The 897,185-nt window shown below is 42.5% G+C and overlaps 14 protein-coding genes, 2 long non-coding RNA genes and 1 pseudogene across 64 annotated transcripts; 12 read left to right on the top strand and 5 right to left on the bottom strand.

Annotated features, from left to right (window-relative positions):
• The first annotated feature begins 30,820 nt into the window (after positions 1–30,820).
• Positions 30,821–311,692, top strand: RGS6 (regulator of G protein signaling 6). Of its 11 annotated transcripts, XM_068684074.1 has the most exons (22): positions 30,821–30,958; positions 35,712–35,809; positions 36,793–36,994; positions 41,810–41,973; positions 46,842–47,044; positions 59,181–59,285; positions 203,822–203,921; positions 233,667–233,717; positions 235,119–235,225; positions 237,282–237,333; positions 239,934–239,998; positions 242,953–243,029; positions 245,962–246,043; positions 246,580–246,654; positions 247,829–247,927; positions 249,730–249,791; positions 253,575–253,685; positions 256,960–257,085; positions 264,227–264,413; positions 277,979–278,068; positions 286,107–286,160; positions 299,135–311,692. In XM_068684074.1, the coding sequence occupies exons 4-22, from the start codon at positions 41,886–41,888 to the stop codon at positions 299,183–299,185; spliced, it is 1,785 nt and encodes a 594-aa protein (XP_068540175.1). In that variant the 5' UTR covers positions 30,821–30,958; positions 35,712–35,809; positions 36,793–36,994; positions 41,810–41,885; the 3' UTR covers positions 299,186–311,692. The 11 variants fall into 11 exon arrangements, with proteins under 11 accessions (XP_068540175.1, XP_068540177.1, XP_068540173.1 ...); XM_068684076.1 differs by lacking the exon at positions 286,107–286,160; XM_068684072.1 differs by lacking the exon at positions 299,135–311,692 and having other exon boundaries at positions 286,107–295,312.
• A 22,517-nt stretch (positions 311,693–334,209) lies between these two features.
• Positions 334,210–517,456, bottom strand: DPF3 (double PHD fingers 3). 12 transcript variants are annotated; one of them, XM_068684067.1, is made up of 17 exons: positions 516,677–517,456; positions 514,798–514,893; positions 503,087–503,155; positions 498,920–499,091; positions 498,002–498,134; positions 428,688–428,848; positions 423,421–423,528; positions 399,636–399,763; positions 395,263–395,358; positions 394,167–394,205; positions 390,449–390,527; positions 390,092–390,133; positions 379,037–379,174; positions 367,527–367,655; positions 340,065–340,177; positions 338,575–338,656; positions 334,210–337,530 (listed from the first exon to the last, which is right to left on the bottom strand). In XM_068684067.1, exons 6-17 carry the CDS (start codon positions 428,710–428,712, stop codon positions 337,460–337,462), a joined length of 1,050 nt encoding a protein of 349 aa, XP_068540168.1. In that variant the 5' UTR covers positions 428,713–428,848; positions 498,002–498,134; positions 498,920–499,091; positions 503,087–503,155; positions 514,798–514,893; positions 516,677–517,456; the 3' UTR covers positions 334,210–337,459. The 12 variants fall into 12 exon arrangements, 11 of the variants coding, with proteins under 11 accessions (XP_068540168.1, XP_068540169.1, XP_068540166.1 ...); XM_068684068.1 differs by lacking the exon at positions 498,920–499,091; XR_011097101.1 differs by lacking the exons at positions 498,002–498,134; positions 498,920–499,091; positions 503,087–503,155; positions 514,798–514,893; positions 516,677–517,456 and adding an exon at positions 496,649–496,781 and having other exon boundaries at positions 334,210–334,923; positions 334,978–337,530.
• On the top strand, positions 448,718–464,967 carry LOC137857491 (uncharacterized). Of its 2 annotated transcripts, XR_011097100.1 has the most exons (3): positions 448,718–451,495; positions 458,860–462,237; positions 463,698–464,967. It is a non-coding gene; the product is annotated as an uncharacterized lncRNA (long non-coding RNA). The 2 variants fall into 2 exon arrangements; XR_011097099.1 differs by having other exon boundaries at positions 458,860–464,967.
• Positions 517,457–517,673: 217 nt separating the features above from the next.
• On the top strand, positions 517,674–529,956 carry DCAF4 (DDB1 and CUL4 associated factor 4). Of its 2 annotated transcripts, none has more exons than XM_068684057.1 (13): positions 517,674–517,992; positions 519,457–519,554; positions 520,801–520,958; positions 522,457–522,539; positions 523,153–523,255; positions 524,232–524,375; positions 525,025–525,074; positions 526,195–526,274; positions 527,596–527,691; positions 527,803–527,900; positions 528,000–528,176; positions 528,415–528,529; positions 529,474–529,956. In XM_068684057.1, exons 1-13 carry the CDS (start codon positions 517,889–517,891, stop codon positions 529,665–529,667), a joined length of 1,500 nt encoding a protein of 499 aa, XP_068540158.1. In that variant the 5' UTR covers positions 517,674–517,888; the 3' UTR covers positions 529,668–529,956. The 2 variants fall into 2 exon arrangements, with proteins under 2 accessions (XP_068540158.1, XP_068540159.1); XM_068684058.1 differs by having other exon boundaries at positions 529,385–529,523.
• Positions 529,957–537,212: 7,256 nt separating this feature from the next.
• On the bottom strand, positions 537,213–559,847 carry ZFYVE1 (zinc finger FYVE-type containing 1). Of its 2 annotated transcripts, none has more exons than XM_068684056.1 (12): positions 559,718–559,847; positions 558,308–559,164; positions 548,435–548,939; positions 546,325–546,539; positions 544,100–544,206; positions 543,031–543,139; positions 542,366–542,463; positions 542,132–542,249; positions 541,606–541,776; positions 540,618–540,798; positions 539,998–540,111; positions 537,213–538,918 (listed from the first exon to the last, which is right to left on the bottom strand). In XM_068684056.1, the coding sequence occupies exons 2-12, from the start codon at positions 558,803–558,805 to the stop codon at positions 538,686–538,688; spliced, it is 2,349 nt and encodes a 782-aa protein (XP_068540157.1). In that variant the 5' UTR covers positions 558,806–559,164; positions 559,718–559,847; the 3' UTR covers positions 537,213–538,685. The 2 variants fall into 2 exon arrangements, with proteins under 2 accessions (XP_068540157.1, XP_068540156.1); XM_068684055.1 differs by lacking the exon at positions 559,718–559,847 and adding an exon at positions 559,449–559,711.
• Positions 559,848–563,372: 3,525 nt separating this feature from the next.
• Positions 563,373–596,506, top strand: RBM25 (RNA binding motif protein 25). 4 transcript variants are annotated; one of them, XM_068684048.1, is made up of 20 exons: positions 563,373–563,569; positions 564,239–564,346; positions 570,493–570,613; positions 573,411–573,460; positions 574,497–574,667; positions 575,754–575,811; positions 576,781–576,941; positions 580,072–580,254; positions 582,429–582,482; positions 582,742–582,825; positions 586,400–586,686; positions 587,584–587,788; positions 588,100–588,189; positions 589,401–589,474; positions 590,148–590,298; positions 590,668–590,992; positions 591,707–591,981; positions 592,432–592,530; positions 593,724–593,771; positions 594,955–596,506. In XM_068684048.1, exons 3-20 carry the CDS (start codon positions 570,508–570,510, stop codon positions 595,045–595,047), a joined length of 2,514 nt encoding a protein of 837 aa, XP_068540149.1. In that variant the 5' UTR covers positions 563,373–563,569; positions 564,239–564,346; positions 570,493–570,507; the 3' UTR covers positions 595,048–596,506. The 4 variants fall into 4 exon arrangements, with proteins under 4 accessions (XP_068540149.1, XP_068540147.1, XP_068540148.1 ...); XM_068684046.1 differs by having other exon boundaries at positions 564,239–564,350; XM_068684047.1 differs by lacking the exon at positions 564,239–564,346.
• Positions 596,507–599,187: 2,681 nt separating this feature from the next.
• On the top strand, positions 599,188–622,607 carry PSEN1 (presenilin 1). Of its 4 annotated transcripts, none has more exons than XM_068684050.1 (11): positions 599,188–599,339; positions 601,715–601,858; positions 606,545–606,798; positions 607,866–608,007; positions 609,611–609,678; positions 611,467–611,687; positions 613,892–613,990; positions 615,187–615,273; positions 616,137–616,304; positions 618,059–618,177; positions 618,501–622,607. In XM_068684050.1, exons 2-11 carry the CDS (start codon positions 601,775–601,777, stop codon positions 618,654–618,656), a joined length of 1,398 nt encoding a protein of 465 aa, XP_068540151.1. In that variant the 5' UTR covers positions 599,188–599,339; positions 601,715–601,774; the 3' UTR covers positions 618,657–622,607. The 4 variants fall into 4 exon arrangements, with proteins under 4 accessions (XP_068540151.1, XP_068540155.1, XP_068540153.1 ...); XM_068684054.1 differs by lacking the exon at positions 599,188–599,339 and adding an exon at positions 603,646–603,684; XM_068684052.1 differs by lacking the exon at positions 599,188–599,339 and adding an exon at positions 603,560–603,684 and having other exon boundaries at positions 601,719–601,858.
• An 8,557-nt stretch (positions 622,608–631,164) lies between these two features.
• LOC137857486 (uncharacterized) lies at positions 631,165–651,073 on the bottom strand. The gene is made up of 3 exons (XR_011097098.1): positions 650,766–651,073; positions 649,699–649,789; positions 631,165–631,670 (listed from the first exon to the last, which is right to left on the bottom strand). It is a non-coding gene; the product is annotated as an uncharacterized lncRNA (long non-coding RNA).
• Positions 642,304–692,634, top strand: PAPLN (papilin, proteoglycan like sulfated glycoprotein). 7 transcript variants are annotated; one of them, XM_068684034.1, is made up of 29 exons: positions 642,304–642,802; positions 653,802–653,860; positions 664,567–664,682; positions 666,051–666,111; positions 666,405–666,507; positions 667,375–667,505; positions 667,841–667,964; positions 668,733–668,813; positions 669,454–669,626; positions 670,237–670,360; positions 671,451–671,577; positions 672,296–672,361; positions 674,303–674,510; positions 676,378–676,554; positions 677,866–678,022; positions 678,649–678,735; positions 679,274–679,556; positions 679,688–679,805; positions 680,505–680,634; positions 681,839–682,484; positions 683,231–683,368; positions 684,251–684,375; positions 685,303–685,441; positions 686,863–687,000; positions 687,648–687,775; positions 687,927–688,035; positions 689,368–689,543; positions 689,937–690,140; positions 691,876–692,634. In XM_068684034.1, exons 2-28 carry the CDS (start codon positions 653,804–653,806, stop codon positions 690,107–690,109), a joined length of 4,095 nt encoding a protein of 1,364 aa, XP_068540135.1. In that variant the 5' UTR covers positions 642,304–642,802; positions 653,802–653,803; the 3' UTR covers positions 690,110–690,140; positions 691,876–692,634. The 7 variants fall into 7 exon arrangements, with proteins under 7 accessions (XP_068540135.1, XP_068540138.1, XP_068540134.1 ...); XM_068684035.1 differs by lacking the exon at positions 642,304–642,802 and adding an exon at positions 643,435–643,713; XM_068684037.1 differs by lacking the exon at positions 653,802–653,860.
• A 1,362-nt stretch (positions 692,635–693,996) lies between these two features.
• On the bottom strand, positions 693,997–736,162 carry NUMB (NUMB endocytic adaptor protein). 7 transcript variants are annotated; one of them, XM_068684039.1, is made up of 11 exons: positions 736,144–736,162; positions 729,392–729,535; positions 717,455–717,529; positions 712,138–712,215; positions 706,537–706,611; positions 704,513–704,653; positions 702,927–703,128; positions 700,732–701,031; positions 698,727–698,876; positions 697,734–697,877; positions 693,997–695,959 (listed from the first exon to the last, which is right to left on the bottom strand). In XM_068684039.1, exons 2-11 carry the CDS (start codon positions 729,515–729,517, stop codon positions 695,241–695,243), a joined length of 2,010 nt encoding a protein of 669 aa, XP_068540140.1. In that variant the 5' UTR covers positions 729,518–729,535; positions 736,144–736,162; the 3' UTR covers positions 693,997–695,240. The 7 variants fall into 7 exon arrangements, with proteins under 7 accessions (XP_068540140.1, XP_068540139.1, XP_068540141.1 ...); XM_068684038.1 differs by lacking the exon at positions 736,144–736,162 and adding an exon at positions 731,960–731,978; XM_068684040.1 differs by lacking the exon at positions 736,144–736,162 and adding an exon at positions 731,960–731,978 and having other exon boundaries at positions 712,138–712,170.
• A 59,800-nt stretch (positions 736,163–795,962) lies between these two features.
• RIOX1 (ribosomal oxygenase 1) lies at positions 795,963–797,822 on the top strand. The gene has a single exon (XM_068684029.1). The coding sequence runs from the start codon at positions 795,994–795,996 to the stop codon at positions 797,776–797,778; it is 1,785 nt and encodes a 594-aa protein (XP_068540130.1). The 5' UTR covers positions 795,963–795,993; the 3' UTR covers positions 797,779–797,822.
• A 4,041-nt stretch (positions 797,823–801,863) lies between these two features.
• LOC137857590 (acyl-coenzyme A thioesterase 6 pseudogene) lies at positions 801,864–802,798 on the top strand (annotated as a pseudogene).
• A 1,835-nt stretch (positions 802,799–804,633) lies between these two features.
• LOC137857589 (acyl-coenzyme A thioesterase 6-like) lies at positions 804,634–807,179 on the top strand. Its single transcript, XM_068684275.1, has 3 exons — positions 804,634–804,769; positions 805,259–805,461; positions 805,892–807,179. The coding sequence occupies exons 1-3, from the start codon at positions 804,634–804,636 to the stop codon at positions 806,543–806,545; spliced, it is 993 nt and encodes a 330-aa protein (XP_068540376.1). The 3' UTR covers positions 806,546–807,179.
• Positions 807,180–810,112: 2,933 nt separating this feature from the next.
• Positions 810,113–815,179, top strand: LOC137857480 (acyl-coenzyme A thioesterase 1-like). The gene is made up of 3 exons (XM_068684021.1): positions 810,113–810,798; positions 812,531–812,733; positions 814,019–815,179. Exons 1-3 carry the CDS (start codon positions 810,222–810,224, stop codon positions 814,622–814,624), a joined length of 1,386 nt encoding a protein of 461 aa, XP_068540122.1. The 5' UTR covers positions 810,113–810,221; the 3' UTR covers positions 814,625–815,179.
• Positions 815,180–815,326: 147 nt separating this feature from the next.
• Positions 815,327–822,093, top strand: LOC137857481 (acyl-coenzyme A amino acid N-acyltransferase 2-like). The gene is made up of 3 exons (XM_068684023.1): positions 815,327–816,283; positions 818,664–818,866; positions 819,521–822,093. Exons 1-3 carry the CDS (start codon positions 815,740–815,742, stop codon positions 820,094–820,096), a joined length of 1,323 nt encoding a protein of 440 aa, XP_068540124.1. The 5' UTR covers positions 815,327–815,739; the 3' UTR covers positions 820,097–822,093.
• Positions 822,094–822,558: 465 nt separating this feature from the next.
• DNAL1 (dynein axonemal light chain 1) lies at positions 822,559–838,424 on the top strand. Of its 5 annotated transcripts, none has more exons than XM_068684027.1 (8): positions 822,559–822,639; positions 824,765–824,803; positions 828,128–828,237; positions 829,302–829,357; positions 832,094–832,149; positions 833,143–833,269; positions 833,665–833,811; positions 835,265–838,424. In XM_068684027.1, exons 1-8 carry the CDS (start codon positions 822,559–822,561, stop codon positions 835,312–835,314), a joined length of 666 nt encoding a protein of 221 aa, XP_068540128.1. In that variant the 3' UTR covers positions 835,315–838,424. The 5 variants fall into 5 exon arrangements, with proteins under 5 accessions (XP_068540128.1, XP_068540127.1, XP_068540126.1 ...); XM_068684026.1 differs by having other exon boundaries at positions 822,559–822,759; positions 833,719–833,811; XM_068684025.1 differs by having other exon boundaries at positions 822,559–822,759; positions 833,668–833,811.
• Positions 838,425–840,981: 2,557 nt separating this feature from the next.
• MIDEAS (mitotic deacetylase associated SANT domain protein) lies at positions 840,982–893,643 on the bottom strand. 3 transcript variants are annotated; one of them, XM_068684018.1, is made up of 13 exons: positions 893,248–893,643; positions 864,987–866,676; positions 859,887–860,207; positions 857,983–858,328; positions 857,454–857,520; positions 853,688–853,830; positions 852,697–852,800; positions 851,312–851,387; positions 850,040–850,128; positions 848,723–848,872; positions 848,350–848,517; positions 847,861–848,060; positions 840,982–846,439 (listed from the first exon to the last, which is right to left on the bottom strand). In XM_068684018.1, the coding sequence occupies exons 2-13, from the start codon at positions 866,439–866,441 to the stop codon at positions 846,220–846,222; spliced, it is 3,339 nt and encodes a 1,112-aa protein (XP_068540119.1). In that variant the 5' UTR covers positions 866,442–866,676; positions 893,248–893,643; the 3' UTR covers positions 840,982–846,219. The 3 variants fall into 3 exon arrangements, with proteins under 3 accessions (XP_068540119.1, XP_068540120.1, XP_068540121.1); XM_068684019.1 differs by lacking the exon at positions 893,248–893,643 and adding an exon at positions 892,621–893,136; XM_068684020.1 differs by lacking the exon at positions 893,248–893,643 and adding an exon at positions 879,409–879,594.
• Between the last annotated feature and the right edge of the window lie 3,542 nt (positions 893,644–897,185).

Raw genomic sequence — 897,185 nt, 5'->3', positions numbered from 1 at the left:
CCTGACCAAGAGAGCTGAGAAGCAGCAAGAGCAAATACAAGGGTCTGACCGAAAAACGGGTTGAGCCTTGGAAAGAAAACCAAGGTACCGCCTTACCGTGTGTAATTGGATGCTGGTAATCGGGCTGAAGCAGAAAGTTTCCTGCAGGTCAAGGAGCTGCCCTGCCCACAACCGTAATTAATTCACGCTGGAGGTTCCCACGCTTCCCTGTGCATGCCGGTAGCTCGGCCCAGGCATGGGCAAGATGTGGCTTGCAGGCAGTGTCCCTGCAGCTGGGGGAGCTGCTGCCTGGCTGGGGCTGGCTTCACCTCACCCCTGCAGGATGGACAAGGCTGTGGGCAACAGGTCGGGGGGCGAGGGGCTGCAGGAGGGTGAGCTGAGGGGAGCAGGAGGAGATGGGGCTGGGAGGAAGGAGGCAGGGGAGCCCTGGGCTTGGGGGAGATGCGCCGTGGGGATGAGGTGCTGCACATCCAGGTTTCACTCCTCTGCTAGTGCGGTTGCTGTAGTGCAGCCTGGTGTTGCTGCAGAGCGCTGTGAGATGTCCCAGGCCTGATGAATAGGTATTGTGAGAAAGCCTTTCTTCCCCCAACCTTTCCCTTTGTGGGAAAGGGCCCAGCAAACATTCCCCATGAACCAGGCACAATGTGGGGTTGGTTTGTCTGTTTTACAAAAACCTTTACGTAATCCTTGTCTCATCTCCTGGTGCCTTCTTTTCGGGTAGGTGGTTAACCAACCCTCCTGGCAGTGCTGTGCTGTCTCCTAGCAGACGCCCAGTGCAGCGTCAGCCCTGCGTGCGAGCAGCTCGCTTTGCTGCAAGGCAGCAGAGGCCGGGGCGGGTGCTGCTTGCCAGCTCCTGGGGCATCCAAAATTGGATTCCATGGGGGAGAGACAACGCTGTCCCTCTGCTGCCTCCTTTAAAGCAGTGGTTGCTAATGGGCAGGAGCAAGATGATGAGGCTTGTGAAGGTCCCGTTGCCTCTCAGTTGTGAGGAGATCCTTGCTGTGCTGTTTGAATGGTGAAGCTGGAGGGGAAAAGAGGTAGAAATAGAAATATTTGCTTCAGAGCTCTGCAAAAGCCCGGATGGAGCCCCTGACGCTGCTTCGTGCTGGGCCTGTGGGAGGGATGCGCAGCTGCCGGGCAGAAGATGCTCTCGGCAGCCGAAGGAGCCCCAGCAGCTTCTGGCACACAGAGAAGTCAGAGACCGAAACTGGTGTGTGGTGAAGGATCAGGACTGGATGCTGTTTCCTAACGCATGCTGTGACAGCAGCAAGTGTCACCAGCTACTGAATAAAACCAGGTTTCACGTCGGAGGGGTAGGAAACCAGGGACTTGTCCTGCTGCTACTCTGAACTTCTCGCCAGCTCTTCCTCTTGCTTCCTCCCACCTGCTCCCGTGCTTCTCCAGCTGAGGTCATTTGTTCTGCTGCTGCTCTCCTGGCAGCAGCACCAGCTGTGCTCGATGTGCTGCACTGTGCACGGGGCCTTGATGGCTCACCTGGTTTTGCGAAAGCCCTGCTCAGAGTGGTGTCCTCGTCCCAGGGCTCTGCCCTGCCAACACTGCGACAAGCACAGCAGCTGTGACAGTCTGGGGACATCTCAGTGCCTTGTTTCCTCCCTGACCCATTGCACTGGATCAGAACGGTGGGATAACAGAAACAACCAGATGTGTATTTATAACATTCTTTGCAGCTCCTTTTTTTAAGGGTATGTTTTTTTTTCAAGCTTGAGTCCTTTTGGGGGACTACAGAGACGTGGAAAAAGATTGAGCAACGCGTGCACATGTTTGGTGTTTTTCTGGATTATATCAGTTGGTCTAATGTCCATTTGATGTCGCCTTTTAAATGATCTTCCTCCTGGGACAAAAGACGTTTTGCTGTTCACTCGGCTACCTTGGGCTGGATGAAAACATCTGCCATTGATCTGTCGTGGGTGAGAAGGAGAAAGGTGAAGCCAAGTGACAGACACACACCAGAGGGATAACACCTCACCGCTTTGGTTGGCAGCAGCCTCTGAGGGTTAACCCCAGGTGCACCCAACCTCCAGGGGCTGGGGGAGGCTGCTGCTCCTTTCGGGGCCGTGCCGAGCTCCTGCCCTTCAGAGGGGCATGAGCTTGAGGCCAGGTTTCACAGAGGCTGATGGAGCCCAGATGGGATTTCCAGAAGTGCCTGAGCAGGTGCCACGGTCACAGCACACTGGGGAATGGCTGCAAGTAGCATGAGTGAGCTGTGTGCTCCTTCGGATCCCTTGCCGAGGCCGCGCTTGGAAAAGGCTGCCTGACCTGCATCTGGCGGGGGTTTGCCGAGCTGAACCAGGATGGGTGGGCCATAGGAAGCTTCCTGAAGCAGCTGGATGCTGTCGGACGCACAGAAAGCCATTACAGAAGGGGTTTGCTCTGCCGTGCACGTAGGCTTTTTGGATGTTTGGCTGAAGGAAGACGTATCGATTCGCAGCCCTTCCCAGAGCACTGAAGCATGAGGGTTTGCAACTAAACACGACCCTTTATATTGTAATTACAGTGTATTTTCTTAATCAGAGGACACATTAATTACTGAACCACGGATTGCTGTATGTATTTTAACAAGCCATTTCTAATGTTCACATTCTTCTGTCAGAAAATGATGGATGATGCATTCATGTTTTTTTTTTTAATTGGACCAATTTACATTCCTGATGTCAGTTTGCATGGAAAGTGAAACTTACTACAACAAAAGAGCAAATTCTAAAATTTTCAGTTAAAAAGACTAACATTTAGTAACATATAATAGAACACCAAAAAAAAAAAAATCTTAGAACTTACTTTCTGTTGAAACTAAAAGGTTTTACTTTTGGTTGGTTAATTGACATGACTGATCCAGGTCCCCCTGTCCCATAACTTATGGACTGCTAAATATTTTATTTTAACCTAGACTAGAAGAAGAGAGGGGAAGAGCCTTCCCTTTTCAGGTTCCCATTGGTCTCAGCTTTGAATGGAGCTGATAACTGCATTACACTTTTTTACTACAATTGGAAAATCAAAACGAAGGGGCTGCTGTCAAGGTCCCTCCTGCCCAAGTATGTCTGCACAGCCCAACCTCAGCGTGTCGGCTCTCACCACGTAACTGCTGCTGTGTTTTCACGAGGTCTCAGCCTTGTACACAGGACATGAACAAAAATCATTCCTACAATGAGTACTTACAAATGAAGGCATTCACAATTAGCAGCAACTTTTGAAGATGTCTTAACCCAAGTGCTGTCTGCTTTCTAAGTTCTCTGTGGTCTTGGTGTGATAATACCTATCAGAAGCTACCTCACAGGCAAATTGTGAGATGTACTACAATGCATTAATTGTTTATACAAAAGATTGGTAATCTAACTGTTCAGTACTTGTCATGTTACACATCTCTTAAATCTTGCTAGCATGTTTGCATTTACTTGCTATGGAAAAATGCATTAATGCGTAAGCCATTTGTTTGCAAAATTTTGGGTAATGATGTAGCACCACAGAACCAGGCTGATTATGAAATTAAAAAAAAAGTAAAAACTCTGAAAATGTAGGGATACGGAATGATACGTTTCTGGGCTGTGCTGATGGCAGCTGAAAGTTTCTTCTGCCGCCCTTTCTGTGCTGTAAACTAGTTTTGTTGGCTTAATTTCTGAGACCAGATATATTAATAAATTACTTCTTATGCAACTGAAATGTTTTTGTTATTTTCACCTGGGCAAGAATAAATGTCAATAGTCAATAAAATAATACTTCATTTGACACAGGGCAAGTATTATACTTGATCTGAAGCAAAGTTCCTTACCTGGGGCCCACGCTAGCTCAGTGGATTGGTAGGATCGGGTTAGGGGCCTCCTGATCAGAGGGGTCATGTTCCCATGTAATTGCCTGCAGTGTATCTTCCTCCACAAACTTGTTTTGTCTCTCTGAGAACCCATGTAAACTTCCTGCTTCTGTCCAAAGGAGACTCTGTACCTAACCCTCTGTTAGTTTCTTGTTTTGTTTTCAATTTCCACCCACCAGTTCCACCTGACTCTCCGCAGTTTAATCACTCCCTATTTAATGTCTCCAATCCATTCATGTTTTAAAAAGCCTTTTAATTGCATCATCCTTCAGTTGTCTCTTTTCTAGTCTGTCTGGCCCTAGTCTTACTCCTCCTGTGGACGCACTTTCAGATCTTTCCTGTTGCTCCTCTCTGAGCCCTTTACGTTCTGCTAAGTCCTTTTGCAGATGGCAGGACCAGAAGTGCCCACAATTTGGGATGCAGGTGCATGTTACCTTGACACTCTCCATTCTGTTCTTTGTCCCTTCCAAAGCATTCCTGACATTTCATTTTCTGCTACTGAGCATAAACTAAGCTGACCTTATTCCCAAGAGTCAGCTCAAGAGCCCATCGTGATGTAACGAGGTCAGCTCTGCTTTTCCCGCATCCATTAGTTTGAATTTCCAGGTTGCAGGTTTTCTACCATTTTCTCACCTTGTCACTCAGCAGCACACAGCTGTTCTGCAACTCTTCACAGACAGCCCTTGTGTTTTTACTCAGCATATCCTCGTGCTACCAGGAAGTTTGTCGCTTTTGGTACCCATTCATTTTCCAGGTAATTTATCAAGTCCCCAGAGCATCACAGCCTCCAACACTTAACCTTCTGACACTGCCATAACTCCCTCCACTGTGAAAGCTTGCTGCTTGTTTCCACCTTTCATTTCCTATCCTTTAATCATTCATCCACTCCTTATCACATGAGAGCTTACATTCCTACAGGACCTTTGAGGAAGAAGCTTGCTTCAAGGCCCTTCAGTAGGATAAGTGGATACTTCTAGGCACTGAGTCTTTCTTGTCCACATACCTGATGGCTGCTTCGAAGATCTCTGAGTTTCCAGCTAGAACACAATGTGGGAAGTGGAAAAGGAGCATGCAGGAAAAGGTGTCGGTATTATCTTCCCTCTACCAGACAGCCTGGTGGGTATGGAGTTCTTCCCAGATACTGAAAGACTCTGCTTCATTGCCTTCTTTGTCTAAGGGGATTTGACATTTTGTCTCCCAGGAAAGCCTGCTAACTATTAAATTAGTAGCTTGACCTGTGCTTTCTCCTAGCTTTTCCTGTTAATCTCTTTCATTTAGTTTAAAATGTGCATTGACTCAGGAATGGGAATTTCTAGCCTAGTGACTGCCATTGGGGTTCATTTTATCCATTCCCGTTTCAGTCACTGTTCGGTTCCTCCACTTTGGTTCCTGCAGCCCAGAGCCCCTTTGACGATGGGGGCCCTGCGTGCCACATGGCTAGCAGGGAAGTTGGGAGGAGAGAGCCAGAAAAGGGGAGGATTACCAAATCCTGCACTGCACTAGGAGGAGAAATCAGCAAACCCCATAAAGATAAACAGGATGGGAAGAAGGCAGGTGTGGGGCACACACAGCTGGCATGGGGGGACAACCAGCAGTTGTTGCTGGATGCTGCAGTGTGCTGGGAGCCCTCTGTTAACAATAGCACAGAATTCACCTTGCTGATGGGGCAAAAGGGGTGTAACTGAAACCAGGCAGGTGTCAGAAGATTGTAATGACACCAAATGAAAGTTGATCAGGAAGGAAATACTTTCCTGCTGGGCTTGCAGTAACAGTGTACAGCTGGAGAGCAAAGGCTCTTGCTGTAACCCAGAGACGATGCCCTGGGCCCCAGAGCTGCCAGGCAGCAGCAGTTTTCCTACAAGCCCTGGGATTTTCATGTGAGCAGGAGTGTGGTGGGGCAGCACCTCTGCCCGTGCTTGCCCTTCAGTGCTCTTGTCCTTAGAACCTCTCAGATGGGAAATTAATCACAGATCAGTCCTTAGGTAAAAACAAAGCACTTGCACACATCCTAGAGAGGCTAATCCTGCTGTGTTCCCCAAGGGTGAGCTGGGCCTAATAAGATCTTTCCAGCATCTGATGTCTGCGTTAAAGCCAGAAATCCTTAGCAGGGTATTAGCTGACACAGTGATGCTCTAATGTACTTTGTAATTCACTTTTTATTCATGAGACCCGACAGCTATTTCCAAAATGTGCTTCAGGACTGCCTGGTCTCCTTGGAGAGGTTTCTTCTTGCTGTGTCAGGTACTTTAGTATTGAGAGACAATGATAAAATGTTTGTGCACGGCAACCTTCCTCTGTGTTTTCAAGAAGACAGAAGGAGCAGTAAGCTATTGCCAAGACAGAGCCAGGAGCTTGGCTTCAGGAGTCTTTCACTCCCTTCGGCCTCAGACAGTAATTTGGTCCTAATCACATCTCCTGTCAGTGCTGCGATGTCTTCAGATATACTCAAAGCTCTTGGAAATTGCCTGGTCCAAGTAGCTTTGGAAGAAGCCTCAAGGCTTCTTTTGCTGAACTCTTTAATCGCTGCACTGACCACACGGCCGGCTGCGGGGAGGACCTTGGGACGGCTGGGAGCTGCTCAGATGGGGTGGCAGCCCCACGATGCAGAGGCCTTCCAGCCGCAGGGAGGGTTTCCGATCCATGTTGGCTGACAGAAAGATTCGTGCTGAATTCAGGATGTGCCGACTCACGTTGGATAGGGTTTTGGCAGCTTGCAGGGCTGTCAGATTGCGATGCTTTGTGCCTTCGGTGGCAGATAGGAGCTGGGAGAGGAGGCGCCGAGCAGCCTGCCAGGCAGCCGGGCTGCAGCGTGGTGCAGGAGGAGCAGGCACGGCACTTGGTGGAGGGGGAGGCGGGTGGGAGCCATAAAAATACCAACCAGCACATTTTTCTGCCTTGGGAACAGGAAAAGTGGAACACCAGAGAAAGCCCTGACCTTTGCCCTGCAGATTTTGCTTATCTAGGGTTTAGGAGGTGCTGTTAGAAATATCGGCTTTTCCGCAAGTGCTTGTCCTGGGTTGGAGAGGTGGCAGCAGGCACTCCTGACTGAAGATGTTTAGATTTAGAGCTTAATGATATGGTTTAGTGGAGGACTTGTTAGTGTTAGGTCAGAGGTTGGACTAGATGATCTTGGAGGTCCCTTCCAACCTAGATTTTTTTATTTTTATTTTTATTTTTATTTTTTTTTCCCCCCATGATTCTGTGATTAGCACACAGGGTGCCATGTGCTCTCTGTTCCTGTGGCAGCTCGGTTAGGGCTTCTTATAGCCCAAATCCACCAGACCACAAGAAAACACTTCAGGTTTCCCAATGAGTCTCTTATTTAATTCCCACTGTTTGACCAAAACTTATCTACTGTGTCTCACAGGTGTTGTTTTTAGGTGGGAGTGCTGCTCTAAAACAGGCTGCTTCCAGTTGTAAACCCCAAAATATGGCATAAAGTAGAGCCGCAGGTCTCCCTGCTCTGCTCGCAAGCTCGCTCAGGGTGGCTGCACCACAAGGCAGGTGTCGCGCAGCCCCAAGTCCTACAGCCAACACCTCACATGTCGGTCCCACCCCGGCTCTCCTCAACCTGCATAGGAAACACGCTAGAATTTGTGAAATGCCAGAAAACACGTAGTAATGTACCTGCACGCAGCTCTTCCCAGGCAGGACAGCCGGCAGGAGAGGCCGGGGCCGTGGTGTGAGGGGAGCCGGGGGCTGAGGAGAATCGCGCTGCTCCAGCGGCGGGCTCGCGGCTCCCTCTGGCGGTGCTTGCCACGAGGCCGGGCGCGCTGGGGGTGTTTATCGCGACACCCCCAGGGTCTGTCGTCTCCTGTCGCTGCCTCCAGGCGACAGGACCGTTCCCCGTGCCCTCTGCTCGCGTTGCTCCCCTCTCGGCCCCCTTGGAGTCTGGAGGTGGGGGCTTTCTGCCCAGCAGCGTCGACATTTTGAGGGGGAAAACGGTGCCACCCCGTGTCACTTCGCTGCCTCAGGCTGAGGAGAGCGGGCGCAGGGGCTGTGCTTTCCCCGTACAGCATTTGGAGATATACTTAACAAAAATAGTGATAGAGGAGCTGTGCTCTCTGCTGGTGACAGGTGTGAGGCAGGAGCTGTGCTGCTGCCAGCCCTGTGGCAAGAGAAGGGCGGCCCTGGGCTGTGGGGCCATGCTGAAGTTCCTGAGGTAAATTTCTCCCTGAGTGCTATCTGCTGCGGAAAAGATCCCATGGGCCACAAGTACAGCCTTTAATCTATACATCCATATATGCCAGGCGTAAAAGTTGCAATTTGTTGCCTTGAGAAATTGGGGTTGATTTCTCCTGTTTGGAAACTCTGTGTCTGAGGGGTAACTAACTGGGTGTTTCACAGGTAGTGAATGCTAATTAGTGTTACAGAGTTGTAATGGTAAATAAGAAAGCTTGCTGGTAGTTTGGCAGAAGTTTTCTACTACAAGAAATATATAATGCTCTTATTTATTGCATGATTTCCTTATACTCCTCTTGCTTCACACCTCCCAGACACAGGCTGGCACTGAAAAGAAGTGCACGTCATGGTTTTTGTACAAAAACTAGCCTTTTCTCAAGGATGCTCCTTTAACTTTGTATAAGTGGCAGCTCTGCTCATTCCCTCTGTTTCTCCTCCTACCTTTTTATGGTTGTGAAATGTTTTAGATGTGCAGTGTGGTTGTCATAGGCCGTTTTCCTCCTGCTGTGCTGCATCAAGGCTGTAGACAGCAAAGCTTCTTCTCAGCAGGTGGAATCAGCTGTCGAGTGATAAGAAATGTGCGGTTCCTGCTTGTTACATCCACCATCGTGGGCTAATGGATGTGGTTCCTAATCTTAAAGCAGCAGCTGATGCAGAACATACCCTGACTGTGCCCTGTGGTTTCTCGGGATGGACTTCTCAGTCATGCAGCATAAAATGGCAGGGGGGTCAGTTTAACCTATAAGAATTGTCTGTAAAATTGCTGCTGTCGGTGTTCATCAGGTAAAAGAAATGGGCTTACTGGTTTTTGACACTTTCAGTAAAGATATGCAAGCATTAAAACAGCACTGGGGTGCTCCTGAAGTGAAACGTGTTGTCTGCACATGAATAGCCGTAAGCTTGGTTTGCTCATGGGGCTTATAAAATAAAGCTCTTGCCAAGTTAGGAGGCTCTTTCCTAGGGTCAGAAAACATGCTTACATTTCAATATGCTTTTTAAAATCTCCCTTTGGTTTGTCCCTTTGTGGCCAGGAATCCAGTTCTACCACTAATCAGTGGCCAGTCTGTTATCTGAGGTGACCTGCTCCCAAAGTAGTGCTGTGCTCACAGGGCCAGCCTTTCAGCATCTCCCTTATCCTCTGGCCTTGTCTCTCCGTTGAGTTACTGTCCTGCCCCTGAGGGATGGGGCTGTCATATCAGAGCTGAAATTAGTGAGGCTGACCTGGCCAGCCTGCCCAAGTGGGGCAGCAGAGCCCAAGCCTCACCTCACCTCACCTGCTGCAGAGCCATTTATGCCACCTGCTACAGGAGCCTGCCCAGCTGTGGCCATTTCTGGCTGTGTGTGAGGGAAGGGCTAGGGCATGGGTCTGAGCAGTTTATCCTGGCCCCATCTATAGTGTATTGTAGTTATGGAGTACTGTAGTAAGGAGTGTTTTATCGGCAGCCAGGCTTCCTGGGACAGCCTCCATCGTTCCCTTGCAGGCTCCCCTCTAGGGGCTGTTGTCCTTCCAGGGTCACCCTGGGGACCTGGTGTTCCTTGGCTGGCCAGGGCAGAGTCTGTGCAACTGGCCAGCTTTTGGAGGCAGGCCCAAAGCCACAAACCAGCGTCCTCCTGTGGTGTGACAAGCAACAAGCTGCACTGCATACAGCTCTGCTGCGGGCTTCAGACCTGGTTTCCCAGCTGCATCACGCAGTCAGAGCAGCTGGAAGGTGAGATGTGATGGGATGTGAGCTTCCTCTGAGGAGAAGGGGTGTTCATCCCTCTCTCAAACTCTTCCAAGTTGGGTTTTCTATGCTTTTCGGCTGAGGATGCTCTGTTGTGTCTGCTGCTCATCCCCACTGGGTGGAGCACCTCTCTGCTCATTGCTCAGAGAGCAGCGGCAGGGACGGGGCAAGGAGACATTGAACAAGTTGCTGCTCAGGCTGGCTGGTGACAGAGATGGATTTTGCAAGAAAAAAAGGGCAAGCAAATGTCTCTGTATAAAAGCAAGGTGGGAAACACAGACTCTGCAAACAGCTGGGAGCAAAATCGCCCCTTCAGGGCCCCAGACACCCTTAGGCTCTGTCTCTGAAGTCAGTCAAGCAAACACCGCCCTCCAAGTGTCCCTAAATGTTAATTTTGTACACCCCAGGACAGCAGTCACTCCCTGTACTGCAGCAGCAAAGCAGAGATCAGTCAGAGAGGGCTCCATGGCTGTCAAAAGAGGTAGTCGAGATAGTTTAATCCAAATGACTTCCAGTAAAATACAGCTATTAAGGTGAATATATATTTTTTAACTACTTTGATTTTTAGTAACAAATTAAAAAGAATAAGTAAACAAAGAAAACAACAGCATTTTGACAGGAAACACCTGAATCTAGGTGTTTTGCTTCATTTACTTGCTTGACAACCCTGTTTTCTGCACTTCTTCTTCCTTTTAGGCACAGGAATGCAGGGATTTATTTGAAATATAGGCTACCTAAGATAAATCAGCTAGAATGTGTTGTTTCACCTTTGTTATGGCTGCTGCAAAAGAATTCAAAACTTATTTCTTCTTCAGAGGGGATGCAGCTCAGAGGCAGGCTTGCTTTCAGGACAGCGGACATCTCCCATGCAGAGAGTAAGCAGAACGCTTTCACGTGACATTGAATGATCTTCTGACAGTTAGGAAGCGAATTTTTATTGTTGCAGAATGCCCGTGTATCAACACCTTCCTTCATCGCTTGTTCAAGAGATTTGGCTTCTCACTGAGTCCTCCTTGAAATGCCTTGTGCAGGCGAGGGAGGACAGCTTGTTAAAATCCTTTTGCTGTTGAATTTCTTTCAGTGGCTCCTTCCCTGAAGAGCTTCTAATGAGACTGACCTTTATTAGCTAATTAGGCTCATTGAAATGGCGCAATCACATTTAGTGTTTTATTTTTTTTTTTCCTTTGTGTAGTATTCCAGATTCATTCCTTGTCATTAGGCGGGTCAGGATGGGATTTGTGGCTGTGTGTGGAGGTCAGCAGGTCAGAGCCCGTCCCACCTCCCTGCTCAGCTGCTGAGACTGGCAGGGCAGCAGGGCCACATGCTGCCAGGTTGGGACCACACCGTGATGGTACTGACTTAATTCCCTGTTTAAAACTCTGTTTAACTTAAGGACATTGCAATCATCTCGCCTTGCATACTTGGCTGTGTTAACTTTTTTCTGCATGAGAAGGACAACTTATAACAACCAACTTTAATAGGAAAGTTTTCCAATAAAGCAAAACCATTAAAAAAAGGAAATTACAATAATGTAAGAAAAACTTAGTAAATTACTTGTACGTAATAGTAAGTGCCTCTGCTGTAACACACACATTAAGTGAATCTTAAGGGAATTGATGGAATTCTCCAAGGTCCCAGATTTTCTTTGCAAAAGCAAACTGTTTCATTAGCATTTTATACGTGTAGGATTTTCAGACTGCCTCAATCTCTGCTGATTATCTTGTGTGCTGCGGGCTAGACGTGGCATCACTTCATCAGCCTGCCTTCCCCTGTGCTGATCTTGAACCGAAGGGCTGCCAGCATCCCCTCCGAAGAGCGGTGCCAGTTTGCAGCTCGTCCATTCTGCCCACACACGGTTCCTGAAGCTCTTCCTGACTCTCTCCAGCTCAGGGGCTTTGGTGTGTCAATGGCAAACCTGGCGTACAGCATTTGTCCACTGACAGTAAGTCAGATTTTTATTTACACACATTACCAGAGGAATGCATAAACGTAGCCCCCAATCTGCTTTTTTGAGGACGTTTGCATGGTTAATATCCTCCCCCTGCCCGCTGTTTCTGCTCCTCACCTCCGGAGTGGTGCGGGCAGTGGGATAAGGATAGGATGGCTGAGCCTCACTGCCCTCAGTGACAGAGGAGCGAGCAGGTGGCAGAAACACCAGGGCATTGTGGTGAGGTGACTGAAGGCATGGCAGAGTTACAGTGACCTCGGCAGCGTGCAGTTATTGTAACAAAGCTGCTAGAAAGTTTCTGTTAGATTTCTCTATTAGACTGATTGCTGTGATTTCCCGGGGCACAGAAGCCCTTATGGAAGCCTTCCCAGTAATTTCCTTGCAGCTCTACGTTTTAGAAAGGCAACAAAGGCTTTGTGTTCAAGGAGAGGGCTGAAAGTGTCACAAGGCTGACAATAAATGCAGACCTATTTGTGACAAGATCCAGCAACTGTAGAAACCACACAGACTTCCAAAAATGTCTTGGCAGGGTTCTGTCCCCTGAGATGGAGAAAAGAACCACAGCACTTGCCAGAGCCCATGGCTCAGGCAGGCTCCTGGCAGGGCTGAGCTGTGGTGAGCAGCTTCGGAGCTTTTTTCTTGCTGCAGGGAACTGTTCCACCTTTGTGTGTCCCCCCCAGGAAAGGGCAGGGCTGGATTTAGGCACAGGCACTGTAACCTGGTGAGCACCTCCCCACACTGGGAGTGAGATTGGCTCCAAATTTAAACCGACTCAGAGATATGCATGTGTTACCTACCGGCCTTCTTTGTACTTAGCAGAAAAGGGGCAGACAACCTCTTTTTAATGGGTGATCTGAAAGATTTTTCCTGTATGGCCACGTGAGTTGATGGAAAGTGTGCTTGGTAAGAATGTAGGGACAACAAAATAGACTGTCTGCTAGAATTTATGCTCTATGCTTGTTACAATTCAAATTGACCGCAGTGTAAAAGAAGTCATTGCCCTAGGAGTAAATTAGGGCTAAATTGAATCTTTTTACTTCACGGGCACAGCCTGTGGGCACTGAGCTCACCTGAATGGTGTTGGCACTGCTGATTTACTACATGTAAGCTAGGTTGTCCACGGTGCCTTCCCATCAACTTTGTTGCTTCAGAGAAGCTCCCTGCAGGAACAGAAGGATGATCTCCTATGAACCTGTGCTATCGGTGAGTGTTTCTCCTGAATGGAAAATTCTCTGTGCGGGTCCTCTGTGATCCATTCCCACATTATTGCTAAATATTGCCTGATAGGAGGAGGTGGGGAATCAGGTTAAGGGACGCTTGTGAGAATTGACATCACTTCTGTTGGGATTTGTGTTGTCACTGCAGTAACTCCCACTTGAATGTATGTGCAGATCACAGTAGATTTAGGAGGTGATAGCCTTTATTCTTGCTCCCTTCCTCGTTGCTCCCTCACAAAGTCTGTTAGCACCGAGCCCCAGAATAGCTGTAAGTGTCGGCTGCATGGAGTCAGCAGAGCTTGTGCTGCTCCTTGTAGACAGAGCAAGACGTGTGTGTGGTGCCATCTGAGCACGGACCCCAGGACACAATGCAAACTGAGCTCTGCAGGGATCGTAAACTTCACCCTAGGGTTCCTCTTTCCAATCTTTCTCTTTTATTCTACTCTGCTTTGTATAATTATTCCTTTGCTTTTTGCTCTGCTTTATTTTGAATGAGTGATACTGATATTGCTGTGATCCTAAGTATCCTTAGGCTTTGGTCTTCAGTTGGTACTTGAGCTCAGTACACTTGCTGACTTTTAATTTTATAATCTTTCTGGATCTGTTTTTTAAACTGTATTCCAAGGGTGTTTGTTTAGGTGGTGGTGGAGGGAACAGTATCACAGATCCTACATCAAACAATCGTGCATCAGTTTTTGCCCCCCAGCATTGATAAATCTACAGAAAGCCCCAGGAATTTGTTCTGAGGAGTTGTTTGCAGCCGTTTCCAAGATAGGTGGTGGGCTTGATCTCCCTGAGTTTTTCTGAAGCATTTGAAGTATTGGCTACTTTGAGGTCAAACTATATATCAGCCACTCAATTCTTCAGTAAAGTGTTGAAAGACTACTTCAGCAATCTGAGGTAAAATACAGACTTTGGAAATTGCTAATAAAACACGTGACAAAAAAAAAATTTACATGCCACTGGCTTTGTTACTGCAGTAATCATGTTGGTTTTCTGTGTGAGGAGGTCGGGGCTCTCCTGGGGCTCAAGATCTAACTCTTGAATTTTGGTTTCATCTAAGGGAAAACCCCCAAATTCTCCATCCCGAAATGCCATCAGGTGCTTAGTTTCCAAAGTGTGATGTTGTTTAATCAGGGGGATTAGGTATTTGCTACCTGCCTGCTGTGATTCTTCTGGCCCTGTCCCTTGGATTGGCTGGTGCTTAGCGCTGCCTCGGGTCCTCGCCACGGGGCCACCACTTCGATCCAGGTCCTCAGGGAGTGATGCTGGCCCCAGGTGCTGGGAGGGTCTGAGGGAAGGAGAAGAGGGCACTGCCCCATTCTGAATGCTCCTTGCCTGTCTCTGTGGCTGTTGACTGGTGAGAAGGGGACAGACCCTCGTGACTGAAATCTGGCCCTAAAAACAGAGGGAATTTGATGTGCCAGTGGTGGCAGTGCAGCTGGAAGATGGACAGCACCCTAGGGACAGGCTGTCTCCTGCCAGAGAGTCTGTCTCCTGCCAGACATATAAAGGGGCATTAAAATCCATCCTCTATCCCATTTGCCACCACCAGCTGGAATGCAGAAATGGAACTGAAGAAAAGGCTGTGAATCAATTTAATTAGGTTACTAATGCTTAATAAAAGAGCAGTGCAGAACAAATGATCTCTAGGTCACTGCTGAGGAGAGCTCACAGGTGTTTCCCATAGGGGAAAAGCATGGCTGGAGCTTTTATCCCACCACACGCTGCTTAACCCTGTAGTCCAGGGAGAGTTTGTCTTCTCCCAGCAAGGTGGGAGCAAACCCTGCCCCTTCCCAGTGCTGGCGGTAGCAGTGGCAGGTCTGGAACACCAGGAGCAGGTTCAGCAGGAGGTCTGAGGACTGCCAATGTTGGGGGCCTACTCTGAGGCCCATCTCAGCAGAGGACCCCACCACCACCTGCTGCCCCAGTACCTCTTCCTTTTCATCTGGTGCCCAGGGCAGTCTGCCTGTTGACAGGGGGTTCCCTGCTAATTCTTCTTGTGTCACCTCCCTCTGTGACAGTGGCTTCTTATTCTGTAGCTAACTTACTTCAGAACAGACCCCAGCAGCTTCATCTCTCTGGCCAGCACTGCCTTCAGCTGTAAGGAGCTCTGTGCTTGCCAATGTGTCAAAGACTTACCTTGTGTTGAGTAATTAGCAATCACTTTCCAGTAAACAGTTTCCAGTTGCACTCTGCATGGACAGACAAGGCTGCCAACGTCTGCACTGCACTATGCTGTTGATTTGTTGCGATGTCCAGCTTTCTAGGACAGGCCTCACTTGCTTTAATTGAATTATGTGGAGAAAGAAGTTTGCACTGAAGAAAAAGGCAATTTCAGCCTATAGATTTCAGCAACAAATTACAAGGAATACCTGCATGACCATGGATAATGCTGAAATTTATAGATGCTGACATTGCCTCCTATTTCTGGTGAGTATACTCGGAGTTTTCATTTTCTGTGTTTTGGATTTGTTTTAAACCTATCTGCTTCTTCAGCAGCTGACAAGTGCTGGTCTGCCTGCTGTGCTGTTGCCTGCCAGTAGCCATCCATTGCTCCTACAGACAGGTTATAAACTGAGACACCCAGGTTCTTCTGCCAGTGAAAATCTGCTCCCTGAGGTCTGCTGATTTGTGTGGCATGATCTGTAGCAGCAGATTCCCCGTTAAGTGACTGCCACTTGACTTTTTCTTCAATTGCAGCTCCCTTCAGGCAGGTCAGGCCCAGCCTGCCATGAGCTTCCAATAGAGAAGGGCCGTGTGGTTTAACCTGGGAGTTGCACAAGAAGAATTGCTTCTTTTAAAACTATAATCAAAAGTAAACAACAGTCTTACAGTAAACCTCCAGCAGCATGGGGCACTGCGTCAGTCTCAGTAAGAAATTGAAGTAAATGTTAATTCCTACAATGATTACTCCTTGGTCACAGCAATCTCTCACAAGTTCTGTCTTTTACATGCTTCAGAGCCTGCATTTTCTCTTTTCTATAGCAAATGTCACAGGTTTTCCTAGCCATTGTGAGAACATGTCAGCTGTTATATCTTTTATTGTCACTCACAGAAGACTCAATCTGAAGGAAAACACTTTTCCCAGGGTACAAGGAAGACTTCTGCTGCCATTGGCCACTGACCCCTGTCATGCAACACACTCCTGAGTGCTCACAGTGCTGGATTTAAAAACTTGAAGTAAGCATCTCTCTTGGGAGCATATTACTAAACATCTCATACAGGTTGGGAAGATTCTCCTACATCTTTCATTCTTGGCACTTGCATCTGGACCATTGCTGTATCATACCACCAAAATCTTTTTTTCTTCAATACTTTCTCTTTCTACAATCCTTGTTCTTCTTCCCTCCCTCAGAGAAAATACCCCAATGTGTATACGTTCCTTGGGAGCCTTGTCAACAGTTTCTGCCTTTTCCACCTCTGTACACTGAGACCTAATTTCTTCTCCTGCAGTAGCAGTTTATTTACTGACTATAGTGCAAATTCTACAAGTAACCACATTGCTTGTAAAGCACCAACCCCAAGGCAAGGAAATGAGAAATAGCTAAGAAGAAACTGTTAAAACAAAATAATGTAACACCCACCAGTTTTTCTTCTCTGCACCAGTAGTGGTAACAGATCTCACCTGCCTTGGTTTTGTAAGACGACCCTTGCACAGTGCTGTGGGAGCCTGTGGCATCCTAGAGCATTTTAAGTACATAAGAACTTGGATACAAATGTTGAGAAATATATCGAATATAGTTGAACTTTTATGGGCAGGAATTTGTATTACATAACCTACCTGGATCCCTTCCATCTGTATTTTCTATGAATTTACAAGCCTCTAAAAAGTTTAATGGTTTTCTTTAATGGAAAGTTCCAGAAAGCAAGTTTGCAGGTAGACTTTCTGATACATTTGCCTCTGTGCTATCAGTTCAGTGAAGGAGAAAACTAAAAACAGAGATCTGAACCCTCGAAAGGAGGCTGTGAGTTTCTTAGTGACCTGGTCCATGTCTGAGATCAAAGCTCATTGTGTTGGAGGGCCTGAGCAGGCAATCTGAAGAAGGGCAGTTAATGGCTTACCACTTGAAAATGACTTGAGTGCCAGTTAGAATGAACCATCAAGCTAATGGGAGTCTCACAAATAAGAATGATGGGAGAAAAAACACACACCTGTCTTTGTCTTTTACCTGCTTTGTTGGAATATCCATGTCACTTCTCTATCTACAACAACATCTGAAGAGAACATTGTGAGAAATGCTGACTCCAGAGATTGCTTTGTGCGCATGTGGTAAATGATGTAAATAATCATTGTCGTTAACTGAAACTATTTGCATAGATAAAAAATTACTTAAAATGATTGTAAGAGTGATACTGCTTCTTGTTCTGCTCTGGTCTTCCTTCTTACTCCTCTGACTCACCTAGTCCTTGGCAGTCTCTGTGCTGCCAACAGCCACTGTGTTGTTTTCTGATGCTACCAGTGACTGCACAATTTAACGCAGTAGTGCAGTGAAGGAGAAAAAAGCCAAGACCCCCTGTAGACTCCCATCACGAGTAATTCCCTTCCCTCCTGTTGTTCTCACCTTCAGAATCTGCGTGGGCGCCCGATGTCGTGACTACCATGGTCATCAATTTTGTGTGTCAGGGCACACAATGTTTGTGGTGTTTTTTTGTTTGATGAGTGGCCATTTACATGATCAGTCACCGTTTAATTAAAGCTCTTTAGTTCTTCCCTATCCTGTCTGCATGTATCTATGGTGTTAGCTTACATAGAAATAATGCACTGGAGATACGTGGATTAATGCTGAACTGAGTGAGAGAAAGTAACTTGAATATTCGGCATTATTCTGTATCTTAAATCCTAGGTGAAAGGAAGCTGAAATTCTGAAGGATGCTTTCCTGCCATTGTAACAACAACCCTCTGAAGGCCTTTCTTGAGACAGAAAATGATGATTCTTTCTAGGACCAAAACTACTAGAGTTTCTTGTGGTGCAAAGTCTGCTGAGACAGATAAACAGTGCTGAAGAAGCAGAGTAAGTCCCACCCATTTTAGTTTTTCTCTTTAGATAATTCTCTGAAGGGAGAGACATCAGTTTTCAAATCCAACTTACTCCCTTTTCTTTTACTGTGTATGCGTACACGCGCATAAACGTCTGTGTGTCTGTCTCTGTATACATACATATCTGTATACACATTTGTATGTGTATCTTCTTCTTCAAGGGCTATTGTCAAGGGGAGTAGCAAAAGTTTCCCACTGTTTCAGCTGGAACTTCCCAGAGTCTTGGTTGTGCTTGTTACTTGTGTTGTTGAAGAGCCACAGGCTCCACTGGCTATAAACTGTTTATATAACAGTGATTTGAGCAGAGGTTAAAAAAAGTAATAAAAAAATCCTAGTTTTCACCAATCAAGATTAATGTGCTCTGGTAAAATGATGTGGCAAGCTGGAACACTAAAGAACACAAAAGAACACTAAATTCACCAATGAATATTTAAAAGTGAATGCTGAAATATATGTTATTTTTCTCAGAAGAAAAACAAATCTATGCAGCAAGTGATAGAAGAGGGGAAAAGGAAGGAGGAGGGGGAAAGCATGCATTTTTTATTCTGTATAGCCTGGGACCTTCTAAAGAAGGACAGTATTTTCTATTGTGATTGTCAGACACTGGCAGATAATGACCTCAATACTTTAATTGTGCAGAAAGTCCCTTCTATTATTTAGTTCTTGGGTTGTGTAGGGATTTTTTGCCTTTGTTTAATGCCCAGAGAGAAATGCCAGACTCTGAGTGATAGGTTACCACGATCCTCTGCCGTGCCCAGCTTTGAGGAGAAGCAGCTTTGTCCTACAAGCCACCAGCTTCCATTGGTGCCTGTGCTGTAGAGCTGTGCAGCCTCTCACTTTGCCGGTGTCCTTTGCACAACTTGTGGGCATTTTCTGCCCACGGACAAACCTAAACCTGTCCTTGGGATGAAATTCAGAGTTACAACAGATTATATATTGTGTGAGTTCTGCATAAGTTCTAAAAATAGTTAACAAGGAGCTGTAATAAAAGTAAAGGTTATGTTATATAGAAATTACAGCTGAAAGAAATGTGAGCTGCCAGAGGCAGGAGAATCTTTTCTCAAATGAAACATAAATACAGCCTTTTCCAAAAAGAGTTTTTGAGAACTTCTGATTAACTTGTTGTGGCTGGAGTAGACCTCAGCACTTTCTACTCAAAGAGCTGGAACATACCCAAGGATGCCATGCAGCTTTCCTCTCCAAACTGGGGAGAAGCTCTGTACAGCTCCTCCATGGATGGAGGACCAGGGTCTGCCTTCTGGGAGTGCAGAGAGAAAGGTGCACTACATGAAAACACATGCTGTGAGCAGAATGGCTGACACTTACTTGGTTTTAACTTCACTTTGAGTATTGGAGGCAACTCACTCTACACCCAAGTGTTTTTGCTGTACTGGAAAACTTTATTTTTTTTCCCACAACTGAAAATATAATTCAATGATGCCTGTGTACAGCTCTGCATGTACAGAAACACAAATTGACATGTTTTAAAGTATGGGTGACCTGTGTGCTGAACTGTAAAAACACTCATTTTTAACAGTTACCTGCATCCTGACTTTTCATCCAGCTCTCAGGCATAGTTGGGTTTCTGCCTCTCTGAACAGCTCCAGAGGTGTTGTTTGCTCTTCTTTTTTTTGGCAAAGGAATCATTGCTTTCTGCAAACATAACTCCTTAACCCTGAATTTTCTTCTTTTCTCACTTCTCAGAGTTATATTCATGTTTGACTTACTTTGGTAGTATGGTGGGTTGGATATAATCCTATACAACTTACAGATTTTCTTCTTCAAGTATGTTTTCTTCAAAGTTAAATTGTAGGTTTTAAAGTCCTTGATTCTGTAGGACTAAGAATAGAAGTTTTATACTACTGGAATGGAAACGATACACAGTTTTTCCCTGAGACTTGGCACTAGCATCTAGTTTCTGAAGACATCAAGATGCTGGAGTTCAATTTTGTAGCAGGGTAGGTGTCTTAAAAGACGTTTTGAAGAAACCTTGAAAAATATCAGTCAAAATGTACGTTATTGGAACAAAGCTGGTGAATGCTGTGCACTGCACTCTGTGCAAAGGTTTCATCAAGACTTGCCCAGAGTAATCTATGCAACACGATGGCTTTGCCACATCTTTACAGAATACCTTTCCAGACTTTGTAATGATGAGACCCCTGCACCATGTTAACCATCATCTAAATAAAAGGAAATGATCAGGGAACATTTTGTAATATATTATCAATATCAAATCAATGGAATTCAGGTATCTTCCTGCAAGTGTTCAGATTATAAATTTGTTTGCCAAATAGCATTATCTAATTCCACAATTACAACTGTAGGGATGTATTTTAGGTATGTGCAGAACAGATTTTGTATTTTCCTGTCTTGGCCAAAGGTGTTTAAATTAATGACGCAGATAAATCAACCTATGGCTGTCCTGGCTTTTTGGAATAAATAGAAGGAAAAAAGTGTCAGGAGCATGTTTTATACACTAGCATGCTCTTTTGCTTTAAATACACAGCACTAAAAGGTTTGCTGCTTATAAACATGTGTTTTTTCATACTTAACCTGTGTGTGCCAAGTGGCACTTTGATCTTTTTTGTTCTTGGGTTGGTGTCACTCACTTGACCTCCATATGCAAATGCCTTGAACCTTCTTTGTCATGTAATCTGTTTATTTACATAAACCCATGGAAAACAAGTTTTAATCACATACCTACTCAGAATTTTCCACTCAACTGAGGATGGAGGTCATGTTATGCACTTGTTTTTAATTCTATTTGCAAAGACAAATGTCAGCATAATGTGAAAAATGATTGAGAATCAGATAGTAAAACCTTCTTGCACTAAACAGCTTCTGTCAAGTCATTTTATTAGCCTGTCTCCTGTACACAACACAACACACCACACAGCTGAAGTGTGTGATCTGCTTACTACCCTGAGGACTGATGCAATTGCCCCCACATGCTTTTAGCTCCACAGATCAATCATCCCTCACCATTAGTACTGCACCTGGTAAGACCTAGCTATACTTTGTGGCAGACATGCCGTTTTTGCTACAAGGTCGTTGCTTCTTCAAGAAGCTCTCCAAAAACACATCTCCCTGTTGCCAGCAAACAGCTAACTTTTATTGTGTGGGCACAGAAGGTTGAAACCTGTCCAGGAACTTCTATTCTGGGTTATCAATATTGCATGAAATTAAACTCCTAAAAATTTGTTGGTTCATTTATAATTTTAAATAAAACCTTCTGTTGACAGTTGCTTTGTCATTTCAGGAGTGCAGGGTCTACATTTTTTGTTCCCAAGTGCTGTAACACAGCCCTCTCTCAATGCAATTTTTATGTCATCTGGAAATAACATTTATTTGATGATTTGTTATGAATCTTTAAATCTGACTGTATTTGATGAAGGCAAATGAGCGGATAACTGTGCCAAATTTCTATTATTTGCTATATTCTGAATTATTAATTATAAAATCATAGGTAAGAGGAGAGTGAGCTTGAGCAACACGGGGTGCATCTGGAGACCTCTGAGGCTACTGCTGGGATCAAGGAATTAAAACTGGCATGGCGTCAAAGAAGATGGAAACACCTGCAGGCCTTCAGAAAGGAAAAAGAAGTGGGAGGTAAGTGACTTTTTTTTCTGAAACACTGCAGATGTGCCAAGTGTTTGGAGACAGACCAGTGACTGATAGCAAAACTGGCAAACTGCATTTGGTAGAGAGTGCTCTGAGCCAGCGAAGCTCCAGGAAGACACCTGAGCACCGCAGGTAGCCAGAGGGCTGCCTTGTGCTGTGTGAATGGCAGCTGCCATTCTAGCTGTGAACCACCTGGGTGTTAGATGTCTGAACTTTTTGGCTAAAACCTCTGAGAGACCTGAGCTAGAACCATGACTCCTGGGAAAGCGAGAGTGGTCCAGCAGCAAAGTAAGTAAATATGACACTTCTCCACAAATACAGAGTAAAGCAGGTTTCCCTTCATAAGCCTGCACCAGTCACACATGCAAACCATCTCCAGCACTTCATCGTGCTGCACAGTGTCCATGGGGAGCAATTCTGGTTTGCCTCACATGTTTAGTTCAACTTAAGTAACTTACTGAATGAGGGGAAGGCCTTCCCTGGAGAGATGGCCAGGGCACTGTATTGTTTCAAATAAGGTGTTGCTGAGCTCATTGCAGGATGTGACCAGTGTTCTAGGACATATTGGTAGGTGAGGAGGAGCTTTTCCCTGCACTTCATTTTCCCTTTCACACAGCAGCCCAGGACTGCCAGTGCAGATGCAAGCTGTGAGTTATTCCACCTTGACATCAGAAGTTCCCGGTGTGTGCCTCTATTCCACAGGCAACCCTAGGGAAGAAACCAGGTAATTTGATTGAGGCTCTTAGTGAATATACAGGCAGGAGATGAACCTCTTCCTGTGGCTCTCTGGCTGTCATTCAATGGGATCTCCTGCAGGGGCTGACAGTCTAATAGTAGCCCTTCATCAGAAGGGAGTGGTGGAGAGAGCCCTGCTTGCAGGGGGAGAGTTGTGAATAATTACCAGAGTACGTTTGGTGACAACATGGTAGCCTCGCTACATCTGGTGCCATCTTATCCAGTCTGTCTTCTTGTAGCTGCCAGTGGTATTTCTTCAGCTTGGTTTCAAGTGAGTACACTGCATAATGTGACTGAGATGGTGCAATTACACCCGTTACTGATGCATATGCACAATTAAATCCAGAGGGCTAATTTGCTGCTTTGCAAGCTTTTTGGCATCTGAGTGGGAAAAAATAAGATTCTCAAGCAAAACTCACTCGCAAAGTAGAGACTAAGTCATGCAGGGAACTTAATTTTCGTGTTTCTGTGCTGAGTTCTTAGGTGCCCTGCTGCCCAGTGAAATGAGCAGCCCGGCTAAGTGGAGGTCTAGGTGCCTAGCAAGAGCTACAAAAGCTGCCGTGCAGTCAGACTCTCTGAGATGGTTAGCAGCAAATGCTGGGAGAGGAGCAGGATGTGTTTGAATGATGGGGCACCTCCTGTCATTCAAGCTGCTCATCCAAGGCCTTGGTTACCTGGCTTGTCCCACTTGTATCCACAGTATTCACCTGGTCCGTGTAACCCTCCTGTGAGATTTACGTGAAGTGATTTAACTGCCAGCATATCCACGAGTGAAAGAAACACACCACAACCATCTCTTCTGAAATACTTTCCCCATCTTTATCCCCAGTCTTCTTTATTAAAGCAATGACAGTTTATTGCTGCCCCACCATCCTCTGCCTGCAGGTATGGTCTGTGCTAGCTCTCCATTGTAGGAATCCCTACAGGATCCTAGTTAGCAGATACAGCTGCTGGAAGAGGAATGCCTTATCTGTGAATCCCTGGAGGACTGAAATATTGAGATATTCAGTGTTGTCAGGGCTTGAGTATATTTGGGCAGGCCTAGAGGCAGAAACAGGCAACCAGAGAATTTTACTGATGGGATCTTAGATGTCATGGGAATTTAGCCAGCTCCAAAATTAGGCAACAGCTGAAAAAGGGGCTCTGAGGATTTGCATTTTGAATGAAGTAAAAATCTCTCTGTAGATTTAGCCTGTATAACTATGCAGGAAGGGAGGCAACGGGGAGACAGCATTATATGATATTAATTATCTGAGTAAAGTGAGGCCTAAAATTCCCCACAGTGCTCGTCTTCTGTCTGTCAAAGTTCATGCTCAACAGAGGAAGATGGTTTAGTTTAGAAATGCATGTGACAATGGCCTCAAAGATGTACTGTGGGTAGCATTCCTCCCCCAGACCTCAGAGAACTGACTGAAGGAAATGAATGGGACTTTCCATCATGACCTTCTATGACTCCTTGTCCGGATACAAGCAAGGCAAGTGCTACACGTCGTTGAAGTACATAAATCTGCTGCAAATTGATTCCATTTCAGAGAAACTTAGTTGTTTTCCTCTGTTACAGTCTCCTTCAATGCAATTGTGTTATTGAACTGGGAGCATTTCTGGCACCAAATGACTTTAAGGGCTAATAGAAATATGAGTAAAAAAATCTGGATTTCTGCGGATGATGACTGTGGAATACAGTACTATACTGGGAGCACAGGGTGGGAGGAACAGCAAGCGATAGCCTTTGAAGAATGGTTAAAGGAAATCACTTCTGTGCAAGACTCATTTTTATGATACATTTGGAGGACCCCCGGTTTGCTAAGGTGCAGCTGCTGTGACCTTTGAGCATCTCCCCTTCATGCTGTGTCTCTTCCCTTCCCCATCAATATATTGCCCTGGACGAATGCCCAACTTGGCCTTCAGCTAAGACCAGTCTTTGAGTCCTCTGGCTGCTTGTTGCCCAGCTGGGCTGTTTCACACACCGGATTTCTGGAGAGGTGCTGCTTCTGGTCATGGTCTGAACTTGGGTAGACCTGTGCGGTGTCAAGAGTTGGACTTGATGATCCTTAAGGGTCCCTTCCAACTCAGGATATTCTATGATTCTATGATTCTGTTAATCCATTCCCACCTAGGTGCTAATGTTGGGCCCTCCTGTTTTTAGGTTCCTACCTTCACGTTTTAAAATAAATTTTTTCTCCTGCACTTTTCCCAGCAGGGATAAGGATGCCAGCAAGGTTGGAAACTGAGCCAGCAGGTTTCACTACCCACACTGACAGCGGTGCCGTAATTGGCTGATACTAACGGGGCCCTGCAACCCTCTGTTATACAAATGCACAGTTTGCCTTTTAGGCCTTGAAGGTGAGCTCTCTGTGAGTGAGGATTTTCACCTCATCACTATTATGTCATCGTTATATGTCACCATGCATATTTGTATTAAGACTGCAGTTGTTCCTTGACCTTTTTGTTTATAGTTGGGAAGCATCAGGGGTCACTGTGGTTGTTCCTTAATGTTGTGCTGCTGAGTTGGCCAAGCAGAGAGGCTCTTCCAACTTGGAGAGTAGGAACTCTAGGACAATGACCCTCTGGCATGCTGCTAGTAGTGATCTGCATTTGAAAAATATTTTTTTCTAAAGGAATACACATAATTCTCATAACAACCTTTTGATTCTGATGTTCATGCTCATCTAAAACGTTGTTAGTGAAGCACAAAGAGCTTAGTTCATGTATACAAGATTAGGCTGGTGCTGAAAGGCCAGCAGAGGTGATGCTCTGTGCTGTGCTCCCTTGCTATTGAAGACCAAAAGAGGGACTCCTAATTATCAGAAATGAGAAGTAATGGCTGAGTGTTATCTGAGCCAGTGGAAGCAACGTAAAAAACAACGTAAAAAACAACATAGATCTCTTCCCAACAGATTTTGATTTTAAGCTCATCTGGAAGAATTCTGGAGTTTAATGTTTTTCCACAGAGTAAGACAAAACTAATGCCTAGAAGCAACAAATAATCAAAGCCAAACTTCTGGGGCTTACTTTCCTAGGTAAAAAGAATTATTGTATCCTTCCACCTACGTCAATGAATAGTTGGAAGCATTTTTATTATTATTATTATTATTATTTTTGCTAAAACAATGTTATTACTGTGCATATCCCAGAAATTTAATTAAAAAACCTTAAACATAATGGAACTTGGAAAATACTGTGCTGTCCACTTGGCTTCAGCAGGTACAGTATCTGCTTTAATTAATAATGATGCATCTCTGCAAGTCAAGAATAAAAACACAATCCCCACTATCAACCCTTACATTAAATTTTCAAACCATCCATTCAATATTAACTAAATATAGCTACAGTAAAATAAAGAAGAAACATTGTTTGTTTATGCTCCCTCAGCCATGCAGGACATTATTTTGTGTTTTACTTCAAAGATTTCCTTTCAGATTCACCTGGTTTGAAAGGCAGAGTTTGTCCTGAATATGCATGTCAGCAGAGAAAGTGACTGTATTTTATCAAATTCAGCTGCACTTTTCCTGCTGAAGCATGTTCAAAAGCCAACAGATCTATTTTTGTGATTCATTGCAGTCCATTCTACTGCTGTTCAGTTGAAGGAAGCTATTTTTGTAATTATTCAGAAGCAAATTTATCAATTTAGTTAGTAGTGAAGAAGTTCCAGACATCTCTGTGATGAACGTTGATAAATGGATCCAGAAGAAAATTGTTCCTCTATAAAAGGGAATGAGCTGGCATGGGAAAGACTTGCACAAAACTCTGAAGAAGCATCACAAAAAAAGAAAATCTGTGCTATGAAGCAAGAGAAAGACAAAGACTTTATTTTGCGTATATTGAGGCTTTTGCGTGTAAGTTGTTTTTTTTTTTTTTAATCAACATATCATATTTTTTATGAGAGAAGTCTTGAAATAAACCTGATCTCAAAACATTAGTCAGATCTTTGTAGCCACCTCAGAAAAAAAAAATCAGGCGAAGACTGAAAGATGTCTGAAAATATCCCTTCTGGCTACTTGCAGGAGATTAAACTTTATTTTTCTAAAACCTAGGAAATTTCTCTCATCAAATTTGACTGTGGTGACCATTAGAGGAAAACCCAGACAGCAACCTCATGCATGGTCTGCAACTCTATCTGCCTTGCGGGCTGAGCACCAGTGTTCCCCTTCCAGAAAGGAGGACACCAGCAAACCCTAAATTGGTTCTCAAGCCCAAGGGCATGCAACTACTTGTCAGTGTATTTAGCATAGAAGAAGTCTTCTTCCTTGGACTGTTAAAGATCTGGAGAATAGGGGGGAAATATGTGGAAGGGTTCACTTATTCCTGTGGGTGACCTTGTGGCAAAGGAGATGATGGTGACAAACTGCCCTTTCTGACTGCTCCAGCCAATGCAATCAGTAAGTCTAAAATCTCTAGCCTTTTAACCTGATCTAACAGAGCTGTTTTTATAACCTTCATTTTAAAGAAAACTCCTAAGTTGTTAGAGGAGAGGGAAGGTAGCTCAGGAGGGTTCAATGATGTGATCTACTATGCTCCAGGTGTCCCAGTGATGGAGGATGGCTGAGCACTCCTGACCCCACTCCTCCCACAGGCTGGAGCCCTGCCAGCGTGTCTGTGGGCAGGGGACCACAGCAAGGGACATGGCTCTGAGGATGGTGACAACTGGGCCCTGCTGGGGCGGTGGCCTTGCCCTGGGATGGGACGGGTCAGGGTGCAGAGGTGCGGCTGCAGCCTGGGGCACGCTCGCAGCACTGGATGGCAGTGTTACACAAGTTCAACCAGGTCTTCTTCCTTGCAGGTTTGAGAATGAAGACAAAACGTGTCAGGCCTGCGACTGGAGATATGTATTTGTCAGAGGGGGCATCCGTAAGTACTATTGTGACATATTCTTTGCTCTTCTGAACCGATCCCCTTCATTTCCTTCTCTCTCTCTCTTTTTTTTTTCTTCTTTTTTTTTTTTTTTTTCCTCCGGCTACTTTCCCATGCCTTCTTTCCTCCCAGCTCTTTTCCTCAGAGTGTTTCCCATGCCTCTTCTGAGCTGACTGGGCACTGGAAAGGTCGCAGAACTAATCAGCAAGCTTTGCAACTTGAAAAGCAATATATAAAAACACAGCAACCATAAACCCAGCAAAAACAATCTCTCCTCTTGCTTCCAACTCTTTAGCTTTAGGCAGAATGGACCAGGAGGAGGAGAGTGCATTGGCACCAGCCTGATGTATGTGCATTCAACAACAAGACTGCCAGGACCAAATATACTGCAGGGAAAATATGGAATTTGTACAACTGACAGTTTACTCCTGTTAGGGAGTTTGCCTGTCACTGGTAATGGCACAAAGCAGTGATTCCAGGGTTGCTGCTAAGCCGGAGCAGTGTGTGTGTGCAATACCAGTACAAATCTGTGTGATTGCTCTGTCACTCCGGAGATGTGTATCCTTGGCAGGGAGCTATGAAGTCAGTATAAGTAGCTTTCTATGCACCATTGTGGCTTTGTTCCACCTGCCTGGATCCTGAGCTGGGATTTTTCTCCTGCTTTTCATCTCATTTCTCTTTGTAATACCAGGGTCACACTTTAATACAGCAAATATAATTATAGTGCAGCTACGCAGTGTGACTCCGTTTCATGATACCTGTAATTACCATTTGTTCGTGTAGCTAGCAGGTTAGTTAATTCAGTGAACAAATTACTCATTATCAGTCTACTTTCTGAATTAGTATCTCACATTCTAATTGCAATGGTACTTTTTGCACGTATATCCAGGGGCTTACTGTGTGACAGCCATTTGCATTATGATTTTATTTGCATTATGAGCTTATGATTGAGTTCCGCCTGTGTACAAACATATGGCATTTATTTGCATGGCAGTAGTATGGCAGGTTAATTCAAAAAGTTAAACCAATACCCACATTAGTAACGTACACCTATCATTCCTGTGGGAAATCCCTGCCCTGCTGAAACATGCCTGTACTCCAAGGAGTTCGTTCTGGGGCTGGCTCTTGTTTTCACTAGCCTCCCTGTTCTGTGCGCCTGGGCTATAGAGGTGATGCAGTTGCTTGCATTACAGGTGATTGGCAAGGCTTGCAAACCATAGCAAAGCCTTGGGATTGGGAAAAAAGTCACAAAGGGCAAAGCTATTCTCCTTTCCACCTCTTCCCAGAGGTGGGAAGCCATGGGTATTCTTCTGCTGGACTCAGAAGGGCTTGGCTACTACTCAGGGATTATGGCCTCACATTCCCAATGCTGACATTAGTTTGATTTATTTTTTTGTTTGTTTTAAATTTAAAAAATAAAAAAAAAAGCACATTAGTAGTTTACAAGACTCACACTTCAAAGGGTTCTCAGGCTGATGTCCTGCAGCCATTTGATATTAGAAGGTGGCAGGAGGCAGCTCCCTGCTTCCTTCCTTCCCCTTCTCTCCTGCCTTTGTTCTTTATCCCCAGATAAAGTTGCCATCAGGAAGCAGCAGCAGCAGCTCGGCCAGTGCTGGAGGTCTGCTCTACGTAGCTGAAGCGCTTCCTCAGCCAGCCTGGAGCTGCTGCTGCATGGCCAGGCCAACAAGTCTCTTCCTCTGCACTTTTCATCTGCTTGATTACCTTCTCCCATGCAAGGACCTCCTTCCAAGGCCTGTGCACCTTGTTCTTTCCTTCCTTTGCTATTCCTTCTTCCCTACCCTCCTCTCACTCTTGCTCCCTGCCACCCTCCCGAGCTTGATGTCAAATCCAGTGCAGCAGGAGGGGTTGGCAGTGTACAGTTCCCACAGAGCTGGAAGAAGTCGTTTTGCCTCAGACCTCTCCGTTCCTTCTCCCTCAAAATAAAAATGTTTCATTGATTTTCAGGGAAAGAAAAACAAACCAAAATAAAAACAGAGAAAGAAGTATCAAAGCCAAGCAGAAAGCAACAGCAAGACAATGAAAGTCCTTTCCAGCTTGTATGCTTATTGTTCCCTGTACTCTCCCTTGTCTCCCTGTTTTTGTTCTTTCAAGCCTTTCCTCTCACTTTATTTTTCTGCTTCCCAGTCTCCCCTTCATCTGTCTATGCTCTCTTTGTAACCTAGTGTTTTTCCCCTGGGGAATTGCCTCTGCACATTAGAGGAAATTGTCACTTGGTTAATATTTTTTGTGGGTCTGTGACTGCAGGATTTTCAGAGGATCTTGGAGTAAACAGGCACTCACAACTCTTTAAATAGCACTGGGAACTCAGCCCCTACATCTCCTGGGATTCCAAGACTATGTCTGAAACTGAGGGCTGCAGGTGCTGTGACAGGACTGGGGAAACACAAACCTCTTCAGCTTCTTGTGCCAGAGGCCTGGGCTCTAGCCTGGCCTTTTTGTGTGGCGAGGACAGATCGCGTGGTGTGTGGGGAAGAGGAAGGGGCACTAGCAGGAGAGGTGCCCTAGGCAGTTATTAAACCGTCTTTGTACGTGTACAACAATTAAGATAATTATATCTCTTTGAGTAAGAGGCCGTTTGTGTGCTTCTGCTGTTTATATGTATCTAGAAGGAAATTGCAGGCAAGTGCCTGCCAAGTATATCCCTAGAAATATTTTTGAAACTGTCATCCACAGGCATTGAATACCAGAGGCTGTTTAATCTCTCGCCCACTCTCTTTCTCTTTCCAAGCCCCCACTTCCCACTCTCTGGCCTGGTTTTTGTAGGGAAAGGAGTTCAGCTTTTTATTGCAGTGTAAAGAATTAGACAGTTGTGTTTGAGAACACACAGGACTCCAGAGGCGTAACTGCTGGGTTGCCCTCACTTGTTGATAAAGCAGCACCAGTTTGATGCAGAGGGTGGGGACCAGTGCAGTGCTCAGATGCAGGGACACCCTTGGGGACACTCCCAGTCCCTAGGGAAGGTGCCTGGTCTGTCTGCTGCCCTCAGCTGGCAGCACCTGAAGCTGGGCCCCCACAGGCCCTGCCACCCTCTCTCCTGCCATATGTGTGCCGTGAGCCGTGGGATGCAGAGGGGGCTATAAAGAGCCCTGCAAAGCCTCTGGGTGCTCAGTGATGGAAAGCTTCTCCTCCCTGCAGAGACAGTAACGGTGGGGCAGGAATGAGGGAACCTTCCCCTCATCTCCTTCTGCTCACAGGGCTGAGAGGTGAAGACAAACAGCTTGGGTGCAAGGGACTGGAATATTGCAGAGGGGAAAAATCTGCTACCACAGAAATGGGACATGGCATCTCTGGGGTATGCTGCTCTTGAAACATCACATATCACTTCTATAGTGGCCTTTTAAAAGTGGCCCCTTGCAGTCCTGGGTATTCTGGTCCTGTTTTGTCCCATCACTAGTGTAGCTGATTTTTTGATCTCCTGTACTGTGAGGCAGATGGATTTTTGGAATGGATGTGCTTCGTCTATAGGCATCTTCTTTCTTCATGATTTGCGTTCAAGTGGCTGTTATGAGTGACCTGTGAAAATGAAATGCAGAAGGAAACCTGCAGAGAAATGTGTAATGAAACTGAGTCAGGTTCATGGCACAAACTTACCTAAAAATCTGTTGAAACTCTCCAAACTAATCCCTGTACATCCATGTCTTGCAGTGTGTGGAGGGACCTCTGTTCATTGTTACCAAGAATAGAAGACTCGAAATCATCCAGAACTCCTTATGGTTCACCACAGTCAAAACAACCGGAAACAGCAGTGCTGAACTGTCAACATATACTGTGGGAAAAAGCAAAGAAGACACCTTGGTAAGCAATCAAGACCCTTTTCAACAAGCACTGAACAGTCATATGTACCTCTAAAACAAAACTTATGTAATATTACTTATATTTGAAGTTAATCAGAACATGAAATGTGATCCCAAACTAGAATCAGACATAGATCAACTCATTGCAAATCTAGTATATGGAAACAGTGGATCTGGCCTGTAATGATACTACCATCATGTCACCAGGAAATCTTAACAGGGAAGCAGATATTAGCAGAGACAGAACGTTTTCTAACAACTTTCTAATTTCAGTTAAAAAAATAAAAAATAAAAAGCTCCAGGGCCGCTTTTCTCTGCACATTTCCATCATTCAGGACTGACAGTCCAGGATTTAGTGATTTTTTTCCTAGACGTTTTCTGTGATCCATTGCTTGAATTGTCGCTATTAATAGCTGGTATTCCTGGAGATAACAGGAGCCCCATACATGGAGCCAGCACTTTAGGCCATCTATAAAGTCTGAAGTGTGCAGTTAAAAGCACAATCCATCTGCTCCTTGGAGTCACAGGGATCTTCCATGGAATAAAGTGAATGTATCAAGTCAGACTAAGTGGGGTGAAAAGTACTGAAAAAAAGAGTGACTCAGTCATCTCTTCTTTGAATACTTCAGCAAAGAATTGGATCGTTTCTTATTCTGCCTGAATTAATGTGTCCGTTTTTATTGTTTTTATAAAATAACAATTGACCTATTGGCAACTTTAGAGTTTCTAGGTGAATCTAACACCTGCAGATCTTGGGTTCATAATTGGTTACAATGCACAGAGGCAAAAAAGTCAAGTTAATAGTCTTCCAGAGGAATTGACTAATGTTTATATATCCACTTACGAGAGCAAATTAATTACATTCTGAAGGACTTCAGCTATTAAAACCATTTTAGGAGAAAATACAGGACTTTCTTCCTTACCTTCCCACACATATGGGGTGGGTCCCTCATATTCCAATTTCTGTTTTCTTTTCATGATATATCTGGCCTGGTGCCGACCTGTCCACCTGAGGACACGTGCTCTGTTTAAAAGAGAGGTTAAGCTAGCATTTGTGTTTCACTCAGATCTTTCCAGAGCTTTTTCCTGGAAGCGTGAGCTGAGGCTTCGCTGCCACAGCCCTGACCACAAGTGACAGCCAAGGGCAAAGATGCTTCCTTGGAGCACAGATTTTTATGTCTTTGGACAAATCGAAATTAGTAGCTACCAACCGTAACAATTGTCTGCACTTGAATTCCTTGACAGCTGAGCGAAAAATCAAACAAACTGATCCCCGAGTCCCTCCTCTGATGCATTTGTATTGAGTAAATTAAAAAGCTGCGGTTATTTCCTGTTGGATTCAATGAGCCTTGTATTTGGGCAGGGTGATGCAATCAGGACTGTCAGCAGCTCTTGCCTCCTCGCCCAGCTGTCACACACTCCTACAGCCGAGTGCCACTGTGGCCTCTCAGCTGATGCCCTCCCTCTTCAGGCTGTGAGGCTGATTTCTGGTGGGGGTGAAGCCATAGCCATTTCTCATTGTTAGTTTACTACGACAACATAATGTTGATGTGTCTCCTTTAGCAAGAAAAAAAACAAAAAAAACAAAAAAAAAAAACGCTTTTACTTCCTTTCAGCTCCAAGTTTTGCAAAGTGTCAAAGCAGTACTGAGTACAGAGCAACAACAAGATGGGTGGCAGATGCCTAGCCTTTCTGATGGGTGGGAGCAAGATGAGGCAGCTTTTGCAAGCTCCTGTAAGAAACCTGAATGTTGGGAAAGGATTGTGCTGATTTTTGTCCTACTGCTTTCTCTGGAGCTCTCTTTTACAATATGTTGTCATAGGATGAGTAGAACAACACCTTTGTTTTCCAGTGGTTTAGCTCCTCTGGTGGAATGACAAGCAAGATGCTCACAGGTTTAACTCATTATAAAATCTAATAGAGTTTATGTTTATTTAATCTACAAATAAATCCAAAGGAAAGATAACTCAGCCTGTCCCTGTAAGTAATAAGCGTGTTAGAAAATGGATCATTATTTCTGATAGCTTTATATTTACCCTTTTTGGCAGGGGGATTGGGAGGACCTTGAGAGAAAAGGAGGGATGGATTTTTTTTCTGCTCAGCCACTGAAGTATTGCAGAAATATTCCTGTTCATTACGGAAGCAAAATGCGGAAAGTTCTTTTAAAAAATTATTTACCCATAAGTCTATCACAGCGTGGTATGCTAAGGCTTCATCCTACAACACGCTTCTGTGATGTTACAAACTGGAATGCTTACATAATCATACCAAGGATAGAAGACTTCTTTCCTGTTGTGATACAAAGCAAGAAATTAGTCTCAGGAATAGTTAATTTTAGCTTTTCTATTAGTGGTTTCATTCCCCTACCCCCAAAACAGCTAATGGAGTGACCACCAGTGATTAAGAGAAAATCTCCCCCTTTACATGAGAAGATCCTGCTCTAGCAGGGGGATTGGACTAGATGGTCTAGATGATCTTTCAAGGTCCCTTCCAATCCCTAACATCCCGTGGTTATGTGACCCACGCTCTGCTTTGCAGTACTTGGGCTACACAGATTTGGTTTCTGTAGTGGGCGTAAGCTCATTAACACCAGCCACAAACACGCACGTTGCTTTTTTGGTGGTTGTTGATGTTCCCCATTAGGCCAGGAAATGTGTGGGATTTTTCAGTCTCTGCAAGGTAAGTGCTGTTTTGGACAGTGTCCCAGGGCTGTGGCATCACTGGGGGAGCTGCAGCACAGCGAGGTGGTGATGTGGCACTACCATTCCTAGTTCTGAAGTCCCCTTTTTCCTGTGCCCCCATATTAGCTGGTCCCAGGCTCCCCCATACCTGGCAGGGAAAACTCCTGATGGGGCTAAGAAGACAGGAGCTAGGAACCAGAGAGAAAAGTCATATTCTGGAAGAATTTTGGAATAGGAATAGCAGAAAATATACAGCCACTGCTCCTGGGAGATCAAATACAGCTGCCGCCAGAAACAGACGTCATCTTCCAGGATACAGCCTTCAGTTCCAGCTGCCCCTCAGAAAGAATCCATGCAAACAGAGAACAAATAGGCCTTGAAACAGGTTATACCGTGCTGTGGAGAATGACAAAATTTCTGTATCGGAACAGATGGAAAAGGTGAAGCCTGCATATTGGACTGAGAAGACAAGTTACAGGGTATATGGCTTACACAATGCTGAGTAATAAAGAGAAAGTATTTTTGGGTCCTGTGCAAGCTTTCCATGTAGCATGGAAGTACTGGAAGAAAATGGAGGAAAATGAATTTAACAAAAATAAAAATTGATATTTGTATCCTAAGCTATGGAAATTCTTGTCATGAGATGTTCTTCAGGAGGTTTGTGGCATTGATTCAAGACCAAACCCATTTTTTTTCCTTAAGGTAGTTAAATGACTGCATGACCACAAACAGTGCTGTGACAAGAGGGTTGTATTAGGACTTCCACCTCCTTGAAAGTCTTTGAAAGTGGCATTAAACAGCTTGGTAGGTGATATGGCTGCTGAAGGATATTTCCTTCTCCTGTTATCCTCATATTGCCAAGAATTTGGCATGCTGGAGGTCCTGATTCTGTCCTAGCTGTGACAACACAGGAGGTTTGGGGTATTTTAAATTATTAATTTCTTGCTTTAGAGTGTGCCTCAGTGAGCCGCTCCATCCAGACAGAGAAAGGAGAGGAAGATCGACGCAGTGGATGCTGCTCGTGGTTGTACTCCCCTTTACAAAGATGCTAAGCTTGCAGGTTTCCAGGAGAGGATCTTCATCTACAGCATTTTATCACCTTGAGGTGTTCCACCAGAGCCCAAGGCCCATACAGCATTCAAAAGCAGCACATCTCAGCAGAGAATTCTTTTTTAAGAAATTGGTAAGAGAAGCTACATCCTGGCTGTGCAGGTCCCTGCCTGGTTCCTATTTGGATGAGAAGCATCTTTGAGTTGAAAAAAAATGGAGGTACCCAAAGTCCACGTTTGTATCCTAGAGAATTTCAGGTACCTTTACTGTGTTGTGCTGTGATTCAGAAAGAGCATTCCTGCATCATGGGGGAGCTGCTCTCCATCCCCCTCTGGTTTTAGCAATGGATAAGTACACATTTTAGGTATATGGAAGGGGAGAAGATGAGAAAAGGATTATATGAGGATTTTGCTACTCCTTTTTTTCTGTGCTTATTACTGGAAAGTAGTCTTTGGGATTTTCTTTGGCTGAACTCCCTTATAACCCTCATTTGTAACAATGTCATCTCAAATTACAATCCAGATATTTTTCTGTCAAAAGCAAGGGGAGAGGAAGGGTTGGTAGTAAGAGATGATATATTGACTTGCTTATACCCTAAAAAAGGGTAGACTGTGAGGGTTTAGTTTATATTCTGGGAAGACAAGAGTTTTAGATTTATCTGTGTGTATTCTGGAAATGCCCATGCTGGGTCTTCTCCCTGTGTGTAGCTATGCAGTCAGACCACCAAAGACTTCAGGGACTGTTACCAAATTTGTCCAAATTGCAGGTAAGGCTCAGTGCATCATCTTCACTGCTTGGGGCAGACCAGGTCACTGTGCCAGGTATGCAGGACTTGTGTTCCTGTGAGAGAGAGAGAGCATGTCTCAGGACGCAGCCTGCTCAGTGATGTGGAGCAAGAACTGTTCATCTTTTGAGCAGATTGCTGTCGTACCAGTCCCTAGCCCTGGTCAGTCTATTTCTGATAATGTAAATGCTTAACGAGAGCTTCTCACCCTCTATTTCTCTCTCCCTTATGCATGTTAGTGGCATTTGATGTTCACTGAGTCCAGTGGAAATGATAGCAGTGATGGGAAGAGGAATAACAAGGATTGTTGTGTCCAGCTGAACATCGCAGACAAATGGTAGGGATTTGGTGGGGGGGAATACTACTTCTGTATTTATGAACTGTTTTCACATATTCTGTATTTATGAGCTGTAGCTCCTACAAGAACCATGTATTTTGAATTAAGAATACCGATTCTGTAGAGCTAGACCCAAATCTGTGTTTCACAACACTATCGTAACTTCTGGACAGTAGAGAAATTGACAATGCCAAAGTGTCTGGTGCCAGGCTCGAGACACATGCTGTTCTCTTGCTCCAGCGCTAGCAGAGTTAGCAGTAAACATGATGCCAGTCTTCCCATTACTTTTTTTTCCAGAGAAATGAACAATTCCACGTTGATACTATGAAAGAAATGACTTAGCGAATGTATGTCACAGACATGGGAAGCATGAGAATATGAGAACTGATTGAAAAAATGGGTACTGCTTATAGACAGAAAACAACACAAGTTCAGGGATCCCCTTTTGTTTTAACTTTTCCATGTTCATTGTGGCCTGTAATGCACAAAAGTGAAGGGCTGGGCCAGGCCACTCTCCTGTGGTCTGCCCGAAGTCCTGACATGCTGGGTAGGCAAAGAGAAACAGGAGGCTATGCTTTTATACGGGTACCAAGGGGCAGAGCTGTCCCATGGTGGTGGGGAGCAGTGGAGAGGGGACACACGGACAGAGTAACATCTGAGGAAAAACAGACGTTATCATTCTGGTAGAGAGTAAATGAGTGAATGCTGCCCTGGAGACTTGAGTTTCAACTAGGAAAATTAATCAAGCACAGTACAGAACTACCTGTTTTTCAAAAATAGAAGGTAGGAAAAAAATATTGCAAATGGCATTGCATTTGCTTCCCAAAGAAAAGGAGAATGAGGAATCAGAATCCTGCTGGAACACAGCATTAGTCGTGGCCTTTAATTTCCTGAGACTGTTAATTGCAGCAAACAGCAGCCTCCATGCAATGTTCCAGGCCTGTGAAAGCACAGGTTTAAGCAAGGAAATATGTTTCTTACAGTGGAGATGTTGCAATTTTCTTCTAAATAATGAAGTTGGACAAAAAACAAGGAGCTGATAGGCAACATATGTATATTCTCTGAATCTGCAGTACCCGCTCAAATTTAAGGCAGAAGCACTGAAAGAAGAACATTGTGAAGAGACTGAGTAAAACCTGCAATGTGCTGGGGACTTTTTACAAAAGGACAATATTTACATGCACGGTAAGGACCAGATGGCACAACACTTCTGAAAAGATTTTGCTCTCCATTCTTTTTTGCTGGCTCTGGGTATTTTTCAGCAGCTGCTGTGGAAGTGTTCTCTGTGTAAATAAAGTTGTGGCATTGACAACGGGCAGTTTAAGACCGCAGGACATTCCCATGGCCTCTGCAGCTCTAAATGGTATTTTTTCCCTGAGAACCTTAATCTGCCTAAGACCAAAATGCTTACAAGTGTGGAGATGCATCTAGCTGCTATATGAAAAACAGATAATTTCCAGCTATTTGAAACCCCATGCAAAGGCAGTCTGTTCAACTTTTGCCAAAATTTTCTTCTTACACTAAAACTTGAATACCTGTATATGGAACTTGAGTAGCACACAGTTGCTTATCCAGCCTTGTAGCCCTGTACTGGGAAAAAATGCTGGGACAGCTTTAACACAATCAGGGGAAAATGAGGATTGTATCTTGACCATGATAGGGTGTCCTAAGGCAGCAAACGAAGAGGACAGGAAGATAAAATTGGGTCTTTTATTGGTGTTACATCTGTTTTCATCTTTCATTTTGTCTTTGATTTTATCAGTTTCCTTTTCAGGATTTTTCTTGGCAGTCTAGCTTTTGTGGCCAGCAATGCAGTGTACAGGCACTGAAATTGTGGATGTGCAGGGTCAGTCATAGAGAAAAATTGCTTGATAATACTGCTGGATTAAGCCTGCTGTCCCTGCAGCTGAAGTTGTGTGTAAAAAGTATCTTTGAAGAAGGTCCTATTTTCTCCTGGAATAGTAGTTTGCGTTGTTGTGTATGAAAACTGTTATGCATTGAGCCACTGGTCTCAGGATCTCATTTTAATGGTGACAGCAAAGCTGGGTCCCTTGGGTTTTCTGAGACCTCATACATGACGTGTAAGGCTGTTGCAATATTAGGTTATTTTTGCATTTTTCTTTCGCATTTGCCTTTGTCATTTTTGCAACATTCCTTTAAAAATGTGTAACAGGATAGGTCATTAATTGTGAAAAAGAAGCATTAAGCCCCAAGAATTAAATGTGCTGTGGTCCAGCCTGGTCTTTTTCTCTTAGTTCCTCCTCAGGTTTAGGAAACAACCCCGAAGGCTAATGGTTTGTGCAGAAACAAATCCCTGCTGACTGAAGTCTCTTAGCTGAGCCTCTTCTCCCCAGCATCCACCCTTTAGCAGCTGGTCTGAGCTGGTTGTCCCAGCCCTCCCCAAGAGGAGGAAGAGAAGATGTCATCTCCAGAGAGCAATACATTCCACCATCAAATCTGTATCTAAAATAGGTGAATTAATGACATCACAGTGGCTACAAAGGAAGTCTGGGATGTTGTTTTAGGGGAGGACCTAACCACTTGGCAGTCAGAGTTTATAAGGTGAAATGGCCACGTAGTGTAGGAGAGCATTCCTGCTACTTGCTCAGCGTACCATCCCCATCAGACAAAGCTGTCCTTCAAGGAGAACAAGCAGAGTATTTTTAGCTTTGTTGGGAATTAATTTCTGATAATCTAAATTACTGTGAAATTGACTGAAAGATTAACATACAAACTGGTGTAGCAAAGACTGAACGAGTGCAGCTGCTTTTAAAAAGATGACTCTTAGGGAAGAGCTAAGGCTGGGTTTTGTCATCAAGTGCAGGATTAAAAGCTGTAGGTTAAAAACAAAAACTGCTTTAAATAATTGAAAACAGACTTCTAGAAACATGTGGGCAGGGGCTTATGTATGGAGGCTAGAAGGTAGGAAGGAGATAAATATGCAGAGAGCAGGCAGAGGTAACGCATTGCATTGCTTCTAAAATGAGCTAAAATCAAGTAGCCTTTGAAACATGCAGTCTCGCCCCCCTCTTCTAGCTGCAGAGTAGTCTTCATTTGTTGGCTTTGTTTTCCATCAGACCTGCCAAACCGTCCTCTTTTGTGGCCCCATGGCCACTAGATCCAGTTGATGGACATGTGGGGAGTGTGTGTCCAGGACCCGAGTGAGGAGAGAGCATTTTGGTAGCAGGTACCTGTTAGATCAGTTGGATCCTGACATGGTGCTTCAGCCCCAGAGGACTGGTGGGCTGGGCTGGTTGTCCTGGAGGCCACGTCCGTGGGGACTGCAGCAGGTGAACATGCAGCTCCTTGCAGATGTGGACACAGATGGTAACAGTTTCATCTTCGTTGAGAGCTTTCAGAGCTGTGAAGCAAAACAAAAGTATGAAATCTAATAATGAACAGAAATGTGGCTGTCATTTCAAGGTGACTTTTGAGTTCTCATCTAGGCTAGCTCTCCAAAGTTAGTTGCTCTGAAATACATTTAAAGCTACTCAGTTTGGAAAGTCCACGTATCAGACAGGCAGAAGCAAGAAAGACTTAGTGCATTAGAAAGGAAAAGACACCATAATTACTTCTGTTTTTTCCTGATTATTTGAACAAGTGAGTAGTTGAGCATCTCAGAAAGAGAAAATTTCCTTTGTGTTCTGAAAGGACGAGGAGGACCACCTGATTATAGCAGATCAAAAAGAGCTCTGTTTTTGTAGCATGTGTGGGTAGATTATAGCTCACAGCCACATGAGCTGATCTGTGGGCCTTTTCTAAATATGTTCTAACTGTCATGGAGGGTACTGTTCCTTTGCACAATATGGGGTTCAGAGGAAGAAAATACTCCAGCATAAGTTCTCTAAGCCACCGCAAAAGTAAAAATTTTACTCAGACTGAGGTGGTCCTATGGGGTGTTGAGGACTTTCTTAGTGTTTCAATATTTATGCTTTCCTCTGTGTTATTGCCATTAGCTGCTGAGCAAAAATCTGAGAAGCCTTTTAAGAAGGAAGGAAAAAGTAAGACAGGCAGTATCTTAAGAGTGGCTACCTCTTGGGAATGCTAATAAAAGTGCACCTCAAGACATTTCCCACAATTAAATATTTCAATGAAATATAGAATTTGCATCGCTGCTGCTCAGTCTCTTTTGAAGTCTGAGTCCCATCAATATTTTAGTAAAAGAATTTCCTGGCAAATGACAACAAGAAAACAGAAAGAAAGAGTTTTAAACAACTAGCTTGCAGAAGCTAGTTAACTTATAAATGCCCATACCAAAATCCATTAACAGACCTTACTCAAACAGATATTTCATTGTCAAAATGTAAGGATGAGTTGCATAAGTTCCACAGAGGATTGCTCTAGGTCTGGCAGTATTCATTAAATTCATTAATGAGCTGGATGATGACACACAGAGAATTGTTATTAAATTTGCAGATAATTTCAAGCAGCAAGAGACTGCAAGTATGTTAGAAGCCAGGATCAAAATTCAGTGATCATGATAAATTGCAGATATGATCTGGAAAATGTGGGAAGCATTCAATATAGGAAGAGCTACCTTTAGACAGTAATGAGGAGCTACAGAAATGCAGGACAGCAAAGAACCATCTTCAAAGCGATCCTGTGGTTAAAGATTTAGCAGGCATTGTAGACCACAAATAGAACAGGAGTCAATAATGCTGGGCTAGTGCAAAAGAAAGGAACACCATCCTGCGCTGCCTGTGCAAGTGCAAATTCCACAGGATGGACCAAGTGTCCACAGGATGGACTAATCAGGATTGGGTGGCATGAAAAAAACATAGACTGTAAGGAAAAAGAACCAATGCTGTCTAGCCTGATGCTGAAAAATGGACAAAAGTCTTAAAAAAAAAAAAAAAAAAAGTGACAGTTTGTTCCAAAGAGAACAGGGATAATCTGTCTATATCCATGATGAAGGACAAGAAATAATGGGTTCCAATTTTAACAACAGAGATTCATCTTCAATATCAGGATGAACGCAGATAGCATTTCCCTAAACACAAGAATAAGTTTCCTGGAGTGTCTTTGGTATCTCTGGCACTGAATGCCTTCAAGGACGTGTCAGTAGTAACTTAGGCACTGCTGATCCTACCTTAGGCAGTGGGACAGGCTGAGGGATTTTCAGTCCCCTTCTGTGCTACAATTTGATAAGAAGCAGAAAGAAAGAAAGAAAGAAAAACAAAAAACAACCCACTGAGTAATTTACATGTTTAGTTAAAATTAACTATACTAATCTGAATATGCATCACTGCAGTCAGCTTCTGGGGAATTTAGCCTTCAGTTGCTAAGAATGTAAGCAAGAGCAAGTTGAAAATTTCAGAATTTGTAACTTGTCAAAATTTGAGCAGATTTTCACAGAACGACACATCCTTGTCACCCAGGCCCATCTCCTTGATACATTTTTAATGGTAGCCTCAAAACATGGGAATATTCAGTTACAAGAATATATTTAACATGGGAAAAAGTCTTTTTTTTTTTTTTTCCCTTCCCCTCCAGATCTCGCTGGAGGGAGTTAAACAATTTTTGCTGAAACTTTAAAAAAAGAAAAGATGAAAAATTAGAAGCCAGCTTTGTGTTGATCCATAAAATGAAACATTTCAGCCAAGAGGCCATAGTTTGATAAAAGTATCAACAATCTGAACACAGGGTGCAGTACATCAAAAGAAAACAGACCTTCAACTAATGGTGGAACTTTAACCATGCCCACTGTAGTTATTCACCTGCAAGTGAGGGCTTACTGTTTCATCAGTGTTTATAATGCCCTTTGAGATCCTGATAATGAAGTGTATTTAAAGATTTGTGGTGTTGATAACAGTGATGCAGATTTGAAGCAGTTTCTTGGATGAGAGAAAAAAATGAAACCCATGTTTTTGTAAAACTGGTCTTATATATTATTTATTGAGCTTTCCACAAGTATGTTATTCTCATGTTCTTGTTTAACAGAGCAGAGGAGTTTGGAATGTTTCTAATTTAAATGGGCTCTATCGGTCTCTATTACCATAGGTTAGCAGGCTTATCGAATTAAGGAGTGTGTCATCAAGAGTTTCTGGTGAAGCTCTTCTGGCTGCAGAGGTGGAAGATGAGACCTGAGCCCAGGATCCATCTCATTTTTCACACCACTGAGATTTGTACAACTGCTCGAGACATCTGGATGCCTGGCTTTGTAGGTAAGAGGGATTTGCAAAGCTAAAGGTAACTTCAGCCATATCTTCTCCCATGTGTGGTACTTTCTCAGCAATAATTGAAAAATCATCTATTAATATTCACTTGAGCTTGAAAGTGATTTTTAGGTACTATTCTGATTCAAATTGTAGAAATCTTTGCTCAGACTTCACTGCTGTTAACAGAAAAACAAGTAAACAGAAACAAAGTAAGTAAATAAATATACACCAAAAGCAATGTCAAGTGTTAAACTCCACTGCCCAAACCAAAAAATTCACTGTGGTGTTCAGCTACATAAATTAGCCAAAGGGGGAGAAATGGCACCATAAGGTTTAGATAAACCATCAACAGCCTGTAAAGTTTTTATAACTATTATAGGTTAGATTTTTTTGTATAGAAATACTTGCGTGTACACAAGGTGAACATGTATAGATAGATACAGACATACAAGGACATGCATTTTGATGCTGGAGCTGTGTTAGTGGGTACTATAAATCATCCAAGCACAGAAAAGAAATATGTTTTATGGTGGTGTTTGCAATTTCTTCCATATGTTAAATGCTTTTCAAAAGCAGGAGATTATATTGTTTCTGCTGTGACAAATGTACAGTTTAATAAGATGCAGATAAACAGTGATGAGAGGGCTATAGCATACAAACAGCATGATCAGGGCTATGGAAGGCACATACTGCATCTTGCTAGTTTCAAGGTTTTTATAAACACATTTCATGCCTTCCTCCACACTTCAGGCTCCTCATTCCCACTGCACACCAGCTCCCATCACAGCTTATGTAATTAATCATGATAAAACCTATTTCAAACAGAAAAAGTCCACAGGAATCTTCTGCAGTGTTGCAGAAGAAAATAGCCAAGGATTTTGTAATCTACTCAAGGCGAGTATTCCTTATGCACCTTTTCCAGTCCAGTAGGAACAGACTGACTGGATAGAGCCTGAATTCAATGCGAATTCACCCATTCCTGCCATTTAGCGCAGAGAGCTTTCATAATACTTTGACATTGAATGTGGCAAAAGTGGAGAATCTACCTGGTCCTGGAAAACCTGGCAAGTTCTGATGAGATTGATGGCAAGATCCTGACTAAAGGACAGAAAAGAAGAAACACTGATAGCCATCAAGGAACTGATCTCCTGGTGATTAGAAAGAAGTGGCGGAGAGATTTTAGCAGAGTCCTTGCTGTTAAAGATAGAAAAAACAAAAATCCACTCTAAAGACATGCTGTTAGCACAGGAAAGCAGGAGACTGCTGATCTCACTTGGCTAGTGCTCTGATTTGTTCAGATGCGCGATCTTCAAGACAGGAGAGAAAAGGACACCTCTGTTATGCTTGAGCAAGGACTAGAGTGTTCAGGAAATGGTATCGTTTCCCTTCTGATTAGCTGCATTGCTCTTGGTCCTATTTGGGATTCCAGTCCCCAAACTGTTCCCAGACAGTATGAGACAAAGCTTCTTACACAAAATTCTGTTTAAAACATCCAGCAAATAAGGTCTTCTAAACTGTCCCTGGTGTATTTGCAAAGAATGCAGATTTCTTTTCCACAGTATTTTTTTATTGATAAAAATGAACAGAGGATCCATTACTAATGGCGTTCTGGTATTTTAAACTTTATACAAAGAATTTCTTCTCAGTATTTTTGGTTTGGTGATTTCTCCAGGCTGAAGGGACAAGTTCTCCCATGCCTGAAATTCACCACTGGTCGTTTTTTCTTTTTTTCCATTTATTTGTTTTTCCTAATGATGAGAGGTCAATGAGAAGTTTGTCAAAGATCACCCAAAATTTCAGTTGCGAAGACAGCTGCAATCCTGTTGCATAAAGACAGAAATTCAGTGGAGCTCAACAAGGGTGGTGCATGCTGGCCCTGCGGAGCTCTGGATGTTTCCTATTATGTCAGTTTTGTTCTTATAGCTCTCACAATCCTTGTAGATATAGAGGTATACATTTGGCTCATTCTGTTTAACTCGTGGCTCAGAAACTGTCAGTACATGCTACCTGCCTTCTTCAGCCTGACAAGTTCAATTTCTGCAAAATATGTTAACGTGGATCAAAGCAAACCTCTTGTGGGCAGAGATCCCTGTGGGAGAGTTCTCCTTGGAGAGAAAGCTTCTGCACTCGTAAAAGTCTGGCAGATGGGGCAGCATCTCCTAACTGGCTTTCCCTCTAGGGAAGGGTATGTACAGGAAGGACTCGGTGGAGCAAGGCCCAAGTATTTGACTGTCTGCTGATAAAAGTTCCCAAGAGTCCTTCTGATGGAGGTGAAAGGAAGAGCCAGCTTTCTGCAGACCTCAGTTGGTTTGGGGTGGAATGGCTGAAATCAACCATTTTTCCAACTGCTGCCTTTTTCTGCTGAATCCGTACAGAACTTAGTGCACAGAGTAGAGCATTAGAAGTTTTTGAAGTCTTGCTCTATAAAGACGAGCTAAGAACTGCAGAGGAGTACCATGAAACTGTAGCTGAGAATACCTACTGGAAGTAATGCAAAGCAAAAGAAGAGTGAACATCACTTGGTCTGCAGCTTACTGGTTACAACGACAAGATGCAGAGTGGTTTTCTCCTTCTGGAACTCCACAGAGGGGAAGTAAGGTGGGCAAAATTAACAGTACCCCATAACTTGCTCCTACTGAATGCTAGGATGAATCTGTTCTGCTTGTAAACCTTCAAACTTGCTAGTCAATCTAGCCACCAATTTGAAAAAGTTAATTGAAAGTTTACAAAACAAAGGATTCTTCTGTAAAAAGCCGAGGAAATCAAGACTGCTGCTACGGTCTGATACCTGAAACTGTACCATGAAATAAGCAAAGGGCTTTGAACTGACGCTTTAAAAAAAAATCTACAGTATGTAACATAAAAGATATGCTAAAACCTCCTTAAAGCTACAAAGAAATTATGCTATAGCGGTTCTAAGAAACAAAATAGGAGAGAAGAAGAATTAATGCATGAGCTAAGGTCTTATTTAGTTTGCTGTAGGAATGTCTGTAAAACCTATTGCTCTGTTGTTCTAATGATGTAGGCTAAGACACAGGAGATAAGAAAAGCCAAGGCACTGAAAGCTGTTGCAAAACTAGGTCACTGTTAAATTAAACATTTTATGAAAAATAGAACCTACCTGGAGCAACTCTGAAAACCTCTTTGCCTTTTTCATGCACTCGGCTACAGAGGGGCACTTACACCACCTCACTGCGTCCATGGGGAACAGCCCCAGCTTAGACAAGTCTCGGCACCGACACCTGAGGCAGCAGCTCCATTTTTTCTTGTAATTAATGTTGAATATTTTTGAAGGAAGTGCCACAGGGTAATGTGTAGTTATTGGATCAACAGCCCTGTGAAGGGAAAGCACTGACCCAGCCTCAGAGCACCGCAGGCACGACAGCGAGCAGGACAGCTGGCACCGGTCTTTTAAGCACCAGTGGGTATTGCCCTGGTGTCACAGCCACTGCACACAGTGCTGGAAACTTGCACCTTCCGAAGCTGGGGTAAAATGACCCCTTTACTGCAATCTGGATGAAAAATCTTCAGGAGAGCATGAACAGGTGCATGGGAACTTTTCTACTGCTGCAGTCATCAGCAGAAGATGGATAACTGTATAAAAGGGTATGGACTTCTTTTTTTTTTTCTTCAGAATTTCTCACTTGAATAATTGCAACTGTTCCAGATACCATTGCCAGAGAGTCAGTGTGCAAGGCACGCCGCAGCCACAACATCCTGGGACATCCCTGCTTTTGGTGCCAACCAGCAGGCCCATCGCATATAAGCCTGGTTTTGATAACATCCAACTGAAGTAACTCCTCAGGATCTTAGGAAAGGGGAGAAACATGGACACTAGGCAGGGGCTTTTAAGACAGGGTAGAGATGTTGGTAAGTGCTCTGGGTAGAGATGCTTCCCAGCATCTGTCCGTGGGCTTCTCACAGACATTGGGGTCTTTTCAGGGTGAGTTATTTCTGCAGGAAAAGGATAGGAATAAAAATCTTATCCTATCTGCTGGAGAAGCTGGTGGAGCACATCCCTAAGAAGCGTGCAAGCTACTTTGCACAGCTAATTAATGTCTGGAAACTCATTCTAGCCAACAGCAAAGGCTTTTGCCCATGTGACGGATCTGCTTATAAGAGCTGTGCATCTCTGAGTGATTTTGTTGAAGGCGTTGTGACTGATAAGGGTTTGGTGGTGCAGTAATAAACACAGAAAGAAGTAAGAGCGCGGGACAGGCAGAACGCAGGCTCACACTCTGCACGGCCGCTGAAAACAGCAGGAGAACAAAAATCAGTGAAAAGGAAGAGGGAGGCGAGGCTCGCAACCCGGAGCGAAGACCTCGCTGAAGGCAGGGACCGAGCAGGAGGCAGGGACTGAATCTCACCGCGGGTTTGGGCACCTGCAGGCGGCCCGAGGGCGCCGAGTTCCTCGGGGAGGGTCCGGAGCCCCTCGGCCGCCCCCAGGTACCGGGAGCGGCTGCGGGGGGGGCACCGGCACCGGGGCTGGGGCCGGGTCCGCCCCCGTCCCGCCCCGCCGGGCTCGGGCTGCCGGCGGGAGGCGCGGTGCGGCCGCTGCCTGCCTCCTGCCTCTCCTCCTCCTCCTCCTCCTCCTCGCCGCGGCCTGAGGGGCGCTGAGCAGAGCGGCGAGGCGAGGTGGGAGAGCCCCGCGGGTGCCTCGGTTGCCAGGGTAATGGGGGCGGCCGCGGGCAGGGGGCGGGCGGGTCCCCTCTGCCCCCCGGGGGGCTCGGGCGCTGCTCGCGGGGCCCTCTGCGGGCTGGGGCCCCGCTGGGATAAAGGGGGGGAGCCCCGGTAGGGCCGGGGAAGGGGCCGGTGCCCCGCGGGGGGAACTTGGAAGCGCGACGCTCGGCGGTGACGGCTCCCTCCCCCGGCAGGCAGAGCCCGGAGCCCCCCGCACCCGGAGCGTCTCCGCGGGCATTCACCGGGCACAGGACCGGCGGCGAGCCGCGAGTGTTTCTCCAAGGGAAACGCGGATTTTCCTCCAGATCACGGCACCTGCACCGACACAAGCGGCGCCCGACGGACCCCGCTGCTCGCCCCCGCTGGACACAGCCCTCGCCGGGGCCAGGACGGCCTGGTAAGTCACTGCGAGGGGCTGCCACCGTCCTGCCCCCGTGACACTGAAGGGTTACGGTGGCTCTCGGCTGGTTTCTGTTTTGGGAAGTGCCACCGCGTAGGGATGGGAGAGGAGGAAAAATCCGCCTTCGGTAAACGACACCACGCTGCCAAAACTCACCTTCGCGCTGGCATCCCGCCCCGTGCATCGGTGGCTCCCCACCCCGGGGAACGCCGCGCTCGGGCTGTGTTTGTGCGCTTCTGTGGGAAGTGCTGGGAGAGCTGCGAGTGTGAAAAGCGCCTGGTGAAGGCACGGTGTTATTTGTAGTTGCTCGCTGAAGAAATAGCAGAAGAGGTTAACTGTAGTTCAGAGCTTTGGGGATGGAAGGCGTTTGATACCATCTTAAATGATCTCCGAGGTTGATTTGGTTTTACATAGATGCAGAAGGCTGTGCATATTTTCCTTCATCTATTTCTTTCTTTCTTTCCTTTTTTTTTCTTTTTTTTTTTTTTCTTTGAATGCCAGGTTTGTCCTAGTCTTGCAGCTCAGAAGAGCTAGCAATTGTTTGCTGTGGAGTTATGATTCATAACGCTTCCTCGCCAGCTGATTGTGAACGCTTCCACTATACTGCCTTGTAAATCTGCTTAAAGGAGAGGTCAGATGTTGAATTGTAGTTGTGGACTTGGAGGCATGGGGTTATAAGCACAGAATAATAGTACTTACTGCTTGAATGTGTATGTGAGATGCTGAAGAAACTGTTTAGACCCGGCCAATACCGTCATTATTTTTAGATGCGCTGTTCTTTTTTCTAGCAACACGACTAATAAAGCAGTCAGGCAAGCATTCCAATTTCCTTCCTAACTGGCTACAACTGTGGTGAACTTTTTAAATAGCGCTTTTTTTTTTTCCTCTTAAAGTGTAGTGGTAATCAGAAATAGTTACTTGCTACACGTCACGCTGAGGTTTATAAGCAATAGATGTTTAAAGGTTGCTGTTCAACCTAGCTGATGAAGTTTTCTAGTTTCCCTTTACTACCTGGCCCAATATGAAGCTGTGTGTAGTCACTGTTGATGCTGCCTGCCTTCGTTTCTCTCCAAAGCTTCCTGTGATGCAGGTAGTGCAGACATCTGTTTTAACCAAAATGACACCAGAGGGTAAGAGGAAAAAGCATGTCTTCTCTAAGCAGTGATTACCTCCTAACCCCTGATGAGGTGCTCCAGTGCCTGGCACGTAACTGGTGGAGGCCACAGGTATGCTGCAGGTGAGCAGAGCCCTGTTCATTCCTGAGAGTAACTCTGCCTTAATGCTCATGGGAGGAGAGCTGAGCACAGGGGCTGGAAATGCTGGGATCTGTCACTGTCCCCTCGAGCAGCCAAGGAGGGGAGAGAAGGAGAGGGCAGCACTGTCCCAGCAGACTGCAGCAAACTAGCAGATGGCGGGGGAAGAAAAGAAGCTGCTGTATGTAGAATAGCAGGAGGGCAAAATAGCTGCAGTGTGTCGTCTTAATGCTGTGTGTTAGTCTGTGGAGAAACTTCTGAATGTGCCGTGGCTTGTGCTTCCTGATGGAATACAAGGGTGTTGCTGGGTGATTATTTTTTTGTCCTCTTTCATACTGTGAGCCTCCAGCTTTTCAAGAATGAAGGGATAGCTAACCCAGAGGCTCTGGCTTGAAGTACCTTTGATTTCTAAATCCAACCACGCAGCTGTAAAGCAGCAGCAGGAGGGTGAGCACTTCTGTCCTTCTGAACAGCTAGTGCGTTCTGTGTGCTGGGTGCCTGGCACTTAAGAAGCATTTCTGCAAACACATCTAGGCTCTGTAGAGGGCAGATTGTATGAGCAAACAGGTCCACGGCACTGAGCAGCTCCAGAATGTTTCAGAGGACAAGTATTCCATCTAGTTTTCAGAGCTGACGTGCCCCTGGTTCCTCGTGGGACTTTTCTCAGCTTGTTCACGATCGCATTAGTGTAAGAATTCATACTATGTTATTACAATTACAAAGAAAACTCAGGTGCAATAGGATTATGATGTTGGTAATTTGGGGAAGCGTTTCTTTGTGTCAGTCTTTGAACTGCTGCCACCAACGTGGCATGAAACAGTGCTCCGCCATCTAAAGTATCAAATGAGATGTAAGCTGGGCATCAGGGCCTTGTGTTACTTCTGAAGATGTAGTAGTACTTTGAGCTCTGAACACTTGCTGCTGTCTGCATGTTAGAGAAAAGCTGACCAGAGGAAGAGCTGTGCTGGCCAAGCACGTTTCAGAAGCACTTAGGTGCCCCTTGGTGATGATGGACACCTTCAGTGGCTTGCAGAAGCGTCTGGACAAGTCAGTCGCTTGGTTCCTGTTCAGTTACACACCTGATTCCTCAGGCTAGAAAATTCCCTCCTTGCATCTTTGAGCACTGACACGTAGTTGAACATCTTTCTTCATATTCTGAACTGAATTGCTAAGCTCCTACACCTCTAAAAACTTTTTTTCTGCAAATTTCTGCCTTTACTCAATCTCTTAACTTCCTGTGTAGTGACCCTTTGTAATGTCAGAACACTGCTCGAGTTGTGCCCTTGAAGTGGTGTTTTATAGGAGTTTTGATGTGGCTAGAAGGCACGCAGTCTGAAGTAATTTGAAAAAATTGGCATATCTTTATACACTTGAAAAGATAAAAATAGATATATTATGGAGGCTAATGGGGATGGATTACCCTTATCCTTTAATGATAGAGTGACTTTTAAAGTTTTTTTTTTTTTTTTTTTTTAAGGATGCTGTTAATATTAGTGAATCTGCAATGTTTTCTTAGTCCATATACATTTTACCATGAAAAGACTTTTGCATAATTTTACTTACTGTTTTTAGCTGGAGTGATAGCATAGTGTGGTGGCTGGGGAATGAACTGATTTCTGCTGTTGTGCTTTATGAAGAGAGGAGCAAGAAAGAGGAGCTAATTTGTATTTTCCTCAGTGGTTGTCAAGCTCTAGAAAGATTGTAGAGTCAAGAGAGACTGCTGCTACCCACTTGTGTCACATCACATCTTTTGCTGTTTTTTTTTTTTTGTTTTTTAACTTCCCTGTAGATGATGGCAAAGATTGTGGAGGGAGACGTAGATTAAAATTTCAGCAAGCAATAGAGTTCTGGCATTTTGGTGTCCCAGGAGCTCTGCATTGTCATGCTGGAAGCAGCTCTCTGTTCCTTGACCCAGGAGCAGCAGAAGGTGGCACAGGTACTGCACCCAGCCTGCCTGGAGGTGGTGGGGGCCATGAAGTAGCTTGGCAGTGAAGAGGAATTAGTGCATTTTTTAAAATTTTATTTTATTTTTGCCAGGAATCTTCAATTCAGGAGAGTCACAAATGTCATCCCGGGGAAGAGGAATGCTATGTCATCTTTTTCACTGTACTTATAGAACCTGGCAGCAGTGGTGAAAGATTCACAGGGTAGTTAAAAGCTCCTCGGATTGATTAATACAGACCTACTGTGCTATGGGGATGTGTGCGCTGAGCAAATGAAAACTAATGGCTTGAAAGCCAGGGTTTATATGTTCAATTTATTGCTCTGTCATCCGTTATGTGAATATGGGGAAGTCACTTAATTTCATTGTGATTTAGTTTACCATTTTGTAAATGAAAATAATATTTGCCTCTGTCACAGATGTGCAACTAGTTCTAGCTCATGCCTTCACTAGTGAAACTGCAGTCTGGCATGGATACTTATTAGGTCAATTAAAGGAGCTGCTGTCATATGAGCATTATGGTGTAACAGCAGTGTAGCAAAGCATAGCAGCATTCATAATGCACGTGGCATATATGGCTATTTGCAGTAGTTGAGTGAGGGCATTGTGGAGTTCAGGATAAAGGAAACACTGCAGGGGGATTTTTGGACTATGCTGTACTGTGTGGGTGCATGAACTCGAGCTAGCTAAGTCAGGAGTGCCTCAGATGCTTTTTACATTGTAATTACTGAAATGATTTGGACTTCATTTGCATCTGTAAAGGCTATACGTTGCTGAGATAAACAGCTGGGCAGTGAAATCATAGTATATTGCATAATGTCCTTGAAGTACATGGAATGCAACCAGGGCTGTTGCATGGTGCCACATCTTCAAAAGCACCTGTGCCTTTGGGTAGCAAATTTCCCATTTAATTTTATGCAGGGCACTTGCAATTTTCCATCCTCTTGAGAATGAACATCCAGCAAGAACTCTCAGCACTTTGGGATGTTTTAAATGAGATTGCACAGTCACCGATCAATGCAGGAGTGAATTGGTTGTTATATCAACTTGCATTAGACTACTTGAAGAGAGTTTTATTTTACCAAACTCCATTTGGCACAGGGAGCTTATGTGGAGTGATTCTGAAGTGGGAATCTAACAGGTACTGGGGTATTTATTTTCTTATTTTAATATTTTGATTTTCTTGTCAGCCCATATTTGAGCATCCATTAGCTTGTACTTCTTCTCATTTAGTTTTTCTTTTTAATCAATTTTATTTAGCTCTTTTCAACTTACTGGATATAGTGGAAACTAGAAAATGCAGTCTGTCCCCCAGAAGTAGTTTACTGAGTTTGCAACTAATTTTTTCTATGGGGCATGAGATACAAGGCGCTTCAAGAGACAGTTTGTTTGATGGATGAACTTCGTGGACAGGATGCTCTTAGCACACCTTGACTGATCCAAAGAAGATGTTTTTTAAAAAAGGGATTTATATGGGAAGAGGGATTAGAAGTCTACCCTCAAGCATTATATTATCAGTGTAGTCAGTCATCTCGTTTTCCACAGTGAATGATTTTGGCCAAAAAGCTGGCATTGTTGCAAAACAACAAAATACAGCTTCAGCTCTTTCCTTTGCAGCTGCTCCTTGCAGGCTGATAGCACTGTATAAATACTGCAGTTGCTTGGGATCACCAATTCAGATGAAGATCAAAGTTGGGCTATGCTTCTCTTTGCATTTCTAAACTCGCATACTGCTGACGCTTATTTCAGTTGAATATTCAGCATATATTTGCTGTTACATTCTCTGCGACTATCCTTGGTAACAGCATGTTGGCTCAGAGCTTTTCCAAGAGCCCTTGTGCTCACAGCCGTATTTTTTATTATTATTATTATTATTGGAAGGTGGAATGATGATAGGTGGGCACTCCATTTTGTTCTGAATTCTTTGGAAGGAGGATGGGTGTATTGGAGCCAATTTCTTCCTTGGTATAGCATCATTCTGGTCCATTAAATCAAAAATAAATTTGGTACATGAGTGCCAGTTTTAACAATTGATTTCATAAAGGGAGATGTCTGCCTTGTTAACAAGCGATTCCTGTGTCAATATTCACCACCACCCATTCATCCTCATTGCACCTTTTCAGTTGTCTTGCTCTTCTTGTTTATCCCTCTGTCAAATAAAAGAAAGCTCTGAAAGTAGGAAACATCTTCCTTTTAAGTCAGCAACACTTCTAGCACATCTTGGGTGGACAGACCAGAAAACAGGTAGTGTTTGTTTCTCTCTCTCTTTTTTTTTTTTTTTTTTTTAATGGATTCATCAGGGAATTTGGGCCCTAGTCAGTGTCAGATGCTGAGCAAGTTCCTTTGTCTTGGCTTCTGCCCCTGGGTTTACTGGCTGTAATATCCAGTTCTAGACAATGTTTTTCATTTTTTCTAATATCTACAAATACCTGCAGGTATAGAAATATGTAGACAGAGTATCCAAATGGGGCACGGCTGCCTGGGGAAAAGTGAGGAAAGTAATCACCTCCTGCTGTCTGTCAAGAAGCTGTGTGATCTTCTGACAGGTAACTGAGACAGGCCACCTGTGGCTAACGTGGCACCTTGAGCGTGTAGTCATTTTATTAAAGGGCATACATAACCGGGAAAAGCAAGTGAGTGGTGACAAGTATGTAGAGAAAACAGCTGCTCGCATTAAATTATGCAGTGGGCTGAGTTTAAAAAGGTAGCCTGTCTATATGCAGGAAGCCAAGTGGCTTGGATCGCCTCATGTCTGAAGGCTAGCTCTGCCCAAATGAGATGGATGGCTGTGCCCGCAGTACGTGTCCTTGGCTCAGGAGCCTCTTCTGGCCACCAGATGGTATCTCCTCTGTGTCTTGAAGATATAATGGTGGGGGTTTTGGGCTTTTGTTGTTTTTACAATGAATGTTTTAAAAAATGTGAGATTGTTTTGCAGCCCACAGGGATAAGGTTATGCATCACAGGACAGGATGTGGTGTGGGGGTCTCTGAAGTTGCACAATTTCTTGGGAAACTGGTGGAGGAATGAGTAAGAAGTTGAGAGCCTAACCTCGCGTAGGATCGCCCCTACTGACTGTTGTGTGCAAGCAGTGACCTGTGTTCCCAGAGTGATGCCAGCACGAGTACTGGTTTGGAGCTCTCCAGAAGGGAGCTTGGGAGCAAGCTAGCAGCCAAGCAGTGCAAGTGGTCAGGAGCACAGAGCTTGCTCCCTGCCCTGGTGCTGTATGGAGATGTAGGTATCCCCACAGGATGTTTTAAGGCATGTTTTTCACTGGAAGCAGACATGCTGGTGTGTGCGTGTGTCAGCTGTGAGCTGGTACAGAGGGCAGAGGAATGGGGTCCTTGGGAACCTACAAAATTTCCCTGTATAAATAAAATTGCTTTCTCATAAACAAAGAGGAAGTTGTTTGGTCAAAAAGTAATAATATTGAACTTTAAGTGAGGTTGCTGGAAGTGTTTATACTTTGTTACTTAAAAACAGCAACAGAGTGAATAATGTTGATAGTACTGCAGAGCTCAGCACTTGTGGGGAGGGGCAGAAAGTCTGGGGATGATCTTCCACTGGGAAAGTATTTTCAGAGAATTTACTTGAGTTACAGTTTGGTTTCCAAAGCAGTCATTGGAAGGACTTTTATGTGCTTTGGGAACTGGACTTCACTGACCAGAGGCAGACCCCCTTGGCTGCTCCTCCACTCAGGGAGCAGCGCTGTGGTACCTGGAGTGGCACCAGACCCTTTACTCTGCTGACTGTGGGGTCGCTCCCTATGCAGGGATCCCCAGTCCCCCTTTCACTAGCACATAGCTCCTCTGTGTTGTCCTCTGGTATGCACGACTTGTTGCATCCCTACTTTAATGAGGTAACAGTTATCCAGGAGAAGAAAGGGAACCTACAGGTTTCCTTCTTCCCATTGCAATGATAGAGAGACTTTCGTAATGGATGGGAAATACCAACTTGATCTTAATGGGCACTAATTGAATGCAGGTTAACTGGTTATTTTTCCCTGTCTCTTCACTGCTGTCACTTTAATAACAAGATCTATTTGATCTGAATATTGAATCAAACCAGGCAGGGATTTTTCCTACTGGGTTCAGCAGGTGTGTGGCTATATGATTCCTCAGGCACTTGAAAAGCCATGTAGTCTAGATGTGTCCAGTAGCTCGAATGAAATTAGCAGGATATTAATGACGGGAAATCAATTTTTATTCTACGGTGGTGTGCTAAAGCTTCAAATCTCTTATGATTTGATGTTAGTAATACAAGTCAATGATAAGCTACTCTTGAAATACATTAATTAACTAGCACAAAGGTCATTTCCACTTACTGTTACCCCAAATTGCATATCAGCTGAGCAGTGCTGATAGATATTTACATAGGGATTCATGTACCAGATTCTGTTTTCTAGGATTAAATTTGTGCAGATTACTCAAGCAAACCATCTCATTTTATCTCAGATGTGCAAGAAATGTTTGCAACTGCCAATTTTGCCTATTAAGTTGACAAATTATTTATTAAATGAGGATCAAAGTCTAAATATGATCCTGTATAGGTTTGTTAAACCCAGGTGATATTTTCAAGAAATAGTTTGCCTTGCAGAATTTCTTCTAACTTGGCATTTCTTCTCTTTCTGTCTCCATTATCTATAAAACCCAGAGTCAATAAGGACTCATAGATGGGGTAATTTCTGTGAAGCAGATGGGTTTTTGTGCCTATAAGAGTTTTCTTGCAGCAGTCATTTGCAGTAGTCAAGGTATTTTAGAGCATGAATGGAAAGCTGTTAATTTATTGCTTAGTTTTTATCACCGAATTTACATATATGCTGAGATAACATACTGATGGTATTTCTGCCTGAAAATGTAGAGGTTGTTGACTTTGAAATTTTGTTATTAAACTCCTGTATCAGAAATTGTAAAGAAAACCAAAAGGTTTTCTTGCTTTTCAGAGCAATATTTTATTGGTTATTCTAGTTTAAATGAGTTCACTGATTCCTTTGTGATATATAGGAGCTATTCTCTTTGCAGCCTCTGGCTTTGGGGGGAGTTTGAGGAGCCTGATCAGATAAGAGGGAGATAAAGCTCACCACAGTTCAGTACGTTTTGTCTGTGGCTGCTTATCTAGTCCAGCATGATTATGTTTCTCCAGAAAAAGAAGAGCTATTATAAAGAATAAAATAATAAGAAAATTTGAAAGAAAAAAAAAAAACAAAAAAACAGAGCCAAATGCATCCTTTCCTTTTAGCATCTGTGTCTTGATATTTTTTCTGGAGGTTTTAGTTTAAGGCTTCGTAGGCTATCTTACCCACAAACAAAAAGTTACAGACTACTGGTTTGCTCCTTGTGTGTGTTCGAGTCAGAGAACATTTAGCACAAATGGTTTTCAAGTGTTATTACTTGCTGATGTGGAGTCTAGATTACTGCAAGGATGGTTACTGTCAGAAAAGTAGCCATGGGATAATAGCATCTTTTTAACCTTCAGGGACAGTTTTATTTATTTACTTATTTATTTTGAAAACACACATATGGATTTTGGTTGCTGGTGTGTGGATGTGTGCTGGTATGCGTTAGCCATTGGTAAACGGCCTGTAGGAGTGAGATGCTGACAGTGTTCTGAGGTAACAATTGGTGAGGATCTGTTCTGGAGACTGCATGTGTACTTTTAATTTTTTTTAAAACATAAATTAAATGTCAGTTTTCACCTTTCTCTGCCCTGCATAACAGAAACAGCCATAGAAGAAGGAGTTGGATTCTCTTCTGGTCAGTGCACCACAAACATTTACTTAGAAAGGCTCAGAGGGCAGAGGCTTTTTTTTTTTTTTTAAAAAAAAAAAAAAAAAAAAAAAAATGTTTCTGCTTGATTCTTGAGTACAGAAGGCTGGCATGGAGGAAAAATGCTGTTTTAAAAAAAAAAGTCAGTAGGATCTCTTGAAAAATTAGTGATGTGATTCTTTCCTGCTGGGGTAAGGGTTTTTTTGTTGTTGTGGTTTTTGTTTTTTAATATAATGTTTTTGAGTGGTAGCACTTATCAGTGCAGCTTTTTTGCAGTGCAGCAGGCCAAATAACGTTTTAAAATTCTGCCTGGGAGGAAGAGGGAAATTCCTGCTCTCACTGGGATCGTCATTACGACCCAGTGAATGTTTTGTTCTTCTTGGCTTCTTGAGCTCACAGGGATTCCTGAGTGGACTGTCTAGAGCTTTGCAAGACTTGATGTTGTTTGGATTATGGACATGTGTCCTCTTGGGGTATAATGAAACCACTGACAGGCTGCTCAGAGGCCACCGGTGGCTTGAGATGTTCCCGGCAGAGCCATCACCTGTGTTGGCTGGATATGGACAGGCAACCTCGAGGTGAATAGCTCAAAGCTATAAAGAATGACCAGTTCCCATGGTCGTTCTGTCTTTAGCTCTGCTCTTTTAAATTGTATAGATGGGGATGTGAAAACATATAGACAGGCAAAATAAACAGTCCAACTACCAAAGCAGCACAATGACTGCCAGGTTTAATTTCTGCCAAGGCTTTGCTTCTTTCCTGTTGTTGCCTCTCCAGTACTTGGTGTAATCAATTAACATCTACTCTTTATTGATGCTGGCCGCCAAATACATAACTGTTTTCTGCTGCCACTTGAGTACTCTGTATTTGAATATCAGGCTTTTTTTTTTTTTCTCGTTGCAGAAAAGCCAGGGAAAACAACTGTTTGAAGAACACACTCACTGCAATCAGTAAAAGTTGAAAATGGTTGCAAATAATATCCAGATTTGTCATTTGATTATGTGGCAGTGTAGTTTGCCAACACAGGGAGAGCTATTAAATATGGACTTCATGGTCCAGCTGCTCCTCTCCCCCCCTTAATTACCATCAATAGTATCTATTGGGCCTCTATAGCTTATATACAAATAAGGTTGGAGTTCTAAAAAAATCTAGAGTTCTTAGCTTACAGTGATTTTCATAGTAAGGTAGTAATCATAAAGGAATGTGCATAACTAAATGTTCTTCTGATTTGTTTGGATTATTCCTTAAAATTGAGAAATAAAAATTAGTGTTTTCCTGCATGCAAAGCTTACACGAAGTCCACCTATCTATATTTTTGTGCACAGTGAGTTGAGATCAGCAATAATGCCATACTTGCTACTAAAATAAGTGTGACAACCGAGGAAGGACACCCTGTCATTTTTCAGATGCATTCACACAATTTATGTTTGGGCTATAGGAAACTGAATTAACCATCATTTTATAAAGATATATAAATAAAATTATTTAAGACATGTTGGTAGTAAGAGGGGAAGATGCCAATTGTCTTGAAGGAAATTATTAACACTGTGAACCAAAATGAAAAGTATGAGTTTACCTTAAAATGCATCTCTACCCCTCCTGTTGCTTGTCTTGTTACACCAGAGTAGCTGAGAAGCTTCAAGATGCACCGTGGTGGGAAATCCTGAAGTGTCAGAAAAGATCAAGTGAGCTAGCAGTAGAACAACACCACAATTTGTAAACGAGAATGTTCAAAGTGAATAATGCAACAAGTGCACACAGCTAAATAATGCTGCAGAGGGCTCTTTGACTAGAAATTGGAAATTTCTTGTTTAAAGGGCACCGCTCCATTAAAAGTTAATTCCAGTTGTTTTCTTTTAAAATATGGATGATCTCAGATGTAATGTGAGGGGTAAACATGGTCTTTCCATAATGCAGGTGAAGCTGAAGCTTGGGTGACCTGATGAATGCTCTCAGCTCTGCCTTGGCTTGTCATTGCCTTCAGGAAGTTACAGAAAATCTCTACCTCATTAAACTGACTGCGGGTACAGAGCCTAATTGTTTAGCGCCTTCAAATCAAGACTGAGAAAGGCTGTGAAAATGCACATCAGTGTAAATTATCCCAAGTGCTGTAATTTAAAATGTTTTACCCTTCACCGTTTGTGCTATTTGATTTTTTTTGTATCTAATCATTATGCTTAAAGAATGTATTCCATTTCCTTTTTCGCTCATGACCTGGGACAACAGGGCAATGTCTGGGCTTCTAGCAAAAAACAGAATGGCAGTAGAGTATAATTTAGAAGAACTTTAATAGGAGTTAAAGTTAATTGTTAAAATTAACATCCTTTAAATTTAAAATAGTGTCTAAACTGGTCTGAACATCTGTTATATGTGTGTATTATATGCTGAGGCATTTTGTCGCCTTTGGAAATGTGAGAAGTCTCTTCTCCCTATAAATGAGGGAGGTGGCTTGATGGTGATTTTGTTTTTTAAGCAAGGAGTCTGTAGGTCAAGTATCCATGTATATATTTCAAGCATATTTCGACATTTCTGTCTCAAATTTTAATAAAATATTGGTACTTCCAATGTTAAAGCACCTCTGCTCATGGAACAGCTGTGGAGCTGGTGTCTACAAGCGGTGGTGTTACCCCCTTAGGCCGGTGAGGGCTGTGACATGACTCCATCTCGTCTCCTTGCCTCCTCTAACATGCAACTTGTCAAATGTGCTGGTGGGAGAAAGTTTTAAAATGTAGCATTAGATGTAGGATGTAAAGCATCATCCCTGCACTGCGACCATATGATTTTTTTAAAACAAATATCTTTGGCTGGAGCCTGGCATGACCTGGAGGAGATAAGACAGCGCTTTCCGTGTGCTTTTAGAGGACAGTTGAGCCTGGTGGTTGGCCTGGAGCTTGCTGGCTGTGTGATGAGGAGAAGGGAGCAAAGCTGCTTGCTCTGCACTCGTCCTGGAGAGCAGAGGGCTGAGGGATGGTGCTGCCACTGCCTCACCAACCTCCCTCTGTGGGCTTTCTGCTTGGCCCTTGAGGCTGTGGCTTGTCCTCGCGTTTTAGTGGGGTGTCACTGCAGCTGAAGTCCAGAGTGTGGTTCCCCCATATTGTCCTTGTTCCTTCGTTGCGTGTCCTTCACGTGCTCCCTGCAGCCTGGGGTGGCTCTGACTTCTGTTCTTGTCCCCACAGCCCCAGCAACGAGAAGCAAACATGGCCCAAGCACCTGCTGACCCTGGCAGCGCGGAAGCTGCGGACCCTGAGGAGAGCTCCCCAAACATGATCGTCTACAGAAAGGTAAGGAGCGGGAGCTGCTTACAGGAGCCTGCTCCTCGCTGGCTGTTGGCTCGTGAAAGGATCCTTGTCCCTTCTGAAGACAAAGCTATATTGCCATCTGCTTGGATCCATATCTGAAATATTTTCAGTTAAGTAGGTGTTTTGAACTATAGCATTTGAGAGCTCGGAAGTATTCCATTCAGTGGAAGCATTTATGCTTATTAGTATAAACTGGTTGATTAAAGACTTATAATGATGTAACGTGAAAACCATAACTTCTTGTGAAGGGCTGTGATGCAACATTATTAAGTATTGTTCAAGTTTACTGAATGTAGCTAAAATAATTGTACATGCTTCTAAGCTTTATCACACTAAGCCTAGAGCAGCTGGCGTGTAACAACCTTCTCATATGTTTTTTCTATTTTTCAAATTGCACTTGTTGTTACATAATTTACAGTTTGATTCTTCGCAGGTAGATGTTATTACTTCCTGTTGCATTGCTTAAATTTAAGAGAAGCCTTTCAAGTGCTAGTGAAATATGTATTAGGCAAAGGTAAAATAACAGCAGTGCACAATGTCAGAAACCATTTTTTTCCACAATGATAAAGTGTCTTATTCTGAAGCACTCCAGAGGTGGTATTAAAGCTGAAGGAGAACAATCTATTTGCTAAGACAGTATTTTACTCTGGGGTAGGTTAATATATTATCTATGAAATTGGGTCTCTGTAATTTAATGAAAGCATGTAAATATTCTTTTTTATTCAGTCTGCAGGATGTTTCTTATGTAGCACGTGGAAGTGCTGGATAGTTCCGACAAAAGTAAAATCTCTTGTGTGGCTCAAATAAGCTACTATTCTGTTAACTTGGGAGCTACAATGCCAGCTCAAATCAAGTATCCATATGTAGTACAATCCTGGGTTAATATATATATAATAATTTTTTTAATCATTTCTACACCTTAGCAAACAGCTACAGATAACTAAAATGTGCTGGGTATGCATCATACTGTTTTTTGCTTGCGTGACTGCAATCTTGATGACTTTCATATGCTGAGAAAATAATTTAGGTTTCATACAAGAGCGTGAGTTGTTTAAAGTGTTACTTTTTGATAACCATGATTTTGGTTTAGTAGCTGCATATTTGGTTTGGAATCTGGAATTGTTAACATGGGAAAATTTTCTGGGTAATGTGTAGGCTTGTTTGTTTTGAATGTGTTATGAACACACTTCGGCTGCTAGTTTGGAAGTAGCAGTAGCTGGTTAGTCAGATTGTCTTTCTAGAACCTGTTCGCTGAGAGGTCCTACAGCAGCAGATGGAAGCAGATCTGGGACATGAAAGGAGTTTCTGGTTGCATGGTCTAGAATTAGGGCACTGAATTTCTTCTGCAGAGAACTCATTTACCGATGTTTGGAAACATTACTTATTTTGTTTGACTGTGTCTCAGTTTCTGTTCATCTCATGGCATTTCTATTTAAGGATTTCTCCATTTCTTTGCCTGTTACTGTTTGACTATTGTCACTATAGAATAAGGCTTGCGAATTTGGTGTCACAAAAGGGGAGTGCACTTATGCCATTTGATTCCTCTCTCCATACCGGTGTTCCCTAGATGTCAGTATTATCGGCCCTTTGTAACACAGTCATCTGTCAAAATATGTGGTTAGCTTTTACGATGGCATGCCCCATGCACTGTTTAATAATATGGAATTCTGTATTTTGAACAAATGGACATCTGTCAGTTTTTTGTGTGTGTTGAGGGTTTTCTTTTTTTGTTTGTTTTTCTTTCATGAGTAAGGTTAATATAAACTGTTTTTTGAAAAAACGTTTATTTCTATTGGTGATTAACTTTCTGAACCTAATTTACTATTGGATATTAGTTATATATTATGCATCAATTATATGTCCCTTAGTGTTGAGAAACCATATGCAAAATCTGAGAGAAGACTTCATTCTTTTGATTATCTCTACTCTCTCCAAATGAATGTTTAGCTCTGCATCTCTAATTTCTTTTCAAATGGCTTGATTACTACTAATGAATGAGAAAAAACACTGCACTGGACTCCCGGAAATACACAACACAATCTGCCCACATACCATACAATTTAGAGTTGGTATCAGTTGGGTCATACAAAAAAGAAAAAAAGTTTTGGTTCTCATGGTAACAATCCTAAGATGTCAGCTCTTAGTGTCAGCTGTTCTGTTGTTTGCCATAGCTGTCATGCCCCTAGAGGTAGGGTTTGTTTTTTTTGGAGGGGTGTAAGGTGGAGGATGGTGATGGGGGAAGCCCTACATGTACAGCCTCAAATTGTTCATGCTTTCTTTACTGAGGCTCACTGAAGTCTCTTTGAAGCTCAAAAGTCATGAGGGTGATTGTGGTAGCCTGCCTTTCTTTACAGTTACTGGCAAGAGATGTGTGCATTTGAATAACAAGTCAGACCTTAGATGATGGTGAGTGCCCCTTTGGAGCAACCTCTGTCTGTTTTGTTTATGGAAAATAGCCTAGAACCGTCTGTTCTCTTTACTTAGGTACGTAAAGCTAAGTGGAATGAATTTTGGCCATGCAGAACAAAATAAACTAATTTATTTTGACTCCAATTAGTTTGTGATATTCTCTATGGACTCCTGCAAGCAAACTGACTCTTAACTGCTTTGATTGTTACAGCAGATGGTCTCAATGAGACATGTCTTATTTTCTTCTACCTTCAGGGTTAACCTTTTGGGGGCTGATATTTATCAAATTTTGAGGCATGTTATTTTTGAATGCAAAGTGTTCCGTGTTGCCCTGCTGTTCTGGAAGACATCTGTGTGTGAATTAGTAGTGCAGGTGCACTCATTAGTGTGAGTGGTGGTGGGAGTGTGATTTACCTCACCCTACACTTGTTAAGTTGAATTGTACCCTAAACTACGTGAGATGTACTGACTAGGTCCCTACTGATTTTACTGGATGATCTGACATCCAGCTTCCAGGTGATTATGTTATGCGGTAGACATCTATAATTAGGTAAGCTGCGTTCTGCTCCTAGGATTTGGGCTGCCTTGCATCTCCCTGTGTGTCTCAGTACTTGGTCCCCAGCTCCAAGCTGGTTATAGGGCTGTGGGTAGCATTGCCACAGGGGCTCTGCTGTCGTTTGTCTTTGTGCGGCATATCGATACGCAAGGGAAAATGTCAGGGTGCCCCCAACATTGCATTGCAGTGTAAGTACTGCTCTCTGTGTAAAAAGTCAGAGATGTGTTTTCTTTGGTCTGTCCACATCTGGAGAAGATGCTGATGTGTTTTGGATTACTACTGGAGGAGTGGTACACAATACCTGAAAAGACTTTGAAATGCACTAACCTCCTCTTCATGCGAGCAGATCTCCCTGCACAAGGGCTTTGCAGGTGTGAGCAACATCCCAGTCTTCACTGCAGTCTGTGAGCATTGTGTGGGTGCCACAGCACGGAAGAAAAACATGCTGTGGAAAGCCAGTGAGAGGAGAAAAACACACTCCAAGCAAACGGTAACAGAAAATACCAACTCATTGTAAGCGCCTGTCACTATGCTTTGAAATTGAGCCACCCTTGATTGCTTTTCTGGCTTCCAGGCCCTGTTCACTCTGTCCCAGGGGCCCTTTGGCTTATTATTCCAATAATTCTGGGACTGAAAGTTCACCTTCTCCAGCCTCTAACAAAAAATGAACTGCTCATGGACACCTTCTGGCACTACTAGACAGCTCATTACCAAAACAGTTTGGCAAATCAAATCTCCTTAGAGAAAAGACTGGAAAAATTGTCATGTTGTTGAAAGAAAAAAAAAAAAAAAGGCAAAATACTTTGGGCTTGGCTGAATAGGATCTCAAAATACCAATAAGGAAGATTTGTTTAGGTATACCTGGGGACTATAACAAGAAGGATGAAAACACAGATGAAACAGGTAAGAGTTCATAAACTTCACTGTTGGAGATCTTTAGAGCTATTCTGAGCTCGCATGCTCTGAGGGATGTCAGAGGGTGTTGTCAAAGAAATGACCTGGGTTATGCAATGGTACGTTTCCATCTCTGCAGTTAAACTTTGCTGGACACATCTGCTATTTCAGTCAGCAGTTAGTGAGTTAACTCTGAGTTTCATGGTTACTCATCGTAAATCTTTTAAACAAGCAGGAAAATCTAATTTCCAAAGGCAATTACTGTTCTAAGTAAATATAATACAAACTTGCAGCTGCCACAAGATGCTTTCAGAAAATCTGAGTTGTTTTTTTTTTTTACCTTCAGTATTTGGCTGCATTATTTTCTTCTTAAACTCTCATGTAAGATCTGATTTATAATCATCTTAAGAAGAAGCAATCTTATGTTAGCAGCTTTTTTCCAGGCAGCTCCCAATGTTCCAGTCAAGGCAGATACCTGGAGAGTTGCTGTGAGAATGGGCCCAAGGTGGTGGTGGTGGGGGAAGGAAGAGCAGACGCTTGTGAAGGCAGAGTAGAAGAAATGTATAGACCACAAAGCAGAAAGATGGCAGAAAGGGGCTTTTGTTAAGATTAGCTTTTCCCATTAAAAACTATTATGCAGGTATTTGGACCTGATCAAAAAACAAGAGTGCTATTTGTTTGCTCTTAATTTGTGCTCAATAGCACAAACATTGATCTTAGTAGATCAATGTCCAAACAAGCAAAAGCGCACAAAACCGTAAGGGGATAGTCCAAGGTATGACTATGTGGCAAAGAAAGGAAAAGCTGCTGTGTGTGTAAATGAAATGATATCTATGCATGAAACTTTTATGTGTTATTAAATGAAAGCAGTCTGCAGCTTTTTGAGGTTTCCTGAGTCTTTCAAGGTTTGTTGGTGTTCTACTGAGAGGCAGCAGCTCATCTCTCTTGCACCTTGAAGTGCCACTGGATTCATTATTTGTAAGGATTTCTGTTTTTTTCAGAGCAAAACGTCTGTGCTGTTTACATTAGATATTGGAAAAACAACCCCTCACCTAAGAAATAGCTGAAAATATAAATGCCTTTTTAGGCATTTAAACTGCTGGATACTTTTGGCATTTTTTTAAATTCGTCCCTTGAGTTACATTTTCAAGATTTTTCTGAGTAGAGGCTTTGGGCCTGATTTTTGTACATGAAATCTGAGATTTGGACATAACTGCTTCTGCTTTGCAACTGGTTTTAAAACTTAAAAATCAGGATAAAATGCATGAGTTGATACCACTGCAGACTTATATGCTTCAAGTTTTTCCGAAGGATTTGCCTATGCAGATGGTAGACATTAGTTTAAGACATTTTAAGCAATTTTGCACTTGACATTTCCAAATTTCTACCCTTTTTCCACACTAAAAGCAATAACCCAGGATTAGATTAGGATTGAATTTGAGAGTATTTGTTGGTACTTCAGGAGTAGAAACACATCTTTTTTTATAAGTAACCCCCAAACCAGATTTGTTAATGTTGGAAAGTAAATTTAACCCCGGCCTTGTTAGCAAGATTAATTAATATGTGAGTTATGTGTCAGGGCAGCTTTACCTCTGCACTTCTGTATTGCACACAGAAAAGCAGGTTGCTGTCAACTTTTGTGTGCAGCCAAGGCACAAGAGTATTTGCAAGTATGAATTAACTATTACTTAAAAAGCTTGCTAATTTTTTTTAACAAAGTGATTTGTCATGTCAGTAGCTTCCGCTGCGTGGGGTGGTGCTAAGAGGAATTGCAGCAGTGGTGTCAAGTTCAGCCCTACAGAGACAGAGAAGCTGTGCCATGGGAGACAAAGAGCAGGGATGGCTGGGTCCAGTTAGGAGCAGTGGAAAAGAGAAGCCCAAGTACGCTGGTAAGTCATAGGAGAAGCATAGTCTGGTGCGTTGTGGTGATGGAGAAAACAAATAAAAGCTCAGTGTGTGTTGGAGAAGTGTATCCAGGGGTGTCAATAGCATTACACAAAGAGCCAACGATGGAGCCTCATCTAGGTCATGGTGTAGTCTTCTCTTGTCATCTCCTGCCTTAAGAGATCATGACCTGATTATACAGGATGGACTAGAAATGAGCAGCGTAGTTAGCTGAGCAAAGAAAGGCAGGAGACGTAATTACTCTGCAAGACTACTCTTAATTCCTAATTCTAAGAAAAGCGGAGCTCTGCAGCAGCCACTGCACGGAGTGCAACGAGGCTAACAGTTTTTAGGATGGATGTCAGTATGTTTTTGAATAGTACCATGTGATGTGGTTCCTCGCAAAAGTGGAGAACATAGTGAGCCAAGAAGTTGTTCTAGCCTTACATATGTACCTTCCTCAGTTTACCTTGGATGGGGGCTGGGATACCTGCAAACATGTTTTATTCATGCAACAGCAAGCAGTTTGCACATGTGATGTGCAGGTGCCACTGAACAGCACTAATGCCGCTGACCTTGGCTGTGGATGTTTGGGGAACCTTGGGGTGTGGCTGGGGACTGTGGGCCTGATTGCTGGTTAGACATGTATGAATGATCAGTTCTCTAAGGCATTAGTGTAAAAACATGAGAAATCAGTGCTCAGAGGACTTTAGAAGCAGATTTGCATCATTGTCTACACACAAATGAAACTGCCACGTAAGTGGCAGAAGTGGTTTGTTTTGTTTTGTTTGTTTGTTTGTTTTTTTCAGGTGGAGGCAATCCACCTACAGGGAGGGCTTGTGGGCACTTCGTAGTTTGTTGTTTCTGTCCATTTCTTTGTTTTGTTTTGAGGAAACAGCTGAGCCTTAGCTAAGGTTGAAGATCCAACTGAGTAGGTGGTGTGCAAAGTTAAAAATAAGGAAATGCATGTAATGTGGTAGGTAGACCCTCTAACTATTGGCTTTTTTCTCTTTTTATCTACACCCACATCCAGATGCACATACTTTTATGCTGTTGAGGTAATGAGGATAAACAACCTTTATATTTTTCCTGGCTATAATGGTTAGCATTATATAAAATATGTAAGTTACAAATGTCTCCATTCAAATTATTCTGCTTGCACAGAATAATTCCTCACATTTTTGCCCACATGGATCTGTCTGTCTGTTCTTGGAAAAGGTGGCCTTAGCTGTAGTGTATTGTGTCTGTAGTTAGGGATTTTGCTGATAATCCTGTAGCCTTTTCAATTTTTCTGTAGTTTTCTCCATATTCAGAGTAAGTTGTTGGATTTAAATTTGTTTATTTAGTTTTCTTTCCTCTCTGCCTCATCTTTTCTTTGTTCCTCTCTGTAACTGAAACAAACTGTCTCTTGCACCCATCAGAGTCTAATTACCGTGATCTATTACTTTAGCTGTTCTCAGAGGCAGAAAAAAGACGTGCCAGGACCAAAAGCTATGACAACTTCAGAGTGTATTTTTAGCAAAGCAACCAGTGCAATTTTAGAACATAGATAAAAAGGGAAGGTTCAGCTAGAGGGTAAGATTATCCTGTTCTAGCTGTAGTGTCTATTTGGTGGCTCGCATTTTTGGGAAAAAAAAAAAAGTTCCCTTCTGCCTCCCCCGAGAATCTTTCCCATGTTGTTGTCAGCATTTTAAGTTATGGTTTTGGAGTATTTTCATTATGTTTGATTTACTTTTGTATGTTGTTTTGGGCAAGATGCTCAGTAGAAGTGTTTTCTTTCTGCCCAGAGCTTTATTTAGTCATGGGATTGTTTCGTTTCACAACAAAAACTTAGAGAAAATAGTGCTGGAGAAACTGCACAGGTTGACAGTCAGTGTAAAAGTTCTTTTCTGGGGGTTTCTGTTGCAAAATAGATCATAGCAATGGAAATGGGTCTGCGGTTCAGTAGACTATCATCTTTCTTGTGACCAGGACTCAAACTGGGTGGCTCCTAAGTCAAAGAAAAACAAAATCTGAAATCTCCGTGTAAATTCAGTGTATTGGAGCTGTGTACTTGCACGTTCATAACCAATTCAGCCAGCCTTCCTTTCCAGTTCCAGGTTGTTATGTCAAGCACTATCTTAAAGTACACTGTGTGTACGTGGCGGGGCTGCGTGCCGTGTAGGGGAAAGCTGTTCACATTTTCACTGTGCTGGAAGCAAACTTGGGTTAGCCCAAGGCGAGGGTGACAGCGGTGCTAATGAAATGCTACAGCATGAACTCACTAGATCATGATAGTTGTAGCTATGCCAGGGGGCAAACATATATTCCTTGTTGTTCTCCCAGTCTTTTAGTCCCCATTATTCTTCTCTGCCCTCAGTTTTTCTTTGTTTCTCTATTTAATTGTGTCATTCCAAGCCCTTACTTCTTCCTTGTTGTTCTCATCAGGGAAAAACTGCTCAGTTCACGCAGTTCAAATCAAATCAGGACTGAAGTGGTTTATGTGTTTATTAGAGACATAATACACTAGCAATCAGTGAATTATATAAGGAGGATCAATATTCAGCATTACAGTGGATAAAATACAATACAGGACACCTACACAATGCTGATACTTAACTGAGGCTTCCCCAACGCCTGTCTGTAATTCCCCCCCCAAACAGTGCTTGCACACAAAGCTACTTGTCCCCAGTCATCCCAAGTGTGTGGGTAAGGGACACCCTGTCCCCATGGGGCACAGCCCTGGCCCTGGGTCACCCCCCACATCCCCAGGGTCCCTGTGCTGTTCCCAGCCCCACACGATGGGGGAGCCCCCTTCCTGTGGCAGGGTGCTCGGAAGCGGGGGTCCTGGTGTTCCACCCTGAGGGCTCTGCACACTGTAAAATGCAGTCAACTCAGTCGTTGCCATCTACTGTGTTGTCTGGGGGGGGGGGGGGGGGGGGGGGGAAGAAGTGAAATAATAATCAAGAAGCAACGATATTACCAGTTTTAGGGCACATGCCAAGGAGGGAAAAAATAGATTTACAGCAGGAGGCTTCCCCAGCTGATTGTAAAATCTGGTATACATGCCTGTGTGTGTCTGTAGATGTGAGAGTGTGTGTATGTGTATATATATCTCGGTGGTCCATGGCTTGATATCTACCTGGCGACCAAATAGTAAGGCTTAAAAGAACTGAGGAAATCCTTCTACTTCCTTTTGCTTCTGCCTCTAGCTCGAGTCAGCCTGGCTTTGATGATAAATTCATGAGAACTGTAATGGGGAAAAAAATGCAGCCCATCTTTCTACACCTATCGAATTGCATGGCTGCTTTCTACTTACTACGTTAACATATATCTATATATATATTTGTTGTCCCCTAAGAAACCTTCATAATCACTGGGTTTTACTGTTGCTGACTCTCGTGGTTCTGCCTCTGAGACTCGCAATGCTTGGCGCTTCACCAAGTACTAAGATGAAAATAAAGCATGAGTAGTTTTGGTTATTACAGTTTTGAAGGAATAAATGTTCCCCCAGAGCTCTGGAAACTGGAAGGCACTTCACATTAAAACAAAGCAGGATCCTTTTTAAGTACTCTTTGGCTGTTTGTTCTTTTGTTGCTCTGAATAGCTTGAATTGCCAGCTCTTACCTCTATTAATCATGTCTTTGCTCACTGAGGTAAGAAATCTTTAGAAGAACTGGTTATGGTGACCCACCTGACTTCTTTCAAATTCAGTGATAGAACACGGTGGAAGTCAGTCTTCTTCCATCTCCCGTATCTGCTCTGTGTATGTCGCAGCAGATCGGAACTGTAGGTCCGCAGGAGGTGCAGTTAAAAATTTAAAATTTTGCCATTAGTAGTAGTAAATATGGTCTTGTTTTTTTCTTTTTCTTTTTCTTTTTTTTTTCTTTTTTTTTTTTTTTAGACAATACGCAAACACTGTCTTTTCATGTTAGGTTCTCGTTGCTGCAGGAACAAGGCCATTCTTTTGTACGAGGGGGGAAATGATACTAGACTCTTCTCCGTGAGAAATGCTGCACTTTCTATTGCATTAATGTCAAGATCTACTGATGTTTCTGCTGGCCATGAGTTAATCTGCTCAGAACAGGTGTCAGTGCGATGTTTCAATGTCTCTGGAAGCCAGAAGAAGAAAAATTGCATGACCCACTATACCAGCATACTTACGGAAGGAGTAGGGACTGTAGGTAGTGTTTTATATCTCATGTCCTGATTAATAAAATATCACTTCAGAGGATTACAAACTTCTTTCATAAGGCTCTGAGCTAAAGTTTGAGTGGGAAGATTCATTTCAATAAATAGAATTACATGTGCAGGACCATGAAAGTATGCAAATGAAGTTCCATTTAAAAACTCATGTTTTCCATCCGAAGACATTTTGAAGCACTCTTTTCATGAGAAGCTGTCATACCATGTTCCAGGGGAAGCAATTACTTTTATTCTTCTGTTTCTTTATCGTTGTTGTCATATATCTCATTTTTTTCTTCTTTCCTTTTCTTTCCCTTCCCAAAGTTAAATGATCTGAAGGAAATTGACCAGTTAACCAGATGCTGAAATGCAGGGGTCTACTTAACAGAGGTTTACTCATTCTTGAGTGCAATGGATATTTTAACTCAAAGCCTTAGACATTTCTGAGGGAGGTGGAACCCATTCTGGTTTTCTATGACATTAAAAGAGCTCGTTAATGGTACCTCATAAGGACGTGCTTGGATTCTGTATTTTGGGCCATAATTAGGTGTCTCTAAAGGTAAAGTGATGCATGTTTGTGGCATACACGAGAAGAAATGACAAAGCATTATATAATCTTTTCAAATGCCTTAACTGAGAGTAGAATGAATGGAAAAGGTAGGAAGAAGTATCTAGTCAAGGAACACATTAATTATTTAAATCTGTTTCCTGGTTGGTGTTGACTTACTTTCTCTCTCAATTTGGTCATAGCTACATTTTTGTAAAAATGTGCTTCTGTGAGATTGAAGTTAAATAGAAATGGTTCTGCAGTTATGTTTTTAAAGTCTAGATAGAAATGGTTCTGTTTACCAGCATCTTCAAGTGTCTAGTGCTGCAGGGGTAACTTTTATTCTTCTCTACCAGTTATTTTCAGTTATGTTTTTCCCCTTTTGATGAAAATAGGTTAGGTTTTTATAGCACATTAAGAATTTTCATCCTTGACTCCTACCATTTCACAAGTTTTTCCCTCATCTCTCTCATTCATTGTGGGTTTGAGCAAGGAAACCTGGAACTGGAAAACTCTGGAGCACAATTCTCCTCTGCTTGTTGACATGACCATAACGGCGGGAGATGTTCTAGCAGTGTTCCAGACAAAGAGAATATTTCATTCACTGGTGCTGTAATTAGATGCCTTTCCCCATCAGTAAATCCACACAATTTTGTTAAACACGGGCTTGTAACTATGTACAAATTAGCTCATTCAATAACTTGCACAAAATGTCACATAAACCTTGGCAGCAGTGGCTTCTTGTCACTCGCGCTGCTCCCCGCTGGGCTCTTAATGGTAAAATTAACTGAAGCTCTGTTAATTATATTTTTTCCATGCATGGAAAAACAGAACTACAGCAATGGTACTACTGTTATCTGTTTGTACACTGAATGCAGTTCAACCATTGGGTTGTAACTGGAAAGTTATCTGTACAAAAACAACGGCTAAAACCACATTTTTAATGTGTGTGTGTGTGTATATATAGATATATATATAAATATATATAACTGTTCTATATATATAAAATGTGGTTATATATATACATATATATATATATACATATATATATATATGTACATACATATATTTGTAATGTGAAAGCATCTGTTCATTGTAAACACGGAGCCTGAATGGCTTTCCCTCGGTCCCAATACCAGGAAAGGTGACCTATTTCAGTAGTGATTTCTCTGAAAGCATTTTTGACTGGAAAGCACTTGAAACAAGTGAAGCTATAACAAGTTTTACTTCCTGAATGCAAGAAAGAAACCTCTAGTTTATTTTTCAACAATAAAAATGGTGTTTATGTTGTTGATCCAGTCCTTAGAATCACCAGTTCTCTCCTCCTCCCACTAGAGAGATGTTTGAGAGTTTCAGGGCATGTAGGGGAGACCTTGACCCAAGCTTGCACAAAATTATGAGAGCTTGAAAGTTTTGTTGTAGTGGCCTCTGTTAAACTGTTCATTGTGAGCGTATGCCTCTGACATTCAGGGCTATTTGCAGGAAAAAAAGAGGATTGAGAGAATGCACCAAAAGTAGGCAGAAAGACTGTTGCAGACAGCCGGTAAGTGAACTGGAAGGGCAATGTGTTTTGGAGAGAGTTTAAACTCAAGAAGATTGCTTTAAGAAAATGGCATTTGCTGACCTAGAATTGTAAGGGAGATTTAGAAGTGCTTGAAGCAATTCTTCAGTAGTCTTAAAAGTATCTGACTCCACTTACAGGCTGCACGCAAGCTCTAATTGTAGCCTGTTGTCCACATCGTTCTTAATTGCATAACCTTGATTTATTTGAGAAACATTTAGCCCCAGAATGGGGCATTGAGTCACCTCCTAGATGCATGCACACTGCAGTTATGTGCTCCTAATCCATTTGGCAGTGTCTTGATAAATTCCTGCCCCCCCCCCCCCCCCCGGTGTTTCTTTTGATGGTCTTACCGTTCTTCTGGTGTAACTGGTTGAAGTTGGTGGACATGAACTGAAGGCTTTGTGCCCTTTAGGCCCCAATGGTCTCAATGGCACTGAGATGAGCTACCAGGCAGAGCAAGAGAAACAACGGGGAGATGTGGCCGTATGCTGGAACGTACAGCTTGTGGTTGGGGACTGCTTTACTTCACTGCTTTTGATGCATTTGGTTACAGTACTGAGGAAAAAGACTCAATGACCATGGCAACCTTTTAAATATGTCAAGCTGCAGAGAGGTCCCCAGAGACTTTCAAGGACAAGCAGCTGAGATGCTTCTTTCTCAGTGAATTATGAAAACATACAGGAATGGATAAACTGACTCTGTTATTTCAATTAGTTGCTCCCTAGTGTCTGACTTTTTTTTTTCCTGGTCTTTTGCTTATTATAGCAGCTGACCACCTTTCTGTGTGGCAGCTGTGATACTCCAAGAGTATTTTGGACAGGAGAAGTGAAATTCTTTGACTGGGAACCTGGCTAATAGGGGAAGAGATTGTAAGAAGACATGAGGTTGCTTTAGCTTCTAGGCTTGCATCTCACACCCAGACTTGTCCAAAGCGTAAGGAAATGATGACAGTTTGTCACCTGCTTGTGGGTCTGTTGGAAATTATTTCATGATGGTTATGTTTGTAGTAGGCACAAACTGCTGGCAAAGCCATGACCCCGGTCAACAGTGTCAGGCTGTTGCAGAGAACTTCTCTGGAAAACCAAAATGAAACAAAAATAACAAAAATAACAACAACAACAAAAAAAAAACACTGATAAAAGTTTAAATTTAATTTTTGTTGTTGTTGTTGTTGTTTTTTTTTCTAACTGGTTCTAGCAGTAAAGTGTTCTGTGGTTTCATTTCGGTACTTTCTTTTCTGATGTAATTTTGAAAAAAATAGAGCTGAGGTGTTGCAGTAGTGTGATTTGAGATGTCCAGAAAATAGCAGTTGGCCTGTCTTGGCTCTGATGGCTGTGGGTATGATATCCACAGGACCTGTCAGTCTTATCCTGTGGGAATGACCAGTTTAGAATGGATGTGAACACAGAGCTACCCCCGGCTCATCTATTACCACCCCAGAAGCCAGGATTTGTTCTGAAGGAGCTCTTCACAAATCCATTCCCTTTGGTGCTCAGCAATTTGGATAAAAACCACACTCAGGTCTTGAATTATCATCCAATTCTATTGCAGCAAAATTTGAGAAAAGCTCTTGGAAAGGTCAAAACTCAGCCCTAGATTGAGACTGGAGCGTGCTTGTGAGGTGCAGAAGGTTGTCTGTGTTGTTTCCATGAATGAAGCCAGAGCTTCACTAAGTACTGGCTGCTTCTAATGCCAAAACAAAATAAATAGACAGAAAAAAACACCCCAAGCCTAACCATGGGATCAGAAGGGACATTCCCAGCACAGGCTTGTAGGCAAGCATGTCGTATTGTTGAAAGGAAGGGCATTTGCCCTAGCTCTGAAATGAAGACCATCAACAAACATTTTAGTCCCATGATTGAGGTTTACTGATCAATCTTTACCTCCTTCTGATATCTTCAGGCCATTCAAATCACCCCTAGTTTCATTCACTGTTCAGGCAAAACAGTTTAAAAAATGAAAATGATTTTTTATGTAAAGTCACTGTGGTGTTACAGAGGTCTGGATGGCATTGTGATATCCCCAGGCTGCCTAAGGATCAGGTCTGAATCATCTTTCATGAATAATGTCTTCAAAATGTATTTGCAACTGGTTGATTATTTGATTAATTGGGACAGAGCCATCTCCCTGGACAGCGCACTGAGTACGGTTTTCAAGGATTTGGCCATCACAGAGCTGAAGTGGGCTAAACAAAATGAAGCTGCTGGTGGGCATGGTAACAAATGACTCATTAAGGGGATTGGTGATTGCAGGAAAAGAACTTCACTGCCCACAGCAAACAGCTGGCAACTGCTGAGAGCAGCGAGGTGACAGTGGCTGCTTCTACCCAGAGCACTGAAAGTTTCATCTGTTCTGTCTTTGGTAACCCAGTGACCTTAGAATCCATACATACTAAGACTTTTTTTTTCACCTTCAAACATCTTCTGAGCCTTCATTACTAATGCTGGAATCGGATCCAAGAAATGTCTTTACCTCCATGGAGTGCTCAGTGTACAAAACTTGACGTACTGCTGACAGAAGTGTTTACCAAATGGAAATCTGTATTATCGTCCTGGGTTCATGAGGATGAGACCTTTGAAAGAAACATCTTAAATATTTAATAAGAGTTGTTGTTCATTGTTAGTTTAGTAAGTTTGCAAACAGCTGAACAAATAGCTGAATCATTATCAAATGACTCTATAATTCACAGAGGGACTAAATGCTGAGAGGTACATTTGTTTGGGATTATTAGGATGAGAATTTATTATATAAAGAAACTTTTTATGAAGTCTTATGTTCCAGCTATCAGTAAGGAATTTTACGGAGTTCCTGGTAGCGTTTTTATCAAATCTGGAGATGGAGACCTAGAATAGTTCAGGTACTGGAATGCACCCACCCTTCACAATGCCTTGATTTAAATTATTTCACTACCTCACTGAGGACAGGTATTTGAGCCCAAACCTGTGACACTTCAGGTGCACGTTATCTCAGCTGGACTCCTGGCCTTTGTTGGCTCTTCCTCCTACCAGTCTTGACGTTTTATTTAGGAAAATTTTCCAGAAACGTCACAGATTCCTTCCTCTGTGCCTTCCAGCCTGAAAATGGAAATGTGCAGCAAACCATTTAGGTGCATGTCTGAAGCCACTCTCCAGATCTTGGCAGGTGCTGAAGGTCAGCTAATCAGGCAGCTAATCAAGGCTACCACTAATTGTTCACGCAGGATGGCAGAGAAGAGCTTGAAGCAGGGCAAGTGGTCCCACCTGTTGGAAGACCAATATATTGAGGAGAGATGAGTTAAAACAGCACATGAAGAGCCTCTGGCAGAACTGGTGCTCAGGGTGGAGTGGCAGAGGAGTGCTCTTCAACATCACATCTTGTGTTGGATCTGCCTCACCGTAACTTTTAAGATAATGCTCCCTATAAAATTGTACGTTCCTCTGTGGCATGGGTAATGCTTTTGTGCGCTGTCTCGCCTGCCCCTGAATGATGGAAGCATTTTTGCACTGAAGCAGGTAAAGCTCTCAGGATCTTCTCCCCTCCTCTTGTCCTAATTGCATACAGAGTCCTCTTTATCTCTTAGGTTCATACAGGGGAAAAAAAAAATTCTACATAGTTCCGTAATGGAAACGTAGCTGCCATCTATTGCTATGGAAATCAGGTTAAGTAAAAGCAGTGGCTCTTGGCCTGTTTTATTTCGGCAGGTTCCGTATTTGTGATTCTTCATTCTTGCTATTATTTTGGGTCAGAGCTTGGGTAGCCAGGCAGTGGGTATGAAATTCAAAATTTATTTTTTACACATTGTTGAAATAAAAGCTTCTCCTTGCTGAAAAATTAATTACTGAGTGTTCCAGCACCTTATAAGATATTTATATGTTCTCCTGAGTCCTGTCTCTTCCTGTTTCAAAGTGCTGTCTTGAGAGCAGTTCAGGCGAGAGAACTGCTCAGCTGCACTTCGTAGTCTTCCTCTCTGCCAAGGAGTCTCAAGATAGCACTCGAAAACAAAGAGACATACTCCAGGGAAAGTATGAATATTAGATCGCTCTGGTTTAATCACTTGGGATCCAGTGACCTCAATTTGCGCATCTTACGTTTTGGAGGTGGTGACGGTGCTGAGGCTGCTCAAAGTGTGTCTCAGAGTTGTTACATGTCAGGTGCTTGAAGGCATCTTAAAGGAAATCTCAAATGGTTACTGCTCCTCTGTTGCTCTGCAAGGTGTGCCCTCTGTATAAAGAATTTGATGACACAATCGGTTGTCTCTTATTTCATTGGCATTTTGTATTGTTCCCGTTTGTATTCTCAATAGGGGTTCAGAGTAGTTGGCCTTGCTGTCCCTATTGGAGTGGCAGCAGAGAACGGGTGTAGTTCTGGTGCCTCCATAGAGCTGCTGGGCTGAATTGTGTTCCTAAATTGTTTTTCAGTATTTGTGTGTTTGTAACCCAGATGTTAGCAGTGGCTGCCTTGTGCTCGTCACTCAACTTTTTGTTGTTGAGCAGCTCTGAGTCAGATACCTTAGTGCCTCGTCTGACTGAAAGAGAAGCTGTCATGAGTTTCCAGCATCTGAACATTGGGTGATATAATTATTTTTCTTCTTTGAAAGGCCAGTGCAGACTTCAACAGGAGCAGAGAAAAAAAGGGTGTTTACATCCTAGTGGAAATGTTTGTCAGATTGCAGGTAGTGAGCTCTGTGCAGCAGGATGGACAGAAGAAAGGCAACAAATCTACAGGCAGTGGTGCTGGTAGTTATGGGATGATATACAAAATACAGCTGTTGGAAGCGGTGTATGTGCAGCGATAAAATGAAACCTCCCATGAAATACCTCATCATGATAATCTGTGAAAACGTGAGAATTATATCTTGTTCCATGGAGGAGCAAGGAGACAGAATAATGGCACAGGTTAATACGTCCCTTGGCCAATTTTAAATATGAGGACAATGCTGCAGGTCATCCTTCTTCATTTATTATTGCTGGCTGGGCTGGCAGTGCGAGGTAAGACAGCTGCTATGTGGTAGTAACTGAGCGCATGAGAACAGCACCATCCCTTCCTGTGCATCCTGGTGCTCTGAAGCCCCATGAAATAGCAGTGCCCTTTGCAAATCAGCACAAAGGCACTGGGGAAAGGGAAGTGGTTGCAGGTGGGCAAGATGCAGCTTGTCAGATGACTCCTATGCTGGCAAAAACAAGTACTCTCTTAGGGCAGGCAGCTGAAGGAAGCCTGTTTGTGCTCGAGCATCACAGCTGACACCTTATGTGAGAGTGGAGGGGAAACTGAGGCTGGAGTCCTGTCCTGCTCTGAGGTAGTGCAGGGAATGTCACATTAGGACGTGCACATCTTGTCTCTGCCTCCTGCAACTCACCTGTATGAGTTGGACTATAAGAATGGCTATGGGAGGATCCAGGAGGCTGCTGATACCTTTGAGATGTACAGGGTGAACTGTTCTGCTGCCTTCCGTATTGTCTGTGCTTTCCAGCCTTGTAGGTCACACCAATGTCTTTTGTCCATCACCGGGCTTTGTCTCTGTGTCTTTATTTGTGGTTTTGGATTGATGGTTTGTGCAAAAGCAGCGCATTTGGGTGCCTTGTCCTTGCTGATTGCACTAGCTACTTTGACATCAAACTTGCAATAGAAAGCTACAGAGAACATGAAGTGTTTGGTGTGCAGCTTAGTCTTAGTTTTCTCTACTTTTTTTTTTTTTCTTTCATTTTAATGACTTTTGGGGAGTGCTGAACTAATTAAAGTGGCCAGTAGCTTTCAGTATGTAGTTTAGTCTCAGACAAAATTAATATCTTGCCTTAGCCTAGTATAATTCTGGAGGAAAGTAATTTAGTGGTAATAATGTTAAAAAATCAAAGCTAAATTTGCTGAATTGGATGTGCCTCAGTAGAATGGGGCTTCTTTCTAACTAATGGATTCAAATTAAAATGAAATAAATACCCATAATGTTTCCAGAGATTTTACTATACATAATTTCACAGACTACTGAAATGCAGCCACTCTTAGTTGAATAAGTATAAAGTTCAAAGCTGAAAGCTGCTTAATAACAATGAGAGAGCTGAAAAAGTGAAGTGTATATGAAGGGGATAGAGAAAGACTTGGCTGGACCAAAATGTAATATCTCAAGCAGGAATTTGGTCCAGGTGTTGGGACCGATACCTTTACAGTCATTAACAAAAAGCAAGTATTCAGGGGGTGAGAGTGTTCAGGATCTTAAATTCTGGAAGTTGCCTGAATGCAGTACTGAGCAAGGCATTTGATCTTGCCCGGCGTATTACCACCACAGCTCCTGAAGGACACCACATCTACTTTTAGTTCTTCCAGCCGCCAATTAGGGTTTTACTTGCAGAAATGCAAATTTGGATTTTGCTGTCCTTAAGATTCCTAATGGCTTAATCCAAAACCAATTAAGGCCCTTGCCTTCAGTAAGCTTTTGATCAGGACTTGTGCTAATACAAATGAAAAGGCTTGCTGGATTTTGCCCTAAATAATTTTATTGTGACTGAAGAAAAGTGTGTGTATGTGTATTTGTATTTTGGTGTTCACTTAGCTATGTTTATCCTCGAGTGTCAGCTGCAATTTAAGAGGTTCATGGAAGTGCAAATCCTAAGGTCCATTTGTTCTGAGAAGAGAGCTCAGGTTTGCTAGAAACCAGAGAGTTGTTGTGTGGTTGTAAAGTTAGGGCAGTGTGGCTGTGAAATGTGGTGTCTGTCACCACTTTGGGAGGTAGCGAGGAGTGGAGAGCTTGTTTGGCGGAGAGCTTCAAGTCCAGGTAGTGCAGTCTGCTAAGGTGATGAGGGACCTAGAGCATCCTGCTCGTGAAGGCAGGCTGAGGGAGCTGTGCTGGTACAGCCTGGCAAAGAGGAGGCTAAGGGGAATCCAACAGCAGCGTACAGAGGACAGGAGAGCAATGGCAAAGCTGATGGAGCTGAGTGCTTCTTGGTAACACCAGATGATAAAATGAATGACTCTGGCCCTGAATTGTAGCTTGGGAAGTTCAGGGTTAGATGCTAGGAGGAGAAATTTTTTTCTGAGGGTAGTGCAGCACTGACCGTGGTACCTGGAGGGGCTGTACCTGCTATCCATGCAGTGTTCCTGCCCATGGCAGCCTCTTCTCATAGGGGTTGTGGCTGAAACGCTCTCCCCATGCTCCCACAGCCAACACATCTCTGGTTTACTCAATGTGCTTCTGAAAATGGGCAAGAGGGTGTGAAAATAAAGGCTGCTGTGTCCTCTAAATGTATCTTAAATTGCCTTTTGCATATCCTGCCTGAGCTTGTGGGAAGGGACTAACAGCTGCTAGTCTCATTCAAGGGCATTGTTCTAATTGGGATTACACAATAATATTATTTTTTGTTTGATTATTGAATCCTTCTGGATGTGTCCAGCAGTAGTATAAATTCTCTACATGCTTTTGCAGCAGAAAACCAGGCCAGATTTTCTTTAGTTGTTTCAGCCTTAAATCCTCCACGCATTATTTCTGAGCAGTAGTGTGCTAGGAAAGTAAGTAGGAAGGGGAAATTCGAGAAGAGTAACCAGGGGACTGTTAGATATGGGCAGTACAGAAAATGTCCTCTGTTAGTGAAGGGCACATACATATACACAATATTCATATTCGTGCATGTGCAACATGCATGTAGGTGCATATATATCCACAGGTATGTCTTTGCACAGATCAAGTATATAAATGTGTGTAGGGTTTAAGGTATCTGAAAAGAGAGGGAGAAGCATCCTGTGATGGAGACAGAGGAGTGCAATTCCACAGAGCTGGCTTCTATTTCTGTCTTTCTTCAATTCAGTTGACTTCAGCCTGCTTTAGTCCGTTCGATGAAAAATGTCAAAGCACTGCTTTTCCTGTATCATTCCCTTCCTCTATCAGTGGCTCTTTCTTGCTGGTACAGTTTGCCAGAAAACAACTCATGTTTTGTTTTTTAGAAGGCTTTGACATTTCTTTCTGTTCTGATGCCAAGTAAAACCAAGACACTATAAAAATAGCAAAAATGAGATGATGCACCTCTAGAGTTGCTATCCGGGAAATAAAGTAGTCATCATGTTGCATGAAAGCTTTAAAGTACCTAAGTAGTGTAATGTTATAATTAGGCTAATAATAAAATTCTTGCAAGTTTTGGAGCACCAGGGAAGTTTGTAGGAGAGTGTCCCATCCCGGCTCAAGCTTGCACAAAGCCCCTGGGCAATATTTCCCCTGCCCTGCAGGCCGGCACCTGGGGGAGCAGTAAGCAGTCCCCAAGGAACTTTGTCCCTCGTTGTGCTGTAATCACCAGTATAAATCTGCATTAATAACCTGAGAGTGTCCATCACCCTATTTGGATATTCCTGTATCTGGGCAGTCTAGCCCTTAACCTATTGATTTGCTCTGTCATTAGTGGATCCAGTCAGCTCCTGCTATGCATACCTCATGTTTCCTCCTTCTACGGCTTCTCAGCTATGGCCACTTCCCTTCATTCCCCTCCCTTTGATATTTTTTTTGCCCTAGTTTAGGTTAAAAGCCTTAACTACTGAAGCATTTAGAAAACAAAACCAAGAAAACCAGCTCTGCAGAAGTCTGTTAGCATTGCTACAGCCCTTCTAGCAATCTCTGCATGTATTCTCTGCGCTACCCAGCACTTAGCCTAATGGCCCAGGACTTGAGCTCAGTCCTGGTTCAAATTGGGCAGAGAAGGAGCACCATCCTAAGGGAAGAAGCTTAAAATGTTTTAGTTGCAGCTGTCTTGTAAAATCACAGCAGCGTTTCCATCCTTACGGGTGTCAATGATTTGGATTTCTTGAGATGCATGTATAGGTTATCACACAAATATGATTTTAAAAGCAAAACAAAGTGTTCTTTTATTCTTTTAGAACTAGATATCACATGAAAGAGTAACTGAGATCCAGATTAGGAAAAAAAGTTTATTTTCTGCTATCCAAACTTAAAAAAAAAAAAAAATAGATGACTTGCCAGTCTGTCTAGTATTTAGCAGAGACAGGAATCTGGATAATTAAGTGACTTTGTAGTTTGAGTAACTAAGGTTTGTGGAACTGTGCTTTAAAGGCAGTGGAGCAAATGGTTACAGCTTACCGGGATTAATTGACTGTATTTCTCAAGCAGCCTTCTGGCTTGCAGAGCTGACCTCTCCCAGCTATCCCCTCTTTATCGTACTCTCTAGAGCTTAGTGGCAGTAGGTGTGATTACTCCGCCAGGTCTTAAATGTTTTCAACTGCTGAGTTTTTGGTCTTCAGTGGCAGATATTCCTAAGTGAGCACTCGTGCTCTAGAAGAAATGTTTCTCCTACAGTTCACGCTGGGCCTGAAACATCCTGAGGTACTTAAACAGGAGGAGTAGGAGGTGATGCTAAGTTCCAACAGCCTCTATTTTATTTTTTTTTTCTTAACCTTCCCTCCCCCCAAAGTATTGAAGTATTTGTTGAAGTTTCTACTATGGCAGTGTTTGTCTCCTGGGCAAACTTCTGCAAACTCTCCTGTTGTTGAGGTTCCTTCCACATTTACATGTTGCTTACAATGGGTTAGATGGATTAACATCTCCATTTCCTTCCAGTCCATCGCTCTCCCCACAAGTGCCAGTGATACCAATTCTGATGGTAGGTATGGCATTTATGAATGTCTCTGATTTGCAGGATGGCAACCCCCCCCAAATCAGGCTATTCAGATTATCACGTGCCTGCTGAATGTCCAGGTTCAAAGCAATTATATGGAGGTTGAAGGCTGTATACGTAGATGCATTGAACCACTTATTTTTCACAGTGTATTGGGTTGTTTCTGTCCAGATTAGCTGTCTTCATTCCTGCTCCATTTGAGTGAGAAAGAAACAGTGTCAAATAACTAAATCAGACAAGGAAAAAAAGCTGATGAAATGCTATTTTCAGGCTTGTAGGGTGGTGTTTGTAAGTCTGTAGGAGCTGAAGCAATTTGAAAGATAAGATCTTCATTTTTCTGATTTGGAAGACTCATGGCTGGTGTGTTTCCGGAGTACTGAGCTGATATGTAAGTAGCTAAACTGCCCCCCACAAATGTTTTAGCCAATAAATGAAACAACATTAGCCTTACTTTGGTATGGACCTGTGAGTCAGAGAGCTAGAGCACTTTCCTGTGTTTTAGTAATTAATCTTAAAAGGAACCGTTTCCATTATCAAGAAGATAACTATTTCATTTTAATGTTTATGGAATTGCATCAAGAAATCACCGGAGAACAGAAAATGGAAGGACTTTTTAAAAGGCATTGATAGATGCTTTTTCAAACTTTAACACAGTTTACTAAAGACTTCTGCTTCATAGTCCACATTTACATAGATTTGATCACTGTTTTTGAAATAAGATGTTTTTCTTCTATTGTCCTAGTTTATCTGAAATCATATTCCAGAATATCTATAGGAGATTTATTAATTAACTGATACCTTAAAGAAAAAACCTGCATGAAGTATATATTTATTTTTATGTGCCTCAATCTAATGAGTCTGAGCTTAACCTCAAGAGAACCAGTGCAGACAAGCTACCTTCCCAGCAATAGTTTCTCTCTCATCTTGTTTTAGTTCTCTTTAGAGGTGATCTTGACATCTGAACTGCAGTGCTTACCCTAAACACTTCGGGTAGCAACTCAAACCAGTGGTAGAGTGAAAGAGATGTTCTGAAAGCTTTGTCCTGTGGCCAGAACTTTAAAACACCACTCTGAAAATCCAGGCCCCTAAGTTTTCACTTAGTTATCCTCTATGTATTCTAAAGATTTGATGCCTCAGAGCCCTCAGTTTGTTTAGAAAGGGAACTCTTCAGGGTCCTTTTTGGAAATCAGAGCTCTTGAAGTCCTAAACACTTAGAGCTCCTTAGTCTTCAAAAAAATGCTTTCAAAGTAGCAAATTCAAATAAAAACAGCATTTGTAACCATGTAGTTGGTGTGTCACATAAATAAAATGTGCTGGATAAATCGGTGCACTACCATGCCAAGTAGCTACAGTGCTAGCGAGAGGCTGTTGTCAGCTGTTTGGACTGTAGAGTTCAAAATGTCAATGCACCGCTGCTGAATAGTGCAGGGGAAAGCATTTATTTAGTGTCCCAGTCTGAAAGTGTGCTTTGGAGACAAATGTCAAGACGCAAGATCAGGTGGTGAGTACCATAAGATTTGGCTAAGATGCTCAACATCGATGATATTTTACAATTCTATTGATTGTTTGGATTGCTTCTTCCAAAGATCAGCAGCATTTTGTACGGGTTCTTGCTGAGCAAGCAGATTCAGTTGCAGATATACTTTTTGTCCCTTTAGTTCACCCCTTTGCTTTTGTTACAAATTCTTTGGCCTTATCTCCTGTGGGAATTCAGCAAAGAAGAACTGCATAAGGACCTCAGACCCACTAATCAGGGAAAGCAAAGATTTGCAATTTTTGAAGTCTTTAAAAAATATGAGGAAAGGAGGATTCATTTTTCTCATGTTCTCTGAAGTTATACTCCCAACCTGGTCTTTCACAATGAGGAAAAATGGCAGATCTTATTTTCAAAATGAGACCTCTTTTCAGAGAGATTTCTGCCTTTTTTTTTTTTTTTTTTGGTTATTCTTCTCTCAGGATTTTGAGGTTGGAGATGGCAAAGCATAGAGGACTTCATAATTAAAAAAAAAACAAAAAACAACAACCCAACAACTACAGTCCATGTTGATCTGTCCTGTTTAATCTTATTACGTGGCAGTAACTTGGGAGGAACAAGTCATAATGTCAAAAATCCATTCCTACAGAAATGTGTTATACCAGTGGTAAAAATGTCAGGTTTCTTATAACAACAGGTCTGTAAACTTCTGATTGTGAAGCTGCTGCTGATAATCCTTCCTGAATTGAGAAACCTCTGTTCAAATCCAGTCCGTCACCTTTGGAAACAGTGCCTCAAAGTAGTTGGCGCTGTGCTGGATGTGCCACGAACTTTAAAAAAATAAAATAGCCCTTTTCTACTGTCTGAACTAAAGAACAAAGTCTTACACAGCACTTTAAGGGAAAGAACAGAGATTGTGTAAAATGGGTCAGAGACGTATTTAATTGTAAAGGTCTTGGTTGGAGAAGGAGAGAGAATAAAATTTTCCGTAACGGCGATCAGGTAACCCTGAAGTGTAGTGGTTATGAAATAATTACACCCCAGAGGGATTAGAGGCGTCTGCCATTGCCTGCTGCCTTGTAAGGCCTTGGGGATGTGATTAACTTATGATAATTAAAGCTCTTATAGTGGAAATACAGCGTGAAAATAGAGAGTCTGAAGAAGTTTCAATGTTGTGGCTCGGAACAACGTCTAATGCTCCTGTTAACCTGTGCTACTTGCTCGTTTGTAAACACCCTCTTTCTTTATAGGTGTTTCCGTAGTGTTTGGCCTGTGGCAAGTGGCACCAGAAATGAACATTTCCTGGGACTCAAAGTACTTTTTTCAGTGCCTCGGGTTGCATTAGCATAGTGCTGCTGCTTGAGTGATCAAATTTGCAAGTACCCTTGATAAGGAATCTGCTTGCTGGTTTGAACAGCATAGAGCGGGAATCACACTCATGTTTCTCAGGACAGTAAAGCTGTGCAAAGCAATTGTATGGATTAGAAAAGCCAAATTTGGGATGGGCCCAACTTTTGCAAAGCTGAGCTGGAGGTAAATCAGAAACATCCCCGATCTCAGTGAGTTTGGTGTGTGGTATTATGGCAAGTGGAGGTCTGTCGCTGCCCATGTGTAGTCCTATAGGATGCTTTGTAGCCCACCGCCTTCACCAGAAATGGTCCCTCGGTTTCTTCTCAACTCTGAGAAAGCAATTCAGAAGAAAATCTTTTCATTCTGCACAATATTAAGACTGGTAAAATTAGGGGACCTTGTTTTCACGTAGCAAAGATACTAAGAAATCTGTCTTGAGAACTGAAAAATGCAGGAAATATTTCCTGATTATGCGCAGCCCGGATATCATGTTCCCTTTCTATAGTTTCACATAATCTGCTTGCAAATTGTATAACCCGATCTTAAACAAAAAAGTTATTCTGACACTCCTGTTCCATGCTGAAAAGGGCAGCCATTTGAAAATCAGTTTTCTGAACTATTTTAGTGGGTAGGTGAGTTCTTAGACTCTTCTGAACTTCTTTCTGCTTCATACAAAGCATAGGCATGGAATATTAAATACTGAACTACAGTGATGTCAAAGTAGAAATTTTCCATACCTGAGACTCTATGAGACTCTATTTTTGTCTATTATTGTCAATTGCATTGCACCAAAGAACCAAAGCTCAACATTCAGCATGCCAAGCGTGGTGTTCACTGGCAGTGGCTTTATCGTGCTGTCATTACGATCTGGAGGGGCATCTCATTTATTTTACAGATAGAAAAGTGATGCATTTCAGATTGTTTTGGTGAAAGAAATGTCCAACTGATGTGCTTTTATTTCAGCAGCTGTGTATTGGTGGTTTTGTGATTTATTTATTTTTTTTTTTGGTGTGTTCTAGCCACAAGGATCTTGTTTGTACTATTATTGGTAATGGCATATTTGCTGGAAGCACGTGATTTTCAGGAGGACAGGTAAGGACAGGTTGCTCCTGGGAAGGGTGTGAGTGGACTGGATGCAGAAATTCGACGTTTTGCACCAGGGCAGCAGTTGGTCAGGCTCTTTGGCCCCATGTTAGGCACTGGGCTTTGCCTGCCACCTGCCAGCCAGACCTTGTAGGTGATTTATTTGGGGACTGACATCTGTTGTGAAGCTGCCATCTCTTCAGAAGTAACTGATGATTTTCTTGCAGCACTGAAGTTGCACTGCCACTGTTTGTTGACCTCTACGTAACCTCAGGAGGCTGGGGTAGTCACGCTTAGTAAATCGAAAGATTTACTTATTATTTATGCTTCAGATGTAGGCTAATTGCCCCATGAAATCTGTGTAAGCAAGATTCAGGGTTAGATGCTTTTGTCTTCTGCAAAGTTAATGCTATTTATTTTTGTCTTGTCTTTGATCTAATTAAGTGCTCTAACATATTCCTATCCACAAGTATGACCAGAATGATGCATGTATCATTGAAGCACAGTATGCTTCCATGCTAATTTGTCTTTATTGACCACTGTATGGGATAGGGGTAGTTCCTTGACAAGATATGTCTATCCTTCACTTGCAATCCTGATGGCAATCCTCTCCTTCTGCACAGTGCAAGGAATGATGGTACATTAAAGGTGTGCAGGAGGTTGCCCCTCTTACACAGATTTGTACGAAGTCTTAAAGGAGTTGGACTTACCAGGTTAGTATTTCAGCTTTTTTAGTGGGCTCATTTAGAACCACAGAGCTTTCCTACGTTATTGATAGCATAATTCAGAGGTACTGTATATTGCTTTGTAATTCCTTATAGTCACCTTGTGAATGATGTACTGTTGCCCCTGGTTAGTATTGGAGATCTGCTGAAGTAGCTATGATACACTTTTACTCCCCTAATTCAAAAGGGATGTAAATATTGTTCCTATTTTGTTCCCTCTTCCTTACAGTGGAGACCAGTAAAATACCTGAAATATTGTAGTATCTGTGGAGTGCTATGTTTGTACCACGTTATATGTCTGCTTGCTCTGGTACGCTGTGTGTCTGCTATTGGATGCCAGTGCCTTGGGCTCCTCTACCGAGGGAGGTTCATGCCCACTGGTGTCTGGGATAGTGGACCTTTTACGAGTCAAACCCTCATCAAATATTGTGCCTCTGTTTGGCTGCTGAGGAGGACAGTTTGGTGTTTGAAGGCATTTCTTCTTTTTCTTTGCTCTTCTTAATAGTTTTTTATATAATTTATTCTTGTTGAGCAGAGTTGAAGCCTTTTTTTTTTTTTCCATTTTTTTTTGTCCCATTTCTTGGATGAGACTGAGGTCAAGAAACACTTGTTTTCAGACCTGTCCACAAAAAATGTGAAATGTTTTTGGGAGGGAATGGGTTAGTGAAGTGCTCTGTTTATAGAAATCATACTCTTCAAATGTTGTTAATGAAATTGTTGATGTTAGCTTGGTGCTCAAATACTTCTATGAATCCTAATTTGCCACTGAGTGCAGTTCCTTAAACCCGGGGAACTTTATTTAAAAGAAAAATTTAGCAACTACAAATTGAACCACCTTTGGGCCTTTCAGTCCAACTCCTTCTTTGTTCTCCTTAGCTCTGACACTATGGTTAATTGACTCTGGATAAAGAACACATCGACTTCAAGGCAGCCAGTAATGCGTTGCCTGCCTGAAAGCTCCCCTTACCAGTTCTTTGCACGATGCTTTCAGTGATTCCAGGTATTTTGAACAGTAGAAAATCCTTGTAGCTTAAAGGCTTGGAGTAAAAAATGTTTGCCATCCAGGCAAATTAATATTAATGTGTTTTTCCTCTGTCGAGACACCTGAAATTGGCCAACCATCCCACGAAGGCTGGAGAATTGGCAATTACATTTCTCATAGAGAAGAGGTTTGGGAATTTGTTTCCTTTCACACCAGTTCTCCAGAAAATTCAGTTTTAATGTGTCAAGATCTCTCTCTTTAGCAACGCCAGAATCGTTCATTTGAAATTTTACCAGTTGGTAGTTTTATGTTTTTGTCAGGCTTAATAGTTACATGTTTTTTAAACTGCAGTGACAACCAGTGCTATTGTTGGTACAACAGAAAGGCAGAACTAAATAAAGATAAATTTATATCTTAAAGTAGTATTCAGAAATGAAAACTTGTGAACTATCATGTATTTTTATTTAGCAATGGATCTATGCTGAAAGGTTAGGATTACCTGCATCTGAAATGCAGTGGTTGGCTCCTTTCTGGCTGCAACCTGTGCTTTCTGTTATGCATCAATCAGGAGCTAGGAGCAGCAGCGCTCTGGTGGAGCAGATGGGGAAATTCTGTTAAGGACACAGTGGAAATCTGTAATTAAATGAGTATCAAAATGGTTAGTCAGGGCAAACCCACCTGTACTACTAAGTGCAAAACTCTATACCGTGTTCTTTGCATACTTTTGTTTTGTGTTCAGCTGCAATCTTACGGTGTTGACAATTTGTCTGCCGCAAAGGAAAGCTGGATTTCTCTGCTGGATGCTCAGGGGCGCTGTTTCTTCTTGCTTGAGGAGTACATCTAAGAGCCAGTTGGTCTGTGAGGATGTCTGGGTGCAAGTATACATGCTGTATGTTCACCAAAGCAGCAGTGAAGTGCTGGAAACCTGTAAATTCTCTGTAGGTGTCAGTGCTTTGTCAGGATGGATTGCATCATTCATAGTTATCGCACTTTGGCTTGGGATTGTTCCTATGTGTGACACCGCTACGGTGTTTCAAGTGTGGGTTGAGTTTTCCAGGTCACCTTGGGAATGCAGAAAAAAATGTTTTAAAAATTTTCTATTTTATGTACAACTCATCTTGTTACAAAACCAGGAGGCAGGTCACTGTTAGTGGGCAATGCTGAACTTATGCCCTTGTCCCTTCCAGCCATATTAAAAATAAAACAATAGAAATAAAAAGGAAAACGGTGAAAGTGATCTTCATTCAACCCATGATACAGCTACATGGAAGTGCCCTCTGAAAATGCCAGTCTCGAGGGCTGAGATTTCATCACAGTGTCAACACAAAGTTTAAGTTCCATCTGTTGCCATCTCTCTGCAAGCTAGGATGCAAGTTCAAGAGTTGTGTTTTGGTGGAGTGTTTCCCTCAGTGCTCAGAAAATTCCCCACCGAGATGAGTGTATTTATGGTGTTATGTAAGAGAGAATAAAAGCAACGGTGAGTGGTTTCTGGTGAAGATCTGAAAGGCTGATGTGGTTTAGACCTATCCATATTGATAGAAGAATTGAAAAGACAGGCTACAGTAAGACTGAGCTTTGGCAATTTGCCTGCTTATCATATATTGTGCCTGAGTAGAGAAAACAGCTTGCACATACCACAAATGGCTGAAAACAATGCATGTGAGCATTTTGCCATGTTCACAGTGTCTAATTTAATTTTGGAGTTCCAGACTTTAGATAAAATCTTCTTGTTTTTTTTTTTTTTCTTTTGCTTGCATTCTAACTGGAATGCTCTTGCACTGATAACAATGCATTACACCAACCTTCAAAATATCTATGCGTTTATTTTGCCCTTATCATAACATGTTAGGAGCACTCCTGTTTTAGTAAGGATGCAATAATCCTAGATTTTAAGGTGAGGCATCTCTATGCTTCTCTGTGTTTAACATGGCCTAATAGTCACTCTTGGTGATGAAATGCTGTTCTTTCAGGTGGAACAAAGTGTCTGTGGCACTGCAGGACCTGCTAACCCACACCTAATTTCTCTTCTCTCTGCTCTGTCTGTTTCTAGCAGTGGTGAACTTCTGTAGGGACTGATCAGCTTCTCCTTAGTGTCCTTTAAAATCCTTTTGAGTTGACTGCTCATCACCAGGAGAGCTGAGTCAGAAAGCTGCAGCAGGGCGTGCTTGTGTGCTGGAAGTGGCCTCGCTGTGATGAGCTGGAATCCTTTGGGCCTCTTACTGTGGTTAGGGTTTGGTGAGAAGGACTTGCAGAAGAGATATGGATACAAGTGGATGCACTGACAGATGAAACTGACACCGCCCCAAACTTACAAAAATCCATTTTTCATATTTTTGATGTTTTGCGCTGTAAGGCAATGCAGAGAAAAGACATGGGCTTGTCAGGGCTTTCTCATTTTGAAGGGCTCTTTACAAGAAACAGATCTGTTGGAAAAACAAAACAAAACACAAGGCATTAGCCAAAATGCTTCAGTTTTCCATTTATTTTCCTCCTTATTTGTGTTCACCTCTTTTCCAGAAGTTGTGATGTGCCTTGTTTCTGCAGACATCTTTTATGAGCTGATGCACTTAAGTGCTCGTCTGTATAGGGAAAGAATGAGCCTGTTGTACAAAGGCACTTTACTCTTCACTTACTGTTATCCTTTAATCCGATCTCTTCAGGTTGGTTTGGTTTACTGATGGCTCTGGAGAAAGGGATAAAGAAGACTGATGGCAGTAGTCCTTAATATGCACGGGCATGGTTGTTGGAAATGGGTGCTGGAAGGAGAGTTGGCAGGCTTAAATGTTTGGCATGCCTGGCTCTGCTGCTGACCGGCTGAGACATCTTCAGGAAGTGATTTCACCTGTTCCCTTTCTGTCTCCCTAACCCACAGACTAAGTGGAAAATGCAGGGAGGTGTTCACTGTTGAGAACTGTTTTTATGTATTATTCATCTTACCATTTGCTCTTTCCCTGAGTCGCCACAACGTTCGTCACTGTGAGAGCCAGGTCCTTAAAAGGGAACACTCAGGCATGCTGCGGTGTGAATAGAAATAAGGGTGAGCAGTGACTTATCAGTACTTTCCAGAGCTGACCTATTGAATTCAGATACGGATCTGAACACACAAAAAAGACGAAGCAAGTGTAGAAGTGGATTTATATTGCAAGGAACGTAGTCATGTTCTTAGGCAACAATATGAACCTGCATTTTGACAGCACAGATACCTCTACCCAGATAAAAACAGAATTTGCTGGCATTTAATAATGCATTCAGAAGTGTGCTGTACTCTGAATAAATGGCACTCCTTATTTGTTGGGCTGCAGCAGTTAGCACCACTACATCTCGCAGTGTGGCACCTCTCTAAAGGCAGCGTGCAGCGCTGGCCGGGCTCGGCCGGTGTTTGTGTGCTGCCCTTTCCAAGGGCAAGGACTGCTGGGCAGAAAACGCTGCTGCCTGAAGCTCTCTATTTGCTAGCAAGGGATCAGTGAGCGGCTCTCGGCAGTAACCTGTTCGTTGGTGTGAAGGTGCTGTGCCACGTGGGCTCGCTGCGGGCAGGTGGCAGCCGGTGTGCCCCGCTGTGAGGGGCTGCCGCGGCCCCGTGGCATCGCTTCCAGCCTGCGGTGAGTCCCAGATGTAGCCCAGCTGTAATTGCAGTGATTTTCCATGTGCGTAGCTGTGGTTGTTGCTTTATTTGAACGTAAGTGCCAGCAACCTACATGGTTTGGATGTTCGGAAGAAGAAAGCTGGTTGTGCAGGGGAAATGAGCATGTCCCAGCTCCATGTTTGTGCTGAGTGCCTAAAACATGGCTCTAGAGGAGCAGAGTGTGGTGCACCTGTGCTGCAGCATGGAGGGAGTCCATGCAAGCATCTCATTTTGCTGATAGTTTGATTTTCAGAGTTTAAATAATATTTATTAAAAAGTTACCCTAAATGGTCACATGTGTTTCATTACCATAACCTCTACTCTAGCTCTCGTGCAGTGTTTTATATTTTTGTTTTAATTCTTAATCGAGCCCCCACAGTGACCAGGGTTTGGGAAATGCAGCTCTCATTATGGAGTTAACGAAGTCTGGCCAAGGATGCTCCAAGCTCTGGGATCGCGTTGTTGTCTGCTGGGCGGATGTGTTCTGGTGTGACAACTTTACCTTAAATCACAGAAAATAACAGTGCAGGGCTGGGAAGTCCTCAGACCTTGCTGAAGAGCTTCATGTTAATAAACCCAGTGCTTCTGGGAATCTGCTGCTTGTCAGCCCTATCTTCCCGATTTTTAAAGCAGCATTCGGGCTTAAAAAGGGGGAGGGGGGCTCCCCAAAGGCATATGTTTGAGAGATAAAAGATACGAAAGAGACTTGAGGAGTTCCTATGGCTTGTGAAATCCATCTCATTTTTCCAGAGGGCTTGTAAAATAAAATTGTAGATGCTTCCTCTCTTCGTGCAATTTAATGTGATGAGTAAGAAGGGTGGAAAAAGAGGATGTCTTTATCTAGAGCTGCTTGGCTTTTCTGCTGGTAGGTGGCAAAAGGGACACAGGCAGACTCACTGAAAAAAAGGGTAGATTTAGATGGGTGTTAGGAGGAAATTCTTTACTCAGAGGGTGCTGAGGCACTGGCACAGGGTGTCCAGAGGAGCTGTGGGTGCCCCATCCCTGGAGGCGTTCAAGGCCAGGCTGGATGGGGCTTTGGGCAGCCTGGTCTGGTGGGAGGTGTCCTGCCCATGGCAGGGGGTTGGAACTGGGGCATCTTTAAGGTCCCTTCCAGCCCAAACCATTTGATGATGATGATTCTTTCTTGCTTTATGCACCTGTTTTGCTTTCAACATAGTGTGATCCCCTCCCCCCCGCCGTTATCAGATTGTAGTGCCATATCATTACCATTTCTTGCTTTCCATCAACCCATAGAAGCCTTTATTTTCTGCTTCAGTTACATTTTGTCTGGGAGAGGAAAACAGTCCAGAAATCATTTTAGTGTCTTGTGCAGAGAACCACGCATTCACAGACATGATTGTTTCGGCTTTAGTATAAATGTGGTGCTACAGTTCCCCCCCATGTCACACTGATGTATTTGTGGGGAGCAATAAGCGGGTTTGGGCTTCCTGCTGAAAGCAGCACGGTTGGTGCTGAAATAGGAGATGATACAATTTGGGCCTGAGGAGATGGGCCTTGTCTTTGTGCTCTGTTTTTAAGTAAAAGCTGGTGGGGTTGAGTTTTGTTATTGTATGAAGGTTGTTTTCCCCTCCTTCCCCTTCCATGAGCAGCAGCTGTTGAAACTTTGGATGTTAAAACAGTCCTGATGGGGCTGGAAGACGTTGACAGGGCTTGGACGTCTTGGCCAGAGGAATGAGATAAATGGCAAATTACACTTCAGAAATAAAAATACCTAGCAGAAAGGCATCCTCTGCCATCCTGGGCATGATGAAGGTGTATCAAAATGTTTTTTCAATAATTGTGTATTGGAGACAAACTGCTGCTGATGGAGGATGCCGTGAAGCAGGTTAGACTATGGGCTCTGAGGGCTTTTATTCCCCCATGAAAACCAGTTCTAAGGTACGGGGCCTTACTGCTTCCATGCAAGTGAAAAATATCACTGTGGACATGTTGCACGCTCTCCTTGGTACTTCAAAAGCATCAGAACACTCTTTAAGCACTTTATGAGAAGTATGGGAGTAGATAATCCTGTTTCATAGGAAATCTCTTCTCAACCCTGACGTCAGTGTGTAGCAGAAACCCTTCAGAGGTTTTTGATCTCTCAGGGAGCGATGAAATTCCCACCTCGGTTCTTATGATACCCGTGTGAGTGTGGGAGACGGTGGGCCAGAGCCTTACAGGCTTCCAGTTACGTGCCTGTGCATTAGGCTGTGAGAGCCTGTTTTAATCTTTCCTGCAGGAGCTCTTGCATTTGGTATACATAATTAAACAGTCCTTAAGCAAGAGAAAGGCTTAGGCACTGGTGTGTGAGCAGGTTAACCCTTGGCAAGTTGTGCTGTCCTGCTTTTAGAAAGCTGACTGCAGCAGTTATTCCTCTAGCAGCCTCGCAAAACTGATGGGTAAATTAGTGTTTTGCTTCATCTTTCAGATAGCCATTTAATTTCGTGTCCCTGTTGATGGAGAAGCTGTGTGACACCGCAGGCTGATGCTCCGATGTTCTGCTGTTCGTGCTTGCTGTGTTATAACAGGAATGTGAGACCCACTGCCGTAAGGTTTGTGAACTGCTGACCAGGCAGTTAATTTGGTGCCAGACTACACAGGGAGATGTTGCACTACACGAACAGCACTAATATGGCTTATGAATTGAGAGGTAACGCTGTTTAAAGGTGTCTGCCGAAACAGAAGGGAATGAAGATGTTGAAGGCAATGTCTGTCTGACTGACGGCTTGGACAGCAGCTGCAGGGACTGCTGTCACCTCTGGCAAAGGAGAGGAGTAGCCTTGTAAGCTGGAGACTGCCCTCGGTTGTAGCTTAGTTATAGAGGAAAAAGGAGCATGTGCAAGCACTTCAGAAACTATTTAGATTATTTGAAAGCTTTCCATTAAGGCTGCAGCTATTATTTAATAGAATAATAAATCTCAGAGTGAATAAATGGTACGTTTCAGGTTTTCTTTATTTTATTTAGATTCCTAAATCACCTTGTTTTCATCTGAGGGATCAACAGCAATGGTCTTTGAGCTCCGTGGGCTGGATTCAGACACGTAAGGAGAGGCTGTGGTTTTTGTTGTCCTCTGTATGACCTCTTTGCTTACATCAGGAATGAATTTGGCCTTCTGCCTCTCTTCCCATTGCAGCCTGCACTTCTGTTGTGTCCTATCAATGAGTAATTACAGCTAGAGCTCTGCTCTATTGATTTTAAACCCTTCATGAAAGAAGCTTCTTGAAAAGGTTTGATGCGGGTTCACTTAAGAGCCTTTTTTGTTGTTGTTGTTTTCATTTGGTTTTAGCCTGCTGTCACTGGGCCAGAGGGTACGTGCTGCTCACCCACAGCCAAATCCCCCCTGAGATAGGACTGGGAGCAGGGGTATCAGAGCTTCCTTAAACCCAGAGAAGGCAAATGCTGAGCAGGGGCTAGAAAGGCCCTGATACTTCTCTGTTTTGCATGTGCTGGCTCAGTTGTGGTCTCCAGGTGTGTGTGGCTGCTGTCATACTGCCTTGGGTGGCCTTCTGGAAGTAGACCAGGTTCTTCAGGGGAAAAATAGATGTAGCCACATAGCGTTTAGAGGCAGGAATGGCTGTGCAACCTCTGTGGTTGCAAAAGTTGGATGTCCACTGCGACTCCAGGAGCTCAGGGCTACGTGTGTGTTGCTGCTTCTCGGACTCATTGCACTGTAACTTGATTCAGAGCTCCGTCAGTGAGAGGACATTTCCCCACCTTCACTTGCCCCTTGTTCCTGCACCTGGGGACCAGCAGGCAGGTTGCTCTCACTGACCCACAACTTTCTGTGCGAGCGTCTTTTGTCAAACAATGCCAACCTAAAAGCACTCAGTTCTCCTATATACATCCTGAAACTTCATTATTCATTTTGGGAAACTGAGGCATGTGTAATTCTATGTAAGCTGTGAAATAGGCAGGAAAAAATCCCTCCCTCAGTTGTCTGAGGGCCTTTGACATTTAGCCTGAATCCATGGGTAGACCCTATCAGTCTCTTCATTTGAGCTATCCTACATGCAGGAAACAATTATGAAGGAGTTCCTATCAACTAACAGTTTGTAGTGGAGTATTTGCCCAAGACTGAACCTCTATAACTACATTTAAACTAATTTGAAATGTAGGCGCTAAATAATAGCTATTGCATAATGACTGTGTGGTTTCGATTTAACCGTGGAGTAGAAGAGATGTGTGGTAAGTGTGGGCTAATAAATGGCAAGTGTTTATTCTTCTCTGCAGTGTTTGCTGAGCGTGACACGGGTTGGCTCTGTTTCTGTAGTCTGAATTTTCTCACTTTCCTAAAGGTACTTTTTCCATCTGTCCTGACGTGGATTAAAATATCCACTTACCAGAAACGCTCTCATTAACTATACGGTTTTACAGTGATTTGGGGTGTTCGAAGTAAGTATTGATTTCTAAGAACATGGATCCTAATAATAATTCTATATAACTGATGTTTAATTTTTCATATATAGAAGGCTATACTTAGAGTTTGTAATGGCTGTGTCTGCTACTGTCCTGAAGGACAATTTCATAAAGGCTTTAATGTGCTGTCAATTCTTTGTGCTAAAGATAGCATGGATAGGAGGAAATTTTGAGGAAGAAATGATTTTTATTGTTTTTTACACTTTTTATTGTTGTTTAAACTAATAATGTTTGACTTTAAAAATAGATATAGTGACAATGAGTTGATATTTTTGAATGAAGCTTTGCTGCTAATTGTTTAGTCAGTGTTTGGGAGCTGTCATCCACTGCCATCATTAGCAGTAAATCGGGATGTTGAAGGGGGGCTGTCAGTAACTTAGTTCAGGAGGTAGCAGAAGTAATTTCCTTCCCAGCAAAAAAATAAAACATAATGAAATGCAGTTTCAGGCTCATATTTAAATGCTACTTTTGCTGTGGCCTTCAAAAGTAGAGATGTAAGTTAGAAGAAAAAGTTCAAGTGAAAAATATTTAACTTCACTAATCTGTTTTTTTCTGATGTTTGTATTTCTTTTAGCAGGATATAGAGTAATCTACTTCTGAAAACACAGTAGGTTAAAATCAATTTATTCTGCAAGATGTTTTGCTAGGATATACAGGTTCTGTGATAATTTATAGCAAGAAAAAAAGTAACATTCTATCCAATGCCTTCCTTTTTGGGGAGCTATGAGGCTTGTATGACTATATGAAATTTGGAGTTGTAAGCAGTATAAGCTATTCCTTTTTTAAATTCCAAAGTGGGAAATCTGACTTGGTGATGACTTATGACTTTTCATTCCTTATGCTGCAGCAAAGTGTTTGAGGCCAGATCCTTTGGTGCTTTGAGTAGGCAGAGCAGTTCCAGAACTGATCATCTGTTGCACTGAGGTGGTCTTAGATCACTTGGATTAGATTCCATCCGTTGGTTCATGGTATGACAGAGATGAGCAGGCATTTCTCCTAAGAGAAGAAGGAAGAGACGGTAGACTGGTAATATAATTTCTGTGGAACATGTAGTGGGTTGAACCCTCCCACCTTTACTTCCTGTGAAGTTAAGGCGCTAGTATTTTACAGAAGACGCACCCGCTGGATTTTTGGAAGATGCACAGTCCTTACTTTGGAGTATCACCTGGCTTTAGATTCTCTTTCTGTTTCAAAAGCCTCCCTTTGTGTTTTTCAGAAGTCTTACAAAATTAGACCATTCCGGATTAGTCTGAGTTCAGGGAATTAGCCACATGAAGGGAAACTGTGCAACAGGTTTGTCTGATGGTCCGAGGCAAAACTTCCAAGATTTGTGCTGCTCAGTCTTGTGTTTATATTACACTTTAAACTTTTCCAATTCATTTCAAATTACTCTAAGCAACAAGGCTCGGCACTACTGTTCTAGCAGGCTGCTGCACCATCTGAAATAATAGTGTTAGCAAACATTTCAACTTGCACAGCTTTCTTCTGGCTCATCTTAACTTCAGCACACGGTTTCTTTCTCTTTATTGATAAGCTTCTAACAGACTTGTAACTTCCATTCTGGAAATAAATGAGTTGCAGTTCTTGCCTTGCATGGAAGCACACTGCTGTTACAAGAAGCTCTAGAGCAAGGACAAGGAACCTCTGACAGAAACCTGTCTGGCCTTTGGCCACCCGTGGTTACAACCTGACTGTGCCCAGCCAAGGGGCTGGAAAGTCCCACTGGGGCTTTGGGAAGGCCATGCCTCACCTAGGAGCACCAAGGTTCCCCAGGAAATTCAGAGATGAGGAATGCTGTGGTGACATTTGCATGTCCTCAGGCCTTGGGCATGCATTTTCTGACTTGAGGGAGAGCATTTAAATTTCAGCTCTGCTGTGGATTGGCGGCATTACTGTATTATTGACTTGTGATGAATACACTTAGGAATGGAAGCTAGATGAAAGGAAAAAACAAAGTAATTTTGACATCGCTTATGAAGCTTATTTACAAGATTCACGTTCTCCATCCTCTTTCTGCCAATGATATTAGTGTTGATGAATTCCTATTTAGAGAAACACAGATCTTATTCTATCAAGGGGTAAATATGCAGCGTGATACACAGGGATTAACTGCGCAAGTCATTATCTTTGACATGCTATCTTTAGTGCTGCTAGTCCTTCTCTGCAAAGGATCTTTTCTATATTTAAATAATTACTGTTGAAGAAAAATTAGGTGATTACCATGACCTCACGTGTCTTTTAGCCATTTTTGGCGAAACCAGAATAGACCTGGTTGTATGACAGAGGTGTTTGTTACTTTCTGTAACGTATTGTGCATTTGTGAAATGTCTGCTGTGATGGTATTAGTTCATCTCATCTCTCTGGAGTGGTGACAAAGCTAATAAAAGACTGAATCAGGTAATGACTTTTATATAGCAAACATTTGCTGCTAGGCAGCCCACTGACAAAATGATATGGTCTTTCAAAGCCTTTTTGTACATGTAAAACCTTCAGCATTTAACTGACTTATACAAAACTGAATCATTCCAAGAAGTTTTCCCCCATACAACCACATTTTGTTTCCAGGAGGTAATTACACCCTTGGAGAGCAAGCTGACTCGTAAGAGCTTTGTGCTGCAGAAAATCCTGGAGGTAGGATTACCTGTCTAATGATGATAGCTACTCTCCTTAATGAGCTTCTTATTGCCAGTGTTCGTGTGTCTTTGGTAACTTGTATTTGTAGCCTTCCTTGAATCCAATGATGCTCTGGAGGGGACTTGCTAACAAGAAGCTATTCAGTTCTGCCATCAAAACGACAGAAAGACTAGGGTGAATTTCCTCGTCTCAATGGAGTTCAGCTTTGCTGACTAAAGTTAAATCACCCTGCAAGGGATGAATCATCAGTGGCTCACAAAAATAATTTCTCCAGAGAAAAATGTTTGGCCTCTGAAATAGACCAAGTTGCAGCAGGATTTCCCCAAGGGAAGACTCTCCTTCCCAAACACAGTGTCTTCATCTCCCCCTCCCTTCCAATTATTGATGCTTCGACACTCTTTTAAATTTGCCAGTGTATCTAACAAGTTTCAGAGCTAAAATGTTCCTAGTAAAATGTCAAAAAATTGAAAATATTCTTCATCACTGTCACTGGTTGTTAGCATCTAGCCTGCTTAAGCAGGGAAGTAAGTAAGTGGGTTTCCTGAGCTTTGACTTCTGTTTTCTGCAAGCACTGCCTTGTTTTCTTAAATGTCTTAAAAACTTCCACGATATGTGACCCCTGTATTTGGTATATTTTTCCTTTCAAAATTGAATAGCTTTCAGCGACACTCCGCGGCATTCAGCCCTTCTGATTCCTTAGAAGCTAGTGTGCTATGATACAAAAGCAGCATACGTGCTTGACCTAATGTAGTTTCACCTCTTTTAAAGGTTTATGAAGTGTAATGCTCCTTATTGTCAAGGTGTTTGGATTTCTCTATGTGAAATTTCACTTTATGGCTACTTGTAAATGGCACGCTGGGATGAAACTGTGAGAAAAGGAAGGGTGTATGTGAGGCAGATGAAAGACGGTGATATACTCAAGGATGCTCAGGGAATCATTTTTATCCTGCAATTTAACTTCAGAAGCCTGTGACTTCCAGTCCTACGCTAAAAAAAATTGGATTTCCTGAATTAAATTTGCAAAGATGTTATTGTTGTCAGCAACAGCGGCTCCTGGCTCTGTGCCTAGCTATGCTTCTGCTCAGGAATAAGATGTTAGGCTGCTGAGACAGTGTTTGGATCCCTCTTTGAGGTAGATCATGGTACAACTGCATTACAGTTTGGGAGCCCCTACAGCTATCCTACACCTGTCACGTCTTTTGCATTTGATCAAAGAGAGAAGGGAAAAATAGAGAATGTGTTTGTCCCTGACACTCACTAAATATACCTGTCTGGAGAAAAAGTTTTCCAACTGCATTTTTTTCTCTTTAATTTCAATATTTTTCTATTTCAATGGGAGTTACCGAGTATCCTTCTGGCATGATGCTAGTGATGGTGGTAGCACAAATGCACCCAACTCTGAAGCCTTGCTGTGGATTTCTGTTGAAGTTTGCTTTCTTCATTGAAAGCATCTATATTTCCTGTTAGCAGAATGCTTCTTGAGGAGGAGGTAGAAAATGTACTGATTTGATAGCTTGAATTCACCAGAAACTGAAATTTGCATTGTACTGAAAAGTGCAGTGTTTCTTTTTTCATTCACATCTGTAAAGCTGAAATGTTCAGTTCTTTTTAAAATGTGAGAGCTCCGTGTTTTATTCATCCTGTTATGTTTGTGTCCTAACAGAAGCCTATTTTGACTGTCACATCATGAAATGACATAATAATTGCATGTGTCACAAGAAAGGTGCCAGTGGTAATGAAACCAGCTGTTTGACTGTCAATATATTTAGTTTTGTGATATCGTTTCACGCTTGATTTGGATATTATGTCATTAAATATTTGCTGAAATGCATGTGGATTCATTACATTTGCATCTCATCCTGTTTTCACTCTCAAAGGGTAGTGCCACCGCTTGGAGACTTGTGGCTGGGTGGGATGTACACAGGCGTACATCCCACAGGGATGTACACAGGGATGTACTCTGGCTATCGGACACTGCCACAGGTTCAGGCCTTTCACTGTGCTGGGGCCTGCTGTTGCTTAGGTCTGTGAGGTAGGAAGCTGCTTAACAGACCTGCAGGCTCTGGGGAGGTTTTACCTTTATGGCCCGTGTGGGAGTGGGAAGTGGAGCGTAGCACCAGAGCCGCATTTCTCCTGGAAATGCTCTCGGGGTCCTGAGCTCCCTGCAGCCGCAGGGACTGAAACATTTACTGCACTCCCTGGGGAAGTCCTTTTTGGAAACGAGGATACTTCCACTGTGTACTACGTTACTGGTCTCATGATCTGGCGCTAGTAAGATGATGCAGGTTTTAAGTAGCCATTAATTTTATTTTTTTTTTTTATATAATCATTGGAAATGCATGGCCCTCTCTGTGTCGTAGCTGGGGCTTCTCAGTGAGCAGGGAACGTGCCTTCGCTGTCAGAGTCAGCGGGACCTTGTGAGAAATGGTGGGGACCAACGCTTGGACTCCTGTTTGCACAGGGCTGCCGAGTCAAGAAGCCAGTTCAGTGGGATCTGAACCCTTGGCACTGTCACGCAGTAGAAGCCAGAGAAGTCACTGCTGCTTAGTCTGTAATTTTTACGCCAGCATTCGAAGACATGATAGCACCAATTCCTAATACATATTGTGAGTGGTAGCACAGTTCATCACAGATGGAAACAAACTCATTTCATGTTCAGTAGACTATGAAATGAGTCACAGCTGTTCTCTCACTGTCACACGGTGACAAACGGCCTTCATTACACAGCCTCTGAGGTGCGGCCCTTCAGCCCGTTGGCTCGCCTGCTCCGTGCCCGGCTCTCAGCAGCTCCCTGCGAGCCGCAGCCAGTGGGTCAGCTCCTGAAGAGCAGATCAGTGTGGCTCATTAGTTGGGGGGCTTGGGCAAAAGGCCAAGGGGGTTTTGTTTATAAAGCTGTAATTGGAATGTTTTTCTGGACAGAAACTTGTCTGTAACAGTACGTCTGTAAGGTACAAATTCTCTCAAGTGATCTTTGTTAATGATAACATCGACTTTTGTAGGGACTCGCAACCAAGTGTCATCCCAGTGCTAGCTGGGAAGTTACAGCTCCTGGATCAGCTGTATCCCACAGCTTGCATTTATCTGGCTTCAAGATACCTGAAGGGCCACTCTCCACTTTTGCTGTGTGACTGTCCCTGCCTTCACTAGGTGTGGTAGTCCACAGTTTTGTTTTTTACCTGTGGCAGCTCAGATGTGGGTAGAGACCCTTCCCAGTGTTGCTGCTGGCTTGGCTAACTCTTGCACATCACCTGTGAAGATCCTCGTTTCAACTGGAAACTGCTTCTCCTTTTGGGGTTTATTAAGCTGCTTACTAATAAGTAGCAGGAGTGATTTCGCTCCATTACTCAGCAGTCCCAGCTCCCCTGGGCCTGAGCAAACAAGCAGAGCCATCAGGATGGAATCCATTATATCGAGCTTGTTTGAACAGCGTCCAGTGCGCAGGCACCGACTGTGAAGAGCAGTGACACTTCACCAGAAATACTTATGGTCTCTCTTTTCTTTAATTTCTTCTTCCTTTAGCTCAAGTAGTCATCTAGTCCTGTTTGTCTTTTAATGAGATCAGTTTTTGTTCCCTATTGGAAGGTTAAAAATAACCACGGTGAAATAATGTTCTGATTGCGGCACCTGGTGCTACTTGTTTAGTGGTCTTGGATGCAGAAGAATGACAAGAAATGCCTGATTTTATACACCTACCTTGCTAATGAAGCTTTATTGTCCAAGCCATTTTGTTTGACATGGGAAAAAAAAAAAAGCAGGATCCAAGCCATCCTGTGTTGTCAGATCAACTCTATGATGGGGAGTTCATCTTGTGTCTCAGAACTGTGCTCTGAGTTCACAAATCTTTTTTTCTCTTAGTTGTTCCTTATGCTTCTGGGGTGAAAAAAGCTGAAGAATGTGCACAATCTGCAATATGCCTTGGAGCACTCAGTCTTCGAGAATACTAAAGCAAAGTGTGAAGGTGTGAGCTTCCCCACTAGTGGTACAGACTTTGTAGTGTGCTGCAATGGTGCTGAACATATTTCCAAGGTATTGAGGAGTGTGGAAATCCTGCCAGCACCACCACTGGGTGGTATTTTTTTTGTTTCTCTCTCGTGCTTTCTGTCTCTCTCTCCCATTGTTGCCAAGCCCAGGCTCCCCTCCTGGTTTGTGGGGAGCTGTGCAGAAGGCACACGGCAGAAGCTGGGATTCAGGTGACAGCTGGGGCTGCAGGGTGAGCTGAGACTGCTGGAGGAGGCAGGAGCCCCAAGGATGCCCCCCTGCCCCTTTCTTGCTCAAGTGGGCGAAGAGAAGGAAGTCCTTATCTGAGCTGCTTAAAATCAGAGAAGTATGAGAATATAAGGGCTCCTTACTCTGGTCCCTGCTTTTGCATCTCGTATAATTCCTTTCATGAAGCAATCAATCTCAAGTTTAAGCCTGTGTAAAAAACCTTGTCACATTTCCAGGCTAAGCTTCTTAATGGGCAAGTTTACAGCCATGTACTCTGCTGCTGTCATTGTCCTTAGAATTACTCATGCTTCTTCCCTCCCCAGTGTAACCACTGCTGGAAGAGCTATCCTAGCTTTTCTTGGCTTTCAGTCTGCAGGACTAAGCAAGTCAAGCTTGTAATCTCTAGGAAAAAATGTGCTCTTCACTTTTCTGGTTATCCTCAAATCCCTTCTTTGCACATTTTCCTGTCTCAATATGCCATTTGTGAACATAAGTGACCTGATTAAAAACATTTCACATGGGACCTCACTGAAGCCTTGTATGATAACATCTCCTCAGTGTACCAGAAGATCGCGTCAGGTTGGCTGGATTCTCTGTTACTGCTTGGACTGAAGATGCAGAAATGACTCCTCAGCCTTCAAAACTGGAGTTATGGCATTGCCTATTAAATCCTCTGCCCCCTAAATGCAGAAGACCAGTGTCTGATTGGTTAGAGGTCATCTTTATGATCAGCTTGTTGCCTAGTTGTTTCTTATGGTTTTTTTTTGTTTGTTTGTTTGTTTTTAGGGGTGTTGTTCTTAACAGATGTCTCAACAACTGTCAGACAAATGTTGGCATTATTAAATGCACAGAGCTCTGAAGTACGCAGTCTAAGTCACTCTGAGGTAATGAAACCTCTGATCAAGAATGTATACGTGTATTAGATGCTGAGAGCTACTATTTATAACTTTATGCAGTTGCCTCCGGGTAGCTTTAAGAAGGTCGCTTATCTCAGCAAACAAGAGGATGCATAATTCTATGAAGTTTTTCACTATTTTCATGTGTACACTTTTATGTCTGTCTTCATTTTCTTTATGCACTATCACCCCTAATAATAGCATAAGATCATTAACAAAAGCACTTCATAAAAGAAATATAGAGGGATTAATAAGTAATGGCATACTCGGAATCCAAAGTGAGCAAAGATTAAGCACTTGCATTTCTGTATCTTTAACCCAAGCAATTACAGGGAGAAGATACTGTGTTGGTTAAGCTTGGAGAGATCCAGAGCTGCCCCTATATCAAACATATATAATAGATCATTTATTTATTTTTTAAAAAGCCTGTTATCCAACTGGCAGATGAATACTGCTAGTTTGCCAGTTGTTGGTGTTTTATACTTCTAACACTTTACTGCTCCCTAACAAAAGGAGCTGGGAGAAGGCAGAAAATGCACAGCCTATTTCACTGAATACTTCTTTGGGTCATGCTGGTGCCTTTGAAGACGTGTGGTGACGTGCTTTGGATTTCTCTGTCATCCTTTTCTTAAGACTACACTCCACAAAATGAGATTCATGTTCTTATGACATTGTCATCTTGTTTAATTATAGGATAGTGTTCGCAGTGGAGGAGTTGGTGAGGCAGTGAATGGTGTTTGCAGGTGATTAAACAGTACAGTGAAGCTGAGACACTCGATGATTACAAAATCTGTTGGTTGTGATTGTATTCCAGTCAGATAATATTGAGAAGGGCAAGAAAAAAACTATTTCCTTCTCTTTCAAGTGCTTGTGCTGCTATTTCTCTCCATTTGTCTCAGGTATCACTATAAGGACAGGTGGGTTTATTAATCAAATACACATTTAAAAGTACAAAAGCTTTCTTATGGGATGAATCTTTTAAGATTCAGTCCTTGTCTGAATGCAAAACTGTTTCTTCTTGTGCTTAGCATTAATTCATTGTAAGATACGATACTTAACATTGCATTTGTGGTTTTACTAGGAAAATGCTGAACTCCCTGGCCTTCAAATTTCTGCAGTGCTTTATACACAGTTCCATACTTGCTGCACTAAAATCTGGAATGCTTATCAAAGATAGCTGGCAAGATGGAGCAGATGTGTGATATTATTTCAGATGGCACATGACTGTATGGATAGGTAGAGTAAAAGAGTAAAAAGGGGAAAGTTATTAGTGGCACACAGCTGATAACGGGCTTAGCAGAGTAGCCTTGTTACTCCTGTAACAATTCTTATTACTTTAACATCTTTTTCACTTGTAGAAATGGCTTAAAGACATGATACCTTCTGTTTTTACAACTGAAGCTGCATTTCAACTGACTTAAGCAAATGTGACCTCTTTTTGGTGATGCCAATCCCTTTCTGCCATCCAGTCATGTACATCGATATTTATTATCCTTCTTGTTTGGTAGGTGAAGCAGGCATCCAGTAGCTGTTGCAAACACTAGCGACAGTTTGGAGGGGAGCTGGAACAGAGGTGAGAAGTTCTCACTCTCCAGAGCTGTACCTATTTGAGAATTCAGTCCTGCAACCTCCACTTTTTGTGGGGAGGAGTAAGAAACTTGTAATTCCCTATTTAGATGGACAACAGTTTTGTTTCAACTCAGCTAGTGTTTCATTACATTTGAGCCTCTTTTTGCTCTGGCTGCTGGAAAAATAAGCAAACAAACAAAACCACAAAATACTGTTATTTTCCTGTGCGGTTTCTAACTTCAAGCCTTCTGGTACTTCGATTTGGGGAACTGAGGAAGGTTTCTGTTGTAACCAACCTCTGCCTTCCAGAGTATCTGATGGAGCTTGTCTCACGTGATTGCACAATGCTCCAGTACAAATAGATAGGAGGATGGCCACCTGTTGTTAAGGATAATCTACAATCATTTTGCATCTATTGCAGGTTATTTTTCATTTTGAACATCCTTGGAACTCTTTCATCTTGTATTGACTGTGTACAGACAGCTTCTAATAGCTGGATGCGATTACAGGCATGATTCATGAACACCAGTGGAGAGCGTCCTTAATACTTTGTTTGCTGAAGTGAGACAGAAAAAGTCAGAATTGCACAGTGACAGTGTCTGCCTAACCCAGTTCTTTTTGTCACCCCAGTAGTGATGACAGAGAACATTAAAGCGATCATTATTGTGGAGATTATTTTTAACAGGGACGGTGGTGCCAATAGCAGGATGGGTCTTTAATCTTCAGGCATTGCTCTGCTTTGAGCTCCTCAAGTACTGCGGAAAGCTCTGCTGTCAGGATGCATTCTTCGATCATAACTGCAGAAATCCGTCATGAAGTAAGGAGCATTAAGGGATAGAACTGGTCACTACTGGGATCCAGTTTACCGAAGATGCATGGAAACAGATTAATCTCATTGTTAAAGTATGCTGACAGCATCCATAAAATTAATTAGCAGTCAAAATGTGTTTATGTTCTCTTCCCATCCCAAAAGGGAAAAAAAGGGGGAAAAATGGGCTGAGGTGGTGGTGTTTGTTTTGCTTTTCTTTCATTTTTAGTGGCCATCCAGATTCCAAATGTTTAGTTTCCTCTGTTGGGAATTTGCACTCCCAGCTTTCATTCATTCCATTTCCCATGTGCTTCATTCTCCCTCCTAGACCTTTTGTCAGATTTTCAGCACTTTCACAAACTGATGCCTACTGGGGGGCCCTGATGAGCTTTTAGTTGAATTTAGTTTACAACTCTTTTGGCTCTTTCTTGGGCATTGTGCAACTGTTCAGAAGCTGGTGGCTTTCTTTGAAAGATGTTGGTTGCTGCTTCTTTGTGCTGAGGTATAGCGCCGGGTAGGAAACATTTGGTTGGTTGCAGAGGCTTTCCTTTCCCTTCCGGCATTTATACCTCTCACAGTCCCCACGCACTTCATGGAGTTTTTTAGCTGCTAATTGTTTTTGTCTTTTTATGTGATTTACTGCAATGATAATCTACTAGGCCTTCTAAAAAGCTTTTGCCCAATTTTATTTCCTTAAAGTAAGAATTTATCATCTGTTTCTAAGCCACTAGCTTGGTTAGAATTGTGTAATACTGTATTGAGACATAAACAAATAATCAGTAGTGTAGAGCTGCCTGGAAAGTGAGATGATACCTTCCTGTGGAGGAGAGAATATACCCATACCTTCTGCCTAACCCAGGTGGAGACTGACCGCCTCTATTGCATTTAAGATTATTCCTGAAAATACAGCCGTGATACATGAAATGCGTAAAGTAGCATACTGAAATTGTACATCCTGCAATGGATTAAGTCCTTTATTTCTGAATATTGGAAAGCTAAGCAGTGAAGTTCTCAAAAGACCAAATTGTGTTGAGCAGAGGATAATTTTTCCCTGAGATTTTCTGTTTTTACCACCTACTATCATTTTAAATACAATGGCAATCAAAGTTATTTACTGACTTCTCCCAAATTTGGCCACATTATGGTAATTTTGGTTAAAAAAATAAAAATAATAATTGCATACACTTTAAGACTGGAAAGGGCTGTCAGGTCAGCTGGTTTGACCTCCTGTGTATGACAGGCAAGTGTGTTTTACAAAATTGCTTTCTTACTGTAATCACTACATCAGGACACTAAATCATTCCATCCTCAGGAGATTAAACACAGGAAGAGTACAAGGAGAAGTTACACTGCGTAGAGCTTGTTAATAAATGAGCCTCTTCAAATAGTGTTTTGGAAGATAACATTTCTCAGGTAATCATTTCTTCCCACCTGTTAATTAGCCTATTTATGAAATCTTGAAAGGGTTTTATTAAGACAGTTAAAATTGTCACTGTGAATTTATCATCTTCAAGTTGTGCATAAAGTCCTTCTGTAGAACAAGAGCAAAGCCACCCTGAAGACATTTTTTGGAGGAGCTCTAGCACACCGATGCCTCTGTGGATTGATATAATCAGAGCAGTCTCAGCTGCTCCTCCTGATTGCCACAGAAATGTCTACAAATGCAATGACTGCCAGATCTACAGCGCCTCCCACCATCGGCTGGATCTTCGAGGGAAGACAGTTGGGTACAAGTTTTAAGCCTGGAAAGGTGCAGGCTTATCTGAGACCAGTGCAGCGCTGCCTATGCATCAGAAAGCAGTGGCACCTCCTGCACTAGCAGTGCCGAGCAGATGTAATGCTTATGGAGCAGTTGCCCTTAATCACTTCCACACAGGAAAAATAACCCCTGATAACGTTGTGAGCATAGGTAAGCCTTGAGTCAGTCTGGACTTGCAAAACCAAGCATATCAGTGTGTAAAATATGGGGAAGATTATATATATAATGCTTGTAGGGTTTCTTAAAATGTTAAGGTGTGCCTTTGTGGACATACTTCTAAACCACACAAGACTTTTGTGTCTTTAGGGGATTCGTGTTTGTCCTCTCTATCACTTTCTAAAACTCCGTAAGAGACATTGCTCTACGTTTTTAGGTGCTTCAAAGCTTTAAAAATATGGCCTGTCAAGGCTGAGTCTCTAGGAAGTCAATGTTATTAGCACAGAAGGATGGGTAGATAGAAACATCCAGTCGTTGTTACACTGCAGCGGTGGATCACGGGATCTGCTACGTGGACTCCTGGAGGGCTCTGCCTGCATGTCTGTCTGTACGAACACCTTTTCCCAACTGCGCCAGAAAATGAACTTCAGGCAGGAAATCATCTGCTGTGGAACGACACTTCTGCTTGGGAACATTTCATTTTTTAGTTGAAAATTCATTTCCTTCCACTGTGGGCATGAACTAACTATTATGGGAAGGTAATGAGCTCCCAGCAGCTGCCGCGGCTGTCATGCGGCGGTGAATATCAGGCTTGGGCGAGCTGTTCGTGTGTGTCTATTCATCTTGATCACATCAGTCCGCGAGCTCTGGTACCAATGTTTCCATCATTTCCTGGATTCTCTGTGCTGTGTTTTACTGAGACCTTATGCAGAGATGCCTTGCTTTTGGGGGTTGAGTTGTTGTTCTTACCTTTTTAAAAAAGTGTTGTGAAGTCCTTTTATTTTATCTACTTAGGGTTTTCTAAATCTGCAGAGTTTCTTTCTTGGTTTTAGGTGGATTTGATGGCATGAGCTCTACTGTGTGGTCTCTATCATCAGCTTTTTTTTGGGGAGTACTTTTCTAGCCTTTTTTGCTTGTTCCCAGTTGCAGAAATGTTCTTGTCTGGTACCAGGTGGTTTTATTCTGCCACTATAATCGATGCTTGGATTCTTCTGGTGCCTTTTTTTTTTTCTGCTCTACACAGTGTGATGTTTGAAGCTGTGGAACAGTTTGTAGGGCTATACAAATGTTGCAGTCACATACTGTGCTTTTCTGAGTTGTCAAAGCTGAAAGCAGTGTACGTGTTTGTTCAAAGGCCACAAGGTAGAGGTGTAGGGGAAAGCACAATATTCTGTAGTAAGAGTTTTGGTAGGAAAGCAAGATTGGGATAAAGAGAAGCCCAATATCTCCCTCTCATGTATTCAAATCACATCATGCATGTATTTTCTCAAGGATGTGTAAGTACAAGATGAGTAATGTATTGCTAAGCATAAAAAAAGGCACAAATATTTTTATTTGTTTTTGGGAAGAGAAACACTTTGGCTACACAAAATTTACATCAACTGTCATTGAGTTAACTGCAGCTGAGCACCAAAACAAGAATTGCCTGCAAGGGTGCTGTGGTTTGTGGTTTTGGGCACAAACCTTTTCATTTCTCCATCTTATCATGTTTGTAGTTTTTAATCATATAACACCTAGATCTTGATTTTGAGTTCTGAATTCTGCCCTTCTGTGGGAAGTTCACATTGGAGAAGATGTGAGCAGTTCTACCTCAAAGCTCTGTCCAAGCCAGGATTCAGCTGTGGGAGGCAAAAAGCTCAGGTGGGCACAGGAGGGAGTACTAAACCAGGCTTCCAAGGAGGCTTTCATCTCCAGACTCACAGGCAGAATCCTTAGGATGCAATCTGCAAGCTTCTCATGGATCAAATTCTGCAGGGTTCATTTAGCTCTCTATTTGTGATTCCTCTGTAGGAACAAGGTATATAAATGAGATACAATACTTCTTTTTTTTTTCCTTTAGTTTTTCTGTTTGGCCTAAATCAGTATAACTGCTTGCCACATCTAATTCTTTAGTGTTGGTTTAGCCTATGGAAACTTTTTTTTTTTTTTACCTCTTTATTAATTGACGTTGGTGTGGTGCTCCTCATATGCAGTGCTTGACTTGGTCTGATGGAATACTCAGCCAAAAGAAACAGCATGCCTGCAGTTAGTTAAAATAGTATTATTTATTTAAAATAATACGTCAGGTATGCAATGTTGTCCATAGCGTGGCTATATGTAGAGTCCCCACCCCCTGTCCGCTAGCAGCATAATTAGGGAATCCCTTTAAAACTTTTCCCTTCCCTTTCTCCTACAGGCTATGTCACTGCCCAACTGCAGCAGCAAGCTTAAAACAAACAAACAATGTTTATAACCTCTTCATAAAAATAAATTAGTCTGGACTAAAAAAGGATTTTTTTTTCTGGCAGTGACAAATGCACATGGATGGTGATGCACAACCAGTCCTTGTCTTGAAACTTTGGCAGTAGGCAGGTATGATCTTGGTCTGATAAATCATTAATAAATTTGCTTTTCCAAAACCAAACTATCTGTAGCAGAAGCTCACTTGAAGGCTTCAACGTATCTGTTACTATCACCCACAACTCTTCATATCTATCCCTGGCTCCAGCTTTTTTCTGTTGCCTGATCAAATAGTATTAAAGAGTTGTCTTCATCTGCTTTGCTATCTCAGTTTGCACTTCGTGTCATGTTGAGTATACTTTGCATTTGAATAAAGGAAAAACTTGTGATACATGTATTGGATATAAGTTACTCAGATTTTAGGTTTCATTGTGAGACTCAGAGCAGACCAAATTCTGATACAGACTACAGAAGGAGATAAATCTGTTCAGATTACAATAGGAAGTTTCAAAATAGCGTTCCCAGGAGAAGTCACTGAGTGTTATTTCCAGAAATTGCAGAGAAACTAGATGACCTTTCAGTTTATTTATCTAAATCCCTGCAGTTCCTGTTTCAAGCCAGATACAACAGTAATAAATATTGATCAGTGAAAATTATTCTATGCTTTCAGGTTTATTTATTTTTTAAATTAAAGATTAAATCTGTGCACTCCAGCCAGGCTTTTCACTCTTGTTATGCAGTGTTTTGCTTTTCTGCAGGGTCTGCTTCTGGAAAGAATTCCCCAGATGTTACAGTTCTGGTATTCCTGCTCTGCTCTGGTGTGACTGCAGAACTGCACTCTTTTTCCTTTGGGTATGCTACAGCCCAAACATGACAGTATTTGCGAATAGATAAACATGGGAAGAAAAAAAAAAAAATGTTGCAGAACAAAAGGCTATAGATAATTTATAAAGAACATGTTTGTTCAGTGTTTTTACTGATGACCTGGGTACAAAATGCTTGTGTTTGCTTGTGGTGGAATGTTAAGGGTTATAATCAGTATGAGAGGACTGATGGAAGCTCTGGAAAGAACAGGGTAAGCCTGAGGATTAGAAGGGGAAAAGAGAGGAAGAAAAAAAAAAAAAAGGTGGACTGACTAGTCCAAGGTTCAATCTTCTGCATTTTGAATCAAAGGCATGATTTTTTTCCTTCATCTGTTGTAAGTGCATCTTTTGAAAAGGATCAGAGTACATTAGTCATAAAAGAAGCTATAAATGACCAATGTAACATAATAAAATGGATGAGAACAGGATCATACGATGTTCTCATTAAGGACTGAGAATATAAGAAAAGATTGTTGTCCCTAAATGTAGTTTGCTGTCAAGGCCTTATCTTTAATGCTTCAGATATTCTTGCTTATCCTGTTCAAGAAATGTACACTGAAGGAGGAAGCAATGCAGGAGAGGGCTTGCAGCAAGTGCAGACATCACAGAACTGGAAAGCCTGTGTGACAAGTCACACACTGGTAAACACACGGAGAAAAACTTCTTTGGGAGTAAGTACGGCTTTCTGGAAATAGATGGCTATAAGAAAATTTGGACTGGACGTTTGAAGAGGCTTCCACAAAGTGAGGTCTTCAAGAACTTTCTGGTAGGAGGAACATACAATTTGTATCTTCCCATACAAAAGGTAGTCTGCAGTCATACAAGGTTGAGCGTGTAGAATCTAGAGGTCCCTAAAAATACGTTACAGTTGTTGGGCAATCTCTGTGTTTGGTTGAGAACCTGTGTTTAGTTTTTAGTCAGACGGTTATGTGCTGGAAAAAATGTGAAACTCATTTTACATTCAGTTAATCACAGCCTCTCCATTTGCCACTTTTCCAACAGCAATTTGTAGTTTGCCAGATTGACATCCTTCAATAAAAAAAATGGAAGTAACATAATACCTGCCATGCTTCAGTGAGAAGGGAGTGAGGGAAAACTAGAGGAAGAGGTCCATGGGTATAAAGCTACAACTTCTGGCCTGAGTGCTTATAATACAGTATTTTTGCACCAGAACTAGAGGGACAGATCAGCTGCAGCTGAATTTATGAATACTTGAGCAAAATGGGGTAAATTGGCCGCGAAGGCTTTTGTCAGACATTTAGTGTTATTAGGGGAACAAGCAGTCTTAACTTGGGCAATCCTGCAGAACTCACAATCAGTAATTAAACTGCGTTTAACAGTAGATAAGGAAAATTTTTTTTGCTGTCAGGCTTAGAGCTAATTGTGCCAGTGAGCATTGAACTGTGTTCTCATCTCTCTGCTACATACGTAAATATGGAGAAATGGAGCAGCCCTGTAGTGAGTCATTAAAAGGAAAATACCGAACTTCTGAATACTGATTTCCAGGGTGATCTTGGTTTTAATTTAAAATTTTGGTTGTCTTAGGAAGCCAAATATAAATTGCTGGTTCTCCCTCTCCAGTGTTCTGGCTTTGTGTGCAATGATCCTATTTCATTGTAGTCAGAGAATGTTTTACATTACTTCTGACACACACACTTGTAACTCAAGATTGAGGTCCAGACTGAAATATCTTCTTGGGAATGGAACGGAGACAAACCTGTGACCTTCTGTGAAACCATTGTGGACAGGAGGGATGCCTGTTCCAATGTGTTCTCTCCACGTGGGTTACTTTTAGGTGTTGTGGGGCAGCCTGCCCAATATGGTTTATTTTCTCATGCTTTTACCCAGCAGGGTGCTTAGCAAGTCTATGACTCTTCAGATTCATTTTCTGTGTAAATGCTGTACAGCTCTGCATCTGCTTTCCTTTATTATGTGAAGCTGTATTTCGTGTTTGAATGACATCTCTAATTAGACACATCCTCAGGTTTTATTAAAAAGCATGAATAAGCTAGACTAAGAAATTTGGCCCTGTTGTTCATGAACGTATTTCAGGATCTGGAGATATATTCATGATTATGCTTTTACCTTTAATTTTGTAGTTGTTTAATTATTTCATGTTGGTTTGCCCTCTGATTCTCTGTCAGTTTGGTGATAGTATTGATTTAGTGTAATCAAATAACTTATTTTCTCCTGTAGCCCTTTGTTAAACAAATACTTTAATTTATCTGTTCTCACTCTGTGTTAAATTTCAGTCTTGCCTGACAGCATTCCCACCACAGTAATCTGTTTTCTCTGTGTAGACCTATTCTGAATACATGCAGGATTTATTGTGCCATCACGCCGTATGTGGTTAGAACGCTGTGTGCTGCCATTTGTCAGTTTAATCCATACGGTTTGCATTCATACTGTCCTCTTGTGATAACTCATATACATTTTCCAGTTGATTCAGAGCATTAAAGACGCCTTTCTAATTGTCATTCTTATTTTATTTTTTTTTGGCTTATGGACTTTTTAAAAAATAGCTGAAGTCTTAGGAATCTCTGAAAGCTCTTCTACTGTCTGTAACCAAATGGTAGGCAGTGCTGGGGAGCCCTCCTGCAAGCTGTATGTCAGCATCTGTTTTGGCTCTCAGTTTTAAGATGGCAACAAGGCAGGCTGCCTGCATGCAGCACTGACTGTCTCTTTATGTGGTGGTACAGCAAGGGAAATGCCGAGCCAAAAATCACAGCCATCTTCACAGGGACTTCTTTTCTGGCCAAATTGTTCTGGTGGAGTGTTGTCTGCTGTTGGTATATGTTGTGAACTTGGGCAACATGAAACACTTTAAAGTTTTCTTTCTTTTTGTTGTTTTTGTTGGCTTATTTTTTTAAGTAATCATCTCTTTCAAAAGCACTTTAGTGGTTAGGTCATCCTGCCTTAAATGCCAAAAAAGTAGAAAAATAAAAACATTGTTAAAAATAGCCGGGACTTACAGAGACTGTATTCCTTGAGCATCCTCAAAAGCAAAAACAGCCAATGGAGGAAAGATGAAGGAATCCTCATCATGTCAGTGGAGAAGGTCTAAAGTCCATGCTCTGACTACACATGAAATATGCAGTGTTTCATTTTTGCCTACTTACTTAGTGCTTACCATAATGGCAAACCATTATCACAACATGGGGCTCTTCAGACATCAGTTGAGCATAAGTTAGGATAGGAACAAGCTTGCTCACTGACCTGACAAAAAAATGGGGCTTGGGGCAGACTCAGCATCTTCCACATAGGGCAGGCTCAGAAGGGCAAGCTGCATTCATAGAGCAGTCCTATGGAAGTTCTGTCCTTGCTTAATTCCAATAAGCCCTATTGTTGGGTTTTCTTTTTAAGTAAAATAAAACCAAAACTCTAATTATTCTCCACCCCCAAAGAAACCAATCAAGAGCAAAGCAGTGGTTTGGGATGGTTTCTTTTTTTTTTTTTTTTTTTTTCTAATTAGGAACATCCATAGGTTTTTCCACCACGTTTCAATTTCTAGTACACTGAAATTAATCCCATGGAGCAGGAAGAATATCTGAACCATGAAGGGTAATGGTATTTCCTCACTGTAGAGAGAGAAAATTATTTTGTTCACTTTCTAAGGAGACTTTCCTACAGTGGCTCAAATGTACTTTATGCAAGAAACCACAATACTTGTCCTTCATGGGTGAGAAATCCTATGCTTCCTGGGATTACTGCCTTTCTCTAATCCAGTTTGTTATCAGCTATTGTGGGAGGAAAAGAGCAGCAGGGGTTTTTGTTTTTTTTTGCAGCTGGAGAGATGCCAGTCTTTAAAGGAATCTTTCAGGGAAACTGGAACACAGCAATTACGGTAACGATCCACTCCTGGTTTGGCGATGGACAGGAGCCCTTGCAATCTGCTGCAAAGAACAGATGTTTCCCATGACCCGTTAATTAAGCCTGCACCAACATCATTAATGGCCCTATTTGTGTAGGATAAAGTATCTGCTCATGTGTGTGAGCATATTTCCTTTTGGATCAGAAGAAATTCTTTACCTCTGCAGCAACTGGTTTTCTTGCAGAAATGCTGGTGTTGATGGCTGGTGTTGATTTAACTTGGTAGGTGCAGATGTCGGCTGGGTATGTGCATGTCGTAGGGATGCTCACCCCTGAAGAGATGTCAGGAGCTCTCTGAGCCCACTCACCAGCAATTCACATTGCTGCTTGCTGGCAGAACAGAAGGGTCCACCAATCTAAATGCAGCTGTAGGGACTTGAAGCCCTGTCAGAGTAGCAAGTGAAGATAAAATGTGTTTTCTGAAATACAGGGCTTCAGGTGGTGGTATTTCTTTGCACGTGCTGCCTCCTTTTACTGTTTGGGTTTCAGAGGTGGACTCCCAGAGCAAGGAGCTGGTGTAGGTGCTGCAAGCCCTGTGCTGCAGCATGCTGACCCTTCTCCCATGGACAGATCGGATGGCTGGTGGCAGCCTGCTCAGCTCTGCTTGGATTTAGCAGCAAGCCCTTACCCTGAGGTACGTGTGCAAGGGGCTGAGGGGCTTCTTTGAACCCTTGTGAGAGAGGGGCAGTGCGTTTGAGATGGACGTAGAGTCCTTAAGGTAATGACTGCTGCTCGTAGAGGAGCTAGCAGGAGAGCTGACTCTCATAACATGCAGAATTTAAAAATAAATAAATAATAAAATAATAAATGTCAGAGTATCCTAGTTGGCACCCAAAGTGAATGAGTCACTCCTAATACTACTAAAAAGCTAATTCTGCCCTGACTTCAAAGAAAAACATCAAAGGAGGTTTTGCTGCTTATCCAGGTGCTAAAGAAAGAGCTTCTCCACGCTGCTGGTACTCTGGCTGCGAGTACGGAGGAGTGTCAGGCTTGCTCACTGCTGTTACCGAAATTGTTACGCTCTGAGCTTACTGCATGTGGTGCTGACACAAGCAAGGGAACCACACCAGCAGTTTGACAACCACTCTGATTTTTATGGGATATAAACCACAGAGGAGAGATGGGATAAGACAGCAGAAAATTAGGATGTGTCCCCTGGTTTTCCTAAAGAGCGAAGATGATGTTCTTTATGGGATCTGTTCCATAACTTGCTATTATCGTATGTTTCTCATCTACACCCCAAAAGCCCCACAGCCTTCTGCATCACTCGGACTTGGTGTGCTGTCTTGGTTGCACACAGTGGTGCTGAGTACAGAGGCAGCCTCCTTTCCACAGCTTCTGTGTGGCTGTGTGTGGTCCTCAGCACAGGTGAGGCTTTTGATTCACTTTCAAAAGGAGTATTAATTAAAGACATAAAGCCTAGTGGGAAGTGGCGTTTGGAAGACTCTTCCAAACTCTTCATTGATTTCTTAGAGAGCAATAAATAATTTTCTATGGAAGAGAAATGTAGTAGTGCTTATCTTGTGGACTTCATAAAAGCATTGGAAATGGAGATGTAAGAGAGAAGATGAAGATTAGTGTGAGAATTAGAAGGTAGATAAGAAATGGATCCCAGAAAGGATAATATTAGACTGTTTTGAAAGGAAGTGCTTGCTGGGCAGAAGATTACGAACAAAACTAATCAAGAACCAGTTCAGAGAGCAAACGTGGTTAATGTTTTCCCTCAGCCTCTGAACAAAACCAAAGAATGTGTTTAATGAAGGCTGAATTAGTAATGACAGTATGGTAATTTCATTTTAAACTTTATGCTAAATAAACCTTTTAGACAGGCTTGCGGAGTTTGCTGAGAGGTAATTTTCGAATGTCCCTGGTCAAACAGGAAAAAAAAAAAGACAAAAAGATAAGTAGAAGACAGCAGAAGCTTTCTGGTTTCAGTTAGGGCTCTACTCTAAAGTTGGAGCTAGGAATGTGTGTAAGAGATTTACTGGATGAGATGTAAATTACATGAATATAGGAAAAGTCTTTTTTACATCAGTGTCCTAACAGAAGTGATGAATTATATTAAATAGTGAATAGTCAGTAAACCTAAGAAGAAATGAGAAGAATGAAATTTCTTCTGTAACTTACAAACACTCTGATTAGAACTGTTGGAATAAAACATTTTACTTTTGTTGCTGTGCCCTTTCAGATGCATTTTCAAGATTTTATTTCATGGGTTTTCTTCCTCTTTTTCTGACTTGTGTGTTCTTGAGAACTTGTGAGTAAATTTAACACTGTTGGACCAAGAGTTTTTCATTATGGCCTGGTATAGGTAGGCTCTCCACTACCACAATCTCTCCTTCCATCCTTTAGCTTTTCTCCTTGCTGAACTGTAACATAAGCTATCGTTTTAGTCTGCTTCAGAGATGACTCGTAGTGCCAAATTGATTTTCTCACCTTAGTGATGTGTAGACTGAGCTCACAACAGTTATTCATGTTTTATTTCAGTTGTGACCTATGGCTGAATTTCAATCTGATCCATGTGGTGAATTGCAGCAGTCCTCTCTGCTTTCCCTTTTCTCCAGCCATCTCTATTCCAAGTCCTCCATCCGGTTTCAGCTTTTTGCAAGGTTTATTGTGTGCTTTATGTTAGTAATAACACAGATGTAAAGTATGTTCACAGGACAAGGGAATAAAAAGTAAACGTCATGGCAGACAAAAGCATTTCCAACCAGTGATTTAAATCAAGGATGGATAAATATATGTAAAATATAAATAAAATTAAAGCTGCCTTCATCCCTTGAAGATAACATAAGATGCTGCAAGGGGTTAGATATTGGATATGCAGCTGGAGAAACCTGAGTTCTTAGTACTATAGATAATACCTTTGGAAAATTTGTTTCTGCCCTCTACTTCAGCTTGTTCATCTTCAGATTAAGGGATAGCGTTTCTCAAATACCTGCTGAAGCTTAACAGTTTTTTGCAGAATATTTGAAGAAGTCCAACTAAAGGCGTTCTGAAACCTTCCACATTCATTGTCACCATTCACTGTTGTGAAGTGAGCTTCTACTGCTCTAAATTGGGGTCATGGGAAGAAAGATTGCCTATTAATAGCAGGGAAAATAAAGCATGCCTGTACGAAGGGATTTATGGATACATATCATTAATGGGTTCTGAATAACTTCAGGGAAAGGAAGAGTAGAGCACCCAGTCTCACCATTCCACTGCTTCTCACTGATCCCTGCCTGTATCTGTGCACAGTGTTTTCTATGTTTAAGCATAATTCATGGCTTTCTGGAGCTTGCTGGAGTCAGCAAGCTTTCAAAGTGCTGATACTTTTTTTCTGGAATTTGTCATATTTCAAAGTATGATATTTGTTAATAATTGAACTGGGCTAAAATTTGGAGGAAAACAAACAGGAAAAAGAACCACAAAACACCCCAAATGCCCCAAAATAATATTTTATCTGTCTACACACATGCACACACATGCATAGGGGAAGGAGGATGAGCCCACGGATTAAATGGAAATAAAAGCAGAGCTGGTGGAGAAAGCAGCAAATAAAATGGTGGAGTGTCCTAGAGATGCAGAGCCTGAGCTGCTGCAATGCAAGAAGGCCTTGGTGTCTTGCACGCTGCTTGTGCCCACCCCCAGCCTGGATTATTTTGTAAGTCTCTCAAGTGGAACTGCTTAACTCAGTTCAGTTGCCCGAGGCAGAGTCTTCCTGCATCTAGAATATTGTCTCTGCTGGGAGTTAATTATATGGACTGAATAATTAATGTTCACTCTTGGTAAATCAAATAAAATAAAGCAGATTTCTGTCTCTGATACAATTTATATAGCAGAAAAATATTTTTCATGCACAAACAGAAAGGTTAGTACAGCAAAAGAATTGGAATATTATGATGTTTATAATCATAAAATGTTTTTTTGTTCTTTTTTTTTTTTTTTTTTAAATCCAGGGCCATCTTAACTTTGTTCTCACCCCAGTAATTGGTTATGGGCCATATTACTGTAGGATAGAATTAAATTAAGTACATACGATGATGTTTACAATCACAAATGGGTTTTCATACATACAAGCTACTAATGAAACTACTGAGCGTAAGAAGGCAGAAAGAAATTCTTTCTTCTCTCATGTACTTTTTTTTTTTTTTTTTTTTTTTCTAAATCTGGCATCTCAGTGATACCCAATTTGGTGTTGGGCAAGATCATTACACAGAGATTAGGCATCTTGTGTGTGCTTCTGCTGTTTCATGTCACCTAATGTTAAGAAATGCAGCCAAGATCAATGTCTATTGAAAAATAATCCTGGAGATTATATTTTCTCTTGAGATGCCTTGCTAGAGGAATGCTAATGACAGTGAAATGCGTAACAGCTCTTACTGTGCATTTCCCCCCTATATTTTAGCTATATATTGGATGTGACAGTTTACGAGAAAAAAATAAAAAAAAATGTGCTCAGCCATTTTACAACCTTAAAAGTGATGTTGTTGTAAAATGTGTTTATGAATAGTTCTTTAGAGGTAGTTAATATTTTATGGTTTACAAATATTTCTCCCCAATACCTAGGCATTTTCCAGTGTTGTGTGTGTTTGTTTTTTTTTCTGTCTATTTCAAAAGTAGCCTTTACTTTACAACAGTTTTTACTTCCAAATTCTGTTCTCTAGGAATTCTCTGATGACTTCCTAATCTGCTTCACTACGTTCCTCATGCTTTTAGATGTTTATATTGACTCGTGCATCTCTGCATTTCAGCCTCGATGCACAAGGTGCTTAGCACATGCCTAGCCTAGCCGGAGCAGCTCGTGTTCCTAAAGGGGAGCATCCCACGGGTGCTTGGCTCCACCTGCGGTCAGGGCACGAGCTGTGGGGTCTCCATAAGCACAGTGAGCAAAACAACACAGTCCACTCTTTTAATGTATATTGCCATAAATGCCTTTTGTAATCTTTTTTTTTTTTTTTGTCTATAGAAACAATACTGTAATGTTTCTAAGCCAGATGATTCCTTCTTGGAGGGCTTTTTGCAGAAGGTTGTGCTGGACAGATAAGAGAAACGATGGAGCTTGCTGGTAGCTGGTTGTGCATAGTCTGCAATCTCTGTAGGATGTTTTAAATAGGAAGCCTATGTCACCATTACAAGAGTGCCGTAAGTGTTAAAGAGGAGACAGATGTAATGTCTATAATCTCAAAGGAATATTTTGTCCCACCACTCTAATCTTCCTAGTCCTTGTTTCCTTCCCTGCATCGCCCCCAAACCGACTGAACAAGCAGGAGCACACCAAGTGTCACGCTGGGTTTCTGTTGCACCAGTGTGAACACCAAGTCACAGTGGAGAAAGGGAGAGAGGAGGTTCCCCCTCTCAGGCATTTGTGCATTGGAGAGGGTTGTCCTGAATGGGATCAAGTGCTGGGAATTCCCAGAGCGGGGCTGTGGTGTGGCTGTGCCTGGTACAGTGAACGACTGGTGGGACACATCCTGGGCCTTGCAGAAGTAGTCGTGCAGTTGATGTTAGGGTAATGCACGAGTCTTTCTGGATTAATTATGCCCTTCTGCGATCTGACACTAAATTGCACGTTAGTTTTTTTTGTATTTGATTTTTTAAGTATGGGTTTGCAGTGAATAATGTTTAGTATCTATTCTGGTAACTGTATTCTTGTATATCCTGCCTCAAGGGGGTGGTGGAAAAGTGCAGTGCTGTTATAAATGGAAATATTTCAGTAATTAAAATTAAGCAGTACTATTTTCACGTGTTTCAGGTGTATGGATATATGCAGGTAGTTTAGATCAAACACTTCATCTCCAGCTTTAGAAAGATGTGGCTAGGAACCCTGAGGTGGCTTGTTCTCGACCCAAGTAGAACATGCCTGGGTTTGATGGGTGTAACCACGACACAGCAATCCATTACAGCCATGCAAATCCAAGCGTGTAATGAATTTGTTTTGTTTTCTCTTCTTGTCTGTCATGGGGCTGTGGTTGGGGGTGGGTTGCATTCCCCTCAGCTGCAGTAGGCATCACTCTCTGGAGTACATTACATTACCTTTATCCATAGCTGATACAGGATTTAGCTGTAGATACACTCAAAAACTGATCCATTTGAGGTACTTGATATGAACGACATTATGTTTCATGGATACTTCATAGCTCGTCCCAGGGCAGTACTTTCAGAAGGGCATTGTGTCAGTGGTAGGACAGCTGGAGTGAAACACTCTGCAGTAGATGAGTCTAACATCTATTGGCATTTGCAGGTGGTTATTTTCAATGGGAGAAGGTAGGGAAATTGTGCCTGCCCAGTGGGTTTTCATACCACACATTGTGTAAGGAAATGCTGTAACGTTTGTCTTCAATCCAGTGTCAGCTGCACAGTTTTCATTGTGTGATCTGGGCTCTTTAATCCTGGTAGTTGAAAGTTTTCACTCCCTCACTTCTTTCTTCCACCTAGCAATGTTATAGTAACATTATGTTTAGTGAAAGCTCAGTAAATGTTCAGACACAATTATAACTGACACCAATTCAGTTGTGTTATTTGGGGTCGAACGAGAGCATTCTTTAACTGTAATATCTCTTAGTGTTACTATGTCTTAATACTCCCACTCTGTTCTATGTATAGGTCCTGTATTAAACCAAAAAGCTCATGTGCTGTTCTCTTGTTTGAGGGTTTTACTCTAGGTGTTTTGTGAGCTGTGCTACCTCTTAGTTGTCCTGATTCAGAAAATGTTTTCTAAGAAAATCTTTTTGTTCTTGTGTTTTATATTTTTATTTTATTTTTTAATTATTGTAAGGAACATTTTCTATGGATCCTGATCTCATTTCATTTCCATCCTACTCAGACAAAACAAGGTTAACAACAAATTGGTTGAGACTGGGAGGACGCTTTGGCCAAGTATCACGGTGTGCTAGCCCTGGCTTGAAAAAGTTGCTGAAATGGTTTTGCAGTGTCTGTTTCCCAAGGGGTGTTGTGTGTGTGTCTGACTTCATCTCTTGCACCAGATGGTGTAGCTGTGACTTCAGACCCGTGTCACAGAGGTGACAGCTTCTGCGTGACCACGCTGCTTGTGTGAGCTCAGAAGGACAAGCAGGAGCTGGGACGCTGCAGCCTCTCTGTCAGGGGCAGCATCCATGGGTGCGCAGGGTTTCTGTGCCAGAAATCCCTTCCCAATTCACCTTGACAGTCTGTCTGCTCCTGCTTCTTTCCCCCTGCGAGTTTTTCACTCATTGAAGGGAGTAGAGAAGTTATGCTGAAATTACTAAGCTATAGGATGAAGTGAGTAGCAGCACGTAGTTATGTGGATGTGGTGCTGGTTCTTTCACCTTCATAATGAGCTTAATGGTTTCACAGCACTCAGCACTCAGAAGGATTCAAGAGGATATTGTGTATCTACATAAGATCAGGCAGTAGATGTTTCTGGAGGTGGGACTGCCAGAACAGCTGAGCAGAATATGAGGTCTTAAACAGCAGTTGACCTGCTGACCTGTAGATCATCTGTGTCTCTGTATCATCGTAGTACTGCGGTACGGTAACACTGATTGCAATGTCTGTGCTTTAAAAAGTGGAGGAATTTGACACTTGATTTGATACCCACACTGGTTTCAAGGGCAGCTGCTAAATACAAGGAAATATGCTGAAGGAAATTCCTCCCTGTTTTCATAAAACTATCAAGTTCGTAATTAATATCCAGGATCTTAAAGATATTAAAAAAATATATTAAAAAAATCAGTGTTTCTTTTTTGTTGAACTCCATTGCATTCTGTTACTTGGCAGCGTGAGTGTGCTGACCTTGCTCAGCTTCTCCAAGCATGTTCAGATCTGCTACAGGTAGGCTCCGGTTCAGTGTCCTGCCTGTGGCTCAGGTTTCTCTTGAGAGGTAGTCACGGTGTACGGTGTTGCTGCCACTGGGATTTCTCTGGGGGAGTTATTTTTGTGGATTTTAAACTTGCCTGTTCTAGTTTTGTGTGGAGAAGTTGAATGCCATCTTGCCACCCTCTATTTTGCTGATGAATTCTCAGAGCAATTTGTACCTACTGAGAAATCCACGCATTGTGCTATGGCACAGGAGATGGCTGTCCCACTGTACAGACAGGGACATATAAAGTAAGGTCAATGTCTACTCTGGATTCCTATTTTGTATATACTTATTCTGTGATGCTGACTGTACAGTAAGAAAGCACATCTCAGAACTTACTCATATAAGCAAATAAAAACATTCAAGTTTCTGTAACAGAATCTCCCTGTGTTTTGCAATACCAGAGCAGACGAGGACATATGCCATGGTGTTCACGTATTTGCTGCTTTGCTGGCAGCCCAGGAGGCGACACAGCATACATACCTGAGTGATGGTGCTGGCAGCATCCTCTGTCCCATGGAGTCCTTTCCCTACGGCTGCATGCTGAGCTCTTGAATAAGACCCCTGTGGGTACAAGTTCAAGTTTCATCAACTTAGGAGTTGATTTATTTAAATGGAGTCCACTTCAGAAGCAGATAGTAGTCATGTTCATACAAATATTCCAACTATTTTAACCTCTCTAATTTATTTGCCTGAATGATTTCCTCCGGCAATGAATTCCCGTGGTTACCTGTCTGCTCTCCTAACAAGTACTGCGTTCTTACCTGCTATCAAAGTTGCTGCCTTTCAGCTTTGTTAGTGCCCACATTTCAGGATTCTCTGTAGAGCTGGTGTTTGATTTACCACTTCATGAGAAATATTCTTGCCTAAGGAAAGAGTCTGGAGTTTGGCAGCAAGAGAGTGGGTGAGTGAGTATAATGTCTGCACAACCACACAAAGCTGTCACTCAGGCTCCTGCTACTCTGTGCAGGAGACAGAATATTTCCTAATGAATTAAATCCCCTGAATCAGGTCACAACAAGCAAATTATATACATTTGACCTGGTCATAAAATGATTCAGGCAACTGGGGAATGGTTGGTTATCTGGAGAGCCGCTCACTGGAAGTGGTACATCCACAAGAAGTACATCCACAATTGCACATCCTGTAGCTGAGATACCATGTGATTATCTATTCCTGGGGAAAGGCTGAGGGCAAACAGCTTTAATATAACTTTAACACACCATACAGCATGCAGCAGGAAAGGTTCATGCCCTAAACAAGCTGTTCTGCGGCATAGCAGCTCATCTGACTTGTCGGATTTCCCTAATGTACAAATAAATGCTCTATTAGGAAGGAACCCAGACATGCAAGGGTATTCATTTCATCATACTTTAATCATCTACATAGCAGGTATATGAATATTTGCAGTTTTATTTAATTGTTACATTGTGTTCATCTTTCATTCCTGTGCAGTCAATGGGGAGAAATGGGCAGTTTTGAGGTGCTCTGCCCAACCCCAGTTTGCTCCCTGCTGGAGGGCAGATGAGCAGCTGAGGTGTGAGCCTCTGTCCTTGCTGGTGGGAACGGCCACCTCACAGCAATGCCTGCCAGTTCGAGAGGGATGCTTTAGGGGTACAAAACATCTAAAGGTGTTCGGAGGATTAGGGCACTAGTAGTGATCCTCACATGGACTGGTGGCCTCCTGCTCATGCACCCTCCTTTCCTCCCTCTCTACTCCCCTCCCAAGTGACCATATTGTGTTGAATTACTTATTTTTGGAGGTGGAGGATACATCTAGGGAAAACCGAAGTAGTGGAGATTAAAATAGAGGGTCCTTTGCTGTGTACAGGTGATGCAGCCCCAAGATGTTCTCTTACATTCAGCAGTGCCTTTGTTCATTTTTTGCTCTCTGACTAAATATGAACAATCATCTTGTTCCTTCTTGCTGCACTGCTGTTTCATCAGAGACTCAAATGGGATCGTCTCCCCTATCTTTGATTTATATTAATTTTTATTTATATTCATCTTTGATCTCCCTCCACACAAATGCATGTGTGTGTGCTCATGCACGCTCGCAGTGTAGTGGTGCCTGACCATCTGCTTTGAATTACTGGAAAGGAAATTGTATGTAAAGGCCATCCAGGGACTATTAAGGAGAGAGGCAGAGGGAAAGAGCACTCTCTAATCAGCAGTTCATTAAATAGCAACAACTTGTGGCAGAATTGTGCTTAGGAGACTGCTGAGCACTTACGTATACTTAATGGTTTAAATTGAGAATCTGAAAACTTATTAGGGTCTTGGATAACTGCTTCTGAAAGGCAAGGTGAAAAATAAAAACAACAAAAAAAGCAACCACCTTTGGCAACACTCAGAAGGTAACAGGTAGCAAACAGTGGTGAAGCTGTGTGAGGAAGAAACAGAAGTATTGAGAAAATTGTTTAAATTTGACAAGGTGCAAAAACAACACGGCAGAAAGCAAACAAAAGATGGTCCTGACACTGTCTGTCTGTGGATGGATGGATTTTTGTGTTTGTGGAGTAAACCTCTTTGGAGAGTCACAAAGGTGCTGGGGGATTTATGGGTCAGGGAACGCATTAGGAGTCTATAAAATAAAAATAATCATAGGTAATAAACCGGCTTTCCTGAAAGTCACTCTAGCCGAAGATGCAAAGTCAGCTGTAGTTTCAAAAAATCAACTGACTTTGTTGAGGATGTGATATTTGCTGTGGATTTGGGGAAGAGGAGAAAGATAAGAGTACTGTAAAAATACTGCTTTCAAGCTTAGAGGGGAAAAGTAGGTCAGGAGATTTTCATACTTCCTTTACTTTTACCCTAAAGAGGTTAATTGTATTTCAGATCTAGCAATGCATACAGACCTGTGATCTACAGAATATTTTATGTAGGACATTGTAGCACTTGTACGATCATCATTTAATCTCAGTCGTTGTGGTCAGAGACATGCACGTACGAGATGAACGCCGCATCATGATGTCAGCAGCAATGGTGTATTAACAGCCGTGTTACGGACCTCCGCTTTGCAGATTCTCTCTCAATACCAGAAGGTCTGAAAGGTTAAACGAAACAGACAAGGAATAGCGTGCCCCAAATTGTCTTAAACAGAAATTCTGAAAATGGGATTTAAGTAAAAGATTTTTTTTTCCCACTACCTGAAATATAAACAAGATGGAACTTGGGGGAGGCAATCCTGACTCTAGCTACTCCCTCATGTTTTATGATCTTGGCTATAAAGATTGTATTTCATGAAAGCTGAGACCAGCATTTCAAATGTAAATGCCTAAAATCAGGCCACTGAAAGAACAGCCTGACTTTCTTCAAGGTACTGGTTGGAGGCTTGCTACTTCTGTTGGCTTTGAACTGTTGAGAAGTAGGGGCCACTCGTTGTGCCCAGAAAATGAGATGGTTGCAAAGGTTTCCAGAAATGGGTTTCATTATAGGAGTCTACTACAGAGCTAAAGAGTCTGAAAAAGGGAGGGCATTTGATGCCCTCTCTGGGTGTTGGTTGGTTACTTTGCCTCCCATTGCCTCTTCTTACCCAGCTGAGGTGTAACACTGCACTGGCTGGCATGAGGTCAAACAATTTCTTGTGTGTGTTTTGTGGTTTTTTTTTTTAAGGTAGGTTTGTGGATACAGTGCCCTGATCTGTTAGCAGAAGCAGTATCAGCTAAGTAATTTAGAGGAGAAGCAACATCTGGTTTTTGGTACTGTCTGTCCAGAAGGTCACTCCAAAGCTCAATACTAACACCACAGTGGAAGGATTTCTGGACATCTGTCAGGTGCTGTGCATAGACCAGGTGAAGCAGGAGGTAGAGACTGTTCAGGAAAGGGCAGAAAGGGTTTGTGGGAAAACCAGGCTTGGCTTCCATCCCTCTTCTTAAAATTCTTGTGTTTTGTCTCATGTTTGAGAAGTCCAAAGCCACTTTTCAAACGCTCTTGAAATATTCAGGGACTGGGAACCTTTGTTCCTCTGTGACAGCGCTGCTCTGGCTGCCTGGTTTGAGGAGCAAGGTGGGAACATTGCTGGATATCTTCCAGCCACCATTTCATAAGCAGGACCTGCTGTTCTTGCAGTTCCATGGTGGACAGATGCAAAAGCAACCTTGCAGTAACACCAGCCTGGTCCTGTGGTTGCCTGTGGAATAAGGTAAGCAAATTCAGTCTGACTGGTGGGCGCTTCAGCCAACGGAGTGAGGGCTCACGCCTTGCTGCATAACATCCTACTTCTTGACACTGCCTGTTCCATGTAAAAGAACAGAGGCTGGCCAAAGCACCTCTTCCTCCCCAGAGAAGAGAATGCATTTTTTATTTCTCAAATGAGCTGAAGCAGCATCACTTTTCCCTGGAAAAATCTCCATATTGAGCAGTGGTGGGAGCTACTGAGCACCACGCCGGCCATCTCTCTGGCAGGGAAGTGGTTTCAGCACAAACACCAAAATCAAACCAGCTGAGGTGAAAATAGAGTGCCCTGATGATTTAACTTGCTTTTGCTTTGACAGTGGTGAACAACACAGGTTATGCAGTAAGCCATAGAGTGTAGTGTTTTCTGACAAAAATAATAAACAGAGGTGCCTGTCATCTGCTGTAGGAAACATTGCCGGTTAAATGGTCATCATAAAATGTCGGAGTTATTGATCTTTCCTGTCTGCCCTGGAGGTTCAAGGAGACATGTAACTTCAGTGCACGTAGTCATGTTTTCTTTAGTGGTTTTTCCTTCTTTTTTCTCTTAAGTCACAAAATTTCAGATAGGAGTTAACTGGCTGGTGCTGGATCCTTGGCAGAAGAGAGGAGAAGGCTCCTGCGAGCCCAGCAGTCCCTCCTTGTGTGAGGAGAGGCGAAAGAGTTTCACTGTCTAGCAGGTGGCTATAATTTTGGAAATAGCTTCTTCATAAATTTTCTTCCCCTGGGTTTTTGTCTGACATGCTAATTAAGCTCACTGGGGGAGCGTGTGGCTTGGATTCCTCGCTTGGTCTCAGGCTCCTGCAAACATGCAACAAATGTAGATGTATTTATGCAATTGTGGCGAGGGGAAAGGCGTCCAAATACTTGACCTGTGAAAGTGCTGAAGCGTTTAATCTGAGAGGAGGAAAACAGCGACATGCTGTTCCTGAGGCGCTGCGGGCAGGGCAGGGGTGCTAATGAATTGGAAGAGGAAGACTTGATGCCCCGCAAGCGAGTGGCAAGCATGCGAAAAACAGATTGTGTGAGTAATTACTTTTGCATACCTTCCTGGCCATTATCAGCAGGGCAGGATTTCTGATGAAAAAAACTTAATTAAAAAGTTTAATTTTTTTTTCTCTTAAGAAAACTGTGTGCAGGGGCTCGTTGGCAGGTGGAATTTAGGACACTGATTAATTGCTTTCAAGTGATCAGCTGTGTGAATCCTGCTAAGAAGAGCAAAACAAAAAAAGTCAGAGCTGGTGACCTACTGGGCTAGAGGTCCAAAAGCTCGTGCGCTGTTTCTGAAGTAAGCCATTTCTGACTGCTTCTCCCTTGTTGCTGTTGCAGGTGGGTACCTGCTGCAAGGAGGGACAGAGGGGGCTCTGGCACACCACAGCTGCACCAGTTTCATAATCTTACGTCTCCTGACGTTCCCTGGTCTGGACTGGAGCTGTGGGAATGCATCCCTCGTGCTGGTTTCAACCTGTCTCCATACCCTTAGGAGCCTTCCCCAGTCCTGCCCCCGTTGAGGTGCTGTGCAGATGCCGAGCTGTCTTTCTTCTGCACTAATGTGTGAGCTGGGTTCGTGGCTGAGCGTGGCAGGGGGCCTTGGGGCCGGAGCCAGGGGCAGGGAGCCAGCCTGCGGGAGGTGCAGCCAACTGGCTGTGCCTTGTGTCAGATGCATGGGATGTGACAGATCTCCAAACGCCAGGCAGAGATCCCCACTTGGAGATCTTGCTGCATAACAGAGGCTTTGAGAGACTGTGGGACACTGATTGCAGTCGTTTTCATGTCTGTATTAATTCTGTTGTAGTAATTAAGACAATTAATACAATACAGTGAGGCAGGACGCTGTACATCGCATGTGCTGTGGCTGCATGGTAGCATCCAGTCTTGAGAATTACGTTTTTTAGTTCCTTCCAGGGTTACATGTTTGGTTTGTTTAAAACTCTCTGGCATAATTCACTCCTCTTATGGGTTAAAAAACATGATGTTATAGCACAGTTGGTCTAGTGCAACTTTTTAAATGTTTTTTTCCCCTAGCACGGACAGAAGCCGAGAACTGAAACTTGTGCAATTGTTTACAGCTGCTCTGTTCCATCCACTCTATTTCTTGAAGGCATCTGAAGCAAAGCACAGTTGTCACTGACCTCAAAGCAAGAAACACAAACATTTGGCAGACTTCACACAAAGGAAGTAGCACCTCTGGTCCCCTATGACACTGGTCTCTCACGTTGCCTTTCAGCTTGCCTAACTGGAAGACAGAAGCCCCATGGAGGGGAGGGAATGTGAGTTGGCTCCAACTCCTGCTGCTGGTTTTCCCTCCCCAGCTCTGCTTCTTCATCTCTCATCTCTTCATGCCCAACTACTGACTGGCAGCCCCGTCCCTTGCACCCAGCCCTGTCCCTGCCACCTCTTCCATGCCAGAAGCAGAGCAGATGCCTCCTCTGTTGTACCTCTGAAGGAAGACCCCACCCTATGCTATCCTTTCTCCCAGAGCTGCATTTCTAGAGTTTGCCACCTCCCACTATTTGCTTAATGCTTGATGATTTGCTAATTTATGCTGCAGATTTACGATCAATCGCTGTTACTCCAGAGCGAGGGATGCTTGGCCACAGTCCCACTTTCCTGAGTCTTTCTAAGCAAGCTCTCTGCTGACTGAGAGCAAAAACAGGGCAGCGTGGCCCTGCAGCCAACACCCCCTACGCTCCAATGGCAAGTCAGGGGCTGGTCACTGGCTGGATTAAGCTGTCATGGATTAGCCTAGCTCATGCCAACAGTGGGCAATACCCAGGAGCACATGTTCCTTGTGGTGCCAGAAGGGCAGGGTTCAGAAGATGTGTCTGGGATGGACAGGGAGAAGATGTGGAATTAAGGTGGAGGAGTGCAGTAGTTGGCATTTCTGCCTTGTGAATAGAGAAACATCGCGATGTGAGTGCTTTGCATGAATGCTGTGTGCTGCTGTCCTGCACGCTGGACACTTATGGTCATTTCAGACATCTTGCAGGTCCCCAGCTTCCCAATGAGAACAGGACATGTTACACGATGAATATCACGAAGCAGCAGAAAGGATCACAGGCTGCCTGTCCTGTAACTCATTTCAGCAATGCTTGAAAGCATTAGTAATGCAGCAGAGGTAAAGAATTATAGAAAGACAAGCTTTCTTCTGCTGCTAAACTGAGAAATTCATTATGATAAGGCCAAGAGTATTGTTCCTCAGGCAAGAGTCTCTCTGCTTCCCAGTAGAGAGATTAGAGCTGGATTTTTATTTTTATTTTTTTTTCCAAATCCTGTGCATGGCTTCTCTGCAGTTTTGTTTTGAAATGAATGTGATTTCAGGATATTAATTTTTTCCTCTTCTTCTACTCTGGGAAAGCCTTGCTAAATGAGAGATGTTGTTTAGCACATCACTGTCCTTTACCTTCCTTTGCAGTTTGTGTCTGTGTTTTTCCAAGGCATCCTTCTCCCTGCCTTTGTGACTTGTCCTTTGCCTTCAAGTCATTGTGCTTTCCTTCTTCTGCAGTTACACATAAAGAGTAATAGCGCTCAGGACCCAGTGTGTTTGTAAGGTGAATGCTGTTGCTTTCATATCCTGTCTCCCATCCTCTCACTTGCATTGCTCTAGTAAAATATTGCTTTGTTTGGAAAAAGTTGATAGCATTGGGAAAGGATATAGTCCATGGTATTCCAAATATTAGAATTATAGTCCTTTTCACTCTTGGCAGTATATGGAAAAGTTAAGAGAATTGCTGTAATAAGGACTAGTTTAAGATCTTAGTATTAAAGTGAGTGAGGTGAGCAGCAATGCTGGGTCAAAATGTATCCACCCAGTATGCATCCTCACCATATTCCTACCTCTCTACCTAAGTTCCCCTCATCAACCTACAGAATACCAAGACTTCAGCTCTTACACTGGATGAGCATTATTGTTGGTTAGGAGAACATTGCTTCCCTCGTTCTGTTCTTAATGATTTACAGAGAGTGTGCAGTATTCTCAAAGCTAAAACTCCTGTGTTTTTAATATATTTAACCTCCTGCAAATAACTTTAAGAGTCTAGCTTATTGTAGGTGAACTCTAGATCTGGCAACACACATGAAAGCTCAGAAAGGCCTTTTTTTGTGGTGAAAGCGTATTTAAATGAACTCCTCCTTCTGTCCTTCTCCATCCCTTTCCCTTCCATGCTCCTTCTCCTCATGATCTGCTTGTTTAGGGCAAGCCTGAGGAGAGAATAATGATTCCCAGTGCTTCGAGGGCTTGATCTGAAATTCTAGCTGCATAGATGCTTGTGTTAATAAAAGCAGCTAGGTTTAAATTCTCTGCAGGATGTCGGATGAAAAGCACATTTCAGTCACGATTAAGGATGCAGTTACATACAGAATAAGTGCACTTTGCCCCCAGATACACGGGGAACAAAACGACAAATTGGCAAATCTCATTGCAGCTTAAGTGGGTTTAGGGAAACAGCACTAAAATAGTAAATCTGGTACCTTCTGGATTATTTTTTTTTCTTTTGGATAAATTGGCTGAGTTCCTAGCTGCGTTTTGCTCAGTAATTCAAGGTATAGGATTATCATAAAAAGCTTGACCGAGTTGCTGTTATCCACAGGTACTGGCTAGCAAGGTGGTCCTGAAGACGTAAACACAAAGTTTCCTGTCTAAGACTTGCCTATGATGAAGACAGGTTTGGGGAAATAGATGCCATTGATGAACTCATGCCTGTCAGCACTTTCTGGTGGCCTCCAGAAGACATCTAGGCCACCTTCCTGCTCAAATCAAGACTAACTTCATAGCTAGATCAGACGTGTCGGGCAAGACTGAAGAAACACCGACATGTAAACATGTAACAGACTGGGCAACGCTAATACGCTAGCTGTTTGTGTTGTTGTCAGATTACTAAAACCCTGTTTTCTGGTGCTTATAATTTTTATTTCACTTCAGCTATTTAGGCTGAAGTTTTCCAGGCTGACTGTGGGTCTGAACGGACAGCTGATTTCTCAAGCCCAATTAAAGAATATTTTCTCTCCCCCATGTAAATACTTTCATGACAAAAGTATTTTCAATATTTTCTTTAGGAACTCTAGCAGTCCTATGCTTTGGGGCAAGAAAATGACTTTTAGCTAAGGTTTTGGTCTTTATATCTCTGTCATCTAGGTAGAAATCCATACAGCATTACGCTATAAATTCAATGAATTCCCTAACTAAGGTTTCATAAGACTGAGCATCCCTGTCCCTACGTCTGCAGCCCTGGGCTCCTGTGCTGAGCCTAGCTCTAAAACCAGCGCTGGGGATGGTCTGCTTTGTTCCTAAGCCCCCTGGGATGCCAGGAGGCATCTAGGAAGAGTTTGCCCAACCTGGCTGCAGGCACCACAAGGTTTCAGATGGAATTGGCTATTGATTTTATGCCACATGATGGAATCTTTGGGCTTTTTTAAAAATTGCTGTATTAAAAGACCACAGAGCTTCCCAGATTGTTTTGTAGGTAATAAGATAGCCTTAACAGTATTCTTTGGAGCTACAAAGGCCAGTCAGTGCTCACAAGATTATGGAATGCCAGAATGAAGGGTGTCTCTATGACCTTGCTTCTCCCCCCAATGTTTCTGATTTGTGATACTGTCTCTGTAACTCAATGATTGCAGTATGAATTTTCCACAGTACTTCAGTCTCATGTCTCCAGGCTGGACTACTCATGCAATCAAACTGGGGCTGTGTAAGGAGTCTGTTGCATCTTCTTTGTTTGCTTCAGCAGCTGAGAAGTGCAGAGAGTGAAGCAGGTGACTGTGGGAAGAAATGGTACAGTGAAAGCAGGTGAGAGCTGCCCCAGGGAACTGCTTTCTGTTCCTCTGTTTCTGCCTGTTGCATCGTTTTCCTGAAGTTACTCAAACCAAACTCCTCACTAGGCAGCCATTAGGAGATCCTTCCTTACTGGATGAGACTTGGATACGAATTTGCTGAGAGTTAAGTACTGCAACCTCAAGTCACAGAGAAACCAGAGAGAAGATCATGTCATACGCTTCTCAGCTGGGGTTCCTGAAATTCACTGGGTATCTTTTTGATGTTGCTCTCCCAAATATCAATTGCAAGTATGTATAACATGGACGATAGTGCAAAAACTAATTAATATTTGTAAAGTAATAGGGTTCAGTGGTGGTGGTAAAACAGTAAGGGTCAGCAGGAAATCAGTCCTTCAGGGTGATGAGCAGAACTGGAGTAGTGTGCAGTGAGCAAGACCTGCGGCTAAATGGGGAAGTACAATGGGAAAGCAGTTGTACTTAATAGATGTCTAGTAGCTGCAGAAACTAGAGTTGCTATGCACTCACTGAGGGAAAGATTCTGAAAAAAAAATATATATAAACATATGAACATTTAGATTTTGTATTCCAAAGTATGCTTTGTAGCTGTATTAAAGCTGCTGAAGCAACTGTAATTCTGAGATGTCTTTAAAGCTTTAAAATGCATGCTATAAATTTGTGTGACCTTATAATATAGGGTTCTTCTAACAATGTTTCCACATATAATATATATCTGTGAGCTTTATAAAATAATGCTAATAAATTCTGCCCACTAGCTGTCTTCTACCCATCCTAGCTTTTTTTTTTTTCAGTATATAGACAGATTTTAGTGTTGATGGGTTTAGGTGTTTGTTTTTTCCCACATGTATGCCTTGCACCTTTTGAGACATTTACAGCGGTGCAGATGAAATACATCATGTAAGTAAAATGTTCCTACATCACAGAACAGTTCTTTATACCACTGATCTGCCTTGTGCAGATGTAAATGACTGCAGTAGAGACAAGGCCACAGGGAATCAAGCTCCGCACTTTAGCACAAAACATGTAATTCTGCTGAAAATGATTTACAGGCCAACTTAGTTTATGCTTCCTCTGCCATAGGAAATAAATAGCAGTGTTCTGGATGCTCCGTCAAATGTTGTTGGAGGTTTGTGAAATATCGGGTGCGCTGTTGCAGGAGACAGGTTCTGATTTTTATTTTGGAATAGTCAGCAAACCGGCCTCCTTCACAGATTCATTTCACTGCCTGTCTATACTTTTTATTTAAATGCTTTTTTTAGAAACTTCTTGTTATCTGGAGAGAGAGAAGCAGCTCTTGTTGCGTGTTGTGCATCATCATCTGCTGCTTAGAAAAGGAGACAGGCTTGAGCAGCACTGTCTGCCTGCCTTGGCTTCTGTGAGTACATCACTGCTTCTGCTTCCCGTTTGGAAAGTAGGAATTATACTTCCGATCTCACCCTGTTTTAAAAAGGCTTTGTTTACATAAAGGTTAGTGATGAAAAGCAGTTCCTACTCTTAATCACTGCCAGTTCCTTGACTGTATTAGACTGGCAGCTTGATGAAAAATCTACAGGCCTAGAAGAAGCATAAAAAGTACAAATCAATTAAAACAGAGTATAAAATTAAAGGGGCCGATCAGACTCCTTATTTTCTTGTTTAGTCTTTGTAGATAGGTTAGGAGCTTTGGCATCAAGGCCTAGATGTCTTGTGGGTCCAGCTCCTTGTGTTCTCTGGACTCTTGTACTGCTTGCTCTTAGGAGCATGCTAGTTGCTAGCATGTTTCCTTCACAAGAAGTTCAACAAGAAGTTCACAAGAAGAAGTTCACCCATGCACTTCTAGTTGCTGGCTTCTCTTCTCACACATGCAGAATGTAGCGCAAATATGAAATAAAGATGCAAAATGGAGCATAAAACCCAATGTATAATGACTGTAATGGTTATAGATTGCCTCCTGGTAAACTGCATTTGAATCTGACACAGAAAACTTCACTGATTCTCAGCAACTCTTCAGGTGAATGGAGCACAGCCTTTGGGTCCAGGTACAACAAGTAGTGATGTAATGACAGGGAAACTTTGGGAAGTTTCTGCAGAAGAGAAAAGCACACTCTTAGTGTAAAATTAGGGCAGATCTATTGACTTGATTAGACCCATGGCTGAAAAATCTGTCAGAGGACATCAACACAGATCTGTATCTTAAAGCATAATTAAAAAATGAAAGAGTATTAATTGCAAATGTGCCACTTGCAGTGTAAGAGCTCTTTTTTCATATAAGCATGGCTCACTGTGTGAACATGGGACTGAGCTGTCTGGTTGGCTGCTTGTGTAGCAGAGGTGAAAAATGGGAATCTCTGGTGTGTCCTTTTGGTGCCTCACCCCGAGGATCGCTGCATCGTAGTGAGGTGGGCAGGATGTCTGCTGGCTGCAGCAGCAGCCCCGACACCAAGCAAGCTTGCTGAGATCTGGCTGTGCATTGTGCAGTCGGGTTCCTGTCTGCCTCGTTTACTTGCTCTTGTAAGAGCGTTTCTGCAACTTGAGCTCTGAAGTTGCATCTGTACAAAGCGTGCTTGCTGGCAAGTGAATGCCAGCAAAAGGAGTTGCTGTTGGCTCTGAGTAAACGTTAGCAAGCAATGCTTGCTTGCTTCTTGTTGTTTGCTTTTTTTGGGTCTGTTCCACAGAATTCACCCAGGTCCCTTGCACAACTGAACTGTAGTTACAGCAGAGCAGAGCAATGGATGGAAAATAACATCACTTATTCACTGTCAGGAAAATGTCTTTTCGCTGAGGCTTTGAGTTGCCAAACCCACTTCTCCTGCTGAGAGCATGGCTGGGCTGTGATTGACTGGGTGCTCTGGGAAGACAAAAATGATCAACAGCAAATGAACATTGATCTGAAATTCAACTCCTGATCTCGTTCATTCTTGGATCAGAAATGTTCTCCTGATGGCTAACAGTGCTGGTTACAACAGACAAAGGTCAGTGAACAGCAGAAGGAGGTGTTTGGCAGAATTGCAGGTTCTTACATTGTAAGCTTTCTGGATCCAAACCTCTACTGCTCCGTTACCTGATTAGACTTAGGATAGTTAAAATACTGCAAGCCCTTCAAGAATTTTATTTCAAGGTGATCTAATTGACAATTCTCCTCAGACCAGAGGATGAGAAATATTTGGTAGTGGTGTGTGTTTTTGTTAGTTTGTTTTTAAATTCTCTACTGCTGTGGCTGTCTAACAGTGCCCATCAAGTACCACGATATTTGCTCTATGCTGAAATTTTCCAGCTTCTCCTGTATAATTACAGGAAGAAAGAATAGCTTATAGATGTTTGAGTGCAATCAAGTATACAAAGACAAGTGTCCAGAAGGCCGAAAGGATGGGCACTGTGGTATCTGATCAGTTTTTGGCTGTTGGAGAGAGATCTCCATTATTTTACCCCCACTGTTATAAATTACTGTATCGAGCTACAACTCCCTGGTAGGTCTGGGGGCCAGATGGAGCTATGATTCTAGTCGGAAACCTGCTTCTGTTCCTGACGGCTGTGCTGGGGTGCTTGTTTATGCAGGCTGGCAGTGAGGACAGGGTGACACACACTGGTGTGCCCCATAGCAGTGTTTTGGGGGGAGAAGGTGCTTTGGAGGAGAGGCGGTGACAGGGGCTGCGGGAGGCTGGGAGCCTGGGAAGCCCGGCATGCTTGGACATCCCTGTTTGGCACAGCTCTTCCAAAGTGTCTGCTGGCATAGCTTCCACAACAGAAATGAAGGAACTGCCTCCTGTGAAATGCTGAGTTTTTGTCTGCTCTCCAGGGGGTCCCTGCATTAGATCCAGCACTTAATCTTCACATGCCATTGCCACTAGAGTTTCTCCATGCATATCTCTACAGGGGCTCCAGGTTTCAAAAAGTATTGCTCATGGAAGAGGGTTTCTGTAGATGTGCTGTGTGATCCACCCTGTTAGCTCAGCCAGCTGCTTTTGAAACCTCCTGAAACTTGATCATATTTATTTTACAGTAATACAAGATGCTTTAATTACTGAGACAGAAAGTTCACTGGTCAGGAAATGCAGTCAATTTTCATTGCATCTCTATTACAAACCTGGCAATTTTTAAAAAGCTTACTGCCTCCCCTCTTCCAAATGCATGAGGTCTCATTATATTTTAAATACCTTTTGTGGGACGTGACTCAGAAGAGCATGAACAGCACTGTGCCACCGTGCAGTTTTTGTTCCAGCTTCATCTAAGTCGATTTCATTTGGCATGATTTCTTCAATTTTGTTTTCAAAGTTTGATGAGCATCTAGCTAGCCATCCCAGTACATCATGTTAAAACTTTGACCTAGATATAAAATAAAATATACTTGTCTGATCAACTATATTCAAATAAATCAAGATGAGCAATGCAGGAATCTGCTGTGAAGCTCGTTTAGTGTGATGCATGCCACTTTCCAGATGTTCCTCTTCTAATAATCGTTTTAATTCTTTGCCGATTACCACTAAGAAAAGAATTCATTAGAACTGAAGAGAAAGAAGGAAAAAAGGACAAAGGTAATAAAAGATGCTGAAACTAATAAGACTTGCTGCTAATGGCAGATTAAGGCATTTTCGTAAACTGCCTGGCTGTGCTCTAATTCTCAGACTGCAGAACAGAAAGAGACATGCTAGCAAAGGTGCCCTATGGAAATAAAAGGGTCTAGCAGGATGAAGGAGGTAGGGTGTCTGTGATCATTCCTTCCCTGTGCTGTCTGCTTTTTCACTTAGGGGTAGAGTAGGAGATAACCTGCCTCCAGCGCACACACCAGCTTTCTCAGATGCATTAGTCATGTTCCAGCGCCTGGTCTTGCAAGCATAATGCCTCCAATTATGTCTGTAGTTGCTTGCCTTCTTCGTTCCTAGCGTGCATCACTGGAGACTGCTTCTCAGACGGGGTTGCCACACAGCCCTTGGTTTCTCCCAGACCTGGTCTGTTTTTCAGCTCTCCAAGTTCTACCCTGATGGGTCTTTCCTAGCAGCAGCCTGGCTTGATTTTCTGGAACTGCCCCAAAAACTGCTGCAGAGAAGGTCGAGGAGGGGATGGGTTTTGCTGGCCGCGTGGACCGGCTGGAGGAGGCCAGGGATGGAGAGAGCTCAGAGGGGACTGGAGGCAGGGGAGTGTCTGGATTAGGAAAAATTTAGGATTAAAAGGCTTGAAGGGGTGTAGGGGTGCTGGGTGGAGAAGCCTAGGTTCACCCAGGGGAACCAGCAGGGCAGGGTGTGTATTTTGGGTGCCAAGGAGGTGCGGTGGTGGAGGCTTTGGGTAAGGAATTTACTGCGTAGCAAGTGGGCACTGCTGGGGGGTGCTGTCCTGGGGCAAGGTGAGCAGGTAGCTTCCTGCTGTTAACTAGTACATGACCAAAAGCAAGTAAAACAGTAAGTCATACAGAAAATTAATAAAGAAGTTTCCCGTCTCTTATTCATTGTGGTTGTTTAGGGAATTCAGCACAGCTTCTAAATAAACAAATCTTTCTTGGGATTTGTTTTAAAGGCCATAAAGATTGGAAAGCTCTAACTCTGCTTTGGAAATGGGTAATGAGTCTTCTTTTTGTGTTTCAGAATGAAATGTATTTCATTTTACAGCACTAGTAAGATGCTTCTTGTTTCTGAACAAAAAGGCAGGTTGTGTGTTGCGATGACGAACCAACCAGGATGCTAACTGTGGGGCCTTTTTCTCTTCCTGGTTAAATGGAAGAGTTGGAGAATGATGGCAGGCATGCTGGAGGCTCCAGCAATGGCTTAACATCTCGCCATTGCTTAGGAAATTATTCATGCTTGAATGTGAAGATGGATGGAGCTTGTTAACTCATCGCAGGTCTTGTTTTGGTGGTCTGTTCTCTTAGATGATTATATTGGCAGCTGAGCCGTTCTCATTCCAGTTCTGTGTATTGATGTTGTTCTGCCGTACAGTTTATTTCTGTCAGTATTTCAGATAACCTTGACATAATCCAGCAATTCTGTATGTCAGGCAGCGTCAATGTGAATCTCCCTAGAAGGGCATAACCTGTTACAGATTGGGGGAAAATGACAAACCAAAATAATTTTTGCCCCCTAAAATACAAACCAAACCTTTGGGGGTTTCATTTGGGAAGTATTCACTAACCTTTCTTGAATATTTGCTCAGAAAGTATTTTCCCAAGAAAATAAGATGATTTCTTGCACAACTGGATCCATCCTTCAGCACGGAAATAAGGATGAAATACGTACCGAGCAGTTCATTCATAGTTTAAGTGGTCATGTTACCAAAAATCTTAAGAAAGTAATAGAGAAAAAAAATTCAGCCTTCCAAAGCTGGAGATTTTCAGGTGAGATTCTGTGTGGTGCCTCTGTGTAATCCTTATTTTGCACATTGATTTTATTCTTTATCTTTAGAATGTGTTGATACTAAATGACGTATCCCACATTTGTTTTCTTTGCTGGCTGATGAGACCCTACACAGACATTCATATAAATCTTGCAAGGAAGAATATAAATGAAAAAAAAGTCACCTTCCTCATAATGCTGTTATTGTGACTTGATCATTTACAGCTTGTACATAAATTCAGAAGAAAGGTGTGGAAGATTTATACGTTCCATGGATTTCATGGAGGTTAATTGCTTTCCTTCTTCAAGGGGTTCTTACCATGCAGAAATGGAGCAGTCCCTCTGAATAGCTAAATCTTTTAGTCTAGCCTAAACACCAGCAGAATGCACAATGTTTTGGATAAAGAAAAATAGTGTGAGCTTGAACTCTTTGCGAGCTGCAGTCAGGCTCGCTCGGAGTAGGTTGCTAACATTATTGATCCACTGATACAGAGATAAATTAGGCTCTGTGCTCCTGCTGCCGGCATGGGCAGTGAGGACGCTGCCTCCAAGGGGTTTAGCGAGCCCAAAGTCACGCTCCCTGCGAGATGATGGAAGATGTTTGCTTTGTGCAGTTTTCAAGCTCAAATAATTGGGTTTAAAAAATGGGCTGTTAACATTTTCTGCTCCAGCTGGCACATGTCACAGGCCATGGAGCTGCATGTAGTGGAACCAAGTAGAGGGTTTGGGGTGTTATTACAGAATGGGGATTGAGGCAGGAGTAGCTCAGCAGCCCCCTTCTCTGCTTCCATACACTCCTGCAAGGCCAACCACAGCGTCCCCTTTCTGGCTTTGGAGATGGGACAAGATGTTCTTAAGTACTCACAGTCACTAATTTGAAAACTACTGGTTTTTAAAAAATACAGGTTTTTGGGTTGTTTTTTTTTTTTGTTTGTTTGTTTGTTTTTTAATTGCCATTAGAAAAACATTTTTGTACTTTGAAGCCAAATGAAATTCCATTATTAAATGCATTTGACTGCAGACCCCAGTTTCTGCGAGGCATCATTTCCTTCAGCTGGCTGCAGGACTGGCTGCTCGATTCTAAACATTATGGCTGCTTTTTGTGCAAGAACTTCTAGCAAAAAAAAAAAAAAAAAAAAAAAAGACCTTTCTTTAAAAGCTGGGAGCCATCTTCCCACCCTTTCCCCTCCCTGCCATGCTGTGGATATCATTAAAAAGTTGGAAAAAACACAGTGGAGCGTTTTTTTCTTTATGTACTTGCATGGATTTTTGATTAGCCATCAGCATGGTGTCTTCTGCAGTTCCGGTCATTTTCTGTTTGCCAATTTATTTTGTTTGAGCTCTAAATGCAAAAGGACCCTTGGTCAGGGGAGCGCTTCTGCTCGCGTGGACTGAACTCCGCGAGCTGCCCACCCTGCGGGCGGCGGGAGGCAGAACTGTGTGAGTTGCATTGCGCGAGGGAGGTATTTTTAAGCCTGTTGAACCGATGTGAGCCATATTGAGTGCCTTAATGGAGTCAGGCTGCCAGTTGCTGACAGTGTTTTCAGCAACCTGCCATCTCGCTCAGCCAGAATCATTTAAAATTGACATGGTGCTGAAAATGAGGAGGCTAAGGAGTCTGGATCTGCTGACATAGCCATATGTGGGCAAATCTTAAATACAGCAGGACAATCTTGCTTGGAAGTTGGGTACATCTGTGCTGTGTGTCTGGTGCGTTATGGGAGGGGACATTTGCTGCACTGGGTCACTACTTTGTAAGAGGCAGCAGAACAACCATCAAGTCTTTTCTAAGCTGTTAAGAAGTGCATAAGCTACCCTCTGCTGGCTGGGATGTACCAAATTGCTTCTCTCCAGTGATTATTGAATTTCTGGTTTCATTTTGCTAGGAAGAAGCTTTGGGGGCTAGAGAATCAGTGTTCTGCTCCTGATGATCCCATAAAGTCACCAGCTAAAAAAATATCCAACCTGGAATAGATACGAGGTCATGCACACTTTTGCCAAGCATGTGCGACTGTGAACTTCTTATCCTGTCTTGTGCACTCTTTATTCAAGGCTTGCTTATTTTATAACCCTCTGAATTTTTGCCTGAATACTGGCTTCTAATCTTTATGATGTTCTTATTCCAAAAAATGTGTCCAGTAGGCTCTCAATATTTCAGTAGGTCTGAAATAGGGCAGAAATGCTTCTGTGGACGTTCGACAGAAAATCACAAATGTTGGAGTTTTTCTTCAAGAAATATTTCCAAGGGAAGCCTGGAGACTTGAGTGACTGATATGCCTTTGCTCATCAGCAAGGGTTCCTAGAAAGGGCAATTCAGAGAAGGACTAACTTGTGTTCTGAACTTCCCCTTGGAGCAACCTTCCTCTGTTGACAAGAGGGGAAGCTGGCAGATTGACCGAAGTCATTGTGAATGCATCCCTCTGAGTCCTGAACATGAGAAATAGCACCGATGTCCCTTCGGTGTGACAGCAAGGAAGCTCATTTCAGTTTCTTGGCCATGTTTCATTTGTTATAGCATCATCATTGACTCATCTCTTGTTTTAGTCGATTGAATGAACTTCCTTTCCAGAACAGCACTGAATCACGTAACCAGAAAGCACAGAAAGAGTTCTGGGGTCTAAGAGAAGATGTATGTGACTCCCCCCTCTCCTGCGCTGTCGGATGAGGGTAAGGAAAAGAGTCCTTTAATCCTTCTCATTGCTTTTGGGGTCAGCCTCAGCTCTCTGAGGTTGAAATTAGAGGATCAGGTGTACACACATGTGGTTGCACTAAGCAAAGTGTAAGCTGTCTGCCCCTGTTCTAGTGCCTGCCTGCTTCTGAGTGGATTTCCTTATCCTCAGTAATGGATTTGAGTTATTTTCCAGTGGAGGACCCATGTAACTGAGCTGCATCCCAGAGGTCCTTCCTTGTTTCATGCTATTCACCTTGGTGCTTGTCTGCTGTCCCGTGTGAGGAGGTGGGAGACAACAAATACTTTAAAATCCCAGAGCGATATAAATGCTAGGTAGTTATTTATTTATTATTGCTCACATTCTCAAGCAGCCCATGCTGGGAGGTATAAACTTGCCTGGCTTCCCTTTCCTCCTCTCTCCTGATAGCCACAGCCCTTGGACATGTCACCAAGTGACAAAATCAGCTTCTGGCCATGTTTAGACAGCTCTCATCAGAAACGTCTGCATGCAGGAGGTGGGAGCCAAGATTGCTGAGGGCTGCTGAGCCCGTATTTTGCTCTTACAGACAGTCCTGTCCTAGGGCCCTTTGGTTAGCTGGGAAGGTGGCAGCCCAGCAGTGTGAAGGGGGTTTGCTTCCAGCCATTGATGAAAAGGCTCTTTGGAAACTTCCCTGCTAATTGGCAGAGCTTGCCTTTGAATTCACTGTCGAGCTTTCCTCTTGACCTTTGGTCAGGTCCTGTCCATTTTCCTTTAGTTTTAGTTAGCTTGTTGCTGTCTTGTATTTATTTCTGTGATGCTTTTAGAAAGAGCAGTGTTCTTTCCCATTGGATTTTTCAATAGGCTGAACCAGCCAACTTCTTTGGTCTGTTTTCCTCAGCACGGACTTTCTGTTCTTCCCTACGCCTTTTCTCCACTGTGTATTCACTGATCCTGGATGTACCAGGATGACCAGAACTGAACTGAGCACAGTGCTGCAGATGTGCTATTGCTGGGCACGCGGATTGTGCTGTTTGAATTCACAACAAGGGAGTTACAAGGAGCTGTGGCTGTAGCAGACCCCATGTGTTAGGTGACCCTGCTATTTATTTTATATTTGTTTGTATATCCCATGGCTGCAGAGCAGTGCTTTACCACCCCATGTAACGCGCTGTTCCTGCAGGTCTGCCTGCACTGCTACTGCCCGCAGCTGTCCCTGCCTTCAGGTTTTCAAGGTTTGTGCAGCACAAAAAGGATGCTCCGTGCTCTTTGAAACAACACATGCCACAGCCTGCTGTGACTTCCGACACATTTCAATAATTAAAAATCATTTTATAGTGATGTTTCTGTCATGTCACAGCTTGCTGGTATCTCTTTCAAGCAAATGAGACTGAAAGGGAAAATGAGGCATTATAAACAGTTTATTTGGTGGTTTATAGGAAGGAGATTTATTTTTGCGTTCTTGGCTAAGCAGTTTCCCAGCCTGGTATTTTTAAGGAAGTATTGTAGCAAACAGCAGAATCTCCTGCCTGAAAAATAAAGCTGAGGTCTTTGATACCAGCTGTTGTTAACAAAGCATCACAAATAAGGATGTTTTAAATCTACAGGTGGGCCTGACTTCAGTTTCAGATTGCTTTTCTAAAATCTTCTGGCACTTTAAATGAGCTAGGGTGTTCTCCAAACCTAATGCGAAGCTGCTGTGTAACAGTACTCCATGTAGCTTCACGCTGCAAGTAATTTATTCTCCTTGAGAGGTGATGTGGTGCCTCCACAGCCCTCTCCTTTCTCAGGTATGCCCTGGTGTAATGCCTTTAGATCATTTGAGATTGCAGAAGGAAACTCATCTAGATGTACAAAACACGGTTTTCGTTCTCGGGGGATTTCTGGCAATTTCATGCCAGCACTGTACAGCACTCTGTGCAGTACAGTGACTTTTTTGCTTACTGGACTCTGCAGGTCTGATGCTGGGCTTACTGAGCATTACAGCAACAGGCAGTTCTTGTAGCATCAGTCCAGACAGTGCCAGACATGGGGCGGCACTCAAATGAATACAAACTTGAATTGTTTCTTTGATCTCCCCAGACTTCCCCACAGGCGGTTGCAGGGTTTTATTTTTCAAGGTCATCAAACGTTGGGCATCAAGAACATGTTGCTTTTTTCTCTTTCTTTTTGTGCTGGTGGTTGGCTGACTAGAAAATACACTAGTCAATAAGATGATGGAAAAAAAAAAAATCCCTTGTTTAGATCAGAATGTCTTTGGGCATAAGGAAAAATAATTGAGGGCAAACTGCATCTTCTGCATATAAAAATGGACAATAGCAACCCAACTACTGGGGTCTTAATAACTGCTGAAATGAACTGTGATTTCTGGGAATCATGAAGGAAATGCCCCTTTAGCTTTAAAGCTTAGGTGGCCCTATGAGAATAAACATGTTTGGCAATACAGTCCAATTATTTTACTTGTTTTTACAGCCCTACAGCCTCAGCTGAATTTTACCCCTGAAAGAACAGCATGAAATCCAAGGTATTCACGTATTCCCAAACGTTGCTGTGAGATAACTCTTATTCCCAGTTGTTGTCAGTTTTAGTGAAATAGCCTTTTCATTCAACTCAGCCAACAGCCTTTAAGGCAAATGTGAGACTTGAGCTGCTTTATTTTTATAAAAAGCACAGGGACTGTGTCTCAGTGCTAGTTTGAAAGAAGATAGAGTAGTTATGTTAAACCAGAAGGTGATGATGCTGCTGAAGTCCCTCTCACTCAAGGGAAATGTTGTTTCCCAATCTAACCCCTGGGAGAGCTAACCCAGAGGTCTTCCAGAGAGAATGCATCAATAATTGTAAAGTGCTTTGTGATTCCTGGAGGAAGGACGCGTTAAAATTCATGTATTATTATGAGCAGCATTTATTTATGTGCTTTGAAGCAATCATTTGTCAGGATAAGGTTGCTGCAGGGCTGAGTTCACTGCTGTGCTCAGAGTCATGAAGGGTCTGGGCATTGTCGTGCTGTGCCGAGCCCAAGTGCTTGGGACACTGCTGCCCAACTCGGCTGCATCGCCAAGTGTTCTGTCACTAGTGAACCTGCCAAGGACATGCTGGTGCAGTGGAAGTGCTCTGCAGGAGGTCTCTTATGTCCTACTGTTATGTGGCTGATGAAATAGTTCCTCCTCGCTTTGTACAGAGATACCTGGAAATAACAAGGCTTAAAAATAGATATTTATGTCTCTCTTCAGTAGGAGAGTATGCAAAATTTAAATTTTGCTCTGATAGGAGAGGATACAAAATTTAAATCCAGAGCTCCCAGTGATTTCTGGAAATGCAGTATTATTTCCCAAGAAATTCTTGTCTCCTTCCCTTCATACAGTTTTCCAAAATCAGATGTAGAGCCTCTGTCATGAAGCATCTCTTACTGCATTATAGATGGAAGTAAAACACCTGACAGGAGACTTAGATGAAGGAAGAATGACTTAAAATGTTTTCTTTGGCTGAAATAATGATGATGATGATGGTAATAATAAGTGCTGTCCTCAGATGTGTTCCTAACAGGTATTTTTGGTGAAGTTATTGAAATAACCTTTTGTGCAGCACATGGACAAAAACCAAGCATAAGCTGCGTTCATCTGTCTTTGGGAGGATCCATAAGCAATAATACTAGAAAGCCTAGGCAAAGTATATTAAAACACACATTTTAAAGTAATTCTCAAGTCACCAAAGAACATCTTTTCCTTCTAAGGGCATATAACTGGCAAATTTCATCTGTCTTTAATCAAATTCAAGATGATTTCTTCTTTGTTTTTAGTACAAGAGCCTTTTGCGAATGTCAGGAATTGGGAGTGAGGGAGGAATCCCTTTCCTCTCTTCTTCTCTTCAACAGCAGAAATCATGTTTTCTGGCTGCAGGAGTTTTCTCTCAGTGCATCCTGAACAGCTTTTTGGCAGCCAAGAATAGCCAATCAGCCATCTTTTGTAATACATTGTCTCTTTATTTGCATTCAGCCAGTCTGCAGTTTGCTGCCGTGAGTGCAGCAAATTCTTGTGATGTTAATTCATTTCTCTTGTTCTGTGCAGTTCTAGTGACATGAATTCATTCCTTTGCCCGCTTCACTTCTAATTATGGACTGCTTCTTCCTATGCAGAGATGGAGGTTGAAGAGCTGGGATTTTCTTCCTTGTGAAGAACAGCTGTGCAGTGGGTCAGGAGAGTACTTGCAAGTAAGGGAAAGTCAGGAATACATTTCTGCATCTCAGCTAGTGGCAACATTTTATCTCTAAAAAGCAATGTAAAAGTTACTTTCTTTGCCAGAGGGGGAAAAGGACATGGAGAATCAGTTTTTCAGACTAATTGCAAAAAGCATACACAAACATACCAAACATGCAGAAACAACCCCCAGATCCTTATGGGTGCATATCATCTAGTGATGTCAAAGAAATTTAGAATCAAGGTAAAATGTGTGTAATTCTGTTTGCGCAGTCCATTGGTGCTCTCCTAAGTTAAGTCTCATGCCTTTAGCAGGAAAGAAACTTGGGGTTTGTCACCTTTATTTTCCTACTGTTCCTGTGCTTGAGACTGGAGGTAATCATATTCTGCCAAATGGCTCATACATTCTGTGATTTACAGAGAAAAGATAAAAACTAAAGTAGAAAACACATCTTTTAATGAGGTTTCTCAGCCTTTGTTGCGATTAACTGATAGGGAAATGAAATTATTATCTTAACTTCATCAAATGACTGTAGCTTTTAAAAGTGCAGAAGATAAAAACAAGTTCAGCCTGCCCAGAAGAACCCGTGCAAAGGTTCCTGCAGTCTTTCTCAACCACATCTCAGCCAGAGCCCCCACATGTGTATGAGGAGCTCTCCCTTGAGAAGCTCACCAAGTGAGGCAAGCCAGGATGGAGCAGCTCTACACAGAAAGTTTGACTGCTGCCTGCTGTGCACCCCAGCACTTGGGGCAGGAGCTGGTAGGATCTCTTTTCTCTAATTACAGTTAGTTTTTGTCCTACTGAAGCTACGCAGTGTGGTGACTCACACAGGGGCAATGATTTAAAGTCATACCCCAGATGAAAGCCTCTGAGGAACAATGATGTATGATAAAAGTGTTTTCTCTGGGAGCTGACAGTGGGGTTTAGTACCCTTTACTTTTCCATCACTTGCTTAAAGCTGCTGTAGTTTTTCTTTGACAACTGGTTATACCTGTATCAAATGCATTTCATGGCTCTCAGCTCCTAACTCATCAGGGTAGTTGAGACTCTTTGAAATTAATTCTTCAGCCTATGACTCCAAGTAAAAACCTTTGACCTGATGTACTCAGACTTGACCACTTGAGAATTTTGACTGCAGATCCTCTTCTGCATCTTTTGTTGCCTTGCTAAGGTTATGCTGTTATCTGTTTAACACTCAGTGCTAACACTATGTTCTGAATTATTATAATGCCATGCTACAGAGTGATGCTAAAAAGCGAGGGCTGTTCAGTTAAAATGCTGATAGCACATTAAGTCTTGAAAGAGAGAGCTAGTAATGCACAAAGTGTTGAAATATATGTACATTACTGTCTATTTTTTGGTTCTTAAATATGAGAGTAATGCCAGGCTGTATATCAGCAGCAGTTATCAGCTGTCATCATTTGTTTGACAAATTCCTAATTGCTCTATTTCAAGCAAATGTTTTCAGAGTAGATGACACAAATAACTGACTTTTGCTGTTTATTTGGAGGCTGTTTGTTTCATCACAAGTAATTCCAAACACAGGCAATACTGGCCAGTTAAGACAGTAAGACAGCTGTATTTTGTGTAAAAGCTTTCATGCAGGCTGTATCCCCAGATGCCTCGTGGTTTTGTCATATGGTCTGTTTAAAAAAAATAAAAAAGTGAGCCCAATCTGAAAGAGCTGGGTTTTGCTTTGTGTACCTGTAATGTTGAAGAGGGAGGCATTGGTTCATGGCAGCAGTTAGGAATTTGGGTATGATGGATGACAAACCAGACCTAGGTGCAGTGTTAGGTCATAAAGAAGGAAATTCACTTTCTAGCAAGTGGAGACAAGATATCTGGAAGCCTATCTAAAAGCAAGTGATTTGCTGAAACATATGTAGAAGACGGTTCCAGATGGCAGGATTTACAAATAGAAAGGCTACTTTGTTTAACAGCAACAAGATTAATTGAACGGGCTACCAAGAAGCAAATGTTAAATCAAAATGGAGAGCACAGAGAGACCGGAGGCGCCAAATGCACAAATTGCCATGAGCTACAGCTTGAAATCAGTGCGTGACTCGTCAGTTAGAGAACTGCGTGACGTGGTTGTGCTTCTGCACAAAAGGAGGCTGAAAGCCGTGTCTATTTATGCATGCAGGGAACTGAAGTCTGAAAGGGGAATAGTAATAGGGAGAGGAGAAGAAGGTTGTGTTAAAGGTGAATGCTAAGACCTGAGGAGGTGCTGATGCATGTAGAGTTGCAAGCGTGAAAGAGGAGAAAATGGTAGCCTTTTGTGTCATGGGGACCTTTGGGAATTGTATCATTTAGCATCTGTAGGTCTCTCTAAAAATGTTCATGTAAGAGCCAAGGCAATGGCAGTTGTGCTCGACTAGGTCAGGGGAATGAAGGTGAGTGAATCCCTCCTCCTGTGCCTACACACACACGAAGCAGAAGCACAGAATTACATTAGGTATGAGAAAGGGTTAAACATTTGAAATGGAAAGTTCTTATGTTAATGCCATCCAATATGAAATGCGCAGATGAAAATGTTGTGCTATGACAATATTTGCACTACCCTTGAAGTTTCCTTCTGTGCATTTATTTTGCTGTCTGTATCTATCTGATTTGCTTTTGCTCTGAAAAATGGCTCATCTCGCGTGTCTGAACTGGGTGTTCATGTCTAGCTTAGATCCAAATGTTAAGTCAAAACCGTGTACTTTCTTGTAAATTTGGCTTATTAGTGGACCAGCAATTTGGCCTGTAACTGTCAGCACAGGTCTATAAATTACCATTACAGTAATAACAGGAATAATTGCAGGCAGTAAGGCTGGTAATAAACTACCTTTATATGTTACTCAGTAACAGCAGTGTTCTATCGCTCATTTATTGAGGAAAAAAAGACTAAGTAAGTTTCATGCCAAAGGCACAATATGCAATTCACCATTGATATGCAAGTAATATGTCAATTTATAGGGTTGGAGAGGACATGAGTAATCTAACAAAAGAGGAAAACAATTAAAAACAAACCCAGAGTGTAACAGTGGCCTTTGCAAGGATGCAGAGAGCATGCTCCTTTCTTCCTCAGCCTCAGTCTGCTTAGTTGTGAGCTCAGTGTTTCACCTCTTTGCCTTTGCAAAGTGTGTAATGATTTCTAAAAGATGCAACAAAGAAGACTAAAAGCTCAGGGAGTTTGTAGACATGGCAGCAATTTTCACTATAGGTGCTGTGAAGAATCCTGATGGATTTTAACACTCTTGCCCTCCCAGGAACGCTCCTCACATTACAGAATAATGGCTGGCAAGAGCTGATTATAAGCTAATATAAAGGGATTTTACATGTGCTTTTCTGATACGTGGAACAAAAAAGCCTATAATATTCATGTGTTTTGCCAAAACATGGCCATGTTTATAAAGAAAATGTTTTAAGTTGTTACCAAGTTAATGGCCTGTCTACAGAAACAGAGTTTGGAAAGGCGTTGTTTGTGGCCAGGCCCTGCATCTCTCTGAAAGTGTAGGCTTTGTTATGGGTTTGCTGAATGCGTAACTGCAGTGTCAATAGCGAGAACCCAGATAATGAATTAACGAATGCATTTTATGAAAGAAATTATTAATGAAATGTTTCTCCGTGCTTTTTGTGTGTGTACAACTGTGCAGTGAGGAATCCATTCTTGCTTTCCCAGCCCCTTCTTCAGCTGATAATGCAGCAACTGCCTGGTACCACTTGTGTAGAGAGCAACTCCCACACCAAATTTATGCCTTTCTCTCATGGAAAAGCCTTGGGTTATCCACTCCACATCCTGCCTAAGCCATCAGTGCTGTAGATGACCACACATGCTCTCTGTAGGGAATAAAAAGTTGCTGGCTTGACCCAGGGCTTTGTCTTCAATAAATTCCCCAGTATCTATGATACAAGTGCTTACAGACAGACCACTATAGGGACTTCTTCATTTTCCTTTGTCTTTCCATTGAAACAATTGCTTTCTCCTAACTATATCTAGAAAGAGAGGCCACAAATGATAGACGCCATTTTGGACACATTTTGCTCCTGAACAAGTATGTGCAGGAAGACCAGAAAGCTGATTAACTAATCCCCTGTGTCTTGTGGTTGAGTGATAGCAATGCGTAGCATGGAAAAATTATTTCATCAGACCATGATTGGTGCCAGTCTGATGTTTGAGGGGATGTGTTTGTGCTTACAGTCGATGAAGATAATTTTCACTTTGGAAAAGGGGCTCTTTGAACTGTTGGGTCTTTTGAATGTAGATACGCTCGATGATGTGCCCCAGCTTAACTCCAAATAGGTTTTAGATGTGTTTCTGTGAAATTACATTAAAACAACAATATTGGGTAAAATCACTCTGGCTTACAAGTAGGGTAACTTCTGCATAAACTGCAGAGTGTGCACTGGGCAACTGTGACTAATCAAGTATTTGGGGTAAGGTTTTCTTCTATGAGATGTCTGGAAAGGGGAACAGGACAGGAATTTTAAGCCCACCATTGTGGAAATGACAGAATTTGTTGTCCTGAATACAAATGTTCAGCTGTCTAGTAGCTCTGTTGCTGATGCTTTCACTCCTCTTGGCACAGGGCCTGTGCTCCAGTATTCCCTGTCTATATGTACAGTCTAGGGGACGAGAGGCTGGAGAGCAGCCCCGCCAAAAGGGATTTTTGGTGTTTCTGGTCAATGGCAAGTTGAGTATGGGTCACCAGTGTGCCCTGGCAGCCAAAAGGGCCAACTGTACCCTGGGGGTGCATCAAGCATGGCATGGCTAGCTGGTCGAGGGAAGGGCCTGTCCCTCTCTGCTCTGCGCTGGCGCGGCCTCACCTCAAGCACTGTGTGCAATTTCAGGCAACACAGTATAAAGAGGACTAAACTGTTAGCATCCAAAGGAGGGCTATCAAGATGGTAAAGGGTCTATAGGGCAAGATGTATGAGGAACAGCTGAAGTCACTTGGTGTATTCAGCCTAGAGAAGAAAAGGCCGAGGGGAGGCCTCTTAGCGGCCTGCAGCTCCCTCACGAGGGGAGCGGAGGGGCAGGAGCTGAGCTCTGCTTTCTGGGGACAGCAACAGGACCCGAGGGGACGGCATGGAGCTGGGACAGAGGAGGGTCAGGCTGGGGGTTAGGGAAAGGGTCTGCACCCAGAGGGTGGTCGGGCACTGGGACAGCTCCCCAGGGCAGTGAGCCAGCCAGCATTCAAGAAGCATTGGGACAATGCTCTCAGATAACATGGGCTGATTTTTGTGTGGTCTTGTGTGGAAATAGGAGTTGGACTTGATCCTTGTGGGTCCATTCCAGCTGAGGATATTCTCTGTTTCTATGATTTGGTGGAGAAAAAAAAAAAAAAGAAAAGCAGCAAAGAACTACTGTCATTATAACATGGTAACTTAAAACTACTGTAGGGAGGTAAGTGTGCGTTGAGTGACTGAACGTATAGCTGTTCCTGATCCAAGAGGTTCCTGTCTCTTTCCTTCCAGAAAGAAGTGGGATTTCACAGCCAGCACTGGCCCACACTTCACTGGGAAAAGCTTAGGTCCAATTCCATGTTAACTGACTCTTTCCTGCCTGGCTCCGCCAGTTTTCACTACTGTTTTTGCAAAGTCCTAAGTAAAATTCAGCCTTTGAGATGCTGAACAACTTTGTTTCGCTTTAGCTTGAGCTAAAAATGGGGAAGTGTTCTAAGATGACCTACTTCAGGCTGGAGAGCAGGTCTATTTCAGCCATGCGTTCGTCAGCAGAGTTTGACCTCATTTTAACCTGGCAGAGCTGCTTAATAGTGAAACTACACCGTGGAGAGCAGCTAACTGGTAAATAAATGAAGAGAAACCCAGCTATCATGAAACAAATCTACGCAAATGCTTTCTGATGCAAGTTTCATACAGGAAATGGCATTTCTCAAAGTTTTGCCAAAAGCATTTTCCTCATGAGGACAGTCAGGCAGCGAACAGGTTGCCCGGAGAGGTTGTGCCTTGTCCTGGGAGATTTGCAAGGCCCCGTGGGACAAAGCTCCAAGGAACCTGGTTTGACCTTGCAGCTGAGCCTGGCTTGAGCAGAAGGTCATACTGGAGACTTCCCAAGATCCCTTCCAACCTGAATTTTTCTGTAATCCTATGAAATTCTCTGAAGTCAATCATGAAGAATCATAAGAATGGCTGTTTAGAAAGCCATGCATGTGCTTAATGTTCATGAACAGCAAAACTTCTCAGTGACGTAATGACTTTCAAATCCTTTGATTTCATTTCTAATTCTCTCAAATCTTCTCCAATTGTATTGACAGCAGTTCTCTTTTCATCACCCCAGTTTATTGCTCTTAGACATGACACAATACTCCACATAGAAGAGCTGAGGGCTACTTTTTAACACTGGAAATAGTTTAGAAATTCAGAATTTCTCTGGTTTGTACTCATCAGTTTGCAGGACATGCTGATTTGGTCTGTGGTGATTTCCAAAAGTCAGGCAAGGGAAGCTGCCGTGAAATGCATTTTAATAGTGGTTGGAGTTAATCCTTTAGTGAGGATTTTCAGGAAAGCATTTGGAGTTGGAGGTGTGTTGCTGACTTCTGTGTTTAAAGCAGAAAAAAGGGAAAAACCATGTGTGTGTCACCTACAAAGTCCACTTATGAAGCAGCCAGTTGGACCAGATTTTAGAGCTAATGGTCCCTACTACTAGGAAGATTTTCTGAACTGTTTGAATTCTTTCCTTTCTTCAATTCTATTTATATTTTCAAATCAGCGTTTATGAACCATTTACCTTCATCCTAAGAGAATGGTCTGTTATGTGACCCTTGTTTTTGGGGATGCGTTAGGTCAAACTTTCCTTGTTAATTTTTAATCCGTCCTTGCCAGTTGATCCTTCTTGTGCCTTTACATCATTTTTGTTCTTCCAGAATTATCTCAAAATCACTCCAAAGCTGAAAGCTCATACACAGTGCAGCCACCCTTAATATAAGCAAGTGATAAAACTGAGCAAGGCAGCTTAGAAATCCACAAAATATACAGGTTGTTGGCAAAAGAAACAGGCTGACACATTTCTTTACGCAAAATCAAAGTTGCATGGTGTTTTACAGAAAACTTGTATAGGAGCATAAAATGCCTGTTTTGTATTTGTTGCACCTGATAAAATTAGTGAGATGATCATAATAGAAGTGGTACATGATTATGTGCTTTTTGCATTAGCAATTTTGTTCAGGAGCAAACTGGCCTTTAAAAAAGCTATTAGTAAACCAAAATGTCCTTTCAGAGATAAAATAAGAGCCACTATGGCTTAATTTTGAGATACCAGCAAGAGTTCACTGCAAGTTTGCTAACAGTTCATATCGTAGTGAAGGGACACAGAGAGATAATTTTCCATAACATAGATCTCGAAACAAGGCTGATGTTGCATACTGTGTTCTGCAGATGCCATTAGATGCTTTGCTTGAATAAGATGTTTGTGAAATCATTGCTGTCTGTTCTGGCCTGAGATGGAAATCAAACCTTACCACTGTCTGTAATGTTTCACAAAGTGTTTATCCTCTCTCTTATACGTAGACCAGCACAGTTTTCTGTTGCATCATCGTAATCCTTTGGGAGCTGTGTGAGCCCTTACGGGGCTTTCACTTCATACACATCTCATGTAAGTGTGTATCAGCAAAACATGTTTCAGAAAGTGTGCTGACAAGTCACCATCTGAGAAGCAGACAGTCCTGGGATAGTTTCACATCCTGCTCAGGAGCTCTTACTTAAGTTTCATCTTTTACTAGTTTAAGGCGTAAGGCATGACATAAACAAAACAGCATAAGCAATTGGAGAAACCCACTTGTCTGTCAACATAATGGGATGGTAAACATCCAGAGACCTTTCTGTCATAAAATATTTTGAAACAATACTCCAGCCTATGTCAGATCAAAGCATTTGTGTTTGTCTGTATTTGTATATATATAATATACATATACATGTATATGAATACACATACAAATGCATACATATTTGGATGTGTTTATATGTTCATTTGGAGACCCATAAAGTAAGAATTATTTGAGCATATAGCAGACAGAGAGGAAGTTTACACCTCCAGTTATAAAATTTTTAATAATAATCTCAGTGGCGGTTGTTCCATGCCAAGTAGAAGCAATCTGCCCACACAGAAAAAGGGCTGGTTTTCCTTGCCTAGAGTAGGCTCTTAACCAAACACACAGTGAAACTTCCACCCGGTTTGCTTTGAGCTGCTTTGGAGTGGAACCACTTTTTGGGGAGCTTAGCTTTTTTTTTCCAAAGAATCGGGTGGCAATCACAGTCAGAAAACGTTAATGAGTGAGAAAAGTGCTGGTGTGCCCCAGTGTATGATTGCTAGGTGCCTTGCCTTGGGATCGGAGCTGTGTTTGGGCTCTGATGATGATGATGGCTGCTGACAATTCTGCTGCATGGGGTGTGTTTGCACCAGGGAGTTGGAGACACCTTTGCCCCCCTTTCCTTCCCATCAGACATAGCACCAGCAGGTAGTTGTGGAGATGTTAAACAGAGAGCACTGCTCATTGTCAGGGAGCCCATGCAGCAGTGTGGTTGGAGTGGGAAGGATGAATTCAGTGGCTGTAGTTGTTGGAAAACAGGCTTTGTTATTTCCCTTACAAAAGTCTACTAGCTGTTATGATAGAACGCAATTTTCATTTGCATGTCCATTTGAGTATAAAATGAGTCATGTATTTGTTTGGAGAAAAAAAAAAAAAGCAATATTGTGTAATGCAGAGCTAAAATTAGATATGTTGACAGTGCACTGAAACATGCAAAATATTTTGCTTAAATTCAGCCCACAAAATACTACATTAATAGTGGTAGACTAAAACCCATTAAAGCAAATAAATTCAGACGTAGTACTACGTACTAGTTGTTACATTAGATCCTTTATGGGAATTGTGTGCCTGCTTTTTATTTTCTCATTTATTTGATGCACTGTTCTGTAAACCAAGGATTCAGCTAGTTTGTCACCTCTAACAAAGATGTCCTGAGCACAACTGTGAGATCTCTGCTAACTACCAGAAGTCCCCAAAGGGCATCTCACTTTTCTGCATGAGATCAGCCTGGTATTTTTTCAACCTGCTTTTCTGCCTTTCTTAAGCTTGTTGGGCAGTTGCTTGAGTGTTCTCCGCTTTTTTTATTTTCTGCACCCATAAAACAACAGTGCCTGCACACAAGGAGGACCAGATCTAGCAAACTTTGGTGCCTCCAAGTGTCAGTCTGTCTGTCAGCACAGGGGAAAGCAGACAGTCAACTGGATATTGCTTTCTGCAGCACCCTAGGGTGCTCTGGTGGACTAGATGCCACAGGTCCAACCCATGCTTATTTTATGGCAAGTTCTTGAAGGAAGAAAAGAGGCAGTCCTGAAAGCACGGGGGAGCAGAGATGATGATAGTAGTTTCCTTTTGTTGAGGACTTCAGCAGTATCGTCACTTCAGAAAGGCACATGTAGAAAGGCTTCAAAACAACTTATTAAGAATGAATGATTTGTACTTTTCTGGCATCTTTAACCTTTAGTGACGTTCATTTTATTGTTGTTCACCCATTTAGCCCCAAAGTGTTTTGGAGGTGTTGGCAAATATTTATTGTCCACATTTTTGTAGATGGGACTCGGACTGAGTTGGGTTTGTTCATTTGGTTTTATGCCCTACAGGAGCAGGTGCCAAGAGAGCTTATGCAAGTTCTGGCCTTGGAGACTTCCAAAGCTGATCTACCTTTGATGTTGGCCCTGCTCTGATGGCAGATTTGGACCAGATGTCTTCCACGGCTGTTCCCCAACATGAATTACTCTGGGCTCTTGTGTAAAAACAAGATCTCTTGGAGCTTGTTTAAGCATGCAGCAACCAGGGCAGCTGTCTACAGCCTCGATTTGGGGGGGTTCAGTGTCCCAGTAGGCCAAAATAAGTCTTATGGTGGTCATTGAGTGTGCAGAGGTGGGAAGGGAGGAGCTCAGGGACAGCCATCACCAGGACCTTCTGTGAACTACATTGGCACCTCTTCTGTTTGCCCTGCCTACAACACGAATTGTCAGTTTTCTTTGCAATGTTTCTTGTACTTCAGGGACAAATCCAGCATCAATCTTGCAGTAACTGTTGCTACAATTTCATCTCAGGTCACTGTCACAATCCATTCGTTCCTAAAGACAACACCTCACAAACAAGTGTATCTCCTCAGGTAAATTTACATGCTTCTGTTTTCTGAGAAATTCCTGCTCTTAAGTGCACAAGAAAACTGCTGGGGCTCGTTCCTTACAGAACAGTTACGATCTTATGGACTTACATTAAACCAGTGAATACCTTTAGTTAACTTTAAACAATGAAATCTTAATATTCTGAAGTAATAACCGAAATAAGTAGACGTAGTGCATAATAAAAACTCTTTGAAATATGAATTGTTTGTTCAAATGTGTTTCCAGTTTTGATGTACAAAACTAAGCTAAGAGCATGGGACTTTGCAAGCTGCTGTCTCAGAATAAATAAATGTCTTGCAACAAAATGAAGAATTTCATCTGTAGGAGGGGGGAAAAAAGGGGTCCATGCTACTTGCAATGCAAAATGAATGTGCAGTTCATTAATACAAGATCAATTTATTAAATCTAGAGCAGACTGCAATGTTTGGTCCATGTTATAATATTACAGTTAGAATAGGGGGATTTATTTATTTATTTATTTCATCTTTGGCTTTCAGATACCTTTTCATTCTGAACTCAAAATCTTGCATGTTTACCCCATGGAAAATATAATAATAAAAACAGAACCAAATATACCTCTTTCCAGTATTTAAAGGGGACCTTTAAATGGGGAGAGATTCTATCAGGGAGTGGAGTGATAGGACAAGAGGAAAAGGCTTTAAACTGAAAGAGACAAAATGAACCAAAAATTCATCATTTTTCTTCTTTGAAAGTGCTCGGATAGCTCAGTGAAATGTAGGTGTACAGTATCAGAATGCAGGTGAGAACAATGAGGAGTAATATTAGCTTTGAAAGGAGAAGAGGTTTGGGTGCAGATTCTGTTTTCTCTGAACCAACACATGCTAGCTGAGGGTGTGCTCAGATAAGCAGTTCCATTTTGCAAACACATTTCTGAAATGAGGGATCTGTGCCCTTTGGATTGACACACATGTGACGCATGTGGAGAAGTTGGTCCAGTGCATCTCAAGCAACTTTGTCAAAGCTATGTTTAGATGCTGGTACGAAAAAAGTAGTTCTAGTAAGTGAGTATTGATTGTAAAGTCTGGTGTTCAAAGGGGTTCAGAAATAAAGGAAGCCAGCTTTCAAGAAGAACTGATTGTGGCACATACTGCTGATGTCTGTAGTAGCTGCACATATCTAACACCTTTGACAGTTAGGCAACGTCCCTGGTTTAGAATGAAATTTAGGAGCCTAAACTTTGACATCATTGTTTTACAAATCAAGTAACCTGTCCTTGTGAAAGAAAATTTATCTGAGTGATTTAAAATTAACTCCTTTTGAAGGAATAGAACTTTCTGAAAATTAAATAAAATTTGAAGCACCTGAGAGCTGCTGAAAGAAATATAAGAAATACAAGAATATGCAAGGTACTGATAAAAAATTGATGCTTTAAGTTGCAGTCTAGAAAAATCATGGTTCCGTTGGGTACTTTGGATGTTTAAGTCATTAACATTCAGTCTTAGGCTTATCTTGTAAACTTAACTTTGGCTCCTACATAGTTCCCAGCTCGTGATAATAACCTATTACATAAAGTTTGGAGCCTACAGTCCTGTGATTTTTGAGTCTGTGATCTATTAAGCAAGCATAACTGTAATTGCTATATTAACAAAGATGGTTGTATTTAAGTATTTATTTTGAAAAGTGTGTATTTGGGAGAGGAATACTTGCTGAAGCAATGTTGTGGGAGGATGAAACTACAAAGAAACCAGAGCAGCAACTGAAGACGGCTGTTTTTGTTTTGCTCTTTTATTTTGTAACCTTGCTCTGCAAACTCCTGATATCCTGTTTTGCAGAGCTTGGCAGAGGGAATAAGGCTGCTGTCAGAAAGTGTTATGTGAAGCTGCCAAGCAGGCAGAGCAATCCCTGCTTCCTGTAATCGCTGCCTGCAGACAGCTACCACGGCTGGTCCCTGCCTGGGTAATGTGTCCTGCTGCATGGAGAGCCTCCTGGTGCTGCTGCTGGTTGTTTGGATCACTCACTCGTCAGGGACAAGCTCATGACTACAAGGTGGTCTTGGGAAGTTAGGACTAGTTTTGGCAGATAACACTAGGCTGTTGTTTTTTTCACCTTCCACCTTTAGAACAGGGGAGGAAAAAAGTTTGCTTGTATGGTCTCTGACATTACAAGTTTCTATTACTGGAATACTTTTTTATTGATTTATTTATTTTCCCAAGACACTGGCTTTCAAATACCTTCTGTTGAACACAGAATCTAATTTTACTCTTGTACAGGTTTATATAATTCCTGTGTCAGTGATGAGACGGAGCTGTTAAGACTGATAATGAGGTGAATACCATGTGAGAAGTAGGAAAACATCACCTTACTATGTAGGGAAAAAGGAAGAGAGGTAGCAGGTATTTGTTATTTGGGTTGAGTAACTGTAATGTAAAATATTCTCGGTTATCAACATTCTTGTAATATGTGGTTAGATTTTGCTGTAGTGTTTGAAGTTATGATCACTTATTAAAGAGGATTAATAAGAAATAATTGCAAGAGACAAAACCCACAGAACCTTTTTGATGGTAACTGTGTAATGATGCTAAGTTTGTCACTCCCTCTGCGCCTTTCCCTCCCTGTGGCACTAATGGGGCTTCCCAACTCTTGCACCTGCTCAGCTGTATTTTCCAGGCACACAAACTTGGTATTTTGTAGACTCCTGCCAGTCTGCTTAACTGGGTTGAAATTGGCCAATTTATTGGAGGCCTGGAAGACAGACACAGATACATGGACTGCATTTCCACATGAGCTTTGCTTCCTCAGGAAAAATTAAGTCTGAAAATTACTCTTTCCAGGAACAACGCAGATTATGTACCTCCACTGCAATGTTAATGCATTTGATAAGATATGAAAACAGCTGATGTCCTGTTCTGACTTGCTAGAAGCACAGCCAGTGCAGGGATATCCTTCTGGAATGGGGACATCCTAACAGTGTCAGGAAATGAAACAAATGACATGAGAACAAAGCTTAGCGTTGGGGAAAAAAGCAACAAACTTGGACTTCGATATGAAGTCTGAGAAGCCTAATGGGCAAATAAATTCTCTGTTCTGTTGATACCACCACGATACCACCAGAGTGGTTCCAGCTTTCTCCAAGCTGCGTGTCCTTTGTCACTTGAGTGTGACCACTTCAAGGGGTGGCAGAGGAGGTCTGAGTGTGCCTGGAGCACTCCATATTTGAGCACCATACGGAGACCGGCAGTCAGAGTACCAAACATGGAGATAGATTCAGAAATGTATCACTGTTCTTGAACTTTGAAGTGCTCCTAAAAATAACTTCTATCCACAAGAAAAAGTCTGATGTCTTGCATCTGGCACTTGCAACCTCGCCCTTTTTGGGACATGGGCTAGCAGCCGAAACTGGATGCCTGGCACTCAGTGGGAGCTTCTCCCAGACATGCAGGTAGTAAATAGATGGATTTATTTTTATTTATTTATTTACCTAGAAGCTTCTTATCTTTCAATTTTATACATATACATAGTCACTTCTGTTTTTAAAAGTTGTCAGCAAGGCTTGACAGCATTTTACTGTAGAAGAGAAAGTGCATCATTAACATCAGGAAGCCTCATGGCATGATGCAAGGCAGGATATCAGTAGACATAGTCTTGTGCTGCGTGATCACACCCCAAGACTGAAATCAAACTCAATTACTTACAGTCATATCCATGCTGATATAACTGTAAAGATGGCTGAGGGTGCCAGTTCATTTCATGGGAGGTGCTGAACGGGCAGGGCTCACTTTTCAGGGGGCACATTGCCGCACGTTTCCATCATATGTGGGTACCGTGTACACGTGTGTGTGCACCCTTGAGGATCCAATTGGTATGTAAGAAGTAATGCCCTCTCCATCTCTCTAGAGGGTGGGCCTCTAAACCATTTCCGTAATAGCATTTTAACAATCCATTAAGAGCCTCCAATCTCTTTAGCAATGAAATCCATCACTTGCTCAGCATGTGTCCTTTAACGCAGCAGTCTTACTTAAAATCGCTACTTATCCAATTATTATTTTTTTTTCACTTGGTTTACAGCCAGTGTCAAAAAGTATAATGTCCACTTGCCAAATAAATAGAAAAATCCATCTGCCATGGTTTCCATTTGCCAAGTGTAGGGTATTATCATCCCATTTGAGCTTTTTATTTTCCTGGTAATAGCAATGTTTCAGTTTGCACTCAGGTATAAATACAGATGTAAATTCCTGCGTTTGCCAGTGTTACTCAGTGAATTCTGTAGTAGTGTCAGTGTTTATTCAGCCTAGCCAGCTACCTGGCAGTTAGCAAGCAGCAAACCTTTTCCTCTTAATGGTACCAACAGTTGTTGGAAGAGCTGAGCACCCCTTTTTCCAGCAATCACGTGGCCACGTTCTGACACATATCTGATGCTCACTAAGCTAAGCCATAACAGCGAGACTTCTCTGATGTTTATCCATGCACTAGGTTTTGATTCTGAGATGGAAATAAAGAGGGAGGTGGTGCATTTTCCCATTGCTTTGAGGATTTTTTCTCCTGCATGAAGGGGGGAAGAGTGAGTCCCCTTCCAGAGATGTGAGGTAGGAGATGAGCCAATGTTACTGAGCCATCCACGCATGTAGCTGTCGTTTTACAAGCATCTGGGGAGAAAGCATGGCTCAGATTAAGGTTCTGTTCATAACAGGTAAATCCCATGCTTATTATGATGTGTAAACAGAGTATCAGATAAATGACAAGGGCTAGGACTTGGGACATAGGACTTAGTAAGATCATGGATCCCTTCGGACTTCATTAAGTACTCAGCTGTTAAATCAGTTACATTTCCCTGCATCTCTTTGTCATGTTCTAGTGCTGAAATACTGGTGAGATGTTGTCATCCAGTGGTGTAGTCCCCCACCATTGCTCTTACTGGGTGAGAGTTTGTGTCTCTTTCTCCCTGTCCCTTTTACATGTAATGGACAGGGCTGCCAGGAAAGCCCTCACAGCAAAGCCTGGAGTTATTCCTTGCAGCCTTCCATCATTTGTTCACTGCTGTCCCCCATCCCAGCTATACACCTTACCTTTGCCTCAGGGAAATGTTGTGGCAGCTTTTTCCTTCTAGCCTCTTTCAGAGAAACCCCATTTATCTCAGGTGGTTGCTTACTAGCAGGGGCTGCCAGGACAAACTGGCAATTTTAAGTACTGCAGGAGAGCAGTCAAGAAAACAAGGTTGTGTGTATGAATTTGTTAAACAGAAGATCCAAACATTTGGCTTGGAATGCATTTTAACTGAAAGCCAGTGCAATTCAGTATTAACTTCAAGGAAAGCCCAGAGGGGCAAGCCCTAAATTATGACAGTTCTCAATCTGAGAAGTAAGGTAGGTCCAGTAGCCTGCATGTTCTCCTTAATCAGCATCTTGCATAAGTTCCTTTAGATCTGTCCCTTCCAAATGTTGAATTAAACATTAAAAAATGACATAGCGTGATTTATCTTCTTTCTCAATATTTTCTTACTGGGTATGCCTATCCATAAGATAGTGTTTTTTATCTATCAGGTTCTTGCATTCAGACAGAAATCTGGAAGTGAAACTGAGATGCTCTTATATATATATATATATTTATAACACTTGTGGTTTTGCCAGTAATAAAATTAATTCCATAGTATTTTGTGCCTCTTTACAAAAGATGTAGTTCTCAGATTTTCAGCCATTGGCCACCACCACTGCTTGTATACAGGTCTGGAGGCTCTCACTTATTTCAGATACTATGTGTTTCTTCACATCTCTAAAATGAAGGTAGAGAGAGCTTATTCTGTGCTTCTGCAAAATGCTAAGTGTTATGGGACTGTGAGTTCAGGGTTTGGAAGCAGGCTACTCACTTGCCCCAGTTGCAGATGATCAGTGCTGTGTGCTATAAGCCAATATCTGAACCTTCGGGTTTCCTCGGGGTGATAAAACTATAAACAGTGTCACCAAAGTAATAGCTACTGCCTGAGGAAATACAGTGGGAGAGAAAGGAAGGAGTTCAAAGAATCATTCAACATCTGTTCTGGGTGGCAGTCCTTAAAGCTTTTGCTTTATATATTGTGAAGCCGTTCCCTGACTGAGTGTGCAGATACCTTATCTGTGTAGAAATACGAGGTGTTCAGCGAAACATGGGGCAACTCAGGCCATGGAAATGGGGGTGGGAGCAGGGAGCTGCTTATGATGGCACATACTCCTTTTTCTAACTGAAAGGGAATTAGAGATTCCAGTGCTTCACTGTTCATTGCTACTTTCTGCCAGCAGTGTCCATTTATCTGTGTATGCTGAGCTCTCTCTCATTCTCTCTTTGAAGTTATATTGCTTTTGTTCTCACATTCTCTGTTTGGCTAGAATAAAAACTGCTCGGCAGTACTTCAGACCATTCTAGGTCTTTCCCAGATCACTTCTGTGGTGATAGGTTGATGTGAAAAGAAAGCCTGGTCTGCCTTGGGAACATTTATTAATGCATGCCGTAAGCCACTCTAATCAGACATGCTATGATTTATTTTTTTTTTACCAGACATAGTGCTGCAGGACATGAAGAGAAAAGCAAGGCTTTGCTCTACAGTCACGCAATGGCTCTGAATCCCAGAAATTAAAAATGAGAAAAATCCACTAATCCAGCTCGCCAAGTCCCCTCCAGCCTGTATGTTTTGTTGCACGTGGTCTTTTTCCCTTGTGTTTTCTGTAGTCTCATCCTAAATGCGTCACGTGGTGGGCTTCTGCTCTTTCTCTTGGGAGGCTGGGGCAGAGTTCCTGGGTCTTGCCACTCAAGCATTTTCTCTGGTGCCTTTTGCAGACCGTACAGCATCTCCCCAGCTGGCATGCTCCTGCTCTGAAGCACTGCCTGCTCGTTTCAACCCATAATGGCATTACTTGCTGGTCAACCCACAGATAGGACTCCCCTGTTTAAAATGCAGTAGCAGGGAATGAGCTCACGATATGGGTGTTACACAGTCTGTGCGCTTTGTTAAAGGTGGACTTCCAGTGCCACCTTGTTCGTTGCCTGGTACAATTACTATTCTGTCGCACTTGTCATCGTCACTCAAAATGATCAGAATTACACCTTTACTCTTTCTGTGCATAAAGAAGAGGGGCTTTTGGAGGAACCCTGCCAAAGTATCTGTAGCGATAATTGATGCGTGTGTTTTGCAGGCAGTCTCTAAAGCCAGATATTGAATTATCTCGTGATGTCAAATGAGTGGAGACTGAGGGAGTACGTTTTCCTTCTCTTTTTGTATTCCTCTAATCTTTTGTGGAATGAAGTACCACCGAATTTCAGACCAACTGTGTTTTCTTCTTTTGAGCTTTTGATGCAAGAGAAGTGCTTTGTAATGATAAGGCAGAGTTATTTTTTTATATATATTTTTTTCCCATATATTTTTTTTTCTTTATATATTTTTCTGGGAGTAGGAAAAAAAAAAGGAAAATCAGAATGGTGTCATCTGCTTGAAATTTGGATGTGTGTGTACCGCTGAGGAGAGCAGGACTGGACTAGGAACCTGTTGTACTACTCACAGGACAGACACAGAACAAAAGACAGTCCTTGACCAAGCAGCAATGCTTGGCTGTTGATGCTGTTCTCCACATCAGTTGCTGCAGAAACATCTCCCTGCTTAGGACTGCTGGTTATGGTTTCACCGCTTCCATTCCCTTCCTTTTCCTGGAACTGAGCAACCTGAGGAAAGGCCACCAAGACGTACTCAAATCAGATCAACAGATTTTGGCAGACGTTTGTCTAAATTGTTCTTTACAACCTCCAGACCATGTCATCCAAACATTCAGTGCTGTTGTTGCCACTCTTACTCTCCTTTCCATGAGCTAGTTGGTTTTCTGTATGCTAACGGTTTGTGAATAATGCTAAATGGTGCTCATAAGCAGTATACTAGGGACGTAAGAGATGTCTGTGTTTATTACCTCGTTTTGTCAGAAGATTATTAGGTAAATCACACTCCCCTAATGCACTACTTTAGTTGAATGAAATGAGCTATAAAACAAAGAAACAAAGAGTCCTTTTATGCAGAGGCCAGAAAGGCAAAAACAAGGTGTCCTCGCAGAAGTTGTGGCTGTGAGCTATAATTTTACAAATTGCATAGCTCTGTGCAAGTCAGCCTTAAAATACAAGAGTATTTGATCAGAAATATGCTACTTTATTCTCAGACCCATGGAGAGCTAGGAGTTTTGTAACCTACATTTTTGTGTTTTGATTTCTGCATCAGTAAAGTGCTCTGGGAGCAGGAAGTGCTGCTGTGTTGCTAATACTACTTAAAGCAGGCAATTCACTGTACCTGAAAATACACTGCAAAGCAGAATAGCTTGTGCAACTTTGCCTACTTGTCGCGGAGATTCAGACCCTCCATGATAATGAGGAAAGCCTGTGGTGCGCAGGAAGCGAGAAGCTGGTGATCAATTAGTTAGTCAGGGATTTCCTCCTCTGTGTTGCTAATTACAGGACATGTCGGTCAGCCGGCGTTAAACAAATGCCTCCTACTGAAAGAAATCATCTTTAGCATGCGGGCATAAATAATCCACAGGGCACACAGCCCTGTGATTTATCTTGGTCCAAGTGCTCCCAGCACCAGAGGTCAACGTTTAGTGATATCCATTCTCACACTTCGGGTGTACTACATGCTCTGAGGACTAAACTTACCTTTTCTATATCAATTGCAGGAATGCAAATACTTTTTTGATTCTCTCTCCTGGCTCTCAGAATTGTCATTGAGATGAAAATTCAGCATGAGTGTCTGTTACTTTAATTTGCTGGACAAACTCTTGTCATCGGGGGGCTATAGGAGAGTCCTGCTCAGAACAGCTGACATCCTGATTTGGTCTGTTGACCCCAAATAAATTTGTCACAGGATTTAGTTTCATTGCACTTTTTCCTTCAAGAGTGTAGGATGCAGTTCCCAAGTCTAGCACACAGTCTTGTGGATTTAAATGGCCTGGAAAGGTGAATGTCCTTTCACCCGTGTGCTGCTAGCAGCTCAGGAAGGGGAAGAGGAAGCTTCCTTGATCCCCCACCCCCTGCTGCCAGCACCAGTGACACTTGGCAGAGCAGAGATTTCTCAGAGGACAACAGGAAGGACAAGCAGAAGGATGCTCAGGCCGTGCAAGACTTTGGTCAAGATGAACTCTATACATCCCATTTCAAAACCACCAATGAAACAGGTACCATGGAATCCTCCTGCGCCACTCTGTGCAAATGAAGCTAATAAAATGTTGTGTCTAATTAACATTAATCTGAGCATGGACAGTACGTTGTCCAGTAGAGCACATTCCTTAGGTTAGCCAAACAACATATGGCCACATGTGACCTCCCACCTCCTCCTCTCTTCCCTGTCAAAAGATGTCACCCTGAGAAAACTTGCCATCATGACTTGTAATCTTTAATCTGAACTCTTTAATCAATTTTATGGTCTCTGAGAACAGCCTCTCTGCTGTAAAGACTTTTCTTCTTGAGGTGGAGAGTTACATTTTTGTTCTGTGTAAATGCAGCTTCCCCTGTGTGGCAGGTCTTGTAGATTAAGAAACCTTTCCAGAAAGTCAAAACAACAACGCAGATCGGACTTCTATGCCCTGCGGTCACTGTAAGGGCTGATGGAGTTACCAGCTAGGCTTACCTGTGAGTACCCTAAGGAGAGCACTGAAGGCAGTGTCTCCATGTATGTCCAGCAGCATAACGCAGTGCCAGATGCAGTCATACCTTATCTTATCAAGAGAAGTAACAAGTGCTTGCTTATTTATAAGAAGAATCCAGAGGAAAATCAATCTGTTTACAATGTGTGCTGCGATTTGGTTGCAGTCAATAACTGTGTTTGTTTAACTCCGACATACGGCTCTGGATAAGGCTGATTGTCTCATTAAGGGAAATGAGTCAGGGAGAATATTTATAATCACTTGCTATTGATTTAAGCGGTGTCACTGTGAGAGGGGTAGCTGGTAGTGGTGAAATGAAAGGGCTTGTGAAGATTAAAGCACTTTGGAGATGCAGGGAATAAACAATGGAAACGCAGAGTTTACAGCTGCAGGGCTGTATTCACAGTAATTTTTACTCTTACCTGTGAGATGGATTCCCTTGGTGAGCCTGGGTCAACCACTCATCTCTTCTGTGCCCCACCTTGATAGTAAAAGGCAGGTGCTACCTAGGTGGTATTTCTCCTTAAGATGACTAGTAAGTTTGGTGTAAAACATCTCTAAGTTAGAGAAAATAAGTTTTCATAACACTTTCCAGGCTTTTTCCCCATCTCCTTCAAATGGAGGTTGTTCAAAATGGTGACAATAGTGGCCATCTCTACGACTATTCAGATTCCATGGCACTTCGGTGTTGCGGGAAAGGGTAAATAACAAAAGACAGAGCAGGTAAAGGATTTCTAGGAGAAACAAACCTTTCTGTTTCCAGCATAAAACCATTATCATTCTGATAAGCTAGGAAAGGTTGTTCCAAATGACTGTGCTGATAGCAGAACATGAGCAGGACTGCCAATTTTAGAAAAAAAATCTACATCTTGTCTTTTTTTTTTTTTTTTTTTCCCCATTTGGTTAGATTTTCCATCTCTATCTTATTTGGAAAGCTGTAGAACTCAGTGTAGTAATATGGAGGTTTTGCTGATTTCTGACTAGGAACAGGCAGCAAAGGGAACGTGGTAGTTTCAACCACTTTTGGTTGTACTGTAGTCAGGATTTGTGTTAATTACAGTATTTCTTTTTGATGAATTTAAGCAGGAACTTAAGTAGAAAACACCAATATCTGTAAATTTACAGTCCTTCTTCCTCTTTAGAAAGGAATGCATATTCTGAATCATACGTGTACAGTGCCGAAGTCCTGCTGTTCCTTGCAAACCAATTCCATCTCGCTTCAGTGTTGGTTTTAACCGAGACAGCAGTCTGTGTATAAAGCCACTGTGGCCTTCCTCACCCAGAGGACAATGCATATTCTGTTACATTGAGCGGGAATACAGGACTTGCTTTTTGAAGAACCTGGCCTGAACCACACCCGGCAGCTCCACCCTGCAAAAGGATCGAAGAGCTGTCTCCCTGTGAAGGCTACAGCTGGAAGCTGTGCATTCAGTGGGGAGGAGAGGCCGGGCTGGCTGCTTACAGCAGTAGCATCCAAAGACTTTCCTGGCCTCTTCACACACCAGCAGCAGTCAGGGAACGGAGGAACCCCACTGTGGCGGTTTCGCCTTCTGCCTCAGCTCCTTTGTTTCAGGCTTAATGAAACATTTTAGATAAGTCAGTAACAAACGAAGAAACAAATACCAACATGAGGCTTACAGACACACAAATCAGATTGCGTGTAACCCTGACCGCAGGGAAACAATAATTAAAGCCTGCTGTCAGTAAGAGTGGCTTGGTTGCAGGAGACTGCAAGAAATTACAGGCTGGAGAACTGCTCTGAGTGGAGGGCTATGTTCTGAGGGTTTTTCTCCTCTCTTCTCATGCTGCAGGAGGAGAACTAAGGAAAGGTCCATCAGTGAGGGCAGTCTGACACCCAGCAGCGCTCAGACTCCCATGTTGATGCCTGCCTGTGTGGGGACAGTAAGGCAGAGCCTGTGAAGGAGAGGTGGACCTAGCAGCTGTCTGGGTTGCTCTTCAGGTGCTGGAGACCACCACGGGATCAGCTTTGTGTGGGGCATCTCCAGCCAGGGAGGGGCAGGAGAGGATGAGGCCAGCCCTGCTGCCTTGGGCTGCAGAAGCTGCTAGCCTTAGCATTGCGTTCCCTCTGTGGAGATGGAAGCTGAGGGGGAAAATTGCTTTAATTGCAGCTTTTTGCACAAATATGATTTGTCTAATAACTCTGTATGTTGTCTATAACAAGCAAATCTTTTTCTCTTCACCGTTAGCTAAATATAAACCTCCATTCCTTTAAACAAAATTCGGGCCTGTGTAAGACTAATGCAACAATTTGTGTAATAATGAGTTTATTTAAATTCCTCCTATGCATTATAAAGTTGCTGCTTTATCTTCATGCTGTAGTTTAGGTTTTATATTTTCATATATCAAGCAAGAAACTGAATGGGAGAAAAAAAGATCTTACAACTTATTATCTGTAAAATGTTTTGGAGGGCAGATGCTTTCTGAAAGCCACATTTAAAGAATAATATTTAAAATAATACAGTCTTGTTAAACTTGTATTTTATGGGTCAACTTAGAAAAATCTCATGTGAATTGCTATGCATATATAATGACTGATTTTAGAGACACAGAAAAGCAGAAGTCCTAGCTAAGGAATATGAATAGAAGCAAACTCTCTTGTGCCTCACATTTTGACAGTCTACGTGAGTAACACGGGTTTTTGGTCCCCTTGCCTCTAGTTATCTTCCAGGCAACGCTCTGAGCTTTCAGTTGAGATCATAACTGCAACTAAGAAATCATCTTTAGAGACTAATATAGTGGTGTGTAAGCTGAATTATTGCTATAAATAATAGCCGATGGTTATGGAAAGTAAATTCTGCTGAGCTTGTCCTGTGATTTAGGTTCGTGTCCACAGGTAGTTTGTAACATAAAGTTCCCTTTCCTCTAGAGTCTTCCAAACCCAAGGCTGCACCTTCCCACTGCAAACGCGTAATGCAGGAGAACCAGAACAGGTCAGTCAGTCACTTGCTGGGCATTCCCTTTTACATTTTTATAATTGTGTATTTTCCCCTAGTTTTGCAAGGGAAATGGATATTGTGAGATTTTTTTTCTTTTTTTAAAAAAGCTCTGGAAACTATTGGCACATGGCTATTGGCCAGAAGGTTTGCTTTTTGCTGGAAAAATGTTAAAGCAACTACTGCGTTAGGACTGTGTGGTCAGTGTTGACAGGGTTTCAAGGTGATGTGGGAGTTTCTGTTGCTTTTTCCAGTGGCTGCACTGGAAGAGGGGGATACAGCTGGGGCACAGCCCTGTGCTGGAGGAAGCTGGGGCGGTGGTGATTTTTGAAAAATACCATTCAGATGTCCTTGTGTTGTGTATCAAACCGTAACACTCCCCCATATTACAGGGATACCCAGCCTGCTCACGGGAACAAAGGGGAAGGCTTGGTGAGTGCAGCAAATTCTTACAGCATGAAATATTTGCCAAACTTGGTTTAGTTTAAAAATAAGATCAGTAAGAGGGGACGTGAAGAAAACATACAGTGTTAACTGCAGAAAGGTGTCATTCCTGTTGTCTAAAATGCTCCCTTTATAATAAATTGTGGTGTAAAATCGACTGGGTTGAATCGCCTGAGAGCACTCGCTGAGTGTGGGCGCTTTGGAGCTGGGTCTGACTGCGACTTTTTGTGGTGTCTGGCCTCAGTCTGGGAAATGAGATGATCCAAGTTACTGCCAGCCGGCTCCTGCTACTCTGGAGACATCACTCACTTTGTAAGCAGAGGTTCTTTGTATTTCTCTACCCCGTGCCAAAGGTGGAGGTATTTTTAAACAACCCATCCCATACCGCAGGCAGATATCTGGTGACCTCTTCTTGCTCTGGGATTTGGAGTGTGTGTGAAGTATTTGAGTGCCAGCAGTCACTGCAGTTTGTTCACTTCATACGAATATCCTTGAGATCCTGCCCATCAAATTTTCCTGAGGAGGACCAGTGCTGGCTACAAGCCCGGGAGAAGGAGTCACGCTCTTGAACAATTTTACCTGGGTAAGTCAGCCTGCCTACGGTTACTGCAGGGACCGAAGGATGAGAAGCTCTTACACCTTGAAGATGGGCTGTCAACCACTTTCTTGTATCTGTCCATCAATCTGTGTGTGGCAGCACTGCCAAGATCAGTGCCCATATATAACTTTAAACAGAGTGTAGGAAGAGCAGAAGCTTCTGTATTTTCCAGATATGTCATTATTTTGACATGCTAAAGAGTAGTCGGGCCTGATGATGGCAAGAAGTGAGCAGCTGTGATTATTTCTTAGAGGCATGAACATGAGTGCTGTCTCCTTACAGACATGTGACAAGGAGGAGGATCAGCAGAGCAGGCAGCAGCTGAAGTTGGCAGGACTTTTTAACCCAAACTCCCTTTCTCAGTCTCTGTGCCACCAGCTGGAGGCTCTGCTGGAGGGCACTCAAGCCAGCCGTTCACAAATGCCTCAGGTGCTGGAGTTGTCCAAATGTGTGAGCCACATCTGATCACCAGCAATGGCTGGTAGTGCTGGTAGAGCAGGAAAATGAAGGTGGCAGTGCCAGCCTCAAAACCTTGGTGTCCAATCCTCCTGCAACCACTGCAACAGCAGTTGCAAGTGCCTGACTCACAGCTCTGGCCCCATTTCTGTCTGTCCAAGCAACAGAAATCCCCCAGCAGCATGGGAGGAAGCACATTACTTGAAAGTATTTCTTCTGCCTTCCCATAAGAGATTGCCACAGTAAAAGTAACAGGCCTGAACCCCACAGTGACCAGCCTGCGTTCAGCTCCTTGATATTCCCATGCATTTTTCTGAGGAGTAACAAAGCATTTCAAAACACTAGCCATGGTCCCTTATTCCTTTTCTTCTTTCTCAGAAGAACCTTCTAAAATACAGAATACAACAACTGTGAGGGGAGGCTGCCAAAAAGACAGCCCCTATAGGGGGTGGTGACATTTGGGGGTGCTGGGCAGGGGGTGCTGTGGCTGCTCAGTGCTCTGACCATCAGAGCTCCCACAACGCGTCTGAACAGCTCTCAGCATTTCAGCCTGTGCACACAGACAAGTTTTTATCAATATTTTTTTTTATCTCCATGCATATACATGCAAATAAATTCTAAGTGCCAGGCAAGGAGAAATAGCTGTGGTGCCTGGTTGGTCATTTACAGCGTTATAGGGCTGAATGAGCCTCGAATGTATGCACCATTTCCTCACTTGGAGTGCGTCAGGAGGGTGGTTCAGCTAAATCACGTTGCTTGAAAGCGGGTTTATTCAGCATGAAACAGATTTCCTGCTTACTGAAGGGAGGTAAATTCATTGGTGTTGCCTTTCTCACTGCTTCTAGAAATACAGGCAGAATCCAGGTCCTGAGGTGTGGAGTTTGATGTGTTGAGTCCTAGTTTGTGCTTATGTAGGGAAGCTGAGCAACAGCTGGGTAGAGTGCATGAATTAAGATGCTTGAACTGAAATCTGAAAGCTACTGGTGTTTTTATCAGGGGCCTGTGGCTTGCAGGGCTGTGTCATGACAACTGCTTGTCATCTAGTTCCCAGCTGTGGGTGCCAGGGCCTTTTCAGCTCAGACCTTCAACACCCAAAGTGGTCATCTGTAGAGTGATCATCTTGAAAACTACCTGTGCTTGTCTTGTTTTGCATCAGATTCACAAAGCATCAATGTGGTCAGCTGATGGCACTGGGAAAAGATTGACATGACCAAGCCCATGGCAAACTGTTGCATTCAGATGTGGAATTTCTTGAATCCCAAGATTCAAAGACAATGCAGATGGAAGCAGTCAGGGGAACACAGAGCAAAGCTGGGGAGGGAGCTGGGGAAAGTTTGCATGGATCTGGTAAAGGCAAACCTGCTGGGGCTGGTGGGATTCTGCTAACAGGACCAGAAATCTGTCCTCTGACTAATTTCATCTTATATCTGGGAAACATTAATAAATGGCTGGGAACAATATTTCATTATTTCTATTTATGTTAGTTAATTTTTTCATTATTTTTTTAATTTAAATGGCTTCACACAATTTTTTGTGTTTTTTGAGGCAAACTGACTTGCTTATTTTGAAGCAGTTTACATTATGTTCATGTTTACACTATGTTTAAACAGCAGTATTTCTTCTGTGTTATACATGCTTAGATATGCTTCAGTCATTCCTGTTTTGAGATTTCTTTGCCCCTTCAGGATTTTGCCTCCAGTACCTGAATGCCCCACAGTCACATTACGAGAGGAACGGAGATCTCACAGCTCACTTCTCCCTTTGAGGATTTGTTTTCAGCCAGGCCAGCAGTGTGTGCTTCCACCAAGCATGCGGAAATGTTGTGATGTGTCAGAAGGTGTCATATTTTAGCAGCTGAGAGTGTTTAAGAAATTAAAGTGTTGTGAGGTCAGTTATTCTTCAGTTGGATACCCAATCTTTATATCAACACATCAGAATTTACTTTTTCTAATACAGGGAGTGTAAATTTGTCAAATCCTTGTTCAGTGTTCATAGCAGCTCACTCAGCTCTGTCTAACAGGTTAGCATGGGTGTTAGATGTTTTTTGCAATGTGTCTGTCCCTGGAGCAACCAGGAACACTGTAAGTAAGGCACCAAATCCCCAGAAATGGAAGCCCCCAAAACCCTTTTACGTGAGTTTGCTTCGTCCAGACATATGGACATGGCCTCTGTTCTGTATCAAGAAAGTAAATAGCTGTGTGTTAGTCAAGAACTGGTGTCACGATGATTTAGTGTATCCCAGGAAAATAAACTCAGAAGTGGCCCATTTCTGCAGTGCTGCAGAGCAGGTTTGTTGCTGTGCACCTCCCTGCCTGTGTGCTCGGTAGCTGGAAGGCACATCTCAGGTGACTGATTTAAAGAAACAAACAAATCCATAAATAATTCAAAATGTTTTTAATTTATAGAATTAAGTAAATTTTAATTCCATAATTACCAGCTTCCTTTTACTTAAGCAGTCTAGGATTCACAAAATAGAAGACCAGAAGGTATGCGTGACAGAGGAACCTGAGTTCAAGCCCCTGCCTCTGGAGACAAAACCAGCCAGTGCAACCTGCTGCCGAGCCTTTTAACAGCACACAAATCCCCCTCTGCAGGATCCCTCCAGAAATCTGGTAACAAACCTCATCGTCCTAGGCTCTTCCTGGGCAGACAGGCTGTGGAGTCTCCATCCTTGGAGGTATTCAGAAGCCACCTGGACATGGCCCTGCTTGAGCAGGAGGCTGTGCCAGGCAGGCTCTAGAGCTCCCTGCCCACCTCAGCCACTCGGTGACTCTGTGGCTTGTACCTACCGACCCAATCCGAACTAATCTCTGCCTCTTTCTGCTGTGATGCCCGTTGAGGCCCAGGCAGGCTGGTGGAGGCAGTGAAGAAGGGAGGTGGAGGGACAAGACTTCCACCTAGCCCAAATGCCATCTGACGTCCCCAAGTGCACTGCGGTGCCGCAGTGGGCTCGGGGCTACCAGTGCTGCAGGCAGCCCCACAAAACATGCAAGCCATAGAGCATGGCATTGTGCTGTTTTCAAGCCTAATTTATGCAAAGAAAGAAAGAAAGCAAAAGGCATCAGCAGTTTTCTGCTGTGGTAAGCGCTATGTAAAATCAAGCTGCAGCACAAGACGTTGTGCTGGGTTCCTAGCCCTTTAGTACAGAGACGTGTTGCTCCCAGAGTATGGCGAGTTACCTGGGAGCAGTAATATCATCAAACGGACTCAAAGAAAAGCAGATTTAATCTAGCAGTGGTTGCTATCCTTGAAGGCAAAGCTAAGGTCCGTGTTACAAAAGGGCAATCTAAACCAGCCAAAGGAAGTTCTCAGTAGCATCGGCAGTTGCTCTCGCCCTGCTGCTGCAGTGGCTGAGCTGGCTGGGGGCTGCTCACTCCATTTTCTGCTCCGGGGCCGCTTTCTTCTCCTCACTTCTCTCTGGGTAAATGTCTTCTCCCTACCTTTATCAAAGGCAGAGAGCCTTTCCTCACTGTCCCGTGTGCAATTTCTTCTGTGTTAGTTTTCTGAACCTTTTAAATTACATAAATGCAGTTTTAGTAGCACTAATTTCTACCATGTTACTCTCTGCTCTTGCAGTTCCTGTTGCATGTCATTCAGGATAAGTTTGGCTGGGGAGGTTACGGTATCCTCCAGATTACTGCTGTCCTTCCTGTACTTCTGTGAAGTATTTTCTGTATCTAAGTCATCCCAGCACCTAATCAGCCTTTAATTTTCTTTCAGCTCCTTAAAGTAACCACAGAAAAGAATAGTAATAGGTGGCTTTCTTGGTATTTATGTGTGTTGCAAAAAATATGCCTTCCTTACCATCCCTCTTACTGTTTTTCTGTTATTGCAGAGATCGGTATAATCCCATGTTAACCCAGCTGTCCTGTGTTACCTAGATAGCTCTGCCCGCACCTCTACCAGGAGTGAGGAACTTTTCCTCCCAGTTGATCTTTGGTGCAAAAGCAGATACCTACTCTACTGAATCATGCGTTCTTAAGGTTGTGAAACATAAAATGCATTTACATCTTCATAGGTGAGGTCTTCAGTAAGCATTTAAAAAGACCTCTCCTCCCTCCTTCTGCCATGGATTTAGAAGTTGAACTAATCTCAGCATCATCAAAGCTGCCTGGGCAGCCAGCTCCAGGTGGCCTAGCTTGGGCAGTGGGGTGGTCCCAGGTGACCTCCAGAGGTTTGTCCAACCTCACCCAATCTGGTGACCCTGCAGAAAGGCTCCTTTGGGATCAACTGGCTTTTAGAGTAACTCTTACTAGAAGAGGATGTGCAGTGGTAGGGAGTGCTTTGGCTACTTGCATATGCAAGTGACACTTCAGTCAATTAAAATGACACTTTTTTCATTGCTGTTAATTGAATTTATAGCGTAATCGCTATAACTGCATAAAGCAGATGTTGTTTTTATTATTAATTATGTTGATAAAAACTTCAGTTGGTAACAATTGCCACTGAGAATTTGTAGGTTTAAGCATCAGTAGAAGCAAGAAATGTTTACGCCAATTATTTTACTACCAGTTCAGAGATTTTAATGCCTGGATGGTGGTTTGAGAGTTAGCTATTTCCCTCAGTTTATGACTCTGGTTTACATAGTAATTTTCATAACTCGAGGAACATAATCTTGCCAATCACCTCAAAGTGAATCTGTATTTACGTCCACTTGCAATGTATTTAGCTATAAAAAATTAAAATGTTTTAGGCAAATGCTTTAAGATAGAATAATAGCAACACCTTTGTGTCCTGCCCTCCTTGCAAAATATTCTGTAAGGAGTGGCACGCCTTCATCCTTACAAACTGCATATATATCCCTTTGAGGGGGGAGGTGTGCGTATGTATATATGCTTGCTTATCACCTGCACTGAGCTGGGAGGTAAATGATAAATTCTGGGGGATTTCTTTTGAGTACAACCAATTCCTTTACATCCCTTTGTTGTCCCCTCACAATTTAGCACAGCTCCAAAGAGAGAACACTTGAAAGAGAGCTTCATTTTCCTCTCTTTCTCTGACACAACAGTCATACAACTAGCAATATTACATACATGTATAAACATAGTAGTGGACTGAATTTACATTTTTTTCTCTTAGCAGCTGGTTTTGGAGACTGGTTACCAGCATAACTGATGAACTGGTAAATCTGGTGCACTTACGTGGTAGTTATTATTTATCTTACGTATCGAGTGCCAATGATAACCAGTGGTTCAGCATCCTTTTAAAGTCAAAATATATTTTTTTGAGAGCAATACAACTCTTGTAAAACATTTTTACAACTAGAAAACAGATTGTACCCTTTTTATGACACACCTACCAACTTCCACGCTGCAGTTCTAACAAGGCAATTGTCCCAAAAAGGCCCTTTGGTGGGATCTGGCCTGGCTTTAACTTGGCAGCTTGCTGCTTCAGGACACCCTTTGGCTAGATAAATCTCATCTTTGTGAGCGTGAGCTCCTCCAGTGCTTAACTAGTGACTGGCCAGACCATTATATTGGTCATAAAGACCTGAGTCCAAAAATACCAAAGTAGTACAGGTTATTAAAATAGCAATTCTCACCTTGTCGTGGAAAGATAATTACATTTTTAAATGTCACAATGTCAGGTGGAAAGTACACAGTAAATCCAAGTATGTTCTCCTTGTGGGGAAGATAAGTATTTGGTAAGATGCTATACGGTGATTAATATGGATGGGGGATTTAGTTCCTAGTTTAAATTAGAAACAAATTAGTAATGAAGCAGTATGTGCTTCCTTATACCACCAATAAATTGTAAAACCGTGAGCACAAAGGACTAGGAGTAAGAAATTACTGGGATTGTTGCTTTTAAAAGCTGAGTCACCTTTTGTTGCAGAGCAATTGGGTTAAATGTAACCTGCCTTCTTCCAGTTAGGGAAAAACAAAGCATTGTTAATTAGGATTTTGAATTTTAAGGAGTGAAAACAGTAAGCATCTTCTGATAATGTAATAATTCTGTCGCACCTTTCCATATTGCATTTTAGGTAGAGGCGGCTGAGTGCCCAGCTTAGAAGTATATCTATATTCATGGTTCTCAGTTGGCTGCTTATAGATGCTATCTCTAGGAAGGCTGATGGAAAGCAACTGCTCAGGTGAAATCAATGAGGCTGTTCTGACTGTGCATGTGGCTGAGAGGGTATTTATTTGCCTCTGCTGCTGCTTCTCCTCTTTTTTTTTAAGATGCTCTGTGAACTTATTGCTTTGAGCTGCTTTTCCTGGGACCTGAGCAGTCTGGACAAATATGCAGGTGAGATATGAGGACAGTCTTCTCATTTCAGTAAGCAATGTTCAAGCTCTCAGTTTTTTAATTGCAGTTAATATTTTCATGCTGTAGCTGATAAAACCTATGAAGAGTTTTAGCAAACAGAACAGATGTTTGCACAAAGACTGCCTAAAGTGAGAATGTGAGAAAGGACTGGAAATGTTCCTTTTAGTTTAGGTTGAATTTAATATTCAAGAAAGTCATCTTCTCTCTGAAAAGCTCTTGACTTGCCAGGAAATATATTTGCAAGGCAGCGAAACAGAATCCATTTCACTCAGTAATGTGTAAGTGGTACTATTGCACGTATGTACGGTATTATATGAAGTGTAAAACAACTGTCTTATAAAAAACTTTTTTCATACATTAGTATTATGGAAAGAGGTATGTCAGATGTGACAAAGTGGAGGACAAACTATGGAGAGGAGATGAAAGGAAAAGAAAAAAGGCTGTAGGATCAAGTTAGTGTGACTGTCTAATAATTCAGGTAGTTGCACAGCTGTCAGTGGCTGAAATCATATGCTTTTAAGAGTAGGGCCAAACTTTCCTTAGCCAGAAAGCCAGCTGTTAGAAATGGGAATTTTCAGAAGTATCCACTGAACATCTGCTGGAGTTTTTGCCTCCCAAACCCAGGAGGGATGGTGGCAGTCAAGTATCACTGGCTACATCAATAGAGCTGAACTTTTGTGACAGTAAAACAGTTTGAATTCTTCTGTGTATGAATATCATTACTGATTTCAGCAGTCCTGAGTTAAAACCAGTTGTTATACAAATGAATCTTGGTTCCTCCAAGCCCTTGATTTTTGCGGACAGCCTGGATTAGAACATCTCCTTGCAGCTTTATTTATAACAAAGTACACGAGAGATAATTGAAATGCCTGACAAGCAAGAGAATGGGGGACATACCTCACAGCTAAGGCTCATTATAAGTGACAGTGCCTCTCATTTTGGATCTCAATTAAATACAGGCCATATAAATCTGCTTCTATCCAGCTATTACAGTATCCCATTATAAATCACAGAAGCGCGGACCTGCTTTTGCATTTGTCAGATATGCTTCCAAATTAAGGCAGAACTGATTTTTTTTTTTTTTCCTCTGCAAACCTATATTAATGCTTGACATAATAAAATATGGTCTCGTGTCTAAAAATAAGAGAGGATTGTCCTTTCCCCATGTAAACATCAATAGAATGAGCTTTCCATTTTCTGGTTCCCAGCCCCTTACGTTCATCTTTCGTTGCTGGGCAAATTATGGAGTTGTGCAAATAATGTCTGTGACAAATCTGAGTTTGAATTCATGCAGGGATTCTTTTCACATTTTCATTTATTTTCTGGAGGTATGGGAGGATGTAACTTATTTGCAATTTCTGAAATCCAGCTGTATGCAGTTTGTCCTTGAGACTGCTTTCATCCCCTGTTAACCTGCACTCACTGCTGACACCTGTTGCCAGCAGCAGGTTGTCACAGAGAAAACAGGACTAAAGGGAATTATGGATTCCTGACAGGTAACATCAAGGAAACCAGTCATCATTTCTGCCACTCACGTGAAGGCAGTGCAAGCTAACCTTCCTGGTGTCTGCACCTCAAGGAGGACATGGTGGGGTTCATGAACATACAAAGAGGGGCAGCTCAAATAAGGGGAAAGAGCAGCTGTCTTAGGGGGAGATGCTGAAATGGGTGGGACCCCTCTGTTTGCAGAGAGGTGGCTGAAGGAGAACTTAGCATGCTTTAGAGACATGAAGATGGGATAAAGTGAATGCAGAGCTGGTATTCACATCCACATTGCTGTAACTTGGTGAATGGTTCCTCTAAGTCCTTGTGCTTTTTTCATGTGGCTCTGCTGCTTTCGTCACTCTGTGCAGCACCTTGCGTGGGCTGGCATCCTTGGAGGAACTGATGCAGATGTGCTTTTGTTGAAAGACTGTAAAATGTTGCTGTGGGCAGTCCAACGGGAAACAAATAGTGTGAATAGAGTGAGTTTAACTTATGCAGAAGCCTATAGCTCTCTCCCACAGAATGAGATAGTAAAAGGAAGAAAAACAGTAGTAATTTTCAAGCTTCTGAAAGTTTTTCCAATGTGTTTGCTTGTCCACAAAGTTCTCACTGTCGTGTTAAAATAAACTGCACGATCCTCTACAGTTTAGGAGGTTCTAAATCAGTTGACATCCTAATTGTTTTAGGGTAATCTGTGTTTTCACATGCAAATTTAGTTCAAGATGCTGAAAAGGGATTTAAGTAGGGTGCCAGAAAACTCATGGGAAACCCACTGTAGCTTTCCCAAAACATTTAAGTAGAAGAAATTCTCAGGCAGTGAGGGAGAAACTCCCACGTGTATGTCTCCTAGTGCCAGAAAACCCATATCATTGGCCAAAAAGGATATATATATACACACACAGTGAGAAAACAGTACAAATGTCCTACCAAAGAGCTGTATATGTGTAAAAATAAAAATTAAAAAAAATGTATGATAGCAAAGTTGTGGACTAGGACCTTGCATGTTGTCTTTAGTACATACTGAGAGTGTTAGACTGGTGTAATAGAAGACAGGCTTAATGTGAATGAAGTAGAAAAGTAGGAAAATACAAATCAGCTAGATTTGGCTATGTGAACATACTAAAGCTAATGTATTTAGCTCAGCAGCGGGCAGGCTGTGGGCTCAGCAACGGGTGCTGCAGCCGCTGGGCACCGCTAACGCTGCTTTTACTGGGTGGAAGTTGGAGCCTGCAGCATTTGGGTTCCCTCTGCTGGTTCAGTTTAAGGCCCTGGCTGCTTAGCTTGTGTGATGGGAGGATATTATCCCTGAAAGGCTCTGAAGCATTTCCTTTCCGGCTGTGTTTTGGGATTTTGTGTAGTTGTTGCATCAGCAGACCATCCCTCTTTGAAAGGGGAGGGGCAGGAAGGTAAATATACACCTGACTCCCTAAAATAAGTGATTCAGAATTTAGGCAGATGCTTGAAGTTAAACGTACACCTGTGTGCTGTACCTAGTAGGATTATGTGTGACTTAGGCGCATGCTTCCATGCTTTTCAGGGCAAAGACCTTGGTGGGGACTTTGGCAATGGATAGTTAAGCGGGCTGTGCTTCGAGTGCTTCATGAACCATTGCCTGAGTCTTGTTACCATCTGAAATGTCAGCGGCTATACAGCCATGTGGGTTGCACTTATAGGTATAACATGAAGGAAATAAGAGTCTTTAATTTTTTTTTAGATTTCTTTGAAGGTTTTCTCGTCCATGCATTAAGTTGAAGAGTAAGGACAGACAGCAGTTATAAAGCACAATCAAACCCGTGAAGCCATGGACGTGCCTATTGGTTTCTTGCTGACTTTCATAGCTCTGGGCAAGTGATTCATTCTCCTCAGCTGAGTTTTTTCATTTGTCAAAATAGCTTTATGAGCACAGATAAGTGCTGGAAGGCATACCTTAGTTTTGAAGTAGTGTGAAATTATCAGCTGCAATGTTATTTCATTATGCAGGGCAGCTGGAGCAAGGAGGGTATGTGCTCAGTTGAGTGCACACCTGTAATGATGGCCTTCTGCGGTCAGTTGGGGAAGCTGCAGGTTTGTTGGGGTAGGGAAGGGGCAGCAGCTGCCCAGGGCATTTCTCTTTCAGGTCAGTGGGGGAAAAGCAGGAAGGTGCTGGAGGAAGGGGAGCTTCTTCTCTTGTTGTATGCGGCAGGTTTAAAATCATGCAGCCTGCATTCAATTCCTAATCTGTTTTTTTTTCTCAATTCAATCACTTCCAAGAGACCGGGTGAGAACTTGCACAGCCTCAAATGGCACAGCACCATTTCCATACATGATGATCCACACATAGTGGAACAAGGTCCCAGATCTACCCACAGCCAGGGAACTGAGGCAGCAGGACATGGTGCAGGGCTTGTTTCTTCATCAGCATGACAGTGCCACAGCTTGACGCCTAGATGACTGAACAAAAATCCCAGAGATGTCAGTGCAGAATAAGCCCTGGCATCCCAGTTTCCATATTGTGCATGTGCCCTAAGTTTTAGCTTGCTTATGCAGGCACAATTTTGGAGTCAGCGAGGTAGTAGTGACAGCGAACACAAGCATAAGCAGGGTCAGAATCATTCCTACCACGTTAGTAACTTTCTGAAACATCCTACCCACTAGGGCAAATAAAAACTGTGTGAGGAGCTCACTGCATTAGTTACTTATTCAACGTTCAGTTCCAGAGGAGAAAAATGCATTGATTGAGAGCACAGTAACTTGGATGATGGATTTTTTTTAATATAGAAATTGAATTTGGGGGGAAAAAATAATTAGTGCTCATGTAAGTTTCTCTGCAAAATCCAAACCAAGGAAAAGTTAATAGAAAGTTTTCTTGAAGCATGCCATGAGAAGATATGATGTTCTGTTAAAAGAAACTGTATTCTCGTAAAGGGTGACAATAGTAAAAAGAATGACCTTATTTCAGAAACTCTGAATAAGAAAGGACCTTAAAAGGCCTGCCATCCCCCAAAAGATCTGATCTGTGAGCTTTGACAGGTGAAGAAAGAACTCTTAAAAATGCCCATTCTCCAGGAGGTTAAAATTGTGAACGTTTCTCACACAAGTTTCAGAACTGACAGACTTTCACAGGTGTTCTCTGCTGTCTTAGACTCTGCTGAGTGGCCTCATCTGCACTTTTTTTCAGGAAAAAGTGCCTATTCACAAAAATGTGGATGTAAATGGAAAAGCTTCCTATATAACCACAGAAGAAAGAACTGTGAACTTTAGCTTCCCATAAATATGTACTAGGGTTGCAACTGCCAATGCACCTGAAAAATTTTTGTGTGATGTTTTGTGCGATGTTTAGAAAAAGGAGAAGGAGGAATGAAAAGACTTATCAACCATTGCGTTTACCTTTTCCTGAATGAAGGTCACTGGGTTTTTACTGGGTTGAGCCCTAGAAGCAGAACCACGATTCTTGAGCCTGTAACAAATGTAACTTACTTTATGCTGAATTTTTCTACATTCATCAAAGCAGCTATTGGACAGGATTCCCATATACACAGAGGTCCCATGTACCTCTTGTTCTGGGTTAAGGCTTTGAAATTGCTTTCACATCTTCTCTCATTCTCTTTGCAACCAGTGTTACTGTGCAATTTATTTCCTACAAGAGAGTCTTGTAAAACTGGGTCCCAAAACATCTATAGTAAAAATAAAAATCACTTAAGTACTAGTATGATGAGTTCCTTGCACCTAGCACAGGATATTTTTACCAAATTTGGTCAGGATATGAGGAAAAATCAGGTATTAGGAACATTTTTTCCCAAACTTCCTCATTTTTACTTACAGATCAGATTAATACTAGCTTGAAGAAAGCCCCTCTCTAAACCTGTAGAGGACTGGAACCTCAGCATCCCACTGTGAAATCCGTCTAAGCTAACTTAAGTCATTATTTTCTTCTAGGAAAGTCATCAGAGGTCTTAACTTTGATTTTACGCGTGCAAACCTTTTGATGATTTGTAGGATGTGGTGCCAGTAAATAGCCTAGAAGAGCTTTATACAATATGTATTCTCTACTTTATCTAATTTTTCCTGTGAAACTAAAGTAACACTGCAGGTTGACTGGCAGCTTAGGCAGTAACTATGAGTAGTTAACCTTGACATTCAAATTTTGCTCTTAGTTTTACATTATTGTGCAGATAATCAAATATTCCTACTGTGACTAATAAGAGCTCCTTGCTATCTGTGCAGTGGTACTGCCACAAAGAAAAGACAGGTATAGTTTTCTGCCCCACTATTTCAAGCACTATTATTCGTGCTTGAAAAGTAAAATTCATTCTTTGGGGGATGATTCCAATATGGATTTTATTTGTTAACCATTAGGGAAATTTGATAAATCTAAAGGATCCTTGTCAATCTAGATTCTTCCTTTCCTCCGTCTACACTTCTGTTTAAAAGAAAAAGTTTATTGTGGCTTCACAATTTCTGCCAGCACCCAGGACGGGCACGGCTGGGCCATGCTGGAGCCAGGCTGGTAGTGGTCCGGCTAGGAGGGAGACTTGGTTCGTGATGGATCAGAGGAAAAAAATGGATCACTGTTTTGAAGGACAGTGCAGAAAGGAAAGGCATCATTTTATCCACTTCTGAAAAGCTGCTAGAAACCACTTTATGTGATTTTTTTTTAAGCAGGGGCTTATTTCATGCTTGCTCATTTAGTAGAGGAGGAGATCTTCTGTAGCTTTGGCATGGCTAAATCTTGCTTCTTAATGTGAGGTGAAACAAACCTGCATATAAATAGTTTTAATGAACAGGCAGTGAATGAACTCAGGTTAAGTGTATGTTAAAAATAGAAGAGGCAGAGTCTGGAACATTTTTCTACCAATTTTCTGTTAATAATTCATAGAACTTCAGTCTCTTCCAACTATCTGATAATCTCCTTTTACTAAGGAAGAAGCAAGTAGAGTGGTGAAAAGATTCTGGTAATTCTTATGTGCAAATCAGTGTCCTACACATGATCTGTCATTATTTGTATTATTTGTCCTTCTTTGTAACGTTTACTTATTTTCCTGTCTTGGAGAAAGGCAAGAACAACTGTTGTAAAAAACTGTGTCAGGGAAAAATGCTGTCTTCGTTCTGCAGGCAATTGTGTTTTGCCCTGAAGCATGAGATTTGATTTAACCTGTCCCATTGTATAAAATTGCATAGCTACAAATTTTATTGAACGGCAGCAGTACTCACTTTCTGTACTGCCTGGAAGCAGTTCGTGTCTCCTCCTAGTGCTTTGGAGAACTGGTAAGTCCTGTGTTGTGATGCTCCACAACACTGTATTGTAGTGACACGTGGCCGCAGAGTTTTGGCAATGCTCTGGGGTCATCGCACAGGAGAGTGCTCTGACCGCTTTGTCACACTGTTCCCCAACCCCTGATCCCTCTTTCCACAAGCTACGGTGTGCAGATCGTCCCTGGTCTCTGCCCCTCCTCTGCTGGCTGCTGAAGGGTCTTCTCCCTTTCCTGTTTCCCTCTTGCTTCTTCGTATTCTTTTCTTCTGGAGGAGTGAGAAGCACCTTTGTAGCTCTTTTCTAAGGTGTTTCCTGTGCAGTCTTGAATTTCTCATGGAGTGCTCTTTCAATCAGTCCTCTGTGTATTATGTCTAACACTTAAACAGAGGATCACCTGCCAAATGCGTAGGCTTGAAGAGACCCTACTGTGATTGCTCATCACTGCCACTGAAATTATTACATCTCCAGGTGTAACAACCTGCTATATTGAATTTGCCAGTTTCAAGAAACTGAATTGCATCTTACAGAATGTAGGGTCCACAGTTGCATGCAAATAGAATAAAAGATTGTTCTTGGCCACAAAAGGTTACAGATCAATTTAAAACAAAAAAAGCAATGCATACATTTAAAAGCAAAAGACATCGGCTGGATGAGAGGAAGATGGGGAGAAATACAGTTATAATTTACTTTGATAAGGGTTTATGTTTCCTGATTTTAAGTTTTGAACTTTAATTTCCACAAGCAGTCCCTTATATTCACGTGAAAGAGGGAGAAGGGTGCAAAAAGGCTTCTTCATCCTCTGCAAACTCTGAGGAAATGAAGTTCCTCCTAACTGCACCCTTCTTCAGCTTGAACTACCTGTGTCTTCTTGGTCTGCCACTAATTATTGGTGCATCAAAAACCTGACATGGATATTTGTTCATCAAACACTCAATAAGCAACACTCCCTCAGTTGCATTAGCGTGGTATTTGTACTTTCCCCCTGCGTATGGCCAGAATGACCAGAAGCCCTGTGTACTACATACACGGTGAAAAAAACAGTTCTTACTTCATAGTTAATTGCTAGTAATAATTAAGATTGTGTCTGCATACCTGTGACTGGTAGATTTTTAGTTTTTTATCCCCAGTAAATTGTAATGCCAGTGCACTGTAACTGCTTTCCTCCTCTTTTTATTTGGGAGTAAAGATTTTTTTTTTTTTTGAGTCTGGGGTAACTGCAAAGCTAGTGTAAGGCTGGCACAGGCTTTCTCTGTCTCTTGCTGAGTTTTCATTTATAATATCTTTTCCTTGCCTGACAGTACTTCATTGTTTTGCATTGCTGTCATTTTTTTTTTTAAAGTGTTAGCTAATAAACCGCAGAGAATACTCCAGTCTCAGCTTTGCTGTCTAGCATCATACACAGTGTGGGGACTGACGTGGCTGATATGTTGCTCTCTCCCTTCCTGGCATCTGGCCGTGTTTCCCTTTCCTCCATTTCTCTCAAGGCAGGAAGCATTAAGCTTTCCTGCAGTGTTACACACCCAGATCAGATTATCAAATGTGTGCATACAGGAGGCTTTGCATCCTTCTGTCCCAGGCCTCCCCGTGCTGAAGGATACCCTTGCCTGATGTTGAGATTCACAAGTCATTTGCCTGCTCATACATGAAGAGGGGCTGTACTGCACATGTAATGCGTGAGCCTGGCTGGATGTGGTCTGTGCTCAAAGGTGGTGTCTGTCCCAGCTTGTGAAATCTACGGCTGACTATGGTGGCAAATGATGGGTTTTCAGAGCTCCAGCAGGCTGATAGGGGCATGGAAATAGTCTTGTATAAGCAGTAGTGAGAAGTGGATGATGTCCCTCCTACATATGCACAGAGCACAGGAGAAGATCCACATGCGCGTGGTCACCGTGGTTTCCTTTTCCCATCAATTTGTATTTCTTTTTCCAGGAGTGGTGGGCAGTAGTGAAATAGTACCAGCCTGCCTATGTGATTGTGGGGAGTGTCTGAGCTGATACTAGGAACTATCACTTACCAGGTTCATCCAGAAGGTTGTCAGCATTATTATCTATTTCTAACGTGGATCTGAGTTGCAGAAAGCGAAGAACCTCTGGGAAATCACAGGAAAATTCAAACAAGCCCCATACACATAGTGCTTTGTAGAAAGGTTATACCCGAACGTTTTTCAGTTCAAGGCATCTCGGAGCTTGCTGATGATGGATCTTTTATTGTGATGTGTGGTGGTAATTACCACGTTGTGGATAGGGCTTGTTTCAGTCTCAATGTGTCAAGCTCTGGGAGAGCAACCAAATTAGGTTAAATTGACTGCCTTGCTGCAATGGCCACTGAGGTAAGGTTTGATTGCAGTGCTGTGGGTAACGCTACAGATTGCTGTGAGGTCCACAACCTTTTCGAGGCACGTATATCACTACAAAATGCCAGCTAAAGCATTAGCTGGGGTTTTCATTACTAGGATCTAAACATTTATTCTGAGATGAATTTTATTGGGAAGAAGCAGGATTTATGCTACCAAAAATGTATCTTCTGGGAACATGGTTAGCAGGCCAGCACATACACCAAGAGAAGGATTATCAGATGCCATGGGCACTGGAGATAAACGTTTTGTTGTGAAGTCCTTTTTTTTTACTTTAATTACAGCCAGGAAGACAATCTCTACCAAGGCATTAAATTGGGTCAACAGCTAAAAAGGCTTGAGAACAGATATTGATGACAGCAAGTGGTGTATATATACAGGAACTAACAGCAGTGTGGTGCTGGGTGTGACAGGCCTTTAAATGCTGTAAGGGTCCCATTAACATTCAAGTAATAATACATTAGAGAAAATATGGTTATCATGAGATGATGAATTATTCTAGGATGTTAAGGCATTAGGCTCGGCAGCCTTCTAATCCCATGGGTTTGATTACTCTGTAGTAGTCATATCCCCTGGAATCCTCTTGTACAGTAGCTGCTGTAAAATGTCTGTCTTACTACCGCTGCATGAAACTACGTGGATGACTGCTGTCATCATTAAAAGATTGCAGGTATAAGCTTTTCAGACACTTGATCGTCCTCCTATCACTACCTTCTAAAATCTTGCATTACCAAGCCAAATCCTGTTCTGTGGTTAAAAATTAAACAAAAATCCTGTGTCAGTTACTCGTGTTCATACCCAGGGCAGAGTACAGCTGTCACTTCAGATTCATGGCACATGGTAACTGTGAGACTGGAAGGTTTGACAAATTATCTGTTTTAAAGGTGAGGAGGAGTCTCGTGCCTTTCAGAGAAATTAAGATAAGATTTTGTCAGAGGTACAGATTTGGAGGAGCCAAGCCAGGTGGGGTTATGTGCTAAATCAGCAGGACTGAGCAGGATCTGCCCGAAGGGTCTGATCCCTGATCCTACAAAAAAATAATTCTGTAAATGCAGAGCACCATGAAAAGCTTTCCTCCAAAATAATGCACGGGAACAAAAGAAGTCTTACAGCAAGTCCTTTAATGAATTTGGGTGATTATTGAGACCTGTGGTTCAGTGCCTAGCCCCCTGGCAGCTCTGGCACCCCCTGACCCGCACCCGATGGAGAATCGGGCCTCTCCTTGTTCTCACAAGGCTGGACTGCCCTCGCCTCTTTCACCATCACCACTGCATGCCACACTCTCAGCGTACCCTTTTAATTTGGTTGCTACCCAGTGGGGCCTTTTTTTTTCTGCTTGCTGCTGATGTGTGTCTAGGGCTCATTAGTAAATGTAAATTTTACTGATCAGTAGAAGAAGGTGCTCAGAGTGATCTTGGAGAATAATAGATCGGGGGAAGCGTGCTGTGCAGAACAGCTTGGGCCAGTGCAGCAGCATTCACTGTAATCCCCTCCGCTGTTTCATTTTTGTTTAGGTGCAAGAGTTAAAGGACCATTATCAGGTAATTTCTAATACCTCTGTGGATGCCTCTTGCAATATTTGCAAAACCTGCAGTGTGCTTCGATTTCAAACAGTACATTCATCCTGAAATTACTTGGGGAGGGGAGAGTCGCTTACAATGTTTGAATCAGCCCAGTCACACTGATATTGTTCCCCAAACACTTGCACTTGTGATGGATTGTGTTATTCATACAAATGTGACTAAGAACGCTGAGTCAGACTCAGTGTAGGCAGCCTATGTGCAAAGCTTCCTTCAAGGCTCTGCCAGTACCTCTTAATCCTCATTTTTAACTGTTCCTTGTGTTATTTTGGTTGGAGAACTCCTCCCCACCCTGACCATCCTCAGGCACCTAAACATGTCCATGTGCATGTGTGTCTCTGACAGTGTGCCTCAGTCACTGTGCCATGTTTTTATTCCAGCCCATGTTGCCAAACTGATCTGCCAGCACAATTCAGATCCGATCTGCAGCACAGCTTATCGCTGGCCATAAATCACTCTGCTGACGTCCAGTTCTGCAGTATCATGGCTAAAGACACAATGCAGATTAGCATGGAGGGGGAAAAAAGGATATAAACTGGTCTTGCTAGCCAGTTAGCTGAAATGCACACATACTGTGGTGTTGCAGAATTATAATTGGGAATGACACGGCACTGTGTGTGTGATAATAAAGGTGTCCAGGAAAAACTCAATGCTGAAATTTAAACTGATGACACAATGAAGCAACATGGCATTCCTGGAAATGTGCACTCCTGTTTGTTCTGTTACTTATGATCAGTGCCTGTTGCCCTGAAGATGGATGAGTAACATATTGACCATTTACAAGGAAAACAGTGCCAAGGAAGGAGAAGGTGCTGTTGAGTTTTCCAGGGCAATTTTGATGCTTTTTTTTCTTCTGTGCTCTGACACTATGAGATATCTCTGTTAGGTATTTGTGCTTCAGTAGTTGGAACTGTAGTGAGAGGAATCCTGGTAGACCAGGCTAACTTTAACCAGCCAGTGGTGCCTTTCTTTATGCTTCCCAAGTCTCACTGAAAAACGTTGGGTGAAATTCCAAGAGCTTGATTTGCTTTGCTTGGCTCTAGTGAGTATTGCCAGTAGCAACAGATCTATGTCATACTCGCTTAGGTCTTTGGTGTCACAGGGAGGTGAGTGTTTTCAATTATCTTTTTTTTTTTTTTTAATTGAATTATGTATTGCACTTAGAAAAAAAGTGAGTCTTTACTATTTTCCACTGGACTTTTTGAGTAGTTTAAAAACATTCCGTGGTCAAATGGGCTGTAGTTTGATAGTCTTTGTTTTGTTGCATATCTAAATACTTTGAAGTCTAATTTAAAACAAACATACAGTTTTCAAATACTGTTTCCTGTGAGGAAATGTCCATTACCTATTTGTTGAATAAAGCAAGCGTTGAGGGTAATATAATACACGTGGAAATTGAATTGTCACAGTCTTCCTTTAATCAGTTTTGGCTAGCCCTGAAGTGGTCAGGCAGTTGGGCTAGATGATCTTTGAAGGTCCCTTCTAACTGACCTGCTCTGTTCTAGTTAATCAGTCCCTTCTCCAGATGCTCTCACAGATTCTGCAGTGCCGCCAGACCTTTGCTGGAGGTGGCAAGTATGTGGTACAGCAAAATCCTAGATGTGTGACGTGGTTTGTGGTTGTAACACATGCACAGACCTCTTGTATAAGTTGGGTCAGGAGCCTCGTTGCTTCAGGAAGCAAAGGCCTGCTCATCCAGATCCCCATCTCCTGGCCTGCTGCTTCTCTTTTGCCCTGGGTCAAGGTCGTTGTGTGCAAGATGATGATGAAAACAGTGTCTGCATTCCTCTGGTTTATCACAAATGGAAATCTCACAGCTTCTGGTGAGAGAGGAAGGGGAGTAACTTCTTGGCTTTATAGCAGCCCTTCTTGTGAGCCCGCTTCAGCTGGCGGGCTTCCCCCTGAGAGAGAAGAGAGGTGAAGTGTCCCACGCGGCAGGCATGTTTGCTCTGCCTTGATCTACCCAGACTTCTGAGGTTTTCAATTTACTAAACTGGGGGGTTTAAGCCACTTGGCAGCTAAAATTAACGGGCTGACTGTGAGTCACTGCTTACAGGCTGGTGTTTCTAGAGTCTCCTGTACAAGAAGGGAACTAATAACCACCACATCTCCTCACAGCCTGAGGAGACAAGAGCTAAGGCTTTAACTGGTAAATTGGTACCCTGGAGGCCAGATTTAGAGGAGAATAGAAGACTCGTACCCCAAAATGGCTGTTTGCCAGCGTGCCTGCAGGCTATGACAAGGCGAGGGTGCCACAGGTGAGCTGGAGGGAGGGGAACCTTGCTAGAGCAGCTTCAGGTGTGTTGACTCTAGATGTGAGGCCTGTAGGAGAGACCCCAGAAAGAGGGTGAGCCGTGAGCCCCTGTGTGGCCCTGCGGGACAGTGCTGCAGCTCTGGGTTCCCTCACTGTGTCCTTGCCCAAAGTGAAGGCCTGGCTGCCCACTTGGCGGCTGCCCCTCACGGCCTCCCAGGTAGGAGCACAGGGAGAAGATATTTAGGTTGCATTAGCTAGGATAGTTGCTATTAATTGAGCAGCATAAAAAAGCCTTCGTGTAAGGTTCAGATTGAATTTTCCTTTTACACTCTAATGAAAGATACTTTCTAATTAAAGATACTTTGCTTGACTAGGTAGGAGCAATTTCACTCACGATGTCTGTGCGGGAAGCTGCCTCTCTTTCCATTAGCCATCCCACGTGCACGTCTAAGCCCAACTCACTTTGTCTGTGCTACCTTATGCCGTGGGCTTGAATGGGACTGAGGAGGTGGCACAGCCTGTCCCTGGCTCCCCAGCTTGTCTGCAGTGGGAATAGGGTTTATTTTTGCATAACGTTTTGCCCAGCTGTGAAAAAGTCACTGACTTTTTTTTTTTTTTTCAACCTAGCTGTCAACTCGTCTTGTGCACACTTCCCATCTGGTTAATTACAACAAAAATCCAAGGTTCTTGTAAATTTCAGTTAGAAATGTCACTGGACTAAGTTTGTGGTCTCTTGGGGATAATAGTAATGAGTTGCTTTTGTATTTGTAGCTTACTTATGCTTTAGAGTGCTGATAGGCTTGTTTCATAAATGCAATTTAGTGCAATATATGCAGCAGATGTTTGTACAAAACCACATCCTGTAACTTGTGGTTGTGTTAATCACAAGTTATTTCAAAAATTGTGCAGACAGATGTTTTTCTTTCTTTTTCTTTTTTTCTTTTCTCTCTCTCTCTTTTTTTTTTTTTTTGTGTCACATGTATTTACAACTCGTAGAGATCTTCTAGAAAGGCTGTTACTGGTTTAAGAGACCAGATTGTGACCCGACCCTGTGCAGGAAAACAGCAGAAGATTGATCCCTCCACAGCACCTTTTAATAGGGACAGCATCTGCAGTCTAGATGTTGTCTGGGCAGCTCTGTTTTCCCTGCTTTGGAGGGCAAAGGAGGCCATGGAGAGAGGGCTGACAGGAGCTGTGGCTCCATCCCCACTTGCCCTCAGCCACCACAGCTGGCTGGCTGAATACGATGCAGGGAACAGAGGGAGAGCATTTTGCTCTCCGCAGAAAGGAATTCTGATAAAGAATTAGCAGGCAAAGCAACAACAAGGCTGGGAATGCAGGTATAGGAGACTAAGTGCAGGCTTTTAAAGATACTGGCCCAGATTTCTCTGAAGCACAGTCTCTTTCAGTGTACCCCTGAGGCGACACGCTCATCTCTGTGTACATCTGCAGCTGCTGTGCAGGTGTCTCTGTGACCTCAAACGAGGGGAGCGAAGGATATTTTATGCTAGTTCAGTGTTCTGCTCCTAGAGGAAAAACAGAGGGCTCAATCTGAAGAGATTAGGGTTTTATTCTGGCTTTTTTTCTTAAATATGTCCATTTAGGCTTTGGACAGAGCTATACAGTAACGAACCCCTGTGTGTACATCACGAACACTCATTTGTTTTGAGCTCAGCAACTAGGGCATGCCAAGATTTGCCTTTAGCAGCATTCAGATGAGACAAATGCACCAGGTTATACATAACATTTTTAAATGAGTGAAAAGTCATTCAAGTAGTTTCAAGTAACACGTAAGATCTGGAGAAAGCTTTAGTAACAAAAAAGTCAAAAAGCTCTTCAGAGTGATACTAATTATAGATTATTCCACTTGTGTATTTTCATGTGCAGAGCATATAGCAGTGTTGGTTCAAAGAGTTTCATCAGCCAAATCACAGCTATTAGCAGTGGCAACTGGTTTGCTTCACTGATTTTTGCATGAATATGTTTGTACATCTTACTTGTCACAGACCCTTTAAACTTCTGTATTCAGCTGGGCAATACTCAGCATACTCTAAGTGTCTATTTAATTGTTTGTCAGTGTTTTATCAAGAAATTGATGTGAAAGTGTTCTGCAGTTTCTGTTATATATGTAAGATTCAAGTAGGTTGGGGCAGAGTTAAAAGGAGTGAGCAAAGTACGCATACTACTTCAGTGGTATGAATTATTGCATTTTAATAAAAATGCTCCTGAACAGAAATGATCATAGAACTATTTTCTGCAGCTTTGAATGCAAAATATGGAAAATATGAGTTACTTTTTAAAAATAACAAAGGCATCATTTCATAAAACATTTTATGGGATTTTATAGAGAAAAACAAATTCTCAATGAAAGTCCCATGAACATGAAAACACACAGAATTAGGAAGAGTACTGTTGAAGGACACAGTCTGATACATGGCTCACTTGTGGGCAGGAAGGACGGCAATCTAGGCAAGCTGAACAACGGCAAATAAATATACCAGGAAAACGAGCATGAAATCCAATTTATCCTGAGGATTTAAGAGACTGCTGATACTGTGATTGTGTGCAAGCAAACACTGTGTCAGATGTGCTGAAGTGTGCTAGTTCTTAGTCCCAGGAAAATTGGAGAAAAGGCTGCGAGTGACCTCAGGGAGCAATGAACCTGGGTGCAGGACAGCAACAGAAGTGCCTGGACCAATGTTGGGTGGAAGATGGTGGTGAATCTTTTGTCTGCATGAGAACTGTAAGTGACAGAAGAGACACCTACCAGTTGTCTAGCTTTTGGAAAGGTGATGCATGTTCTACAAGTCTGATAATAGTCTGTGTTTCTGTAGCCAAGTCTGATAATAGTCGGTGTGTCTGTAGCCAAGTTCTGATAACTGTGGGCATGCAATCAGAGCTCCCTGCAGGGAAGAACTAGAACTGAATTTCTGGTAGAGATCGTCTCTCTGCAAGCATGTTGGAGAGCTGCTTGGATCTGTTAGATGCAGCCTAGGAAGACACCAGTAAATACAGGGTGGCCACACTCACGGAAATGCCCTTGAATGCTATCAAGAGTGCCAGCTTTGAAATCACCATGCAGCATGCACTTCCCTTCTTCATCCCTCTGGCTGATCACACATGTATTATTGATGGCCTTCCACCACCCTCTCTTGCCCCCCTCCTGCAGCGCCCTTGTGCACCGCTGAGCCGAAGCAGGTGCAGAGACCAGTGTGGAGCCCGAGCTGCTGATCTCCAGGCTGCCAGGTCTTGTTTCTTTTCATGCACGTTTCCTAGCACTAATGGGGACCACTTGATAGTAGCACAGAAAGTGAAGAGGATTTGTAGATTTTTTTTTCCCTTCTTTACCCACTTATTCAGTAGCTATTCTTTTTCGTTGTCATGTCTTACTGGTCTCCTAGATAAGAAATAAAGAGCTGGATCTTGCTGAGTTGATGTCAGGTGTAATGGTATTCCACCACCAACCCCTGCTATCCCATTAAAATTAACATATTTATGTATACTTACATTTCCTGCCTTTGCATTTCAGACAACTGGTGTCATAGGATATGTTAGGTGGGTCTTAAGTGTCTGATTTCTGTTGGTTTTCACCAATGTTTTTGTTGAAGTTATCAGCATTAAGTACTAAATCCTGCTCACTCACCTCACTTAATTTACAGTAAGTCAAATAAGTAATACTGACAGGTTTTTCTCTTATTTGAAAGGTATCTTAAGTTTCTCATTTAGTCACATTTATATAGGACATAAAATGTCACTTCCAGTGGAATGCTTTCAGTATTAAAAATTCCTAAAGAGAAGAAGTAGAAGCTCACGATACGCCTTCTGTATTTAACCATAATTGTGGAAATCTGAATAGACACAGCATTCAGACATGGATGAGTCTAAAAAATTAGTTCACCCGCACTCGTTTGTACTCCAAGCTTTGTACAGTTTGTTGTTGGTTTTTTTTTACTGTTTGCACATATGCATGCATATATTTCATTAGAAATAACACATTTCATCTGTGCTCACACAGAGGAGAATTATGTGCATCTATGCTTAGAGGACCACTACAAGTAAGTATTCGTAGCTTTATGCAAATTCCAATATTCATGCATTAATAAATAGATGCGCATTTGGTCTTTCCATGTTCTGCAGAAGGTGTTATCATGTCAGAGAGCAAAAAAAGTGCCATATTGCAAAGATAACCACTCTTAGATTGTAGACAGCAAGTGGCAGAAAGGAGGAATTGCTAAACATACAAATATACTGCAAAAGTGAGGGGTTTTGTAATTGTCAAGCGTCATACGTGAGACAGGGTACTTGGTTGTGGGTCACCTCTAATGTGCTGGAGCCTGAAAAAGTGCACGTATCATAAGGGAGCTGTAAGAGCTTTTAAATTTTATTTTTCTCAAATGGTATTCTACAAGGGAAAATAGTTCATAAACCATTTAAAAGAGGAAAGACAAATGACCCAGCTATCTATAGATACAGGTGCCAGCTTGTGATATAGAAATGGGTAGCTGGCTGTTTTACACTCTGGAGGTAGCTTGCTCTGGCTTGGTGCATTCACATGTTGAAGCAGCTGTAGCCACAGGATGCAGGGTCTTTTGTGCTGTTTTTTCTCTGTAAATAAAGCAGTAAGTAAGCATTATAGAGCCCAGAGACAGTCTTTTATGTTGACTGCAGGTAGGAGAGGTAGACAGAGCACCTCGTGTACTCACTACTAGGTAATTCTGCTGTGCGAACAGTCTTCAGCTCTCTCTTACACAGGCTCTAATAGAGAAGGTAGCAATAAGCTCCCCAAAGTAAATGGTATCTTAATCTGTAGGATTTCTAACTTTCATTCTACAGGTACTTTTTTTTTCCTTGAATGAAGAAAAATACTGATTAAGTGTCAAGAGGCAGATGTCTTTAAAATTGGTGTCTCTGGCAGGGTTCACAGAAACTGTATTATGTAACAAATCATAATACACAGCATTAAAAAAGAACAGCAGAGCCTGGCCGCATTGGGCAGTAGATGCATTAAATGCCAATATTACAAATGATGTTTCGAGCAGACAGCAACACTTCCTAGCTTTTCTCTCCCTCTAAGTCAATAATGTGCTTGCCTCCTGCAAAAGCTGTTTAGATACAATCCATGGTGGAGTACCGGTGCTGCGTTCAAACTTCTTCCCCTAAAAACGAGAGAAAAGCCGGAGCTGAATCAAACAGCAGTTTGATTCTGAAATGAGGGAAAAGCAGGCATGGCATCACTTACATCAGCTGCTCCAAGTTTAGCTCAGGTGAAGTGTTATTTGATTCATTGTTTAAAAAAAAAAATAAAAGAGAGAGAGAGAGAGAGGAGGAAGACATTCTTCAGGAAAAGAAAATGGACGTATTTCTTTTAATATAAACAATGAAGATTAGTCTTTTTCCAAAGTGTTTTTGTAAACAGCTGAAGTATTACTTTAAGTAAGTTGACAAGATTATTGTTACCAAAGGACAGAGCTAATAGAAGCAGAACCACTGAATAAGTCATAAAATCAGTTTTGAAGTAAACAACTTCACCAATGGTGAGGATTGAAATTGTGTTCTGGTAGATCCCGTAACTGTTGGTGGATTTGGAAATCTTTTTTGCTGAGGGGAACAAACCAATTGCTTTTAGAATAATAAATGAGAGTTGCAGAGCATTAAAATTTTAATGAATCCCAAAATGATGATCACATCATGAGAACCATATCATTTTAAATTCATGTCTTCCAGTTAGTGATCTGTGAGGCTTGGGTATTTTGTTTGTTTTTGGAGGGGTTGTACAGGGATGTTCTGTGTTTTGTTGAGTTTTGTGGGGGAGTTTTTCTTTTTTCCTTCATTTTTAGCAATAGCTGCTGTTAAAATCCAGGGTCAAAGCAGTTGAGTAGCTCAGATCAAGAGGCTCTGGATCTTTTAAGTTGTGAAAACTGGCCTGTCAGCATAGTTTACTGTATCTGAATAAATTCCTAAATTAAGGTAACTTTGGTCAGACAGTATCAAATCGGGTCTTACTAATGCTCAAATGTATTTTCAATTTTCTGTAATACTTCTACAGCTCCAGCCTTTCATTTTACTACTGCTCCATATTTGGAGAATGAAGTAGGACATTTCTAATTTTTTTTTTAATATTTGCCAAATCCCCGGATGTTGTTTCCTCGCTATGAAAATGGCACTTATATAAAAAATACATTGAAATACCATACAAAGAAAAAATACAGTTAGCGGAGGTATGAAAAAAGAAATCAAATTTTACATTTTTACTATTGAACAAACAGAAATCTTCAGAAAGCCCTCTTTCCTCAGTTCTGAAATTCATATGAAAATAGCATTTCCTTTATCGGTGGTTACCTTTAAATCCAGGCTGGCAAACTTTTTTTTCTCTGTCTCTGCCTATATATATTTATATAATATATATATTTAGATATAAATGCACAAAAATAAGGTGACACTATCATGTGGGAAGGGACTGAAACAGAAAACTTGATCTCTTGAGGATGGCAAATAGGTTTGCCTCTCTTTCCTGTAATTTGGTGTCTGTTCTGCTTTGCCTCTACTTCAGAGCGTTTGGGGAGGGGGATAATCTGATCTTTATTGTGGTACGGCACTTTGCGGTGCAAAGAGTTAAATGATGCATGAAATGACCTGTCACACTGTATTATGTGCCACGGTATTACATACAGAGGAATACTTTTTTCTTTAACAAAAAAGTCAAAAAAAAACAATTCCCTAAGTACTTTTTTGTTGCTTTGAAGAGAAATGTTCATCGTATATATATTTCTGCATAATTTACTTAAGTTTGGCCATGGGAGCCCATCACCTACCAAGAAAGAAAGGGATGTGCTGGATGGTTTCCCTCAGCAATTCATTGGGCAAGCAAACAGCTGACATTTGGTGCCTGCCTTTTCTGTTAGAAACAAACCGAACTTCCATGCTTCATACTGGAAGTAGTTCTTGAACTGTTTTCTGAATGTCTTCAAGTGTCCTTGTTACAGTGGGAAAAGTTAGGTGTGTGTTTGGGAAGCCCTGCAAAATGAGGAGAAAATGGTCGTGCACTGCATTTCTGAGTTTATTGTAATAGTTTCCAGTTTCTTACTGTACAACATCATCTGGTTTTGCCTGCAGTTGGTAGTGCTTTGTTGGATCTCAGGTTGAAACAAGAGTCTGCCATGTACGAGTCCTGTCTTATGACTTGCACTGTCCTTGTTTTCCCTACAAATATCTTTCAGCCTATCTAGGAGGGTGTAGGCACAAAACTTTTCCTCGGGTGTGTGACCTGAAGTTTAAAAAATATATATTTCTGAATTAAAAAGGGAGAGCTTGGTGGTCTTTGAGCATCTGCGGTGATTCAATGACATTTAAATTAAATTCAGTGCACAGAATTTAAGACAACAACAGCAATGCCAAAACTCTGATCAGACAGCCACAAGCTCTATCCCCACCTTCTTCTGCTTTATGTTTATTCTTGACTTGTATGCTATGTCAATGAATGATGCACTTAATCAAATAAAATACTTCTAATGTATATATGATACTGGGAGGGTACACGTGGAAGTCTCTTTGACTTTGGGGATTTGGGCTGAAGTATCTCAGGTGCATTTCGTAACCAGCTCTTAATTTGTATCAGGAGTTGCAAGTTCCTTTCTGGAAACGGATCGGTGACCCACTGAAGTCCAACATTTTTCATCCGGAAGGGCCTTGTATTTGACGTTCTAGATAAAAGAGAATTTCCTCTACAAGCACTGCATTTATCACTCTGTAGTTCAACATCACAGGAGCGAGAGGTCATGCATACACCACTCCAGGTTTGGTTTAAAAAATGAATGTATGCTTGGCAGGCAGCAGTGACAACCGGGTCAAGGACACAGTGGCAGCAGAAGGCCCGATTAAGTATTGCCCATAGTCTGAAGCATGGGGTGTGAGTGCTATCTGCTGGGTGACAAACGGGCATGTCTGTGCTCGTGACAGCCTTATCTCAGGTCCCACAGAGTGCATTTCTGCAGCCTCCTTGCTGGTGCCCCCCAGCCACAGTGGGGAGGGAGTGATGTCCTGGATCCAACGTGAGCCTTGACAATCAATGCCGGAGCCAGCATCTCCCTGTGGCTGTTCAGCTGTGGTGTCGCCTTGTCCGTTGTTTACTTCATGGCATCTAGTGTGATCCTAAAACTTCTGCTTCTAAGCAGGCTTGAAAAACTGGCCTCAAGTCACGTTACTCAGCCCAGTGTTGTTGGAGGGTTTACAATTCCTGGGGCTTTCTCAGTTGTTCCAGCACAAAGCCAGGTTTCAGCACAATTTTGTTTTGCATTAGGATGGTTGGTGCATGGCCAGAACTCAAGGGGACGTTCAGGCTTCTCAGGAGCTAAATCCCCAAAAGAATCACTTACTGAATCAAAGCTGTTGAACTAAAACTGCTCTTGTTGTCCTAATTGTGGCACTTGCTAATTGAAGTAATTTGTGTAATGTTGTTCTAGATGGCAGCTGGGCCACAGCTTTGCCTTTGGACAGTCCTGAGGTTGGGTTAAGGAGCTTCACCCCAGCGACAAGGGGCTGCATGCACGTGCCTGGAGGGAGTGGGCACAAAAAGGTGCTTTTTCGTGTCAAGTATGGAGTTTACTTCTGCGTTAGTCCACATGCGGGCTGTGGTAGGCATGTCTCCTTCACGCTTTCATTCATCACCATGCGAGCAATCTGGAGAGCTGCATAGTTTTGTTTTAGGTGCAGTGATGCAACAGAAAAGAAAATCTCTAGTGTTTCCAAGGCAACTTGTGCGTCTGACCCTGTGCAGTGAGGCAGCAGACTGCTGCCAGTCGCTGCAGTCGGTGACTTCAGTAAAAGCTCGTCAGAAGAAAGCACGTGCTCTTCCCCTAACCCCCTTGGTTATTGACCAAGCTGAATATATTAACATAAGTTCAGCTGTAGTTTCCTAATCATAACTTTTTTCTTCATATCTCATGCCTTGGCTTTGGTTTCATTCAGTCTCCCATCTGCAGATAGTCACTGAAGAGCCTTTTGGGATTATCCAGCCAAATTCTGCTGGAGATGGTTTGCCCATAAGGAGATGTTATTAGGTGCCTGGTGGCCTCTGTGAAATGGTGCAGGAGGTTTGGTGCTGTCACGATCTGACAGACCCCAACACCACAGGTAAGGCAGCACCTTCAGCTCCCCTAGCAGTGCTGCTTACAGGACGGGCACTGAATTGCTGCCTTTTTTCACCAAAGTGGTTTGTCCAATTCAGCTTGAGGCGCAATGAGAAGCACTTTATAAGTGAGCCCCTCAAAGGGAGGATTTTTAGTTCTGGAGCCTTTCGCTGAGTTTCTACAGAAAGAAAGAAAGTAGGGTGGGGAGAGAGATGAGAACAGCATAAACCAGATGCACTGAACTGGAGAAAGACAATGTCAGTAGTAACAAAATGCACATTCCCATTGGAGCTGGAGCTAAGATGATAACGGTGCAGTGTTGCGCGGTATTTTTCCCGGATAGAACAGTCTCCACTTTCATGCATGTACCTGTGCATAGGTTTGCTATGTGTGTGCATAGTTAGGAAGTGGCACAAAAGCCACCCATATTCATTACGTACTGTCTGGCAGTCATGGTATGACTTTTTCTACCGAACTGTGACTTGCATCTCACCTTAGTGATAATTGTACAGCCACTTGGCTTCCAATGTAGTGCTTTAAAATGCACATCATCTTCCCTGGATGTTTGTGATACTTTCCTGCAGTCATAAAAAGCTTAACACTTCTGATTACACAGCAAAGTAAATATTTGATTTAATTTGCAGCTGACCTGAGAAGGTTTCTGATTAGAGTGGCTCCGCTCTACGTGGCTCAAGAAGCTGATGTTATACATATATGTGATATTTTTACCATAACTATAAGAAGAATGGTCGAAAATGGATCACTTTCTTCACAAGAAACTTCTGTTATCCTCTAAACTGCAACAGACTCCCAAACATTTATTACTACAATTAAAATTGCATGGTCAATAAGCAAGAGTTCACTTTTAGTATTTTTATGCAGCTTTCAAAGCTACAAAACAGCCTTCTCTTTCATGTGATGATAACTCATGTAGAAATTGAAATCATCAAGGGGTTGTCTGTCAAAATGTTTTTAATGAAAAATGGAGCTTCGGTAAACATTGTTTGACATCTTTGGCTTTTAACTGTTAACATTGATGGACTAAAAAGCTTGATTTTTGCAGGGGGAGAAAATGACATTAGTTCAAGTCATATGGAGAATTTCTGTTTGTGGAATTAATTTGCTAAGCTTTGTTTTTTGTGTTTGTTTTTTTGCAGTTTTTTTTTTTTTCTGATTATTAAACCATATTTTCCAACTGTGCATATAGTTCACAAGGGGAATAGCTGCAGCTCCTGTTTTCCATTACTACATTTTCTTATAATGCAAGCCAGGGGTGCAGTGCGCACACAGCTGATAAAGTAGGCGATACCATGGGAGATGTAGACTGATCAAAAAGCTGTTGCAAGCGTACTCCCCAGACCCTGGTGTTGCTCCTCAGCAGCTGAGAAAGGGTCATAGTTTCTTAAACATTGGTTTAGATGATCCTGGGGTGAATCCTATCCTTCCATGTGATGACTGCAAGTAGATTCTTGGTTTGGGAAGCTGTAGCTCTAGTAGCAGCACTATACAGACAGTTGCAACAGGTGCCTTTGTATACGTTCCTTCACTGCTACCCTCTCAATCTATTCAATATAGATATATAAAAATGCTGAAGTATACTGGCAGTCATAAGGTGACATTATCAGCTCTGTTTCACCCTCCAATAATATCTGAAAAAAGTAGTTGCTCTTTTCTGGCTTCCCTGCAACACACTTAAGCATGAGGAAACTGTGGAATACTCTGCCTTTATCTGAAAATTAGCTCTGAAATTTACGAAGAAGGAGAGGTAAAAGCTGGATCAGGAAGAGGACAAGTTGCATCACTGCCCCTGCTCTCAACAGCCATCGGAAATTACTCATGTGGGAAAGAGCCAAATGGTCCTGCCAGCTGATGCATCCATGCACTGCCACGCTTCGCTTTTGTTTCAGTTGTTGGGGTTTTGAAAGGTTGTCAGAGATGGGGATCGTATCTTTCACAGTCATGTAGCATCCGAAGTCCCAGCAGCGCTGGCACCACTGAATTAAGTTTCAGTGCCCTTCTGTGATCTGTTATTATCTCTGCTGTACAGGAGGGGAGGCTCAGACAAAGACAGATGAAGCTGTTTGCTGAAGGTCACAAAGCAATTCTCCAGCGGTGCTGCTCTGCTGATTTCCAGCACTGTCTCAGAGGCAAGGTTGTCCTTTTTCCCTCGAGGGTGCTGAAGGGAGGCGTATCATCCCTTTTTTCAGTGTCCTTTTCCTGTGGTAGAGCAGAGTGAAATTGTCTGGACAGGTGAAGCAAGTGGGCTTCCGAAGGCTTGTCAAATCAGCCTTCCTCATCTGCCCGTGCGTGGGGCTGCACGGCAGGAGCCAGCAGGTGGAAGGGGCACGGCAGCACAAGCACTGCCAGGTAGGTGGGCAGAGACACCTTCGGGCCCTGTACAGGATGGCAACGTGAGAAGCATCATCTATTTTAAACTCATATTTCTGATGAGAGTAAAAGATCAAATGTATTTATAATTGTTAGCAGTGTGCTAGCTCACAACAGATTAATCCATTCCCCTGTGTATCATCCAGCTCCGCCAATATTCATGAGAGCGCTCGTCCGCCAGGGTGAAGAGGGTATTTGGCAGTGCCCAGAGCTGTCTGCCCAGCCCTGTGTGTTCGATGGTGGTGCTGATGAGTGATGCTCACGCTGTCCTGCCACAGGTTAGCTGGGGGTGGGAATTCCCAAGAGCAGAGTACTTGTAATTAGGAACATCATGGGTACCCAAATACTCAGAAGCAGGCAGCTGTGCGTGCCTGCAGCATATGAAAAGGGCACTGCTTCTCCTAATGGCTCACAGAAATGAGCTGGAAAAAGAGGATTGGGGTGACCTCTGACATCATTAGGAGGTAGCTGCTGAGTAGCACTGAACCATGTTCTCAGGCAGGTAGCATCAGTAAGCTGTTATGGGGGTCTAAGCAGGGGATCTTATGGGATGGTAGCTGTTAGCTTCTCTTTTTTGTGTGTTACTTGCTGTTCTGTCAGCATGTCATGGCCAAGGACGGGCTTGATGGTGAGCAGCATGCTTCCAGGGCTCAGCGAGGCTGCGCACACCAGTCACTGCCTTCTGGGTGCCTGCATTAATTTGGTGCTGGGAGAAAGAAAAGCCACTGCAAAGTCAAGAGTCACTTTCCCCTTTCGAACAGTAACACTAGGGATGTGATGTGGCACTGACTCAGAATTGCCGGGCTGTGATCAGTGGTATGACTGGCATCATGGAAGTCTTTATTTCCTTCTGGAAACTCCTGAAAATCTTAATAAATAAATATAGAGATTTGGTGTAATCAGTGATATTTTTTCATAGCTTTGGCTTCCTTTTTCTTCAGTTGGTCTCTTTGTGGGATGGGATTTTTCTCAGTGTAGAAACGTACTTCATCCAGGAGCATGGTATAGAGAAATGGTTTATTGTTCCAGAGTCCATCACGGTATCTTTTCATCTACAGTCAGCCTTTTCTGAGATGGCTGGAACCACAATATTACATTTGTTGTTGCATTGCTATTTTTTTATAACACGTTAATAAAAGTAATATATTATTTTCACCTGCCTTGGAAAAGAGACTTTCCATCATCAGAGCTGAGATGTCTATCACCTGATAAATCTATTTTTTCAGTGGAAAAGAAAGTCTAATACGTACTAGCAAATTCCCCCAGCAGTAGGATGTGTTGGGGATTTAGTGCATAACTGGATGCTTCGGTAAACTCTTATAATCTACATACTCTAGGGTCCTATCTGTGCTGACATCTCACTTATTGGGAAGTGAGAAATAGGAGGAACACCTTTTGCTCATTTCTGCCTCTTAGTGTGATTAAACGAACTGTCCAAGGACTTGTGTCAAGGCCAAAAAGGGAAACATAAAGCTTATTTAATGATATGCAGAAAGTCTTCTCCACACTTGAAGCTCTAAGATGATCACATTTTTCCTTTGTCTCTGTGTTGCTTACTCTGAGAAACATCTCCATACCTGGCTGGGTGTTGGGATCCAGCATGGCAACATCTGTAATCTTTGGGTGGATTCAAAAAACAAGAGGCTGGTGCAGGTCAGTTCTTCTCCTTGTAGTAGATTGAATAGAAACTTGTCCCAGGTTGCTATATGTATATTTATATCTCATTTTCAGCTTGATTTTGAGAAAGGATTAAATGATCATCAAATGTTCCTTCAAGGAGTCCAGGAATCTGCTGGCAAACACCAGCAAGGATTTTGGGAAAGGGAAGGCTGAGTGCAAGCAGAGCCTGTAGCACTGTGGGCTCTCAAGCAACAGACTCCAAATGCAGGGGTGCTGTAGGAAGACACTGCACGTAGTTGCTTCTGGATCGGATGAGAGGACAGGGAGGGAAGAAAGACATGAATAGAAAGGGAGGCAGAAAAGTAACATCTGACCCTTGGACAGAGAGCAGAAGCTGCTAGTAGTCAGGCTGGGAGACACGAGGAAGCAGCAGCTTTCAGAGCCTTTTGGGAATGAGTCATCTCTAGGGCAGTTTTGGTTTGATTTAAAATCGCAATAGGGTCTTATGATTGTGAGTGAAACCCAAATTAGTGGTCCTATTTAAGATACCAGTGCCAACTTGATTGCTTTGAATGAGGCTGGTTTAGGGAAATATATATATTTATTTTATGTATATATACACATAATATAAACATGTTTATTTTTATTCAAATTGAACTCTTCTTATGATGACATAATTATTATAACTTGGAATGAGATAAGTCATGTTTGGTGGTTTATTTGGCTTCCAGTGAGCAAAATAGCAAGAAGTTTATTTTCCTGTACCAAAACAATTATTTTAGCCTTTTTTTTTTCTTTTTTTTTTTTTTTTTTTTTTTTTTTAATTATGACCTTTCTACTGGAGTAAAAAAGAGACCAACAACTTTTGGACAAACTGTTTGTGTTTTAAAATCTGTAAGTGTTCATGGAGACAGGGAACTCATTCCAGGGTATTTTCCTCAGAAAATCTCTCTCTGATTGCAATTCAAGCATATCCAAGGGAAGACAGTAGCCTTGTGTAGGGCAGGGTTTGGGACAAAAGGATCTGAGAGCCCTGCTCAGGGGTGCTCTGAGGTCAGGCACGAAGCACTTGTGAAATGCTAATTGTTGAGCCTGAGAGGAGCAGCTGCTCCTCCAGTTGTTCCTGAACTGGAAAAAAACTAATTAAATCAACAAATAACCTTGCATAAAGTTCAGGTAAAGGGAAAAAAACAATGTATTAATTTTCCTAGCATTTGGGTTCGGGCAAAAGTAGCATTATTCTATGACAAACAGGCTGTAGATCAGACTCATAGATTCTCGAGGTGGCTGAGGTTGGAAGGGACGTCAAGGTCATCAGGGCCAGCCCTCCCCGCTCGGGCAGGGTCGCCCAGATAACCCACCCTTCAGCAGTCGACTGAATTTTTCAGGATATTTTTGTCTTTGTGACTTCATTCCTGCTGAGAATCTGCTCAGGGCGTGTGTTAACTTAAAAATAATATGTAAACAAGGTGTGAACAGTTCAGTTATGTGATAGCCTGAGGTTGAAAACACGGCGATCAAATGCAGCGTCTGCAGTTGGCAGGGAGATGTTCTTACCGCCTCAGGAAGACTTGAAGTTAAACTTGTTTGGAAATGTAGGCGTTGAGTCTGTGAAACAAATTTACTTTCACATCTAAATGAAGAACGCTCCTCGGCGTTTGAAGGGAGCTGGTGGAGCTCTCAAGCTGCGTTTAGGAGAGGGGCTGTGCTCCCTGCACATCTCATCCTCCTAGAGACAGTCCTTCTGGTGAGGTTATGTTTTCACATCATCTGTGAAGAGAAAATCTTTGGGAAAACAATGGGAGGTGTGATCCCTCGGAAGGGCTTTGCTCTCTGTGTGACCGCTGCCAGCCTCTGCCCCAAACGCCTGGGGCTGCTGCCACCATCGGGCAGCGGGCTCTGCTTTGGACCACGCAAGCTAACAGGAGAGCCAACAACTTCTGCTGTATTTTTGTTGGGTGTCTGAGACCTTTTTGACTTGAAAGCAGAGTTCTCAGATGCCAGATTTCTGCATTGTGCTTGAGTTCAGCCTTTTGTTCTCCTTGTTGTTGCCTCCAAGTAGATTTGGGGGTATCCTCAAAAGGAGCAAAACCCCTTCCTGTTCTAGAAAAAAGGGCAGGAGCTCACATATTAAGCTCCTTTCCCCAGAAAATGAAAGCCCTCTACAGGTCACAATATTGAGAATTCCAGCAAATGTAGGAGAAAGGGAGAAACGGTCCTGGAAGGGAAGGTTGTAGTTTAAGAAAACCAGGTGTGGGGTGAGCGCTGACTCTAGCTGGAGTGCAGTCACCCTTCTGGTGGCCGGGCTGCTCACAGGGGCTGGGCCTGGGGTCTGAGGGCCTTTGGCTGACCAAGCCAGCTGGTTGTAAATATTCTTACAGAGAAGAGAGGGAGGAAAAAAATCCTTCCTCCTGAGTTTTCTGCTGCATGTGGCCTTTTTGCTTCTGACAAGAGGATATCTGTTTTTCTGCTATCAGACTTGGTGATAGTAAACGCTCCTGAAGCTGACTGCAGTATGGAGTCTAACCTAGTTCACCTGCAGACCTAACAACATGTGTTCATGTCTATCACTGCTGGTCAGCAAAAAAGAATGACTGCAACAGGATTGTCAGTGCACTGGTACCACCATATTTCTATCCGGTCTTGAACCCTGTTGTCTCAAGATTTAGATTTGGGAGATGATGGCTGTTTCTCTAGGTCTGTGTTTGTACAGTAACATGTGCCATATTTAATCCCATCCTATCAGCCAGGCTCCAAAGCAATCAAGTTATATAGACATAACATTCACCATTTTGCATAAACCACTAAGTCTTTCCTTCCTTTTGACAGATTGAAGACATCATCACAAGAATGCAGGATGACAAAACAGGTGGAGTTCCCATCCGAACTGTCAAGAGTTTTCTGTCTAAAATCCCCAGTGTCGTCACCGGTAAGAACCCTGCTTAGAACAGGAGAGTGTGAGCTGGTGCTAGCTGGCTCTAAGCAAAAAGAAACTGAACACACAAAAAAAGAAGGAATGAAAGAAAAAATTGCCCATCTCTGCTTTTTTCCACACTGTTGTTAGGCATGAAGTATTGAACCAAGATTGCCTAATTGTTTAAGCAGACATTGATATTTCCTTACGTTGTGTTATATTTAAAGGTATGTTACATACTTTTTGTCTATCACAGTATCATCGGGCACAGTCATTCCATATGATGGGAATAGGACTATTTTAGAGAAGAACTGGGGAAAGAAAGCTGAAGCAGTGTTTTCTCACTTATACTCAAATACTTCTGAGATTTGTTGTGCGTACAAGAATGTGAAATATCTTTTGTGCTTCTATGACATTTTGTTAAAACTGTATGTGCAAAAGTGTGGATGGAAATGGCTGTCAGTACAAAAACATTCCTGTCCATATTTTCAGACAGAATAGTTGCTACTGCAACAAAGAATTTTGCCATTATTATGTGCTGTTTATTCAGGGTGATGTAGTGTAAATGGTTGGGGGATTTGTACTTGTGTTTCTGGTACCTGCTTTTGCCAATTCTATAGTAGTATTCATGGCAGCAGTACAAAAGCACTTTCCTTTCTCTCTACCACTAGACTTCTGTCCAATATCCAATACCCAACTACTCCTTAAACTTATCTTATTTATGTTGTAAAGCAAACATAACTGTCACAGTCCTGCAGAGATTCTTTGCAGTTCAGGCGAGGTACACATGGTGATGCATCAGTTTAGGGAAGTTTCACCTCTGTTTTCCTGAAAACTAAAGGACTTCATTCTCTGTGGCTGCTACTGTGGCATCTTCACTTCAGTAAAATCAAACAATCACTAAAAATGCAGGAATGCATGTGTGCATTATTGCAAAATAATGCACACCAAAAACCAAGAGACAGCTGGCAGTTCAAATGGATCTTTCTTGCTCTTGGGTACTTTATCCTGTTGTAAAATAATGGGATAATATCTGTAGTCAACAGGAATACTGGCAGTACAGCTGGTGTCAAGCAACTGCAAAGATGGTTCCCTGCAGTGGAGGATAGCTGAGCTGAAGCACTTCAGAAACGTCCTTACTGTGAAAAATGTTGGATTGGGCAGAGTTTGAAACTGTGTTGATTCATTCAGGAGTGTGATTTGATATCCTTGTATCAGGAAAATAACATCCAACTAAAGCTACAGGAATGGAATACAAATCTGCCAAGCTCTTGGGGATAGGCAGGGAATATGGAAATTGAAGTTTTTACTTAAATAAGGCTCAGTCCAGTTAATCCCTTTTTATTGAGCAACAGGCTCTTATGTCTGAAATTGGTTTCAGGGTGGTGACTCAATATAACTGACAGTTGCAGGATTAGGGCTTTACTCTGGGAGAGAAACATGAATTTGGAATGAGATGTGAAAACTGATAAATTGCAGCTAATGACTAGAGCAGGTATGAGCTGGCTGTTCTTGAAGGTTCATGGGGAAAACAACCGTATATCTGGTTTTGCAAATTCATTCCATAAATGATAGTCTACAATATGCAAACTGGATGTCTTGAGGTTTACTCAACTAAAACAGGTTTCTAGTATACCTGTTAATATTCACAACATTGATTAAGTGGTTGATCTAGTTATCAAGTTGCCATCTGTTACCCAAGAGGAAAAAAAAAAAAAAAAAAAAAAAAAAAGGAAAAAGAAAAAGAAAGAAAAGAAAGAAAGATGGGAGACCTCACAGCATCTTTGAAGAAGTGATTATCGTTAGGTAGCACCCAGGTTGGCAGTACCCTGCTATGGTGGTGCCTGCCCCTTTTGACTGTTCTCTTGGAGCAGCAGCTGCATCACCTTCAAATGGCTGCTTTTCAACAGCGCAGGGAATAGCAAAAATCTGAAAATAAAAACATAACCTCCCTCCAAAGCTCACAGCAAATTCCTAAATTTGGAATGAACCATGCTCAGTAACACTCCCTTCAGGTGATTTGAAGGCAGTTCCCTTGTGATGTGCTGCACAGTGCATGAAGCCTCTGAGTTTGAAAAGTATGGGAAAATAATGACTTGGCTGAAAGCCCAAAGGTGTCTCCATTTCTTACTTCTCCCTTCAGATGCATACACCTGCTTTCTTATTGACCAAAACCAGAAGAAATCTGTATCTGATTTCACTGTTGGCTTTGCATTTGGCCTTGCTTTGAGTAGAGGTGGGACTTGGTGTGACCTCTAAGGAATCCTTGCAACCTGAATTATTCTTATGTCTATAGGATACTCAATTTTAGTGTTTTTCTAGTTTCGTTAAATTTCATGAACACAAGAGAAGAGCTTGTGTTTTTGAAAAATCCTTGGGCCTACCTTTACAGCCCTCCTCTTGGGAAGAACTTAATTTCCTGATTCTGGCATTCTTGCACGCTTGTTTCATTTTTTATTTATTTTTTTTACCTGAAAAGTAGAACAGCAATGTCGAGACATGATTTACTTGGCAAGTTCTCAGTGACTGTGATTAACAGAGGTTTATTTTTGCTTGACACTTCTATTGTAATGGATTCTCACAGGAGAAATGTAAAATCTTAAACAATAAGAAACAGTATAGCAGCGCCTTGGCGTTCTAAACCTGCAGTTCTGTTTATAGTACAGCAAAGTGGGTGTTTGATTTAAAGTTTGAATACTAGGGAAAGAACCACTTGTCTCGGTTTTGCTTTCATCTGTCCAGATGCCTAAGTTATGAATGAAGCATTCTGCAACACAAGGAGAAGGAGCCTCAGGGAGTTATCATTAATGGTCCTCTCTAGACAACAGGAGTCTAGGAGAAGGATGAAAAAATCTTTTTTGAATGTATGATGAGTCTGTGTGAGGATGTTGTGCCAAAGGCACGTTTTAATCTGCATTAGAAGTAGATTTGTGTATCCTCTTCCCTGGCTTTTGGCTAAAAGTAGGTCAGTCAAAGGAAGGCACGTCACACAGTTATCGTGGTTCAGTCTTCGTTTTTGCAGGCAAACTGCAGAGAGTAGAACTAAGATGTAACCAGACCGTTCGACATCTGCGTGCATGTACCTGAAAGAGATTGCCCAGTACGTGTAGAGAACAGCACTGACATGATGGACAAAGGGAAGGAAAGGCTGACTGACGGCAGGTATTGAGTAGTGCTGTGATCCATGCACAGACAGTGTCATCGGACGATGTCCGTGATGGATGGCAGTTGTTGTCATAGACTTTCACGTCTTTCAATGAGAAAACTACTTTCTCAGCAATAATTTGTTTCTGCAAATGAATTAGCAATTCTGTATTGTCCCGGTCGTCAGGCTATTGTAAGAACATCTCATTACACTATTCGGCAACAAAACCGTCTTTCTAATCTTTTTGATTTCCATACTCAAAACTAACCTCCTGTTTGGTTTGAGGACCAAAGGCCTATACTTCTACCAAAGACTGAGACTTTGCCCTGTGCAATGTTATTGAAACAAGTCAGAAGTCAGTGCTGACCTGTAACAGCTGAGCTTTCCAGTGCAAAAAGCCTCCTTTATGATTTCCAGTCTTCACCCTGCCCCCAACCTCATTCCAAATTTCCCCATCTGATCCTGTGTGCCAGCATCTTTGCTGTTGTGACCCAAGGGATATGTGCAGCCTACAAGTCTCTCACCATCCTCCCTTCATCTCGAGAAGTTTTGATACAACTTCATTGTGACCCATAACGCACTGACCTCAAGCAGTTCTTTCCCCACAGCTCTGTTTTGAGTGATACCTCTGTCTTCCAGCAGCACTCCCCTAGTTGTCACCTCACTTGTGCACTACTCCTGACCCTTACCCTTACCCCAATGCTTGCTTGCCTCCTTGCTCTGCTCCCAAAGCTGCCTGCGTAGCTCTGAGATTGATGGGTGACAACCCAGCTGTACAGGCTTGGGTTAAGTGCCATACAAGCTTCATGTACACAGCCCTGCCAATGCATTTCATTTGTGACCTACCATGTCTTTCGTAGTTAAGTCCTGGACCTCTCTGAGCAGAAAGTGCCAGTATTGCTGAAATCAGCCAGATGGCCTGTCGTTTCTCGAGACTCATGATATATACCAAGTTTAAACTGCCATGTGTCTCTGTCTGAAGAAGCCAGCGTGTATCTTGGCAAATGCTTATAGAGTTGTCCCAGAACACTTCAGAATGTCACGCACTCAAAGAAAATGCATTTGGCTGGGGAATTGAAATCCCACAGTGTCGTGAAAGAGAGGATTTATTATTGATAATGTTCTCTAACCATGTAGTTCATGGCACCTAAGCTCTGGAACAGTTCGTGAACCCATTGTGAGATGAGCTCCTCAGAAGCCAGTCTGAGGGATATTTGCAGCATTTTCCTTTCAGAGAAGCTCAAATGTATCTCTCATCCAGACATGACAGCCAAAGGTGCCAAGGAGAAGAGCAGATTCCTCTCTACAGTGTTTGAAAGGGCCTGGATCAGAAAAACTGTTCCAAGGAAGAGGTTGGTGGTGAATGGAGCAGGACCAGGACTGGCAGGGCTGACAAGCAGCAATACCCATTACCTGTCAGGTCCCAGAGAGCCAGCTCCAAGGCTGAGTGCTTTGCCTTAATGTTCATTCACCTTCCTCAGTGCCTCCCAGAAACTGCTTCATTGAGACCACACAACTCCATGAGTTGGCTGCAGATGGGTTTGGCTCCCCCTGGACTGTCTGTTGAGCTCCTTTCATCACCTGACTGTAGGATTTTAACTGTAGAACTGACTCTGATGCAGGCTGCATTGAACACTTGGGTAGTTTCACTCTAGATCTAAAATATACATCCCTGGATTTGGGACAGCAACAGTTTCTCAACCTGAGCAGCTAAAACTCTTTCCAAAATGAGTGTGTGAATCAGTTTTAGCCCATGTCAGCCCCTTTTTTTTCTTTTTTCTTTTTTCTTTTTTTTTCTTTTCTTTCCTATGCAGTTTCACTTTGAGAAGCAGAGGACTTGAAATGCAGTACTGGCTCTGTTTCAGGCAAAACTGATAGATAGTCCCAAATCTAAACCAAGTGCAATCTTTTGCTAAACAATAATGAGCCCAATTAGTTAAAACACAAACAAAACAAGAAAAAAAATGTCAAAACTTAATTCAGTATCCCAAATAATGTGAGGTTGCTTACTGGGTCATAAATAATAAAAAGGACTTGCTCTTGAGTAAAAATTAATGTATATTTATATACATGTATGCAGTACTATATCATTTCTGATTGTTTTCCACATTTGCGTAGAGAAGGTGCTACACAGTAAATTCACCAGTGTGCAGTTGCCTTGTGGAAGTTGGCTTGGGAACACTGGTCAAGCATACAAATCCATTTATTTTTCACTAAAAATCAAGTGCTCTGAGCCACTTACATTTAAACTAATTCAAGCCAAGACTGGAATTCTTCATCATAACTTACATTTTCTTCTCTTATGCATCTGTCTTCAAATTGCACCCGATGGAAATGCAATCCATCCTTCCCTCAATAAGAAGGTCATTATGCCTTTTAATCTAGTATTTCAAAGCTGCTGTGAATCACACAGTATTAGACATGTCAGCTATTACATGGGAAGCACATGCCTGGCAACTTTTTTTTTTTATCTGTAGCGTTCTCTTAAGCTCTGTATTCTAATGCCAGGAGACAAATTAACCCAGTTAAGGAGCTGAAGAGTTATTCTGTCTTCATCTACAGCTCTCCCCTCCTCCCTTTTTTCTCTTCAAGTGCATCTGGCTTTCTACCTTTCAAAGGGGGGGGGAATGGAAGAGGGAAAGATTGAAATCAGTTCCCTGCAGTGTCATAATTCCTTGCCTATTGTTAAGATGTAACTCAGTGCCCTGTGAAGCAAAAGTTTAAAGGATTTGATTTTCAGATCGGGGGATGGTAGATTAATTGAATAGGATATAGTTGTCAAATAAGAGAAAGCAACCAGAATTAATATTTTTTAAAGTGAACATTCAATATGTCTGTGCATCTGCACAAACCCACAGCGATGTGTGCATGCTCACATATGCATAAAGAGCATGTGATTATTCATAAGAACAAGCCGAGGAGTGGCAAGTGTTGTACACTAGAGATAAGTAAGGGCAGGCTTCTGCGTTACTTGTCGGTGCTGTGCAGAATGATGAACGCTAGCATTTGTGTGTCACTGCCCTCTGCTGCAGAGAAGCTTCATTTCAGTGCGTGCAGCTTCACCTTGATCACAAGCCACACTGCGGGTGCTGCTCTCCCAGGCCAAATGTAGCTTGGCTGGTAGGTTTTGTGGTCCATCAGTGGTCCTCCCTGCCTGTGGGGCATGAACCCAGCTCAAATACTGCAGGATGTGTGACTCCACAGCTACTTTGACCTTTTTTGAGGAAGAATTGTTTCCATAGCTGGCTCTTGATGCCACTTCTGTGCGTCTTATTCATAGTTCTCCCTTCTTGTCAGGGTTGTCTCCACGCAGAGCTTGCTCATGCATCATGTGAAGCTTACACAATCTTTAAAAATATGCACATGGATTATGGGATTAATCCTAAATGACTTAATGAATTTAAGCATAGTTTTTAAGTTGCAAGAACTGGACATTATAAATAGCTATGTACGTATGCATGTGTCAGCACCTCAAGTAGCCAGACCTAAGGAGGAGATCACTGGAAGAGAAGCCCATCACACAGAGGTGGACGTGTTAAAATTTGGTTTGGGTCACTGCAGAAAGCTTCTCAAACACATCCTGAGAGTTTACTGTTTGGTTAGTAAAATGGTCTGTAAAGTGCTATCCAAAAGGCCCTGATACTGGGTGTTATGCAAAATTATAACTTCCTTGCATCAGAATTATGGATGTCCTTTCTGGTCCAATCTGTCCTTGCTGGATTTGGAACTTTGCTTCCATCAATTTAAGATTTGATAAATCAGAAGCAAAATTTCCATGCTATGTGGATCTTCCTGTGAACAATAAAAATACAACAAAAAAAATCACCAAATGATCCAGTTTCATCTTTTTGCAGTGACTTATTTGTTCTTCAAGTTACCAGAGATGATGTCAAAAGGAGAAATAAAAACAAGAAAGCCTTCCAGCCACCTGGGCAGTAGCTAGAACAACACAAAACTATAATTTCTCTTGCTGAAGAATATAAGCATAAAAATCAGTGGGCTTGAAGGCATCACATGAAGGCTATGAACCTGGAACAAAACAGGTCTGTTAAAAATGGTTTCATGTTTTTCAAGAATTGCTTGTAGGCCTTTTAGTCTTTCAGTGGAGACTAAAAGTGGGAGTAGAGACAGACTTGGTGATAAATTACCTGCTGAACTCCAGCATTTAGATGAATTGGTAATTCAGCCATAGTAACAAAAGTTACATATTAAGAGTGTTCTTGTTGCTGACTGCAGATTTATTCTGAAACACAACATTTAGCTGGTGGAATATTGCGGCTAATGAATAAAGCATTAAAAAGAAAAGTCAACAATATTTTAATGCCTGTAGAAATTCATACGAGTGAATGATTAATGCATTTTTGCATTCATCTCGCTATCTTCAAAAGCACAGCGTTATTACAAAAGTTTATTTCCAGATCTGAATGACACAGCAAAAGAGCGGGGACTAATTACGAGAACTGTGGGGCTCTGAGCTTTGCATGTGACTGGGGGGCAGGCTGCACTCAAGCTGCAATGCTGTCACCTGTCTTCACCTTGTGGCAACCTGGGAGTTGCGTGGTGAAGGATCTACCAACAGAGTTTGTTTTTTCACACCTTTTGCCTTGTTTCTGCCCTGCCTCCAACACTCCTGTGGGCTGCTGAGCATTCAGTACACAGCAGAGCATCTTTGTTCCTGCTGTGCCTGAGGAGCCATGTACCCACTAAGGCATATGCGGAGATGCAGCCCTTAGGCAAACCATTCCTGGATGTTCTAGCTGAAGCAGGTTGGAGTAGAGCTAGAGAGGACACAGCGTTACCCGGCTTAAGTGCATACCCTGAATGGTTGATAAGTAACTTTTGTTCCACCTGTTCCAGCAGAATCTTTGGTCAGTTGTTTATTTGCATTGAGTACTATGTGAGAATAACATAGATTTGGCTTTAAAACCTTCCAATAAAAAAAAAAAAAAAAAAAAAAAAAAAAAAAAAAAAAAAAAAAACTTTCAGACTTTCCATACATATCCATCATTAAAAATAACCAGCCTCTTTTTTTTTTTATATACACATTTACATATTTTCTTTAACTTTTTTTTTTTTTTTCCTGTGTGCATGTGGATAAATCTCTCAAAATTGCATGCTGGTTTCCCATGGATTTGTTTTGAGTGTGGTGTGAATTGATGAGCTGGGATATTTTTGATGTATGATTCACTACCACATGCAGGGAAGAAAATTATATTTTGGTCCTGCAGAGAAATAAAACTTAGCAATTAGGTCTTCGTTCAGTTAATTCCTGTTTGATGGCTGCTTGGTTTGTAAGGAGGGAATCTTTTTCAGGAGAGCAGAAGAGATGCTAATTCATTACAAGGTCACTTGCACAATAAGAATTTTCGCTATGCAGGTACCTCCATAATATTGCCTGAATGGTACTGCGTTAACTTTTACCCCTAAAAGAATACTAAAACATGCAAGAAACTTTGAGAAGTTTGTTCATGTAAAATGTTAGTTATAACACAGACTGACAAAAACATAATTTTTGTCTGCAGTGGTGGAAGACCGTGTGCTTTATTGTCACTTTTTCTAGTAGTTTTTGGTCCTATTTTTATTGCGGATAGAATTGCTTCCCCACCTACTTTTTTTTTTTTTTGACTCCTAAGGGTATCAATTGTTTGCTGGACAATACCAAAATAATTTCCAAATTCACCTGAGTGAATAATTTCTTACAGGTTTTTGTTTTTTAGTACTTCACCTTTGCTCTAAGTATTCAGTTAATGTCATTACTATTTCCTGCATAGGTTAGAATGTCTGAAGGCCGTAATTTCTGGCAAACAAACGTCTGCTAAATATTCAGTGTTGTTTTTTTTAATGCTCTGTGCATTTTCCTCTCACCAGACAGAGACACTGAGAGGTGAGAGTGAGAGAACTGGTACAAATGACAAAGAAATAAAGGGGTACTGTACTCTGATAAAATCTTAGTGACTGGTCTATTCAAGATTATGATTGCTGGAAGTAATGAAATGGACGGTGGCATATAAATCAGTGTTATTTCTTTGCTCACATAGAAAAAGTATAGTCAGAAGGCTGGCTAGTTTTGCATTGTATCATCATTTATGTCATTGCTATATGGATATTATAATAGGGATTTTTTCCTTTAGGTAGGAAGTGTTGAATTTAAACATCCAAAGAGTATTGGGTCCTTGACACAAACCAGTAGCTTGCTTTCTTGGAGAGCTATAAGATGTACTTGGAAATGACACGTGCCTAGAAGATGGAAGAAGTGTAACAACCTGAAACGGCAAAAATAAACTCAAAATGAGCTTGTCAATTTACTGCTTTTAGGAACTTGCTTTGCTACAACATCTTGGTGGTGTACGTGGGCACTGTGTTGTGCCCAGTAGGAGCTGACAGCGATCAGTTTAGACGCAGCAGTTGTGCCCAGCAATAAATAATACAGATATAAAGGCTCATAAGTCTTGATGCATGTCCTGGACCAGTGACTGCAGTGCAGAGAAAGGATGGAGACCTTTGCCCATCGTGCTGAGCTGTGCAGCACTCAGGTTGAGAGGTTGTGGTGGTCCTTCAGTTCAGTCTGCTTCCCTGCCTGGAATCCTCTTCACATTTATGCGTCTTAGAAAGTACCAAATTTTTAAAAATACTTGGGGTAAGAAAATCTACTGTAACCTTTAAAGAAGTTAGTGTCACCCTTAAAAAAAATAATAATAATAATAATATACCCCAAATACATTCCTTGTTTCTGGTCTGATTTTGTCCAGATCACCTGACTGAACCTCATAGTTTTTATGGTTGACAGCGAAGACATCTGTCCTCTCCATAAGGATACTTAATCACTGCAATGATAGTGACGTAGTCACCTCACTTTCTCTTTGTGAAGTTTTCAATAAATTGTGTCCCAAAAAGGATGTCTGACTACAAAGCATGTTTTCCAGCCCTTTAATTCATCCTGTGCTTCTCCTCTGGACAATTTCCAAGTTTTTAACAACATTTTGAACGGTGAGCCCCAGAGCTGTCTGAAGTGCTCCATTAAGTGCTGTGCTAGTGCCAAGCGCAGGGGTAATACAACCTCCCTGGTCCTGCTCTGCAGCCACGTCCTCCCTCGGAGGTGGAGCAGCACGCTGACACCTCTTGTTACCTGTTTGAAAATTCACAACAGGAAGATGCCTATCAAAAAGGGGCCTGGTAACCTTTCATTCACCTTTGCTCTTATCTGTGATATACATGCAAATTAATGAATTTTTGCATTTTATGTAGTGTATTTGGTAGTTTAAGTAGTTAGCATATCTCAGCACCATCTCTGTCAATGACTTGCTGCTTGGTTGTTCCCCATTAAGATATTGCTTTTGTTGCCAGCAATGGTCCTTGAGCATCAAGTTTGGAAATGTGTGTAGTCTTCAAAGGTTATCTCATGTCTTGGCTCCAGTAGTAGAGCACATTGCCATGCTGCAATCTTATTTTGCAGACTGTTCTTTCCCATTAACTTGTATGGGCTGTCCAATGGGGACCATCTCAGACATTGGCAGATGACTGAAGATGTCTGTGGCTTCACCTGATTTTTGTGCGGGATCAGCTGAGCAGACACACTCACGAATATATCCATCTGTATTTGAATACTTTTATTTAAAAACACAATAGAACTTATTTCTCTGCCCCTGTGGAGAATAGCATAAGGGAAAATTAAAATAAGCGTAGCCAGAGCTTTCCTTTTGCAGAGTGCTGGGTTTTAAGGACATCTATTTTTAATAGAAAATAATATTTTGACTGACTCTGGTTAGCTTTCACGGAACCATTCTTAATTAATGTGTTACACTCCTCTGTATTGCGAATGCCTTTGGATTGCACCTCAGTGACAGGAGCTTGTTCAGTGTGTGAACACAGACTCCAGGCAGTAGCATTCCTCCACCTTCCCCCATTTTCTTTCTACAAGTGCTCTCTGGAAATGGGATGTCCCGTGGGCTCAGGTGCTTAAGGCATGAGGGCTCCCGTGGCCAGCAGCCCGAGGAAGCCGCCTGCCTCTGGCCCTGTGGCTCCAGTGACTGCGTCCTCACTCAGAGAGGGTCAGCTGGGGACAGGCCTGAAGGTAAAGCTCCCACTCGCCGAGCTGCAGGGAAGCTCTCTGGCTGCTTTGGTGCTCCCTCGGAGCTCACAGGTGAGGTTCCTCACGTGATTATTCCCTACTGATGCTCTCCTGGCAAACTCGTTAGTGTTGTCAAATTAAAGCCAGGGGAGAGTGGGGTGATCAGAACAGTACCAAGACAAGCAGGCAGTAAAGCTCAAGGACATACCTCTTGCAGTCTCTCGGCTGAATTCAGCCAGCCTGTTTCCTGATCCCTCTGCAAGTTAGATTTGAGTATAACTTCTAATTAGGTATCTGGGTCATGTTTGACACGCTCTCGGTTCAGTGCTGACGTTTCTTTGCTCCTACTTAGTTCTAAATTTGCCAGCTGTTTTCCTTAAATAATTCCACCTTCCATTAAAGGATTGTGTGTCTTATGTAATTACACCCACAGCAGTATGAGGGCAGTTGTAGGGACAAGGAGATAGAAATAGCTCCGTGTTTTCCACCAGTCATGGCTTTCTTTAATTGAGTCATTAAAATCTGGATTCCCACCTCTGCTGTGACAAGCTTCTCTAGCTCTACTGAGCTCTCATTCATAATGTCTAGACTCTGTCAATTTATCTACAGCTCTGGAAACAGCTGTCTTTTGTGCCACCGGTTCCTCTAGTCTTTGCTTTTCAACTGCTTAATCCAGGAATGTCAAGATTAAATTCTCTCTCATTACTTCAGCAAAGGATTTGCTATCACTTTGGATAGATTCAGGAATGAATCGCATGAATTTTCTTCAAAATAGTCTGAGGCTGACAAGCATTTTCTGAAATAGAGATCCATCTTATGCAAATCAAAGTAGTACCAACACTATAACAGCAGAAAGCTGGGGCCCTGGAAAAGTCCCATCAGGGTGCAGAATACCAGACAAAGAAAAAAAAACTTTTGATGTGCTTTGTCAGGCTGAAGGTTTGTCAATATTTGTTGTTTGTCGCTATTGTTGTTAAAGTAGGGTTCACTCTGTTAGGGTTGAAAGAGATTATCTAAAAACAGCTTTCTGGTTTTGTCACTACCTACTCCTCTTCCCTGGGACTCCAGGAGGAACAACAGATCTCAGGTAAAGCCAGCAAATATTCAGTGTGCCTTGGAGCTGCCTTCTCTCCCAGCTTGTGTGTCACCTCTAACCAGTTAATCCAAGTACACAGGTGGTTAGGATTAACCCTGTGCTTAGAAGGCTTGTTGGTGCAAGCTGTGTTTCTAGGGGGATGTGAGGGGCATTGCAGGTCGGAACCAGCTGCAAGACGTGCACTCTGGTGGGCTTGTCAGGGGACAGTTTTACCGAGTTCGGTCCCAGAAGTGTGGGAGGATGGAGATGTGGAGGCACGTTATAATAGTACATGTGTCTCAGGGATCGGAGCAGATGTGTATGACAACGGAGCACATAGAAACAGGAGCTTGGGGGTATGTGAGCACAGGTTGAAAAGTCATCTTGATTGTTCCGGTCACCTGGCATTTTGTATTTTCACTTCAGCCTACTGCAGAGTGGCAGTGGTCATTAACATGGACCTGGAGGTTTGCACTGTGGCAGGAGGGGACTTCCTTTCCAGGTGATGCTGAGATGCACATTAATATGTTTCCCCAGTGAGCGGTAAAACCTGCGGTGCTTTTGCGTCATGTCTGCGTTGGTCTGTTGAGCCACCTTGCTGGCTTTACTAAATTAAAGGAAAGCAGCATCTGCTCTTCAGCAGCTCTTCGGCACCGTCACTTGGCTGGTTGGTAGGGGCTGATCAGCATGACTGTTTCTGCCTGCTTCTGCCTCTCTTTGCTAAGGATGCAGAATTCAGCATTTGTCCTGTTTTGCCATATTGTATAGCAAACTTTATTTCTTGAGAGGTATTACTGGATTCCACTGTCCTCTCTGACAAAAACCTATATAGGTTTATATAGGCTTGCCTATTAACATGAATGGCAGCTACGTTTGGTCTTGTCACACAAACTTATCTTTTTTATTAAACTTTCAGAGTTGAAGACAGATGCCATGATATGTTATGGGGAACACAGGATAGCATACAAGCTACTGTCTATAAATAATTAAAGCTGCCATGTAGGGCTGCAGTAGTGAGGATTATGTGCAATACTGTATTTGGGGGGGGAACTTGCTGAAGGGGCTTTGGAGTCCAGAGGAGCTGTACTGTATTTGTTTAGGGAAATCCCTGTAAGGCACTCTGTTGTGAGGTGAGTTTCTGCAGGACAGTCACAAGAGAGAGACTGCAGGATTTCTGCTGGCATTGGGACACTTGTTTTCTAAAAGGGTAGCTTCAAATGAAGCCAGGCTGCTTTGGATATCCATGCATGTGGCTGCCCTGGGAATCATTATGGTGAAGACGATACATTTGCAAACTCTCTCTAGGTGCTGGGAGGGACAGAAGATAAGATGTGTCCTTGTCAACTGTGTCCCATCCCTTCTGTTTCTGCCTTTTTCTTCGTAACCTGCAGATCCTGAGAGGACTGGTCTCACCTAATGAGAAATAATTGTACAGAAGATTTTGTAGAGGTAGGGCTCTTAACTAATGTGGAAGAAGTTAGCAGGTATGAACTGCAAATGGTAGGCTCTAAGTCAAACCAGTGCCCACCAATATTCTTACCAGTCACACATCCAGTAGTGGATACCTAGGGTTAGGATATAACCAAAAAAAAAAAAAAAATGCATAGCAGTATAGTACCGGTATATTCTTCCACCTCCAGCCTTTTGCTACAAGGGACTTCTCAGTGTCTCAGTGGGGGACTCAGACAAATGTTTTGCCATTCTGTTTAGATTTGATTATATTTTCATTTCTTAAATATGCAGAACAGATGTTTTTAGCTTGCAGTAAAGATTAACAACAACAACAAAAAAAAAGCCTTCTATAAAATAGTTTGAAATATGATTGTTTCTTTGGCAGCATTTTGCATTACATAAAATCCTGTGAGTGTACAGATGTACATTTTTCTTGTGTATGACGTATACAAACGGGTACTCCCATAGAACTGGATTTTAGCGTGTGACTGAAAGAACATTCAGGTTAACGTGTAGATATTTAAAGTAGTTATTTGCTACTAACCTAACTAAAACAGCAGGTGATGGTCAAGTTATTCTCTCAGCTACTTAACTGAAGATGGAGAGGCTGGCTGAGAACATGCTGTCATAGCTGGTGGTACTGCTAGTGACATGTAGGAACCAGCTGCCCTGTGCAGGAGGATCCTGTGCAGAGCAATAAGGACGTCTCACCCTTAGCATGGCATGTGTGAAAGTTTCATCTTTTCCTCTAGTTTAAGGAAGTGATTTTCCCTTTATTATCCCAACACATCCCACCTAGACACACTTGACCTGTTCTGTGGTACTTAGCTTGCTTCCCATTCACTCTTATCTCTATTTCCTCCCCCCATTTCTGGGACGTGCTTAAGACACCAAGTTTTGCCCTTTTACGCTTGATTGGGATCACGCTGCATGGTGCAATTTGATGCAGTGCTTGTTAATTGCTTTTTAGGTTTAAACATGGAGTTATAGATATGCCTGGAATGAACAAAAAAAAAAGTCGACTAGGGTCTGAAGTGTGTGCCTTACAGTTATTAGTCAAATATGTGAATTACAGACTGCTTTGTCCCTTTAATGTTGCATTAGTGAGTACATTCATGCAAGAAATTACCCACTTACACTTAAAAAATAATTTTCATATATCATTGGTCATTTTAGAGCAAAGCTTTGCATTGCTAGAAGACTGATGTGAATTATATTGCTGTTTATTGTGTATGAACTAAAATGTGTACATATTTGGGGTGTTTTGTTTTTTTAAAATGCATAATGACCCATGAAAGTGTAATTGGAGAAAAATGAGCCCAGCCTTTCCCAGAAATGTTCATCTATTTTACAGAGTGCTGACTACTAAATTGTAAAGGGAAAAGAAATAGCCTGATGAATTATGGAGCTTAGTCTGGACTATATGCCAACTCGAGAAAAAAATGAGTGCTGGTTACCAAGGGTAAGGTCCTCCAGTATCTATGTGGCTAGGTGAGACACATGAAGTGCCTTTGAAAAAACAAATCTGATGTTAAAAAAAAATGGCTTTAACTATTATGGCACTGCATCTTCTTTTGATAGTCAACAGGATATAGCCTCCTAAGGGCCTTTCAGTTTTGAAAATGGAATAATGGGTAGGAGTAATTTTGGCATTATTGAAATTTGTGTCCACCATCATCTTTTAAAAATATGGAAGGGTTGCACATAGGACACCTTTTTGTTGCACTGATGTTTTATCTGAGGTTAACATTATTTACGGTTAAATGATGTAACGTATTTACTTGGGGGAAATTCTCAAAAGCGCACATGGCTATTAGGCTGCCATGGCCCAGCAGTAATGAGAGAGAAAGATCTATGCCTTTTTGTATTCAGGGAGGCAAAGGGATGCAAACAGCTTGGGAGAAGAAAAGGAGAAGCAGGCAAGGAGGTGCATTGTTTTGCTTTCGGAATTAATACTTTACTGATTACAGACAGCACAGAAATACCCAACAATTCCCTTTCATAAAAGGGAGCAATCTAAACCAGCATAATGCATATCATTACTCCAAAATAGGTTTAAGGCAAAAATGTGCATTTAATAACAAAATGATAGAACTGAAGAGCTCTCCATGGAAGAAAAAAAAAAAGTCAAATGTAAGCCAACTGGGGTCCTGTTTATACCCATTCCTAGTAGCCACTGGTTATCCTTCCTTTGGAAAGGATGAAAACTAGATTATTAAAAAATTAACTATTGCTGTTATAGATCAACTTTTCTTTCATCATTTTTAATAGTAAGGAAGCAATTAAGCCCCATCAACAGTGTGACTGTTTTCTTTAGTACGTACTTTGGCAGGGGGTGTTGTGGGTTTGCATGGAGCATTCAGCCTTCTCAGGGAGGAATTAATTAGTGGTCAGATTGGTCTGTATTTATCGGCAATTACATTTTTCCCTAATACCAAAACTTAGCCCAACCAGCTATTGCCCTCCCAGGACAGCTTGATGCAATGGCAAAGCATTCAGTGGGCTAGCTAGGCAACTCTGGTGCTGCAGAGTAGGTAACAGGATTGTGCCAACAGACTGGAGCCTAATAACTAATGTTCTGACTCCATTTTATAAGCCCCAGACGTGTAAGAACTGTGCAAGTGGCACATGGCATCCCATGGTACCAACCCATTCAAGAGCCAAGGGAGTAGAGTTGCACATTTCCCCTTCCTTGAATCTTCAAAAAGTCATTTTTTTTCTGTGTAAATAAATTCTGATAGCTAGTTCTGCTTTGTTAAGGACTCCAAAAATAAGAGGAGTGACTGTTCTCTGTTATGAGGGTAAGATCCTTCATTCTTAGGGTTTCAGCTGTTTACTTCTAACTCTGCATAATAGGTGAGACAATAAAAATAAATAATAAAAAAGGAGAATTAAAGTCACAATTATAAAAAGCATCTCTGGCAGAAACACACGTATCTTTGGCTAGACCCACATTGTAGGGTTTTGTAGGTGTAATTTGAAGAAAAGTTTTGATCTTTTATGGGTCACAGAAGGAAAACTTAAAATGCAGATTGTGGCTTGCAATGTTAGATACTGGAAAGGCATGTTGAAGGAAGATGAAATGTTACTCGTATGAGAGTTTTATCTTTACAAAATGGGCCAATAGCTCGTCATGCTGTACTGCAGTTTATCATGAGGGTATCACCTCTGCATATGTGATGTGTCTCTATGTTTTCAAATTTAAATGGCTGGAAGATCCTCATGACTTTGAGAAGCAAATATCAGCTCCTGTTTTGATCTCTTCTCTCACTAGACCACCTCCTGACAGTAATTTGCTGGTTTTGCCTTAATGTGGGTGGCCTTTGCTTAACGTGTGCAGCACAACTAACGTGGTCATGGAGTGAAGCTGTGAGGCTGCACTCTTGAAGCATTGCATGTTGTGAGAAGAACAGGCCAAATAAACGATGTGGTCCTTGACCAAATGAGCTTGGTAACTGTGTGCCCTACAGAAGGGATCTGCCCAGTACTAGACAGGACAGAACAAATGCTGAGTAACATCTTGTAGTTGTAAGTTACTTGGTTGGGATCTTGGTTTGAGATTTGCATGGCCTTTTCTTAGACTGATCCTGTTTGCACGGGATGGTCTGCGAGTAAACTGGCAAGTGAAGAAGAATACTGGCCTTTTAGTTTGTTATCGCAGCCTGGAAACCATATGCTGATTTCCCTGCCATGGGATCTGCTGTGGTTTGTTCTGGGCATAATGCAGCTAAATTTGCAAAGCACTGACAGGTTTAGTCTGTGAAAGTAAAACCAGAAACAAGCACTTGCAAGGGAGAGGCTGCACAGGACAGCAGAACTGGGGAACTCCATTGGCAGGAATTAGTATTAATGTTCGACACGCTGAGGAGCTGTCTGGTGTTTTATGTCTTCAGTGTGCCATGTAAACAGCAACTCATTAATCTTTACAACCCACAGAGACACCTGTATATTTTAATTACCTCTTTTTTTTTCAGTCAATTAATTGACCTGCACAGACACTATGTACTGTCTTTCCAAAGTTGTACGACTACATACCAGTACTGAAACTTAGACGTGCCTGATGCCAAGCTCCAGAATAGTAGGTGAGGAAGTCCAGATACGATGAGCAGTAGAAAAGGACTTTGTCATCTTTTATATTTCTGACTCACATTTTCAAGGCTTTGCTTTGAGAAAACTTTGAAAACGTTAGCCTGAAAAGAGAGCCTCAGCAAGTATCTGGGGGGTAGTGTGTTAGTGTATTATTTGTTTGGTGCACCGCACAGCTTTAGACATCTTAGGGTTCCTGTGGAAAACAGAGAGGGAAAGACTCCTGCAGAAGCTCATTCAGAGTAGGTGGCTAAGATGGGTGTCAAATGGAGGTATTGCCAACACTGGGGCTTACTGTGGAAAAGTCCTTGTTACACGAGGAAACCATGTGATACGTGATTCAGGGGAGTCAGCGCTGCTGTTCAGCAGACACACTAATTGAATTGCTATCCCTAATGACAAATGAATAATGAGTGACTAGTGCATCGGTGTAGGTTCATTAGAGGTAGTTTTGTGAACCTTGCTGATGCTGAAACAGAAAATTTAGGTCACGTCTTCTTAAACAGAGGCCACAATCTTTATTTAGGTATTTGCAGGGAGTGATCTTGTAGACTCCTATTCAGAGTAGCATTTGAACCATTTAGGTTTGGCAAAAGTAACTCATTTTTGCATACCTACTGTTTTCAACATCTGTGTTGTTATTCCTTGTGACTGGGTTTTACATGCATATCCTCTCACTCCTTGCATGTTTTCTTCCTTCAGTTCTACTCTCTTACTCTTTGACTGCAAGAGGGGAACAAATCTCAGTTGCTGGAGGAGAGTGTGTGACTTAAACTCTGTGCTTACTGCATAAGGGACTGCAGGACTCTGCTTTCCAGTACGTCTGCACTCGTCTGTGCGTGTGCAGCATAAGCTACTGCTAATCCCAGTGTCAACAGGATAAAAAGTTTATTTTGCAATAAATCAGTGTAGTACACAGAATCTGCTGAGTCTGTGAGATACCACAGCCATAAATACTGACCAGCCGTGCTTTAGACTGGCATCAGCAGAGTCACGACGGTGTTATTTGCAGTACAGAATCCCAAATGCTGGCCCGTACTCTTCCCAAGGGTGGAGTACCTTTCATTGAAAATATGAGGCTGTTTGGGAAGTCTTTACAATGTCAGAGTTGATTGGACTTACGATTTTTATGTGGCCTTCAGAAACCATATATTGCATTGAGATGTACATAGTATTTATAGTGTGTATATATATAACATTACTACATGTGTTCTATGTAATTACACTCAGACCTCGTGATTAATGATCTCCAAGTTACCACGCACTTGTGCAGCTGGATTTCTGGTCCCACTTCTTCCATGCATCATTTCCATGCTCATTCTTGCAGCAGAGACCATACAGTGAGCAGTCCAGCTAATTACTCTCTGGCCTGTGCTCCTGGGGGGGAAGTAATGAGACAAAGACTTTTGTTACCTTTTTTTTTTTTTTTTTTTTTAAGTTTATATGGCAAAACCTTTTTTAGACAGAAGTGACTTTTGTCAAACTTTTTCCCTAGGTTTAACATAATGTCTTTTGGAACTGACTCTCTTTACTCTTTCTGTTGTACTGTTCTTTAGATAAACTTGCTATAGTGCTTTACTTTGAAACTTTTTTTCTTTAAAACTTCTATTTCTCTCAATGCATTTTGTATCTTTTGCTGCTTACATTTCACTCCTCATAAATGATTCAGTTTAATTCATAATGTCAAACCTTTAACCCATTAAAATTTGGGTGGTTTCCTCTGGGAGGAAGGAAAACGTTCACATTACAGAAGTTCAACTGCACAAGTCGTCCTCCTTAACCCAGGCTTTTATGTGATTGTATTTCTGAGATCTGCAGAAGCAACCAATTTTCTTTTACCTCCCCGATAAACCAGAAGTGAATACATTTATAAAAAGCAAGGTCTGTAGCCCGTAAGACCTCACAAACACTTCTGCATGCTTCTGTACTTCTGGGGGCTGTTCCTACGAGGCGCTGGTGACTCAGAGACAAGGGGAGCATCGCGCATCTGAGCCTCTTCCTCCCAACTGCGTGGTCCTGGGGGGACGGTGCGAAATAAACAGAAGAAAAACAAACCCTTTCCTCACTCTGCCTTTCCATGCTTCTTTTCACGTACCACCCGATGGTGTGACCGGTTGTGTTTGGCTGTGATCCTGTAATTCTGCAGGGTGATTTGTTGGGACCTTTCCGTCTCACTTCTCTGTGACCCTGTGAGTGGCTTCAGCGCAGACATCGTCCCCTCTCCCCCTCGTGTCTCCCTGGGCAGGGCGAGGATGGTGCCCGCTCCCTCTGCTCCTGTCAGCCTGTTGATGGTCATGAGTTGCACCTGAACGTTGTAAGTGGTGCTGTCAGTCTGATTTGCCAGAAGCTGGTCGTGGCACCGGGTCAGCAGGCTGTGACCCCCAGGAGGAGCCCCTCAGGGTGCCCACCAGCCGCCCTCCACCCCACAGCTCTGTGGGCTGCCTGCTTCCACCAGGGGTGAGCCAGTGGGAAGGGGCTGGAGCAGAGGCAGCATGTGCTGGACGATGTGTCAGCTGAAAGGACGCAGGGAATCATTGTAATCTGGCCTGGTCTGTCCCATGTCTAAGACAAGCTTTGCTTTTATTTCAGTAAGCATTGATTTGCCATAAAGCCCACGTGGCGGTGTGTCTGTTCGTTAGTCTCTGCCTGTGACTTTGTTAAACAGGTTTCCAGCAGGTATGCAGGTGTTTGCAAAAGCACCACTTGCTTTCTGTCACTGCTCATTGAAATTTAACCGCTGCCCTGACGATCCGTCAGTCAGCTTACACCAGGAATGGAGTTCAGACAGACTGACTCTGTCTGCTTTCGCACAGTGCTTGCTGCTGGCACCCTGACGATACTGCAGTCTGGATATGGAAAGCAAATACAGGAGACTTGTGAGCACTGGTGAAACGTATTTGCTTTTCTTTTCATTTTGATATTTACAGTCAGCTTTTTTTTTTTTTTTTTTGGTAAAGTATCTTATGCAGTTCTAGTTTCTCTGATCGGTTGTATAACTCTCCCCTGAAGACCTTTTAAGACTTCTCACTCTCAACATTGCAAAGCTTCTGATGAATCAAAATACTTCCCAAGGCATTACACAACGCAGTATAGCTCTCTATTCTTTTTTTCTTAATGTGTTATGTGGAGAGAAGATTTGAGGTTTTACATATTTGGAAACTAAAAATACTAGAACATGGTTTGTTGCATCATAAGGTTGTTTTTTTTTTTTTTTACAAATCTGCACAGGCAGGCCATGCCTGCTGCTAAGCACCACCATGTGGCATGGGAAAGATGCGAGTGAAGCTGCTGGGCCTCAAGATGTGAGGCTGTGCTGGACCGGAGACAGGAGAGCAGAAGCGCTGCCTGCTCGGGGCATGACACCTCAAACAAGGCTGGTGGGCACTGCCGGCGGTGCTTCCTGAAATCATCGTGGCCTCAGAGCAGCACATCAGCTTTGTCAACCCCAAACCCACATTCACCTAGAAAGAAGTTAAATAAAATGCTGATCTTCAGCTTCTTAGTGGGGAATTAAAAGGAAGAAAAGTATTTTACAAGCTAGAGTTGCACTTAGAATAGAAACAAAAACGCCTTTTATAAATCATATAGATGGATATTTTGTAGTTCTGAGCTATGTGATGTTTTGACACTGGATTCATTTGTTTAAACTGAATGGCAGTCATTTAATGTACCTTTCAGCTTTTTAAAATGCTGCTTATTTTCAATTATTCAGTAAAATACGCTCGGAGTACTTAACAGAAAATGTAGTTGGGGGTTATTTAAGAGAAGCAAGCAGACTGTTGACTTTAGTGGTTCTGTTATTACGTGCGGCCCTATGAAATCCATCAAACAGGAGAAAGGAAAAAATGATTTACCCATTTTGAACTCATAACGTAATTATGAATACTGACAGATTTGTGCTTGCTGATTTGTTTCAGTGTTATTAAATTGTTCTACACATTTAAAATCCACACTGATAAATGCCCGTATTTAAAATGCACATTTGAATGGTGTTGCCAGCAGAATCAGCTAGCTGCTGCTTGCCAGTACAAACACCTCTAATGCACAGCTTTGGGAGCCCTGCTTGAGTTATGGCCTCTAATGCTGGTGCTAATGTTACCTCTTTGTTTTGTATGGCGCTAAGTAAATTGTCAGCAATTGCTAAATGATCATAATTCATATAGAGTTACCCTTGGCTAGAAGTTATTAGACATGCAACCTTAATCCTGCTGGAGAATTGTCCCTGACCAACCACTGCACCAGTGCAGAGGTCCAATGAGGCTAACTGCTCTCTGGTGCACCCTGCTTAATGCGTGATTGAAAGGCCTGGCAGGCAAACGAGGGGGGAAAGCTGTACAGACCTGATTATTTCATTTTCAGGACGGTGAACTCCTGGAGGGAAAAGAGCTTCAGATGTCGGGTTATTTCATTTTCCAGGTAATGTGGCTGTTATTGCATCACCACGAGCACTGCGTGTGGTTCCCAACCTCTCCTGAAGAATGGGAAAGAAAAGAGTAGCAACGTGTCAGGACAAAGCAGGTTTCTTAGAAAATTTGATGATGCTAATTATTCTTGGCTGTAATAGAGAGAAAATGTTGTCATAGTTAACACAGAAGTGTGTGAACTTGTGTAAGAGAGATTTGTCATGGCCTGAGCACTTCTGGAGGCTGAGAATTTGAGTGCTGCTGCAAACAGGATTTCTGTCAAAATTCATGGGAACCTGGCTCATGCAAGGACAACAGGGTCAGATCTCCTAGCAAACAAATATAGTACCAGAATCATCAAAATGCTGTAGCTTTGGGTGTACTGTCCATACTGTCATAGACAAGTCAGTGACATTCACACCTCTGCAGGGAAACTGAGAGCAGTGGCGAGGGCAGGGGGGAACTTCATCTGACAGCATTTGAAACCACTTTGGGAGTGAGGACACAAAGTGAAGGGACCTGACAACCCCATGCTGAAATACACCAGTCAGCTCTGTGCACTATCGATCTTCCCCTTTCCTTCAGGAGAAGATTTGCTATTAAAAATATTAGTATGATAGAAATGGCAGAGAGATTGCCTTTGATTTGAAGACAGTGCGCATGAATTGCATAAGAGTAAAAATGTTTCAGCCCTAACAAGATCTGACACGGGAGCCTTCAATAGCCCCAATTCCAGCAGTGCTGGAAGTTGCTTCCCTGGCTGTTTTGCTGCTGAGTTGTTTTGACAGCACGGGGAACGGGGTCTAAGCACTGCTGCATGGCACGGAGCCAAGCTGTGGAGCTATACGAGCCGCTTCGGTAGCTCGAGTAACGTAAAGGCAGAGCAGCCTGAAATGCAACTGTAAATTTATGATAAATTGCAGGTGTAAAGTTACGTCTTAACACATCTACAGTTCTTAGCAATTTGTAAAAGGAGGTGACTTCAGGTACTGTTGCACGTGGTAACTATTGCTGCTGGGAGACCGGGAATGCAGCTTTCCTGCCTCTCGTATACATTTATAATGCCTCTCAAGACAGCTTGCCTGTCTTCTGTGGGTGTTATAGGTACACATTTGAATGACATGGGTTGGGCCCAGGCCGAAGTGATGCTGCACTATCGAAGGCCAGGGTAAGAACAAGGCTGATGCCAACTGCTTTGTGTCGGTGCAGGTCAGCTGGAAGAAGACCTTTTGCTGGTTCTGCTTTTTTTCCAGTTGAGGACTCAGGTTAAGCCATGCTGGCAGACCTCTTCCACTGGGATTAACCGTGTGTCCATTAAGGGGCTTGCTGACACAGCCCTGCTAACGTGGCCACCGTGCGATCACTTCAAGGCCACTGCTCTCAGCTGCTCAGCGCGGGCTGAGCCTGCCGTTAGGTGGTGTTGATGGGAGAGTGCTGAAAGCAAGACGCCTGTCTTTGGGTGTATCTCATGCTTCTTTCATTCAGGGTACAAAGCTGAACCACTTCTTGGAGGGCAGCATCATAACGGGAGCAGTCTAGGGCTGGTACCTCCAAGATCTTATGGCCTGGCATATGCCTGTGTTACCCAGGCGGGTCAGCCCACGTGGGTCTGTGTGGCAGCTGTGTGTGTGTTTTGCCAGCCTCACTCTCCCCAAATAGCAGTCAAGGAGAAGGAGCTATTAGCAGGGTGAGCCTGTGGCATTGCTTTCCCCTGGAAATTTTTCCTCTGTCCCTTGCCCTAAAACACAAGTGCCAATCCCTGGCAGTGCAGCTGAGGGTCATTGCTCCCTCTTGTGAAAGAATTTATTAATAGACTTGCTGTTAATTTTGCTTCAGGGCCTGGTGGCAGGAACAGGAACAAGCAAGAGTCAGATGTCAGGACCATTAATTTTAATAGGGTTTTGATAAATCTGTAAGCAGATTCACAGTCTTTTGTTTACACAGGCATGGACACTCGTGTGACAGAGGCACAGCTTGCTTCTGAAGTTCAAAAGCAACATGCAAACACCTATGATTAGTATTTCTCTGGGACTTATCTCTGAAATATTGACATTTGATATAAGTGGACAAGCATGCAGAACAGCTCTCTGTAGATAACAGTAAAGGAGACAGAGAGGGGCTGAATAAGTGGTTGGAATGGCATATCAGCCCAAACCCTATGATAAGTAACCCACACTTGTCAGGAAAATGTAGAGGACCTGCAGGTTTTAAACCCATTAAATTTACAAACCTTCTGTTCTTCTTGTTTTATCATCCTGGAGTGCCCATGCACAATTTAGTGCCACATGCTGCTTGCCACCCTACAGCAAGCAGCATCCTTGCTTCACACAAGTATTATATTTTCCATTTTTTATTATGAGAAAAATGATTTGTGAATTCAAGCACTCAAAAGTTATGATGAATAAAAATAAATACTTCTTAAAACCTTTAGCTGCTGTGGTCAAAAAGGGGTAATAGTTCTGCTGCTAATGGATGTTAATAATTCACAAACGAATTTTAAAGAGAGCCTAATGTAAAGGGAAATTTCTGTAAGTAGGAGCTCGAAGCTGTTGTAGCTTTGATGATGCTCCTTGCTGACACTGAGTGGTGCAATTACCACATTTTCTGAGTCAGCTGCTGAGTGCTGGTTTTTTTACTCTGTTATTGGTATTTATTTATGTGCGTATCGTAGGCAAGTTCTGTAAAGTGTTTCCCCATTATTTGTAACACAATACCAGGGAGGGAGAGACCCAGATTTTTTTTTTTTTTTAATCCAGTACCGTAAAAACTAAAGCTTTGCATTAAATCTTTGTTGTGAGCAGGATTCTGTGCTTCCAACCTAGATGAAATCACTGTGGAAGTCAGTGGGAGATCTGTGTGGGGAAAAATGGTAGCAAAGAGTGCTGAAGGCTTGGAGAAACTCAGTATAAAATCATTTTGCCTTTTACTATGGGTGTCATTTATTTATTTTCACAAACCCCAGTTAATTAGCCTTTTGTTCCTAGACTTACCGAGGACCCAGTGCTGTTGTGGAGAGGGAAAAAAAGAAACCATTTGATCCATTTATTGGTGTGATTGCCGTGTTTGGCAGAATAGAAAGCAGCTTGAGTGGCTGCTCATACACATGTGTAGGTATTCTTATAAATCTTTTTGACTGCTTGTGATTTTTTTTTTTCAGGCTTACTTTTCTGATAGAAATATTTTAAGATTGGTCTGAGTTCAGGAGCAAATTGTTTGGAAAATTTGGTGCTAAAATGGGTTCATCTGTTCTCAAAAACGAAGTGACAGGAAGGAGAACACATTTTCACCCCTGCATCAAAATGCTGTCTGAACCTTGAGTTTGTAGATGACTGATGAAAGAGGCTGGGCACGCAGCTTGTTTGCTCATGTAGCGTGTCATGGAGTGAGTAGATAATGTCTAGGAAAGATCTGAACATTTCACTATTTTTTTTCATATTCCTTTTTAAAAAATACTACTACTACTACTAAAACATTAAAATATGTCAAGAGCGCATCAGGGTTACACTAGCACTGACAAAACAAAGTCAGGAGATAACCATGAAATATTATGCCTGCTCTTGGAGGTATATATATGAGACAAACTCTTCTGTAGCATGATCCGACACTGTTTATTTAATTTATTGTAAGACCCCGCTTTGTTCATTGCTAATATTTGTCAGTGTGCTGTGAGGCCGTGTAACAATCCTGAGGCCCGAAGCACCCCAGTCCTCATGCCACATCTGGGTGACGTGCGGCATCCCATCCATGCCAGGTCACCGTGGGGCTCCTCTCCACAGAACTTACCAGCTCTGCCAACTCAGGATACTCAGCAAAAAATGCAGTTGTCCTGTTGGGCCTCAAAAGAAATGCAAAGATACACGTTTGCTAAAGCCTTAAAGTCCTCTGGCATTTTTTTTTATTTCTTTAAACAGACATATACAACATGCATGTGTGTGTACTTTGTTTGGGACATGCCCAATCCGTTGGTCCTGGCCCCTCTGCCCAGAGACTCAGTCTCCTCTCCAGGCAGCAGATCTTTAGAAAGCGCTGGAGGTGTTTGGCTGTTTCACACAGTGAGTAGAAGAGGGATGGCTCTATGTTTTCCAAGTAAACCCTGGATTTTCTGGCAGAGCTAGAACAACTTAGGTTGAGTACAGAAAGTGGTGGTGACTCACGTCATTAACTGCATCTTGCCAATGGCCTCACACCATGTGAACTTTTTTCTAATTTATCTTTCTTTGGCTGGCCAGTCGTTTGTCATGTTGACAGGCAATGGCCTTGTGAGAACACTGGTTACTCTTATGGGATCACTGAGGCTGAACAGAAAATGGAGAAAATAGCAAGCAGTATAAAACTGCTACTCTGTCTCTAAACCAGGTAGGTGGAAAAAAATGGTCATTGTGAATCTGTTTGAGCATGAGGATATAACTATTCTGTTGGCATTAAGCAACCTCATCTACCTCAGCTTTAAAGAAAACCCTAAAGCAATGAGATAAATTTCATAATAGGTGAGGAGGAAATAGATGTTCCCAGGCTGTTGTCTATCCTTGAACTGAGCATACCGACTCAGAGAAAGCGTAGGTACGTAGAGAGGAGCACAGAGAACATGTGAGCCATTCCTCTACCTAGATCCAGCAACACTATGAAAACATGCCCAACTATTTGTTTTCAGAAGATCTCAAATGCCCCATTGGGGTTTAGTGGAGATGTGTCAGGATCAAGGGTTACCCTTGGATGTCCTCTGAAAGCACTTGTGAAATGTGGGATCTGAAAATCAGCCAGAGAAGATCTTTTGGGGAAGGTGAATTAAAAGGGGACTGTCAGTTGGGCCTAATCTATGGAAGAGATTAAGAATGAATTTTCTGGAAAATTTACAGATAAGGAGTCTGTGTCTTGATCTGATAGAGGAGGGTCTTGTACAGGATTCATTCACATCTCCATGGCATCTTAAAAGGGTAGCTCTGAATTTTCTAGTTTGAGAAAGGGCATAAACAGAGTTTGTAGATGGGCAAAACCAGGTTGTGGTGATAGGAACAGCCACAAGCAGAAGCAAAGCCAATGTGAGGGTAACCCTAAAAATTGAAAGTATTGTGGGAGATGTCACCAAAGAGTTTTCATTATGATTGAATATTAATTAGTGACATGGCTATTAATGATGACAGTAATTAACAGAGGAAGGAAAGACTTGTCATTGTCCCGAGGGTGAGTAATCAGTCTTGGCAGGTGATAAATAATGGTTCAGCAAACTCAGCAGAAAGATAATCTGTCTGCCTCAGGACAACAGGAGAACAGCTATAAAATCTTCCAGGCTCTTGGCAACACTCAGGAATGACTTCATATTTTTAACAGAGAGGAATTAAAATCCGTGATCTCAAGTGTTGCCTGTATGCTGCAGTGACTGATGGCAGTAGTTCTGGCTGAGCTGATGTTTTCAGTTTGCCACTTTAAACCTTTCTTTTTTTAAACCTTAACAAGCTGGGGAAGGAAGGCTGGTGAATCTGCTTCCAGCACTGTGTTTTAGTTTGATGCAAATTCCTCAAAAGAAAAGTAGAGCTGGGGTCATGATCACACTGTGGAGAGTTAATTCTGCATTAAGTATTCCTGTATATTTGGAAAGGGATTGGTCAGTACGCACTTCACCTCCCTTGCTCTTGAGCAAGACAATGAACTTCTCTAGGAGATTTTCAGATTTGAGCTGTCACATCACTTGGGAATAAAATGACTAAGAGGGTACTGCAAGCCTGTGATCTGAGACCAAAATCAGAACAAATTGTGGATCTTCTTAGTCTGGGAGATACACAAGAAAGATTCTGGTTTACCTTGAACCAAGACAACAATTGTGAGTTTTTGTTTGGTTCCTGGCAATACGGAAGTGCTTGAATTTGAGTCTTCTTGAAATATTCTTGTAGCCCCAAGTGTCTGTTATATCTTCAGGCTATTTTTGTGTTATAAAAGGCAAAAGGGAAAATCCTTCTTTGTTAATAACATTTTCTGTTTTATAAACATGTCAAACGCAACAGTTACTGACTGAGTATTTTCCCCATAAATTTTTCAGCTCCGACTGTTCACTGGACATGTTTTCATTTAGCAGGTAGTTTTGGCTCCCTCAGAACTCTTTTCCTAAGTAAATTTATTACTAAGTAAATTTTTTACTCAACTCTTCCTGAGTCTTTGCTGCTTAGCCAGTGTGACAGTATGTCTACATGATATTTCAGAGGCAGACACTGTGACCCGGCTGGGCTCAGCTCTAGAAAGCACATCTGGGCCAGGGGTAGTTCATCTCTGGCTGGCTCAAACCCTGCCTTACATGCTTTTGTCTGCCAGCAAAACACCAAGAAAATGTCCCACGTATTGAACATGTAGAACGATGTCCGTGGACAAGTCAGGGCTCACTACAAATCTGGTTTATTGCACCAGACATTAAAGCACAACGTTTTATGGGTGAGAGCCAATGCATTCTGTTATTCAATTGTGTAATGTTACTTTAGTGAAAGGATTGCTGATTTCTTGGCTATCTATTGTTTATGCAGGGTGTGAGAAAATGAGCTAAAGCAGTGGTCAGCTAGGACTCTTGAGGTCTGTGAGGCTGTAAATTAGTTCAAATGGGCTCTGTTGGGTTTCTGCCGTGTGAATGGTTGCGGGTCATCCGAGTTCCTTAGTGCCAGAAGAAGAAGAAGACATCACCAAGAGAGATTTACCACCAGCCCAGCCACAACACAGCGCTCCTAGGTGGCTCCCACCTGTGGAAAATGGCTCTAAGATCTGTCCAATGTTTGTATGTGCTCTGTGTCCTCATGACCATATGGGTATTTCTTATCCATGCTCAGTGTGCTAAGCACTGACTGTGCATACAGAGGGATCCTAAACCACTGTTTATAAGATCGTAACAAGTTTTATTACTGCTTGATGACCCCTGAAAACATAATTTAAAAAAAAAAAAAGATGGAACTTAAAGACCTAAAGACCTTTTTCTCTGCTCCTGGCCACCATGCTGCTGGTGGGATCACTAGCGAGTGCCAGCTCAGCAGTGGCTTGGTTTCAGACACACTTAGTCCCACTTTCTAGCACTTGTCTTTGACATGTGCTAGACTTTTCACTGTGTTTTTTTTGACTGATATCTCAGTTCTACACGTACAGATGATTGCCCCCGACATTAAAGGTGCAAGGTGACAGTAACTGCTCCTTTGTTCCCTTGCTGGGCAGTGCTTTCAGAAACAGTTCCCCGTATGCTGAGGTGACAGAAGCTACTGGGAAGGAAGAGGTTACATGGAACCATTAGAGTAATATTTGACTTAAGGTATAGCAAGTCTGCCATTGCACAGGGGAGTACTTGGGCTTAGTACCTATCAATAAATATATAATTACAGTGTGGCACTGGAAGGACATTTTTGAAATCTCAGTAGAGCTAAAAAGGAAAATGGAAAAAATTCATGTCGGTTCTTTTGTATCTCATCTCAATGTTATCTCTCTCTAGGGCTCTCAGAAACCTTTTGGTCTTGGTGTTCAGTGCTTTCTTTTCTTTTTATATTTCCTTTTTGTTTTGTTGTTACAGGTGCTGATATTGTACAGTGGCTTATGAAGAACCTCAGCATCGAGGATCCAGGTAAGGTGACTACAGCTGGGGACAAACAGACCCTTAATCTGTATTGTGTGTGTGCCGTAGGACAGTGGGTACTGTTTTGCTGCGGTGTATATACCAGAACAACAAGATGGATTTAAGCATTTGAAGAAAAGAAGGAGGAAAACAGATAAGAATCAACAACTTAATTAAGTCTAATACCTTGTTCTACAACACAGAGAAAGCGCTTTGTAGGAGTCCTAGCCTGTCTGTGAAACTGCTGCTAGCTAAGAAAGTCTGATTTATTCTAAGGCTGTTCCCAGACCTGGAAAGGAAGTTGGTAGATGTGTGTGGCTAACCAGGTAAACAGTGACAGGATTCCATGGTGTGGAGAAAGGTAGCCATGACTAACAGGGCATGCTGGTCAAGGATGCCATGGGCACTAGCACGGGATCAGATGGTGGCTGCTGATTTATTGTGTCAGATAGATACATGAATAGTGAGCCATAAACTGTGATCAGTGCATGGGTGCAGTCCAAATAGTTCACACTTCAGAGAAAACAAAATCACCTCAGCACAGCTGAGAACTATTGGAGAAAGAAAGAAATGATTTCTGCAGGTCCAGAAGTTTCTTTTTCTTTCCTAGAAAGACTAAAAATCAACAACTTATCTCGCAGTCTGTTTCTGCTGTCACCATGTAAAACCTGAAATAGAGGCAGCGTTGTCTCACATGGAGCAACCCTCTCCACACATCCCTTCTCGTGAATCCAGTCAAATCCCAAACCTGCACTTCAGCTGCCGACAATAGATTTATTATCTGCCTGGGCACACATGATCATCTGATGTGTATTTTGCAACTCTGAGAAAGTAGGTGCAGCTTTTGACAGTTGACATCAGTTGAAAATCTGTGCAGAGGTACCTCTGTGGTGGTGAGGGTTGCCTTGGCAGAGCTAACATATGCTAGCACCTCTTACCTCAGCACCGCTTCTTCTAACAAATGGCAGTGCTGCAGCGTTAGGATTTCTCTTTATGAACAAAGATGCTGAATAATGATCTGGTGCTGCAGATGTTCCTCTAATTCGGCAGAAGCAAGTGGGGTTCACTGATGGAGCAGGCTTCTTGTCAGCTGTCACCTGTGGTGGATAATCTGCTTTGAAGTGAAATTCAGATTCTAGAGCTGAATTGGTGCGAGACATTTTGTATACACAAAAACAGCAGGTTAAATGTTTGAGTAATGTTTCATCTGTATTGTAAGGCTGCTTTCTGCTCTCCTGCTTTGCGTGATTCCACTGGAAGGTGTAAGGATGCAGCACGGGTACAACGTAGCTTGTGAGCATAAGGTCATATGCAAGTCATCACCAGGCCTGCTGCTGAAAGCAGAGGATTGTATGTTGTACATCATCCTGAGGTATCGCTGCTCTTTTCTCTTTTCCTTCTCGTTCACAGGGGAAGCAATACACTTGGGAAGTCTTATTGCTGCACAGGGTTACGTCTTTCCAATCTCAGACCACGTCCTTACCCTGAAAGATGATGGGACGTTCTATCGTTTTCAGGTTGGTGAGCCCTCAGCCTTCCTTGTGGCCCTTTCTGCTCTCTGCTGGCTACTGCAGAACTGAGTAGCCACCCTTCTGTCCAAAGTAGGCAAGGGCAAACTTTGGAGCGGGACATCTGAGCTCTAGTAGAGCGGAAAATTCATGTTTTTATCCTCTCCTGGTAACAGATTGAGGTGGGAGGGGGCAAACTTCAGGTTTCATATCTTTTACAGAGGATGTGTGACCTTGTCAGTCACCTTCACTGAGACACCTTTATCCCGTAGTGTCTGTGCCCCCAGATTGGATGCCTCCAATTTTTAAAGCACCCTGTGCTGGAGTTCAATGCTCTTTCCAAAATCTGCTGCTGTCAAGTTCCTCAATAACCGAAAGCTTGTGCTGCCACAACTTATTTTAGACAGATTGGGTAACTTTAAAAGAAGCAGTAAGTTCAAACCTACTGTCTAATCTTGCTGGTTGAATTTGTTTTTCTGTTACATGATCTCTGTCAGCTCCCTTATCTTTCCTGTGACCTTTCTTCTATTCACTCTACCATTCCTCCTTTTCATTTGTTGTTGTTGTTGGTTTTGCTTATTTGTTTGTTGGTTTTTTTTAGCTTTTATTTGAAAATCGTGTTCTCATCTTTGCATCTGCTGCTCAGGCTCTCAGACCTACTGCTAATGTGGTTTTGTTATCATATAAGACCAACAGCACAGGGAAAAACAAACAAAAAAAAATACAGGAAATCGCAGACCTCCCCTTATCTCTGTGCACCTTCTGGTTACCTGGTGTCACTCAGACTAAGGTTTTTCATGACAGTCCCCTTGCTTTTCACAAAGTCCTACTCCTCCTATCATGCAAGACTTGGCAGAAGCAGGGACACTGCTGATTGCCTATTTAGTTGCATTTTTGTTCATTTTAAGAGAGATGCCATAGGAAGTTAAGTTATCAAGCTGTCCCATGCAGCTCTCAAAAGCCAGATTTCAAAAGCAGAGTATCATTTAATTTATTTTTCTTATTTTAAGCCCCTGTAAACAACGTCATCAAGTAGTCTTGACTGCTTATTGACTTTTCTTTTTTCTTCCCTTATCTTTTCCTGCAATTTTGCTTACTGCTTGCCTGTTGTCGTTTCCTGCAACAGTTCTCCTCAGCAGCTTTCTGCAGAAATAACCTGATAAAATCATTTTTTTTCCATTATTCCACTGTTGCTGCTTTCTACATCAACATCAGTCTATCCTTTAACAGTTGTCATGTTGTGAAGTTCAGGGAATATATATCAGTGAGGAACATTGAACTGTGTATTGCTGCATCCCTCCGTGTTTTCTCGCTGTGCCTTGGTGCAAGAAATCGTCTTTGTATACATGTGATGTCCTGTGCTCTTTTGTGGAATTGCATCAGTAATGCAAAACACTGTTCTGTAATTTATGCGGTCACATTATTTTTCATTTGTGTCAGAATTGAAATGCAGCTACATGTAATCTTGTAATTAATTGTAGCAACTGCAATATGGAGACCTGGACAGAAAACAAAACCAGTAAACTCAGCAGGATTTCTGCTTTCAAAACAACTGTAATCAGAAGAGTTTTGAGCTCTGCCATCTGATTTATTTTAAAAGTGAATTGTTTTGTTGGCTGTCAACCACACTGGTAGCTGCTCCAAAAAAAAACAAGTGGTATGTGGTGTATATAAAAGGCCACAAAGTTGTTTGTTTTTTTTTTCATGGTCCTAACAAAAAGAAAAAGGTTCTGGGTGACTGTGAATTTCTGGGGAAAGAGGAGGTTCTGGGGATAGAGAGTAAGAGGTCCATATTCAGATAAGATGGCAAGACCGTCTAAAATGTCATCAGGGTGGACATCCTCAATCAGTAATACAGTGCCTCTGCCTTCAGTGAGGAATGTTGGTGATGATACCGTTCTGGAAAAGCATCCTCACTTTTCCTCAGACCTGTAGCAATGTTTCCCCTTAGAGCAGAGACTGGGCCTTAGACTTCGTGATTCTTCTGTTTGTACTCAAAATATTTTTCTGCATCTGATTTGTTTTTCATCTCTTAAATTATGAACATGCATATGTTGTTTCTTAGGCACCGTACTTTTGGCCTTCAAACTGCTGGGAACCAGAAAACACAGATTATGGTGAGGCTATAATTATTTCATTGCAGAAAGTTGGTACACAAAGTTTGAGATTGGGAAAAAAAATGTCCTTTAGCCTATGAGTTCAGTGGGGCCGGGATGTTACGTACTGTTGCCTTCGTTCTCCAATAGCTCTGTTCGTTTCAGCAAGATTTATGGCAAGCAGAATATTGCTCCTCGGGAATCTTAAATAATATCAGTATTGCTTTTGTGGGAGAATATACTTTGATCTGTAGCTGAATTTGATATGTTGATCAATAAAAAGTTACCTCATTTGGGCACTCATCTGGCTGATCAATAAGCCAGTATATAACTGATGACAACCCATAGTTAAGCTTCCGTGATATATGACATCAGACTTATTCCTCCTATTTTTTTTTAAGATTACCAGCTGATAGCTGGTAAAAAGAGAAGACTGAGCGTGGTTTATGAGCTAATAAACTGCAGCATGGGGTATTAAACATGTGAATGCCTGCAGACAGTGATAATACATAAAGAAAATATGTCAGTATTGTTATCTTTAGCTGTCTCCGTGCAATATTGCTGTCTCTTCCAGAACTACACTTCTTTCATAGCTAAATGATAAAATCAATTGGTGCATCCTGGTGTGGCATTGGAAGAGGAAGTGAATCCATGTGCGTGCTCATAAAGCAGGAGCTTCTGGAAATGCCTCTTCTGAAATATCTCATAATCTAAGATCAGTTTATAACTCCTCCCTGAATAATAATTTTTTCTTTCCCAGGCAATAATTACTCACCATTATGGATTCTGGAAATCATTTGCTGGGGTGGGGAAGTAGCTTGCAATGGTGTCTGTCATATGATAGTTCATTTGCAGTCCTCATCTGCAGGGAAGCTAATACAGACTTATGTGTTTATCCCAGTGAGGCGACTGCTTAGGAGAAAATGTGTTGCTGTTCATTATGTGCAAAATAATTTCCAGATTTTACAAGCAGTCACCATATATGTGTCTGAACTGCACTAAACACATTTTCTGTAAATATCAGAATAACAATTTTAAGAGGGGAGTTCTGTTTTTTCCCGTAGTGTCTGATAAGAAACTGGGTTTCACTGTCAGGTTATTGTGCTGCAAAGCCACTGAATAGAACAATACTCCTCAAAATCAAGCCCTGTATGAGCTGACCCACAGCTGGACAAGATGCAACTGCTCTCTGAGCCCTGTAGTGACAGATTTTCATCTATCCCACAAATCTCTAACATATGCTTATAATCAGCCTTTGCATATCAGGGGTCTGTGCAGATGGAGTCTTCCCAGGAAATAATCCCAAACAAGCAGTAGGCCCAAATAAAGCTGAAATCCCAGCAGCTCTTCCTACTTTTTTTATTTGCATGGATCTGCTCACAGGACAGGAATGAACTTGCTAACGGCAGGTCACTGCCTCACATGAGGAAGTACTGCGAGATGACTGGCTCTCAATTTATTTGGTGGTGTAAACGGCTTACAAGTGAAGTTGTTTTTGAGAAGTTTGAAAATAAATATACGTGACCTGCTCCATTCTGGTTACCATGCATAATGTAGGCTCATTATATGAATGTTAAAATTATAGGAATAGCATAGAGCAGAATTACACCAAAGCACCATTTTTCTCATATTTTAAATAGAGGAGGTGTCAGAAAATTGCTTTTATCAGCAAATCAAAACTCCATGGTTTTCAAAGCTGAAGTTTTCTGAAAAAGATTTATTGTCGTTTTCTGTAGAGGGAGCTTTGCATTCTGCCCCAGTCCAGTTTGGTACACCTCACCATTTGGTACACTACATGATTTGTACCTGCCACAGCAACATGAGAGAGAGGGCCAAAACACAAGGAAGCTGTACAGTTTACTTCCAGATCCATCCCATAATGAGAGTACTGGACCTCTGTTATGCAATTCAGATCCGCCCGTGTACTCATGGTGTGCTGGGGTCCTTGTTTCAGCCCGTAACAGAACTGAGCTGAGCCGGCCATCCAGCTGAGGCTGTCCAGGAGGCAGCCTGGGACTGGTTTGTAATCGTGCACTGGGCTCCTCTTGACCCTTGGGATCCCAAACCACATCAGTTTTGGCAGTGTCTGCTTATGGTGAAAAGGGAGAGGGCTTTTCCTAACAGTTTGAAATTTATAGAATATGTGGATGGGGCAGATGAAAGAATGTCACATGGTACCTTTAAGATATAGCCCATATTTCTGTTTTCATTCCAATATCCTGATTATTTATTATTATTATTATTTATTTATTTTAGGGGAAAAGAAATGCAGAGGTATGCAAGGCTGCTCACTTTGGCAGGCGTATTCCTAAAGTGCTGAAAAGAGCAGGTTGCTAACACTAAATCTTTTACCAGCCCCAGAAGTAATTCTGCCTTTCTCAGACGTCTCGTTAGGTCCTGGCATCTACTCTCAGCACTTTTAAATGAGATATCCCAGATGTTTAAGGCCTCTGAGATTGCTAGTATATAGTGTCAGCTGAGTATTCAGCCCTCTCACTCCTTGGTTCGTGTTGCCTTCTGATGAGAAGGAACAATACATGGACCAACATTATTATTATTTTTTTAAGATCTTGTACTTATAATCTGTCTGTAATTGTTTTCCGTTCTGTTTCTCCCTTTAGCCATCTATCTTTGCAAACGGACCATGCAGAACAAAGCCAGGCTGGAGCTGGCGGATTATGAAGCCGTAGGTACACTGCTGCTAGAGTTCAAAGTGTGGGGGTACAGGGGGAGGGCTTTGTTTGCCAACTGAATCGTGCAGTTTTATGCTTTGGGGTCAGCCTTTCCTGTGTCTTTTTTTATTATTATTATTTATTTAAGTTGTCAGAATTGTGTGAAGGCTGATCTGGAGACAACATCAGGCAGGTGAATGGGGAATGTCACTGGCTTTGCAGCATCTCCAGTTAAAGCATCTTCTGTTGTAGCCAGCCCTCCAAGACTGCAGCAAATAACACAAAAGCTTGCATAGGCCTCCTGTTTCCAGTTAACAGGTCCGGGTTTATATTGCAGATACCAACACACAAAATGGTGGATTTTCATGTGCATTACTAAGTAATTAAATTGCTAATGACCCATAGCATACAGTTGCAGACCTTAAAGGGAAAATCTTCAGGTAGTAAGCCTGGACTGTGTTTTCAGTGCACTATGTAAGAATAATGAACCAGGCCTATTCAGGGCGTGTTTTCTGTTATGAAGTTATTATCAAAAAAAGAAAAAATCCCCAAAATCGGCTTCAGATAGTGCAGGGTTTGGGTCTATAGGAATAGGAAAATGAAGGCAGGAGGGGTAGGGTTGGAGTGGGTTTCTTTTCATGCTGGCAGTGTAATGCTGACCAGCTGAACTTTCTTTCTATCATATAGCCTTTTTCTTGCTTTCTAGTTCAATGGTGTAACACTAGAATTTCCAGTGTGGAGTGTTTCAGTGGAGTCTTTGTATACAAAACTGGTTCTAGTGGACTTGTGTGTTCATGTTTATTACGATGAACACATTTGTATTGCATATGTTGCAAGTTGTTGTTTTTTTTTCCTAGAGTAGACTTTTTATTTCTTCCATGCCTTCTACAATTTTAGGTCTTCTGTACACACAGATACATATATACACCATTTGGTCCTTCCAGTGAAGAGCATGCAAAAATTGGCACTTGTCTAATGTATCCAGACTTCCCATGAGTTCTAATCTCAAAGTACAGACATAAAGGAATGAATATAATAGTCCATATGCATTTATACCTCATTTTGCTGAATTTTTCCTTCCGCATATTGTTGATTTCATTATTAAAACCATTAAAATTGCTCACAGCCAACCAATTAACTTGCAAGTACTCTAAAGATCTATCATAAAGCAAAAAAAAAAAGGCTGTTCAGCAGCACACACTCCCACACACATGCAGTGAGGCTACGACTAAGTACTTTTGCACATCATTGTCTTCTGAGAGTAGCAATGCACCAGTGATGGCAAATAATTAGATCTTGGCAGTCTCTCATTTTTCTTGTGAATATTGCATTGCACAATTAGAGATCGCTTCTGCATTCAAAGTTTGCTCTCTTAATTAAAGACAATCAGATAAGTGCGGCACCAACTCTTCCTAGTCATTATGAGAGCTGAAGCAGACCCAGCAGTGGAGATGTAGCTGAGCACAAGTGAGAGAAATAGGCATACAGGAATGGGAAGGAATTCCATACGTTTAATGATTTTTTTGGTAATTTAGCGTAGGATGCTTCTCTGCAGGCATCAGCACTGACCTGGCATTTCCAAAGAGAATCACTAAAAAGCATCTCAGGACAGCATCTCATTTGAGGTTCTGCTTGAATCACTCATAGGCACCTACCCCCAGTTTATAGTGCTAAAGCAGGGTTCTTCATTATATGATTAAGCTTGCGTGATTGCATTTAGCTTAGTTTATAATTGGCCAAACATGAGCATGATTCAAATAATGTTTCACTTGGTGATGTTTCATTGGCTTCAGCATGTTTACTCCAGAGGGCACATGTGAACATGATTTAAAATATTAAAAAAATCAAACCCACAAAAAATTGTTTTTGCAGATATTACAAGTAGTTCACAGTAAAGGAAATCATCGCAGCTCAGTGCAGCTGTAAAGCATTTGCTTAACTGCTTTCCTCCATGTATAAGAATGAAACTCTTGAGTGGACTTGATGGTAACTGAGTCAAGCTATGTGTTATATGACAGATCAAAGTGAAAATTGGGAGAGTTCTCCTAGCATTGAAATGCTTGTGCTTAGGCATTTTCTTGAAACAAAGAGAATAGACTTAACAAGAACAGCAGTAGAACTAACAGTGTTCATTTTCAAGGAAAATTTGGAACAGTTGAACCAGCTGTAATGGTTAAGAGAGTCAGGTTAATGGTCTCATAGGCCTCTTTCTCCAAGCAGTTGTGGATATGTGACTTTAGGGTGCCATTTGTGCCTGAAATTCTGCCATGTCCTGAGTTTGACCTTGAGCTGTGAGAATGTCACATCCATCTCCAAATGTGCAGATCATGATGCTCTCCATAATGGATCTAGACCAGAGCTCTTATTTCAGATGCAGAGAAAGGCTGCATCTGGATCTGGTCCCTACAGTTAGCTATTTTCATTGTGGAGACAAACAAGCCATTTCCTTTTGTGAATCATCCTGGCAATTCCCGGACTTGAGTGCTGTGCAGCTGCGCAGTGCTCTCCGCAGTGACCAGGGCTGAGCAGAGCGAGGGATGCTCGGGCTTTGCACCTTAGCAAAAGCCTGAAGAGAGCAGAAGGGGGAGCAAGGGAAAGTGGGAAGAGAAGAAAACGTGCAGGTGGCAGCCATCTGCTCTCAGAAATGAAAGTTGTCAGCTTTGCAGATCTTCTCAGTACTATCTTTTGGGAACAACTCCATCATTATTTTACTAATAGAGCTCAGGCTGTCTTCATCACACTCTATTACTTCTCCTGACACGGTTCTCTTGGCTGCAGACTGAAAAGATGTGTCAAAACCTTGCTTTGCCTATGGGATAATTCACCTGAAACCAATGCTGATTTCCATGTCTTGAATTTTCCAGCTTAAAATAAATTAAAATAAACTCCCAACATGCTAACTATGCTCTCAAGCAATTGCTATAATTACCAGAATTAATTGTTCTCTACTATTTTCATCTTTTGTCAGGAAAACTTAGCAAGACTTCAGAGAGCATTTGCAAGGAAATGGGAATTCATCTTCATGCAAGCTGAGGCCCAAGTGAAGTGAGTAGTCCTGGAGCAGAACTGCACCAGTATCTGGGGCTGGGCAGGGAGGGGGGCTCTGTGAGGATAAAACTTCTCTGCCACTGTCTTTACTGCAACTAAGCAGTGTGTAGAAATGTTGGTCGGGAGTTCCTGAGCCTGAGTTGTCTGTGTGAGGTTGGGCGATTCACTTGCACATTCTGCTTGTACTTTGGTATAGTATTTTTGTTTCGAATAAATGGAAAGAACAAAACTTCGTCATCTGTCTGTGTAACTCTGTGCTTAAGCATTTCGAAGTTCATAAATGCTATTACTTAAAAGTACTTTTGTAAAGGTGGTATGTACAGCAGACCGTATTTAGTTTTCTCATTTATACCATTCCCCAGTCAGCTCAGTTGTACGTCTGTTCTCTGCTCTGCAGCTTGTGCTCCTAACTGTGTAAAGAGTTGAGTGCCGCTTACATGAAACTTATTCGTATGTAATCCTTTTCTTCCCACTTTCTACATATAACTGAAATCCACGTTTTTTCACATCTTTCTGAAAACAGTTCAATGTTTTTAGCATGTTGTCATTAGTGCTGCAAAATGGGTATGGTCCAGGGTTTCTAGACTAGTCTACTTAAAAGCCTGAGTGTCCATTTTGTACATGTAATTGTCACCAGTAAAATTGAAAGGTTGACGAAGAAGAGAACATCAGAACACCAGTACTGACAGTGTGTGTCACTAGAAAGAATTTGCACTTTCAGCATCAGGTGCTAAAAAGTTAAGGAATAATATTTCTTGAGGGTGTGGCTGAGGGATCGGTCTCTATCTTTGATTAACTCGTTGGAATTTTGATTAATTCTTTGCTTAATCATCTTGTAATTACGCACTATTTAATCACATGATAATTATCCTCAAAATAACAAGGTAATTAAAGGATTTTTTTCTGAACAGAATACCAGCTTTCTGTTTAGAAGAGAAAATTAGAAGTTACAATAGCAATTGTACTTTCAGTTACGTAAAGGTTTGTTGCCAAGAGGAAAAATAAAATCTAAGTCTAAACAAAATTCTGTATTCTGTCTACAGCACAAATTATCACCTAAAAGACATTTAAATTCCGTGTGTGTGTGGTTTTTTTTTTTTAATATGGTCACCGTTACTTATTCATCTTTTCATGAAGAAAAGTTGGGTTGGAATTCATGGTGTAACGCATGGCAGCAAATTAATTAAGAGAAAACAAAAACACCTGGAAACCTTTCTCTGGTTATCAAGTTCTGCTCTGTCTCCCACATCTTTGTCTGCACACAGGATTTCCGCTCATATACCAACCTTCAGGTTGTACACACTAAATGAGGGACAGCACAAAGTGAGGAGAACATCAATGACCACGCAGTATTTTCAAAGCAAAACACCTTCTGAGGGAAACTTGTTGTAGTGCTCCAAAACTGCAGCCACAGAGCCTCTAGATATGTTGTGTCTTTATCATATTTTTGAAATGCAGAACACTGAGTTATCAGTAAGTTTGGGGACAGAAGCGAAGAATCTGGGTCTAGCACAAAGTACCCATGTAGACAATTCTTGGAGCCTCTGAAGAGTGTCTCCTCTTCACGTGTGCTCTGCAGGGTGATGCAGGCAGAAGGCTTCACCTTCCTCTTTGGTTGGGCATGAAGACTGCTCAGAAGTGGTTTTGGGCTGGGTGTCTGTGCTTGCTACTCAGCTCAGTACAGCGACTGCTGTCTGGTGGCTGCTCTGTCTTTTCTGTGGGGACAGAGCTCATGCGGAGCTGGTTTCTCATCTCAGCTTATTCAGAGAGGGACAGGTAACTGTGGAGGACTTGAGGTCTTTGTGGGGAGGGAAGGGGTGCTCAGAAACTTCAGTTTGTCCCCCATTTCCTATCCCCTTGATACATTTCTAGCATAGACTCAGCTGAGGATTACTGCTTCTCCAAGAGAAAAACAGGGGGGGGAGAACCTGTGGGTCAGAAATTCTAGATTGCGTGGTGGTTTTTTCTTTTGCCCTCGCTGCTTTCATTATGCCTGGTGGCAGCTGTGCAGGAAGGCAGCACAGGAACACTGTCAGCTTCTCAAGTCTGCTCTGGAGGGGAGGGCAGTTCCTCCTCCCGCGTCTCATCTAGTCTCTCTGCAGGCGGGTTTTGCAAGCCGGTGGTGATTTGCTGTGCTCACGTGTAGAGCCAAGCACCAGATGTGAATGGCTAGATGCTGCTGAGAGGTAGGGGAACAGATGCTTTGAACAACCTCCAGTGGCCTTTGATGTGTGCGCTTTGAGTGAGCCGAAGTACTGGCTGCATCAGGGCTGAAATTACCAAGTTAGGCCTGTGCCAACCCCATCACGTGTCTTTGGATGAGTGCTGGCTTGCACGGCGCCATGTGGCAAGTTCGGCTCCTGTCCCTTGGTGCTGGCGCCCTGCCCTCTGCCAGCACCGGGACAGGCAGAGCCAGGCTGTTGGAATCCCCGAGGTGACCCCAAGTGCTGCCTGTGCTGTCACTGCAGGTGATGCCTCAGATAGCTGCCCCATAGGAGTCTGCAGTCATAGCAGTTGTGCCACTGGGTGCAATGGAGCCTCCCAAGGTGAGCCTACACCCGGAATAAAGAGGTGCCAACAGGTACAGACCAGGTGGTGTTGGCAGAGCCAAAGCCAAACGTGAACTTACAGATCTGGGGACAGTGTGTCAGGAAAGGGCATTTTCCTCACCAGATGGGGGGGGGAGAAAGAAAAAAAGAGATGCTAAGGTTAAATTTTCCATTTTAATAGGAAAATTTTTCTTGACATGTATTGGAGTAAACATCAGTGACATATTTTGTTCATGACACATGGCCTTGCAAGACAGTGTGTGATATTTCTACACCAAAAAAATGTTTTTTGTCGTTGGGTTAAAAACCCCATCTAGGAAGTATAACAAGGAAGAAAACATTAGTTGTGTGGTGACTCATGTTTATGCTTTTGTTTTCAGAATCGACAGGAAAAAGGATAAAACAGAAAGGAAAATTTTGGACAGCCAGGAGAGAGCATTCTGGGATGTGCACAGGCCTGTGGTAAAGCTCTTTTTAAATGATGAGGCTTTCCAGGTTTTGACAGGAAAGTTTTAATGCTAGTAAACACTGTGCCATGAATTGCACAAAGATATTGCCTTTAAAGTCACCACATGGGTTTTCCTCACAATTCAAAACAAGTTGCCACAAGATTATTTCAGACATTTTAGGTTTGTGCATGCATGGAACTATTGACTTAGAAATATACGATAAATGTGAAGTTTTGAAGATGTTTTTTGTGCATATGAAAAGAAAAGCAGCTTACCCGGTTTGGCACAGGCTTCCTAGAAAAAGCTCTTCTCTTAGCTGAGGTATTTCCTCTTAGTGCCAAAGTTATGAGCAAATGGATTTGATGCTGGGATGCCAACTTTGGGTATATGCACTCTCTTATTTAGCAAGCGTAATTTATGGGATGTAAACTTAAGGAAAGACTTTCAGACAAGATCTAACTGTATATTTTAGGAAGGTAAGGTAATGTGTAGATTGTAAACAGAAAGTAGTAGCATGATAACTATCTTTTTTTAACCATCTCTTTTCAGCCAGGTTGCGTAAACACCACAGAAATGGACATTAGAAAGTGTCGTCGTATGAAAAATCCACAGAAGGTTAAAAAGGTCAGTTTGAGTTTCTGGTTTTCCTTATTTTTAATGTAAATCACACTTAACACCTATAGTATATCAGACTTCCATAACAGAAACGAAAAGTGGTTTGCAAGTGTCAGTTCATTTTTGATCTAATTGGTGAATTTACTATTGCAGTTTTACCAACTGAGAGGTACAGACGGAGTGACTGGCAAAGCTGAGAAGGTTATAAGAAACTCTGTGCCCCAAATGTCTGCTGGCTTTGCACTCCCATAAAACTAAAATCAATTGGCAAAAGTGCCTAGGTACCATTTTTCAGAAATTATTTGGGCATAGGTTTTTCAGAGCTGTTTACCTGTCTTAGTCATTTCAAAGGCTTGATCTTTAGCAGCTTTCGTGCCTTTGACTTCCAGCAAGTCTTAGCTTCTAGATATATATTGGTTCTAGAGGTGACACCAGATTAGGGATCTGTGATTAGGTGTCACCAGATTCCTGGTAGTTAAATTGCAGAAGAGCTATTCACGTCTCTTTTGAACATTAAATAAAAAGCAGAAGTACTGAACGACAGGGTACTTGGTATTACTTTCAGTGCAAGTCTCTGTCCAGAAAACAAATGGCTACAAGTCAATCTGTAGGTTACCTATAGACACTTGGTTAAGCTCTTTCTTCAATGTGTAGTTTTTTATGACGAGAAATTCAACCAAATGGAAGAAAATGTCCTGTGATTGAGTTCTAGTCCTTTCTTTCTCCATTCATTTCACCACAGTGATCATTCCCAGGGTTCATCCTGCAAATATTGGCAGGTGAAGCCCTCAGAGCTCCTAAAAATTATCATCTGTATCTTAATATTTAAGATAAATCTTTTTCTACTTACTGTGAAACAGACCTATAGATTGCAGCAGCACAGAGCAGCCACCTCACACATAATGGGAACGTCTCAGGTGAGAGAGTTTTGCTGGAAAGCAGGCTGTGCAGGAAGCCCCAAGCATCCCGCTGGCATGCCTGCAGATGTCCCAAGTGCAGGCATCTGCAGCGCAGTCAGATCTGTCAGTTTTGCTCCAGGCTGAATGATTGTTGACCTGCATGAAAATAAACAGTAGGAAATTGTTGGCTTGTTGTCTTACTGTTTTGCGTACTGCAATTCTCCTCATTGCATAACAGGGAAAAAGGCCATAATCTCTTCTGTTTGTTTGCTGCTTCCCTGCAGTCAGTGTATGGGGTTACAGAGGAGTCTCAGCCCCAAAGCCCCGTACACGTGCCCTCCCAACCTGTACGCAAAACTACAAAAGAGGATTTCCGGAAACAGGTAAGAAGATGGCTACATGGCAACTCTCTTGAGACTGAGTGCATCTAGAAAAATCAGACAGCTCTTATCGGGGAGATGCAGCATTAATGTTATTGAGAAATCGGTAAAACCAACTGTTTTTTTTAACTGCTTGATCCTTATGTGCTTTATGTAAAGCAGTAGATATTTAAAGATGCATATTAATTCAGCAGTGATGTGATGATACATGTTATGGGCAGTACTGATCTTTGACTCTAGTATTACTCTGTCTGTAGGCGAGTAGACAAATTCATTTCCAGATCACTGAGGATGTCAGAAAAGTGGACATCAACAAAGGCTAGGGAAGAAACCAGCATGCTCAAAGCACAGACTGGGGGTGGGCAAGGAAAAGCATCATTCGGTGCGTGACTGTTACAGGCTGTACTGTCAAAGCTTTTGGGGAACTGGGAAAAATCACTGTGAGGAATGAAAACTAAGAATCACCCTGAGGAACAGCCAGACAACTTGTGTGTCCTTGCTCCTGCTCACAGAGTTCTTCAAAATTGCTTTCCTGCAACAAACAGCACTCGCTGAACTATGGGCAAGATTCTGTGGGTCAGCATTTAAGTAAAGGCCATTAGACATGTTTCTTAGGCTGCCAGTTTTAGGGAAAACTTCTGAACTAAGTTGGAACACTACATTTCATGAGCTTTTACCATTGTAGGCAATATAGGCTACAGAGGATTGTGAAGAGCTAGTTTATAGCACAGTAGAAACGTACTGTAAAACCATGACTTTCACAGAATCACAGAATTTCTAGGTTGGAAGAGACCTCAAGATCATCGAGTCCAACCTCTGACCTAATGCTAACAGTCCCCACTAAACCATATCCCTAAGCTCTACATCTAAATGTCTTTTAAAGACTTCCAGGGATGGTGACTCCACCACTTCCCTGGGCAGCCCGTTCCAATGTCTAACAACCCTTTCGGTAAAGAAGTTCTTCCTAACATCCAACCTAAAACTCCCCTGGGGCAACTTTAGCCCATTCCCCCTCGTCCTGTCACCAGGCACGTGGGAGAACAGGCCAACCCCCACCTCACTACAGCCTCCTTTAAGGTATCTGTAGAGAGCGATAAGGTCGCCCCTGAGCCTCCTCTTCTCCAGGCTGAACAAGCCCAGCTCCTTCAGCCGCTCCTCATAGGACTTGCTCTCCAGGCCCCTCACCAGCTTCGTCGCCCTTCTCTGGACCCGCTCAAGCACCTCAATGTCCTTCTTGTAGCGAGGGGCCCAAAACTGAACACAGTACTCGAGGTGCGGCCTCACCAGAGCCGAGTACAGGGGGACGATCACCTCCCTAGCCCTGCTGGTCACGCTGTTTCTGATACAAGCCAGGATGCCGTTGGCCTTCTTGGCCACCTGAGCACACTGCTGGCTCATATTCAGCCGACTGTCCACCATCACTCCCAGGTCCTTCTCTGCCTGGCAGCTCTCCAACCACTCATCTCCCAGCCTGTAACTTTCTTGGTTAGGGAGATGGAAATGTGTGTTATAAAATGGGGATCACATTGAACCTTGAGTTGTCTAGCAGCCTCAGCCCCGGCTATGTGCCTTTCCTACTTTTAAATGTTTCTTGGGAAGCTCCCCTCAGGGACTTCGCCACACGAAATTGAGCCTCCTGGTGGAAGCAGCTAATAAGCTGCTTCTACTACCTAGGGAAGGGTCTCATTTCTTTTTGAGTTACTTTCAAGCTGTTTGGAATGAGAAATCAATAGTGGGTTGGGATATGATCAATGCATGCTGTGGAGTTCCCGGATTCTTAATGTCCTTGTCATCTCTCTCCTCAGATAACTTTTCTGAACCTGCAGATAGACAGGCATTGTTTAAAGATGTCCAAAGTAGCAGAAAGGTGAGTGTAGCCATTTTAATTATTTCCCATTACTTCCTCATCTCAAAACTGCCATTTCCAGAAACAGCAAGTGGGCAGGAACACACAAAGGCTGGTCCCATTTCTGTGCAGCAAATCCTTCTCCCTCATTGCTCAACCATACTGCCTGTCTGCTGACCACTGACACATGGCATTCACCCTTCTGCCACTGAAGGCAGAAAAAAATGGGTGAAAAATGAGCATGTTGTACTGTAAAAGCAAAAGAAATGACTCACAAAGGAAAGAACCGTTGCTGGGCTTTTGTTTCCCACCCCTTCACAAGCCTAGAGCTCATTTACAGAAAAGTCTTTCCTCTTTCAGTTCAAAAACATCCATTTTTCTTTTGTTCATCTCCTGTTAAACTGGTACTGTGTTTGCATCTTGCTGTGTGTGGTGTTCATATGCATACTGGAGTTTATTCCTACCGGGGTTGTAGGGCCAGTTTCTGCTCTCACTTACTCACATGAAACCCTATGGAAAGTACTAGGTTTGTATCTGGACTACCCAAGGCAGGGTTTTATAGAAGTAGATTTCTCACAGAGGCAAATCAAGGCACAATTTGGCTTGCAGAAAATTTAGTCCTGATAGGAAACTATGAACAAATAAAGAACAAGCTCAGATTTAGCTTCCTGAGAATGACTGCTCCTTTACTCAGATAGATACTTGTAAGTTCTGCACATTTGCAGTGAAATTGTTAAGACAGATGTGGGGATCAGCACGGTTTTCAGTAACTGCTTTTAGAGTAAAACGGTCTTGAACGTGATGGGCATGATAAGGGCTGATTTCTTATGGAGAAATAACAAAAGATTTTTTATTTAAACAAATTAAAATGAGATTACCCAAAAAAATTTTGTGTTCTGCCATGCCTGCTCCTGTAATTACGATGTGTACACTGCACTAGGCAAATTACATAGCAAGAGCTCAACAGTAAGTTCCTAGTAGCTCATAAAGTTTAACAATTTAAATGAAAATTTATCCAGTTAAAAAGGAAATAGTCAGAGGCTTCCTGAAATCCTGCATACACTATTTTGTTCTATTGAATGTAGTGCATCAATATTTATGTTTTGGGCTTTTTGGTTCTGTTCTGATAAATTTTTCCTTTACCGAAAATGTCATTTTTGTATTGAATTCACTTACAGAGACCTTAATATACTGAGACTAATAATTTCCAGGCTGGTAATTTGCAGGCAAGCGGTTGTGTTTTGCTTGAATTTTTTCTAGGTAGGTATTTTTTCAATAAGAGGGGCTCACTAAAACTCACTGACTTCTGAACATCAGGTCCTGTCCACGTGGCAGGACTGATATAACTTGGATCTGTTGTTCAAGTTATACTGATTTTACAAATGTCAGTGACAAAAAACAAAAAATCCATTCATTTTCAATAAAACTGGACAGTAAATAATTGTCCTGGTCTGGAAGGGCTTGGGGCTCTTTATGCAGTGGCTGTGGGTAGCAGTGATGCTGGAGGGTCCTAGGCTGTAGTGTTGCAGGGCTTGGCATGAGGAGCAGCAGGGAGGGCAGCCTGGAGGTGGATGGTCTGGGAGCAGGAGGGAAGGGGTGGGAATGGGCTGATGGGTCAAGCAGCTCAGCAGTGGTGGGGATGGGTGGGGGGAAATGAGTTTAGATAGCCTAAGTTGATCTGTTGCCTGAAATGAAACCTGTGTGGACTGAAAGCTGCATGTAAAACATTGAATGCACACTCCATGAGCAGATTAAGGAGGTGTTGTTACTAGCAAGGCACTTTTCAGGCTGGGCCCAGCTTTTGGGCCAGAGGCATCCCTCACCTGCTCCAGGCACCTGGGAAACAGTTTATCTTCCTTCCACATCCTTTCTGCCCACTTGGGAGACTTGGATGCTGTCAGGTTTAGGATTTGGCAATGAGATTTGACAACTTTTGAGCAAAACTGTGAATAAATTCTACCTACTATTTTCCCTGACCGCATCAGGTAGTGTTGCTGCAATCCCAATACATGAGGCATTATAGAAATGGCTGGGGAAAACCTGAGCATCTTCCTACCGGAAGTAATCTCAGCTCCCTAGTTGAAAATCTGTCACAAATCTCTGTTATTCTCACAGTTTCCCCAAATTATTATGAGGGCTTAGCAGGCCCCCCTGATTGCGAGGCAGTCAGGTTCTCAGTGCAAGCTCTGCACCCTTCAGCGAACTCTTAACCACCATCTCTTCTGCCAAAATTACATTGCAGCACCTGAAAGGCCAAAAGTCCAGGTTTGCATTTTGGCAGAAATGCTTTCCCGTAGGATTCCCACTGTAGCCTTGTTTAGACAACGAGACAATGATTCAGCTGCTGTCATTATACTGAATCAGCAAAATGTGTTCAGCAAATCCTCCCTTCTTTCATTTAATGTAGCTTTTTTTTTCCCCTTTTATTTTTGCTGGTACTTTTCTTAGCACCTCTGATGCCGCCTTATTATTTTATTAGGAGCAATTCAAAATTTCACAGCAGATACCTCCTGATTGATCCTTTTTGTTGTTGTTGTTGTTTTTTGTGTTTTTTTTTTAAACCAACCCTCTCTCTCATTGATGTCTCAGGAATTGCTGCTCTCTGAAATTGGACGCTGCTCTCTCCTCCAACCCTTGACCCACAGCAGTCATGAAATGTAATTAATGAAATGAGATGAGACAGCCCTGAGTGCCCTGAGGGGCAATGGGAACCTGCTGTGGTTACAAAAGTGTATGATTTTAATGCCTCATGATACGAGCTAGGACAAATAAAAAGAAATAATTACTGCAGAGCAGGTCAGGGAAACTTTCTGCCTTTTGTGGCCCTTTGTTTCACGGGGTCTTTTCGTGCTCTTGCCTTTTTGAGATGTGGAAGACCAGAGGTAAAGTGACCATGGACAATCACAGTGAAAGTAGATTAGTTGTTCAGTATGGTGAGACTCAATTAACTTCTTTAATTAGTTGTCAGACAGAGACAGAAAAATGAAAAAGTGCCTCAGAGTATTTCACATGTAGGCTAGGACAAATTTCTTTTGATTCTTTCATGTATGCCATCTACCTTTTGTAAAATTGCCCCCAGGTCCCAACCCCAGTGGAATGCCTGAGTCGCCTGTTCAAGCACAGCCTTTTTCCCAGGAAGCTCTTAGGATTAGAGCCTGTATTTCTTAACTAACTAGGCACAAAGCAAACCTAGTGTAAATGCTAGGTGGTTTTCCAATATCTATATAAGTTACTACATGTTTAAATTAATTATTGTAAACTACCATTGAAGTATATTGCAATAGAGCCTTTATGCTAAATAGTATACCAACACGACAAAACAACCTATAGGGTGAAGATCTGACACTCAGGACTGTGATCCTTCACAGGTGTATGTGTACTCTATTTTGATGAGTTATTCACAATGCATAAAGGTAAGTGGGTGCAGAAGTCTTTGCAAAAATATAAAAAGGGGGCAAGAGGCAGTAGCGGCATGCAACAAATGAAGAGGACACATGCTTCGTAGTCATGTTGCTCCCTGCACAAAGTCCTAATATATCAATTCAGTTGCTGCCACATCAAGCTTCTTGTCAGCATCTTGACAGGGCCAAGCTTGAGGAAAATGCTGTAGTGAATTTGTGGGTGAAATCATTGCATACACCCTCCCTGGGAAGAGGGAATCCTGTGGGTGCTGAATGATCCAAGCAAGGAAAAAAGGAAAAAAAAATCACAAAAAAAAAAAAAAAGGAAAGGAAAAAAAAAAAAACTATAGCTCTGTGACTGAGTATTCAGGCACTGATTTTTATTTTTTTTTTAATATGTCAGTTTAATAGCCTACACAGAGCAGTACGTGGAATATGACCCCTTTATAACTCCTGCTGAGCCTTCCAATCCCTGGATAAGTGATGATGCAGCCTTGTGGGACATTGAAATGAGGTAAGAATTGGCAGTTTTAAGTAACATTAGAGTTGTCTTGCAATTTTATTTGTACGCTCTTCCCACAGGATAGGAAGTTGGACATCTGTAACTTCACCAGATACTCACATAGCTCAAGTTTAAACAGAAGCTTATACTCTATTACTTCTTCAGTGGATTATACAGCCCTTCCACTTCCATGTGACTTGATGTGTAAATCAGGTAATGGGTGTTCTCATGCCCATCAAGGACATGCAGAGACTGTACTGTGAGAGCCCGTGGATATACAGTACTGCTCAGAGTTGCTTGTTCCAGCACACCTCCTGGGACCCTTGAGAGCCAGCTCTCAGGTCCTCCCCCAGTCCTGGGACCCCGTGCAAGACTCCACTGGCAGAACAGGAAGGGTTGGAGTAGTGGCCATACCCACTGCACAGAGGTAGGTTAGGTACAGGCGCCAGATCAGTGCAGCTCACAATGTATGTATGAAACTTGGCATGTCAGAACGATAATAGATTGACAAAGTGAGTTTGGGCCTCACCTCACCTTAGTGAACAAACTGGCTTGTCTCTGTTATGGTGTGTAGTGTTGGAGATGAAAAGGAAAAGGAAGAGCGAAGGACCTCCACTGCCTTGCACCCTAGAGAGTTTCTCCAAAAAACAAAGCATGCACAGTGCTGCGATTTAGATCACGTTTTGCCCATGTGATGCTGTTGCAAGAGAAACCCAGCCAGCCTCTCTGTCTTGCCATCAGTAACTATCTGCAGTCCTTGTAGCAGGACTGGAATTGTCCCGTCTGCTTTTCTGTCTTGCAGCTATATGAAAGCAGACTTGGATGAAACCTAGGGTTTGTCAAAGCCCAACTAATCTACTGGGCTAGCATGCGTAAGGTCAACCTGTTTCTGTGTCCAGCAGCATGCAAGAGAACAGTGTACCTGAAAAGCACTACCTGGTTTCATTTGATTCAGGACAGAGCTTGCTTATGGCTTCTTTGGCCTTTAGCATAAGCCTCAAGCAAGATGAGCTCCGGGTGTGTAGTAAGTTGCTCTGATTCACCACGCTCCCTATCACCTTCGCTGCTCACTCACGTATCCTTTGGCTGACTGCTGCAAGTGCTCAGCAGCTTCTCCTGCTGTTGAGCTGCCATTTTTGAACTGAACTGGGAGCTCCCTTTAGCAAATCTTTGAAAATACCAAATCTAATTCTCTCTGTACTTGAATAATAATGTAAATTTTAAGATGCTGATAGCCTAAGGGAGCCAATTCATAGTGAATCAGTGTTCCAGGAAAAGGGCAAGTTATTTCTCTGTGTAAAACCCATGTGATCTGGGATGTGAAAGGTGTTGTCACCTGCTTCTCTGAAGGTCACAGAAGTTGGTAATTCGTTCCCTTATCTGTGCCTCCTTTTACATAAATTCAATATTTTGGATTTCCTTTTTAGTCAGTTTCTCATTTTCTCCATCCTCCCTAGCAGGGTTAGGAACAGATACAACTTGAGCGAAATACTTCTCTGGAGGAACCCTACCTACAACATAATCCAGGCATCCATTACTTCTGGGTCTTCTGAGGTAGCCAGAAATCCCAGAAAATATTTTTGTGTCCCTGAGGAATACAATTTACCCGGTGTCATGACCTTTGTGGGAATATAAAGTAGATGCTTGGCTTCTGCTGTGATTTCAGAGTTAAGGAAGATGATTCTCCTGCTGGTGAAAAGAGAAAATATATTGTTGAGAGACAGGAGAACAAACATCTCTATATTTCTATTTTATTTCCTATTGTAAGAGACCTCCATGCATCTGCATCTAGTTACAACTTGCATGAATAATTAAATGGGCCCCAGGAGCTACGGTAGCCCTTGTGCTGCCTGCAAGGCTGTTTCCTCAGTGAGCAGGGCAGAGCCCTCTTTCAGGAGCAGAAAACGCCTCTCCTTCTGATGGCAAAGGCAGCTTCTGAGCAGGGACAGCTCTGTGCCACTGCAGCTTATCCTTCGTGGCACTGGGGAAATGCCTTGGAAAGCCTTCAGATTTAGACAGCCCTTTGGCCTTTTCAGTTTGTGCAGTGGCAAGCAGAGCAGCTGCTGATCCCTGTGTTCAGCAGGAAATTCCCTGGACTTGGCTGGTGCGTGGCTGTGCACCAGCGCGGCTCTCGTGTCCCCATGTCCAGGCTGGCTCACACAGGAGAGGAGGAGCCAGCCTCAGCGCTCTGTGCCTCGAGTGAGGACGTGCCCATCAATGTTGCTTAGTCTTTATACTGAGAGGAAATCAAAGTGGGCATTTTATTTACCCCTGTGGCTTATTTGTCTTCAGCACAGATCGCCACCGTCCCTTAAGGCTCCTGGATTAGGAATCACTGTGGACATGACAAGACATGCAGTTTAATAGATACGTACTGTTTACAATGGCTCCACTGTCACAAATGTGAGCAGCTGAGCTGTGTTTTAGTGGTTGTCTCATAGTATGACGCCATCATACCAGAAGCTTTCAAACACTTTGTGAATCCAGATTGCACTCTGATGCAGACTGTCTTGTAGGATCCTCATTGTGATTCCCAGGCACTGCCTCTCCCCATAGGCATCTCTGCAACATGTCTGGCAATCCAAACAACAGCTTATGTAAGTGGGGTTGTATTAAGAAATAATGTAGCAGAAAGGTTGTGAGTCATTTTGGGTGCCTCTGCATCTCAGTGTCCCAGCTGAGACACAAAATGGTGTCTGATTATCATGGAGGGGAGGACAGGGGTGCTTTTTAGTCTTGGAGACTCAGGCATCCAAAAATCAGAGGCACTAAAAAATAAAAGACCACAAACCAGTAATCATTTTTAGAACTCTTGTCCTCTCTGCTTCTTAGTGAACCTGCTTTTTTAATGCAAATGTGCAACTGAAAATCTGAAGCCAGTTCCAAGTGACCAGCCAGTGCTGTGTGGGGCACAAGGAGATGCGCTGGAGCTCGCCAATGACCCAGAGAGCACTGCTGGCAAATCTCTGCTTCGACATAGAAGAAATTGTTCTTTATGTGAAACGTACAGGAAATGTCACAGAAAATAATATCGTTCACTGTCTCTCTCGTTTTGCCATATAAGCAGCACCCAGATAATACAACTACCTTAACCATGACCTTTATAGCTTCTTTTTGTATGTTATTTGCTAACTTGTATTTCTACAAAATCTTGAGGAAAAAGCCACCACCATCTCCTTGTCTGACAATCTTCCTCCCTTTGCTGCTTAGCAGAAACAGCAGCAGCTGCTTGGACAGCAGGCAGAAATGCACATTCCATCTGTTTTTCCTTTCTCTCTACAAACAGCAAAGAACCTAGTCAGCAGCGTGTGAAAAGATGGGGTTTCTCCATGGATGAGGTGCTGAAGGACCCAGTAGGACGAGACCAGTTCCTTCGCTTCCTGGAATCAGAATTCAGCTCAGAAAACCTCAGGTGAAACCTTTTCTAACTTAAAGTAAACAAATGGGGCTAATCATAATGTCTCGTGTGGGTGAAATGCTAGAAAATGCATCCCCCCCAGCCTTGTTGGTAACACTGTTTTAAACCCAATATCTGGCCTTAGCATATTGCCCTAAAATACAGCCCCACCAAAGAATTAATAACTAAAAAATATTGGGAGCACCGACAGCATATTTTGTTCTGGTATAGCAGAGTATGCATGTCTCTTTAGCCCTTCTAGATACAAAACTAGGTGCTAAACTCACACCTACCTGTGCCTTAGGATTCACTAGAGAACCCCTGTGTAACTCAGAACTAACACAGTAAGGCATTTTCCCTTATTGATGCCAGGTACCTTCTCACGTTGACAGAAAAAGAGAGGTCCAGCTAGATACCTGCCATAGATCCTGAGCTAAACCCACAGCCCTACCTACATACAGCCACCTGGTTTGTGGTTGGCACCAGGGCAGGCTGCAGCCACTGACCTGTGCTGAAGGATGAGGGTTTGAGTTGGCGTGGTGTCAGTGCGTCTTGTGCGTGTGGGATCCTTACCCTCTCCCCTTAACTGAGGTACAGCAGTGTAGAGGCACTTCACAGAGAACTGCAGTGGTCTTCGCCTACACTTTGTTAGTCTGGGAGACAGGAAAGGGCCCAGTAGTAACATCATTTGACTGTCCTAGATATTGCAGTGTCCAGTAAAAAACACTTTTTTACACAGCCTGAGTTGAATCCCTGAGGCCATGTTGTGGTTCTCTGGTGCCATCTCTGCACACGGATGGGCAGAGGGCCCAGTGAGGGCCCAGTCCCATTCCAGTAGGCCCAGTGCTCCTTGGCAGATACAGCCAGAGCGCTCCCAGTTCCCCTTAGTGGAATCAGAATCGTGCTCAGGCGATGGAGGAGATCTGCTATCAGCTGAACATGCAGTTGGGTTTAGTGCTGCTGCTGTAATGAGAAGGTTTGATGCTGTTCTCACTTTACACCAGCTAAGAACTCAAGTGAATAGGCTTTCACGTTATGTTTTGTTAAACTTCTTTCACTTCAACAATCATACGCATTAGTAAAGCATGTGAAGAATTGCCATTTTATTGCAGTCTGCTAGCCTGTGAGATCTGAAAGTGAAATTCCCCAGAAAGTGACTTTAAATGACATTGGAACTGACTTGTCATATTTATCCTGTTTGCTTGCCCAGGGAGAAATACGGAAAGCATGCCAGTCACAAAACAATGAAAAATCAATGCACTTTAATGTTTGTCATTTTTAAAAACCCAAAAGTTACTTTGAAGATAAACAAGGGAGTGTTACTAAATTACATAAATGAACTTGACATTGTGTGGCTGAACAGGTACTGAACTTGTATATACTTACTGCACTTACGTACAGAGGTGCTCATTTGCAATTAAATCATAGTGATGAAGTGCAAAATTAAGATACTGTATTGAAATACTCCTCAAATGGTTTTTCTGAAATATGTGTGGGGTTGCACTAATGAAATCCATCAGGTTTTACCACTGGCGGGTGTCCCCCAGGCTCATCCTACTCAATCAAATGGAGGAATTTTCATTATTACCAAGTAAGCATTTGCCTTTTGTGGTCAATCAGGGCTGTTCCTCCTGCAGATGTGCATTCTTTTTGGTTATGAGAAAGCTTGTAGCAATGGGAGGCTGCAAATTAGTGGGCTGTGATAAAGAGGTTAAATCCCACATCCTTTTTGGAAGATTCTGGTATCATTATTGGTTAATATGGTACCATTACGATCATTCTTACGGTATCATTATCACGGTGTTGGCTAATGTGGTGTCATTATGACCTAATACTGGATCAGTATTAGCAAACCTGCTTAGGGCTGTAAATAATAATTAACAGGACGTAAAGGCACAAGTAGTCATAAAGTAAACTGGAATAGGATGGATTGTTAACAGTGTTGAGAAGCAAAAGGTGGCTCCCTAAGGCCCAGGTGTGGCAGAGAAAGCTCCTGAATTCCTATTAAGAGTGTGTAGTAGAAAGGAAAATAACTGCTGGATGCTTAAACATGCAAGTAAGGATTAATTTATGCCCAACAGCAAGGCTGGGATCTATCTCGCCTAAGTAGTCAGCTTGGAAGCATAAACCTTCTACACCATCCACTACCAAGTCTCTTTTTTGAGTGAGAGAAGTGGAAGAGAAGTCAGTAAATTACCAGGGAAAGTGGAATCTTTAAACAGAAGGTTTATCTTTAAGTGGAAACGAAATGATAAGCAACTAAATTACACAGTAAAGCACCCATCTTTCTCTACCATCTATAAGCCTGACACTAATTGAAATTAAAATGTCTGCATGGTAAGCTTCTATAGCTAAGTGCAATGTATCCCACCCAAATTCTTGGAAGCTGTAAGGAAGTTTCTGAGAGCACAGCACTTGCTGGAAAAAATACTTTTGGACCCTCTTACCAGTAACTATCCAGAAATATGGGAATTGGTGCAGTGGGAACATATTATTTCTTGGGAATGTCAGGAGACTCTTCATTAATGTTGGCAGCAGTCCTGTAGGCCACTGTGCTATCCTCAAGACAGATCTGTGGAAGTGGTTGCTGGAAAACCTAGAAATTCCTGGTAGTGCTAGAAAAGGGATTTCATAAAGTATGCAACTGAGAGTGTCTTGAATGTAATTCAGTGGTGTAGCAAAGGGACCAAATTTTGCTTTTATTCCCAGTGGTGCAAGTCCAAAATCACAGGCTTGATTGTGGTGGGGTATTTCCATGTTTTCCTAGCCAAGAAAAATTGGTCCTGGTGGGGGTCTCAAGAGAGGCACTGCCTGAGATAGCAGCAGACTCGACTCAGTGACCTCCGAGGTCTCCTTCCAGCTGTGTTTCTGTGTTGTAATAAACTTGCAGGATCATGTCCACCAGTCTCCTGGGCTTGGCTGAGCCCTGCAACTTACTTAGTTACTGGCTGTCCATTATTTATGTGAGAGCAGGAAAGTCAGACAGTTGGATATTTTATGTTCTGTTTTTGTTTTAACTCTTTTTCTTGCTCTCTTCTCTCTTCTGTCTGTATTGCCATCTTTCATCTACAATGTGTTTTGCCTCTGTTGATTTTTGAAGTACCCAAACTATAGCAGAGAATATGCCAGGCTTCAATTAAAAAAAAAAAAAAAAAAGTCAACGGAGAGTTCTATACATTTTTTATGACCTGGAAATCTCCCGAGACACCTTGAGATAGCTGAGATGTTCATCTAACCGGTGGATTGATTTTTTCCAGCTTCAAAGAGTGTCAGCTGGAAAGAGAAAGCTAGGTGGGAATATGGGACATGCTAATTTTACCCAAAGGGAAAGGAGACTGCACACCTGTTTATGGGCCCAAACAGAGAACACATGGTCCTTTATAGGGCGTACTGCAAAGTCTGCAATATAGCAGGGCAGGCGGTTTGCGTGTTATTGTGAACACATGTTGCACGTGGAGTTAGCTGGGAAACAATTTTATCTGCAGAAAGCGTTTGTATCTTATAGGACACCTAATGGCTGAAACTTGTTGCCAGATTTTTTTTTTCTTTTAGTTTTCATCAGGAAATGAAATTCTGAGACACTGGGGAAAGCAGACCTAGGAAGGAAAAAAAAAAAAAAAATCTACAAAGCTTCTCCAAACCCAAACCAGTTATGCAGAGGGTTCCTAACTGCTCCGAAAGCCATCCCAAGCGCTCGCTGTAGGGTGAGTTGAGGTGGGCAGCCCTCGCTGCCTGCCCCCGCTGCCGGCAGCGCCCGGTGCCGGTGCCCGGGGAGCGGAGTTTGGGTCCCCGCCGGCCGCCAGGCGGCACGGGCGCTCCACGGCCGAGGGAAGCATCCCCGCTGCGAGCAGCTTTCGCGCTGCTTTGCCCTGGGAAATCGCACACACTCGGCTGGGAGGCAGGAGTGAGGTGGCCGCATCTCTCCGCGCCGGCTGTGGCTTGTGAGCCTTTGCTTCTCGTGCGCTGCGCATCCCGAGCTGTGGGAGCCGGGAGATCCCGGAGTTTGGAGAGCCGTGTCCTCACCCGGCAAACAAAAAGGCAGCAGTACGAGGAGCTTGTCGTTTGGAAGTGGGGTGCACACCCTCGCTAGGAGGAGGGGGAGGCAGCTGGGCAGCAGGCAGCTTGCTCTCCTTCGCCCCGGCTCTGCAGGCTGCTTGGACGTGCTGCAGCAGCGATGGCCTGGGGCTCTGCTGGCCACTAGCACACAGCCTCACTACCTACCCCCAGCGCTGATGAGGACAGGTCTCAGCCACCCTACACTCCCCGTGCCAAGGATCTGGCCATCAAGCTATCCAAGGGTGTAAGCGCCTCCCCTGTCTGAACCTCCTGTTGATTTGTGCTTATTACCTACCTACATTCCCCCCCCAGCTGTGCAGTTAAAATGATGGTTTTTCTCTTACTGAAGTGAAGTGAGAACAAGGTTGTGAAAGGTGAGAGATGCAAGATGGGTTACCGAGGCAAGGAGAGGGGAGTGTGGTCACATTTCAAACTCTGCCAGTCACTCAGTGACTTTGCTGTCAAACCAGGGGTGTCGCATCCTGCCCCAGGATGGGGTCACAACGCTGTCTAATGTTGACAGTCTCTCCCCAGTCTCCAGAGTCATCCATATTTTGTGTCTTATCAGGTTTTAAAATTCATTTTTGTTTTGCGCTGTACCTCGGGAGCAGCACCGGTGCTTCCCCAGCAGTCTTTTCGCCAAGGGCCATCTGCAAACTGCCCACAGCGATGGAGCACCCCCGCAGCACCCCGCGGAGAGGCAGAGCAGGCAGGAGGTTCAGGAGCTCTCTGTGCCTTAAGGAGGCTGCACGGGGTAAAGCACCATTACAGGAAATCTCCTGCAAGTGACAGCAGCTTAATTACATGCTGGATGAGGCTAGAATGCTTTGTGCCTCTGACAACGGTTTGGAATGCCTTATTGCCAGCCTTCTCCAGCTCTAATGTGCTGCTGTGTAAAGGGCAGAGAGCCTGGGATCAATGCTGCCCTCCCCTCAGCGCACACACCTCGTGCTGGTCCTGTTCTCCCCAGGACACCTGCAGAGAGGATGCGGGTGGGCATCTTCCCCCTCCCCTGCACAGGGTGACTGCTGCAGATCAGCCCCGGCACCTCCCAGGGGAAAGGAGGAGCTAGTGTGGTATCTTCTACTGCTAGCTCATGGGCGTGGGGCTAGGCTTGTGCCCCCAGATTTGCAGGATTGACCGAGGGAGTGCATTTGCACTTTGAACACAAATTCCAGGGCAGCTGTTGGTGTGTCTACATCCTTCCCAGGCAGAAATACCCATCGCTCCCTTGAAAATGCTCTAGAAATCTCTATGGAAGCCCAGCTTATGATTGGGTTTGGGGTGGTTTCTCCCGGCAGAGAATTTGCCTGGGAGTTGTGGCTGTGGGGCTGGGTACCCCTCTTTGATGTTCCTTGATTTCCAGATACCAGCTCTAGTGAGCAGCTTTGAAATTTTTACCGAGACAAAACTCCCCTTTGCCTTGAAGAGGCCATCCAGCCTTGGGCACGAATTCACAATTGCTTGCAGTAGGAAGAGCTCGTTCTTGTTAGCGTCAGGTTGGTTTGGTTGGGTGGTTTTCAGATTGAGCCAAGTGGTTATTAAAATGGATGGTGCTCCTGTGCTGGCAAGCTGTCACCTCGCGGCGCGCCCACTTCTCCCGCAAGCATGCTTTGCCTGCCCGCCTCCCAGGCTCCCAGGGCAGAAGATACGCCAGCAGAAAATTTTCCGTCTAGCCAAGTGTTTGTCTGAAATGTCCCAGCTACTCTGGGTTGATTAGCATCTTTCTTCTCCATGCCTTTTCTGTGTTCGCTTGTTACCCTCACATCTGAAATTGAACGGTAAAATATTTGTAATGGAAAGACAGCCGCGTACGGTGTCAGATTTTCACTGTGAGCGCCACTCTTAGTGAGCATGTGATAGCTGGGGGTGTCACCGTGTTCAAATAATAAGGTGTAGCGAGGCAGGACATCACATGCTCCAGGGGTGGATTAAGTACCTCGCCTGGGTGACAGAGAGGGACGGCAGTGACAGGGGGAGTGCACAGGACATGGCTGGTCTGACAGCAGCAGGGGTGTGGGTGTTGCGAGCATCCTTGCCCCCACCACACAGCTGCATGGCAGGGCAGGAGCAGGGAGTGGGCAAGGAGGACTCAGCCTGGCCTTGTATGCAGTATTCATGTCATCAGTTGTGGTTTTTTGTTGTTGTTTTTTCCCTAAACAGGCACTTTGTATGTATAGCAGGTATGGGATGAGGCTAAACACGTACCCGTGTTTCCGTGGCAGTTACACAGAGCACCAGGAAACCCTGCCGGCAGCTGATCAGGAGACCGAAGGAGCACAGGAGCCACCAGGCTGCTGGCTCTTCCATCTGTCCTCATTGCCAGGAGGGTTTTGCTTTAGGAGAGGCGGTCTTGTCCTCCTACCAGCATTTGCCTCAGTGATAGCAGGCTGGCACCATTATATAATTTGGGATGGGAAAATAGGCTTTCAGTTAAAAGTTCAGCTGGTTTAGTAGTCTCCCCTAATGACAAGTGGGGGACATGGGTTTTTCAAGGTTGTGCAACACGTTCAGATGCCCTGAACAAGCAGCAGCCTTGGATCTTCCTACAGAGGGCAATGGCATGGGCATAACTGGGTTCTATTTTCATCTCTTCCTGTGGCATCCATCTGAATGCAGGTCAGTTTACAAATCTCAAACGAAACAAAAGATTTCTCTAAGTGCCAGTGCTACTTCACCCTGGAAATGATATGAATATTAAGTTTGTTCTGCATTTTGCATCCCTGCCAGACGACAGATCCTGCAGGCAGAAATTACCAGCAGATTGCAGCGGGGCGGCAGGAGGCAGAGCCCACTCCAGCTGCATGAGCTCCGGAGGTTTCCTGTTTGTGTGCCTAATGTCACACTTCTGCAGGAATGGTTTGAATAAGAAATGTATCACTTCTTAAAGTCACTTTTCTGATCTTTGCCACGTTATAATGGTTTGGTGTAAAGTCTATCACACCTTCCCCTGAAATCATGCTAAAGGGAGAGTCTTCTGTGAATTCAGCTAGATACTGGGTTAGGCTTTGTCATTTTGGACTCTGCCTGGGCTTATCCACAGTCTTACTTATATCTCCCTTTGTCTTTTCTCTCCACTTTCAATTTTTGTCCATTACAGGTTTTGGTTGGCTGTCCAAGATCTGAAAAAACAACCTCTACAGGATGTGACCACCAGAGTGGAGGAAATCTGGCAAGAGTTCCTAGCTCCTGGGGCCCAGAGTGCTATCAACCTGGATTCCCACAGCTATGAGAAAACAAGCCAAAATGTCAAAGACCCAGGGAGATACACATATGAAGATGCACAGGTTTGTTTTTGATTGTACAGAACTACTGCTAATAAAACTCTCGGTTTTACCGTGATATTCCACTATCACATTGTCACTGCTCACTTGTAAGAAAAAGGAGAGGCACAGTTGGAAGTGACTTTGAGGATATCTATTCAAGCTGGGCAAATGATATTTTCTTTGAATCTATCAGTTATAACAGGCTAATGCTCCTCTGGGAACAGATGTTTGAAAATTTACAAGTCTGCAAGGCGCAGTGAGCTGGAGCCATGTCTCAAAGAAAGCAAAGATGAAAGAGTGCTATAAAGTTCAGTTGGGCTCTCTACTCCCTGTCACAACAGTCTGTCATATTTACAGAATGGTTGATATCATATCAAAATGCTGATTAATACTCTTGTTCTATCATTTATTCCTTTATAACTAATTGTATCTCCCCAGCCAAACCCCAAATGCAGCATCTCACTCCAACACGACTAGAAACTTGTCTGGCAGACAATGCCTTAGAATAATGATAGGACAGTAAGCAATGCAGTGAGCTTAATCCTTCCCTCCTAAGGGCCCTAGATTTATCAGGGAAATTTTACAGATAAACTGTATACAGAAAACGCCTTTAGGAAAACAGATAATCTGTGAAAAACTTTTACAAGCCAGGATAAAGCTGCACAACCTTCTGAAAAAGTGAAAATGTCATTTTATAAAGGCTAAAAAAGGACAAAGGAAGAAGGGATCATTTGGCAAATATTACTAGGGACACAATTATAAGATATTCTCCTTAAAATATTCTTTATCAAAAGCATGTAGTAAAACCAACAACAAATGAAAAGAATCCTTGATCTTATATTTTCTTTAAATTTTCATTCAAAGGCAGTTCTTCAAAATACTCCACTAACAAAATATTTCTGTCTCAGGGGAGATGTTGAGGACCATTTATACAAGGTTAGGTAATGAATTTTTCAAACCAGCAACAAATACTATATTTTCCTGAATGCAATCCTGCTCCTTGGGGCCCATGTAGAAGGAATGTACGCAGAGTCTCAAGGCAATCCCCTGTGAATATCAGACAACGTAAATGTTCTTTTTAAAGCTGAGAAACACAGGAGTATAAACACATTCTGGCTAAGATGTTGTGGGGTTTTTATTTTGTTTTTGTTTTTGCTTTGCTGTTGCAGTGAACTAGAACTCCTGTAAATTTACATTACCTGAAAAAAAAAAAACACGGTAAAATGCAGACTAAAGAAGATAGGTGAATAATGGGGGAATTGATTAAATAGATAAGAAGAAGTACTGAGAATAAGATGGATGTTTAGGCAATGAGTATTTAATCAGAAGAAGACACTGAGGATTTAGGCTTGAACCTATCTGTTCACAATGTAATTGCCATTCAAAGGGGAGTTGATGAAATCACGCCAGAGCTCTTGCAGTTCAACTGCAATTTTAGCTCCTTGGGTTAATTTTATTTCAGAGGATTTTTATGCTGACTGATGTCTTCAACTCATCTCTTTGGGTTCATGGAAACAAATACAAAGCAAAGATAGACCTTCAGGCCCAGCTGTGATTGTCTCAGAGACAGTGTCTGCCACAACAGGATAGCTGGTGACGGTGGAAGGTGAGCTTGGTTCATCTGCTTGTGCATCACAGTGGACTCTGGTAGCTCCACAAAGGCCAAGCAAGGTGTTTCTGATTGCTTGACTGGATATCTAAGGCTAACAAAAGCAGAGACAAAATGGACATTGCCAAATTTCCTAGTGCACATCCTCTTCGTGGCAGCCCATGTAGGTCCTCCTGAGTCTCTCAGGTGTCCTTCTGGTGTGTCCCCCAGGTCAGCCCCACTGCCTCGAGGACTCCGCTATCTCACGAGTCTGCAGCTGGTGGTAGCCCAGCTGCCTTATCTCGGCATGCTGGCACCAGGAGCCCATGGGAGCTCACACACATCCCACATTCCTAGGGATTCAACCAGACACAACCAGTCAAAACAACCCTCTGTGGGAGGGAAAATATGAGTGTTGTCCCTGTCCTGTGTAGCTTTAGCAAAAAGATGAAAACAACACAAATGTCCTTGTGAATAAAGGACAAGAAAAAATTAGTTTACTGAACAGCACATTCCTTAAATGCCTGCAACTCTGAGACACGAAGACTAAGAGGAAAGAAAAGGGTTGGCTTTTCCTGAGAAAGGAAATTGCAGCTCCTGCAGTGGAAAAATAGGACAAAGTGATGTTGCACCGTAGCCCTTACGCTGACCTGGGAGACCCACAAAATGCCTGTTGTATATAAAAGGGACTGAGAACGAATACACTGGGAAGGGGAATGTGCAGCAGAGCACAGTATTCTTCAGGCTAGTAACTGCCTTATAGCTCTAAGTTGAAAGCAAAGCAAAGCATCATCTGTTATCAGGTGTTTAACAGTCTGCAAGGATGGGCTGCTTTGCACAACCTTGGCTCCCAGCCCCAGAGAGCTCTCCCAGATGCTGTACATCCATGAAGGCCAACACAGAAGGCAGTAGAGATAAATCTGGTAAGACAACCTGAAGGAAACGGGGAGAAAGGGGGCTCCTGACAAACATGCCTCTCACATGAAATCTCTTCATCCTAAGGCCACTCAAGCTCTGAAGGAAAGTGGTGTCTATAGTCAAAAAAAGTGACACTGAAAATCACAGCAGCACACATTTTGCCCTTTCCCCATCTCAGGGTATGAAATTTGCCCTGTTTGGTGTCCCTTGCTGCTGCTGTGCCCTGCAGCCCTGCACTGCTCTGCTTGCCCAGAGCCACTTTCTCCTGCTGGCCTTGCCACCCCTGTGCCCCATGAGCTGTGCCAGCCCCCCTGGCCACCCAGCCCCTCACACACTCCTCATCCTCCAGCAGCACTGCTCCTGCTGCTGGCTCTGTCAGCTACCTTCACCTGCAGCACCTTCTGTCATTCGGGTGCTGGGCCCCTCCAGAGGAGAGCCTAGTCATTGAGCTGATTATTTTCTGCTCTTAAACAACTGTCCACTGAGTAAAATATTATGATTATCAAACCATTTTCACTTGGGAGTGAAGCAGCTTTTAATACATGGGGCACTGTCGGGAAAGGTCAGTTCAATTAAACATTGAACTACTTAGCAGGACTGGAGCTCCCCAGGGAGTTATCAGCATCGCTGTGCAGCCCATGTGGGGACCTGCAATATGAAGCAGGCACAGCCAGCTTTGGAAAGTAAACAGGCTCAGCTCCATCCAAATGGCCTCTTTCAGCTGATGGAGCTGCTGACAGACCAACTAATTCATCTTTAACATGGGAAACCAGAGCTGTACGATGATTACAGCTTATCTGTACCACATATTAATTTTTTAACAGTTTTTCCTCCCCTGTCCTGAAATGTTTTTCTGCTTTTAGAATGTCTTTAATCCCTGCCTCAGTCCCATCAGTCCCATAGACCTTGGTACTGTGAGCTAGTATTGCAGGGATGTGTCCTGTTGCCCAATATTGATGTTTGCTTGTAGGGGCATCACAGCCAGGCATACTAGAATAAGGTAAGCCACGTAGTTGTCTTTGCAATAATTTTTCTACCTGCTTTGTTTATTTTTCTTCTTTAATAAATGAAATAATGTTTTAGATTGATGTTCCTCTACCTGAACTGATCGGCTATGTTTTCTGTGAAGATGATTCAGGGAAATTCAGTTCTAATCCAGGCTCAGTTAGGGATTTTGACTGTACTGTGCAGATCCTTGGCTAATTCCAGAGCAGATTTAGACCATAATGCCAAATTCTGAGCTGCTCAAACCAGAAATGTAGCTGGCCCAGATCTGGGCCCAGTTTGTGCTCTCAGCATCCCCAGGTGGTGGTCCGGTTGTCCTGGGCTGTAACAGGTCGATGAGCCCTTGCAGGATTTGTCAGCAGTCGGTCCTCAGGTTTCATTCTGGTCTTATCAAGGCGCTGTGAGTGTTGATGTGAGGTGACAGGACACTTGAATTTAAAAACGAACTCCAAGTGAGAGCAAGGATCTCTTGGAAGTGGAATGTCATTCTCTAAGAAGGCAAAATGAGGGGTGACCTTTCTTCCACCGACTAAGGTTTGTTTTCAAGCATGTACAGGATGTAAAAGCAAGCATATACACGTACAGCAGCACATGCATGGTGCCTACTCACTGAGCATACAGAACTCCTTTTGTAGGTCTTGAGCAAACTCCCAGCATGGAAAGACAACATGAAAATAATCATTCATTGTGTGCATCTGTATTACCTTTTGTGTGAGAACTTGGGGAAATGTCAGTGGTATTTTCTTGAAGTTTCACCTCGTCACTCCGGTTACCTGCACGTCTGTAAAGGAAGGTGTCTCAGGATGGCAAACTGAGGTAGCTCCAAGCAGCTCTGCTTGGCAGAAAGGCAGCCAGGAGGGGATGTGGGGCAGACCCAGGTATCCAGCTTTGAAGGATGTCTTGAGTCCAGCTGAGCCAGTGCTACTTAGCGACCTGGTGCTTGTGCTGCAGGGAATTAAAAGGGCTGCTGTGGTGTGGGCACAAAGCTGCAGTGTGGTCAGGTGTCCTGTGCCTCCCCGTGAGCTGATAGCTTTGCATGATGCTCATTCATGTGTCCCAGCAGGATGACTTTCACCTGAGTCTTGCACTGGGTTGTGCTACCATGCACTAGGCCTCTGCTCTGGAGAGCAGATTGCTTTGTGGCTTAATTTGGCCTTTTGCCCTTTGAGCCATCTTAAGATCGCGAGTCCCAGGGCTTGGTGTGTGCTTGGGGCTGAGGCCTCAGCAGCCAGTGTGTCACTGTTGCTATTCGTTTGTCACACGTCCAAACAAGAATGCAAGTTCTTTTCTTTGTGGATTTCCCAGAACAACCTGCAACGAAACTGAATCTGAAACAAAGAGCCCCACAAGTACACCCATAAGAGCAATTAGGTGCCTGCAACAAAAATAGGAAAGCGATCGTGGAGGGTTTTGCTGGTGTGCCTGATGCTGCACAAAGCAGGAAATAAAAGACTCAAAGCAGAGGTCAATATAGGAGCATGTATTCAGTGTTCCTACTTTACTGAGACTTTTTCCTAAATGTATATACACACCATGCATCGCAAAGTACCTCTTTTATTCTTTCTTTTCATTTTCATTTGTGCTTTAGTGGTCATGTGGTATGAAAAAAAAAATGTCCTAACGTGCAGCCTTTGTCAGACATCTCCTAACACCAAAGATTACCTTTAAATGGATGCCATGGGAAAGCCTCTAGCTCGCTTAAAATTGTATTCAGCACTCAGACTCTGGTTCTCTGGAACCCCTGTGCCATTAATGTGCACTGTGCTTCTGGACTGCAAGAAATGACCATTTCTTGCAGAGCAAGGGAATTTCCTGCTCATGTGAGAGTCAGGAAGTAGCCGACACTATTCTGCTTCTCAGGCAGTGAGCAAAATGCTTGCAACCGCATCTCTCTCCACCGGCAAACAACAAGTCCCGTTAGTGTGCACAGTGGGTGAGAAGTCCTACAGATAGCTCAGTTCCACACCTGCCAAACCCATGTGCTGCTGGAACGCCACAGTCTCTAATTTTTCTAAGGCTTGTTATCTCTTAAAGTGTTCGTCCTTCTAATTTAAAAAAAAATCCCTGGGGAGATTTATCAGCAGTGCATTTCACTTCTCCCCTTCTCAGACCACAGCAGGTATGGATGGAGTTAATTGGCAAACAGATGCAAGGTTTTGATATGTATTTGTAGCATGGACAAAGAGCTGGAGCTCAATCATTTAAAGGCTTATCCAAGGTGATACAACAGTAGCTACCCTACAGACAAAATGGTTGTGAGATTTGGAAGGCTGGCTTTGTGTCCAGGATGTATTCTCTTTGTCACCAGGGCTGGTCGCACCTACCTCAGCATCAGCACCTTCACTCAGAAGCTGGATGCTGCTTGCTTCTGTAAGGCTGCATCCTGCTGTCACCATCTCCTAGTGGGCATAGATCACCCCAGTTTAATTTCTGTTGTGGCAGGGATACTGCGTATCCCTACCCAGGGCAGAAGTCAACTTTGTGGCGGAATTTTCCCCAGAGGAATCAGAAAGGGGAAGCTGCAAACAGCTTCACAAATGTCTTAGCCAAAAAGTTGAGTAATTCCATCTCCTGGCTGTACTGCAGCATGTACAGGAGTGCAAAAAGCCATCTTTGTCGCTGTGTCTCCTCGATCCTGTATTGTTTGGAAAAGAGATGCCAGTCTTCCAAATGTTACATGAGCTTGTTCCCTCCTCCCAGGCAAAACCTGTTCACTTGGGCTTTCTGCCAGTAGCCAGGATTTGGCCCACACTGTGAGAATCAGCCTCTTAGCCACGATCATTGTTCTCAAAACCTAAAGCTGCTCATATGGCGTTAGGCTCCCGACAGCCCGCTCTGGTCTCCCAGGATAGCCCTTGCTATATTTAGGACTAAATCCTCCTGCAGTACCAAGCTGACCCCTAAACCGCGCAGCGTTCAGCTGGGCTTTGCCTCTGTAGGCTTCTGCAGTGCTTCGGCTGCCACCCCCCCAGCAGCCCTGCAGTCCCGTTGGTACCTCCGAAGGTATGAAGCAAACCACTTGTCTCAGCCATTTCCAGAGGAGCCGGGGCTAAATTGATGTGTTACTTTTATCAATGCATTTTCACAAGAGAGATTTACATTAGGTTTCCAACTCTGTATCTACAGGGCTAAACAAAGGATTTCTGTGTATTACTCAAAATGAGCTCTCATTGCTTACAGTGATTTCTCCTGCTAAAGCTCTTTCTTATGTTACTGTGCCTTCAGCCTGGTGTAATTTCATTTGTGGTCTGAAAAGAGGTTTTATGCTTTTTAGTTTAGCAGGGAGGTTAGTCTATATTATGGTATAATTATTCATCTTTTTTTTTCTGTAGTAGTAAAAACAACTTGGTTGAGTGTGAAGAAAATGCACCAGCTAGAACTGTGAGTGTAAATAATTTTGTCACTTAAATAACTCGAGAGTGGACAAAAAGATATTGCTCAGATTTTCCAGAGCAATTCACACTTAGGCCAAGACCCTTATGTGTCATTTACCAACCTGAAACATTTCTTTCCTAAACTATAAATCAGGCAAGTCCAGCGCTCCAGCAGCAGCAAGAGCACTCGTTCCCCACTAGCCGTGCTAGGTGGCAGTACTGCTAGGTACCACTGGTTTATGCAGGCAGACAGCTCAAAAAAGGCAGTGCAGAATCACTGGGAAGAGTAAAATCCTAAGCGCAGGGACCACAGTAAGCAGACACAGAGGTGCTTTTAGTGGGGATTTGGAGATGTAAGGGGAATTGGGGTAAAATCCCAATGTTTCCCCATCTCCTCCCCTCACTGGTGTTTTCCCACTGGGTTCAGTGAGGCTAACTATGAACATCTTTTCTCTGCTGGGTGCTGCATGCCTTGCCTCAGCGGTGCCTGCTACCAGCTGCTTTGAATTCCAATGTCAATATGGTAGGGTTTTTTCCACTTTCTCCAAAGGATGTTTTGGCACCAGCAGTTAGGCTGAATGGCAACTGATCAGAATTCCTCCTAAAAGCTGTTTGGAAATGGTACAGGTAACTGCTCCAAAGCAAGAGGCTGCTTTGCTTTGCTTTGCTGTGCTTTGGCATAGACCTTTTGGAAGATCCTGGTGGTGCTGTGATGGGGGGTCCCAAGGACGGGCTGGGAAAAGTATGGCAGAGCGAATAGGGTACGTCTCGTCCAGCCCTTGGCTAGGGGTTGTGCTGCATGCAGCACGTGTGCTGGTGCTGGGGCACAGGATTTGACCTGCCACAGATGTGTCCGTGTAGGGCAGAGGGGCTGGCCGAAAGGCATTAGGCTGCTGCCAAGCCTAATTTGAGGTGCAGCAGTCACACTTTGCGTGCTCGGAACAGCATCTCCCTGCTTTCTCCTTCCTGCATCCTCTGCGTGCAGCGGAGGCATCCCTTTGGCAAACAAACCCCAGGCAGGTCTCAGCTGGCATCTGCTGTCACCCTTCCAGTGAAGGCCACAAGGCATTCACTGAGGCTCTGCTCTCTCATGTGTGAATTTGCAGAAAATTCTCCCCCAGTGCCCAGCGCGCAGGTAGAACATTCATTATGGTTTGCTGTTGTATATTTATTTGTTTAGTCTACTGCTTTACATTGCTTTGGGGCTTTTCTTTGAATGGATTTGTCTGATGTGCTGCAAACCTGCCTTGTAGCTGCCTTGTAGCCAGCTGCCGTGTTTGCCTGCTTGCACTACAAAGAGGTCTCCAAAAAAGCCCTGACTCATTTAATGCCAGATCTTGGTGGCAGGGTGAGGGACGTGCCAATCCAATCCAGAAGATGTGAGTGGGAGAGAGCAGCGAGGCAGCTCCTGACCAGTTTGTGAAGGGCAAAGTGGGGCCTTGAGGCTCGAGTGACTCTGAGCAGCTATCTAGCTGCAGTGTAATTCCCCTAGAATGGGCTAAAAATGTGCTAAATAAGAAGCCTGGGCTTGAAACAAGCAAAGAACTGGTGATTTCCTCCTCTTCCCCCTCAACATCTAAAGCTTACAGCTGTGTTCGGGCACAAACAGGGAGAACTTTCTATCGGCAAGTTAAAATGTAAGGACTTGCTGGAATCCAGCTGGTGTGCAAAGGGCATGTTGTGCTTGGCCTTCACAACCCCCAAAATGTTTCAGACCTGTCCCAGAATGGCATTGCATAAGACAGCGGTGAGATGAGAAATGGAGATGTTTAACCACCAACACGGCTCTTGTCTCATGCACGTTTCCAAGGAAAGAACCAAGATATTGGGCTGAATTGTTCATAGCAGACAACAGGCGTCCTGAGGTCTGCCACGTGCTTTGGGAGAGCTGCTTTCTGCTGATATGTTGTTGTTCAGGTTTTTCCCACATATTTCTTGGATCTTCCCAAGGTCCTGCTTGGCTGCCACCCCGTCCTCCTCAGGGTCACTGCGCTTCGACTGCAGAGGGGGAGAGCCCTGGGATCACGTTGCAGCACATTGATTTGAAGCAGGTGCAGCTTTGGGATGGTTTCTGCTATCTCAGCCACCTCCCACATTCCCGTCTGGATTGCAAACTTTCTTCTTCTTCTTTTTTTTTTTTTATCCCCCCCCCTCCCATTCCCCTTTTGTCAAGAAAATTTACAGAGCTTGTCCTTCATCTCCTTCCAAATATAGGGCTTGTGAATGGAAACAAACCAAGAGATGCTGCTGGAGCTTATCTGGCTTTATTTCCCTGCGCTTCAGCTGGAGCTGAGGTGGGATTTCTTCTTGGTTCTACTTAAAACAGTAGAAAATAAATTTGCTGCGCTTTACCTTTATGGTTCCTTTGCTATCTAATTCACAGAAGTCACAGCCTTTTCCCCTTTAAAATTTGCTGTTTGTCCTCCTTTATATCCTGCGGTGGTGATGGCAAGTGGGACAGCTGCGTTCTCCGAAGTGTAGCTCCCATTGTACAAGCCTAAGGACAGAGAGCAGCTTTGGTGCAGCTGCACAGCCCTCAGCCCCTGTGCCTGCTTCTTCCCCCCACAGACGAGATGCGGTTCAGGTGCACGAGGCACCAGATGGCTCTGCCTTTTTCTAAAGAGGAGATGCACACAGACCCCATCACCCCTGGCATCTTGGCTCAGGACCAGGGAAGCACCACTGAGAGCTGGCAGGGCTGCAGGGGAGAGCAGTGGGGTGTGTGGGGCCTGTGGACTCCTGGACCAATCTTTAAAGATTTTTTTTCCACCCTTTATTGGGTTTTAAAAGCAGGGTGCTACCTTGTTTAATGGTTTAGTAAATCACTTAGGCAATTTTTGTTAGAAGATGTTATGTATTTTTTAATTTCAGTGTGATTCCCATAAGGAGGGCTGTCTGAAGGCTAGAGCTGGGACTCTGAGCCCTGCCTGGGAAGTGGTACCCAGAAATGGCTGGGAGCTGCCGTGCTTCTGAGGTGAAATGCTTCTCCTTCTGCTGTGCACATGTGGCGTAGCAGCTTCCCATGGCACTCACAAAGAAATGTCAGAGCGATAATTCTGGCCAGACTGCTCGCAGTGCAACAGACTGCGATGTCCAGAGCTGCAGCTGCGTTGTTAAAAATTACACAAATAGTCAATTTGCTTTGTGTATTCAGGGAGTCAATAATAATGAGCTCATTCCCCTATAATAAGCAAGTTTATAAAATGCAGAGTTCTCTCAGCATACGGATAGGAAGCTGACGTTTCTTGCCAGCAGCCTCAGGTATGTCAAGGAGCATGCATGCATATCAAGTGCAGTCCTTGGAAATGCTGGCTGCAGTCTTTGGTGAAGTGATGCTCCCTCTTCACCGTGTGATAAAATGAAGAAACAAAAGCAGCTGCTCGGTAAATTAGGAAGTGAGAGACCAGTGGGTTGCAGTGATCCCGAGTGAATTAAAAATCTGTGATGCATGGGGACAAGCCAATTTGCAAAAGTTGCACAGGGCAGCTAAATCCGTGCACGCACCTCTGCTAATATGCCCGTTGCTCAGGCTGTCTCAAAGGATTATCCTCAGTTGCTAGACCTCTGGTGGCTTTCAGTGCATTTAAGAAATGAGGAGTTGCTCAGTGCTAGCCGTAAATTCTTGGAACATCGGAGCTGGAAGGAGCCCATGAGGATCATCTTAGATCCACCACCTCCTAGGAAGTTTTGGATTCCAGAAGGTGTAACAGAAAACAGCTTGGTGATGGAGAGTAGAGGAAGGATAAAGATGGAAACAAACATCCTGGTCAGCAGGGTTTCCCTGTCCTGAAGCTAGGCTGGCTGTGTGGCAGCTGGACGCGTTCTGCGGCCACGGTTTCAGCAGGAACCTTCGTGGTGCAGTCTCAGCGGGGAGTTTGGCTGCAGCAGTGTAAGCTGTCCTTTGCTTATTGGTAAGCAGTCTCTGCTGACCTGAGCAAGTGGCTCGGATTTCCACTAGATGCTTCAGAAATGCAGTGCTATAAAACAAATGATCGGTGCCTCATTTGTGCCTCCAGCCCAGAGCCTCTCAAAGCCAGCCCTTTGAATTCTTGTGATTAAGCAGGAAAGTTTGCATCTGAAGCTGTACGTGTCCCTCCCTTCCCCTGTGCCTGGCCTTCTTTCTTCCTTAGCATTCAAAGCCTAGCAATAGCTATTCCCTGTTTGATTATATCATTGGAGAATGGCTGAAAGGTAGCAGTGCTGCTCAGTGGTTCCCCAATGTGAAAAGCAGAGAAATCCTTCATAGCAGTTACCTAGGGATGTGGCGTGCAGCACTCCTCTTCTTCATGGAGTGGCCTCACCTGAGAAGTTGGCTTGTGGTTTATTTCATCTCAGGATCAAAGTAATTTTTCCCCCTTCCAACAGTCAGCTATTGAGTTTATACTGTTTTAAGGTCAAGTACATGAAGGCATCTTGACTTGAGTAAGAATGATGGGTTTTGCTTGCATGCCGCTGGGTTATATGGCCAGCAGTCTCTGCTCCACTGTGTTCCTATTTACATGAAAGCAACTAACGTGATCTGTCTGGGCAAAAATGAAAAGTTAATGTTATTTTCAAAAAATATTCTCTCTGTCTTTCAGAGCAGACCCAATTGTCTGACCACAGGTAAAGAAACCACAGGGAGTTCAAAGGTAGTCAAAAATGTAATCACCTGTATATCAAAATATCAATCATGATATCTCTGTCACCTGCTGCCTCATCTCAGCCCCACAGCTCCTTCCTCCCCACTTCAGCACCCCATCCCACCGGCACCCTGCACGTATGGGGTGTGGTGGAGGAGGATCACCAGGAGGAGGAAGACTCAGGAGACCCTTCCAGCCCTTACTCCTGATGGGGCTGCAAGGTGGCTGCCCTAGTTACTTGTCAGTCACCCATGGGTGGCTGGAAGGAGGAAGGAAAGGCTTATTAGGTATGCAGTTAGGTGGTAAGCTTTTTTTTTTTTTTTTCCAATTAATTACGAAGAACTTATTAGGAGGAGATGGAGTCTCCTTCAGAGATTTAAGAGGTAACAATACAGTTGAGCTGTTTGCACTGTGGCTGGGTTTACATCAACTGAATGCTGAGTTTCTACTAGTTGAAGTGCTTGAGAGAGAGCTGATGCTGAAAATCCTTACTCATACCAGAGAAATACAAACCTGTTATTGACCATATCCGTGGTTTGCGTTATTTTCCCTGTCCTTGTCTCAGCTTCTGCTTTGCTCATTCTGTGCTGATAAGTGTGGAGCTGTGCCCTCCCTTCTGTTTGTTTTTTGTGGTGAGAAGGAGTCGTGTTTGCTAAATGACTTTGTACAAGCATTTCTCTCATGAAATGTTGTGCTATCCTTCAGATAGTTTCACAGAAAGGAGGATTTGACAGGTCTGAAAGCAAATGTGGAAATTAAAAACTGTCCCACGCCAGGCTGTGGCTTGAAGGATACATTTTACTGTGAATCTGAGTAACGCTGGTGGCAGTTTTGTCCATCTTAGGGCTGACTCTACACTGAATAGTGCAAGAAAGCTGAATTAAGCAGTTCTGTGTACAGACAGGTCATCGCTAATCGGCCGTGATGGGGACGATAAGGGAATTCTGCTTGGCTTATTAACACTGTGAAATAAGCTTTGTGACTTGAGCCTGGTTTGCCTCTTCCAGAGTTCCATCTGCAATGTCCGTAGGGTAGGAGAGAATATTTCGTGTTGTATAAATCGGTATAGGTAAAACAACTCATAAACTCTATAAAAGTGCTTCCATGGGTAAAGTCTAAGAGAAACGCCCAAAGTGCCTGTTTTTCTTTTGAGTTCCATTAGCGTGTTCTCAGTCCTTACTTGGCCAAAGTATTGTGATCTGATTTTCTTGATGTTTGGTCTAATACCTGTTTACAAATCCAGGGGCAATTAGAAGAGCTGACTCTAATACGGGATTCTCATCAGGCAAGTAAAACTAAGCAAGGCAAATGGAAAAGAGTGGGCATGCAGTTCTGCTGCAGTGAAACACGCCCTTGTAAGACTGAAGATGCACGCCGTAGGTGCTGTACTCTCAGAGCAAACTGGTGAGAGCAGTTTGACTCGGGAGGAGAAAACAGACCCTGTGGTGATGAGGTACTCATCTGATGCAACTTTATACACACGATGCAGACGTTCACGCCTGAGCTAGGCCTATAAACTCCATGTGTAGTCAGCTAGAGATAGAGGCTTTTTCAGGACATGAACAGTTTGGCTTGTTTTGAGTGTCTGTCTTAAATGGAGGCGAAATGTGTCCGAGTATCAGTTCCCCTCTGTGAACTATATGGGGAGTGGTAGGGGATAGCGCAAGTATCTGTGAGTGGTAAAATGCAACCTAGTCTATGGGACAAACTCTGACATTTATTTCCTCCTCCCTGAGCCATCCCAGTACTTTCAGTCTGGCTGGACACCTGTTTGTAATCTGGGGACTGGTGAGAGTTGCAGTCTTCACAAAATAACACTGATTACTGAATAATGTGTGCCAGCCTTTGGGGCGAGGGCCATCTTTGTGCTTTGTGTTTATGCAGCCCCAAGCACAGCAGGGTCCTGCCCCAGGATGGACCTCCTGTACGCCACCACAACGCGCATAATCAATAATAGCAGACTTAATTAGAACTTTGATCAGTCTCTCTTCCTTCTAATTCATTGTGTTTTAAATCCCTGTGATGTCTAAATGAGGTTTGATAACAATTCTCTGTCTCTCATTTCCTCCCGTCCCACAGGAGCACATTTACAAGCTGATGAAGAGTGACAGCTACGCGCGCTTCCTCCGTTCAAACGCTTACCAGGACTTATTGCTGGCAAAGAAGAAGGTATCTGTTGGAAAGGACATGCTTGCATCTCTTTGCACGTCTTGATTCTCGCCTGCTGCTTGCTGCTAGTGTGAAAATGAAAATATTGTCTCTTCTTTTAAATTTTATTTATGAAAGCAATAAGAACTTTTTGTTTTCCTCACCAGGGGCACAGGGTATGGCATCCGTGTGCACAGCCTCAACATATGTTTTCGAGAAAATATGATGACCCACAATTAAAAAAAAAAAAAAAAAAAAAAAAGATGTTTGTCTTGCACAGCTGTTTCCCAAATGCAGTGCAGGCAATTAAAACTGCATTGCCTCTTCCTCATGACAAAGATGGTGTCTGGTACGAGAAGCAGAACCCATCAATCTATTAATTGCAAATTTCACCCTTTCTGGTTTTCACCTCCCCAGCCTCCCCATGTGATCTTCCCTTTGGATGCCTTACCTCTAGACTGCCCTGTAGTGATTTCCATTCTTCTTTTCTCCCTTTCACTTGCTCTTGGCACCCAAGAGATGTTTCCTTTTCCTTGGAAACAAGCAGTAATTGCAACCCATGCAGTAATCAAGACTTTCAGCCACTTTTTTTCATGGGAGGACTGGGTTTGAGCTCTTTAGCTTTTCTGGTGCCCGCATGTGCTCTGCCAGCACCGCCTTTCTGCCAGGACCCCCAGTTCAGAGTAGCAGAGGAGCGGTCACCTAGATATGTGGCAGCTCCTACCCACATCTCCATCCTTCCTGAGGGGCTGGGAGGTAAGCTGCAGCTCTTTGCATTGGTGGCTTTGTTCAAATGCTTCCTGCACCTCCTGACTTCCATAAATCTGCGTGTCCGTGTGTGCATGTGCATGCATGTACACGTGTATGTGTCTCTCTCTTATTTGATTTCCAGGACCACTCATAAGCTGGCACCTGCAGCCTGAGTGTGGGGTTTTCCATCACCATCTTCCCTGCTGTTACTCTGCTGCATTCTCTGTGTGCTGCCAAATTACATTTCATTGGCACAATACGATGAAATCCCAATGATATTTTTGTCCTGATTGTCACTGTGTGTCCTAAAACCATGAGTATTGTGACAAAAGGAGACAAACCCCTCTGTTCGCTACGCCTGGGACTACAGGCAGGTGGATTAGGGAAGGTAACAGGGGGCAGCAGTCAGCCCTGTGTTTCAAAATGTCTGATTTGAGACAGCACAGAGCAGTGCTGCTTACATTTGAAAAGGTTAGACCTGACTTAGAGTTCAGAGGCTGTGGGGAAAGAAGGAAGTGCAAGGCAAAGTCTTGTGATGGTATAAAGCATAAAAACCTTTGCCTTCCTCTGAGCCCATAAGCTTACATCGTGCCATCCCCATCCTCCCCCCAAATCTCTGTTGAACACGTGAGGGTTCACGCGCTTCAAATCAGGAGAGTTTTCTCCTCACAGCTGAGCCCATTCATACCAGAGGCTTTTTTTGCAGTCCTTGTCTGCTGTCAGATCATGCCCTGGATGTGTCAGTGTGAAATCCTCATCCCCCTGCAAAATGCCAGAGGAGCAGGACTTGGCGTCATGTTAACACAGCCATGAAAGCAAGAATCGAGTTTCGTTTAGAAAGATCTGTGTGTGCACAAGTAAACATAGCAAAGCACAAAAAAAAGGCAGTAGGAGATCGGTGTGGATGTGTTGTGCACCAACTTCACACCATGCAGGAGGGGACTGACGTTACTCTAGAATCCAGCTCTTCACAATCATGCTGCATTGTGCTGAGCACGTGAACATTTCTGAAGCAGCATAGGTACAGAGATGCTAACAGAAAGAACATGACGTTTCTATACATTGAAGTACATGGTAAGATCTTTAGTGCCTTTGGTGTTTGTTTGAGAGGCATCCCTTTAAAGTTCTTCTAAATATCTGGAAAGGAGAAGGAAGGGAAAGGGAAACACAGCGGGCTAGCAGAGCCTGCAGTGGTGCAGGATTTTGTTTAGGGCTTGCACACCATGTCCTGGATTCACTGCTGCAAGTAGATATACAATGCAGTTGTTTAAGACTTGGCGAGTACATCTCTCTGGGGCATGGGTATGCCTTGGCCCACAAATATTATCCTAACACTGCCTGTATGCAATGCCAGTATGGCATAGCCTTAGCTTTATTATTAAATATAAGCTTATTGAAGGAACAGCATTGTGGACTTGGGCTAAAAGAGCTGCTTGCACAAAGCAAATGAACTTTGCTTTTGACTGTAGCTTGATATTCATGCAGAAATATTTCATAGGTATGTTTGTATCAGTTGGTATATTTAGTCCTTTAGCTCCAGAGCTGGGCTGTGGCAAGCTGTGAGGGCAGGCCAAAGGAAAAGGTTGGCCATGTGGCTAAAGCACAGGGCCAGGAGCCAGAGAATCCATGCACATCTCCTGGTTCCCCCACTTATTTCTTGTGTGGTCTTGGGGAAAAGAAAGTTCAGCTTTGCTCTGCCTCATATTCTTTTCTCTGTCAAATGGGAAGAATAAGAGTGACCTGCTCAGCAGAGACATTGCAAGGCACTAATGAATTAATGCCTCAAAAGATTCTTGACATTGTTGAGATGTGGAGTTTGGAAGGCACTATAAGTTCTGCATCATACAATAACTGCACATGTGGGAGCTTCCACTCCCTGCTCTGGGAGTGCAGCAATGAAGGGAAGAAAAAGAGGAAAAGTTGTGGGTCAACACTGAGATACAATGACAGAATTATGAGAAGGACCAGGGAGGATAAAAGGAACACATTGTTGACACCACTGATGCAAGACAGTGGAGGACATAGGCTGTGTACAGAGCAGACATACATACTTTGTTATTCCATTTTATTTTATTTTTTTCCCCTTCGTTCTTCACAGTGTCGTTATTACAAACAACCACAATACCATTGGCCTCAGTCCTGCAGATTCATGGTGCTCAGCAGGGAGCATGAGATTGGCCTCCAGCACGGGCGTGATTGGAAGCAGCGTGCTGGAGAAGAGAAGAGCTGGGTGTAACTCCCTGTCCCACACAGAAGCCTTCCTCCCCTGCCAGGAGGGAGCTGAGGGGGATGAGGAAGGAAGGGCCGAGAGCCTGGCCTGACCTGCACTCACTGCCTCCGTGCCAGCCTCACCCTGCAACAAGGCAGAAGGCACGGGGCTGCTGAAAGCAGCCAGCTCCACAGCCACGGGCTGGACGGTGCCGAGATCCCCAGCTAACTCCTTGCCTTTTATTTGTGTATCTGAACATCATGCCCCTCTTGTGCTGGCAAGCGTCGAGCATTGCCCTGCTCCAGTTTCTGCTGATAGCATGCAATGCAGACTGCCTCGCAGCAGGTAATGACCTCTGCACTGCCCCTGCCCTCCTCCCTGCTAGCCAGAGTCGTGGCTCAACGTCCTGAGAAGGCAGCGAGCCTTGTGCAGGAACGTGTGCTATGACAAACCTCCTCGCTCAGGCCAAGGAGTTTGGGCTGGGATGCTTGGCCACAGAGCAGGGATTTATTCCCTGGGCAAAGAGCAGCGTAGGTTTCTTAGTGCATCTGGGAAGGGGTGGAGGTGCACAGGGGCTTTGTTACTGGTGAAGGACCAGCCAGATGTGTGCTCTGCAAGGTGCTGGAGAAGGGAGACAGGGCACTAAGGGACATGGCTTAGTGATGGGACTGAGTAGATCAGGCTGACACTTGGCCTTCATGATCTTGAATGTCTTTTCCAACCTAGATGATTCTCTGATTCTGTGAAAGGAGCAGAAAAGACCTCGAGCTGCTTTCTATTACTGTGCATGAAAGCAAGGTGAAGTGATGATGCTGGTGGGCATCTCCACGTTAGCTGCCAGCTTGAGCAATAGCTGAGCTGTCACGGCTCCGGTGTTCCTAACTGCCTGGCACGGGGCAGCCTCCCGCAGGCAGGAGAGCATCCCAGAAGGGCTGCAAAGGCACAGGAGTGAGCTCCATCGCACCAGGGGAAGCACAGGTTGGTATTTGCTTGGCTTGGTGTGTTACTTTCCTCACCAGCTGGCTCGGGTCCTGCGTTCATAAACACAGAGCAGATGTAAGCTGCTGTTCCAGCCATTTGGTAGCATTGTCCGTGCCCTTCGCTTCCTCACGTTGGACAGGCGTAAATGGCTGCCTGAGAAGCTGGGGACCTGCTTCTGGCCTTCTCCTGAGACAGTGTCAGGGAAGTGATTATCCATCCTTCACTCTTGTGCAGCATCGCCTTTCTGCAACACGCATTTTTCTCCTTCAATAGCCAACAAAGTGAATCCTGGGAGGGAAGAAGGGATTTCTGCAGACCTGCAGTTCAGAAGACCAAGCTCTTGGATGCATTTTCTTACCCCTATTCAAAGCCCTGGCCAAAAAAAAAAAAATGTCAGCAAGGCAATGGCTAGGAGCTTCATGCAGTGAGCATTTTTAGCTGCATTTTTAGCACACGCTTTTTGAAGCACTGTTTTTATCCAGACCCTCTGTCCTGAGTGCTCTGTATTGTCCATTTAGCTTCCTACTGCAGATTTTGTCCCTTCCTCAGTCCCATCAGGGCACACATGGCCAGTTTGATTCAGCGACAGGACTTGGCTTGAATGTTATAAAGATGCTGAGCAATTTTCTCCTAATTACTTTTAGTAATCAGTGTCAGCTGGTTTTCATAAGATTTTCTACTTACGCTGCCCTGTGCCAGCAGAATCTGCACAAAGGAACTTAAAATTGGGATGGTTGGATAAATAATTAATCGTGGAAAAAGGAAAACTCAGAGGAGATGGTCAATAATTAGCGAATGGCTAATTAGCAAGATCTGTTTTTCTGTACCTTCCTGGGCTGAGATGTTTTCATCTGCAGTGGGGGTGGGGGTTTCATATTTTGCCTAAACACTCACGTCCTTTGTCATTAGCTGGTAGAGCTTGTTGGTGTGTTTGCTGGAGAGGACGGCCCCTTTCCTTTCTGCACCCACGAGGACTGCCTGACCTTGGCCGTGCACGTGTTTCTCTGCCTGGGCACTTTGCGGTCGCGGTGTGCGCTTGTGCTAACGCTGCTGGTGTGCTGCAGCTCCGGGGTCCGCAGCCTCATCAGACACTTCCTGCACTGGACCCGAGATGTGTTCGCAGGGCTGAAAAACATCTGACTTGGTCTCTTTTCCTCTTTTTCTTTTATTTTTCTCTTCTTTTTAGTTTATTTTTAAATTTCCTTCCCTGTGCTGGAGAGATGCAGGCAGGTGAAGCTGGGGAGCCTGCACCAGCACCCACACCCGGTGCCAGGAAATCTGCTCGTGCCAGCTCCTCGCTCTGCAGCCAGCCAGCCTCAGCTGCTTTTTATTTTATTAGAAAATGTCACGCCTTGACTCAGAGCTGGATGCTATGGCGATGGGTTTTCCACACGTTCAGCTGGTCCCAGCCTGCCGTCCCCATGCCAAAGGTGCGGGGTTGGTGCAGTGTGTGCTTGCAGGCACTTCTGTGGAGCTCCTCAGTGATCTGGGGCAATCCATACCTGCTTCCCCACACATGTCCTCAGTTGTGGTAGGAAGACAGCCTCAGGTGTGGCCACCTGTGCTGGACCATGTCTTGGCACCCAGCAAGGTGCTCATCATCCTTGAAGACCACTGTCCTGCATTACTGCTGGGTGGGAAGCTGCATCACCTTGCTGGCAGCAAAAGCAAAACCACTGAATTTCAGCAGCAGGTGCAGGGGTGCAGCACAGACCAGCTTCATCAGCTTGCTTTCCTTTGTGTCCTGTGCACTCCAAAGCTCCACTTTAAAATACTGCTGGGCTAGATGCCTGTTTTCAGCCTGCAGCAACGTGATGCTGCAGTATGCAAGTGCCTTGGTCTGTCTAGGAGCCTGGCAGAGGCTCTTCTGTCCAGGTGTTTCTTTTCCTGAGTGTAATTGTGCTCTGGTGGCAGCCAGGGTATGTTACTGCCTCCCCACCAGCCACAGAGCCTGCTTTGTCCCTTGACACGTGCCTTGGCTCTGTCCTTAGCATTGGCTGAAGTGACGTCTGCCACACAGAGCTGCTGTCAGGTCCCCGTGGCCCCAGAGCCATGATATGGGGCAGCCCGGAGGTGCTGCATCCACAGGGAAAGCCAAGCCTGATCGCGATAACAGCACTGCTGAAAGTGATTGCCCTCGGTGTTTCCTCTAGCTCCCTGGCAGAGGTCTCTGCATGGGGCTTTTCCCAGGGGACCTCATCAGCCTCTTCTGCTGTCTTGTGGTGAATCTTTAATGGCTGCTGGTGGTGCAGGTGAGCCAACAGGACAGCACAGCCCATGCCTGTGTTAGGGGCCAGGCAGCATTCCCCATTCCTCCTTTCTCACCCATCTCTATCCGCCTTGGTAGTCAGAGGCAAGGTGTAAGGAGCAGCCCCTCTCCTTTGGATCTGCAGCCGCCATTTTATGTCATCTTTGTTACAAAGCCCTCATCTGACGAGTTTTAAATAGGTTTCTGGAAGTGGTGCTACAAGCCTCATGTGTGAACTTTGGTATCGAGTAAGCTCAGATTACTTCTATCCCTACAGAAATGTTGTCCTTACTGTTAAATGTTTCAGTATGCTTTAAAACAGTCTAATCAAGTCACTCGGCAGCTCTAAAAATCTGTCCTTGTAGCACCTCTAGCTTTCACTTTCAGTAACACTTCTGGGACACCAGAGCTGAAGTTGTGGCTTTCTCAAATGGCTCTAAGCAGGGAGACTGCTTGACTGCTTCTTCTGGTCTCAAAATGGCTTTGTGCTCTGCTCTTGTTTCTGGTGACCCACCAGGCAGAATCAGGCCCACCTCTGCCTGGGCCTTCAGACCCATCTTGTGGACACCAGAGAGGTGCTGTTAATGGCGGCTGTAACGAAGCAGAATCAAAAGGCTTTGCCTAGACTCCCCAGCACAAGTTTTCATCCAATTTATCTGATACATTTCTGGCTTCCTTACATCTTCGCTACCTGTTTGTGCTCGAGTGCTTTCTCTTGGGGGTTGTTGCTGAACATCTGAAGCCGTGGCAGATGTTGTGGAGGGTGGGCCCCTCTGAGGAGCTGGAGTGCAGCACTTATTTCCAGTGCAGTGTCATGCACCATGCACCACTGTGGCTTTCCTTTAAAAGTAGTTCCTTATCCCCCTCATTTCAGTTTTACTTCCATCTTATCATCTCCGTTTCACTGACTCACCATATTCAAATAATTTTCTCTCTTGGAAATTGCCAATGCTCACAGTTTTCTGACTGCAATAAGCTTTTCTTCATGTTATTGAGTTTCTTACTCTTCTCCATAGCATTTTTTTCTATTAGATATGCCAACAAACATGCCAATAGATTATTTAGTTCTTCCTTGTTAGTGACAATTAGATCTCCCTTGTGCCAAATGAATGAAGCGCAGCAGTGAGCAACCTTCTCAGGGATACTTTAATAAAGCCATGATACATACGCTTGTCTTCTCACAGTGAAGTTGAATATCTTCTTGCATATCAATAGTCCCATTCTCTAGATACAAACGTAGCAGTGCCCTAAATCTGTGTGTGTCTTTCCACGGCCTTGCACAGACATACATATGCTGCCTTATGGTTTGAAGTAGGGAAATGTATTGGAAATCTGCTTCTATCCTCTGGGTTAATAGAGGAATGTATAGGTTCCCTGGCAATGAGTTCAGCAGGATTTTCCTTCCAGCACTGTATTCACTCACACATTGCTTTTTAATGTTGTAAAAGTGACTGTGTGTTTTTTCATCTCTCTAAACAAGTAGATGGGAGCCTCCAATCAGCTGTTTGGCAGATGTTAACCAGAATCAGAGGTCCCAGCTCAAACAGCTACAGAAGGAAAATTCAATGAACAAGAAATCAATACCAATAGCTGTGAGACACGGCAATGCACAGACGCTGTTTGAAGCGTTCAAAAAACTCACAGGAGAAAAGGTGACATTCTCCAAGAGTAGAAGTAGTGATGTCTCATTCTGTAGGGGATTTTGGTTTCTTATGTTTGCTGCTGCAAACATTGATTACTGGTTTTTACTTTTTTTACAACTTTTTCTTCTTGCTGCTTCCTCATATTTTGCTGCTGTTTTGAAAAACTGCATTTAAGCTGAAGGGTTTTTTTTTCTGTATTTTTTTCTCCCCAATTTTTTCCCCATTAAGCCAGAGAATGAGCAAGGTCGTAGAACTTCTCTAGAAAAGTTCACTCGCAGCGTGGTAAGTTCCTTTTCTTTTCCCTCCTCTCTTTCCTCAGAACTTCATTTTTCATTGGGGGGAATGCGGATGCTTAACTTACTTCATCTTTTATTTTTGCAGATAGCATCTTTGCAGCTTCTCTTTTAGTACTGTAGCTCATCTAAATAGCAGCTCTGAAAAGCGGGGGTGGGAGCAGAATTCCATCATGATGCTCATTCTAGCTAATCGTCATTGCAAAAGCAAATTGATTTTTGTCCTGAGTTAAATGGAAGGATGTCTCTTTGCTGCCTTCCCACTACAGTATTTGTTGTGGCTTTTCCTTGCACAGTGAAGTAGAAGAGCATGGTTCTAGTAGTGCCATTGCAAAAGATCCATGTTGACCTCCGTGCATGGTTCATGCTCCCTGTGTATATGCACATACATAGCCACCCACAGCACTGCAGATGCTCCTTCAGCTGCCCACGCTGTCAGTGCTCGCGTAAATAGTGATGGGCGATACCCTTTGACTACCATGGTAGTGACACCCAAGAAGGAGTGCAGTGACAGTGAGAAATGTGATACTGTTAAACAGCTTAGATAAGGGGACAGTGGGACCTCAGAGGCAGCAGACAGGTGTCCTCTCCTCTTGTCCTTCACCAGACTCCAACCTCCAGCCACCTGGGCAGTGAGAGAGTTCGTCCTGCTCTAGAAGAGTGCTACAGCATGGGGTATGTTGGGCACTGCCAGGGCTCTGTGTTAGCCCCCAGAGAAGGACCCCAGGTGTGGGCAAGACACTCTCCTCCTGCTTGCTTTCAGGAATCCGTCTCAGGGAACAGATGAAAAAGGGGGCAATGTTTGATGCCTACTGCTGGTCCCAGCATGGTGTGTATATTCTGGGGTGTGCCTGTCCTCCCTGGGGTGTCCAGCTGTGCAGTAGTGCAGCTGGCTCATTGGGAAGGGAGGACAGAGGCAGGGGAAGGGTGCAGGATGCAACAAGCTGTGTGCATGGGGTGGCAAAGAGCTAGCACTGAAGACAGCAGCTGGGTCAGTCACTCTAGTACTGCTCAGTATCAAGTACACTTTGACTTGATACAGCACATGCTTTTGGCATACTGCTTTGATGTTTGTGTATCGCCCATCATTAGCTGTAAGGTGTTACCTGGACAGCAGAGTCGTCATGGGGTTGATTCCTGTATATGCTACTGTACAGAACAATATTTTGTAGAAAGTTCATAAACCTTGTCATGGCATTATAACAACTTTATAATGAAGGTATTGGGCTATATGTATATACGGTACATATGCTTGCATTTGTGGGTGTATTTATGTATGTTTATATATATATACATTTTATATGCACAGACAGTGTACAAATATAAAGCATTTGTACATCCAAATAGAAAAGGGGGAGCTGCACAGGTAAGTGTGAGCTATTATATAGCAGATAAGCCTGGAGGGGTTCTTTCTGATGCTGCCATACTAACTGCACAAGGAAAACAAATGTAGAGCTTTGTAGTATATCCACTGGCAGGCTTCCTGAGGAATGTATTTATATAGCTAATGCATATGCACACATTTAAAATATGTTGATACAAAATATATCACTATGCCCATCTGCATATTTACTACTTTCTAAGAGTTTGCCAGAAGAGGAGCAGACAAGATTTTTTTTTCTAAACAAACTATGCAGAAATATTTACACTGAGTGGTAAATTCTGCTCCCAGATTCACCAAATAGAAGAGTAACTCTCACTTTACTAGGCTGGCTGAGTTTATAGCAACACTGCCAAGACCAGATTTTTCTCTTAAATTTGATTTGAAGGGCAGCATGAAAGCCACAGTTTGGGAGGGCAGAATTATAATGTACCTGTAAAGGTAATTGTTGTAGATTGGTCTGCCCTTTAGTTAATTTTTGTCGTATTGGCTAGCATACTGTAAACATTTTCTTTCACTTTTCTTAATACAGATATAAAATATCATCCTGTGATGACACAGTAGCCACAAGAACTAGGAACGGTCTGGAATTTTTATACTTTGCATAATGACGGTTTTTCACTACCATTAGATGAGAAAAAAAGTTGCCCTGTTGGCACGTCATGATCTCCTCAGAGGCCAGCATTACCAAAGCAGTAACTTTATCACCTACTCAGGAGACCCAAATTAAGACAAAGTTAATTCTACATGCTCTAGTTCTCCGAAATGCGCTGCAGTCCCCGGCTGCGCAGGAGTGAAGCAATTCAGTTCGTGTCAGGGAGGCTGAAGTTAAGCATGTGCTTGAGGCTGGGCTGGGAGCCCTAAGCCTGTTTCACAAATAGAATAGGTCAGATTTCCTGTGGTGGCTGTCAGCAGAACACCCAAAACAGCCAGGGCTTGAATTTATTTGTCTTTAGAAGCCATCGGCGGGATGTGGTGGCTGCCAGGCTGGCTGCACCGTTAACTGCCTGTGCAACCAGGCCGCCTCCAGGCTACGCACAGTTTGGCATGGGGAGATTGTAGTAGGCCCCCAAGAAATTTCCAGATTTGACTGTGGTGTGTGACCCAGCATTTGGGGAAATGACTGAGCTGGGGTCACCAAAGGCCTGGTCCTGTATGAGAGGTCCTGCACCTGGTGATGCTCGGGGCCTGGGCAAACGTGCGGCCTCCTGGGGCAGCTGCCGGCTGCCAGGCCCAGGCCTGAGTGGCTGCACAGGATTCAGCACTGGCAGTCAAAATATAACACAAAATTTGGGGTGGGATTTCAGAGTTCCAGGAACTTTGGTTCTGGATAAAAATGTAAACTTTCAGGTAAGTTGAATGTGAACCTCACAATTTAAATGTGGATTGTGAGAATAAAATTTGAAGACAAACACCATTTAGGAAAAGCGTCAGGAAATGATTAGTTGAGTAATAGCTCCCAGATGCTTACAGTGGAGAGTAAAGTGGCCATGCTGTGTTTGTTCTTTCTGCACCACCTTGACAATTAGTAAGATTATAAGGATATTCAGAATAGGTTTTAAAATATGGAGCAAATTCTCTTCCAGCATCAATAAGTTGTTGTTTCCTGTGGCACCCTGGCACCTCAGGTCTATTGAAATCTCCCCCAAATAATCTTTACCTCATTGTTCCTTCAAATAAAGCAGTTACTATTTTTTTTTCAATCTGCTATAACTTTTTACCTGTGACAAGCAACACAGGGTAACAAATCTTATGATCTTACAGTTTCCTTTTGCATCATTTTACTCAAATTTGGGGAACCCAGTTACACTAACTGTGGAGGTGGAGTAGGACCAGAGCAGCCCAGTGGAGGTGGGGTTGGATTGCTTTGGCCCCTTGTTGATGATGCTATGTGTGCAGGGAGCTTTCTGTATCAGCTGAGGCCTGTTTGTAGGCAGACCATGCCAGGCTCCTTAGAAAGTCAATCTTCTCCTCTGAAGTGAAAAAAATCAGACTGACGAACACACCAAGTTTTTGCACCAAATCTTTCTGGGTGCCAGGTGTTATCTGGTTTGCATTGACCAGGACAGACAGACAGATTTTGCCAGGGAGGCCCAGGGTGGCAGATGTGCAGCCTCAGGACCAAATGTCACAAGTGGCAATCTGTTGGGCACTGAAGGGCCGCTTCTGTGTGATGGAGCACAACCCTACAAGGCATACATTGCTCAGCACTGCAGGAGCAGAGGGCTGGCAAATATCTTTTCTTCCCTCTTCAGGCTTTGAGGAGTCCTCAAAAATAGGTGGGCAGTGCAATGGTAGAGTAGATACAGCAGTCTTTGACCGCTTCAGCCCTGTGCCTGCTGCTGTGTGTGAAATCTCAGGTGCAGAGCTGGATCAGCTCTTCTGCGTGCTTCAGGAGAGACGGGGCAGGATTGATCTCAGGCAGCTCTGCTCGCTCTGGGCGGCACGTTTGAGATCTGACAGTCTGTTGCACCAGAGCACTTACTAATCCACCTCATTTAAAAAATGATGGCACTGCACATGGTGGCAGGTTTATCTTATTACAATTTTCCTTTTGAATATAGCAAAGATTGACATTATGAAAGCAGAGTTAGTCTGTCTTCTCTTCCAAGTGAAGATAAATGGCATCATAAAAATCAGACATCATGTATCATATATGTTATAAATAATACCTGGTATTGAGGTAATAACTTAATTTTAAAGACACACATACACACAAATCCATATATCTACATCTTCCTCTTCTGTCATATTTGATCATCTTACTAATTAAAAGGAGCCTGCTACCCTATTTTTAGCTATGCAGTCTCAGCCTAGCTGTTTAAACCACTGTAGTTTCCCATCTGCTTTAGGAATGATTTAATAATCAGATAGACAGAAGCTTAGTTCTCATAAGCTGAGATGATCCTTCAGGGCCAAGAGTAGAAGGAAAATATATTTTAATGAGTACATTTAGGGAAACCACTGGCGTTCTTGTCTTGCAGAAGAAGCCACCAAGTCTCTGCCTAACTTGTGCTGGTGGTCATTTACATTTAATGAGTGGGAAAACAGGAGGGTTTATTATTATTTTCCTTTGTCACACCTTGCAGCATGTAGAGGTTTCACTCTAAAGCATCAATGGTTTTTCCAGCAATAAAATGATTAAACCAATTGATACCAGCCTCAGCGGGTACCTTCAAAAGATAAACCTGGGCCGTGATATTCAGACTTGATTTCAAACTTTCCTAAAACTGTAATATTTCAAGGAAGGAGTTTCCTCCGTAAGTAAACCAGTGTCTAAGTTTCCAACGCAGTGTCAAAGCACTAACCCAGTACTGAACAGATTTCCGCATTTTATTCCCAACTCACATTTGTTTATGAACAAAAGGCACTCACACAGCTTTTGAGAGCACCAGAGTTCTCAACCTACATGCTTTAATGGACAAGAGAGTTAACAGATCAGGCATACAGGGTTTACCTGGAATTTTTATAACGTCTGATATAAGAGCTCCTGTGTGTCTCTTCCACTGATGGAGTATAAAAGAAGAGTGGTTCAGCCTGGCAGAGGGGAGGTGTTTGCTGGCAGAGTCCCCCGTGGACCTCAGCCCAAGCAGTAGCAGGAGCTGGCAGCTCCCAGGAGAAACCAGCAGCTGCTGTGGGGGACCAAAAAGGCAAATGGCAGACTTCTGGCTACAGAATGGAGTCTGTAGGGTACCCTTACCTGTTTTCTTTGTGCTGCCTCCTTCCATGAGCAATAGTAGGCCAGTGCAGCCTATGCTGCGGTGTGATTTGTAGAGGTGTGTCATAGCCGCTTGCATAGCTGCCTGTGTTTTATCTTTCATTGTTACAGTTCATAAGTGCAATAGTTAATAGGAAAAGGAGCCCTCCTGGTACATCCTAGAGGAAATGTGTGTATGTAGTGAGACTAAGAGAGTCGGGAAATTTATTTGAAAGTCAGCACAATAGAAGACACCAGATAGAGAAAAGTGATGCACTGTGAAATGTACCAAGGAATTGGGTATGAAGAAGCAGGGAGCTTTTCCAGGTGGTAAATTCAGCTCACTGCAGCAAGAGAATAAGGTGAAGGTGGTCTGTGTTTGGGCTGCGTGAGGAGCAGACTGTAGGTTAAGATTACAAGAATAGAAGTTCTCTAATGAGCTTTCATTTAAAGAATCTTGGACATTATGGATGGAGCATTTTGTGCAGGACAGCAAGTCAATGAAGACCGAAGATTGTCTCTGTTCCCAGGCATAGGTGAATAACTGAATCGACAGAGAGGCTCAGCTTCATTAACCATATGAGACAGAACTGCAGTCGGCAGCAGGCAGTGGCTGGTCAGCAGGAGCTGCTGTAAGTCCTTGTGCCTGCAGCAGCTGGGCAGTTTTGTATTCTCCTCCAGGAGCCTTGTGGGCAGAGTCCCACACATACATCCCTGGGGACTGTGAAGCCAGTACCCCACCATGGTTTCTCATGCAGGAATGAGTTTTCCAGGTACAAGAATATGACTGGAGATTCCTGTATTTTGATCTGTGTTTGGTATATTTGATATTTCTGCCTGGCGTCTGAAGTGCCCTCCTCCTTGCAGTGATACAAACTGGCATTTTCACAGGAGCAATTCCTCTGCTTTAGTTTTCCGGTATCTTTTGGCTATTTCATGCTGAACTATTCTTGGCTTAGACCCATAAGTGCATCATGATTCAGCGTAGTGAACCCACAGTACTCTGTAAACCTGAAGTCCCGTGCTTAGTTTCAGCTCCATGTTTATCTGTGCCCTTGCATTATGCAGCTGTGATAGCCTCAGTGTCTGTCCTGCCTGCATGGCTGTCCATTCCTAGATGCTCTCAGCAGTATTTTCCAGCTCCATCTTGTTACCTTTGTTTCTCCTCGATGCCAATTTCCCCCATTCCCAATTTTTGTTTTCATCCCTTGGCTACTGCTGCTGTCTCCTGCTGTCCTGGTTTTTACATGTATGTCCTCTCCTTTTGTCTGCTGTTGGATCAGAGTCCAAGTCACGCTCTGGCTGTCCCGGTCCCTATTCTTAATTCATGAGCATGGTGTCATACATGTAAAATGTCTTGATAGGATCTTACCTTTCTCAGGTGAACTGTGTGATATTTCGCACTGTGATGTATTACAAGAACTAACCATGAACATAGTGGAGAAGGCATAAGGCTGGAGGAGGAGCTGCTGCCTGATATCATCAGGACTCTCTTTTTAACTGGGTCCTCGATAATCTCATAGAACTGTGACATACTTACCAGCTTTTCCACTTTTTCATTTCTGCAGCTCTACCTAATTGCATAAAGAGATAACTGCATTTGAGGGCACGGAACGTATTTATGACCTGCAATGTAATAAAGCCAAAAGTTTAAGTTAGAGAATAAAGTCAGATAAACTGTGGATAGTAGAAGAAGGTGATACCCTGAGATGCTGATGAAATGGGTGTCAGGAACAGACAGCTAGAAGGAAGGATGTAGGGATGGATGCCAAAGTTTCTTAGATTTGGCACCAAGAAAAGCCATCTGGAAAATGGTTATTTTTATCTTTGGATGATACTTTGCTCTAAAAGAAAATTTGCTTGCTCCAGCACTCCAGTCATTAGCTAATGCTGGCTTTTACTGGGAAAGAGGTAGCTGTGTTACACGGGGGGGGAAAGCACCAGCATGTACCTGAGGCACGAGTGGATCCAGTCTGCATTCACAACTTGTCGTCTGTTGTGTGCAGTAACTAGCCGGTACCTGAGCCTGCGGAGGGCCGTGGGCATGGGGTGTACAGAGCACACAAAAACTCATGGCTGCATGCTGGAATGCATCACATCTCTTCCTGGTGTCAGTGCAGTGCCCTCCCTGTACGATGCATGCGCTGTACAGGGTTGTGCTGCACGCTCTCGGATTGGGAAACAGTGGGTTGCATGTCCTGTATGCATGTCGCGTGTCTGTGCTGTGTGCAGGTCTCCTCAAAAAGATAAGTGTTCATCATTTCCCATGGATAAGTTTCTCTTCACTTCCCATTCTTAAAACAGTGCTGTGGGGCACTGCTGGTGCAGAACAGCAGCTGCCTTAGCCCCAGAGGTCGCTGCGCTCCTGCCGTGGGTGAGTGATCCCTGTGTGTACAGTCTTTGGGATCCTTCTGGACAAAAGGCACTGTGTGGAGTTCAGGATATACTTACTATGCATTTACTGCCTTTTATTCCAGCTACATGCAAAAAAAAAAAAAGGATAAAACTGTACCTTCCCCATGCCAGACAGTTCTAGCTGCAGACACTGAATCACAGCCTTAGCAAGGGTTTTGGGGGGAGAAAGGGCTTAGACCCCACTGTGATTTCAGCCATGCTTGTTCTGATATCCCAGAGGGGTTTGATACTTCAGCGGTATTTCTATTTTCCTCTGACCATGCACGTTATTTAGACATCTGGTTCCCAGTCTGACTGAAGGGAGTTACACAAACCGAGTCCCTTGCACATGAGGAGAAAAATAGAATCACACCCTGCCCGAGAGCTGGACCAGCAACATACAGGGAGGGCATTTTGTAGGATGGCTTGAAAAAAGCACCTTACTACACCATTGTATCCTAGCTGCAGTGATTTAGCAGCTGAATACTAGGAACAGGTAAAAGGAATTTCTGCTTTGTAGAGAATGTTGCCAATTACCAACACATCGTGTGTGGGACCAAGCGTGCTGCTGGGGATGGCTATGGGGTGGAAGGGCTGTAGTGCAGCCAGCTCCACAGCCACCCATTACTGCATAGCAGTAGGGTGTTTGCCCCAGCAAAGTCCCGAAGTTTGGGTACTCAGATGTCCCCAGGATGGGAACTGTTCTGGGCTGGTAATAGGGAAGGGAGGAGGCCAAAAAAAGGATGTGCTGACATCTAGAAGGTCCTTGCAAGATAACTGGGGATGGTGCACATCACAGGGCAGGTTCTCAAGCACCACTAAGCTGCTTCTCTCTGCTGAGACACGGCCTGGGCTATCTGCCTGATGCAGCACCATGATAAAGACCAGGGCTTTGGACCTTGTGGTCTCTTACGGCCATCCCACCATGAGATAAGTTGAAACAGTCCGAAGGCTGCTTGAACTAATGCCAAAATGGGCTCTAACACATTCTCAGACACAAGGGGCCCAAAGTGCCCCTCAGCAGAAGAGGATCTGCCTCCTGGTGCTGTGGGAAGGCAGAGCTCCAGCGCTCATGAAGCTGCTCTAGGAGGGGTGAGTACTTGTGCAGGAAGCATGGGAAATTCCCAATAAAATGGGTGTGGATAATACCAGTTTTAGTTGGATTAAAAAAGCACTGATATGCTCCTATCGTGACATAAGGTGAAAAAGAAGAAAGGGGCATCAGTTGTAGGAACCTAACCGGGGGTCGCTCAGCAGCAGCATTTTGGGGGTAACTGGTAGGACTGTGCTGGTGGGAATGGGGCAGCATCCTGCACGCAGGGAGCAGCTGCTGTTGTGCTTGCCCTCCACAGCCACTTTGCAGCTCCTTGTTCTCAGTCTGTGTCGGCATGGCATCGGTGGTGGTGTGCACCATGGTTTTTGTGTGCTAATTTATGTGATGTGTTCAGAGCTTGTGTGTCTGTGCTTATTTTGTGTTGAACTAAGTTATTTTCCTTTATTGTTTACGTTTTTAACTCTCATATTTAACTTGGTTAATTTATGTTACTTATTTTATGTTTGCCATGTATCTTTTCATGAAAAAAAAGTCTAATAAAAAATTTTTTTAATTACACAAAAATAAAATTTCCTCAAGATCTGCAGTGTATTCTAACATTGAAAAAAACAAAAAGTGCTGGCAGGGCTAGGGCCCTAGAAATCTTTCTTCAGGAGAGAAGTTAGGTGGCAAGGCATTGCCTGCCCACTACCATAGTTCTTGCAATACATTAGCTAAAAGGTACAAAATCTGAGTCTGTCCCCATGTGAAGAAAACAAGCAAACTGAATAGTTTGAAGCTGATGGAAGTAAGATTTGCTCACCTCCAGCGGAGACCCAGACCAGCCCCTGGTCCGTGAGTCCTCTGCTGGGCTGTTACAGAGGGCTGGGGATGCAGCAGATGCTTCTGGCTGGGAAAGGGATGGCACCGAGGGCAAAAGTGGGTGGCAAGCAAGCAGTGGGGTCCTAGAAAGCCCCAAGTCAGTGGGTGGGGAGCGTGGAGGAGAACAGCATGAGAGCACTTTGGTCTGTGTTGATGTGGCCAAGAGGGGAGCCTGTGCTGGAGCACCAGAAGCGTCCCGTGTGCTTCCTCTCCCTGCAGCAGCAGCCACAGCTCCCTGCGGAACAAGCACTGCTGGGGGCTAAGGTAAGTGCATGGTGTGCATGGCAGTGCCAACCCGTGCATGCTGGTGGTGGTGAGTGGCTGCATGTTAGACACGCGTGAGCTGCACTCTGGGACCTTGTGTGAAACCACAGGTACTGGGCAAATCTAAACTTTCTATTTAAAATTATTAAAAAATAATAATAATAAAAAAAATAAATAAAAAACAGCCAGATGGAAACTGGTGGCTCATACAGGAGGTTTGAAAGTAGCGCTGCTTCCTTTTTGTGTCAAATCCCAGACTTTCATTTCCTCGTATTTGGCTTCTTGCTTATATTAAATTGCTGAATTCTGTTTCATTCAAATAATTGCTAATTACATTTTACATTTTAGTTTAGTAGCTACTCATCAAAGGCTCAGCAATCGAAGGTGCTATGCAGAACCTGCAACCTGCAGGTTACCCTTCACAACCCCTCTGGTCCCCAGGTGCATGGACCTGGTCCCCTGCCTGACACGTAGCTGAGCAGCAGAATGGGCTACATAACTTGGAGGCCACATTCTAGGGGGAAATTTCATGTTTATTAAAAATTCCTTGACATCTTTCTTAGGCCACTCCAATTCAGGTTTTACACTGCCTCTAAAACTGAGGCTTCTGTGCTTCCAGTGGTTAGGGGTAAAAAATTCATTGAGCTGCATAGAGAGGACCAAAGGTTCTCCAAGACATGGTGAACCTGTGTGTGACCCCTGCCAGAAAGCTGTGTGACAGTAGAAACGATGAGAAAAGAAAGTGTTCCTGAATCCAACAGGACACACAGCATATGCCCTGCAACGTATGCCCTTCCGCATGTGCTATGCTGTTTGAGTGACAACAGCCTGGATTTTTAATTGTTGTAACCCTAATTACTAGTGACAAGTATTTTGCAACTGGAGGACTGGGGATTTCCTCATAAGCTTAGACCCTCTGTAAAAAGTTTTCTCTTTACATCCACTCTAATTTTGCCTTAGGTTACTCAGTGTATGCTTATGGCAGAGTACAAGAAGTGCTGTAGTGTGCCGAGCTTAAAATCTTGTGCTTTCCAAATCCCCTGCCAGCACAGCTTATACACAATTTCTCCTGGAAATAAGGCAGGAGTTGTTGACATTTTCATTCAGTGGGGAAAGGAGAGGTAGAAACGTGGGGGCGGCAGCTGGCTTCCTGCTAAACAAAGACATGTGGAAAGAAAAAATAATTTATACTGGTTGAACCTTTTTAAAGAAAAGGTGAGGTCTTTGGGCCAAATTTTCACATCATAATAATCCGAAACTTCCTCTCTCTGTCAATGATCTCACCAAAGGAATCCTGACCGAATGTCGGATCAGACCCAAAATGACTTGAGAATTTTTTTGGCACATATTGCACCCAGCTATGAACTGATGTGACCACATCCAGCTTCCCGGAGCAGCCTTCTGCCTGCCCAACCTAGGTGCTAGAGCTGCACAAGCCTCGGGCAGGACCAGCACAGGTGGCCAAGCTGCAGGTCCACCCTCCGGCCACAAAATGCAGGCGCGTCTCGCTGTTGTTGTCTGAGGGGACACTGACCAGCCTCGCCTCTCACCTGACCACCACTGGTGCAGGTGCCCTTCTTTCCAGATATGCAAAAGCTCATCACGTGAGAGGGGTTTTGTTTTACATCAGTAATACCGTGGGTCAGCCCCTCAGCTGGTGTAAATCAGCAGCAGTTCTCCGAAGACAACCAAGTTACAGTGACTGCCCTCAGCAAGTGGATCCCATCAGCATCTTCACCTGAGACACGTTTTACTCCCTTGCTGTTCGTTTTAGTAACAGGAAACAGACACCAGTTCTCCTAATGAAGGGCAATTTTTTCCTGTTCTTCTTTATTTTTTATGTACTTTTTAATGTTTTTGTTTCTTTCTTTCTTGTTTATACTGAGGATGTCTTCAAGGAGAGACTCCCAAACCAAATGCCTGCATCCCAGCAACCTCCAGCCTGCAGATGCCCACAACCCCACCCATGAACATGCCTGTGGCTGGGGCCTCTGTGGCCAAAGCCGAACCTCATATTTAGCCCTTATATACTTATGGCTCCCACTTGTAGCCATAAATTTCACAACATCAACCCACACATGCTGGATCCTCTCACCACCTGCCCTACTGGGGAGCTGGTGCTGCGCTGAGAGGGGCTCCCCCTACCCTCCAGCAGGACGTGTGCTGCAGAGCTGGGCCTTGGATCCACAGGGTGGCTGACACTGGAGCCCACTGAGGGAAATATTTGCCACAGAAAGCCGTGAGCAGGAGCTGGCATGTCCCCACACCACCTGCCTCAGGGAAGATAGCAGGAGAAACCTGCCTGCCATTATCTGCAGCCCTGGCCGCAGCTCCCAAGCCCCACAGAAGGCTTGGCCACCTCCTGGGGTTGCACCAGGCCGAGCTTCCCAGGGGCACGTTCAAAAATAAGAATAACCAGGAATTTGATTTATGGTGAAGGAAAGCAGGCCTGCCTTAAATGGCGGCGGTGCTGTGTGGGCAGCTGGGCCCGGAGGGAGCCGGCCCTCGGCCTAGCAGTGCTGGGCAGGCAGGAGGGCGGTGGCGGTGGCACGCCTGTCCTTGGCGGATGGCCGTATGACAGCAATGTTTTTCACAGCAAAAACCCATCTGATCAGGCTGTGAGTGTTTGTGCAGCCAAGCAAATTGCTTGGTAAAGGGCACACATCTGAGCAGCAACTTCAGGCTTCTGCAGGGAGCTGCCGCATCCTCCCGCTGCAGCCCTGAATGAGAAATCAAAGGGGCAGGAGCAGGAGGGGTCCTTTTTTCTTGGAGTGCTAATATCTTAAATAAGGATTATTTCAGATTACTTGCTAAATTTTACATTTCCAATTTTCCTACATTTTGCACATGCTCATTTTCACTGCATAATGTTTGTCGTTGCCTGGATCTTTTCTTTCAAACAGCAATTAGCAAGACCCTGGAAGGAAATCTTGGCTACACAGAGTAACACGCAGGAGGTTGGTTAAGATCTCCCAGGTATTGCACGACTCTCTGGTACTCCCCAGATGTCTATTTCAACCAGGAATTTTTATTTTCTGAGAAAAACAGCATTTTTCAAGAGGAAAGCTGTGTAGCACCTGGTGAAGTACCTGGAGCATCTTTACATTGCTGGAGCTGCCATTGCAGAGCCATCAATGTCCCCTGCACTCCTTTCCTACTGTGTGTGAATGGAGGAGACCTGCTCTACTGCAAAAATGCAGTACCCAAAACACCCTCACTTGCTCTGGCAACCATCCCACAGCCCCATCCTGTGGCGGCAGCTTCACTCACGCTCCAGGCTTCTTCTCACTGTCTGTCTGTCCCTTCCTGCAGGGAAAGTCTCTGACCAGCAAGCGCCTGACGGGCCTGATGCAGTCCTCCTGACAGCTGTCGACGGCCGTCCCGCTGGAGCCGCAGCGTTTCGGGGAGAGCGGGGTGCTGTGGGGGAGAGCACAAGGAAAAGCAGAGAGCAACTCGCCAGGGGAGAGCCTGCTCGTCACCGTTTACATCGGCACTTTCTTACCTGTACAGCCTTGCAAGGACACTGAGCTCGGCACGGGTACTTGGGGGCCTTCTTGCTTCTGGGGGAGCACGTGCCGCTGCACACAGGAGGCAACAAGATAAGCGCACGGTGTCTTGTTATGTAAGGAAACAGACCCAACTGCAGCTTGGAGGAAGAAGAGCTGAGAGAGATCGGTGTTTTTCCTTCACCTCTTCTCTCCCTGGCACAGACACGGCTGTAATAGATGCCACCGCAATCCCATTTGCTCCCTTTCTTGTGGCCATCTGGATCCAGTAAAATATCTGCTGGAAGCTCCTTCTCCTTTCCACAAAGTATCAAATGCATTTCTCCTGCAGATTCATTGACTTTAGCGTTGTTTTTTCTTTCCTATGTCTCTCCTCATCTAAAATAACAAGAAAGAAAGGCACTACTCAAGTTCGTCACTTGCTGTCCTTCCAATGGCATGTAGCATGTCCAAAGACAATGGCCAGATCCTCAGCTGTAGGCAGAAGAGCATGAGTGGCTTTCACCACCTGAGGATCTGCCTTACGGAGTCAGACTCTGATTTTGGTGCAAATCCTCTGACATCAGCGGGATTGCTCTGCATGTACATTTAGTGCAAGTGTGATCAGAGTCTGCCTGATGCTCAGAGTCATGTTTTAGATGTATAATGCACTTATGCACAAACACACAAACACACACATGCGGTATTTAAAAGTGAGTTGTTTTATATTGTATTTGGTTTTCTATTTATTTAAGGTTTTGCATACTTATTCAATGATGGATGTTCAAGTTTTACTGCAAGTACATAGAGTTGAACCACTTAGAGATAACTCCAGCTCTAATTAGAGCCAAAATCTGTTCATGCGTATACAGGGAAAGGTAACTGCTGTGGGCAGGTGTGGTGGAGAGCAAAATTCAGTCCACAGCAAGGAGAGAACTGATGGAGACGGGCTTGGCAGAAGCAGCTTGAGACTGGGCAGGCACTGGGTGCCAGCTACACCTCCTGAGCAGCAGCACCCCCGGCCGAGCTGCCACCCTCAGGTATCTGACCCAGCTGAGGAGCACCGCTGTAAGAGCACACTCACCGCTTGAGGAAATGAGCTCCCAGCTGAGGTAGAGCCCATGAATACAACTGCAAGAGGTGACCCAATAGCTTGTGTCAAAACACTGGGATTTTGGAGGTCAGGATAAGGACAGAACTGAAGTGACTTGTTTAATGCTAAAACCCACGTTATACTAGCTGCAGATACGGAAAATGGACTGCATTCATATACAGTATATTGCCTATATACAAAATTTTCAAGACTCAGTTGACTTAGTGCCACAAAACCTCCTATATTTTACAAGCCGTTCAGATCTGAAGTGTATGTGAAAATAGACACTTGGTCTTCTTCACTCATGCCAAGCCAAGCTGGCTTTTTGTGCAGGTGGTAGAAATTGCTATATGGCTACAAGTCCGCATTCCTATCAAGGCAAAATTATCTATCTCGCTAAGTAGACAGCTGGCTACCAACAATATCCACTTCTGAGGCAAGTATTATCCTAACATTCAAGGCCTATGTATGCACAAAATCAGGCCAGCATAGTTTCTGTCAGTAAAAGGACTTTCCCTCTTTACCCATGAAATTTCTCATTTTGATACCTCAATTATTTTTCCCAGACAGCTCCTGTTAACAGTTTTACCTAAGGTCCATAGGACTCTCTACACCTGCATGACTATAAGTAGAGTACTGAGTATGATACTTGTTCTTTACACTCCCCTAATTCCCATAATCAGCCTGTTTTCTGAGGTCTTCAGGCCTAATTCATTGGCAAACAAGCGAGCTTCAGGACTGCAGAACCATCGTGGATGTGCCTGTACATTCAGGTGGTGTCCTGCCTCTGAAGGGGATGTTTGGTCCCCTCCAAATGGTCACCCAGCTGTCCTGGCAGGACCCGTTTGTTCTCTGTCAGCCCCCCAGCCACAGGTTCCCCTCTGGCAATGGCGGGGCTTTGTGCAACAGGCCCAGCTGTCCATCCAGGCACATTCATACATGCCCCCTTTTGTCATCCCGAAGAACAAAGGCTGGCTCCGCTCAGAGCTCGCTGATCATAGCGCTATCAGTGCTAAGCCCACTGCTGCCACACGTTGCTGGAGGTCTGTAGGCCAACGACTGCTCACACCCCAAGCAACTCTGGGCCAAGGCACTCCCCCAGTTCCTCTCACGGGAGGTCTGTCTTGTGAATCCCAAACCAGTTTGCAGAGCAATCCTGAGAAGGATGCACACATCAAGCATGAAACTGGTGCATAGCGAGGAGCAGTGCTGGGGAACAAAGGGTCACCTGCACACAGGCAGGGCTGAGGGCTGCCAGCCCCATTGTGCTGTGCAAGCTGCATATGGCAGTGGGATGGATGAGAGCAGGGTCCAGCCCATGCAGAGAGCAGCAGCACCAGGCTTTGACCCAGAGACGTGCCGCTGCCCTGTAAGCAAAGTACCCGGCTCCTCTCCCCTCTCTCCTTCTGCAGGACAGTCGTGTCAGCTGCCGCAGTGTTTTGCCCGCAGGGAACAGGCTGTGTTTGAACAGTTGAGAGCATGGAGGGAGCTTCTAGGACACAGAGAGCATGCATATGGGCGTACATCAGGGGGCCTGGCTGCTGAACAGCTTGCCATCTAAATGCACACTCGTGCAAGCTAATCTGCTCCGCAATGGCGAGCTGAGCGGACAGAGCTCAATATGCTCTGGAGACAGGAAAGCTCCCCTCCTTGTTTCCTGACCAAATTTCTCTAAAACAAACATCATGAGAGTAGACAAGGCGTCCTCCTGGGAGCACATATGAACTGCTCTTCACCTGTCTTTTACTTCACACATGACGATACTAACATATAATGACTTCCACATGAACTGCATCCTTGAATTATTGCTCTTTAATGACATTGCTTATTGCAAGTGATGCTTTTCTTGCACACTCACTAGTACCCCGCTGAGTGCTGCAAGCAGTAACCTGCTGCTTTATAAGCATCCCATGTCTTCCAACTACCTCATCACCCAGAAGATGAGTTAGGAAATCAGCTTTCCACCTCTATTTGTGTTCTAAATGGCATTGTTTCAAGGAAAGGCAGAACTGGAAAGCTTTTACAATCTTCACGCTGTGAAAGCTAGCCACCAGGCGTCCCATGCTTGCAGGGCTATGGCTGTGAAATATGGCTGTACACTGCTATTTGGATAATGGAGTATCCAAAGCATTCATAGCTACTGTGGTGGATCAGCACCGGGACGAGCACGAGGAAGGTTCGACAAGTCAGTGCAGCGCCAGGCTAAGGCAAATGGATTAATATACTCTCAGTATAACTCAGTGCTAGGATCCCATAGAGTACTGTAATAAAATGGTAGCAGGGCAGCCATAAAAAGTCACAGTAAGCTGACATAATACCAGGATAAATGTAGCAATAAGGTAACACAGGCCACTGCAGTGAAGTAGCATTTTGATAATGCAGCAATAAGACAACAGGGCGCTGCAGTAAATTAGTTTGGGGAATAAGGCTGTAGTATCAGCGTGTGTGGACAAACTGTGGTACATCTGTACCAGGTACTGCAGCAATAAAGATAACACGAGGTCTTCTAGTAATAAGTTACTACAGTAACAGCAACATGATGCACTGTACAGCTCTATCAGGATGCTTCCATGCTGCAGTCAAATCCTACAAGACATGGTAGAAAGACAATGAAGGCAAAATGTGCCCCATTTTGGACCACAAATAATGGGTCTGTTTTCTGCAGAGTAACCAAAATCCTGGAACAATCTTGGCAATACTGATCCTATCAGTCCCTGCTTTCAAGGAAGCTGAGGCAAGAAAGTTCCCCCATCCAGTCTATTATTTTGGTCTGAAAATACAAAATCAACTCGTTGTCTCTTTGGCCAAATTGTCACAGGCAGTGGCAAAGTTCTTTGGTTGGTCCTTACTCAGGTGACACCCCAGCGATTTCAGTGGTCCTTTGCCTTGGGAAGGATTTGGCTCTGTCATCTTCTGGCATGGGTGGTGCTTTCAGCCTACAACTCTTTCTGTTTTGGGGCGGGGGAAGGAGAACCCAGGTACAGGACATCCAACTGTACTGGCCTGTTTCCTGAAATGCACAAATAAATTGAGCATCCTGGAAAAGTCAAAGCAATGAGGCCCAAATCTGTTCTGTCTGTCATGCACACACACGTACATGAATAATCCTGCTGGGATCAGTGTGAGTCCCGTATGCACCCGTGGGACCTGTTCTCAGTGTGTCTCCAGCTGGGTGACTGAGGCAGGTTTTATTTCTTATTGCCTTTCCTGCTTTTTTTTTTTTTTTTTTTTTTTTTTTTTAAAAAAAAAAAAAGCATCATCTCTATGTGAAATGTCATTAGAAAAAATCAGTCTAATCAGTCTGCCATAAGACAACATGTAGCACAGTGGGCAAAGAGCAGGTGTGTCCATGTGCTGTCTTTGTACCCTTCAGAAAAGGGTAAAGCGTGCTGGAAAGAAAAAAAAAAAAAAAAAGCAGAAGCCACTGCTATGCTCAATAATAATCAGGCATAAGGTTTGAGCCAAAGCATCTATGTCAAACTGTGAAGCCTGACTGGAGTGTGTGTGCTAGATAACAAGCTGGTCTCCTGGGGAGGGGATGTAAATAGGGCACCACTGCAAATTATGAATAGTGGGAGCAGCTCACAGCTGGCTCTGGCTCCTTCAGCCGGTCCCAACAGATATGGGTTTTGTGGCACGTCTTTCCAACCCCTCACACAACAGCTTTGCTGTCCCTTGATATGGCTTCCTCTGTCTAGAGCTGACGGAGCTCAGTTCAGATTTTGAGCAGTGCTCTGATACGCCTTGGCTTGGCTTTTTCCTCCAACTCCTTGGCTTGCTCTTATTGTGGTTTAATGATTAAGTAGGATTATTAAAGTAGAGCTCACAGTGGGGTAAGATAGGCTGGGTTATCATGATTTCATAGCTTAAGCTGTGAGCAATTTTGCAGCTTCTCAGCACTGTTTATAACCTGAGATGGAGAACAAGTGAGGCAGCTGCACAGCAGAACAGCGAGCTGTCGAACAATACACTATCTTCATGCCCATATGTACTTTGAACTTACTGGTGAGGAGAAATGCTTTGTAGTGAGAAAAGTAATCTCACGGCAGGAGAGAGTCAGACCTGATCAACTTTTTCATGTGATACAGATTTTGCTTTGCCAGCCCCTAACATCTGCAAAGCTCACCACTAAGAGCCAGCAACCTTCTAATCCTGCTGCTGAGCATTTGAAAACAAGCTTTTGAAAAGGCTGCCTTAGACAGCAATGCTATTACTCACAGCCTTTTAACGTGAATTTATGGCTATTGCCACAAGTGTCAGTGTGGCTGCCCTCTCGCATTTGCAGTAGGAAGCTGTGGATTCACCCTGCACGGAGGGAGGAAGCTGGTGGGCAGAATTTAGGGAGCAGCTTGCAGGCTCGGGGCTCAAATGTGTTGCAGGCAAAGGAGTCTAATGCTGTTGGAGAAGGTCGGATGTGACCAAGCCATCCACACAAGGCTGACAGCGATGTCATTGGATTTACCAGTGCATCCTGACTGGAGGCCTACAAAGGTACCCTGGAACTCCTTGTGTGGCAGAAAACAACTCCCCATGGGCAACTGCATTGACCCCTGACTATTGCTGCCTATCAGAGACATGACACTGAGCTTCCATCTCTTGTCTTTGGGGATTTAAACCATGCTGTCCTTTCCCTGAACTGTGGGAGGCAGAGACCTGGCCTGCTCCTTCCACGGCTGCACTAGGAAATCCTTGGCTGGGCTGGGACGTCAGGAGTGATCGGTCCCTTTTGGACCCTTGTCAAGACGTCTCACGTCCATCTGCATGCAGGTTGTTCCTGCGTGCCGCATAGCTTCACAGCCCCGTGCTGCTGGGGCCTGATTCTTGTCATACGCAGTGTCAGCCTGATGCCACGTGGGTTAAGGCACACCAGATAAAAACATTCAAATGATGCTTTACATGGCACAGCACTTCCCCTAAAAGCATTTGGGATTCAGAAATGCCCGACTGTGAGGTCATTTGGGGCCAAACACAGAGAAACGAGGCACTGCGGGACATTTCTCTACAAGGAAAGCACTCTGAAGGGCTCCTGACCCACGTGCTGTGTGCGACTGAGGGCCTGGACACTGGGTTCAGGCCACGGGGACTTGCCCAGCACAGCAGGCTCGCTGGTGTCAGGACCCGGGGGGTGTCCCATGGGGTGGTGGGGACGGGGCCTGCTGCAGGAGGAGCACGAGGGTGCTGGAAGGGGCGCTCCCAGGGGGCAGACAGGTTCTGTGGGTCCCTGCTATGGGCAAAATAGCCCAGGCTGGGGAGGTGGGAAAACGCATCCCCTTGCATGACCTCCCAGCACAGTGGGGACGTGTCACTGCCACTGAGTATTTTTGGCCTTGCGCAGGCATGGCAGCCGCTCAGGATTTAGACTTTGGACACTTCTGGGCAGGGCGGGCAGCCAGCTGGCCGGTGCTGGGCCGCAGCTGCGCCCGCGGCGGGGAGCGAGCAGGAGCCTGCGGTGCTGCCGCCGGGCTGCTCAGGGCACCGTCAGGCTGTTTAACCCTTCCTCAGGCACCCCCCAGCACCTGTGGTGATTGCTTCAGCTCCTGTGGCTCCCAGCTGCCTTTTTGCCTCGTCACTCCTGTTTTCTCTGGCCCTCTCTTAGGCTCATCTGTGCGGCTCCTAAAGGGGCTGCCAGATTGAGCTTTCCCCGCTGGAGCCGGCTGAGCTCTGTACCTGCTCTGCAATTAAAGAAACAGACAGAGGGTGATGCATACGTGGGCTTGGACTCACCCCTTCTTTGTCCCAGTTTCAGAGCCACAGGGCAGCCTGGCCTGTCAGCAGGACGGGCTTGTCCTGAGCAAGGGCAGTGGGAACACCTCGGGAAAGGCTGCTGGCTGTGTCCAGGACTGCCCTTCTGCCACCTCCGGGACATTTCTGCAGCTGCACATTTGTCTGTGCAGCCAGCAGCAGTCGATGGCTGATACCAGATGTTAGATCCTCCATGCTGGGGCACAGACATATTTTGGGCATGTGCTGGCGAATTCAAGCTAACTAGAGCTTTCTGCAGCCTAGAGAAAGCTTGCTTTGCCCATGCCAAAAAGGCCCCTCAGCCAGCCCTGCTCATACATACGTACACAGGCACAGATAACACAGGGAGGAAAAACAAAACAAAACAAACAAACAAAAAACCCTCTTTGTTCAGCATGACAGATCATCTGCTGTGGGCCACCTGCAAATTGCAGGTCCTTTCCTGGTGCCAAACTCCTGAGCTTCTGCAGGGCTCTTCCCTGAGTTACCCGGCCCCAAATTATCTGTCCTCCCATGTCGACCCACCACTGCACACCAAGCCATTCTGCTGTGATGCTGAAGTTCCCCACTGCGCCTTGCCTCTCACCCTGCAACACAGTGCTCACGGCCAACACCACGCAGGGCTTAGCAGCTCTCTGCAGTCCTTTACTTGAGAGAGCAGCCCACGGGGAGCTTCCTGGGGAGCAGCCCAGCAAACCACAGGCTTCTGACCATGGACGTGACCGGACAAGTAGCACCAGAGCTACCTGCACCAAATTGAACATGACGTTGGTTACATGGGCTTTCTCTCTTACCCTCGGTGTTATGAACACAGCAGTAATTTTGCATTGCTGTAGCAGTGATGTGGGAGTGACCTTTTGATTCATCTGCCAGCAATTTGAGGTCTCCTTGGGTCACAGAAATGATGTGCCCTGGCTGCAGGTTAAGGGAGCCGGACCAGCATCCTCCTGCTGGCTCCCTGCTGCCCAGCTTACCCTTCCCTCCCCGACTTTCTCTTCTGACCAAGCCATCGGTTCCCAGAAAACAGCCGTGTTACTATATTAAGTTGATCCTGCCCTTGCTGTTTCTTTGTTTCTGGGGAGTCTTAAGCAAATCAAGTGGCAGAGCATATGCAGAGCACCACAGGCTCCGTGTCAGATGACAGGACAGTCCAAAAGGGAAGAGAGGGCAAGAGAGAAAGCTCTGTGTTTGCATTCATCTCTGACATGATGGATTTCCCCTTCCTGGAAGAAGCCTTGGCATAAATAAAACCAGTAAAGGCTTTTGTGTAAGAACTCCCTTCACTACCAATAGTCATGGAGTCATAGATAATAAAAGACCTGGCAGCTAATCTTGCATTGCTCTGTGTAATCAGCAGGATTTTCTCTACTGAATATTCACCGAGGTTGCTTTATGTACCATGCCTCTGAAATCTCCAGGGATGGGACCTCAAAAGATGCCCTCAAGAACACATTTTTCCATACTTGAAACATTCTTACTGCAAGGATAAAACCCAAACCTCTGATCTAAAACATAAAAAGCCATCTCTGAGTGAGTTTAAAAACAGTGAGAGCCATCTGTAGGCCACAAATAGCAAAGGTGTTCAGCACTGTGGATTTTTTCCCTGAGTAGTTCCCGTAATGTATTTTTTTGCACTGTCTTGAGCCTATTGTTCCTTGCACCACCATCCACTCCCACCCTGCATCATGACACAGAGCAGATGTTTGTGCACTGTCAGTGTAGGTACTTGTGGGCTATTGTCTTTTCCCCACCTCAGACTATAAATCTGAGTAAAGCTGTTTTCATATGCCAGTTTCTCAAAGATTGCTATCAACTTTGCTGCCCTTCTCTTTGTTGAAAAGATCAGTCAAGAAAAACATAACAAAGTGGGACAGAAGGGCTGTGCTAGTCCATACGGCACAATTACCCCATCATTTCTGCAAGCGAGGTAGCACCCTAGCATTGTGCATCCATGTGTCACACATGTTGTGGTGTAACACATTTTGCTACATCTATGGATTGCCATCTTTGACCACCTTGCCTACCTCCATCCTACACTGCCATCTGTTCTGTGGCTTACCTCCCCCAGTCCACACTCCTCAGTACCTATGGAGGGCTGCCAGGAAAATGGTTCCTCCTTTTCTTGCCAAATTTGGAATTTCAGTTGCAAATTTACCCTAGCAAGAGTGCCAAGGGAAGGCAGAGTCAATGCCAAACCCATTCCAGCTTTCCTGTTGGGCACGTTTTCAATGCTGTCGCAGGAGATGAAAAGGGGAGCAGAGTCCTGTCTGAAAGGGGCCATGTCCAGCACCACGAGAGGAATCAGCAGTTGTGCCCAGACCAGGAAGAGCAGATTTTCAAAGGCCTCCAAGCTGTAATATCTGTAGGCTCAGAAAAATAATTCTGTGTGACATGCATGACACCTTCAATACACTGTACACTTGTCCTCATGGAAACTAATGTACCTGGCTGCACTGAGTGAAGGTCTTTTTGAAATAGTCCCAAACAAATGTGCTAAAGCTACGTAAATTACTCCTGGAATTGTTTTTCCACAGGACTGGCTTGCATAATGTACTCAGGGCTTCTTTGTTTGCATGTGATACAGCCATCCTGCAGTCATGTCAGAGAAAGCTTTATACAACGCCGTATTGCCATGCTTGGTCAACACATGCATATGCACATGCAGATATTTCCAAAGTCACTTCTATGGGCAAGTTTCTTGTAAAATAAGGCAAATATGTCAGGCATTTTTTCCTGTAGTACCCCCTGCAGGTGCTTTTACCCAGGTGCTCCACTCAGTGCTGTGCTAGCACAACTGCCAGGCATGAGACATTGCTGTCACCTGCTCCTGATGACCCACCCCAGCTGAGCATTTGGGTGGGAAGGCACTGGAAATGATCCACCTGGTCCCGTTGAAAACCCCAGGAGCACCTGGGCAGCAGGGTCTCCACTGACAAGGTGTACTGCAGAGGGAGCAGAACAGCATCACACCCTTACAGTACCATCATCCATACCAGGCTTTTTACCACCACAAAACTCCGAGGCTTGGCAATGCAGGCAGAGCATGCAGTGGTGAGGTTACCACCACTGAAGGCAACTTCCCCTGCCCCAGCCATGTCTGGAGGTCATGCATGGGGTGTCTCACCTCACACCTGGGCTGCTGCGAGGTTTTACAGGAGGCTTCAAAGCCTTGTGCTGGCAGAGGGGCAAAGTCACTCCAACAGGAAGCGTTTCTAGCCCCCGCCTTGGCTAACCTGTGAATGTAGAAGTGAATTAACTGTGACTGGCCATTTTCAACATCACATGCCAAAAAAGTGTCAAGGCCTGTGATACCAGGCAGAAATAGTGCCCAGTGTTAGAGATGGAAAATTAATTTCTATTAGCCCATAAGTCTGTTGCTCCTGGGCAAAGATGTCTTTGACAAATTCCATCTCTTCTTGTGTTAACAAGTTGCCTGCAAGTAGATTGCAGTATCTCCAAGATTTATTCGCTATTTGAGGATACTTGCCAAATATTTACTTGCCAGAGAGTTTATTCCTGGAGGAATTCTTGATCTGCAGCTCATTTGCGAAGCAGTTACTACTGGCATTGGATAGTTGAAACTCAAGGAGCTTTGTTTAGCTTTGCTTGGACATGCAGGTCACCTGGTATGGTGTCTGCCACCCAAAAACATGGATACAAGTGTTACAGTGGGGTATGTTCAGACTTTCCCTATGATTTGTTTTAATTTGACTGTTTCTATAAACATTTCTCTAAGTCAAATTCTAACTAACTCAGAATATTCCTGGAAAGAAAAGAGGTGTGAACACAGCCAAAACTAAATCATTGGGTTTTTGTTTGCTGAAAAAACCTGTGGTGTCATTCGCCATGCCTTAGACACAGGGTAGGTGCTTGCAGTATTTATGGAGCTAAAACTTCCATGGCAGTTGCTGGAGTTTCCTTGTTTGGGCAAAACCAGCAGGCCTGTATTCTAGCTTTGCCACCCAGCTGGTTTTTCATTCAGACAGATAATAATTGTATCTTAAGGCTACTAGAAGTAAGCAATCTGTAATTAAAAAGCTGTTGTTTTTAATGTACATAGAAAAAAAAAATACTACTCACTTTAAAGGTGTACAATAAATTAACTGCATTTTCTTGCCACTGGCTAGTATTTTATTTCTTCAGTTCTTAGGAGGCAAAGAGCTGTGGTCCCTGAACTTCATGGGAAATGTCATTGATTATTTTTGAAAAAAGACAGCTCCTTTGGTTTAAAAAAAAAAAGAAAAAAAGAAGAAGAAGAAAAAAAAAAAAGGTAACCTTCCAGTGACTTCAGTCATTTCTTTTGTCTTACTTCTTCCATCCATCCATCCCTTCTCTACTTCTCAATTCAGGACAAGCACTCTGGGAGAAAAAGAATCTATTCTCAAATATCTTGATCAAAAGCCTTTTTCCTTAAGTTTCTTTGGAGTTATTACCTCTGTGTTTATGTCTTAAACCATGTGTGTGTCAGGCTCAGAGTCAGTCTGAAGCTATGTGCAAGCACCGTTCATGTTTTACCAGAGCAGACAGAACAAAACGACTTTTGGTGTGCAGTAAATGTCTACTCCCATTTGTTACACCATTCATTAAAGGGCTGTAAGATACAGTTTTAATTAAGGTTGTGCTGAAGCAGCACTCGAGGTCTTGATGTTGCAATGAAGTTAAGCTTCAAGTACGAGGCTGAGACTCAGGGCCCTTCCGTGCCACATCTGCAGGCTGACCTAGACCTGCCTGGCTGCAGAAGGACATGGCAAAACCAATACAGACCCACAGTCCCACTCCACTTAGCTGTGCCACTCCTGCTTTTTAGTGTGTTTGTAATTAGGTAGAACCAAAATGGCTAATTCTCCTCTTAATGCTAGAAAGGCATCACCCAAACTCCACGTGACTAGCCCCTTCCTGGAGATGCTGCTGCTCCCCAGGGCTCCTGGCTCTCTGTCAGCTTCATTAGAGAGGCAGTAGCCAGGCATCCTTGTCCTTGGGTTCACTGCTCACAAGCACATAGAAGTATGGGAAAAATCTTTCTTTTTGAGCATCCCTCTTAGAAGTTGTATATTTAATATTATTTAACATTTATTATTAAACTTCTATATTTCAAGAATTTCATTGTTAAACCTAGTACGGTCTTCCCTGTCTGTGTTTTACCAGTGTATGCAAAGAATTTCACTCCCTGCAGCCTGTTTTCACCTGGGCAGAGTCTCATGGTTAGCGAGAGCTGATCCCAAGGATGCTGTCTGGGTCCCACACCGCCTGAACTACCAGTCACCCGGCACAGACTGCCCCTGCCACACTCTCTCCCCAGCAGAAGCACTACAAACAAAATGCTGCTTAATATTTTTAAGGTTGTCTCCTTAGGCTAGGCAATGTGTTTGTTCACGTAGCAGGACCACAGTGCTCTACATCTTCCTGACTGGAGCCTGAGGAACACTGATTTAGGGAGCTCCTTTCAATAACCAACACAGGTTTCCAAAAAGGTGCAGAGATCAATCAAAACCTAAAGAAAAGTCCTGTCAGTGGCACTGCTTATGCAAGAAAAAAAAAATAATGAATGAATGAATAATACTGATGATGATGATGATAATAATAGTAATAACAATAATTTAAAAATAATAATAATAATTTGTGGCAAATCTCACCACCTTTTCAGCCCCCCTCCAAATCACAAATGCAAGCTGGCAAACCATGTGAGAGGCTGTGCAGGGAAAAAAAAAAAAAAAAAAGAAGCATTCAGGTGGTGGGCCAGATGGTGCCAATTTGGAGGGAGACATGCAAGTGTGTAATGGAGTCCAGCGCGCCCCGAGGCATGAAGGGCAGCCCACTGCCCCCATCACTGCCTGCCCAGCTTTCTGTCTCCTACGCAGGCATTTTCCTTACCAGCATCTTTGTCCAGCTGCAGCTGCAAGAGAGCTGGTAGGTGAAGGTCAGCATTCACATTTCTGTCTCCTCACAGGAGTCAGACAGGGCATCAGCTTGATTCCAAATGCTGCATCCTTTTGTTCCCTCCTCTCTCTTGAAACACACTGCTGCTGTGTCTCACCTAAACTGTGGTGTGGGTCTTCTTCTGAACGGACCAGTGAGGAGCAAAGCATAGAAGGCATCTTTGGAGATCACATCAGGGTGGTTCGTAGCCTTCCCCTTCCAAGCAGAAATCCAGTTAAATGAGAAGTCAGTATGGTACCAAAACAAGAACCACCATTTCTGCAGAAACCTTTGTACTTCATTTTGGGGCAAATTTCCAGCAAAATCACCCAGGAAAACTGGAGGACCGTCTTCAGTGTATGTGCCCACCTCACCAGGTTTCTGCTTATCTACTCTTGCAAATGTACCACGTGTAAATCAGAGTGACAAAATGCAGATGCTGTCATTTCGTTTTTGTAAGAAAAAAGGTAAGAATCCGCTCACTATTTTTTCTAGTTTTATGCTTGCTACTAATTTGAAAATTTTGAGTAACTTTTTTATTGTGTAAAATAATAAATATGAACTCTTTCTACACTCCATGTTTTTCCAGCACCAAGCCTTGCAGTCCTCAGCAGATTCCCTGTACCTTTTACTGCAGCATCACAAATCTATCAAATGCCAATGGGACGACTCCAGGGACACAGCAAAGACCTCATATTTTCACTGGGAATCTTTTAGGTGCTGTCATTGCTCCCAAGAACTACATAGCAAATGATATTTTTCACTTGAGGGTAGGAGTTTCATGGTTCAAATATTCTTTTGTTGCAAAATTCAATGAAAAAAAAAAAAAAAGCCTAGTAATTCTGTTAAGTTAGTAAAAAAAATGGCTTTCATTTTGATCCAACGGTTGGATCAAAGAAGAAACTATTTCATTTTACTTTTTTTTTTTATTATATAATACAATTTTATATTAAATTATCGTAATTAAGAGAAAACCATTTAAAATATGACATTTAAGATTATCAAAAGTGATCGTTTCAAGTTGAAATATTTTTAAATCAGGTTTTTCATTTGGTTTAAAAGAGTTTGTTATTAATTGTATTGCCGTTTCTCTGTGGAAAATTTCAGTTTTTGAATTATCTTCCAATGGGAAAAAAATAAATCCACTTCCACAGGAAAATGTCCAATTATCTTATTTGTTAACTGAAAATTGTATCTTTATTTATTCTATTGGCAAAGACCTGTACTGCTTTGCAACTTACAATCAGGCATTTCTATAAAAGCTGTTACCTCTTTGCATGTGTATAGATTATCTGTAGTAACAGTTTCTTGGAATGAGGGGAAAAAGCAGAAATATTACCCCCCAAAATGCAATAGGTTATTGATAAACTAAATAAAAACATCGGTTAGTTTCACTATAATATTGGTGCTGTCCTTCCTGAGAGAAAAAAATAATAATAATGATGTTGTGAAGCTGGTGTTGACTACAGTTCCAGAATGTATTATTAATTAAGCCCCATTTTATGTGGTTAGGCAAAGGGGAGTGTTGGTAAGTAAGATATGTAAAAGTTCTTTTTGACCTTTGCTTCTCAGCTGCATCCCTAGCATAGCCCAGCCGACTGCCATGTACGGGACACTGCAAGCTGGAAAACCACAGCGAGTGCAGTGCTGGGACACCGATGCTCAGGGACTCAGCCTCCCAACAGCTCTGATCACTACCAAATAACTTTCCTCTATGGGCAGAAGGTCATTTCTGGTCTGAGGCACACTTCTTGTGCTTCCTTCCATGGTCCATCGTGTCTGAGCAGTTAACTCAGGGTCTAGGAGGAAAAGGCATTTGGGAACATTTGGGCTTTTTTAAAGGCATTCAAGAACATTTGTTTTGTTTTTTTTTTAAGTGCCATTCTTCCTTCACCCACCCATCTCTGTTGGATCAGGAGAGATCTCCCACTAGGCTGGACAAAGCCCTACCCTCCACCGCAGCTCAGCCAGGGAAGAAATGGCTCATCGTCAGGTTAGGAAGCATTCATTTAACTGAGGTGTTGGTGAGTCTCAGCAAGTTCCTGACAAGAAAAATCACTTGTTCCTCTTCCACCACGGCTCACTCAATCCCTCCTCTCTGCTGAGCCCGGCTAACTCACTTCACAGTCACTCATGACTGAGCAATGATATGGAAAAATGTTGTATGTAATGGAAACCGTGACCTGTCAGCTCATGTGGGCTGGTGCCAAGGGGGCTTCTAATTATAGCCCGACATGTAAATACTCCTGGAAGATGATTGTACTTATTTGGACTACTGCAATATTAATTAAATACTTTGATTATTTTTGAAACATACTTTGGGAAGGAGGGGGAGAGGTTGTCAAGGGAATTAACCCTTTCACTGCTGAGAATAAGGTTGTTTTTCCTGGAAACTGCAGCAGAGGCTTAAATACGAAATTTCCCCCCTCGTTTTGTTTCTCCTCCTGTCTTTGGCATACTCCTGTAAAGCTTCCCATCATCAGCTGCTTGCCCTTGGTGCCCCCTGGCTCTGTGCTGGTGCCAAGTGCCCAGGATCCCCTCACCTGCCTCCTCGAGCAGGCAGAGGCCCGAAGGGGAGGGATGAGGGTTCCTGGCAGGGCACCAGGTGGATCTTGTCTGAGGCCAGAGTCCGCGGCTGCCTGACCTTCTGTGCTTGTGGTATTCCCAGTGGTGCCCATTTCTGGAAAGCCCAGAAACAAGACCCAGCTTCCAGCTCTTACCCTGGGTTTCCCAGCAGCTTCCAAGTACCGACACGGTGTGACGTGCATGAGAGGCACAGACCAAGAACAGGAGCTGCAGAGAAACCGAGGGAAATGCTTTTGGCTTTTCTGTTCATGCAAGAAACAAAGATGAACTCTGCTGCAGGCTCTCCAGGCCTGATGAATGTTTCACAGAGGTGCTGGGCTTGTCGGGAGCCTGGGGCTGCCCTACAAGTGAGGCAGCTCAGGCGGAGGCAGGTTGCGAAAGGCACTGGGCCAAGGTGTTGCTGGGCAAAGCAGGCTTCCCAGCCTGGAGCTAGCTTCCCCGCAAGCCTCAGGCCACATTTCAGATGAGCTTCTTGTTACCTCTTGAACAAATCTACAGGAGGTGCTCAGCTATGGAGTCCAGCAACAACTCTTTTGGGGACAGTTTTCCAGCAAAGTAGGTCCTTCATTTCAAGGGAGCCAAAGCTTTGTGTAGATGGAATCCTTTATGACAGTATATGGCCTTAGGACAGTCACATGTGTACGTCATTTCAGCACAAGCTAAACCTGCTGTTCTCGTGCCTTGCCTTGTAGCCATCGCGTGCCTCAGTTTCTCTCTCCACAGAGTGCCTGGGCACCTCCTCACTCCATGGAGCGCCTTGCACACAAGCAGCACCAGAAGAGCAGGCGGCATGGGAGGCCAACTCTTGCACTTCCAGGGATTTTGTGCCCTGTGGAGGCCCTTCACATTTGCACACAGCCCAAACAGGCAACCAGCACCAGTCTGTCCTGGTTGTCAACATAACTGAGTGGAGCAGCAAGGGGAAGCTGCATCAGTGCCTCTGCAGGGCACACGACAGCTCTGCTTTACCCAGAAAACAAGAGAATACAACCCTGGTCTCCCCTTCATCTTTTCATTATGTTCTGCAGGGCTGGGGAGTCTTGTCTGCTGTTTGGGGGGGGATGAGTAAGAGATGGCTGTGGGTCAGAACTGCCACTAATGCACTCTCAAGGACTCTCTGCAGCTGGGCAGTGCTGTTTTGAAGATGCAGGGGAAGGACAAGAGCTATTTCTGCCCAAGGAAGGCAGAAGATGTTAAATCAACATAATGAGAGCTGATGAGAAACAATAGAGGCATCAGGACAGCACAGAGAAAGGGAGAGTTATGAGACCTGGATGCTGTGGGCCTGAGGCACGGGGACATGCATGCTAATTTATCCTTGTCCCTGCAGCCCTGCGGGGGACCATGACTCTATAAAAGCAGTGCTGCTTGGAAAGGTGGTGCTGTGTCAATGCCAAACACCCCCCTGCCAGGGCTCTGGTGCCAGGGACCTCCAGCAGGGCCATGTGGGGACGTTCCCCCCCTCCGTGCCCTCGCAGGAGGCACAAGGCCTGGAGGCAGGCACCAGGGGACACTCCCCAAGAGGCAGCAGAAGCTCCCCCCGCAGATGGCAGCTCTGCAGATACCCCAGGCAACAAGCACAGAAGCACCCCCCAGCAATATCTCAAAGGTCTTGCTCCAGCCGCTTTCCCCGGGGTGTATTCCCTGCCGGTTGTGTGCTCGCCAGCCCCCAAGGCACGGCAGACGTGCGGGCTCTTCATGCTCTGCGTATGAGTGAAAACAGGACAAAGCACAGGAAAGCAACACAGGCCAAAGACAAAAGCCTGAGCTCGGAAGGAGGTGAAGAAACAGTGAGATCACCAGCCATAAGCTCGGAGATGCTGTGCTAATCCTAAATGCCTAAAACAGGGAGGTGGAGGGGAGGAGAGGTTTCTCTGCGCAGCTCTTTTTTAAGAAACAGTGGCTTCAGTTCAACAGCTGGACTTGAAGTTAAAGGGTTACAGCTTCACATGCAGGCAAATGAACACACAAATTGATCAAAGCTGCCATTTTTTACCAATAACTTGTTTGTTCAGGGGCACTCGCTGCTCTTCATTCTGATCATCTCGCTACATAATCACCGTCACCTCACCCTTGCCAAGATCCTCTGCATGGATTTTTCCTTTCCTATCGCATTTCCGGGGACGATAAGAAAGTTGCAGCATAAATTAAACAAGGCGCCTGGAGACTCCAGTTCAGAAATAGTGTAGATGAATTCATGAGTGAAGGGGGGAAGAAAGAGCAGAGCTAAATGCACTGCCTGCCTGATGGCTTCTCCCTGGCCGTGTTCACACCAATTAGCTGTAGCTACACTGATAGGGTGGCCAGGAAGGCACCTTTGTGCACACATGCTAATTTGCTCGCGGGCTGCAGCGCACAATTAATAAAAGCGCCGCTCCACACATTCCTGAAAACAAAGAGCTAATGCCACAAGCATCCAGAGGCACAAAACCCCAAAGGAGAACGCACACGGCTGGATCAAATGCAAGCTGTGTTTTGGGGAGCTCTGCACTGCTCAGCCAGCCCTGGCAGCCAGGCTCACCAGGCACCACAAGTGCAGGACACTCTGCTGCCATCCCAAACTTTACATTGCTGGTACCAAGCAAGCAGAGGGGAGACTAAACTTTAGAAGGCAGGAGAAAGTACAGGGGCCTTGAGTTTAAACCTAGGAGAAACAGGCCTTACACCAAGTCCTAATGTCAGTACGAGGTAGAGAGAGGGCAAGGAGAAATCCATCCTCATAATAAAATGCTGGATTTAGCTGTGATGAATGGATGGAGAGTCAGGTTGCTATTCCTCTACTCCCTCCCTGATCTTTCGCTGTTATTAGCTTAAATGTTGGCTTTTTTAAAGGACAGGAGCAAGCAGAAATTAAATGCTCACTCTCAAAATGAAGCTGACATGAGCCTCTGGCTTTGAGGATGGATTAGTTTTGAAGGCATGCTATGCACAAAATGAGGCCGGTGAAGGCTGGCAGTGGAATTCCCAGTAGGGACAGGTTCCTTTAAAACACAGATTAAACAGGGAGGAAATGCACAGCATATGAATATGAATTGGTGCTGGGCCTTGCGTGGTCTCGCTTCATTTGATAAAGCGCATTTCCTCATTGCATGTCAATTATTTACAGTGTTTAAATATGTATCATCAGGCGGACATGCCAGCCCTGAAACAGATACACAGATGCACACACAAACTCACACGTGCACATCGGCTCCGGGGAAGGAGGCGCATGCAAGTCCGTCGAGCAGATAACGGGAGGGCACCGCTGCACTCAGTGAGCATCAGGCACCTCTCTGCTGGGTCCCTGCCACGTGTGTCCGTGGCACTGCCCTGCAGAAGAGCCGCTTCTCCCCAGGATAATTGGGATGCAGGCCCTGCTCGGCGCTGCGGGAACGTCGGCACCCGGCAGGAGCTGCGCGCCTCGCCGGTGCCACCGCTAATCTCTGGTACGTGGAAATGCTTCTCTGTGAGGGAGTTATTATTCTGCCTTTCATCTGCACGAGTTCACAGCAAAGGAAACGCAGGAGAGCTACATTTAAATTGGATAAAATCCCTGTGCCCAGCAACTCTCCAAAGTTAGTGTTATTAGTAAAGATGTTAGTTGTCAGTATCGCACTGTTGCAGCCTCCACCATCATATAAAACCCTGCTCTGATTTCTCCTGAAACAAAATATTTTTCCTTATGTGATTACCATTCTTACTTCCCTCCTTGGTTTCTGCTGCAGGTATATGGATGTCTTTGTGTGGCACAAGCCACCTCTAGAAACACCAAAGGCTTGAGCATGGATGAATTATGGATATTTGGACAGGCTCAAGAGAAAAGTGGATCCACCTGAGCTTTACACTGTCTTTCCTCTGCCCCAGACTCCTCCCAGCTCTGGGAAGGTCCAGGACAACAGAGATGTTCACTGTTTTTAACTCTGGTTAAATGTTCCCAAAAGCACAGGTAGGCCTGGAGTAACTGCAATGCATTACACTTCCAATAGCAACACTTCAGTAGGGAAACAGTTCTCTGGTCAGCCTCCTGTTCTCCTTGGGGACTGGAAGAGTGAAAGAAGAACTAAACATTTATCCCAGCACAAAACCTGATGGGTCAGATTTTTGGCAGGTGTAAAACAGCAGATTTAATGGAGATAATCCAATATGGACCAGCTGAGCACTTACCAGAGGAGCTGACCAAGGCAATTACATTTACTCTCCTGTGTTCTTGGCCTCATGTTGTCCTCTGTGAAATTTCCTAAAGACATTTTTATGTTTCAACTGTAAGAGATGATGCTCCATGAGCAGCAGATGAAATGAAGCATTTTTTTGTATGGCTTTGCATTGCTTATTGGGATTCTCCAATGCCTTTAAGATGCAGGCTCTGATTGCAAATTTCCATTCAGCTGGGGCAATCATAATCTTTCTCCCTCATTCCCTAGTGTTTAATATGGTGTAATGTCATGCTGTGTCCTTTCATTTCAGAAGAGACTAACGAGAAGTTTCTCACTCTCTCTCCCTCCTCTGCTCATCTACGTGTTTTCATAAAAATTATAAGAGCCTAAGAACCATACAGTTTTATCATACTTAGCCCAAAATGACCAAGGAGTTTAGAAAGTATTCACTGCAAGTCATTGATTTCATAACTGCAATTGGTCTTCTTTCCTAAATAATGGCTAAAAACAGATAAGAAATGCAATAGAAGTTATTTAATAACACTGGTAATATAGACTCTCCCCACATTTGCTCCCAGAGAGATAGGGATATTCCATTTTACTCTGCCCTGCTACCACAACCTGAAGATGATGTGTTACAGAGTGAGTCTCTGGATAGTTCGGGAAAGATTTTGAACTACAGCTCACCAGACAAAGCATACCTTCCCCTTCCCCTTAATTTTGTTTTTAACTTCACAGACATCAAGACGGCTCAATTCATTTGCATCTGAATTTTGGTGCTGACAGCCAATACTGTCAGTACAACTCTGGGAAAGACATTATTTCCTTCAACAGTGGCAGTAGCAGCTGCATGGGGAGCAGCCAACCCCCCTACCAGCTCAGCAAAACCAAGAAAATTTTGCACAGTGGGTACATGTAATTTGTGTAACTGAAGCAAAGCAGCATCCCACTACACAAATTACCCTGCAGTCAGGTAATCTTCCTCCCCCATCCCCATCCTGCAGTCTCTTCTGTCCCACTTTCCAGCCTGTTTGGCTTCCTCCTACTCACCCATTACCATCCCTCATTCCCACACAGGCCCTCAGCTTCTCTTCACACCAGGAACCCAGTATCTCCATGGTGTCTCTCCATCTCTCTCCTCTTCCAGCCACCTACCTGTCACTCCCACCAGCAGAAAGATCTGTGGGAAGGGAGGGCATTTAACTAGATAAAATGGAAAGGGAGGAAGAGATTTCAGCGATGGCCATCAGCTATCCAAGCTGCCTGTCAAAACACCCAAACAAAATAGTGAGGAAAAAAAAAAAAAAAAACAAAAACTGTCGATGGAGAAACTTACCTAGAAGCTGAAGCCATTGGTTTCATACAGCAGCAAGATGACAGCTGCACGTGGCATCCCAGAACAGGAGGCCTTGGCTGTGCCTGAGCACTCAAGCTGTCCACACAGGTGGCCCTAATTCCAACCACAGTCCTAACGTGGTTTTACTGGGTGAAAATTATCTAAGAAATAGCAACAGCGGCAGCATTTACGCTTAAAATTCTATGCAGTTACTGGCACATTAGGTGTGGAGCCAACATGCATCTCTGTCTACGTCTGTCTCTGTTAACATACATCTCTGTCTGTGCTCAGAGCCTGCAAACAGCTGGGACGTGCCCATGTGTTGCACTGACATCTGTCCACAGCTACCACCTTCAGCTGAAGAAGCCCAGCTCTCGTTCACAAATAATTGCCTGACCAGCTGCTGGCAGGCTTTGTGGAAAGGACTCAGAAAGGTCACAAACAGAGCGAATGCAGAGCCTGCAGTTGTAGTGCCCAGCACCTGAGCTATACGGACTCCTCCAGGCCTCTTACTGGGGGCATAACTCCCCTGCCTAGGGCGGTAACATGGCTGCCGTGTGCTCACCTCTCCCATTCCTTGTGTAACGTATGGAGGCAGGGTGGGACCATCAGCTTTGCTGGCGGTGGTGCCACAGAAGGGTGGCCTTGGGGCTCCCAGTACCACCCTGGACCATGCTGTCACCTCCCCGTGCAGCAGGAGCTCGAGGAGCCCCAGGAAGACCCAGAAGGGAGGCATGGTGCTTCTTGCCATGATGTGTGGCTCGTGTGGTGACCCACACCAGGGGAGGTTGGTCCATGGTGGGAAGAGCTGCTACCTTCTCATTTCTCCCTGGTGGAGCCTCCCTAGCAAAAAGAGCGGGAAACATCCACCAGAGTGAAATGCGACCTCTGCTTTTCTTCTCACCACTCTGAACTTTGCTTGGTTCGGACTAGCTTGATCTCCTCGGTGGCCTTTTTTTCTTTCTCCTTTCTTTTAAGAGCGCTCATTAGACTCCTGCTGCTCAGGGGAGATGCCGTGGCTGCCCAGGTAGCGGGCAGGATCTCACGGTGTTGTCTGACGGGGTCAGGCTGCCCTGCAGGTCCCTGCCCGCTGCCTGCATTTTGGGGAGGAGCCCACAGGCCCGAGGCTTTCCTGGGCAGAGCAGATGGAGACCCTTGCTGCCGAATCCCTCCCTCGGGCCTGGTACCTCCTGGACGTGATGCTGCCAGGGGCCGGCCATCTGAGCCGCACCAGGTGCTGCCCAGCAGCTCAGCCCACCTCGCAGGCTGTCGGAAGCGTGAGGGATTAAATACGCCGATGTGTGCGAGTCCTGTGTTTAAACAAACAATTCTCTCCGAATAACCAGCAGGCTTTTCCACATGAAGCAAGGCTGACACCTGACTCTTCGCCTGGCTTCTCCCGGGAGAACATTTTAATGAGGCCCACAGCTGTAATATCACACAGAGAACATTAACAATGCTAATTACCTAAAGTTTAGCCCATGAATACTCAACCAACCGTACCTTGGAGACGAATTGTTGTTTTGGCCCAAACGAAGCAATGATGGCTGCAAAGCAAGTCAAGGCTTGTGAGAGCACCAGGCACAAGACACTGGGCACAAAGACCTGGCAAGGGAGCCTCTGCGGCAGAGCTGTTAAACAGAAGAGGTGCCTGGACAGAAGGCAAATCTGAGACTGCAGAGAGAAACTGCCTTGAGGTGGCCAAATCCCTCCTGAGGAAACGCGAAAGGTGTTGATAGGTCTCTCAGCATCGTCTCATACAGGATCTGTGCAGAGCACAAGGTCGGGGGCGGGAGGGCGAGGAAAGGGGGGGTTTTGGAGGAATTCTTCTGCCAGGCAGCCGCAGCTGGCGCTGGCTGAGCCGTGCACGGCGCCGTGAGAAGCCAGCAGTCCACACAGACATGCAATGCGCGAGCGAGCGCTCGCCTGGAAGAGGTCCAGGGCCTCTGCTTCACGCCATATGCACAGTCATTCTGCAGCTCAAGGTCACTGCGGCGGTGCCCGGGCACGCTGGGATGACTGCTCTGAGCTGAACAGCCTTCCTCACTCAGGCTGCCCATGCTGGAGCTCGGTCTGCAACGCAGTAAACATAGTGATGTGTACTTTGCTGCACGAAGCTTAGCTGTCACCTCTTCCTTTGGCTCCTTATCGCCAGTGCTGCAGGGCGATGATGTATGAGAAGGGCCATCGTGCCGAGGAAGGGGAAGCTCAGTCCACCCAGGTGTCTCTCAGAGGGGGGAACGTGAATTTTTAGCAGCCTGTGTTGCTCAGCTCTAATTGAGCACAAAAACATCACATGGCAGGCAATAGCCCATTAGCAACACTGTGTGCTGAGGGGCCTTTTAATTATTTTTGCGTTCCCAGAGGACTACAGAATGCTCTTCGCAAGCATGGCACGGGAATGCCAATTAGGTGGCCTCCAGCCCCACTAGACAAGGTCCGGTCACATCACCTTGCGTCACAGGCTGAACCCTGCCCTCCATTTTCTCCCCAAGTCTGCGGCTCTCTGCCGTGAAATATTTATTAAAGGGAGCTGCCGCCTGTCGCGAACGTCGAGTCCCCTGTCTCCTTGCCAAGGTCAGGCTGCCGGGGAGGTACTTTTGCTCTCCGTAGCTTCACGGCGAGACTGACAGGTCTTTCTGCCGCTCAGCACCAGGCATGCAGCATCGGGGAGAAGGCTGGTTCCCTTTCTACAGATTCCTGCTTTCTGGGAATATGGTGGGCACGTAAAAAAAATTACTGAAGCAGAGATTGCAAAGCAGTGAGCTATTGCAGTATCAAAACACATATTTGCACTAGGGCCTCTGGGGAGCACAAAATAAAAAGCCATTAAATCAATTTCTACTGTTGTGAAAGGCCTCCTTCAATCTTTGCAATCAGCCTCACAACTTCCTAGGAAGCTCCTACACTTAGAGATAAAATCCCGTCCCACACAAAGGGATGGGAGTTTCACCCTCGGCTTATGTGGTGCTAGCTTTCCACCCCCTGAATTTAGCTGTGGATTGCCGAGTTTAGACTTATTGTTTCATACATTTTTTGTGCCAGGAAAATGCTGAAAGCTTCAACCACAAGCTGTTTGATAACCTTTTATCAGCTGTGCTAAATTAAATAAGCAGGCACAGCATCACTTGATCAAGAAGGAGTACAGTTAAGGTGTTGAAAAGATCTTCCTCCCCCAGTATGGGCACAAACTAAGGTGACAGGAAAACATGTCCAGGAATAGATATAAACTCTGCGGGTATAACATGTGAGAACCAAAGTAAAGCCCTATGGTGCCGGGTCACAGGGCCTGCTAGGGGACACACTTTCCCGTACCATGACCTCAGAAGGAAGCTTGGAGGCTAAAAACATGTGAGAAGAAAGATGAGCATAGAGCACGTACCCACAGTTGGGTTGTGTGCTGCAGGAATTCAGGTGCTTCTGGGGCTGGAGGTGACGCTAGTTCATGGTGGTGGCTGGTTCCTGGCAAACCTGAAGACCTGTCTCTCATGCTTTGCCATCTCTCTTGCCAGCCCACGAGTCCCACTGCATTTATTCCTTGCATGGAAGCTGCCCTGTAGCTCCAACGCTTCCTGCCTGTGCCTCTCCTTGCTCTCCTAACGGCTACCATAGAATTATGCAAAGACATAAAATTGTCTTCACAATGTCTTCTGTTTCCTCTTCTTTTCTCTCCCCTCCTAGTAATTCCTAACATTTAACTTCTTGTTGTTGTGGGTTTTTTTGACACCTGCTCAGCCTTGACCTGTCATTTTCTCAGAATTAGCGCCGCCGCCGAGATCATTTTCCTGTGCAGTGATGGCTGATCTAGAGCCCCTCATTATGCATGTATAATTAGTTTTTTTTCCCAGAAGCATTACTGTGCATTTATTGACAGTAGATTTCATCTGTCATTTTAAAACCTAGTCACTGATTATCATGAAAAACTTCTGCAACTCTTCACAGTCAACTCTTGTTTTGAACTGTTTTTCATTCTCAGTAAACTTTCTACCTCACTTTTCAACCTGTTTTTCCAAATCACTTGCAAATAGATATTAAAAAATAAAAATAAAAAAGAATCCATCCAGCTTAGATCTCTGGGAAATTTTCCTCCTCTGTGAAAACATATTGTTTTTTTACACCTTTATACTTTACTGCTGCAACTACTCTACGTCTTTTATTGGAACTACCAAAGTGTCAATTAATTACACTGTTATTCAAAATAGTTGCATTGGAAAAAGTTCTAAGTGTAGATAGACATTACAGAAATACAAATAACAGTAGACTCATTTTGAGCACTCAGCAGGCTAGATATATTTGTTTTGACCTGTGTTTCTATACTATCTTTTGCATTCCCATCACTAAATTTAGTCTTTCACTGTATGTCATGTGCAATTTATCTTTTTTTTTCTAAATGTATCACCACTTCAGAGTTTATTAAGCCATTCCAGAGCCGATTGCTGATAAAATCCTCATCTGGATTCAAGATATTAACAGAAAGACTAACTCCTTGAGTCTCTGGCACCAAGGCAACATATTGTCATAAATCCATAGGAAGCCAGATTTCATTAGTACCCTTGGTCATGGAACTAATCGTTTGCTCCTGCACTGGGCACCTGATCATGGCTGTGGGCAGCACAAAAGCCATCGGCATTTTAATGTTGTTCCTTTGCTGCGCTTTACTTGATTTTTGTCTCAGGATTATGAGATGCTGGGGAGGTAAAACAGCTACTCAGAAGAAAACAGCTGCCAGAAGCACAGGCTTCTGTTTTTTACTTTGAGACGTGCATACCATGTAGAGTTAAAAAATAGTGCTTAGAATAATTTAAAGCAGAAATCTGTTACGTTCCTTCAAAATTACCCGTGCTTGGTTTAATAGATGCTGGATTAATTGCGTGCTGTCTGAGAGCTTTTGTTCCTCTCTGGAGTGGCTGTGGTCTGTGCCACAGAGGTGAATGCTACTCCACTGTATGGCAAATTTGACATTGAAGGGCTCTTTGTAGAAATAAGACTGCCATTCTCTCCCATTGTCCCTTTGATTAAACAGTGCCAGCAAAGGAGACAGTTTTGATGGTTGTTTTCGTATTATGGGCATCTGGGTACTAAGAATTGGGCTGAGATCACCAGATCACAAGCCGCTTTAGAGATGTCTGTTTGTGCACTCTGATCCCACAGTGATGTGATCCAAAAAAGTATTTGGACCAGCACATTTCAAATTTGGAGGAAAAGAAAAACAATTTCTGGGAAGTGTAGTAAGGACCATTTCTTGCCTGCATGTGCAGCTGTTGTCCTGTACCCCTTCTACCCAAACCCACAACTTCCTAGTACTTCTGAAGTAAGTCTGGGCTGTGGACACTTTTCCTCCTCTTTAACATCAACAGGCTGCCAGTGACTTCCAAGGTACTTTGTGATAAAAATACAAGAAACCTAACATACTGCACAGTGGATGTGTTCATTAAAACTCCCCCTACTTACCAGGGCTGTTGTAGCTCCTCAGGTCCGTGAATCACTGCTAAGTGTTGGCTCAGCATTCACTGGGACACCTGGGGCTTGTCCAGCTTAGGTGTCGGTCTCAGGGACAGCATGAGTTTATAACAGATACTGGACTAGGCTACTGGCATCTTCTGATTGCTGAAGAAACTTTAACATACGGAGACCTTCTCCAGAGTTTGACTATCTTATTTTGTGAAGTACCAGAGCAAGCAGGAAAGATCTCAGGAAGCGAGCTCTCTCCTTCTCTTTCCATACATCTGTTTGGACATGCAACAAAGGATACAGGAACATTTTTGCGTATACTTTTAATTGTAGTGCTTTAATATAAAAAAAAAAGTACATACAAGTTCTAAACTCCTGTTTTCTGCAATCGTTTACACTTTTTCTAAGTTGCAACAAAATATTAGCTACGTAGGTAGTCAACACAGCTAACAAACTACAGTACAAGTTACTAATAACAGTACAAGATGCTTGGAATACATTCTTGCAAATGTGTATGAATACCAAAGAAATCCTGCAAAGTCGAGAGGTTTCAACACACATTGCCCTCTTCTCTCAAACCTCCGTAGGATTTCACTCACGGTTTTCCTAACCACAAAAACACAGAAGGGCTGATCCTTGGCTGGTGCAAACTGGGGTAGCTCCGTTAGCACCCACGGAGCAATGTCAGTTGTCGTGAGCGAAGGGTGTGATTCACTCTGTGCTCAGACAGGTGCCTTCAGGCTGGGGGGGAACATCACGCATGTCTCCACGCGTAACAAACCGATGGGCCTTCTTGATCAGTGCTGGCTTATAGCATTGAGTAACATGTTTTTTTTCTGAGGGTTTCAAAACTGATCTGTTTCTGCTGGCAGAAGCCAGATCAGGACTACTTAAGAACAGTTGGGAGCACCCTGGATTCTCATACCGCTCTGTGCAAAGCTGTGCAAATCTCCCTCGAAAAGCATCAAGTCTGAAGCGTAGGAACCCACCCCATCACCTCTCCTCCCCCACAAAAGGCTGGCAAAGCTATCAAGCACTTGAGAAAACTGAGTGTGAGATAAGAGGAGCAGAGGTCCTCCACACAAGCCATATCAAAACAAATCTCTACATACACACATTGTAACAATACAGTCACTTCAGAGTTCAAAAGAAAGGTTCACATTTACAAAGGAGGGAAAGAGAAAAATAACACAAGAAGCTGTCCTTATGATTATGTTCTGGTTCCTAAATCTGTAACCTTAGTCTGTGGCCACCAAAAGTAAATGAATACCAAGCAGCATCGTGTAAACTCCAATTAGGCCTCACATGGGGTAGCAACAGGCAACCTGGAGGTAGTGTACATAGCTGAAAATGAATTTGAAATAAATGACAGGCATTTTTATCCTATTCTTGTACATTTACATGATCAAAGACACTGTGGCAAATGTGCTGCAGTGACATGGCTCTCCAGCCTTGTGAGCCCACCTCCTCGCCACCCCAGCTTCAGTCACAGAAGGGTGTTTTGTCTGAAGCAAGAGGGATGTCTGGGGTATTTGTCAGGCAGCAAGCCTTATTTTCTCACTCTGTTGTTCTGGCTTGCATCTGTACTTACCCTGTGACTAACAGGACAACCATTTTCATCTGTGACTGACCGGTTTTTCTCATGAGCATTGATACAAAACCTCCTTATCACTATTGCCCTGAGCACCGATATTTCAATGGCACTCATCAGTCAGCAGCATCCCAGAACCCCTCCAATCTATCCCCTGACTGGTATTTAGGTTATTCTGGTGGGAATTGGCAAACCCATGTCAAAGCCATTTTTTTGATTCATCTGGACGTTATGAAAAGACTGAACGCCAATGGCTCCAGCTTGGAGCAAAGACACAAAAGTCAAGTTCTCTTCTGCTGCAAAGAGGACAAAAGGCTATTTAGGGGATACAAGGGTTGGCAGATTGTAGAAGACACGATGGTGGCTCAGGGTAAGAAAACTTTTTCAGCTGTACTGCCTTTTCACTGACTGACTTTCTATTCACATTAAGTTTTAAGCATTCCTAATTTTCTCCAGCCATGTTGTCTTGGCACCACAGCCAACTCATTACAAAAGTCACTGTAATGCAGCCATGTATATGTAGGGGTACGTACAGCCAGGAGGTGGAGCAGGCTCTAGACCACATTTTGTTGTTTCTGTAAGGGTAGATCCCAGCTAGGTGAAACAGAGATAACCTAGAGCATCCTCCATGTTGAAAACAAGGCTGTGAGTATATAAATAGATAAAAACCTCAAAAACTAAACAGCGTAAATGGGCATTAATAGAACAGCCCCTGCTTTGCAGCTAACTAACCCAGGTGCTCTAAAATATCTCTCAGCTCAAATTATTTTACCTGGCAGAACATACAGAAGAAAGAGGTGTTGTGAATGCAGGGAATGGCTGTGTTTTCTCAGTATTGCCTAGAAATACCCAGTCTGCCTGCTCTTCCCTTGCTCCCTCCCTTTATAACAGCAGCTCTTTTGCTTCAATGGCTAGCTGGTAAGACAAGACTACTTAATTACGAACAAAATCCAAGGTCAAGGTATTAGAAGACTGAAAACAGATACCCTGCTACTTCTCTAACAAACAATATATTGTACACCTAATTCTTCTCTGAATTGTCTCTCCAAGGAGCATAGCATCACAAGGGCAAGATTTCCATCTATCATGAGCTGGCACAACCAGTTCTAAGAATTAAACGTAGATCAGGCCTCCCTCCAGTCTTTGTGTCCTGTGCCAGAAATGCTCCCTGCCCCCAGAGATACCAGTTATCTCTGCACATTTGTGTGAGATGGACACTTCTGCACCTGGAGCCCCAGGGTGGGTCATCAGTTGCTCTTATGCTGGTGACACACCAGCCAGCAGGAACATTGTTTGTCTACTTCATGTATTTCTTAAACTATACACAAACTAAAATGGAAAGAAACTGCACCCCATACCCAAACTTGGCTATTAGACTAGGAAGGACTACAGGAATGTACTTACTTCTTCAGAAATTCCTCAAAGGTCAAATTAGGATCTTCTCATGTTGTGGGATGTATTTTCATCTTTAGGCTGTGTTAAGTTTTAGACTACAACTGTTGTGTGTGTCACTGACCTTTCATTGAAAGGGATTTGCACAAGAAATAAACCTTGATGATTTCATCACTGCAGTATTGAGCATCGTCATGGGTAAGAGAGTCTCTGATGACTGAAAGAGCCTCTCAGGATCATTTGTCTGACACCTGGACTTCAGGACACTCTGGACCTTCCTTGACCCTCATAAAACACCTTCAGTTTTTTTGCAGAGGGCTTCCAGGGACACAGTCTGACAGCAAGAGCCAATTGACAGAAATGGGTCATGCAGTGTTTTGATGGTTCTGCTCATTCTGATGATGAGAAGCGGGGTAGGAAGAACCCAGCTGGACCCCAGAGCTCAAAGCTAGACATTGTATAAATACCTTTTTCCTTCCAAACTGAGGAGACTTGATAGCAAAATCAATAAGGTACTGCAAATAAAAGCCCTTCGGTTACTTCTTGAAGCCATTTTTAAGGATAAAGCAGTGCCAGATAAAGGAGCAAGCCTCTTAAGTCAGAACTTAGATGTTTAGCTCCCAAATTGAATTATACTTAAAAGAGGAAGGGAAGTAACCTAAAAGCCTTTACAGTCTATTTTTAAATGAGAGGATGTTTTTCATTTAATTCTCAATAACGCAATAACTTGAAAATAACTGAGGAAACCATGTACTCCCAGATGGTCTGTGTTCTGTGTGCTCTGGTGAAGCTGCTATGACTCCACCGCATTAAAAAAAGACATACATTATTCTGTAGCAATTGTCCATGACACTGAGGCTTACAACATAAATATTGCAATACCTCATCCAGTTTCTGTATGACACACCATGTTTTATTGCAGTAATGTCTCATAATAGATGAAGGTGCTGCAGGGTCCTGTTTGGCCAATTGCTATAGGACCCTGGAGTGCACTACCATAAGGAGGGAATATCTCCCACAGGAAGGGAGTTAAGATGAGGTCTAGATGTCAGGAGAAATGGCTAAAGGCTTCACAGACAATGCTGGGCAAATCTTTGCTGTGCCTTTCCCCCACCCCCAGCCCCTCCATGCAGGGGGAGGTTTGTTTCCTCGCTGGCAGATAGCGCTGGATGCAAGGTAATGGAGCACAGCCCTGCTACGCGCAGCAGAATGCCTCTAAATCAAGAAGCCAGTGTTTTTCGCCAATGTGACAGATTGAAAAATGCTTCTGGTACTTCCATGAGTGGGTTACTAAGCAACACTTTGGCTTCCAGGGAGTAGCCGTGCTGGATGTGATCTCCTGCCATCAGCCTGACCACGTCCCCAGCTGTGCACCGGGGGAAGGAGGGCACGTGTGCCAGCAGCAGCGCCGCGTGGCTTCCCCCGTGCAGAATGGGCTCCCTCGGGATGAGCTGGCACCAAGGAGGGAAATATCCCAGGGGTGACCTCGGGACCACTCATGGGGCGGCTACAAAGCAAAGATATTGTCAGGAGGTACCACTGGGAGGGAAGGCGTGCTTAAGAGGTTTGCATACCGCTCAGTAAACCTACGGCATATCCCTCATGCAAACTTCCACTTCAGCTCCGTTTGTTCCACGACAGCCTGAAGAGGACTGACTCCAGGGACAGGTGCTAACAATAGGGGCTGGAGAAGATTTCCACATGAGGAGAGAGAGAGGGAGATTAAAAAGCCTGGAACAGATTAGAAATGGAGAAGGGAGGTGAGCTCAGAGCCAAGTGAAGTGAGGCCTGATAAAGCAGAGGAAAATCATGTGCTGTAGTTCACTGTTTGCTAATACAGCAATAAGGGGGTTACAGTAAATCAAAAGGCAGTATACTGGAAACTGAGCAGCAATCAAGTCCAAATTCTATAGAGTTAGGAGGAAATTTACCCTGGTTGCTGACTGCTCCGTAATCATCTGCTGCAGTGTCTCACTTTGCTTTGAAGACTGTGACATGGCACCAGAACCAGGCTGAACCCAAACCCAAAGTAAACAGACCAGACCCATCTGGAGCAGAAACGCCTATTTTTTTGTACGTGCTGGGTGTTCTCAACTAGCAAGAAATACACATTTTTAAATAAAGACCAAAGACTAGGGCTACTTCGATTGGGCCTTTTTAAAACACCAGATCAGCCTCTTGGCTTAAAGTCAATCGAGGAATGTTGATTGAGCAGGCTGAGAAGCTGACCTAACTTTTAGTGAATTTGTGCTCTTTCATTTGCCAATAAAATCATGTTCCAAATACATTGCAATTATATTGTAAGGGGTAATGTTTTGTCTTATTTTGTTAGAATTCTCACACATCTTTAGCAAAAGAAGTAAGATATTCTCCCTTCTTCTTCTCTTTCAGGGTCAGAAACACTTGTTATAGGACTTTAGATCTACTCCTGGTTGGTGAACCATATTTACAGCAAATAACATTAAACACAAATATATATGTATATGTCTATACACAACTTAAAGTCTTTCTAATTAAAATTAAATACTACAGCATCATACGGTAAGGCTCTACCAATGTATTAATGTGGATGTCACTACTTTGGGATGATTACGTGAGCATTTCAAAAGTGCATTAAAGAGCTGATGACATCACAGTTTTATCTGAGAAGCACTATGATGTCACAGATTTAGCCTCTTTCTTTCCCCCCCTTATGAATTGTGACAATGTTGAACGACTGCCAAATAAAGGTTCAAAAGCAAAGATCCTAACTCAGTCTCTGCCACCCCCAGTTTTAGTTGATTTTTTTTTTTCAACACTTTTATTGAGGAAAAAAAAAGTCTGAAATGGCAGGTGAGGAACAGGTGAAGTAATCGCTTAAAAAGCACACAAAATTCTGGTTCTTAGGAGATCTGACTGTCTAGCATAGATGACAATTTACTTGAATGCTCTCAAGCCTCTCTTACATCTGCAATTCAATGAAACAGATTATTCCTGGACCTGTCCCCGTTACTGCTGACCCAGGTTACGGTGTTGGAAGAAAGTCAGAGTAAACTAGAGGACTGTTGATCTCTGCTGCAGCACAAAAAAGGAATGCCATCAAGGTAAAGAGGGAACATTTCTCCCTGCATTTTTAAAGAACATTTTATGACTACAGAGGAGTCTAAAAGAACAACTGTATGACCTTAATGCTGAATTGGAATTCAGTCAGCATGTGAGTTTGATTCCCTGCAACGATGAAGGGTTTGTTAAACACTTCTAAAGGGGGAGGTGAAAGTTGATGGTTCAGCTTGGACCTCCCTCTATCTCTGAATTGATCTAGACCCTCCATATCAGCTTTGGTACAGACTTTCTCAAATCGAGAAACATAATTCAGAGAAGAAAAAAAATTAGGACGAACAATGAAGGATATTCTATAATGAAGCTCAAATGAGAGAACACTTGGAAATTCCTCATACACTTGTGATAGCCTTTGCAAAAGGATGCGGGGGCACATCTCTTGTCCTATACTTCTAAAAGATCTATGAAGGAAGAGTACATTGGACATAGTGTTCCTATGTTTTCCTTTCATATTGAGCAGATACTTCCCAATATACCCCGATGACCATGAAAGAGACTTGTTCTTTATCACCCAGAATACGAAGACTCAGAACTGCCCTTCTCTCACCTTCCTTCTGAAACACGGGCAGAGGGGGAACATTTCCTGACTCACTGTGGAGGTGAAATCTTGGGTTTGCTGCAATGAACCGGACCAGATTGGTGGCTAGACTGATAGGAGTCTGAAAGAAAACATCAGGACCTGAAAAATCAGCAATTTTCCAGCACGAAGGGCTTTGTTGTTAACTTTATGCACACGCAGGGCAGTAAGCTGATCTGGAAACAGTAGCTTGTTCATTTCAAAATAACAGTACCAATGCATATCCTAAATGTATGAGTGAATACTGTAGTATAATACTTTGCATTTTCACCCAGGGTGGCAGAAAGGCATTGCAAACATTAATAAGCCCTTGGCTTGATTCCCCAGCAGCAAAACACCTGGTGTTTTCACTTACATTTGTGAAATAAAGGGGTAAACACTAAAAAGTCTGTCCCTCCCCTGTTCCCCAGGGGAGCAGGAGCTGTTGTTTGCCATTCCTGCAGACACTCAGCTGAGTGCCTCAATGGGCAGTGGTGGTGGCACCTGGCAAAGGCTCCCGTGGTGCAGCTGGGGAGGCAGGACTGCAGCACAGCACTCCTTGGCCCAGGGCAGTGCCACGATCCCTGCTGGAAGTGCTGATGGTGAGACACTATGGACAGGTAAAATGAGATGAAAAGAGCAGCTCACTAAGTGGGGCACCTCTCCTGCCTGCCTGTTCCTCCCTGCAGAACTTATTTGCACAAAAACGTGCAACTGCCCTACTGTTAACATTTCAGATGAGGACTTCCTCTTGCCAACATGCAGTCTCCCTCAACAGAACTGACAACTCAATCCATCTTCAATTGCCTCCTCCATGAGATTTGCATTTTCTGTCCTCCTAGACTGGTGCCAAAGTGTTCCCAATATATTCAGTGTTTCTTTGTCCATATTTTTATATCCAGGAAAACATAAAACATTTTCCCCTTCTGCTCTAAAGACAGTTTTATAGACTAAAAGTTGGCATTGCTAAATGATGGGATAGACAGACAGACAAGATCAACTGATTAAAGATGTCTCACTAGGGAAGTGTCCCTAGTACACAAAAATTACCATTTTCTCTGTTATTTATCTTCTTTTACTTTTAGATGTACCCAGTCGCATCATCTTAGATGATTCTTATTCCTCCATAGATGCTAACTTTCTGTTAAGTAGATACTGTTTTGTTGTTTTTTTCTTCTAATGCAAGGCTTTGATGTGTTGAAACACACAGTTTCAACTTTTCCAATATTTCCCCCATATTTTTTACATGAAATAATTTGTCAGATTGCAAATGGATATGTGAATAATTGTGGTTCCCTCAGAAGCACCTTTTTTTTTTTTTTTTTTTTGGAAATAAAGTTATTCCACACAGAAAAATCATGCCCAGCTCTACCTGGAATTTCCTTGCACACAGTGTACACCACTCCTGCAGCAGTGGCAAGTTTAATTAATATTCCTTTCTACCCCCATCCTGTCCTCACCTCCCAGATGAACCCTGTCAAAATAGATGCTGTAGGTGTGAGGAACATGTACTAGACCCACAGCATGGCACAGGGCAGGAGGCTCTTGCTTTGGGGCAGAATTTATTGAGCCCTTTTTAAAGAAAGGTGAAGAATAACGTTATTTTGAGTAATATTTTTACAGAACACACTTAATGGTGACTTTCCTAGCTCAAGGAGTGTCCTAAGGTACATTTTCTCAAATGCTTCAGATGCAATCTGAAGACTGAGATCATTTCTCTGCCCCTTCTGGCTTCCAGAAAACTGGACAACCCTGCTTTCACGTACTACGGAGGGAAAGCTGGAACCAAACCACGGTTCCACACAATGCAGGCTGATTTGTTCGTTCTCTGGAAAAGCCTGAGGTAGCTAACACCAACAGCTGCCATTGAGGGCATGAAGGAGGTACTGCAATATTTACTGCTTTCATAAAGACAAGTTTCTGTAACTGACCCTTTTTAGGTTTACCCAAAATGAGTTAAAAATTAGAAGGGTTTCATGAATATGTTTAACTAACATATTTTAAGGCCATTACCCAGACACATCTTTATTTAAATACATCCCCTCAACTGGTAAACATCTGTTTTTATAATAAGGACAGGAAGAACAATTACATCATCTTGTCTAGCTTCCTCTACAACATGAGCCTTTTCCAGTCAGACATTCTTGTGATTAACTAAAATTGCATTTAATTAAAACATGTCTTCTGGGAAACTGCCCAGTCTTGATTTGAAGACTTTGAGGGATGCAGAATCTACCACCTCCTATGGTAGTTTGGCCTGATTTGTGCTAAAAAAATAGCTTGTCTTGCCTACTCAGAAGAGTTTTGAAATACGTCAGAGTTTGATCACCCTGAGGACTGCCAACGAGCTCACACATGGAGTGTGAACTTCACCATAGAGGGGAGCAGGTACAAAAGATGATTTACTGGGTACATCACTTAAAAAAAAAAAAAAAAAAAAAAAAAAAAAAGGCAAAAAAGAGAAATCCCAGCTATCCCCAGAGCAGATAAAGAGCACAACACCTTGAATTTTGTCTCAGTTCAGTCTGCCAGGCTAAAAGAAAGACCAAGCTGCCTTCACTAAGAGCTTTCCCTGCCCACGTCTTTGTCAGTGCTCAGGAAAAACATCCCCTTGCTGCCCTGCCCACTGCATGACAAACATACTTTCCAACAAATCCATTCAATTTTTAAAAGCTGATGGGATCTTATACTGATCTCCAACAATATTTTGCTGCTGAAGGTCTAGCAATCTATTCCTTCTGTCATACCTCATTAGTGATGAAACTTCAGCAGTGCCACTAACCAATACTTACAACCATGAACAATGCCATTCACTACAGTGTGGGAGGAGAAAATGGTCAGTGGTATGGATCACAAGGGCAAAACAGGAAAGCAGGTGGGCACGCAGAGCAAAGCTCCTTTGGCAGTGTCTCCATCATAGGACAGAGAGCACTGACCTTCTGCACCAGCTGGTCCCATCAACAGCCCACAGAGGGCTACCAGAGATTTAGGTGATGCACCCAGGAGGATCACACTACCTCATGGCCATGTCCCCAGGACCACCCATCAAACAGGGTGACAGCAGACAGGGCAGAGGGAGTGGCACAGAAATCTGAATGGGACCGCAGTGATGGGCAGTTCCTCAAACTGTGAGTGAGGAAGATGCTTCGTTTTACATTTTTTCTAGAGCTTTTGTCCAACCATGTTCCAGACACCTCATGTAGGCCCATGAGCCTTACCCTCCTTGCATGTGATACTCAAATATCTTTGTATTCTTGGCTCACCCAGGGGGCTATCGCACAGAAACTAAGGTATTGAATGAATCCCAGGTAGCCAGCACAGCTGCTCCAGAAGAAATTTGGTCCAACACGACTAGGATAAATACTTTCTAAACTCCTTTTCTAACAGATTAAAATACTCCCACTGCAGTCTGAAATTACTTCATGACAGCACATGGGAAAATCCAACAGCTGACACGGCTACTGTGCAAGCTACAAAACATAAAAGGTGAAGAAACTATCTAAATAATGAGGAAAAGTGCATTAGGTCAGTAAAGTTCATTCTAACTAAGTGTAATTAGCAGGAGAAGGAAGAAAAATTAGCTCACTGATATTCTTCCACAATGTCCTTTTAAGTGTTCAGGGACATTTAATTTTGCAGAAAAGTTTCAACCAATATAAATATCCCAAATATAATCTTCAGTGTCCTCACCTACTAGTACAGGCAACCTGAACCACATGCTGCTTGGGACTCTCATAACTTTGTTTTAATCCCACTTAAATCTATGCATAGAAAGTAATATACATCATACTCAGGAAAATGATCTTTCTGGGGTACTTAGCAGTCTGGGGAGTTGCATGTTTTTAACCTTAAAGATGCATCTGGTAAAAAATGGTTAATGGACTCACTTGTCCTCCTAGCAATGTTGTAAGTTATTCAAAGGGACTCAACTGTAAAAATATTTTTTCCAATGATGCTCTTGCTTAATGTTTCTCCATTTCACATGTAGAGGTTTGTTTAAACAAAGTACAACTATTTCTATTTAAATTTTAAAATAACGATGAAAATCTTTCTTTCCATATTAGGTTCAGTAAAGCAGTCTTTTCTCGAGAGCTAGGGAAGGTTTTTGCCAAATTATCATGTTTGTCAAAAATGCAGTTGTATAGAATTGTGGGGCAAAATGATTAGAACATTCAGATAAATCCTGGTAACTATTTTCATTAAAAAAAAAAAAAAAAAAAGTACAACTTTTCCTGATGAGACAATTCCTAAAATAAAATTTCCATTTTCAATTGCAGAATATTTTCATTTAGAAATTAAAAAAATAGTAATAATCAAAAGTGCTTCATACCACCCTAAGCCAATGTTGCTCCTTTTTTTTTTCCACCTTACTTTAGATGGCTCAGAAAACTGACATCTTTATTTTCTATGATCTGCTTAAATGACATTTTGCTTTCATTCAGTTTTCTGAGCTAAACAGCAAGACAGTTAGATACATAACCATTCACAATTTTTTTGAGCAAAACAAATAAAATGATGAGTCTGAACTGTGTGATGGCACTGCAGTACGACAGTGTGCCTGAACATCCAAAAATACCAAACACAGTAGACTTTCCTAAGCATCTGCGTGTGTTCATAATGGTCCTACTCTTCTGTCAGAAATACTAAAACCAGATGTCTAAAGACCTGCCAAAGCAAAGCATTTGATCCAAGGGAGAAAGTGTCACCCCCAAAAATTTTGATCAGTGCTTCTCTCAGTGACAATGTGTTGTTCACAACCTGGTAAGTACTGAACTAATGCAACGCAAAGCCCTGTATGAATACAGAGTGGTTGCAGTAAAGAGATTTCCAGGCAAGCCCTTGAGGAGTAACTGATGCTGCTCCCCACCAACGTACTCACCAATAAATCCTTGGGAGATATTTTACTATTCCTCCTTCAAGAAGAAGACTAAACAGAAAGCACAAGGCCACACAAAACTGACTTCTCCGTGTCAATATAACAACCCTCCCCCTTCTATAATGCATGTGAGCCCGTGACGGTAAGCAGCAACCATGCATAGCAGTGAAGAGATTTCATCCGGAGCATCAGGAAAGTACACGATCCTTCTCGTAGAGCCCAGGAGGTTCTGCATCAGTGACAGCGAATACGACAGATACCTCTTCCTGTACTTGAATGTCCATTCATTTTGATGTGGGTTGTGTCTTTGTGTTCTCAATGGGAATTGTGTGCTGGTATGACAACATGAGGAGCAAAGTGTTTCTTGATTGCTGGAGCTCCTCAGGCCTGGAAACCAAAAGCTGATGCTCTTTCTCTGAGCAGCTCCCGGCACAAATGACAACTCCAACTCCCTGCAAATGAAGAAATCCTTCTTATGACACCAAATCCAGATACTCAGAGTTTATGTCAAGATTGGCTTGAATAGAATATCAAACATTCCTGACACTGGAATTGCCTCTATGCATCTGAAGCAGGCTCTGGTGCCCTTGATGTCATGCATGTAGACTCTCTACACAGCTTAAAACACAGCTGGGATGTGCATTCCTGCTTATAGGTGTTTTATGTCTTAATACATTCAATACACCACTTTCCAGTCCAACAGAAACCTTTACCTAATTATTAGCTCCATTTCGAATTTTTCCCTCCTGATTTTAGTTTCCCATTTATCAAAGTTACAAACATTTAGCTCCTGCATGCATGATTAATTTGTAATTATTCTTGTCTCACCCCTCATGTAAACTGCAGTCATTTGTACCCAGACATCTCCTTCTCCATTTCTACTGCTCTCTGAAGACTTCAGTCAGAGAATCAATAACAGTAAGGGCCTACTTCTGCTCCAAAACCAGGAGGCAAACTGCAACCAGTAGCAGTATAGTCAGACAATCACCTTTAGAGGTTTTAACTGCATATGAATGTAATACAGACCATAAAACCCTCACCCTTCCAAGGCAACGACAGGCCAGAGAAAAAGGAAGAGTTTTTTTCTCTTAATCCTCTTTCCTTACAACAGACTCAGCTATTCCAGAGAATAGCTTCCCGTCTGGGGCTTTCTCTCTGGGACCTTGACTTCTTTGGAAGTCCAAAGTCACAGCTCACAGGAGCTCACTTCAGCTGCCTAAACTGAGGAGTCCAATGCCATCTGGGACATCCAAAGGTACCCATGACCTGCAGAAGAGCCATGTGCTGGAAGAGGAAGTAAAGACTAGGCAAGATTGCACAGGACATCTCAGATCACACAGGCCCTCTAGGCCTACTCATTTGCTTTCTTTCCAGAGCTACCTGCCTCTCCTTTCCTACTGCTTCCTTAACTCTGCATGGCCCAGGCCGCTTTTCTGAAAGTCTTCTCCACGGGGACTTTATTGTGATTTTCAAAGCAGATTTCTAACATATGTTACCTTCTGGGGGCTCAAAGACTGGTGGATTCAAGCAATACATGTGATAGCCACGGTCACAGTCATCACAGAAGAGCAGCTGGTCCTGAGGCAGGGTTGTTGGAGAGACAGAGGGGGAAAGGGAGAGAAGGAGAGGAGAAGAGAGAGAGAAAATGATGCACATTAGTCTCATGCCAAGATGAAAACATAAGCATGGTAATCAGTATTGCTCAACTAGGAGCAAAGAGCTGCAACATAGAGACTAAGGGGTTACTGGGAATGTAAAAGGATGTAAAGACATCACATTTGTGGGTCCGGGATCAAGCACCATATTTCTGAGAGGCCACTGAGAGCCCTTCTCATCACAAAGACAGTTTGGAAATCTCTCTGAGATTTCTAACTGAAATCCTTCTCTTGGAAGATTAGACTCTTTTAAGAATCTCTACAATTCTCTTAGATTCTAACTGGCAAATCTCTGTGAGAACCAGAGGACTTTCTCTCCAAAGTGGCCTCATGATGCAGGACCAAAAGCTCTTAGGTCAGTACTGAGAGAAGAGGACTGGCTTCCCTACTTTGATGGGCGCCTGTGTGACCAATGCTGGATCTCATTTTTTCATCGGAATCCTTTCTCATCAAAAGCCTGGACTTTGCCAGTTATCAAAAACTTAACTGAATAGCATATACTTTGTGAAGGAGATGTGAATAATGTGACCCTACCTCGTGGTCTGCAGCTCTTTCACACACTTTTGGGGATAAATTCTTCTCCAAAGTGCCCCTGGCTCCTAACACAGAACAGCTCCCTATTCTCAGATTTCCTCATTTACCACTAAAATTTCAGGCTTCAAATTCATTCTGCTATAGGGAATGCAGCCTTAACTACTGTCTCCAAAGTTCTTCGGACATGGCCAGTTCTCCAGGTTTCTCACAGACTATCAAGAGCCCTTATAATTAGATTTTAACTGAGGGAAGAAAAAAAAAAAAAAGTTCAGCTGCAGACTCTGGGTCATGGTCTGGAAATCACTGGAAAAGGTGATTAGGTGACTCATGAGAGGCTCAGCCATCCCAATCCAAATGCTTCCATGTTTCCTGAATATTATATTTAAGATTAAAAAATCATGCCAACAGAGTAAATAAAATCTTGGACCGAAGAAACATACCTGTCATCTCTGGGATTATCACCCATTCAGATTTATTCCTGATCGTAATGTTAAAAACACTACTCTTATGCAGCTCCTTGCAACATGAGTGCATGGCCTCCAGCTAGTTCCTACTGAATGAGCACACCACCATCTTAAGCGGCCCTACTGGATACCCACGGTAATTTCGGCAGAGACCAGAGGCTGAGCGGGTCGCTGAGAGGAGCCCATCCCTGCTCTCAGGAGTATCTCCTCCCAGGAGATGTAGGAAAGCAGCAGAAAGGCAATGACCCACAGCATTGCCACCTGCTTCTCAGGGGCGGGCACGGCAGCCCCTGGCTGTGATGCTTACTGGCACGAAAAGGTAGAAAAACTCACATCGTTCTCAGAGGTCCCACAAAGGCTGCAGGATTTGCACTCAATGCACTGCCACTGATAGGTTTTAACAGCCTCAGTCATGTTTGTGGTGAACTGCAGGCAGGTCGGGTGTCCTGAGGAAGATGGGAAACAACCGTCATTGTTAAGGCTCACTTACCCATCGTCAGCAAACCGGCATTATGTTTGGGAACAAAACGCACATGGACATGGACTGATCACAACATGGGCTGCAACTAACAGATACCAAAGAGGAAAGCAGGCATTAACCCTTTCGCTGCCGGGCACAAGAGAAAAATCAGAGTCATCCCCACCCTTTCCCCATTGGCAAAGCAGTTTTACTCAGAGCTCTTAAAAATGGTTTGGCTTTTTGTCTTTGGATTTGTTTTTTGAGATCGGGTTTAGGTTTCTTTGTTCATTTGTTTGTGCTTTTTGCTTGTTTTTGCTTGCTTGTTTTTTATTTTGAAAGACAACAAGAGAAAGGATGAAGTCGGAAACAAACCCAATTTTAGAGGGAGCCCATCCATCGTAATAGCAATTGGACTACAGCTTCAATGAGCGTTGTTTCGACCGGACCGAAGGACCTGGTGGAAATGAGGTTATTCTCCATTTCAGAACTTCCCTTCCTGGTGTCCAGATGGGCGAAGCAATTCTGTAAACTTTGCTTACATGGAAGCAGCAGCATACAGAGAAGAGGCAAGACAGGACGGAGGGATGCAGCTGTCAGGTTGTTTTTTTAAGAGCTCTGCCGCTAAAGTTTGTTGGCACAGAAGAAACCAAATTGCACAGCTAACCTTCCAGGATCAAAACAAGAAACCAAAAGGAAAACACCCCAAGCCAACTCCACAACGAACTAAGTGAAAGGAATAAAGAAGGGAAAGCTAGCAGAACAGTCACATCTAATCGGGGAGGACAAACTGCCAGTTACAACCCCCGCCCCTACATGCGTGTCGACTCCAGCTTTGCAAAACAGCGGTATCACAGTAGCGGGGTCAGCAATGGGCTTTCTGGAGGGGAAAATACAAACAAACAAACAAACCAAAGGTAGGATCAGTGTTCCTTCTGCAAAACAAAACAAGAAAAATATACCGCTGAAATAAAGTGCTGTAGTCCCAAACCACCCCTGTCTGGCTGAAGCAGCCTCCTGCAATAAGCTGTCACTCGCCTGCTTGGAAAGCCCTGCATTTAGCATCCCTCTCTGGCACATACAAGCATTTGTACTGTGCAGAGTTGGGGCAGGGGAAATGGGACAGGACTATTCAATTGCTCATCTAAAGGCAGAGAATATCTAGAAATACAGGTACGCACATCCAACACTACTGCACGCTACTTCTAGAAACTTATGCCACTGAAGTGTGTGGGCTTTTTTCACCTCTAGCAGATCTGTTCTTAGAAAAGAGCCAGTGGGTAGAAAGCAATCTTTGCCACCTCCACCAGCCTAGGTGTCTTTTTAAGAATGGAGAGGGAAAAAAAAAAAAAAAAAAAAAAAAAAACCTGTTTCTCCGATAAGAAGAAAAGGCATAGCTACAGGAGACATGGGCATAGATGTACTGTCTTCATTACCAGACCTATCACATTACCCACCACCAGCCTATAAGAAGCATCTATATTTTCCAGTTAGTGAAGCAAACAGTTGCTGAGAATTGCTGGGTAATGCAATAATGCTGTGGGAAATATATTTTCTTTATGTGCCCATGTTGTTACCAAGCGGTGGAACAAGGATTTTGGTTCTCCCGTTGCATTTGCATGGTACTGATATGACAACCAGGCCCAGCAAAGAAATGTGTGTATGTAAGTTATTAAGGGAATTGAACAGAAGATAAAGGAGATATTTAAGGAAGGAGGGACCAATGACATTGTTCATGTCACTTTTTTAAGCCTTTGAGCGAAGTGTTTTGACAGTACTGATGAGCTCAGACCTGCTAAGAAGATCACTAACTCTTGGAGCCCTTGAAATGTCAGCACAAAACAGAAGTCAGATTTTACTGAGATTTACTGAGAACCAAGTCCAAACTGAAGTTCTGGGGACCCTGAAGTCACAACTGTCCAGAAGGCAATTCCGTGACACGAGACCTTTTCTGGCTGAGAGGACCTCATGTAATTTCTGATGCTACCAAACTAGAAAACCTGACATGACAGTGAAACGATCTCCCAGATCTGATTTACAGCAAATGCAGAACCTCATTTCAACACCAGTAAATAGAACAAATGGGCCACACTACACAGCAGGGAGGGATTCATCCCTACAGCTGCAAGTCGGCATCCAGAAAGGTTGTGAAGTGCTGGAATATATCAAAGAAAACAACTCATAGAGGGGTGCAAGTTAATCAGTTAAATAGCTTCAGTCACATTTGAAAAGAAACAGATATGGAATCAAACTTATAAATAAATCAAACTTTATTTATCAAACTTGATAAATAAATCAAAGTTAAATGCCTACATGCATTCATGTGCTCACTTGCCTGCATACTCCTATTGCTCATTGCAGACTCCAGCTAGAGCCTATCCCTTTCTCACACAACATGAAGGTCAGGTTCTCTTCACTGCTTTATCTCTGTCCCTTCCCAGTCATTCCTGTTCCCTTCCAGCTATCAGTCTTGACTCTCTAGTTCCTCGCTCGCCTCAAAAACACCTTGCACATTTTCTGCACATCTCATATCAGTGGTGCCCCACCCTGGAAGTGATACATCCAATTTTGTAGAGCCATTTTTGTAGAGCTGCACCCACCCCAAGCCTAAAAGGAGCAGGATGTTGTGAGCTGAGTATTCCCTAGAAAATATTATTAGTGGAGTGAGGGCCACCATGGCTTCTTTTTAGAAGCAAAGAGAATATTTTGCAAAACATACTAACTTACTTCTTTGGTCTCTCTCTCCAAATGCTGTGAGTACAAAGAAGTCTGAAAAAAGTGGCCACAGATGTCTGCATAGCCATAGACCACTCTCTGTTAGCCCAGGGCCCATTACTTGTCCAAAGCAAAAGGAACACTTCATGGACATCTTCTTTAGCCTCCAAGTCAGATCCTCTTTCACATTAAACATGCCATGTGGTACCATGGCCCCAACCTAATGAAGTTGGAAAGACTATTTTTATTTATGCCAGCAGCTTGGTAAGTTACTGCAGTGTATGGCAAGCATGCCAGTAGACACTTAAGACATTAAAATCCTTTTTTTTCTGCCCTGCCTGCTCTCCTTCATCACCATCCCTCTGTTTTCCTGTTATGTTGTTTGAAAAAGCAGTGTTTTCCATAACCTATCAGAAAATTCACATCCAAGACTTCCTGGAGTTGGATCAGTGAGCACCATCCCTGCTCCACATCACGGCATTCCCTCTGTAGTGGAATACCGGAGGAAAAAGCCCTGTAGCTTCACGTAACATACTTCTGTTGCTAGATCTGAACTCATTTAAAAAATATAAAGGTTAGTTCAGCTTGTGAACAATTTTACTTCACACAAAAAGCAGTCAAAAATGTGGCTCCAGTTACAAATACTATGGTAGTGCACAAGCCCGAAAGCTGGAAAGGCTTTTTCATTTACTTTCATCAGTTATTTGGTCAGGATGAAAAAAAAAAAATACTACTATTTTGATAATCTTGTGATAAATTGCATTCAATACGTTAAGGTGTGCAGCAGAGAGTCTGCAGCAGGATTGTGGTTAATTATTTAGGTGGTGCCTCAGCCCTGGCAAACTCCCGATCACTCTCACATGTCTGCATCAGCTCCGCGGATCTAACAGAAGGCAGAAGTAACACATATTTATGGTGTCACTGAAGTCAATAGACAGACCTCTAAAATACATCCAGGGAGTAGTTCTGCTGAAGGAGAAGGTGATATGTTAACATCGACAGTTTCTAATCTACCATAACTATTCTCTACCTAAACTTTTGCTATGCTGCAATAGCTATAAACAACAGAAACAATAAAACTTGCAGCAAGCAGGTTTCCAACAGCTCATCCCTTTGTCTTAAAGCAATATTTTAAAGTATAGATCAGCCCTGAATGCTCCCCCATCTCTGTCAAAACTCTCATCTGGATCTGAACCCTGTGACTGAGACAATATTTTACAGTGACATCCGTGTTTCACATGCCGCTGGCTTTAATTGTACACTGTGTCCACTGGACGTCTGATCTGAGGAGTGGGGGGCGAAAGCATTTCAGCCACCATTTTGTGACTCCTGCGTGCGGCGCACTTGCAGGCTGATGGTACAGAGAATTTAAACAGAAATACCCTAAAAAAAATCTAAAAATCTCTTCTGCTTACGCTGGCTGTGTAACACTAAAGACCAAAACTGACATTAAAGGGCAGGAGCAATCTGCTGCTCCCAGGCGCTCTGTGACCAGCGAAGGCCTGCGAATGGCTCATTAGTGCTTCTTCAATAATGGATTCTGCATCACAAGATTAATTGCAGCCATGTGCTCTGTCACACCCGCCACAGACTATTTAAGTTAACAATCCAATCAATAACCTTTTTCAAACAAAGGCAGAGATTATCTTGAGGGAAAAAAATAAGCAAAGACTCCGTTTTGAAAAAACAAATGTGAAATTATTTATACAGAGCAAAAGGAATTTTCACCCAGTTCCCAATTCCTTCCTTTATCTTCACTGTGTAGTGTAGGCTTTTTAATCAATAGCATAATGAAAACCCACAGGGCTCCTGGCTATATCATGTCAGAATTTATTCCATAAACTATTCAGGTCTTTAAACAACCATAAATACATATTACAGATATAATGACACAGGAACCCCATCCAAACATGCATGCACAGAAACTGCAAGATTTCCTCTTCATAAGACTGGATAAGCATTACTATGACCACTGCCATCATCAGACAGAATTATTAGTGTTATTCATAAAAAAAAAGAAGGGAAAAGTAACTTGTAATTCTAATAAGGGATATGTTTTTACGGTTGTGATATAAAACTGTAGCCCTACATTGTCCATCTGAAAATGCAGTTCAGCATGCTTACAGATATCTGGTGTCAACAACCCCACACATTCAAAAACTCCGAGCCAAGTTTGCCAATCAGTAGATTATTAAAAGTACGTTTTATTTGCATTTTAATTCTTGAGCCTTTTAGGGTTCCTCTTTGAAAGGTTCCCAAGCAAATAGAAGGATTAGAGAAGGTCGTTAAAAAAGCAAGCCATCCAACCAAACCAAAAGGCTGCCAGAATCCCAGGGCTCCAGGAGCTGCAGCTCTGACAAAAAGACCAAGCATTTCTAAGGGGTGAGGACACGGAGCTCTTGGCATTTTCCTGGCCCTTCCCGTCTGGCAACACCGAGGCACTGTGATGCAGGGACATATGCCTGCCTGCTCGAGTGCAAGTGTTCATAAACAGAAGTTTTTGGAAGTGTGTGTAGGGTGAGGATCCAGTGCACCAACTGCCTCGCTACTTCTGTGATTTGGGGAAGCCGGAGTACTTCATGCAGAAAAATGTAACAGGCTTCCCTGAGGCCATGGCAGGGGCAGGCACCAGAAGCTGCAGATGAGGAGCTCCAGCCTCCCCCTCTTCAGAGCTGAGCCCTGCTGAACTCAGCCTTTTAAGAAAAACAAGCAAACAAGAAACAAAGGAAGCCTCACTCACAGGCACCATTGGGTTTCACTACTAAGGCATAAGAGAGGAGAGGAAGTATTGCCAATGTGAATTTCTACATGGAAATGAGCAAACCTGGCTGATTCCCCCAGTGTCCAAGGCTTCATGACCTGGTGCTGTGGGCGCTGCTATGGAGGTGAGTCCAAAAGGACTCAGGGGCCTTGCTTCATAGATTGGTCTGTCTGATTTGGTCCAAGACCAGCTTTCCTCTACTCTAATATGCTGCAATATGCCAGTAATTGTGGAAGAATTAACTCCTTTAATAATTGATGGAGCTCTGAAACCATTCGGCTGTGGCAGAGCTTCTCGCTCCTATCACTTCATTTCCTGGCCCTGGAGCCTTCCTACCCGGTGTGGACAGGGCTGGAAAGGAGCGGGCCCGAGCACGGGGCACACCACTGCATCTGCACGCGGGAAGCACTGCATCGCTCCTCAGTGCCCATTCCAGCAAAAACAGGCACATAAATTAAAGACAGCTCAAATATTCAGCGCTGGTAGGAGAGAACCTGCTTTAATTGCCCACCCAAGAGACAAATAAAACCCCTGTGCAAAAGATACTGGGTAGGTCTCAGCCTCAGTTAGGCAGGTATAATTGGAGTCAATGGGAACGGAAAGCAGACAAGCCTGGCGTTTGAAAGTGATTACACCGGAGATCTTGATGAAGTTAAAAAACATTTCTGTGTGCTGAAGGCAGCAGTTCCCACTGCAGTCCCCTGCTGTTGCTTTGGCCACGCAAACACCAAAGGGCACAGCAGGAGCAAGGTCCTGCCACAACACCCCGCATCTCGGGGAAGCGGCTGGAAAATTTCTCAGCCTTGGCTGAGAGTTGGGCACCAGTTTCCCCATGCAACTCTCTCCTAGCTCTGACTACACAACACCACCACATAAAATGCTGGTAAGCATTGATAACATCCACTGGGACAAAGAAACTTGACTACAAGTGTCAGGAGGAAAGCTGGGCACAATGCTGGCATATGTGCCTAAACAAAATGAAGGCACCGTGCACATCCAGGCACAGCTGGGCCCGCAGAGATTAGCTGAGGCCAGGATGGAGCAGCAGGAGGCACTGGGTGGGAGCTGGGGATGACCTCTATAGGGCACACACATCGAGGAGCAGGAGTGAGGTATGCAATCCATCCTGAAGGTGTGGTAGTCCAGCTGAGTTATCCCACAGCACCCTATCAGTAGTATATGCCACAGATCTTACAGGAAAACTATTTGAAAAGAGCCTCCCCACGCTGCAAAGCTGCTGGTGGGGCAGAGCTGCAGGCACTCGGCTCCTACCTGAGGGACTTGGCTCTGCTTGGTGCAGAGAGGCTGCGATAAAGCAGAAGCCACGCAGCACACTGCACCTTTGCAACCCAGGGGGTCAGAAACAGACCCCATGCCTAACCCCACAGGAAATACCTCGTGCCTGCTGTGACCCACCAGACAGCTCCGCTCCCTCCTGCTCCACACTGGTCCCTGTCAGACACCGTTGGCTGCCAGACAAAATGGCTATTTCTTCCCTGAGAAGCATAATGTGGAAGCACTCAAATAACCTCGCAGCGAAGCATCAGCTCGTTAATGCACTGGTAAGTCATGCCAGCGCTGTACGATTCCTGGGGGTGAATTAGGTCAGAGTGACCTCCCGAAAACCCACCAGGCTGCAGCACCGCGCAGCTTCATGGGTAACGATCTGCTAATTGCCAGGAGGCACTTGGGCTGCTTACCAACACCAACAGGAAGGCAACCTGCCTGCAGGCACTGCACGGCCTCCATATGCCAGGGACGCAGCTTCTAATAACGAGAATAAACCCATTTATAAAGCACAAACTGGCCGGGAACCCTGGCAACGAAGGCGAGCGCTGCCCAGCAGGTAGGCCTAGCGGGGACGGCCGCCGGAGGCCTTCCCAGCCGGGCAGCCCGTGCCATGCGGGGCAGGTTTGCGCTCGGCTGTGAAGAGAAGCAGGGGTGAGGTAGATGGGATGAAAATGCGGGAGCGGGAGGGAGGAAGGCCGCTCATCCGGACAAGATGAATCACCGCAACCTGGAAAGCCAACATCCCCTTTTTGCCTGGGGGACGTTTTCGTTACCCTTCAACAAACTGCAGTGGAAAAAAACTCGGAGGCAGCTCCGACCTCGTCACTATGCGCTGCGGGCTCCCCGGCCCGGCCAGCTCACACACCACAGAGCTTTCAATCAACTGGCAGGCTCACTAAACCCTTTCAAAATGAGCAACCAAGCAAAAATACTTGGTCATAAACACTAAAAATAGGAGTGGAGGATTGGGTTTTGTTTTGCTTTTTAACTTGGTGAAGCCAGTTCTTCCTAGTGCATTAAATCCACCTCCCTGGCAGCCCATTTAGAACATCTCCTCCCCCCTGGGAGAGCCAAAATCTCCCGCTATAATGAGAGGAGTAGGGTGCTATTTAAAATGCTAGGGAAACAGCAGCCTGAATAGCCTTCTACTAGAGCATTGCATGAAAAACTCCATTAAGCCTCCCCCCATAAAGCAAGATATAAGCTCTGCCCCTCCTCCCCTTCCTTTAAGGCAAACAAGGACTCTGCTACCTGCTTGAAACCTTCAGCCCCAACTGCTGATGAGACACCTGGTCCTTCCTCAGTATTCCTGGTGTTAAATGGCTCCTTGGCACAACCTGGGAGCAGCACATTTGCAGGGACAGCCGGTGCTGCCCAGTACACCATATTCTCGAGGTGGCACCTGCAGAGACCAGTTGCTGTCCTCCCCAGGCACCAAGGGCTTTGAGGAGAACTTCAGGGGTGACTTCAGCCATGGGCTGCTAAGAGCCACTGCCCACTGGAAATAGGGCAGGCTGGGTTAACACAGGTGAGTTAACGGAGGGGATGGGAGAGCTGAAAAGGAGAGTGGTACTGATCCTGAACAAACTTTCTCTCTAGAACGATTGAAGAGCAATTCTAGGTTAATTCACTACCAGGATGGTTCCAGGAATTTCAAATCAAATGGCAAACTCCAGAGAAAATATTTGTCATTGTTTTAATATTAAATAAAATGAACTATGCAGAAGACACCATACCATTGCATAGACAGAGACCTCATTGCAATTGCATGAGGTAACTATGTACCATCCAGGTAAAGAAATTCAGCACATGATTGAGTAGATGGTTGATAACCCACACGAACACACCACAAATGCAAGAGGTCTGACTTTCCCACATGAGCATAATTTACTCTGTTGCTAATGCAGTTGTATGATTGTATATTCAGACATAACTAGGACTGCCTCACTTAACTAAACACAAACAATTTAAAGCAAGCTACTTCAGTCCCCCATTGATTTAAAGCTCTTTCAGCTACAGAATAGGCAGCAGAGTTTTTTTTAAACAAACTCTCCATTGTTTGCAATGCAGTGTTAGAAGCTGGAAAAATCCCACCGAATACTGATTTTTCCCTTCTCCATTTGCTAAACCCTCTGTTTGGTTAGGAATTTTTAAGCTCCAATGGAGATTTCATCAACATGGCAGCCAGTTTTCACTTCCCCATCAAAATGCCAGCAACATCAATACCAAAGGAAGTAGCAGCTCACTACATGCTGCAGAGCATTGGTACATGCCCACTATGTGAAAAAAGTCAGCAAAAAGTATGAGTTTACTTTCTAAAAAATGCAATTCCAGGGTGATCTAAATATCTGAGTAAGTACCTGAATTTGAACAAAGTGCTGTCAGAAGAAAATCTGAGGCGTTAAAGGGTTAAGAAACAGCAGAGGCAGAAACAGATTTTTCAGAAAGGGTGAGACATTTTGTGCCAGAATTTTACAAACAAAAAGCTTTACTTTCATTTTGGAACAGTACCTTGCTTTAAAAGTGAGCTCCATTTAATTGTTTTTAAGAGAGGAAAAAATACTCACAAACGAAATGTTTCATTCAAGTCAGAGCCCACTTGGCAGTGGGAAAGGAAGGAAAAGGGTCATTCCATTCAGAAAAATAGAACACATTTAGTTTTGAATCAAACCAAAATCATTTCTCCTCACCACGGCACTTTTCAATTCAGTCATTTCAACAGCCCTTTTGAGTCACTTTGTAACAAAATAATGCCAGAGACTCCAAAACAGTAGGATTTTTTTTGTTTTGTTTTTAAGTAGAAAAAGACCAGATAAAAATCATTTGTTTTTGTAGACATTAGATTAAAAAAGCCCAGGTGCAGGGCACTCTTTAACCTGTAACAAGCGAGCAGCATTGCTTTTACCTACACAACCCGTATTTCATAGCAGCTAAATATCACTTCCGATGAAACAAGAAATTAGCTAGTTCCACTGCAGTGGACACAAGTGTCCCTCATTAAACAGTTCACTCGTCCTGTTCCTTTTCAGCACCAGAGGAATTGCTTAATAGAGGCTATATGAAAGTAGAACATTATTCTATTTAATGCCAGAAAATGATCTTCCATAGTACTACTGGGATCTGTTCAGTCCTCTGCCCCTGCTCTGAGCTGGCTGCTGTGCTGGCTAGAGGGACTGCTGCTTGGTGATTCTGGCAAGGGGGCCGGGAAGTCCTCTCCTGCATTGCTGGTCTGACCTGGGCACCTTTCACAGCTACTGAGGGCGTTCATCACCTGCAACATTCACTATGAGGTGGCATCCACTTACCCAAGAGCTCCCTGGAAATTCTCAGTGATAGCTGCACTGAGCCTAATCAGGACTAGCTCTTTTCAACATAAATCCAGGTGCAAGCACCTAAACAATCACAGAGGAATCTAATGGGTGTATACATCATTAGGAGATTCCCCTACATTTTCTTCTATCACATCTCTAAATACCTGTAAAATCTCATCCTTAACAGAAGTGAGAATGTGGTCTTGGTGAGCTGAATAAGGAAGAGGCTGACCTGGCCTTGCAAGGGAACTGAAGCTCCCTAGCCCAGGGAAGATCCTCTTCTCCAGGTGAAGGAATACTAAGGCTCTGAACCATCTGGATGGCTGAAGAGTACAACAGCAATCTGAATTGAACCCAGAGAGAGGTTGTGGATAGTTAATAACTCTCCTAAGCCTCCAGGCTGATGGGCATATTCAGTGACACAAGCAGAGTCCCTGTGTGCCTTCCTGAGAAGAGCTGGGACCTTCTTTAAGAAGCCCAAGCCCAGGTATCCCAGCAATGGACAAGGCTTCTGAGCCAAGACACAGTTGCAGAATCCACTGTATGCTAAAATGAGTTGTTGAGCCTGAGGAAAGGGCCGGAAAGACTGTAGTGCAGTTTAACAGATTTAAGCCACTCCCAGCAGAGCACTGATGTGAAGCAACCATGATTGCACCAACAGTGGAAAGTGAATTTCTCAAACATAGGCTCAAAAACACCCTACGTAAATTCCACCATACAATGTGCTACATGAACTGGAAAGCTAAGGCTGTCTTATGCTAAAATAAAAGTACCCCTCCAGTGACAGCATAGCTTCCAGCTGCTTCCCATCTAGGGATTTCCTCTCAACTTCACAGTTGGCTTCAGTACTGGCCCCTGAATTCATCATAAGAAGGTGTTAATGGCTGTTGGTACATGAAAGAAAGCTAAATTAGTAAGTTCAGTCTTCACCAATGCTTGACAAAACTCACTCCAACATTATTTAAAATTTCTGCTCTGATTAAAAACAAGATGGCTGTATCTGAAAGATTTGGTCATGTTCTTTCTCTTCCTGCAACCCACAATGAGCATCCCCAACACCAGGCCAGTAACAGCAAAGACTGAAGAAGTGTAATAAGAAGGGACTTCAGCCCAAGTGAAGAATGACTCTTAATAATTGTGCAGTTCTGGAGATAAACTAGAAGGTCTTACTGAGAATTTGTGTTGGAAGATTAACAGCACTGAGAAACAAAATGTCACTCTCTGAAGAAAAACACTCAGCATAAGACATTAAAGGGAAGTTACGCCTGTTCCTGTTCAAGATGGATGGTCCATCAGCTGGGCTCCCAAAGAGGATGAACCCTTCTGCAAGCTCTCCAGAGCAGCTGCCTCTCTCCAGCAGGTAGCAGTAGTTCTGAGAGCTTCAGCCCACCACCTAGCTTTCAGTGTTCAAAATATATTGCCTTTTCCATAACACTGAAATATTTGGTTTGTAGGCCATGCAGAGCTACTACAGCTATCTTAGACAACATCAAATAAAGCTGTTTCTAGTTATATCCTGGGTGGCAATGACAGCAACAACAAACACTTCAGAAATCTGTACTTTTTAAAGGTAAATGCCGTGCTTCTCCCATCATGGTGCACACATCATGGCATCACGAAGAATTATTGAATACAGGAACAAAAGTTCATCACATAACAGATATAATACTTTTTTTTTTTCTAGATACACAGCAAGAACATACACTGAAACAGCAAAAAAAAAAAGCAGTCAGGTTTTAAAAAATATACTGGTGAAATTAAGATGCCACAGATGGATGGCTCTCAGCTTTACTCATTAAAATCAAAGACAGAACTAAACTGTTACAAGTGCCCAGCTTTGGTGGAACAAAGGAAATACAATTTTACAACAATTTCCAAGGGACGACAAAGATTATAACACATCAGGCCACAATTTTGACAGGCTCAGCCAAAGCAGAGGGCTGAGAAGTCAATGCTTGTATGCGCTCTTGTTTATGCATGAGGTAGTGGGTGTCCTACTGATCCATCTTCAATACTGGGGATGGGATGGGGAACTGAAAAGGCAATGTCACTGAAACCAGTGCAGTGTACTAGCTCAGGTCAAAGCAAAGAAGCCAATTCCATTGTCAGTTTACTCAGAAAACTCAGGACTGCAGCTCTCGGCTTTGTCAGCCTTCGGCTAAACCTCATCCCAGAGGGCCATGGCTGTGGGGACACCCAGCAGGTACAGCAGGGTTGGTGAGCACTTTTACTTCCCCCTTCTGCCACACCTGATTCTCACCAGCAAGAGCCCTTCTCCATACAGGAAAATATGGCAACTTCCTAGCCAGCATGACAAAGAAATCAGCTCTGGGGATGACAGAACAGTGGTATTTTTTTTCTGTCCAGATAATTTCTGCAGAATTAAAATTTTCCTTTACAACATTTGTATTTCCTGGCCCATGGAGAGAGGGGGAGAGAGAGAGAGAGGAAGGGAGGAAATAAACAAAAAGCACAAAAACATTTGAAGTAAGACCTATGCAGAGTTGTTCTGTGGAGTCTGACAGCCTGTAGCAATAGCTCCGCTGTGGTGGGAAGGATCCCATTCATCCAAACAAGGTGTTGACAGCCATCCATAAAGGCCAGTTTCAATGTACCCTTTCACTCCTGGTTACCTTAGCAGAAATGCTTAGCTCTGCCCTGTGTATCCATCACACCGAGAACAATGAATGTGACAACTGAGTTAAGAGTGGGAGATGACCTATTGAACAAGAAAAGTGCTCTGATGCCATGAGCCGCTTCCTTCCTTCATTTTTTCAACTTTCCTTTCTTTGATTTGTCACCATTTGTCCAGCTCTGCCCTCAGTCCAACCTCCATCTGGGTCTCTCTGTCCTGTGCAGCACAGCAGAAAGCTCAAGAGGAGCTAGAAGAAGAACAAAAGCAGCAATGGCCAGGGGCTCAGAATCTGTCACCACACATCCTCCCTTCCAACACTGCCTTAGGGCAGGAAGATTGCTTGCCCCCATCAAATCCCTTTGGAAAAGTAGTTCTGTAGGCATACAGTTTAGATTATTGTAAGAATATCTGAGAGCAAATCGCAGAAAGGAAACTGGAAGTTGCTAGGAGAAGCTTTAAAACCAGCAACATCAGCATGCACTCTTCAGGAAGCATCACAGCTACCTTCTCAGCATGGCTCAGAAATACAGCTAGCACCTTATCCCACCTCCTCAGCTGTCTCTGGCACCCCACGTCCAAACCGTGCAAAGGAAAGAAAGACCTTTTTAGCTGCAGAACGGCTCAGGACAAGCCAGCAAGCAGCCCACAAGCTGCTCTACCAGATCCTAAAGAGGTTTCCAAGAGCCCCAGTGATGGGACAGCAAGGGTAGCAGAAATGCATTTTAGATTCCTCCTCCCTTCAGTAAATCTGCAAAGGGCCTTGCACAGGTAAAGATAAGGTCTGAAGGTAGGCAGTGAAGTTTTCAAGCCATGTTCTGGCCGGCTGAGTGAAGAGACAAAACACTAATGGGAAGTAAGATTACACATGTGAAAAATAAAACTTCACAGGAAATAGCTAACTCTGCTGTAAAGACACAGTCTGAGACAGAAATGTTAAAAATCATGAAGGTAGGAGTTCATGTTCGACAATTCTTAGGGGTTTACTATAATTTCTATATTGCCTTACTGGATTCATTTCTGCTGTGTTCTTTAGGACTTATTTGTTGTTTGATCTGCTGTGGTTTTATTCCCCACTACTCTAAAGGCTCTGTACCCACATCAGAAGATCTCTTAAAAACTACATCCCTGCTGCTATTTTTGCAAGCAGCTGCCAAAATGAAAAGGCCCATCTATAGCCACTACTGGTAGCAGAGCAATCAATGGTAAGGCAGAGGAAAAACAACAGAACTTCATAAAAATGACAGCAGGTCTATTAGGGAAGAGGAAACATGGCTTTTCTTAAAAAGAGGGCATCTAATCTGAAACAGTATTTCCTCCTTCTCTTCCCATCCTATACAACCACACTACTAATCTTACATGTGTAAAGGGAAAGGGAGATTTCATGCCTGCACTGTGAAATGCAGCAAAGGGAACCACAGCTTTGGCTCTGGCAGGCAGTTACTCCAGTGACTGGATTAGAAGTGTCATAGGTAGGGTCGCGGCTCTGTAAGGCGATGTCACTAAAATCCATACAAAGAGCATCATATAATTTAGACTCTACCTTTGAGTCTAAATTACCTCATTGCAACTCTATTTATCTCATAAAGAAGGCTATTAAAACACAAACACATTGAGGAAGATCTTCTACTACCACCAAGTCACAGGATATACTACCAAAATGAGTCCTACACAAAAGCAGTATTTTATTTCCTGCCTGCCTTCACTATAGCAAGTAACAGGACCAATTTCTAGGGTTAAAAGGAAGTATGTGAGAAAAAGGAAGAGAAGTTTTGGTTAACTTCAAGCTTCATTAAGAAATACAAAACAAAATCCAGGGACAAGAGTCGTAATTTACAAAATGGTAAAGAAAAACAAAATCAATAGAGGAGGAAGTTTTATTTTAAGCTTCAAGAGAGTATTATAAACAATGGAGAGCTTAGAAAAGTATATGTACAAGTACGTTATTCAACAATATCTCTTTAAAAGAAGATTATTTGCACTAAAAAAGACCCTGTGGAATCGGTTTGATAATGTAATATTTACAGAGGAATATACAGTAGGGGCATTGGAAGCAGAACTTTTATTTGAAAGGAATATTACACAAACTGGATACAGACCCTACAGTTTGTAAATCTTCATTACAGTTGTGCATTTTGTTATATTTTGATTAAATAAAATTTGATTTCTTTTTTCCTCTAGAGGCAGCTCACCACTGCAAGCCTGGAAATCAGCAAAATGAACAAAGCAAACCCATTCTGCTAAAGAGCCTGATTATGACATGGATTTTACCATTTGACTTAGTGGGAGCAGGACTCAGGTTTACCAAAGATTTAGTATGGTTATTTTTGGCTCTATGTTTTTATGCAGCAGGGAGCAGGAGAAGGGAGAGGGAGCATAGGACAAAATCCACTGCTGACACATGGAAATCTCTCAATGAGGTGAGTTTGAGATTTAGGTGCACAAGAAACATGATGCAGGATCAGGCTCTCTGGCAGCTTCACCTACTCAGGATGAATTTTTTGTGACATCGCTTTTTTTCACTCAAAAAGCCAACATAATCCACATTAACAAAAACACTTTTTCTAACTATACACTGGGTCTATCCCAATAGGTACCCCTGGCCACAGAGGATAGGTAATCTCAGAGCCAAGTCCAATACCCTTCTCCTAAGACACAAGGCTATCTTGCATCCTTCCTACCCTGCACCACACATGACAGAGAACAGTCCTGCACTATCTGCTGTGAGCAGATTTGGCAGCCAACAAACTCCCCCAGTGCTCACATGAAGCAGAACTCGTTTCACTGAGAAGATGGCTAACAACCCGGAATGAGGGTTGTGAATGTTCCTCACCGGATAATTTAGGACTGCAGCTGTGGGGACTCACATTCTTCTCCTGCTGAGCAACCCCTGTTGCTCACTGCTGAAATGCAGGTGCATCTCTATACTTTTCAAAGACCACTACTTCTTAATAACGGGATGAAATACACAAGGTTTCTACACAGAGCATCATCCTTGACTCCAACAGAAAGCTCCATGCAAGAGCATTTGAACACTTAGATACTTTTCTTACAACCAACTCACAATCAGCTGAGGAATTACAAGGGGGGTAGGGGGATTAACAGAGTTGTTTTCATTTTTTGCAAAGCCCTCTTTCAGCAGAGGTATTTCACAGAATTGCTCAAGTGAAAACCTGCTTTTCTGTGCAGAAGAGACACATCAATCCTACTGGGAGAAGACAGTCCTTTGAATTGGACAAAACATATGGTAACAAAAAAATCCAGCCACTGAGCCTGATCTTTGCTCGTTCAACAGTTTTTGTTCAGATTTGTGCCTAACACAAATACAGCAAAGTAAGTTTTAAGCATCTAACAGGATATTATTAAGGAGAAAGTAAACCAGAACAATCTTCACTTACCACATCCAATTTGCAAAAAACAAAGATACCCAGCACATGTATGAATGGCTTCTTTAAAGTAAGAGAGAGAGCAGAGTTGATCTTTATTTTCGTTATTTAAAAAAAAGTTTTTTCCTTAAAGTAAATATTCAGTCTTTATTTTACATTAAGTGCTTTTTAAAATTTCATGTCTTCACAAAATTGCATTTAAAATTTGAAGTAAAATGTATTTCAAACAAAAATACTGTGCAACTTCAGCACTTCTTTTCTCTCTTAAATATTGAAATAAATAAAATAGTTAAGTCTTTTTTCAGTTTGTTTGTTTTTCAGTCAGTTCTACTGTAGATCAATTCCAGTTTGACCTGGGTTTATACACATGCTTAAAAGAAAGTGAAATCAAGACTTTAAAAAAATTCTTTGTATTGCACCAGCTTAGGGCATCCCCAGAACTTCTCTGAACAGTTGGCAGCCGGCTTCCTGCAGTCCAGGCTCCTGTGCCAGATGGAACAGGTACAGAAGGGTCAGGGCAAGGAGAAGTATCAAAGCATCCTGGCTTCTCTCGGCCTTCTTCTGAAATGTCTTGCTTGAAGGATGCTGGAGTCCATGAGGGCAGGGCTGACTGCAGAGGGAAAGGCAATAGAAAGTAGAACTAAACAAACTCAAACAGACAACAAAAGCAAGTGCTCAGAATAAAACAGAAAAAGCACAAATCAACCTTCCAACACTGTTTGCATTCTAGTGCTTTGAAAACATAGATTTGACAGACTCAGTTCCAACTGACTGGGGGAGCTACAAGTAAATATGAAGCAAACAAATGGGATATGAAGGAGCACATCCAAAAGAAAGGCACCAAATGCTGTCAATCTTTCTTACTGTGAACGTCATTAAATAACCTTCATCATTCAGCTTATATAGCTGTTTCTTCACTAGAGGTTAAGATTTTTGCTTATGAAATCCTGCTCTGATTACACTGCTATATTGCTAATTAGTTGTACAGAGCCATGAGTGTATGCAGCACTGCACAGAAGACATTTTTAGGATTCTGAACCATACGCACAGGGGCAGCAGCAACGTGATAACTTCTGGAAATACGTGAAAATTTGCATTTTGCATTTAATTTAATCTGTGAATGGACTAAGTTGTATACCACTAAGCTCCTGAGCTTAAAAGAACTCATGGTTATTCCCACAAAATGGGAGGGCCTCCCCCCACACCTTCCCCACACCTCTCGTATCAGTTCTGGATGACTTGGAGGTCCAAAATCTTAGGAGCTACCAGTGACAAGAAGAATAACTCAATGATATGAACTGGATGCAACCCCTTAACAAGATATCAGAACTTGAAATTGCAACATCTGTGGATTTTTTATTTTTATTTTTTTCTAAATGTTACTATAACTTCCATCCTCTGAAGTTGGCAACTCAACACTCATGGAAATCATACAGGAACATGAAAAAAGTTCCAACCCAGTTTCAGTACTCTATGGTATTTATACAGGTTGGGCTTTTTCAACCCTGGTAAATATCTGGCAAAGAGAACAAAGGTTGGTAGGGTTTATTGTAATGGCTCAGTCAGCAAAAATTCAGCCTGGCTACATTCCTGCACTGTGAGGGTTTGTCAAAACAACCCCATGCCAGCATGAACACATGTATATGCCTCATACTTTACATATACTCATAGCGACACATTTTATACAAATAAGAGAAAAATAGAAGAAAATACAAAATGGGTGTTTATTGGAAACATCTACATATGCTCCAGCACAAAACACACTGGGCAGATTTTGCAGTTTTTATAATGAGACAACTCCCAGTGGGGTCAATACAATGTTTGCTTGAGGAGTCAATTCAGTAAAACTGCTTGCCATGTGAAAGAGGCAAATTGTCTGAGGATCCAGGTTTTGAAAGCGCCCCAGTTTGATGGTATTTGAATCATAATTTCAGGATCCATCTCAAAACATCATTAAAAGAATTAACCAAAGAAAGGCAAGGCAGCCAGGAGAATGCTGTGGTGCCCCAGCACAGCCTGGACTCAGCGGCTCTCTGGGTGCAGCTCTGGTTTGCTCCACGCACCAGCAGGCAGCAAACTGAGTCTCTGTCTTCAATCAAGAGCCTAAGCTGAGGACTGTAAAATGGCACACTGGAACTCAAAATGAATAACTAATGTAAAAGCTCAAAGGCAAAACAATGTGGGGAGGGGATTCTAATAACACATTCTGTTGAAACAAATGGCCGTCTCAGAGCTTGTCTACACCATACCAGCAAGCGTATTAACAGGGAGGTTTCATTCAATAAAAGCAATAGCTAAGAAAGCTCAGTGCTAATCCTTCTGAAGCCAGTGGCAAAGTTCTCTCTGGACCGTGTTTCAGCAGCCCAGGCTCATCATTCACGACCTTACCACATATGTGCAATGTTATCCCAAGCATATTACATATACAAGAAATAAATATCCAAGCCACAAACCCACAAACCTGGGGGCACCAGGGTGGAGGGAAGAGATGCAAAGTGAAGTAAAACAGATTCCATCTTCAACCCTATTCTGCCACATGCCTCATGGCCTCCCTTTATTGTCTGTAATGTCAGAATCCCTTTTCTTAAAACTTTCTCAATACATACCATCATGCTTAAAATTTTAAACTGCTTTTATGAAAGAGATAAGCTCTGCCCCTGCTAACATGTCCTCTAATACCACAGAATGGAATATGCTAAGGATCCGTGCACACAGCCTTTCTTCCCACAAATCGGCTGCTCAAGCAGCACGTCACTTCCTCACTTCCACCTGCTCCCATCTGTGAATCAGTTTGCAGAGGATGGCTCAGGAAATTCTGTGCCTTTTCTAAGATCCTTTAGTATGAAGCAGTAGAAAGGGGCCAGAGAACATAGCTCACATGATTAAACAAACACGGGTAAGCCTGAATTTGGGCCTGAGATGAAACTTTCCTTTATTCACATTCCATATTGGAGTAGTTTTATTTTGGGATGTGGTTTGTGTGGGAGCATATAAGTTTCAGGAGAATCTACAGATAGACTTGTGCTAACCTTCCTCTAATAAGAAGGACGTCTTTGGATGTGGACTGCAAGAGCCAGGCTTGTGATTAGTTGAAGGACTATACCTTCAAAGATCTCCTTCTTATAAAGCTCAGAACAGCAGGTCTCGTTGAACTGCTGAAATCGCTGGGGAATACAGAGCATCACAGTTCTTTCTCATTTCAAAGATGACTTTATTTTTCAGGTATGACATAGAATTCACTTTCTTTATGCCTTCCTAGTTTGGTTTGGGACTTACGTGTCTTTGAGGATACAATTGGCACTGTGCAGTTTCCTCATTTCTGACCCGGCTATGCTGGAGTCAGCCCCCCCCCCCCCTTTTTTTTTTTCCTCCCCACTGCATTTATGAAACCTCCTCCTATGTATGTTCTGCCTCATTAACAGTGCCATTTTCTTGTCATCTGAGAGGGTCTCATGCAAGCAGCCCCTCGGCTTTGCTTTATCTTTGACTTATGAGCTGACCAACTTTCTTTCCCTGTTCCCAGTCTTCACTCCAGCAGTGCCTACCCTGACAGTATTTCATTTCCACATCAGCTCTCCGTTCGATATTCACAGTTAACACTGCTTTACAACCTAGTTTAAACAAGTATACTTTTAGCTTCCATCTCTACATCTTCACCTCCTCCTTGTGATCAATGCCTTCCTATGGCCAGCACCACTGCTCAGCCTACTTGATTAAACCATGAGAAGTAGATTTCTCCTCAGGTTGGTTATCTCAGTCTAATATGACAACCTGAGGAATTCAAAGACCACTCTGCTCTCCATAACAACAAATTTATTTTTCCTTCCTTCCTTCCTTCCTTTCTTCCTTCCTCAGGACTATCTTCTTGAACTGTCCATTTACACATTACTACACATTACAGGACTAGCTTGACTGTCCATATACACATTAATGGCATAAATAACAGTAATGGGTGCTTTTGTATGCCATCTGTAATAAATGTCTGCTGGCAGCCTTATGCACTCTGTGAGCTGTGGCTTCTTTCTGAGGGCACTGCGCTACCCAGTTGTCACAAAGATGGGTGGTTAGGTTGCGAAAGGATTAAGACTGTATGCATTGTTATACTAACTGCATTTGTGAAACTAAATCAAGATTTAATGAATTATGGGCATCTGATTATTGTTTGTATTCCAGAAGAGCCCAGAATGTGTTAGGCATGGTTCACAAAAGACAATGGTAAGGACTCCACTTGGAAAAAATTATATTTAGAGTATGTCTGAAATTATATTTAGAGTATGTCTATTCTGCAGTTATTGCGGTGACTGAAGTTCTTCAGAAAGATATATCTGGATAAATTTCAGCTAGCTAGCCCAGGTGCTGCTAGGACAACAGTCAGTGCAGCAGCACAGAGCTGAGAATGGGCTGCAAGAGCATGCAAGAAGCTGGGTAAACACAGCAGTCAGCAAATGCTGAGCTCTGTGCTGCCATCACTGCACCAGTAGCCACGTGCAGTTGCCTGGTGCCAACTGTGGTAAGTATCCACCTCTCAGACTGCAAAAAGTAGATAAAATTAACAAAACTTGGTGTTCCTCAGCTCATGAAAACTGAGCTCTCTTCAGTTCCTTAATAATTCAACTGTCTGTTTCACCTGTGCGTCTTTCCATGCCAAAGTATACTTTGGCTGTATAAAATGAAAACTCTTTAACCCATCTGTGTGATATGACTGTTACATGAACACAAGAAATGGATGCAAGATAGATGCTAGAAATCATGTTCCTTGTTTGCTGTGCATTTGGCACATTTCTATGTACTGCTCCCTTTCTATTTTTCCTATTGTTCACATGGCCATGTCACAGACTAACAACAGAAGGAAAAAGAAATTAAGGGAGAGAATGTAATACTAGTAACATCGATGTAAGTGCAGGGATTGAAGGGCAGAGAAAAAGAAGCAATCAGTTTGATTTTTTTTTTCTTTTTACTCTAAAGTATTTCAGGTTTATGGTATTCCTTTGAAAACTGTGAACAACTGCATCTCTAGACCAGATTCTGCTCTGAGTTACAGTAATGTAAAATTAGAGGAAATCCACTGAACTTTAAAGACATGACTCTGCTTACAGTAAGGTCAGTATGAAACGAGTGAGCCAACATAAGATTCATGCAAGTGCTGGTTTCATCTATTCTTGGTTAGGAAGTGTCTTCTATCTTGACTGCTGTGCTCTTCATTTTAATGTCTGTATTGTCTATAGGTGTGTATGTAGCTGTGCACATGTATTTCTGATATATGTTTAACTACACACGCACAAGATGATACAAATGAGCCAACTACGTCCTCTCAGGGATTTTGGCAGATACCTGTATTACTGTGCCTCCCCCCTGGAAATTACCTGAAGTTTGAGCTTTTGGTAAATACAGTAGAATGGCAAAATATTATGAATTTATCTGCTGTATTCTTTCAGAGAAAAAAGAACTGGTTGTGGAATGAATGAATGTTTTCATCAGTTAAAGTACACTTCTCATTGACAGTGTTAAGTCAAAATATCATTGATTTGACACTTGATGGATTATAATACACCAGCAGGAACAGAACAGCAACAGAAAAAGATTGTCAATATGGAAAAAGCTCAAACAAGGCTTTCTCCTCACAGGTGCACATGACTCTTGCATTCCCTACTCTACACTATAAACACACGGAGGTATTTTGTAACATTTTGTAGCACACTTAATTCTGAGGGCAGATTATTAATGTAATCTAAACATCAGTAGCATCATTCTGGACTTACATCTACGTACCTAAGAGCAGAATCTGGCCACTGATTATTCTAGGCCTAAAGTCAATAAAGAATCTGAGGTAAGCTCTATGACCGGATCCCCTTTTTTTTTAAAGGTTTATGGAAAGAAAAATTGTTGAAAGAACTCTCACAGACAGTACTGTGCCCAGAAAAAGAAGAGGAATCCGTTTGGACAGGCTTCATTCACATATTAGAACAATATGTATCCAAAGTCTTCATTACAAGGCTGAGATTTTTATTCTGGTATCAAATATCTACAATTTAAGGACTACACACTGCCCATATAAAAGTCTATTTTGCCTTTGATTTAAATGGGGTCATGATTTCACCCTATTTGTTGGCATTATACGCATCAGTAAAAACACAACCTTAGAACCTAATTTTGTCTCTGCTCCAGGAGTATTTTCACCAGCATTAGGACAGGAAAACATAACCTACATACTAAATCTTTTTATAGACTTCACTTCTGACTGTAAACAAGGCTGGATCCTGCTCCCACATAACTTCAATAAGTTTCATAAGAGGCACATACTCATATTTTGAATGTGGCACATACTCATAAAACAATTTAATCCACAGGATTTACTCCTACAACAAAGTTCAATCAAGGGTCTCTTGAAAATCCAGGGAACAGAGATTTCACAATCAGTGAAAGACGTTTCAGCTAGGACATACCTTTTGAATTCTGCTGCATGCTTCCTCCTTTCTGGGAAAGTCGCTGGGAAGGGAGTCACTCTTCTCCATTGCCCATGGAACTTTAATGAGTATTGCTTTGGTTTATTTCAAGAGAAGCTATTGAAAAGCAAACAAAGTGTCTCACAAGACACTACAGAGAGAAAAATCTGGGCGACACAGAAAAAAATGCTGTGAATTAAAATTTAAAAATGGAAAGAAAAGTATAGGTGAGGTATTTTTCCATATCATTTCTTCCATGATTCTGCTCCTCCATCTGTTTTGTCTTTGATGTCTATGACTTGCCATTCATATGCCATCCCTATGCTTGGAAATTGCTATCCATGAAGTGAAAGGTGAAGGAAAAGTAATTTAATAATAATAAAAAAAGGTAGAGCGGAGTGAGGAAAAGATGCAGGGGTGCAGGAAGGAAGAGATCTATTGAGTGTAAAGGTATCCAAAGGACGGATGATGGAAACGTGTTCCCCAAGGTCATGGTCTTCAATGGAGCTGCTTGTGTCTTCAAGCTGTTAAAGACAAGTGTAGCAGATGTACAAGAAGAGCCAAACTCCACATGGTACAGTAAGTGCAAAATGCAGAAGCCATCACACCAAGGGTTTCCTTGTCTTCGGATAGAGTCCGCCCACAGTGGTTCTCTAGAAACAGTTCTATCATCAAGTAGACATCCATTGCTTTTTTGTGTTTTTTTTTTTTTTTGTATTTTTATTTAAAAAGTATCTTTTTTTTTTCTAATAATATATAGAATATATAAATAATAATAATTAAAAAAAACTATTTGGGTTTTCTTTCATGCTCTCCAACCCATCTGTATTTTTTGTGGTTTGCTGATATATATATTAAAAGACAACAAAATCAACTCTGCTCACTATTAAAAAAAAATATTAAATCCACCTTTTATGTTTCCAGAGAGAAAGAGAAGGGAGGGGAGGTGGGAGAAAAACAAACTAAAATGAAAAAAAAAAAAAAAAAAACAGGAAAATCAAAACCTTCTGTCTCTTCAAAGTAGTTGTCAAGAGCTTTAAGCGCTTGTGCTTTCAGTGTACACCCCACAGGAAAAACAACAACAACAACAAAAACAAAATAAAACAAAACAAAAACCAAGGACCTAAAATTAAAAAAAAAAAAAAAAAAAAAAAAAAAGAGAAAAAGGTAATAATAATCCTAGTAGTAAAATGGACAGCAAATTGCTCAGAGTTTGTGCGTCTTTTTAATTATTTTAGCAGCCGCCCTTTTTGTCTGCAGAGGGAGAGCTGCCACCACAGCCACCTCCTCGGCTTGAGAGAGGCTCTTCTGCATCGTCCTCGTCAAAGCCGTGAAAGGTCGAGGTGTCGCTTTCTGACGTGGAACCGAACAAGTCCTCCGTAGTGCGTGCTGGCGCTGCTTCGTCCCTCCTGCCTTCTCTTCCCAAATGAGCTGACATGTATGATGAATATATCAGCACATGGGTTAAGCAACAGGCATCATTATCATCATTTTTTTTTAAGCATCATTATTATTAAACAATACAGACTATCGAGCTCAGAGGTGTGTGCTTGTACGTGCCCACACACCTCAACGTCATAACTTGGGAGAACTGCAGTAAGAAAATAAAAAAGGATCAGTTTCTCTTTCAAAGAAAAAAAAAATCTACAAATAACACAGGTGCCCATAGCTATGGCAGCGAAAGGGTTAATCATATTTTCCTCTCTTCAAAAGACATTAAAATATTTTCTCGTGATTACTTAGATCAATTTAAAAAGAATTTTAGACCGTGTAAGTAATTAGACACCATTAGAGCTTCTAAGCACAATGACTGTCCTTCAGATTGGCATCAACTGTCACAAATTTACTGCTATAGAAATGTAACCCATTAGACATCTCATCAGCCTCAGGACTTTTATTCCTGTCCTTCACCTGATCCTAAACAGCCTCTTCTATGGAAAAAATGAAATACATTTTGAAAATTAAGTGGAAGTAAACTAAATAAATGCTTTTATTCTGATTTCATGTCATCTCCTTTAAAAATACGCCCCAAACAAACAAACAAACAAACAGACACAGTTCAACAACTAAAACAACTAAGATGAGAAGTGACCTGTCTTGGGGAACACTGAAAAGTTCAAAAGTGTGCATTAATCCAACTTTCAGTATGCAACAGGAAATTCTCCACACAGAACATCAATGTCAACAACAACAACAAGACTCTTGAAAATAGAAGTCAAATACTGGTATCTGTGAAATTGAGGTTTATTTTCTCCCTCAATCAAACACATTATGTGATTAATAGCATAACCTTCAGAATCCCTCTCCAAGAAAGGTAGAGAAAAAGATATTTCTTGTGCCCCAGCAAAACGAAAGGGTCAGTGTGTAGGGGACAACTGATTTATTACTCGGAAACACTAACATGACATTAAGTAACCGACTGTTTGGTCCCCACTCCAGCTACACCAATCAGCCATATAACTGCGTGGTTAAGTACACTGCATTGCTTGAGAAACGAAGAATTAAACCCTGTTCACAAAAATAAAATGGATATAACAAAATAATTGGTAGATGAACCACCTTACAGGGATGTGGTATTGTTTTTTGAAGGGAAGAAATAACATAATTTCCATGACCTCTCTTTCAGTATAATGAAAATGTTGCCCATTATCAAGAAAGAGAAAGATGGCAGCCACCAAAGAGTTTTCATTGTTTTAGTTTACAGATTAGTGTGTGGTTGTACCTTAATTGCTTCCATCACACATCAGTCACACCATTGCAGACCCTTACGAATGACCCAGGTGGGTCAGAATTTGTACAAGGATAGCATTTAATGGAACTGATTTTGCACAATTTAGGTTACATGCGGATCTACTTGTTCTATCACACTAAGCCATCAAGGGATTTAATGTATTTGTGTTACATTCTGATATAATCACCATAGCAATGTTTAAATAGCAAAAAATATGGATCTGTCTCACTGCGCCGTATCAGGACAATGCTGAAATGAGTTATATTGAACTACAGCAATCAAGGGGAAGAGGAATGCTCTTCCAAGATGGCACCACAGACCACATGAGCTTCCCCCTTTAGTTATTAAGAAGCAAATGCATATACACTAAAAGGTCCATGCCACTGACTATGCAGGATTCATAAGGATGCCCCTGGAGAAAACCAAAGGGGTCACCAGTGGTCCTCTGGTGACCAGTCAGTATCACTTCAGGATATCTTCAGAGGTCACAACAACTGCAGAAGGCAATTTGTCAGTGAGAGCCTAGTCCTGCTCCCACTGAATCTGGTAAGAGGTTCACTATGAATCTCAGCAGGAGTACGAGAAGGCCATTCCTTCATCACGAGAACACTTCACATAGCATTTCAGCATCACGCAACAGACATCTTCCAGTGACCGCAGAACAGAAGCAGCAGTGGCAATACTGAATTTCAAGGTCTCTTTGGTTTTCAAATTTATATTTTATGGTCTTATCACCACTAGTATTACCACTGTCCAGAAATATCACAACGGGAAACTTGGACCAAAGCTGGAATACGCAGTTATTAGAGGTCTCCCATTCCCTCTACCATTGCCACCACCTCCCACACAAACTCTGAATAACTGCTCAGCTGGGACAAAATTAAAAAAAAAAAAAAAAAAAAAGAGAGAGAAAAAGAGAACAAAAGGGAAGAGGGGAAGGAAGGAAGGAAGGAAGGAAGGAAGGAAGGAAGGAAGGAAGGAAGGAAGGAAGGAAGGAAGGAAGGAAGGAAGGAAGGAAGGAAGGAAGGAAGGAAGGAAGGAAGGAAGGAAGGAAGGAAGGAAGGAAGGAAGGAAGGAAGGAAGGAAGGAAGGAAGGAAGGAAGGAAGGAAGGAAGGAAGGAAGGAAGGAAGGAAGGAAGGAAGGAAGGAAGGAAGGAAGGAAGGAAGGAAGGAAGGAAGGAAGGAAGGAAGGAAGGAAGGAAGGAAGGAAGGAAGGAAAAGAAAGAGAAGGAAAGTGAAAGAGAAGAGAAGAGAAGAGAAGAGAAGAGAAGAGAAGAGAAGAGAAGAGAAGAGAAGAGAAGAGAAGAGAAGAGAAGAGAAGAGAAGAGAAGAGAAAAGAAAAGAAAAGAAAAGAAAAGAAAAGAAAAGAAAAGAAAAGAAAAGAAAAGAAAAGAAAAGAAAAGAAAAGAAAAGAAAAGAAAAGAAAAGAAAAGAAAAGAAAAGAAAAGAAAACTGTCCAGAAATATAGACAACTAGAAATGGGAAAGAACAACTGCCTACATTTAAAAAGAGAGAAGAGGAGAAAATGGAGAAATAAAAACCTCTTTAAACAAAATTAATGATAGTCATCTTGTAAGAGGATAATTCCTGACAGCTACCCCCATCTCTACCCTGTAATTTCCTCCCTCTTTCTTTTTTGGATGAAGAAATGCATGAAATGTGTAATCAATGGAAATGCTTGTCATGCAACTTTCATAAATCTTGTAAGTAATTTATAGTTGTAATTGCAGCATTTGAAGACAGAGCCCATTCTTTAACATTGTCATAGGATTTTCTCCTTCCATTTAAAGAACAACTAGTACATGTACCAATGTTCACAGAAGCCAATAAATACATTAAAACTTCATTATTTCGTAAGAACCCCATTAGCTTAAAATTGTGAATCCAACAATGGGTTTTACAACAGAAAATTTCCCAATCATCCATTCCCACAAATACAGGCAAGAGGTAAGACCTCACGTCCTATTCCCTCCCAAATGTGCTGCCTTTCTTCAAAATTTTCAGGAGGAGAAAAAATGAAAACACACAAATGCTTTTGTACGAGAAAGTTGCAAGAAGGAGTCACCTACCAGAGCGCCCACAGTCTGAGCACGATACAAGTTCCTCAGGCCGGCCACTTTTTTTGTTCATATTGGAGCCTCCGAGGCAGAAGTCACAGTAGTTATTGGGAATGATGACCCCGTCTGGTCCTTTCTGGGCTGTAGTCGGGTTAGAAATCAGATTTACTTAAAGAGCATTCAGTTCGGATATTTCCCACTTCTCTTTGATATAATGCTAACTGGGTGAGTTTGTAGGCCACACAAAATGTTGTCAATTAAAACAAGAATTGGGCTGTATAAATCACCTCCATCTTAAGTACACTGTATGCTGTAGCTATTTCGCCTGAAATGCACTTCACCATTTCCCTTACAATGCAGCTGAGCTGGTCCCTCACCAGGACATGCTGCCAGAGATCCCTGTGCAGTTCAGGGAATTCATAATACACACAAGCATATAAACATACCCTAATGCAGAATCAGGCCTAAGCTGTTGGTAAGCCAAGCCTGCTTTTTCAGACAGCAGCCATAAATGTAAACACACAAAGCACAACTTCAGAAAGGAAAAGCATGTTCCCCAAAACTCAGAAACCTACAGCAGGGAGATGGAGGGAGAGGCACGCTCACTGGTTTTATTTCACATATTTTCTAAAAAAGGAGGGAGGCTAGGTTCTTATTTTCCACCTAGGAATATTGGAAAAGAGCAGGCACACAGTGGGGCTCAAGTACAAGGGAAGGCTTTTCCTCTAGAAGGGAGAAATGGACAGAAGTCTTCAGCATCACTAGTTGAGCAGAACATCACTGTCTTTTTTTTTTTTTTTTTTTTTTTTTTCCCTCACAACTGCCATTTTCCTCCTTTGCTTTCCAGAGAGAGAAAACTTCTTGTTCCTCCATAGTCTGACCAGTACCATGAAAGAGTAAGGGAAATGGAGGAAATGGTTGGTCTTGGTTTTTCCTTTTTTAAATTAAAAATAAAAATTCCAACGGTATACCTGGCCTAAGCCTACCCCATGTGGATTGCTACAAACTAGAAAATGAAGACCTTTAAACTGTGTCATCTATATTTAATTATCCTTTTAATGCATATTTTGTAACTTGCAGATTTTTAACAGATGTTTTGACAGCCTTTATTAATGATCTTTTTGTCCACATCCAAATTTCCCCCACAGAACAATGACATTCTAAAGGGCTTCTGGTAGCAGTCCAAGACATACAGTTAAAATTAAAATTTCCTCTGAGTTCCATCGTTTTTTTCTGGTTTGGGTGCATCTAGTTACTCATTCCCTTCCAGCTGTTGATTATTTGAGCTTTTTGAAGATTGGTAGCTGAAAGATTGCAAGTAAGGTGAAATTAAGAAGAAAAATAAATAAATAAATAAATAAAACCATAGCACTGCAAATACAGCATTATCTTCCTACATGATCATCAAGTCCCTGATGTATTTACTAAACAATGGGTTTTGCTCTGAAGTGGTGGTCAGCAGATCCTTGGTTCTCCCAAAACCAGCCATAAGCTCCCACTGTTAGGTTAGCATCCTGCCAGTTAGCAGAGAGGCATTTAATACACGAATGCAAGATAAGCAGAAAAGAACTGTAACCAGGTGGAAGCCTAGCACACAGACTCATTTTAAGAGCTGGAACAAAATGGTCATAAAGTTGTTACTTGTACTTTTTTTATTTTATTTTTTTATAAAAAGCAGATCTCTCTAACATTTATTTTTCCCACTGCAGCCCCACTCTGAAAAAGTTAAGTCATTATTTCTGTATATTTTGCTGCATCTACAAACAGGTCAAATGCAATACAAGCTCAGCAAGCCCAGCATCCAGTGATTTTTTGTTCCTTATTACTTCACTTTTCATGCGAGTTTCTTAAAGCGCCTTGCAGCTACTAGGAACCTAATATTAACCCCCAGTGAAGTCCAAAGTGCTTTTTGCCATCTAGCCAAAGTATTACTGGGCCCTAATTAAATTTCATGGTGAAGAGGCACCATGGCATTTTACAGCTGGAAAGACTTGGTAGTAGGGTCATTAGCTGGCTTCCTCAAAAGCACAAGAATTCTGTGGTGAGGCCACAAATAAAAACAACCATTCAAGGTGCCTGCCAGTGTACTAAGCAAAGAGCTCTACTTCTACATGGTGTAGGATCACATAACTGGTTTAATGTGCAACATATACTGACTTAAATTTTCCAACGCAGCTCACGAACCTAAGACCCACTAACAGTCGAACTGGAAATGGGACAGGGGAACTCATGAAAACACGTACACCGACCAATTCATTTACGGCGTGTGGCGCACGTGGAGGGTTTTCATCAGCTTTGATGAAGCTGAAGGGATTCTCCTAGACTACTGGCAAGGGGAAAAGCACACTTTTTAATCACTTCCTTTTACTTCTTTTTTTTTTTTTTTGTCTTCCACTTTCATTTAATTTTTAATGTCAGTGTCTATGTGCTCATCTATTGTTGTCACTCATAATATGCACCTGGCTCAGCTGACTCGGGTAAGAGATGTCAGTCCTGAAAAGTTGTACACAGATTAAAATTCCTGAAGTTACACCAATGTTGTCTTTAGTGATGCATCTTCACAGCCAAATACACCAGTACAGGCAATGTCTCCAATGCTTTTTCATTCTAATGGGTACAAAAACTGGAATGAAGCCTAACTCAGGCTTATTTTCTTGATCAGTACTGTACAGCGAATTAAGCCTCAGGCTAAATAACAGAAGGCTTAAGAATAAAAAGATTTGCAGATGACAGTAAGCAGAGTTCTTACTTTCAAAGGATTTTTTGTGTATGTCCTCAGTTTTTACTTCAATTTTCCTGTAGTTCACAAATGATGAGGAAATTAAGAAACAAAGCAAAGACAGAAAGATACAATGTACAATATTCATGAGAAGCATATCATACACCAAAACCCAACCCTAATCCCTCCCCTTTATCAATAGAAGTATTTACAAAACTATGGGAATGGATGCACAACTGAAAGCAAGTAAATTACTAGGGACTAATGTGTTGCTGCTTTTCATCTGAGACAGAATAATTAACTAGGTATACACTTTTTGCACACATTAATCACAAAGTAGAAGTTGCTTGCTTAAGCCACATGATAGCTCAGCTAATGAGAAGTAACTCGCCAAGGTGTGCTAGCTAAATCATTTTGATCAGGTGACTACAACCAAGGATTTTGTCTGAAAAACGTTCACCCAGAATCAGAAAGAGTTTTAAAGCAAAGCCGTGAAAAACAGCTATGGTCTCGTCCTAGCTTACACAAAACTCCTCTGATTTTCTTTTACATTACAAACTGCTACAACAGATCAAAAGCTTTGTGGAGCTTTGAGGAGTACTGCCTGAGCTAAGGTGTTCTCATAGGGGGGGTACTTAAATCACCGCCTCTTGCAGTTTCAACTTGGTCTCACTTTCTTGTTTCATCAAAGGCCCTGTCTTCATCTACATCTGCCCCCAAATAAGCAATGTATACTGGCTTTAAAAATCCTTTTAAAAATGCATTGAGTAAGATCTACACTGGTCAGATGATGGTTTAACCGTACCTGAAAGCTGATTCATGTGAAGATAGGATGCAGACTGAAAACGAAGTCAGTATTTCCAAATAACTTTGGCTTGCTCTTATTCTGAAATAGATTTTTTCTTCTCAGCCTAATCAAGTGAATTTCAAACTATATAATGCTAAGCTGAATAAATTCCTTATTAAAATATAGTAACATCATTCACAGGAGTTTTCCTACAAAACAAGTATTGAAAATTAAATTAATGTTGTAGTATATTACAAAGTAACTTTCTTCTGTAGACAAAACCTTAAATGCTAAACAAATTGACTGCATTTAAATATTTAAAATAAGTTCTATGCCTTCTTGATTTTGCAGGTAGGTGGTCTAGCCAGAATTCTAGCTTCCTTTCTTCCCTCTCAAAGTAATCAAAGAATCTGGAAATTATTTTCTTGTTTTAATGATAAAAGAAAGCTGCTTCTAGTGAAATAACATCAAGAAATAAGGATTTTTATTTTCTCCTGGAGCCACGTGATACAATAAGAACCTCAGGTTCTAGCTCTCATGGCTGCAGAGAATAAATAACCTGAACGGAAGGCAATTCTTGTCCTTGAAGGCAAAAGAAGCAATTCTTGTCCCTTTTTTTAACCCAAAAGTTCAGAACACAAATATTTTCAAAAGGTTTCCTTCTAAATGACACTCTTAAAAACAAATAAAAGCTAAATAAGTAGAACACTGTATTTTCTCAATTTTCTGATTTCCAGCTGAAGTTATTTTAATGATTTGGATAATGATCTTTAAACACTTGTAGGTGGAAACAGCACTGAAAAGAAAAACTGGTTTCTCTGCTCCTTAGTACCGAATCACAGCCACATACATTTCTTCAGCCTGTGGGTACAGCAGCTTGATACTGAGCCATGGTTTAAGTGGTATATCCAGGTTTGCTAGCACTTCATCTCTATTTTGTATCTTGTCCACAGGACTGGAAAGGCAGTGGAGGAGGAGGACTAGAGCGTGTGCCTCAGGGTCAGGGTGGGGGCTTGTGCCTTGTTTATTTAAATGATTACAGTGAATTGGCTACAATCAGACATAAATGCGTTCCCAAAGGGATTTTTCCTAACACATTTTGTCCAGCTCTTACCTTTTTCTTCTGGGCTTGATCCAAAACCAATAAAGTCCATTGGAGGTTTTCAATTCAATTTGAAAGGCTTTGAATGAGGTCATTTACTCTGTTTGCAACAGAAATTTCCAGAGCACAATAGAGACCACGGGAACCTGCGTGCAGGCCTGAATCAAGTCAATGCGCTTTGCAACAGAGAAAAAGAGGTGGATTTGCTTTTTTTTTTTTTTCTTTTTAAATCTACAAGACCCTTTGTCTGCAGCTGGGGCCCAGTTTTCCTTTCAGACACCTCCCTTCTTGAAGTGCAAGCCCAGCGCTCTGCCGCATGTGGCCTGCCTTGGCGGAGCCCCTCGAAGGACCCACCTCATCCCAAGGCACTGCCATCCCGTCCCAACCCACCACCCAAGTGCCCCCATGTGCCTGCAGCTGCCTTCCCCCCCTGCCGCTGACAGAGCTCATCCCTCACAGTTCTGGCCCGTTTCCATGGTGACCGGCGTGCCAGGCTGGGCTGCCTCTGGTCTTGCCACCTGTTATGACTCCAGCTCTCCAGCGCAAGGAATCTCCGCGTGGCCCCTTGGCCTGCTGGTCAAAATTGCGATGAAGTAATAACAATGAAAAAATGGTACTGAGGAGAGGGGAAGGAGAGTCAAAGCGTGGACCCTGGCCTGTCTTGAAGCATAGCTTCTGAAGGAGAATGGAGGGCGATGCCTGGCTGGAGATGCACCCACATCTGCCTCATCATTGCTGGGGCTAACGAGCAATGGTGGAAGTCACGGAGGTGGGCCTCAGAGGTGCTTCTGTGCCCAGCACCCGGGCCCAGACCCTGCCCCGGAACCATGCTATAAAACAAAAATATATAACCCCTGGTGTGGTGAGGGAGAGGCCAAGCAAAGCTCAGCTGCATTCAAGGCTCTTGCTCTCACTTGTACGTGGCCAGGCAGAGATGTGCACAGCCATTTTTGCACTGTCCTCACCAATGAATTAAACACGGGGTTTTTTCACTGCAGTTTTTCAGGAAAAAAAAAACATAAATCAAATTGAATGAGAGGAAATGGCGAGTCTCTTTGGGCATGTTTCCTCTATCATTAATAGCAGAGATAAGCATGTGGGCTAACCCCAAACTGGGAAGTGTTGGGGTGCTTGATACAGAGACCCTCCATCTGGCTGCAAGCACAACTGAGGCTGGTAGTGACACAGCTGTGCTGATGTGGCACAGCATTCAACCAAATAACCTCTGCTCAGTGTGTGTGAACCGGGGGTAGCACTGGGAAACTGCTGCTGTTGTGTTCCCGGTACCAAGCTAATCGTTCTGCACAGCCCCATGGGCCCCCAGGGGCCCCACCGCACATTGCGGTCATGCCCTTTGCTGGCAGCCAGAGCTGTGCTACTGCGAGAGGTGCTGCAAGCTGCCCACTGCAAGTATTGCCAGTTCTCCCTAGTAACTGGATTTTGTCTCCTCTTTGGGTTAGTCGGTGCTGTGAGGAAAGAGGAAGCTCTCGCCTTCACATGTTTTAGCAGCTCTGACAGGCTGCCTTTCCTACATACCCCCTGCTCATGGGGAGGCACAGCCAAGGAGCGCTACAAGCTGCAAGAAGCGAATGCTACCAGCAGCAGGTACTTCTGTAGGAGTCAGAGGAAGCCTCTGATTGTGGGGGGAGGAATAACATTCAATCACATCTTTTACAGGAATTGGTATGGCCCTTTAGTTGAACAGCTAAGGAATGAGTTGGGAAGCAGGCAATGGAAGGTAAGCCAACGAAATACAGCATCAGCTATTGAGATCTAGCAGATTTGGGGTGTCAGTGTTCCTGCACCATAAGGCACACTTCATACAAATGTCTGTGTACTGATCTCAGAGGGTCTTCTGCAGGAGCACATAAGATACTAGCCAAAATCCCACTGCTCACAGTAAATCAATAAGAATAGACCATACTGTAATTGTCCAGCACCCCATGAGAATTAACAGGAGGAGATAAAGACTAGGCAAGCAGACAAAAAGTCCAACATGTTAAAATACAGATTTCCTGATTTTGAGGGGCTCCTCTCCTGAGGCTTGGCTTCTGGCCATCAAAGTGCAGCATTCCTGTCGGATCAGGGAACTCAAGGAGGGGTCATGCTGTCCAATATACGGGGCAGATCAACAGCATCCCTCAGCATTCGTATGAGGATGGCCATTGTCTTCAAGTTGGCCCCTGTCACATGTTGTAGACTTTGGCTCTAGAAATTGTTCACGGGAGGAATGTCAGAAGGCAGAGCACCTAAGTTCAAATTGAGTCAAATCTTTGAGTTTTACTTAGTTTAAAATCTACATGAGGACAAAAAGCATGGAGATAGCACCTCCACAATAACAACAACAAAAAACACAACTTCAAACAAACCAGCCCAAAGACCCCTATGGGTTTCTGTACATAGGAGATAATTTTGAGATTTTCCAGAATTCTGCCACTCTAAACATCTGATTTATTTTTTCCTTAACATCTCAAAATACAGGCACAGAAGTCTGAGAAATTTACAACTGCAAACAGAGTTTGAGTGGAAATCGTTATGCATCTCCAAAGTCTGCAATCATTACAGCTTCTTTTAGTATCCTGACTTTTTTTTCTTCATTAAAACTAGCCCTGGGAAAAAAAAAAATAGATTAAACTAATGAGAAGTCAAATCAAGGCAATGTACATATTTTCACTGAAAAAGCACCTGCTGCAGGGTGTCTTGTCACAAGGTGAGCATTGATGCACCCTTGCACTCAGATGTGGCTCCTATCATGGCCCCAGCAAGGATCAGCACTGAGGCAGGGAAAAAGTAGGCCTGATGTAGCTTTCAAATTGATGCTGCTTGTGGAGAGGAACAAACAGCTCGTCTCCAACTGAGGGGCTGACTCTCGTCATTTATTCATGGCCAGCCCCCTGCCTGGATGGAAATAAAAATGTTTCAAAGCTGACTGTGTGGGGGAGCTGGAGGACAGCTTGGAGGCACACTGAGGTTAGCACATTAATTTTTTATCTCTGGAGACTGGGTATCCAATTATGCTTAGAGTACACAAACAACTTTGGCTGGTCTCTCCAGTAGAGATTTATCCACATCATAAAATCGGCGATGCAACTGGGCACAACAGCCTGATGCCACGGAACAACATAAACAGGTGGTTTTATAGGTCAGATGTGCAAGCTCGCAGAGTGACAGGAGCTCGCAGACCTGCATGCTCATTAGCTAAGCCTACTGCAGGTATGGCCCAACTTGCACACCACAGCTAGGCCAGCAACAGCCAGCACAATGTGCTTTATTTAGGATCGTCATTGGCCAAAGTGCTTGTGGGCATAAGTTCAGTTGCTGTTTACGACACAGCTGCCATTAACCAACGTTTCACACAGCAAAATACCACTGAAAATTCTCCTCCTTTAATGGGGAGGAAGTTTTTCTCCATGTAGACAGACTATCCTATTCTCCTGGGAATTAAGGAAGCGCATTTATACTCGTGCACTCATTCACACACACATTTCAATAGATAGAAGTCTAATGTAATTCCTATATCAGAAGTGTCTCCAAATTTGAGCGCCAGCTGCCCCCAGAGCTGGCCTGTACCCATAGAGTGAGATGGAATAAAACAGCAGGTGTTTTGTGGCAGTCTTGGATGCACCCTGGGCTCACAAATCTCACGCTGTCAGTGCCAACATGTGGAGGAAAAGGCAGCAGAAAAAAATAAAAAAAGGCTGAGAATGGTGTAGGATCCTTCCTTTTCATTGGTGGACTTGAGGAAAGGGGAGTTGCCTTTTTTAAAGGTTTTCTATAATCTCCTTTTCACAAGTCTATACTCATGCCAAAAATCAGAACGTATGTCAGCAATAAATGGGTGTGTAGGCAGAGGCAAGACTAGGCACAGAGGAAGGGCTGTTTATCTGTGTCAAAGAGCTAGATAAGACATCCAAACAAAGCAACTAGAGCTCAAACAAAGCCCAGGCTGAGGTGTTTTAGGAAAGGCAAAGGGCAGAGAAGACTGTCAAACTATCTTCCCTGATGCAAAAGATAATCTATAGGAAGAAGGACAGAAGGAGAGCTGTAAATAAACAAACCATCTACACCTGCCAAGGACAGTGAGACGTGCCAGGGAGATGAGACCTGGGGCTTGGGCCAATCCCCTTCTTTGATACACATCTATTCAGCGGCTCTCAGTTTCAGATAGATCCCTCCTATCTAACTCTCTTTTCCAGGATAAAAAATTCCTGGATAATTTACTGAACTGCCTGGACTAGTCTGTGCATGAGGAGAAGAGCAGAGGTAAAGGGGTCTGGGTGTGCAGCAAGACACAGAGCCATCAGCTCCTTAGCTGGCACCAGCCAGGGCATCTGTAGCTGTACCCAGTAGGAGCCATGCTCCAGAAAGCTCGCTCCTGCATCAGCAAGGCTGACTTTGCTGCAGGTACTGCAAGGAGCAGAGACTGCAGAGCAGATATAGGTACAAAGGAAGGAAGTTCACACTGCAACTGCCTGCCTGAACTTCACTGACCCAGTGCTCACCTCCCACAGCATGAAAAATTCCAAACGGGTCGTTTGAATTTGCCTTGCTTTTGCTAAATCAGGTTGCTCATATCTCTCTGACACACTGCTAAGCAAATAACCAGACCCTGCTCTATACCATATCTCTGGTCCTCCTGTGCAGTAGGTTGCGGATTAGCTGTTTGGATTAACATCCCCCCTCCTCCCTCCCTTTCCCCCCAAGCCCATGCAGAGAGGATTCTTGAAGCCCGAGCCCTGCGACACTGCAGACCTGTCAAATCTAATTCATAACACATGCCTAGCAGTTCTTAGGGGAGAGGAAAGATCTGATGCTCTGGCTCCCCACCATCCCCCTGTACAAAGGGACCATTTAATGACTGCACATTAGCAATGTGGACAATTAGCATTCACATGGAAGATAAATGGCAGCATAAATTAAATATCGCCAAGTGAAAGAGCAAAGATGCAAGATCTGAGCTCAAGGCTGTAAACAAATAAACAGGCAAAAAGGAACAAACAGCCACTGCGACAGCTAAGCCATTTGGGAGAGTTACCTTCCGGCGTCTGGGACTTTCCCCAGGGGTGATCTTCACATTCGCATGGCTGTTGCCTGTACCTCACTGGCTCCTGGCTGGTTGTTAAGCAGATTCTTTCCACTCAGGAGGCTAGATGTCAGAGGGTTTTACCCCACTGCTTTTATACTTCTGCCTATATGGGGATCAGCATCAGCAGCTTCCCTCTACCACAGGCATTACACGGGAGCTCTGGGGGAACACAAGCCCAAGCAGCTCCCATTCTACCCCTTCCCATAGTACGTAACAAACCTTTCTTTCCACGGGCCAAGTCCTGCTGCTGCTAATCTCTCCACAGCTCTTCTAGCTCCTCTTCTTGCTAACTTCTATCAATTCCTAAGCACCAGAAACATGAGGGCTGAGACTGCCCTTGGCCTCTGTGACAAGCTGAAGGGTAATGGATGCTACCTTTCTTTGTCGGGGCCCCTGTGCAAGGCCGTTATGAATAGTAACTCAATACAGACTGGCAACACACCTCTCAGATACGCAACTATTACTAAATACTGCAGGCACCAAAATAATAATGATGACGATGACAAACAACAATGGCAAAAATCAGAGGTAATATAAATGCTAAGTAAACAAGAGCTACTGGCTGAACACTGACAGTCTCCAGTCTGCCCAAGCAGTCACTCTTAGTGCATTGACAGCTCAAGTTTATCAACAGCTGGAGGAGTCAAAATTACCTTTGCTGTGAACCTACCAAACACATGAATAACTGAAAGGTAGAGCATAAAAGTGACAGAAACACAGAGACTGCCAAATGGGATCACACTAAGTGGCCCTTCAAGCTCAGACAGTGGCTAGAAGCAGATGCTTTGGAGGAAGGAAGCCCTCCCCCCCTCCATCCCTGGGGACAATTATCAATTATCCTCCTCAGAAACAAAATGTTTTCCTACTTCCATATTTCTTCCAGTTCTTCTTAATATATTATAAAATGTTTGTCTGGATATTTTTCCCCATAAACATTTTATTGCTTTGTCTGCATTGTTCCTTACTTTGAACTAAAATGACAGTTCACACAGTGATCTGAAAGGACTTTTCATAAGTGAACAAAGGTATCAACACAAATCCCATGGTAAAAGCGACTATCACATAGTATTGCACACTGGAAAACTGAGATACAGGGGCTTAGAGACTTGTCAGTCTCACAAAAATCAGTAATAAAGCACAGTCTCCTTGACCCTTCATTCTGTGCCTAAGAAGCAGGGGAAGGACAGTCAAACATGGCCATCTGGGCTATACCTTTTCTTTCAGCCCTGCATTGGTGTGGAGAATCTAGGCATGTAACTGATGTCATGCTCCAGCATTCCTCCTTGCAGATGAGAACTGATACCTTTTCATAGATTTTTTCAAAACTGTAACTAAGAAGTGCATTTTGGTAAAGATGTGTGTAAGCCTTCTGAGGAGGAGATGCACGGATAAGGCAGACAGATGCTGTAAATTTCATAGCTAAAAATCTGAGGCATGGATAAAGGTGTCTTATTCAAAGGCAAAACAAAGACAGCCCCCTGAAACAGAATGTGTATTTCCTTGACATCCCTGCTAACAGCCACTGGGAGGCTGCTTGACGATGGGTGGGTTGGGCATCTCTTCCTTTCCCCCCCTCTCCCTGCCACCTCCTCCCCACAGGAGCTGTAATGGAAAAGTGACTTGCTGCAGAGATAATGCTGGGTTTGAAATGAATTCCTGACTAGCTGAGCCAGCACTGGTGTGAGCAGTGGCTGATTAGCTCCAAGCATCCAGGTACCAATCACTCACAATGGAGCCAGGCAATCACGCCAGCCTCTGCAAGGCAAAGAGCAGGTGGAGGCAACATCCCTGAAAAGGATCTCAAAGGCAAAGAGAAAATACTACTCACGTTTGTGGTTTTCATTTCTGTGGACAGGGGAAGAGCGGGTCTCCTGCTCGCGGGCTTCATCACCCTCTTCACTGGCAAGGTGAGTGTGGGCATAGTGGTAGCTCAGCCCGGGCCTGTTCTTGTAACGCTTGCCACATACTGGGAGGAAAGGAAATACGAGGGAGGGGAAGAGAGAATGGAAACATCAGAACAACCTGCAACAATGACAGCATCCTTTAAAATAGCACTCCCTTCTCCCCTGGCAGTAGCACCACAAACTCCATATTCCTGCTTGAAATGCTACCGATGGGTGTCAGTGAAAGGTGACAGATGCCAGCCCTGCAGCCCCACGGCCCCAGACAAGCGCTCTTCCCACCATGCTGCCAGCAGTCCTTCCTACTGGCCTAGACAAATGCACACCCAGTCTCCGCAGCTCATACCACCCTAATCCTCTCTGCTGAGATTACTAACAAGATTGCCCATAAAATTAAATGAAATGCCAGTTCTGATGTTGGTGCTGCACAATGCACAGCAAGGGGAACTGGACCAAGAAGAAAGGGCATTATTTTCTTGATTACTGATCTCTCAGAAAAGGAAACAAAATTACTTCTTTTTTCTTTTTTTTGAAAAAGAAAATAAAGTCTTTCTTTAAAAGGGCAATAAATTGCTTTATTCACAGATTGCCAGTCAAGACAAGGAGATGGAAATCATCCATAGTTTCTTCCTAGAAGAACATTTAACAAACTTCACATTCAGCAATCGCAATAAATAATACAAAGTGTGACATGGAATCCTCCTTCTGAACATTTGTTTGCTTTAGGACTAAGCCAACAGGCATTAAGAACAGGATCAAACAATTCAGGCTGATAAAAGGGCTACAAAACATAGAAGCTCAACACAAGGGCAAATTTCATCATAACATTCATTACATACAAATTCAGCTTCTATAAAGATTTTAATTCATGGTATTGTTTCTAAAAGTTCTCTCTTTTCATCTTCAAAGCAGTCTCTGAATCAATTATTGCCATTCTAAAAGATTAGGAAACAAAAGCTGAGAAGCTTAGTGCCCTTCCTGCAGATTTTTTCTCCCAGCCACACTTTCAGTTGCTGTACTGGCTTCAGTGACCTCCAGGATATCACACAGAAATAAGTGGTACTATGTCCCACGTGGCTTGCTTAGGAAGGTGTGTCAGAAGATAGAGCAGAACCCAGCAGCCTCTAGTTCTGTCTTGATGTTAGATCTCTTGAAAAGATCACCGGGGGGGAAGTAACCATCCAGTCCTAAAAACTTCACTCAACTGTGATACCTAAAACGTATCTTGCAATACATATAGATTCCATTCCCCAGACACCTGAGTCTGGGAATGTCATTAAGCTCTATAAACAAAAAATCTTAAAAAGACCCACTGCAATTATTCATTTCCAGATAAGTAAAACTTCCATTATTTCACTTTTCTGCTATTGCTCACAAAAAGCTAACTGGTGGTCCACGTTGTGGAACAGAAGAGAGAAAATTGTAAATCAAAGCCTAGTATGGTAACAGATTTAATTCTCTGTCTCTTCTAACTGATTTGTAAACTCCCTCAAGGAAAATACTTTGCCTTATTATAAACGTGTAAAACAACCTCATGATATGAATAAAATGTCTGATCTGGAAGATTAGATACTTTTATCCCAGTTTTCTCCATTCTGCAAGATGATGATCATACAGTTACTGTAACAGAGCAGATTTTTTTTTTTTTCCAAATGTAATGTGTCCTTAGCACAGAGTCTTAAGTCTTTAAATTCCCTTGATTTAGAAGTGAAAATTCCTGCAGGAGACAGGGGAGAAGTAGGAAGGATTAAAACACGCAGATGTATACGCTCACCCATTCTTTGAAGCATCTGCCTTTGTTACCTATGTAAACCTAAGTGTGCTGCCTGATATTTTGAAGACCTGTTCTTGGATGCACACTCTCCTCAGAAGTTCAGTTTGGTCTCCCTTCTTCTGGTACCAACCATGTATTCTTCACTGCATTCTGGACTGGGAAACTACCTACTGCTCATCTGTGGTCTTACAAAGCACAGGACAAGCCATGGAACAGACATTGACAAGGACCAAAAAAAAAAAAAAAAAAGATATTCACAGTTAAGTACAACTTTTGAATACTGGAAAAAGTGTAACTCGGAAGTAATCATCAAACTAGAGACAACTACACAATGTTCACTGTTAAAATGATTTTGGAAGGATAAGTCCCTCTAATTAAGCAAACGTAATGTCATTTTTTTAGAATGGTGAGAGAGGTTAACATTTTAACATTCCTAGCAGATGATTGGAGCATCACACTAAGTGTCCTATCCACCTTACTGTGTTTTTGAAAATGGAAGTTAAAAATTTTTACTTTTGCTAAGAATTACTGATATTCTCCAAAACTTCTATCTGGTTAATTTATTTTCAGAGCACTATCAGATGATCAGTGCTGTACTGACAGTGGAGGAGGCACCTGGAGTTTGCAGCTACACGATATATACTATCTGACTCTATCTTGCTCTTATACAGCTTGATCCTGCATTACTGCTAATGTAGGTGCAAAATCAGATAAGCTCTAAATCCCCGTTCCATTTACCTCTTGTTTTGTCTGTTTTAAATTTCAAAACAAAATTATGTCTAAAAATTCTAACACACTACATTTCATTTAGGTCTACCTGAAAACAAATACACAATTCTAGCTCTATAGGTGTTACCTTGTAAAAGCACAGCATCCTTGAATAAAGGTCTCATACAGCTTTCTCCCTCAACGTACAAAAGGAAACTTGCATTCCCTGCAGAAATACCCAAGGTTGTGGCCTTGTCTCCACTCCCTACAGGATCCTGCAGGGATTTTAGCTGCAGAGTTTGGGATGGCATAGGAAATCAGGTGGGTTTGCAGACTTTTCCTTCTCCAGAAAAAAAAAAAAAATCCAATAGAAAAAAAAACAAACAAACAAACAAACACACAAACGAACAAAAAAAACAGCAAGTATCAATATAAGCTAAGGCAGTAGTAATTCTGCAGCTGGGCACTTTCCACTGGCAAAACTCTTTGAGATAGCTTTCAAGGGTGGCAGCAAGCTGAGACATTCCTAGCTACAAATGAATTTAGAGGACTTTATACCCAGAGCTGAGGCAAAGAAGTTATGTTTACAGAGTTCTAGCAGATCCTTTGTAGGACCAAAGATTTGTAGCTTCCAGCAGCCTTTTTTCTGGGTGTCCAGACATTTCCTCCATTCAATGTTCTGACATGGAAAAAAGTCTAAAGCAAAACCATGAGTTGAACTGCTGGGATTTCCTATTCCCCAAGCAGATCAGACTTTTATAGGGGAAAAAGGGTATCATGATATTACTCAGGCAAAAGAACCACTGGCTTCAGTGACAATTTCCTAGGATAAAAGCTAAGTCTGAACTTCATGGTTTCTCCAACAGACTGGAATCTTCCCAAATTCACCCTAACTTCTTATTTTCCAGATAGAGCACATTTTATTAATCTACCATATCACTGTGCTAAGAAGGAGTTTCTATAAAAGGGTGATCATTAATAAATGCTTAGCTCTTATATAACTCTTCCTACTGCAAGACTGGCTTTTCAAACACTAATTAATCTTCCTCCACATTCCTGAGTGGGAAATACTACCTTCATTTCACTTCTGAAAAAAGAGAACCACAAAGGGGTTAAGTGGCTTGCCCACACAGTGATCTTTCATCATTACCAGGATTAGAATTCATGAGTTCCAGTACCAGACCAGTGCTCACACCACATCTTTCTCATTCTCGGAGCTGACAAAAGCATAATGGGAACTGGTTCCCCCAGTCAGAAATGTATGCTGGTGGTTATGTTCTAACACTACACAGCTCATACATAGCAAGTGAGAGTGTGCCTTCCATAAACTTTGCTGGGTGGCCTTGCCTTTCTTTCAGTGGCTTTGGCTGTTCTATCTTTAATTTTCCATGCTGGGTAGGCTCATCATCCTTGCATGTGTTAGATTTCATCCTGAATCTCAACACTGGAAAGTTGACAATCTTTAATTAGGTAGCCAAACCCAATGAAAACAGCAGGAGTTTGTAGAACATAACCTCCTCCATTTCTGCATTCAAAGGAGATATTTTGCTACAACCTGATGAGAATGCCATCTTAGAAACAAGCTGGGTAATTAAAAGCTAACATGGCAGTGCAGATCAAACAGCACAGATGAGGAAGATTTTATTAGGCCACCAGACGCTCTCCTATGATGAACCTACATCCCTTCCAGTTTGAAGACTGAAGTGAAGAAGTTACACAACTATGTTATGGGGAAAAACCACAACTTGCAGACAGCTTAATCACAACCATTGAGCACTTCATAAAAGAGAGCTCTGTTCTAAGTTATGGCCTGTAACAGCCTGTAACTCTTTGGATAAGCAAATTTTCTCTCTGTTTACGTTTCTCTATGAGTAAAATTAATATAAAATACTTCCCCTGCTTTCAAAGGAGGTTTGAAATCTATGACTTAAAAGACTTCCTCATCAAATATTTAATAGCTGTGCTGCTGTCATTTTCAAATTGTTACACATTTGGTCCTTGGCAGGCTGTGAGGTATGTTCCAGCCAGCTCTCCACATACATTTTACACAATCTGTCACCAGTATGACACAGAAGGAAACAATCCGTGTTTTCAGTGGCAACCGGAAATTGGGGGAGGATATATGCTTTTTTCTTTTTTCCCTGGCTGAGTCTTGCCCCCACATTGTTGTTGCTTTTCTCCTGTTCTTTCTCCTCAATGTGGCTGTGTCAAAAACAAAGCTTAAGTTAACCGATGGCGGGCAGTCATTCCTCAAAGTTATCTTCCTGTCCCCCCATTCACTCCAATCCAAAAAAAAACAACAATAAAAACATTCCTTATTTTGCATTGGTTTGGTAATATAACCTCCACTGTCACAGTTATGCCCACTCTCTGGTGCAGAGAGATCTCAAACATTAACACAGTGTATATTGACCTCCACAGATGGAAAGGCATTATGCTTGTCCCTCTTTGATCAGTACTGTCATGTTATACACCTCTTTTATCAGAGCAGTTATTTATTAACCCATTTCTTATGGGATTTTCTGTAGGTAGTAAATAGTCTTTGTTTCATTGCCCCCAGAGGGACAAGTTCCAGAATCTATCTTTTGCATTAAGATCACAGGAAGGTTGAACTCCAAAGCAAACCACGCACAGGTCAACAATGCACATATATCCAACAATATGTACATCTACATTTCAATAAATAAATTGCTAGCAGGAGCAAAGCAGAAAACAGATACCCTGTAGGATTAGAATCACAATTCTATTCCCCTCTTAACCATATGACCCACTCCACAGCTGTGTTATTCAATATTAAAAAAAAAAAAAAAAGTGTTTTTGCCTCTCTTATGTTGGCTTTTCTACCAGTAATATAGTCAATGAATGGCAAGTACAGCAGCTATGGTGGGAGAGATGTTTGCTGGGTTCATCTGAACAATCATCTTATTCTAGATCTTACTGCTTATTACCTACTTAGAGATTCACTAGAAAGGATAATACCAGGAGATGATTTAGGGCTTATGCTGCTAATAGTTTAAAGGGAAGCTGAAGACATGATGGAGATTTATAAGAAGCAAGTAAAAACATAATGCTATAATCAAAGTATTTTAAAATAAGCTTGCCAGCGTGGTATTTAACCAAAGGTCTAAGAAGCAGCAGTAACAGTGTTAGATTCATTTGTATCTGTGAGAATTAGGATAACAGATTAAGTCTTGGAGAACTGGTAAAAATCAGCCTACATCATGACTTATCTTGCAAGCCTTTGGTACTCCAGCAAACCTTACAGAGAACAAATGAGTTGTTTCTTAAAATGAGTATGGCAGGATCAGGTCATACTCAGAGGAGAGGAGAAAGAAGGCAGGTGAAGTTATTAAGCTAATTACTTGACCAGTCACTTCGTGAACATATACAGGAATATAGTTCCTAAAGAATAGGCCACAAGGAGTTATGGTTGGCAAGTCATGCTAGAACAACATAAATGAACTGTTTTTTTGTTTTTTGTTTTTTGTTTTTTTTAAGGAACTTAAAAGAGAGAGATCCTCAATTCCCATTGAAGCTCAGTGGAATCTGTTCATCTTAAATCACTCAAACTAGCCAAAGATTCCAGCCTTTTGTTGGCAGAACCCGTGATACATTTACTGCAAAAAGGGAAAGGAGAAGAAAAAATTAACCTTAAAATAGTGAAATTTCAATACCATGCTGGATGATGAACTCACAGAGAAATCCAATTGTTTCAAGCTCTAATGATTTGAATGTAGGATGTTCTGATTAATTATTATTAGTTCAAAGTCAAATTCAAAGTGTTCAATAAGGCACTAAACCTTATACAATCCAGAAGGCACAAACAGATAGGCTGGGATATTTACAGAAAACAGTTTAAGAGGTTACCTTCAGCTGAAATCAGTGAGAACTGGGAGCCTAATCTTTTGAAAACTTCACATGGCACTTTTCTGCATCTTCAAGCACCTGAGAGTGTATTTGGGGCTCAACATTTGCCTCTATTTGTACAAGTAACTTGAAGGGTGGAATTGAGAATAAAAGAATCAGACATGAAGAGAACTGATTCTTGGATAAAATATTGGAATACTAATAAAAATATACCATACAAGTTTCATCAATCAAAGAATTTTTTTTCAAGCAGCAGCATAATTAGTAAATATTAAGATGACATCTTGTGTAGATCAAAAAACATGGTAACAGGGGAGGACAGTATAACGAGGAAACTAAGGATGACAGATATTCAGCCTGGATAGAAGCAGGTTGAACAGGGAAGGAACAAGAAGTTACAGCAAAGGGTCTATTAAATATGAACTCGCATGTCAGACACAGGTGAAAACTGTTGCCACTGGAAAGGAGTGTCTTGCATTGAAAAAGGGTTTATTAGGCAACCTAATAGATCAGCCACCTCTCACAGATATATAACAGATCAAGTTGCATACATCCAATTTATATAGGTAAGTATAAATTACATATAAATGTAACAGCCATTTGCCTTTCTTCGGAATTGTTTCTGTCTTCAGAACAGCATCTTCTACTTAGTGCTGGCCACTGTTGTTCAAAGAAGAATCTCTGAGGATTTTTCAGAGAAAAGAAACAAGCTTATTAAAAAACTGAAGAAAACAGAGCTGAAAGAAGCCACGGTAACTGTTTTCAGACATAGAGAGAAGACATTGTTATCCACTAAGAACAGAGCAAGGACTTCTGTTCTTAGACTGAAGCAGAGGAAATTCACTATAAGTAACTGGAAAAAACTGAAAATAAAGTTTTTGACAAAAGAACCAGCTTCTGCAAAAGACTGTAGGATCAGTGTCTCTGGGTACATTTAAGGTTGCATTAGTCACTGATCCAGCAGAGATCATAAGACGGTTTCGGTCGATTCTCATTTTTGGACAAGGAATGGATCTAAATACATATCTCAGTCTCAGAGGGACCATGAATAAAGGATACAATGCAAACATAAGTTGTTATGCTAACATTGCATTTTATACAGGAATAAAACTAAAAGGAGGTAAGGACATATTGGTTAAAGGAAAAGAGAGAGAGAGAGAAGCAACTCATTTAGAGATGGGCAAGGGAAGTCTCCCATAGATGGAGGAACAGAAAACAAAGGTAGAAGTAGGTAAGTGTGTAGGGAACTATCAGTGGGAACATGAATAAAACTAGATACATGTAAATAAGAATGGTCATGAATGACGTTAATAACTCCCGGAGATTCAGGACGAACTAACGAGTCTGGCTGAAGGAAGTAGACATCCAGAGTCATGAACCTCTGCCGTTACAACTGATTGCAATTTTTAAAACAGAATATATTTCTAGATAAAACTTCACATAAGCTCCCCCTGCTTCCCCAGAATGAATGAATAATAATAATAATAACAATAATAATAAAGTAAATATAAAAATAGCAAAATGATTCTCTAAGACTGCAGACTAGCAGGATAGTTGTTCCTCAGCTGATCATTTGACAGCCACATGACATCACCACACAACATCAATTCTTGTTACATACATAGGCATTCATATATTCATTCACTCTGTTCCTTCTTTACATACCACATGCCAAATTCATCTTGAGCAGTATATTCAGCTTCTCTGGAGTAGCATCAGAGGCCATGCTAGCCAGGTACTTAGGCTACATTTGGGGTCTGCTCTGATACAGTAGCTGACCATCCCGCTGTGATACCATCTCCTGTCTATACTCACCTTACACCAGGTTTCCCTGCCACTTTTCATATCAAAGCTTCTTTCCCAATGGAGCTCAAGGCACAACACTGTCCAAAACAACTGGGTAAAAATCTGGCTAACCCATTTCCATTTGCCAATTTAATGAAATAAAGCATTTCAAGATTTTATTAGCAATTTTATTAATGCTTTGAATGGCCAAATATTTCATTCTGAACTTCTGATACAGTATATACTCAACAACTGAAGTATGTTAGAATATTTAATTCTACAAAACAGGCAAACAACCAAACAGAGGTTTCGTGCTTTCCTAACACCATATGACACAAAATTTGAAAGCTTTGAAAACATCCCTGAGTATAGAGGTTCCATATTTCCAGTCAGCTTTAATACTGGGATGAACTTTAATATTGGTGCATAGCTGAATGTTTCTTCCACCAAAGGCAAGCCTTTTCAGAAATAACGTTGCTATTTTACAACACAAGGGGCACTGTCAGCTGGATATAACTCTTGCATCATCTTACTGACACATAGGCTAGGTATTTCACATAACCTTCTTACTCCTGATGAAGCCTGGTGATATACTAATTTCCTACAAATATGAACGCACAACTGTGAAAAAAGGACATTCTTCACCACAAGTCATTTTTGTGGTCATACACTTAAATACCAAAATTAGTTTTAGATATGCTTATGCATTCTTGTTTGTGGTCACATTCCAAATTCAAATATCAGAACACATGCAGAAAAGGCAACCTGGAAGTAAATTAAAGAATATACAGAAAAAGTAAAGTGTCCACCTACTAAAGTAATTATTCATACCAACAACGTAATTGTAGGAACCATGTTCTCCAAACCATGGAACAGATTCGCTATTTTTGACCTGCATATGGCCATGTAAAACTAAACTATCTGCCCAAAACACCTCTACCTGGAGTACTGCAAACCAATATCTAACCTACCATGATCAGATTGATATTTACTTATAAAATTATTTAGCAAATCATTTCAAATAAAAAAATCATTAAAGAAATCCTTTACTGGTGTACTGATCACCCAAGCAGGAAAAAGGTCTCAGAACGGACAAGCTAATTATTCACTATGAATTGTATGCAATATTTCTACGGAAAGCTAACATTGGCATAGTATTATTTCAGGAGGATGGCACTGTAACTGGGACAGTTCTTCTGCTCCACAGTCAGGTAAGACTTCTGCTATCACATAACCCTCTTCTCAGCTATCTACAATGGAAAAGGAGGAGTTACTGTGTAAAGTCTGGATTCCAAAACTCCTTATGACTCACCCTCTGACTATATGTTTCTTAAAAATGAAGGGTATCAGCCAAATGAAATAGGAAAGTTTATACTTCCAAAACCAAAGAGGAAATTTATGCTCCAAAATGTAAGCCAAGGCAAAATTCCATCAGTACAACAATGTACCAGAACATAGACTTCAGCTCAGATTTCTGCCGCCTACTTTGGTATCTTAGATGTTTTATCTACTCTGTTCAAATCACTACTATGCGTGTTGTGAGCTCTCTGTAAGATCCAAAAGCAGAGCAAGATCAGACGATAAAGAGTCATTATGTTCAAAATGCGTACATCATTGGCAAGTGTCCTTGGATTTAGAAAGATGTTCCAAAAAAGTGATTAAGGTAATTATGCATATACTAGCAGAGAAAAACTGTGTCTTTCTACAAGATATACAGTGGATCCTAGATAAGTCTTAGAAGACATATTTTAGTTCTTCCAACATGGAACGACAGCTATATAACTACAGTAGAAGTCTCCCAACTCTTCAAATTCTAAGGAGCTCTTCATCCTTGATTATGTTTAGAGACTCCCATTCATCTGCAAGTCTCCCTATATCTACTCATTCCCAGCAGCCCTTATAATATTCACATTGCTGAAGTAATATACCAAACATGTCATATTGTGCTATGCACAGTCATCTGGTCTTGCTATAAAAGAATATGATTTAATCATATGGAATATAATTTTCATTTACCACACGTGCACCATATTTCTTCATGTTTTTAAAAATTAGCAGAAAATACCCAGAGATTGACATAGTAATGGTTGGTCTTTTAAGGTCATAGAATCATTAAGGTTAAGGTTGGAAAAGACCTCCAAGATCATCTGGTCCAACCCTCCTCCCCCTACTACCAATAATACCCACTAAATACTTACTGTGTCAGTAACACGGTAAAATAGTTAAACAGTGGAGAAAGGGGAGTTCTAACTTTCTCAAAAACACCAAACATTTTTGGGTCACAGAACTGAAAACTTCCTGTTATTCTCCTATTTCTATTATTTTATGTTAGGTTATTGTCTTGTAGTATAGAAGGCACTCTAATAATACTCTTCGCTGCACAAACACACTGCAGTAGGCCTTAAGATAGGAAGTCTCAAAAGCACGTAGGTAAAGATGAGTGTCCCTCATGGAAATGATATAGCGAAGCAAAAAAATGAATATAAAAAGAAGAAGAAATGCACCAAGTAGTAGACCTTAAAAAATACAGTGTGTAACAAATATTGTACTCCTTCTTCATACTAGGACTCTGATATCTTTTTTCGGTTTGGGCAATGCTTTACTTCACCTGCAGTCCCACTGAAAGATGTCAGACAGTATTGTCATACTCAAGGGGAATATGTATCAAAACAGAGCATTCCAGTTTTGTTTGTTTCTTAGGAGGGCTCATCTCCTGATGATGCCACAAGAGTCCTTTCTGAATAAGGGATGAGAATAAGACCTTCAAAATTTAGCCCAGTGAGATTTTAAAGGACTGAAGGAAAGAGAATCACCAAATATATGAAGAGATACAACAAGGGTGAAGTACCTTTGTCGGAGATTTTTGAGTTATGCTTTTGTTTGTAACTATCTGAAACAGAGAAAGAAATAGAGGGTGAATCTTACATGGGGGAAAGGATGACAAAAGGCCAAGAAGCCAGAAAAAGAGGAGAAGGAGAAAGAATGTAAGAGATGACTTGTTATAGCGCAAAGGGAGGTGGAGTCTTGCCGAGGACTTAATTATATTTCCTTCATGCAAAAACACCAAGAGCAGCAGCAGCAGGTTGCAAACATGCAAGTCAGAGAGCAGCAGAATACTTTGCTGGAAAAGAAAAGATGAACCCTGAGTGCACCGAGCTGGTAGGACCAGGCTGGAAGCAAAGTCATTTGTCTGGGTGCTACTTACTGTCACAGACATAGGGTTTGTCATGATCATCCTGGGAGGCAGCATCATTCCGTCTCCTGCCACCTCCAGATCCCCGAGCCTGCAAGGACAAGAAGAATGTTAACATTATTCCATTGCCCCTCGGGTCTCCTTGTGCCCCTCACCCTCCTATGAAAAATGTGCAACATAAACTAAATAAATCCTCAGCTTCCACATAGGTTTATCAAGGGTAGGCTTGACCCTTCAACTCCTAAGATATGCACTATGCAAATGGATCTCATAATGCAGCAGAGATCCCCTCCACAGATAACCCAAACTGTTCATCCATAGCAGTATGCTACTGCCAGCACATATTCAGTCAAGTATCATCAAACTTTCATTTCTGAAGATGTCCAAATACCTGTCATACTGAATATGAATGAAAAAATAGATGAACAGGTGGTAAGGGATAAATATAACCTTTAAACCAGCCAGAAAGCAGTTAACAAACAAAGCAGAGGTAAAATGACTACCGTATTTTCAGAGGTGATGGTGGGCTGTTTTGTTTTGTTTTCTAGCTGGAAAGCAATGTTTCAATGGCCTTCTGACTGGGACAACGATACCATGGTTCACTACAACATGGAGCTTAGGTCAGTTAGTGGAAAAGATTAGGTAGAATGGCTACCTGCAATAGTGGAGAACTGGAATTACCCAGAAAGGTCTCTGCAGTTTTGTGTTCCTAAAACACAGCAAGTTGGCAGCCCTGGAAAACCTCTGTCCACAGCCCACACTGCTCTGTCTGAGCTTGAGAGGTAAGAGTGGAGACTTGGTTCTGACCCTTCTCAGGCCAGACAACAACAAGGGGGCAGTTCATATCTATCCAACAGCAGCAGTTTTGATGTGGAACTGGAAACTGAGCCTAGGCCTTCAATTCTTTAATGATAGTTAATGTACAGTCTGCAGATGACAATAATTTTAGACTTGATCTTCATATGAGGAAAGTGATCTGGAGGTGGATGGCTACATAGCCCTTTAGTAATTCTGCCAGCTAATCTATTTCCTGGCTAAAAGCAACAAAATTGTTTCTGCTGCACATCTTATTAAACTGTTGATGTCTCTCACCCTAGGCAAGGCCACCTGACTCAAATCTTTCAAGCGTTTGCATGTGAAAATAAGAAAGGAACAGAGCTTTATCAAGTAAAGCTGGAGAAGATGTAGAAATTCTGAGAATATCAGTGCCCCAGATACTAAGCAGTCAAATAATCTCTGTCCCTCATCTGTGGATTTTGGACTGAACTAGCAATATTTGAGCTGCATTCCACTGGACATCTAAAGAGGAGGAATAAGGAACAGTTTTACACTCGCCTACCACAGTCTGTCAAAACAGGGATTTACAAAAACATCATGTATTATTTCCTCGGGATTGCTCAGGTCTAACTCTTAACACAGTCCTGAAGGAGAGACATGGATTTGCAGCTCTCTGGATGGTGTAAATACTATTAGGTATGACAAGTACAGCTTTGCCTTCTGCCAAGACCTCTGTGCAAATCAGTACACACATGCAAAGTGAGATTTGTAAGGGTGAACTGAAAAGCAGTTTCACCCTGGAAAAGGACCCATCAACAATTGTTTGTTGGAAGCTACTTCACTGACCACATCACACAAAAATCAGCTTATTAGTCTACAATATTTTTATTTCTGACTGCCAGCTCTGTAAACCCCCTCTGAGCTATGAAATCAATCCCAGGCTAGTTCCTTACTTCCATCACCACTACAAAATGTGCTGCAAGCTGAATTTAGGTCTGTGGCAGCTCCTGTACAACCCTCAGCTCATCACAGTTTTCACAGAGACAAGTGATTGGCCCTTAATAAATATTTCTGCTGGTACCTGGATTAGAATCCCATTTCCTTGTCCTACTAGGCTGCATTGGCTTTTCAGGGCTGTTAAAAAGCTGTAAAGCTTGTGGGTTTTTTTGTCACTAGTCAGTAGGTTTGTCTGTTTATACACTGAAAACAGGTCTGTTGAGTAAGAAGGTACAATTTTTACATTGACACCTCTCAGAAGAGGATGGCAATTTAAAGTCTGCTGCTCAGAGTTTCACTAGTCTTGCAGCCAGCTGTTTCCCTTCAAACAGTTCTCTACAGAAAAGCAAGGGTACAGCATTCATGTCATGACCACATGTCAGATATACTTTTTCATGCACTGAACACACTAGGAAATTTTTCAAGTCAGTGACTTTCACTGGGAGCTGGGCTCCTAAACACCTTCAGTGCCTTTGAAAATGTCCTATGGGATATTCAGCTGAGGAACACACAGTTGTACAGGTGCAGCTGCGTTCCTCTCATACCACCTAACAAACTCTCTCTCCTAGCTCCTACCACATTTTCCCTGTCCAGCAAAGATACTAAAACCTTCTGCAAATCCATCTCTTCATCTTTCAGTGTCCTTTCTAATGCTCCCATGGTCTCAGGTCTAGCTTTGAGAGGGTAGCTAACTTAGCAGCTGCACCAAAGGCTCTCAACTGAGTGCCACGTGCTTGCTGTCGGCTCTCCAGTCCGTTGCACTCAGTCATCTTCATTCTCCTGAATGAAGACTGTCTTCATTCTCCTGACAGGATGCAGCAAAGACTATGAGACTTGACATGTGAGGCCTGGGAGCTATGGCACAGCAGCCTTGAAGCAGTCCTGAAGCAGCCAGAGAGAGTAGCCAGAGGGACAGATGGAGAAGTTGAGGATTAAAAATAAAATTATGCTGTAGGAAAAGGAAGAGGCATGTGCAATTTGGAATGTCCAGAGCAGTAGTTCTGCTGCATTCATTCTAGATCAATGCCTCCAGCCCTTATTCCTTCTCTGAATCCCCAAAGGCCACACTCTGCAGGATCTAGTTTCCTATGGACATCCTTTCCCCACTTTTGTTCTCTAAAAACACCCTGACAACCTCCTTCCCAGAAACGGAGTGCTGCTTAGGTTTCATATCCCCTAATTTGAAATCCTGAAGTCACGATTCCCTACACTGAGTCAGGCTAACATTATAAAAGGGTTGCTTGAAAAGCTGCAAAACACTCATAACCAGACGCAATTCAGGCTTCAGCTCAGGCTTACCAGTTTTCAACAGCTAGGGTATCTGGCCCTAATTTTGAAATCCTAATTTATTCCACATTTTACTTTGGTTATTGATGCCATTAAATAAAAATGAAAATTGCTCAAAGTATTTGGCACTCTTCAAACTTCTCTTTTTTTCTTTTTTTTTTCTTTTTTCTTTTTTTTTTTTTTTTTGTACTGAATGAAGCCAGGGCACTAGCAGAGTGGGTGTTAGTTAGCAACAAAAAAGGCTGTTCCTGTTCTTAATAGGGGGCCAGTTCTAGGGCAGAAAATAAGTAGTAAATTTACACTTTAAAATGAATGGGACATCTACTACCCTCCAACTCCTCTCCCTACAGTAGCAGAGAAAAAAAATGAAACAGTTTCCTGAGCAGGGGAGAACAACATTGCACATAACAGTAACTTCAGAACTCTGTTTGTGTAGGCCTGGGATATCTGCATACTGCTAACTCCCTTCTCCCAAGTAGTATGTTTCTTCTAGCTGTTCACTCTCCTTCACTTACCCTAACCAGCATGCGCAACTTAAGTGAGGGCAGCTTATAAGAAAAGAGTTGTTAGCCTGGAATATTAGTTGATAGCTACAGTCAAGCTTGTGTGCACATATCGACTCTAACTCCTGGTTTTGGTTACTGGTTCATACAAATTTTCTGAAACTTACATTTTTCTGGAAAATTTTTTTCCAGGTGGGGGTCTTTGGCTAAGAAAGAAAGAAAGAAAGAAACTGGTTCAGGTGATTTTGAGAATAAGGAAGGTGAAATATATACTTATCCAGTTATTAAAGTGCTTTGATCTTATATTAAAGGACTTAAGCTCCAAAATAAAGAGGAGCAGAAAACTGAAACAATACAACAACAGAAGAAACCAAAAGAGAGGGTTTGATGCATAAGTACATTGTAGGTATTCAATGTGGTTTCATGTCTCTCTCTTATTCAAAAGCTATTATATCCTGCTCATTTGGCCTAAAATGTGGCCCTTCTTGCTTGACTCCTATAAACACATCAAAAGGTACTTCTAGAGCTCCTGTGCCCCTGCAGCATCCACTGGAACCAAGGAGAGATGAAAATGCTTGAAACTTCTGAGAATTGTGTTCCCTTTTATTTAGATGCCTAGCTTAAGGGGCCACAATTGAGAATATTGATTCCAAGTATTAAAATGTTGATTTCATTACTTAACTGGCACCCTACTGAAATTGTGAAAAGACATCTTAGGTAAGAGAAGGGACACGGACTCCCCTAAAGATAAAATATTGCCCATTTTAAGCAAATGGATTATTTGCCATTGGGTTCAAGAAGGCCATAATATCAGCCACAAAGTGCTACCTTAGAGAAAGCTGCAAGACATAATAACACAGTTCAAGTTACTCCTACTAACACTTTTTTTTTCTTTTTTTGGCTCTTGTGACTGAATATATTGCTTTTTTTTGTAATTAGTAAATGCTGTTTTAAAGTAAGAGCATTGTAATAGCAGGATGTCACCATAATTGTTACAGTTCACATTAAAATTATAAATACAGCACTATAATAAATGCACCCCAACTTTTTACACTCAAAGAAGTCTTTTTACTTGATAATTTGCAAAAATAAAGTAAAATATATTTAAAAATCTTTGATGGTATGACTGAAAATTATCTACATGATTATCATTCTCATATATCCATGGATATACACTTTGCATATATAATACATGTGAAAAATACACACTAGAAAGCAGAGGTTTGCTCCCTTCCTTTCTATTCCAGTACATTCTCAACATACCCGTCCTCTAGGCCTGTTCTTTCGTTTTGGAATATCTTCTTCCAAATCCTCTTCCTCATTTACTTCATCTGCATTTTCATCGTTTTCTAAAACCCTCTGTGGTTGAACAATAAATAGGAATGGTTAGAAGAAAAGAAGATGACACATACAAACAACTGCTGCTTTTTACCACAGAGACTGTACATTATTAAATTACAGTTGATTAATGATATAATGCCAAATCAGATCCCAGAACCCCTATTTCTTTCTGCTAAAGCAAAATTTGCTTTCCCTTCCACCCTCAGTTCTCCAAGGAGTTCTTATTAAAAAATACCACTGATATCAGTCAACCAAGCAAAAAAGGTTCCTAGGAAATAATAGTGGCATTGCTGAGCATTGGTGCCCCAAGACAGCACAAGTAGTATCCTCATGCAGGCCCTTTCTGGGAATGGTTTGCATGACTTTTTTTGATTTTTGTTTCTTGCAACTTAAATTGTTTTGTTTTCCTCTAATGTTGAGCATGCACTTTAAGAAGGTAGAAGTCAGTACTTGTTCTCTCCTTGGCAGCTTAGAATTTTATCTGTTTTGCAAAAATAGAGAAAATTCCTCTATATATTCCATCATCTTTAGTGCAACTAGAAAGTCAGATCTTTCAGGGCTTACACCATAGGCTCTCTAACCTGGAAGCAAGGGTCTTGCTGCATGAGAAGGCTGAGGAAGTATAGGTCACATTGAAGTTAATAGGAATAATAGCTTCTTCAGTTAATTATTTAATAGGAATAATAATGAAAACAATAACAATAATTCATCATCTCACATAACAGTCAGGGAATTTCAACCCTTTTCCCTCATTCTTCTGAAATGTAACCTCTGGAGAACAAACCTAGGCCAGACACCCTGAAAACATGCACAAATCAGACATAGCACAGACAAAGGCAAGACAGACCATCACAACACTAATGTGGAAAGATGTCTTGCTGAAATCCTCTCAACCTTTGGCATCCCTGTAGCAAACAAAGAAAAGGGCCCCAGCCACTCCTGCCATTCATTATATGGATGCCATTTCATAAGGGGCTACTCTGGAACCACTGACTTATCTTTGCCACGACACCATCCAGTTAAACCACAACAACATTTAGCCAGGATGCAGATTCAAAAGTGTAACTTTAAACTGATGGGGAGGTGTTGCTTGTTTGTTTGTTTTTTAATCTTTCACTGTGTTTGTCACTTCCCAATAATTTCTAGTCAACAGATATTGGAGAGCCAGCAGAGGGAGAACAGGAGCAAATCATAGAGGCTTTGTCTCCTTCCTACATACCTCAAGTACTGAACTCTGCATTTGTGGAAACAAGAGAGACTTGACTTAAAGAAAAAGCCTGCACTTGGAAGACCAGCCATAAAAGTTTATTCTTATTTTATCAGCCATGTTTTTAAGACTAATATTGGACAGTGTCCTTTTTAAAAAGAATAGGTAGTTCTTTGAACCTGGTAGAAAATCTTCAATTGATAAAAAACAAAAAGAGCAAAAGCCAGATGAAGAACTCTTCATTTGAAGAGTGAATAATTCTTCATCTGGCTTTTGCTCCTTTTATTTTTAAATCTCGGGAGGCTATTAATGAGATTAGACCATCATGAAATCTAATTTCACATAATACTGGACTTCTAAATACTAGAGTGTGGAAGAGTTAAGCAAGTTCCAGTTCTACATACAAAAAATGTTTTTTCAAAATTAAGGTATTTACGTATATCGATCAACTAGGTCTTAGAAAACTGGAGCACTCCGGAAATGTTGTACATGAGGAGACAAGTGCTATGTAAGAGAATATGCAAGCTTACTGATATGAATTTAAATTCTCATGGTGCTTGATGTCCTAAATCTTCTCAAAAAAAAAAAAAAAGGCCACCACCATATTGCATGTGGAATAGGAAAGAACTAGTTTATACTAATAATGCTACACAAGAGCAGTTAAGAAAAATATCACAAACCACTTTCTTTATTTTAAATTCCAGCATTAATTTGAGACATGGAGAATAAGTAATCATGTGTGAATTTGATGATACTGCCAGTATAATGGCTTTAATTCTCAGTAGAAAGGGCATAGCCTTTCTGATGCTTGGTCAAAAGGCTATTCTATCTTCTCCAGCAAATGATGGAGACACACATCCAATACTAATTTATAGCAGGACAAAATCCTCAACTCTGTTAAATACCAGCTGTACAGCAGACCCCAGTGACTGCATCTATTTAGCAGGGGCAACCCTTACCGTTTTAGCAAAGTAACTGTTATTTTCCTATTCTATCTTTCTAAAAGAGTTTCCCAGCCCAATGTACTTCAGCACAGCTAAGCACCAAGTCTTCTACTAACAGATACTGCGAGTTTGAGGGTGGTATGTGACTGGGACTGAGGTGGGAATTACAACTGTGTCTATCCCACCTGCTCATGTTACCACCACTGAACCTGTGTCCTTTCAAGTTACGGCATAGAAGAGCATGCAAAGTAACAAAAGAGATATCTGTATTCTCTATTTGTGATATGGATGAAGGACCCTGATCATGATTTTGATCTGTTACAGTCTAGCTGTCAAGTGATGAAATACACACCGAAAGCTGGCCACTAGTAAAGGCTCCAGTAATCATTGTACAGACTGAATCCAGCTAAGCTGTGCTTGCATAAGAAACAACAGCAAGACATGCCTTTTGTGTCTGTTCTGATGAAACTAGTATATGGGTGACAGGTCACAGCTTGGGCAGTTTAGCAAAAAACTCATGGTATGTTGGGGTATCCCCTCTCTGCTCTTTAATGCCCAGACTTGTGCTAGTTCTACCATCTCTGAAGTCTCTTTCCTTGGACTGATGTTGGGGATAATTTGGGAGCTCATTTTGCAAAATAACATCCAAAGGCACCTGTTGATCTCATAATGGTGCTGCAATGTGACTTCTTGTGACTTTGAAAGTAGATATGAACAGGGCTTTAGGGCTCTCACCTCATTAGAGCCAGATACACCACTGAGAAAGGAAACACATATGGCACCTTGTGCAGAACTCTTCCCCACTCAGTGAACATGGGACACTTCTTCTCTGATGGTGCTCTTTTACCTGTGTTACTGGGAACAGGAGACCTAATTTACTGCCCTTACATATGTGAAATTTCAGTGGAGCAGGACTGATCTCCAAGTAATATCGATTTGAAGCCCCACACTCTTCTGTTTCATTTGGCATGGGGTTGGCCACTCAAAATTTTACTGATTCCAGGTATAGATGCCATATCTTAAACTAAATGGTCCTAAACTAAAGACGGTCTTAAACTACAAGAGGATAGATTTAGACTAGACATTAGAAGAAAATTCTTCACTGTAAGGTAGTGAAGCACTGGAACAGGTTGCCAGGAGAAGGTGTGAATGCTCCATCCCTACAGGTGTACAAGGCCAGGCTGGATAGGGCCTTGGCCAACCAGATTTAGTCAGTGGCATCCCTATCTATGGCAGGGGGAGTGGAGTTAAATGATCTTTAAGATCCCTTCCAACCCAAGCCATTCTATGATTCTGTGATTCTATGATCTTGTATTTCAGCCAAAATAACCAAGTTTGATGCATTGCCAATGGTTCTTCCTAAAAATCACTAACAGAGAATCAAATAACACAATGGTGTTTTACCATCACCAAAGATTTGCTGCTGTTCCCATGGGAGAGGCCTGTTTTCCCATCAATTTAAGATGTCTTTATAAAGTAAGATGCCCTTATATAAGAAATATTTATATTAGCTGACTTCATTCTGTGACAGACCCACAAATGTGTTTCTACTTTTAACAGTTTTAAAGGATGAAGTGGAATTTTGACAAATGTAACTTTCAAACCATAATGCATGCAAAGAAGCAATAGTTCTCGTACCTGCATCACTAATGATAACTGAGATAATTAACATTAGCACATTTTTAATTATTTATTTTGTTTGCATACTTCCTGAAGACTTGTCAGTGTAAGCAAAAACAGACACAGCAACAACATATTTTTCTTTATAGTCAGCAGCTGTGAATACAACTTCAAACCCATGTCCAAACTCATTCTAAATCTGAGGCAATAAAACTCGGTTTATGGTTGTGACCCATCTCTGCTTGGCCATTCCATGTGTTACTGTCTCATACTGCTGAAAATCCCAACACACAAGCCACGCAGAACACAGCCAAGTGACCGAGATTCTTATGACAGGAGAAGTGTGTGAGATCCCAAGTTCATTTTGAGCATCACAGTATAGCACAATGGTTTGATAACATTTTGACAGTAGAATGACACAACTATCAAGAGATGAACTATTCTGTCACAGGACAAAAATTGCTAGGCTTAGAGACAAATTGTAAAATTCAGCACTGCTGTAAAGGCACAGGGATCTCCTTTACCTGGATTTCTTGTATAGTGTCTTCCTCTTTAGTGTCCGTTTTTTTCTCTATTCCCTCTCCACGTAGCAAGGCTTCCAGAGTTGTACTTTCTGATGTGAACCCATCTTTTTTCAGAGGCAGATCAACTTCTGAAAAACAAAACACACTGACTGTATGTATCTCCCCCCGGGCAGCTAACAAGCAGAAGGACAGAGCTGGCAAGCAGAAGACTGACAGTCCTTCAAGCTTGTTTCTATCTTGAAGGAGAATTCTTCAAGTTCTTTTTTTAATCTCTATGGATCCCCTTATAGGATTCAATTCTATTTTGCTGAAAATTTGCTATCTTTTCAGTTACTGTTTGCTTACAGGAAAATAAGGCTGGGAACATTGTATCAAGAGGAAATAAAAGGGGGGAAAATATTTTTCCTTTATGTAAACTCCTTATGCTTCAAATAAAAAACAAAACCAAGGCTTTCCTAGACACTGAAATAACAAATATGAAGATCTGATCTTTTGAAGTTGCGAAGTAGTTTAGTGCAATTTAGCATCTGGCACAGTTTATATAGAACAGCTACAAGCAGCACTTCCCTACAGCAGGGCATGTTCTGCATGTGGCGAACTGGAAACCTAGTATGTGGGGCCAATGCTGAGAATTAAAATTGAAAAAAAAAAAAAAAAGACAAACAAACAAACAAAAAAGGATGTGCCTTGAATTTTCATTGAATATCGACTCCCATACCTGGGTTGATTTAAATGGGATGACACAAATGAAGAACCATCAGCCAACACAGTTACAAGTGCAGAATGTAGCCCACAGAACAGGATGAACCTCAGCCACTGCAGTAAGAACCCAAGTGTGGCTCGGGGGGAGGCTTGGGGCATGGGACTTTAACTGGCAAAGAGGGTTTATGAGGAAGCCTGATGCAACTTGCCATGCCAGTGAAGGAACAGAGCATACCTCCCCTTTGGAATTCTGTCACTGGATTATGAGACGGTGCAGTAGGCATGCAAATACAACATGTTAATTTTAGCAAGATGTTAAAATACACCCAGGAAAGAATTACATTTTCCTTGTAGATCTTGGCTTCTATCCTACTTGTGTAGGTGTTCATTCAGAGCAATTCTATGGTAGGGAGACATCCTGAATGTCTCTGCTGACAAGGCCAAGGTGTGGATTTCTCAAGTACTCCCTCCCTTCTAAAATGAATTCCTTCCTCTTGGCCAATAGATTTATAAAGTAATAATGCACAGGATCAATGCTTACAAATCAGCATCTGGTGTGCTGATTTCACAGCTCTGTCCACTTTTCATCTTTTAGAACTGTCTTGTGTTCCCCAGTCTGCTTGAAGCTCCCTGCTTTTCTATCACCTTGAGTTGTAAACTCTGCAGGGCAGAAATTCTTGTGTTTATAAAGCCTCAAATCACTCCTGCAATCCAAATAATGAATGAACACTTCCACCTGGGACAGTAAAGTGTAATCTGTTTCCTGGGGGCAATTGTGTCCCAGGAATATGTTTGCTCTATATGTGAAAACCTCTAAGCCAGCAAATGATTCAGGGTCCCTGATCAGTGCTTCCACAACATGCTTGCTCAAGTCTTCTAAGTGAGAGAACACTGCTCAGCCAATAACCACATAAAATCCAGCAAAATTCCAGCAAAAGCTATTCTATTCATGGAGGGAGAGGCCGAGTAAACCCAAACCACTGGGATTTTCAAAGGAAACTCCCAGGACAGCCAACACAATGGGAAGGGGTCAACAGTGAATTGACCCCTTCTCATTGCAAGGAGGTCTGTGCAATCAGGCCTCTGTTTTTAGCATCAAGCTCTGCACACCTTCCCCCATTATGCCACTTTCTCCACTTTTTCCCCTTTCTGAGCTATAAAAAAACTGACAGAGAAGTCAACAGAGAATTCCCTGTATGAACACCTAGTACCTCCCTCCAGATGCTAAATCCAGACATTTCAATAGAAAGAAAGGGTTTTACACTCAATTTATGTGCAAGTCACAACATTTGAATCTAAAGCCACTAAGGAACCTCCAAAATCATCTCTAGCTGCGTGTTCACCTTTGTTTCAAAGTCCTGTGCTTATGTGCAAAAGGGCATTTGTTTTGCATTGTGAACCTTGCAGGACTGTAAAATCCAACAGGTCATCATACATTCAGCAAGAGAAGAAGCTTCAAGCAAGCTCAAGGGCATCGGTAACAAACATTGCTTCACTGTGACAAGCTATGCCTGCCTGTGATATACTCAGCAAACAAATGCATTTGCAAAGGGAATGAGCAAGGAAGGGAGGGGATAAGTAAAACATATATGAAAGGAAAACTAGTTCCTGTTTCTTCCAGAGATACTGAACATTAAGTCAGGGGAAAAGGTAGGCTTAAAGATAGCTGCCCTTTTTTGACCTTAAAAAAGCACAGTTGTTCTGTGTGGTGCTGCCACCTCCCACCAGCAACACTCCAGGAGGCTTTTCATGCGAAACTCTCAGAGCATTTTTTAATTATTAAATTTAACATCCCACTGACAAGGCAGTATAAGGTAATACTTTTATTCCCAGTTTACTGTTGAGGAGATTGAATAACCAAGAATTAAATTAGAAAGGAGGAAAACTGGGGAAAAGAAACTCAGGGCAGTTGCCTCCCATCTGCCCACTAAGCTAACAACTATTCAACCGCTTTATTTCCTTCTCTGCTGGTAGATTCTTGAGGCCATTTTCATTCCTAAGCAGCTCTACAAAGTGGGAAATGGCACAATCTCCTCCCTATCTTATCTGAAATGTAAACTTTACAGCATATAAACCTACAAAGGTCCATAGACAACACCTTTGTAATGAATTCAGTCCCTGTAATGAATTCAATCTTTCTTGGAAGATGGCTGGTCTATAAAAGGATACGGTAATGAAGTCAGGAAATTTTATTTCCAAAACACTTTTTGAATCCTCAGAGATAAAAACCTCCAAAAATCTACAAGACAGTTCAGTTTGCCTAGAGAAATGGTTAAACGCTATCTAATAGGTCAGTCCTGAGGGATAAACACAGTATCACTTCCAGTTATCCTAAATCTAGGTCCTTTGGAAATACACAGAATAGCCCATCCCTTTCTGAATTTTGATACACTTTTGTTCTCAATGTCCTCCTACAAGAGTGAGTTCAACAGTTGAACTATGGCTTGAAATAAGGAGTGTTTCGCTTTATTTATTGCTTGCTTAGCAGATTTATTTATCTTCTTGCTGTTAGATAGGGAAAATAGAAGTTCCTGACCGAACTTCTTTTCACATTTCTTTTTATTCCTCTCCTTTTGAAGATAAACAGTCACAATCTTTTCCATCTCTCTGCTGTGAGAGCTTTTCCATATGGCTTTGTCATGTTAGACCTCTCTGAACTTCCTCTCATTCTTCAATAATCTCCCCAGGATGGACCAATACTGCACCTGATATGTTCAGATGAAGCCACAGCCCTCATTTAAACAAATGTATTACAATATTCTTTATATTACCCACAGTATTATCCCTCGGGCAGCATGCAGGGTCTTAACAGTCTCCACAGCTGCATGCTAGCCAGGATTATGAACCTTGTAAGAGGGACAAAAACTTCCAGCAGGCAATACTTTCAACACACAGGTAACAAATTAAAATGTCTCTCCCACTGCCCATTCCCAAAGGACATTCAGACGCCCCCCAAAGAGGCCAGCACAGACCTCACTAGCCACAACTGCTCAAGAAAACTTTGGACTATGTGCAGACCTTTGTACTTTACAACGTACTCCCTCTCTCTCCAGTTTTTTCATTACTATATTGCACAACACTGGACTGAACACCAAACCTTGATGCACCAGCTGCTAGCCTTTCTCTATAAAATTCTTTGTTTCATTTTTTCTTTGCTTCACATTTTATTCTAGAAGTCTTGATCTGCAACAATGCTTTGTTCCTCTTTGGAGAAGACCAAAGGTTTTCAGAAAGTCTAAGTAAATTGTCAACCTCCTTATCTATTAATTCTTTACATGTCATGTAAAGAATTTTAAGAGAGTGGTGAGACATGATTTTCCTTTTGGAGGGTGGGGGAAGTCAGTCAGAACCTCCTATATCATCGTTTCTGAGGTGCTTTACTGCTTATACCTAATTACTGTTTCAATCAATTTCTCAAATGTTCACGTAGAATTTATGGCTCTTTAAATTCTTGAATCACATCCAAATCCTTTTTAAATATAAGTAATAACATTTGCTACCCACAAATTGTTCTAAATTCTTTCTATTGTAACTCCTAGTTTGTACCACAAGCTCTTCTTCAGACATTGCAATTTCAGAGAACATAATCTTTATTACAAGTAATAACTACTAGTAAAAGCAATATAACTAAAAGTTCTCTCTTTTATACATAACAATTTCAAGACAGCTTGTAGGTAAATTTCCTTTTGATTAGTATTACAAATGCAATAGCACCTGGTTAGTGTAGGAGATGCAGGAAATAGCACAGACCGAAAGCCAGAACCATACAAAATAGGAGAGTCAAATCACCAAAGATCATCAATGAAAAAGAAGACGTTATTTCAGAGTCCTTCCTGTTTTAATAAACCAAGCTATTATTGGTGTCTCAGCTAAATGTTGTGCATATAGTATAATTCGAATATGTGTGTACATATAATTAAAATTTATGTTTCTTAACTTGGCAGAGTCCTTTCCATAGTGATTAAATTAACGTGGTTATTTCTGTTTACCAGCTCAGAGCAACAATCTCTCTATTTATCAAGGTCCTTAAACCGCAGTGGTAGGATCTGAACAAGCACCCAGGCCGGTACCATGCCACTATCTGTTTTCTATCGACATGCTGCCTCCAAAAGAATCACATTTTCGCAAATCCTACAAAATGGTGGGCTTTTGCAAGTTTTGATTCACCAAAATAGCAGCACATGCCTGTCTTTAAATATACCACATTTGGTTTACAACGCATTGGGAGCTAAGCAACTTTTCAGTGTCTCTTTGAAACATAAATTAAAAACAACCATCCCTTTTTCTATACAGTGAAACGTATTTGTTTTACAATGGATCATTTCCATCTCCACAGTAGCAGCTGCCACCCAAGCCATCATCTCTGTGCACTCGTAAGCAGCTCCATTTCCAGTTCTAATTGGGAACAGAGATACTTATTGGGTGAGTTCCAGCATGATCTATCATGCCAGAGACAGCTACTATGCAAACCAAAGCAATCCGGCTTCCAAAAACCCTCTTAGACAAACACTGACTTTGCACATAGATTCTTGTGTTTTTGTTTCTTGGTTCTGTTTTTTTGGAACATAAAAAGCGCCAGAGGAAACTATATATTAGGAGTCCATGAACTGCTCTTTAAAATGGACAAATCCAAGGATATTTACCTTAAGAACCGCTGGCTCTTTAAAATCATATAGGTGGTCTGAAAAAGCCACCTAATTCACAGCAAACAGAACTACTGCTGAGCGAATGCAGCCACTAAGCTCATTAAGAGGATGTGGCAGGATGTGTCTGAAAGTGCAGTGCAGTGGCTCAGCAAGCAATTAAATCCCATGACAGTTTAAAATGAGAATCTATCAGTGTCACAAGAGTGTGAAGCCTCAGCATCTCTGCTGCTCCCACCCCCAGCGTTTTATTTATGATGGTGTATTGGGAACATGGGAAGTCAAAAAGATTATAATGAAATATGCCATATAAAAACCAGATTAAGCCTGCTCTTCTTTTGGGAAATATGCAGAGAGAGAAGCTGTCTGTTAGCTGTCGAGTTTGCAAAAGATACCATCTTTTGGGATGGTGCTCTCTGCCAGCAGACAGAGTGCCCCGGGGGAAATGGTGGTGAAAAACCCAGACAAGCAGCATCCATCCATCCATCATATGCTCATCTCCACATCTCCAAGGCACAAATATAGCGTTAGAGTGCAAAGGGTGGGGGCAGGGGGGATGGAATCCCTTAAGAAAAAAAGAGGAGACAATGCTTTACGTTGAATAGCTGGATGTTGTAGCTTTTCTGTGTGTGCACAACCAGATCCTCCTCAGCATGTTTCCTTCCTTGCTTATAGTGATATGTTACTGCCCTTGGAAGGGATGCTTTCACAGCAACCACCAGAACCAGGTACACTACAGGCAGGGCTCTGCAAGCTTTTCTCTTAAGCATGCATCTGCCAGCACAGCACAGTAACAATCTTCATTTCTCCTGCAGACCTGGATCTTCAAAACTCTTCTTTCCCTGCACTGTCACCTGCTATCCCAGGAGCAGATGCTACACGTTACCACCATTACGCTCTAATCTTCACCTTCCACGGTCCCTACTATCCCAGACTGTTCTCCCAACATCACCGCAATTCAGCACCCATCTGTAGCAAACTTTTCAGTGTCAGATCTACACTTAAGAGTCCTCTGCATCCCCAATCCACAGGACCTTCAGCCATCCCAGCCCTGGGTGTTCCCCAAAACTAGACTGCTGATAACATGGATTCTCACAATGGGTCTGCAAAGCCAAACAAATGACCCTAGAGGCTAGTAAACATCAAATTTGCTTTATTTTTAATTCAAGTCAGATGCAATAAAGCCATGGCTGGACTGGAGAGAAGGCTACTCCAGTAACCCTTTGTCTCCCCCTCCAATTCCACCCTCAAACCTCATGCCTAATATTGCAATCTCAAGGTAAATGGTGCCATGGTGAGAATGAGAATTAGGTTAAATAGAAAGATAAACATATTTTAGAAGCAAGGTTACTTGAAAATGAGAGGTTATTTGTTTCTCTGTAACTAAGTCATTTTGCACAGAAAGAATAGTTTGGAGCACTATCCTCCACTAAGTGAAAACTCCTCTTTAGGGGCAGAGCATACCTCTGCTCAGCACCCACACAGTGCAACAGACTGAAGCCATGGGATCCTATAATGCTCCAAAATGAATCTTATTAAACACTTGTTGCAAATGTTAGAGCTTACTGAGGTTTGTCCTAGGGAGCACTGGGAAACTGAAAAATCCCAATGCCTCCTCAGCACCTCTTACTGCAAAGCTGCCACTCTTGTAAGATTGGGGGAATGGGGCAGTGGCAGGGAAAGAAAGTGAAGAGATGAAAGACAAGAAGCTGTGGTATGGGGGGGACTAAAACTTTCTTCAATCTGAGCACAAACTGTAGAAAAAGCAGAGGACAACTTTGAATTTTAAAATCAGGATCCAGTGGAAAGATTCTATCAGCTCCTGGCTAAAATATGTCTCAGGGTGCTTCAACACAAGGGAGAAATAAAATTGAAGAAAAAAAAAAAAAAAAAGAAAGAGCAGAGACCCTCAAACATAAGGTTAGGTATTGTTTAGCTTAACCCATCATCAAAACATGGACTTTACAAGCAGCTGTATTTCTTTGGCAGACTAGAATGCCTCTATAAAATCTCACAGTAAAAAATAAAAATAAAATAAAATAAGATAAAAAACAGCCCTCTTGTTGGTTGTCTTTCAGAAGTTTTTTACAGATTTATTTCTCAGCAAACACAAATCATTGTCACATACAGTTATACTGTACCTGCTTTTCAAAGCCTGACAAATTACAATATCAGGCTAAATGCTGGATCATATAACTACCCTCAGTGTTCAAATCATAAAGGAATATCTCCTGTCAGTAACATTATTCTAGCACTCCCTTGCATTCATGGTCGCTCTTGCATTTGCGCTCTAGATCGGCTCAAACCACAACCAGGACTTAGCAGAACCAGAATGAGCAAACACAGTAGATAGCATCAGGGGACAGAGTCTGGGTAACAACTACAATTTAGAGAAAATTCCTGCTTATCTTTCCAGGCCGCGCATCACCCTGACATGGCTTCTGGCCTGTATGGCATAAGAGAGTAACTTGGTCAACCTATCTGCACGTGGTCATGTAGATACACTCACACAGATGGATGGGCCTTTGGCCTCTTGACCCATCAAAAGAAGCAGAACCCACTCATTATCCAGTACCAAGAAAGCCACCAGAAAACATGAGCCACTTCAACACAGTACAGTCTGCAAACTCTAGCAGGGAGTGGACCTCCATCGCAATCGATTCTACCATTTCCATACATGACAGCACCGAATCCAGCCTCATACATAAACCATACATAAGGCCAGCCATACCTTAACCTTGCTACAAATTCTGTGGGTTTTTTGCATAGCTTCTCCTCTCCCTTATCGAGGACAGTGGAGGGGATACCTTTAGCAAGAGATAAATCTCTGTAATGCAGTTATCTCTCAACCACAGTGCGCAGGCATCCCAATTAATTCAGACTGGGCCTAGCAGAGCCGGCACCAAGCCAGAGCTGATAAACCTGCCAAAGCCAATCTGAGTCCTGCAGTGGTTCCTGGGAGCCTGCACCGCACTTTCTCCTGCACCGGAATGAGGAGGGGGATTTGCTTGAGCGCAGTGCTGAGCTCTAGCTGCCTCTGTATGCTCGTGCGATGCTGCAGCTCAGTTAACGATGCCCTTCCAACACCCAAAGCATCAGGGAGCAGGCAGAGGCACCCCGGCAGCTCTAAAGGTAATAGCACAGATGCGGCAGGGTTTATTAGTGCTGCACAGCCCGATTACAGGTGTCCTGGCCCTCATCCTGCATTTGTGGCTGTGAAGCTCCCAGCTGAAGGAACAAAGTGCTCTGCAACCCAGGCAGTGTGGGGAAGCAGGACAGCCACATTTGCATGGCACAGTGTCTGAAGAAGTCAGCCACGCCATGCCAAGCAGAACTGGCTCATCATGCAAGGCTCAAACACGTATAAACCACTGAAGAACAGAAAGGCCACAGCAAAGTGACCAACGATTTTAGCAAGGATAGGGAACAATCATCCACAATCATCCTAGACGCTGCCCTTGGCATTGCTGCTGCCTCCCTATGTGATCTTGGGCCAAACTCTAACAAAGGTACCCTCTGTGTTTCCATCATCTGTCAAAAGGAGATAGCCTTCATCTATCCTCTAGGGTTTGGTAGGACTTGTTTAATATTCATAGGCATTCAGACATTCGAATAAAATGCACCAAAAAGCCAAGGTGTTCTCATAGGTTCTCACAAAAACAGGTTTAAACACTTTTTTTTTTCTACTCAAGAAAAACACTGAACTATTTTCACAGATACCAGGCTTCATTGGCCAATTCACAAACCCCAAAGAATAAGGATAATATTTACTCATACAGTAAGATGCATCTGACAGATGAAGCTATTTAATTGAAAAATGTTATTATGGGAAGGAAAGCTTGTAATAGAAAATGGCATGAGATGCTAGTAGGTATCCTTTCAGAAATGGGAAAGAACAAAGCAAATCATGTACTGAGATGCTCAGATCTGTTGCCACAAAAAAGACAAGAAATTCCAAGAGGCCTATAAAGCGTTTAAACAAAAAGGTGAACTCCAGAATTAATAACAGAATGGTAAACAGGAAGATTAATGGCACCAGAGAAAATGCAGATGGTGAAGCCCAGCCTGCAGGCTCAGCAAGACTCTGAATAGGGAGGGGGAAAAAGGCAAGGTGTAAACAAGGTGACCTTCAGAGCCACTGGAATGCCTGCCAATAGGCCAGCCAGAGGGCATCCCGAGACACAAATGTGCCATCTGGGGTAGGCTGCCTCATGACAACATGAACAAGATTTGTCTTTCTCGAAAATTGCAGGGAAGCCGCAGAAAATCTGAGCATTCGTTTAAAAGGGACACAATTAAATACACACATTGGGAAATGATGCTATCGCTATATAAGGAAAATATGAAAGAAGGACTGTGAGATTTCTCTGAATATCCCCACTCAAAGAGGTCTTGTGTCCACTTGTAAAGCCTACACAAGCACGGTGTGGGGGAAGAGAAACTGCTTTTCACCAAATATATGTTTTTCTTGAGGGTTTTTGCTTCAGGTTTAGAATAAAAAGAAGACCAAAAAAAAAAAAAAAAAAAAGCAGCCCAAACTGCAAAGCAGCCCTTTAAACCCATGATGGTATAAATTTTCCCCATCTTGGCATAAGCCTGTTCACTCCAGATGGCACATTTGGGTTGAAAGCAGGTAAAGACTCCTCAGATAGATCTCTGAGTCCAGTATCTGCTTTTACGGAGTTCCCTTACTCTGTCTTAGTGCTTAGTTGGGTCTTGAATCTCCTTATAAGCTTTGTGCACAGCTGGGAGATCTCAGTTCTTTGCCTCCAGTAAAAAGTGGGAGAAAGAAATCTCCTACCACAGTTCTGCAGGGGAGCCTGGCTCTTTCAGACCTGGTGCTTAGATCATTGGTGTTAGCCAGGAAAATTAAAAAGTAAATGTAATCACACGTTTATTAAATACGTCAATCACACACCACACTGGGCAGTGCTAACAGAGCAAGGCTATCTCTAAATAAAGCTTCTACAAATTAAGCCAAACATGTTCTGCTATGATATCCAGAGGCAAGATTTTTAGGGGAAAACAGTGAAAGCAACCAGGTTGCAACCCACCATGGAAAAAAAAATCAGACCATAGCTCTGGGAATCCAGCACAGGCAGTGAATTCACATCCCTCTTTTCCTCCCAGCCTGGCTCGAAGTACATGAAATCTGAGGATTTCAGGCAAAAGTGGTCCATCTGAGTTCAGTGCTGAATTCAGTTAATTCAGTGCTAGGTTTACAAGCAGACATATCTGAATGGTTTTGATTCTGACGGGCCGCATACCAACAGCAATGAAGACATTGTCATGACCTCCAGTTTCACAGCATGAATCACAGGTGCTGGATGAGCTCGGGCAGTTTGTGCAAAGCTTATGCAGCCCCGGTGCTGTGGTATCAAGCAGGCAAACTCAAGTGAGCTTGCATTTGCTGACATAAGCTGCCATCATGGCTCTTGGATGTCAGTACATACCTTTTTCCAGACAGCCCCATCACGTGCCTCTGTTGATTGCTTTCTGAATAGAACGGGAGTGAAGAGATGAAGTACATGCCTGAAAACACTAAAGTGGCGGGGAAGAAGGAATTAGGAGGAACAAGGAGGAAAAATAGCAAGATGGAGGGAAGATACTATATTCCTTCCCCTTGCCTATTGCAGCTGTACTATGGCAGGCTTGTTCTGAAAACTGCCACAGTAAACTGAAAAATGGAGGCTCTGGGCCTTGAATTATGCCTTTTCAATATCTCCCTCCTTTCTCCTCTCTGCTAACAGAGAAATGCTGTAAACTTCTAGATCCTAAAAATGTATATTCTGGGCTGTAAACTTCTAGATCCTAAAAATGTATATTCTGGGCCTTCTCCACACCTTACAAAATATGGCAAAAATAGATGATAATGGCGGAGGTGGAGAGAGAGAGCCATACGAGGGGAAAATAAAGTGAAATAGAGAATAGTTGCTCTTCTCTCCTTTCCCCCTGCTCAGCTTTAATTTCCCTTTGTTCATCTAATGTTGAGCCAAACTAAGCCAAAGGAGCTGCCGTGCTGGGCTACAAGATTGATGGCTGCAGGCAGACTCCACAGTGAAGAGACGGATGACTGGTCATTTCCCCTGATGCACCGAGAAACATCCATCCTTGCAGCCATGCTGAGCCCATTCGTGCTCCTTTTGAAAAGAGAGATAAACAAAGACAGCCGGAGGCACCTGAGTGTCCTTCTCCCTCAGAAGGACACAGTTACACTCCTCTGGGTTCCTTGAGAAGGTCGCTCTGTCCATCCCTGAACATCTGGCTGTGGGATTTGCTAACTCTCTCCCTCCCCCAGCAATCATCCATCTATTAGAGCACAGTGCAGGTCGGAAGAAAACGGTGAGGAGAATGGTGTGACAACCTCATCAATCTACAGCTACATGCTTGGCTATTTAGGTTTTTTTATGCTGTTCCTAAAGCGGGGAGGGGAGGTTGCCACTGGTATGAAAGAGTGAACTGTGGAAATGGCAAAGTGGATTGGAGTGAGTCCTTGTGACTATTAAAATGTTGTACATGTACTAAAGCAGTAGGGAACTAATTATGATTCAGGATTGAAAGGCAAAACAAAAAAGTTGGATGCACTCTGGTTCCATCTGTAGCACTTGCTGAGAGATCAGATGTACTTGGGCATCATCTTTAGCAGACAGAGGCTAATTTTTTTATTGTTATGATGATTTTTCCCATTTAGATATAAAAAGAAAGCTCCCTGGAAGAATATACTGTAAGCATATTTAAAGTGCCATCCCTGGTATAGCAGCTTCAGAGACACAAAGCACTTAATCCTGACTCCTTCCTATTTAGTTAATAGTTTCTTTGTTTGCTGATACTGTCCCAGTCTATAGTATTGCTCTCAGACACAGGCTCCGCATTGCCAGTTCTCCTGCCGTGCCGCTATCTCACTTAGGCAATGAGCATTGCATGGCAGACGTACCCATCGTTTACAAAGGCAACATCGCTCTGAAAAGTCCTAGAGCTATGCACTTCACTTTGTCAGAGTAGCACCTATCTGTAACTGTCATTCACAGGCACTGCACCAAGGGTATCGTGAGAAGATAAAAGTCTTCAGCATCTCTTAAAAATACAAAAAAAAAAAAAAAAATAGCCACTTGCTTAGTGTTTAAATGTAGTTTCAGTGCACTAACTGAATGTCCCATCTTTGAAAATTTGTCTTTTATTCCCATCATGCCATGCTGTTTGTTTTAGGCCAAGAACAAAAGAATTTTCTCCACAGTGTTGGAGGACATGCATAGGATATTAATCATGACCATATGTGTTTCTAAGACATCCACTCCATACTTCCCGAGGGCAATTACATGCATTCAGAAGTGCATCATGAGTGAAGTTTTCATCCTTTCTCCTACATCAAGAACTACAGCTTTAGCTGATGGAAATTGCTGCTCACCGTAGTCTTTAGGGAACTGCATCCACCTCCAGCAGCTAAGGTACTGGCCCTAAGTCACCTTGTTAGTTTAAGGGGAATCATGCTCCAAGTGCATCCTAAGTGAGATCTCTGGTCTGGAAGAGGTTGCATAGAAAAGCCATATATATTTGTTCTGTACTTTATCCCCCACCAAACACACATTGCATTGACTCTCCTTCCCCCAAGGAGTTTATTATTGGGAATGGACTCCATGGCAAACACCAGCGGTGTCTGAATTCTAAAGCATAAAATATCTGTGGTTTATCAGACAATCAAATACAAAATGCAAGAAATACTGAAATGAATTGAAATCCAGTAAAAACACACTTAATATCTCTCAGATATACGATGGTGATTTACAAGGGGGTAAAATGTTTACATGAGAATGAGAACGACAGACAAAACACCAACCAGGAAAGATGGTGGAAGGTACAAGGATGGGGGAGAGGAAGCCATCACACTCTTTATTCTACTCTCAGCAAATCTGTAAAGCTTGGCTTGTAAGATTTCATAGTGGACTTTATATTAACATTTATTGCTCTTTTCTTTATATATGCACCAGAAAAATATCACCTGCTATAAATTTTATAATATTTCAGACTACAAAACAATTTAATTTTCTATGTGTCAGAAGAACAATAAAATTGAATAAAAGTTTTTTAACAATATTATTTTGAATGCAATGACATTCCATAACCTCTGCTATTTTTTGTTAATATTTTCTTGTATAAAATGGTACACAGGTTCTCCTAAATGGTTAATCCAGTAGCCTGATGAATTTACAGGGCTCTGTCTTGCAAGATGCTCAGGACCAAACCTGCAAGTCTGGCCCAACCAAGTCCTTTACACGTGGATTTAATTTTAAGCATGTGCCAAGTCCCATTAATTACAAAAAGATCACTCATGTTCTTAAAGCCCAAGCTCAGGTGCTTTCCTTGTCCGGGGATAGACAGCTTGGCATCTTAGAAGACTAAGCCGTGGGGACTTGATCCTATAAACTCTTGTTCATGTGATTACCAAAGAACTCCAAGGATTACTTACACAAACATACAAAATAGAAGCATTGCATTAGAGAAAAGATACCTATTTCCTAGGATCCTGTGTCCAGCACTTGCATCTAAACTATTCTTGTGCTTTACAAAAACACTTTTGCCAATACAGCTTACTCTTTTTAAGGAATTGGTACTGCTTACACCAAGAAAAGTGCCAGGAGGCTTGCTGCCAAAGCTGCTTAGGCTCAGCTCTAGTTGCAAAACTTCTACAGGGCTGCTTCTCAGCTGCCCCTTTTCTGGAAAGCAGACAATTTGTGCCTGGGGGAAAACAAAACCTCCAGGTTCCAGTTGTTCCCCCATACACCATCCCCTGGCAGTTCCCCAGGAGTTCCCTTACCTCTTCCTCCTAACAAGCCTTAGGGGGACAGCTTTGACAACCCACTCCTTGGACCCCCAAGGCCCACTCAGGGAGCACTGATGCAGTCTCTCAAATCCACCTTTCCTCGAAGAGGAGAATCCCATCCTCAGCCCACCTTTCAATGTTAAAAGCTGTTGATTTCAGCAATAAATAGTTCTAATGGTTACATACAGGCATCAATGTTAACTTCATAGAAAGGGGATATATTTCACATCACTTTACCTCTCCAGTAGGAAAAATGTCTCCTAGAGACATTGCATTCACAGTCAGGCCTTGGCAACTTAGGAGGCACATGTTGAAAAAACTCTCCTCAAAGATGCTTCCTAGCAGCCAGACATAGGTAAAGACAGAGAGTGAAGAACAGGGAAAGAACAAAACAATGGACTGGATAACACAGAAAGACCACAAGAAAGTAACCATGCAAACAGCCTCAGGTATTTCAAGCCAACACCATCTCAGCTGCCTGAGCCCTCCAAGCTTTCCTTATATCTTGCAGATCAAGTCCCAGGAGATGACCTACAGACACATCACAGAGGCTCTGACTAGTTCATTGGCACAGCTCGTTCCTTTGATTTAGTGGCCTACTACAGTGATACAGTTGCCCCAGATCATTTTCAAAATGGCCTGGCTTCAAAGTTACCATAACTCTGTTTTCGCATGTACATTAAATACAGCTGAGACTACATGCCAGTGGAAAAGTCACCTCCAGGTGGCTGCATGGCTTCTGAAATTACAACAGCCTGGCATGGGGGGTTGCTGTACATGCAGTCTACATCCTCATTCTCAGGGACAAGACCTGGAGAGCTCAGAAAGAGAAGAAATTAACAGTTTCCAAAACTGCTTTATCTTGTTTAGTTGCTACTTCTGCTTTAGTTTGACCACTAGAGCCAGAGGGGTTTGGCTTCAATAGGCTTTTGATCAAAATCCAGAGAGATTCCAAAGCACAGTGGCTTTTGCAAGCAGCTTTCTCCCAATTATGCAAACTGGCTCAGCCACACAAGAACCAAGAGTAAACCCAGGTGATTCATATGAGCAATCTTAGCTAACCAACACAGTTCTCATGGTAAAACTGTGCGTATAAAATACTTGTAGTGACCTGTTCCAGATCCCACAAACGAAAGAGAAACTATTTACACAAAGTTAATCCTGTAAATTCTAGTAGCATGACGGGAGTGGAGCAGCAGAAGCAATGTTTTTGTTTTCTTGACTAGACTATTTATAGAAAATTATTTGCTTTTCTAGAAAGGAGTGTGTTTTATTTCCATACCTGTGAAATCATGTAATCCCATCTGGGAGAAAATACACGTTTACTTTTATCCTTGAGCTGACTGAACTGAATTAGTCTAAGAACTTGCACCTTAGCAGGCGTAACAATACCCAGCACCGGTATGTGAAGTAAAGGAGGAGTTAGAAGTTACCACAGCCCTGTCGGCCACAGCAGTTACACAGGGAATATGTAAGGCCAGATTGTCAGGGGCCAAAATGAAACAAGAAGAGTTAGTTGCACTGTGCAAAACTTCAGATATCTTTCTAAAGTTTACACTGCTCAGCTAGCCTTATGAAATCTGACCCAACAACTCACCTATGTTGAGTCTCTCTATTTGGATAAATGGGTGTGTAATAAATTACTTGTTGTCTTGGGCACCATGGGGCAGATAAGTCCAGGTTTTGCACCAGAGTTGATATACTTTCATACCACTTTTGCAAGGCTACATGATGATGGCCAAAATGTTTAAACTAGCACTTTAAAGTCTTGGCAAGTGTCAGGCTTTATTCAGACATTCCGTTTTATTTAAAGATACTCCCCTACTCCTCCCAGGCTCTCTAAAAAGATTTATTAACTAACCGTTAGGCACTTCTCTGAGATAGACAAAGTGACTAAGTGTTTTAGCACCTCCATTTTACAGACTGAGAAGCAGAGAGAAAAAGAAATATTCCATTGGCCTTGTGCTGTGTAGTCTTGTATGGCACACAGACAATATAATTATGTGATAGTGTGGCAGAACATTAAATGCAGAGGTTGGCATCTCTACTGTAGACTGGTAATGGGACAAAGATATTTCACTGCAGGACTTCCACATTGTGATTCAGTGCCAGTGAGTACATGCAGAAAGGAACAGGTTGTCTGGTTTTCTTAGTGTCACATCAGAAAAGGAAAGCAAACTTTATCTGACCAGAGATTCTGACTGCAGAAAGTCCCCACTGTAGGAAGAATTTAAGGGTGGTGAATGAATAGAGTCTGGTTATATATGTGTGTAAAAGGAAGAAACAGATTCAGAAGATCCCACACTTACATTTTTTTTCTTGGTAAGAGAAAGTTACTTTTTCTAACCTGAGTCATAGCTCGATGTGTAAAGGCCACAGAGCAGCAGCACTTTCCTGTGCTGCCATGTCCTGCTGTGAACAATCTGAAGGCAAGATTAGTGGAGAATTGGAGCCCACTGTTTTGATTCGGTAGCATTGATGGACTCATCTGTAAGCTGCAGGCTTATCTGATGAATAAACACCTACTTAAATTTAGGACAATACTTAGGTACTTTACTGGATAAGAAGCCAAAAAATAAAAAAAAAAAAAAAAAAAAAAAAAAGCCCAGCAGAAATCAGTATTTATTTTGTTATAAATAAAAGCTAGAGGTGGTTAAAATAAGAATTTTCTCCCAATTTTCATGACAAGTTCCCAATTTGCTAAAGAAATTATAGGGAAAAAAAAAAAAAAAAAAAAAAAAAAAAAAAAAGTTGGAGTGTTTAGGGATTCCTAAAGCCATGATAAATGTTCCCTTTCTCTTAAATATTGAAATTTCTTATCTAACCCTAATTTAAAAATAACATCAATAAACCACCTTCCAGAATCCCCACTCCAAGATTTGGATTCACAATGTAAAGCTTTGGTTTGTTCCAAAGTGATACAGACGCGTGACATATATAGGTACATGTTACACCAGCCTCAGGATTCAGCACTGCCGTTGTGCAGATGTGCACTGTAACACATCAATTGAGAACTGAACTTTATCCACCATCCCTGCTACAAAATGGTAAGTACTTTTTGTTTTCTTCTACATGAGGTACAAAAAATAAAGACTGATGGGAGTAGATGAAAATGAGATCTGCTCCATTTGTACCAAAATACATGTGGGAATTGCTCTGTAAAATTCTTTTACATGGGTTATGCAGCTTCTTCAAATATGAAGGTCATCATTGTCCACACTTTGTAAGGTTATTTGATATTTCACCTTATATTTGCCTAACACATGACCTAAATACAGCACACAACTGTTGCTTTGGCACCACCTACCAAAAATCCAATCCCGTTTCTAAAAAATGAAGAGTTAAAAATAGCCTATTCCTGCTACAGAAGAATGTTTCTTAAACGTTGACTCATGCAGTAGGCTCAGTCCTTCTCCTCCCCTAATTTTACACCTACAGAGCTCCATTCATTTCTGCAGAGGTAACTCCTGACTTACTTCGGTTACGTGAACCGGAGTCAGGCCCTGCCCTTGCAAAAAAAAAAAAAAAAAAAAAAAAAAAAAAGCACACTATTCAATGCTCCCTCTGCTGGCCTTGAAGCACCATCTGCATGTGCAGATGCCTGAATACAGAAGCAGTCATAGGCAGAGCCCATTTCCAGTCCTCCCACAACTAAACATCTAGCAGGTGGAGTCAGGAATAACTATGTGAGAAGGAAAAAGAAAATCCTAAATAAACTAAATTTAAAGTACTATAGAATATATTATAAGAGATGGGCAGTGCTATTTTAAAAGCCAAAGTACTTAAGAAAGCAGAAGTATTTGAATAAAAAACAGATTTTCAAAAACGTTTTAATTCCAACAGTTTGGCAGGAAGACAGCAAAGGACACACAAGCTGGTATCAGCAATGAAACTGTCTTACACGAGGAATCTAGACCAAGTCATCAGACAATAGAAGTTCCTCCTATCTGCTGGCTGTTCATGTCACATCTGCCCCAAATTTAGGTTTCATCACAGCAAATGTTTATAAAAGCCATGGAAAATAAAAAATAATAATAATTAAAAATAATGATTCAGCTCTTCACAGAAATATCTTTGGTTATTCAGATATGCTGAAGCCTGTGCAAAACCTGAACAACTGATATATTGCTATTACAGACCCTTCAGGAATATCTTATCCAATTCATCTAAACTTTACAGAAGTACTCTTGTTTGGCACCAGAATTATCCTGCTGGTTTTGATCCTAAAACAGTCTTCTTAGATATCAAAGAGGTACCATTGGCACAGGTTCCTGTGACGATAGGAACCAATTTTTCCCTTAATCACAGAGAAGTTTCAATATATGTTAAACAGTAGAGCAAAACTTTTTGTTAAGAAAAAAAAAATGTGTATTTCCATACAGAGCACATAGAGAAACAACACTGCTGTCTTGTAGTACTGAACAAGAAACAACATGTGATTTTGTACAAAATGGCTGAAATCAAAAGTGAAACTAGACAATATTAATAGGCCTGTTTGACAAAAATGCTAAAAAGAAATTCTCATGAAATTAGTGTTTTGAATTATTTTTAGGGTCTAATATCTTTGAGTGACAATAGACATATCATCCAGGGAAAGAAAAAATAATATGGAACTCGGGAGAACTGAGTTCTTTGTGTTCTTGGGTTCAATTTCCAGCTCTACCACAAGTCTCTGATCAGATCTTCATACAGGTAATTTACTTTGTCACTGGTTTATCTGTTTTGGAACAGGAGGAATTCCTTTATATATTTTATATATTTGGGCTGTAATATATGCTACAACACAAGACTATAGCAGATAGTATAAGGAGACTTCACAATGATCACAATGATCCCCGGGATAGTGGTCTAACTTGAGTCTCTAGATGCTATCATATAAGTGATACTAATGCTAATTCTGTCCTTTGCTTTTTAATTTCATCTTAAGTTTATCTTGGTGAAGTGCCCCATCTTAAAGAACACTGATTTCCATGGATATGCTGAACATCATCCACAAGAGCTGGGGGCACTCAGCACTTCCCAGGATAAACACCGCACTTTGTGCAATCAGACACAGTCTCTACAAGGTAAGTCAAGATGCTTTGGAGAGATAATAGCTTATCTGTAAGGACTCCATTCATTTGTTCACAATCACAATCACAGTGGTCTGTTCCATATGTCAGATTACAGACAGATCAGGCACTGTTTAAGGGCCATCTAAAAATCTGATATTGGCACTTGCCTTGAACAATACTACCATGGTCCATCACAGCAAATGAAAAATAATACTTTTGTTTATTTTTACCGCTTCAAAGCTGGTAACAAAACAAAACAAAAGCCATTTCTGTAGTCAGCTGAACACTAGACTGCCCAGAGATAAGTAACAGAACAAACTCTAGCACAGCTCATTCTCACCAGAGTGGCAGCACACACAAACTGTACTCCACACCCACCAAATGGGTGGGAAGGCCGCCAGCTCTGAGACCTCGCTGTTGCCTTTCAGTTCAAAATCAAAGGACAGCAGTGAACTGAGACAAGAACTTTCCAGTCGTATTCTTTACACTTACATAGCATGTGAAATACTTGAAAGCTCTGTGTGTATTTTATGTACGTATCTATATTTAGCCATCTTGTAAATTTGAAGTGGGACACTACCAATTTAAATTCCACCAGAGTTTTTGGCCATAGACATCCTATCTGTTCTCATCCACATAGTTGCAAAGCTTCTGTAATACCTGATTGTCAGCAGGGTTTACTGTAGGTAATACCACTTTCACAATATTGATGTCTGACCCAACGCAGAAACATGCTATCACCCAGTACCACAAAACCACCAAGCATATTGCACAGGGAGCAATTAAGATTTCCAAGGTACTTGTGTGTAATCAGGATGTAATCTCTCTTCCATTTCTAACCCTCATCTTTCCAGCTGCTCTGATATTACTGAAGACCAAAACCTTACTGCTTGCCTTTGTGGCACCTGCAATTCAAGGTGCTGGTAGGAGAGTTGGGGAAAATTTTCCTTCTCACTTTCCTGTAGAATAAAAATCTCCGCAGTCCAGCCCAACTCTCTCTCACACCCATTCCCAGACTCACAGACCTCCCATGCACGGGAGCTCTGCTCTGCTCTTCCTCTTACTGGTTAGAAGGAAAACAGCCAGATAAAGAGTGAGTGTGGAAACATGACCGGCTTCCAGTCCTTCCATTGCTCCACAGTGAGACCCCATGCAAATACCACTGCTCAGTTTTGCAGGGAGGCAGGCTTGCCCATACTTAGTTGAACAGAACAAGGCAGAAGTCCAGTTTCATGAATATCACGGAAGTATCAACACCTGATAACTTTAACAATCTACCTAGAAAATCATAGAATGACCAAGATATCAATATATTGCCCACAACTGGGAATTTGCTTCAGATCTATACCACTGTTCATAGGAGTCTTGGCTGCTACACTACAATGATTCATGTAACAGATCATATCCATTACACTGATGAAAACTTGGCTGCTCTTGAGGCATAATGTTTGGTTGTGATGATATGAATGTACCACTGAAAGATGAAGACCAGTCCATGTGAAATTAAATGTCAGGAATACTTAGTGTAATTCCTAAAGGTCTGGTAATAATATTGACTGAATTGTCTGAGGCAGTTATCATAAGTAAGCTTGGGTGATACTTTATTTCTACCTCATATCTATTGGAATGGGATGGAGGATGCTTAGAAATAGTGCTAACATGAAAACTGCTAGACCCTTGATCAAAAAACTTTACTAGGGCAATCCATGCACTTAACTCGGAGTACAGTGGCAGAGGAAAATGGACGTCTAAAGGCTGCATCAGCAACCTCCATTCCACTGTTCTGATCTTTACAACTTTAGCTGTAACTATGCTTAAAATGGAACACTTCACAAATAAGAGCAACAGACCAAGACAGTAAAAGCAGCATGTTCTATTAAGAAGCAGGCAGCAACTGACCCCAAGAAAAATATTATAGCGCACTTGCATCTTACAAAAAAAATGATTCTGTCTTGGAACACAATCTCTTGGAAACAGAAAATGTTGAGATATTTTCTTCATTAACTTTTGGTATTACCAAATATGAAACTCTCAAGCACTGAGCTGCACCATGTACTACGTACAGCTGCAAGGTACCAACACTGCAAAAGTGGGTTACAGCTATGAATGCTGTATAATTGCTAAATGATTTACTACACCCTTAAGTTGCTAGCAAGACAATAGTTTGATTCTGCTTACTGACCAGCTGCTGACTAGCTGTAACTTACATAGCCCTAGGATTTTTGTTTTGCTATCCCCAAAATGATGTAGAAGTCTTGAACTTCTGGATACAACTTATCTGTATAATAAGCCACTCCAGAAGCCCAAGCAAGCATTGAAACCCTCTTGTATTGATCCCACTAACTGCTGGATTGGAAAAATCTTGGAGCTAAGATCCCCTTCTGTGCTGTTGCAGTGGCAGTTTTACTAAAAGTACTTCTAAGAAATTAGCAAAAGTAAAACACAATAAAAATAAGGTTTAACCCTAATTTGATGTTATAGAATTGTACTGCTTGCATATATTGTATAACATATACCCAACTCAACAGACTCCTATATAAAAATCAGCTACTCTCATATTAAGCCAGTACAAGCATGGCAGACAGTAGCTAGCTGTTGAGAACAGCTCGAAGCCCTGAGTCCAAGACCTAGGCATAATGAAACTATTATATATTTAAATTAGAATTTTGCCAAGTGTATTTTATATGTTCTATGGTTGTCATCTCTGTACTTCTCAAGGGATCTTAAACTGCCGTATCTGTGCCCCACACAGACACCTAATGTGTAACTGCAGAACAAGGAAGACAGCATGAGGTAGATTCCTAGGTTCAGCACGAGGCTTTCCCATAGCATTTTTCACCAAAAATGAACAGTATTTCTACTGTCCATGTTGCAAATAACCTAAACTATCATTTTCTAAAATCATCAAAAGCTACCTTTAAATGAAATTCCAATGTTTTCCGTGGCTTTTGTACTTTTAAATCCAAGACGGGAAAAATCCCATTTTTTGCTAGTGAGTCTATTCCAGATATGCACAGATGGAGTGAAATTATTTCGTGGTGTAACTGATAAGGAAAGTTAATCACTAGATAGAAATTGGTTGGAAAATAGATTTAAATGGCAGAGCAATATAACTTGCCTTATTTGGCTGCCACTGGCAATGCAACAAAAGTAGCACTCCTGAGATGCAGAAGAGATGTTTATAGCAGGGAAAACAACACAGAGACAGACATGCTGAGGTCTCTTTATCTGATAACTTTGTGGTAATTGCCTTTCATGCCCTGTGGCATGTAGGATGCACTAATTTGGCATTCAGTGAGTACAGCAAAGAAGCATAATGCAAACAAAGAAGCATCAAACTCAACATTACTGCTTTACCTTACTAAACAACCAAGGCACAACAGTTTTTGGAACATCAAAAAGTCTGAGGTAGAGATTTCTATGAGCTAACACCATCCTCTTCCTTGAGTCCAGTCTCACTGACATCAGAGTAAACTGACCGATTTTAACAGTTCTTTCTGACTGACTCAGCCACGAGGTCTGGTTCTATCTGCTGCCTGAGACTTTGTCCTTGGTCTGCACCCCAAATCAGTGGTTACAGGCATCTCTTCATCTTGTACAATAGCCTGTTGACATCTGCTGTCTTGAAGATAGGGAGCTTTCAAAAACCTGTTTCTACCAAAATCAATGAGAATTTTGCCTCTGATTTTACATCAGTATTGCTGAGTATAGCTCAGTTCCCAGACATCTCGTTCCGTCAAACAGGTTTATTTTTGTTTTTTAAAATATCCTTAATTTACATTTTGGGGTTTTCTTCTGTACTTTTTATACTAGCAGTGTCTTGCCTCTTAAAAATCACATACAGCTGTGTGTGCTCCCTCTTTCTCATAATAGCTGACCACAAAGACAGCAAACCTTATTACTAACTGCAGGGAAGAATGCACAGCACTACACTCTACCTGACAGCTGCAGCTCCTCCACATCTGCTTCACAATCACTCGCTCAGCATCCAGATTCATCACTTCACATAGCTTAATTGTGGGGGAAGATTACCAAGGACAACAACACTGAAAGAAGAGTGGACTAGGATACACATATAGGCATACACACTCATATGTGTGTGGCATATCCTCACCAATTTTTAGTATTTGGTGTTCATAATCTGATCACACCTCTGGTCCCTTTACGAAAAATCTTATCAGTGTACTATTCTCTACACACAGCAGTCTTCACAACGACTAGGCAGCAGATGCCAGGGTGAGATTATGTATTAATAACAGACTGAGGCAGTAATTAGTAATAAATCCTTTACATCCTTATAAATTTGTTTGTAGATGCCGGGATTCACCCCTGCAGAAGGTAAATTCAGCTCCCATTTCATCCAATACAAGCCGTGCACATTTCTGCAAGGGGTGAGCTAAGTACAGAGAGCTTGGTGGTTACTGTTACAGCAAACTGAGATAAGATGCAACAGATGCAAGGAGAAATGGATAGACAGGGGCAAAGATGGAGTCCAAGGTCTAAATGCCAGGCCTGCATGTATGCCAGCTGCTCTGCAGCACAGGAGAGAGAGACAAACAAATACGTACCAGGTTTAATTTCCAGCAGCTTCAGCCTGGAATCCTCGGGGGGATGCAAACGCCTCTTTTTGCGCCAGCAACGTGCCGGGTACGTGTACAGCTGACCTGGGGCCAGGCCTGAAGATTAGAGGCAAAAAATAAAATATAATCACATTTCAGTTTGTAAACCACAAGCACTGTCTCTAGCGTCTTTGCTCTTGTCCTTTCAGCATCTCCTTGTCAGAAGGTTCAATCCTGCAAATTGCGAGGCAGAACTATGCACTCCAGGCATCCAGTGCTCTGGAGGCTCCTAAGTACCTCTTGGGATCAGGCCTACAGAGAATCTAGGTCTCACTCATACACTTCACTCAGCTCACTGAAACCAGAGCTGCACATAAATAATTTGTGATTTCTTCAGGGTAAATAGAATTTCAGACTCTCCTGGGTCACAGGGGCGATGCCTCCTCCACAGGCAGTGAAAGCCCCCTGGGAGAGAAGAGATGAAGTTCCGACACACAAATCATAAGGCCCTGATATGCAGACCTGCTCACAAAATTTGTCTTCTGAGTGGAAGCAAACAAAGATCCATGAGGTTTGGTTATTGGGACACTGCATTTTTGCCTAAATTCTGGATTTTTGCTTAAAGACAGATTCTTCATTCTGGTTATTACCTTCCTCATGCCCACATCCTGAATGAGGGAGGAGATACGGCAGTAATGTTTATATTGCTGCATGCTCCATTGATTCACATTTGGTGTTGCTGGCTTCTGAGCTGCCCTGGCTCTCCTGGCAGCCCCCCTTAGCCAATGCTCAAGCTATGCTTTGTTCTCTAGTACTGCAAACGCAGCAGGGCGTCATGAATGCATTACTACTAGGGGCACAGAAGCACACTGCCAAGTGCTTCTAAGTATCCTCAACTGCCCCAGCTATTCTTGATACCCAGAAAGACCCAGAATTGTTGGAAGAATGTCATTGTCTTCCTCTGCTTCCCTGCCCTCTCTGTCCACCACTTCTGCTTTGACTCTTCTATCCTTCTGCTGCTGCTATTAGTCTTGAAGAGGGTACAGAGCATCGGTAAAGCTCCAGACTCAATACCCTCAGAAAACAGGTAAGATGACATAAGAGAGAGGACAGGAGTAGCATTACCATATCTGAAATAGCACCAACAGTGAACAGCTGGACATCATTAAGGCAGTGTGAGTAAAGCAGAACAGCTTGAGGACAGCAGGATGGCCCAAGTGCTCTCTGGTGTCCTTTCTGAAACAGCCAGGAGAGCACAGCAGCTCGGGTACAAAACTGGTTCACTGAACCAGATGAGAATAATAATAATAATAATAAAAACAATATCCAGTTACTAGGCAAAAAAAAGAGGACACAACAAAATTATTCACCTCAAGGGAATGGGCTGATCAAATTCTGTACGCTCATGGTTTGAAATAGTTCTGCTGTTGGGAATGCCAGTGCAGACCCCAGCACTTTCCACCTGCTTCCAGGTCTTGGTGCATAAACGGAGGAACTACAACGTCCTAGCTAGGTATGGCTGAGTGATGGAGTATTCACAGAGGTCCTGGCTGTTCTGGGGCACAAAGCACTACTGGCCTGGGGCTTTTCACACCCTTCTTTCATTGCTGCACAGCTTGCTGGGCATTATGCCCACAACAAGAAGGATATATTTTAGAAAGGGGCACATGTGACTGGTTTATGAATAAAATACGAATAACCAGTACTTCTACAGTTCTTGACACACTTCTTCATGACACTTTGCAAACATTAACCACTGCAAACAATTGCTATTATAATGGGGTAGATTTTGCCTGGCTCTGGTGTGAGTCATTAAAGAGGTGGAGCCAAGAAGCCTCACCCTTCAACAGTAGGTCCTGTGCAAGACCTTGCTCACAACATTCAAATTGGGGGGTTGCTAGACGAAAGAAATAGGACAGAGGATCAGACTCCCATTGAACAGGCCTCCGTAGAGGAGTCATTTGCATAAAATGGGCACCACAGCTTTGAATGTTTGTCCCAGACAAAGAGAAGCAAAGATCCATTGTGGTTTTGGCGGAGTATCTGTTAATGTGGGTTCAATTATTGAGAATTCACATAAGAATTAGCAATTCTGGATTCTGCCAGGACAGTGAAAGCCAACCACAGCTGCTGAGAGGCCAACAAGAAACAGAGCAGGTATCTTTGAAGAAATAGAGGTGGGAAAGGCTCTTCCCTAGAGGGAATATAGCCCATGCAGGTGGCAGATAGGCTCTTAAGTTCCTCCAACACCTATGTCTAAACCGCTTGAGGCGAGCTCTCTATTCCTATTCACAATACCCTTGCTCATTGATATGAAGCTATCCCGTGAACTTGAGACAGATATTGAACCTCCACTTGATCCAAACCCATTGAATACTATCTTCAGTCCTCTATCCTGGCCCCCATCTGTCACTGTGCTGGCTCACACGAACTGTGCATCTTTGATTGTTTACACAGAAGAGAAGCAATGAGAAAAGGCTCTGTTCTGGATGCTTTCAATCCAACCCCCACACAGTTGGTGCATGTGGAAATAACACATATACAGGTCTTACTGTCTTCAGCCCTGGCTCAGCTGTCTCTCCCTCTGGTGCCTTATAGGGCAACCAGAGAAGGTTCCAACCATTTGCTTACAGAGGAAATAGCAGAACCTGCAGTGAGTTATGTTGTTTATCTCATTAGTGTAGGAGAGTCATAACTCAAAGCTCCTGTGAAAGGCTGGGGGAGGAGGGGAAAAGAGGGAGGGAGTTCTGTGCAGTATTGTGTGAAATTAACCCTGAACTGTTTATCAGGAGATGCAGTTTTCTGACTCCTTTAACAAAGAGGACAGTGAGAAACCAGGTTAACACACTGAGATCCTGGCTCTCCTCTGTTTTCCAAACCCTCTGTAAGTAAAAAGAGGTCCTGGAGCTTTGCCATTTGTCCTTATACATTTTTTCAGGTTAGAGATAGTAAATGGCAGTGAACACAGCACACAAGACAGATACCAAGGTGGTTGGCAGAGAATTTTTGGAGATGTTCAGTATGGACATAAGCACATTGTGTACAGCCTTAAAACAGGCACGCTGAAACTACAGAGGGATGGTCTGACCCACCATAATGATACTACAAGAAATAGATGATGCAAAGAGACCCAAGGGAGCACTAAATGGGCTAATAAAAATCAAGAAAGAGCAGAGCAAATATGGGGGAGGAGGGCTGCTTCATTTCACACTGATTATTCTAATTCAAAATAACAAAGGCATCAGATTTGGTGGCTGAAGCAGATGCAGAAGGCCTGATTCACTTAAGACTCTCTATGAAGAATGTTCCACCATTAGTCCCCACTGCAGCCCTGCAGGAGGAATGCCACTGATCCTCTTTTGCAGGGGAAGCTGCAGAACAGGTCAGTATCAGAAGTGAGGAAAGAAAGATTTGCACAGTGAATTTTCTGAAGGTAGTCCAGAGAACTAGTGACTGAGAGAAGCAAAGTGTTAAGACCTCTCAGTTCCTGGTGTGATGCTGTAACTCTTCTATGATGATTCCCTCTGTAAGTGCAGAGACACCAGTGAGACCCATTCAAGACTGTCTGTGCCCACCTTTGTAGCAGATGCTCTTGCCAAAACATTACTTGTGCATATAGTGGACGTATTCTTGTTTATGACTGAGTTCAAAAGGATAAAAATAGCATCTCACTCATAACCAGATGCTACAGAAATTACATAGGTAAACTGATTAGCAAAAAAAAAAAAAAGGAAAGCAAGCTAGCTTTACCAAAGCATAACCTCTTAGGAATGCAGAGTTTTAAATGGAAAAAAAAAAAAATGAAGAAGAAGAAAAACAACAACAAAAAACAACTGTGGTCATGAAGGAACCTTCAAAAGAAGGGTTAGCCCAGAACCTCATAAACCACATTTAGCAGTCCCAGATTACCCAAATAGTTTTGGCAGATGAAACCTTCTTAGGGTATTTTTAATGCTGGTAAAACACCTGTTGTCTCCTGCACCAGAACTGGCTGCATTTTACTATTGAAAGAGTTTTCTGGCCGTATTGCAAGACAAGATACTACATCTATTTTGGATTCTTTAGGATTAGGAGCAGTGCAAGGATCTGCCCCTCAGTAAATCCTAGGAAAGGGAGAGGGAATGTTTCAGCTAAGCACTCTTCAGAGACATCAATTCCTTTCATAGTCTGCCCTCAGGAGGGGAGGGAAATGTCCTCTGTGTTCCTCCCACTACGGCTGTTGCAAACTGGCTGATGGAGGAGGTAACAGCAGCCTGCACCTTCCCACAATTCCAGATCTGGATTTTTTCTTTGGCTGCTTTTTTTTTTTTTCATTTTTTTTCAGTATAATTTACAGGAACTGCCAAATATATATGCACATGTGTACACTGTGCTTCCAGTGTGCATGTACACTAGCCCCTCCCTGCCTGGATTCTCTGGTATGCACTAGAAAACAAACAAACAAACAAACAACAGAAATGCAGTTTGGTGTTCTCAGAAAATCTGTGCAAACTGTGGATCAGATACTGAGCCATACTCTAACAAAATTTCCATTGGGTTTCAGGAGGAGTTCTGCCTAAGCAACATCTCCAGCATTTAAACTGGTGATTGTCCTTCACCTTCCAAATAAGCACTTCAGATGAATTTACTCTAACAAAGGAAAGACTGACCAAAGTGTACAAAAATGATGGTGGTCTTTTCCCTTCAGCTTTGCTGAGTTCTGGAAGAGACCTTAGCCAAAGCTCTTTAAGGACATGTTATCAATTTATTTTTTGCAACTGAAGAAACTGAGGCTCCAGAGCTGGTATCCAAGTACCTTGTCCAAATCAAAACTGGAAGTTATACCTACATCTCTAATCATCAGAACAACATTCATTCCTGTAACTGGACCCTCCTGAATTTCACCTCCAGTGTATACGCTTCCCAGTATAATCCTTTATTTTCAGCATTCACCTGAGACTTCCACTTCTACCTCTCCACCCTGAAGATAATTCCAGTCCTACTTAGAGCAGGGCATTGTGTCTTCTGCTACAGACTAGGATCAATAGCATTAAGAGAGCTACAATGATACAGTCTTAGAAACTACCATGTCAGGCACTTCTTTGGGTAGAGAGAGAATAATTAGGATCAGCTCTCTGCAGTTACCAAAGGAAATCCCCTGCAGGCACAGAGGTTTAGGCAGCTTCTCTTCTGTGTGGCCTGTAGCAGGTTTGAGTTCCTATTAATTAAACCCCATGAGGGTTCAGTGGCCAGCCCTCCATACATGCACATGCATTCACAGACATAATGCTACCAACCTGGTCCTCTGTGCCGCTTCTCCATCCAGATGTAGCAGTTGTTCTGAGCTACACCGGTCTGCGAATCCAGGAAGGGAAGGCGGACGCTCCGTTCAGCACACAGCCGAGAGTTGTAGCTGCGACAGTGCTCAATCGCTTCTTTGTAGAACTGGTCCCCAAGTCTGCCAAAAGAGATAGGGCGGAGATTAAAGAAGACTGCATCTTCCCTCAAACAAGACTAGGAAAAAAGGGGACATGAGGTTGGTTTAAAAAAAAAAAAAATAAGAACCAGAACTACTTTCCCTGAACACATGAAAAAGGCTGGCTGATGCATGACACTGCTGAAGCGGATCATGCAGAAAGTGTCATCAAAGGCTAAGACTTGCAGAAAGCAGACACAGATCTTTTCAGTAGGCAGAGATACTGAACGAGCAAACGGTGCGACCACACTGGCCATGACCCAGGGTCAGCCAACTTGTACACCATGGTGACCTCATTCTATTGTTTCCCTTTCCCCGTAGCTTGTTCAGCCAAGTTAACAAACCAGTCATTTCAATTCTATGCTATAGGAACTCCTGCAGGATATTTTGAGCAACCAGAAAGGCAGCCAAATTTAGAAGAACTTCACTCCAGCATTTCTGATGTCAAAGACCCCGTACGAGCAAAGGACACGGTCTTCATATTGCGCGCTTCTGAGGCACGAAAACACACACATTAACAGCTAGGGCCATGCCTGCAGTGACCAGATGTTTTGTCTTTACCCTTCCAGAGGTTTCCACAGGCAGGCTTTGGGCACCAACAGCAGCTGGTAAGATCCAGCATGGCAAACTCTTTGTTCTGGGGCGCAGTGGGAAGAACAGTCAAATGTTCTGAAACAATGCCACTTGCTTCAGAAATATTTGTTCAAAAATTCTGTAGAATCTTCCTACTCCCTTGAGAAAGGTTTAAAAACTCTGCCTGCTGGAGATTACCAAAATCCTCCCTCCAAATTCTTCTAAACAGGGAAAAGCATCAAAGTAGAGCTACCCTGAGGACACAAAGCAGCTGTCATGCTGGAATAGTGCAAAGTAGGTGGGCCACACTGCTCAACCTCATTCTTGATCTATTGTCAAGGTAAAATTCAGTCGTGACATGAATTGCTAGGAAAGCTACCCATCAGGGGTAAGTTCATTAGAAAATAGGAGTAGAATGATATATCACATAACTTGCTCTGACTCTGATATTCATTAGTGTGCAAAAAGAGTATAACATGCACAGCAAGGGAGCTGAAGGGATGCATGCACAGAGATAAAAGAGGCTCCCTTCCCTGCTCTGTTAGTTGTTTCCCCGCTACCCTCTTGCACAGACACAATTGGCATTTTAAAATTATAATCTTTTTGCACACTTCTGAATGTCAAATTGGTGTAAATTGCTGATTTACTGTGTCTTTTTCTGACTCATATCTTTTAATTCACTCCTCAGTTTCACCTCATGACTTCCATAGGAGCCATACTCTTTCCCCATGGGCTGCACTGGCCCAATGTCCTCTTGTTGGCAGGGGCCAATAACAGAGGCTTACTGAGAAACACCACTACAGAGGCAGGCATCTCTAGTTCCTCCTTCTAGCTTCTGATAATCAGAACTTAATTTCCCTAAGACTCAGGCTACCCAATGGTGGGTATGTTGTGTTTAAGAGATCTTGATGAATCTTTCTTCTGTGAATTTATCCAGCTGACTTCAACCCACCTTTATTTTTCACACCTAAAAAACTGTAAAGCAATGAGTTCCATGGCTAAAATATAATTCAAGTAAAGGAAAGCATTTTCTTATGCTTGTTTCAAGCCATATCTCATTTATTTACAATTTTAAGTCCTCCACTAAGCTTCCACCAGGTCATTTCTCTAACAAACAAAGGTGATCCAGCACACCGAGGCTCTGGATGCGGAATAAGCATCACGGATGGACGCTGAGCCCACTGGCTTCCTGCTGTTCTCAGCCACTGACTTCAGCTGCTGCATTTCAGAGTGTCCCCAACGGGGAGAACTGGGCAGCCTTCAGCAGGAAGGAATTACACCCAAGAGCCAGTACGTCCTTTGGCTTCACAGATTTTCTAAAGGTCATTCAGCTGTTTCGTGCAGCAGAACTCAGTGTGAATCCAGCATCTCACAGACCTGCCCCCCTCCACTGACCACCGGGCCCTGGGCAGCAGCTGGTACAGGGGAGGCTCTTTGCAGGGCAGCTGGAGGAGGGAGCTCTCGGGGCTGTACAAGCGAGCAGAGGGCAGAGCTGCGGGCAGGGACATTGCAGAGGGGTGTCTCTGGACACAAAACCCCCCACAATGACCTCAAACCACTTTTTCCATCAAAGGCAGGGGGGAAGGGAAGGGGAACAGAGGAGAAAGGAAAAGATAAGCCGCACTACTATACAAAGAATGTGGCTAGGAAAAAATGAAAGCTTATTAAAAGCTGTAATTAAAGTTGTACACTTGTGTAATCAAAGTCAGTAACAAGGAGACTCCAGTTGATCAAAGATTAACAGCTCTTTCCACAAACACTTGAGCTTCCGCAGAGCTAAGTCAGATTCCCCCTACATTAAGGCAGGGATGCTCGCTAACTCCAAGGAATTTATTGACAAAAACAGTACATCTCAGCAACCTGGATATAACATCTGGCTGGAGGTGGCCACAGCTTCTCTCTTCTAAGACTACAAATAAGTACAAATCTTCAAGTGTTAAATATTTGGCTTTAACATTATCAAGTAGGGTGTCACCATCAAGTGGCGTGTACAATTAAAATTCAGATTTTTCTAAGTGGGAGAAAAGGGTTTTTGGAATCCCAATGTGTTTAACAACCACAGAACCTGCCAAGTTAATGGTCAAATTCATTCTTCACTCAATTTTGTACTCTGTTTTGTTATATTTATTTTAAAGATTATATATATACACCTTTTGCCTTAAATAATAATTTAGGAGAAGCATTTAGTCATTACCATACTTTAGGAAAACTTGCTTTGGATCCACTACAACAAGCACAATCAAAAACCCACCCCTAAGTATTTACTGGGAAGGCCAGTATTGAAGTACTGGGTCCTTAAGGGCTTGCCCTGACTTTAATTTTGAATGGATTTCTTTTTTTTTTTTAAGTAACAAATAATCAGATATTGGAAGATTAAGAAACATTATTTCCTTGTGATAGTCATATCCCAGTGGAAAACAGCTTCCCTGCGACCATTTTTGGAAAGTTCACTGTTTTGTTTTATCATTAGTCTTCACTGGAGTGAATCTCCATCAGTCAAAATTTCAGTTAATATTTTAAGGAACTTTAGATACATTTTTTTCTTTGTTTTCGGTGTGGTGCTACATATCCAAACACAGCATATTTTATCTTGTACAGGAAAAACAGAAAGTATTATTAGAATCCAAGCAAAAAAAGGAAAGCATGGTACCAATGCACTGATCGCTGCAAAGTCACAGAGGTGGGATAAGACCCAGCGCTCTCCCAGGGAACTGGAGAACACACGAGGGCAGGAGTAAGACTGGAGAGGACAGGAGTTCAAAAGAAACTCAAACAGATCAGCTGAGTTTGACTGAATGAAGCACATGAAGAGACAAAAAATAAACAGACTACATTGATAGTAAAAAGTGTATCACATGTCAGAAAGATTAATTATCTGGTGCTACATGCTTCGTAGTTTTCCCAAGCTGTGTTGCCATGGAAGACTTACACTTCACCTCCTGAAAAAATATCTGTAAAAACTATGGGGAATTTCTGCATTATTTCTGTGAGAAGTATGTATGACTCAGTGCTGTGCGGCAACCCACTGCAAGGGTCGATTCTTCCCTTTGGACATGAGAGCGAAAGGTCACACTGACTTGTCTGGATTTATATTAACGATACAAAATCACCAGCATATGCATAGATTTCAACAATACCGGGGAAAAATCAAGGGGCTGATGTTAATAACTGCCGGTCAAGGGAGGCAAACCATACTGAAAATAGCCCGAGTGGAAATACAGAACAGAAGTTGTCAGCGCAGTGCAGAAAGAGTGCAGGCTGCCAGTGCAGGTCCGCAGGTGAAATCCTGGGGGCTTGGGACCGGTGGGACAGGTGACACTGCTGGGAGAGGTGCAGACTCCGCATCTGCATTCCAGCCTGAGGACACTAAAATAACCCAGTTCTGACTAATAAAAGCTCTCTGGCTTGGAAAAGAACAGCCTACACTATTAAAATCTCCTGCAAGACTGCACATAAGCAGCCCCTTTTCAAGAGGGGTATAGCTCCAGAAGGGCTGTTTTGGTGAAAAAGGGTGGGACTGAAACTGAACAGCAGGATTGGAGCAGCTGAAGTGCAGCAGGAGTGGGGCGAGCACGCTGAAGGATGCCCAAAGCACCAGCACCCCCCGAGTCCTGGGACAGTGATGTGAGACTGGTGCATACCTTTGCAACTTTGTTGGTAGTCACTGGTGAAAAAGCATGTGCTGGACTGGAAGAGCAGACGGTGTGAATTTCATTAGGTCACTCTCCTTTGACACGTTAAGAAACTGAGGTTTTCTGACAAAGAATCAGGTCAACTTACAACAAAGTCGGTGAACAACCCTTCCCTTTCTCTCAACATTTGTCTGCCTGCTCTGCCTAGACTGTAGGATTTCCAAGCAGACTCTGACTTATTGCTTTTCTCTACCATACCTGGTGCCATCCCTCTGCCTAGGCATGCCTTAAACCAAAGCCAACAAGAATTGGCCTGGTTTATGAGCAGCTTACAAGTCAGCTGCAAGGACTGAGAGCCTTGCTTCACTTTGAGACGATTGTTTCTCTGAGAGTTCCTTCTGCCTACGAGGTAGCCTCGTGGACCTGAAAGCAGTGGAGCAGCTCTCCACCACCTCCTTCCAACCCAGTCTGCAAAGTCTAGGCTATTTGAGTGCAGTACACCCATTAAAAAAGCTACAAAATGGGCAGAACTTAGTGCACCCTTCCTCTGCTGCCTATCACTTTTCAGATTAGGATCCAGAGAAAAACACTCAGTTAAGGCATATAACCAGCCAACCTCAACCATGGTTACAGGCCCATGCCACCCCAGAAAAACTCATACAATTAAGGGCCAGTCCTCCTTAAGTGCAGCTCTTACATTTTCAGCCAATACTATGAGTGTGAATCTGGACTGTCTCCGGTTCCAGAGGCCAGGACCCTTTCATTTTCCTCCCAAACCAGGCTCATTACATGACTAGGCAAGTAAAAAGCTGATAGCACAGAAAGAAATGATTAATCATGTAACAGAAAGCAGCAGACTTCCTTTGGAAGTTTATAGTGGTCCCCAACTGATCAAAAACGTGGAACTTCTCCCCAAGACCAGGACGTTTTCATGTACTATACTTTTAGCCTCTAGTCTTACATTTCAGATCATTTGATACTGGGAGGAATACTGAGGAAAATTGGAATACATTTTAAATAAGAAATTGTTCTTCAGCAACACAACCATCCAATTTCAAACGGAGTAAAATCTGGGACGCGTGGTAGGAAAAAGCAATGTGATGCTGTTTCAGAAGACATTCTGGCCTCTCCTGCTGGAGACGTTCACGAATGAGCCTGGAAATAAAACACACGTGGAGTGTTGGGCCTTCTCACAAAGATGGACAAAGACCAAGTCATGCAGATGCTACCTGAGCTATCAGCTGCCTGTGATACTGCAGATGATGAGGTACTGCTGACCAACTGCACGTCTTGGCAAGAGCTGAGAGAACTGCACCAAGCAGCTATACTGGATCCCTCTAGCAGATCCCACAAGGCTCCTGAAAGGCAGCTGCTCCTCCTCTCCGTGAGCCTTGACATGTAGAATACCACGTGGTTCAATTCTTCCAACACTCCTATTTAATATCTATGCAAAACCTCCAGGGAATATGATGAAGTGGTACAGGCAGCAATGCCAGACAGTATGTTGACGACACATGGATGTGTGTGCCTTTTTCCCCTCATGCAGACAGCACTCTCCCAAACCTCTCAGTGTTGAAAGCAAGGGTGGCATAGCTGGCAGAGGCAGAAGTCAGAAGAGACAGCAATGAGGCTGGCTAGAAGTGGGAAACGTTACAAACTGTGAGCTAATAACATTTGTGATTCAAAGACAGACCGCTGTGGACAATCTAATAGAGGCAATCATCACAAGGGCCTTTCTCTCTCTCTCTCTCTCTCTCTCTCTCTCCAGTCAGCATAATTCTACTTTCAAGCAGTGGCCTTGCCATGTTCATGTGTGTTTTTCACATCTGGAGTGTGCTACTATGACTCTACCTTAGACTAGATAAGCAACAGAGATGGAGCTAGTTGCAAAAATGTGGTATCGACCCTATCACAAAGCAAGCCAAAGAGATCAGTACTCCCCAGCCTGTGCTCGTCCCTTTTCCTCATGCACTCTAACATCACATTTATTGCAAAGGGTGCAGTGAGCTAAAGTCAAGCCACTTGAAAAGCTGCTTCTCCCAGAGCTGAAACAGCAAATGCAACTGGAACTCTGTGCATAACAGAGCCCAGCATCTGCCAGACTCCAGCACCACCTTTGGATAGCAGACCCACAGCTCTGGAGCATCTTCCCAAAAGAGATAAAGAATTCTGCTCTGCTCATCCTCACATTACATTGCAAGATGGTCACACAACATCCATCAAAAGACTGAAGCAAAAGAAAATATGACTCTGGATTTTCTAGCCCATAGGGAGCACCTAAATGCTACAATCGCATACCCTTTGTGACTGCAGAGAGGTAGGGTAACGAGATGCAACAGCAATACAGAACGGCTTTCCTGACGTTAGGTGAAGCAGAACAGTGTTCCAAACCCTACCACAAACTCCGAGGGCAAGCCAGAGAGTGCAGGAATGTGCAGATTCAGTTCTCTCACAACGGTCAGTTGAATCTGTCCCTGCACAACATCTTCTAATGATGTAAGGGGTGTGAACATGAGCAAAGGCAAAACAGGATTTCCAGATGGGCTACAGAGTGACTCAATTTTTTTTGACCTTCATTTTTTAACATTAACTTGGCAGCTTTGTGAAGACCCACATACACATACCCCTGCCTATCCTAAACTCTCCAAGACTCTCAAAGAGTCAGAGTTGCTCATACATCCATTTTGTTTCCATACGTATCAAATAGTTTTGTCTGGTGCACAAAACAAGGCCTGTACAACTTTCTCAAGCATGAGAGTCAGAAAAAGAAATGCTAGCAGAATCATTTCAGTAGCAGATAAAATACACAAATTGGATCACAAAGCAGTTTACAGACGCAAGCAGAGCCAGTGTTGCTGAAGTAGCAATGATCTGAGGGTAAACGCACTGAAAGGCTTGTAAGGATAGGTAATGCCTTTCATTGGAAGAACTGACACCGTCAAGTCAAAACAGACAAGCTTTCAAGCATTTGTTCAAAAGTACTGTGCCAGGTGCATAGACTGTATGTGGCACAAGCGATTAGGAGCCATCAGAGAGCTGATGACAAGTTCCTGAGTCAGCACTGGCACAGCCCAGACATTACAGCAGTCAAGGAGATGCCCTGAGCTATGAGTCTAGGTTTAATCATAGAGCAGCAAAAGACTAACGTGAGATCTTCCAGCATTCTCCTATGAGCACCCAGCACCAGTCTATCCCCTGCATGTAGAAGGCAGAGGAATCCCCTTTTGCCAGCTATTTATCAGCAGACTTCCCCTTGGTGGGGGTGGAAATCCCTAGTGGTGATTTGTGGCCAGAATCTACTGACTTCTCACTGCTTGAATCATGGGGTGATGCTGAATCATAACAGAGAGCCTGGCCTCACTGAGTGAGCTAAATTCACTACTCTGAAAACAGGTTTGGACTGTAATTTAATCCAGTGTGAACCTACAGGCATCTCACGAAAAAAATCTGACTGAATAAAAATGACAGAAAGTAGGCATACCTTACAAATTGGGCAAAATTGATCTGATTAGTCCCATCCTCACAAGTATTGTGGAATTACAAGAGCTCTGCCAGCATTTCCATTTAAAGAAAAGAAGCATCAGCAGAAGCTACCACTGCCAAGAAGAGTGTGGTACATCAGGGTGCTTCAATAACAGCAGCCTGCTGGCCAAACCTGGCTTTAGGGTCAGGAGCCACTGCCATCTTTGTGCAGGAAGGAGCAGAGCTGGAGGTGCTCCTTTTTCTGCAGCTGCACATGGCCTTCGCACAAGGCCCACAGCAATATTGCTGCCCTCACAGCCAAAAAGGTTCGTGTTAAGTGTTGGGCATAGAGATCCCAGAGTTGCTGGCTAGATACAACAGGAATCTGTGTATGGTACAAGATGAAGTGTGTAAGCTTATCTCAGAAGATGAAATTCTTGGCCCTATTCATGTATATGGGGCTCTGAACAATCATATTATGGTGCTGGTGGTTATTTGCCGACTTCTCCTCTTACTTTTCCTCCATTTCCAAGGAGACATAACAGCAGCAGTTTCTGTGTCATACACCTGACCATCTAAGGTGTTTCCAGAGTCAGACACTGCATGCAATCTCTATTAGACTCAGCACAGTGACCAATTAGGTTAATCTCAGAGGCAGACTCCTTGGGGATATCACAGAGCATCTATTCTTTCTCAGGCCAGGGTTTCTGTTTTAAAGAGATGCAGCATCATCCAATTAAATGAACAACAGGTGCGAAAGGTAATAACCTAGACCTCTTTTTGTATCTGAAGACAGCAGTCAGAATTCAGCTTGGTCCTAACCTCCCCCAAAAGGTCAAAAATTCTCTCCAATTACTAAAAGAATGAACTAATGAAAATTTCAGCAGTAATACTAGATTAGACATGACAACATCCAAGAGATTTTTTTATTTTTTTTAAAGAAGTATCTCAAGCTGCTGGCACTTGGAGTCACCAGAAGCCTGTTTGGCTTAGAGCATTCTTGGCTTTAGGGACAGATGTAGCCAAAGACAAAATCTATCCATTCAGCTTTCAGGCCCAGTTTCCCACAGTGGGACTATCTTTTGCATTCCTACACGTTAGGGGAAAGGCGGATTAGTAAAATCCATGATCTATTGCCTGACCTGGCACCTGGAAGCCGGCAAATGAGAGTTCTCCAAATGACTCTGCCTTGACTCCCTTCTTAGCTTTAACAGCTCACCTGCACGACAGCGGTAACACCCAAGACTTACCTCACTAATAAATTGTGCAGATTACTTTAGGCACTGTCTGTACTAAAAGATCCTCAGATCATGAAGAGGCATCCTCTTCTCACTCTAGCTGTGCTGGCTAAAAATATCGTCCTTTCCCTCCTACCCTGCTGCTTTTCGCTGCTTGTCTCCTACAGCTTACTGCTGCTGCACCTCCTGCCAGTAGCAATAATTGTGTGAGTGCTCCCTGATCCACTTCGGCAAGGCCATTCGATGTGTTTGAGCAAACCCAGCTGACATTGCCTGGGGGAGCTGAGAACAAGCTCGCACAACCCCTTCTGCCACCAGAGGTAGTCACCAGCAGCACAACCAGTTTGGGTAAGACTTCAAGAAGGACGCTTGTTTGTAATGGGAAAAAGCCTGCCCACATCATGAGCAGTAGGGCTATGTCACTCCTTCTGCACAGCCCTCTATGGAGGCACAACGTATACAAACAGAAGGAGTTTTTCCCCACCACCATAATTACATCATCTGCTCAAACAACACTACCTAAGCTGCCAAGAGCATTCCTCTTCATGAGTCTCCATGCAACTTGCCCTTCATGAAGTCATGCATCTCCATCAGCTCTCTACAGGCAGAGAGATATCAGGAAAGAGCATGAGGGTTGTGCATGTTGCTAGCCATGTCAGAACTGTACCTGTGAAAGCTCTACAGCATGGTCCTAGTCAGAAAGACCTTTGTTAGCCCTCCTGGAACTTCCCAGGCTGGGATTTCCCCTGTGCAGTTATTTAGTAGACAAATATAGAGTGCCATTCAATCCAGATGGCACAATTTAGAAGAGACTGAAATTAACATGCAAGTAGAAGAGTAGTAGAAATGATCCTAAATGACAGGGAAGGCTTCCCCATCACACAAAACTGAAATTACATTAACATCTTAGGTATTTCCTGTCCTTTGACTATAAAGAGTTAATGAGCTAACTGACTTGCCTCTTTTGTGGGAACCTTGTATCGCCTTTTGCAAAGGAAATCCCTATACAGGAAACAATCCATTTTGCTCAGGTGACAATGATCACAAAAATAGCAAAGCAGAGAGAAATTTATATAGATCTAGAATAAAACCACATAATTAGTAGAGTTTACTTTGCTTCTGAGGTCAACCTTGAAAAAAAAATCTCAGCAATAGTCAATATTTAAAAGATAACACTACTAATCCTGAATGGGTAGCACTTTCAGTTCCTCAGTCACAGTATGTATGACAAATAGACCTCACATAACAAAATATAAAAATCTACTCGACCAAGTTAATAATCATTAATCACATAAAAAAAAAAAAAAAGTCATATTTTCTGTTCTCTACAAAGCCATCCTGAGTCTAGATAATTAAGGTTATGCTTCTTTGAGTTGTTATTACTATTGAACACATAGGAACAATCATTCTCTTACTTGTATAAACCTACTGACTTAGCAAACATACAGCAGGGATACACTTGACTCATGATATGTAGGGGAATTCACAAGAGGACTGTGAATTTTGTTTCCTTTTTTCACCTCCTTCCCCCAGTTCTACCCGCAAATGGAAGCAGGGCAGATTACTGGCATTCCTCTGGTAAAGTATCATTATTACTGCTCAGAAGTTAGAAGTAAGAGATGAAACACGCATTGTGGCCTCCAGCACATCATCTTACAGTTCCCTTAGCATAAAAAATACCCTCTATTGGGAGTGTACTTCAACTAAGTGAAAAGTCTAGGCACAGGATCTTCTGCATGAGGAGCACAGCCCATGGAAACAGAGAAAACCACCATTACGAATAGACACACTGCTTTAACTCTACAATGACATGTTTCACACACCTGTGTCCTTGCTTGTGCAGATACTTACGTAGTATCTAAGAGGAACTGTCTGATAAAGTCAAGAAAAAGCACACACCACAAGCTTTTAGAAATTCAAGTATCTGATGGTTGTTCCCCTATACGCTGACTTTCCTTGTAAACGTGTTTCTTCTGGATTCCCTTCTGTTCTCAGTACCACCTTAACTCAGTTATCAGATCGGGGTGGTTATTACTGCAGAACAGCTAAAGGGAAGAGAGGAGTCTTGTAATTCACTTAGCAGTTAGCAAAGATTGCAGAAATGTTTGCTGCGATTATCGCTGCGCCATAAAAATCCTCTGTTCTGTTCAAACGACTTACTCTTCTGGCAACAGTTTCACTCTGCTTAAGACACCACTTGTTTAATGCACATCCCAATCATGCTGAGGCAAAAGATCTCAGATCCATCTTTAGCTCCATGTGTTCACTGAGGTCTTCAAAGACTCTTGATGAAAGCCTGCCTGGGACCAACCATTAGATCCCAATTCAGCAAAGCACCTCATTGAACGTGTAGGACCCCTTCAGTTCAAAGCCCTGAAGATACTTGAATGCCTTCCTGAACAGAGATGACAGCTGAGCAGACAGCACATGCTTCATCTCACTGCTAGGATGAGGTCTTAGAAGCATGTGGGCAAGCCTGTTTAGGTCAGTCTGTCATGTTTTCCTAGCTGGAACTAGCCAGAGCCAACACTTCCATTTTCTTTCTGGGATGCAAAGCACTGCAATAGTTAAAGCTGTAGGTCACGAAAGTGTAATCAAGGGATCATGAGGCAGTCATTAATCAATCAACCAGTGGAAATAGGAACTGGGTAGATATCATTATCTCTACATTACAGATGAGACACAGACAGTTTGCATAACAAAGACAGAGAGAAGCAGAAGGCCCTTTTCTTATTTCCCAGTTTTGCTCCATCTTTTCTTCTGAAATTTGTTATCTCACACTTCAAGATTTCCTTCTCCAACTGCAATCCAGCAATTTTCTTCATTCAGAGGCAAAGCTAATTCCATGTCATCCCTGAATGCTAGCTGAAACTCTTCTACACCCAAATCAATTGAAGAAAGCTCCAAAGAGCAACCTTTTTTTCCAGACACGCTGTAAAAGCTACCTGAACACCACAGTGACAATGGCGAGCAAAGACAATGACTAGATTCCAAAGAATTTAGACATGGAACTGAACTGCACAGTGAGTCTCCACTTCTCCTCCCCCAAATGGGGCCTAGCACCACAGCGGTCTATAAACAGGACCACGATAAGAATGGCAAGCAGCTGAAGGAAAGGAACCGAGGGAGTCAACTGTCAGAGCAAAGGGAGGTTACAGAAAAAAACGAGACAGAGAGGGTAGCCCATTGCCCTGGAGTAATGGCTAGCCTTTAACACATGGCCTCTGCTCCTGTCAGTATTTCTTCTTGGACAGGTTATCTCAGGAATTTATGCTTTCCAATAATTACCTTTCAGAGGGCTCTCACTTATCTTGCAAGAGGAATACACCAGTAACCTGACCTGCATTGCTCATGCAATCGCCATCCACCCCCTCTAGCCTTTCCTCCCATCTCTCAAAGCAGGAGCGAGCAGTTCTTCCCATACTTCCAGTGCTGCATCAGCAAGGGCTGGGAAGTTGATAAAATAAGAGTTTTAATGCTTAATGCTACACAAATATCGATGAGCTTGTGAGCAAAAGCAGTAAAACATTACAGCAAGTTAAAATACCTCAGGTACTCATGGTCTATTATCCAGAGCTGACGGATGAACACTAGTTTTGCACCATCATGAGAAGCATTTTGTCTGAGAGCAAGTTTTACTATTTTATTGCAGCAGACATCAAAGCCAGTCAGTATTTGTTTTAATAAACTTCCGGGATTTGCAGGGCCATCTAAGTTCTTTTCCTGTTACTCTTCCAAACTACCTTTGTTCCACTACGTGAATTGCTTTTCTTCTTGAAGCATCAGTGCCAAAGAGAAGCTTTTACTTCTTGCACTCGCTCCAGAGCCATTTCAGATGAACTTGTCCATCTCTGCTAAAGCATGGGTTATTACACTCAGTAGGTTATTACACTCCCACTCATGCTCTGATCAAGGCCCTCCTAGGTTGGCTTTTTCTGTAAGGGACTCCATTACATCCAGTACAAGCGGGCTGGCATTTATTCCCAGCACCACAGCTGGGACAGGGAGAAGGATTCTTATTTTCTGTTCTGGAAGTAACAAGACATCTCTTCAGCCATTCACTAATCATAACGAAATACTTCATCATGAAGGTCCAAGAAAACATCAGGCCTGACATGAGGAGTAAAAAGTCATATATCATCCTACATGGGACCCTGTCGATCCAGAAATGGATGGTCAGGGCATGTGGACATGCCTCAAATGGGCTTGCAGCCACTTCTGACAGGTACCCAGAGGAATAGTTCTTTTTCCTGCACTGGCAACACAACTATCTTTGCCCTGGGAGAACATCTGTGCCTCACTCTAGCTGTATTAGTTTAAAGGAGTCACACACTGCTTCAGTCCCGTGAGAACTCTGGGCCAGCACGCACACTCCGCCTGGAGTTCCCATACTCCCATCCGAAACAGGACCATACCACAAGAAAGGGCTTGATGTGGGGAGAGCAGAAGAGGGGAAGGCACGAGAAAGCCGTTCTTCCCTCATTAAACTTCAATAGGTGCCTAGGCCCAGCAGTGCTGCACTACAGTTTGGATTTATGTTCCCCAATTAACACATTTCACAGCATAAAGTTCTCTCTTTCTGTTTTGAAGGGGGAAGAAGAGGAGAAAAACCACATTCCAAGCCTTTGGCACAGCAAACTTCCCCAGCTATCCTCTGGGAACAAAAAGGGAGGAAAAAAAGGCTTGTCACCACACAATTTAAAATAACCCATCTTTGCTGGCTCCACTCTGTCTCAGGGGTAGATCTGAGCCATAGCCCCCACCCTTCAGGGCTGCTGGCCCAAAGCACTTGACATTCATCAGGAGAAGGAAAACAGCTCCGAGGCAATGGAAGGGGAAGGGAAGAGTCACTCCACTGGCAGGAGTTGAGATGGGAAGAAAGAGGAAGGATCTGCAAAAAGGTCGCAGCATATGGAGGGCATGGAAGCCTCCTGCTTCCAAGGAACGACCACAGACGAAACATCTTGGTGCAGCTGCTGCTGAGCATGAAGCAGGCAGGTAAATGTCTCCTCTGCCCTCATCCAGGGGTTCTCCACTGTGGTTAGCTTAAGAGTTGTTATTCTTTGACACCCACGTTGTTGGCTCTATCACATGCACAACAGAATGACTGTCTCCTTTCTCTCCAAACGTCTCCCCTCTTCTTCCCAAAGAGAACCACAAGTCATACGCATTGAATGCTAAAATGTATTGTCGTCTTTGAGGAGAGTTATGAGAGAAAAGCCCTTCAGAGATTCTTTGTTCGGAGTTTTTTTGTGTGACATACACAAAACAGTCATAAGCTGAATCGTTCTCTGCATAAAGAAAATTGCTAGAAGAAAGCACTGTGTGAGCCAGTGAAACACAGGACGTTTTCCCAGAAGTCAGAAAAAAAATCTAATGTATTACATAGCTCAGCAATGCTCAACTTGAGTTCCTTAAAACACCACATGTGGATTCTGGAGGAATCTGTAGGCTTGATCAGAGCCCCGTTGCTCAACAAACAAGAAGACTTAGCCAATATTTCAAAGCATTTGGGACTGTTTTTTATTCTTTGATGCAGTTGAAGAGAGGCAGAAAGACGGAAAGATGGGAAGCAACTCATTTTACCAGTGGTCAGAGTGGGTTAGAAAGAAAATACAATTGCAGAGTTCCACACGCTAATCGTGGTGTGATGGATCTGACACTACACTAAGGCATCTGCTCATAGCTTACCATCAACATGCAACAATGATGACAAAGCAACAAAGCACATCACAGCATAGCATCAGGTTTCCACACCCTGGTGATTATGTTGCTTCCCTCTGAGTCCATTCCAGAACCAAACTTTTCAGGTTTGACTGTCACTGATCTATAGTGATGTCTATACATAGACATATTGGATATTCTTACAACTGAGTCACTGCCACATTGAGATTCTTGGTTATAAGACTGCAATGTATGACTTGGAATGGAATACTTTATAGATATAAGAACTTGAATGTTTGGGTTTTGAAAGCAGAAAACGCATTTATTTGTTTATCTGACATTTTGTATGTTTAGATACAATCACTTACAGGGCATTCTTGTTGTGGGGGCAATGAACAGCTCGAAGATCCCTTGTCTTGCTTCCCATGTGACATCTCTCCAAGAAGAAGTTCAATTAAAAAAGAATGATACACTTATATGAACTGTAAGTGCATGGCTCTCTTTCTTATACCCTTTCTTTTGGTCTAACAAGACAAAAGACTTAGGGAAGGAGGGGAAATACAAGTATAGAGAAAGAAAGGAAAATGAACCTTCAATCTGAAGCCATCTGATAAATTCCTAGCATCTAGGTCTTCAGTCAGTATCATCTTGGATGAAATTCTATTTGTTGCCACTTCAGCTAAGCAGCTTCTACTTAGGTCTACAATTTTACCCTTCATGGATTTATCCATCAGCTGATTAACTCTCTCAAATTTGCCTGGTGCATCCAAAAGTGGAAAAACTGCTAGACACTGCTGCAGTCACTGCTGCAGCATCTGGTAAGCATCTGTGGCAAGAATTCCTTGTGGATTTGAGGTGATAGCAGGTATGGTTATGATTTACTACAGGTTAATGTCCAAAATCTCCCACTTTTCAGAATATTTGTGCTGCATGCTTTTGCTTAGGTTTGTTTGCTTGCCTGTTTTCTTTAATTCTACCTACACAAAAGAGAAAATCTTGATGAAATACTGAAGGATGATCCTAGGGCTCGTGGTTCTGCAGAAAGAAAATGACCCAATTCTAATGACACCCACTTTTTAGAGAGGTGTAAGTGTTAAGAAAATGACAGTAAAACTATAGCACTTTATTTCTGTAATTACACGCTTCCTTCAGGGTCGTATGTTGTACACTCACTTGAGAAACACACTTATGGTATGTCCTGAAGGACCAAATTGGCTACTGTAGTAATATCTTTCCATGTGGTTGCGACTGTCAATACATTTGAGTACAGCAACATCACAGAAAAAAGTGGAAGCAGGAAAAGTACAACTTGGCATATGAAAACACTGCAGTGTTTTAGATACTGCAGTTCAATAGTGCTCTGACAGGTAAATTAAGACAAATTATTTTTTAACTGCAGTCTGGATTTAAGGCCTGAATCTAAACTTCAGAAACATCATTTCCCCATGTGATCTCACACTCAGTTGCCATTAAAGTTTGCATGTACTGAGCACTCCATTCTCATTTCTACTAGTGTTTTACATTCCCATTGCTCAAGGAAAAAGACTGCTCGAGGTGGAAGAAGAATGATGCTATAGCTTCAGTGTTAGTATTTGCCTACATATTGAGGGATTTGTTCAAAAACTGACGGGTTGAAAAGACAGGTGTCAATCCAAGTCAGTCCAATGCGGAAATTATTAACAGCAGCTCCCACTGAACAAAACAGTAATACCACTGGGAATGGGAAATTTGAATATGGGAGGAAAGATGGCAAGCAAAGAGTGAAAAGGGAGTGGTAAATGGAACAGCACACAGCAGGGACTGTGAGTCTTTGAACAAAATAGGACTGGAAATGACAAACTGAAATACTGAGCTCAGACTCCAGCAGCCCCAGGAAACAATGTACATGAGATTTAGCTAAAAGAGATCCACAAAAACCTGGGTGCAAATTCTTAGTATTTTTTTAAAACAAACAAACAAAACCCAAAAAACCTTAAGATCTATACTGAAAAAGAGCAGGAATCTCAAGTACCTCCCCAGTGTCCTAGGGCATGCAGAATTCCAAGGGTTTCATGGGATTAATGTCCCAGGAGGTGACCCATAACCTCCTACTGAGAAAGACAAAGGAAGAGACCAAGAAGATAGCTGACAAGAATTTCTAGGGCTATGGATTCCTCCTATGTATCCTTCTTTTCAAATCACAATGTATACATGAGATGATCAGACCTCAATACAATATAAAAAGGCCCAAGTAAATGCTAGAGCTGAAACATCATCATAGAAGGAAATGGGAAAACCCAGGTCAGGCATGACTCCACATTTCCCTAGGTTCTGGAGCTTCACGATGTATCATTTGATTGAATTCTTTACCAGTAGATCTCAACTTAAACTTTAGATTCAGACACATCTCTTATTTTAACAAATAATAATAATAGGAAGGGGATGAAGTCCAAGTTTAAGAAGCTTAATGCTGAATTTATGGTGGAGAAGTCTTACTCTGATATTCCTGTCTTCCTGTATTCCAGCCACTACCTGCACCTGGAACTGCAGGCTCACGAACACCTATATTTCCAAATCAAAGCACTCAGAAAAATCATGACTTAGGTCCTGTTACTGAACTGATAGACGATACTCAATTCCTATTTCTACAGCCAGTAGAATCAACAAAAGCTATAGCTATCAAAATGAAATTTTCATGTAGTTCCTGGCTTCTAGGGCTGAAGTTGCAAAGAAAGCAACACATTTTGAAAGCCTTAACAAAATCACTATCAAATGCCTACAGAATAATTTTGGAATGATACCAGTGTGCTAGTCCCTAACACAGATCTTCTCAAAAGTTGGCAATTTGAGTTCAGTGAAGCTTCTTTCCCTACAAGCCGGGTCTCCCTTAATTAGGCAAACTCTAAACACAGCCCGTTTGTCTCTTGTGAAGAAAGTGCTTTTCTGGAAGAGGGCTGACTGTTCCTGCCTACCTCAGAGTACTTTTGAGTTGCATCAGTGCAAAAGGAGAATCAGGACACTTTGTACTGTTCTTCCTATAGTTTTGTAACAATGGAAGATATTTCAGAGGGGCTGGCAAGACTTTAAAAGGAATGTATTGAAGAAGACAGTTTAGGCTACTAGACTTAATAATTAAGTAATTAATCAATTGAAAGGTAATTCTCATCATGTAGCCTGTTTGTTAAGTGTTTTGCCTTCCTGGGTTTGGCAATGAAACAAATAATAAATAAACAAATAACAATTTGCAACCTACTGCAGTCCCTGGAGCTTGATTCTGTCTTCAATAAATCAAAAAAACTATGGGCAGAGACTAAAGCAGCACTGGGAACCCTTCCTGTCCCCACTTTTATTCAGCCAGCACACTCCAAATCTGGCTGATGAAATGGAAGTGTCAGGACACAGCAGAAGTCACCTCTCAGTACACCCACCAATTACTTCTCCCAAGCCATAGAGTCAAGGCTGGAAATAAAAATGGCTGCCCTATTGAACAAAAACAGGTCCTAAATTTAGAACACAAACATATCTTTGATTTGCTTTCTCCCTTTCTTGACTTATCTCTAAGGGAGAGGGTCTGAAAATATGAGTCACCCCTCATTGCAAATCTAGATTTTCCCAATTCTACCCCACTAAAAATCCACTGAATACCACAGGGCTAAAGCAAGGGTGGACCTTGTCCTACCTTTCTGCTACAGATAGCATTTTACTGTCACTAAGGGAATAATCATAACAGCATAATGATAGCATGTGTTTTGTTAGCCGCTGTTCTTCACGTGGGGCAATCACTGGCAATTCTCGGATTTAATCTCTCTCCTTCCCCAACTATGCAGTTGATTACCGCTCTCGTTCCCAGTTAAAAATCCTTGATCAGAGTAAGGCACATAAAGGAGTCTCTGACCCTGGCTAAGGGAACAACAAGAGATGACATTTGGTTCTTTGAGAGAGCAGTAGATAAAAAGCAAAAATGACAGCTGGAGTCAGGAGGAGCTAGTTAGTGGATTGCAGGCCCAGGAGGGTGCGGGGTGGGGGCCCATAAAAGAGGAACAACAAGAGACTGCAGCCAGGCTGTTCCCTCTCCTTCTCTAGGCGTCCTTTGCATCAGTAAGAAGGGTTGCAGCAGATGTCAGGGCCCATGGGGATCACTCCTTTGGCTATTGTATTTTTTAAAAAAAGGTTACCTAGAAAATAGAAGAAATAGGAGGAAAAAAAAGAAAAATGAATCATCATTCATACTTAACATGTGGGAATGAATACAAAGGTAAGCGCCAACTTGTAATGACCTGTGGTATGTAAATACGCTTAAGCCAGAGGGAGGAATTTTTTTGGGTCCAGTCCAACAGTGCCAATCATTTACAGGATTTGACTGGGATTAACCTGTGATTTCCACTTCAGGATACAAAGGAGAAATACAATAGGCAAGTAGAAGGCAAGCAGCAGTTGCGTGGAGCATCCCTGCTCTTCTCCAAAACACACAGCACAGTCAGACCTGGCTTGCAAATACACCTGGCACGGCTGTCTCAGCTCTGGGAACATCCCCAGACAGCAATCAGTGCATGTGCACATATACACACGTGCGTGTGCTCACACATGTGCACGTGCCTCAGCACGCTGCACAAACACACAAGATGTCATATGTTTCTAAAGCATCAAATCTCATTCAACATTACTAGAACGCCAGACACTAAACATTTCAGTCAAAGGCATTTTAGGTGCAATTCACTGCCACTGGTGTAATTCCCTTGAAGTCCATGGAATTACACCAGGGAGAAAGAGGTTGGCTGTTCAGTGTTTGTAGCTTGCCAATTTGTGCATCTGTGCTGGTTCTTTTGTTTTGGAGACACGGTTCTACAAATTATCATTTTGAAAGATTAATTTTTGTTTTAAAAAGATCACATTCTAGGGGTAGAGTGAGAAGCCCACTTTCATCCACAAAGTCCCTTTTTGTCAACTCCACACAGACGGATGGACATTACATTTGTTCAGATTTGCAAATCCACAAAGGCGCACAAAAGTGGGCAAAGACATTGCAGACGTTAACGGCTTCACAATAGAAGTCGCTTTCTGTGGCAGAACAATCCAGTAATGACAGTGCTGGATAAACCTTCCAGGTTGTCTCCTTTCCAGGATTCGTAGAAGGTATTTCAGAAGAGACATTCAAATGAAGACTGCGTGTTTTGGCTTGGTACATCTGGATCAAGAGGAAGCCCAAATGCTGCAGAAGAGAAGAAAGAGCTCTGACCTCGGAGAACACTTTTGTCCTATTTTCCAGGAGGGAAGTTGCATGTACTTGAGGCACACTCAATGCTAGCTGAGGTTTTTTAATACAGATTTTTGCAAAATCTGTAATTCCCTCCTTTACAACAAAAGGTTTTAAAAGTGCTATCGTTTGGAGATTTCCCATTTCATTATTCTGGTAAACCCACATTCAAAGAGGAGGAAGTTGTGTGAAGTCCTGAAAAGAAAAAACACCTTGCTATGGTTCTCCTTTGATGGGCTAGTCAGGAACCATCTCCCCAGACCACTTGTTTGACTCAAAGGCAAAAAGTAGTTTTCAGCAAAATAAACAGCAGCTAATCAAGATGAACCTATTTGCTTATACAGCCTCATTGGCTAAAATACAACACCAGCCCCGAGTGTTATTTATCTTGGAGGTGGCAACAATAGAAACTGAGCAACTGATTACACAGCTTCTCAACCAGTTATGCACCAACATTTATCTCCTGTGTGCAACAATGGAGATTTAACCAGCTCTTCAGCCTTATTTTAAGATTTTACAAGCACCCAGCGATATACTTAGCACCTTGTCTAGCAAAATAATAAAAAAGCAGCAAAGCCCCAGCACCAGAAACACTCAACGGCAGTCTCCCACACCTGCACCTGGAGGGCAAAGACGAATGCTGTAGTAGAGAAATGTGTGAGCGTTCAGAGGCAGGGACTATGTTGGTACATGTTTATGAAGTGCCTTGTGCAGCAGGGCCCAGAGTGGAGACTGGGCTCAGCATAGGTTTTTTCCTTCTTTTTGAGTCTAGGGAAAACCAAGCAAGATAATAAAAGAGACTCAACTGATAAGGTTTTGGGAAGAATGATTTATCTGTTTTCTCTGTAAATACCAATTGCTTGTTTCTTGGCATTCGTGTTATTTTCATCCAAAAGGCAAACCTGCTGTAATATGAACTCAGCCAAAACCCAAAAACAGAGTACTGGTGTACCTGGAAAAAGAGACCAACAGTATGGGAAGTGCTTAGCATTCACTAAAGGACTGAAAAAATAAAAATAAAAAAGGAAAGAGAAGGAAGAACACAAATTAAAGACACAGTGTGGATGCAGGAGAACACACAAAGATTCCCCCTGCTCACCCCTGCATCCGTATGACAGTGCGGCTTTGTGGAACAGAACAATAGGTACATTATGCTAACCTATAATTATCCCGAGAAGAATGATAGCAAAGTCAAGGCATTACATGAACATTGGAATATTGGATACAATCCCATAAGAAGCAAGGGGGTGGAGGAGGAGCACTTTGAAATGAGATTGAAACCTTCCTAGCACAGAACATCAAAGGAAATTTCATGTTCTCTTCACGTTTATTTGGGTGTTCCTTATCCTTGATTTGATGATTTAAACACAATTCCCTTTTTCATGCACTTCTTGGCTTTATGCTGCAATTGGTTCCAGCACTGTAACACCCTCCTTTGACAGCACGGTGGATTTGGTGCAAGCAGGAGCTCAGCCCAGTGCATGCACCATGTGCATAAGCCGTGTGAGACAGGAAAGGAGGATGGAGATGTACTCCAGCGCTGGACAAAGAAAAGCGAAGGGCTGGCGATTCAGTGAATGCATAATCAAGTGTTCCCAAGTGAGCACAGGCACTCGATACCTGCAGCCTCATTCCAATCAGATAGCAGGCACTGAAACACAGGAAGCAGTGAGGCACAACTCTACACCTGCTTAAAACATGCTGCTTGCATTTGTAGTATTATGCAATGGTGGGGAAATGCTGGAAGGAAAACTCAGAGTTGGAGATTTCGCTTGTTCTGTTTAAGACACGTTACGTTGCTTCAGACACTTCGCTCTCATCCCAAAGTAACGGAAAGGACTGGAGTAGCCTACCAGTTCTACAAAATCTGAATGGTCTTCCTTGATTTTTTTTTTTTTGTAAGAGTAGGTAACTATGACAACCTGGTGTAAGCAACTGTATCTCTTCATCCACAGACTGCCCGGTAGGAGGCAGGGAGAAAAAAGACTAAGCACCTTTTCATTTGCTCATTCTGCTCCTTCCTGTAGGCAAGAACCAGCCTCATGCCCTCCAGAAAGCATGGCCAAGCGCCCCAGCACACCGTGACTCCAAATGATGAGCAAAGATTAAAATAAATCCTAGCAAAACAAAGATCTGCCTCTGCGGGCTCTTGCCGTGTCACTTCTGGCTCCAGCCCAAGTGTTCCTAGCAAAGCACCCGCACCTGTATCGCAGGCAGCCACACTTCCTCCCAGCTATGAGAAGTTTGTGCTGCATAGATAGGAGATGCCAATTTGAACAGTTATTAAAGTTATTTATGGCCCAGTAGTGTCAGACTATTGCTGGCCAGCACTCGGAGCGCTGCTCCCTAATGGGATTTGGACCTCATCTAGCGTTCAAAGGAGCCCAGGAGCCCCCGCTTTACACAAAGCAGGCTACCTCTGATCACCCAGTTGGTAGCATTAACCTCTGTGAGGGAGCTCAAAACAGTTGCCAAGTTCATGTGGGCCCAGAAACCTCTGTTGCAGACTGGAGCGAGATCCGAGCGAGATCTTAGCAGGAAATACGTGGCACTGCTGCACGCAGGAGGCGGTCAGCAATATCTTGCCTTTGTGAGAGAGGGGAGGAATCCAGGCAACGGGAACTGGAAGGAATTGCTTCGCGTGGAGGCAAAAATCCAATTTGCCCTGTTCGAGGGAGGAAATCACAGGCTGGAAACAGCTTGGGACTGGGCCACTGGCTCAGAAGGAGCAGAATACTGCCCATCACCTGCGTGCCCACCAGCTCTCTGCCTTTGCAATGGTGCAGCAGCTGCTGAGCCAGCCCACTGCGAGGTCCTGCAAGGGAAGGTAAGAGAGGGACTCTGCCTCAATCCAGACACTGCTCTGAAAGCAGTCTTTGCACACCAAAAGCTGTCAAAGCAGTAACTTAGGGAAAAGAAAGCAGAGGCACGCATTCTCTCTGCATATATCCCCACTCCTAGCCCTGCCTGCAGCCCCAGCCAAAAAGTCAGATCCCATGCTCAAGAAAAAAAGGCAATTATTACACATTCCCCCGCTCGCTTTGCTAATGAGTCCCTAGTCCCCTCTCATTTTTGGCTGCCCCAAACCAGCAGGGAGGGGAATGGAAAGGATATGGCACATTCCTGTGCTCCATCATGCCTCCTCACGCCGAGGAGACAAAAAGCGAGGAACATCTGCAGGAGAGATAAGCGGCTGTCTGGCTCCGTTCAGCAGCACGTGGGGCTCCCTGTTCTTGTTAACAGGTGTTAATACAGCCAGTGACCAAATCCTGCTTACGGTTGCACCAGGTTAAAAAAATCAGCAGATCACCGTTGACTTGGGAGAAATCATTCCTGGTGTCACGATCCTGAAGCTGAGAGCAGAATCTGGCACACAGGCAATTACAGAAATAAAATAGAGGAGGCAGGAATTATCCAAGACAGCCAAAACAACGGGGCATAAATACTGCTTATTTACACAGAGTGCTGGATAAGGCAGTGCTGACCCTTTTTGTGCTCTAGAAGAGATAGCCTCAATAATAACAACCATTTTTATTTGAACGCTGTGTAATGGAAAACTTACCCTTGCCATTTCACACTTCCCTCACTACAGACACCCAGCTGATCTCATAACCCTCCTCCCTCTGCCACATCCACACATATCCAACTGTCCTCCCCATGCAGCACAGCAACTCGTATTTCATCTGTACCATGGGCTTCGTGAGCTTGTAACCCTGCCCACAGAGCGTTGTCAAAAAGCCACCAGCTGGAAAGGAGACTGGAATGAAATCTATGCGGCTCTGCGGCCTTCGGAGTGATTACAACTATGACACTTAAACCCGCTAATGTGCTAAGCATTTTCTGGCAAAGCTGGTGGGTTACTATGGTATTTTGGGAGGGGGCAGGAGCTCGAAAAGATGTCTTCCCCGGGGAGGAGCAGAAGGAAGGAGACAAAACGTAACAAAGCAAATTCCTCGGCAGTCTGCTCTTCAAACTCCTCAAACTTGCCATAACAGGGGTTATATTTCAAAGATCCAAAAACAGCTTCCCAGGACGAAAATAAACTTGTGTGTTCCTGCCAGGTGGATGCACAGGACTGCCTTTTGATGAATGTGTTCTGATTTCCTAGAAGAAGTAGCAGCTTCCCTTCCTCCTGCCCCTGTTCTGGCTTTGGTCAAAGCACTGCCTGGTAGTTTTATTCTCAGGCTTTCCACTCTTCCAGCAGAAATTATTCTGTCCCTATCCCCTTTTTTTTTTTCTTTTTTTTTTTTTTTTGACAAAATCAGATGAGAACCAGAGAGGAAGTCGACACAGGAATGCCACAGGCTTTGTTGTATGGAAAACCTCAGGGCCAAAGTGCTGACCAAATTCTCAGCATTCCTACTAAAGTGGGGGCCCAGGCAGGTTTGGTGGGGAAGGCACGGGGATCCCAGCAGCACCCCAGGCAGACACCTCATGTGGGATGTCCCACTTTTCTGCTCCCAGCTCCTCTTTCAAGAACTTCTCTGTGTTTGCTTCTCATCTATTGTTCCTTCACCCATGTAAATCGCACTCCAAAAATGCCATTAGAGTAAACGATGTCAAGTGCCGTCATGCTTACAACCTGAGGGTGAAGATATTAAAACAAGTTTTTTCTCAACTAAGGCCATCTTGGGAACTACTTCAAAATAGTGGTAACAGGTTCTTCCGAGCCAGAACTATGACTTAAGTTGATACTCTTATAAGAATCAGAACAATAAAGAAAAAGTACTAAGGATATAGAGTTATGACAGAAATGAAAAGCACAGCAAATACTGTGCTATTTGACATCCCCTCCACTCACCCATGCATAGCACTGCAAGTTGGAAACACCTCCAGAACAAAAGAGAGGTAGACACAAAGCCAGATCACACTCAGGTTACACCAGCGAGCTGGACAATTTTGCAAAACAATTTCATGCTTATGATATTGTTATGGTCTCCTTGACCATGGAAAGGTAAAAATGTGTCTGTTTTATGCCTGGTAAGGAGACAAAAAGTAATCTGCCATAAGGAAGATAGTTTATGACAATCAACATCATGTTTAAGAGCAGTTTTTGAACTAATAATATGTTAAAATAGTAAAATGACACAGGACTTAAGATGTATAACTCATCAGTAGTTTTGGAAATACAAGGAAGCAGACTGAAGAATCAATCTTCTTTTAAAACATAAGCTTCTGCTTTTGTTCTTAACCTGGCAAGTTCTTGGGCATCTAAAGAGGGCAAAGAGAGACCATGACCAGAAACAGATTTAAGCAAAATTACTGCATAGTGTTATCAGAAAGATGTCTGCTTAGCAGAGCTATGAGGAAGCAAATGAGAAGTAGGCTCCCTTCTCTAGGCGCCTGTGCACTTCCCTTAATGTTACAGTAGCCCCGATTTTATAAGAAATTAAACACCACCTCAACAAATTTTCCCTGCTGTCACTGTGGCTTAATCTTCCCCCTCTGGAGGGTGTGGAGAATTGACGGCACGGGGTATATTCCAAAAGGAAGTAGCAAGGAGCACTAATGTAAGCAGCAAGTTTCACTATTAAAGACCTTTCACATAACATCCTGCTCTTGTCCTCCCAGCTGAGAGGCTGCTAGATAATTGCTCTGCACCCTGTCCCCTGCTGCGCACGTGCAAATACTACCTGATATAATCTCCTTATGGCTAGGGTCTCACTGGAAGTGAGCACTCCGCAACGTACACAGGGACACGTGCGAACAGCAGACGTCACTAAGGACAAAGTGCCACTTCTTTCCCCGCGTGCACTGTCACTCTGAACGCGTACAGCTTTCACCCTACTTCCCATCACTGAAGGCTGCCAGGCAGGACACACAGCTCAAACCCAACGTGACAAAGCTGGGACCCCCATTTCTGAAGGAAGGCTTGCACTGAGCCAGAGAAACTTGTACTGCCCCAGACAAGGGCAAACGCTGCAAGCTTTGTAGGTCAGCGCAGCCACCTGGCTACTATCTACCAACACTGCCTATCTCTGTGAACCTCCCCTCCTGAGGACTTCACTGAACTGAACCCCCCAGGAGCCCCTTGAGGAAGTTATCTGCACTTCTGCTGATACAGAAGCTAAAGGCACGTGGAGGACACAAACCCTCTCCAAGCACGGGACCTGCTACATTAGCTGTAACACCTGCACTATTTTAATCAACCAGACATGCTTTATCTCCTTCCCTGCCCACTACATGGCCACTCCATGCCATAGTCCCACAATCAGTTTAGGCCAGCAATAGCTAACACTGACCTTAAAATAAATGTCCTCTATCCTTCTCTTGCTACAGGTCCCAGCTTCACACTGTTCCCCCCTCATGCCAGCAAAGCTCTTGCATAGTCACAAAATGTAACACAATAATGCTAAAGAAATGTTTTAAATCTGACTGTTTCTCTGGCCTGAATATGGCTGGTACAAGGAAAGGCAGGATCACAGCTGGGACACGTAGCCAGGGACAGCCAGAGGACAAGACTGCAGCACTGGCTAAATCCATTATGGAACTATGCCACCACTCAGCCAGTCTTACACTTTCTTCACTGAAATTATTATTAGTTATTTTTTTCATATTTTGAAAGAGGCAGAAACCAGGAGGTTATAAGAGTTGTGTCTATTGTTTCAACAGATCTGATGAATGTTCACCCTTGCCCGCAGAAGTCACGAATGTTATTTCAGTCTCATTTTACTCTGTTAGCACCTTCTAAGTCACTGCCATCCACACTGGAAATTAATGTGATTGTATGAACACTGAGGAGGAACAGACAGTTTTACCAGGAACAGACTACTCCATATTGCTGTGCCTGCTCCGTTGGGCTTTCCATGAGGCCACATCGTGCAACTTTCCTCCAATTCTTCCTGCAGCACTGTTACTCTATCACCATCTTCACCCATCCTGCATTACCAACCATACATCCTGCTATCCACCCTGTCCAGCTTCTGTGCTTGGGATGCTATCAAGTCGTTAATGTGCTTTCTGAGAAGTCTTTTCCAACCTGAATGAGTCTACGATTCTATTTACATTTACTTTAAAGGAGGTTGTAGCAAGGTGGGGATTGGGTTCTTCCCAAGCATCAAGTGTTAAGATGAGGAGAAATGGCCTCAGGTTGAACCAGGGGAGGTTTAGGTTGGATGTTAGCAGAAATTTCTTTACTGAAAAGGGTCTTCAGCACTGCAATAGGCTGCTCAGGGCAGTGGTTGAGTCACCATCCTTAGAGGTCTTCAAGAAATGTGTAGATTTAGAACTTAGTAGCATGGTTTACTGGTGGACTTCACTTAAAGGTTGGACTGGATGATCTTAGAGGTCTTTTCCAGCCTGACTGATTCTATGATTCTACTTTCACACACAAAGATAATAAAAAGTATGGATAAGTCTCCCATTAAGAGATTATCCTTGATACAAGTCCAAATGTAGTTCCCTGTTCACATAATATTATGAAGATGTCCCAATAGAAAATCCTCCAAACAAGAAAAAAAAAGCAGTGTTTAGTGAGAGAGCACCACCTGAGAGACAGCACAGAAATTCTTTCCCAATGGATAGTCTATGTGTAACTCATAAGCCATCCTGTCAACAGGAAGCACAGTTACTCCCATGCATTTGCCAACAAAACATATCAGCAAAAAAGGGCCCATCTTTCAAAAAGATCATAACATCAGCGAGCATAACTCTCGTGCTGTTATTCACACCAGATACACCATTGCAGGACACGATGTAGCTTCATTCTGCTTAGAAGCAGAAATGCATCGCCTTTGACTTCTCAGCCCCTTTGCCTACTGCAGAAACCCATTACACTCATCCATAATGGTGATTCAGAAGGAACAGGTTATGAACAGTGCATTCCAGTTCAATTAATGCTTCTGCCAGTGGAGCCTACTCAGGCAAAACAGGACTTAAACAAAGAACTATGAAGGGGAATGCCTTTGTCACATGTCCCAAGTGCCACCATGGCACATGGAGGGTCTGCTACTTCCCACCTAATCCCCAGCCTCCCTGCCAGAAGCCACTTTGCCACTAGTCAAGAGGCTTGTGCAAGCATTCCCTCACCTTTACCAGTTGCAATAAACCCTAGCAAAGAGACCTGCTGTTTAAATTCTTTGTTTATGCTAATCTTGAATATTTTTAAAGGGAGATCTAAAAGGAGAAGCATAGCTGGCACACCAAGGGGACATTAACTTTCAACAGAGAGGCAAAGACAAGTTGAAAGAGACAACTGCTTCAGCTGTACAAGTGCAGCTCAGAGTGCGTACATATATTGCCTTGGCCTGCAGCCATCCAGCGGGAGGCAGATAACTACGGAGTCACATGTTCAGTCCAAGTGTAATGAGTTCAGCCTTTCATCAAGCTATGATATGTAAACAGCATGTCTATAAATAAATAAATATTCCTCTCCAATGCTCTTGGTAGCCTCAACAATCTTCTGTGATACATTAAAACAAACAGACAAGACCTTTGCTCCTTCTGGATCAGCTCACACTGCATCGGATACAACCACCAAGTACCATTGGTGCTATCTCAAGCATGACACTGGCAGGAGGAGGGTCTCAGAACATGACCCTAACTGCCAAAGCCCTGTTGGCTCCAGAAATACATCATAATCTCGCGGGATGCACCACAATTATAAAAGATTGTTCATCAGTATGGTAACAGGTCTTCAATATTTGTCATCCTTACACTGCTGTATTGTGCGCTACTTGAACGCATATTTCAAAGGAGGGCTGTGTTCCTGTGACTTAGTTTGAAACCCCAGGCAGTACAGAGCGCCTGGCTGGTAGTTCATGAAGCAATGCTCTGCCCTCAATGAGTCACTATTGAATTAAAGCCCAAACTTGATGTTAATGGAACAGTGTGCGGGTGCCCAAATCTGCTCTGATGTAGAGATCCTGATGGAGGACGATTGCTGGAGATCCTATAGAATCTATCATGTGGGTAAAATACACGCTAGGGGCAGATCTCACACTCCACTAAAATTGCAGTGTATTTGACCTCATGAAAACAACAGAGAAACTTATTCCTGAGGGGAGAAAGAATAGGAGTTGTGTGATGATTTTGTAATACTTGTGCTAGGCTGTGAGCTCTCCTGGGAAAAGCTCTCACCTTCTGTTTCAGCCACAAGAAAAACCTTACAGCACTACCAGGTCTTTTTACCATGGGATGGAAAGGCTGGGGGTCTCTTGTAGCAAAGCTTTCAGTAAAAGGAACATGACTGACTTCAAAGTCACATTGTTATCAGAAGGTTTTTTAACATCCTGTTAACACACATCTACTGAAGGTCACTCTAAGGAAGACACCAGGAAGAAAAAACCTAATGCTTCTCTGTTTGCTTACACTGCAGATTTGATTATTCCTTGCTTATCTTTGGACCTCCCCATTTTTCACACCTTTCATAGAGAACAGATGAGAAAAAAATGTGTATGAAAAATAGAAATAAATAAATAAATTTAAGTATAAGGCAAGTGTAATGTCAGTCTTCTACTGAATTCAAGTTTCATGCTGGTAGTCCCTTTAATTCCTCCTATTCAGAGTACTTTTCCATCTTCTTCCTCCAACACTTGTGCAGCCAGAAACAGACAACATGTTTCCATGTTGTAACCATCCTTATAAATACTTCATAATGTACATATACTCATGCTTTAACAAGCCCTATATAGGAAACACATAACTAAATTTTAGTCTGTAGACAGCTCTGTAAGCTAACATGAACAGCTTCCCCTCAAACATCTGCATTTGAGGCAGGCACACAAAGCAGGCTAATAGTTTCTGAACTCAGGCACTGCTTTGGGAAGCGTCCTACAATCCTCTAGCCTGCCACCTTGGAATCTCCCTAGCAAATCTGTTCAGTTCAGGTTCGGACACAAACTGCCTGGTTTGGCACAACTGAGCTAAGATTCCACTTGCGCACAGCTCTTCTCCAGAACAACAGAAACGCCCGCCTTCCCAGCTGGCTCGCTACTCCACAAGAGCACTTTCACTCTATTTTGGCTTTCCTATTCCTTTTTGCAAGCTGGAATGCGGAAGTGACAGAGAAGGAAATCTTTACTTTGCAGAAATTTGTCATCCATGTTGCTTCAATCCTGGAAAGGCTCAAGTTGCTTCTTATTAAATCTGAATTTGTTTGTACTATTCTTACTGCGACTTCTTCTGATGTAGAGTGCATTAACCAGAGTTTGTACAATTGCTTCTGAATGTAACTTTCGTTCTTTATTCCAGTGGGATAAGTGAGGAGCAAACGTGGAGTTAAACTTCTTCAGTTATATGCTAGATTACCATCAACTGCTGCAAGGCAGCCTACAGCTTTACCATTACGCGTTCTCTATGAGGTTCACAGATAACGATGAAAATCCATCAACAAAAAAAGTTATTGGTAAGTAATACCGCTCTTGTGGAGTTCTGTATTATTCAGATCTGTAGTGAAGACTAACAAAATTTCTGTTTATCTGCCACATTTTGAAATAAAGGGGTATGGGGAGAAGAACCAGAAACACTTTGAGAGAATTTCATTAAACTTGCATATTAACATAGTGGCATGGGAGCCTAAATTCAGTCAACAGTGGTCAGATGTCAATCTCATGAGCACCGACACCCCAGTGAGCAAGTTTTTCTGAGTCATACATGCCAAGAACTTTCCTGAAGAGCAAATCACCTAAGGAAATTGTATGGATTTCTGCCATGCACAGAAATTCTCAGCTCAGCTCATCTAGCTTCGTCTGGAGTGGTTGCAGCACCACCATATCTGAGGTTACTTCCCAAGTTTTACCGAAGAAGGTTCCTAATTTGCATCAACCAAAAAAAGCTGAGATAGCTTAAATAGATCAAATTGGTGGTCAGAACTAAACTAGCTAATTTTCCCTGAAATGAAAGCAGTGGGACACAAACTGCTCTGTTTGGAGGTTGGGGCAACAGCAATTTCTGGAAGAGGGGAAGTCACAAGTGGCTTATAGTAGCAACGTCACTCATTGAAAGCTGTCCATTTCCAGACTAACTACGCTGAATAAAACATGTATGTGTTTAACTCAGTGTCTTCCTATATGGCTTGATTTTGCTTTAGATGAGTAATATACTGATTTACATTAAATTCCTTATCATTTTACTTCCTAACTGAAAGAATAAGAAGGATCAAGCTGTCTCACACAGTCAAGGACTAGAATTGGCATAGATGGGCAGGAGAGCCTGTGGGACAGTTGCATTGCTGCTAGCAATGTTGGACAGGCATCAGGAAGGAGATTTAAGTCAACATATCTGGAAACACAGCAACAAGAACTAAATTCAGAAAGAAAAAAGCCTCCGTGGCTACTATAAGCCTACAGTAAAGTGTGCTATCTCATTTATCCTAATGAAGACCTTACCTCTGATGTGGAAAACATTTACAGGACCACAGGGTATGAGACATTCTAATTATAAATCTTTGATCCATTATTTGGTTTCCAGAGACAAATTTGTTTCTGGTGTAACTCCAGCGAATCCAGAGACATGCCAAAGATGAATTCTGTAGTTAAAAACCGTTTGGAGAAAATCTCATGTTGCAGAAACAAAACGAGTTCACACAATGTAACTGGTAGGTATCTTTTCTTGCAGGAAAAACAAGATTGTAGAGAAATTAAAGTGGCAGCTGACCTCGGGAAGAAAATCAAGCTTCGTGTTACAACCTCAGCACTTATTTTGCAGACTATAAAAGTTGCTGTATTTGTTGTATTGACCAAAAATATTAGGTGAAAACACTGTAACAGACCCCTGTACTCTCAAGAACATGAATTCTTGGCAGTTGGAAAAAGAAAGACACCTGTTCATAGCAGTTAAATGAATGGACTACTGATGGTTCAAAAGCAACAGGAATTAAACCAAGCCTGTATTTTGCCTTTGCTGAAATTCCCACAGTGGTCATTCCCTTATCCTGGGCACAGACTTGTCCTGGAGACTGTAACTGACTCCCACTAAATCTCCCACATAGCAGTCCATCCCAGCCTGGTTTAACATTTTACTCACTCCTGTGATGCCTTCTGTTCCAGAGGAGGTCCTAAGGACTGACAGCAAGTGAAGCTGTTTCTCAGGCTCACACAAACCCACCACGTGGAGATCCCTGGCTTCCCAATCAGCCATCCAATGCCTTCACTAGTATCCTTAGAAGACATTGTACGGCAGCATCTTCCTGCCATATGTCCCTGCCTGCAATCGCCCTTCAGCGTGATTCTCATAGGCTTCTCTATGCTTCTGAGAGATGTTCTGAGCTTCCTGCCTTGAACTGCTTTCCACCATCACTTCTTAGAATAAAGGATGCTAAGAATGGTCTAAGAATTGACGAACAGAGGATTTCTTCTCCAAGAGACTTGTTTGGGAATGGGATAGATGAGGATTTCTAGCACAGAAAAGACAGGATAGAAATAATAATTGCAGAATAGAGGATTGATTGGACTGTCCTTTCATTGGCCTTAGCAAAAGGTGGGAAATCAGTCACTTGCAAAGTAGATTCTTTAAGAAATGCAAGGGTTAATGTGTAAATGTGAAGCATTTTGTTTAAGTATATATTTCTTTGGCCAACCTTGTGCTGTGCCCTGTCATCTAGGAAAGATGGATCAGATTCCTGTCCTTTTTTATTTTTTTGGTTGGTTGGTTGGTTGTGGGGTGTGTTTTTTTGCTCCCTGGAGTGGCAGGCTAATTAAGGAGTGGCAGAGACTGGCTCAGAAAAGTCCTATTCAAATATCAAAGAAACAGATGCAGCAAGACAGACAGACCTTCACTGCTAGCTGATCCTCAGAGCAGCTCTCCCACTGCACTATGCCACCACTGGTTTGTCACATGACATGAAAGAGACTGGTTTGCTTTTATCACCTCTCTAAACTACGAGGACCGTGCAAGTTGTAAGAATTAAGCCAGTGAAATTCAGGAGCAAGAGGAGATTCATGTCTTTGGTGTTTTAGAGTGAACCATAAGCAAAGAGGGAAAAAAAGTAGTCTCGTGCATATAAGGCAGGAATGTTGGCTTTGTTTAGCCAGTGACTTCAGTAAGAATTAAATTAGCTTGTGATATCCACAAAATAAAATTGAATCCATTTTACCACTGTAATCAGGCAATATCAGAGCTTCATGCAACTTGAACGCAGTGCTCTGTGCCTTACAAAGGCCGTGGGCCACTTACTAATGAGCAGAGGGGTAGAGATGGAGTCATGCAGCTCCCCACGAAACCCAGCCTGCTGTGTTCCCCCCCGCCAGTTCCAGCCCCAGCTGTACACAGCGCTTCTTGCCTGTTTCATTTCGGACATAACCACCACTCAACACATCATTAGGGCTGCCTGGACCAAACCCAATGCTCTCCACAAAACAGCAGCTACTCTGAAACATTATGTCACCGGGACAGCCTAGGCCTTTAAGGGTTCACCTGAGAGGCTGACAGGAGATAGGAGACTGGAAGAAAAAACACATGCAATGACAGCTTCTCTTCTCTCATAACAGGGAGCCAAGGTGTGCACTTGCTGAAGACCCTACAGAGGTCACCTCTGTGTGTGTATTTGTGTGTATTTTCACAAGAAGACTACATCTGACCATTCCAGGGATTTTAAGGATTTATACCCCTCAGCCTGGCAAAGATACAAAGGTGACGAATAAAATGTTCCTCCACAGGCTTCTGTCCTGCCCCTTACTGTGGTCATTGCACACCCCGTCACCCAGTGAAGCTGGACTTTCCACTGCCGGTCTGACCACTGCTCAGAGGTTTCCTGTTTGGTACTGTGAAAAGATAGTTGTTTGTTTGTTTTTTGTTATTATTTTGTTTTTATTGTTTAAACTGGGTAAAATTGTCAGAAGACTATACCTGCTCCTTGAATAACTACATATGCACAATGCCATAGGTGGGCATACCACACTAAGGAGAAATGAAACAGGAGGAGTCTGCTGTGAGGAATTTACAATCTCCATTAAGCATAGCACAGCGAGGGTGACAAAAACAGTGGCACAGGAGGACACATACCACAATAGTGAGAGCTCACAGGATGTGTTCAGAGGGTGTAATGAGCTTAATGACTCCTCTTCTTGTGTCCCTTCATTCCCCACTTCCCCCTCATTCATAGCATTTAAATCCGTAGACAGTGAACGCAGTCTTCATCTCAGTGAGGCAAATGGCAACATTTCAAATGACTTCAGTAGCGTCAGGATTTGGCTTCATATCTGGCATAAAAGACAAGGGTGGAGAACAGCAAAGGAAGGCCAGCCTAAAAGGAGTGGATTTTGTGAGTGGTTTGGAAGAAAGTTGAGTACAATGCACAGGGTCAGGGGAAACATCATTATATGATACGGGAAAACGCACAGAGACATTTATGGCAGGAGAATGCTGGAGCAATGCAGCAAGCTGAATTAGGAGAGAAGCTGGCACAATTAATAAAGCAAAGGCAATCAGATACACAAGGTGAAATTCTATTCCATGTTTCACCAATATAAAACCACCAAATTATAAAGAGCATACAATATGGTAAGACAGAATCAGAAGGGTCTGGAGAAAGAAACTGAGTGTGTTATAGACAAAGACGTGGTGCTTGAATCAGAAAAGGAGACTGAATGCCAGCACAGGGAAAGGTGTGGGCAGCACACATCGGGAGCCTGTTGGAGAGGAAGATGATTTTTAGCAAACATCCTGTTGTATATGTATAATACAAGAGAGTGGGAGGCCTGAAGGCTAAGAAAACTGGCACTAAAGAAGGGGCTGATTAGAAATGGCAAATAGTGGTGCTTCAGCCTCTAAGTTAAAACAGAAAATAATAGTGACCCTTGTTACACGTGAAGGGCCAGCATTTCTGCTAAAAAAAAAATAAAAAGTAAATAAAACCACAATTGTTTACAAAGGTAAATATGTTGTGGATAGGTGTCTGTAGGAATGCAAAATAATGTAACTAACAGTAATGAAAAGTAATTTTCCCCAAGTGAGATGGGATTTCAGACCAAAGATCTTCGGGACAGGTTGGAAGGTGGAAGAGAACAGCAAAAAGAAATATAATCCTAATAGGATCTTAAAAGTCATAAACAAAAGATAATAATCAGCTGTGTGTTCTCTTCTCCAAAAAGACCACAGGGAGTTTCCATGACACAGTAGAGGCATCAGGGAAGAGACCTCAGCTGCATCAAGAGTCTCCATGGGAATTAGCACCATCTGCTCCACACGGCGGAGAAGGAGGGGGAAGGGGAAGGGATGGGCAGCGCACACCAAGACGCGGTAACACGCCGCATCTCTGCCAGGCAGAGCTGCTCACCGCAGGTCAGCAGCGCCACTGAGAAGAAAAACAGGCAGCAAAGGATTTCCTCTAAGAAGGAACACCAGGTGCACATAAATACTACATGAAAATGTACATGGTGGTGATCAGGAATACAGAAGGAGAATGATTCCACTTATTTCCTGGTGTACGCTGGCACACTTCCAGCAAGGTCCATAAGGTGACCAAGATTTACAACAGCGTGAGGATCTGATCCAATGAGCTAATTTTCTCGTATTGCTGCATTATGAATTTGGCAGAGTAAGTTCCCACTAAGGGTGCTGTCACCGTGACTTTATTTGGAATCAGCAGCACTGGTACAGAGGTTCCCCAGTCGGTGTAGACGTGGTGTTTACACCAGAAAAGGAGAACCTACAGAGGTCACATTTTGTTTAATGGAAAGAACAACTCTCTACACACAGAGCCAAATGTTATTAGCCTTGCTTACTTGAGTAGTTCCAGGATTGCCAATGAGAGCAAGGCACCCCAAAAATCCTAGTCTTGCTCACCTGAAAAGTTAATGCGATTAGTCACATGAGTAAAATATGCAAGATTTGTCCCTTAATGCTGAGCAAGCTAGATGAACACTGAGTGCTCATCCATAAATTAGTTACTCTGGATGCTATTTAAATACAAATAGCAAATAAGTGATGATAACAGTTATGTATCTGGTGCTGAGTCCCAGCTGCCACATGGGAGTTTGAGCATTCTTCACTATCAGGCATCCGACAGCCAAACACTTTTGTTTGCAATTTTAAATGGCTGTACTGTGTTAGGACTGTTAGCATCTCCAGATAGTCCAAAGAAACTTGAAGAAGTTATAAACCTGCAGAAAGATCTGCTCATTACTTCTGTCCCCTGAACGTCTTTCTGTAAGTATCCAGTTAAAATATAGATCTTTCTCATCTGTTTCAGGAAGCGCGCCAGCCTGCACAGACCAAAGTCTGATTCAGCTTAATGTAAGTCATGTGAAAGGAACAGAAAAAGTAAAATGTCACAAAGAACTTCATTTTTGAAAAGCTTGATGGCACTGCACAAAATACCAGCCTGGTCATTCTTTGAATTTGAGTTACCAAATACTAATTTTAACTAGATCTCAGTTTCAAGAAAAGGCCTATGTCAAATAAATAAAAGTATATGCACAATGGACCTTGCTGCATCTTGTTGACACGTCCCTTCTTCATTATGGATTTGAAAAATGTAATGTTAAGCTAAACTATCCAATTCTACAAGCCATTTCTTGTTGTTTTTTTTTTTTTTTTTTTGAATTCCAAATCCAACCACCACTAGAGTCTGTAGAAGGGCCAATGGAGACAACTTGTCCATTCAAACACGGCCACAGGTTGAAAGAGCACTTTGAAACACCATGGGTTGCTGCAGGGAGAGCAGCAGTGCTCAACGAGAGCAACAGGAAGGCTGCTGGAAGTGGAGTAGCTGCCATGCCAGTCAGCGTGTCTAGGTGGGGATTGCTTCCCTAGCCACTGACAGCGATCTTAAGATCAGGTTTTCTCTCTGGTGTTAAAACACCTATGGCTCTGAGGGAAATAAAACAGGATGTAAACACACAATGTGCTGAAATCAGCCAAGGGATCTAGAGAATGGTTCACATGCCAAAAAACTCTAGTGCTAGAAACCAAGTGAACGAGGGAAAGCCCTCGGGCAGAGTCCGGAAATTGAAGCATACCAACTGCTTTTCTCCCTGCTACTTCATATCTTACACAAAACAAAGTCTCTCGGCTTAAAAGACAAATACAAAGACGGATGATACTGGTAATTTGACCAGCCAGAGAACTAAACTGTGCTACTTGCCATGTTTGGGTTGCTCTGAAACACTTCAGAAGCAGTTATGAAATCACGCTAAACTTCAAGGAATGCCAGAAATGAAACTTCAGGTTGGCCCCAGTTTTCCAGGCTGGCCCCAGTCTGTGCAGGGGGAGAACCCAAGCCCTGCTAAAGAAGCGAGATACTAGTACTACGATTCAAGGTTATCTTTAGCTCCAGCAAACTGAGAACTATTTTCTGGTTATCAAAATAGTGCATGCATAAATGAGAGAAACAGGATGTGGCAAAACGACCAGAATCGTTTAAATTTTATTCTGAATCAGGACTCTGCCAGCCTCCACACCGTATATGGAACATTTCCCCTGCAGGTGCAACAAGTTTCTGTAGGATTTGCTCTTGCATGTAGCATCCCACAGACTAATATTTTAATAGATGCAACGGCTGATTAGTTGAATTGTATTTTCCGGTGTGGGGGGCAGGGAGGAGAGAAGGAAGAAGAGGTGGAGAAAAGATACGTAAACTGCAGGTTTAGGGGGGAGTTCTTCCCCTCTCAGAGGCCCAGCTGTGCAAACCATATGTGGTAATATAACAAACCACCTGGCCAAATCATAAGCAAGTTAGAGTAAGAGTTTGAGGGAGAAAGGCATGAGGCATTTCACAAGGGAATAGACCATTCTCAAAGAGGGATGGGAGAATTGATTTTCATGACAGGAGATAAAGCACAGCAGATAAAAGCAAATACTGTTTGATCTGCCCAACAGAAAACACAAACTGGAAAAGTGACCTAGCTGAAGGAGCCAGGGAGCAGGCCACGGGAGCGACAGCCAGGCAGGTGCTGCTCCAGCAGCACAAAGCGAGGAGATCCAAATGGCCTCTCCGAAGGGCACAGGGGCGTCACTCGCTCTGCACAAACAGTAGGTCCCCACCTCAGTCTCCACAGAGGACCTAATCTTTAGCAGCCACTCTAACCTAAGTTGCATGCAATGGAGTATGTATGTTCCTAAGAGAGCCTTGTCAGCAGGAAAAGGACATTAATCATTTGTGTTCACCAGACCCAATGTAAAAAGTGGATGGTTTCAAAGACAGCCCTTTCCACAGGTACTTCCTCCGTCCTGCCAGGCATATCTGAAGGTTTTACTTCCATGACTACTGAAAAGCTTCTATAAGCCCAGGCCATGTGATGAAGATTTAACCGATTTGTTGATCCATAAACGATTTAGCTGAAGGCAGTTATTCTCTGCCCACTAGACTCCCTGTGACCCCCTGTCCTCAATGTAGTTTGGGTTCATTTGGGTTTGGAAGCAGGATTGTCACTACCGTTATGAAACACTCTGTGAACAAATGCCCCCTTTCTGATGGCTTTTGGACCAAATGACAAAATCTAAGCAAGAGATTCCTGACTACAGAGAGGACTGATTTGTACGTGCTGAATGGGGAAAAGGAAGAAGAGGATAAATGCTGCTGGTCCTTATTTGCCTGACCATGAGTCGGACTGGTCTACAGTACTACACTCAGCTAAGCAGATAATTCAGTGGATGACCTTGTGTTAGCCACTCATCTTCCTTGCATTTTTATTTACTCATCATAAAGTGGGGCAAAGCAGGCACCTTTCCTGAAAAAACAAACAAGCTAGCTTCCAAACCAGGTGAATAAGTTATGGAAAGATAAATATATTCTGACAAACAAGAAAAAGCCTCACTTTGTTCCAGTTTGAGGCTATCATCACAGGGAAGGAGAAAAAAAAAAAAAAAAAAAAAAAAAAAAGGCCCAGCTAATAAAATCAGCACAAATCACGTCCTCTTTGCAACTTCAGGGAACTCTGTAACCAAGAGTTCACTTTCACATGACGGCTGTGTAGTCAATTGTATTACATCTGTTCCACAAGCAGGGATCTGGAGCAGTCAAGCTCACACCAAGATTCTTAGAAGTTGCCACTGGTTCTCAACTCATTTGCAGTATCACAAAGAATTTAAACCAGCTCTTACCAGTTCTCATAGTTCAATTGCACATGTATTGCAATGTGGTGTTCTTCCTCAAAGTTCCAGAAACATGATTTACACAATAGGAGCATTCATAGGCATTAAAAGTGTTTCTAACTCTTGGATTTCCAGAAAATACCTTGGATTGGTACCCTATGTGCTCTAACCTAAAAAGTAAAGACAGGCATTCAAAAAGGTACCATTAAAAACAATCAAATCGTAATTTTTAACCTTTAAGAGGAAAAAGCATTTGCCTATATTGCGGTTTTCAAGATTAGCAGCAGTAGTCATAGCTATACAGGGCAGGCTTCTGATTTGTTCAATGCAGCACAGGCAACTATGATTAGAACTTCTGGGGCTGACATCTCTCACTTGCTAAATCTTATTGATTTATGGTTTCCTCACCTTATGTCATCTGGAGGAGATCTGTTGTCCTCTCCCATAACAGCACAAGAATTTAAAAATCTTAAAAATACGTATAAACTGACAATATATCAAAAACAGTCTTTAAGTCAATAACGGGGCTTCACTTTGATTTTAACCTTTGTGGTCTTTTGAATTATTAAGTCATTTCCACATAAAAGAAAATAAATTAGAAAATACTAAATGTTCCTACGCGCTCCAATGCTTTTCTGGAAAACAACAATTCACTGATTTAAGAAACTAATCAAAAATCTGCTGAGTTCTGTGAACTGGATTGATTTTGATGAATTTACATACTTTACCCCAAAACAATTAGTCAAAAAATTCCCCTATCTTCTCTAGTTTCCATATCATTACCCTGGAAACTTCCTTTTCCCTCTACCTACCTTGCCAGTTGAGCCTACACCATTCTGCTTTTGAGCAACAACTTAAACAGAGTCAAGATAACTTTCTTCAATTAGAAGAGCCAGTTCTGCATTTATATGGATCTTAGACTTTCTGATTATAGACACATGGCTAGCTAAAAACTCCAGGTAAAAAATGTTTCACTGAGATCTTCATTATCCTTTCAAAGAAGCAAGAAAATTAAGAATGCATGGGAAATCCAGAGAAGGACGAAGCTGCCCTACTGAAAGACTTCACCCTCATCCACACTAATCATTTATTTTTACTTCTCATCCTCCCACCCAGTACAACAGAAGGAAAGTCAGCACATCTCTGTTAAACATCTATTGTAAAGCTAGTCGTCAAAATTCACCTTTACCTTTTTCCACACAGCTCTTCTTGACAGTGACCTACTCTTATATGTACATCGTGGATGGCATTTATGAAGGGGAGAGGGGTGGTGTTTCAATTCGTTCTCCCGTGGACAAGCTGCCATATAACTTGACACACACCATAGAATTACCACCCTTGGAGAGAAGCCATAGGCTTTAAAGTGTTGTAGAGCATAAAATATCTTCTCATTCCTTTGAATGAATGATCCCTTGATCTTTTTAGGCAAGTTGAGGGAGTCTTGTTAACTCTTGCCTATAAACATACTGAGATAAAGGAAAGACGCTGTAACCACCAAAATACAAGGAAGAGTACTTATTTTCCTTCTTCACCACCACCCCCTTCCCTAAATTTAATACCTCTGTAAACAGCAACTCCCACTGAAGCAAGTCATTTAATACTAGCAGAAGACTTCTCCTCCACCTTCCAAATCTAAGAACTCCTTTTTGAATCCACTGTTGGTGAGGTGCCCTCAGCAGACTGTGTACCCAAGTCAGTTGCGTGCACATATATACACACAGAGAAGCAATCTCTAGTAATCACCATGCATATGTCATAATTACAGTTTGTCACTCAATAAGCCCTTTTAAGGTTTTTTATGAGCATTCATCAGCTAACCCTGAAAACACTCCTCTAGTGCACGTAAGATTTATTGTTCTCCTTATACAGGAAATGAAAGAGTTTCTGAGTAGTTAAACAACCTGTCCAAGGACACTCAGGATGCAACAAATAAATGCTGGGTGTTCTGACTCATTATGCCTGAAAACTAACTGCAAGGCATGCTTCTCATGCTTGTTTCTCCAGGCAGCTTGCAGAGTTCATTAACATTTTCAGGAACCATATAATCTGAATTGTCAAAAGGACTTCCCTGCCCAACTTGACTAGACAGAGAAGAGGAAGGAGACTCTTCTTTTATACGCTTATATCTCAGCCTCAATCTTCCCGTCCTAATGGCATTCTCAGAGTCGAAGGAGAAAGAGAGACAGGTTACTAAGCTTTCTGGAGCCTCAACCTAGCAAAGGAGAGGTATCCTCTTACAGCTTCAGGTGTTCTGTGATAAGTGGAAAGTCTCGTGTTATCTGCCTTTACCAGGTGTCAGGTGAGAGGGTCAGAGGTTCTGTTTCAGCTAAAAAGCCTCATATTTACAGAAAATGAGAACAGTTAAGCAACATGTTCAACAGGTGACACCAAGTGGGGTAAAGAACTGTGAAGGGAGGGGTGGTAAGGGCTTTGTAAAGTTCTGCTCAAATTAGAAGTTTCTGACAGAAACCATTATCATTGCATCATTACCTACAGTGTATCTAGCTCAACCACTATTGCTCTATAAATGCCAGGAAAAAAAAAAAAAAGTACAGCATGTTTTTCTTAGATTATTACTATTTATTTCTCCATACAGTTCAGTTTTTCCTAGAAAAGCTGTTTCAGACTGAAGTCTTGGCACTTCAGAATAAACGATCAAAAATGAGAAATACAGTATTCTATCCCACACAAAACCTACTGCTTCCAGCACTCACTTTAAGTAGCTCTATTGACACAGTATAGTGCCAATAAATCAGCAAAAGTGGAGTCTACAGTTCTGAGCAAAGAAAATCTAACAAAGTTAAACATACTGCATGTGTTCCTTACTCTCAGGAAAGGGTGTTAAGTGATTAATATTAGTCTGTTCCGAAAATGTAAGACTTGCAAGCACTCCATTATTTTCTACTTAGTGCTCCCATTAAATATCTCTCCAGAGCATATTATAAATTCCCCAAACAAAACACGTGTGGCCTAGACAGCCTTCACTTACCGTAGTCAAAAATATAGTTTAGGAAAGAAATTGCTTCTTGAGAATGTGTATTTCATACACCACAAACCATGGTCACTGGAAGTAACATGGGTTATAAGCAAAAAAACTGTGTGCTCTACCTGGAGAAAGGAACTGTGAGGACTTTCCTCCACCTGTTGCCACATCCATGAACTGTGATACAGAGTCACTCCAAGGGCAATGCTTCCACAAGAAAAGAGAGAGAAGGGGCAGAGTGAGCTAACTCCCATTGACACTAGTAGGAGTTATGTGTGCTGTCTGAAAGAGATTCTTTCCTCTTTACAGCTGTGGAGAGCTGATGGAAGCCCTTTGCATTGCTTGTTCCAGGATACAAGTCTGTCACCAAGCCTTTACCACCAAGCTATTGTGTTATTTAAATACGTACTCCCATTACAAAGAATGAGACAGAATTCTTTCAGAAATAGAGAACTTTTTACTCTAGCATCCCTGCTGTCACATTTGTTCCATCCAGATTCCTTTCCATACCATGGAAAGCGTTCTGAAAATTCAATATGAACACTAATTTGCAGCATGCCACAAAATATTGCATAATAATCCAAGGATAATTCAGGTTGGAAGGAACCTTGGAAGGTCTCCAGTCCAACATCCTTCTCAATCCAGGGTCTGCTGTGAGGTCAGACCAGGTTTCTCAGAGCTTTGTCTAGCTCAGCCTTGGAAAAATTCCAAGGATGGAGGCTGTACAACCTCCCTGAGCAGCCTCTATCCTAATGATCTCACCCAATGATACTAGATTGTGATGTCTTAGAACATTAAAAATAATTGTTTCTCTTGTTCAGTATTACGTAAAAGAAATTGAAGAGACAGAATATCAGTAATGCCACCTTTCAAATGATGGTAAACTCTAGCATATCCTAGGTTACCAGTGAGGGAGGAGCAGCTACCTGTAACAAAGGGTACAGAGAGGGACAGGATGAAATGATGCACATAGGTGATTCTGTATCAGGAACACCTGAGTATGACTCTTACAGAGCTGTGTCTCCAAGAAGACTAACCATCATGAGGAATCGTAATATACACACACATCTACATACAGCATTATAGCAACAATATCCAGACAGGTATGTTCTGTCCTGCTTAACACAAGCATAGGGGCCAGCAATGCCTAAATGGTATGTAAATCTTTCTAAAGTCCCAAGCCTGTGACTTCACCCCTCTCTCTCAGTTCCCTAATTTCAAAAATGGGAATAATGTCACTTGGACCCATCACAGGAATTTCCAGTATTAGCACTGATGCAATGCTTTGAAGATGTGAACTGCTACTCCATGCACCTTCATTCAAAGCATGGAGACTGGACAGTGAGGTGTATCACAATTACACACCTTTTTGACTATTTCTGCACTACACAGTCACACAGCAGTGATTAAACATGCAAAATCCTGTCCAGTATGCACTGGATTCAGTATAAAGCCTGGTAAGTCTCTTCATTGGCTGCACAAAATTCCTCAGTGCTGTTCTTTAAACTAGAGCTCCTTTCAGGAAACTTCTCTCCCACCCACAGCACCAGCGTAAGTACTGAAATTCCTGGTAGGACTTAAGCTGTGACTGTAAGACAGTGTGCCTCCTTACCACCAAGTCTGTAATGACCAGAAGCAAATATGAGGCAGGTTGTGGCTCCTTTCTTCAGGAGGTATGTCAGGCCAGTGGCAGCAGAGGAAGGAGTCTCTGCAGCGCATTATGCAGGATGCAAGAGGCCTCCTGCTGCAGAACCACCCTGGCCTTCAGCAAAATGTCCAGTGCCAGCTTTGAAGCCTTCTCCTGAGCAGAGGACAGAACAAAGCAAAGTAGTAAAGTCAGCCACCAGATTCCTACAAGGAATAACATAGCATTTCCTTGTACGTTTTTTGTGCACAATAGACAAGCACCACTCCAATTCATAATTGGAAGGGGATGTCCTTATGACATTGCAACACCAGCTGTAAATGCTGGCCTTCTAGAAAACTTTTCCTGCCACTGAACTGCTTTTATTCTCCACCCCTCAAGATGAACAGTGTGATGTCTGTGCTCTACTTCTACGCACTTGTGAGTCAAGGGCTGGGCTTTTACATCATTTTGTCTCATATCTATGATGTGAAAGGAAAGAGGATGTTTGCCTTGTATTTGCTACTCACTGCTGGAAAAGTGAGAAAGCAAAGGTGAAACAGTCGTTTAGGATGACATGAAAGATTCTTAAGCCTATATTGTATATGTCAATAAGGCCCAAGGCCAGTCTAACCCCTTTTGGCACACTTCGTGCTGTTGTTAACACCTGGTCAAAATGTTACACGTTTTAAACAGGAAGATTTTACGTGCTCTCTTGGTGAGCAAATCACCATATAGGGAAGACAACAGAGGCTGAGGCTCACTTACTGACTCCTCACTTGTACTGATCAATTCAGAAAAAAAAATCATAAAATAGGAAAGTACTCAAATTACTATAGTACAGATAGATTGACAGTAAAGGTGGGAAAGTGCCTTTGTTTTATTTGGGGATGCTGTACGTTGAGAGCTGTTGAGCAGTTATGACTAAGTGCTTTCAGGTCATACAAAGGCTGCAAGAACTTTAAGAGAATTTCTGTCAGAAAAGAGCAGGGAGGCAAAAGAGGTGGTCAGATCAGTTTAGCCACTTACCCGTAGGCAGGCAGGCACAGAGGGAGTTACCCTTGCAGGCTTCCCCTCAGTACTTCTTTGCCAAATTCAGTGGGCACAGAATCCATTCTGTACCCACAAGCAACATAAATAAAGGGATTACATTTATCAGTCCCTACACATTCCCAAGAGAATTTTGGGATTCTGGGAGCGGGAATAGCACTGGAAAGGGGATCTGTTGGAAGCGAACAGCACTACTGAGGACAGCACACAGTCTGTTCAGCCTGTGCAGTTGAGCTGTTGTGATAAAGCTTCTGCTGAAGAATCCTAGAAGACGCTGAAAATCCAGCTTTGAAAGGTGTTGCCAGAACAGGATTCTGAATGAGGCAGATAAGAGGTCTGATCTGGCATGACAAATCCTGAGTAGCAAGCCAAGGGTTAAGTCTATGAGCCAGAGCAAAAGGATCCTTGCTTCTGCTTCCTCCCAGAACAGTAACCCACAAACTTCAAAGTGACAGTTGTGCAATTTTTTTTTCACATTGCAATGCACTGGTGCAGAGGCATCCCTGACGCTGTCTCTTGCCCTTTCCAGCAAGGCTGCTACCACCTCATTTCCTGCCTCCACTCTTCATTGGTGGGAGGAGGAGGAGGAGAAGGGATTTCTTTCTATCAACAGCGGGAGGAAAAGTCACTAGATCCCCTGAGCAGCGTAGCCTCTAAAAACCCAAACGCACAGAGGGGTCCCATCTCACACTTCTCCCCTCGGGAACAGGGATACAGTTCTCACCAGCTTTGGCACCCACAGACAAAGCTGTATGTCATTCCCCCTTGCCATGAATGCCCTCCTGCTCATCCTTCCCAAACTCTCCCTTACCACGTCTTCGCCTTGGGCATGAAAAGTCACTCCTGTTCTGCCAAGTCTAAGCCTTCTCCTCCAGCAACCTCCAGACATGATCCCCAAGGATGTCACACCAGGCCCACAAGCAAACCTCTCCTGCAAGGATGCCTGTGGATAGCCAACTGCTCTCATGCTCCTCACTTACTATCAGTGCCCATCCTGCTACTTAGCAGTGACCAGGGCCCGCAGTTACTGCCTTCACAGCTGCAGGCCTTTCCTCTTACTTGCTCTGAAAGCGAAGCAGGTTCACACATGTACACACAGCATAATTTCTTTACAGTGCTTCTCTCAACCTTAACCTCTTAGCCTGCTTCATCAGTGGTAACTCATCGCCTCACTTTGTTGGGGGTTTGCTTAGCTTCTCCCATCTCACTTTGGCCTTTCCAGGAGGTAAAGAAATAGAATATCCTAACAACTAGAAATATTTCTCTCTTTTTTTTTTTCCCTTTTTCCCCCCACTAAAATAATATCAGTTCAACAAAAAATGACACTGAGCTAGGAAAACTGGCAAGTCACTCTTGTAGAATGTCCCTGGCCCCCTTAAAAGAAGGATTAAACTGCAGTTAACACCTTCACAATACTATCAACTACCTTAACTTCCAGAAGACAGTTTGCAGATACCCAAAGGGTATAGAAAATCTTTAACTAACACCAGAACTGGGACTACACACAGAGAAAGGTACAAAGTGGAACTAAAGCACAATACTGCCATAAGCTGAAATACTGATATTGAATTAGTTTGTTTTCTGTTTTAGTATAACATATTTTGCTGCATTTTCACAGACACTTCAAGCGTTCGATACACCCCTCAGTATTTTGCTCTAAAGGTGGCATATCTCAAACTGGACTGGATGTTTTCTTCCATGTGTTGAGAGTTTTTGTTGTTTTTTCATTTGTTTGTTCATTCATTTTCTAAAATCAGTTATTCTGTTTCTTAACTGGCTACCTTTGGTTCCTAGGCAGGCAGAGCAGCAATGCGACATACACAGACAATCAGAAGTAAAGTAAGGCTAACAAGGAAAGTCTGAGACAGGACCACCCTCTGAGCATCATCACTGACAGCACAGGCCGGGGTAAATGCCCTTTGGCCAGAGTTACTGTTTGCATTGCATAGGATAACTGTTTGCTGAGCCATGTTTAGGTACATCTCCACACTTATGCAAAGAACAAAAGGACACAGTGGCCTTCACACAGAATTTACAGAGAAACTACATAAAATCAAGACAGAGATGGCCGTTTTCAAATAACTGTTTTTATCCCAACGAAAAATACCTGTAACCAGCACACGAGAGGCTTAGAGCGTAAGTGGAAACAAATTCCGAGATGAATTGAATGAATGGAATAGAACCTGTGCAGGGGGTTGTTGTATTAGATCTGGACCACTTACTAATGCGATCTTAGACGCAGAGCACTGGCAGAATTCACTCAAGCATTACCCTGAGACGGGCAGGGTTTACTGGGGGTGAGAATGGCATTTAGGGACTGCCAATTAACACTGCCCTGTGTGCATCTGCTCCGTGCCGCCTGACTCTGTGGCTCTGCAGATCATGCCTGCAGACAGCTCTATCTGCTGGATGCCATTTCTTCTTTTACTATAAGCCTCTCCTTTCAATCCACAGACTTCTTCTTAGTGGCCATCAGTGATGGTCCTGAGAACCTATCAGGGAGTGCTGGAAAAAAAGTAAAATATAAAGAAGCAATGACACAGCTCTTGCCTTCACATTTGGGATGGAGACTTGCATTGATATTGTAACTACACTGACACCCAACAGGACAATTCTATATACAAACACTGAGCAGATACGTTAACAGGAGCTGCTACTTTCTTTCACTGTAGTAAGGTTTTCTGTAGGAACCAGGCAGTGCTAGTTACTTCATGGGAAATGTGTCTGGAAATTTATTAGTGAAACTCAGAGAAGGTTTGCACAAGCACCTGGGTCTTCTCCCCCACTTCCTGACCTGTAACAGCTTTGAGGCAGAGGACTGATGCAATCCCAGCACTTAAATCCCCATAGCAAAGGGAATCATGTAGGTCTTCTTGGTTGTACTGCCAAAGTTAGTGTTTCATTTCCAAAGAGCTCCCAGAAATATGATGTCTAAGAACTCAAATGATGATATACGAAAGCAGCACCCTGGAGCATCCTCCTGAACAATGAAGTGTGTTAACACCCAGCTAGCACACTGACGGTGGACTTTTTCCACATCTTCTAGTGGATGTGTAAAGTGTCCTTGAAACATCTACAGGTGCCTGATCAAGGGCCCAATATGTGATTATTAATCATTCTGTAAACCTGCAGCAGCAGCAACTCCTGCGTAAGGACAGGTCTCCCACAGAGGAGCCCCGCTGTGGGAGCACAGCAGATGAGAAGGCTCCTGCCCTAGGAGCATGAGTGACACAGGACTTGCAAGCAGGGAAGAGGAGCTGAAATATCCCCACACCCCAACCATACCGGAGCAGCATGAGGACGACAGCAATCAGATGTAATAACAAACAGAGCCAGGAACCAAACCACTTCCCAGAAATTCAGAAACCAAGCAGACTCAAGTCACCTCCTTGCCAGATTTTAGTCAGTCCAAAGGAGGAAAAAGCCTTACATAATCCATTGCAGTTTTACAATGTGTGCAGAGAAGTCAGAGATCACAGTGTGAATTCACAGTGTTCACGGCTGCACACCTCCCTGCTGAAACTCAATTTAAGCAGGTAGCGTTTTCCTGGGACACAGTAACTGGACACCAAGAATTTTTTCCATGTCTCCTTGAAATCTGGTACCATCTAGCTCAGCAGCGAGTGCCGAGGCAGGTTCTAGGGCCTTTGATATGTTTAATTTTGAACAAGAGCATCTCTTCACATTCTCATCAGGATTCAGGTGTGCTACCACACAGCAAAGGAGAGGACAACCACCTTATGTGAAAGTGCCATCAGCTGCCTTTCATTATAAATAACTTATACAACACATCTGCAAAAGGTCACAGTAGCAGAAAGAGAGCAACATGGAAGTGCAAAGGTCGACGGTGACTGTGAATCTGAGACATGACTTGAAAATTCATCCCATAAACAGCAACCTAGTGAGAGCACAAAAACAAGGAGAGACTGCAACAGGACAGATAGGACAAAAAATGATGTTTCTCCTAGACAAATCAGGCCAGTGCATATTTCCCATGTGTTAACCCTGCCAGTATTGACATATATACCCCCAAGCTAATGAATAAATAGTAAGTATGGAAAACAATCAGATTTTTTCCTCTGGAATGACTATAGGTTTTACTTCTTACCCAGTCTGAATTAGAGGCCTATAAACAGACCCAGAAGAGAGCAAGTTTCTGAACTGCACTGTCCATTAAACAAAGCAGCATCAAACAAAGTTTGCATTCACTCACAACTTTTAGCACTTACTTAGCACTTTGCAACCATTAATCTCAAGCTGCTCTTCAAGGGAGATATGAAGGGTTTTACTCTTTGGCATAGAGAAACAGAGGGACAATAAGGACTTGGCTAGAAACACACTGAAAGTCAATGGTGTAGGCAGAAACTAAATGCAAGTCTCTGCATTACCAGCCTGGATCATGCCATTTCCTCTGTATAGCAGCCAAAGCATATGTTTAATAAACAGGTTGTCTCAGGTTGTTGCAAGACCTGGGTGAACTGGCACACAGATTTACCCCTAGGGTTGACATGAAGGAGCAAACCTTGCAAAGAGCAAAATAAAGCTCTGGTTACTTAGCCAGTAATCCTAATTCCACCTTGCATTTCTGGGTCTCTTATTTTGAAACTTCTCAAGGCCTTTCTTGCAACACCAAGTACTGTGTGACTGCCAGAGCCCTTGAAATATAAAATCGGCCATACCCGGTCCGACCAAAGGTCCATCTAACCCAGGACCCTGTCTCAAACATCAGCCGAGAAGGAATCCCTAAGGAGGTGCAGCAAATACGGACAAGATGGAGTGATATTCCACAGGAAATACACTGATACATCCTCTCAACCTCCAGCAAATTGCAATCCAGACATCTGGTATTCAATAGCCATTGAAAGATTTTTCTTCCGTGAAGCTGACACTTTTTGGATCTGGGTTCACTTTAACACCCTGTATATCCCATTCCGCAGCTTTATTTAATATTTTGTGGAAAAGTGTCCTTTTGTTCATTTTGAATCAGCCCATTGATAATCTCATTTGATGTCCTAACTAGCTTCAAGGGAAAGAGAGAACATTCATCCCATTTGCCTCTTCCATGATGCCCCTGATCTTATAAATCTCTCTTAAGTAGCCCTCAGAAATCTTTTTACAGACTGAAAAACCCAAATCAATTTAGTACCTCCTCATACAGAAGTTGTTCCTTTTGATCATCCTTGTTTCCTCCTAAGCACATCTTTGAGCTTTTTGTATCCTTTTCAAGATAAGGAGATCAAACTGCTCACGCTACTTAACATGCAGCAAAACTTGGGTCTATATAGTGTCATAGCAATGATGTTAGGAGTTATTATGTAAAGGAAAGAAACCAAACATTCAACCTGCCTCTCCTCCTTTCTTTCTTATTACCTTATTATTATCTTTCCCAGCTACGGAACACAAAGCTCATGTATTGGTGAAACTATCTATTATAACTCCCAAACCTTTCTTTTCAGTGCCACTTACTAGTTCTGTCCCTATTGCTGTGTATGTTGAGATTGTTTTGCCCCGCATGCACTAATTTACATTTATCTAGCCTGAACATAATCAACCAGTTTCATTAGCCCAATTATTCAGGTTCATGAGGTCCTTTTTCAATACTTCACAGCAACCCTATGTTTTTCCAACCTGGAATATACTTAGTGTTACCAGCTAAGATTGTTACCTCCCTCTCCACTTTCTTTTCCAGACTGCATGCCAATATCAAGCGGCACAGCCCCATTTACTGAGCCAGCTGGGCATCCACAGGTGACCTGAAAGAAACAACCAGTTGTTCCTAGCCTGCATTTCCAGGCTTTTAACCAGCTACTGTGCCTCTAGAGGACTTCCTAAGGCTGTTTAATTTCTTTAGAAGTTTCCACAACATTATTTGGAAACCAGCTTGAGTGTTGTGGTGGCTGCTGAGAGTGGCGGCCACTGGAGGAAAGCTCTGGCCCCCAGCTGCCAGCACCATTCCCATCCCTCCTGTCCTCCCAGCAGGTAAGGGAGAAGCAGGCCTCATTCTCACCCTGTTCTCCATCCCAGCTCTTCCTACTTTTTCCTTCCCCGTTACCAGAATAGCACTGGCCTTGGCCCCTCACCCTCGGAAAGGCAAAACGCAGCATTACCTGTAGCAGCATCAAAGCTCAGAGTGCAGGCATCTGCAGTCCCAGCACTGGTGCAACCAGAGCAGGCAACACCTGTACTGCTCTATAAACGTGCCGCCAACTTAAACCAGAAGAACAAATATCTCACACAAGCACTGTCCCCCACTGCTTAGCTACAATTTATTACCTTCCATCACCGTTCAAACAATCTCCAGCTAAGCAAAGGTCTACCAACCCCAGGACTCTATTTAGCGGTATCTTGGAACAAATAAGGGCTGTCACGCAATTTTATAAGCACGGGTCTCATATCAGTCGTGACAATCAAGTTCACCGTAGCATTATGTTTATAAATATGTAAAAGGAAACACTGAGTGAAACTCCAAACAGGCCTGTCAGAAAACAAAACCACTCCACGTAGCTTATAGGTAAATGGCACTTCTCGGGGACCAGCTGCGCTTTTGGCTCCTCTCTGCTTTGATGTCCTCCTCAGGGTGAAATCCCATCAATTCCCCACTCTGGGTTCAGGTCCTAGTCTGAACACAAACTCTTGCATGTTGATTCACTCCTACCTACTTGCATGTTTCTCCCCCACCCTTGAGAAACCATTACAGAAGTAAATACAGAAAACAATAACAACCTTCCTAAAATAAAGTGTGGTTTTATTGTAACAGTAGGTACGAGGCAGAATTCAAAAGGCTTTGAAATAAGATCTATTTGTGCCTATTCCAGCTGAATTCCAACCTTGTGGGATGATGCAGCAGCAGGTATATCTGTACATCAGCTTGTTCCCTGCTCGTAACTACCCAAGGGAGCACCATTTGACCCGGGGAGAGTTCTTCCCTCCTCCCATACTTGGCATCCTTGGTTTTGTTAAACCAAAGCTAGTTTAGCATGAGCCAGTGGAGACTTCCCTGCCAGCTGCCCACCTGTTACTACGTAGCACTACTTCCAGTGTTCATTTATGGATGGATGCCCTCAGTCTTGTTTTTGCCCTCATGATTTTGTTTCTTTTTGAAAATCAAAAGCCTGCTATAAAATTGAACTGAGAATTATACAATAAGCATCCATCACATGCAGCAAATAACCAGGGAGAATATACAGCATCCAAAACATTGCAGAGTAGCTCCAAATCTCCCACTAGGAAGATGAAAATTTCTGAATAGCACCATCCTGAAATGGCTCAGTGAAGCTAAGTGGCTATAACAAACTTCTGCATAGGAATGTGCTGGAAAATTTACAGCAGCTGAAGAAAGATTCCCGCTGCCTATCTCAAGACTGCTCTTTACCAGCTCAAAGTACAGAACCAGCCAGGATGAGCACAGCTTATCTGGCAGCAATGGCTTTGCAGGTATCCCAAAGTGGGAAGTAACTACCGTGCATGGTTGTAGGGCACTGGAGGATCATCTGAAAGCAGAGACTTAATCGTACAGTTGGTATTAACATATGGATGAAACATTGCTTTAAAAAGTTCAAACAGCAACTGTCAGCTGAACAAAGTTGGCACAAGGGTGACAAATGAGTTTTGCAATTGTGCTATTTTTACTACGTAATACCGATACTGTATAAAAGAACAAATGTTGTGTATATGTTCAATGCCAAACCTAAACCGTTGCTAACAGTGTTGTTATGATATGATTAAAATGTCACCGTCACTACTTGCTGAAAAGGATTTTATCCCCCCCCTCCCCCCCCACAGCAAGTGTTTTCATTACTGGAGTTTTACCAGACATGTTTGTGAGAAAGAAAGGTGAAGGAATAACCCAACTCAAATATTTAAAAGCATTTAACTGTTCTGGCTCATTGACAACTGTACTCTCTCCCTGCGACTTTTAAGAGCTGCTGACGCCTCATGGAAAAAACTTTGAAAAACATAGTATTGAAAAACAATTTTGCCAATGTGTCATATTTTCTGTCTTATCCCTTCCCTTGCTTCTCACTAGTAGATGAATCTAGATGAAAACAGAACCTTGATTCTTTAGGTACACAAAATTTGTATTTGAGCTCTGCCAAAGCATGTGGGTGTTTGGATCCTGTCCATTAAAGACATTTAACTTCAGATCCAGGTTCAATCTTTGAAGCTTGCAAGAAGTGCTGAGATCCAGGATTTTGTTCAGACCCATCCCTGTTACTAAGAAGTCATCTTGCTGCCTGTCCTGCATGGTAAGCTATAGACTTCTGCTAAAGATCTCCTAGGTGGCAGCTAATGGCAACAACTGCTGCCAAATTATAAGCACTGGGCGCTGCTGAATATCCTACAGGGAGGGAGATTCTGAAAATTTAAGGTGGAAAAAATTTGAAAAGATTTTTTTCCTCTTAGTTCTAGTAGCAAGGCTGTCTTGAAATAACATGTACTTGATTCGTCTCTCATACTGGCACAACTTTCTGGACTTCAGTGAAATCACATTGGCTGAGTACAAACAAAAACCATAGTCTGTATGAAGCCAACCTGTTTTTTTTTTTCACATTCAGTGTCCTGAAACAACACATTCCAGTCCTCCAGTCCAGCCACAGAAGCTCCTGCTCCCTTGTAGGCACAGAAAACTGAGGTTCATCCCAAATCTCCCGCTGCAAATTACTGTGAGGGGAGAAGGAGAACAAACCAATCTTCCTCAGGTAAAAAAGATGCCAAACTTAACATAATCACAAGAAGAAAAAAGAATCTCCTTTCAGCATAGCCTTGGCTCTCGTACCTCCTGATTTAGCTGCACTGGGCAGAGTACTGGAAATGCTGGATAGATACCTTCCTTGGGAATGTGCAGGAGGACATGCTTCTTACGTGACCTTGCCTCTCCTTTAATCAGAACGCTTCTCTCACTTTCACCGACATTTACCCCATGGACATTGAAGCAAAGCATGACGGAAAGGTTAGAGAACAGACTGCCCATCTGTTCAAGTAAAGCTTTTCATCAATGGATTTGCCAATGAACAGGCTATTTGAGGAAGGCTGACAGATTCATAAGTGCCCAGGGTTTGTGTTTCACTGTTGGTAAGTCACAAGACAAAACCACAACTCTAGCAGAGGACCAAAAAACGACAAGCTTATGAGGGGTGAGCTAACACCTACTGTCACCTACCCAGTCCTCTCACACTGCATAGTATCACAGGATGGCACACCCCAGCACGCAGACTTCAAAGAGGCTTCTTAGTCTGAGCCGAGAGAGCAGAATTCGCTCTCAAAACACCACAGTCCCTTCTGCCGAAGAATCAGAGACAAGCAGCAATTGCTAGATGAAATGGAAAAAAATAACCAACAGCAATCCAGGCCCAGATCTCCACTGTCTTGCACTTCATGTGGTCATTTACATCTGGGCAAAGTGAACACGAAGCATTTCCAAACCACAGAAGCAGTAATTTACACTCACTTCCATTGCATAAAGCATGAGATTGGTGAATCATGCCCTCTTCTACAAGCAAAACGTCCCTGACAATGAACGATGAATAAAATATAGGATGTTTAATTTCACTTGTTTTGGAAAACAGTCAGTCAATTAAAAAAGGTTACCAAAAGACAGCAGCCAAAATCTGCTTCTGAACTCCCAGCATTCTCAAGCCACAGCCTTGTCAATAGCATACAGGGTGCACAAGATTATGACCAGCTCAGGCCGTTAGTTTCCTTTCTGGGCAGGAATCCCAGCATAACAGATACTTATGCATATTCTGTCCTCATTTTATCTAATTACAAATATCTCTCTAGGGATGGGGAGGGGAGAAGAGGTTTGATCACACAATTTTAGGTCATTTGTGCAAGGGATTGCTGGGATATGCATTGATCCAAAGAGTGCTGTAATACTGCAAAAGTTCCCAGAGCCTTCTCTCATTACAAACAAACAAACAAAAACCAATTTATATGAGGTTTTTGAAACTGTCCAATAGGAAAGAATTGAATCACATACTGCTATAAATCAGTAGGAAGTGTATGGAAATGTTTAAAATGGCAAGGCATTGACTAGCAAACAGTATCATGTTTTCCTAAACACCACTTATAGGAAAGAAAGAGTGGTATCTATATTATACAGACAAATATTTTATATATATATATATTTATTTATTTATATTTATATTTATATATATTATTCTGCATACACACAATTTTCTCTGGATAAGATCAATAACATCAGGGGAAAAAAAGTGAACAGAGTCGTTTAAGAAAAAATTACTTTATGTTGCTCATTTGGGGTTTTTACTTAATGGTTGCAACTCTGCTGAAAGAAACAACATAGTTTTATATTGCTGAACTTTTAAAAGCCACATCTAGACATGAACTAATTAAGTGAAATACCTTAATATTAAACAGAATTGCTTCTGCTTGCCCTAGATCAGCATGGCCTCAGTCTTCTGCAGTCCAAGAATAGGTACAAAATTGTACACTTCCCATCACCAAAGTACTCTGAACCTGGTTTTGAGTGCTTCAAACCTGCTCTTTAAGCATGGGAGAAGTGGAATACAGCAGAACTTGTGGAATTTCTTTAAGACAAAAATGCAAAAATTGTTTGAAACTCGTATGGAAAGACTGGAGAAGTTATTGGCTGAATATTTGGAAAAGGACATTAGAATAAAACATACACCCTTCAGGAACAGAAAGCCGTAGTTACAGGGAAAAAAAAAAAAAAAAAAAAAAGATTTTAAAAGGTCAGGAAGTAGAAGTGATAAAGGGAGAATTGCCAGAGTCAAGAGCTGGAACTTCAGAAAGCTATTAAGAAACAGTAATATTCTTCATACATCAAAACAAAAGTGATCAAAGAAAGATCAGCTGTTTTGCAGTGAGAACGGTACTTAGATTAAACATAACGTAGGTACGGGCCAAGAGCTAAAGGAATGTCATGCTCGTGCTTTAGTGGGATGACTGAGATAGAAGCCACAGACACTTGTGCAGCTATAACACAAACACTGAAAAATCTTTGAGCAAGAACTGCAATATGAAATCATACATCTATGGGCAAGTTCTTTAGGCAGATACTAAAAATTAAGGTTAGTACTATACTACTGTAGCATAGCAAGCAAAATAAAATGCCTATTTCTTTGTTAAGTGTTATAAAACCTTGCAAGTTATTGCAGCAAAACTAAATGAGCCTGAATTTACTGACATAAAGTTCTTTAATTACAAAACAAGGAAAAAGAAACAAAAGAAATTACCAAAAACAGAGAAGATGAGGATGAGCACAAAATGGTGATATGACTGAAAAACTACTGAGAGAGGACTGGACACAGTTAACATCCTGAGAGAGAAAGTAATTGGCCGAAGGGAGGTTACTTACAGAGTTCCAGAAAGGATTGGTCTGGGGACTGATCTTGTTCAATATTTCTGCTAATGACCTTGGCACAAGAAGTGCGTGTGCTGATAAACGTTAGCCACTTCCACAGGCTGAAGGGTCATCCAGGAAGTTAAGAATAACGGGCAAGAATTAGATGGAGTGAATTTAGTACAAGTTTCAGTTGACACCCTGCAGATATCTCAACAACAACAGTTGAAAAAGGACAGAAAAAACAGAACAATACCAGTCTTTCACGGGATGACTTTGAACGACCAGCACTATACAACGGCAAACAAATGCAAAGGCAAAATGCTTCCAGAAGGGGTAAAATCAAAGTTCTGGAGAGGAGGGCACTGGCAAAAACTGTCTACTCATGTTCAAGCAAGTTAAATGGGAGTAATCCAAGCTGAAGTAGAGAAGGTAAAGGCAATAAATACTCTGGTGATCAAAGGAAAGGAAGAGATAGTGCAGATAGTTTAGCTTAGCAAAGGCCAAGAGGGCTTGTAACACTACCATACAAATGTGCAACAGTGGAGAGGAAGACTTGGAGGGAGCATTACTATTTAAACTAGCAACTCCATGCTGGCACCAGAACAAATGGGTATAAACTGGTCACAAGTAGGGCTAGGCTAGGGATTAAAATGCTATTTCCAGCCATCAGAGCAGTGGGTTCTGGAACACTCCCAAGAGGAGTAATGGGAACAAACAGTCCAAGTGGGGATTTAAGACAAGGACTTTTCAGTTTATGAAAGGGATTATCTGACATGGTACCAGGGGACTGGACATAAGACCCAGGAACCTTCTTTTAAACCTACACTTCTCTTAATTGAGCCTCTGTGGCCAATTTGGTCTTTGTCTTCTCATCTGAAAGCACCCACATAGGAACCAATTAGTGCCAACTGGGATGGCAGCTTTTATGATATAGATACCTATCCACCAACCAGGATCACCCACACACTCAGGGCAACATATTAAGCACAGTGTCTTACTTTAAGAGGCACTCTAGCCCAACCTGAGCTTTGAAGACAGCACAGCATGCAAGAAAATCACGTTCAAGCTACTGCTGTAGTCCCCTGAGCACTTTGCCAAGAGACCACCAGTGCCAGTGTCCAAACTATTCTTCCAGCCACGGAGGCGTGTGTGGGATGCCCTTCGGAGAAAGTCTACTTCGGAGCACATAGGCGAGCACCTCTCAGGCACTTCAGCCTCCAGGAGCATGCTGCTCTCCTCTTCTGTCTGGCCACCCACTCAGAAGAGGTCTCTAAACTCTGGGTGCTGCCTGCAACACCCCATGAGAACTACTGGTCAGCCTAACGGGGCCTTTTTGACAAGCAAAACCAAAACCCAAGGGAAGCACAATGACAGAAACCAAAAGAAATATCCACGTTCACCAGAATCCCCTCAGATTAAGACAGAAATTTTCACCTAGCTTTTGTATCAGCGTAAAGACGTAACACTCAGCATTTGAGCTGGCCCCTCTTGGAAAAAGCAGTATTTATAAAGACAGAAGCAAAAGGTCAGAGTCCTGCAGCCCTGAAAACAGATGCATCGGCGGGAAAAACCTGACAGGTCCTAATTGATAACCATGCTTGAGGGAAGCTGCTGGAGGAAAACTGCTGCAGCAAAGGCTGCAGGGAGTTACTGTTCCAAAACCCTGCTGCGGCAGAAAAGGCACACATGTGGCTGCTAGAGCGGGAGATGGACATGGTTAATTGACTGGGAAAGTTTAGCAGAGATGGAATTAATGCAAAGAGCTCAGAGCCCAGGCGTGCAATTCTGTTACCAAGGGAAGGAACCATTCGGCTGGAATTGCAATCCATTTTCAGGTCAGAGCCTTTCCCAAAGGCAGAGTGCTCACCCCTCATCTGCTCCTCCTCTTCCCCTCCGAGGGGTGCATGGAGAAGGTAGCTGCTCACAACAGCCTGGGAAACAGACTGCCTTGTGAGGGCCAGACGGGTTTTGACTTCGCATGCTGTGCGTTCAGCAGTCAGGAATTCAGAAGACATTATCAGGAGAGCCAGCTTCTCCTAGCCCTTGGATTTTGCGGATAAGTTAGTTATGGAAACAAAGCTAGAAAGCTAATAAGAGGGGAAGAGGGAATTTACTTTCAGATCAACTCAGCAGAATGAATACCTGAAGCAGACACATCTGCAATCTGGTCAGATGAGAATGCCAGGAGTTAGTTACTGAGGAATCACAGCAACAGCATGGGAAAAAAAATACACCCAAATAATTACTTTTTAAAATTAAAGTGTACTGCAGAGGAAGACAGAACAGACACAAACCGCAGACCAGATGACATACATGATCTTATGCAGCGATGCACTGCCAATATTTCCCTAAGTAGCACCAACGATCGTGATCCTCCCAGCTAGCGCCTTGGAGTTACCTTCCTCAGTAAGGGAAGACTAGATCTGGGAACCTCTTCATTTCTTTGGCCATTTTAACAAATGGGCTTTAAATACACTCACACATATTTATAAGTAACCTTGTAAAATAAATTGAGTCAAACTGTTCTCACACCAATGACTTTGAATTCAATGCACAAATGATACCGAACAGGCTATGTGGTGTGCAGCATGTATATTCTGCACCACAAGGGGAGTATCTTCTTAACTACTTACCACTTGGTGTCATCTGGTTTGTTTCAGTGGTACAATCTTTGCACCCCAAAAGATGCTTTTGCTCTAGGCATAAACCACTTCCATAAAGGATGGCTTAGCGATATTTATCGGTGGACTCTTTCCATCAGCACCAGGCAAACAGTCTGAAGTCACTTTCCTTCACGCCCCCAATTTCAGCTGGACCATCAAACTGCTACCCAGGAAGGATTCCCATGCACTTTCAACACTCAACACCAAAAGCAAAGAAATGCAGCTACTGAACATCCAGTTCTGTCAGTGGTTGTTGGTGCAACCCCAACCAAGTCACTCAGTGCAAGTCATTCCTCCCATGAGAGGAACAGAGAAAATGATCCCACAAACAGGATTGTGATGCTACTTTGAGCATGATTATAAAGTGGTTTCCTCCTCTGGCATGAAAACGCCATACTTAATATTATAAATAGCATTTTCCCTAATTCTTTTATCCTGGACCGCCTGAAAGCTCACTGTAGGATATGTAAACAGAGAATTCCAGGTGGGAGAAGTTTTGTATAGCTGCTTTCTGATCAGGCTGAAGAAATCTCACTCGGTAGAGTTACTCACAGTAGGCAGAGTGGTTTTGCTGGTAAACAAGGACTCCCATTTTGACCTGTACTCACGCACAGGAAGCTAACTACATTTTAGCAACAGTTCATTCCATTAGTGCCTCCTGTACTCAAGCACGAGAGTCATACCTGGCTGTGAAAATTAGCTTGTGACTCTGACCATGACAACGAGTCAGGGGTCAGATTTAATTTGGTAGGCTCTGATCTGCCATGCTGCAACCACAAAACAAAGCTGCCGCTCCCTGCGCACTGAGCACAACACTGCAGTGAGTCCTGCTCTGAGACAGCACCAAAATGCATCACCTCAAACTCCCCATCCTCCTCCAAAACACCGTGGTAGACCATAGGGAGCCCAATTCTCCCAGTCCAGATGCCATTAAAAACACTCCTCCTCATCCCGTGTGATGGACCTGAAGCAAACACTTCATTTTGGGAAATGACTCAAGAAGAACATGTGAGGAAGCAGAGCAACAAACAACACATAAGGTGGATATAAATCCAGATAAAATATTAAAATCATTAAAGGGTTGCTGCTCCCTGAAGGTTGGAAAAAACGAAGAGAGTTAATTAAAAGCAATCTCCACACAGTGCTGAGCTAGCCTGCCCTGATAAATCAACAGCTAGGGCTGTGCTCGTAGAGGTCAATGGGGGAAAGAGGTTGAGAGGCGGGGGAGAGGAAAGCTAAGAAAAGATAAAACATTTAGCTGAGCTTATCAACAACAATGAATCAGAGCTGGTGACATGAAATTGAGAAGGGTTTTCCACGTATTTCCCCATCAATATTTTTTGGTCGGATTTTGACCTCAGGAATGCCTGTTTGCCAGCAACATAACACCAGCTAACCTGATGAAGTTCCTATTCCTCTCCATCAACATAAGAGAAGAGAGAAAAGGGAGAGGTCTTTGGGGCCCCATTCTGCCTGGGGAAGCATTAATGTCACGTTCATCCACGTGCCATTTGATCCTTGGGGACTAATGTCACCAAAATGAACAGAGGGACACGTCCCTTTTTGGAGAAGCCCTTCTAAAAGCTGAAGTCTGGGTGTCAGTCGGATATGAGGAAGCAGTAAAAGAAGTATCTCAGTGCTGCAATCAAACCACACCTGCAGAGAAACTTCTCACTGCGGAGTCTTCCCGGCACGTCTCACATGCCTGTTAGCCAGCACTAGCCCCAGCCCAGCTATAAAAGGTGCTGAGCTACGAATCGGAGCTGTGCTCCTGATCTGTTCCCTATTTCACATCAACAGGTACGTGTGAATGAACAGGAAACTGCAAGGATAATGAGTCCATAGAAAACACAGAAACCTATAGTCTTCAAAATGCATTCATAAAAAAAAATAATAATAATAAGCAGTAGCAGTCAGTGCAACTTGTAGATGTAAGTGGGTTTGTGTTAAAATTTCTGATACCGGATTCTGTTCTTATTCATGGCCAAGACCAATGGAGATGAGCAGTAAAACATCCTTCTGACACACTGTCTCCATTATTCTTTATTCAGATTGCATAGGTTTTAAAGTAATCACAAGCATAAAATGTGTTTGTCCCCATCATTGGCTACCCACAATCTCTCAGGAAACCGTACGGAGGCCAAAATACTTGGAAAGTCACAAATCCATGGATTACTTTCTTCAGGACTGTTCTTGAACAAAATGGAAATATGAATATATTAATTTTCCCTTGAAGAAAAAATATTAACTCTGTTGCCTCCGTTAAGTTTCCCAACAACACTGTTCACTGGATAGCAAGCTATCTGAGATCTAACTCCAGCCATTTCAATTTTTCTCCCGACTCTGACTAATCACTTTAGGCTGTGGATCCACAAGACAACAAGCACTAGGAACTGCAGAATTGCTAGAACCAGACCAAAAACTCCAGAGCTGTGTGACACAGGCACTGAACTGGCAGTCACTCACTCTTCCAAACATGAAAAACACTCAGAATGTTTCGAAGAGGTAATTTTGTTCCAACAGGCATAATCTATCTTCCTGTGGCTAGCATGAAGCCAACCCAAAGCATAAAAGCAGCATAAGCACTGTACTTTGTGTTTTGGCAGGAGTAGCATGCCCGCATCTGATCAGATCAAATCAGCACTGCCAGCTGATGCGGTAGGGCAGGCTGGAATTAACCAACTCGGGACATGGCCTTATTTCACTGCTCTGCACCTGATTTTCTTTGCACTGTCCAACCTATTTAGATTTTTGAGCCCTACGAGGCAGGAACCATTAAGCCATGTGTTTGTAGAGAATTTAGAGCAATGTCTTAACCAAGACCTTCAGGAGCCTAAATAACAACTGATCGTTGCCCCAGCCAGAGCGCCCTTTACAACACGTACAGGAGCCAAAACGGTGGGGGATCTGGCAAGAAATGAGGGGGAGAAACTAAATTATCTGGAGTTGCTTTCTTTTGCATACTTAGATTTAATATGCACCCTATAGTGGACATTTTATTGTGATTTATAACAAAAAAAAATATCAGAAAGCAAGGGCAGCGTTATCAGATGCCGAAGACTGATCCGACTCACAGCGTTGCGTGAATGGTGAGATGAGCCTCAGTTAGGCTGGATCAGCTCTGTCAGAAGGGACTGCAGTATTAAATGTCACTTCCAGCCTTTCTCCCCAGAAGAACACTGATGTAGTCAGTGTCCCCACCAGCACCTGAGCAGGGGACTCTTCCCCGGCTATAGCTCAGCAGAACAAAAAATGAATGAGTCAGGTTTTGGCAAGCACACGCTGCTGATCGCAGCCACCCAGCGCACGCTCATCAGCGCCCGTCCCTGCCCTGCTCTCGCTGCTCCGGTGACTCCCTGCGAAGCCTCCCCCCAGACAGCGTTGGGGTGCCAAAAAACCTTCCATGCAGCTGGAATTGCAGCTCTCCTGCTGCACCCGGCTCAAGCAGGTAACCTGAAAACCGAGACACGTGCTGACATAGCCCTGCTAGTCCCATGCTGGAGGAGATGGGGGTGTGAGAAGGATATTTGCCAGCAGCTATTGAGACACTGCATTATTCTTCTCCGAGACATCTGCTGGGAATCTGTGGTTAAAATATGCTCTTCTGGGAAATAAACCATATATAACAATAGGAAAAAAGAAGTATGGTATTTCTAATAATTTAGGCCATTAAAGATAAATAAGAGTTTTGAACATTCAGTATTCAAGCCGTCACTTATGTTATTTGTTGCATGTCACTCAGTTTGGACAGTAAAAACACAGTGGGCAGTTTTCTTCTTTCTTTGGAAAGTAAAATCACTTTCTGCTTTTCACACAGTGCTCCAGCATATTTGGGATTGTTCCACAAACTGCTGAGAAGTTTATGAAGAGAAGAAAGGAGCACTTCCACCTGACAAAAAGTTGCTAAAAATGGGCATTAAAGTACGTTTTCTCCTAGATTGTGTTAATAATATTGCTTTTCTTAAAAGAAACAAGCCAATGGTAAAACTGGGACCGGCACTAAAGAAGCAATTAACACACCTCAGTCTGTGCACCCTGGGCAAAACTCCCAGGCAAAGCCAGAAGAGCAGCACAGTCCTAATGAAGCCCTCAGAACAGGCCTTGAGCAATGCTGCCTCTCTGCCGCTTCCCTGCATGAGGGAGCATGCCACCCAGGCCAGGGAATCCTCAGATCAGAGGTCTGTTTGTCCAACGGGAAGAAAGCTTCAGCTCCCAAACCAGATTCGTTCTACTCCTACAAGTCCTCGGGGATAAACAATACAGGAATTGTTCTTGCTCAAGGCAACATCACATACAGACAACACAGTGATGAGCCCAGAATAAATACCAAGATTGTAAAATTGATCTACCAAGCAAAGAAATTCGGCTCTGACATGAAAGGCAAGCCAGAGTGAGAAAACACCAGTCTCAGCAAATGATAATCCTAAAAGATGCATTATTCCAGACAACAAACACACTGGGATGTCTCATTTCTGGACAGCAGTGGTACAGCCAATGAGATGGACAAGGTCTATTCTTGAGAGCAACCCCAGAAAACCACACTTGCAGTTTCAGGAGAGCAGAGGAAGAAATTTATTTTCATGAAGCTGCACAACAGATGAGCCGCATCACCTTCACTGGAGTCCACCACAGCTCCCTCTGAAGACAGAACCCCACTGTGCTTCATGTGCTGCACTCATGCATGCTCTGGTAAACTGTTCCCAGTCGTACACTGTGGATCCAATCTAAGGGGCATCATGAACCCAGACCACTGGACACACGCTTACCTTTAAACGATTACACCCTCCAAAATAAAAAATAAAAAAAAAAAAATTGGCTCTTTGTAGCCCACCCCAGATAGTTCAACATTGCTTTCACACACCACAAAGAGCATGTTTTAAAAATCTTTTTATTTTTTTAAATGACAATTTTATGGCACAAGCTCCATCCATCCACACCAACAAAACAAAATTACAAAAGACCTACAACAACTAACCATGCACAAGTTACTCATGCAACCAGACAAAACACTGTAACTAGTAACATATTTATCAGACTCTCCCATATTCAAACCAGCATATCCTCAGGTCTTCATAACTTGGCTTCTCTCTTCCCCCTCTCACCCCCAACAACTTTGTTTTATGCTCATGTTTCCCTGCATAAATACAAAAACATTCATCCATCATTTGCTCTGAAGACTGGTGCTGGGATACAGAAAAGAGAACGTTCATGTGGGCAAGAGTTTTGGCTCAAAATGTGCCACAGTAGGGTTCATTTATGTTTTTAAGTGACTTCAGAGCCATACTGGAAACATTGTAGAGATTTTGGTACATGATTTAATGCATCCAACAACCCTGTTCTGTCAAGCAGAAGAAAACTCCCTTCTGCAAAGCCACATTAAAATCACCTTCACATCACTTGTAAACACTGAACTGGCAACCTAACTGTCCATCTATTTCTCTGCTTCCACCTGCTGAAAAAAGCACAGCACGTTATACTTTCGCTTTAATACTAAAAATTAGCAACCAGATGCTTATGCAACAACATTCAGGGGAAAAAATATGTATATGTATTTACATATATATATATATATATATATATATATATATATATATATATATATGTGTATCAGTCTTCACAAGCACTTAATCAAAACGTAGGGTTCTTTCAGGGGTGGGTAACAGGATGTGGAAACAGTTCTGAGTCCCTAGCTTGAATTCCAGCCCAAGTTAACACTTACGAAATACTCTTGCCATACAAGACCCAAAGACCTACTCTGGTCTGCTGCTGACATTAAGCAAGGATGTGAGCACCGAGCCTTTTTTCCACAGGTGCCTCATGCCACAGAATTCATCACAAGGATGGCCAACTGGCAGCCCAGGGGCCAGAGCGGGCTGTCAAGGCAGTTTTATCTGAGAAGGCACAGCAACTGAAAAACCACCCTCTGCTGACTCTTTGCAGCGGGAGCGCAGACACACAACAGGCCTGGTAGAGTTTATAAGGTCAGCTCCAGTGCTGTACACACTACACTGCACCAATACGCTCCCCGAACACCTGGCTGGGAATAAAACTCCTCCCGCACATCAAAGCTGTCCAGCAGCACGGCCAGCAGGTAGGTGACCCAGCCTCGCAACGGGGGCGCAGCTCGCCTCTTCTGCCCCACGGGCTGTCTGGAGCGAGAGCACGGGAGAGCACCGGCACTGCTACTTACTCTGAGGCCAGGCTACGCAGCGGCAGCAGCTCCTCTCGTGCGCACTCAGGCAGAGAGCTACAGCATGAGGGAATCTCGCACGCAGAAAAGGCAATAGCCTAACATATGTTGCAGTGAGTATGTTTAATTGACAACCTGAAATAAAAGTCAGCTGTGGGAGTAAAGACAGAGAAAGGGTGGGGGGAAATCAGCTCCACTTCTAGATAAGACTCTGTAAATTACAAGATCTTAATTACATTAACTGCATTATGGAACCATATGCACATCACTAATAAGGCAGAGATGGGGAAAACGTGATGAGGTGCTAGGGCTGGAAGCCGAACTGCTGCGTTCTAGGCTCGATCTTTGAATTAGAAAGTTTCTTAACCACTCTGTCCTAGTTTAGTTGCCCATAAAACAAAGGCAATAATCCTTTCTTCACAGGGGTGTTGAGAGGTTTAATTAATTAATGTTTACAAAGTCCACTGAGATTTCTGACTGACATTTTAAGTCACTCAGAATACTATTTAACAGCATTTGTTTCTTCTATTGCCCTGCTCAAATATCTCCACGTTAAGATATTCAAAGGAGTGGAAGATGGAAAGAGAAAACACTGAGATAAGTACTCAGGCTACCGGAAAAAACAGCCCAGCAAATCCAGCATTTCAAACCCACTGCTGCCCCACTGAAGCCCTCTGAGTACTGCCTTTTCCACAGATAAAGAATGCATTTGTCCAGACGCCTGCTGCCTTTCCCTTGTTTCCCAGGTCGGTTAAACTTAGATCTCCAATATTTTTGCCTGTAGCACTGTGTTGGTAAACCAGGTATTAAACGGCAGAAACAACAGGCAGTTGTACCAGGTTGTTCGGATCACTGGAAGAAGTGAAGAGAACAGCAGAGGGAGGAAAGCCCCGAAAGAGAAGTGGCAACTGAGAAGAGGTAGAGAAAGAGGCGAGCTGAATGTAAGGAAGTACCCATCATTAATAAGGGACTGAGCTGTTCTACCTAATGCATTCCCCCAGATGTTCAGGTACACTGGATTACCCCGAGGGACTAGCCTAGCATGAACGAGGCCACATATGTGTCCAAGTGCCGGAGAGAGACTGCATATTGGACACACTTAAATGCACAAGCACACACAGGGAGCTGCTCGATACCTGAGCTAGGATTTCTCAGTCTCGACATTGTCCCCCATCTGAGAGCAAAACCTTTGTGTGGCCAGTTTCTATAGGGGGCGTTTGTGGGTTTTGCGATACAATCAAAACGCAGACAGAGGAAATGCAAATGTCATTCAGCTCCCTTTCATTGTCAGGAAGGACACATGAGGATAAAATACTGTACACTGCATCCTTCACCCTATTATGTGTCCTACCGCTTTTGTCCTAATTTAGCCCATGCATAATTTATTTACATGTGTATTGTTTCCCGATCAGCAACTTTCAAGAATAAGTGAAAACGATAAAATGTTTTATTAAACAACTTGTTAATAAAAAATGCAGATGGTGTCAGGCAGCCAGCACCAACTCCCCCACGCGCACCCCGCGCGGCGCCGGTACTTTGGGAGGCGCGGGGAGAAAAGCGACCCCGGCAGCGGGTGCCTATTGTTCCTCCTCTGCCCCCCGGGGAGGAAGGGGAGCGGATGGGACCCGGCCTGATCCTGCCCTCCCCGACCCCAGCGGGGCCCGGCCGGGGTCCCCGCGGCCCTCCGGGGGGGCAGCCCCGCAGCGGAGCCGCCCGCACGGCGGCGCCCGCTCCCCCCGGGGGCTCCGCGCCCCTCGCCGGTCTCCCTCTGCTCCCGGGAACCGGCCGGGCACTTCCGAGGGCCCGGGGCCAGCGGGCTGGAGCCTCCCGGGGCGGAGCGGCCGGGGCGAGAAGTTGCCGGCGGCTGCAGAAGTGCGCGGCGGGCCGGGACCGGGACCAGCGGGGCCGGGACCGGCAGAGCCCGCTCGGTCCCCTCGGGACCTGCGCTCCCATTCCCCGCTGGCCGCGGTGCGGTGCCACCGAAGGGCCGGGCGGCAGGCGGGAGGGCAGCTCGCTGCCCGCCGGGGACCGTGCGAGCCCCTTCCCAGCTCCTGCCCTCCCTTCCCTCCGCGCTGAGGCAGCGGCAGGAATCCCTGGAAAAAACCTCCGAGGGGTTTTCCAACTCCAGGCGGAGAGACTTGAGTCAAAGAGAAAAAAAAAAAAAAGGAAAAAAAGAAAAGAGACTCGCAGCCTCAATTTCATCTCTGCAAACTCAAAGGCATAAAAACACCCACTCGGTGCAGCCGGGAAGTGCAAACGAAGCGGCCCCGGCAGGTACTCCGCTCCGCGTCGTTAGCGAGAGCGCTGCCCCCGTTGGCGGAGAAGTGGCTCGGGCAAGGCTCCGGCAGCTCCTGGCCCCACGGCCGGGGCCAAATCCCCCTCTCCCTAATGCCGCCGGGGATTAGCGGTGCGCGCCGCGGACCACAAGGAAAATAAAGGACGCGAGCCAGAAGACGGCGGCCGTCCCCGTTCGGGGCTCGGGAGGCCGGCGACGGCCGGGCACCGGCACCTGCCCCCGTCCCCGCCGGTGTCCCCGTCCCTGTCCCCGTCCCGGTGGCTGCCCCGGGGCGCTCCCCGCCCGCTCTCGCCGCGACCCCGAGCCGCAGACGCGCCCGAGTCCCCGCCGCTCGGGAAAGCGAAAGCCTGGCATATGCAAAGCAGCCCTCCGGACTTCCTGCCCCAAACCCGCCGGCGGCGGGCCCGAGTCATTCATTTAAGGCGAGCCCCGCCGCCCTCCCTCCCTCCGCTCCCCGCCTGCCCTCCCGCTCCCCTCCCGCACAGCCCCGCGCACACCGCGCTGCGCCTCCGGGGCGAGCCCCCCGCCAGCCCCAACTCCTCGGGGGGGGGCTGCAGCGGCGGAGCCGAGCCCCGACCCCCCTCCGGCTCGGGCCGGCCCCGCGGGACGCTGTCAAGTGCGCGCAGCCCCGGGGCCGGGCGGGACGCGCCGAGAGCCGCCCGGCGGAGCCCCCGCAGCCCCGGGGAGCGCAAACTCGGGGGGTCGGCGGCTCCCGCGGGGCGCACGCCGCGAGCGGAGGAGGAGGAAGAGGAGCAGGAGGAGGAGGAGGGGGGGGGGAGGCGGGCGGCGGGCGGAGCGGCGGGGCCCGGCGGCTGCGGGCGGGGGGCGCTGCGCGGGGCGCGGCGGCGGCGGGGGGCGCCGGGCGGTACTCACGCTTTGAGGGGGTTGTGAATGACAGTCGCCATTTTGCTACAATGTAACCGAATATTGGGGCTCGGAGTTCTAAAGCTTGGCTCAGGGCAAGCGGCCGCCCAATGGGCGCGCGCCGTGCCGGCCCCACGGCCAATGGGCGGCCGGGGGCGGGGCCGGCGGCGCGGGGAGTCCTGCGGGGAGCTGTCAAAGCCCAGAGGTCGCTCCCTGCCCGTGCGCCCGGCGGCCCTTAAAGGGGCAGCGCGCCCCGGAGGCACCCCCCGGCCCCCCCCGAACGGGAGCAAACTCGAGCCGAGTCCCGCTGCCAGGGCGGGAGGCAGCGGAGCCGCTGCGAGCCTCTGGGACCCGCCGGGACCCACCGGGACCCGCCGGCCGGAGCCAGGCGGTGCGGGAGCCGCAGCTCGGCCGCAGGTGGGCGGCACAGCGCAGCGCCCGGCGCTGGGGGGAGCAGGGAGCAGCGCAGCGCTGCCCGCTTGGTAAATTCCAGCACGAGTTGGCAAAAAAGTTCAATTTCCTAAAACGTGCTTTGCCCGAAGCGCTGCCAGCTCCCGCGCCGAGCTCTGCCCTCCGAGGCAGCCCACGATACTGCTCCTAAACTGGTATCGCTGCGTACAGGGTGCCACGGGAGGCAGCGTCAGCCCCTGGCGTTAGCACCCTCGCAGCGCTCACAGGAAAGGCTCACCGCAAAGTGCCCACCGCAAAGTGCTCACCGCAAAGTGCCGAGCCCTCGCAAACGCGCAGCCGGTGCACAGGCTGCACCTGAGCTGCCGCCCCCCAGCCAGGGACCTGCGCCCCGGCCCGCTATGGGGAGGGTTTCTGGTGGGACTCGCTGCCCTGCTGCAGAGCTGTGCTGCTGGGAGAAGGCAGCACAGCTCTGTTCAGTTCAGTGGTGCTCTAGAAAGCCCCGAGACGCTCCGATGCAAAATGGTGACGTTCTCACAGAATCAAAAAAAAAAAAGTTTGAGGTCAGTTTTAGAAGTTTAACAAGCCTCTGATCCTGTTGGGCTGGGTGTATAGGCCCATTCCTGCTCAGCAGGCAAGGGGATCTTGCAGCTTTGCGGGGAGAGGCTTGATCCCATCTTGGCAAACACGCGTACTTCCCTCACTGCCCCTGTTACTCACATGTTGGGCCTTTATCCGCTAGCAGCAACCCCAACAAGCAGCGGTATCTGCCACAGGTGAGCCTGGAGGGTTGATGAGCCTTTTTCCCAGCCTGATCCTGTGTTACCGGCCAGGAGAATTTATCAGAACTGCCTCGCTCAGAGAAATCTCCCAAAAGCCCAAGGCCAGAGCTGCCTTATCAGCACAGTGGGAAGTCTCACCCGTGAGAACAAAGACATGCGGCGCTGCTCATACCTGGTTTTCCTTCAGCGTGCTTCCCGGAGAATTCCTCAGCATTTGGATTACTGGTCGAGCCGTAAAAGAGGCACGGAGCACGAGTGGCATTTCCTTGGTAATGCCCTACATAACTTATTTGTGGATTCACCATCTGAAAGTAAGGGGACCATCACAAACTCATGTTAATAAAACATTTAAGTCATACCACAGAGAGCTCCATATCCACATACACACACCACTCCAGCATCAACTGATCATTTATGATTTTTATTCTGGTTTTAGGTTACCATAAATCACTAATAAATACTGTTAATGTGGATTTACACCACACCTAAGCAGCAATTCAAGCCCCACACATCTGAAACACACTCAGTTACACTAAGTTCCAAGTTTAGGAACTTACATTCTCACTCAGCTGCTGATAGTTGTACTCAAACCTACTCAGAACATTAGAAGTAAGCTGCAAGAATATAAGTCTACCCTAAAAATGTTAGGTGGGCATATTTTTAATAAATGGTTGCCAACTGTTTGGACTGTCAACATTTTTTTTTTTCTTTTAATATAAAAGGAAGGCAGGATTTGACATAAAACTATTGCAGTAAAATCTGAGGCATCAACACAAAGCCTAAGCATTCTGCCCCTACGGGGCTGCAGTGAACAGGGCTTTAGAAGATAGAATCCACATCCTCACCCCAGGCCCTGCAAACACAACTGCAGCTGATCTCTACCCAAGTAGAAGAAAAACAGTGTCCTTTCTTTCCACTGTATTGGAAGTGTCATGTCGCATACATCATATTGTTACCATCCTGATCCGCACTTCTGTTATTTACATAATGCAACTACATTGATACTTTCTGTGAGGGGTCAAAAATATTCCTGCTCACCCTGCAAAGCTCTATTTTGGCTAAGGACCTTTCCCTGTGAAAGAGTTTTTACCTTCTGTTTATTGTCTCCTGTTTTTCCTTTTATCTCGTTAAGTTTTATCGTAGAGTTGTGCTTTTCTGGAGCGAGGGAAGGTTAGGTTCTTGCTTACACATTCCACAACTCTTGTGAATTGGAAAGTGAAACAAACTAGACAGCAACACTGAAAGCCACTGATCTAATTTTGCTGTGGAGGGAAACATAAAAGAAACAGTTGGTAGTCTACCAGAAGCCACATGCTTTTTTCAGCTTTAATATTTCCAGATATGTCCAGTAATATACAACTGTGTTTTGTCCAAATACATTAATACTCAAAGGACCAGATTCATACAGATAAAAGTGGTCAGCATGCTCTGTGAAAGAAGCTTTAATTTGTTACAGCAAAACAGGGCCCCACTTTCACAGATATCCTGCAACAGATTTGAAGTCTTAACCCCTTTTTATTTATTTAAAGCTTTGCAGGCATCTCTCATACACTGTTTCTTGTCAGCCCTCCTCCTCCTTTTCTTTGATCTTTACCAATAGTTGAGTTAGCTGAAAGGGGAGGGAACAATATCAGAGTGTCAATGTTACAGACTCAACACCAGCCCTCTACAGACACATCACCAAAAATCTTACACAGTCAGCATAACAAAGATAACCAGGGAGCTACACAGCGTAAAAATTGGCGCCAATGATTCATTCTTTGTAACTTTGGGAATCACATTCTTAAAAGGTGACCTCAATTTCTTTTTTTCCCCTCTTCCTCCTTTCCTAAAAGCAAAACTCCCCTCTACAGCTACAGCAACAGTTTTCAGATGCCTTCAGACTCACTTCATTCCGGGCCGGATTCTGACTACCCAAGGTTTTCATTTTGTATTCACTATTCAGTTTTCTATCATATTACTCCTGGATCATATATTGCCAAGATATGGGCTCAAGCCTCTTTATTTTTAAATGAAATAAGTGACAAAAGAAGTGTATTTTTCACACTACAGATGAGTCTCTGCTGCTAGATAAGTACACTAAGGTCTTGTTCTGAAGTTTTCAAAGGTTTGGGGAAATGGAATTTGAGGCTCCAAGTTTTAGTTTCTGCTCTGACAGAGTGCTGAAAATCTATTTAGGGTGGTTAGAAAATCCTTTTATGTTATTATGGATTGTTCTTTAGTTTCCCCCAACTGCCTAAAACAAGCTAAAGAACAAACTGACTCTGAAGGAAAATGCATATCTTTATCTCCTGAAGAATGCATATCTTTATCTCCTAAAGCGCAAGATTTAATATCCATGCTCACAGGTTTGTCTTCCTTGTAATTCCTTAAATGAATAGCTAGCTAGGGAAAATAAAAGAGATGTGAACCATTTCGGTGTCCTTTTCACTCCCCTTCATTAAAAGGCAGGGAAAAGAATTTCTACATCTACATCCATTAGTGGGACATGGAGATGGTCCTCTAATTCATCTGAGATAATGTTATGCCTCCTGCCTCCACCTATTCCTGGTGCAGGGCTAAAAGCAGTTTATAAGGTGCCTTGAATCTCGGAAGTAGCCAATGGTACACATCAGGGCAGGTGCAGGTTGTCCCACAGCCCAAACTGTTGCCGAGTCAGTTGGACCAGATGCTACAGGTCTGGTACCCATCTGGTAACACGGATGAATCTTACCTAAGTGACCTGAGTAAAGGAGTAAAGTACATAAAGTCTGATTTGACCCTCCAAACAGGTTACACATCACCACTGTGGATGGAATCAGGAGGCTCTGACTTCATACAGTTTTAACCACTTTTTTTTTTTTTTTTTTTTAATTGAAACAGATTTCAGCTGAGGCCAAAGAGCACAGTAACATGATGACCTCCTCTTGCCCAGGAGTAGAAAACAGAATGTATTACCTTGCTGCTCCATCTTATCTCTAATAAGCACTGAGCACACACCGTAATTCTTATGATTCTAAGACAGGTTTAACATTTGGATTGAGCATAATGAATAGTGATAGCGTTCTACCTGAGAAAATTAACAACTCGGAGAAAAAACAAACTGCCACATTCATTCAAAGAGTGTTAACTTTGAATTTTGCTCTTGATCTGAACAGCTTCACCTTAATTACTGATGGGACCACCTCGAAGAAAGGAATGAATATTTCACTGACTATCTGGTGACTCCACTGTGGAGATTGGTATTTTTATTCATTTAAACTGGAGGCAGAAGCGAGCTGTGCAGACACAGCTTGAGAATAACAACAACTTTTCTTTCAGTATCCAAACTTCTTTTTTTTATAAGATGTATTTCAGATTTCATAGGGCCAAGGGAACAGATGTTATCATAAATACATTAAAACAGGTTACTTTTGTAGCACACAGACTAGTTATACAGTTTATAATAAAACCAATCTATTTCAACTACATTAAAATTAAACTTACCCAGAAAATTTCCCACCTGCTAATATTTTTAGTTAACATCTGTCAAACTTTTATTTTCAGTATCTTAGTTAATAAAATCTTTAATGCTTTCAGTTCATCTTCCATATAAATATGGAAAAAATACCATGCCGCTTTTTTTTTTCCTTTCATTCTGTTTTGTTCCATTACTTTCAAAACAAATTGGGTACAAAAAGAAGATTAATCTTGCCAATCTATAACTTAAAATATCTTTCACTTTGTAAAAGTTCAGAATGAGAAAAATAAAACCTGAAGGGTTGGTCGAGGTGGAAAGAATAAAATCCATGTAAACTGCAGACTGGAATTAGTGAGGGGATAAGAAGGCACTAGTTCATTTCATTGCGCTGATTGGCCAAATGCCAGAAGAAAGCACAAGTAAGGGGGAAATAAAATACTTCGGGTTTTGTTATCTTTTAAAACTTGCGAAATAGAAACAGCTTTAAAAGTGTCATGCAATTGTTTTTCCATTTCCCATCCAGCTTTACTTTGGTAGAGGAGAGGAACAACAAAAAAGTACTGACTGACCTGCCTAAAATACCAGGTTTGGACAAGCCTAACTTTAAAGTTGGCAGACTCCTGGAAATCTCAGTGGACACAAGGTACTGGTGTAACACAGAATAGATCTTGGGAATTTATTAAAGTAATTGCAGCCTAAGTCACAGTACAGCCAGTCCTGATTTACTTGCTCCCCCAAGTCTCCTCAATAACTTGCAGTTGTGAAGCTAATTTGACATACATTTCCCTAATCCAAACAGGCTCTCGGGCCAGAATTCTCTCCTTCAGAATTTTGCTGATACACTTGAACAGAGAGAGCTGCAGTGGTCAAATCCCTTACACAGGAACAGCTTCACCCAGGGTGGAGTGCTGGTTGCTGGGGGGGTTGTTTTGTTGTTGTTTGGGTTTTGGGAGGTGGGGTGTGTTAACACCCCAAGGTGTTCCAAGGGTGGAACAGCTTTGCTGTCAAGGCCACCTCCTTCTAACACAGAGGCCACCTCTCCAGCAGGAAGCTCTGCCATACAACTCTTGCTCCATCCATTTCTGTACCACATCTAAGCCTGTGCGTCAAATCTTCCACAAAAGCTGAGGCTTTTGCCTGAGTTGACAGGCCTTTGCTGACACTGGTACTGTGCTGCCTCAACAGAAAGCAGCTAAGAAGAACGTGTCAAAGATTATTATGAAATTCCAAGCAAAGAAAGTGGCTGACAGGATAATGCTTGATTCAAAGCCCATATTTTTGCTGTTACTGATGCTACTTGTTAGGCTGTTTCTAGGACTATCCTCTAGAGTCCTTGTGCAACCCCAAGAAATACTGCCTAGTGCAGGATTTGCTTATGTGTCTGTGTGTGCATGTATGTGTCTGTATCTCTATATACGGAGCCAGATTCTCATCTGCATGTGTGTTGCAAATATGGGACTACTCATTTCATCACTACTACTGCTTCTGATTTATACCAATATCTACAAGTGTAAGTTTAGACAGGCATTGTCCCAAAAATCACAGTTAATAACTGCTACGAGTGATCTCAAGCAGACAATAGAGGCTCAAGCTTGTTCACTGGTATGCCTGACAGCCACATACTCTTTCCCCTACACTGCTACAAGTAGCACTCATGTACACTACATATTTAACCCATCTTCGGATCTTGGTAGGAGATAGAAAGGATTGCTACCCAAGAGCTGAGAGTAGAATGCAAGTCTAAACATGGCATGATCACAGGAAGTTTACAGTCCGTCATGCCAGCTGTGCCACATGCAGAAAACCCAAGTGCCCTACCTTGCTCTTCTTTCCAGTGTCTTTTCTGTTGTAAAGGTCAACCAGCTAGGAGCATTCCAGCATCTCTTTCTGAAAGAGAAAGCACAGGCATCTTCAACATCAGAAAAAAAAAAAAAAAAAAACAAACACGGCATGCCACCAGATATACCTGAGGATACCTTGTAACATTTAGAATATTTTGCTGCCTATCATGTTCAGGAGCAATCAAGCACTACCATTTTAAACAGAGCAAAACTCTGTAGAGTTAGGGTAAGACCAGTCACCTACTAAGGTCAGTGTCTTCTACGTGCAGAATTCTGCACTCACTTGCAAAACCCAAAGGGTTTGCCCATCTCACACATAGCAGAATGCTCCCTCCCATCTGGTGTCTATTATGACTAAAGCCCTTATGAAATACGATCTAAAGGCATTAGAACAATTTTGTTAAAGTAAAAACATTTACAAAGAACAGTATTACAGCTGCTGCTGCAATGCTCCAGCCTGCACAAAGTAGACTAGTTTACTAAATTATTTTCTTAGGGAAGATTTTCCCTGCCTGGCTCCTGCAGGCATCAGCATCTCACCACCAAACATGAGCAGTGGGAATCCAGCTTCCAGGACCTCTATGCAGCCAACAGCTACAGAAGAAAGCCTTAGGACTGATCCTTACCTGATTCTCTGTACAATTCTTCAGTAATTGTACCAGCAAGCATAACTGACCTGCATTCTTTGCTGCTCCCTTTTGGCCCTGCAATAGCTTCTTACCTTCTCCTAGCCACTGGCTAGTTCTTCCTGAATTCTTTTATTAAAACATTTTCTCTCCCTATGTAGTAATAATTTCTCCTAGCAATCATAACCATCCACTCTCGTCATTCTTCTAGACAGAGCCATTGGCTAAATCCTTTTAGGGAGAAGGGGAAGGATAGCACAGAATGGTCTGAAATATACTTGCATTTGCTGTGGGTGAGAGGTGCTTATTGCTTAAGATCATTCTCACATCAGACAAGCGATGGATTCCCTTACTCTATTTATATACTTGGAATAATTCACCAGCTAACACTTTTCCCAGCTAAATAAATGCCCACCTCCTGAAATGGATTCAAACTTCTGGAGCACTGAGGTTACACAACAAGGGTCAGTATACAAAGCACGGTGCCAGAGACATGCAGCTGTTTCCCTCACTCACGCTCCCTCCTTCTGATTATTGAACATGAGAATCCCACTTGTATTCCAGATACAAACGTAAGCATGTTATATTCCAAAGCTGGGCGCTATTCCAGACCGGAGTGCTGGGGACATCCAAGCCTGGCCTACTTGTCAGCACAGCATCAAGGAATGCTGGGAAAATAGACATTCATTTTGCAATCACTGCATATTTAAATTCCACCCCACCCCCAAAACATACAGACACACTCTAACCCGCTAGCAAGGTTTCCTTTCCAGGCCCTATCCTTACACAGATACCCTAATTCCTCTCCTTAAATGAATTTGGAAGACCTACACAGCTTTCAGAAAAGTTGTATCAAGAGAACACATTTGGCTATACAGTCACTGATGCCATTCATTTGCTAAAGGTGAGCTATACTGTCAAAGACCTTGTGAGAAAAAAGATGAGGAGAAGTAGCCCTTCAGGTAACTTACAGAGAGTGCTGGGGTGCAACAGGACCGGGGCATAATTTAGGAAGCAACGGCTGCTAAGATCAGGATATTTGGAAGAAAGGATCTAGAATCAGAGTGGGATTATATAGCTAACGTAGAGTCACTACAGACCAAGAGCGCACAACTCTAGGACACCCTGGAAGAGCAGACTGAAGGACTTGGTGTGCTGCAATACAGCTGTGTAAGCCACGCAGCCTACATTCCCCACAGGTCCCTACACCTGGTGGTTCCTGTTGGGTAACTCCGGGAGTTAGTGGTTTTAGGGACCTAGTTTTAGTCTCCTTCATGCTGAACGCCTGGGCTACAGGCATTAAAAACAAACAAGCAAAAACCCCTGCCGGTCAGACTGTGCTCCCATGTGAGGTGCGCAGCTCTAACCCAAAGGCTCGGCTCTGACGGAGGGCTGTGGGGCTCTGCCACTGGGTTTCACCCCGCACCTCCTGAGGTAAAGCAGAGCCCTCTCAGCGCTCAGCTGGGAGCTGGTAAAGCCGTGCTTGCTGCTCGGAACTTTCTGCGGACCTTTCCCCGCGTGGAGCCGGCAGAGAGGCGGGTTCCGCCTCAGGTCAGCGGTCCCGGTCCCAGAACCAGCATTTCTTCACGTCCCCACGGCCTGGGCCCACACGCGGTGCGCCTTTATAACTGCGGGGCCTTAATTACCAGGCACCGGGGGCAGGCAGCTCCGAGGGGGCCGCCTCAGCCCGCCGAGCCCCCCGGCTGCCCGGCGGCAGCGGCCCGGCCCTGCGGCGCCCCCTGGCGGCCGGCCCCGGCCCCGGCCCGGCGGGGCGGCTCTGAGGGGACCCCGCGGCTCCCTGCAGCCCGCCCAGGGCACGGGCCGGGAGGGGAGAAAGGGGGGCAGGAGGGTTTGACGCGGGGCAGTTCAGGCATTGCAAAAGCAAACGTGATGTATTAAAAGAAAATCTGATGAGTTTGAGTGACTGTACGCCTTCACAGCTTTGAAATTCAGAAGACTCGGTCAATTTAGTAACAAGCTGTCTTCACAATTTTTTCCTGTATAAAAAAAAAAAGTCACACAACTGCGTGGTATGTCACTGAAAAGCACCACCAGCAAGCTGTGGTGATGGAGCACCTCAGTTCCCCAGCAGTCCAGCAGCTTGGCGTGGTTCTGTCTTTCAGTAACAACCTCTGGAACAGGAACTATTACAGCAGGTAGCAGGGAGGAAGGGCCGGCACTCTTCTGCATTTTCTCTCCCCATGCACAGTGGAAGGCAGGGCAGAAGACAGGAGAGTGGGAGAAAGCACTCGGCCCTGCAACTGAACATTATGATAATGCAATCCACATAAAGGAGCGGAATTCAAACTCTGAAGAAAACCTTTGTTCTGGCTTCTCCCACTTTTTGAGGGCTTGACTTTGCAGCCTTAATACTACTTTTATTTCTCTTTAATCTATCATATATACACACGATATTAAATGTACATAGCTGTCACGGATGGCTGTGCGCCACTCTGCTTTTCCCAGAACACTGAGCACACGTCTTGCTGCTAGGACAAAGAGGTTACGTCCCAGGACTTTTATTTTGACCATCCTTGGTACACATGCAAACACACAAACATGCAAACAGAGTCCCTCTGCGGCATCTGGGCATGCACGTGCAAGCATGAACACAGACCTACCGAGTCTCATTTAACCTTTGAAGTCAAGCTGGAAGCCCTGGGACAATGTCAAAACTACATCCAAAAACAACTTAAAAAGATAGTGCTATACACACAGCATTATTAGTTTTTCTTTTCACTCTGCTTTCTTAGTACAGAGATGCTTCTCAAAAGGCATTTTTTGAAGTGCTTTATCTACTTTTGCTCTGTTCACTTGAAATCATAGTTCTGTTTGTACTATTTTAATTATTCATACAGGAGCCAAGTCTGATTTTATAGGGATGATGATGATGCTTCAGGTGAAGAACAAAACAGAAGGATCAGAGGAACACCTACACAGAGGTAGTGCTTTCATGCCAAAATTTTTAGTCAGGAAAAAAATCAGGTAGGCGAAGGATGAAAAAGCATGCAGGAAGTGTCATCTACATGAAGGTTAGCATTTCTTCACCATACAGTGATCTTTCAGGAGAGTAAACCTGACCCCAGTGACTGATTGTGAATCCGTGTGTCTATCAAATAACATGAAACTTGTTAAGCACAGCCTATAGAGCCAAAGAAGCATATGAGACATTTACTTCGATAGTCTTACAACAAAAAGTCATTTAAGTAGAAGTATTTAAACAGATTTCTTTCATAAATGCAAGTATCACTCAGTAGCTTGCCACGCTCCAAACAAAGCCAAAGTGGACACCCTTGACAAAAGCAAACTGAGAATTTCAAGATCAGATATTTCTTGTGTTAAGAGCACATACATTATGGCATTGTTTCCATTTGTCAAACTTAAAGTACGTTTCAAGCTTATTACAGATAGATCTCTCCTTATAGCTGAAACAAAGATCAACAGGTAAGGCATTTCTTCAGCCTACAAAAAATGTCCTCCTCCAAGGAGGCAGGGCAAACATAACACTCAGCCCAAGTAATTGTCTCCAGAAAAAAAAAAGCCTTTAGCAGCCTAAACATCTTAAATCCTTCCACTTAGCCCAACTTGTGCTGAAGTGGAAGGAGTTTGATGGATTGCCTGGGAAAGGGACACAGTGGCGAAATGGTTTGTCACCGGCCTTGGCATCAGTGCACCCGACATTACTCTTGAGCATTTTGAAAGCGGGGCAGGACGCTTCTGCTGCCACACTAACACAGCAAATTCCCACTTTTCCACCTTAACCCATCCAATCCCTCACACCACACCCAGCCACAGATGGGTGGCAGGGCAGAGTGGAACAGCCTGAAATAAGCCAGTGGCAGAAGCTAATACCAAATAGCTGCCCATGAACAGAATGCACACAGAGAGCCTCCTACAAGAAAGAAGGTGCTGTGGCAGGTTGAAACAAAATGCAGTGGAAAAGCCAAATAAATGAAGTCTTATAATTTGTCCATTACCATTAGGAACATTAAAGGACACGATCCAATTGCTACACCCAAAATTAACAAGACTCTGCTTGTTTCATTCCTCATGTGAATTTAGGTAGTCACATCACACATCTGATCCAGAATACTTATAAATAACCAAAAACTCTAACAAACATATTTTGATATTTTAGGTCAGTGGCTCAGCAAGATGATCCAAAAGGTGTACCGAAATCTCTGAGGGAAATGCAAAAGTTTTAGGTAAGGAACGTTTAAATACCTTTCCAGGATTTAGCACCTAATCCAAATTCCATAAAAATAACCCTACAGACTTAAATAGGCTTTGCATCAGATCTTCTGGGTGTGTCCTTATACTCCACGGCCAGTCTTGCCTACCTGGTAGCTACATCATGACACAGTCAACCTGGAGCTGTCTGCAGCTAGCTTGGGTAAACTGGGCCAAATTACTGCAACAAACTATACTAGCCAAGTGCCATGCTTACTGCATGCTTTACAGGTGAACAAAGATGTGCACAACTTGGCATGAGAAAGGAGCTGCTGGGCCATCCTACAGGACTTGGTGTCTCAGGCACTGTTCCATGCAGGTGGAGCAGTACAGCTCCTGGTTCTGCAGACAGCGGTTGACGCTGACTTGCAGCCCCTCTACAAGCTCCATCATTACAAAGCTTTCACACAAGCACACCACAAATGCTGGTCACAAGTCTGAATTTCAGAAATGGAAGAGGAAAGATAGTTTCATAAGGCAGCATAGTCTGTCAGTAATGTTTTTACAAAATACTTAGGAGGCAACTTTGAACTGGAACACTTATGAGTTCACTCCTCCTAATGGGTAGGATACATCTAACATGTTAAGACTGGTACAGTTTAGATAGATACAACAATCTCTTAATGGCATTGCTTATATCCTTAGATTATATCTACTATAACACAACCAATAGAACCTATCTGTGGCACACATTCAGCAAGCATTTGGCAAACTATGCATTTCTTCTAAGCCACACCTTGCATATCATAGCTTGACACAGGCCAGCAGCAGCACAGACCCCAGATTCTGCAGCAATAGCCAAGCCCTAATAAATTAATTTGTAACTGCAAGTACCAAGCTCTTGCCCTCATTAGGCACAGCCACATCCTTTGTGGCTGTGCTGCACACAAAACTTTTAATAACATCATTTCTAGTTCCTGTAGCACTGCTTGTCACTAGCAGCAACATTGAGAAAGAAATCGGGGCCACTCAATAAACCCTTTCCATTGAAACTCTTTCATTGCATCAAACCATCTTGCACTAATTCAGAAAGGCTGTAACCATTGACTATCAGACAGTACATTTCTAGTGCATTCCAAGTCATTTCATCAGCAGTAGAATCGAGGATCTGGAAGTAACAGATTTTTTTCTGAGCTCTGCCCTGAAGCAAGGTCCCCTCAGTCCCCCAGACGAAAGGACATTGAAAGTAAGTTTTCAGGAAGGTCTCTGTGACAGTTTCCAACCAACTTGCAGAGAAGCTTTTTTAGGAACTGAACTTTATTGTTCCCACACAACTGAACCCAGCAGGAGAGACGCTGAATCATAAGACACTAAAATGGCAGGTAAAGCATGTGACAGACATGGAAAAAAGCCTAACTTTCCATATACAACTTTAGTCTCTGAATTACTTATTATGAGTCAGGAAAAAGATTTTAGGGTATAACCAGGAGCTGCCTGAGAACAGCAGCTTGCTATTCAGCCACAAGTCAAAGTCAGCACACTCTAGGCACCATGCCACAATGGAAGAATCTATGGTGTGCCTGATTTCTCAGTACTCTGTACGGTTTGTTAGAGCTAGAAAAGACACAAATAAGGATATCAAGGATGGTCAAAGGTACAGAACAACTTCTGTTGTTTGTACAAACAAAAGGACAGGGCAGGGGGGTCAAATGTTGGAAGAGATGGAAGAGATGGTCAGGGTGAGATACACTAGAAGTCTATGGCAACCACCAGAAGGAGCATAGCACTTGCAACCCATCTTAAAACAAAGATGTCACGTGCCAAACAATTTCTAAAAGGCAGGTTCAAAATTAACACCAAAGGGACTTCTTCAGGTTGTTAACAATTAAGTTATGGAATGCCTTGTCAGTTTATTTTGAGGGGGGTAGGGTTTTTGTTTGTTTGTTTGCCTTTTTCTTTCCTTTTTTTTTTTTTCTCCTGGCTAGGCAACTGTGGTTTTGATTATTTCGTAATACTTTTAAGGTTTTCAGTGATTTTCTTCAATGAAATTGTCATTACCCTTCAGTAGAGCCAGTTTACATTACTTAGTCTATAGCTATGCCTGCAGATTTCTAAGCAATCTACACTTGTTTGCAATGTTTATTTTATCTCTAATGTCCTGCTTTCAGCCATCTACCCAATCTAAGCTTTTTTTTTTTAGCCTCCTGTCATAGCATACTACTGAACAGTAAGCATTTCTCAGGTACAATTATCCGTGGACTAATTATTCAATAACTTGGCCAATCTGCCTCAAAGTTCAACCCAAAGAGATGATAATAAGCAGGTCAAAGGATTCAAAAAAAAAAAAAAAAGACGACCCTCAGAATATTTTCTGCTATTTCTTTTACCTCCATTTAACATGATACATTTATTTTTAGAGGAAGAAACTTGTCAAAACAGTATACTAGGAAATTCTTACCAAAAAGGGGTTATTCTTCATTTCAGGGGGCTGAGACTGACCTTATATTCTTATCTGCACAAATGCATGCAACTGCCACGTAACGCTGGCATCCCTCTTAGAAGCCATGTTTAGAAGATGGACAGTCTCCTCAGGTCAGAAGTACTTCTCTGTTGGACACCGTATACATACCACGTGAAAACATTCACCACTTATTTTAAATTTATCTAGAACCTACAGGAGCAATTTTACTTTGCTTACTTATCATCATACAATTCCTCCTCCCCTTTATGTTGCTGTTCTCAGAGAAGTTCTCCTAGACCTTGACCTTACACACATGCACACACCACATGAATTTTTCTCTTCTTTCAGACTTGGCATTCTGAACTGAGGTGATAAAATAAATTCAGCATTCAAGGTGAGGATGCTCTACCAGCTGACATAATTGCACTGTCTGTTAGCTGTAGGAAAGCAGGCACATTTTATAAAGAAAGAAAGTAAATGCTATTAGTCAGCATACACTCAATAGTTACCCAGGTAGAAAGAAAGAAATAAAAAAAAAAAACACAACACTACATCTTGCTGGGTAATTAATACAGCACAAACCCCATGGTCTGGTAGCATCTTAAAGTCTGTGGAAGGTCTTAACCATTTTATATTGAGGGCTCTGTCATCCTTCCTGATTTCTCACAAGGTTCTAATACACAACTTGTATTATCCTACAGCCAGTTACTTCAGTTATTCTTTGCAACCTGCAGAACTTTCCAGCTCCCAATTAGGAAGTGCTTTGCTCAGGAAAATGATAGCTCAACCAACCCTGTACACCATCTTCTATATCCTACTTCCTCTTTCAATTTCCATCCAATTAATCTGAGAGCTAAAGTTTGCCTTCTTTATTTTTTTTTTTTTAATTTCAAACTGATAGATTTGTTCTTGTATTTGAAACAATTACAGTTTCAGTTTCACAAAGAAGACATGCCATTTCAGTTGTCTTTATACTTTTTGAAGGCCTTACAAAATAGTGCTAGGGGTAAGAGACTATCCTCATCTGCAGTTTTGTTTTAATTCAGTGATTTATGTAGTATCCCTTTTCAGAAATAGTTAAATATTTCCCCATAACTGTTGTATATCTTGGTCTACAATACCTTTTTTTTTTTTTTTTTCCCAGCTACAGTGGAGGTGACAGATCACGGACTGCACAGAATTCTTTTAGTTTGTAGATATGGGACAGATCCTGCAATGCCATTCCCACGGGCAGACTTCTTCACTAAGCGTATGTACTGAATTAAACAGGCTGACATCCACACTGATAATTACAACTGCCCACAGTTCACTGTTCCCCAGCTTCCATGCAATGAAGCAGAGTGTCTGTGGAGCCATCTAGGAGATGTGAAACAGGCACCCCAGCAGGGTGAAGGCACCACCAAGACCAACCAAATACCAGTGTATACATGCAATTAAGATGACTGAAGGCACAGTGGTCTAAGAATAAAATTTAAGACTGAGGCCACAATGATAGCTCTGGAAGTATCCAGAATAATGAAAGGGTATATAAATAGTAATCAAGACATGAGTAGAAGATACATATTATCATTTTGAGCCTAGGTATCTGCAGATTGATCTCTTACTTCCCTTCAAACCCTTATCACCAAACAAATCAAAGAACCCACACATGCCCTCTACAGAACGTACTGATATATGGAAACTAACCTTCCCTCCTCCCACCCTTCTTCCTTCAGGATATACTCCTGAAAGACCTCCAAAAAAGCAACAACTTACTCTTGATACTTTACATCTCAAAAACCTCCCACGCTAGTCTGTAAACACTGGGCTGAGCTTCTTCCTCCTCCTGCTCTGTTCTTCCTGAAAGAGGATTGAGAAGCAAGAATTCTTACTAGATAAGACTTTCAATCCCTTTTCTCTCTTAAAAAAGAGACCACTTGAAACAAGAAATTCCACCATACATCTTCATAAACAAGAGAAGCAGGGTGGGGAGAGACACTAAGCAACTAATTTTCGTACTGTTCAAACAATACTTTTACAAGAGGGTACATCTACAGCACAGAATACAAGATAATTGAGCTAGCTCATGCTCCAAGACAGCACTGTTCATTTACTGTGCATTTCTGAGAACCACACTCACATGATTATAATGCTTCCCGCACTCAAGTCTTACAAATTACTTTCCTTCGGATGCAAGCAGGATATAGACTGAGAAATGAAGCATTAGCAGCCCTGTGACACTGTGTATTTAGCTAAGTTGCTATGAACTTCAAAGATAAAGCGTTGCTTTCTGAAAGTGAACCACTGATTTCCAGATTGACATTACTGGAGATATGTTGTTTTTTTTTTCCCCTGCATTATCACAGGTCTCTACATCTGTTCAAAGCCTTTGTATTTAATATAAAAAAATCCGCTAAAAAGATGATTCCTGTGGTCTATGCCACCAATTTTTCCTCCAGTGGGAAATCATCTGTCAGAGACCTGACATCCACTATTGATGCGTAAAGCAAAACAGTTCACATCTCTGTATAATAGTACAACCTCACATCCAAAGCAGACAGGGGAGAAGAAGCAGTACACAAGATTTTGACCCCAAAAGAAAATACTTCCTAGTAGATTCTGACCAATGCTTCTCACTGACACATTTTTAAATATGACACTGAAAATCAATCTTGTAATCGCAGCACTTGTGTATTAGATACCCATAAACTGAACAAATTAGTCTGGGAGAAAAATGAAAGAGCTGCTAGCTGCCACTATTCTAGAAATAACATTATTTATACCATGAACTTAACCTGCCAACACAGAATCCTATTTTTTCCCCTATGAAGAGTCAGAACAGCAGTATTCAACACAGCTTTCTTGAACAACCACACCATAGGTATACTGTATTCTACAATGGCTCTGCAAGGAATAAAAAGTCCAGTTCCAGTTCTGCGTTCTGGCAGTGTAAAACCTAGTTACAATCCTTACCTGCCTGACAGATGATTTTACCACCTACAGACAGGATTTTTATTTTTTTTTAAACCAAAAAAAGTTCACAAAAGCACTAAAATTATTAACAAATGGGTCAAGTTTTGTTCTGAAGTTACAGACATAAGACCTACAGCACCACAGGAAAAAAGACAAAGCAGTCACTTCTGCCCTTAAAAGCACTTGCAAATCCCATGCCTTCAAACCAGCACTCTCTCTATGCATACACAAAAATGCAGTATGGAAGTCCTGGGTTTGTAGATTGAGATATGTTCATATATGTGTATGTACATACAAGGTACATATATCTACATCAGGATAGGTACACGGACCAGGAATCTCCCTGCAACCACCCCCTTACTGAAGTCAATAGCTGGGGGAGAATCTTAATTTTTTTCTCCTTCTCCTTTTTTTTACCCCCCTCTGCAACCAGCTCCAAGTGGAGGCAGCAGCACTGCAGCTCTGTGCACTGGGCTGTTGCAGTCGCAGGAAGCAATCTGCAGTTCCTGAGGCAGCAAACACAGCCCAGTCACCTGTACTCCCCACGGGAGAAAGGGGAAGGCGACAATGGAAGATCTCAGAGAGGGGCTTTTACCAGAGACCACCTCCTGGAACATACCAGCCTATTTAATGTGACCCATAATACAACAACTCCATTTCTACCAATATAAATTGTTGGTACCTACCTATGCTTGCATAACCTACGGTGAATCTTCTGACTACACCAAAAGTCATGAAATCCCTCCACTAAAATCATCAAAAGTATAACCTAAATATCTTCACTACTGTCTTTTGGTGAAACCTTCCTGTGCACGTGTGTACAATACTAAGGGCTGACAGATGCAGAGGCTACCACAAGGTTTCCAGGTGCCACTCACTGGCATAGAAGTACTTCTTGCCATATTAACAGCCAAAAGTATTGGAGTTTTTTTTTTCCCCATTATTCTTTAAAATTCCTCTTAGTAAATGCAGTGAAGGACTGTGAAAGTGCAGGTGCATTGCCAGCTTTCCAGTTTTAGCCACCCACTCCCTCACGACCTGCAGGGGAGACAAAGCTGGTATGTCAGGAGAACAAAGTTTCTCCTTCCTACTTGGAGAGAACTCTGGTTAAAATATGTAACATCAGCGCCCCTGCACCTTACAGCTATAAATACAAATAAACAGACTAAGTAGCATTGCAAAGGGATTTGTTGGTGTACTTCTGCTTTTTAAATCGATTTTCATAGAAATTCAATACTTGCTACAAAGAGATCAAAACGAAGTGTCCTACAGAGCCGAGAGGCTGCAGTTTTGTGTAAGTGCTCTGCTGCTCTCTGCTGGAGCTGATCAGATCTTCTCCCCTATCTGTACACCACCTAGCAGACCCCGAAGGGAGTTGCATCTCTAAAATCATCAGGACTGCTTTGGGAGCTCCAGATTTGAAAATAAAATTAACGTAGCATATTATTAATCCTTATATAAATGATAATGATTCATCACCTCAAATGCTTCAGTGGTACAGTGGTTTGTTCCTTCCTCCATGATCTGATGCAGGAGAACCCAAAAACAATTTTCACCATGGACAGCAGATCTACCCTGTGGGACAGCAAAATATTCTAAGAACTAAAATAAAGTCAAGCAGCAACTTTCATATGCAAAAATATCTAAAGCTCTCAAGAGTGCTGCTGCAGAACTACTGCAGCACATAAGGCAAAAGGCATACAAGGTTACACAGGACCTTAATGTAACTGCTTTGATTTCACTGGAATTAAATTAAGGCTTAATTGTACCATTAGACAAAATCCTGCTTTTGATTACCCTACACACTCGTGGGCCCCTGTACACATTCCAGTTACCATAGCTTAATGAGTTGCCTTGAGTAAGCTAAGCTATAACTAGCAGACCACATATATTTAGCCCCCAACAAGTATGAGATAAAATACATAGCTTAATCCTCAGCACAAAAGACATTTGTGCAAACTCACCCTAGTTCTCACAAGTGACTATTAAAATGGACACAGGCTCAGGTATTGCAGCTCAGCTGAGAGACAACACACTGAACTGCAATAATCCAACCCAATGTCTGAAGCATAAATTCCAATGTCAATAACAAAGTTTGTTTTTTACAGAATGTTTTAATGCAATTTACAATTATATTTAATTAGCAAATGAAGTACAGACTGAAAGCTGGGCTACCCAGGTATAGCTCTAGTCCCAAGTGACATAAATAGAAAAAACACCAGAGCAAATGGGGGACAGAACTTGAGGTCAGCCTGCATGCTGCAGAGCAAGACCTGGCTGGAGAAGAACAGCATTCAGTAGCAACAGCCCCAGCACAGCCAACTGCACAAAGTCAGACTGAAAATAACCGCTTGTGCTGCACTTCTCAAACTGAAACTTTCCCCTACTTTTTGATCGTTAAGCTTTGTGAAAGTTGGGCCACTATAAAACATCGCAGAGCTCTCTACGTGAGTACAGGCTGCAACACAGCCAGCACTAGGAAAGCCTTTGGGGGAACATGACTCAAGGGAAGTTGTGTTCCCTGTGGAAAGGGTCCAAAAGAGGAAGCAAGAATGACTGGAGCTGGGAATCGTCATCCATAATACCTGAGTGAACTGGCATTCTTTAGCCAGCATTTAATCTAGAGAAAGACTCAAGTGGGACACCATAAGCAATTTTCAGATATGTAATATGGTTGCAGACAAGAGGGAAAAAAATGTTTTCTACATCCATGAAAGGCAGAAGGAAAAGCAGCAATGATTTTAAATTGCAGCAATAAGCACTCAGGTAACATCTGAAAAATCTTTCAGTGGGCGATACAACAAAACAACCAGAACACAGTGAACCAAAAGGCTGTTTCTGTTAATCTGTTCTTAAAACAGATTAAACCAACAATTGCTAAGGAACAATGGAGGGGTGGTAAGCGTATGTGTGGAAGGGGGTCTTTTATTTGTTTTATATATTTTATTTGCATACATACACACACAGGGCAACCCAGTGACCTCTGAATTCTCTTCCAGCCTATTTACACGTACAAGCTTCTATAATAAGCTTGCAATACAAGTGAGAAAACAGATCATTTATCATACTTCTCCCCGAAGGTAATTCTATCTTGGTGGAGTCAAACCCGCAGCTTACAAACAGCGCATTGGTCACAAAACCTTTAACACTGCTTGCTGGCATCAGAAATTAAAAAGCTGAAATAAGGCTAGCAAAAAAAAAAAAAAAAAAAAAAAAACAACACAGGTATAACATTACTTGTAAAACATTTGATGTTCTGAAATACTATGTACAAGTCAGAAACACCAGGGAAAACTGTATTTCCTAGACTCCTGGCCACAGGCATATCATCAAATTTCAGATGATCAAGTATCAATACCTTCAAACCTGTCATTCTGGATCCAGTCTACGGCATTCGCAGGATTAATGGCTTAACAGCTCTTGTTCATGCAGCTTTCTCTGGGCCTTTTACTCTACCCTCCAGTTAATGTGTGCAAGTTCAGAATCACCTTGTGGAAGCTGAAAAGCCGGTATTGCTAAACCACCTTGAAAAACAGGCCTAATCGATGAAAAATGCCTTAGAGCCAGACCACACTGGTCCTCTGCCTTTTAAAGAGGCAAATAAACAGAGTTCACAGGCTGCACGAGCTACAAGGGAGTTCCCTGACTGTTCCTACCCCTAAAGGTATATTTTCACTGGCCACTTCTATTTCTATGCATTTTGAACTTAAAACACAGGCCGAGTGAGTGAGAGAGGATTTAAGACCCACAGAATGGTTTGGGTTGGAAGGGGCCTTAAAGATGACATAAATCCAATGCTCCTGCCATGGGCAGGGTCACCTCCCACCACACCAGGCTGCCCAAAGCCCCACCCAGCCTGGCCTTGAGCACCTCCAGGGACGGGGCACCCACAGCTTCTCTGGGCAGCCTGTGCCAGGGCCTCGTTGCTCTCTGAGTAAAGCATTTCCTCACAGAGCCTAGCCTCAGATTGCCCGTATTTAGTTTGAAGTCATTACTCCTTGATTACCTCCCCAAAGTTACTCTCACGCCAAGCACCATAGCAAGCTTGCTATGTAAAAGTAAAGTGCAACCGTTCCAGCTGGGACGTCCCCTCAGAGCCAAGCCTCCCAGAGCTGAGGGAAGGGGCTGCTGCTGCTGCGGCGCCCAGCCCCCTCAGAGCCCCCTCAGAGCCCCCTCAGAGCCCCCTCAGAGCCGCGCGCGCCTCCCGCCGGCCGCCATTTCCCTCCCGCCCCTCCTCGAGATGCAGGCAGCGAGGCAGGCGGAGCGCTGCCCTCCTATTTGTCGAGGGAGCTGCCTGTCAGGCGGCAGGGCCCGCCGAGAACCAATCAGCGAGCGTCCACCGGGGTGGGCGGGGCGCCTGTGTGGAAGCGGTGAGGGGCGGCGGGGGGGGGGCTGCGGCCCCGCGTCAGGGCGTGCGGCTCCGGGCCGGCAGCGGCCCCGGCCCCGGCCGCGGGGCGAGGCGCCCCGCTCCGCCCCGCCGGGGCTCCCACGGCCGAAAGCCCCGGTGCGGAGGCGCGCTGGCACGGCGGGCACCCCCACGCGTGTGTGTCCGTTGTCTCCGCAGGCAGCCATGCGGGGAGGCCGCTGGAGAGGCGAGGAGAAGCGGGGCTGGAGCGGCCGCGGGCACAGGCAGCGGCCCCGCGGGCGCAGGCGGCCCGGACACCGCCCCGACAGGCGAGTGGGGGCGCGGGGGTGGGGGGGCCGGGCCGGGGGCTGTGTGGCAGCTGGGGGGGCCCCCTCCGGGCCTGCAAACGTGCCCCCGCTGGGAGGGGGCTGCGGGGGGTCTCATCTCCTCCACAGCCCGTCAGCAGCACGCAGGGAGCTCAGGGAGAAGAGCAGCGTGTGTAAGCACTTCCCTGCCATCCAGCCGTGCCTCAGGGACTGCCGGGGTAAAAACGAGCCTTAAATCGCCCTGGAAGTTTAAAGACACGTGAAGTATTGGGGTGATAATGCCGCACATAGGTCAGGAAACTGGGATGAGGTCTTAGGAGTTGTGTTGCCTTGAGAGCTGACGCTTTCAGAAAAAGACATTTTAAAGTTTAGAACCTCTGCTTACCTGTGTTAGGGCTATGTGTATGGCTCTCGTTCGCTGCTGTGTTCTGTCATTGGTCTCTTATAGGAGTAAAGCAGGCCAGGCCTTTAATACTACAAGCATTTCTTGTAAAAAGGATTTTCAGGGAAAGATATGCACACGTGTATGAGTTGCCCCATTAATTCTTGTTGTGTAAAACGTTAGAAATGCAAATGGCCCCTAACTCACAAATATAAAGTATTTCACTAACAAGCTTTAGACCCAAGTGCTAGAATTCAGTGGTTCCCCGCCCAATATATCAGTTACATTCTTTAACAATTGCAAACTTGTATAACTGAACAGCAACAGAGCTGGTATTAAAACCAGAATTGCCTTGTTATTTTGTTTCAGTAAATTATGACTCATGAAAAACATTTTGGCCTAATGCCTTTAAGATGACCTGTCTCAAAAAGTGAGAATCGTAGGGGCGATTCCGAAAACATCCCAGTGGAATTTCACCCCTCAGTACTGACTGTGCCTGTTTAAATGGCTTCTCAAAGAAGAAAGCTGCAGTTACTACTTCACTGTGACACTGATTACAATTTTTTTCTTTCCTAGAGTTTTCCTGAAATTTTTCCTTGGTTTGCATGCTTCTGAAGCTCCTTCATGAGCTTCCTGTCACGAAGACAATAGCAAAATACTTCTGACCTGATGTCATTTTTTTTATCCATGCCATTTCTTTCACTTCATGCTCTAAAGCGTTATCCTACTTTCAAGGACGTGCTTTTCTTTGAAACAGAGGGTATGGTAATGTGCCCAGAACTAATCTTTTGCTGCAGAGTTAACTACACATACAGAAGCAGCAACCACCTCTAATGTTTTAGCAAGTAATTCAGACTTTAAGATACTGTTATCTCTTGTGTTCTTGAGAGGTTTTAAAGCTGAATGTTTGTACTGTTCCTTTTTCATAGGTTGGCATACAGCGATACACACAGTGTGCTTATCACAGACCTGCAAAATTGCACTCTATTAATGTGACTAACAAGCTGCTTTAAAGAGGCTTTGCGGAAAAGATGTGTAGGGCAATTGTGGGCCTGTCTTGAAGGCAATGCTATTATTTTTTTTAGGTCTGAACAGGAGGAACCACAAACCTCAGTGAATGCAGACCCCAGCAGCAGTGGAAATCCTTCTTCATCCAGTTTGATGCAGAACTCTGTAGTACCAGGTAAGAAAATCAGTGTCTGTACGCTGATCTTATGAAAAAAAAATGTGGTAGCAGCTGTGTTAATAGTATGGTGTTAAATACTTTAATAGTATGGTGTTAAAGGATGGATATAAACAATAAAGTTCGTAGAGAAAATTAGTATCTGAAAAGGTGATCTAAAAAGATGTAGTAAGTGAAAATCTGGAGAGCAGGAATAAAATACTTTCAGGCTCAGAACTCCATCTTTTGTATGAAAACTCGTGTGCTTAGCCAAGCTATTATACACTGACAATAATAGAATTTTGTTTTTCTCTCCAGAAATCTTGGTTTGGGAAGCATATGAACTTTTTTCTTATCTGTGATGAAGATGTTATATATCTTTCAATAAAAATAAAAGGACAGCATATAAAAATGTAATGTAGATCAAATTATTCAGTCTTCTAAAAGACACAACTATCCACCACTTTAGAAAAATACAAAATCATCTCTATGCCTTCAGTGTATTTATAATCTGTAAGAAATACTGTCTGGCTAGATCATCTGTGCATTCGTTATTAGGGAGTCAACTGGCAAAACCAGACTTGATGCAGTAGCAATGCTATAAAAGATGATGTTCCGTTTGCATTCTGGTTTTCTGACTCATTAAACATCCCTAGGAAAAGCTAGGTCTGTGGGAACATGCATAGCTCCACAGCAGGAGAGTCCTGAAACACCACTGACTCTGCAACCTCTTAGCAACAGACAAAGCCAGAGCATAAAGTGATTTTTTTTGTGTGTGTGTATCACTCTTGTGCTTAAGAGTTTGTGAGCCTGTTAGGAAATAATACATATCATTCAAAACATTTATTGCTGCGTAAACAGATTCCGTATACTACACGCAGTGTGCTCTTACCAACTAACTTTACATTTTTTCAAGTTGAATAAATCTTGGTCATTTATTGCCAAGCTGAAACCTAAGACATACTGACAGGGAGCTGAATTATAAGCAGCAGCAAAAAGAGGTTACTTCAAATGCAGGTTATAGTAGTAGATAAAGGTTTAAATAAAAACCCTCAAAGATGTTAGTGTTCACCTCTTCTGAATAAAATCCTTTTTTCCTCTAAGTGGCTGCCATCTATTCCTGGTCTGCCTATCATGCTTGGGACCAACTAGGAGCAAGAACTTTGAGCCTTGTGAGCCTGACATTTCCATGAAGATGTGGGATGTCAAAGAGTAACAAATAAATTTGGCTATGCATCTGATTTTGTTTATTTTTGCTACCTTTTAGAACTGCCAGGATTTTACTATGACCCAGAAAAAAAACGCTATTTTCGCCTACTGCCTGGGCATAATAACTGCAACCCACTCACCAAGGAGAGTATTCAGCACAAGGCAATGGAGAGTAAAAGACTGAGACTCTTAGAAGAGGAAGAAAAACAAAACAAGGTACGTTCTGAAAGAGACTGCAATTATCCTTTGTTGTGTTCCGTCTGAAGACAGATGATGAGCTAAAATCCTTAGTTTTTTTTTGACTGTAGTACAGTCCCATAAGCTGTCTGAAGAAGCAAAAAATTCTTTTTGCTGAGAATTTATATTTCTTGAAGTCTTTTGTTTGGTTGTTCCACACAGGAATGAAAGGAAGTCACTTTCAAACAAAAAAAAAAAAACTTGTAAAGAGACAGGAACTCTCAGAATAACAAATTGTCCAACAATTACGGTTGAGTCAGGACATTGGATGCCAGGTTTCAGATCCCTGCTGTGAACTGGCAAAGTGGGATCTCAATTGTAGGCTTTCCATATGTTTAATAAATATTTAGACTGTGTACCTAGACCCTGAGGAAATAATACTAACGATGTTTTGGGGAAACAGTGTTGTAACAAAGAATTTCCTTCGTACAGGTGACATCAAATTTAGTCTTATCTTTATACTTTCAAGTTTATAATGGAAAGTATACAGGCTTTCCAGACATAAAGTGTTATAGCAGAGTTGATAGCAATAGTACACGTCTGAAACCTGAGTAAAATACCTAGCAAGGGTGGTTTTAATTGCTTGAAAGCCAAGTCTTATAACCTAGCAAATCAGTGTCTGAAGCTCACCTTAAATATGCTGCTGTTTGGGAGAGGAGTATAGTATATTTTTCCTTAGGTAATAAAGTTCGTTCTTCAAGCAGCAATTCAGCTCTTCCATCTTCATTATGAAAGTGCTGTTGTTTGGTGGGAGGATGGTGGTGGTGGAGGGTTTCTCTTAAGCTGTTTCCATGAGAAGTTTAGTTTTCATAGTTCCTACACAGCTGCCGGCCATGTAATTGTTAATGGGAACTGTGAAGATACATTTCTTCTCAAAATCTGGTTATAGAATCAGACATCTTAATCAGCCTCCTGGATATGAAATGTTCTGACTCTTCAATACTTTGACAGAGCATTATCAAAGAGATTTCTTAATCCCTAACACTGCAAAGTTCTCTATCCTTTGCTCTCCCTAGTATTTATAAAGTGTTCACATGCAATTTTAAAAAGTGATGAATGGAAAAGAAACTTAGTGCAGCAATAAGACTGCACGTTAACAGCAGTCTTGTGGTGATAGAGCTTTGCTATATAATAAGATTTAAGGTGTCAGAGTAAAAACACAAGGTGACTTCACACCTCAAGCTAGTACCATTGATTGTGTTAAGCAAAAACAAGAGATTTTTTCCCAGTTTTTGTATTTATAGAAGCACTTGAAATTCACAAGAGTAGATTCACAAGAATACTTCTCTTTCTTGTGTACTTTCTGTAGTAGACTAAGGAAATGTTGCTGAAATGCATTTTATAGACTTGAACATATTATTATACATAGGCTCGAGGAAGAAGTTACCCGAATATCCCAAATATCAAAGACCAATGGCCATGGTTGAATCATAAACAAGAAAATAACTGAGAACACTTTCATTTTATTCTCTTCCAGAAAACAACAAGGCCTGGACTAAATTCATCCATGCTGTTACAGAAAAGGCAGCTAGGTTTGCTCAGCTCCACGAGTTATTGCAGGTACAATAATCTGAATTGTCTTCTGTTTACAATATCAAGTTCTGCTACTCGTACAACCATTCCTGTCAGTTGTTGCTTTTTTTTTTTTTTTTTTTTCATCCCTCACCCTTCCATGTAGGACAGAGTAACGTTATTTATAATAACAAAAAAGTTATATTCTTCTATAATTTCTGAAGTGGTGAGAATTGAGATGAGGAAGGTATGTCCCAATCTCAGATAACTGGAGTTTAAACTTTCACTTTTTTTTTTTTTCCAATACATGCTGTTTTACCACATTGTGCTCTATGAACACAGTTCAGCTTTTCTTTGGATCAGTGCTCTTCAGCTGATGTGGTTGTTTTTCCCACCATTAGAATCTCTATGCTCAAGTACAATAACAGTGTAGAAAGGAAGTTAGTGGCTTGCTATGTTGTTGTTCCTGCTACTTGAGATGTGCTGGGGTTCAAAATGATGGGATGAAATTCTATGGTTATGTAAGTGAAATTGTAGCATGCTAATTTTCAGGCATTTTATCTTCTGTGACTGAGAAGCAGTTCTGACTGTCTTATCAACAATTCTTAAACCTAGGCTTACCTGAATTCCTTCTCTCCTCCCGCCCCACCTGCTTTTACAGGATGGTCCATGAACTAAAAGTGAACTGCATGCAGAGGAGGAAGATAGAAATTCACAGTCCAGATTCCTCGGTTGCTGGAACCAACAATTTTAAAATAGTTGTGGTACGTTATGATAACTCTTAAACTTTTAAGATACAGAAAGTCTGTCTTCAGTGAAAACTGAGGATCTTGAGATCAAATACTGTATGTCACATTTTGCTTTCAAAGGTGCATTATTCCCGTTGGGTCAGTTCTCAAAATCTGAGCTCAGTAGTTTTTAAACAGGTAGGAAGAGGGTGTCCTTCCTTAAAGAGGAAAATGATGAAAAGGTTGGATATGTAAGCGATTTGGGGAGCTGATCAATTTGTCCTATTGGAAATAAACAGGAATTGAGTGGATAATTAGTATGGTGGTTTTTTTGAAGGGGAAGAAGAGGAAAATTGAAGAGAACTGGGGAATAGCAAAGCCTATAGGGAATCTATGTAAACGACTGTAATGATTTTACACCTCATACTCTGAAGGCAGTTTCTACTGGTTTTGGTGGCGTGTTTGTGCAGAAAAGGTCTCTGGACCAAACATAGTTCCTGTAGGAGGCTCTCGAGGATCAGCTCCTAGGCTTACAAACAGAGCACTGCATCGGTAGCTGGAGCCAGAACGGGGTTGGAAACTTAGTGTTATAAAAGTTGAAATACAGCAGCATCCTTTTTACTGTGACGTGATCCAGCAGGAGGAGAATCTCCTACACTTAAGCAGGATAGGAGAATTCCACATTCATTTTGATAAGATTTAATTACTATTTTGTTCTTTGAGTCCTCTACTGATACCAGTCTGTGCTTACTAATAACAACCAGAGGAAGTATCTGATATAATGGGAAAGAATTTTTATTATTGTGTAAGGACTGAATAATTTTATTTTTTAATGATAATTTTTCTATACCTGCATTAAAAAAGGTGTTGACCACTGTTTTAAGGATGAATGGAAAGTTGATGGTGTTAAAGTGACTAATTAATGTTTCTCCATTTTAGATCTAATGCAGCTACCTCAAGCCATTTTTTCCAGCAAGTTTCCACTAAGTGCAACGATGCTTTTATTTTACAGGCAGATGTTGCTTGTGAGCGGATATTCACCGTGAACGACGTAGAGCACGGAGGGTGTAAATATGGAATCATCAACCTCAGTGGTTTGGGGAAGGAGTCTCTCACTGTAGAGATGTATGACAACCTCTACTTCACGAACCGCAAAGTACTGTGTTCTGTTCCTGCTTCCTTCAATTGCTGCATTCTCAAAATGCTGTTGCTTGGTAGGCACGTGGGGAAATGCATGAGGGGAAGGGGCTATTAGGAGAGAAAGGAAGAATCTAGCAGCGTGATGTCACAGAATCGCAGTAAACTTGCCTCGGATAGTCCTGAGGACCAGCATTATTTATCAGGAATGCTATGCTGCCATCGGAACAGAAGACCATGTAGACGTATCACCTTCCAAGGATAGCGCTTCAGGGTTTCGCTCAGCCATAGCTGAAAACACTATGTTGAGAAAGTAAGATTTGTATGCTTCTTTCTTTAAAATAACTTTGGGAAAATGTGTTTATCTGTATACGTGAAGAATATTTAAACCAGATTTGTGTAACCTCTTCATGCTCAGATTCTAGTAAGGATGATCCCTTAAATAATAGGATGTGCTTGGTGCCTTCCCAGCACTTCCCAGTGCTGCTCTCTCTTCTGTACACCTAAGAGGAGAATAGGGATAAACTGCTCGTGTGCTGCTACCACGCTATTGCATGAGCTAAGGAAGTGTGCCCAGTGCGTAGTTTCATGCCATCTTTGCATGGAAATGCCCTTTTGTGAATTGTGTACGAGGTCTACACAAACACCATGTCTTCTTGTGTCTGAAGGTGAATTCTGTGTGCTGGGCATCACTGACACATCCAGACTCTCATGTTTTATATCCTTTTACAAAAGCAAAATGTCAGTGCTGCTTTGACTATTCTGCATCATGCTGCACAGAACAGAACACTTTCAGAAGACATCTCACGTAGTTGCCCCAGAAATGTTGTTTTCTAGAAGACTGGGAAAGTTGTCCAAAATGAATTAAATTGGAAGCTGTTGGGGCTAGTGAAACAGATGTATCATGCTGTTACAGACGTATGGAGTTCTGTTCCAGTGTAATAAAACAACAAAAGAGAGAGTCAAGGCAACTAACTTTCTTTTTAAAAAAGTGGAGCTCTTTGAAAGGGGGTTGTTTGGTTTCTGTTGTAAACCATTGCCATGTTGACTGGAGGGGAGGAAAAGGGCAGCAACTCATTGAAAGTGGCAGAGCTCAGTGCCAGAGCGTGTCCTGCAGCTTTATCTCAAAAGAAAAGAAAAGTTGATGTGTAGTAGAGGAAGCACAAATGGATGACACAAAGTCACAAAAGAGAGGAACAAAATGGAATTTTAAAGTGGGAGATGACAAGCAACAGAAGGTCTATCGAAGTGGCATTAAAAGTGGCTATTAAAAGAGGAAGGGATACTGATAGTTATGTAAGTTATGATAGTTATGCAATTCAGAACTGATCCAGAAGGTGGCAGGATTTCATCAGTCTTGCTTAGAGATGGTTAGGAGTTGGAGATTGCTTGGTTATTCAATGTTTTTCCCCTATCTATGACACAGATTTACCACACTAAACTTGAAAAGCAGTTTCAAAACCTATTTATACCCACTATAATTTTGTTGAATTATTTCAACGCACTCTAAATTGACTCTTGCCTCCTCAGTGTATGTAACCCTTTCTCCAGCTCATCTCCATCAAAACAATTCTATATCAATGCAGTGTCATCGGCATGTATGGTCTATTTACATATACACAGTCATGTTCTTTCTAGCTCATCCTATGAAAGAAAGGAAGTGTCAAGAATTAATTGTGAAGCGTAAGGCACAACAAAGTTCTTGGAAGACATTACTGAACGGGAAGCATTATGAACTACAACTGTGTCAGAGCATCTTACTTTTCCCAGCTATAAATATTAGGCAGCCTGTTCCATTCTAGGAAGAAATCTTTGTTTTCCTTAACTCACTCCAGCAAGCTGTGCCTCATGGGAATTGCAGAAACTCCAGGCTGTGCCAGTTTGCTTCCAGCATCATTGTTCAGCAGCACTAACCCAGGTGGGATGTGTTGTTTTTTTCCAATTTTGGATAGTAGTTATGGTAATGCAAAGAGTACAAGAGAAAGATGTCCACATTTCAGTAGTTGGTTTCAGTAGTTGTATTCTTGTATAAAAAAATAAAAATAAAAATCTAGAATGTCCTGAAGAAGTCCAGTATAAGAAATGAACAGATGAAAGAACTTACCTTAAGAATTAATTAGCAAGCAGTATTCAAAGCACTAGTTTATTTTTAGTTCCTGCTGATATTGCACTTTGGCAGGAGAATGTCCTGCTTGTAAAGTAAACATTTGAGATTATTCATATGAGTAGCTTGGCCTTTTAAGTAACATGCAGAAACAGCACACAAGAAGTACTCAAATTTCCTTATAGACTCCCTAGAACCATTGCAGGATATTTTATCACCATAGGTACTCCCTGTGCTTAGTGGATTAATCATAGGTGGAAAGCTGGTAAATGTCTCAGCCCATGGCTCCTTGTACTAGGCATCATGCTTAGTTTTGTGTAAGCATGATTGATTTAGAAAATCTTTTATCATAAATCTGATGGCTATAGCTGTATTATCTATATATTTTTTTCTGTGTTCTCGGAGACAACAGTCAGGCTGGTACCTTCAAAACAAAAGTAAAACTTCCATCTGCAGCATGGTTTTAGACATGTCACCTGTGCTGCCTGACATCTGTATGATTGTGGCAGACATGCCATAAAGTGAAAACTGTGCGGTTAAAGTACATGGGTTGGTAGGCCTTGTGCAGGAGCTACATGAGTAAGAATCAAATCTAGAGTGCTGTTACTTCACTGAAGACTGTTTTAAAAACACCGATGGGCCAGGAGAAGCAGGGAAGAGACAGTATTAATTTGTGTTTTGTTTTTTTTTTTCCTCTCCATACTTTTTTTTTTTTTTTAATTCTTCCATCTTCATTATTTATAGAACTTCTAAGTTAGGCTTTGGCTAAACTACAGCTTCTAAAGAAAATGTTTTGTGTTTCCAGCCCACTTGTCTTTAAAAAATGGCTTACTTAGTGCTGTAAAGCACATGTTACTTTCCTCTTCTCTGATCTTTACTATCATGGTCAGACCTCTGACTAATGAATAAATTTCACAGTCGTGTATATGTGTAAGCTGTAAGTCTTCAGCTTACAACAGTGAAGTCCTGCTTTTGTTTCATGTCTCTTGAGTAGCACAGGAGTATTAACTGGCTATCATTGTCTCTGCTTCTAATTACAATGTTCAAAGAAGCATGGAAGTCCAGAGAATCTTCCTGAGTTATCATCCTGTCCTTACATTTTATGGATGTTTCATGTGGTATTTATTTCTCCTAGGAGATCGACCTGGAATGTTGTGCAGCTTCAAGATATCTACTGCCTGGTCCTGTGCTTGGTGCCTGAATCCACAAGCAGACAACTGCTTCAGCACAGGTGATCTGCAAGGCTAGCAACCACTTTTATCTCAGCAGGAAAAACTTCTTGCTTTAATCTCCCACCTGCAGCTCAAATTACAACTAAATGAACATAATCTGTCTCTCTTAGGCCTGACACGACGAGTTCTTGTGACCAATGTAGTGACAGGGCATCGACAGACATTTGGAACCAGTAGTGATGTCTTGGCACAACAGTTTGCCACTCAGGTAGAAAGAACCTTCATTTGTGTCAGAGCATTGTCATTAGTGGGTACTAAGCCTTTTCAGATGCTATGCAGTGCACCTCTTTCTTTTGGATTCTTCCAGACCCCAATGCTGTACAATGGCTGCCGTTCGGGTGAGATTTTCAGCATCGACGTGCGTCAGCGCAACCGCAAGGGCCAGAGCTGGAAAGCAATCCGCCTCTTCCATGACTCGGCAGTTACGTCTATTCGGCTTCTCGAGGCTGAACACTACCTGATGGCAGCAGATATGGCTGGGAAGGTAGGATTCTGCTGCTGTGGGATACACAGTTAGTTCCTTTAGGTATCTGGGCAATGACAGGTGCTTACTCCAGACCTGAGGGTGGGTGGCTGTTCTTTGGAGAGCGGCACAGAACTGGGTGGTATTTCCCCACTGGGCTGTCTTTGCTTCTCACTACTAGATCCACTTATTTACCAACCAGCAGGTGATCTCTGCTTTGTTAATGTATCCTCTTGTGAAAAAATACTTCAACTTTCAGATAAAACTCTGGGACCTGAGAACAGTGAAGTGCGTGAAACAGTACCAAGGTCATCACAACGAATATGCTATTCTACCTTTGCATGTAAATGAGGAGGAAGGACTTCTTACAGCAGGTGGGTTGACTTCTTCCCTTCTACTTGTAAGTGCAGTGATTTTCTTATGCTTGAAGGCTATTTCTTAGCTACAGCTGTTGCAAACTGGATAGCTGTTAATTCTTCAAAATTCAGCAGAACTTTTGCTTTAGATGTACTGTAATCAACTACTAAAACTAAAATGTTATGGATGCACACCTACTGTAATCACTCCTGCGTATCTCTCAAGTGCTTTATCCACTATGTTCAGGAAGTCCCATTATCCTTTCCACAGCGTGGCCCAAAAGTAGAGCAGAAAATAATGGATTTTGAAGGTCAGGGAAGCAATGTATTAACAGGAGACTTGAAGTAATATCTCTATATAGAGACCAAAGACCATGTATAGGCTTCTTTGATGCTACAGGGCGTAGTGTGATGATGGACTGAAGTGCTGGCACATATGCTGAACTCCCTGTAAAGTTCCTGTCACTCAGGGTTATTTTGAATACTCACTTCAATACTCATTGAAATCATAATCTTGATTTTTTTTTCCTAAAAGGAAAGGTAACAATAAATGAAGCAAAATTCCTAAATCCTTATAGTATAGCTAGACTTCTTGAAGTTCTTGTACATGTAGTGTCTGCTGTCCTTGGGTTTTTCAATGAGTGATGGAATAATGAGAATAATTCTTAATTTGACAAGCTGTTTTTTTTGCCTGATAATGAGGAAAGCATTCTAAATACTGATTTATTATACCTCTTATAACCTAATAAGAAATATGTATTCTTGCCACTTTTGCAGTAGTCAGTGTTTTACATGTATATCTTGTTCTGTAAAGTATTGATAAGCACTTTGCCCACAAGATGTATAGAAATGTTTACGCTTTGTTCTCTGTAGATCACCTTCTGCTTCTTTGATGATAGTCTTGCAGAGCCACGTAAAGTACTTCTTGTATGATGCTGACTGCTGGTGTCCTTCCTTTCCAGTTGGTCAGGACTGCTACACCAGAATTTGGAGCCTCCAAGATGCCCATCTGCTTAGAACCATCCCTTCTCCCCACCCCTCCTCCAAAGATGCTATCCCCAGCGTGGTGTTTTCTTCAAGACTGGGGGGTAGACGAGGAGTCCCTGGCTTGCTCATGGCTGTCAAACAGGATCTCTACCACTTCTCCTATAACTGACACAATTGATACTCTTCTCAGAACTGGCCTACAAAGCTGCCAGCCTATACATGAATTCAGAATATTTACACTGATCACCAGGGACCTGTTTTAGTGGGTGACAGTGGTAGTAGGGTGATGGTTGGACCAGATGATCATGAAGGTCTTTTCCAACCTTAATGATTCTATGTTGTTGAGTCACTATGTGCTGCTGCATCTGCTTTACCCATGAACTTCCAAACCTCCAGTAGGTTTGGCAATTTTTGCTGTATATACGTCAGACATCTTGTAAATAAAAGGTGACTGCTGATTACTGTCTTGTTGTTCTGCATCTGTACTGTTCTCTCAAACCCTCGTGGGTTTAGGGCCAACTGGGTGCTAAAAGGGGGCCAGGAAGGCATCACACAGCACAAACGGGAGAGAAGACCTGCATCCAGGCACAGGCTGGGGATAGTAGTAACCGTAAGTATGCTGAAGAGCAACTGTACTGCCATTGCCCAAAGGCAGTGATGGATGCTCTGCAACAGCAGGCAAAGCAAGCCTGTCCCTGCCCTCAGGGAAATCTTCACTACCATTCTAGGCATGATGCAAAGGTTTCTGGCTTGTCTTTCTTTCTCAGCAGAAGTTATTAGTCTTCACCCAAAGCTTTTAGCTCATCAAGGTTGTGGTGGTGCAGCCAACACATCCCTCTGCATCCCTGCTCAGCCTGAGCTCACTGAGCACACTCTGTGAGCTAGTCTCTTGGCTTGCTCCAGAAAGGAACTGCATTCAAGCATCCCACATGCTCTGCAGTACACGTCTAGTACAGGAAGATTCCCCTCCAGGAGTGATATGCAAACCTGAGCATCCTGTAGTTTTAAACTTTTGAGGTTTTGGTCCCTGGGAGGAAGGGAGGGGAATATTTCCAATGCCCTGCTCTCCCCTTTCATTTTTTCAAGTGAATTTGGGTAAGAGGGAATTACTCAGAAGTACCACAAAGGGTCCTGCAAGGCTCCACCCTCACGTTTCCTGTCTTTTCACAACTTTCATGCCTAAGCAATACACTGTTTAAACTGCCTCTTCTCCTCAGCAACTCCTTTTGTTCATCACACTTAATTTTTGTGCTGTTATCTCCTTGCCTTTTTTTTTTTTTAACCTATTAATCAGTACAGAAGACAAAATTATAGCAGGAAAACTCTCCTTGTGGGAACACTTGTGGGAACAGTGTAACATCTTTTCATATAGAATGAATTCATCTTATGATAATTGTTGCACAGGGAGTTAAGATACATCCCAGCAAACACCCAACACAGTTTCTTCCTTGAGTATACATTCAACCAAATCTTTCCTGTATCCCATCAACAGCCAACTCCCCTTTCCTCAGAAGGGAATTGAGCTGTGAATTCCTTGCAGTTATAGCTCCTCTGATGCATCTGGCTTTAGCATTTCTCTGCAGAGCCTATTTTAACCCTCTCACAAGGCAGAGCAGAAGCTGCTCACAGCATACTCTGTGATGCCACTTCTTTCTACAGAACTTGTTTATAAGGCTGAGGGGCCCCTATGGAGGGTTTGCAGTCTGGCACTTACAGGCTCTTCCCATTTGCTTTACTACCCTTGGTCAATCAAGAGATCACCTTGGTTAGCATAGTCACCAATTTCTGGCGTGCCTTTCTCTTTAATTTGGGAAAATACCCTGTGATTTATGGTCATTTAGGCCATTTTACGTCACACGCACAGTGCTTAGTACCTACAGCACCAGTTGCAGAAGAGTTTGCATTGGCTTACTTAATGCATGCTACAACTAGCATCTGGTCACAAAACAGAAACCTAACCAACCCCCATCCCACCACAAATCCCAGATGTTACATCAGATAATCCACTCAGAGCTGGACAGGAACATACTTTATATCGATATTCTCACTAGCAAACATATGTGATTCAAATGCTTACAGGTAGCAAAACACATCATAAAGTCCCTTTATTAAGAATTAATTCCAGAACGTCAAGTTAGCATTTAACCTCTCTGATACTCTTAGCCCCAGTAGTGCATGTTCTGCAAGAACAAGACCCTGCAATAATTGTGCCCAGTTCCTGTGGGAAACACAAACTAAGAATTGTGGTAGAAAGGCATCTTACGTAACTAAAGACAGTTTATTTTCTTTGCTCCTTTTTAGCCAAAGCTCACAAAACAAAAGGATACTCATTTGCTTTCTGTTGTTTCCATGAGCCAAACACACACACGTCTTTGCATACCCATTTACCCAACTAATGCTTTTGCAGCCAATGCTTCTAATTAAGCCTGTAAGAGCAGTATGAAAGGAGAGGGGGAGCAGGGTAAAAAAGGTAATTTGGCTTCAGTGACAACCAGCAAGCAGTATGCAGGCAGTAGCTGATGTATTAAATCAACCATTTCTTTATGCAGCAGTAGCTAGGACCACAAGGTAGCTTAAAAAACAAACAAACAAAAAGGAACTGCACACTCCCTTCCCTTGCTCCAGTATCAAAATACCCTATTTCTTTGCCTCTGCTTCTCAGCAAGCACTGAACCTAGTAGAAAACTTTCAAAAGGCCAAATCTGCACTCCAAGCTAGGCTGCAGCATCCTTCACCCAGCAGGCACAATTTGGTCTTTTTTGCCCACTGGAGCAAGGCTCAGAGTGGACAGCCAGGCTCTCCTTACTGACAGGCTACAGAGGAAAAATTTCAGAGCTGTGGAAGAACACTGAGCACCTTTGTGCTTTCCCTATTAATGCCACTGGAGACGTGCTGCACCTTTTCTCTAGAAAGCTTGCCCAAAACAACTACCGAAGAATGCTCCTGTCCTGGACTAGTTATTATTTCTTCATACACGCCAGTTATTTGGGTTCACCCAAACACTGGGTTGTTTACTGTACACGCAGATCAAGAGCTCAGCAACAGGCACAATGAGGTTCCTACAGCCTAGGAAATCAAGGTCATCCTGAGCTCGTAACCTCCCTCAAGCCAAAGTACAGATCATTATTGACTCTTTCCCACAGTCGAGCAAACCTTTTACTTTCCATCTGTTGTGTACAGCCCTTTGCTGCTGTCCCTCTCTGTTGGGAAGGAGGCTATTATGTTACTCCTCTCCAGTTAAAGCAGGATGGGACCCAGCTGCTGGATGAAAGAGCAGCATTTTCCTTGCTCCCTGCCCCCAGGGAGACACAACAGTGGTTTTGCTCTAGTGGGAGTCCTCCAGGATGTAAGAGAAGAGAGAGGAACTGGACTGCCTTTCTGTGCTAAGAGCAGAAGCATGACATTGGAGAATCCCAAAAACAGCCTGCCACATCCTTCTTTCCTGCTCCATTGCAAGAAAAGCCCACAAGTATTATAATAAGTGATAAAACTTGCATATTGCCAGTCCCTCTCATCACCATGGGTATTTCAGAAGCCGCGGTGTCTCAGCCTTCTCATTGTTCTTCTTGTCTTTTCTTTGCACCCTTTAAAAAGGCTTTTCTAACATGGGACCTTGTAGGTCACACATGGTGCTTAGATGTTAACAGGTGGAAACTTAACCTTGTATAGGTCTAAGTGGGAGGGGATTCACTTTTGTCCTCCTGCTACCCCTGATTTACTGCAATGCATGGCTTCATGGCCATTCCTCCTTTACCAGCCCGCTGAATACTGAACTTTAAGACATTAAAAAAGCAAATCATCAGTCACAACTCCACTCTGACATTTTTACATTTTGAGCTCAATTGTGACCTATTCTAACAAAACCAGGAAAAAAAGTATTTTGTTGCAAGGAAGTGGAATTTTAAGATGGAATGTGTACAGTCTCTAGCTGTCCCCTTACAGCAGCTGCTTTCAGAAAAAAATGTAATTTGGCAGTGAACAGTTCAGACTGGGTCCCCAAATCCTGAGCTGTTGGTGACTGCCTGCATGTGCTGCCTTACACAAGTAACTCCATGAGCTGGAATAAGCAGTCAGTACCAACCCAAAGAACTTTCTAAACAGGAATTTCTGGGGAGAGCAACTGGAGGTTGAAAGATAGTTGTCCAGAGAGTTTAAAGCATCTTAAGCTGGCTTCACTTTTCAAAAATGGAAGCAAAGGCACAAAGAAGATAAATCATTTTAGGTAAGGCCTGAAAATATCATCAAAATCACCTGCCTTTTCTTGTTCAAACAACTGCTTTCCTACCTGCAGCTCTATTAATACCACTGTAGCTGTGAAGTGTTCTGATGCTTTCTTGACAAGCCACCTGTACCTTATCATACCTACACCGCTGCTTCCCCCCAGTTCTGCTGTAAAAGTGCCTTTTAAGCAGAAGCAGAAAGATTTAGCCTGCATGTCAAAATGTTAGAAATCAACTTCAAACTCTGAACGTTCTTGTATTAGAAATTCTCTAGTACTGCAGTTGAGACACTCCCTACGTGAGGATTTGCATATTACATACACGTGTGCATATGTATGTCCATATCCACACCCTTTATCTGTATTGCTTTGTGTCAACTCAAATTATACACAACATAAGTGAAGTTAAAAAGCTGGATGCATTTTAATTTTGCCTTTCAATAACGGACTAGTTGTCATTCTGCTACCACAGTGGCTTTCTTATTGTCATACTACACTGATCATTTTGAAAGCCCTCGTAGTAAGTTTTATTTATTTTGGCATTGTCGTGATTTCATGGTTGCCGTGCCAGCGCTATGAACAAAAATGTTCTATGACACACTACTATGTGCTGTTCCCACAGAATATACATGTTGACATTGCTTTACCAAGAAAAAGTGCTCAGCTGAAGCAGCAGGGAACAAAAAACAGACAGCTCTATCGCTTGTCCAAATCACTCTCTGTTCTCAAATTACTGGCAAAGACGTATCTGTTAGTGCCAACTTCTATTACAGCCATCAGTGGCAAATTAAATGCAAGGACAAAGCCACAATATGTGGCGCTAGAGAGACTGAAAACAGCAGTCAACAACGGAACATGAAAACAAGAGGCTGCAAAATCTAAGTGAGACACTAGTACTGAAATCTGGTTATGGCTGGCTCTGCTGGAAGGCAAACGGACCAAAAAAGGAGCACAGTCTGTATGAGCAGGTGGGAAGCCAGACTTCTGCAATGCCCAGGTTCCCCAAAGCAATGAGGGAACCAGTGAATTTCTCAGCAGAGCCACAGCAGACAGGCATCTTACATACATGCCAGGCAGATGTAACACGATGAGGTTTTATTTCAACAAAACCCCTTGTTGCCATCAAAAGCTACTGATGTCGTCGTGTTTTCCAGATCATGAGCCAAGGTCCAACTGAGAAGCGACACAAAGGGGAGCATACATGATAGACACACTGGCAAACTTCTGCAAGTGCAACTTCACCTGTGAGGAACTGGGCAGGAGAACAAATGAGCAGGAAAACCAATAGAAGATAAATATTTAGAGGGGAAAAAAAAAAAAAAAAAGAAGGTGAAAGACAAAGGCAGTTTCCCTTGTGCAAACCCTCGGCAGTAGCTACATGTTACAGCTCTGCTGTTCAACCATCTGTTTCCCTAGCTGCAAATCTCAGGTGCACCTGGTGTGCATTTAAGCCAAGTCTGGCCCAAAGGTTTTGGGTAGAGAGGAACTGAATTGTGCACTTCTATATGAAGCTCACATATATCTGCTTCAAAGGAGAAGAAAACACACACCACAACACACACCACCTGTTTGAAGGGGAATCTTTCTGCTGAATTGTCATAGGCATCTATAATGGGCACAAATCCATCAGAGAAGTCATATCAGACATTTCTTCCTCTATAAATCTAAATTTATTTTGTGGTGTTTAGGAATTAGTTTTTCACCGGGGAGTGCTTTGGGGAGGATTTTGCACATCACTTAATTCCCACAATTCATATTTTTAGTGTTTTCTCAGCACAATTTCTAGTCAGAAGAGGTGCAGATGCTTGATCTACCAATGATCAGTCTGACATTATTTTTCTGGCAATAGATTTACATCAAACTGTCTCGCTCACTAACTCAGAACACGCTTATATCATGCCACATCTCAGACCAAGTGAAATCGTTATCTTCCCAAGACAGTGCGCTCGTTTTAACTACAGATATATTAACACTGCAGTGAACTCCAGTTGATCCAGATGACATACTGCCACCTTGACTGACAGGAATTTATTGGTATGTCATTAATTTGTCTTCAGTTAGATACACAATTATCTTCTAGAAATTTATTGGAAAACAGCCCCCCCACCGGCAACCCCACCCTTGGTAAACAAACAAAGCCATTTTTCCAGCATTAGAATTTCTTTCCTCAGTTGCATCTTGCTAAATCTAGCAGTCTTCACATCTCGCACAGAAGTTGCATTAAAGTGTCAGATCTGTCTCATAACACTGTGCTGGCATTATGAAACACTCAGTCTGGGCTTCTGCAGAGCTCCAGAAAGGAGCTGCTACATGCAGACAGATTTTGCAAAGACTCACTCTGGTTAGATGCTACCAATACCTCTGCAAGTAAAGCCTCTCTCCTAAGAGTTCAGGAATAAAACTGCCACAGGTTTCTACTGCTGCTATTAATCTTTGTCTTCAGGCTCGGTCCCACTCTGAACACAAGATGTTGCCCTGTTAATTGCTTTAGTGAATACCTCCCACGGATTTCTATTTCCTTTATTTAAGTTTCCTGTGCTTTCTATCCAAAGACATTGTTTAGAGCCTTTTTTTCCCAGATAAAATCCTGATAACCTTAACACGTCGACATCAGGTAGCACTGCACTCTGCAAAAACGTGCAGCTATCCCTCTTAACTAATCCATTCAATACCCATATTCTATGCTTAGTGTACTCACAGCTCCCAATACAAGCAGAATAAGGAAAAGCTCTTGTCTACAGAAAACGGCAGTGAATTTAAGCCTCAGAGATATTTTTTTCCCTCATTCTGGGAAACAAAGAACCCACATAATCCTCTCAACATTGTCTGGAAAAAGTAACACCAAGCCTGCTGCAGGTTAAGCACAAAATAAGATTTTGTTTTATCGAGCAACAGCATAAAAGAATCAGCTCCAGGATAATCAATCAAGAGTGGACTCTGCATACCAACCGGCTGCTAAATTACTAAGGCAGCATATATACTAAAAATATTTAGACAATATTTTCACTTAGACTTGGTTGTAAATATGTCTGTGACAAGGAAAAAGTCAGACAAGGTGCTTAAACAGATGCCAAAGATTTTATACAAGGAATGTCATGGCTGTCTTCTTTGTGCATTAACATGGTAGTAAAGCCTCATGCATTAACAGCACACAGGGCACAGCCTACAAACCAAGAACACGTTGCTCACCTGTTAAAAAAATAAAAAGGCTTTGAAGCACAGAATTATGCTGGATGTGCAGAATGTCTTTTCAGAGAAAATTTCTACCTGCTCATGCCCACCCTTGGGCAACTGTCAGTTTATGGCAGACTTTGCGTATAAAAACATGAGATAGTCCCCAGCAAGCTCGGCCAGAACAGAAGGTATCCTGGAATGTCTTCCAAGTCTACTTCCGTGTGCAGGCTGGATGTAGTAGTGAAGGGGCAATCGCTTTCTATGGTCTTTCAGAAACCAAGTGAGAACTACATGTTACAAGGAAAAAGTCGGTACACTTGCTCAGAAGATAAAGTCTTTTATAGTAGTTAATTTAATAATACAGTCCTAAAACAGGGTCTTGGGCACTCGTCTACACAAGAGCACATTTAATAAGCTGGGGAAAAAAATACCACAGTTCCAGGACATTGCATCAAACTCCAAGAGGAGACAAGCCTCCTGTTGTGGAAGAATTCTTGTCTATGTAAGCCAACAAGGGAGAATTTTAGGCAGTTCAATCCACAATGGTCTCTTCTTACAACTGGAACCACAAGTCCACAGTACAAGGCAGTATTAGTTAGGTTAAGTGGTGGTTTTGATAATAAAAAAAAAATAAAAAAAAAAATCAATGAATTCAATGCAGTCCTTTAATAAAAGGATGAAGTCCAGTGAATGCCAGTTGCTAGGAGCAAAGAAGAAAGGTTCCCATTTTCCAGGTGGATTTGAAAGTTCTTATTATTAGAAAAAAAGAAAAGATACGTCATATCTGTGCAGTTTCTACGCAACCACGTCTGAGAACACAGAGGCTCCATACACTCAGGGATCGCTTAAAAAGTGGGAAAAAAGAAAAGTCATCACAACCCAAGCAACTCAAACTTATCTCAGAATTGCCTACACAACTTGTCCTCTTGTTCTGCTCTGGACAAAACTTTTAATTGCAACAAGCTGGCAAAGGAAGCTGAAAAAAACCTGAGTACATGAGAACATTGCCAGGGAGATGAAGACCCTGTTGTTACCTTTTGATCTGGTATTGAACTTGAAATGGCAAACTCGGAATGCTTTGCCTTGTGCCATGATTTGCTTTACCTTTAAAAACTCTACTGGTCTCTCCCAGGGGGTTATTTCAACTTAATACCTCTTGCACTGCAAGACCACTGTTCATATGACAGTTCAAACAAACTTGCTAAAGAATCTGAGTTTAAGCTTCCACGGCCAGAAGTATGGCACCTCCAGATGTAGGGCTGCTCGAATTCCCAGGTGTAATTCGTATAACCAACACTGGAGAGGCCTGTGGTTTCCTGGCAGCACAGAGTCCAAACCTTCCTCACAGGACATCATGATCAGCGAGACATTCCAAAAGAAGAATTAGAAGGCCATAATTCTGATCCAACATAGCAAAGAACAACACTATCCATCATTTGAACTAGGAATACTCAATGCTTCACTAGCCACCTGCATTCTTAATATACTGAATTATACATAGATATATATATAGATATATATATGTACTTAAATTGGAATAAAATACACTGGATTTTGGTTCACTCATTTACAAGGGAGTTCCCTCCCTTCTCCAGTTAATTTGAAATTAAAACCTAAAGGCTGAAGTTAAGCTCATTCCCAGCGTTCCAAGATGGATATAACACGAGAGGAGGCCAGAAACTGGAAACATGCACTCTGGCTGCAACAGGTTAAGAGGTGAAAGGGAGACCAGATATTTTCATTTGTAACCCTGAGAACATAAGGAATTGCAAAGATTTGGAGAAGAGCCTGGGGTTAAAGGTCACCAGGCTTTTTATTGCAGTTAAAGCAAACTCGGACTGGGTGATCCCATCCACGAGAAGGAACCGCTCTGCGGTCATGTGAGCACTCGTCACAGAATCCCTGGCCACAGGCCCGACAGTGGTGTTTGGAGAGCTTGATGCTGAATTCCTTCCGGCAGTTGTGGCAGTGCAGTATTTCATGGTCTGGCACCCAGTATGCAGGTCGGGCAGCATCTTTTACCAGACCTATGGGGGAAGTGATGGGGCAGGGGGAGAAAGATGAAGAAAATTTGTGAAAACGAGCATGTCAAGAACGTCTACATTCCTTCAAAGTTCCTCCAAAGGTGGAAGGCCTCACGCACAGCAAGCCGTAACACTGCCATTGAGGGGAAGACAACCTTCTGACAATACTTCAGCATAACAGACAGACAAAATGGATGAAATGGGTAATGGCTTTCTCCCACATTCTGCCTCTCTTCAAAGGAACAGATTGTTTTTCTTTAAATTGTGGCATCTTCCCTTACTCATACTCTTCCAGAAGGTGAGTATGATGAGACAGTTGCTCTTTGCTACCTTCAGTTTCAGCTGTGGCCAAGAAAACACAGTCACCAAGACACACATTCAGAAACACTGAACTGAGGAAGAGATTTATTCTTCCTTTCATTGAGTTGTGCAACAAACAGCCCACAGAGGTGATGGTGGGACATACTGCAGGCAAAGCAACAAAACAACAATCTGAGCAACGAGTTCAGCTCCAACAACAGAAGGTTCAGATGCAAAGCGTTTGCTGACATACCTGAACTGCTACCCAGCACATGAAAGAGCAGCAACCTTTCCCTGTACTAATCTCACCATTAAAGATAACATTACTGATCATTTTCCATCAAAACCAACTTGGACAGCTTCAAATTCTCAGCTCTTCCTTGCAGAAGTACCAAGTGCCAGCAGTCTCCATGAACATACACAAATGCACTCAGCATCTCTGGGAGAAAACCAAGCCTGAAAAAATGCTTTCTAATCGGCCAGTCCTTAGGGAACTTCAGCTGGTAGGTCACTAAGGTGATGCATCAGGGCAGCATGAACTACTTGCAGTTTGGTGCACACAAGTTTGAGGAACAGGTAGAAAATATGGAGTGCAAAACTAGCATGCTGAAAATCAAGAGGAAACATCAGCTGCAGGGGGCTCTAGAACTGTCAGCCAATGGTGGCATCATAGTGGAGTTGACAGTCTTGTCATACCAACCTCTTGAAGTTCAGTCCGAAGTTTTGCCCTGTGAAATCAAAAATACCTCTAGACAAATCCATCAAAAGAGAGCACAGCTCACCTAAGGGAATGTCCATGGCTGTCACCACTGCTCCAAGAGTGTTCTGTACGGCTTCCCCCACCTTCCTGGCAATAAGCGTCCCCCCTTCTTCATCTGAAGGCAGCTCAGCCACATCTGCATGACACAAGAGTTAAGGACTCAGCACCTATTTCCAGTACAATTTCTGCCAAATTTATTCTTTTGCATCAGCAAAAACCCAAAGGCAGCAAACCCAAAAGACAGATTGGGACCTCTCCTCAGCCTCTATCTCCCACATCCCCAGTCTTCAATTGCAGGGTTTTCACTTCATTTCAGAAATAAAGGACAAAACAAAGGTTGCTGCAACAGCAGCATCCCTGCTCTGATGCCAGCTCCACACCACCAACAGGCGTTGGGAAAAGAAAGTAGAGACCCAATTAGAAAATAATCCTATCAGGGAGTCAGATATCTGTTAGATCATTGCAATCTTCCTGCCAAAAAATATAAAGCTCTTGAGCTTCACTAGAAAAAAAAAAAAAAAAAAAAAAACAACCTCTAAACCAAAGCCTAACTTGATCATTGCTGTCTACACCCACGAGCCAAGGACTAAGACTCCAGACTACTACCCAGAAATAATTCTGTCACAGTCAACTCGAAATTACCTAACTGGATGCCCCTGTTTTCATAGCAGTTGTCACACACGCGCACTGGTGCTGGTCCCCAGCCTCGCTCAGGCACAGGACGGGTCTTGGAAGAACAGCCATCACAGAAGCCCTCTCCACAGGCCCGGCAGTGATGTTTAGTGTCGTTATCTTTAAAAGGCGTGTTGCACTTATTACAACTCTGATCAGGACAACATAGAAAGAAAAACTGTTAGCTCGATCTTCCTTAATGGCCTCATAGCAGAAAAATAGAGCAGAATTCCAGGCTGGCATCACTTAGACGGAGATTATGAAAACTACAGTTACACCTGAGACTAGGGTGATACCACCCCAATACCTTCACCCCAAGGAAGTGACTCAGCTAGGTGTGTGTATAACTATACGCAAATACGGGGGTTAAGCCAATAGATTGCTGTGATCCCTTCAGCCCCAATCACCAATAATTACAGCCACATCATGCAGGACTGAATGGTGGGTATTTGGTCTTGGTGGGGTTTAAGATTTCAGAAGGCTGCTTTCCCTGAAGAGGTATCTGTTTCCGCCAAGACATAGGGAATTCCTTTCTAGTTCAATTGTTGAGTCCAGATTTTGGCGTCTGATATGAAACCAGAGTTAAATCTCTGCACCTATAAAAATACTACTATCAACCACAGAAACCAAACTTAAGATGCAGATTCGTTGCTTCTAAGAGCAAGTTCATGCAAGCCAGGATTTTCAGTGGTGATACTGCAGGGAAAAGAGGTAACAAGAAGTAGGGAGGGAACAGTCTATTTGGCAGGGCTGGGCAGTCTGTTCATTCTTACTCTAAGTCAAGAATGGGAAAAGCTGAAAACCATTCAGTTCTGTCAAAATTGTAGGAGAAGGGCTTGCTGCAATAAAACAAGCATTTAGAATCTGCAAAATCCTTTATTACTTAAAGGGTGAGGAAAGATTTTTAGCTATGCAAAGCTTTTCTCTACAGTATGGAAGTATAGTAGCTGCTATTTACCAGGATCTGAGAGTTGGGTCTCCAGTAAGCTGGGGCGATCTGGTCCGTCAACCAGGAGGTCACAGCTTTTGTGGGTCCCAGGCTAAGTTCAGATACTGATTGTGCCATGAAATTCATGCCATCCAACAAACGCTGGGCTGCATTGTTGTTGTCTTTCAGAAATCCATCAGTCTGAAATAAATTTCATTCATTTGAGAATAAAAACAGGAAAATCTGATTTTTCAAAAGCAGATTGCTCTGCGACCCTACTGCTCCTTGCTAAACTGCTAAATTTCACCAGCCCTCCTTTGAAACACAAGGGTAGCTTTCAGTGATGTAATATTCACAGAGACTTCATGAAATGGCTGAATTGCCGGTTTAAAAAAGCTAAAAGATGACCAAAAGCCCTTGTAAAAGTTCTTTTAAACAGCAGACAGAGGACCTGCTCGAATCATAGTCAACCCATTTTCTCCATCAGTGTCTCGAATAATTGACACGCTTGTGTGGATGTGCACATACACAAGGACTATCCAGCAACCAGACTTACCCCTGGCCAGACATGCTCAATTTCTGTCCTCACCACAGTGTTCACAGGATCCTGGTTGCCAAACCAGTACTGTCGGCTGCGGTACACCACCCCACAGTTGGGGCACTCAATCACATATCTGCAAGAGAGGATTAAAGGAAGACAGCTTGCCTCAGCGAGATGCTGGAAGTCCAGAACACTAGGTGGAGTAGAAGCAACAGAGAACAGAACAAAGGTCGTAGCTGCAGAACTCACCCTGACCAAGCATATTTGGCAAGGCCCAGCCAAGGGGAGTCAGTGGAAGCAGAGGTTTTTGGCACCACGCTGACCTCCATCCCTCGTTCATAACAGGCCTATAATATAATAACAGAAAGGATCAATTAAAAACACATTCTTCGGAATCCCAGGCTCCAGGTCTCGCAGCTGTTTGGTGACATAAAGCATGCAATTGGCATACAGCGGTCTCCACAGCAAAAAGCCACTCAACAAAACCAAATAAGGAAACCACTACCAATAATTACATCTGGTAAATATTTCTACCATACTGAATACCATGACAGTGGCTGAAAATGTTCCTGTCTCCTGCATACACCCCACAGAAAAATCAGCTAACATCAAGCAATAGGCACAGGCAATTACAGAGAGTAACTGCATCCAGCATGTAGAAAGTCAACATCAGCCAAATTTAGAGCAGATGAGCTCACAATTTAGCCAGCGACACACAGCACATAGTGGAGAGGACATCTTCAATCAAAAAATATAAGTTCAACAGGGATTAAGTTTTCTTGCAAAGGCTAGAGCACCTCTCCCATTTGAAAAAAAGCAACAAAACAGGCACATGCCTGTGATGTTCCTCATTCATTGTGCCATCCTTTCCTTTCTTCATTCTTCAGATCTTGTCCTTGTGTGTCTCTACTCACCTTACAAGTATAGACTCTGTTATCATACTGGTGAGAATATCTGCATCGACTTTTGGATTCATGCGGGATTCCTTCCTTTGCGTGATTCATGCTCTTCTTACAGCCACACCTGAGTATGCAAAAGCAAGCCGTGAGCTGGTACTGTTAGATATGGGACAGATGTCACTAAGAGTTCATTTATATTACTATCTTGCCTTTGTGTAGGCGTTCTAACCCCAACAACTGTACATAAAGCAATGATGTCACCTATTACTCAAAGGCAGGCTCTTTGGAAAGAGTTGTAGCAGCTGTTTCATAGCACAAAGCAGCACTACAAAACAACTCAGCGTAGGAAGTGATCACTGTAGCCAATTTAAATTTCACAGAAAATTTTAAGTAGGACTAACCGAGCTTGGAAATTTGCCAGAACAGCGTTAACACTGCAGCCGGTACAAGAAGCTGGTAGGAATTTTCTAACGAACATGAAAGAGTGTGAACATAGCACTACAGAGTATTTGGGAGAGAATGTTTGCAGAAGCATAATCAGCCCTAGCATCCTGCTGCTGGAGCACTTTACAGACTCAGAGCACTTGTGGGCTCAATCTCTGTGCTCTTCCCACAGAGCTACAAACCAAGCTCTAATCAAACTTGGGGGTACACTTGGAATTAGCCACAGGGCACAGTCCAGGCCCATAATGTGTGCTTTAGTATTGTTCATGTAATAAAAACAGCAGGTAGATATCATCATACAAGGCTTCAGGGGATTTCCTTAGACATTCCCTTCTTCTAGCTCTGTCTGCAATTCTCAGCCAAGTTATTCATGAGCCATCCAGGGAAAGGATATGGGCAAAACAGATTCACAGCAGTACACAAAAATAGAGTAGGCAAAGGCCACGTATCTAGCTGGGACATGACAATAACAGCCATCCAATTCCACATAGAAGTCTGATTTCAAAAAAACTCTGCCTGGAAGTACTACCTGATGATAGATGCCAGGTGTCAAGACATCACAAAAACTTTGTTTTACTGCTGTAGACCAGAGCAGCACTAACTTCTAAAAAGGATGAGGGTATATTTCTCATCCACTTACCCACAACTGAGGCACACAGAGGAACACGTGAAATATTCATCTGGAAAGAAAGAGCTGTGAGCCATCTGGTCATCAGGGATCTCCCCACTAAACCGGTCACTTAGAGCCTGGGAAACAGAAAAGAATGAATGAACTGAGAGCAACGCAGACATTTTATGAAACCTTTTCCAAGCAAAAGCATGGGCTCCTCTTCTGGAACCAGAGGCAGAAAGAGGGCGCACAGCTAACAAACGGTGTCTTGCAAACCTAGAAACCAAGACAAAGATTGGAAGTTAAGCAAGACAGACAATCTTGCACTTGTACAGAAATGACCTGAATGCTTGTAAGATACTTTTCTCCTCTCCTCCTGGCCCCTGCCTTGAATTTTACAGCAGAAATGGGTGGTTGAATCTCTTTAGGCTGTGCTCGGTCACCCTCACACAGAAAAGGTGAGGTTTCCTGATGTTCAGATGAAACCCTGTGTTTCAGTTCGTGTCCACTGCCTCCTTAGCTAAGAGGGGGTTGTATTCTGGAAACTTCTAGGAGTTGAAGAGCCATTTCACACAGTACACAAGGACACATTCTTTGCCCTTCATTGACGAAGCGCTGCCGAGTATTCCTCTGGCTGTGTGAACTATTGTTCTTCTCTAGGCTGGTGAAACTGCAAACCCGAGACAAAGGGTTTTGTTCCCCTTCCTGGGAGCATCTGTTCTTAGATTAATCCAGCCCTTAACCCTGGCACACTTTTTCAGTTCTTCTGGGTGTTACGGTAAAAACAAGTAGATTTGTAACCACTGAAACAAAGCACTTTTTTTTTTTTTGATGGAGATTTTTGAAGGCATGAGGTCTATCTGAATCTCTTCCTGCAGTTGAATGAACTAGAATTATTACCTTTCTGTCTACTCTTCCCTTTTCCCTTCCAGGATAGGCAGGGGGAGGAAACATCTCTGCTGTCTGACAGGGATTGACAGTGCGTATGCACACACATACAGATCTCTCTCACCACAGCTTCTCCCAGCTAAGACCTCTACAAACAAATCTGATATCACAGAGCTTCAAGGAAATTATCTTTAAGGTATCTTTCAAGCTTGACTGATACCAGCCAATGGATTCAGAAGCCACATGGGATAGACAAAGATGCCTAGCAAGCGTTAAGTCCCCAGCAAGAGAAGCTAAAATGTTAGTTTGCATTCAGTAGTGATCTGAATGCAGCATCCACCCTTCTGGATGTGAGCTCACATAGAGTGACAGCTGTATCTGAAACTTCCTTACTTGATTATTGTGGTAAGTGTGCGGAAATTAAACCTGAATTAACCACTCCAGCTGTTTCTTCCACGCTGCCTGTCTGCTCCCAGAGCAAGGAATGGTGTACCCACCACCCCGACACTTTCTTCTGGGCTTCAGTTACCCCAAATACAGAGCAGCTGGAGTCCTCTGTTGCAGTGGCTGTGACCAACAACAGGAAAGACTGCTAACACTGCCACCTTCTGCAAATACACCCCTGCTTCCCGCTCCCATGGTGAGGCAGATGTTTTTCCAGGCCAATGAAAAAATGCTGCTAATCAGGTAGTGGTAAGCAATGTGTAGAAACTCAGAGGATGGACTGCAATTTTTTAAGACCTGAAAATCCCTCTGACATTCTGGCGAGGTAACCTTAAAAAAAAATCACCAGCTGCTCTCTCCACCAATTCCTTTTCATCAGCCTTCTGATCTGATGCTGCACCTCTGAAATGATACATCCTTTGGCTTGGTCCCATCTGGTTCCCTAGCTACCAACACATCTTTCTTCTTTTTCACCACATAGCCCTTTGGCTACACTACGCTCAATGCCAGGTTTGCCAACCATTAACTCCCTCCAAGTCTTTTGCATTCCCTCCCCTTGCACTGAGGGGCCTCCTGTTTGTAAATCCCTCATCAAGTGCTCACCACTCACAGCATTAGTTACATTTTCTTCCCCAGTCAGTTTCTTCCCAACTCACTTTTTTTTTTTAATCTGTTTTGCTCTTCAACTTTTCTAGACCTTGCAATCTGTTGTTTTTATTTTTTTGTCTGCTTTTTTAAAAGTAAAAATTATCCAAGCTACCTAGTTGTTACACAAAATCATTGTCTTTGCCAAAACTTGCTTGATTTCCAATTCTGTGTCACTGGTTCACTTGCTCCAGCTTAATTAGCCAGACTGACAGTAACTAGCAACAGCGATACAAATACAGATTGTACCAAACTGATTTCCAAACCAGAGGACTTACCTTTAGTGCTTTGTAGATAACCCCAGGCTGTCTAGGTGACCGAGTTGTATTGTTCTCCAGCTGCTGCTCCACAGCTCGCCGAAGTCCAGAGAAATCTGTTGGAGGATTGTATGTCCTTGTTCCCTTGTAGTGGATTGAGCTGAAAGCCTCAGGAAAACAGCTTAGCTTCCGAAAGCGATCCTGAATGAGCTTCTCAGGAACCTCTGAAGGATGATCTGTATGTAAGAGTATCAGGAAGTATATAAAAAAAAGATGGTTTAAGATAATATTTAAATTGCACACTGCTTTCATATGCTACCTTGTGCTAGTTTTCTTAATTCTTCTAATACATCCGAAATGCAGCTATCATTATATTTCACAAGCAAGGAAAGAAATACTTTTTCCAAAATGCAGTCTTTTTATTTTTTTTTTTTGATATGTAGCTTTAGATCCTAATACCACGCTTTGTAGAGACTGCAAATCCACAGGTAAAGCTGGAAACATCTGGGTTTGGAAATATAAAAACAATTTATAACATAAGGCAACTCCACGTCAACACACTAGCTAGCTCCTCTCAGCAGACCAGAACTTGGTATAGTTACTTCTAACACCTGATAAGTGGAGGACACAAACCTTACATGGGCTGCTTATTCTGCACGCCAGCTCCGTAGCGAGGAAGACCAAGTTTGTTAGCCCCTTGTACAAAGGGGAGAACTTTAACTGGCCACGTACATTTCAGAATTTCATATACATTTTAGAATAACACAGGCCTCTCTTCTTCCCTGCCCTAAAACTACACAAATACATTTATCTTGCCATTACCTCCCAAGATGGGTAATTGCAACTTGATGCAAATCCACGCGCTAAAAGGTTTCTTTACTATCCATACCATGATCAGGAGGGATCATAAAACGGATTTTTTTACAACCCTGACTTTGAACACAGGTGCCAGTATCATTGTGGGTCACAGTCTGACTTGCTGAAATAGCAAATTTCAACAGCTACAGAAAACTCCCCATTGCTGATCAGCAAATTGCTATGGAAGAAAAGGAACTGCCATGGCAGGTAAGTTCAAAGTAATTAAGAAGGCACTCTAATAATCAGCAGAAAGAATGCCACATTCTACTAGCTCAAGATCTCACCCATTAGGAAGGCAAGAATGAAAATATGGGCCAGCAGGGTGCTACTGTGGCATTACACAGAGGGCAGGACTGAACCTAATGCATTGTAGTCCATTCATTAGGGCTTTTGCTCATCAAAGAATTAGACAGAATGAAGGAGGGTTTCACCGTGCCTTTTGAAGCATGGAAAAAACAGGGCCAGGAAAAACATTTACATCCTGTATAGTCAAAAACAAAATTTGCTTTGACTTCCATAGGACAGTGCCTTTCACTCAGACGTGCAAATAAACCACACAATTTAAATACGCATAATCCAGTACGACATGAGCCAAGTTAAAAGCGTTGGTGAAGAACACTGAAAGCGATGGGAATAATACTGTGCCAGGCCTGCTGCTTTGTCTGCATCAAACGTGGCTGCAGAGAAAAGCAGCGTCAGCCCTGTGCCACCATTCTCAGTCCCAACCTCACACCAGCCTCAGAACAATCTTGGTCCAAAGAAATTAGAAGAGTTGGTTGAGGGTACTGTGAGTACTGATGTTCATCAATTTCACTGTTCTTGCTCTTCCTGTTTCCTACATATATTCTGTTTCTGGTTTTTGTTTGTTTTGCTTTGCTTCTCGCCTCCTCCCCCCTCTCTCTTTTGCAACAGGACTCTCTATATCCCTGCCAAAATCCCAGGGTGTCTCAGTTTTCACCTTCATCTGCCGTATCATCCATACTCCTGATCCTGTGCAGTGACCCTCCCTGTGGCTGGCACAACTCCCATGGTGACCACTCAGTGCCACCGCTCAGCTGGCTAAGAGGATCATTCCAGCTGACCTAGGGTAGTCAGACCACCATCAGAGAACGCTCTGCTCCTTCCACAGCCTGGCTCACAGACTGGGACAAGCATGAGCAAAACTCAAACCACATCTCTTACACAACAGCAAAGAGCACTGAACAATCAGTGCAGCCTGATAACCTGTAGGCAGCAGTTACACAGCAGTGAGCAGTTTTTACTGCCTACTTACCAGAGCCCAGTAGCTTGGTGTACACAGTCTCGTGGAAGATGATGACACCTGGACCCAACGTTGACAGAGGAACATCTAGGCCGCATCGGGCTGTCGTAGCTTTTAGTTCCTTAGTGAAATGTTTTAAATAAGCTTCCGAGGCATCACCAAGGAATTTGAAGAGATCGTTGTGGAGCCTGTCAGCACGAGTACGGTAGATGACGAGGTCAGAGATGGCCAGGACCTTCAGCAGCAGCCGCGTTCTCTGGCTGAGGTTCACAGTGGCCCCCAGGAGGCCCTCTGTGTCAATCACCACCACTTTGCGCACAGGGTCGTACGCTGCCCAGACTCCGACTGTGCAGGACTCTTGTGCTGGAGATGTCTTGAAGACTTCCCGGCCATAGAAGAAAGTGTGGTTAAGGGTGTGAGACTTGCCATCCCCCGTGTTCCCAAAGATGGACACCACCTTTAGATGCTGGTCAGGACTGCAGTCCAGTTTCTTGATAAATTCTTCCTCATTCCTTACCTTGAGGAAAAAAAATAAATATTATAACCATGCAATTAGAGTAGACAACTCAGAACACAGCTGGCTTCAGGAGTCATAAGATTAACGAGAGCAATAACTTCCTGTTCAGATTTTGTATGAAGTTTTTGAAGCACCAAAGCAAAATATTAGAAAGCAGCTTTATAACACATACACATCAATGGGATGCAGGCTGGTCCATCATGCAGCCATTCTGGAAGTGATGCCTCACCGTGATTATCTGTCCAGTGTAACCTCTTCTATAACGTTACCCAATTCCCAGAGGCACTCCCTTTTAGAGATGAGAGCAAAACCTTTCTCCTATATCTGCCAAAACGGCTACTTGCAGCGTGGCAGACACTCTCAGTAGCACTGGTCTCCCTGGCAAGTCTCTGAACTCAAGCACAAAACAGGTGAGTGCTTTTGTCGCCTTAACTTCATCGTGCACAGAGTCTGAGCACTGGTGACTGAAGAAGGTCAAACTGTCTTTGACAGAAGTGCCACAACAACCTCAATGATTCATTTCATAATTTACTGTATCGTGCTTTCATTTAAAGAACAAAAAAACACACTGCACACAACAAAAACTCCTCCTCCCCCAAAAACAAACATACAGCCAAAAGACAGGAGACAGACCTCAGCAGATCACCTTTCTTTGACTTCACATAGATTAAGTGACCAAGCACCATGCTATTTGGGGTAGAGAACAGGGCATTTTCTGTTTGGATCAGAGAGCAACAGGGAACAGATACCAAGCAGTGCAACAGGGTAGGGCTCTGCACGAGGGCCTATCTTGCTTTCCTTGCAGAATGCAGCTTTGGCTATCAAAGGTTTCATGCTTCTGGTTACGGTTGCTTATCACTTGGTGTTCTGTCTCCCAACGATTTTTTACCCCACACGTTATGTGACAGAGAAAGACAGGACAGACACTTCTTGAGAATAATTCAATTCACTCCCTCCACCGTGATCCCCTCGTTGCAGAATCCCTGCAGCCAAAAGGAAGGGGCTTCCTTCCCCTCTTGGTGGCTAGAGGCAGCTTGGCTACTCGCCCTCTGCTCCTCAGAGAGCACTGCTGGCAGGTCTCAGGATACAAGATCCAGAGAGGCCACGGGGTAGCAAATGATTTCTTCGAACAAGTTTATTCTTAGATCAGTAAATTAGTTTAAGGCTCATCCTATCTCACTTGCCCTGGTCAAATCTAGCAGCAGCCTCCAGACTTGGAAGGAAAATAACCAGCCAGCACACCGGGCTGTGGTTGGGAACAGTGCTCAGAAAGAAAGGCTGGGACTGCAGGGCTGCAGCACCTACTCGCTGGCTCAAAGCATTCAAGGCAGCCTCACAATGCGGAGAAAAACAGGAAATACAGAAATCAGAATGCTTTCAACAGAATCGTTTGTGGGAGACCATCAAGACACTCTCAAGACCTATGTGCACAAGAAAGGGTCTGCCTTTCTGGCAGCTGTGATTAGCAGTTTGTTGTCAGGAAGGTGGTTCAGATGACGGACTCAGTCTCATTTAGCGCCTCTGGAGATGAAAGCAAGTTCTTGGTTCATGGGATGGCTGCTAAAAGCAGCCACTGATTACATAATGATGTTGCACATATGTAAACACAAAGGAATATGATTTTTTCCTCCAGATTTTTTTCTTTATTCTACTGCCTCCCAAACTTCTTACCGTAAGGGCAGCAGCAGATTCTTTGCCAGAGTAAGCTCCTGATCAGACCCAATCACTCCAGTTATTCACTCTCGTGACAGTGCAAGGAAGTATCAAACAGTTGCTCAAGCATAGGCAGGGCAGCTAATAACTAAGGTTGTTTAAGCAGCACTGGTTGATATTCTGGTATCAGTTTGGGAGAGCATCTGCAAGGGGTTGAGTTGGTATTGGCATAAGATACAAAGTACAGTAGGGAACACAGGGATAAGGGTAGCTCTGCAGTGCGTTTCCCCCAGTGAGAAACAGGAGTCAGATCATACAAATTCCACTGAAATTGTCCCAGGCTGAGCTTCCCAGGTGAATAAACCTTCCTTTTGTTGAGGATGCTGGTATCTCATGAGGTGGTCCTTGCTCTTGTGAATTTGTCTTCTTTAATTACTGCGGAGCACAGGGATGACACACAAAGAACCATCCACAACAACCCCTCTATCAGTGGCCAAATATACTTCCCTCAACCAAGTTTATTTAAGACATTTAAAGACAATTAAAGACAGGCTGGGAGTGTGCTGAAGTGTGCTGGGAGCGTGCTGAAGCACTAAACCATTCGGGGTTCATGTCCTGCTTCTTTCCCCTGTCTCTACAGCAGTTTGTTTGGTACCACCTTCTGCTATACACGCCAATGATTCACATTTTGCCATGTACATTCCTGTGCTGCCCAAGAGCTCCACATCTGACACAAACTGCAAAGAGTAGATATGAAGCTTTCCTTAAATCATGTAGCAGTGACGATTAAGACTGAAAATTTTTGAACATCTTCCCTAAGAGACATCTCTCTCCAGCTCCTCCTTTATTTGCCAGAAGTATTTTGTCATTTCTAGTATCAGAGACTCATTTACACTTGTGTTATGGATCTTAGAAAAAGACTTCCTTCTAGAAATAATAATTTTTCTCCACCACAGGTTAGAATCTTGACTAGATTCATTTTCCAGTTTTAGCTACGTTTCTGTTAGCAATGGTCATGCACCCTCCATACAGTCAGTCACACCACTTGAGCTGAGCTGAACTGGAGGTGGAGGCTTTCAGCAGGAAGAACTAAAAGCTTTGCAGCTAGAGTCCTCTCTGAAGAGGACACAAAAACCTCATACCACACAGCTCTGGAATGCATGTGGATGTCCAGCCTCCTCATCACTCGTACTCTGAAATGTATCACTCCTAACAGAACAAGTTACCTAGATCCAAGCCATAATAAAAGTAGAATTGTTTAGGAAAAGTCTGGAAATGAGAACTGATAAAAATGACATTCCTGCCTGTGAATTTCTTGGAAACAACGTTATTCAAACAATAACATTTAAAGCTTAGAAACAAAACCCATAAAATAGAAAGGGGTTTCCAATGAGCTGTACTCATACAACTTCAACTTTGCCTCCAGGCAAAACAAACACATTAAATGAATCAGACTTTTTTAACCACAGTTTTCTTCTTTTAAAGCTATCCATGAAGCCTTGAAGGCTGGCTAGCATTCATGGAAGCGGTGCACAAAGCTAGAGCTGTGCCGTGACACAACAGCTGAAAACAAAAACCCAGAGTGCTTGGCATAGGATCCCTCAGTGCTTTCATTTGTTAGTGTTACACCGTCACTGTGAGTTATGGTGGTACTTTTGTTGGTGTATTTTGAAATCTTACTCTTTGCTTAACCTAATTTTAACAGTGTTTTTAATAACAAAAATACATTTTCTGCAATCAAGAAATAAATATATCATTATATTAATCATTAAACATATGAGTCACTAGACTTGTCTGACAACCAGAACACCACAGTATCTGATGTTTTGTATCACAATGTACACAGCCACTGTACACAGCCATAACTCCAAGGGAAGGCAAAGGAGCACAGCTGGCTTATCCCAGAAACTCAGGTGTGATAGGGTATTAAAAAAGTTGCTGGAAACAACCCACTTTTGCTCCAGGAGAAACCTTTGCTGATACTCCCAAATGCTTCTTGCTACCAAGTGAGAAAAAGGACTGGATGGCTCCCTGTAGAGAAGGAAAACTCCTATGAAACCCGTCACATCAGTAGAGGCACAAGAAGTGCCTTAGACTATCTCGATTCAAACCCTGTTTCCAGTACGATCCTAGACTAATTCAGGCTGGAAGAGGTCCCTGCAGCAAAGGGCAGCGGCTGCCCACAGGTGAAGCCCGCGTCTATCATTTAGAAAACTCTTTCCTGAAAGAGACAAAGAGATAAAGTTAAATCCTGTTTCTCAACCCTAGCTAGGGGAATAGACCCTATGTCAAAGGCTATAGGGCAGAATACCCTGGGAGGGGTGGAACACAACACAGGTGGATAGGAGGTAATCTACTGTGAGCCCTCCCTAACCCAAGAGACAATACTGACTGAAATATTTTTATTAGCAGATAACCCACCCTTGTAGATGACAGCCAAGCTGAATGAAATTGCTGAAAGCAGAAGACTAGACACCTCCCTAACCTCTTTGCTAGATGAAATGTTACATTTTCCCTTCTTCCTTTTGCAAAGTCTCAAAACTAATACAGACTTCAAGGTAAATGCAAGTATAGTTGTCCTGCTACTTCATTCTGAGGACAGAAAGCCAGCGCACTGAATTGTAGGAGAGGGAACTGCAAAATTGGTAACAGTAGGATGGGCAGAATACTCAGAACTAGCAAAGAAGTAAGAAAAATAGTTCTGGAGTATAAGACAGCAAAGTACTTTGGCGAGAAAACCTCTCTGAAGCACAAAAAGGAGGAAAACTCATCAATAGCACAGCAACAGGAATCAGGGGCAGAAATTACAAACTCTGATCCAACAGACCACACTGACCTAAAAAAACCTTGGATAAACATCAGCATTTCTTCTTCCTCCTTTATACCCATAGAAAATATACCAGCTGCAACTCTTCAGGCTACAGGGATATGGAATAAAATCCCACAAAATTCACAGGAGGCAGTAAAAAAAAAAAAAAAAAAAAAGGCACAAAACAAAAACATTCTCCCAACAGCAAGTCAAGCAAGAGTGTCACAGAAACTAGTAGTCTTTGTTAGACAACTGCCTTTTTTTTTTTTTTAAGCTACGGAGGCAAGTAATGAAATTTAAGAGATTGTGATCTTCTCTTAGAAGACATACATTAGCTAGCATTGACCCGCAAGAAACATTTAATTAGAAAAAGCATTCCTAGTGACTCTCCCTTTTCTCATCCCTAGACTTGGGCCAAGCTCACGTCAGCAGGTAATAAAGAAAAAAACCACAGCACTTTCATCAGGCTTACAGAAGTGACAGAAGCAAAGCAGCTACCAGTCCTGAGGAGTTACCATTCTGTGCATAGAACTTTTTAAAAGAGGCGACAGAGAAGGACATGCGGGCTGTTACACTGTTAGAGGCCGCTTATTGCATCAAGTGCTCTGCGTTTCAATAAAGGCAGTGGGTCATTCTCAGCCATCCTGGCAGACTGCAGAGCAGTGTATAGATCCTGCTCAGTACTGGCTGAGGGGAAGAACTAATAATCCTTCCAGTGTCTAACCCTGCTAACCTTATTTTCTTCCTGCCTCCATGATAAGACAGGCTACAAAGCCAGTTTGTTTTTATTTTTCTTTGAAACACAGAGAATGGATAATTTCTTGTGACAGGGATTGTTTCTGGTCAAATATCAGTGAACTCAGAGACAGCCTTGTAACTATCAAGCATTTTCCCTGTCTGCTGGGGTAAATGAAAGACTTCCTCTCCCCTTGCATAGATTCTATGTGCTAAGTCCTCAACTACAGCTTTGGACAAAGCGTTATCATGGAAGCCACTGATGCCACTAAAGCGGAGTTCTGATCCTGTGTAACCCTCAACATCTGGTCCCCAAGATAACAATATCAAATTGTGATGCCTCGTTAAGCATTTCTCCCCTGCCTCAGAAGTAACAGCAAATAGAGGTCACCACACAGCTGATGGGTAACTCTCCACTCCGCTGCAAAGGTTGTGTAACAACCAAGCAAAGATGGCTGCTGCTTCACTAACTGAATAAACATTAAGTACATCAAAATGCAAAGGCAGACATAGATCAGTGGAAAAATTCAAGAGTATCAGGACCCGAACCAACTATCCCAACCCTTGTCGTGTTTTCATTGATGTGTTTTTCTTAACAGGTCCAGGAGTAAAGGAGAGTTTTAATGAGACCAATGAACTGTTCTCTAAGTTCCTGCAAGAAGTGCCTCACACATGCAAGGAGCAGCATTAGAGATAGCACAGTCGTGCTGGCTTTGAAATTCAGCAGGTTTGAGGTAGGAAAGGAAAGGTGACACCTTCTCAGAACGAGATCAGGAGATTCAGCTGGGGGATTTACATACATAAGAAAAGAAGACATAGTGCTGGGTTTTGGCCTACCATGGCAAAGAAGAGATGTGGAAGACTAATAACATCAGTAACAAGACCAAAGCAATTGGCTGAGGAAATAATCCCTGCAACATCACCCTGAGTAGAGATAAACAAGCAAGACCGAATATATCAAAACCAATTAACAAACAAATGCTGCTGTTATCAAGAACAATTTGAAGTTTCAGCTTCAGATAGGTGATAGACAAGGCAAAAAGTTTAATATTGTGCAAAGAAAAAACGTAAAACTGTAACACAGCCTGAGAAAAGGAACATAGAATGGGATCTAAACTGCAAGTGATGTCAGTTTGTAAAACACCAGCAAGGTATTTTATTTTTTTCAGTCCTGGAGGAAGTGAAGGAAAAAAAAAAAAATCTGTGGAGTAGGTCAGGATGGCTGGGGACTAAGTCACAAGACGCCACGCTGTGTGGTGTGTGAGACAGCAGCAGTTGGACCTCCCTGAGGAACCACCTCTCTGCTTCTTCCACAGCCTTGCAGTGAGCTTGGATCTTACCTTTAGCAGCATTTTTTTTTTTACTGAGATAACGTCTTTCTGAGGTGCTCAGATAAAGTGCTGCGATGAGGAAGTCACAGAGAAGCCTGCATTTTACAGGGATAAGCTTAAGCTACTGTCGGTTCTCTACAAACAACTGCTGCACAACTGGTGGCTTAAAATGGGACCTTTCCAACTCCAAGCAAATCTGAAACAAGCCTAAAAAGTCCTCAGCTTTTTCAGCTTATGGCTATGTCTGCAAAGGGCAAAAAGCTCCAAGCTAGCTCTGAGCAGGCCAGCGCATCTGTGCAACGTGGCACAAAGACAGTTATGAAGATCTTGGAATTATCACAGCTCTAACAGTGCAGTGCTGAGCCCAAGCTAAGATGAACGCCTCTCAGCTCAACTAATTTGCTGAGGCCCAGCTCCTTATGGGTGAAGCTACACTGCTTCTGGATTTGAAGCCAGCTGCTGTTGCTTACACACTATAAATATCCTCAGGCTTCAGAACCACCGGCTCCTAGAAGCCAAAGGGAATGATGAGATGGGACACAACCACCTGAGCTGAGCAACTTCAATTTCCACAGCATAACAAAAAAAAAAAAAAAGTCTTTGTCCCATATTCCCATCTTATTGTACTACTTCCAGGTCAGATGTTAGTAAGCCTGTATACATCAGCAAGTATCTTGATCCATCCCATTTGTTCAGGAGCATAACCGGTTCTGCCCAATTTTGTAGGACTTGCATTTAACGTTGGTAGGGCCGAATGTGCTGCTGAGAGCAAATCAGCAGCTTTCTCTCTGCTTTCCTAACCAAGATAACAATCTTCAAGTTCCAAAGGTCAAAAATCAGACGCCTGAGGACAACTGCACTCTCTAACTCTGATCAAGCCTTCTCCTGGCTGCTCAAGCTTAAAAAGCCACATGCCCTCAAACCCTGGATCTTCACATTTCAGGTTATTACTGCTTTGGTATTTTTTTTGGACAATGAGTTGGTTTAAATAAGGAACTAAAGATTTCTTCTTAAGTAATCAGAAATCATCTTGCTAATGATGAGCACAAAAGACTTAAAATCTTTCTTATACCTGCATTGTCTGTTCGGTATTATCAAGGGCAAAAGATGCTACAGAACATGTCTTGAGAGCTCATAATCTGACAACACTCTCTAAATAAAGGTTCTCATGCTCACTAGCAGAAATATCACCATAATAGCAAGAACTCAAAGTTTCAGCTGCCAGAACATCCTGTAATTGAAAACTCTCAGACTGCTCTGAGACTGGCTGTGAGTTGTCAGGCAAGCAGTCAGCTATGAGGAAGAGAAAATCACTTGAGATGGAAGAGCTCTTGACTCAAGATCCCAGTAAGAGGAAAGATCATTTTCAGAGAGCTTTTCCAACCATGTTCAGATCTAATTGTTATGATCTGATAAAGGACCATTGCAGTCCCAATAAGGAAGCTGGCTTTATCACCCATGATATTGAAATAGTAATGCACTTGCTCGCAAGAGGCAGCCAAAAGTCTGCCCCAGTAAGGCTTACAGATTCTGGAGTATAAAAATAACTTAAAACAGTACAAACACATCCAGGCACAGCTTGTGAGGAACTTTCTAGGACAGCCATGTTCTGAAACACTTCAGAGCTTGCTCTAGTGGCCAGGTGAAGATTACTGAAGAGCCTGCATCTTACAGCAATAGCTGCATCTGCCATGCATTATATGGCAACACATGTGCTGAGGGAAAGCATACCAATTTAGGACTGCTACCACACCTGAAACCGTGATGATAGTTCACAGTCACTATCATCCTTTCTCCCCTTTTGCCTCCGTACACATCTTTTTACCACCAGCAGCATGAATATGTCAAATTAGGGCAACCAGATATTGAGCCATCAGGTGACTACGTTTTCTTTCAGTATCTCCTGAGCAAGGCTAAACATGAAAGCTGCAAATTGGAAGCCCAAAGATGAAACCAAGTTTTTAGTTGGATAACTAATCTGCCTTGTGACTTTCACATGTTGCTGCTTTTGTATGCACAGAATATTTTTACATTTGTAAAGTGCTTATGCTTACCAAATATAAAGGCCAACAGAAAAGTTAAATAAATGCACATACTGGATGCTAGACTCTAAAATCAAGTCTGAGAGGCTGTTCCTGAGAGACTGCCAACAAATATTTAAATCATTATTACCAGCAAACCTGTCCCAAATTGATGGCCAATCTCCCCCTCTTTGTGTAAAAGGCTGACATAGAACAGTATCTGTGACTAGCAACACTGCTTAACCACAGTGTCTGTAGGACCTGGATGGCACACAGTTGTGATTTTCCCCACAAAACCCTTATTTATACTTTATCCTGTTCCTAAAAATCATATGGATTTACTGGTGGTGAAGGAGGGTAGCAGGGGGCTTCAGTTTTCCCATTAGCACTGCTTGGTACAGTGCCCACTCCCAGTCATACGGTAGGAGATTGGCAGCCAGCACTCCCATTGCAGGATACCTCCTGCAATCCTCTCGGTTCAGTTTTGTTCAGGAATGATCAGCATCCCGAGCTCTTATCTTAGCTGTGCGTGTCTCAGCACAGTCCATTCCTTCACCAGCTTCACTTACCAAGCCTCTGAAAGTAGGCTCTTACCACACAAAAGGTCTTCGTGAACTTGCCCTTTGAGGAACTGGTGAGCAAGGCCAGCCTTAGGCTCTGTCTTTTTTGCCCCAAGATACTCACTGAGAACAGGAGTTCCTGGCCCTAAATTTGTTGCTGTCAGTTACACTTCAAGAATTAACCATGCATCCCAGCACTATGTTAAATTAAGGCAGAACTGAGGATCTCACCTGTCAAACAGGCCACAGCAGCTCTTACCTGAATCTCCTCAGTCTCATCCACCAAGAGGAAACTCACAACTTTCTCTGTCATCTTCCTTCTCTTGGTCTCCTCATCCATCCCCTCCTCCTCTTCCTGCTCTTGGGCTTTGCCAGCATGGTACACGGTGACAGGGTGCTTCCTCCTGTTCCCCCCAGCATGTGTTCTCTTCTGGCACTCCACGCAGAGGTTGATTTTACACACCTGGCACCTCACAGCCGCTATCTGTCTCGACCCCGTCATGCTGGCGTGCATTATATTCCCATTGGCACCTTTGCAGGAGTCACAGTAAGGGACATGGCCAGGTTTTATACGGGTCCGTTCGTGGTTCCGTAACCTTTCCGGCTGATGCAGCTCTTCTTCGCAGCGCTGGCACTGTAGGCTCCTGCACTCGTCACACTCAAAGATTGCTTCATCTGTCCCACTGCAAACATAGCTTTCCTGGCACAGGAGTGTTGTGTTTTGCCCTTTCTCTGCAGTTTGTGTGTGGGCGCTCATCTTCAGATTTCTTTAAAGCAGCGTTTTTCCCCTCTGCTTGTGCTTTACTAATGATACGTGTAAAAGTTGGCTGCAAATTTAGTATTTTTCACAGGAGAAAGAAACACAACAGGAGCTCTGTCTGTACTTAATTTTAAATAATTAAGAGATGTCTCTGCAAAGTTTACAGGCTGACAGAGCCTTGCTTGCCGCAGGTGAAGTTTTCTTTCTGTCACATACGCTTAAGCAATGTGGCTGGTTCTTATTGTTATACCCGAGTGCCAGCATCCATTCCTCCTCCGCTCAGCCGTGCGCTGTGCCTTCAGTGGTGAGAAGCAACCAGCCTGGCGTACTCCAGCAGCTCAGGGCGCGTTGTTTTCCTAAAGCGGGGCACGGACAGAGACAGTCGGTACCGCAGCAGGCAGAGAGGCACCACAAACACACACACACACACACACAGAGACACGCACACAGACACACACACACTCACGGGATTGTGTCAATACTAGAAAATTCTCCGCTCGCACCCCGCGGCCAGGCTCCTCCCTCGGTGTTTACACGCGGGGCGCTCCCTCAGGGGCTCCCCCGGGTGCAGCCGGCTCCGGCCGGGTCCCCGTCCCCCCGTCCCCTTCCCCCCCGTCCCCCCGGCTTCCCCCGCACCCACCTCAGCGGCGCAACAAAGGCGGCCCCGGGCCCGGCTCCGCGCCCAGGCCGGCGGCCGCCCCCTCCCTGCCGCCGGCACCGGTGACTCAGGGCTCGGGGCCCGGCCGCCGCTGCTCCCTCAGCCCCGCTCCGCTCCGCCCCGCCTGCGCGGCCGGCTGGGCCCGGCTCTCCTCCCGCAGGGCCCGACCGGGCCGGGCCGGGGCCGCTCCGCCGCCCGCTGCCGCCGCCGCCGGCCGGGCCCAGCTGGGCGCCCCGGGGGTATTTGCTTACCGCGGAGCCGGGAAGGCGGCGGCGGCGGCGGGCGGGGCCGAGGGAACGCTGGGAGTTGTAGTCCGCGGGGGGGAGGGAGTGCGCGGCGCGCTACCTCCCTGCGGGGCCCGCTGGGAGATGGAGTCCGCGGGGGACCGACATCTTGGGGGCGGCTTGGTGGGGGGGCGGGGGTTCAGCACCTTTTCCTGTCTGAAAAAAATAAAAATAAATAAATAAATAAAATTTGAATAAATATTTCTGTTTTCTTTGCCTTATTTTCGTTCTCCACCCCCAGCTGGTGGCTCTCCTAGGCAGTGGGAGTCCCAGCAGGGTGCAAATAGCCCCCAGCAGGTGTGTGAGGGATAAAACCCAAGCGAAGCTCTTGTCCCTGCCGTTTCTCGCGGAGCGAAGCTCTCGTCCTTTTGCTTCTTGAAAAGCCACCGAGGGGACATTTCCAGGCCTTGGAGGCCCATCATCCATCAGGGTGCCATCCTAGCCTGGGCCTGGCACTCTCTGAGAAGAAGGCCCAGCAAGGAGTGCCACCGTTCATTATAATTCTTGTCACCCCTTTTATTTATTTCTTATGGTAGTTACAGCTAACATGTGAGCCACCACCACTTATTTTAGTGGAAAGAGACCACAGATCCAAAATTGAGGTGCATGACTGCCAAAAAATGGCAGACAGGCAGTGAGAAACCAGAGCTGTGGAAATGGGTGGTGGAGGCTGTGCAGGGCATCGGAGCAAGAGGTCCCATGGTGAGGCAGTAACCTCAGCCAGACGCAGCCCTGCGAGGTTTTGGCTTGGGGTGCTGGCCAGAAACGGCAGGGTGCTACATGGAAAGCTAAGTCATCTTTCAATGGCTGCGTATTTAAGGAAGGTATATGATTTAGGTAACATGCAGAAGTATTTTTGTAGTAATACAGCCAGCACACCAACAATTTCTCTTTCTCTTTTAAAAACGTTTTTGGCTGGCTGGTTGGATCAAGTGCTAGTGGCTGTCTCACTGGGGGGCAATGAGCTGTTTCACTTCAGTGGGTTTATACATCAACAGACATAGAAAGGCAGCTAGGAAGTGCTTTGATATTTTGTTCCCTGGTTTGGTTGTCTACCAATAACTTCAAGAAGGAGGCAAATTACTTAACTGAATATCTGCAAGATAGCAGTGATAATGAATTTACCTTTTGTAAGGTGAAGCACCCTCATTTCACAAAACTAAGTCAGCAGGTCCAACTACCACAAAGACAAAAAACAAACAAACAAAAAAACAAACAAACAAACAAACAAAAACCACATTCCTTAAGTTTCTAACACTAGGAATAGACAAGGCCTTGTCAGAATTCAAGTATATTGCTGAAGTACTTTTATTCTACTAAGTATTTTTGCATAGCTAGGCATATATATGTTTTATCTATTTCTCTTCTATGCAGTTTGGTGATGTGAATGACTAAAGATTGGCATGGTGGCCATCTTCCCTACTCCCTATCACACTGTTACAATGATGTATTTTTATTCAGTACTTTGCAGATAAGAGTAAGCAAAAAGATTAAATAGACTGATGTCTGGAAGAATAAACTGTTGTGAGCCAAATGTCTTCAGAGTAAAAAATTTCTAGATAGTGCATATAATCAATACAGAGGAAGTAGAAACTTTTAAATCTCACAGTGCTATTCATAGGGAGCCAAGGAATCAAATCAATGAGAGTTTGGCTTCTAAGGGATCTTCCTCAAAGTGTCTGTATTGAGACTGGTAATGTGAGAGATGGAGAGATTAAGTCCCATGAGGAAGTCCCATAAAACACTTAAAATGTTGCACACTCAAGAAACAATCTGACCTTTGTACCCTAAAATTCTGCCTAGCCTGTTTGGAATGATTTCTGTCACTTGAAATGCAGAAAAACTTGCAGACACAAAAAGTGCCTCAAAATGTTGGGCTTAATTTTAAAGGCCACAGACCGGACTTTTCTGGACTGACTTGAGCATGAAACTTTGGAGACGGCAGTCAAATCAGGTTAGCTGGGATCAATGACTGGAAAGTAGCATCTAAGTTTCATAACCAAAGAGTAAAAAGAAAGCACAGATAGGTTCAGGGGCAGTCAATTCTAAAATTCAACAGCAGATGGAGTAGAGATGTGGAAGTAACTACTTTCACTGTACGTTTCTGACGTTATTCTTCCTTGATTAGGGATAGTGGAAGCTAAAGTTCAAGACTTGCATAAGGAGAATAAATGCAAAATGGTCTCTTTGGCTAAACAAAACCAGATAAAGTTACATCAGGAAAGTTTTGGTGATTTTTCCTTTAAATAAAAGGGCTAGTTACCACAATATTAGTGACTCTAGATGTCACGTTTCTTTTTTTTTTTTTTTTTCAAGCAGGTAATAGTTTCAATCTGAGAACTGTGTAGAAACAGGAAACTCAAAAGATTCTTATTCTGCCTTTTCTCTTTTCCTTGTTTTTCCTCCAAGCTGCAAAATGAGTGCCATTTTTATCCACATAGATGTAAAGACTTATAAATTATTTGGAAGATTAATAATAGTCAGTATTATTGAATCATAAAATGGCTCGGGTTGGAAGGGACCTTAAAGACCATCTAGTTCCAACCCCTTGCCATGGGCAGGGATGCCACCCACTACTAGTACTGTAGTTACTCAATTTGTATTAATTGAAAGGACAAATTAAAGATTTCATCTTCTTTGTATGGAGAAGTCAGTGTTTAGCTTGGATGTTTTTCTTTCCAGTACAGGTGGCAGGGATTGCGTGCCATTAGACTCTGATCCCTTGAGTATTTTTATTTTTATACAGTGTATGTAAACATTGGAAAATGTGGCATAGGTAGCAAGATTTTCCTCCCCTAGCTGATCCAAAATGTTCGAAACAGCTCTGTTCACATACGTCCACGTTGTGGTCTCTACTGCAACCATCTGCGAGACCACCTTTCTTCCACTCAGTTACTTCCTCGTTCTGTTTGCAACAGCTTGCCATCATTGTGGCAACGGCAATTACTCTCTTATACGTAACCTTACGTATGGGGAGGGGAACCTGTATATTTTAAACATTTTTTTTAATGTAATTTAAATGCTAGAAGTAGACTGGGGAAACTACCAGCCACAGACCATGCCTAGACCCAGTTTTTGTACAGCACACATACGTGTATATATATATTTTTAACTGAGGATGTGGCTGCCTGAAGCACTGGCACTTCCTCTTTTTATTCTCTAAATCCTCACAAATTTTTCAGGTGAGACAGTCTTTACATGTACCGACTGCTCTTTGTTTTAGCTTTTTTTATGCCGTTAACGCTCGCCCAGCTGCAGCACACCCAGAGGGAGCCCCGCCGTGCCCTCCACCGGGCCGGGGCCAGCACCGTCCCCGCCACAGCCCGGGCGCAACCAGCGGGGCCCGGCGGAGCTGCGAGATGGCGGCGGGGCCGCGGGGCGAGAGGAGCCGCGGGGCCCCCGCCGAGCCCCGCCACCGCCACCTGACCTCAAGATGGCGGAGCCCCGTGCTGCCCGCACCAAAGATGGCGGCCGCCCACACTGCCTTTGCCTCACGCTGCCCTTCTAGCCGCCGCTCTATGCCCTGGCTCCTTACTATCTAAGCGCGGGAGCTGGGAGGGGAGGGGGCGCTGCGTCCGTCCCGTCTCTATGGTAGGGCGGCGCGGTGCACGCCGGGCCGCTGGCGGAAGGGGCGGCTCACGTGACCCCGCGCAGCGCGGCGGCGGCTCGGCTCGGCGCGGCGCCTTCGCGGCCTAGCGGCGCCTCGGGGCCTCCCCGCGCGGCCCCCGGCGGCCTCCCCACGGCCCATCCCCGGCCCGCGACCCCCGCACGGGCCGCGGCGGAGCTCTGGACGCGGCTCCCGGCCTGCAGCGAGCGACGGTGAGCGCCTGGGGGGGCGGCGGGAGCGGGCGGCGAGGCGATGTGAGGCGGCGTGAGGCGAGGCGAGGCGCCCGGGCCGCCCGCTGAGGCGAGGAGGCCGCGCCGAGGCCGCGCCGCTCCGCTGAGGCCGCGCTGGCGGGGCCGGGCCCGGCGGCCTCGGGGAGGCGCTCGCGGGGCCCTCCCGGGGCCCCCCCGCTTCCTCCGCCGCCCGGCAGCCCCGGGGAGCGCCCGCGGCTGCCCCCCGGCCGCCGCCGCCTCGGCGGGGTGTTGTGCCCCCCTGCCGGGCCGCTCACCGGCTGCTGGGCGGCCTCGGCGTGAGGCGGGGATCCCGTCCTTAAACACGTGTCGGGGGGCGGCCGGCGCGCTGCAGGCGGCGTGAGCGGTGTTGGCGTGGCTTCCCCCTCATCTCCTTTTTCCTTTGTGGCCTGAGACTTTTGTCTGCCCGAAGGAAAATAGTTTTGCTGGATTCCATTTTTTACTTTAACTACAGGCCAGTGAGCATTGTGATCACGACTAGCTTTTTTTATTCTTTTTTTCTCCTTCTATAGTCCATTTTACACGAGCTTGCAGAAACTACAACCTAGAAGTTGTATAGTCCTCATTCAGTTCCGATTGAAATATTTACTTACCGATTTTTATTTATTTATTCTTTATTTTTTTTCGGGGCAGGAAAGCGTTGCTCCAAGTATTGCATCAGCATTTACAGAAGGTGGTCCAGAACAGACTAGAACAAGGAAGCACTTGCCAGTCATACGGTGCCCATGAAGGAGCTGCCTCGTAGGTAGTGCTTCACGTTTCTCAATTCTGTCTCTGGACATTCACTTAAATTTTGTTATGACACAGCCTTGTTTGTGTTTTGAGAAGAGACAATAGCAAAGTTATGGCGGAAAGCCTCTTATTTGACTGACTAGGGCTTTAATGGGCACAGAATTAGGAACAGAATCAAAGATATTAAAGTTTTGGTACAAGTTCAGTACAGCCCTAGATAAGGAGTTTTCAGGCTGAAGCTTTGATTTGGATAAGAAAGTTACTTTTTAGTTGCTACGTTTTAGTAGTTTGGGATGCAACTTGATAGCACTTACTGAGCTTTCGAAAGACCATCAAAAAAAACCAGATTTAAACATGTGCTAGTTTTGTTCAGAAATATGTTTACAAAAATCTATATATTTTCTTCTCTCCACATGGCTGTTGTGTTTTCTGATGCCTTGCTTAGCTTGCAGGCCATTTTGGAGAAAACTGTAGAGCTTTATATTTTATATAAAATACTCATGTAGAGGATCTATTAGCTTGAAGTGAAAGACTTCTTCTAGGCACCTGTGTATCTTTTTATGAGATGCAGTAATGTCAGCAGTATCTCCAAGGGGTGACTAACTGTAGGGTTAGTTTTACAGTGGAATGGCTTAAAAGTCCATACACCATATGGAGACTGAGGTAAAAACCCTGTGTGACAGCAATGACTCTAGTAGGTTGGTTTAGTGCATATGTTTTCTCCAGTTGTTTCTGAAAATGTTTCTGTTGCTCAGCTGCACCTGTCTTGACACAAAATACAAAATAATTTGTCATGAATTAGAGACAATTAATACCTAGGCAGCAACAAAGAGTGAGCAGTAGACATTCTAACCAAATGCAAAAGCCTCATAAGACTAACATGGAATACTCTCATCCTTAAAAAAAAAAAAAAGCATTGGAAACACTAACGTTGCTTATTTTTTGAGTATGCAGGTTTTTCTGCAGGGAAGTTTCAGTGAAACATAGTAACGTGGGCATTCAAATCAAATGTCTTAGTGTAACATCTCTTTAACTGGGGTGCTACTAAACAACACAGTGTTACCTCTTCACAATAGGCATGGTTTTTGTTAGTTATTTTGTACTCATCTAACAATTAAGATTACAGCCAAAGCTACATTTTAGTTAACTTTTTAAAACATTTTTTGCTTAATGCTCCCTTATTTGAGGGACCAGCCTGTGTAGCTACTTTGTACAACTGTCTAGAATAACTGTAATGATTTTCTTGTGCTGCGAAAGAATGGTATTAGGAAATGTAGGTGAGTTGCTTTCAGACAAACTGAAATCAAGCTAGGTCAGTCATGCAGTTGCTGCTATGATACGGCATGTATTTGGCCCTAAAATGCATTAAGTTTATGCATTAGTCATAACTTTGTTCAGTTAATGGTATTTCAACAGTAAATATTGTCACTGTTCCATGAGGAACGTGATTGTTTTGAAAATCGTTAAAACATTTTGCAGATTTTTTAATAAATGTTATAATTTGTAAACACAGTTATAAATGCTAAGGAGATTAATTCTGTGGCTCGTAGGATGCTGCTCTGAGTAGGTGGTACAACTGTCAGTTTGAAATATGTTACTTTATTAAAAGGCACTGGTAACTAGTGTTCTGTATAACTTATCTTTTCATACCTATATTAAAAGAAAAAAGAGTAAATCAAAAATAGGCTGAAAGAATGCTATGGAATAGCTTTTAAAAACTGCCATTCCAGGGCAGTCATGCCAAACTATCTTCTCATATATTTACTCCCCTGGTATGGGGAATTGTAGGAGTCAGAGATCATTCAGATCCATGGGGCAGCGGTGTCTGAACAGTGACTGTTTCATGGCACTGCTGAGCTGCGGGGGTTCCAGGCACTGGGGTCCCGCTGCCCTCAGGCCGGCTCTGGGCACTTGTTGAGTTTGGTGTCAGAGCTAGTGCGCGGCTGGTGCATGGAGCTCCGGCCCGGGGGATAGCACTGAGTCAGATTTAATTAGTTTCAGTGGAATTTGCCAAACCTTAGAGCCATGAGGGTATTTCTGTGCGTGCTGCAGGTTTCAGAAGGTTGGGGCAGTCGACTCTGCTTGGTGTTTGGTTCTGCCAGCACTTAGTAACTTGGAAGAGCATTGAGTGAAAGCAACTAAGCTCCTTCTAGGCCAAAGCTGAACCCGAAATATTAACGCAAGTGCTAGACAAGCACAGCTCTAGTTAATAGCTTGGGCAGGATTTGAGCTGGGCCTGCTTAGAGTAAGCTGAAATGTTTTGCTATCCATGGCGTTGTTAATCTGCAGCTTATAAAAATTGTCCGAGGGTAATCAAGTGTGTGTGGCCAGTACTGGGTTAGCTCAGATCAGGACTGCGCAGTTAAGGCAAGTCTCACAGTCAGCCCTGCTCAGGAAACTTTCTCACATGGGTTGTACTGCTGCAGTGGATGAACTGGATTCCCTTCAGCTGAAAACACACTGAACATTTCCCTCCTGACCTGTAAATGGGCATTTGGCCCACCGGCGTGCACCTCCTCAAGGTGTGCAGTGTGGGCATCGGGCTCTCAGCTCCTGCTGCAGCTTGCTGACAGACACAAAAATGACTGCACTTCCAGTCTGATGCAAGGCCGTCATTTGGGGTTTTGTAGATGCTATTATTTCAGCGTTTTTAATAGTGTCAGGCTAGATGCTCCCTGTTTTCCTTATACCTGTATTTTTGTGGTCACTGTTAAACTCATACAAATGAGTGCCTCCCTTGAAGTGCTGCTAGTTAAGCAGCATTCTTGATAGCTGTGTTATACAGCTGACTTTGGGAGGGAATAATTCCATAAATCAAATAAGAATTTTAAAATATTTCAGGACCTTAGTTCTTAAATTGCACATTTGAATATTTGGGGGAAATTTGAAAATCACTGCATATAATGCTGAGACCACAGTAAATAGACCAGGCAACAATCGCTGAGCTGAACTCGTGGGGTTATAAGACAGTCTACAGAGAAATTAGATGCTGTTTCTGAGATCTCTACAAGGGTATTCTCCATAGGCCCAGCTTAGAATCTCTTTATTTCCCATACTCAACTCAAGCTTTGTCGTTGGTTATAAATTTGAGACCCCTCTGAGTGCTGGAAGAGCGTGTATGTTCCTTGTCCAGCTGTTGAAAGCAAAAATGTGCTATTTGGTTTCCTTCGTTGCAGCACCTCGGCTGCTGCAAGGAACTGGAGGCATCTTCCTCTCTCATTTGGCTCCCTCACTTCTCCAGCAAGCAGTTTGTTGGGCTCCCTCTGATTCTCAAAGTTTTCATAACGGAAACAGAACTGAACAGTTTTTTCTGGTGGTTTCACACTTGTAGTTACAATAGGAGAGAGCCCAAGGCTTGCTTTACTGTCGATCTTAAGTGTCACAGACAGCAGAGGTACTAGCACTGCTTCATCCAAGATTTAAGTCAGCAGCAGAGCGGCTTTCTAGCTGTGTTGCGAATAACCATACAAGCATGGAAGAAAAAATGAGTGCTTCAAGTAAAAAAAAAAAAAAGTTTTTGTAGCTCTGCAGGTAACAGTATGTTCCCATCTGACTAGAAGACAAAGACTAAATTTGATCCATCTTACAAACTGCCATGTTACTTTTATGCAGTAATGATTACTTGACTGCTAATTTTTTTCAATTAAATAAAAACAACTCAGTTCGTTATGTTTCAACGTTTTTTAATTCAAGGAACTGTTTCACTTCTTAGTCTTTTTTTTTTTTTTTTCTTTAAGCTTCCCCAAAATGGTGTCTCAGATTAGTGCTTCTCAGAGCAAGAGGAGGGACTGCACCTACTGGCAGCCTGGAAAATTACTTCCCCAGTTCGTTCTTGTTTTACAGCTCACTCTTTAATGTCTTGTGGACCTCAGATTGTGTAATGCTGCTGTAGCCCCTCTGGAACCTTCTCAGGGTTAATTGTACCACAAGTTAATTGTGCCATCCTGTCCCAAAACTGCTTTGAGTTTTGTTTAGGTAGCTACCAGTGTGCAATATAGATAAGGGCTGAGAGCCTTAAAGATCCCAGTTTCCTGTCTTTCCTGTGACCCTTGCCTGGTTTGGTTTTTGTTGCTGTCGAAATGTTTTAGAGCAGTGGTACAGAGGTGGGCCAGGGAGTCCAGGTCTCTTCTGTACCACCCCAGCTTCAGATTCTTGAGGAATGTCAGCTGATGTGCACCTAGTGCAACGAGACTAGAAACAATGTTCCTCCAAATCAAAGCTTTTGGCACTACACCTTTGCTGCTTTCGCTTGCCCATTCAGTTTAAAAAATCAAGGGTGACAGTAAGGAGGTAGTGACTATAAAATACAAAAAGTCTTTCTGTTTATTGTATAAAATCTTTATTGAACTGTTGGAGGAAAGCTTGCATTTGCTGTCTTGTCTTCCACCAACCTAAGATGGTGGTTAGACTTTGTGTCCTTGTGACCCTGTGTCCCAGGAGTGTTTCTCTTCTCCTGGTGAGATGATGAATGCTCTTTGGGCCCAATTAATGAATGCAGTCATCATGAACCTCTTGTAACTGATGTAATTGTAAATCTGTCTTTGGGTGAATTATGCTATAGGATCATGTATCCATTGTTACACCTAAATGCATAATTTCTGCAGTTCAAAGGCATTACCAAATACATATGGGCTTCCCTTTCATCCTCTCCAGTCCACTGTATGCATTGATCTCACAGTTGTTTCCCTAGTCTGTGGGAATAAAGTTTTGTGTGTGATTGTTATAATTTTTGAACTTTTTCAAATGCATCTCCCGTTACGGCACAGTACTGATACTACCTCTTAGCTCTAGTATTGAAGATGTCATTGCCTACTTGCTGTTGCACATATAAGGAAGGTACATCTCTCTCCAGCAAAGCTCGTTTCCTGTTCCAGTTGTGCTTGGTGCCAGGAAACCAGGGCATGCATCATCCAGTCTACAGGTCTGTTTTAGTTGTCAGAATTTTATTTGTAATAATTCTTGTACTGAGGGCCTCGGTTTTGACTTGTGGTTGCCTGTTTGGAAAAGAGCTGCAGTGAAGATGCAGACTGTGCTGCATCCTGCAGTACTGTATGGTCCTTTGAGAAGGGAACATGTCTGCACAGAACTGCCAACTGGGCTCTCGGTACTCTCTGATACTCATTGTGATTTGTATCTGCATAAACCAGCATCTTTGAAGTTCCTCTATGCAGGAAGAATGTACCTATGCACTTGCAAGGAAATAACAGCTATGCCAAGTTACTACAGAGTAATTTGGTATGTTTTCACAAGCTGAACTGCAAAGATTTAAGCTGGGTGTGACCAATTACGTGTATTGGTAACCAGTGCTCCATTTCCTCTTTAGAGCTGGGGGCCAACCGTTTTTGAAAACTTGACTGTGTAAGGTTGCTGGAAGCAAGAACGTTAATTTTGTTCAGGGTGATCTTGAATCTTATGAGGCAGTGTCTGTGACAGGGTCTGTAATATCTACGTAACAATAACCATTTGAGCAGCAAGTGATGTTAAAACAGCTCTTACTCTGTGATAGCATATTGACCCTTAGCTCATGGGCTATCATCCAATCTGAGCTCTAGAAGATGTGTGAACTGGGATGTTAAAAATAGATCAGATCTTCTGAGCGTTTAACTGTCTCCGTGCTGGAGTTTGGGGCTTTCCCCAGTGTCTGTGTTACAATCCACAATTCCTGCCAGTGCATGAGGATGGATGTCCCAGTTCTTTCCCTCGAATTGTTCCACAGTTAGATCATGTGCGATCACTTCTTGTTCTGGAAAGCTACTTTATTGAAAAAAAGTTACCAAAATTAAATAGTTCTGTTTCCAGATACTGGAAAAATAAACCACACAGCTTCATTTTAAAGAAACTGCCAACTATCAAATGCCATTTAATTCACATTCTTTGCAAAATACTGTTATGAAGAGTCAGGTATAGTTCTGTTTTTTTAAGTTCCTTCTGAAACACTTTTGTAGAAGTACTATTTTTTCATTGTGAGGAAAGGTTTACTATGGAGGAAACTTTAATGATCAACTGAGGAAAGAGGAAATCAAAAATAGTTTTAATTTGTAGCTGAATGTCCATATAAAGGTTTAAAGTCATAGATACATATAATTTGCACCCCTTTTGTAATACGTGTTTGGGAATTGACTAATACAGTTCTCCTTTTCTATCTTTTTTGACAGATTACAACTGTAAGAATGTCTTTTCCACCTCATTTGAATCGCCCTCCTATGGGAATCCCAACACTACCCCCTGGGATTCCACCTCCACAGTTCCCTGGCTTTCCTCCACCTGTGCCCCCTGGTAAGTTACGTTAGCGCATCAAGCTGCTGTAGAAAGCAATTCCTCATTATTCTAAACTGCGTTATTTATAAAAGCTACTGGGTATTAATGTATTTCAGTAACACTGATCCATGTACGTTGCAGTTGAGTTTCTAGTGCGCCCATGCAGGAATTCATGTGAATAAACTGTTTGGTCTGCCAATAGCTGATTACTTCTGACCAGAAATTAAACCATTAGAGTTAACACCAGATTTTTTGTCCTTTCTTTCAAGACTGGACCTGTGTAGTGATTTTTGTTAATCTGAGGTATTTTAATAACCACTGCTTTGACACTAGACAGGTTTTAATTACTTTCAAATAAACATTGTAATAGCCTTTGAAAAGGCTTGTCTGCACTGAGAATGTGTGGTGTGAAAATAGAGGAGCAACTTTTGGAGAAGCTCCACCTTTTCACATTGTTTTCTCTCTTTCTTTTTTTAAATCCATTTCATCCCCTTTTTTTTCATTCTACTTTTTACATGCTTTACTCCACATGTCTTAACTTATTTTTCTTATTCTTTCTAATCTTCCCCAAACTAATTCTGCTTTTTCTCCTTTCTTTATCTCTAAGCTTAGGTTCTGTTTTTGTGTTGAGACTTTAATTTGTTGGTCTGGAACCACCTTTTTTTCTGTATATTGCCAGGATTGAAAGTGACTGGAGGCAGGAGATGAGGGAGAGTGAGAGAGAGGAATACTTTAGAGAATTACCCCTTTAAAATTTGTCATAATGTAGAGGGCTGAACAAAATTTCTGACTGTACGGTCTTGAGCTGTGTTGTGCACAAGTATTTTGTAGACAATAAAGGCTTTCAAAAACCAGATAGCTGAACTCAGAAATGGTTTGTGCATATCCATTCATGCTAACATCATCGTGCTAAGCCTTACTTGTGGGTTCAGTTTTCCCTCCCTCCCCCAAGATCCATGAGATGTTATCTGTACCTCTGATCTTTACTAGTTATGATTTATGTAGACTTCTGTGAAAAGCACTAGATAACTTTTAAAATGCCTTCCTGAAGATTATTTTAAAAGGCCTGATACAAATTTCTGCTCTGAACACTTAATTCTTAACACATAAAACAAAGATCTTTTTGTGCTGTCACTGTTTGACTTTTATAAAAGTAGTCTTGTTTTAGTATTAGTAATCCAAATAGATGGTGGATTGGAGGAGCCTGGTGTTAGGAGAGAACTTAATTTTTCTCTGCACACCGGAAATTTGATTTGCTTGCATGTAGAGATAATGTCTTATGGCACTTGGATAAGGATCTCTCATTTCTCAGCCCAAGTGTGTGAATAGAGTTGAAAATGCCACAATGACCTTTTGAAAATCTATTTTGAAGTTATTCCATGTTATAAGATCACAATTTTACTAGTTTAAATGTTATCTTTAGCTAGCTGTTGGGCAAAAAATTGTGCCAGTTATCCAGCCTCCATTTTTTTATTGAAGAATTTTGGCTAGAACAGTGTGCTTGTGTAAGAAGTTAGGAAAATGTTTTTGCTTTGCTTAAAAATACGGTTGTTAAAATAAAAATTTTGGTGGTTCTGGTATCTCCTGTCATTTCTGAAGATTAATCAGATACCATTAAGATATAAAACTCAGTTTTTATATGTAAGAAATGCTCTGTTGGGTCAGACCTGCAGTCCATATAGCCTGATGTTTTGTCTGGGCAGTGGGATGATTTTTAGGGTGCATGTTTACACCTAACTGCTTTTCAGGTCTGTTCCCTCATATAACTGTGGTTTTCACAGCCGATATGTTAGGGATGTGTGATATCCTGCACTTCCTTTTTTCTGCTAATGGACTTAGGATTCATGAGCATTTTAAGCTTTTGAACCTGCTGATACTGTTGCCACTGTCACCTGCTGCAGCAGATTCCAGAATTTCATTACCATAAATATCATTTACTGTGTAAAGTGCTACTTTTATGTCAGTCTTTAACCCCCCTGTCTCTCTGAATTCTGATGTGGGAGTTTGGTAAATGTCATTCAGTGGTCTTGTAGACCTCAGTCAGGTTCCATGCCTTGCAAATGTCCCCATTTGAAGAGTCTCAGCGTGAAGTCTTTTCTTGTAAAGCAGCTGCCTCAAAACTCAAGTTATGTAGTTGTCTTCTCTAAGGCCTCATGCTCTTCCTGCGTTGCAGAGTTTTGGTCTCTAGGCACTAGCAAAGATACGGGTGCACTGAGTTTTTATATAGCAGCAAAATGATTTCCATAGTCTTGATTGTCAGTATGTTTCCTGACGATGCCCAACATTTTATTAGATTTTTTTTTTGTATCAGCTGGCATGTAAAGGTAAACAGCCTTTATTATGACTGAATATTAGCTCCCATTATAGTATTTAAGGCCATTGGTGAACGTTGTAGTAGTGGGAAGGAGGATATGGCATGACTTCACATGATTAAATACTGTTTTAAGTTAAGTTTTAAAGATTTCAAGTCAAGTGTTTAAAAAAAAAAAAATTCAGCTGCTTCTTTGTCTATGGAATTTCCTGCCTCATTTGTCACATAACTAGAGCAATACTGTGGTTTGAATGTGCTTTGAAAATAAATTTGTTTGAAGAGCAAACGTGAACATGCTGAAAGTGATCAGGACGTTTATGTTTTTTTAGTGTGCTCAGAGTGTGTTTGAATGCTTAGAGAATGACTGGTAATCAGTACACTAAAAATCTTGTGACCACTGGTTTGCTCACTGGTTTGAAAATCATACCTGCAATCAGTTCATTTGTATTTATCAATAATCTCAACAGGACAGATTGATTGATAGCAATGTCTTGTCTTTCTCAGGGACCCCTATGATTCCTGTGCCAATGGGCATTATGGCTCCTGCTCCAACTGTAAGTATTACACTAGGGATGAGAGGCAATAAAATGGAGAGTAAAAATTTCATAGGTAGTAGATACCTAGTAGATACCAACAGTGGTTTTATTTTATTTCATCAGAATTCATACTGTGAAATGAAATACATAGTTTTTATTGCTGCTATGTCAATATGCTAATTGAAGCATGACGGTTACTTCTTGATGTGAAGGTGAATTACCATTCCTATGATTTTGCTTAAGTGAAATCTCCCCAGAATACTGAATTTTTGGATAGCTTGCATTATTTACTACAGGAGGATATATTCATGATAATTGGTGTATTTAAGATAAACAAATGCTGGAACAAATTCATTATTCACTTTCCTGATAAAATTATTTTTAATAGAAGTTACACATCTTGAAGGGGTTTTGAGAAGAGAGACTCAGTGCATATTTACCATTAAATCCTAGGGTTAATTTTAGGGTTTTGCTGCAGAGGTGCAGCAAAATGGAACAAATGATTATGCCTAGCTCTATACACTCTATTTCACAAATGGTTGCTCCTTGCCTGAAAGCAAGTAGCTAAGAGCTGTTTATTGACTAAAACAGTAGCATTTATTCACTCACTCTGTGAAAGCCTTGAGACCTGTCATTTGTCCATTGATGCCTTCTGAGTTTTGAGTCAGAGTTACTTTTCTATTTGCAGCTTGTTTTTTTTTTTTAAGAATACAGTACACTGTTAGGTGAGATGCTACCACTTGTGACTCAAATGTTGCAAATGCGTAAAACAAGTGATACTTAATCTTTCTGTATGCTCGCCTTGTGGCCTTCCAGTAGCCATGTTCAGGTGCACCTTTTTTCTGTCTCTTTGCCAGAAAAAGGCATTCTCTTTGTGTTGTATGAAGTATTAAAGTGTGAACTACTTATTGATGTCTCACTCCATAAGCCTGACTAAGGTTCATATGAAAAAATATTTTTCAAATACATGTCTATGTGCAATTTTTTTGTTGTTTTAGAGATTTAAACACAGAAAAACACAACACTATTTTATACCCTTTTCTCCTCTTTCTAGGTATTAGTTCCTACCACAGTGTCTATGGTTGGAAAACATTTAGGAGCCAGAAAAGATCACCCGGGCTTAAAGAACAAAGAAAATGATGAAAACAGTGGTCCCACTACCACCGTTTTTGTAGGCAACATTTCTGAGAAGGCGTCAGACATGCTCATACGGCAGCTTCTAGCAGTAAGTACAGTGGGGCTGCTTGTTAAATTTCATCCCTGGCTAAAGAATGAGGTTGTGACCCCCAAATAGTGAAAGTGAAAGTAAAAACAGAATCGGTCCTACTCACTGGAATAACAGTCAATTAGGTTTGAGTTTAAAGTCAGTAATTTAATGAAGAGTAGATATTTTTTTAGTTGTATGTGTCAGTGAATGTAGACATGTAGCTTATTTTTAGTAATGGTTATTCTTTTTACCTGTCTTCCTTTGCAATGTATTAAAGGTTTTGTAGTGTTTAAAACAGTAATATTTAATAAATATTTGAAAACAGTGGTATTTAATAAATATTAAATATATATAACACAGTAATGAAACGTGCTAATACATAATGAATATTAAATATAAATATTTAGTCAATTTTAATAATGGCAAAGGAAAAAGATCTGGGGGTGTTGGCCAATGTTTGCCTGGACATGAGCCAGCAGTGTACCTAGGTGGCCAAGAAGGCCAATGGCATCCTGGCTTGTATCAGGAATAGTGCAGCCAGCAGGACCAGGGAGGTGACTGTTCCTCTGTACTCTGCTTTGGTGAGGCTTCACCTCGAGTATTGTGTTCAGTTTTGGGCCCCTAACTACAGGAAGGACATTGAGGTCCTGGAACATGTCCGGAGAAGGGCTATGAAGCTGTTGCAGGGCCTGAAACACAAGTCCTGTGAGGAGCAGCTGAGGGAACTGGGGGTGTTTAGTCTGGAGAAGAGGAGGCTCAGGGCAGACCTTATTGCTCTGTACAGTGCCCTGTAAGGAAGGTGTGCGGTGTTGGGGGTTGGCCTCTTTTCGCAAATAACTAGTAACAGGACTAGAGGGAATGGCTTCAAGTTGAGCTAGGGGAAGTTTAGGTTAGAAATTCTGAGACATTCCTTCTCAGAAAGAGCAGTCAGGCATTGGAACAGGTTGCACAGGGAGGTGGTGGCATCACTGTCCCTGGGGGTGTTCAAGTAAAGGTTGGGCGTGGTTTACTGGGTGATATTGGTAGTAGGAGGCTGGCTGGACCAGATGAGCTTGGAGGTTGTTTTCAACCTTAATGATTCGATTAAATTTATCTTTACTGCAGAAATGTGGCTTGGTTTTGAGTTGGAAGAGAGTACAAGGAGCATCTGGAAAACTTCAAGGTAAATGCTCATGCTTTCTGAAGTCTCTTCTAGTCAGACTACTGTTTTTATTACTTGACAGATTTTCAAATGTCTGACACATTGCTATCCTACTACTTAACATGTTAAGGTACTGCATACAATACTTAACTGATAAATGCTTCCTGATAAAGAGTTAGTATTTTCTGTCCTTGGAATCAAGACAGAAAAATAAATGCAAAAAGTTTATTTGGTGGACTAATATTGGTCACTTGTCTGTTCTGAGACTGACTTGAGAGTTTATAGACCATCCCCAAGAGATGTTTACTGGTCTGGACTTAAGTGTTGCAAATTTGCTCTTTTGGAGAGTAATTGTCTATTCTGTTAGTATATGTTATTCATACTGTTAAGGAGGTTTTCCAGATTTAAAATTTATCTTGTTTACGTATCCCCAGATTGAAATGATTTATTTCTACCCATAAACTTTCTCTAGTGGATACAGGAAATAACAGTGAAGCCTAATAAAAATTATCTTCCATAGATTGCTTTTTTAAGATGTAATTTTCTTCATCTTTGTCATATATCATTCTTTCTTTATTTTGCTCTCATAAGGTGTCTGTCTCACAACTTTATGTACTTGTTGTGAAGAACCTAGTTTGAAATGCTCTCATTTAACAATGAAGTGTTGATTGACATCCTTGGTCTTCAGACAATTGCAAATCTACCTGAGACATGTCTTTATATAGACTGCATTTATTAGTTAAGGTCATGTCAAAAGCCATATAAACATAATGTATTCATTGCTTATATTTTATTCACTGGGCCATTAATTATTCCAAAGATTCATGCAATGAGTTGTCTTGCTGTTTCTTGTGTATTCCTGGTTTTAAATAGTGAAATGCCTGTGTTCAAAATGTATTGACTTAAAACACATGGGTTGTTTGTTTATTTAAAGTTAATTACCTGAAGAGTTTTAGCGCTTCTGTTTCTCATTTCAATCATTCATTTCAGCCTTTGGATTTTGTGAGTACAAAGAACCAGAATCCACACTACGGGCATTGAGACTACTTCATGACCTCCAGATTGGAGAGAAGAAGCTGCTAGTCAAAGTTGATGCAAAGACAAAGGCTCAGCTAGACGAATGGAAAGCAAAGAGAAAGGCCTCTAATGGGGTACGTATATAATGTATGATTTGTAGTATTTTGGCAGGAGGGCTAAGTAACATACTTGCTAGATCAGACTGAGCAGGTCTCCTGATTTCCTTTCTTGTCTCTGCTGTTTGGTTTTGCCAGAATCACATGAATGAGTCTAAAGATAAGTTGAAAGGCAGTGAAGTGTAAGCTCTTAGTTCAGCAGCACTCTTGAAAACTTTCACCATGTTTACTACAAATGTTTGAGTTACTCTGCATATGTGGTTAATACATTTTAAATAGTTTTCTCTCTTCCACGTAAACTTACAGAGCAGTGTATATTTTAGAATGTCAGTGCACAAGTTAGCTTCATTTAACTTTTATGATCATAGAATCGTAAAATACCCTGATTAAGAACAGACACATGAAGATCGAGTCCAATTCCTGATTTTGCACAGGGCAACTTAAGAGTTAAATTATGTATCCACAAGTGTTGTACATACAAATACTTGTTCAACACTGACAGTATTGGGGCCATGAGCGCTTCCTTTGAGGAGTCTGTTCCAGTGCCTTCCCCACCCTCTCATTGAAGAACTTCCTTTCCTAGCATCCGATCTGAACTTTCCCTAATGCAGTTTTAAGCCATTCCATTGCTGGTCACCAGCAAGAAAAGATGTATACCTCTTCCTGTTCTCCCACTTGTGAGAAATTCGTAGATAGCAATGAGGTCACTCCTCAGGCTTCACTTCTATAAGCTGAACAAACCAAGTATCCTCAGCTGCTCCTTCATAGCAATGCCCTCAAGTCTGTTCATCATCTTTGGTACCATCCTTTGTACGCATTCTACTATTTTTTATGTCTATTCTGTATGGAAGAGAATAAAAGTGTGAACAGTACTGGAGGTAAGGCTGCACCAATGCTGATTATAGTGGGATAGTCGCTTCTTCTGAATGGTTAGCTAGACTGTGCTTAATGAGCCCCAGGTTGTCTATTGGCTGCCAGGGCTCATTGCTGATCATGACTGAAGCTTAATTTATTCAAACTTCTTTGTAAACTACTACTGGATATCTAGAATTAATTTCTAGTTCATTCTAAAGTCCAGTAATATGTGCCATCCCTTATTCTGTTGCTTTAGTTTGGTTTAGAAACTCTTTAAAAGTTTATAAATGCTAGAACTAGTTACTCTTCCAGAGTTAGCAAAGTAGTTGTTTGTTCTTTCCCCTCTGCTGATGATCTTCTGGAACAAACTAATGAAAAGGAAAGGAGCACATCGTTCAGTAGAAGATGCAGTTACCAGGCAGTGGGCAGTCAACTGCCAAATTTCTGTTAAAATGAATTTTGTCTATTTTTGCTGAAATAATGTATCGCACATCACAATCAAGTTGTTGAACTTTAAAATAGTTCCAGAGCAAGCCCTATGGATGCATTAAGGTATTTGGTACTTAAAATAATTACCGACTGTAAAACAAAAGTGAGAAGAAGCTCTTGTTCAGGAAAATGAAAATACTAATTACACTAGTAAGTCAATTTTTAGAAGTCTTAGACTTGCTTATAATGGTGTGTAAAGTATAGTGTGAACACATGTACTTTCATTTTATTTTATTTAGCCAGAGCTAGAGGCATAGTGATGACTGGAAGCACTTCGTGCTTTTACCCGTGTACCCAGCATATGGTATTAAATTCAGTACCTCAATAAAGGGGAGTGCTAACTTCATGCATTTTGAATGGCTTAATATATTAGCTGTTAATCTAGATAGGGGTTTGATTTGGCTGCAGGCTTCCTTTTTTCTTGTTGGCATCACTTGTAATACCATGCTTCACAGCTGAAGCTTAAAGCACCAGTGAAGCTTTTTCTACATTTCATGAACTTTATTTTCTGTGAGCTCCTGGGGGTTTTGGGGCAATTGATATAATAAACTGGAGGCTACTGTTTGTGGCTTTGAAGTTGTATTTTGCGGAAGACATCAATGGATGGTGATTGTATGGAAATGTAGAATTAGAGTGAGATGAGCACCATCACCATCAAAGAGCCATTTGGAGACAGGAAAGTCTGTGAATTGCTGAGGAATTTTGATAAACGTGTATTTTAATCATCCTGCTTGTGGTTCCTTTCATACCATCATTAGTATCCTGGTGCCACACATCCGAAAGTTGCAACATTTTTCTTTAATCTTTTTTTTTTTAAGAAATAAACGTATAAAAAAACGTGATTTCTTAGAAGCACAGCAAGTGAACCTTTATCAAATTATTTCCTCCCTGTGATCACTTCTCCGTGGAGCTCTACGGTTCCACACCCTGTCACTGCCTTCTAGCTCTTTTCAGCCCCGTTCTCCTTGGCCTGGCAGCCTTTTAAAAACCAACTGAACCCTCCCTTTCCCCTCATTCTTAGCTGCTGCTCTATCAGACCTTTCCCTCCCCCTCACTCCATCTACCACCTGTTGCTTGACAAGATACCCAGCTGGATTCTCAGGTGAGATTCCATTTTTTTGAAAGGTTGAAGGGATTGAGAGGTGGGTTACCTTACTTGGTATGCAGATCGGTGTTTTACCCTTTCAGATAATGTTTAGTGAAATGCACGTGTTGTTTGTTCCTTTCCTTGCTACAAGGTGGAAAGCATCAAAAAGATGAGAGAACCTATGAAGTAATTGATCAACAATACTAAGAAAATTGTTTGTGGAGGAGTAGTTTCTCTAACAATGTTTCTCTAATATAGTTCTCCATTTATAAGTTGCAATTTTAAAGTTACAGTTAGACATTTGTATTGCATGGTGCTTAAATAGCAGGCATTGAGGAACTGCTATTGAAATGACTTAAAAGTTCTGAAGGAAACAGGGCAGAAACTTTTGATCAGGAGTTGGGCTATAGTCACTGCCTCACTGAGCGTGTGTGCTCTCTCCTCTTTTCCTGTCTTCCTCCTTAATCTGTTCTGTTTTAGTATGCAATCCTACAGTTGTTTTCTGCTGTCATTCCACACGTGAAGCTGCGTGGTCCCCGTGTTACTGCTTTTGTGAAAATGTCTGAGTAAAATAATGCAATTGATAACTACTTGTACAGTCTTTAGTTGTTCACCTATAGCATTTACTAAATAATGATGACCAAAGGTGAACTTCTGAAATAAAACTAGTATTATTCTTAATTTGTTGATTTCTGTTACTTTGCTGTTTTTCCTTAGAACACCAGACCAGAGACCACAAATGATGATGATGAAGCACTGGATGAGGAAACGAAGAGAAGAGATCAGATAATTAAAGGGGCCATTGAAGTCTTAATACGAGAATATTCCAGCGAGCTCAATGCCCCCTCCCAGGAATCTGACTCTCACCCCAGGAAGAAGAAAAAGGAAAAGAAGGAGGACGTATGTGTTTTGATTTTGGACAAAACAGATTTTTTCTTCAACTCACCTTTATATAATGGCCAAACCTTGTTCAAACACTTTAACCCTAAACTTCTGATGAGAAAACAAATCAACAAGCTTTGATGTCAGCAGCAGTTTCATGTTCTATGCTGAAAGCTAGTCAGTTATAGACACCATCTCTTTGGGATGGTTTAGGGATCTAAGCAACTAGCCTTCTTGGACTGCCAGGTTTGAATCTGGGCAGGTTTGAATCAACCTTTCATCCCTCTGAAGGTGGAAATGCTGAATTTAGTGCAGTTTAAACTGTATGTGCATGTAGGCTTTTCAGATGAGAACTTTACAAAAAACTGTAAAAAGTTTCTGCATACCTTGTGTTTCCATTGAAAGATGCCAGGGCACTTTCGTAATGGCAAGGATTTGCTCTGGTAGTTTTTGATGAAATTCTTCCTCTCTTGCTTATAGTGTGCATTCTTGTAGTGCGCCTTGATCCAACTGCCTGCAGCTGTCTCTCCAGATGTGGATGAACTTCATTAGCTGTATATATGTATGCCTCACAGACTTTGGAGGGATCCTTCAGGGATGAAAGGCATATTGTTATCTTGCTACTTTACAAAATTACTTTTACACGCATGTGTCAATTTGGCTGGATTTGATCATCTGGTTTTCCTATATTGTGTAATGCGAAAAAAATGTTAAGCAGGAATGAATGTTCTGGTTTAGACCTGCTTCTGTGGATGAGATTTTTATGGATGAAAACAAACTCTGGAGAAGAGGGAGTAAGAATGAGCAAACTCAGACTTAGCTTTTCCAGCCAAATTTCTAACCGTGGGAAAATGGGCTCTGACACTTGCCATTTGCACCTAATATGAAAGATTGGACAATTCTTTGACCAAGATATTTACTCACTAAAGCCTTCTGCAAAGTACCTATTCCAAGGCAATAATTCAGTTTCAAATGCTTATGGGGTTTAAGCATGGTGCAAGAAGCAGTATCTCCCTTAGGGAGTGAGTGTATCTGCCCCACAGCATTGTTAGCTATGGCTAACCTGAAGTACAGGAGTGCTGAGCTGAGAATTTGTCTTTCTTTTCTCTCCCTTCCTTTGGGAGAAGATGCTTTCTTGGTTGAGAACTTACAAATGAGTTGCTGTCTAATGATACCAGCTGTGTTTTTTGTTACAAGCATTGTTAAAATGTTTATTGTTCTGTGGGTACACATATGGCCATGAATGACAGATAGTTACATACTGTAAGAGGCCATCACAGTCTTGAAAGAACTGAGTGCTGAGTCACTGGGATGGAGAGTTTCTGCTAGCTCTGTATGATGTAGAATTTGACCAATCTGAGCTAGTCAAGTAGACAAATACGTTCTTAGCGAATGTGGGTTGCAATTACAGCCCATCATCCCTCCCATATTGGGAAGGAGGAAAAGGAACTTGAAAGTTGCCATCTTTGGCCTGTGTGGATAGAGGTGGGAGTGAAGAGATGGTCCTAGCTCATCGCTCTCTTGGCCATAATGGGGAGAGGAGAGAAGGACTGTGGGGTGGGGGGAAAGGGAAGATGGATGCACATATATATGTATGTTAGGGGGGTGGGGAAGCTTGCTAGCTTCGGGGCTGTTGTCCCCTGAAGGGCTTGGGGGTGAAGAAGACTCCCAATGGTGTTAGCAACTGAGTCTGTTGTTAGTTCTTCTGGATGAAGGCATGACTGATGTGGGGGAGTTGAAAATGTGTGCGGGGAACAGAGTGAGTGGAATCTGGTCTTCTATTTCAAGCACGGGGGAACCTCGCTAATTCGCACTATTAGTTAGTAGGTGCAATTTACCAAATTTTGCGAATTAGCGAGTAAATAAAATCAAGACTTAATGCACCACAAGTATCCTGATTGTTTATATTGGCAAGTGTAGTTTAGTCTTGCTTGTGATGTTCTCATAGCATACTAATATCCTCTAGTATACTTCACAATTCAGTGAAGTCTTCCTAATATGAGACCTCACTATCTATTGAGGTAGTTCAGAGAAGGGAGAATTAGCGAGGTTCTTCTGTAATTTTGTTGAATCAAGAAATAAGGTCACAGCAACACAATATTGCTTTATAGTACAAACATACAAAACATTGTTTTTCAGAGTAGTGTGCAATCTATTTTTAAAAAAAAAAATCTCCGTGGATTTTTCCGCAGATTTTCCGCAGATTTCCAGTGGCCCCACTGATACCTTATCCACTCATCACCAAGGTTCGTTTACATTGTAGGCTTTGACAATGACTATGTTTACTGCTAGTTGCCAGATTTGTGACTCTTGTCCATCTGATTTTTTTATTTTATTTTTTTTTCACTCATTAACATCAGACTGTCAGGTTTGGTACTGCAGAAGGACTTTATTTATCTCTTACAAGACTGGTTGAAAACTTCTAACCTTCAGCTTTTCTCTTGTTCTCCTATGTCTTTACAAATGGCTCTTAATGCTTTTCCTCCTGTCCCCCTTGTTTTTTAGGAGGATATAAATGCTATAGAAATGGAGGAAGACAAAAGAGACCTGATATCAAGAGAGATCAGTAAATTCAGAGACACACACAAGGTAGTATTCTTGTTTTTGCGCTTAATACAAATTAGGCTTTTTCAAAATCCAAAAAACCACTATTATAAAAATTTAGCCGTACGTTGCAATGTCACTTAAAATGATGTTTATATTAGGTTTAATATACATGTAGTTCTTTACCAGTCAAAAGACAAATACCACGTTAAAGTGGCCCTTGACGTCTTTATGCTAAGACTTCTGATTGCTACTGATTATTTTGCAGTCTTCTCACTTTATCATGAGTAAAGGCGACTTAAGTTTCTACACATACATTAAGTCAAGATATTTATAACTAAAGGCTAAACGGGGCTGCAGTATAAGACATACACTTGAGTGTGTTTCTGTAGGTAGATTTATAACATAATCCAAGATTTTATGAAGAATTGAAACTTGAATAAATTTAAGTCTTTTATTTTAATAGTTCTAAGTTTAAGAGTGGGGGAAAGATTAAAAGTAGGTCAGTGGTTACCAGACTTACCAAACTTTAGATGCATGGAAGAACTGTAAATTCCCATAAAGCTAATCTATTCATTGACCCCCACCATTATGATAGAGATCATATGGTGACTAATGCAAGATGAAACTCACAGCTTGGAAAGTAACATGGAATAGGATGTAAGTATGAGCTTCTGTTTTTTATTATACTTATGGATGCCCCCTCAGAAAAATATGCAAAGGGGTAACTGGCTTGGAAATGTTTGTGCACATCAAATCCCACCTCAGTTCCCACGTACAGAAGTTTCCATTAATGCTATTGCATCTGTGAATGTTTCTGCTATGGAAAATAGTACTTATAGGTAGTAAGGAAAATATGCATGTAATGTTCTTGTTTTAATGTTCAGCTTAAAGTTGGTATTATTTTTTCCCCAATGAGACTGGAATGGTCCTTGGTGTAGGGAAATATCAACAAGCTCCTCTTTTGAGCACGTGCTTTTATTTGAAAATATCCCTAAATCAACGTTAATGAAAACCTTGAAGCTACAGCAAGGTGGAGTATGCCCGTGTTATTCAGCTTTACCACATGCAGTCACTGGGGATGGTACCATGTTTTCACGCAACTTTATCCATGTAAACACAAGTGACTACACATTGTTGGATGTATACTTACTCAGTTTTTCACTTGACTGAAGTTGTTGGAGATGAAAATGTGGGGAAAAACTCTAGAAGAAATCATCTGGAGAAGTTCAGCAATTGAATGCAAAACTGGTTCATGGTGAAACTTCAGTAGAATTGTGTTAAATTCCAAGCCCCAGCAAGTCACTGGTATTGACATACAAACAAGTTATATGCTTAACAAAAACAAGCAAACAAAAACAAAACAAACAAAAACCAAAACAACAAAACATGCTTCATTGTTTCAGAAGCTTTGGGGCATTTTACTGCCTTTAATCTTTATTATTATTGGAGGGGTATTTTGGGGTTTCTTAACATCAAAAAATCAACTGGACGTAGTCATTGTGTATATTGGATATGTTTAAAAGGGGCTGAATCTTTAGCAGCTGGCTAGTGAGCACAGTGAACCTTTGCATGTTTTTGGTATGAGTTTATAAAACAATAACCACAGACTGTCAGGGTATCAGCATTGCAGGGGGCGTCCATTTACAGCACGGACGAGTCTGAAGAGAGCTCAAGGTAAGATTTATAATTCTTCTACCTGTTCATTTCTGTTCATTACTTCAATATACCTGATACCGTTCCCATCCCATTACCCTTTCAGATCCTCTTGTTTAGGCTGATAGAAGTTGAGGTCAGATTTTGATTACAAAGTAAACGTTTTTTTATTGGATTTTAAGAAAGCAGGTCTACAAAATGGATTTTAATTCAGAACACTTTGTGTATTTACACATGTGTAAATATATTTTTTAAAAAGACAAACAAAAACAACCTCTCTTGAGAAATGCTTTTCTCACCACAAAGTTTTTTGAATGGCAAAAAAGCAGGAGTTCTACCAAAGAAATTTCTATTGGAACACCTAAGATAACCTGTAAGTATCAACGACTTCAGTATATAAACTTTTCTTTAAAAGTATTTGAAATTTGAGGTAAGTTGTATTTTTAAAAGTTGACAGCCTAGGTTAGTATCTGACCGTATTGAGGTTTAATACTGTAAAGCTCCTGTAAAATACAGTCCTTTACAAATTGGTTTTCAGCCCCGTGTACCTTGTAGAACCTAAGTTTTGTTTTTCATACCAGTTTTCTACCAATTTCCTACCATTTTTAGTCCCTTTTTCCTTTTGTGATTTCAATGTATCCAACATTGGTTTGCCTGTATTGTTCTATCAATGCAGTATAGTTTCACTGGATACATTAATCACTAGTGAATTAGCTTTATTTCTGTAATCCTTTGTCGGTTCTCTGGTCCCTGTGCCTATGGCAGAAGAACACTTATCAGGTAAGATTGCTTTTTAAAGTTGTCTTAAATGCTTTGTTTAAAGAAAAGAAAAACAAAAAAACAGAGAAAATGCTGTATGATTGTTCCAGTTTTTAATTTCATTTCAGTGGTGGTAAACGTGGAGCCAAAGGGGATAAACCTGTTTATTCTGCTCAATATGTGTTCAAAAAAAGTGGTATTCTGGCATCCGTCAGGTTGAAATTTGGTATATTTGGTTGTTATTTGGTATATTTGTGAACCGTGTACTTGCTCTTCCTCCCAGAAACATAGCTTATAGGCAAGGTTAATCCAGTGTTGGCGGTCCATGTCCTAGCACAGCATCTGTAAGTTAACACATAACAATTGCTTCCAAGGATGGATTTATCTATCATTCTGTTGATGTATTTTCTATTGTCTTATAGGAATTCTGGTCATAGGAACTGTTTCTAATTGAAAAAAAAAAAGTTGCAATTTTGTACAATTTTTAGTAAAACTGTAGCAGGTAACCCTCTAGTTTCTGTGTTTCGAAAGAGCTATTTCCAACCTTTTTTTTGTAACTCTTTCCATCTTGCAGTGGTGGAAGTTAAGGATTCCATTCTGCAGAGTCCAGTTCTTACCAATGAACTGTTAGAACTTTTTTAGGGAGGGAAAAGGGGAAAGGTTGCAGCTCTCTTCACTGTTAAACCACATGCACCATGTGTAAGTGGATAAATTTCTTTACCCAACTTTTCATATAGGATGGTTTTGGTCTGCCAAGACTTCTTGCGAAAACAAAACAAAAAAACCCCACACTGTCCAGTAAGCATTCCACTGAAATATATTTTTCTAGATGAAAGTTCACTTTGTTTGTACCCAAGTGGCTTATAGGGCCAATGGAATTCATGGCCCACTTGAATCATGACTGGCAGTGCACTGTGTATGTGCAGTTTAGTCAGCTTACAATAAGAGGCCAGCCCTGCTCTGCTAAGGTTGGAGATTGCTGGTCTGTGTAGATCTATGCTTTTGCACGAAATCTAGTCTTGTGATTGCTGCATTTTGATTTCATACTTATGAGTTCCAAAAGATACCCACCAAACCCTATTTAATATTTTAAAATCAATGGGCGGTTTTGGTATTTCCATTACCAGCCTTGTGTGTTGCGCCGGGAAGATCCAGTTCCTATAACTGCAAAATTAACTATGAAAGTTCTCTTGTTGGTTTTTAGAAACTGGAGGAGGAAAAAGGCAAAAAGGAGAAAGAAAGACAGGAAATTGAAAAAGAACGCAGAGAAAGAGAAAGGGAACGAGAGCGTGAACGAGAAAGGAGGGAGCGTGAAAGAGAGAGGGAGCGTGAACGTGAACGAGAGAAGGAGAAGGAACGGGAGCGTGAACGGGAGCGAGATAGGGATCGTGACCGAACTAAAGACCGGGACAGAGACCGTGAACGGGACAGAGATCGGGACAGAGATCGTGAAAGGAGTTCAGACCGCAACAAGGATCGGAGCAGATCAAGGTAAATACACTTTAATTGCTATCTCTTTTATTTTTTTCACTAGTGTTCTTTTCTGAATGTATATAGTTCACGACAACAGCTGCCATTCAAAAAAAAGAATGGTCCTTTTGGAAGATTAGTGTAAAAAAAGGAAATCAAGATTTTAGGAAATACTGTTTTTATACAAATCAGAAGAATACTTTATTTCCTGCACAGCACAAAAATATAACAATTGTAATATGCAGTAAGCAACCCTCCAACTATGGCTTGGATGCTGGTTTTATCGATAATTTTTTTATTTGTCAGGAATTTATCAAGATTTTTTTTCAATTTGTCAAGATTTTTTTTAAAATCTTTTGGTGGGTAGTTTCATTTCTCCTTGAAGTTCTCCAGTGTCTTTACTTCACTTTTTTCTTACCTTTTTCTTGGGTGTATTTTTTTTAATGCAAGGGTATTCCTCTTTCAGTCTTAAACTATGACTAATTGTGTCGGGCTCTTATATGCTGCTTTTTTTCCTCTTCAGTGTAGGAAAAATAGCTGCTTCATGTTAAGTTTTCTTATAGGCAGGGTTCATGTTATCATGCAAGCCATGAAGGACTTATTTAAGCATACCCTTTTTGTAGTATCTGTAGCTGTTACTTGTTATGGAGAACTACTAACATAAGGAGTCGCAATGTGCTCATGCTTAATTTCTGTAGATACTTGTATTTAATGGTTGCAGTGTTCAAACAACTACGTTTAGATAAAATAGGTACTAAATATATTAAAATATTGATCTGTGCCTATTGCTGTATTGGCTAATTATAAAGTCTTGTATAATTGCACAAGACTGCTCACAATTATGCATTTGGAGAGGCATCGTTAGATTGAGTGGACATTGAGGGCTCTACTTAAATTCGGTCTTTTTGCTTCCTTCAGAGAAAAAAGCAGAGACAGGGAAAGAGAACGGGAACGGGAAAGAGAACGAGAGCGGGAAAGGGAACGTGAGAGAGAACGGGAAAGAGAACGAGAAAGAGAACGAGAGAAAGATAAAAAGAGAGACCGAGAAGAAGATGAAGAAGATGCCTATGAACGCCGAAAGCTAGAGAGGAAACTGCGGGAGAAAGAAGCTGCATATCAAGAGGTAGATTGGAATTTATAAGATTCCTTAAGGAAAAAGAAAACTTCTGCTGGGTGACACTAACTGTTCTACTGTGAAATACACCATTCCTTCTCTCTTCTTAATACACTTTTAATCTCTTGACTGTATGAACTGAGGCAGGTGTGTCAGTTAATCAGAACAACATTGGACTTATTCTAGGGTCTTAAACTATAAATAACTAATTTTACCAAATTTTAATGTAAACTTTTCAAAACATTAATTCAAACTAACTTCAATGTAGTAGTGCTGTTTTTAATGTTGAGACAAGTGTGTGTCTTTTTCTTCTGTTGTAGCGTCTTAAAAACTGGGAAATTAGAGAAAGGAAGAAAAGTAGAGAATATGAAAAAGAGGCTGAAAGAGAAGAAGAAAGGAGGAGGGAAATGGTAAGGCTTGGTTTTACCTGTGATTTTTTTTCTCCTTGTTCTTTGTGTCCTATTTAGAATAGAACAGTCTGCTGGTATCTTTATGGATAGTGATAGTGTCAATCCTGTATACATGCAGATTTGTTTTTATACAAAAATATCAGTTACACTTGAAAAAGATGTCAAACAAAAGCAGGAGTACCGTTGAAAGTCTAGAAAACAAAACCTAGCAGCTTGATCTTATGAAGGCAAAAGAATGAGAAGTAGGCAGCTGAAAATGCTATGGTTTGATTACCATGTACTACTCCTTTTGTAATCTGTATTTTTGTCAGATTTTTAGCAAAACCTACTACATTTTCTATGCCATACCAGTGGAACTAGAACAGTCTTTATTTCTAACCTGCTCATGTGCCTGAACCTTCTATAACATTTAAGCACTGCTAAATTTATGGGTTCAGTTCATTAGTTGTGAAATTACCACAGTTACCAATTTAATACTTGAAAGTCTAGTCTGAACTGACAGCTTTAAAAAATAGATGCTTCCGTAGGCTAACAGGTTTTTGCTGAAGATATTATTTTAAATGATGGTGTTAACATTTCACTTCATAATTGTCCTAGAGAAAGGGAGAAGATATGAGAGAGTTCTAAGTAGGAGGTGGAGTGGGAATTGCTGCAAAGCAGAAATTGAAAAGAGATATGGGGAAGAATAAAACAAAAATGAGAAAAAAGACATTTGGTTTACATGGAATTTAACTTTTTTGCCCTAGAAGCTTGGGAGGTGTTCTGTTTTAACTCCAGAAGGCAGCTAAACCCCACATAGCTGCTTGCTCCTTCCCTCCCAGTGGGATGGAGAAGAGAATTGGTAGGGTAAAAGCGAGAAAACTCATGGTTTGAGATAAAAACAGTTTAATATATAAAGCAGAAACTGCAGAAGCAAGCAAAATAAGGAATTAATTTGCTGCTTCCCAGCCGCAGGTAAGTATTTAACGTTTTCCAGGGAAGTTAAGCTTCATCATGCATAGCAGCTACTTGGAAGACAAATGCCATAACTCCAAAGGTTCCCCCCCCCACTGCCTTTCCTCCAAGCCTCTAATGTTGAGCATGATGTCATACGGTATTTCTGTGTCTGGAAAACTGTACTTTGAAGCACAGCAGATAGTAATATTAGCAAGTTAATTTATTACTAGATTTTAAACCAGAAATAACATTACTTATGCTTCAATTTGTTGCAGGCAAAAGAAGCCAAACGGTTAAAAGAATTCTTAGAAGATTATGATGATGACAGAGATGATCCAAAATACTACAGGTATGTCTTTGTATAGATTCCAGGCAAGAAAATATTAATTGACCATTTTAACACAATTGTGGGTTTTGTTGGCAGAGGTTCATGAAGCTTACATTTGAGTGATTAGGTGGTGATGTAAGGGACATTAATTATTTTGTCATTACTTGATTAAGGGGTAGAGGGAAAAGGAAAAGACCTTTTATTGCTACTTGCTAATGCTTGGGAGCAGCTGCTCCTTCCTGCCACTTCAGTGATCAATTACAAAATAAGGTGGAGAGGGCAGGAAGAATGGATGAAATGTCTCTAAATAGTTCACTACAAGGAAGCTCTGAGTTGTATCAAGAACAAGTGTATTAAGGATGGGGAAAATCCTTCAGCATGGTACTAACTAAAAACTTGGAACAAATTAGTCTTACAGAAATACGTACTTGTCAAGATCCGATTCTGATAAATTTGATTCTTTTCCTGAGGTGATTGGCAGTCACGTTTTCTCTTTAACATGATGAGGTAAATTCCGTATAGTAATGCAGGGAACTTGTATTTTTGCAACAGAAAAATACAGGACAGTAGATGCTCTTAAAAAAACTCTTGTTTTTAATTAGTGGAAGACCTTTTTATCGGGTGTTTCTTGTATTGTCATATAAGGTTCACATTTGGAATGTTCTTTGAAATGCCAATTCTGTATCTTTTGTAGGGGTAGTGCTCTTCAGAAGAGGCTACGAGACAGGGAGAAAGAGATGGAAGCAGATGAACGGGATAGGAAAAGGGAAAAGGAAGAACTAGAAGAAATTAGGCAGCGCCTTCTGGCAGAAGGACACCCAGATCCAGATGCAGAACTCCAGAGGGTAAGTAGCTGTTGATCTGACAGGGGAAAACATCCCTTAGTATTCTGCTGGTATTCAGTAAAACAAAAATGTATTTAGCGAGCAAAAATTTGTAAGAGTTGAAGGTTAATATTTGTTGTATTTTCTTTCTTTAAAAAAAATTTAAAAATTCCAGGAAAGCAGTAAGAATATTGGAAATGAAAAGTAACTTCAGATCTGTGCTTAGATGGAGCTCAAAAACAAATGGTGCATTGACTTTTTTTATACTAAAATGGCAGTAGTTGCATGTATTTGTTAACAGACTGCCAGGGAAGCAGTGGGCCTTTAGATTCTCTTTAAACAGTGCTGGTTTTGAGAGTTTCTTTTTTTCCTAATTCTATTTCATTGTAGATGGAGCAGGAGGCTGAGCGGCGTAGGCAGCCGCAAATCAAACAAGAGCCAGAGTCTGAGGAAGAAGAGGAGGAAAAAGCAGAAAAAGAAGAAAAAAGAGAAGAGCCAGAGGAAGAAGAGGAGGAGCCTGAACAAAAGCCCTGCCTTAAACCAACTTTACGACCAATCAGTTCTGCCCCATCTGTTTCTTCTGCTAGTGGAAATGCAACCCCTAACACACCTGGTGATGAATCTCCCTGTGGCATTATTATCCCTCATGAAAATTCACCTGATCAACAACAGCCGGAGGAGCATCGGCCCAAAATAGGACTTAGTCTCAAACTGGGCAAGTTTACATATTATTTTGATTTTCTATATGGGTTCATAATTAAAGAAAAAGCCAAAATGAGCAGTCACACAGTTCTCTAACTATATTGAACATTTTGGCATATTCTATTAAGTTGTTGTTATCCTGATGATCTGATTGATTTCTACTGTCCAGTAGATACCTTTTATGGATCACTTCTAAAATCTAGGGGGGGAAGAGAGAGGGAAGTTCTGTCATCCTCAAGGCTTACTATTATTTTTTTTTTAAGGAAAGCTCTGAGTTGGGATTAATAATTCTATGTGAAAGCTCATTGCTACTATTCATTGATGCAAGTATGTTAATTAAGGTACTAGAGGTACCTTAATTAAGGTACTGCCTTTATTTATTCGCAAATACTATTGATCAATTTTCAAAGAAGAAAACATTAGATTCAGAGTAACCTTTCATCTCTGTGCTTTGCCTCTGGTAGAGTTTGAGCTCGTGCCGTAGTCCCTTTCTCTCAGTTAGGGATGCTAATTGGTTTCAGAGTAGAAAAGAGCAGCCTGTTTTTCCTGGAATCTTGAAGAAGCTCAGTTTGAGCTTGGCATTTTTATAACAGATTGTGAGAGATTAAAATATTTGTTGGCATTCATAGATACTTATATAACACAGCTACTCCTTGAGAAATACATGAAGAGCAAACTAGCTTCAGTTGAATTTTATGAATATGTAATTCTGTCTTATGGTTTGTAGGTGCCTGCAATAGTCCTAATCAGCCCAATGCTGTGAAAAGGAAGAAGCTTGCTGTGGATAGTGTTTTCAATAAATTTGACGATGAAGACAGTGATGATGTGCCCCGGAAAAGGAAACTCGTACCCCTGGATTATGGAGATGAAGATAAAAGCAATATTAAAGGCAGTGTCAATACAGAAGAAAAACGCAAACATATTAAGAGTCTCATTGAGAAGATTCCCACAGCAAAACCAGAGCTTTTTGCATATCCTCTTGACTGGTCAATTGTGGATTCAGTAAGTTGATTTGTTTTTAATAATTTGCAAAAAGCAGAATTTTTTCCAAACAAACTTCTGAATTGCATAGGAACACCTCATTCCTGGGACTGCAGTGGATTAAGTAGCACCATCAAATGGAATCAGACTTGAGTACTATATTTCTTTTTCACATTTAATACTTATTATGAGCATGCCTATTGTTTTGGTCTCTCCTGAATTGTTTAGTAGGGTTATAGAAGGTGTCTAGTAATGACTCAATTTGTCTAGTAGTGTTATAGAAGGTGTATGTGTGTGGGTCATCTAGAAACGTTTCCAATCGGATATCAGAAATACTGATTCTAAATCACTATGGGTTCTTTCTAAGCTAGTAGCAAAAGGTATCTTTCACTAAACAGTAGGGTTTGTTCTAGCTGCCAGTATTGTTTCAGGGAAGTAAAACTTATGGATTACTGTGTGCTTTTTCTTCAGACACTAATGGAACGTCGAATTAGACCGTGGATAAACAAGAAAATAATAGAATATATTGGTGAAGAAGAAGCCACGCTAGTTGACTTTGTTTGTTCAAAGGTCAGTATCTTCTTGGTCCGTTGTTCCCTTTTTAAGCTACAGCAATGATGGCAATATCTATTTTTGAAGGCAGTCTGTTATCTTCTCTATATATAATACTGGTGTGCAGTTGTCAATGTACTTGAAGTTAGTATGTACTCTGTTTTACAGATTACCTCCTTTCATGCTTTCATACAATTTGTGTGTGTCAGATGCTGTTCTCTTAGATAAACATATGGACTGGATTGGATTGATGAAATAAAAGCAGCTCTTATGCTTGATAGTTTGACCATTAGATTTCAGAGTTAATAATTCATTTGCTGTTAACACTTAACTTAAAAAAAAAAAAAAAAAAAGAAGATGCCTGAATTCAGGGAAAGCCAGTAGGCTGACTTTGCATAATTTTTAGGTTAACTAGATTAATTTCTTAAAAAGCTTTTTAGATGCTTTGTTTCTTCAGTATTAAACAAATACTGAGGCTTTAGACTTAGAATTAGATGTCATTCTGCCATACCTTTTAGCCATTACATGACTTGTTTAAAGTAAACTCTGCAGAGATTATTCCATCAAGTTAGAAACTAGAAGTCTAGTAACTTGCTTTCTTATACATCACAACATCTTTATTGCTGTTTCATAGATAGGGAATTTCAAAAACCACTTTTGTAGCATGGGTGGTTAGTAGAAAGTGAAAAGCAGAAGCTGAATATTTGCAAAATTTTAAATTATATTCAAAAGAAACATAAAAATGAAATTGTTTTCTAGTATTAAATGATATATTACGATTCTGAAAAATGAAATGCTTAAAAAGACAGATTTGAAATTCAGTTAAAGTGATACAGGGAGAATTTTGCTCAAGATTTGGCTTTAGTCTTCTATCAGGAACGTACTGTTGGATAAAGGGGAGCTTACTTAAATTAGGAGAGCTTAACTGATGCACAGATAGCCAGCAAGCAGAGGTCCTGTTGAATCTCTGAAGCTTGCTGGATCATAATCTTCAGTAATGAGCAATAAACTAGTACTCACTATGATTGAATCTGATGTAGTTTAATATTAATGTTACCCTGGCTAATACTCGAAACTAATAAATTGGAAACACTTCCTCATGTACAAAGTATTCAAAATCCTTGAAGTACAGACTGATTTTTTTTTTTCCCCCAAATATGTTCAAATAATTTACTTTGAGTTTTCAAACTAAAAATATTTGTTCCTTTCAGGTTATGGCTCACAGCTCACCACAGAGCATACTGGATGATGTTGCCATGGTAAGCAAAAATTGTATAACTGAGATAGCTTCTGTGATATGCAGAAGGTAGCAGTCAGTGTGTGAATTAGGAGTCCATAACAAATACTTGGTGTTCATAGAACGTGTATATTGTAGGGTATTATGAAAGCTGATTTGATTAAACATGTAATGCTAAAACAGACATGACTTTGTAGTTGTGGCATCTAAATACAAAATACTGATCGCTGCTGAGGGCTTCTTTGTATTTGGAAGTGTTGAAATTCTGTCCCTAACATTAGAGAGAGGTTTCTGGTACAGTTCTATTACTGTTGAATCTTGAACTTCTATTTATTCTCATTCCTGTAACTTGATTTTTATAATTAATGTTATGGTAGGTTTATTCCTAATTAATGAGTAAAAGGTGATCTTCTGTAGACTATGAAAACTTGTGGGTTTTTGTTTTTGTTGTTTGCTCGGTGTTAGAAGGAGGAAACTTTATGAAATAAGGCTACTGCTTCAGCTTGTCTTCATAGATTGAAAGGTGATTAAGTAGTGATTGTTTCCTCTCTTCTGGAAATAAAATTTAGAGGCATCAAGTTGGTAGGAGTCAGATTCACAGCACAAGTCAGTAGGTGGTTTTTGGTTTAATATGAGAAACTTCCTGAGAAGTTTTGTGTGTGTTAAAATTCTGTAAGGACTCAAAAGAAGCCTGGATAGTAAGCTCAAGGAAGAGAAACCCATCAAGGGATTTGTTACTAAATAAAATAGGATCCAAGGAAGTTCCAAGCTGAAAATGAGCAGAGACTTACAGAGAATTAATAGAAAATTCCATGTGTCCATTTTTTTACATTCTTCCCAGGCTTGTTATTTCTCTGCCTTTTCCCAAGCCATTATTAGGAAGTCATTAGTGGTGCTTTTATATCTTTGTGCTCAAAGCTGCCTTATGCAAGTACATAATTAAAGTCATACTAAGGTATGAAGTATATAAGATATATACTTGAAGGCAAGTCAGGTGATAAATGCAGGACAGACGAAATGAATAAAATCTGATGCCTCACTCAGATGCTTAACTTTGATTTGATCAACTCTACTTTGATAAAAATGGTATTGTCATCTTTCTTTTGACTACAAATGGCAGACTTTGATATGTCTACTAGGATTAATCTTTATTACTACAATGCCTAACCTAAAAAAATAATCTGTGAAATGTGTATTTCCCACAGGTACTAGATGAAGAAGCTGAAGTTTTCATAGTCAAAATGTGGCGGTTGTTGATATACGAGACAGAAGCCAAGAAGATTGGTCTAGTGAAATAAAGCACTCTCCTTGCTTCTAGGGTTCCATTTTTCAATTTTTTTTCCATCGTTCAAAGACTTTGAATTTTCTCTGTTCTCAGAGACTTGAGACCTGTATTTTTTTATGTAGAAAATGTGAATTTTTTTGTCCTCTGCTTTGAGGCCCCTTTTACCCTTCTCAGTTAGTTATCTGAAATCCTGCATTGGTTCTCTTTATAATTCACCAGGTACAATTACCGGTATGTTTTATAAGCTGCAGCTACTGTACACGCTCTCTGGTAATCTTGTTATGTTACTTTGATTCTTGTAAATATTAAAAAAAAAAAAAAAAAAAGGCCCATTTTGCAAAACACTTGCACTTAATGTGGAACTATTATCAGTTACGGACGAAGACGGATGATTTTACTGCAAATTTATCAGCTTTTTTTTTTTCCTCTATTCTCCCTCTTTTTATTTAAGGAATGATCAGAATACAGTTTAAAAAATAAGCGGCTTGAGCTGCTTTCACAGAACAGCTTTGCGTGTTCTTCTGGTCCCTTACCTGCCTCTGGAAAAGAAGTTCCCTTATACTTCTGATTCTGACATGAACCAGAAGTAGTCTTGGTACTTCATTGCTCATTTAGAGTTACTAGTAAAGCTGGGAATTTAATCTCCTGCAGATGCTCTGCTTCTTTCCTAGGAAGTGCAAATTGCAGGAAGTTTTTTATTCTCAGCTCAGTTAAAACAAGAGCAGGACCGTAATTCAGTAAGTGCTATTTAATTTTTTTTAAACCTAGCTTATTTTCTGCTGAATTCATTTTATCCCTTCTCTATTAGCCCTTCTGTCTCCAAAGTAATCAGATTTTTTTAAAGTTTTTAAAAATAACTTTTTTTTTTATAGAACTTAAGGAAGAAAAGACACCTACTTGGGAAGCTTCAGAGATGTAACTGAGTGTAGCAGTTGACAAGAACTAAACCATAAATTTTCAAACAAAACTGAAGTCTTGTTTTTATCCATACTGTTAAAACAAGCCCTGACTTTTGTTTTCTACTGTAAGCAGTCTATTGTCCACAAAGAGGGTGATATTTTCCTGCATCGTTTGTATGGATTTTTATAAATAGGCTGATGTGATACAAATGATGAGATGTACTGTAAACTGCATTTTTTATCTCATACCCAGGTAAGAAGACAAATCAATAATGTGCTATGAGCTGTCTTGATTGCAGGAGGACTGTGTTCCAGGGAGCAAACTGTCAAACATTTTTAATTTTTAAACACAATTCTTAATAGAAAACAAATTAAGTAAAGGTGTTCCAGTATCTCTGTATTGTATTTAACTGAAGGATACAGGTTGACCTGTTCAGAAAACATAACTGTGACCTTGAGTTACTAGTTCTTTGTATCTGGAGAGGACACTTGAAAACACTGTTCTTAACAAACGGGATCGTGTAAAGGTTCCACCATGTAAATATTTCAGATATTAAAAATGTATATATTTGATTTAAGGACTGACATTTTTTTTGAGTCTTGTGCAGTACAGCATGCAATTTTAATTAATGTTTGCTTTCTGAATCCAATGAATCAAGAAGTGTTCACAAATTAGGGGTGTTTCTTTTAAACTTGCCACTTTGGGTCACTAGAAGCCTGCAAATACAGATGTGATCCCAGTGTGTTCGTTCTCATCCCTGCAGCAGAATGCTGTTTACCTTGAAGTCTAATGCTTGGATGTTCCCTTCATGTTATGCTTAAGTTTGCATGAAGCGCACACACTTACATGCTGCAATCTTCCTTTTTTTTCTGCAACTTCCCCATTCTCCCCATAGTTTTGGATCAGCACTTACCAAAAAAATATGCCAAATTCTAAAGTAGTTTAAAATATGTTCTGTTTTTAGTATACATAGAGAAGAGGTGAACTTCATGGGTGCTTTTTGTTCTAATGCATCATTCTCTGTCATAATTGGTATTTAAACAGACTAAAGACAACAGATGCTTTCTAATGCTACTGTGAGACAGGTTGCCTGATGTGCTTGTTGAGATTCTTCAGGGAAAGTTCAAGTCATGAAACTTCAGCTTATTTTCTTTTGCCCTCCATTAAAGCTGTATATTTATCTTCTACTACTATTTATGAACTGGACATAAGCATGTAACATTCCTAAGGAGACCAAAGGAAGAATCTCTGTGAGGAAGACATCTATGAAATTAAATGTCCTGTTGCAACATACTAAAAAAATTAACATTCCAGTTTAAATTTTAGAAGTTGAGGCTTTCATCTGTAATGGAAGGAAGAAGGAATGGTCACTACACTGTCTGGTTTTTGCAAGTACTTCAACAAGGTTTTCCTCTTTTCTAATGCAAGCTGTTGCTTTAAAAAAATCACCTTTTGGTGTCAGCTATTACTCAAATTAGTGTTACTGCTCCGCATTGATAACAATATAGTGTCTGTGCGTGATGTTGCAGGGTAGAATACAAATCTGCATACTGCTGAGAGGTTCTTGAAATAACTTCCCTTTAAGTGTTTTTTCTTTCAACACACAGGAACAGAATTATTTCAAGATTAAGTTGAAAAAAAAAAAAACAAAAAAAAAAGACTTGCCAATTCTAAATTACACCACTTTACTGCCTGAATGTGCAATTTAATATTGCTAGTATGTTAATGCACAGAAATAATAGTGGTATAGTGAAAACAAACCATTAGCAAATTGTGTGTTCAGTGCAATATGCCACAATGATTCATTACATGATAGAAACTATCTCAAAACTTAATGTACAGAGGGGGAAAATACCAGTTTCCACAACAGAACTAGATGTGCTAGTCATTGATCTGGACTTTATTGTTGTGGAGCTGGGCTTGGAAGTTATACCATAACTGAACTTGTCTCATAATCACGTTGTGCAACTGCCCTTCTGCATACTACATACTCTAAGCAATGGTATGTCACTGAAGTACTGTTTCCCTTGGCGTACACTGAAATGAAGCGAAGAAGCCTTGAACAAGAAACATTAATTACCAAGAATGATGTATTTTTACATTACTGTTGTTATTTTGGGACTTTTTTTGTTCTTAGAACACTTAACATGTTCATGTAGTCTTTTTACATTTCTAATTTAGGGCTTCCTGTCTTCTATCTGAACAGGAGCCTCTGCACTAAAAAGCATCTAGCTACACCGTTGTGGCTCTAAATGTGGGCAGTGGGAAGGCCCCAAACTGTAAGATTAGTTTCTCATTTAATTTGTATTTCTCACTACTCTAGAGCTTTCCTATTACTAAGAGAGGGAACACTTGGATTTATTTTTTTTTTTTATGCTTTTATTAACGGAGATAGCTGCTTGCAGGAGGATAGCTTGCTTGTAGGTGGATACACTTAAAACTAGAAGCTCTTGCCTTATACTAGGGTCACACTTTCCAATATTCTATACGTTTTCCTATGCAGGAGCATAGGATGTCATACCTGCAAACTTACAAATTAGTACATAGTCCTGTAGCATAACCAATGTAAGGTATTGGTAATAAGCATTTTATCTTAGGTCTAAATGATATTAATAACAAACAGAGTCTTGAATGCCCATGGTATTTTTCTTGAAGTTAGAAGTTCTATTGCACAATTCCAACATGCCACCTCACTTTCCCATAGATCGTCCCAGAATGTGATTGAATAATAAGAAATAGAGCTGTTTTAAACATGCACAATTCACCAGGGTCTCTCGATGGACGTTATGCTTTCACAGTTGGAGTGATTGCAACGATCATAGCGTTTCCTATATGTGTTAGTTGCTCAGTGAGGTTATGTGCAGCTAAAAAGGAAGCGTCGATTTCTTGTCAAGTACCAGGGACAGCAAGGTAAGTTGCAAGGTTGAAGTGTCTATTTCTTCCATGAGTCACAGTATTACTGGCACCTTTGCAAAAAGGTTCCATGTAGCTGAAACAAACTAGCGTTCGTATTTTGAGGTACGAAATACAATTTTTTTTTTCATCATCTTTTTATTGTGGGAGCACATTGAACCAGAATCACTAGTTCATGCCTTGACGGGGTGCTGGGGGGGGGGGGGGGGGGCACCCTTGAACCCCCTGTTTCATGAGCTGTCGCCTCCTCACAGAGGTAAAGGAGCCCCCGCGGCGGGCTCGGCCCGCGCTCCCCTCAGCGCCCGGTCGCGGCGCGAGGCCACCCCTCAGGCGTCGGCTCACCCGCTGCGGGCGGGCCGCGGCGCTGCGGCCCCGGGGCGGCGGACGTGAGGTGGCGGCGAAAGGCGGCGCCTGGGCCGGAAGCGAGCGGGGCCGGGCTGAGGGGCGGCGAGGAGCCGGTGGCGGGGCCCGCGGGAGAGCGGCGCCCTCCAGGTGCGGCGGGGCTGGGGCCGGGGCCGGGCCCGGGCCCGGAGCAGGGACGCGAGGGGAGCGGGGCGGCTGCCGGGGGGTCGCGCACGGCGGGGCCGTGGAGCCGGGGCCGGCCCGGGAGGCCCCTCACGGCCGCCTGTTGCGTGCCGGGAGGCGAGGAGGGGGGCGGCGGCCCCCGGGCGGTTGGCGGCGGTGCTGCCCCGGCCCCGGCGTGAGGGGACGGGGGCGGCCGGGGGCGACGAGCACGGGGAAGCCGCAGCGCTGGGAAGGGGAGGGGAAGCGGGAGGGAACTTCTTCAGGCAGGCTGGTTTTAAATCACGGCTTCGTTGGAAAATTAGATGTTTTTGAGAGTCGCTTCTGAGGTAAAGGTGGTTAAAAACTCGATCTGCTCCTGCCCACGCGCGGCTTGCTTGTAGGGTTTGTTCGTTCGTAGGTAAATTTCAAACTTGGGGGCGTTCATTCCTTTAAAAAAAAAAAAAAAAGTCTTTGAAGATGTCCTGAATACAATTTCTGAGTTCTTGAGTTTTAAAAAGGGATCGTTTTAGCGCACTATAATTTTTGTCACCTCTAAGACACGGCTACTGAAGCTGTGGTGCCCCTCTCCTGTCAGTTACCTCAGGTGCCCTTCACTTTCTCTCAGCCCCTCAGTGCCTGGTTTCGTTGGATGGCTTTGTGGTGGTTTTCTTTACCGGCCTTTAAGCAGGATCCTGTGGTGGCATTTCTTCTTGTTGTTTGCTTTTTCGATTTTTTTCCCCCCAGTTTATTTAGGATTTTGATATGATGCTATGTGGAGGTCTCGTTTTGCTAATCCACATTTGGATAAAAAATATTTGAACTTTTTGCTCTGTAGCTGCCCTGTCACTGAGGGTTTTCACTGATGGCAGCCTTAAAGCAGCACCATATATTTTCTGTAGTCCAACTAAAGAATCAGAGCAAAAACTTTAAAATAAGAGCAACGTAATACCTTTTTATTTTCTTCTAGCCTTACATTTCATTAGATTTTAAACTAGACACTCTGTTTTTAATTAGAAGCATAGAAGAGAGCCATTCTCCTAGCGAATGCTATGTTGCCTTTCCAGACGGGTAGGATGCTCCCACTAGACCTGTTAAATTGGTGTTGCCTCCTAATGGCCCTTCAGCGTAAGCTGCATCCCTGCAGAAGTCAGTAAGCACTGCAAGCTAATCTTGTAAGAGATTTACTTACTTGTCAGTGAAGAAGCAGCTTCTGCATCTTTGTATGTATGAAACTGAGCTTAACTCCCATTTGAAGTAAGATGCTGTCTTGTGGCTTTCTGCTGCCAAAAGTGAGAGGCCTTGCCTTGTGCAGTGTCTGCATGTCCTCCATTAATATGATTTTTTAGATCCTTCCATTAACTGGTTGAACGCACTACAGCAGCACAAGAAGATTGTGTTCTTTTCCTGGGTTTGCTTTCTTCCATTTTATTGAGTTAAACATACTGCAAAGAGGACTGATGAGTGCTGGAGTTGGCACAAGGTAGGAGCAGGAGCATCTTGGCGTGGAAGTGGGGACTGGCACTTCCCTCTTAGCAGCAGTGGCTGTTATTTCAGTTTGCTGTGTTTTGTGCAACCAAGCCAGTGATTTATGCAGGCCTACTCATTGTTTCTTTAAACTACTTTTTTTTTTTTTTTGAAACGTGCGCTTACATCACTCTTCTTCCTTTTTCTGCTATAATTATTTATTCTCCTTTGTTACAGAGCAGCTGCTTAGTTCTGGTTTATTCACGTTTGCTTAGGAAAATATTAGTACGCAACTTTTTTGTGTAAGGACACTTGAAACTATTAAAGCATAAGGAATTTTAGGTACATTTAGCTCATACATAAAACCTACTGCTAGGAGAACGCATACTAGTTCTTCAGGCTCAGATGAAATACTGTTTTGTGTAGCTCTAGGTCCCTTTCTGGGTATTACAGAGGTAAGCAGGTGTCATGCCCAGATTTTAAATGATCAAGTGTAACTTGATCATCCTTGCTTGAAGATTGCACTTGTTCATCCAGAAATGAACGACTTGGAGCAATCGGACTCTGAGATAAAGCACACAAGGTATGCTCTGAGCAAGTACACAGTACTTCTCATTTATTGCACAAGATAGAATGGAGAACTGTTTGAATCTTTGGTTTGTTGCTGACTGACTTCCGTGGTTGATGAACTATTTTGATAACACCCAGACACTCTTATTTTTGTGCTGGAAAATCCCTGTTATGACCTCTCAGTAAACACGTGATACAGTTTCTTAACATTATGAAGAGAGAAGATGGTTATCTTTGGTCTGTGGGAACTCTAAGAATTGAGGTAGGGAGGGGATGGCAAATTTGCTCATAAAAGAAAAAAGACTATTCACACATCTTTTTCCTTTCAGCATCTCAAGAGGAAGGATCCATTTTGTATTGAAACAAGTGATTTCCAGAGGACAGCCTCAATGACAGAACTGTCTGCACATTTACCCCAGTTTCAGCATGGGCAGCTGACAGAAAACTTCCCTGATAACCACCTCAGCAACACCGTATGTAATAAACAATTTTATTACCTGATAGCAGTTAAATTGGGATGAATAATCAGTGTGGATGAAAATACAGTTCAGAACTATAGAGATCTGTTTGGGAGTAATTTTCTCCATCTGACTGTTGTGATAAGCAGTGCTGAAAGAAATACTCTGTAAATTATTTAACATCCTAAACTCAGGTAGACTTCTCCCAGTTTAAAAGGATGCTGGAATGACTAGGCCCTCTAGAAAAAAATTTAAAAATGAGGTGGGATATTCCTGTAACAGACTTTGATTTCCAGGTGATTTATTGAACTCCGGCCATGGTCTGCTTGATTCAGGGGGTTCAGTCTTGGAGTTAATTTTAGTCTAGGTAGAGCTTGGGTTTTGTCATTGTTGTTACCGGAATGCTACTCCTGTGCAGAAGGAGCAGAACTGTCTTGTCCTAATTTTGAGTAATTGTCAGGGTGTTCTCAGAGTTCTTGAGGTTTGGGGTGTGTGGGGGAAAAAAACAAACCCTAAAGCTCTATATCATTCCTTAGAAAGTGCTATTTGTGTAATAATTGCTAATACTATGCTTATTGTAGCGCTTGTGTTTTGATAAAACCAAGTTTAGTTGGTCTACTTGGGTGTGGTGCCCAGGCTCTTGGATTTGTCATGCCCAGTTCCTTGTTCTGCAATAACTGTTGAGTGTCAGGTTTCCTTATGACATAGAAATGCTCCTGGGAGATTGAGCCACTAGTAGGTGTGTTTATGACAGATTCAAGACAATATTTTGATCCCTGTTCTAATTTCACTATGCAATCCAACAGGTTAAATGGAATTTTGAAAAATTCTTTTATTTATCTCAGGTCAACATCCTGTAAAAAGCAAAAATACAGAACATTTGAAAATTATCTTTGGAATTTAGAAGTAAGACTGATTTAAGACCTTACTGATTATAGAAACTGTTGCTAAAAATAAAAAACTGCACCAGGAGAGTTTCCATGCTTTATGCTTTTACATCAGAGGGAATGAAAAAAGTTTCTTTTCATCTTGGACAGGTGGGAGCTTAACCTTTATTGAACGTTTCTGCCGGATTAAAAAGGCAGAGCTCTATGATTAGCTCCGGGCTCACTGTCCTTGAAGAAAGCTTACCGGAGCTACTTCCCAGCAATGGGGGGCAGACTGTTTTATTTACTTCTCACTGACAGATTGTACTATTGCTTTTTCTTTCAAGTGTAATTCTAGGTCTAGCTTCAATACTTAGGTGTAATGATTCTTCTGCCCTACATATGTCCGCTGTTTTTGTACAGAGGTATGAAGGTTCTTTCCTGCTTAGGTAATACCTAGCTTCTGTCAGCTAGCACTCAGCATGAGAAATCACTAATCACTGGTATGGTTTGCAGTCTCTTCTGGTTACATACCAAGAGTTCAGCCCAGTCTTCAGTGCCCTGTCACTGTATAACAGCCTTTAAACATAAATGGTGTATGTGAGAACTGATGAAGAAGCCTATGCCCACTGTCAGGGTCTGCTAAATAATACATCAATTTGCATTCACTAGGTAAAAATATTTTATCAAATACGCTGGGTTTTTTATCTGTTGATTCAGGGGCTTTGCTCTGGGTTTGCTATTAACTATTTTCCTGATAGGAAAGAAACCTATCAGTTGCTTTTGATGTTGCTTATTCACCTGAAAGCGCGTAGTTCATAACTTACGTTTGCTTACGGTGTTACAACAGGTGTTACTGACTTTTTAGCTTCAGAATTTTCACTTTTAACTATGTCTGAGGAAAGTGAAGAGTCTGTTCCTTTGCTTCCACTTCAGCAAGAGTCCATGGCCTCTGCTCTCTTTAATACTGATCAGGTAGGATATGAGTGTACTTTGTTCTTTTAAGCAGAGGGGCACATGCATGTCACATTTAGCTACACTTCAGTTCACTAGACTGATGGTACAACCTTTTTCTATTTTTGAGTGAGAGATTAATTCTTATAACATCTTACAGTATTTCTTGATGCTGTTCTGATTTTCTTGCACTGTGCTTTAATTGTGTAAAGACATTTTGTGATTGTGTCTTTGTTCCTAACTGGTGCAGGAAACAGAGCGGCACGCATTGTTCTAATTTCTTCAGGTTTTCTTTGTGTTAAATTTTTGCAGTTTGTCTGTAGTGATGTGCTTAGCTAATCAGGCTTCTCCTTTCCTGTTTTTATATTTTCACTGCAAAATTGTAGATTTAGATTTTAGTTTTTGTATTTCTGTGCGTGAGAGGGGTAAGTGCTCCCTCATGCAGAACTGCTTTTACAGCAGAGAAAGAGCAAAACATTCCACAAGTATGCAGAAACCTACGTACTAGGTCTGCTTTACTTGTGAACTGTTCTAAGACTCTCATCTTGTGTAATATTACTTATGGTCATCTTAGGCAGTTTATTTAGATAGATAAGCTTATTGTTGTCTTGTAAGCTGAGAGAAATGGAGCGCTTTCACTAAGAAAGTGAAAAAATGTTAAATTTGAGCTATAATCTGTACAGAAAGAGGTTCACAAAGATGCACACAGCCTTTACAGAACGATTAAAGTTTCAGAACACTGCATTCTGCAATATTCCTGTTTCTATCTGTCTTTCAGTAATTGTATGTGAAGATTTTATACGAAATATACCAAGTAGTTTATAATGAATCTTAGATTTAGTAAGAAATAATCTCGAATCTGAAATCTTTCTAAGGTCATGCATTAAATTTATCATATTAAATTCCATTTAAGGCTAATATTGAATACTAAAAATCTGGTTGCTTGCTATTCTTATTTGCTTAAGACAATTTTAGATTTTTTTTCCTTCCCCTTATACTCAGTTTCCTCTTTGAAAAGTAAAAAAAAAAAAAAAAAAAAAAAAAAGCAAATTTTCTTAGAGGGCAGTTCTTGAAACCCTACTGAGCCTGATCCTGAGGATACCACAAAGAAAGAAGTAAATACGTAAAGCGTTTGGTATGTATTGCTAGTGTGTAAAGTTCTGTGAAAGTAGCTTTTTCATGAGTTAGGGAAGCTGTAAAGCATCAACCAGGATTTTAGCAGTGTCAGTGTTTGCAGTTCGAAGTCCAGGGACTTGTACTCCTTAATCACTTAAGTGCTTTTGAAACTATGAGTTCCTGACTGTGTGTTTAACGTCTTATCTTTTCTGAGGGTGGGGCTGAGACAATTCTATAAAAAGAATCTCCAAAATGACTATGAATTTATCAAAAAAACTTCAGTTGAGTTAATTGGACACAGGCTAGCAGTTATGTTTGGAAATGCTGTTAAGAACAGGTAATGGGACTTTAACATAGCATGTTTAAGGAGGAAAAATTACCTGTGTAACAGTTCTCAAGTAGAAATACATTTGGTTATTTTTAATGTCTTTTCCAATGTCTAACGCAATTTTACTAAATGATATTTGAAGATATCTCCCCTCAGTTTATTGTACTTTTCAGTAGTAAGCTGCTTGAGTGCGCTTACTCAAACTGAACTGTTTGTAAATGAAGTAATTCTGAAGTTGTAAGGTTTATTTTGCAAGGAATCAGAAGTCTTTATATTACGTCTCATTTATGTTGACCCCCTTGGGTGGAGTGAAGGGAACAGTACAGCATCGACTTAAACATGATAATAGAGTGGGGAAAAAAAGACTAATCTGTATAAGCTTCTGCATTTTATGGCTTGTTTAGAGTGACTGAGAAACATAAAAGAATTCTGTTACTATGTGGTCTAGAATAGGTGAAACGTAGCTTACTCTGCTGTTGTGTTCTCTGTATGTGCACACAACATAAAATGTTAAATGCCCCCGTTACAGAATGTAGGCTTGATCATTCACTCACAGACAGTATTTCAGCTCAAAATTTTGTAAAAGCTGAGTTCATAGATCATTTTTGCTTGTGGTTAGTCATAATTCTTTTGAGGGAGATACGGAAAATCTACCTCTGTCCTTGTGTTTGTATTATAGCCTTGATGTTTCACTCAGCAGTATCAGGAAGGCCAGGAGGCTCTCTTATATTTTTTGACAGGGGTGATGGAATTTCTTCAATGTCAGCAAAAGGACGTGGCTCTAGCATCCTTGGGAGAGGAGAAAAGGAATCTGCACACTTAACTCATCACAGTAAAACTTTGAGATCAAATCTCAGTGTAATGAGCAAGAATTATCTGAGTTTGATCACTGTTTCTGTGTCATTCTTGCTAAAAATGTGTAAACAATGCTTCGTGAAACTCAATTTTATTATATATTCTAGTTAGTGTACTGTAGCGGGAGTAACATGGTAAGGAAAATAGAAATTTTCTTTGGATTTTCATGGAATTAGTCTAATAAATGTCTCTGGCATTATTTCTGGAAGTAGACAGTTAATTGTTGTTAAGCTATGAGTAATCTACTGTCATGCACCCTTGTATCAACTGTAGTTTGGACAAAGAGAGTAAGTTGTCTTTTTTTACTTAGCTTTTTCTTCTGTTTGTAGAAAAGATGGCATAGCAATGTTGGTTGCATCTAACAGCCTGCTGCTGTTTTAGTATAAATGCTTGTAATATAACCCTGTGCTTTTATTCTTTTGGTAACTATGTGAAACACTTAATGATTCCTGTTTATGTCCTCAATGTGAAAAATGTTTTTGACAGTAAATATTACCGTACACGTGCCCCCCTCAAGACCATCTTAATACACATTAATATGATTATGGATAGTTTCTGATGGAAGTGTTTTATATATTGCAGAATGATAACAGTGAAAGACGGCGTCATGATAACAGTGAGCGCAGAAGAAATGACAATCCTGGGTCTGAAACCAATGGGCAGCCACAGAACAACATTCAGCAGGTGGTGGAAGATGAAGAAGAAGATGAGGAGCTGACACTGAAATATGGGGCAAAACATGTGATTATGTTGTTTGTACCTGTCACACTTTGTATGGTGGTCGTTGTTGCAACCATCAAGTCTGTCAGCTTTTACACACGCAAGGATGGACAGCTGTATGTATCAATTTTTTCCCCTGTCTTTTTAATGGACCCACTTAGATCATTTTCTTTAATCTCAATTTCTTCAGGATTTTAATTGAAACAGTGAACTTCCTCATCTCCCTTTTCCTCTTCACCAACCTAGAGATAGCTTTATTTTATTCCTTCCAGAAACCAAACTCTCTATCATGGTACTATTCACATTTGTTTTATATCTGTCAACCAGTCTGGATGACATCTTACTTGTAACTACTTGATTCAAATCCTGATCCTCTTTTTAACACTTTGTGCTCTCTGGTATTTGCAAAATAAACTCAATCAAAATATTGATACTAATATTGCCAAAAAATAACAATTTCAGTGAAAGCTGTTTCAGGAGAAAGGAGACAGAAAGAACACTGAGCCTGTCAGAACCTGAAGCAAATCAGTCTAAATGTAGCCCCATAAAAACATTTAGACAAAATGATTCAAAGTGTGTTTGGCTTTGAAATGTTTGTGTAACGTAAGAATGTCATAAAATGGTAATGAAAAGGAACTTTGTGTTTTGATGAAACAAAGTTGTTGATCAAAAATATTTTTTCTTGGGATTTTATTTATGGTAAGTATTTTCTTTTTGTCCTGTCACGTAATGAAGTGTTTTTTTCCTCCCCACCTTGTTTTATTGATGTAAGAAAGAGTTGAGCTCATGCAGTGTTTTTGTTGGAATCACTGGGGGACACTTCATTGTAAATCCACTAGATGGTGTGCTTATAAAGGTCTAGCTGCAGTAATAGTCTAATGAGTCATAGCACGTGAGCAAATTCATCAAACAACCTAGATTTCTTAGTTGTTTGTTTTACAAAGTGGAAATTAGTTGTAATCTAAGAATATAGGAAATGCAGGTCTTCTAAGGAAGAATAATGTTTTTTTTATTAAAGTTTGTCTGATACAATACTGTGCTGCCTTTCAGGTTTTGGCTAAGTAGAAAATAGCTGTCACTCTGAATTGATAGATTATTGCAATTTCATTTCATGTTGGCCTTGCATATCACAAACATTTGTGGACTCTGCAGAGGCATTTCAGTTGACTTTTTGTTGTTGTAGCATCTACACTCCCTTCACAGAAGAGACAGAGACGATTGGACAACGGGCCCTGAATTCAATTCTCAATGCTGCTATCATGATCAGTGTCATCATTGTCATGACCATACTCCTGGTTGTGCTTTACAAATACAGGTGCTATAAGGTGAGTGTAATTGACTTGAGTAATTGTGCTAGTTTTATTTATTAGTACTGATTATCAAGGATGGAACAAAATGAAGGGTTATCAAGGATGAGCGAGCAGAAGTTACAGGATTGGGTATTTTAAGTGTTTCAAATTTGTGGCTTCACATAATAGGGAGACAGTAACCCCATGCTAACACTGCTGGCTGTTTTATCAGCTAGAATTAGGGTGGCATTGCTTCTTATTCCTGTGAAATGTACTATGGACTGAAATCTTCGTGTGGTCAAGAACTACAAAGCACAGGCCTGGTCCTACACCTGGAAAGCTGTTCAAGACTTCAGGGGCTCTTCAAGGGCTCTGCTCTCCCCTGCCCTACCTGCAAGTATAGAAGTCTCCCAAGACTGATATGTGCATGGCTGTACATGCTAGGTGATATCCTTACGGCAAACACAGAGGCTCAAAGGCTCTTTTGTGAAAGACTTCAATCATACAGTGATGTAATCTGGGCAAGTCCAGGCTTAGAATAAATAATTGCAATGTCACCTGCCTGGGAGCTGTTCATGAAAATTCATGGTTGTCTTTTGGTCTTAATGACCAATTTGACAAAGCTTGGCATAACAAAAATTCCCCTTTACAAAGTTTCTGTGGAATGACTTGGGCAGTGATTTCTGCATGTATCTGTATATGGCTTGGAATAGTGCTTTTTAAGGTATAGAGCACCATTCTAATCACAGTGTGGTGGTAACTCTGAATCAACTATGTTTTCTAACAAAGAAATCGACTATGTCATTCTAACAAAGTCAGATAATTGATGTGCTTCAGCTAGCTTCCTTGGCTGCCACTCAGTTCTCAGGTGCTGAAAGCATCAAATCTGTTTATATTTAATTTATATTTATAAGTTTCTCACACTTACAGCTTTCCTCTTGACCTTGCAAAGCATGGGGAATTCTTTTTACAAAAATAATTATTGTACTTAAAAATTAGAATGATTAAACAACAGAAATTTCTTGTAGTTTTATGTTAATTAAAAGAAACTATTACGTTTTTATTTTAAAAATTGTTTAAAGGGTATGTTTTTATACCAGAATGCTGTAAAATCTAGTTACCTGTACAATTTTGTCATATCAAATTAAAGGGATTATGTGTAAAGATTATTGGTAGAGGATATAGGAATCCTAATATCAATGAATTTATAATTCTAGCAGATAAACACTGAAGATCTTCTATGTTTTAATATTTAATGCTGTAACTGTGTTCTGAAAACTATTTGAAATGACAGCAGTGGTTTTATTAGCACAGAAATGAACCATGTTTTCCATCTGTGTTAATGCTTTATATTTCTGCTATATTACAATGCCGTTGTTTTCAAAGTGCCCTAAAAATAAAAGTAGTTTGCATTCTATATAATCTCTGTTGAAGGACCACAAAGCACTTAAAATCCGTAAGTATATAGGCTGTGTATAGGCTAAATATGAACTTAGCAGCAACCAAAGAGAGAGGGATCTGAGTATCATTTTCTCACTCTAATCAGAAAGGAAAGTAGCATTGAAAGCACTTTTAAGTAGACATTAACTTCAAAATATCAAACCTTAAATAAAGTCTGTGTTGATATTTATTTTTCCAGGTGATCCATGGTTGGCTTATCATTTCTTCTCTTTTGCTGCTTTTCTTTTTTTCGTTTATCTACCTGGGGTAAGAGAACTAAGCATTAATATGTTATTTTTCATGTATGATGTTATTTGCTTGCGTGTTTATTTTATAACTAGCCCTTGAATCTTAACAAGAATGATACTGAGTAAGCTATTGCTAGTGAGGTCGAATTCTTAGTTTTATATAGCTTAATAGAGAGATTTATGGGTTAGTAGTGCATCTGATAGTGTACTGCCCATGGCAAATAAGACATCTTTCCCAGGGCACTGTATACTGTTAGCACAACTTCTGATACTGTTAGCACAACTTCTGATGTAATTTTTCATAACCATATGACTGAAGAACAGCTGTTTACATCATGGCTTTGGAGCTAGACTTTCTTTGCAAAGGCTGTCTGTATGGGAGTGGTAGAAAAGAATCAACTAAAAAGAATCTGCTCTGTCACCAGAATATACCTCCACTACATGTTTCAGTGTTCTTTTAAAATTCCGAAGCATGTCATTAACCAGACTTAAAGAAAAATTGTACATAATACTCAGAGTTCTCTAAAACAAGCAACCTGACCAGGGCTTGTAACTTGAGTTATGCAGTGAAATTATTGTAGGATGTGTATTTTTGCACCATGTGATATCAGATACACTTCTCTTTGAGGAATCTTTTTTAACTTGGTCTCCAGGGATAGAAAATGGGGTTCTTTCTGTCACTAATTTTTGCCAGAAGTGGCCTGTGGTGCCTTTTTTGGTTAGTGTTTTCTTCTAACGTTAATAATGACTTTCCTGTAACTTCTGTAACTAGGCAATGTATGCTGCTCAAAGGCAGTGTAGACTGGGTGGAGGCAAGTTGCTAGACTCACTTCCTTTGGGTTTGGGTTGGCGCTGGCACTCTTCAGCGTGTATGTGTGAGCAGAGGGACTGAGGGGTTTCCTGGCCCTCTGCTTTCCTTCACCTGTCTCTGCCGCCTCACAGTGCTTCTGGTTTCCTTTTGCAGAGGACCAGTGAGGGGGGAGTTTGTAGACCAATTATAGTTGATGGCAATAAGGGCCATCACGCTAACACTGTACATCTCAAAGGCTAGCTAATGGCTAGGTAAGAAAAATTTCCAGGAGGAAAGTATCATGCAAATTATGCAAGGTTCTTGGTGACTTGATGAAGTGGTAGTAGCAGAATTTGCAAATAGCCATTGCAGCCACTTCTCCCTTGGGTCAGTGAAAATCACCTGTGTCTTGGTGACAACATATTTCTCTGTTTTGGTTTATTACTTACTGAAGGTCTTAACTGGTTTATAATATCAGTGTGACAGAGTGGCATGGCTTATCTTAAAAGCAAGGGGTTTGCTTCATTGTTTGTGGCAAAGAATAGAATAATGACGTATATTATACTTGGGAATTAGCGAAGTGCTTCCATTCCATGGGATACAGGAAAGTAAGGAAAGATCAGTTTGTATGGATTTAAAGATTCTTTATAACCTCATAAATTTTTATTCTGACTTACAAATCATGAGCATGATCAAAATGACTGTTTGTGCAGTAGTGTCCTCTCCTGTCAATTTCTGATTAAATTGACAAGGTAATAGAATACAAATAAAAATTTGCACAAGGATGAAATAGTTGGTATGAAGTAAACATCGGTAAAACTGTCTTCTTTGTGAACAGTATTTTTTAATTAAATACTAATCGGAGATAAACTTTACATTTGGGTCACTACATTGAGCAGTAAGATGTAAAAAAATAATAAAAAAAATCTGAAGGTTGCATCTATGACTTGTTTCCCTTGTTTTAAGCAAATGCAGTCCATAGTCTTCTCTTTTTTTTTTTTTTTTTTTTTTCTTCAGTGAGGTTTTTAAGACGTATAACGTTGCCATGGACTACATTACGGTGGCACTCATGATCTGGAACTTCGGTGTTGTGGGAATGATTTGCATTCATTGGAAGGGCCCACTCCGGCTCCAGCAGGCATATCTCATTATGATAAGCGCTCTCATGGCGTTGGTGTTCATTAAGTATCTTCCTGAATGGACTGCGTGGCTTATCCTGGCTGTCATTTCAGTGTATGGTAAGGTCTGGGGCAAGTCGTAGAAACAGAAATTATGTTGGGAATTTCTTCTATTTCCTGATAACTCGTTTTCCACTGGTCTGACTAGATCTTAAAAAAAGAAGTGTATGTGGGGGGGAGGTCATACAAAGTAGTGGATAAGGTGATTACAGATTCAAAAATAGCATAATTACCTAAACTAAAATAAGTGACCTGCAGCTAAGGACTTCATGTGGCTGTGTGATGCCATCTTCTTTTGCCTTTTCTGGACTTCCAGGATTCTTTGAGGAGGAAGAAAGGTTAGAATTTAAGTAATTCAAGAAAGGAGGAGATAAGAGGCCTATGTTACCAGCTTGATCTCTTCTATGAATGTGGAGAGACTTTGTACTTCCCATTTTCCTCAAGAATCCCTGGAAACCTACATACAGTGTATGTTCAGAACTTAGGACTTCATTGTTTGGGTGCAGTCCTGTATAGGTATAAATCTGCCCAGCCTACAAATTACTCAGATTTGAAGACTTAACGCCCTCACCGTGATCCATGTCTAATAATGAGTAGCAATTCAAGGCAATTTTCATTCGTTTTCAGAATGCTCAGTCGTTTTCCATATAGAAGGTTATAATTTAGAGATCTGTTTCCTTGTTCTTAAAATAAAAATAAAATTAATCTGAATTATTGCATTTTTTTTTTTTCAGAATAGTGACAGAAATAGAATTATCTAGATGTAGTTTTTTCATAGAGCTCTAGAGGGCACTGGATGCTCGAAAAAAGCTGCTGGTTTTGGTTTTTGTTATACTAAATGTACTTTCAACATCTCTCATCTATGCAAACACAGCTTTTTTTCTGCAAAGCTTCATATGCCAGTTTTTTTCCTTTTCACTCTCACACTCACATTTTTCTTTTGAGTGTGAATAAACTGGCAGTTGTTTCTAATCCATAGAAGTTACGTAAGCTCCACTTACCTATTGTCTTACAATTTGTTTTAGCATTAAACTTGGGTTAAGAAAAATCTTTGGCAATAGAAAGTAAACTTGGTTATTTCCAGTGTGTAAACTGAATACTGTTTTTTGTGAATTAGTTTTCTTTCAACTTGCAAGTTGACGTAGTGACACAGCAACATTTGCAGTTGCATAACATCTTAAGTGAGGAACTTCATACTTTATTATTTGTATATTACAATAATACGTGAAATCGGTTCTACAACTACAAATATTAGTAAGCTCTTGGTTTCATACTATTGCTGTAAGACTCCTTAAATTTCCTCCTCTGATTAGTACGCATCTGATTGAAGTGATGAAATTGCGCAAATGGCTGTTTGTTGTATGCTTTCTCAAAGCTGGTAAACTTTTTGCAGAGAAAGCCTTTGAAAATCAAAGAATGAGTATCACAGCAGTGATATTTTTGGGAGTTCTTCATGATTACTGAAACCAATATTGTCAAGTTATATATTCTTAGAAACTAAAATACTTAATCTTTACCTCAATTAATTTTATCTGTAAACTTCTTGGAGGGTGACGGAGTACTAAAGTTCCATGATAAGGTGGTGTTTTTTCATTTGGCCTGAAGACAGTTAGTTCAGTGCTTCGTGGTCTGCAAAGGTGTGTTCTGTCTTGGAAGAAAATGCTGAGGCTTATTGAGGTGATTCAAGCCCATGAGGGCTTGCATGTAATGGAATATCAAACTAAATGCCTGTAGTGTGTCTTCTAGATTTCAGTTTGCCACTGAACTTCTTACTACTTAGGAGAAAGACCAACTATTTAAGGAAAGGTCAGCATACCTAGAGGACGTGGACAGGATCAAATAAATTAATTTATCACCTTAAGTTTTATACGGTAGTCTTTGTCTACCTGGAGGCCAGGTATTATAGGTGTGCAAGACCTAAGACTAGGAGGACATTCAAGTGTTGGTAAAATATTGCCATGCAGCTAGGAAGGGAGAAAGAGGTGAAAAGAGATGAAGAAGGGTTTTGAAGAGTAACAGTGGTCTGCAGTGACATATTTATGCTTAGACACTTGGTCTAAAAGTAAGATTGAGGGAAAAATTTAACTTTCTATAGGATGCTGACCTGTGACTGGTTAGTGTCTCTCTCAGAAGTCTCTGTTCATGGTAACATTTTACCTTATTACTGGTCTCTGCAAGTGTTATATATTAAAAAAAAAAAAAAAAAAAAAACTTCTTCAAAGTATGTCTACAGTGATGTAAGACCTGTTTACTTTTCCTTCCAGATTTGGTTGCTGTCTTATGTCCTAAAGGTCCTCTTCGCATGCTAGTTGAAACAGCTCAGGAGAGAAATGAAACTCTCTTTCCAGCACTTATTTACTCCTGTGAGTATATTCTATTAAATACTTTAAACTTACAATCACCCACTCAGCTGAAGTTATTTTCTCATTTTTCTCTGTTTTAACATGTTGCTTGCCAGCTGGAATTCCCAGTCTGTTCGTTTGGGTCTCAGTTTTCCTTTTGCTGTTGACTCAAAAATGTGAAACATCTTCTGGCTAAGATTTTCAAGATAAAAACCAGCATGTTTTGTTCTTACAAAATAGGAACAGAAAAAAAAATGTTAATACACCAAAGCAAATGTCATTAGGCTGTGAATCAAGCATTTCAAAAGGAATACTTTTTCAGAAAATACTTATCAGCTTTTTATGCTTAAATGTCCTTAAATATCCTGTGTGTTACTGAAAGAAAAGGGAGAAATTGCCACAAAGAGATTCATTTGCAGAGCTATTTTTGCAGGGCTTGTCCTCTTTTCATATGTTGTTTCTTCTTTCAGTTGCAAAAAAATAACTTCCTGAACGCATGTTGCTGTTATGACCTGTGTATCAATCAGTAGATAATTCCACTATCCACAAGAATAAAACTTGTGTTCATCAAATTCTGTATATGAACGTTGTAGCTGGTGCTGGCTGTGTTCCAGATTTCACTCTTGCTGTGTTTTACTGATACTACTCGTACGTAGTTCCTTGACTATCTTTTTTGAGGGAGGAAAGGCTAATGCTGAGAAACCACAAATTGAATTAAAATATACCATTTAAGTGTGACAACATTGAATTATCTCAAGACTGGAGAATTCTTGGTGGTGGTGGTGGGGGACACAGAAAAAATAACTTTGATGCAGATGCTGCCTCTCATTTGAAGTTACCTTTGCACCGGTCTTAATAGACCTTTTCACTTGTAGATGAAAGAATTGCTTAATGGAAAAAAGTAAAGAAATCATTGATTCAGACTTTCAGAGTGGGCTTCATATGTAGAAGTAATTTCTCTAAAGCTACATGCAGCTGCTGCCATTTTTTCCAACATCCAATAAAAATAAAACTTGTGTTCATCAAATTCTGTATGTGCATGTTGTAGCTGGTACTGGCTGTGTTCCAGATATTACTGTGATTTAATGAGAGTAAAATTGCCTCATGCGAAAGATAGCTGTACAGAAAGAACAGAAAAATAATGGATTGATGCCAACACTAGCTCAGAATTGCATGCATCTGAAGATAACATTAGCTATGCTGTTTGTTTTTAACAGCAACAATGGTATGGCTAGTGAACATGGCTGAGGAAGATCCAGAAGCCCAAAGGAAAGCTTCTAAAAACTCCACCTATGATAAACAAGGTAAGTTTTTCTTTGACAAGTTTTTTTTTTTTCATAATTATCATTTTATTGGAATACATGTTTATGGAGACATATTTTTTTTTAGCTTTTTAAGATTACTGGCTTCTGTAGGAGAGTGAAAGAGTATAAACCTTATTAGGAAAGATGACTGAAAATAATTTTTTTTTTTTTTTGCACATCATTTACTGTGCAATTAGTGTTCCTGCATTCATCATTCTGGAATACAGGATATTGGTGGTGAAATGACTCTTGGTAGACAACTATTGACTGAGCTCAATTGGTTGTCAAATTGGGTTAATGTAATATAGTATCAACTCACACTTATATTGGTATCACATGGAAATGTGTCTAGCCCTCTTAGCTATGGAGTTAGTGTTTAAAAACATGGTTTTGCTTGTTTATGTATATATCTGGGAAGAGCAGAGTTTCTGAATTTACTATGCTTGGAGGGAGTGTATGTATAATATGTAACGTTCAATAAAGTTCTATGTTTTACTGTAAAATCAAACTGTCAGTAACTTTCTGACTAGACAAGCCAATAATAGATGGCAGTTAAATCTTTAAATTAGGTCACCACACCATCCTGTTTCATCAAGGTACTCTTGAATACTAGGACTTGCATGCAACATGTAGTTGCAGTGACTGCAGAGTGCATGTTGACTCCCAAGTGTTTAAAAAAGTATTAAAATGGTGAGAATCTCTTGTAATGGTGTGCGCCAATATTAGATGTTGCTAAATAGCACAGAATATCTCTTTTCTATCACTCTTCAATGATGTTATATGTGGAGATAGTGTCATTTGTTATAAGATGTATTTTTTTTAAAAGTAGATTTTAAACATTTTAAATGCCTTTATTATTCCAGCAAACCAGACTCAGAATGGAGATGCTGAACCAGATGATGGTGGCTTTAGTCAAGAATGGCAGCAACAAAGAGACAATAGAATAGGGCCCATTGAATCAACACCTGAATCACGAGCTGCTGTTCAGGCTTTACCCAGTAACTCGCAAACCAGTGAAGACCCTGAAGAACGTGAGTATGGAGTAATCTCTGAAAGACTCAATCAGTCTGAAGCTAGTTAATCTTGGTCATTCTGACTGCACAGATATGCTATGCTGTGAGCTAAGAGCAGCTGAAGAGTACTCTTGCTCTTGATCAATACTGACATGCTTTGCAGAAATAGGTTTTGGTTTTGTTGCAAGAGTAATACTGGCCAAATTGATCTCCCATTTGATACGTAGATTCAAAACTTTAACTGCCAAACTGTTTTCAGACCATTATGCAGTCAGTTGTATTAGCTTCTGTCTCTTTTCATGCAATGTTCTGCCATGTATCAGCCCTTTTGGATATGGGGCTGTGTAAATGCAGTCATTAATGTTTTTTTGCTTCAAGAGTAAATGACTATAATCCACTCTGGACAAAGCAGCGTTTAAAGACCTGTTTGGGGACTGAAATGAATTTAGAATGCTACAGGCCTGAGTATTTTTCTCTAGCACCTTGATGAAGTTCAGTATCTTTGGAGCACACATGACATCAATACTCAGATACTGGTTTTAACAGACTTAAGATTTCCAATTCGAGTTTAAGCTGGCATTAGATTTTAAGAGCTCTAAATAAATTACGATCTGCCTGTCTAATGAACTGTTCTCCTTATGTGATGCTGCCATATTTATTTAGCAGGTGCACTTGCTTCCTCTGATTCCTAGGTGTTTCTTTGTTTAAAAATATAGGCATCTACTTTAAGAAAACTTCAATTTTTGAATTTACCTCAAAAATTCCAAATTTGTTTCAGCAATTAAACAGTATTGTAATTCTTAACAGCTTTTAGTGAATGCACTGTCACAAAATGGATATTGGAGGCCTGCTGAAAAAGAGTAGGGTTGCATTTGTTTGTTTATTAAATGATCAACCAGGCATAACCCTCTGCTTTGATGCTGAGTTCCTTGCAGAACTCTAAAGTGTGAGTTTGGGGCTGGACTGTAATCAGGTGACAAAGCAAATGATAGGCTAAATGAAAACATCTGGTGACCTAATGTTTGCCCTCTCTAGCTTAGTATCTTGGACTAAATGCTCAGAAACTGAAGTGGTGTTCAGGAAATCATCATTCTTTTGTTTACAGAAATAATTGAATATTGTGCTTTCACAGTTGTTGCTATGGTGGCAATTACTATTTAAGAAATAACACATTAGCTCATGAGTTTTAGTAAGACTCATATCTTAGACTAAATGTGTCCTTTTTGGCTCTAATTTACTCTGTAATTTTACACAAGTGCTTTTTGGAACTACCTTAGTAAGACTTCTGTAGGAGAATTGGTAAGGAGGTGGAGCATTTTGCTGGATATAGATTTCTAACTGACAAACAAAACATAATCTGCAAGTGACTCATTTGTTTTCCCCCTGTGATGACCAACTTGAAAGAATTATATTTCCATGTTTTGCTGTAGGACTATGACACAACAATCAGAAGTGGGAAAGAGAACCCTACAAAATGTAATTAAAAGTTCTGAGTTTGTATATACTGCATCTGTATTTACAGTAGACTAGGAATACAGAAATCTTATTACAGGATAAATTAAGTGGTTTAATGTTCCTCAGCCACCTTGTTTCATAAGAGTTTTTCTTTATTACTTGATTCAGGAGTGGTATTATTTTTGAAATTATTATTATTATTTTTATTAGTAAGTTTTGGTACTTAACGTAAATCTGTCTTATTCTCTGACAGTTACTGATACTTGACAATATTAGACTGTGTGATGCTTAGCTCTGCCATATATTCACTTCTGCAGGAGGAGTAAAACTTGGTTTAGGAGACTTCATTTTCTACAGTGTCCTGGTTGGCAAAGCCTCAGCAACAGCAAGTGGGGACTGGAATACAACTTTAGCGTGTTTTGTAGCCATATTAATTGTAAGTATAATGTGACAAGATGATAGTGATCATTTTTTAAGTTCATCAGGGACAGAGTTATAATCACAACTGCTGTGTTTTTGTTGTTGTTGTTGTTTGTTTGTTTGTTTATTTTTTTAATTTGGAATTTGTTAATTTGCTGGCTTGACTAAAAACTGATGAGAGTTTCAGCTGTGATTCAAGTTGGCTGTGCATCCATCACACCTTTTAGTTTAGGAAGGCATTAAAATTCCTTGTATTTCTGTGGGATTAGTGCTTTTATATTATAATCTTTTGTGTGTCAGAGTTCCATAATTTCTCCCTATCTTTTTTTTTCCCCTCAGGGTTTGTGCCTTACACTTCTGCTTCTTGCCATCTTTAAGAAGGCCTTACCAGCTCTTCCAATCTCCATAACTTTTGGGCTAGTTTTTTACTTTGCTACAGATAACTTGGTGCAGCCTTTTATGGACCAGCTAGCATTCCATCAGTTTTATATCTAGCACACTTGATGCTCACATTCTACGGATATTTGTATTTGTAGCAAATCTGGGAGGAGGAAATATTATTTCCCTCAGTTCTCAAGTGAAACTGAAGCTTAATACTCAAGATTCCAAGCCTGAATCATTACAGCTTCCTCCATTTTTTTTTTTCTGAGACAACTGCTGCACTGGGCACCATATGACTTTTCCTGTTTGAAAGTGGTTTCTTCCTGATGGCTGGTCTAAATTGTGTGCTGTTATATCAGAGGTAATCTGATATACATATCTCTGGTAAGGACCACCTGTGTGAAATTGCTAATGCTTCCACCAGCAATGTGATCTCTTAGCACAGGTTGATTATTTCGAAGCATTAAGGGTGCTCAGGATTTCCTTCATGGTGACGGAGGAAGCTGACAAATCAAATGGAACTTGTCCCTGTAAGCCATTTGAAGAGAGAGAACCCAATTCAAACTTCTTCAACATTCTTGTGACAGCTGAATACGACTCTGCTTTGTGTAAGGAAAAAGGACTTTGTAGCAATTCAACAAAGGGAGAAAGTACTGTCACTCTTACAGAGTGCTCCACCACTTCATAGCCTCTGTGCCTGAGTGTGCTTGGTTTAGTCAGTTTAAAAGCTTTTTTTTTCCACACTGGAACTAGAGCCTCTTCTGACTTTCAATACTTGGTATTCTCAAGCATGGAGTGCACCTTCTGTGCATCTACTCCAGTTTATGTAGCTACTTAGACTTGGACTGAATTACATGGCATAAGGGATCATGAAGTCCCAATTTGGACCCAAGATTCTAAAAGGTTGGTAAACTACACTAAAGGCAGTTTTAGGACTTACTGTTTGTGCTCTTGCAAATGGATTTGTTATAACACCACTTCAAACCCTACATTTGAGAACAGCCACTAACAGCATAGACTGCATTATTACCATATATTCATTTTGTTGAAGTTTTCATGAAATAAGTAGACATTCACAACAGTCCCAGATGGATTTTAGCCTGCCAGATCTAGAGGCCGAAGTACTATTAGTAGCACTTGTAATGTTTCACTGAAATTTTTCTCTTCAAAAATTTGCTTTTCAGTTCTGACCTGAAGTGTTGGTCTTTCAACCATCTAAGACCCAGGTTAGGCAGGGACTTTTTTTTTGGTGTAGCTACTGAAGTTAGGTGAGATATTACTTAACGTTACAAAGGAAAAAGATCTGTGGCCCTCTTCAATTTAATTACCTCTCTTGTGAGGAACAGAAGACTGGAGAAATGAAAGACAACTCAGAATCACCAAAAAGAAGAAACAAGATCTTGAACTTCTTTCTAACAAGATAAAGAATTGATTCTAACCTTCAAACTGCTAAACTCTATTTTGTTCTTCATTTGAAAGAACTTATTTATGCGTAATTGCTTGGAAATGAGATCTGTATGAGATTACATTGTTTTTGCTGTAGGCTGTTAACTCTGTACAAGTCTTTTCTGAGGGAAGCGCACTGAGTGGATACTCTTGATGGGCATTCCGTTTTACTTGCATCTTGATACTGGAGTCCTTGCTGAGTAGGACAACTGTCAAAATCCCAACACAAACTCTTTTTGCCCTTTTTTCTGTGCCTATAGATTCAAAGGACTGAGACACCACAGATGCTCACCAACCATTGCCCATGTAAGGGAAGAAAGACTGTGATGTATAAATCTGTTTTAAAACCAAGAAAGGTTTGCTTTCTTTGATTGTCCTTGGCAAAAACATCTGTCTCTTTCAGTATGAGTTGCTAACTGTAATGTTAGCACTTTTGTTTGCATAAAATATATTGTCGTCTCCTCTAAAGTACTTCTGTTCATCTCATTTGTGTGCTTATTCATCATGGATAGCATTAATAAAGTAACCATATCAAAATTCCTTACACTGACTTTTCAAAGCAAACTTGCTTGTGTTTTCGAGCTTAAATCACTATTCCATGTTTTGCTGAAATGAAGCCTGACTTAAAGCAGGCTTTTTTTTCCACTTACTGAGACTCTGAGGTTTTTTATACTATTGTAAGTTGTTCTTTTCCCGAGCATTTTATCTAAGAAAATTTCCCTTGTATGTTTTATTGGGGATCCTAACTAATTTTATTGTGTAGAATAGGTTTGCTAAGAGTCAACGCCACTAGCACCTGTTTGCATATCTGAGACAAGTCTCAGTTAAGAGTTGTTGAAATGCAGAAGTTGTCTTCATTGTTTGTTTTTATGGCTTAAATATGTACCATTGGAGTATTGACTCCAGTAAGAGTTGATTTAGAATCCATAGAAGTATGCAAAGGCCTTCCCACATACTTGAATGGGAGTTAGATGCACAACCCAAGGAAGAGCTTGGACTCTTCAAATGCTAAATTAGTCTTCCTCTCCCTAGAACTGTTTCTCCTATCCTGAAATTTTAATTTCTGAGCTAGCGTGACATTACAGTGCTGGAGATTAGAAAATGTGTTTTTACAGAAACTGTTGTTCAAGTTTATGTATTTGAATTTCAAATTAAAAAGGGAAATCTGCTTTTCAAGCCAAGGCCAATGTATGTTACACTGCTTATTAGCAAGTCTTATGTACGCCTTTAAAACCAGCAACATCAAAAAACGGTTGACATTTTCGTCCTCTTACACTGAGTCCTGGTACCTTGTATTCCAAATGAGACCTTGCAACTAAAGATCATCTCAAGTACTTGGGTCCATAAGGTGCAGTTAAGGAAAGTGATTGTTTGCATTTGGATTGTTTCCACATAAGTGTGAAGGTTGTGTAACTTCTCTCTCCTTTGTCTTAAAACACCAATCTAATTTGAGGTTGTGAACCATTTCAACTTGGTTAGCTTGGTTTAAATGAAAGAGTTCTGATATATGTAGTCTGCATTTTTTGAGAGAGTAGTTTGCTATTATTAAATTAATACATTGATGACAGCACATTAAGCTGTAGCTCTCAGTGAACTACTGTGTAGCCCCAGTAGCTAGATTCATCTCTTTTGTGCCCCAGGTAGACTAACTGATAACTGTTGTGTGACTTCTTTCAGTAGTCACTGGGTATCTTGATACCTTTCTCTCCCCTTTCAGCTTAAATTAATGATTAGTCTCCTTTAGCTACGTTTCTGCAAATAAAAAAACATAGTACTGAGTTACAGATTTGACCAAAAAAAAACAACCACTTTTCATTTCTCCTTTTTTAGTGTTGAGGATTTAATACAGCAAAAGAGAAACAAGAGATCCCCAGAAACTGTTCCTGGTAGCAAAGGTGTATGACACTGCCATGTCTATGTATGGCTATTAAGATGGCACTCAAATTCAAGTGTGATCGATGTGAGGTGAGTCTTGAAGGTGCGCACTTGTATATTGCATCACATTCAGAATAGTTCTGACTAGGCAGATAGTTTTTACTTTGAACCAAATATTCAAGGGCTGTGCTCCACTAAAAATGGCTGATCTCCTCAAGGTACAAAGCAGACTCTGGCTTTTTCAGGCATAGGAGACTGGTGCTTCTTGGTTATATAGATACGTACCTGTACTTACATATATTGTATGCACTCTGGACCTTTAGATGACAGCTGTTCTGCCATTACTGCAGTGAAGAATTAAATTTGCTGGAGTATATTTTAGGTGGACGGTACTGTATGAAGAAACTTCTCAAAATGCTTTATTAAAAAAAAAAAGTATTACTTTTGGCAGTGATGCTATTGGAAATGAGTATAAAAGACTGTGGAACATGTCTGCACTGTGATTGCATCTCAGTGGTAACGTAGTCATTGGGAGCGCTGAAACATGAACTAGAATGGAATTCTTTTACACTCAAAGCATTTGCAGTTTTCATTTTTACAAACACTGGTTTGTACATAATCTGAATTGAATGTGAATGTTTTTTAAACACCTTTCCGGTTCTTGATAAGATACATTTTTGATAGATTATTGCAAAATTTCCTGTATTTGTCTAATTATTAAAATAAAAATTGCATGGATCTTGACTTACCTTGATTTTACTATATTATTTTAAAGCCTTCATTTAATGCTATTAGAGGCCCAAACTGTAGCTATTTAAGAAGTAAGATTTCTGTCTTAATACAGTTAGGTAGCTTCTTTATCTCCCAGTGGAATATCTTCTTAAAACTGGTTTCTATAGAAGTACTTCCTCCTAAATGCTAATTTTCAAGTTAAAAGAGTTGGTCAAAACTTGTTGCAAAAGCAACCGTAAGTTATAATTAAGGCATGAAAAAGCTGTCAACACTACCTTGCACGGTGAAGCTTAGTGTTACCTAGGAAAATGCATAGGTTTTTCAGACAGAAAGCACTTCGTGAACTGTATTGTTATTTCGGTGCTGATTTCATACCAATGCTATAGGAAAAAGTTCTTTACCTTAAAAGAATTTTTTGTTTTATTTTGGAGAAATATTCACTACAAAGTTAGACTTGTCATAGCTGACTGACCACTGTTGAAGGTATTTCTCTGGAGGATTGCCTTGTCTCTGTGTAGAAGATCAGCGTGGAAGACCTCAAGGTCCATCTTGACAAGCAGAAAATCAAGTACAGGAGGCCTGTGGGGATGAGCAAGGAGCTCCTAATTGAACTGAAACATAGGTAGTGTACGAGAAGTGGAAGCAGGGGCAGATGACCCAGGAGGAGCACAGAGTTGCTGTCTGGTCTTGCAGCAGTAGGGTTAAGAAAGCCAAGGCTCATCCAGAGTTAAATCTGGCAAGAAATGTGACAGGCAACAAGGAAGGATTCTACAGCTATGTAAGTAACAGCAAAAGAAAGACTGAAATGGAAAAGAGGTGGGCCCCATGATGAATGGGTCGGGAATTAATGACAAATTAATTTCTTTTGGCCACGTCAATGCCTTTGCCCCAGTCTTTTTTTTGGTAAGACTGGCCTTAAGGAATCCCATACCACTGAGACTACAGGGAAAGTCTGGAAGAAGGTAAACTTCTGATCGGTGGAGGAGGAGGAACAGTTACTGGATGTGCAATTTGAGACCTGGCAGGCTGCATGCATGAATGCTGAGGGAGCTGGTTGATGTCACTGCAAGGCCACTCTCTATAGTCTTTGAATTGTCTTGGCAGCTGGAAGAGGTTCCTGAACACTGGAAGACAGCAAATACCAATTCTATCTTCAACAAGGGCAGGAAGGAAAATTTGACGAGCTACAGGCCAGTCAGCCTCTCCTCAGTCCTTGGGAAGGTGATGGAGAAAATGATTTTGTAAAGCATTTCCAAAAACATGAAGGGCAAGAAGTTGTTTGGGAGTAGTTAGTATGGACTTGAAAGGACAAATGTTGCTCGAGTAATATCGCTGCCTTTTACAGTGTGGTAGCTAGCTGCTGGATGGTGGGAGAGCAGTTCATGTTGTTAACTGACTTCAGTAAAGCTTTTGATGCTGTATTCCATAACATCATCGCCAGGCAAGCAGACAATGGTTTAGGTAAGTGGATAGTGAGATGGACTGAAAACTGGCAGAACATCCAGGTCCGGAGGGGTGCGATCAGCAGCACAAAGCCAACTGGAGGTGAGTCACTGGTGGTATAACCCAGGGCTTGATTTTCCTCCAGAGGAGTGGGTGATACACCAGATGACTGTGCTGCCATTTAGAAGGAACCTCAACAGACTGGAGAAATGGGCCAAAAGGTACCTCATGAAATTCAGCAAGGGGAGTTGCAAAGCCCTGCACCTGGAGAGGAGGAATCCCAGGCACCAGAACCTGCTGGAGGCTGACCAGCTGGAAAGCAGCTCACACAGAGGGGCCCTGGAGTCATGGTGGACAGCAAGCTGACCATGAGCCTGCAGTGCACCCTTACAGCAAAGGTGTCCGGTAGCATCCTGGGGACTGCATTAGGAAGAATGCTGTCAACAGGTCAGTGGAGGTGAGCCTTCCCATCTGCTCAGCACTGCTAGGCTGCATCTGAAGTGTTCAGTTCTGGATTCCCCTATACAAGAAAGATGGGACTTACTGGATTGAATCCAGTACAGGGCCACGAAAAAAGGTTAAGGAACTGGAACATCTTTAATTTTAGGAGAGTCTGAATGAGGGAGTGGAGAAGAGAAGGCTCAGGGGGATCTTACCAGTGCATATTAACATGTGATGGGAGGCAGTGAAGTCAAGGGAACCAGGCTCTTCTCAGTAGTGCCCACTAACAAAAGGCAATAGGCACAAATTAAAAAAATAAATCTAATCTGAGCATAAGAAAACAGAACTTTTATTTTTATCATTATTATTTTTTTTATTTTTTATTTATTTTTTTTTTTTTTACTTGGAGTGTTGTCAAACACTGGAACAGATTGCCTGGAGCAGTTATGGAGTTCTTGTGGAGGTGCTCAAAACCCAAGTGGACACAGTCCTGGAAAACCTGCTGTAGCTTGACCCTGCCTGAGCAGACGGGGTGGGCTAGGTGATCTCAAGAGCTCCCTTCCAACCTAAGCAAATCTGTGATTCTGCATAAACATGATTCCATTATATGATAACAAGAACAGAACAAATAATTGTGAATCACCTGTCATGAACACAAAAAGGAAGCTTGTAGTTTTTCAAATTGTATGAAAAAAAGTATTCAGTAAAGATCTGCACTATTTAGATAGTATCCTCAGGTCAAGCACGCACTCAACAATTTGGTGATGCAACTGCCTTCGTTGGGCACTTTATTCTAGGGAATAGATAAACCCTAAAAGATTTTTAATAGATGAACCCTAAAAGATTTTTAAAAATACATTGATTTTAAGTGGTTTCTTCCTTTACTTACTGTAAATTTTAAATGCATAGTGATTGAAGGACACAACTGCATTTGGATCACAGTGCCAGAATATGTGGATTGCTTAATTTATCTTACTGAGGTTAGTATTGAACTTCAAGATACCATTCCAATATTCTAACTTAATTACCAATTTATTTTCTTACTTCATTACGTTTTTAATGTAATCTTTTAGGGATAGGTAAGTAAGTTTCTTTTATTGACAGCATTGGCTTGCATGGAGAATTCAGCTTGGTCTGAGTATTAGTATTTTTGAATTACCTATAATTTGCAATTGAAAGTGTGTTTAAGGACAAATTCCGGTCTATAAATGTCAAGAATTTGTGAACTCCAGGAAGAAAAGAACCAGCCTTCATTGACTGGAGCTAGCAACTGTTTTTCAATAAAGAAATGATCCATTGCTTCCTTAGTCTTAAAAGCTGAATTTGATCTGCTTTTTTTAAAGTTTTATTTGCTATAGGAAGATGATTTTAGCTTGGCATCAAGAGACAGTAATGGATGGTACCAATGTAATTGGATTAGACTTGCTTTTTCTTTGTTTTGAAATATGTTTTTAATCCGAACTGTCTAGAGTAATGAATAGGCTTCTGTATTCATATTAATTTTCTGATTTCAGTTGTTTTAGATAAGGGTTACCCACTTTGATCTGGGTAGTGTTGCAATCAGAATTAAGCATTGTACTTCTTATCGTTTCATTGTACAAGTCAGCATGAACATACTCGGAGAATGCCTCAGAGCTCAGCTGGATGTTCATCGTATGTAGTAGCTGCATATCCAATTGAATCCAAACTTTATTTAGCCATGCCCAACAATAAAATGCTAATTACTGATAGAATAGCATACTCAAATGGAGGCCATCCTGGTACCATCAGGTTATTGTTAGACTTCAGCCCTCGGCACAAACTATTTGAGAATGAACAAATTCTCCATTTGGTTGCAAGCCCTGAGGAGGAGCTAATTTAACGTGAGATGCAGCAGAATACCTGCAGATGTCAAGGGGAGGATGTGTAAGAAGCTCATAAATGGCTGGTATCTGGCAGCACCGAGCATGTGGGCTGGTTGGTCCCGATGCGTTCTGTTCAGTAAGGGACTGGGTACAGTGAGAGCAAGAAATAAACACCAGATTGGAGCAGAAGTGAGAGCGCAGTGCCTCTCCTCCCGGTGTCTACAGCAATAGCACTTCTAAAAGTGTGATCAGAGCCACATGGCAGCGCAGTGCCTTTTTTACCACTTTCTATTCTTAGCGTTCAGAACAACGGATTAAAGAGCAGGATAAAAATATGTGTTTAAAAAAAGTAGGCTGTTATAAAATGATTTCCTTTTGGAAGACTGTACTTAGTACATGATGAATCCGGCAGGAGAGACGTACACATTTTCAGTCACTGCTAAGGTTTTAAAACTATTTTAAGAACAGTGGGACCTGGCTGTTGTCATAGTAGCAATAAACCTTTTAATCCCACTTCCTGTGGAGATGAAGCTGTTGTGGACTTAATCTACTTAAAGATGGTCACGGCTGTTTGTATGACAGGGAACTAGGGATACAGCACTGAAAAGATGCTGCTTGTTCTCAGAAAGTTGAGTGCTTTTGTCCATTTAGATAGTGCTTGATTAGGATTTGCTGAGAGATGGATCTCATGATAAGCTAATAGGAGGACTGTCACCTGGGAAGCTAGCCTTCATTTATATCAGTTTTTGGCACCGACACCTTGTCTTGGTGCCTAAATGAAAGTGTTCCTAGGTTGTTCTGGGCAAGAGCTTGCTGCTATCATGGATCTCCCATAGTTTGAAAGCATCCTTTTTAAGAAAGCCCTTTCAACCTGAATGCTTCCATTCCTTAGAGTCTCTGAGGCTTTACAAGCAGTGCTGAGTCATTTCTGTATACTGCTGTAAAGTCTGCAGCCCTTGAAAAGGTAATGCAATTAAAAATTTCTTGAAGTATTTGGATAATACAAACTGATTTATCTTTAAATACACAATTAGCAGTGGTGTCAAGAGAAACCTGTGGAAAACTGACAAACTCTTCAACTTTTTTTTGAAAGTCATTCTAGCTAGGTAGGGAGAATTTTAAATGTCATGTCAAAATAATCATTTTAATAGAACTTTACATTTGAAACCAAAAATGCTGTGAAAGTGTTTGTATGTATCTAGAAGTAAACGAGACCTTCCTTCTCACCAGATCAGATTTCCCAGTAATTACTGAAATCTCTTCCATTGCTGATTTATTTGGTTTAGTCTGGCTACAGTACTGGATTGCATAACCTCACCTCCTAAAATAAGAAGCAATATGCATGTTTTGTTTGAGCCAGTATTTTGATTCATACGTACTGAATAATAGCAACAGTTTGGAGATTTTTGTTTGTTTTCCTCAAGTCCACATATTCTGGCTAGATGGACCCTCAGTATTAGGACAAATTACATGGCAGAGTAAATAAAAGAAGGTTCGTTAGTTAGTTGCAAGTTTAAAAGAATAAATATTTGATGGCTCCTCTACAAAATTTTGATCATGGGTGATAGGGTTTTGCTCCTTTCCATTACTTCAACATGACATGGAAAGATGTGTTTAGACAAACCATTGACTGTTATTCGTGTTTCTCTGTCTGTGGGTGACTTCTTCCTATTAGAAGGAAGCCAGCCAGTTTCCACAGAAATTCAGCAATACTCTCTTGAATGAAATGCCACCACGGTTTTAGCAGTTTGGAATAACCAAATACCACTTTGGTGACTTCTGTTTGGTGCGTGGTGCTGTCACTGAGCCTTTTGGTCGGATGTAATTATGCCTCAGGGTGCCTCACTTGCTGAGTTACCTGACCATGATTTGTCTCCTGTGCATGACTGTCCTTGCAGGCTTTGGAGGTGCTGGCTGGCCCTCATCCATGCTGAGGCATGGAGGAAGATGGTCCCTTCCTCTTTCCCCTGCCTTTTCACAGCGTTTGCCTCAGGCACTGTGGGGAGGTAGCAGTGAACACTTCCCAGCACAGGCTGAGAAGCTTGGTGTGGTGCTGTGTCTGGGGATGAAATCCCAAAAGCTGGTTTTCTGTGGTCCCTGGCCTAGCCCTGCACTCCTAGCCTCTGTAGGATCCCACAGGCTTCCCTTAGGCCCCATGCACTCTCCATCCTCTTCTCCTATACCTGCCTCATGGAGCTCCTCAGAGCTGGCTGAGCATGGTCACCAGCAGTATATGCTTTGGTTTGATCTGTCCTCCTGTCTCTGGGTTAGGGTAGCCAAAAGAGCAGCTGGAGATCAGTTTTTGAGAGGTGCTGTGCATGCTTTCAGGTTGAAGGCTGAGGCATGCAGGGATCAGCGCTGGCCTTCACAGAGGTGAAGTCTGCTAAAGATTAAAACTGGGTTTTTACTTTTTTTCTCCAAGCTGCTTGTAAAGCGCTGGGCAAGTGGGTATCCAAATATCCCTCTCCAGTGGCTTTGCAGAGTCAGAGCAGGAGGCTGGCTTGCTGAATGTGTAATGTCCTCGCCAGAAGACTGGTTGGGTGGGACGGAGGATGCCTTCCCACCAGAACTGTTTGGAGGGGCTTGAAACCTTTCCAGTTTGACACTCTGAAGAAAATACTTATTTTAAAGCAGCTTTTATTTTGAAACATCCCTAATGTATTCAGAAACAGTAATTCACATTTTTCAGTGTTTCATTTAATCTGAAGGTTTCAACACTTTGACCCAATTTGGATTTTTTTTTCCCAAAAAAAATCTTCAATAGATTTTTGGCATGATATGACTTTTTCTTCATCTTCTTAGATGGTAAAAATGCTGGTAGAGTGGGGTTATCTTCAGTTTATAGAAGCAACCTGTCATTGTTAAGTATTTATTTACATTATCCAGTTGGTTTCTCAGATGCCATTTTGGGGATAGCTCTGTTAAAGGTATCGTGTTTTTTTTTTTTTTTAGTCAGCCATATTATGCTAAATAGAATTTTAAATGTTTTGTTCTGACTGGTGAGTAGATGGGGGTTGAATGGAAAAAAGTTCTTCTGTATCCAGTAAATCTGCTCTACAGACAGTTGTAAAATTGAGGCATCCTAATCTAATTTTTGCTGAGCATTTTGGTCAGAATTTTGGGTGGGTATCCATTTAGTACAGTGCTTTAAACCAAAGTCTGTAAATCATGTAATTTTACATCAAGCTCAGCACAACCTCTGCCAAATACTGCGAGATATGATTAATACTTATAATAGTAGCTAAAATTAAATCTCATGCTTTAATAAGAAAGCAGATTTTCTCAACAGCCTTTAAGCTCTGCAGGGTGAGATCATCGTTGTATCAGTCTTGCACAGTGAATATTTTGACACATTCAGTAATGGTGTTTTTCTTCTCTTAGAAACAAATGGAGCAGCTGGGTACAAATGTCTCCCACTCCCTTACAGGAATGGTCAGTGCCTCCAGGTGCTACTTGCTGTTTAGTGTTGTTGTCTGTTTTTTTTTTTTTTTTTAATGGTTTTACTATAATTATAGAGATGAGAGCTCTTTATACTTAATCTTGTAATGAGTTTGTTTGCGTAATGCATTTACCCAAGTGGACTTCCTAGGTGGTGAAGCACAGAGCTTACGCATACTGTACCGGCTGTGAGATGGGTTGCTGGGGGTAAAGCAGGGATAAGTGAAAAGGCTGCATGAGAAAACAGTGTTGAGAGCTCTAACGCTATCACTGGAGCTAGTGATATGCTGAATGCATAAATAAAAACCGCTAAAATAGTGATCATTACTAACTGGGGATGATAAGCTTAAACCAGCTACTATGAGGCAGTAAATTGCTGTCTCCCACTGCAGCTCTGTGAATGTTGCATTGTTGTCTGGGGCTGATAAAAACTAGAAGCAGAAAGAGTATTATAAGGGTGTGCCTGAGATGATGAGATGTTGGTTTGTAGCTGTACTTCTTATTCCTCAGGGTTTATACTGAGTGGTTTGCTTTGTCAGCCTGAACAAACGTTTAAAAGCCTTCCTTGTTGGGGTTAGCTGTTTTTTCTTCCCATTTAAAAATCTAGGTTAGTGAGCTGTCCCCCTTCTGTTGCTGAGAAAACCCTGGAGAGTGAGTGAGATAGGTTACTGATTTATTCCACAAATGTTCCCAGAACCTCTCTAAAATAAGCTAGAAACTGGAATGTCTGCAGTCTGATTTCAAACAGATATTTAAAGGGTATGCATTTTGCATCTCCTCCTCAGAGTCTGTCAGAGGTGTGCACATGATAGAAACCTGCATTTCTGGCTTGTGCCTGCCTCTGGGTAACAGGAACAGTTGGTTCTCTGGCCCAGAGACCTGTGAAGAAGACACAAGCATGCCTCGTGTGAACCATGCTCAGCTTGGCAACCTCATATTCTCACTTGCTTCTAGTGCTAAAAGCAGCATAGTCAAGTGTGGTATGGCAATCAGATGTGGTAGCTCCCAGCCCTTATGGGAAAACACCACCGTGCTTTCGACAATTTTCCTGCCCAAAATAGCAGGAGTGTTCCCAATGGTTGATCCCCTAGTTTGTTCTCAATTATCTCTGCCTTTCCTGCTTTTGTATATCCATGTGCATGAGGGAATAGTGGAGTAGAGGAAAACATGCAAGAGAGGGTCAATAGGTTTTAGGAACGGTGTCTATCCATGTAGTCTATACTGTAGCGAGAGGTTTAACAGTAAGTTTTCCTGATTTAATATGACTCTGAAATAACCAGACAGGCACCATTTGGCTGAGTGCATAGAAGTCACTGGTGCTTTGATAGTGCTGATTGCACAGTCAGGCCCTTAATAATTGCAGAAGCATTCTTTCAGTGGAGCTATCTTCCCTAGAATATGCAGAGAACCTGGGCATGACTGGAAAACTGTCCTGGAAATACCTCGTCATGAAGTTTTCAATCCTTCTTTCTAAACCTGTTTCCTAGCATCCCCTGATTTTTTGAAATCAGCATCTTCTCTGGTCACTTGTCTCAGTTTCAAACTGTTTTGTTGCCCCTATAATAAGATGTCCAGAATGGAACATTAAATTTCCTCTCCAGTGGGGCAGAGAGAGGGAGAAGATGATGGGACTTCCACCCCCTATGGTGCAATGCCTCTGTATAATAGAGCCTAGCAGTGCTTTATTGTTTTTCCCTGATATGTTGTATCATAAATTACCATCTAACATGTTATTTCCCTCTACACTCCTAACTCTGCTGTTTGCTGTATGTGTCCTTGTGCACTGAATTCTTGTGGTTTAAATTGTTTTTCCCAGGTATGCTGTTCTGCATTTTTCCCAGATGAATCCACTCTTATTGATGTTTGCCTCTGCCTCCAGTTCTTCTGCAAGAGTTGAGTCCAGCATTGACTAAAGGTAAAAAAAAAAAAAAAAAAAAAAGAAACCAAAAAACACAAAATCAAACAAAAAAACACTATAGTTAGAATCTCATTGCTGTATTTCTCTAGCTCTAGTGATTTTTCATCGTTCTTCCATTGCAATTTACATGAGCATGTTTTTAATTCCTATTCTTCCTCCATCAAAGAATATTGTGAATCACACCAATCGTAATAATGATTTCCATCTTTCTTCATTAGAAACTCCTCTCATGCTACTCCTTGTTTTCACGTTACATTGTTATTTTGGTAGTGTCTCTTACCCAGATTCTGTTGCCAAGATTCTGTCTGTATCCAAGGCAACTTAAATAATTTTGAGAGTAATATAGTGTGAGGTGATGTATCAATTACTAATATCCAAGTAAATTATCTCTACGGCACTCCCTTTATACATCATTGTAATTCTGCTTGATTTAAAATGTTTGGGTGCCGTGCGTACAGTTGTGTAGACAGGGAAAATTCTTCCCTAATGAAGACCTGCTGTTTTGTAATGCTGCAGCGTGTTCCAGCCTGTTCCAGTGCCATGTGCATCACGTGGGACCTGGGCTGACAGCCAGTGCAAATGTTTCTTCAAGGACTTTAGGACATACTCTAATTACATTTAGAATCTTCCACTCTCTTTTCATCTGAAGGATGTCACTCTTTCTGCTCATTTCAAAGTGCAGTGCAAAGCCCTCCATCTGCCATTATGAGAGGGCCCCACTGGTGCACTTGTGTGAGAGGCAGTAGGATGGCTGCCTTTGTGAGTGACTCTTTAACCTCCAGCTGTGAGAAGTCCCAGGCCTTTGAATGCTGTCAGAGCTGGCCAGTGTCCAGCAGTGCTTTCATCCAGTGCTGGAGATGTAAAATTCCCTGGAAGAAAAAGCTTCATTTCTCTGAGCCTGGCAGGGGACAAGGAGGGAATGAGTTGTGGGATGAAGCATCTGAAGGTCTCTATACTTGAAAAAAAACAACAAAGCCTTGTGCCTAAATACTAAAAAATGGAGGAAAAAGGTATTTGTGGGAGCTATGTATGTGAACATGTGTATTCTCTATCAAACTGGTATTGAGTGTATGTGATCGGACTACAGGATCTTACCTAGGGGTCTTTTTTAAGGGAATTGCCTGCAAAACAGTATGGAAGAATAAAGGCCCTCATGCAATACTGTGCACTGGACTGCAACTCCTGTGAGGTGAGGACAGGTCTGTGTTTGTGTGTAATATATGGCAAATGAGCCTGCATTTGTGTATGTATATAGAACAGGCTGGGGGCTTTTGAAAAGATGTAGGCTCAGCCTGGAGTAAATGTTCCTGATGTGGGGAGGAAGGAGAGAGCCATTCTTGTCTGGCCTGCCTTAGGCTTGCACTTGGACAATTTGCTGTCCTCTTCTCTTTGCTGTGGTCTGCGCCCTCTGACCAATCAGTGCTTAATTGCATGGGTTCTGTCTCAGAGAGCCATACACGATAACACCTTCTTTTCAACTGAATTAATTGTTCAGGAATAGCATTGTTACATCAGATCTCTGATGAATTCATGAGCCTTATTGTCTAGGCAAGTGCATTAATTAAGTGAATACAGAAGAAAGTCTGGGTCAAACTTCAGAAAGTCAGACAGACTCTCTCAATCCCTTGTGGCTGCTGGGATCATCCTGATGCCTGGTGTGACCTGAGTAATCAGTGTATTGCCGGGCTGGCATGGCTCAGTCCTAATTCTCCCAGATTCACAGAGCAGTGTTCAACAGCAGATTGAGGCTGCTGTGGGTGGCGTGTGTCCAGGAAGAAATTTGTGTGCGTTCAGGCTGCACCCGGCAATGTCTTGGAAGTAGCTTGGGAGGCCTTTTGGTAGGTCACTTGGCATGCCACCTCGGGGGCTAGGGTCACTGATAATGCTGAAATGACTTCAGGAGAGGAATGAAACCAGAGTTGATTATTTCTAGCCTGCATGACATTAGAGGAATACAAGTCACCTTGAAGTGGTACACGGCTCAGCTACTGATGATAGTGGTAACTGGGGTAGCCACTGATTGTGATAACCAGGAACATAAAGTTCATGAACTCCTTTAATAAAAGATTGGATACAGGCGAATGTGGAGTTACTTGTTGGACTGAGCTTCTTCTGAAAGAAAGGAAGCCCTTTTTTTTCCTTCCATCTCCTCCAAGTTTAGGATTAGGAGCAAGGAAAAGAAACTGACACTAATTCTCTTCTTTGCCTACACTTGGCTTATATTGCTGTAAGCTTGCTTATCTCAATATATGTAAGATGAAAGGCAGGCTGTACTCTTGGGACTGACTGTGCAGGACTGGAGTAGGTGTCTGGCTTGAAGAGTTCTCTTTGTACTTTAATGGGCACTACAAGGGCTTCCCGAGAGAATTCTTCAGATGAAAGCTGTTTTTTCTATGGCAGGCTGTGTGGAGTCTCATTATTGCTCTGGCTTTTGCTGCACAGCACATATGTTACTGCGGGGTTGTCAGCCCTTCTCCAGCGCAATAAAAATAAGTAGATTAACGAAGCAAAGAAGATTAGAGACACTTTGGGGAAGGGAAGGGAGGAGGATGAGCGGGAGGGAGTATAAAAAGAGAGCACAAGACTGAGAGCTAGGCTTCCCCAGTGCATGTTACACAGGGTGGCTATCTTTGTCCCTTTTGGGTTTGGGTTAGGCCGACCGAATAGAACTGATCCTGACACCATGTCCAAAGAGAAGCTGGAGTCACTGGTCAAGAACATGGAGATCATGCTCTCTGAGGTAGAGCAGCTGAAGATCCACTGCACCAAGCAGACGGAGGAGGTGAACCAGGTGGTGCAGGAGCTGCGCCGAGAGAACAAGGAGTTGACAGAGAAGTATGAGCACATCTGTCAGGACCTGAAGGAAGCCAAGGAGGCGATTGCCCAGTTGCAGGACACCAAATTTGCCTTTGAGGCAAAGGAGCGGCAAGCACAGAAGCTCAACCGGCAGCTGTGAAGCAGCAGGAGAGAGAAGGAAGAGATTTAACCTGGTCTAAGAATAAACAGAAACCTTTGACTGCTGCAACCAAACATCCCTGGACTGGTATTTTAAAGCAACCTTTTCCCTTTCTCCTCAGACTAAACCTGTGCACTGGAAAAAAAAATCTTTGTGGAGGCAAGATCTCAGACACAGCTGGAATTCTGCCCCAGAAGGCTCTTTGTTAATGACTAAATACCTCATTATGCTGGGAGGGAAATCTCATTCCAGAATCCGTTGTCAGAAACATGAGCCATAGGCGTAGAGCAACAGCTGCCAGGATCTGGGCACCTTCTCATGCCCCATGGGGGTTGCACAAGGACAGAACCTGGGAAAAGAACTGTTTCTGCCTTGAGGCACTGAAGAGCTGTGCTGTGAGTGTCTGTCAAGACAGAGAGAAGGATCATCGTCATCTTGACAGCCTCTGTTGCTCTGTTTCATTGCTAGCTTTTCTCTGTGCACAGCCCGGCTGTGATGCTGTCCTTAGCTGGGTGTCAGCTTCCTTGCTGCCTGACACTGGAAGACCTTGATGAGAGCTAACATTGTGCCTCGTGCTTCCAAGTTCTTTCTATCAAGGGCATGTTGGTCCAGAGGATCTTTTAATGCTCTTACAGTCAGTCCTGTCGTCTTACAATTCCAAAGTGAAGTATAAGAACTGGAAAGGTTTCTGTCTCAATTTCCATTTCAATAGAGCTAAATCTTAATGACTCCATGTTTAGCATGCTAGAGTTAAACCTCTGCTGAATATAACAGTTTTTTAACCAAAGAACATGTTTTGGCACTGGAATTACTTTTCTTAAGCAGAAATAATGTGTATAAATGGACTGGGAGTTAGAAGGATAAATGTATTTGGGGCATGGGGGTGGGAATTGCTTGTCAGAAGTTTTGCTTTCAACTTTTCTCTCCTGTCTCTCCTAAATGGCATTTGGGGTAGTCAGTGCCAAGCCCAGCTAAGAGCAGGTGACTTTTGACTGCGCAGTGAATAGCAGGAGATCTCTGGGGGGAGTCTGGAGAGATTGCTGGGAGAAAAAAGCCTGAATGTTTAAACAGAGAAGAGCTGGAATAGTTCCAGGAGGATTTTTCTTCATGTTAGCTGTGATGTAGTCAGCTTCCTTCTTCCCTTCAAAGCTTTGCTGTATTGTTATCTCTTCCCAGCAAGCTCCCTCCCCCAGCAAGGGCCGAAGTTTGGGAGAAGCAGGGATGCTGTTTCTATTTTTGAGGGACTCAGGGTCTGTGTTTCATCAGGAACACAGGCACACTGTGCTGGAGAGGGGGAAGCTAACTGTACTGAGAGCAGGGAGTCATCACCGGGGGAAAAGGAAGCCTGGCTGCTTTGGTTACCCTGTAGAGCTTCAGGCAAGGGCAGAAAAGTTTAGCAAGACCTTTAAGGATTCAGTCCACCATTAGAGAAAATATAGAGAATACAGTTTTGTCACTGATTATCAGACCAAGATCAGGCCTAGAATTAGCTAGTTATTGTTCCTTCTCTGCTCTGCCTTCTGCCACTTCAGTCTGGGCCTGATCCAAAGCTTTTGAAAATGAAAATCTTCCTATTAATTTGACTGAGCTCTGGGGCAGACCTGAGTAGAGGGCAGCTTTTTGTTTGGCAATCAGAGTACTGGGACATCCATGGGGAACAGCTTTCTCTGTGAATCGCTGTAAGTAGGAGCTGTGACAATGTAATTTGTTACATCCATGTACTCTAAACTTCAATTTTTGCTTTTTTGGGTAGAGCAGATTGGAATATCTATAAAACATTTGGGAGATCAAAGACTGTCCTTTATGTTTCCAAATCTAATCTGAATATAAATGATCAGCCTTGACCCTTTGCTCCTTGCTCACCAGTGACAGCTTGGGGAGCACAAGAAATAGTTCATCACTATGTTTGTTTGTGTAAGACCTAAAAATGTTTTCTCTGGAAATTAATTTTCTAGCCCATATCTTTTTACCACCTGTGCTTTCTTCTACTTTTTATATATAATTAACATGTAAAATCAACAATAAAAAGAAAACAAACAGCTGAGGGAGCGTCTGTTCTGGATAAGGCATTGCCTCAATTAATGCACGTATGTGTTATTTTATGTGTGCATGTGTATGCTTGCTAAATATAATTATTCCAGTTTAAATCCTCTGCAGCAAGGAGTGGACTAATGAAGACCCTCCAGATCTCTCTGTGTCCTCAGGTTAATCTCTCTAAATGAGATTCTCTGTGTGACTGCCAAGTTCACCCTACGCAATATTTAAATCCATGATACAGAAAAAGAAAATGAGATTACAGTGGCCATCTAATGAGTTTCTTAATAATTAGCAATGTTCTAAGTGTCTAATTTTAAGGAAGGCTGTGATTTCATGTAAATATCCTAAGATTTGAGGTGAGACTTTGGGAAAACAGAGGATGCATTATCCAATGCTAGAAAAAAATGATACAATCCTATACACCCTTCCAATAGACTCAGTTGTATCCTGGATTTGCTTACACTGGTTAAACTTGGGAGCAGTCAGGCTGGTTTGAAATCAGTCTAAGTTCTATTATGTGTAGGCCCTCCATTTTTTATATGCAAATCTTTGTGCATCCAAGTACAGTCTTACCAATGGATCAGTGCCTTTGCTTGGATCCTGAGGTGCAGCGTATTGGAGTGTCTTTCAAAATGGTTTGTCTGGAATTAGTCACAGCACATGGAAGCTGTTTTCTTTTTGAACACCAGTGTTATCAGTGTGTGCTTCTTTTCTTCTTTAAATGGCCTAAGGATGAAGAGCTGGAATGTGTGTGTAGTATCATCAGCTTATTCAGAAAGTTGGCCTGAATAGAAGCCATGCGTGATTTGGATGAGAATAAAAATAAATACGAAGTGACAGGCTTACCATTTCCTTCATCTTGGAAAAGGATGAAGAGAGGTGCCTCGTTCTTTGAATTCAAAAAGCCAATTTATCTTAAATCTGCCCTGGAGAGCACAGAACAGTAATTGGCTTAGTTGTCAGGAAGGGACTAAGAGAAGGGCACCCATCAGGCCAAGCGTCTGTGATCAAGTGTTGTTCTGTTCCTGGAACAGATTATAGCAAAATACTGATGACTGCATTGTTTTTCACTGTTCTGGGCTGTATTAAATGGAAGTGCCCGAGAAGGGTGGCTGGATGGGAATGAAGCTGGTACCTTAATGACAGGAAATCTCTGACAAGGTGAGTGAAAAAATGGCTTGGAGAGAGTGTGCTTGGGTGAGGGGGAGGGAGCTGGATGATTCACATGAGTACATAAACTGATAGATGGGAATCCTGGGCTAGCAGCTCGCACTGAACAAAAAACCATGTTGCTGAATAAAAATCAAAAGCTAGAGGTAACCTGGGATTTTTAAGGTGTACAAATAAAGAGGAGCACAAAGTTGTTGCTTACTGACCCTTAGGGCAAGGAAAAGTGGGCTTCTTCCTGAAAAACATGAGGAAAATCTCTCAAAAGTCACCTAGAAGCCCCCAAAACTTCACAAAAGCACAGCTCTAAGACCTTTGTGTGAAAGAGGTGGAAGAGCCCTGTATGATACTTATTTCATTACATATCAGCATTTCACGAAAACCTGCCTTTGGAAAGATCTCCAGATTTCAGAAATACAGTGTCTCTAGCAGAACTTGTGCAGAACCCAATGCTGGCAAACAACACAATTATTTATGCTAGTAGCAGCACCTGTACAGAAGATGCACTGGATAATTGCTCTACAAAGTCCTCAGAACTTGAAGAGTTCTTGGGTCTCTGGAGAGGAGAGAGGGAGCAGTGCAAGAGGATGACAGGCTTTGATGCAGCTGAGTTGTACAGCAGAGCTGACTGGTGTGTAGCCTTGTAATGTAATTTCTGGCTTTCCTGTCAGGACTTCACAGTGTCTCTTGGACATGAAATTGAGCCTTCTTTCCTGAGGGATTAGCAAGGGTTTTCATTCTATGTACCAAGAGGCTGTGATTCAGAGGGTTAAACAACATGCCTATCCTGTGATAGTGAGTAGGAGGCTGGGAAGAACCGAGTTACTAGTGCTCTATTATTCAAATTTGAAAAAAAAGTTCAGATTGAATCAAATTTGTCTATTCTGCCTTTTCTTTAAAATATAAGAAGAAAAGAATTTAGTATGTCAAGAGATGCTTTCTTTTCAGAGTGAGCTGAAGCCTCTTGTTTTCAGCTCCCTGTGCACTCGATAGGAGGAATGACGTGCTGTGGTGTCCCTGATGGCAGTGGACTTGGTTTGACATCCCTTTGGCATTCAGGTATCAGCACGCTTACCCGGAATGTCAGATTACAGCTTAGTGGTATCACGTGCTCAAAAGAATTTGAGGATATGTCCTGAATAAAATGCCCTACAGCACTAGGCCGAAGTATGTGAGTGGCTGTCAGTTTCCTTTAATTAGGCTACAGCGCTTACCTGAGAAACTGCATGTTAATTTGAAATCAAAGTGGAAGCAAATATCCTGTTCCTAAGTATGTGGCCTAACATAACCATAACATCACAGAGCCTTTCTCTTTGGCTACAGGACTAAAGGAGAGATCAAGAAAAACAGTTTGTAATGTGTCTCTGTACTGTGGTCTCCTGATCACAGTAGTGTCCTGGAAGGTTCAGATCTCTTAAACAAACTGAGCACAGATCCTTCACTTCCTCAGTGGCCCAAGCCACTGAGACGAGCTTCTCTTCTGAAGGCTTTGTGAGTCTCATATGAATTTCTTGGGTAACAGTGCTTCAGAAGCCAGCCTGAACTGAATTCACATTATCTCATTGAGAACCAGCTTCTCTGAAAAGTATTTTGCCCGGTAAGTTATGGAATACCTGAGAATGGAACCTAAATTTCCTGACTTGAATCCAACTGGGTTTCTAGTTGAAAAAACAGAAATAATGCTGCTTGCAGATAAAATAAAACCGATGATGCTGTAAAAGTGCTAGACAGCCTTAACTAGTTAGAGAGGAGCTATGTCCAGCATAGAAAGCAAATCTTTAGATATTCTTTGAAAACAGCCTCCGGCAGTAAGGAATCTTGGTGGTTTCTTTCTGTGAAAGGTAATTCTGGAGTATAATAAAAGAAAGCAGAAGTCTTACTGCTGACCTCTGTGTAACTGTTGAAATCCCAGCATCACAACTCCTGTAGAGATTGCTTCTTGCCAGAAGCACTTCACTGCTGGGATTAGGAGGGATATCTTGGTCAGCAACACCTATTTACTGTGCATTCACCTTAACTGATTCTTCTGGATGATCTCATCCATAACACCCAGATGCCATTGCCTCTGGGCTAACCCCTGGCTAGAGCTAGTGGCAAGAGGGAAATGCCTTTGGTCCTGCCTGTGTTCACTCCATAGAGAACTGTGGGTGTCTTATCAATTATCAAGAGACAAGAATGGTCCTGAATCAGTGGATTATCATACATAATGGCACATGATGAACTAATTTCAACACAGGGATAATGTCCGTTCTCACAGAGAAAAGGTACACACGCAAAACATTCTTTAGAGCTGCAGGGCAAAGATTTACTTTGTATTTGCATTGTCTTTTTCCTGGTAAGGACGGGTCTTGAGTTCAAATCCCTCCTGAATAGGTTCTGGTTTTGTCATGTCTCTGCTGGAACCAGGAAGTATGAGCAGACTTTTCCATTTCTTCCCTTAATAAAAGGAGTTTCATCAGTGTTTCATGCTGCTTAGTTGCAGTAAAACTCTGGTCACTTCTTGTTATTTTAGCATCTTAGCAGGTTATCTATTAAGGTTTTATGGGGTTAAAAATAAATCCAGATGTGTTTACGCAGTATCTGCTTTAGTGCAGTAGGCACAGCTGTTGTTCGGATGTGTCCTGGCTAGATTTCAGCAGGGACAGTCACATTTTCCCTGTTTCTAAACTCCTTTGTAGCCTTATAACTATCAGCAAGAACAGGAGAACCACAGGGACACTGCTAAACTTGATATTTCCAAAAAATCGTTCGATAAGGGTCCTGCTGCTGCGAGAAGAAATTTTAAAGATCAGGTTTTTATAAATTCATCTGGAGTTGTGTTTTTTTCCCTATTAACTTTCAGAGCTTTAGGATTCAATTTCAAGTCTTTTCTTCCTAATGATACACGCTAAAAGCTTTGAACTAATCTGAAAGCGTGGTTTATTCGTATCAGGCCAAGGGTTCAGACTGCTATTTGTGGGGGCTGGATATCATGAACCTTGGGATATCATTGTGACAGCTGGCAGCATGGCAGTAGCCAAGAGCCAGTTAAGAGTAAAGGGTGGGTAAAGCAAAAGCATAAGCTGCTGGAGTGTCTTTCTGATAGAAAGGAAGGGCCCACAAAAATTTTTCTTATAGAAAAATCTGATTCTAAAGGGGAAAAGCAATAGTTTCTATATTCTTTGTTAGATGTTAACTGTGTACAATTGTTGACTCTTCTGACAGGGGGAACATAGGTAGCCATGCATCAGCACCACCATTAGACACTCCCCTGGGGTATGTCATATCTTGAAAACTTTGGAGCCCCCCTTCTTGTTGTTGGAGGTACTGACCTTTTGTGCTGGTGTTCCTGTTACAGGTTATCCTGTAGGCTTTGTTTATTGTGGCAGAGCTAGCTGGGGCAGGAAAGTACAGGGTTGCTTTTGCATGTGTAAAAGATGTGACTTTGTTTGAACTCTGTCCCACATGGCATGTGTAACCGTAGGATCCGAGTACTTTTTGTAGCTTGTACCTTTTGTAGCTTGTTGCCAGACAGGGATTGACCAGCAGGGATTAAAACAGCTGTAGCCCTTGAATAAAATTGCTTGCTGTAGTGTGCGTGCTTCTGTGTCACCTGGAGCATTTTTAACATTGTTAGAAGCTTCTTTTCAGTTTGGAGCTGTCTAGGCTTGTCAACAATTGCCAAGGTTATTGTCTCTTTTTATCATTTAAAGTAGTAATGTGGTCAAGAAGAGAGCAGTGATACCAGTTCTGGATATTTCATTGCACGTTTGATGTCTTCCTTGTAGATCCAGCATATGGAGTTACCTGAAGGCAGAAGCTTCAGCTTTCCGTTTGAAAGCAAGGTTCTCTTTCTTATAGTTTCAAATGAACTGCTGACAAAAAAGGACTCTAACACTGGAAGGCAAGCAAAAAAACAACCCAAGAGACTTTAAAGATTTTGTCATAATCTTGGAGACTTCTGTCATAGTATTTTTTTAAGCAGGGTTGAAATGCTGACAGCTGTTATAATTGCTGGCCAGAATCTATTTTTATAGATCAGTGACCTTTGTATTTCAATATTTTATACTAAGCAGAGGAAAAAATCAATAGAGGGGAAAAATAATCTGTTTTCTGGATAAAACAACAACAGCAACACGTAAGTTGTTACGCAATGATTTCTCCACTATCCACATGATTAACAGCACAAGTTTTTCTTGTAATGCATCCAGCTAGATTTGTGTTCCCTGTACGGTTTTTCTATTGCTAAATTGTTCCTTCATGGGATTTTTCAGAGGGTATCTGAATTGCATGGCATTTGTTAGAGGCAAAAACAGAGAAACCTGAGCTGCCATTGTCTTTGGTTAAATTCATATCTGTATCCAAAGCGCTGGTATTTTCAGACCTTGGGAATCTGCTTAACTCTGCCTAGAGCCAGATCTAGCTGTGAATTGTATTTCAGTTCAGACTTTCTTTGGTCAAAAGAGTATCTGTGAACTGTGAGTCTGGCTTTAGTTTTAAAGGAAATGTTAAATTAACTAATAGAGTTAGGAACTTACAGAAATGAGTACCAAAGGGATCTGTGGATAACTGTCTCACTTTTGATATGCTGCCTGCAGCTAAAATACAACTAGTTATAAAGGGCTCCACCCCTTTAATAACTTAAGGCACAGTTTAGAGCCAACGTGTGTGCTCACAACACAGACTACAGGAGCTAGAAACAACTCCACATCATGCATGCACACATGCATGATTACAACTCTGGCTTTTCCAAGCAAAAGAGAAAACACTTGTGAAGAAACTTAGAGGCCGAAGGGGTTAAATGAAACCCAACTCTCCTTTTCCTGTGCAGTAAGGATTAGTAACCAAACAGAAGCTGGAGAGAAGAGCATGTTAAGAGCCACCGTTTGAACCAGAACGATAAGAAAGTGGTTTTTGCAGCTTGACTACAGTGGTGTCAGTCCCTCCAACTTTTGCACTCATCTTGCACAGGTACACACAGAAGGTAAGAGTTGACTTTGTGTCCTGGGCTGTCTCCTGATTCTTGTCCCTGGACATCTATTTTGTTTTCAGTCTTTTCAGTGCTGCTTTATTTTTTATTTTTTGCATGTGTTTTTAATATTATTTATATATATATGTTTTGTTCTTTTTTGTTTTGTTTTGTTTTTTTTTAAACTGTCTTCGATTTCCCACCATTTTTTCCCTTTGATTCAAACACGGGAGAGGACAGACCAGAGTCCCTGTGACTGCAAAACTGGATTTCCTAGTAGGAAGGGAAGAAGACACTTCATGTATTTGGTGAACATTAATCCCTTTCACTCACAGTTAATTATACTGCAACTTAATGTAATCCAAGCTGTTCCTGACATTGTGAGTGGGCAGAGCAGGAGGTGGAAGGGTCAGGTAGCAGTTTGATAGGATGCAGGAGAAGCCCGCTGGGGGGCAGACACATGTGCTCTGCCAGCAAGAATGCAGAAAGACACAGGTAGCAGGGTATTAACTGGAGAAATATGACTTTTGCTGATAGGAGTAAAAGCCTGTCCAGGTGCTAGGACTAAAACCCCCTAACTACTACTCCTGAGTGCTCAGCTGCTTCTGATGATGTGCTAGCAGGGCAGTGTGCTGAGGGGAGGGATGTCCTGATTAGCCAGCATTGCTTTCAGCTGGGTGAGGCAGGATCCATTTTGGAGGCCATCTCCAACCAATGATGCTGTCCAAATCAACGGGCCTGCTTGTGAAAGGAGATGTTTATAGGACTGGATCTCTCATCCCTGAGGACATTTGGCATGGGAGGCAGGCCAAGAAGCTGCTTAAGGGATCTGTACTGGCAAGGAGATGGTAACAGGTTGGCAACAACGTGGCGGGACAGTAGATTTGCCTGATGTCCAGGTGTTCCTTGGGGGTGGCCAGGTGGAGGTGAGTAGCTGTTGCTTACAAGCTCAGTTTCAAAGCTTTGACAAAGTTAATGTTGGTCTCGAATTGAGTTCCTAGGGCTAGGAATAACTGCTGCTAGTACCAAGGTCAGGGAAATGGTAAATTTATTTAGGTCTGTCTGTAGAGACCCTAAAGAGGGCTTGTAAACACCTTGTCTATTATTTTTTGAAGTATCTTCAGAACACTTTTAAAGTTGTTTTTTTGTTTTGTTTTGTTTTTTAATCTCTTCTGCTTTGCACTTATGAGGGCCCTTCACCAGCTTCTCTGCAAGCTGGCTTGCAACTTGTATGTTCTTCTCCTGGTCTCTTAGAGATGTGCCATCCTCCGTAATGCCGGCACGTTTCCTAGGCTCTGTAAATAGAGCAGCCATGAAAAAAATTTCTTTTGGAGGTGCAGCTTGAAATGCTACACAGTCAAATGTGTATTGGACAGCCTCATACTTGAACTTTCAGGACAAATTTTTACTGTTACTAGGAGCAAAGGGAGGTGTTTGTGATGTGCGATGAAAGTAGATAGGACCATGCATCTTTGGCATGGCACTAGCTTAAACTAATGCTTGTTCACATTAGTAAACAGAATGATTAATAAGATGGAAAAAAAATATTACAGCATGTAGCGTATTTGCTGTCTTCAGATGTTTTGCTTTTAGCATTTTTTCCTTGTCCAGTGTGAAATAATTGAGGCTTCTTTTTTCATGTGCACTCTCAGGTTCTTACACCCTAGGGATCATCCTGGCACCTCAGAGGTGTTTGTTTTTAAAATATTTTCTGTAGCATGTGCATATTCTGTTCGCTAGTAAACTGTACAGTCTGTCGCTTTTGAGAAAAGGTTTTTGACAAAGGATTTGAGGTGACTTTCAAGAAAGGGGATTGGCTTTTGTTTGCTGCTCTCTCCATGGTAATATATTAAAAATGATATTAAGTATAAAACAAGTTGCTTTCATTTTAAGGGGAAAGAAACAATCGTGGATATAGAATGGGTGATCTTAAATGCTGCTGTTCAATGAGTGATAACCTTCTGATGCTGATCCTCTGTCTCTGTTTTGGGGATTCTCTCTCTCCCCCTCCTCTTTTTGATCCAGTCACTTACCAGCTTGGTAAAAGATCTAGTTACTTAAGGGATTACTTGCCTCACAAAGTTGGCACCGAGATTCAGTTGGCATCTCTGAATGGTTGTGTCCTGACTTGTTGGAAAGGTTTAGGAAATGGGAAAGGAAGTACGTTGTTGCAACTGTTTTTCATGGTAATTGAGTTTAGTTATCAAAGTATGTTTTTTTCCTAAAGAAACAAGGATGTTCTTTTAAAAGTGGGAACTTGCAAAAAAAAAACCAACAAATATATAAATAAAAATCCAATCTTGATTGAGGTCCCCTTCTTCTGAATGTAATGTAAATAAGGCAAAATAATATTCTTTGTCTTAGAACAGGTAGGGCTTATGCTGGCAAAAGTCCTTCTCTTTGTTCAGAGGAGGGTTTCAAGTGTTACCCATTTTATTAGATCTTGTATGTACTTTGACTCATTGGTACACAGAATATAATAGTTTTTTTTATAAAGGGAGCTATTTTATAAGGTCTGCTATTTTGTATAAGGACAACACCTAGAATCCATCAGATACAATTTCAGGTGTTCTCATGATTCATGTTATAGCCTTGTCATTAGCTGATCCAAGGGGGAACTGTTCTTCTAGGGGCATACTGATGCTGAGTTGAACTACAGAGGAAATCAGTTGCTTTGCTCTTAGGTCTGTGAGAAGTATCATATAAAACTGACGATGAACTCCTCAGAGTACCTAGCATAGCTCTGAAGACTAGACAGTGATGGGTGATTGCTCTTACCTAGTACAGTCATTTGTGGTTATGCCCATGGTGTGATGGACTTGTCAGAATAAATTTCACATTTCACAAATCATTTCACTGGAAATGATACTCTGTTGGATAGTTTCACTGTCTCATTTTTTAATCTCTGCTGTTGGATTGGAAATATGATTTGTTGTGGTCCAGTATCTTGTCTTGGCTGATGACTAACAGCAGTTACTAGATGTGTGAGGAGGGCCTTTAATACTAAAGGATTTGAGTGGGTAGGTAGTCATACGCATAGTCTATGTACAGACCACTTGTTCATGCTTTCTCACACAGTAGCAAGCTCAAACTATCTTGACATGCAGACATGATGTATGGAAAACAAGTACTGTCAAAAGATTGTTTATTTCTCTGCTTAGCTCTTAAAGCAGTAATTGGAGGTTCTGGTTTGGGTATCTGTGGGAGAAAACAGCTTGAGAGCAAGGAACCGATTTATTTTTAGATCCTACTGTTGTCATTTTGCTGTGATCACACAGTTGAGCATGTGCTTCCTTTCAGTTCTCTCCAGGCACTGCGGTGTGATCACACTCTCCTAAGATCATTTTTATGAAGTTAATTTTTAGTGACAGATGAAAGATGCTTGGCTGATGTCTTTAGAGACTGCAGCCCTAATTCCCCTAGTACAGGTTCTGCTTCCTAAGTTTGTTAGTCAAAAGTTTTTTTGCCTTTTTTTTTCCCCCATTTCTTTTGGTTCTACTCACTTTCATCATCTTTCCCTTGCATAATAATGTAAGTAAGCCCACTGACTTCTCTGGGGAATTTCCTGCTTCATACAACTGAAGATATGTCTGCATCACAGTCAGCAAGGTTGGTTCCTTCAGGAACAGTTCTACCCATGATAGTTTTGCATACTTGGCATGTTTGCAGATATTTACAGGTAAAACCGAGCTAGCTTTTTCTTCTTTCTTTTTTTTTTAAAGTAGATTAGATGTGGAGGTAGCAGCAATCAAAACATGCGTGAGGGTCAGGGTAAATATTCTCGTGTTTTCCTACTTACACTGTTGTTAGTCCTCAAACAAATTTATTTAAAGGTAATGCAAATGTTCCCTAAGTACACTGCAAGCATACTGTTGAATGTGGCATTAACATACTTTCAGAAAAGACAAGCATATCTTGCAAAAAGGCAGTAAACACTTTGTATTGTTTTACAGATTCCTTTTAAGATAACCCTGGCTTATTTTTTTTTTTTTTTTTTAAAACAATCGCACAACTCAGAAGATTGTCACATTGTTTATTTGGGATGGAATGAATTTGAATAAAATTGAAGTAGTTCTCCAGCATTGAAATCCCTTACTTTCCTAAGGAATTCTCCAAAAGTTCAATTTGAAGGGGTTAATATCAGCTGGCTAGTGTGCTTATAAACAGCAGTAGTGCTCAGTGTCAATATTTCACATCAGGCTAAATAATTCATATAAGCAAAGCCTGAGCTTTAACAGGGCAGTAGTTGATCCAGAAGGTCATTAGACATTCCTCTTCAGTTGTTAGTGTCTGGGATATTATATCCTTGTCATGTGTTTTCCATAGGCAGAGTGTGGCTGCTTGTTGCAATGTCTAAATCAGTCTGCATGCACTTGTCTTTATCCCTATTTGCTCACACATTTAATTAACAAATAAGGACAGTGAGACTACCAAAATAGAAGGCAGAATCCTATCTTCTTACAATGAATTTCTATCTGCAAACCTAATTGGGGAAGTCTGGACGCAGAAAATTGAATCTCAACTGATATTAATTGGTACATAGCTGTCCTTATGAAATACTTCATTATTTCCTGCAGAAGTCTAGCAGAGTGACTGCGTTTACTTGGAAGATGCAGCTCCAATAACAAAAATTTTAGATACTTCATTGTGGATTTTGGAGATTGGGAAAGAAGCAGATGTGCCTTTTCCCCACCCCCTGATAGGGTGTGGTGTGATGCCTTGCTAGAGTTTGTGTGGTTTGCAGTCTGATCTCTGCAGTCTGATTTTTCAGCTTCTGCGATTTCCGTATTCAAGATAAAGCCATATGGCACAGGCTACTGTAGCTTCCCTGGGTGCTGCTGAACTTGACATTGCTTTAGAAGACCTCTGTAAAAACAGTCGGTCAGTCTGAGGCAGTGACATTAAGCAGTGGCCCAGTGCAGGTTTTATGCCTGTTCTGCATTAGGCAGACGGCTGAGACAAAAGTCTATTGATAGAGCAGTCTAGAAGATGCTTGTACATTGCCAGTACTCTTGGCTGATGCTCTGCTACTGTGCTCAGTATGTTTTTCTCTAACATTTTTTTTTAATATAACAAGGTAAATTTTAAAGTTATTCTAGCTGAAATTTTGAAATGCATAATATGGCTGAAAGTATATCTCAGCAGGAATACTCTTTTGATGAGGTTTATTTAATCCCTAGCACATGTTTGGAGTGAATTAATAAATTGGTGTGTCAACGATAAAGATATCTCTGTAAAACTTTTACTCAGCTTGTGTGTGTTGTGTTTTTCTTTATTTTCCCTCCCTTCCCATACCACTAAGCACCTTCAACTAGTCTTGTGTTTAAACACACATTTAATAAACATTTATCCACTACTTTGTATATAAATGCTTTTTTTAATAAATGTGGCTTATTGTGTGGTCAAGACAGAGGAAATTCAGCATCCTCCTACTTTAATAGGCTTACACACGTTAATTAGTTTATCCACTGTAGCCCAAAGGGCATCAGGCCCAGGATTTTCTTTGGAAAAATGTCCAAAAAATAAAAAGATGGTTCCCTGTAGTCAGAGAAGAAAACAGGCAGACACCTTGGTTAGAATTATCTTGAATGTGATGTCCTCTGTCTAAAGGGATTACCAGTTTCTTTGTTCCTCTGGATTTCATGATGTGGTCCTCATGCTCCCCCAAAGCTGCTCTCAGTATAAGTAAAAGGAGCTTTTTCCTTACCCTTGAGCCTTACTCCACTAACATCTTTTCCTCCTTGCTTTATGTGCTTATTTTTCATTTTTAACTCTTCCACCACAAACTTAAAAAGTGCTTCTCAGTAGACAAGGATAGTAAGAGAACAAAAGCTGGAACCAAGCTATGCTGGATGTTTTTAGAGCAAAGCAAAACCCAGTAGCATCTTCAGAAAACATTGAGTCTTAAGAACTCATCAAGTGACTTTGAGTCAGTGACTAAGAAACGTGATGCCACTGGAAAACTGGACAAGGTAATATCCATTATGATTTCCCACCTCCTTCATCAGGCTACTAAAAATAAAGTAACTGAGTAAGATACAACGTATAAAGGGCTAGGGGTAGCAGTAGTGGGGAAGGGGAAAGGAAATTCGGAAAATGTGGGAGTAGCAGAGTCACAATGACAACTTCTGCTTTAATGCTAGATATGCTAAAATTTACAACAAGTAATTTAAATCTATATTGCAGTGAACAAATATTTATTGCAATCGCTAATGTGTACCTCAAGCTGTGAAAAGAGCTTCTGTCAGGGCTACCTTGGATGAGAACAGTAGATCTGCATGGGGAAATTCAAGTCCTCATCTGGAAGATGAAAAGAGCTCTAAGTGGCTGCTCAAGCTAGTACTGCTGGGTGGCTTATGCACTTAACTGCTTGCCCAGCCTGGCTCTACCTTGTCTGGCAGTAGAAAAGTGGCAACCCTGAAGGGGTTTTTTATCTCCCACCTATGAACCACTTCCAGAACAGTCCCCGTCCCACATATGTGGTGTGTGCCTTTGGCCAAAACGTTATTTAGAAATGCAGTTCACAGGCAAAAGATTGGCCCATCTTATGTGCTAAACAGAGAAGAACCACATAGCACTGGCTGTTCAGTTATGCCCCCCAAAAAAGTGAGAAGCACATGCACACAGACCAATACATCTGTAACCCAGTTTTCTTTGGACTGCGTGATTTGAGGCTGTAGCATCTAAACAGCTTAAGCATTCGTTTAAACAAGGCTGGGTTATTCATAACACCACTTTCAAGTTTGGATTCCCTCCTGTTGAAAAGAAGTCATCATCTAAATGAGATAAAAATCTAATATATCTCTTCATCTCAGCCCTGTATTTATTTTCCCTCCAACAAAAGTTAACTTTATGATTTTGAAACCTTGAAATTAGCCAGCTGTTTCAAAGTTATTTTTACACTTACACACACGCACACACAGGCAACGTAGGTCTTGTTTCCCTCGGAGCATGGATGTTGAGAGGTGATTTGGAAAAGAAGCCAAGTTGAAGTAGGCAATCCTGAATGTTGTTTGTGCATTGCAAGGCAGGATTTGCACGCGTAAAGAAAACAGAGAAGTCATTAAATTTGTCCTTTATTCTCTTCAGTTTGTCTCAAGTGTACTCCTGGTCTTAATGAATAATTCACTGATCTTGCTAAGCCTGCATGGCCCTGGATAAAGACTTTGTAACTAAAATATTTTTAAAGCAGTTCGCTTGGCTCCACTATAGAGAAATCTCCAAGACTGCCCATCTGGCTTTTCCAGACTTTTTATTTGTTAAGGCAAAAGTTTATTTACTGAGTAGGTTCATTGTTAAGCCCTGAAATGAGGATCCTTATCCCAGTTTTCAGTAAGGTCATTATCTAAATAAGTTAAAAATCTAATATATCTCTTCATCTCAGTCCTGTATGCTTCTTTTCTCAACCAAAAGTTAACCGTATGTGTCTGAAACTTTGAAATTAGCCATCTGTTTCAAAGTTATTTTTACATATATATATATATATATATATATATACACACACACACACACAGGTGATGTAGGTCTTATTTCCTTAGGAAGGTGGCTGTTGAGAGGTGAGTTCTGTCCAAGTTTCTGAAATTCCAGCTATCTCCTCTGTAGCACTGTGGCCCTCATGTCCACAGCACCAAGCAGAAGTAGGTAGAAAAAGGGCACCAGAACATGCTTGATGGATATCGTCAGGCAGAAGTTTCTGAAATTTCCACAAAATATTTGATCCATATTGTTTTGAACAGAAGTAAGGATTCTAAGTTGCTAAATTCAGTTTCAGGGTTAAACTTCTCCCATGTTAAGAGCAATTTGGGTTGTCCCCATTAGAGAGAAGAGCTTCATAGTTCAGATGTCTGCACAGATGGCATGAATGGTGATGGGTTCCAGCTTTTTACTCACCTAACCTGAGCAGTTGATGACAGATGTGGATGGCTAGAAAATTTTAATCTCTTCCAGTATATTGAACTGAGGTTTCAGCTGCGCCTACCTCTGGTTCTTATTGAAGATCCAGGTTGCTCCTTACGTATTGTGAAGGGATTTTCATAATTCTTGATATAAATTCAGATTTTAGCACTGTGGTAGGAATTCCTACACGTGAGCCTTCCAGCAGCTGTTCCATCTTGAGTCACCATTTCCTCTCGGATCCTGCTGCTGTTTCAGGGTGGAAGGCGGTGGAGGAGCTGTTCTAGCACAGTACTAAACAGAGCTGGGGAGTGTTGAAAAGTGTTAAAGGACAGAGGGCACAGAGAGCAGCAGCTGGTGTTGTCACAAGTGAAAGCACTGCAAAACACTGTCCTTTTCTTTCCTTCCCCCGCACACCCAGGCTTCAGTGAGAAGCATGGCAAACAGAATAACATATGCTGCTGTGTCCCAGGTCATACAAGGAGAGCAAGAGCCATTAAATCCAGAAACAGACCTTGACCCTGTTTTATGAAGGTTTCAGATTCACCAATCCAATCTGTGTTGTTTCTGTTTGACAGGGAGGCAAAAAGGATTAATGCTGAATACTGCATCTGGGGAAGCTTTTAAAATAACAAGTTTGTTGAAGCTCAGAGAAAGACACAAGATCTGTTTTGCAGTGGAAGATTTAATAGGCTGCAGAAGGCCCTGTTCCTCCTGACCATTTTTTCCTGGAATCTGTTGACTAATTTAAGGGGGCTGGATGGTCTAAACTTTTTAATGCTAAATTTAGGCCAGATCTTAGACATATGACAGCAATTTCCAGGCTAGTGCAATGGCACAAAAATGCAAGTGAGCACCAGAACCATAACCTGTTGCTTTTTGTAGGGGTTTGTCCCAAATGTTTAATGCTGTTCCTCACAGAATGTCTTCAGCCCATCTGGCTGAAAACCTCCAGGATGCTAATTACTTGGAGACTGGGAGCACTGCCAGCTCTGGTGAGCTGCTTGCTTCTCTAGCCTCTTCTTCAGGAGCATCACGAGGTTTGGGCCCAGCTCCTTATCTGCCTCTTGATGCCAGGAGTTGAGTGGGCAGTACGTTACCAGCAGCAATAGGCTGTTGGAGCAAGGGATGTGATTCCCACAGCTGTCTGTGAACCCGAGAAGTGCCTGGAGTGGGAGATGTGAGAGAGGAATGCTAGGGAAGGGAGAGTTTTTCTGGGCAGTAGGAAGAGGAGACAATCAGTCTCAAAGATCTACCTCTGTCTGACACCACCACCACCCAAAAAAGATACTTTTCTTACAGCTTACCGCTTTGCTAGTGGTGTGAGGATGTTATAAGCTGCTTAAGAAAAGCTTTGCTGTTTCTGTGCATGGAACTTGTAGCAAAAGGGTTGTTTCCTCATTTCTTGTGGCTGTCCTACCCATCTGAAAATCATTTCACAGTCGAATAGGGCTGTGATGCAGATCTAGCCTATGTTTTGGCTGTTGGCCTCAACTACACAGAGAGTGTACTTAACCTCTTATGTAGGGCAGCACTAGATTGTTTCTTCCTTGACTTGACTTGAAAGAGAGCTAGTAGCATGGGTGTGTGATAGAGGCTACGTAGTCTTTCCTCAATTTCTTAGGAAGGCTAATCCAAAGTGAATGAAAGTCTTTTCATACAAAAAGCTCCTAAAGCTTCATTTTCTTATGAGTCACATGACTGGCATTCGGTATATAGTGACAGAAGCTTATCTCCCCTGCTCCTTGATAGTTTGCACAAAGAATTTGGTGCAGCTGGGTTTTTAGCACTTAGTGGGTTTTATATCCAAAAGGAAAAATAGTAAAGAACAAGGTTTTCATCCCTAGCACTCGGGATACTGGGAATGTCAAAATATGTTGTATACGGACTTACAGAGCCGTAATGAGCTGTGTGGGTTCAGTGAGGCCTAGCGCTATGAGGGAAGTGGTTGCTCGACATAAGGTAACCTGAAATATCCAAATGCTATATCAAGCGTGTTTCATTTCAAGTACTTTTTATTTCTGATCTGATATTCTCATACAACAATGATTTTGTATCAGTAATTAGATTGTTATCAGTGATATACATTCTTCAGTTCATTTGGATTTAATAGGCCAGGCCAAAGGAGCTGTATATTAAGTTTTAATATTAAATAGGGGTGTTGTTACAATGACTATTGAGATAAACATTTAATTGTTGATGCTTTTATTTTATGCACTGTGAAAAGAAAGTTTCTCCCTCTTTCCTAACTTTGAAAGAAACTTGGACTAGATAAAAACTATGCTAGGAGTATCTAGTCTCTCTCTTCTTTCTGGGCTCAGTAAACAGGTCATGAGGTCATGAGAAAGTGGTCATGAGAAACAGGCAGTTTCTAGTGACCAAAGCGTCCTTTGTCACAGCTATAAACTTTGGTGAATGGTGCTTCATGTGGGTTCGGTTGCTGCAACTCACAAGAGGAAAGATAAAGTAGCAAGAGGCAATGCACCAGTATAGAACTGTGGTCACAAATAAGCATAATGCCCCAGTTTTTAGGAACTGTTGTATCCTGCTGCCTTTCCAGTTTGTGTGGCCTAAACTCCTTTCTAGCTCTGCAGAAGGGCTGTAACTACCGGTGGCTGAATCTAGTGATATCTGCCCAGGACAAATGGTAGGATTTTAAACAAGCACAATCACACAAAGAAAGGCACAACGCTTCACCAAGTCACGAAGGATGAATATAGGGTACAGAATGTTAACTGTGGAATTTCTTACCTTGGGTCGGTTGAAGTCATTACAATCTTCAAGGTTTTGTCATGTGTATAAGTAAAAGGATGGGAGGGCAGACAAGCAGCAGCATGCATCTTCCACTGTGCCCGGGGATGGTGTTCTCATAATATCAGAGGAAAGTTCAGGGAAATATTTGTGCTCAGTAATTACATTCTGGCTTTCTGTGCAAGGTAATTTCAGTCTTTGCAGTTGCCTTCATCTATCCAGGGAGTGTAGTGATAAAATCGCCTTTTCTTCTCTTGCCTTCATTTTAGTTCCCCCTCAATTTTTCCTTTATGGTGTCTTAGCTTTCCAACCTACAAGCAGCAAAGAAGTAAGTAATTCTTATCAGTAATTTTTCTATTCCCACAGACGGAGATGAAGAACTTGTTCCTTCTGCTCATGCTAGCAGTGATGCCACCTTCTGCATTTTCAGTAAGTAAACTTTTCTGAATACTTACAAGAAATTAAAGATATTTTTGCTAAGGACTGTCAACATCTGTAACTTGAGTATTTTGTAGAAAGTACATGTTATGAAAAGTCTAATGTGGCAATTAAACGAGAAAATTTGTCTCTAGGGTTGTTATCTGCAAAGTAGTAATCACTGCTTCAAAACTACAGTTATCACTTGAAATAAGATGAATAAATCTTTGCTTGACTGATTTAGACCACTAAGACCACACAAAAGAGAAAAGTCAAATGGTTTAGCTTTAATTGGGGAGGTGATATATATATCAAACCAATTCAATAGAGGCAAAAAAGGAACATAGCTATTAGGAGCTGGGGTTCCTGTTCCTTTCTGAGAGAGATGTGAGATCTTTCTGAAGTAAATGCAGTTTGAGAACAGTTTCCCTGAATTTAACTTCGATTATATTAATGAGTTGGACAGTCTGAGATAAAATGTGACCTGCTGAGTAGATGGAAAGTGTTAGCAAAGAAGAAATGATACATTATGTGTAAAGGAACAGAAAGGAGGAAAAAAAATAAGGAGAGGTAATTATCACCCTGAGTAAATGTTTAGTGGGAGTAGTGAGGAATTATAAATATGTCACTGAAGTTAATGAGTCCACAACTTTTATTCGCCAGTACAGTTAGGAAATTATATTCCCATATTCATCATTTGCAAATGCTTTGTAGGCCGTCTTTTGAAGATCAAGGACAAGAGGCCAGAAATAAAGCAGAATTCATTAGCTATCATAGACTTTGCAATTTACAGATGGAAATATGCTTAAATAAGATCTTGCTATCTCGCATCTGATAGAAGAAGATGCTGTACGTTAAAAGAACCAGAATATACTATATTCAGTTCATCTGTTTACCTATCTCTTTGCAACCTTGTGTTTTTATGGAAGTGAAATGACTGAAACACCCTGTAACTACAAAGGCTGACATTTCTCTGTAGCATTAGACTGTCCCCTGCATGCAACCAGTAGCTCCTGTTGAAGGCATGCTGAATGAAGGGAAAATATTTTGCTTGGCCACTACTTAATTTCAGCTTCCCTGACATAGTGTCCCAGCCCTGACATCTGTCCAAGCTATAAAAAGACAGGATGATCTAGCAGCAGTTAGGCATTCTGCTATGGTGATTCTCCATTTTTTTCTGGGAGGGAAGAGAGAAATGGTTTAGGTTTTGAATGGGCCATTCTTTACCAGATGTTAATGTGTCTGGGCTGGACTGTAGTAAGAAATGGTCAGCTTGTGAGAATTGGAAGGACTAATTGTAGTGATGACAACTCAAGTTTGTGCTAAATTGGGTTATGCACCAAGCAAACAGTGGGGCTGTGTGAACTCCCACAGGTGGGATAGCTGTGGAAAAGCAGTGCCTGCATGCCTGTTTCACTGCTGCAGAGAGGAGTGGTAGCCCTGCTGCTATAAGTAGCACAATTTTGCACATAGATGATGGAAGGAAGAAAGAAAGAGAAAGAAAGGGTGAGACTGAAAACTGAGACAGGGAATACTACAAGGGAGAAAAATAAGTTAGAGAATTGCATACGTTTCTGCACTACTGTGTACTCCTTAAGGGCTTCACCTGCAATGGCAGACTTATTGAAGAGTAACTTTAATTCATGCCACATAACATTGAAAAAGTCTCTTCTCTGTGCCTTCCTTTTATAATTCCTGGAAGCAGAGGTATGAGATTATTAAGTGGCATGTTACATTTCCCCACAATGAAGGGGAAACACTTCCTTTAATGCATAGGAACATTTCTTTGAAAAGGTGAGTCTCTGTCACTTTAATTCTGTTAAACATTGGGCCCAGAGCAGCCTTGCAGCTGAGACAGATGAATTTTTATATCAAATGAACTGCCAGTATAGCAGCACACGGGTGAAAAGGTGGGTCACCTCCAGGTTTGCAGTGAATAGTGTACACCCCAGGAAGTGTTTGGTGGTGGAAGAACTGAAACCAGCAGAAAAGGCACAGACTAGCATGTGTAGGTTGTATTCCAGAACGAGACATTTACCTTTAGATCCATCCTATGCACTTATACAAATTATTGCTTCTGGACACCTTTTGTCCCAGAAGCAGGAAAGCATGACTTTGTAAACACACAGACTGATAGTGATAATGGGAGTACAACTATAAATGTCTGAGCTGCAGGTTTACACAAGGATGGAGAAGATAAGTCTACAGGGATTCGTGTCTGCTTGTGATTAAAGGGTGTAGATGGATGCCTGCTGTTTTTCATCTCTTTTCCTATTTTTGGAGTGGAGTTGCTTGTTTTTACTTTGTTGATTGTTAAGCTAGGGAGAGCAGCAAGTGAAAGAAGGGAAGAGATGTGGACAGGGCCAAGACTGTCAGAGCAGTTGAGGCCATTGCCTAAATCTGCTGTGAGCTTGCAGTCTGAGAGTGGCTGTTTTTTCTGCCAGACGTGACAGGCAGCATTAAGGGCCAAAAAAGGGACTCTTGTTTGTAAAAGCCACGGGCTGCAGAGAATTTTCACCCCAGTGCTCCATCCTTGGTAGGATTCACCAGGCTCTTCTTCAATTCTTTACTGGTAGAATATGGAGAGTGTGGTACAAGGCTGCCCAAGGAAGTTCTGGAGTCCCCATCCTTGGAGGTATTTAAGATACGTGTGGACATGGCATTAGGGGACACGGTTCAGTGATAGAACTCATTAGCTCAGGTAGGTGGTTGGACTGGGTGATCTTAAAGTTTTTTTCCAACCTAGATGATTCTATGATTATTGTGCAGCACCTGTGGTGTCTGTCCCTTTACACCCGGCTTTAAAGGGTCTGGAAAAGGAGGTCATCTGTAACATGTAGCTCCTTTATTGCTTCTGCTGTGATAGTACCTGGAAACTACACCTTGATGGCCAGGAGGAGTTGTGTTAGTGGCTGTTACAGACAGAAAGCTAAAACAGAATAGTCTAGTGCAATTTCAGGCCATCCTGTCATTGCTTCTAAGAAAGTTGAGAACAGTGGCAATAATGGAAAATGCCAGGTTCCGGTGTTTTTTTTGTGGCTCCTATTGTGTTTTTGCAGAAGGACGAAATGATGTAAAGGTAAAATTGCCCAGACTCTGCCTGATAGCGTTACTGCTGAAGGAACAGTGCCTCTGGTGATTTAGAGAAAATGAATGCTGAAGATTTTCCATGGGAATAACTTTTTTTTTGTTGTTGTTGTGTGCATGTATTTAGCATGGTTGTGTATGTATGTTGTATAATTTGGGGTTGCTTTCTGTTTAGTAAACATGACATTCATCAGATTTCTCTGCCTCAATTTCATTTTTACAAGTGTGGTTTCACATTGGCAAATTTTTACAGCTAGAATTCTTCTTTCCAGATTTGAAATGTCTTAGCCACACATATCATGTTACTATTTCAAGGAAAAGCTTATTATTATTATAAGGGAAAGAGTTTAAATTAATGCTCTGTTATCTGTTTGTATTAGTTGTTAGTTAGATCGTGTCCAACACTTAAATTTGTTCCTAGACTGTACTGCAGGTGTGCTTAAAGTGAAAGTTGGTCTGAAGCTTGGCTGAAAATCATATTCAAATGACTTCCATCTGGGCAGCATTGCTTTCTATGGGTCTGCATTTCTAGGTTAAAATACTGTTTTTAATTTCTTCTGAAGCAATGAAGGTTGTTATTGTTTAACCATTGTTAATCTGTTGATTAAACTTCTAAACCCTTGACTAGATCTGACAGAAAGGTCGAAAGGTATATAAGGACCTCAAAGTTAAGGTCATAAAGAAACAGTGAAAATTACTGTGAGGAGAGAGAAAGGGAAGGAGATTTTATTAATGTTCTCATTGAGGTGAAGGTAGAAAAAAATTGTACTGAGTAGGACCAAAGGTTTAGTTTGCTCTATATCCTGTCTCCAGCTACATCATAAACAAATGTTTAGGAAAAAAAATGTAAGAAGAATGGCAAATATGTACAGTTTGCCCTAATAACAGTCTCCAGTTACTTGTGGATTATGAACCCTTTGAGCTGGAATCTATTTCACTTCCCTGAATTTGTTCAGTGTCTCCTCGAAACCATGTAGACTTCCAACAGCACAGCATTCATATAAAGACAACAAGATCCTGTTCTTGTGATTAGTTCATACATCATCATTTGATTTGTCCTACATTTGTTTTTATCTTTTGGTCACCTATTTGTCATCCATGCAAGGACTGCTTAGCTTCCTTCAAAGCTTTAGGTGAATGATTTTGTTGAAAGCTTTTTGGAAATGTGAATGTATCAGACAGGTTACCTTTGCTCACGTTTGCTAATCTGTCAAAGATCTGTAGTAGCTTTAGAAGGACATGCTTTTAAAAATGCCTGGTTGACTCTTTCCCAAATATACTGTATTTATGCAGGTGTCTGCTAATTCTGTTCTCTGTTATAGTTTCTATTCAATTATCTAGTAGCTGTCGGTTTTATAATATGTGGGTATACAATTCCTTGGGTTTCCCTGGGATCCTTTGGTAAATTAGTGCCAGACTTTCCGCTTCCCAGTAATCACATACGGAAGTGTTTTTAGCTGAAGGGGTTGTCTGCCAGTATGTAATAGTTTATCCATTTCAGTCTTGAGTTCCTACTAAGTCCTTTGGATAAACAGTTTCTAGTGACTTCGTACTGTTTCTTTTGATCACTTTTCCAAAATAAGTCTGTGGTCATAAAATGTTCTCACAATCCCCGTCTTTGTGGAGTTTTTTGAATGTCTCCTGTTTCTTCCACAGGGATTCCAAGATTTAATGTAACTTCTCTGCAGTGGCTGTATCTTTTTAGATTGCTTTTTTTACACACTAGTCAGCTCCAAGCCACCCAGACCTATGGAAGGCTTTCAGTTTCTGAAAACTATTACCTGCTCTGTCCACTAGCCAGCAAATGAGCACAGTCCAGTGAGGAAGCATCTTCACAGTTCTGCGGTAGGTGAGGCAGTTGCTGCAGCCTTCCCAGCTAACAGGAAAGCAGGGAATGTGGAAGGAGCCAGCTATATTGTGTGACAGTCCGTAACAAGGTAGAAAGAGTGAGGAGTGGTAGGGAGTGAACATAGGAAGTGTGGGAATGAGTTGGGAACTATGAGGGTGTGGGTTAAGTAGTGTAGGGAGAACCTGAAGTTTTTTGGGGAGCTGAAGATGTAGGGGAACTGATGGATTTTAGTGAGTTTGCTAGAGGGCATATACTAACAAGCCAGGGCTAAGATGGTAGAGGGGAGTGGAAGGAGATAATGCAGTGAGTGTAAACCGCAAGCCGTTAAAATTAATGAAGCCTTGTTTTTTCTTCTCTTTGTGAAGCAGTTTGTCTTAATAAGCTCTCTTCTCCTGTACCATTTTGTGGTTCACTTCCTGCTGTCACCATCTTATTCACTCTCATTCTTGTTTTTCTAGGTTCGTTCAAATGCAGTTCTTTGATTGCTTATTCATTATTCATAAAAAATGGTACTTGGCATTCTTCACCTTCAAAGCTCTTTGCGAGCCTGCTGTGTCTGAGCCAAGATCAATGGTTAAGACAGAATTATAAAAAATGCTTTGTTCATGTGGTTCTGATTCATTCACCTATTTTTTTTGTTGCATTTTAGGCTAATAGCGTAGCTGGTTACATATAGATTTATCTTGAAAATACTTCTATTGAATAGTAGCATACATCTACATTACAAATGGCTGAGATACACTGAATGTTCTCAGCTCCCTGACAGTTAGGTACAAATGTTGAATACCCCATCTTGCTGGGCTTAGCTGTGTGGAAACGTTATGGGTGGTCATCCTAGGAGAACATGGCAGGTCTTCTGGATAGAAAAAGAAGGAAGTAGTTCACATCCTGACTTAAGCATATGCTCCAGGCCTGTTGTTCTTTCAGGGCCACTAGGCTTTACTGGCCCTGGCCAACCTCCCTCCACTCTGCACGTAGCCTGGGAGGCCATTTGAGCCCCCAGGGTTGTCAGCCCTAACACAGTGACACCACAGCAGGGCCAGGCTCCAGCTCTCCACAGCCCTGCCCTGCCTGGGTGCAGGCCCAAAGAACCAGGCCCACCCACAGGCCCATGTCTTGGCCTTGGCCTGTCCTGTCCCTAGGGATAGGCCCAATGTTTGGGCCTGGGCTTCCCCTGGCCTGCCCTTCTTTCTCCCTGTTTGGGGTGGTGGGACAGGCCTGGCTGTCAGGCCCAGCCCTGCCCTGATGCCCCTAGGAGCCCTCACTGCTGGCCCCCTGCCCACAGGGAGCAGCCAGCTATCCTGGCACCTTGACAGTTTTTGTTTTTTTTTGCCTCCCTCATTAACCTTTCTGTTAGCAATTAACTATTCTCTAAGCAATTATTATTCAAACTTAGCAAAGCTGCATTTTTCCCTGGAGACTTCCTATTAGCCAAGGCTTTGGCAATGAAACCATTATGGAATAAATGACCGCAGTGATAACTTTCTTTTGTAAAGCATTTGTTTTCACCCTTCTTTCACAGATGTTTCAACAATGGGGCTACAATTCAAGGGTGTGTTAAACCAAACATAAACCTTTCAGAAACTGTAAACCGCAGAAAGCTGATGTTTATCAAGCAACAGTAGTGTAGTGTTATTTGAGAAACAGTGGGAAAGATTGAAAAGACGCACTCTATTTTGACTATAGTTTTAAACTACAGAAGTGCCACATAAAATGACAGCGACACTTAGGGAATCGATTCCATATTACTCATCTTATCATAGGCAGCTGTATCTATTTTCAGTGGGTAACAATTTTACAGGGCCTTGTACTTCCGATAGAAAGAATTTCAAATGTTAACTTGCAACGTCAATATTTTCCCACAAGTCTTGATGTTGGCACTGAGATTTGTTATCATATCTGAATGGAATCTCGTAACTGTGTGATGCATTTCCAGAAGTCAAAATAACAACTTTTCGGCATACAAATAGATGCTTCAATTGCAGCTCAATGGAATAAAGGTATGTGAGCTGCTGGGCTAAAAGTGGGCACTAACCTCATCTAAAACCTCTCAGGCATAGCATGGATATCAGTAATCATGTGCTTTTAGCAGTGACCATTGAAATGGTATAACATGATGTTTTATTGATGCTTCTCAGTTTGGAAAGGCAGCACAAAGAGTCACGGAATAATTTAGCTTGACTATCTCTAGGCCAGTAAAGGTGCCCACTGAGCAGGGAAAGACTGGGTGGAAAAACCTGGCTGAGATTTAGTTTGCTTGTACCTGTGACTACAGACCTTCACTGCTCGCTTTGGACTGTACAGTAAATTGATGTTTGTTTTCATAGCTTAGTGATAGCATTGGAGTTGTATAAAGTTATTATTTTAAAGGATGTATAAAATTATTATTTTAAATTATAAATTATGCTGACTTGGTAGTCCATGTTCAGGTATATAAACTTCGTAGATCATCTCATCCCTGCAATGCATGACCGGGATGCGCAGTCCTCTGTCGCGTGTAGTTTCTTATCCATCTCATCAAACTGACTGAGAAGTGTTCCAAGGGCCCTCTTTGAAGTGTTTCTGCATACTGCCAACATTTTTAGTCAAATCCCATTCATAGCACCTTTTCTAGTGCATGTTTCATATATAAAAATATATATTATATCCTATATATTCTACTATTTAATGCTATGTTTAGTACCGTTAATACTGTTTAGTACTATATATTGTACTATATGCTGAGAATCTCTTTAAAGGCAAAGTCTGTGGTTCCAGTGATTCAGAGGCACAACTCTTTTATTTGCTTGTTATATCAGATTCAGTTGGCCTGATAACTGCAGATGCTCCAACTGTATCAGTATTGTATTTATCAAGGAATTGATGAAAACAATGCACTGTTCATAAAAATGAAATCATTGACCTTCTAAACTTTTGGACCACTACAGTCTGTTTACTAAAGAGCAGTGAGAGCATGTGGTGCCAGGGTCACGTGTCTCATCAATGTTGCCAGAAGATAGATATTTCTGGTGTTTTAAAAGGCAGTAGAGCTAGACGTTAACTGACTGTCCTTTCTGAGATTTTCAGAAGTCAAGTAAGATGCTTGTGTACTTCGTCTGGCATTTCCTGAGACGTTAGAGTATATACTTACTGCAGATAAATAAATGGTCTGCGTTCTTGTATGCATGCAAAGTTGAAGTGAGGGGAGAATGAAGCCAAGTGAATTGGTAACAGTCATGACGTTTTTAGACTTTTAGTTCCAGGGTCCAGCAGGGCCTGGGATTTAGTCATACTGGCTGACAATGGATAAAAGCATTCCAGAGTCTGAGCAGAGCAGAAACAGAAATTAGCTGATAGCGTCTGAAAACATCTTGTTATCAGATTAAATAATAATAGATTTCATATGTATTATAAATATTCTGCTTTATATTTGCCTGTACGCGCATGCATGCAGGTTCCTGAAGTAATGAGGACTCTGCACAGATTTCTAAACGTGTGAGTTGAGTCCCTATTATAAAATGTTTCTAACACCATACAGCTTTGGAAGTCTTCTTCTGGCTGACACTTCTTTTGGGGTGTACATAAATGGAGTGATACTGAGAAAATGATTGTTCCTGCACTCTGCTTATGCATAAGCCTTACAACAAAGAGTCCCTGCAGATTTTGCTCTCTATAGAAAAATAAAGAATGCTACTTCTGTAGGAGGGATATTGGAATATTTATCACTTCGGTGTGTGTTCAGGGAAAGGTTTTCTATCCTAACTACCTTCCAGTAATCTGACTTTCAAATGCTCCTCCTCTGGATTTTTATCTGCATGTTTTCTTCTCCCTTATGCTGACTGAAAGGTTCCTTGTTTCCAGGGTGAGCTAATACTGCTCCTAAATCAGTCAGCTGATATAGAGGAGTAAGACTACAGAGAAATGGAGTGGTAGCATGTTTCATTCTTCTGGGAGTAAGGGAGGAGGGATTACAGGGGGCAGAATTAGGTGCCTGAAAGAAAAACTTGGGAAAGTAAGATGCTTTTCTGAAAGCTAAAACTCTATTGATGGGATTACTCCCGGAAAGGCAAATGAAAATGCAGAAGACTAACACTGAGCTGAATATTTGGAACAAAAGAATGGGAGAAAGGTTTGGCAAGGGGTCTGGGAGATGTTGACATGGCAGAAAGAAGGTATGTGGAAGTGGCTGTAACCTGGGTAGTGCCACTGAGTGAGCAGGGTGAAGGCAAACAGTTAGTCTGAACCAGAAAACTGGTCCTGAAGGATTTTGCCTACAGGGGGGTTAGAAAGAATTGCACAAAACTTGCAAAAAACAAAAGGAAGTCAAATAGCATGAGCCAAGAAGAAAGTGCTTCACATTAGAGTAACAGAGGCAGGAATAATAGGGGGTGGATCTGGAGCTAGATAGCTGTGGGTATTGTGGTAGCAACTGCATAAATATGGTAAGATGATATCTCTGAATGTGTTGCTCTGCCAGCAGCAGGGAATTACTCCTGAAAAGAAAGTGAGAGAAATTAAAAACAAGGCTGTAACTCAAGGACTTGGAGTCAGGCAGGGAGCATGTGCAGAAAATTACAAGAACTGTCTGAATGACCAGGGAGGGTTAACCCATGCATCTTGCCCAAGCTGGATTCATTGGATAATATATTAGGATAGTTCCTATTTCTAGCAGAGACTTAGATGTCTTATGGTTAACTGAAGTAAAAAATATGTTTGAAAAGTGAGGAGCTTACGCTCTGCAAATAGATAATGATGTTGTGAAGTGATGCCTGCTTGCAATACCCACCTCTCAGAAGCTGATACTTAATGTGCAAGAAAAGAGACACCTGGACCTACCAAGGCCACGTGCAAGTCTCACTGCACAGAGTTAACAAACTTTTGCTGTCTTTCAATGCATGAATAACTACTGCAACTAGACGACCACGTGGATTCTTGTTTGAATAGATAGATTCTTGTTAGTATAGATAGAAAACTGATTAAATTCCCAAATGTGCACCTATCTTTGTAATCCTTCTACCAGAGCAGAAATGTGGCTTGTTGTCCATGACCTGAGTTCTAGAGTAATGTACCACAAGCAATATCTACTCTGGATCCTCACATGTTACTGGAAGAATTTCCAGACTGTTAAAACGAGAGGAAAAAGGAGAAGGAGATTGTAAAGATATATTTTCTGACTCCTTTCTGTGTCTTCCTCTGCCTTTCTGTTCCATATTAACCCAAATACCTAAATGCCCAAATGTTATGCATTACCTTCTCAGCTGTATAATGCATAAATAAATTGCCGTAACTGGTGCAGCTACACAGCAAGCCATGTCTACAGCAAATCCCCTGCAGTGTTGTTCCCCGAATTTACCGTCTTTTTCTAAACATTGCATCTTGCAATTTTTTTTTTTTGAGACAAGGATTTGAGGTTCAGGGGCTCTATTGATATGGTCTGGAGTGACAATGCTCATGGTCCCTGAAATAAGTTTGTTTCTACTGCCTTGCCAAGAGGGAGATGTTATCCTTTTTCAGATGGCTATTCCGAAGTGCTGAGATTCTCTCTAGGAACAGACAAACAGTTTAAGGGAAATTATAAAGTTGGACGTGCTGTATGGCTTCAGGAAGCTAATACTACTAGTTGTTAGGGGCTTGGCTTTTCTCATGTATTGTTCTCTGCCATCTTTCATACCTAGGAATAGAGCTCAGCAACACAGTGTCTTTTGTAAGAGAACAGATTGGAGCTCTAATTCATTTCCATTGTTTCTGGTTTTCCTGTGTTGCCATGTCTGTTTGATATGTCTATGTTTTGTGTTATTTATAGGGACGCAGGATGAAACGGCAGACTGATGTCTGGGGAAGCTGGGGTGAATGGGGCAAGTGCAGTCGGAGCTGTGGTGGTGGAGTCAGCTTTCGGCAACGGCGCTGCTATTCCCAAAGGTGAAAGATAACCTCCTTTACTGAGCTCCTGCATGTATGGTCCAACATACATTCAGAACCAAAATCGCTTTGTGTTTGGTTCCAGGGGAAAAAAGTCACCTGCGTCCACTTTACATGATCCTTAACTTCAGTCACATCACTGCTCTTTTGAAGACACTCTTTGATATGTCTTTGCTTTGCCTCCTTTGCTAGAAGACAGTGGTCTCTCTGTGAGATCTGAGGCTGTATAATTGGTATGGCAGCAGCTGTTCAATCAGGTCTAGTGTGGAAAGCCTGGGGGAGTGGGGAGAGAGCTCAGAGCATCGTGTTTCTCTCCCAAGAGCCAGTGGCTATGCCAAGGCTTTCTCAGACTTAGCATTTCCAAGAAGGTAAATTTCCCCAGGAGAAACAGAAGAGTGGAGTTGTCTCAAGCAGTGATAATGCAGTGCCGTCTCATTTGCAGCTGGGTTAGATGTAGTGAAGACAATGACTGGGAGTGCACATGTAGGGAACAGCAGATGTGAGAGCTCCTGTTGTGGACAAAATGCAAGAAAATGGAAAAAAAAAAGAAAAAAAGAAAAAGCCAGAGCCTCAATAACACCTTGAAAAAAATATCAGCCCCTTTATATTTAGAGAAATTAGAGGGGGTTTGTTTGTCTGTTTGTTTTTTAATAGAAGAATTCAGTGTTATCCAGAACTGCTTCTTCCCATCCAACTTAAAGAAAGGTCTTTTTTAAAGGCTGTCTGTCATAGGATACACCTATGTCTTGTTGCCAAGCCAGAATCCCATGGGGCCTGTCTCTTCATTTTAGAAGTGCTGAGATATTAGACATTGGTTGGCTTTTCAGGTCAATTTCCTCTACAGCTGTTATTTTCCATAATTGTCAGCTGGAAACATTTGACCAGAACCAGGGTGTTGCACATTTTTCATGGGCATATTTCTCTTCCCTACTAATGGGTCTAATATGTGCATAAACAGCATGGTAAGTGAAGTGCATACCTATTCTGAATTGGCTACTACTCTCCTGCTCAAAGCACGTGTCTGGGTCAGGTAAGGACACATCAGCTTGTGCTAGTGGACGAAGGACAAAAAGCTCTGCTTCTATTAATTAGTGAAAAAATAACCCTGAAGAGCTATCCTGCAATTGTTCTTGGTGAGTGTCTCATTCATGCCAGAATGCAAACCATAGCAGAAAATACCACTAGCAGATATAAATTCGTTTTAATAAAAAAAAAAAAAGTGCATTTTAGTTATATTATTATGCTGCTTTGGGAAACTGTGTGAGTACGATATGCTCAATGTGAAGGTGATTTGTATTGTCTACCATGAGATGATTTTTTGCCTGTATATTCTTCAAAGAGCTTCATGTTTTTTTTTCTGTCTTTCAGGACAGAAGGTGCTTCCAGTTGCATTGGACCAACTCGAAGCTATCGCTCATGCAATATTCAGGTACAATACTTGTTTGTAGTCTGTGTTTTTTTGTTTGTTTTGTTTTTGCTTGCCTGTTGCTCCTTTTCCCCAAACAAATCATTCATGTTCAGAAGTAATTGTTAGATTCTGTCTCTCTGGCATCACTGAGGAATGATGTTCATCAGCAGTACCTCATCAAAAGCATATTGGTCCCAGACAAGAATTTATGCTGCTGATTTTATATGGGAGCCAGGAGGGACAGGTTTTAATTGTACACTTAGTTGTCCTCCTTTTCATAATGGCCCTGAGCACGTGTTTTCTCCTCCAAACAGAGCTGCCCAGAAGGCTCCAGGGATTTCCGGGCAGAGCAATGTGCAGAGTTCGATGGGACAGAATTCCAAGGAAAGAAATACACGTGGCTTCCGTATTACGGAGGTAATAAGTCTTACAAAGTAGAGTTATTCTTCATCCCTGACTATCAGGTTTGTTTTGAAGTGACTGTAATGTATTTGACTATACTTTTGTAGTAGGTACTTCCTCAGCTGGAGTAGCAGGAGGGTTTGAGGCATGGAAAAATCCTTTTGCCAGCTGCAAAGCATTGCTCTCACAAAGACACAATGGGCCAAGAGACACAAACCACTGCAGCAGTATATAGTTGTCTATTGTAACAGTCGTTCTTTCAGAAACATTGCACAAGAAAGCTGGAACTGCCTGCAGCTAGATCCTAAAATAATAAAGAAGCAGCAGCTCTGCTGTATTTTTCAATATTGGTGGAAATACCAGCATGACAAATGAGAAACAAATGCATATGATTAGTAACTCCTTCAGAAGACATGACTTTATGATGAACCAATTCAGAAGGCAGGTATAGGAAGCCAGAGGTCCTTGATCTGAGCTTTGATATAGTTAACAGTGGCTTAATGAATTATGAGGGATTTCAAGATGGATTTAAAGTTTTGCTTGTTGGCTGTTAAAGTAACAGCTCTCTTGTGTTCTGTACCAGCTCTTGTTCTCATCCTAGAAAGCTTTGTACACAGAACTAAGGAACAACCAAATATCTACCAGGCCCAACATCCCCTCTCCACCACTAGCCAAACAGGGTGCCCAAGGAAAAGGATGCATGTCCTTAGGCTTTTTCAGGGTACTTTTCTATAATCCAGCAGTTTGTGACCCAAAAATTCACTCAATATCTGTCACTTAATATTAGTCCACCCCTCTGTTTCTGCTCTTGTGATATAATACTAGGCTCCTGATGTATTAGCAAGCTGTGGTATGTAATGTTTGTTTTTTCTCTCCTGCCAGCACCCAATAAATGTGAGTTAAACTGTATTCCCAAGGGAGAAAACTTCTACTACAGGCACAAGGAAGCTGTGGTAGATGGGACTACCTGTGAACCTGGCAAGCGGGATATCTGTGTAGAGGGAGTTTGTCAGGTGAGTCATCCTGTTGTTTCCTTCCTTTACTATTGCTTCCGTCAGTCTTTTAGGTGCTTTCCTTTGTTCTTCTTGGCCCTTCATAATAATACCTGGAAAGTGCATTCATTCAGTTTCTGAGGTGCTGAGGGACATGTTAACAGCTCTTATCTCTCTGTCTCTGGAAGTAAAACAGAAGATGCCAACTCTGTCCTTCCACTGACAGCTCCTTCCCTGACTTCCCAGACTCCCTAGACTCATGTTTTCTCATTAAATCAGTCCAACATTTGGCCATTTTTTCTTTCTTTCCCTCATTGTTATGGTTTAGTCATATTGATGCCCCTGTGCTCTGACAGGCCGTTGGCTGCGATAACATACTGGAATCTGCCAAGAAGGAGGACAAGTGCCTGCAGTGTGGAGGAGATGGCAGCACCTGCTATGGTGTGAAGGGCACTTTTGATGTGCCCAACCTTCCCAAAGGTACAAATAATCTGGGTAGTTCAGGCAGGTGACAAGGGAAGAGGTAAACCTAAACCGAAGCTGCTGCAAGGGCTGGTGGGAACACCTGCTCACATTATTGATATCGGCAAGCTTGAGTGTTCACTTGAAATGTTAGTATGGCACGTGGCTCTTCAGCTGTTCTACCATCAGAGAACGCACTGATTGCCTCACCCTGGGAATCACTTCCTTAGTCTCAGTACAGCCTAATGTACTTGCCATGCTGCCGGTGTCTTTCTCTGTTCCAGCAGGTGCTATAAATGTACATATGAATATTTCTATATATCTCCTTCATAAGACTACCCCCCTACCCAGTGCCTTGACAGTCCCACTGGAATTTCTGCAAGGCTAGAAATGGAACTGCATCTTCTGCATTTGGCCAGTTTTGAGTCATTTCAAGACAACAACTGCACCATGCTCAAATCTCTCTGGGATGAGCTCCAATATAGAACTTGATGAAATGCTAAAGGATTTAATATATAAAAAAAAAAAAAAGACTTTGCACTAGCCCCTGTGATTACTTTTCTGAGGTGAAGTTGCAACTTTATGCACATGAACTGGCCCCTTGAGACTTTTTGGTGAAACTATTCAGAATGCAGACAAAATGGCAGCTGAAATGCTTCGAGCCACCACCATAAAGCTCATCCAGTTGTTCAGGCACTAATGAAACTTGGAGAATTATTGGCACAAAAGTGTAACTTTTTGATATCCGCAGATAGATATTGAATAATCCCTTTCATTTTTCTTCAGGGTACAATCAAATCTTTATCATTCCTGTGGGAGCCACCAGCATCCAAATTAAGGAGGTTATGCCCAGCAGGAACTTTTTGGGTAAGTCTGATATCAGAACCTGTGTTTCAGTCTGTTTGGACTTCAGACTGCATTAAAATTTGGTTTTCAGGTACAATGGGCTTTGGGCCTTGAGAGCTTGATACAGCAGAGGAAAAAATACTTCGAAAATCATGATCTGAATATTGAGTATCTTTGATGTTACAGTGATGCTCAACTCTGAGCTTCAGGTTTACCTCATTTTCAGTGACTAAATGGTAAAGGTAAAGACAGGACAGGAATATGCTGAAGGGATTTGGCTGTGCAGCAAGAGACTGCTTTCTCTGCAGCAGAGCTGGCAAGAAAGCACTAGAGGGCTTGATGTTCACCTTTATTTGCTGCATGTGTGATTCAATATTAAGTAAAAACAGAAGCACACTTGTTGAATTCTTATGGTCCTCTTGATATATGAATTTTTGCTGTGTTGGTAGATGCTGACATATTAGACTGTCACCACACTTTAGAGGATTGCAATACTGTTGCAAAGGAGCTGGGGCTCAAATGGTGGAGCTGAGAGCTCTGCGGGTTGCCAGTACCCTGAAAGTCTAGAGCAGGCACTGTCTTGCAGAATCTATAACCAGGATTCAAGTTATAGGTGTGTTAATTTACTTCCTTTTCTTCTCTGGCATGTGGGTTTGTCCAGCTGTCAAGAACGTGAGGGGGGAATATTATCTGAATGGGCATTGGACAATTGACTTCAGCCGAGCTCTGCACATAGCCAGCACAGTTATGCACTACGACCGTGGCTCAGAAGGTGATCTGGCCCCAGAGCTCCTCCATGCCAGGGGCCCTACCACAGAACCCTTAATCATTGAGGTAAGCGGCTGCGCCTGCCCCCACCGGTACTCGCTCTCTTGCTTTGCGTAGCAGCCCTTGCTTTGTGCCCTGGGTGTGCATTGGTGGGGACTACATGGGAAAGACTACAGAAGAGTAACTGGGCCCCCAGGAGTCTTGCAGAGCTGTAGACCCTTAAGCTAGGTGTTTTTCTTGTAGAAATCACATGGTGTTCTGCTCTGGTTCTGTTGCCCAGTAAGGAGACGTGCAAGGCTTGGTGTTGGCCTCTTGCCTGTTCCCTTGGGTTCTGACTTTAAGAGAAGAGTCAGCACAGAATGGGGTTGGGGGAGGGATAGGCTTTAGGGCGCTGCATGTTATGGTGTGCTGTAGGCACATGTGCTGTAGGGTCAGGGTATTACTGTTACAGAGCATGTAGATCTTCTGCCTATGAGAGAAATAAATGCACTCTTCTCTGAAACATGATGCTCCCTCGAGCATCACAGAAGGCAAGGAGAAAATACAGTCTAGAGAACAAGTACTCCCTGTACTGGAGGGAAGCAAGTCAGCTTGAGCCCTCAGGAACGATGGGGAAATGCTGTGAAGGGCAAAAGTGCTGCTGCTATTTCTTTGACTTTATCCCATGCTTTCATAGCTCATCAGTCAGGAGCCAAACCCAGGGGTGCAGTATGAATACTACCTGCCTGTGCAAGGACAGACCTCGGGTTACAGCTGGAGTTACAGTTCATGGAGTGAGTGCAGCTCTGAGTGTGGAGGAGGTAAGGGGACAGCACCTGGTCTCTGGCAGCTTGGTTCAGGGTTTATATCCACACCCTGAAGACACTGTGTGACTGTGTGCTGCCCTCTGCAGCTGCTTCTCAGCGGTTTCCTGCTGGAAGAGAGCACAGATCTCTACAGGGGGCCATTAAGGTTTTGTCAAGGGAGAGTCACACATGGAGTCACAGGAGGACTGTGCCCCTTGCATTGACCTGTCTTATGTCACATCTTAGTCCTCAGACCAGTTACTAGGATCTGTTAAGACTCTTCATGAGTTACCTTTTGTTTTGTTCAGCTGTGTCCTTTTCAGGCCTTTTCAGCCACTTGAGAGGTCCTCTCCAAAATGACCTGGCCTACAAAACCAAGGTTCATCATACCTCTATAGCTCTGTCATAGCCTGAAAGATTCCCTCTCTCTGAGGGGATAGATTGTTGGATCTCCTGGGGTGTCACAACATGTTCAGTTTGCAGCTTCTTCTGTAAGCCAAGCTATGGATTTTAAGCTAAAAAACAAATCAACAAACAAACAAAAACAACAATTGAGCCAAAATCTCCAGCTAACAAGTCTGTAGAGCTGCTCTCTTTCTTCTGGTCTTCTGTGCTGATGGTCATTTCAATAACTTTTGCCATGCTGTGGTTGTAGGAGTTGATGTTGTCTTTGCTGGGTGCTCTCATCCTGTAGAAAGCGTGAAGAGTTTGAAGTTTTTCTCCGGTGTCTGCTCTTTACAAGATTGATCTTCTGGGTCTAACAGGAGGTCCACAGATCTGCCGCTGCATGCTGCACACACCAAGCAGCATTCCTTGATAAGCAATGTATGGATGTGGCACTTCTCTTGTGAGTCACAATCCACTCAAATAACAGGGAAAGGCCCCTAAGCTGCACAGAACTATTTTGTCTCTTCTGCATTTCCTGTGGACTGAGATATTGTGGGTAGGCATCATTCATACATCTAGTGACAGGCCAAGAGCTGCACCTGATTTTTTTACAGGTTGATGGGTGCAGGTGTGAATTCTGTACTACTTTAGGATCTTGTCTTGGCAACACCACTGCATTTCAAACACAGGTCAGGATACTCTCTTGTTTCTCCTTTAGGATTCCAGTCCCGTTTGGTGTTTTGTACCATTGACAATGAAATTTATCCAGACTATATGTGCAGGAATAAACCACAACCAGACAATAACCGGACATGTGGCCGTCAGACTTGTCCCCAGACAAAACGGTAAGGTTTCCTTTCCATTTGTGGGCTCTAACTTCTTCCTGAGGTGCTTTGGAACCAGGAAAAAGAATGACCCTCCCACTACCACCCTCCAGCATGGTGCTCTCCAAGGAAATGTTTCACTTCTTAGAGAAAGCCCAAGACAAAGGATAGTGATGTTAACACTATAACAAGCGTTTTTATGTGCAAAAGGGCTTGGTATGTCTTATGTTCATTTCACAGATCAATTACATTTTCTTTCTAGCATCTGATTGTGGAAGATAGTCTGCTAGAGTTAATGTGCTAGCCCATATAGGATGTAGGAAACAGATTCTGAGATTTTTGTTCTCTTCAACTGGAGCTTACAAAAAAAAGAGGAGTAGGTTTGAGCCAGTATAATTTCATGTCATTTCTGCATTTTGAGTGTCCTTGCTCTTCAAAAGGGATGAATCCTGGAATCTATTCCATCTCTAGCATTTTCAAATCCCTTTACTGAACCATTTCACCTTTGTCCCTTGCTTACGTAGCTTTGCAGTTGGCTTTACTTGGCTCTTATGGGCATCCAGACAGGTAACCAGAGCCTCAACTGCATATCTCACTGTGTACCTGGTGTGTATTGTGGAGGCCTGTGAGTGTTCTGTTATGGGCCAGAGGGCACCTGAAAAACTGGGAGCATTTCTGAATACGATAGCCCATAGCTACTTTCTGTAAGTGCTTTAAATCCTTTGTTCTGTGTATAAAGGACATCTTACATCTATGCACCACAAGCCTGGAGCCACAGTGGAGCACGGAGCTCTCAGATGAAGAGGTAACGAGGAGACTTTAGAAAGCACAGGAAGGCAGCTGCTCTCTTCTGCTCTCCACCTAGTTTCCTACTGGAGGATGTGGGGGCTTTCCTCTGGCACTGGTGCTAGCAGGTGGTGCTTTGCTTTTGATTCTTGCCAATGAAAATGATGGTGGAGGGTGCTGGCTGGCTAAGCTTTGCTTAGGTGATTGTGAGTGGTCCTGGTAACCTAACTTTTAGGGGACAGTTTCTTCATAGCTTTTGGCTAGATAATTATTGCATTTTCTCTGGAATTAGTTTAGAGAGGTAAAAAAATGTTCTGGAAATTTTTGTTTGGTTAATCAAGATAAATAACAAAGGAAAAAGAGCATGATGGATTAGGGCCATTGAAACATTGGCCAAAATTCCAGTGTGCCATGGAAAAGCCTCAGAGTTCTTCAAAAGCTCTTCTCTTTTTGGCATAGGCCCCATATCACACAGAAAATTGCCTTTATACTGTGATGAGCGCAAGGATACTTACAATATACAGCGAGGTATTAGAAGTAAAAAAGATCAAAGGCAAAACAAGTGCTCCCTAGCAAACTGCTACTAGCTTATGACTTGCCTGTGATGATGGCCCTATCCTTATGGTTGACCTTGTCTTACAAAGGACTTGAAACACGTGTCGGAGAAGATGTCTTGGCTGGCAATTGAAGCAAGCTGTAGGTGAGTCCATCCAGTTGATGCAGCCTTTCTAATGCTGTATGCTTGCTTTACAGGAGGCAGAATAGAGATGTGTGGACTTTTTTAGCCCCTTGGGCACCTCTGAAAAATCTTAATTGACGAATTTGTTTTGAGCCCAATAACCATACCAATCTAAGTGGTTTGTACTTGAAGTAGTAGTTCCCTTTCCAAAGGGAATATCTTATTTTATGTTAAATGGTATTCAGTTCTGGTACAGTATGTGCATCTTTAGCAGTAGGGGAGTATCTTCAGGAGATGAACATCTGCTGTGGAGTTTCTGGTAGGGTGAGAATATGAATTGGCTGCCTGAAACTCAGTCCAGGAGTGATGAGAGCAGACCAAGGCAGGAACTTGAGAGGTAGTGGAGAAAACACGAACTGCCTTCACTCTCTGGCTGGGCCTTATGTGACGGAAAGGGAGGATAGCAGACCACTATGGTGTCTCCTTTGCATCTCCAGTGCCTTTTGACTGCACCCCACACTGGAGTCTGGAATGAAACATCATGCTGTCCCTGAAGCCAGGCCACACAAGCTGTGCTCCCAGCCACCTGGGCAGCACCAAGACACAGGAACAGACAAGGGCAGGTATTATAGCATCCAGCGTGATCATTGTATGGATATTTCACCTTCTGTTAGCAAGGGTGTAACATTTCCATAACAGCTTCAGTGACCAAACACAGAACAAAATCTATTTAAAGGATTTTTTTTTCCTTTTTTTGGTGTGCTTCCATTAGATAATTTAGCCAATGGGTGGAATAGACCAGCTTTCCATTGGTCAGTCAGTTTGGTGATGTTTTATCTTTCTGTTAGTGGCTGGAGTACAAATGGGTAGTTATGCTGCTGTGGACTGCTTTTCTTTTAGCTGATCTGGATTGTTTTCCTTTTGTTTGTTTGTTTTTGTGTTTTTTTTTCTTTCCCTTTGGTGTTTCGTTCCAGACCTAATATTTTTGCAATTGTCAGGAGACCAAAAGCCATGGAGAGAAATCTTTCCCCTCATGGAGAGCTCTGCAATTCCAAAGTAACGAGTGCTTAGTAGTTGGGGATTTGTCTCTGGGGTGAGACTACTCTGCATTGCCAATTAAGCTGGGCAGCGCTTGGTGAAATGGGAGCTTGCCTCTGATTCTCTTTTGCAAAGAGATGTTTTCCTTGTCTGACTGCAACAGAGACATGACACTGACTTCCTTTGTGCCTCTGGGCAGTTTGGCTGGGCCGTTATTTGTTTTCTCCATTCTGTGACCTGCAGGTGGACAACGGGGGAGTGGGGACCCTGCTCAGCTACCTGTGGTGGAGGCACCCAGACTCGCTCCGTTTACTGCGTGGCGTTTGATGGGCAGAGCTCCCAAGGGGTTGTGGACAACGCTGAGTGCATGGCCTTTGCACAGCAGCCTCGCAGCAGTCAGCCCTGCAACATGAGGCAGTGTGCAACCTGGAGCACAGGTCCCTGGTCAGAGGTGAGTTTGTGTGGGGGAGGCGACTGCCATTTAGCATCTATTGGAGGAGGATCTGCCAAAGCTTGGGGGTAAAGAGGCAGGCATCTTTGCTGGGACTGTAAAAGGTGTGTGCCCCTGGGTAGGTAACGGGCAGAGGTACAAGATTTGTCCCTGCTATCCTCAAAACAAGTTCTCCAGGTTGCTAGAAGCTCTGCCTTCCTATAAATTTGTTTGTGTTCCTCAAAGCTGTTCATGACCCTGCACCCTTGTCCCTCTCATCACATGATCTCTCTCTCCTCCAGTCTCCCTGTCCTTTCCCCACTTCTGTAATTTTATCAGATCCACCAGACCTTGCTGAGTTTCTGAGCCAGGCCTGGTGAAGGTGGAAGGCAGGCGTAAGAGCTGCTCTCCCTGAGCTGATGATGTGCAGTAACTCTCTCCTCTGTAAAACAGGAGCTCACGGCTCCCACTTGGGCTGTTTATTTCCATGCATATTGCTGCCTCAGCATTACTAGCCTCTGGACAGCAGTGCTAAATCACAACAGTCAGTAAGCAAGATGCTCCTGAACTGCCGGTGACCTGCTGTTTGCTGTAGGCTCTGCATCAGTCCAGGGCATCTCTGGACACAGCTGCAGCGTGTGTTTTTGATGCCTGTGTGAATTTGAATCTACAGGAGAGGAAACCCTTCATGCTGGATGTGCTCAGTGCTGCCAGCCATGCACATAGAAGACATCTTGCATTCAAAAATCTTAGAAAGTAAAGATAGTGTGTATGATTGAAGTGCATCTACTCAGTCCCTAAGGCACAAGAGAATTTTGGTCTTTTGAAGAAGTACATGCATTCTTGCAACATTTGATTTACAATCTTTTGGTACTTCTATGTCTGAGTAGTGCAGAACATAAAATGCAACTCTGAGGCACTATAACCTAGACTGCAAAATCTTTTTTTTTTTTTTTTTCCCCTCTCATCAGATGTGAGGTGTGAATACTGAGATGGATTCAGGGTTGTAGAATGAGAGCACTGTTTGAGGAAGGCACAAAGTGACATGCTCTTACGAAGTAATTCCTAAGTGATTCATTCTGGGGTTCCCAAAAGCAATCGAGTTTCATGTACCCTTGGAGATACAAGGTCACTCTAGTAAATGACTGATGGAAATTCAGCTGAGAAGCTCATATAAAGCAATTCAGATTGCTCCCAAGTCTTCTGTGTAGGAGATCTTAGTAATTCATGGAGAGACAGGCTGGATTCCAGCCAAAACCACTGTAAATTTAACAGGGCATTGAAAATATCACATTCCAGTTACCTTTATAAAAAGAGTCTGTCTCACAGCTACACAGCATAAAAAGGTGCACAAGGTCTTCAGGAAAAAGACGTGACCAATACAAGAACTTAATCTTTTTATTTTCCCTTGAATTGTTTATTTTTAGCTGACTTTAATCAGGAGTAAATATAGTTACATTAGAATCATAGAATCACCAAATGGCTCTGGTTGAAAGGGACCTTAAAGATCATCTAGTTCCAACCCCCCTGCCATAGGCTGGTTCCTGGTATCTTCTACCATGTATTGTTCTCAGTGTATTGTGCAGTACTGTTATTTTTTCAAAATTATTCTCCATGACTTCTTCGGTAGAGAGCAAGAGAAATCATGTAACTAGGCCAAAATCATCCTGTGAGCTCTAAATCCCCTAGATCTTACCCACCATGCCTTATTGTCTCTTCTGCAGCCTAAACAACTACTCTAATTCCCATCCAAGAAGATGATTTTTATGATGGTTGCTTGTTTTAGGCGTTCCCAAAATGGTATGCTGCCCTAATGCTGGGGACCACAGCCTGGGAGTGGAAGCAGAAGTTATGTGCTTTCTTTCACCTGTTGTGCCCCTTTCTGCAGTGCTCAGCCAGCTGTGGGGAAGGAGTCCAGACCCGGACTGTCACCTGCAGAACGCAGCAGGGCTCTCAAGCTCGGGACTTCGCTTGCCTCATGGAGCCAAAGCCACCAGCCACCCAGCCCTGCCTTAAGGAGAACTGCATCCAGGAGATCGGCTGGCACATTGGAGACTGGGGCCTGGTGAGCATCACACTTCTACGGTTCAGGGCTCACTGATTATATCACTGTGTTCCTTGCAAACAAGCTTTAATCAGGCAGTGTGCACGTTGGCTGAGGCTGGGAGTATGTACTGCTTCATTACCAGTCCCTTGGCTCACGGCTGCATTATAACTGGCACTAGTAATGCTCCAGTTAATCTGTTGCCTGCTTTGTTTGCAGCTGCTACAAAAATAAATCCTTCTTGAAGGGGGGAGATTATAGTTTCTGAGACAGTAGCAAAATGCAGCCAATAAACAGAAACAATCCCCTCCTGCTGCGTATTCCCAATTCTTCGCGCCATCGATGTGAATAGCAAAGCTGCTCTCTGGCTGAGTATGGCTTAGAGCCACAGGCTTCAGGACTGGTCATCACATTGGATGAAATGTTTCAAACTATGTTTTTGTAATTGTTCAGATAAACTGTTCTTCAGCTGGATTAGTCTTGTCTGTGTGGAGGGAGCCAGACTGTTTTCAGCCTGGGAAAAGTGCTGGGAGAGAAGAGATAGGGGCAGATCCAGTGCACCACGTTACTTCCAAACACGTTTGTCCCCTTCTATGCTAGTCAGACCAGCTAGTTCTGAGTTAAAACATGTTACATCTGGTTCTCTGTGTGATGTAGGCTGTTTTAATAACAGCTAAAAATGCAGCATACCTTAATCTGATCTTTCCTGGCCTCAGGCTTTCCAATATCAGAAGGGCTCCTGCCTGCATCTGAATAAAAGAAAGAAATACCTCCACAAAGTTTGTAATGCTTGCCCTGAGCAGGTTGGTTACCCAGTTACTGCATCCTCTTCACTGCCCTCCCCTCCCTGAGGTTCTGCTCATCCACAGCTTCCAGTGAGAGGAACTGCAGTTAGCTGCTTACAAGAAAGTCACCCATTTGCTTTCCTGTTTTAAAGTGGTGCCTGCTGTTTGGAATGCAGAGTTCAGAGCTGACCTCACAGCTGGTGTATCCCAGTAGTACTGGAATGCCTTCAGGCCAGGCTGAAACAATTCACTCCTGCTGCTCATTCCAACTCCTTGCCATAGCACTGTTGGTAACAGCAGCGCATCTGGATGTTACAGAGTGAGCATGGCTTGGAGCCTAATGCTTCAGGGCTGAGTGCAACATTTGGTAAAATGGTTTAGAGTAACTGTTCAGATAAATCCAGCTGAAGTGTTGTTTGCCTTGTCTTGCTGGAGGAAGCTGTGCTCAGCCTGCAGCTAATCACACAGCTGTTCCACACTTCGGGGCTGTGGGGTTTCTGCATTCTGACTCTGGTTCCTGCTCACTTGCCTTGTCTCTGTGCCCAAGTGTTCGAAGAGCTGCAATTCAGGCATCCGGACACGCCAAGTTATCTGTGCTGACGGTGACTCCAAATTCTACAGTGCTGAGATATGCAAAGCCATCCAGCCCCAGAAACCAGCCACCCTGGGAAGCTGCAACATGCAGCCCTGCTACCTGCCACAGCGTGAGTGGTATTGATGGACAGCCAGCTTTTTCTAAGATGCTTCTGCTGTAGGCATATAAATTTCCTAGAGTCTGCACAAGCTTGTGTTCTTGTCTCCCTGCCTGCCTCTGTCCTGTACATTCATGTTTTGCACACATAACCGTAGCATCTTCAGTGTCCCAGTACCTGCACCGTTTGAAGTGTATGTAACAGGCTTAATGTTCATGTGTGTCCATTTTGAATTCAGTATTTGTGATAGCTCTGTTCTAGTTTGTACTGCAGACTGACCCCAGGACTCCCAGAGTTAAGAACGATTGACACCCTGGGCAGGCTCAGTAGTTAGAAACCATAGCCAACTCTTATCCTATTGTGGACCACCTAAAAAGGAGGCACAGCTGTTCAGAAGACTTTGCCTGTATCTAGTCTTCATGCCAAAGCCAAAATGGCAACTTTTGCCTGCCTACATGTTGCAAATAGCTCTCCTGAGCTATCAGTCCAATTGAATCCAAATGCTGATTGACAGTTGCTCCAGAAGAAGAGATGCATTTTCCTCAACTTTAGTCTCCTGTTAATTTCTGGATGCATTTGCAATTATTTGAGCATCGTTGGACTAACTGCACTTACTTTGTGTCTGTCTCTGTTTGCAGAGGTCCCCAGTATGCAGGACACTATGGGATATGATGTCACTCGCCAGTCCTTGCTGACTCGTTACAACCCAAACAGCCCTGCCACAGGTTCAGAAGAATTTTGTTTGTTTGGGGTTTGGTGATGGTGGACTTGAAACAGGGTGTGGTAAGGGGAAGATTCCTCCTTTTCTTCCTTTCTCTTGTTCTTTTCACGGGCTTCTAGAAATTCCTGGAGCCAGGGATAAATTATAGATTCTTTTACACCCATAGTGACCAACATCTGATTCTGTGCATGCAGCAGACTCTGTACAGTATTTACATCCCAGGTTCTGACAGCATGATGTAAATGCTGCCTGAGAGAAATGCTGCCCAAAGCAGATTACAAGTCCTGCTGCAAGGGAACCACAGTAATGTGGCAGGTGATTTCTCATGGGGCAGCAGGAAGAACACTCACAGCAGTGAGCAAAAAAAACCCTCAGGACAACCAAATCCAGAAGGGTGGGCTGGAAGACATATTCAGGTGAAACCCTGATACAGAAAAGCTTGCCCCGTAGCCTTAGACAGGTAAAAGGAAAAAGAGCAGAGATGAAGAAAACTGCCCGGATTTTGTTGCTTGCCTGCATGCTCTAAGGATTTCTCTTCCCAGATTCTGGACGGATGCTCGCTGGGAGCTCCGCAGTCCACAGTACCTCTGCGAATCACCATGTCCAGCCCACTGAGGACCGTGGCATCAACTTGTTGCCTGTTCGCTGGGAATCCCAGTCACACCCATCACATTCCCAGCAGCTCAGCTTCCCTCAGTACCCCACTGCAGGGACTGGCTCTCAGGACTGTCAGCGGAGCCCACACGGCTGCTGTCCAGATGGACGCACTCCGGCTTCAGGCCCTTTGGGGAGAGGTTGTCCCTTCAGCAGCTGTCACCAAAACAGGTAGCTGGAAGTAGATAGGCCTGAGCAGGGAGGCGCTGCCTTTCCTGGAAGGCCTATTGAAATTTACAGCCTGTGCCTGTTGAGCCAGGCAGGTCAGGTATTGCTGCAGCCCTTCTGCCTTCTGTCTGTAGGTATGGATGTTGTCCGGATGGAGTAACAGCTGCTCAAGGTCTGAACAACATGGGATGCCCACAGTACAACCGTGAGGTTCAAATGAGCAGAAATCAGCCCGCTGCAGCTGCTCCAACAGTAAGTACAAAAGCCCTTTGGGTTTTAGCACTCCATCAGATAGGAGGATTCGTATTTGACCCTAATTACTCAGACCGTGGGTTTCTGTTGTGCTTCATCTCTGCCAGTAGTGCTGGAGAACCAATACTCCATGCATGGCATCTGGCCCTTTGGCCCACTTCATTCCTGTGCAGTTTGGGGCACCCACTTGTGATCCTCCATCAGCAGGGGACAGAGTAGGTGGTCGGGAGCTGTCTGAGAAGGAGAGGAACATCTTGCATAGAGCTGGTTGAATAGTCATGAGTAATGAGATTTCTGTCTGTCAGAAACTTGCCATCCAATTTCTAGGAGAAAAAGCAGGACAGAACGTGCCATTAATAATTGCCCTTGTTAGTCGTCTCTGCAGACTAATTGAGGGTAAAATATTCAAGGAGAAAATTCATCACTAATGGTTTGGGGTGTGTGGAGGGGCCAGATGAAAAAGCTGGCCTGTTGCTGGCTGGCTAGGTGTGTTCTGCAAAGAAGTGCAGCGCTGTCACCATGGCCAGCAGCCAAGTTTCTCCCCCCTTGCCAGCAGGAAAGCCTCCAGGAGGCAAACAAATGAGTAGTGGTTCCTCTAACAGCTGCCCCTCCGCAGCCAACAGCTTGGACACTGTCTTGCATGTCCTTCCGTCCTCATGTACACATGATAACTTTTGGCTTTCAATTCCCATCTCTAAGGCAAGCCAAGCCTTGCTGCAGCAGCACCCCTCGGGCGAGTGCCGCAGCTCAGTGTACGGCTGCTGTTTTGACAATGTCGCTTCAGCTTCGGGTCCTCAAGGGGAAGGATGTCTCAACAGGCCCAACTACCGTAAGTGATGCTTTGGTTTCTTTGGTTAGAAACATAGGAAGAGTCACACAGAATTCAGTAGCGTACGGAAGCTTCCCGTGTAGAGGTTTTGCTCTCTGTAAATTGTAGTAAATGGTCTCCTTGAAAAGGAATCCAGGCTGGTGGCTGGGAGAGGGGAATGTAGAAAAGCTGCCAAATGGTTCAGTTAGCTACCACAGAAATTCTTGTTGTCCTCTTTTGGTATTTGGACAGAACTCTGTGTATGTAATCTCTGTCAGTCTGTAGGATTTCTGGGGAGCTGTTTCCCCCTGGGAAGACAACGTGATACAGCCTGGAGTGCTCCAAATTCATTACCTGGGCTTAGGTGAAGTAAGGCCTTCTCTGAGGAACTGGGGCCGTGCTCGGCCTTCAGACAAGCTTGTCTGCCCAAGGCAGGAAAGAGAGCTACAGCTAAGGATGGCGGCGTTGGTCAGGGCTACATGGAGGCTTTCAGCCAGCAGAGAGCAATAGGGAACAGTGCCTGCTGTACTACCAGGATGCTAGAGCTGCTGGGTGAAAGCACCTCTGCTCATTTAGTTCGCAGCTGTATCTTTTGCAGGCTGATGGCTGCTGCATTGCTTTCCCCTTTTGCTACAGCACAGGGATTGCTTGGTCGCCAGCCCTGTAAGGCTGCCTTAGGGGGAAAGGTCTGAGTGTCCTCTCTGCTCAGCCACAGCTCTGCAAAGGAGCTCTCAGTCAGAGCTCTGCATCCGATGTTTGTCAGCATGTGGCTGTAATACGTGTGACTCAGGGCACAGGGGAAGGTCTGCAGACAGACTGGGCTGTGCTTCTCTTTGTTTACAGCAGTAATCTGTAGTGTGTGAGTCTTCACAACTGGGTCTAGTCCCCTTGCTCTCTGGGCTGGCAATGTGCAAATGACAGCCACGTGCCCCTTGCAGCATCAGGATTCCCTAGAAAGGCCGTAAAGTGTCAGTCTAGCATTTAGGCTCAGAAATGTCTCTGCGGTTGGCTTCTCTCCTACCAGTAGGAAAACAAGGGCTGAAGGAGACATCAGAGCAGCTGCCCAATTTAAAAGCAGAGCTGGATGCAAAATTCAGGTGTTCCTACCTTCCCACCAGCACTCTGCCCACAAGGCCCATCAGATCATTTGGGTAGATTGTTGCAGCACCTGGACCTTTGTGTTTCACAGCCCTCACCTGTCCTTCTGTTCTGCTCTTTCTGGTAGCATATCCCGTCATATGCCTGCTGCCCAGCGCCCATGGCCCCTGTGCGAACTGGACCACTCGCTGGTACTTTGTGACTGTCGTTGGCAAGTGCAACCGCTTCTGGTACGGCGGCTGTCATGGCAATAAAAACAGCTTTGCCTCGGAGGAGGAGTGCATGAGAGTGTGCCACAGCTCTGCGGGGGTCAGTCCCCTGGCGCACCAGCCCTATTCTGGCACAGGAGCCCTGCAGCAGCACGACGCCGGCTCCAGCTCTCACACAGGGAACTCTCGGGGTCAGCAGCAGCCACCACTGAGAGAGTCTGCAAGTCAGAGCCAAGAAGGAAGAGCCTATGGGGCTTTACAGCCCACACACAACAGACACAGAGGGGACAGCTGGAGGAGCGAGGTGCTTCCAGAGACCGTGCAAAGGACTGGCGTGCTGGAGAGCCAGCGCTGGGGCACCCAGCAAAGTCGATTGAACAGCCTGAGCCAGCTGCACTTGGTGTCGGAAACAGCCGCGCCTGGGCCCCCAGAGAGGCAGAGCCAGCAGGTGCTGCCACATGAAGGCAAGCTGTGGCATAAGGCTTTTGGAGCAGATGCTTCCATAACGGCGGGCTTGGGCCACCAGGTGTCTGCAGACTCACTCCCAGCAAGGGATCTGCACAGGTGATTTTTTTTTTCTTCTCTCTTTTCTGCCTGCTCATTGTGAAGCACCAGTGCAGCTTCCTCTGCAGTGGAAGCGTAGACCCAGCCAGGACCAGCTAACCACGAAACAGATTGGCTGTAAATGTGTCCCTCTGGTAAATCGAGTTATCCAGGCCCTGGAGTTAATCTGCTTTCCCAGTCCTTGCACTCTCATTGCTCTCTGACAGCACTGGAGGCAGCGTGTGTGAAAAGACTGCAGGATGCTGGGGCCCTTGTTCGGGAGGCATTCCTGTACTGTAAATGAAAATCCATAGGTGGTTTGCTTGTTCTGACCAGTAAATCTAGCTGACTCTCTGACTTCAGAGCCTTTATGGGTCAGCAGGGGGTTGTTCCAGGAAAGACTTTAAAATGAATCGTTTGGGTCAGGATCCAGGCAGCATCACCCTGAAAATCAGGATTGCCTAGAGCTAGATCTGTTTGTGTCTGCACTGGATCTGTGTCTGTCTGCTGAGCTGAACGTAGTTCTCAGAAGAGAGGTTAAACGGCTGGGTCTGTCTCCTTGGATTTCATGTAGCATTTGGTCTGTCCAGACCAGCCTTTGTTGTGTAGGAGAGTGCTCCCCATGTTACAGGGTGCATCTGTTCAGAGCTAAATAGGCATCCAGTCCTGCTTTGCACTTTAGTTTTGACTCACCCATCACCACATTAGACAACCCAGAAGAGAGAAGGGCAGCAGAGCTGCTAATGGAATCACTTCCTCTTTTAAAGAGCCATCCTGGAGGAAGCCAAGCCCTCTCTTGTGACAGCAGTCGTGGGACAAAACATCCAGCTGGTCTGCAAGACAGGCACGTCCCCCTTCTCCAGAGTGGAGTGGATGAAGGATGGCCGGCCAGTCTCCTCTGACAGGTGAGCTCAGTTCCCTTTGTCATAGAGTTCACAGTCATTGCTGGGTAGAGTGCCAAATACGCTTAAATGTTTGCCCACTTTCTTTGTATTCTCATTGTTAACATTCTTTGGGGGCGGACAAAAAAAAAAAAAAAGGAAAAAGAAGAAAAAAAAGAAGGATTAATAAAGGAACAAGCTCATGTAGTGACTTCAGAGCACTCTGAACATGAGCTGATGAGCTGTCCACCTGGCCTGTGTACGGCAGAGAGATGCACTCTGCAGTAATATTGAGGCACTGGGCAGTGCTTTGGGCAGCACTTGTTCTGCCCCCTAACAAGGCGCCAATGTATTGCCTTGTGGGCAGTTACACAGAAAAACGTCGGCTGTGTAGGATTCTTCTTGGTCAGCACTAAGTAGTCCAGGGTGAAGCTCATAGCCAAGTCAGTTCCTCTGGCTGGAATTTTCTGGTACTGTCATCTGAAATGCAATGCTTTTAAAAGCATTTTTAAAGCCTTTTGTCCTGGGAAGTCTGTTTCCTGCAACAGTTTGGTTCCAGAGAGTCACTTTTTGTTATGAAAATCACAGTTGTTAAGAAAAGCCAAGTTCTGCTTTTATGTTTGCAAATGACTGCTGGGGCTCGAGCTCCTGCCTGGAAGGGCAATTTCCCTCCTCATGGGAGAGGATAGCTGAAAGCAGTTCCCTATTTTCCCATCTCAGTTTCCTCTCTGTTCCCGACCTCCTTTCTGCTGCAGTCATTTCCCCTGCCTGTGACCCCTCTGTGGTCAACAGTTTTGTTGTTTCTAAGCCGGGAGGGCACTACATGCTGGTGCTTTATGTAACGTCAGCTCGAAGGGCGCTCTGCCTTGGCCAGGCAGAGGCCATTAATCCCCGCTCCTGTTGCAGGCACACCTACCAGTCCGACAGCTCCTTAGTTATCAGCCACAGCAAGCCAGAGGATGCTGGGATTTACACGTGCCTCGTTTCTGATGGGAGGACAGAGAGACGGCAGATTCAACTACAGATCATAGGTGATTTATCTTCTGCTTGAGACCAAAGAGGTAGCTCAGGGCCCCCTGATAACAGACACTGACAACAGGGGCAGTAAAGCCAAGTGCAGGAACAAACTTTCTCTGCTGCCACGCTGCGCTAGTGGCGTTGCCTTCGCCCCATGGCAATGGTGTCCCGAGGTCACACAGCCAGTCTCCTCTGCTCTACAGGAGCCAAGAGGGAGAGCAGAGGTAGCAGGGATTTTTCTGGCATTGTGTCATGATAAAGCCCTGGCCATAAAGCGCTTCCCGCCTTGTAGAGCCACCCCATGCCTGGAATTGTGGTTTGCCTGTGACCTGCCCCACTTCCAGCATAACAAGCATGTTGTTCTCCCTGAGAGCCATCAGCGGCCTCCTGATCCCAGGCAGGAGGCCACAGAAAAGTGCTTTCTGCAGTTTCCTGTGCCCTCCATCTCTCTCTGTAATGTGACCAGTTTGCCATAGCTGCCCTTGTTGGTGCATTTGTGTTTTGTGTTTTGCCAAAACAAGTCCTTCTGGGTAACAAATTATTCCCTGTTCCAAGAAAGCCATGTCTTGTTTAAGAAACAAAACAAATACAAAAGACTGGTCTAAAAAGAAGGGTCAGCAAGCCACCCTTTGCAGCCTTCAGTCCTGAGATGTACCTTGTCACAGCAATGGCTCAGAGGGCAGAAGGCAACGTGGCCTAAGGGGTGCTGCAACGTACTCACTGACAGGGGAGAGAAAGGCGCCTACAAGTGCTTGCCTGCAGGTCTGCGACTCTCATTAGTCAGCAGCACAGGCTCACTGCACTAGTCAGTCGGAAAACAGATGGCTGAAGGGCTCCTTGGCTCCAGTTCAGCAAGCTCTCCGAAGCTCCCAGAAACCCTACGCAAGAGGTCACAGTAAGAAGGGTCTTTTTATTCACATATGGCATTTTATTTTGAATAGAGTACCAGAGTGCTGTTCTGGCAGAGGGTGAGAGAGGTCAGGTCCTTCGCAAGGAAAATCAGCAGCACCAAGAGCTACCCAGAGGCGGGAAGGTTGTGCAGGCAGCCAGCTCCTCCGTGCAGCCACAATTCGCGTATAGGTGAGTTCACACACAGCAACAGTTTGTCCCCCGTGCCCAGCTGATGAACCATATGGCATCTCTTCATGTAGAAAAACTGAGGATTGGAAAGGTCCCAGGTCAGCTGTTCTGGGGCACAGTTGGGAGGCAAGGAATACTGAACTGTTGACAACGGGAGCAGGCAAAGATCCCGGTTGCAAGCTGTCTTCTGTCCTCCCAAGAGTCCCTTGAAAGAAGCATGTCCTGAGCAAAGATGCCCAGGGAAGCTGACAGCAAAGGAGCCAGGTTCAAACAAATACAGAAATGTCAGGAGCAGCATCTTTAGCTGTTCAACTTAGTGCAGCCGGAAAGAGAAACCCCTTCTGGGAAAAAAAGCAAAGCAAGTGTGAACTGCCTAACTAGCACCAAATAGACATATGTATATATATTTTTAAAAAGCTCCAGATACTTTAACCCCCACCCATTTACTTTAAATATTTTGTGAACAAACCAGTTTGACTCAAACTATCTTCTCATGTACTGGGTGGAATACTTTGTAGCTTCCTGCCTGTTTCTCAGATGCTTCTGGGTCCTGCAGAAATAAGAGTTAGAGCTGTTTTTGCCTTAAATGCAGCACGTTGGGGCTCCAAACTAAATGGGACTGTGATTTGATCCCTCTCTGTTTTTGACTTTGCAACCAAAAGCCCAGCCAATTTGCTGAACTCTCCAGTAACCTCCTTAGCTGCTTCTGCCTAAAAGCAGAAAGAAGTGATTCATTGAATTAAGAACATTGAATTAAGGCTCTTTGGTATTGTTTTTTGAGATCAAGAATTCAGGTCAGAGGATGGGGGCTGGGGAGATGATGTTTTCTTTGACTCTGGGAACATCATGGCTTAGTTCTCTTCCAAAATGGTGTTTATCTGCAGTTAAAAGAGAGCAAAGAGCATGAGGAGATGAGTGCTGTAAGAGCCTGTGTCCAGCCTTTCAGCTGCATACAGTGGATGCCTTTGCATGCAGTCAGACAGGTGATTGGAATGGGCTTGTCATACCCCTCCCCCAAAATATTTGTTTTTGTGTGCCAGACAAGCACTTTGGGGGAACCCTGCTTGGTGCCCTGTTCTCAGGGGCTTTGTGCCATTTGCTGTGTGTTTATGCTGTTAATGCTTCCAAGGATTTTAGCCAGAGAGATGCTCTGGGTTGCTGTCCCGCAAGGGTTAAGTTGGCTGGCAGGAGCGCAGCACCATGCTGTGCTGAACTGGAGCAGGATTTGATAGAGGCTGCTTTTTTCTAAGGGTGGTGAGTGTTGTTTATGGCAAGTATCGGAGCTCTGATGGGAGCAGGGAGACCGCCCTTTCCCATTGGAGGCAAAAAATAAGGTTTGTGATTAAAAAGGCCTTGTGCTGAAGGTCAGATGCTGAATGGAAAAGCTGATGCATCTTTTACTGTTCTTGTGGACTTTGCAGGTTGAAAATGGATAAGAGCGAGCCCTCGGTGGTGGAGGCCGGCATCGGGGAGAGGGTCAGACTGCCCTGCACAGTGGAAGCATCACCAGCTCTCACCATCGAGTGGCAGAAAGATGGGCAGCCCCTCTCCTCTCCCAGGTGAGCTCCCAGATGGCTCTACCATACCTACAGGCAGGTTTGTGGGGAGGACAGCCCCAATCTCACCTTCCTTCCTGTTTCCTTCCCCAAGGAACAGCTCTGCTGGCCATGCAGTAGGGCCCATTGTGCTTTATGCTGGGCAGCTTCATCTGTTAGGCCCAGACAGTACTGCCTGCCTGCCCTAGCTTCAGTCACAGGTCAGAGCCTGAACATTGAGCTCGCAAGCGAACAGCTGTGATAGAGTCTACAGATGAGCCAAAGCTGGAATTTGTTTGCCTACAAGATTAGCAGAAAGAGGAAACTTGCCAAGAAATACCTGTTAGGCAAAACACAGCAGAGACTTGCAGCAAACAAAGAGATCAGGGTGCCTACAGTGAACTTCCAGAGCTTCTTATGCTGCTGTCCTGCAACTTCCCTCACCGGCTGCTCCTAGGAAACCAGCTATAACCAAAAGCTTTTCCAGAGGTCACAGCACTGGTGATGGGATTTCAGGGGCCAAGGTTGTATTGCAGATTGAACTGGGCTGCTGCTAACCCTTTGCTTAGTGTTACTACAAAGCTGTGTGCAAGGCACAGCCTCAGTTCTGGTAGCTGGAGCCCCACCCTGCCCCAAGCACAGGCTGAGGGGATTCTGCTTTTGTCCCTCAGGCACAGGCAGCAGTCAGACGGGGCGCTGGTCATCAGCCGGCTCAGCGCTGAAGATGGCGGCTTCTTCACCTGCACTGCCTCCAATGGACGTGACCAGGACCAGCGTCAGGTCCTGCTCCGGCCCCTAGGTACCAGACGGGTGGCGGCATGGGCTGTAAACTACGAGCTTCCTTCAGACTGGTGGAAGCTTGTAGTTCACAGCAATGTGTGTTGGATTCGTCCCGTGAGGGAATGCGTGGCATTGTCTCCTTGCTAGTGATGATTTCCCTTCTGGCCTAGGAGAACTGAGGATCTCTGGCCTTACGCCGAGCATCACGGTACCTGAGGGAGGAACCGCTCAACTTCACTGTACGGTGACTGGCAACAATGTGAATATAAGGTGGTCAAGGTAAGCAAAAATGAGACAGAGCTGGCCTTCCCTTCTCTTCTTGAGCCTCATCACTAATCCTCCAATTAATAATGCAGGGTGCCTGCCAGGTAACGGAGAAACCCATGGTTCTCAGCCCCAGCTGGCATCGCCCACTTTCCTAATCAACTTGACTGTTACCCTAAAAATCCTAGGCAGATCCTAGGAGAGTGGTTGCCAAGTCCACATTCCAGTCAAGTGAGAAGGAAAGCAGACTTTAAGCTAAGATTATACATTAACAAAACATATTTATATACACATTACAATAGCAAAAATTAAAGTTAGAAACTAGAGGATGATTTTTGGTTGGTCTTCAGAAGATTCTCTGTGGCCAACCCTAGCAAATGTTTTAACCCGTACAATAACAGCATCTCTTCTCCCAGCTTTGTGCCGTGACAATTCTCCCCCTCTACTGTCAGGTGGGAGCAAATGCGTATTTAAAGGGTTTTGGCAAAGGTGTAAGGGTAAAGGCTGTGTCCTCTTCTCATGATGTTTTACAGTGAAAATGAGTTTGTGCAAGTATGTGGTGGGTTGGGTGGTGTTTTTTCCCTATTTGAAAATAATCAGTTCCATTTTGGAGCTTTCTTGCAAAGGCTCCACAGAGATGGATTAGTAATTGTTTCAATCCCTCTAGTCCCAGGGGTAGGACTGAAGTGGGCCATCTCACAAAGAGAGCTATTCTTCCATATGTGAGTTTGGTATTTGAGTCAACAAAATGATGCAAGTATCAGTATGAATGAAACTCTTTTCAGTGAATAAAATTTACTTTCCGTGGTAACTGGGAGTCCATAGTTCAGGCAGTGTTCTTGCTGTGCACAGAGTATTCCAGGAGGAGCAGAACAGATATGATCTTGCTGATATTTTAAACGTTTTTAAACAGACTTATAGGGGAGAGGAAAGAGGTTGCATTGCTCACTGCCCTGTACGTTCCTCAGGCACAGCTATCAATGCCTGCCAAACAAACCCTGCCAGACCACAACCTGGGGAGAGGGAAACGCACCCTGGATTTTCTCTTAGTTCCTCAAACCTCAAAAATGTGTCATACTGGAAAAAGCAAAGGCTTTACACAGAGCACACAGCTAGCTGCCTCCCACGGAGGCAGAGGGCTAATAAGCAGACTCACTCAGGCTCAAATTACTACCTAATCGCAGAGCCAGGTTATGGCAAAAGAAGAGGTCTTCCTTTGCACTGAATTTGTAACAATTCACCCCATTCACACAACATCAGTTTCCAAACAGCACAGAGGTTCCCATGGGTGGGAGCAGTGGTACAAAATGGTGGGAACAGAGGTGTACAAAACACTTTTCATTACAGGAATGGAGTCCCAATGCGGGCAGATGGTCACCACATCCACCTGTCCCAGGATGGAAGCCTGGTCATAAGCAACGTTCAGTTGGCTGACGAGGGATCCTACACGTGCAGCGCCTACAGCAGCAGCAACTCCGTCAGTGCCAGCACCGAGGTGAAGGTGCTGAGGAACAGGCCCAGTCGTGAGTACAACTTGTCCTCCCTGCTTCTCCGGCACAGGGCCTGCCTCTTGGCCATGGCTGTAAGGCTGCCCACTGTGTGCCTGTCCACCACCAATTGGGGAAGCAGCAGGAGCCTCTGGGTGAGCTCAAAAGCAGGGTGGTGGAAACAAATCCCCACCAGGGCACTGAGAGCAACGGAAGTCAGTCCTAGAAACTGCATTCTCTTTCTTTGTCTAGCCAGAGATGTCAGTTTCTCTCAGCCGTCCTTGATGCTGGACTATATTTAAAATAACACCCTTAGAGCTGTCAGGGTGGAGAGAGCAGGAACCTGCTGTGTTTTTTCAGCGGGAAGTTAAACCTGATGACAAGCTCCGGGACTGTTTTCAGCTGGCTTTACCTTTTGCTTGGCTGCAGCAGCTGTGAATCACGTGGACCTGAGCAGAGAGTGCGTGGACCAGCCACACCTCGCCAACTGCGACCTGATCGTGCAGGCCCAGCTCTGCAGTAACGAGTACTACTCCAGCTTCTGCTGCGCCAGCTGCTCTCACTACCAGCCGCAGGCCAGCCCTCCGCGTCACAGCGGGTGACAGAGACCTCCAAGGCCACAGGAAGGAACAGGTGACTGATTACAAGACAAGAACTCTGAACTCTGTCCTTGTACTGCATGAAACTGTTCTGGGAGGTCTGGCCTGCTTGAAAGCTCGAGAGGGTGAATGTAACACTGTAGGGGGTGTAACTGCGAAAAGGTGGCAGAACCACCATCCTCCAGCTTACTGCAAACATCTTCCCCCTCCCCACCCCACTCCCTTATAGCAATAGCTAACCCGTGCCTTCACATAACAGTAGCTGTTGTTGTTCATGGAGCAAGGCGATACTGGGAATGTAGGGATGTGACTTTAGAGAGGGCAGATAACCAGCATAATAGAGGGAGAGCCTGATTATTCTTCACATAATGAAGAGAGAATAGCGCTAAAAAGAAAAAAAAAATATGTCTAAAGTGTCTGTAGGCGGGCCTGAACTGTCTTAACTAAAGCGCTAATGATTGAGGAACATTTATAATCCTGGGGAGCATTTTCCATCTAAATGCAAAGAACTCGAGCCATTAGAAGCAGCTTGATGCATATAAAATTCATGTTCATGTCCTCTGAGGTTACAAGGTCTACCGATGCAGCTGTAATGTCACATACTGTACCTTGTTATTGCAGTGCTCAGATAAATTTCTGTTCGGGTCAGTTTGGATTCTACTTGAATGTGTTCAGCTTTGGATTGAAATGCAGAAGCGATGCTTCACAGAAAGCTTAGGACAAAATGGAAGAATACTTTTAGCTGTTTCTAAATTGTAGGGACAATTTAGATGGATATAGGATCATTATTGTCTGTTCTGAGATGCTGCAATTTAAATATCAATATCTCTGGAAAGGATTATCAGTTTTTTTTTGTTTTTATTTCAGAGGCAGAACAGTGCTGTTGAATTTAATGCAAAGATGGGCTCTATGATAGCATTGTGCTGCTTGGAGAGGAGAATGATATGCACATATAAAGAGGTGTGGAGGTACTTTACTTGCTGGAATAAAGTTAGTCTCAGTTAACATCAGGAATGCCTGGCTCTGCATGGGTCCTGGGCTGATTGTTGCTGATACGTGCTAAGAAATGAGGACTTCCAGATGCAGAGCAGCTATAGCTGAAAAGCATCTCTCACATCTGCACTAAGACAGAGCGGTAGCTAGCTAGGTATGAGGCTCTGAAAGAGAAATTCTCAGGCTTTAAGATAGGTGTGGGTGTGGAGGGTGATACTATATGATTTGTTGACCCAGGAAAGGCATGTGGTGTCTTCAGTATCTCAAAATGGAATTAAAACATCCAAACAAAACCATTTTTTTACAGCCTCCAGAAATACGGTTTTACCTGTAGCCCCAGCAGCAAATCCACTTTCCTTATGCCACACTCCCTGCTGAGACTTGGACAGGTTACTCATAATAATTAGCACCACGTCCCATTTATTATATGTATAGACGTAGCTGTACATCTATGCCAGTACACGGATGTGTAGTGTTGGTGTTGCAGGTGGATGGTGAGGATTTGTTTTGTGTGGTTGGGTTGTTTTTGTTTCTTTCTTCCTACTCTGCTACTTTAATTTACGGCTTCTATGGAAGGAATCTAATTCTGGGCTGTGATCACACCACTCTCCGTGCCTTCAGCCCAGAACCAGCGCTCAGGGCAGCAGTAATACATGGGTGTAAATCCCCAGGCTTGGCAGCCTAAAGATGGCTTGGACGCTAAATCCAGTAAATCAGTTTAGCTGCATCTAAAAATAAGAACTACTAACCTAATGACTGCACTCTCTTCGGCACAGGTGTGGCTTCAGGACTGGACACCACGCTTTAAGATGTGAGCACACCGAACAGTCTCGAAGCAATCCAGTAAAGGAGCAACAGGTGACACGGTGAAACAGCTATCTGGGGCATTTTTTATTTTACTTTTGAGGCCAATGGTGGAGTCTGCTTGCTAGAAAAGGCAAAACTTATTTTCAACGAAGACCCTTCAATTTGGCAATTAGGAAAAACTTTCTCTGCTCTAAGTCATAGAATGTTACATTGACAAGTGGTGACGGTGCAGTCACAGAATCACAGAATCACAGAATTTTCTAGGTTGGAAGAGACCTCAAGATCATCGAGTCCAACCTCTGACCTAAAACTAACAGTCCCCACTAAACCATATCCCTAAGCTCTACATCTAAACGTCTTTTGAAGACTTCCAGGGATGGTGACTCCACCACCTCCCTGGGCAGCCCGTTCCAATGCCTCACAACCATTGACAACTTGAGGACAACTCAAGCCCTGAGATAAATTCTAATTGTATTTGTACATAAATTTGCATTTAACATTGCAAAATGGCACTCTGTACAGGATGTTTTGGTATATAGTATAACTGCCTTTAGAGTCAACAGACTAATATAAAATTGTGTAAATTCCAGTCATGCGTGGCAGGTGTAGAAAGGAGTTAAGGTCTGTGAACCTTCTCAGGAAGATGGTTAGCCGTTGGTTATGCTTACATCAGATCCCTTTCTCCCAGAATAAGCAGTTTTTTCTGTAATAAATCTCTTTCTACTGTGTCAGAGGCTCTATTTTTATACTAGTTAAATAGTTAGCTTTCATCTGAGCTGTATGATTATATACCACGCGGCCAGGGAGTGCTATCTCAAGCCTGGTGAGGTCTGTCATGGGCACCAGTATTCTGACGGACTGGACTTTACAACTGAAGGTATTTTTTTTTCCTTGTTTATTCTCTGACCTCTTTCAGATGTGTAACCATAGCAAAAAGGATGGTGGTTGAAGGCATGTAGTTCACTGCTTTAAAAACATGCCATGACTATAATAGTTAACTACGGGGTGTTTGTATTCTTTCTATTTAGCAAGCTGAGCTTTTCCTTATATGTAGCATCACTTAACTTCCTAACTGTTTAATTTTTGATTTGCAAATCAAGATAGCTATGACCTTCCTACAATCCATTGTTTAGGGAGGAAAACTGCTATCTCCTTTACTGTTATCTCCTAGGCAAGGGAAGGGTGTAACTGCACTGGGCTATTTTCATCTGATTGCTGGACACTGCTGTGAAAGTCTAGGGAACTGATAGGTAAAACCAAAAGCAAACAAACAAATGTATAACATTTTATTATAAATGTTAGACCTCTAAACATGTATGACTAAGTATTCGCTTGCTTTTTGACAGCTGATTAAGTATTGAGAGCAATTCCAATACCGTAAAGAGTGTTGGTCATTACTATTAATGCCATACTGAACACAGGTTGCTTAATGTAAGAACAAACCTGTGCAGGACAGAAGCACCAGTTTTCTAGACCGTGTCACCGTGAGAATCACAGTGTGTGTCTAGAAATGGAAACTCCTGGCAAGCTCAAATGCTACGGCCACATCACGGGAGCATTTTTCCCCTTTCAGGTCTGACTTCTTTTTAATGTCTACAACTACGTCATATACATAAGACTGAAGTAAAAACCAATCATACTAAAAGAAAAGGGATCGACTTACTGGTAGAACAGCAAGGAGTGAAAATACGTTGTTTTCTCTGGTGGCTGTTAGGGTTTCACTCCTCTTAAAAGCAAAGGGAAGAAAACCAAACTGAGTTTTCCTTTTTTGACTGTTAGTGTGCTCATCCTTGTCTCTCTGTAAATTAGAAAATTCAGTGATGCAAACCCAGAATCCAATGTTTTCAGTAAAGCCCTCCTTTGCAGAGCTTTAAATAGCTATGGGTCAAAAGGATATTTGCAAGTTCGGGCCTAAAGTTCAAGGTACGATACCATGGCATACAAAATAATACATGTGCAAATACCAATAGCAAGCTTACAGGTTGGCAGGCAGGGCTTGTCTGCAGCCACCTAACAACAGAGAAGAAACCCAACAGGGCAAATCCTGAAAATTAAATAGAGAGGGTGGGAATAAGACAGGGCTTCACAGACAAGGTTTCTACCACCAACATTTATTTCTGTTAAAGCAGATTATAAATCATCAGTACAAATATATATAACTTACATTTGCTTGTAAGGCCAAAGTTTAAAAGTAAAGTTAAAATGAGATGGATTTCACGATTCACCGGAGGCAGAACCTGGACCAGCTGCAGCCTTAACCACAAGGTTTCACAAATCAGTGGAAAAAAAATAAAAACAAAAGTTAAAAAAACTCTAAGATCTATAGACAGACAAACAAAAAAATGGATTCCTAGGTAGCCCCAGGATGTAGATATGATTACGGTAAGTTGTCACAGTAGTGTTAGAACCAATAGATTAAGACAAGAAAACTGCAGCAATACATGAAAGAAAAAAACATACTATATATATATATATAATATGTAGCTTGATTCCAATAAAAAACAGTTAATTTTCCCCATGGTTTTCAAACCATGACAATACTGTTCTTTAATTTTATTTAAAACTACGATATAATGACTTACTGGTTGTGATTGTTGTTGCAATATGCTACTTACAATGAACAGATAGATACAAGAACAAGCTAGAGCCCCTTTTTCCACCCCCTGATATTACTTACAATAAGAATCAGAGATAAATCAATCTTATGTACAATTTCTTACATCCAACCCCCCCCTTTTTTTTTAAACCTTTGGCAAGATTACTTACAACTCATACGGCTTTTAATATCCACTATTTAAAATATCCTAAATGCATAAAAATAAAAATTTTGGCTTTACTTTATTCTTTACATATAATATTCACTTTGTTACTCAAAATGGAAGCTCAACTTTTTCCACAAACCTAGCTTTTGCTAAGCAGGTGACAATCTCCCACCCATAGTTCCCCCCCAATTTTTCCACCCCATTTTTCCCTGAGGGGGAATGTCCAGGACTTGCAGGGCATCAGAAGGGCACTAATATAAGATCTGCCTTCCTTTCTGTGAGATAACTTGTTTCTGCAGAACAGGCTTCAGGACTGGGTGCCCACCTGTGCTGTGTTTGATGTCCAGCTTTCCAAGTAAGGAGGGAATGCAGACAGGGGCAGCTGCCAGATTCCTTTTATACGTTAAACTCTGTGTCTGTTTATACCCTCCCCATAACCGCTCCCTCTTTCTAACCCATTTTCACTTGAAGGGACCTTTGGGATTATCAAAGCAAACTGATCAGAAACAGTCCCCTCTGCTCCCTTTATCCCTCTAGCCTACTGTACAATTTATCTACCGCCGCAGGGCTGCTTAAAGTTCGATCTCAAACGTCTTCTGTAAATCACTCGAGAAGGGGTTAGTCGGAGAGGGATTAGTGCGCTGCTTTGCCTTGCCCTCGAGTGCTGCCCACTGTGCTTCAAAGGGGTCTACCTGTGGAGCGGCTGCGGGAGGCTGCGAATGCTTGTCCTCTGCAGCCCATTTGCCACCGTCAACTCCATTGAAAGCTGCAGAGCCATTGTGCTGCGCAGACGGAGTGAAGAAAGGGCTGCTCGTGGCACTGCTGCTTTCGTACTGGGGGAACGTCTGCTGTTTGACAAGGCTGGGCGACTGGTGCGGGTGGGCGGCTGCTGGAGTGTGGCTTGCCGTACCGAAGACATTGGCTACCATCTGGGAAGGCGTGATGCCCACCACAGGTACGCTCGGGGCTGCGTAGGTCATCCCATTTGCTACAGCGTAGGGCTGAGCTGGAATAAAGGGCGGCTGCATGGGCGGTACCACGCCGACCGGCACGGGCTGGGGTGCAATGTAGGTGCTCACGGGGAAGGCTGGTGCCGGCTGGGAAGCTGCTGGAGGAGGCTGGAGTAGTGGCTGTGGGGCTGGGGCTGGGGCTGGGGCTGGCTGCTGCTGGGCTCGGACAGTCTTTGAGACCTCTTCCAACCAGCGGTCTGCTTCTGAGGGGGTACGTCTGTGATTTCCTTGGAAGAGACTTGGAGAGGCTGTACCCGAGGAGGTGCCGCTCCATTCAGTGCCTGAGAACGGAAGCACAGGAATGTCATTCATGTTTCTATCCCTTGCCCTTTTATCAGTTAGAAAAAATGGAGGATGCACACAAGGTCAGTTGGGCCTCCTCCCTCCACAGCCAGGAGGTGGTTACCCAGAGCCGGAGCACCTTTCTACAGCTGGTGCACTGCTCTGTCACAGGGAACGTTGGTCAAGAAGGGATGGGGAAGAGTTTCCTCCCTAAAGTGCAGATTTTTGTTTTGTGATTTTTTTTTGTTATTACTTTGTTCCATTTTGTTCTTTTGTTCTTTTTTTTTTTTTTTTTTTTTTAAATGACAGACATTTGGAACTTTAGGGCATGAAGAAGAGCTGCCACCTCCCTTCATTACTTAGTGGCAATGACCTAGTCCATAACCTCTAAAATTCCTCTACTGGGGAGTTTCAGTTTATGCATGTATAGCTCGGGAGTGGTGGACTGTTATAACACTAAGCTATACAAAACTTTTTAAGGCTCATTTGCCTTAGTTCCTCAATTAAGGTTTTACCCTTTGCAATACAGCAATGTGATGGTATATGAGTTCAAGGCAACATTTCTTTTTCTGTCCCATACGTGTTGAAGCATATTGTGAGCACTCGCTACTATATACATGAACATTTAAGGCAGTACATCTGATCAAATTGCCATGTAATATATAAACTGTACTTACTATGACTTCCTGTTTATGTTCTTTCTCCATCTCCATTCTTCCCTTAGTCTTTTCATAACTCATGCTGCGCACCTCTCAAATTCGTTTGCAGTGCTTAGTGCTTAACATCTCAGATTTTTCTTCTACAACTACAGCTCTATTTTAACTCATTTATCTTCAGTGATTAAAAAAATCACCATCATTCCTCCCATACTTTCAAATCCATCTTCCATTAGCTGAATTCTACAATCTTCCTTCTCCCTACGGTTTTATATTCTCTTCCCTTCCCATAGGATCTCATCAGCTTTTTAATGTGATGAGAGAAGCAACCAGGAATGCTCTGCAATTCACGTGTTATTTGGTGTTTTGGAAAAATAGAAAAGTAACAAGAAAAGAAGTTACTGCTCAGTAGTCTTCATTTAGTCTAATCGTAACAACTAGTTCAACTCCACCTAAGGTCAGTTCACTGTTGTTTTTTACAGTGGTAACTCGAAGACAGAGCTTAAAGTCTCTCTCTTACGGAGGAAGACTGACTGGTAATGGGCCTGGTACTGTTACAAGGACAAACAGAACCTATTTCACTAGCAAGGTTGTTTCTGGTGACGCTTGCACCAGGAAATGTTTGTTCATAGCTTTCTAGCGTATTTGTCCATACGGGTGACAGCCATTAAATTACCACCTTACATTGGATATGAATATAGACAAGGACTGTATGGACAGACTAAACTTATTAAACAAGAAATGAATTTCTAAAGTCTTCAACCACCCAACTTAATCTCTCCTTATCTACGTTCATAGCAAGAATGCAAAAAATCATTTTGGGTAAGCATACAGATTCTTTCCTCTTGATTCTCCAACACGCTATTTCATTACTTCCTTTTTTAAGCATCAGATTTTCTAAAACACTGCCAAAATAAGAAACAGTCTAGATTGCAGACCCAGGACCAGTGAGTTCATAGCTTCCCTCCATCCACTTGTGCAAAAGGCTACTACTTCCAGCTTTTGTTATTGTTCCTTCCACTTTTCATTAAGTGGCACTGACAGCAATCTCAAGGGCTCAATTATGCTTTTGATCTGAGTTCTCATAGCAATGCACAGGATCTACTTCCAATCTTACCGGAGACCACGGCTGCAGCTCCAGTATTAGCAGCAGGAGCATGAGCCCAAGGATTGGTTTCACGAACTGGCATAGCTGTGGACACAACAGCAGCTTGGGATGGTTTAGCAGCAAGCACACAGAAGGCAGAGGCAGTGCCATTAACTAAAATGGGAGCAGACAACATCAGTGCAATTAATTCATGCAAGGCATGCACATGACTGGAATATTAGTGGGCCATGTCGTAACTATTAACATACAATTTTAAACACTTCCACATGACAGCAGTTTGTGTAAATTAGCCAAATTGGACTGACAGTTGATGAAGCTCGTAAATTCTATTTCACCAAGGCAACTCTTGTTAACAGTTGTGGGATGGTGGGGTTTTGTGTTTCATGAGGCCTTCTATTCTCCTAACTGACCAAAGTTAAATTTGTTGGTTTTTAGAGAAGAGATATAGCTCACCAGAAGTCACAGTATAATTTTAAACTCCAAAGAACAACAGATTTTGGATGCAAAATAACAACTACATTTAACAAGGAGAGGTTCCTTCCCCACACTATTTGTATAAAAGCACATCAGTGGAATGAAGATTAGAGGCTACTAAGAGTTCTGTAGTTTACAGCTCCATAGGTTATCTGGGAGTTTCTGTGAACAATGGTAATCATTGTGGCACAAAATCTTCTTCCTGTGCTGGATTTGGTTTCTATGATGCATAATAGTTAAGATTTTTCCAGTTCAGGAGGCAGAATGATTAAAATAGCCATTAATCTTAAAGCCAGTCCCTTTTACAGGTAACTATCGTGTGGTAGGTGCATGAACTTTTTGTTAAAAACACAGAAAAACTGAACAGATGAGATGAATAAAGCAGGATGCATGACCCCAAAATACTGATACAGAAAATTAAGATACAAGACCAATACAAGAAATTAAGACCACGTGTTACTGGAAAGCAACATTCTGTGCATTCAAGCCTCATCCAGCATGACCACAGCAACCAAAGAAATGACAAACCTTGAAAGGCAGGAGACTGTGGTGCGACTACTGTCACTGGTTTCGTCATGGGGGCTGAAGAGAAAGGATCTTCCGATGGTGTGCTGAAAGCACTGGTGATCTGAGAGCACAGGGCACTAATGCTGTCTGCTTCCCCTTCTACCTCAGGGACTAAAATGTAAACAAAATTCATTAAATTATGTTTAAGGGATACAGAAACAATTTATAAATACAGATGTTAAACTGAAATATATTTAGTTTCTTTATCTCTTAGATGTTTTGAATACTGACTTGGATGACAGCTTTTTTTTAAAAAAAAATTAAATTGGGTGTTGAAGATGTGACAGAAATAGAAAGAACGGTAGAAATAGAAAGAACGGTAGAAATACAAAGCCATATCACTGTATTTTATGACATAGTCAAGAGGGTGAGGAGATCAGCGTTCCACATTTCAAGTCAGTCATTACATCTTCTCTATGTTAATGCAAGAGAACGTTCATTTCATAAAATAAAAGGTTTTTCTATAGCTTTTAATAAGAGTTTTAATCTTTCAGTATTAAACTGTTAAACATACCAGGGATTTGGCACTAAGATTCGAAATTTTGTGAAATGAAAGTACTTATGATAATTTAACTATTCCAACACTGTACTTGTACAGAAACCAGATGAAGTGTAAACATGTAGACAGCAATACATGGGGGCAAGTTAATTCTAGAGTGTCAATTGCTCCAGTTTAGTGTAGCTGAGCTCACTAGCTCCTGTGTTAAAATTATGAAAGCAGAAGTTGAACACACAAGTAAAATGGACACTCAGTTTTAAACCAAATATCAGTACAGTGCAGATAAAGTAACAGTGGAGTAAAACTACTGACTTACCAGCTGTTCTCCTTATTTCTAATTGCCCAGCTTTTCAGAAGTACTGCTCATCAGTCCTTCATTGCACTGAACTGACATGAGCAGGCACAATTAAGCAGAAATGGAACAGTACAAAAACCACAGGATGGGTGGATATGACATGCACTATATTGAACATATAGGGGGAGGCGTGCCCAAAAAATGATTCTTTGAGGGATGTTCCAATATAGCACCTATCGTGTGACATTAAACAGCACCGGCAGCTTCATATCCAGGAACATGCATCAAATGCTCTGAATTAGGAAGAATTCAGATTGTTGTGTGCTCAGCCAGCATAAGTCTAGTAAGCAGCACACCACTACTGTTAAACTGATAAACTCAACACTGGTCTTAAAGCACAGGTCACCAAATAAGTATTTTAAGAGAAATCAGATTAGGTATTTTGGTGGTTGTTTTTTTTTTTTTCCTTTGCCATAGCGATTTTTATTTTAAAGCTTAAACCCTAAAAGTAGCTCTGTTGCCAAGTGAGAGTACAGCTGTCCTGCAGGATAACCTAGCTAAAGGGATTCCAGGCTCTTATGCAAGGTACTGATTACCCCAGATGTTTATGTTGGGATGACTCTATAAAACCCCACTACCACCATGTGAAACCTCTACCACGCATTATTGGCGCAGCCAGTTGTGCCACCTAAACAGGAAAGTTCCTTTAACGCGAGGTGGAAAGCAGTTTTATTCCTGTCAGAAAGAAGAGCTCAGAAGGGCTGACAGACAGAAAAACGTCACACAAATCCACGACCTGTGGTTAAGGCCTTGACAGGATTTGACTCTCGAGATGCCCTGGCATTAAGAGGAGGAACTGGTTCAGTGACTCAGAGGGAAGTGCAGCATCTACTAACTCACCAACACTGTTCCCGGAACATTTCAAGCTGTGCTCCAGTATTTCAGATAATGATTACAGCTGCTTGCCTTCTGCATATGAATACAGTATTTGAAATTCTTGCATATTCCAGAAGTAGAAGTATTCTGACCTGACAATGTTTGCTCATGAGAAATGATTCACATGAGGCAGGAAGAAGAATTTACTACACACAATGAGTTATTTGAAGCCACAGACAAGGAAAGGAGGAAGAGACAATTTAAGGAAATGTTTCACTGGAGGCATTTGATTTTACCTGAGTTTTTCATGGGGAAATCAGTCTTCCTTTGCACTGTTGAAGGCAGTTCATTTATTCGCAAGGACAACTGGCGCTTAAAAGGAGACATCTTTTGACTAAGGGCAGGGAAGCCCCGGAAAGAACCTTGCCTGGCAAGCTGTTCTATAGGGGCATGCCTTCGTGGAATAGCGTGGGGATTGCTCATTTCTTTATCCAGAGAGGCAGCAACATCAGTAGTAGGAGAGGCTGGGGAGCCAGGAGAGGGGGCAGTATTGGTTGGTGCAGCACCTGGTGCTACTGTTTTCATTTCTGTTTCAACTGTTGGAGGAAATACGGTGAGGTTAGATGAATAAAGCAATATATTGTTCAACTGCCTGCCCCTACTCCCATTTGTTCTGAAAAGAGAAACTGCAAGAATTTGCATAGCTAGTACTCTTCCAACAAACAGGTTTCTAATGCCACTACAGAAAAATTATTTCTTTGTACTTTCATAGGCTTCACCGTGTCACTTTACATATACCCATTCTCCAAAGCAAAGCTTACTAAGGCTTGCCACTTCTTAGAAATGACGGCCTTGTCTATGTAGTCTTCCTAGCTGTTCCTGAGACCACTGCCCTAGAAACACCTGTAATTGACTTATGATTAAGACTGAAAAGTGTACTATGTGTCTGAGGCATTTATTTTGCCTCACATAGAACTAGAAGAATAGATCACGGCCAAAATCTTACTACTAACTTTATTCAGTTAATGAGGGTGGTGTAGCTCAGCAGCTGCAGGGAACAGAGCAGCCCTTGGAGCTTCTTTTAAAAGCCACCCTCCTACCCCTGCAGAATCAGCAGCAGTGGCCAAGCACCCTGCACAAGCTCCGGCAGGCCAGAGTTAGCACTTAACAGGTTAGGCCGCATTCAGTGCTCCAACAGCAGCTCCTCAGCAACCCCAGGGAATACATTACAGAGAGGTGGAAGTGAGCTGCAAAGCAGATCCAGCCCGAGCTGGCAGGCCTTGCTAGCACCAGCAACGCTTACAATGCTTTCCAAACTTCATACAAGAAACAATGACTGTTTTTGTTGACACATCAACAGAAGAACTAGAAGTCTGGTAAAAGCAGAGCTGCAGTGGAGATTTCTGAGGAGCTGGAGTGGTCAGAGGAACTAATTATGTTGTCTTGCAAGCTTCAGTACCCATGAGCTGCAGCTGCTCGTTCAAGTGAAACTTTTCTAATCAGTCTTTCTTGGAAGGGATTTCACACACCTTCATTGAGTCAAGACTTTGACTCATGCCCTCCAGTAACAAAGGCCTTGTGTTTAAGCTTCATTTAGCACATTCTAAAACTAACGTATGGGAACAAGCAGATGGATGATGAAAACGAAGATTAAAGTTTTGCAATAGAGCGGCAGAATAAAACTTGCTATGGAAAGTTCAACTCCACTGTAAAGAGGACTATAGACAATATTTATAATACTTACATTTTGTTAGTTGTAGAATGACAAGCAGAACTGTACTGGTAATAAAACCCGGGTAAGAAGTTCTACTTTCACTTGAATTTGAGAACACTGCCATGTTTTAAATGGCTAAGTAGTAAAAACTAGCTCCTCTCAAAACAGCCAGTTACTATTTTTGAATATAACTAGTACGTGATTTTTGGTGGTTTGTGTTTGGTTTTGGTTTTATTTTTAGAAAGCACACTGTGATCGACCTGTACGTCCCTCATGCAATATAAGTATACAGAAACTTTGTAACACACTCTAAAAAGTGAAATAAAACTACATTGTTTTCTAAGAAAAATGACACCACTTTCTATTCATTTACAAAAACCTTTAGACAACAAAAAGGATTACTTCAAGTCTGGCAAAGTTCTTACATTTTTATAACGTTTCTCTAATAAGGCCCTTTAGTACAGTGCCTATGATGCCCTCTGCCATAAAGCAGGCAGACAAAACAAAGCAGAAGCAGCTTTGTCCAGTCACTTATACATATGAAGCCCCTTGCACTTTTTTCTTGAGGAAATAGGGAAAAACACCCTAGGACTGAATCTGGGAGCACTTTTCATCTTGCAAAGTGACAAGTGTCTGGAAATATGATTTGTACGTAACCAAGTTCGAGAGAGGGAATTTTGTGAAGATGGATGTTAAGCCCTGTCCTTGCAGGGGCTCTACTGCACCTCAATGCTTGTTCTGCTCACTATGGATGACTGTGTAAGTTGCACCCCGTACCTTTAGCATCCGGCATCTGTCTCATAATTTCCTCTCTTTCTGCTTGTTCAGTAGCTGTAGTGACCCTGAATGACCCTTCTCTAGTGAATGTGGTTCTGCTGGCATCAAAGGTGGCAGTCACTCCACACTCCTTCTCTCGCTTCTGCTTGCGCTCCAGGCACGCTGCAAATGCACAGCCCACGGCATGACTCAACCTTTCCCCCTGTACAAGACAATATTGCATCATACAGTAACTGGAACAGCAACATCCATGTGCTTCAAACATTGCAAACTGATAACCTGCCTTTACAAGAGAGATCTAATTAAGGCATTAAAGAGAACTACTGTAATTGGCCACCTTGTATGGCTCTAAAATTAAACCTGATAGATAAAGACTCACAACTATGAATGCACAAGCACAAAGGCCACCCAGAACTGAAAGACTGTCAGACAATCTGTTTAGCTCAACTGCTACTACAATAGTAGTGTGATAATGTGCCTGCACCGATCCCTTGCCTCTGGATACATTTGTGCACAAAGGAACTCTAGTGAAGCCATTTTATGCAGGTTTAAGTCCTAAAGGATAGGTAAATGCTATTCTCAAACAGAAAAAGTTTACAGAGGGTGCAGGGAGACAATACTGTTGTGTGCAAGCATGAAACTTGAAAGTACAACTGACTATTAATATCCCTGAATGGCCCTGACCAAATGCAGACATTAGTATTGAGAGTGCCTTCCAGAAGGCACTTCCATGATTAACCAGTGAGGTCAAAAGGATCCACTGCCCAATAACTGCAATAAGGAAATGGAATTCAAGTCAGAGGAAGTCTGGCACTCCAGCTGATACAGAGGCCGCAGCTGAGTCAGAGGTGCTATTACTAGCAGTAGCTCACCTCATCTGCAATAATCGGTAAACAAACTGACCTGCTATGCGCAGAAGGAAATAAAAATGCTCCAGCTCTAACATACATTTAAATGGGAATTTCTAACTTCATTGTTTCTCTTTAAAGAAAGCCATTGTGTAGTAGTCAGGATTCCATAAAAAGCCACATAAGTAAAAGACTAGATATCAGGGAGATAAATGACTTAACTCTACACAGCAAAAGGCTGATATAGGTAACTTGCTTTCAAACCTTCTAATGCAAAAATCTCTAACATTTAGAAGGAAATAGGACCCTAATTCAATTCATTTTAGCTCCATCCCTTAACATTTGCATACAAGAGGCTACATTCATAACCAGTCTGTATTTACTCACTATGATTTTATCCTGGAAAAACTGTCACTGCTGTTTCAGTTTTTGGCTGTATACATTTTCAGATGAGAGTATCTTCTGTCTATTTTTAGAAGAGTAGTTCCCTTCTGCTACAGATATCTGAGGCTGACTGCATTCCATTTACACACCATGCTGGGCACTGTTTCTCTCCACAAGAAGACATCACAGAGAAATGGCAAACAATTCAGATATAAAGAATTAGAACTAAAATAATTTTAAGGAAAAAGTAATATTTTAGCTGAAGTCAAAATGTATCGCAGTACTCTGTGTAGTTATGTTTTCTCCATGTAACTTCCAGCTTGAAGCAGGAAGACACGCCGTAACAAAACTTACCGTGTCCTTTACGGCCATAAAGCAGTGGCATATCCAGCGTCTCGTAGTGCCATCTCGACAAATGTATGAGAATGCCCGGTCAAAGTTCCTGTCTGGCGCGCAGAAAGAAACCTTCTCTATTGTCTGATCAACTATAAGATCCTAGAGGATCCCCAAAAAAAGAAACGTGAGGAAATGTGGAGAAACAATGGAACAAGTAATTTTCAGCGTTAGCTGCAAAATGCATTACATTAAAAAGATGATAACCTCACTTGGCTACAATTATCTATCAAATGAATTTGCCATTCAGAAACTATTCCCAGTATGAAACAAAAAAGGACAGACCTCTTTTTCCACCAGCCATCTTTGGTAAACGTGCAACTAGGCAACCACTTAAGAACTCAGGAACACAATTCTTAAGATCTCTCCTCTAGACTATGGAGCTAGCATGGGGAAAAGGAGAATTTGTTTCATTTTATTTTTATTGTGCTCTAGCAATCAAAAAAATCTCTACTGTGGTTAAAATACCATCTTAAAAATTAATGGGGGAAGTCTATAAATGTGAAAAGATCTAGCAGCTACAACACAAAAAGCAAAAGCTAACATGCCAATTACCTAAGCAAGGATAAAATGGAAAAGCACCGGCAGTACTCGTGGTATCAAACACCCCCTATTTGTTCCTACAAGCTGATGGCAGAAGTGTTTGTATAAAGGAGCTAGTATAATTTAAGAACTATGCTATCTTCATTAAAAAAAATATTTTTTCACCGTTTTTCGGAATTGTTTCTTTTGTTTGGCGGTTAGTACTTGGTATCTGTGCTAATGTACTCAACCACCAGGAGGCAATATTATATTCTCTTTTTTAAGCCCTATGCTTTTAATTACCTCCAAGGCCTGCACATCTTATTAAAATTAATTTTAAAGGATGAAATATACACAGTAACATTTCTAAGTATATATATTTGTTGTTTTTTAAAAGGCAATCAGTAGACCAAATTCACCTGCCTCAGTATGTTTGTATTTGATACTAAATTCTTAAAAGAAACTCCAGAGCTGAGGAAGCATACCCTAACAACAGCCCCGGAGATGTCTACCCACAGAGCAGGTGTTCATTGGGTAATTGTACTGCAGAAGGATATGAATTATCTCTACCCGATCCTCACTGTTGGCTTGCAGAAATCATCTTTTAGGTCAACAAAGTAAGCGTTAAAAGACGTGAATATCGAACAAATTAATTTCAGACTAATTAAAATTGTTCTGATTGCCACGTCATCTTTTAAAATAGAAGTAACATTACAGAGGCAAGCCTAAAGCTCTTATTTCTAATTGCCTACATCTAGCTAACTCCAAAAATTGTTTGCTTTTACCTGTACACAGGCACTTTTGTGCTATACATTGTGCTATTTCCCAATGAAAAAATCTAAAACAATCTAGGAGGAAGCCATGAATACATTAGTCTTCGACTTGAGACCAACAGCTTAGATACTAAAATAAGGAATTACAGAATTTGATATCCATTTATCTTAAATTTGAAGGGAGTTTAAGATGTTTAGTATAGAGACAACCCTATTTCATTTATTCTCCTCCTCATATTTCTAGAAGCTAGTTCTCATTTATTCAGGCCTTTTCTGGGATTTGAATGCATTGAAATTATATCGATTAACATGAACTTCCTCATGTATTTCTCTCATGGCCTTCTGCAGCTGTACAGAACAAAAGCCAAGGGACTCGCTACAAGTTCACTGTCAACAGAAGTCATCAGGAAAAACGGTTCTTCAGGCAAATACAACAAAAATAGCTCCAAGCTTCTGCTACCTGCCACATTTTATCAAATGTGGTTTCAGAGTACTGTGACATTAATAGAGAAACAAAATTAACAGGCATACGTATGTTTACTAAGCAGGAAATGATTAAACCAACTATACACTTAAATCTTTCTTTCAGATACCAACATTTGCATTAAGACAAAGGTTGATGGTCATTTAAAGTTATAGCATATATGTAATTATAAAGAAACTTTGAACTTTTGTCCAGGGAAATCTAACCTTTGTTTTCTCATCTACAACTCTGAGTCCATCCGCCGAAACCCATAGGACTGCTTTAACCGCCTTCTTCCCAGTCTTTCAAAAAAAGAAAAAGAAAGAGAGAAAAACAGTTTTATGTCAACAGTATCAGACTGCCACTCATTCCCCCTTTCCAAGAACCATAACATTAAGCGTAGATGAAGTCCACGTTCAGTGGGGTGCCCAAAGCCAGATACTCAATCCAAGTTGCAAAACATTCAGAGAACCAAGCCAAAGCCAGTATTTCAGAAAGAGCACATCATGGGGATGGGGAGAGGGCACGGAACAGGTGGAGTCAAAAATAGGGTGTACATCCATGTACAGTAAAGGATTCAAGACTGACCAAGTGGGTGAAGAGTTCCACTAAAGAGTCAGATAACACTAATTCATAAGGAGTTACACCCCAGGTAGCTTGAGTGAAGTTTAAACACAGGAAAATTCTTACCTGGTATTTCCAACAGCCCTACCCTCTGCCCCTATACTCGCATGGCAGAACCATGGCATCACCTTAAACCAGTGTTAAAAGCACCCAGAAATCATTGGTTATGGTGTTACGAGCTTAATGTTAAGATCAATCATCCAAACACATTTTACTAATTTATTGAGAGGTGAATGTCACACCTTGGAGGAGAGGTAGAAAAATGTGATTTGTTAACCATCGGATGCGTATCTTGGAAAAGCAATCGTGTGGCAGGCTGAAGCAGTGGAGGAGCACTCTGGCTGTTATCCAAGATCTGACTGTGGGAACTTTCAGCTGCCACAAGCTGAGGGTGAGTAAAAGTGGGAAACACAGGAAGGCTTCAGGAGCTGTATCAACTACAGATTCTTTCTGAACTGTTTATGTTTTAAGGGAGAGTTGCAGAAAACAGTATAAACACAAGACAACATTCTTCTGAAACGAATTCATCGGATAGGCACAACGTGTCGACATATTCTGTGGGTTGTTACAGAGAACTACTACCACCAAAACCCCACTATTTTTAATGTGTTACTTTGATTCAAAGTCCCATACTCTCTCTATATATTTTTTTTAACCTTTAAGTTAATAAACTATTCTCCCCGTAACTTTTTTTGAAGCAGTAGGTTTAGTTAGTTTGGGGCTGCTAATGGCAGCTGCCACTGACCACTGCTGGAAGAGAACAGAGCAACAATAACAGAAAAAGAAGGGTGATCAGGGGGATATCAGCTAGTGGCTTTGTGCAAAAATTGCATTTTATTTTTAATAATTCACTACAGATGCATATAATTTATAATCATATGGCACTTAGCTGAGCAAGGACACATTCTGGCATAAACTACTGCATGTTCCAAATTAGCAACTCTGATTTTAACATTGTAAGGATGATTTTTATTATTATTATTACCATCATCATCATCTTGGGCTGATAAATCACCTGCTGTATCACATTGGTTTCACTCTCAGAGAACGCAGAAAGTGTGAAGAAAACCAGCCTGGCAGGACTTGTGTTTGTTTTTGGGGAGGAACTATCTGTCCCAATTTCTGAAGCAGCAATGACAACCAGAGCATTTTCAGACAGCTTGGTGAGAACAGAACTGCACTGACTTGTGCAGAACAGCGAATAAAAGAGACAGGAGAGAAAGCAAGCACAGTATGAAAACAAGCTACAGAAGTGCTTGCAGAAGCAAGTTTCTAAACGTCCATCCAGCCTGCTGAATATCCCAGAGAAGGTCTAAAGTAAAGCTTTCAGACTCTGGAATGCCTAATGGAAAGAGTATTGTTCACAAAAGAGTATGTATTTAAAGTTACCATCATACACATAAAAAAATATTTTAGCCTTTAAAAGTTGCCTGTAATTTTTGGTCTTAAGAGGCAGTAAACATCAACGAGCATAAAATACAGTATGTATTTTCAGTGCTTGGGTAGTTTTCATAGCCTAAAAATCCCTGTTAATCCTAACAAGAGATGGCTTGTAGAGATTTGTCTCAAACTGTTTTACAAAGAAGTACCAGTTTCTTACAAGCCATTAGTAGTCCTAAAATCCTCATTTCAAGTGACATGAAAAATTGCGAGAAGACAACGCCTGTGGGTAACTGCTCTGTTTGGACTACCATCATATCCATCATTTGGACTACCAACGAACTAGGATGTCTTTTCCCAGCAAATAAAACCAACCTTCTCTCTGCAGAGTGAAACATTGAATGGTAGCTGAAGTTTGCATTGAACAAGCTGGGTTTAACTCAGATGGATGCTTCATAAAGCAATACTGAACTTCTGCAGAGCTAGTCCTCATCTGCTATTTTACTAAATGAGGACTTAGAAATAGCTAAGGCATGGAACCTCTTATTTCTCAGAATAAAAATAAAAGGCTAAATAATCCTCCTCTTGTACTGGAAATGTAAGCTTCCTCAAGCAAGATAATCAAATGCAGGTTTGTTACACTAAGAGAAAGCCAAAGCAAGTCTACCTTCCAAATCCTTTCTTCTAGATTTACGGTGGATGCAATGCTTAGAATAAATTCTTACCCTCTCTATCCTAAACCCACAGCTACTACCACTGGGAAACATATGATTTCTCCATCTACCGAATCCTCATTTTCTCTGTGGAGAGACTGATGCATTAAAGAACACAGCTTCGCCAAATTAGTTTATATTGGCTACATAAATCAATGTACTACTCTATTAACGTGGGATATTGCCAAGGAGATCGTGATTAGAATGTAGATGTCTGCACTCCTGATATGGATAAGTGCATATCAGGACCCATCTAGCTGTCTGTATCAGTAGGCTGTCCTCACATACATGCTGTTGGATGACGACGCTGCTGGAGGGGAGCCACTCAGGGCACCAGCTCCCAGGAGCCTGATTTGGCAGTGCTGAATCAGCCACGCTAGGAAGCTCACTTAGCATTTTCTGTGAGGCTGCTAATCTGCTCCAGCACGAGACTCCTTCTCTTACTCCTTTCAGAGCCCTCAGAAGCCTCAGGAAGGCAGGTGAGGCACCCTCAAGAACAGAAGGCAAGGCTAAAAACAAAGCGTGATGGAAACCTCTCAGACAAGCAGGCAGCACCCTAGCCACGGGCATCAAAGAAAAGAAAATGAAGCTGACTAAAACTGAAACGCACAGCTCCTGAACTGCAGTGCTGGACGTGACAATTGGACTGTCAGGAGTGATAGGACATGGAATTAAGTAGCAGCTGCACTCCAAGGTGGAAAGTAAAGCTTTAAGGATACCAGAACAGAATGAATGCTGCCCAATAATGCATTTTTAAATACTTGTAAATCGTTTCTAGTCTTTTGGCTGATTATGGAGTTCTCGGTATCTGCCTATTTTGTTCTGGCAAGGGACTTAAAACCAGCTGTAAGATGTTTCTGGAGCCTGAGATATACAAAAAGAAAAATGTTCATCTCAGTCTCTGAACAAAACATTGAATGCCAAGAAATACATGTACTCAGGGGAAGCAACACATGAGAAAGATCATCGAATCTGTACTACTATTCATTAACGCAGAAAAGGCTTAGTTCTGAAACACAGAGAGCTGCCTAAAAAGGCTGCTGATTCAGTTACTTTCTGTACACAAAACGAAACAGCAGAAATCTAACCTGGAGCTGGCAATGGACATCCTATTTTTATTTTAAGCTGCAGATGAAGTATTTTCAATGTCAGGTCCAGGACTAAATAACACTTCCTGACACAACTCATTCAGATTTACTTTTCTGGCAGAGAAAAAAAGTGGACAGGGAAAGAAGCAAATCTATCTGCATGGACCTTCTGAAAACCAGTAGCGAATTTCAAGCAACTCTGTGGTTTGGAATGTTATATTAATCCCAAAGCAAAGCATCTGGGGAGAAATTATAGATGAGACAGACAAAAGCTATTAGTTTTAACTATTCCTCAAATATTAGTAAGAGAATAACTTTTTTTCTTTATAGTTTTCCCTAGATTTGGCCAGCTGTTGTAGGCTGAAGTGGTAGTAAAGACATACCAACATTGCAGGGATATCTAAACACTATGGATTTCAGTGGTTTCAGTACTAATTAATGTAACTTCACTGGCTGAAGTAGAAGTAGGTTTCTTTTTGGCAAAATGTTATAATAAAAGGCAAAAAAAATCTACAAGGCTATGGCAAAGTACTGAAGTTCATTAAAAAGTGACAAAGATGTAAAGAGAAAGCTGGCATTTTTAACAGATTAATTCCTAAAAAAGTAAAAGAGATTTTCAAGTATTATGCAAACTCTGTCCTTTCATATCATTACTTTCAAACACATAATAATACTATGTTGGCTTTCTTTTTCCTAACTGGTATTTGATCAGGTTGACGTGGGTCTTTTATGTTTGTTTTAAACAAATTCTAAGAAGAAATTCATATTTTCAGTTGTAAAGCAAACAGAATGTTTCTTTCGCTCCAGTCTTTGTAGATCTCAGCTCTTAAATTTTGTTTCCATGTAGGAATGATCAGATCAATCTGACAGATTAATCTCCTACATACGGTATTTTGATACCCACTTCCACTCCCCTCCAAAAAAGAGCTTACTTCTTCACTATCTCTACACATCACAAGAGTGCTTTCCCAGACCATAGGAAGAAACCTGAACTGAGGAGATGCCTGTCCCTCTATGACACGCACCACAATCTGAGTGAAAAGTGAAAAAGGTGCAGCTGAAAAAGCTCTTAGTTACTTCTCAAGCAAAGCCAAGACAAATGTGTGAGCAGAGAATAACCCGCTCTGAAAGATTTTTGTATGTAAGTTACAAGCTTGTTAGTTTCTTTTTAAGCCAAGATTCAGCTTATAAGAAGATGTTTCAACAGCGGTATCTTAGATTTATTCCATACAAAAACTACACAGAAACATCCTACAAGAATTTTAAATGCAGAGGCAGTTAACAGATGGGAGGTCAAAGAGCTCTTTTAGAGGTTTACAAACACTGCCTTATGGAGATGTAGACAGCAGGAATAAAAAAAATAATAATCCAGTCTCCAGTACAGCACATTCTTAATAAGGACAAACAGTTGCTTCCCTTCACGTCTATGACACTGTCCGCAGGAAAACAAGAGCAATGATAAACAGCAAAGCTTTCTACTCTACAATAGAATTGCAATTAGAAAAACAAACAGCAGGTAAATGCCTGGTCTCATCTTCACGCATCTTTGAATTTGGACTGTGCTCCGAAAAGAAGGGTTTAGGAGATGGTACGTGTGGGCTCATTGCTTTCTCCCCACACTAACATTTGGGCAAGCGTGCAGTGCCAGGCAGCCAGTCCTGCAGCGCTTACAGGCACAGACACCAGCTGTTCTGGAGATGTTTGCCCAGGTGATGTAGGCTGGCACAAGTTTAAGGGATTAAAAGGAAAATTCACCTTTTTTTTTTTTTTTCGGGAAGACCAAATAATTTCAGAACACTGAATTTCTAATACAGTCCATACAGAGTTAAGTTTCCATTTCAGGACACTTTTTCAACCATATTCTTTACTTGATCAATATACTTCCAAGTCCGGGAAGACATGGATTTTAGAAACAAATATTCTGAAACAGATTAAGGAATTCTCAACACCCTAATTTTATGGCAGTGCTATACCAGGGATGTAACTCCTTATAGTGCAAGCACAAATGAGGCGTTAAACTTACTTTTCCAAAGAAGCCTTTGAAGAACTTCCTTTCCTGGAGGAACAGGGGGGACAAGTCGAGCGCTATTACTGAAGGTAGCTAAAATGTCCCAGGGTTTCAAACCAACAAGCACACACAAGAATAGGGTTTGGAGGGAAAGGAAGGGGTTTTTAGAGTTATCCATGAGAAGGTGCGACAGGCAAATGTGAAAATAATCCCATGAAAATGCAGATCAAAGGACACACACACGATTCTAATAAGCTACTGCCCTGAAATTGGTGGAAAGAAGAGAACCTCAGCCCCAATTTCATGCAAAGTGGTTACTTTATTTTCACTCTCCCTTGTTTAGTCCCCTTTAGTTGGGTTATAAACAAAACTTGGCAGCAGACATAGTGGTTAAACAATTAAAACACTGTGCAGGCTCTTGTGAAATGCAAAGTTCTAACTCCAGAGTTACGGTCAAATTTGCTCTGTATTGATCGCTTTTTCCCAAAGCAAGTGGAGAACGTAAGCTGGAGAAGCACATATGGTAGCTGGGATAACACAATGTTAAATGCTGAAAAAGCATTTTTGGTGCTTCTTTTTATTCCATTTATTTCTTATTTTGGTTTACACGCTACTCTTACACTTTGCATTTTATATGGCCTTCTCTGACCAGTAAAGAATTTTTTCTTACCTTAACTAAAACACAAATGAGTTCCTTTTCTCTTTCAGTCTTTCAAGACTTTAAACACATTATGCGACTACTGGACATTCATTCTACAGCTCTGGGTTTATAGGTTGAACAAGAACCCTTGAAAGTCAGCTCTGAGAAGGAGTTAGGCCAAGGCAAAGATACAAAGAGCTGAACTACAAGTTCCTGAATTTCTTCAGCCTGAAAGTGATTATAATGATTGTCCAATTCATATTCAGGAAAAAAACAAAACAAAACAAAACAAAAAACAGGACTCAATTTTAAGCATATTTGCATGCAGTTTAGTTTACTAGCTTTGTTTTGTTACCAGACTGTGAAAAGAAAACTGCAAGATCTGTCTGATCTGATGAGAGAATACTTCTCTGGGCCTGGTGTCCTGCGTGCATCGCTACACACTGCTCAGTACTTGATGGAAGCCAGTGCTGAAGCGTATCACTGCTCTTGCTATTTTTTCAAATTATTTAGCTTGCAAGAAAACTGTGGTAGAGCAGTAACGGGGTGGAGGTGGAGAATTCCACATGAGACAGAGCGCGGCTTTCTGACAGCCCTGACCTCAAATTACCACCATGTCACTCCAGCATGTTGCTCGCTGATAACAATGCTATATTAAAATATTATTGCAAATATCCTGAGGCAGTGTCTCCAGAATTGATTGATAAACAAGGTTATATTTAAAACAAAGCTATGGTTCTGACGCAAGCCAACAAAAGCCAGGAAACAAAGTTAAGAAGGGAGTGTCAATCTCGACTTTGCATTTCCTGACTTTTGCTGCTGAGTGCTTCTCTCTGCCCGATGTCCTTCCACAGAGCTTCTCAACAAGTATCCATACGATATTTATGTCAACACAGGCACTGTATAAGAACATCTCTAAGTGTAGTCAGCTGAAATGCTTAACAGTTTTTAGAAACAAGAACGGTCATGTATATTTGGACAGGATATGCTGAACACTAGGAGGGGAACTAATGGATTAATCACAGCGTTGTATACATAATGAGAAGGGGCTGGATGCTGCTGCCAAGTTGAGCAATTACGCTAAATAACAGCTTTTTAAAGATAGCAAAAGCTAAAGAGATTCACCAGAAGCTACCTCATTTTTAGATGATGGTTAATTTTGCTCTCAGCAAAATGCTTGTTAAACAAGATTTATTTATTTTTAATAAACTAGAAATGTTAATGGAAAAGGCATCATGCAAAATGGGTTTTAAACACCACTAAGTTAATGTAGTTTAGAGATAACTAATGCATGTTTTAAAATATTAAATTATGTCTCTTTACCTGCTAAAACAAGAACATATATTAAAACAAATGCATAATTTAAAACAAAAAGTGGCAAGTTAGAAACCAATACTACACACTAAAGCTGATTTAAAAATCAAAACATGACATGAGAGAGAATACTTTTGTCTTTATACTATGTCCCCATACCTGAATCAAATACGTTTACAAAGCTACCTTACAGTGTCCTTACAAAGTAATTTTCCAGTAATTCAGGGAAATAGTTCTGAAGAAACCATTTAGTGCTTAGTATCAAAATATGAGGATCCTACCAGATATGAAATGAATATACAGTTAGTAATATGTCCTAAGGGAAAAATGTAAGCTTTTTGATAACATAAACTAATGTTAATAATAGACAGTGATAGCAGTTTCTGATCTATTAACAAAACTGCTGTATCATTTCATCAAACAGCAAAAGTCACATAACTAAAGTTTGACTTCATTCATTGTAAGCAAAATTGTAATCTGCACATCATAGCGCTGTTGGAATGCAGTTTGAGAGCTATAGAACTGTAACAACAGAATTGAGGATGGATGAAGGATTCTCTAGCTAAAAATGTCTTATTTTACTCAGTTATCAATTTAAAAATCCCTGAACAAAATGCTTACAATTATTTGGTTTTAAGTTCTGCAAGATGCAGTGCTCAAAAATAATTATGGCATACTAAACCACCAGGTAATAAAAAAACTGGAAGAACACTTCCCCACAATAAAGAGAGAAAATAATTTGTTTGCATCTTTTCTTTCAAAAAGCAAAGCAGAAATAAAGATATTCCTAAAACAAAGATTAATAGTTTTGTATTCTTCTAGACAAATCCCATAAAATGTTTTATAATCAAATAGTCAGCCCTAAAAAAGAGCATATTTCAGTTCCCCAAGTGAACTGTAAACTGTTGGAGAACAAGAATTAAGAGGAAAAGGTACCTACTGAAAAAAGTACAGGCAGACAGAACTTGTAGTTTTAGAAACTACAAGTATTTCAATGATTCTGCCTCTATGAGAACAGAACTATTATTTACTGACTGATTTACAAAACCTATATGTTACCTGTGAAGAAAATAATACAGATTAACATAGGCCACATACATTTAAAAATGAAGTCCAATTTTCCTTAAGCTAGTCTTTCTGATTGAGCTCAAACCTGTAGTCCTTCCAAGACCAAGAGAAAGCCCCAACAAAACAACCAAGCACTGTGAAAGGAAGAGACTACCAGAAGAACAAACTGTTTTCTTATTGCATTCCTTGTATGCTGAAACAACATCTAGTGGTCTGGCTTTTCCTAATTAAGAGAATATACTGTACAGAAGAGAACTTTCAATAAAGGTAGAATCCTAAAGAAAAGTTCCCAGTTTAAACCTACATGCTCAGGGTGGGGAGCTGGGAAGGGGGGGGAAAAAGGTTTGAATTGCAATAAGCAACTCCAGACAAACCCTGGGCTTGATGGAGGCTAGCAAGTGAAGTGCACAAAGTAGTTTCAGTAATCTGAATCTTCCTCTTGGGGCCCACTGAGAATTTCACACCTGCTTCTCAACTTCCAGCACTGGCAAATGAGACAATGCAAGGAGCAATCTTAAGAGACCATTTTGTAGATAAGCAACAAAAAATTCAAACAGCAGAAGAAATTAAAATTATCTGGAAAAAACGTTGAATTTATGAGAATGGGCAACGAATTAATGCCATCCAGAATTTGGAATAATCACATAGCACAGAATAGGAAACAAAGCGATTTACTTCCAGAGGATGCACTATGGAAGCTAGATTTCTCACATCTGAATCAGTAATTCAGATGATCAAGAATCACAATCCTGGGATTATCTGGATTCCAGGATAAATTGGGTGCTATGCTTTCACTATGCCTCAGTATTTATAAGCTTAGCTACACTTAACTGACTTCTGGGCTTGAAGTTTATAAAAAGCCTAGAAAGCAAATACTTCACAGCATAGCTCCCCAGAGAAGACAATGAAAGAAGCTGCACAAAGTAAATACTGCAACATTATTTGGTGTGCTAACAGAAAGTATCCTGATACAATGAAAACCAGAACAGGACAAAAACGGATGCGATTCATTATGTGGTCAGTACTAGCATTTTAGCTACATAAACTAAATTCATAGAACAAAGAAACTCATTTATATTTTGTGTGGTCCTTTTTAATAAAAATCAATCACTAATCACTGTTGGACTGAATGGGAACAGATGGTATGCGGCTTTAACAGGTTGCTATACATTAGCTGAGAGAGAAAAGAATGAAAAGACTTGATTTTAATCAGAGCAGTAAACTAATTCAGAAACTTTGCAGCACAACAGAAAGAAGAAAAGATAATCTATAATCCTCTGTTATGTGCTAGGCAGAAGGAAAGAACAGGTTTAGCTGGAAGCCAGTTGAACTCTCACATTTGGTGAGGGGAAAAAAAATATATCCAGTAGCAGAGATCTTAAGTTAGCAAAGGTGCAGAAGTATTTGATTTACTTCCAGTAATTTTGCTGTGATAGGAAGATATAAGAATTTCTTCCACTAAAGGCATTACTGAAGACTGTGTATAGATAGCTATGACACATAAGAGAAGTGATGAAAAGCACAGAAGTTCTCTATCTTCATTCAGACTTCAAATTCAAATGTCCTTTCTCCTCTTCTCTTCAATGCTGTTTTAGCCTTGGACCCTCGATAGATTGATCTCTGACTTTCTGGAGTTTGCTACTTCTACAGGATTTTGCAGTATTAATACTACAGGAAAGAGATGACAAGACCTCTTCAAATGAGCCATAGAAATACAAAGAGCTCTGAACGAGTGCCATTTACCCGAGCAAACGTTCACAGAAGCCAAACTAAGAGCAGCCCAGTTCATGACATATCAGAATTAGGCAGCCTCCAGGCCACTTTGAGCAGATGCAAGCCAGATTATTTCATGCATAACTACGATGTTGCAGTGCATTAGAAAAAAAGCAGCCTAAATCAAGTAATATTTTGTATAATAAAGGTGAATTAAGTCACTATTAAAGTGGCAGGCAACAGAGGGAGAGGGGGAGAAAAGAGAGAGAGAAAGAGAGAGGGAGAAAGACCTGTTAAAAAACAATGGCTGAAGCCCCATATGGGTACCAACTTAGTCTGAAAGGTCACAGAGGATTTTTACACATTTGTTTTGCAAATAGTTTCTGCAAGTAGAAAGAACAGTTGTAACTCTCTCCCTCGCATCATCAGATTAGCACGTCCCCCTAACCACCACAGCAGTGCTCTCAAACCAGCCAACTGTTCTCCTAACATGGGTCAAAAGTTCAGGCTTTAGCTGGAGCACTGCTGCCGAACGGACCTTTTTGAGTAACACTCACAGCCCCAAAGCCAGCTTTGTCATGAAACAAATGTACATACAGATTTTAGTCTCTTCACAGCATCTTCGCAGATATGCATTCCTCTGGATTCGTCCACTTCAACATGTCCCAAGTACTGCGGGAAAGAGAAGAGGAAGGAAAAAAGCTTAATAGTTTTAAAAACTACCAGCTTCTGTATATCTATATTATCAACCATTACCTAAAAATAAATAATTCATTAATTGTATAGAAACTGAAAGTTCTGAAGTTTTAAAATTAACAACATGACCCAGAATAACATTAGCCCATAGAAAAAGCATTTTCAAGAAATACACTGGAGTGCAGTGCTCAGGAAACTTTGGGTACTTTCATTTTACATTCTGGGAAAAAAAAGTTCCTTATGTTTTCCAGTTTCCCCCTACCCTTCCTAATTGCAGTTCTTTTCGATAAGGGAAGGAAATGTTCTCTCAAACAATTGTATCCTTATTGAAAGTACTTAACTCCAGAAGAAAACTATAGGAACTATTAAAAGCATTCTGAAGTTTTATAATGAAAGGTAGAGGGCAAATAAATTTGCCCCAATTTACATATCATTGTAAGAATTTTATGCAATTTGGCATTTGTATTGTAGAGTAGCTAGAGAGTGAAGAAAGGGTTTTAAAATACCAGAACCAGGACTGGTGACACAATTCAGCAGTAAACCTAGATTTTAAAATGTACAGAGAAGTTCCACTCCACCACAGAATATTCTGCCATGAGGTATCTGAAATCTCCCGGTACTTGCTTCCTTAATTAGGATACCATGCTTAATTAGACAGAAAAAGACTTAATTTCTTCATTTCTTATTGAAGTGCTCTACCAGAATAACATAAGAGATTTCAACCTAGATTCCTTATATTCAACTTAAAGACAAACTTGGAAAGAGATTGTTTTCAAGATTGAATAGCACACAGAGTTGTTTGTTGTTTTTGTTTGTTATTTTGTTGTTTTTTTTTTATTTTTTTTCATGCAATGCAAGATGCTCCAAAAGAACTGTCAACACATCACCCTACTTAACATAAAACTTCTGAAAGTGAAAAGACCTTAGGTGACAGAGGGCTTTAACATTAAGTCTCAGTATGTGGCATGTATAAAACAGAGTAGATCTAAATCTAGATGGAACAATTCTGCAAGAATTTCACTTAAACCAGCCCTCACAGCTGGAGAACAGCTTGAAGAATAAATTTCACAAAACCTACAAGGTAAATAAAAAAGATCCGACACCTTACAGCTTTTTCAGAATGACTTCTATAGGGACTGAAGCAGTATAATTGAACGCTGAAGCTGCCAAAACAGCGACTGTACTCTCTTAGCTGAGCTTTCTGAACACTTGCATAAGATGTTCATTTCTCCATGACACTCCCTAACAAGAAAATTTTAATCCTAAAAATACACAAAGAGAAACAACTAAAGACGTATTTACTCTGTGTCTGGAAGCACACGTTTGCACCCACACCTACTGCAGACGGATCTGCAGTTCTGCCATATCTGTGCTGAAGTGCCAGAGATGCAGGAATCCTCTGCTTGTGCATCTCCCATGATGGGAAAAGTTTGGTGTCAGTAACCTAAGAAAGTTTGTCAACTTCTCCTTAAGAGGAGAGATACAGGCAAGAACAAGGCTGAGGTTTAAAGAAGATGGAGGAAAAAAAAAAAGATATATGCATGTAATGAGCCATCTAGCTTGCATTGCTATTAAGTTAGAGGACACCTTCCAGATTTGCTGAGCTATCTGCACATCTCATTTACCCAAGTGTAGGCAAAACGTTTCCAACTGAAGATCCAAACCATTCAGTCCCTGTACTTGGCAACCTGCCTTTTGCTTGCAAAAGGGAGAAACAGAGCAGGGTAAATATTGCCTCTTGCCACACTCCAAAACAGACAACCGCTTTCCCCTGTGTTGCCAAACCTCTATTCAAGTCACATGCTCCAACTTACGGCAATCAGTCATGCCTCTGCTGCTAGAGACAGCAAATTCTGCTGCAGTTTTCAATGCTGCTTCCACTCCAGTGAATGGGGACATTATTGCACATATCAAGTGCATCTACCCACAGCAAAAGGGTACAATCCCCAGACCTCATCGAGCATCAATCAATTCTGATTTATAAAAGAAATTACGCTGCCACACAATACTTCTTTATGATGAGGACAAAAGGTGCTTTGTTGGCAATTACACTTTACACTTAAAGCCCTTCATAAAAAAACCTTATTCTTCCCAATGCACCATTTTTGCAGAAGCCAGAAGCTCATAGCTATCAATATCAATGGCCTTGTACGTTATATAGGTGGTTTCAAAAGTCTTCCCTGAATATTGTTCTTTTTATTTTCTTTTGTGGTTGTGGGTTTTTTGAGTTCCCTATAGATCCCAATATATTTTTAAGTATCTTTCTTATAAAGATAACTTCCAACTGTGTAATCAGAATGCTACAGTCCTCTCTTTTTTTGCAACACCAAGTCAAGTCTCCTTTAAGCAGCTGATCCTTTCCATATCTTCAGGTTTATTTCCAAAACCCTTTTTCCCATCAGGCTATGCATAGATATACACAGATCCTGTATTGAAGCAGCACTGCAATAACTTCTACTTATCTGGCTTTTAGCTGGTACTAATCAAAGGCTCAAGTATTTCAAGAAACTTGGCAAACAGCTCTGCCACAGACTGAAACCCTGCCAGTAGCCTTACATTTTTAATCAGAAGTGTTAAACTGTAGTTATATCGTTACCTACCCTTAAATTCGAAACATTAGCTGAAGTTGCTAGTGTAAGAGCATTTTACAAACGACAATTTAAAATTTAATACAGTAAGAAAAATACAGCTGCTAGTTAGATTAAGACATGGTCTGCTCCTTACAGCCTTAAGTCCTGAATTCTGGTGTTTAACGTCCACGCAACAGAAAAACAAACCAAATTCTGCAGTTCTGTCACAGCAAAGAGAACACGTGGAAATCACTTTAAAAAGGCAATACATACACCCCACATTTCTATACACGGTTTTTCAACATCTCTGAAAGAAAACTTCCCTTTCAGAGTAAGAGAAGAAAAACACACTGTGAAGTGCCTGGACAGAGACTGCCAAGTATAAGCAAAACGTCTTCCAAATTCCAGCATGGCATATTACCACGAACACACTCAGTGACTGGGACACAGAACTACTGGTTACACAGAACAGATGTGACCTGCATAAGCCATACCATGGCAGCTGATGACATTGCAGAACAGTAAGGAAGGGGAACCCTGGACATATTTGCACAGAGCTCTCCACATCACAAGAATCACACTGCCAGCATTCCTGGAGAAAGCAAGTATATTTCCATCATGGAAGTGCAAATAATAGGAATGCAGTATTAATATTGAATGCATTCCTACTTAATTTCCATAGCAACCATTGAATGATAGCCATACTGGCGATTCTCAGCCATGAGATGTTCTGTGAGAGATTTAATTGTTTTATCAGAAACGAACAATGCTTTTACAGAAGGTTAAAATCCTTGTGGGCAGAATCCACATAAAGGGTAACACAAAATAAAAGCTCTAAACAAAATACCTTCAAGTTGTTGGGAAACCCCTTAACATAAACATTTTTAAAGAAAAGTTTTGCTTATATTAACATTTTCAGGAAAAAAAAAAAAAAAAAACACACACCAAAGGATGATATGATAGTATAGTAAGTAAAAAAAACCCTTCCCTCTCCACCTCTAGGCAACAAACTTTCTGTTCTCTTTCACAGATGAAACACCTCTTTCAGAGGTATTTGGTATCACTCTTCAGTCAAACACTACAAAGCAATCAACACAGGAGCAAGTCAAATTGGCACACAGCAAAATGCCCTTGGAACTTGAAAAGTGCTTGAAAAACTGAATTCTTTTTCAACATTTTAAGCTTTTCCCAATTTCTGCTAAAAGTGAACAACCGGTGTTATCACAGCAAGTATTTTTGGTGAAGCTGTCCTATTGACTTCCCCCAAACATATGCAATGGAAAGCATTCCTAATTAAACATCAAGGGCTGATGTATCAGGCCACAAATGTTGCTGGTCAGAAAATTAAATGAAACTGCTCTACAGTTTGTGTCCTATTACAAAAAATAATACCTTGTACTTCTTTGTTTTCTTTTCTTTCACAAATACTTGGTTATCCCAGTTTTCCAAAATGCAAAGTTCAATAGCTGCTGGCAAAAAGAAAAGGTCCTTCACCAGAATTTCTTCCACCTGGCCAACTGGCTGGATCCATTTGCAGTTACGGTCTCTCTTCCAAACAGAGGCAGATACACAAATTACTGTAGTTTTCTCTACATTGCCAGATGTTCACTTGCACTGTTTTATTTACAATAACAGACTAGGCTCTTCAGATTATATTTTAAACTACATGGACACAAGAAAAGAGCTTACCATAAGTCTTGGCCAAGGTGTCCCATGTTAGAGAACTAACTGCTGCTGAGAGCAGCACACTACCATTTCCTCGGTATTTTTCCTGGAGGCAGCAGCATTCCTCTTTCTTCCTCTGTGTAAATAACTGTTCTCTCTACTGCTATAAATAATACTCCATTTGAAGACTGAATACTTGGAATCTGTATGCATAGATACTCTTCTAGAACAGGTGTTCTTAACTCGCAGTTAAGGTGTACTTAACTCGCAGTTTCAGGGTGAAATCCTGTCTTGCAACTAGATACCAGATTAAATCCAAGAAGCCTGGATGCATCTCAAAGCTGAGCTAATTCTCCACTGGCCTCAGTAAGATTTACATCCAAATATTCAATACGTTACTTCTCTCCTCTCTCATATTCATGCTGATGCTTTTTAATTTATTGGTTTGAAACAGATGTTTGCTTAGAGCTGTAGAAGCACAGATAATGACAAAAAAAAAAAAAAAGAAAAAAGGCATGATTAAGCATCACCAAACAAACTAAGCTAAATTCTGCTTATTCAGAACTACAGGTTAGTTATGATGCTATACATTCCCTTGGGGTCTGATTTCTTCCACTTCCCTAAGTCACCAGAACAGAAAACGTCTCATTAATTTGTTAACTCCTCAGCAAGCATGCTCTGTAACTGCTATCACCACTAAATGTCTCTGAATAGCATGGGCCAAAAGAATTTAACTCTAAAAATGAAGCAATATCTGTACCAGTAGTTCTCAGTGTCCTTTCACGCCACACCCATCTAAGAATCACGCTGTACATTTCTCTTACTGATTCTCACGTTATACTTAGCAGTGTGAACAGAAAGAACACTGTGAGGGAATAAAAAACATTTCCCATTAGGACTATTGAAGATGAAGTAGCAAAGTTCAATGTAGGATACACAAATGCTGTATTCTTCATCGTCTCACAAATCCCTGAAATGTGGCTGAGAAGGAACCCAGGAGGTTATGTAGGACACCGCTTGCCTCAAGGCAGGATCTACTTCCACATCTACATCAGAGAAGTCAGCCCGGTAGCACTACAACATTTCTGTAGCTGGAGATCAATAGGGTATGCCATCCACACTGTAGCTTACATGACATACTGTTAGAAAGGGGGGTTATTTTACTGAGTTATCATTGTGAATGCCTATCCAAAATTTCCCTTGATGAGGCTTTAAAGACCCACTATTTTCCTAGCCCCTTTACAGCTTTGTGCATGTTTAATTTTTCAATCATTCACTCTGATGTACAATTCCTACACTTCTGGGAACTCAGTATTTGTAAATAAACTTAAAAGTCTGTTAAAAAACAAGTGATGATAACACAATGCACAGGTGCACATCATACCTTTTCTTCAAGTCCTGCAAATAAATCAATTTCCACTTATGACATTGGAAATCCTCTAGCTCAGCAAAATAAAAAAACAAAAACTCAAAATTAAAAAGGATAACCCAATAATAACTTTTTTTCTTTTTAATTTCCAATACTTAAATTATATTTAAAAGCTAAATTTCTACAAGGACATCTAAACCATTTTTATGGCTCTAGACATAAATACTCATATCTTTAAAACAATTTGAAGTTTATTAAACAATGTAAGAATTTGACCTTGGCCAAAGACAAGCGGGTTTTTAAAATGAGTAAGAAGTTTCATTTCAAACTTGTTTGCAAGGCTATTCAAACTAAAGGCTATATACAAATCTGAAAAGTTTAAAGATTAGGGATTGAATTGCATTCCTTTAGTCATGACAAAAGTGCATAGGAATTTATTTAAGATAAGTCTTACACCTTCTGTTACAATCACCTTCTGTTATAATTAGCTGTCTTCCTGGGATCTGAAACGCTGCAGGAATTAAAAAAATTACATGCTGCTGGGTTAGCATGCCATATGTATGCTTATTGTTCACTGCTAACATCAATTCATGCCTTAAGAGGTTAGGATTTGTAGTGTTTAACGTGTAAGGCTTTGCGACATTTCAGAAATCAGCAGATTTGTCACTTTAACTTCTTAAAAATGCTTAACATAGTTCCCAAAGACTGTTCAAGCATCTCAAGCCTCCACAGTCAAAAATACCACAGGCCTTACTTAAAGGCACTGCAGCATCAGAAGCAAGTAAACTCCTTCACAGCTATTATTATTTCAAACTAACAGTGTATGTATTAACAGGTGAAATAACAGCCAGTCACCTGTGCTGACTACCAGCCTTTCTGATCTGGAGGAAGGGAATGGCATGCAAGCTGTGCTTATAAACTAATTTAAAATATAAAAAAATATTTTTAACATGAGATTTGTATCTTAGACATTAAGCAATAAGGCTCACTATGTAAATTCCAAAACTAAAAACAACAACTGGGCAGCTATGAGTGGTGTGAGAGCACACAGCAAAGGGACAGCTGTGGCCTATTTCCTACTGAGGGAGGTTTCAGTGGGCTGCATACACACTAATTACGTAAGACACTGCTCCGTCACAGGGATCCCAGAGATGAAAGCCAGCACTCACAGCCACATTGACCCAGTGACGATATTCTATGAGGCCTAGAGCAAGTCATTCCCTCTTTTATCCTCTCTGCACTTTTTAAAAATATTCTTTATTATTATTATTAATTATAAACATTATACTAAGTTATATATTAATATAAAGCGTTAGTGTCTTCCAAACACCTCCCATCAAAGCAAGATCTAGACAAAACAATTGAAGAGTATTTGATCTGAAAAGTTAATTCTCTTGTAAGTGAACGTACTACTGTATCCATTTGACTTCTATCTGGCAACACTAACGTAGAAATCAAGATTCAGTGGAGAGGCTAATTCACATGACACCATGCGTTCAGTGCTAAACTCCGGACTTCAGACTCAAAACCCAAGTGTGGTATGTTACTCTTCCCCACTGACTTTATTCATTGATATATTTAGTCTTCCTGTTGAAATAAATGGAATAAAATACATATACAAGCAACCTTGCAGGCTACAGGCAACAGTAGCCTTAGACACATTAAGGTCAAAAGAGACTGACCCCCAGAAACTTGGAAGTAAGTGACAGAATAAAACTAATCCAATTAATCCAAGCTGCATCTGGCTGTTGAGTCCTCTAGAACCACAGGTAGGAATCAACTGTAAACGTTCCCTTTGATACATAAGTTGGTTAGAAGAACCAAGAACTTGCAAATGTTCAATTTGTTTAATTCTCATAAGTAGGGGGAAATGACCTAATTTTCCTGATATAAATTTCACAGGCCAGTTACTCTACAGTGCACTTGTATGAACAAAAACTACTTACCCAGAGGGACATTCGGAAAGGCATTTCAGACAAAAGAAGCCCTAGTGTCAAATATTTTAGTCATTAAAACATAGAACAGCTGCATGGTCTCAGTGAGGTAGTGTCTGGAGCAAGAAAGCAAGTTGGAAAACGTGTATGTCAATGAACTTCATTTTGGACAATTATAATTTATAGAGATTGTGTAAAAATAAATTATAGCACTGATAAGAGCAGCTTTAACGTCCGTTAGAATAATTGACTTCTGAACAGTTGTAAATGCAATGTCTCTATCTAAACCTCTTATATATTACATAGGTATGGCACAGTTTTTTCTCCTCAGAGGGAAGATTCACTACTGAAGCACAGTAGTTACTTTTTAATTTTCTAGAACAGTGAAAGAGAATGGTCGTGTCTGAGACCTGAATGCCTGTCGTATTTTCTGCAGCGACTTTTCAAGCAGTATTAACGGTTCCACACTTCATAAAGAGGCAGCTCTGCGTGCATCTATAAAGGATAAAACCTATCATGCCTCCATACCACAAAGGTTAATAGAACCTTACAATTCTGTGCCTAATGGGATAGTAAAAGTCTGCAAGTCACACTTGTCTAAACACAAGTCTAATACCCTTTACATACCTCTGCTGACAGACGTGCACCTGTCTCTCTGCTGATGTGGTGGAGTGCAAAAAACCATTCAGTTGTATGTTCCAGTATCAAGGCTCTTCTTTCAATGCAACTTTAGCCAATTCAAAAGAGTTCACATAAAAGAGCAGAGCAGGCAAGTCACTGCCCATTCAAAGGCCCTGTTGTAAATGTGTCAGATTACCTCCTCAGGTGTGGTTAGATTTCAAATACAGCAAAGGGCTATGTGTAAAATCCTACGCACACTGGGATGACTGAGAAAATACAACCAGCAGCTTGTTACATACGACACAGACATCCTGAAAACAGTAGAAAAGCACAGATTGCTAAACCAAAAACTGAGGAGTTATTGCCTAAAATTAACCGTACAAACCCAGGATTATGAGCTCCGAATTTATGAGCACAGCACTGAACAAACCATACAGCAAACCCACCTCCCTGAATTTTAAGGCAACAATGCCACAGGGATTTTGCTAGTATTTTCCACAAAGCATTACCTCTACTAAAACACAGATGTTCCTTAGATGCATCAGGTTTGCTCAAAATTCAACACCACAATTAGAGACTGTAATTAACAAACAGGATCAGCTGAGGATGTAGCACAGGAATAACTTCAAGAACAGTGCCAATGCAGAGAACCTTTAAATAATGTTAAATTTGTTTTCAATACAGCATCCTCAAGGCACAATGAATGAACAGCTACTGAGTCCCTGTCCAACACTAACAGAACAGAGCCTGGAGGCAGGATGAAATCCTATTTGCAACATGATTTTCAAAGTGGTTCCACATGTTCTGTAAAATCTAAAAAAGGATAAATCTGTGCTAGCACTCTACAAACACCCCAACTCTGGGCAAAAAAAAGAAACGCCTGAAGGCAAGAAGTTAAACACACCAACTTAACGCTACTTTTAACAGTGACATATCTTTCTTCCATCAAACTTTCATGATCTCTCTTTTACAAGGGAAACCGAGAGCAAACATTCCCTACTGTGTTTGCACTAGTCTTCTCTCTCTCTCTCAAAAAAAAAAAAGAAGTCTTACCTGAATAAATTAGCAAGCATCAGAAGAAACAAAGCCCTCACAATGGCATCTATTATATTATTTTCCTGTATTTTTCTTTCATACAGAATATCTTAAAGACAGTGTTAACAATTCTTGGGTCTTCACCAGCTATACAGCTAAAATCTTGTTCATCACTTCCAAAGGTAGACTTCCACTCCGTTTTTAATAAATAAGGCTGATGATTTTAGAGAGAGTGCAGGCAAGGCAGACCATAAAGAATAAGGTCAGATTAACCCCCGCAGACACACATTAAACTGTGGTTGAGAAGCCACACTACAGGCAACCACAGGACCACACTGGAATACCAAATAGGGATTTACAAAAAAAGATATCTTCACTGTTTCAGACTTGAGAGCATTCCTATGAGTTAACTATTCTTAGCAAGATCTGCTTATTCTGCTCCACTGAGAATATCAGGAAGAAAAGATACCCCATCAGATATTTAAGGTCACAGGTAGCAGCATACTTTTCCTGGAACGCATGTATTTTTGAATAATGCCCAAGAACTGTATGACAGGATACTCTCCTTCAAGAGCACAAAGTGCTATTCTTTTTGTGAGCAAAATACAGTACCACCCACTAGAACGATGACTCTACATCTGGTTTATCTTGTTCGCTCACAATGCCATACTTCCTGTCTATATCTATGAAACAACAGTTAACACCCGCCTGGCATCTCAAGCCTAATAACACTTTTCCCTAATGGCCATCTCAAAGCACAATATTTTGGAAGATAAATTAAAATCGAATAAACTAAAGTACCTCAATGCCCAACTGCTCTGATTTTAAGTTTTCATCTAATTGTGAGATTGCTAAATATTAGCAGTTGAACATCCGGACTTCCTGATATTCTCAGTGGAGCATTCTCATAAGAAGAAATGAGTTTACTTTGGAGTAATTTTTCCAACGACCAAATTAACTCAGTGAATTCTAATACAAAGCAGGCAAATAAGGCTAACAAGTCCCAGCGTGAGGACAGGATGCATTTCTATGCCTTTTCACCGAAGAATGGCCCCAAACCTTTTTTATTTTGGGTACATGTGCCTAGAATAGATGAATGCTTCATTTAAATACAGGAAGCATTTGTCACTATAAGTACAAGTCTTGACCGGGAGTTTAAAAAAAACACCTCAGTCTTTAAACAGCAAAGTAGTTCACATCCTTTGTGTTCCTTGCAGGTCAGAGAGTTTTGAGTTAAACTAAATGTCTAAAAATTGGGTTTGATATTTTAGATTTTTGTAATGGGTAAATAATTAAAATGATGATCCTCAAGCTCACAATTCTGTTACCTCCCAGACACTGCTAACATTTTAAAAAGTCCAATCTAAGTTCAAACTTCCGCAAAGCAGTTACTCAGTTTCAGAGTTCTGGCACAACACCATCTCTTTTTAGTATTAAATTACAATTCCTTCATTCTAGCAGAAAACTAACATAAGACAAAGACAAATAAGCAGCCAACCATAACAAACTAAAAAGCTAGCTTCCACATTGTATATCCTAGAGCATGCATAAAAGCACACAAAAGCGAGTACGGTAGGATAAAATAGGGCATGAACATAGTGTGAAAGTTATTCTAAGTTGATGGTGCATCTGCACATACCCACAGGTTTACAAAAATATGCAATAGACAATTTCAAGAGTTTCACCTAGCAACATCACCTGTTTAATAACAGACTTACTTTAAGTATAACAGATAAAAACTAATAAAGGATTCTTAGGTGTCAGAACCATAGACATTTTCCTTGTGCACAGATATTTAAACGGTTAGCTTTCCATAAATGTCATCTGTTTACAGTCTACTGTAGAATTAATATTAGCGTACCTTGAAGAAGTGAGCTTTTGATTACAAGGTGAGCATATGTGACAAGACATCTTAAATTACTTGCTTATCTACTAATATTATACATTATTATAATTTTAATATTTATTTTATGTTATTTCTGAAAAAGGTGGAGGAGGAAATGGAAACAACAAAAGAAAATACCTATTCACAGTACTCAATCTGGAATTATTTCTAGGAATCAAAAAAAGGCCATTTCAATTTCTTATGCATTAATAATCAGTAGCATACAAAAATAATAAATAAAAACATAACACAAAAGACATCCAAAATTTAACAAGTGCTCATACCTCAACTACTGGAAGGAAGCCCATGTGTTTCTTCGCAACATTTTCAACTATCGAAAGGGAGAAAGGATTCCTTTCCCAGTATAACCCACCACTTACCTTACAAGCAAAATTGTAACCATAGCTTCACTTTTAACAGACACAACCAAGTACATTTCCATGCAATCCAAGAGGTTTATCATTTCTGCCCTTCCAGAAAAATGATGTTGAGTTATATTATTCCTCTGCCTACCTATATGATTTATTTCAGCTAAATAATAATATAGAATATATCAGACAAGGCATTTGTTAGATGATTCATCTGGCTTTAAAAAACAAAAGCAAAACACATCCTTTGTAATGAGGGCTAACTGTAAAATAGGTCAATGTGTAATGGAGCATGCTTCTGGCTTATGCTTGCCAAAAAAAAAAACCAACAAACAATAATTCATGGCAAGAGTATCTCATGGATATCCAAAAGAAAGGCAGAAATTCTTACCTTAACAGGGAAGCTGCACTTGCCAGTACGAACACCTTCTTCATCAGTCTGCCACTGATGAGGCCTACTGGCCTCTGGGACATAGACATCTTTCTTTCTCCTAAAGCTTTGCCGTAATTTGTTCATTTCTCAGATCTTCACGTCCTAGAAGAATTAAAAAAATATTTTGCCAATAAGCACCAAAACACACATTGGGTTCACTAGCATCACCACAGATATCCCTGTAAAATATTCAGAGCTTCTGCAAATATGAATGGAGGTCCCCGTGAAAGGAAAGTATTTTGGATATAGATTAAGAGAAAGAGGGATATATAGTCAGTTCGAAGTGGAAAACACAAGTCCAACTTACTAGTTTAATATCTTTCTACAACAACTGAATAAAGCATTAGACCCAAAAATAACTGTTACTCTGAGAATAAAATTACCTAAAATAGCTGATGGAGAAGCTCTGAAGAGTGATGGGCATGAAATCCTGCCTCCCTGAATTTAAACACCTACAGCAATGAAGAACAGGACATGAATACCATAGGTTTCTCCAGCATCCATGCAAGACAAAGATTCATAGTCAAAAAGACGTCCCCTAAAATTAGGTATTTGCATTGTTCTTTAATTATAGGGTGATGGGCTCACGCTTTTTTAAGCCCCATGGAGGTAGATGATGCTGGTAGATGATGTTGGGAACATCTACAGTTGTGTTACATGTAATTGTGCCTGCATACATACAAGAAGCCACAAGCTCAAGAAACAATGAACCCAAAGTGTAGCAATGGCAAGCAGTGAGTAGGAGATGGGAGCCCAGGTTTTGAGGGGCACAGTCCGGTTCCAGCCTAACCTACTGGTGCAGTACCTTATACTAAGATGAGAAATACATTTGAGGAAGGCACTGCATTGACTTCCATGTCCTGGGAAAATCTCCAAAAAAAATTCCTCTTCGAAGGGGGAAGAGGGTTCTCTAATTACACTCCCAAAGCTTAGGTTTAGATGTTTTTTATACGCTATACATTTATATACTAATTTCTGTATGCTAGCTAAACTACAGTTTAGACATGCTCACTTCTACGAGATTCAAACTAGCAAAGAAACTATCGGTGACAGTACTAATAAAAAGATCAATATTCAGCTACAGAAGTAAATTACATATGATACAATGCGGGGAATATAGAAAACTTGCCAAGAGACTTTATTACTCTTATTTTCTGAAGAATAAACCTTCTGACAAACGTTACATCTCATTTTGGCATACAAAAGATGATGCAGAATGCAAGGCAGCAAAATCTAACTGGATTATAAACACTTCTTTCCCATTACATTAACTAAGCTGCAGAATATAGATGTTTCTGGATGTCAACAGGTGCACTTAGAATGAAAGCATTTTTAAAATCAGTTTTAACACTATTTTAAACCCTGAAAAGAACTGCATTGCTTTCCAGTTAAAACTAGTTGGCAACTAACAGGTGAGAAAAATGAGTACATACGTATTTCTAGTACCTATTAAAGAAACTTAAATTCAAAATGCAACAACTTCAAAGCTGAATACAAATCAAAAATGAAAATCATTACAGAAAAGCACTGACTACTGATCAGCCAAATTAAAAATATTCAAGTGTTTTCATATCTCGGGAGGCACTTTAGCTATTCCAAATAACAAGTCTGAGCTTTGTCACCATCCCGCCAAGCTTTCCTTCAGCAATTGTTACTTTACTCTTCACATTGCCAGTCATTAGGCAAGTCACTTCCCATTAATCTCATGGGCACAGCACTGGGTTATTCCTCTAGAACTCCCATCTCTCTGTAATCTATTAATTAAAAGCAATATTGTAAAATACATGTAAGTGATGATTTAAAGGTAGGACCATGAGTAAAGAGAACAGCATTATGTCACTGAAATTGGGAAAATGAAGTTTGCTGAAGCTAATACTTGAAGTGCAAGTAAGTGTGCAACTTAGGTCAGGAGTTCAGTGACAAAATAATGCAATGCTACCTGGACCCACAGCATCGTGAGGCACTCTTTGAGCACGTGATAACTCACTGAGTATTTCTACATCAGCAAACAGCCAAAGCAAACTCCAACTATTGCAGCAACTACCTGTGCTCAAAGCTGCTTGATGTGTGTTTGAAAGCAGTAAGGTATAGCACCTCAAGCAATCAAAATCTCTTGGAAATTCAGTGAAGGTTTTTAGACATACTGCAAAGGCTGGGCAACTGTCCTTAGAAGAGAATCAAGGGCTTCAAATAGCCATGACATCTAAATAACAATATTTTTATGAAATTTACTTCATAGGACGTACACACACACACAAAAATTAAAAGTATGCATATTTCTTATCACTAAACAAGCTGAAGCAGCTCCTCTACAACCACGGATCCTTTGGCTACCGCCATTTTGAAATGTCTGCACGTGCAAAGAGAATTCTGGAAGTTCTGCTAAGAGGAGCTGCAATTTTCCATTATCCAGAGAGTCATTAGAGCATTATTAGTTATATATTTCACTTTACAAATTGAAGACAAAGGAGTCTGTGAGCCTCTCAGTCTACAGGAAGCAGAAATTCAAGCGGGCCTAGCAGTTACCTCAGGCAGGCGGCACGTTCTGCAGCAGATCTACACAGCGTACCTCAGCTCGGCGGGACAGACAACCACTCCTGTCCCTGCTGAAGCTTGGTAGTCCCACAGCCCCACAAGGAAAACCTCTGCTCCAGCTGCTTCAGTGCAAAGTTCACAGGCCTGGCCAGCTATGTAGCTTACAGTGCAACCGCCAGACCTTGCACTCAGGTGACTGAGAAAGGGGCACACGTACTGTACTCCCTTCCGGCTGCTCTGCCAAAAACAGCAGCAGACTTCACCAGCTACAAACACACACAGCAAGGCTCATCTGCCAGCATTCTCAATATGACCAATGAAACAACATTGTTTCAAACCTACAAATGTCTAAAAACAACTTGTGGAGAAGTTTTCAAGGTACTCCAAATCTCAAAAGCCCCAGTAAGCAATAAAAGTTCAAAACAACACGCAGCCACTGTGCCACTTCTGAAATCACAGTTTCCTCACCTTACTGTAACACTTACATAACTAATATTTCATGGGAGATGTCCAAGGCAATATGTATTTGCCCATATGACTGGTATATTACCAGCAATTTACTCCTACCAGGAATCTCAATCCTCAGAGAAGCATGAGAATAAGAGTTCCTGAACTATGCTTCCTATGATAAGCTCAAGTGGCATTTTGCCCAAAAGTATTTCCTTTTTACTAAAAACCAAACCCATTTTCCTACTTGTTCTAATTTTGTGGTCACACTGGCAACAAGCGGTTTAAAAATAGCCTTCCTATTTAATAGAAGTGCTGACAAGTGGCAAGATTAACTTTCTCCAACTGCCATACTTGTATTTTCTGCGACATCATCAGACTGTTTTGAGTCGGTTGTCAAATAGTTTGCCTCACAAACAACTACTTTGTTGGTAACGTGCATGTCATCCCAATATAACTAGAACTGCCACCTGACGCAAAAGTGCTAAGTAAAACAATTCACACAGGCTGCATATTTGAGGATTCAGGAAAGAAGCACATTAAATGCTACAATTAAATGCTGAAATTCCTACTAAATATACCTAAGCTCAAAATCCTTACCCAGGAATTGTAGAAAACATCCAGAGTGAGCATTTTCTACTTCAAATCCCTGCAGAGCATTTCACATTTTCGCTTAAGTGTAGCATGTCTGCAGATACAATGACAGACGTCAACTGAGGCTGCGACAAGCTAGCAGAGTATTTTCTACTACATTGACAGCATTACTGAAACCAAAAAGTATTGTACTCTGTTTTAGGATTATGAAAATTAAAAGTTCTGGCACTGAATTTTCTATATTTAGCAACCTATTTTTGTCCTATAATTAAAAATATTTTTAAAATGCACAAAAAGAAATAAACCAAGCCACTAACAAAAAGCTATTTCCTTTTCACTTTTACAACCCAAAATCCAGCTTGGACTAAGAAAAAAGACAGTGGAGGTATAGTATTTGAAGACAAACCTAGTTAAAAACCAAGATGAGAAACTCAAAAGCTAATTAAAATAAAAAGTAACATCACATGAGAGTCAACCAGGTAACAAAGGCTGAAAGCACTGATCTTCTGATGAGAGGAGGAAACATCCACTTCAAGTTCTTCAACACCTTAAGGTTATGTTTACCAGAAAGCTTATTGCAGGCAGCTCAGCATCTGAATGGTCATGCTTGTTGCAAAAAGAAACAAACAAACAAACCACCACCACTTTTGCAATCTAAGAGATTACAACATTAGACTAGTTCCCAAAAACACCACACAAGCATCTAGGCAAAAGTTATTCACCTAGTGAGTTTATAAATTTATGTTGTAATTTATTTTTATGCAAACTGATATATTTTGATATTCTGAAAACACAGCTCCAAAGCTCTTTTTCTGTAGCAAAACAATTTCAGGAGAGCTTTGGCACCATTGTTCTCTCAACCACCTAAATAAGTCTAATTTTAATCCATAGCAGTTCAAGAACAACTAAGGGACAGCACACTGACAGAATCATAGAGAAAAGTGCATTCTGAAGCGTAGAAAAATGCAGAGTTTACAATAAAAAAGTAGAAACCAATTCAATTCAATTGGTTTAATTGCCTTGTGCATCATCAGGTTATGGCTACAGAACAAATTACCGCACGATAAACTAGTATGTTTATTCATGTCTTATTAGCTGCTCTGCTTTACAAGTGCATTCACTTTTACCCTTCTGTAAATGCAAACCAGCCATTTATCCTTCAGTAAGGGCTGGGTAAGCTTTCACATGCACTGAAGTTGGATCACGCAGGAGTTGCTGATGATGCAGATTTGGAGCTTAGCTTGCCTTTCAGGAGTTTACTCGTGTACCCATACCTTCAGATAAGCAGTTCATTTACATTTTGCATAAACGTTTCTCACAGAGCTAATTCAAACTAGAGGATCTGCAGGCAAAAGGACACCGTGGTACCTGAACTGCATTCACAAATTGAAGCGGTTAGATTTTAGACTTGCTGTACTACAAATTTTGCACTTAGAGCAGCCACTTACAGTTTCAACACTGAAGACAATAAAAACAGTACAAAACGATTTTTAACATTTTTCTGAACTTCAGCCTTAACAAAGGTTATTTAATGTGAACTCAGATAGATGGTATCTTTTTGCTGTTGTTTGTGGTAGAAAGGGATAAAAACAAATTTTAAGCAATTCCTCAGTTCAGCCAGATTTTTTTGAAACCATTCAGAGGGCTTGGGATTACTTGCTGCGTTCTCTGACAGCTGAATACAGTTTCCTATTTACTTTACCAATAAAAAAAAAAAAAAAAAAAAAGTCACGGGTCAAACAAGGGCAAAGCACTCCTGACAGCCTGCAACAAATGGAGTAGCCAGGGTATAGGAGAGAGCACCCGCCCTGCATTCTTCCTGCTTTGAAGTTCAGGTCCTCCCTACAAGCATAAAGCATGAGGAGCAGACTGAATTCACACATCTACAGAAGTCCTGGAAGTATACATTCCAAACAATGGAGAAATCTGGGCTTTAGAACAATGTGCTATAGGTATCGTTCTAACATTTTAAAATAATTCATATAGCCTCCACGTAAAACAAATTCAATAAACACATTACAGACTATTTAAAAAAAGTCTTGTTCATACCTCTGCTGTCTGCTGGCCACACACAGGTGAGGCAGGAGCAGCTGCACAACTATCAACTCCTACACGTTTTTTCCCAGCAAAACTTATCTAATACTGCTAATACAAAGGACCACAACAAACAGAGCTCAAAACCCAGAGCAACAGGTTAATCATCTCTGGTTTTTGCCTAAGAAATACCAGGCATTTCTATATATCATAGGTTTGTGAATAAGAATGTTCCAAAGTTACCCAATATTTCAGATCTAAGAGAACATGTAAATTATCTGTCTCATAAAAGAAAATGTTAACTTACTTACTAGGAGAATACTTAACACACACTCCTCAGCGTGGCTGTAAAGATCTGCAACCTCAGAAAGTTTATGTGGCTTTGACTTCTTGTGCAAGTACAACCTGGTCACACCTGTCCGAAGACCCATGCCTAGCAGCCATCTTTTAGTATTACTAAAATTTGAATTTTACTATAAAATCCGTAAGGGCCCATCTGTACCCAGAAGTACAAATAACTCTAACATCCATATTTCAAAATAGTATTGCATATTATTATTATTTTTTTTAAAAACATCAGTTCATTGCTGATACTTTAATCTTATTGTTAATCTTGCTTATAAGCAGGACATGATGACATCAATGAAGGAACATGATTATTTCATTTTCTTGACAAGATTTAGTTTTGGCAGTCATAACTGCAGTATGAGTGCAAGTATGAGCAATAATTCAAAATATTAAGATCTGTTCTGGTTTCTAATGCACCACTTAAATCTCTACATTTATGACGACAATGTAAGAAAGTTTCACTTAAAAGGTGAGCTAGGTAAGCAAGCATATTGCAGACAAGGTAAATACATGTAGCATGTCATTGTCTATTACAAAGCTGCAAGAATAAAGTTTTATTTCTCTGAAAAATAAAAATCCTTATTATGCACTGCTGCTGAACAAATGCTCTCCCCTCCTCTCCCACTTACACAGCACAAAAACGTGCAATGCCCTATCTCTTCAAGACTACTGTAAAGGTTAGCCAAAACTTGCTGCAATTGCCCTGCAACAGCTTCACTGCAATTATTCACCAGCACAAGAACACAGAGTACCTTTATCTACCAAGGAAGAAAAGGTCATCCCACGTGTCAGGTTTTGAATGCAGAACTTTGAGCCTTTTTGTAAGTTTAGATCCCATAAAATCTAATTAAATCCAGCACTGTCACACTAAAGCAAATGAAGGCATGTAACCATATGAGCATTCTCACCAAAATGTTAACAGTTCAGCTTACGCAATACAGTATGACTAACCACATTATGCACCACATGGCTTTCCAACCCATTTACCCTTTCATTACCCAATTAAGATCTAATAATACAATACTACCAGCAAGCATTCTAAGACGTCAAAATACATGAGGGTGAAGCATGAGTTCGTTTGTTGAGCCAGTAAATACATTTCATCATTATTATTGTTGTTAATTAGAGCTTAAGTTAAGGGTTGATGCAGAAAAATAAAGCATTGGATACATAATAGAAAGACCACTAAAACCAGTGTATCAGCGGTAAAAGATTGCACATTTCATGGTTTGGGAAACTTGTGATGGTTTCTAGTGACCCACCTTCTGGTAGTGAAAGTAATGTTTAGACCATAGCTTGAAAATACAGCAGAAATTGTTGCCTTCACATGTTTACACAAAGAGGTTAGAGCTATAACAATAATACTAATTGCTCTGAGGCTGTTCTTAGAAATTGTGATGCTCTGACACCACACGATGCAAGGTACTCACTATCCTCTCAAAGTTGACGCTGGCCCGGGGGGGTGTAGAAGGTGGCACATTTAAAGGTTAATCCAGTCAGATCAGAAACACCTGTAGAAACACTGAAGATGTTCTATCTACCAGACTTCATGTGGTCTCATACCTGAGCTATGGTAACTGATCATGTGAGCACTCCACAGCTGTTTCCCAGCACTCACTAATTTTTATCTGCATCACAGACAGGGGTGGAAGACATTGAAAAAATGTTAACACAACAAGGTCTTACTGGCAAACAACCAGAGTTAAACAAAAAATTGCACATAGATTATGAAATACCAGGAAATGAAATCATGAATTGTACTCCAACCCACTATTAACAGTTGGTGGCTGAAACATTCAGCTACCATAAGCTCTGTCCTAAAGCTCAGAATTTTTTAAGTTATGCCAGCCTGTTCAAACAAATACTCACAGGCTGCAGCAATTAAACAGTGTTCAGTATTCCACAACTGTATGCAACAGACGTAGCAGCACAGCAACCCCATTCCAGACTCTTAAAAGTTAAACTGTCAGAAAAATACATTTGATCATTGTAAGGCTGAGGTTATTCCTAGTAATATGTAATGCTCTTTCTACCAATCTTAACAAACCACTTGTCCCTCGCAGTGCAAAAATTCAATAAATACAAGAAAAAAAATCCTCATTTTCTCCATCAGCAACTATTCTAAAGCAAATGTCCCAATTCATCAGACTCCACAGCCATTACAAGCTCTGACTACAGTCCCATACAATTTGCTGCTATGCTTAAGTGCAGAGATACAAGGCAGTAAATCCCTTTGTTATATGGGCTCACCCTAAAAATAACCTGCAACGATCATCAACCAATAGCATAAAAGCAGGTCTCCTAAACACTCTATGTGATACAAAGCCAGTTGAGTTATACCACCTAAACCAACTGAAAATAAGCAGAAGTTTTCTAAAGAAACACTAGCTGTGCCTCACAGAAAGCAGTTCAAGCAATTCTGCTTTGCAGTTCATCTGGATGCATGTGACGAATGCTAACTAACCGAGCCATTCCGCTTCCAAGTGAATCATTTATTTCTAGGGCAGCTAATTCTTGGATAACTAAAGTTTTCAAAAATTAGCCTTTCAGGTTTAAAACTCATCTGTCCAAATACATGTTCAATTTAGAAAAGATCCTATTAAAAAAAAAAAAAAAGGTACAGAAAGGGCTGAAAGAGTGCGAAAAGATTTCCTTTAATCACCCAAATCCAGGAACCAAAGCTTGAAGTTAAATGTCAACACTCACAAAAATAAATGCATTTTCAGAACTGAAAGAAAATCTCTTTCACAAGTAAAATAAGCCTACTTGTTTGGTAAATCAGTCATACAAATCTAAGGCTTTACGCTGGAGTTACTTCACTAATACCTGTGAGCGTTTCATAACCAAGTAATCAATTTTTGAATAGACAAAGAACTGTATCCAGAATGGCAAACATCTCCTACTTAAGAATAGAAAAGACCAAATAAAAAATAAATAAATAAATCATACTTCCGTGCTACTGACCTGATCGTTACCTATTTACTGTTAGGTCTGAAACATATTGAGGAGGCACATGCTCATTTTGGTTCTGGATCTTAAGTGACAGCAGCAAAAGCAGAAAAACAAGCCACAGATCCAGGGCACACATTTCAGGAACCAACATGCACTCTAATCCAGATTATTTGGAGGGTCCATTTCAGGAAGAAAAAAAAATAAAAAAAATGTATTTGTACTGCGGGGTTATGCAATGCTTTCTACATAATGGACATGACCAGCACAAAGGTGAAAACCACAGCATTTTGGACAACTGATCTAGCAGCGATGTTCTCCACTGAGAACATACAGCAGCCATAAGTCTAGTCCACAAGTTTGCATGGTCCACATTCTGAAAACATTTGGAACAATAAGCTATACATTTTTATCAGCTTTCTGAAAAATCGTCAGTGGAAACAGACACCAGTGTGGACAAGTCTGTCAGCAAGTATGGCACATAGAGAGAAACTAAGTAAATCAAACTAGGTAAATCTACAAGGACAGCAGCATACTGGGATGCAGCACAGGGATCTCTGCTGCAAACAGTGATTTTTATTTTATTCACATATGCTCTCTAAATGGAAGAAGGGTAAGAGAATGACATTAACTATAAATAACAATGAATATGATTTCAGCTATTACTATTGTTTAGGAAACATCATGAGTGACATGTTTAGTCCTCTATAAATAGAAAATGTAGCTGTCAAATAATCAAACATTATTAGAAGTTACTATGAAAGGAATAGAACAAAACCAGAAAGATGCCACAAGAAAAAATAGGCTGCAATCATTTTTAATACTGTGCAGTTCTTGTAGATACTCCATCATTTCTGAAATGAAACAAAAAGCTGCAGAAGGGTAACAAGGACAGTTAGAACTACTTAACAGCTTCTGTACATGGAAAGGTTAGATACAAAGGTATTTACCTTGGAAAAGCAACTTGCTGGTGGGTAGAGCTACAGAACGTATAGTACCACAAGCATCAGAAAATGAACAGGGAATGATGATTTTCCAGTTCTTACATTCTAGAAACCGGGGACAAACAACCGAATTCCTGAGCAGCCCAGGTTTCAAAATAAAAGAGTATTTCTCATATGATATGCAATTAACTTGCACAATTCCCTGCCTCAGGATGTTTTGCAAAGTACAACAGGATTCAAAAAAAAAAAATTAATTATTTGATCAGAAATTCCAAAGGCTATTAGAAACTGCGGTGGAGATGTCCAGTCCAAAATGACAGGTTGGCAAGGCTTAGTTCATGTCTTCCTCCACCTTACATTTTTTCCTGGGATCCACTACTGACCACATCAGAACAGGGAGAATACTGTGCTGTAAAGCTCTTGTTCTGAACCAGCACAACTCGGGCTGGTCTCCATTCACCACGAATTCAGCTGGCCAAGATCTCACGCTACAGTTTTCACAGCATCCCACCAGAGTTGTTGCCATCCGGCTGCACTGTGACCTACAACAGCTGGCTCGCTCCATGCGGTATGGATCTCTCTCCCCCAAGCCCACAGAAGCTGAAGTTTCCACAGCTAAAGACATTTAAATGAAAACCAGCCCCTGAATTTGTATATTACAGATAGCTCACCAAATCTGAATTACTGTGGCAACAAGCCATGTGTGCACTAGTCAATCTCAATTAGAAAATCAAAGTTTGCTTAAACTACCATGAAGTATGTACGAGGAAAAAATAAGCTCAAAGTATGTTCACAAGATGACAGATGACTCCATTTTATACTGTTACTGCAGCACTCATGTCCATTACTGCTTGGCAGCTGTTATGTAGCAATTCAAGACACTTCACTCATTCCCATCCTCCAGCAGTTGAATAAATATAATTAAGGTCCTTTTATCTCTGCATTTTCTTCAGCTTGTTCACACTAAATCAGCCACACTTTTGACTGCAGCCAATGCAAGGAGAAGACTAAGTGTTACCAAAGGCATTTTTAATATTAATTTATAACTCAAAGTGAAATTGTGAAGGCTTTGTGTCGAGCTTTTGAGAGAACAGTGAGTTTGATAATGAAAATGACTCTAGAGAAAAAGTATAGCAACTTCGTCTGACAGTCAGAACATTTGACCATCCCTCAATAAGCTTAGCAATACAAAAAGTTCATTTTCATATGTAAGATAGGTAAAATCTTCTTAGAGAAGTCCCTGTGGTGTCCAACATAGCAACTGTGGTTGACTTATAACAGCGTATCTTTCTTCACCAGAAATATGATTCTTATTTACTATACTAGGAATTAATGTCAACATTTGTACACCTGTTCAGAGCCAGTTTGAGTTGTTTCATAACTGTTTTCTCATAATAGCTCTGCAAAACATCATCTGGAACTAACAGTATTATTTCCTAAATCTGTTTGTTTTACACAAATGTAATCACAGAATCACAGAATCACAGAATTTCTAGGTTGGAAGAGACCTCAAGATCAAATCAAATCAGAAGCTAGCTTAATGAAGTAAGATATGAACTATATGTGTTTTTAAGCACACAGGATGCAATGTTTTCTGAATTCTTCCTCTGGTATTAGTGAGAGAACCAGTTAAATACATTTAAAAATATTCTTCATCCTCTCTAGATTCTATTACAACCCATTATGTTCCTTTGCCAGAGAACTCAGAAGATGTCTAAGAAGTCTGTCACCATAGTCCCTATAAGAAGTATCTAATCAAGGGATCCTTTAACACAATGCCAGCTTTTCGGTACAATTTTGTACATACACAACTTGTATTCTTTATGATTACACAGCATGTAAAACCTCATTTCATGCCTCATGTTTCTCACATCTGCCTACTGTGATAAATGTTAAATCCAAGCACAACTTCAATGGTGCACTTAGTAATTTTGAGATTCAGATATAGCAACATAACTGAAGAGAGATGGTATCTTTTAAAAGTATTTACCTTCATAAAATTCTGGTCTATATACTTTATGGCTAAAACAACTCCCCAAGCCTAAGTACCATAGAATCAAAATCAACAAAATGTAACTTTCCTACAGTAGTAAGAATATCTTGACTTGGTGACTTACGTTTTTTTTTTTCTCAGGTCCTGCAACAGTGCTTTTCTTAAAATCACTCTCGCAAAATTCTTTTCCCTTGGAGCTATAACCGTGACTCCATGGATACACGAAAAGATGAGAACCTATGGGCTGAAAGAAAACAGAGATAAAGTCAGATCCAACATACATATATGCTAGAAATGGCCAAGTGGCAGGGGGCAGGGAGTTATTATCCAGAAAGTACTATGGGATAGAAAGACAAATCAATCAGACTTCATTTAGGGTTGTGGGTTTTTGTTATTGTTGTTTTGTGTTGTTTGGATTGGTTTTTGTTTTGAAGAACTCCATGTCAAGGTTTTCAGATTGCCTCATATAAACTGATACATTTGCCTCCCTACTCCTTTTTCCTATTGCTTGGCATTAGAAGCCCTCTGCTTATAAGGATAGTAATGTTTGTGTTTATGGATGCCAAGAACAGGTATTTAACAGCTCTTGCTACAAAACCTCACTGGCACTATTTTTTGAAATACTGACAGCACTCTCTCATTTCCTTTCACAGAAGCTACCAGATTTCATTATGATCACTAGAATCAGTTGCACATTATTGCTGATGAGCAATAACATACTGTGAATCTGCAATTACATACTCGCTGAGAATTATCAAGACAGCTTGAGAAGTCTATAAATTCAGGGGTCCGCATCCAACTGGTTATTTAGACTCCCTTTAGCCTCAGCGGGGAGAAAAAAAACAGAGTTATACTAACCTATTTTAAGTGTATCTGACAATGAAAATATATTTATCTAAATAACTCAGTATTTAACATACAAATATTATTAGATCATTTCCAACCTTTTTGCCCAATACCAAATTAATAATTAAAAATTTCTCCATGACAGTGAAGTTGCTCTTTAAAAGAAAACATTAATCACAAAATGGGAGCAATTTAACAGTCTAGTCAAAATACTTTGCCTTTCCAGCACCACAATGAGAGCTTAATTCCAGCCTGTAGACCACATTGAAACCAATTAGTCCACTATGACATCCTCTAGTAAAAAAAAACAAAAACATTTCATTACCTGAGACAGACTGCTTCAAACGAGTAAAACTGCCTCACCTACTACCTGCACTGCAAGTGCTCACATCAGCATCTCAACAACTTCAAGTCAAAATTAAATCTACGGTAACTTAGCACAGAAGCCAAGTCCTTGGCTTAGAGTATAACGTATTCAGCCTCACCATGCTGCCTTCCTAGTCATAAGATAATGGAATTTTAATTCAGCTTTTTTGTTAGCTTTCCCTTGCACTTACTTATTCCATCTGTTAACATCCAAGCTTTGTTATCTCTTCTGAGATCAGCATGGACTTTCTGCTACAATGCAGACAATTACTACAAACACACACATATGAAAACCAGAACAAGCCTCTGCATGTTTGTTTTCCTTGCAAGAAGTACTCATATCAAAATGGATTTTAAGAAAAGACTGTAACGTGACCCCTAACATGAGCAGTTTAAATTAACCTTCACGTAGTAATAATAAACAATCTTCACTGGAGTTGTCTGAAGGATCTAGATATTAACAACAGAAGTGTTATTGTATTCTTAGTACAGTGAGACGCTGAGCACTTATTAGTGTCATGAAATTTAACAGCAGGTCGACCGTAGATTGAAAAGCAAGTAGGATATGCACCTCAAAATGCTAGCGCTACCTTTCAGTTTCCCAGTCTACCATGGAAATAGCTGAGACAACCGCTTTCTTCCAGCAATGCTGCCTTCCCCTAACCATGGATGTCCACAAAGCTCCTCATCCCCCATTACCCAGGAGCTGCTCTCCCATCTTCCAAGGGTTCCAAACTACAGTGCCTATTTTTCCACTGATATACAAGTAAATGGTCAATTTACGGAAGACAGCAGAAGAATATAAAAAATGCCTTCTATTTCAGCAAAATCCTCAAATGAAAGGATAATTACAAGCAATACTTGCTGTAATAAGTGAGAAATATCTCAGGCTATCAGTAAAGATTTGTCAGCAAGGGCCAGGTGAGAGCTACAGAAATATAACATATTAGACTGCAACTGAGCACCTATCAACTTTATTTTAAAAAAGATGCCAGCTGAGACAAGCAAAAAGGCAGTCTTCAGTGAAGTGAGATGAACTTTTGCAGATTTTTTTTCTCCTTGATGCTAATTAAAATAAAGGTGTATGGCCTGGCCTAACCTGTTAGTTGGGAGAAGTGGTAAGTTGGTTGAAGGTATCAGCATTGTAATTGTCTAGTGTTTCAGGTCTCAATAATTACTACTGAACCTAAAGGAGAGATAACACAGGCCTGAATAAAAGCTGATTGAAAATTAGACCTCTAATTACTTGTTCTTCCCATCATTTCTCTCAGAGCAAGCCAAGGCACAAAGTCCTGGGGAACTCGGGTGGGTGCTGTAAGTAGACAGTGCTGGACAAAAATATACTGCTCGAGAAAGAAAAACTGGATTTATGGTTAAAAATCTCAACATCTCACAGAAAGTTAACTAATTTCAGCATCACTACATTCAGGCAAAAAAATACCATTAACTGAAAAACATATCGGGACTCAATTAATCCACCAAACCTGCTTCCAATAAAATTTAAGTTAAAGTTGTACAAATACCAAATATTGTGAGCTCTTGGCTTTCTTGTTTCTGCTGTTCAAATCCAAGAAGAAAGTCCAATATTAACATCACCCTGAACTACTGAGGTAAGTGCGGAGATTACAGCCCCCTAAAGCTGTCCTCGCGTTAGTTATGCCACCAGCACAGAAACTGCCTCCCTCACTGACACAATCTCAGGGAAAACAGGATCCCATTTACCACCCTGGGGATCACGCTTCCATCCCTTTCAGATGGTTAAACACATCCCACAGCCACGTGGCAGCTGATGTTGTCCCAGAGGGGGGTCAGGCTGCCCATGAACCAGTGCCGGAGTGCAGGCCGGGCTGCCAAGAACAGTGGCAATACAGCAGCTCCATGGATGCCAACAGCCCTCGTGAGCACATCAGTGACTGAATGACCTCAGCCAGATAGGACAGTGAAGTCCCAGATGCCTCTAAACTTTCTAAACCAACAATTTTTCACTTCAGTAAAGCGTCAATAATGATCTACTGCAGCATAGAGAGCACCTACCCTGCGCTGCTCGGAGCTCGGTGGCAGAGCGTGCCAAGAAACGCATTGCCCAGAAGTAACGCCTGCTGAAAAATCATATGGCTGCTGTAACCTCTTGAATCATACAGATAGCTGTCATCTGCCCAACTTTAAATTGCTTGGCAAAGGAACAAGAGAAGTCAAACAGGATACACCCAGAAAAATTGCCTTCCTTCTCACCCTGTCTCATGCTCATCAGAGCACTCAATGAAGCTTCAAGCTCAGCACCGACAGAAACATCACCTGATGATCCTACAGCCCTGCACCCAGAGCAGCCTTTCCATGCCTGCTGCTACCAGCCACCTTCCCTAAATCAGGCACAGCACAGAGCAAGGAGCAAATCAAAGCAACCAAATCACTGCTCTCAGAAGCTTCCTCTGAATATCTGAACGTGCAGGTTCTGTCATCGCCGTGTATCACGTGTTGCCTGCTGATGTATGACTGCAGTTGCAAGCAACCTATTTCACTCCTGGTACTAAGGTTTGAAACAGTTTGGGCTGCTGCTGTGCAGGTGGGAAGATGAAATGTCACATGCCCTGTTCCCAGTATCAGACAGCCACACATCGCCTTCCTCAGAAGACAGCTGATTCCTGGGGTGGCAACCGAGCTGGGAAACAGAAAGCAGGATGAACAGGGGAGCACTCTAAAAATGCTCGCAGTGTAACAGCTGGCACCCAGCACTGGGGCAAGCATGATAGGAACGGGGTGCAAAGCCTACTGGATGTTACACTGCCAGATTCAAACCAGCAGTAAAGCTACAACTGTGTTACCTTCACCTGTGACTCGTCACAGATTTACACAGTGTAAAGTGGTACAATGAACGAACTCAACTATTGTGGCAGGTGACCCTAGCATAACTACTCTATACACAGATCACATTTCTTAACAGTGCCTTCTGCCTTCCTTTTCTGAGTCCAGAAACCATACAAAATTCTCTATTCCTTGCAGAACATGCAGTTTTCCTTCATACATCAGGCATTGATAACATAGATACCACCATTTACAATGTCATTAAAGTTGGGTGGAAAACAACACTGCCTTCCCTCACAATTACACATTCCTCAATTATCCTGTAATTCCCCCACATACATTACACTTTACCTTACTACATTCACGGGAATGAACTTAGGAGCAGGGGATGCACACAGTCAGTCGGTGATATAGGTACTGAACTGAGATAAGAGCCAACTTATGCCAAAAATCAGGTCTCCTCAGGAAATCATAATCCATTCACATTGGCAAGTTCCACAAGAGCAGATCTTGACCACAGTCCCTGGGGGACCAGCATCACCTTACATCCCTTTGACATTAACTGTCACTAAAAACATAAGTGCCAGAAAATACAAGTGCACATGACAGAAAGTCCACTCAACCCACACCACTGTTCGCCCCTGGTTAACTCATGGCTGCTACTGTCTTGTGACCATACATCACCAAGCACCGAGTTCAACCTGTGGTTGCCTACATCAGTATTTGTAGGCTCTCCCTAGGTGCATTTCCCAGTACAGATGGGTGTGAACACCTCCTGTCACTTCTTAAAGGGTAACTTTCATCGCATCCAAGGTTGATCATCTCTCAGGAGCCCTGTTTATATTCCAGTGTCATCCTTCTGCCCTGCTCATGGTTTGTTCTTTATCTTCTCAGCTCCAACACACTTGGTTGCAGCAGCAGCGCATCATCCTGGCTAATTGCTGGAGCACAGTCCCCAACCTGAAGACACAGTTATGTGTCTGAATTTTGTCTCCAAGCTTTGTGTCCAGCTACTGACTTTGGGAACTTCACCTCCTGAGTTCATCTGTGCAGCAGCACCTTCCCTACCATTTTCCTGGGCTGCACACATCACACCAGACAGCTGCCGCTATTCCAGGCAGTGGTCTTCTCCAGCAGTATTATTTTTCTGGAGAGGAAAAGGGTTCTCAGATGAGGACTACAGAGCTTGTCATCTTTCTATAATAGTCTTCCTTCAGCATTTGTAGCAGCCTAACTTACCACTGTAGACAGAGATGCTGACAGCATTTATATAAAGCCTTTCCTTCTAAATATAAGCATTTTATCACTCTATTTTACCAGCATCAAGACTGAGAAGTTGGAATCCTACTTAGAAAGAGCAGCAGCAGAGAACTGGCATAAATTAAGAGGGAAAAAAAAAGCTAAGTAGCTATTGCATGTATGTTTCTTTGTCCAATTTAGCTTCATGACAGCAAAATTATGCAAGTGACTACAGGCATTTGAATTACATGCCTCAAAAAGACAGTTGGAAGCCACAAACCACCTTTATTCAGCCTTCACACCAAGGATATTTAAGAGTTATGCCAAACTGTTTTTTTCCAGTGGTTAGGCAAAGTGGTAAACTCACACACATCACACAAAAAGATCATTCATCTATGCAATAACATGCTCTTCAGTTATTTAGACTCAACATTTTCCGACCATAAATAAATTTCATTAAAGAAGCCTTAACTGAAAAAGAAGAATTTGCAAGGGCAGCCTAGTTTAGTCACTCAATCTTCTCTGTTATTAAAGAGCTTAAGTATTTGAATGAGTTTTATTTTTTTGTTGTTTTCTCGCTGTCTATGAGAAAATACCCTATAAAGAAAAATGGCACATTTGCAAGCATCAGATTCTCTTCTTCCACCTCTCTCTTGCTCTCGCTCACCAAGTAAGAGCGCTGGAAGTTGACCTTCAGCACTGTTTATACAGGGATTATATAGAAACATTTCTATGAAGTACACAGTGTCTGACAACACAAACTTTCTTAGCCTTTGCAAGTCCTGAGTTTGAGCGATACCAACACTACGAAGTGACAACAGCTTCCAGCACACTCATATTCACGTTGTCTGTTGGGAGTTCCCTGTCATACGATGGGGCAGCAGTCCGTGCGTCATGTTTGACAGTTACTGGGGGTTTCCTTTTTCCATGCTCATTCCTCATTTGCTTTCTCATACTCGGTCCTTCTGCATTCAGTGTTAACTCGCAGCTGAGTCCTGTGCTGGCCGACCAATTTGCATTTTAGCTTCTCAAGATTAAACATTCACACTGGCTGAAAGTAGACCATTCATACCAATATTGGAAGATGAAACCTCCCAAACCCATAGTAGAAAGAACAGGATGAAATTCAGCATAAATAGGATTCTGAACCCTGAAGCTGAAAAGCAGGAACAACTACGTCCAAGACCAAACTTCTGCCTGTGACTCACAATATTTAAAAACAAACAAAAAATAGGAGTTTGTGAACTACACCAGGCCTACAAGTTACTCATGTAACTTCTCCCTCTCAAATCTTACCAAAAATAAATAAATAAATTGAAGATGAAGGTGACAAAACGTTTTCAGTCTGGAATGAAAGGCTTTTCTCTGCCTATAATGTGAACCTCTATGCTGTGACGGGCTGCTGTAACAAAGCCAAGATAACCGAGGCTATCTTGGATTGTCCTACAACCACACCCAGGAATGCAACGCATGCCAAAACCCAACAGTTGTTCACTGACGTAGGCGCAAGAGGAATCACAATACGTACTCAATCAGCTTCTCACCGCTGGAATAATGTACTTAGGCTGGCTTGCTATAAATATCCAGCTCTGTAGATACAAAAGGAGATTGGAGCCATATGCAAAAGACCCAGATAATAACTGCACATAAAGCTACAGCATTATAAAATGAAGGAAGAGGAGGAGATTCGGGAAGCGGCCTACGCTGAGGCCCACACACTCAGAACTGCCAGGAAAGCAGAGCATGAGCTGGATGAGGTTGGGGAAGAGATCAGGGGACGGGGCTTACAGGCAATTTTCCCTGTATATTACATACTGATGTCTGCAATCCCATTGCTGAATTATCTTTTCCAGACAGAAGAATATTTGTGAAAAAAAAAACACATTAACTGGCAATGGAGTGACTGGTAAGACAAGGCACGAGGACCAAGTCAGAAGAGGTGTCTGAGTTCAGGGTTTTGCACTGCAAACCCAAGTCTGCAGCAAAAGGCAATCCCACAGCTGCTCCACCTCATTCCTGCCCTGCTTCTGCTGTAAAAAACCCAAGTATAGGTCACTAACTTGACAAAGCACTCAGACTGAAGACATATACTTTATTAAAATGAATGTCTACAATATTTGATCTAGTGGCAATTTCCAGAATACTGAATTTAATCTTTAAAAGTTTTCAAACAACACAAGTTTAAACTTGATTTGGGCACTGATTCCATCCTTCCTTATTTACCTAATACAGCAAAACACCCCAGAAGATTTGAGTGACCTTATTACTCAGTTAACTTTACAGAACATACTTAAATCTGCCCATACTTAAAAGATTCTACTCACAGACAAATATACATCTGATCAATGTTTGCCTAGTCTGTTTTTAATTTAAATTGTTTGGTTTTTATTCTCAGGGATGGATGTTGTTCTGTCAAGAGTATTTTTACAGTTCAAAATATTCTCAGTAGTTAAGTGAGTTTTCTACTAACAGGGATTTTTATAAAATTTGTTACTGCTAAGGCCCTCTCTTAGAAACACCTAGAATTAAGAAACTCTTTCTAGACGTACAGAACAACTAAAATCCAAATAGGAAGAAAAAAAAAATCTTACATTTCACAAGAATCAGGACATCTAAAGCAAGCTTGTAAATTTTTTTTCCTAAGTGGGTGGAAGGGTGGGGATTGTGCAAAACAGGGATATTTGACATACTGATTTCCCTGATGCTGGAAAGAAGGTCAGAAAGCATTCCTAAAACATTGGCTAGTCTGGAGGTTCACAGTAGGAGGGTATATTTCCTGCTGGATAGTAATATTACATTACACATAAAAATGGCCATGTTGGTAAGATTAAAATAGCTACAACATGTGAAGTTCTCAGCATTGCTGCCCTTCTCTCTGAAGGGGCACTCTGAAAGGGGCTATGAGAAACGCAGTGTATCAGCAAGGGATGACCAAACACCTCTATAAAACCTAAGCATCTCAGATTGATGCACTCTATGTAAAGTGAATCCATGCCCACTCCGGTGCAAAATCAGAGCCAAGTGCTCTAGCTCCAATTCTCCTTTATACAATTATTTTGGGGGTGGCGAAAAAAGGAAATAAAGTGCTTTTTGAATCTTTAAAATATACGTTACCCATAGATTATGGAAGTAGCCAATGTGTGTCAGCATTATTGACTTTGCATTACATCCTAGGTCTGAGGGGAAAAACACTACAGAAATACAGACTGAAACAATTTTTTTTAAAAAACAAACTACTTTACAGTTAGCACAGCTATCACTAAGTGCACCTTATCTAGCTTTAAAGTAGCTAATTATTGACAGATATCACAAAAGAAATGGATTTTGAATTATGGATCAGTGTATTGAGAATATTCTGTGGTGGACAAAATGAAATCCAAGCAAGGCTCAAGTTTTCTAACTACGGAAACATTTGAGGTTGCTCTACTAAATACAATGTTAAGATAAAGCATTTCTTTAATACATTTCAAAGAGTCAAACTGTTTCAACATATCAGTAAATAGAAAAGGGTTTTCTGACTACATTGTAAGTAGTTGAAGATTCCCGCTATGAGTACAGCAATAAATATTATTTAGTGACCTCATTAAATAAAACTTTTAGTAGAGATGAGTTCAAAGAACTTGAAAAGCATTGCTACATCATGTCCTCAGCTAGATTAGGATGCACATTTAAAGAAAGGAATAAACTTCCTAAGGGTGCCTAGAAATTCACGTACAAACTTCAGTAGAATTTCTCAAACTTTAAAACTCCCACAATCTTAAGGTAAAAAGATCTGGCATTCAGTTTTTCATAAATAGTTCACAATAGTTCACAAGTGTAGATCAGAAAATGAACACTCAACTGGTCAAAGAAAGCTAAACAAAACTGAGACTACATGGTTGTGTCTATTTCAATGAGAAGTGCTAGCAAGTATCTTCTTTAGCAATTTGAATTCAGTACATCCAGGATTTGAGAAGAAAAGCCTCCTATGAGCTCTCACTTTTACCTATAAAACGAAGTCCTGGGTTTCCATAGCACTTAACTTACCATGTGAAAAGTGTCTGATGTTTTAAGAAGTCCCCACAGTCTTGGCCAGCTGCACTATACACAAATAAAACCTGGTAATACAATTCTCAAAAATTCACAGCACAAAATGGGAAACCTCTGCAACAGACAGAGCAGAACAGGAGAATGCAGCTCTGAGGCATGCTGTGGTAGACAGCCTGAGACACTCCCTACAAATTCCCTACACCACCCACATCCCCTCATGCTAGGTACACAAGCGACACAACAGGAAGGGCCTTCACAGTCTTCTTTCTGGGTCAGGTACACCAAAATAGTTCTGGGAAACCTAAACAAACTGGACGTGACCCCAGGTCAAAATAATAGCTGCACTGACTATGCTACTAGCTATGACTAGCTGCTGCTTATCTCAGATCTCCGAGATACCGTGACACACACAAACCAAAGTCATCTTTGTCTGTCTGCTTTTACCTAGCTTTTGGTAGTGCTTCATCAGTTCTAAGATGCTTGACTGACAGGCAAACTTTTTTAAGACACCGTTACAACCATACCACATTAGGACATCTCTGCTAGAAGCAGTAGCTATACCCTGCCATGAGAACCAGCAGAGCTTACTGTGACTGCCACTCACTACATTCCATCAAAAGCAGCATTTATCCTGTCTACCTTAAAACTAAAAATAATATGTATTATGCCCCTTATTTTTGTTTTGCAGTTAATATGCTCATAAACTCCATTATTCTGTGATGGAGGGTGGAAACCTGTGTTTTTTAGCAAGCAACAACAGTCCTCTTATTGAGTAGTACACCCTATGAGAGACCTTCAGTGCCACTGTGCCTTTTCTTGCAATGCAATGATCAGCGGGAGAGGCCACTACATGTTACCTGCTCTCTGCGCTAAATACCTCATTTCCCACTGTGTCTTCAAGTTATGAGCAAGATTCAGCCAACTCCAGCTGTGCTCACTGATAGCCTAAGAAAACTCACAAAAAAACCTGGCAAGGAGCAGGGCAATGTACGGAGCAAAACATTTTAAATCAGCTCTCACAAAACAGAGTATGTTTACTTTTATAAACTGAGTCAAGTGTTATTCATGAATACTTCTTTCATCTGCAGTATCCAAGTTTGTCGTATGACTGATAAAGCTACTTTTTATTGTTCAGCATGCGCCTACCAAAATAACTGCAGAAGAAAGGATATCTGGGTGCACTAGTAAAATAGTTATAAGCCTAGACAGCAGGAACCTTCAGCCCACTCCAAAGGAGTGTAATACTTAATGGAAGCATAGAGGCACGCAATTACCCAGTTAAGTCCCAAAGTACTTCTTTACAAGATTACAGCTGGAAAAAAAAAATTACCTGTTCCAAGAAGGAAAGCAGTCAAAACACAGAAACAAGATTGAGATAGTAGGAGTAGTCAGGTAGATGTTCCCAGAATTTCCCGTATCAGCCTTAAATTACCAAAGTTAGGGTGTTTTTTGTTTGTTTGTTTGTTTTTCATCCCCAATCCCCAACCTCCCGCCCCAACAAATATTAATTCGACATGGCTTACCTAGACAGCAAAGACTGAAGCAAATATCTGCACTAAATACCTCTGGAATAAAGAATCTGCAATGTCCCTAGAACTTACAAATACTTTTTTTTAAGTGTCAGATGTAACTTTTAAAAGTAACTACCATGATTGTTCGGTATCAGTATACATCAACCTCTGCATTTTTGTCCAGTTTTCTTAAATAAACTTATTCCATCATGCCAGGTGCAGGATAAGGTCTGTACACTGGATTAAAAGCACAGGAGTAGATCCCTGCATGAATGTATGAACCCTGCATGAGCTGTTCATCTAATATAAGAGAGTAGATTCATAACCCAGAAGTTACTTGTTTTAAAGAGAAGTAACTACGTGCACGTGTCCTAGAAGAGTTGGAACTAACTATCAGAACTAACATGCTGCTGCCATCCACTGATAATAGGCATCACCCTTACTGACAAACACGCTGCAGCATGGCAGAAAAGACACAACACGTAGCCCTCTTTTGCTACATATATTTTCTGTAATATATCCAATATATTCCAATCGCATACACAACTGTTTGATGTTAATACCACTACCCTGGATTACTATTTCTCATGTTAAGACATCATGCTGTCCCAAATTAGCAAAATAGTACAGCTGTAATTGGAGAACTCATTTTGTCTTATAATTGTATCAAACCTAATCTTTTGTAAGAAGCTTTAAATTCAACACCTCAACTTTGTTTCTAAGTAATGATTCAGACCCCAATCTTACATTGAAAAATGAATTCTTGCCACCATATGCATTAAAAAATAAATAAATAAAAAATTACAGCTCCCTAATTCTGAAAATGTATCTGCAGAAGAGTACACTGACATAAATTTATACCCACACATAAAAATAGGGAAGTACTTTGAAATAGTGCTACATTGGGTGATACACTACATCTGGAATCTCAGGCCCTTTGAGAGAGTTGTCAATATTGAAAAAACAGCACAGAAAAATGCACGAGCTATACAGTACCAAGATACTATTCATAAATTGAGGGAGTACTGTGTTGTTTTTTCATATCCACAATTCTTCATCATCTACTGTATACTCCACATCTGGTTTATTTGACCAGTTTGCTTTACTGGCTGGTACAAAAATGCCTTATCCCATCTGCATGGTACAAAAGGCTTTATTCCATCTGCACCCTTTCCTGCAAGGAGGAGACACATCTTTATCTAAACTGAGCTAAGCAGGATGAATGGGATTAAAAAGGAAACATTACTCAGCCTTCCTGGTATTTTATCTTTCAAGATCTTTCAAATAGTGATCTGAAGTTCATCATGGCATATTAAACCATATAAAAAGACTGGCAATCCACCTTGAAAAAAGTCTGACAAGCTTCTGTAAAAATCTAATATAAGTCTAAAATGCTCTTTGCTATGATAGGAAAGAGTGTAATAGGCAAAACAACCATCATCTTCAACTCATGTAAAGGTTGTGGAGGAGGGAAAGGGGAGAGAGTAAACTGTGACGTTCTCTGATCCCAATACTTCACTGTCTGTCACTGGAACGGAAGTACACATAGGCACCAAGTTAATCTATAAACTGAAGAATGTACATTACTGTAAGCATCATCAGGGCATGAAACAATTCATAAGTCACGAGGAAAAAAATCCTTCCTGCAAGGTTCACAAAATGATCGCTGCCATGGGCACAGCAGAAGGTACCTGGTCAACCTCAAAGGAAAGTTTTGAACTCGAACTGAAGTGTCTTGTATTACTTACATATAGACTGCCATTGTGGTTGCCAAGGGGGGGAAGGCAGCAAGTATTCTTTAATTTGAGAATCTAAAAGGAAATCTTACAGTTACAGAATTTAAGCCAGGTTTTAGGCACCACAGTGTGACCACCTCCCAAAAGCTGGGGAAGTAGAGGCAACTACTCCACAACATAAAGCACACAGTACCCGCATTCCACTACTTATTCTATAATTAAACACCAGAACAAGCTGCCATTATGCACATTATGTCCCTGACAACATACCACATTTAGATGGACACTGAAATACCTTTAAAACATTTTTAAGATAACTGAACTCGGTCTAATCTGGAGTTGGTATTTCCTGACCACTGATGACTAACTCTTTTAAATCATCATTAAGTATCAGGAAATACCCACCCCCAGCACCAATTACTATTTAAACATATACCAAAGCGGTACGCTTAGAGCATGTTCACTCAGAGAGAAATATCCTATAGGCAAACGTGAGGGTAAAAGAACTTTATACCAGACCTGAGGCATCCAAAGTGCTGCTATTACTAGCAAAAGGTATGTTAGGGCCAGGCTTCTACCTCACTTGACTTGTAACCTAACGCTGCACTGCGGAATAATGCTGAGCTCTTAAGCTGTTATCTCACTCCCTTCACCCCCACATAAAAAGGCTGCCTGAATTAAATCAATCCAAATTGCTATCATGCTTGGGGTTATGGGTTAAAGGAGAACTTGGACTGGTACTGCATGTACATTATGGTGAAGACAAAGGTCTTCAGAGCACCCAGGGCTGCAGGGAACGCGGCAGAGGAGGCTCCGCTGGGCCCTCGCACCTCAGCGCTACGCAGGCCGCCTTCGGTCACCTCAGCAACCCACGCGACAGGAGGACAGAGCGAAGGGCCTCTGTGCAAACTCCAGGCTCAAGAGAGTTCTTTCATCTCCATTTTCCCTTCCATTAAAAACAGCAGAGGATAGAAAACACTTCTCAGCTTGAAAAAAAAAAAAAAAATAGCATCAAGCCAGTAAGTGAAAGGCAACATTTATATTCAGAAAAGCCCAGTCGTGGACAATTGTCCTCTTCACTTCTGTACAAAGCAAAATTAAAGTCTCAGTAGGAAAGTCACAGCTATAATCCCTCCTTCCCCATTTCCCTGAAGGTACTAATAGAAAGTTTTCATCACAGTAGCCAACACACCACTATGCAGTGAACATTAAAAGCAATCCAAATAGCCTACCCATCCTGTCTCCCATGGTTTCCTCTCCTATCCTTTGCCCACTTCCCTTTAAAGGGAAAAGATTTGCTTTGCAGCAGCTGCAAGTGCACTAGAATTATTTCTAATTTACCTAGAATTACTTACAAAATCATGATAATCCCTGCCGAAACTTCTAGCTGTTATTATTTTCTGCATCCCTTTTCTATTAGAAGTCTATATGTTAGCTTAGGCCAGCATGTGGCTTTCTGCAAGTCAGCAACTTAATTAAATCCTAAATTCCTAGTAAGCATCAATACCAAAACCTTCTGCTTTGAAGGAAATCTATAGCTCTGTATCAACAATGATTTTATGCTTCAGAGGACATTATTGTCTACTGCCTGAATTGAGCAGCTTTTTTTCCCCGCATGAAAAACCTAACCTCTTACAAAATTGATATTCAATCGCAACACCACTCCCAAAAGAGCTAACCACTTATCAAAATACCATTAGATATTCTTGCAGCCCTTTTCGTTATAACCAGCAATCACATTTACATAGAGAATTTAGGGGAAAAAACATAGCATAACAATCCCCCACAAAGCTTCACCATTTCTGCAAAGACAGCTCCTCCTCCTCCCCATCTGAGAGCCTGTTATATGTCACAGGCAAAATGGGATTCAGCTTTTTTGAGGAATATTTTCAGGACAGATTTTCTATTCCAACACCCCCGCAGCAGAACGCTACGCGTAAGAAAACCATTCAGCTGCTGACTCGGAAAGCAGTGTGCAGATGTATGAGCAAATAAACCTGACGTTCATTAGCTGGCACGATACCTCCAGCATTCCTTGTGTCCAGTAGTTCTTGAAATGTTACATCCATGTCACTGAAATTAAACTGGTGACGCTGCTTCAAATTGGGAAAGCTATGTAATAAGCAGTAATAATGTAAGCAATCCAGCAGCAGTGCCTGCTTAGCACCGACACACATCTCTATCATGACAAAGGAAGGGAGGTGCTCGGCAGTAAGTTCACGATGAGGGTTTCAGCAAAAAACACATTTTAAGAGTAAAATGTACAAAATCCTTAACCCTCTAATTCTACTATGAATCTGTTTACTAGTCAGTCTGTATGGCCTATGTAAATTAGTCATGATTTGAAAAAAAAATCAACATTAATCTTGCTGTGCTTAAAATGGCCGTGTCACACAGCAAATCAACCTGCTAAAACTGTATTTGCAAAGCAAGCGTAGAGCTTTAAACTGACTAGTACAAAGGTCTTCAAGAAATCGAGCTTTCATAAATTACAGCTTTGCACACATTCCAGATTACAACATGGACTTTGTAAAGATTTGAGACCTTCAGAGTGACGTGTTTCTGAGTAAGCAACAATATGAGGAAGTGTTCGAGCTGATACCGCTCGTCTCTTTAGACAATCACATATCAAAGGTGCATCATTGTTTAAAATGGCTCCAGTTCTTAAGGATGAAGATCCGTTCCCTGTCCTGCCTTGACCAAAAGGGAGGGACACACTGTCCTACAAAACATCCTGTCAGGAAAGCAGTACAAGTGGGCAAATTTGGAGATCAGGATAATAAATAGTTTTGCTAGCTACTGACTTAGCCTTTCAAAAAAATAATTATTGCCTAAGAACATGAAGGCAAGTACTGCCCACTTCAGAAATCCCAGTGAACAGTAGGAACAATATATTTGATAAGCTCTGTAGGGAATGTTTTAATGTGAAAGCTTTCATTTATTACCAGTCTGTTATGAAGTTACGTGTTTCCTGAAATTGGCTTAGCAGAACAAAATATTTATTTACTATTCCTTCAATATAGAGATTAGGAATTTATCAGAACTTAGCCCAGGACTGCTCACTAAGAAAATTGTATTCCTCTGTTTTAAGAAAGAAGGTTGTTTTTTGTATGCTTTTATGGTTTTTTATGCATTTCCTTTTTTAGGAGTAGGTCCTCAGACCTGCAAGGAGATGACTAAGATGTAAGGAACAAGTAAGGAACAAGTATTTTGATCAGGCTTATTTTCCCTGTTCCTGAATTCTGGCACCGAGTCCTGACAGAACAAGCTGTTAGATGGGTCAGTAACAAGCTGCAGGGCTCATAAGTGAACTGGCAATATTTATTTTTACTCATTCCTCCCCTTAGGTAAAATTACTGCTTTCCTTATCAGAGAATCATTTCCTTATCAGAATCTATCTTCTCGCACACAAAAAAGACTGTCCCCGATCACATGATTGGCTATGTTAAATGTAGTTTAATGTGTTTTTAAATATTAGAAGTTGATATTTAGTTAACATTTCTCCCCAGGATGGTGTGTGTAGAAATCTCTGCCTCTTTCTTGAAGCTTACGCAAATGAGTAGCATCGAGGAAATACGCAAAACAACAGCCGTTTTATTTTTATTTGTTTGTAGGAAAACTACTGAAAAACACAAAAGTTTCACTCAGTGAGTTGTGCTTTAGTGCTACAAACCTTTAAAAGGTTTACTTGAATGAGAGTTGGATGAGCGTTGCTCTTGTATTTAGTTCAATCGGCAAGCATCAGCAGTTTGCATTTCTAGGTGGTTGCATTTGAAACTGAGATGGGGAATGAAAAGATCTGGCAGATGATATCTCAAATAGTTATATATTTTTTTTTTACAGTTTAAGTTTTTAATGCATTAGATAAAACACATTACCTGATTTTTCAACACTGGATTAAAACAACAGCTACAAATTTTTGAAGAACAGAATGTCATTTTATCAAATACCAAAGAATTGTATAAGTTACAGACAGTAAAACAGAGCCAAATTACTGAGTCAAATTTGAGCTTGTGATATTAAATCCTAGTTCAAACTGTGAAATGCACTTACATGCTGTACTTTTTACACAATGACAAAGCAAATTACAGCTGGTTTCTTCAGTGTGGATTATGTGAAGATTCACAAATTCCATTTAAATTCCTGATAATATATACATTCCTTACAATAAAGCGAGGTAAGATTAAAGACCTATTTTTTTGCTACATTCACAGATGTTATTATAAACAGTGATAAAATGTTACAATATGAAAGAGATCCATAAATACATTTTTAGAAAGTACAGTTAAGGTACAAGCTGGTACTTGGGCTTTGTACAAGCTTGCAGCAACAACAACAAAAAAAATCACTTCTTCAAAGAGTTGCTAGAAATTTATTTTGTTTTCAGTGTATGTTTAGGGTTCAGTTTAAATTGTACAGAGCAAGATCTAAGAGAAAACTTTAGCTTTCAAGGACCAATTTCAGGTTGAGCAGAGTTTATCAAGCACCTTCAGGTGAATTTTTATAAACCTCTTGGACCTCCTACCTACTTGCAACGCTATGGTTCACGCATTGCATTGTGTCCCTACTTTAAGTGAGAAGCCAACTCTGCTAAGATCATGTTAAAATAAGCAATATTGTAACTTGGAAATCTTCACTAAATTCCATCACAGTCATTCTGCTGCACATCTTGGGGAACTAACTGACTACAATCCCTTTAAAAATAAAATCAAACCCATTTAATTCCTGCTTGGATTTGGACATCTGGAATCAAGTACATTCATGAGCAAGAAACATAGAGTTGCAACTGTACAAATATTTTTCTTATCAATTCCTTGCCAAAAGCATCTCAAAATTCAAAGATCAATTTCATAGTGAAAAAAAAAAAAAGGTCACATAGGCAGACTGGCTTCTTGAATTCAGGTACTCAAATTCTGGGTATGCGAGAGGTATTCCAGGACCAACATACAGTCTCATCGTGGATCAAATTTTCCAGATTGTTTCCTATGAACTTCTGGGGTGGAGCTCGTGTCTCCTCAAATTGGCAGAATGATTATCACTGATTTTATCGTAAGAATTTCTGGCATCCACTTCAAACAACAACCAGCAGACAACACACATTCCAGTTTACATTATTAGGATTAAAACAGGAACCTCTTTCCATTGATACATTCCTTCCAACAAGGATTATCTAAGAGATTGCCAAACTGATTGCAATTGATTGCAGTTTGATGTATAGACATTTAAGTGCATTTGTCACCAAAGTGCTGAAGCAGATTTAAGCCTTCAGAAATCTGATTTTTAAATCAGCTTGAGAAGTTGCCTTTAGAAGTGGTTGTAGAACAGTGCGTTGGAATCCCCACAGTCCGTGGAATACTATTTGAAGATTCAGCATACTAGAAGAGATATTATTTAGTTAAACCTCCAGCCAGCCAGCCTGGCTTCTACCTCCTCAGACAAAGATGTGATACTGTGCAATTTCACTACCTAATTGAATACATGTGGACATCTAACACTGATACACTGTTAAAATTCACTGTTAGCTGTACTGAATCTGCCAAGCCACCGTAAGTAAAAACATAACCACAGATGCCTGTGATGAACCTCTGCAAGTATTAATGGCACTGAGTTTGGATTTTTCTTCACCTAATCGTATTAATCTACATGGATTCTTGTCACTGTTGTTTTGGCTTAACTATGTTGATTATCTCCATTCCAGAGACTGACTAAAATTTAGATGCTTGCGATGTTTGTTTTTCAGTCTTATAACACTGTTCAAGAAAGAATAAAACCATGGAAAGATGTCAGTCTCAGACTGCGATGAAGATGCACTACAGACCAACAAAATACTCCAAGTAATACAAATTGATACATTGGGCTTTTTAGCAGAAAAGAGCATTATTTATAACATATAGCTATTCCAAACTTTCCTCCTGAAGCTTGTGAACTATTATTACCCGCTTTTAAGATCTGGCTCAGTGCAGATGCAATAGAAGTGACACTTGCTGCTCCTACATGCGACTGCGGTCACATTAGAATTTTGCTTTAGAAGGTTTGTGAAATCCTTCCAGTATTCACACAACCCCTAGTTACTGTGCAAGTTTGGGTGTGACAATCAATCCAGGTCATGTTCCTCAAATCTTTCCTTTGGCTTCCAGTTCCTTGTATCAAACTCTTTCCATGGTTACCTGTATGTATGTATGCTTTATATACATCCCAACAGTTCTGTTAGGGCTCTTTTGGTTATTCACCACAGACAATTTAAGGAGCCTGCTCCTAGAACTCCTCTTAGCCTTCATACACAAATGCTTTGTCTCCTCACAATCTACTTTTCATGTAACCATAAGCTCCAGCTAAAATATTTCTGAAGATGAAAACTGCAAACCAAGACTTTGTGAACATATGAAGTCTTGGAAAAAGACACGCTCAAAACAACAATAATGTAAAGTAGCAATACTAGTTCTGAAGACTTAAAGACAGCTGGAAAAAATGCTTCATTTTCACAAAGAAGTAACTTACAAACTGCATGAAACTTGTGCCAGCAGGGCTGCCTGTACCAGAAAGCGCAATATTCTGTGGGTTCAGCGCAGGACCAGACAGCAGCGACCCTGTAACTTCTTCAGCTTGCAAGTCATTGCATAAGTTGGGCATTAAGCACTTCCACATTCCTTCATTCATTGAACTTTGGCATCAAGTTACATTTAAATAATTGTCTAGAGCTGTAAAAATTGTTTCCTCAACACTTCAAGTACCCTTAAAATAAATGCTTTAGTTTTGTTATCACATTCTTCTGTAGGACTTCGATAGCTCTCTCCAAACAGCTTTGCATATTTTTCGTCTAATCACCATGCTTAAACGGCACTACGTTGTCCAAGCCTGAGTACAAGCAGTCTGCCAACAGCAGGCAATGCTAAGAACAGTGCAGTACGGGATGACAGTGCTGGAATGCAGGCACCTGCTAGTAGGTTTGCTTTGCAGAACCTTGATGAACATGAGGTTCCTGTCAACCTATTTCTTCAGCCTGTCAAGGTCCTTCCGAAAGGCAGCACCACCATCTGTTGTATCATCCCTTCCTCACAGTTCTGTATCACCTGCAACCGTGCTGATGGCGCACTCTGTCCCATCCTTCTGCACACTGAGGATGTTCAGTAGCCCGTGCCCTACTAGCAACCCTGAGGGTGCACCACTAGTAGTGGGCCTCCAGCTGGACTTTGTGCCAACACTCACACTTCTTTAAGCCCAGCAGCTCAGACAGTTTGCAATCCACCTCACCTAGCCTGTAGTTCATCACTTTGTCAACAGTATGGGAGAAGGTGTCAAAAATCAATGTCAAGAAAACATTAGCTGTTCTCCCCCATGGATAACAGTCTTTTCATCACAGAAGGCTACCAGGTTGGTCAAACATGACTTCCCCTTCATAAGCCCATGCTGACTACTCTTAATCACCTTCTTGACCCTAATGTGTTTGAAAACAGCTTCCAGGAGAACTTGCTCCATCACCTTCCCATGGATCACAGATTGGTTTATGTTGGGAGAGAACCTCTGGAGGTCATTTGGTCCCACCTCTCCTGCTCAAGTAATTGAGGCTGATCAGTCAGTAAATCCCCAAATCCTCATGTACTTCTTGATGGGGATATGGGGATACTGACATTTGCTTTCTCCCAGACCACAGTAATCTTCCCCAGTTGTCATAATCTGTCAAAGACAGTTGAGAATGGCTCTGCAATGACACCACCAGCGAGGTCCCTCATTATTCCATGTCCTACAGACTTGCAGAATTTAAATGCTCCCTTACCTAATCTTACCCTACCAAGGCTAAATCTCCACTGCTCCAGACTAGTTGCAGAAGCCTGGGATTCGAGGCAAATCCTTCCAGTAGACACCAAAGCAAAAAAAGCATCAAGTACCTCTGCTTTTTCCATGTCCCACATTTTCTCTACTCTTCCTCTGGCTGGTGATATACTTGTTGTAGAAGCCCTTCTGGCAAGAATCATGAAGGGCAACAATATTTGACTTTGCAGGCTTTGGCTTTCCTAACCCTGCCTCTGCACACCTCAGGAGCTTTTTAAACACTGAAATGAACAAACTGCTAATGCAAACTGAAGAACAATAAAAGACTTGAGCATCTGATCTAGGAGAAGAAAGACATGACTTACCCTTCTACTCCTCTTCCTCAGTTATTAAGCACTAGGTAGAACAAAGTTGAGAAGTAAAGCGTTCCGCTGTTATCCAAAAATGACTGTAGTTTAACGCACCTTTTAATCAGGTTTGCCTCTGAAAACAGTACTCATCCTTCCCTCATTCTAGCTGTTATCTTCTACCTGCACCACTTTTTATGTACTAGCAGCCTCAGCATGTGCAAGGCTGCATGGTGGAAAGGAAGAGCGACACCAGCCAGCTAAAAAGCAGCTCTCTCCTGGCTTAGTACAAGGGCACTGAACAGAAAGCTGCTATTATCAGCAGCAATACTGGCTCAAATGCCCATCAAAATCACTACTACAACCAAGGAAGGCTCTTCCTTGTGTGATCTTAGACCTAAAATACTTTTAGAAATAAACACGAAGTTAGACTACTACATGCATGCTGTTTTAAAATACTTCAGCATTAAGTAAACCCAGCCCTAAGTGCCTGTATGGTCCTTTGGATATACAACTGCTTTCACTCTACTTCAGTGACCTCTTCTGATCTGCAATTGACTTACTGCTTGGTTTGAAGAGTATTACTTCACCTCACATTTCATTTAAGTGAATGCCTTCAGGCACTAACATAATATGGTCTTACTACCTTGTGTACTAGTTATTTTTGTTCTAAGCTAAACAAAGGGACCCTAAACATTTTGCTTAGAGTCAACAGTTATGTCAAAGCAATCAATGTATGCAGCCATACTAGATATATCCCACACAAGAGGACAGGAAAAGAGCTGCAGAAGTAGTCTTGTTTTTTCCTGAAGCCTTAGTACAGTATTAAGTTACCTCCATAAAACTGCAGCCACACATGCAACTGATGATTAGCAAGAAGCTTATGAAAGACTTGCAATTAGGAGACTGTGATGAAAACACAAAAGTCTTGCTTTTACATCTCCAAACTCCAGAAAGCATCCCTTACATCCTTTGGCCACCAATCTTCAGGCAGCGAGTGGCAACACATTACTCAGGAGCAGTATTTCCTTCCCTTCCCTAGCCCACAGTGACACAACAGTTACCTCAACACGGAGGTCCAAAGACTCTCAGTCACACCTCTTTCACCCTCTGTTACTGCCATTCCTCACACACACAAGAAGCAGGTGCAGTTAAACACAGATGCAAAAGGTACAAAACAAGGGAAAGATTTCTTCCTGAAAACCTTCTTAATTAGTGTATTGTAACAACCTTTGTAATGCAATACAAACCTTAACCAACTGTTTAGAATTAGCTGCAAATTGCCTCTCTGCCCTGCTTAACCTTACAACACAAATATCACATTAATGATGGCTCCGTTTGCTCCTGCAGTCAAAAACAGAGAGCCTGACTGACAGCTGTGATATGCGCTGTAATGAACATGATTAGGTAGCAAGACAGCTGTCTCCCCAACAGCAGCACAATTTCCCTGTTTATAACCACGATGAAAGTGAAATTCTGACTTCCAGGAAACTGAAATGATGCATCCCAGTGGTTAGACATGTTGGTGTTTCAGAACATACAGCTCTTTCATCTTACCTGTCAACTCACACCTTACAGCCTGCCCCACGTTTCTAGGGCACAGCACTGTCACACATGTCAAGAGGTGTAATGTTAGAATAATAAAAACAACTCACTGGGTCCAAACAACATGCATTAAAGAGCCCTGACTGTACAGAACAAATGACCAGACTACTAATGTGAGCATGCTAAAGCCAGCTTCTATGCCAGAGGGTAGTAAATGTTGCACTAACATTTAGAAGATGCTAGGAGCTGTTCTAAGAATGACTTATGAACCCTAATTTAGGGTGATATGGTGGTTTAAACAAAGCATTGTGAGCAGACAGCAGCAGTAAGAGCTTCAGAGATGCATAGGTTGGCTGACATTAACACCTTGGTATCTGTCAAGACAGACAAAAATGAGAACATCTTTACAATTATAGAAAAACTATTCCCATATTTTAGCCTCTTGAAATAAATCATTCTGATCTTCTGAAGTAGGACAAATAAAAATTTTTTGGAAAAATCTAGGTAAACTTTAATTGTCCATCAGAATTTGTCAATTCCATTTAGCTAAGTTGTTTAAAAATTTTTTAAAAAAAATGAATTTTCAGAAAAACTCTGACAGAGGCTGACAAGAAGCGCCATGTATCAGAAACTAATTCTTAGGGTAACAATCAGTGGCTGTCAGACTCCACACAAGAATCTTCCCTCCCTCAAGCTCACAAGCAACCCACCTACACGTGTACATAGCTTCCACTAATGCAATGAGTGTTCCTTTCCTACTGTTCATCTTCCTGCTACGTGTAGATAGAGACACTATTGCCGTTCTCTTGGACAATCCTCTTCTGACAGAGGCATCACAGCCATTTTTTAAACTGTGGGTCTTATGGTTACTGTTAAGGGGAAAAAGGAGTCTGAATACCTGCAGAAACAGCAACAAAAAAGGAAAAGAAAAAAGCAGTATATCCTTAACCAGTTCCCTTCAAATCATTGGCTCCAAAACAGATTTAACAAGTTTACCCAAAAAGTCTTTGAACAAAACTTTAATTAAGTCTATTCCAAAACAAGCAACCACTTTGGCTCAGTGCTCTAGGTAAAACTCCAGTGCATTTACAAGTATAATCAGTTCAGTGCAGTCCTCCCTATTTCCAAAGTAAGTACTGCTATTTTTGTTTGACCCCAAACCACACAAACTGAAACAGCTAGCAGGCAGCTGTTTCATCTACTTCAACTGATTTCCACAAGCAGATGAACAAAAGTAGCATGCCAGATGAAGAAATGTTGGGAGTGGTACCTTCAGAAACGAGTTGGTGAGGTTTTTGTGTCTGCTTAAGTGTGCTGGTGAATACAAATTTATGCTCGAGCAAGTAGTTTTACTAGTGAAAATGCACCACAGCTGCATAAATTGAGTTTTTTAGCCCATCAGATTCAAAACAAATACCAAAAGCGGAAGAAAAAAAGTGTGGCTCTACAAAAAGTATCATTTATTAAAGTGTATGAAGAAATTTGCACTAAATACTATTAACTTTTCCTATTTCAAAAAGCAAAACTTACTTCCCAATACGAGTGAAAATCCAGGTATCACCATGAGAACCGTGACATCCCAAGTCTCCCTAAAGGCCAGCACACCCAAAGCTGTGTGCGTATCAACACCATTTTGAGTAAGTATTTGAAAACCTGACTCAATACACAACTATTGATCACAACACCTACATCCTATGTCAAAAGCAGGCATTAAAGCATGGAAAGCAGATTGCTTTGTTCCACTAAAAGCTTTTACACACGTTCAAGGAAAAAAAGTGCCACTGACTAACAAGAAACACTTCATTAAAAAGATTTTAACGGAACTATTTTCCTCCAGAAGCCTGTAGCACCCAGTGATTTAGCAGATCCACAGCTCTAGTAGACTCACAGTATTGAGTTTCTTAGCAAAACACGCATTCAAAAAAGCTTCAGCACAGCAAAGCAGAACGCTTTTACCCGTGTGTCTCATGAGCTCTCTCTGACCTGGGGACAACTCCACCTTGTCCTTTGCTACTTGGACTTATAAAGAAATGGCATTTAGTTTACAAAACTGAAAAGGCTGAATAACTAGCATAAATGATCACCTCCATACTGTGGACCATTTCCTAGAATTACATCTCTTTTCCAAAGCAAGTCTCCACGTTTGCTACCAGATCTCACTCTATTTAATGGCCATTGCTAGCAATCACGAACACAAACAAGAAAGGTACAGCCTATCTGTTTGTGCTACGCGAGTCTGAAGAAAGACCACGGTACCTTAAGCTTGGGGAATGCTTTTCCTGTGAGTTGGTGTTAATTACAGCATTCCTGAAAATAGAACTAGGACAATAGGTTAAGGTCCTAATATTAGTTTCTTACTCTGTTTTACAGATCTCAGTATATACAAGGAAAAGCAGAGTATCCTTAACCAGGAATTTCTCTCCAGGGCTAGAAATATCATAGGTTGGTCTTCGACATGAAAGTCAGCCACAAGCTCATCATAGCTCTCCTGAGCACTACCAAGGAGCTCTGCTAAGTCACATTTCTCCAAGTGTTATAGCCATTGTTTTCAGGAACACTGATATGATCAGAACAATGCTACTGAACACCACAGTTTAAGTCTCCGCAAGGTCACCTGTCTGTATTCAACTGAAGATGAGCATGCTGTGGTTTGTGTGCACAACTGATGAGGAAACAAACAGCAGCAGACACTCATAAAGAGGAAAAACAGAAATAAGAGGTCTTCACCTGCTGAATAAGGGAATTTTTCTGCTAGCTTTCCCAAAGCATATTGTTGGTTTCATTCCAGCTTTACCGTTTGAATTGTAAAGATTGATTTAAGCAGCGCAGGAAAACTTAAAACAATCCCCCAAATACTAGGTTACAAAGGAAAAGAAGGAACTGCAATGCAAATACAGATATTTTACATTATGCTGGTTACCTCTGAACAAGAAAAACTGGTTCGCTCACATGGACAAAAGAAGAGCACGACTTGCCCAACCAACGTTTCCCTAACTCAGCTTTAGTCAAGTGCACAAAATGAGTAGTCCTTCTCAGGAAACCCCAGTGACTGCAGAGGGCACAGCACTTCCAGCACTCCACAGCTTCTCTGCCTGAAGGTGTGAAAGGCAGCAAAGAGAAGCAGTGAACAGCAGAGGCTATACAACAGATCAGACTGAAAAGCCATAAAGCCAGCTTACCACTAACAATGTGAATTTCATGCAGCTGAAAGGGTTGTGGGACTGCTGGATATTTGAAAACCTTTGGCCACATGAACAGCTTTGCAAATGACAAGAGCCAGCAAGATGCAGCACTTACCCAGAGGAGAGGAAGCCCCCTTAAGAATTTGAGCGTTCATGACAATCTCCTACAGAAAGTATTTTGATTTTTTTTTTTTTTTTTTTTTTTTTTTTTAATATTTGCCATCACTTAAGAAGCTATGTCTCAAAGTAACCAGATGGCTTTTCACCATCAAATTATTACCTATTTTGTTTTTCAGCAGTGCTGTCACTAGGGATAATAGCTACAACTGTAAGGCCATTCATGGATGACAATTTCCAATGAGTAAGAGCACAATGACGGCCAGAAACCTGGCTCCACAGAGATGTATGCAACCTACAGATATAGAAACATTTTCTTTTTATAACAAGCACCTCAATTACTCAGTTAGAAATGAATCGTCTGCAAGATTCAATGCTGCTCTGCATAGATGGACCCAAAACCTGCAGGATGCTGTTATCAGATGTTTTTCTGTCCTCCCTCCAGACCACAGAGGCTTACAAAACTTGAGAAACTGCAACATTCACAGCACAACAGTCACCTCTCAACATTTCAGGCAAAAAATTTACTGTTTCATCCTAACAAGGGTTAGACCTACTTTCTACTGCAGGCATTACATAAAATTTGAAGAGGATATAAAAAGGAAAATTAGTATTACTGCTTATGTCCCATTTTTAGACATTTTCGCTGTGAAAATTCAGCTGATTTGCTTTGGTTGTGAGGTTTCTTTTTTTCTTCATTTCTCACATCAAAGATAAAATTCTTCAGCCTCAGATGTCAATTGCCATAGGGAAATATCTTTAAAGCAAATCAATACTAACTTTATAAAAACAATTACTTGCCTAAATATTAGTCCTAAACTACTTTAGTATCTCCTTAAAGGAGAACTTTGCTTTTTACGAATCCTTTTTAAAAATGTAAAAAAAAAAGCAGCCTAAAGATTAATCAAGCTTTGTAATTACTGTGTATGTCTATATATAAACAGAGGCAGAGGGGAAGAGTTACTATCTGTTTGTTTTAGTAACAACCACACATGTAAAATTCCAAAGCTGCTCATAAAAGACCTCATGTGCCTGCAGCGTGTGGAGCCACCCCTGAACCTTGTTAACAGGGTTTTGCATATGACAAGCTTATAGGAAGCCTCTAAAGTATCAGTTCATGGCACGTAACTGTCTTTACTTTCAGCTATGTTCCAAGAGGCATCCACAGCTATAGGTTTAACTTCAAAAACATGTTAAAAAATTTCACTGTTCTGCCCCAAAAACTCATCCAACAGACTGATTTTTTTGAGTAAAAATTTGGAACAAGTTCATATTTGCTAAAAAAAAAACAAAAAACAACAGCATCACAGTAGTTTTCATCACTATCATACACTTGTATTGCCATGACAAGTTGTTTTATGTATATACACACACACACACACTTTTTAAAAATATTTTTTTAACCCGCTGTCATCTTACATAGAAGCCCATTCTCAAACGAGAAAAACGGCACAAACACACACACACAGCAGGCACAACCAACTTTCACAGCAAATGTTTCTCAGCTCTGCTGGGTATTGGTTACAAAAGTCTGGGCAGTTAATTTCCTAGAGGCTGATCCTTCAGCTTTACTATATTTGCTCTTATTTAAATAGGAAAACAGAGCTCTAATTCTGCATATTTCTGCAGTCTGAATTTATGGTAACAATTTAGAGTTACGTCAAACCCAAACTCAAGTTACAGTTCCTAAGGTCTGCATGCGTACAGCATTTCTCTTCAAAAAGCAGATGGAGAAAGACAAAAGCTCTCGAGTGGGAGGAAGCAACAGAGAAAGAGAGGAATGTACCAGCTTGCCAAAAATGTGCCACAGCCTCTACAATACAATGTTAATAATTCTGGCTAATGCAAATGCAATAAAGGTCAGCGTTTTATATCCAGAGTCAATCCCTTTTCCTATTACTAGACAAAAAGCACTAAGGAATTTTTTTGTTGTTGTTAAAGCATGAGTCACTTTACTATCCCTTTAAATTGAAGGGTGCCATCTGAGGTTTCTAACAACATTTTTCATAAACTGCTTTCAGATGTATGCAATGAAATATTATTTTAAAGATTCTGGCTTGCTGTTTCTGGCTTTACTGCCAAAAGTTTGGACAACACTTTGCACTAAAAAAGCAGACAAGTACAATAGGTTTCTCAGCTTCTCTGGAAAAAATAAACATGTTTAAACATTCAGATGCAACACTAAACTCCTTTTTCCTAAAAACTACTCTCAGGGAAGTTTAGATAAACAACTTAAAATAGACTAATTTGAAACATATTCTATGCATTACTTGGAGTAAATATGAATCAGTTCAGATTTGGTAGAGAGGAAACAACAAGTTTTGACTTGCACAATTCAGTCAGATCCACAAGACAAATTTTATATCCTGCTATTTCTCCTGTGAGTCCTATGACATTCAGAAAATACAATATTTTTAGAAGGAATGCCCCACAGATGTTTGCTTCACATTTTGGAACCTCTTGCCACGGCCATAGCAGCTACTCAGCAAATTAAAGGAAGTGCTTCAAAGCTCATTGTTATGCATGGTTTCTTATATTACTTACTTAAAAATGAATCTGATCATACAGTAATGAAATCTTTTTTTCCTCTATATTCAGAAGTTTCCTGACCTCCATAATACTAATTTAATTAATACTACTATAGAAATAAAGTGCAGTCTCACTCTTTCACAAGCTCCAAGTTTGTCACAAGCAACCTCATAATCACAAACTTGCCCTCATCATCACAATTTCACACAGTTAAATAAAGCTAGCATCCATAAATTTTAGCTGCGCAATCTTCCATTTGAGTGGGTTAAATGTTTACTTGTGTGACCAACTAATTGGATTAAAAGGCAAAGAGGAGCCCACTAGGGAAAGGGAAAGAAGGTGCTTCTATTTGTGTCCAGTGGAGATTAGCTTTAGGCTTAACACTGCTTGCATTGTACTTATGCCTGGGAAGAAGTAATTAATGGTAAAATCTGCAAATATCAGCAACTGACAAGTTCAGAGGTAGCGAAGGCCTAGTTACATTGACAGATTCCTTCTTAGAGTGATTTTTCAGTATGTGTTATGACAAATCAAACATACGATGTATACACTCACGAAAGAATATAAAGTAAGTTTCCATTATAGGGACTACCTTGGATTCCAGTTATACTGAGAAGAGAGCAAGGACTAGGTGAGTACAGGATGCTGCAAGTAATAGAAGGAACATGTGAACAGGGTAAGAGCTATCAGCAGCATAACCACTGCGTCTCCATCACATTTATCACTGAAGCATTGCTCACATTGCTGGTATCCATGTTTTAAAGCAAGCTTTGTAATATTAAGTCTTCATTCCACACACACAAAAACCAAGTCCTTATACTCAGGATAATTGACTTATGAAATATGTAACAGAAAATGAAGTAACAACTTGATCATAATCTAAATTACAAAGACTTCAAGCTTCTTTTCATCTTTTTTTCTTTTCCCCCCCTTCTAGATCAAGTAGCTGTCATTTGATACTAGACTTATACTTGTAGCATACTTCTGGCCACTGAAATACTTTGCAACAGCATATGAGGTGAATCAAATATTTGAAGTTTTAATAAAAAGAAAAACAAGCATAAGCTACAGTTCTAACAAAACATGGCTTTGCTGATTTAGGTCTATTTTGTGTAAGCTTTTACCATAGACGTCACCAAAAGAAACTGTATAGCATCTTATTTCTAACTAGAATATAGGTCAGCCTAATAAAAGATATGCAATTAGATTTCACTAGTGTGGTTGGAAATGCTACCACATAAGGAAAGACAGTAAAAGAAGGGAAAAAAACACTCAACACCGGCATTATCTAAACATCAAGAAGGGAAATGCAGAGACAGGAGTGGATGTCTGCACACCAGAGACAAGACTTTGGAGTCACATTTTAAAGGTGCCTCCCTTCTCCTTTCTGCTGGGGTGGGGTGGCAAGCAGAGACCCATGCTGAGATAACAAACCTGGTGCCCTAATGCCACTAGGCCAAATTCGGTTTGCCTTTACATATGACGAACTCTTTCTTCTCTCTAAGCACTTCTTAAGCATTACTCCTCAAAAAAAAAAAAAAAGTACTGTAACTGGCCAGGTTCTTTAAGGACATCTTCCCAAACACACTTGGACCTTCAGATAAGAACTTACTCTATGCGTACCAGGGTCCTTCTTCCAGACAACACGGGAACTCTGTACCTTACTATCTTGATAGGGAGTTTCATAAAGGCCAGCACCTGAGATGTGCTCCGTACAGGCAAAGGGCAAATGTGCACCTAGCACAGCACCTGTACTCTAGCCTGAATCCCAAACATCTGAAACAATGAGAGGTGTTAATTATATCAAATTTTGATAAATTAGTACTGCAGGTCCCACAAAGCTTGTAATTAAACAGAGCCTTACCCGTGACTCAAACGCTGGACTAAAAGACACTTCACTAAAAGTCTAACGATTTGTTTTTGCTGCTAGGCTTTTGTTTGCTTCTGTTGTTGTTGTTTTAAAGCTTTAGTTACTTAAAGTATTCTAGAAACAGATTACTTCAATTGGAGATGTGCTGAAGTACATATTCCACACCACAGAGCTTTACAGAGCTAAGGAAACGAGTGCTGCAGCGCTCTGCCAGTACAGAAATACAACTCCTTTAAACTGAAGGAGCCTTTAGATGAAGAGGAGATACCACAATGCAAAGTTTGTTTTCTTTCTCCAGCAGAGAAGGGAAAAGAGTTACGGCAGCTGCACCATCTGAGAGTGGACAACGCTGTAAGCTTGGGACCCGCTTTTACACAGTCACTGTTTGCAGACTGAATCAATACAAAGAGACAGACTCTCATTACCTAGGACAAAGGCAGGCTGAGCTACAGCAGCATATTAACCCCGGCAACAAAGCCTGGGACCCACCCAAGTTGAGTCAGCTCAGATCCGCTGCTCTTAAAGCCCAGGAGCTACAGAGGCTCCCCACGCGTCCCTAGGGTCTCAGGGGATCAGCAGGGTGCAGCTCCAGCCCCATGCTGAGCAGCGGTGCGGAGCCAGCAGGGACCCAGCACAGCACACACCTCAGCAACAACCCCTTCTCGCCTCCCCCAGCTCCTGCAAGGAGCAAAAGCAGGCAGGGAGCCCGGTGAAAAGACACATCCAGAGCAGCTCTACACAAGGCAGCAGCATCTCTGTGACAGGCCCAGCGCTGTGCAGCAGCTGAAGAGGACCAGAGCAGCACCACAGCACACAAGTCTGCTCTGCACACAACCAGCTCTGGGGGGAAATTGTAATTCTGCACGGAGCCTGAGAGCAGCAGCTGTGCTTGCACAGCCCAGCTGGGACCTGCAGGCATCACTGGTCTGGAGGCACAGTAATAAGCACTAGCTAATAGACTTGCAGCATTTCAGTTGACTTTGCATCTACTGCTCAGCAATCCAGAGAAAGTCCCAACAGAAAAACAAGTATTGGCTATATTTAGCCATAACAAAGGTTCAGAAGAAAAAAATAAACACTTTTTTTTTTTAAAAAGGAGAGATCTTAAATCCATCTTAAAGGCTGGTTTTGGACCCTAACCTAATAGCTGGCTATCTTTGCTATAGCCAGCAGGCTTCAAAGTACAGCAGCCACCGCTAGCTTAACATACCAGGATTAAACGAGCAGTAACCTACAGCAGATTTTTTTCAGAAAGCACAGAGGATAACCTACAGCCTGTAAACTCAGACTTTTACTCCACTGCACCAAAAACATGTTAATATCCCCAGGAGAGCAAACAAAATCCAGATCTGTAGGGTTTGTTAGTGCTGACAATCTTTTCCACTTGGAACCTGAGAAGTCTGTCCTCCTTTGTGCGGTTTGTGACTGCCCTAGCACCAATAGTTTTTCCTAAAGCCAGTAGTTTTTCTACTAGGTAGATTTCATAAAAAAAGCTTAAAACACGTTACCTCAATTACTATAAACTGCATTTCACAATTTCTTTTGGACTTTGGCAACAACCTCCCCCGGTTATTAGAACAAACCTTTGAAAGACTTGAACCACCACACAGTTTCAAAGCAACTGATGTCTGCCTTCATTAAGATAATTAAGGCAGAAAAGCAGAAGAGATTGTTTTAATATGGATTTACGTGAACACTTGTACGTAACTGGAACGTGGTACTTTTTATTGCGTTACTAGTAATTGCTAGGCCTTGTCTTAGTCCTTCATTTGAATACACATTTTAAAGAATGCCTAGTTTAACAAAGCAAAGAAAACCTGTGAGAAACTCAGCCTCTTCTGTTCTTGACACCTAAATTGCCTTCAAGTTTAAGAGCACAATGGAAGAGATGATGACTAAATACAACCAGTTCTGTACCTTACTAGTCAAGTATGTCTCAGCTATGTTACAGATTACGTTCCTGTAAAGGATAATCTGCCTCCATAACCATTGACTGCAAAAGCAAGGAGATCCTCCACAAGTCTACAGGACTTAGGAATTCAACTTCTACTGGTAAATAAACATTTTGCAAATTGCTTGTTCCAAAAGTGCTAAATGTAAGAACAGCAAATACCAAATTGTTTCAGCATCAGTTATTACCCAATTTCCAGACGTTTCTATTCTTTCTACTATAGCTATTTTTTTTTAAATTTCTATTTTGTCACTGAAAGCTGCACAAGGAATGGAAGTCTGTTATAAAACGTATCCAGAGACAAAGGCTTCATGTTTGTTTACTTGTACTATTAAGACAAATACATGTCCCTAAAATCAACTTACTCATCCAGAAAGAAATCCCTTTTCCTGAAAGTTGATGTTGTCATTTATTAATAGGCTAGCTCTCAAGTCTGCTAATAAATACCTTCTCTTGGGAGTGTCAGCTTGCATCCATTCTCCCGTGGTCAGAATGGAAAAATTATCACCACACACCTTTTAAGCATTTCAGGCTGGTGCTTGTGGTTAACACTGCTACAGTCCCAGCAGAGTTGAGGCTCAGGAGAGAAACTGGAAATGGCCATTTTTCCATCTCTGCCACTAACAACTGACCCAAGGCTCTCCTAGCAACTGTGTTGAAATTGCCTTTAAAGGGTTCCTACAGACAAGGCTTCGCATTTTAAGTCGTGGCAGTTGAAAAGCATTACTCATTTTCCATCATTGTTGTTTTCTAGCTTACCCAGTTTTCATGTTGTCTGGTTCAACGCATACATACTCGCTCTCAGCAAAGCTGCAGTCACAGGGGATTTTAGGTGTTTAAATCTACGTATTTTAACACAAGTTCTAATGGTTAGATTAATCATGAGCACTCCTAAATTTAAAAGCCTGAAGAGCTTCAGCTGGCATGGCTGAAGTAATTGCAGAATTAAATTACAGACTTGTGACTTACCAAAACTGTGAGATCCTTCCCTCACTTCTGTATCCAGAGCTGATTTTAAAAGCATCAGGGTAGACCTTGTGACTCCAGGATCCATAAAGAATAAAACCACACAAGCTTAGCAAGTTACTTCTGTTTAAATAGAAAGACTTCACTGCTTACCTATAACCTCTAATTATTTTATTTCTTGTGTTCTTTATTCCTCCCTGAAGTGTCTTCTAGACACACCCTTATGTCTTGAGGAACAAATGCATTTTTTTAACCCCCCTAAATTAAAAGAGATCAAATTTAAAATAAGATCGTGGGAGGAAGAAAAAGCTTGTCTTATATCTGCCTGCTTCAAGATCATTTTTTATACTAACCTACCTTATGACCGAAGAACCGCAAGGTAAAACATACTTTAGACACATTGCTATTCAAGATAACACATTCCTCCACTTGTGTTGCTAATAACATCTTTGGTGTATAAACCAGTACTTCTGTGCCAATAAAAGAAAATGCCTCACTGGAAAAACACCTGTGCAACGAGACAACCTCGTCCTCCAATGCTTTTGCAGGAAGATCTTCACTTGCACAATTCAGTCACAGGCTTCCTACAGGTTATTGATTGCTCTGAAAACAGCACCTGAGCTTTAACTTGCAGCAGCAGGCAGCATTTGTGGGACTGAGAGGAAGGGTGCTGATGTAAAGGGACAAGAGTTGGAAGTCATATCCAGGAAAAAAGCTTCCTCTTAAGCCCTACCTGTTCTGAGCAAGCATTTCCAATTAAGAAATGAACAGGAAGTGTTGTTTCATCTACTCAACACAAAAGTGTGTCTTTCCAGGATAAGATCTGCCCTTTCAAGTTGTCTAGAAGTTCATAACTCTTAAACTTTCCCATATGAGGAATAATGGAAGACTGGGTTTGACAAGAAAATCAATTTTAATCATGATTAAGTCTTATGAAATGAGTAGAAAAGAAAAAAAAAACTTTCCATATCAACTTTTAAAAGGTGGACTTTTTCAGTCCACACTATTTCAGAATCAAAGAACTGTTCTCCAAAAGCCTTCACACGTTGTCTCTGCTAATATACATTATTCTCACTTTGAAGGTTCTCAGCCTTTTTTCCTAGTTTAATTTCTGTTAGACACTTCACTTTGAAAGAAACCTGTTCACATTCATAGTGAACAGATTGTTCTGAGAGAAGTAGCACCAAAACAAGTCAGAATCTAAAATAACTGCTGTCAGAGTTAAACAAATTGGATAACCAGCTGGACTGAAGGCAACTCATGGAAGACAATTCATCCTCACTATAATTTGAGAAAATCAGATGAGTTACACAAGTAATCATTGCAGGATAGAGGATGTCAATAAATAGCTTGGATCATCAATCACTTACTTTGTCCTAACACCTCCTTTGCATCAAACAGTGCTCAAAGGCATCCATTATTCATAGTTCTCCCCAGGCTCAGGCTTCTCTGCAGCACTACCTAAACACAAGGCTCATACCTCACTTTGAGGCAGCTCACTGTGGCACCAAGCAGCAGAACCCTTGTACCCATGTATATAAACTACGAGGACATCAAGGCATGTAAAAAATAATAATTTTTTAAAAACTCAGTTTCATGAAACAGTGCAAAAGCTATTTGCCACATTCAGAAAGAATTTTGAAGTTTGTATCCAGCAAAACAGGGACAGGATACCTGATTCTGCTTTGCTTGGAATTCATGTCTCTGATACACATAGGGACTTACAAGTTATTTGAAAAACTGGTAGAGCTTTTCTAGAAACACTAGAACATTTAATTTTGAAGACACCATCATACAAATAACCCCTCATTACTTCTGCCATAAAATAAGCTTTACCCAACACATATACACAGGTCATTGGATCTCCTTTACAGTAATATCTTGTAGGAAAACAGACAACTCCTCCAGACAAAAATCACAGCTGTGCCACAGCAAACAAACTGCTCACTTGGTGTCATGCACCAGAACAAAGAGGAGAAAGAATTATATACTCTTATTTCTCAAAATTGACTATAACTCAAGCCCAAATAGTATCCTATCAGTAAATTGCTAATACTAACAAATTTAGAGGTTTGTAGAGCAAAGAATAGGAACAGATGACAATGTTTCAATGGCAAAAGCACCTGGACTTTAGTATGGATGCAAAACCATACACACCATGGTTAATAACCTAGAACAGTTATGTTGGGAAGTTTGGGGCAAAACCAAACCTTATAGCATATATAACCCAATTAATTTTCTAGACTGACCATCCTCATGGCAGAGCTAGACAAACTGGGAACCTGCATATTTTGAACTCCGCTGCTTGCTGCCTATTCAGCAAGGCAGACTTGCACACAGCAACACTCAGTCACCACTCAAGAAAAAGAGACTACGAACTAACGGAGTGGGAAAATTCCAGGCAAATGTTAAGGATCAAGTGCTAAGTTATAGCTGAATAAACAAAGTAGACATCTTTACCAGGGAAACAGACCAAAGTGCACTTAATATTCAGTTTCTTCTGCTAAGTTACAGGTATAATGCAAGTTTACTTTGAAATAACGTTTAAAAACAGTGATTCAGCTTGGCATTTGGCAGCACAGAGTATTACAGAAAGTTGGCTGGAGCAAACTAAAATTAAACACTTCCTCCTACCCAAATAAATCTTACTGAGTCTATAATCATACAACATTTCTTTCATGGCTAGAATTCTTTAGCTCTTCCATAAATACAAAGGTGTTTACCTCATAATAACTGGTCCATGCAGTGCGTTTTCAAATTCAGTTGAGCTCAGCTACACTTCAGGTTTCCTCTCACAGGCTGCTGCAAGTTAACAGCTCTTCAGAAATCCCGTGCTCTCGGCAGAGCTGTTTGGGAACTCAGAGCCCTGGCGAGTGGTGACAACGTTCCCAGGCTGGATGTGGCCCCTGGCACTGCTACAGCCTTTTGCAATACAGGGAAATGGAAATTAACTTTAAAGGCACTGAGTTCATACCTCAGTAACACGGAACAGTGACAGAGTAACTGTGTCACAGCCATAGCCTGTAATGCATTAGATAGAAAATCTCAACGGTTTCTCACTTCTAAGTAGTAAAACACAGGATTTTACAGATCATACTCAACAATTATGGAAAGTAACCGCACCTGCACACACAGTACCTCGGGGTTTCAAGCACGGAAATACAAATCCTACCAAGATGCAATTCAGTCTTCCTGAAGGCAGGAACCGATTAAATCAAGAACATTCAAAAACTCCTATATATTAGCACTTGTTTCCATTACAGCACGTCTCAAAAATCGATGCTCACTGAGCTCAGCATTGTAAGGGGCAGTTCCTGAAATAATTGAGGTCTCCCAGGCAGGCTACACAGACAAAAGGCTCGCCTCAGGTCTCCTCAGAAACACAGAGAATGGCAGCCAGCAACAGGGGGGAGATGAAAACAGACACTCAGGGCCCACAAGCAGTAACTTCCTTCCTCTCATGGCTTAAGTCTACCATTGCTCAAGGTTTTGTGTAAGTGAAGTTCTCTAAGCCACCTGGCTCCCACAGGCCTAAAACTTGATGGCTTTAGCCATGGCTAACGAGCTCAGGCACCTGACAGATCTCCTCAGAGCTGGCACTCACTCACCACTCCTCTCCTAACATCAGCCCACCTTCCACATGACCAAGGAACCCGCATTCAAAAATGAAAACCCACGTGCCAAGTATCAGTGATACACCCATGCACAAAGGGAAAAAGAAGCCCATATCCAGTCCCCAGGACTTCTACCTTCCCCCAGTCAGAAGTGTCCTGAGAGACAGGCCTGAAGGCCATGCTTGCCCTTTCCCGCCTCTCTAGTCCAGCAAATCTTGTATTCCATTTTTGCAATGAAAAACATCCTTGAAGAACTGACATACAGCACTTACCTCTCAAAGTTGAAACACTGTACTTTTGCACAGGCAACTCCGTTTTTGTTTACTGCTTTGTGCAACTTCCTCCCCCAAAACATAAACAACCTTCTTGGTCTCCAATCGCCCCAAAATCAGCAGCACACCCCTTTCACACGGGCATCAGAGCTAGTTTCAGCTACCAGCTGCAAGTGGTCTTGTTGATTCCCTGCACTGGAGGACCTGGCCTGAAGGAAGCTAGGATCCTGGTCATGTTTAAGACCAGGTTGCAGGAGATGCCACTGCCAATTCAACTGCCCATTGCTCCTCCTAGTTCCCTTTTTCCCTTACAGCAGCATTTACCAGACAACTTAGAGATGATTTTGCTCTTCACACCAGCACAAAAGATTCACTTCTTTTTCTGTTTTAATTTCCTGCTGGCTTAATGAGTGGCTATGGTTTTATCAAGGAGTCAAACAACACAGGTGCTGCAGAAACGTGATCAGCAACGAGACCACTTCTTCCAGTGGTGGCAAACACGTTGAAAATTCATGAGACAACAAGGGCCACCCTTGGACTTCCCAAGTAGTGTCACTGCCAGGATGAAAAATACTTGTTAGCCAACAAAATTATCTGGGGAAATTCAATTTTGAGCTTACAGCTCACATTCTGGGCTGTTTCTCTGAATGTCATAATGCTGCCTAGAGGCTCATCTACTACCTCCTTCCGTGGTAGTTTAGAAGGAACGACCTGTGAACCACAGAAATGTTATAAACTTCAAATGAGGCTTAAACCCATAAATTCCAGGGGTTATGGGCATCTTGCAACTTACAGTGTGGCACCTTAACCCTAGAAAGCACTTGAGTCTTGTCTGGTTTATTTGCTAGACTGAGCAGTAAATACTTTTCAATGTATTCAATGGCCTTCTCGCATGCATAACTTTCCACTGTGCATCAAAACAAAAAATCAAAACGTGACTCAGCCCTGAGCCTGACATGCCAGAAACCCAAAAGTGAATGAAGTAGCAGAATTAAGTTTTTTAGACATAACACCAAATAACATTACCAAATAGGAGATGCGTAGAACAAAATAAAATAAAATCAGATCTAAAAAAGTTTGTCTTTTACTAAAAAAAGTAAAATTTTATCTTTCCTCTTGAAGTTCTTGGGGACAGAATAGAAGGAAGATGCATCAACCAGTTTCCCCTTCAACAAAGCAGTTCCATACCACAGAGTGTTATTTTAATTTGCAAAATAGACTAAGAATTTGCAATTTTCTTCAACAGTCTTCACAACATTCACATCCTTCTTAAAACGTTCTTCACAAGAATTCTGTTTTGAATCAAACCTACAGACTGGATTTATTTCACTGACTGAACAAAGAATTATAAAATCTGCTGCAGTCCTGCCTCTCCCACTTCTTGTTAGCCTGATTTTTTGATCTTACAACATCTGCTAGTCACAGTTAAAGAGAAGTTCTGCTACCTGGTTAAAGGCCACTAGACAATGTAGACTTATTACCAAATAAAGGAGAATTTCAAGCGCATTAGAAGAAACTATTGTGACGCCTTTCAGATAAACAGTAAATGATATCTCTGTTCCAAGAAGGATGAGTCACAGAAAAGGAGTTAACTGTGAAGAGCTACCCTAATTTTGTCTGGACAGCACAGAGTAAAGAAGTATGTGACAGTCTAAACAGTAACCACCGCACATATTTTCCAAGTATCTGAGCTTAAACGATCCAAACTCCACTAAAGAATTATAACTGTAGGAAAATAATGTACATTAGAGACACTTGTCTTGGTTTTGCAAATACTGGGAATACAGATGTATGAGGGTGGTGACAGGCCATGAATTCCCATCTTTTGAAAGAAATAAAAACAACTTCCAAATTGCATGGAAGGAAAGAATTAGAATAAAGATCTAGGCTCTCCTCTAATCCACTTCCAAACTTAAAACAGCAGATAATGAGGTCCCTAAAGTAAACACAGAATAATGTGATAACTAACACTACAGAAACGGGGCTTGCTTTAGCACCTAAGCCTACATGAGATGAATGCCAATGCCATACCAGAATTATTGGAATGGTATCTTTTCTTATTATTTTTAATTAAAAAAAAGAAGACTACATTGAATTTGAACACATACCTCGTGAGTGACACCTGATACGGTAACAACTATTTGTTTGCCTTTAAAAGGGGAGAACATTTACTTTGGTACTCTGAGGAAATAAAAAAAGACCATCCTTGCTACTTCCCTAAATTGATCATCTTCAATCATTTTGATGTGTCTAAAAGAAACAAAGAGCAAAGAATGACCAGGATGCAACAAACTGCTTTACTCATGCCTTATGAGCTATTAAGTCCTGAGCGAAAGAGCTATTCACAGTTCCATGAAAACAGCTGTCTGGAGAAGCAATTCCCAGCATATTTTGTACTGGCACCATTCCCCACTTTCTGTAAACAATATGTCCCAAGAATTATGCCTGCAGCTTTAGGACAGTATTGTTTTAAGGCCTCGCCAGCCGTACCTGCCTTATGAATACCACACCACATGGTAAACCAAGGAATGCACAGTCCAAAAACAAACAAAGAAACAAACAAAGGTTTTGCTGGTGATATTCACAGAAGTAACAAGGTATATCTGAAAAAAAAAAAAAAAAAAAAGTTCTGGAAGAAGGAATTAATTCCAGCATGAATTTCACAGTACCGTGGCTACAGCTATTTTACAACAGATCAGCAGTCCTGGGGGTGATACGATGCCAGCCCCTTCCCAATGAACAAACAGGGACAGCAAATCACAGCAGATCGATCCAGTATCTCATTGCACAGAACTAGACCGGATATAATGTCATCTCAAATAGTCGAGTAAATAAATCGTTAATTATTTCATGAAGCTAAAAGGCAAACAGCAGAAAGACGCGCGTTAGAAAGTTGAAAGACCATCTTTGAAAGCAGAAAGGGAGCTTACGCAGAATTTACCAAAACCAAACACCAAAGCAGTAAACTGGATAACAAACAATCATTTATGTAAAAGCCACATTAAGGAGATTGGAATAAGCATGTTTGTACATTTTCAGATATAACTGGAGCCAGAGGCAATCACGTATAAGCGAGGGGGATAAAAAACCCAACACCACAGCCTAGCTCCTTTAAGCAATGAAGTTTTCCATTCATTGTTGAAGATCTAAAGAAATTAAGATTTTAGGACTAGATTTTTTTTCCCCTTAGGTAACCTTATAATTGGCAAGATGCAACTGTATCTTCACAATCACCTCATCAAACATTTCAGCATTTGCCTACATTCTGGCCACACCGACTGGTTCCATCTCCCACTTGATCTAACGCTGCAGAAAGCAAGACGTCCATTCAGTTACTATCAGTTACCTGCGGTTAGAGGGCTGGGCAGCCTTTACTTGCAGAAATCCCTACTTTTAAGGTTATTACGTGAGCAGGTTGAACTAACGTCTGACCACTAGATTGTGATACACTATAGCGGGAGCAAGGAGCGAGGCGAAGAACAGAATCCAGTTGGTTCAGATAACATCTTGCCATCTACTGGAAGCATAAAGGAAGATAACGGTGTAGTAATGACAAGATCTACATTCATGGATGAATTTGAGACCTCATCTCATTTATGAGTTGTGTTCTCATCATACAAACACATTTCCTACAGCAAGACAACCCGTAGCTGACTGCTCATAAGACCAGAGCTATAGACCCCTCTCTACTGAAGAAGCACCTGTACCAAGTTATTGGTGGCCTCTCTCCTATGCAGAGATCCTTTATGCATCTAGAAGAAACTCCATGTAAAGAGCTCCCAAATGCACAATCTTCACCTCAGGTGGACCCTTGTGAGGGTGAGGCACGCAGGCAGGACCACTTCCAGAACAAACTAGCTCACAGCCTCATTGGCAGCACGCACCGGATCCATGTCACTTCCTTTTAACAACAGCACAGCCCCTCTGTTCTTGCTCCCCCACCCAAAGCTCCAGTTCTAGGGCTTGCAGAAGCAGAAAAAGGGAACTGATCCTGTTGAAAACAAACATGGAAAAAAATAATACTTTTTGTCAAGCTGAGCTCCTAGATCTCAAATGCATGAGGTGACAACCCAGTGTGGATCCTTACTATTTAGTCAGGGCCTTACCTGAGGAGCTGAGTGACAACTAACCACCCAATAATACCGGTCTGGAAAACAAGCCAGCCTGCAAGAATAGAGAACCATTCTGGGCAAGAACCGATTCAAGGAAGAAATATACACTCCAACAGTCCTGGGATCCTGAACTGCAACTGAGCAGTGCAAGAAGGTTAGCCATCATCAAGCAAGACGGGAGATCAGTGACAATCCAGCATCTTGGACCACTCCAGGATACATCGTATTTCCACAAAGCTTCCTACCTCTACATGGCTAAAATATTTTCTTCTGAAACATGGGAAGAAAAAGAGAGCAATAAACCAGCCAATCAACCAAATTCCCGCAGATCAGAGACAACATCTAATAGGAGACGGCAGGCCGTTCTGCAGAAAACTTCTTTCCAACCAAGTGAACATGCTCGTTCACAGCAAAGCATTGCAGTTCATTATTAAGAAATTAAGACAGGAAATTGAGGAATAAGGAAATTAAGACTGACTCAGATTTTTTGCCCTAGATTTCATAAATAAATTAGATCATCATCTTCATTACCCTTAGTATTTTTAAAACAAGGGTAACGCTTCCACAGTTCACATGACCTCACCGTGTTCACTGCACCTCTATACCTCAGCTCTGCCTGCCTCGAACAGAAAGAGGGAGGAACTAAACCTACAGCATTAAAACACTAATTTAACAACTGCTAAGTTGCCACGTGCTGGAGCCAATTTTTTTTTTTCCACTTGAATGACGAATACTGTTTACTCTGTAAGATTTGCAGAATTGGGTCCTTAGCTTAATTTTAACAAATCCCGTAGGCAGACAAGCCACATGGATTTTTCCAGCCCAAATTATATTCCTAGTTTGTGCACAGGCAAGATACTGAAAACACTATCTGTATGCAATTATGTTGAGAACAAACTCTCACATGCAAAGTGAATGATGTCCATTACACGGATAATAAGTTAGCACGACTGAAAATACAACGGAAATACAAGACTGTGTCTGAAACACGAGGTAACCAACATGAAAGGGCATTATGTCTGTATCAATGGCTAGCTAAGATTGTGCATTCGAGCAAAAATAGTCATTTTTGAGGTACAAATTCTGTACTTCAAAAGATGAGGAAAACTTTCACCTAGTACTAAGCACACACCTTTTTAAAGAGGCATATGCTACCTCACAGGACAACAAAGAAATATATAAATATTTTGGCTGTTCAAATTTGTGCCAAACTAACCTTTCAAGCTCTCCTTTAGTGTCTTTGAACAATCACGAACTTCAGTATCACCCTATTGTGGAAAAAATAACAGTGACCTTATTCGGAAGGCTCTCAGACTGAGCACTGCTTATGAAAATCAGAGAGAGAGCATTCAGGTTGGTAAAAGGCCAAGAGAAAACCTACAAGTTGTTGATGCACCACTGCACCCTTCCTGGGGCCAGCACAGGAATGCCCTAAAGCAGTGACTGTGCCATTCACTACAAGTGGGTAGAGAAGTCCCTAGACCACCTCAGCCAGCTGGTCACAGTTTGCCTAAACAAAACCTAAAGAGAAAATTGACTCTGCATAACCCTATTGCAGACATGTAAATGAAACGATAAGCAGCTCAGATTTTATCGTAACACCATGCCCTGAACCAAAAGGCAGCCATGGGGTTTTCCAGAGAATTCAGACACTCCCATCTATTCACCAATTGCATGTATTAAATCTAAAACAATGCTTAGATGACTAATATATGATCAAATACAGAAAGGCTCTTTTAAAACAAGCATTTTATGGAAGGATATGGATAACTATCTGGACAAAAAAGATGTAGGCTGATTAAATTGCAATCCTTCCCTCCCTTGCACTTTCTGCTACCAAGAAACACCCGGGGCTGACCACTTGCCCAGGCTGAATGGCTTTTTACAGGCCACTTTCTTTACATAGGCATAGCACAGTTTAAATGTATTTACATTCTAAACCATGTATTTATATACATGCATAGCACAGTTGAAATGTACCTTTAAATTAACAAATTGCCTCAGAAAAAAAGAATAAATTCATGCAATTCAAGAAAACAGCAATTCTAATACGTAAATACTATAAACACAAATGTCATGACACTTTTGAAGCTACCCCATGGAAATCCAGATAAAAAAAACACAGGATAACACGTTTTTCATGTAGATATGTTAACCCATGCAAAAAACACCAAAATTTATGGCCCCAAACAGAATTGCACATTTAATATTAACCTGTGATAATGCTCAAGGGCAATTAAGAGAAGATAGTGAACAATTACCTCTAACCATTAACAAGACGACTGATAATTTGCTTTTGGGGGAAGGAAATCCAGAAAATCCCCTGTATTGATAATTATCTGCCCAAACCTGAAAAGCAAAGCCAGTATCACAGAAATCTGTAACAGCTGGTCTGCGTGAGGTCCTCGAGCAGACTACTTCTTAGACATGATGCGTCCAGCTGGGTGAAGGAACTGGACAGCAGTGATGGGCTTGAACCTGACAGGGGCAACCCAACGCAGAGGCAGACTGCATGGATGGGGAACACTGGGAAGATCCATGAAGGACTCTGCATCAAGCACAGACCACTATGCCTACCACCACCCTGATCATGATTAACTTCTCTCTCAGGCATTTTAGACGAAGTTAAGCCTCACAGGCTTTGTACAAACAGCATCCCTTCTCATCATAAACAAAAAACAGGCAGCAGAAAGATCAAATGAAGCAAGCTTTGACAGCAACCAGCCTTAAAAAAAAAAAGGTACTTGCTTTACAAAAACATGTTAGTAAAGCCATCCACACCAGGGGAAAAGGCTGCAAAACACATGGCTCCTCTCAGTACTGAGGCACCGGCTGGTCGCATCCCCAGCACAGAGCCTGTACAGCTCCGTGGCACCACAGCGGACTGTACAATCCAAGGACCAACTGTTGTTTTTATGACAAAGAGTATCCAGTGATTATTCTCCACAGAATTTAGGTTATTACCTTGAGAAAGAAACACACATTGGAGAAAAAAGGAAAGCCAATAATGAAGTTTCTAGGGACCGTGGTATTTGGCAATTTGCTTCAAACTGTCTGAATGCTATAGAGTTCCAGAAAAAAATCCAAGAACAAGATTAGATGATTTCTGTTAAACATATTAGAAGGAAGGTACATGCTTTCTTTCCTCTCATACCATGCACACAAAGTAAAATACAAGCCCAATGCTTTTACCGTTAGTTACTAAAAAGTGAGGCCTGGCCTACCTCAGCTGGGAACCAAGCTCCATTTGTGTCATTCCTCTGTACCAGGAACTAATTCCCATGCCTCCACAGATCTTTAACAGTTGATGAATTAATGCCTTTGAAAGCAGACTATCCTCACTCCAAGTCTTAGATCAATGCACAAAGACATTAGCTAACCAAAGACTCAAGAGTAGCAGCCACGAAGCACTGGCTTGCAAGGTAAACTGAGTAACTAGGGAGTTTGGCACTTAGATGCTCAGTTCTGCCCCTCAGCAAGCAGCACAACCTCGGAAGAATCAGAGCATCTCTGGTCTTAGCAGGTTACAGAAATTAACTTAAAAAAAAAAAAAACACTAAAAATCAGTTCCCTGTTAAGAGTGAAGCCCAGTCACAGTCTAGAACAGTGCTAATCAAGTTTAAACAACATTAGAAGTAGAAGAGGGACCCTTAACATTTGTTTTTGTTTTTTCCCTTGGAAAAAATAAACTGAATAGAAGTGGTCACATTCAGATCAAGTATGGTTAAAATATGGTAGAAGTGGTTCTGGCCAAGCGCATCAGTATACGTTTTTCTCTTAAAAGCCTCCATAGTACTCGTAATTCCAGATCTGTGCCCAATAAAGAAGCCCAAGCCAATGACTAAGTACCTACAAAAAGCAGCTCTGATTAATCTTTATGTATGCCCTGGGAGTTTATTAGAGAATATTGTTTACAACCCAATTCATCAGGAATTTCCAGATTGTTGCTTCCTAGAAAAGGAAAAGTAACCAGAAAAAATTCCAGACAGCTCAGTCCAAGCTTTAAAACACTGTATTTGACACCAGCATTTCACTTAGAAGGCGAAGAACTTTGGCTCTGCCTTCAACACCAAAACCCAAGAACCCTACGGATTGAGCACTCAAGGAAGCCAAGGAGTTGTTTCTGCCTCCCAAACTCTGCCACGGCTGCACATTTTCCCCAAGAGTACCTTCACATTCTGACAGCCCTACTCCTGCTTTGGGCTCATACACAAATCGTTTGTCCTGCCACACTTCCCGTCACAACACTGCACCAAGAGAAGGCGTGTAAATCACTCTCCAGAAACATCAGCTGTGATCACTGCAGAACATCACGGCTCCACACCGAATTACTCTGTAAAGACAAGCGCCGAACGGAGCGGTTCAGGTTTTCATGGATGCATCTCTTCCAACTCAGTTGAAAGGACTCTGGATGAATGTGTAACTGCGCTTTCACGTGACACAATGCCATTTGTACTTCCACACTGATGGCAGCCTATCAGCGTTTGCGAGTTTATCAGCTCAAGTCTCAATCAATGACAGTGAAAAAAGAGCACTGCCTCCTGCACAGCGGAATAATCCTCCTGATCTTGTTTGTTACGAAAGTTTTCTTGTTTCTGATGCAACATCTGCTTTAAGTGCACACTGAAAAGAGTATCAGTTCAAAACGGGTATTTGATGGATGCCACAATTAAGGTGAGAACAAACTTCCTCTTCCATACACGGCTGTGTCAGTCCAAGGTTACTGCCCTCAGCCTGGCCCTAGCTCCTCACCCTCCCCTTGTTACTGTCACCACCCACACCAACATGTCAGCTGAGAAAAACAGAAGAACACTCTCCAGTTTGAGTTTTTACCAGCCAAGCCAACACAAAACAGCTTCCTAGAGGTCTTTATTAACCCAAAACATTTGATGGAAAGGTACAGTTCCAGAGAAGCTCAAACAAATTTAGGTCAGAACTACTACGGCCCCATCTCCCACCCTATTCCTCACCCACTCAACGGGCAGCCAGTTCAGAAACATGATCCAGCCAAAACCTAACAAAGCAAAAAAGCAATTCATTACACCAGCCCTGTAACTCCCTGACATTAACTCATGGCTGCAAAGACTCCCATGCCAGCAGGGGAAGATGCATAGGCAAGGAGGAGGCAGTACCACTGCAGCCCCAGCGTAAACTGCCAAGATCTTGACAAGCTTCGGCAAAACTAAGAGAGCTGCTTTGGAGAAGAGTGGTCACAGCCTCCTCCTCCTGCACGAGCAGTAACGTTTGCATAGCCACAAAGCCAGCCAGTTCAGGCAGTCGATCCAACTCAAGTTCAATATTTTCTGTACCACCATTCTCAGCTGGATCAGCAAAGAGGGAGTGACAGAGAATAATAGCTCTTTGGGGGGAAAGCATTGCCAGAGAAATCAAAGCTGCTCTGGTGGTAGTGCAGTAACATGGCTGTGGAGGACATGTTAAAGTCTCAGCTTGATTGGCTTTACACTTTGTGTTCTGCAGAAAAAGAAAGACAATATGCTCTAATTTCAGTTATTAAACATCCACATCCCTGGACTGAAGAAGTATCTATTATTTTAATGCATTCACCAGTCATTATAGACTCCAAAAGCAAGACTAAAGCCACAGTTCCATATTAGCTTAAACCATGCTTGCTTGATAAACAAGCAGAATAAATAATGTTTAATCCCTCCCTAAATTAAAAGCAAACAAGGTCAGAGTGTCAGGTGAGTGAAATAAGCACAGTAGGACCCCAAAAGTTACCAAATACATGAGCTTAGGCTGCTACAACAATCTCTCACCTTAGAGATGCTGTAGAACAGCTTTCCTAGAGTGCAGGAGATATACTTTTTTATTGCATTAGGAAAAAAATGCTGTTTTTTTAAATATTATGCAGCTCCACCAATATTAGTGGTGGAATAAAAGCAGCTACAGGCAGAATTGAAGAATCCTGTACAGTGCTGTAACAGGCTGTTAAGAACATGCAACTAAAACCTCACATTTGTATTCCTCCTAGCCCGTTACTGGGGAGGCAAGCACTTTTGGACTGACTTTTATTTCAGCAAGTTTTTAAACCTGCCACTCTCATTCTGGTAGGGAAGAAGTGCGTAAAGATCATTCCAGCACCAGGCAGCTGTATCGTGCTACAAAATACAGCGCTGGCAAGTCTTGGGAGTTTTGAGAGCCCAATGTGGCTCGTTGGGTTGTTTTTCTTCTTCCTAAATGCATAACGCTGCCAGGTACTAGTACAATACCAGAAGGTTTAACAACACCGGAGTAAGAAGATAAACTTGTCTACTGTCTAGTTTACACGCACCTTCAGCTTCCACACGTTTAAGAGAAGTAATAAATGCAGGGAAGTGATTCCCAGGCTGGGAAAAAGAAAAAAAAAAGACAGCTAATAAGCATAATAGATGTTTGATTTGAATTGCATCTCTTATTTAAGCTTTAGGGAAAAAAACTTCTTTGAGGTGTTCTGCTTAGAGCTCCACAAATCAAAGTTTTGCTGAGGCTTAAAACCAGGGCTTTATGGAATTGCAGATGAAACAGAGCTTGCTGTAGGATAACTCCAGCTATGAAAACAATTAGAGAATCACCAACAAGGATGAACACGGACTCATTTTTTTGGACTTTACTCGCATCATCTTTTATTTCCTCCGTGAGATTTTCGCTAGGGGGAAGAAAAAGCAGCACGTCCAGCGAGGATTGCCAAGAGATGAAGAAATGGAAAACCCACACTAATGAGCCGAAAAACAATACCGTTTCTCTATGGCAACAATTAACTTCTGCATAAGCATAGAGCCCATTTCAGCAGTAACCACGGATCAATAAGTCAAACAGCAGCGATGAGTCAGGAACCCATTTAAATATTTACCCTTTTCCCTACGAGCCGCGGCCGGAGTAGTATTATGGCCAAGCAGCATGACTGCGCCTTCCATTTTACCCTCTCATTCAGCAGCCTTGCCGGCGAGGCAGGAAGACCGAAAAAATGAGGGAAAACCACCAGAAAACCCGAGCCGGGGCGACAATCGGACATTGTTCGGGGCCGGGAGCATCTCCCAGCCCTGACGGCTGAGCCCAGGCGCACGGGGCACAACCGGGGCAGGGCAGGCTCCCGGCACAGCCCCCCCCGGAGCCCCCCGACCCCCCGGGCCCCGTTCCGCGGCGCTCCCGGCACGTTCCGTAAATGAAACCCCGGCCCCGGGGGAGCCGCAGCGCCCAGCGGGGACCCCGCAGCCCCCGGGGGGGGGGGTCCCGGGGCAGCCCCGGAAGCGCAGCGGGGGCTCGGCAGCGCCCCGGCCCCACCTGTGCCGCCCCGCGGGGCCCCACCCGGGCGCTCCCCGCCGCCCCCTGCAGCGGGGCGGGGACCGGGCGGCGCCCCCCGCTTCTCCCTCGGTTCCCCCCCACCTGAGGCATCGCCCCCCGCCGGCTCTGCCCTGCCCGGCCCAACGCGGCTCGGCTCGGCTCGGTTGGGCCCGGCCCGGCCCGGCCCGGCCCGGCCCGGCGGCGCTCACCTGCTCGCCCGCCGCCGCCGCCGCCTCTTCAGCCGCCGCCCTCCGCCACCGAGCAGCGCCGCCGCCGCCGCCCCCCCCCCGGCCCCGCCGCTGCTGCTGCTGCTGCACCCGCCCCCGCCCATCCCCGCGCCCCCATTGGCCGCCCTCCCCGCCGCTCTGCCCGCCGATTGGTGCGCCCGGCTGCTCGTCCAAGCGCAGAGCCCGCCTCCCCCCCCGCCCACGGGCCCCCGGTGTTTTATTCACTCCGAGGCTTTGGCGCCCCCACTCTCCAGCGGCCGCTCCTGATTGGGGGAAGGGGCCGGAGGGGAGCGCTGCGATTGGCTGCGGGAGCTGCCAGCTGAGGCGATGGGCCCGCCCCCCCCTCCCCTCCGCTCGGGCTCAGGCTGCGGTGGGGCGGGGGCGGCCGCGCTGCGAGGGGGCCGGGAGCGGCGGGGTCCGGCCCGTGGGGTCCGGCCAGAAACCGCGCCCCGGGCCCGGGGGCCGCCCGCCGAGCCCGCCCGGGCCCGGTGGTCGCCCCCACGGTCGCCCGCCGCAGGGCCCGGTGCCGCTCCGTTACCCCAGCGGGGGCCCGGGGCGACGCCTCTGGCCCCCGGGGATCCGCCCGCAGCTGCGGCCGCTCGGTCACACGCTCACCCCCGTGCCCGGAGCTGAAGGCGCTCCGCTCGCCGGCCCCGAGGCCCCGGGGTAGGAGCAGGCCGGGCGGGGGCAGCGCCAGGTGCTGCAGCGCCTCGCCCGCCGCCAGCCCTGTGCCCCGCGGCGCTCAGCGGGCTGCCGAGCAGCGATTTCAGGCGGAATGCAGGCCAGAGCCCTGCTGGGGGCTGAGAAATAAAATAAATAAATCAAATCAGGAAGTTGAAATGCAAAAAATTACGTAAGGTTTCGCTGTGTCTTTATCCTCGTTACCTTCTCCCTGCGTGCACCTCACACCTCTTTGTCTCTAAACCAAGCAAAGGGACAGAACAACAAAGGCCGAGTGTCACCCAGCGCGCATCCAGGACATACGGGAACTGGAAGCCGTGGTCGTGTCACAGCATCGCCCGCAAGGTCATCTACCCAGTTCACGTGGAGGTGCTGGGGCAGAAGCAGGAGGCTGGCACAAACCCCGAGTATCAGAACGATGCTCCGTCCCCCCAGATCCCTGCATGTTCAAGGATTAAATTAAGAAAAAAAAAAAAAAAACACAAGAATTTACTTTACTTACTTTTTTTTTTTCTTTATTTTTTTTACGTCTCTATGTGTCACTCTGCTTGGAAAGCAAACCCAAAGCAGATAGCTGCCCTCCTTCCCACAGCTGCTTCTCAGAGCGCTGCTCTCAGCTACCAGCACAACACAGTTATGTTGGAGCCAGTGTTGCAAAATGACTAGACAGATATTTCTACCAGTCCTGAGTTTTCTTCTGTTGTTATGAAACCCAGAGTCCTTTCTGACCTCGCATAGATCTTAGTATGTTGCATGCCCAATATCTTTGGTTTCACTCTTCATCTTATTCATAATCTCCGTATTTTTGAGTAAATTTTTGACAAAACATGGTGCCTTAAGCCTTAATTTCCAAGCAACAATCTTTGTATTATAAAGATGCTCTGCTTCCAAGTGAGGATTTGAGGGTGGGTAAGGACACGCTATTGTAAATGAAATTCTAATACATGCTTCAGCTATATATAGCTTTCACAAATATTTGCTGGATATTTAAATCCATTTGTTGCTATTACCACTTTTCTGCTGGGCTATTTGTATCTCCGTAACTCCCCATGTAGTCGTTGGGAACCAAAGCGAAAGGGGGTTGTGGTGGGAAAGGAAAAGGACCGTGACCCTAGAGGTCACCTAACTGAACAAACTGAGCATGCAACACAGCAAACTGCCCATTCGCCACGCTCATCCGCGGGGCGCGTTCCGTGTAGTCAGTCTTCCTGCGGAGAATTTCCATGAGAGGAGGCAAATGAATTCTCCAAGGCCTGATATTGGAAGCAAAGCTTCAAGGTTCTTTAATCCTGATGGAGCACTGGGACAGACTTCATAGCACACCCAAGATATCCAGCCCTTGCCCCTTTTCCACCTTTTAAGAGAAGAGAGCTCCAAGAGTAATACGCTGGATTAACAGACCTGGCTGTTTACATGTATGTGTTGCCCACGTGCACCTGTCACTGGTGCTGTCTTAGACAAGAGATCCTTTCTGGTCTCACCAGGACAGTAGGATAGTATGCCATCCCCTAAGGACCTGAGAGTACATTACACGCGCACTCATGCTAATACAAACTCCAAGTCCTCAGTGCAGGTACCCGGAGGCTTAACATCATTCTTTCCTATTGGCTATCTAAAACAATGTTGGTGATTAAATCTCCCTTCTCTAATCACACTGTAATACTATCCCTTCTAGGAACAAGCCATACCAGTATAAATACTACAACATAAGCATTTTTATGCTGCTATGACTGTGCTCACCCCAGAGGAATTCCATCTTTTTGACAATTGAGGTAGAATGTGAGAGCTTGTGTGTGTGGATGAGCTCTGAAAATGTTAAAAAAATGTTTCAAAAATGTGCCTCTAGTAGCCTCTAGTAGCTACACAAATATACTACAGGAAACAAACACATAAGTACTACATAGGCTTTCTGCTGTCATGCTCTGAGCAAACCTGAACAATATGGTTGCTAAACCAAGACATCCTGTTTGAACAGATATTTCCATCTGATATGCTGCGTCAGAGGTGAGCAAGCGATTTCAGAGTACTTCAGAAAAAAACACAGTGTAGACAGATTTTTTGCCCACTTACCAGGAAAGGAGAAAGTCTTTTGCAACACTTCTGAAAAGGAGAAACGCACCGAAGAACCAAATGCTGAATGTCACAGCTATATGTCAGAACTGCTACGTGTTCATTTTGAAATAGATGGCATGCATGTAGTTAATGAGCAAAGCTGTGCAGTTGCCATAATTAATACAGAAAGGATATGAATAGAAAGAATCCTTTACAATCCTTCTGCCCTGGAAAAGCCTCACCCAAACAGCCTGTCAAGAGCCATCTCTGCATATCAAAAGCATATTCTCTACCACCAGGTACACAATGCATGCGCAACAGCCTGACTGTACCTTCTGTCTTAATTGTCAGTATGTGAGCAATCTCACAGGGCACGTACTTCACTCAGATTCTTTTTGCTTTCGTTTTATGATGTGGATTTTCATGGTCATTTACCTCTCTCCTTCTGCTGAAAAGCAAGAAGGCTGGAGCCGTGGTGTCTGCAGCTTTGTGGTTAGTCACTGCCTACGGAGTCACTGCAGATGGTATCTGCTCAATGCTACCAAATGCTAGATGACATATATTAAGAACACAAAAAGCCCTCATAAAATTACTTTTGAAATGCCTACAAAGTAAACCCTGCGATTACAGTGGGCATGAGGTGACAGCTCAGTCAAGGGTCCTACCCAAATATTTTATGTAATTTCAGCTCCAAGTTACAGAGCTTGTATTTTAGTGTCATGTAGGACAAGAGGAAACGTCTGTGCTTCCAATTCCTCCAAAAAGATAATTTCACAGGGGAGCCTGGACCTTGTAATTATTATTTTTATGAATTTGTTTTAATTGGACTTTTGCATGGCAGGAACGGCTTATTTTCTCAGTGGGGCTCTGTGTGCCAGATAACCAGGATTAAAGACTACAACCAGTCACTGAATAAGAAAATCACTGAGAAGAGAGAAACAGCTGGAGACAGGCCAAAAACTCTGCCAAGAGATGCTTCAGTGAGTGAGTGCATTCACTCTGATGAGGGGGCCAGAGGATAGCTCTTGAGAAACAGTTCCTGAATTAGCTTTTAGTCTTGTTATCTGGCAGTGAACTTTATAGCTTTCACAAAGAGGAGCAGGCTTCACAATCCTGCCCAGTGTCCTTCCAGTGATGACATCCTGGATGTCACTGGGCTGTATGAGAAAGACTCTCAGGGCTCTAAGCTGAGGAAACCTGTTAGTAAAGGCTTGAAATGTTCCTTTTCCTTACCGGGTATTGCTTTTGGCACGAGAACAAAACTGACAGTGCGAAAGGAAGGCTGCCAGCAAAGTAATCATGAGAAAAAGGATTAAACCTAGTTTAACTTTCTAAAAGTGACCGATTTACATTAGTGGTTTTTCAGGAACTAAGAGAATGTGCTGGGCAGCTTGCACAATGGTGAACAATTGAGCATCCAATATACAGAGAAGTAAAAAATGTGGATTAGGCCCAATTGTGCAAATAATTTTGCCCTTTCCGCTCCTTAGCGAATATTGCTCATAGCTTTGCAGGATCACGCCTTATACAAGCTGTTCTTTAAACCCAAGATTTCAATTCCTTGAACCATGAGTGGAAAAAGGTTAAAATATCAAATAAGCCCTGCACCTCTTTGAGGTGCCATTTACTTATTTCTTCTGAAGTCACTTGTGGCTCTTTTATAAGTTGTACTCACCACATTTTTTATATCCTCTTAAATAAAATGTGTGTGGCTCTTGGCAATGCAGCTTATATGCTCATAAAATCTGAGTAACTTTGTGCTAAATTCTAATTAAGAAATTTAATTGAGCCTCCAGTTGCTACTATGTCTGTGTGAGCAGCAGCTGGGGACCACCTAATCATTCAGAGATCTGTGCTACTTTCCTTTTGTTTATTTAAAGAGTTTTATGTGACGCTCTACTTTCTTTTCAACAAATTCCCTTGAAATATCGGACAGTGAATGAAGACAGCATGTAAACCTCTTGGCTATTCCTAGAAAACCATCTGAGTACTCTGTAAGTGATATGAAAGCTCTCTCTTTGCGCCGTAGGTCAAAATCCTTTCTTGTGTGGCACAGAAAAGTAGCAACGTTCTTTATTCATGAAAGCCTTTACCATTGGAAAGGCTCAACTGTCAAAAGAAACATTTTGTTGTTGTAGAGATTTCACCACCATTATTTTCCACCATGTCCTTCACTTTGGGACTTTGGTATACATCAAGAAATCCAGTGTCAGTCATCTATCTTTCAGCAGTAGAAAGTGGCATTCGTACCAAGATCAGAGCCCCAGAGTGGGACTTTGAACCCACTGTACTGGTAAACACCCAGGACAGCACTGCTGAACTCATTAGAGATATTCCGGAGCAACTCGGGTCAGGCTCTGTACCAAGCTCTCAGCGTCTAAGAATCGGTTGCACTCGAGTAAATTAAACAGTAACACGAATAACACCTCAGAAGCCCAGAGTTTTCAAAGGTCTTTTTTCCCCCCAAAGCCTACTTAGCCATGCTTACATGCAATTCAAGCATACAATAGTCGAATTTCTACCCTATTTCAAAGCGTCTGCCTCTTGGTTTTGTTTAGGGCCCAGTTCTGCTGAAACGGTTTCAGCTGATAAGATTATTCTGGTAAGCAGGGCTTAACCTTGGGAAACAAAGAACGGTTTGAAATGCAGAGCTCACCCTTCCTTCTCTCCCAGGATACACACGAACACACAGCCTGCTTTCACTTTCCTCTCATTTTAAACCCCATCCAGAGCAGAAATCCTGCCAAGAAACCTCCCCATGCCCATTCCGGCATCTCTTCCAGCCTTCCCCAAACACCCTGCGGAGGAGCCGGCAGTGCGGGAGCGCCGGGCTGCCTCTGCCACCTGCTGGCAAGGCCGAAAACGCTCAAGAAATTAAACCGGAGGCAATAATGTTATCCACGCACCTCTAAAATGAGGCTTGCAATCCAAAGATATCTTAAGACAATCCAGAATATCTTAAACCTGTAAGGTGTCTGTTTCCAGTTAACACTGAGCAGCTGAGAGCACCCTTACTGGGCCGGGCTGGGGATTTCTGCTCCTGCCTCCTGGTACCACGTAAATGTATGTCGGGGCTGAAATCCTGGCAATGCTAAAGGTGGAAGAGGCCAAGACTGGCTTTCCAGCTCCCTATCCTAGGCCCGTTACACTAAGTGGCCCACACAACAGATCTGCATGTGCCTTTGAATGTTAGCTGCTTACTTTATGTTAAATACATAGCTGTGTGAAGCTGATATTCAGATCTGTGAGAGGTTAATAACACCTTTGTGAACCGTAAGCTTCCTGAGCACACTCGGGTAATTGCTCCAGTTACATGCTCTGGACTAACAGGAGGTAAAATGCCCATGCAAAATCCATTCCCACAAATGATGTCAGTCCACCAGAGATTTTTCTCACACGAGCATTGCTCAGTGAATTTCTCCTGTTGAAGCTCGTTCTTGATCAGGAAATCACCAACACAGCCTAGTGCCTGAAGCAGCAGCCTCGGAGAGGTCAGCTCCGAGCACCATGTACCCGGCACCACGAGGCTACACCCTGTCAACAACGAGACGCCCCTGCAGCCTGCCGGGCCCTCGGCAGCACCGGGCTGGCTGAGGCCCCACGGGGGGACCGGCGCCGGGCGGCGCCACCGCGCCCACCCCGGCGGAAGCGGCCCAGCGGGGCGGGCCGAGATGGCGGCGGGCGGCGCGGAGGAGCTGCAGCAGCAGCAGCAGCAGCGGCGGCGGCTGGGCCGGCTGTCGGCGCTCTCGGTGTACCGCCGGGCGGCGGGGGCCGAGCGGCTGGAGCGGCGCCGCCGCGGGACGCCGCTGCCCGCGGGAGGCAGGCGGGCCAAGGCGCGGCCGAGGCGCGGCGCGGCGAGAGGAGGAGGCGGCCACGAGTTGGCGGCGCCGCCACCGCCGCCGAGCGCCGCCACCGCCGTGCCCGGCCGCGTGGAGCGGGCCGAGGCAGCGCCCGGGAGCGCTGAGAAGAAGCCGCCGGGGGGCCCCGCGCCGAGCCCGGGCGCCCCGAGGGTGCGGGCTCCGGTCGGGAGCACCGAGGCGAAGCCGGCGGGAGGCCCCGCGGCGAGCTCGGTTGGCGGCGGCGTGCCGGGGCTGCTGCGGCGGCTGGGGCTGCTGGAGGACAGCCGGCGGCGGGCGGCGGAGCTGTTCCGCTGGCTGGTGGCGCCGGTGGAGCCGGGGGAGTTCGCGGGGCGGCACTGGGAGCGGGCGCCGCTGCTGGTGCGGCGGGGGGACCCCGGGTACTACGCGGGGCTGTTCTCCACGGCAGACTTCGACGCCATCCTGCGCAGCGGCGAGGTGCAGTTCGGGACCCACCTGGACGTGACCAGCTACGCCGAGGGGGTGCGGGAGACGCACAACCCCGTGGGCCGGGCCCTGCCCGCCGTCGTCTGGGACTTCTACCAGAACGGGTGCTCCCTGCGGCTCCTCAACCCCCAGGCCTTCTCCGCCACGGTCTGGCACTTGCTCTCCATCCTGCAGGAGTATTTCGGGAGCATGGCGGGGGCCAACACCTACCTGACGCCACCAGGCACGCAGGGCTTCGCCCCCCACTACGATGACATCGAGGCCTTCGTGCTGCAGCTGGAGGGGAAGAAGCACTGGCGCGTTTACAGCCCCCGGACAGACACCGAGGTGCTGCCCCAGTTCTCCAGCGCAAACCTGACGCAGGCTGAGCTGGGCAAGCCTGTGCTGGAGGTGGTGCTGGAGGCTGGGGACCTGCTCTACTTTCCCCGGGGCTTTATCCACCAGGGCGATTGTCTGCCTGACGCGCACTCGCTCCACATCACGGTGTCCTCCTACCAGAGGAATTCCTGGGGCGACCTCCTGGAGAAGCTCCTCCCGGCGGCCCTGCAGATGGCCCTGGAGGAGGATGTTGAGTACCGGCAAGGGCTTCCCATAGGCTACCTGGGGTACATGGGGGTCGCCAACTCCGATGCAGCTGACGCTCGCCGAACGGCTTTTGTGGAGAAGCTGCAGAGACTGATGAAGAAACTTGTTGACTATGCACCCATTGATGCTGCTGTAGATCAGAGAGCCAAGTCGTTTCTTCATGACTGTCTCCCCCCGGTGCTTACCCAAAGTGAAAAACAGCTAAGCGTGTATGGCTTTCCAGCCCAGTGGCAAGATGGAAGTCCCCGCAATGTTGACATACTAATAACAAAAGACACAGAAGTTCGTCTCCTCCGTCATGGCATCATTAGGTTGTGCAATGAAGAAGCAGGTGTGATGCTGTACTACACAACAGAAAATTCAAGAGTGTATCATAAGGAAGAACCCAAGTACCTTGAGATAGATCCTGAGTATACAGACAGTATTGAATTTCTTCTGTCTTCCTATCCAAACCATGTCACTGTGGATACCCTCCCATGTGGAACGTTGGATGACAAGATTTCTTTAGCCACACTCCTGTTTGAGAAGGGCATTCTGACTACTAAGAAACCACTGGTGCAAGTGTAACTCTTGTTTTTGTACAAAATAAACATACATTTGTTTAGAAAGTATTCTCTCTTGTTTTCACTTTATACCTGCTTAGGTGTGAATGAGCAGTCTGATCACAGTATCTGATCTGAGTGAAGAATGACTTTGACCTGGACAGAAAAATCAAATGTTCTTATTAAAACAAGGATCCTCTCTAGAAGCAACTCTGCATGGCTGAGTGACTGGAGAGGTTTTTCTTTGTTTATTTGTTTTGTTTTTTCATTTCCCCTTTTGCCAGCCATATGCATCCTAGCTAACTTCAGGAAGCTAGTGAACTTTTTACAATCTGTAAATCTTCTATGTTTACCAAGTATTGTAAAGCAGCCTGCACTACTGTGGGACGTACTCTTATTACGTACAGACATACTTGGTGATGGGTATTTATGATCCTGGTAAGCAAGGCACTTAGACTCTGTGAGGTAACATTAAAAATGCTGTTAGAGCTAATGTTATGAGAAGAGAATAGCACAATCTTAGTTCCCTTTCGATGTGGAGCATCAAAGTGGACTCTAACACACAAGCACCATGCCATGCAGATAGCGCACAGCAGAGATACTCCCCTGCTGGTTATTCAAGCTATTACAGAGTTTTCTTAAAAGGATACAGCTCTGAGTATCTTGTCTACAGTCAAACAGAAACGTGCATGAGAACTTGCTGCACTGTTAGTATCTAACAAGACACTTGCTGCATTGTCGATACTATATTAGGAGGAGCTGTTGACTCCCTTGAGGACAGAGAGGCCTTGCAGAGAGATCTTGGCAACTTAGAGAGCCGAGCAATCACCAATGATGTTAAATTTAACAAGAGCTAGTGCCAGATTTTGTACCTGGCTATATGTACGGTCTGGGGGATGAAAGGCTGGAGAGTAGCCCTACGGAAAGGGATCTGGGGTTTCTGGTCAATGCCAAGTTGAATATGGGTCACCAGTGTGCCCTGTCAGACAAAAGGTCCAACTGTATCCAGCATGGCTAGCTGGTCAAGGGAAGGGATTGTCCCACTCTGCACTGGTGTGGCCTCACCTTGAGTCCTGCATGCAGTTTTGGGTGCCCCAATAAGAAGGACATAAAACTATTAGAGTGTCCAAAGGAGGGCTACAAAGATGGTGATGGATCCATAGGGCAAGATGTATGAGGAGCTGCTGAAGTCACTTGATTTGTTCAGCCCAGAGAAGAGGCTTAGGGGAGGCCTCATGGCGGCCTGCAGCTCCCTCATGAGGGGAGAGGAGGGGCAGGTGCTGAGCTCTGCTCCCTGGGGACCAGTGAGAGGAGCTGAGCAAATGGCATGAGTCTGTGACAGGGGAGGGTCAGGCTGGATATTTGGAAAAAGTTCTTCACCCAGAGGGTGCTGGGCACTGGAACAGGCTCCCCAGGGCAGTGGTCATGGCACTGAGCTTGTTGGAGTTCAATAAGTGCTTGGACAATGCTCTCAGACATGTGGCCTGATTTCTGGATGGTCCCATGTGGACTAAGGAGTCGGACTCGATGATCCTTGTGGATCTTTTCCCACTCAGGATATCCTGTGATCCTACCATAAAGGCAAGGCCATGTGGGTGGCATGATTGCCAGTACCGACTGGGAGCTGCACACAGGCTCCTCAGGTATGAAAAGTTTCCTGAGCTAATCCTGAGGCCACAGGATTTCAGCAGCACAGCACAGGCCTGGAGGCCATGCTCTATGCACAATGTGGCACAGGCCTGGTTGTGCTCAGGTTAACTCTTCTGTGGATCATTGACTCGATGTACAATGATTTTCTGATCAGGATCACAACACTGACTTCCACTGAGAAAAATAATGAGATGCCTAAATGTTAATGAAGACTTAAGACCTAGTGACAAACTGATCTCTCCCTTGCAACAGTGAAGTTGCCCTGCCATTTAACATTTCCCTGAGCTGCTCCATAAATTTCCTTTGCAAGCTTCCTGAGCCCCAGCATAGGGTGGCTGGTGCACTCTTGCATTTGAATCTTTCCACATCAGCTGGAAAATAGCTGCATAGGACCTGATTTCATTAGCTTATTTGAAATTTCTCTGGTCAACCTCTGCTCACAGGTGCACCAGTACAATACCACCAACATCCAAGGGAGGGGGACTGCAGCTGTGCCTTCCTCTGAGTCTATTCCCCAAGGATAACAACCAGCAAGCCTGAAGGCAGATTGTTATCAAGAACCTTGTGCCATGTGTTTGCACTTGCTATTTGGTAACTACCCCTGTGGCATTTGGCCTGACAGGGTTGGCAGGTACCGCCTGTTTAGCAGTGGGACACCAGGCCTGGGCAGAGCTGAGTAGTCAGGCTATTTCTGCAAAAGCAAGTTTTTTGTTAATCAATCAAACAAACAAAAAAATGTCTACAATCTCAAAGAAAGAAAATGCTAGGCATGATCTCCTCCCCTTTATTGCACCTTTCTTTTCACCATTGAACCCAGTGACAAAGAGTCCATTTTGAACCTCCTCGCCTCCTGAGATGTGGAATGAGGCTCACAAAGCTCATTCAGGTGGCCAGGAAGATGCTTGCAAGAGGTCTAGATTTTATTCTACCCCAACAGCAAGCACACCCAGGTCTGAAGGACCTGACTTGACAGGTGCTTTTCCAATTATTGAATTAATGTTTTTCTTTCACACCTGCATCAGTATAGCCCAAATAACATGGCTTCACATACCCACAGCTGTCAGCAGAATTGCATTCATATTTCCTGTAATTTCCCTGATCTTTTTCAATCAGGCATTGAAAAAAGGAATAGCATTTGAACTGATCTTAATTGAACACATCATATGCAATATGCTGTTATCTCCCTGGTGGTCAGCGAACTCCAGATAAATGTCTGTACTTTCCACATAACTGTGGTCTCCCCACGTAGATACCATCTTCAGCCCATAGATTAAATCAACATCTGCCATGCCCACCTTTTGGTACAGAGATTTCACCACATTTACAGTGAATGCTTCATCTCACATGGAACCATCTCTAACTAAACTGCAAAAAGTACACAATGTGGTATGTTATAAGTATACTGGTGTCCCAGCTTAAGAGCTCTCAGGCTGCTGGGAATGAGATTTTCCCTCTGGAAAAGCTTCTGTGCCTTGCGTTCACCTACCCTCAGGAAGGACATGCTCTGACTGGTAACTTCCACTTCTGGCCTGAATACGCTCTGGCCATCCAAGCTGTTCTGCTTTCTTCAGTCTCCTCCCAAAGGATTTAAGTACGTCTGCAGCTTTGTGTTTGGATTGAAAAATCTCTCTTGTATAAAAGAGATCAGAACTGATAGAAGAGAAGTAGTAGCAAATGAAACACCCTTCCCTACCTAGTATATTTTGTAATCAGTGCTCCCAACATGTCCAGCCAACACCCATGGGCCCGCCCTTGTGCTAATAAGGTGCTGGAAGGGAGGAAAGGGAGGGAGAAGAGTAGGTGGGAGTGTGGGAGGGATGAAGGGAAGGATGGAACCTTGCGGCAGTGGCACACCAGATGTTATCATCTGGTGAAAGGTTCAAGACTGTCCCCATGCCTGCAGCTGGCTGCACATGATGATGCCGTGTTGGGTGCAGGATCATGTTGCTGGGGCAGCAGCTCATTGGAGTGGCAGAGCAAGCTGACAAAATGCTCCCAGTCTGTGGTGCCAATTGCGTGCAGGTCTGCATGCAGAAGAGCAGTAACCTTTCATGTTGGGAACCTACTGCTTGGCCAAATTTGGGAGATGCAAGTGAGAACCTGTGAGAAGAACTTCGGTATAGAGAGAAGGGCTGCAGCTGAGCCTCCTTCTTGGTCCGGTCTTGCAAGGATCAATAACAAACAGCCCTGGTTATGACGACTACCAACACTGCACATATGCACACTGCTAACCAACAAGTGCCTGGGCAGAGGTGATGTCCCTTGGAAATGCTCCTGCAGTGCCAAGGAACTGACTGCACTGAGACCACCCTGCCAGAGTTGACAACAGGGCTGCAGCCACAGCTTGAAGCAGCCTGGATATTTCCCAGCCCATCGTGGGCCCATGCAGTCCCTGCCCAGCATTCTCCTCCCTGTGGGTGGGAAGCAGCATTTATACAAGGAGCTCCAGCCCACATGTAGACACTGTGAAAAGATCCATGGCCATGGGACAGGTCGCTGCCTTCTCTGTGCGCCAAGTGAGCTCCCGCTGCTGGCAGAGGCAACACTGCTGGCATGGCCCCAAGCCATTGCTCCCACAGCGCTGCAGCCCCCCATGGATCCCCGGTGGGCTCCCTGCCCGCAGCCTGTCCTCCATGGCCGCCAGCATCCGCTTCTCGCCGGCCGCCCGCAGCCTCTTCGACGAGCCGCTGGGCATCGCCGTGCAGGGCCTGGGCCCGCGGCAGCAGGTCACGCTGCGGGCATCCTTGCGGGACGAGGCGGGCGAGCTCTTCGAGGCCCACGGCCGGTACCAGGCGGCGGACGACGGGGAGCTGGACCTGGCCCGCTGCCCCGCGCTGCCGGGAGGCAGCTTCAGCGGCCTGGAGCCCATGGGGCTGCTCTGGGCTCTGCAGCCCCGCAAGCCCTTCTGGCGGCTGGTGAAGAAGGACGTGCAGACCCCCTTCCGCCTGCAGCTGGAGGTGTTGGAGGGCCACGGGGACCCCCCCGGGCAGCTCCTGGCCCAGGCCAAGCACGAGCGGCTGTTCCTGCGGGACGGGGTGCGCAGGGTGCCGGTGCGAGAGGGGAGGATCCGGGCCACGCTCTTCTTGCCTCCCGGTGAGTACTGGCTGTGGCCATCCTGTTGTTTATCTAAAAGAATCATGTTTAGTCAGTGCAAGCTGTTCTATGACCTGCATAAAGAGGAGCCCATGAAAGCCCCCATCCTCTCTTCCTCCTATCTGCTGCTCCCAGTGACCAGCCTGATCATTGTTCCCATTCACCTGGCCATGCAGGTGCCAGGACAAGATTGCAGACAGAGGAATAATCCATCTTTCCCAGAGCTTGAGGTCACAAATGTGGAGGAACACTCAGCAAGCAACAGCGAGTGTGCCAGGAGGTGTCTGAGGCTGAGATGCTGAGGCAGTGAGTGGTGCAGAGAGGTTCAGTGCCAGCCCTGCCTTGTTGCCCAGAGCTGGCTTCATGTGAAAAATTAGGCAGTCCTCCTCCTGGAGGGTTTGGGGGAATCTTCTGTCTCTCCCTGCACAGCAGCCACTGTATGGTGAACACGATTCACCATGTTCAGGTTCCTTTGTTGGCACATGTGCTCTGTGGACAACTTCAGTAGGTGAAAGGCAGAAGAGGAGGGGCTAAAGAACTTTTATGGAGAATAAACCTTTCCAGATGGAAAAGACAAACATTAATTAATTGCTCTCAGAAAGGGTTTCCTCTCTGAGCTGTATGATGTGCTCAAGAACACCACCAGGCTGCAGTACCTGCTAAGTAGTTAAACAGAGACTTCCCTGCCGGAGTCCATGGTGCAGAGTGGCTGATTTCTCGCGTTCAGCATCCCCCTCGGCAGTGTGGCCAGGACTCCCTCCCCTGCTCCACCTCTATCCCTGCCTGCTGACCAGGAGATGAAGCCACTTGCATGCATTTTGTATCCAAACCTCCCTGCTTCCCTTCACTTGAGATGCTTATAGTAAATCAAATGCTGGCTCATTTTCTCAGGGTCCTTAGACCCGCTCCTTTAACTAGGGTGCGTTTTAAAGTTATAGACCCTTGCCACAGTCCCTGGTTCTTTGAATTGTTTCCTAGGCACAGGGAGGAGTTTATTCTCATCCCGCAGACACCACAGCAAATCTTTAGCTTCACAAGACTGCAAGCATGATCAGTATTTCTGTTGCACAGCTTCATTTGGAGTTGTATTTCCCCACTGTGATTTCACCACGTTCAAATTGTCTTGCACTGAGATGTCCCAGTCATGATTTTCCATTCCTGGCAGTGCTCTCCATACAGGACGTCTCTATGTTATGATTCAGAAGTTGGATACCAATCAGAAAACAGCCTAAGGCCATACAGAGATGGAGAGCCCAAAGAGCTTTTGCTACAGCACTGTCCCGCCTCCCCTGAGCACCGCCACAGACAGAATCACAGAATCATAGAATGGCTGAGGGTGGCAGCGACCTCTGAAGATCATCTAGCCCAACCTCCCTGCCGAGCAGGATCACCCAGAGCACGTTGCACAGGATGGCATCCAGGGGGGTCTTGAATATCTCCAGAGAAGGATGCTCCACAACCTCTCTGGGGAACTTGTTCCAGTGCTCTTTAACCCTCACAGTAAAGAAGTGCCCCCTCGTATTGAGCCAAAACCTCCTGTGCTTCAGTTTGTGCCCATTGCCTCTCATCCTGTTGCTGGGCACGACTGAAAAGAGACCAGCTCCATCCTCTCGACACCCTCCCCTCAGATATTTATATACATTAATGAGGTCTCCCCTCGGTCTACTGTTTTCCAGGCTAAACAGGCCCAGTTCTTTCAGCCTCTTCTTGTACAACAGGTACTCCAGTCCTCTAACCATCTTCATAGCCCCCAGATTCACTCCAGTAGTTCTCTGTCCCTCTTGTACTGGGGAGCCCAGAACTGGACACATTACTCCAGGTGAAGCCTCACCAGGGCTGAGTAGAGGGGTAGGATCACCTCCCCCGGCCTACTGGCAACGCTTTTCCAAATGCAGCCCAGGATGCCATTGGCCTTCTTGGCCACAAGGGCGCATTGCTGACTCATGGTCAGCCTGCTGTCCACCAGGACTCCCAGGTCCCTCTCTGCAGAGCTGCCCTCCAGCAGGTCACCCCCAGCCTGTACTGGTGCTTGGGGTTATTCCACCCTAGGCACAGGACCCTGCACTTGCCCTTGTTGAACTTCATGAGGTTCCTCTCGGCCCAACCCTCCAGCCTGTCAGGGTCCCTCTGAATGGCAATGCAGCCCTCTGGGGTATCAGCCACTCCTCCCATCTTCGTGTCATCAGCAAACTTGCCGAAGGCGCTCTCAGTTTCATCATCTGGGTTGTTGATGAATAAGTTTAACAAGACCGGATCCAGTACTGACCCCTGGAGTACAGGCCTCCAACTAGAATGGACCTCTGAGCTGTGCCATCCAGCCAACTGCCAATCCACCTCACTGTCCCCTCATCTAGGCCACACTTCCTGAGCTTGTCTATGAGGATGTTTTGGGATACAGTCTCAAGAGACTTGCCCATTTTTAGGACCTTTTCTGTGCATGCTCAGTGTAGGCCGACAGTGCTCTGCTACACAACTGAGACATGGGTACGGGCAGCTGCAGTCCTGGCCTCTGGGGTACACAGCCACTGCTTTGAATCCTCACAGTCTGTGTAAAGCCAGTAGCTGTGCTGTCACCTGCATGCAAACTGCAGAGGAAGAGTCTTTTTTTATCTGCCAGCACTACACAGCTGAGTGACTCGTCATGTCCCTTACATAAAATACACTCTTCTGCAGTTCATACTGTGTACCTGGCTTGATGCATTCTAAACCAGAGAAACATTTAAATGAGTCATTTCAGGCAATATTGCTCTTGTCTGTTCCAGGAGAGGACCTCTTTCCAGGAATCATTGACATAGATGGACTTGGAGGAGGCCTTCGTGAGTACAGAGCCAGCCTACTGGCCAATCATGGCTTTGCCACACTGGCCCTGGCTTATTACAACTATGAGGATCTGCCCCAGGATGTGACCAAACTCCACCTGGAATATTTTGAAGAGGCAGTGAACTACATGCTGCAGCACCCACAGGTAGGAGCACCCTCCCTGTCCTCTGGGATCCAGGGAGTACTGCTTCTTCAGAGCGTCTGTCCCTTCACCTGAGTGATCTCTGTGGAGGTGTCTGGATGCTTGCCTGGCTCCATGGCTGGCATCTGCAGGGTTTTGGGTGTCTGAGCTCTAGAAAGTTGGAAGGGTCAAACAGATATGCACTGGAACGTCAGTGGAGAGAGATCACAAAGCAATCTCACAGGAGACAGCTGAAATGTAACACGGTGGGGAGGCTGTGCAGGAGAGAGCCTTTGTGAATTGTCACCTAATGTCCCTCCTCCTTCGGGGCAGGTGTTTAGCACTTGTCCAGCAAAAAAAAACTAATTGTTGCCATCCCCTCCTTTGTACTGTCATGTAAACTATCAGCATTACACAATATCCTCCTCCGGTAATTAGCTGTGGTATTTTTCAGCTCAGTACTGATGCTTTTTTGTTTGTTTGTTTTTGTTTTTGTTTTTGTTTTTGTTTTTCTCCTGTCCACCAGGTAAAGGGGCCTGGCATTGGCCTGCTCGGTTTCTCTAAAGGAGGTGATCTGTCTCTCTCCATGGCTTCCTTCCTGAAGAACGTCACAGCCGTTGCTACCATTAATGGCCCTGTGTCCAATACAGTTATTCCTCTCAGCTACAAGGATAAAATCATCCCCCCTTTGACCCTTAAGCAACAGCATACTAAGGATTATGATGACAACATTCTTGATTTTTCTGATGCCACTTTAGACCCCTTTCAAGTCCCTGGCAACCAAAGCCTGATCCCAATAGAGAAAGCTGAGGCACATTTACTGTTCATTGCTGGTCAAGATGACCATGTTATCAAGAGTGAGTATTTTGCTACTGAAGCCTGCAAGCATTTGCAGGCTCAAGGGAAGGAAAATTTTCAGATACTCATTTACCCTGGAGTAGGGCACTGCCTTGACCCTCCCTTTTTCCCTTTGTACCCGATAGGAAACCACCCTGTTTTTCAGAAGCGGGCAGTCTTGGGTGGGGAGCTCATGGCTTATTCTAAAGCACAGGTTCATGCCTGGCCACAGATCCAGGCTTTTTTCCACAAATACTTAAATGACAAGTAATGTGGAAGAAGCAATGTACAAGTAACACACAGTTTTGAACAACCAGATCTGATGAATTCTATTACATTTATCAGGTCAAATCCCATTCACAGCTGTACCAGTACAGCTACGGTGTCTTCCATGACTTTGCACATCCACTACTCAGAAAAGAAATAGTTTTCAATTTTCTGGTTTTCCCTCAACATTTTTGCTCAAGTGTTAAGAAAAGGAGTGGAGAATAGTTTCACATTAGCCCTTGATAAAATAGGTCAAACAAAAAATTCTCGTTATTTTTCTCACCTGTTTTCTACTTTAATATTTGACTGTACTTTGCAAATTACTGCGGTCTCCACATGCATATGCTATCCACAGCTCATACTTAGAGCAAAACCTCTCAAATACTAATTTTGGCACGTGGATTTCACCACAGTTATGGTGAATGTCTCATCACAAATGGAAATATCTCTGACCTCTGAGCTGCTGTAAGTGTGCAATAATGGATGTTATAATAAGGATGCTGGGGTGTCTCTGGTGAACTTTCTAGAAGAGTTGTTTGTCTTCTGTTTTCATCTTCCCTTCAGAAGAAAGGGCTCTGGATCATGAATACTTCTGGCTCCAAGATGTCATTGGAAAAGCCAAATTTTAAATGACTGTGATCTCCCACAAAATGGGGAACTATTAGAGCAATAATTTAAATAAAGAGAGAATGAGATTTGAAAGCCATGGAGTCATTTGCTGTGCTTTGTTTAGAAACAGGGATCTTTGCATCTGGGCCACCAGGCTGGAATTTGCAGGAGCATGGGAACCAGGGTTGCCCAGGCGGGGAGAAGAGATAAGAGGAGACTGACGTGTCCCTGTCACCTTCACTCCTCTGCTCTTGGGATACCAAGTGTGGAGGAGGAGTTGCATATGCCTTCAGGGCCCTCTCCCTTAGGATCTGCTCCTGCACACGATCAAGCTTGTGATTACACCCAGCACTGCATGCTGAAGGGTGTCATTCTCAGCAGCAGTTCTCATGTCAGACAGCAATACAGTAATGCTAGATGACAAAGCACCTGACCTGCTCAGGAGAGATGGAGCTCCCACCATGGGGAACAAAAGACTGCTGAGACTCTGCCTAATACCTCTGACATTCACCTTCTCTTTCAGAACTTTAATTATTGTAGAACAAGGCTCCTGCAACTGAGAAGGACTCTTGGCTCCACAGTGGTTGCCAGTTTCACCCAGATTCTTTATTGTGTTCTCTGGATGGTCCTTTGGTCATGCCTCACTCCATTTTACCCTGTCGTGCTCATGTGTCACACTCCGTGGCTCACGATAGCCAAGGGGGTGTGATTGCAGTCATACAGTGAGATTGGTTTGCTCCAAATTTTTCTGTGAAGCTCGGCAGTATTGTACCACTTGTCCCATGTGCCTAGTCCATAACATAGGCCGGTATACAGAAACAACCCCTGCAGCACATCTCTAACCTTGGAACCTGCAAATAATCTGCAGATATAGTTTCCTCCAGATGGCTAAATGTTGTAATCCAGAATATGTGTTTGTAATCCACTGCAAGTTCTCAGGATGGGTTGAGGCTTATCCCTGCAAACAAGCTCATGTCACTATTGTGGCCAAGAAACTTTTAAGAGACTTGATACTTTGATTTGGCATTCCTCTTACTACAGATAGCAATCAAGTCACTCATTTCACAAACCAAGTGATTAAAAATATTTGCACAGCTTTAAACATTAAGCAACACCAGCATTGCGCCTACCATCTTCAATATAGCAGTACAGCAGAAAGAAACTCTGACATGAGAAGTAAATTAGCTAAGGTATGTTAAGAAACAGGCCTAAAATGTCCAAAAACACAGCCACTACCATTGCTGTACATGCAAAGCACAGCAAATAGGAAGCATGGCTGTTTGCCTCATGAGATCCTTACGGGATGGCCTACGAGCCTTCCCTGAAGCACTGCACAGACGACCTGCAACTGACTGATGTTTTAACATTAAATTATTGCAGGCCCCTAATGAAACATGTAATATCTGTACATTATCAAGTAACGCAAGATCTTCCAGAGCTTTCCTTCAAACTGTGCCACGCTCTGGAACCAGGAGACTGGGCTTACGTCAGGGTGCACCAGAGAAAGAACTATGGAAGGGAGCACACCAGTTACACTGCACTACCCTCACTGCCATCAAAAGGAAAGTAATTCCCCACCAGGTATGTGAATCTCCCTGTAGGAAGGTACCACCACCCAACAACACAACACAGAGAAAGGTGCCCCCTCCAGAAAACACGATGCCGACCCTGAATCTTAAAACCTCTGCTCCAGGCTGGCTTTGTGACTGGACTGTGGTCACAAGGATGCACGACCACAACATGGTCTCTGACCATGATAATCAGATCCATCTTCAATTGCTCCTTTAACCTCTGAAATTAGTTTTACAACTATTTAGAAATATTATTACAATTAATTTGTATAATTTTACTTTATTCTAAGCCAAAGGTTGTTTATACATTAATAACACAGGAAATGAGGTTCCAAATTCTGACGAAAACATTTTTAGGCTACAGTCTGCATGGATTAGGAGCCTATGGAATATGGAGAGGTATCTCTCTTCTTAACCTTGCAGCTTAGGTAGCTGTTGTGGCAAACCTATCCAAGTGGTGGATTTGCACGTCATAGAAATCACAGAATCGTTAAGGTTGGAAGAGGCCTTCAAGATCATCTGGTCCAACCACCCCCTACCAATGTCACCCACTAAACCCTGTCCCTAAGCACCAGGTCCAACTTTTCCTTGAACAACCCCAGGGATGGTGATGCCACCACCTCCCTGGGCAACCTGTTTCAATACCCGACTGCTCTTTCTGAGAAGAAATGTCTCCTAATTTCAAACCTGAACCTCCCCTGGTGCAACTTGAGGCCATTCCCTCTACTCCTGTTGATTCCTGGAAGCACTCTACAACTCAAAGCAAATGAGTTATACAGTAGGTACGTGGTTTACATGTATTTCGGCACAGGGCATGTGCGTGATAGCTCCCAAAGGCATACGCATCCCAACATGGCAACTTGCCCTGATTATATGCAGTAAAGTGTTACATATATATGAAATTTCCCATTACGCCTATATATATGCATAACCTATCCCTGTTTTAAATTAAAATTAGCTCCAATAAGTCATTTCCATAAACTTCTCCCATCTGTGCTTGTGCAGTGCCTTGTGGTGGTGCTGGTTCAGGGGGCCTGGGGATGAAGGCTGATAACTCCTCTTCATCACCACTAGCTGACCCCCTGCCTTTGTACAGACTCAGCTGCTCCTTGGCTCTTGTCCAAACCACAAGGTCGGTCTCGGCTGGTTTTAGAGACAGGTTCCCCATTTCTGTCAGGAAACATCCCCTGTGAGGGGGCCCCGAGACTCCTCGTTTCGGGTGAATTTGCACAGTAGTAAGCAAAGACGCTCAGCAACATCTATTTTAATGCCTCTACTATGGAATTTATTTAATTTATTTAATTATTTAATCCATCTATTTCGGCCGCCTCACAGCCAAGCCCAGCCCCCCGGCCCGGGCTCCCGCGCAGCGCCCAGGCCCCACCCCGCTCGGCGGGCGGGCCGAGGGCTCCCCAACCCAGCCCAGCCCGGCCCGGCCCGGCCCGGCCCGGGCGGGCAGAGCGGGGCGGCGGTGCCCGGGGGCGGAATCGCTGCGGGGCCATGGGGCAGGTCGCTGCCCTCTCCCTGAGCCGGCTGAGCGCTCGCTGCTGGCAGAGGCTCCTCTGGCCCGGCCCCGCGCGGATCCCAGGTGCCCTCCCCGCCCGCAGCCTGTCCTCCATGGCCGCCAGCATCCGCTTCTCGCCGGCCGCCCGCAGCCTCTTCGACGAGCCGCTGGGCATCGCCGTGCAGGGCCTGGGCCCGCGGCAGCAGGTCACGCTGCGGGCATCCCTGCGGGACGAGGCGGGCGAGCTCTTCGAGGCCCACGGCCGGTACCAGGCGGCGGACGACGGGGAGCTGGACCTGGCCCGCTGCCCCGCGCTGCCGGGAGGCAGCTTCAGCGGCCTGGAGCCCATGGGGCTGCTCTGGGCTCTGCAGCCCCGCAAGCCCTTCTGGCGGCTGGTGAAGAAGGACGTGCAGACCCCCTTCCGCCTGCAGCTGGAGGTGTTGGAGGGCCACGGGGACCCCCCCGGGCAGCTCCTGGCCCAGGCCGAGCACGAGCGGCTGTTCCTGCGGGACGGGGTGCGCAGGGTGCCGGTGCGAGAGGGGAGGATCCGGGCCACGCTCTTCCTGCCCCCCGGTGAGTACCGGCCCTGCCGGGCTCCGTGCCCCCTGAGTTTGTTTCAGTGACTGCTGTTCAGCCCGGGCTCCAGGGTTGTTTTAGGCAGGGCTGCTGCTCGGGCAGTCACTTCCCAAAGTGTGGGGTTGTGTGCGAGTGCTCTGCGCCCAGAGAACACCCTCACCCTTCTCCTTGGGTGAAGACCTCATGACCTGTCTGTTAACCCAGTCCTTAAATTCACCAGAGCCCCCCTGGACTGAAGCTCACCCTCTGTGCTCTCTCACATTTACCCCCATCCACAAACCCAGTGTCACTGTACTAGTTGTTGATACAGAACCGTAGTTTGCTCAGAGGAAAGTTTGCTTTTTGCCAACAGTTGTGTGTGAACACGTGTTTGTTTTCAGATGCCGTGGTGGCAGCGTGTGGTGCTGGCCGGCCCTCAACCTACCTTTCCCCTACCTGGCTGCTCTCCAGGGAATTCAGCTAGTCATTCTTAGGGCTGAACGTTGCTGTCCAAAAGTCTCAAGTCCTAACTGTGCTGCTGCCCATCCCAGCCTTTCCCCAGTTCCTGAACTCAGTCATTTCAGAGTTGCTGCAGTCCAAGATTTTTGCTGCCAAATTTGCACCATTTCTCTCCGCTTCTGAGCAGAAAGTCAAGTAAAGCATTATACAGGTTTGCCCTTACAGCCTTTCTGTCAGCAAATTATTGAGAGGGTCTCGGAGGTTTCCAGATTGCCTGAAAAATGCTATGTTGTCCCAGCAATTGTCAAGGCTTGTGCTAGTTGTCAGTAGGAAGCCTCATCTCTCGCCTTGACTTGGTCAGGTGCTCTTTAGCAGTCACGATCCCCCAACACATTCCCATCTTCCCTTCTCCCTGTGACCCAGAGGCTCTCACCAGGCGTGTCTCTGGTTTCATGCTGGAACCATACAGAGTCAGAGAGCACTTCTACATAGCGTGCACTTTTCCCTCCCCACCTCCTTCCCTGCACGCCCTTGGTAGCTCCTCCGTGAGAGCAGTGCAATCATATGTGCTGTCCCAGCCAGCATCCCTGCTTATGATTGCGTTGTAGCCCTGTGGCTGGTGGTGAGTTTCCAGTTCTTGTTGTTTGTTGCACAAGTTCTGCGCATTAGTGTGTGGACACCTGAGATTGCCTATATTCAGAGCAGGAATGAAGAATCCTTATGGCCTTCTCCTTTCCATACGTCTTTATCAGTTTGTAGCCATCCCTCCCAGCTCTGTTCCGTCCCTGTCTCCTGATGAGCCTAAGGTAGAGTTTCCCTCAGAGGGTAGCAAGACCAACTGCAAATATTTTCTTCCCTTAGTGCCCTGGTTAACCTGCTGTAGTACATTGACACAGGAACTGAGAAGCCCAGAACATCAGAAGATGAGATTTTTGGGTCCATCTTTTAAGAAATGCAGTGAGGAGAATCCTCCTGGGTATTCCTGAAGCAGAGCTTGATATCTTTGCAGTGAGTTTACATTATATAGGGAACTAGATGTGACTGTCAGGGAAGCTCTTCCCTTCTAGCCCTGATGTTCACTAAAACATTAGCAAGACTGCTGTTTTGTGCTGTCTTGTTTAATCTTGAAGCAATTTATCCATTTACTGAAAATTGGCACAGAATTTAGGTTGCTTAGTACCATTCTTGATGCTTTTTTTTTTTTAAAAAAAAAAAACATTCTCAGTCCTCTCAATTTGGGATACAAATGAAAAGTGATGGGTCAAGGTAGCTGTCTTGTGGTCTGTTGCAGGAAATGGCCCCTTTCCTGGAATTATTGACTTGTATGGAACTGGAGGAGGACTCCCTGAATACAGGGCTTGCCTGCTGGCCAACTATGGCTTTGCTGTGCTGGCTCTGGCTTTCTACGGCTATGAAGATCTCCCCAAAGAGATGAAGGAGTTCCACCTGGAATATTTTGAAGAAGCCATAAACTACATGTTAAAACACACCCAGGTTGGCTTTTTTATTGACTCTTTCTCACTACTGGTAATTATCATTAGTTAGGTCCTGTCAGACTGCACACAGGGCAGAACTGTTTTATTTAAAATAGTATCTCTGCTCATGTTGGCTGTAAATAGTTCCTTTCATATCTTTAAGTCCCATTACAGTGGCTCTCTGGCAGAGTATTCCAGTTTTTCTGAACTGGCCGGGTGACACAATGACATGTGGGTCACATACTGGTAATTTCTGCTTCACTCACCCCAGTGTTGTAACTAGGGAACCAGTAGCCTTGAGGCTTATCAGGCTTCCAATAGGGCTTTGAGGTTTATGCTCTGTAATATGTCCTTGAGAACTAAATGTCCTTTCCAGCCTTGGAGCATGTGATACGCCTCTGTGATCCAGGGCTCAAGAAGTCCATAAATACCCATTTGTCGCTGTGTATTGTAATAAGGTGTTGTAGTCACTCCAAATGGTGGTATGTGGTGTGTGGCTTTTAGTAGCTGGCTGTGAAGTCAGGGATCAGGGTTTCTGAGCTGGCATCTCCTGGAAGAGAGCGAGCTCTGCTTAGGTCTGCATCAAGATGGCACCACTTGGAAGAGAGCCCTGCTTAGTTCTGCGTCTTCTTCCAAATAGCTGTAGACAGCAGTAGCTAGAGTTGCACAAGGCAGTGTCTTGCCGCTCTGGAGAGCTCAAAATAAATCTTCCTCAGCCTCAGAAAGATGAGTAATTGTTAAAGGCCTTGGTTGCCTTTCAGTTGCCTTTCCCCTAACTGCTTTTGCTACTTCTCCGTCCAAAAAATACTTTTTTTTTTTCTCCCTGCCAACGGTATCTTAGCCTCTCACTAACACCTTCACTGATAGCTACCACCATGTTTTCAACGTTTTGCAAAATTTGGGCCGTATTTTCTATTTTCCCCCTTTTCTGTGCTTCAGAGTCAGTGGGTGTGGAGCCTGTCATGCTGGTGCTAAGGTACGGAAGGTATTAAATTTTAGTGCTGTCTCAGAGCCTTTTTAGCCCAGAGAGGGTCTTTGGATGTTGGAGCAATTGTGCTATTCACTAACCATCTTCCAGTGTCCTCTGTTAGGATGCTGCTGCAGTCTCTGCAGGGCTTGTGGCAATAAGTCAAGCACAGAGCAGTGCTCCAAGGTCCTTCAGACATGGGCCTTGCACACAGGACCTTAGATGCCTCTACCTGGGTTCCAAATTCAGAACAAGGACTGCTGCGAACGTGGCAGCACTTCAAAGAAATAGCAAGCAGTGGTTTATTGATTGTGGTTTCTCTTTCTCTCCCATCCAGGTGAAAGGTCCAGGGGTTGGGCTGCTTGGATTCTCGAAGGGGGGTGACCTGTGCCTCTCCATGGCCTCGTTCCTGAAGGGCATCACGGCCACCGCTGTGATCAATGGCTCGGTGGCGAACGTGGGCGCAGTGCTCCGCTACAAGGATATCACCATTCCCCCCCTCGGTGCCGATACAAAACGCATCAAGATCAACAAGTCTGGGATTGCTGATATTATCGATGTACTGAACAACCCGTTAGAAGGGCCCAACCGCCGAAGCTTTATCCCTTTGGAGAAGGCCGAGTGTCGCTTTTTGTTCATTGTTGGCCAGGATGATCACAACTGGAAAAGTGAATTCTTTGCAGTTGAGGGGAGCAAACATTTGCAGGCACATGGGAAGGAAAAGCCCGAGATAGTCTGTTATCCTGGAGCAGGGCATTATATTGAACCCCCCTTTTTCCCAATGTGTGCAGCCTCAATGCACCTGCTAATTGGCAGGCCTGTGATGTGGGGAGGGGAGCCCAAGGCACACTCTGAGGCACAGAGAGATGCCTGGCAGCAGATCCAAGCCTTCTTCCACAGGCACCTCAATGGCAAGCCCTCTGGAACAACTAATAAGCTGTGATGCGAGTTAGGTTACTTTCCAGAGGAAGATGCTTTGTGTTTCAGATTAGTTTTGTTATATGGCTCTGAGTGAGAGCAAAGAACATCAGAAAATAAGTCGTTGAGTTTCTTCAAGGAAGATAGTGAGAGCCATGAAAGCTGCTTCCTTTTCACGCTGTCCTCTAACCTCAGTGACGTGTTGGCCTCCTTACTGTGTGTGGTTTGGGTTTCCAAGCTGTGGAAAAATGGTGGTGGCAAGGCTGGGTCTGTTCTGAATGAGCTTAAGTGGAAGGTAACTAAGTTGAGCTGAGAAATGGGATGAAAATTTACCTTGCAGGGCTTCCTTAGAGGAAACATGTTGGATGCCGTTGTCCTTACCAGAGATGGTTTCTTGCACTATTCTTTCTAGAAGCCGCTTTTCTTTCTGCCTACCTCCAGTGATCTTCCCCTTCTCCAGGTGCACTTTCTTCTATTGTACTGCCTGTTCATTTCCCCTCTCCCACATCTCTGAAATGTATGCATCTGCCTTAACACTGTCAATTTTGAGATCTAATATTAATACGATTTTCACTTAGAAGTGTGGCAATAGCGTGCCAGCGCCCCGAAATACCAAATTAACTCATTTACAGATGACAACAGCCCGTTGCCTGACAGAATATTCTGGGTATATCCAGTAAAAAGGAGGAAACTTGGGGGTTTGGGAACATTGAGAAGCATAAAGGGAAAACAGAAGTGGCGTGGAGGTGTCGGTGGTCACGCCTGGACCCGCATTTGGTCACCTCAGCAGGTGACGCCCTCCCGCCTTACGGTTTTCTCTGAGGGGAGAAAACGCGCGGGCCGTTAGCGGGTCAGCGCCTCACGGCTCCGAGCCGGGCGGCTGCACGGGACGGGCCGCCCCCCGCCTTGCGCCCGGGCTGTGCTCGTGGCCCTCATTAAAGCGAGCCGGGAGCTTTAATCGTGGCCCTCATTAAAGCGAGCCGTGGGCCGGGGCGGGCTCTAGGCAACCCTCGGTTTCCGCGGGGCGGGCGGCGGGGGCGAGGCCGGGGGCGGCCTCAGCTCTCGATTGAGGCTGCCTGGCGGGGGCGGCGGCCGCCCGGCCGTTATTGCCGTGGGCGCAGCGGCCCCGCCACCGCCGTCATGTGGAGAGCGGCGGCCCCGCTGCGGGCCCTGTGCCGCGCCCCGCTGCCGCCGCCCCCCGCGCCCCGGCGGCGGGCCGTGAGCGTGGCCGTGACCCCCTCCGCCGGGCTGGCGGACGAGCGGGTGGACACCCGCGTGGCGGGGCTGGCGGCGGGGCAGGCGGTGACGCTGCGGGCCGTGGTGGCGGACGAGCGCGGCTGCCTCTTCCAGTCGTGCGCGCACTACCGGGCGGACGGCCGCGGGCAGCTGCACCTGGGCACCGACGCCTCGCACGGCGGGGACTACACGGGCGTGGAGCCCATGGGGCTCTTCTGGAGCCTCGCCCCCGCCGGCATGGAGAGGCCGTACCAGCGGCTCGTCCCCCGCAGCACCGGCACGCCGATGAGGGTGGAGGTGCTGGTCCACCAGGGCCACAGCGGGCCCGGCGCCATCCACGGGCCGGTGATGGCCAAGGCCGAGGTGCAGCGCTGGTTCACGGCCCCCGGCGTGCGGAGGATCCGGCTGAAGGAGGGAAGCGTCAGGGGCTCCCTGTTCCTGCCGCCGGGTGAGTGAGTGCTGCTCGGGACCCCGCGGCTCTTCTCCTTTAGAAGCCCTTTTTCCTCCCCGAGATGCACGTACATGCCAATCAGCGGAGCAGCAGGGCAGATGCTGGGCAGTAGAAGTGTACAGTAGGCCGAGTTAATGGTTTAGTTAGTTCGTTTGTTCCGTGGGACAAATGCAAAACAGAATTCTGGACGAGTTCTACCTGTTCTGCTTGTGGGATGGCTGTGTTTTATGAGCTGTGATATTCCGATGGCCTGCTGCTGTTGCTGGAAAATGAAACCTTACCCCAGTGACAGCGTTTGAACACTTGAGCCATGATTTAAGCTTCTGTATTCTCCTTGGTGTTGTTCTACTAGACCTGCAGCCCATATTGTCCCTAATTTATAATAGATCAGTTCTCCAAATCCTGCAAGTTATTAATCCCTAATAACTGCAGTTATTAGGGATTAAAATCTTCTCGGTGAATGATTTCCAAACCAATAATTGTTTTTTTTTATCCATTTAGATACAGATCCAAAGTCCACTGAAGAAGAAGAAAACAGCATAGATTGAACTTTGAATTTTGGATCAAATGTTTAGTCAGCATTCTGGAATTTCTACCACTGAGACGTGGTTATTTTGATATATCCCGTCTTAGAGAGTGAGCTGAGTTTCTGCTGAGCTCAGTGGGAATCCAGAGATCTGCAAGCTGGAACTGCATTTATCCCTTTACAAAGTCTGGTGTTGTAATGTTGTGAAAAAAAATCTGGGATTATTGCTTAAATGATGCTGGCATCCTTCTTGACGGAGGATCCAGTTACAGCATGACCACTGTATCTTTCTTTGCTGCAGGGATTGTTAAGACAGGAATCGTAAAGGTCAACTGTCCGTAGTAAAAGTGAGATTACAGAAGGGGGCTTAAACTGCAGTTATAATGTGTAAGGGATTTCACATTTCAGGCACAAAAGTTAAAGGCTTTAGTTGTGGGTTTGTTTTTTTTTTGTTTGTTTGTTTTTTAAAGTATTGGTAAAGTTGTCTAGCGTTTCATCCTACATTTTAGTGAACAATGCAGAATCTATACTTGTACATGTGCAGGCACTCAGGAAGGCAGTCGAGGATCCTTCTGTAAGTTGAAGTTGTATTTCTCTCAAGACTCAAGGCTTGACTGTGCTTTTATCAAACGTACTTGCTAGAAAGCTTTCCACGTGGGGATGATAGAGTACTTTTTTTTTTTTCCTAGCCATCTAGGCTGAGTGTTCATAACTATAGATTACTGCTGATCTTGGCATTCTGAGAAATTTGTCTGGACTGATCTTCTTTCACACAGAATATTGAATTTCAATTAAAAATTTTAGAACTGTAAAAGAACCCAAAAGCACATTTCAGTGCTTTTCTGACTTTCTAATGCTTTGTTAGGAGGTTTCCATCTAGCATTTCTTTTCCAAAACTTCCTTTTCTCAAGCACCTTGATATGTCACAGGTCTTGTATTTGTTGCGTATAGATGGGGACAGAGAGTTAATGTATTTTTGCACAAGCAGGTACCTTTCTGCCGAGCTATTCTAATTCCATTCTATCTGAATGCATCAGTGGTGACATCTGGTGGCCAGACAAAAAATAATAAGAGAATCACTCGGGGTCTTTATGGTTCCCAGAGCCTTTAACCTAAAATCTGCTAGGACAACAGACAGCAATAACACAACACAACCTTGGCTGCAAAGCCTGCTTGCTTAAGGTTGTGGTTCTCAATATTTCTGAAGCTTTGTGGGACTGCTGGTACACGTATATGCACGTTTTATCTGTGCATCGGTTGCACACATGTAACCGCACCCTGACAGTTTGATTCTGTCTTTTCACACACGCAATAGCAGGTCTGCTGGCAGCTCTTACAGTGCTGATGCTTTGATAGAGCTAGGAAGTTCAGCTGATTGCATCCAGCAGTGGGTGTCTCTGCTGTTCTTTTCTTAATGTGCCTTATTTCAGAGTTTGCATAAGTTTGATTGAATTTATTTATAGGCCTCTGTGCTATTGCCTCATTAGCAATGTGCTTGAACTTGCTAATTACAGTATGACTTCTTGGTGGGAAAACAGCTGATTTAGAGTATGATTGTTCCAAGGGTAGGAGGTTAAGACCATTGAGAAATACGTTTAGATTGAAATAAATAAATAAATGCATTTAGCTGCATACATATTTTAAGAGGAAGCTGGGGATCTGTTCTTAGTTTGAAATAGCTAAAGTGGAATAGAGCACTAATTCTCTAATCTCAGCTGTGCAAATGGAAGAGTAATGAAGTTCTAGGAATAGAACATGTCTAATGCCTTTTATATTTCATTTTTCACTCCTAACTAGATACTTTTTAGTGTCTTGTTGATAACTTGTCCTTTGTTCCTCTTCTTAATCCAGGCGATGGCCCCTTCCCAGGAGTGATTGACATGTATGGTGACGAAGGAGGTTTGATTGAATTTAGATCCAGTCTCCTGGCTACCCGTGGTTTTGCTGCACTTTCTCTGCCATATTTTGACTTTGAAGATCTGCCCAAGGTCATGAAAGAGTTTAACCTTGAGTACTTTGAGGAGGCAGCTAGATTTCTACAGCGTCACCCAAAGGTGAGTGTAATGAGAGATCTCTCCAGACAAGGAACTAGGAAAGATTTCGTAGTCATGCCCAAGGGTGGCTGTGATTTTCTTGGAGTGTCAGCTTATGCTGGGCAGCTTTAGGCCAAGTAATGGAAAAAAGTGTAGGTCCTGCATAGGCAGCCATGCATATCTCCGCAGAGTGAATTCCTTCTGGCACAAACAGGCCATTAAATAAATTCACACTGGAAACTAGATGATTCCTGATCGTTAGGGCAATGAAGTGCTGGGACAGCCTCCAGACAGGAAGGAGCAGTGGCGGTACAGATGCTTATAGAGCAATAGTCTGTACTTGAATTTCCTGCTACCTGTTTTGGGAAGAAGAACATAGTTGCACCAAAATGTGCAGTAGGTGAGGTCCAGCTGACTGTACTTGTGTCCAGCACAAACATGGCACCAGTGTTATTTGATGAGGTCTGACACTTGTTGCTCTCTGAAAAGTAAGACCCTTGAACAGAGGGGGAGTCTGGATCCAGGTTGTAGCTTTGCAACAGGCCACATCTATAATTATTATATATACTTTTTTTTAATAGCACAAGTCCAAAGGCTGATGGCTAATTCTATTCTATTGCATGTTTTCTTTATTCCTTTCTTCCTCTCTTCCCCACCCCCTTATCTTATCTGAAGGTGAAGGGGCCAGGAGTTGGAGTAATTGGGACTGGGAAGGGGGCAGAACTAGCGCTCTCCATGATCACCTTCCTGCCAGAGGTAGTGGCTGCTGTCTGTATCTCTGGCTGTAGTTCCAACACAGTTGCTGACCTCCACTATGGTGAGATGACTCTGCCCGGGCTGCGTTTCGATATGAATAAGGTCAGTGTTTCTGACACTGGTGTGTTTGACACCTTTGAAGCTCTGGATGACCCAACGAATCCTGCTAATTCTCCTTGCACGATCCCCATTGAAAAAGCAGAAGGTCACTTTCTCCTAGTGGTAGGGGAAGATGATCGTATGTGGAAGAGCTCCTTATATGCTCAGCTGGCAATTGGGCGGCTGCGCCAGCATGGGAAAGAAAACTTTGCACTTCTGAGTTATCCCGGAGCAGGTCACCGAATCGATCCTCCTTCTACTCCCTTTTGTCAGGTGGCTGTGGATCGTGTTCTGGGGGTGCCCGTTCTGGGGGGTGGAGAGAGCAAAGCACACGCCCATGCCCAGGAGCACTCCTGGGGAAAGATTCAGGAGTTTCTGCACTTGCATCTGGGATGAACACTTAAGCACCTGTAAGTTGTTGCTGCTGAGCTTGAGCCACCAAAATGACTGGAGGGACTGGCTGAGAAAAGGTCTGAAATGTGAAATCACCAAATGACAGTTGCATCCAAACACACCCAAACAGGAAGGGATTTATTTGGACTAGCCAAAGTTATTTTAAGTAGGTACACGGAGGAGAAGTGACCCAACCATAAGTAGGCTGCATTGTAGTACAGATCTGATGGCCTGAATTGATTGTGGCACCAAGAAACAAGTGTCTGAAGAGAGGGGTAGGTACCGTCTGGCTTGCAGTAGCAGAGATTCACAGAACTGCACCGCAGCCTGTGCCCGTAGAAGTGACAGACTGCTTCCCCCTGGCAGAAAACGATGGCAACCTGTGGATGACAGACCTAGACGTCAACATGATGAATGGTTCTGGCTGGGGGCTGTCAGTTACTTCAGCCTGGAACTGATTTATGGCCCATCCCCTGGAGGTGTTTTCCATTTGCACAAAGTTGGAGAGCTGTATTTGTAGTGAGTCTCTTGACCTCAGAGTGTGGCCTTCTGGCAGCAGCTGGAAACAGTCTTGGTTTTGTCCAGCTGCAGTTGCCTGTTAAAGGGGGGGGAAACAAAGACTACTTTCCCTGTCATCTAGGGGGAATGGCAGCACTAATGCTGTCTTGTATTAGGGATGTCAATATCTGTTCCTATAACGCCTTGGATTGGCAGTTGACAGAGCATGAAAACTGTGTTACGTAGCAGAGTTAAATGCAGTTATGCCATGTGCAAGTCTTACTTCTCTCTTCACCACTTGTTTTGAACTAAGAATAATTGCCATTATGTTAGGGATTGTGAAACTCTTTGATAATGATGTCAACATATGGTGACAGCTGTTCTTGGGGAGTTGAGAGAAAAGCTGATGAGTAGAAGACTGGAAGGTAGACTGTAAAAAAAAAAAAAAAAAGCTGTCATCTTGTGGTGATGATTAACTTACAACAGTAATATGAAAAAATAACAACTAGGATTTCTGTCCCAGGACCGCCCAGGGTTGTTTTTTGATGTAATTTTTAGCTAGTGCCTTATTTCTCCCTACCACTCAGGTACAAAGAAACATTTCTTCCCAAAAGACCTGATTTCTTGCAAGGGTCTTGCCAGTGCTGAAGGCCTGGTTAGCAAGGGTTAAACTGATGCAAATCTCCTTCAAGGTCACTTTGTCAGACCAGTTTGAGAGCTGCCCAGGAAGATACAAAACCTTCACTTACGGCACTGAATTTTGCTTTGCTCTCAGGGATCTTTTCTCTCCAGTTGACTGCCAATTATGCTCAGGTCTCTTTAGCTTTCTGCAGCTCATGTTACTCCTAATCATTTGAGTGAAATCACACTCCCTCCGTACACCATCACTGCCTATTGAATAATTGATCCATCCACTCCTTAGAAGAGACGCTCCAGCCATTTCACTCCACACACAACCTCTTCACACCTCGTCTCACCTCTGCCTGAAGAGACCTTCGCAGAGCCCTGCCTGGTGCTTCAGCCTCCCCTGGTACTGCCCGCCCCAGGAGCCCTGGACCACAGCCTGCTGTGATGCGCACCTTGCTGGTGCTCATCCGTAGCACCCTGTCTTTTTTCCAAGTTGAAGCCATAGAGGAAAGGGTTGCCTGCAGGTGGTTTTTGTTTTGTTTTTGTTCTGTCTGTCTGTGTCATGTATCCACAGCAGTTGGACCTCTGGGTGTGACTGCCTGGGGTAGAGCAGTGCTGCCTGTAACTCTTGTTACCCTCCTGGTATTGATATCTGTCTTCTTATCACTGTGCTACCACACCGCATCCACTGCTGTGCAAGATGGCAAGCTGCAGATTCAGGAAGTAAATGCTGACTGGGAAATAACAAAAAACACGTAGCCTAAAAGTCCCCAAACCTTTAAAAATAATTATTAGGTATTGTCAGATATCTGCAGCTTGAAGGAGAAGCAAACTGCTAAAAAGTTATTAAAAAGCAAGCCAATGTAAGAATTCGACATTGGGTTTTTGTTTCTGTGTAGGTCACTTGTTTGGAATGCTGGATGTTTTTTATCATCTTATTTTATTTTCTAACATCTTTTAAACAAGGGAGGGAAAATAAAGTTCTGTGAACAGGTCAGGATCCCCCTGGATGGAACAAACCGAAAACTGCCCTGTGGGAAACCGACCGGCTTTTGCACGGGCACTCTGTGTGTCTGTGGTGCTCCCGGGAGGCCGCGGCCGGGCGGCTGCCCCTCCCCAGCCGCTCCCGGGGCCGTGCCGTGCCGGCGGGGCGAGGCTGGTGTGCGGGCGCGGTTGTAAGCGCGGCTTTACCTCCCCCCCAGTTCCCCGAGCGATGAAATAAAGCGTGCGGACCCAGGGCGGCGTACGGCTCTTTTTTCCCGACAGAGCGCGGGTCACCCGCTGCCGCCCGGGCCGGGGCCGGGCCCCCTTCTGAGGCAGCCCCGCCGCCGCCTCCCACAATGCCCCGCGGGCCGCCCCCCGCGCCACTTCCGGGATGGGACTTTCTCCCCGGCGGCCTCCCCGCTCTCTATGGTCGCCAGGTGCGGTCGCCTCCGTGCTCTCCCTCCCCGCCCTGCCCCGCCCCGCCCCGCCGGCGCTGCGCATGCGCGGGAGGCGGCCGTGCCCTAGCAACCGGAGCGTGCGGGGTAGCAACGGCCATGGTGGGTGCGGGAGCGGCCGGGGGGGGGGGGGCACGGGAGGGAGCGGCCGGGGCCGCGCTGAGGGGGCCGGGCGGGGGCGGCGGGGGCAACCTGAGCGTGTGCCGGGCAAGGCAGCGCCCTGCCGGGCTCCGTGTGGCGGGGGGATGCGGGAAACAGCCCGCTCCGTGCCCGCAGCCGCCTCCTGGGGCAGCCAAACGCTGCTGTGGGGGCTCCTCGGTGCGCGCCTTGCTTTCTTCCCCTGAGGCGTTCCCGCTCCGGCAGCCTCTGGCGGCTGCTCAGGGTGAGGGTCGCAGCCCTCGGGCGCTGGGCGTTTTGAGCCCGCGAAGCAGCAGCGCTTCGGCGTAACTGCCCGCAGGACGCTGCGCGGTGTGCGCCTTGCAAACAGCCTTCCCTGAGGGAAGTCTCCTCACACTAACCTACAAACCCCTCCCTGATCCGCGTTCTCGTGATAACCCCCTGCTGGTTTTCCCATTTCCACCAAATTGGCTGTTACGGCGGGAGGGACGTGAGGGGAGAAGCCGTTCCTCGGTGCCCATGGGTCACTGCCTGCAGTCTGAGCTGGCTGTAGGCAGGAATCCACAGCAGGGAGATGCTGGGACTGAGCTCACGCAGCCCGGGGCTGGTACAGACGGCTAGCAGAACTGTGGAAAAACGTGAGGAAGTTCCATCAAAAAAAAAAAAGATCAACTGGAAACCAGTTGTTTTTGCTGGCAGCTGTGGCACCCTCAGCTTCGTCAGGCTGTCAGCGTGTGGCCTTCTGGACAGCAGTCTCTCTGGGGTTTATCCCCACCAGGCTCTAAGCAGGCACTGTCCTGACAGAATGTTACCAGGTTAACTGCACTGGACCCAGAGCTAGCTAGCACGTGATATGGATGGGACTGAAATGGAGCTGAGCCCTTCCTCTGGTTGGGTCTCAGGCTGTTGCTGGGTGCCTGCAGCCATTCTTCTGTTTGCAGCTGCCACAACCCTTGTCTTTTGCCTTTGGATCCAAAATTTCCAGGGGTTTCAAGTACCCAGCATTAAAGCTTTGTGACCTGAGGTGACTACCTCTGAGATTTGGAGCTGAAGTTACTTTGTTGGTTTTAACTTTTACGGTCAGTTTTTTGACGTCTGATTACCTGAAAAGCTCTGTGTGTGCTAGCGCTGCGGTGAAGGGCTGCATTGATTTTATAGGCAGGAGGCTGCTGATTTGTGAAAGATCGGTCTCTGGGGCCTTTTTAATTTGAAAACTTCTTGGAATATGTTTAATGCTTAGGATATAGGAGTGTCTGTATATACGAGTGTGCATATAACTGTCTGGTTATTGTCATTTTGTGTTGACGGGACTGATGAGACAGAAGACTTAGAATTAGTGACGACTGAAGGTTGATCAGTGGGTCAATCCTTAAAAAGCCTGGCACAGGAGCTCTCAGATTTTTTTAACTGAATATTATATGTATCCACGTCTCATGATGTGACTGGACATAAAACAACTGGAGGAAAACAAAATGTAATAGTTTCAGATTGCTTTTGAATTCTGGCAAGAGGTACCTTATTTTCCTTGGTGAGCTTTAATAGGCTTTATCTTTCTGTCTATTCACTGAGTCATTTTCAGAAAAGAAATTGCTAATGCACATTAATAGCAAGTGTGTTTTTTTAAGAGCATTAGACAATGTTTTTCAGTGCAGTAACTTCTGATGCCTTTGAGTTCAATTGAATTGAATTGTCAAAGCTAACAAGCAGTGCCCAAACCCATGGTCCAGGCTGGGCAAGAAGCAAGGTCAGGAAGATGATGTGCTCTTGTGAGTCCAACCGATTCCTTCTGAAAATGCCTCTGAGTTCCCCAGAAAATAAAACGGAGACACCTGGTGGGTTCCAGCTTTTTAGAATCGGCTAGAGGGCAATAAGGCCGTAAAGGGGGAGATGAGCAGGACTGAAAAAGGGAAGGGGGAGGAGGAAGGTTTGCAGTGAACGTGTCGGCTACAAAATTGCAGTGAATATTCATTTTAGTTTGTTTTATTTTTAGGCAAAAGCAACGACTATCAAAGAAGCTCTAGCCAAGTGGGTAAGTACTAGAACAGTATCTAGCTGCTTTGCGGTGCTCGGTGGCGTGGATTTTGACTACATTCAAATAAACTAGTTTTTCAAACTTACTGTAACAAATATGTTTGCTTGAAACATCTGCCATATAAAGTTCCACAAAGTAAAAATTTTATTCCAGTAATTGAGGAATAATCAGTTGTGTTGGATTTTCTGCATGTTCTTGGTAAACTCATATGGTTGGTAAAGACAAGTCTGTTTTGCTCCCTTGCCTTGTTCTGCTGAATATGCATTGACAGAAGGCCCAAGGCTACAGAGAAATTTATAGTTGGGGATGTCATGTTTTAATTATGCCCTGTTTGTTTTACCTGAGTACAGTTCTTCCCACAGAGTAAACAGGTATGAAATGCTGACAGTACTGAAGTCAGTGAACCTTCTCCTATCGTTTGGTAGCAGACTGTCCCTTATTATATTGGCTGCTTGTCCCAGAGTTTCTTGTTTTTCTTCTTAAAGTATTCTGTTAATACAGTTATTTGGGGCAGTGACTGACCTTGTCATGGAGCCTTCTAGGAAGCTGTTTGTTGGAAAGAAAGTGGATATAATGTCAAATGATGGCACAGGATGCCTCTGGGGTTCAGTTGGCTGAACCCAGTGAGGATTTTTCCCCAGTGGCAGTGAATTTGAGATGAGGGCACACATGGTATATACGTGCTTGCACTCTCTAATTCTGGACAGCAGCTACAGTGAGAGCGAGAGTTTATAAATGTTTTTGTCTCTAGAAGATCAGGATATGTAGTTCTGTGAACAGGTATAGCTGGAAGCCACATGATCTTTAGCATGTGTTTAGGGTACCAGTCTGCAATTGAAGATTACCTCCTTTGGGAATTTTGCTGTTATTTAGCACCTTCAGTATTTCACATTTTATTTTCAGCTATGTTGTTATACCCCGCAAACTTCACCCTTGCTCCCCAATAAGAATTAGAATGCAGCAACTTGCAGACAGTAGTGTTACCAGAGATGTGAGCTGAATTTTAAAAAATGCTATCTTTCCTTTTCTTCCCTCACTCTTTCTGCTCTCCAAAACCTCTACTCCATGTTTTCTGTTAAAGATTTATTTTACATTTGCTCCTTTGTCACATGTTTCTTAGAAATAATGGATCCGTGTCAGTGAGTTTCCATTAATGTTAATTACAAAGTGCTGAACGTGCGTTTCTGTTCATGTTTTCTGGGGGGAGTTAAAGCTTCCCTTTACCGCTCCTAATCTGGGTCCATGTGACTTGTAGAATTAGATCTGCTGTTGTGTTGCATTCCAGCTGTATTTCTAACCCTTTGGCATAAGGGTTTACCTATGCCCTACAGTCAGGATGAAATTAATTAAATGAAAGCAACTTTAACTCAGCAAACAGGTAACTTGTTCGTGTCAAGTGCCTGTTCTACCTGTGGTTTCTCTGTGGCTTACTGTGGTATTTCATCAGACCTTCCTTCTGCTGGTGGGTGGCAAGCAGGATGAATTTTCTTTCTGCACGTTCTCACTCCTGGCCATATTCCATGTTAGGAGCTCCCTCTCTGTCACACTTCAAGAAAAAATGTGTTTATATTTGTTGGTTTAAGATGGTAGATTAAAAGTTAAGCGTAAATGCAAATAGATACAGCGTTATCCTGGTTCTTAGAAAAGAAACTTGAAGTTTCACATTTGTATAGTGACTTAATTTTAATGCATTCGCCATGTTCTAGCAAAACATCTGACATGCTATTTACTAGATTGCTAATTATGAATAGAAATATTATCACACTGGATTTGGACAGAAACTGGAATATAAGTAAATGCATATAGCAATGTAATGATTTTCTATTCAATTAAGTTGTCGGAAGTATTTTGGGCACATAAGAGAGAAAATAATGTTATCAAAACCTGATCTTGTTCTGTGGTATTCTTAAATGCTTCTGGGAAGCAATTAATTTCACCCAAAAGTAGAGATATAAAAGAGAGAAACCAGGCCGAACCTCAGCCCTCTCACTTTTCAACAGCTGCATAAAATGGGGAAGAAAACAAGACTCCTTGTTTTGCAAACTCCAAATAGATTTCTCCTTTGTTAACGGACCTCCAGCCCTCCCACTGAATGCTGAGGGAATCAACAAAATGTTCTCTTTGTGCTGGCAGGGAAGCAGCTGTCAAAACTAGTGTTATTACTGAAAAAGAGACTTGGCCCAAGTGTTCAGTCAATAATTACCATCACTTCAGAATGTGAAAAGATTTAATAGATTGTATTTTTAAATAAACACACCCAAATGATGATGTTATGACTGTTTTTCTGAATCTCTGGATTTTATAAAGAATATAATCTAGAAAATTATCAACTTAGGTTGTAAATAGGAAATTTGTCTTTTACTGGACTCTCTGAAGTGTGAAATTTTCTGCTCCTTTTTAATGACTAACTAGAGGTGATTCTTTTTCAATTCCTCATTTTGTGAATGGTAAGGATTTATACTTTTCTTTAAATTACAACTTCTCCATTATTTCTAACTGGGTTTTGATTCAAAGGTAGAATACAGCCAGTCCAGACTCGGAACTCCCTCTTTGTCCTATGGTGTGTTCTGTTTTTTTTTTTTTTTTTCCATTTTTCTGAAGAGTGTAAGATGTTTCTCTTTTCATGTACATGTTTGTTAGGAGGTAGAGCTGCCATGACGGAGTTACCAGTTTGAGGCTGGGTGCAAGCTATCACCTCAGACAGAGGAGCAGGAGTCACAGCTCTGACTTAACAAGGAGGAATATCTAGGGGCTATTCAAAATGGTTAAAAACATGGAAAGATTTGAGCAAAATGCTGTTGAGACTCTTCCCCCAAAGTGCACTCCCCTGCATTCTGAGTTTGTGCTGTGAGCTAGGCGTGAGTTCTGAGCTTTCTGGTTGAAGTAGGAAGGAGATTTTTGTGAGAGATTTTAAGAATGTGCTTCTGTTTCAGATTGGCTCTAGTTGAGGCTCCTACATGTCAGTCTCTGTGACAGTGCCTTGATGCAGACTTTCAGACCTCCAGTTATTCTCCATTTCTTTTCAGGAGAGGATGCCTGAATGAAATTGCTCAAGTGTAACACATCTTTAAAGAAAAAAGCTTATGTAATGTATACATGCTTTTAGTATCTTAGAATGAAGCTACCCTTCCCCTCTTCATGCTGCGCCAGCTGGACTCTTGATAAAGAGTATTCAGAATGCTCCCTCTTTCCAGTAATTTCTTTTAGTAATATATTGGAATTACCTCTATAGTAATTACTTTTATAGGAATGTTATAGTATAGCAATTCTTAGTAACTGCATGTAACAGTGTGCACATTCTTCACCTTCTCTTGTCTTTAGGAAGAAAAAAATGGCCAGAAGGCTTCAGAGGCAAAAGAGGTGAAACTGTATGGCCAGATTCCTCCTGTAGAGAGGATGGATGAATCTCTCTCCACCCTTGTTAACTGCGAGTAAGCTCAGCTAAAAACAAATTGGAAACTAACCATTGTCTTCTATTTGTATTACTTGTTATTTTTTCTGCTGTCCACTATGTAAATACATGTTTGCTATGTTTAAGTGTGGCCTTCTATGCAATATGTTTCTTTTCTTTTTTCTTTTCCTTCTTTCTTTCTTTTTTTTTTTTTCCTCAAATAAGCTTCTCTTTCTACCAACAGTCCCTGTTTTTGACTCCAAGATCTCTGTCACTTAATCAGGAAGATGTTACGATAGATTCTGTACTAATATTTGTCCCTAGAAAATTGCTGTATTGTTTATCAGTATATAATTACAGGTCTATGCTTGGAATCTGTCAGCTAACTGACACATTTATGATGCATTCCAAAATTTATGCATGCCTGTTGCAGTTTAACATCAAAAAAAATATATATATATATGTAATATATGTATATATATATACATATATATATATATATTATTATTATTTCTTTGGTGTTATAAGCCAAAGTCTGTAATATCCACTTGCTCAGGCTTTTTCTGTGTTGATTGGCAACAAATTAGAGTTTCTTCCTAAAATTCTGTTCGTATCAAGTCCTACAGCACTAATCTCATAACTGTACAATGCGTTGCCTTGGTTAATGTGCCCACGTGTCACAGTATAGCGGCACGCAGAGTTATCTAAGTAGCTCTGGGTACCAAATCAGTAAGGCCATTGTGTAACTGAGGAAAATGTAGTACTGCCTACGTAGGAGATGGGAGAGAGAGAAAAAAGGGGACTTCTGGAAGGGATTTCGAGCCATTTCAGAAATGGATGTCCATGCGTTTGTTAAGGCTAGGCATAAAAAGATAACCCCCTATGTGATGTTAGTAGCACAAAGTACTATCCTAGAAGCTGAATAAATTTACAGAAATCATGAGGGTTTGTGGATATTTTGAGTCTCTTCACACATACAGTTTGTTCACTATCTAATGAGAGAAGAATAGACAGTTATTTCTAATGCAATGGTGTTTGGATGTGGAACTCTCCTGATACAGTGATTCCCTTTATACTGTGAGTTGATTGTTTTTGCTTTTAAAGGAAATTGTCGTTGTCTACAAACTGCATTGAAAGAATCGCCAACCTGAACAGCCTAAGTAAGTGACACACCAGTGACTGGTTGTATTTGTTTTCTATGGCTTGGATAGGACATCTACCACGATTTGTCATATGTGTCCAGCTTTATACCTATTTTATTCTTTTTAACTCCTTCCTCTTAGAAAATTACAACTGACTTTAAAATTACCAGTCTTCCTGGAGAATGCATGTTTAGTAGTACTGCTGTATTCAAACATGTACCTCTATGCAGTCTTGCCAGTTGTCTTGCTGTGCAAGCTTAACAAAACAAATCCATTCAGAAACACCTTTGTAACCTCCAGTGCCCTGAGTTATGATATTCAACACCTAATTGATTCTAGAATGATTTAACAGCCAATTTCCACACTCATGAGGGAGAGAGTCTGCAGTTCAACAGCTTTGTAATTGTGGTATTGTCTGCTGCTGAGGCTGGAGTGTTGCAGAGCTGGATGCACAAATGTCATTCCATTTTGCAGAGGGTTTGGATGTACTTATTTTGGCTTTGTTCTTGCTTGAAAGGTGTGTGCCAACTGACTAGAAGGTGGAACTGAACACCTCTGGGTAGATGGCTATGAAACCCTGAAGCTCACTGGGTTTCTATTCTACTTTTGGACAGAAATCTGAAAGGTCTGTCCTGAAGACTCTGACTCGGTGGCATGAATGGCAAAGAGCTGAAGGTTTTGGGCTAGAGATTCCAGGCTTTTTTGTCCCTATCAAACTGCCAGGCATACCGATAAGGAATCCAGAATACTGTCCGCCACAACTACACACTGACAGGGATGTCAAGGAGCCTGAGGACCTTAACTGTCTTCATAAATTTCTCAGACCTTCCCAATCAGGGAAAAAATATTTCAGTAGAGTCTTCCCAAATAACTATACTGTAATATTTCAATGTGGATAACTCTGTCACGAGCAAAAAATAAATAGGCAGTCATATAATAAAGGTGAATCCAATCAAGTCTTAAGTGGTTTAAAACATAACAAGTCTTTCAAAGCATCTTAAACATTTATATTAATAAAATATAGAATGAAAACAAACGTTCTGTGCCAAATATTTGATCTGGAGGCCAGACAAAATAGAACTATGTGGTCTGTCTCTTAAAGGTATGTGAGGACCTCACAATTTCTGTTGGCTTCTGTGAAAGAGAGAGAAATCAGTGCTTATATAACCATGACAGCAAACAAGTAATTATTACAAATTTGCTTTTATTCATTGCAGAGGGGAAGCAGAGAAATCTGTTCAAGTTCTGATCACTCTTTTCAAACAGAAAAGATGAATATTAGTGTATATACCTGATACAGTGATTATGCTGAGTAGATTATTCTGTGTGAAGGACGACAGCCCTGTGTCCATACATGTGAGGAAGATGTTTTAGATAGCAACAAGTGCTGGTTATGTGTTTTAGTGTGTGTAAATATTCCATGAGGGAGATCTTACTTCTAAATCTCAGAACAAGTTTAATAAAGAGCAGTAACAGCAGTTAGAAACAGTTTTAAAGCGTAGCTTTTCAAGTAATCTGTCATTTTTGTATTTGTAAGTATCCTCTCATCTCTTAGAAATTTCCAGAGCTAGTGCAAACTTGTGATTTCTAAATGCGAGTTACAAAGAGAGTGAGGGTAGCTGGCTAGACCCAAAGGCTTTCCCATGTGGATGGGGATCCTTAGGGATATTCTGGAGAATATCAGCTGTGGTTGACTTTAGACTTAAAGATTATGAGTTTCCATATTTTGAGCCTGGTTGTATATTAAACTTTTTAAGAATTCTGATTGTACCTCAAATTTTTAATGATAACTAGTCTTCCTGTTTTAGAATATTTGCCAGGTGTGGTTTTACCAGGTGTGGTTTCATCCCTACATTCTTTGAGATAGAACATATAATTCTCTCTTCTAGATCAGCCTTGAGTCTTCATGCATAGCAGTCCCCAGCCACTGCATGTGCTATGAGTGCAGCCTGTTGCTACTAGACTGGAACATTCATTGTTCTTGCCATTAATTATTGCACAGTGTATTTTCAATCGTTATACTTACAAGAAGAAAACAAGATCATTAAGTATTTCATCCTTCAGCTACTGAGAAGTCTTGAAATATTAGTGAGAAGTATTGATCCACACTTAACCCAGCTATATCCTGCAACTCAGTTTGCTTATTTACACCATCAAGAAAGCTTGCGTTAAAACTGAAAATGAGTTTTACAGAAGGACTGCTATTTTGTCATGGTTTGAGTTTAAAAATCCAGCAAGAACAGCTCACTTAAAAAGCTGCTTTGTCTGGGTGCTAGACTAAGTTGAGGTGTTTCTCACCAGACTTCTGTAAGGAAGCTTTATATTCTGTCTCTATTTTAAAAATCAAATCTGCTGCCTTAAAATGAAATTGGAACAAATTTTTACTTGGAGAAGAAGAGATTTTCACTATGTGAAATCAAACCTAGCAAGCTAGCAGTTAAGAGTTCAGATGCAAGATGATTTTTTTTTCCCCCTAGTATTTATCTGGACTGAAATTCAACTAAATAACCAGCTTTGTATTCATGAGCATGTTTCTGAGCTGTCCACTGCGTCAATTCCTGTTCATTGTCAGGGGGTTTTGTTTCTCGTATGTCATTCTTTCTTAGGACAGCCTATTCAGAATGTGGAGTTTTTTGGTTTTTTTTTTGGTTAGTTTTTAGAAGTAGAATATGGAGTTTTACCTAACTTACAGCACCTTCTTACACCTTATAAAAAGTCATTTACTAACAAGAAATATTCTTTTATCTATTTCAGAAAATTTGAGAATTCTGTCTTTGGGAAGAAATAACATAAAGAACTTGAATGGATTGGTACGTGCTTCTTAATATTAAGTCTTTACTAACAAAACGGAATGCTATCTAGGATGTGGATTAATTTCCCTATGTTCATAAAAGTCTGGCTTTATTTTAAAGTAATTCCTACAGGCTTCTGTAAGGGTTTTTCTTCCAGAAAATCCATACTTAGGCTATGGTTCTTTACTAAAAATATTGGCAGTCCTGTGAACACACGCTTCATGAGAGTCTGTCCCATTTATGTTACCTGGCACGCTGAGCAATAGGGCTTTGGGAGAGAAGGTGGTGGAAGAACTAAGTTTACCAGGCAGAGGAAGAATTGTTGGGGAAAAAAAATGGGATCAGTTTTGTTACATTTGTATGAAGGCAGAGCTTCTGTTCAATCAACTTTTTTTTTTTTTTTTTTTTACATGAATGTAGAAGTTCTTTTCTTCCTTGAGAGATATTGTATGTTGCCCCCACAGAATATTCCTCCTACAGAATATTCCTCTTCAAAGCTATTGCTGCCCTCTGAGATACCTTATCTCTTAATTGTAAAATGCAGATGTAAAATGTATAGTGGTTGGTTTACAAAAACTCTTTTTTGAGGGTTATGAGCAACTTCTGTTCTTCAGGTACAAATGTACATGTGCTTGAAATGAATCATTCTCTCATACTGCATAAAACCCCCTGAGTTGTTGAATTGTAGTTACTTTATGTATATTTGCAGTGCACAAACAGCCAAATTTGTCTCCTCTGTCCCTATGCCTTAAGAACAGCTGCTTCTGCCAACTATTCCTTGTCTTGTTTTAATATTGTGATTTCAGTCCTCCAAAATATATTTCATATCCTTTGCTCTTAATTCCCACTGATATTTGTAATGCTTAATTAGGGACCTGCTTAAAAGGAAATAAGGACCACTATACTTTAGTAGTTTCGTACGTGAGGTGGCCTGTAGAGGTGAAGAAGAGTAAATCTGAAGAATAAGCAAGACTTGCTTCCAGTTACCTGAGTCGTCCTGTCATTTTCCAGGAGGCAGTTGGAGACACGTTAGAGGAGTTGTGGATTTCGTATAACTTCATTGAGAAACTGCGGGGTATCCGTGTAATGAAGAAGCTGAAGGTTCTTTATATGTCAAATAATTTGGTGAAAGACTGGGGTAAGCCATTCCTGTCTATTTAGCTTCCTATGTAGTATAGTGAATGCATGAGCAAATGAAAAATAGTTCTGTGTGTTCTGGGGCTTAAATTTACTGATAAGCCTGCAGAGGTGCACTGAATCCCTGAACAGTCACTCATTCAAGAGATTAAAAGTAGTTAGAAAGTTGAATTTAACTTCTAAGCCCGATGGAGTTTGTTCTTTGAATCATTTTGCTTGGACTTATTTGAAACGTGTACCCGTTCTTTAACCTGCTACCAGTTCAAGCCCCAACAATCCCTGTCCTCTTGTATCTCATGCTATTTATGTTTGCATGGAGTTTGAAAAGAAGGTTTGGTGTAGTTGTACTTTCCATGTTCCACAATCTGGTTGGTGTTTTCACATTTGTGGTTGCAGCAGAGTTTGCGAGACTGGCAGAGCTGCCATTACTAGAGGATCTGGTGTTTGTAGGCAATCCACTACAAGAGAAATACGCCTCTGACCAGAAGAACAATTGGATTGAAGAAGCAACCAAACGGGTGCCCAAGCTGAAAAAGCTGGATGGTGAGTTTGGGGTGTGAGGCAACTGATCTAAGTGAAGAGATTAATACAAAGAAGTCCACGAGGAAATGAATCACAACCTCAGAAACTCATCTGTGTGACCATGTAATGTTCCTCCCTCCTCTCTGTGGGGTTATTCAGAAGTAGGCTAACCTGTGGCAGCTGAGTTTTGCAGCACTAGCTGCAGGATCTTCTGGAAATGTCTGATGTGTTTTTGGACTGTTAAATCCAAGAAGTCTTGCAGTCAGCCCGCAGTTGGGCTTTACTCTTAAAGCTATCCAGTGAAATAGTTTTAGCACATAACTAGTAGGAAACTGAAATATTTATACACACTTAATAGTGGTTTGAAGTTCTCTTGTGGAGTTCACATGTTGACTTGTGAAATTATATACTTAAGTATTTGTCATTAAGTAAGTTAACAAAGCTTTTGGTCAGGCAGGATGAATTACAGTTTTCCCAGCAAATTTCTTTTTTTTTTTTTTTCCCAACAAAAGATAGTGATTTGGGAGAATGAGGGTGGACAGGGATATATATATATTTTTAATTTTCTTGTACAAAGGCAACTTTTCAAAGCTTCATGCAAGTTTCCCAAATGCTGGAGTATTTCCCTCTCTTTGTTTTGGTAAGCCTGAATTTATGGCCTCTCCTCTGCTGCTCTCCTTTTTAAGTCACTGACATGAAAATACATTAAAGAACGTCCTGAATCGTGAGTGGAAGTGAGATAGTTTTAAAATCTATTTTACATATCCTATTTTCTGCTAACGGAGTTGTTAACTGTTCTCTGTTAACCCCTGTTTGCTAAAGCAGTGAAGAGGAGAGCAGGACTGGTAACACTAATAACAGAGTAGCAGCAGAAAAGGTAAAAGAGGACAGCGTCAGTATAGGGAGCAGCAGATGGGCCATGAATTTTTTTAGGAAGTGGAAGCCTGCTGAGAGAAATATACTGCTGTGGAGGATGGCCTGCAATAGTCCATTTACTACTGTAGTAAAAACACTTTGAGAGTAGAAAAAAACATAATAGGGCAAGTATCTATAAAGGCAAAGGGTAACCTTGTTCACATGAGGCTACGCCGTTCATTTCTTAAGCATCCCTGCATCCTGGAGCAATGGACAGCTCTGAATTAGGCAGGTGCTTTTCCTATGCAGTTTAGAAAGAGAGAAAGACACTTAAGAATGGAAGCCACAGAAAACAAAGATGTTGAGTAAAAGAAAGGTCAGAAATGCTAGAACTGGATGTAAGTTTCTTGCTGTTACACTGTCCCAAGATCCTGCTATTTTTATACACTTTATGTGAGGCACCTCAGAATTGGTGAAATGGTTGAGTATCTTCTGGACAAAAATAAGCACTGAAGGTATTTTCCAGGGCATAAACTGAACCTTTCCCTGCATAATCTAGTCATAAATCTTTGCAGATTTTTTTTCTCTCTTTTTTTTTCTTTTTTTTTTTTCCTCTTAGGTATCCTAGTTATTAAACAAGAAGAAGATGAAGAAGGAGGAGGAAACTGATGAGACTTTCGTTCTGGGTATTTAATTATTTAAGTATCTCCAGATTGCTCAGCACATAGAACTTTGATAGAAACATTTGTTTTGAAGAAGATCTTTGGGCAATTTTTAGAAGACCAGCTTGTCTCCACCGTCTCTCACCCAAAGAATTATTTACCAAAATACAGGCACACCAATTTTGTCAAGCTTATGACATTTTCTGCAGAGACCAGTGGAGCTGAGTTTATCTGCTGTTTGGTTAGTAAGTAATCTTTACCTAAAATAATACCTAGCTATTCCTAATCCCTGGTTAGTGGTGCTTGTTGTCCACTCTCGGGTTGTAATACAACAATTTTAGCTTGTTAGGTGCAGCTGGCCAATGTTCGTTTGAAACACTGAGGCTAAACAATGTTGTGTTTTATAGATACATTACAGACTTTGTTAGGTTTAATTTTCTCATGGGAATCCCTTAATATTTTAAGTATGTGAATTTGCCTTTTCATCCCCTTAACTATTATGCCAAATAGGCCCAGTAGTTGTGGATGTACGCACAAAAAAGGTATTGGGCTCATGATCTCTTGTTACTGGCCTTAAGTTTTGAACTGGGCTTCTTGGGAACTCTGAGCTTCGTAGCTTAGAAGGCCATGTACAATGTGTATGTTTATTTATTTTAAAGAGGCAATGGGAATTCTTTGCATGGTTGCAGTGAGACTAAAATGCTAGCTTTTCATTTCTCATTAAGAAATTATTTTGATTGGAAAAATGTAGTTATTAGTCTACAGCTGGTTCCTAGTTAGTTTTGTTTTGGCACGCTGATGGACATAATCCTTCTCAGCTCTGGAATTTTCCTGTAATTTCGTAGGCTAGTACTTAACTCAAGCAGTGAACAAAGACCTGGGCTTGGGATTTAAAATTCTGATTTTGAGATACTCATTAGGTTTTTTTTTAAAGCACAGATGTAAGCAGTGAGTGGATTGTGTATGTAGTTACTGAAGAAGGTGAGTGGAGATGAGGTGAGATGAGATGGGAAGCGGGCATTGGAAAATAAGTTTTGAAGACATACTAAATGTGCTGTATTGCAGGTTAACCAGTTTTTATAAAACCCCCTTATATGACAGGTAACTATTTTTTAGTGAAAAGTGTTAAAACAATGAAGACATTCCTGATTGCACTACTGGATGCCAAATGTTTTTTCTCCCTGTTTTTTTCTCCCTTTTTTCCTCTGTTTTCTTTAGAGACTAGATCAAGTGATCTAAATAGATATTTTGGCAGCTTTTATTTTATTTCATTTTATTTTATTATTTATTTATATATTTTAAGGTTTTCTTCTAATTCTTGGCATCATCTTTGTTTAAATTAGAATGGCAAGAAGCATGCGTCCCAGTTTTAGAACAGGTATATAAGGGAAGGAGGCAGAATGCCACTTTTATTATTTTGTTTGTGAAGGTATGGCAGGGGTTGATATCCTGGAAGTCATGGTCAGAGAGAAAATGGTGGAATAGGCCTAGGTGACAGTGATACTGAACTCAAGCTCCAGGTATAATTTTAGTAGAAGATAGAAATTGATTAGCAGTAGAATTAAGTAAAAAATGTGAAATAGAAGATGACAAGGAAATCATCATTTAGTTTCAATATATTCTCTCTCATTGGTCTTTGAGTGTTAGAAAAATTTGTAAGCATTCCAAGTTAAGTTGGCAATTGCAGATAAGATTTGAGTTTGATTTAGAGCCCTTTCTTAATAAAAGGCCAGAAGAGCAATGGTGAATGCTGTTGGCATTCCTCACCCAGCATAAACCATTTCCAGACAGCAGCTCTGGCAAGCAGAAGCTGGTTCTTAGTTAACTTGATCACTGGATTTATTTTACAGGTTTTGTACCCACATGTAATGAATGATACGGAGTCAACAACCATTTCAAATTGTCCTCTTTTAGAACTAATCCATGAAGTTCACTAGCAGCCACTTTTGGAAAAGTGGACGTGCTCTGAAAACACCTATGTTATAGCACACGCAGTCTCTGCTGACCGCAACTTTTGTGTTAGGGTGATAGGGGATTGGCACGTGCTCCTGACTACTGCAATTAAAATGTGTTTACCTTGAGTCAGAGCTGGAGTGGAATAAAACCTGACTTCTGGCTAATACTAACAAAAGGAGAAGTCAAATTCATATATGTGTGTGGAGATAGTTCCAGGATAGAATCACAGAGCTTGGCTGAGAAGCAATGCATTCAAACCTCTGTAACTGTGTTCTCCTAGTACAGTTTCTAATTATGGTATGTATGGCTTAATTAGCTACTGAAATGAAACGAGAGAGTAGGGAGATAGAGAGAATGTGCTCCAATGCCATGTAATCCTAGTGGTTGATTTTTTTAGTACCTAAATATGGTCTAAGTGCGTACGTTCATAAAGGCAGTATTAGATTGAGCAAAGACTCAGGCTATTTTGGGACAGTCTGAGAACAGAAGAGAAAGGTAAGTGTCCTGTGTGGTGACAACTGGAACAAAGCACAGCTCCATTGTCAAGACTTGAGGGGTGAAAGAATGATTCCTGGCTCTTGTAGGTGACACGGAAGGGCTGGAGGTAATCAGGCTGGCTCCCGTAAGTGACAAACAGAGGCTATGCGTATGGTGATCGGTCCAACAGTAACTGGTGCAGTTGTTAGGTGGTGGAGGTGGTGGAGCTGTGGGTATCATGTAGCCCACTGTCATCAGCTCTTTTAATGGATTAACAGCACAAATGCTCTAGCTCTTATTTTGGGCTACATTATAAATACCACACACACATACACAAATCATTATTGAAGGAACAAGGCATCCAGAATCAGCACCATTGTAACAGCAGTAAGGTACGTTTACAAACTTTCCTATACCATTCACCCTTCATGCTGCAGTATCTTAGTGTAGAAATTAAAGCCCTTTTGAAGTTTCAGCTTAATGCTGCTTTATCTGATGAATTGTGGTTACTGTCAAGAACAAAGCTAAACCCCATTAACTTTTTCTCCTCCAAAATAAGAAAAAAGTTTTCATAAGTTTTTAAAATTTGCACTTTAAAATTATGCACTGGATGTGGTGGAAGATGTATGCAGACAACAGAATTAAAGCAGCAGATCTGCATACTAATGGTGCTGCTGCACCGTGTCATTTATAAGCTAACATGATCAGACTGCATGCCCCTGAGGCGTGGCTGAGTAGGATGTCGAAGGACTTGTCTTTCTGTATTATTCTTTGCGCTTCCATATCTCACCACATCCATTAAAGTCCTAAGCACATTATTAGTCATGGATGAAAAGAGCACCCATGTAAAACTTGCAAGCCATGTGGAATTCTGCTTTTCCCACTGAAATTATGGAGGATTAGCATCCACTTTATTCCTTAGAAAAATATCTAAAATTAAATTAGAGATAGGAAATAAGTATTTTACCTACTTGTTAGCACACTGATCTCTCTTCAAAGAGCCGATGTATGTGGTGATTATGTTGCGAATGGCTGGAAAGAGACCTGAGAACCAGCAAATGACTCAGGTTACACTAGAAAGTAGACTCATCTAGAAAAATCTTCAAGCAAGAGAGCACTTTTAACATCTACTTTTGATTACCTTTTGTATACAGTAATTTTGTAGCATGACCAAACTGTTAAAATTGCCGTGTTTAAATTATTTAGGCCTATGTTTATAAATGATCTTCTGTGAAACTTGTATAAAAATAATAGAATGTTATTTTATACAAAAAACTTTGGCTGTTGTGTAATGGAATAGTTCAACTTCTGAAGAGCTTTCAGAAATTAAATGTTGTTCTCATTAAAAACTTTCCTAGCTGCTCAGGGAGCAATTTAGTTTGTAAGTGCTGTCCCTTATTGCCTCTATATTTTAGAATAGAAAATAACTTAGACTTCAAAAGCATTGATATATTGTGATTGTTGTCATCTGATACATGAATATTTTTCGATCTTTTAAGAAAGATATTGGTTGTCAGATTTGTTCTTAGGTCCTAAGAAAAAATGTTTACTTTTCTATAGGGAAAAAAGGCCATGTTATGTTAAATAAAGGGTAAGTCTTACTTCAACACAAAATTGTTAATTCGCTTTGAATTTAAGCTGTCAATAGTAAGTATTATACAGTCAACTGCATTCAGCCAGGACAACTGCTCTGTACTAAACTTCTGTAACAAAAACTAGCTTTCAGTAAGCAGCATCACTGAAATACATTGTCAAAACTCAGCTATAAAAGAAAAAGCTTTCTACCCCGCAGTCCACAGCAGTCTCAATTACAAGAATATCATCCTGCAACAACAGCTGTAATTCTATTAAAAAAATAAACAAACAATACCACCTATATGGAATTACGGCAAAATTCATCACAATGCCACTATCTCAAAATGCATTTAAACTTGCTAATCTGTGAAGCACTTCGTAAGGTATTTCTATGCAGTTGAAGTGACTTCTGTAAGCTTGCACTTGGATCCACCAGTTAAAAAAAGAAAAGAAAAACAAACCACCCAAGACGTGTGGCTTTTTGCATTATCCAGACTTAGTTTATATGGCTTCATAGTTCTAGTACTAAGTAGTCAGCCTGAAACACTTCTGCCAGTTGGCTTTGTCGGTGAGGCCAACACATTGTCTGTGCCAACTATGCAACGTGCTACTTACTTACTGCCCCAACTGCTATTGATGATTAACATCCACATCTGCAGGAGTAAATTAAAGCAAGGGCTCTTACACTGAGCTGAAAAAAATAAAAATATCTTCAGCTAAATCTTTCTTCTTTCAGCTTTGTCAGTCTTGGAACCTAAATTTGTCAGCATAAATGAGCAACTGAAACAAAAGGAATTATTTTCAGGTGAGCCACCTTTGGTCCTACCTGAAAGCTCGTAGGAAACCAGTCAGACATCGATACACATTTCTGCAGTATGCTTAACGTAGCAAAACATTTGCAGCTTTTAAAGACTTCATGCCCGCAGGTGCCAGATACAGTCGGCTAGTTATGTATGAACAGCCAACTACCAGAAGAGAAGAAACCTTTGCTTTGAAGATGGAAGGAAGTATATTAATATTTAATACCCACAGCAAGACATCCAGCTGCCAGAAGAAATTGGATTAGTGCTGTATTACAAAATTCAAAAAGAAAAAAGATCCAGGCTAACAGACAAGTGCCTTTAAGACAGTGTTCAATAATGTATGTAGATATACATACTAAATCCACCATTGGAAAATATGAGTTGCCGTTGTTTCTACAACCAGCAGGTTCAACTACTAAGCAGCAGGAAAGTGTTACCTCCTTTTCCAGCGGCTCTAGATTTACTTCAGTCCCTATTTTCTATCCCACCCAACAGCCATTCAGGAATTCAGATTTGATATAGGCCTCAAGTGCTGACTGACTTCATGCTGCCTTGAGGTTGTTTCAGAAGCAGAATTCAGCTGTCCTCATTTGCAGCACAGAGGTGGACCAAGGAAGCGTTCCTTGCATATTTCTAAGAACTCTTTCAAGACTCTTCCTGGCTTCTGATGTCTTCAGGGAAAATATTGAGAAACAGCCCTGAGGGCTGCTATGGAAAATACAGAGGTAAACGTGATCAGAGAGCAGAAGAGCTAAAAGGAACTCATAACAGAACCTGCAGTGCTTCCTTTGCACAAACGTATCACTGCCAATACCCACCCCGAGCCCCGCAGCCACATCAACAAAAAAAATGGGCTATGAAACTATTTTTTAAACCTCATTTAATAAAAGGTTTTTTAGATATATAGAGGATATTAAGTAAATAAGTTACATAGTACATTACAATCACATCAGCAAGATTTCCTTTAGTGTATTAATATTTTATAAAAAAAAGCACACAAAAAATAAATTCAGTCCGGTCTATCACAACTGTACAGCAACAGGTAACTATATTTATATATGTACATTTTTAACATGTAACAGTCTTTTAGAAGGTGCCCTAGGCAGCAAACACACAAAAGGAAGTGTCTGCTCGCTTGTTAAAATAAAAGTAATATACTTTATTATAAAGCATTTATACAGTAATTACAAAGGCTGACTGCTCCTGTACAGTACACGAAAGCTTTGACTAAAAATTTAAAAACAACATAAAAAGAATGAACACAAAAAAAACAGTTTGTATCAAATCTGAACTACGAGGGGAAAAATACATATGGAGAAGCTGCAAGAAACATTTTTTTTAAAATATACAATTACATTTCTATAAAAATATATGCTGTTTTATAATCTTGAGAAGTTAAGGATCTTTCAGGCTCAGCTGTCAATGGAACCCTAATCTCTGAACAAAAAAATCCTTAGACAGCTGCGGGTTCAAAGTTTGTGTCTTCCTAACACTTGACATTGGAGAGACTGAGCGCAAGTAAAGCAGCTGAACCCAAGTCATAGAAACTCACCCCCACGAATATCAAACACGGTTTGCAGACACCACTTCTTTGTCTCTTTAAAGCTTTATAAACTTGCAGACATACATTAGAAGAAAAAACAGGGAGAAAGATTACATGGGAAAACATGGCTGAGAAGGTGGTTTGTGGCAGAGGTAATCATTGGACTAAAAGTGCCGTTGTGTGAAAGCAGACAAGACTTCTATGGCTGTTGTCCTCCCCACTCGTGTTTTTTTTAAATAGAAAACATATTAGGACTTTCCAAGTCCGCTGCCCGAAAGAGAGTTAAGCGGTACATAATGGCTAAGTGAGAACGGGCACTCCTTCTGGTTTCGCAAACAACTTTTTTGTACATTGACTGTTAAGGTAAGTTTGCTGCAATACACGAAATGACCTTAAGTATCAGGTTTGAGAAATGAGATGTGTTGTTAGCTGATTTGGACTTTGTGTTACATCACTAGTATGGGAGTAACAGAGGAGTTACCTTTAAGCTTCAGCATGTCCTTTTTGCCCAGTCCCACCAGGCCCCAGCTCTCAACACACCAACTCCTGCAGAGGCAGGTCTGGGGGCCTGCAGCTCACAGAGGCGAGTTCCCTACGACACCGCTACCTGGTCAGCAAAACTGCCCATGATTTTAAATGGAAAAACATCCAATAAATTGAGATGTAGAGTTGTTCTCCTTGCAGCTGGACTGCAAAACACCTGTAGCTATATCAGATATGCATCAGAAGTGCATGCATGTATCTAGTAATTATATACACACGGTCTTACAAAACTGAGATGCTATCCCATGCAGAGCACAAACCTGAAAGGCTGAATCTATCTGTAAAGGGCAGACAACACAGGCAGAAGGGCAAAAGCACGTGACCAGGCCAAAATGTGACGGTACAACCTTCTATCGTGGCATCTCTGCAACACCCAAAGCTGGCATCAAGACTCAAAACAGGTACTTGTTTGGAAATGCAACCACCTGACTACTGGCTATATGACCACATGAAGCCTGGTCTTGCACTATAAAAGGCAAAAGACATCAGCACACATTTACAGACCTGCAGTCTATACATTTTCTGTTTGTTCCCATAGAAAAGACAGCTAATGCAAAGAGACACCTTCCTTGTTCACACTCAGCTTGGTAAGGAAGCATACAGCGCCTTTTTCTAAATTAATGGCAAGAATGGAGAGAATGGAGATCTGTCAAAGTGCTTTTGAACAATGGAAAATAATTCACACAGAGCTTGAAAATGGACAAGTCATTAGAATATAAAACTTGTTTAAAAAATCGTAATTGGAACAACACAGCCTTAAATTACCACTGTGCTGCAGTAAAGAGCCACTCAAGTAATTTTTCCCCACAAAGAATACCAGAATTCATCCCTGATCAGACAAATTCAGTTCAAATGCTTTGTCTACAGTGACTGGGGAATTGTTTTTTGTTTTATTTTTATTTTTTGGAAACAACTCTGCCAACTTTTGATCTAATTCAGACATATGATCAATTCCAAACTGCTACTGTAAGCAAGTGGACAGCAGGTTTGGTTTTGCTTGTTTAAACAACACACTCGAAGGAGCATTTTTCCTTATTATCATGATAGAAAAGAGGTCTTTCGGTGGCTACTAGCAATATGTAAGCATGTTCAAAAACATTTCCAGACTAAGCATTTGTTACCACTCACTTGGAATACTTAAGCAATTTTGGTCAGCCATGCTAACCCATAGTTTTTAGTGGCCATCCTCAGAAAAAGCCCCTTTCTGATTTTCTTCCAGTAATAACCTCTCTGCATCTAATCTTCCTGTTCTACTTGTCAGAAACAAGACAGAACTGGTCATTACATTTGTCCCTACAGGAACAGCCTCTTGCCCCCTCGCCCCCCAAAAGGATGAAATATAAATTGATTTGCACTGTTTTATCAAGGATAGCGAAAGCATTTTGCTAAGACAGTGTGATTAGCCTCATTTTAGTCTCCATTTTTGCCCTGTACCAGGTCCACTCTATCTCTGTTTCTTTGTTCTGTGTCTCTAAGCCTTCCCAGTCTCTTAAGTAAGTGTGTGCTACGCTACTGCTGAGACCGGTACCCCAGGGAAATGCTTTCATTACAACAGCATAACAACATCTAGATTATTTTAAATCCTTTTTAGCTATACTCACCAGCCTTGCTGAATGGTTGCCCTGCCTTGCAGTTCTCAGGATCTGGGAACCACTGGCAACTTCCCAGAGACACACTTCAGGACTTTAATTGCTACATTGCTTTTTACTGGAATTAATCCCAGCACTACAAGTGAGCTGTGAGTTCCAGCTGCTTCACCTACTGTCTGTCCTGGCACAGTATGCTACAGCTTCTGATCTCTCTAAGGGCCCTAGGATAATTTAATGGTAGCCTTTTCTCCAATTTACACGAAGAAAAGGATAATCAACACTGAGATTCTTAATGGGAAGACTGATAGGCTTAAACTTCTCTTTAAAGATATGTAGCTTTCAGTTCTCTGCAGTTTTTGAATGGATTTTAATAGTTTCTGACACGCCATCTGCTTCCGCAGTCTTGTCAACAAGACCCATACGAGCAGGAACACGGAACAGCCATCCAAATGCCAATAGGGATGCCCAACTGTGTTAGGAATGAAAAATACAGCACTGGCAGACACTTGCAGGCAAAAGTGTCAACACCGAAAAAAGTGCAGTCCTTAATGATAACGCTACTCATTTTAAGAGTAGTAACCGTTTCTACCAAGAAAAAGAAGTCTATGCAAAAGCATATACGTGTCAAAGAAAACGTGGTGCAATACACAGCCTTGCCGACGTGGGCAGTGAAGTAATCATGGTTGCGTGAAGTTACCTGGGGCAGGAAAAGAAGGTGGCATGCTGGAGTCAGATCCATTTTCCATGGATAACTTGACAAGTATATATTACCTGGAATTCATTTGGCAGCTTGAAGGGCCAAATTTTAAGGAAATCAGCCAGTTGGGAACAGCTGTAATTCATGTGCAGTAACCCACCTAGGATTCCTGCTTGGTGCTGCAGGAGTGATCAGCTTCTTCGAAACTGCACCACGAGAGCAGCACACGTGTGGTACGGCACACTGCTGGCACCGGGGATGGAGGAATCGGGGCTGGTTGGTGTGAGGGAGCAAGCTGGGCAGCCACAGTACTGGGCTGGGACTGACAGGCCACGAGGAGCAAGGAAGAGATCTGATTCTTTACATCGTTATGAAATAATGATAAACATGGGCTACAAAGATGTGCAGAACAATCCTGTGCAGATCTAATGTGTCACCTGGACTACTTCTGCACAATCTTAACTCTCCTTCACCAGGTGGCTAGATGTTTTTTGGCTATTAGCATATGTCAGTTCTGAAGGAAAGGTCACTGCGTCAGCAAGCTGAGGGGTCAGAGGGACAACCCAGCAGGGACAGCTGTCCAGCCACTTGTGTGGAAATAAGCAGAAAGCTCCCACTGCACACACAACCACACACTGACAGGAAGTTCTGCAAAACTAGGGCTCTGCCTAATACAAGCTCTCGATGATGGCAATTTCAAGGAATAAATGAGCACTGCCACAAGAAAGAAATGGACGTGTTGAGAGGTAAAAGCCACTCGCCAAGGGATTTAAGGAGCTGGGTAGAGATGAGAGTCTATTCCTCCCATCTCTGGGGTGCACACAGTCTGACACACATACAAGGTCCTGGTTCATTTTCACTAAACAAGCTTGCTTCCCTACAACCAATGTCAAAAACAGCAGTTTTCATTTCAAATTGCACTTGTGAAGCCCAGACTATTTTCCAATAAGTTAATCAAAGGCTGACTGTTTCATTTTCCATGATGAGACAACCCGAAAGGCCTGTGGCTACTCTAATCCCACAGGATATCCTTACATCTATTGCTGCATTCATAACAGCATAAAAACAAAAGCACCTCATTGTTCCTTTGAAAAGTAAATCTTCCTCTCAAAAGGAAGAAGCGTGTCTTGCTCACCCCACTTTTCATTTTTGTGAAGCAGAGGCCAAAAGTCATCTTTCCACAAAAGATGATGGCTTGCAAGCCATCTTTCCACAAAACTTGTTGGCAGCCTGAATAAATGCTCAGAAAGAAAGGCAGGATAGTGTAACAGGAAGAACGACTTGCTAAGAAAGAAAACATCTAGAAATCACCAGTGTCACAGTAAGTGGATACAGTTAGCTCAGAGCAGAGCATCATTTTCTTGCTCTGGTCTGGAAAGCGTTATATCCAAGAGTCCCATTATCATGATTCCTGACAAGCACAAGAAGAAAGGTCTGATTGACCTGAGAGAGAACTTACTTCCACTGCAGGAGACATTGTTCTGTTATGTACCTTAGGTATGATTATAAATAGAAATCTTGTTTAAAAAAAAAAATCCAAGTTGAAACAAATCTTTTTGTCCACCATTCTGGCTTGGTCAGTACTGGCAAGGCAAAATGGAACATGTGGCATGAGGAAACTGCAGCACTGAAACTGATGGTTCAGGTAAGAAAAGTGCAAGCAAAATAGTGAAATCACTGAGGGGGAGATGGGTCCAGCCTTGCTACTCCCTCCACTTTGGGCCTGCTGCTATATTTCTCCATCCTCATCTGAGCTCCCGCTGCTACTTCCACTGCTGTTACTCCCAGTCTCACTGCTCTCTTCCTGCTGGGCCTCGCTGTGGGCTGCTGCTGCCGCTGCTGCTGCCACTGCTGCCTCTCTCTCTTGCTGCTTCAGTGCGGCCGCTTTCTTCTCCTGCTCCGCGTGGCTCTTCATGTGGGCACTGCGGCTCTTCACCTTGTAGAACACCCTGAGGAAACACGTACGTTAGTTCTGGTCTCTTACAGCCTCATTTCCTTCATGAATTCTCCCAAAGAGTTTTCTACAGCTCCAGCCTCAAGTTTGCGAGCTTCAGCACAGGAACCCACGCTGGCATTGCAACAAAGCCTTACAGCAAACACCGCTTCTGACTGGATGAAGTGCTAGCAGGAGGTGCTGAGCACCCTCAACCCACTCGCTTTGTTCCTTAACACACCTGCGGCTCCTACATTTTCTAAATTCAGGGCGGCAGTGCTGGTACTGAAACATGCATGTGCTGCTTAACACAACATGGATCCACTTTTTAGGTGTTCCCCCTATGCTGCAAAAATACAATAAAGAGGTGAACAAAGGCCAATTGCCACTCCTGACACTTGTCCACACAGCTATAAACACGTGAGCTCTTATCTCCCAACTCTGCACTTCCACAATCTCTCTCACCATTAACTATTTGGACTTGGCACCAAATGTTACAGGACAAGTTTAGACACCATTACGACTCCTTGCCTGGTTCTCATCTGCCGGTGACCAGGACCAAATTTTAACTGCCTGCCTTCTCACAGCTCTGCCCTTTCCAGTGCCACACGCTCCCTGAGGACACAGAGACAGGGTAACTTGGCAGGGCCAAGTAAGCACCAGCCACAGCAGGAATTTGTCAACAGCTCTGATGATTTAACTAGATGGAGATCTCGTTTTCTTGCCATCCCCTAGCTTTGTGTCTTTCTTAAATAAAAGCACAGCCACTGGCATTACAAAACTCACTATTGTTTTAAGAATAAGCAGTTTATGTTTGGAACTGAATTTTCTTGGCATTTGTGAATCTGTTGGCAACAAGTCTACAAGAACTACTAGAACCTTGTAAGGAAAAACAAATGCATTTTATGGACACAGAAGATGGATACAAGTTTAACCAGATGAACTGTAAAATCACTAGCCTAACATCTGCTGCTGTAACAATGGTAGTGTTCCGAATTTCTCTGTTTCGGTTCATGAGTAAATTTCTTAGTATGTGAGCTAATAAATATATAGAAATCAATTAATACATAAATGTAAATGTTAGAGGGGCAATAAAGCAGATGTTTGAAAGTGCAGTTTAACACCAAATACCACACACAGTTGAAACGCAGGTGGCATCTCATTCCTTTAAAGAAAAACAGTCAGCAGAAGGTAATTATCCAAGTAGTACTATCTTAATATCAATATACCTCTGACATGAAAGACATCTCAAAGCTGCAAGTTTTAAAAATACAATGTAACCTTCCCTAATCTATGACATTTGTTATGGTAATAAGGGTAACAAAATCATTACAATTACTGTCATTGTCTCTGGCCTAAACAGACAGAAAGCAAGCTTCCACGGGAAATGCCCTACTGTAATTCGGTGACTATTGCTGGAAACTAAGTTGCTCTTACCTGCCACATTTTTTACATGGAAATGTGTTTTCTGTGTTCTGAGTTTTACTGGTAGCATCTGATTTTATCTTCTGTTTTCGCCGCCTCCTCTGCACTGGAATAGCAATAGGCTTTCGAGGCTTCATGGTTGTCTCCCTTGGCTTCCTTCCAATTCTGCCTGTGGCAGTTGCTTCTTGACTCCTAATATTGGCATCATTGGCCTTCAGAGAGAGGGAAAGGTAAGGCAAACAAATTTAAATTCACTTCTTACCATGGTCCTATGCATACATCAACCAAAATAACTGTATGGGGTTTCCTCGCCTTACTCATCCCAGTTCTTCCACAACAGCACAGTCTTATTGCCAGTAATGCTCTAAGCTACCTCAGCCCAGTCCCTTGCTCTGGGAGGAGTTAGAGGTAGAAACGTTTACATCTGAAACTGGTATTTTCTAAACTACATGTAGAGAGAGTGTGGTGTAGAAAGTACAATATGCACAATGCAGTACTTACTGTTACACCAGCTTGTAGTGTCTCTGCATCTTTGAGGGGAAGTGTGCTCTTCTTTCTGTTATCTTCATCTCCCTCCTCTTCCTCCTCTTCTTCCTCTTCCACGTGTCCCTGTTCTTCACTGAAAATGTCCCTTCTGAGAGGAAGAACACGTGCAAACCTATGGGAACTCTTCACCAGAAGATAAAGAAACTGTTAATTTTGGTGTCTGCAAGTAAATGTTATGTGACACAGGAGACAAGCTTGTTTATGAGTCTTTACCCCTCCACACTGGCCAGACTGTGTCTGCTCTTGATTTTACTAGCAAACAAGACAACACATAAAATCGGACTTAGCACCATAGCTCAAGAGAGAAGACATATATTTAGGAAATTACCTTGATGTCAACTTCAGCTTCATCTCTCACAGATTTTTCATTAGCACCATCAATGTCCCCAAAGATTAAGGTCCCATTCCGACCAATTTTCACTTGTTTCTTATATGTGTAGTAGAATTCCACGCACTGAGCCACTGTCTTGGTTTTTATCTGGTATTTAAAAAACACATCCAATGGATTACTTGATTTTAAAAAAGGTTTGTAAATAATAAAGGTGCAGTAAATACACTTTGCATTTTTTTTTCCCCAGAAGCTTCTACTCCACTACAACTGCTGTTAAAGCCTTCTTTTCATGTCATCTTCTCCCATGTGCCCTGTCCCACAGCCCATCCCCTACTGCCACTGTTACTTTGATAACTACAAGACCAAATTTCCAAAGAAAAGCTGGTCAATGTAAAGGTGACAGAACCCGGCACTCTGTAAGCTTAATGCACCTTTTAGCCTCTGAAACATTGCAATTGAGCTGTCAGGCTTGAGAGCTGCCTTTCAGTTTTATGGGGGAGCTTTATTTTACAGCTGCACTTAAGAGAAGACCAGAGCAGAATACTGTTCCAAAAATGGAAAGGAAGGTTTGCAGCACTTTCCCATTTTGGCCACATGCATTTCATGCATGTATGGTGACAGAAAACTATCAGTACAGACAGACAGATGGCCATCTGCATATTCTCCATCAGTGATTTTACTTTCATTTTTTATGTTTGGGAGTATATTCTTTCTTTCTGTGCTTTTGCAATTTAAATGCACTTTGGTTACTTATTCAGAGGAAATATACATGCAACTCCCAATTGTGTACTTTAACTCCCTCAAGTGCTTTCCTCCTACTGAAGTGCCATGCCTCATGAAAATAAACAGGAGTGGTTGCTTTTACTATCATTGTCACAGAAAACTGGGAACAAAAGGATGCATCATTCACATATCCTTCTTTGGTTCTTTTCATCAGCAACAAGGATGTGTTTCTATTTAGTTTTATAAGCAAGCCATTTAAGCTGTGCTGGAACATTACCAGCACTCTATAAATATGCCCTGTGGAAGTGATATCTGTGCTGCATGGACTAATGGAAGTAATGCACTAAGTACAAGGGCTGAGTAAACAACAACAGCAAAACAAATACTATTGTTCTGGCTATCTCTAGTGAGATTCTATGCTTTGCTGGATAAAATTTGTCTAAAATCTGAGTGCAGGTCTCAATGCTTAATACTGATGTTTGAGAAAAATCAAGTTTGAACTTCCTGTATTAAATGTTTGAACACAAGAACATATTGCCATAAAAACCAACCAACCAAACAAACAAAAAGCATTTAAAAGAAGTAACTTACAAGCTTTTGGACCAAGAAAAAATCTTTCTTGTAGATTGCAATGCCTTTGTTGAAAAGTTTCTTTTCAGCAACTTTCCAATTGTCTGATCCTGTAGATAAAAAAAATTATAACTGAAGCCCTTGCGATTCCAAATGTTAACTCTTTTATGTACTTTTCCCTCAAGTTCCCGTTAAATAAAACCAACGCACACGTACAAGCGTACAGCCTCACTGTATACCTAATCCTGCTTAGCTGCCAGCTGCTCTTCCCTACTGCTCCACTTTGGCCCTGCTCTCCTCCCTTCCTTTGTTAGATGTACTAGTGCTCATCACAGGTTAGCTCAGTTCAGCTTGCTAAAACCAGCTGGTTAGAAGAGCTAAAATGTGTTCCAACAAAACAGTAAACTTAAGAGACATTTTTGGGTGGCCCAGTCATCAGATTTGATAAAAGGGAAGATAAAAGGCAGGAGAACAGAATCTTCTCTTTCAGCAGCAATCCACAATAATACTAGATCAGGCGTAACACCAAACTGTACCTGAAGATCTATTACCTCCCGAATACGCTTACTATTCTAGTGCCCTTGTGTGTAATAATAAACACATTCCAGAATCTTCTCTTATCTTATAGATACTACCCAAGCAACAGCACTATAGTAGCAGTGTGTAATAATAAAGAAATACAATTTCTATGCTTTATGGCAGCTGGTATTAGATGTCACTCTACTACCTTGCATCAGGTCTCGGGTGGCTAGGGTCATTGAAGTTAGCTAGCACCATACAGCTTAATATTTCCTAATTAGGAACAACACTACAAAGGCAGTCTACAGCATTTACATTTTGCAGAAATAATGACCATCAACAGTTGGCCAAGCTCTGCATCTCTTAGCGTTATTCAGCAAGCTTGAAAACACTTCCCACAGAACCCCTCTTAACTCCACTACCTAGAAATCCATGGCAGAGAGTCTGTGGTTCTGAGGCTACCAGCCTGGTTGTCTTTCTGCATTCTCTCTGGCTTAGTACAAGGGATCAGATTCCTTTATCCTAATAAAGGAAACCAGAATACACGTATGCAAATACACACATGCATATTCTGAGAGATGCAGTGTCTTATATTGTGTTATAAGTGTCATGTTTTGCACAGGCAAAATTCCTGGCAAGTCATCATCTGATTTAACAGACAGAAGTGTGACCTTTAAATCTTACTGTAATATTACAGAGTTCCCTAGAACGGAAGATGATGGAAGAATTCCTGTACGTCAGACAAGCAGCACAAAGTTAATAAAGTTTGCAAACCTGTGTAGTGATAATCTGCCAGAGGATGGGTAGGTGATCGTACTGGCCTCTTCAATAGCAGCTTGGTCAAAGCTCCCTAAAATAAACACAAATAATTAATGTTTGGGGTATTTAAAGCAAAGATCAGGTGACTGCTAATCCTCTCCTTTCTAGTACGCTAATTGAAAAGAAGCTCTTTCCCATAGCACAATTAACACTTGGGATGTGGAATGGGATACAACTTTAAAATCACATTCTTGACTGTCCACTAAGTTTTGGCTCTCTTTGGCAAGTGGTAAGCCTCTCAGTACCTCAGCACCACTCTGCAAATTGATGCTTTCCAACCCAATCACCACGGTGACAAGAGAGAGTTAATTCCATATAGACAGAGACCATGCAGCAGTTTTGTCTCCTTTACTGAAAGCCTAAGTTACATATTTTCATCCAAAAACCCTGCCCTAAATGATGTCTGTCAAATATCCAAGTCATTAGGATCTTACCTCACTATTTAGAAACAAAAGACAGCAGTCATGTGACTGAAAGATTCTACACACATACACAAAAAAATCTTCTCAATGTGCTTTTTACCCTGCATTTAAACTGCAACTACTTCCAAAGCTAGCAGAAGAAAAGAACGGAGCCACAGTTCCACCGCAAGCAGTTTCTGCTTAGCCATGAGCTCCAGCTGCAAGGGGCAGTCCTTTCCTCCCTAAGGTCAGCAACAGCACTCACAATGGAGGGCTGGTTCTGTGAACCTATCTGGAAGAAAACTAACACAGGAAAAAACGTTTTTAATTTCTTCCTCTTTCCCAGGGCAGGTCAATATAGAGTCTCACAAATGCCAGTGCTGGCACAGTAGAGGGGATGACCAACAAGCAGCCAGGAAAAAGGGTGGGCTACACCATCTGACCACAGGGCTGATTTATGGCAGGTTCAGTCAATCACAGAACTCAAAAAGGCTGATGATCCTGTGCTGAGTGCTATGCTCTGTTCTTTGATAGTACCTCCCAGGAGCGTCAAAGGGCATTAACTGTGCGTCATATCTTACAACACTGGTGCAAAGTTAGTGAGCACAGCCACTTTATAGACATGCACAGAGAACTAATACGGATTTGCCAAAAGTAAGAGAAGCAAAACACTACATGTTAAGTCTCAGCTTCAGCCCCAGCCTCTCATTTTTAAAAAGCCAATAATGTCAAAGTTTGAAATGTGCACAAGGAGTGAGCACGGCTGCACACACCTGGCAGAACACGTTACAGACAGCAACATCTCCAAAGAACACTAAACAGTATGAGCTAGATGCATAGGAAGGAGTTCACAAGGCTTTCCTTTCATTAAATAACAGGTTATCTGGCCTTTATTAAAATCTTCTATTAAAACCAAGGTGAAAAGCTGGGAACACTCACCAGAATGCTTCCCTTTGCTTCATGTAAGAAATGCAGCGCCAGCTCCTGGTTGGTTCCAGCCCCAGGAAAAATGCTTGAACAGGCAGCAGCTAGCAGGTTTTCCACTATTTCCACAGAGATACCAAACATATTTGGATTAGAATATTAAAATGGAGTTTCCGACATGATTCACATGATTAACTAGCCCTTCTGAAGCAGAATTAGACATAACAGAAGCTAAAACTGACATGCTGAATGTCACTGCAAATGTATCTGGGTCAAATTTGGACATTAGAATTTATTAGACTACAAGGTCACGTAGCACAGCGCTGCATCCAGCACTATTTACATGTGGTGTTTCTTGCTAGCCTCCTCTTTTCCCCCATGTAATGTCTTCCCATCTCCATTCACATCAGAGATTTCCTGAATCCCCCCTCTATTAGCTTATGATCTTTAAAAAGTTTCCATTTCATAACACCCTTTTTTCTCTTTACTCAGAAAGATTTCTTCCAGGCCTGCCCACTTCCTCTTTGCTTTAGCGAAAGAAGCATTTGTACATGCCACAGCCTATGTGCACCAACAGCAGACAGCTCCTCAATCTGCTGCTAGCTGCCACAGCTCCTGTTTCCTCATCCTGACTTCTGTCTACAACTTGATTTTTCCAAATATTATTATGTTTAGAACATCTCTTGAAAATATAGAAGTTGACTGCATGTGGCATTCAAACATTAACAAAGACTAGGAAAGCCTTGCTGAGCTCAAGGCTGCTCCCTCCTAGCCTGACCAGGCCCCCTTTTATCTAAAAAAAATCCTATTAACCTCCCTGCCACCACACACAACCCCCCATACCAAGTTTTACTCCATTTAAATATGGAGTATTCAAGACTATTTAAATATACCACGTGACTTGCAGCTCTAAGACATTTTAAATTATGCCTCCAGTAGATGCATGGTTACTTCCACTAAAGCTGTGACATTCAGTGCTCTACTGACCAGCCTTCCACATTCTTACCATTCTCCTGGGTGACTTTGTTGGTTTCCAGGTCACCCCATGGCTGCCACACCAGCTCTGCTTTATGTTCATCAGCTGCTGCCAGAGATCTATCTTGGAGCGATGGGATTTCTGCTTGGAAGCGAGTTCCTACGTTTATCCGCCTGCAGAAAAAGTAACAAGTCCTGGTCAGGCAACCTCTACAATATCCAGACATCCTTCATGTCTGCTAAAAGCAACAGTTATGAAGAAACTGAAATGCAGCAGGCTGTGGCATATAATAACAAGAACAGGTTTCAGGTGTTGTTGGTTACATTAACCAGTATGAATCGAAAGGTGAGAGGTTTTATGGCCTTTACCAGTTTCCATTGTCTTATTGATCAACAACGCTTGGAATTGCATTTAAATACCGATCTGTTAACTGCTTAAAACACTTCCTTCCAGTAGGAGATGAGGAGATGACATTCAGATACGGCAAATGTAGCAGGAGAGCTTTAGACATGCCACCACATACTGTCTGTCATTTTCCCCAAAACATCATCTCCAGTTTCTATCAAAGTTTAAGTGATAGGGACATTATATGTCTTGTGGCATGGTATGGGCTCGGGAGAACTAAGGCAGTTGAAAATGTCCTCCCTCTGATGCCAATGGTTTTAACTGTTTCAGCACATCTCAGAAAACAGACTTGACACAATAGATATTGCTTCTCAGAAGTTACTCAATTTCAAATATAATAAAAGTGGAAGTCACGTGGAAAATGAAGAACCCCAGGAAGAACTCGGTTTTGTTGTGAGCATTTCACAGGTACAAAAGTCTATTAAACCTGTATCACTCCATAGTGTTCCACTTCTTTACCTTTCTTGATTATCTTGTTGGACAGAAATAGCATGATATTGACTGACTATCTTGTTAGGCAGATAGAGCACGACAGCAAAATAAAAGCAAGAGATTTCATGCAAGACTTGCTAAAGACCTTGCTAAAAAAATACAACACAAAACTAAAAACACAGATTCAGCACTGTGAGGGACTGCAGAACGATACCAGTGTGGAGTCTGCTGCTCACTGCAATTAGTCTCACCTACAGTTACAGCATGCAGTTTCACAGCAGTGGAAGGGGTTCTAGATACTGACCCCCTCCCCAGAAGGCATGACTGACAGCAACTGACACTTTGCTGTCAACTGGAAACAGATAAAAAGGTTGTTAATGTTTGGGACACGTGGGAGGTTTTATGTCCCAGGACAGACTCCTCTGTCCTCACTTGTGAGATGAAGGGAGGTATCTGGACAAATTGGAAAGAAAGAATGTGGGCTTGAAGAGATACCTCAGAAATTGCCTTTTATTTTCAAAGTAAACTTCCAATATGGTAGCCTGAGGCTGGAAGAGCCTAAGAGTTAGATCTGGCACATGCAATGTCCAAATAAAAACAGATTTTCATTGCAAGAGCTCATCACTTACCAAGTAACTTGATCTAATTTGTCCTACTCCAAGCAAGGACTTGGACCAGATGACCTCCTAAGGTCCATTCAAGATAAGTTATTCTAGGATTCCTTTAACAAGGAAGCCTAGATTTCAGTATGGCAAAAGCTTTTTCCTGTAAGCACTGACAGTGCTCCCGGGGTGCCCTGTAGTATGGTTAAGTGTGGCAACATCCAGGACTGAGGCTATGAACTGGGAAGGCAACTCCCAGACGATGCACCACAGCTGTACTTGTGGCTGGCTAGCTGAGAAGTGACTGAGGCTTGGAAGCAACTGAGCTCAAGACCCGCAGAACACAGATCTGTGACACCAGCTGCCTATTAAGCTACTTCACAAACAGAACAATTAAGCTTCATTAGCACTTTTCCTATTCTGAATCTCTGCAATGCAATGACCTTTTGAGAAGCATTAGCAGAAGGCCTGGCAAAGAACAAGCAATTAAGAATACAATATATGGCAATCACAACTTATAGACAACTTCTGACAAAGTCAAGAACGCAAATTAATGGATCAAATTAAACATTTTCTAAAAAAATCAAAATTTAAAAAAAAAATCAAAAATGTGTTTCCTGCCATCTTTCTTTGATAGAAGATATGCCCATATAACAGACCACAACAGTGTCACACAAATTAGCATTAAAGCAGCAAACTAATTACTTTGACAACACTGAATGACAACAGTCTTAATTTATCCTGGTTAAAATCCAAAGTAAACTAACCTGCACAAGCATCTGTTCAATGAGCCTAAGATGATAGCAAGATGGATGGCTCTTTGCACATAACCCCCTTTTGGCAACAGAAAATGAACCTGCATTACTGAGTCACTATAGTTTGAATTTTCTAGTGACATATTTGAAAATTCTCATCCATGACTGAATCGGTAGCTAACATTATGCCATTGACTTCAGTCATTTAAACCAGCAGACACAACAACCAGTCAATTGCACCATGCAGAGTTCAAAGATCAAGACCTGGTGTGAAAAAAATCTGTTCAAGAAGAGGCTCACCTGGAACTAGGCAAAATGAATGAACAACAAAACAATAAATTAAACCATTGTCAAGACAGATTAAAACTAACAAGTGTGCTTCTTTATTTCCATGAATGGGCTTGAACAAGTGCTGGTGCAATAGAGGATACAGGAGCAGGAAAAATAGTGATTATTTACATCTGAATTGTCATGGAATGACAAGAATAACCTGGGTTCATTCACAACTGCAATAGTTCTCAGTTGGCTCAGGGCTGTCTGCTGCCAAAAGTGTACAAAACCTCAAACAAGGCACAATGGGGAAAGGGGGAGAAGTCCTATAAATTGACAGCAAATGCTCCAGTTAATCTTTAAACATGGGCCATTTGGGAAGAAAAGTAAAAGAGGCCTGTTATTTATTTGGGGACTGTGAATTAAATATTTCAAATGTTAACAGGATGTGCTGCAGAGTTAGAGCTGAGATTCCTTTCTGGCTGCAGAGTCAGGAATGCAGAGCCACATGGGTGTTTGTCATGACATGCGTCTCCATGAATAGATTTCGCAAGAATTCATTCTTATAGACATAACACTGGATTGGAACTACTTTGCTGTAGTTCTACAGCCCTTAAGTGTGGCTGATAACATTCCCAGAGGGTTTACAAAGGCTGTGCAGGGACGCTTGCTGCATTGCTTTTCCTGACAGGTTTAGCAGGACTGGCATCAAACCTAAGCTCCCAACTCCAGCTTCAGTGTCTCCAAACTGCGTTCCCTAGTGCCACTGGGTCCTCATATGTCTGAGCTTTCCCAGCACATAACCAACTAAAAAGTTTAATTAGGCTTATTAGTTCAGGCTACACTCTGCATGCAAGTGGCTACAGTGCTTTCAGTTGCGCTGAAGCTAACACACCACATGGATAACCTGCAACCTGACCAGTGCATGTGAAAGCTAACTACATGTACATTTGTCCATACTCTGTTTTGGCCTTCCTCTATAGGAGTATTATTTTTCTCACTCTAAAAGAAATAGCATACAAAGGAGTGCTCATATACAACAACACAAGACATTCACCTTTAGATAATCAATGCTATTTCAGCCCAAAGACAGATGCGTTGTAACAGAAAGTAGGTAAAATCACCAGAAGTAAAAGGTGCATTTGCCCAAACAAATGTTACGTATTGCACAGAGACATTTTTAAATAAGACAATTTATATTTTGAGTCATTAATAGGAATACCTTCTATGTTTCTAAGAGACATTAAACTGTACAGAGAGAGCAGCTTGAAGGTTTAGCAGCATGAAGAGAAGTAGATATACTACCAAGCTAAGACTCTGCTGGGTACTTACGGTTCAATGCTGACCGGTGTGGCTTCCCCTACTACTGTGAGAACAGGAGGCGTAACTTCTGAACTATCTGCAAGGCAATGAAAGAACTGCTCAGACTGATCATCTTCACATTTGAGATATATTCTTCACAAAGCTTGTAAATCTATCTGAGGTAGCCACCTCTCAAAACAGGTACCCATATGCTAAAGGAGTTTAAGATGTCCAATAACTCAGCTTCTAGTCAACATCTACATCTTAGCAATAACTATATCTGGACAAGATACTGACGGTCTATGACAGAAGAGGAACTGACTTTTCCATTCCTGAGAACGTCAGTAGGGGGTGACAGAGATTACTTTTGAACACATCGTAACATGCATGGCCAGATGGAAGGAACACTGCAATTCCTCCATCCTAGCCGCCCAGACTTTACCAGCCAGAAATCCCAGTTCCACATACCCACATCTCCAAAAGCCATGATTTTCCTCCTATTGCTCCATAGTTTCTTATCATAAATTACCCAAGAAGGAAAGGAAAAAGTGGAACTTACTTGATCTAAGCAGAGTTCTGTGAGCACTTTTAGGAGTCATTGGAGGTGGAACTGAATGACCACTTGAAGAGAGGATAGCATTAAAATATAGCCCAGATCCTTCTCTCACTGGACTAAGAATTGGTGGAGGAGTGTAAGGAGGTAGCTCGAAGTTCCTGTCTGAAGGATGATCTGCCAGACGGACAGGTGACCGTAAGTGGCTCTGATACGGAGTAATGTTAGAATAAACAGGTGGTGCAATAAAGGTGCCAGCTTTTGGTGGTATGAAGAGTGGCTCAGGTCTTGGGCGCTGCTTTGGTTTCCGGGCAAAACCCTCTGCTTCATCCTTTGGGACAGCATCTTCATGCTATTAGAAAAAAAAGTTATACATTTAATTTCATTTTAAAACTTCAGGTCAGTTGAAGAATTTCCGTGAGATAACAACATTCTTTCACGGCAGCTCAAAATCTAGACAGGGTAGCTGGGGAGGGGACAGGTCTCAACAACAAGCAGAAAGGGAAAGCAGGAGGAAGATGATGGGGAATGGAACACACAAGAACTATTAGGTAGCAATGCTACTTCTGAGTGCTTAGGAATCACGTGTCTGGTCCAACCTTTGTTTGGAAAGATGATAATGACCTCATGGTAGCTACGAAAAGGGACATATAAGTTCAGCAGAACTCTGATACAGATGCAAGATGACACCAGATACTGATTAGTGAACAGAAAAAAACATAATAGTATTATCTTAGATGGTCAAGCATGTAAATGCACAGAAACCTCCTTAGATGCCTGCTGTTTCCCGATGGTATCGGAATGTTCCACTGCACTTCTCAACAGACAAACAGAAGAAGACAAAAAAGTTTAAAGAACGCAAACCCTGAACTTGAAAGGAAACACTCAAATACCGATCTTCAGAACCTCAGTAAGATTAAAATTCCATGTGAATGAATCTCCACTTTGGATTTCACTCACATGGAGATACATACACTACTCACAATTTGATGTTATCAATGTACGGATGGAGAAAACACTCTTTACTCAAGGAGAGACAGAGTATTTATTCTAGTGTTATTGTACGTCTGGATTTCTTTACTGTTTAGTAGTTGGGCATTGCCTGTCAGTACTTGTAGTAGCAGTAACAGTCCATGAAATATGACATATATGGCAATACTGTGAAATGAAAAAAAGAAAAACAAAAACCACGGTCCCCAGAGTGCATCCATTCCAAGTTCAAGCCTTGAGATCCAACTACTTTAATAGAAGAACTAGACCACATTTCTCAAAACCCAATCCAACCTGCCCTTAAACACCTCCATGGATGGGGAATCCACAACTTCTCTGGGCAACCTCTTGCAGTGCCTCATCACTTCCTGAGTAAAGAGTTTCTTCTTTATATCTAATTTAATCTACCCTCTTTTTGTTCAAAGCCGTTATCCCTTGTCCTATCACTACACTCCCTGACAAGAGTCCCTCCTCAGCTTTCTTGCAGGCTCTCTTTAAGTACTGGAAGGCTGCTATAAGGTCTCCTCAGAGCCTTCTCTTCTCCAGGCTGAACAACCACAGCTTTCTCAGCCTGTCTTCACAGGACAGTGCTCCAGCCCTCTGAGCATCCTGATGGCCCTTCTCTGGACACAGCCCTACAGGCCCACGTCCTTCTTACACTGGGGACCCCAGAGCTGGATGCAATGTTCCAGGTGGAGTCTCACAAGGGCAGAGCAGAGGGGGGGAATCACCTTCCTCACCCTGCTGCTCACACTTCTTTTGATGCAGCCCAGGATGCAGTTGGCTTTCTGGGCTTTAAGTGCAAATTGCCAGCTCAGCATGAGTGGAACTTACTTGATCTAAGTATGATCTCAGCATGAGCTGGCAATAATTAATATATAACAAATTTGGCTCTCTTTGGTTTCTTTGCCTGCCCATACCTGATTTGAGGTTTCCATGTTAGTATTACGATTAGATCGCCTCCGAGTGACTATCACAGAAGGCTTGCGTTCACAAGGACCTCGATCATTTGTTTGGCCTCTCTGGAGCTTCCCATCCTCAGACTTTTCTTTTCCAAGGTTCTGCAAGTCAATTTTTCTCACTGGCACAGATACAGGAATGATAAGAGGCACAAGACTGCTGTCCTCCCGGGCTTTTTTAGGAGCTGGTGAAGAACTGGCAAATTCCACCACGCTTTTAGCAGCTGTAGGTCCTGGAGCTGCTATCAGCACACTTTTCTTCTCTTCTGAAGTATCCAGTTCCTGAGAAGAAAGATAGATTCCTTAGAAGTTCTGTAGCACTTGCAAAACAAATCAGATCTCTCACACAGTATATTAACTCTCTCTATGCAATTTGCAAGCTGAAAGGGATTTAGAAAATGTTATTGGAAGAAAAAGAATATTTGACAAGAGTATTAGCACAGTTTGTTAGAATTAGTTGAGGGTTCCCTAAAATCTCAGCCACTAGAAAACTTGGACTTGTCATCCGTAAGAATCATTTTACTACCTATGGTTTGACATTTTATTTTGCAGATGAAATTGTGCCCTGCCGCTTAACTTCCCCAAAGGTTCTTCAGGTTTAGTAATGACTGTAAGCTGCAGGTTATTCATTTCAAATATCACACTTCTGTTCCAGAGAACAGAACAATGGCAACGTTAATTAAATCTCTCATACAAAAAATAAAAAAGAAAGAAAAAAAAGAAAAAAGCTAGGTTTTTATCAATTTTCTTCCAATTTACGTGACAGAAAGAGCTTTCCTTTTTATAACTGGAGCCTTTGAAGTTTTCTGTCCAAACAGCCTGAAGAACTTCTCAGCAGAATCAGCAAGGCATAACTGCAAGCCAGCTCAGTTTACATTGCTCTTACAGCATCCATGTCTTTGCTTTTACTCACACAAACCCTAGAAAACAGCTCCAAGGACATAGGACAGGAGGCTGAGTTACTGAACAAGCACATGCATACTGGAACACCAAATGACTTCAGATAAGTCATCACTAGATAAGTGATTCCTGCTGCTTCAAACGACTATCCGCATGTTCATTCCACTCTCGAACCAACTTCAAAGCAGTTGCCAGCTCACTTGGAAGCTGGATGTCAAAGGACAACTTTCAAAAACAGTCCCCCTCAGGGATGCAAAGGCCTTCTCAAGCTACAGTGAAGTGCAATCTAGAAGCTGTAGAAGATGCTCCTTTCAGTGTTTCAGAACTTCTCTCAAACTCTTTGGAAAGCCTTTGGATGCAATTAGGTATGCAGACCCTGTGAGTGACAGCCTACTGAGGAATTTACACAAACAGTTCTGTGATGTGGAAACTAAAGCAATGTTATCTCTCAGGTACTATGAGAGGTCTCCAGCATGAGCTTCACCAATTTTGCAGATTTACTTCAAGTCTTGAAAAAGAATCTATTGTGTGCCACTAAGAATACCTAATCCTGACAAAAATATATAGCATAAGAAGGTTCTGTTGTAAGGTTTCAGACCTCTCCTGTCATCTCACTGTGGTTACAGATCAAGTCAGCCAGCTTCTTCACTGATGAGCAAGAGAACATGCTCCAGCTGGCACACAAACAAACAACGATAGCCAAAGGACTAAACTGAAGTCTCACTTCAGTACTACATTTATATGGAAGGAAGTGCAACTTCACTGTTACAAGATGCCTCAGCCAGAGCCTGAAGCTGGGGCTCTGGCCTCTCCGAGAGACCAAGTATTTTTTGTTGCTTTTCAGAGCAAACAGGTACACTCTGAAACATTAAGCCTTCAAAAAAAGCTAGGTGCCAGGATTGAGCAAGTAAAATCAGTCATAACAAGAAGACTGAGGACTCCCCCTTTGCAAGATCTTTTATTAGAATAGGGCTAAGTGTGCACAGAAATGTCTATCCCATAAGCGGTGCTGTAGTTTGGAAATTTAACTGCTTTTACAGACTGGAAATGTCATCCCCCACTCCACAACAATGAAACCTAGACTGAAGTCACATTTGGCACCAGTTGCCCCAGATTGTGCCGCAGAAGGAATTCACAGGCTTTGAGAACCGCCCTTCACTCCAGGACCTGCACTTTTTCCCCTGAGATTACCTGACAGAACAATGACAGCACAAACAAGCAGCGGCAATACGGATATGTGAGAGAGCATCAGCTCTGACCAAAACACAGACCTCAGATACTTCCTGCGTGCTACACAGATCTCTGTAGGTCAAGAAACATGAACTAGTTTCCTGACTACAAGGAGGAAATCATGGCAGCTAGTCACACACCAGATGCCACATTTCTTTGGCAGTATGATGGGTTAACTATGCCCCCCTTATTTCCAAGGCTGGGAGGTAACCAGCAAAGAACTCTCATCCTTGATAATGGAAGAGACGATGGCTCTTAGAGAAAAGAGGAAGGAGGAGACCAGAACAGTAGAAGAGAGAGTGAAAAAGCACTACTGGGAAATTAATATCAATAGCTGAGACAGCCTTGAGGGTGCTCTGATCCACAGCACTGAAAGATCACACATACACACATCCCTGCTGTTTACTAAGAGGGGACACAACTGATTTGGGGGTCAAGCCATTTGTTTCAGACCCCTAACAGTTTTCTCAACTCATGGTCAGAGGTAGGCAGAAAGGAATCAAACAAGGGACAAGAGCTTCATGTGCAGAACTGCTAGAGGTTTTCAGGCAGTTCTGCATTTCTGTTACAGAACTGCTGGCAGGAGGGCTGCTGGACAACTCCAGCACACACAACTTGTTGCACTTCTAATCAGACTCCAGCATAAATATTGAAGGATGCACTACTGACCTAGAGCCCTCCAGTAGATTCACAGAAACCCATCAGTCATTTTATTATTGACCATCTCCACCCCTCAAGTAGTCTCTGAAAAATTTAGATTTCAGAGGAAAAACCCAGTCATGACAGCTGGAAGAACTGTTCCAAGGCCACTGCTGTGAGCAAACAAAAAAAAAAAACACACGAGCCTTAAGAACTCCTGCTAACAGTAAGGCAGCTTCTCTCTGAAGTCAAACCGAAGCTTGCTCATGAAGGAGATGAGTTCAGAACTGAGATTCCGCAATTTTATTTTTCTGTTTTGTTTTGTGCATGTGGCAACCGGTCCTCTGTTTTAGAATTGGGACACATGCTAAAGCCACATGCAAGGAAAAGGAGGCAGGGTCTACAATGGCTCTCTCTTTTCCACAAAAGAATATTTAAACCCAGACATCTCTGAGAAGATCATTCCAGATCTGAGATTTTTTTTTCCCCATTGTTATTAAAGAAAACAAACGACACCACCTTTTCACATGCAACAGAGTTATATGTGAAATGAAACAGTAAAGCTAGGGTAGAGAATTTGCTGTAGTCTGTAGGCAGCAATAACCTTGCACTGCCTGAAAAAGGCAGCCACAGTAGATGGGCTCTGGTGCAAAGTGTCATTTGTAACACTGCACTATGTATTGACACTGCTGTCCAAAATAACGTTCTTGCAGAAGGTACACAGACCTACATTGGAATGTTCAAACTAGTTCAAATTAGGAATATATCTTCTTTCATCAATAATTTAATCCTATGGCTTACTTATATAATCCTCACATAACATATACTAAAGAAGGCTTCTAGGTTGTTCATATCAGAAAGACACTGGTAAGAGAAGGTCACGAGTTTTCTGAAACAGTTTTCCTTTTCCCCTCACATAATATGCAACTCCCTTAAGAGATGTAGAGTTCATCAGACACAGGGTAAGAAATTTAACCTCTCTCAAAACCTCATCCTGAAAGCCTGAAGAAATCTGAACATAAGTTCTTCGGCTAGTGCAATCATGGCAGCAAACAAGCTGCATGTGAAAACTGCAAAGAGCAAATGAGCATCTGTCAAGACTTGGTCTTTACATTATGAATCAAGCTAGAAGCAGCCATGCCTTCAAATGAGTAATTTTCACCTGTCAGGCCTTTCTAGATGCTGTTAGCTTTCTCTTGCCACTGTGTTGATCAGACTGCAGTGCTAATTGTAGGCCTTCCTGCAATATAAACATGCAATGGCTGGAACAGAAGCAATTAATAGTTCACACTGCTAACTACTTCTAAGTTTCATATCAGATCTTCTGGTAGACAGCCTGTTCAGCTAGACTTAGAGCAACAAGGACTGAAGACTGCATCAACAGCCACTGGTTGCTGTGCAAGATGTGGAGTAGGCTATGGATACTTGTCTCGGTGTTTCTCAGCCCAGTTCTTTTATTCAATCACCACATCCCTCTAAGGAAAAGACTGGAAAAAACAGCCACAGACAGATGAGGAAAAAAAAATAATGAGGAAAAAAATTCCCTTCCCTTTGTTGTCTGACTGGGCAGCAACTCAAGTGGCAAAACTGTAGGTAAAAGTAGCTCACACTAACACCCCTATTTCGTCACTCTCTGGCAACAGAACTTCCAAAGAAAAGCATATCTTAACTTCTCATAAGAGGCATTCACTGAAAGATTAGTCAAACTACACCTGAAAGAGAACCACAAGAAACACCTTGTAAACAAACAAAAACCAACTCCAGAATCCCGTCTCTTGCCTCTGCTGTGCTCATTTTGACCCTTGCCGTCTTGTCATGGCAAGGGAAATACTGAACATGCAAGTAGCAGGATTTAACACAATTTAGAAACACTTCAGCCTCTAAAAGTGAAAAATTAGTAGGTAAGCAGCAGTCTTAACATAAAAGGAGGAGAATGTGAAAACGGTCAAAAGATAACAAGTGAACTGCTTATGCTTGCTGCTCTAAACTCCTGATCAGCTTGAGGACTAAGCAGAAAACTTCTGACCTCAGTCCTGGGCTAAAATCACATTTGGTATTAGTGAAGTAAAACTGCCCTTAGGTGGTTTTGCTGCACGAGAGCTATTCTCCCACATCTGCGAGTTGCAGTAGCTGAACTTACATCCCACAACTCTAGAGCTGCTCTTGCTGCACTACAGAACTTCCTGAATCGAGATCCCATCCTATCCTGCTTAAGTACATTAATTCCTTTGCATTTCGGCCCTATTGCCTAAACCAGTCCTCATACTATATTGGCTAGGATGTGTATCTTACCTTGACATTCTGAAGAGAAGCCAGCTCCACAGCTTTTTGGGCCAAAGTTAGCAAATTGGCTTCTTGAGAAACACGCCGTCTCCTTCGTGTACTCTGGATTACACCTCTTCTAACACCCTGAAAGTCATTAGTTCTCGGAGCATTTTCTTCAGCTGCTGCTGTCTGTTTCTCCCCATCTCTACCGTTCTGGGCCACAGCTTGCCTCTCTGTTTCCATCTGACACAGTTCACTGTTGACCAGGGCGTCCTTCTGCCCCAGATCCATTCTCTTGGGGTGTGAATAGCTACTTTTGTTGTGGGCCAGCGATTCAGGCGGCTGCTGCAATGGGACCTCTTGCTGATGTGTGTGCCAGTGATGGAGAAATAAATTGCTAGATTGTTCTTCTGCCTGCTTGGAAGCCAACACGTCTCCTGCAGATGTCATCAGGACACCTTCTTTGGAGAGTCTCCGTGACCTTCTTGGAAAGGGAATCTGGGTCTGAGGTAGCACTGTCTGTTGGTTCTGCTCTGTTAGAGCCTTGAATAGTTCCTGGTTCCTCTCCGTTTGCTGAAACTGGTGTGCCATCATGTGATGCTGAGGTGCTGCAGCTGCCACATGAGGCTGTGCTATGGAAGCAGTTTGCTGTAGACTGAAGGCTTGCGTGGCAGCCTGTTGCTGCTGCTGTTGAGGATAGAAATTTTCAAACAGCTGTAGTTGGGGAAGAGCTTGCTGTTTTTGCTGAGCAGTAAATGCTGGACTGGAAGAAGCTGGTGCTTCTTGAAAGACATGCAGTAATTCAGGAAGACCTTGCTTCTGGCCTTGGTGACCAAATGCAAGTTGGAAAGGCTGCAGTGGCAGACTTTGATTCTGCTGCTGCTGCTTCTGCATCTGATGAAAAGAATTCATTTGTGCTTGCTGTCTAACCAGGGCTTGCTGTTCCAGCTGAGCCTTCTGGGACATCATTTGCTGGACAGCATCTTCATACAAGTCCAGCTGTGACACAAACACTCCTTTCTCTTGATTTCTTTTAAGGGCTTCGGGGTGGCCATAGAACCCTGGGGCACCAGCATTGGAGTGGGGTCCTTTAGGGTTGCCCCCAAAAACCATACCGTGGTTCCACATTGCAGGTGGAGACTGCCAGTGGGCATCACCTCTCTCTGGCAACCGGTTTCCCATTAGGGAATTCTGCCATTTGACAGCTGTCACTGGCTGGGACATCATCATTGATTCTCCCCTGTCTTGATTGTAAACAGAGTTCATCAAAGCAACATTGTTAGGGGCACTTGTTAATCCTCCTGTGTGAGGAATCTCCATGGTTTGGGAGACTGGTATATTCCCTCCGTGACCATAGTACTGGCCTTCTTTAAGCTGCTGCTGTGGTTCTTTTGATGACACAGCTATATCCTGTTCATTAAAATAAGCAATTCGTTTCCCAGTCCTTTTGGTTGAAGACTTTTGCTGAGTCTGAAGATTCATGATTCAGTCTGTTCTACCAGCTGCACACACTGTATTTACAATCCACCCATCCCTGAGGTTGGGGGAGAAAAGGCACGTAAGTCTGTCTTTTCCATTCAGTTTTAATAATAAAGGGCAGGAAAGAAGTCCAGATGAAAGTACATCCACTTCCTTTTTCTTCGCGTGCTTCTCAGACTTCTTTTCACTCTTATCCTTTGTGGTTCAGAGGTCAGCAGGGTCCACTTAGTTACAGGTCCTGAAACAGAGAAGTAATTGCCATGAATCATCAGCAAACAACTGGAATACAAGCAGTCATGCAATAAACAGTGATGTACATGTCTGTCCCGTTTCTGACGGAAATGAAGATCGGTGCAATGTATGTCAGAAACAATAGATATTACCTGCTAAGAAAATGTAAGACAACTTAGTTTTACAAAACAGACATATTATATTTACATGATGCACACAGACTTCTGACTCATCCCTCAAGCTTATTCTTCATTTCTCTTAACATTTCTCTCTTCTGGCCAATTATTTCTATGTCTTCCTGTAGCCAGGATAATCTGAACTCAAAAACACACAGGAAAAAAAGTAAATTAAAATAAACTGATGACTGAGCAAAGAGAAAAATGATGTGTCAGGCCACATTTCCCAAAGACATTAAAAACACACACACGCCAAGGCAGCACACACAGCAAGATGTTACATTCAGCATTTTGAAGTAAACAGTCCAGCAGCAGGCCATCATTTCTTCCTAGCCCCCAATCATTACAGTTGCTTTCCAATTTAGAACTGCCCATCAGGCATCCAATTGCTGCAGACAGGGCCTGCTCAACCTGTTGCCCTCTCAGATGCTTTTTTCAACAGCTGAAAGCAACTGCTCCTGTTCAGGTCACACTCATGGCATAGTAGCTCTGGCAGATTATCACAACTGCTCCTGAAAATCATCAAACATCTGTTGTTGTAAAGCTAAAAACGTAACAGGAGAAACTTTTTCCAGAACAAAGAGCCTAAGACAATTCCACTCTTTTGTTCCCTGGAAAAAAGCTAGCCACAAACTCAGGCTTTAAGATCCTAATTTACAGGATTAAGGTCTAATGCATACATGTAATACACATACTAGGGTTTCTATTAGGACACCTATAGCCTTTTAACGAATTTAGTTTTAAATTTAGTGAAATTGTTAAACTAATAAAACCCAAGTACCAATATGCAGGTCTCTATTACTAACTTTTTTCAATACATACTATGTTCCACTTCAAGTCACACTGTGCACACACTTCAGAAAGGTTTTAAGAGATCATTAAAAAAAATCTAATTTTATTGCATCCGCTTTGCTATAAAATCATGTTTCCCTTGACTACCAGGTATAATTCTCAAGCTTCAGAGGCACAGGCATGAACAACAACTATAGCAAGGATTCTTCAGGGATTCTGCAAAACCTGAAAAAGTTTAAGGACTCCCTTACCTGAGATGAACTGGACACAGACAACTGTGGGAGAAACCCACCAATTGTAGACATGGACTAAAAGGCCTTAAATCTCAGAGAATAACAGCAATTTAAAACAAAGAGGAACGTTTTTCTTGACTGATAAAATGAAAGCAGGTCTGTAAATTCACTAATACCTACTACTAAAATAGTACATTTCATTCCAGAGTCACCAAGTGTTTTTAGAAAAATCTGCAATATAGGAATTGACTGCAGAAGTCCCTTCTTCCTGTATATGAAAAGGCAGGAGGTTTTCTATTTGTACTGTGGACATACCAGAAAATTCTCAAGAAAGAGCAAGGCCATTTCTTATTAAAAAAACTGCCCTTGAATTTCCCAAGTCTACACAAAGCAGGGAAGACTAACACATACACATGCCACTGAAGCCTGCAATAAATCCTTTCATCTCTCTATAGAAAAAGAAAAATAACAAAAGTGTACAGCTCACTAAAGTCCTGTAACTTGAGTCTCCTCTAAACGGATATGGCTATGGTGCAGATTTTAATGCTGGGGTGGAGTTGGGAGTGTGATGAGGAGGAAAAGACAAAGGGTTTAAATTAACTTACGCAATTTCCACATTGGAGGCCAGGCTTGGCTTCAGTGCTAGTGGAACCATGGGCCTGTGTTTCACAGAGATGTGACTCACTTCCTCAGTCTGTTACATAGCTGTTCCCCCCCACGCTCCCTCCCCCTTCGCCCTGGCTACAAACCATGGATCTCTGCCACCCCGTATCACAGAGCCAGGGCGTTCCTTCCTTCTTCAAGCAAAACTTCTCAGCTCATTTACCAGTCCTCTTTCAACAAGACAAAAATAACCCTAAGAGAAATTGTGGACGCATGAGATGAAAAAAAAAAATAAAAATCTTTAAATTGCAACTAGTGCACGCAAAAAAAAAAAAACAAGGAAAAAATTATTTGATGAAATCCTCTGTCAAAATGTCACAATGAGAGGAAAAAATATCCCACAACAGGAAACTTGATCCCTGGTAGCATAAACGTAGAGGTGACAATGTTGCTATATGCCTCTCGAGAATGTTAATATTATTCTCTTGCTTTTTGCAGCACTGCTAGGAATTTCACAGAGCTAACAGCTTTACCACAATACCTTAGTAATGCTAATAATAATGGTTAATGATATTATCTTACTTTCTGAAATCATCACAAAATCTTTTTCTCTCCAAATCAGACAACCTCATACCTGCTTTCCTTCCATTGATGTTTGTGTGGTTTTGTATTGATCAATCCCCTAATTATCATAAAACAATGTATTTGTTTTCTGTATATCAGAAGACATTATCACTAGAACAAATTTAAACCTCTAACACAACCTTTAGATCTCTGCTGAAACAGATTTGCTACTCTTAGGCAGCACTCAAAAGGAAGAACCCCACAGCTGGCAAACAACTTCAATGATCCTTGTATTTAACCCTTAAAAATGAAGCAAACAAACAAAAACCAACACAAACAAAAAGGTGGCGACTGAGGTCTGCAACCACATTCAAAAGTATCCAAAACACCTTTAGCAAGACCTCTCACAGCTTTCAAAGTGTTGCATTTACACAGCTCTCCAAACCTTCACTTTTGTGGATCCTCCACTACTAGATCAGAAACCATGGATATTACAAAGTCTATCTTGGGCTGGTTTAGAATTACCCCTGTCTAGAAAAGAGATGTAACAAAAGTATTATGAGGCAAAGTTTACCAAAAACAAGTAAGTTCTGAGATAACCTAAAAGAGGAAAAGGAATATGTATGTGCGCGTTGCATAAAGAGGCTTCTAAAAATATTGTGTGCCTCTTACAGAAGTTACCTTGTTTGTCACTTCAGAAGACTGTAGTCATTGACCAACTGAAGTTACAACAGCACAAAACCCAAGACAGTAAAAATGGCATTACTGGGGAGGAAAGGGATTTAAGGTACTTTGAACAAAACACAAGGAAAATCCCAGCTCCCCCAGCTGCATGCAAAAACAAAGAAGTCCTAACTGAGAAGTCTCTTCTTGGGAAGAGAAAAAAGAAAAAAGATTTAGTGCATTTAGTGCTAGCTGATAAAACATCACAAAATTAACATTTTAAAATTTCTTTCAATATAGGAAACAGCTGGAAAATATCTTGAAAGTCATCATAATAATAAAGTCCATAGTTTAAGCTGAAGTTATAGACGTTCAAGCTGCAGCATGACTATGCTCCAGGAAAGCTCACACTTGGCAGCTTCATTGGCTGAGCGCTGCTAGCTCTATGACTAAGCAGGCTTCCCTCCCTGAGGTCAAGGGACGAGCTCACATTATCATCATCCCAGCCAATTATCTGCTTTGGGGTTTCTTGTTTTGTTTTACTTTAATTTCAGCACAAGAGTCAGCCTGAAGTTGCACAGTAAAATGGCAACACACTTTCAGGCTTAAATGTGCTTTGGAGCAGTGTGCCTCTGAAGAGTTCTTACCTTCAAACAAAGCACAGTGCCAGGTATGATACCATAATTCCCAGAAGATAATGTGTCTTGCCTCCAAATATACTGAGGTGTTACAATACTCTGCATTGCTTTTACAATGCACAGGGAAAAAACAAAACCTAACATCAGTACATTTAATAACTCTAAGGTTTGGCATGCACCATACCAGTTACTTTCGCTTCCAGTAACTCCTGGCATGTAAAGAACAACTCAACCTTTCTTCAGAAAAATATGAATTGAGTATCACCTCCTTTAACACTGCAAATATTTTAAGACTTCTACGAACTCTTCTGTGGTGCAAGGCTTTCTCTTCTAGATGAAAAAGAATGAAAAAGAACAAATGAAAAAGATGAAAAGAACAAATCAGATACACGTAGAGCCAACTGATACTTATGCAGCATTTCCCAGAATGAAAAAGCATAAGCAATGTAATCTATGGCACCTTACTGAGAGAAGTTAAGGTTAGCATTTTTTAGCTAAAACTTCTTTACCATATCTGCACTAGAGCCTTATCAAAGAAACCATAAATACAAAACGAGGCTGGGATTTCAGAAAAGTCAGCTGAAAGACTTAAGTATATAGCATGACTAAAAAGCTCCCTGCCAGCATCCAGGATGCTGTTCTCAACTACAGTAATTTCAAGACACAGAGAGCCACCAAGAAGTGCAGGGCACAGGCATTCAGAGCCACTCGCGAGGCAGGTGCCAGCCCTGAGGTTCCTTTAATAGATTTTACTTAACTGAAAGCAGTTTCTGCAGAACTGATCCCTTCCCACTGCAACCAGCTTATCTCAGTTTATCATTAGCCTAGAGAGTTTGCTATAAAACCTTTTTAATTTCAAGTATTTTTCTTAACTTAAGAATAAAAAGTCTATGTGATTTGATGGACAAGTTAAAAAACATTGCAACCATTTCCTATAGAAAAAAAAAATCTCCATATAAAACTTTTTGCCTATATATTTAACAACCTCCCACCATTATTTCTTCTTCTTTACATACTGTCTTCCATCAGGCATGCACATATTTCACAATTCCACACACCAAGTTCACGACCTCACAGGCTGAAGTAACGTTAAACACTACTCTTCAGCCCATCTGTGAGGGTTGTGAAGTCCTGTCCTTTGCTTAGTTCATCTGCTACGCCCCCTGTACTTGGCACGATAAGCAAGTTTAAACGGTGCAGATTCCTAACATCCTTTGAGATTGTTTCTCTGAGAGAACTGCAGAAGTGACTTCATAAAGACCCTGACCTCTCCTCAAACCTTGACAAAGTCAAGAATGTAGGAAGCTATAATGAATGGTAGCAGGCATCTTCTACTTCATCACTTTAAGCTTAGCTTTTAAGTGTTTCAATTTTAGCTTTTTTCATGTGATAAATTAAAAAGAAAACATGTTCATGAGTGCTAGGTAATGCACCTTCTCAGCCTTACCCACAACAATGTTGTCAGTTCCTTGCAGGGAATCTGTCAAATTAGAGTGATGAGAACAAATTCCCACTAAATCCTCCTGCTGCTAGCAACTCAAATTACTGATCTTCCTTTAAGAAGCTCAATCACTTAGTGATGATCAACAGACTCCATAAATAATTTTACCACTTAAGTCAAATGTAGCAAGCTAGTCAGTGTCCCAAGAGAACAAGGTAGCCACCCCCCCCCCCCCCCCCCCTTGAATTTGCTCATTATTATGGTTAAATCCCACATTTATGAAACAGGTAAAAATCACCACACACATTTTAGCCATGAGGAACGAAGAGGAACTAACTCATCTAAGATCATGCAACAAACCGGGTCAAAAATCAGAAAACAGATAGAGGACACTAGTTACCAGTCTCCCTCCAAATCAAGAATAAAACATTGTTTAAATCTACATGCAAGAGGTAAAAATTGGATATGCTATTTATATTCACACAGCAAGAGGAAAGAAAATTTAATTCCTCCAGTGCAATGGCAGGACACTGACAGTTCAGCAATGTAGGTTTTGGTTTTCTTTGTAAATGGCCGGAGATTTATCATGCATCACAAACAAGAAATTTATCCCAGCTAACAGAAACTGGCCCCTACGAAACCGCCACCACTTATTGCAACAGTCTCAAGTACAAACCAAGGAAGTGATGAAAACATGGGACAGTTTTTGCGTTTGGTGGAGGATTTGCAATGCTTTTGCACAGCTTGTCCATACCCTATGTATATGACAACAGCGACAACAGCTTCAATCTCTCCCTCAAAAGCCTCTCCTACACACATAACTTTGTCACATTTTCTTCCAGACAGTTAGCAACATCAGAATTCCTGCAGATTGTTTGCAACCACTCACTCACCACCTTCAGACACCTTCAACAGGAAGGATAACAGCACAGCTTTCCAACAGATTGCCCCAGGACAGAACAGAGAAAGCAGAAAATAGACCGTGCTTGTAAATTCCATGGAGCAAAGCACAGCAAGCTACCCAAAGGACAGGGAGGGGAAAGCTCAAAGCAATGGAGAAATGCACCATTGTTCAAGAAAGCCAAAAAAGTAAATGGAAGATGAGGGTTAGTGTCCCCTTCACCTTATTCTGTATTGTAGAGCAGTTGCCACAACTTAGAAAGCCTGTCTCTCCAGGGAGAAGTGTATTTTCCAGGAGTCTGGCACCACAGAAGAGCAGCAAATGAAGCCCGAAGTGAGCAAGCAAGAATAATCAATTGAACGGTCTCCAGCTTAAAAGAAGGTAAATGCAAAGCACTAGAAGCAAATATCAATCATTCTGACCCCACCTGATTAAGAGACTAACCCAGTGAACTGTATCAGATGGAAGTCCTAGAAATCAATAAAGCAAGGAAATGGGGAAGGCTTACTCGTTCAAATGGCATTGCTTAGCAAAAAAGGAATTCTACAGCACACCCATAATTGGGATGAATATATCAAAGGAAAACAGCTCCACAGACAAACAATAACAAAAAGGAAAAACAATCCAGGAAGCTTGACAACGTCCACGGTTGCCTAAAGGTGCCTGCCTGCAACTAACAAACACACACCTAAATTCTCAAAAAGGAAGTTTCCAGACAGTTCAGGGAGTTCAGTGCCTTCAAGAAACCTGCCAAAAATAAGCTATACATTTGAGTTGCCTTCCTCAATTCAAGCTATAAACTGAGGAGGATCGCTGTCAATCTCTAGGATTTTCCACCAGCCTGGCAAAGTCTGGCACAAACAAAAAGTTCCACCAGAACAAAACCAGCATGGATGAGGAAGAACAACTATTAAAGAAACAGACTGAAATTCTAAAACTCAAAAAACTTAAAACTTAAACAATGAAGGAAAAAAATAACTGATTTATTTTTAAACAAATTGACAATGTTGTTTCTAGCAGCTGTTGAAAAGGTACGACACTGAATACAAACTAGACTCTCAGTTTAATTTATCCAAGCAAAAGTATGAGTGGTATTTGCAAAATAACTGAAGTTTTGCCCACCCCTCATCTTGAGAGAACTCAACGTTCAAGATTTGCACCAGACTCTTATCTTTGTCTTGCACAGTAACAACATGCAGCTCTTGGAGAGAACTAGGAGACAGAGACAGAGATGTAAACCATCCTTTTGTAAACAGAAGGGCAGGAAAGCCCATCTTTACAAATGGCTTTAAAACAGAGTGCAGAATTATACTTGAACCAGTTAGATACACAACACATTTCTAAAATTAGTTAATGTTTATAAACTGTGCTGAAGTTTTGAATATATTTTATAATCCACCATCATGGCAAATACTGTGATCTGAAAAGGCTTAAGCAGCCTTAGAGTGCAGAGAGCGCAATTAAGGAGTATGAAACACTGCTTTCAGTCTGAAGTTATGTGAACGTCCTATTCTTTCCCACTGGAAATGGGTTAACTGTTCTCATTGTAAACTCTCGGATAGCTATTTTAAGCTTTTTTGTTTGGAGCTGTCAGGGAAGGCAGTTGCTAGCAACAAAGAGACCAACCAAGGACTCAAACATACAGGAATTACAGAAGGCTCTAAAGTCAGAACAGCAAAGAGCAAGCCAAAAGCTTCTCTCTGCACGCGTATTCACATAGCTGACATAGCCACAGCGAGTCCTTCCCTCTGAACGCCTCCCCTGCCACAAACACACCAGCTGCACCATTGGGTGGACACATCCCGGAGACAGAGCCAACCTCTCTGCACTTTTGCCCTGAAAAGAAAACACGTTTGAATGCGATAAGCTGCAATAAGAAAGATTGCTGCAGGTTCATTACTTCTCCCTTGACCTCACCTCTCCAACACTTCAACACAAAGGCAGGCGTGTGGGTGCCCTGAGTACAGAGTGCTGAGCTTTGAGTGCTTCAGATTCCCTCGTGGCTTTGCAAGAGGTAATGGCCTACAGACTTGGTAGAGGAAAGTGAAAGGTCAGGGAGATGATGATACTTTCCATTCCCAGAGGTTTCTTTGTGAGATATACAAATGCCCTCAATACCTAGACCACAGCTCTCGGCAGAGACACACTTGACACCAACAAGCAGGCATCAGTCGCACGTGGCTGGCTGGAGAATAGCTGTGACTAAAGCACAGCGAGAACCTGAGAGCAGCTGGGATCAATTTCCAGCTCTGCTACGGACATGCATCTTAAGCAAGCCATTTCAGATTCATTCATAAAATGCGAATAACACCTGAAACCCAACATACTGATATTCATGAAGTATTTTGAAGTCATAAACGTGATATTAACAGTATCCACTGACATGCTGAACAGAGATTCTTCCACAAAGAGCTTGAAGTCAAATGAGAGACGCGATACAAGCAGTGATAACCAAAGAAGAGGGAGGGGTCCACAAAACTGAAGGAAGAAGGTCACACAAATATTAACATCCAGTTGTTCTTTTGCCATATGCCTCACTCTGCCCAGGAATATCTTCCTGTTTCTCCACTGTTACCTAAGCTGAAGCAGTGGTGATCATGGTTTGTCTGCATCTACGTGTGCAGCCAGCCAGATGCCAGGACTGACGGAGCTCATCTGTTCAAGAACTACTCAAGTAGAAAGTCTTTAATAGCAGAGACAGGACTTCAGATTTCTAATATGACATACTTCTTTAAAGAAGTCCTGAGTCCACTGTTGAATATAAAAGAGTCTTCTCATTGTGCTGGTTCTTTATGCCAGGTTCTTTGCCAGCTATAGAGAATGAATGTTGGTTAATTCTGGGGGTAGAAGCAGCAAAAGACTTGGGCAAGCATGACCATCCCAGAATTTTAAGGATTCGAGGGGCCTGGAGAATAGTCCAATTCCTTCATCTTTAACTGAACAATTAGAGCATCCTTCAGGCCCTTGGATTCAGAACTCCCTGCCAGTTACCTGCCCAAAGCCACACACCCTTCCTTTCAGACTTTTGGGGATTTCAGTGAAGGAAGGGAAGAGAAGATGGTTGACACCAATACTGAATCAAATGCCAAGTTTGTTTCTTCCATTCCTGTAATGGCTCATCTGAATCCTTACTGACCAGTGCTATAAAGCACTTCAACAACTGGGTGTAAGCAACATCAGCCTTACTCAGAGCAAAGTCAGCAGCTTCCTGAAAGAATCAGCTCAACAATCCTACCTGGCACCAAACAAGCCACCTGCCCTGCACTTCATATCCAATACAGAAAAATGTCATTCAATAACAGCACAAGGAAAATTAAGAATTTTTACAAAGCTTTATTAAATTAAATAAAGGACTCAGTTCTTAGTAAAAGACAAAATCAAGGTCACACTGATCACATTCGATATGACAGAAAACAAAAGAAAAACCACCAAAGCTTCTGCATTTATCCACCTGCACGTGGAATTCTGTGAGAGTTAAGTAGATCAGAAGTACAACACACATTTACATTTCCTTCTGCACTTACACAGTTCACTCCACAAGTCCTGGAACAGTATTAATACATTCTAATTGAAGTGACAACATTCTAGGTCACTAACCCCCATATTATGCTTTAAATAGCTGTATTTGCTGCAGATACTAACTATATAATTGCCACCAACAGCAACAGCAAGTCCTTCCCACTTGAGAGAAAGGCCATAAATTACTGGAAAGTCACACAGCACCTTACTAGAAAAGCTGATAAGAGGCTCAGTTCTAAACACTTTACCACTTCCAAAAGAAATTGCTAAGCATTAAAAATAAAATCCCTTATATAACAATTTTCTTCCTCAGAACAAAAGGCTGATGAACTAATCAGCCCTTCTAGTGTAAGGATTCAATTAACCTGATCCTCCTACACTGAAGAAGGAAATTCTGAGACTGATGCTCCTTTACAATCTTAACACATTTAGCAGGCTCTAAAGGATTTTTTCACCAGCTGGATAACACTTAACTTCAAACAATTTACTGGTTCAACTTACATCCCACGGCTCCTGATGACTTTACTATTTTTAACACATCTCCAGAAAATCAGGAAGAATGGCCAGCCTCCTGTCAGCAGGCTGACATTTGTTAGACAGCTCTCACCTGCTGGAAAAATGTCTGGGAGCTACGATTCAATTGAGGCAGAAAAACATTTTCAATTTTACATTGTACAAATCTTTAGTTTGAGGAAAGCAGTAAAAGGAACTTGCCCACAAACAAACTTGCAGTTATTGGACTACTTATTGTTTACATACTACTTTGCAATGGCAAAAGCAATACGTTAACACCAATTCACCCAACCTCATCCCGTACATAACATGCAACATTCTGTATTTTCAATAGGTAAACAGAGAGACTGTTTTGCACTGATGGGTAGCCAGCAATTAGCCAATAAAAAGATTACTCTTGGAATTTCTTGATCTCAGTTTTGTCCTCTGTTCACTCCTTCATTCTGTGCAACTATAGACTGCATTTGCAAGATGGCAGGTAAAGCATCTCCATTTTGATCAGATGCACTAAAATCCAGAAACAAGTACAGAACACTACTACTTAAAATACCCTCTAGAACTCTCCCCACCTTCGTGTAAATATTAAAGCTATTTTGATATAAAATTATAATGTCTTCTAAAACACATAAAAGGCCACCCACCCATATCTGTAGGAAAGCTCTAACATTAGTATATACAGCAACATCATACTAGAGATCTCTAACCAATACTCAGAGCAGGTGCAGTGTTCTGCAATGCTGGGGTGCAGTCCAAAAGCTCTGCCTGAAACTGCACGTTAAGGCAAAGTGCTCTGGCATTTCTGTAAATTGAACTGAGTGTTTTATTTACATATTTAGGAAAATAACAATGCTAGTCAGGTATAATCCCTTATTGTCCATGGCTTCTTTTCATTGTCCATGGCTTCTCTTCTTATGCTGTAGTACAGAAACTGAATTACAACATTTTCTATTCTATGCAGGTGCACGGCCCCATAAACACAGTATAACAGCACCACATACTCTTTAATGTGCTTACTCTGGCAACGCCTCAGCAAAGGAGGGAACTATTATTCCCTTTTTATTGAAGAGGAGTAAGTCAGAGAGAGGTTAACAAATGACTTGTCTGAAGATGGCTACAACAGAACAGGGAACCAAACTTGGGACTTGCAAGTCTCAAGCTACTGCCCTACCCTTTTAATCATCTTTAATCTCTTATTCAGTTTGAAATCCCATCCTCAGGTTGGCTAAAGCGCATATGAAATCTACCTGAAATATTTCTATTTCAGTCTGCCCGTAAGATTCTGTGAACTGCCATGCATAATAATACATTCAAGATTATATTAATAATATATAGCAGTCAATGCAGGTTTATCATGGATCTAAGAATATTTTTCTGGCTTTTATTAGAGCTGTCATCTCTAAGCCATATATGCATAGTGATATGCTCGCCTTGGCTGTATTAGTGCCCAGGACACACACACAGCAGCAATTCAGGAATACCAGGCAGACCTATTCAGCTGCAAGTGTGACGTTAAGAGTAATTTTGTCTAGGGCTTAGGTGACAGTGCTGAATAAACTCCTCACAACCGTCTCTGCATGCAGAAACGAGTTAAAATGAAGAAAGAAGGAAATATATTGATTTATACCTGTAAGTTCATTCTCCTTCATATATTTTTTTCATCTATTTAAATCACCTATGATCACCATGACCATAAAAGCACACTTGGGAGTCCAAGAATTAAAAAAAAAGGAAAGGGAGCTCTGAAATCCTGCAAGACTTTTACTTTTAGCAACTATCACGAACAACATAATCCTCCTGTCTTCACAACCTCCTTCCTGCCAACCTCTCCAAGGGGAAAGAAGATCGTTCTTTGTCTCCAGCCACCTCATCTGAGGTGCCACAAACGAGCTTCCAAGCCCTCATGTTGCCCGCACACAGCAGCTGCACCCCTACAGGGATGAGCATCCACCTCCTCAGTTCTCCAAGAGTTTTGCTTAACCCCAGCCTCAAAGAAAATAGAAGTGAAGCTTGTGGTGATTTTGGGAGGAAAGCAGAACAGACTCTGCTGTCACAGGAAAGGTCAGTGAGACCCTCACTTTCACAGGCATTTGGTTGTGAGATACAAGGAAGTATCACTGTATGGAAAAAAAAAAATAGGGACAAGGGTTTAAACACAAACACGAGAGGAAAGTGCAAGTCTTCTTTTTCCCCTTTCCATAAAAAGCTATGCATTTACAGCAGCTGTTCACAAAAAAAAAAAAAAAAAAAAAAAAAAACACTTGAGAGTTATGCATGAGGAATGTTAAGTCACGGCATTACTTAGAAAGAAAGAACAAGTAATAATTTGGACATAAGCGTGATGAAATTCACCTATTACAGTAGATTAAGTTGTGTCAATTCTGTTCCTAAGTCTCTCTCTACTTACATTCTCGGCTTTATTCTCTCACCCTCATTAAAAATCTCAAATCAGCATGAAAGGCTCCCTTGCAGATGAGACATGCCAAATCAAAGTACCGCCCAACCAGACATCAACAACAACAAAATCATGCATAGCTAGCATAGCTACCTGCATGTAAGACCATTAAGAAAAAAAAAAAATCAGATGACAGAGGCTTCCAAATTTACACAGATCCTATATGTAGCAGGCCATGTTCATATAAACATATAGCTTTGCTTTAACTAATGAGATTTCTACTCTTCAGGTATCTTCAGCTCACCTTCTGCGAGATGCACGGTTCTGGAGTTGGCATCAAGGTTCACACCAGCATCTGTGCAGAGACAGGGATTTCTTCATCAAGCAGTTTCAGAGGCCCACGGCTTCTGGGCTTCTTCAGGGCTGAAGAATTTATCACTTCCAATTTTTAGATTGAGACCAAGTACAATGCTTCATTTCTATTCCTGTTGTAACATGTAGGAACATGTAGGAAGCTAACGTGAGAGAAAGGTGAGAAGATAACTAGGAGGAAGAATGAAATACCTCCTTTCTGAAGCCGTAAGCGTATTAGTCTGCAGATGCACTCCCTCTTACACCTACATTCCCAGTACATTTTGTCCATTTGCTAGAACAGGATGCTTTCCAGCTAAATACACTTAGTACCACAAAATACTGTGGTAAATAAGACAAACTATTTCAAAAGACGAGAACCACCCATCCAATTAAGCAGCTGTAAGAACTTGTCACTTTGATTTTTAAGTAGCTTCCCACAATTGTGTACTTTTTATTTTTATTTTTTACTTCTACCTTATCTGACTGTAATAGGACAGACTTGGACATAAAACAGCTATAAGCAATAAAAAGAAGTTATATTTAATTTTAATTATGCTCTTTATCTCCCTCCCTTAAAGAAATAAAGTTTTTTTCCCATACATTTCATTTATATTAATATATACGCTTTATTTTTATACAGATATTTGCTTCATGAAGAGGAATATACACTTTTTTCAGATATGTAAAGTATATTGTGCAAAATTTCTCCATTATCACTATAGAAACTGTTCATAATTTGAAAGATTTGTTACAAATGCTTGGAAATACTGAAAAAAAATCATACACACACCTCCCCCCAGCAATCACTGACATTGGATTTAAAGTTTGGGGTTTTCCCAGCAGCAGTAGGAAGGAAAAAAAAAAAAAAAAAAAAACAGCTGCCAGTTGCTCAATTTCCAGTATCATTTCACTAGCTCCCTAGTCAAATTCTAAAATAAGCATATCTGCAACTCTAATGTTAAAAAAGGAAATTGCTTACCACATTCCAACTTTTAAAGTTTTTTATATCTTAAGCAAGTAAAGTGACACTTCTGGTGGTCGTTAAATAAATAGCTGAAGGTAAAGTCCACAGCAATAAGGATATTTGCTTTCCTAGCTGCAATAGTAAAACATTCATCAGCAGAACATGAACACATTCTTTTCCTGTTCATTATGGAGAAGCAATAATTCTGCAATAATATCCTCCCTGCTTCTTGCTAATCTGTGTGTTTACAACAGCCTCTACTACTGAGAAGGATGTAGCTGTTTCACTAAATCTGCCGGAAATTATTTCCACAATCATTCTGGGGAGGAATGAGAGGAGATGTGCATTTGTAAGTAGTTAACACTCTTCCCTCCTCCCCCAGACAAAAATCCTAAACAAATTGCATACAGATGCAAAAAGACAAGGGAAATGCTTAACCTTCCAATTCCTGAATTTTGGCTTCAATTTCCTGATGTAGTTTTGTACACAAAATTGACATGCGGAAAGAACAATCTGTGGTGACCAACTTGCTGAGAGTTGTGGAAAACTGGCCTGCAGCAGAGCACAGCAACTTCTGCCAGAGAACTGCTGTGGTCTCTTCTGCTGCACAGACCTCAGGGAACATGCACTGCAAAAACAGCGCTGCATCCTTCCCAGGCTATCTGGAAAACCTCCACACTTAAAAGTGATCACTGAACACCTCTTCCCTATTTTTTTTCCTCCCCCCAAAAAGAAAGAAAGGTGTACAATTGCAAATGTATGTACCAGATTAAAGTCATTTATTAGTCTTTAAGGCATGCGACTCCATCACGTGGCCCTGAGGCTTCCTCTGGACACTGGCACTGTATCAGGAGATACAATCCATTTATTTTAAGACACAGAAGGGTGTTGTTTTAATTTCCATGTCTCTGCTTTAAATTTGAAGTTGCTTTTTCAAAACAGAATCCCATTAGAAATAAGAATACCCACTTTATTGTCTTAGTATTTGAAGTAGTGAGGAATACTTCATTAATGTGTTCATTAAAGACAAAAAAAATTATACCAGATCCACTACTTATGCATCGTGATTCCTTCCTGAAGAATCCTATCTTCTGCAATAGCTCTCATAAGTGCAGTACAATATAATTTTAGCTCTGCACTTTGCTCTATTTCAAATATTTTAGGAAGTATATCTGTAATGACTAAATCTCTTCCAAATTTGCATTTTTTGGAAGAAAACAAAACACAATCCATTTTTATATTCAAAATACATTTGGGTAGGCATCTGTGGACCAGTTAATTGTAATGTACATTCCAGTTGTATGTCATGGCCTGTATCTCCCTAACTTCAATTTTTCAAACTCCCTAAGATGCCTATCTGGTTCCTACTAGGCATCTTGTGGAAGTATTCTCAAATTGCTGCTGCAGGCTAATGTAAGCACAAATTTCCATTTATAGCTCTCCTCTAAGAAGTTTTTTCTCTTGTTGAGGCAAACACTGGCCTCAGTGTGATTACAATCCATCTGTGCATATATCTGGTAGAAAAGTTGTTTCCTCTTACAGAGGGTTATATTTGTTTAGCTGTAGTACAGCTGCTCCAAAGCCACTTGGAGTCTAAAAGCATGCTTTTTTGATGTTATGTTTCCCAATGAAATGCATCAGCTGCTGAACAAGAGCCCAAGTCCTAGCCTGAAGAAATAGTATCTCTCAAAGGGGTTCTGTCCACCCCGCAGCTGAACTCACCACTCTCTGGGGTCAGGAAGCACAGGATGCCCTCAACACCAGGCACCTGGCAGTCTGCATGCCGTGACCTGTGCCTGTGGCTGCTGGGACTTGCAGGGCCCTCTCCAGTAACTTAGGCCCCACCACCTGCCCCGGGCAGGCACTAAACACCCTGCAAAGACAGGCGAGGTGACAGACTGAAATTAACAGCATAACCATGGATTCCTGCACGGTCCTGCAGTGCATGTAAAGGCATCCAGGAATACAGCTCATCTAAAATGCCAGACAAATGAGTAAACTATAGATTTATTAAAGTTAAGTTAAAAAATAGCACTGAGGGTACTGAAATCTAGTAAACATTTCAGAAAAAAATCTTAAAATTAATATCACTGCCTTCAATTAAGATGTGAGACTAAAGACATTTTTCCAGCAACTGCATTTAATGATAATAAAGGGCTGTTGCTGAACAAATAAACTGACAGTTGACATTATTCTGCATGTATCATATGAACTTTTTGGAATCATTGCTTACTTAAAAGGAAAAAAAAATAATTGTTCATATTTATAAAAAAGGGGTGAGGAAGAAGTCACGTTTAAAGTAATATTGACTCTAGGAATCCCGTTAGCAAGCCAAGTATTAACCTTTGCTTTTCCTTAAGCTGTTTTAAACTGTTCGTGTTAACAGAAAAATCCAATCAGTGTCTCTTTCCCTTCAAAGTGACTGGTAAGTCATCTGTTCTCAAAATTCAGCATTTGTAAGAAAATCTGCACTGCTGCTGAGAGACCACAAGTGAATTGTATGAATAAAGGGATATGGAGTGATTAAGAGTAATGAATGCAGCTTTAACTTTTCAGCAAGACAACACCAAGTAACACTAAGTGCAATAAACTTTGAAGTAACTTATTTCCAACAATAAACCAATTTTGTTTAAACAGAAAACATAGTTGAGGATTTGACAGCATAGGGGTACAGAATATCAAAGGCCAAAAGAAATCCAGCTTTCTTCCAGAATAAACTCCTCAGTTATGACCGTGTATCAGCTCTCTATAACAGGACTATAGCAGTAGCAGCAGCTACGAGGAACACACTTTGAGGAAGCTTTCTTGTTCACAGTCTTTCTTATGTGTTATGCTAAGTGGTAATAATTGTGTGCAAGGCAGTCACGTGCAGAAAACTTATGATAGGAAGGGCAAAGTTTCCGCAAGACTTTGCAGTTGTTACTGTCAGTTTTCAACCCTGTTTGCTGTGGTCTGTATAGCCACATAGAGCAAATGAGTATCAACCTCATACAACATACAGTTGTGCTTTTGTGCATAACAAAGTACTCCTCTCAGCTCCTTAGTTGTTTACAACCCAATAGCACATGCAAGATTGCTATATCCCTTCCACTTCACAGCAGTTTCTGCCCAGGGCCAATTTCAAATCCTTGCTACAACTATTCCCTAGGAAGGTTTTAATGTAAGGGGTTACAAAATAGCAGCCTACCACCTAAACATTTTCCTCTCTTTTTCAAAGAGGATAGCCTCAAAGTCTTCAAATCTATCATACTATGCATTGCGCAATTTGTTGTTTGCAGAGCAGTATCATATTTCCATGAAAACATACTGACACCATGCAAAAATATTCACTGGGAAAGCAAAGAGTTAATCACTGTTAAAGCTGGAACAAAGAAATAGTAGCAAGGAACTCCATAAAATATTCACTAAGTTTCCTGCATTCAAAGTCACTTTTCTCCTTCACACAGGGTCACTATGTCCTGCCAATTCATCAGCACCCAAAAATAAACTAGTTGAGTAACTAAAGATGTCAATAGATTTTCACATTCCCTCCATGCATCCAAACTGTACGGCTCAGAGCAGTACTTGAAAACACCCTGGCATTCTACACTTCATCTAGAGCAATTTCCCAAGCAAATCCTGTCACTTGCAATAACTCAGTTATAGCTGTCACTAAACACAGAACACCATTCCACCTCCAAAGCATGCTTTTCTCTCACAAATCAAGTCACTTAGAAGGAACTGTTTTCTTAAACATACTTTTTAGCACACAGCAAAACTGAATAAAAGTTGAAGTTCTCTTCTTCTTCACAATGCAAAGGGCCCACAGAGGATGCATATATGTGAACACACACGAGTGAAAAAAAGGTTGCTATTCTACCTAAGGTTTAGGTGCCACTGTTTTGTACAGGTGACCTCCTGCACAAACCCTGCTGACAAAACAATCACCCGGACACAGGAGATGAGAATTTAGACTCACATATCAGACCTTCCCCTAAGGACACCCCAACAATCAGCTCCTCTGTGGCGGGGCAGAACTTTCATCCCTACCAGTGACACTGTGCCACTACTTGGTAGGTCAGACCATGGCTCTGTAGCCCCTTTGCTAGGCTCTCAGGAAGGCAATTACCCCACCTTAAAATGAGGATGATAAGGCACAAAGAATGTAAATTACCTGTCAGCAGTGAGACTGCAAGAAAAGGAGAAAGCTGGAAACAGTTTTGCTGCATGTGCTATGGCATCAGACAACACTTCCTCCCTGTACAGAGCTTTTTTTTTTTTTTTTTCCCTTCTCTTTCAACTGTGTCTTTGTATCTTTGCTCATAGTTATCCCATAGTTGCTCAACAGCTTGTAAACGTTAAGCGTAGGCTCACATATTAGATCCAGCAAATTCCATGACTGGAAGACCTTATGGTATTCTGCGTCAGGGCAAAGAGCAAGGCTAAGTTCCAAGTACATGTTTCTTGCTGTTCAGTGTTTCAGTTTCAGTATAGGCAGCTTGTTGCATCTGTAGACAGACAGAAGTCTAAATGAAATCATAAATCCCCCCTGTCCCCCAGCCACCTATTGTTAACTAGGAGGTAAAAAAATAAAAGCACTTCAGGCTAATAAAAGAGACCGCATCTAAGATTTTACTTCACATTATTAAAGGCTAAACAACAGCCACTGACTCCTTGGTAAAGGTATGACTGTGTCGTCTTGAGCATTTTAACCTAATTAATACATTAGAAAGCAGCCCTTAACTTCTATTTCTAGGCTGTATTCCTGCAAACGGACCTCCATAAGAACTACTTGTACAGACCAAGTCACTGCACTGCAACCGTCACTAGCAGATCACATCCTCAAATGGGCTTTTGACAAAAGGGACACCTATAGATCATCCAAAAACCTAAGCAAAATCCACAACTTTGTTACATATTATTCAAACTAAAATGGGGAAAAGAAGCAGTAAAACCATATTGGTTCAGAATCTGAAAGAAAAATAGTGCACCTGTAAATTTACCTATACCATGTAGCTTGAGAATTAGGTGCTGTCTTTTTTTTTTTTTTTTTTTTTATTAGCACTCATGATGTGAAGAGCAGGAGAAGCATCCTATCTCACAAAGATCTCAATTACTCTCACAGACATTCATTAGTAGATTTCCGCTCAAATTTTTCACAAGACCATAGAAAACCTGAAAATTTTGTTCCTTAAGAAGTTATTTTTCTGCATTAGACAACAAAGAGTTGCTGTCAACATCAGTGCCATTACTGCCCTTTGGCTGAGTCATGTGTGAACCGGTTTGAATACTGAGTTTTCTTGTTTGCTGTTCAACGTCACCCAAACCCAGCACTGTAGTCAGCACAAAAGAAGAACTTGCTAACATGGCTCTTTTCCTATCAACTTCCAATCTCAGCTATAATGTCCCTTTAAGAAAACATCCCAGTGCACAAGGTCAAGCAATTGTTGATGTTGACAAGCATTTGGGCACTGCCTTTGGTCTCTTACTTGCCTAATGACACCTCTGACAGAAGTGCCTTGTGGAGAAATTCATAAACTCATTAGAAATCAGCTGTGCAACCTGAAGCCTGGTGAAAGGTCTCTAATCTTGCTCTATTGCCCCTGTTGGAGAGAGGCCTTGCTTCCTCATAAGCAGTCTGCCCAAGTTTTTGTTTTGTTTCCTGTGCTGTACAATTTAACAAATACATACTTAAACAAACCAACAAAAACCCTGCACCTTTGAATACACGTGCAAGCAGGCAGGCAGGCTCATTTAAAATGCCAGGACAGGTTACCTGAATGAGGAAACCGAATCTTTCCGCGTGCAATTTATTAACAGTTGTTGTTAATATTTAAGAGCTCATCCATCTGTAGAAGAAAATTTTACAAGTCAAGGATTCAAATCCGCATTTTATTTCCTTTGTCAACAAAACTCTTTGTATGTTAATTTCCTCTGTTCGTAATGGTAAGATAACTAGGTTTGTTTATACTGCAAATGAAAAAAGTCATTAAGCTCATACAGATAAGATTTGTTCATTTTTTTAAAGAAAAAATATCAAGCACTGAATGCAATTTTTGTTTGCTGTGAGGCAGCCCATTATTCACATAAGTATACTACCTAAGCACAGTATCACTTATTCCAAACTTCCTAGTTTTTTAATACCTCAATATGTCAGATATTTACTCTTTGAATCTCAAATTAAAATTTAAAATTAGTTGCTTATAAGCAGTTCCACATTCTTCTTTTTATATTTTAGGCAGTAAAAGAGCATTTTTATGACATTATTTCTATAGGAAAAAAAAAAGTAAAAGTACATATTCTACAGAAATAAATAACATTATTAGCAAAAAAAAAAAAAAGTGAGCTAGTACATACCTGAAATATTTCACATTTGCCAAAGAATGAATAGCATTAAAGCCAAAAGGTAAGGAGTCAAAATTGTTCTCATACTTAAGTAGGAAAGAAGTTTCTTAAGTGTATTTCGCATTCCTGCATATTTTTTAAAAAGTCATTGTAACAAAGACCACTTAAATACTAAAATTAAATTAGAAAAATGAAGACCATAATCAAAAGCAATATTTTGCACAAATGTTCACTTGCAACAATACCCTTTATGTGCAAAAGACTTTCCAAATACCCAAGGAGGTCAGCTTAAACTATAAGAAGAATGCTCAACAGTAACACTTTTAATTCGTAACTTTGATTTATAGCATTCATATATTTCTTCCCTGGCATCTCAACATTCCTTAAAACATACTTGTTAAATCAATATGGTTGTAGAAAGACTATATGATTTACTCATGCTACATATTTAAAAAATATATTTTCCAATAATTTTTAAATAATAGTTTCCAATACATATTCCAAATAAATTTGTATTTTTAATTCAACATAATAACAATTACCTCACAAATATTCGTAAAATTTAGCATGTCTTATGCAGGATAACATCTAGAGCTTATCAAAAAAGATTCGAGACAGTATTTCAACTTGGAATTTTCTAAGTCATGAAATGAAACGAACCCATAGTGGCAGTCAGATTTCTGTGACGGTTTCACATACACGAGTTTTTGGCATGCTAAATTCTCATCATTGGAATCTCCCATAGCAATCAGAATGCCTTAGGGCTGTGGCTCTCTTTCTTCACACCAGGAATTTGGCAGCGCTGGGATTCTGTTCTGAAGTGGTATAAAATCAATTTCAAAATAGGAAAAGGCTTGATAAATTCTTCTCCACCCAAGTGTAGTTATTTCCCATAAACAGAGCAAACTCTTCTTTCAGGAAGTGCTTGGAAGTATGAACAATACATTACAAAGGAAGAAGCAAAATCCCAAGAGTATTTTTAACACATGGCACTTCGTTTTACTTTACTTTTCAATGATCTAAAGGATCAAGAATCTGCATGGTTAAGGATACTGCGAAACTGCAAGAACAGTTGACTCACATTATTATAAAACTTTAACATAACTTATCACAGATTGCTAAGAAACAGATGCAGGAGTATAAAAGGAGATGCCCAAGGAATCCTAAGTATGCACAAAAATAGCAGATTAAGTTTGCACACCTAAGCGTACGTGATTATGCAGAATTTGAAATCGCACAACATCCTCAAGCAACCTGGGAACCAAAGAGAAAATGCACTTTCACCGTACAAACCCTAACAAGGCAATCTGGAGATTATTCAGAATTTTGCAGCTAGTTGCAACTTTAGACTCCATCACAATGCACACCACAGCCAAGATGAGGAGCATTTCAGCAGGTCTAGTGCCCCACAACACGTAGCTTCAGAGAACAGATTCCAGTTTACCCACACTGAAGTGATGCAGCTGATCTGGTAGATGAGCGTCAACCATTCAACTCTGTACCACAACCAAACTGCAAAGCCAAATCAGTATTTCTAAAGACTTCTCAGTTAAAAGCCCTTGATAAAAAGATAAGAACAACAACTGCCGTCAAAACTAACGCATGTCTTGGTCACTATAGCTCTAACAATACCCAAATCAATTAAACAATAGATTAAGATTAAAAAAATAGCATGATATTCAAGCTTGAAAGAGTAGTCCTTTACAAATGGTACCCTCTAACATTGCAGGAAAAATAAACCTTTGTTCTCAGGGAAACAACTATAAGATGATGAGAAATTTAAGGGTGTGTAACTGAACGGTTTGTGTATGTACACAAACATACAAATTTATTTCCAAAAATCAGAAAAACATGATAAGAGGATGTACCATATATATTATCCAATTATAACCTCTCCTACTAGTAAACTACGATGAGGAAGGCCAACAAACTGAGAAATAACTTTCAGGTGAGAAGATGCATTGCAAGAAAGAAATAAGACACAAATACTGATTTAATTTCACTTGCTACCTCTTTATATGCCAACACTGAACACACAATGGATAAGTAAAATAATCAGCAAAATGTAATTAAAAACAGATACCAGAACTGTTTCACAGTTCATTGCTTCAGTCATTTAAGTACTGCTGAGGATTAAAACAATTCAAGTGAAACAATACAGGACTGCAAATTTAATTCTAAATATCCAAAGACTACAAGGGAAAATGTTATTCCATGTTTTGCTGCAAACCTTTCAGGATGCCTTTAAGAAAACAACAAAAATACTAAACACTCTGCCACCATCCCCTTCAAGTCTAGCTTTTCCCGGTTTTTAACTTCTTAATCAACACCAGCTGTCAACACATCAAGATGCATTCATGTAATTTGTGCACAAAAAGAGCATTCATTTCTTAAGAGATGCAAATCCAAAGAATATCTGTACATCTTTCAGGCTAAATACAGATTAGTGAATTACATTAATTCAGGCCTGGTGATGAAGTTGCACCAAACTTGATACAAAGTGTCAATGCAGAAAAACAAACAATTAAATAGTGAGATTTATTGCTGCATCCCCATTTGCTCCTAAACACTTGAACGTTAGCTCCTGGCAAAAAGCACACATTCACATTTTTTCTTTCCAGGGGGAAGTAGACAGCTTTTTCTGATAACAGTCTGTGTATTTTTCAGCTGCTAGAGTTGATCAGCAGAGCACTCTAGAAGGGCTACAGTTGGAGACCATTCAGAAACAGAAGTTATGCAAAACGCTGTGCAGTGCCTATTGAGCAGCCTCATGCTGGAAACACATGCCATTTGTGCACTGGGAGCTACTGTAGCTGCCAAGGAGCTTCCACGCGGCATGCAAGCTGCTGGTATGCAACTACAAAAATTTAAATTATTACTTGAGCAACCACCTCTTTCGGGACCTATATCGCACGACAGGGATTTGCTGGTTTGAATGCTGAAATCGCACTAGAGGGAACGCATGACTCAAAGCACGAACAACTCCCCTCTGACAGATAGCTCTGTGCCACACTATTCCAATTATTAGGGGAGGTGCTAAGGATGATATTTCCTTGAATTAGCAGTACAGCCCTCCCATTTACAAATTGCTCGGTGACAAGTCTTCCATTTGGAAGCTGACTCATTAGCCTTGGCTTGCCTGTGCCAGAATTTGCCAGCTTTCTGGACACGTGTTGCAAAACCTCACCACCAGAGCGCCTGCCTTCCACCTTCCACCTCCCACCCCCCAGCATTTTGTATGTTGAGCACTCTGAGAAAAGCAGTTTCTTCTCTCCCTTCATGTTACTTAGAACAGAAGTAACTGCACTGGAAACAATATGCACATTTATTGCATTTCATTTTAGCTGAAACTGTAATTTAATGCAACACCTTGAAAAAACAGAAAACTTTTTTTTTTCTTTTAAGACAAAGGAAACAACCAAGATAGTTGGTTAGATGTGGTACAAGTCCTTTCGGTATTCTCATTCCATGATTTGGTCACAAAAGTAGCTGTTAAATGTTTACCTGAGCTCAAGGAAATACCAGATAAGTTTCTTGAGCAGAAACCCCTCCAGAATTACTAAAGCGTATTGAAACCGCACCCACCTTTGGAGATGGGACCGCAGGCTAGGCAGACTCCCATTCTGATTCATGGCAGCCACTTGTCTCCTTATGTGTCCAAGTCCCTCTCCTTTCCCCACACCCCAACCGCTGCTACCATCACCAAAGTGGCTGCTTCCAAAGAAGGGCTGCAGGTCCTCCATCCGAGGCACCGCGAAGGACTGCCTGGCAGCTTGACATAAGAGCATCACAGGAGAGACAACAGGCTCGACAATATCTTCTGCAGTTCTGCAGCTACCACATATGGGTGGCAATAAGAAGTAAAATGTAAAAGCATAAATTAACCCCTGGAATGAGCATGGCTCATATCGTGCCCCAGACATCATTTCTTATCACCGCTACTCTCATGCGCCTTGGTGGGTTAAAGGCTAGCACAGCTACTCCTTCCTTTTGCTAATATGCAATAAACGTATGGGTATGACTAATTGCCCTGAGTACCACAGGACAACTCACAGACAGAAGTTACACGCTCCATGTACGTTAAGTCCAAAGAATCCTGGTCTAAAACATTTTCTCCCACCACCTAGGCTGTGCAAAGCAAAAGACAACATAAGGAATGACTGTTGCATCACTACCACAATGATTCAAGGAATCCTTAAACACTGTTCCTGTTTTCCCCAGAAGAGACTGATATTAGAACACCAACTATGACATCAGTCAAGAACAACACAAAGAAAAATATCTACAGATAGAACACCACAGCAATGCACAGACTAGAGTATATTTGCTAATTTTGTGTTAAATGAAATGCTGCAATAAACTTATAGACGAATCACTATGAAACTAAGTTTGTCGTGTGGTAGGTCTAGTGCTGGGGTTAATTAGCCACTCGCTAGAGTTAAAAAAAAAAAAAAAATGCTTCAGCACTTCACCATGCTCTTCATTAATAAAGTTATATACATTTTACATGAAGCGTTGCGTTAACAATCTAAGGAGACTAACAACAGTAAGACAATCTGCAAGTTCAACTAAAATAACATGTTCTAGCGTAACACCAAGAAATTTTAAAGCAGCTTTACATTTTTATAGTACTTTCCAGCACAGTGCTCAAAACAAGACTTCACCATTAAGTCCTCAGCAAAGACGATTAAATATAACATTTCCAGAAAATTGCCTCTAATCTTGGAAAGGCCAATTTCCAAATGGATAGAAAATTACAGGTAGCCAGCACCTTTGAAAAACAAACCTTAGGTACCTTCAGTTGTATCCAGAAGAGCTTCACCCATAATTTTGATCTTCCAAAGTCTTAGTCAAAAAGCTCACTACTAGTGTCCATGGCACACTTCCAATGCCTTGTCCTATCAGCCAGCAGTGCAAGATCACTGAACATGCTGCTCTTCACAAAAATCATTGCACTTTAAACCACACATTCAAAACTTATGCTTTGTCTAGTATTCCTTTCAACCTCATATTTTCTCTGTGCTGACACAGAAACTCTCCCCAATGTTTTTCTCTCCATTTCCAGGCAAGATAGCTGAACTGCAGTTGCTTATTTTAACACAGGCATTTTTCTCCACACCCGCATACAAGGAATTAGATCAGAGCAGGAATTACACTAAACTTGCAGGGCTATTAGCAAATCTGTCTGCTTCTCACTTGCTGCATAATCACTTCAGAAACACGAACAAGCTTTCTGTGTATGCTGTGATTTTGGACACTACAGGTGGCATTTCTGCTGAATATTTCATCTGTGACTTCTACGATAAGCCACACTCCACTTCTCCTTCCCCCCCCCCTTCTAATTCTTCGGTAAAGTCAAAGAGGAACATGGCAGTTCAATACAGAATATATTCTCATTTTACCATTTGCAATGCAAATCCAGGTTTTGTTCAGTACAGAAATCTTGCACAATAGCCTGTGTATACGTATTCGTTCCAACAATGCTGTCCTATGCAATCACGCTGTAATTACACACAGTCATAAAGCTGCTGCTGTTGCTGCGTGGAACTGCAGTCTCGCCCTCTAAACAACCTAATACCAGTCTCTGCATTAGGACATTTCTTTTCTCTCTTCCCCTCCCTTGAATGCCTACTGCTTGCTCCGGTACGGAGAGCCCTTCCAGTGCACTCGAAACCTGGTCAGGAGGAAATCCAATTATTTTGGCTATTATCAAAAAGAAGCTCTCTGTTTTCAAGCGGCAGCCGAGTAAATCTCTGTCGAGCAAAGAACATTTCTTTAGTTCTGAAGGCTGCAACCACACACGACTTTACAAACCAAAAATAAATCCTGCTTACGCCTGTTAAAAAACCCGTAAGTATTATATAAGACACTCACATACGTGCGTGGGCGTATTGTCAGCTTTTACTGGTAAACTGCAAAGAATCCGTCCTTTTCAGCTGCTGCCAGAGCAAGAGCTGTACGTTCGGGAGCACGGGACTTTCAGAAATTATCTAATAAATTCCTCCCCACCCCCTCCGTTGCATAAATCCCAGCCGAGAAACACAATCCGTGCAAACCCAGCCGCTGCGCCTCGACGGGCGCCTGGAGCCCAGCGCGCTGCGCCCGCAGCCCCGGGCACACGCGGAGCTGCCCCGGCTCGAAGGGAAAACCCCAAACAAGCCCAAGCCCGGCCGGGCCGAGCCCCCGACCCCCGAGGAACCCCGAGGAGCCCCGCTGGGCAGCTCGGCCGGCCGCAGGCACATCGGGAGAGCCCTGCAGGAGCACCGGGCCGAGCCCCGAGCCTGGCCCCGCGGCGGGCGGCGAGCGGTGCCCCGGCCCCCCTGTCACCGCCGCAGGGGTTCGGCCGCCTCATGCTGCGGCCCCGAAACAAGAAGCCCCGGGAAAGGAGCACACACACGCACACACACACACGGCCCCCCCTCGCCAAAATGGCAGGGAAACGGAAGCAAACCGCGCTGAGCACAGCGGCCCGCGGCTGAGGGACCGAGGGGCGCTTCTCACCTGCGCAGCCAGGCGCGGCGGCCGCCCGCGGGGACGCGGGGCTGCAGCTGGCGGAGAGGGCAGGGAGGGCCGGCGACGAGAGAAAAACCCCAACAGCAGCAACAACAACAAAAAAAAACTTTGTTTCTTTCTCTCCGGGACTCAGGGAAAGCGTCACTTCCTAGTGCGGTAAGCGGGGAGGCTCCCGGGCCCGGGCTCCTCAACTCCTCCTCCTCCCGCCTTCCTCCTCCTCCTCCTCCTCCCGCCGCAGCCCAGCTCCCCGCCGGGCCCGGGCCCCTGCCCGCAGCTCGGCTGCTGCTGCTTGCCGGGAAGGGCTGGAAAGCCCCGGAAAGCCCCAAAAAGTAAGGAGCGGGGAGAGGCTGCAGCGCTGTTTGGGGAGGGGAGCCCTGCAGAGCCGCCTTCAGCACCTGGCCAAACTTGCAGCCTCGCCGCCCCGAGCCCCGCGCTGCCTGGCGCCCTGGCCTGCGCCGAGGGGAAAACAGGCAGGCAGACCCTAAAAGGACTTGGTTGTTAAGAAACCTCTGGTAGCAGGAGAAAACATGTTGTTTTCTCTCCCCTTTTATGGTCATTTTGCTCTTCAGGAAGAGCTGTAAAGCAGTGGAAAAACGGGGAAGAGGGAAAGGATTTGTACCTAACACAAATCTGTAGGTTTCCTCTGTGCTGGTGGCTGCTTAGCACGCATCTGAAATTTATTTTCACAAGAAAGTCGTTCTTTCCACGTAGAGCATGCACTGCGGTGCTGCTGAGGTTTTTAAAAACGCTCAGCTCGTCTACTGGAATATGGCTTCCTCTCGTGTTGGTCTGAAAATAAAAAAGTGTGCTGGCAAACGCAGGCACACTGCTCCTCTTAAGGCAGGAAATAAAGCAGCTGCTTCGTCACTGCTCCCCCTGTAGACTGCCACCGATACTTGAGTTGATTAGCCATCAAGAAAACTTTCAGAAAATAACATTTAGACAGCACTCAAAGATTAGGCTCTTATTTAGTGAAATGTGCCAAGCAGCACGACAATACCAAGCATTTTTCCCCCAACGTGCACACGGCCACGTTTACCTCCATGCAGCCTTAGATCATGCAGCACACGCAGGTTGGTGCACCTTTTCCAGACCAGCAGGGCAGCTTCACCTCAACCATGCATATTTCACCAGAGTGAAATAGATTAACAATATTTTTGCACTGCTCACTCTGGTTTGCATTTCTTTCACAATAGTTCCTGGCTTCCATGCAGAACTTTTTACCAGGGAAGCTGGAAGATGCATGGAAAAAGGAGCCCGGAGAAGTGACTTACCCATGACTACGAAGCGTATCTGATGCATAACCAGGTTTCTCTGATGAGTCCCAGGTCAGAAGTCTAATTACCACACCCAATCTTTTCCTGTCATGGTGCAGAGAATAACAATGAGACATGGAGGTGAGGAGCAAAATAGTAGCCAGAGGTACTTTTGGTGAAGGTTTTTTTTTTTCTTTCACAATCAAAGGTAGCATTTGATGTAGTGCTGGCCCAATAGGACATTCAAGGAAAACTTCTTTATAACCATTAATACACTTACTCTTCTAAACTCCTGAACAGATAGGAGCAGTAAGTTAATAACTATATGTGTTCACAACTGTTCATTAATTACCTAATACATAAAGCAAACTCAAAGTAATCAAACATATAATGACCAAAACTGAAGCCAAAGTCATACAACCCACCAGTTTAACTTGCTCTAATAAAGACTAAAAGGACAAATTCCATAAACTGAAGTTGTTTCCTTCTCTGTTACAAGACATTAAGCAATCAGTGTTCTCCATGAAACACATCAGATATTGATAAGATTGAAACTGCTTATCTCAACTTCCACTGGGGCGAGGGAAGTCTGCCATGACTGTAAATCATGTTGTAACAGCAAAGTGTAGCCCTTCCTTCCAGCCAGAACAAATGCGTATCATACTTCACCTGTTTAGAGTTTGGGAAGTGAAATGATGAGCAGCATCTCACGTTTCACAATACATAATCACGTAATAGCAGCAGACAATGGCAGAAACGTCATCATCTGGCTACAGATGCTAACATTGCGCAGAGCAGGGAGTACGCTTTCTATCCTTGTCTAGGAGACATCTTAACATTGTCATCCTTTGTCTCCTGAATAATGTATAAAGAAGATGGGAATCCATTCTTTACTGAACCAGAGACAAAATAGTAACAAGGTCAAAGCTGAAAGACACTGTAAGATGCAAGATCTATAGGAAGGCATGGTAATTCCTAAACATACAGGCAAGCCTGTAGGTACACCAGCCAGTTTAAATGTCTGAAGTAGAAGAATCAGACTTCAAAGACACCGTAGCATGAGGAGTGTTTATAGAGCAGTATGCTATTATTTATGTTACTGAGCAATAAACAAGTTTTATGAAGTGTTTTCTAAAGATTCTGCCATTGTACAGTCTTCATTTTTTTCCATTCCTCACACTATGTGGTCCTCACATCTCCAGAAACAGACATCAATTTTCTTCCTTGCAGCAGCAGCTTTGGCTAAGCTTTTTTATTTTTTTCCTTCTTTTTTTTTTTTTTCAACATATGCTGAGACTGCATGCAGGCTGCATTTCTATCAATTTTACAGCAACAAAATTTAGTACACATATATTCCCTAGTATGTCATTACTTTATTACTGCATTAAAGCAGGATATTAGATCTCCTAGCTATCATAATATAAAATCTTAGGTTTCTTTAGCTTGTACAGACACATCTTGTGCTGTAACACCATTGACTCATATCATTAATAAACTGGATTGCAGTGAGTCAGAATTTGGATTAAAGACTGTGCTTTACATACTTCTTTTTGCAAAACTGGATGATATACACGGTAGGTGGCACTCTTTTCACCGAGTCAGGAGTAGAGAGAGTGTTCCATCCTCTTTCTTCCTGTCATAGTTTGGACTAGTCTTCCAGCACTATGTGACCCCACATGAAGCTATTCATTCTCCCTGAAACTAGGTATGAAATGAAAGCCCTCATCACTATAGCTAATAAGAAAATAATTAAACTCTTTGTAATAGGAGTTTTACATTCCAATAAGCCTAAAACATCTTAATTATATTGAGATTTCCATTGCATGCAGCATTTTTCTTCCAAAATAAGTGATGGCATAAACCAGTAAAAAATAGCTGCACTGTTTATCCCACAAATATATTCAATGCTCAAGGGCAGGGCTGCCTCTTGACAGGCTAGAAGAGCAGACTGACAGGAACCACATGAAGTTCAACACAGAGCAGAGCCCTGCACTTTGGCCAGCCAAACCCTTTGCCATTTCACAGGCTGGGACAGACAGGCCACTCAGCTCCACTGAATAGGAGCTGGGAGTAGTCATGGGTAGTGGGGTAAAAAACAGAAAAGGGAAACGATTATTTCCCTTTAGTTGGCATGTGTTAGACTGCATCTGGAATACTGCATCCAGCTATGAGCACTCCAGTACAAGAAAGCAGTTGATAAATGTGAGCCAGCAGAGGCAAAAATGGTCAGGGGCTAAAGCAGATGTCCTGCGAGAAGAGGCTAAGAGAACTGGACCTGTCTAGTGTGGAAAGGAAAACAGGTAGGGGAGACTTAATAACAGTCTTCCAGTACCCACAAGCCTAGATCTTTACCTAGAAGACCTAGAAAAAAAGGTAAAGTCAGGCTCTTTATTGTGTGGGGTCATAAGAAGAATCAGTGGCCATTCCAATCAGCTAGTGAAGATAATGAAGCAATACAGCAGGTTGCCACAGGAGGTTGTGGAAATTGTGGAATTTCCTTTCTTTGAACTTCCCAATACCTGACTGGATATAAAAAACAAAAACAAACAAGCAAACAAACAAAATCACAAACAAAAGCCCTAAGCAACACGGCCTGAATTCAGTGTTGAACTCAAATAACTCTATAATTCAAGAAACAAATCCCGTTAGTTTACAGAAGAGAAACTTTAA

Source organism: Anas acuta, chromosome 5 (genome assembly GCF_963932015.1).
Source record: "Anas acuta chromosome 5, bAnaAcu1.1, whole genome shotgun sequence".
Taxonomy (NCBI): domain Eukaryota; kingdom Metazoa; phylum Chordata; class Aves; order Anseriformes; family Anatidae; genus Anas; species Anas acuta.
This window is presented reverse-complemented; position numbering and strand designations above follow the sequence as displayed.

Coding starts and splice junctions, on each gene's coding strand:
- RGS6 (XM_068684073.1), top strand. CDS start 41,886: ATGAGACCTGAGCCCAGGATCCATCTCATTTTTCACACCACTGAGATT. Junction 239,999..242,952: donor AGCTGGCGGATTATGAAGCC/GTAGGTACACTG, acceptor ATCTTTTGTCAG/GAAAACTTAGCAAGACTTCA. Junction 253,686..256,959: donor TTGTGGGACATTGAAATGAG/GTAAGAATTGGC, acceptor CTCTACAAACAG/CAAAGAACCTAGTCAGCAGC.
- DPF3 (XM_068684065.1), bottom strand. CDS start 496,680: ATGGCGACTGTCATTCACAACCCCCTCAAAGC. Junction 394,206..395,262: donor AGAACAGGCCTAGAGGACGG/GTATGTTGAGAA, acceptor TTTCTTTCTTAG/CCAAAGACCCCCACCTGGAA. Junction 390,134..390,448: donor CAAACCCTATGTCTGTGACA/GTAAGTAGCACC, acceptor TCTCTGTTTCAG/ATAGTTACAAACAAAAGCAT.
- DCAF4 (XM_068684057.1), top strand. CDS start 517,889: ATGCGGGGAGGCCGCTGGAGAGGCGAGGAGAAGCGGGGCTGGAGCGGC. Junction 525,075..526,194: donor CATCCAGACTCTCATGTTTT/ATATCCTTTTAC, acceptor TCACTCCAGCAA/GCTGTGCCTCATGGGAATTG. Junction 526,275..527,595: donor GTTCAGCAGCACTAACCCAG/GTGGGATGTGTT, acceptor TATTTCTCCTAG/GAGATCGACCTGGAATGTTG.
- ZFYVE1 (XM_068684056.1), bottom strand. CDS start 558,805: ATGAGCGCCCACACACAAACTGCAGAGAAAGGGCAAAACACAACACTC. Junction 544,207..546,324: donor TTATCTACAAAGCACTAAAG/GTAAGTCCTCTG, acceptor TCTGTTTCCCAG/GCTCTAAGTGACCGGTTTAG. Junction 540,112..540,617: donor AAACAGGGGCATCCAGTTAG/GTAATTTCGAGT, acceptor TGTGTCATGCAG/ATGTGGCTGAGCTGCCTTCA.
- RBM25 (XM_068684047.1), top strand. CDS start 570,508: ATGTCTTTTCCACCTCATTTGAATCGCCCTCCTATGGGAATCCCAACA. Junction 576,942..580,071: donor AGAGAAAGGCCTCTAATGGG/GTACGTATATAA, acceptor GTTTTTCCTTAG/AACACCAGACCAGAGACCAC. Junction 587,789..588,099: donor AAGAAGCTGCATATCAAGAG/GTAGATTGGAAT, acceptor CTTCTGTTGTAG/CGTCTTAAAAACTGGGAAAT.
- PSEN1 (XM_068684054.1), top strand. CDS start 601,775: ATGACAGAACTGTCTGCACATTTACCCCAGTTTCAGCATGGGCAGCTG. Junction 603,685..606,544: donor CTCTCTTTAATACTGATCAG/GTAGGATATGAG, acceptor TATATATTGCAG/AATGATAACAGTGAAAGACG. Junction 613,991..615,186: donor TCCAGCACTTATTTACTCCT/GTGAGTATATTC, acceptor TGTTTTTAACAG/CAACAATGGTATGGCTAGTG.
- PAPLN (XM_068684030.1), top strand. CDS start 643,633: ATGGTAACAGGTTGGCAACAACGTGGCGGGACAGTAGATTTGCCTGAT. Junction 667,506..667,840: donor GTGTAGAGGGAGTTTGTCAG/GTGAGTCATCCT, acceptor GTGCTCTGACAG/GCCGTTGGCTGCGATAACAT. Junction 679,557..679,687: donor AGCAGCTGTCACCAAAACAG/GTAGCTGGAAGT, acceptor TTCTGTCTGTAG/GTATGGATGTTGTCCGGATG.
- NUMB (XM_068684039.1), bottom strand. CDS start 729,517: ATGAACAAATTACGGCAAAGCTTTAGGAGAAAGAAAGATGTCTATGTC. Junction 706,612..712,137: donor TCAAAGGCTTCTTTGGAAAA/GTAAGTTTAACG, acceptor TTTTTTTGAAAG/ACTGGGAAGAAGGCGGTTAA. Junction 701,032..702,926: donor ACAGATGCCGGATGCTAAAG/GTACGGGGTGCA, acceptor TTCCTCCAACAG/TTGAAACAGAAATGAAAACA.
- RIOX1 (XM_068684029.1), top strand. CDS start 795,994: ATGGCGGCGGGCGGCGCGGAGGAGCTGCAGCAGCAGCAGCAGCAGCGG.
- LOC137857589 (XM_068684275.1), top strand. CDS start 804,634: ATGCAGCCCTCTGGGGTATCAGCCACTCCTCCCATCTTCGTGTCATCA. Junction 804,770..805,258: donor ATCCAGTACTGACCCCTGGA/GTACAGGCCTCC, acceptor TGTCTGTTCCAG/GAGAGGACCTCTTTCCAGGA. Junction 805,462..805,891: donor ACATGCTGCAGCACCCACAG/GTAGGAGCACCC, acceptor GGTATTTTTCAG/CTCAGTACTGATGCTTTTTT.
- LOC137857480 (XM_068684021.1), top strand. CDS start 810,222: ATGGGGCAGGTCGCTGCCCTCTCCCTGAGCCGGCTGAGCGCTCGCTGC. Junction 810,799..812,530: donor CACGCTCTTCCTGCCCCCCG/GTGAGTACCGGC, acceptor GGTCTGTTGCAG/GAAATGGCCCCTTTCCTGGA. Junction 812,734..814,018: donor ACATGTTAAAACACACCCAG/GTTGGCTTTTTT, acceptor TCTCCCATCCAG/GTGAAAGGTCCAGGGGTTGG.
- LOC137857481 (XM_068684023.1), top strand. CDS start 815,740: ATGTGGAGAGCGGCGGCCCCGCTGCGGGCCCTGTGCCGCGCCCCGCTG. Junction 816,284..818,663: donor CTCCCTGTTCCTGCCGCCGG/GTGAGTGAGTGC, acceptor TTCTTAATCCAG/GCGATGGCCCCTTCCCAGGA. Junction 818,867..819,520: donor TTCTACAGCGTCACCCAAAG/GTGAGTGTAATG, acceptor TCTTATCTGAAG/GTGAAGGGGCCAGGAGTTGG.
- DNAL1 (XM_068684024.1), top strand. CDS start 822,559: ATGCCCCGCGGGCCGCCCCCCGCGCCACTTCCGGGATGGGACTTTCTC. Junction 822,760..824,764: donor GCGGGGTAGCAACGGCCATG/GTGGGTGCGGGA, acceptor TTTTATTTTTAG/GCAAAAGCAACGACTATCAA. Junction 829,358..832,093: donor CGCCAACCTGAACAGCCTAA/GTAAGTGACACA, acceptor TATCTATTTCAG/AAAATTTGAGAATTCTGTCT.
- MIDEAS (XM_068684018.1), bottom strand. CDS start 866,441: ATGAATCTTCAGACTCAGCAAAAGTCTTCAACCAAAAGGACTGGGAAA. Junction 860,208..864,986: donor CTTCTCTTCAGAATGTCAAG/GTAAGATACACA, acceptor CTTTCTTCTCAG/GAACTGGATACTTCAGAAGA. Junction 848,061..848,349: donor CACTACAAGCTGGTGTAACA/GTAAGTACTGCA, acceptor CTCTCTCTGAAG/GCCAATGATGCCAATATTAG.